Source organism: Leuciscus leuciscus, assembly GCF_965113295.1.
Source record: "Leuciscus leuciscus genome assembly, chromosome: 6".
In the NCBI taxonomy this organism is placed as follows: domain Eukaryota; kingdom Metazoa; phylum Chordata; class Actinopteri; order Cypriniformes; family Leuciscidae; genus Leuciscus; species Leuciscus leuciscus.
In genome coordinates, this window is record NC_138730.1 from 5,369,966 (window position 1) to 6,504,068 (window position 1,134,103).

Here is a 1,134,103-nt window from a genome sequence, read left to right on the forward strand (position 1 = left end):
ACAAAACGCCGCTTTTAACGCCGTCTTTGTCAGACAGAAGCGCCGCAAATAACGGCGCAATATGGATGGCCTGCGGCGTCAGAAACGGCGTTGTTGACTGGATAAAAAAAACGGCGATAATGACGGCGATTTCGCTTTGCAAACGCCGTACTTTTGCGGCGTCTTTTCGTCTTAAACGCCGTATACACCGGCGTTTTGAGAATGAAAGGCGTTTCGTTAGTGGCGAAATTTGACCCTTTTGGCGTTCCAAAGTATGTGTGTGTGCGTGTGTGTGTGTGTGTGTGTGTACTGTGCAGCACAAACACAGACGTGCACTAGCTCTTACAGTCAGTTAACTTATGTTGTACATGTTGGTAGAGTGTCTGATTGAGAATTTTCTTATGGTCTTGTAACGTAACTGAATATTTGGCTGAGATACATTTTGAGTTGCTGTGTGTAAAAATCTTTGCTGTGGTTTCAAGCAGGACATAGGCTATTTTTGGGTCAACATTTTTTTTTCATCTTGGAACACAATTCCTGTCCAGAAACCCTAACCCTACACATAACTTAAACTCAACATAAACTGTAAACTTGTCACTCAAATATGATTTGTTGATTGGAATGCAGGATTAATAAAGATGTTTATCCAGAAACATATTTGTTGAAATCACATTCACCTGTAAGGCAGTGTCATCTTATAAACTGCTTGACCCTGATATTCAAAGAAGAAAGAATACATTTTTCAATTTGTCTTACATTTTGACTTTTTTTTTTATAAATAACAATAGCCTATCAAGTTAATAAAATAGTTCATATTATAAAAACACTTGACATTTAATCGTATTAGATGGTTTCTTAATTGCACACATCTTCAATAAACGTTTGCAATTGGTTTGACAGGGGTTTTTATGCCTGTTTGTTCTGCATGTACACAGTTCTGTCCAGCAGGGGTCTCCAGGGTGTGGCGTTTCCAGCGCTTCCAATCAAAGCTTCTCCTCGAACGTCGCCAAGTAAATGTAGGATTCTTTCATTTGCCCGCTACTCCATCGCCTTAGTTTCAGCCAATCAGGTGTTCAACCCACACGCAACCTAATTAATATTCATAAGCCAATCCTTCAACAGAGTAGGCGGCGGTTTAATCAATCAATAAGACCAAAGCTCTGATGCCTAAACGTGTTTTGCGATTATTTTGAAGATATCATGTAATGCTTATAGTTTAATACGCTCTTGCCCAGGAAAGAGACTGAACGACGATGGAACAGGTAAAAACATTGTTTGGGGTAGATAACAAACGAAATAAAAACTCCAAACAGATAGATCCTATTTTGTCAAGTGGACAGATGGGTTTAAATGGGTCAAAAAGCACACTTAGTTTAATCACAAATACCTGTATTTTGTTTATATGGAGTTGATGTTTTATACTGAAATACTCTATTTCAATCAATCCCTTATGAAATTAAATGTGGGTTGAATTAGTAAAAGTGTAGTAATGGTTAAACTATGGTTAGAGTAGCGAAACCGTGACTAATTTGTGGTTACCATGGTTTAATTATACTAACCATGTTTTATTTATTTATTATTATTATTTGGAAAACCATGATTAGTTTTTGGTTTTATTTGTAGTAAAGCCATGATTAGTTTGTGGTTATCAAAGTTTAACTATACTAACCATGTTTTTTTTTTATTATTATTTGTATTAAAACCATGGTTAATTTGTGGTTACCATGGTTTAACTCCGTGTCCATGTTGTTTTGGTTTTATTTGTAGTAAAATCATGTTTAATGTGTGGTTTCTGTGGTTTAACTTTACTAACCATGGTTTTTTTATATTATTATTTGTAGTAAAATGATTAGCTCTGCACCCACTGCAGATCGGGCCCTCTCCCAGTTACAACTTGCTTTTAATACGCTTCAACAGAATCTTTATGATTTAAAACTTGTTTTAAACGCAGATAAAACTAAAGTCATGCTTTTTTCAAATTCAAAATCTAAGTCAAATCTCCCGTCAATCCTTACTTCCCAGGGTATGAAAATTGAATGTATTTCTAAGTATAGATATCTTGGTATTTTAATTGATGAATCTCTTTCTTTTAGCCTTCATATTCAGCAGCTAGCAAAAAGATTAAAACTTAAATTAGGATTTTACTTTAGAATCAAATCCTGCCTTTCGTTCAAATCTAGAAAGAGGCTGGTCGCTGCCACGTTTATGTCTGTACTTGACTATGGTGATGTTTTATATATGCATGCGTCATCTCAAAGTTTACATGCACTGGACACTGTATACCATGGATCTCTGAGGTTCATCACTGGTATGAAGGCCCTCACTCACCATTGTGAATTGTATGAACGTGTTGGATGGCCCTCTCTATCAACACGTAGACTTCAACACTGGCTTATCTTCATCTACAAGGCTATTTTAGGTCTCCTCCCACCCTACCTTCTGACCTATATCAGTATAAATAGTACCGGGTCCTATAATCTTCGTTCCCAGGATCTTTTCCTGCTATCTGTCCCAAAGGTCAGAACTGAGCTAGGAAAAAAGGCTTTTAAGTTTGCGGCTCCCTCTGCTTGGAACAATTTACAGAAATCCATGAAACTTACTGAGCTCGTCTCATTGGTCGCTTTTAAGAGTTTGTTGATTGACATGGAGGCAGCCACATCTGGCTGCAGATGTTTTACCTAGCGTGTTTTTAGGATTGTAGTTGACTTTGAAAGATTTGCTGTGTTAGTTGTTTTATGTTTTTTGTGTTTTTGTATATTTTGTATGTACTGTATGTGTGGTATAGTACTGCTGCCTGTCTTGGCCAGGACACTCTTGTAAAAGAGATTTTTAATCTCAATGAGTCTCTTCCTGGTTAAATAAAGGTTTAATAAAAAAATAATAATAAGTTTGTGGTTACTGTGGTTTAACTTTACTAACCATGTTTTTTGGGGGGGATTTATTTGGATTAAAACCATGGTTAATTTGTGGTTACCATGGTTTAACTCCATGTCCATGTTGTTTTTGTTTTATTTGTAGTAAAACGATGGTTAATTTTCATAAGGGATGTGTTTGCCTACTTAATTTACACCGTCTCTTGAAATGTTTTGATATGTGGGTGCTTAAATGTATACGTAGGCCTATGACAACTAACCGATTAAATCTGTTACCGTTTGCGTTTCATGTCGACTATAGGAAGCCTGCAGCAGTTTCAGATCCATAAGGGCCAAGTTTCAGCAAGAGCTCCAGGTGAGCAACAGACCTGTGCTTCCCGAGAAACCCAAACGCCTCCCAACAGCTGGCCTGGGCCGCTCTGGTCCGATAACCATGAGCTTGAGTTCAGCTGTGGAAACCAAGGCCCCTAGTCTACCCCGGAACATTTTCAGAGAAGACCTGAAAACATTCGCAGGAAGACGGCCTGTATCTTTCCCAAGCTTTCCCAACACACCATCTGAAGTCAGCAGCTCTGGTGAGGATGGGCACAACAGGCAGTCGCTCAAACTTCGGCATTTGCCCCTCGTGTTGCCGCCTTCAAACGAGCCAAAGCATGATTCTTCAGCTCCTTGTCCAAAGGGAATCGCATCACCTCTCAAATGCACCAGGAAGCAATTCCCTACACCTTTCAGCTTGGCCAAAGTTTCAGCGTGTGGCAAAGAAACTGGTAAAAATGGTCTTAAAAGTACTCTTAGTGTTGAGACCGGAGAGTCAAACCCGCGTGCGAGTCTCGAGCGTTCTGCTACTCCTTCCCCGAGCGAGTCCCTGACGGATTCGTCCTCTGGCACGGGGAGTGTTAGCCACTTCTTTGACCAGCGTGTGTTGAGCACGCTGGAGAAAGCCAAGAGGAAGCTCTCCCACAAGAGCCTGCTGGTGTGTGGCCGACCCAAGGGCTTCTACATCAGTAAACCCACAGAGAGTCCTCCATCTCCTGCTGATCGTCCAGTGACTTCATCTCCACTGAAGATCAGCCGAGCGCCACACAGTGAGTCGCAAAACTCTACTTTATTTTACATGGATGCATACAGTACCGGTCAAAACAATACTGTTTCCAAATGGCTTATGCTCATCAAGCCTATGTTTATTTGATCAAAAATATAGAAAAAAATGGTAATATTATTACAATTTAAAATAATGTTTTTTTATTTTAATATACAAAAGTCCCCTTGTGGTGAAAATCCAACTTTTAATGTTGTTTATATGTCTATGTGGTGTTTTTAATATTCTTTAAGACAAACCATGTGTAAGTTCATAAGTCGACAGCATTGCTGAGTATTTTCTCCTTAAAACTGCAGTGAACCAAAGACAGTCTCAAACACACGCTTTGAAATCGCTGGTGTTTCTGACGTCACAAACTACCTTGTAACCAATCAGATCAACGTGTGATCGTCAACCAGTGGATCTCTGAGCTGAGTGAGTGGAGGCGGGGCTCATTTGCATATTCATAGACCCACGTATACTAAATGAGGCAAGGGTGTCGAGTTACATTCAAGATATTTTAAGGCATGAAGACATTTTTTTTTTTTCAGGATAACAAGTTTAAATATGTAATTTTGGTGATCAAAGGTGAATTTTAAAGGATAAAATTAACTTTAAAATATAATTTATTCCTGTGATCAAAGCTGAATTTTCAGCATCATTACTCTTTCATTTTTTTCTTTCTTTTTTTTGAAAGACATTAATACTTTTATTCAGCAAGGATGTTAAATTGATAAAAAGTAAAGATTTATATTGTTAGAAAACATTTCTATTTTGAATAAATGCTGTTCTTTTTAACTTTTTATTCATCAATGAATCCTGAAAAAAGTATCACATTTATAAAAGAAATATTAAGCAGCACAACTGTTAGAATGATTTCTGAGGGATCATGTGACACTGACGACTGGAGTAATGATGTTGAAAATTCAGCTTTGATCAGAGGAATATATTATATTTAAAGTATATAAAATATATAAAACCATTATTTGTAATAATATTTCACAATATTACGTTTTTTTTTTTTTCTGTATTTTTGATCAAATAAATGATGAGCATAAGACACTCCTTTCAAAAGCAAGAATAATAGTAATGTTTCCAAACCTTTGACCTGTACTGTGTATGAATTCACCAGTTTCAGCTTGCATGATCAGGGGTCTCATTTATAAAGCGTGCGTACGCACAAAACGGGGCTGGAAACGTACGTACGCCAGTTCCCACGCAAAGGTGATCTATAAAAAACAAACTTGACGGGAGAATGTGCGCACCTTTAAGCAAACTTTGAGCCGTGCGTACGCACATTCTGGAGACAAAGGGAATTGGCGACACCGATGGTGAGCTGGAGTTGTGTCTTTTTGGTCACTTTTAGACAGAAAATCTAAAGAAAATTAAACATATACAGAAAGATAATACAAATATAATTTCACTCACCAAGCCTGTCACTTGAAGCAAATATCCATCCCTTCTTAAATGTCCGCATCAGCGAGTGCGTTGAGCCGTTTAGTGAAACTGACGCAAATAACAGTTTAAATAAATAAAATAATGATTTAAACTATGTTTTACTTCTGATATAAACATTTAGATTAAATATGCCATTCAAATTAATGGAGTTAAGCACTTAAACATGAAATCATTACTGAGAAGTTATTTTTATATTCAAATTCAGTCAATAGAAATATTTGTTGTGGATGCGGTGTTTTTGAACACTTTTCCTCTGGCATGCTGTGTTTTAATGTTTTAACCACAGAGATAATTGCTTATCATGATAATACCAGATTGTCTGAGAAAATAGTTTCGTGCAAATAATGCCCAAGGCCTGTCTGTTTCCATTAAAAATATAAATCAATTAAAAATACAATTCGGCAATTGGAAAAGATTGAGAAAAACTTTCTCTGAAATGTATTTTACACTATTTGATTTATGTATTCAAAAACAAGGCAAGGATAGGCTACTACTTGATTTTTATTAATGTAATGTGTCTTGTACCGTTAAACGTTATCACGTGGATGAATAATCATATGCAAATGATATGCAGATGAGGGTATGCATAGTAAAACTAGGCGTTGTAAGCTCCATATATGGTTATTTCGGGGAGGAGACGCATGTGCGCACAATCTTCCGCTGACTGGGATTTATAAAGTGAATTCTGCGCAGGTTCTGGCGTACGAACGGTTTTATAAATCTGAATTTTTTTTTGCGTACGCCATTTTTTGGCTTTCGGGCGCTCGTACACTTTTAGTAAGGTTCCTACGCACAGTTTTATAAATGAGACCCCAGAACTGTAGAGTTAGGACTACACTGGTGCTGTGGAGCCTGTCCTGTTAGTTCTTCAGTGCATCTGTGATTGTGAAATGCCTGTCCTGTGCCGTAGCCGCTGTAATGGAGCTCAGTTCAGTCCTGCAGACCGAAAGACTACGCAAACCTCTTCCTGATCCCGCGTCCCTCGGGCCGGCGCCCTTAAAGCCCCCGAGACCCCCACGTGTGGACCTCCACAGATATAGGACTGGACGTCACGGCAGAGACGCTGGTGAAACACCCACTGCTGGTTTGTAGAAGCTCATTCACACACCTCACTACTATTTGCTTTTTTGAGTTGATTCTTGTGCATATAGTAATTTACCTCAGTGCAACAATAAAATGGTTAAAGCGTAAGCTATGAGAAGTAAAATTAGGGAGTATTCATACATATTCATGAAGTGCTCTGGCTAAGAGGAATAGTTCTGATTAAAAATTAAAAATAAATATATACACACTACCAGTCATAAGTTTTAGATCGGTAAGATTTTTTATGTTTTTAAAAGAAGTATCTTCTACCCACCAAGGCTGCATTTATTTGATTAAAAATACAAACAAAAACAGTAATATTGTGAAATATTATTCCAATTTAAATCAGCTGTTTTCTATGTGAATATACAGTAAAGTGTAATTTATTCCTGTGATCAAAGCTGTATTTTCAGCATCATTACTCCAGTCTTCAGTGTCACACGATCCTTCAGAAATCATTCTAATATGATGATTTGAGGATCAAGAAACATTCATGATTATTATAAATGTTGAAAACAGTTTTTTACTTTTTTATTTCATGATGATATGATGAATAGAAAGCTTAAAAGAACAGCATTTATCTGAAATCTAAAGCTTTTGTAACATTAAACACCACCGTTCAAAAGTTTGGGGTCAGTAAGAATTTTAATTTTATTTTTGGGGGAAATCAATAAAATAAATCAATACTTTTATTCATCAAGGATGAGTTAAACTGATCAAAAGTTACAGTAAAGACATTTATAATGTTAGAAAATATTATATTTTAAATAAATGCTGTTCTTTTGAACTTTCTATTCATCAAAGAATTGAAAAAAATTGTACACAACTGTTTTCAACATTTATAATAATCATAAATGTTTCTTGATCCTCAAATCATCATATTAGAGTGATTTCTGAAGGATCATGTGACACTGAAGACTGGAGTAATGATGCTGAAAATTCATCTTTGATCAGAGGAATATATTATATTTAAAGTATATTAAAAATATAAAACCATTATTTGTAATAATATTTCACAATATTACGTTTTTTTTATATATATATATATATACTGTGATATATTATATATATATATATATATATATATATATATATATATATATATATCTATATACATATATATATATATATATCATCTAAAATATAATCTTAGTATATATATAAATATAAATGCCTATTTTATTGCTATTGAACTTTATTTGTACAGCTGAAGACGAGAAAATACTTGTCTTTATATTTAAAAGTTTATTTAAACAAATGAGAAATATACTTGGTTACACAATAATCAAAAACTTGTTAGCAAATTATCAAAAGGTTACAGATTATGATCCTTCAGATAATCCATACCCGGGGCAGTCCCAGAAAATGGATGTACAAAGAGTAACTAACTACTAAGCAGTTCAAGCAAGCAATCTGATAAAGATAACCTGCTCTCATCTTGAGCTTCTCAGGTTATGAAATAACAGCAGGCAAAAAGAAGGATCTGGAGAGAATTCACTCGCTTTAGAGACGAACATCAGAAAATAAACACACTTGAACATTCTTGTTCTGAGGTGTATATATACCCTAAACCACATACACATACACATACACATACACTGTTCATGTTTGAGGCCTCTTTGTGTTTTTCCAGAGGAATTGAGGAAAACACAGTCTTGTCTTTTATGCTTAGCTTACACCATGCCATCCTGCATAGTTGCAGAGAAGTCCTGATGTGTCACTCTTATCTTTTTATGGTGTTTCCTTCCATTGTGCTTCTTGTGTGTCTGTGTGTGCGCATGTCTGAGTGTATTTGGAGGTACATTTAACTCTTTATTAAAATATTCCACTACACCCCCTCTCGGACGTCTAAATACAGGATTTTCCATCAGCACTCTAGGCACAATTATGTCAAATTCATCAAGTTTAACATTATAAACACATACGGCAACCATGACCCAATCCAAGCAACATTCATAAAACCTGTCCTCAAGGAAGAACCCAATTTTGCAAGACGGAGAACTCGTTGTTGTCTTGTACCACATCCTGTTCACTGGCTGACAATGGAACAAGTCCCGCCTCCGCGGAGTCTGGTCCCACTGCACCAGATTCTGGTCATTCAGAGCCACCTCGGTCCCACTGGCCAAGTGCTCTAGGGTCAACACCCATGGCTCCCACTGGGCCGGTGAAGACCTCTCCAGACAAATCTGCAGGATCGATAACAACAACATTTGTCCATTCACTCCAGCTTGTCTAGTTCCTCCATCTATACGTGTGAATGTCGACACTACAAGTGGTCTTGGTCACAGTCTCTCTGTGGTCTATCAATAGTTCTGTTTCTTCTTGCAACTCAACTACTCACCACTTGTTTCATCAATTAACTGTAGTGCCTCACAGGTCATGTGATGACTGTTGCCTGGGCTGAGCCAACTGGCCCCGCCTTTACAATAGGTTATATTTTTAATTTCCGCCATAGAGTAGCCGTTCTTAATAATACATTCTGAGCAGAAGTGTTCATATGTATTAAGATCCCGTCCCCATGCCGTAATCATTAATGGATAACATTTATATTTAAAACATGATTTGCAGATTTTGTGAACTTCATTGTAATGAGGTGGTTTCCTTTTTTCTGGTACAACACAGAATCAACAGTGAAATAATTTTTTTTTTAAATTACAGAAAAACAAAAAATTCAATAATAGTAAAACTACAGATTACAAATGTTGGTAGAAAAGAAAATTGCTCTTTTTTTTTTTCAAAAAGTAAAATCAATAAAAAAGTAAAGTACAGTAAAATTTCAATCCACATTAACAGTTCTCAACCAATCACCATGAATTTGGAATGGTCGTTAATACCTATTAATGATTGTCTTATTAATAATTTTGGTTCTTGCAGGTACCTTGCAATCCCCGCCATTATCAAAATTACGAAATATAGCACAGCCAATCTGTTCACCATTGGTCTTAAGGCGATATTTCTCCTCCAGCTAATTACCGTCAAAAAGACGTAGGTAATTATTCCCAATCCAATTTCAAAATATCCCAGCCGAGTGAATTTGAAATAAGTAATTTTGACACATGTTACCCAGTTAAATGCTTCATAAGCAGGTTTGGGTTTATTTTTTAAGATTCCTAGAATTAATACATGCGGGTTGAGGCCCTTCGGCCAATAACCTTTTTGCACTGGATCTAAGACATCTTCGATAACCCATTTTATGTGTAATTACTTTATATGCTTCGCTCAGTGGAGCTGACCTCCCAGTTGGCTGACTGGGTTTTTTAATATCCAATCTTATTGGTTCGACCTTATCAAACTCTTTTGGGCTTATCCAATGATTCTGGACTACAGAAACATCCTTTTTTATCAAACAATTTCATTCATCTATCTTGGTTATTTAAAAAAAAGGGATGTTCCACAGTTTATACACATGTATGGTGGCCGATAAATTTGTTAGATCACTAATTTTATAGATTAAGCCTCGTAACTTTACATGTGCCTGGTTATGGCTTTTAAGTACAGTCCATCTTATCCTGGATTTATTCCCTTGCACAGTTGGACTGTATAATGACGGGCCGTACAGGGAACTCTTATTAAAAGTACCTGTGCAGTTCCAAAATTATTTATCTATATCTTTTATAAATCCTTTAAACATATCTCTAATCCTTTCTGGGCCGTATTTTGCTTTACTATTTAGAGATACAGTTTGGTTATAAAAATTTTTTTCTACGATTACTTCTTTAGACGAGCAGGAGGCTACTCCTTTCTCGTTGACATTACTACTAACAGTAAGGCCCAAGAATAATGCTAATATCCTGGCCACCCATACAGTCATACAAGCCAGCAGGACTTTTCCTTGGTTGCGTCGGTCCTGACGCCATCTCCTGTACTTCCTCCTTAGACGAGTTCCTGGTACACCCATGTTTCTGCAATCACAAGATAAGAGAGAGAACAGGTTGCATCCTATGCTTTCCCTAAACTTCTTTTCACACCATTTGGCCAGTTTTTCAGCTGAGCTTGGTTCAGGCTGCCGGAGAGTCGATGGCTTTAGCTTGACCCATGTAATCACTTGTGGTCGTTATCTGTGCCTGTACCTCCCACAGCTCACTGTTGCTTTCTGGCCCAAATTTGACTTTTACTCTACCTGTCCCTGCAAAAGTCTGTTGTGATCTTGCTCTGACAGTCAGTGATGTTTCTGTGACATAATGGCTATATTCTCTTGGCATAACAATAGGTATTCCTCCTGGAAATACATATTTATAATGATTTCTACCATTACTACTTCAATCACTGTTTTCTCACATTTTCTTTTTCCTAATTCTAGTTTTTTCATGTTTAAAAGAAAACCAGCGTCCGCCAGTCTTTTGATGGCTTCTGTTAAGATTTTCATGTGTTCATCCACGGTCTCAGTGCCTATCGGCACATCATCGGTGTACGCTGGGATTGGCAATCCTTCTAATATTATTGCCTGGAACACATTTGGGGAATTACTGTAATTAATCTGTTTGGAAACGTATCATTTTCCCTCAAATGTAAAAGCCGTACACGGTCTACTTTCCTTGGCTAAAGGTATGGACCAAAATCCGTTAGCCAAGTAAATTTTAGATAATATTTTACCTTCGTTTAATCCATTTGTAGCATCTTTTGCATTAATTAGGGATCTATTATCCGGTTCTGTTACTTTAGAGAATTGGAGAATTTGTTGGACAATTTTTCCCTATACTTATTACCCCTTTTGCGGGATAGTTCGCTTATAGTCTCTTTTATTTCTTTATGCAGTTTTATTTAATGGATATTGTCATTGTGGCGCTGGGATTCCTCCCAATTTATCTGATATTTTTCCACAATCATTTTTACTATTGGCCGAATTGTCTCTATATATTTTTCTAGTAATTTTCTTAACTCGTGTCTTTGACTACTCTATCTATCGGTTCTGCTTTTGTTTCGTTTATTAATGTGGGCTTGTTTCTGCTCTTTGGTCAGTTTTGCCCATTTTTCAGGTTCTATATATGTAGTTCCTCCTTCACCCTCATTTCTATAATTTGATTTATCTTTAGGTTTCTGATAGGCAGTTTTTTGTTTGACTCTATCCCACTCTACTGGTTTATCTTTGTTTTGGCCTGAGCTTTCTCTGGTCCTATTTATCATCACAGTTCTCCTGTCATATCGGGCTGCGAATATAGACATTTTGGACCAGTCAGTTTCTGCTCCCCAGCTGGCTATCTCATGACATCTAGGTATTTCTATGGCTAGCTTTTTTAGTTTGGCTAACATTTTTCCTGCTGTCCACCCTTGTCTGGCTTTCTCTGAAAGGTATAGCCAAAGGCCTGCTTTTTTTACAAATTCTATGTCTTTCCTGAACTCAGCTTCCTTATCTACACCTATCATCAGGGAGTGTGCATTAAGGGTTTTCAGGCTTATGGATAATCCTGTATGATGTGTTATCATGTGCTCTACCAGGACAGTTGAGGTACCTAGGGCTTTCCCCAGGTCAGCTACCATTTTTGCCTTAAGCATATTGTCATCTTTTGCCCTTGGGAATTTCATATTCTGCAGGAGCTGGATGGCAGTGAAACTGTCTCCTTCAGCCTCTCTAGCTGGATCTCGCCTAGGTTTAGAGACTATAACTTCTGCGTCAGATTCTGGTTGCGTCCTTCTCCTATTCTGCCTGGATACCGCAGCTAGCATGGACAAATCTATTTGTGGTTTAACTGACAAGGGCTTTTTAGGGCGCCTGCTCTCTTCCTCTGTATCAGAGTCTGAGCTTTTAGGTGAAGCAGCTTTCTGCGGTTTTCTTGAAACTTTACTCTTAGGGCGGGGAGCCTTGCTATGACTGGCCTCCCGTAGTTTCCACACTTCCGCCATCGTCGGTTCATATTTATCTCTTGTATTGTCATCTAATAAAATATAACACAGGGCGTTCTGCATACAATCTAGCTGTTCTGCTAACATGTAATATTTATCTTTTTTGCTGGTTCCCGGCATATCCAGGATCTCATCAGCAGTAAGTCCACAAGCGAGCTGCATTATTTTCTGCTCTGGTCCCTTTAGTGCTGCTACTTGTGAATCTAGCGGGTTAAACACATGACCAGGGTGGGTTAGAAATGTTCCACCTCCCAGGGTGTTATTTTCCCTTTTATGCGAGCTGCTTCGACGTTCATTGGACTGACTTCTGGATTTTTTATTATTAACCCAACTCCTGCGAGCTATTTCCTCATCTTCAGGATCCTCTGAACCTGAACTACGATTAGGCTCTGTATCTTCCTGCACTCTGGGTTTATTACGGTTCAACTTTCTCCCTGTTGAAGTTTGGTACGGTTTAAACCCTGTCTCTCTCATTTCCCATGATTCTCCCGCTCTAGTTAGGGGACTGAACCCAGCTATGAGATTTCTTTGTTTGGGAATAGCTACTCCATATCCCTCGCCAGGGTCGCCATAGTCTCGCCCGGTTGCTTCCCGATTAGTCTGATCTGATGGTGCGGGTGATCCAGCCGTGACGAGAGCGTCTGGGCATGGGATACCATTTCTAGTTACCACTATATTAGCTCCTCTAACTACCTTATCCCCTGATCTTTTTGCGGCAACTTCCTTGACCAGAGGTCCTAGTCCATCCGAGTTGGATGTATACATGGTACGATCAACGGTTAGGAATTCTCTCCCTTCTGCTGTCCCTGCTTCGTTTTGTAGCCTATTTAGTTGATCTTGTGGGAGTAGAGTGATATTAGTTATTTTATCCATGACTGTGCATCTGCTCCTGTGAGAATGCTTAAAATAGTCCATGCAATGGAGTCCTCTCTTTGCTTGAGGGTGTGTTTAGCTACTCTGGTCCTATATAACGCTGTCCTTGAGACTGTTTACCTCTGGAGTGCTTAACCATAAATCAACCCCTAGTTAGGTAGGCTTTTTGCTGTCAGGTCAGGTTTACTGTGACGGATTCACAATTAATACCGTTCCCAATTATCTTAAAACCATACTCAGTTTATCGAGAAAATCTCGCGGTAACTAAATAGCCTATCCTTTAGTCGTGTCCTCAAGAAGTTAGATGATCAGCCTATACAAGTTAATATTCTATTATATAAATAATAGATTGGTTTACCTGTATTATAAGTCTATGTTTTGTTTTACTTAAACCTTTTTTGGCTAGGCTATATGATCAAATCAGAATACATGGTAATAATTATTTTATCAAAAAGAATGCTCACCCCTCGTGCGTTTCCTCCGGGGAGGATTTCCTGATCCAGGCAGAAGAAAACTCCACTCAATAATCCATGGTCCAGTCAGATGATTATAGTAAAAGTTTTAACAAACTTTACTAAAATAATCAAATGAAAAGAATACTTGTTACAGATCATAAATGAGTACTAACTGACAGATGTAAAAATAGCTAAAGCTTGTGGGCTTCTTGGGTCTAGTAACAGCTGGCGTACTAGATTGTTGGTAGCACTTCCTTTGTTTGCCTCTTATATAGTCTTGAATTCGGCTGAATTCAGGTCATGCCTTTGAATTGTTTTCCTCTCAGCATATCTCTAAGCAGACTCTCTAACAGTCTTTGATACTAATCTTCCTCACAAGCTCAAGCATTTCTGCTCCTGACATCATCTCACAGAAAGTGGGTGATTGTTGCGCAGGAAATGTCATTCTGATATGGGCCTCTCGCTACATTACTACACTGGCTAGTTTGTTATACCAGTTAAATCTAAGGCATGTCCCTTAACACCATATACAACAATAACAATCACTGACTCAAAAGATCTTTCATGCTTACCCTCTGGTGAAAGCTTCCTCTCTCTAGAGATGAACATCAGAAAATGAACACACTTGAACATTCTTGTTCTGAGGTGTGTGTGTATATACCCTAAACCACATACACTGTTCCTGTTTGAGACCTCTGTGTGTTCTTCCAGAGGAACTGAGTAAAACAGTCTTGTGGCTTTTATGCTTCGCTTACACATGCCATCCTGCAGTTGCAGATAAGCCCTCTTGTGTCACTCTCATCTTTCTATGCTGTTTCCTTCCATTGTGCTTCTTGTGTCTGTGTGTGTGTGTGTGTGTGTGTGTGTGTGTATGTCTGAGTGTATTTGTATATACCTGCGTATGTCTAGGTATATGAGTGTAAAATATTCCACTACACTATATACAGTTGTGCTCAGTATTAATCATACCCCTGGTAAATATGATCAAAAATGGCTGTAAAAAATAAATCTGCATCGTTTATCCTTTTGATCTTTCATTCAAAAAAATTGGCAAAAGTATAACCTTTCATTGAAGTAAAAGAATTGAAAGTGGGGGGGAAATCACATTATGAAATAAATGTTTTTCTCCAAAACACGTTGGCCACAATTATTCATACCCCTAGAATTTTTTATGAATAAAATATCTCTGAAGTATATTCCCATTAATATTTACCTTTTTTAGCACACCAGGGGAACTAGGAACATGAAATTGTCCAGCTATGACTTCTTGTTTCACAGGAGTTTAAATATGAGGAAACACAAAGGCCAAATTCCCTGAATCATCCTTCACAATGAGTAAAACCACAGAATATAGTTCTGATGTGCAGCAAAAGATTGTTGAGCGTCACAAAATAGAAAGTGGCTGTAAGAAAAGAGCTAAAGAATTGAAAATCCATTAATCTAGTTATTTTCTTTAAATGTTAAAATTCATCTTTGATCACAGGAATAAATTAAATTTTAAATAGTCAAATAGAAAAGTTATTTAAATTAATGTAATTTCTCAATTTTACTGTTTTTACTGTATTTTTGATCAAATAAATGCAGGCTTGGTGAGCAGAAGAGACTTTCAAAAACAAAAAAAACCTTAACTGGTAACTTGCGTGTGTGTGTGTGTGTGTGTGTATATATAATATATATAAATATAAATATAAATAAAATGGTTTATTACCTACCTATAGGGGGTTTGTGCAAATATCAGTTTGTGCATTATTGTATCTTATGATGATGTATCTTTAGCTTGAAATGCAGCTCATCCATTCAGAATAATGTCGTTTCAGGAGCTGATTTCAGTCTTGTTCTCTGTTTTTCCAGAACCGGAGCCGGAGATTTCTGCCACCACTGATGCGTCACTTGAGGACACGAGTTTACCTCCTCCTGAATTCCCAGATTTCTACGTGTTTGCAGCAGAAGGTGATGCGATCGATCTGTCAGCCCTGGAGTTAGAGGCCACAGAGATCCCCGAATCCTTGCCTCCTCCGACAGAGGAACACACCGGCCCGGATACACAGGCTCTCCCGGTCACATGTTCTCCAGGGGATACTGGCCCACGGGACACGCCGTCAGGAGACGCTCTCGCTCAGTCCTCAGAGCAAGCCACAAGCGCAGGGATCTTGGCGACCTCTGACCTCAAAATGAACGGATCACACACTGAACACCAGCTTCCATCACAACCAGTGTAAACGTTTCATTTGTCTCATTATGTGGGATCTTCCTGAAATACGTGTTAACAATGTTAAATTGCATTCTTCCCTCACGGGTCAAAATGACCAGAAGCCTTAAAATTATACTTTTTTTTTTTTTTTTTTCAGAAAGCTTATTTTTATTTCATTTCTATATATTTTTTAATGCATTTTTTATTTTATTTACCTTTAAATTACTAGATTTGATCAATAAATAATAAATAGTGTATCAATTTCATGCATAACCCTTTTACTTCTTTTATTTTTTTTATTTTTTTATATTGCCGAACAGACGTCATCTCATCGATATGTTGTTCTTCTTTTCCCCTCAGTTTTCCTAAGGAAAGGCGTTTGCATGGGACATTTGACAATGTTTATGAGGATGTGGAGACTGTTCACAAATTTTCTTTTGCTCAGAACTCGTTGAAGAGTAAAGGAGCTCCTAAAAGTGAGTATTATGTTAGCATTACAGCTCTAGTCCATGAGTGGAGGATAATGACTGATGTGTTTTCTCCTTCAGATCCGTATGCTGATAATGGCCATGTGGTGAGGGATTCATTCTTATTATTGCCATTTATTAAAGAATTGTTAATTTATATGAAATATTATGTTTGATATATCATGATAGCATGTGTCTTTGCCAGCTTGAGCAATGCTAATAATGATGTGTATTATTTCTGTTGATCTCTTGATTTGTTTGACAGAAAGAAGAGATTTGGAAGAATATATGGCATGTCTCTCAGTGGTTTGTCAGCACTTTGTCACTCTGCTGCTGTCAGGAAACTGATGATAAATGTTGTTTTCAAATTCTGCACAGTTTAAGAAAAGAGCACACTGCAAAACATGCTTTTCTTACGTAGTATTTTTGTCTTGTTTCCAGTCCAAATATACCTAAAAATATACCAGTCCAAATTCACTACTCATCTAGTAAGTGCACCCCATCTATGTACTTTTACTAGATGAGTGAAATGCCATTAGACATTGTCTTGTTTTCTGGAGAAATAAATCAAAATTAAGTGAGAAAAAAAAAAGCAAAATGATCTGCAAATGGGGTCAGAAAAATAATCTTAATTCAAACAGAAACAAGATCATTTTTCTTACTTGTTTTAAGCAAAAACTCACTTGATTTTGATTTATTTCCCCAGGAAATAAGGTGTAATTACTTATGGCATTTTACTACTTTAGTAAATGCCTCTTGATTTAAGAATTTTAAATATTTGGACTGGAAATGAGACAAAAGCATTTTTTGCAGTGCAAACTTTTGTTTTTGTTGTATTTCCCCTCGCGATGTGAAGGTCTAACACAGCTGAAGATCACAATGGCCACAGTCATCACGAAAGGTATTATGATATGTGTTTTGTGACTGAACTCTGTGAAGGTACATGTACTCTACTGTAATCTGTGAAAACTAAATCTCATTACTATAATGTGGTATTTTGAAGAATTGGAGGTTTAAATTTGAGAACAATGCGTTGATGTAAATTATGAGAGAAAACGTTCTTAATGGGTTCAAGTCAAAACTAGTATTCATTTTCTCCGTTGAGAAATAGATTTTCACATTATAAACCTTTATACTCAGCCCTGCTGTGAGCTACGAGATGTTAATCGATGGTATTTGCTTCTGTTGAGGCTGTCAGCCCACATTATTTTTAAGATTTATTAACAGCAGAATTCCTGGTGAAAACTACATTACCCATGATGCTGTGCAGAAAACTACATTACCCATGATGCTGTGCAGAAAACTACACCAATCAGAGTCTCGAAACAAGCAAAACGCACAAAGATCTGGCCAGTCCCATGAAACATTTTGAGTCAGTCTCCCTATGCTATTAAGATATATGTATATACTATATGCGCATTTTGCAATAAACGTAAACTATATGGTGTGTGAATATTTCTTTCACAATATATGAAAGTAGTTTAATATTAGAAAGACAAAAAAAATGTCCAGGGAGTTCAATAAGAGTGTGTTTGAAGGTGCTCTTTGGGGTCGGGAATTCAAATAAATGTAGGAAAGAAATATTAAAGAATGCAAAGAATTCTGTAATTTCAAGACGCATAAGATGTACAACATAAAAGCATTCATTAATTGCAATACTACTTTTGTGGTATACAGGTTATCATGCAAATGTGGATGCTTTTATGTAGGCCGGACCGAGAGACGTCTCAAAGACAGAGTAGCGGAGCAGAAACATGCCATTAGAAGAGCTCATTTAGATTACCCTATGGCACAATAGTAATCCAGAAGGCCTAATAGTTGAGGGTTTAGAAACGATTAAAAAGAGTATTCGGGGTGGTGACCGATTAAAATTACTTTTACAGAGAGAAACATTTTATATATATATATACACTCACTACAGGCCAAAAATGTGGACATTACTATTTGTAATATTTTTGAAAGAAGTTTCTTCTGCTCATCAAGCCTGCATTTATTTGATCAAAAATACAGAAAAAAATGTAATATTGTGATATATTATTACAATTTAAAATAGGATTTTCAGCATCATTACTCCAGTCTTCAGTGTCACATGTGACATCCAGTCCATCACATGATCCTTTAGAAATCACTCTAATATTCTGATTTATTATGAGTGTTGGAAACAGTTCTGCTGCTTAATATTTTTTTCATAACCTGTGATACTTTTTTAGGATACTTAAAAAAAAAAAACTTTTGTTACAACAATATACACTACTGGTCAGTAATTTTTTCTTTCTTTTTTTTAAAATAAATCTCTTTTATACTTTTATTTAGCAAGGATGTGTTAAATTGATAAAAAGTGATAGTAGCCTAAAGATGATTTATATTATTAGAAAATATTTTTTTTATTTTGAATAAATGCAGTTTAAATGCAGCTTTTTAACCTTTTATTCATCAAATATATCAAGCAGCAGAACTGTTTCCAACACTCATAATAAATCAGAATATTAGAGTGATTTCTAAAGGATCATGTGATAGACTGGAGTAATGATCCTGAAAATTCAGCTTTGCATCACAGAAATAAATAAGTTAAAGTATAAAATTGAAAACCAATTATTTTAAATTGTAATAATATATCACAATATGAAAAAAAAATGTCTGTATTTTTGATCAAATAAATGCAGGCTTGATGAGCAGAAGAAATTTTTCAAAAACATTACAAATAGTAATATATATATATAGGCCTGTTATAGGACTGAATATATAGGACTGAAGTCCTTTTGTGTGATGTATGCTTTCTGTGTATAGCCTACTTTTGTCGTTCATCATAATTTTGTCTTTGGATTCAGTCTGCAATGTATCCACCTAGTGGACTTTCTCTGTATGTGCATGTATTATAGCACACATAAAAGAGGAAGTTGTTTGGTTGGAAAGCACACCCTGAAGAAGGCTGTTTGTGCCCCCCCCCCCCCCCCCCATGTCTTTTACATTTTCTACCAGGATATAGCCAGTTAAATAAAGGCTTTCTAAATAATTCTGAAGAAAGAGTGCCTTCGATCTTCTCTTTCCTACATGTAGTTTTATATTAATTTATTATTAATTCAGTTATGCTGTCTGCAATGCTTCATGGGATTGTAGTTCTTTCTCTCTAAAGCCATTAAGTTCACAGTCTTGCACCTTTTGTCTTTTTGTCCAATTTTCTAAAGTTTTTTTGCTTCAAATCAAAGTTTGTAATGTTGCGGTTCTCGAAGCTGGTTGGTTTGGTTCATGGCTTATAACGCTTTAGCGAAGACTTTTAAAAAAACCAGATGTGAGAAATAAATGGAGAAAATACTTCCATAACCAACGCGGCTAAAAAAGCGGGCGCTAATGCACACTATAGTCATGAAAATAGCTCTTCTGGACAGGTTATAGTACGGGTCACATGCCCTTTTGGCCCAGTCATGCTATTAGATCCATTGGTCTTGTGCATCAGATTTAGTTTTCTGTGACGCACTTTTCATTGTTTCAAATTCTGTTGATTTGTCACAAAGAGATTATCTAGAAGTTTTGCTGAATTTGCAAAAAACGACTTGTTACAGTCTTGAGAGTTTCAGTAAGAATGTGTTTAATATGTATACAGTCAGCAATGTTTGCCTTGTTTTCCATCATTTTCCAGCAAAAGTGTGTTTATGAATTGAAGTTATTGGAGTCCCAAAAAAAAAATCTTAATCTTAATAAATCAGGCTTTTGTGTTGAGGCCAAATATAGGACAAATATATCATTATTACTTTAAAATAACTGGATTAATTTCAATTATATTAAATATGATTATAATGTCATGTCTTTCTTATGATTTCTTATTATTGGGAGTTTTTTCACTTGGACACGAGATCTGGTGCCAATCTGATGATTTACCAACTGAGACTCTGAGCAAAGCTTGTTCCTCATAGAAACTAACCTGCTAAAATATGTGTGACTCTTCCAGAAAGAAGCAGCTGAGCCCTGAACACCAGGAGGATAAAGAGCTGAAGAAGAAAGAGAAGCAGCGTCTGGAGAAGGAGAAGAAAGAGCAGAAAGAGAAGGACAAGAAGAGAAACATGTTGCACAAGAAGTTTAAAGTGAATTCAGACGCATAAATTAAAGCCTCACTTAATGTAGTGCAGATATAGCTTCAAACAGACTGGTGTTCACTTTAAAGATGGATAGCACAAGCACACTTCTAGATGCCGTTTGCTCTGATCTTTAATGGTGACGTACATTAGTGAAACTCCTCCAGGCGTCCTGCAGGTCCTGATATATTTCCCATGTTTCCCTGTAGATCACCGGACTGGAAGAGCCCATGTATCGGGCCCGAGTGCTGGCGGCCAGCAAACTCCGCAAATACGACCTGACCGTCAAAAGTGGGGATCTCATCAGCATCATCCGAACGGTCAACTGCCCCAAGGGCAAATGGCTGGCCAGAGACGCCAACAACAAATGTGAGACGTTCCTACAAATCTTCTAGTCATGGCTTGTACTGTGGCAGAAACTGTGTGTATAATCTTTCCCCTCACCACTCCTTAAAGGGGTCCTATAATGCCCTTTTCACAACATGAAAAATAAGTCTGATGTCCCCAGAGTGTGTGTGAAGTTTTAGCTCAAAATACCCCACAGATGTTTTTTTTATAGCATGTTAAAGGTGCTCTAAGTGATGTCACGCGTTTTTTAGGCCAAAAATGTTTTTGTCACATACAGCAAACATCTCCTCCCCATCCACTAACTGCCTGTCCCCTGAACACACTGTAAAAACACGCGGTCTCTCTAGACACCACAGGCTCCACAAATGGCAAGAAAAACAAACTGGGCTCACCCGCACCAAGAAACATAATAAACAGAGTTCCAGCCAATCACAGACAAGAAGTATTGGAGGGTGGGGTTTGGGGGATTAGTGCACGTACACATGAAGGGGGTGTGTGGAGGAGAGAGAACAGAGAAGCATGAAGAGGGAAGTTTGAATTATGGCCAACACACGACCAAAGAGACGACGTTCTGATGAACAAATTGTACAGAAGAGGGACAAGTATAAGGGACAAGTATAAGGAACGCGCAAAGTCCCGAATTTACATCGGAAAAACCTTCGAAAGGTGGCGAGAACTCCGCCGGCAGAACGGCTTCCAATCCGACATTCAGTTGCTCTGTTTTTGCAGAACAGGTAAATCCATATTTCTTTCTAAACTGACGTTTATGTTCGCCAAACCAACACAAGGATGTAATTAGCTAGAACTATGCAGTCAGCGTTAACTTTGGTGAATACAACATGTATATTAGCGATCTCTATTGTAAATGGTCAAGCTAATTCACAGTAGGACGACAATTTGTGTGAACGATTGTTTTCACCCACTGTTTGTTATGAATTTGAATGTTCATTTATAGGCTATTGACAACTTTGACTAAATTTGTTTACGCTGCCGCCGTTGTTTATGCTCACTGGGAAACGCGAAGCTAACATTATCATGCTATTATTGCGTCCTTGTATGGGAGCTATAGTTATAACCTCAGGTGGCGAAACGATTTTAAAATAATGTTTCTCTTTTTCTGCATTCTGTTCTGCAATATATAAAAGCATTTATCTAACTTGGCGACATTACACATTAAATGAAGTATCAGTAAAACTTTGTTTGTTAATGACTACGTTGACTTTCCTTTATGCCGGAGGGGAGGAGGGAGGAGACGGGATGAGGAGGAGGGAGGGTCTAGCTAGCCTCCGTTTTGTTTGACAACAATTCGAACGTCAACAAGAAGTTACGACTCTCGACATCGCTTATAGCACCTTTAAAATTGTCATTTTTTTTAGGGTGAGCAAAAACGTGCCGTTTTTGTGTGTCCCTTTAAATGCAAATGAGCTGCTGCTCCCGGCACAGAAGGCGGAGCTTCAAGAGCTTGTGCGTGTGTGTGTTAGCAGCTACGATTACCTCACACAGACACACACTGAAAATTTCTAAAACTTTTAGCCTTTTATGTTTAAACCGGAGTCGGACAAAGATGGAGAGGCTCAAGGAGGACATTTCTGAACGGTAAGTTGCTGATGTGGAGTTAACCATCTTCTAGTCATTGATTAGCAGATTCTGTCATGATGATCTATAAATCGCGTTCCCGCGGTCGGGGATTATGTAAACAATAAGGTACTCGAGGCTAGTGCTGTATGATGAATAAGTCACGGCTGAAGGGTGTTGTTTGGCACGACTCGAAGCGAAGTCAGCCGTTACTTATTCACCATACAGCACTAGCTGTTAGTACCTTATTGCTTTTATAAAACGGTTACCACACATTACAAATATTAAAGCCGAAAAATATGTATTTTACAACTTTCATGAAGTAAAATCACTAAAAGCGTTCCTTCCACTGGAAAAAGTAGTCCCTAACGGTTGATGAGTTATGAGCCGTTTCGTACTTTTGAGAGCTGTAGCGCCCCCGTCAGGCCGACCGGGGCGGGCCTTGGTGACGCTGTAGGCGGTGTGAGTACTACCAGCCAAAAGTTTCAAGTCTCTACGACTTACGGTTTGGTCTGCCCGATCAGTTTTATGTCTGAATGTTGCATCATGGGAAAATTAACAATAACAATAGGTGTTCAGCACTGAAGTGCTTGAACCCCTAATACGAATGAAGGCTTTTTGCCAGTTATAGCGCCACCTATGGTCCGATCTCCATGAAACTCTGCATGCTTCCTCACCATGTTCTGACACATATGCTCATCAATTTGTGTGAAGTTCTGAGTTTTCCTTTGGGATTTATAGGCTTTTGAGTGTATTTTGCCACGCCCCCTTTTCTAAATGACCCTGTTACAGCCACCCAAATGCCAAGTTCAACTTTTTTTGATAATTATTGATCTAGAGAGGCCAGAGAATTGTCCTAGACTGGTTTGGTTCCGATCGGGCGAAAAACCAGGGACTAGTTCGCAAAAGTAGGTTTTGGACAAAATTCGACATAGCAGAAAATGTTCCCTGCCTAAATCAAAATCGGAGATAGCCATTTTGTCCGCCTTGAGCCAAGGATTCCAACGATATAAGACACTTGATCCTGGGACAAACGGTCTAAGAGTTATGAGCAATTTTTTACTTTTGGTTTCTGTAGCGCCACCTATGGGCCATTCGGGGTCATACTCTGATAGGTTGTCCCCAAATTGAGGCCTACCATCTGGGCAGGTTTCAAGTCTCTAGGCCTTACGGTTTGGCCTGCACGATGTGTTTTACAAATCCTTACAATTACAATAGGGTTTCAGCACTTCGTGCTTGAACTCCTAATAATAATAATACACTTTATTTATAATGTGCTTTTCTTATACCCAAAGCGCTAATGTCCTGATCTCACTTTTTCTACTACTTTTACTTGAATTTGGCAGACTATTTTATCCAAAGCCACTAACCATGCGCGTAATTTGCACGGGGGTTACGGGGGTCATGACCCCCTCAAAAACCAGATCCAGCTAATATAACCCCCCCCAAGATCATCACATCATTCAGATTAAAATAATAATATGAAATATTCCGAATGAATACTTTTATTCGTTTTCTTTATTAATTTCATTTGCCAGCAAGATAGTATCATATTTTAAATAATCTGTCATGTAAAGGCAACCGTTATTTAGATCGTAGTATCACTTTATGGTTCCCATGGTGACGCGTCATTCATTGCTTGTCATGACTGATTGTTACGTTCCACCCGTGTTTTGTGTTTTGTTTTCATTGATCTGTGCATGTTAGTGTACTTCACACGTGTTGGCTGTTGTGCTCATTATCTTTTCTCTGTCTCTAGCCACTCTCTCTGCTCGCAGGGTGCTGTGATTGGCCGAGTCGGACGTCAGTCATCATTAAGGCGGCGCTTGGGAGCCAATCGGAGGCCGTCCAGTTGGTTCAAAAGGATGGCGTGTTCATTCATGCTTTCTCTCTCGATCGCGAACTGAGCTCTTTGTAGCGGAATGAGTTTTCTTTAGTGGACTGAGCTCTCTGTAGCGGAATGAGTTTTCTTTAGTGGACTGAGCTGGATTGTAGCGGAATGAGTTTTCTATAGCGAACTGAGCTCTTTATAGCGCAATGAGTTTTCTGTAGTGAATCGAGTTTTTGTCCCTGCCCGCGAATTGAGTTGTGTGCTATGTGCTTTGTTTTTTTTGTGATGTGTTGTCTACCTTTTCGTTTGCTATGAGACCTTGGTTAACAGCTGATATAGCGGGAAGAGAACGCAGGTCAGTATATCGCGATATACACTGCACACGTAGCAGATGATTGTCTAGACACACTAGGTAAGAAGTGAGCGCCACTTAATGTATCTTTTGTTTTGCTAGATAGGTTAGTTAAAGTGCCGGATGCACTGAAGATTTCGGTTTATTTTCTACATTTTGCTTTGGTTAGATTAGGTCTAGATTAAGGATTGTTTTGTTATATTTTGTTCTTTTCTTTGGCGCCGCTTTTGTTCTTTTCCCGTTTATTGTTTGTTTGTTTATATTATCACATTGTACATAGTACACATTATTATTGTCATCCTACTGGATCTAGTGGCTTCGGCTTTTTGTGAATAAACGTCCAGTATTTTTCTCCTTCCAAGATTGTCTGTCATGTTCTTCCACCTCATTTCATATCCAGCAGTACGTTAATATGTAAATGTTACGGTACATTCCCTAGACTTTTAAAGTTCGTAACACTGATGATCTGCTTTTATTTCCTCTTTTATTAAAAATTTCACAAATTTGTTAGCTATAGCCGGAAATATATGATATTCCGATTGTCAAATATGTGCAAGTGGATGTGTTTTGTTGTTCAAACACCTTTACAATGATCGCGTTAGTTGAGCTGTAGGCTATGCAACGTAGCCTATTTTAGGTATCTTATTAAAATACCTAAAATACGTAACCTATACATTATTAGGAATTTACCACCTCCGGCTTTTTTGTTCTTTTTTCATGCAGTTTGTGAAGTGACAAAATGAATCAAAGAACTAGTCCACACTTGTATTTTCTCAGTTTCTGAATTTGATGTTATCAGAGGCTCAATGCAAACACTTTTTTTTTTATCTACTTGAGTCTTATTTCATGCAAACTGATAATATAATTGCACTTTCATTTTCTCTATTTGAAAGTTTTTAATGCTGTTATTTGATGTTAAGTTTTTAAAATGTGATATTAATAAAATACATTTTAACAGTTATTTTTTCATAAGATATTGAACACACAAAAAATCAATTAAGTGGAAGCTGCTTAATTTAACTACTGTGTCATTATGGCATAAATAGTCAAGTGAACAGCTGCATTTACGTTAAGTAGCCTAATACAGAAACGCAAATTAGCATGTTACCTTTTACACAAGAAAATTATTCAATAAATAAATAAATATGCCGCGAGTTTAACCCCCCCAATGGTAGACCCAAAGTTACGCCCTTGCCACTAACAGTGCATGCAAGTTATGTTTGAAACTGCACCAGTTATAAAACAGATAGTTACGGCCTTGATTATGATTGGCTGAGATGCATTTGAAGCTGCTGTAAAATACTCTAAACAAACACCTGTGAACTGACCACATTACATGCATGAAACCATTCAGCTAAACATTGCTGAAGAACTACATCACTTGGCAGAAAAGTGATTATTTGCTATCAATAAATGATTAGCTCTTCTAAAATCACTGTAAACCAGGGCTTCACCGGGGAATCTTGCTTTAACACTATGATTTTGTTCCACATATTTTTGCTTGGTCACGTCATGGACTATACATGAAACAAATGTTTCTAAGAGCATTTTATAAATCACAAATCATCCTAAAATCATACACATGTAAATGGGCACATCAATTCCACCTAAAAAAAACAGCCATAAGTATCAGGACCAGAGCTGAGAGTAATAGAGTAACTTCGTATTATGGTTGAGCATAACTTGGACCCTCACAGCTGATAAGGGCTGCACGATTCATTGAAATTAAACCGCAGAAGTACGATAACGCACATCCTCCCAGGAAACTCCTATGGGCATCAAACTATCTGTAGCTGAATAAACAGAAGATTGAAATGCTTTGATTGATTAAACATGACTAATAAACACACGACTGCCTTATTCTGTGCAAGAAGCCACATCATCTCACAGAAGTATTTGTTCAAACGCTCGAGTTTGGAGTAAAAGCATGTTATTAAATGTTATAGCATGTCATAAAATGCTTCTCATGTTTGGAAAGATGTTTGATGCGTGTTGCTTTTTCAAATGCACGTAATAAGCGACTCAAACTCATGCTTTCAGATGGAGCCGCGTTTACTACTGATCACTGAGCCGTACTTCACTGATAAGCTGCACATAAAACATTATCACAGCCTTTGCGATTTCATAATCACACTAAGCCAAATCGGTTTAAGTGTGATTTCATGTTAACTGCAGTTAATCATGCAGCCCTACAACAGCTTTATTGTAATTTGTTTTATTCACAGATGTTACATCGCCCTCTACTGCAGGATTCTCAACTTTCCACTTTCAGCAAGTCCACTTTTCTGTGGAGTTCAGATTAAACACACCTGAAAACTAATCAAACTCTTTAGAATTTGGCCTGGGACACAATAGAAGATTTTAAAATCTTAACCTATTTCAAAACGGTGTCTGAGACCACACATCTGACAATTGTAGTAACATTTCCACAGTGAGACGAGATCTCACGGAGAATCGCGAGAAAAGAAAGATCTGCGTCGTCAGCTGGTTCTCCTGGCGTGAGTTTTGTTATACAACGGAGAAAAAAAAGAAAGTGTGTGATCTTCTTTCTCAATACTCCACTTTCATGGCGTGTTTGTGGCTGCCAAGTTTTGGCTATAGAAGCACTCAATATCTGGTTGGTGAAGCTCGCTCGCTCTCATTGGCTATCAGCCAGATCAAGAGTCGGGTAATATCAAACATGTTAGATTTGGGATAGTACGGGCTCCGACACCACCGGGAGCAGTAAAATAATCATAATGACACCACACGATTGAGGATTTTTGGACAAAAAGTCATTTGCGACAAGCCTCGAATTGGTCAGATCGCGTAGAGGTGCAAATAGGACTCAAAATCTGGCTTCAAATCTTCAAGTGTGTGGCCAGCCTTACCAGAAAGTTGCAGTCAGGCGAGTTAGATCAAGATTGGAGTAAACCTCTGCAGTTGAGGTTTGACTATTGACTACTGTATGTCTCTCTTCTATTCGTTCTTTGTCTGACACAAAATGTCCATGGTTTGGGGCTTCCAGGAACAGGGTTCAGATCCACTGCTTTAGATGTTGGCTGCGTCTGAAAGCTTAGGCCACAGCCCTGCAGAGTTTAGCTCTAACCCCAGTTTAACACACCTGACCCAGCTCTTCAGGCTTATGTGAAAACTACAGGTGTGTGTGTGTGTGTGTGTGTGTGTGTGTGTTGGAGCAGGGTTGGAACTAAACTGTGGAGACGCCATTTTTCAGCTTTCAGACGCAGCCGTTATTTTTATTTCGAATAGAGTTTTGCCTCTTCTGACGCACTGCCAGTACTCAAACCACATACATTTGTAAAATAAGAGTGAAAATACCTTTTCTTTCAGTCTCCTCACAGGCACTACGTCTGTATCCACTTTTACATATACAACTGCACGCAGTCCTGGAGAGCATGGGGACGCCGTTATTCCTGCACGGGGCACAGCGACATGGGTTGAAGTTCTCCATATACTCTTCCCATGCCATCTTCAGGTGGGGCAACTTTGTGCGCAGCTGCTCGGCTGATGTGCTCAAGCGTACCAACTCGTATATTGGTGCAATCTATGACAGGACCACAATGACCAGACATAGAGAAGAAATAACTATAAATAGTAGCCTATATAACTTAAATTGAAGACTTCAAACATAGAGTTTTGACAGAGATCAAAATTTGGGTTGATAATCGTACATAATCAGTAACCCAATGCGTGACCGTAGTGATTAAAAACGCTTAATGCCTGCTACAGTCTGTGCGATTTCGGCAATCCTATCCACCTTATTTTGCAATGCGGAAGTAAATACGATGAAGTTTCGCTAGCCGGTAGGTAAGAAGCCATGTTATGGGAGCTCGCACAAAACACTGACCGCCTGACATCTTATGAGACATTTTCAATTATTTTGTGTTGTGACTCGGAGTAGACGGGTCTTCGGTGCGCGTCTCAGCAGCTCCTTTAACAAATGCCATCTCTGCATATGCTGTGAGTTTGGGTTGCTTATGACATTCATATGGGAACGCAATGTGCGCCATTTCACCAGATTTGTAACGTAAATTATCTATAAACCTACGCCAAAACAGGAGAATACATTAGTATGTTTCAAAATTAAAGTTTAAACCCTCATGAGTGTGTGTGTTTTGAGGTCCACGTTATTGTTCAAGAAATTACAGTGGCTGTTACATTTTTATCGTAAAGAAGTGGCCAAATATTAAAGGGTTGATCTTCCGTGGGTCTGCCAGTAACGAAGTGGAAAATTTTGACGGTTTTTCACAAATGTGTCGCTCAAATACACACAAGAGCAATACATAAACTATTGCTGCGTTTAGAACGTTAACAACATCATTTCACATACACCGTTTCACATGTACTGCATCGTGTCACACATTAAGCATGTGCGTGCAAAGAACTCAAAATGACGATTGAACATTTAATGCAACAGATACACTTTTAACTTTTTGACTAAAACATAAAAATAACAAGCAACTCGCAGTGCCACTGTGTTCACACATTACAATAATGCTTTTAACCAAAGCTGACGAGCTTCTTGCAGCGCAGATCATAGGGTGCCATAGGGATCATGGGGTTATGGTCAAAACAAATATCTTGCAGGTATTTTTTAGTCTTGAACTAGCTATTATGGCACACCCTAACTGCGCAAAGGACGCCAGTCTGTCTGTAGCATGCGCTAGTGGTGAACAAATAGAGCAAGATTAATCGCACTTTGGCAGTTGAAAATGAGATGAAAAAAGAGGAGGAAGCAAAAGAGGAGAATATGGACGTGGTCATGGCTAGGGAAAAGGGTCGACCTGGCATGACAATTCTGCAAATGGAGCTTGAGGGAAGTACGTTTAATTTTTAGCGGCATGACGTCTTAATCAATACCCCATTTCATCTATCTTTGGTTGCAAGACCTTGACAACGGCCATCTTTGAACCTCTCTCTCTGTATGACGGCCACCGTTTAGGAGCCACGACCATAGAAATCTCCACGATTGGTCATCTTTCATCTGGGACAGCCCAAAATCATACAATGTGTACCGGGCATTACATGGAGAGAGTAAAATCCTGTCAATTTGCTTTAATAATCAAATTTATTCCTGATATTTAGGCTCTCAGTCTGTGTGTTTCTTGGGCACTCAGTCTGATGGTTTGATTGGTTAGTGGTACTATTTTCACTGATAGAAGAAACATTTCTTAAATGTAAGTTATTCAATATTAATCTTTTATAAAGCAATTTTGTCTACCTGTATAAGCTGTTTAACTGTTAAGTTGCCATTGATTTCTACACTTATTCTCACTTAACTTTTGCCTATATATTTTTTTCTTTTTCTGTTTTTGTCTGTCAATATTTTTTTTTACCTTTTGATTATTGTTGTTGCCTGTGTTACTGTAGTCATTCTGTGAGTATTAAAGTGATTTTCATTTACAACCTATTTAGAGTTCGTTTTAGACATTTTAAAAAAACACTTGTACAAAAACAATTGTAAAAAAAAAAAAAAAAAAAAAATCACCATGTTGGGTCAAACATTTAACCCAGGGTCAAAACAACCAAGTGCTGGGTTTGTCCCTTTTCAACCTAGCGCTGGGTTGTCAAATGACCCAAATTGTGTTGTTTTTAACCCTGCATTTGTATGCCATCCTAATCAAATTTCCTAGAATCTGACGGAAAATTATTTACCTGAAGCATATATTTATAGCTCACTTGTCAAGTTACATTTACACTAAATTCTGCAGAAAAATTGACCTCAAGGGCCAAATTTGATGAAACTAAAGTCTAAAGACTAAACTAAACTCTTCTGTCATTTTTTACCGAAAAATTTGTACATTTCATTGGAAATGAATGGGAGACAAATTTCATCTAGTGGAAACTTTTGGTTCTGTGGCCAAACAAAATCTTCCTGAAAGCTCATTTTTTTATGGAATTAATTTTGTTCCAATAATAATGAACGTAACTTTTCAAGAAACTAATGAAAATATAAATTGAAACTGAATAAAATATCTTTGAAACTGAAAAAGAATAAATCGCAGGCAAATTTTTTGACTTCGTTTTTAATACACTGCATGTTTTGCTAACTATTTCTCATATTGCGTTCGCTGATCTGAACTTACAAATGCGCTTCCAGAGATTTCATTTACGCTTCTGAAGTTTTCGTTTACTGTTCTGACACATTTCTCTCGTGGGGGCGGGGCTAGTAGCAGTGTGTTCTCATTGGCTACTGAGGTTTTGATTGACAGCTTCTTCACCTGGAAGTGAAGACGTCAGTGCTGTGTTTATGTGTGGATGTGAGCGTCTGTAAGCGCAGCTTTCGATTTCATTTTAATGATATTAAGTTAGGTTTGTTTTTTAATTTTATCTGTATACCTGCTGCTACTACTTTGTCGACAGAAGCTTTTAGGAGCACAAGAGATCTATTCAGTCTATTCAGGTGTAATTGTACATTAAAGTACTGTATATAATACTTAAAATATTGTATAGTGTCCAATGTTTTCGGAGAATATTTGTTTATTCCTGATGATTCTTTTGCATGTTAGGCTCTGATTACGTTCAGCTGTTACAATTTAAAGAGAATACTAGCAAACGTGTGTGATATATTCAGCCGTCAAGAAAGTTTCACTTCAGGTAATGTTAATCAAGGTTGGCAGCCATGGCCATCACACTACTCATTGTTAGCATGATATACATTTACACCATCAAAATGAATTATCACTTAAATAAGAGGAATTTAAACAATATGAAAATTACAGTCTTGGCCTGCTGTCAGATACAGACCTCAAAGGGCATTTCATTACATATGTCACACTAAGAATGTTCTTGTTGCCATTTTTTTTTTAACTGATAATTGTATTTAGTTATTTCATTTAATTAATACTACCTTCTAAGATTTAAAATTGTAAATATATTTTAACAATCATCAACCATTTCAATTGTGACTTATACAACCAGTTATATTAATGTAATTGAAAATATGAATTAAATTAAATTTACATTCTTTATTGTCACTAAAGCATATACACAAGTATCGAAGTGAAGGTCTTGGATGCAATTATGTTGTGACAGGAAAGACCAGAATTCACAAAACATTAACTGCATAATATAGGCCTACATGTACAGTATTCTCATATACATTACTATACAAAATGAAAAATTACAAATACAGAATACATTTTAAAAATTCATATACATTTTAAATGTTGCAATGATTCTTTGAGCAGTTCCTGTTGCAGTTCAAGTAACAAAGCAGTGACTGGACACAAGCAGTACAAGGATAGTCCACCCAAAACATGAGGATTCTCTCATCATTTACTCCTTCATGCCATCCCAGATGTATATGACTTTCTTCTTCACATAAACATAGACAAAGATTTTTAAGGAAATAATCCATCTCTGTGAGTCCATATAATACAAGTGGTTTGTAACCCATGTACGCAAGACAGTTGGTCGGAAGTGATTTTTAATAGTTAAAACAGTTTACATTATTAGTATTTCTTTTATCTAGCCTATTGTTTGACTTCAGAAGGCATTGATTCATTCACTGAGGTCGCATGGATTACCGTCACGCTCACTGTGTGTGGTTTTTAAAGCGTCTTTAGGACTCGCAGAGATGGATTACTTTCCTTATAATCTTAATTCGTGTTTATCTGTAGAAAGAAAGTAAAATGCATCTGGGACAGCTTGAGGGTGAGTAAAATAAGTGAGAATTGTATTTTTGGGTGAACTATGCCCTTAACATTCATATGCTGTTGGTATGCTAATCCAAGATCAGCATAGACTAATAAGAATAAAGTGCAACCTCTTGTGAACTGTGTTTGTTTTAATCTAGAGGAAATTAAAATGTTTGCTAGTTTATATTAAAATAAAATAAATCAGGTGTCTGAAGATCAAGATCCCAGTCATTCAAAGGTGATGTGTCTGAACAAAGTAAGATTATTGTCTGATAGGGACATCTCTGGTACTATCACTCCATCCTCTGTGTCAGCATCAGAATTTTGTTTATGGAAAAGTTGCTCCACTCCTGGAAAATGAGAGAGGAAATGTATTATAATCTAACAATACAAACTACTTTGAACCCCCACATACAGTAACAAGTTGCAGATTTACAAAATTTTTTCCAAACAAATTATATAAATGTTTTAAGGGATTTTACAGTACTAGCTTAAATATTTACCTCGGGAGTCATGAAGCATGTATCATATGTAATACTGTTGTGTAACCAGTAGATGGCTGTATACCCCTATAAACATATATCCATGGCTGTGTATTCCCCAGTTGCTGGATGTTTTCAGTCATAATTACTTGCATGTATTAAGGTTTTAATTTGGACATATATTTATTATTAAAGACTATTAAAGATTAAACATTTTTCTCAGAAATGTTCATTTGAAGTGCAATTTTTGGCATTATTATTAGTCAAATATGGACACAGAAAAAGCATTTACTCATACTAGCTACATATAATAGCTTTATCTATCAGTCATCTTTATCACACAAAAGTAATCAGAATAAATAATTTCAAAATAATTAAATAATTTTCAAGATACTTCAAAATAATTGAGTGTTTATTATTATGAACAGAGACGTGGTCTGTGGTCAAGTCGTTTCTCTCCTCTTTCAAAAACTCTGCATCGCAAATTAATCAGCAATTGAGAAATTCAGGTTTAAATAGCTTTATTGGCATGGTAAAAAAAAGGCTTTACATTGCCAAAGTTGAATCAGGCAGTGATTGACAGCGCTCTGGTCCAATGGCATCATTGACTGATACAGTACTTTTTGTACTGTAGGCTACAGTACATATACTGTACAGTACTCTAGCACAATGTTGTTTGGGGTGGCTGGGGGGAAATATGATATAATCGAAGACTGTAACCGAATGTAGATAAACAAGTCATGTAATGATTGGGCTAAGTTAAATCAAGACAACACAGCTGTATAATGTTATGGGCTCTCACCTGAAAAAAGCCAGTACTGTATTATAAATAGTATTAGTAGGCTATAGTATTGATTAAAAATAAATAAATCTGACTTACCACGAGTAGGCTATCCAGTAACCTTATAGCGACGATGGCTATTGATAATGATATCATTCGTCTGTACTATTCCTTCTATAAGAAATCATCTCAACAATATAGTGTAGCAGCAAAAAAATACAGATATAAACTTAATATCATTAAAATGAAATAGAAAGCTGCGCTTACAGACGCTCACATCCACACATAAACACACCACTGACGTCTTCACTTCCAGGTGAAGAAGCTGTCAATCAAAAACTCAGTAGCCAATAAGAGCACACTGCTACTAGCCCCGCCCCCACGAGAGAAATGTGTCAGAACAGCAAACGAAAACTTCAGAAGCGTAAATGAAATCTCTGGAAGCGCATTTGTAAGTTCAGATCAGCGAACGAAATATGAGAAATAGTTAGCAAAACATGCAGTGTATTAAAAACGAAGTCAAAAAATTTGCCTGCGATTTATTCTTTTTCAGTTTCAAAGATATTTTATTCAGTTTCAATTTATATTTTCATTAGTTTCTTGAAAAGTTACGTTCATTATTATTGGATCAAAATTTATTCCATACGTTGCCGCCATGACGTGACGGCGCGGCCGCCATTATGGACTGAAAACTGAAGGAAAACGCCGAAAAATAATGGGAGTCAATGGCACTGAACTTAACATAACAAAAACTTAACATAACTTAATTTTTTCTGGCCGTCATATCTAAATATGAAAACAATTTAAAATACATTAATGAGGATGACCGACGTTAAATGACAGAAAATGTGTTGGTTATGCATGGCCTAATTACCCTTAGGAAAATAGTATTTTGGGACAAAATATTACTATAGAAGGACTATAAGACTACAATAGAAATACTATAGCGGCTCGTATTCCTATAAGATTACTATAATATTTTGTCCCAAAATACTATAAGATTCCTATAGTACTTTTTCGTAAGAGTATGTCCCCCACCGAATCGGCTTCATTAGCCTAACACTTACGGTTTGCAAAGATACAATTATAAAATTACTGCAAACCTTTAATCTATCAATATTTATGTTCTATTATGCATTTTCCTTGTTATATGAATAACAGAAATTCATGAAATAATATGCAGACACACAGTAATAAGATATTTATTCAAATGTTGATTTTGAAATTAGTGAACATCACCATATGATTTGGAAAAATAAATAAATAAATAAAATTATAAATGAACATTTCTAAGGACAGTTAATCTTTTACATAGAATATCACAAAAATATTAACAACTTGTTTTTTCAACATCTTCAGTGAAAGTGCACACAGTGAAAGTTTCAATGGCAAGAACAAAAACAATCTATGAATGTCCTATTACAGCTACAAAAAATATGTGCAATCTAGCAAGTGCACACATGAACTATAAACAGTACTAATGGAAGTGGTGCCAAGATCTCAGTAATTAATCAGACACCACCATCTATTGTGTGTGCATTTGTGTATGAGACGTTTTTTTGTATTTTTTTTCTTTTTGTGAGAGAAGAGACATTGATTTCGCCATTGACTGGCGCTTACGATTTCAGCAGCTTTCAGTCCATAATGGCGGACGCGCCTCCGCAGCGCCATCTACAGACTGTTACCCATAACACAACAGAGTTTCGCCTCTTGGGCTTCTATACTCTTTGGGGGGAGGCAGGGCATCCCTGTCGGATGCCTCTTTCCAGCTCAAATCTTGTGGATGTCCCATGTTTTAGTCTGATAGAGCTATTGCCTTTGCAGTACATTGTTCTAACAGCTTTACAAAAAAAAAAAAAAATAATCACCAAAACCAAATTTCTCAATAGTTTGAAATATAAAATTGTGCTCTACTGTGTCAAAGGCTTTATAGAAGTCCAAGAAAAAGATAAAACTATCATCAGGGCATAAAAATGAATAATCAATTATATCTAATACAAGCCGAATATTGTTTGAGGTCTTTTTCTCATGAAACCTGATTGGACTTCATCAATAATAGGGTCTAAAACATTTTCTAAACGTTTTGAAAAAAAATTGTAGTCAGTGTTCAGCAATGAAATAGGCCGCCAATTATCTATAAACAGTGGATCCTTTTTGGTTTTGGGGATTAATGTAATTAAGCCTTGGGTCATCGAAGGAGGTAGAGAACCTTTTCCAACACTTTCTAATATTACTTCAGTAGAAAGGGAGCTAAATCTTGTGTAAAAGCCTGATAAAACTCTGCAGAAAGGCCATCAACACCCGGAGATTTGTTCGTTTTACAATGTTCAATTGCAAATGTAATTTCCTGCAAGGTTATAGGGTCATCGCAGAGTTTCCTATCATAGATTGGAGTGACGATAAGAGAGTTCAAGAATGTAGTGGTTGATTGATGGCAATATTTGGACTTGTATAAATTTCTATAGAAGTCCGCACAGAAAACAGCTATGCTCTTCGAATCATCAGTTACAGTATCGTTAATATTGAGTTGCTGGATTAAATTAAATGTGGAGAGCGATGATCACCCAACTGTCATTTCGCGCACCACGTCATCACCAGTCGGAACATAGAGTCAGAACGGTCATAACTAAGTTACGATGGAGGAGTTTACGTATGTGTGTAAGTATTCATACATTTCGCCATTGTTATACAAATGACAGTATTTTTAACGGTTATTGTTGTGAATATTACATTTACTATTTTTGATGATTATAATTTACCTCAGTGAACAGTGGCGGATTTAGCAAATCGGGGGCCCAAGGCGAAGGTAGGTAGGCTATGGGCCCCTCCCCATCCAATCTTTAAAAGAGAACGAAAAAAATATGTACCGACTGAATGGTGGATAGGCAGGTAAAGCTAATCTACAGGGAAGTAAAGGTTAGAGAGGAGAAAAAAACGTCCCCTTTAACCCTGCATACACTTCTTTACTCCTAAACAGAAACATGTTACAATGTTTACATGGTACAATATCTGGTAAGCTATGTTTTTTTTTTGTTTTTTTTTTGCTTGACAAATTTCACCATTTCGATTCAATTCTTGTGATTTGATTCAATATTGACTCATTTGGAAAAATATTAGGTAACGTTTCACAAGATAGGCGTTACTTTTTCTCAAGAAAAAAAAAAGCCCTATCAGCTGGTATAATTTAAGATTAAAATAAGTAATATAGTACACATATTTAGCCAAATACTCTCTATAGCTCTTTTTTTTTCTAGCCAATTAAATGGCTTTCCTGAGGTAAATGTTATGTGACGATTGTTCTCCAGCTGTTTTACCTCTTTCCGCGGTTGAAAAACACTTATTGACGATATTATGAATGAGGAATATACATTTCGGTAAGTTATACTGTATCTTTCAACATTGTTAATTCGTGTTTATTTACTATTAGCTAGAGATGATCAGTTCACGTGCCGCTATAGGAATCTGTCACGTCACATTAAAACGGCAAAACGGTATTTATTGTTTGAATTTCGTAATAGAATTGACAGAATCTGAGAGCTGATATTTTTTTTAAATATCATGATTCATAAGTAAACTGCTCAGTTTTGTATGTCGATCTCCGTGTCCTCTTTGCTTCACGATTTTTCTGTGCGTTGGACTTTATTGTTCCTGATCTGTATCCCCAACAGTAGCCGTAAAAAAGTTTGTCATCTTTGGCAGCGTTCCCAAATACTTATCAGCGTCTTTTTTCTTTTATTTTAGCCGCTTGGGTAACTTCGAAACTTTACATTTTCGCGTTTAGACTCGTCTTGCTCTGTTTGTGTATTTCCCAGTCCTCCTGTTACTGCGTATTGTTTAACTTTCGCGCCGCGCACCTTTACAGACTTTTTGCTTTCCTCCCGCTTCCTCCTTTTTTCGGCACCGCTTGGGTAGCTAGCTTCGCTTCATTTTTACTCTGTCTACTACTCTACACCCTGTCTGTCACTCTGTACACTCTGTCTGTCAATCACTTATTTTTCTCCGTCAGTTTTTTGGCACAGCCTTGTCACTTTCGCAGATGCGCAGTAAGTGAGATAATGGAATAGTCCAATGTAGTGAGGTGGGGGGCCCCCTCCTGTCTGCGACACGACAATAATGATTTGATGCCATTTTTCGCAAACGGAGTTTTAGAAATATATAATAAAAAAAATAATAGAAAAAAATAATAATCAAGCATAAGTTAATAGGGCATTTTGGGGGCCCCTAGGTAACTCGGGGCCCAAGGCAATTGCCGACCTTTGCCTAATGGTAAAGTCCGCCCCTGTCAGTGAATGCAGCCAGCTAGTTTGTGAAGTAGGCCTAAAGTGATTTTATTTTAGGTAGTTGTAAAATAGTGCAATATAATTGTAAATATATAATATAATAATACAAATTCAAATATGAATGTAGTCCTATATTTATGTTATATCATAATCTGCGCGACCCCGTCGTTGACTTCATTTGATGACGTTTGCAGGGCGTTTCAAATGAGCGGTTATTGTCAGTGAAGTCCACTTCAACTGATATACCCAGAGTTGCGACAACGGAAGTTCTAAATTCTTAGTTGTCACGTGATTTCGCGTAGACCTCAGATAGTTCCAGGAAGTGCTTCGGAATCAACTAGCATGCTTTAAAACACAAGTTTATTTGATTCAGATAATATGATAATGTACAATCTTATTCTTTAAACGTCTTATCTTTTAAAACTGCATCACAAACGGTCTGTTCTACCGCGCTGCTGTTACTTCCGGGAACTATTGAAAGGCTCTACGAGCCGCCATTGCTGTAAAAAAAGCGTTCCATTGTAGTCAATGGAGTTGTCGCAACTCTCTCTCTATATGGCTCTGGATATACCGTGCTCAGGGAGTAGGGGAGCAGTGAACACTGCGTATGGACCCTGTCGAATGGAACGCACCATATGGTAACACCCATAGAACACCTGTTGACACCTAAACCTGTTGCTCACTGGATTTGATCTGATCTATGATCCAGAAAACATGTCTACAGATGTCAATATAGCACATTACCAAATCTAATAACACTCGCGGCCATTTATGTGTTTAATCCACAATCCATCGAGACCAGGAAGAGATTCTGAGAACGACGCGCGCGGACTGACAACAAGCGTTACTGAGTTTAAAATACTTATATATTCTCTTCTTAGAGACAAGACTGCAAGTAAGTTTTTTACACTCACCATTAAAGTCATTTGCAATTATTAGGAACTTCATATTGTATATAAAGCGTGATTTAAATGTGAAGTTACAGAAGGCTGTTCTTCTGCTACTCCGAACAGACGAAGAATCTGACAGAAATTACAATCTTTTGAAGTAAAAACACGAAAAGTTTTATTGAGAAAGAGTTATTGAAAACAAATATGTTTTTGAAAGTTTTCTTACATTTCCTCTTCAGTTTTAGGCTGTTGATTTTGTGATGTGAAATCGAAAGTATTTTTGAATCAGACATTTACAGTAGACAGAGATGAAGCCTAACGTCAATGAACAACAATCTGCGGTTATTAAACTGAATATTTCTGTTCATATAGCAATTATGATTAGTAGTTATACAGTACGTCTATTATAATTCTGGTTACTTTTACTTTTATCAGTTATTTTGGGATAATTTGAAAGTAATGAAATCAACCATCATTGTGAACTTGAAGTAGTGATTAAATGACAAACGATTCAACAATTAATAAAGATTGGGTAAATATGATTGTAAAATTATATTATACTGTAATAGAGAATATAACAAATTGGGTTCAGTTTTCCCAGCACAGTGTAAATTTCTGTTCTCCAATGAATTCATATTTAGAGTCAGTTAAACTCATTAAACAATCAGAAATGATTAAGACCATTCGGTTATTTTACATGGATATATATTTGTCTGTAACTCACTTTATTTTATACATTGTTTTTGCTGTTGCTGTTGTTGATGATAACTCAGCATTCTTCATTATTGTCTTAAATAAGATGTTCTTCATCTGTGTAAAATGGTGTCATTTCCAGGTGATGCTGAAGGATTGAGTGTTTTCAGAAAGCAGTGCTGATCAGTTTTCAGTGTCAGTTTAGCTGCAGTATGTCAGAGGAAAGAGGAAAGGACTCTCTCTCTCAGATGAGTCTCTCAGAGAAACACAGGTAAGACTGCGTCTGTTTTCATCAGTTTAAACTCCACTGGACTTTGTGTTTCCCTGTCAATAACAAAACTTTAAGCATTGTTTTATATTTGTAAATGCTTTGAACAACTTTTGAACTTCTTAAATTAACACTGACATTGTCTATAAAGCCCGGTTTGCTCTATAGAAAATATCACAGTTAATAATTTAATAACTTTCTAGACACTGAATTAATCCAAATAAATGACTTTGGTTTTTAGATCATAAAATGATTGATAGACATTAGAAAACAACTATACACTTAATTTAATTCAAGTATGCTAACAAAACTGTGTCGCACAGACATTTCTGCTCTTTTCTGTCAATAAACAAAAACTTGACATGTTCTCTTAAATTATAATTCTCAACATATATTAAAGAAATTGGTAAACTAATGTGAGCCAGTAAATAAAATGATTGTTAACTATAAAACTGTAAATTGTGTTTCTGTGGAGGATTAGATAAAGACACAGATGTGTTTCATACACATTTTATCCTCCTTTACTAAAGTGTTTTCTCTCTCTCTCTGTTCTTTGTGTCATCAGTGTAAGATCAGGTTCACATGTGTCCAGCTCTGTGTCTCTGAAGAGTGATCAGTCTAAAGGTGATCCACTAAACTTCAGTGAGAAAACACCATCATCTAATAAAAGGTATTTTGTGTTACTAATTTTTTGTCACACAGTGACTGTGTTTAAAAGTTGTATCAGTGAATATCAATCATGAAACATGTTTAGATTAAATATTTGTCAGAGTATTCACAGCTAATGCTTATTTCTCTTTCTGTAAAATATCAGTCAGTATTTTATTTTGCTAATTTGATTACAGGCTTCAATATGAGACATTAGACTCAGACGTTCAGACTCACAGGAACCACGAGAATTTCAAAGGCAATCTTCTTGGGATCTTCCAGGTAGGAAAACACATTTTTATAAATGTTTAATATTTCTAACAAACAAATATGTTATTGAACAAAAGATTGTAATTAAAAAGACAAATAAGTGATCAAGAAAAATGTAAAGACATTTTAGCTCAACATGGTTATTAGAATGTTAGTCTTTTAACTGGATTTTTAATGTACATGTATTATAATTACTGAATAAATAGTGTTGACCAAATGTAGACGTACAATTTGGCTTAAATTGTGTTATTCTGTCTTTTCTCTTACTTTTGTGTGTAGGATCTTGAGAGCAAAATAATCACATTTCTGAAGAATGAGCTGGAGAAGTTGAAGAAAATTTTACAAAAAGAGAACACACAACACTTTGTGAAGGACTTTAATGAGAACAGATCCAGTATCAAAGAATCAGCTCTTGATCTCACACTACATTACCTGAGAGAGATGAAGCAAGATGAAGCTGCTGATACTCTAGAAGGTAAGAGACTCATGATCATCTGTCAGATTGTCTCTTATAAATGTAGGAGAGAAAATGAAGACTAAAACTATCTATTTTCTGTTCCTGTGTTTAGATGAGCTGTTCTTCATTCATCAGCTGAAATGTGGCCTAAAGAAGAAGTATCAATGTGTGTTTGAAGGAATTGCGAAGCAAGGTGACTCCACACTTCTGAATAACATCTACACAGATCTCTATATCACTCAGGGTGGCAGTGAACAGGTCAATACTGAACATGAGGTGAGACAGATTGAAGTTGCTTCCAGGCGTCATGAAGCACAAGAGATACAGGTTGAATGCACACATTTGTTTGAAGCGCCTGAACAAGACGAGGAGATCCGAACTGTACTGACAAAAGGAGTCGCTGGCATCGGGAAATCAGTCTCTGTGCAAAAGTTGGTTCTGGACTGGGCTGAAGGAAAAGAAAATCAAGATATCAGCTTCATATTTCCTCTTCCATTCAGAGAGATGAACTTAAAGGAGAAAGAAAAACTAAGTTTGATGGACCTTATAACTCAATTTTTCCCAGAGACAAAAGGACTGAACCTTACAAGAAGGAATCAATTTAAAGTGCTGTTCATCCTTGATGGACTGGATGAATGTCGCCTTCCTCTGAAGTTTGATTGTAATGAGACGTGGCGTGATGTATCGTCACCAGCCTCTCTGGATGTTCTCCTAACGAACCTCATGAAGGGAAATCTGCTTCCTTCTGCTCTCATCTGGATCACCACCAGACCAGCAGCTGCCAGTAAGATTCCTCCTGACTGTATCGACCGGCTGACAGAGATACGAGGATTCAGTGACGCACAAAAGCAAGAGTACTTCAAAAAAAGATTCACCGATGAGAATCAGGCCCACACAATCATAGATCATGTTAAAAAATCAAAGAGTCTCTATATCATGTGCCACATCCCAGTCTTCTGCTGGATTTCAGCCACTGTTCTCCAGAACATTCTGGAGGAGAAAAGAAATAATGATGTGAAAAACACTCAGGCTGATGAGATCTCTAAAACACTGCAGGAATCAAACACTGAAGACACTCCCAAGACTCTGACACAAATGTACACACACTTTCTCCGCTTTCAGATCCAGCAGAGCCGCAGAAAGTATGATGGAGAATACACACCAGAGGTTTCCTGGGATAAAGACGCCATCCTTTCACTGGGGAAACTGGCATTTCATCAGCTGGACAGAAACAACCTGATCTTCTATGACACAGACCTGGAAGCCTGTGGTATTGACGTCTATAAGGCATCAGTGTACTCAGGCATGTGTACCCAGATCTTTAAGGAGGAAACAGGGATCGTTCTTGGTACCATGTACTGCTTTGTTCACTTGAGCATTCAAGAGTTTATTGCAGCCCTTTATGCACATCTGTTTCTAGACATCAACAAGACAAGTGTGTTTGATCATGAGTCTACAGAACAGGAAAACAACAATAAAACCATGATTGATTTTCTCAAGACTGCAGTGGACAAGGCGCTTGAGAGTGACAATGGACACCTGGACCTTTTCCTTCGCTTCCTCCTCGGTCTGTCACTCCAGTCCAATCGACGACTCTTACGAGGTCTGTTGACACAGCAAGACGACAATGACCAGAGCAACAAGGAAATAGTTCAGTACATCAAGCAGAAATTAGAAGATAATCTTCCTGCAGAGAGATCCATCAATCTGTTCTACTGTCTGAATGAACTGAACGACCAAACTCTGGTGAAAGAGATTCAGACCCACCTTAGCAAAGGAAGTCTCTCATCTGGTGACCTTTCACCTGCCCAGTGGTCTGCTTTAGCCTTTGTGTTGTTGACATCAGAGGAAGAGCTGGAGGAGTTTGAGCTTCAGAAATTCAAGAAATCAGACGAGTGTGTCATTAGATTATCGGCAGTCATCAAAACCTCCAGAAGAGCTCTGTAAGTCTTTTAATATATTTTTGTCATGTTTAGCTCTCATCTGAAAAATGCATTTATCTACATTACTCTATAGTGATTCCCCATCATAAACATGAACCTATACCTGTAAAGCCTGTCATATGAAATAGAGTGTGTGTGTGTGTGTGTGTGTGTGTGTGTGTGTGTGTGTGTGTGTGTGTGTGTGTGTGTGTGTGTGTGTGTGTCAGTGTGGAGACAGTTTATCAAACCTTAAGACAAAATATAAAATACCATGTAAAAATGTTTGCATGTTTGTTTTGTATCATATGACACACCAGACTTGTATGACTTATATAGAATTATATATATTAGCTTATACTCATACTAGAGGAAGAAAAAAATACATATTTTATTCATATACCCAAACTGAGGGGAAAGAATGTAATTTGGTACAGATGTTATTTATATTGGCAAAAAGTATGATGAAATTCTGAAAGGTTATAGTATAAAACATTGAGATTTTTATAAAACAGGCTAATTAAATAAAGTACATGTTACTACATCATTTATTAGATATTTTAAATGCTTATTTCTATGAGTAATTCTGTAGTTCAATGTAACAATAATGTAATGCAATATGTAGATCATGAGATTTACAAATAAACATTTATCAAAAGCCTGTTGTATCATATTTGATGTACACATTTTAAGATGGTTTTTCTACAATTTTTTTAAAAACATTTTATCGTTCAAAATCTCTTTTTTAAATATATATTTTTTTAAATATATTTTTCTAATTTAGTAATTAAGTAAAATAACTATAAATTTAATTTCAGCAATTGTTATGGATGCTTTTTTACTTTCTTTAAATTAATGATATATCACCCGTTGGCCACCCTGCTCTCTAAGATATCGGCATCAGCCATCGGTTGACCTTAATCTTGAAATATTAAAAACAAATAACATTTCTTAGGTTCTTAGTTTTAGGTAATCTTAGCTTTACTTAAATCATTAAACACATGTACATGGAATAGAGGCATTTTTAGAATTATAGTGAAAGGCCTTTAACTTGCCATAAAAGTGTGAACTGTCTCATATAATGGTGTCGGTGCAGTCAAGTCAATAATATTGTTGAATATTAAGTGTCCCCAACTAAGCAAGACAGAGGCAATGGTGGCAAGAACCTAAACTCCATCAGGTGACATAAATAGAGAAAAAATCCTATAGCTAGAAAAGCTTTACACAAATATTTTTTCAAACATGCTTAATTTTATCTAGGTTATTTGTCACTGAATAAAAAACACTAATGTACAGGAAATAGAAGTTTTTGAAGATGAATGTTAGTTTAACTCAGCCTCTTTGCTGTATATGCTGTTTATGTATTTAATATTTGTATTTAGAAAATGTATGTGTTCCATCTAATTCTGTGTTGTGATTTATTGTAGGTTAAATGATTGTAACTTAACAGACAAAAGCTGTTCAGCTCTGGCTGCAGTTCTTGGATCAGATACCAATCTGAAAGAGCTGAACATGAACAATAATAATCTGCAGGATTCAGGAGTGAAGCTGCTCTGCACTGGACTGAAGAATATAAACTGTAAATTGGAGATACTGAGGTAAGTTGAGCCACAGGAGTCACATGACTAGAGTGAGGTGCGATTGACTGACAGGACGATGCTGGAGGCAAAAGTGCAAGACAACTTTTGTGAAAAATTCAAAGATCTTTTATTTATTTTTAACAACGTGGGTATACCATATCAATCCTGTCATTGTGCAATTTTATTGGTGTTGTGTTTTTTCATCGAGTAATATTGAAGTGACATTAAACATTCATTTTGTTCAAAGAAAAGGAAAGATCTAACATTTAAATATCAGAATAAAAGCTACAGATCCTGAGGGTCATTGGCAAATATATTTTCTTGTAAAATAAGTGCTCCATCGGCTCTGGTTAATAAAGGCCGGAAGCTAGTTATTTTAGTTGATAAAGTTTTAAATAAGGATATTTTTCTTACACAAACGCATTGCTTTACTTCAGAAGGCCTTTATCAAAGGCCTGTGTGATATTACTGTGTGATATTAAATAAATTAAATATCACTGTGTGATATTTTCCCCCATCTAGCGTTGAAATTGTATATGACTACCCAGTGAATATTAGTTTCTGTTCCTTTCAATTCCGAGGGCGCTTTAACTCCTACGGTGGCCGTATTATTCCAAGATTAACCCTCTGAGGTCTGAGGGGTTTTTGGGGTCCTTGAGATGTTCTGACATGCCCTGACATTTGTGCTTTTTTCAGTTGCTTATAAACATATTAATGGCAAAGGTATAATTACACTCTATTTAGCACAAACAGGGCTACCATAATATGTGAGCAACATGCATGTACATGTTTGTATTTTTGAGAGAATAATGTATGCATGGTTATTGAAAAAACTAAAAACGAAAGTTTCTGAAATAAGGCCACAAAACACATACTAAATATGTGACAATTAGACTTTTGACTAATTGATGTTGTTGCCTAGAGTTTTTTCTTCAAAATGATGTGAAAATCATCCTGCCCTTATCATTCACATAACACAATACATTGATTTAAATCTTGTAAAACACTTTTTGTTTGTAAAGGCAATATGCGCAAGGGGCGTCAACCATTCAACAGCATCATGCATATGTAGTGGTTCACACCTGAGGAGACAATGGGGCCCGCATACTTAATGAGCCGTTCATTCAGGTGTGTCACCTATAGCCACAAGAAAGAATGCAAGAGAAATATATATATATATATATATATATATTCTACCAAATTGGTTCACAGTTGGAAGCATGTCAATTTTTTTATTTTTTTATTTTTTTCACAAATTTTGCTTGCAAATTGTATAATATCCAAGGAAAACATGTCTAGTAATTGTGCAGTTAATTCTCATACTGTATTTTCAGTTTTGGAATATGTATCCTCTCCCCAAATTTGTCAATAATAAAACACAATAAAAATTATTTAAAGAAAAGGCTTATATTTACCTTTTAAAACTTGTTTACATCTACCTTGTAAATATTTTTTTTTTATTAAAAAGGTTACAATTACAACAACAATTGAAGTGTAATCTTTCTTTGTAAAAACTAAAGTATACATTTTATCATACATATTTCAAAGTTAAGGATTCATTACTTCGAATATAGCCTACATTGACAAAACATACTATATTTAACATATTAGCAAAAATTGGCAAACAAAAGCTTATTTGAGGTGGCAGATATTTTACAGTAAAAATGTGTAATCTATCCAAAACTAATCAACGAAATGATGTCTTTCATTTGTCTGTAACATAGGTCTTTCGTTTTTATTATAAGGAATATAAATGTTAATTTGCAGTTTAATACGTTGCTTATACAAATACATTTTATTTCAACATATTTCAGTCGATTTTTACTCAGTATAGCAAAATAGTTTGCTAAAAGCAGATCATTCATTCACACACAGAAACGCAATTCAAATTTAAACTGTCTTTTTGCGAGTTGTGGTAAACAGCGCATCTTTGCCGTTCATTCATTCACACAGAAACGCGATTTACTTGAGAATGAAAAAAAACTTACTACAGTATTCCATTCGTTGCTCCTCGAAATACCAGCACTTCTGAGGTACGTTTTCCATTATTATTATTCCTCACAGCGCTGCGAGACAGTGTAGACAAGTAGGCCTACACTGATCTGAATAAACTTGATGTGTTTTCTCGAGCTGATATGTGGGCGTTCACAGTTTGTATGGGATCGTCTCAGTCATTTGCGTTTGAATAGCGTGCGCTCTCCGTGGGCGGGGCCGATTAAAACGTAATGAGATGAGATGAGCTCGACTGGAATCGCTCTCTTTTAATACAGATTTCACAAGATGAGAATATTTGTTTTTTATATAAATTACTTCATTTAAAAGAAGAGAATTCAAGCTTCATGCCTGTGTGTCTGTATGCCTGTTTGACTGAGTATTCGCTGAGTTATTGTTCATTTTCGGACGCGTTTCAGAATGGACTTCACTGGCAGAGAGAAGGCAGAACTCACTTCGTGTTTATTTTTCTTTATTTGGCAAAAAGCACAACACTTTGTTTTTATTGTGAGTATACACAAAAATAATACACATTTAACAGAATCGATTGATGTATGAAACTCCTATGGAAAATCAAAGTCAACAGAGTATTTATGAGTTTCTTTTACATTGATAAAAAAAAAGCGAGCTGGTATCGCCGGCGATACCGTAGACCTCAGGGGGTTAACATGGCTTCCGACTTCGTCCATGAGTGTTCCTTCAAGTGATGAGGTTAGAACTATTCATCACGTGATTGGTCTTGCCGATTTGCCTGTCGCGTTGACGTTTTAATTCTCTCTTTCGCTTCCTTGGCGACTCTGCTACATGTCCTCGAAAATAGGTATGATCCTCCATCTTCATAAATCTTTCAAATCTGCCGCCAGTCGCAAGTAATCTCCCCCTCGCATTCGTCACGGTGTCACTGAGTGTAAAACGCGAAATGCGAAGCTTGAATTTCCAGGTATGTCCCTCTTTGGCGAATGCATTTCCAAGATGGAGGCGCAACATGGCTGCCGCCATTCGAGCGACTCGCTCGTATGTATTATAAAAGGCAGAATTTACGCTTACGAGAATACTTTATTAGTTGGAGGAAGTAATTACAAATGAATGAGCACATATACTTTCGATAGAACAAAGTGTTTTTTTGCTGAGAATCAACTTAAAAAGTTACACAGTGTAGCTTTAACCCCCCAGAGCCTTGTGGAGCACTTTTATCATGGATGGATGTACTTTGTTGGAGTTATGTTGGTTTACTTTGGTTTAGTTATGTAATCATTACTTGCATACCTAGTGTTGAGTCAGAATTAAGATGATTCTGTTAGAGCTGGTAAATCTGCCACAGAATGGAGGGCGATATCTGGTAGAAATCACTTCTCTTAATGTTTTATGTGACTGGATTAATGTATTTTAGTGCTTTTGAGGGAGCTGTGTATCTTTGATTCTGCTTTCAGCTTTGCAGCTAGTCTCGACTAAACACTTCCTCTAGTTTATGAGTGTTTTACACCACTGTGAAGGTATTTTGGTCCATTTTTCCCACTCCTTACAAAGCTGCTTTAGCTCAGTGACATTTGTAGACTTTCCAGCATGAGCTGTGTTTCACGTACTTCCACAGCATTTCAATGGAGTTGAAGTCTGGACTTTAATTTGGCCATTCCCAAACTTTAATTTTCTAATTGTCCGACCATTTTCAGGTTACTTGTTGTGGATCATTCAGATCACAGACTTTCAGACCTGTACAGTTGTAAGACTGGATAAACTGGAAGAACTGGAAGAGAGGGCAACTCTCTGAGAAAACAAGGAAATTAACATTTGATCTTGCTATATTACCATCCCCATTCGAGACACGAATCACACTTCAGTTGATCACCTCCCAATTTACACATCATTCCCTCAACTTCTGTCCCCAGTAAGTCTGGGACGGTGATTAATGCAAATTCCCACTGTGAACTCATGTTTACATTTGAAAAGAGGTTTCTGCCTTGGTCTGAGTATTTAGGGAGATGCTGAAGAAGGCTTGTGGCGATTTGTAACTCAAATTAGCCCGTGATGCAGAGTGTATGCAGGCACTCCACATCATGTATTTTATAATGTCAGGTTCGCATCTTCTCTCTTTATTCCAGAGCATTTGATGTTTTGTATTTATTACCTTTGAACTGATTATGTAATTGGCATGATACATTTACCTGACATAATAAATTGTTACATTTGATTTTATTCCGACTGACTCTGAAATAGTTTTCCCAAGTAGATTAAACTGATTCGTATGTTACCGCAAGCTTTGCGTCAGATTAGTGACGACTAATATTTTGGCGCTAATTGAAGTGTACGTGTTTTGTAAAGACAAGAAGTGAATTTCCGTTTAGGGCAGCAAAAGTGCTGCTTGACCAACCACAATCTGGGTGTGTCTTACCCAGGGCTCCAGACTAACTTTTTTCACCTCCGTCCTGGAACCGTCCTGAAAAACTATTTGAACCGTCCTAAAGTGAATGTCAACCGTCCCAAAATAAACATGTTATTTCTGTACTTTGTTATTATCATCTATAGTTGTTAGTTCTTGTTAGTCACATAATAAAAACATCATTAAAATGTTTATGATATATATTATTATATTTATTTAGCTCCATTCAAAGTAGTTATCTGTAAACAGGTAAAAAACAGATTTAATAAAAAATAACGAGTTAAATGCTTTTTTTGTATTCATGCAGAACTAATTATTTATTTATTTTTTTTTTTACATATACGAAAATGAAGAGAAAAATACATACAGCTCAAAACGTTTTTGAGTTGGTTGGATTAAAAAATAACAAATAAATACTGGTGACAACATATCTTAAAAATATCATCATTCTTTATTCTTTCAAGCAGCAGACATATTTATTTGTATGAATTAAATATAATGAATCCTTATTAAAGCTATTAACGAGCAGTGAATGCTTTTCTCTTTTTCTTTTGTTGCTTGATCAATATTAAGGACACAGACCGCATTAGGTTTATTACCCACTGTCACTTTAAGACATCGGATCATGTCCAATGACGTGCGCTGATGCACATCCGATACACTCAAAACTGTTTAAGACATAACCAACATAGTTATAGTGAACTCTCCAAAACGAACATTTAGACATAATGTTGTGTGTATTTGTCCATTCAGACACGAAAGAGAGCTCAATTCAGTACTCGCGCGCTGTATAGGTATCTGTGCATGGCTGCACGCTTCGGGTCGGGTGTGTGCGCACAGAAAACCGTACCGAATAGAGCTCTTTTTTTGCGTCGTCACTCTTATTCAGATCTTCATGTCTGCTCTACTCATTCTCCAAGACGTTTACTTTTTTTTACGTTTTATGAGACATGCAGCGCATGTAAACCCGCTGGGTAGATCAGCACGTCACAGTACACATGTGCGCATCTACCACAAACGCAGGACATCAGTTCTGACTGGATCGCTTCCCAAATCGTCACTATCTAACATTTTTGTCTAGTTTTTATTCGTTGACGAAAATGTCAATAGATTTTCGTCATAGTTTTTGTCATTCAAAACTAGTTTTTATTTAGTTATCGTCTCGTTTTCGTCTGTGAAAATAAGCCATGTGATAGATGTACCGCGAAACAAGTCTCTGGGTGAGTAGCCGGCCAGTGATAGTAACTATAGTAACAGCATGAGAAGACACGCTCAGTTGTAGTCAGCGCTTGGTCGGTTAATTTTGGCATTTTCTAAGTAAGTTACCCTAATAGGCTAGTAATAAATGAACACACATACAAAAATGTCTTTCGTCCTGTAGGCGTCCTGGAGAATATTTCTGTTCGTCCTAAACACATTTTCTATCGTCCCCAGGACGATAGGACGCCGTTAGTCTCGAGCCCTGGTCTTACCTCTGTTTTAATTTAATGTTACTTTAGATAAGTGTACGTGGGAAACCTCGGCATGGCCAATGCAAAGCTATTATAAGACAAGTAAAGTTGGTTGACTTATATCTGTAGTAGTGGCCATACCTCTACTGAAGTAAACTTTACTTTAAATTCAAGTGTATGTAATTGTAGTACTCCTGTAAATAACAAGACAATGAAGAGAAGAACGCATTTGTGATGGCTTCTCGTCTCTGCATTTACTACGAATCAATAAAAGTATATGCATATTACAACTGTAAACATTTTGCATATTCAGGGTTTACAATTGCCAAAGTGACACCCTAATGGATAATTTTTATATATAAAACACTTTAACTAGCATTTACCCTTTATCTAAATAATAACATGAGAATGATGATGTAAAACACATTAAGAATCCACTCCCTATTCTCAGTTTAGAACACATACAAGTTCGTTGTCTGATGTATTACATTGAATGACAAGACATGTGAAATTCACTCAACTACATTCACTCAAATGTAACGCATTACACAGTTTACAGACATCACCGCCGCTTAACGACCACATATGTAAACTAGAAATAAATTATAACACTAAACAGTATTATCCCTTATAGATTCGAATAGTATTTATACTTTAACCAGTTATGTGGCGGACTTTTGCGCTAATCGCGGAGCACTTATGCTAACCATGTGCTCAACATGACAAACGTCTCGGGTTACGTATGTAACCCTTGTTCCCTGAGAAAGGGAACGAGACACTGCGTCGGTGACGACACTAGGGGAACGCCCTTCAGCGTAGCGCGTCTGAATTTATGAATGAAACCGAATCCAATCCTATTGGCGTTGCGTGATGACGTAGCGTGTGACGGCATAAGCGGATGTATACAAAAGCACGCCGGCACACAGAAATGTCAGCTTTTGCTATGAAGCAAGTGCTCCAGGCGGGGTGAGGTGTGGCGAACCGACGCAGTGTCTCGTTCCCTTTCTCAGGGAACAAGGGTTACATACGTAACCCGAGACGTTCCCTTTCGAGGGAACTCGAACTGCGTCGGTGACGACACTAGGGGAACGAGATACCCACTATACCACAACGAACCCCGCTCATCCTAGTGTGAAGCTGTCTTCAGGCACAACTTAGGACGAAAGCACTCGTGCACCGGGTGTAGAGGGAAGGTCCAGACTGTAAAACCTCATGAATGTGTGCGGAGTGGCCCAGCCAGCCGCCTCACATATGTCATGGATAGAAACCCCTGAAAGGAGGGCTCTAGAGGACGCCATGCCTCTGGTGGAGTGAGCTCTCACGGCCATAGGTGAAGGCAATTTGCGCACCTGATAGGCCAGGGAAATAGTCTGAACGATCCAGTTGCTGATGGTCTGTTTAGAGGCGGGGAAGCCCCTTCTTGGGCGACCCAAAACACACCAGCAACTGGTCTGACTTCCGCCATGAGGAGGACCTCTGAATATAACACTGCAGTGCTCTGACAGGGCAGAGCAGATGAAGTCTCTCCTCATCCGCCGTCACATGAGGTGGAGGATAAAATGCCTGCAGAACCATGGGCCGTGCCACATTAGATGGCACCTTGGGCAAATAGCCGGGCCTGGGATGTAAGATGGCCTTAATGTTGCCTGGAGCAAACTCCAAGCACCCATTGGAAATAGAGAGCGCCTGGAGATCTCCTACCCTCCTCAGAGAAGTAATGGCCAACAAAAAGACCACCTTAAACGAAAGGTTCTTGGCCTCAGCCGACTCCAGTGGTTCGAAGGGAGCCTCGGCCAGCCCTTCGAGAACCACTGCCAGGTCCCAAGAGGAAACTCTGGTGCGAGTCGCAGGTCTCATCCTCCAGGCTCCACGTAGGAAGCGTACGACCAGGTGATGCCTCCCCAGCGGGCCATCACTCAGAGGAGCGTGGAAAGCCGCAATGGCAGCCACATAAACCTTGAGTGTGGACGGGGTAAGCCTGTCAGAAAAGCGGTCTTGGAGAAACTCCAGTGCTGAAGCCACTGGGCAGTTAACTGGGTCCAAATCACGCTCTCTGCACCAAACGGAAAATATATTCCACTTAAGGCCGTATAACTTCCTCGTGGAGGGAGCTCTGGAAGTTAATATGGTTTCGACCACTCCAGCTGACAGGCCGGCTTCTAGGTACTGTGCCCCCTCAGGGGCCAGACCCACAGTTTCCACAGCTCGGGTCGAGGGTGGAGAACTGAGCCCTCCGCCTGGGACAGCAAGTCCCTCCTCAGAGGGATCTGCCATGGCGGGCCTGCCAGGTATGAAATGATGTCCGAGAACCATACTCGGGCCGGCCAAAACGGGGCTACTAAAAGTAGACTGACTCTGTCTCGACGGACCCTTTCCAGAACTGCTGGGAGCAGAGCTATTGGGGGAAAAGCATACAGACGTAGCCTCGGCCACGTCTGTACCATGGCATCCAACCCCAGCGGGGCTGGGTGCGTGAGGGAAAACCACAGTGGACAGTGGGACGTCTCTTGAGACGCGAACAGATCCACTTCCACTGGGCCGAATCTCACGCACATGGCCTCCACCACCTCTGGGTGGAGTCGCCACTCCCCGGGTCTCAGCCCCTGCCTCGGCAGTACGTCTGCTCCCTGATTCTGGTCCCCCGGGACATACATCGCCCTGAGAGACGATAGTCTCCGCTGGGACCACAGGAGGATCTGATGCGCCAGTCTGCACAGAGGGCGCGACCTCAGACCCCCCTGGCGGTTCAAATAAGACACCGACATGTTGTTGGTTCTTACAAGGACATGGCGACCATGGAGGTCTGGCAGGAAGCTCCTCAGAGCCCGGAACACTGCCAACATTTCTAGGCAATTTATGTGCCAAGAGGAATGATGGTCCTGCCAGAGGCCTCTCGTAAAACGGCCGTCCATGACCGCGCCCCAGCCCGTGAGGGAGGCGTCTGTCGAAATAGATACTCGGCGACATAACGCTGCCAAATTGGGACCCTGGGACATGAACCAAGGCTTCTTCCAAATTGACAGGGAACGAAGGCATCTGTGCGTAACCCTTATCAAGCGTAATGGGTTTCCCCTCGGGGAAAACCCCTTGGTTCTCAACCACCACTGTAAAGCTCTCATGTGTAGCAGGCCAGAAGGTATCACGCTGGACGCTGCTGCCATGAGACCCAACACTCTCTGAAAGTGTTTGACAGTGACGGCCTGGCCTAGCTTTAACCTGGACACTGTGGTCAGGATAGACTCGATCCGAGCAGGAGACAACTGAGCCCGCATCGTGACCGAGTCCCACACCACTCCCAGGAACGTGGTTCTCTGGGCTGGTGTCAACACGCTCTTCTTCATGTTGAGTCTTAACCCCAGGCTCTGGATGCGGGCTAGGACAACATCTCGATTCCGAATCGCCAGCTCTCGCGACTGGGCCAATATTAACCAGTCGTCGATGTAATTGAGCACCCTGATGCCCTCGAGCCTCAGGGGTGCTAGAGCTGCATCCATACACTTGGTAAATGTGCGAGGGGAGAGTGCTAGGCCGAACGGAAGAACCCGATATTGGAAAGCTTCGCCCCCGAAAGCAAACCTCAGGAACTTCCTGTGAGATGGAAGGATGGAGATGTAGAAGTAGGCGTCCTTTAGATCTATCGGGACAAACCAATCCTCGGATTGGATTTGACTCACGATGATGGGAATAGTGAGCATCATGAACCTGAACCTCCTCAGAGACCGATTCAAGTGCCTCAGGTCTAAAATTGGACGCAACCCTCCAACCTTCTTGGGAACTATGAAGTACCGGCTGTAGAACCCGGACTCCCTGACTGGTGGGGGAACATGCTCTATGACCCCTTTTTCCAGCAGCGAGTAAACTTCTTGTTCTAACACCAGACCCTGCTCTGGGTGCACGGTAGTCCAGACCACCCTTTTTCGTTGATACTTACCTTGGTGGGCGGACCCGGAACTACTGTCTGTACCCAACTTCTACAGTGCGCAGGACCCATGGAGAAATATTCGCGAGGCTTGCCATGCCTCTGCGAAATTTCCCAAGGGAACACCCTCAGGGCTGGTGTCCAGTGTTATGTGCGAGTCCTTGACGGCACCCTGAAGCGGAGGACCGTCAGGGAAAGACCGACAACGACTCACGGTGTGCGAACCCAAACGCTGTCTGACTGCAAGCCCTTGGGGCAGACAGGACAGCGTGTGCTCGCTGGAAGCTAGCGTGCCCCGAAGCGACAGAGACGGCAGGGATACTGACGCTAGCTTCCTGAGGGCCCAATGAGAGAGGGGACCTTGGTCGCTCTCTCTCGGGGGGGGCGGCCCTTTGAGGTCTCGTAAAAGCTAGGACCTCTTTCCCTTCGCCTTCCTAGACCGAAAGACGGTCCTCAGATCAGTTTTCTCGGGAGGCTGTGGGTGAGAGCGCCGCCTAGGGTCCCAAGCTTAGCTTTTGCTTTTTTTTTTTTTTTTTTTGAGGGGGACCTCTAGAAGCGACACTCTCCTTCAGATGGTATGCTGAATTAAAATATCTAACCAAGTTTTAAAGTCAGAATATTTTAATTATTTTAATTCCTCAGAATTAAATGCAGCCATAACCACTGGATAGTTCATATATTTATTTATTTATACGATCTCCTACCCGCTGCCTCGGCAACGCGAGATACGAGCAGTTACAAATTGGCTTTCATCCCTCGAGAAGAAAGTCAATATAGGCGCGAGGCTGAAACACCCGAAACGCACGACTGTGTGCGGCGAGTTATTTCACAATGAGCAGCCAGCACCCTCAGGAGCTGACTGCGAATGCCTCGCACCCACAGTATTATTTTCCAGATAGCGTATGTCCCTTTTATTGCAGACCCTTAACGCGCGCTGCCTCAACAAACGCGAGATTCGAGTCTTTCACAATATATTGGCTTTCATCTCTCGAGAAGAAAGTCAGCAGGCGCGGCTGAAACACCCGAAACGCACAGCGTGCGGCGAGATATTTCTCAATGAACACAGCCAGCACCCCTCAGGGACTGACTGCATGGCTCGCACCCACACAGAATTATTGCAAACTGCAAAGTACACTCGTAATCAACACGCAGCCTCAGCAAACGCGAGATCCGAGCTACTAGATTCTGTATTGCAATGCAAAGCTTAGATCTACGCGCCGCCTCGGCCAACGCGAGATCCCAGCCACAGAATCTGATTGCAGAGTAGACTTGTAATCTACGCGCAGCCTCAGCAAACGCGAGATCCGAGCCCCTAGATTCTATATTGTAATGCAGACTTAACAGGACATACAACACCAAACAGGACAGACTTGTTTCACACACACAGAGCGCTTGCTGAATAGCAAAAAGCTGACATTTCTGTGTGCCGGCGTGCTTTTGTATACATCCGCTTATGCCGTCACACGCTACGTCATCACGCAACGCCAATAGGATTGGATTCGGTTTCATTCATAAATTCAGACGCGCTACGCTGAAGGGCGTTCCCCTAGTGTCGTCACCGACGCAGTTCGAGTTCCCTCGAAAGGGAACTCATGACGCACTATTCATATAGCAAAACAACTGCGTTAACAATGGAGTCAGATATCAGTGATGCGCGGGTTGATCCGAAATGAGCGGGTGCCTGCGGTCACCCGCGGTTACCCGCGGTTACGAGTCATCCAAAAATATTTTTAATGATATTCGGGTCGCGGTCGGTCGGGTCGTTTGAAATAAAGATGCCAATTAAACCTTTGTAATTTATATAGTAGTATAGAGAGCATAAGCGGAGTGGAGCGGTGAGAATCTTCGCTCATCGCTCACGGAACTGTCCACCCCTCCGCTCCCCCGCTCAAAGCTACATCAGGCCGCTCCGCTCATTATCGCTCGATCAGCGCTCAACGCAGTTTGATCCGCGCTCCACTCAAATCGCCCCCCGCTCGCTCCAAAAAGGGGAAAAAAAATCTACATGTAGCCTATATCACTGTAGCTTAGACCACAGCCTTACCTCCTAAAGAACTAATGAGCAACAACAACATTTTTCAAATAGAAATGTTTTATTTCAAATGACAAATTAGGCCTATGCAAGAAGGAATATAGCCTACACAAAGTCCTGTAAAATTAAACGAATAAATGGGCCTAATAATATGAATAACAATTATATAAACAAAAATATAGCCTACATAAAAATTTAAAAAGTAAATTTACTATTAGGCCAGAATTTTGATAAGTTAACTTTTGTGCAACGCGCACGATTAAAATTTAAATGGGCTTATATCCATTGTACACACAAACTGCTGTAAAATAAAACGAATAAATGGGCCTAATAATATAAATAAAATTTATATAAACAAAAATATAAAATACATATACATAAACGTTTTAAAAGTAGGCCTAGGCTAAATTAACTATTAGGACAACATTCTTATAACTGAACTTGTGCGCAGCGCGCAGGATTAAAATTTAAATGGGCTTGTATCAATTGTTTGCATTTTACGCTGTATTTAATTTAGGCTACACTTTAAGTTACCGTATTCAATTTGCTAACCTTTTGCTTTCTTCCCAGCGTGTTCACATATCACACTGCATGTTTTCGAGAGATGTGTCTTTTTAGATTCCAAAATTAATCTTTAGGCCTACTGACTGAAACGATGTCGTTTTCTTCTACCACATAATAGTTAGTTCTCTTACGAGAGGTCTCTCGTACTGCGTAAGATATCTTACGCTAGGGGAAAATCCTTTTCCGCGAGATATTGAAGCCAAAAATTATCCTTAATTTTGTAATAATGCAAAACGCGTTGCAGCAGCAATGCAGACATAGGCGAGACAGCTCGCGCGCCTATTGGCTGCTCTGCGGCAACTGCAGCAGCCTATCGAGCGAGGCCTGGCGTGACGTCAGACCCAATCAGGGCACTTCGCGCCCGCTGCGTCACGTCCCGCCGAAATGGGCGTGGTCTAGGCCTATAAATATCGCTCGCAGGCAGCTATTATCTGATTTTTCATCCTTCAAGCGAAGCACACGCATCGCTGGAGCTGGATTAGAAGCCGCGCCGTCGAGAGAGAGCACCTTCAGCGGGACGAGTCACTGAAGTCGCTGGCCGCGCCGCCTTCCTGCCTTCCTGCTGCGCTTTCCGGCGCTTATATCCTTCTCTTTTATTTGCACTGTATTTCTGTGTGTGTGTGTCGCCGCCGCGACACACATTTCTAAAAGAGCTAGCGTCTTTTTAAAGATGCCTTCCTGCGGCTCGTGCAGAGCCACACTCAGCGACGGGGACCGCCACGTGATCTGCGTTTCCTGCCTGGGTGAGGAACATGCAGCTCTCGCGCTCGCTGACGGCGGATGCCCTCACTGCGAGCTGATGGCAATGGCGACTCTGAGGACTCGCCTAGCCGTCTTCACCGAGACTGCTCCCCCGCCCGCCGCGGCGTCGCGCCGTAAAAAGCGCCGTGCCCAGCGGGCCCCGGAACCCTCCCTCAGCCGCCAAAGCTCGCCGGTTCGCCCGCTTGCTTCCCCGGCTTCTTCTGTTTCGCTTCCTGACGGACAGCGGCCGCCGTCTGCCGCCGCTTCCGTTGATATCGCGGATGAGGAAGCCCTGCTGGGAGAGGATGATTCCTGCTCTATCCTGGCGTCAGGCAGTGAGGATTGGGCGGGCTCTGAGGACCCCGCACCCCCTGCCCGCACTTCGTCAGGCAAGAGAGCTTCCATTGAGACGGAACTCATGCGAGTACTCGCACAGGCCGCGGCGAGCCTCGGCCTCGAGTAGTCTTCGCCTGAGCAGCCCGCTCACAACCGGCTGGATGGAATTTTCCTGCCTGGGGAGCGCGCTTCGCCTGTGTCCAGACCGGCGCCTTTTCTTCCTGAGTTACACGAAGAAGTCGCCAAGTCCTGGAGCGCCCCCTATTCTGCTAGAGTGCGTCCTGCTGTTTCTTTGGCATTCTCCGCCGTTGACGATGCCAAGAACAAAGGATACCTCTCGCTGCCGCCGGTTGAAGAGGCGATAGCGGCCCACTTATGCCCGCCCTCCGCTGGACGGCGCGCTAAGCCGGCCCTACCCTCTAAAGCTTGCCGCACGACGTCGAGCTTGCTCCACCGCGCTTTCTCCGCCGCCGGGCAAGCTGCGTCAGCGTTGCACACCATGGCAACGCTCCAGATCTTCCAGGCCGATCTCCTCCGTAAGCTGGATGAGGAAGGACCTGACGCGATCTGCGTGCCGGACTTAAGGAGTGCCACGGACCTCGCTCTTCGTGCTACTAAGTCCGCAGCGCAAGCCATTGGACGGACTATGGCTTCTCTCACCGTGTCTGAGAGACATCTCTGGCTGACGCTCTCGGAAATGGCCGAGTCTGAACGCACCGCGTTCCTCGACGCCCCGCTTTCCGCCACAGGCCTCTTTGGATCCTCCGTCAAAGATTTCGCGGAGAGATTCGCAGAGGTACAGAAAGCGTCTCAGGCTATGAAGCACTTCCTCCCGAAGCGCTCCAGCTCTGCAGCAGGCCGTGCGAAACCGTCTGCTCAGAGCTCACAGCCACAGCCACCGTCCACTGCCTCCACTTCACAGCGCCGCCAGGCCAGAAGCGCGAGACCGCGCTCCCGCTCATCCGGTCGCCGCCCCGCAGGACGCGGCTCGCGACCTAGGATCACGGTGAAGCCCGAGGCCCCGAAGTCGTCCTAGCACAGCTAGGAAAACGACGGTGTTCCAGTCCCGCTGCGGCCGGACTCACACCAAAGCTATTCGCTCGTCCAGTTCCAGAAAATGTGACTGTTCCAGTGTTTTCTGCAGCCAACAAGTCGGTTCTGTCACCCGCTTGCCTGCACACAAATGCCGTTTTCACGGCTACCCAGATAAATCCCCAAAAGAGTGTATTTTCTGGTGTCCCGGCCACGGCCGATGGTGTTTCGTGTGTAGTAAGAATGCCCACTGCCCAGTGCCCATCCCTACACATAAGCACAGCCTGTCACACAGGGCTCGCGCACATAAAACCGACTCAGATCGGTTGCGCTTCAAACATGGTGAACGTGCCCACTACCCAGTGCCCACTAACACCACGTTATGCATGTCTCACGGTTTCTGTAAAAACGAAACCAACGTGCACTCGCTTCACGCAAGCGAACGATGCTTTCGGTGTGATAAATGTGCCCGCTGTCCCGCGCCCACATCCACACATAGACATGACAGTTCCCACGGGAACCGCCCAGCCCTCCCCCTCGCGGTTAACCACCGCAGAGGAGTCGAGCGCGGGCAATCTGCCCGCTGTCATCAGCGCGCCCCATGCCTCAAATGTCACGAGCGACACGCTTGTGTTACAGCACACCGAAGCTTCTCCATCGCTGAGCGAGCGGAGCGCGCTTCGTATTCGACCCCTAGCTATCCATGCAGACGCATGGGCAAAGCTACCCGGGGTTTCGAAGTGGGTGCTGAACATTATAGAAAGAGGCTATTCGCTGCAGTTTCGCCGACGCCCTCGCCGCTATGTGGCGCGCGTCGAGACCACGGTAAAAACAGAAGTAGCACATCTACTTCGAGCCGAAGTGACGAAACTATTGAGCAAAGGGGCCATAGAACCTCTCTCTCAAGATCAGAGCGAGGGAGGGCTATACAGCAGATACTTCCTGGTACCGAAAAAAGACGGGGGTCTCAGACCCATACTAGATCTAAGGCAACTGAACAAAGTGCTTGTGAAGCGACAGTTCAGGATGCTCACGACCAGGCAAATCCTTGTGCAGATTCGCCAAGGAGATTGGTTTGTGTCAATAGATCTGAAAGACGCGTATTTTCAAATACAGATAGCGTCACGTCACAGGCGATATTTGAGATTCGCCTTCGAGGGCCAGGCATATCAGTACACAGTCCTGCCGTTCGGTTTGTCCCTAGCACCCCGTACATTTACGAAGTGCATGGACGCGGCGCTCGCACCCCTCAGAATGAGAGGCATGCGAGTGCTGAACTATTTGGACGATTGGCTGATTCTAGCGCAATCTCGCGCAGTGCTCATAGAACACACGACCATTTTACTCGATCACCTCGAGGATTTGGGTCTGAGTGTCAATTGGGCGAAGAGCTCCCTGTCACCCAGTCAGAAAATATCTTTCCTGGGCACAGAACTGGACTCACTATCCATGATAGCGCGACTATCACAACAGCGCGCGGTAGACATTCGACGCACAGCGAACTCTTTTCGCTGCGGCGCGTCTGTCCCGCTCAAAAGATTTCAGAAGATGCTAGGTCTCATGGCCTCAGCATCGTCAGTGCTCCAGCTGGGTCTGCTCCGCATGCGCCCGCTGCAGTTTTGGCTGAAAGCGCGAGTCCCACGCGAAGCGTGGGCACCCGGTTTGCTTCGCCTCAGGGTCAATCAGAAATGCGTTACAGCTCTGAAACCCTGGAAAGCGAACGACTGGTACCAATCAGGTGTAAGCCTGGGGACTTCCTCGAGGGTGAAAGTGGTGTCCACGGACGCGTCCACCTCGGGATGGGGAGCGCTGCTCGAGGGCAGACCGTTCTTCGGCCAGTGGTCAGAACGGGAGAAGCTCCTGCACATAAACTGCCTCGAAATGCTGGCAGTAGACAACGCGCTGACGCGTTTTTGTCCCCAAATAAAAGGTCACCACGTCTTGGTCCGTTCGGACAACATGTCTGTGGTGTCCCACATAAATCGCCAGGGCGGCATCAGATCCGAGAAACTGTACAGGCTGGCAGAACGCCTCCTGGTATGGGCTCAGTGCAACCTGCGCTCGCTCAGAGCAGCGCACGTGCCAGGGATCATGAATATAGGACCAGACAGACTGTCCAGGAACAATGTTCCGGCAGGCGAATGGTCCCTACACCCACAGACAGTCCAACTGCTGTGGAAGAAATTCGGCAGAGCGGAAGTGGACCTGTTTGCGTCTCAAGAAAACGCTCACTGTCAAGAATTTTTCTCCAAGAGCAGGAGCGCGCTGGCCCATGTGTGGCCCCGCCGCCCGCTCTATGCTTTTCCCCCCGTCTCTCTCCTGCCTCAGGTGATAGAACGGATCAGGGAAGAAGGATGCTCAGTACTGCTGGTAGCACCGTTCTGGAAAAACCAACCTTGGTTCCCAGCCGTGATGCAGTTAGCAAGTACTGCCCCGTGGCCAGTACCAGTGAGGAGAGATCTCCTCTCACAGGCCCGCGGCTCGATCTGGCATCCTCACCCGGAGCTATGGTCCCTTCATGTCTGGGCCATCAACGGGTACATGTTGGACTCCCTAAAGGAGTATTAAACACGATCACGCAGGCTAGAGCTCCGTCTACAAGACGACTCTATTCTTCGAAATGGTCAGTGTTTTCGGGCTGGTGCACAGCCCGTGGTGTGTCACCCACAAACTGTGATGTGACGGAGGTGTTTTCCTTCCTACAAGAGCTGTTGGATGGGGGCAGGGCCCCCTCCACGCTCAAAGTTTATGTGGCGGCTATAGCAGCGTTCTCAGAAACAACGCTTGGTCAGTCAATAGGAAGGAACGATTTAGTCATCCGCTTCCTTAGAGGAGCTAAGAGACTGAATCCTCCCAGACCTCCCTCAGTCCCCGTATGGGACCTTTCTACGGTTCTGGAAGCCATGAAAGGTGCGCCATTTGAGCCTTTACAGTCAATCGATTTGAAACACCTGTCTTTCAAAACGGTGTTTTTGCTGGCTCTCGCTTCAGTGAAGCGCATAGGGGATCTGCACGCGCTCTCTGTGAGCGCGGCGTGCATGGAGTTTGGGCCCAATGACTCAAAAGTTATACTCAAACCTAAGCACGGTTATGTTCCAAAATCCCTCAACACACCGTTTAGGGCGCAGATTATCTCTCTGTCAGCCCTACCGGTCCCTGATGAGGAAAGAGACGCGAGCCTCCTTTGCCCAGTCAGGGCATTACGAGCTTATGTGTCTCGCTCGTCTGTTTTCAGACAGACGGAACAGCTCTTTGTTTCGTTTAGCGGACGTTCTAAGGGACTAGCCGCGTCGAAACAGAGCCTATCCAGATGGATAGTTGATGCTATAGCGCTGGCATACGCCTCCAAGGGCATGCAGTGCCCTTTGGGTGTCAGAGCGCATTCCACGAGAGGCATGGCCTCTTCGTGGGCCTGGTCAAGTGGGATTGCCTTGCAAGATATTTGTATGGCGGCAGGCTGGGCCTCCCCGTCTACATTTATAAGGTTTTATAACCTAGAGGTTCCCGCCCTGCAGGCCAGGCTGCTGTCGGTCTAAACTTCCAGTATTATCTGACCTGATGCGTTCAGCTCAGAATGCTGCGTTTGCTGAGCACAGCTCAATGTTCGACAGTTTAAAGCTGGGCAAACTGTAAGACCCACATTTTTTCCCATCAGTTCAGGCCGTACCCCGCCCTGTCTGTATGATGAAATTCGCGTCCCATCGACGCTACTTTATGTGGAAAAGTGAGGCTGCACCCCTCCTTCTTCCCGGACTCTCTGTGAGTTCACTGAGTGATTGTGCACTATATGTACCCCGGGCTTTCGCCCTTGGGTCTTTGGTGTCAGATCTCAGCATGCACGGCGTTTTACATTGGGTCCCCTAGCGTAAGATATCTTACGCAGTACGAGAGACCTCTCGTAAGAGAACGTACTCGGTTACTAACGTAACCTCGGTTCTCTCTAGAAGAGGGAACGAGTACTGCGTATCTTGCCGTGCATGCACACGCTCTGGTTGCTTCGATGATGAAAAACCAGATAATAGCTGCCTGCGAGCGATATTTATAGGCCTAGACCACGCCCATTTCGGCGGGACGTGACGCAGCGGGCGCGAAGTGCCCTGATTGGGTCTGACGTCACGCCAGGCCTCGCTCGATAGGCTGCTGCAGTTGCCGCAGAGCAGCCAATAGGCGCGCGAGCTGTCTCGCCTATGTCTGCATTGCTGCTGCAACGCGTTTTGCATTATTACAAAATTAAGGATAATTTTTGGCTTCAATATCTCGCGGAAAAGGATTTTCCCCTAGCGTAAGATATCTTACGCAGTACTCGTTCCCTCTTCTAGAGAGAACCGAGGTTACGTTAGTAACCGAGTACGTTTTACACCTGTATGACTTCTTATTTTCCTTTTTGAAGTAGCCTACTTTTTGAACTCCATTATTGAGCCGAGTTTTGACTGAAAATCAGTGTTGTTTTTGGCAGCCCTTTTAGTTTTAGTCTTAGTCTTAGTCTTTTGCACGAAAATGCTTTTTAGTTTTAGTCACATTTTAGTCACTTATAAACTTGATAGTTTTAGTCAAGTTTTAGTCGACGAAAACACAAAAGGTTTTAGTCAAGTTTTAGTCGACGAAAACGCAAAAAGGTTTTAGTCAAGTTTTAGTCAATTTTAGTAAAAAAAAAAAAAAAGTAGTCTTTAACAAATTAATTTAGGTTAAAAAGTATTGGAAATGGGCTTAGGTTTGACAGGTTGTAGCAAGTGTTGCAATTCATAAAACAACAGTTAACCTTAAAACCTTTGCATAATAAACTAGACTTTTTCATTGATGGAGATGCAGTGCTGCCAAGCTGTAGGCTACTTCATTGTCAGAAACCTTTTATCCCCATATTTCAAGTTATATTTTTTCCATGAATTGATGCTCTTCTAAAATTTCAGCACATTGGCTATTTTCACCAGTAATCACAGTAATAAAGGAATGGTTTACAGTTTAAACAGCAAAAAAACTTTGAGCTACTACATTACACACAGATAAAGTGGTAACAGTGGAATCACTGTTTTACTCAAAAAAAAAGCCAGGAATAAAAACATTCTTACTTTGGCAATTGTGGATTATATACTGTAATTAGTTAAATAATTATTTATGTTATAATCTAAGTTATATAATAATTATATATTACTTTGTACCAATTAGCCCACTAAACTAATGCTCGGACACACTCGGTCTCTCTCGCGCGCAGACACACTCGGTCTCTCTCGCGCACTTTCGGTCTCTCTCGCGCAGTTCGTTTCGCTTTTGTCCAGTCCGGCGCCTCATATCGAAGATGTGTGGCGAGTGACTAGCCGCAGCCGCAGGTGTGTTGTTGTTGTGTGGAATCTGATGCGCGGCATGGCGGCAGCCGGGTGGTGGGCGTACCCAAAACAAGGATAGGAAGCGGCAGCATTGCTGCTACTTTTTTTTTTTTAGCTCGAAACAGACAGATTTCACGCAAATTAGGCAGAAATGACATGCATTGTGAACGTCAGACTTATAATCATTTTCGTTCCGTCTCGTCTCGTCAACGAAAACTCGAAAACGTCTAGTCATGTTTTAGTCACCTTAGAGCCATTTTTAGCTAGTCATCGTTGCGTTATCGTCATAAAAAAAAGGTGCGTCAACGAAATCATTTCGTTATCGTCATCGTTGACGAAAACAACATTGCTGAAAATAGAATCCATCTTGCAGTCATCAACAGTAGACTGAGTCAGGCTTGACTGAGCATGCTTCAGAATCTTGGTGTGCGCGGAGCGAAATTGGAGCGGGAAATAGGGCGACGCTCCATCCTTTTAAAAATGCCGCTCTGCGTTCTGTCCAAGATCCGCCCGCTTGCTCCCGCTCCACTCCGCTCACATGCAATTTTCTATGAAATACATAGGCCTACACTTTATTGGCTGAATAACTGGCGCGAAGATGACGCACGAGCTCAGTCTGCAGGTAGAGATGGAGGCGGCAAGAGAAAAGGTGAAGACTGGGGAGTGGAAGCTCCGCAAATACACAAACAGAAAGAGCAAAGTTGCCGAAATAATGAAAGATAATGACCAAAGTGCTGGCTTTGTCATGTGTATTTCTTGCTATGCATTTACTAGCCTACTTTTAAAAAATGCGGGTCAGGAAGCGGGTCGGGTACAATATTTTCTTTCTTTTTTTTTGCGGTCCGAGTTGCGGGCGGGTTAGTTGAAAACGTCGGTCGGGTCCGGGTTGTTTATACATTGACCCGCGCATCACTGTCAGATATACAAAGGAGTCAGACATACAATGGAGTCAGATATACAATGGAGTCAGATATAAGATATAAAATGGAGTCAGATATAAGATATAAAATGGAGTCAGATATAAAATGGAGTCAGATAAAAGCTTAAATGGAATTAAATTACTTTGCCATGTGGAAAGACAGTAACACGCAGAGACCTTCACCCGTTCTGGCGGAAACCCCAATTTGGACCGATAAACGGGCTTACACAGTTTTAGATAGTGGTGCACGATATATCGGCCGATATGGTCATTTTTTTACACATCGGTATCGTTCCGATGTCAAAATAGGGCCGATGTGAACAGGCCGATAATCATTCCTGTGTATTTGACGTGTGAAGTTGAAGATGAAGTTGACGATGCTGACTCGCGATCTTCGCAGTAGTGAACGCGCCTGAGAGAAATGCACATTTCATACGGATGACATAAGCAGTGAACAGTCTGTTTTCTTTCGTTTTGAATTGTTCTGTTTAAAAGTACACATTTCAAGCTTTCTATATATGTCTCATGTCTGTGACGCAAGTAGGCTACCGTATACGCTGAGTTTCGGTTCATTTATGAGACAAGCTCCAGGTTCACGCGCCGGCGCCTCCGTGTCGTGATTCAATATTTTCTACTATATTTACTTCTTATTTATTAAATACAGGCAATTGGTTGATGAAACATTGATTAAAACTAGATGTACCGCATGGTGGTACAAAATATGACCGCCGCTCAGGCCTGCACTGGCTTTCCACAAAAATAAATGACGTGGAGCAATTTGGCTGTATTGCGTGTTTATATACCTAAAAAAAGTAGTAGTATGTGCATGTCTGTCTGTGTGTGTGTGTATGTGTTTGTTTGTGTCTGTGTGTGTGTGTGTCTGTGCGTGTATGTATGCGTGCGTACATGTGTGTGTGTGTGTGTCTGTGCATGTGGATTTGTATGTGTGCGTATGGGTGTGTGTGTGTGTGTGTCTGTGCGTGTATGTATGCGTGCGTATATGTGTGTGTGTGTCTGTGCATGTGGATTTGTATGTGTGCGTATGGGTGTGTGTCTGTGCGTGTGGATGTCAGTGTGTGTGCATGCTTGCGTTTGTTTGTATTCCTGCATGTGTGTGTGTGACAGTATCATCCTAAACCAGCAACCCTTCGCTCAACACCACCATCTACAGGCCGATGAGTGTACAGTCACTAAATGTGCACATAAATTAATTTATTTTATACCCCCCCCCCATGGATGTTTCGGTGTCCCTGGTATCGTTGACGAAAAATTCAGTAGATGACAAAAAAAAAAAAAAAACTTTGACAATCCCTATATGACCGCTTTCGCTAGCTACGCTAGCGGCGGTCATAATTAAGATACAATTAATACAAAACGAAATTAAATTTAAAGACAGGCTTTGTGCTTTCTGCTTGAGGTCTCTGTGAAAGTTTTAAAGCAGTCTTTTAGTGCCGCTTTCAGAGCGCTCACGTCCGTAACGGAGAACTGTCCCATCCGTAACATTGTTTTTTTTGTGTGAAATAAATTTCTAAATAAATGCGACTTATAGTCCAGTGCGACTTATATATGTTTTTTTCCTCTTCATGACGCTTTTTTTGACTGATCCGTTTTTTGACTCGTAGATATTCGAATATATTCGAATACATTGCTTGGTATTTGATACCCGTTCGAATTAGATTTTTTCTCAAAAGTTACAGCCCTAGTATCAGGCAGAATGTAGTTATATGGTCATAATAGGAATTGCAAAGAACAGCAGTCGTCTTGCTAAACAGTCCAGTTTGGCTCAATCCATATATTTGGCGACATAGTAGAAATTAAGCTAACATCCTTCGGGCTATGCACGTACACTTCCAGGCCGGGTCAGTAGCCTATATCGATCGGCTGCAGCTTGCTTTTACTCTAAAGTCTTGATGTATTGTCACCCTAGTAAAAAAAAACAGCCTATGTGGAGGTGGAAAAATATCTTCCTTGAGTGATAAGAAGAGTTTCGTTTCACCATTGAATGGATGAAAAGCACGCTAACAATTAAAGTATCCACTGTAGCTGCAGCCCAACTTTATTCTAGCCTACACGTAGCAAGTGTTCAGCGTGTTTTGACGTGAACCATGGACATAATTGAAAATTTATCGATGGGATTTTGTTGGGATTCACTTAATATATCAGAGATTGCTGAGGGGTGTTTATAAATATCTGGGAAATTTCTGGATGTTTCTTAATGTTTCTTAATGACAGAGGTTAGGTACAGAGCAGCCTACACAATCGTTGAACTAGGCTGGGGGCGTAAATTCAACAGCACAGTTTTTCAGCACTTGTCGATCTCACCATTTAACCCTATGAGCATGTTATACAAAACTCTCAGACATTGACATTGCCTATTCATTGCCTTTTCATCCTTATTCATAGTCTGAATTCAGGACACACTTGTATCCTTTATAAAAAATTATTTTTATATAAATATTTATTTTTTCTTCTGAAAATCTGATGACATATTTTGCACACAGGTAAAGGTGCCCAATATCAGTCATTTCTGAAAATAAATAACAAAAGTAAAAAAAAAAAAAGTGTTTTGGAAAATAGCTCTTTATTTGATTATCATAAAAATGTGTTTGAGATATCGACATCGGTAAATATCGGTATCGGCCATAACAGCAATATTAATATCGGTTATCGGTATCGGCCACAATTTTCACATCGGTGCATCACTAGTTTTAGATAATTGTAATTCTCGAAAGGGATGTTGATGTCTAACATATTAAAGATTTCTGTGCCTTTTGTTTGCCTCCATATTCAGTTGTCAGTTTTTGCAACTATCTTTCAATGCATTTGTATAAGGAACAAAATAAATTCAAGTTTAAGGATTTATATTTTTCGGGGTTTAACTGATTAATCAGATGAATGCTTTCATTCCTGTTCTAGACTCTCTAACTGCAGTGTGACAGAAGAAGGTTATAAAGCTCTGGCTTCAGCTCTGAGATCAAACCCTTCACACCTGATAGAGCTGGATCTCACAGGAAATGATCCTGGACAATCAGGAGTGAAGAAGCTCAATGATTTACTACAGGATCCAGACTGTCAACTGAAGACACTGAGGTGAGACGGGATCAAATAATTAACTAAATTAGTTATATGGAGGCTAAATATTCATAACTAATATATTATATTAGCTCTACAATTTGTTGCATCAAAATGATCAAGATCAGATCAGATGCTGCAGGTTCTGTCATGATGATGATAAACGTCAACACAGTTTAGTTGTGATACGAGCTAAAGGTCAAATAGACATTATGGGTCAGTATATGGGCTGCTATTCTGGAGTATACCTTGATAATTGAAATGCACAATTTTATTTTTGTGCACACTTCTCATCTAAATTCTAGATAACCTTTTAGTGAAATAGTTTTCTGAACACAATAGTTTTCCATCAAGCCCAGATTCACTGCATCTCTCTACAGCAGGTCTATTATGGGATCAAATTCCCGCCAAATATATAGCGGTCACGTATAAAAAAATAATAAGCGTGAATCAAAAAATTAAAAACACATGTAAAAATATATTGCACAAACTGAAAAAAAGAATGCAAAATGATCAGAATAGCAAACAACGTGGTCACGGATCAAAATATAATAAGCGTGAATCAAGAAATAACAAGCATGAATAAAAACTTTAAACACATTAAAAGTTATTTTGCAGAAAACTTAAACTTATGGTCATGCTTTCTTAAAAAGTATGTTTTCCATGGTTTTATTACTGTGTTCTTTGTGCTTTCTTGCATTTTCTGCTCATATTTTACTCTTTTGTACGCTTGTGCTGTTTTTCTCTTCGCTCTTCTTTCTATGTTCTGCGCTTGCTTTCCCAAATGTTGCAGTTCGAGTTTCATGTAAATTAGGGCGGGCTTAAGCGTCACCATTGGTCCACTAGTTCTAGATTGACAGCTACTCCTCTAGCCAATCAATCGAAGAGGGGAGTTGACGTCACACCAATGCGACTCGTGGCTACTGATGCTTATGTAGGAGTACAAGCTGTTTATGTTTGTACAATTTCTTCAATTCCATTATAATATACTAAAATGTTATTTTTCTAATACTTTTATATACTGTTCAATTTCTTATTTGTGCTTTGTTATGTGCATTTATTAAATGAATTATTTTCGCTTGGCATACCAGCGTGATTACGTCACCGCACACTTCAGTGTGTGGTGCGCGCCCGTGATGCACTTCATTCTGAGTAAATATAACAACAAAGAAGCACGTACTGCTGCGCTCTCTTTTATTTCATTTTTCTTTAATCCTTACTCTTTTTCAGGAGTGCTGCACTTACTTATACAGGGGAAGACGACAGTTCAATTTAACTTTACAAAGACTTTCAAGCAGTAAAGCTATCTGAACTCTGGACATAAATAATTAAATTCATCTTTTTTGAGATACATGAGAATGTTAATGTGCACACTGGTAATTGGTGTTAAACAATATTACTTGGCTCATGATGTCAATATGCTAAGGCTGCTGTAAGTAAAACATCCTGCAGTTATGAAACACTACAATTCGTTGCAAAAACTAAGTTAAAAACGGCCATTGTCTGAAGACTTTAGGACTTTGACCTGTCACCGCTACGCATTGCCTACCTTTTTTTTTATTAACCTCGCCAAATTTGACAAGATTATTGAAAATGATTGTGTTACAGAGAAGATATACAGAAACCAGTTGAATTTAATACAGTGATTTATTACAAACGTATTGTGTTTACTTGCATAGCTACATAATTGCATATTACTTTAGGATTAATGTTTTAAATATAGCTTAAAATTTGAATACAGCAACATCTCCATCAGCGATAGGTAACGTTGTTTCTAGAGTGCCGCTGTCCTGCAGAGTTTAGCGTCAACTCCGATTAAAAACCTCACCTGTCTTAAATATCCTAAAGACGATGATTAGCTGGTTCAGGTGTGTTTGATTAGGGTTGGAGGAGCTAAACTCTGCACCCAGGACCGACATTACCCATCCTTGTTATTGATTAACCCTCTGGAGTCTGAGCGTTTTTTTGGGCCCTGGGGGTGTTCTGACATGCTCTGACATTTGTGCTTTTTTCAGTTGCTTATAAACATATTAATGGCAAAGGTGTAAATTCACTCTATATAGCACAAACAGGACTACAATAATATGTGAGCCACATGTTTTCATTTTTGAGAGAATAATGTTTATGCGTGGTTATCGAAAAAAACTAAAAATTAAAGTTTTTGAAATAAGGCCACAAAACACATACTAAATATGTGGCAATAAGACTTTTGACTAATGGATGTCGTCGCCTATAGTTTTTTCTTCAAAATTATGTGAAAATAGTCTTGCTTTATCGTTCACATAAAACCATACATTGATTTAAATTGATGTAAAACAGGTTTTGCTTGGAAAGCCAATATGCGAGGGGGGCGTGAACGAGGAGTGGTTTACACCTTAGAATACAATGTCCCACCCACTCTGCATAATTAGCCATTCATTCAGGTGTGACACTGACTGAGCCACAATGCAAGGACAAAAGATATATTTAGAAGAAGACTTATATTGACCATTTAAGATTTTGCTTACATCTATCTTGTAAATATGTTTTGCTATTTTATTAAAACGGTTACAATTACAACAATAATTACAATTTCAACAATATTTCAAGTGTACTCTTTCTTTGTAAAAAAAATGATTATAGGCCTACATTTTATCTATTTATTCATTAGTTTGAATATAACCAACATTGGAACAGCTAACATCTTAGTTGATGACTTTATTTTTGACAAAAATAGTATTTTATATATAGAAATTGCTAAACAAAAGCTTATTTGATGTGGCAGTATATTCTACAGTAAAAACTGTAACCAAATCTAGTCAACAAAATGTTGTCTTTCATATTTCGTCTGACTGTAACGTTGTTTTCATGAAATATTAGGGCATATTGTTAATTTGCAGTTTAATACGTTGCTTATACAAATAGCCTACATTTTATTTCAACATTCAGTCGATGTTTACTTATCTCAGTATAGCAATGCAGTTTGCTAAAACATCAACATTCATTCACACACGCGATTTAAATTTAAACTGTCTTTGCCAGCTGTGGTAAACAGCGCGCATCTCTGCCGTTTATTCATTCATAAACAGAAATTCACGTGAGAAGGAAAAAACTTACTAGTATTCCTCAGCTCGCTCCTCGATATACCCGCACTTCTGAGGGACATTTTCCATTAGTATTATTCCTCACAGCGCTGCAAGACGGTGTAAACAATGATCTAAATAAACTTGTGTGTTTTCTCGAGCTGATGGGGGCGTTCACAGGATTGCCTCAGCCATTTGCGTTTGAATAGCGCGCGCTCTCCGTGGGCGGGGCCGATTATAACGTAATGAGATGAGATAAGCTCGACTAGAATCGCTCTCTTTTAATACAGATTTCACAAGATGAGAATATTTGTTTTTTATATAAATTACTTCATTTAAAAGAAGAGAATTCAAGCTTCATGCCTGTGTGTCTGTATGTCTGTTTGACTGAGTATTCGCTGAGTTATTGTTCATTTTCGGACGCGTTTCAGAATGGACTTCACTGGCAGAGAGAAGGCAGAACTCGCTTCGTGTTTATTTTTCTTTATTTGGCAAAAAGCACAACACTTTGTTTTTATTGTGAGTATACACAAAAATAATACACATTTAACAGAATCGATTGATGTATGAAACTCCTATGGAAAATCAAAGTCAACAGAGTATTTATGAGTTTCTTTTACACTAATAAAAAAAAAGCGAGCTGGTATCGCCGGCGATACCGTCGACCTCAGGGGGTTAAATATGAAAGTAAAACGGCCAGTAGGTGGTGGCAAGTTACTGGCTGCTCGGAGAAGATCGACGCTCGCGGTGCCAGGTCCAGTGCATTAGAGGTGAATGATGGATAATCAGACAGGCATAACTGTAACAGGTCATCGTTAGGATGACGAATTTAACGATACCATATTGCCAGGTATACGTATATACCGGCAACAGGTTGAGTTGCAGGCACACATGCAGTTTAAAGGTGTCCTGTCACGGAAATGTTTTTGCCAACTGAGTTGATGGTCATCTTCCCCTGTATAACAAGTAAGCATCAGTAGCCACGAGTCGCATTGGTGTGACGTCAACTCCCCTCTTCGATTGATTGGCTAGAGGAGTAGCTGTCAATCTAGAACTAGTGGACCAATGGTGACGCTTAAGCCCGCCCTAATTTACATGAAACTCGAACTGCAACATTTGGGAAAGCAAGCGCAGAACATAGAAAGAAGAGCGAAGAGAAAAACAGCACAAGCGTACAAAAGAGTAAAATATGAGCAGAAAATGCAAGAAAGCACAAAGAACACAGTAATAAAACCAAGGAAAAGTTCTCTGTTTCTAAGTTCTAAGTTTTCTGCAAAATAACTTTTAATGTGTTTAAAGTTTTTATTCATGCTTGTTATTTCTTGACTCACGCTTATTATATTTTGATCCGTGACCACGTTGTTTGCTATTCTGATCATTTTGCATTCTTTTTTTTCAGTTTGTGCAATATATTTTTACATGTGTTTTTAAATTTTTGATTCACGCTTATAATTTTTTTTATTCGTGACCGCTATATATTTGGCGGGAATTTGATCCCATAGTCTATGAGTCTCCAGATGTTCACAAACATGTAGTTTTACAAGCCAGTTTTCTCTGTGCTGACGTTTCTCACTTCTCCTGCTTAAAAGCCAGAAAGATCTTAATTTCACACTCTGTATTCACACTGAAAACCATGATCTAGTGAGCTTTTGCCCTTCTGCTCTGTGAGACGTTTCTGTTCTTATGAGTTTGCTTTAGGACTGAGTGTCGCTCTAGTTTCTTTTAAATGTATATTTATTTGTGTATTTAAATGTTCAAAGATTTTTTTTTTTATCGTATCAATCTTTTTTGTAATGCAACGGACATTTAGTTGAGAACTGAATTGACTCTTCTGCAGGTTTTTGAGTCCTGCTGCAGAGGAAGCCTGTCAGTATGTGAATAGAGTTGTGGGTAAAAACCCGTTACTCCAGAAAGAGCTGAATCTGAGTGAACATAAACTAGGACACACACGAGTGAATCAGATCGCTGCTCTACTGCAGGATAAACACTGTCAACTCAACACACTGACGTGAGTATTGCTCATTTATTTATAATATTACTTTACTTTTCAGGGCTCCAGACTAACTTTGTTTATTAGGAGCGCTGTTGCCCCTGACTTAACATTTTGGAGCGCAAGCAGAAAATGTAGGGGCACACCTTAAATCACCTTGCAATGCAATTATTCACATTTTCCCCCAAAATAAATGTATTACTGACAAATGCTTTGATAATAAATATACTTAATGTACAGAAATAACAATGTGCAGTTTTATTAAGTTCACAGGGCTCCAGACTAACATTTGAGGGCAGCAGCACTGCAGAAAGTTCTACAGAAAGTATTTGGTAGCACTGTGGGATGACAAAGCACTGAGCTTAATTTGAAGTGTATAGATAAAGTTAACTTTAATTATTATTATTCATAATGTCTTAATATTAATTCAAAAGCAAAATAAGTGACAAAATAGATATTAGGGAGTGAAAATAGCCAATAAGCGTCCTCTGCAGCTGTGTTTACAATGGTAATTTAATCTTTCTTTTTTTTTCTTTTTTTTCTTTTTTTTAAATAAGTGTGTTTTCCTACTTCTTGAAACTTTTAAATTTATAAATAGGTACAATCTTTAAAGGATGAACAAAAAATGTTTTGGTCAACACATTAAAAATAACATTTAAATATGATATTATAGTTTTGAAGTGCTGGAAAAAGATGTGTTGGCTACTGTTATAACCATAGTATATAGTTACAGTTAGTGTTACTACATTACATCCATGGTGAATGTTGCTGATCTGTGGACCTAAAGCCTTCTATAACTTGTTCACAAACTCAATGGATTTCTTCACTGGATCTCCACGATGTAACGGTGTTGCGTGATCGAGATCCGCCCGCGACTGGCGAGAGAAGCTCTGCGCTGTCTATTATTGGTTCGAACTATTAAACGGTCCGTGAAGCAGAAATGAGTAGCGCAGATTTTTTCCGCTTTCATTTTGATTTATTAACATGTCACGGCATACTCTATGCTTGAGGCTGAGATTGTGTCTAACAAGCGTATTGTTTTTAAACTGCGAAGTACCTGCACTGTTCTCAAACTTCGTGTCCCCTGCAGTTCTGGGGTAGCGACTGCAACATTCACAGTTCATGGAGTTCGTCTCCTTACAGTACCTCAACCAGCTGAATCCTCTCAGCCAGTCTTCCCGAAAATGGTGTGTTCGGGCCTTTATCACCTCACAAACCTCTGACTCTGAATCATCATAATCCGACTGTGTCTGTGACATTGATATTTGTCTCTGTTTCCTTCCCACAGACGTTTATGCGCGCTCAATTATCTCTAGGCTCCTCCCCCTCCACACATTAGCCAGTTACAAATTTACTGGTCGCACATGTGAGACTGGATGTAAAATTCAGTCGCAGACTCTCAAATTTTGGTGGCAGAATGCAGTCTGGAGCCCTGCTTTCAGTAGTAATGTTAGCTGATGATGATAATATTTCCTCACTTATTTGAGTCAGAGCAGTTTTTTCCTCAACAATTTAAAGTAATAAAATTAAACAGCAAATTAAAAACACACAATGATCTCTGTGAACCCATGAATCATGCAGATTTACTGAGATTTACCTGATCTCTGATCAGTTTTATACATTTGTAGACGTTTTCATTAGACATTAGTATAATTAAAAGGAATAATAGTAGTTTCTTATTGGCCTGTTTAGCTGAGCCATCCATAAAATAAACAAAACAAGCACTGAAAATGTATAAAAGAGCACATATTATACAGACACTTGATATTTAATCATATTAGATGATTAGTTAATTGCATTTAATACATTTTCCATTCAATAAAACATTTGTAATGGGTTTGTAGAAGGTGTTTTTATGCAGTTTTTGGCCTGAGTTTGTCGTTTCGAAACTACACGCTTAGACTAACGCTTCAAAACAGTGAATCATTTTGCGAAGAAATTGGTTTAATTGATTTGAATCTTTGAAAAGCTTTGTTTCTCCCATCACTACTGAACGCAAGTGCAGCTTTATTCAAATAAACGTGAACAAAACTAAAAAACAAAGACTTGAGTGAGAAACATGAAGGTCACCAACAGCAGTTACAGGGAACAAAGCCAGACAGAAGACAATGGTAACATGAAGGCAGGGCCGTACGCAGGGTTTTATAAAAACTGAGGTTCCACAATTGATGTTGCTAGGGGGGTTCGGGGGAAATCTTTGATTTTCCTGATCTACACATGTGCAATTTAAGGTGTTTGAAGGACAAAAAAAATTGGATATCAATAGCTTTAAAAGCATGTCAGTGGACAGTAGCATAAATTATTTGTCAAACAGAAAACAGGTTCTTAAACATGAGAATCAGGATAAATGTTGCAATGAATGATCCACACTACACAATTGAAATGCAGAAATTTGTGATTTGTGAAATGAGCATATGTATGAGCATCAAAGATCAGTTTCAGCAACTTGTTTCTTTCCTGAATTAATCAATGTGCTAATCAGTTCAATTACAGTTTTTCTCAATTGCTAAAACTTGCTAGCCTGGAAATCCAGACCTAAATCTAAAAGCTTAATGGTCTGGTGTCGATCAATGAAAATCGTCCAGCTCGAGGGGCGGCACCAAGCATGCATTTGAAAATCTCACTGCACGCAATTGGATAACACTACGACCAATCACAACAATAAACCCAATACGCTTAGCTACCAGCGGAGCTAACTGGTAGATTAGACTCTTCCGGTCGGCAAAACAGCAAAAACACCCTTCTTGCAAAGGAACGATTCGAGCGCCGTCTTCTGTTCCTCTTTTGGGAAAAAGCCAAGTCTAACTCGTTCATTGTAGCGGCCAAAGCCGTTTCAAACCACTGCTTTATCCATAGGCATCTTGCAATGTTTACTGATGACTTCGACGTCACAGCGCTGTCGTCTTCTGTTTAGCTCGCCTCTGGCCCGCCTATATCAGATAACCCGATGTGATTGGTGCAGCTCAGATCGAGGGGCATATTTAATGAGCTCCATTGCTCGACACCAGAGTAACTCGCTGAGCAAATTCAACTTGTGCTCTCACGAGAACTCTGGTTTACCAGGGTAAAAACTTGCTCCATTTTCTGAAAACATTAAACACAAAACCTCATCTTCAAGCACTATTTACAAAATCTCTGACTCCTTTTTTGGAAGTCCTTTAACTCCTTTAAAACAGTTTTACCTGTGTTCAAAATCAAACACTGCTCTCAAATCATAAACAAAGTGATAAAAATGATATACACTATCAAGCAGTCAGTAAACTATACACCAAACAATAGAAAACACATTGTTCAAAACATATAGTTCTCAGGGAGAAGTACATTTATAATCTCAAAACAAATTTCATATTTTTCCGTCATTGTCTTTTGATGAACGAAAACATGTTCTATCATAGTAGCTCAAAACTGATCAGAAATTACTACTCTGCAATTTTTTTTTTTTGTTCTTCCTCCTCCTTGTACCCTATTCTTACAGTACTGTACCCTGCATCTCACACACTCGTCCTTTGTCTCTGTGATACTGTGATTCTTGTTCTTTGTTGATATGAACCTGCAACCAGTCAACATCTACTGAGCAGTCAGTGCTGTTAACAAATGGAAAGCACAATGTTCAGGGCCATACAGTTTGTTCATTGTACAGTATACAGCCTATACACTGTACTACAGCATACAATACTAAAAGCAAAGGAGTAAACGTGATCAATGTGCTTCTTCTTGTCTTTGGGTATCATCTGAAACAGGTTAAATCAGTTTTGAGTGGTTGTGTTCAATCAATGACGTGTTCTCTATTTGTATTTGATTGTTGCCTCTTGTGTTCTCCAGTGTGGATGACGTGTGCATTACAGGGCAGGATGTGTTTTGAGAATGAGAATGTGTTTAGAGTTTTGCTGAAAAGTCTAAGTGAGATCTGCAAATTGTGTTTTACCATGTGAAATGGTTTAAGGTATTGACAACAGACTGCACAGTTAGCTCAATGAGTTCAGGCAACTGAGAACTTTGTTCAGCCAATGGGTTTTAGTGTTTTAGCAATTGAGAAAAACTGTAATGGTTCAATTGCTCACTCATAAACATTCTGGCTTAATGATGCAAGTTACACAAACACAGACAAGTGGAGTAATACAGTGAAAAGTCCCAGTGCTGATACTGGGGAAATATTCAAACACATTCGAGGTATACAAATATATATATATACAATAATACTATTATGGAAATATATTTAATAGGTGATTGTGCTGTTAAATTGAGCGTATAGTTTCTGCTGTAATAGCGAAGAACATATATCTGTGTTAAATATGAATCCATTGTAATAATGATAATCTCACCCTGGGCACAGTGTGCAATACCTGCTCTTCCTCTCTCATCTCCATCACATTCTCTCTTTCTTCTTCTCTCAGTCTCCTTATCTTCACCTGTATATCTTCCCTTCCCAAAGCTGAGCTTTGATTGATACAGTCTTCGCAAACTGATTATTTCTGTTGGTTGTTTTAAACTTCTATTGTAAAACAGCTGTTTAGGTGGTGCAGTACACATTGCATCGGCCGTGTTGCGTCATCTCCCGTCTTACCGAACATTTTGCCTGCAGTCCCCAAACAAACCACACGAGGGCACCACTACAACATGAAATTAACAACCGCTGCTGAATTCAGGAGGAATTCACAATAAAACGGAATAAAATACTAACTCTGTTACACATGCTCATTATAACTTTCATTAACTCTACAATAAGTAAATCCACTTCTCCAGCTAATTACTCCTCGACAGCGATGCCATAGAAATATACAGAGCGACCGCAAAAACAGAAGTTCAAAGACAATATTCTAAAGATGCTGCGCGCTTGTTTCTCTGGCGCATAAGGTCTAAACACGTCGAAAAATGACCAAGGTCTGGACCTCAGTGGTGTGTACGGCCCTGCATGAGGACTAAATATACACACAGACACTATTAAACACACAAGAAACACCTGAACACAATGAACCACATTTGTCCCAGTGAGCAAACCAAAGGTGACATTGACACGAAAGAAAGTGTCATGAAACCCTGTTTTAGCTGGTCGTTCACATCTCAGAGCTGGAAAAGTCTGAGGAAATGTGTGTGTAAAGCTGTGGAAAAGTGGGAGTGTAGAGGGCGGGAAAAGGGGAGACAACAACCAATAAAACACAGACCTGCGACACACTCATTATTCAGACACATGAATATTAAAATATGACTGCAGAGAAAAAAAAAAATGGATCTGAAGGCACCTTGATGCATGTTAAAAATATAACCCTATATAACACACTCACAAGAACGAGGGAGAATTGCTGAAGAATGTTTAAAAGATCTAATAATATTTTTATTACATTTATGAGCACTATAGTCTCTGAGTCTGAACAAACGACACGCGTCAGTTTAACACAGAAATAATAAAGACATAGTTACTTTTTTTTCCATTGTTCTTTTAATTGTCGTGTTCTGTGTATCAGCACACTTCCACCTCACATTCAGCCAATCACACGCTCCGAAAGCACACTTCTACCTCACATTCAGCCAATCACACGCTTCGAAAGCACACTTCCACCTCGCATTCAGCCAATCACACGCTTCGAAAGCACACTTCCACCTCGCATTCAGCCAATCACACGCTCCGAAAGCACACTTCTACCTCACATTCAGCCAATCACACGCTCCGAAAGCACACTTCTACCTCACATTCAGCCAATCACACGCTCCGAAAGCACACTTCTACCTCACATTCAGCCAATCACACGCTTCTACCTCAGATACCGTGACGTCGCTTCCACTTTACTTTTCAGCCCGGAAGAACCAAATTGCTCAGAAAAACACAAAAATGACAAAAATAGAGCGCTTTTATTATTTTCAGTGATGTGCAGCCTGTACATATCTGTTCACATCTCAAAAAATGTGTTTTGGGGGTTTCATGACTTGTTGCAATGTTGGTAGTATATTTAAATGAACAATGTGTAGTCTTTCTCTGTGTTCCCTGAACCTGGATATCCCTGTTTATTTGTCAGCAAAAGTCTGCTGGATGAAGCTAAACACGTTAGTTGATCATCATAAATCTGAGTAATTTTCTTTTCTCTTTCTTTCTTCAGTCTGAGTCTATGCAGTATTACAGAGAAACAGAGTCTCATCCTGACTTCAGCTCTGAAATCAAACCCGTCACACCTGAGAGAGCTGAACCTGAGCTGGAATAAACTAGGAGACTCTGGAGTGAAAAACCTCAGTGATCTACTGATGAACCCACAATTCAAGTTGGAGAAACTACAGTTAGTATCATTATACTGTACAGCAATTACAGTGTGACTGAAGTTTATTTATTTGAAGATGTTGTGGTTTCAATCTTTTTGGGAAATCACTTCTCAGAGATCTTTGATGCCAGAAATATTAGACTTTATTTCACAAACAAAGCCTGAACGCCTCCTGCAGAAAGGCGCTCCAGATCAGTGGCTTCTCACATATATTCCTACATCACTTCTAAAGATGGTAATGCATTCTATAGATATTTTGAGAAATATTTTGTACCATGTGACATTAAATATAATTCTCTGTTGCATCAACATTCTGGCCGTTCAGGCGTCCAAAGTCAAACTCAAAGACACACACACACACAGAAAGGAAATAATAGTGTACAAATATATAGCTAAATTACTTATTTTCTAAATAATAAAATCTTCTACATTGACAGCAGGGCTTATGTTTCATTGTTTATAGCAGTGCACTTTCTGGGTTTTCCCTATTGCTCACATTTTTATGTGTTTTTTATCTAGTTAGTAATTCACATACAAGAATCAAAATGCTTAAAATCACTTCAACAGTTTAAACTAAAACACTTTATGCTCAATATCTCACAGTGAGTCTGAGTTCACATTATATTTGTGTAAAATTGTTCACATTCATGATTTGTTTGTAAGATAATCTCTCTTCCTCTGTTTGTGTCTTTCTAGTCTATATCGCTGTGGCATTACAGATGTTTCTTCTTTAACTCAGTCTTTGACTAACTCAAAAGCACTGCAGTTTTTAAAAGAGCTTGATCTGAGACGCAATATGATAGGAGACTCACAGCAGCGGCTCAGAGACGTGATACGAGACTCAAACTGTGTCCTGAGGTGAGGAAACATCACTGAGATATTAAAGAGATCTTCATTTACCTCTGATATGTGAACAAACCTTTCAAACATTCGTTAAAGGAAATTATCATTAAGCTTTATTGCAACAAAGGGTTTGTGTGAGAACAAAATGTGAAGTTATTGAAATGTTTAACACAAAGGAGTAAAGAGAACAAAAGCTCACTGTCTCAGCTTTATACATCAACACCTGCTTTATTAACTGTGTCAGTAGAAGTGAATCATTTCAGTGTGAAAACAGACTTGGTCAGATTGTAGGAAAACGCTGCACTCCTGCTAAAATCAGTGCAGTTCCAACTTCAGCTCACAGCGTCCAGCTCACATGAGAAATGTCTCTGTCTCTAGTGTGTTTTTACTGTGACAAGCAACACGTCACACTACTTTACACTTACTTTACTCTCAGTGATTTACTAAGAGCCTACAAACATGTTTAAACTAGAGGACAAACGGCTTTAACTAAAGGTTTGTGTTTGAACTCAAAATAACATTTGTATTTGCTCCCTGTGGTTTATTCCATACGCCGTACACTCATTAGTTTCTCCTTTACAGAGACTCAATAGGAGTCGCACCGACACACACACACACACATATGAACATCATTCAGGTTTTACATCTATTATATTATAAAACACAAATATCTGTGCAAGATCATGTAAAGTCAGTAATTAATCTGATTACAGGAATTTATTTTTACTTAAAAAAAAACAGTAATTGAAATATAATAATTTTCTCTTCTGTTCCACTTTACAGAGATGAACTTCAATGTGTTATATCATAGTGAGAAATGATCATGAGAGGAGCAGAAACCATCAGGTGATCCACAGAAGAGTCTCACTACTGTCTATGAGGAGAAATAAATGTGTAAATGTGTTTCATACAGGTGGAAGAGACTCAGACTTCACAATTAAATAAAGCAGCGTGTGTGTTAGCATGCGTATTAGAAACATGTGATATTGAATGATTCATGTTGGTTTATTATTCAGCCAAATGATGGTTTAGTTGTAATTAAAGGTGGAACAGAGGAAGAAGCTCAGATGATGTCAGCAGAAATCTTCAGTATCAGGCCTGCAAATATAATACTGTTTGGATTGAACTCGTCCATAATTATTAAAATATTTCTAATCATGAACGTGATTGTCAAGTATAGCACATAAATGTTTCAAAAGATATAAAGTTAAACATTAAACTTTTAAACATTTACGTTATCGCTCTAACATTTTATACACAGAATATCTTTATTGTTATTGTTTTATTGTATATGAAGTTAGTTATGTGTGTGTGTGTTGCTGATGATCTACAGTATATTGTCTTTGTTCTGTGGATGAAGTCTCTTCTCCTCTACAGACGACTAAACATGTTTACCAGTTAACAGCATTTGTGTGTGTTTCACTCGCTCCTCAGATAGCAGACGGATGTGGGCCACTTCAGGCAATGATGCGGCACTGCAGGCCTTCTTATGGCCCGAATGACTAATCTGGGTGTAAACCAAATATGGCCCTCATATGTTAATAAGCAAATGTGGCCCAGTTATCTTAAAACATATCTGGGCCAGTTTTGGCAAAGATGAGGGACTATAATCACTGTGAATCTGAATGTGAACCTAAAGTGGCCCACACATGACACAGCAAATATGGCCCGATTACATTGCAAACTAATTTGGACAACATTTGGCAAATGAATGACACAGTCAGCACTGGCTAACCAGGGTGTGAGCCTTATGGCACAGTAAGCAACGTGTGTGTGTGTGTGTGTGTGTGTGTGTGTGTGTGTGTGTGTGTGTGTGTGTGTGTGTGTGTGTGTGTGTGTGTGTGTGTGTGTGTGTGTGTGTACTGTGCAGCACAAACACAGACGTGCACTAGCTCTTACAGTCAGTTAACTTATGTTGTACATGTTGGTAGAGTGTCTGATTGAGAATTTTTATGGTCTTGTAACGTAACTGAATATTTGGCTGAGATACATTTTGAGTTGCTGTGTGTAAAGATCTTTGCTGTGGTTTCAAGCAGGACATATTTTTGGGTCAACATTTTTTTTTCATCTTGGAACACAATTCCTGTCCAGAAACCCTAACCCTACACATAACTTAAACTCAACATAAACTGTAAACTTGTCACTCAAATATGATTTGTTGATTGGAATGCAGGATTAATAAAGATGTTTATCCAGAAACATATTGGTTGAAATCACATTCACCTGTAAGGCAGTGTCATCTTATAAACTGCTTGACCCTGATATTCAAAGAAGAAAGAATACATTTTTCAATTTGTCTTACATTTTGACATTTTTTTTTATAAATAACAATAGCCTATCAAGTTAATAAAATAGTTCATATTATAAAAACACTTGACATTTAATCGTATTAGATGGTTTCTTAATTGCACACATCTTCAATAAACGTTTGCAATTGGTTTGACAGGGGTTTTTATGCCTGTTTGTTCTGCATGTACACAGTTCTGTCCAGCAGGGGTCTCCAGGGTGTGGCGTTTCCAGCGCTTCCAATCAAAGCTTCTCCTCGAACGTCGCCAAGTAAATGTAGGATTCTTTAATTTGCCCGCTACTCCCTCGCCTTAGTTTCAGCCAATCAGGTGTTCAACCCACACGCAACCTAATTAATATTCATAAGCCAATCCTTCAACAGAGTAGGCGGCGGTTTAATCAATCAATAAGACCAAAGCTCTGATGCCTAAACGTGTTTTGCGATTATTTTGAAGATATCATGTAATGCTTATAGTTTAATACGCTCTTGCCCAAGAAGGAGACTGAACGACGATGGAACAGGTAAAAACATTGTTTGGGATAGATAACAAACAAAGTAAAAACGCCAAACAGATCCTATTTTGTCAAGTGGACAGATGGGTTTAAATGGGTCAAAAAGCACACTTAGTTTAATCACACATACCTGTATTTTGTTTGTATGGAGTTGATGTTTTATACTGAAATACTCTATTTCAATCAATCCCTTATGAAATTAAATGTGGGTTGAATTAGTAAAAGTGTAGTAATGGTTAAACTATGGTTAGAGTAGCAAAACCATGATTAATTTGTGGTTACCATGGTTTAATTATACTAACCATGTTTTATTATTATTTGTTGGAAAACCATGATTAGTTTGTGGTTTTATTTGTAGTAAAATCATGGTTAATGTGTGGTTACTGTGGTTTAACTTTACTAACCATGTTTTTTTTTATTATTATTTGTAGTAAAACCATGATTAGTTTGTGGTTACAAAGGTTTAACTGTACTAACTATGTTTTTATTTTATTTTATTTATTTAACTTGTAGTAAAACCATGATTAGTTTGTGGTTATCAAGGTTTAACTGTACTAACCATGTTTTTTGGGGGGGATTTATTTGTAGTAAAACCATTTGTGAATTTGTTGTTACCATGGTTTAACTCCATGTTGTTTTTGTTTTATTTGTAGTAAAGCCGTGGTTAATTTTCATAAGGGATGTGTTTGCCAACTTATTTTACACTGTCTCTTGAAATGTTTTGATATGTGGGTGATGTGATATGATTAAATCTGTTACCGTTTGCGTTTCATGTCGACTATAGGAAGCCTGCAGCAGTTTCAGATCCATAAGGGCCAAGTTTCAGCAAGAGCTCCAGGTGAGCAACAGACCTGTGCTTCCCGAGAAACCCAAACGCCTCCCAACAGCTGGCCTGGGCCGCTCTGGTCCGATAACCATGAGCTTGAGTTCAGCTGTGGAAACCAAGGCCCCTAGTCTACCCCGGAACATTTTCAGAGAAGACCTGAAAACATTCGCAGGAAGACGGCCTGTATCTTTCCCAAGCTTTCCCAACACACCATCTGAAGTCAGCAGCTCTGGTGAGGATGGGCACAACAGGCAGTCGCTCAAACTTCGGCATTTGCCCCTCGTGTTGCCGCCTTCAAACGAGCCAAAGCATGATTCTTCAGCTCCTTGTCCAAAGGGATTCGCATCACCTCTCAAATGCACCAGGAAGCAATTCCCTACACCTTTCAGCTTGGCCAAAGTTTCAGCGTGTGGCAAAGAAACTGGTAAAAATGGTCTTAAAAGTACTCTTAGTGTTGAGACCGGAGAGTCAAACCCGCGTGCGAGTCTCGAGCGTTCTGCTACTCCTTCCCCGAGCGAGTCCCTGACGGATTCGTCCTCTGGCACGGGGAGTGTTAGCCACTTCTTTGACCAGCGTGTGTTGAGCACGCTGGAGAAAGCCAAGAGGAAGCTCTCCCACAAGAGCCTGCTGGTGTGTGGCCGACCCAAGGGCTTCTACATCAGTAAACCCACAGAGAGTCCTCCATCTCCTGCTGATCGTCCAGTGACTTCATCTCCACTGAAGATCAGCCGAGCGCCACACAGTGAGTCGCAAAACTCTACTTTATTTTACATGGATGCATACGGTACCGGTCAAGACAATACTGTTTCCAAATGGCTTATGCTCATCAAGCCTGTGTTTATTTGATCAAAAATATAGAAAAAACTGTAATATTGTGAAATATTATTACAATTTAAAATAATGGTATTCTATTTTAATATACTATTTTAATATACAAAAGTCCCCTTGTGGTGAAAATCCAGCTTTTAATGTTGTTTATGTGTCTATGTGGTGTTTTTAATATGCTTTAAGACAAACCATGTGTAAATTCATAAGTCGACAGCATTTCTGAGTATTTTCTCCTTAAAACTGCAGTGAACCAAAGACAGTCTCAAACACACGCTTTGAAATCGCTGGTGTTTCTGACGTCACAAACTACCTTGTAACCAATCAGATCAACGTGTGATCGTCAACCAGTGGATCTCTGAGCTGAGTGAGTGAGCGGAGGCGGGGCTCATTTGCATATTCATAGAACCGCGTATACTAAATGAAGCAAGGGTGTCGAGTTACATTCAAGACATTTTAAAGGGATAGTTCACTTTGAAATAAATTTTTGGTATGTTTTAGCTTACCTCAAGGGCATCCAAGATGTAGGTGTCTTTTTTTCCGCAGTAGTTTCAATTTTGATATTTTTAGGTCAAACCGTTCTTGTCTGTCAGTCATATAATGCAGGTCTATGGTCACTGTCTCAAAGAGCATGCACAGAGTCCAAATTAAACAATTCCCCATCGTAAGTACACATTGATGGCCTAAGACACGAAACGAGCGGTTTGTGTGAGAAAACGAACAGTATTTATATCGTTTTTACCTCTTGAACACAGCCATGTCCAAGTGATCTGATCTGACGTGTACGCAGACTGGTGCATAGATATATACACTAGATGTCGCCTTGTCTACGGCAGTTCATTGGAACGAATGTCTTTTAAGGCGACATCTAGTGTGTATATCTATGCACCAGTCTGCGTACACGTCAGATCAGATCACTTGGACATGGCTGTGTATAAGAAAAAAAAAGACACCTACATCTTGGATGCCCTTGAGGTAAGCTAAAACATACCAAAAATTAATTTCAAAGTGAACTATCCCTTTAATGCATGAAGACATTTTTTTTCAAGATAACAAGTTTAAATATGTAATTCTGGTGATCAAAGGTGAGTATGGATAGGTGAGGGATAAAATTATTCACTGCAGGGGGACTTTAAAATATAATTTATTTCTGTGATCAAAGCTGAATTTTCAGCATCATTACTCTTTCATTTTGTTTATTTCTTTTTTTTGTGAAAGAAATGAATACTCAGCAAGGATGTTAAATTGATAAAAAGTAAAGATTTATACTTATAGTTAAGATTTATATTGTTAGAAAACATTTCTATTTTGAATAAATGCTGTTCTTTTTAAGTTTTTATTCATCAATGAATCCTGAAAAAAGTATCGCAGTTATAAATCAAATATTAAGCAGCACAACTGCTTCCAACATTGATAAAGCATCATATAATAATGATTTCTGAAGGATCATGTGACACTGAAGACTGGAGTAATGATGCTGAAAATTCAGCTTTGATCACAGGAATAAATTATATTTAAAGTATATTAAAATAGAAAACCATTATTTGAAATTGTAATATTTTTTTTTTCATCTATTTTTGATCAAATAAATGCAGGCTTGATGAGTATAAGACACTCCTTTCAAAAGCATGAATAATAGTAATGTTTCCAAACCTTTGACCTGTACCGAGTATGAATTCAACAGTTTCAGCTTGGATGATAAGAACTGTAGAGTTAGGACTACACTGGTGCTGTTGAGCCGGTCCTGTTAGTTCTTCAGTGCATCTGTGATTGTGAAATGCCTGTCCTGTGCCGTAGCCGCTGTAATGGAGCTCAGTTCAGTCCTGCAGACCGAAAGACTACACAAACCTCTTCCTGATCCCGTGTCCCTCGGGCCGGCGCCCTTAAAGCCCCCGAGACCCCCACGTGTGGACCTCCACAGATACAGGACTGGACGTCACGGCAGAGACGCTGGTGAAACACCCACTGCTGGTTTGTAGAAGCTCATTCACACACCTCACTACTATTTGCTTTTTTGAGTTGATTCTTGTGCATATAGTAATTTACCTCAGTGCAACAATAAAATGGTTAAAGCGTAAGCTATGAGAAGTAAAATAAGGGGGTATTCATTTAATAAAAAAAATGTAATAAAAAAAAAATATATATATTACACACACACACACACTCTACCGTCAAAAGTTTTAGATCGGTAAGATTTTTAATGTTTTTAAAATAAGTATCTTCTGCCCACCAAGACTGCATTTATTTGATTAAAAATACAAACAAAAACAGTAATATTGTGAAATATTATTACAATTTGAAACAGCTGTTTTCTATGTGAATATACAGTAAAGTGTAATTTATTTCTGTGATCAAAGCTGAATTTTCAGCATCATTACTCCAGTCTTCAGTGTCACATGATCCTTCAGAAATCACTCTAATATGATGATTTGAGGATCAAGAAACATTTCTCATTATTATCAATGTTGAAAACAGTTATTTACATTTTTTATTTCATGATGATATGATGAATAGAAAGATCAAAAGAACAGCATTTATCTGAAATAGAAAGCTTTTGTAACATTAAACACCACCGTTCAAAAGTTTGGGGTCAGTAAGAATTTTAATTTTATTTTGGGGGGAAATAAATAAAATAAATCAATAGTTTTATTCATCAAGGATGAGTTAAACTGATCAAAAGTTACAGTAAAGACATTTATAATGTTAGAACATATTCTAAATGCTGTTCTTTTGAACTTTCTATTCTTCAAATAATTTTGAAAAAAAATTGTACACAACGGTTTTCAACATTGATAATAATAATGAAAGTTTTTTGAGCATAAAATCGTCATATTAGAATGGTTTCTGAAGGATCATGTGACACTGAAGACTGGAGTAATGATCAGCTTTCATCTGAGGAATAAATTACATTTTAAAATGTATTAAAATAGAAAACTTAAATTGTCATAATATTTCACAATATTACTTTTTTTATCAAATAAATGCAGCCTTGGTGAGCAGAAGAGACTTCTTTTAAAAACATAAAATCTTACCGATCTAAAACTTTTGACCAGTAGTGTATGTATATATGTATATATTGTGGTGAGATCTGATATTTACCTCATTGCTTGATTAACCCCTATTTAGGTAGTCTTTTGCTGTCAGGTCAAGTTTACTACACTGGCTAGTTTATTATACCAGTTAAATCTAAGGTATGTCCCTTATCACCATATATAACAATCATTGACTCAAAAGATCTTTCATGCTTACCCTCTGGTGAAAGCTTCCTGGATCTCTTTTGTCCTGGTCAGATGAAATATACAAATGCCTATTTTATTGCTATTGAACTTTCTTTGTACAGCTGAAGTAAGACGAGAAAATGTTTGTCTTTATAAAATAAAAGTTTATTTAAACAAAAGAGAAATATACTTGGTTACACAATAATCAAAAACTTGTTAGCAAATTATCAAAAGGTTACAGATTATGATTCTTCAGCTAATCCATGCCCGGGGCAGTCCCGGAAAATGGATGTACAAAGAGTAACTAACTACTAAGCAGTTCAAGCAAGCAATCTGATAAAGATAACCTGTTCTCGTCTTGAGCTTCTCAGGTTATGAAATAACAGCAGGCAAAAAGAAGGATCTGGAGAGAATTCACTCGCTTTAGAGACGAACATCAGAAAATAAACACACTTGAACATTCTTGTTCTGAGGTGTGTGTATACCCTAAACCACATACACATACACATACACATACACATACACATACACATACACATACACATACACATACACTGTTCATGTTTGAGGCCTCTTTGTGTTTTTCCAGAGGAACTGAGGAGAAAACAGTCTTGTGACTTATGCTTAGCTGCAAGTCCTGATGTGTCACTCTTATCTTTTTATGGTGTTTCCTTCCATTGTGCTTCTTGTGTGTGTGTATTTGGAGGTACATTTAACTCTTTATGAAAATATTCCACTACACCCCCTCTCGGACGTCTAAATACACGATTTTCCGTCAGCACTCTAGGCACAATTACGTCAAATTCATCAAGTTTAACATTTATAAACGCTTACGGTAACCATAACCCAATCCAAGCAACATTCATAGAACCTGTACCTAGTTGGTGAGTCCTCCAGAAGAACCCAATTTTGCAAGCTCCATATTGGAACGACAGAAACTCATTGTTGTCTTGTACCACATCCTGTTCACTGGCTGCCAATGAAACAAGTCCCGCCTCCGCGGAGTCTGGTCCCACTGCACCAGATTCTGGTATTTCAGAGTCACCTCGGTCCCACTGGCCAAGTGCTCTAGGGTCAACACCCGTGGCTCCCACTGGGCCGGTGAAGACCTCTCCAGACAAATCTGCAGGATCGATAACAACAACATTTGTCCATTCACTCCAGCTTGTCTAGTTCCTCCATCTATACGTGTGAATGTCGACACTACAAGTGGTCTTGGTCACAGTCTCTCTGTGGTCTATCAATAGTTCTGTTTCTTCTTGCAACTCAACTACCCACCACTTGTTTTCATCAATTAACTGTAGTGCCTCACAGGTCATGTGATGACTGTTGCCTGGGCTGAGCCAACTGGCCCCGCCTTTACAATAGGTTATATTTTTAATTTCCGCCATAGAGTAGCCGTTCTTAATAATACATTCTGAGCAGAAGTGTTCATATGTATTAAGATCCCGTCCCCATGCCGTAATCATTAATGGATAACATTTATATTTAAAACATGATTTGCAGATTTTGTGAACTTCATTGTAATGAGGTGGTTTCCTTTTTTCTGGTACAACACAGAATCAACAGTGAAATAAAAAAATCACAGAAAATTCAATAATAGTAAAACTACAGATTAGAAATGTTGGTAGAAAAGAAAATTGCTTTTTTTTTTTTTTTTTAAGTAAAATCAGTAAAAAAGTAAAGTACAGTAAAATTTCAATCCACATTAACAGTTCTCAACCAATCACCATGAATTTGGAATGGTCGTTAATACCTATTAATAATTGTCTTATTAATAATTTTGGTTCTTGCAGGTACCTTGCAATCCCCGCCATTATCAAAATTACGAAATATAGCACAGCCAATCTGTTCACCATTGGTCTTAAGGCGATATTTCTCCTCCAGCTAATTACCGTCAAAAAGACGTAGGTAATTATTCCCAATCCAATTTCAAAATATCCCAGCCGAGTGAATTTGAAATAAGTAATTTTGACACATGTTACCCAGTTAAATGCTTCATAAGCAGGTTTGGGTTTATTTTTTAAGATTCCTAGAATTAATACATGCGGGTTGAGGCCCTTCGGCCAATAACCTTTTTGCACTGGATCTAAGACATCTTCGATGACCCATTTTATGTGTAATTACTTTATATGCTTCGCTCAGTGGAGCTGACCTCCCAGTTGGCTGACTGGGTTTTTTAATATCCAGTCTTATTGGTTCGACCTTATCAAACTCCTTTGGGCTTATCCAATGATTCTGGACTACAGAAACATCCTTTTTTTATCAAACAATTTCATTCATCTATCTTGGTTATTTTAAAAAAAGGGATGTTCCACAGTTTATACACATGTATGGTGGCCGATAAATTTGTTAGATCACTAATTTTATAGATTAAGCCTCGTAACTTTACATGTGCCTGGTTATGGCTTTTAAGTATAGTCCATCTTATCCTGGTTTTATTCCCTTGCACAGTTGGACTGTATAATAACGGGCCGTACAGGGAACTCTTATTAAAAGTACCTGTGCAGTTCCAAAATTATTTATCTATATCTTTTATAAATCCTTTAAACATATCTCTAATCCTTTCTGGGCCATATTTTGCTTTACTATTTAGAGATACAGTTTGGTTATAACATTTTTTTTTCTACGATTACTACTTTAGACGAGCAGGAGGCTACTCCTTTCTCGTTGACATTACTACTAACAGTAAGGCCCAAGAATAATGCTAATATGCTGGCCACCCATACAGTCATACAAGCCAGCAGGACTTTTCCTTGGTTGCATCGGTCCTGACGCCATCTCCTGTACTTCCTCCTTAGACGAGTTCCTGGTACACCCATGTGTCTGCAATCACAAGATAAGAGAGAGAACAGGTTGCATCCTGTGCTTTCCCTAAACTTCTTTTCACACCATTTGGCCAGTTTTTCAGCTGAGCTTGGTTCAGGCTGCCGGAGAGTCGATGGCTTTAGCTTGACCCATGTAATCACTTGTGGTCGTTATCTGTGCCTGTACCTCCCACAGCTCACTGTTGCTTTCTGGCCCAAATTTGACTTTTACTCTACCTGTCCCTGCAAAAGTCTGTTGTGATCTTGCTCTGACAGTCAGTGATGTTTCTGTGACATAATGGCTATATTCTCTTGGCATAACAATAGGTATTCCTCCTGGAAATACATATTTATAATGATTTCTACCATTACTACTTCAATCACTGTTTTCTCACATTTTCTTTTTCCTAATTCTAGTTTTTTCATGTTTAAAAGAAAACCAGCGTCCGCCAGTCTTTTGATGGCTTCTGTTAAGATTTTCATGTGTTCATCCACGGTCTCAGTGCCTATCGGCACATCATCGGTGTACGCTGTGATTGGCAATCCTTCTAATATTATTGCCTGGAACACATTTGGGGAATTACAGTAATTAATCTGTTTGGAAACGTATCGTTTTCCCTCAAATGTAAAAGCCGTACACGGTCTACTTTCCTTGGCTAAAGATATGGACCAAAATCCGTTAGCCAAGTAAATTTTAGATAATAATTTACCTTCGTTTAATCCATTTGTAGCATCTTTTGCATTAATTAGGGATCTATTATCCGGTTCTGTTACTTTAGAGAATTGGAGAATTTGTTGGACAATTTTTCCCTATACTTATTACCCCTTTTGCGGGATAGTTCGCTTATAGTCTCTTTTATTTCTTTATGCAGTTTTATTTAATGGATATTGTCATTGTGGCGCTGGGATTCCTCCCAATTTATCTGATATTTTTCCACAATCATTTTTACTATTGGCCGAATTGTCTCTATATTTTTCTAGTAATTTTCTTAACTCGTATCTTTGACTACTCTATCTATCGGTTCTGCTTTTGTTTCGTTTATTAATGTGGGCTTGTTTCTGCTCTTTGGTCAGTTTTGCCCATTTTTCAGGTTCTATATATGTAGTTCCTCTTTCACCCTCATTTCTATAATTTGATTTATCTTTAGGTTTCTGATAGGCAGTTTTTTGTTTGACTCTATCCCACTCCACTGGTTCATCTTTGTTTTGACCTGAGCTTTCTCTGGTCCTATTTATCATCACAGTTTCCCTGTCATATCGGACTGCGAATATAGACATTTTGGACCAGTCTGTTTCTGCTCCCCAGCTGGCTATCTCATGACATCTAGGTATTTCTATGGCTAGCTTTTTTAGTTTGGCTAACATTTTTCCTGCTGTCCACCCTTGTCTGGCTTTCCCTGAAAGGTATAGCCAAAGGCCTGCGGTTTGTACAAATTCTATGTCTTTCCTGAACTCAGTTTCCTTATCTACACCTATCATCAGGGAGTGTGCATTAAGGGTTTTCAGGCTTATGGATAATCCTGTATGATGTGTTATCATGTACTCTACCAGGACAGTTGAGGTACCTAGGGCTTTCCCCAGGTCAGCTACCATTTTTGCCTTAAGCATATTGTCATCTTTTGCCCTTGGGAATTTCATATTCTGCAGGAGCTGGATGGCAGTGAAACTGTCTCCTTCAGCCTCTCTAGCTGGATCTCGCCTAGGTTTAGAGACTATAACTTCTGCGTCAGATTCTGGTTGCGTCCTTCTCCTATTCTGCCTGGATACCGCAGCTAGCATGGACAAATCTATTTGTGGTTTAACTGACAAGGGCTTTTTAGGGCGCCTGCTCTCTTCCTCTGTATCAGAGTCTGAGCTTTTAGGTGAAGCAGCTTTCTGCGGTTTTCTTGAAACTTTACTCTTAGGGCGGGGAGCCTTGCTATGAGTGGCCTCCCGTAGTTTCCACACTTCCGCCATCGTCGGTTCATATTTATCTCTTGTATTGTCATCTGATAAAATATAACACAGGGCGTTCTGCATACAATCTAGCTGTTCTGCTAACATGTAATATTTATCTTTTTTGCTGGTTCCCGGCATATCCAGGATCTCATCAGCAGTAAGTCCACAAGCGAGCTGCATTATTTTCTGCTCTGGTCCCTTTAGTGCTGCTACTTGTGAATCTAGCGGGTTAAACACATGACCAGGATGGGTTAGAAATGTTATACCTCCCAGGGTGTTATTTTCCCTCTTATGCGAGCTGCTTCGACGTTCATTGGACTGACTTCTGGATTTTTTATTATTAACCCTACTCCTGCGAGCTATTTCCTCATCTTCAGGATCCTCTGAACCTGAACTACGATTAGGCTCTGTATCTTCCTGCACTCTGGGTTTATTACCGTTCAACTTTCTCCCTGTTGAAGTTTGGTACGGTTTAAACCCTGTCTCTCTCATTTCCCATGTTTCTCCCGCTCTAGTTAGCGGACTGAACCCAGCTATGAGATTTCTTTGTTTGGGAATAGCTACTCCATATCCCTCGCCAGGGTCGCCATAGTCTCGCCCGGTTGCTTCCCGATCAGTCTGATCTGATGGTGCGGGTGATCCAGCCGTGACGAGAGCGTCTGGGCATGGGATACCATTTCTAGTTACCACTATATTAGCTTCTCTAGCGAGTGGTACGGTGACATCAGTGTCACTGATTTCTACTGTAACCTTATCCCCTGATCTTTTTGCGACAACCTCCCTGACCAGACGTCTTAGTCCATCCGAGTTGGATGTATACATAGTACGATCAACGGTTAGGAAGGCTCTCCCTGCTTCGTTTTGTAGCCTATTTAGTTGATCTTGTGGGAGTAGAGTGATATTAGTTATTTTATCCATGACTGTGCGTCAGCTCCTGTGAGAATACTTAAAATAGTTGCTTGAGGGTTTGTTTAGGTAGTCTCTGGTCCTACAGCGCTGTCCTTGAGACTGTTTACCTCTGGAGTGCTTAACCATAAATCAACCCCTATTTAGGTAGTCTTTTGCTCTCAGGTCAGGTTTACTGTGATGGATTCACGATTAATACCGTTCCCAATTATCTTAAAACCATACTCAAAGTTTATCGAGATAATCTCGCGGTAACTAAAGAGCCTGATCCTTTAGTCGTGTCCTCAAGAAGTTAGATGATCAGTCTATACTAGTTTATACTCTATTATAAAATAATAGATTGATTACCTGTATTATAAGTCTATCTTTTGTGGTACTACTTAAACCTTTTTTGCACTATAACAACAACCTTGTTACATGCTGCCTCTTTGGCTAGGCTATATGATCAAATCAAAACACATGGTAATTATTATTTTAACAAAGTAATGCTCACCCCTCGTGCGTCTCTTCCAGGAAGGATTTCCTGATCCAGGCAGAAGAAAACTGTACTCAATGATCCAAGGTCCAGTCAGATGATTGTAGTAAATGTTTTAACAAACTGTATTAAAAAAATCAAATGAAAAGAATACTTGTTACAGATTATAAATGAGTACTAACTGACAGATTCTTGGGTCTAGTAACAGCTGGCGTACTAGATTGTTGGTAGCACTTCCTTTGTTTGCTGCTTATATAGTCTTGAGTTCGGCTGAATTCAGGTCCTGCCTTTGAATTGTTTTCCTCTCAGCATATCTCTAAGCAGACTCTCTAACAGTCTTTGATACTAATCTTCCTCACAAGCTCAAGCATTTCTGCTCCTGACATCATCTCACAGAAAGTGGGTGATTGTTGCGCAGGAAATGTCATTCTGATATGGGCCTCTCGCTACATTACTACACTGGCTAGTTTGTTATACCAGTTAAATCTAAGGCATGTCCCTTAACACCATATACAACCATAACAATCACTGACTCAAAAGATCTTTCATGCTTACCCTCTGGTGAAAGCTTCCTCTCTCTAGAGATGAACATCAGAAAATGAACACACTTGAGCATTCTTGTTCTGAGGTGTGTGTATACCCTAAACCACATACATTGTTCATTGTTCATGTTTGAGACCTCTTTGTGTTTTTCCAGAGCAACTGAGCTTGTCTTGTCAGAGCACAGTCTTGTGGCTTTTTATGCTTAGCTTACACCATGCCATCCTGCATATTTGCAGATAAGTCCTGTTGTGTCACTCTTATCTTTTTATGGTGTTTCCTTCCATTGTGCTTCTTGTGTGTCTGTGCACGAATGTCTGAGTGTATTTGTGTATACCTGCGTATGTCTAAGTATATGAGTGTAAAATATTCAAAATCTGACTAATTCCTCTTCATTATTTGTTTTAATTTATTTAAAGTTTATTTAACAGGGACCATACAAGCAAACATAGTTACAATACAAAGCCTGTAACTGATGCGCAGCATATAGAGTTTATAGCTAGTGCTAATTTTCAACTCCTGTCCCTGGTTGGGCATTTCTAAGAACATTATAAAACAGATGCATACATAAAAAAACAAGAAATAATACAAAACTATACATGTACTGTATGTATATATGTATGTATATATATAATATATATATATACATATACATATACATATACATATACATATACATATACATACATACATACACAATTATAACAACAATTAAAAATGTATACAGTTTTGGTTTGTCTTTAGCCACAGCTTAATCCTGAAAGTGAACTTTTTGAAGTCAGATATGGCCTTAATATCAGATGGTAATGCATTCCATAGCCTACAGCTCTTAACAGAAAAGGCAGTCTGTGCAAAGCTTGTCCTACAGTATGATATTGTACAGTTATGATTTGTACTACTTCTAGTAACTCTTTGGCTGTTCTGTATTTCAATAAATTTACGAAGAGGCTCAGGTGCTAAATTATTAATACACTTGAAGATTAATTTAAGGAAACATAAATTACTAAAGCTTTCAAAGCTTAATATTTTATATTTCTCCAGTATGTAACATTGATGATAGCGGATTGGCTTTTTATCCATAATTTTTATTGCTCGATTGTAAAGTGAACCAATGTGTTTTGTTGCAGATGGAGCTGCTTGCCCCCAAACTGTCATGCAGTATGAAATATGTAAAAACACCATAGATTAATTTAAAACAGTTAAGATTTCTTTGTATTGTTTTAGAGATTTTCTTGATATGTTTAGTAAAATTAAGTTGAGGATCTATAACCAATCCAAGGTATGTGAATTCTGTTACAGATTGAATTTTACACACACACACACACTCTCTCTCTCTCTCTCTCTCCTCTCTCCTCTCTCTCTCTCCTCTCTCTCTCTCTCTCTCTCTCTCTCTCTCTCTCTCTCTCTCTCTCTCTCTCTCTCTCTCTCTCTCTCTCTCTCTCTCTCTCTCTCTCTCTCTCTCTCTCTCTCTCTCTCTCTCTCGCACACACACAATCGCACACACACAATCGCACACACACAATCGCACACACACAATCGCACACACACAATCGCACACACACAATCGCACACACACAATCGCACACACACAATCGCACACACACAATCGCACACACACAATCACACACACACAATCACACACACACACACACACTGTATTCTATTCTATTTGTATTCTATTATAAAGATAATAGATTTCCCCTTCGTATTATAAGTCTTCCTTTTAAGGTACTCTTCAACCATGTTCGCTATACAACAATAACCCTGTCGTAAGCTCCCTCTTTGGCTAGGCTTTATTAATCAATCAAATCTCACAGTGATTTATATCAGAAGAATGCTCACCCTCTTGTCGTTTCCTCCGGTCAGGATCTTCCTGATCCAGATAGAAGAATGTGACACGTGCCCAAGAATCCAAGGTCCAGACAGATGATTATAATAAATGTTTAACAAATATTTATTAAAAGAATCAAATGAAAAGAATACTTGTTACAGATTACAAAATGAGTACTAACTAACAGAGATACTAGCTAGGCTTAAAGCTTCTTGCATCTGATGTATCAGACTGGAGATTGCAAGGAAGAGCCAAGAGTCCTGTCCAGGTCTCTTCTTTTATAGTCTGAATCCAGCCGTCTTCATCATAGTTACTGTAAGGCACATGACTGCTGTTTCAATATCACCAGTATGACTGCTATTTCTGTGCAAGCATGACTATGTCTAGCCAGCGGCTTGTTCTCCAGCAAGCAGCTGAAGATACAATAGTTCCTTTGTATTTGTGGACAATGACCCTTGTCACTGCTCTCTCATGTGGTTTGAGAGATGCAGAGATGGACAACAACCTCTTTATTCAGCAGAATATTTTTAGATGGTTATATTCTTTATTAACCAAGACAGTTTGTTGGCTGCATCTCTAGTGGCAGATTTCTTCTTGTGACCCTTTCTGCGTTGACGTCGAGTTGGAGGTGCAGATGAAGCGAAGGAAGTGCCACTCTCAGGTGGACCTCCCTCAACACCCCAAACAATTTGGAGATTATTGCATAATAAAATATATTAAAGTAAACAACCTTAAATCTTCTTAATTGCAATTAATCAGAATTTTTATTTATTAATCTAGTTTTTTTTTTTTATGTTAAAATTCAGCTTTGATCACAGGAATAAATTAAATGTTAAATAGTCAAATAGAAATGTTATTTAAATTGTAATGTAATTTCTCAATATTACTGTTTTTACTGTATTTTTGATCAAATAAATGCAGGCTTGGTGAGCAGAAGAGACATTTGTATGTGTGTATATATATAAAAAATATAAAATATCAGTTTGTGCATTATTGTATCTTATGATGTATCTTGAGCTTGAAATGCAGCTCATCCATTGAGAATAATGTCATTTCAGGAACTGATTTCTTGTTCTCTGTTTTTCCAGAACCGGAGCCGGAGATTTCTGCCACCACTGATGCGTCACTTGAGGACACGAGTTTACCTCCTCCCGAATTCCCAGATTTCGACGTGTTTGCAGCAGAAGGTGATGCGATCGATCTGTCAGCCCTGGAGTTAGAGGCCACAGAGATCCCCGAATCCTCGCCGCCTCCGCCAGAGGAACACACCGGCCCGGATACACCGGCTCTCCCGGTCACATGTTCTCCAGGGGATACTGGCCCTCAGGACACGCCGTCAGGAGACGCTCTCGCTCAGTCCTCAGAGCAAGCCACAAGCGCAGGGATCTTGGCGACCTCTGACCTCAGAATGAACGGATCACACACTGAACACCAGCTTCCATCACAACCAGTGTAAACGTTTCATTTCTCTCATTATGTGGGATCTTCCTGAAATATGAATTAAATGTTAAATTGCATTCTTCCCTCACGGGTCAAAATGACCCAAAGCCCTAAAAGTATATATATAATTTAAAGGTAAATAAAAAAAATATATAAAATGCATTAAACATATATTAAAAACGTATATAAAAAAGAAATAAAATGAGCTTTCTGGACCAAAAAAAAGACACGTATAGTGTCTTTATAGAAAGGTATAGCTTTCTGGACCAAAAAAATTGGTCCAGAAAGCTTTTTATTTCTTTTTTTATATACGTTTTTAATATATTTTTAATGCATTTTATTTATATATATATATATATATATATATATATATTTTTTTTTTTACCTTTAAATTACTAGATTTGATCAATAAATAATAAATAAATAGTAATTTTAGCACATTCCTCACATTCTTTCAACTTAAATTCAAAATGACTCACAATTTCATGCATAACCCTTTTACCTTTTTTTTTTTTAATAGCATTTTGAGGTTTTTCTATGTGTACTGAAGTATTCCTCACATTCATTTCATTCCTAAGGGGGTCAAGTTGACCCGTGAGGGAAGGATTTCTTACTTCTTGAAATGAACCACAGAACTCCTCAAATCCATAATTATTATTTTGTGTATTCGTGGTTCAAGTGTGACAAAAGTCCTGGGGGTCTTGGTCTCTGAACACTCAATACATTTTTTTTTTATAATAATAAAAGAAGAAATTCCGGGTCAAAATGGGAAGGATGAGAGTTGAGGTTTAAACTTGTATCTTTAATATTGCCGAACAGACTTCATCTCATCGATATGTTCTTCTTTTCCCCTCAGTTTTCCTAAGGAAAGGCGTTTGCATGGGACATTTGACAATGTTTATGAGGATGTGGAGACTGTTCACAAATTTTCTTTTGCTCAAAACTCGTTGAAGAGTAAAGGAGCTCCTAAAAGTGAGTATTATGTTAGCATTACAGCTCTAGTCCATGAGTGGAGGATAATGACTGATGTGTTTTCTCCTTCAGATCCGTATGCTGATAATGGCCATGTGGTGAGTGATTCATTCTTATTGCCATTTATTAAAGAATTGTTCATTTATATGAAATATTATGTTTGATATATCATGATAGCATGTGTCTTTGCCAGCTTGAGCAACGCTAATAATAATGTGTATTATTTCTGTTGATCTCTTGATTTGTTTGACAGAAAGAAGAGATTTGGAAGAATATATGGCATGTCTCTCAGTGGTTTGTCAGCACTTATTTCACTCTGATGTTGTCAGGAAACTGATAATAAAAGTTCTTTTAAAATTCTGCACAGTTTAAGAAAAGAGCACACTGCAAAAAATGCTTTTCTTACTTAGTATTTTTGTCTTGTTTCCAGTCCAAATATACCTAAAAATATACCAGTCCAAATGTACCACTCATCTAGTAAGTGCACCCCATCTATGTATATTTACCAGATGAGTGAAATGCCATAAGATATTTAGTCTTGTTTTCTGGAGAAATAAATCAAAATTAAGTGAGTTGTTGCTTAAAAAAAAAGCAAAATGATCTGCAAATGGGGTCAGAAAAAGAATCTTAATTCAAACAGAAACAAGATAATATTCCTTACTTGTTTTAAAAACTCACTTGATTTTGATTTATTTTCCCAGAAAATAAGGTATAATATCTTATGGTGTTTTACTACTTTAGTAAATGCCTCTTGATTTAAGATTTTTTATTTTTATATTTGGACTGGAAATGAGACAAAAGCATTTTTTGCAGTGCAAACGTTTGTTTTTGTTGTATTTCCCCTCGTGATGTGAAGGTCTAACACAGCTGAAGATCACAATGGCCACAGTCATCACGAAAGGTATTATGATATGTGTTTTGTGACTGAACTCTGTGAAGGTACATGTACTCTACTGTAATCTGTGAAAACTAAATCTCATTACTATAATGTGGGTAAAAAATGTCATTTAAAGAATCTAATGATAAACTCAAACACATCCCATGTCCACACCAGACTCTTTGAGGGAGGACAAGATTTTGAAGAATTGGAGGTTTAAATTTGAGAACAACGCGTTGATGTAAATTATGAGAGAAAAAGTGCTTAATGGGTTCAAGTAAAAACTAGTATTCATTTTCTCCGTAGAGAAATAGACTTTCACAGAAACCTTATAAACCTTTATACTCAGCCCTGCTGTGAGCTACGAGATGTTAATCAATGGTATTTGCTTCTGTTGAGGCCGTCAGCCCACATTATTTCAGCTTATTTTTAAGATTGATTAACAGCAGAATTCCTGTTGAAAACTACATTACCCATGATGCTGTGCAGAAAATTACACCAATCAGAGTCTCGAAACAAGCTAAACGCACCAAAAGATCTGGCCAATCCCATGAAGCATTTTGAGTCAGTCTCCCTATGCTATTAAGATATATGTATATACTATATGCGAATTTTGCAATAAACGTAAACTATATGGTGTGTGAATATTTCTTTCACAATATGTGAAAGTAATTTTATATTAATTTATTATTAATTCAGTTATGCTGTCTGCAATGCTTCATGGGATTGTAGTTCTTTCTCTCTAAAGCCATTAAGTTCACAGTCTTGTACCTTTTGTCTTTTTGTCCAATTTTCTAAAGTTTTTTTGCTTCAAATCAAAGTTTGTAATGTGATTCTCGAAGCTGGTTGGTTTGGTTCATGGCTTATAACGCTTTAGCGAAGACTTTTTTTAAAATCCCAATGGGAGAAATAAATGGAGAAAATACTTCCATAACTAATGCTGTTAAAAAAGCGGGCGCTAATGCACACTATAGTCATGAAAATAGCTCTTCTGGACAGGTTATAGTACGGGTCACATGCCCTTTTGGCCCAGTCATGCCATTAGATCCATTGGTCTGGTACATCAGATTTAGTTTTCTGTGACACTTTTCATTGTTTCAAATTCTGTTGATTTGTCACAAAGAGATTATCTAGAAGTTTTGCTGAATTTGCAAAAAACGACTTGTTACAGTCTTGAGAGTTTCAGTAAGAATGTGTTGATGTATACAGTCAGCAATGTTTTGCCTTGTTTTCCATCATTTTCCAGCAAAAGTGTGTTTATGAATTGAAGTTATTGGAGTACAAAAACAAAACAAAAAAACAATCTTACTCTAAATAAATCAGGCTTTTGTGTTGAGGCCAGTGAAAATATTGTCTGAGAAAGGAAAAAGATATAATTATTACTTTAAAATAACTGGATTAATTTCAATTAAATTAAATATGATTATAATTTTATGTCTGTCTTATGATTTCTTAATTTTGGGAGTTTTTTCACTTGGACATGAGATGTACGCTTATATACATAACTTGTAACACATGTAAATGTTTCATTGCTAAAAACACAGCCAATCTGGTTATTTACCAACTGAGACTCTGAGCAAAGCTTGTTCTTCATAGAAACTAACCTGCTAAAATATGTGACTCTTCCAGAAAGAAGCAGCTGAGCCCTGAACACCAGGAGGATAAAGAGCTGAAGAAGAAAGAGAAGCAGCGTCTGGAGAAGGAGAAGAAAGAGCAGAAAGAGAAGGACAAGAAGAGAAACATGTTGCACAAGAAGTTTAAAGTGAATTCAGACGCATAAATTAAAGCCACACTTAATGTAGTGCAGATATAGATTCAAACGGACTGGTGTTTGCTTTAAAGATGGATAGCACAAGCACACTTTTCTAGATGCCGTTTGCTTTGATCTTTAATGGTGACATACATTAGTGTAACTCCTCCAGGCGTCCTGCAGGTCCTGATATATTTCCCATGTTTCTCTATAGATCACCGGACTGGAAGAGCCCATGTATCGGGCCCGAGTGCTGGCGGCCAGCAAACTCCGCAAATACGACCTGCCCGTCAAAAGTGGGGATCTCATCAGCATCATCCGAACGGTCAACTGCCCCAAGGGCAAATGGCTGGCCAGAGACGCCAACAACAAATGTGAGACGTTCCTACAAATCTTCTAGTCATGGCTTATACTGTAGCAGAAACTGCATGTATATTCTTTTCCCTCACCACTCCTTAAAGGGGTCCTATAATGCCCTTTTCACAAGATGAAAAATAAGTCTGATGTCCCCAGTGTGTGTATGTGAAGTTTTAGCTCAAAATATCCCACAGATGTTTTTTTTTATAGCATGTTAAAATTGTCACTTTTTGAGGGTGAACAAAAACGTGCTGTTTGTGTGTCTGTCCCTTTAAATGCAAATGAGCTGTTGCTCCCGGCACAGAGGGCGGAGCTTCAAGAGCTCGTGCGTGTGTGTGTTAACAGCTTCGATTACCTCACACAGACACACACTGAAAATTTCAAAAACTTTTAGCCTTTTATGTTTAAACCGGAGTCGGACAAAGATGGAGAGGCTCAAGAAGGGCATTTCTGAATGGTTAGTTGCTGATGTGGAGTTAACCATCTTCTAGTCATTAATTAGCATATTCTGTCATGATAATCTATAAATCGCGTTCCCGCGGGCGGGGATTGTGTAAGCAATAAGGTACGAGAGGCTAGTGCTGTACGGATGAAGGGTGTTTGGCACGACGCGAAGCGAAGTCAGCCGTGACTTATTCACCATACAGCACTAGCCTCTCGTACCTTACTGCTTTTATAAAACGGTTACCACACAATACAAATATTAAAGCTATATGTAAATCTAGAAATATGTCAGAAAAATATGTATCTATGCAACTTTCATGAAGTAAAATTACTAAAAGTATTCCTTCCGCTGGAAAAAGTAGTCCCTGACCGTGAACAGCAACAGAAGTTAAATACATTATTTCGCCATTAGATGGAGACAAAGACTGTTTGAGTGAGTCTGGCAGTAGAGAGACTTTTACATTGAAAGGACTGGAACTTGTGAACACGGAAAAGGAAGACACAACTGACAAATGACTATACGTGTCATAGCACGTCAATACCCCTTAACTGTTAAAAGGACAAGATATCGCAGCGGACATTCAAACAGATTTTTTTATTATGAATATAGAACTGGGGCCGTATTCACAAAGCATTTTATCTTACCACTAGGAGTACTCCTAAATCGCACTAAAAGATTTTAGCTAGGAGTTTTCTCATAAAAGTTATTCACAACGCCTTTCAGACCTACTCTTAGTAAAGAAAAATGACAACGCCTAAACTAAGAGTGAGTCTTCGTTGCTATGGATGACGTCATTACTCATGCACGAGCTTGACTGAAGTGACCACCTTGATTGGCTGATGATTGTAACGCGGGAATGATTCCAAACACCTCCCCTACGATGATGAGTGACAGGTGACAGGTCTGAGAATGCGTGCGCTACACAAGTAGTGCGAAGGACGGAAGATGATGAATAACTGAATAAATAGCCTAAATGAATAAAGAGTAAGGCAAAACAAATAGCCTAGTAGCCTAATGAAACATATGGATTGATGCAATATCTTTGCAACATTATTGAATTAATCTGTCACTATATGCCTCTGCCTACGTTTGCAAAGAGAAGAACTTTTTAATTTGATTCACAATGAAACGTTACAATTAGTTTACATGCAATGAGTAGCCTAGTTTTGGTTGTTGTTGGTGGCGTTATTGCATCCCTAGTTATGCCTACAATGCAAAATTGTTCCCTCGCGATTGGAAGCTCCTGTAGCCGCCGCATACGCATTTCAAAACATCGCAACGTGAAATGCCACAAAAAGTGGTTTGTGAATAGGTCTTAGTGAGTTAGGAGTCCTCTCGACTTCTTTTAAGCTGTCCCAGGCTTAGGTGCTACTTTTAGGGCTAAAATGCTTCGTGAATTACTCTTAGTCAAAAAAATGAGGAGTCCTAAAGTTACGAGTGACACGCCCATTATTTTTAGGAGTTGCTCCTAAATTCGCCAGTTAGGAGCTACTTTTAGCCTTAAAATTCTTTGTGAATACGGCCCCTGAGCTGTAAATGCAGGTATACTCGCTCACTCGATCTCTCACAATACTCTGAACAATATCAATGAGAATGTTTAGGTTGCTAAGAGTGGTTGCTAGGGGTGTTGCGTAGTGATACATAGAACCGTTGGATGAAGTGGTTATAGTCGTGTTTTATCATAAATTAAGCTATACGCTGATTTCACGCAGCCGCCATTTTGAAATCGAAAGTGAGGCTCCGGTGGGAAGAACCCCGGAAGTAACGATAAACAACAATGCCTTGGATTACCAACCTGAAGCTGCTGCCGCGATTTACACTATTGGATGTTAATATCCAATATAGGATATATATATAGTTCATTCCTGCTTCTTTTTTTACATTCTGAATTATATATAAAAAAATATTTTATTTATAAATGAATTTCACTGTATATAGTCTAAAGTATGAAAGCAATGTATGTAAATTTTTAGAATTGACACAACATCATTAAACACAACAATACGCCATCGCATTCACGACTCTCCTGTGATTAAAGGCGACACTTCCGGTTTCCTTCCCACCGGAGCCTCGCTTTCGATTTCAAAATAACGGCTGCGTGAAATCAGCGTATTGACCAATCAGAATCAAGGATTGGAACTAACCGTTTTATAAGTAAATTCTAGGGTTAGTGATGTCACTAACCCGGGATAAAGCTCATGTAGTCCTTAAAGCGATTTCTGTAAAAGCAAATATCTCCCTTTGCTTTGAACTTTGAGCGTCGTAACTTTGCAGATGTTTATGCTCAAACAGCAACATTACACACTAACTAAAGTTAGAAAAGTGAAATCATAATCAACCGCCCCTTTAAGTTAAAATAAAGTTGACCACTTTTTGAAAGTCATCCCAATGTCCTAGAGCAGTGGTTCCCAACCTTTTTTTGTCTGAGACCCCCTTTTTCCCAATAAAATATTTTAGGGCCCCCCTTCACATTTAATGATATTATCGCTCTTGTAAGCTTGCAGCAAAGATGACAAAATATGTTGTTTTCAAACAAACGGTATGTTTACTATAACCAGATATGTTTATGCACAAATAATAGCCTATAATATTGAAAATACAATAACAAAAACATCAGTAGGCCCTTTGTAATTTAAAAACGTAGGCTTAGGAGTAGCCTATAAATTGGCCCTATTTGAAATGCAATAACAAAAATATTCATACTGGTGTGTAAGTAAAAAAAAAAAAAAAAAGAATATAGGCTACTACTAAATGACTGCTGTCTGGGGCCTCAATTCGGTTGTTAAGTCGTGACGTAACCACTCTCCGATAATACTCTTTCCGGGTCCAAAGTCCAGGTCCTCTCTACCTACCTACCTACCGCTTTCGCTAGTGTTTTGGTTATTATTGAGTGTTTTTACAATGCCGCAGTGCTGTGTCCCGTGTCCCGAGCTAACTCACTTCAACCTCGTAAATCTTCTTTTTCATTGATGCCTGGACTCTACCCTTAATTATGCCACCTGAGTGATGAGCTACACTAACCACTCTGGTGGTGTTAAAGGAATTTAAACCCTTTTTGACCGCCAAGGGTGCCTCACTAAGAAGGACGTGATCGTAAATAAATGTACAGGTTCCACCATTGTTATTTCTGGACGAGAGGAGCGCTTGAACCCGGAAAAGGCTAAACGTCACGCGTGACGTCAGACTTAACAATCGGATACTTGCATGTTATCTGTGAGGCTTTATCAATGTGAGGCTTTATTTTTGACGCTTTTGGTGCTATTGCGAGCGATAGTAAACTTGCGTTTATTAACAGACTAATGTGTCTTTCGGAAGAACATTGTAGCCAAAACTACTTCTCTCTGTGTACATCTATGACGAGTCACGCAGGTACTGTGCTACTCTGCAGCGGCAGCGATCCGAACCAGGGTAAAATAGTCCCAATGTAAACACTTATTATACGTGTACCATAGTGATTCAGGATAAGACAAAAACACGGATTGGAAATGGATTCATGATGAACTCGCTCATTATATAAATTTTGTAAATTTTTAACAGAAAAAAGTTAATGATTTTATTTAATGCTCATTGCTCAACTTTTCAAAATATGACGCGACCCCCCACAGAACTCGCTGAGGCCCCCTTGTGGGCCGCGACCCCCCTGTTGGGAACCAATGTCCTAGAGAATCTCTTGCAGGAGTTAATGTAAAACCACTGTAGTTCCTGAGACTGAAAGGAGACGGTCTCTCTTCTGTTGCTGTGTTCACAGACGGCTACATATCCGTGATGAATGTGGAGCTGAACATTAAGGAGATGCTGGAGCTGGGGAAGAAGGCATCGCAGGCCGCCGGACGAGGCCAGACCGATGGAGATAACCTCAGTGTCAGCAGCAGGTACAGAACTAATATGAAAAACATTCATATCCAGACAAACTCAATGACATCATGCATAGGAAATAAAGTTCACTAGCAAGTTAACCATGGATTGGCAGCTAGGGGTGTAACGATACATTGACATGGATCAAAAGACTAATGATACGATTTATTGATGCAACGCCTTTATTTCGACACTCAACATCTCTGGCTGTGCTTACACTGGCACAAAAAAAATCCTATTTTTTACTTGCATCTGACACGTGTGTTGCACACATGCAAACGCACAAATACACACAAGATCTGCTTTTTTCCACATGCGTTTTGAACCACTTCTAAATGTTTAAATGTGGTTTCCCACAAAGATCGTATCTTTGAAACAGACGTGCCTGTATGTCCTCATGCTAAAACTCACTTTTCTTTTTACTAAGGTGGAAACTTTATAGTAAAGAAATGTAACTTTATAGTTAAGAAGAACAGAAACATTGAGGAGCACAGAAATTGGTGTTCAACCCGTGAATGTTTAAAATAAAACTGCTTTGCTACTGAAAGCTTGATTATAGGCTATTTCTCAGCACTGAGGTGATAACCGCTGTGTTTGTAAATGAGCAGCTTCACTATTACACACAGCTGTAATTCACACTTGTTATCTCAGGCCTTGTCCACACTAATACGTTTTCCTTTGAAAACGCATCTTTTTCTCTTCATTTTGGCCTTCCGTCACACTGAGACCCCGTTTTTAGCAACGAAAACTAACCTTTTTGAAAACACTCTCCAAAGTGGATACATTTGAAAACGCAGTTCTCTTACGAGAGGTCTCTCGTACTGCGTAAGATATCTTACGCTAGGGGAAAATACTTTTTCCGCGAGATATTGAAGCCAAAAATTATCCTTAATTTTGTAATAATGCAAAACGCGTTGCAGCAGCAATGCAGACATAGGCGAGACAGCTCGCGCGCCTATTGGCTGCTCTGCGGCAACTGCAGCAGCCTATCGAGCGAGGCCTGGCGTGACGCCAGACCCAATCAGGGCACTTCGCGCCCGCTGCGTCACGTCCCGCCGAAATGGGCGTGGTCTAGGCCTATAAATACCGCTCGCAGGCAGCTATTATCTGATTTCTCATCCTTCAAGCGAAGCACACGCATCGCTGGAGCTGGAGAAGAAGCCGCGCCGTCTGAGAGAGAGCACCTTCAGCGGGACGAGTCACTGAAGTCGCTGGCCGCGCCGCCTTCCTGCCTTCCTGCTGCGCTTTCCGGCGCTCATATCCTTTCCATTACACTGTACTCTGTTTGTGTGTGTGTGTCGCCGCTGCGACACACATTCTAAAAGAGCTAGCGTCTTTTTCAAGATGCCTTCCTGCGGCTCGTGCAGAGCCACACTGAGCGACGGGGACCGCCACGTGGTTTGCGTTTCCTGCCTGGGTGAGGAACATGCAGTTCTCGCGCTCGCTGACGGCGGCTGCCCTCACTGCGAGCTGATGACTATGGCGACTCTGAGGACTCGCCTGGCCTTCTTCGCTGAGACTGCTCCCCCGCCCGCCGCGGTGTCGCGCCGTAAAAAGCGCCGTGCCCAGCGGGTCCCGGAACCTTCCCCCAGCCACCAAAGCTCGCCGGTTCGCCCGCTTGCTTCCCCGGCTTCGTCAGCCTCTCTTCCTGACGGACAGCGGCCGCCGTCTGCCGCCGCTTCCGTCGACATCGCTGATGAGGAAGCCCTGCTGGGAGAGGATGATTCCTGCTCTATCCTGGCGTCAGGCAGTGAGGATTGGGCGGGCTCTGAGGATCCCGCGCCCCCTGCCCGCACATCGTCAGGCAAGAGAGCGTCCATCGAGACGGAGCTCATGCGAGTACTCGCACAGGCCGCGGCGAGCCTCGGCCTCGAGTGGTCTTCGCCCGAGCAGCCCGCTCACAACCGGCTGGATGGATTTTTCCTGCCTGGGGAGCGCGCTTCGCCTGCGTCCAGACCAGCGCCCTTTCTTCCTGAGTTACACGAAGAAGTCGCTAAGTCCTGGAACGCCCCTATTCAGCTAGAGTGCGTCCTGCTGTCTCTTTGGCATTCTCCGCAGTTGACGATGCCAAGAACAAAGGATACCTTTCGCTGCCGCCGGTCGAAGAGGCGATAGCGGCCCACTTATGTCCGCCCTCCACTGGACGGCGCGCTAAGTGTGCCCTACCCTCTAAAGCTTGCCGCACGACGTCAAGCCTGCTCCGCCGCGCTTTCTCCGCCGCCGGGCAAGCTGCGTCAGCGCTGCACACCATGGCTACGCTTCAGATCTTCCAGGCCGATCTCCTCCGTAAGCTGGATGAGGAAGGACCTGACGCGATCTGCGTGCCGGACTTAAGTGCCACAGACCTCGCTCTCCGTGCTACTAAGTCTGCAGCGCAGGCCATTGGACGGAATATGGCCTCTCTCACTGTGACCGAGAGACATCTTTGGCTGACGCTCTCGGAAATGGCCGAGTCCGAGCGCACCGCGTTCCTCAACGCCCCGCTTTCCGCCACAGGCCTCTTTGGATCCTCCGTCAAGGATTTTGCGGAGAGATTCGCAGAGGTACAGAAAGCGTCACAGGCTATGAAGCACTTCCTCCCGAAGCGCTCCAGCTCTGCAGCAGGCCGTGCGAAACCGTCTGCTCAGAGCTCACAGCCACCGTCCACTGCCTCCACTTCGCAGCGCCGCCAGGCCCGAAGCGCGAGACCGCGCTCCCGCTCATCCGGTCGCCGCCCCGCCGTGCGTGGCCCGCGACCTAGGATTGCGGTGAAGCCCGAGGCCCCGAAGTCGTCCTAGCACGACTAGGAAAACGACGGTGTTCAAGTCCCGCTGCGGCCAGACTCACACCAAAGCTATTCGCTCGTCCAGTTCCAGCAAATGTGACTGTTCCAGTGTTTTCTGCAGCCAACAAGCCGGTTCTGTCACCCGCTTGCCTGCACACAAATGCCGTTTTCACGGCTACCCAGATAAATCCCCAAAAGAGTGTATTTTCTGGTGTCCCGGCCACGGCCGATGGTGTCTCATGTGTAGTAAGAATGCCCACTGCCCAGTGCCCATCTCTACACACAAGCAAAGCCTGTCACACAGGGCTCGCGCACATAAAACCGACTCAGATCGGTTGCGCTTCAAACATGGTGAATGTGCCCACTACCCAGTGCCCACTAACACCACGTTATGCATGTCTCACGGTTTCTGTAAAAACGAAACCAACGTGCACTCGCTTCACTCAAGCGAACGATGCTTTCGGTGTGATAAATGTGCCCGCTGTCCCGCGCCCACATCCACACATAGACATGACAGTTCCCACGGGAACCGCCCAGCCCTCCCCCTCGTGGTTGACCACCGCAGAGGAGTCGAGCGCGGGCAATCTGCCCGCTGTTATCAGCGCGCCCCATGCCTCAAATGTCACGAGCGCGACGCTTGTGTTGCAGCACGTCGAAGCTTCTCCATCGCTGAGCGAGCGGAGCGCGCTTCGTATTCAACCCCTAGCTATCCATGCAGACGCATGGGCAGAGCTGCCCGGGGTTTCGAAGTGGGTGCTGAACATTATAAAAAGAGGCTATTCGCTACAGTTTCGCCGACGCCCTCGCCGCTATGCGGCGCGCGTCGAGACCACGGTAAAAACAGAAGTAGCACATTTACTTCGAGCCGAAGTGGCGAAACTATTGAGCAAAGGGGCCATAGAGCCTCTCTCTCAAGTTCAGAGCGAAGGAGGGCTATACAGCAGATACTTCCTGGTACCGAAAAAAGACGGGGGTCTCAGACCCATACTAGATCTAAGGCAACTGAACAGAGTGCTTGTGAAGCGACAGTTCAGGATACTTGTGCAGATTCGCCAAGGAGATTGGTTTGTGTCAATAGATCTGAAAGACGTGTATTTTCAAATACAGATAGCGTCACGTCACAGGCGATATTTGAGATTCGCCTTCGAGGGCCAGGCATATCAGTACACCGTCCTGCCGTTCGGTTTATCCCTGGCACCCCGTACATTTACGAAGTGCATGGATGCGGCACTCACACCCCTCAGAATGAGAGGCATGCGAGTACTGAACTATTTGGACGATTGGCTGATTCTAGCGCAATCTCGCTCAGTGCTCATAGAACACACGACCGTTTTACTCGATCACCTCGAGAATTTGGGTCTCAGTGTCAATTGGGCGAAGAGCTCTCTGTCACCCAGTCAGAAGATATCTTTCCTGGGCACAGAATTGGACTCGCTGTCCATGATAGCGCGACTATCACCACAGCGCGCGGTAGACATTCAACGCACAGCGAACTCGTTCCGCTGCGGCGTGTCTGTCCCGCTCAAGAAATTTCAGAAGATGCTAGGTTTCATGGCCTCAGCATCATCAGTGCTCCAGCTGGGCCTGCTCCGCATGCGCCCGCTGCAGTTTTGGCTGAAAGCGCGAGTCCCACGCAGAGCGTGGGCATCCGGTTTGCTTCGCCTCAGGGTCAATCAGAAGTGCGTCACAGCTCTGAAACCTTGGAGAGCGAACGACTGGTACCAATCAGGTGTAAGCCTGGGGACTTCCTCGAGGGTGAAAGTGGTGTCCACGGACGCGTCCACCTCGGGATGGGGAGCGCTGCTCGAGGGCAGACCGTTCTTCGGCCGGAACGGGAGAAGCTCCTGCACATAAAACTGCCTCGAAATGCTGGCAGTAGACAACGCGCTGACGCGTTTTTGTCCCCAAATAAAAGGACGCCACGTCCTGGTCCGTTCGGACAACATGTCTGTGGTGTCCTACATAAATTGCCAGGGCGGCCTCAGGTCCAGGAACCTGTACAGGCTGGCAGAACGCCTCCTGGTATGGGCTCAGTGCAACCTGCGCTCGCTCAGAGCAGCGCACGTGCCAGGGCTCCTGAATATAGGACCAGACAGACTGTCCAGGAACAATGTTCCGGCAGGCGAATGGTCTCTACACCCACAGACAGTCCAACTGCTGTGGAAGAAATTCGGCAGAGCGGAAGTAGACCTGTTCGCGTCTCAAGAAAACGCTCACTGTCCGGAATTTTTCTCCAAGAGCAGGGACGCGCTGGACCATGTGTGGCCCCGCCGCCCGCTCTATGCTTTTCCCCCCGTCTCTCTCCTGCCTCAGGTGATAGAGCGGATCAGGGAAGAAGGATGCTCAATATTGCTGGTGGCACCGTTCTGGGAAAACCAACCTTGGTTCCCAGTCGTGATGCAGTTAGCAAGTACTGCCCCGTGGCCAGTACCAGTGAGGAGAGACCTCCTCTCACAGGCCCACGGCTCGATCTGACATCCTCACCCGGAATTATGGTCCCTTCATGTCTGGGCCATCAACGGGTACATGTTGGACTCCCTAAAGGAGTATTAAACACGATCACGCAGGCTAGAGCTCCGTCTACGAGACGGCTCTACTCCTCGAAATGGTCAGTGTTTTCGGGCTGGTGCACAGCCCGTGGTGTGTCACCCACAGACTGTGGTGTGACGGAGGTGCTTTCCTTCCTACAAGAGCTGTTGGATAAGGGCAGGGCCCCCTCCACGCTCAAAGTTTATGTGGCGGCTATAGCAGCGTTCTCAGGAACAACGCTTGGTCAGTCAATAGGAAGGAACGATTTAGTCATCCGCTTCCTTAGAGGGGCTAAGAGACTGAATCCTCCCAGACCTCCCTCAGTCCCCGTATGGGACCTTTCTACGGTTCTGGAAGCCATGAAAGGTGCACCATTTGAGCCTTTACAGTCAATTGATTTGAAACACCTGTCTTTCAAGACTGTGTTTCTGCTGGCTCTCGCTTCAGTGAAGCGCATAGGGGATCTACACGCGCTCTCTGTGAGCGCGGCGTGCATGGAGTTTGGGCCTAATGACTCAAAAGTTATACTCAAACCTAAGCACGGTTATGTTCCAAAATCCCTCAACACACCGTTTAGGGCGCAGGTTATCTCCCTGTCAGACGCGAGCCTCCTTTGCCCAGTCAGGGCATTACGAGCTTATGTGTCTCGCTCGTCTGTTTTCAGACAGACGGAGCAGCTCTTTGTTTCGTTTAGCGGACGTTCTAAGGGACTAGCCGCGTCGAAACAGAGCCTATCCAGATGGATAGTTGATGCTATAGCGCTGGCATACGCCTCCAAGGGCATGCAGTGCCCGTTGGGTGTCAGAGCGCACTCCACGAGAGGCATGGCCTCTTCATGGGCCTGGTCAAGTGGGATTGCCTTGCAAGATATTTGTATGGCGGCAGGCTGGGCCTCCCCGTCTACATTTATAAGGTTCTATAACCTAGAGGTTCCCGCCCTGCAGGCCAGGCTGCTGTCGGTCTAAGTTTACCAGTATTATCTGACCTGATGCTATCAGCTCAGAATGCTGCGTCTACTGAGCACAGCTCAATGTTCGACAGTGAAAAGTAGCAGCACGAGATGTGCCTGGGCAAACTGTGTAAGACCCACATTCCCCCATCAGTTCAGGCCGTACCCCGCCCTGTCTGTATGATGAAATTCGTGTCTAAGCGACGCTGCCATATGTGGAAGAGTGCGGCTTCGCCCCTCCCTCTTCCCGGACTCCCTGTGAGTTCCCTGAGTGATTGTGCACTATATGTACCCCGGGCTTTCGCCCTTGGGTCTTTGGTGTCAGATCTCAGCATGCACGGCGTTTTGCATTGGGTCCCCTAGCGTAAGATATCTTACGCAGTACGAGAGACCTCTCGTAAGAGAACGTACTCGGTTACTAACGTAACCTCGGTTCTCTCTAGAAGAGGGAACGAGTACTGCGTATCTTGCCGTGCATGCACACGCTCTGGTTGCTTCGATGATGAAAAACCAGATAATAGCTGCCTGCGAGTGGTATTTATAGGCCTAGACCACGCCCATTTCGGCGGGACGTGACGCAGCGGGCGCGAAGTGCCCTGATTGGGTCTGGCGTCACGCCAGGCCTCGCTCGATAGGCTGCTGCAGTTGCCGCAGAGCAGCCAATAGGCGCGTGAGCTGCCTCGCCTATGTCTGCATGCTGCCGCAACGTGTTTTGCATTATTACAAAATTAAGGATAATTTTTGGCTTCAATATCTCGCGGAAAAAGGATTTTCCCCTAGCGTAAGATATCTTACGCAGTACTCGTTCCCTCTTCTAGAGAGAACCGAGGTTACGTTAGTAACCGAGTACGTTTTCGTGTTGTAGTGTGGCGTTAGAAAACTGACTGACGCAAGTTTAGTCATGTGACGCATATTGAACCCACAGATATTCATGTTTATACTGGTATTGTGCCTGTTATGTGTTATTCACTTTCTCACAGTTGCTAAATATGTTCCTTCACACACTCTTCATATCACAGTCCTGCAAACATGATAGAAAATGTACTCACATTTGCTGTCCTGCGGTAAAACATGAGAGGATTTGTGTTTGACTAAACCTATAATGGTGAGTGAGAGCGACCTGGACGATCAGTGAATGCGGAGATATTTTGCTAAATAAAATGCCAGAAGAATTGCGTGTTAACTTGATTATGTCTGTTCTGTCTGTATCATCTCAGTGAGCTTTTATGAGGGTTTACGCATGCGCTGTAAGGAGAAGTTAGCGTTTCCCGACGTTTCAGTGTGGATGAGAAACTTTTGGAGAACGCTAGTGTGGATGAGAGAGCGTTTTGAAACAAACTCCTTTTTCAAATCTGTCCGGATTAATACAATCTTCTTTGCCAGAAATGAATGTAAACACAGATATTGGATGCCAGTCGTGTCTAAATTAAATGTAAACTGGCTCAAAGAAAAAATATCAGATGTGTGCGTTAAGACTTGCAGTGTAAACACAGCCTGTGTCGACCGCTCTGACACTTTCTCTTGTAAACTGTGCATCATAATGTAATCAAGAGCATATTTTTACTGCAGAAACGCAGTGTTGGAAATTTTAACCCAGTGTTTAACAGTGTTTAAAATTTTTATATTTGTTGTGAATGTCCCAATTACTGGTTTTGTAAAGTAGGTACATAATATTACTATATCAATCGATCTACCACTAAATCGGATCGTAACTCTATCGGTTTTAAGCTGTTGGCAAATATCGAACATCTGGATAAGAGAATCTATTTTGTATTGTATCGCGACAAAACGTTAGAGTTGCACCCCTGTTGGCAACCTTGTGTTGTAAAACTGTACTAATTTACACTTGAGGAATAGAAGAATTACTGCAAGATGAATATCCTGTGAAGCCATTTGATTTATTTCTGCTCTCTCTGGATGGATGTGTTTCAAACCCTTCTAGTTTCTGCTGTGTCATGTTAATCTCATTCACTAGTATACAAATCATAATCAAATGGTTTCATTATTTTATCAACATTGATTCATTTTCAAATAATTGTAGTAAATATCATATTTTATTGCAGCAATGGGTGTGCATGTATTAATTCCCATCGTTAAATTGTTTGATCACACACATCAGCCGTCGACCTGCTCTCTAAGATATGCACATCATACATATATAGGTTTTAATTCTTGGCTATTATGTATAATCATTATAGCGACTAAGAAAAGCCAACATTCAAAAGTAATTGTGTGTCCATAGATGTTGCGGTCTGAGCGTTCAGCTTCACGTTCATCACTGAACTGAAGGACTATTCTACATCTCATGATAGAAATGTAAAGCTCAGAGGTTAAAGATCCAGCACTGTCCTCTTCATCTGCTGTTCACTCACATCAGACACTGCACTGCATTAGTTTAAACACTATATCTACAGCATATCATAGTCAGACTATTAACCGCCACAGTGCCACGAGTGCGACTCATCTGAAACTGTTTGTTTTCAGGTCGTCTCATCAGAATCCTGTGTTTACCAGTAGCTGTAAGTTTTCTGCTTTTCTTGAATACTCACATGACACATTTCTGTGTGTGTTAGACCGTTTAGGCGCACAGCCTAAGGCTACTGTGCTTGTCAATGTTTTGCTCGGATTGCACAGAAAGCGTCCCGTCAGCAGCGGATTCACTTCTCTTCCGAAACAATGTTTTGAATTGATTGTAATCATAATTATTTTTTAAATTGAAATTAAGTTTATCTCCCTATAGTGAGAGCATGTCTGGCTTCAGTGCGTTTAACACCAGAGGCTGATGATGCGGTGAGATCCAGTTGCAGCGTCATCTTTAATAGGGAAAAGTGGTGACAGGAAGGCAAAAGCAAGGTTCAGAGGCAGAGATGAGCCTTGACTTTCTTGATAATACTATTAATTATTTGTCTGACGTCTCAGACAATCTCTAGTTTTCTCTCTTTTGTTCATGCTCTCAAACTGGTTGAACGAGTAAATAAGAATCAAAGCCTCCCACTGTACTTTAATCTATTTTAAATACTTTTAAAAAAGGTGCTAATAACATTGTCTGGGCCATTTTAGGATTTTCTGTGAAATTGCTATTTATTAGGGGCCAAGCACCAAAGATGCGGAGGCACCTATTGTTGTTTCTCCTTCTTCTCCTTCTCCTTCTCCTTCTCCTTCTCCTTCTCCTTCTCCTTCTCCTCCTTCTTCTCCTTCTCCTTCTCCTCCTTCTCCTTCTCCTTCTCCTTCTCCTTCTCCTTCTCCTCCTCCTCCTCCTCCTCCTCCTCCGCTCTGGTAGTCTATGGCAGCCTAAAGAACCGCTTGCGGGAAAGTTATGAAATTTGGGACACTGATAGAGGACAGTCCAAACTGTCACCATAGCAAATTTGGTGTCTTAAACCAATCCCTCTAGCGCCACCAACTGTCCAAAGTTGCACTCATGTTTATGGCAATAACTTTTGAACCACAAGGGTGAACCACAAAAATTATTTTGTCCTCTGATTCCTTGGATCAAGACGATTGGACTGCACGTCATTTTCCGTCATGGAAATTTTTCCGCCATTTTTAATTTTTCGAAAAACCTACTTTTTCGAACTCCCCCTAGGCCGTTGCTCTGATTTTCACGAAAATTGAACCAGATCATCTCCAGACCATGCTGACACAAAGTTATGGAATTCAAGTTGATTCGTCAAACCGTTTTCGATAAACCCACGAACAAATTTTACGTAGCGCTTGCGAAAACAGACATAAGGCTGTATCTCTGCAACACTTTATCATATTCAGACCAAACTTGGTACATATCATCACAAGCATGACCTGAGACTACATGCTGCGTTTCGGTGTAGTGCCACCTACTGGTCCGGAGATATGAAAAATGGCTATTTTTGCTTATAACTTCTGAACAGTTTGTCCAAAAATCATAAAATTGGTCTGGTTAGATTCAGGGCATTATGCTGAGTCGACTGATATCCAATTTTACCATTTCGGCCCTTTTGAATTTTGGGCAAAAATGCTGTATTTTAAGAACGCATGAACGGATTGTTACGAAACTTGGTATGGGTCATCAGCATGATGCCCTGAAGGAGCGTGCGAAGTTTCGAACTAGCGCCACCTAGTGGCCAAAAGCTACAACAAAATTTCCAAAAAGGCTGATAACTTTTAAATAAATCTGCCTATTGAAATGCCACTGGTCTTAATAGATTCCTTGGGTCACACCGAGAACATAGATACCAAGTTTACCTTATTTGGCTGAACTTCCTGTCCGCCATCTTGATTTTTATTCAAAACCTACTTTTTCGAACTCCTCCTAGACCGTTTGTCCAATTTTCACCAAAATCAAATCGTATCATCTCCAGACTGTGCCGACTAAAAGTTATGGATTTCGTGTCGATAGACGAAACCGTTTTCGTATAGGGAAGCAGCAAAGTTGAGGCATGATGCCAAAATGACTACTCAGGCTTTAGCTCTGCAATGCCTTGACAATGACACCAAACTTTGTGTCATTGTCACCTTACTCTGACCACATCACATCAGTTTTGTAACTGCGCCACCTATTGGTCAAAAGTGATAATCCATTAAATCATATTTTAAATGATTTATCAGTCATTTCACCTAAAATCCTCTTTAAATGTCTTTAATTGCTCATTGCTGCAGTTGGTCTGACACTTCTTGTCGTCTTAATCTGCTTGGCCCCGATAATTGCTGCTTGCAGCTATATTTTTTGATAGTTTTTGTTCAGTTGCACACAGAAGACATACATGTGTGGATACCAGTTTCTGGAAGAGATTGTGGATTATTTGAAAAAAGTGCAAGAGTGCCAATATTTTGGATGCATGTCAGTAAAAAGTAAAATGGTGTGTTTTTATTTTTCATGTGTTTTGACTTCCAGTCACTGATGACAGTGAAGAATGGATGTATGAAGATGACTCCATGTCTCTCTCTGCTGAAACTTCGTGAGCCTGAACTATGTTACATAAAATGGCCTCAGTTCACCTGAACTTTACACACATCTCTAGACTCCTCTTTCTCTCTGTCTTTTATTTCCAGGAGTCAGATTAAAGCGGTCTCTATGCCTGAGATCTGTAAGCATGCGTTTGTGTCTGTGTTGAGCTTTATGTACTGTAGTGCTTTGTTGTCGATTAATCCGTACGTTTCCTCTTCTCAGTCGACAGTACCTCTTCTGCTCATCAGACGTTCAGTGACTGGAGTATTGAAGACGTCCACACACAGTGAGCTCGACACTGCAGAGAAACACAGTATAATCATGTCCACATCATTGATTGAGGACAGTTTTGAAGAAATATCCAGTAGTAATTAAGACGGGACAGTCTGTACAGGCGCTGAAGTGTTCATGTAGAAAGGTCATACGTTAAACATGAAGCTCAAAAAGATGAAATGAAAAATGTATTCTCTCCCAAAGTTATGTTTTTATCGCTTAATTTAAGGTTTCACCTTATTTCGATGGTACCCTTTTTAACACTCCACTAACTATAAGTTACTACATGTCAACTAACTATGAGTACTAGTGGACTTGTTAGGTTTAGGTTCAGGTTAGTAGAATAAGTTGACTGACATTAACTAGTAGTTAACAGAATGTCTGAAGTGGACTATTGATATAAGGTGTTATTTTATTAATAGTTATACTATACATTATTTGCAATGACATGTATATTCCTTGCTAGTAATGATACTCATGCAGTCTCTATTCTGTGTTTGTTTGAGTCTGATATATTTTAAAGAAATGGAGACAGTCGCGCGTTTGTGTGTGTGTGTGTGTGTGTGTGTGTGTGTGTGTGTGTGTGTGTGTGTGTGTGTGTGTGTGTGTGTGTGTGTGTGTGTGTGTGTGTGTGTGTGTGTGTGTGTGTGTGTGTGTGTGTGTGTGTGTGTGTGTGTGTGTGTGTGTGTGTGTGTGTGTGTGTGTGTGTGTGTGTGTGTGTGTGTGTGTGTGTGTGTGTGTGTGTGTGTGTGTGTGTGTGTGTGTGTGCGCGTGTGCGTGTGTGTTAATGTCCCGTCTCTCTGTGTTCGTGACAGAGAGGCAGAAAACTTCCAGTTTGCAGACATTGATCTTCTCCCTCCTCCGGCACTGTACGCTGACTCTCTCTGAGCCTGTGGTGAGTTTTATTATATGATGTTTGTAAGATCAGTGGTATATTCTTCTCAGCCACTGAACCATCAAAGAAGTGAGTTTCGTATCTGTAACATGTTAGAAACGCACATCTTTGTTTTCCTTCCACAGCGATGTTGATTTCATACCTCGATCATAACCAAGGAAATCCACATTTCTTCGGGAGCTGGCGTTTGGAAAATGACCATCTAGCACTGGGCTTTAGTTTTACAGTTCGCCAGTCCTGTTTCTGAAGACTTGGTCATCTCAAAACTTTCTGTGGCGTTTAATGAAAGTGAACTTTTGAAGTTTGAAACGTTACATTGGCACTGAGCAACGAGGGGTCGATCGAGGACGAATGACACGATGGCAGTTTACGGGTTTTAATGAAATGAGGGTGTGGCACTTTGTCATGAACTATTGAATGAATTGCGAAAGTCATCCTTAAGGATTGAGAGTAACTTGTGCATGTTATCGATAAATACAACTTTACTTTGCTTTTGTGTTTGAGGATCTCATTGTGTGGGAACTTTGGAAGTTTCATCATTGGAAGTTGGTGGTTTGATTACATGTTTGTTTATTAAATGAAAACACAACTTGTTAATGTTGGCGTGAAATAAATGGATCTGTATTTAGCAGCAGTGATGCTGACTCTTTTTCTATTGCATGATAGCTGGAATGAATTATAAAGTGTGATCAGAGCCCGTAGACATTCTCTGGTGTGATATACTCTACTGTAATTACACTAAAATAATACTGTACAAAATGAGTCGGGGGTCTTTGTCATTTTCATTCAAATTAATTTGATGACTAAAAATGTGTACAATTCAGTAATGAAATTGTGGTTTAGTGTTTGATAGAAAATCTTGAGAAGATTTCCCTTATAAAACCAAGGTTTGGAACGACTTGTATAAGAAAATTATGAAACAATTTTAATTTTTGGCTGAACTATCCATTTAAAGTAAATTAGAAGTTAAAATATAATTGCCCATTGTATCATTTTTGTATTTGTAAAAATATCATATTATTCAATATATATTATATAATAATATATATTATTCAATATTCATATTCTCTCTTTTATTTATTTATTTCGCCGTTTTAAATACTCTCATTTGATGACTTTATTCATTTTAAGGGCGGCATAATTTTTAAACCTATATGCACCATAATAATAATGATGATGATAATTGTTGACACACTGGAACATGAAAAAATAAACAAACAAAACTAACCGAGAATCTTCCGGTTTTCTCTCCCCGCCACAGGAAGTTGGTCCGCACCGTATTACTTCCGGCCGAAACACGGAACAACAGTGTGAGTAAATGAATTACTGCAGCTGTAGATGAAACTCTACTGTAATGTGTGATATTTCAAGGCAAGGACACGATATAAAGGAGCGTTAATATTCTTTAGTTTATCTGAAAGCCATCACACATTTTGTGATTGTTCTGAAGGCTTTTAAATGTGTTTTCGCAGGGGATGAGCTAGTGTCTGCATTCACACAGCAGTTCAGCATTAACGCTGAAGAAATCACACTAATACTTCAGGTAATTAATCATAATTATGATAATTATAATCGCAATGATGTCTTTTCATTTCACTGCATTTGCTGTGTAACGTTATGGCTCCCGCTGGTGTTTTAGTTTCCTAGTCGACTCCCTTTCATTATTAGCTTTCATTCATTCTGACATCGTCATTTAATAGATTAATACGTTATAATAATAACTTAAATCAAAAACATTATTGTAAGCATTACACACACATTTGGACGTGTTCTAGTTCAGTTACAGAGCTGTAACTCCTGAGACTGAGAACATTTGACTCAAATCTGCAGAACACGATTATTATTATTAATCTGTGTTTTAGTTTAAAGCATTAGTTCTCTGTGTACAAACATTGGACTGCAGCGTTTTGAGTCAAATTGCTTGTTTTCCCAAGCAGTGGTTTTGTGTGTTGGTTTTAAACACGTAGAAATATAATGGTTTTAAACACCTTTATGAATTCTGTTCTTTAAACTAAATGTCCTCTGTCAACATATGTTCGCTATAAAACATTACCATGCGAAGATGTCTTTCATATTTCCTGGGCAATAGAGGGGAATAAACAGTTTCTGTTATAATAAGTGTTGAAGACTTCTAATGAAAGCTATTGTGTTTCTATATTCTTTAAGATGGAGATATTTGTTTCTCATTCATTAGGTGTCCATTGAAGCACAGCAGTAGATCATCATCATGGGCCTGTTGTCCGACCCGAACCGCAGAAAAGCCCTGACCAACCTCTTGACCCGCCTCAACACACCCATATGGTAGGTGTTTGCCAGCCAGACGAATGTAAAATATGGTATTATGAGTGTAAAAAGCTTGTTTCTGTGTAGTTTCACCTTTGAAATGACAGCATTCATTAACCTTGTTTTCAACCTGACTATGTCATCACTTCCTGTTCCACGTGTGGTTGTCTTCACTGTGTTATTCAGTATGGTGTGCTACCTGGCGGCCATAGTGTGGTTCATGGGCCTGGCGTTCGAGCCCTTCACGCTGCGCACGTACATGTCGGAGAACGCCATGGGGTCCACCATGGTGGAGGAGCGCTTCTCCGCTGGGGAACGAGCGCTGGCCACGGCCAAGGAGTTCGACGCTCACAAGAGAAAGGCAGGGTGAGTAGATCCTGGAAATCATCGCAGTGTCTGAGCAACACGAGTGCTTGCTGTATAATTATGCTTTTACGGATGTTTCCTTTCACGTAATGTGTAATAAAGCTGTTTGTGAATTTAAAAGGTTGCAAAGTTTCAGAGCTTAAAGTGCAGATAAATGAAGTTATTGGCTCCCAAAAGGAAGAAGCGATTCTGAGCGATTCCAGTCTCACGTCCTGCTTCAATCTACGTAGGTGTGTAGCTCATTTGCATAATGCCAGCCTGGGATCTTCATTGGCTGAACAGCGTCTCTTAGCTCCGCCCTCAAACACTGTAGTTTATCTGAGACTGGAAGAGTTTGGTTCGTGTTGTTCATGTGGAGAAGACGCTGTTTTCGGCTGCCAAAGCAAATCCACTTTGATGAGATTGATACGGTAACATCGAGTGCTGAGGAAGAGCTGGTGCTGAAATTCAGAAATGCAAAAGGGTATTTGGCTTCCGACATGAGCTTTGAGTCGTAGACCAATCACAACAGACTGGACCATCTGACCAATCAGAGCAGAGGAAGCTCTCTAAAGAAAGGGTTTAGAGAGACCGGATCCTTTATTGAATCGTTTCAGACACTGTGAGAAAAGAAGTGACGCTGCAATGGATATTATGAGAATATTAAATGTTTTTTTATTTTACATAACCTTGGATGCATGTAAACATATTGTCACTTTAAAGTCGTCATGAAACGAAAGTTGCGATAGTCTTTTCTCCCCTATTGTGACGTACTATAACCGAGTGAAACGCTTCTGGAACAAGAACAAATGTGGGCGGGGCTTGATTTTGTCTGTGGGGAATTGATTGGATGGTTGTGGTTTGCTATTGGTTGATCTCATGTGAGTGACAGGTTGCCCCGCCCACATCATCAGAGAAGAGAAGAGATGAGCTGTTATTCTGATTCAAGATTACCAGGAACATGAATATAAAACAATGATGTGCACATATGTGACCCTGGGCCACAACACCAGTCACGAGTCACAATACCCAAAGACACACTGTATGGGTCAAAATTATCGATTTTTCTTTTATGCCAAAAATCATTAGGATATTAAGAAAAGATCATGTTCCATGAAGATATTTTGTAAATTTCCTACCGTAAAGATATAACACATGTATGTGTGTGAGTGAATGCTGCACAATCGCCAACATTAATCAACAACTTTAAAGGAGATTTTCTCAATGTTTCAATTTTTTGCACCCTCAGATTCCAGATTTTCATAATAGTTGTATCTCGGCCAGATATTGTCCTATCCTAACAAAGAAAAGCTTATTTATTCAGCTTTCTGAATCTCAATTTCAAAAAACTGACCCATGTGACTGGTTTTGTGGTCCAGGGTCACATAAAGTATAAATGATTTAGAATAAATGCTGTAATATTGCATAAAAACAAACAAGAATTGAGCATTTTTGATGTCATGACTGTAGAGCAGATGTAGTGTGTGTAGTGAGTGAGGAGTACCTGGTGTGTGTGTGTGTGTGCAGTGGGATGCCGGTGGACTGGTTGGTGAAGACGATGCAGGCTCGAGGACTGGAAGTGTTCACCCAGAGCTTCTCCCGCAAGCTGCCGTTCCCCGATGAGAACAAAGAAAGATATGTGAGTCTATCACGTCTTTAACCTTATATAATGCAGATTACCTGTACTGACTGTAAGCTGGTCTTTATTTTAATGTGTCCCTGTTACAGTGTAATTATAGATTTTAGTACCGAGTAATAATAATGAACTACATGTACTTACTATAGGGTTAGGGTAGGATCAGGATTTGGTTGAGGGTTAGTTGCATGTAATTATGCCTGATTTATAGTTATTACTATAGTAAATACATGTAACGTGTGAAACAAGGACACATTAAAATAAAGTTTTACCAATAATTTTGTTACTATTGTTTTTTTTTTAATACATAGGCATTTAGCAAAAGGCGAGACTGGCATTGCTTTCATGTTTAGCGTCTCAGGAATGAAGTAAATCTGATTCAGTAATGAGGTATAATTGACTAAAAGCTGTTTTCCCGTGTGTTTTGTTCAGATGGTTCGAGGCACGAACGTGTACGGGATCTTGCGAGCTCCTCGAGCTCCTCGCACAGAGGCTCTCGTCATCAGCGCTCCCTGCAGTCCTGGACACAGCAACAACCAGGCGGTCGGCCTTCTGCTGGCTCTCGCACAGTATTTCAGGAGTAAGACACTGGTTATACTGGGACACAGGGCTGTGCATCTGCAGACCTGTTTACACTCGCTACTAAGATGTGTTTGGGTGGATCGGATCACAAGTAGACCAGGGAAACACATTCCCGTTTACACCTGGTGTTTTAATCCGTCTCTTGTCCACTTTCACCCACTTCTGTCCTGATTTCTTCGAGGGGAGGGTCTGTGGCCGGGGGAATGTAGTGTTTTTTTCAGATCTTTCAGTCTAATGGACGAAATAAGCTCACGCAATTTACATATGACCGTGACCGGAGACGACAGACGAACACACAGAGAGCTTCAGCTTTAGTCTCAAGACCAGCCGAACGCTGTGAGTGTGTGTTAGAGATCAGGAATGATGAGAGAACATTGTGTTTGGTACGTTTTTCATCTTCAAACCAAACTTGGGTCGGAAGTGGACAAGCTCAAAACATTTAAACCCCGTTTACACCTGTGTTTAGTGTCGTCCACTTGTGATCCGACCGACCGAATCGCATCTTAATACCAACTATACACAGGGCCTACAAATCCCAATACTGCTGGAAAAGTGGGCGGAGTCTGTATATGTATTTGGGCGCAACTGGAAGTGGGCGGGGCTTAAGATGAAATAATTAGTTTGAAAGTCTTTTATTGGGCGAGAAATTGCTTGAACTCTCTGGAGAATCTCATGAAATGTGCCAAGAATAAAATGACTGCAATGAGCCCTAAAATATCCACACTTCTGAGATGCATAAAAAAAGACAATGAAAAATGTGAATTAAAGCATTATGAGGTGTTTATCATATTTATTGCACCTCCTGGTGTTTGATTGGCACCAGTTTTTACATGAATCACTTCTTACACAGTATTTTGAAAATTGGGCATTTTGTTCAAGATATAATATAAAGGAATTAAGCTATTTCATAACTATTCATTATCCGGGAGAATTTAAAGTTTAATGTGTTTGTTAAATATGGTCTCCAAAAATCTCCCTGAACTAGTTGTACTAAAATAAATCAAGAATATGATAAAAAATGCTGGTTCCTTTTTATGTTTGTAGTTGTATTGTGCCACCCAGTGGCCAAGCCCCGCACAATAATGTGTTTCGTTTGCATTGATAAACCGAAAATTGTCAAAATATCAGCAATAATTACAGTTCAGCATGATTAATAATAGGATTAATAAGCTTTGATTGGGCAACCGTTCTAGGACTTTTTTTGCCTGTGTATGTATGTGTGTATATATATATATATAATATATATGGAGGGTTTTCCCTAGATGGTGGGGAATTCTGAGAGATAGATTTTGTTTGTTTTATAAGGTTATATATAAAGCATTTGAGTCTGTGCCTCTTGATAAGTTTGCTTTAGGTGTAACACCCGCTGTTAAAATCATAATGTTCTGCAATGATATTGATCTTCTTTTTTAAATAATTGACTGATCCACTTCTTCCCCAAAGACCAGGTTTACTGGGCCAAAGACATCATCTTCCTGGTGAACGAGCACGATCTGATCGGCATGCAGGCCTGGCTGGAAGGATACCACCACACTAACATTACAGGTGTGTACAGAGGTCTTCGTGTTGGATTCAGATCATGAAACATGACCTCATTTCTAGGGGTGTGATGAAACACTTATCTCACAAGAACGAGACGAGATTTTTGCTCAGAATTTTATTGAAATCCTCAGTGACAAAATTCATGACTGGAAAAAATTGTCTGCAGGTGCATTTTGAAACGTTTTAATCTTGTAATAAATGTCATTTCAGTTCTACTTTGAGTATGATTATGGCGATACTGCGAATCATCTTTTCACTCGATGAGAAATCTCGTCACATTTTAGTCTGGCGAGATCTCGTCACACTAACGCCTACTAACTTCACAACTGCAATCATTCTAGCTCTTATAAGCAGTGAATCGCCAGCCGTGTCTGTGGTCATTCCCCCGGCTCTCTCTCTCTCTGCTTCAGGGATGGAGTACTCGCCCCTGCAGGGCCGCGCGGGGTCCATTCAAGCCGCCCTCTCGCTGGAGCTCAGCAGTGATGTCATCACCAGCCTGGACCTGATCCTGGAGGGGCTCAACGGTCAGCTGCCCAACCTGGACCTGGCCAACCTCTTCTACGCCTTCTGCCAGAAGCTAGGAGTGCTCTGCACCATTCAGGGGAAGGTAGGACAAACTGGGGAAGTCCTAGTAAGATTAGAAATTAACCAGATTGGATTGTGTTGGTAATAGGCACTTACCTAACGCTAAGAGATGTTTTGTGCCTCTAACAAGTGCTGTCGATCTTCTCTTTGATCTGAATGGTGTGTGTGAAACTCTTGAGTTTTGCCACAGACTCGTCCCAGCGTCTAGAATGCAACTGAATGCTTTATCAAGCGTCTCCATACTTGGAAAAACTGGGGAAAACTAAATGATGAAATATTTACGTACATATTTACAGCGGCTCTATTCGCACGGGATTAGTTTTACCTGAGGTCATTTTTCCAAACCTTTTTACTGAAGGTAAAAACCATCATGTTGAACAGTGCGCATCTGAAGTGTCTCGGCTGAAGGAAATAATCCATTATTTATCTTTAATATATCAGCCAAATTGTCTCATCAGGCCGGTAATGATAACATTAAAGATGAACATATATCAGCCGATGCCGATATGGTGGCCGATATATCTTGAATCCCTAGTTATATTTGTGGTTAATGGTTAGCTAGCAATAGCACGCTTGTATATGCTAATGTAACTAGCAAAGAGACTATAGCCTCCCCCTCCATACGTAATTAAAGCTGCGACTGTTGAGTGCATGAAGTGTCTAATGTCCCACACTTAGTTTTTTCGGTTAAATAAGTGCATCATCCGGGTATTTAAAGTGCACTTTTTCTCTTTGGAATTTTCAGTGTGAACACATGCACTACTCGCACTATTTATACTACAAAATGGCGTAGAATAGTGCACAAGTATGTGATTTGGAACGCACATTATCACTATACACGCCTGAAACAGTTCAGGTTTTCATTGCCCATCCTTAACCCGACCACAGGCTCTACTCTTCAAAAATCACTCTGCCTATATTAATCTTGTGTAAAAACACACAAAATAACACATATTTCAACATTTATTCTCCTGGCAAATGTACGCAATCAATCCTCACACCTGAAGAATACGAGAATATCTGTTCTGATGTCTTGAAGTCTAGATTTTAGAGGCAGTTACACTCAAACCAACATTTATTCAGACACCTTCAACATTTCTCACATTATCACAGTTTATTCGCTATAGTTTAGAAAATCTCAACCAATTTCCAAGCAATGCTTAATTTTGATCAGTCTGTGTGTAAAAAGGTCGCATTAGCAATCAAAGAAAAAACACTTCAGCAAAACATGGTCAGGTCAAAGTGTCTGGATCATTGTTGGTCCCAAATTGTTATAAATGTTACTGGTAGTCACTGTATGAAGAATGTTTGGGTATAATATGTCACAGTTTACTTTATTTTGCTCTCCTCACTTACATAAATGAACTATAGTGTCCTGCACACACTAGTAAAACAATATCACAAATGATATCTGGTGTCTGAATGATTGTTGGTTCGACTGTATATGTGAACAGCTCAGAGTCATGTTGGCGATGTGTGGCAGCGTTTGCTTCAGGAGAAGTTTGGATCAGAAGCTCAATAGCCGCGTTTCCACTGTCGGGCCGGGCCGTGCTAGTGCGTGCCAGGGCCAGTCGCGTTTCCACTGTCACTTCCGGGGCTTGATCGGGGCTTACTCGGGGCCAACGGCCAGGATTTCTGGCCCGTCGAATACCTTGGGCCAGAGCGGGCCAGCTCGGGCTAGAGGAGTGGTTACGAACAGAGGCGGAGTTCACCTGAGTCGGGAGACGGCAGCGCCGGATGATTCTGTCAGCATTAAAGACTTTTAAAATAATTTAAGTCGCGTTCATGTTTGAATGCCTTGTGTTTGTGATGCAAAAGACTATGCGTGCTAACCATTACCATAGTAAACATAGTAAACGCTTGAAGATACGCATAGTAAAAAAACATGCGCTTGAAGAAATCAGACCAATCATAAAGGATAATTTATTTTATCTGTCAGTAGCCCACGTCTCGTCTCTTTATACCGGACTATCATAAAATAAAGCAACTTTTTTTTCGGGAGCTTCCTCTGTTTCTCTGACGGAAAATATCTGTATGGGAGTCGAGAGAGTGCTAAAGCTCCTCAGGTCGTATTTTTGGTGGCATATATTTGTAGAAATTATCATTCTTTCTAAATGTGATGTAAATATGTCCTGTAACTACCAGATAAACAGTAACAGACGCGACTGAAGAAGTAAGTGTGTCCTCTTTCTTTTGTGAAATAGACCTAACGTTAACGGTAATTTATTTCTGAGTGACTAATGTGCAATTTTGACATAAATTAATTCATTATGATCAATGTATCACTTTTTATTGTAAACCTGTGGTAAAACATCGATGCTTGGGTTTTAAATATTCAAGTAAACAACAAAAATGCCAGCAAACGGCCGCTTTTATCATGTTTGTTTTCAACGCTGTTTCCAGTGATTTCTGATTAGTTTTCTGATAAAACTTCCATTTGTTGGTGAATGGGTTAGTGTGACGTTGTTCCAGAGAGGCGTGTTACGGGCGTGTTTTAGTGGAGCTTCTGGCCCGACAGTGGAAACGCAGGCCTGGTGCTATTAGCCCGAGGCTATCAGCCCTGGCCCGGCCCTGGCCCGACAGTGGAAACGCGGCTAATGTTCACGACAGCGCGCCTCAACGACATGCTTTCAAACGAATGTATTGATTGATGTCAGTGTGAGACGCTCACTGTTCTCCAGAGTTGATGTAATCTGGCTAGCGAGACACTGCTTGCTGAACACGTCAGGATTGCTGATGCTTGTGTCTCCACAGCTCCAGAGGAACGACTGGGACACGGCGGAGGGTTACACCCATGCGGCTCAGACCATGATGCTGATGGTGTTGAAGCAGGCGTGTGGACGCTCGTGGGGCGATCACGGCCTCTTCCTGCGGTACCACATCGAAGCCGCCTCTATTCGGGGCATCAACAGTTTCAGACACTACAAGATGGACGCCACCACCATTGGCAGGTTGGGTTTGTTTTAGGGATGGCCATTTTTCTAAAATATTGTATTGTAAAATTCAGGCTCATAAAAATCAAATATTCGAATATTCATTTATTTAAATGACATTTATTGAGAAAGACGCTAATTTTTAATTTAAGGTTTTTGTCACCATTTCTGAACAAGCAATGTGTGTTAGGCAATATACACAACAAGCTTAACATATATCTTAAGGTTTTCTTTTAGTTGAAAACATTAAACAATATGTGTAGGCCTAAACAAAAATATATATAAATTACAAAAAAAAAGCACAAAGCAAACAGTAAAATTCGAATAGTATTTTAGGTAACACTTTATTTTACAGTGTCATTGTTACATATGTTACATGTAGTTACTATATTAATAACTATAAATTATGCATAATTACATGCAACTGACCCTCAACAAAATCCTGATCCTACCCTAACCCTATAGTAAGTACATGTAGTTACTTAATATTACTCAGTACTTAAATGTATAATTACACTGTAACAACGACACCTTAAAATAAAGTGTAACCGTATTTTATTTTTTTAATAATAATTATAGATCGAATATTCAAAAACTTTAATATTCCTGCACACCCCTAGTTTGTATTACACAAGAAATTCACTATTGATGTCAAAACCATTTTACTTTTAAGAGCCATGGCCCACGCTAAGCAGTCAAACTCTGTTTTATGGCAGTGGTTCTTACTTTAGGATCAGGGCTGAAGCCAGTATTGGGGTAATCAGATAAACTGACCATCCATCCTTATTTGTTGTTCTTCTCTTTCACCTCCTCAGATTGTTGGAGGGAATGGCCCGTAAACTGAACAATCTCCTGGAGCGTCTTCATCAGTCATATTTCTTTTACCTCTTGCCTTCTCTCTCTCGGTTTGTCTCCATTGGCTACTATATGCCGGCGTTTGGCCTCCTGGCAGTCATCTTGCTGCTTCGAGTATCCTTTTCAGTCTGTGCGATGCTTTTAATCGTCTGTAAGAACTGGGTCTAGTTATATATTAATGAATAACCAAAACACCAAACAGCCTTAAATCCCTTCGACAGCAGCAACTAAAGGTACGTTTACACAACATTACTGTATTCTGCTGCCAGGCCAGTAGATGGCGATGAAACACTATAGACTGAACACGTAATACGCATGAGCATGACGCCATCATCTTCAGAGTCACGTTTTTATTGTTTACACAGAGACCGTTTTCAAAAACTTGCACTTTTTTGTTTAAGATTTTTTTCTCAATAAAAAAAAGGGGGCAAAAATTCAGAATCGAACACTATTTTTCACCAGAATAGGATGATGTGTTTGTTGGAATCCTTAATTTCCCCTCAGGCGCTGGATCTCTGGGTTCATCTGGGAACGCCGGATCTGGCAGCGGTCGATGGAGTCAGTGAAGCAGAGCGAGTAAGTCTCCTGTTATTTTAAGGTACACAGAGTCATTTGTTTCCCACTTAGTTTTACACCTAAAGAAATTAAAATAATTTAAATGTTGATAATCTAAGCAAAGAAAGTAAAATTATATTTCAGGATGTCTGTTATCAAGTAAAATGACAAGTCAGGTCACCTTTATTTATATGGCACTTTATACACTACAGATGATTTCAAAGCAGCTTTACAGTGATAAAGAGGAAAATGATGATCAATGATGCAAACAGAGTTCAAATCTGCTGTAAAGCATCTCTAAAAGACAACAGTAGACGCTCATTATTCAGGGGAAATCAGTGTTGATTCAGTTTGGTTCAATAACTGTGTAAAGTTCATCTATTATCTATTATTCATCATCAATAACAAGAAATCTCAGGAAAAAACTTCTCAAAATCTTGATGAAATCTTGTTTAGCGTCTGCAATCTTTCATATTTGTAGACAAACTGTACAATATGTCTTCTTGTTGATCACTTGAGCACAGTGTGTTTCTTCTGTCTTCTGAGCTTGAGAATCACGCATTGCTGAAATGAGAATATTACAGGCTATACAGAATAAAAGCACAAAGCTGTATTATAATTGTAAATGCATCAGTCTTTAGAAGTATGACATGAGATGATGCAAAATTTCTAAAATGTTGCCATAACGTTTATGTAATAAAGCTTATAGTATTAATAACATGTAATGATGACAGTCTGAAAAAGATGGTTAGGATTGGAGTGTGTGTTGGTGACAGGGTTATTATCGTTCACTTAATTGATTAAAACATTGATAAAGATTAGTTCAAAAACTTTAAATGAAAATGTTAAATGTTGCCTTGGCAATAAACTGAGTTACTTAAGTTTAAGTTAAAGCACTAAAATTATCATATAGAAATAAATAAAGCTAAATAGCAATATTAAAAAAAAATACACTTAACGAAATCACTAAGAATGAAACTAAAATTACCATGAAAACTAAAGTGTAACAATAAAAAAATATTCAAAATCTTAATAGACTAAAATAACACTGGTTGTGAGGAGGTTGAAGTTGGGAGCAGTTGTGGACATTTTTTACAGTCAAGACTTTTTTACATTGAGGTCTCGCTCCATTTCCAGTTCCAGATGAATCCACTTCTGCCTCAGCCATTTGTTTTTCTCATTCTGCTTAACTACAATTGTTACATGCCGAGACAGCAATATAGTGTCGGCCCAGATCCGGCCCACATCTGGCACACGTGGATCCACACACACCGGATCTGGGCCGACACTATGTTGCTGTCTGAGTGTTGACTTTCACTTTGTTTCATTAAAGCTATGTTTAATGTATCAGATTGGTTGATTAGTTGCTCGTAGCGTAACGTTGGTTTCCTGTGTTTCTCTTCAGCCGTCGGGTCCGGGCGTGTTGTCAGTGTTGACCCCAGTGGTGATAAGTCACCTGACAGGTGTGGCGCTGTACCTGCTCCCTGTTCATCTGCAGGAGATCGCAGTCGAGCACTTCCCTGTGTCTGAAACTGAAGCTGTGGTGCTCACTGCTATTGCCATCTATACCGCAGGCCTAGCCCTGCCGCACAACACACAACGGTACACACACACTAACTCTTCTTAAAGCCCGAAGTGTACTTCACTGTCCGCGTGATGAAGTTTCGTCATCAGGAGGGTCCACGTGGATGGTACGCATACAGCAGTGCATGTGGAGGTGAATGTCGAGACGGAAGAGTCCACTAGGTGGCAGTTGTGATGTACCGAGTCAAAAGGAGTGCAGAAAGAGCTAAAGAGACAGAGTAGTCTCGCGTAGCCAGAGCTTCAGACTGACAGCAGGAGGGCTGGACTCTATCGCAGCTTTTCTTGGTCAAGGATCGCCCAAAGGCATTGACGTTTGACTGACATGCAACGCGATCAATCACAGTTCGTTTTGTTCCACGTCATGTTTAGGGACATGACAATATAATGTCGATGTCCCTACAATAACAGATCGGCGTGCATTTAATAAATTGTTCAATCAAGAAGGTTGTGCGAGTTTACTGCAATAATGGACCCGCGACCTTCATATACTTTTGAAAATCCAGCGTTTAGTTGACCCTGGTAAACGTTTAGTGTCACGGTTGTAAACACAACGGCTTTCTTCTTCCACGAGGGGTTTTGAGTCATGGCATTTGTTTCCAGGCGGACCGATAAAGAATGCGACACACACAAACTTCTCCCGGACATCCTGTAGAATTCAACCAATCAGATCGCAACTTCGAAAGTCCTGAAGTGTTTCCAGAAAAGAGTGCCGTATGCATCAGACGTTCAGCCAACGGTCCGTGGGAGTGACGTCTGAGGCTGAGACTATGTTTGTGATAGAAACTGTTTTGATGGCAAACTATTTTATACAAATTCCTCCAGATATAGTCCTAATTTTAAAGTTTTAGGGTGTGTTCACATTTGTAGTTCAGTTCGCTTGCTTCAAAAGTAGTCCTGGTCCGCTTAGCGTTCACATAGAGACGCGCGTCATAATCTGAAAACCACGCCAACCTTGGGGAAACAATCCAACCCTCTCCATTGACTTTGTATTGCTCCAGAAGCTGCCTCCTTATAACAAAAAACAAAACTGTGTCTAAAAGCTGCTGTGTGACGGGGTTACAGCAAACAAGCTAAAAAAAAAAAAACAGAACTACGTTTTTATAAGCTGTCGACCCAAAAAAACGCACGTTTAAGGACACAAAAGTGGATACAGTCAGAGCGTGTCATATTACTCTGAGAACTAACTTGCGCCCCCTGGAGGGGAACGTAATCGGTGACAGGATAGCTTAGCTTACAGAAATATAATACATAAAACTGACATTTGGATATTTGACTTACCAGTGACAAAATGTTTACTAGTGTAGTGTATTTTTAGTGCACACTGAGTGTCAGGATCCCACAATTAACCCATTCTTCCAGCTGATGCTTCACGTCTTATTGCCTGTATCCACTTTTGTGTCCTTAAAGGCTTGTTTTTACGGATCGGTATCTTATAAAAACTTAGTTGTGGGTTATTTTAGCTTGTTTGCTGTACACCTGTCATACAGCAGCTCTGTCTCTATACAAAACAACACAAAGCAGCAGATCATTCTTGTTCTAAACTTTGCATGCAATGGTGGATCCGCCACTTTTCTTCTTCTATCCTTGCGAGCGAATGTCCTGTAATGATGTGACTCAGTGCTGCCCTCTGGCGTCTGGTAGAGTACAGAAAACAAATATTACTGTGCATGTGTTGAACTCATCCATCCACGGTTGAGTTTACTTTGAAAGCTGAGCGTAATGTGGAAAATGAAGTATACCCGGGCCTTAATGCTATTTCCACTGTGTCAGATGTTTAATCACCAACACTGATCATGTGTTTTCTTGTGTCTGTGACAGGTTGTTGTCTGGAGAGGGAACAGAGCAGGGCTGGAAAGTGCTGAAACTGACGGCTTTGCTCTATCTAGCAGCGTTGTTGGGCTGCACAGCCCTCATTAACTTCTCTCTGGGCTTCATCCTGGCCATCACACTGGTGCCCATCACCGCCAGCATCACGCCACACATGCCCAAGTACAAAACAGTTTCAGCAAACACTCTTTTATATGCGTCAAGCATGCTCTAATGATAATCTGAGGCGGTTTAGGTGAAAATCTGACTAAATGTGTTGAAATGACAGTATAAGCAAAAACTGTCTCTGTGTAAACTACAAAAATGTGAATCTCTGAAGACGATGACATCATGCTCATGCGTATTACGTGTTCAGTCTATAGTGCTTCATCGCCATCTACTGGCCTGGCAGCAGAATACAGCGTTTTCAGCCGTTTTTTGATAATGTTGTCGTCTGTACGTGGAAAACTCAAAGGAAAAACTTCTCCGTTTTAAGCATATCGTTGTCGTGTAAACGTACCCCAAGATATAACCTAATTATATATCTCGATTCATACAGCTAGTGAGGTTTTCCTGTGTTCCTGGTCCTGTGTCTGTCCTCTAATGCTGTGTTTCCTGTGTGTGTCAGAGCTCTGAGTGCTCTGGTGATGGTGCTGCTCAGTCCTGCCTTCACCATCCTCTACTGCGTCTTCATCTACCAGGAGCTCATCGAGGCGCCCGTCAGCATCAACGAGGGCTGGATGCTGTTCCTCTCGGTCATCTCGCAGGGCATTCTGGATCACGCGCTCTACGGGTCGCTCGTGTACCCACTGTTAGCCCTGTTCGTTTACCCCTGCTGGCTGATGTTCTGGAACATCCTCTTCTGGAAGTAACCAGCTTCTGATGGAGCAGTTTTTCAGAACAGTCCCACTTTGTGCCAATCGTAAGGATTTGTTGTCCATCTGTGGGCATTGTCTGCTGTTATTGGTTGGCGGAAGGAAGATCTAGGCGGATGTCAGGCGCTGAGAAAGCACGAATAAAGAGCGTTTAATGGTGTGACTTCAACGGTAAGAGTTCTTTGGTCCAAGTATTGAGTGTGTTTGGGGGAAAGGGGTTTATTTATTGCCCAATGTTGTAAACTGATTCACAATATATGGCATGAAGACATAAGTAGGACAGAATGAATGAAGCAAATGCAGAAACATTCAAATCCATTAGGAAAGAAAGGCAATATTGTTACTAGTGGACATATTGGTTAATTTATCATCTCGGTAACACTTTATTTTACAGTGTCCTTGTTACATATGTTACATGTACTTACCGTAGTAATAACAGTAAATTATGCTTAATTACATGCAACTAACCCACAACTAAACCCTAATCCTACCCTAACCCTATAGTAAGTACATGTAGTTCATTATTATTACTCAGTACTAAAATATATAATTACACTGTAACAACGACACCTTATAATAAAGTGTAACACACTTTACAATAAGGTTCATAAGTTAACATTAGATAATGTATGAACTAACATGAACTAACCATGAGCAATACATTTTTACAGTATTTATTAATCTTTGTTAATGTTAGTTAATATAAATCCAGCTGTTCATTGTTTGTTCATGTTAGTTCACAGAGCATTCACTAATGTTAACAATATTTTAATAACGTATTAGTAAATGTTGAAATTAACTAAGATTAATAAATGCTGTTTAAGTGCAGTTCATTATTAGCTCATATTAACTAATGTAGTTAACTAATATTAACTAATGCACCTTATTGTAAAGTGTTACCATTATCTCATTATAGAAAAGGTTTTACATAGTTCTGAACTCATGAGTGCTGGAATATTTTTATCCATATGGTTTGATACTCAGAAAGTTTGCAACAGGATTGTAACCCCTCCCCTCTTCCCTCTTTAATGCATTACAGCGAGGTTATTTCATCTGTGCCAGGCAACACTGTCTTCATATGCTCCTATAAATTATGCACATGGCATGGATCTTTTTGATTATTAAAGTTGAATAAAATTACTTAAAACAAAATGTCAGAGTTACTGCATCTTAAGTATTTGTTCATTTCTATTTAAATCAAGTTCCCATGTCTCAAGTGGTAATATTAATAAAACAACCGTTTGAATTGAGAAATATCAGAAAGCATTCTGTGATTTCAATAGCTTTGTGAAGCAAAGGATGGATGGGAGATATTCTGAATTGATCGGTCCAGCCATCAATAATTGTTTTATTTTTAAAAAAGTGTTAGTAATTGTGTTACGAGGTGTAAGTTAAAAATATTAGCCCAAAGGGAAAATAATTATAATTACTGATGATCAATAAAACATTTGGATCCAGTAACTGATTTGGGGATTCTTCACAGAATTGGTCTACACTCGTCCAGCAAATGTTTAGATGGACCACAGACCGTAGACAGATATTACTCTCTTGGCCGTAAATAATATCATAATACCGATCCAAGACCTTTTTAAGAGCATGTAATAGTAATTAGCATGATTAATGACTGCAGTTTATGAGCATAAACTAACAACATCATTGTGTGTGATACAATTAAGACTTTATTCAAATCAATAGCCGAAATAAGTATAATAATCAGTTAACAAAACATATTGTAAACAAATGCAGAGATGCAAACACATGTATGATCGAAGCCCTCGCCCCGTGGCAAAATATCCAGAGACTTACTTGCTTGAGTTGCTTGAGTCTAGCATTATGCTGATTGGGTTCGACCAGGGAATGTTCTTTTTCTGTAAAAAGTCACACATCAACCTCTCCAAACTGGCTGAACTGACTTTTGCGACTTCAAGGGTGTTGAACCACAGCATCATTGAGCTCTTCGCTGAAGTAGCTGACGAGCATAGAAAGGACCTTCTCATTACTACTGGAGGTACTCTCATCCACATTCAGAGAGAAGGGGTATCCTCGTAAGTTGGAGAATGTTTTCTCTGCAAATGTATGGCCCATACCATCCACCATTTTGTAAGAAGCTGCAGTGCGGGACAGTTTTAATCTGGCTAAGGGCCTTGTCTGCAGCGAGACCCTGGCTTAACTCCACCAACACAGGTGCCATTGTCAGAGGTCGAGAGTGCTCAGCAATAACTGCCAGGACCATTGCCTAGTAAAGAGAAAAACTACGTAAATTACTCTTTTAGTGATTAATTGTAAACTAATTTTGTTCATCTCCATTTGCTTTGTCCTCATTATGTACTCATTTCCACAAAAAAGATTTGTTTAACTAGTCTTCAACACACACACACACACACACACACACCTCTCCATTAGCAATGCGATTACACATAGGCACTGGAAGCTTCACACTTCCGCTGATCTTTTCTGCTGCCGAGGCCTGGTTCTGAGTAGCTGGTGAAGGATCTTCCTTACGGAGGAGTTGTGCCACACTTTGAGTTGGTAAGATTGAGGTCACTCTGTTTGTGTGTATGGATGTCTGACAGTGTGCACACAGGGCATGCACCCCTCTGCTACTGTAGTTCATTTCCTTCATGCAGAGAGTGCATTTAGCACAACCCTTTTTTTCAATTTTCTTACAAAAGTCAGACAGTATGAATGTGTGTTTGACTGCATGGACTTTGATTGAAGTTTCAGCCAAGACCAATTCCAACTGCTTTTACAGCCTCTGTCCATCTATTGCACAAGAAGTGCCTCACTTTCCTCCAATACAGAGTTGAATATTTTAGCAAAACTGAATCATAACGGAGTGCAAATAGTTCATTCTGCCCCTTTCCACAATGTCTTGTTTATATGCTGCAATATTTCTCGCCCACTCTGGGGTTGCCATAAGATGTAGAAGGTTTATGGGTCCATCAGTGCCCTGCGCTACTTAAAAATCATCTTCAGCTGTCAATTTACATGATAAAAAAGGACCTCCTTAAAAATAGCAAAACCGGCTGCTGATCAGCTAAACCCACTCACCAGTTTCTTGCCTTTCATAGCTTAAGACACAGGTGTCAAACTCAGTTCTTGGAGGGCCACAGCCCTACAGAGTTTTGTTCCAACCCTGCTTCAACACACACACACACACCTGCAGTTTTCAAATAAGCCTGAAGGACTTGATTAGCTGATCAGGTGTGTTTAATTAGGGTTGAAGCTAAACTCTGCAGGGCTGTGGCCCTCCAAGAACTGAGTTTGACACCCCTGGCTTAAGATATGGTAATGTGGGATCGCGTTAACAAAACGTTACTATGAGAAAATCGAGGACACGGATATGGAGAAAAAAGTTATGAGAAGTAACGCTTGACGCAATGCTAGCTAACCAACAGCAAGCAAAGTCAAGGGCAATATTGCTAGACGTTAACCATAGTAAATCCATGGGCATGCACCATTTGAAAATAACGCAGTTTGTCACTCACTTTCGTTTACATGCTTCTCGGTGGCATCAGTGAAAAAGCCGGGACTATATTACCTACTGTACCTAATTGAAATAGGCCTAGTTGAAATGTTTAATAAATTACATGACTAGTAGATTATATGACATTATAAACCAAAAATATCCTCACCTCCAGTGATCTCACCAGTTGCCAGTAAGACGGGAAGGCGCGGCGCCGAACTCTGGTCTCATAATAATAATTGTATTATTATTAGACTTTTTAATTAAATTCAGTATTTTAATTAATCTGAATTTATAAAATACAAGCCAACAAACTTGTTCACTCAAGACATAACCGGCAAGACGGGCATTTTGGCATAATTATGTGTATTTGATTGTTCGATAACAAGGATTACACGCCACTTCTCTTTATTCCAGCTGCTCTCTTTCTGCTGGCTGTGTAAAGCTGTGGTGAGATGGAGACGGTTTCAGGTTATTTGGTAAAAACTGAGTTGTTTAAAGCTCATAGTAATTGATCTGATTTTGTGAAGCCTCCTGGTGTGAATGAACATCAATCTGACCAGAACAAACTCTTTGAAATGTGTATATGATACTGGATATCAAGGGTGAAACTGTTAATAATGTAGACAGACAGAAATGTCATTCAATGTCAGACTTGTGTGCGTGAACATTTTAATCAATTTGAAACTTGAAACAAATACAAACATGTATGAGTGCATGAGACAGATCTCTCTCTTTATTGACTTGTAAGAGCATCTCAAGAAAAGTGTCCAGTTTTAAAGCGACATGAAAGTATATCTTGCATTTGCATGAAAGAATAGAAGTGGAAAATAAACTAGATGTTCTAATGAAAAACAATGAATAACAAGTTAAAACATTAATATCAGATTAATGTCTCTTAAAAGTGTTATGGCATCTTCTTCAGCTCTCTGAACTATGAGAGCACAAGAACACATTGAATGTAAATGTTTTTACAAGATAGAAATGTTTGAAAGCCTGAGCCGCTTCTTCCCAGTGTGAATCTCATGTGAATCTTCAGCCTTCATTTACATGTGAAACGTTTTTTACACTGAGGGCAGGAGACAGATTTTTTAGCTTCTGTTTCTTCTTCCTTGTTCACGTCCATCCGGTCTAAAAGAAAAGATTAAATCATGTGAGATTTCAAATGAGAGACAAACGTGAAGTGAAAAGTGAAGCCCAAAGTCAAGATCACTGATGAGTTCAATCCGATTGTTAAGTCTGACGTCACGCGTGACGTTTTGGGTCCAAGAAATAACAACGGTGGAACCTGTAAAATTATTTACGATCACGTCCTTCTTAGTGAGGCACCCTTGGCGGTCAAAAAGGGTTTAAATTCCTTTAACACCAACAGAGTGGTTAGTGTAGCTCATCACTCAGGTGGCATAATTAAGGGTAGAGTCCAGGCATCAATGAAAAAGAAGATTTACGAGGTTGAAGTGAGTTAGCTCGGGACACGGGACACAGCACTGCGGCATTGTAAAAACACTCAATAATAACCAAAACACCAGCGAAAGCGGTAGGTAGGTAGAGAGGACCTGGACTTTGGACCCGGAAAGAGTATTGGTTACGTCACGACTTAACAACCGAATAGTCATTTTAATCCCATCAAATCTGGTCGAAAACTGCGGTTCACGATTATGATCTATTTTGATGTCCTGAAGATTATTTGTGTTATGAATCACTATTTCGGTCGTGAAACTCTAGATGGCGCAGGCTTGACATGTAATCTGTATGCAATCGCATTATTTCCTACACAGCACAAGCTGATTGGCTGCTGCTGCTTCTGCAGCCAATAACCTTACTTGCTCAATATTTAAATAGTTTGGTTAAAGGAACACTACTACTTGGGCGGAGTGATTTGCTAGCAGCAGCTGAGACCCCCCGTGGTGAGGAGCAGAGAGTTCGCTCAGAGTTGGAGTAAATCACTCCGCAGAAGTAGAGGCGCTTCGCCTTCTGAGAATATAGTTCCCAGTATGTATACGGTTAGAAGATGGCTGTGTCTCATGTGACCTTGTTATTTGTACACGCTGTGACTATACAAATCACAACATGTAAATAGGAAAATGTTGGCGTTATTTTGTCACTTATTGGGAGCAGTATGCTAGCTGGAGCCATTTACCTCCAGTCTTTGTGCTAAGCTAGGCTAGCGGTGGGTGTGTCAGAGAGTTACAGCACGCACGGAGATGAGAAAGGTATGTATGGACTTATCTAACTCTGGGGGATACGGTGAATAAGCTAAAGTTCCAAAAAGTTGGCGTGTTCCTTTAAACAAAATGGTTGAAATACACTCGCCCAGTGTGAGTTTCCACTATTTCTATTATTTAATAATAATAATAATAATAACTTTAATTTATATAGCGCCATTCACAGAACCCTAGGACGCTTAACAAACAACAAGAGAAGGTGGAGGGGGATAAGAGGAGAGGTGTGAAGCCAGGGGAGCTAAAGCCCATAGGCCTCAATGAAGAGTGTGTTTTAAGCTGGTTTTTAAAGGTTATTAGAGAGGAGGCAGAGCGGATGGCAAGAGGAAGCTTGTTCCAGAGAGACGGTGCACCAACACAGAAAGCTCTATCACCAAATGTCTGGAGCCTGGACTTAGGGACAGCGAGCAGATCCTTGTCAGAGGACCGCAGGGTCCGTGACTGAGTGTAGGGATGGTGTAGATCAGTAATGTACTGGGGTGCAAGTCCATGGAGAGATTTGCACGTCAGGAGGAGGATTTTATATTTGATCCGGGACTTAACTGGCAGCCAGTGAAGCTTCTTAAGGATGGGAGTAATGTGAAGTCCGAGTTTTGTATGGGTGAGCATCCTAGCCGCAGAGTTCTGTACATACTGGAGTCTGTCAGTAGCCTTACTGGGCAGACCGAACAGGATACCATTACAATAGTCAAGTCGGGAAGTGATGAAGGAGTGGATAAGGGTCTCAGCTACAGAGTTGGAGAGGCACTGTCGGAGTCTGGAGACGTTCTTAAAGGGGTGGTTCGGGATTTTTGACATCGGACCTCATTTTTAAGTCAGCCTGGTTGTTATTCATCAGTGGAGACATTTTTAAAAAAAAATTATCCAGTCCTTATATTTGGATACTTAGCCGATGCTAGGCTAGCGCGAGTCAATGGTATATGTTAGCCAGCCATTAAAAACCGTTTTACCCACTCCACAGTGCACCAAACGCAAATCAATTATAACACTAGACTATCGATGTATATGTCCGTTGAGAGAATAATGTTAGAAATCAAACTTACCTTTCATCTCAATGATCCCAAAGGAACTAGTTTCTCAGCAGCTGCGGAATTTTACTTTGCTCCGGTTAGTAATGCGGCAAAAAGTAAACACAGAACAGAAGCACACTGTAATCAGTGTACCAGCGGCAGGTAAATACACTTGCGTCATGTGTGTACCGGCTCACTCGGTTGCCTAGGTAATCAATATCACTCCGCTGCTGCTGTAGACAAGGCTTATGATTACAGGGAACAAATTATAACTAATGCAATGTGATGAAAGGTAAGTTTGATTTCTAACATTATTCTCTCAACGGACATATACATCGATAGTCTAATGTTATAATTGATTTGCGTTTGGTGCACTGTGGAGTGGGTAAAACGGTTTTTAATGGCTGGCTAACATATACCATTGACTCGCGCTAGCCTAGCATCGGCTAACTATCCAAATATAAGGACTGGATAATTTTTTTTTTTTTAAATGTCTCCACTGATGAATAACAACCAGGCTGACTTAAAAATGAGGTCCGATGTCAAAAATCCCGAACCACCCCTTTAAGATGGTAAAAGGCAGTTTTAGTAGTGTTTTTGATGTGTTGTTGGAAGGGGAAAGTGGAGTCCATGATGACGCCCAGGTTGCGTACTTGAGGAGATGCAGAGATTGAGCAGCCATCCACATCCAGTATGATGTCATCAACATTTTTAAGTGACAGCGGGGCAAACACCAAGAGTTGTGTTTTGTCTTTGTTGAGTTTGAGAAGGTTACTGTCCAGCCAATGCTTTATGTCCTTCAGGCAGTTGATAAGTGGCACTGGTGGAAAAGGAGTAGAAGGCTTAGTACTGATGTAGAGCTGGGTGTCATCAGCAAAGCAGTGGAAGTGTAATCCATGTTTCCGGATGATCATCCCAAGAGGTAGCATGAAAATGTTAAATGGTAGTGGGCCAAGCACCGATCCTTGTGGCACACTGTGTAAGACTGGCGCCAGTTCAGAGCAAATGCCCTTAAGGGTGGTGTATTGTTGCCTGTTGGTGAGATAGGATTTAAACCAGGAATACACAGTACCAGTGAGGCCAATGAGTTCAGAGAGACGAGTGAGAAGAATGGAATGGGAGACTGTATCGAAGGCTGCAGAGAGGTCAAGAAGAATTAAAATGCTGACATGGCCAGAGTCAGCTGCCATGAGAAAGTCATTTGTGATTTTGATGAGGGCAGTTTCTGTGCTATGATGTGTCCTAAAACCAGATTTAAAAGGCTCGTAGAGGTTGTGCTGTAGCATATGATGGTTGAGTTGGGAAGCCACAGCCCTTTCCAATAACTTGCATATGAAAGGTAGGTTGGAGATTGGGCGGTAGTGGTTTGGATCATCTTGGTTCAGGCCTAGTTTTTTAAGTGTAGGGATCACCGCAGCAGTTTTAAAGCTAGTGGGGACCACCCCAGAAGACAGCGAGGTGTTGATGATGTTGACCAGTGTGGGACCCAGAGTTGGAAGACATGCCTTAACCAAGGCAGTCGGCCTTGGATCCTGTTTGCTGGTCGTGGCCTTTGCTTTTGACACTAGCTCAAGAACTTGAGCTGTTTTGAGCGGGGAGAAAGAGGAGAGGCAGTCCTGCGGCGTGAAGACAGTTGAAGAGTTTGTGTCAAGCAGTGGTAGTGTAGTTGGGTGAGAGGAACTGGACAGCTGCAGTTGTTGGTGGATGGTTTCTACCTTTTTATGGAAGTAATCCAGGAATCTGGAGCATAGCCAGCAGCGTCAGATGGTTGAGGAGGGTCAGGTGGGCAGAGTAGGCGGTTGATAGTGGAAAAAAGCTGTTTAGGTTGATGTTGTTGGTTGCCAATGAGTGTAGAGTAATAGTTATTTTTCGCCTTGGACAGAGCATCTTTGTAGCTCTTAACATGGTTGTTGAAGGCTACCTGGTGGACAGTGAAGCCAGATTTTTTATAGTACCTCCCCAGCCTCCGACCTGTGGCCTTCATGAGGCGGAGTTCAGCAGTGAACCAGGGAGCAGGACAGGAGAAGGAGACAGATCGAGTGATGAGGGGGTCAACAGAGTCCAGACTACGTGACAGGGCCAGGTTGTAGTGATTAACCAAGTCATCAACTGTACAGTTTGGGGGATAGCTGATAAGATGGCCTGCAAGAGTGTATGATAATTTATGTATGCACACTTGTTTGATGTTTTGATATGCAATGATCCTTTTCACACACTTCCTGTGTGTGTGCACAGAAACAGAGAACATGACGGCAAGGTGATCAGAAATAGCAAGGCCAATAGTTTGTAGATGGGTTGGGGTTATACCCATGGAGCATACCAGGTCCAGTGTATGACCTTTAGCATGTGTAGGGTCGTTAACATCTTGTGTAAAATTAAAACAGTCCAGTAGTGACAAAAATTCTGCAGCGTAAACATTACCGGAATCAACATGGATGTTGAAGTCACCAAGTAAGATGGTAGCTGGAGAGGTGGGGCAGATTTACATTTACATTTATGCATTTGGCAGACGCTTTTATCCAAAGCGACTTACATTGCATTATCCTATACATTTATATATAGGCATGTGCAATCCCCTGGGATCGGAACCCACAACCTTGCGTTGTTAACGCAATGCTCTTACCACTAAGCTACAGGAAAGCAGATCAGAGCAAGGAGGTCAGAGAGCTCAGGCAGGAAACTAGCAGATGCCTTAGGCGGGCGATAGACGAGGACCACTTGTAGCTGCAGAGGCCCAGACAGAGCAAAGTGAATGCACTCTAATGAAGAGGCGTGTACTGGAAATTCTTTTATCTGGAAATCTGCATGATGTATGACAGCCCAGTAAGTTTCCTGTCAGTTATACTGTCATGTATGAGTGGCGCTTTATTATTTAGTGAGCGAGTGTTCAGCAGCATAAATGAGACAGACTTAAGGACAGATGTATTGGCATGAGGAATGAACATCAACAGCCCGTTCTAAAGGCCGTAGGTTAAATAAGTGTCTGCGCAGCTCGTTCTGATGACGTCGTCGCTGGGTAGTGATAGACCGAAAAACAGGAGTAGCCTGGTATGTCTCCATGTAAACAAACTTATGTCGGGCAGATTGAGATGGAGAGATTTAATCACCTCAAGGCTAACGTTACTCGGTATGCTGTGCGAGTTGAGATTCTTGAGTTCCAAAGCGCAGTACCTTAGGAAAGCCATGATGCCAGAGGAGACCGCTAGCTTGCCCAACACTAGCTAGCATTAGCTTACAAGCCGCGGACTATCCACCAGAGAATCACAGCCAAGCTTCAACAGAGAATACTGTGGAGGATCAAGCCGTTGTCAGAGGTAATTACAGCTGTTGGCAGTTTGGGAATCATCAGAAAGTGAAAAGTAGCCTGTCTACCACTCTGCAAGGTAGCGTAGCAGCTGGAAAAACCACTGGTTTAGCAGATCCTGTAGCATAACCAGAGCACACAGCGAAAAAGTTGCAGAGTGTGAAAAAGTTAATCCAACTAGTAGCGTAACATATAAACCAGCTTAGTGAAACAGCAGGAGTAGAATCGCAGAGTAGCTGGAGTTGTGCGTTTTTGTTTGTGAGCATGAGAAGCGGCGACAGACACGCCAGCGTCCTCTCACGTCAACACCAGAAGATTGTAGAATTGTGATTGTGAAAAGCTTTAGACTTTACATTTCACCTGCACTTTAGGCTTTTCCTGGGTCACATTTAGAATCAGAATCAGAATCAGAAAGAGCTTTATTGCCAAGTGTGCTTGCACCCACAAGGAATTTTTCTTGGTACTGAAGCTTCCAGTGCACATATACAAATACAAATACAACAAGAAACATAGTAATACAAATTCTAAGAATAAAATATATATAAAAAAAATAAAAATAGTATACAAGTAAAAAAGTAGGGTCACAGTTGGGTTTAGTCCGAATAAACATTTACAGATTATGAACATTTACAGTATTTTGAGTAGTATGAATAATATAAATATAAATATCACCTGAGTTAGAGAATATTACACTAGACAGTGGGAGTCTCGTGCATGTTACAGATTATGAACATATTTACAGTATTTTGAGTAGTATGAATAATATAAATATAAATATCACCTGAGTTAGAGAATATTGCACTAGACAGTGGGAGTATTGCACTTACAGGCATATGCCTTGGGGGGCATGTTAAGTGTTCAGAAGGGAAATGGCCTGTGGAAAGAAACTGTTCCTGTGCCTGGATGTTCTTGTGGCCAGTGATCTGTGTCGCCGTCCTGACGGTAACAGTTCAAACAGGGAGTGTTCCAGGGTGAGTGGAGTCTGTGATGATTTTACCTGCTCTCTTCCTCACTCTGGAAGAGTACAGGTCCTGGAGGGTTGGCAGGAGGGCACCAATAATCCTTTCTGCAGTCCGGACTGTCCGTTGTAGTCTCCTGATGTCCGATTTGGTAGCTGAACCAAACCAGACAGTGATGGAAGTGCTTAAAACAGACTCAGTGACGGCTGAGTAGAACTGGATCAGCAGCTCCTGTGGCAGATTGAACTTCTTCAGCTGGCGAAGGAAGTACAGTCTCTGCTGGGCCTTTTCCACAATGGAGTCAATGTGATTTGCCCACTTCAGGTCCTGAGAGATGGTAGAGCCCAGGAACCTGAATGACTCCACTGCTTCCACAGTGCTGTTCATGATGGTGAGAGGGGGAGTGCTGGGGATTTTCTCCTGAAGTCCACAATCATCTCCACTGTTTTGAGCGTGTTCAGCTCATTTACTTAGAATGTCAAAAACAATTAAGATCAATTTCAAAATTAATTAACTTAATGTGCTTTAATTAGATAATAAGAAAGTATAATATTGTTGCAAGAAAATCTCATCAATACATTATTATGAGATTTTCTGAACATTACGACATAACTCGTAATTATGAGAAAGTTTCCGCAAGGGTTTTCTCGAAGCTGGAAAAGGAAACTTGAGCTTCAAAAGAAGCAGGCCGAATTGAACATTCATATTTCACTTATACACAACGTGGTCACCAGATGGGAATCCACATTTGAAAGGATTTCCAGGTTCTTGGAGCAGCAGCAGGTCATCTGTGGGGTGCTAGCAGGAGACAGAAGCACCTGGGATCTTATGCCTAAAGAAAATGACATCACTGTCCTGGTTTCAGAAAGTAAGCAAGCTCCTTTATCCTCTCCACGATATCATAGATGTCCTGGCCTCAGAGAAACAAGTCAAACTCTCCTCCCTGAAGCCAGTCTTGGAGCACATTAACAATGAGATACTTCAAGATCAAGAGTAAGACTGCACTCTCACTAAACAAGTGTTGTTAATGCAGCTGAGATATGCAGAGGAAATGAAGAATGTTCTCAACACATCAAGTTTCTGATTCAGTTTGTTATCTGAGAATCTGGATGAAACCGTCAAGGCATGTAGTGATGAAGCAATGGCACTTGCATCACATCCAGACACAGAAGATCCTCCAGCAGCAACCGCACAGAGCACCTCCTCCACTGCCACCACCAGAAGAAAGAGAAGAGCACGTCTGGGTTGTTACAGGAAATCACCAATGCAAAGAAGAACAGGTCACTAGCTTTAGGACAAGCAATGCCATCAATCCAAGAAAAACTTGACTCAGGGATGAAACTGTACTTATCCCATCCTGCAATCAGTGCTGATGCTGACCCACTGGCTTGGTGAAAGCACAAGTGGAAGAAATGCCAATTCTTTCAAAAGTGGCCAAAAATACCTGGGCATCCCAGCAACAAGTGTGTCCTCTGAAAGGGTGTTCAGTGGCCATATTCAGTCTCCTCAGCGGTCAAGACTGAGCACTGAAGAATGTGTAAGAATTGATAAATTAGGAAATTCCAGACAGTCTGTTTTGGGGCTGACCAGACCCTGAGAGGACAAAAGGACCTCTCCGGAGATTAGCATTTGAACTGGCTCTCATGCACCATCGAGACAAAGTCTCACCCCCGAGTCATGTAATCTACATCGTTTTCCTTTTCCCCTCACCCCTCTCTCTTATGCTCAGATCATCACCTGAAATCACCCAAGAAAATGTATAGTTTAATGTGTATGATTATCACAGAGTATTTTCAAGTTTGGTATCATTTAAAATGTCACAGTGCGACTGGTACAGATATCTCATATCCAGACAGATAAAATAAAAGGTAGTAAGGTCTTTAAGAGTTTATGGATAACTGACTTACAAGGGAAGGTGATCTCTCAAGCAAATGGTCTCCCACCCCCATGAAGATGCGACCACTGCATGCAAATTTCTATTGTTTTGCTGTGGGTGTATTTGGAACACTTAGGTAAAAGGGTTGTAGATGTTGTATTCTAGGCCATGTGTCCTGTGTTAACTGAAGTGAACGCGTGTGTCTGTGCTGAATTTGATGGCTATAATGTGATTCACAATGAATTTGAAAATCAGAAACAGCGAACGCATCTAATTTAATCCTGAAACAAAAAACCTTTTCATATTTAAGGCTTCAGAGAACGAAATATTGTTATGTTTGAATGTATTCTGAATTACTCTGAGATTTGTTTTTTCCAAAATAGATTAACGGATTCGTATATTCCACAAGATTGCGTCAGAGATTAACGACGGTTAATAGCTGATATCAGGAAGTGTGCGGGCTGCTTGGATGAGAGGATGGGTTAGTCCGACTAGGATCAGCTTTACGCTGGTTGATTAACCTAGCTTGGACGCTTCCGATGACTTCTGTTCTAATTTAATAGTTTTGGAAAACGGTTGAATTGAGTTCCTGAAGGGCATCCAAGAGGGCTACTGAATATATCTTTGATTGTTGCGCGTTGGGATTACGGCAACGTCCTAGATATTTAGCCATTGCCTCAGCTTCTGATCTTCGGGACTGACCACTTGTGTCGTGCATCCTTAGGAGAAGGACTGCAAAGCGATATAGTTTCCTTATCTATAAACGGAAAATATAAAGTAAGAGTAAATAGAATAATCAAACGTTAAAATGACCATTTAAAAAGACTAAATGAGAAGAAAAGGTATTTGAAACCTAGAAAAGAAAAAAGAGAAACAGCGAATGTACATCTTATCAGTCCTGAGCCAAAAGCCTTTTCATATTCAAATGTATTGACATGAGAACAAGCAGAGATTTGACCATGCGTTAAGTTGTTCCGGAGACTCTTAAGAGACCGAAAACAATATAATTGACTTGTATTGTTAGAGAATATAATTATATTATAACTTGAATTATAATAAACATATTACACTCGCTGAGCAGGACAACAATTGGAGAAGTGTGACTTTCGTCATTAAAACTGAATTTCTAAAACAGAATTTCATTTGTGTGCTACCCAGTGCCAAAAGCGGAGGGGTAAGCCTTTAAATTGTGGCACAGGTAATAGCAAACCAAATTGTGCAACAACTAAAATGTTATCTAATCTGAGAAGTAAATTTACAAGGAGGGTGTAAAATGCTAAATAGCGGACAGAGGTACCACAGTTTTTTTGCAGGTCAAAAAATATCTGCACTAACTAAAATGTGTGAACGACACTAACAAATCTGGCTGTAATGAGAGAAAGCAATGAGCATTGCACTGATCATGCAGCGGCCTTCAGGTGTCACAACACACTGAAACAACAGCAACAATTCAGACTTGGTCAATGAAACTGGGTTTCATGTGACATCTGGAATTAAAAATTGCAACTGACATGATAATGGAACAAGTGAAAGAATTCCACACGTCTGAATTTAATGTTTGTGAAATATTGGAATTGTCTGTCTGTGGTTCGCTCTCCTCTGTTTTCTGTCTCAGGCTTACTTTGCAAATTCCTCAGAAGACGGGTGAAAGGAGGGGACAGGAGCCCACCTGGAGCAAATCCAGGACAGCGGAATTGTTAGAACATAACCTGAGACTCGGGAGATGGGTGAAAAGATATTACAAAAGGCCTTTCACACTTCACACTATCACATTACTGCATAAATATGGCCTCCCAGTTTAGAACTGGAACTAAATTTGCAACACAATTGTTATAGATTATATTCCACCCATCTCCGAGACATGAACACTGAACACACACCTCCCACACTACACATCATAAGAAGATAAAGATGACATAGAGTCCAAAAGTGTCACTTCACTAAAGATCTACTATCCATCTTCACACTAACGGATCCAGATAGCTTCACACACATAGGATGGTAAAACTGATCCCATGATGACAGTCTAAAAGAGACACACATGGCATGCGCTATTCACAACACACACTGCCAACTCATGGGAAACACTGAAATATACATATGAATGGCTACAGTCACAAGTCAATGATGCGAATTATAAAGCAGAGACAGACCTGCTATCAAATTTCAAAATGTTCAAATTTTCTGATTGTTGTTAGGGTGGTTGGAAGATCAGAGGGCCCCTGATTTGTCAACACACCACTAATAACAGAAACATCATAAAAAAAATAAAATAAAAGATAGATCTGAAGTGTGAGCGCTTCAATCAATTACAAAATTTACAATTCAACTCTGTCATCGACTGTGATTTAGCCAGATTAACACACACACACTCTCTCACAAACACACACACAAACACTCTCTGTCACAGACAAAGATAAACACACACACACACACACACACACACACACACACACACACACACACTCTCTCTCTCTCTCTCTCGCAGACAAAAACAACTCTGACATTCTAAAAGACACAAACACATAAAACCATTGATCCTACCATTTATTTGGTTTACACTGACCTCTTGCCCATTTTGATTTCTGCATTTTTCCTCTTTCCCATTTTTTTATTTTTATTTCTGAAACTTACTTTTATTTCTGCATTTTACTCTTTCCCATTTTGATTTTAATTTCTGAAACTTATTTTGATTTCTGCATTACCTTTGAGTAGTTCAGAAAAACATTTCTGAAACTCATTTTGATCCTAATTGTGATGGAATATTATTATTGCTGTTATTTATTTAGGTTACACCGACCTCTTGCTGCATTTCCTTTGAATAATTCAGACCAAGAATATTTAAATTCCACTACCATTTAACATCACAGTGGTAGTGAAGAATTGGATATTTAAAATGAGACCATTCTGCATGACCCTGAGAAACATTTGAGACCAGATGTACCATTCGCACTTGCTGACATGAACATGATATTTTATATTAGACATGACATGATTTTGTTTTGTTGCATTGTGTGTTCCCATGCATTTCCATATGACTTCAAGTTCATAAGTGCTCAATCGTGAAGTGGACATTTAAGATGCTTTTCAGGTGTCTCAAGCTTTTCACACAAAGCAGTGTGAACTAAGGAGAAGCCCTTCATCCACTGAGGTCTGCCCAGACAACCCCACCGCTGGAGGTGACAGGATCGGTCAAGAAGGGTCAGATCATCATCGTGGAGAAGGTGCCAGAGAAGCAGAAGTTTCTCCATGGAGGAGTGACACATCAACTGAACAAGTCACAAAGGTCCAGATTGACTCTATGAACTTTGCTCACGTCACAGGATTACAGGAAGAGAACCTGAATGCATTCATCCACCTGCTGGACTCAAGCAACATACACCTGGTGAGAACAGGTGTTCTGCAGGTGAACACCGCCCTCTGCAAGCTTCTACAGATGCTAACATTGAAAAGACAATTTTTGGGTGACATCTCAAGAATGACAACAGACGTTTATCAGTGACTCCATAGGAGCTCATTTGAATTTGACCCACGGAGTCAAGGAGGGAAAACTGTAAGAATTGATAAATTAGGAAATTCCAGACAGTCTGTTTTGGGGCTGACCAGACCCTGAGAGGACAAAAGGACCTCTCCGGAGATTAGCATTTGAACTGGCTCTCATGCACCATCGAGACAAAGTCTCACCCCCGAGTCATGTAATCTACATCGTTTTCCTTTTCCCCTCACCCCTCTCTCTTATGCTCAGATCATCACCTGAAATCACCCAAGAAAATGTATAGTTTAATGTGTATGATTATCACAGAGTATTTTCAAGTTTGGTATCATTTAAAATGTCACAGTGCGACTGGTACAGATATCTCATATCCAGACAGATAAAATAAAAGGTAGTAAGGTCTTTAAGAGTTTATGGATAACTGACTTACAAGGGAAGGTGATCTCTCAAGCAAATGGTCTCCCACCCCCATGAAGATGCGACCACTGCATGCAAATTTCTATTGTTACATGTTTCCAGGTAAAAGGTTTGTCTATTTAAGGAATTGCAGTAGGGAGATCGAGGCCTTTTCTGTACTTCAGATGGCCCGTGAGGCTGAGAGACCGAGATCTCTCAGCCTCATGTATTTCTTAATGTTGGGTTTGCATCTTTTCTTTATTCCGAAGAATTTGATGTTTTGTATCGATTATCTTTGAATTGATTATGAAATTGGCATGATACATTTACCTGACATAATAAATTGTTACGTGATTATTCTAACTGATTGTGACATTGTTCATTTAATGGTTAAAAGGAATAGTCAAACATTTGCTCACTTTTAGTGAGGCACAGATATTATTAAAACCTTTCATTTATGGAGTCAGATGAATTAACGAGTGAGTACATGATTAATGTATTGCAAATTTAACCAACCAATACTTTGCATGAGTGAGGACAGAACGCGTGATAACCTTCCCCGTGTATTGGCGAACCGGAGATTGGGCCAATATAGCGGGCCTTACAAATGTGAACATGCTCACATTTCTGCACTATAATGTGAACTGAAAAGACTGGAAATAAGTGTGCAATTTGTAAAAAGGCCCTGATAAAGGTGGGTCCTGCAGCCTTTGTCTCCTTGTTTTGTAACAAAAGGATATGCATATCTAGCTCGTGTTTAATTCCAGAGATGTGGACCTTGTTTCTTTTTATTTATTTTCACTGTACTGTATTATTTGTGTTTCAAAATGTAGCTATACTGTTTAAGCCAAAAACAGCTAGATATACAAACCTACGCAGATCATATACAGTAGGGAGAACAAGTATTTGATACACTGCCGATTTTGCAGGTTTTCCTACTTACAAAGCATGTAGAGGTCTGTAATTTTTATCATAGGTACACTTCAACTGTGAGTGACGGAATCTAAAACAAAAATCCAGAAAATTACATTGTATGATTTTTAAATTGCATGACATATTTGATTACCTACCAACCAGTAAGAATTCCGGCTCTCACAGACCTGTTACTTTTTCTTTAAGAAGCCCTCCTGTTCTCCACTCATTACCTGTATTAACTGCACCTGTTTGAACTCGTTACCTGTATAAAAGACACCTGTCCACACACTCAATCAAACAGACTCCAACCTCTCCACAATGGCCAAGACCAGAGAGCTGTGTAAGGACATCAGGGATAAAATTGTAGACCTGCACAAGGCTGGGATGGGCTACAGGACAATAGGCAAGCAGCTTGGTGAGAAGGCAACAACTGTTGGCGCAATTATTAGAAAATGGAAGAAGTTCAAGATGACGGTCAATCACCCTCGGTCTGGGGCTCCATGCAAGATCTCACCTCATGGGGCATCAATGATCATGAGGAAGGTGAGGAATCAGCCCAGAACTACACGGCAGGACCTGGTCAATGACCTGAAGAGAGCTGGGACCACAGTCTCAAAGAAAACCATTAGTAACACACTACGCCGTCATGGATTAAAATCCTGCAGCGCACGCAAGGCCCCCCTGCTCAAGCCAGCGCATGTCCAGGCCCGTCTGAAGTTTGCCAATGACCATCTGGATGATCCAGAGGAGGAATGGGAGAAGGTCATGTGGTCTGATGAGACAAAAATAGAGCTTTTTGGTCTAAACTCCACTCGCCGTGTTTGGAGGAAGAAGAAGGATGAGTACAACCCGAAGAACATCATCCCAACCATGAAGCATGGAGGTGGAAACATCATTCTTTGGGGATGCTTTTCTGCGAAGGGGACAGGACGACTGCACCGTATTGAGGGGAAGATGGATGGGGCCATGTATCGCGAGATCTTGGCCAACAGCCTCCTTCCCTCAGTAAGAGCATTGAAGATGGGTCTTGGCTGGGTCTTCCAGCATGACAATGACCCGAAACACACAGCCAGGGCAACTAAGGAGTGGCTCCGTAAGAAGCATCTCAAGGTCCTGAAGTGGCCTAGCCAGTCTCCAGACCTGAACTCAATAGAAAATCTTTGGAGGGAGCTGAAAATCTGTATTACCCAGCGACAGCGCCGAAACCTGAAGGATCTGGAGAAGGTCTGTATGGAGGAGTGGGCCAAAGTCCCTGCTACAGTGTGTGCACACCTGGTCAAGAACTACAGGAAATGTATGATCTCTGTAATTGCAAACAAAGGTTTCTGTACCAAATATTAAGTTCTGCTTTTCTGATGTATCAAATACTTACGTCATGCAACAAAATGCAAATGAATTACTTAAAAATCATACAATGTGATTTTCGGGATTTTTGTTTTAGATTCCGTCACTCACAGTTGAAGAGTACCTATGATACAAATTACAGACTTCTACATGCTTTGTAAGTGGGAAAACCTACAAAATCGGCAGTGTATCAAATACTTGTTCTCCCCACTGTATATTTTTACCATGTTTCTAACTCCAAAAGAACTGTAGAAAAAAATACACTTGGTCACAGTTATTTCTGTTTAAATAAGCAGCAATAACTGGTTACTGTGTTATTTCGGTTTCAAAGGGCAGCAATAAATAACACTGTATAATCTAAAGAGTGTTCATGTGATTTTATACATTAGTAGTGTTAATGAATGCTTAATAATCGTGAAACTGTGATTATTTCTCAGACTATTATTGTAAGAACAAAATCTATAATCGTTGCATAGATTCAGCACATAAAGATGAACTACTAACCGTGATCTCAGACTGCGGTGATGTGGTTTCTCCACCTCATGGATCTCCATGTGAAGCTTCAGGTGAGTTTTAAAAGAGAAACTCTTTCCACACTGATCACACGTGTGCAGCTTCTCTCTGCTGTGGATCCTCTCATGTGTTTTCAGATTTGTTGACTGATTGAATCTCTTGTTGCAGTGTGAACACTTGTAAGGTTTCTCTCCAGTGTGGATCCTCTCATGTGTTTTCAGATTGGCTGACACACTGAATCTCTCGTTGCAGTGTGAACACTTGTAAGGTTTCTCTCCGGTGTGGATCCTCTCATGTGTTTTCAGAGATGTTGACACACTGAATCTCTTGTTACAGTGTGAACACTTGAAAGGTTTTTCCCCAGTGTGGATCCTCTCATGTGTTTTCAGATTGGCTGACACACTGAATCTCTCGTTGCAGTGTGAACACTTGTAAGGTTTCTCTCCAGTGTGAATTCTCTGGTGCAGTTTTAATTGGTTTGCTGAAATAAAAGTCTTCTCACACTCGAAGCACAAATAAGCTCTTACACCAATATGAATTTTCTGGTGTGAATGTAAACTTTGCAGCAGTGAAAAACTCTTTCCACAAACAGAGCATGAATGTGGCTTTTCCTTCGTATGAACTTTCAGGTGTTTCTTCAGGTTTGATGCACAAGCAAATGGTCTGCCACACTGATCACATGTGAACGGCTTCTCTCCGGTATGAATTCTCATGTGAGTCTCAAGATGACTTTTGTTTAGAAATCTCTTTTCACACTGATCACACTTGAATGGCTTTTCTCCAGTGTGGATCATCATGTGTCTTTTAAGGGTAGTTGATTGTGTGAAACTCTTCCCACACATATCACATGTGGACAGCTCTTCTCCAGTGTGAACTCTTGTGTGAAGTTGAAGATAGCGTTTGCTTGAGAATCTCTTTTCACACTGAGTGCAGAGGAAAGATTTCTTGGCTCTATTCTTTAAAAATTTCTTTTTTTTAGTCTTTGAACGACTGAAAGGTTTTTCTCCATATTTTACATGACGTTCCTCCTCCACTTCACTCAGTTCTTCAATGTCCTCGTTCTTCTCCATTATGTCTGAAATCAAATAAAAATGAGAATTAATTTAAATTTCAGTACATCAAAATAATTCATAGGGGTGTGTGATGTATACCGTCTACACTAAAAGCCACAGCAGAACTGTTTTGCATCTCTGAGCAACACATCTGTGTTTCGTTACTGAATGAATCAGTCCAATTGAACGAATCGGTTGAATTAACGACTCAGTGATTCACTTGTTAACAGTGACTTGCCGCCAGAGGTCGAAAGTAACGAATTACATTTTGATTTCTCACAATATAAAGATGTGAACACATGAACATAACCAGAGCTGCTCTGAGAGAACACTTAAAGAGCATTTCATCATTTTATTTGAGAAACCATTGCCAAATACGCTCTGAAACTCAAAAGGTCTTCACTACAAGCCGTAAATATAAAAATTCGGTTTAACTAGAAGAAATTATGACAGAAATATATTACTATTGTACGCCTACAATAGAATATGCTTCTCATAATAATAATAATAATAATAATAATAATAATACACTTTATTTAAGGAATATTTTTTTGACCATGGTTTAATTTAGTAAATCTGTTTTGCAGCACAAAAAATAAAAGGTTTTATTAATCGTTCCAGGGACGAGAATCCATGATCCGCATTATTACACTGTTTATTAAGGCTACGCAATATATTTAAAACCATTTAAAATCATAGCATAATGCTATTGTGAAATCACAAAGGCTGTGATTCATTTAAATAAATATATGCACAGAGTTTTTTTTCCACAGAGAAGCACAACGCTTCAGTTTGCATGCGTGCAGATAGCTGATTCTGGACTCCTTACCATTCTCATTCTCCTCGACTTAAGTTCAGCTTTTGATACCATCTGTCACACCACCCTCCTCAACAGGTTATCTGCCATTGGTATCACTCACACTCCATTAGACTGGTTCACTTCCTATCTCTCTGGCCGTACTCAGTTCATTCAATTTAAATCTTTTAAATCCAGTCCCTTCAATGTTACTTCAGGTGTTCCCCAGGGCTCTGTCCTGGGGCCCTTGCTTTTTATCATTTACCTCCTTCCCCTGGGTAGTATTTTCCGTAAATTTAACATTCAATTCCACTGTTATGCTGATGACACCCAGCTCTACCTTTCGACCAAACCCTCATCCACTCTCCCACCCACCTCACTTACTGACTGCATCTCAGAAATAAAAATTTGGTTTACACAGAACTTCCTCAAATTAAATAGTAATAAAACTGAGGTTCTCCTCATTGGCACTAAATCTACTTTATCCAAAACCAACAGTCTTTCTCTCACTATTGATAGTTCCTCCGTTTCACCCTCCCCCCAGGTAAAGAGTCTGGGTGTCATCCTTGACAGCACATTATCTTTTCAATCTCACATCAATAACATTACCCGGTCTGCCTACTTCCATCTAAGAAACATTAATCGTCTCCGCCCCTCCCTTACCCCCCACACAGCCTCCATCCTTGCCCACAGTCTCGTCACTTCACGTCTAGACTACTGCAACTCTCTTCTTTTCGGTCTCCCTCACAAATCCCTTCACAAACTTCAACTGGTCCAGAATTCAGCTGCCCGCATAATAACACGAACACCATCCATTCACCACATCACCCCTGTTCTCCAACAGCTTCACTGGCTCCCGGTTCAGTTTCGTATCCATTTCAAAGTCCTTTTATTAACATTCAAAGCCATTCACAACCTGTCCCCCCCATATCTGTCCGATCTCCTCCAGGTTTCAACCACTTCCCGCTCACTCAGGTCATCCTCCTCCATACACCTCTCTGTCCCCCGTGCCCGTCTCACCACTATGGGGAGCAGAGCTTTTAGCCGATCTGCTCCCCGACTCTGGAACGCACTACCACCACAACTCAGAAACATTGATTCGTTCTCTCACTTTAAACTTCAACTTAAAACACATCCGTTTAAAACTGCTTATCATATCTAATGTACTGTAACATGCTCTGCCTCTTTTAATTGTTCTTAATATTGTTTTATTCTCTATTCTTCTGTTTTTCTTATTCTGCGCTGTTTTAAATGTATTATGTATTTTTGTACGGTGTCCTTGAGTGCCGAGAAAGGCGCCTTTAAATAAAATGTATTATTATTATTATTATTATTACGGGCCCTATTTTAACGATCTGAAACACAAGTATCAAGCGTGAAACGCAAGTAACTTTGTGGGCGTGTCTTGGGTGCTGTTGCCGTTATACTGGCGGGATAAATTACTCTTGCGCCCGACGCAAATCTAAAATGGGTTGGTCTGAAGTAGCTTCATTATTCATAGGTGTGGTTTGGGCGTAACGTGAAATAAACCAATCAGAGCGACATCTCACATTCCCTTTGAGAGCAGGCGCGCTGTACAGCTATTATAACGGCGGATTTGCCAGATGCAAGCCAGGAGCGGTTCACAGCCGAGGAGACCGACGTTCTCGTCAGGGCCGTAAAACACAGAGAAGTGACATTGTATGGGGATGGAGAAACCCACCCAAATTAGCTTCAGTTAAACAGGCGTATAAAAAATTTGGGTAAATGTGTAAGCTAGATTCATGCCTATTTTTTCACATCTTCATGAACACCACAGTGATTTCCCTCGTGTGTTAATATTTTTCCTTGTAATAATGTATGGTTTTCTAAAAATGAGAACTGCTGCGTCTGTGTAGATGAGATAAGCAAAGTGCATGCGCGTTGTGCACACGCTACATTGATTATGGCCAAGCATGCGCCCTTTAAAATAGCATATGAGTAACATGCGCAACACGCCACTGACTTTAGACTAGGTTTTTCCTGGTCAGTGGCGGAATTGTTTTCTAAACCTGCAAAATAGCACCAGGGAACGTTTGCGCCGGAACACGCTGACTTTGCGCTGACCCGCCCCCGGGAGCCAGGGATGGAAATTAGCACCCGCCACCAGCCAAATGCGGGTGATTTTGTGTAGTGGCGGGTAAATTCGCTTCACCTACCGGCCACCGTGGCGGGTAAATAAAAATATACTGTTTCACACAGACGGCGGACACTTTTAGAGGACATAAGTGTACGCTGAAATAAAGTCTTTCACCTCAGAAAAACGGAATTTCTTGTCCTGTCACGTCAGCCGTTATCCTGTTCTCATAGCGAACACTCTTCAAATGCACGCGCAAATGTGGCGGCGCGCGCTGTGTATCGCCTCACTGTATATAAAGTGCAAAATAAACTACGAGCATGCAACGCCGTTACGTTGTAAATTACACAAAATAAATGTAATGCAGGGATGATTTTCATACTATTCACCAGGAGCAGTTTCCATGGTTCATTAACAGTTATTGTTAATATTGTGTATTCACCATGGTAACTGTCGTTTCCATATTAACCCCAAAATGCCACTTTATTTTTCTTTGTGTTATTTTTTTATATTTTTAAATTACTCTAGTGGCTCATACCAACATTGTATTAACAAAAACTAGTTTGGAACTGCTATTTAATAGCTTTAGCATAGGCCTAATGTTTATTTATTAGTACTAGTCTTTACTAGTCATATTCTTTCAATTTATGTTAAGTAAAGGGGGACAGTACTTGTGTGTGTGGAAATAGCCGGTTTCAATAAAACTACTTGTGACGTCATATTTAGCTTTGACTTTGACTGAACATTTGCTCTCACTTTGCGGAAAAAATATCGGGATATATATCGTATATCGATATTCAGCCTAAATAATCGGGATATGACTTTTGGTCCATATCGCCCAGCCCTAGTTTCATTGTTGGGACTAAAAACCTAAAACTGGAAGCCATAAAAGACCACGAATCATTCAAATGCCACATCCAGGTAAAAAAGAGAAATATATATAAGAGAGAAAGAGAAAATGTCAGTATTTCATTGAGACTTGAGATTAAATAAACTGCTTAAGTATTGTAGATCTTGTAGTATTAATTTTCACATGCAGTTACACATTGTCGGTTAAAAACAAGAAAGTGGCTGGTAAAAACATTGAGTGGCTGGTAGATTTTGAAATCCACCAGCCACAGTGGCCGGTGGACAAAAAAGTTAATTTCCATCCCTGCCGGGAGCGCAAGTTAATTTCCTAACTTACCGACGTGTGTCTGTGGAGGGAAAAGTCCGCTGTGCGTGGGTGCAAAATTGTAATGATATATGCGTCGGTGTACAAAGTCAATTGCGCTGGGTGCAAGATAGGGCCCTACATGTTAAAATTACTTCAGCTCGTTCACAGCAAACGCTGCTCCACGCAAACCCAGTGTCTGTATGTGCTGTTTATTTAGGTTTCCAATAACGTGCGTTTGGGAACGCAAAAAGTCAGACGTGGTTTGTGTTTCATAGTTGCACTGTTATCATTTATGTGCGTGGAGCGCATCTCTGCATGCTTTGAGTTTGGGTTTCTTATAACGTTTTTCTGGGAACGCAGTATGCACAATTTCACAAGATTTGTAACGTAACTCATTTGTAAATCTACGCCAACACAGGAGAATACATAAATATGTTTGTAAATATGCAAATTGTTGTTCATCGCGATTTAAAAAAAGTTTTAACCCTCACACAAGATAAAGTTAATGTGTTCATTTAATTAAGTGTCCTACTTTCTAATTCAAAATTTTCTTTCAAATTTAATGTCATTTTTAATTATGTTATTCTGTTTTTTGTTTTTCTTGTTCACGTCCATCAGGCCTAAAGAAACATTAACCTTTTAAGCTTCATGAGGACGATGGCGCAGAGACTCGTGATAAACAGCCACATCATGTGACCTTCCAGCAAATCCTTGACATAAACAAAGCTTCCAGAGATCGCTGTAACATGCAGAGATGTTTTGGAGACAATAAAACACACAATTGCTACTATATATGATTTATCTGTGTTCATCAAGCCATGTCGGGTATTTTCATAATAATAGATTGTATTTCTAATGCAATGCTAATCGACATAGCCTTTATCATTGTGCAGAATACTATAAAAGAATAAATTTTCTGTCTGATTTTTTAAACCGAAGCTACATCAGATCATAAGGTTATTTAAAACACTTGACTTGCGTTATCAATAAGTTTGGAGAAAAAACATGGTTTTAATCTCATACATTTTTGTGTATTGATGGTGTGCTAAGCTAACATGTTAGCTAGCCCTAAGATGCACCTGCCACCTAGCTGAGCAATGTTATTTTAATCAATAATTTTGAATAGTAAAGCTCACTGAAATGTTTCTTTTTTCAAGAAGGGCATTTGATACAGTTTCAAAGAAGGTGAAGTGAGAAATTTGATAAAAAAAAAATTAGGGATTAAAACTGTGTGAATAGAAAGTCGTATATATTCAAGTCGTATATATATAAGACAAAAGAGTCATAATGACCAGGCCGGAGAGGTGTGAATGTGTGCAGGGAAGACTGAAACTGAATGGGGCCGTTTACACCACGAAACAATAGAGACACGGAATAGATGCTTAGAAATTGACAATAAACATAAGTTAGCATTTTATAGTCTTCTCAAAATAAACCACCCTGACATGGTCTTAAAAACATTTAATAAAATTCAGAGTTTTAAGCCCAAAGTATACTTCGGCCATCCGTGTGACGTAATTTTCGTCATCAGGAGGGTTCGCAGACTTCCGCACAAAGCCTAATTTTTTAGACAATGCAGACAGTGCACATACAATGGCGCATGTGCAAGAAAGACAGAAGAGTCACAAAAATTGTACTGCGCATGTGTCGAAATTCGGCCATATGCCCTCATCCGCAGTTGAGTTAACTTTGAAAGCTGTGTAGGCACGACTGCCCGCGAGACTCATCCGGATGTGGAAATTGAGGTATAGCTGAATATCAGATGATGTCACCAACGTCTCCTCACTGACGTCACTCGCTTCTAAAACTTGTCTGCTGCCATCTTGAGTACCTGATTCACGTCAGTCGCAAAGGAACTAGCTAGCTATGCCTTCAATATGTTGTGCGGTGGGGTTCAACAACAAAAAAGGAGACCCCAAAATATCCTTTTACAGGCTACCTCAGGACGAAAAAAGACGCCATCAAGAGCAGGGCTCCAGACTGCGACCAAATGGTCGCATTTTGCGACCAAAATTTGAGAGTGTGCGACTGAATTTTTCATCCAGTCGCACATGTGCGACCAGTAAATTTGTTTTGTTTTTACACGTTAAACGGAAGGGGCGCGTCAGTGAATCCGGAATGTGTGGCAGGCCAATGAGTGTGAGAAGAATTGGGAATGGCCACTGTAACTGGCTAATGTGTGGAGGGGGAGGGTCCTAGAGATAATCGAGCGCGCGTAAACGTCCGTGGGAAGGAGACGGAGACAAATATCAATGTCACAGACACAGCCGGATGATGATTCAGAATCAGAGGTTTGTGAGGTGATAAAGGCCCGAACCCACCATTTTCGGGAAGACTGGCTGCGAGAATTCAGCTGGTTGAGGTACTGTAAGGAGACGAACTTAATGAACTGCGAATGTTGCAGTCGCTACCCCAGAACTGCGGGGAAAATGAAGTTTGCAGACAGTGCAGGCACTTCGCAGTTTAAACACAATATGCTAGTTAGACACATTCTCAGCCTCAAGCATAGAGTATTCCGTAACATGTTAATAAATCAAAACAAAATGAAAGCGGAAAAAAACTGCGCTACTCATTTCTGCGTCACGGACCGTTTAATAGTTCGAACCAATAATAGACAGCGCAGAGCTTCTCTCGCCAGTCGCGGGCGGATCTCGATCACGCAACACCGTCACATCGTGGACATCCAGTGAAGAAATCCATTGAGTTCGCGACAGAATTAATAACATCGTTGCGAGATCCAGTGAGAAACATTCAGATTCAACGCAGAATTCTCTGTTATAAACCATATCAGATCAAACAGCGTTGACGTGGAAACCAGGAGAAACATGTGCCATGAACGAACAAGTTATAGAAGGCTTTAGGTCCACAGATCAGCAACATTCACCATGGATTTAATGTAGTAACACTAACTGTAACGGTATACTGTGGTTATAACAGTAGCCTACACATATCTTTTTCCAGCACTTCAAAACTATAATATCACATTTAAATGTTATTTTTAATGTGTTGACCAAAACATTTTTTGTTCAACCTTTAAAGATTGTCTCTATTTATAAAACTAAAAGTTTCAAGAAGTAGGAAAACTCACACTTATTTAAAAAAATAAATAAAATTAAATTACCATTGTAAACACAGCTGCTGAGGGCGCGTATTGGCTGTTTTCAATCCCTAATATCTATTTTGTCACTCATTTTGCTATTGAATTAATATTAAGACATTATGAATGATAATAGTTCAAGTTAATTTTATCTACACCTCAAATTAAGCTCAGTGCTTTGTCATCCCACAGTGCTACCAGATACTTTCTGTAGAACTTAGTGCCGCTGCCCTCAAATGTTAGTCTGGAGCCCTGTGAACTTAAAATAAAACTGCACATTGTAATTTCTGTACGTTAAGTCTATTTATTATCAAAGCATTTGTCAGTAATACAGTTATTTTTGGGGGAAATGTGAATAATTGCATTGCAAGGTGATTTAAGATGTGCCCCTAAATTTTCTGCTTGCGCTCCTAAAATTTTAAGTCAGGGGCTACAGCGCTCCTAATAAAAAAAGTTAGTCTGGAGCCCTGAAGAGGGCAGACTGGACACCAATATATATACTATTAATAAATGAGCAAAACTTGGCCACTAAATATTTAATATTTATTATTTTAATGATCACAATTAAAGTTTTAATTTTATTAAATTGAACAAGCGCAACATTCAGCATTCAATCAAATATTCTAAAAGACTTATTATTGATAATAATGTTATTTCAACATAATATCTATTTCGACATAATATGTGTGCGTGCAACAAGCAAGATGTGCATTTGTAAATCCGGTGACACATGCATTGATTTTTATTAATAAACTAGTGTTTTCTGACAGTGTCGGCTGCAAAGATGAAGTTGACGATCGCCATCTCCGTAGTGAACGCGCCTATAGAGAGAAATGCACATAATGGATTACATAATCAGAGAGTAGCCTATTTCTTTTCGTTTTGAATTACTTTCAATCCAGGTATTTGGTTGATGAAAAATTTATTAAAATTAAGATACAATTTATTCAAAACAAAATTCACTTTAAAGAAAGGTTTTCTACAAAACAAAACTTAATGAAGTGGTCAAAATCATGCCTGACCCACTCCATGTCTCTCGATATATTGTGCATCCTATCTTACTAGTGCTGTTCACTTTACATAATCAACATAGATGGAAAAAAATAACATAATATTTTACAGGAGGCCTACAGACTCTCTATTTGCTGCACATTCATTTAATTCTGAATTTTGCAATTTGCACACACAAGTTGAAAGGCATTTGTTCAAATCAAGTTCACGGATAATTGTGCGTGCATTTATTAATCATTATGATACTAAAATCATAACAAAGTAGGCTATGCTATGTACAAAAAAATCAGATGAGCCCAGAATATGAACGCAGCGTTTAATTACACATTAAGCATTTTCCTCCCATAGGAAACCATTATAAGAACGCTTAATGTGGCTTAATGCAGATTAGAATGTCCCCTTATTATGTCGAAATAACGAGATGTTATGTCGAAACAACATATATTATGTCGAAATAACGAGATATTATGTTGAAATAACGACTTAATATCTCGAAATAACAAGATAAGTTCTCTTACGAGAGGTCTCTCGTACTGCGTAAGTATCTTACGCTAGGGGAAAATCCCTTTTCCGCGAGATATTGAAGCCAAAAAAATTATCCTTAATTTTGTATTATTGTAAAACGCGTTGCGGCAGCATACAGACATAGGCAAGACGGCTCGTGTGCCTATTGCAGCGGGACGAGTCGTCACTGAAGTCGCTGGCCGCGCCGCCTTCAATCGCCTTCCTGCTGCGCTATCCGGCGCCTATATCCTTTACACTCTCTGTTTTGTGTGTGTTCGCCGCCGCGACACACACTGTCTAAAAGAGCTTGCGTCTTTTTAAAGATGCCTTCCTGCGGCTCGTGCAGAGCCACACTCAGCGACTGCCATCACTGCGAGCTACTGCCTATGGCGACTCTGAGGACTCGCCTGGCATATTTCACTGAGACTGCACCTCCACCCGCTGTAGTGCCGCTCCGTAAAAAGCGCTGTGCTCAGCGAGTCCCGGAACCTTCCCCCACCCGTCAAAGCTCGCCGGTTCGCCCGCCAGCTTCACCGGCTTCGTCATTGTCTCTTCCTGACGGACAGCGGCCGCCGTCTGCCGCCGCTTCCGTCGATGACACTGATGAGAAAGTCGCATTGGGGGAGGATGATTCCTGCTCTCTCCTGGCATCGGGCAGTGAGGATTGGGCGAGCTCTGTGGATCTCGCGCCCTCTGTCCGCGTATCGTCAGGCAAAAGAGCTAGCATCGAGTCAGAGCTGATGCGCATACTCGCACAGGCCGCGGCGAGCCTCGGCCTCGAGTGGTCTACGCCTGAACAGCCTGCTCACAACCGGCTGGATGGATATTTTCTTCCCGGGGAGCGCGCTTCGCCTGCGTCCAGACCAGCGCCCTTTCTTCCTGAGTTACACGAATAAGTTGCTAAGTCTTGGAACGCCCCCTTCTCAGCTAGAATGCGCTCTTCTGTTTCGCTAGCATTCTCCACTGTTGACGATGCTAAAAACAGAGGTTACCATTCGCTGCCGCCGGTCGAAGAAGAGATAGCAGCCCACCTTTGCCCGCCCTCTGCTGGACGGCGCGCTAAGCTGGCTCTACCTTCAAAAGCTTGCCGCATGACGTCAACCCTGCTCGGTCGCGCTTTCTCTGACGCTGGGCAGGCTGCGTCAGCGCTGCATACTATGGCCACACTGCAAATTTTCCAGGCCGATCTCCTCCGAAAGCTGGACGAGAATGGACCAGATGCAATTTGCGTGCCAGACTTGAGAAGTGCTACGGACCTCGCTCTCCGCGCTACTAAGTCTGCTGCACAGGCCATAGGACGGAGCATGGCCTCTCTCACTGTGACTGAGAGACACCTATGGCTAACGCTCTCTGAGATGTCTGAGTCTGAGCGCGCCGCGTTCCTCGACGCTCCGCTTTCTCCCGCTGGCCTCTTCGGAACTTCCGTCAAAGATTTCGCGGAAAGATTCGCCGAGGTACAGAAAGTGTCACAGGCTATGAAGCACTTCCTGCCGAAGCGCTCCAGTTCTGCAGCAGGCCGTACGAAACCGTCTGCTCAGAGCTCACAGCCTCAGCCTCCGCCCACCGCCGCCACTTCGCAGCGCCGACAGGCCCGAAGCGCGAGACCGCGCTCTCGCTCATCTGGCCGCCACCCCGCCCCGCGTGGGCCACGACCCAGGATTGCGGTAAAGCCCGAGGCCCCGAAGTCGTCCTAGCACGCCTAGGGAAACGACGGTGTCCAAGTCCCGCTGCGGCCGGACTTCCACCAAAACTCATCGCTCGTTCAGTTCCAAGAAATGTGACTGTTCCAGTGTATTTTGCAGTCAACAAGCCGGTTCCACTGCCCGCTTGCCTGCACACAAATGCCGTTTTTACGGCTACCCAGATAAATCCCATAAAGAGTGTATTTTCTGGTGTCCCGGCCACGGCAGATGGTGTTATGAGTGTGGACAAAATGCCCACTGCCCAGTGCCCATTCCTACACACAAGCACAGCCCGTCACACAGGGCTCGCGCACATAAAATCTACCTAGTTCGATTGCGCATTAAACGTAGCAGATGTGCCCACTGCCCACAATCACTACGTCCTGCATGTCTCAAGGTTTCTGTAAAAACGAAACCAACGTGCATTCGCTCTGCTCAGGCGGACAATGCTCTCGGTGTGATAAATGTGCCCGCTATCCCACGCCCACATCCACACACAGACATGACAAGTCCTACGGGACTCGCCCAGCCCTCCCCCTCTCGGTTAACCACCGCAGAGGAGCCAAGCGCGGGCAATCTGCCCGCTGTTATCAGCGCGCCCTCTGCCTCGAATGTCATAAGCGCGACGCTTGTGTTACTGCACACCGAAGCCCCTCTGTCGCTGAGCGACCAGAGCGCGCTTCGCATTCAACCCCTAGCCATTCATGCAGATGCATGGGCGAGGCTACCCGGGGTTTCGAAGTGGGTGCTAGACATTATAAAAAGAGGCTATTCGCTACAGTTTCGCCGGCGCCCTCGTTGCTATGCGACGCGCGTCGAGACCATGGTAAAAACAGAAGTAGCACACCTACTTCGAGCCGAAATTTCGAAACTATTGAGCAAAGGGGCCATAGAGCCGTTATCTCTAGCTCAGAGCGAAGGAGGGCTACACAGCAGATACTTCCTGGTACCGAAAAAAGACGGGAAATACTAGATCTAAGGCAACTGAACAGAGTGCTTGCAAAGCGACAGTTCAGAATGCTCACGACCAGAAAAATCCTCGCGCAGATTCGCCGAGGAGATTGGTTTGTGTCAATAGATCTGAAAGACGCGTATTTTCAAATACAGATAGCGTCACGTCACAGGCGATATTTGAGATTCGCCTTCGAGGGCCAGGCATATCAGTACACAGTCCTACCGTTCGGCTTGTCCCTAGCACCCCGTACATTTACGATGTGCATGGACGCAGCGCTCGCACCCCTCAGGCTACAGGGCATGCGAGTATTGAACTACTTGGACGATTGGCTGATTCTAGCTCAATCTCACTCGATGCTCATAGAGCACAGGACCATTTTACTCGATCACCTCGAGAATCTGGGTCTCAGAGTCAATTGGGCGAAGAGTTCTCTGTCCCCCAGACAGATTATATCTTTTCTGGGCACAGAACTGAACTCGCTGTCTATTCGGTTGTTAAGTCGTGACGTAACCACTCTCCGATAATACTCTTTCCGGGTCCAAAGTCCAGGTCCTCTCTACCTACCTACCGCTTTCGCTAGTGTTTTGGTTATTATTGAGTGTTTAAATGCCGCAGTGCTGTGTCCCGTGTCCCGAGCTAACTCACTTCAACCTCGTAAATCTTCTTTTTCATTGATGCCTGGACTCTACCCTTAATTATGCCACCTGAGTGATGAGCTACACTAACCACTCTGTTGGTGTTAAAGGAATTTAAACCCTTTTTGACCGCCAAGGGTGCCTCACTAAGAAGGACGTGATCGTAAATAAATGTACAGGTTCCACCGTTGTTATTTCTGGACGAGAGGAGCGCTTGGACCCAAAACGTCACGCGTGACGTCAGACTTAACAATCGGATGACAGCGCGACTGTCACCACAGCGCGTGCTAGACATTCAGCGCGCAGCGAGCTCTTTCCGCTGCGGCGCATCTGTCCCGCTCAAGAAATTTCAGAGGATGCTGGGTCTCATGGCTTCAGCATCATCAGTTCTCCAGCTGGGCTTGCTTCGCATGCGCCCGCTACAGTTCTGGCTGAAAGCGCGAGTGCCGCGCCGAGCGTGGGCTTCCGGTCTGCTTCGTCTCAAGGTCAATCAGAAATGCATCGCAGCTCTGAAACCTTGGAAAGCAAACGACTGGTACCGATCAGGTGTAAGCCTGGGGACTTCCTCAAGTGTGAAGGGGGTGGTAGTGGCGCAGTGGATAAGACACATGCCTTTGGTGTGAGAGACCCGGGTTCGAATCCACTGTGAGACACCAATGTGTCCCTGAGCAAGACACTTAACCCCTAGTTGCTCCAGAGGCGTGCGACCTCTGACATATATAGCAATTGTAAGTCGCTTTGTATAAAAGCGTCAGCTAAATGAATAAATGTAAATGTAAATGTCTACGGATGCATCCACCTCGGGATGGGGAGCACTGCTCGAGGGCAGACCGTTCTTCGGCCAATGGTCAAACGGGAGAAGCTTCTGCACATAAACTGCCTCGAAATGCTGGCAGTAGACAACGCGCTGACGCGTTTTTGTCCCCAAATAGGAGGACACCACGTCCTGGTCCGTTCGGACAACATGTCAGTGGTGTCCTACATAAATCGCCAGGGCGGCCTCAGGTCCCGAAACCTGCACAAGCTGACAGAACGCCTCCTGGTGTCGGCTCAGCGCAACCTGCTCTCGCTGAGAGCAGCGCATGTGCCAGGGCTCCTAAACGTAGGACCGGACAGACTGTCCAGGAACAATGTTCCGACAGGCGAGTGGTCTCTACACCCACAGACAGTCCAGCTGCTGTGGAAGAAATTCGGCAGAGCGGAAGTAGACCTGTTTGCGTCTCAAGAAAACGCTCACTGTCTGGAATTTTTCTCCAAGAGCAGGGATGCGCTGGCTCATGTATGGCCCCGCCGCCCGCTCTATGCCTTTCCTCCCATCTCTCTCCTGCCTCAGGTCATAGAGCGGATCAGGGAAGAAGGATGCTCAGTGCTACTTGTAGCGCCGTTATGGAAAAACCAACCCTGGTTCCCAGTTCTGATGCAGCTAGCGAGCACTGCCCCATGGCCACCTCTCTCAGGCCAAGGGCTCGATTTGGCATCCGCGCCCAGAGCTGTGATCCCTTCATGTTTGGGCCATCAACGGGTACCCGCTGACCTCCCAAGCGGAGTGTTAAACACGATCACGCAGGCCAGAGCTCCGTCTACGCGACGTCTCTATTCCTCGAAATGGTCAGTGTTCTCCAGCTGGTGCACAGCTCGTGACATGTCGCCCCCAGACTGTGGGGTGACGGAGGTTCTCTCCTTCCTACAAGAGCTGTTGGACAAGGGCAGGTCCCCTTCCATGCTCAAAGTTTATGTGGCGGCCATAGCAGTGTTCTCAAAAACAACGCTTGGTCAGTCAATAGGAAGGAACGATTTAGTCATCCGCTTCCTTAGAGGAGCTAAGAGACTGAATCCTCCCAGACCTCCCTCAGTCCCTGTATGGGACCTTTCTGTGGTACTAGAGGCCATGAAAGGTGACCCATTCGAGCCTTTACAGACGATTGATCTTAAACACCTGTCTTTCAAGACAGTGTTTCTTCTGGCTCTCGCTTCGGTGAAGCGCATAGGGGACTTACACGCGCTCTCAGTCAGCGCGACGTGCATGGAGTTTGGGCCTAATGACTCAAGAGTTATACTCAAACCTAAGCACGGTTATGTTCCAAAATCCCTCAACACACCGTTTAGGGCGCAGGTCATTTCCCTGTCAGCGCCGAGGAAGGAGACGCGAGCTTCCTTTGTCCAGTCAGGGCATTAAGAGCTTATGTGTCTCGCTCATCTGTCTTCAGACAGACGGAGCAGCTCTTCGTTTCGTTCAGCGGATGTTCCAAGGGACTAGCCGCGTCGAAACAGAGCCTATCCAGATGGATAGTTGACGGCATTGCGCTGGCGTACACTTCCAAGGGTATGCAGTGCCCGTTGGGTGTCAGAGCGCACTCCACGAGAAGCATGGCTTCGTCGTGGGCCTGGTCAAGTGGGATTGCCTTGCAAGATACATGTATGGCGGCAGGCTGGGCCTCCCCGTCTACATTTATAAGGTTTTATAACCTAGAGGTTCCCGCCTTACAGGCCAGGCTGTTGTCGGTCTAAATATACCAGTACTGTCTGTTCTGATGCTATCGGTTCAGAATACTGTGTCTGCTGAGCACTGCTCGATGAGCACTGCCCGCTAATCGACCGCAAAATGCTTATGGGCAAATAAATAAGACCCACAATTTCCCATCAGCTCAGGCCGTACTCCGCCCTGTCTGTATGATGTAATTTGCGGGACGTGACGCAGTGGGCGCGAAGCACCCTCATTGGGTCTGACGTCTCTAGGCCTCGCTCGATAGGCTGCTGCAGTTGCCGCAGAACAGCCAATAGGCACACGAGCCGTCTTGCCTATGTCTGTATGCTGCCGCAACGCATTTTACAATAATACAAAAATAAGGATAATTTTTTGGCTTCAATATCTCGCGGAAAAGGGATTTTCCCCTAGCATAAGATACTTACGCAGTACTCGTTCCCTCTTCTAGAGAGAACCGAGGTTACGTTAGTAACCGAGTACGTTTTCTTTTTTTTCTTCAAAATGTAGTTCAGGGCTTCCATAGAATACAGCCTGAATATCATTGCTTCCAGAAATTGTTTTTGGGGGTGCTATCGGGGTGCTTTGGTCTTTCTTGGGGGTGCTGAAGCACCTGCTAGCCCCTCCCTAGCGCCGCCCATGATATGGCCTTTAGACTTGAAATATAACATGGTCAGGAATGTGGCAGCTGCAGTGCAATTCTAGATTAAAACAATGGCAACTTCAATTTACTTTTCATAAAAAAAATAAAATAATAATAACATTACAACTATTTTATTCATTATGACAATACTTAATTCTGACTTTACAATAAACTGCCGTGCTTCTGCTTTCAAATGAGACCATTTATGCTTTTAGTGCAAAGGGTTCATGAACTGTATCTGCTTTAGTTTGGCTATGCCATTTCTTGGGATTTTTTCTAAAGCGGGGATGCTGGCTTACAGGTTAAGACGTGAGATTTAAAATGAGAGACAAATGTGAAATGAAAAAGTGAAGCTCAAACTTATGATCACTGATGAGTTCAATAGAAATTTTAATCCCATCAAATCTGGTCGACAACTGCTGTACACGATATGATCTATTTTAATGTAATGAAGAGGAAGATTTGTGTTATAAATCACTACTTTGGTCATGAAACTGTAGATGACGCAGGCTTGACACGTACATATAGTGTCAAACTATGTATCTTTATTACATGGCTTGGTTGAATTCTAATGTAGAATGTGGTCTGTTATTTCTTGATCAGATACTGCTAAGTATAACACACCGTTGCCATGAAAAAACAGAGCGTTGCTATGGACGCAGGATTCTAACCGTAGAGACGGAATGGACTATTTTCTTTAGCGGAAGCAATACAATCGTTTTTAAATCAATAAACTCCTTTTTAAATTAATATTTTGTGTCAAATTATTTATTTATTTGGTAGGTAGCCATGTAATAAGCGGGATAATGTAGAGCGAGGCGGTTGTTATAGCGAATACAACCCCTTCAGGCTGATTCAAGACCCCTCCGCTTCATCTGTCGAGGTTGTATTCACTATAACTGCCTCGCTCTACATTATCCCTTACATATTATTAATTCAGTGACAGTTCTCACTGTAAAACCTCGAAACAATCACACACACACAAAAACAAAAAACACAAAATCACTGAGGTCGAATGAATTCAACATATTTTCCTCACGTTCGCTGCTGCTAGCCTAGAAATCTAGACGCACCCTAGCGGCAGCTAAATTAATTTTGCTTCCAGGGTAGTCTAGCCCAAGAGGTTCTCGCTGCAGCCTGTAGCACGATGACGTAGCTGGATCAGATCCGACACTTACTTGACGCGCTTGCGCGGTGGTGTGTTTTGGTCTGTACAAATAAAAAATATTTTAAAAAACCTGAATTTAAGTTAAATATAAATGATCACTTGAGTGACAACTGCATGATCTGACTGCTGTGATCAGTTTGTATATTAAACTTAAATTCAGGTTTTTTTATTTTATTATTTTTTTTTTATGTACGGCATGATGTACGTACATAAAACTCCGTCGCTATAGAAACAAAGACGATAAAATACAATCATGCAATGAGCTTCTCTACTACTTATTGTAAAATGTATTTCTTTATATTTGCTATTAGTATTATCCATACTGCAAAATCCTTATGTTTTTATTCAACTATGTGGGCCTAATGAAAAATACAGGACATATCCCGTCCCTTATTGATTTGATACGGGACGCATCATCTTACTTGTAAATACGGGACGATTCCGTATTTTGAGGGATGGGTGGCAAGAGGAACCTTATGTACAGATCACTGTGGAAAAATTTGTATAGCCATTAAAGAAGGAACTCTTACCAGGCAAAATATCATTAAGCACTTTTTTTTTCTGACAAGATTTAGTTTCTTAATGTTGTTATTATTTTTGCATTTTCCCTTGAATGTGTACTGGTATTTTAACTTGTTTACAGACCGTATTGTATTGTAGGCCTACCACTAGGATTAAAATACAGAGACAATTACTTGACTCAACAGCAAATATGACCTGAATAAAATAAAATGGCTTTATTTTAAAATGTTCTGTATACACACATTAAATCCATCACATTTAGGTTTAAAATCATGTGAAATGTTGTAAAATTAAATATTTTGCATGTATGTAGAGAGAAACTAGGAAAGCATCACATTTATGTAAATAATTACTTATTCATCAATAATAACTTATTACTATTTATCAGTAGGCTACTACTACTACACAGGTTAGAACATCATCTCAATACAATATTGAGCACATGTCACTTAAGACCAGCACATGCGAATTATAACCCAAACACACCTCCATCCAGTACGTATTGGATCATCCAGCAACATCATCGTGCTATAGGCTGTCGGTACACAATCCGTTTCACGCATACACTACAACATAAGATGTTTTTGGGTCTTTCAAAAGGGGCCTAAAGACATCTTTTCAGCATAAATTAAATGGTTATTATGAGTTATGGTTTGTATATTATTGTATTTTCATTAGGCTATTAATTGCGAAACTTTGTATTGTTTTTATTTGTAAGCCACTTTGCACAAAAGCATCTCCTAACTCATATAAACCATAACATGCACAAAGTAAATAGAGGAAGGTCTCACCAAATTAGAATATTGTGGAAGTTTGTCAATTTCAATAATTCAAATGTAAAACGTGAAACTCATACACGATATAGATTCATTAGACACTATGCGAAATATTTATATTATGTGTGTTAATTTTGATTACTACGGCTTATATCTAAAGAAAAGCCAAAATTCAGTATCTCACAAAATTAGAATATCACATACAATGCAACCAATAAAAAACAAGAATTTTTTATACAGACATGTCGGTCTTCTGAAAAAGATGTTATCATTTGCGCATGTGCGTTTTCTACTGCGTCTACTACGCATGCGTGAAACGGATCGTGCAGGGTCTCAGTCTAGCAACTCTCAGTTGACTTTTTGAGCTGGAAAAACCAAACTCCGGTCAGGCCAATCACATCGTGTATAGAGTCGGTGGGCGGGCTTAACATAATGACGACAGAGTTGTGATGGTTCCGTGTGAATTCCCTGCTACTTGACATGGCCAAGATGGCACCATTCCAAGCAGACACGCTGCTCTCTTAATCCTCAGACATCATCGTGATTTACATGCAATAAGTGAGGAAAACTACTTTTCTCTTTTCATTTTGCTAATGACATATTAGGGATTAACATTAACTTGGTTTGAAAAGTCAGTCATATGGGCAAACGCAAAGCGAAACATCACTTTGAGACGAGCATGGAGAAAAATGGAAATATTGCTCCATCCCAACTCTTCGCTTCATCCGACGATGCATTGCTGACAGATTTATCCAATGTTTCTACTGAGTCTGTCGAATCAGAGAAATCCTTAGCAACTCCTCTACCTTGCACTCCAGCTAAAAGCCCAGCACCAAAAAAAGGAAAGATTACATCTCCTGACCAGTGTTGCCAGATGTACGATAATTATCGTATTTGTACGATAATTTTGACCTCTGTACGATCAATAATGGAAAAAATCCTATAATGTACGATAATTTCAGACCTGTGTGACACTTCAAATGATGGCCGTTGTAATCATAGGGTTTCTCATTGATCTAGCCAAGCGTGCCGCACAAGCCCTGAAAAGTGAAGCCAAAATGTTTCGATCGCCCCCCGGTGACTGGTCCTAGTATAGGTCATAAGCCCCGCCTCCCCGTGTTATTCAACGGGACGTGAGACCAACTAAACAATTAAATACACTTCAAATATCTTTTTTCCAAAGGTGGTTTCTTTCATTTGCTGTCGTTTTTATCACGCTGATGTAAGTTCAAGTGTCTGTTTCAAAAATAAGTTGGTTTTTAGTTAGTTACGTGATGCGGTGGTGTAACGTCATGATTGACAGCTGTGATTGACAGGTTCTCTGAGCGAAGTAGTCACTGAAGCACCAACGGACATTTTTTTCGGGATCTTCGGAGGACTGAGGAGATTGTATTTACTTTATTTTAACAAGTCTCTTGTCGTACTGCAATACATTTTTAAAAAAGTGTGCAGAATGTGCTCTCCCTGCGTGCATTCTGCGAGAGTGAGGGCGGAGCGTTGATTTCGAGGCTTTACTTCCTGCTCACTACTGCGCAGGTCTGGTCCCGAGATCGCTACTGCGCAGACTCAAGTTCCAAGTTTTTTTACAGTCTATGGATCTAGCTATGGATCTGATTCTGCTTTTTTTTTTGTCATGGAACAAACCATTCTGCAGGGGTCGCTATTTTCCTCAATAAGTTGAAAGGAGATATAGTGGAAAAAATTTATTCTGGTGAAGGGAGATGGATTATAATAATTTTAAATATTGACAATACGAAATGTATCATTTGCAATGTTTATGGTCATAACAACAACATCCTAAATGTATCTATGTTTAAGAAACTTAGTTTGATACTTACAAATCTAAAAAGTAAACACACAGATGCTTATTTATTGATAGGAGGAGACTTTAATGAAGCCCCCAACGACTCTGTGGATAGACTCCCCCCAAAGAACAGTACATCTAAGGTTTTTGAGTTGCTTTGTGATGATTTACAGGTCACTGGTGTTTGGCGCTTTTTACATCCTTATGATAAGGAATATACCTGGACAAATAATGCTCTTACTCGTAAATCACAAATTGATTTTTGGCTCCTATCTACTAATGCAGTTCAATTTGTTTTGGATACTTTGATTACTTATGCACCTTTATCAGATCACAAATTAATCTTAATTTCTTTAATTGGCAATACAAATAGTTGTAAAAGAATTCGTGCTTATTGGAAATTCAATAATAAGTTACTTTCAGATGCAAAATTTGTAGATTGTGTTAAAAAAAACTGCTTCTATTCTGGACGATGAATCTATGAATCATATCCAGAGATGGGAATTTTTTTAATTTAAAGTTAGACAGTTGGCATCGAGGTAAAGAACTTAAAAGGGTTAATTCCCAAAGATGTCAAGTTCTTCTTAATGAACTTGAAAAGTTATTATCTAAAGAAAATCTTAGCACAGAAGAGGAAATATCTGATTTGTGAAATGAAATAGATGATCTTTACCTTGATTTAGCCAAAGGTGTCTTTATAAGATCCAGGGCTAAATGGTTGGTAATGGGAGAGAAAAATATGAGCTGTTTCTTTTCTTTGGAAAAAAGAAATATAAAAAGAAACTCTGTAACGGCTTTAAAAATTGATGATAACATTAACAAAAACCCATCTGAAATAAATAATTATGTATATAATTTTTTTTAATAAATTATATAGTTCAAATTATAAATGTAAATGATGTGAATTCCTTTCTACAAAAAATCAAACATTACATTTCAGTAATTTCAAATGAGTTTAAAACGGTTTGTGAAAAGGACCTTACTTTAACCAAACTAACCAACGCAATGTAGTCTTATGAAGAAAGGTAAATCCCCGGGCTCAGACGGCCTAACTATTGAGTTTTATGCACACTTTTGGGAAACTATCAAGAGACCACTACTTAGAATGTACAACGATTGTATTATTAATGAAGAATTAAGTACTTCTATGAAACAAGGGCTCATCACCCTGATACCAAAACCAGGTAAAGATCTTCTCTCACTTGACAATTGGAGGCCAATCACATTACTAAATTTAGATTACAAAATCATATCATTCGATTTTGCCAAAAGACTAAAAACAGGTTTGTCTGAAATAATTAATGAAACACAAACAGGTTTTATGCCTAAACGACATATAAACTGTAATATCAGGCTAATCTTAGATCTCAATGATTATGCACATCATATTAATTCAGATGCAATCATATTGTTTCTAGACTTCTACAAAGCGTTCGACACCATTGAACACAAATTTCTATTTTTGACACTAGAGTTGTTTGGCTTTGGAGAGAATTTTATCAAATTTGTTAAATGATATATAAGGATATTAATAGCTTGGTTCTTTTACAATTTGATACCTCTACTAGATTTCCTATTAATAGAGGAGTGAGGCAAGGTTGTGGAATCTCTCCTTTTTTGTTTGTGTTAGTTGTGGAATTACTCTCTCTGAGTGTTCGCAATAATCCTGATATTAAAGGGGTGACCATTTTTGACCGTGAGATTAAAATTTCACAACTTGCGGATGATACAACCCTGTTTTTAGAGAATACAAATCAGGTTGATAAGGCTCTTGAAACAATTAATGCATTTTCAGAGGCTTCTGGTCTAAATTTAAATATTCCTAAATGCGAAATTCTTTGTTTATTTGACTCTCCTGAAACTTCTGTGAATAATATACCCATTAAAGAAAACGTGAAATATCTTGGTATTCATATCTCCAAGAAAATATCTCTTAGACAAGATATGAATTTTCTCCCTAAAATTAAAAAAGCTAAAATAATATTTAACAATTGGCTTCAAAGAGATTTATCTTTTCTTGGTAGAGTTCTTTTAATAAAAGCTGAAGGTCTAGCTCGCTTTATATATCCATCTTTAAACAGATACCTGTAAACAGATTAATAGTTTATTATTTACGTTTTTTTGGAAAAACAAACATCAGCATCTGAAGAAATGTTTTTATGTGGTAAAAAAAGCTGAGGGAGGTTTTAAAATGCTTGATTTTTTGGGATGTAAATAATACTTTCAAATTGAATTGGGTAAAGAGTTGTGTCAATTCTCCAGAGTCTATTTGGTATTTTATCCCACACAATATCTATAAAAAAGTGGGAGGGCTTAAGTTTTTGCTCACCTGTAATTTATCTCCTTCTAAGCTTCCTATAAAACTTTCTAAATTCCACAAACAGGCTCTTTTGGCATGGAAACTTTGCTTTGTCCACAATTTCTCCCCACATAAAGTAAAGCTATGGAACAATAAAACTATTCTTGCAAAGAACAGGTCGATTTTTCTTAAGAATTGGCATGAAAAGGGTATTGATTATCTTTGTGATTTGTTAGATCCACAAGGGAATGTTTATTCTTATTATGATTTCATGTCTAAATTTAATTTCCCTGTTATTCATAAGGAATTTCTTACAATGGTAAAAGCTATACCAAATTAACTTGTTCATCTAATGAAATGTCATTTATCATTTGAAGAGATTGTAAAGAGTGAACAGAAATTTCTGATTGAAGACGAGTATTTACGACCCAAAATTTAGCAATAAAATTACAAGAAATGTGTTTCAGTCAAGAAAACGAATTACCCCGAGGGGGGAATTTTTTGGGAATTCTTTGTTAGAAAATATTAATTGGAAGAAAGCATGGCTCTTACCTTACAAATTTTGTATCCCCAACAAGGTGGAAGAACTACACTTAAGAATTTTGCATAATATACTGTATATCCCACTAACGAAATCACATCTAAATTTGGTAATATTAATTTGAATTGTAATTTCTGTAAAAGCTGTACTGAGTCGATCATCTTTTCTTTAATTGCTCCCTTGTTAAAGAATGTTGGTTGGATTGTCAAAACTCCTTGTTTCAAAACTAAAATTAGATATTGATTTTGTATTGGGAGATGTAATTTGTTATTTTTCTCATTGTAATCATAGAATAGAATATATTGGAAACATATTTATTTTATTGGCTAAATATTTTATTCATAAATGCAAATTTGCTCAAAAAGTACCCAAATTAAATCATTTTCTTGGTGACTTCAACTACTTAATTAAGACACTGAAAAGAATTAACAACAAAAAAAGTGTCAAACTTTTGAAACTGTATGATATTTTGTTGAGGGAAATGTAATTTGATTTAATACCTCTTTTTTTTCTTTCTCCATTGTGTTAATACTTAAAATGTATTTACTGTCTTCCTCCTTTTTCCTTTTTTTGTCATCCACTGTCATTTCATTGTTGTAATTGTTAAATTTTTTCCTTATTTGTTATTTGATTGTTCATCAGCAAATAATAATAAAATAAAAAATAAAATAAAAATTCCCTGCTACTTGAAAACAAAGAGTGGCTGATGGCGAACAGCGGTCTTTCGAATCGTGACTCTGGAGGACTTGGAGTTCAGCTTTTCTTTGAGAAAAGAACAAAGAACGGCACTTAAGTCATTCTTAAAAAAAAGGAAGATGTGTTCGTAGTTTTGCGGCCAGATATGGCAAAAGTTGAATCTATCAACTAACGTTTAGCTCCGCTGGTGGGAAAACGCTCTGGTTGGTTGAAGCGCTGTCCTATTGCGTGCAGAGGGAATTTGAAAGACAACCGTTTATCCCGCCCCTCGGATTGAGTAGCGCTGTGCCCGATGAAAACAATACAGAAATGAGCCTGTCACTTAAACAACCTGTATTGTGTTTGATGGTTGTGTAAATATGAGACATACCGTGTCCGTGAACTGCTCGCCTCACCTCAGAAGACTTGAGAGAAGGAAAGGCGCGAAAGAGCGGTGACGTCATCGACAGCCAGCGCATGGGCGTGCGGGATGCGATATTTTTTTTCCCAGGATGGTAGGGGAAGACTCATGAATATTCATTAGGGAAGTCATCCCTGATTGGTCTGATGACCTACCCCCTAACCCCACCCCTAAACCTACCCGTCACTGGGGGTATTATGACCATAGACAGTATAAGAAATGGACAGAGTCATCTCATTGGAACTCAATTGAGGCAAGTGAAGCCCATTTTCAGCAATTTTTTAGGACTTCCGTTCCTGACGCGCAGACTCAAACTGAGCATGACGACGTAGATGTGACGTGAGCAACCCGTCTGTCTTCTAGTGGCTGTGGCATGAGAAATCTGAATCATTCCCTTCCGAATCTTGCAGAGACGGAGAGTGTGAGTAGGAGGTGTCCACGAGCTAGGAGCAGGAGAAACTTTTGCTAGGTATTCTGATGATTTATTTTGTCAATTTGCCTCCACGTCTCCCCGATTGCCCGCGAGCTTCTCCTCCCGTCAATACGGTAATCTCTCTACTGTGCGACAGAGAGTCGCGTGGTTATGACGCAATCGTTAGCCTACTTTTACAAAAACTGCTTCTACGGGGCCATAACATAAGCTACAAGGTAATGGAGCATTTTATACATTGTCGTGTTTCTTTAGAAATAAATAATGGACAAATGGAGTCTTCAAACGCCTCAGATGTAAAGTTATTCGCTGTCAAAGTGACGCCAAAATGAATGGGAGTCAATGGGATGCTAACAGCAGGTGAAGTTCTGCTACAAGATGGTGGCACGCGGCCGGCTTCAACTTCCGGTCGACTTCCTTCCCGCTTGATTATGACCTCTCTAACCCCGCCCCTAAACCTACCCGTCACTGGGGTTAAGACCAATCAGGGATGACTTCCCTAATGAATATTTATGAGTCTTCCCCTACCATCCTGGGAAAAAAAATATCGCCTGCCAGAGAAGTGGGAAACACAGGTGAGGTGAGGAAGCTCATTAAATAACTTCATCCATTTTCATATCCGGAGAAGATTTTCTTTTTCCTGTAAATACTAGTTAATGTTATCGCATTGGACTGAAACTTAGTGACTTTTTGTTCACAAAGGGTATAACTACTTCTCAAATATTTTTTGTCACCTTGTTACTACACTTGTGGTGTTCCCGGTCAAAAATGACTGGCCTACAAAAAATAGCTTATAAATCACTTGTTATGCTATATTATCACCCAATTTTGGATTCAATCTTTTTGTCAACTTGTTTTCTTTCAATTAGGACTGGTTTTATATCTCTATTTGCATCTGATTAATCGTAGGCCTAATTTATCTGAGATTAGGCATTTCAGGTCTGTCAATCTCAGAAAATTTGAGATGACCAATCAAATCAATATTTGACTTTGTGGCTGTGGCTTTATATACACAGAAGCTTCTGAGCGCGAATTTCAGCAGAGCGACTCGCTTGTTTACGGTCAAGTGCGAGATAAGATGTAAGTAGCTAAACTAAACATTTCATATTTGACAGCTTTTTTAGGTCATAAATGTGAAACGAATGACAAAAATAATAAGACAAACGAATATACTTTTGTCGAATTTCGCCATTTTGAACTGAAAATAGGCCTATGTAACGTGACTAATAATTAGTTTACTGTCATTGTGAGGGAACATTAACAGAGCATTAACAAAGCCGTTTTCATGTTAGGCACAAGATTAATATTGAATGTGTACATGTTGACAATTAATATACAATTTGTAGCCTTCAGTAAATTAAAAAAAGTTCAGCTTTAGAAAGACCTCTGCAAGAAGAGACAGGGCAAGATGAGGAGACTGAGAAAAAAGAAAGAGTGATGGATAAGAAGTGAGAGCAGGTGTTGACACATAATCTACTGCCCACTGACATGGTTTTAAAGCTATTTCTTATCCTTTTTTGGCCTTCAAACGTCTTGAAATGGACATTTCAGAGAAATAAAAAAATTGAACCCCCTAATAACCTTAAATGTAGGACCTCTTTGATTATAAAGCTCTGTATTAGGAATAAGATCAATAATGAATGTGTACATACTGTGAATGAATTTAATAAACTTAGTTAGGCTACCTAGCTTTCCTAGCAGCTTTCAGTAAATTAATGCGTCTGAGAAAATGATTCATAAATCAACCTATCAGTTGACCCTATGTTTACTTCACTGACAGACAAAAATGAGAAGCCTATATCAGTCAAAGCTCAGCTTTAGGGGGGCAAGAGAAAAACAAAGAGAATAGGAGTGTGATGCTGATGAGGAGAGAAAAATAGTCAGCTGCCCACTTACATGGTTTTAAAGCTATTGTTATCCAATTTTTTTGGCCTTCAAAACATCTTAAAATGCACATATGTAGATCAGAGAAATCAAACATTTTCGGGGGAGCCCTCGTACCCCCCTGACTAGCCTACCTCACATTCGGGACCTCTGTGATGATAAAACCCTACCATCTGCACGTTAATGACACTTAATAGTGAACATTAGACCCTAAACTAAAGTGTTACTTTTTTTTTCTTTTTTTTATCATACCCTCATTGGGGGCTGAGCCACAGACACGGACTGATTCATGTTCCACACTGATCACACACATTTCAGTTCAGTTAGAAGAACCAGATGCATATTTGTTGATATTTTGTGTTTTTAAAAAGTTTTTGATTCATTGTTTTGACTCCTAACTAATTTTCTACATTAAAATTTTTATTTTTATCTGGACTAGTAAAATTCATTTTGGGCTACCAAAATCTGAAGAGTGCGTGCCCGAAGGGCTACCAGCGATTTAGACATTTTGCGAGCCCTGGTGTGTAATACTCAAAATAGTTTGTGTGTTTTAAAGTGTGTGTGTGTGTGTGTTTGGGTAGCGTGTGTATGCATTTGGGTAGCGTGTGTATGCATGTATCGACACATGCACAGGTCCAAGGGCTCAATGTTTGCAAGCACATATGTGTATATGAACATAATGAACATGTACATATTGTAAGAAAAAATGAAGTGGACGTCGAAGATCTCAAAAATGAAGTTTATTACAGCATCGCAGTGGCAAAGTACACAAAGCACCTTGGATTCAGCGGAGTCATACAGAATGAATCTCATCCTCTCAGCTCAAACATTTATCCCCTATTTCGTTGTGTCTTCCCCCTCTACATGTAAATGAAGCTCTGTTTTTAAGTGTAATTTAAGAATAACAGATTTGTCTTCCCTCTCAACATGAGGCTGAAACTCTGTCTTAAATGTAAATTGAGGATCTTTCCTCTGGGCCCACATCTTTGATCTTCTGTTAAAACAGAACGGTCAAATGTTTAAGGTGACAAGCTATTTGAAGTCCCTGTAATCAAGATGGTTATTGGTTGCCCTCTGTGATACTATTTACATATTACTGAGATTGGATGTAATTGTCTCTATATGATAATTAAGCTCTTTTAAGTGAAGGAACATTTTAATATATATATATTGGAGTGGAAGTTGGGAACAGACCATAATTTCTTATAATATTTTACTTAATATTTCCAAAATTATTCATAAATGCCTACTCTCAGATAAATGAGGCCTACGATTAATCAGATGCAAATAGAAATATAAAACCAGTCCTAATTGAAAGAAAACAAGTTGACAAAAAGATTGAATCCAATATTGGGTGATAATATAGGCTAGCATAACAAGTGATTAATAAGCTATTTTTTGTAGGCCAGTCATTTTTGACCGGGAACACCACAAGTGTTATAGGGTTTTGAACACAACACAAATTAATAAGTAAACCTAAAAACATAAATTCTGTTAGCCTAATTAAGAAATAATTTTCTGTATTCTTTCTCTTTTCTGCATTTCACTTCTGCTGTCGCTTCTTTCCTTTTAATAAACCTGTCATTGTATAATAATATTGTTGGCTCTGTGACAAATGGTTTGTTGTGTTCCTAGATCCTTCCATGCTGATGTCCTGACTCCTGCACCGTAGCAGAGTTGAGCTGATCATCATCTCTGAGGCGCTATCAACCAGATGACTAGTGAGTAAAACCAAGCCAAAGACAAATTTCCACTTGTGGACAATAAAGGAACTAAACTAAAGCTTCAAACATACACTAATGTTGTTGGTAAAAAAATAAATAATAAAAATTGTAAGAAGTCTCTTATGCTCATCAAGACTGCATTTATTTAATTAAAAATACAGTAAAAAAAACAATAATATTGTGAAATAATTTTAAAACATTTAAATAACTGTTTTCTATGGAGAAGCATCACATTATCCTTCAGAAATCTTTATAATATGATGATTTGATTAAACATTTATGATTATTATCAGTGTTGAAATCAGTTGTGCTGCTTCATATTTTTCGTTTTCAGGATTATTTGATGAATATAAAGTAAAAAAAAGCATTTATTTGAAACAGAAATCTTTACTCTCTCTTCTGGTCAATTTAATACATCCTTGCTGAATAAAAATATGAATATCTTAAAAAAAAAAAAAAAATTCTATTGAACCCAAACTTTTGAATAGTAGTGTAAACTACCATTTATATATGTTGGGTCTATTTAACAATTAATCCTGGAGAGAGAGAAAAGAAAATAGATTAAACTGTTACACTGGTTTACACAGAAATATTAGTCAGCACAACTGTTTTCAACATTGATAATACTCAGAAATGTTTAGGATGTTTGCATTGTGAGAATGTATAATATTCAAATATAAAAATGCTGACTCGTTAGGTCATGTTTTCTCATTAAAATCAGACGATTTCCTGTTAATTCAATATAATGTAAGGGAATAACTCTAGAATAACCTTCCTGATAATGTTTGGGGCCCAGAAACATGATCTTAATTTAAATCTAGATTAAAGACACATCTCTGTAGCCAAGCATTCAATTTACACATCTCATAATCTTGCACTACAGTTATATGTGATGAAATAATAAAAAGTGCACATGATCTGATTGGCCCGGTTTCACACACAGGGCTTAGATAGGCCTATGTCACACTTCCTGCTTCCGGAACACGGAGTAGGGATTCAGAACTTCCGGTCAACAGTATTTCTCCATAAGGATTTAGATTATCAGCCATAATGTCTAAACCATCCGAGGTAGACTGACCACGAGCTATGAGGTTGTGAAACGAAGGTTTTTGCTCCTGTAGAAGCTATAAGTTCGTATAAAATCAACCTTGTTTTAAGAAAAACATGTTTTATCCGCGATCTTATGAAAAAAAACTACACTACCCACAATCCTAAGCGTAGCAGCAACGTCTGCTGATTGGTCCAACTCGCTGTTACCATAGAAACGTTTACCTTACTGGCGAACGGCCCGCCGCTGTTGTTGTAGTGTACCGGGTTGCTCTGCGTCAGGACGTAGACAGCCATTCCTCAGCTTTCACGCTTTTCCCACTTGAGAGTTTTCATTTACCATCCGAACCACATCGTCATATGTGACTTCAGGCAGGACTGCGGAGAGATTTGGTCCAGCGGTATCTATCGGACTCCGCCATTGTAAAAAGCTAACCGGAAGAGCCGTATCCCTACTAAAAGACGTACTTCCGGTCTTCAATTTTTTCGTGACATAGGCCTATTAAGCCAGGATTAGGCCTTAGTTAAATTATGATATTTAAGTAGCTTTTTAAAATGTACTTTAGAAAAAAAAGAAGGAAAAAAAAACATTACTGGTGTGCATCTTGAGACAAAACAATGGCACTGAAATATTTTAAGATATGTCAGTGCAAGTTGCTTCCAGTTAAGACAGTTCAAACATGCATTTGAGTCAGGGACTATCTTAAGCCTTTTCTGTGAAACCGGGGAAGGGAAGGGAAGGTTTGCAGGACAGTTTTGCTGACAAATAAACATGAATATCTCAGTACACGTAACTCAGAGAAAGAGTAAACATTGTTCTAACATATTACCAACATTGTAAGAATAGCGGGTTGAAAATCTGCAAACTTACCCTTTAAAAATGTTGAAGGAAAGCAATTAGGACTTCAAACTCATGACTTGTATTATCTTATGGACATTACGTTGTTGCCAGAAGATGCTCTCCAGTGAGTAGCAGTCACCTCTGGCTGATTGAAGGATATTTTGCGCTTGTATAACCTTGAACATGCATTTTTTTGTAAAGCTGCTATGAAATGATTTGTATTGTGAAAAGCACTATTTGGTTTTAATGTTATTTATTTTTTTAGACCATGGTTCAACTAGTAATAATTGCAGTAAAATTATGGTAATCATGACTATAACCATGTTTTTAAACCTTGGTTGTTGTGAAACCATGGTTCATTTTGTTAGCAACTATGGTTTTACTGCAAATGCTGTGGTAAAACCATGGTTAATTTTCATAAGGTTACAAATTATCCTATAATGTACTTGACTAATAGTCACATTGGATAAAAGAATCTGATAAATGTAATGCAAATGTATCCATTTCATCTGTTCACTGAAAATTAATTTAATAAAAATAAATGTGCAACTGCTATGGAGACTGGTGAACATTGCTTATTTTTGTATCCATTATAGTGAATTTTGGTTAGCATGAGTAAGTGATTATAAACCGTGGACCGACAGAAAACACACACTTGTCTGTTCATTCCTGTTTTTAGCATCTTTTTAAAAATTTTGAATGATTGCTACTAATTTTCTTAATAAAACCTCTTCAATTGTGTTTAAAATGTCACCGTATACTGAGATGTTTGTTATGAACATTCCACTTTATGAGCTCGTAATGTGAGGATTAAATTGTGAAGCAAAGATTAACAAATAATGAAATCTTTCATTCATGTTCATAATAATGACTTTAACACACTTCACTTTCACTCACAGCCGGGTTACAAGAGCAAAGTTATTGGGTTTGGAATTATTTTATTATGTACAGATATTGCCATAAAATAACTTCAGCAACTTAAAGGTTGATTAAAGATATTTGCTCAGTCAAGGATTATATGCCTGAAATCCACATGGAAAGCTCAAAAAGCAAACATAATATTTCATAATATTTCATCAGAACTAAAATTATTCCTGATGCAAGAATAAAAAAGAATAAGTTGTTGATAAAATAAGTTTAATCTATCACTTGAAGCAAATACAAACATTAAGTAAAAGTGAATGAGACGGATCTCTCTCTCTCGCTCTCTCTCTCTCTCTCTCTCTCTCTCTCTCTCTCTCTCTCTCTCTCATTCGTATATCTTGCATTTGCATGGAAGAATAGAAGTAGAAGATAAACTAGATGTTCCAATGAAAAACAACGAAGAACAAGTAAAAAATTACAGATTCAGATCAAATTAATATCAGATTCATTCTCTTAAAAGTGTTATGGCGTCTTCTTCAGTTCTCTGAACTATGAGAGCACAAGAACACATTGAAAAGAAATGTTTTTCCAGAGTGAAAGCCTGAGCCGCTTCTTCCCAGTGTGAATCTCATGTGAATCTTCAGCCTTGATTTACATGTGAAACGATTTTTACACTGAGGGCAGGAGACAGGTTTTTTGGCTTCTGTTTTTTCTTCCTTGTTCACGTCCATCCGGTCTAAAAGAGACATTAAATCATGTGAGATTTCAAATGAGAGACAAACGTGAAGTGAAAAGTGAAGCCCAAAGTCAAGATCTCTGATGAGTTCAATAGTCATTTTAATCCCATCAAATCTGGTCGACAACTGCGGTTCACGATTATGATCTATTTGAATGTCCTGAAGATGATTTGTATTATAAATCACTATTTCGGTCATGAAACTCTAGATGGCTTGACATGTAATCTGCAAGCAATCGCATAATTTCCTACACGGCACAAGCTGATTGGCTGCTGCTGCTTCTGCAGCCAATGACTTTGCTTGCTCAATAGCAATTCACAATAGAAATTCACAGAAGAAGAAAAGATTTGCTTTATTAGAGGGTGGATATTCAAGCCCAGTGTGAATGTTTCATAGGAATCCACTGTTTCTGTTCAAAATCTTAACGCACCAATCATTTGTTTCTCACCTGAGATTTAGGCTTTTGTTCTTCAGTATCATGATGTTTCATTCTGCAGGATCTGGATCTCTCATGTTCTCTCTTCCCTCTCCATCCAGATGCTTTCTGCTAGTTCTGTCAAAACACAAACAAGTTTTATTTCCAACAGACAAGATGCGAGAAATAATAAATATTTCAGATTCTGCATTAAAAATAATCAAATGTAAAAACTTTTAAAACTTTTAAAAGGGATTTAAAACTAGCGCAGCAACAACTAATTAATGATATTCATGAAAATAATCAACCAAACTGTTTACAGCAGTGAATACCACATAGCCTGTTTAAGAGTCTGGGTCTCATTCTCGATAGCACACTATACTTCAGAGCTCATGTTTATAATATTATTCATAGTCTACTGCATACTTTCACTTGTGTAACATTCATTGTATCCGTCCTTCCCTCACAATCGGCCTCATTTATCAAAATAACATAGAAACAACTGCAGAAATCACCTTATGATTGATCGAATGATCGTACGTTGATAAATGTGCTGGCTGAAAAGAATATCACACCCCTAAATACTGACGTTTAGAAGAGTTTACGCCTTGGAGAAACGTAACCCGGCCAAGAACAGTAAGTAATCTCGTGAAAGAGAAATTGATCTTACTCCAAAAACACCCGTTAACCTTATATTGCATACAATTACATTAATTTATATGTATATTAAACACTGGTAAATAAAACTAAACATTTACAAACATTATAAACAATAGCCTAGGCTAGTTTAGTTCCCCTCACTCCACAACAAATCCCACTTGTGGTATTTTTAATGTGTCACAGACACCCATCTATTCTAATTTAGTTTTCATTTGACATTCTAATCTTAACGGTTACTGATCGATTGAGCTTTGCTTGTCGATCAGTAAAATAATCTACATGAACAAAATGCCTTCATTATAATTCTCCAGCAGATTTACTATGCTGCACGCAAATTCACGATTACTCAAAAAACAGTCTAGGTTAACTATAGACCCCATAGTCCGGCTATGTGTAACCCACTTCTAGACAAAATAACCTTGAATTTGAGTTGAATTTGGTTACATGTCATTTTTGCAAAAATAACTTGCGAGATGTCTGATATTCCATTGTGTAAGTGAAGTCAACAGTGATTACAAGGTGTTTGGTTTCATTTCTTTAACATGTTCTATGCAAGGCTGGATTAGTATCTAGTCCCCTGGGCACTGAAGGGCACTGAAGCTCACGGGCCCCCCTCCCCTACCTGACAACCACACCCTCCAAAGGATAAAAATAATTTTGGTGGTGTTTTCGCGGAAATATTAGCCGAAAACCACCGGGCGCTTAAAATTGGCGGGCCGCCGGTGTCGTCACGATCTCAGAAGAAAATCGCTTGTTTCTCGGTGACGAATCAAATTCGGGTGAGGAGGTCCCACGGGGACCCTTGCTCGAACGCGAGAGTGGTGGGCCTCGGGGACGCCCCCTACCTGATCGCTGTTCGCTGGCGCTGGGACCCCCGACTTTGAACGGCTATAACTCGGGGACCCGGGCGAGTTGGACATCGTGGTTGGGCTCGTTCGAAAGGCCTCGTCCAGCACTATCGATTAGAGTTTGGGGAATATTGAGCGAGGGGTTCTCGAGATATACCTTTAAAAATATAAGGTATTTTCATTCACCTTTATATTTTTATATAAACATGCCTACCTGTTGAACCTCATCTGCAATTGTGCTCTTTAATTCATACAGGTTTGAAACAACTTGAGGGTGAGTAAATAATGACAGATTTTTCATTTTGAATTTGTAATTTGGCTGATGACATCCACAACTTTAAAGATTATGTCTTTTGAAAGGAAAATCACGAGAGCCTCTGCCCTTTGCCCCAGTGTCATGGTGTTTCTTGCTTTGTTTAATACAAGTGTTCAAGTGCCATTGAAGGCACATATCATACTTGCTCAAGAGTATAATCTTTATCTCCTCTGTCACTAAATCCAATGACTTTTGTAACATCTACTTTGCGCTCCATTACCTGGTGCTTATTCTTTACTTCTTCATAATGTAAAGACATTTGGTTGCCAGTCAATAGACTTTTCACATCTGCCTTTTTAGCCATTAAAAAGTAAGTATCTGCAGCATCTTTGTGGGCATTACTTTTCTCATTTCCTCAATCCTCTGATGAACATGTTTCCATGCATTCATACCTCCCTTTATGAAAGGACAACCATCAGCAACCGGTGCAAATGCAGAACACAAAAAACAGGACAGAAAATTAGTTTTTTCATTATATGTCAATCACTTGCAGTTGGTTCTATACGTTCTTTGATAAACTTTTGCTATGTGATGTTTCTGTGGCTGTTGAGGATGATAACTGAAAAACATGTTAAAGAAATAGTTCACTTAAAAATGAAAGTGAACTATTTGAAACGACATAACGACATTCTGACGTTGTGTGGATTAGAAATGCTAAAGATATCGGTAAAAGAAGCACTTAGAAGGTTGTGGTTTAAAAATAAACATTCTGATATAAACAGTCTGTCAGTTACACTGTTTACTTCTGAATATTATAGTTTGGTTCCAAAACGTGATAAATCCATTTTGATTAATTTGAGTAAAAATGTGTTTTCTTTACCAAGAAAGTGGCAAGATAAAAACCACTATTTTCTGTTTCAAACTTTCACATAGCATCTTTAGGTTATAATAACATAAATTCAAATCCAGATTTAGATTTTCAAAGATTTGTTATAAAAACGGATTATTTTTCCCCAAAAATGCAATAAATCATGACACTTTTTTTTTCAAAATGCAATTAATCCATTGAATAAATATAAAAGTTATTTTTTATCATATTGAAACTGTTGAAATCAGCCGTCGCCAAGAAATATCTCCTGAACTTTTTTGACGGCGATCAGCTCACAAAAACTGATTTTGCACGGGCACTTTGCACTGCTTCCTGAATCGAAGCGCTTATTCATTTGTGGATGTTAACTGAATCTGTAAGTCAGCTATGCTGTTTACTTCTGAATATTATATTTCATTCTGGTGCGCATAACGTTATCGCTACTGTGTAATAGTAGCCTATGCTATTCACCAACTAAACTAGTTTTTGCCAAATACATAACTGTAAATGTAGCTACTATAGTCACTGTACTTTAGGGACTGTTCGTTTTTTATTTAAGGGGCCACCGGAGGAGTTTTGAGATCTGTTGTCAAAAAAGACATGACCCTCCCTTCGCCAGCAATAAATTTTTCTATGACCCTTCAAAATGATTGTGAAAAAAGGCATGACCCTCCCCGATAATTTATTGATTAGCCTACTTCTGTACTGGTTTGCGCTTGGCAAAGATGTTCAGATAGCCATTGTTTTTTTTTTAAACCATAAACTCTTGCTTTCTCATCTTACTAGGGCTGTAACGATAGACCCAACCTGATTCGGTTCGTATCACGATTTTTTGATTTTAGATTTGAAAACAAATGTTTTCGGTGCTGATGCGGTGTGACTCGTTCAACTTGTGGGTGGCGCTGCCAACAAAGCATATAAAACCTGTCACAAAGAACCGGCAAAAGTAATGATTGGGATAACATGACACTATATATATATGTCAAATATAGCAAGGAGACATTTTAATTGTTTATTAATAAACAAGTGTTTTCTGTGTCGACTGCAAAGATGAAGTTGACGATGCGTCGCGATCTTCTCAGAACGCGCCAGAGAGAAATGCACATTTCATAAGCAGAAAGCAGTCTGTTTTCCTTCGTTTTGAATTGTTCTGTTTAAAAGTAGACATTTCAAGCTTTCTATATAGTTCTCAGGTCTGTGAGGCAAGTAGCATAGGCTACCCTACGCTGAGTTTCGGTTCATTTATGAGACAAGAGTCCAGTTCACTCGCCCGTGCCTCCGTGTCATGATTAGGCTATCTATTTTCTACTATATTTACTTCTTATTTATTAAATCCAGATGAAACATTGATTAAAATTAAGATACAATTAATATAAAAACGAAATTCACTTTAAAGAAAGGCTTTGTGCTTTCTGTTTGAGGTCTCTGTGAAATTTTTAAAGTCGCTTTCAGAGCAGTCATGTCCGTAATGGAGAACTGTCACGCCCGTAACATTGTTTTTGTTTTTTTGTTTTTACATAAATGCGAACACGAAAAATAAAATAAAAATAATATTTTATGTTCTGTGGAGGCCGATCATTATTCATCTGGTGGGTATATATCTTTTGGTTTGCACAGTGTAATTTATAGAATTACTAAAAAATATTTTGCCACCTAAAAGTTAAAGATTTTTTGTGTCACGTCACATGTGTATTTCCCTCATATTAAATATAAAATTTAATGTGTAGACTGATATTTTTCTAATGTCTTGATTCCTTTCAGACGTTTCAAAATATTGGTATTAAATGCATTTTCTGAGAATTTATATTTCAAGTTTTGACTGCAAATGTCATGTCCATAACACTGGAATCGCCCAATTTTAACGAATCTATCCTCAACTAGTTTTTGTGGTGTAGGTCTACGTATTTTATTATGTTAAATTAAATAATACTAATAGTAATTTAAAGATGTGGTAGCCCTACATCTTACACATCGTGGAAACAAAATAAATGGAAGCTAAAATATGGTAGTATCGTGCTATCAGCGCACATTCTATCAGCAGCAGTTCTGGCGCCTCAGTCCCAATACTGTAAAACTCGACGTACGTTCACATCACATGTTAATGCAGCGGTAGAGTTACACTCACAGGACACTGTGCACTTATTCGCAATCACAAAAGTTCATTATTTGCTCGTGCTTTGAAGCTTTGCCGGGTAAACATTTCTTTGGCATTTTGTTCTGACATGATGCACTTTTTCTAAGCGGGAACTGAAGTGTGCCGCACACGCACAGTCAAACAGCTCCAAACTGGATTTTTGTTGGGTCAGACCCATCTGATATCGAAGGGGGGCTGATAACGCAAGATCAACATGGAGCTAAATGGGAAAAAAAAAACAACCAAATAAGCCACTTTGAAATGTTGCTGTTTTCATGAATATAAAAGTTGGGTGACCCTCCCCCTAGACTAAAAAAAAGTTGGATGACCCTCCCCTCAACAAAGAATAAAAAGACATGACCCTCCCCTATTTTCCTCCGGTGGCCCCTTCCATAAATACCGAACGGTCCCTTAGTCGCCTAGGGAATCACACTGCTGTTCCGCAAGACCCGCTCAGTGGATATTGGATAACACTGGGAAAGCGTGCCCTAAACCCATTAAAGCGTGCCCTAACCCTTCCGCTGCGGAAGCCCCAGCCTGCCTGAGGAAGGCCTGGAATACACATATGTACTAGCCCAGTGGGATAGTGAAACATATGGCAGTCCCTGAGGTGGTCCCAATCCGAGGGAAGTGGGAGCGTACTCAACAGGGACGACAGAACGAGTCTGTCAAGGGGAAGACACGGCTGAACTGCACGTGAAAAAAAACACCCAGTCTACTAGCAACTCCTACTAGAGGTAGCAGACCTGGCGCCAGGCGGTCCGCCACGCCTGGCACCGGAGGGGTGATGGAGGAACTCACGAGGCTCACCGACATTGGGCGCCATACAGAGCAAAGGACGCACGTATCCGGCCGAGAGGCGGAGTGGCGTAGCAAGCCGACACAACCTATTCCCTCGCACCACTGGCCGTAGCGAGTACTCGGGAGGAAACAGGTTCCACACGTAGGCTATAGAATCTATCCATACCTGCAAACTTGTCGCTTTTCGGCGACAATCGCCGTTTTCTTGGTCAATTGGGTCATTTACGTGAATCGCGTCGAACCGGAGAGTTTTTTGAAGGGGGGGGGGTATTGTTTCTCACAGTAAACTGCCATGCAGGCTAGAATTGCGAAACATTATTGGATAATTCTTATAATTTACATTTCTCTGGGCCAATCGGAATCTTAGCACTTTTTCTCTTGGCCAATCGGAATCTTAGCACTTGCGTCATAATCTTGAAGCACACACACCATGACACACACACACAGCGTCAACAACAGCTGAGCTCGCCCTTTGCCTGGCTACCGTGCGAGTCTACTGGAAACTCACGCATGAATTTTCCTGCATTGAACTTGTTTTAGCGCCCGCCAAAGTGAATTTTTGTCCCGCCAAAGTCTTATTTGATCGGTGAGTAATGTAGATGAACGGCTGCGTTTGTGACAGACAGGGCGCATGTTTTAACTAAAAGAACGACCAGAGAGAGAGAGAGCCGGTCGCGTGCGCAGTGCTGTGTAAACGACTTCACCGTCTCCAAACTAGGCGCTGTGTTGCTCTCTCTCCCTCGCACATATTAATCAAAATAAATCGACACGGTGGTAAAAGGTCGGAAGACCAAAGTTTCGTGTGGAGCATTCGGAGATTTTTTCCCCCTGAATTATACTGCTGGGTGTGAATTGTGCTAAATAAGTTTCCTTATCTTCTCTGAAAAGCGTTCCGGACATTCAGCTGACATAAAACAACACTTTCATTAAACGAAATAAAACTATACAGTGATGAAATGTTTTCTATGTTGACAACTTGACACAAATCTTGGATGTCCATGTCCTAACTGCTGGGATAATCACACAACGCGCACGACACGTCCAATTCGCGAACTAATAATGACTCATTTGAACCGATTCATTTTAATGAATCGTTAAAACAACTGATCTTTCCAACAGTGAACTCAGGAGACGTCTGAATCGGTGTATAACTAATCAGTAACACTTTACAATTAAGGTTCTATTTATTACATACATTATATAAAAAGTACAGTTTACTAACTCAAGCTTAAACTTTAAAATAAATAAAACCACTTTTTTTTAAAAGCATTTAAAAAAAATTTCCACACAGTGCTATCAAGAATCTATAAGAGAATCGTTATAGAATTGGATCGATAATCAGAATCGTCAGTGGCATTATTATTGATAAAATCTTATCAAATCCCATCCCTATGTGAAGACAGTAAAATTATAATCAAACATTAAAGAACATATATGTTTTTTAATATATTTTTTTTAAGAGTAAAAAGATGCTAACATGAGGTCTTATAGTCAAGTCAAGTTTATTTGTATAGCGCTTTTCACAATACAGATTGCATCAAAGCAGCTTCACAGTATTAAATTAAAATAATACAACAAAGTTTGTTTCAAGAGGAATTTATTGATTGATAAAATTAAATTAAATATCCCCAAAATATCCCCAACTGAGCAAGCCAAAGGCAACAGTGGCAAGGAACCGAAAAACTCCATCAAGTGACCTAATGGTGTCCTAAAACTCCATCAGGTGACCTTGGGAGAACCCATGCTCAGTCGGGGGCCAGTTCTCCTCTGGCATTTATGAGCTAGAGGCCGGATTGCTAGAGGTCTTATTGTGTCACTGTCAGTCTTGTTACATCAGTGCAAAACTAGGGTATGCAGATTAATTATTATTATTATACATCATTCATCAGCATGCATTGATTAATCCCATGGCATGTATAAAAAAAAAAAAGTTAGTCTGCGTATATAGTGTATACCCCCCCCCCCCCCCCCCCGTCACCTTTTTTAGTCTGAGGAGTTTGCAGGTCTGCTAGCGAACGTGTTCGGTGTCGCCCAGCCCGCAGCTCTACAGATGTCTGTCAGCGAGGCACCTTGAGCCAAAGCCCAGGAAGCGGCAACACCTCTAGTAGAGTGAGCGCGCAACCTGGGAGGACAAGGCTCACCCAGAGACTCATACGCTTGGGTGATAGTATCCACTAACCAGTGGGCTAACCTCTGCTTGGAGACAGCCTTCCCCTTCTGCTGGCATCCGTAACAGACAAAGAGCTGATCTGAGGTCCTGAAGCTTTGCGTTCTGTCAATATAAACCTGCAGGGCGCGGACGGGACAGAGAAAAGCTAGGACTGGGTCTGCCTCCTCCTGGGGCAGCACTTGCAGGTTCACTACCTGATCCGCGAAGGGAGTGGTAGGAACCTTGGGCACATATCCGAGCCGGGGTCTCAATACAACGTGAGAGGGCTGCCGTGAGAGCTCGTCTGCCACACGGTTGAGCTCCCCTGGAACATGAATGGCACGAAGCGACCTCAGATGCTTCTGACTCCATAGGAGGAGGTGGGAGGCGAGTCGCGACATACGACGGGAGCGTAGACCACCTTGATGGTTGATGTACGCAACGGTTGCAGTGCTGTCCGTACGGACCAGTACGTGCTTGTGTCTGAGAAACCACTTGAGACGACACAAGGCTAGGCGTACTGCTTGCAACTCTAGGCAGTTGATGTGCCAATGCAGCTGGGACCCTGTCCACAGACCCGAGACTGCATGTCTTTTGTACGTGGCCCCCCACCCCATGGCAGAAGCATCTGTGAAAACCACAGCATGCCTGGAAACCTGGACTAAGGGCACTCCGGCCCGAAGAAACGCAGGATCCGACCATGAGGAGAAGGTTTGGCGACAGTTTGGGGTCACTTTGACCTGGAACGTGCCGCTTTGCCACGCCCACCTCGGGACCCGATCATGAAGCCAGCGCTGAAGCGGTCTCATATGTAACAAGCCGAGCGGTGTTACTGCGGCTGCGGCTGCCATATGCCCCAGGAGCCTCTGAAATTGTTTCAGTGGAACCGCTGTCCTGCCTCGAAAGGACCTGAGGCAGGTAAGCACTGACTGGACGCGTTCCTACATGAGGCGCGCAGTCCGGGCGACCGAGTCCAGTTCCATACCGAGATAAGAGATCCTCTGCATGGGGCAGAGTTTGCTCTTGTCCCAGTTGACCTGAAGCCCCAACCGGCTGAGGTGCCGAAGCACCATGTCCCTGTGATCGCACAACACATCTCGCGAGTGAGCTAGAATGAGCCAGTCGTCGAGATAGTTGAGGATGCGAAGGCCTTGTTCTCTCATGGGAACGATGGCCGAGAGGAAGAGGCATGCATGGCATGCAGGGCAGAAGCGGCATCTCCACACGCCATGTAGGCATCCCTGGTCAGACCAGAGGAAAACCTACAGGCGCGGGAGGGGAGTGAAGTGGCACCCCGCCAATTGGAAGCGGTCTTTGGACACAACTGCATCGCAACCGACCGCTCCACTGGGGGGATTCCCTCGTACCCGTGCGCCGCTCCGCCATCAAGGGTGGTGAGGAAGGAGGAGTGAGGTTGCCTACGCCTGGTCGCCAGCGGGGCCAGCCAAGACTTCCTCAGCTCCTCATGCACTTCAGGGAAGAATGGTACTGGAGCGGGACACGGGGCCAAAGCACGGCCCCCTCCGAGACACCAATCATCCAGCCACGAAGGTTCGGGACCCGGTGGAGGGTTTCACACAAGCCCGACATTCGCGGCTGCCCGTTCGAGCATAGCAGCCATTTCTGGGTCCGGCTCAGCCGCAGCCACCACACCCGAAGGGGGTAGACCCGCTGATTCATCACCAGAAGATGACCGCTCTTCCTCCGATGCCGCGATCGACATCTGGTCCTCAGGCGGCGCCCCGAAGGAGACAACCGGAACCGCATGAGACGGCCCCGGAAGCTCCGCCGGGACAGCCAATGGCAGCGAGCTACTAGAGGAGTGAGAAGCCCGTGAGGATCTTTCAGCAGACGGAACGTTCTTCACTGTAATCCTCATACGCTCACCAACAGGAATCACCGAAGTAGCCGTCTGCCGAACTGAACCGGCAGACGAACTAGATCGGGGATTCTCTGAAGGGACTCCCCCATGTCTCAGGGATCTCAGTCTTGAATGCAGCGTCGCGAGAGTCATGTTCCCGCAATGAGAACGCGACTCATCCACAAACGCTGCCTCAGCGTGTCTTAAGCCCAAACACGAGAGGCAGTGTTTATGGCCATCAGAAACGCACGGGTGACACGACATCCTGAAAAGGACGCGAACACCCGCAAGCTCTTTTAGAAAGGAGAAGAAGAAGAAGAAATGCTCTTCATGCCGAAGCGCCAAGGGACCACCGCGGCAGACACAACGGGGAAACTGCAAGCCTGTGTGCTCCACTCACCCGTTACCAGCTGTGAAAACGGCTCTTTTTTTTCTTTCTTTTTTTTTTAAAGATGAATCCGCTCACTCAGCCAGCAGTGGGGACGCGATGATCGCTCAGAGCGCCATCACACCAGCACCAGAGATTTCTCAGATATCTTCTTTCTCCTGAAGGCTCGAAAATAATTCTCAATACAATTTCTGTCAGGACCACTACCGTCAAATATGATTGACAATTAGCATACAATTTGGATTGGCGGTATGGTTCCGTTCTGGGCGAGAACTCCCTGCGCATCCATGCAGCCTAGCATGGATAAGAGCAGGGAGAGCAGCAATAACCCCCCTTGGGGTAAACAGAACAGAACCAACATGAATGTATTGCAGATATCATTAATTTATGATTTTAAAGTACGACATAATTCGAGAATTTATTCTGATTCGAAGGGAATCAGAATGCCAAATCCTGACTGACGAGAGGAGGAGCTGGGGATGGAGGAGGGTAATTAGCTCCTGAGAAACGCGATAGCTGCTGATAATACTGAAGGAGCTTATATATGTATACGGTGATAGGCGTCGTATTCCTATAGGTAGATGTGGATCAGCTGATAGTCAGCTGATGCGAGCTTGACTAACGTGACCTGCCAGAACTAACGCTACACTTGATCTTTGGCAGGAACAGTAACTCCTCTTTTCAGCAGAGACACTGGATGGCTCCGAAGCAAAACGCATTGCGCAATGTTTACTTGCGCCTTTTATACCCGCGCTGGTAGGCGGGCTGCAGAATGCAAATCTTGCATGCCAATGTTCATTGGCTTGTTTTTAATTCTCTCGAAGGCAATTGGCTCCCTAGCGTGATCCCAATTCGTCAGGAAACTCCCCCGACGACACGTTGGAGTTCCCAGGACGAAAGGGAACTGAAAAACATTTGTGTTGATGTGAAACTGTCCTGTCGTGGCTGTTAGGAAACCAACTTTGTTTGCTCAGCACATGAAGATGAACTACTAACCGTGATCTCAGACTGCGATGATGTGGTTTCTCCACATTTCGGTTTTCCGTGTAGTTTCAGGCGAGTTTTAATAGAGAAACTCTTTCCGCACTGATCACACGTGTGAAGCTTCTCTCTGCTGTGGATCCTCTTATGTTTTTTTCAGATTTGATGACTGACTGAATCTCTTGTTGCAGTGTGAACACTTGTAAGGTTTCTCTCCGGTGTGAATTCTCTGGTGCCGTTTTAAACAGCTTGCTGAAACAAAAGTCTTCTCACACTCAAAGCACAAATAATCTCTTACACCAGTATGAATTTTCTGGTGTGTATGTAAACTTTGCAGCAGTGAAAAACTCTTTCCACAAACAGAGCATGAATGTGGCTTTTCCTTCGTATGAACTAACAGGTGTATCTTTAGAGCTGATGACCCAGTAAATGTTTTGCCGCACTGATCACATGTTAACGGCTTCTCTCCGGTGTGGATCCTCATGTGAACATCAAGATGTTTTTTGTGTGAGAATCTCTTTTCACATTGTTTACACATGAACGGCTTCTCTCCGGTGTGCATTTTCATGTGACTCTCAAGGTGTGCTGATTGCGTGAAACTCTTCCCACATTTATTGCATACATACGGCTTCTCTCCAGTGTGGATCCTCATGTGCCCCCTAAGATGTGTTTTTTGTGTGAAACTCTTCCCGCATTGGTCACATGCGTACGGCTTCTCTCCAGTGTGAACTCTCATGTGATGCTCAAGACATTGTTTGTTTGAGAATCTCTTTTCACACTGATCACACTTGAACGGCTTCTCTCCGGTGTGGATTCTCATGTGAACCTGACGATTTTGTTTGTGTGTGAAACCCTGTCCACACTGATCACATGTGGACGGCTTTTCTCCGGTGTGAACTCTCATGTGACGCTCAAGTTTACTTTTTTTGGGGAATTGCTTGCCGCATTGATCACACTTCTCTCCAGTGTGGATTCTCATGTGAACCTGAAGATTTTTTTCATTTGGGAAACTGTTTCCACATTGATCACATGCATGCCGATTCTCTCCAGTGTGGATCTTCATGTGTTGATTAAGATTTCTTTTGTTTGTGAAACTCTCCCCGCATTGATCACATGCATGCCGATTCTCTCCAGTGTGGATCTTCATGTGTTGATTAAGATTTCTTTTGTTTGTGAAACTCTCCCCGCATTGATCACATGTGATCGGCTTCTCTCCAGTGTGACCTCTCATGTGACCTTAAGACATTGCTTGTTTAACCCTCTGAGGTCTGAGCTGTTTTCTGGGCCCTGGATGTGTTCTGACATGCTCTGACATTTGTGTTTTTTTCTGTTACTAGTGACATTTTCATGGCTAAAGTCTAATTACACTGTATTTAGCACAAACTCTGCTACAATAATATATCAGCAGCATGTATGTAAAAGTTTGTAGTTTTGAGATAATGACATTTATGCGTGGTTTGTGAAAATACAAAAAAAATTCTCACTGAAATAAGGCCATGAAACCCATACTGATTATTTCTTCACAAGACTTTTGAAAATTGTATGACGTAGCCTAGAATATTTGCTCCAAAACTATGTGAAAATCACCCTGACTGCTCATTCAGATAAGACAATATATTGATTTTAAATTTCTAAGACGTGTTTTGTGTGAAAAAGCCTTATGCGAAAAGGCGTGATCATCTCATGAATATATAAGCCTTCAACACCTGAGAAAGACAAAGACACTCCCCTAACTGCCCTATTAGGAGCGATCAGGCCCTGTCATTCAGAGCAACCTTGCACAAAGAATGAGGAGATTTAAAAAAGAATGGCTTTTAGATTGTTTGGATTTATTTACAACACAACACAATCCAAAAATACACAACAAATGACAAAAGAGCACATTGAAAACAATGATCCAAAGACAGAGACCTTTGTGCCATTCCTAAAAACATTGTACATACCTTTCATTTCCAAGGTGTTTGATTTTCACTTTACCATGTTCATATACAGAGACTCATGTAAATGTTGAAGTCAGCAGGACTCAGTTGCATCTGGTCCCTGAAAGAAAAAAAAAAAAAAAAAAACTGTGAACATACTGATATCAAGAGAAACAATAGGGCTGCACGATTTTGGGAATAGATTTTAGATTTTTCTGGTTAAAATTTCTTTTTAAAATTCACAGAATACACACACACACACGTTTCCAACAATATATAATGAACACCAGGTTTGTTGTGCCTTGTAGGCATAGGCTACGCAGTGCTGCATAAAATAATAATAACAATAAATTAAATCTTCCAAAAGATTTCAAGAACAACTACGCTAGAGAAAAATATATTGATTATCATTTGTTACTTCAAATGTTTCCATTCGTTATGATGATATGAAATGAGATAATAGTAAAAACATAAAGCTAATGTTTGGTGCATTTTTCCTTTCAAACGCAATCGCGCTCCAAAATATGATACATTAAAACCCACAGCGCACTCCAAAATATGATACATTCAAACACCATCGCGCTCCAAAATATTAAACATTATGGTTATACATATCTATGTTTGAGCAGATATCCACAAACAGTATTTAACAGTAAACACGGGTCTAAATAGTATAATATTCACCATATATCTAGCAACAGTTCAACTGCAATGTGAAGTTTATGCAACAATACCATAAACTAATAAGTAAGAATTTCTTACCTTACATCTTTCTTGTCTTCAAATCGCGTTCTTCTTCTTCTGATGTAAATCCAATGTAAGCTCAGACGTGTCTTCCAAACTCGACCAAAAGCAGAGACTTGTGAAGTTTTTTGGTGTTTTGTGTTTGAGGTAACGAGGGCGTTCGCGTCCCATGTGGAGATTTGCATGTGAATCTCTTTTGCGCGAGTGGGCGTGTCGAATTAAAAAGTAATTAGCAAGCGTTTGAGATACTGGACATCCTGTTGGTTTTATACAAATTACTTAAACAGAGAATATTTGTTTTCAGTTTGAATCCGATCATTTAAAAGTACACACTTAAATGTGTATAAAGGTATATGGCTCATAAATGTGTGAGAAGTAGTTGGACTCGCTGAGTTTTTTTTCAGTTTATAGATGTGCTCAAGAAAAAAAAGTTCACCGCGACGGAGAGGCAGAACGCACACCCTGTTTATTTTCTTTATTTTACAAAAGCACAATGTTTTGATTTGATTGTAAGTGGACACATGCAAAAGTAGAAATATCACAGATTATTTTTTTTATATTTCTTTTTTCTGTATAACCATAAATGACGGAGTAATTTAAGTTTATGTTGCTGCTATGTGAAAAAAATCCAGCAAAACGCGTCGGCGCGTTTCTCGACCTCAGAGGGTTAAGAATCTCCTTTCACACTGATCACACATGTACGGCTTCTCTCCAGAATGGATCCTTGTGTGAAGCTCAAGACGTGATTTTTCTCTGAAACTCTTCCAACATTGATCACATGTGAATGGTTTCTCTCCGGTGTGGATCATCATGTGACGTTTGAGGTGAGCTAATTGTGTGAAACTCTTCCCGCACTTATCACATGTGAACGGCTTCTCTCCAGTGTGAACTCTCTTGTGAACATCAAGACTATGTTTATGTGTGAAACTCTTCCCGCACTGATCACACGTGAACGGCTTCTCTCCAGTGTGGATCCTCATGTGTCCGTTAAGGCATGCTAATTGTGTGAAGCCCGTCCCGCACTGATCACATGTGAATGGTTTCTCTCCAGTGTGGATCCTCATGTAAACATCAAGACTATGTTTGTTTGTGAAACTCTTTCCACACTGAGTGCAGAGGAAAGATTTCTCTGCTCTGTTTTTATGTAAAATTGTCTTTTTCTTCTTTAAGCGACTGAACGTTTTTTCTCCAGGTTTGACATTCTGTTCCTCCTCCACTTCACTCAGTTCTTCACTCTCCTCGCTCTCTTCCATCAGGTCTGAAATGAAAGAAAAAGTCAGTAAATATTATAATTATAATTATTTTAAACATTATAGGCACAAATCCCATGTTTGTGTAGTGCGACCTACAAATTGATTTGATCAACAACACAATTATCTAGCATAAACTCAACATTAAAAAATAGACAATAGTGACATGATTTTGGCTCCAACTTTTAAAATGAAACCTATTCATTATTGAGGGACGGTCACACTAGACCTTCCATTGACTTCTATTCATACGTATGTGAATGTGGGACACGAGAAACACAAGATCAGTGTCTGAAGAAATCTGTTGACTAGATGCTGCATTAGTGGAGAATAGCAGTATGTTTGAACTTCTAACATTTTTGTGTAAACTCACAATAACAACAGAACCATGTGCTTTTGTAAAATAATGAAAGCAGTCAGATGCACTTTCTGTCATCTCGGTCTCGTGAATTGCAGCACATCACAAAAATGAACCGAAACTCAGCGTATAGGCTATACTTGCCTCGCAGACATGAGAAATACCAACACATTTATAATCATTACGTTTGTCAATGCGCTGCGGAAAACTTTATGTGTGCGCTTGATTGCTGATTAGGCTGTGTTATAGGCAATTAAAAGCTCATTATTATGATTTATAAAGCTTATTAATAATAATGTGCAATTATATGAATAATTGCTTAAATTAATAACCACTAGATGACCAGAAAAATCTTTAGTTGAGGACAGCCCTAGTAACAGCCCTACATGTCTTATTATGATCATTTAATTTATTGATCAAATGTAAGAATGATATGAATAATGATGCATATATTTAATAACATTAAAAAAATTGCATTTATAAAGGTAAATAATGCCCTGGGATAAACATCAAAAATATGCATAGTAACTTTTTTTAGTCAGACAAGTGAATAATCGAATTACTTGTCTGAAGGACAAGAACATGAGAAGGCTTAGTGTTGAGCCCTGACTATGAATAACTTGAGAAATACAACTTCATCAGTAACTATAAATTATTATAATTAATAAGTTATTCCTAAAAAAAAAACAAAAAAAAAAAAACAATGACGTATATAGAAAAAGGTCTAAAATTCTGGAAACGTTGCAAATTAGGAACCATATATTAAATATAAAATAAACCAGTTAAAAAAAATATTTAGTTTGACCCGATGTTGACAATCAATACGAAATTTTTTTATCTAAAAAAAAAGAAAAAAAAAAGAACATTTTGTAGCCATTTCATAGTTTAACTGTTTATCTAAATGTGATGAAGCGCTTGAAGCTTTATAGCATGAATATTTTTTAGCATCATAAATGAAAAGAAGAATAAACACCAACCTCTTTGTTCTTCAGTATCTTCAGTGTGTTTCATCCTGCAGGGTTCTGGATCACTCACGTTCTCTCTGTCCTCTTTAATAAACTCAGTCTGTGCAGATTTTAGCTCTTCCTGATGCTTTGATGCTCGTCTTCACTTGTAGCTGATGGGAAATTTCCAGCCTTTATTGGTGAACTGCTGTGGGAGGAGCTTCACTGACCATGTGACTGCTGTGGGAGGAGCTTCACTGATGATGTGCTTCCAGTGGGAGGAGCTGATCTGCCAAAATCAAACATATATCAGTTACTGAGTTTGTTTTTATACTAATTGTAACATCTAAGCATTTTTGTCTCTCTACTGCAAAGTAGATGCTAATTCACAAATTCAATGTATGTATTTGAAAACAGATTTTCAACATTTGTTGTTTATTAAGGGGGGATGTTTTTAGGGGAGGAAGACAAAAGTCTATTTCTATTTCAAGTGTGGTGACTGTTTAAGAATGTATGGGACAGATTTTGACTGATGACGCACTCTTTCCCCTCTTTCACACATTTGGTAGAAGACTCAGATATATTGCCTTTCTATTTGTTCTCTCTCTCTGAAATTGCAAGTTTACTCTACAGTGCCGTGAGAAGCAACGGGCGAATAATGCCACTTTCTCTAGTCAAGGCCAGTAGGCCTGGAAAGAGTCTAGATGTAGGGCTGCACAATATATCAAAATATCGCACATGTACATATCATGATATGCATATCGCAACGGCAATCTGAATTACTTTTTCTTGTTTACATTAAAGTTAAAATGACATTGTCACATTTGTGACATTACTTTTTATGTAATGCTAAAACACTTCTGTTCACTTCCAGAAGTTGTAGCGATGCTTTGTTTGCTCAGAAAGAATGTGAAATGTTATATAATTTTCTATTTTTAAACATTTGCAAATATTATTTAATTGTTTTGTATCGCATATTGAATATTACATTATTAACAAGAGCTCCTCTTTGTGGCTCTCTGAGATATGTTTCAGTTGTAAGAGAGACTACCCTGGAGACACATTTTATTTCATTTTTACCATTGATTGCCTGACTTTCATTCTATGGATGAATTTCCACCACACTAGAAATAATGGTCAGAAAAATAGTTGAAAGCATGAAGAGAAAATAAATGTAGACGTTTTATAAATGTGGCTTAACCGACTGTCTGCTAGTGGCCTCGCGTCACCAAGGTCAGATAAATCCCTTCACATAGAGTGTAACGCTGTCAGAATTTTAAGTCTGCCCAGGATAAATAGAAAAGACAGCGCAAACGGACGGTAGTTCCACGAGTCTTTATATAATTCCTCTCAGTTAAATGCACTCCTCTCATACATGTCATAGAGCGAATATTAACGGGGGAAAAACACTCTGAAAACACGCTACAAATAAGAGTAGAAAGTAAACACAGTAAATTAAAGGAGCAGTCTGTAGAGCGGTCATCTCTCTCCTCTCACGAGCAATACTCTTTTCTCACTGCGCACGCGCTCACTTGAACAGCACGCATACAATAACGTGTCATCTTAAAGGCATATACAACATTCATGTCATGAACACTATAACATTAGGTGGCCGTTACAAGAGCCTCTTTCACCTAGCTATCATCATATAGAGACTGTGTCTGTTCCCCGGATTTGGAAATCCAAAAAACGTTTAAACCCATCTAAGGTTAAAAATGTAATTGATGTTCAACAAATAAAAAACATCTATAATACAGATGAGCAAATGATAAAGCTTGGGTTGCTGAATATTTGATCCCTTACTCCAAAAGCACTCATTGTTAATAATATGATTTCAGACTATAATCTAGATGTGCTGTGTTTGACAGAAACCTGGCTAAAACCAGACAATTACATTACTTTAAATTAGTCCACCTCCACCCCGCAAGATTACTGTTATAAACATGAGCCTCTTCTGAAACGCAAAGGAGGAGGTGTTGCTGTAATTTATAGTAATATATTCAAAACCACTAAGAAATCAAGTTTTAAATATGAAGAGTTTGGTTCCAAAACGCGATAAACGCCATTTAAAAAAAAAAATGAGTTCCCGCAAAAATCAGTATTGTATTGAGAATGAGGACATGCTCATAGGTAACTTGCTGTCACGTGACGAATTGAGCCCGTCCACCATTTTCGGAGGATACGCTATCGGTTGCCAGGGGCAACAGTGCAAGAGCAATACAGAGACGGAGCAGGAAAGACGGCTCGAGGAATTATAATAGAAATTACGAGAAAATTAAGAAGAAATGGAGAAGAATGCGGCAAAAGAAAAGGGTCCTTACAGGGAGAAACTTACTACCAATGCCAAACAAAAATGATTTTTTTTTTTTTACTTGTAAAATATGAAAAAACTGTAACACATGGTTCCTACGGTTTCCACGACAATCGTGTGAGACACTGGAGCAGTTTTTTACACCACAGTGTTTTCCAGGCATTCTAAAATAGTGCGACAACCTCCTCTACTACCAATACAAACAATGAACGGTGCTGGCGGGTATCCTCCCAAAATGGCGGAAAGGGGAGGACGACGCGGTCTCTGAGGGCGGGGCGCTGTGTCGTGACGACATCTCCTCATTCTCAATAGGGTTGGTATTGAAAAGTCCATTTTAAATTTTACGTAAAATGCGATAACCGCCGTGTTATTCTCTCATGTTTTCTCCCTTTCTTTCCAAACCGCGACAAACGCCAGTCTCCTTTCTCTGCAGAATGCGATAAATCCGCTCAACCAATCACAGCGCACCATTCCACGCATTGTAAACAGTAACGGCGCTCTGATCTGAATACACCCGGCATCCTAGTTTTTCCTATCTACTTTGTACTTTTTGATCAACAATCAAACAAAAATGTGTATAATTTTGACGGCATTGATGAACCTGTGGTGGTTTCTGCGGTAGGGAAGAAACGTAAGCCATCAAAATCGAATCATTTACGTGAGGAGATTAAGAAGACGAGGCACGCGGGAGGAGGAAAAATGCCGGCTGTTGTTTGTTCTCACACGACAAGACAGCATCAAACTTCAGCCACGCTGACACGTTAACCCCTGGGGATCTTTTGAAAAACTTTCAATTGTTTTACTCAAAGTCAACGAAAACCGAGCAGGACCAAGCCATTTTACAGATGATCTCCGTCAAAAAAGTTCAGGAGGTATTTCCTAGCGATGATTGTATGTATTTTTAGTCCAGTGCCTGTAATAAGATATTGACCGAGTTCAAAGGCTGTCATATGTGGATCAACTTATTTTGTTGTGTATTTTCAACAGTTTCAATATGAAAAATAACTTTTATATTGATTCAATGGATTAATTGCATTTCGAAAAAAAAAATGTCATGAATTTATTGCATTTTGGGGGAAATTTATCAGTTTTTATAATAAATCTTTGAAATCAAAATATGGATTTGATTTTTGTTTTTGTTATTATAACCTAAAGATGCTATGTGAAAGTTCGAAACAGAAAATAGTGGTTTTCATCTTGCCACATTCTTGGTAAAGAAAACACATTTTTACTCAAATTAATCAAAATGGATTTATCGTGTTTTGGAACCAAACTCTTCATATAATTCTTTTGAAGTGTTGGTGCTTAATGTAAAAATATATAGTAGAAACGATAAATTACGTTTGAGATTTGTGCTGGCTACTGTATACAGGCCACCAGGGCACCATACAGACTTTATCAAAGAATTTGCGGACTTTCTATCAGAATTAATATTGACTGCAGATAAAGTACTAATTGTTGGTGATTTTAATATACACATCGATAATGAAAAAGATGCATTGGGTTTGGCATTTAAAGACATTGTAAACTCTATTGGAGTTAGACAACATGTGTCAGGACCTACTCATTGTCGTAATCACACTCTAGATCTAATATTATCACATAGAATAGATGTTGATGCCGTTGAAATTCTGCAGCAGAGCGATGACATCTCAGATCATTATCTAGTCTTGTGTAAATTACATTTAGCCAAGGCTGCAAAGCCGACTCCGTTTTATAAATATGTTAGACCTATCACTTCTGCCACTAAAGATTGCTTTATCAATAATCTTCCTAATCAGTTTCATCATCTCAGCATCCCGGATAGCTTAGAAGAACTTGATATTGCAAAAGAAACTTTTAACTCTCTCTTTTCCAGCACTTTAGACACAGTTGCTCCATTGCGCTTAAAGAAGATTAAAGAAAATAGTCCAACGCCGTGGTACAACGAGCACACTCAGCCCTTAAGAGAGCAGCCAGAAAAATGGAGCGCAACTGGAAGAAAACAAAACTAGAGGTATTTCGGATTTCATGGAGAGAGAGCATGATTGCATACAGAGAGGCTTTAAAAGCTGCTAGATCTGCTTATTTTTCAACCCTATTAGAAGAAAATAAACATAATCCTAGGTATTTATTTGAAACAGTGGCTAAACTAACGAAAAAGAAAGCTTCAAGCCCAGATGTTTCCAACCAACACAGCAGTAATGACTTTATGAACTTCTTCACTTATAAGATTGATAATATCAGGGACAAAATTATAACTATGCAACCGTCTACTACAGTATCGCATCAGGGAGTGCATTGAAGTCTCCCTGAGGAAATTTTTTATTCATTTATTGCTATAGGAGAGGAAGAATTTTGCAAACTCGTTAAATCATCTAAATCTACAGCATGTACTGTATGTTAGACCCTATACCGACTAAGCTACTGAAAGAGATGCTCCCAGAGGTCATAGATCCTCTTCTTAATATCATTAATTCGTCTTTGTCTCTAGGATACGTACCAAAAAACTGTAAGCTGGCTATGATTAAACCACTTGTTAAAAAAACGCAACTTGATCCTACAGAATTAGTCAATTACAGGCCGATCTCAAATCTACCTTTTCTGTCAAAGATATTAGAAAAAGCAGTATCCTCACAACTATGTTCCTTTTTAGAAAGAAATTATATCTGCAAGGATTTTCAGTCAGGATTTAGACCGTACCATAGTACAGAGACTGCTCTCATTAGAGTCACAAATGATTTGCTCTTATCATCCGATCGTGGTTGTATCTCGCTATTAGTGTTACTCGATCTTAGTGCTGCATTTGACACTATCGACCACAACATTCTTTTAAATAGACTCAAAAATTATGTTGGCATTAGTGGAATTGCACTAGCATGGTTTAAATCATACTTATCTGACCGTTATCAGTTTGTAGCAGTAAATGAAGAGATGTCTCATCGATCACAAGTTCAGTATGGCGTACCACAAGGCTCAGTACTAGGACCATTGCTGTTCACTCTGTACATGCTACCGTTAGGAGATATCATAAGGAAACATGGAATTAGCTTTCACTGTTATGCCGACGATACTCAGCTGTATATTTCTTCAAAACCTAACGAAACTTACCAATTCACAAAATTAACGGAATGCATAGCTGATATATATAAAAAAAATAAATTGGATGACTCATAATTTCCTACTACTAAATTCTGAAAAAAACAGAGATTCTAATTATTGGACAAAAAACTTCCTCACGTAATAACCCAGAATACTGTCTAACACTTGATGGCTGCTCTGTTAATTCGTGTTTGTAATGTTTTTCGTTTTGTTTGTTTCGGGTGTATACATATATATTCTGTGTGAATCGTAGTTCGATGTATTATTAGTTTTGCAGTTATTAAAACCATTATATTCTTGATTGCTTCTGTCTAAAATGCTCATCTTACAAAGTCAATGAGATGTGATCCTAGCTACAAGCTTTTATTATTTACTACGTTGAGTAGTTTAATTTTATAAACACAGGAAAATTAGTGTTTACGGCCAGAAAACAAATTTTCCTGAAATTATAAGAAGTGATAACTTTATTGAGAAGTTGATAGGTTAATCTTACGGCCGTTTGCGGGACAAACAACTGTTTGATAATTACATTAATTTCCATTAAAGATTATCTCATATAAATCGATCTGAAATAAGACTATTGATATATGAATGAGGAATTATAATTCGTTGTAATTGATTATTCATATATACGACCGATCTATTTTCAACTTCGATAATTTAATGTAACTGTAATATGCAATATATTTAACTTTATGAAAGATGTAATTCTTGTTTGTTTGTTTTTTTGTTGCTTTTTTTGTTGTTGTTTAGGACTTCCAGTAATTCAGTTAAATTTAGAGGCTGTCCCCTCTCCCTCTTCATCTCAGAGCCCTTTGGGAAGCACATGCAGTCCATCCTCACACTCCTCATGCACTGAAAGCTTTGCACCACATCTTGGCATGTTGATTTCAGAGTAAATTGGGAATGGATGCCTTCATTTCTTCAAAAATGTTTGGTAAATCAGGCAAGACCGCTCCCAGTAGACAGAAAAAACATAGTACAGGCAGTGGTAGATCAGATCTTAGAACAAGATCCTAATCCTAGTAGAGCAACATGCCACAGTATAGTTCGGGACATCATTAGAGAGTTTCCTAAATGTTTTGCAGGTATAGGCAAAGCAGGAGATATTATTGGAGATGGCTGCCAGTCCCTCCTTCAACAAATTAAAACAAGTTTGAGTACAAAAATAGAAATAACACTCTTGCACGACGATGGAGGGAGAGGAGGGCCTGCAATGGAGCAGGGACAATGGCAAGAGGCCCAGTGGATCAATATGGATGCGTGAGATGGGCTCCTATGGATCTACCCAGTGGAGAGACCGAGACTACATTGGGTGAGATGATAATGCGCCTGCACCGCATGTTTTCAGAGGATGGCTTTGATGGGGCAGAAAGAGCTGAGCCATTGATGGAAAAGACTTACATACTACAACGTCGGTACCTTAATCAGGTACCTGCACCAACCATTGACAAGGTTATAGAAGAATGGCCCTTTCTGTCTTCACGAAGATGCCTTTACTCACACTTTAAGCTGCTCACAGATGTCTCTATCATCAGCAAGCTAAGAGAGGCCATCCAGTTCTGCCAGGGACTCAGCCGTTATCTGGGGATCGCTGAAGTCCTGTCTAGTTATGACGTTGAAGTTTCAGACTAGGCCATGTGTGTTCTACAGCTCCTAAAGACATACTTTAAAGAACCACAAGACACCATCGTGATTGAAGCTGATGTAAGTTCTGTTTCGCAAACGCCTATTCAGTTATTGGCAAAACGTTTTCTTTTAATGTATATTCAGTAAAGTTCTTACTGAATATAAGGTATAAAGTCAAAGGCAGTGTACTTTGCACCCCGTTGCATCTATAAAAATGTTTTCTGTATAAACTTACTTTAAAGCCATCTGCCACAGCTGCCGACGTCCAAAGGATGACCAGATTGCCGAGCACACCTCGCTTGATTGTCCAAGGTAATGCCTAACGTAAGGCCCTATGAAATCAGCTTTATTTTTTCCCAAATTATTTTTTTCCGTTTTAGTTTTCATGGATTCCGTATTCATGGTTTAATTTTAATTTTAATCATCAAACAGCATGTATAATCAATTGCATTCATAAAGCAAACAATTTAACCAATCTTTTAAAATGTATTCAAATCGAAAAAAATTCATAGGGTCCCACTATCGTCATTCAGTATACTACTGGTCAAACCTACATGTGTCCAGTACCTTAATACAGAGGTCTTCAACCCTGCTCCTGGGGACCCACTGTCCTGCAAAGTTTATTTCCAACCTGCTTCAGCACAGTGGGTCCCCAGGAGCAGGGTTGAAGACCTCTGCATTATATTGTCTATGAATTATATTGGCAGTGGGTTAAGTCTTGTAAAAGGAATAGTTCACCAAAAAAATTTAATTTGCTAATAATTTACTCCTCCTCAGGTCATTCAATATTTCTGAGTTTCTTTCTTCATCAAAACAGAAATTTTATTTAAGGCCTCCACCTTTAACATTGAAAGAGATTGTAGTCCATTGGTTTTTGACTGTCCAAAATGCATAAAAATAATCCACATGACTCCAGTCGACAAATAAAAGTCTTCTGAACCCAAACCATTGATAATTTTATTTATATACTTTTAACTACAAATCTTCATTTTCGTTCAGCTGTGCAGTGCTTGTTCATGAGAGGGATTTGCACAACTTGCGTTGGCAAAGGTCACACGTGACATCATCATGTAGGTAAGGTCACAATTAAAAGAGGAGCGCTGTACAGAAGTTTAATGTTCTTTGCTCTAGATTTGTATTTGTATTATTATTGTTCAAAATTATACCTTCATGTGTTTATCCTGGATGACCATGTCTACGTGATGACGTCACGCGTGATATTTACCAAACTCTCCTTGTGCAATATGTTGTGGAATGCCTCTCATGAACAAGCACTGCACAGCTGGACGGCAGTGCAGATTTGCAGTTGATAAGAATTCAAGTATTGTTTTGTTTTTAAAAATGATCAATGGTTTCGGTTCAGAAGACTTCTTTGATGACTGGAGTCGTGTGGATGGATCTTTGATTGCCTGAGGGTAAGTAAATTATCAGCAAATATTTATTTTTAGGTGAACTATTCCTTTAAGGCCGGATTAAACACACACTCGATTGCTCCTGTCTGCCTCGCTGCCTGCTGTGAGTGTGTTTGCTTCGGTGCTGTAAGCTCCGTCTTAGCCTCGTATTTCCTTGTTTTGAACCATCATTTACTACAATTTCTAGTTGTTTATACTACTACTAAATACAGCTTACCCAACATCTCAGATTAACCTGACATCGCTAGCTTCCGTTACTACTAGCACAACACGATAGTAATTCGCTAGCCTGGTAACGCGCCACCCGTGCGCTCAGCTATTTTTATTTATTTATTTTCTCTCGCACGCTCGCGCCTTTGAGTTCATAAAAGCTCAGGTGAGTAAGAAACACTCAACAAACACGGTGAGTAATGTCTTGTCCTGTTATTATCATGCGTCGCGTCTGAATGCGTTGTTGTTTTTGGAGCTCTATCGATTTGATTTATAATTCTTGATTTTTCTCTTTAAACTCGCTTACAACGAACATTTTCTACTTTTCCTCACTGAGAAGCACTACTGCTCAAACCTCATAGTTACAACGCGGACTGTTGAGCAGACGCGTCTCAAGCCTATTAGTGATCCAACGCTGGATACTCTTAAAGGTTACGTCCGTGGATCACGGCTGAACGCGTCTTCTCCACACTCACTTACAAACAAACTTTTTTTTTTCGCCTATCATGCATCTACTCTACACCCCTACCACTAAAAAACCTAAAAAACCTCATAGTTACAACGTGGACTGTTGAGCAGACGTGTCTCAAGCCTATTAGTGATCCAACGCTGCATACTCTTAAAGGTTACGTCCGTGGATCACGGCTGAACACATCTTCTCCACACTCACTTACAAACAAACTTTTTTTTTTCGCCTATCGTGCATCTACTCTACACCCCTACCACTAAAAAAAATACAAATAAATAAAAACGGATTATATCCAAGACTTCAGTCATAAATTAGTATTAACCCTCTGGGGTCTGAGGGCTTTTTGGGGTCCTTGAGATGTTCTGACATGCCCTGACATTTGTGCTTTTTTCAGTTGCTTATAAACATATTAATGGCAAAGGTATAATTACACTCTATTTAGCACAAACAGGGCTACCATAATATGTGAGCAACATGCATGTACATGTTTGTATTTTTGAGAGAATTATGTTTATGCATGGTTATTGAAAAAACTAAAAACTAAAGTTTCTGAAATAAGGCCACAAAACACATACTAAATATGTGACAATAAGACTTTTGACTAATTGATGTCGTTGCCTAGAGTTTTTTCTTCAAAATGATGTGAAAATCATCCTGCCCTTATCATTCACATAACACAATACATTGATTTAAATCTTGTAAAACACTTTTTGTTTGTAAAGGCAACATGCGCAAGGGGCGTCAACCATTCAACAGCATCATGCATATGTTCAGTTCAGTTCAATTTTATTTATATAGCACATTAAAAACAACCATAATTGACCAAAGTGCTTCACAAAATCCAACAAAGAAACAAAAACAAATTATTATACAGACAATATCACACAAAGTAGGCCTACAAACAAAATAACCAACAGGTCAAGATATCAAAGCTCAACTAGAATTTAAAGCCAAAGCATAATAATGCGTCTTAAGCAAGGACTTGAATATTTCAATAGTCTGAGCTTTCCTTACATAAATTGGTAGACTATTCCAGATATGTAGTGGTTCACACCTGAGGAGACAATGGGGCCCGCATACTTAATGAGCCATTCATTCAGGTGTGTCACCTATAGCCACAAGAAAGAATGCAAGAGCAATATATATATATATATATATATATATATATATATATATATATATATATATTCTACCAAATTGGTTCACAGTTGGAAGCATGTCAATTTATTTTTTTTATTTTTTTTCACAAATTTTGCTTGCAAATTGTATAATATCCAAGGAAAACATGTCTAGTAATTGTGCAGTTAATTCTCATACTGTATTTTCAGTTTTGGAATATGTATCCTCTCCCCAAATTTGTCAATAATAAAACACAATAAAAATTATTTAAAGAAAAGGCTTATATTTACCTTTTAAAATTTGTTTACATCTACCTTGTAAATATATATATTTTTTATTAAAAAGGTTACAATTACAACAACAATTGAAGTGTAATCTTTCTTTGTAAAAACTAAAGTATACATTTTATCATACATATTTCAAAGTTAAGGATTCATTACTTCGAATATAGCCTACATTGACAAAACATACTATATTTAACATATTAGCAAAAATTGGCAAACAAAAGCTTATTTGAGGTGGCAGATATTTTACAGTAAAAATGTGTAATCTATCCAAAACTAATCAACGAAATGTTGTCTTTCATTTGTCTGTAACATAGGTCTTTCGTTTTTATTATAAGGAATATAAATGTTAATTTGCAGTTTAATACGTTCATTCACACACAGAAACGCAATTCAAATTTAAACCGTCTTTTTGCGAGTTGTGGTAAACAGCGCATCTCTTTTGTTCATTCATTCACACAGAAACGCGATTTACTTGAGAATGAAAAAAAACTTACTACAGTATTCCATCCGTTGCTCCTCGAAATACCAGCACTTCTGAGGTACGTTTTCCATTATTATTATTCCTCACAGCGCTGCGAGACAGTGTAGACAAGTACACTGATCATCTGAATAAACTTGATGTGTTTTCTCGAGCTGATATGGGGGCGTTCACAGTTTGTATGGGATCGTCTCAGTCATTTGCGTTTGAATAGCGCGCGCTCTCCGTGGGCGGGGCCGATTAAAACGTAATGAGCTGAGATGAGCTCGACTGGAATCGCTCTCTTTTAATACAGATTTCACAAGATGAGAATATTTGTTTTTTATATAAATTACTTCATTTAAAAGAAGAGAATTCAAGCTTCATGCCTGTGTGTCTGTATGCCTGTTTGACTGAGTATTCGCTGAGTTATTGTTCATTTTCGGACGCGTTTCAGAATGGACTTCACTGGCAGAGAGAAGGCAGAACTCGCTTCGTGTTTATTTTTCTTTATTTGGCAAAAAGCACAACACTTTGTTTTTATTGTGAGTATACACAAAAATAATACACATTTAACAGAATCGATTGATGTATGAAACTCCTATGGAAAATCAAAGTCAACAGAGTATTTATGAGTTTCTTTTACACTGATAAAAAAAAAGCGAGCTGGTATCGCCCGCGATACAGCCGACCTCAGGGGGTTAATATTGATAGCATCACTGGTAGCTTCGTTGCTAACTCACTGTCCATCTGTTAAAATGGCGAATATATCAGATGTAAGTAGTCTACCTTTTGGTGCAGGTGAGGACACATTTGAGCTGCACGCACTGCAGTCTGAGCTGGAAGCTGTTGAGAAACAGATCCACGACCTTTTATTGAGACAGGCCGAGCTGAGAGACCGGTGTTTAGCTCTTGAAACATCACGCGCCGATGCACACAAATCAGTGTTTAACGCTACTAACCCGCTGACTCCGACCGCGTCTACTGTTCTCACAAAACCGCTTCTCCCCTCTACACGAAACAGAACGCGATGCTGTGATCATCGGCGATTCCATCGTTCGGCACGTACACGCTACGTTAGGTAAAAGTAAGGTGCACAGTCACTGCTTTCCTGGTGCTCGTGTTTCTGAAATCGCTGCTCGCGTTCCCGATATCTTGAACGGTGACGAGCGCGTCGGAACTGTGGTCCTGCACGCGGGAGTGAACGACATCAGACTGCGCCAGACGGAGATTCTGAAGAAAGACTTCAGGAATCTAATCGATACGGTACGCAGCACATCGCCTGAAACAACGATCATTGTGTCAGGACCGCTTCCCACGTACCGACTAGGGCATGAAAAGTTCAGCAGATTATTTGCGCTAAATGAATGGTTAATGTCATGGTGCAATGAGCAGAAACTGCTCTTTGTAAATAATTGGAATCTGTTTTGGGAGCGTCCTAGGCTTTTCCGTGCTGATGGCTTACACCCAAGCAGATTCGGAGCGGATCTTCTGTCAGATGGCAAGATGGCGGCGCGCACGGTCGCTGCGGCTTCAGGCTCACCACCAAGGTGCTGTTTTTGTGTGTTTTTCTTTTTGTTCGTGGTCTATTTAACGGACTATTGTAGAGCTAAACTTCAGTACAGCCAACTGGAATTGTACAACATCGGATACAACTGCCAGATTCCCATAACTAATGACTACCAGAGATCCAACAATATCCCACCGGAGATAACAAGACCAGCGGATGCTCTATGGACTGTTGTCGGCTCTGTGAAGCGGCGCAGGTGGCGTAAAGAGCGCAAACAGAAGCGGGGGTGCCGGTCTGGCCAGCTAGCCAGGCTAAGGAGGCAGCCCTTTAAACCAGCGCTCCCCAGCATTTTTCTGACAAACGCCCGTTCGATCGTGAACAAAATCGACGAAGTGGAAGCACTACTCGTAGGAAATTAATTTGTCCGGGATTGTTGCATCATGGTAGTGACGGAGACGTGGCTCCGGGAGGACATCCCCGATGCTTCAGTGCAGTTAGCAAGCCGCACGATGCACCGTAGCGACAGAACAGCTTCAGCTGGGAAAAGCAAAGGAGGAGGTTTGTGCATTTACATTCATAACGACTGGTGCATGAACAGTAAAATTGTCACCACAGTCTGGTCCCCGGACATAGAGGCAATGTCCGTCATGTGCAGGCCATTTTACTTGCCCAGAGAACTGTCTGTAGTGCTAATAACTGCGGTTTACATACCCCCGGCTGCAAATGTTAGCTCAGCCCTTGCTTATTTACACAACTTAATCTCTGAACAGCAGCGTATATATCCAGAGGGAGTACACATTACTGCAGGGGATTTCAATAAAGCTTGTTTAAGGACTGTTGCCTAAATTTGTTCAACATGTCAAATGCCCTACTAGAGGTAACAACACCTTGGATCATGTTTATACAAATATCAAGCAAGCTTACAGATCCGTACCCCTCCCTCACTTGGGTATGTCAGACCACCTCTCCCTGCTCCTTATTCCGGCTTACATACCACTCAGGAGAAGAACAAAGCCCATCATCAGGACTATTAACACCTTGTCTGATGAAGCCCTGGCTCAGCTGCAGGATTGCTTCGCCCTCACAGAGTGGAGTGTTTTTGAGCATGAGGACCTACAGAGTCACACAGAGGCTGTACTGGGATACATCGCTCATTGCATGGACACCGTCACCATAGAAAAGCGTGTTGTGATTTACCCTAACCGCAAACCCTGGATGACGGGTAAGGTCCAGTCTCTGCTAAAAGCACGAAATTCTGCTTATAAATCTGGGGACCAGGCTATGTACAGCAGTGCAAGGGCAGACCTCAAGAGGGGCATCAGGGAGGCCAAACTGGACTATGCAAATAAGTTGTCTGACCACCTTTCAGACAACGACCCAAGGCAGGTATGGAAAGGTCTGAAATGCATTACAAATTATAAGGGCAACAGTATAAATACAGAATTAACTTTCTCATTAGCAGAAGAACTTAATCACTTCTTTGCTCGTTTTGAGAAAACCACAACCATCTCCACCACACATATATCCCTGACGACGCCACTTTTAGAGCCCGGCCCACATACACTCACTCTTCAGGCACAACAGGTTCGCGGTGTGTTCAGGGCAGTGAATCAGAGGAAAGCAGCAGGCCCTGATGGAATTCCTGGGAAGGTGCTCAAGGCCTGTGCTGACCAGCTGTCTACTGTGTTCACCAAATTATTTAACCTCTCCCTGTCTCAAGCCACCGTCCCACACTGCCTGAAATCAGCAATAATAGTCCCCATTCCCAAGTCCACCACCATCAGCAGTCTTAATGACTACAGACCGATTGCACTAACACCTGTGGTGGCAAAATGCTTCGAGAAGCTTGTTCTAAAACACATCAAGGACTGCCTCCCCCACAGCTTCGACCCCTACCAGTTTGCCTATAAGGCTAACAGGTCTACCGAGGATGCTATTTCCACTGCCCTCCACACTGCCTTACAACACCTGGAAAAACCTGGGACATCAGTAAGGATGCTTTTTATTGATTTTAGTTCGGCCTTTAATACCATTATACCGGACATCCTCGTAACCAAGCTGGCCGACTTGGACTTTTCCCCCACCTTGTGCACCTGGATCAAAGACTTCCTCACCAACCGTCCACAGTCTGTCAGGATTGGCAACAGGAGTTCATCCACCCTGACGCTCAGCACTGGCTCCCCACAGGGCTGTGTGCTGAGCCCCCTCCTGTATACCATTTACACCTCTGACTGCAATCCCAAGCATTCCTGCAACACCATAATAAAATTTGCTGATGACACCACTCTCGTAGGACTCATCACTGGAGATGATGACACGGCCTACAGAGACGAGGTCCAGCGACTGACAGCGTGGTGTGATAGGAATAACCTCACAATCAACACTAAAAAGACTAAGGAGATGGTCATGGACTTCCGCAGGAGCAAAGCTGACCCCCTCCCTCTCTGCATAAAAGGTGACAATGTGGAGAGGGTGTCATCTTTTAAGTTCCTCGGCACCCATATCTCCAGGGATCTGTCGTGGGCTGCCAATACGACTGCCCTAGTCAAAAAGGCCCAGCAGCGCCTCCATTTCTTAAAGGGTACTGAGATGGAACAGGCTGCAGACCAATCTGTTGGTCTCCTTCTATTGAGCCACAATTGAGAGTGTATTGGTGCATGCCATCCCTGTGTGGTACGCTGGCTGTTCATTGGATGATAGAAGGAGACTACAGAGGGTCACCAGAACCGCGGAGAGGGTGATTGGCTGTCTACTCCCGTCCCTGGACTCCATCGCCAGTTCCAGATGTCTCACCAAAGCCAGGTCGATCATAAAAGACCATCTTCACCCCGACCATCACCTGTTCACTATGTTGCCCTCAGGGAGGAGGTTCAGATCCCTCAAAAGCAAGACCAACAGGCTGAGAAATAGTTTCTTCCCCTGGGCAGTCAGAACTTTAAATGAAGCAGACCACTGACTGACTTTGCACTCTTACAGTCGTTCTGTTGTGTGTCTGCACGCGTGTGTCAATGTTTTTTTTTAACAATGATGCTGCTACTGTTGTCTATTTAATTTTCTTTTTATTTATTAATCTTTTTATATGTTTTTATCGTAGATGGTTATATTGCACCTGGGTGGCCCTGTTTGCAAATTTCGTTGGGCAGGAGACTGTCCAATGACAATAAAACTCTTGAATCTTGAATCTTGAGATAACATCTCCAAAATGTTAAATACCCTTTGACTAGTAACCAAAAGTCCAAATCATAGTCTCTGCTGCACCAATTCAACTGATATAAATACTAGTGTAGAACATTGCATAGAAACCGTGTCTATTCCTCGTTTAGTGAGATCAAATAATAAATCGAATGCAGGATCTAGGAAAAATCTAATTGTTATTAAAACAGAAAATGTTGCTATTAGTAAACAAAAACTATTTCTAAAGCTAGGTCTTCTAAACATTAGATCACTCACACCTAAGGCAGTTATTGTAAATGAAATAGTCACAGATAATAGCTTCGATGTACTTTGCCTTACTGAAACCTGGCTTAAACCAAATGATTATTTTGGTATTAATGAGTCTACTCCTCCTGGATACTGTTATAAGTATGAGCCCCGTCTGATTGGTCGTGGCGGAGGTGTTGCAACCATTTATAGAGATATTCTAAATGTTACTCAGAAAACGGGTTATAAGTTTATTTCATTTGAAGTACTTGTACTAAATGTTACGCTCTTAGATGTTAGAAAAACATCCCTATTATCTCTAGCCTTGGCTACCGTATATAGACCGCCAGGGCCTTACGCTGATTTCCTAAAAGAGTTTGCAGATTTTCTCTCAGACCTATTAGTCAATGTCGATAAAGCATTAATTGTTGGAGATTTTAACATACACGTAGATAATCCAAATGATGCGTTAGGAGCTGCGTTTACAGATTTATTAAATTCATTTGGGGTCAAGCAAAACGTCACCGGACCAACACATCGTCTTAATCATACACTTGATTTAATTATATCACATGGAACCGATCCAACCGATATAGATATCATTCCACAAAGTGATGAAGTCACTGATCACAACATGGTAACTTGCATATTACATACTGCTGTAATATGTCATGCGGCGTCGCGTTATCAACCAGGCAGAACAATCATCCCATCCACCATAGATAATTTCTCAAATTGCTTATCTAATCTGTCTCAGCTGCCGCCTGAACCCAAACAAACAGATGAACTAGAAAAACTAACTAGCACTATGAGCACCATTCTCTCTAGAACATTGGATGTGGTTGCACCTATTAAATTAAAAAAGGTCAGAGAGAAAAATAAAGCACCATGGTATAACAATACTACGCATGTTTTAAAGAGAGAAACCCGTATTTTAGAGCGTAAATGGAAACAAACTAATTTAGAGGTCTTTAGAATCGCGTGGAAAGACAGTATGTCACGTTATAAAAAGGCCCTAAAAGCGGCCAGGGCTGAGCACCTCCGCAAACTAATAGAAAACAACCAAAACAATCCAAGGTTTTTATTTAACACCGTGGCTAGACTAAAATAAACAGACGTCACCCGAACAAAATATCCCGTTACAGTTCAGTAGTAATGATTTCATGAACCTCTTCACTGAGAAAATAGAAAGCATCAGAACCGCAATTGTAAACGTTCAATCTTCAATCGCGCCTTATAATTCAGCTTCAATTATCACCCCGCAAGAGCAATTACAGTGCTTTACAACTATAGAACAAAAAGAGTTAAATAAACTTATCACTTCATCTAAAACAACAACATGTTTATTAGATCCTATACCAACTAAACTACTGAAAGAAGTGTTACCTGTAGTGGAAGAGCCTCTCCTCAATATTATTAACTCGTCTCAGGGCCGGAGTGGGACTCATTTTCAGCCCTGGAGTTTCATGCCTTAGACCGGCCCACTTTAGTTCCCGACTGACTATTAAATTAATGCAATTAAACCCTCAGTATAGGGCCCAATCTTTCAAGGGCTATCTGGCCCTTCCCCCTACCCCTACCCCTCCAACCAAAAGAGAATCGAGACAACCCTACCCCTTCACGGGAACGCGCAAAACGGAGGGGTCAAGGGCCAAGGGGTGAATTGGGATTGAGTACACACCGCGAAATTCGTCCCGATGTGTACGGGCCTTAAGTCTGCAATTGTGCACTGTTCTGTACAGCCTTGTAATTCATTGTATTTTTCAAAAATATTATTTTCTATTCCGAGCAATATCAGTAGGCTACACAGGGTTTTATAAATACAGAGGTCCCAAAAGTGATCTTGCTAGGGTGTCATTGGCAAAGAACATCTGTGTTAAATAGGAATCCATTGTAATAAAGTTATTCTCATTATGGGCACAGTCAGTATGCAATAGGCTATTGCTCTACCTGCTCTCCTCTCTCATCTCCATCTCCTTCTCTCGTTCTTCTTCTCTCAATCTCTTTATCTTTACCTGTAAATCTCCCCTTCCTGAAGCTGAGCTTAGATTGATACAGTCTTTGCAAAGTGATTATTTATGTTGGTCGTTTAAAATTTCTATCGTAAAACAGCTGTTTAGTTTAGCAACGTGCACCTTATCTCGTGAAGCGTCGCTTTGGGATTCGCGCGCGGCCGCTGCTCGCGCTTCTGTGAACATAAATCCCGCTTGCTTTGATCGGTCATATCAAACATTTTGCCATTTCTGACGAGCGCTGTTTGAGTGCTGAAGCAGCTCAGATGATGAGGTCGGTTATCGTCGCAATATGCGAATCATTGCAGCACCAAATTAGAGTTAATATTAGGCAATTATTTCACAATGTTCATTATAGGCTACACTCAGGAAAAATTACGGTACGGCCCTGACTCGTAGGCTATTTGGCCGCTTTTCTAGAGATGTTTTATTATTATGGCCTTTTCAGCGCCGCCTTTGTGCCTATAGGCTATTATTATCCATGTTTTGTATCTCTTATTTTTTGTTCGCACATCTCTAACAAAGTGACTTTATTTATTTTTTGTGGGGCTGCTATGACTGGAGCCTATAGGGAAAATATTCAACCCAGTGCCATGACAACACCGGCCCTCCTGGCCAATAAAACAGACCGGCCCACCGGGAATTCTCCCGGTGCTCCCGATTAGCCAATCCGGGCCTGACTCGTCTTTATCTTTAGGTCATGTTCCAAGAACATTTAAACTGGCAGTTATAAAACCACTCATTAAGAAACCACAATTAGATCATAATAATCTAGCAAATTATAGACCCATTTAAAATCTTCCATTTATGTCTAAAATATTAGAAAAAGTGGTGTCCGCTCAACTGGGCTCTTTCTTGCAACAAAATGATATCTATGAAAAGTTTCAGTCTGGATTCAGACCGCATCATAGCACTGAAACTGCGCTCGTTAAAATCACAAATGATTTACTTTTAGCTTCTGACCAAGGCTGTATCTCAATACTAGTTTTACTTGATCTTTGTGCTGCGTTCGATACTATAGATCATACATTACTCTTAGATCGACTACAAAATTATACTGGTGTTCAAGGACAAGCACTAAGCTGGTTCAAATCATACCTATCTGACCGCTACCATTTTGTCTATTTAAATGGAGAAAAATCGATCATAACTCCAGTAAACTATGGAGTGCCGCAGGGATCTGTGTTGGGCCCTCTGTTATTCTCAATATATATGATGCCACTTGGAAATATTATAAGGAAACATGGAATTAGTTTCCATTGTTATGCTGATGACACTCAAATATATATTTCATCACGGCCGGATGAAAACGCTAAATTTTCCAAATTGACAGAGTGTGTTAAAGATATAAAAGATTGGATGACGCGTACTTTTCTTTTATTAAATCCAGACAAGACAGAGGTAATACTTATCGGTTCAAAAAACCGCCCACAAAACCTTGCACAATACAACTTTAACATCATAGGATGTCCTGTTACTTTATCCTCTACAGTAAAAGACCTGGGTGTTATACTCGATTGCAACCTGCCCCTATAAAGTTCCGTATTAATTACAAGGTATTGCTACTGACTTATAAAGCCCTAAACGGCTTAGCTCCAGTCTATTTAACGGATCTTCTATCGCCCTATAATCCATCGCGCTCTTTAAGATCACTAAATTCAAGGCTTTTGGTCATACCTAGGATATCCAGAACCACCAAAGGAGGGAGAGCATTTTCACATTTGGCTCCAAAACTCTGGAATAGTCTTCCTGATACTGTTCGTTGCTCAGACTCGCTCTCCCAGTTTAAAACTAGATTAAAGTCGCATCTCTTCAGCCAGGCATTCATATAATCGTACAGTTCAAACTACAATCCGGCCTCTATCTCATAAATGCCAGAGGAGAACTGGCCCCCGACTGAGCCTGGGTTCTCCCAAGGTTTTTTTCTCCATTAGGTCACCTGATGGAGTTTTAGGACACCATTAGGTCACTTGATGGAGTTTTTCGGTTCCTTGCCACTGTTGCCTTTGGCTTGCTCAGTTGGGGATATTTTGGGGATATTTAATTTAATTTTATCAATCAATAAAATTCCTCTTGAAACAAACTTTGTTGTATTATTTTAATTTAATACTGTGAAGCTGCTTTGATACAATCTGTATTGTGAAAAGCGCTATACAAATAAACTTGACTTGACTTAACTTGACTTAAGTCGTTTTAACTAACATAACTTTATTTTTTATTTTTTATAACAATGCATGTTTGTACAACATTAAAACCAGGTGATATGATAAGCCTGCTGCATGGTTGCTGTCCATCGAAGGACAAGTTGGCATGGGGCCACACACAGACTTTATCACTGGTATTGCTTTGCTGTTTTCCAGTTACTACTGTTTGAATCTTCAATATCCAGAAGAGTCTGCATGCACTCTTGAATTTATTCAAAGGTATTTTATCTAATTTCAATGTTTCATGTGGGATTAAAGGGATGGTTCGGACTAAAATCAACCTAGGGTCCTTTGCACCTCGAGCCAAACACCCCCCCTTTCCATTAATTGTGGAAAGTATTGTTTAATCTTTTTTTATTTTTTATTAATTTTTTTACTACTTTTCTGTCATCATATTGCATTACTGTATTAAATTGTAAGTTTACAGTTAATTACTGACTACTAGTTGCATTACTTTTACAGCTGGAACACAATAAATTACTGTTCAAGTTCCAGCTGATAACTATATTTATACAGTTATGCACTGTGAAATGACAGTAATGATGTGATATCATCAACTGTGAAATCACTGTACACAACTGTCATTTTACTGTAATTTACATTACTGTGAAAGTAATGCAATTAGTAGCCAGTAATTTACTATAAAATCAAAGCAGAATCTTTTACAGTGCAGCCAGCCATTGAGTGAGGACAATCTACTAAGTATCTCATCACTCTTGCGAACAGGAAGGGGGCCAGAGCACATTACAGTGCCTGACATCGTACTTGCGAGTTCACACACCTCTTTAACATTAATTTTAGTGATCTCCGACTGGCGGAGTCGAAAATCATTAGTGCCGACGTGAATAATAATCTTAGAGAATTTACGATTAGCATTTGCCAGCACTTTTAAATTTGCTTTGATGTCAGGCGCTCTGGCTCTGGCTGTCGAGCGCCATCATAACTATGCCTAACATATGCCTATGGGCGGCAGTGAAGGGAGAAGGATAAAGCCATGCAAGCCAATCAGAACTGTAAACATAGGGCGCTCACATGACGTTAAAGGTGAACTAAGTAACTTATTTTACCTTAACTGAACAGCTTCGGAGTCATTGGAATGGTTATATTACTTATTTCAGGTTGAATGGTGGTCGTTTCGCACCCCCCTGGTGCCCGTGAGCGGAAAATAACCACTTGCAACTTTGAGCCGGCGGGCCGCCGGCCGCTGCGTCAGGAAGTCTCGCGTGATATCAGGTCTCGCGATGTAAACAATTGCTTTACGGCCAAAAGAAATCTGCTAAAATGCTGTCATTATTGCGCTCCCTCACGCTGTCCGAACCCGAATGAAGAAGACGTTTTAAAGAATGTCCCATCTGCTTTGATGTCGTTGATCTACTAGCCTCTGGTGTCTGAGAATCACCAACGAGTTTTTACAACAGTGTTGTCAAATATCTATTCCGAAGCTGTGGGGGGAGCTCTAGAGAGAAACCTGCGAGCAAAAAGCGAGAATACAGCGAAGAAATCCCGAAGCTACTGAGTGCTGCTTTAAGCATTTTCTGGCGCATGTGTGATGTTGAGTAAGTAAAATTTAGCAGTATAAACAACAAGGAATGATAGTAAATAATGATTCAAAACAGAAAGATATACGAAGCTTACAGACGCAAACCAACGCAACAGCAGTAGCAGGAGAAACCAAAATAGCAAACATAATAGCCAAACAAACAAAGGTGTTACATGTCTACTCAACATCCTGCCATTTCTAAGAAATGGTCCTTCTTTCTCTGGGTCAAGAGAATAAGACAATACAATGTTCTTATATTGTATAGATCTTCTTTCTGAATCAACACAACAGGAAAACAGCAGAGTGAGGTGTGAGTGATGTATAAAAAAACAGCCTAAACTAGGCGAGGTTGCCCTTCACTACAGAAAACGTCTCGGTTACTGATGTAACCCTCGTTCCCTGAAGGAGGGAACGGGAGACGTAACGTCGACGTGACAACGTAATTGGGATCACTTCAGAGAGCCCTATCAACTTCGAGTGTCTACAGAACGAGCCAATGAACGTTTTTTCGTGTGCGTGAATCGCGTCACGCTCCCCCGCCCCGCAGCGCGGGTATAAACAGGAAGCGGGCGCACGCACACATTGTTTTTCGCTGAGGAGCCGAGATTTGTGACGGCCATGCAGCGATGGTCAGCAACGGTGGCGACGGGACGTTACGTCTCCCGTTCCCTCCTTCAGGGAACGAGGGTTACATCAGTAACCGAGACGTTGCCTTTCAGTCGCTCACGTTCGACGTAACGTCGACGTGACGACGTAATTGGGATCCCATGGAAAACGCCACGGTTGCTGCCACATCCAGTGCCCTATGCATGACTCTCAGACCCCCACCTGCTGGGGCGGAAGACCTGCGTAGAGGGAGTTCAACTGCTGTTCCATTATACCCCACACAGTGAAACTCTTGGATAACACTGGGAAAGCGTACCTTTCCTGCGGAGCCACATCCTGCCCGAAGGGAGGTAACATGTGGAGAATACACATATGGACTGGCCGAAGGGGCAGTGCAACATATGGAATGTCACTGGGGTGGCTCCACCCGAAGGGGGAGACTACACCGACAGTGACGGCAGAGAGGGAAAGACACGGGCTCACAGCAGGGAGCTGGTCGTGGAAATACACATATGGGATCGCCGCAGGGATCATCACATATGGAACCCAGCCTAGCACAAGTTACACAAGCATACGAGCACTAGGCCTGGCGTCGGACGCTCCGCAACGTCCGACTGCCGAAGGGGTGCGGAGGAACTCACAGGGAACTCACGTATCCATTCCTAAGAAGGGAGTGGCGCAGCAAGCCGACACTAGGGCGGGAACTTCGGTGTTACCGGCTAGTTGAAGCGAGCACACAGGAAGAAACCGGCTCAACACGTAGGCTATAAAACCTAGCGAACGTGTTAGGTGTCGCCCAGCCCGCAGCTCTACAGATGTCTGTCAGCGAGGTGCCACGTGCCAGCGCCCAGGAAGAAGTGACACCCCTTGTGGAGTGGGCTTTCAACCCGGGCGAGCAGGGCACGCCTTGGGCTTCGTAAGCCAAGGCGATGGCATCCACTATCCAGTGGGCCATCCTCTGCTTGGAGACAGCCTTCCCCTTCTGCTGGCCTCCGTAACAGACGAAGAGCTGATCTGAGGTCCTGAGGCTTTGCGTTCTGTCCACGTACAGACGCAGAGCGCGAACGGGACAGAGAAAAGCCAGGGCTGGGTCTGCCTCCTCCGAAGGCAGCGCTTGCAGGTTCACTACCTGGTCCCGGAAGGGAGTGGTAGGAACCTTGGGCACGTATCCGGGCCGGGGTCTCAGGATGACGTGAGAGTTATCCGGGCCGAATTCTAGGCACGATTCGCCGACCGAAAATGCATGCAGGTCCCCTACCCTTTTGATAGAGGCCAATGCAACCAGGAGAACTGTCTTACAGGACAAGATTTTTAACTCAGCTGATTGCAAAGGCTCAAAGGGTGGTCTCTGAAGTGCCGAAGGGACCAGAGACAAATCCCAAGAGGGTATAGAGAGTGGGCGAGGAGGATTCAGTCTCCTCGCTCCCCTCAGGAACCTGACGATCAGGTCGTGCTTTCCCAAAGACTTACCATCAACAGCATCGTGATGTGCGACAATAGCGGCAACATACACTTTAAGGGTGGAGGGAGACAGCCTTCGCTCCAGCTCTTCTTGCAGGAAGGAAAGCATGGCTCTGATCGAGCAAGATCGGGGGTTCTCCTCGTGAGAGGAGCACCAGTCAATGAACAGGTTCCACTTCAACGCATAGAGGCGCCTCGTAGAGGGGGCTCTAGCGGAAGTGATGGTGTCAACTACCGCAGGGGGTAGGTCACCTAGAACCTCCGCGTCCCGTCCAGGGACCAGACATGGAGTTTCCAGAGGTCTGGACGCGGGTGCCATAGGGTGCCCCGTCTCTGAGAGAGTAGGTCCTCTCTCAGAGGGATGGGCCAGGGAGGGGCTGTCGCGAGGAGCACTAGTTCGAGGAGCACTAGTTCCGGGAACCAGGTCCGGTTGGGCCAATACGGCGTAACTAACAAGACCTGCTCCTCATCCTCCCTGACTTTGCACAAGGTCTGTGCAAGAAGGCTCACTGGGGGAAATGCATACTTGCGAAGGCCCCGGGGCCAGCTGTGTGCCAGAGCATCCATGCCGAGGGTCCCCTCGGTCAGGGAATAGAACAACTGGCAGTGAGACGTGTCCGGGGCGGCAAACAGATCTACCTGTGCGGTCCCGAAGCGCCTGAAAATCAGCTAGACCACCTGGGGATGGAGTCGCCATTCTCCCGGTAGCACCTGCTGCTGTGAGAGCTCGTCGGCTGCACAGTTGAGCAGGCCCGGAATGTAAACGGCACGAAGTGACCTCAGATGCTTTTGACTCCAGAGGAGGAGATGGCAGGCGAGTTGTGACATGCGGCGGGAGCGTAGACCACCTTGGTGGTTGATGTACGCAACGGTCGCCGTGCTGTCCTTACAGACCAATACGTGCTTGCCTAGTAGCAGCGTTTTGAAGCGGCTCAGTGCAAGACGTACTGCTAACAACTCGAGGCAGTTGATGTGCCAATGCAGTTGAGGCCCCGTCCACAGACCTGAAGCTGCATGCCCGTTGTACGTGGCCCCCCAGCCGGTGGCAGAGGCATCCGTGGAGACCACAGAGTTCCTGGACACTTGTTCCAGGGGAACACCTGCCCGCAGGAATGAAGGGTCACCTGCCCGCAGCTCACAAGCTGAGAGTTTGGTGACATTGCGGAGTCACTTGGACCCGGCACGAAGCGCTCTGTCATGCCCATCTCGGGACTCAATCGTGGAGCCAGTGTTGGAGCGGCCTCATATGAAGCAATCCGAGCGGCGTAACCGCGGCTGCAGATGCCATATGCCCCAGGAGCCTCTGAAAAAGTTTCAGTGGTGCCGCTGTTCTGCGTTTGAGCGTGCTCAAGCAGTTCAACACTGAATGGACACGGGCCTCGGTGAGGCGCGCTGTCATGTCGATCGAGTCCAACTCCATACCGAGAAAAGAGATCCTCTGCCCGGGGGTGAGTTTGCTCTTTTCCCAGTTGACCCGAAGCCCTAAGTGGCTGAGGTGACTGAGCACCACGTCCCTGTGTTCGCACAACTGCTCTCTCGACTGGGCCAGAATAAGCCAGTCGTCGAGGTAGTTGAGGATGCGAACACCACGCTCGCACATGGGAGCAATGGCCGCCTCCACGACTTTCGTGAAGACACGGGGCGACAGGGCCAGCCCGAAGGGTAAGACCTTGTACTGATATGCCCGCCCCTCGAACGCAAAGCGAAGAAACAGTCTGTGTCGAGGGAGAATCGAGACATGAAAGTACGCGTCCTTCAGGTCGATCGCTGCAAACCAATCTTGGGGACGGATGCATTTGAAAATGTGGGTCAGTGGCGGAACAAAAAGAAAAGGAAACAAAAGATTCTCCGCCCGGCCCTCCACCGGGGGAAGGAGTGGCGCTGTCACCATCTCCTGAAGAGCAACTTGATCCACCTCTGGGCCGCCCGTCTCAGGGTTGTTTGCACCGTCGCTTGCCTCCTGGTTTGGCAGCGGCCTGGACGGGCGGGGTCGGCTTCCTACGGCTTGCTCCACGCTGAGGCCTGGATGGTTGCTGCTGCTGGGGCTTAGCGGGAGCAGAGGACACCGCAGAAGGCCGACCTCGGCGACGAGTAGACGGAGGGTCTGCGGCCGGCGGATGGGTGGGAGCAGCAGCGGTCCGCCGGGGCAGGATGTGCCGGATGGCCTCCGTCTGCTTCTGTGCAGCCGAGAACTGCTGGGCAAAGCTCTCAACCGCGTCGCCGAACAACCCAACTTGGGAAAGAGGGGCATCCAGGAACCGATATTTATCGGTGTCCCTCATATCCGCCAGGTTGAACCAAAGGTGGCGCTCCTGGACCACCAAGGTGGACATCACCTGACCGACTGAACGTGCGGTTTCCACACGGTTGCCACTCGGTTGCCACACGGAGCTCACGGAGGAGCTCTGGGTCAGAACCACCCTCGTTGGACATGAGCGCCTGGGCCTGGTGGACCTGCAAGAGCGCCATGGCATGGAGGGCGGAAGCAGCCTGTCCACAGGCCTTGTAAGCCTTCGCCGTTAGACCGGACGAAAACTTACAGGACTTGGACGGGAGGCGTGGATTACCCCGCCAAGAGGAGGCGGATGCCGGACACAGTTGCATCGCGACTGCCCGCTCCACTGGGTGGATATCCACATACCCCTTAGCTGCCCCGCCGTTGAGTGTGGTGAGGGGAGAGGAGCCACTAGAACGGCTTCGGGCACTATACGGTGCCTTCCACGTCCTAGAAAGCTCCTCATGCACCTCCGGAAAGAAAGGTACCGGGGCGGTACCAATAATTACAAATATTATTTGTAAATGTTGGCGCTATATATAAATTAATTATACATTTTTTTATTAGTTTTAGAATTGACTGTAGCAGAATTAATAGTACATCCTTTATCTCCCTGGCCAAGAAAGAATAACCTTTTCCAACTAAGTAAATAAAGTACTAGCAGGGTAATAGCCAGGGTTGGGGAGTAACGGAATACATGTAACGGCGTTATGAAATCAGGATACAAAAATCCAGTAACTGTAATTCGTTACAGTTACGTCAAAAAACGTAGTAATCAGATTACAGTTACATTTTGAAAAAAGGGGGAATACTTTCAGGATTACAATGGTTTAATTTAAAACTTAATAAATCAGTATTTTGGCATAATAACACTATATTAAGCGCTGCTTGATTATACAGTAGTTCCTGGGTCTGTTGCCAGTAATGACTCACGTGTGCCACCCGCTGGTGCATGCGCAAATAACAGCTTTCTACAATCTCCTCAGACGCTGAATGAATCACTGCTGCCAGTAGAAACGTTGGCCGCGGGACAAAAACGCTTTCAATTCATGGAAATTCCGCTGACATTTTGTTTTCAAAGAAGAAAATGCAAACAACATGGTTGTACCAAAATGTCCTTTCTTAATCTCTTCTCACTTAACGGGATGTTTGCTGCCTAGGTAACGTAGGGGAACTCCCACTGCCAACGCCCCAAGTTTAGTCAGGCAAATTAAGAAAGATCACGGCTTTAGTCAACATGTAGGCCTATTTGAAAATAAACTAATATTTAGATTGTGTAGAAATTTAAAATGTTGTGTTTTTTTGTTTTTTCCTTGTACATGTTAGTTAAAAATAAAACAAAAATAATCTGTAATACCATACAGTAGCCACTAGATGTCTGTATAGCCCTTTACATAAATATTCAGGGCTGTGTGTTCCCAAGTTGTGGAAATGAGACATGATTGCTTAGTTTTAATAGGTTTTTAGCTACAACATAGTTACTTACAGCTATATGACATTTTCTTAAATAGTTTATATTTTGCAAATATTTTACACCAGACCAAATTCTTAATAAATAAAAGGTTTTCAAAAAATATATATTTCTTCTTGCTTGACTTTATTTATTTATGTGACCTTGAAGTAATCCGAAAGTAATCAGATTACATTACTCTCATATTGTGGTACTTGGATTACGTTACTGAATACTTTTTTCATGAAGTAATTTGTAACTGTAATGGAATACATTTTTAAAGTAACCCTCCCAAGCCTGGTAATAGCATGGGTATCGCTAGATCAAGATGTTTAAGTGACTGATCTTTTTGTAAGTGGCAAACACAGAGACAATAAAACGTGGATATAATGGTTTAATAAGCTGAGATAATGGGCTGAGACAATCACTTTCCTTTTGTTCTTTAAAAAAAAAAGTTTTTTTTTTTACTCTTGCCTTGACATCAGAGTCTCTTTCCCAAGTAGCTAATCTGTCCAAGTTGTTTTACAGGGTTCTATTGGACCATGTAAAGTCTAAGAAAAGCAATGCCTTTCTATGTTCTGACAAAAGACCATCAAACGATGTGCAAACTAGCGGACCATTATCATCTAGCACCTTCAGTGGAGTGTCAGCTATCCCACTGTATGCTGCAGCTGACTGATAAAATCTTTCAGTGTACTCACTGACAGTTTCATCCTTCTTCTGTACACAACTAGTGATCTTTTACCAGTCCACTTTTGGTACAACAGTGTTCTTTAACACTCCCAGAACTCCCCTCTCTCAATTCATCTTTTCTGGCATGTTGAAAATCCCAATTGTTTACAGCACTTTCAAAATCATTGAATTCTGACTCTGTTGAGTTCTGTGATATTAGCTGGGTGACTTCAGCTAGAGACATATCATAGAGCCGCATCTTTCTGGACAACTCTCTCCTAAACTCAGAAAAAAAGTATGCACTGATGGCAAACTCTCATAGCCTGGGAAAACCCAGACAACTTCCGGCAAATTTAGATTTGCTCTGCAAGTAGTCAGGCAAAGAGCTCAATCAAGCCCATTTCTAATCCGTCGAAATCGCGGCACCAATCAGAAACGTTGAGGCGGGCTTTACACGATGACAATCGCTCTGATTGGTTTTAGGTCTATCCAATTGCGCCCAGAGGCATTTGAGCGACGTCCATTAAGCGCACCAACGTTTAAATGCATTATTATATTCAAATTGCAAACACATGAGGACAGTCTCCATGAAAGACCCACTGACAGATGAACGTGCTACTACATTTCTCTCTGAAACGGTAGGAAATTAAATTAGATTTAATAGAGGATTTTAACTGTGACAAGATGATTGACAGGGCAGTTTACGTGACAGGATGCACGCGACATCCGTCCGATAAAGATGACGAAGTAGTATGTCCCAAAGCTTGCCTACTTTTTTGCTACACATTCAAAAGTAAATACCTTTTCTTCACAAAAAGAGTACATACTTTTATGGCGTAGTGTAACTTAGGCGAATTGGAACGCAGCATATGGCTTTACACGATGACGATCGCTCTGATTGGTTTTAGGTCTATCCAATTGCGCCCAGAGGCATTTGAGCGACGTCCATTGGGGACGCCCTTTGGAAATGAGTTATTAATGAAGCTTTGCCAGACCATAACTCAGTTACTACTGAGAATGGTCTGGTTTTAACCAGGCTAAAACTCTCAGCAAGTCTCTCTATGGCTTCAGGACCTAAAGTTGTTTTGACTGCTTGGAAGTATGGAGGTTGCAGATGGAACTGTATCAACCCCTTTTACCCCACTCTGAGCCTTTTGTCTTGCTCCACACACTTTAACTGCATTTACATCTTTATTCATTAATCCAGCATTGACATTGTCCTCTATTCTATAGAAAAACTGTAAGTCAGGATAAGTTTCATCTGATTGTTGGTCTTCTGAGTTACATTTGGTTGAGGCCTTGTTATGGCCCACCTTTTTCGTGAGACAGGACACTCGAGTGTGCAATTGTTTGTTCTGTATTTAACTTAGCAATACACCAAGCTTGTTCTTGTGCAATGGATAAGCTAAATTCTCTGTGGCAGCAGATAATGCCTTTTATGTTTTTCTTCCTGATACATGCACCCAACAACTTCTTGCAATCTTCAATAGACCATTCTTTTTCTGGGTGAATACCAATTTTTTTTGTCAAATCTAATCTGACTGGCTCAGTCACTATGGAGTCCGTGTGCTCTCCTAACAATGACTTGAACTCACTGTCTGTCCATAAAGGGGTAGCTAATAGATGATAAACCAATAACTTCTCTGACAAATGATAGCTAGTTATAAATACTCATCATAATGTATTCAACCATCCCTGGCAAGCAGAGGAGAACCAATTTGCTAACACACTTTTAACAGTTGTTAACCGTTCCTGATTAAACAGAGGATGAACCTTCGTCTCAAGTGAAGTAGAGGATAAACTACTGTTAACACATTGTAACTGTTGTTAAACTTCCCTGGTTGAACAGAGGATGATCTTCTCTGACTACACAGAAGAAAAATCACCTTCCCAGGTAAAGCAGAGGATAAATATTCCCTAACTTTACAGAGGCAGGGCTCTCAAGTCTCACGCATTGGGCGTGAGACACAACGCATTTCAACCCGTTCACACGCTCTTCACGGGCTCACTCGACACGGCATTGATGATGGCAAAAATGATTGATGGCTTTTTAATTAATGATGATTGATGGGTTTGACCTTTTGACCTTGCCCCTCCCCCCTGCCCTTGGGTTGACCTTGACCTGCCCTTGCCCTAACAGTGACCTTGTGTGTAATTGAATAATAGGATAATTTAATAATATGTAGCGAATCAGCTCAAATGAGGGGAATATATATTTAATAATTAATCTTACTGGTTATGATCAAAAAGGATATACATAGCCCATATATTTGTATCTCTATATATAGATATTAACCACAACAAATTATAATCAATCATGAATATACAGATAGGCTATAGATCAAATTCAGAATAACCTACAGAATTAATTTCACATCAAATAATCCGTTCGTCCACCGAACCGACCATACGATCTTCTTATCAACTCTCAAGAAAGGCTATTCTTCTGGTCATGAAGAATAACTTTCCTGTTCCATAATATTATTAACTTGTAAAGCTTGTAGTTTAAGATCACACATTTAAGAGGCTTTGTTCGGTGAGCAGCAGAGAGAGACAATCCAGCGTATAATGGGTTTTTAATAAATGAAACTTTAAAACATACAACTACATTTAACAAAGAATATATATATATATATATATATATAAACAGAAAAACGAAAGTAAAGAAAGAAAGAAAGAGCAGATCACAGAATGGCAAAATATCACAAACAGTTAACCTTTGAGAGCCAGCAAAGAATCAAATCACCTTAAAGACAACCTTAAACACATTTAAATCTCGATAGAAATAATACTTGGATCTTTGGTGCTGAGCAAGAATGTGTGTGTGTGAGTGTCCTTCCTCGGTGTGTCCGTTAGTTGGAAGCGTTCTTTCGGTTCTCCGGAGCGCGTGTCGTTTGCGGGAAGTTTAAACGGTTTACTTGTAAGCAGAGTTGCCAGAAATTCAGGCTAAGTCCATTTCACTCGTAGATAGAAATGAATGAGCCCGAGACTAAGACAAGGCAAGAAGCCGGAGATACAACTAATACAAAAAGCTAAGAAAACAAAAGTAAAACACAAAACAAACTCAGAGAGAGGACAAACTTAGAGAGAAGAGAACTTGAAGAGCGAAAAGATGAGCAACGTCATCGTCCTTTAAGGTAATCGTAGTCCACGCCTTTACTGGGTGAACCGACCAATAGAATTCAGAAACTTTGAGCGGGAGAGAGTTTCTTTGTCTCCTCTTGACAGCCTTTGCATGGTTTATGGAGGTGTTAGAATTCGTCATTTCTTACTCCTAAAGATGGTTAATTATTTTAGATTTAGATAAATAAAAATAAAACCCTCTTACATATTTAGAGAGTTGAAGAAGTAGCTCCTAACACATCAATGTCCATTTAACGTTTGAATGGGTTCACAAAAATGCAACGAGTTTAAAGTTGTAATACAAAAGATCCCAGAGTGTTTCTCTCTCACAGCACCGTCTGTCAGTCTCTGACTCAGAGGGGTGTATTCAGTGATCAGAATGAGACATTTTGAATGTTGTGTTAGTGTTAAATTTATTTCAAAGTATAATCGTAAAAAGTTTAAATGATATCTTTTAAAAATGAAGGATGTTTTAAATTAAATTAAATGAATGATTTAAAGTCTTAATAAAAACAAATATTCTACATCAATGGCCTGTAGAAAAACTTGACTTGAACTTAAAGTATATTTAAGTAAGTAAGATAAGTTATATATATATATATATATATATATATATATATATATATATATATATATATATATATATATATATATATATATATATGTTTTAAATTAAATTCAATGAATTATTAAAAGTCTTAATAAAAACAAATATTCTACATCGATGGTCTGTGGAAAAACTTGACTTGAACTTAAAGAATATTTTTTATTTATCAGGGGTATGTAAAATAATTAGAAATTTGAAGCGTCACAAGTCATCTCACACATGTGAAATGTTCAATAATTCCTTAAGTTGTATCTGTGAGAAAATTACCATATAGGCCTATCTTCAGAGAGAGAGAGAGAGAGAGAGAGAGAGAGAGAGAGCAATAATGAAAACATTTAGAAACTGTGAACCCTCAGGCCGTCCCCATTGATAGGTTGCTTATAAGGTCCTTCCGATCAGAGCAGCGTCTTCAGAGAAAGAAGTTCCTTGACAATCATTAATGCTAGCTTCAGGAGGGTGACAGACCAGATTAGCCTCTGTGCATCATGTCACAGCGTATGTAATGTTAGTCTGATAACGCCTTTCCAGAGCCAAAGTTTTGTTCGTACTAAATTTATTTCAAAGCATAATTGTAAAAGTTTAAAAATCTTTTAAAATGAAAGATTGTTTAAATTAAATCTTATTTATCTTTTAGAAGATTACTGTAATGATTTTGTTTAATGGTGACCTAAAGAATAATTGTTATTAAACAATGTCTGTTGAAAAACTTTAGATTGTTGAAAAACTGTACTTAGTCATCTTAAATCTCATTTATATGCAAAGATTCAATCAGCATTTTTTTGTCCATGCGGGGTTTCAATTTTAATGGTGGGGGCTTTCCATAGCCATAATGATTTTTGTACGGTAACTGCATATTCTATCCCGTACACCTAAACACGACATCACAGAAAAAGGCATTTTTACATTAAATTTTTTTTATTAAATAAATAAATCATTTAAAATAATTTCTAAGCTGTTTTGCGCGCGCACACACACACACACACACGGTACTAAAAATCTCTATTTTTAAATTAATTTATTATAAATAAAATATATAACCAATGAATAATAACAGATGTTACTAAAATGTATTTAAAAAATGTAAACATAGATTTAGCTAAATGAATATATAAATAAAAAGTATATATATATATATATATATATATATATATATATATATATATATATATATATATAAAATATAAAACACCTTACATTTTCAGAGCACTGAAGAAGTAGTTGTTAATGCAATGATAAAAAAACAATCCAAAAAGCAAATAGTTTAAGTTGTCGTAACCAAAACAATCCCAGACCCTCCCAGTGATAAACCACAGTCTGAAATGAAGCTTCAGACCCTCACAGAGACCAGAGGACTTACAGACCAGACGAGCCTCGGGGGATAGTGTCACAGTAAAGCTAGTCTGCGTTCCAGAGCATAGGCTACTACATCCAGAGTTTTATAATAAATTCATTTAAAACCATAACCTTAAAAGTTTAAATAAGATATTTTAAATTAAAAGACTGTTTAAATCAAATATTTAAAGTTTTATTAAAATCGTATCTTCTATTTATCTTCTTAGAAGACTTCTGTATGATATTACGGAAGCCCTGAAACGCAACGTAAAAAAATAAATAAAAATAATCCGTCAAAAAAAAAATTCTAGTATTTCGAGATTAAAGTCTAATCGTTTCGAGATTAAAGTCGAAACGTTTCGAGATTAAAGTCGAAACGTTTCGAGAATAAAGTCGAAACGTTTCGAGAATAAAGTCGAAACATTACCAGAATACAGTCTTCTGTTCTGTAGAAGTTGTGTGTGTGTGCATTCATAACGGCAATCGTCCACTGGTGCATACTGAATTTGTGTGTGTCACAAGCCTAATTTTGGACTGGAACGCAGCCCAGGAATATTCTGAGAACGACGCGCATGGACTGACAACAAGCGTTAGTGAGTTTAAAATACTTATAAATTCTCTTCTTAGTGGACAAGACTGCAAGTAAGTTTAATACATTCTCCATTAAAGTTATTTGTAATTATAAGGAACTTCATATTGTATATTAAGCGTGATTTAAATGTGAAGTTACAGAAGGCTGTTCTTCTGCTACTCCGAACAGACGAAGAATCTGCCAGAAATTACAATCTAGTTAAAACACAAAGTTTTACTGAGAAAGGGTTATTGAAAACAAATATGTTTTTGAAAGTTTTCTCCCATTTCCTCTTATGTTTTAGGCTGTTGACTTTGTGATGTGAAATCGAAAGTATTTTTGAAGCAGACATTTATAGTAGACAGAGATGAAGCCTAACGTCAATGAACAACAATCTGATATTATTAAACTGAATATTTCAGTTCATATAGCAATTATGATTAGTAGTTATACAGTAATTTTGGTTACTTTTACTAATCAGTTATTTTAGGATCATTTAATTTTGAAAGTAATGAAATCAACCACCATTGTGAACTTGAAGTAATGATTATATGACAAATGATTCAACAATTAATAAAGATTGGGTAAATATGATTGTAAAATGATATTATACTGTAATAGAGAATATAACAAATTGGGTTCAGTTTTCCCAGCACTGTAAATTTCTGTTCCCCAACGAATTCATATTTAGAGTCAGTTAAACTCATTAAACAATCAGAAATGATTAAGACCATTCGGTTATTTTACATGGCAATATATTTGTTTGTAACTCGCTTTATTTTATACATTGTTTTTGCTGTTGCTGTTGTTGATGATAACTCAGCATTCTTCATTATTGTCTTAAATAAGATGTTCTTCATCTGTGTAAAATGGTGTCATTTCCAGGTGATGCTGAAGGATTGAGTGTTTTCAGAAAGCAGTGCTGATCAGTTTTCAGTGTCAGTTTAGCTGCAGTATGTCAGAGGAAAGAGGAAAGGACTCTCTCTCTCAGATGAGTCTCTCAGAGAAACACAGGTAAGACTGCGTCTGTTTTCATCAGTTTAAACTCCACTGGACTTTGTGTTTTCCTGTCAATAACAAAACTTTAAGCATTGTTTTATATTTGCAAATGCTTTGAACAACTTCACTTTAGAACTTCTTAAATTAACACTGACATCGTCTATAAAGCCCTGTTTGCTCTATAGAAAATATCACAGTTAATAATTTGTTAATAACCTTCTAGACGCTGAATTAATCCAAATAAATGACTTTAGTTTTTAGATCATAAAATTATTGATAGACATTAGAAAACAACTATACACTTAATTTAATTAAGTATGCTAACAAAACTGTGTCACACAGACATTTCTGCTCTCTCTTCTGTCAATAAACATAAACTTGACATGTTTTCTTAAATTATGGTCAAGTATCTTTTAAATCCTCAACATATTTAATCTCACTCATGTATATTAAAGGAATTGTTAAACTAATGTGAGCCAGTAAAATAAAATGATCGTTAATAAAACTGTTGATTATGTGAGTGTGTGTATTTCTGTGGAGGATTAGATAAAGACACAGATGTGTTTCACACACAGTTTATCCTCCTTTACTAAAGTGTTTTCTCTCTCTCTCTGTTCTTTGTGTCATCAGTGTAAGATCAGGCTCACATGTGTCCAGCTCTGTGTCTCTGAAGAGTGATCAGTCTAAAGGTGATCCACCAAACTTCAGAGAGAAAACACCATCCTCTAATAAAAGGTGTTTTGTGTGTTTACATTATATTATAGGGTTGTATTATTTGTCCACAGTGGTGTATGTGATTGAACTTGACTGTGTAAGGGGATTTATGAAACTCATTCCAGTAACACAATTACACAGGCAGCCACAAGGAGGCATAAATTCACTATGGAAAATAGATCATGCAACTAAACATGTCCATCCATCCAACCATGGCCATAAATGAACAAACACTCCGCCATCCTCCATTTGATTACTATTTGCAACATTAAACCTTTTCAAATGAGACTAAAGTATCTCCTGTAGTAAAGTGTTTTCTCTCTGTTCTTTGTGTCATCAGTGTAAGATCAGGCTCACATGTGTCCAGCTCTGTGTCTCTGAAGAGTGATCGGTCTAAAGGTGATCCACCAAACTTCAGTGAGAAAACACCATCATCTAATAAAAGGTATTTTGTGTTACTTTTTTTTTTGTCACACGTTGACTGTGTTTAAAAGTTGTATCAGTGAATACCAATCATGAAACCTGTTTAGATCAAATATTTGTCAGAGTATTCACAGCTAATGATTATTTCTCTTTCTGTAAAATATCAGTTAGTATTTTATTTTACTAATTTGATTACAGGCTTCAGACTCACAGGAACCACGAGAATTTCAAAGACAATCTTCTAGGGATCTTCCAGGTAGGAGAACACATTTTTATAAATGTTTAATCTTTCTAACAAACAAATAATTATGTTATTGAACAAAGAAATTTTATAGAATTTTTCTTGAACACTTATTTTTCTTTTAAACACATTTTAGCACAACATGGTTAGCATGTTAGTCTTTTAACTGGATTTTTTTTATGTACATGTATTATAATCATTGAATAAATAGTGTTGACCAAATCTAGATGAACATTTTTTACCTGCAATTTAAATTGTTATTCTGTCTTTTCTCTTACTTTTGTTTGTAGGATCTTGAGAGCAAAATAATCATGTTTCTGAAGAATGAGCTGGAGAAGTTAAAGAAAATATTACAAAATGAGAATACACAACACTTTGTGAAGGACTTTAATGAGAACAGATCCAGTATCAAAGAATCAGCTCTTGATCTCACACTACATTACCTGAGAGAGATGAAGCAAGATGAAGCTGCTGATGCTCTAGAAGGTAAGAGACTCATGATCATCTGTCAGATTGTCTCTTATAAATGTAGGAGAGAAAATTAAGACTAAAACTATCTATTGTCTGTTCCTGTGTTTAGATGAGCTGTTCCTCATTCATCAGCTGAAATGTGGCCTAAAGAAGAAGTATCAATGTGTGTTTGAAGGAATTGCGAAGCAAGGTGACTCCACACTTCTGAATAACATCTACACAGATCTCTATATCACTCAGGGTGGCAGTGAACAGGTCAATACTGAACATGAGGTGAGACAGATTGAAGTTGCTTCCAGGTGTCATGAAGCACAAGAGATACAGGTTGAATGCACAAATTTGTTTGAAGCACCTGCACAAGACGAGGAGATCCGAACTGTACTGACAAAAGGAGTCGCTGGCATCGGGAAATCAGTCTCTGTGCAAAAGTTTGTTCTGGACTGGGCTGAAGGAAAAGAAAATCAAGATATCAGCTTCATATTTCCTCTTCCATTCAGAGAGATGAACTTAAAGGAGAAAGAAAAACTAAGTTTGATGGACCTTATAACTAAATTTTTCCCAGAGACAAAAGGACTGAACCTTACAAGAAGGAATCAATTCAAAGTGCTGTTCATCCTTGATGGACTGGACGAATGTCGCCTTCCTCTGAAGTTTGATTGTAATGAGATGTGGCGTGATGTATCGTCACCAGCCTCTCTGGATGTTCTCCTAACGAACCTCATGAAGGGAAATCTGCTTCCTTCTGCTCTCATCTGGATCACCACCAGACCAGCAGCTGCCAGTAAGATTCCTCCTGACTGTATCGACCGGCTGACAGAGATACGAGGATTCAGTGATGCACAAAAGCAAGAGTACTTCAAAAAAAGATTCACTGATGAGAATAAGGCCAACACAATCATAGATCATGTTAAACAATCAAAGAGTCTCTTTATCATGTGCCACATCCCAGTCTTCTGCTGGATTTCAGCCACTGTTCTCCAGAACATTCTGGAGGAGAAAATAAATAATGATGTGAAAAACACTCAGGCTGATGAGATCTCTAAAACACTGCAGAAATCAAACACTGAAGACACTCCCAAGACTTTGACACAAATGTACACACACTTTCTCCGCTTTCAGATCCAGCAGAGCCGCCGAAAGTATGATGGAGAATACACACCAGATGTTTCCTGGGATAAAGAGGCCATCCTTTCACTGGGGAAACTGGCATTTTATCAGCTGGAAAGAAACAACCTGATCTTCTATGACACAGACCTGGAAGCCTGTGGTATTGACGTCTATAAGGCATCAGTGTACTCAGGCATGTGTACCCAGATCTTTAAGGAGGAAACAGGGATTGTTCTTGGTACCATGTACTGCTTTGTTCACTTGAGCATTCAAGAGTTTATTGCAGCCCTTTATGCACATCTGTTTCTAGATATCAACAAGACAAGTGTGTTTGATCATGAGTCTACAGAACAGGAAAACAGGAATGAATCCATGATTGATTTTCTCAAGACTGCAGTGGACAAGGCGCTCGAGAGTGACAATGGACACCTGGACCTTTTCCTTCGCTTCCTCCTCGGTCTGTCACTCCAGTCCAATCGACGACTCTTACGAGGTCTGTTGACACAGCAAGACGGCAATGACCAGAGCAACAAGGAAATAGTTCAGTACATTAAGCAGAAATTAGAAGATAATCTTCCTGCAGAGAGATCCATCAATTTGTTCTACTGTCTGAATGAACTGAACGACCAAACTCTGGTGAAAGAGATTCAGACCCACCTTAGCAAAGGAAGTCTCTCATCTGGTGACCTTTCACCTGCCCAGTGGTCTGCTTTAGCCTTTGTGTTGTTGACATCAGAGGAAGAGCTGGAGGAGTTTGAGCTTCAGAAATTCAAGAAATCAGACGAGTGTCTCATTAGATTATCGGCAGTCATCAAAACCTCCAGAAGAGCGCTGTAAGTCTTTTAATATATTTAGTCATGTTTAGCTCTCATCTGAAAAATGTATTTATCTACATTACTCTATAGTGATTCCCCATCATAAACATGAACCTATATCTGTGAAGCCTGACATATGAAATTGTTTTTTTTTTTTTGTGTGTGTGTGTGTGTGTGTGTGTGTGTGTGGAGACAGTTTATCAAACCTTAAGACACAATATATAATATACCATGTAAAAATGTTTGCACGTTTGTTTTGTATCATATGATACACCAGACTTGTATGACTTATATAGAATTATATATATTAGCTTATACTCATACTTGAGGAAGAAAAAAAAAAGACATTTTATTCATATACCCAAACTGGGGGGAAATAATGTAATTTGGTACAGATGTTATTTATATTGCCAAAAAGTAAGATGAAATTCTGAAAGGTTATAGCATAAAACATTGAGATTTTTATAAAACAGGCTTCTTAAATAAAGTACATATATCAATATGTACCACATCAAATAAAGTACATATATATTACGACATTATAAATTAGTTGTCCCTCTGTTTCTCCCAGTAATTAGATATTTTAAATGCTTATTTCTATGAGTAATTCTGTAGTTTAATGTAATAATAATGTAATGCAATATGTAGATCGAGAGATTTACAAATAAACATTTATCAAAAGCCTGTTGTATTATATTTGGTGTACACATTTTAAGCTGTTTTTTTCAGCAAAAAAGTTAAATTTTTTTTATCGTTAAATCTCTTTTTTTCATGTATATTTTTTTTATATACTTTTTCTAATTTAGTAATTAAGTAAAATAACTATAGTTACAAATACATTCGAAAATGCTTCTCCCCTTCATTCACCTTAAGTGAATGTAGCCTTGGCCAGGAGGGGTTGATGTCATCAGGCGGTACCCATTGTTCATTGGGTGTTTCGACCCTTATCCGCAACACCCTCCCGATGGTGGGTCGGCAGTGGTGGCCAAGTCACTGCCCATCTTTCCCTCCTGGCTTCCAGCTCAACTCCTCCCTCTTGCTCCATAACCAGCAAGAGGCTCTTTCCGCTGCCTCCCCCATCCTGCGAGCTGCTGCCTTCCTCTCCTTCCCTGTTATTCCAATGGCTGTTAGCATTCTCCACACTGACTGAGCAGGGAATCCTCTACAGCCGACCTCGGCCGGGAACAGCCAAGCCTGCCATCCTTTCCCCCTGCAGTCGTGCAGCAGGTCTTGGTATTTGGCGCTCTTTCTTTCAAAGGCTTGTTTACACCCCTCTTCCCATGGGACTGTAAGTTCTATGAGGATGATCTTTTTTCCCTCTTCAGACCACAGTACCACATCCGGCCTCAGGGTTGTCTGGACAAACTGGGGGAATTGCAGCCTTCCTCTCAGGTCGACTTTCATTTCCCATGATTGGGCCTTTTGTAGCAGACTGGTTCTTGTTGTTGCTGTGGTTGGTGGCTTTTCCCCCTCCCTTACAAACTGGATTGAAGTTGTTTTCTGAAGAGGCTGGTGTTTCTTTTTCCTCTCCTGCTCTAAGGTGTTGGCGAGTGTCATGAGCACCCTATCGTGGCGCCACCTGTACCTTCCCTGGGTGAGTGCTTTTTTACACCCGGCCAGAATGTGTACCATGGTGCCCCTCTCCCCACAAAGCTTGCACAATGGGTCCTCTCTCATGCCCCACTTGTGCAAGTTTGTTGGGGTTGGGAGTGTGTCATACACTGACCTCAGCAGGAAGGAGATGCGGAACGGCTCCAGTCTCCATAGGTCCGCCCAGGTAATCTTCCTCTTGGGAAGATCCCATCTGGTCCAGGCCCCTTGAGAAGCTAGGTCCACTGCCCTTGTTCTTCGTCCTTCCTCTTCCAGGTTCCATACCTCCTCTTGAATCATGGCTCTTCTTTCACTGGTTCCTGCCTTCCTCCACTGTTGGAAATGTGAGGTTACAAGACCCTGTCTTCCTGAGCATGGTGCTCCAATGACATCACGTAGCTTCAGCATGCTCTCAGCTTGTGCAACAGACGAATCAGCTGCCCACTTGCGACCTGATCTTGTGATGACGCCTGCATGTCTGACTTGTTCATCCTGTGAGTCTCTATATGTCATTACGACTCTGCACTTTGCGACTTTGAATTCCTCAACTATGGATGACAGAGGAAGTTGGAGCTGCCCTAATCTTATGTAGAGGCCTACTGAAGTGAAGCTTGGAGGGATTCCCAACCACTTTCGGAGGTACTCTTTGATCTTCCTCTCCACTCCTTCAACGCATGTCATCGGGACCTCATACACAGTCAGCAACCACATGAGTCTTGGCAACAATCCGTGTTGATAGAGCCAAGCTTTAAACTTCCCAGGGAGCCCTGATTTTTCGATCCTCCTCAGCCATTCCTCCATCTGCTTTTCCGTACTGGCTATGTTATTCCTGTCAGTAAGTGAGTCATCAAACCACTTTCCGAGGCACTTGATTGGATTCTCCTCTATTGATGGAATCACTTCCCCTTGCACATGCATCTTGAACCTGTTGGTCAACTTCCCGTTCCTGATCACCAAACTCCTGGATTTCTTTGGCTTAAACTTCATTCTGGCCCACGTTGCCATGTGGCCCAGAACAGTTAGCACCCACCTCGCCTCCACATAGGTTGTGGTCGTCACGGTAAGGTCGTCCATGTAACCTCTTATTGGGGGTTGTCGGATGCCTGACTCCATTTTTGGACCCCGTGCTTCCTTCTCCGCAGCTGTTATTAGGAGGTTCATTCCCATGACGAAGAGGATAGGGGAGGTTGTACAGCCAGTTACGATACCCTTTTCCAGGCTTTGCCACTGAGTTGTAAAATTGGCCGCCTTGAATCGTAGCTGGATTCCACCAAAGTAGCTGGTGATCATTCTTTTGATGTGCTGCGGGATGTGATAGTGGTCTAATGCTGCATGGATGAGGGCGTGCGGGATTGATCCATAGGCATTGGCCAAATCCAACCAGACAACAGTCAGGTTGCCCTTGCTGGCTTTAGCCTCACGGATCATCTGGCTGAGAACTCCGGTGTGTTCCAGGCATCCAGAGAAGCCTGGAATTCCACCTTTCTGGATGGCAGTGTTGATGTATCCATTCTCTGTCATGTATGAGGTCATCCTCTTGGCCAGTACAGAAAAGAAGATCTTGCCTTCTACACTTAGCAGTGAGATTGTTCTGAATTGGTCAATGGTTGAGGAGTTCTCTTCCTTTGGCATGAAACAGCCCTCTGCCTTCTTCCAGCTTGATGGAATTGTACCTTTTCTCCAGATCCTCCGGAACAGCTTCCACAGCCTCCGGAGAAGCATTGGGCATTTCTTATATACCTTGTAGTGTATACAGCTTGGGCCGGGGGCAGACCCTGTTCTGGCCTTCTTCACCACCTCTTGGACTTCCCTCCAGGATGGTTCACTGATGTTGAGCTCTTTTTCCGGGGTCTTTATACTGCTGATGCTTGGGTTGGCGTCCAGGGCCTGGTTTCTGGAGGTGTCATTATGGGTCTCCCTTAAGAACGCCTCCACATCTCCTCTGGGGCTGGTCAGCCTTCCAGATTTTGCTTCACCCAACAGTGTTCTGGTGAATCGGAAGGGATCTTTGGTGAACTGGGATCTTTTGTTCTCCCTATCCTTCCTCTTCTTCCGAGTGCTTTCTGATTTTCGGAGTCTGCAGAGGCGCTCCCGGAGTTGACTCGTCAGGTCCTTGATGCCTTCCCTTTCATCAGCAAGGGCTCTTTTGAACTGCTTGGTGAGAGTCTTGATTTCTCCCCTTAGTCGATGAATTTCCCTCTCTCTTCTGTTTGGCTGATGTGCAGACTTGATGTTGATTTTCTTCTCCTGAATTCCAAAATGCTCCCTTGCCAGGTTATAGGTTATTGTTGTGAGAGTATTGACTTTCTGCTCAGCCGTCCCTGCTAGTGTGACTTCTAGCACTTTGTCGGATGGATGCTTTTTTACTATCTTTAAATGAATGATATATCACCCATTGGCCACCCTGCTCTCTAAGATATCGGCATCAGCCATCAGCCAGGTTGACCTTAATCTTGAAATATTAAAAACAAATCAAATTTCTTAGGTTCTTAGGTTTAAGTAATCTTAGCTTTACTTAAATCATTAAAGATTTTATGTCAAAAAGACATGTACATGTGAATGGGGGCATTTTTTTTTATTATAGTGAAAGGCCTTTAACTTGCCATCAAAGTGTGAACTGTCTCATATTATGGTGTCGGTGCAGTCAAGTCAATAATATTGTTGAATATTAAGTGTCCCGAACTAAGCAAGACAGAGGCAACAATGGCAAGAACCTAAACTCCATCAGGTCACATAAATAGAGAAAAAATCCTATAGCTATAAAGGCTTTACACAAATATTTTTTCAAACATGCTTCATTTTATCTAGGAAATTTGTCACTGAATAAAAAAAAAAACACTAATGTACAGTAAATAGTAGTTTTTGAAGATGAATGTTAGTTTATCTCAGCCTCTTTGCTGTATGTGCTGTTTATTTAAAAAATAAATGGAAAAAATATTTAATATTTGTATATAGAAAATGTATTGTATGTGTTTCATCTAATTCTGTGTTGTGACTTATTGTAGGTTAAATGATTGTAACTTAACAGACAAAAGCTGTTCAGCTCTGGCTGCAGTTCTTGGATCAGATACCAATCTGAAAGAGCTGAACATGAACAATAATAATCTGCAGGATTCAGGAGTAAAGCTGCTCTGCACTGGACTGACGAATACAAAGTGTAAATTGGAGATACTGAGGTAAGTTGAGCCACAGGAGTCACATGACTAGAGTGAGATGTTATGATTAACAGGACGATGCCGGAGGCAAAAGTGCAAGAGAACTTTTGTGAAAAATTCGAAGATCTTTTATTTATATTTATTTTTATATTTATATTTATATTTGTATTTATACATTTAGCTGACGCTTTTATCCAAAGCGACTTACAATTGCTATATATGTCAGAGGTCGCACGCCTCTGGAGCAACTAGGGGTTAACCCTCTGAGGTCTGAGGTGTTTTTGGGGCCCTGGAGGTGTTCTGACATGCTCTGACATTTGTTTTTTTTTCAGTTATTTATAAACATGTTAATGGCAAAAGTGTAAATTCACTCTATATAACCAGGGCTAGCATAATATCTGATCAACATGCTTGTAAATCTTTGTATTTTTAAGAGAATAATGTTTATGCGTGGTTATTTAAAAAAAAATTCAGCAACTTTCTTTTTTTAAGAACACAAAACACATTCTAAATATGTGCCCACAAGACTCTTGACTAATATATGTTGTCGTTTCTAGTTCTGGCTTCAAAATGATGTGAAATTCATCCTGCCTGATCGTTCTCTTAAAACAATACATTGATTTAAACATTGTAAAACAGTTTTTTTTTTGTCAGAAGAGGTTTATGCGTGGGAGGGGTAATCGCTCATCAATATTAATGAGATTCAGACCAGGGGTGTGACATAGACACTCCCCCAATGACTAATGGGCCATCAAGAGAGGCAGCCTGAACAAAGAGGAGATTCAAAGGTTTTGTTTTTCACTGTTTTATTGTAATTCCTCTATGAGGAGGAACTAAATGTTTTAAATTTGCAATGTTTTAAACTCAGCTGTGGTCCAGGTTCCCGTGCAGGCAGGAATCTCAGAGTCTGTGGAACCATATCAATGTCAGTCTCTGTTTTCCATGACAGAGTAGACTGCTTGTTGCTTGTCTGAATGTTTGTCTTGGCCCTCTTTGCAACAGGTGTCTGATGATCACCATCACCTTTATAGCTGTAAAACAAACAAACAACTGTGAGCATGTTTATTACACAAAATATAACAACTGCATTTCAATCATTATAAGTAACATTGGCCAGATGCAAAGCCATACAGACACATAATGTTTGTATGGACTATGTAAAACCAGAATATGTAAACAGAATTATACTAATATCTGAAAGAAAGGGAATAAGTGTACTTACTTTTCAGTTGTTCTCAAAACTGAACGACACCTGTCGCGTGCCCTCCCAGTGCGAGTTGCAGGTGAGGGTGAGAGTGATGCTACCACATTCCTATAAAAATAATAATATTAATATTAATAAAGGTTGAACAAAGTACTATGCCAGCACATGCATAACTGATGGACAGTCAGCATTTTGGTAAAACAACAAAAATAAGCTCTTTTATACTAACATTACTAATTGTAATATTGTGCATACATAACACCACAATTTTTGCAATTGTGTCTGGTAATTGTGTTTTGCAATTGTGTCTGGCAATCCACACAGGCACATGTACATTTGTAGCATTTCTAAGTATATAAACAAAATTGGTCTAACATCTGTAAATTTAGTGGGTAAATATGTACTTACTCCTTCTGATTTCTGTCTGTGTTGCTGCGTGCCCTCTTAGTGCGAGTTGCAGTGAGAGGTGAGAGTGAGCAACCTACATCATTCCTTTCAAAAAAAGTTGAAAACTATTATTATCATATAGAGTACTATTCCAGCACATGCACAACTGATGGGCATTAGCATGCTGATAAGATAGCACAAAGAAAAAATATGTAACATTATCAACCAACCTCCAAAAATAAATAAACTCATACAGGCTCATATTGTAATAAGTATATAAACAAAATTGCACAAACATTGGTAAATATGTACTTACTCTTTCTGACGTTCAACTGTGTTGCTGCGCGCCCTCCGAGTTGCAGATGAAGGAGATGCAGCATTCCTGTTTTAAAAAAAGTTGAAAACTATTATAACATAAATATTTCAAAGTATATTACCATTAGTCTATATGAATAACTGATGCAAATAATTGTAGACACGTGCTGTAGGCATATATTGTGTGTCAATAGGCCATTACGGAGATAGCACAACGCAAACATTAACACATTTGCAATTCATCAGCTGGGCATATTTACACATTTCAGCACATACACACATTTGCAATAGATATTTGCAAGCACTCTTCATTTAAATATAAATTACTCTGAATGGAAAGTATGGAAATGGTCCAACCAGTAAAATCTGTAGCCTACGTTTATTTAAAATAGCTTGTCAACTAATTTCCCTGTACTGTAGGCTAATTGGCCTACGTGTTGTAGCCTAGTCATTAAAATTAAATAAAACAATTTAGTTCATATTTAGGTTTAAATAAAATCTTTTTTTATTTTTTATTTCATTTATGTTGATTATATGAAAAGTGAAAAGCATGAGTCAGATCATGCGCAATCGCGAGACAAATGGAGTGGGCAGAGAAGATTTTGACCATTTCATTAAGTTTATTTTTTGTATAAAGCCTTTCTTTAAAGTGAATTTCGTTTTGTATTAATTGTATCTTCATTTTAATAGTTGTTTCATCAACCAAATGCCTGTATTTAAAACATAAGAATTAAAAATAGCAGGAACTGGAGGCCTCATAAATGAACCCAAACTCATAAGCTTTGCCTAAAATACCAGAGAAATATATAGAAAGCTCGAAATGTGTTATTTTAAACAAAACTATTAAAAACGAAAGAAAACAGACTGCATGAAGCCTCTCTCCTACTTTATAAAGCATAGCCTAGACAATTTAAATATAATTACTCTGAATGACAAGTATGGAAATGGTCCAACCAGTAAAATATGTAGCCTACGTTTATACAAAATAGCTTGTCAACTAATGCAAGTAAATTTAAAAAGACTTACTCATCCGAAATATCCACGGCTGGATCAAGTCGCTCTTCAAAAATACAAACGTTCATTGTCAGAGTCCTGTTCTTCTTCTGAGGAAAAAGTGAACTCTTCATTGCTATCCAGGACTAGCTGAAGGGCTGTGTGTCATCTTCCAACGGCGCAGGAAAGTGAGCGAATGAAGCTTGCTGGTTTTAAAGCATTTCAGGGGGCTTTTTACCTTATTTTGCATAGATCACCTCAGCACATTATCTTATGAATAGCGCGCTCTGCGAGTGGGTGTGAACTCATTTCAGGGGGCGTTTACCTTATTTTGCATAGATCACCTCAGCACATTATCTTATGAATAGCGCGCTCTGCGAGAGGGCGTGAACTCATTACAGATAATTAGATGAGACGGGAGAAACTGTACTTCTCTTTAGTTTCATACAGATTACATTGCAGGAGAATATTTGTTTTGAATGTGAACTGTTTTATTTTAAAGTAGAAATTTAAAGCTTTCTTTAGACGCATGTTTCATGGTTGTGTGATAAGTATTCGCTGAGTTTTCCAGACTTGTTTCAGAAAGATTTTTGCGGAGACAGAGCTAGTGAGCTGAAAGCGCACCCTGTTTATTTTATTTATTTAAAAATAAAAACAAGGTTTTGATGTTAATGTGAGTGTACACAAAAAAAGAAGACCCTCTATAGTTTATAATCATGTATTTATTTTATTTATATGACCATAAATGACGGATTTTTTTAAGTTTATGTTGCTGCTATGTGAAAAAAATCCAGCAAAACGCGTGGGCGCGTTTCTCGACCTCAGAGGGTTAAGTGTCTTGCTCAGGGACACATTGGTGTCTCACAGTGGATTCGAACCCGGGTCTCTCACACCAAAGGCATGTGTCTTATCCATTGCGCCCCCCATTTATTTATTTGTAACAACGTGGGTATACCATATCAATCCTGTCATTGTGCTATTTTATTGTTGTTGTGTTTTTTCATCGAGTAATATTGAAGTGACATTCAATATAGGGATGTTCCGATCCGATCACGTGATCGGAAATCGGGCCCGATCACGTGTTTTCAGACTCGATATATATGTGTATATATATTCTCATTATTTTTTAACACATCTATAGTTATGCGGTGCCACAGAGTTACGCCGGTTTCACACTGCATGCGAGCAGAGCGTAAGCAGCGCAGGAGCAGTGCATATGGTGAGCAGGAGCAGGACACGCGCGTTTTGCTTTCACACTGGCAGCGTTTGTCACGCGCGGCTGAACCGCGGCGTGTGTACAGACAGAGTAGGCTACTCTATAATGGTTAAGTTGGCATTGCTTTATTTCGTTTTCAAATACATTTAAGAGAACAGACTTGTCAAGAAGCTTATTTTATTAATAATTTAATTTATATAACTTTTGGTTCATCTTTGTTTTCATTGTTCTGGCAACAAGTTTGTTTTTGGACATTTGTTTTCTTTTTAAATTGCTGTTGGTCATTTGATTGACTGTTTAAAACACAATAGATATCATCAATGCACTTTTTGGATAAAACTTCGGTGTATTTTGGCCATGATCAATGCATTGTCACTTTAATTCAGCGTAAGCGGCGCAGCAAAAATAGACTCGGCGCCAAAACGATCGCGGCACTGCTGCTCTGCTCTGCGCTGCCGCGCCACCTCTGCGTGCGGTGTGAATGCTCTAATCTGTTAACATGGGCGGCGAAAAAAATATGCGCTACACGCTCTGCTAATGCGTCCAGTGTGAAACCGGCGTAAGAGTTAGGAGTGCAGTTCCCAAAAGAACATTACTGGCTTTGCAAACACTGTGGCACTTTTATATTTTATTTGTTTACATGCCTGCCGGGTATTTTAAGTTGAGGTGCTATTTGTTTATATATTAGACTTTTTTTTTATATTTACTGTTGCACTAAAGTCCAAAAGTGAAGAATTTATGTTATTTATTACTTGATTGTTCAAGCTACCTCACAGAAGTGCTCTGTTTGTTAAAAGAGTTGTTGAATGTTAAAATAAGGTGAATTAAATCAAAAATAAGGAACATCCTGGATCTCTTTATTCTTTTTTTTATGTATTATAGAAGTATCGGATCGGGACTCGGTATCGGTAGATACTCAAAATCAAATGACTCAGACTCGGACTCGAGGGCAAAAAAACCTGATCGGGACATCCCTAATTCAATACAGAAAAGGAAAGATCTAACATTAAATATCAGAATAAGAGCTACAGATCCTGAGGGTCATTGGCAAATATCTTTTCTTGTAAAATAAGTGCTCCACACGGCTCTGGGGGGTTAATAAAGGCCGGAAGCTAGTTATTTTAGTCAATAAAGTTTTAAATTAGGATATTTTTCTTAACCGAACGCATCGCTTTACTCCAGAAGGCCTTTATTAACCCCCCAGAGCCGTGTGGAGCACTTTTATCATGGATGGATGCACTTTGATGGACTTGAAAAATATACAGCCATTTACTGCCATTATAAAGCTTGGAAGAGCCAGGACATTTTTTTATATATATTATTCCGATTGTATGTATTCATCTGAAAGTAGGATGTCATATACACCTAGGATGACTTGAGGGTGAGTAAATCATGGGCTAATTTTCATTTTTGGGTGAACTATCCCTTTAACACCTGGTACTTCACTGTATTGCAAATAATTGCAAGGGATTATAATATTTAGTGGATAAAGTATTTTCTATATATGTATATATTCTACTTCTTATAAGTTAACACTTAAATTGTGCTGTTTTTGTTTATAATTTATACTTTAGTGATGTAATCATTACTTGTATACCTAGTGTTGAGTCAGAATTCAGAGCTGGTAAATCTGCCACAGAATGGAGGGCGATATCTGGTAGAAATCACTTCTCTTAATGTTTTATGTGACAGGATTAATGTATTTTAGAAACAAATAGAAGTTTCTCTGTTAAACTTGGTAATTTCTCTTCCTCGCCTGCTCAACTCTCCTGTGGAGTGCCGCAGGGGTCTATTCTCGCACCCATTCTTTTTTTCCTGTATTTACTTCCCCATGGCTCCATTTTCAGAAAGCATGGTGTATCATTTCACTGCTATGCAGATGATACACAAATTTATTTGCCTCTGAAACGCAACAAAGATAATGCTTTGAAATCTCTTTTTGCTTGCCTAGAAGAAGTAAAAATGTGGTTTTCTCAAAATTTCTTATTTCTGAATGAATCTAAAACCGAGGTTATAGTCTTTGGCCCCCATGACAACTTTAATAGCAGTAACATTGATCTGGATCACCTCTCTCCAACTTCATCTTGCATTAAAAACTTAGGTGTTTTCTGGGATCAGAACTTCAAATTTGAAAAACAAATAAATGCAGTGATTAGTTCTTGTTTTTTCCAGCTACGTCTTCTCTCTAAGATCAGATCCTCTCTTTCTGAGAAAACCTTAGAGATCGCTGTCCATGCACTCATTACATCGTGGTTGGATTATTGCAACTCCCTCTACTACGGCATACCCAAACACTCTATTGCTCGTCTCCAATTAGTACAGAATGCTGCTGCAAAGTTCCTCAAAAGAAAACGCAAATTTGATCATGTTTCACCTATTTTAAAATCGCTGCATTGGCTACCAGTGCATTTTAGAATTGATTTTAAAATTCTTCTCTTTGTTTTTAAATCCGTAAATAATCTGGCACCGAGCTATTTGTCCGAGCTTCTCTGTCCACATAATCCCACACGAAACCTGAGGTCTGGTGATCAGAAACTTTTGTCTCTCCCCAGATCACGATTAAAGAATAGAGGAGACAGAGCCTTTGCGATTGCTGGCCCTAGGCTGTGGAACAGCCTTCCGGTTTACATCAGAGCGGCTCAATCTCTAACTGTTTTTAAATCCTCTCTTAAAACCTACTTTTTTTCTTTAGCTTTTAATACATTGTGAGCTTTTGTCATGAATATGTGGTTATGTCCTTGTTTTGTATCTTGTGTATTGTTCAGCACTTTGGTCAGCCCTGTTTGCTGTTTTTAAATGTGCTATATAAATAAATACAAACTTGAAACTTGAAACTTTTGTGCTTTTGAGGGAGCTGTGTATCTTTGATTCTGCTTTCAGCTTTGCAGCTAGTCTCGACTAAACACTTCCTCTAGTTTATGAGTGTTTTACACTAGGGTTGGGCGATGTCCCCTAAATTGGCAGTTGACGATATTTACAGTAAAACATCGTGATGGACGATGATATCGTGGGGTGGGGTTAATTTATAATATTATTATTAAAAATATGCTTTTTTCCCAATAAAATTTCAACAGTAGTAATTATTAGGTCCATAGACAACTAAAAACAAACATATATTCAGCAAACAATAAATAAGTTGCAATATGGAATTAATTGTGCAGGGCTTTCACTGTGAGGTTGAGTTACCAACTGATGAGCATAAATCCTCTTCATGTGCGTGTGTGAGAGAGAGAGAATGCACACAGTACTTATATCTACTTTGTTTAAGGGAATACTGGACTTGGCAGTTTTATATATTTCTGTGTTTATTTGACCGTTTAGGCGCGCAACCGAAGACAAAGGCTATGCTTGTCCGTGTTGCGCTTGGAGCGCGCGCACAGCATCCTGTCAGTAGAATTCAGTTCTCTTTTGCGACTTATCGCGCTTTAAATATTTATTTTCAATATAAAGCACATCAGCTCTTTTCTTTCTCATTCATTCATGTTTTGTTATTAATACATTTAAACAGAATCGTCTACTGAAATCTGCGCGGATGATCAAAAATACGACACATTTATAGGACATATGGGATCTGCGGCAAAAGTAAAAGTACCAGCGCCCAGCGGGTGAAATGTTTCAAAATGTCTCTCTGCACAGCAAAGCCCCCGTTTCAATAAAATGATATATTAAAGTTTATATAGCCTACTTTTACATTTTCGCTGCTGTTCTAAAATGATTTTCGCCAGCTTGAATCCCAGTGCAGGAGCTGTAGGTTACCACAGAAACCTAAGCGGTTAGTTGATTGCTGTGGTGACTCGTGACACTCGCGAACAGCACTGAACACGCACTTTTGCCGGTACAACTTGAATATTATTATTATCATAAACTTTTAATTAACTTCGGTAGGCTGTAGGCTACAATAGGGAATTGTAATTGGCGGATTTTTCTGCAGAGAGCCGATCTCTGTTGATGTGTCTTAATTTTTTTATCGATCATTAGTTGGTAAAGGGTGAGAGTCCTTGCGAGCCACATGATTTTTGCCAAAGAGCCAGGTGTGGCTTGCGAGCCACTGGTTCCCAACCACTGGTGTACACGAATCAATAGATTAAATTACGTGACCATTTCACGAACTGCCGTGAGACTGTGCTGGTCTGACAGGGTGGGGAGCGTGGAATCACGATGTTGGCTCTCCATCGTGATGTCGGTCAGCCATCACGATGGACGATGGTATCGTCCATCGGCACAACCCTATTTTACACCACTGTGAAGGTATTTTGGTCCATTTGTCCCAGTCCTCCTTACAAAGCTGCTTTAGCTCAGTGACATTTGTAGACTTTCCAGCATGAGCTGTGTTTCACGTACTTCCACAGCATTTCAATGGAGTTGAAGTCTGGACTTTAATTAGGCCATTCCCAAACTTACGTTTTCTCATTTTCCGACCATTTTCAGGTTACTTGTTGTGGATCATTCAGATCACAGACTTTCAGACCAGTACAGTTGTAAGGCTGGATAAACTGGAAGAACTGGAAGAGAGGGCAACTCTCTGAGAAAACAAAGGAAATTAACATTTGAACTCTCTTGCTATACAGTATTACCATCCCCATTTGAGACACGATCACACTTCAGTTGATAACCTCCCAATTTACACATCATTCCCTCAACTTCTGTCCCCAGTAAGTCTGGGATGGTGATTAATGGAAATTCCCACTGTGAACTCATGTTTACATTTGAAAAGATGTTTCTGCCTTGGTCTGAGTATTTAGGGAGTTGCTGAAGAAGGCTTGTGGCAATTTGTAACTCAAATTAGCCTGTGATGCAGAGTGTATGCATGCACTCCACATCATGTATTTTATAATGTCAGGTTCGCATCTTCTCTCTTTATTCCAGAGCATTTGATGTTTTGTATTTATTACCTTTGAACTGATTATGTAATTGGCATGATACATTTACCTGACATAATAAATTGTTACATTTGATTTTATTCCGACTGACTCTGAAATTGTTTTCCCAAGTAGATTAAAGGTGAACTAAGTAACTTTTTTACCTTAACCGAACAGCTTCGGAGTCATTGGAATAGTTATATGACTTTTTTTCAGGTTGAATGGTGGTCGTCTCGCACCCCCAAGAGCCTGTGAGCCGAAAAACCACCCTTGCAACTTTGGGCTCAGCGTCAGGAAGTATCGCGTGATATCAGGTCTCGCGATGTAACGAAATGCTTTACGGCAAAAAAATCTGCTAAAATTCTGTCATTATTGCGCTCCCTCACGCTGTTCGAACCCGAATGAAGAAGACGTTTTAAAGAATGTCCCATCTGCTTTGATGTCGTTGATCTATAGCCTCTGGTATCTGAGAGTCGCCAACGAGTTTTTCGACAGTGTTGTCAAATATCTATTCCGAAGCTGTAGGGGGAGCTCTATAGAGAAACCTGCGAGCAAAAAGCGAGAATACAGCGAAGAAATTCCCGAAACGGCATAGCCCTGCTGTAAATGGATTTGTATGTTACCGCAAGTTTTGCGTTAGATTAGACGACTAATACTTTGGCGCTAATTCAAGTGTACATGTTTTGCAAAGACAAGCAGTGAATTTGCTTTTAGGGCAGGAAAAGTGCTGCTTGACCAACCTAAATCTGGGTGTGTTTTACCTCTGTTTTAATTTAATGTTACTTTAGATAAGTGTACGTGGGAAACCACGGCATGGCCAATCCAAAGCTATTATAAGACAAGTAAAGTTGGTTGACTTATATCTGTAGTAGTGGCCATACCTCTACTGAAGTAAACATTACTTTAATTTCAAGTGTATGCAATCAAGAGGGCTATACCAAAGTATCTTTGATTGTGTAAGCGTGAATGCGACCAATCTCAGGTATATAGCAATTACCTCTGTTTAGTGACTGAAGCTGGCGAGATTGTGATCATGAGACCCACGTTAAACAAGGCGTGAAGACCTCTGAGCGACATAGCTTCCTAATATGAACGGGTAAAATATAAGTAAAGAGTTAAATAGAACAATCAAATGTATTGGTAAACTATTATATAATTGACCAATAACCAATTGGCAATCTAATTTAAAATGGAGTCAGATATAAAATGGAGCCAGATAAAAGCTTAAATGGAATTAAATTACTTTGCCATGCGGAAAGACAGTAACACGCAGAGACCTTCACCCGTTCTGGTGGAAACCCCCATTTGGACCGATAAACGGGCTTACACAGTTTTAGATAATTGTAATCTCGAAAGTGATGTTGATGTCTAACATATTAACGATTTCTGTGCCTTTTGTTTGCCTCCATATTCAGTTGTCAGTTTTTGCAACTAACTTTCAATGCATTTGTACAAAGAACAAAATAAAATTCAAGTTTAAGGATTTATATTGTTCGGGGTTTAACTGATTAATCAGCTGAATGCTTTCATTCCTGTTCTAGACTCTCTTACTGCAGTGTGACAGAAGAAGGTTATAAAGCTCTGGCTTCAGCTCTGAGATCAAACCCTTCACACCTGATAGAGCTGGATCTCACAGGAAATGATCCTGGACAATCAGGAGTGAAGAAGCTCAATGATTTACTACAGGATCCAGACTGTCAACTGAAGACACTGAGGTGAGACGGGATCAAATAATTAACTAAATTAGTTATATGGAGGCTGAATATTCATAACTAATATATTATTTTAGCTATACAATTAGCTTGACAATTTGTTGCATCAAAATGATCAAGATCAGATCAGATGCTGCAGGTTCTGTCATGATGATGATAAACGTCAACACAGTTTAGTTGTGATACGAGCTAAAGGTCAAATAGACATTATGGGTCAGTATATGGGCTGATATTCTGGAGTATACCTTGATAATTGAAATGCACAATTTTATTTTTGTGCAAACTTCTCATCAAAATTCTAAATAACCTTTTAGTGAGATAGTTTTCTGAACACAATAGTATAACCTTCTTCTGTTATTCTTCTGTTATATTGTAGTGATGGCAAAAAAAACAAATGCACACACAATGTTACTGTACCCAGTCAATGATATAGAGGTGATCAATATAACAATGAAATGTAAGAATAAAACATCAACAGATAGTAACAAAATAGACATGATTTTGGTTAAGAAAATAATTAGAGAGATTGCAAAACCACTAACTCATATATTTAATTTATCATTTCAAACTGGCATAGTTCCAAATAAAATGAAGATAGCGAAAGTAATTCCCTTGTTTAAATCTGGAAGTAAACACCAGTACACCAATTATAGACCAGTTTCTTTATTATCACAATTTTCAAAAATTCTGGAAAAACTGTTTAATTTAAGATTAGAAAAATTCATTGACAAACATAAAATATTAAGTGAAAATCAATATGGATTTAGAAAAAATAGATCCACGGCAATGGCCTTACTGGATTCCATTGAAGAAGTCACAGATTCAGTAGAGCAAAAGAAAATAGCGGCAGGATTATTTATAGATCTTAAAAAAGCCTTTGATACTGTCGATCATTCAATTTTATTTTGGAAATTAGAGCACTATGGAATACGGGGGAAGGCACTGGAGTGGGTTGAGGACTACTTGAGAAATAGGAAACAGTATGTGCAACTGGATAAGTACTCTTCCTCTTATATGGACATAAACTGCGGGGTGCCTCAAGGGTCAGTGTTGGGGCCGAAATTATTTATTTTATATATTAATGATATATGTGATGTATCGACAGTGCTCAAACCGGTCCTTTTTGCTGACGATACTAGTTTATTTTTTTCTGGGGATAATATAGAAATGCTATTATCTATGATGAAACTTGAAATAAATAAATTAGTAACTTGGTTTAATGAAAATAAATTATCCTTGAACTTAAGTAAAACAAAATTAATGTTATTCGGGTGTCGTGGGGATAATGAACATATACAGCTAGAAGTCCAGGGGGTTGTCATTGAACGGGTGGGAGAGAACAAGTTTTTAGGGGTAATTATAGACGACAAACTTAACTGGAAGTCTCATATAAGATATGTACACTCTAAAGTATCAAGAAGTGTGGGTGTATTGAGCAAGGCAAAATATTTAGTAGATTATGATTCAATGAAAATTTTATATTTTGCGCTGGTCTTGCCATATTTAAGTTATTGCTCTGAGATATGGGGAAATAATTACAAAAGTTCAATTAATTCACTATTTTTATTACAAAAGAGGGCAATACGAATAATTCATAAAGTAGGGTATAGGGAGCACACAAACACACTTTTCTGTAGATCTAAAATAATGAAACATAAAGAGTTGATTGATTTTCAGACCGCACAAATATTATTTAAAGCGAAAAATAAATTACTTCCAAGAAACATTCAACAGCTGTTTAATATAAAAGAAGATGTGTACAGTTTAAGACAGAAACTTGAATTCAGACCTGCTTGTGCACGAACTAAACGGAAAAGTTACTGTGTCTCTGTATGTGGTGTAAAACTGTGGAACAGTCTACCGATGTTTATTAAGGAATCATCTCAATTGGTACAATTTAAAAAAAAATTTAAAGATTTTTTGTTCATGAGATATAATGTGGTTGAAGTGTTTATTTAATATTTATGTAATGTATACTTCATTTTATTTAATTTTGATCTAGGATAATTAATTTTTGATCTAGGATAGGCAAAAAACATAAGCCTTTGGCTTCAGCCTATGCCTTTTTGGTCACAAAATACATTGTGTAACTTGTGTTTTGTTTTTGTTTTTTCTTTATTTGTTGATATGACTTGTGGGTTTGTGACCAAATAAAATCATTCATTCATAGTTTTCCATCAAGCCCAGATTCACTGCATCTCTCTACAGCAGGTCTATGAGTCTCCAGATGTTCACAAACATGCAGTTTCACAAGCCAGTTTTCTCTGTGCTGACGTTTCTCACTTCTCCTGCTTAAAAGCCAGAAAGATCTTAATTTCACACTCTGTATTCATACTGAAAACCATGATCTAGTGAGCTTTTGCCCTTCTGCTCTGTGAGACGTTTCTGTTCTTATGAGTTTGCTTTAGGACTCAGTGTCGCTCTAGTTTCTTTTAAATGTATATTTATTTGTGTATTTAAATGTTCAAAGAAAAAAAAAACTAATGTATTGTATCAATCTTTTTTTGTAATGCAACAGACATTTATTTGAGAACTGAATTGACTCTTCTGCAGGTTTTTGAGTCCTCCTGCAGAGGAAGCCTGCCAGTATGTGAATAGAGTTGTGGGTAAAAACCTGTTTCTCCAGAAAGAGCTGAATCTGAGTAGACATGAACTAGGAGACACAGGAGTGAATCAGATCGCTACTCTACTGCAGGATAAACACTGTCAACTCAACACACTGATGTGAGTATTGCTCATTTATTTATAATATTACTTTACTTTTAGTTGTAATGTTAGTTGATGATAATATTTCCTCACTTGTTTGAGTCAGAGCAGTTTTTTCCTCAGTGTCACACAGAGCCACAACAATTTATAGTAATACAATTAAACAGTACATTAAAAACACACAATTAAAATGTGATATGAGGCTTTAAATATTTGGTTAAGACAGACATTGATCATGGGTCAATAATTATTTCAGTTACTATAGAGGCAGTCAAGGCAAGTTTATTTATATAGCACATTCATACACTATGGCAATTCAAAGTGTTTTACATAGAGAGGAATAAAAATGATCACAAAATAAAAGCAAGGACAATTCAAACAGTTATTCAAAAGCTTTACATAGAAAGGAATTATAATAATCACACTATAGCAATTCATAGAGCTTTGCATAGAAAATAGACAAATTTAAAAGCATTTATAAAATGAATTAAAAGAGATAAATGATAAAGTTATAAAATGAATTACAGTAAAATGAATTAAAATAGTAAATAAACTTCTTATCTGGCAAAACACCGGTGTATCTTATTTTGACTCTGATATTTCCCCATGACGGTCAGTATTCTTGACGGTCTATATTTTCATATACCGTGGATTATCTGAGTCCACCGGGGGTGCGTTTCCCGAACAACGACGTAACTCGCTGCTTAAAAGGATACTTCAGGATTTAGCATTAAGCTTTGTATTAGTAGAAAACCTGTAGTATTTTCGAATTACCATGCTTTCCACCCTCATATTCCCCTGAGATGAGAGATTTATGTATTTTTTGTCTGGAAAAAATCCTCCGATGACGCAAAAATCTACAGCCAGTAGTAGGGGCTGTCCCGCATGTTTTCAACCCGCCCATAGGGGGATCTCACTCACAGAATGTACACACAGTATCAGCCTCTTTCTTTGGAAGCTAAGCTAGCAGGCTCTTGTTCTGTGGAGAAAGCTGAGTAGTAGGGGTTACCATCCTCTTTTTCCCGGACATGTCCGGCCGTCGAGATCGTCCAAAATGTCCGGGATTCGGCTTTTGCTTTCTGCAGTCGCCATTCATTGTTTACATGCACACCTTTTGTTTCAATCTAACTGAATTCATTCCGATTGGTGAATCTGAATGTAGTGTTTACATGAACGCTAAACAAGTGATCGGTTGATGTGCGTTTTAACATTGCTAAGAAAATTCCCGCTCCTCCGTGAGAGATAGGAGACCGGCAGTAATCACACCACCGGCCTCGCGCCGTTCTCCCGTGGCCCTCAGCCTCGTCCTGCTCGCCACAGTAAACATGATGAATGGCAACTGTAGAACGCAAAAGCCGAATCCCGGACATTTTGGGCGATCTCAATATCCCGGGCAAACTCGTCACGGAGACTCACTAGTAGCCTAACCTTGTTGTTTTCAACTGCGCTCTCTAACCGGGAGGCGTGGCTTGGGAGTGGCCTCGTAGAGCAGCGAAGCAAGTGTATTCTGGGAGTTGTTGTCTTTCATCCACATAAGCCAAAAATAAATTTTCTGGCTTTTCTCAGTCTAGAAAGCTCCAAATTAAAAAATGTCTTCACATTTCTTCTAGATTAAATGACCTATTTTAAATACACATTCATCTTTCCAGAGGTGAAGTATCCTTTTAACTATCATAGTACGATGCATCGTTGATGAAATCAACTAGCGAGTCACGACTGTTTCCCGAAACCGTATTGTCGCAAATTGGGCGTTCAACCACGTTGGTTTATGACGTCACGCACGTGGTGGAGTAATAACTACTTTTAATGAATCTGTTTGAGATCGAATGAACGATAGATGTTTTGCTATAAATTACAGACATGACATCTGAGGACTATTTCTCATTTTTCTCAGTTATTTTGCTTTATTTCCAGATTCAATCATAGGCTCGTTCTTACACACTAGAGCTCGTTCACACATGCGCACTCTTCAAAAACGGTGCTTTAAATCTCTTGACAAACAGACACAGATTGCACTGAATGTCAGCTTGCTTATTTTGTTCAAGATAAGGATTTATTTATTTAAATCCACATGTCATGCAAACTAGAAACTCTTCTTCTAACCACAGCTCGAGAGCTGTCGTTCCAAACACACAACTCTGCGATGCTGTTTGGAATGTTCGTTAGAACGACTGTTTCGGGAAACACTGACTCGTTGAACTATGCTGATAACGACAGAACTTGCGAACATAGTTGGCTAACGATGCTTTTGGGAAACGCACCCCAGATTAGTAATCTGTACCAATCCAGACCAGTAATCTGTAGTCACCACAGTGTTCTCTTGATAATCCGTACCAGACCAATAATCTGTACTAGTCACCACAGTGTTCTCTTGATAATCTGTACCAGACCAGTAATCTGTACTAGTCACTAGTGTTATCACGATACCAAAATTATGACTTCGATACGATACCAGACCAAAATACCTCGATACTGATACTGAATCGATACCACGGCAAAAAAACTAAAACCGTAAAAGTAATTGAAAAATATGACAGAACTTACAAATGATTGTTTTATAAATTTATTTTAAAAAGCTAAAAACTCACATGACCAGCATGTTCCTGCCCTGCTTTATGACCATTCCCTACCCTTTATTAAAAAAATAATAATAATTACATGTCAGTGTGAACGTCCTTACCGAGATGTTTGCAACAATCACATTATTATCAATCATGCTAACATTTACAAACCTTTCATAACTCTGAACAGGTTGGGATGACCAAAATCTTATTTCATGAAACGACTGATTCTTAATAAAATATATTAAATGTATTCAGTCAAGCATTGGGTGACTGTCTATTTTCTTTTGTTGTTGGATTAACATTAATCACACAGAATATTACGCTGCCGGTCCGGCCCTTTAAGACCTGCACGTATCCAATACATTGGAACATATAAGATTTATTTTTACAAATGGTTTACGTTCACTAAAGACATACCCGCCTGTGTTTACGTGAATACTCGCCAGGACGTACATTTTTACATATCACTTTGACTATTCAAACCTAATAATCCGCGAAAGAGAACTGAAGTCGCGATCGCATGCTGTCTGAACGGCGTGTGCGCGCGCTTCAGGTCTGAGCCCGGCAGCTCGAGCACGTCCCGCGCTTTATTTTCTCATGCATGCAAGTTTCTTTGTCAAGTGCTGCGCGTATATATTTGACTGTTCTACTTCCGTTGTTTAGTGAATGTACACGTCCTGACTCCTGCTGTCACACAGCTACGCAAATTAAGAAATACTGCTCTTATTATTTCACTGTCACTCTTAAAGTACCGGTACTAATAAAAGTTAATATCGTATCGTTTTTAATAGCAGGGTATCGCGATACCTTTCTAGTACCGGTATATCGTGCAACACTACTAGTCACCACAGTGTTCTCTTGATAATCCGTACCAGACCAGTAATCTGTACTAGACACCACAGTGTTCCCTTGACCGTCATGAGTCAATCCCTCTCAAACACCATCACAATACTCTTCATAAAACACCGGTTATCAATCAGTGCCATTTGAGTTCAGTTTAGAATCAAAAGGAGAATGCAGAGAAAAAATAAGGGGTATTTATGGTATTTTTTACCATATACAATTGAAAACAATTAGCAGCTAGCTAACAACAACTTGCTTTTTTTTTTTCTGTTTTCACCTCACTCCAGTCTAAACTAAAAGATTGGTTTGGTAATTGTTCTATACACTGTCATAAATAACCTGAAAATACAGTAGTTTATTAAGGTTAAATCTTGCTAACCACTCTTACAAAAATAAAAATGGGGTAAGCACACTTACATTCTCATTTTAAGAGGTGCAAAATGTGGTTTGATTTGTGTACATTAGTTAATATATTAGGCTAACTAACATGAACCATGAGCAATACATTTGTTACTGTATTTATTAATCTTTGTTAATCTAAGTTGAACAAACAGTGAACAGCTGTATTTTTATTATGTTACTTCACACAGTGCATTAGGCGTACTAATGTTAACAAACACAACTTTTGATTTAAATAATGTAGGCTACTAGTAAATGGTGAAATTAACATGAATAAAGATTAATAAATGTTGTAGAAGTGCAGTTTATTAATAGTTAATGTTAACTGATCTAGTTAACTAGAGTTTAATAAATGGAACCATATTGTAAAGTGTTACCGATTTGTTATACACCGATTCAGTGTCGGACAGATCAGTTGTTTTAACCATTCATTAAAGTGAATCGGCTCAAAGGAGTAATTAGTCGCGAATCGGATGTATCATTAGCAGACTTGTACGCGTTGTGTGATTATCCCGGCAGTTAGGACATCGCACAAGATTTGTCAACACAGAAAACTTTTCATCATTGGATAGGTTTTGTTTTGTTTACTGAAAGTGTTTTTTATGTCAGCTGAATGGGCGGAACGCTTTTCAGAGAAGATACGGCAACGTAAAAACGTTGTTGTTGTTTTTTTAGCACAATTCACACCCAGCGGTAATTCGGGAAAAAAATATCCGAATGATCCACGTGAAACTTCGGTCTTCCGATCTTTTACCATCGTGTCAATTCTCAACTGATTTTGATTACTATGTGTGTAATGTATTTGAGTTGTTACAATACCTGAGGGCCACTAGAGGGCACCCCCGTGCTGTTGGTTGTTGTTGTTGCAGTGTGCCGAATAAACCAGTCGAAACAGTGCAGTCAGATCTCCGGTTTCCCTCGTGTGTATTCTGAAACACAAATAGAATAATATATGTTATTATAGCATTTTGATGCATACATAACATAAATTGGCGACGAGAATAAAGTTCCCACTGCAAATATCAAGTCATCGGGCGAGTAAAAAAAAAAAAAAAAGGATGGCTACTACGATCATCGGACAGATCGAGGCATACGACGAGGCAAGAGAACAATGGCCTACGTATGTTGAACGTTTTGAACACTTTGTGGAGGCAAATGACATTAGTGAAGAGAAAAGAGTGTCAGTTTTTCTCAGTGTATTGGGGGCATCGACTTATGGACTGTTGCGTAGTCTAATTGCACCAGTTAAGCCCGGGACGATGGAATATGAGGAGATTGTGAACACACTTCAAGCACATTTTACCCCCAGGCCCATTGTGATTGCAGAGAGGTTCAAATTTCACAAACGAAATCAAGCAGAAGGGGAAAGTGTCGCACAATATGTGGCGGTGTTAAAGAAACTGGCGGAGCACTGTGAGTTTGGCGACAATTTAAATGACGCACTGCGAGACCGATTCGTGTGTGGGCTGAGTAGCGAATCAGTTCAAAGGAAGCTATTAACTGAATCGGAGCTCACGTATAAAAAGGCTGTGGATATAGCGATGTCAATGGAGGCTGTATCTAGAGAATCACAGCACTTGAGCAACTCATTGAAGGTAAATGCCATGTCTCTGTCATCAGAATCGTCAAAGGAAAAATGTTATAGATGTGGAAAGCCTAACCATATCCAAAATGAGTGCTTTTACAAAGATCAAGTGTGTCACAAGTGTGGGAAGAAAGGCCACATTGCACAAATGTGTAAAGGTAATAAGACAGAGGAGAAAACATTTAAAACTACAGTAAAGGGAAAAAGTGCAAAATGGAAGGGACAGACAAAGAAAAGACCAATTCACAGAGTGGATGCTAATATGGAAAAGAGTGAGGAAGAGACAAATTCGGACACGGATACCGAACTGACTTTACACAAAGTAACAGCAACATCGCACAATTCTCCACAGGTGAACAAAATGAAAAGTGAAACTGAGTTAGTGTCATCTGTAATAAAAGTGCAACCAAAAATTGAAGGATTGCCAGTCGATATGGAAGTGGATACTGGAGCGGCGGTCTCTATTATCTCAAGTGAACTGTACAGAGATAAACTGAGTCATGTTCGATTACGCCAGACGAACGTTGTCCTCAAGACGTATACAGGCGAGGTCATCCCACCAGAAGGCGTCATCAAAGTGCGTGTCAAGCTAAACAGACAAAACATACGGTTACCTTTGTATGTTGTTGCAGGAAATGCAGCTCCTCTGTTGGGACGAGAATGGCTTCGCAGAATTCGTCTAGATTGGCGTGAGATAAGAACTGTAAGAGCAGTGCATCAAGTTAATGAAGGAACATTTGAAAGTCTTCTAAAAAGGTATGCCAAAGTATTCAAAGAAGATTTAGGGACATTCAATGAGTATACAGCGACCTTGAGTCTGAAACCAGGAACCCAACCAAGATTCTTCCAAGCTCCGGTGGTACCGTACGCCATCAGACCCAAGGTGGAAGAAGAAATTGATCGCTTACTGAAGGAAGGAATCATTTCACCTGTGCGATTCAGTGAATGGGCAACCCCGATCGTACCTGTAATAAAAAAAGGTGGCAATGTTAGGATTTGTGGTGATTTCAAGATAACCGTGAATCCAGCTCTGTGTGCAGAACATTATCCATTACCCCGGATTGAAGATCTGTTCGCTTCACTGGCTGGAGGACAAAGATTTAGCAAACTAGACCTTTCACATGCCTACCTACAGATTCCTGTGCATGAAGATTCACGTAAATATCTCACCATCACGACCCACAAGGGGATGTTTGTGTACAACAGATTACCCTTCGGTATCACTTCAGCTCCAACGATATTTCAACGAGTCATGGAACAAGTGCTACAAGGGCTACCGGGTGTACATTGTTTTTTGGATGATATCCTGATCACAGGAAAAGATAATGCTCATCACTTAGCTAACCTGGAAGCTGTGTTAAGTCGGTTGGAGAAATGCGGACTTCGTGTGAAAAGAGAGAAGAGTGAGTTTTTCAAAACTTCAGTGGAGTATTTGGGACACGTGATCGACGCATCAGGACTTCACAAGTCTCCAGACAAACTGCGCGCCATCGCCGAAGCACCAGCTCCTGTTAATGTTAACCAACTACGATATTTTTTGGGACTGGTTAATTATTATGCAAGATTTGTGCCAAATATGGCCACAGTTCTTCACCCCCTGAATGCAATGTTACACAAGGAAGTAAAATGGATGTGGTCGCCAGAGTGTGAGAAAGCGTTCCAAGATGCTAAAAATCAGCTGTTAACACCCAGTGTACTCACACATTATGATCCAAGACTCCCAGTTCGTTTCGTTCGTTCTCCACTCTAACCTCTTCTCTAGACATTATCTGCCCTCTCTCCTCCAGGCCAGCACGCGCTACTCCCTCTAACCCCTGGTTATCTGAGGTTCTTCGGGAACACCGGACCGAACTCAGGGCAGCGGAGAGGAAATGGCACAAATCAAAAGACGCATCTGACCTGAGTATGTATCAACCTCTCCTCTCTTCCTTTTCTGTTGATGTTCATGCTGCAAAATCTTCATACTTTCACAACAAGATCAACAGCTCCTCCAACACACGATTACTCTTCAAGACATTCAACTCTCTCCTCTGTCCACCTCCACCACCACCCGCCTCCTCCTTAATTGCTGACGATTTTGCGAACTTCTTCACCAACAAAACAACAGCTATCAGCAGTCAGTTCTCAGCTTCACACACACAGGAACCCAGACCGACCCCTTCCACAGCCAATATCCCTCTGTCCTCCTTTTCTTCGCTAACCGAGGAAGAAGTATCTACACTTCTCCTCTCCAGTCACCCTACCACCTGCCCTCTTGACCCCATCCCCTCACACCTTCTACAAGCCATCTCTCCCACACTTCTACCATCACTCACACACATCATCAACTCATCCCTCCATACTGGCACCTTCCCTACAGCATTTAAGCAGGCTCGGGTTACTCCACTGCTCAAAAAAACAACGCTAAACGCATAATTTGTAGAGAATTACAGACCTATCTCTCTCCTACCATTCATTGCGAAGACACTTGAAAGAGCTGTCTTCAACCAAGTAACATCCTTCTTGTCTCTAAACAACCAGCTGGATGTCAACCAATCTGGCTTCAAGAAAGGGCATTCAACTGAGCCTGCATTACTGTCAGTCACAGAAGCCCTACGGATCGCAAAAGCTGCTTCCAAATCTTCAGTCCTCATTCTCCTGGATCTGTCTGCTGCCTTCGACACTGTGAATCATCAGATCCTTCTGTCCACCCTCTCATCACTGGGCATCACAGGAACTTCACTCCACTGGTTTGAGTCCTATCTCACAGGTAGGTCCTTCAAGGTCGCATGGAGAGGTGAGGCATCCAGAGCACATCAGCTGACCACAGGTGTTCCCCAGGGTTCAGTTCTTGGTCCCCTCCTCTTCTCCATCTACACCACATCACTGGGACACATCATACAGACACACGGTTTGTCCTACCACTGCTATGCTGATGACACGCAGCTCTTCCTCTCATTTCAACCAGATGATCCCACAGTAGCTGCACGGGTCTCAAGCTGTCTGGCGGATATCTCCACATGGATGAAGGAACATCACCTGTAGCTCAACCTGGCAAAGACTGAGCTTCTCGTCCTCCCTGCCAATCCGTCTCTACAGCACGACTTCACCATCCAGCTAGAGTCATCATTAATCACCCCATCAAGATCGGTCAGAAATCTTGGAGTAACGTTTGATGACCAGCTGACCTTCACAGATCACATTTCAAAGACAGCTCGATCATGCAGGTTTGCACTGCACAACATCAGGAAGATCAGGCCTTTCCTAACTGAGCATGCAACACAACTTATCGTCCAGGCCCTGGTCATCTCTAGGCTGGACTACTGCAATGCTCTTCTGGCTGGACTTCCAGCATGTGCACCCAAACCCCTACAGATGATCCAGAATGCTGCAGCTCGTCTTGTCTTCAACGAGCCCAAGAGGGCCCACGTCACTCCTCTGTTCATCTCTCTGCACTGGCTACCTCTCGTTGCTCGCATCAAGGGCTATCACAGGCTCAGCTCCCTCCTACTTTCACTCACTCCTACGAGTCTACATCCCTACCAGACACCTACGATCGGTCAACGAGCGACGTCTCGTGGTTCCATCACAGAAAGCCACAAAATCACTTTCCAGAACATTCTCATTCACAGTTCCATGCTGGTGGAACGCTCTCCCCACCCTCATCCGGAATGCAGAATCCCTGACAACATTCAAAAGACAGCTGAAAACCAATCTCTTCCGTGAGCACTTAACCTCATAAAAAAAAAAATAAAAAAAAAAATAAAAAAAATAAACTTTCCCTTTGAAACATCACTTATCAGGCTTATGCTACTCTGAATAATACCTGAACTTCGTATTTTGAGCACTTCTTGCGTTGTTGTTGTTTTTGCCTCTTCATGATGACTCGCTTAATTTAGTCCTAATTTGTAAGTCGCTTTGGATAAAAGCGTCTGCTAAATGACTAAATGTAAATGTAAATGTAAATACCTGAGGGCCACTAGAGGGCACCCCCGTGCTGTTGGTTGTTGTTGTTGGTTGTTGTTGTTGCAGTGTGCCGAATAAACCAGTCGAAACAGTGCAGTCAGATCTCCGGTTTCCCTCGTGTGTATTCTGAAACACAAATAGAATAATATATGTTATTATTGCATATTGATGCATACATAACAATGTGCGAGGGAGCGAGAGAGAGCAAGACAGTTTGAAGACGGTGAGAGTGTGACCGGGTCTCTCTCTCTCTCTCTCTCTCTCTCTCTCTCTCTCTCTCTCTCTCTCTTTCTGCTTGTTCTTTCAGTAACATGCACCCTATCGTGTCATGTCCCCGTATACTATGTGTCATTTCACATCTATGTGTAAGCATTTAAAAATGAACCCCAATCATCTAAGGAAAGAAAAAGTAATAAGTCTTCTGCCAGTGCCCCGACTCGTTAATTACTTAACTCCTCAAGTTCCTGGCCAAAACAACAAAATAAAATAAAATAAAATTGATGTTAAAGGATCCTGTCCCTTGGGGTTGAAAATCAGTAAGTGGGTGTTCATTGTTTATGAGGTTGTATTTTTGTGTAAAATCTCCTATTTCACACCGAATGTCTCCTTCTTGGTTCTATCCATTTGGTTAGTAATAACCAATTTAACAGGTTTGGTACTTTTCTTCCTAGTGACACATATGATGAGATTTATTGCTAACAGAATCACCAAGACTACTACCATAGTCAAAACTATCCATTCTGACCATGACAGATTTCCTGGAATTTGCGTTAATTTCTAGGGGTGTAACGATACGCGTGCTCATATCGAACCGTTCGGTTCGGTTTTCGGTACGCATTACGTACCGAACGGTTCGTTGGACCATTTTTTCTGCCGACCGAAATTTCGTTATTTCAAATGAAGGCGCGTTGCGGGTGGCAAGCGCGCTCATAGAGGCTGGCGCAACCACAACATCAACTAGCAAATGCAATGTAAGGAACGAAACTGAGCTACTCTTATTGTGTTTGTGTGGACCGTTTATCAGTTTTGACCTGTGAAGCGGGACTCGCGAGGCCTATGCGCGAACCTGATCAAGCAACACCACACAGCGCTAAGAGATCCAGACCAGTAAAGAAAGCATTTGAATTTCAAATGCTTTTTGAAATCGCCACTGAAGTAATAACATCGTTGCGAGATCTAGTTATTTCTATGCACATTTCTCTGTTATTAACGGATCAAACAGCGCTGACGTGGAAACCAGGAAGAAACATCGTGCCGTGAATGAACTGGCCGGTGTCCACAGATCAGCAACATTCACAGTGGAATGGATTTGCTGTAGTAACACTAACTGCAAGGGATGGAAGTTTGTCAGGAATAGTGGGCTATAATGCTTTCAAGTAACATTACGTCTGTTTTATTTTGACATTATGAATACAATTGCTGCCCTCAAATGTTAATCTGAACTAAAATAAACCTTTGTTTATAACTAGCCTACTACTACAATATTACATTTCATTTTGTCCAAGGAGCTGTTTTGTTTTATATGCTCATAAGAAGAGTCAAGTATAGCTCCATTATTGCTCAGTAAAAAAGCAACAAATATAAATAAATACAAAAATCATACTTTATGATGTTAGTTTCATTAAATAAAATAATAATAATAAAAAAAAAAAATTCAAGAAAATTTCTCTGGCATTTATTTATTTTTGCTGTAGCCTATGGAAAACGTACCGAACCGAACCGTACCGAACCGTGACACAAGTGTATCGTATCGAACCGAACCGTGAATTTTGTGAACCGTTACACCCCTATTAATTTCCTCTCAGACATCAACTTAGCTATTCCATTTGCTACAATAACATGACCCCTTGCTTGAATTCCCTCCTCTTGAGCTGCCTTAACACTTCCTTTAACTCTCTTAACCATTTCAAAGAGTTCATAATTCCTCTCCTCTACCAAATCATTATTCCACCACTGTGGATCTAACTGCAACAATTGCACATGTGGAACATGAATTCCACCCAAATAAAGAGGATAGAGAATCTCAACGCAAAATGGATCAGGAGGAATTGGGCATAACTTCCCTCCGTATATCATATTTTCACTTATTCCATCATGTAATAAGCACCACTGTGCTTCTGACACATGCCATGCACCTGTGGCTTGATCTAAAGGAACTACTTCCCAAACTGCAGATCCATTAAGAGATAAACTGAACATTGTAGAGCATGAGCAAATTACCCACTCATGTTCCTCAACACAACAGTCTGTGGTAGAAATCATTGGTGTATCACCTTCAGCCCAATATCCATTCTTTCCTAATCTAATTACTGAATTTCCTTGTCTAACCCCCATTGATTGGAATCGTCTAACTGTCATAATATTACGCTTCCCATATTGAGGCCATACCATAAACAAAGGTAATGTTCCAGAACCTGACAACTAATTTTCATTAATGGCAATTTTAATTAATGGAACATGTTTAGCAGAAGTCAAATTAAGTTGATTACCGAAAACCACTAGCACAGATTCCGCTTTTCGCTCAGGAATTTGACCCATTCGAATAACTTGAATATCCTCTACCACAGTGGTTCTCAACTCCAGTCCTCGGGACCCGCTGCTCTGCACATTTTGTATGTCTCTCTTATCTGACACACTCAAATCAGTTCATGGAGTCTCTCCTGACGAGCTGATGATCTGGTTCAGGTGTGTTGAATAAGGGAGACATACAAAATGTGCAGGGCAGCGGGTCCCGAGGACTGGAGTTGAGAACCACTGCTCTACCATTTGATCCTTCAAATTTTGAGCCAGAAATAAACACGCTGCACGATGCGTCTCAAAATTAGATGACTTTGTTAATGCATCTGCCAATTCCTTCGCTGCGTTATTAAGATGCTGACCCACTGCTATAATATGTAGAGAACCTTGAAGAGCTTCAGTGAGTCCTTTCCCAGTCATTGTTCCCACCCACTGAGTATATTTGCTTAATTGATTCATTTGAGCAGTATTACTAATTGAGTTGAGAGAACCAAATACCCCCGCTATATCTCCCCATATACTTCGAGATTTACGATTTCGACTTCTCAGAGGATCTTTAGAGGTATAATATTCTTCCCTTGAGAGGCTTCATCATGGTTTTGCACACTGACTTGTTTGAATGATGGACCTTGTCCTTCTACTCCACCTCCTTTAGCCCAACAATCTTTTCTTAAGTGACCACGCTTTCCACAGTTGCTACAAATCTTCAACCACCTCTCTGTGTCTATGTTGTATTGAACTGTTGCCACTCCTCTTCGATTTGGCTTGTTTCCTTCTTCATTGTTTGATCTCGTAGCCATCTCTAAGCGGCCAGCCCATTGCATAATTTGGTCAAATGTCTCACCTGGTTTGACTCCAAGTGATAAGGCTTGTTGGTATTTTGTACTAAGTCCATCCACAAGTGCGTCAGTGAACTGTACATCATCTCTGTCCGGTTGTTTCTTAGCACAGAGAGCCCATCTCTCGTAAGCATTCCACTTACGCAGAGCATATTCATCTGGAGATTCATCATCCTTTTGCTTAATCAATGTCACTGATGTGAATGGAATTTTTCCACTTCCCAAGATTTCTTGGATTTCTCTTCGAAACACATCTAATGTTTGCCAAAGACCCAGGGATCGTCCTTGGTCATCAACCCACAAATGTATCCATTGGGCTGTTGTTATCGAAACTGGCAAGCGTTCCCATCTGTCTCTTGGGATTTTAGCTTTCACAATGGTGTGTATATCTTTTAATGTCATTTGATGTGCTTCAACCAGAGAGTCTAATTCTCTCCAAAACTCGGTGTTTGGATCTTGTCTCTTCAGAGGAGGCAAGGCTGTGAGAATAGCTTGACGTTCTCCTGGTGTGAATGGTCTCTCTTCTGTCATCATTTCAGATTGTAAGTCTTCCTTTTTAACAACAGGTGAAGAAAATTCAGGACCGATCTTGTCAACTGTGATCATGTCGTCATCTCTTGTCTCATCACCCCAGTCAGATCCATAATTACGAGCTGGTGTACATCGCAGCATGTCCCTGTTTGGCTGGGCTGATTTAGATCTTGTTATTATTGGAGCTGCTTGTGCAGATGCAATGCACATCTTGTCAACTGGACCTCCATTTGATCTCGAAGCTTGAGGCTGTGTCAGAGATTTAGATGAACTTGTATATTGTTCAGGCAAAGCTGGATAGATTGGTTTGTAAGGAGGAGGCGTTACTGTGGCTGCGGATTTCACTGGTGGTTGTGAATATTTCCTTTCAGCTTCAGTTATTATGTTCGTCCAATCTGGATCAAACGAATCATCATTGGTTATATTTTCTCCATCTGAACATTTAATAGACATGATTTTGTTCAACTTGTTAAATGCTTCAATTTGAGGCTTCATTGCTTCAGCAAGTGGAACTGGACCACCATTTAGATCGCAACAAATTCCACCTTGTTTCACAATCCAATGAGCTGCCAAAATTGGGAATGCTATTGATTTTATCTTGTCTTTTTGAGTCTCGAACCAGTGTAACTGTGCATCCATAGTTGCATTTATGTCCAGTCCTTTTTTCAAAAGCTTAGCTTGTTTCTTGCTCTTCCTTTCCAGGAACCAAGCAGATATTGTTCTGCTATTACAGCCACTTTCTGCCATTTTGCAAAGTTTTATCACTCTGTGCCGGTTCACTCAAACAGCAGGACTGTGTGTGTGTCTGTGAGTGTGAATGTGTTTCTCTCAGGGTGGGGCTATCACTCTGCTTCTCTCTCGCTCCCTCCCTGTATGTATGTATGTGTGTGTGCTTATGTGCATGTATGTGTGTGTATCAGAGGCTGCCCTTCTTCTCTTTCTCTCTCCCTCCCTCCTCCAAACTACAGTATATGTGTGTGTGAAGGGATGGAGCAAATTCTAAAGGGAGGGGCTGGCTCACTCTCTTTCCCTCTCTTTCACTTCACAGAACAAAAGAAAATTTTAGAGAAAAGTTAACTCCAATGTTTTTCAGTATTTTGTTTAGTTTCCAGTTAACTCGAAACAGTTTTTTTTCTTTTTTTAAATATTTGTGGATTTTCTCTCAGATTAATTTCTTTGTTTTCTTTTTCCTTTTTTTTCTTTAAGCTTACTCGGATCAGTATCCTCAAATATTTGAACAGCTTTACGGTCAAAGTCAAGATAACACGCGATCCTAACTAGTTTAACTCATATTACTCCAGCGTGTTACCGTGCTTTAGAGTTTTTTTTCTGCCATCGTTTTAAACAGACTCGCCACACTTAACCGCTCATGTCAATCGAGTTTTGCTTGTGTTTCACCTCCTCGCCTCCTTCTGAGTACGAATCTTCCGTGCTGGGTATACTTTAGGGATTACTCTGCTTTCGTTTTTACAGTCCCACCATATCCCCTAACACCAAACGGTGCCGAACCAAGCAAATATCTATAGTTTTACCGTCTTACAGCTAATTCTCCCAAATTTTTGACTAGATGGTATTTTTTCTAAAAAAGATCCATCTCAATCCCAGCATATCAAATAATTTAGAGGTTTACTTTTCAGAGAACTTAAGCCAAATTAAATTAAATTATTTTTTTATTTTTTATTATACTGTCTTATATTCATTGGCAAAACCACAGGTTCCTTAAACAACACAGTTCTTTTTAGCAGTTACAGTCATTGTCTCTAATCATCAGGCAGACTTAGAATATAAAGGAAAAAGTCTTACCTTAATGACTTAGACCAATGGCTGGATTATGCAATCCTGTTCTTCGTGACGCCAAATTGTTGATTTAAAAATCTTGCTTTCCCCTGTTGTTTGATTTCATGGAAACAGACACCAGTGATTTTTCCAAGAGATCCCTTATTTATTTAATTAATATAAGACATAGGAGGAAGAGACAATGGACCAAGCGAAGGTCTAATTCAGCTTCTCAGTCATCTTCTCTACATTTCCATCTCTTCCTGATTTTCGGACAAAAGGGCTTGGTTTTTATACCACTGACCAAGGAAAAAAAACTACATCACTATAGGAACACACACATTCAGCAGAAGAACATATGGTTTCCATTAACGTTGGAATGTATTCCCCTTATGCTATGCATATACATTTCAGTCCAGCAGCACACACTCTCAAGTCCAAAGTCTCCCAAAGTCTCTCCCACATATTCACAAAATACAATGAGTACAAATAATTATGAATGTCTATAAAGATTATAAAAGAGATACATAATACTACTGATTATGAATATTAATAAAAAAGTAATAATAATACTAAAAACAACATTAAATGATGAAATTTGAGTCTTCAGCGGCCGCCAAAAGTTTCAATACAGGAAAAACCCTGACCAAATAGGCCACGCTTCCAGGTATGATCTCGTTTTCATGGAGACAGACCATAGACTGTAAAAAAATATGGACGTAGTGTCCGTGACGTCACCCGTAGGTTTTTGAAGACCGTTTTTGAAGCCTAAAGTGGGCGTGGCCAACCGTCGCCATCTTGGCAGCGAGTCACTCCCGAATTTATTTATTTTTACAGTCAGACAATTAGCTGAGGTAACGTGACGGCTAACAAACAGCAGACAAACGGCTAATGATGATTAATGACCACTGCAGCGGGAATCCGCCTGTCACTCAAAAGTGGACACCCTTAATTATGCAGAACTTTAAGGCTTAATATAATGTAAACGGATGAGTTATAAAAAAATTCACCCCCCTCACAGTTGTCATGAAGGGAAAAATAAGCTATATCTGGTGGCTTTCGCACCAGATAGTCCTAGGAACTTAGTCCTAGGTTCTAGTAGTTCTAGGAACTAAATGTTCCCCTAGGAACGTTTTCTGGTTGCATTCGCACCGCCAGTAGGAACTCTGAAGTGACGTAAGCCGCGCTCGTTGTTTTGACTTTTATTTTGACACCCCGGCAGACCTTTATTTTGACAGCGCTGAGAACGGTAGAGCCAGATTACACAGCGCTCCCATTCTCTGTCTTCATTAGTTTACAATCTATTTACCAGTCCTGTCTAATACGTTATTAGATAGATCTGTTGTACATAGAAATTAGACAGCATGGTTGACGTGTGGTTGATGTCCTGTGTTGCTAGCTGAGCAGAAATACATAATCATGTTTGGCTTGGTCCCCTCAAAGCAGCGTCACCAACGTCACTGGTAGTTCCTATAGTGCTGGTTTAGACCCTACTCTGAAGAAAGAGCTCAGTTAGTTCCTCCAAAAGTAGTTCCTAGAACTAAAATCGTTCCCAGTTTCTGCGGTGCGAACAAGCTGTCATTTGGGTACTTTCGCCAATAGTTCTAGGAACTATGAAAAGGTTCCTCCGGTGCGAAAGCCCCTATAGACCAAAGCCACTTTTTGCACCAGGCTGTAAACGTGTTTTTTTCTGCTGTAAAGTTGGGTATTTTAACCCCCTGAGGTCTACGGTATCGCCGGCGATACCAGCTCGCTTTTTTTTTATCAATGTAAAAGAAACTCATAAATACTCTGTTGACTTTGATTTTCCATAGGAGTTTCATACATCAATCGATTCTGTTAAATGTGTATTATTTTTGTGTATACTCACAATAAAAACAAAGTGTTGTGCTTTTTGCCAAATAAAGAAAAATAAACACGAAGCGAGTTCTGCCTTCTCTCTGCCAGTGAAGTCCATTCTGAAACGCGTCCGAAAATGAACAATAACTGAGCGAATACTCAGTCAAACAGGCATACAGACACACAGGCATGAAGCTTGAATTCTCTTCTTTTAAATGAAGTAATTTATATAAAAAACAAATATTCTCATCTTGTGAAATCTGTATTAAAAGAGAGCGATTCCAGTCGAGCTCATCTCATCTCATTACGTTATAATCGGCCCCGCCCACGGAGAGCGCGCGCTATTCAAACGCAAATGACAGACGATCCCATACAAACTGTGAACGCCCACATATCAGCTCGAGAAAACACATCAAGTTTATTCAGATAAGTGTAGTTGTCTACACTGTCTCGCAGCGCTGTGAGGAATAATAATAATGGAAAACTTACCTCAGAAGTGCTGGTATTTCGAGGATGGAATAATGTAGTAAGTTTTTTTTTTCATTCTCAAGTAAATCGCGTTTCTGTGTGAATGAATGAACGGCAGAGATGCGCTGTTTACCACAACTCGCAAAAAGACGGTTTAAATTTGAATTGCGTTTCTGTGTGTGAATAAATGATCTGCTTTTAGCAAACTATTTTGCTATACTGAGTAAAATCGATTGAAATATGTTGAAATAAAATGTATTTGTATAAGCAACGTATTAAACTGCAAATTAACATTTATATTCCTTATAATAAAAACGAAAGACCTATGTTACAGACATATGAAAGACAACATTTCGTTGATTAGTTTTGGATAGATTACACATTTTTACTGTAAAATATCTGCCACCTCAAATAAGCTTTTGTTTGCCAATTTTTGCTAATATGTTAAATATAGTATGTTTTGTCAATGTAGGCTATATTCGAAGTTTGAAATATGTATGATAAAATGTATACTTTAGTTTTTACAAAGAAAGATTACACTTCAATTGTTGTTGTAATTGTAACCTTTTTAATAAAAAAAATATATTTACAAGGTAGATGTAAACAAATTTTAAAAGGTAAATATAAGCATTTTCTTTAAATAATTTTTATTGTGTTTTATTATTGACAAATTTGGGGAGAGGATACATATTCCAAAACTGAAAATACAGTATGAGAATTAACTGCACAATTAATAGACATGTTTTCCTTGGATATTATACAATTTGCAAGCAAAATTTGTAAAAAAAAAAAAAAAAAATTGACATGCTTCCAACTGTGAACCAATTTGGTAGAATATATATATATATATATATATATATATATATATATATATATATATATATATATATATACTGTATATATATTGCTCTTGCATTCTTTCTTGTGGCTATAGGTGACACACCTGAATGAATGGCTCATTAAGTATGCGGGCCCCATTGTCTCCTAAGGTGTGAACCACTACATATGCATGATGCTGTTGAATGGTTGACGCCCCTTGCGCATATTGCCTTTACAAACAAAAAGTGTTTTACAAGATTTAAATCAATGTATTGTGTTATGTGAATGATAAGGGTAGGATGATTTTCACCTCATTTTGAAGAAAAAACTCTAGGCAAAGACATAAATTAGTCAAAAGTCTTATTGACACGTATTTAGTATGTGTTTTGTGGCCTTATTTCAGAAACTTTAGTTTTTAGTTTTTTCAATAACCATGCATAAACATTATTCTCTCAAAAATACAAACATGTACATGCATGTTGCTCACATATTATGGTAGCCCTGTTTGTGCTAAATAGAGTGTAATTATACCTTTGCCATTAATATGTTTATAAGCAACTGAAAAAAGCACAAATGTCAGGGCATGTCAGAACATCTCAAGGACCCCAAAAACCCCTCAGACCTCAGAGGGTTAACATGGGGGAGATGCAGATTTGACTCACTTCTGCACGCAGCCTCAAGCGGCCAGTCGATGAATTGCCGTTTAATTCGCTTCCGTGTTGGTTTTTAGAGAGAGACAGGGATGTTGCCGCTTGAGACAGACGCACGCGGTGTGCACGGAGGGGAGGGGCTGTGCGTGTGTGTGTGTGAGAGAGAGAGAGAGAGAGACACGTGAGTGACAGAGAGACAGAGGGAGAGCAGGGAAAGGAAATGCAGCTGAATGAATACGCTGCATGTTTTAAATAGCGTACATTTTTTTTAAAAACACAATATGTGGCGGCCTGTGTTGATTCTGTGGCGCACCACTACAGATTAGTGTGGGAAACACTGGCTGTGATAAGCAATTTGGTTCTTTCTCATTATTTGGCTCAGTGGGAGCATGTACAGGTTGAACAGGAGTGGCGCAAGAATTGAGCTTTGAGGGACATGTCATGGATGTCCACTCAGACTAATGGTCTCCTATACTCACATAATAACTTCTCCCTTCTATGTATGACCTGAACCATTTAGGACTATCCCAGAAAGCCCCACCCAGTTTTCCAGCCTGTCAAGAAGTATGTTATGATCGACAGTGTCAAATCTGTGCTGTGATGCGGTCGGAAACCAGATTGAAAATTGCCATAGTATCCATTTGAGCTTAAGAATTTGTTCAGCTGATCGAACCGTAAGTTCTACCACTCGGCCAAGAATTTCGGCCAAGTCGTTTAAACGTGCCTGTTGCATATCTTTATTTTATATTTTTAATATAGTCTATTGAAGTAGCATTGATTAGCCTACTGTGGAACCCCAATATATATATATATATATATATATATATTTTTTTTTTTTTACAGAACTGCTTTTGAAATTATGATTGGAATTATTATACATATTATATATATGTAAAGTCATTCTGTTGTATAATATTTGTTCCTTAGTGTAAAATGGAAATGCATGGTAATTTTATTTTATAAATATAAGCAACAAACTATATGGTGTAACAGAGTTTTAGAACTAGACAAATCTCTCTGCATTAATAATAGGCTATAAAATGCATTAATAGGCTAATATAAAAATTACAGTAGTCCATGTTGGTTCGGGATTTAAAACCTGTGTCATCTAAATGATCGAAACGTAAGTTCTACCACTCGGCCATGAATTTACTCACTGAGAATTGCCCAAACGTTTGTTTCTGCAGTGTGTGTTCGCTCACACAAGCGAGAAGAGCTCTTCATTCGTCTCATTCCTCAATAGAATAGTAAAAATAATCAGCTTCATTGCACATCATTTATTTTTGTTGTTCTATGCTGTTTACCATAGTTGTAGTATTTCATCCTTCTGCAGTATTCTGCATTTTTTTCATCCAAAATGCGGCAATTGCTGCTGTTTTGCACAATATCCCTTTGCACCACCTGGCGGTCATTTCGCGAATGACTTTGAAATGCGACTGGTTTACAGCCGCCGCGGCGGCAGTAATAGGCATTCTGGTTGACTACCTACTGTCTTGTTGACTACCTTCTTGCCTTGTTTCTCTGGCGCATAAGGTCTATACACGTCGAAAAATGACCAAGGTCTGGACCTCAGTGGTGTGTACGGCCCTGCATGAGGGCTAAATATACACACAGACACTATTAAGCACACAAGAAACACCTGAACACAATAAACCACATTTGTCCCAGTGAGCAAACCAAAGGTGACATTGACACGACAGAACCTTAAAGTGTCATGAAACCCTGTTTTAGCTGGTCGTTCACATCTCAGAGCTGGAAAAGTCTGAGGAAATGTGTGTGTAAAGCTGTGGAAAAGTGGGAGTGTAGAGGGCGGGAAAAGGGGAGACAACAACCAATAAAACACAGACCCGCAACACACTCATTATACAGACACATGAATATTAAAATATGATTGCAGAGAAAAAAAAAATAGATTTTAAGGCACCTTGATGCATTTTAAAAATATAACCCTATATAACACACTCACAAGAACGAGGGAGAATTGCGGAAGAATGTTTAAAAGATCTAATAATAGTTTCATTACATTTATGAGCACTATAGTCTCTGAGTCTGAACAAACGACACGTGTCAGTTTAACACAGAAATAATAAAGACCTTTTGTCCATTGCTCTTTTAATTGTCGTCATCATTGTGTTCTGTGTATCAGAATAATCCATTGTATCATCGCATTCATGATCAGATGTGTGGCTTTATCAGTGTCTTTATTTGCACATATATTTAATTTGAAGAAGAGCTGTGCTGGTTCATGTTTAGAGCACTAAAGTATATGAAATATGTCCATAAAACCTTAAAAGCGCTTGCTCCGGTCCATATATGAACTATATGATCCGCGTTGCGAGCGTTGTTAAACTCATCTCGGCAGAAACTGCTCTCATGCTCCACATGTTGTTTGAATTCTCCGCTGTGATGCGATGATCTCACGCAGTGAATGGATTGAACGAGCTCTTTCTCATGAATAAATGCAGAGAGTCGCTCAGAACCAGCTGACGTACAGAATCATTCTCTCCAGCCCCGGCAGCCAATCACATGCTCTAAAAGCACGCTTCTACCTCACATTCAGCCAATCACACGCTCCGAAAGCACGCTTCTACCTCACGTTCAGCCAATCACACGCTCTGAAAGCACACTTCTACCTCACATTCAGCCAATCACACGATCCGAAAGCATGCTTCTACCTCACATTCAGCCAATCACACGATCCGAAAGCACGCTTCTACCTCACATTCAGCCAATCACACAATCCGAAAGCACCCTTCTACCTCACATTCAGCCAATCACACAATCCGAAACCCCCCTCTTCTACCTCACATTCAGCCAATCACACGCTCCAAAAGCATGCTTCCACCTCACATTCAGCCAATCACACGCTCTGAAAGCACGCTTCCACCTCACATTCAGCCAATCACACGCTCCGAAAGCACACTTCCACCTCACATTCAGCCAATCACACGCTCTGAAAGCACGCTTCTACCTCACATTCAGCCAATCACACGATCCGAAAGCACGCTTTTACCTCACATTCAGCCAATCACATGATCCGAAAGCACGCTTTTACCTCACATTCAGCCAATCACACGCTCTGAAAGCACGCTTCTACCTCACATACCGTGACGTCGCTTCCACTTTACTTTTCAGCCCGAAAGAACCAAATTGCTCAGAAAAACACAAAAATAACCAATATCCATTTATTGGTAATACTTATGAGTGTTTTTATTATTTTCAGTGATGTGCAGCCTGTACATATCTGTTCACATCTCAATTTTTTTTTATTTTAGGGGGTTTCATGACCCTTTAAAAATTATATGAAAGGAATGTGTAAACTAACATAAAAAGATCAAGACAACCTTTGTATTGTTACAATGTTGGTAGTATATTTAAATGAACAATGTGTAGTCTTTCTCTGTGTTACCTGAACTTGAATGTCCCTGTTTATTTGTCAGCAAAAGTCTGCTGGATGAAGCTAAACACATTAGTTGATCATCACAGATCTGATTCATTTTCTTTTCTCTTTCTGTCTTCAGTCTGTACAGATGCAGTATTACAGAGAAACAGAGTCTCATCCTGACTTCAGCTCTGAAATCAAACCCGTCACACCTGAGAGAGCTGAACCTGAGCGGAAACACAGGAATTAAGCATTTATGTGACGTACTGAAGAATTCACACTGTAAACTGGAGAGATTGAGGTCAGTCACATTCACATACAAGAATCAAAATGCTTAAAATCACTTCAACAGTTTAAACTAAAACACTTTATGCTCAATATCTGACAATGAGTCTAAATTCACATTGTATTTCTGCAAACATTTTCACCTTAGTATTTTGTGATCTGGTGAATTAAAGATGAAGACCTCTCTTCCTCTGTTTTATTTGCTGATGAAGATGATGTGACTTTACAGAATAAAGAGTTCCCTTTCAAGGGAACTCGCGTTGCGTCGAAATTGACGCTATGGGGAACGCTTTGCGTGATGACGTCTTGAAGCACATGTAAAATCAGTCCAATGGTGTGGCGGAACGTCAGAGGCGGGTGACGTCACGTACCAGGAAGCTATAAAAGCCAGCCCGAAACAGAAAACGAAAGCTTTCTGAGTCTTCAGTTGCGCTCTGTGTGAAATCTGTCCTTGTTATTTGGTGTTGTCTGTCTATATTGTATTATATACATATATTCAGAACTATGGCGAGTAAGCAGCAGCAGTTTAGAGTGTGTGTTCACCCCTGCCCGCGTTATTTAACGAGTGGGGACACTCACACTCTTTGTGTTGTCTGTTTGGGTGAAGAGCATGCCCAGTCAGCACTCGAGGGTGCTGGCTGTGAGCATTGCGATGCGCTTCCTATGCGTACGCTCAGATCCCGCCTGGCTTTATTTAACCAGGATCGTGTTCCCCAGGGCTCTGGTCCCGCCGCTGCTGAGGCACGGCGTCGATCACAGACCTGGGGTTCGCAAATGGATCTATCAGTGGATGTTGAGACGGGCTCTGCCTTATCTCAGCCTCTTTCTGATAGATCCAGTGCCTCTCATCAGGGTGTGGAAGCACGCGTTGCGGTTTCTTCCCCCCCGATGGAGGCACCAATACTGCAATTGTCCAGCTCTGAGGAGTTGGAAGTTGTTAGTATTGACGCTGAGTCTGAGGATTCGCCACCTCAGTCTCATGCGTTTGAGGAATTGCTTGATGTTGTTACAAGAGCTGTCGAGCGATTATCTGTTGAGTGGCCAGAAGATAGGCAGGGCGTTCGTTCGAAAAGCAAGCTCGACGAACGTTTCCTGCCATCTCGTGCACAGCCTCAGTGCAGAAGCCTTCCGTTTTTCCCCGATCTCCACACCGAGGTGTCGAGATCGTGGGGGAAACCAGTGTCATACAGAGTATATACTGCACAAACATCCCACTACTCTTCTATACACAATTATAAAGAGCATGGTTATGGGGAGATGCCGAAGGTGGAAGAGACGCTTGCGAGCTATCTCTCTCCAGCAACGGCATCTTCTCTGAAGGCTCCTGCATTACCATCCAAACCAGTAAAATTCACTTCTTCCCTGGTTCATAAAGCTTATGCCGCCGCCGGCCAAGCTGCAGCATGTTTGCACACTATGTCATTAATGCAAGCATACCAGGCAGAATTATTGGGTGATTGTGAGGAGGGCGGGGGTATTGGTCCCGATACTGTGTCCGAACTGCGTAGAGCCACAGATTTATCTCTCAGGGCCACCAAGGAGACGGCCAAATCCATCGGCCGCTCTATGGCAGCCCTGGTGGCCACTGAGAGACATCTGTGGCTCAATCTAAGTGATATAAAGGACAAAGAAAAACATGTTCTTTTGGATGCACCGGTTTCCACTGAAGGTTTATTTGGAGACGCAGTTAATAGTGCTGTAGCGAAGTCACAAGAAGCTTCAAAACAGGCAGCTGCACTTCAGAAACTTCTCCCCCGCCGTTCTTTCTATGAGGCTGCTGAGCGGGAGCAGCCTCACTCCTCTAAAAAGAGCGCTGAGCATCGTGCCACTCAGAAACAGAGCGTTTCCTCCCGTGCTCCCCCACAAAAATCTCGGGGACACGGAGGGCGCTATCAAACCCAGCAGTCTTCGAGGGGTAAAACGGATCTGCGGACCGTTATTACCGCCAAGAAGGCTGCTGGGAAAAAGTCCTGATGTCTGAGGGCTCAGGACAAATGAGGGTAGTCCCCCCCCCGAAGCAGAGCGGCCAACACCTCTTTTTACGGTGCCCGTCTCTCTTCGGTGCCCTCAGGGGACCGGTCTGCCAACCCTGCCGCCTCCGGTGTTTCAGGGCGCAGCGGTCTCCGGCGAGCACATATCTCAAGGACCACCCGGAAACGTAGTGGCCTCGGGATGCCCGCCCCCTCTGAGGAGGGTGTTAGAGCAGTCTGTTCAGTCGTTCCCTGCCGGTGCGCCGTTACAGGGCGACGAACCAACTACTCAACAGCAGGAGAAAAATACGGTGCCCGTCTCTCTTCGGTGCCCTCAGGGGACCGGTCTGCCAACCCTGCCGCCTCCGGTGTTTCAGGGCGCAGCGGTCTCCGGCGAGCACATATCTCAAGGACCACCCGGAAACGTAGTTGCCTCGGGATGCCCGCCTCCTCTGAGGAGGGTGTTAGAGCAGTCTGTTCAGTCGTTCCCTGCCGGTGCGCCGTTACAGGGCGACGAACCGACTACTCAACAGCAACACAATCCAGAAACCAGTCTCGAGAGGCTGGTACCTCTAGTAGAATCTTTGACAGCGTAGAAGCTACTGTCAAATGTTTCTCGTTTGGTCCTGCAGACCGTGGAAAAAGGGTATCAGATACAATTCTAGAAACGCCCACCTCGGTTTATGGGGGTCCTGCCCACAGTGGTGGGCCCCGAGCAGGTTCTGGTTATGGAACAGGAAGTAAACACTCTGTTAGAGAAAGGGGCCATAGAATATGTACCTCCCTCCAACAGGGAAATAGGGTTTTACAGCCGGTACTTCATAGTTCCAAAGATGGACGGGGGATTGCGTCCCATTTTGGATCTTCGAGTTCTGAATGAGTCAGTCATGCAGCTCAAGTTCAAAATGTTAACATTGAGACAATCGTGCCACAGATCAGGTCCGAGGACTGGTTTGTCACGATAGACCTCAAGGACGCATATTTCCATCCGTCCGTGTCATTGGAAGTTCCTGAGGTTTGCTTTCGGGGGCAAAGCATACCAATATTGAGTTCTTCCATTCGGCCTGGCTTTATCACCCCGCACTTTCACCAAATGCGTGGATGCAGCTCTGGCGCCTCTGGGCCTCCAGGGTATTCACATCACGAACTACATCGACGATTGGTTGATTTTAGCTCAGTCGCATCAGATGGCGGTTCAACATCGAGATGTTGTTCTCGCCCATATGAAAGAGTTGGGGTTACGGCTGAACGCCAAGAAGAGTGTGCTTTCTCCATTTTAGAGGACCACTATTTTAGGCGTGGTTTGGGATTCAGTGTCGATGCAGGCGCGCCTGTCACCGCCACGCATAGATTCCATCCTGGCAGCTGTGAAAAGTGTAAAGCTAGGCCAGCTACTCACTGTCAAACAGTTCCAGAGACTGTTGGGTCTCATGGCAGCAGCTTCCAACGTGTTACCTTTTGGACTGCTGCACATGAGGCCCCTGCAGTGGTGGCTCAGGACCAGGGGGTTTTCCCTGAGGGGCAACCCATTTCGCACAATCAAGGTCACGCAGCGATGCCTACGTGCCTTGGTTATGTGGAAGAAATCTTGGTTCCTGTCCCAGGGCCCAGTGCTGGGAGCTCCTTGTCGTCGCAAACTGCTAACGACGGATGCTTCCCTCACGGGTTGGGGAGCGATCCTAGAGGGTCGCTCATCTCAAGGTCTGTGGGAAGACCATCATCGTTCCTGGCTTATCCGTCGCCTCGAGATGTTAGCTGTCTTCCGGGCTCTGAGGAGCTTTATCACAGGTCTCAGGGGACACCATGTGTTAGTGCATACGGACAACACGTCGGTAGTCGCCTATATCAACCACCAAGGGGGTTTGCGCTCGCGCCCATTATCCAATCTGGCACGCCATATCCTCTTGTGGTCCCAGGGGAAGTTGCTGTCACTCAGAGCAGCCTACATCCCCGGGGTCCAGAATATAGGAGCAGACACTCTGTCGAGACAGGGGCCGAGGCCCGGGGAATGGAGCCTCCACCCCCGAGGTGGTGGAGCTGATATGGAGGGAGTTTGGCCAAGCATAAGTGGATCTGTTTGCGTCTCGAGAGACGTCTCACTGTCCACTTTGGTTCTCCCTCACGCATCCAGCTCCTCTGGGACTGGATGCTATGGTACAGACGTGGCCGAGGCTACGTCTGTACGCCTTTCCCCCAGTTGCTCTGCTCCCGGGAGTTCTGGAGAGAGTTCGCAGGGACCGGGTTTGCCTGCTTCTTATAGCCCCGCGCTGGCCGGGCAGAGTATGGTTTCCCGATCTTGTGTCCCTCCTCGACGGGCCTCCTCTGGAGCTACCCGTCAGGAGGGACCTTCTGTCCCAAGCAGGGGACTCGATTTTTCACCCCCGACCGGAACTGTGGAACCTGTGGGCTTGGCCTCTGAGGGGGCCCAGCTCATAGAGTCAGGTCTCTCAACTGAGGTTGTTGAGACCATTCTACAGTCCAGAGCTCCCTCCACGAGGAAACTTTATGCCCTGAACTGGAGAGTATTCACTTCTTTGTGTAGTGACCGCCGGTTGGATCCAGTCAACTGCCCAATTGGTACAGTTCTGGAGTTCCTGCAGGACCGGTTCACTGCAGGTCTGACCCCGTCCACTTTAAAGGTTTATGTGGTGGCCGTAGGTGCTTACCACAGTCCTTTGGGTGGAATGTCTGTGGGGAAAGACCCTTTGGTATCTCGTTTCCCTCGTGGCACTTGGAGGCCTTCTGTCCTCCTCCCTTTCGAAAAGCGGACCAGGAGGCGAATAATTTGCTTTGCCCTGTTCGGGCGTTAGACGCGTATGTCCACAGAGCTGCCCTGTGGCGTAAAAGTGATCAATTGTTTGTATGCTTTGGGTCCCCTAACAAGGGAGGTCCAGTGTCTAAGCAAAGGATGAGCAAGTGGGTGGTTGAGACTATCTCACTTGCTTATGAGGCGGCTGGGCAGCCTTCTCCTTGGGCTGTCCGGTCGCACTCTACTAGGAGTATGGCGGCCTCTAAGGCCCTTATATCAGGAGTATCTTTGCAGGACGTTTGTGATGCGGCAGGCTGGTCCTCACCGCACACCTTCGTCAGGTGCTACTCTTTAGACCTAGACTCTACTCCAGGGGCTCAGGTTTTGTCTTCCTAGTGCTGCTCACTTGATTTGAATTGAATGCCTTTATTGTCATTGTACTTTACAATACAACGAAATTAGGAGCGCTCTCCATTAGGTGTGTACAATAAATACAATAAATAATCCTTAACCCTCTGAGGTCTGAGGGGTTTTTGGGGTCCTTGAGATGTTCTGACATGCCCTGACATTTGTGCTTTTTTCAGTTGCTTATAAACATATTAATGGCAAAGGTATAATTACACTCTATTTAGCACAAACAGGGCTACCATAATATGTGAGCAACATGCATGTACATGTTTGTATTTTTGAGAGAATAATGTTTATGCATGGTTATTGAAAAAACAAAAAACTAAAGTTTCTGAAATAAGGCCACAAAACACATACTAAATACGTGTCAATAAGACTTTTGACTAATTGATGTCTTTGCCTACAGTTTTTTCTTCAAAATGATGTGAAAATCATCCTGCCCTTATCATTCACATAACACAATACATTGATTTAAATCTTGTAAAACACTTTTTGTTTGTAAAGGCAATATGCGCAAGGGGCGTCAACCATTCAACAGCATCATGCATATGTAGTGATTCACACCTCAGGAGACAATGGGGCCCGCATACTTAATGAGCCATTCATTCAGGTGTGTCACCTATAGCCACAAGAAAGAATGCAAGAGCAATATATATATATATATATATATGTATATATATATATATATATATATATATATATATATATATATTCTACCAAATTGGTTCACAGTTGGAAGCATGTCAATTTTTTTTTTTTTCACAAATTTTGCTTGCAAATTGTATAATATCCAAGGAAAACATGTCTATTAATTGTGCAGTTAATTCTCATACTGTATTTTCAGTTTTGGAATATGTATCCTCTCCCCAAATTTGTCAATAATAAAACACAATAAAAATTATTTAAAGAAAATGCTTATATTTACCTTTTAAAATTTGTTTACATCTACCTTGTAAATATATATATTTTTATTAAAAAGGTTACAATTACAACAACAATTGAAGTGTAATCTTTCTTTGTAAAAACTAAAGTATACATTTTATCATACATATTTCAAACTTCGAACATTGACAAAACATACTATATTTAACATATTAGCAAAAATTGGCAAACAAAAGCTTATTTGAGGTGGCAGATATTTTACAGTAAAAATGTGTAATCTATCCAAAACTAATCAACGAAATGTTGTCTTTCATATGTCTGTAACATAGGTCTTTCGTTTTTATTATAAGGAATATAAATGTTAATTTGCAGTTTAATACGTTGCTTATACAAATACATTTTATTTCAACATATTTCAATCGATTTTACTCAGTATAGCAAAATAGTTTGCTAAAAGCAGATCATTTATTCACACACAGAAACGCAATTCAAATTTAAACCGTCTTTTTGCGAGTTGTGGTAAACAGCGCATCTCTGCGTTTATTCATTCACACAGAAACGCGATTTACTTGAGAATGAAAAAAAAAACTTACTACATTATTCCATCCGTTGCTCCTCGAAATACCAGCACTTCTGAGGTAAGTTTTCCATTATTATTATTCCTCACAGCGCTGCGAGACAGTGTAGACGACTACACTTATCTGAATAAACTTGATGTGTTTTCTCGAGCTGATATGTGGGCGTTCACAGTTTGTATGGGATCGTCTCAGTCATTTGCGTTTGAATAGCGCGCGCTCTCCGTGGGCGTGGCCGATTATAACGTAATGAGATGAGATGAGCTCGACTGGAATCGCTCTCTTTTAATACAGATTTCACAAGATGAGGATATTTGTTTTTTATATAAATTACTTCATTTAAAAGACGAGAATTCAAGCTTCATGCCTGTGTCTTTGTATGCCTGTTTGACTGAGTATTCGCTCAGTTATTGTTCATTTTCGGACGCGTTTCAGAATGGACTTCACTGGCAGAGAGAAGGCAGAACTCGCTTCGTGTTTATTTTTCTTTATTTGGCAAAAAGCACAACACTTTGTTTTTATTGTGAGTATACACAAAAATAATACACATTTAACAGAATCGATTGATGTATGAAACTCCTATGGAAAATCAAAGTCAACAGAGTATTTATGAGTTTCTTTTACATTGATAAAAAAAAAGCGAGCTGGTATCGCCGGCGATACCGTAGACCTCAGGGGGTTAAATACATAAAAAAATTATAAATAAAACAGAATAAAAACAGAATAAAATAGAATTAATGCAGTAATCGCAGTGCAAAAAGTAACAGTGAGTGACTGGGGTTTTCTAACTACATTTGTTCATGGAAACTATTGCATTTAAAAAGAAGCTATTTTTAAATCTGGTGGTGCGGGATTGTATAGACCTATAACGCCTACCAGAAGGCAACAATTGAAACAGATGGTGGCCTGGATGAGTATTGTCCTTGATGATGTTCTTAGCTCTTGAGAGAGTACGACTGAGTGCAATGTCTGACAGAGAGGGGAGGGGGCAGCCAATGATTTTTTCTGCAGTCTTGATAATTCTTTGCAGGGCCTTTTTATCGGCAGCAGAACACGCAACAAACCACACAGAGATGCAATATGAAAGAATGCTCTCAATGGTGGATTTATAAAAGGACACCAGCAGCCTCAAATTCATGCTGTTTTTCTTGAGTATCCTCAGGAAATGGAGGCGCTGCTGTGCTTTTTTTTACAACTGTTGTAGTGTTGGTTGTCCATGAGAAACAATCTGTAATATGGATGCCCAGGAATTTAAATGAGTAAACTCTCTCCACGCACTCGCCATTTATGAAGAGGGGTTGATGGTATGTGTTACATTTCCTAAAGTCTATTATAAGTTCTTTTGTTTTTGCAATGTTTAGAATTAGGTTATTGGCAGAGCACCACTCAGACAAATTCTGTACTTCTTGTCTGTAGGCGGACTCATCCCCGCCCGTTATAAGTCCTACCACAGTAGTGTCGTCTGCAAACTTTATGATGGAATTGGTGGAACATGTTGGTAAACAATCAAAGGTGTACAATGAATAGAGGAGAGGGCTCAGCACACAGCCCTGAGGTGAGCCGGTGCTGAGTGTGATGGTGGAGGAGAGGTGGGGGCCAATTCTGACAGTCTGTGGGCGATTTGACAAAAAGTCCTTTATCCAGCTGCAGATAGGTGGGTGAAGGCCGAGAGTCAACAGTTTGTTTATCAGGATGTCGGGGATAATTGTATTAAAGGCGGAGCTATAATCCATGAAGAGCATCCTGACGTAGCTGTTTCTCTGTTCAAGGTGGCTCAGGGCAGTGTGGAGAGTAATGGATAAAGCATCATCTGTGGATCTATTAGGCTTGTATGCAAACTGATGGTTATCCAAGGGTTGAGGTAGACTATCTTGCACATGTTTGAGTACCAATCTCTCAAAGCACTTCATTATGAGAGGAGTGAGGGCCACGGGTCTGTAATCTGCAAGGCTGTTTGATGCTGATTTCTTGGGGATAGGGATAATAGTTGCTGATTTCAAAGAGGAGGGGACAATGGCCTGAGCGAGAGATAAATTGAAAATGGTGGTAAAAACAGCAGAGAGTTCATTACAACATGCTCTGAGTACCTTCCCAGGTACCCCATCAGGGCCAGCCGCCTTCCTGGGGTTCACTGCTTTAAGAACCTGTCTCACTTCGTGCTGTTGGACTGTGAGAACAGGCATGTCGGTGACCACAGATGGAGGTGAATTCAATGAGCTCTTGGTCTCAAAACGGGCATAGAAGTTGTTAAGTTCTTCTGCCAGGAGGGCGCCATTTGTTGTTTTTACTATTTTCTTTCTGCCCTGATAGTTAGTGAGATGTTGTAACCCCTGCCATACTCGTCTCGGGTCATTATCCGAGACATAATTCTCAATTTTCTCTTTGTAGGCCCGTTTAGCGCTCCTAATACCCCTCTTCAGATCAGTCCTAGCAGTGGAATATAGGGCTGTGTCCCCTAACCTGAAGGCCCAGTCACGTGCTTTGAGGAGTTTATATACTTCTGAAGTCATCCATGGCTTCTGATTAGAAAAAACCCTAATACGTTTATTTACAGTCACATTGTCAATGCAGGTTTTTATATAAAAAAGGACAGTTTCTGTGTACTCCTGAAGATCCCCTTGTTCAAAAAGGGACCATTCAGTGCTTGAGAAGCAGTCTTGGAGTTGTGACAGTGCCCCCTCTGGCCATGTTGTAATGGTTTTAATACATGGCTTTGTTGTCCTTCTAAGAGGGATGTAGGCAGGAAGGAGGAGCAGAGAGAGATGATCTGAGAGCCCCAGGTGAGGAAGGGACACTGCCCTGTAGGCATGCTTTAGGTTACAGTAGACATGGTCAAGAGTGTTATTTCCCCTGGTGGCGCAATTCACATATTGAGTGAATTTGGGGAGCACTGACTTTAAGCATGCCTGATTAAAATCACCCGCAATCACATGGACTCCGTCCGGGTAAGATTTCTGCAGATTACTAATGGTTTGGAAAAGATGAGCCAAAGACGAGCTAACATTTGCATCCGGTGGAATATAGACGGCTGTCACAGTTACTACAGTTAGCTCTCTCGGTAGGTAGAAGGGTCTGCATAACACTGACAGAGACTCCAGATCACGGGAACAATGACTGTCTATAACGCGACTCTGCTCGCACCAGTTATCATTCACATATACACACAGCCCCCCTCCTCTTTTCTTACCGGTGTCTCTGGATCTGTCCTGTCTGTGTAGCGTCCTGTCATTCAACTCGACAGCGGTATCGGGGATCAAAGAGGTAAGCCAAGTTTCGGTGATTATCATTGCGTTGCAGTTCCGTATTGAATTATTTGCAGCTAAAAGTAGCTCCAGATCGCCGATCTTATGGACAACAGATCTGGCATTTGAGAGGAAGAGGCTGGGGATCGATGGTCTGTGTGGGTCTTTCCGTAATCTGACACTGAGACCCGCTCTGCAACCCCGCTTCTGTTTTCTCTCACGCCGGCGTCTGCGTAGCTTTCCTGGGATAACAATCCACAGAGAGCCCGGCTCTCTGATGATGGAATCGGGTATGTTGTGAGCAGGGCCGTTTAAAGATATTTGGGGGCCCTAGGCAAAAGAGTGAAGTGAGGTCCCAAGTCCTCCCTCAGGGCATTTTTTAAAATTCAGATGGGATTTCTTGAATTCTGGTGCATTTTAAGAGTCAGGAATTACTCTCTAGTACCCTACACAAAGTGTTTAAGAAATTTAAGCAAAGCACCTAATAAAGCAACCAAAAAAAAAAAAAAAAAAAAAAAATGAATAGCCATACGTTTATTGTTATTCTCATAGCATATCATGAAAGTGAAGTGTGGAGGATTCGATATTTACTTTACAGGAAAAGAACTTCACTTCCCATAATGCCACAGACAGTAACGTCATACGCAAAACTACGTGTTGCGTCCTACAAAGTGTTGAGATGTGTTGATGGAGAAGAATAAAAGGACAAACGAGAAGGAAAAAGGGCATTTTTCTCCAGATGGAATAGAAACATCACCAACGGAAATTGATAGCCTGCGTACACCTAAAATGTAACCGGACTTGATGGATTATTTTGTTTGGACCTAACTGCATGGGATGGGAGTCATAGGACCAGCTCATTTTGTTTGGAATTGACAAAGTTTTTACCGGTGACCGCAACCGCGGGCAGACAGCCGTCAAGAGTAAGTTACAACACTTCTCTAGCTTTTGCCTTTATACATGGCAAAAAATCTCATGCGATCGTAATCTGGGCTCGTGCATCAAGAGGATTTGGCTCAAAGGAAGTTTTCGAACGCTGTAGCTACAACAGTGAAGGGGCGAGAAGTTGTCTAGTGTGTATTTTATGCTTAAATTCTGCAAACAGAACAAAGTTGTGTATGACTATTAGTTGAACTTTTTCACCCTCTAACAACGCTCACATACCGTTGTGTTTGGTCACTGATGTCAAGGTTTATGTTCGCAGAGATGTGAAAACACGTCAGACAGTTGTATTTGGAGATAATAATGGTTTACTTGCCGCTGTGTCTTTGGCGTTTTTCTTCTTTCTTTCTCTGTCTTTTGGAAAATCCTGAAGGGTATGAGCGCTTCATGATGACATTTTTTAATTTAAATGCCCGCGTAGCGCTGTTACTGACAGCTAGTGGGGGACCTGATGGGGGGTGCGCGACGGTGGATGTCACTTCAACATTACAGTGATTAGGGCACTCATAGTGTTTGTCGTTGCATAGGAGGAATCCCTCTAGTTTGGGGGGCCCCTCTCACGGAGCAGTACTGGAGAGTGATTGCGCTGTCTCACTGTGATGGTTTGTTTAGAGTGGTTGATACTGTTTGACGAGGGCAGATACACAACCTAAACGACCGTGCGGCCATCGGGGGCCCCCTTCAGCTGGGGGCCCTAGGCAGCTGCCTACCTTGCCTACCCCATTGCGACGGCTCTGGTTGTGAGTCCGATGGAAAGATGACATAATTGCCCTGCTATGGGCAACGCCAATGTTTATTAGGTCCTGACGACTGTAGGAGTTTGTTGACTGATACATATCTATCTGTAGCAGCGACCAAATAAACAAAATTGAACACCAACTTGGAGAGCAAAGAGCCGCTGCACTCACGCGCGCCGCCATCTTGAAACTCGCACAGGACAGGACATCACACAGGACAGACATTTGTAGCTATGGTGGCGTTGGTATAGACGTTCCCCATAGCGTCAATTTCGACGCAACGCGAGTTCCCTTGAAAGGGAACGCCTCGGTTACGACTGTAACCTCGGTTCCCTGAAGAGGGAACGAGCGTTGCGTCGCCTTGCCATATCTCCTTCATGCCTGTCAGCAAGACTTCAGACTCTACGAAGCTTTCGTTTTCTGTTTCGGGCTGGCTTTTATAGCTTCCTGGTACGTGACGTCACCCGCCTCTGACGTTCCGCCACACCATTGGACTGATTTTACATGTGCTTCAAGACGTCATCACGCAAAGCGTTCCCCATAGCGTCAATTTCGACGCAACGCTCGTTCCCTCTTCAGGGAACCGAGGTTACATTCGTAACCGAGGCGTTTTCTTTTCTTCTGTCTTATTTTCTTCTCTCTCTGCTAATGTAGTTTAAGTGACTGTGATATAACAGATGAAGATTGTTCTGATGTGACTTCAGCTCTGAAATCAAACCCGTCACACCTGAGAGAGCTGAAACTGAGCAGGAATAAACTAGGAGACTCTGGAGTGAAAAACCTCAGTGATCTACTGATGAACCCACAATTCAAGTTGGAGAAGCTACAGTTAGTATCATTATACTGTACAGCAATTACAGTGTGACTGAAGTTTATTTATTTGAAGATGTTATGGTTTCAATCTTTTTGGGAAATCACTTCTCAGAGATCATTGATGCCAGAAATATTAGACTTTATTTCACAAACAAAGCCGAACGCCTCCTGCAGAAAGGCGCTCCAGATCAGTGGCTTCTCACATATATTCCTACATCCTCTCCAAAAATGGTAATACATTCTATAGATATTTTGAGAAATATTTTGTACCATGTGACATTACTGAAATATAATTCTCTGTTGCATCAACATTCTGGCCGTTCAGGCGTCCAAAGTCAAACCCAAAGACACACACAGAAATGAAATAATAGTGTACACATATATAGCTAAATTACTTATTTTCTAAATAATAAAATCTTCTACATTCCCTCCTCTGGGGTTTACTTAAGCCCCACTTTCACATTCTTTTTCCAGAGTGTAGTTTCAAAATCCAGCCCCCTCAATTATGCTACCTAGTGACTAAATTAAGTCACTTATCCTCCTTTCGAGCATTTGAGCCAAACATCTCTCTCCATACATTTTTCTTTCTTTCAGTTGTTCTTTCTTTTTCTTTCAATGGAGAAAGTAAAAGACTTGAATCCTCCCTAATCAAAAATTCAACATTGTCATAAGTGTGTGGATAAAGTTGGTTCAGCATTGCCTGTTATTGTCACAGTTATGTAGAGAATGTCAAACATAAAAAACCCATTATACTATTAAAAGTTCTTCTTGCGGTGTAGAGATCCTCTTCGACCCAGACACTTTGCGCATCGTAGAGGGTCACCCTTGGCTAGCACATACACCCAGGGTCTGGCTCATCAATCATCTTCTTCGTCCTCATTTGAGCAGAGATGGGAAGTAACGGAGTACAAATACTTCGTTACTGTACTCAAGTAGATTTTTCAGATATTTTTTACTTAACTTTACTATTTATTTTTGTGCCGACTTTTTACTTTTACTCCTTACATTTTAACATGAATATCAGTACTTTCTACTCCTTACATTTTACAAAATTGGCTCGTTACTTTATTTTCAAATAATTTCAGTGGCATCGTTATTTTTCGTGTCATCAACCCTTCGCAGGGAGTTTGATTGACAGGTGATCGGACCAATCATAATCCGCCATTTTGTCCGACAAAGCAGTCAGGAGAGTTAATAGATTAAAGGGATAGTTCACTTTGAAATAAAATGTTGGTATGTTTTAGCTTACCTCAAGCGCATCCAAGATGTAGGTGTCTTTTTTTCCGCAGTAGTTTCAATTTTGATATTTTTAGGTCAAACCGTTCTTGTCTGTCAGTCATATAATGCAGGTCGATGGTCACCACCTCAAAGAGCATGCACAGAGTCCAAATTAAAACATTTCCCCATCGTCCAAATTAAACAATTCCCCATCGTAAGTACACATTGACACGAAACGAGCGGTTTGTGAGAAAACGAACAGTATTTATATCGTTTTTACCTCTTGTACACAGCCACGTCCAAGTGATCTGAGAGCGCGGGCGGGTATAGATATATACACTAGATGTCGCCTTGGCTACGGTTTCGTTCCAATGAACTGCAGTCGCCAAGGCGAATTCTATTGTATATATCTGAAGATTCTCAGGCTCGGCAGGACAGACGTGAAGATTCTCAGGCTCGGCAGGACTGACGTGGAGCGCAGGCTCGGCAGGACAGACGTGGAGCTCAGGCTCGGCAGTCCTGTGGAAGTGGAGCGCAGGCTCGGCAGGACTGACGTGGAGCGCAGGCTCGGCAGGACAGACGTGAAGATTCTCAGGCTCGGCAGGACAGACGTGAAGATTCTCAGGCTCGGTAGGACTGACGTGGAGCTCAGGCTCGGCAGGACAGACGTGAAGATTCTCAGGCTCGGCAGGACAGACGTGAAGTTTCTCAGGCTCGGTAGGACTGACGTGGAGCGCAGGCTCGGCAGGACAGACGTGAAGATTCTCAGGCTCGGCAGGACAGACGTGAAGTTTCTCAGGCTCGGCAGGACTGACGTGGAGCGCAGGCTCGGCAGGACAGACATGAAGATTCTCAGGCTCAGCAGGACAGACGTGAAGATTCTCGAATAAGTAAACAATTAGAAAAAATAACTCTAGAAAATTACTTTTTGCACTATCTTACATATTCATTATATGTACATTTCTTTTTCTGTATATCTAGATAAATCTAACTATCTGTAATTTCTTATCTCAATCATTTCAAAGCATTATAACTGAATTATTATTAAAACTTCCTTGTGTGCAATTTAAGTGTTTGTATACAATTAATTTTAATCTTCAATATTTCTGGAATGACTGCTGTCCCATTATCTGAACTTATTTCTGATATAATTTCAAATCTACGGAATACTTCACTGGTAGAAATTGAATTACTGCTCCTGCCCCTCCTCTGCTGATTTCATTGCCTTTACCCATCTATATCATGTTCACATAATCCATTACCAAGTGTTTTAACAGTCCTTATGGTACTGGTATGTAGCGGTATGTAGCCTATTTGTGTCGCTGTTCCTTTCCTGACTTCGTTTTTGGCACAAATTTCACATGTGGACAGACAAAAATTAGCAAATAAATCTTTTATTTAATTTTCCTTATTCTTAATTTTGCCTTTTAATTTAATTTCCTTTAATTAAATTTTCATTAGTCTTAATCCCTTATTCCCCCCTTGTGCAATGGTCAAAATCATGCGCCTCTGGATTAAGAATATTCAAAAGTATTATTGGTGCAACAATCTGTCTTTCATGTGAATGCCAAATATATTTACCATTTAGATTGGTACCATTTAGATTGTTCATAAAGGCCTGTTTGATATTGAATTCGAACAACTTCCAATTGAGGTTGTCGTTCTATTAGCACTACTTGATAAACATTTAATTAGTCAAAAGCATATTGATTCAAATCATAATCTTATGAATTAAAATTTAAATGAAATATTTGTTAATAGTCAGTGTTAAAGGTCCCCTATTATGCAAAATTCACTTTTGCATGCTGTTTGGACATAAATGTGTGTTGGCAGTGTGTGTACACAATAACCCACATAGCAAAATTGGTTTGGCCCAGTGATGGGCCACACAATCTACTTTCACTTGGCCCAAATACAGCAATGAATTACGGTACATGACTGGACCAGGTCTGGTTGCCAGAACTTGGGCCACATATGGCCCATGGCATAGCCATATCTCAGCCAAATTTATGACTATAGCTGGCCCTATTCTGGTCCTTTTTAGGACCAAACAATTGATTCTACATGTCAGCCTCAACTAAACCTTGATCTAGCCACTTTATACACACCCTTGGCCCAAATGAAAAATGCCAGAAAAAAAACAGTATTCTTAACAAATATTTATTTTTTCACATTTAAACGAAACAATTAGCAAAAAAAATGACATGAGGCATTGTGCACACTTCAACATCTGATTCAGTTCATGAACAAGAGGCATTGTGCACCAAGTCGCAAGTCGGTTAACCTGTTGTACTCTCCTGACGCTCTTTTCTCTTCATCCTTTCTCTTCTGCCACCATCCCCAGCCAGATATAGCCATCTCTTAATGGTGGAATCGATTTCCTTTTCTGTGGCCGCAGACGTCAGGTGGTTACACCTCACAGCCGCTGAAACATACATGGTCTGAAATTAGTTTCTGTATTAAAAAAATATGGCTATTGGATTTTAAAGGGATAGTTCACTTTAAAATGAAAATTCTGTCATCATATACTCACCCTCAAGTTGTTTCAACCCTGTATGCTGGCATTCTTCAAAATATCTTCCATTGTGTTCAGCAGAAGAAATAAATTCATACAGGGTTGAAATAACTTGAGGGTGACTGTATGATGACATAATTTTCATTTTAAAGTGAACTATCCCTTTAAAGGACAATTACATTAAAACTGAACACAGACATTATGCAACATCTACACAGAGACTGTAAATTGATGCAGATCAGTACTGAGTCTGGCACCATCCTCCTACCAGGTTCCAATACGACTCCAGGAGAAATCCAGTCTAAGCAGTTGCTTTTTACAGAGTCATGTGCAATTCAATAAGGACAGATATATGACTGCACTTTTCTTTTCTTTTTTTATCTCGGCCTTAGTGCAATGCTATGATTGGTTCAACACAATTTGCTCAGCAGAAAATAATAAGGACATTATGAATCATGTGAACCAGTCATATCATGTACGTCTACACTTTCAACTTAAACTGGTCTATGTATGTATAGATTACACCAGAATGTCCCGGGTTCGGTTTTAGTGGAATTGTCAGTTACACTATGTTTTGCGGTGTCCTTTTTACATAGTTGTAATTGTTATTTAAGAACAGAGTAAAATTATGCATCATGTACTTACTATAGTGTTAGTATTAAGGTTTGGTTTAAAGTTACTGCATGTAACTATTCATAATTCATTGTTATTATTACAGTAAGTACATGTACGGAACCAGTATTGACTGGCGACAGGGTTGCCTTGGCTTGATCTGCTTGATCTGCTTGATCTGGAGAGGACGCTGGTGCTGTCTGTTCGCCGCTTCTCCAGTCGCGCCAAAATAACGGCTAGTTTTTTAACTTTTAATCTTTTACTATCCTCGCCACCAACCGAACTGTGGACCTTACTGGAGAGCTATCAGGTAGCTTTCGAATCTAGCGGTCGCCTACCTGTTGCCGCTAGCAAAACACCTTCTCGGAGACTCCCTTGAATTGGTCATCGCTGCTCGTGCATCGCAGCAAGACTACTGCTACGCGGCTAAAAATAACCGTCTTCCACGCCGCCGGCACCTCCACTATGTTGAGTTACTCCGTCAACCAGCTGATGAATCTCAACAGTTTCCTCACTCCACCGTGCATTGCAGTGCTTAAACAACTAGGACTTCTCTGCCGTCCGCGCTATATCCATAGAAGTTCCCGCAGAAAGTTTGTCTGTTCACAGACAAGTCTTACCATCCCGGCTCTCTGGTCAGCAACGCGAAATGTCGCTCCACGCACACGTCATCAGAGTGCTGTCTCTTACCGGATAAGTAGTTTGGATGTCTCCATGGCAACACCTCTCTGTGAGCTGCATGGAAAACGTGGAGTGGACTCCAGTCTGCTACGGCCAGTGCAAAGATTTGTTGCATCATCAAGTAGCAAAATCGAACTCTTAAATGCACAATCTATTACAAACAAATCATGCCTCATTCATGACCATATCCTGGAAATATCTCTGGATTATATGTGCATTACAGAGACTTGGCACCAACCAAATACCTTTTCTTCTTTAAATGAGAGCTGTCCCCAAGGATATAGCTACCTCCAGAAAGCTCGCAGCACAGGGCGTGGTGGCGGCCTGTCAGTCATCCATCGCAGCGATCTGGAGCTATCTCTGCAACCATTACCTGAACTATCTTCATTTGAATGCCTTGCATTTAAATGTAAGTCCCCTTCCCCTGTGCTGTTCCTCCTCATCTACCGACCACCAAAACCAAACCCATCATTTATCACCGAGATGTCAAATCTCCTCACAACTTTCTGCACATCCTCAGCCGATGTTATAATTTTAGGTGATATGAACATCCATGTTGACACTCCCTCCTGCCGTTTTGCAGCTGAATTTCTTCAACTACTGGACTGTTTTAACTTAAAACAACTTGTTGGTGTCCCCACACACACCAGGGGGCATACCTTGGACCTGGTCATTACTAACTCTGCCCCTCTCACCAACCTGCAGGTGTATGACCTAGGTGTCTCCGATCACAAGGTCATTTCTATGGATTTGCCATCCCCATCCAGCCTCTCCAAGCCTAAGCGGAAAATTTGTTTCAGAAACCTAAAAAACATAAACCCAGAACTCTTGGCAGGAGACTTTCAGCATCTTTCGACACACTTTTCATCAGCCGACGAAGCAGTGGACTACTACAACAGCCATCTAAGCAGCCTCCTGGACCTCCACGCCCCTGTTAAAACAAGAACAGTCACCTTCACCCGCTCAGCACCCTGGTTCACAGATGGGCTTCGTAAGATGAAGGCAGCAGGGCGGGTCCTCGAGCGGCATTTCAGAGCCTCTGGCCTCACTGTCCACAAACAAATCTACCGGGAGCAACAACAAAAATATGCACAGTCCCTCAAAGAGGCAAGGTCACAGTTTTACTCCAATGCTATTAGAAACAGCCCAGGAAATTCCAAGCAGCTTTTTTCCACTATTAACCACCTTCTCAAACCACAATCTCCACCACTTACTGCCACTACAGAAGAGCAGTGCAATAAATTCATGGATTTTTTCACGTCAAAAATTGCACATATTCGCTCTGTCCTTTCTGGTCCTCCTACCCAAACTGTTCCCCCAACATATACCGTCCCCCAACCCCTAAACTGCTTTCCTGAGGTTTCATCAGAAGAGGTGCAGAACATCATCAGGAAGATGAAATCCTCCACCTGTCCCCTGGACCCTCTCCCAACCTCCCTGGTAAAAACTCATATCACTTTCCTAAGTCCCCATATCACTGCTGTTATAAATCATTCCCTCAAAACTGGTCACGTTCCCCCTGTCTTAAAAAATGCCATTATCACACCACTGCTCAAAAAACCCACTCTTGATCCGGAAGTCCTATCCAACTATAGGCCCATCTCCAATCTCCCCTTCATATCAAAAGTACTTGAGAAAGCAGTTGCCACCCACCTTCAGGACCACCTAAAACATAATAACCTCTTTGAAAAATTCCAGTCAGGTTTCCGCTCTGCCCACAGCACAGAGACTGCCCTCGTTAGAGTCACAAACGACCTCCTCATATCATCTGATGCTGGCTCTACCTCCCTCCTCATCCTCCTGGACCTTTCTGCTGCATTTGATACTGTCGACCATGGCATTCTTTTAAACCGGCTCCACCTCACTACTGGACTAAATGACACTCAGTTGGTTCAGATCATACCTCACAAACCAGACAGAATACATCTCCCTGGGCCACTCCAAATCAAATTCGCACACAGTTACTTGCGGTGTCCCCCAGGGGTCAGTCCTTGGCCCCATCCTCTTCATTCTTTACCTCACCTCCCTTGGCCAAATCATCAGCCGTCACAAAATCTCATTCCACTGCTATGCCGATGACATACAGCTCTATGTACATGCCACAGCTGAAACCACACCCTCACAGTCATCCCCATCAAAACTCAGCACCTGTCTGGAGGAGATAAAGGTATGGATGGAGCACAACTTCCTTCAACTCAATAGCTCTAAAACCGAAGCCATCCTGGTTGGCACTCCTCACCAGATCAAATCATCATCATTCATAACCAGCATCACATTTTCTGGCATCAACATTCCCCTCTCATCAACAGTCTCTAATCTTGGTGTAAAAATGGACTCCCAACTCACTTTTGAAGCTCATATAAATAACCTATGCAAGACCTCTTTCTACCACCTCCGTAACATCTCCAAACTCCACCCCATTCTCACCCTCTCAGATGCCGAAATGCTGGTTCATGCCTTTGTCTCCTCCAGACTGGACTACTGCAATGCACTTCTCATTGGGATTCCTAAAAAGAGTCTGCAGAGGCTTCAGTACATCCAAAACTCTGCAGCTAGGATCCTGATGAGAGTGCGGAAACATGAGCACATTACCCCCATTCTTCACTCACTCCACTGGCTTCCCATCTCCACCAGGATTGAGTACAAGGTTTCCCTCCTCACACATCAATGCATCTATGGACATGCCCCCCCTACCTCAAAGAACTTATCAACCCACAAAACACAACCCGTTCCCTCCGTTCCACTCACTCAAACCTCCTCCACATACCCAGAACCAGACTCAGGACAATGGGAGATAGGGCCTTTTGTACTGCTGCCCCACATCAGTGGAATGCCCTCCCTGACTCCTTGAGGGCACCTCAATCCACTGACTGTTTTAAAAAAGGCCTTAAGACATTTCTTTTTAACAAAGCTTTTGGTGTCACGTTTCTGTTCTGTCTGAGTGTTGGTGTTTCTGATCACATGTCTGTCTTTGTTCTGTTTTCCCGCCACTCCTTGGTTTCCACGGCAACTGTCATTTAGTTCATCTGTATCACCTGGTTTCTTGTTAGTCTTGTCAGCTGTGTCTTGTTTCCCTGATCTGTTCTCCCTTGTATTTAAACCCTGAGTTTTGCCTTGTTCAGTGTCAGTCAATGTTTAATGTTAGGTTTATCCTTGTTCTGAGCACACGCTCCCTTTTGTTTGTATTTGGTTATATTAAGAATAAAAACCTCGTAATTGATCTCCTTCGTGTTCATCTCCTACTTCATCCACCCTGAGCCCTAACAGATTGACTGACCAAAACAGAGAAGAAAGAGGATGGGGAGATTGATTGCGGGGTTCTTCTGCCCCAGAGCTCGTAAGCTGGTATCAAACAGTGCGGATCTGGCATTGAAGATGTTTGACCCAGCTTTCATGTCGGTCAGGAAAGCCTTCAAATATGCCAACCCAACACTTCACTCCAGTCCAGCCGAGTCTGCACTTCACGTCAGTCCAGCCGAGTCTGCACTTCACGCCAGTCCAGCCGAGCCCGCACTTCACGCCAGATCTGCCGAAGCTAAGGCAGTTCGCGGCATGCCCGCCGCGCCTGAGATTGACAGCGTCATGCCCGCAGAGCTTTTGTTCTCTTTGATCCCGCCGAGCTTGAAGCTCCCTTCGCCGCTGGTTCCGAGTCCAGTTCCGAGTCCAGCCGAGCCCGCACTTCACGTCAGATCTGCCGAAGCCAAGGCAGTTTGCGTCATGCCCGCCGAGCCTGAGACAGTAGTTGGCCCAGAGAGGCCAGATCCAGTTCCGAGTCCAGTTCCGAGTCCAGTTCCGAGTCCAGCCGAGCCCGCACTTCACGTCAGATCTGCCGAAGCCAAGGCAGTTCGCGTCATGCCCGCCGAGCCTGAGACAGTAGTTGGCCCAGAGAGGTCAGATCCAGTTCCGAGTCCAGCCGAGCCCGCACTTCACGCCAGATCTGCCGAAGACAAGGCAGTTCGCGTCATGCCCGCCGAGCCTGAGACAGTTGTTGGCCCAGAGAGGCCAGATCCAGTTCCGAGTCCTGTCCTGAGTCCTGTCCTGAGTCCAATTCCCAGTCTAGAAGAGCCAGAGCCAGTCTTCGAGCAAGAGCCAGAGCCTTCACCGCTGGTCCCGTCCAGCACAGAGCCTTCACCGCTGGTCCCGTCCAGCACAAAGCCCTCTTCACCGCTGGTTCCGTCCAGCATAGAGCCCTCAGTTAGGGCTACACTAACAATTATGGCCACAGCCATATGGTGTGTGTGGTCTGTGCACACATTTAAAGTTCACGTCACGTCTGCCGATCCAGAGACTGAGCTTCACGTCACGTCTGCCGATCCAGAGACTGAGCTTCACGTCACGTCTGCCGATCCAGAGACTGAGCTTCACGTCACGTCTGCCGATCCAGAGACTGAGCTTCACGTCACGTCTGCCGATCCAGAGACTGTGCTTCACGTCACGTCTGCCGATCCAGAGACTGAGCTTCACGTCACGTCTGCAGAGCCTGTTCACGTCACGTCTGCCGATCCAGAGACTGAGCTTCACGTCACGTCTGCCGATCCAGAGACTGAGCTTCACGTCACGTCTGCCGAGCCAGAGCCTGTTCACGTCACGCTGCCCAGCCCAGAGCCGCTTCCGCCCCCTGCCTCTTCAGGTCCAGTGTCGAGACCCGGGACTTTCCCCAAGTATTTTTTGGGGGGGGGCTACAGGCCTCCGTCCTGGTCACTTGAGGGGTCTTCTCCGCCATGGCCACCTGAAGGGTCTTCACCGCCGTGGCCACCCGAAGGGTCTTCTCCGCCATGGCCACCTGAAGGGTCTTCACCGCCGTGGCCACCCGAAGGGTCTTCTCCGCCATGGCCACCTGAAGGGTCTTCACCGCCGTGGCCACCTGAAGGGTCTTCTCCGCCATGGCCACCCGAAGGGTCCGCACGCCATGGCCACCCGAAGGGTCCGCACCACCATGGCCACCCGAAGGGTCCGCACCGCCATGGCCGCCCGAGGGGTCGTCTCCGCCATGGCCGCCCGAGGGGTCGTCTCCGTCATGGCCGCCCGAGGGGTCGTCTCCGCCATGGCCGCCCGAGGGGTCGTCTCCACCGTGGCCACACCCACAGCCTGCTCCGCCCTGGAGGCTTCCTGCCTTGTCTCCATTGCCTTGTCTTCCCCATCAGCCTCCAGGGCGCCCACCCTCCCACCCCTTTGGTGTTTCTACGGCGCGAGGACGCGCCTACTGGGAGGGGGGAGTTATGTCACGTTTCTGTTCTGTCTGAGTGTTGGTGTTTCTGATCACATGTCTGTCTTTGTTCTGTTTTCCCACCACTCCTTGGTTTCCACGGCAACTGTCATTTAGTTCATCTGTATCACCTGGTTTCTTGTTAGTCTTGTCAGCTGTGTCTTGTTTCCCTGATCTGTTCTCCCTTGTATTTAAACCCTGAGTTTTGCCTTGTTCAGTGTCAGTCAATGTTTAATGTTAGGTTTATCCTTGTTCTGAGCACACGCTCCCTTTTGTTTGTATTTGGTTAATATTAAGAATAAAAACCTCGTAATTGATCTCCTTCGTGTTCATCTCCTACTTCATCCACCCTGAGCCCTAACATTTGGTCCCCTTTAGATGTTTTTTTTTTAAAGAACTGCTTATCTTTTGTTTTTGTTTTTAACCTGTAGCACTTTGAGATCTCTGATGAAAAGTGCGTTATAAATAAAATGTATTATTATTATTATTATTATTATTATTTTATTATTATTATGTAACATGTAGCAAGGACACTGTAAAATAAAGAATAACAGAATTGTTTTTCTTCTCTCCCCCATCTACCTCCTCTACATATACCTTCTTCATGTCCCCTCCTCTCATCTTTTTCTTTCCTCATCCCCCAATTTCTCCACCCTCTCCTCTTCCTCTGCTTTTTTTCTCCCTCCCCCTTTCCATCCCTCACATTTCCATCATCTCGTTCTCCTCTGCTTTTTTCCTCTACTCCCCTTGTAACCTGAATTTAAATAAATTTTAATTATTCTTAAAACTTAAACCACTCTTATGGCATTAAGTAAAACTCACCAATCACAACATCCTGTAAACGCAAGCGCTGGAAACCAATTATTTTAGTATACATTCTCTTCACTGTATGTACATGTATAATAAAAAAAAATTACACAAACCTGTCTCTGTTTGTTAAATGTCAGTTTTAATTATCAATGTTTCATATTTTTTTAAATGAAAACAAAAAGAAGCAGGGTTGTGTTTTATATGACATGTTGTTATAAATATATGCAGTGAAGAGAATCAACTGGCTACGCCTTGCCTAAACCACATTTACGTGTCCATTAATATGTTTAAGATTTTTTTTAATTAAAAGAGGCAGAGTGGTGTTTTAGCCTATAACATATTTCGTTTTATTGTTGACGAAATAGTGTCGGCCCAGATCCGGCCCACATCTGGGCCGTGTGTACCAGATGTGGACCGACACTATGTTGCTGTCTGGGGAGGCAGAGTTGTATTTTACACCATATTCCGTTTTATTGTTGCAGAAAATATAGCCTACATATTAAAGATAACCGGAGTAGCCAGAGCGTGCTGAGTGACGCAATCAAGAACGCACTGTTCTATTTGCAGAATAACCGGACTTGTGTCCTCTCGTCCTCAGGAGTTCGTTCTTCTGAGTCGAACTTGGCAAGTCCGAACTACCAAGGACGCAAGTCCGAAGTTTGCGTACTTGGTATTGAGAAACGGCCGACGTTCTGACAATTACATTTTTAATAACAACCTTAACGGGCCTGGGGCCCGTTCTTCGTACGTCGCTAACTCAGTTAGCTGGATTTGATTGTTGACGATTTGGCATGATCTTGGATTGTTTGGTTCTTCGACGCTCATCCTGGACTTGCTGTCATAGCAACAGGTGCGCAAACTTGAACCTGCTCGTGAGCAGGCTTATTTCATGTAAACAGGATTAGACTGCGGCTTCATAAGCGGAGCTGATACGGGAAGTCCAGCACAGCGAGATTGTGCACTTTCTGAGATGTATATTTTTTCTCGTGACTCGTGAGATTGTCGTTTACATTATAGAATTGTTGGAAAAGCACATTTATTTTCGACTTGTCGGTGTCGGGCTTTAACTACAGCACAAACTGTTTGCATTGCCCTAAGATTATTTGCGAGTGGCTCTTTCCTTTACACTATTGGAGATGCGGAGAACTTGATGGAAAGTGCTGTCTGTCGTGTCATTCGGAGTTTACCTGGCGCTTTTAGGTTTAAAAAACAGTTTTAGGTTTTTTTGTGGCATTTCCAAGCCACTTAAGACCCAATGTTGTAAAGCAGTTTTTTTAAAGCAGTTTTTTTTTTTTTGGCTATCATAATTTTTTATGAAGATCATGCCATCATGACCATGCCGATTACAGTATATGTCACTCAGGCTTCACTAACGTGATTGGTACCATAGACTATAGGCTACCATAGACTGCCATCAAGGCCTCAATGAAGGGGATTATGTGAACAGAAAGGGGGTTCACAATGTAAATGTGCAGCCCAGTTACTATTGGGATTCTTAATATTCCAGATTAATAATATTATATCAAATTTAAAAAAGGCAGTTGACTAAAATCTTCCATATCACAAATGTGAAAGCAAAATGGCCAGGATCTGTGCATGACTTAAGAATTTTCAGAAATTCACATTTATGCACATTATTTGAAAGTGGTAAGGAAAGTTCCACAATTAAATATCAAGCTCACTGTATTACATACACTTATGCTGATCCTAACAGAACTGCATTTGTTCATAGGTGATTATGACATGTTCCTGCAGACAGGTGTTTTATGACCCCATTCCCTGACCCAAACCAGTTATGCAGCTCTAGCCAGGACAAGGGCACACAATGAAATGAACTTTGGCTAACTAAAGGGAAGATTTCAGTGTCTGATAAGTCTGAGGTTTGCACACCTGACAGGGCCTGGGACATTGTTACATGTGCCATATTACACAACACTTTTCATTAAATGTTTAATAAAAGACAAATATGCTTAGTTCCTTGAGTTTTATTTCAATTGTTCCTTGTAAAGAAAAGCCAGTGTTCAAATGCCTGCAACAAGAGATATTAGACATGTACTGCCCCCTTGTGGGAAGAGTTATTTGTGTTTTGAGTTTCTTGCGTTTTGTCCACGCAGAGCTTCCGTAGTTCAGTGATTCTCCGAACAGTCCCACAGCAAGTCGAACTCCAGAGTGTTAAAGTCTGTAATTATTATTTTTGGTCCCTAAAAAAGATCTGTCTGTAAGTATTTGTTTGATAGTGATCTTAGCTTCCTTTAGATACCAAATTTAGTTATTTTAGCATGTTTTCAATTCGTAATTTGTAAGGAAATATGTGGCGCTAGTATTGTTAGCTTCCCTATGGCATTTTCCATGTATATTGTCATTGTGCTAATCGCTCGCTAATGCAATCGTTTTTTGAGGGTTTTAGTTTATTCTAAGTTACTTATTTTATATTTGCATTGTATATTCACCCTATTGAGATTGTAATATGCATTATCTTTGTTTCTGTATGTTACAGTTTTACAGTCTTTCCAGTAAAACACACCAACAGAGCAAGATGCTTCCTGGTTCTTTATTGGAGATTGTTAGCTATCTGTAAAGCTAGTTCACAAACACACTAGTTAAGGCAGAATAGTAAAAAGACAGATGGAAGGTCAATCAAAAGTCGATACAGAAGACAACACTGCTGTCCCGGACCACCAAAGTACAGTCAGCAACGTTGGTGACCTGTGGGAAACGAGATCGAACTGTTCTAACCTCTCACGTGCCAGTCAGCGGTCACGGGCCAGTCAAAGGTCCAATGCAAGCGTTTTGGCAGCAAAAGCACGTGCTAAAGCAGCTGCCGCTCAAGCACAGGCATCATACGCTGAAAGAGAAGCAGAGGTGATAAAAGAACAAGCCCACATCGAAGCTGAAGCTACAAAAAAGAAAGCAGAGCTCAGCGCTGATCTCCTCAAACTGCGTCTACAGAGTGCAGCTGCAGCCGCCAACGCCGAAGCAGAGGTCCTGGAGGCAGCAGCCGAGGATGAAGGTGGAGATACCTGGTTTCCAAAAAACAGCGACAATGTCGCCCAGCCCATACCAGTTCCACCTGCGCCGGCTAGTACCTGCTGTGACTCCGCACAAGCTACCACACTAGTGCTTCCAGCAGCTCAGCGAGTAAAGTATAGGGGTGATTTTGTGCCAAATAAAGTCAAAGAGCACAGCATACAAAACAGTGAGATTAGTGAATATGGGTTTCAAGAGCTACCAGTGGAGCATTCCTCACAGTATGGCATCACCAGTGGAGCAGATCGTTCTTATGCCCAAAGCTCGTTCAAAAATGCCTTTTTCACATCTCACTCGCAGTATCCAACCCCAGTTACTACTGACCACAGATTTCAGCCACGCTCTAGCCATCAGTCTCCCCCTTTCCAGCCCAGGCTATCGTCTCCACGCCCTGCTGTCAGTGCAAAAGAGTCCAATTCCCCAGCTACATCGGACTTAGCCAAATATTTGGTTCGCAGAGAGTTGGTTAGCTCAGGGCTTCTGACGTTTGATGATAAGCCTGAAAATTACTGGGCTTGGAAGGCATCTTTTTTGAATGCTATAGAAGGACTCTATTTATCCCCAAGAGAGGAGTTGGATCTCCTCTGCAAGTGGTTAGGCCCCAAATCATCAGAGCAAGCAAACGATTAAGGGCTGTACACACCTATGATGCCACAGTTGGTGTCAAAATGGTGTGGCAAAGACTGGAGGACAGCTATGGGTCCCCTGAAGCGATAGAGAATGCTCTCCTGAAAAAGTTGGAAGATTTTCCCAAAATCGCAAACAGAGAAAACCACAAGTTGAGGGAGCTAGGTGATCTCATCTCAGAGCTTGATGCTGCCCGTGTAGATGGTCTCCTACCTGGCCTGAGTTACCTAGATACGTTCAGGGGCATCACTCCTATTGTTCAAAAACTCCCATTCCACCTCCAAGAGAAATGGATTACTTCAGCATCCTACTACAAAGAGCAACACCATGCTTCATACCCGCCATTCCCTGTTTTCGTGAAGTTTGTGTGCGACAAAGCTAAAACTCTCAATGACCCAAGTTTTGCCCCTTTGCTCTCTACTGGTTGCCCAAGTGTTTATAGGCCTGAAAGACTGAACAAGCCCAACTTCAAAACTGCAGTATCTGTTCGAAAAACTGAAATAACTGCTCCAAAAGGCTATCGTGACTCCTCTGACCAAAAGATGGTTGATCCAGATAAACTGTGCCCGCTCCACAACAAACCACACTCCCTCCGCAAGTGTCGTGGTTTCAGAGCAAAGACCTTGGATGAGAGAAAGGCCATTCTGAAGGAAAATAACATTTGTTACAAGTGCTGTTCCTCCGTCGACCACATGGCAAAAGACTGCAACACAAGTGTACATTGCAATGAGTGTAAAAGCGACCACCACACCACCGCGCTGCACCCTGGACCTGCACCCTGGAAAACGGAAGCTCCAGGCTCTGCAGCCCCAGACGGGCATGGCGGGGAGCAACGAGAAAGTTCTATCCAAGCCATTGTGTCCAAATGTACAGAGATCTGTGGCAAAGGTACCAGCTCACGCTCATGCTCCAAAATCTGTCTAGTAAACATTTATCCTGCTGGACACAAAGAAAAGGCAGTGAAAGCCTATGCTGTGTTAGACGAGCAAAGCAATAGATCTTTAGCAAAGACAGAATTCTTTGAGATCTTTAACGTTAACACAGGCACCAAAGTTTACACTTTGAAAACCTGCTCAGGTGTAAGTGAGACAAGGGCACGCCAAGCTGACGGCTTCATAGTAGAGTCTCTCGACGGCAACACTAGCGTCCGGCTTCCCACATTAATCGAGTGCAACATGCTCCCAGACGATCGATCTGAGATCCCAACACCGGAGGTCGCAATACACCACACTCACCTCAAGCATTTGGCAGCCAAGATTCCAGATTTGGACCCTAATGCTTCAATACTGGTCCTCCTCGGTCGGGACGTACCAAGAGTGCACAAGGTCAGAGAGCACTACAACGGCCCCCACGATGCTCCGTACGCCCAGCGCCTCGACCTTGGCTGGGTCATAATAGGTGAGGTCTGCCTTGGGGGTGCTCACGTGCCAAGCAAAATTAGTGTTTACCGCACAACAGTGTTGAACAACGGACGCACATCTCTTTTGGACTCTTGCCCCAACTCATTCCATGTCAAAGAAAAGGTCCTGAGCACTGTCTCCCCATTTAACTCTTTGAGCATGACCAGCTTGATTGACATAGATGAAAACGACTGTCTCACCAACAAATTGTTCATGAGAACGCCACATGATGACAAACCTGCCATGTCAGTGGATGATAAACTCTTCCTGGAGATCATGGATGAGCAAATGTTTATGGACGAGTCCAACAACTGGGTGGCGCCACTACCCTTCAAACCAAACAGGCACAGACTACCCAACAACCGAGGCCAAGCGGTCCAACGTCTCAATTCGCTGCGTCGCATGCTTGACAAAAAGCCCCACATGAAAGAACATTTCTTGAAATTCATGCAGAAAATGTTTGAGTCAGGACATGCAGAACCGGTCCCGCCACTCGACAAAGACCAAGAGTGTTGGTACCTACCGTTCTTTGGTGTCTACCATCCTCGCAAACCTAACCAGATACGTGTAGTGTTTGACTCTAGTGCCACTCACGAAGACACGTCTCTGAACAATGTTTTGTTGAGCGGCCCAGACATGAATAACACACTTATTGGGGTCCTCTTGCGTTTCCGCAAAGAACCTGTGGCAATCACTGCGGACATAGAGCAAATGTTCTATTGTTTTGTCATTCGTGAGGACCACCGCGACTTTGTGCGTTTCCTGTGGTACGAAGGTAACGATCCCACAAAGGTCATCAGAGAGTACAGGATGACTGTACACGTGTTTGGAAATAGCCCGTCTCCCGCCATAGCAATTTATGGCCTCCGGAGGGCGGCGCTGGCTACACAAGAGGAGTACAGTGACGAGGCCAAACAGTTTGTTCTTAAAAACTTTTACGTCGTCGACGACGGACTGGCTTCCTTTCCTTCAGACGCCAGCGCCATTCAAACTCTGAAAAGCACCAAAGAAATGCTTGCAGACTCTAACATTCGTTTGCACAAAATAGCCTCCAATAGCCCAGATGTAATGGAAGCGTTTCCATCTGAAGAACGTGCAAAGGAACTGAAAAACCTTGACCTTGGTGCAGAGCCCCTGCCCTTACAGAGAAGTTTAGGGCTGAACTGGGATTTGCAAAATGACTGTTTCACCTTCCTCGTGTCAAGAGAAGACAAGCCATTCACAAGAAGGGGCATTCTTTCTGCTGTTAACAGCTTGTATGATCCCCTTGGGTTTGCAGCCCCCATCATCATGCAAGGCAAGGCTCTCATCAGAGAATTGTGCTCAGAGAACTGTGAATGGGACACTCAAATCCCTAGACAGTATGTGAACACGTCACTGCAATCTACCTGTCAAAGAGAGCTGTGTGTCTTTGCAGACGCTTCTACATCAGCTATATCAGCTATCTTCGAGCCATAGACACCGAAGGTCACGTCCATGTAGGCTTCTGCATGGGCAAGTCCAAATTAGCTCCTAGACAAGTCCACACAGTACCTCGCTTGGAGCTATGCGCTTCAGTTCTGGCGGTAGAGCTGGCAGACATGCTACTAAATGAACTTGACATCGAAATTCACAAAGTGAAATACTACACTGACAGCCGAGTAGTCTTAGGCTACATCAACAACACCAGCCGAAGGTTCTATGTCTACGTAGCCAACCGTGTTGCTCGCATCAGAAAGTCATCTGAACCCAGTCAGTGGCACTTTGTGAACACGGAAAGCAATCCTGCCGATCATGGAACACGGCATGTGCCAGCTTCACTACTGAGTTCTACCAATTGGTTTACTGGTCCTGACTTCTTGAGGAAAAGTGATGGAGAGTGTCCTGTGCAACCAAACAGCTTTCAACTTGTTGAACCTGCCACAGACACTGAAGTCCGCCCACAAGTCTCAACATTTGCAACCACAACTGTGACAAAATCGCTCGGCTCACATAGGTTTGAGCGCTTCTCCAGTTGGAAACGTCTTACACAAGCTATCGCCAAACTCATTGAGAAGGTCAGATCTATCTCAAAAGCTCCTGAGTCAAATGAATCAAAGATGGACGCTCTAACACAAGCAAAGTTAGTTATTGTACGAACCGTTCAAGGAGAGACATTTGAAAAGGAAATTAAAACTTTGAACAAAGGAGAGGACATACTAAAACACAGTCCACTGAAGAATCTCAATGTGTTTTTGGACAAAGAAGGACTGGTGCGAGTAGGAGGACGTGTGACTTCTGCTGAAATAACTCAAGAACAAAGCCAGCCCATCGTTATTCCAAAGAAGCAGCACATTGCTGCTTTGCTGGTTCAGTTCTACCACGAACAGGTTGTGCACCAAGGTAGACACATTACAGAAGGAGCCATCAGGTCTGCTGGATTGTGGATCCTTGGAGGAAAAAGGTTGGTGACAAATCTTCTCAACAAATGCACAACCTGCCGCAGGTTAAGAGGAAATGTACAACAACAAAAGATGGCAGACATTCCAGCTGATCGTCTCATCCAAACTCCTCCTTTCACACATGTCGGGGTGGACGTGTTTGGACCATGGAACATCAGCATCCGCCGGACAAGAGGTGGAGTGTTAGAGAACAAACGCTGGGCAGTAATGTTTACCTGTTTAGTCACACGAGCAGTTCACATCGAGGTAGTTGAGTCCCTCTCCACTTCAAGTTTCATAAATGCTCTCAGAAGGTTCCTGGCCATAAGAGGCCCCACAAAGCTCTTTCGGTCAGATTGTGGAACGAACTTCGTTGGAGCGTGCAAAGAGCTTCAGATAAGTTCAGAAGATCCAGAGCTTCAATCCTACCTCAAAAATGAGGCATGCACTTGGAAGTTCAACCCACCTCACTCCTCTCATATGGGAGGGGTGTGGGAAAGAATGATCGGAGTGGCCCGACGTATTTTGGAGGCTATGCTGCTGAAAGTTCACTCTCCAAATTTGACTCATGAGGTACTTGTGACGCTCATGGCAGAGGTAACAGCCATAATGAATGGTCGTCCTTTAGTACCTGTGTCATCCGATCCTCAACAACCCGACTTGCTGACACCAAGTGCCCTTCTCACTCAGAAAATCTGTCCCGTCTCTGTTCCACCTGGAGACTTTGATCCTAAGGACTTGTACCGTAAGCAATGGAAACAGGTGCAAAGTCTTGCCAACTCATTCTGGAAACGATGGCGAGAAGAGTATCTTGCAACGCTTCAACCAAGAAGAAAATGGCAAGCAGATCAACCAAACTTAGCCATTGGTGACGTTGTTCTCCTAAAGGACACTCAGGTCAAAAGAAACGAATGGCCTACTGGACTTATTGTGGACACTTATCCTGGTCGAGATAAGAGAGTGCGTAAAGTAGATGTACGAATAATTAAAGAAGGTACTGCTAAGGTGTACACAAGACCTATTTCAGAAATTGTGTTATTAGTTAAAGGTTAATAGTGTTATAGCAGTATACCAGGCGGGGAGTGTACTGCCCCCTTGTGGGAAGAGTTATTTGTGTTTTGAGTTTCTTGCGTTTTGTCCACGCAGAGCTTCCGTAGTTCAGTGATTCTCCTAACAGTCCCACAGCAAGTCGAACTCCAGAGTGTTAAAGTCTGTAATTATTATTTTTGGTCCCTAAAAAAGATCTGTCTGTAAGTATTTGTTTGATAGTGATCTTAGCTTCCTTTAGATACCAAATTTAGTTATTTTAGCATGTTTTCAATTCGTAATTTGTAAGGAAATATGTGGCGCTAGTATTGTTAGCTTCCCTATGGCATTTTCCATGTATATTGTCATTGTGCTAATCGCTCGCTAATGCAATCGTTTTTTGAGGGTTTTAGTTTATTCTAAGTTACTTATTTTATATTTGCATTGTATATTCACCCTATTGAGATTGTAATATGCATTATCTTTGTTTCTGTATGTTACAGTTTTACAGTCTTTCCAGTAAAACACACCAACAGAGCAAGATGCTTCCTGGTTCTTTATTGGAGATTGTTAGCATGGCAAAATATTTTTACATTAACAAGTTGTAGCGTTTATACGCCCACGTATAAATCTAATTAATTATTATTCATAACGAATTATGATCAATAATTAATCATTTAATTATTTTCAGAATTTACTGTAGCAGAATCAATAGTATGATTAGTCTATCAGTTCATCCAATGAACAGAAAGCATAAACAGTTATTAACTCTAGGAGATATAATATCTTCCTGGCCAAGAAAGAAGAATTCCCCCCCCCCCCCTAACAGTAAATTAAGAACTAAATCCAGGGTAAGCATAGGTACTTAGATCGAAGTTCAAGACAATAAATCCGTAGCACCTGCTAGCAGATGGATGAAAGTCTTTGTCTGAAGCTGGTTTTGCCGTCGAATCGGGACCGAAACTTTGCCGCAAAACTTAAAGGTGCTCTAAGTGATGCGACGCGTTTTTTAGGCCCAAACATTTTTTGTCACATACAGCAAACATCTCCTCACTATCCGCTAGCTGCCTGTCCCCTGAACACACTGTAAAAAAACGCGGTCTCTCTAGACACCACAGGCTCCACAAACGGCAACAAAAACAAACTGGGCTCACCCGCACCACGAAACATAATAAACAGTGCTCCAGCCAATCACCGACAAGAAGTATTGGAGGGTGGGGTTTGGGGGGTTAGTGCGCGTACACATGAAGGGGGTGTGTGGAGGAGAGAGAAGCATGAAGAGGGAAGTTTGAATTATGGCCGACACACGACCAAAGAGACGACGTTTCGATGAACAAATTGCAAAGAAGAGGGACAAGGATAAGGAACGCGCGAAGTCCCGAATTTACATCGGAAAAACCTTCGAAAGGTGGCGAGAACTCCGCCGGCAGAAGGGCTTCCAATCCGACATAGTTGCTCTGTTTTTGCAGAACAGGTAAATCCATTTTTCTTTCTAAACTGACGTTCATGTTCGCCAAACCAACACAAGGATGTAATTAGCTAGATCTATGCAGTCAGCGTTAACTTTGGTGAATACAACATATATGTTTCAGCTAGCGATCAATCTCTATTGTAAATGATCAAGCAAATTCACAGTAGGGCCACAATTTGTGTGAATGACTGTTTTCACCCACGGTTTGTTATGAATTTGATTGTTCATTTATAGGCTATTGACAACTTTGACTAAATTTGTTTACGCTGCCGCCGTTGTTTATGCTCACTGGGAAATGCGAAGCTAACGTTATCTTGCTATTCTGTTGTCTTGCTAGCGACGTTATCTTGCTAGCGACGTCTCGTGGTTCCATCACAGAAAGCCACAAAATCACTTTCCAGAACATTCTCATTCACAGTTCCATGCTGGTGGAACGCTCTCCCCACCCTCATCCGGAATGCAGAATCCCTGACAACATTCAAAAAACAGCTGAAAACCCATCTCTTCCGTGAGCACTTAACCTTATAAAAAAAATAAATAAAAAAAAAACAATCCTTCCCCTTCCCTTTAAAACCTGACTTGTCGGGTTTATGCTACTCTGAATAATGCCTGAACTTTGTTTTTTTAACACTACTTGCGTTGTTTTTGCCTCTTCATGATGACTCGCTTAATTTTGTCCTAATCTGTAAGTCGCTTTGGATAAAAGCGTCTGCTAAATGACTAAATGTAAATGTAAAATGCTATTATTGCGTCCTAAAATGAAACATGATCATGTTAAGACTAAGAATATAATTTTAAGATTAAGCCATACACATTTTCAAAACTATAACAGATTAAAAACGAATTTACGCTTTTATATTATGTTTGTGTAACGTTATATAGGTAAGTGCAGAGTGAAGATTTTTCTCTATGGCTCTGGGTTAGTGTACAGAGTAGGCTAAGAGTAAGGGTAGCAAGTAACTTAAGCAATTAACTAACAAAACACTTGAAGACATATATTTTTTACTAAACAATGGCAGACAACAAAAATGAGTGCTTGTGTGAGTGTGTGTAAACAAGAAAAACAAAAACCAGGGGCAGGTGATCCATGAAACAGACAGGACTGGTGATGGCCATAACAATCCTAGAGGTCCAGCATTGTTCTCACAAGCCGCTTCACTCAAGACAACAAAACATAATTAAAAGTTAGTATCCCAAAAAAATTTATTAAATAAAAGTTGCTATAAAGGTGGTAGCGGTTCATTACCGAACTCTTACTGTCACAGCTGACGAACTCGCGCTAGCTAGCAGGCAGTGCTTAAAAATTGGTTGAAACAACCAACATAAAATATAAATAATTACGCTGTGAATGTACAAATGAAGACCAGTATAAGCATCGCAAAGGGCCTCTGATACATTATAGACAGTTGACAATTCAAAAGAGGTCGATATTTCAGCAACTTACCTATGGAACAACTCGACGCGCAGCAATGTAAGTGAATGGTGTCCAACACCCAAATGACAGTGTTTGGAACTAATCCGATCTTCAAATCCCGGAAGTAGGCGGTTAAAAGCGCCGCCATTTTTTACAACGGGGTCTATGGGAGTGTCGCAACTCTTTCTCTCTATGGCTCTGCATCCGTCTTTCTCCTTGCTGAGCGTTCAGAAAGTGGTCAACTTCAGGAGGGGAGCTGAAGGCCCCTCACCCACTCTCTCGATCGTCTCTCTGCATTTGTGTCTTTGCCCTTTCCCCTCTTGTTGCTTCCATTCGACACTGTCATTGAAGCCATCTGAAATTTGAAAACTCAGAGATCTTCATGAATCAAATTGAACTTTTATAAATACCTATTGTGCCTGAGCTATAGCTCTTTATCTGAATTCCACTTTTTAACCATCTTTTTCACTACTTCTTTTATATAAAAACTCTCACTGGTTGACCACAGCAGTTCCCCCATTCTTTTTTTAGAAAAGCAAGTTCTTCATTGCAGGAAAAAGCAAGCAATTTAACTTTGATTATCTGAGCATAATATAATAATAAAATCAGACTATTCCTCAACAAACATCAAGGAATTCCTCCTATTTATTTATTTTCTTAATTGAATCAACAATTCCCATTTACTAAAATTCTAAGATTCTAAGAAACCACAATTAGATCATAATAATCTAGCAAATTATAGACCCATTTCAAATCTTCCATTTATGTCTAAAATATTAGAAAAAGTGGTGTCCGCTCAACTGGGCTCTTTCTTGCAACAAAATGATATCTATGAAAAGTTTCAGTCTGGATTCAGACCGCATCATAGCACTGAAACTGCGCTCGTTAAAATCACAAATGATTTACTTTTAGCTTCTGACCAAGGCTGTATCTCAATACTAGTTTTACTTGATCTTAGTGCTGCGTTCGATACTATAGATCACACATTACTCTTAGATCGACTACAAAATTATACTGGTGTTCAAGGACAAGCACTAAGCTGGTTCAAATCATACCTATCTGACCGCTACCATTTTGTCTATTTAAATGGAGAAAAATCGATCATATCTCCAGTAAACTATGGAGTGCCGCAGGGATCTGTGTTAGGCCCTCTGTTATTTTCAATATATATGATGCCACTTGGAAATATTATAAGGAAACATGGAATTAGTTTCCATTGTTATGCTGATGACACTCAAATATATATTTCATCACGGCCGGATGAAAACGCTAAATTTTCCAAATTGACAGAGTGTGTTAAAGATATAAAAGATTGGATGACGCGTAATTTTCTTTTATTAAATCCAGACAAGACAGAGGTAATACTTATCGGTTCAAAAAAACGCCCACAAAACATCGCACAATACAACTTTAACATCATAGGATGTCCTGTTACTTTATCCTCTACAGTAAAAGACCCAGTGTTATACTCGATTGCAACCTGTCTTTTGAAAATCATATTTCATATGTTACAAAAACAGCCTTTTTCCACCTTAGAAACATTGCTAAGCTACGTAATATGCTATCAGTTTCTGATGCAGAAAAGTTAGTTCATGCATTCATGACCTCGAGACTGGATTACTGTAATGCTTTATTAGCTGGTTGTCCTGCATCCTCAATAAACAAGCTACAGTTAGTCCAAAATGCCACCGCTAGAGTTCTTACGAGATCAAGAAAATATGATCATATAACACCGATTTTATCATCACTGCATTGGTTACCTATAAAGCTCCGTATTAATTATACGATATAGCTCCAGTCTATTTAACGGATCTTCCATCACCCTATAATCCATCGTGCTCTTTAAGATCACTAAATTCAAGGCTTTTGGTCATACCTAGGATATCCAGAACCACCAAAGGAGGGAGAGCATTTTCACATTTGGCTCCAAAACTCTGGAATAGTCTTCCTGATACTGTTTGTTGCTCAGACTCGCTCTCCCAGTTTAAAACTAGATTAAAGTCGCATCTCTTCAACCAGGCATTCATATAATCCTACAGTTCAAACTACAATCCGGCCTCTAGCTCATAAATGCCAGAGGAGAACTGGCCCCCGACTGAGCCTGGGTTCTCCCAAGGTTTTTTTTCTCCATTAGGTCACCTGATGGAGTTTTAGGACACCATTAGGTCACTTGATGGAGTTTTTCAGTTCCTTGCCACTGTTGCCTTTGGCTTGCTCAGTTGGGGATATTTAATTTAATTTGATCAATCAATAAATTCCTCTTGAAACAAACTTTGTTGTATTATTTTAATTTAATACTGTGAAGCTGCTTTGATACAATCTGTATTGTGAAAAGCGCTATACAAATAAACTTGACTTGACTTGACTTGACTAAGATTCCTGTAATATATTTATGACTGTTGAAATTTGGTCACTCAATCTTGTTCACCTTCAGCACTGCACCAGTTATTTGTCTCTTAACACAAACTTATTTATCTGCAATGGAATACTTTTTTCCACTCTGTCTTCAGGGATAACGAGATACAAATTTTAGACGTCTTCAGATATACGATATAATATATTAAGCACGTACAATCTTATTTATGTTTATCTATTAATATATATTATTACATTTATTGATTAAATATATATTTATTATTTTAACTTATTTCATACTACAATAATCTACAAAGTTAATATCTTGAAACAATAGTTTTCCTTTACTATTTCCTTTACTTTTAATACACACCATTTATACATGTCCCTAAAGCTCATTCACACATTCTTTGTCCCTTTCAAGCAACCAGGGTCAGAGGTCACTATTTTTAACCACAGGCACAGTCAAGCAAGACACAGGATCCCACAGACACACACACTCTTCTTTTTACTCTACTCTCTGTCAGATCTGAATTATCACTTCTTCTCAATTTTTAGTTTATAAACAATACATTAAAAGATTCACTGATACACTTCCTCGACACAATGATTCTTTTAAAACCACAAGCTAAACTTATTCTGTGTGCATGCTATACTTATCCTTCAAGGCCCTCTTGATAAGTAAACACAGATCAATAACTGATATCCTTATCAGTACTCTTGTCATCCTTCAAGGCCCTCTTGATAAGTAAACACAGATCAATAACTGATATCCTTATCAGTAAGTACAAATCCTCTGTGTACATGCTTTTGCTTATCATCCATCAAGGCCCTCTTTATAAACAAACACAGATCCTTGTGTACGTACGACAAAACCCTTAGAGCCACTGAGGATTACATAAACACAGGAAAACACTACCGGGAGCTCCCCCACGCTATTACAAATTACTTGATATCGTCAAAGACAATGCATGCAATTATTTCTGGAATCAAAGACCCCTTTTCCTCAATTTTTTTAGTTCTTTAAATTTGGAGAAGCTTTTCTTACCACTTCCGGGCCACCGGTGACCAACACATACAAAAGCAAAAAATGCTCACCACAAAGTACAATGGCCACTGTCTGTGTCAGTCACCAGTGATGCCTTTCGTGGTTCCTTCAGCTCCTAAGCCAAACCCCACTTTAGGCGCCATTTGTTGTGGTTTCAATCTTTTTGGGAAATCACTTCTCAGAGATCTTTGATGCCAGAAATATTAGACTTTATTTCACAAACAAAGCCTGAACGCCTCCTGCAGAAAGGCGCTCCAGATCAGTGGCTATTCACATATATTCCTACATCCCTTCTAAAGATGGTAATGCATTCTATAGATATTTTGAGAAATATTTTGTACCATGTGACATTAAATATAATTCTCTGTTGCATCAACATTCTGGCCGTTCAGGCGTCCAAAGTCAAACTCAAAGACACACACACAGAAAGGAAATAATAGTGTACAAATATATAGCTAAATTACTTATTTTCTAAATAATAAAATCTTCTACATTGACAGCAGGGCTTATGTTTCATTGTTTATAGCAGTGCACTTTCTGGGTTTTCCCTATTGCTCACATTTTTATGTGTTTTTTATCTAGTTAGTAATTGTTTACTTTCCAGCATTTGATACAATGTACTGATTGTGTACATGCAGAAATCTGCCTTTTCAACAGAGAATAAAGAAGAGAGATGTCAAATAAATAGTTAAAATGAAAGAGAAGAAACAGTGTCTTCCAGCACACAGAACTAGTGTGACTGGGTTTTAAAACAGACTATTGGAAACTAAATGCTGCTGTAGTTCTTCAATAAGATGATCATCATAGATGTGAAATATTGTTATTTCTCTGTCTTCAGTCTGAGTGAATGCAGTATTACAGAGAAACAGAGTCTCATCCTGACTTCAGCTCTGAAATCAAACCCGTCACACCTGAGAGAGCTGAACCTGAGCGGGAATAAACTAGGAAACACAGGAGTGAAGCACTTATGTGCCGTACTGAAGGATTCACACTGTAAACTGGAGAGATTGAGGTCAGTCACATTCACATACAAAAATCAAAATGCTTAAAATCACTTCAACAGTTTCAACTAAAACACTTTATACTCAATATCTGACAGTGAGTCTGAGTTCACATTATATTTGTGTAAAATTGTTCACATTCATGATTTGTTTGTAAGATAATCTCTCTTCCTCTGTTTGTGTCTTTCAAGTCTATATCGCTGTGGCATTACAGATGTTTCTTCTCTAACTCAGTCTTTGACGAACTCAAAAGCACTGCAGTTTTTAAAAGAGCTTAATCTGAGACTCAATAAGATAGGAGACTCACTGCAGCGGCTCAGAGGCGTGATACGAGACTCAAACTGTGACCTGAGGTGAGGAAACATCACTGAGATATTAAAGAGATCTTCATTTACCTCTGATATGTGAACAAACCTTTCAAACATTCGTGAAAGGAAATTATCATTAAGCTTTATTGCAACAAAGGGTTTGTGTGAGAACAAAATGTGAAGTTATTGAAATGTTTAACACAGAGGAGAGAGAACAAAAGCTCAGTGTCACAGCTTTATACATCAACACCTGCTTTATTAACTGTGTCAGTAGAAGTGAATCATTTCAGTGTGAAAACAGACTTGGTCAGATTGTAGGAAAACGCTGCACTCCTGCTAAAATCAGTGCAGTTCCAGCTTCAGCTCACAGCGTCCAGCTCACATGAGAAATGTCTCTGTCTCTAGTGTGTTTTTACTGTGACAAGCAACACGTCACACTACTTTACACTTACTTTACTCTCAGTGATTTACTAAGAGCCTACAAACATGTTTAAACTAGAGGACAAACGGCTTTAATTAAAGGTTTGTGTTTGAACTCAAAATAACATTTGTATTTGCTCCCTGTGGTGTATTCCATACGCCGTACACTCATTAGTTTCTCCTTTACAGAGACTCAATAGGAGTCGCACCGACACACACACACAAACACAAACATATGAACATCATTCAGGTTTTAAATCTATTATATTATAAAACACAAATATCTATGCAAGATCATGTAAAGTCAGTAATTAATCTGATTACAGGAATTCAGTTTAACTTATTTTTACTAAAAAAAACTGTAATAAAAAAATAAAAAATTTGCACTTTGTTCCATTGTTTTCTCTTCTGTTCCACTTTACAGAGTAAATGAAGATCAGTTGCCAAACATCAGTGGATTGTTTACATCATGGTTCAAATCTGTGAAATGATCATGAGAGGAGCAGAAACCATCAGGTGATCCACAGAAGAGTCTCACTACTGTCTATGAGGAGAAATAAATGTGTAAATGTGTTTCATACAGGTGAAAGAGACTCAGACTTCACAATTAAATAAAGCAGCGTGTGTGTTAGCATGTGTATTAGAAACATGTGATATTGAATGATTCATGTTGGTTTATTATTCAGCCAAATGATGGTTTAGTTGTAATTAAAGGTGGAACAGAGGAAGAAGCTCAGATGAGTGTCAGCAGAAATCTTCAGTATCAGGCCTGCAAATATAATAATGTTTGGATTGAACTCATCCATAATTATTAAAATATTTCTAATCATGAACGTGATTGTCAAGTATCAATTGTCATGTTTCAAAAGATATAAAGTTTACATGTAACTTTTAAACATTTACATGATCTCTCTAACATTTTATACACAGAATATCTTTATTGTTTTATTGTATATGAAGTTAGTTATGTGTGTCTGTTGCTGATGATCTACAGTATATTGTCTTTGTTCTGTGGATGAAGTCTCTTCTCCTCTACAGAACGACTAAACATGTTTACAAGTTAACACTAGAAGTGCCAGAATTCCATAACTACTAGAACTGCCGCAAGCGGTCATTTTGACCGCTAGATTCCAAACTCTATATCTTTAATGATACATACCCAATTGAGAGATTAATGCATTTATTGTATTAGGATATATTTTAAAAACAAAACAACACCAAACTTTACATTTAAACAAGTTTAATTATACATTTATAAATAATATCTGTAGATGTCCTGAACAAAATAACGGAGTAGCCTATGTTTTCATGTTTCCACTGTTCGATCGCGCCCGCCGACACACACACACACACACCATATTACAGCATTGCAGTCTTGACATTGCAGCCTGTTCATTATAGCCATAATAAAATAGTCAACCTAACATATAAAAATTCCACTGCTCTGTTTATATAGTCAGTATAGCCTCGTACAATTCGTACCATTTTGCACGTGTGAAGAGGATGATTTTTTCCGTCGATATTGGAACGTGAGTGAAGTACAAAGCCTATAATAAAGTAGTTTAGTTTAACATCCAAATACATCGCAAATGTTGAAACATTTTGATTCTAATTAGAGAATTACGTGAGCCTAACGCCGCTTACTTTCACTTTCGCTTATAAAGTATTTCATTTTGGCTTGTTTATAGTTATTTTTTTCATTCTTGTATAATGTATAATTAAAACTGTTCTGAATATCATTACATTTAAATTATTTGTTGTTGAATATGTTTTGTGTATTTTTACCACATTTTATTGTTGTGTATATTGGTATAGCCTATAATAATACCGCGAAATTCAGTGCGGTCCATATGACCGTCTATGGTCGAAATAGGTAAATATGTTCATTTGTTTTTTTGCCTTATGTGCAATTTATATGAAAAACATTTTAAATGAAAATACAGACACTTTTAGGAAAAGTCAGGTACCGGCAGGATTTTATTTATTTTTTCAACAAAGTTATTGCAGATATAAAATTCAAAACGGTCAAAATGACCGCCATGGCACTTCTAGTGTTAACAGCATTTGTGTGTGTTTCACTCGCTCCTCAGATAGCAGACGGATGTGGGCCACTTCAGGCAATGATGCGGCACTGCAGGCCTTCTGTTATGTGGATACAGAGATGAACCCAAATGCAGACAGAATGCACTACACACATGGTTTATTGATGACAATAATGGGGAAAACAAAACCCACGAGGGGGCAAAACATGGACAAGACAAGGAATGACTACACTAGACTATGACTTGACATGACTAGACGAAAAACAAACAGCTAATTCACAATCAGAACTTTAAGACGATAATCTTGACAGAATCATAATATGTAATAATGAACTGGCACAGGACAGCAAACACAAGGGGATTAAATAGGGAGACTAATGATAACATAACAGGTGACACAGGTAAAGCAATAATGACAAAACGAGGATAACAAGGGGGGCGGGGTTAAGTAACGAGACAACACAAGCACATGGCCCAAACAAATGGCCATGTGCTTGTACACAAAACATGGGTCTGTCATGATCCTGCCTCAAGACTAGGGAAAATCAAGGACAAGGCAGAACCATGACAGAACCCCTCCCTTAAGGAGCGGCTTCCAGACGCTCCTCAAGGGAACATCAAACACGGGACATGACAGACTGTGACAGACCCAAACCAACAAAACATGACAAATAGTAGTAGTGGCAGACACGAAAACACGACAACAGGGTTGGGATGCAACAATAAAAATAACAAACACGGGACGGGGGGCGGAGGAACAGAAGAGTTCATGGGGGATAGTCCAGGGTGGATGGGTGGACTGGGGGTCTTGGTTCTTCGGGACGAGGGCTGAGGACGAGGAATCCAGGCAGACTTGGATGGGGACACATGAGGAAAAATCTTGGGGGAAACAGTCCAGGGTCTAGTGGAGACAGGGGTGACCGGGAAAACACACGGCGGCTTGACAGGGATGGAAACCGCAACAGGAACAGAAACAGGGGGTACAGCGGGTGACTGTTGAGTGGGAGAAGGTGCCGGGCTCGCAGAAACAGACCAGGAATCAACGCTCCCCGAAGTAGAATCGACGCTCCCCATCTCCGATTCTGTAGTGGCGTTGATAGTAGCTGTCACTGGAACAGAGCTCTCTGCAGCCGACTTGGGATCAGCGCTCTCTGCAGCCGGCTTGGGATCAGCGCTCTCTGCAGGTCTAGGCATGGGGTCTGGGGACAAGACAGGTCTGACAGGGACTTCTAGGATCTTGACAAGACGTGATAAATAATCTGACAGGGTTTTGGCAGCAATGAAGACAGGCATTTCCTGATGAGCTGAAACAGACTGTAACACTGCTTTAGCAGCAGAATCGGCCGCGGCTTTATCTTCAGCTCACGACGGCAAACTCAGGGATGGCTTTCTCTGACGCCAACTCGGGGACAGCACTCTCTGACGCCAACTCGGGGACAACACTCTCCAACGCAGACTGGGGAACTGCGCTCTCTGCAGCTGGTTCAGGAACAGCTTTTCCTGCAGCAGAGTCCGGAACAGCTCTTACAGCAGCAGGCTCAGGAACAGCGCTAACGGCAGCAGGCTCAGGGACGGCTCTCTCCAACGCAGACTGGGGAACTACGCTCTCTGCAGCGGGTTCAGGAACAGCTTTTCCTGCAGCAGAGTCCGGAACTGCGCTTACAGCAGCAGGCTCAGGAACAGCGCTCTCAGTTACAGCGGCGGGTTGGAGAGCCATCGCGGACTCAGGGGGAGACAGAGACGGAGGACAGAAAGCTCCCTTCTTCCTCCTCTTTCTCCTTGGCCACGGAGCAGAGGCCATAGCCGGACTTGTGACCGGTTGGGGAATCTCAGCAGGAACCGTTACTGGTAGTGGAAGAACAGTCTCAGGCAGGGTTGACTCCGTCGCTGAGGACTCCGAAGCAGACTCCCACGAGATCCGTCTCCCTCGTTTCCTGCAGAGACTTAAAGGTGTGGAAGACGCCTCGGGATTCGAGGAGGGATGAGCCTGGTCCCCCAGTGTAGCTACGGCTAAGACACGACCCTCTGAGATCACTGGCAGCTTGGACGGCGATGACGACATGGAAGTCTGCGGCTCCTTTTGACACAAACGATCCACCACTTCTCGGAAAGGACGGTGGACCAGTCTCTCCCGTTCAGCCAGAGGAGGAGGGGTATTGAGACCCGCGACGAAGTAACGGTTGACCAGGATCTCCGGCAAGAAAAATCTATTTCCTTCCACGACCTGGGCGTACTGTCTCAAGGTCGACTCACCCTGGGGAGGAAATGGAAGTCTTCCTCTCTTACTGTCGGCGATAGCCGACTGCCACCATAGTTCCTGGTCATCCGAATGTTGCTTGAAGGGTAAAGACATACTGTCTGCTGGGTTCTGTCTTGGCCAGTTCATTCTGTTATGTGGATACAGAGATGAACCCAAACGCAGACAGAATGCACTACACACATGGTTTATTGATGACAATAATGGGGAAAACAAAACCCACGAGGGGGCAAAACTTGGACAAGACAAGGAATGACTACACTAGACTATGACTTGACATGACTAGACGAAAAACAAACAGCTAATTCACAATCAGAACTTTCTTAAGACGATAATCTTGACAGGGTACTCACAGAGCTCAACAAGGTTTCACAATGAATCATAATATGTAATAATGAACTGGCACAGGACAGCAAACACAAGGGGATTAAATAGGGAGACTAATGATAACATAACAGGTGACACAGGTAAAGCAATAATGACAAAACGAGGATAACAAGGGGGGCGGGGTTAAGTAACGAGACAACACAAGCACATGGCCCAAACAAATGGCCATGTGCTTGTACACAAAACATGGGTCTGTCATGATCCTGCCTCAAGACTAGGGAAAATCAAGGACAAGAAGGCAGAACCATGACACCTTCTTATGGCCCGGACTAAATGTATGTGAGCCTGAAGTGGCCCACATGTAAAATGGCAAATATGGCCCAAATATTTTAAATCACATGTGGGCCTTTTTAGGCAAAGATGCGGCACTCATGGCAATGTGTAATCTGAATGTGAGCCTAAAGTGGCCCATATGATAAATAATGAATATGGCCCAAATATCACAAACCAAATGTGGGCCACCTATGGCAAAACTTTGGCACAATCGACAATGACTAATCTGGGTGTAAACCAAATGTGGCCCACATATGTTGCAGCAAATGTGGCCCAGTTATTTTCAAACATATCTGGGCCAGTTTTGGCAAAGATGAGGGACTATAATCACTGTGAATCTGAATGTGAACCTAAAGTGGCCCACACATGACATAGCAAATATGGCCCGATTACATTGCAAAATAATTTGTGTGTGTGTGTGTGTGTGTGTGTGTGTGTGTGTGTACTGTGCAGCACAAACACAGACGTGCACTAGCTCTTACAGTTAGTTAACTTATGTTGTACATGTTGGTAGAGTGTCTGATTGAGAAAAAAATGTTATGGTCTTGAAACATAACTGAATATTTGGCTGAGATACATTTTGAGTTGCTGTATGTAAAGATCTTTGCTGTGGTTTCAAGCAGGACATATTCTTGGGTCAACATTTTTTTTTTTTTTCATCTTGGAACACAATTCCTGTCCAGAAACCCTAACCCTACACATAACTTATCCTTAAAGAGGGAAATGACAGGGACATAACCAGCACCAAACCCTGGTTGTAAGCATAAACTTAACATAAAGTGTAAACTTGTCACTCAAATATGATTTGTTAATTGGAATGCAGAATTCACAAAGATGTTTATCCTGAAACATATTTGTTAATAATAATAATAATTCATTACATTTATATAGTGGTTTTCTCTACACTCAAAGTGCTTTTACATGGAAGGGGGGAATCTCCTCAACCAGGGACGGACTGGGGCTAAAAAACAGCCCTGGACTTTCTCCCAAATAGGCCCATCATCTGGCCATTCGCCTCTAGCCGTGTGCGACAGACACTAGCCAGGATGTCCTGATACTATGCCACAATACTGTAGCCTATCAGACAAGGTATTCACAGCAAGTAACATCTCAAAACCAATGATGATAATTGGCCCCAGCCTTCAAACAAAAACAAAAAATTTACAATGCCATAAAATACAAATAATGAAATGCCGCTGGCTACAGAAACCCCAAATTACACAAACTTGTAATTATAAAACATATAGTTACTATAAACCAGGCGTCTCCAACCTTTTTTTGTGTGCGAGGGCTACCTCAAGAGATAAAATAATCTAGAAGGGATTTTTGTTTGTTATACTCAAAAATATTTATTATACATATAATATGGTGGTGCTTTTTTACTTTTCACCATCATATGCGAAATAATAAAATATCTTGATATTCTGGTTCAGACTTACAAGCATTTAAAAAAAGATTCAACAATTCCTGAAAAATTATGAAAGTATTGATTTTTTTTTTATTAATTTTTTTTATAAACCTATTGTATGTGTTATCAAAAACAGTAGCCCAAACATTTAGTATAAATACACTCTTAAAACGGATGTGTTAAAAACAACACAACCTGTGTTATATCTTAACACACTACTGTGTCTATTTAAAGCCACAATATGTAACTTTTTTGCTTTAAAAATAGCAAAAATCACTATATCTATGTTATATATATATTTTTAGTTGTGTACTTACATTATCCCGACTGTTTCCAACAACTTTCAAACCAGGAGAAATTTGTAATTTAATTCGAGAAACGTCCCGTTTCTTTATTTCCATTTTGTCGCCGTCAATGGCGTCATATCCGCGTTGTCCCTGGTTTCCGCTCGTACTGCCATGGCAACCAGAGATATGAACCAGAGCCCTCTGATAGTAACCAAAGCGACTGACGGTAGTTTGCAATGTCTATTTGCACGCTGTTGTTGTTTCGTTCAAACATTATGGACCATGGCAAGCAGACTTTGGATAAAAAAGGAGAACTAAACTGAGAATCAATATCAGTGCGGTGTTTTCGAGATGCCTAGAGCTCCCATAGACAGTATATAAACGAGAGCTCCACGTCCGAGACTTCGACCGCTTCTACATGTACTTTATTAAACAGGTGAGCACATTTACATAAAACTAATCAATGTTATATTATAGCTCAACATGATGAAATGTTAGAATATGATCTGTATGTTATTCTAATGTTGATCTAGCTTACTGCTAGTCTCATACAGACAAACTAACACATACATTTCAACACATTCAAATGCAGTTTAGTGTGATAGTGTAATGTTAGACCAAGTGAAACAGTGCTGCGTTACCTCACAAGTTTAATTTGTCTAATAAACTGACCTGTGACTGTGAGTAGTAATTCTGCACTCGCGTGTAACGTTAGTTCAGTAGAATGAAATGTCCATATCGCGTCGCGTGTGGAGCTGATACCTGTCTCTTAGCAATCCCGAACTGCTTCATATCACAGTCATGATAAAAGCATCAATGTATTCAGTCATCCATAAACATTATTAGATCCATAGATTAGATCGGTCGGCTTGACGTTGACGACAAGATCCATAATTCTTAGCAAATGTTGCGTCATCAAACTATGCCTTTGTTATTTTATACGCCCGTGTTTGTTATAACAAACACGGTGAGTAATGTCTTGTCCTGTTATTATCATGCGTCGCGTCTGAATGCGTTGTTGTTTTTGGAGCTCTATCAATTTGATTTATAATTCTTGATTTTTCTCTCTGCCTCGCTGCCTGCTGTGAGTGTGTCTGCTTCGGTGCTGTAAGCTCCGTCTTAGCCTCGTATTTCCTTGTTTTGAACCATCATTTACTACAATTTCTAGTTGTTTATACTACTACTAAATACAGCTTACCCAACATCTCAGATTAACCTGACATCGCTAGCTTCCGTTACTACTAGCACAACACGCTAGTAATTCGCTAGCCTGTTAACGCACCACCCGTGCGCTCAGCTATTTTTATTTATTTATTTTCTCTCGCGCGCTCGCGCCTTTGAGTTCATAAAAGCTCAGGTGAGTAAGAATCACTCAACAAACACGGTGAGTAATGTCTTGTCCTGTTATTATCATGCGTCGCGTCTGAATGCGTTGTTGTTTTTGGAGCTCTATCGATTTGATTTATAATTCTTGATTTTTCTCTTTAAACTCACTTACAACGAACATTTTCTACTTTTCCTCACTGAGAAGCACTACTGCTCAAACCTCATAGTTACAATGCGGACTGTTGAGCAGACGCGTCTCAAGCCTATTAGTGATCCAACGCTGCATACTCTTAAAGGTTACGTCCGTGGATCACGGCTGAACGCGTCTTCTCTAGGGCTGTACTCAACCAAAGAAAATCTTGGTCGACTGAAGTCCTGAAATTTTCGACTAAAAATCGACTAAAATCGACTAAAAATGACGGTAGAAAAAAAAAAGTTAAATTAATTAGATGCGCACTGTGCGCAGTACTTGGTAGCCTTGTTGTCCGCCTAAATGAATTATAAATAAACATAAAAAACTAGTAGGCTATTTGCAGTATATTAAATCGTTTTTGACCTAATTATTTTGCACTGAAATGAGTCTGACACTCGAGTCTGTCGGCTCTGACAGCGTTGCATCACGTGCACCTGCGCAATATCATAGCTTATGATTTCCGAAAATAGTACTATGTTGTCAACTAGTGATATCATCACAAGAACTGTTGAGGAATATGCAACATAATTTAGACAATTATTTTTGTCATATGTTATAATAAGTTATAACTGTCAGACACTATAATTTCACCGTGCATGTCCTCGCACCGAGCGAGGCTGAACATGAGCTAAGCTTCGCAGCTGAGACACGAATAGACTATTAACTTAAAGCTTTTACTCTTAATAAACACAAAAGGCACGTCCACTTTAATAAAAAAAGAATATTTATTAAACAAACCAGATCAAGAGCAGAAACGAAATAAAGTGCATAACTGAAAAATAAAGCATCCTAGGCTCAAAACTAACACAACCAACAGCGCAATTGCGCATTAGGCTCCAAATAAAAAAAATAAAAAAGTCACTAAAACATTGAAATATGCAAATTCTGATATATAGCCTACTCAAAACAGACAGGGCAAGCTAACGCAGACAAGTGAGCTTACCAAGATGATATGTCATGTTTGTCGTCGAGCTGTGGAAAACTGTTGCTTGCAAACTTTGCATTCGACTTTTTTCCTGTTATCAATTTTAACAAAATGCTGCCACACTGTCGATTTCTTTGTTGTTGATATGTTAGAAGAGGACTGACTAAAACGCTCTCACAATTAAATAAATAATATTCAGCATCAAACCTTCTATAGTTATCGCTCTCTCTTGGGTTGGGCTAATCCAAAAAAGGTGAAAACAAGGGGGGTGTTCTGAAGACAGACTGTTACAGTGAAACAAGGGTACTCTGAAAACACCCCCATTAGCAGTTAGTGCTTTCCTCCTGATGAAATGAGCGCGCCTCGCGGCAAAACTGATGAAATAAACACGGCAAAACTGATGAAATGAACGCGGCAAAAAATCGACCAATCAGAATTTTGGTCGAACCAGAACGTATCGACCAATTAATCGACTAATCGACTGGGACAGTACAGCCCTAGTCTTCTCCACACTCACTTATAAACAAACATTTTTTTTTCGCCTATCGTGCGTCTACTCTACACCCCTACCACTAAAAAACCTAAAAAACCGCATAGTTACAACGCGGACTGTTGAGCAGACGCGTCTCAAGCCTATTAGTGATCCAACGCTGCATACTCTTAAAGGTTACGTCCGTGGATCACAGATTTGATTTTCACTTTACCATGTTCATGTACAGAGACTCATGTGAATGTTGAAGTCAGCAGGACTCAGTTGCATCTGGTCCCTAAAAAAAAAAAAAAAAAGAAAAAACTGTGAACATACTGATATCAAGAGAAACTATAGGGCTGCACGATTTTGGGAATAGATTTTAGATTTTTCTGGTTAAAATTTATTTTTAAAATTCACAGAATACACACACACACACACACACGTTTCCAACAATATATAATGAACACCAGGTTTATGTGCCTTGTAGGCATAGGCTACGCAGTGCTGCATAAAATAATAATAACAATAAATTAAATCTTCCAAAAGATTTCAAGAACAACTACGCTAGAGAAAAATATATTGATTATCATATGTTACTTCAAATGTTTCCATTCGTTATGATGATATGAAATGAGATAATAGTAAAAACATAAAGCCTAATGTTTGGTGCATTTTTCCTTCCAAACGCAATCGCGCTCCAAAATATGATACATTAAAACCCACAGCGCACTCCAAAATATGATACATTCAAACGCCATCGCGCTCCAAAATATTAAACATTATGGTTATACATATCTATGTTTGAGCAGATATCCACAAACAGTATTTAACAGTAAACACTGGTCTAAATAGTATAATATTCACCATATATCTAGCAACAGTTCAACTGCAATGTGAAGTTTATGCAACAATACCATAAACTAATAAGTAAGAATTTCTTACCTTACATCTTTCTTGTCTTCAAATCGCGTTCTTCTTCTTCTGAGTTAAATCCAATGTAAGCTCAGACGTGTCTTCCAAACTCGACGAAAAGCAGAGACTTGTGAAGTGTTTTGGTGTTTTGTGTTTGAGGTAACGAGGGCGTTCGCGTCCCATGTGGAGATTTGCATGTGAATCTCTTTTGCGCGAGTGGGCGTGTCGAATTAAAAAGTAATTAGCAAGCGTTTGAGATACTGGACATCCTGTTGGTTTTATACAAATTACTTAAACAGAGAATATTTGTTTTCAGTTTGAATCCGATCATTTAAAAGTACACACTTAAATGTGTATAAAGGTATATGGCTCATAAATGTGTGAGAAGTATTCGCTGAGTTATGTTTCAGTTTATAGACGTGCTCAAGAAAAAAAAGTTCACCGCGACGGAGAGGCAGAACGCACACCCTGTTTATTTTCTTTATTTTACAAAAGCACAATGTTTTGATTTGATTGTAAGTGGACACATACAAAAGTAGAAATATCACAGATTCTTTTATTATATTTCTTTTTTCTGTATAACCATAAATGACGGAGTAATTTAAGTTTATGTTGCTGCTATGTGAAAAAAATATTAAATTAATTTGGGGTCAAGCAAAACGTCACCGGACCAACACATCGTCTTAATCATACACTCGATTTAATTATATCACATGGAACCGATCCAACCGATATAGATATCATTCCACAAAGTGATGAGGTCACTGATCACTACATGGTAACTTGCATATTACGTACTGCTGTAATATGTCATGCGGCGTCGCGTTATCAACCAGGCAGAACAATCCTCCCATCCACCATAGATCATTTCTCAAATTGCTTATCTAATCTGTCTCAGCTGCTGCCTGAACCCAAACAAACAGGTGAACTAGAAGAACTAACTAGCACTATGAGCACCATTCTCTCTAGAACATTGGATGTGGTTGCACCTATTAAATTAAAAAAGGTCAGAGAGAAAAATAAAGCACCATGGTATAACAATACTACGCATGTTTTAAAGAGAGAAACCCGTATTTTAGAGCGTAAATGGAAACAAACTAATTTAGAGGTCTTTAGAATCGCGTGGAAAGACAGTATGTCACGTTATAAAAAGGCCCTAAAAGCGGCCAGGGCTGAGCACCTCCGCAAACTAATAGAACACAACCAAAACAATCCAAGGTTTTTATTAAACACCGTGGCTAGACTAACAAATAAACAGACGTCACCCGAACAAAATATCCCGTTCCAGTTGAGTAGTAATGATTTCATGAACTTCTTCACTGAGAAAATAGAAAGCATCAGAACCACAATTGTAAACGTTCAATCTTCAATCGCGCCTTATAATTCAGCTTCAATTATCACCCTGAAAGAACAATTACAGTGCTTTACAACTATAGAACAAAAAGAGTTAAATAAACTTATCACTTCATCTAAAACAACAACATGTTTATTAGATCCTATACCAACTAAACTACTGAAAGAAGTGTTACCTGTAGTGGAAGAGCCTCTCCTCAATATTATTAACTCGTCTTTATCTTTAGGTTATCTTATCATTTAAACTGGCAGTTATAAAACCTCTCATTAAGAAACCACAATTAGATCATAATAATCTAGCAAATTATAGACCCATTTCAAATCTTCCATTTATGTCTAAAATATTAGAAAAAGTGGTGTCCGCTCAACTGGGCTCTTTCTTGCAACAAAATGATATCTATGAAAAGTTTCAGTCTGGATTCAGACCGCATCATAGCACTGAAACTGCGCTCGTTAAAATCACAAATGATTTACTTTTAGCTTCTGACCAAGGCTGTATCTCAATACTAGTTTTACTTGATCTTAGTGCTGCGTTCGATACTATAGATCACACAATACTCTTAGATCGACTACAAAATTATACTGGTGTTCAAGGACAAGCACTAAGCTGGTTCAAATCATACCTACATGTATCTGACCGCTACCATTTTGTCTATTTAAATGGAGAAAAATCGATCATAACTCCAGTAAACTATGGAGTGCCGCAGGGATCTGTATTAGGCCCTCTGTTATTTTCAATATATATGATGCCACTTGGAAATATTATAAGGAAACATGGAATTAGTTTCCATTGTTATGCTGATGACACTCAAATATATATTTCATCACGGCCGGATGAAAACGCTAAATTTTCCAAATTGACAGAGTGTGTTAAAGATATAAAAGATTGGATGACGCGTAATTTTCTTTTATTAAATCCAGACAAGACAGAGGTAATACTTATCGGTTCAAAAAACCGCCCACAAAACCTCGCACAATACAACTTTACCATCATAGGATGTCCTGTTACTTTATCCTCTACAGTAAAAGACCTGGGTGTTATACTCGATTGCAACCTGTCTTTTGAAAATCATATTTCATATGTTACAAAAACAGCCTTTTTCCACCTTAGAAACATTGCTAAGCTACGTAATATGCTATCAGTTTCTGATGCAGAAAAGTTAGTTCATGCATTCATGACCTCGAGACTGGATTACTGTAATGCTTTATTAGCTGGTTGTCCTGCATCCTCAGTAAACAAGCTACAGTTAGTCCAAAATGCCGCCGCTAGAGTTCTTACGAGATCAAGAAAATATGATCATATAACACCGATTTTATCATCACTGCATTTATTACCTATAAAGTTCCGTATTAATTACAAGGTATTGCTACTGACTTATAAAGCCCTAAATGGCTTAGCTCCAGTCTATTTAACGGATCTTCTATCGCCCTGTAATCCATCGCGCTCTTTAAGATCACTAAATTCAAGGCTTTTGGTCATACCTAGGATATCCAGAACCACCAAAGGAGGGAGAGCATTTTCACATTTGGCTCCAAAACTCTGGAATAGTCTTCCTGATACTGTTCGTTGCTCAGACTCGCTCTCCCAGTTTAAAACTAGATTAAAGTCGCATCTCTTCAGCCAGGCATTCATATAATCCTACAGTTCAAACTACAATCCGGCCTCTAGCTCATAAATGCCAGAGGAGAACTGGCCCCCGACTGAGCCTGGGTTCTCCCAAGGTTTTTTTTTTTTCTCCATTAGGTGACCTGATGGAGTTTTAGGACACCATTAGGTCACTTGATGGAGTTTTTCGGTTCCTTGCCACTGTTGCCTTTGGCTTGCTCAGTTGGGGATATTTTGGGGATATTTAATTTAATTTTATCAATCAATAAATTCCTCCTGAAACAAACTTTGTTGTATTATTTTAATTTAATACTGTGAAGCTGCTTTGATACAATCTGTATTGTGAAAAGCGCTATACAAATAAACTTGACTTGACTTGACTTATTGTAAATAGGTTAGCGACCCCTAGTGGCGAAAAATTCCATACTGTACGTTTAAGGACAACACATTTTGTGTTACTTAACTCAACCAGTGTGTTATTGTTCTTAAAACAGGGAGTGTGTTGAAACCTTTTACACACTAATGTGTTATAGTTACACAACTTGTGTCAGATATGTGTCACATGTGACTGAAGTCGGTGTGTATTTGCCAGAGTTACTTCCTGTGTTTTTACAACTGAGTGTTTGGATGAAAACTGAAACGTATTGTTAACTTGTGTTTACGGAGTCCAGTGACGTTTAATAAAGAGTTTGTTTGAACATTTGGATGTTTTAGACATTATGACTCTACATAGACAAGCTCTTATTAAGAATTAACAGAGGTTTAGATGTTGATGTTTCATTGAATGTTTAATTTGAAGTCACCAGAATCGTGATTAATGGCTCCTTTATTTGAGCTCTTGACCCTTTTATTCTTCTTTTAGTGTTTCTCTGGCTGCTTTAACTGTATTTTAATAAAATACATTTGTTATGGCGAGAGATAATATGATCAGATGTTTCTTGATGATGTCATAATCAGCAAGTGCTGATCTGATCAAGTTTTTGAGTATGTGAATGGTGTGCATTTAATTTATTTATTTGCTATTAATTCTAACAATCTTGTGACACTATATCATGCTATCCATCATAATAAAAAAAAATTCTACACATTTTTTATCTGCAGCAGAAACTAGTCAAACACAGACATCACGTATCAGCGTATGAATCTCAACAATGGTGATAAACGAAAAGCTCCATGCCGCAATGCATGCTGGGAGTCATGGATGAGATTTGTACTATGGTGGCACCCAGCATGCATTGCGGCATGGAGCTTTTCGTTTATCACCATTGTTGAGATTCATTTACATTTACATTTAGTCATTTAGCAGACACTTTTATCCAAAGCGACTTACAAATTAGGACTAGTATAAGCGAGTCATCATAAAGAGGCAAAAAACAACAACAACACAAGAAGTGCTCAAAATACGAAGTTCAGGTATTATTCAGAGTAGCATAAGCCTGATAAGTGATGTTTCAAAGGGAAAAACATCGGGGGGTTTTTTTATTTAATTTTTTTATGAGGTTAAGTGCTCACGGAAGAGATGGGTTTTTAGCTGTTTTTTGAATGTTGTCAGGGATTCTGCATTCCGGATGAGGGTGGGGAGAGCGTTCCACCAGCATGGAACTGTGAATGAGAATGTTCTGGAAAGTGATTTTGTGGCTTTCTGCGATGGAACCACGAGAAGTCGCTCGTTGACCGATCGTAGGTGTCTGGTAGGGATGTAGACTCGTAGGAGTGAGTGAAAGTAGGAGGGAGCTGAGCCTGTGATGGATCTGTAAGCAAGCATCAATGCCTTGAACTTGATGTGAGCAGCGAGAGGTAGCCAGTGTAGAGAGATGAACAGAGGAGTGACGTGGGCCCTTTTGGGCTCGTTGAAGACAAGACGAGCTGCAGCATTTTGGATCATCTGTAGGGGTTTGATTGCACATGCTGGAAGTCCAGCCAGAAGGGCATTGCAGTAGTCAAGCCTAGAGATGACCAGGCCCTGGACGAGAAGTTGTGTTGCATGCTCAGTTAGGAAAGGCCGGATCTTCCTGATGTTGTGCAGTGCAAACCTGCAAGATCGAGCTGTATTTGAAATGTGGTCTGTGAAGGTCAGCTGGTCATCAAACGTTACTCCAAGATTTCTGACCGACCTTGATGGGGTGATTAATGATGATTCTAGCTGGATGGTGAAGTCGGATAGACGGAGAGACGGATTGGCAGGGAGGACGAGAAGCTCAGTCTTTGCCAGGTTGAGCTGCAGGTGATGTTCCTTCATCCATGTGGAGATGTCCGCCAGACAGCTTGAGACCCGTGCAGCTACTGTGGGATCATCTGGTTGAAATGAGAGGAAGAGCTGCGTGTCATCAGCATAGCAGTGGTAGGAAAAACCGTGTGCCTGTATGATGTGTCCCAGTGATGTGGTGTAGATGGAGAAGAGGAGGGGACCAAGAACTGAACCCTGGGGAACCCCTGTGGTCAGCTGATGTGCCCTGGATACCTCTCCTCTCCATGCGACCTTGAAGGACCTACCTGTGAGATAGGACTCAAACCAGTGGAGTGAAGTTCCTGTGATGCCCAGTGATGAGAGGGTGGACAGAAGGATCTGATGATTCACAGTGTCGAAGGCAGCAGACAGATCCAGGAGAATGAGGACTGAAGATTTGGAAGCAGCTTTTGCGATCCGTAGGGCTTCTGTGACTGACAGTAATGCAGTCTCAGTTGAATGCCCTTTCTTGAAGCCGGATTGGTTGACATCCAGCTGGTTGTTTTGAGACAAGAAGGATGTTACTTGGTTGAAAACAGCTCTTTCAAGTGTCTTCGCAATGAATGGTAGGAGCGAGATAGGTCTGTAATTCTCTACAAATGATGTGTTTAGTGTTGGTTTTTTGAGCAGTGTGGTAACCCGAGCCTGCTTGAATGTTGTAGGGAAAGTGCCAGTATGGAGGGAAGAGTTGATGATGTGTGTGAGTGATGGTAGATGGTAGATTCATGTGCTGATTCTTGATGTCTGCTTGATACCATAGTCTGTAAGATTTTGTACGAACTGTGTATTTAAAAATTAATTTGAAGCTAATTTGTAATATGCTAATCCTTTTAAAAATCATCTTTTATATATTACATTAATCTTTCAAATATTGAACTCTTGCTGGTCTTAACAATTGTACATGTCCATGATGATAATATTATCATCTGAGCATATTTTTCTCATGATTATTTCTGCTGTTTCAAATGTGTTAAAATAAATACATATTTACAGCAATCAGAGAAAATTAATGTTAAAGAGTCAAGGGTCAAGAGCCCAAATAAAGCTGACACTAATCACGATTCTGGTGACTTTAAATGAAACATTCAATGAATCGTCAACACCAAAACCTGTTAATTCTCAATAAGAGCTTCTGTAGAGTCTGACAGAAATAAAGTTAATCTGGTTATTAATAAAAAGTGAAAGCAGCATTTGAAAAAGACATTGAAAAAGAGGCATGATGTGATTGGCTGCCAAAAAACACCCGTTAATCTTTAAGTTTTCATGAATTAAGATTTAATTTATTTATTTGAATGTATTGTTTTATTTATTTTAGAGCATTTTATGGGATACAATATAAAATATACATATATTTTTTTTCATAAACACAAACTCTCCTCCACCCAGTGCTATTCTATCCAGAGTTACATTTTAACACACATTGTGTGTTAAAAATATACACAACATGTGTCAAAATACCATCAACACATGCTGTGTGTTGTTTTTTAACTCATCTCTTTTTAGAGTGTATAAATGCAAAAATAAATAAATAAACTGCCATAACTTCTAAACAAAAACATTACTGCATTACATTTAATACATTTATACATGACTATATTAATATAACAGCATTTTTAATATGATTATATCAGGCACAATTCTGCCAAAAAAGTTTGTTTTACTGCAGTTAATTCATAAGTTGTGCTGTGGAGTGAAATGTCTTCTGGTTTGTTCTTGGAACAATGTTTCGCCTGTTTTTTGCGTCAATATGTTGAGAATATTATATCAGCGCTGTTTCATCTGGCTTTTAACAAGCTTAAATCACACAGTCATCTGTGGGTTTATAATAGAGATAGAGAATTCTGCACTGAATTGAAATGCTTCTCAGTGGATCGCGCAGCTCTGTGTAATAATGTTCGCGTGATCGAGATCAGCCCGCACAGCTGCTCTGGCCGCCATCGCTGTTTTTTTAGGCCGAGCTAATAATGCTCCGCGCTGCTCAGATCAAACAAGTTTTATTCCGCTTTTTGAGCATTTGTCATTTGATGTTTCTCATACGCAACGCAAATGACAGCGTATAATCAAAGAGAGTTGGGTAATTTTGTAGAGGCAGAAGTGCAAATGTTTAGTTGCACCGGCACGAAAAAAGGTGGTCTGGAGCCCCGATTTACAGTGGATCACTATTAACAAGGTGGGGCTATTTATAGAATGTGTTTAGCGGGCAACTCACAGGCACCACGTTGGAGACCACTGCTATATACTATTGAAATATAATGTAAGCAAATTTAAAAGTGCAGTATAGGTAAGCCTTATAAAACTTTCTGTCAGTGGCTAGTAGGCCGACTCTTCTTCCTCAGTTTTTTTTTTTTTTTTTTACACGTAGCATATATAAGTGATCGTATTAGTGCCCCTGCTGTTGGCTGTTCATATTGCTTTATTACACTTTTTTTTTTTTTTTGTGACGACGGCCCGACTTTTCCAGAACGCACAGATTGCCAGTCCGTCCCTGCATAGATCAATAACACAGGATGCTCCTTTGTTTATTCAGGAACAAAAAGAGCTGTGTCCTCCGAATCAGACTCCAGTAATTTAATCAAATGACACCATTTGCTTGGTGTCACAGTCCAAGAAGAGAGGAGCATTTGTTTGTGAATTAGAATGCAGTAATGTAATCAAAATGGCCGGACTGACCATTTGGTTTGTGCTACAAATTTAAGAATTCGTTGCCCGATAAAATTGTGGTGTACTTGAATGAGCAAAAAGTTTTAACTCTTACGGAGGCCGCTGTGTGTGCTGACGAATTTGTATTAACGCACAAAAATGTATTCGTAGCACCTGCTCGTCGAGAAACATCAAATTTTGTAAATTCTGAGAGAACTTCAAAATCGTCTAAACTCTTGAAGCCATCAGTGCAACCTGATGATCGTGAGTGTTTTTATTGTCACAAAGCGGGTCATTTGATTGCTGTATGTCCTGTTTTGAAAAATAAAAATAGGACTAAACAGGCTAAAGGAGTTGGTTTTGTACGAACTATTACTAAACCGTCGAAGCCAGGAATTGATGCAATTTTTAAACCTTTTATTGGTCAGGGAATGATTTATTTAAGTGATCTGGAAAATGATCAAGTACCTGCTACTGTGATGTGTGACACTGGGACAGCGCAGTCTTTTATTTTGGAAAGCTCGTGCCGTTTTCAGAGAAAACGTATTGTGGTTCTGATGTGTTAGTGCAGGGAATTGCAATGCGAGTAGAAAAGATTCCCTTGCATAATATATATATCGATCTGAGTGGGTTACTGGTTTTGTAAAAGTGGCTGTTCGTGCTCGTTTACCTGTTAATGGCGTAATTCTGATAATTGGAAATGACTTGGCAGGTGGAAAAGTTTTCCCTCTCCCTGAAGTCATTCAGAATCCGCTAGATGAAACATCTGGTGTGTGTAAGCAAGCTGCAGTAGATTTGTCCGTGTTTCCTGCCTGTGTGATTACTCGAGCTCAATCACAAACATTTTCCACCGTAATTGATCTTTCTGACACTTTTCTTGTTGATGAAAACGTGACTGATTCTGGTACATTACTGTCTGAGATGTCCGCGTCTAAGCCGCTGTCCACTAGCAGTGGTGCTGAATTCGGTTCCGCTAATTTGTTACTTTCTGTAGATCGGAGGCTGTTGGTTGCAGAGCAAAAACAGGATCAGTCGCTCGAATTTTGCCGAGAGTCTGCTGTTATGCAAAAGAAATTGTGAATAAGTCAACTGGTTATTACTTCAAGGATGGGGTATTAATGCGGAAATGGACACCTTCAGTGTCGGATAATTCAGGTTGGGACATATTGTACCAGATAGTCGTTCCCAAATGTTATCGAGAACAGGTCTTAAGTGTGGCGCATGATAATGTGGGTGGCCATTTAGGTGTGGCTAAAACGCTTTATCGAGTTTTGCGTCATTTCTTTTAGCCTAGAATTAAGTCCGATGTTACAAAATATTGCAGATCATGTCATGCATGTCAAACAGTTGGGAAGCCTAACCAGGTTATCTCCCCAGCACCTCTAAAGCCGATTCCTGCTATCGGAGAACCATTTGAGCGTATAATATTAGATTGTGTCGGGCCTCTACCGAAAACAAAAGCAGGTCATACTTACTTGCTTACGCTCATGTGCACAGCAACTCGTTATCCTGAGGCGATACCACTTCGTTCTTTGAGAGCTAAAGCCATTGTGAAAGCTCGAACGGTGTTCTTTTCTACTTTTGGGCTTCCGAGAATTGTTCAGACGGACCAGGGAACCAATTTCATGTCCCGGTTGTTTAATCAGATTTTGTCTCAGTTGCATGTTAAACATATCGTTTCCAGTGCCTATCACCCTGAGTCTCAAGGAGCATTGGAACGATTCCACCAAACATTGAAAACCATGTTACGCACATATTGTGTTGATTCAGAAAAAGGAAGGATTACCACTGTTGTTTTCTGTACGTGAGACTGTACAGGAGTCTCTGGGGTTTAGTCCCGCAGAGTTAGTTTTTGGGCATACGGTGCGCGGTCCACTTAAGCTGCTCAAAGAAAACTGGTTGTCTGAAACAAAACCATCATGCAATCTTTTAGATTATGTTAGCTCGTTTCGAGAACGTCTGCATAAAGCTCGAGATCTGGCTCGGTCAGCTTTGTCAAATGCTCAAATAAAGATGAAGGTGTGTTTTGATAAAAAGGCAGTCCTCCGTTCCTACGTGAAGGGAGACAAAGTTCTTGTTTTGTTACCAATGCCTGGCTCTTCATTGCGAGCAAAGTTTTCTGGACCTTATGTTGTGGAGCGAAAGCTCAGTGATACTGACTATATTATCTGTACCCACGATCGACAGAGAAAAACCCGCATGTGCCACATTAACATGTTGAAGCGTTATGTTGTTCGAGATGAACAAATGGAGTTAAACAGCTCTACTGGAGTTCGCCCTGTCTACTAGTTCTGAAACCTGATGGTACTCATCGATTCTGTACGGATTACCGTAAGGTAAATGCGATCACAAAACCTGATTCATTTCCACTACCGTTAATGGAAGATTGTGTGGATCATGTGGGATCGGCTCAGTTTGTTACAAAAATCGACCTTTTAAAGGGGTATTGGCAAGTCCCCTTAACTGAACGTGCAGCCGAAATATCTGCTTTTGTTACTCCAGACAATTTCCTGAATTATACTGTGATGGCTTTCGGGCTTCGGAACGCGCCGGCGACTTTCCAGCGTTTAATGAACACCATCCTGGCTGACGTTAAGAACTGTAAAGCCTATTTGGATGACATTGTCGTGTATTCGTCTAGCTGGAAAGAACATATGGACACCCTCTTTGCTGTTTTCACACGCTTGCTTAATGCTTCTCTCACGTTGATGTAACGTAAATACATTTGACTCTGGGTCAATGCGAATTAGCTCAAGAATATAGGGAATTTTGGAAATATTACTAATCATAACTCATGGTCATAATTAATAAATTGCATATATATTTACTTTATTAATTTTCGAGATTACCTTGTTCTGTAACTGGTTTGGTCATCAGTCATTCGTCCAGCGAATAAATGTAAGATTATCACAGTTAAGAAGGGGTATCTCGTTTACAAACTCCAAGAAAGTTTCTTCTGGCCACGAACATAAAACTTTCTGAGTTTATGAATTAAAACTACTCAAGGTAGTCTATAATATCGAGCTTGTAGCTTAATTAGATCTTTTATTTCATTGACCTTATAAAGTGGGTTTCAAACACAGAGACAGTTAAAGTATACATGGATTTTAATAGATGTAAACTAGAGAGATTATATGAGCAACAAATATAAACGTACGTAAAAATGCAAACAGTAGAACAAACACACATTTAACCAAACACGAACATAAGGAATAACGTGAGAGAGAGAATAAAATGATCAGAATTAGAGAAAGATAGAATGACAGAAAAGGATGAGAGAGAGGATGAGAGAGAGAGAGAAGGAGGAGAGATGAGATCGGAAGTGAAAGCAAAAATCTGCGATCAGAGATCGCAGTAGGCTATGGCAAAAATCACAGACAGTAACCCTTGAGAGACAACCAAGAAATCACATTCAAAGTTCAATTCAATAATCGATACTTGCATATGGTTCTCTTTGTATGAGGAAGGAAGGCAGAGTCCTGCGTGTGTCTTTAAGAGCAGCGTGAGTCGCCTGAGGGGAGGCGTGCGCGTGCTGTGTCTTCCGGGCGAGCGCGAAGCTTAAAAGGCTCACTGAATGTAACGTTACCAGAAAATAAGATTCATCTCCCGGGAAGGGAGAGGCAAATATATATAACTTAGTTGCAAAGAACGGCAGCTTCTACATGACGCGAGGGTATGCGTCCCAGAGGAGAAGCCAAGGCAAGGCCTGGTCCAGCTGGTTCCGTTGGGAGGAGAAGCGCTGCGCGTGGAGAAGAAGAAGGTCAGAGCGAGAGCAAGAGAGAGAGAGCAAGGTGAGAGGGTCTCTTGCTTTTAGGACATCTGCTTACGCCCTCTCTTTGGGACAACAGCGAATCGGATCTTCTGATCTGAAGCGGGAAAGAAATTCTTTGTTTGTGAAGAAACGCCTACTTTGACTGTCATGTGAGAGATCGAAAATAACATTCATATTTAGGAATATGGTATTTCCTGGAATAAATGCATATTATTGTACTTTGCAGTCAAGATTCGACTCCGACATGTTTTTCCCATTACATTGACACCTCGAATGACGTTTTTGCATGAAAGAAGTACAGGGTTACATAATTTCCTCATAATCACTAGCATAGTGATTTTGATTAACATAATAACGTTGCATAGATACCTCAGACATTATCTGGCCAATTATACACACATAAAAATACATATCAAAAACATTGCTATTGGATCACATGTGTGGAAATGTCTGTTTCAAAGTCCACGAGTGTTTGTGTGTGGAGTGGAATGTCTTTGAGGCTGGTCACGTGATTCAAAGGCATGTGGTTTTTACAGAGAGGGGGGATTTTAAACAACAAGGTTTCCTTCTGTTTACGGCAATGTGTGACTTAATCTCTCTCTGGAGAGCCATAAAGTTGCAATATTGACAGTTCATGCAGACTTAGAGACGCCAGTGCAGGAGTGAAAAGACCCCTTGCCTGCTCAGACAATGAAGGATGTGTTGGCGAGATCAGGATTCACTAATTTGAAAAGCAGCTGACCGGATGTCATAGTCATTGTTGCTACATTGAATTTGGCTAAGTGTGAATTTGCCAAGGCAACTGTTCTGTATTTGGGTAAGCGGGTTGGACAAGGACAAGGACGTCCTGCAGTCCAGAAAGTGCAGGCAATTGTTGATTTTCCTGTGCCTCAAATCAAGCGTGATCTTCGCCGTTTTTTAGGAATGGCAGGTTATTATAGAGCATTTTGCCGAAATTTCTCTGATGTGGCCTTACCATTAACTAATCTACTCCGTGCCTCGCAAAAATTCTTGTGGTCTAATGAGTGTCAACATGCTTTTGAAGCTGTAAAGAGTCTGTTGTGTAGTGATCCAGTGTTATCTGTGCCAGATTATTCACGTTCTTTTAAACTTGATGTTGATGCTAGTGCTACCAGAGCCGGAGCAGTCCTCTTACAGGATGATATTCATGGAGTTGAGCATCCTGTAGCCTACTTCTCGAAAAAGTTTTTGCCATATCAGTTACACTATAGTACTACTGAAAAAGAAGCACTTGCTTTATTACTGGCGTTACAACATTTCGAAGTGTATGTGGGATCGAGTTCTATTCCCATGCTCGTCTTTACTGATCACAATCCACTTGTATTTTTGTCTCGAATGCGCAATGCAAATCAACGAATTATGCGCTGGTCTTTGATTATTCAAGATTTTAATCTTGAGATTCGTTATAAAAAGGGCAAGGACAATGTACTAGCAGATGCTTTCTCGTTCTTGAAAAAAAAATCCGTATTTTTTTATTTTTTTTTATGCGTGGGGGTGGGGGCTCGTCCGGGATAATCAGGGAATAAACAAAAAATACAAAGTAACTTCCCTAACTCCCTATAAATAAACAAATCACAAACAAAGTCTAAATAAATGGCAGGACACCCCTACGCTCCTAAAACAGAACCAAATTAAATCATCATAAACAAATGAACACAATAAACTGAAGGGGTTGGGATCTGCCGACTGGAGGAGGAATCCGGAGCTCTTCACGCCAACAAGCCAACGCCAGAATGAGCTCGCCATCTTCGGTAAGCGCCACCCTTTTAAAAGCGGCGAATCAGTTGATCCACCAATCAAACTCCACCGACGACAGCCAATCCCTGCACACATATACAAAACAACACCCACACAAAACAGATACCTAGGATCGTAACATTTGTCTTACATTTTGTCTAAATATTGACATTTATATGACATTTTTTATAAATAACAATAGCCTATCAGTATATTAATTGATAAATTAATTTATGAGTGAGTAAATGAATGACAAATCAGCAAAAACTGCTATGAGAACATTTTACTGTTATTTTAAAGGTGCCCTAGAATGGATTGTTTTATTATTTTATAATGTTTCCTGGGGTGCCCTTATAATGTTAGTATGTTTTTTAGATCTAAAGTTGTTATAATTTAGAAATAAAAGGCATATTTCCTAGCCTGATTTCATCCTCTGATTTGAACACTCTGTTTGAAGGGGCGTGTCTGCTGAGAGACTTCAGAGTAAACGCCCTCTGCTGTGATTGGCTGACATGCTTGCATTTGAAATATCTGGCATTACATGTAGAACTATCTGGAAAACTTTTACTATTACAGCTTTTATACGTTTTTACTATTACAGCTATCGAGATTAACGAATCGTGAGAAGTTTTTTAAGTATTTAGATCTATTCACATCACATAAAAGGTTGCAGTGATGAGCATTGAGCAGACATCGATCTAAAGTTGGTTTGACGTTTGACATTAGACAGATATTCATCCGCTAAAAACTTCAATAGATCCTGATTGGGTGAGTATAATGTATAAAATTTGGTTTACCTGCAAGGTATTAGGACGTATAACTGAACACAGATGACAGTTTATTTGTTTTTAATCCTGCTCAATGTTTTCAACACAGAAACGCTCCGGAAGTGACTCGCATGTGCTTAGGCCCGGTAGGGACCGTCTACGAAGTACGTGTATTTGGAAGCGGAGGAAACTGTCAATGGTTCCCCATCAAAAGATTTTTTTTTGTGAGAGCAACTTTGAAACGTACTAACACATAACGCTCACTGGCAGATTAAATAATAATGATACAATTATATTATTATTATTATTATTGTTATTACTACGATCTTATAATAACTATAGCCTAAATAAAATAATGAAACTAAAGCATTTGTATTTTGGCTTATTTTTTTATATATATTTTTTTATTATATTTATTGAAAAAAATTGCATTTATTGGCAATTTACTGAAATCGGTTCATCTGCTTATCAGTGTTGGCTGTTTATTGATATCAGTGCATCCCTAAAAATACAGTAATAAAAACTAAATCACAAGAGACACTACCTTTACAAAAATTATAAAATATATTCAGTCTCTTTAAGCAAATAAATCATCCTTATCTTGACATGTTTTCCAATCATGTTCATCTATCGGCCCATGCCTTTTCCATTTGTTCATGATTTACTGGACAAGGATTAAGCATAAGGATTTAAAAAAAAATCCTGAAATTATTTGATTAATTTTAATGTAGATAATATTGATGATGTAAAATAATAACTACATCAAATGTATAATGTTACCATATAAATTGTATTGTAAGCCTCTTATTCAAAGGGGAAAAAAAAACATTGTGATGGTGAATTAAAATAAGAAATATGATTGTAATGGTTTTCTTTTCTTTTATGCTTATTTTAATACTTGTTTTAGGCCCCCTGGTTGAGAACAACTGATCTAACACACTGCTTTCCATTTTCATTATTTTATTTTCCTTATGATTTATTTAACACATTTAATTATTAAATACTGCAGTCACCTCATAAAGCTGTTAAACCATTAAAGGTGATTTACTCAGTAAATACTCAGAATAAATAAAAAAGTAAACAAAACAAAGAAAGTAGATATTGATTATATCTTTTGAATACTATCATACCATGGTATTACTATAAATGCAATAATTAAAGTAAAAGTCCTGAATCCGAAGCATTTGCAATTTGGCTTATTCCAGGAACTTATTTTGTGTTACAAACCTCTGGCAAAAGACATGCCATTTTATGACAATTTACATGTATTAATCAATTTAAAAGTGTCTTACAAGGGTCTTATAACAATAAAAATGTTATGCTGGTTGTCACAGAGCTATACCAAAAGATTGTATTGAAATGTATAACAATGAATAAAAGCTTTTTTCACTTGTTTTACAGTAAATAAAGATGCTAATCTGAATAAAATTCACATGTTACAGGCTACTACATTACTTCATTGAAGCACAAGGATATGAAACCAAATACAATGTATACTAATATACAAATACACATAAGATGGTGGGGTGGGGGAGCGGGCAGTTAGGCATAAAACATTCTTACACTTACATGACATGTGAAGTATATAGTCAAGTCAAGTCAAGTCAAGTATATTTGTAAAGCGCTTTTCACGATACAGATTGTATCAAAGCAGCTTCACAGTATTAAATTAAAATAATACAACAAGGTTTGTTTCTAGTGGAATTTATTGATTGATCAATTTTAATTAAATATCCCCAGAATATCCCCAACTGAGCAAGCCAAAGGCATGTTTAAAGTTTATACATTAAATGCAAAATGCATTAAAGGTGCATTGCGCAAGTCTCTGAGTTTTTGCAGAACTATGCCCCCTCTGGCGACAAGCGAAACTGCAACCAGAGGTGTGCACGCTCATGGACCACACGCACACGCACGCTTGCAGGAGCATCAGCCGTGCAAATCTTTTGTTTACAGTCATAATGTCTTCAGAGGTAATAAAGTTATAAATCTGCAAGTCATTTTAAATATGTGAAAGGAAAGGCATTTGAGTAAATTACACACATATGTGTGAGGGGAAAACGGGGGTAGTAGAAAACTTCGGTTTTTGTTTCCATCTATCTCCATCTGTTTACTGTATCCACTTATGATTGTATTATTATGGAAACACATTCATGAACAATATAAGTTATTACTTTGTTGTTACTTTGTAAAAGCTCAAAATAATAATCATACCATACACAGTTGGTCAACAAAGTACACTCAAATGTCTCAAGGTAATATTCATAGATTATTACATCATTTGTTGTCATAGATTTGCCGTATCAGACATTAGAGACTGGGCTATATCTTACCGTTTTATCAAGAAAAAAGCCAACTGAGGATCCCGTTTGAGCCCTAGAGCAGACCAGAGATTCCAACGAACAGTATTTATATCGTTTTTACCTTTTGTACACAGCCACGTCCAAGTGATCTGAGGGCGCGGGCGCTTCCTAGTGTGTGCAGACCGGAGATCTCTCCATTTGTTGAAAGCCTTCCCGATGTTGACTCTCGTCTTATTCCGACGCCTGTGGCACTAGACAAAAGTTTTCTTTTCTTTGTCTTACGTGGAGTTTGCGTTGGGGTTTGGAATGAACTACAAGCCGGTCTCTTTGAATCCATCTTCTACTTTTGTCGAAAGTTGACTAAAGTTTTGTCGCTCGAGTTGTCTTCGCTGATATGGAGAATGGCGGCGAATACACAAACCTGCCAGACATTACCAGGTGAGCATGAACGCGCATGACGTCACGCCCAGTCTCAAATTCCGACCCGAATCCCTCTTATTTATTTTACTGTACAGGATTATAGAGACAATCGCAGTGATCAGAGAAGGGCTCATTCAGCCCATTAGGCAATTGTTTAAGCATGTATGGGTTAAAAAACGGGTATTTTTAAAGGGTAACTAAACCCCTGGTCAGAGCCTGACTCCACCCACTGGCAATATTTGAAAAATGCTAGAAAAGTGGGCAGAGCCCAGCGGAGATAGAGGGGATGAGCCGTGAGCGGGGGGGGCGTGCACCTGAGACCTGCTGTCAGACTCTCTAAAATGGAGAGTGACTCACAGGGTCGCAAGACGACGTAAAGTATATGCATCTGATGAGTTTTATCGAGTTGATGTCAATAGCGCGCGCTCTCTGTAGGCATATTAATATTTTGCCGCTATGTGAAAAAAAAAACAAGCAAAATGCGCCGACGCGTTTGTCGACCCCAGAGGATTAACTTTAGTCTAACCATAAATTGTGATTAAAATATATATATGATCACTCACATCAAGACGCCGCTGCGGTGGTGGAGTCCATGCAGGAGTTTGGCACTGCGTCGCTTTTCAGCGCGAGCTGTGTGGAGAAACCCATTTCCACATCTATTGCGTTGGAGAAGCAATCCTGCATAAAATGCAGGTTTCACACTCACGGTCTTCTAGGCCAAGTGCATGCAACCACTGTCAGCTAATTTCCAAGTCCAGCAACACTACACCTATGTACCCTCCTGCCCACTGTACTAAATACAGATAAATCTACACTAGCTCATACCAAGGGCGTGGTGAGCTCGTACCAAGGGCGTGGTGAGCTGGAACCTGCTTACGTCACCTGCCACCGCTTACGTCACTTGCCACCGCAAACATCCAATAGGAAAATTCAACTGCAGTAGCCACCGTTCAACCTGAAGAGGGCAGCACTCAGACGTTTTTACACCATATATTGTAAAATTAAAACACTTTATACCCAAATGTCAAAAAAGTTACTCGAATCAATGAACAGCACTAATAAAGCCCCATTCTTACTGATCATTAACTAAAAAAAGTTGGTTTAGGGTTTAGTTACCCTTTAACATGAAAAGTTGCGCAATGCACCTTTAAATCCTAATTGTACATCAATTCTTTTGTTAAAAACCATGGATGATGTTGGAAGGAAATGGCTGAGTAAATCCTGAAGACATTGTTACTGTTTTCTGTCACCCCATGTTGATATTTTGATATCTAAACACTTTAAGTGTTCAGAAAGGGCCACTATGCTCTTTGGCTTTCACAAAAACCCTTGGAGGTACTTTGACAACTAACTGGGTAATTACTTTCTACATAAATTTTACTGAGACAAGAGTTGAACACAAATTAGCATTTTTTCCCCAACAATATATGCCAATGGGAGACATTAAGGGCCCTTGGCAAAAATTACATCATGCCAGGTACATCAAGTGATGACTAGCATGGAAATACTTTGGAGTGTCATTCTTGCATTCAATAAAGACAACATTTAAACTTTTCATAGTATTACATCTTTGCTCCTCATACATTGGGTAAAGGCAGTGTGCCAGGTTTTTTTTTTTTTTTTTTTTAAAGACTGAAAGCAACACTTTACAGGAGTATGCAACTTACTGCTTTGCTTTGTTAAACAGCACCCATCTTGGTGATGCAATGTGGTGAGTGCTGCCAGAGGTACTCTAGATCTAAAAAAAAATCACCACAGCCAAACTAATAAAATGGAAACATACCAGAGGCCATTGAAATTTCCGAAACTGCAACAACAATGTGGAAGCTCACCATCCACTCCAGCTTTAGTGTCCACTTCAGTGGCAAGGCAGGGGGGAAATAACATATTTTTCTGTCCATAGCTCATTGATGTCATCATGGACACATACCAGTTTCCTGAAGAGCTAAGCCGGTTTTCTGAAGTCAGCACAAAAGGAAGATTTCAACATGGTACCACATCATGAATCAGTCTGTTTCTGTGTTACTGTCACAGTATGACAGTACTGTCATCACCCATGCCCCAACAAAAGTCATCATAAATCAAGCAAAGAAATGGGGGGAAAATGAAGAGGCAAAGACAAATAGATAATATTTTGATCCGCCTCATACCCACCTCATATACCACTGCGATTGCAGACACACCAGTGAACCTGTCAACAATTGGTCAATCTCAAAAGTGGATCTGAAACAAAAACAAACATTTCTGTACACAGCAGATCAGATATTACTTTATATAGGCTTATCATATGCTTTAAACTAATTGCTAAGTATTTTCAATCTGTCTAACAATAAATAGTATTTGCAGATCAAATACCATTAGTCCAAAAATGAATGTGAAGTGGTGGTTGTGCACCCAATTACACCCTCCATCACTCAGTTCACAGAGTTCAAAACTCTGCAACCTCAAGTGGCTCATGATATTCATAACCTATGCATTTGTCCATTTTAATTTCATGGGAATTTTAAAATATACCATAAAATGTGCGCATTTAAAAAGCTGGAAGTTATCTTTGTTTAATTTGCATGTTACACTTCTTATACCATTTGCTCTTTTGCTCAAGACACAAGAAAGTAATACTTATCTACTGAAGCGGTATTTCGCTGGTGTGATAATGGCTGGAGATCGAGGTGCAGTACGCAGACAGACTCTGCAAAAGGTGTCAATGTACTGTTATTCATTGAAAATATGGAAACATATTTTTAAATACTAAAGTGAAAATATCAAACCTTTATTTCAGGTGGACTTTGGAAACTACCATGCCATTACCAGTTTCCTAAGTGTAAATGGAAACCACTGGAAGTTTCTGGTGAAAGCTTTCAAAATAACAATAAGTCCTTCTTTAAGGATATCAAAGCTCAGCTGTAATTTAAAATGTTGAAAGTGAAAACACACATGTAAAGAAGATGTATACAATTAAAGTATAAGGTCACATTTCCAAAATCATAACTAGAAATTTGTTGTAATTCATGGGTCCAAATAAAATAAATATAAAATCTCATTAATTAAATATGTGTATGTAGGCTACAAATATTTATTTAGGGTGTATTTTCATCCACGTGGTAATTAAAGTGTGTGTTGAGAGAAATGTGTGTAGCCTGCAACCAATGGTTTTACAATCCTGGTGCTGGGGAACTCTGCTCTACACATTTTGAATGTCCTATAAGAGGAGGATATTTCTAGGGACAGCTTATCCTAAAAGCATCTCAGGACAGAACACACTGTAAAAAACACAACTTGAAAAAAGTTGAAATGACTGATTTTGTTGTGTTGGTTCACCAAAAATACACATTGTAAAAATCTCGTACAACAACAATTTTTTTTTTTTACTAATTTACAATGGTGACATGCTGCAATGCATGCTGGGAGCCCTGATTTTAATACTATGGTGGCTCCCAGCATGCATTGCGGCATGAAGCATGTCACCATTGTAAATTAGTAAAAACATTTTTTTTTATATATATGGTAAATGGTAAATGGACTGCATTTTATATAGCGCTTTCACAGACCTATGGCCACCAAAGCGCTTTACATATAGCCTCACATTCACCATGCAAGGCGCCACCCAGCTCGTCGGGAGCAGCTGGGGTTAGGTGTCTGGCTCATGGACACCTCGACACTTGGTCAGGTGGAACCGGGGATTGAACCACCAACCTTCCGGTTTGTAGACAACCTACATGAACCACTGAGCCACTGCCGCCCCTCTCAGACCTTAGTTTCAGTAGTCATGTCAAAGCAATAACTAAATCAGCATACTATCATCTAAAAAATATTGCAAGAATTAGATGCTTTGTTTCCAGACAAGACTTAGAGAAACTTGTGCATGCTTTCATCACCAGCAGGGTGGATTATTGTAATGGACTCCTCACTGGCCTTCCCAAAAAGACCATAAGACAGTTGCAGCTCATACAGAACGCTGCCGCCAGGATTCTGAGCAGAACCAGAAAATATGAACATATCACACCAGTCCTCAGGTCTTTACACTGGCTCCCAGTTAGATTTAGGATTGATTTCAAAGTATTATTACTGGTATATAAATCATTCAATGGCCTAGGACCTCAATACATTGCAGATATGCTCACTGAATATAAACCCAACAGATCACTCAGATCATTAGGATCATATCAGCTAGAAATACCAAGGGTTCACTCTAAGCATGGTGAGTCTGCTTTTAGCTATTATGCCAGCCGCAGCTGGAACCAGCTTCCAGAAGAGATCAGATGTGCTCCTACAGTGGTCACATTCAAATCCAGACTCAAAACACTTCTGTTAGCTATGCATTTACTGAATGAGCACTGTGCCGCTGTTCGTTCGTCCGACTGTACTGTACTGTATTTCATTTTATTTTTCTAAACTGTTTTAATTATTCTTATTTATTTTTATTATTTTTATTTCTTCTATGTAAAGCACTTTGAATTGCCATTGTGTATGAAATTTGCTATATAAATAAACTTGCCTTGCCTTGCCTTACAGGAGGACACAGAGGTGATGATGACTTGGAAACTGAACTTTGGAGAGTGTACTACAGCACTATTGATTCGGTGGTTGGGGAACTCGAGCGTAGATTCAGCGAGCGCAACTCACAACTGGCAAGTGCACTTGCAGCACTAAATCCAGAGGCCGATAACTTCCTTGATGTGAAAGCTGTGAAGCATATTCTCGACCTGTCACAATCGATTATGATTGACGCCGAGTTTGAAGTTGCTAAAGAATTTTTAATGTCACAAAAGCAAGCAATGCAGGGAGACTGGACCATACAGCACATCATCTCAACGTACCACAACCATCTGATTGCAATGCCCAGTGTGCTGACTGCTTTCAAACATGCGTTAACATTTGGCGCATCCACAGCAATGTGTGAGAATTCATTCTCCACTCTGAAAAATGTTTTTTCGGAACACAGACGCACAATGCTACACGAGAGAAAAGCCAGGTTGGTGCAGCTTGCATTTGAGAAAGACTTGACACGCAAATGCACAAGCGAATGGAAGGACACAGTACTTAGACGGTTCAGCAGCAACACTCGTCGTCTGCAACTTTTCTGAGAGTAAGTCGTTTGTTCATTTCACTTATTGAAGCCAGCCCTGGCTTTCATGATAAGGCCTACTAAGCAGGTGAATTGTTGATGAATGTTTGCTGGGTCTATCTGCATTTGTGTGTTATACCTAGCTGCCTGTAAGATACGCAAGTAGAGCGAGGCGGTTGTATTACATGGCTACCTAGAAAATAAATGAATAATTTGACACAAAATATTGATTTAAAAAGGAGTTTATTTATTTAAAAACTATTGTATTGCTTCCGCTAAAGAAAATAGACCGTTCTGTCTCTACGTTAGAATCCTGCGTCCATAGCAACGCTCTGTTTTTCATGGCAACGGTGTGTTATACTTGGCAGCGGCTGTTATCAAGAAATAACAGACCGCATTATACATTAGAATTAAACCAAGCCATGTAATAATTAATAATAATAATAATAATAAACGTGTTTAGTTTTATATAGGATTTCTGCTGTGTTGGACTATGATGTCGCCACTGCGTCAAAATATTTGTCAAACGTCAGTGCCCCCCCGCCGATGACCCAATGCCCCTCCAGTAGATCTGCCCTGGCGCCGACTCTGCTTCTGATGGTGATTTTCTTAGGGCTTGATAGTAGTAATTGCTCACACCATGTTTAATGCTTTTAGCAATTTTTTCCCTTCGGAAATATTTGGCCTGTCTGAATTTTTTGTCACTTTTTTTGTGTGTTATGTCTCCTTTACGGGCTACAAAGACAGTCATTTTCTTTTTTGATTTTGTTGGGGGTTTTTTTTATTGTAAAAGTAAAGACTGCTGCACAGCCTTTAAAGGTGCAGGTGGCACGTGCTCTAAAGAAAGGCAGGGATCGTTTCCGACTATTTTTGCATTTAACATGTTGGTACTTAAAGTACAGCACACAACAAGGACTGATCTTTGTGAATTCTTTGTACAGGACATCTGTCCATGGTCTCTGGAGTTGGTTTGAACCATGCAGTGGCTTTATTTTTTCCCACCCCTCCCATTTTATTTCAAAACTGAATTTTTTTGGGCCTGGTGTTGTGGCCCTCCACTCTTTGTTGTTTTTGTCATGTTCATTTTCATGTTCATGTTCCGGTTCCTGTTCCTGTTTTTCTTCCTCTTCATTTTCAGAATATGTGGACAATGAAACCAAGTCACTCTCCTTACTTTCTGTCTTCAAATCGTTTTCAGTACACTTTTGTTCTTCTAAAACAATGTGTTCTGTCTGGTCATTTTGTTGTTGTCCGGTCTCATCCTGGTGATGGAGTTCTTGTCCATCTAAACATTTTATTATATTATTATTATTATTAGTAGTAGTAGTAGTAGTAGTAGTAGTAGTATTTCAGTATAATTCTACCAATTGTAATGTTTTAAACCTACACTACCATTCAAAAGTTTGGGGTTAGTAAGAATTTTTTTTTTTTTTTTTACACAACTGTTTTCAACCTAGATATTAATAATAAATGTTTCTTGAGCTGTATATTAGAATGAGTTCCTGAAGGATCATGTGACACTGAAGACTGGAGTTATGATGCTCAAAATTCAGATTTGATCATTTAAATCAAATAAATGCAGCCTTAGTGAGCATAAGAGACTTAAGAGACAGGGAAAAAAATATGGAAGTCATTGGCTACCAACAACTGTGTGGTTACCAACATTCTTCAAAATATCTTCTTTTGTTTTCAACAAAAGAAATAAACTCATACAGGTTTGGAACAACTTAAGGTTGAGTAAATGATGACAGTCATTTTTAGCAGAACTAACCCTTTAACATTGGATAAATAAAGGGCATTTCTGAGTTGGTAAATTTATACAAGATGCGAGCAGTGATAGAGTGGATCTATGTTGGTCAATCCATCTGAAGTGCCCCAACTGGGGTCAGCCCTATGTTCCCACAGTCCTATGTTCTCTCATTTAACTATGTCCCCTATGAAGGATAGGTTTTAGTGCTTGTGCTGGTACAGGGATAGCGCAATTACATCCCAGACAAGTCTCCATCCTGTGAGGGGTAGGTTTAGGTATGTTAGGGTTAGGGCTGTGGGAACATAGACATGTTCAACAGGGATTTCTGCTTTTTTCGATTTAATTTGAACATCCATGTTGCAAAACTGGAAATGCAAAACCACCAGTTTATTTATATTTGGCTTGGTGTAACCACAGTGGCCATTTTTTGTGTCCTGATGCACAACAAATTTTAGTTACAAAGATATTTATGGAAACCACAGTATCTTACAAAAACAGATCTCTACAGCAGTGGCGTGCACAGACCTCCACTGGGACAGGGGTGAAATCGTGTTCCCCGTGGAGTGGGGGTGCTGGGATCGCCCAGTGGAAATTGCTGGAAGTTTACAGCAAATTGGTTCACCTGCAGTTGTTGCAGATAGCCAGCAGTCTCTGGACAATCAGTAGTTGTCCATTTTTTACCTTCTCCCTAGGTTTAAATCAAGTACGGCATTGTGACTGAAAGGGCACTTTTTACTATTAGTGATTAAAGGGGGGGATTACAGTTTCTGTCCTGAAATGGTCTGCTTGCACACTATATACTTTAGTATGCTTACTCATCGTGACGTAGAACGAACGTGACAGCGCAGCCAGAGAGCAGAGCAAAACAAAACTCTACGTTCGTTCTACGTCACGACGCTTCCTACGCTACGTCCTACGTCATACGCCAGCTTCCATCTCCATGAACGCGCACCAACCGCCACCGGAAGCCAGTTATTTTCGTTTATAAAGTTTTAAATATGTACATTTTTACGACAAAACCGCACGGATTACCCTCGGAAGGCCTTCGTTTATCCCCCTGGAGCCGGGTGGATTATTTTTGTGAAGGATGCATGCACATTCTTGGACTTGAAGCAGCTGGACCCCATTGCCTCACATTATAACCACTGAAAGATCTAAGACATTTTCTAAAATAACTGAAAATGTGTTCGTCTGAAAAAAGATTGACATATGCATCTCGAACGGCTTGAGGGTGAGTAAATCATGGCTTAAATATCATTTTTGGGCGAACTATCCCTTTAATGGAATCTCTATGTCGACTTCATCCTTTTTTAATCCCGTCTTTGCCAGTTTGTCCACTATCTCATTTCCCTCAACTCCAACATGAGCTGGTACCCATAAAAATGATATATTTTTGTCTAGTGGATTTATTCTGTACAAAATCTGTAATATATCGTATAAGATATCTTGTCTAGCATCTGACATTCCACTTTTTAAGCTGCACAAAGCTGAGAATGAATCAGAGCATATGACTGTATCCTTAATATTAGATTCTTCTACCCATATCATTGCTATGTATATTGCCAGAGCCGATCAGCCCAATACGCACACTACGCAAGTTGCGTAGGGCCCCGCAAATTACTCAAGGCCCCGCCTCCCCCTCGTGTCAAAGCGAGTCAATCAAAGTTTACAATATCGATGAGAAAATGAAGCGGAACTATCCTTCTGGTCATGAAAAGAGAGAGAGAAAAAACCACCATGAGAGTGAATTGCGGGAACAGCAATCAGGTAGACTTGTGTTCTCTTCTCTCCTCTCCAAGTTTAATGTCAGCAAAGAACAGTAAAGTTAAGTTGATGTGCATCTATCTCTAGTCTTTCTGGGCAGTGCATATTTTGGTCTTTCTGCGTCTTGCTTACACTTCCAGGGCTGTGTTCTGTGACTTTGTGCCTGACACAAAAAATAGTGCGAGTGAAACTTTTACGTTTGATAAACGACTAAGGGCAACGGTGTTTGTTTATAAACTGCAGCTCGGAAAAGATAACCGTGTCGCGTGTTAACATGCGTTCATATGCGCATGCACGAAATGAAACGCGCACTTTCCAGCAAAACATCTGTGGGGACCAGTAGGCTACAATATGGGCGTGATGGCACTCCTCATTATAGGCACACATACTTTTCAAACAAGACAAGGATTATCTAGACTCCAAGTCAGTTTAGTTACAACTCTGCAATAAAGCAAGATGGAAAGCAATATATTGACATTGACTATTGATTTATAGGCTATATTGCATTTAAAATGTTGATTGGCTGGACATACTGGTCAATATGGATGCACATCCCTCAGTAAATAATAACCATCAAGTATAAAGTATTGCTTTTATCATTTAAAACACAGTGACGTGCTATGACAAGCCATTTTAGCTTTTATTCATTCACAGGATGCATTTTTTATATCAATAATTACATTTAAAATGTGAATTATTGATATTAAGAATGTACTTTTTCTAGTAACAATGTCTATTTTTGATATCAGGAATTACATTTTCATTAGTACTAGTTACTGGGGTGTCAGGTGTGACTGTTGTGTGGCAATGGCAAATGTTTTACATGGGTCAGGTAGGAGGGCCCCTTTACAGAATTTCGCTTAGGGCCCCAGAGAGGTCAGGATCGGCTCTGTATATTGCCATGAGTTCTGTTGTAAATACTGATATATCATTAGACAGCCTTTTAACAGTACTTTGTTCAATATGAGGTATATATATTGCTGCTGCTGTATAACCAGATTGAGGATTTTTAGACCCATCAGTAAATATCTGAACACTATTGTTATAATTTTGATTCAAATAATTTACCACTGCTATATTCATAGATAAACACCTTTCCTTTTCATTCTTTATGATGTTTAATTGTAGATCCACTAAAGGCATTTTGTACATCCAAGGGGGTACACTTGGTGTAGTTACCGTATGATTCATGACTATATCATCTATTCCAATATCTTTGGCAACTTTATCAGCATTCCATCCAAAACTATTTAAGCTTGCATATTCATGCTCCCAACATTCTTTTACCACATCTTTTACTGGATGAGCATCTGCATGTCCCTTTACGGAGCACCAATACGCCATTTTCAGCTTAATTCTCCTAATTTCTAAAGGCATTTCTGCCATTTCAACCTGCAGAGCAGAGATTGGAGATGTTCTAAATGCCCCACATGCTATTCTCAGTGCCTGGGATTGTACTCCATTTACTTTCTTTAGTATGGAGGGTGCTGCTGAACTGTATACTATGCCACCATAATCAATAATTGGCCTTATCATTGCACAGTAGATTCTCTTTAAAGAATACCGAGTTGCCCCCCAATCTACTCCTGCAAGACACCTGAGAACATTTACTCCCTTTTTACATTTTTCAACCACTTTCTTGATGTGTGACGCAAAAGTAAGTCTAGAATCCATCCAGATCCCAAGGAACCTAATTTCTGAGACTTGTTCTAATACCTTATCATATAACTTAAGTTTAGTACTTGGTAATTTCTTTTTCTTAGAAAAACATATTACTTTTGTTTTTTCAACAGACATTCTAAAGCTCCAGTTATTAGCCCATTTTTCCACTTCTATGATGGCTTTCTGCATACAGCTTTCCACATATGTCACATTTCTACCCCGTTTCCACAAGGCACCGTCATCTGCATACAGGGATTTTCCAATACCTTGTCCAACTTTGGAAAAGATATCATTAATAATGATATTAAACAGTACTGGACTACACACACTTCCTTGTGGTGTACCATTATCAATTGTAAAAATCCTAGAGTAACTTGCCCCAACCCTAACTTGAATGGTCCTATTTAGCAGAAAATCCATTATCCAATTATACATTTTTCCTTTAATGCCCATCTTTTCTAATTTAACTAAAAGTCCCTCTCTCCAAAACATGTCGTAAGCCTTTTCAACATCAAAAAATACTCCAACTAATACTTCTTTATTTACCATTGCCTTTCTGATTTCAGATTCTAAACATATAACTGAATCCATAGTATTTCGTCCTTTTCTAAATCCGCTTTGATGTGGGCACAAAAGATTTTCCTTTTCTATAACATAATTTAATCTGCCTATTACCATTCTTTCCATTAATTTACACATATTTGATGTTAATGCAATCGGTCTATAGCTAGATGCTAACGAATGATTCTTCCCAGGTTTTGCAATTGGAATGATTACACCATGTTTCCATGAAGAGGGAAGTTTACCTATTTCCCATATCTTATTGAAAAGTATTAAGATAACATTCAGGGACACATCTGAAAGATGTTTTATCATTTCATAACATATATCATCCTTCCCTGGAGATGTATGCCTGACCCCTTGTAGTACCCGTTTCAACTCATAGATGGTAAACCCTTCATCCATTACATCACCCTCAAGCACTCTTTGAACCATTGTATTGGGATTTTCACTCATGATTTGCTCTCTATGCGTTCTCATATCATCTGATATGTTACTATCACTGTGAACCTTTACAAAAGCTTCTACTAATTCCTCTGCCTTTTCTTCATTAGATGTAATATATTTATCATCTTTGATTAACGTTGGGACACCTTTATACATTTGAATCCCTCCCATCTTTCTTATCATATTCCACATTTCACTTATATCTGTACTCTCACCTATTTCATCACAAAAAGTCCTCCAATAATTCCTTTTATTCACCCTTATTACTCTTCTTACATCTGCCTGGGCTCTCTTATATGCTATTAAGTCATCAAATAAATATGTTTTTTTCACTTTTCTTAACGCTTTGTTTCTCATTTTAATTACTTCACTACATTCGTCTGTCCACCAAGGTACTGCCTTTTTTACCCTGATACCTTTATTTTTTCCTATTACCTCATTAGCTGTATCACAAAGAATATTATTTATTTCCTTATTCAGTTCCTCTATGTCTCCTAAATTTACTTTCGTACCTGCCATTTTACTTTCACATATTTCTTTGAACTCTTCCCAATTTGCTTTTTTAAATCTCCACCTTTGAATGTTCTCTTCAAGACATTCCTCTACTTCCATCCCAATACTACATTTAATAGGATAATGGTCACTACCCATACTACTTTGCTCACATACTTCCCATTTACATTTTCTTGCTAATCCACTAGATACAATTGTTAGATCTAATACTGAATGCCTTCCTCTGACTACATCCATCCTTGTAACACTACCATCATTCAGACATACAAGATTATTTTCATCTAAGATTTCTTCCACCACATTCCCATTTGGATCATTATTTGTGCTTCCCCATAAGGTACTATGTGCATTAAAGTCACCACACCAAACTACCCTACAATTCCCATCACCTCCTACATCTTTGTACAACTCTTTATTTAGACTTTTACATGGATTATAGAAATTAATTATCCTAATATTTTGACTTTCAGCTTTCACTTCTATCACCACTGCCTCAAGTTCTTCAATAACATTTACCTCCCGAAAGGCCACATCTTGCTTTATAAAAGTTATCACACCTCCACCGGTTCCTTTATTTCTATCTTTACGCACAACAGAATATCCCTGAAGCACAAAACTCAAGTTAGGCTTTAACCATGTCTCCTGTACACATATTATATGAGGTTTTACATTAAAATCATCAACATGCTTTTTAAATTCCTGTCCATTAGATAAAAGACTTCTTGCATTCCACTGCAAGACAATCATTACCATTAAGCCCCTCCATGCTATGTCTGTGTGTTAGTAGCATGCACATTTAATTTATCATTTACCTGTTCTACCGTTACCCCATCAATACTTAGATACTTGTCTGCTGCTCTAATTATGATTTTAATTCTCTCAGTCCTACTTTCTGTCTGAGCCGAACAATTCACTACTTCAGCAATGAAAGTGAGAAAAGCCAGCCTGTCTTCAATTGACACACATTCCTTCTGCTTTCCCACTTTTGTATTCTCTTTCCTTATCTTTGGCAGAACTGCTATCTTTTCAACTGCTTTTTCTGTATCCTTAACTCGTTTAATAGCCTCTGCATATGTTATTCCTTCCACTACCTTGACACTCTGTACCATAGCAGCACTTTTCCTCACTTGACATCCTCCATATCCTGCACTGTGATCTCCCCCGCAATTACAGCACAAAGGTTTTACACCTTCTTCACATCCCCCATATTCATGTTCTCCCCCACATCTCGCACAACGTTGCTTACCTCGACACACCGCAGCCACATGCCCATACTTCTGGCACTTAAAACATCTCAACGGAGGAGGAATAAACGATCTTACCACATAACTCATTGCTCCAAGGAATACTCTACTTGGCATTTTCTCCTCATCAAAACGTAGCATTACCGAAAGGCTATCCAGTCTCTCTTTATTCCGAGTGTATTTCAACCTCCTCGCTTCTAAAACCGTTGCTCCTGAGATGTTTCTCTTTATTACATCCACTGAAATATCGGTGGGAATACCTGAGATTACTCCTCGTATCCATTTCTTTCCTTCCACGACACTGCATGTCACTTTTTGCCCAGCTAATGTTTTAATCCCCACAGCAGTCTTCTGTTGCTTACTATCTTTACAAAAAACAATCATTTTTCCATCTCGCAAAATTTTAGCACCTTCAATTATACCGATCGTTTCTTTCAGTGCCTTGGTAAGTTTCAATGGATTCAATTGATTCACTGCCTCAGAACTAAATTTCACCAATACCTTGTACTCCTCCTTACTTCTTCTGCTTTGACTATCTTCTCCCTCGCTTTCAGTACCTGACGTTTGGCTCCAATCTTTCTTCCTTTTCCTCTTTTCCACTGCAGTCCACTTACTATTTTTGTTTACTTTATTTCTCCCACCATCAATCTCTTCCTCCATGTCTAGATCACTTCCTGACACCCCACTTCCTTCCATCCTAGCTTCAGTCACAACCCAGTGAGGTGTACTGCTGCTTGTCTGTCCTCTGCAGGTCCTGTGTGCACACCTGTCTCCAGTTGGCAATCAATTACTGTGCACACCTGTTGGCAATCAGCAGGAGAGTGAGAGCTTGTAAAAAGGGAAGAGAACAGGCAGACTGATGTTGAGGCGTGTGGAGAGCAGACGTCTATACGGCTTACCAGAGCTGGGTGATACTGCAGTGGCGTTCGTGGAGTTCCTGCAGTATAGTGTGTATCAAGTCTGTCCCTTGTGCTGGGGGTTTACTCTCTCAGTGGAGAGAGGGTGGTAAATACTAATGTGTTTGTTTTCCTTTTGTAGTTGTAGTTGTTTTTGTTTTGTTTTGAGGTTGGCTTTGTTGTATCTGTTGTACCTTTTGGTTAATTAATGTTGTAAATAAACGCCATACTTACTGATCAATCGGTCTCCTTTGTTCCTTCAACCCGAAATGGTTTTATTATTGTCACTAACCTCCTCCTCCCCTGGACTTTCCACTGGAGGTTCGTAACAGGAACAATGTAATTCCATTTTGAGATTTTATATATATATATATATATATATATATATATATATATATATATATATATATATATATATATATATATACTGTTACTAAAAACAATATGCAGATATTCTTCTATTAACCAGTAACAACACACACCCTTTGAAGTTGAGATAGAACACTTTATTTATTATCAATGAACTTATGTCTTTCTTTGAATATCAATATCATACCTTGTGCTGTGATTCTGTGAATAAATACAACATCAAAATGTTCTTCTATTAACCAGTAACAACACACACCCTTTAAAGTTGAGATAGAAAACTGTCTGAATTTTAAATGAATTTATTATCAGGTTTGAATTGAATTCAATAGCATTTATCCTGGATTACAAATGAAAAAGTCGCCTGTGTGTAAATAATATTTTAGGTCCAAGCAACAAGTCACACCCTTTGAAGTTGAGAAAGAAAACTGTCTGAATTTTTAAAAGAATGATTTTAAAATTTGAATATCAAACTCGTCCAAACAACTGCAACATGTTCCTCTAGGGGGCAGTAATACCGCACACTCTTTAGGAGGCTTTGCGAGATTTTGTACCATTTTTGCTTTCAATTACACGTGTTGTGCTGTAGTTTTATGAATAACAAAAACACACATTTGTTCTTCTATAACCAGTAACAACACACACCCTTTGAAGTTGAGATAGAGAACTTTATTATCAATGAGCTTACGTCTTTCTTTAAATAGCAGTATAGCATACCCTGTGCTGGGATCCTGTGAATGTTCAAAATGTTCTTCTAGGAACCAGCAACATACACAATCTATGTTCAGAAAAACGTCTATATGTATTTTACACAAATTTATTTGCACATCTGAATTTTTGCATCACTTATGACAGCTAAACTAACTGAAAGCAGTTATGTAGTTATTTTAACAATATAACACACTGTTTGAATTGAATTTTGGGATTGAATATTAAGGTTTTTACTCAATTTTAAACTTATTTGTCTTAATAACATTAGGCTACTATTACAACACATTTTATTCTTCCCAATGTATAACATTACGGTGTCTTTACCAGGTGAGAGAGAGAGAGAGTGTGTGTGTGTGTGTGTGTGTGTGTGTGTGTGTGTGTGTGTGTGTGTGTGTGTGTGTGTGTGTGTGTGTGTGTGTGTGTGTGTGTGTGTTTTAGGCTTTGTGTGCACAGTTTAAACAATTTTTTTTTTAAGAGTAAAGCATATATGGATGAAACAATTGAGCGTTTTTCCTCTTCGTTTTGTACTTTTTAGACTGTCCCTATCTGCTGTTTTACATTACAAAATGTATAGGTTGTGATACAGTAAAGCCGATTAAAACACATAAACTACACTGCGTGTTCTTGTCTACGTTTTAAAACAGTTCGAACACAACCTGTTTTTCGTTCTTATGCCAAATCGTTATTGATGTATTGAAGTGTTTCGGAGCTGAATCTCTGACAAACGTCAAACGTCAAACCAACTTTAGATCGGTTGAGCAGCCTGTTGATCGCGTGAATGAAGATCTTAGGCTTGTTTGAGATGCGCCTTGCCTCGCCTGAAATGTAGGCGAGAGTAGGCGGCTGCAGTGAGAGGAGGAGTGAAAAAAGCGCAGGCAAGCCAGACAGATCTCTCTTCTCGCAGTGGATCTGACACCTGCGAGATCAAAGACGGATATCGCGGGATTCACCGGATTCACGCTCGTGCACAGTGTTGCTAATAAATTGGATGGAATTTAAGTTCTGTTGCTTTTATATGAAAATAAATATAATGAACAAGACACCCAAAGTAGCCTACTTATTTAATTTCATTCCAAATACATGTTTATCAGTCTTTTTTTCTTTCCCTTACAAAAATAACCTACAGGAATCCTGCAGGATTTTAATTTTTTCTGCAGGTATCCTGCAGGAATTATAAAATCCTGCAGGATTTTTCACTTGTACTGCACATCATTCCTGCAGGAATTATAAAATCCTGCAGGAATTACAAAGTCCTGCAGGATTTTTCACTTGTACTGCACAGCAGTCCTGCAGGAATTATAAAATCCTGCAGGAATTACAAAGTCCTGCAGGATTTTTCACTTGTACTGCACAGCAGTCCTGCAGGAATTATACAGTCCTACAAAATGTTTGCTTACAGGAGTTTTCCCTGTAAATGAAAAATAAATAAGTCAAAATATATATATAAAAAAAACCTACAGGTTTTGGATTCAGGATAGGCTATGTCTAGACTAGAGAATAAAACTCGATAGTTGCTGTAGTTTTATTCATACAATTTTTATTTAATTAGATTCAAGTACATTTCATGGAACTATTTTTGATATATTATGCTCTGGCTGCTGGCAGCAATGAGACAAAACAATGAGTTTTTAATAAAAAAAACTAAATAAAAAAATTAAGAGTAAGAATAAATAGGCAATTATAAAAAAAAATAAAAAAACGAAATCATTTAAAAATTATACATTTATGCAAACATCCACTACATGTCAACATTCAAGAGATATGAGTCTGTATACTGTACATTTTTACCTTTTATAACATGAAGATGCAGCTATTTTGTTTTTAATCCAACTCCCATCTATTTGGTTGGATGCAAAAAAAATTATTTGCAAGACCTGGTAGGTCCTTGAGGTAGACACAGGTTGAATGTATGTCTGTGCATTTGATAAGTTCAACTGAGTCAATCCCTCTTTCTTTTAAAATGCTTGTTGCTGTTATCCCTGATTCTCTGTCTTTGCTGATGTCATTACTTGTTGTTTTCATAACATCAATGAAGGCATGACCCTCTCCTTGCGCATTGCCTATGTCTATAAATGATCGTACTAATGCTATAGACCCATGTTTGGTTTGAACTGCATGGTTGATTCTTTTAGATAAAGATTTTGCTCCTTTTGAATGAATTCGCTTGCCATTAACCACAGCCCTAGAATAAAAACTGAAAGCTTTATTTGCACTAAAACCTGACTCTTGAAGGATATGAGACTCTCTTGGGGTTGGCTGTCGTACATGTGGGCATCCAAGAAACATCACGCTAGAACTACCAATACACTTTGTCACAATATTGGTGCCTCCCAAAATTTTTTCAACAAAGCTTTTGCTTTGCTGTGTTTGTTCATCATTGAATACAGCAGCAATGAGTCGTGGAACATGTTGGTAAAGGTTAAACATGTTAACAATTTGTTCTGCTACAGCTTGTGTGCCATGAAAGAGTTTCTGAAGGTGTCCATTCTGGGACTCATATAAGAATGCACTGTGACTCCATAAAGGACCCCAATTTTTCACAGATGCTGCTGCATGTACAAGTATGTGGACATTATAAGACACATGACACTTTCCATACTGAGACTCAAAACGGCCCACAAATGCTTTTAAAAGGCCATCAGCTTTGTCAATGTCGTGGGGGGAAATTGAATCTTGAAGGAGAATGTATGTAGCCTGTACTAGAAGTAGTAAATGGTCAAGATATTGTCTGGGTAAAATGCCGAACAAACAGGGAAGGCTGTAAAATAAGAGAAAGTGTCTGTATTCCGAAGCTTTCCAATATTTACGCAAAGAAATTGAACGGGGTGGTCTTGTTATACTTGTAGGTGGTTTAATGGCAAGTAACCTTTTTTCAATTTGCTCGATTTCTCTTCCAATGTACCAAGGCTCTGTATGGTATTTGGAGTCAAACCATAGGGTAGTCAGCTGGCGACAAACACCAAGTAATATGCCATGCATGTAATCATATGCAAATCCAGAAACCATATTAAAAAACATCAGCAGCATTAGAGGAGATGGACCTTTTACACCATTTATGCATGTTCCAGAATCAACAGCTTGCTGAGCATCTTTAGTGTGTTTTTTGTGCGATCTCAGCTCTGGCTCTGGTGACTGCAAAGGATACACCCTTGTAAACCCATTACCCTTTTCTACAACTTCACCCTTTTGATAACACCAGTTACAACCATGCTCTCCATTAAATTGCTTGACATTCTGTACTGCACAACGAGCCACTGAATCACAAATGCAAAGCAAACTGTATACATGGACTACTGATTTTTCACCTTTCCACTGACAAGGTAACCCTTGGTTTTCAAGACTTCGCAATTCATTAACAAATGATTGCAGAAACGAGTTCATTTCTGGCTTTTTTGGCCCAAACCACAAACCACCAAGAATGACATGCTTTGCCCTCAGATTAGGGGGGAGCTCGTTGATTGTGACTTGAAGAGGCCAGATATGAAAAGGAGAAGATTTGAAAATTGGAACACCATCAACATTCCAGGACACTGAAATATTCGCCAATTTTGGGTCATTTAGTGCATCAATCGATTTGTACATAGTGCCATCAAATATGTCTTCAACATTTTGTGAGTTGCGCTTTGTCCTTGACCATTTGTAATTCAAAGACTGACAAAAATCTGTATCTTGAAATTTACCTCTTAATTGATCTGAAATAGATAACTTGATAAAGACAGAGCCAGATTTGATTAGGTTTTCCATGTCCCCTGGGGTACCATTGCATGAAGCACAGTGGGTGGGGATTTCATTACCAAAGAAATATTGGCAGGATGGGCAAATATACTGGGCTTCAAAAGTGTCACAGTGAAAGGATTTCATGAACTTGTATAAGCTATCTGGAACACCATTGGTTGAATCAGGACAGTGGAGATTGATAAGATCTAACAAGTCACTCAAAGCCACTTTGGATGTTGTATGCCTGAGGCTGTAGGCAAGTATACACAGCAGAGATTCTTCATTAGTGATTTTGGCATTTCGATATATTTTTTCCTCGCTGGCACACTCCTCTCTTTCTTCTGTGCTTCCCTCACAAACTGCACTGTGGTTTCTGACAATCTAGAAAGTAAATATTGCACTAATTACAAGCTGACACATAAAGAAGTGTGTGCTTTAAAAAAATAACAATGAGGCTATAGACTAGATACATATTCTAAACTTTATTCTCACATGAGTCTGTGGAAAGTTCTCATCAGCTGTGCTAAAAACATCACCCTCGTCATCAGCAGAAAAGCCTTCCTGTTAGAAATTGTGCATTTATTGCACATTAAAACAAAATCCATATGAACACTGATATTTACAAATGTATGCAAAAAGCATTGGATTAAAAAAAATATCAGAAATTCATTCTCACATCAGCATCTGAAAAGTTTCCATCAGCATCGCTGACGACCTCATTCTCTTCATCAGTAGAAAAGTTTCCCTGTGAGACATGTACAGGTACTTGGACCACTAGTTTTATGCATGTACTTAAATTTTGTAAATGTTCTGGCTGATAAAGGATCAAAGAATTGCCAACCTTATGACAACAAGGAAGCACAATTCTAAAGAAGATTAACTTTGAAAAATAAAAAAAAATAAAAAAGCTTATTCTCACATGAGCATCAGGGCAGTTCTTGTCAGATTTGCTGATATTGTCACCACTGTCATCATTGGAATTGTTTTCCTATAAGTAGGAAATTATAAACATACAGGAGCATGTTAGACATGGTTTCTTGACTACAACAAATGGCCATGAATTTATCACTGAAAATGTTTTTTAGGCCAACATTAAAACCTGAATTACTTCAACTATATCGGGAATAAGCCATGTCTTGTATGATCTTCTCTTTTTTGCTCCTGAAGAAGAAAAAAGAGCAGATTTCTTGCTTATTTGATTAATGTAAGTCAATATGTAATTGTACAATAAGAAACAAATTGCCTAAAATACAGTTATTTGCATTCAGCAACCTATTATATTCTGTGTCCATCGCCTTTTAGTAGCTGCGGGAACAGGTGCCTCTTCATTTAAGTACACTTTATACTCCATATCCTTCAAAAAGAAACACGAAAGAGTTATTTCTTTGTAAATATAATAAAGAATATATTTTTTTGCATTAGGCTACCCGAATAGCTTAATCCAAATGAGAACATTTCCTAAAAATGCCTACAATAATGAATCTGGGTATTTGACAAAATTTACTTAGTTAATTGGAAGACATATTTTATTTTATAAGGCCATTTTTTTAAAGAAAAGAAAAGTTTGGTCGTAAAAGTCTTAGTGTTGTCTTTCACCCTGAAAAAGACGCTCGTGTAATTTACATAAACAACCGGTAATTAATCTTTTATTTTAAAAAGAAAAGTTTGGTCGTGAAAGACTCCGTGTTTTAATAAGAGATCTTTCACCCTGAAAAAGAAGCTCGTGTAATTTACATAAAGAACCGGTAAATTAATCTTTTCACTGAGGTGACGTGTTTCATTGACGCCCACTTGTTTCGCGTAGCCGATTCACGTGACACCATTGCAAGTCATTCATTACTGTCACTTTGTATCGTGAAGGTAAGTCCGCCTTTTTATTATATAATTATATCGTTATAATGCTTTAAACTACTGTTTTGTTATACATTTCTAAATTAATGTGTATTTGTAACACTAAAACATATGAAGATGTTTTTCTTTTCTTTCTTTTTTTTGCTGTCGATGATACATTATAGGCCAATGTATTATATTATAGCCTATAATTACCATATACCGCCTATATCAAAACTTTTTTTAATAAATGACTATAAAAAGTAAGCTTTATCTATTGCTAACAAAAACCATTACTTTTTTTTTGCTAATAATTGATATCATTGTACCTTTTTGTTACCTTAGATTAGAAATAAATTATCTGCACCGGACGAGACCGTGAGTCGCTGGCTGGTTGCGTTAAAGGTAACACTGTTGTCATGGATACAATCAGCTGAAGGCAACAGATAAATGTGAATGATGAGACTTTAGAGTTTTGTACACCTTTGGATTAATATATATATATATATATATATATATATATATAATTATTAGTATTATTATTATTAATGAATAAATGTATTCATGTTTGTTCAATTGTATGTATGTAAATATGTATGCATGTATTTATTTATTTATTTAGAAAATGAGCAAAACATGGGTTCTGGTGGAATGGAGGGAGGAGCCTCCCACCTATGATATTGTCCCTAAAAAGGACATACTAAAAAAAAAGTTTGAACCTGGAGATGTTGTGGATGTGGCTTATGAAGAGGAAAGTTCCCCAGCCACAGTTATAGATTTTGATGGTAAAAGTTCAGCAAACAAGACTTAATCATGATATAGAAGATATGTATTTCCTACTTTATTTTTGTCCCTTCAGAGAACAAAGATACCCTCAGGAGGAGGATGTTTAGGCTAGAGGGGAAAAGAAAAAATCAGCCATGTTTGCAAAATGATGCAAAAAGAGTAGCAAAGAAAAAAAAAACGTACACTCCAACTCAGTCCCCATCTCACTCCAAAACGTCCTCATCATCTGATCAAGAGCCTCCAGTCAAACATCAAGTAATACCTACATATTTTAAATGGCTACTCTTATTTTTCATTATGCTTATTTAAATCACAAATATTAATGACACCGAGATACTAATATTGTGTGTCCATCTTTAGGTCATCCACCGAAAGGACAGTATGTTAATGCAAGAGATTAACAGCATGGAGAGTCAAGCTGGAGAGCATTCAAGCCGAGAAACTCAACTTGAGAGAGAAATTCTTAAATTAAAAAAAGAAAATGAGAATCTAAGAGCACTTAATATAGCTCTGAAACAAGGTATTCTTTTTTCCTTCATGTATTTCTGTCTATCCATCTATATATTAATTTATCAGTCAGTGTGGTTGTCTGTTAGTAATCATTTATTTTGTATTTTTTAAGAAATTCTTCCAATGATCAAGTGCAGCATGAACCAGGACACTCGTGTTGCTCAACTACCACAAGTTGCTCAACAACCACAAGATTCAAGCCAGAAGAATCCCCCTGAAAAGGTGAATACAAATATATTAGTTTGTTTATATAGCCTATATTCACGTAAAGTGTTGTGCAGAAGTCGTAGAAGGCATGTTAACTTCATGTTTCATTTTACTTTTGTAACAAAATACACATTTGGTATGTGTGATGAGGTTCAGTTCAGAAATAATAAGGAAGGAAGAAGACAGGGGTCGGCTTGAGCGGGGACGCTCGCTTTATTCACGTTTCTCACAAACAAAACAAAAGGTGCGCACAAAGCTCGTTCACCGTGCATAAGCACAGCCACAAAACACAATAACTCAGAATATTCTCTCGATGACTCTCTCAGGTTCTCAGCAGCACACACGAGGTCCCAGCTCGTCTCTCGCTCTCTCACTCTCTCCCACTCCGGTTTATATCCGGTCTCTCCACGCCAATTACTGAAATCAGACACAGTTGTTCATCATCTGCACTTGATCTACTTGCGCTCCGCTCTGTTCCGTCCTCTCTCTCCCGCTACAGACTCCGCAAAACCACGCCCCCTGATCACCCCCTTGACTATAAAACAGCTGGCACACTAAACCAAAATATATCACTTTTTTGTTGAAGAATCTAACAAGCCTAACACTTTTGCACAGTATGTAGTCAAAGTTATATGCTTTTAGATATAGTTTCCCTAACTTTTTTTCTTGACAGAAACAGGGGCTAGGAATTAGTTCAGCTGTCCTGACAAGTTGTGGACGGGGGGGCACATCATGTTCTGCCATGGTGAAAGATCTGGCAGTGGCAGTGTTTGGGAGAGAGACACTTGCCACACATGGGCTGTCTGGAAGGGCTGGCAATGCTAACAAAGACGTTATGGCAAAGCCAGCTCTTGACCAGGACAAAGTTGTGCTGATCCTAGGTGAGACAAATGTCCTGCTTTTTTTCTTCACGCAAACATGATGTTGCAGTTATAGTGCAAAATTGTAATAATGTTATCACATATGATAAGTGGAATTGCATTTACAGACACAGTACAAAAAAAGTTCCCTGATGTTCCAAAAAAGTTCATCAGGGCAGCACTAAGAGAAAAGTTAAATGATGAGCACAAGTTACAAGTAAGGTAATAATTTGTCATACAACACACACACTCACACTCACACACTCTCTCTCTCTCTCTCTCTCTCTCTCTCTCTCTCTCTCTCTCTCTCTCTCTCTCTCTCTCACACACACACTTTTTTAAAAATTTCTCTTTTTTTCTTGTTTTTCAGGAAAACAGTGTAGAGGCTTCATTTAAAGGATCAGAGCAACATTTGGCTGTGAATTGGACTCAGCTTCGCTCTGCTCTTACAGTTTCAATTAATACAATAAATAATTTGTGAAAATACATTGTTTGTTGTGAAGTTATTCCCCCTGCATGAATCCTACAGAAGACATAAGAAGACCTGTATAATTGCATATCCACAACAGTCCTGCAGGAACTTTGAATATTATATTTTAACACCCTGCAGGGATGTAATTCCTTCATGTTTTCCTTCACAAAATTCCTGCATGTTTTCCTTCACAAAATTCCTGCAGGTATTCCTTCATAAAATTCCTGCAGGTATTCCTTCAGGAAAATGAGCTGAAAATCCTGTAGGAAATCCTGTAGGAAATCTGCATAATATTCCTGCAGGATTCCTGTAGGTTATTTTTGTAAGGGTTAATACAGACGTGTTTTTTTGTTTTTGTTTTTAATAAAAATTACATTGCATAAACCATAGTGATTGCACTGTTAGGTAGTTTGGGAATATTCACACATAACGTATACACATAAAACATGATATCAGATTTTAAAATCAAACATTTTAAAAAAGAACAATACATCACGGTTGTTTAAACCAATGAACATCAAGCTGTGTCGTCAGCAAGTCGTTTCCCATCATGCTTTTGATCAGCGCAGTCAGTGGAGAGCAACTGCGCTCGACTGCAGAATCCGACACGTGCGCCTTGCGCTCGCGAGAGATTTTTGACATACGTCAGCATGACATCAGAGCAAGGCGGACCGCACTCGGACACATTTCTAACCGGCATGCATCTCGCGCTGATCACCGGTGATCGATTCTGCGCAGATTTTGCTTATCTCAAACAAACCTATTATCACTGCAACGCAGTTTTCTGCGAGAAACGACGTGAAGTTGATCGTTTAGTCACTGGCTTGATTTACTGATGCATAAACAGTATTGAACGACTTTGAGAGAAAGATTATCTGTCTGAACTTGAACAATTACGCATCAGAAATTCACATTTAACCACTGGTTCTCCAGAGGCTCGGATGAAGGAACTAAAAAAATACTTTTGTGTTCATTTGTACATCCAAACACTGAGCAACTGCCATGCTTCGTTCGCTCGTTAGCAAGCCATGATGTCTCTCGAGGAAAAAACAATATCGCGCTGGATCTAGATAACACAGTGTAAATTATCGTTAATAAAATCACTACTTACCGCTTGTGGGAATATAACGTTAGTTGAAATTGCCCTCTTCGTCAGTATGAGACGTTGAGAGAAGCCTGGCTGCTTGATATTGTTCCAGGTTAGAAAAATAGTCCGTGGTGAAATGGGCAGAGCAAACTAACAACTTCGAATTAAACTGTAGCGGTATCCGATTATCTAGAGATAGATAGATTTTTTATTATTATTATTATTATTTTTTTTTTATTTTTTTTTAGAACATGTAAATAACATTACAGAAAAAAACAGGCATGGGTAACAAACTCCAAAGATGATTAAATAAAAAGAAAAATAATAAAATAAAATAAAAAGAGACATTCACAAGACGCCAAATAAAGATTCATAATATCTTACAATAGACTTAGCTTTTGAATTTTTTACAATTTTAAGAGACTTCATTAACAGAGTGAGTTCGTGTATACCTTGTATAAAGGAGGAGATTTTGACAATCTACATTTATGAATGAAAAATTTGCCATTCAGGATGATAAAATTTACTAAATTGTGAATATTTTTATCATCATTCTCAAAGTAGCAAATAATTTCTTTCACATTCAATGTTATCGTTAGATTAATTTTAACTGAAAAAGTAAAAAAAACAATCTTTACAAAATGACTTTACACTCTGGCAATCAACAAACAGATGATTTAAAGACTCCTCACAGTTGTTACAAAAGGAACATTCTTTCCCAATATCCATAAAATTAGAAAGCCACATATTAGTTGGATATATTTTGTGTAAGATCTTCAGGTGAATTTCTCTTACTTTGTTAGAAATACAAAATTTGTAAGGTATGGGAGCAGCCATGCTTTTCTCCAATTAACATCTCTTAAAATGGAATTCCAGTAAAATTTCCCTCTTGGAGTAACTCTCTTTTGTTCGTTAAATACTTGTCTTATATCTTTGTTAGTACATTTTTTTATCAAAAATATATTTACCATTTATAAGGAGATCGTAATCTTTATTTTCAACTTTATAATAAGTCAGGTGGCTGCACATTAAATTAATAAGCCCAGAGGGAATAGCTTTAATTACTACAGAAAATTCTTTACATTTTATAGGAAAATTTACAAAAAAGAATCATAAGAGTGAATTTTTAAAGATAAATCAAATAAATCACTTAAATACATTAACCCGTGATCCAACCATTTCTCAAAAAATTAAACTCTTGCCTTTAACTGTAATCAATTCGTTGTTCCATATTTTCATTCTGTGAGGAGAAAAATTATGCACAAAGCACAATTTCCAGGCCAAGAGTGCTTGCTCATGGAATTTAGACCGTTTTATAGGTAACTTAGATGGTACAAAATTGCAAGTTAAAAGAAATTTAACACCACCGACCCTCTTAAAAATATTATGTGGAATAAAAGACCAAATTGAATCAGTATCAATAACACACCTTTTGATCCAATTAATCTTAAAAGTATTGTAATCCAGCATTTCAAAACCTCCTTCAGATTTCTTTCCAACCAATAAAGTTTTTTTAAGATGGTGGTGCTTATTTTTCCAGCAAAAATCAACTAATAATCTATTCATTTCTTTACCAGTAGAATCTTGAACAAATAAAGACAGCCCAGGAAAAGTGAATCTGGATAAACCTTCTACTTTTGTTAATAAGATTCTGCCTAAAATAGATAAATCCCTTTTTAACCAATTGTCAAAAATCATTTTTGTTTTTTTAATCTTGTTATTAAAATTGAGATGCTGTCTAACTGTCAAATTTTTAGATATATAAATTCCTAAATATTTAACATATTCTTTCACTGGAATGTTAAACATTGAATGTTCAGAAGAATCATGCACTGGGAGAATTTCACACTTTGTAATATTTAACTGGAGACCCGAGGCATCAGAAAAAGTTTGAACTAATTCGATTGCATTCTTAATTTGAGTCTTATCTTTTAGAAATAAAGTTGTATCATCAGCCAATTGTGATATTTTTATTTCTCTATTAAATAATGTTATACCATGTAAATTTGGATTTTTTATTATACTAATCGCTAATAGTTCCACAACAATTAAAAACAAAAATGGAGAAATTGGGCAACCCTGCCTCACTCCTCTGTGGATGGAGAATCTTCTAGAAGTATTGTTCTGTAATATAACGGAACTATTAATGCCTTTGTAAAACATTTTAACAGTCTGAATGAATTTATTTCCAAAACCAAATGCATGTAAACTCTGTAATAAAAATTGGTGATCAATTGTGTCAAACGCCTTGTAAAAGTCAATGAATAAAATGAGTGCATCTGAATTAACAAATTGGTTATAATCTAATAGGTCCAATATAAGCCTAATATTTTAACTAATATGACGCTTTGCCATAAAACCATTTTGAGATTCTCCAATTATTTTATTTAAACCACTCTTTAATCTAGTAGCATAAACTAAGGCTAAAATTTTATAATCAATGTTTAATAATGTTATTGGTCTCCAGTTGTCAATGATCAAGGGGTCTTTGTCTGGTTTTGGAATTAAACTGATAATACCTTGTTTCATTGTTGTACTCATTTCTTTCTGTTCTAAACATTCTTTATACATGCTAAATAAAGGGTTTTCTATCAGATCCCAAAAGGCACAATAAAATTCAACAGTTAACCCGTCTGATCCAGGGGATTTTCCTTTCTTCATTGAAAAAAGAGCTTTAGAGATCTCAGCTTTGGAAATATCATCTTCACAATATTCACTATAATCATTAGAAACTGTTGGAACAAAATGTTTATCTGTTTGTATATAAGTGCTTATTTTTTCATTGTCAGAATGGGAAGTATAAAGTTTTTCATAAAAGGAATACACAAAAGATGCTATATCTGAAGGATTATTAGAGATTCTTTCATTTATAGTCAAAGATGAAATAGAGATTCTTGTATAATTTCTTTTTGCAAGAGAAAAGAAATAACTAGTATTTCTTTCCCCTTCCTCAAACCATTTGGCTCTTGATCTCACATAAGCACCTTTAGCTAATTCTATATATAGATGATCTATTTCTAAATTAAGAAGATATAATTTAGACTTGTCATCTTCGGATAGAGTATTTTGTTTAATTAAAGTATTAAGTTGCTCTGTTATCTCTGTAATCTTCCTAAGTTTATTTTTCTTTAATTCTTTACCTCTTCTCATAGCAATTACCCTGACTTTAAACTTAAATAACTCCCACTTTTGGACAAAATTTAAATTATTATTTTCAAAAATATTTGCTATCAATTAAACTTGTTCCACAAAACAATTGTCAGAAAGTAGACTGTTGTTAAATTTCCAGTATCCACGAATAATACTACTCTTACACCCATCAAAAAAGATTGATATCAATTTGTGATCTGATAGAGGGGCACATGTAATTTTTGTTTCTGAAACATAGTTGATTAAGTCATAAGAAATCAACCAGTAATCTATTCTTGATTTTAAAGAAAAAGTGCTAAGATAGATAGATTGCAGAACTTCCGATGATTCGGCTGCGCAGTTCCGCCTGGCATTGAACATACAAGGTGTGTTCGACATCGGCTGCGGCTGGATGTAACCGATCGGCGAGAGTAGCCGCGTGCAGGCGGGGAGGAGCTGCAAACGGAGACGTGAAGTCGGACACTTTCTGGTTCCCGTAGTGACAGCTCACGTGTTGTTTGCATACTTTACCACAGCTGCAGTGAAATAAATGCAATATTTGCCAAATAATACACAGATGTTTCAGAGACATTTTCATTCAATACTTTATGTACTGCTTCATACAGCGTCTGTTTGAACAAGAATAAAGTTCAACATTTAGCTACTATCAATGAAGTGGAGTCTACGTTTTTTAAGCAGTTTTAATTTGATAAACATGACACAATATAACATGACAACGACATAAAAAGAGTGTTCACTGTTATAATAAACTGATTTGAAAGCTTTAGAGGAACTAAAGGTGTTCGAATAAACACGAAACACACGTGATCGTTGTCATGCGGTGAATCCGGCCAATCGTGGAACAGCTGTGTCGTCATCAGCCCACGTGCAGCCCAGTGCAGCCGCTCTTGAGAAGCTGCGCTGGCTGAGTTCTCCGGCTACTCTCGATTTGCTCTCGCGGTACTTTGATGGCATACGTCACAGTCACGTGGCGTCGGCGCTGTATCAAGTCGGACAAAATTTCTAACCGGCATGCACTGCTTTAAGTCAGCCGCCGATCGGTCTGCGCAGAGCTGCATGAAGTCGAACAAGCCTACATACAGACGGTTGGTCTGGGAACGCCCCCGGGAACGCCCCGTCACGTGATGTGAATTTAGCCCGTGGGGGAAAACGTTGCCTTGGCGCTCATTGAAATACACGGGATAATCATGCCGAAGAGTTGCTGTGTCGTTTTCTGTACCGCCAATAAACAAACAAATTATGAATTGAAGTTCTACATTCTTCCTAATAAACACACAGAACTGGAAAGAAGGACAGGGACTTGTAATTTTTTAGATTACTGTGTGAGTAGATCCCTGTGTGATATAGTAGTGGGTGTTAAACTCGTATTAGGCAGTGGGCCAGATTTGTCTACATCCCTCACGAAAAAGAACTATAGTAATCCTATAAGATTTCTATAGTAGTGTATAATACTTCTGTGATGTTCTGTAATACCTCTATAGTACGTCTATAGTATGTCCCAAAATACTATAGTATTCCTATAAGATTACTGTAATATTTTGTCCCAAAATACTACAAGATTCCTATAGTTGTTTTTCATAAGGGATGTCTCATTCACATTAGGGTTATCAGCTGAAGGCTCGCTTGATAGGCCAATCGCGAACCTATGGAGTATTTTGAGGTCTACACTCAATACAGACTGCAGACTGTGAGTTAGGGGTAACTGTCAGCACAGTCCATCGGCAACTTCGTACTACTGATCACCGTTTTACAAAAGGATTAATAGTTTGGAGTGAAGCATACGTACAATTGGTAAGTGACAAGGTTTTATGGAGTTATAGTATGCAACATACGAAAAGTTGATTGAGTTATAGGCTAATGTTACCGCTACAGCTGCCGCGATGTCTTACCTGGAGATTCAGCCAGATAACAAAATATGTCTGGAAACGACACCTCCGGCCATTTGGTTGGGTCATTGGTTGGGACCCAGTTTTTAATTAAATAAGGGCAATCATAACCTATTGCAGTTAATTTTGCAATGTACCGTTGCCGGTCTGCAGGCGTCAATGACTCGCAATACTACATTTTTGTCATTCAAATACACACGATGTTCGCAGTGTTTTCCCCCACGCCGACTCCACCCTCGCCACGCCAGACCACGCCCCCAACTATGACTAGATGCCGACTGTATGTATGGGCTGGCATATGCAAATTTTTGGAGGCGTACATATTAATGATCCCGACTGTTGCGTCACAGTCGGTGTTATGTGGAGATTCGCCTGTTTTTCAGGGGTGTTTTTCAAAAACGAGATTTAAATAAGAAGGAGAAAACAATGCAGTTTGAGACTCACTGTATGTCATGTCCATGTACTGAACTCTTGTTATTTAACTATGCCAAGATAAATTCAATTTCACATTCTAGGGCACCTTTAAATCTCATTTACATGAAAAGATTCAATCAGCATTTTTTTGTCCATGCTGGGTTTCAATTTTTATGGTGGGGGCTTTCCATAGCCATAATGATTTTTTGTAACTGCATATTCTATCCCGTACACCTAAACATGACCATCACAGAAAAAGGCATTTTTACATTTTCAAAAATTAAATAAATAAATTAATAATTTAATATAATTTCTAAGCTGTTTTGCGCGCGCGCACACACACACACACACACACACACGGTTCTAAAAATTAACTAATCTCTATTTTAAAATTAATTTATTATAAATAAAATATATAACCAATGAATAATAACAGATGTTACTAAAATGTATTTAAAAAAATTAAACAGATAGATAGATTAGATTTAGCTAAATTAATTTATAAATAAAAAGTGTATATATATTTTTTTCTTGTATCTCCCGAACTATTCTTAATCAGTGTGGAAACACACAGGGTGAAACCCTTTACTGAGGATATACTATCGGTCATCTACTCAAAATATATGTAGAAGTTTAAAATGTTAGCATTTGTTGATGCGACAGGCTGTCTGTCTGTTGGCCGCATGAACAGACTTTGGGGAGAGCTGATGATACTATAGCAGGAAGCATGACCTCTGACCTCCTCGATTTTGGAGGCTTTTTTTGTTAAAGACCCTACAAGTTAGTCCATAAAGGTACGCTGTCTCCCATCTAGCGGTGAAATTCTATTTTGTATTTAAACGAATAGTGCTCTCTAGCGCCTCGCTTTTTCAAATGTGTGTTGCAACTACGGTAGCCGTTGTGTGCCAAGAAGCTATGCCAACATGTCTTCCAATAGCACATCATCGAGTTTAACTATACATGTTCTACTGTTATGCTGCCTATATAATGATTTACACAACCAAGCAATGAAAAAAAAAAAGCTTGTAATTTAGACCGTAACTTTGACTTACCTGTCGAGAAGAAAGCGGCAATGTCAGCATCCCTTTCAAAATCTTTCTCCTTCATGAACTCTTTCCACCTGGGAAAGGCTATCCCGATATTTACCCTCGTTTTGAATTCGCCGGTCACGTTTCCTTTTAAATAAAATTTTTGCTTTTTGGCTACGAGGATTCGTGAGCTTAGAATTATAAGGTTCTATCTCCACTTTTGGTCGAAATTGAGTTTTTGACATAATCTGATCCATTAGGTGTTTATTAATGCCTGTGTGGTGTTATTTTTGTAAAAAAAAAAAAAAATTAGTAGTTATTAATAATTAATCAAATAAAAAGGTTCTATCTCACAAAAACATAAACCGAGTTGGGATTATAAGGTTCTATCTCCAGTAGATTCAATATCCAATCAAAATCAAAAATCCAATCAAGCTGTGTGTTTGTATTATAAATATATAAATTGATTAAAATCAATGGTTATATACATTTATTCTTTGAAATGTGGGGTTTTATTTGTAAAAGTGGAGATAGAACCTTATAATTCCAAACAGAATCAGAGCTCTCAGAATTATAAGGTTCTATCTCCATTTGGGCCATCTTAAAAAATCCCATTTCCAAATGTGCCAGGATTTTGATATTCTATCCTCAAAGTACCTGTAGGGTGATGGTCTTGTTGAGCTATAATAGTAGATTATACTACATAACAGTTTTGCCAGCTGGGATGTAAAAACTTTGATGCTCAATATCTCAGAACTACCCTAAACGGAGATAGAACCTTATAATTCTAAGCTCACGGATTCCTTCTCCTGTGGCTCGGCATAACTATGATCCTGCATTATATTGTACCGTGCAGTGCAGCCTTTCAGATGTGCCGGGGGAGTGACAAGCGCCTCTCACTGATCTCTTTGTCCACTTCAGCTGGTTTCAGTCAGCCGGCTCTGAACGAACACGTGTTGATGAAACGTGTTGAGGTAGGCTAGTGCTTTTTGTCCCTCTCTGCTATTATAGTTTTTCAAGATGGCGGAACGACATGGAAGCCTCCATGGACTTACCCGTCCCATGTAAATAAAGATAATAAATGTTTCGCTTACAAGGATAAGTCAGATCATTGGCAGAGGTAATTTTACACCAATGACGACATATTTATGAATAAAGACAATGATTTTAGCTAATAAAATAAAAAAAAATAAAACATTTTTTTTTTTTTTTAAATACTGTACTTTTAATTTCAGATGTTTAAATTACAAAATACCATTTTTCAACCGAGTGAATCTACACATGAGAGGCCTTCAGAAGTCATAACTTCAGGGGTCAACAGCTTAGGTCAGTTGGTGAAAACACTACATGTGTAAGGTAGTTTTCCAGATTTCCCCCCCAAAATCAAATACTGTATTACACTTTTCAAAGGATAATCTAGCTTTAAAGTTAGAAATAAAAAGTTTTAAAACCAAATGTATCCTCATACCTGTTGTGTTCTGACACAAGGCCATTAACTGGTTCTTGTTGTATGCAAAACTTTGTGTTGGCTGATCCAGGCATAGCTTTACTGAAAGAAAATATTATGGAAGTCATTTTCAAACTGTAATTAAACTATATTTTATTTATTAATATTATGGCTTCATGTTGATTTAAAGTGTTTGTTTGTTTGTTTGTTTGTTTGTTTGTTTGTTTGTTATTAACTAATACCTTTTTTTTTTTTTTTTTTTTTACATCCAGAACAAAAACAAAGAGATGTATGAGCTAAGGATGTTCTCTGACCCCAAATAAACAGATAATGGAATCTTCACAATCTACAACAAACAGTTAGATATAACTATATATAGATAGTGTGATGGATTTTAATTAATCAACTTTAATTAGTCAACTAACATTTGTTTTTCTTGCAGGAACAAAATTCATATGCTTTTAAATGTTTCCAAACTCTTTGGGGAAAACTTGTGACTTTGAGTGTGTATGTGTGTGTGTATAAATAACAACTAGGGAAGTGAAACTAGACAGATGACTAGTTCTCAAACCTTTTAATAAGTAATCACAAAATCAGATTTTCCTTGTGCCAGTGACAGAGGAAAAAGGTTGGGGCTTTTGAACCAATTGAACCAATCATATTGAAGGTGACATGTTAGTCTTATTTTCTCGATTCTATAAAAACTGTTGTATCCGTGTTTTACGGTGGGATTCTCAATGGAATTTGTCTGAGATCCTCCGGCCTTCTTGGGAGAGATTCCCTGAGAACTGCTCGGGAAGATCTCCTGGCCATGATTAAAGCATTTAAAGGACATTTGCAGGTCTGTTTGTCGATTTATTCCTGTGCAGGAAGCTGGAAGGAAGCTATAGTTTAGGGAAGCAAGTTAGTTAGAAACTCGGCCAGTTGTCGACTGAGGACGCAAGAGCTAGAGTATAAAGGTACTGGATGTCGATTTGTAGACGCCCCAGATAAAGGTATTGGTGTCGATTTGGAGACGCCTCAGGTAATAAGATCAATTGGGTGTCGATTTGGAGATGCCCCAGATAGTTAGGTTTAGGGAAAAATCTACCACAATATATAATATAAACATAAGTTATCTTTATAAATCAATAATTTCAAACAAATCTATTTTTATTGGATTCCAGATAAACATAAAACAACAATGACACTCACATTTACACTCCAGTTCAAAACAAAACAGTAAACACAATGTTTAAGGTAGGGTTATGCAAGAAATCAGTTCCTAAAGAAACCACAAATCCAAACAATAATTGTTCAAATATATGACAACAAAAATATTCTATTCAAATGGGCTTCTTTGCAGTAGCTTGCTTGATGTAGTTTTCGTTGTTGCATTTTTTTTTTCTTATGATGTATCTCACATCTTGCATGGTGATGTCAGGGAACTTTGACAGATGAGTTAAAACACACACACACACACACACACACACACACACACACACACACACACACGCACGCACGCACGCACGCACGCACGCGCACACACACCAGTATCGGCAGTCTCACTGTATGAGGAGCTGCTCTTCAGAGTCACTTCACAAGCTTTTCCCCGTTTCATCTGAGGAAAACTACTGTCAAATACACACTGAAACTGACTGATTACATTTTAAAAGAAAGTTTGAATTGAATTCATTTCAAAAGACACCATATTTGATGATACATTTGTATTAAATCATAAAACATAGAATCCAGAAAAATATATTAAAAAAACACTTTAGGGAAAACTAAAACAAAGTTGGGTCCTAAATTAAAAGGTAGCGTACTCTGTGGAGTTTAATTGTGAAAAAACTAATTATGATGATATTTTTGGCCATATCGCCCAGCTCTATTTTTGAATCATGAATCATTTGTGTCCTAAAACAAAACAAAAGGATTGAATATATAATAAATACAATCCTCATGAAGTCAGTCATTTACAATATCCAGCATCTTAGATAATAGTCCAGAAACAGGGAATATAACAGATGCACTGTTGAAATGTCTATTTAAGAGGTTTTAAACAGGATTTAGAGATATATGTGGTATAATATCCCGCTCCAGTGCAGTAGGTGTCGGTGTGCAACTGTTCAGCTCCAAACCCTCCTGTAAAACACACGAAGAAGAGGAAAATGGAAGTAACAACACCTGTTGACACCTAAACCTGTCGCTCACTGATAACACTCGCGGCCATTTGAGGGTGCTTCTCAATATCCCTCCTCGTCTCCTCTCTCCTCCGTCCTCCATCCTATGACCCGGAAACCGATCGAGCACAGCCATCTTGAAGGACATCTCAATTCTCTAATTGCACCTCGAGGAGTGAGGAGGCTTCCTGAGGAGTCATGAGCGAGGATACACAGGTGTATCCTATGCGGAAGAGTTTTATCGACTAAACGTGACACACGTCTAAATTCTCCTCCCCCTTCACATCGGTCACAATCATTTTAATTTATACTTTACCTTTGCAGTTTATATAAACCACACATCTCACATATTTCAACAGGGTATCTTGCTTTATTATTATTTATTATGAATTTCTTAAATAAACAAACTTCAACAACATAAGGGCAGATCCTTTGAGCGCTGCTGATGAAGCGATGAAGTGACGCTCGAGTGATCAAGTATTCCAATGTATAAAAAAAAGTTACAAGGGATCATTAATATGTCCGCCTCCAAAAATTTGCATATGCCAGCCCATTCAATGCCAGGCGGAACTGCGCCCTCCCAGGATCTAACGTTACCTAGGCTACTTTCACTTTTAAAAATGCATCATAACCACGCACGCGATCTGCTTGCAGTCGTCGAGATGGATGCATGTGTGTGGGAGAAATTTGGAGTTATCTGAAGAAAATATTGTGAAAGGCTTATTTGCTGCATGCATTTTCGTGTTGGATAGCCGCAGATGTGGAACTTCATCGCAGAGGAAGCACGCAGATAACTGTGGTAACAAACCAAGCAGTTCTGTCGAACAGTATCTTTCAAATTTAACACTGTTAAGTATGTGTGGTGTGCAGGGCGTGTTTGAACCCAAAATCGTCAGATGTAGGCTAGACGAAATTGCGTGGCAGATAAAGTGTTGTAGCCGCGTCTGTTCGATTGGTAAAATGTGATAAGGCTACTCAGTTTTGTTAGCCTGACTTCGTCATACTCATATTCTAGGCAGAATGTGAGTCTGATACTGCTCCATAGAGCTTTGATTATGAGGCGTGTCTTAACCGAACCAGGAAAAAAACAACAACTCTGCACTCAATTGGATTGCACTACAACCAATCAGAGCAACGCAGTAAGTGACGTATGTTGAGCGACGCATAGTTGTCAACAGAGCTCAACTGCACACACGCAGGAAGAAGTAGTAAAGTAATGAGTAAAGTAATAATAAAGCACTCCATGAGTGCGACCAAAGGAGAAACCACAATGACCACAGGGTTTTCATTGCGTCCCATCTTCTTAGCGACCAATTCAATTTAAATTAAATTCAGTTTATTTGCCAGACTCATGTCCAAAAGCCACGCAAGACAGGACAGATAAAAACAAACAAAACAAACAAGCAAACAAACAATAAGACAAAGCAAATACAAGAATTAAAATACGTACAGACATTTCAGCCAATGCACTCTCAGTCTGGATGTGTACCTGGAGCAGCTCACTAAAGGATGACCATCGGAGTCAGCTGATAAATTAAACTTTTGCCGAATCCTGTAGGAAGGACGGCAAACACATATTTCCGATCGACAAATGCCTTGGTTGCGGTTCTCTGTTCGTCTTTTAAAATTAATGCGCTGTTGATTTCTTTTATAACAGACGCGATAGCAGAATCTAAACATCTCACTTCTCCTGCTGCAGTCGTCTTTGTTGAAAACCAATTCAACCCAAGCGCTCTTTGGTGACGTGGGTGATTACGTAACCGCAGATCATCTGTCCATCATCGATTAAAGCCCGCCCTGGCAATTTGATTGGCTCGGCCTTCTGGGAGCCGAGCATAATTACTCCTCAACGGATCGAGTCCAGACCGAACTTCCCGACCAAAAAATGTTGTGGGCGGGGTTTGGGCTGGCACCCAGGCTACAGTTTTGTGGTAATGTTAGCCATGTTCTTCATGTACCGGCCTTTTTACAGCTTCGGCTGAAGTTGTCCTTGTGTTAATTGTCGTGTAATAACTTCTGTATGACCTGGCAATAAACATTTTTGTAATTGTGTCTATAATGTGATTGGCTAAACTTATTTTATTTCGGGTGTGGGTCGGGTGTCGGTTCTATTTTAAGCGCGTCGGGTCGGATGCAGATTTTAATTAGTGCTGCTGTCGGAAAACGGGTCGGATGCGGTTTGAAGCACTGCGGGTACGGGCGGGTGCGGATTTACAAAATCGGACCCGTGCAGGACTCTGATGTACGGTTGAACGCCTAATCTCTCCATTGTCACGCTGGATCAGGGACCTTTTTGCTGTCATTCTGAGATACTGTAATGAGCCCGCAGTGAAACAGCCAATCAGAGCAGAACTCCTCATTACTATTCATGACCCTTCCAAATAAGGTAAAAACAGACCATTTCATTCTAGGGCCAATTTCTAGGGTTGAAAATGGACCTGTAAAACCATATCTGGGGTGCGTTCTCCGAAACTACCTTAACGCTACGTCGTTCTTAAGTTGTACCTTAAGAAGTACCTTATCGTTAATACGTGGTTTCCGAAACCTTCTTAGTTAAGTATACCTTCTGTAAGTCATACGTTCGTAAGGTTGGTCTGGAGCGCTCTTAGCTATACCTTATCGCTGCTGACGGTTCATACCGCTAGTGGCCACCGCTACGCAAAAAGCTTTTTTACATCGCAGTTTAATTACACATAGAAAATTTTATATGAACATTTAATATAAAATCTGATTTAGTATTAAAATTACATTTTTACTTTACTTAAAAAATTTACACATAAAATACTTATGTTGTTATAGCCTACACCCAGTGTATGGAAGTGTTTTCATTAATAAAGTTTCCATACACTAATGGTTGTTAGCTTTTTTTAATTAGGCTACTATCCTAAGGCACATCAGCTGGCGAACCATTTGACAGAAAAGGCTTAGGAGTCTATATAAAGAAAGATGAGTTTACACAAACTTTATAGCTATGGCAGCGAGACAGCGAGTACTTGTTTTAAATCAAAGACGGCGCCGTCCGCGGAGCCAGTTAGTGTATGTCAACTACATGGCTGGTGGATAATCAGCATACGTTGTGGAGAACATTAACACACTTATGGCCGTGAGGGTTTGGGATTGCACACTTGCTAAATTATAAACACATACTCATATTTATTTCTGCATGTACATATTTCAATGAGCCCCGATAAATGCAGTTTGTACTATTTCTAAAACGCTTCTTTATAAAGAACATTGTTTTCTCAATACTTTACCTATACCGCTGTGAAGGAAAGAGCGCACAATCGATCATCGAGGCATCGATATCAACCTATTCAGCGCCTCCACCATGGACAGCACCTGCTAAGGTCGAACTTAAGAAGGTTTACCTTAAGCAACATCCTAAGGTATAGTTCGGAGAACACACGTAGGAAAGGTATACCTGTAGTTAAGGTGTACCTTTTGAGTCTTCGTAGCGCGCTAAGAGACAACGTTATCGGAGAACGCACCCCAGGACATTTTAAATGCCCTTAAATAAGCCATACCCTCTATGTAGATATCAGAGACAAAATTAAAATATTATTTCAACACATTCTAGGGCACCTTTAAGTCGTTTTAACTAACATAACTTTATTTTAATTTTTTTTATAAAAATGCATGTTTGTACAACATTAAAATGCTTGACCATTAGTTCCTCTTGTTTTGTGAGTGCAGATCTTACAGGACCTACCTAATGTTTGGTACTTTTGTTTATTTCAGGTGATATGATTAAGCCTGCTGCATGGTTGCTGTCCATCGAAGGACAAGTTGTCATGGGGCCACACACAGACTTTATCACTGGTATTGCTTCACTGTTTTCCAGTTACTACTGTTTGAATCTTCAATATCCAGAAGAGTCTGCATGCACTCTTGAATTTATTCAAAGGTATTTTATCTCATTTAGATCAAGTATAATTGTTATTAAACAATGTCTGTTCAAAAACTTTAGGTTGTTGAAAAACTGTACTTAATCATCCTAAATCTCATTTATGAAAAGATTCAATCAGCATTTTTTTGTCCATGCGGGGTTTACATTTACAGCCATAATGATTTTTTGTAACTGCATATTCTATCCCGTACACCTAAACATGACCATCTTTTTTTTGTACATTTTCAAAAATTAAATAAATAAATAATTTAATATAATTTCTAAGCTGTTTTGTTACACACACACACACACACACACACACACACACACACACACGGTTCTAAAAAAATTAACTAACCTCTATTTTTAAATGAATTTATTATAAATAAAATGTATAACCAATGAATAATAACAGATGTTACAAAAATGTATTTAAAAAATGTAAACATAGATTTAGCTAAATGAATATGTGACACCGTCACATTAATTTAAGTGTTCCTTTGAAACAGTAACTCTTATGGTTGCTCAGAATGTATTACATTGGTTATATATAATGTTTATGTATGATGAATGATGGGGGATGTCTCTTTAACGCCCCGGCCGCCCTTAAAGGGATAGTTCACTTTGAAATAAATTTTTGGTATGTTTTAGCTTACCTCAAGGGCATCCAAGATGTAGGTGTCTTTTTTTCCGCAGTAGTTTAAATTTTGATATTTTTAGGTCAAACCGTTCTTGTCTGTCAGTCATATAATGCAGGTTGATGGTCACTGTCTCAAAGAGCATGCACAGAGTCCAAATTAAAACAATTCCCCATCGTCCAAATTAAACAATTCCCCATCGTAAGTACACATTGATGGCCTAAGACACGAAACGAGCGGTTTGTGTGAGAAAACGAACAGTATTTGTATTGTTTTTACCTCTTGTACACAGCCACGTCCAAGTGATCTGAGAGCGCGGGCGGGTATAGATATATACACTAGATGTCGCCTTGGCTACGGTTTCGTTCCAATGAACTGCCGTAGCCAAGGCGACTTCTATTGTATATATCTATACTATAGATATACTATATATCTATAGATATATACTATATATAGATATATAGTATATATCTATACTATATATCTATATCTATACTGCGTTGGCAGAGTGAAGCAGCGCTTCGGACTGCAAGAGAGGGGAGTAACAGGAAGTGGGCGTAACTTGAAGTGGGCGTAACTTGAAGTTGTCCAAATCACACAGAACCACACGATATGTCAAACTCAAAATGAGATGTTGTCGGCAAGATGCCAGCTCGTATAGAGACATTTAGTAATTTCATAAGTTTAACATTTAAACCACATTATTAGATTACCCTTTGACTTTATGAATACACATAAATGACAGCTTGGCAATATATTAAAGGTTTTTATTAAATATTATTTCAAAAAAAAAAATTCAGCACATGTAGTCAGAGGTACAGAAAAATAATAAGAATTCAGCAAATAAGGAAATTGTTTTATTTATTTTAATCATGTTTGTTAAAAGTATGTTGAATGATGTTAGTTCATTTGTGCAACCATGTATTTGCTATAATGATGAAAATATTTGAAAACCAGTTAAAATCAAGTAGCCTAATGATGCAATCCTTAAATGGATGTAAAATTATCATGTCACATGTGATATTTTATTTAATGTGACAGAAAAAAAACACAGTAACACCAGTGACACACAATGAATTACCAATGACATACATAAGACCAAAGATCATTATTCTTCAATAATAATAATAATAATAATATAATCATAATTTTTTTTTTATTTATATTTTTTTTTTAGCACAGTTCACACCCAGCGGTAATTCAGGGAAAAAAAATATCCGAATGCTCCACGTGAAACTTCGGTCTTCCGATCTTTTACCATCGTGTCAATTCTCAATTTATTTTGATTAATATGCGCGAGGGAGCGAGAGAGAACCGCAGCGTGTGTAGGCCTACAGACAGAGTACTCTATAATGGGTAAGTTGGCATTGCTTTATTTCGTTTTCAAATACATTTAGGAGAAAAGACTTGTCAAGAAGCTTATTTTATTAATAATTTCATTTATATAACGTTTGGTTCATCTTTGTTTTTATTGTTCGGGCAACAAGTTTGTTTTTGGACATTTATTTTCTTTTTAAATTGCTGTTGGTCATTTGATTGACTGTTTAAAACACAATAGATATCATCAATGCGCTTTTTGGGTAAAACTGCGTTGTATTTTGGCCAGTGGCGGCGCCAGGGGGGCGCTAGGTGGTGCTGTAGCTCCCCCTATAATAGCCATAGCACCTGCCCAGCACCCCCAAGAATTGTCTGTAATTTTTTTTAAAGGAGTCATGAACTGGATTGTTTTTTTATTTTATAATGTTGCCTGGGGTGCCCTTATAATATTAGTATGATTTTTACATCAAAAATTTTCATAATTTATAAATAAAAGCCATTTTTCCAAGCCTGATTTCAGCCTCAGATTTGAACGCTCTGTTTTAAGGGGCGTGTCTGCTGTGAGACCGCAGTGCAAACGCCCACTGCTGTGATTGGCTGACATGCTTGCATATGAAATAGCTAGTATTACATGAACTCTCTCGAAAACTTTTACTACGTTTTTACTATTACAGCTATCGAGATTAACAAATCGTGAAAAGTAGCGTTTAAAGCATTATATTTAAATCTATTCCATCACATGAAAGGTTGCAGCATGATGAGCACTGACTGAGCAGATGACAGACAGTCTGTTGATCGTGTGAATAAAGATCTTATCATTGCAACGCAATTTTTGTAAAATGTTTAGCACAGACACCTAAGCCAGTGGGAAGGGTTGTAGGAACCGCGTCATTAAAAATTTATTTAATCCACTCGTCCCTGATAGCTTGGTCCGTTCTTGGGAGAGAAAAAAACATTTCCATGTTGATTCTGGCAGTCAACAACAGAGCAACTCACGTGTGCACCACGTTTCTGCATCTTACACGGTCGAGTGCGTACTTCGAATCGGAATTCAGTAATGACGGCGCTCGACTGAATATAAGGGGGAGAGGGGCAGGGCGGGCTTCCTGCAGCATAGGTCTGCGGTGTCCATATATGGTATATCCTGCGCCGTCTTGACGTCAAGTCGGCGCAGAAATTAACATCACGTATTTGAGTGCGCGTGCACGTGGGCTGGTTGACGAACCCAGGGGTAAACAAACGCTTCACTTTTAAATATCGGCTTCCCGGCCAGTGTATAATCGTTAGGCAATCATAACATACATTTTTTCTCGTGGAAAAGTGAAAATTACAGGTCATGACTCCTTTAATATTTATATTTTAATGTCATGTTTGAATATTCTTTTTCATGTTGTTAAAAATAGGAATTAAATAATATTTTAAAAATCGCGAGCGGGCGCGGGCGCCGTGAGCGCTGAGCGAGCAGGAACCTACTGTCTATGGCAGGAACGAGTAACGTTAGTGAGTTGTCGTCGAAAAAGATGGATAGGCCTAAAGCAAAAAAGCTGTCGGGGACTAAAAATAGAAAAAGAAAGAGGGAAAATGAGATGGCATGTCAATTGATGTGACAGCAGCTAAATAAGTGGATGGTGAAAGACTGTAAAAAATATGGACAAAGCGTCTGTGACGTCACCCATAGACTTTCTGAAGAACGGTTTTGAGGCCGTTTATGGGGGGTATGGGCGGCGCCATATTTCAATACAAATGTTCAGAAAGGATAACTTACAGGTATGATGTGTTGTGTCAGATCATGGCCGAGACGTCAAATTTCAGGAATTCCACTCGGAATTCCACACGAGCCTATGCTCGTTGTCAGCTGTCAATCAAGCTGTTAATCGCGCCCTTATTTGTCATACATTTTATATCTAAATACGATCTAAACTAACGAGTTAGAAAAAAATTCACCCCCCTCACAGTTGTCAGGCACTCGGGACCTATCGAAAAATACAATAAAAGTCCATGGGACCAACCTGTAAAAACATGAATTTATGCTGTGAAAACGGACATTTTAACATGGGGGTGTATGGACATTTGCTCCCTTTTGGGACCTGCCCCTAGCGGATTTTCGATGTATTGCAGTTTTTCGCACTTCCGGGTAGGCTTCATTTTTCAGATTAGAATGTTGCCGCTTGGGTGAAAGGCAACAGGTAGGATTTTGTTTTGTGTGACGTCCAGGCATGTAGACTACTGGCCATCGGGACTACCGGGAGATTCCCGGTGGGCCGACGTGCTTTTTGGGCCGATACATCTCATACTTTTGTTTTGTTTTGTTTTTTTGTCTTAACGGCCCATAAACGACGCCGTACTTCGGCGGCCCATTCGTTTTGTTTTGTTTAATTGGCGGCGCATGGGTTAGTGCCGGTGTATTGAATTGGTCAAAGAAAAGTCAGCGTTAGTTTTTTTTTCTGACACCCCATGAAACACGTAGATCAGCAGCCCATTGGTTCTTTTCTTGATTGACACTGGGCTGGCCCAATCACATCATTAATGTGAAGTAGAAATACTCTTTCAAGTATAGAAATTAGTACAAAACTAATTATGAAAGTTTCCTTTATTTTTCAGTGCATTTGTTTTAAAATATATTACTATTACTATCATGGGATTAATATTATAACTATTATTATGTAGTAGTGTAATGTAGACTGACACTGTAACTAAAAGAGGTTTGAATTTTTCTTTGTTTCTTTGAGCTTTTAATTTTTAACTCTCAAAGTGCACCAGATTGATGATTGCCAAAATTGTTGCTGCATACCCCTCTGGCACTGGGTAGTTGCGTCCCTGTATATAGCCCTTGCGTTGAATACTTTTACATATATATATATATATACAGTATATATATGCTTATAGTCGTGGAAAGAGTATAGTTAATGTGGGCGTGTACGCATGTACAAGGGTACCAAGGGTGGTCCGATGCGAACTCCATAATGAAACGCCCCAAAATTCAAAGCACCTTCTCTTAAGTGTTGAGCATCCCCATAGCACCTACAACAGAAAATCTCTGGAGCCGCCACTGATTTTGGCCATGATCAATGCATTGTCACTTTAATTCAGTGTAAGCGGCGCAGCAAAAATAGTCTAGGCGATGTAACAACAATGGCATCTGCTTTTCGCATTAAGTGGATCATGTGATGTTAAAACACATCGTCTTTGTCCTTGCTGGTTAATAATTGCCCCACGAGGACCAATTTACCAGCGCCCATGTGACTGGTATCCCCCAACTTTACAGCCTCATGGCATTCCGCACACACACACAAACACCCTTTTGTGTATAACTGAGAATAAGAGAAATATCTGTTATTTTCCTTTATAATGTGTGTACCTTCCTATATGCACGTGTGATAGAGATTTGGTTTGCTAGAGTATAGTTTTGAATTCTAAATGTTCATTGAAGGGAATTCCTCAGTCGTGTCTTGTTGTAACCCTACCTCAGACCATAAAACTTTACGACCCAGGAAAGCAGGCATTCCAGCCTTACACACACACACACTCTGGACTTTGAAACAGATATTCCCCCACATAACAAGCCACTGAATGTTGATATGTATTCCTATGTTTCTCAAAGTGTCGTCACTTGCCATAACGGAAACACTGACAACTTTATTGTGTGTTTAATCAAACTTTATTTGTGTGTAATTATGCATATAAGTGTAACGTTATGTTTCCCCAATCTTTACCTGTCATAATTGATATCTCTGTAATCCTCTCCATCTCACGGAGACGAATCTTGACTGCAAAGTACAATAATATGCATTTGTTCCAGGAAATATCATATTTCTAAGTATGAATCCTTTCCCTCATAAGACATATGGTAAAAGGGGGGCGTGTTTTTCTTCACACAAAGAAGACTTCTTCCCGCTACAAATCAGAAGTTTTGATTCGCTCTGTCCCCAAAACAGGGCGTAAACAGATGTCTGTTAAAAGGCAGAAGCCCCCTCATCTCTCTCTCTTCCTCCGCTCTTATCGCTTCCAACTCAACTTCCTCTCTTCGGACCTTCTTCTCCCCGGCGCAGCGCTTCTCCAAGGAACATCTGAAGGAGGCCCTGGCCTTCTCCATCGAACGAACCCATGTTCGAGTCGTAACAGCCGGTCTTTGCAACTAAGATTTCCAGCCTCTCCCATCCCGGGAGACGAATCTGAACTTTTCCGGTAACGTTAAATTCAAGTGAGCCTTTACATCGTTTTTCGAAACGACCCAGAAGAAGAAGCTAGACGCAAACCAGCCGGACACGCGCACGCGCGTCCCCTTTTCAGCATCACACTGAAAGAGTACCACATCTCGCAAGTATATTGATTCCTATAAAAGCTGTTCCAGGTGTCTAGGTCTTAGGTCTGTGATTTAAGTTACCCTCTATCTTCCCTCTATATCTTTCTTTCTTTCATTCCATTTTCATTCTGATCACGCTATGTTTATGTTTTTGTTCGGTTAAATGTTTATTCGTTTGTTTGCATTTTTACGTACGTTTATGTTTGTAGTTTATATAATCTCTAGTGTGTGCCATTTTATTAATAAACCCATTTATACTTTTAACTGGCTCTGTGTTTGAAAACCCACTTTTTATAAAGTCAATGAAACAAAAGATCTATAAAGCTACAGGCTCTATATTATAAAACTACTTTGAGTAGTTTTAATTTATAAACCCAAAGAGGTTTTGTCTTCGTGGCCAGAAGATAAACTTTCTTGGAGTTTTGTAAACAGGAATACTTCTTCTTAACTGTAATGATCAGACAGTACAGAACGAGGCATTTCCTATAATTGATAAAGTAAATGCATATGCGATTTATGAATTATGACCATGAGTTATAAATATTCATATTCCTAAAATTCCCTATATTCTTGAGCTAATTCGCATTAACCCAGAGGCATTTACGTTACAGCGAGTACCATCTGTAGGGGGGCCCTAAGCAGCTGCTTAGTTCGCTTATAGGGAGAGTCGGTGTTGTACCGAATTTCGACTCCCTGCCAGAATCTGACTCCCTTCGCGTGCACGCGCATTACGTCACTTCACTAGACGTGGCGGTCTTTTTTTAATGTTCTTCGCCGGTAGTTTCCACACTTGTAATGTCAGGAACTCTTAAGTTATTATTTTATTTTTAAATTTTTTTTCTCTTTATTAATGGTTGTTTTGTAAAAACAAAAAAGTGTTCAAAAAGAAGACTCAAGAATGATGCAAATATGTAAAACCCTTGTCCCTTTTACGGATTAACAATAGGCTATCCATATGCATATGGCGACACAAAATCACTATCATTTTTAATCCAACCTTTTAAACAAGTCTTACTGTCACGGAGCAAACCCGTGATTATGAATGGACTGTATGTAGGTACACCATATCAAACACACAAACATGTGCGGCATTAACGCAGTCTAGTTACTGACACTGATATCCTGGGTATTCAGACTGCAGTGTTGTGAATGTGCAATGTTTGTGCAATACTTGAATGTATTGTGTATAATGTGTTTTAGATATTTGAGAGTACAACGTGTTTGGGTATCATTAGCCGCTAACATTGTTCATTCATCTTTATAGAGAACCACAACACAAATATGTTTGATTTGAAAACTTTATTAAAAATTGTGTAACACATTATTACATATCTAACTTACCTGCTTGGAAAACGCCTGTGACCAAACCTGTATTAGTTTAAAGGCAGAGTATTTAAACATGGTGGACATGCTGCCTGATTGGGAGAAACCATGTTGGGTAACTGGGGGGGGGGGGGGGGGGGAGTATTTCCAAATGTTCCTGTAAAGCAAGGTTTATTGTTAATTCATTGTTTTGCATCATAGTTGCATGTTTTTGTTACTGTGTAATATAATTATGGATGTTGTTTAATATGCATTAGATGGTTGAAAGTACATATGTTAGAAAGTAAACTTACCTGTAGAATGGTACATTCCCGGGTGTGGCCTAGACTATAAATGGCTGCCAGAAAGCATGGTGCAGGAAGGTCAGGTTGGTTGTGTGAAGTGGAAGCAAATCCATAGAACCTTGTTCCAGAAAGTTTATTAACCAAACGATACAACTGCTGTTGTGGCTACCTTCCCACAAAAACTTGTAAATATTTATGTTATTTTTTTATAATTTTTCTTTTTCTTTGTTTTTTTTTGTTTTGTCATTGGATTTGCACTGTCTGCACAATAAATTCACCTTAATTGGGATTTCCTGTCGCACTTGGTCTTATTATGCCTCTGATCGCAAGGGCGATCGCTAACACTTACAATGGGGAAAATGAACATTGGATGGACAAAAAAAGTGGAGTACAGAGCTATTTAAATTGATAACAGGTCATTCATGAGAGAAAAATGCATTCATGTAGCCTATCAAGATGGGCGAGTGACACACTGCCACATCAAAACGAAAAGGACAGCACTTGCTGGGGCCTTTATCCTAAAAGTAGGCCTAAGTATTAGGGAATTGGCCAAGAGTACTGATTAAAAGATTTTTACTTCACCATTAATGTGCTGACCACATTCACCACTCACTGATGGAAGTCAGTTACACAGTAAACACTATATGCACTTGTTAGATTTACATATGATTTACATATGATGTTTATTTCTATTAAGAACTAATGATCTATCATGATGAACTGCACATTGTTTCTCAATGCCAGTGTATCAGCTGTAATCTCAAGCTCGCATCAGCTGATCTCTTCAGGGATACGACACCTATCACAGAATCCATAAGGTCCTTCAGTATTATCAGAAGTTATTGCGTTTCTCAGGAGCTAATAACCCTCCTCCATCCCCAGCTCCTCCTCTTGTCCAGTCAGCGTTTGGTCAGACACATTTTTCAAATTATGTGTTCATAAATTGATTGAATTGGATGTGCAGGGAGTTCTAGCCCAGAACAGAACACACACACTCAGCCTGTACTTGCTTAGGAACACACACACACACACACACACACACACACACACACACACACACACACACACACACACACACACACACACACACACACACACACACACACACACACACACACACACACACACACACACACACACACACACACACACACACACACAGACAGAGACAGCCAGCATGTACTTGCTCAGGATCTGCTTTGTGTCTCTCACACTCTGGAGATATTCTTCCAATTCATAATTTTATTTCAGAGTTCTATAGAATTGTAATTTACTTTGTGTTTTAGTTTCCTGATCCCCATACATCATGATATGGTCCTGACAGGAAAAGAAAAAACAACACTTAACATTCAGGCTGATACAATATGACTCTGTCTTATTATATCTAATTTTAAATGATTATAAACAAAATTGTATAACATTATTCAACAATGTTACATAAAAAGGTTACATATATAAATTTTTTGCTGTGGCTGAATTGACCCAAAACAGAACAGAAATAAAGGCATAGTAAATCATTTGTGAGTAAATTATAATAGCACAGATTGAACACTCGAGTGACACCTAGAATTGGGACTGAATACACACTGCTGAAATCACACTCCCCAACATTACAGGCTTCCTGCTGAAGTTTCAAAAAAATAATAACATAGGCTAGTTAAAAGAACGAAAAGTACAAAATAAAGCAGGGCAAAACAACCATTAATAACGAGAACTAAAAAACACTTAATCCAGAGTTCCTGACAGGAATTACACGTGTGGAAATTACCGGTGAAGAACATTAAAAAAGACCACAACGGCTAGTGAAGTGACGTCATGCGCGTGCACGCGAAGGGGAGTCAGATTCTGGCAGGGAGTCGAAATTCGGCACAACACCTGTTCTGAGTGAACTACACAAAAATTCTCAGAATACATACTCAGAATTATAAACATAAGTTAGCATCTGCAGTCTCACATATGAGGACACTCCACATGATCTTCATCTCCAGAGCTGCTCTTCAGAGTCACTTCACGAGCTTTTCCCCGTTTCATCTGAGGAAAACTACTGTCTGAAAATATAACTACACTGAAAATACACACTGAAACTGACTGATTACATTTTAAAAGAAAGTTTGAATTGACTTAATTTCAAAAGACACCATATTTGATGATACATTTGTATTAAATCATAAAACATCGAATCCAGAAAAATATAATAAAAACACGCTTTAGGGAAAAATAAACAATGTTGGGCCCTAAATTAAAAGGTAGCGTACTCTGTGGAGTTTAATTGTGAACAAACAAATTATGATGATATTTTTGGCCATATCGCCCAGCTCTATTTGTGAATCATGAATCATTTGTGTCCTAATACAAAACAAAAGGATTGAATATATAATAAATGCAAACCTCAGGATGTCAGTCATTTACAATATCCAGCATCTTAGATAATAGTCCAGAAACAGGGAATATAACAGATGCACTGTTGAAATGTCTATTTAAGAGGTTTTAAACAGGATTTAGAGATATATGTGGTATAATATCCCGCTCCAGTGCAGTAGGTGTCGGTGTGCAACTGTTCAGCTCCAAACCCTCCTGTAAAACACACGAAGAAGAGGAAAACGAAAGTAACAACACCTGTTGACACCTAAACCTGTTGCTCACTGATAACACTCGCGGCCATTTATGTGTTTAATCCACAATCCATCGAGACCAGGAAGAGATTCTGAGAACGACGCGCGCGGACTGACAACAAGCGTTAGGCTACTGAGTTTAAAATACTTATATATTCTCTTCTTAGTGGACAAGACTGCAAGTAAGTTTAATACATTCTCCATTAAAGTTATTTGTAATTATTAGGAACTTCATATTGTATATTAAGCGTGATTTAAATGTGAAGTTACAGAAGGCTGTTCTTCTGCTACTCCGAACAGACGAAGAATCTGCCAGAAATTACAATCTTTTTAAGTTAAAACACAAACAGTTTTATTGAGAAAGGATTATTGAAAACAAATATGTTTTTGAAAGTTTTCTCGCCATTTTCTCTTCCGTTTTAGGCTGTTGATTTTGTGATGTGAAATCGAAAGTATTTTTGAAGCAGACATTTACAGTAGACAGAGATGAAGCCTAACGTCAATGAACAACAATCTGATATTATTAAACTGAATATTTCTGTTCATATAGCAATTATGATTAGTAGTTATACAGTATGTCTATAATTCTGGTTACTTTTACTTAATCAGTTGTTTTAGGATCATTTGAAAGTAATGAAATCAAACATCATTGTGAACTTGAAGTAATGATTAAATGACAAACAATTCAACAATTAATAAAGATTGGGTAAATATGATTGTAAAATGATATTATACTGTAATAGAGAATATAACAAATTGGGTTCAGTTATCCCAGCACTGTAAATTTCTGTTCTCCAATGAATTCATATTTAGAGTCAGTTAAACTCATTAAACAATCAGAAATGATTAAGACCATTCGGTTATTTTACATGGCAATATATTTGTTTGTAATTCGCTTTATTTTATACATTGTTTTTGCTGTTGCTGTTGTTGATGATAACTCAGCATTCTTCATTATTGTCTTAAATAAGATGTTCTTCATCTGTGTAAAATGGTGTCATTTCCAGGTGATGCTGAAGGATTGAGTGTTTTCAGAAAGCAGTGCTGATCAGTTTTCAGTGTCAGTTTAGCTGCAGTATGTCAGAGGAAAGAGGAAAGGACTCTCTCTCTCAGATGAGTCTCTCAGAGAAACACAGGTAAGACTGCGTCTGTTTTCATCAGTTTAAACTCCACTGGACTTTGTGTTTCCCTGTCAATAACAAAACTTTAAGCATTGTTTTATATTTGCAAATGATTTGCACAACTTTTGAACTTCTTAAATTAACACTGACATTGTCTATAAAGCCCTGTTTACTCTATAGAAAATATCACAGTTAATAATTTGTTAATAACCTTCTAGACGCTGAATTAATCCTAATACATGACTTTAGTTTTTAGATCATAAAATTATTGACAGACATTAGAAAACAACTATACACTTAATTTAATTCAAGTATGCTAACAAAACTGTCGCACAGACATTTCTGCTCTTTTCTGTCAATAAACAAAAACTTGACATGTTCTCTTAAATTATAATCCTCATCATATTTAATCTCACTCATGTATATTAAAGAAATTGTTAAACTAATGTGAGCCAGTAAAATAAAATGATTGTTAACTATAAAACTGTTGATTATGTGAGTGTGTGTATTTCTGTGGAGGATTAGATAAAGACACAGATGTGTTTCAGACACAGTTGATCCTCCTTTACTAAAGTGTTTTCTCTCTCTCTCTCTGTTCTTTGTGTCATCAGTGTAAGATCAGGCTCACATGTGTCCAGCTCTGTGTCTCTGAAGAGTGACTGGTCTAAAGGAAAACCACCAAACTTCAGAGAGAAAACACCATCATCTAATAAAAGGTATTTTGTGTGTTTACACTACATTATAGGGTTGTATTATTTGTCCATTTGTGGTGGTATTTGTGGTGTATGTGATTGAACTTGACTGTGTAAGGGGATTTATGAAACTCATTCCAGTAACACAATTACACAGGCAGCCACAAGGAGCAGTGTTGTAATGTAACGGAGTACAAATACTTCGTTACTGTACTTAAGTAGAAATTTCACGTATCTGTACTTTACTTCGCTATTTAAATTTATGTCAACTTTCACTTTTACTCCACTACATTTCCTAGATAAAATGTATACTTTTACTCCGATATATTTCCACTAAGCATCTTCGTTACTCGTTACTACAAAATAAAATCAGAAGAAATGTGTGCGACTGCAATAAGGGAGGTTTGGCGAATCACTGCTTCTAGATTGCATTACGCACGCTCCGCACGGCGCGCGCTCCAGTGTAATGCTTGTTTGTTGCCATGCCAAAGGAGGAGGAAGCACAACTGAAACCGCCATGGAAGCACGAGCACCGATATCTATGCGAGCGCACCTACCTTTTGATTTAATTCAACAGAGAACTCTCAAAGACATGTCCATAATACTGAAACACGCTTAACTGTTTTTGGTATATAGCATAACTGCCGGGCCGAATATTTCCTCAGGTAGGCTAATGTTAGACTGAGAAATATTTTTTGAGAACTGCTACGTTAATCAGTGGCAGGTTAGAAAGAAAGTGTTAAGGGCTATTCACGTCTTTAAAAGCATCATACGTTTTGTCAAACTTGAGATTTCCTTTTATGTTAATTAACTCAAAACTCAGTGGTTATAGGATAATGTTGGGCTAATGTTGCTGTGTGTGTGTGTGTGTGTGTGAGATGGTGACCTGGGGAGTAATCCCTACAAATGCTCATACCACATGACCAAAATATTCTCCCTACCATCAAGTCATTTTTTTTTTTTTTTTTTTTTGAAAGAAATATGTTATTATTTATTTTTCATTTTTATCTGAAGTTCATACAAAAGTGAAATTTCTGTTTCAGTTTTTTTTTCTTTGATGTCAGCTCTAAAAATATGCTGTTTGTTTTTTGAACTTAAGAGAACTGTGCCTGAAAAGTACTGGAAAAGACTGTGATTTTGATTTGATGAGTGAGATTAAGAAGATAATGGGAAGTTGGAACCCTGAATATGCTTTAAGAAAGCCACAATAAAGTTCACAAACCCAAAGTTCTAACCGCTTGCTTTAAAAAAAAAAACTTTTTACTTTTACTTCAATTACTTAAGTACATTAAATATCAGAAAATTACTTTTGATACTTAAGTACAGTATATATCAGATACTTTAAGACTTTTACTTAAGTAATATTCTAAAAGGTAACTTTCACTTCTACCAAAGTCTTTTTCTAGTATGATACTTGTACTTTTACTCAAGTATTGCTTTCTAGTACTTTATACAACACTGACAAGGAGGCATAAATTCACTATGTAAAATAGATCATGCAACACAGTTTCACACACAGTTGATCCTCTTTCACTTAAAGGATTAGTTCACCTCAAAATGAAAATTTCGTGATAATTTACTCACCCCAATGCCATCCAAGATGTCCATGTCTTTCTTTCTTCAGTGGAAAAGAAATTAAGTTTTTTTAGAAAAACATTTCAGGATTTTTCTACACACAGCGGAGTTCAATGGCAACCAAGATGTTGAAGACCAAATCAATGCCGTTTCAAAGGGCTCTGAAGTGCTTCAAAGGGCTCTGCACAATCCCAGTCGAGAATAAGGGTCTTATCTAGCAAAACGATCGGTCATTTTCTAAAAAAAAAAAAACACAATTGTTCGCCTTGTGCTGGTCTGCGACACGCCACGTATTACGTCATCACGTTGGAAAGGTCACGGAAAAAAAAAGAAGAAAATAATAATAATAAATTAAAACAAAGATGTCGTACGATTTTGAAGTTGGAAGACAAAATGAGATGGAATTTTTCACCCTTCCCTACTTTTTTTAACCGGAGTACACAGACTACACACATAACTTAGATAGATGACGTGACGCGTGACCTTTCCAACGTGATGACGTAATGCGTGGCGCGTCGCAGACCAGCACAAGACGAACAATTGTGGTTAAAAAGTATATACATTTTTATTTTTTTTAGAAAATGACAGATCGTTTTGCTAGATAAGATCCTTATTCCTCAGCTGGGATCGTGCAGAGCCCTTTGAAGCACTTCAGAGCCCTTTGAAACGGCATTGATTTGAACTTAAACATTCTGGTTGCCATTGAACTCCACTGTGTGTAGAAAAATCCTGAAATGTTTTCCTCAAAAAACTTAATTTCTTTTCCACTGAAGAAAGAAAGACATGGACATCTTGGATGGCAGTGGGGTGAGTAAATTATCAGGAAATTTTCATTTTGACGTGAACTAATCCTTTAAGTGTTTTCTCTCTCTCTCTGTTCTTTGTGTCATCAGTGTAAGATCAGGCTCACATGTGTCCAGCTCTGTGTCTCTGAAGAGTGATTGGTCTAAAGGAAAACCACCAAACTTCAGTGAGAAAACACCATCATCTAATAAAAGGTATTTTGTGTTACAAATTTTTTGTCACACGTTGACTATGTTTAAAAGTTGTATCAATGAATACCAATCATGAAACATGTTTAGATCAAATATTTTTCAGAGTATTCACAGCTAATGCTTATTTCTCTTTCTTTTAAATATCAGTTAGTATTTTATTTGACTAATTTGATTACAGGCTTCAATATGAGACATTAGACTCAGACGTTCAGACTCACAGGAACCACGAGAATTTCAAAGACAATCTTCTAGGGATCTTCCAGGTAGGAAAACACATTTTTATAAATGTTTAATATTTCTAACTAACAAATATGTTATTGAACAAAGACATTTTATTAATTTTTTCTTGATCACTTATTTTTCCTTTTAAACACATTTTAGCTCAACATGGTTAGCATGTTAGTCTTTTAACTGGATTTTTTTATGTACATGTATTATAATTATTGAATAAATAGTGTTGACCAAATGTAGATGTACAAGTTGGCTTAAATTGTGTTATTCTGTCTTTTCTCTTACTTTTGTTTGTAGGATCTTGAGAGCAAAATAATCACATTTCTGAAGAATGAGCTGGAGAAGTTAAAGAAAATATTACAAAAAGAGAACACACAACACTTTGTGAAGGACTTTAATGAGAACAGATCCAGTATCAAATCAGCAGCTCTTGATCTCACACTACATTACCTGAGAGAGATGAAGCAAGATGAAGCTGCTGATACTCTAGAAGGTAAGAGACTCATGATCATCTGTCAGATTGTCTCTTATAAATGTAGGAGAGAAAATGAAGACTAAAACTATCTATTGTCTGTTCCTGTGTTTAGATGAGCTGCTCTTCATTCATCAGCTGAAATGTGGCCTAAAGAAGAAGTATCAATGTGTGTTTGAAGGAATTGCGAAGCAAGGTGACTCCACACTTCTGAATAACACCTACACAGATCTCTATATCACTCAGGGTGGCAGTGAACAGGTCAATACTGAACATGAGGTGAGACAGATTGAAGTTGCTTCCAGGCGTCATGAAGCACAAGAGATACAGGTTGAATGCACACATTTGTTTGAAGCACCTGAACAAGACGAGGAGATCCGAACTGTACTGACAAAAGGAGTCGCTGGCATCGGGAAATCAGTCTCTGTGCAAAAGTTTGTTCTGGACTGGGCTGAAGGAAAAGAAAATCAAGATATCAGCTTCATATTTCCTCTTCCATTCAGAGAGATGAACTTAAAGGAGAAAGAAAAACTAAGTTTGATGGACCTTATGACTCAATTTTTCCCAGAGACAAAAGGACTGAACCTTACAAGAAGGAATCAATTTAAAGTGCTGTTCATCCTTGATGGACTGGACGAATGTCGCCTTCCTCTGAAGTTTGATTGTAATGAGACGTGGCGTGATGTGTCGTCACCAGCCTCTCTGGATGTTCTCCTAACGAACCTCATGAAGGGAAATCTGCTTCCTTCTGCTCTCATCTGGATCACCACCAGACCAGCAGCTGCCAGTAAGATTCCTCCTGACTGTATCGACCGGGTGACAGAGATACGAGGATTCAGTGACGCACAAAAGCAAGAGTACTTCAAAAAAAGATTCACCGATGAGAATCAGGCCAACACAATCCTAGATCATGTTAAAAAATCAAAGAGTCTCTATATCATGTGCCACATCCCAGTCTTCTGCTGGATTTCAGCCACTGTTCTCCAGAACATTCTGGAGGAGAAAAGAAATAATGATGTGAAAAACACTCAGGCTGATGAGATCTCTAAAACACTGCAGGAATCAAACACTGAAGACACTCCCAAGACTCTGACACAAATGTACACACACTTTCTCCGCTTTCAGATCCAGCAGAGCCGCAGAAAGTATGATGGAGAATACACACCAGAGGTTTCCTGGGATAAAGACGCCATCCTTTCACTGGGTAAACTGGCATTTCATCAGCTGGACAGAAACAACCTGATCTTCTATGACTCAGACCTGGAAGCCTGTGGTATTGACGTCTATAAGGCATCAGTGTACTCAGGCATGTGTACCCAGATCTTTAAGGAGGAAACAGGGATCGTTCTTGGTACCATGTACTGCTTTGTTCACTTGAGCATTCAAGAGTTTATTGCAGCCCTTTATGCACATCTGTTTCTAGACATCAACAAGACAAGTGTGTTTGATCGTGAGTCTACAGAACAGGTAAACAGCAATAAAACCATGATTGATTTACTCAAGACTGCAGTGGACAAGGCGCTCGAGAGTGACAATGGACACCTGGACCTTTTCCTTCGCTTCCTCCTCGGTCTGTCACTCCAGTCCAATCGACGACTCTTACGAGGTCTGTTGACACAGCAAGACGGCAATGACCAGAGCAACAAGGAAATAGTTCAGTACATCAAGCAGAAATTAGAAGATAATCTTCCTGCAGAGAGATCCATCAATCTGTTCTACTGTCTGAATGAACTGAACGACCAAACTCTGGTGAAAGAGATTCAGACCCACCTTAGCAAAGGAAGTCTCTCATCTGGTGACCTTTCACCTGCCCAGTGGTCTGCTTTAGCCTTTGTGTTGTTGACATCAGAGGAAGAGCTGGAGGAGTTTGAGCTTCAGAAATTCAAGAAATCAGACGAGTGTCTCATTAGATTATCGGCAGTCATCAAAACCTCCAGAAGAGCCCTGTAAGTCTTTTAATATATTTTTGTCATGTTTAGCTCTCATCTGAAATTACTCTATAGTGATTCCCCATCATAAACATGAACCTATACCTGTAAAGCCTGTCATATGAAATAGTTTGTGTGTGTGTGTGGAGACAGTTTATCAAACATTAAGACAAAAATTTTTGCACGTTTGTTTTGTATCATATGATACACCAGACTTGTATGACTTGTATAGAATTATATATATTAGCTTATACTCATACTTGAGGAAGAAAAAAATACATATTTTATTCATATACCCAAACTGAGGGGAAATAATGTAATTTGGTACAGATGTTATTTATATTGCCAAAAAGTATGATGAAATTCTGAAAGGTTATAGTATAAAACATTGAGATTTTTATAAAACAGGCTAAATAAATAAAGTACATATTACTACATCATTTATTAGATATTTTAAATGCTTATTTCTATGAGTAATTCTGTAGTTCAATGTAACAATAATGTAATGCAATATGTAGATCATGAGATTTACAAATAAACATTTATCAAAAGCCTGTTGTATCATATTTGATGTACACATTTTAAGATGGTTTTTCCAAAAAAAATGTAAAAAAATGTTATCGTTCAAAATCTCTTTTTTAAATATAATTTTTTTAAAATATATTTTTCTAATTAAGTAAAATAACTATAAATTTAATTTCAGCAATTGTTATGGATGCTTTTTTACTTTCTTTAAATTAATGATATATCACCCGTTGGCCACCCTGCTCTCCAAGATATCGGCATCAGCCATCGGTTGACCTTAATCTTGAAATATTAAAAACAAATAACATTTCTTAGGTTCTTAGTTGTAAGTGATCTTAGCTTTACTTAAATCATTAAAGATTTTATGTCAAATAGACATGTACATGTGAATAGAGGCATTTTTAGAATTATAGTGAAAGGCCTTTAACTTGCCATAAAAGTGTGAACTGTCTCATATAATGGTGTCGGTGCAGTCAAGTCAATATTATTGTTGAATATTAAGTGTCCCCAACTAAGCAAGACAGAGGCAACAGTGGCAAGAACCTAAACTCCATCAGGTCACATAAATAGAGAAAAAAATCCTATAGCTAGAAAAGCTTTACACAAATATTTTTTCAAACATGCTTAATTTTATCTAGGTTATTTGTCACTGAATAAAAAACACTAATGTACAGGAAATATAAGTTTTTGAAGATTTATTATACCTTTATTTCAGTGGTTCCCAACCTTTTATTGTCTGAGACCCCCTTTTTCCCAAGAAAAATATTTTAGGGCCCCCCCTTCACATTTAATGATATTATCGCTCTTGTAAGCTTGCAGCAAGGATGACAGAATAAGTTGTTTTCAAGCAAACTGTATGTTTACTATAACCAGATATGTTTATGCACAAATAATAGCCTATAATATTGAAAATACAATAGCAAAAACATCAGTAGGCCCTTTGTAATTTAAAAACGTAAGCCTAGGAGTAGCCTATAAATTGGCCCTATTTGAAATGCAATAACAAAAATATTCACAATATATATTGTGTAGAAAAAAAAAAAAGTATAGGCTATTACTAAATGACTGCTGTCTGGGACTTCAATACTTGCATGTTATTTGTGAGTCTTTATCAATGTGAGGCTTTATTTTTGACGCTTTTGGCGCTATAGCGAGCGAATATAAACTTGCGTTTATTAACAGAATAATGCGTCTTTCGGAAGAACATTGTAGCCGGAACTACTTCTCTCTGTGTACGTCTATGACAAGTCACGCAGGTACTGGGCTACTCCGCAGCGGCAGCGATCCGAACCAGTGTTAAATAGTCCCAATGTAAACACTTATTATAGGTGTACCATAGTGGTTCAGGATAAAACAAAAACACGGATTGGAAAATGGATTCATGATGAACTCGCTCATTATATAAGTTTTGTAAATTTTGAACAGAAAAAAAGTTAAGGACTTTTATTTAATGCTCATTGCTCAAAACTATTCAAAATACGACGCGACCCCCCACAGAGCTCGCTGAGGCCCCCTTGTGGGCCGCGACCCCCCTGTTGAGAACCGATGCTTTATTTAACCAGGAGGCAGAGTCCTGCACGGGCCGATTTTGTCAACCCGCACCCGCCCGTACCCGCAGTGCTTCAAACCGCATCCGACCCGTTATCCGTCAACAGCACTAATTAAAATCCGCACCCGACCCGACCCGCTTAAAATAGAACCGACACCCGACCCGCACCCGAAATAAAATCAGTTTAGCCAATCACATTATAGACACAATTACAAAAATGTTTATTGCCAGGTCATACAGAAGTACCCGCGGGTACCCGAACCCGTGCAGGACTCTACCAGGAGGTCCCATTGAGATTCAGAATCTCTTTTACAAGAGAGACCTGGCCAAGGTAGCAGCCAAATCACAACAAATGCATACATAACAAACACCAAATTACTTTTTCACAATAAAAGAAGTACAAAATGTTAAAAATAAAAATATAAAACATAATGAGACTCTTAAGAAAAACAAGAACATGTCTCCATCACAACACTCTTTACAGTAGTTTTAAATTCATTTATGGACATAAGGGTTTCTAACTTTAGCTCTTTTTGTAGATTATTCCACCCCCAAGGTGCTAAATAAGAAAAAGCAGTTTTTCCCAATTCGGTTTTTACTCGTGGCACATTAAAAAGCAACCACTTTGAGGAGCGTAGCTGATAGGTACCAGAGCAGACAGAGAGGAGGTTACAGAGGTACAGTGGAAATTTGCCAAGTATAGCTTTATAAATAAAGATATACCAGTGCTGTTGTCTACGAATTTTAAGTGATGTCCAACCAACTAAATCATAAAGAATGCAGTGATGGGTAAGGGACTTTGTATTTGTTATGAATCGTAGTGATGCATGGTAAACTGAATCAACATGACGCAGGATGGAAAATGCAGCATGCATGTACAATATATCTCCATAATCAATTACAGGCAGAAAAGTAGCTTCCACAAGTTTCTTCTTAGCACTAAAAGTAAAGCAAGATTTGTTTCTGTAATAGAAGCCGAGCTTGATTTTAAGTTTCTTAACTAAAGCAGTAATATGTTCATTGAAGGAAAGCTTATCATCTATCCATATCCCCAAGTACTTGTATGAAGACACTCTCTCAATTGATTTCCCATCTAATGACAAAAGGCCACAATTGTCAAGTAGCTGTGCTCGAGCTTTTGAGAAGACCATAAACTTTGTTTTCTGTGTATTTAAAACCAGTTTTAGACTCAATAATGTGTATTGCAATGTCTGAAATGCAGTCTGAAGTTCCTGCACTGCTACTGAAATGGTGGAAGCCTGGGTGTAAACCACTGTATCATCAGCGTATAAATGTAATTTGGCTTGAACATCTCTATCCAAATCATTTATAAAAATTGAAAACAGAATGGGTCCTAAGATTGATCCTTGAGGGACACCTTTAGTTATCTCAAGAAATGTTGATCTCAAGATGAATGTTAGTTTAACTCAGCCTCTTTGCTGTATATGCTGTTTATGTATTTCATATTTAAGTAAAAATGTATTTAATATTTGTATATAGAAAATGTATGTGTTCCATCTAATTCTGTGTTGTGATTTATTGTAGGTTAAATTATTGTAACTTAACAGACAAAAGCTGTTCAGCTCTGGCTGCAGTTCTTGGATCAGATACCAATCTGAAAGAGCTGAACATGAACAATAATAATCTGCAGGATTCAGGAGTGAAGCTGCTCTGCACTGGACTGAAGAATATAAACTGTAAATTGGAGATACTAAGGTAAGTTGAGCCACAGGAGTCACATGACTAGAGTGAGGTGCGATTGACTGACAGGACGATGCTGGAGGCAAAAGTGCAAGACAACTTTTGTGAAAAATTCAAAGATCTTTTATTTATTTGTAACAACGTGGGTATACCATATCAATCCTGTCATTGTGCAATTTTATTGGTGTTGTGTTTTTTCATCGAGTAATATTGAAGTGACATTAAGCATTCATTTTGTTCAAAGAAAAGGAAAGATCTAACATTTAAATATCAGAATAAGAGCTACAGATCCTGAGGGTCATTGGCAAATATATTTTCTTGTAAAATAAGTGCTCCATCGGCTCTGGTTAATAAAGGCCGGAAGCTAGTTATTTTAGTTGATAAAGTTTTAAATAAGGATATTTTTCTTACACGAACGCATTGCTTTACTTCAGAAGGCCTTTATTAAAGGCCTGTGTGATATTACTGTGTGATATTAAATAAATGAAATATCACTGTGTGATATTTTCCCCCATCTAGCGTTGAAATTGTATATGACTACCCAGTGAATATTAGTTTCTGTTCCTTTCAATTCCGAGGGCGCTTTAACTCCTAAGGTGGCCGTATTATTCCAAGATTAACATGGCTTCCAGTTCGACTTCGTCCATGAGTGTTCCTTCAAGTGATGAGGTTAGAACTATTCATCACGTGATTGGTCTTGCCGATTTGCCTGTCGCGTTGACGTTTTAATTCTCTCTTTCGCTTCCTTGGCGACTCTGCTACATGTCCTCGAAAATAGGTATGATCCTCCATCTTCATAAATCTTTCAAATCTGCCACCAGTCGCGAGTAATCTCCCCCTCGCATTCGTCACGGTGTCACTGAGTGTAAAACGCGAAATGCGAAGCTTGAATTTCCAGGTATGTCCCTCTTTGGCGAATGTATTTCCAAGATGGAGGCGCAACATGGCTGCCGCCATTCGAGCGACTCGCTCGTATGTATTATAAAAGGCAGAATTTACGCTTACGAGAATACTTTATTAGTTGGAGGAAGTAATTACACATGAATGAGCACATATACTTTTGATAGAACAAAGTGTTTTTTGCTGAGAATCAACTTAAAAAGTTACACAGTGTAGCTTTAACCCCCCAGAGCCTTGTGGAGCACTTTTATCATGGATGGATGTACTTTGTTGGACTTATATACAACCATTCACTGCCATTATAAAGCTTGGAAGAGCCAGGACATTGTTTTAATATAATTCCGATTGTTTTCGTCTGAAAGTAGAATGTCATATATACCTAGGATGACTTGAGGGTGAGTAAATCATAGGCTAATTTTCATTTTTGGGTGAACTATCCCTTTAACACCTGGTACTGCACTGTAATGCAAATAATTGCAAGGGATTATAATATTTAGTGGATAAAGTATGTATATTCTACTTCTTATAAGTTAACACTTAAATTGTGCTGTTTTTGTTTATAATTTATACTTTAGTTATGTAATCATTACTTGCATACCTAGTGTTGAGTCAGAATTAAGATGATTCTGTTAGAGCTGGTAAATCTGCCACAGAATGGAGGGCGATATCTGGTAGAAATCACTTCTCTTAATGTTTTATGTGACAGGATTAATGTATTTTAGTGCTTTTGAGGGAGCTGTGTTTCTTTGATTCTGCTTTCAGCTTTGCAGCTAGTCTCGACTAAACACTTCCTCTAGTTTATGAGTGTTTTACACCACTGTGAAGGTATTTTGGTCCATTTTTCCCACTCCTTACAAAGCTGCTTTAGCTCAGTGACATTTGTAGACTTTCCAGCATGAGCTGTGTTTCACGTACTTCCACAGCATTTCAATGGAGTTGAAGTCTGGACTTTAATTTGGCCATTCCCAAACTTAAATTTTCTAATTGTCCGACCATTTTCAGGTTACTTGTTGTGGATCATTCAGATCACAGACTTTCAGACCTGTACAGTTGTAAGACTGGATAAACTGGAAGAACTGGAAGAGAGGGCAACTCTCTGAGACAACAAGGAAATTAACATTTGATCTCTCTTGCTATATTACCATCCCCATTCGAGACACGAATCACACTTGAGTTGATCACCTCCCAATTTACACATCATTCCCTCAACTTCTGTCCCCAGTAAGTCTGGGACGGTGATTAATGCAAATTCCCACTGTGAACTCATGTTTACATTTGAAAAGAGGTTTCTGTCTTGGTCTGAGTATTTAGGGAGATGCTGAAGAAGGCTTGTGGCGATTTGTAACTCAAATAAGCCCGTGATGCAGAGTGTATGCAGGCACTCCACATCATGTATTTTATAATGTCAGGTTCGCATCTTCTCTCTTTATTCCAGAGCACTTGATGTCTTGTATTTATTACCTTTGAACTGATTATGTAATTGGCATGATACATTTACCTGACATAATAAATTGTTACATTTGATTTTATTCCGACTGACTCTGAAATAGTTTTCCCAAGTAGATTAAACTGATTCGTATGTTACTGCAAGCTTTGCGTTAGATTAGTGACGACTAATATTTTGGCGCTAATTCAAGTGTACGTGTTTTGCAAAGACAAGAAGTGAATTTCCATTTAGGGCAGCAAAAGTGCTGCTTGACCAACCTAAATCTGGGTGTGTCTTACCTCTGTTTTAATTTAATGTTACTTTAGATTAGTGTACGTGGGAAACCTCGGCATGGCCAATCCAAAGCTATTATAAGACAAGTAAAGTTGGTTGACTTATATCTGTAGTAGTGGCCATACCTCTACTGAAGTAAACTTTACTTTAAATTCAAGTGTATGCAATCACGGGGGCTATACCAAAGTATCTTTGATTGTGTAAGCATTAATGCGACCGAAGGGTTATATAGCAATTACCTCTGTTTAGTGATCGAAGCTGGTGAGATTGTGATCGTGAGACCCACGTTAACCCTCTGGGGTCTGAGGGTTTTTTGGGGTCCTTGAGATGTTCTGACATGCCCTGACATTTGTGTTTTTTTCAGTTGCTTATAAACATATTAATGGCAAAGGTATAATTACACTCTATTTAGCACAAACAGGGCTACCATAATATGTGAGTAACATGCATGTACATGTTTGTATTTTTGAGAGAATAATGTATGGTTATTGAAAAAACAAAAAACTAAAGTTTCTGAAATAAGGCCACAAAACACATACTAAATATGTGTCAATAAAACTTTTGACTAATGGATGTCGTTGCCTAGAGTTTTTTCTTCAAAATGATGTGAAAATCATCCTACCTAATCATTCACAAAACACAATACATTGATTTAAATCTTGTAAAACACTTTTTGTTTGTAAAGGTAATATGTGCAAGGGGCGTCACCGATTCAACACCATCATGCATATTTAGTGGTTCACACCTGAGGAGACAATGGGGCCCGCATACTTAATGAGCCATTCATTCAGGTGTGTCACCTATAGCCACAAGAAAGAATGCAAGAGCTATATATATATTTGGAAGCATGTCAATTTTTTTTTATTTGAATATTTTCACAAATTGTGCTTGCAAATTGTATAATATCCAAGGAAAACATGTCTAGTAATTGTGCAGTTAATTCTCATACTGTATTTTCAGTTTTGGAATATGTATCCTCTCCCCAAATTTGTCAATAATAAAACACAATAAAAATTATTTAAAGAAAAGGCTTATATTTACCTTTTAAAATTTGTTTACATCTACCTTGTAAATATATATATTTTTATTAAAAAGGTTACAATTACAACAACAATTGAAGTGTAATCTTTCTTTGTAAAAACTAAAGTATACATTTTATCATACATAGTTCAAAGTTAAGGATTCATTACTTCGAATATAGCCTACATTGACAAAACATACTATATTTAACATATTAGCAAAAATTGGCAAACAAAAGCTTATTTGAGGTGGCAGATATTTTACAGTAAAAATGTGTAATCTATCCAAAACTAATCAACGAAATGTTGTCTTTCATATGTCTGAAACATAGGTCTTTCGTTTTTATTTTTAGGAATATAAATGTTAATTTGCAGTTTAATACGTTGCTTATACAAATACATTTTATTTCAACATATTTCAGTCGATTTTTACTCAGTATAGCAAAATAGTTTGCTAAAAGCAGATCATTCATTCACACACAGAAACGCAATTCAAATTTAAACCGTCTTTTTGCGAGTTGTGGTAAATAGCGCATCTCTGCCGTTCATTCATTCACACAGAAACGCGATTTACTTGAGAATGAAAAAAAACGTACTACAGTATTCCATCCGTTGCTCCTCGAAATACCCGCACTTCTGAGGTACATTTTCCATTATTATTATTCCTCACAGCGCTGCGAGACAGTGTAAACAATGATCTGAATAAACTTGATGTGTTTTCTCGAGCTGATATGTGGGCGTTCACAGTTTGTATGGGATCGTCTCAGTCATTTGCGTTTGAATAGCGCGCGCTCTCCGTGGGCGGGGCAGATTAAAACGTAATGAGCTGAGATGAGAACGACTGACATCTCTCTCTCTTTTCATAAAGATTACATAAACAGAGAATCTTTTTTTTAAATAAAAATTACTATTCAAGCTTCATGCCTGTGTGTCTGTATGCCTGTTTGACTGAGTATTCGCTGAGTTATGGTTCATTTTCGGACGCGTTTCAGAATGGACTTCACTGACAGAGAGGAGGCAGAACTCGCATCATGTTTATTTTTCTTTATTTGGCGAAAAGCACAACACTTTGTTTTTATTGTGAGTATACACAAAAATAATACACATTTAACAGAATCGATTGATGTATGAAACTTGTTTGTAATATCAAAGTCAACAGAGCAAAATTAATCTCTTTTGAACTGATAAAAAAAAAAAGCGAGCTGGTATCGCCGGCGATACCGCCGACCCCAGGGGGTTAAACAAGGCGTTAGGACCTCTGAGCGACATAGCTTCCTAATATGAATGAGTAAAATATAACTAAAGAGTTAAATAGAACAATCAAATGTATTGCTAAACTATTATATAATGACCAATAACCAATTGGCAATCTAACTTAAATTCGAGGTCGTGATAAAATGGAGTCAGATATAAAATGGAATAAAATGGAGTCAGATAAAAGCTTAAATGGAATTAAATTACTTTGCCATGCGGAAAGACAGTAACACGCAGAGACCTTCACCCGTTCTGGCGGAAACCCCAATTTGGACCGATAAACGGACTTACACAGTTTTAGATAGTGGTGCACGATATATCGGCCGATATGGTCATTTTTTTACACATCGGTATCGTTCCGATGTCAAAATAGGGCCGATGTGAACAGGCCGATAATCATTCCTGTGTATTTGACGTGTGAAGTTGAAGATGAAGTTGACGATGCTGACTTGCGATCTTCGCAGTAGTGAACGCGCCTGAGAGAAATGCACATTTCATACGGATGACATAAGCAGTGAACAGTCTGTTTTCTTTCGTTTTGAATTGTTCTGTTGAAAAGTACACATTTCAAGCTTTCTATATACACTCACCTAAAGGATTATTAGGAACACCATACTAATACTGTGTTTGACCCCCTTTCGCCTTCAGAACTGCCTTAATTCTACGTGGCATTGATTCAACAAGGTGCTGAAAGCATTCTTTAGAAATGTTGGCCCATATTGATAGGATAGCATCTTGCAGTTGATGGAGATTTGTGGGATGCACATCCAGGGCACGAAGCTCCCGTTCCACCACATCCCAAAGAGGCTCTATTGGGTTGAGATCTGGTGACTGTGGGGGCCATTTTAGTACAGTGAACTCATTGTCATGTTCAAGAAACCAATTTGAAATGATTCGAGCTTTGTGACATGGTGCATTATCCTGCTGGAAGTAGCCATCAGAGGATGGGTACATGGTGGTCATAAAGGGATGGACATGGTCAGAAACAATGCTCAGGTAGGCCGTGGCATTTAAACGATGCCCAATTGGCACTAAGGGGCCTAAATTGTGCCAAGAAAACATCCCCCACACCATTACACCACCACCACCAGCCTGCACAGTGGTAACAAGGCATGATGGATCCATGTTCTCATTCTGTTTACGCCAAATTCTGACTCTACCATCTGAAAGTCTCAACAGAAATCGAGACTCATCAGTCCAGGCAACATTTTTCCAGTCTTCAACTGTCCAATTTTGGTGAGCTCATGCAAATTGTAGCCTCTTTTTCCTATTTGTAGTGGAGATGAGTGGTACCCGGTGGGGTCTTCTGCTGTTGTAGCCCATCCGCCTCAAGGTTGTGCGTGTTGTGGCTTCACAAATGCTTTGCTGCATACCTCGGTTGTAACGAGTGGTTATTTCAGTCAAAGTTGCTCTTCTATCAGCTTGAATCAGTCGGCCCATTCTCCTCTGACCTCTAGCATCAACAAGACATTTTCGCCCACAGGACTGCCGCATACTGGATGTTTTTCCCTTTTCACACCATTCTTTGTAAACCATAGAAATGGTTGTGCGTAAAAATCCCAGTAACTGAGCAGATTGTGAAATACTCAGACCGGCCCGTCTGGCACCAACAACCATGCCACGCTCAAAATTGCTTAAATCACCTTTCTTTCCCATTCTGACATTCAGTTTGGAGTTCAGGAGATTGTCTTGACCAGGACCACACCCCTAAATGCATTGAAGCAACTGCCATGTGATTGGTTGATTAGATAATTGCATTAATGAGAAATTGAACAGGTGTTCCTAATAATCCTTTAGGTGAGTGTATGTCTCATGTCTGTGAGGCAAGTAGGCTACCATATACGCTGAGTTTCGGTTCATTTATGAGACAAGCTCCAGGTTCACGCGCCGGCGCCTCCGTGTCGTGATTAAATATTTTCTACTATATTTACTTCTTATTTATTAAATCCAGGCAAATGGTTGATGAAACATTGATTAAAATTAATATACAATTAATACAAAACGAAATTAAATTTAAAGACAGGCTTTGTGCTTTCTGCTTGAGGTCTCTGTGAAAGTTTTAAAGCAGTCTTTTAGTGCCGCTTTCAGAGCGCTCACGTCCGTAACGGAGAACTGTCCCATCCGTAACATTGTTTTTTTTGTGTGAAATAAATTTCTAAATAAATGCGATTTATAGTCCAGTGCGACTTATATATGTTTTTTTCCTCTTCATGACGCATTTTTTTACTGATCGTTTTTTGACTCGTAGATATTCGAATACATTGCTTGATATTTGATACCCGTTCGAATTAGATTTTTCTCAAAAGTTACAGCCCTAGTATCAGGCAGAATGTAGTTATATGGTCGTAATAGGAATTGCAAAGAACAGCAGTCGTCTTGCCAAACCGTCCAGTTTGGCTCAATCCATATATTTGGCAACATAGTAGAAATTAAGCTAACATCCTTCAGGCTATGCACGTACACTTCCAGGCCGGGTCAGTAGCCTATATCGATCGGCTGCAGTTTGCTTTTACTCTAAAGTCTTGATGTATTGTCACCCTAGTAAAAAAACTGCCTATATGGAGGTGGAAAAATATCTTCCTTGAGTGATAAGAAGAGTTTCGTTTCACCATTGAATGGATGAAAAGCATGCTAAAATATCCACTGTAGCTGCAGCCCAACTTTATTCTAGCCTACACGTAGCACGTACACGTAGCAAGTGTTCAGCGTGTGTTGACGTGAACCATGGACATAATTGAAAGTTTATCGATGGGATTTTGTTGGGATTCACTTAATATATCAGAGATTGCTGAGGGGTGTTTATAAATATCTGGGAAATTTCTGGATGTTTCTTAATGTTTCTTAATGACAGAGGTTAGGTACAGAGCAGCCTACACAATCGTTGAACTAGGCTGGGGGCGTAAATTCAACAGCACAGTTTTTCAGCACTTGTCGATCTCACCATTTAACCCTATGAGCATGTTATACAAAACTCTCAGACATTGACATTGCCTATTCATTGCCTTTTCATCCTTATTCATAGTGTGAATTCAGGACACACTTGTATCCTTTATAAAAATAAATTTTTATATACATATTTATTTTTTCTTCTGAAAATCTGATGACATATTTTGCACACAGGTAAAGGTGCCCAATATCAGTCATTTCTGAAAATAAATTACAAAAGTAAAAAAAAAAAAGTGTTTTGGAAAATAGCTCTTTATTTGATTATCATAAAAATGTCTTTGAGATATCGACATCGGTAAATATCGGTATCGGTCATAACAGCAATATTAATATCGGTTATTGGTATCAGCCACAATTTTCACATCGGTGCATCACTAGTTTTAGATAATTGTAATTCTCGAAAGGGATGTTGATGTCTAACATATTAAAGATTTCTGTGCCTTTTGTTTGCCTCCATATTCAGTTGTCAGTTTTTGCAACTATCTTTCAATGCATTTGTATAAGGAACAAAATAAATTCAAGTTTAAGGATTTATATTTTTCGGGGTTTAACTGATTAATCAGATGAATGCTTTCATTCCTGTTCTAGACTCTCTAACTGCAGTGTGACAGAAGAAGGTTATAAAGCTCTGGCTTCAGCTCTGAGATCAAACCCTTCACACCTGATAGAGCTGGATCTCACAGGAAATGATCCTGGACAATCAGGAGTGAAGAAGCTCAATGATTTACTACAGGATCCAGACTGTCAACTGAAGACACTGAGGTGAGACGGGATCAAATAATTAACTAAATTAGTTTATAAAACTAATATATTATTTTAGCTCTACAATTTGTTGCATCAAAATGATCAAGATCAGATCAGATGCTGCAGGTTCTGTCATGATGATGATAACCGTCAACACAGTTTAGTTGTGATACGAGCTAAAGGTCAAATAGACATTATGGGTCAGTATATGGGCTGCTATTCTGGAGTATACCTTGATAATTGAAATGCACAATTTTATTTTTGTGCACACTTCTCAGCAAAATTCTAGATAACCTTTTAGTGAAATAGTTTTCTGAACACAATAGTTTTCCATCAAGCCCAGATTCACTGCATCTCTCTACAGCAGGTCTATCTAGTCATCTAGGTCATCTAGTCTCCAGATGTTCACAAACATGTAGTTTTACAAGCCAGTTTTCTCTGTGCTGACGTTTCTCACTTCTCCTGCTTAAAAGCCGGAAAGATCTTAATTTCACACTCTGTATTCATACTGAAAACCATGATCTAGTGAGCTTTTGCCCTTCTGCTCTGTGATACGTTTCTGTTCTTATGAGTTTGCTTTAGGACTGAGTGCCGCTCTAGTTTATTTTAAATTTATATTTATTTGTGTATTTAAATGTTCAAAGATTATTTTTTTTTATCGTATCAATCTTTTTTGTAATGCAACGGACATTTAGTTGAGAACTGACTTGACTCTTCTGCAGGTTTTTGAGTCCTCCTGCAGAGGAAGCCTGTCAGTATGTGAATAGAGTTGTGGGTAAAAACCCGTTTCTCCAGAAAGAGCTGAATCTGAGTGGACGTGAACTAGGAGACACACGAGTGAATCAGATCGCTGCTCTACTGCAGGATAAACACTGTCAACTCAACACACTGACGTGAGTATTGCTCATTTATTTTCAGGGCTCCAGACTAACTTTTTTTATTAGGAGCGCTGAAAATTTAGGGGCACACCTTGTAGCTCGGCCACATAAGGGATGAATGTTTATGTTGCTGTGTATTATTAAAATTAATATAATAAGACAGCTGCTATGTTATAAATATTCTACCTGTGTTGATTGCCCAGACATGTGGTTGAGTTCCCGATTTACTCACTCGAGAGTTCTGTCGCGCTCCAGGGAATCCCCGTGACGTCATTCGAATCAGCTGTATCACTTGACTTCCGTTTAAAGGAGCGGAAAAAACCCGGCGTACAGTAGCTACTTTTCAGTGCTCAGAGATTTGCGATCGATCGCTGGATTAACTCCTTTATCAAGCTGTTCAAGACTGTGACAAGAAATCATTGTGGAATTATCAGTACTCGTATTGGATTTTTTACCTTTGGAATATCATCACAGTACAGCGTTGCTTCACATCGAGCTCCCGGACTTAAAGGAATCAGCCGGTGAGGCCGATTCAAAACACACACACACACACACACACACACACACACACACACACACACTCACAGTACATTGTACGGGACTAATACGGACAATTTTTCCGATTATATTACAATTTGTTTCTTGTTTTTCTTTATATGAGATGTGTTATGTGTATATATATATTTCTTGGTACAGCTTGGTGTTTTTTTTTATTGTAAATACACTTTGGGTTTAAACCGAATTGATGTTCTCCAAGAGTTCTTTTTGATAAACATTCAAACCTAACTTTAAAGAAGGGTCAAGACCGTAAAGTTTTTTTGTGTATCATCACCTATAATCTAGGCTGAGCGTTACATATTGGTGGCCCGTACGGGGACCCTTTATTATTGTGTTTGTTTGTGGAGTTTCTCTTTTTTGTTTTCAATTTGCAATATGGATGTGAACAATTCTGATGCAGTTGCAGAAGTTGTTAATACTGCTGATGTTAATACTGACGACCCAGTTACATCTGGAAATGTACAAAATGATACTGAAGTGACAGATATGAATTTTACTGCAGGCCCATTTGTGACCAGGCGTAATCCTACTGCAGAAATAACTTCAATGATTAGCTCATTGTACATTTCTGATTCTGAACACTCCGATGATGATGATGATGATGATGAGAGTTGTCTGCAAAATGTTGAGATGGTACAATCATTACAATCAGAAATAACTCAATGTAAAGTGGATTTATTGGCCCTCAATAACAAAGTACATATTTTAGAACAAGATTTTAAACAGTCAATGGACAGTACATTAAATCGGGAAACAAGCTTCAGGCAAGCCGTAGATACTAGCTTGGCAGGGTTGGAGGATTATTTTGTAAAGGCGCTGGAAAAATTAGAAAGGGCCGTAACAGATTGTTTTCTTAGGAGAGATGCTAAATGGGAAAGTCAAATGAGAAAATTTAGGCTCACTAGTACTCCCACACTCTCCAGATTACGGGCATCCTCGCCTGATGCCTCCCTCTTTTCTTCTGTCCATTATCCACCGACCCTAGTTCCGATATCTAGAGAGAAAATTCCCACACATAAACCTCTCAACGATACTTATGACATTCAACATCCTAGGATTGCTCAAATCCCAAATGTGCTTACCTCCTCAGTAGTGGCTGGTTCATCCTCATTCTGTGGCCGACCTCCTGTCCGCATAGATTTTCCCTCTTTCGGCGACTCCTGTGAGACGGCGGAGGTCCTCAACTTCATCGAGCAATGTGAGAACTTCCTGGAGATCCGACCCCTTCCCAGTGCTGAACTCCTAGGAACCTTGAGCACAGTGCTGAAGGGACCCGCTCTGAGCTGGTGGAAGGCGGAAAAGGTCAAGGTATCGGACTGGAGATCCTTCAAAAAGGCATTCATGGCTGCTTTTCTTTCAGACGATTACCTCTCAGAAGTGGAGGAAAAGCTGAGGACAATGGTTCAGCAGCCAAGACAACGCCTGAGGGACTTCGCATATGACTACCGGGCCCTATGTCTGAAATGGAAACCAGCGATCTCTGAAGAGGAACTAGTAAATCGTATACTTAACAACATCAACCCCAGGGTTGCCGGGTGTATGAGGGGAACAGTCAACTCGGTTGAGCAGCTGGTGAAAGTTGGATCTATGGTGGAAAAGGACCACATGGGAGCCAAAGACTCCTGGCAAAAAGTCGGCACTCAGAGTAGCAAAGAAAAGACCAACAAGAAACCTGCTGAACGTACCTTCAACAAAAACCTAGCCGGAGTAACAATAGCACAACCCCATCCAGTGTCATCTCTCCTTGTGGTGCCTGTAAGGGTAAATGGCAAAGAAGTGAAGGCGGTATTAGACACAGGTAGCACTTACACTTTAATGCAAGAAAACCTGTGGAATCAGTTGAAAGGTGAGATTCCATCAGTCGTTACCTCCAGCCCACAGAGGTTCATTATGGCGGACGGAACGATTCACCAGTCCCGAGACCTGCAAAGGATTAGGTTTCAATGGCATGACCAAGAATGCAGTATGGATACTTATATCCTAAAAGACACTCACCTCGCCTTTCCTCTTATTGCTGGTCTGGATTTCCTGAGGGCTACGGGAGCGGTCCTGGAAGTGGGACTAAGCAGATATGGGGTAAGATCTGACAAAGGATATACCTATTACCCTTTCTTGCCATCGCAGATTCCAACAGGTCCAGCTACCCTGTCTAGTCAAGAGCTTTCTCATATGACTGCAAAGCTGAACTTATACTATGCCTTACCATCAAGTGGTAGACTTCCCGAACTCATGTCTGTTTCCCCAGAGGTCACTACGTGGGACTCTGACAATCAGGAGGAGTTATTGAAGTTGATCTCTGCTTGGCCACGTACCACCTCTAACATCCTGGGTAAGACGTCAATAGTACAGCACAAAATCACATTATCTGATGACATACCTCTCAAATCCCGGGCATACAGAGTTTCTCCTCTTAAGAAGCAGATCATTGAGGAGCAAGTGGATCAGATGCTGCGAGATAAAATCATTGAACCTTCCTTCTCGCCTTGGTCTTCACCTGTGGTCCTGGTCCCCAAACCTGATGGCTCATACAGGTTCTGTGTGGATTATAGGAAGCTTAACAGCAAGACCGTACCTGACGCTTACCCAATGCCGTTGATTCACGACATCCTTGAATCCCTGGAAGGAGCCTCCTGGTTTAGCTCCTTGGACCTGCAGTCTGGGTACTGGCAGGTGGAGATGGACGACCAGAGTAAGGAGAAAACTGCTTTTATCTCCACCAAGGGGTTATTTCAATTCAAGTCGATGCCGTATGGGCTCAGAAATGCCGCTGCTACCTTCCAGCGTTTGATGGAGAGAGTTCTGTCTGATTTGAGGGGGAAAATTTGTTTCGTTTATATTGACGACATCATCATCTATTCAAAATCAATAGAAGAACACATTCAACATTTCAACATGGTTCTCCATAGACTTACCCAAGCCAACCTGACGCTGAACATGAAGAAATGCCACTTCTTCAAGCGACAGCTTAAATTCCTCGGCCATATAGTCTCTGAGAGGGGAGTGGAGATTGACCGAGAGAAGACCAGAGCCGTTGCGGAGTTCCCCCCACCGCAAGATCTCAAAGCCTTGCAACGATTTCTTGGACTGGCAGGGTGGTATCATAAGTTTATTTCCCACTTCGCTGACATTGCAGCTCCATTGAACCACCTCAAAAAGAAAGGAGTTAAATGGGAGTGGACTCCAGAGTGTCAATCTAGTATGGATGCACTTAAACAAGCTTTACAAAACTCACCTGTGTTAATACAACCAGACATTAACCAAGACTTCCAGGTTCACACGGACGCAAGTGAGGTAGGATTGGGTGCCATCCTCACTCAACAATCAGAGGAGGGAGAAAAGGTGGTGGCTTATGCATCAAGGACCTTAACTGGAGCAGAGAAAAATTACAGCACTTCTGAAAAGGAATGTCTTGCAGTGGTTTGGGCTGTCGAAAAGTGGAGACATTACCTGGAGGGAAGACCCTTCAACGTCTTCACTGACCACGCAGCACTCGCATGGGCGTTCAACTGCCCTAAAACCTCCTCACGCCTAACCCGCTGGACACTCCGCCTGCAACAGTTCAACTTTCAGGTCCATCACCGGAAAGGTTGCCTCAACATGGGACCTGATGCGTTGTCCCGGGTCGAGGAGATACCTGCTGTAGATGCTGCCCCTTGCCTATCCATATCTTCACACCATGCATCAACATTACCTCACTCTCTGGAAGAAATTACTAAAGCTCAAAGTTTGGATAATACCATCACTCAACTGCAGTCTAGCATCAAACCTCGATCAGTAAAAGATCAACCCATCACCTTTGAAAACCTCCAAGGGGTGTGGTACCGCAAAGTCCCTATGAGAAATAAGGGAGAGAAGTATCAGTTGGTAGTACCACAATCGTTAACCACAATTATTAATCCACTTGGAGGCCATCTTGGACAGTTAAAAACTCTGCTGAAAATCCTAGACGTGGCATGGTGGCCGTCCATCAGGAAGGACGTGTGCCAATACATCAAAAGCTGTGAAATATGCCAGAAATATAAACCCAGCAATACCAAACCTTCTGGATTTATGCAGAGTACTCAGATCACAGAACCTGGACACATGTTAGGGGTGGACCTAATGGGACCATTCCCCAGCAGCAAAAAACAGAACACGTACCTCCTTGTCATTGTTGATTATTTCACTAAGTGGGTGGAAATGTTCCCGCTGAGAGACAGTAAGACCCAGAAAATTGTGAAAATCCTCCGGGAGGAGATATTTACACGGTGGGGAGTACCCAAATATCTGGTGTCCGATAGGGGTCCCCATTTCACCTCCAGCATTCTGGGCGATCTGTGTAAAACATGGGGTTGTGTTCAGAAACTCACAACAAGTTATCATCCACAGTCAAATCTAACTGAAAGAATCAACCGGACAATAAAGACTATGATTGCTGCCTATGTGGATCAACAACACCAGACCTGGGACCAGTGGATGCCAGAATTCCGCTATGCGATTAACACCGCACAGCAAGAAACCACTGGAAAGACACCTTCTGAACTCATGCTCGGTAGGCAAATTCTGGGACCATTGGAACGTCTAATCCACAGACCCCCTTCACCAGATCAAGCTGCTTATTCCCTGGTTGAAAGACAAAAAATCATGACGGATGAGGTGAAAAATAGGATGAGGATGTGCCAAGCCAAACAAGCCAGGTATTATAATTACCGTAGAAAAAATGCGCAGTTTCAAGTCGGTGACCTGGTGTGGATTAAAACGCATCCCCTCTCTAGTTCATCAAACAAGTTCTCTGCCAAGCTAGCGCCCAAGTGGGAGGGTCCAGCTGAAATAAAGAGTAAAACAGGGCCAATAAATTACACTGTGTGCTGGGGCAACCCACCTAGAACCGATATATTAAATGTGGTAAACCTGAAGCGCTATTATGGTCGCTGTCCTCCGATGCCGCTGGCTGGGGGGGGGGGGGGATTTATGTAGCGCGGCCACATAAGGGATGAATGTTTATGTTGCTGTGTATTATTAAAATTAATATAATAAGACAGCTGCTATGTTATAAATATTCTACCTGTGTTGATTGCCCAGACATGTGGTTGAGTTCCCGATTTACTCACTCGAGAGTTCTGTCGCGCTCCAGGGAATCCCCGTGACGTCATTCGAATCAGCTGTATCACTTGACTTCCGTTTAAAGGAGCGGAAAAAACCCGGCGTACAGTAGCTACTTTTCAGTGCTCAGAGATTTGCGATCGATCGCTGGATTAACTCCTTTATCAAGCTGTTCAAGACTGTGACAATAAATCATTGTGGAATTATCAGTACTCGTATTGGATTTTTTACCTTTGGAATATCATCACAGTACAGCGTTGCTTCACATCGAGCTCCCGGACTTAAAGGAATCAGCCGGTGAGGCCGATTCAAAACACACACACACACACACACACACACACACACTCACAGTACATTGTACGGGACTAATACGGACAATTTTTCCGATTATATTACAATTTGTTTCTTGTTTTTCTTTATATGAGATGTGTTATGTGTATATATATATTTCTTGGTACAGCTTGGTGTTTTTTTTTATTGTAAATACACTTTGGGTTTAAACCGAATTGATGTTCTCCAAGAGTTCTTTTTGATAAACATTCAAACCTAACTTTAAAGAAGGGTCAAGACCGTAAAGTTTTTTTGTGTATCATCACCTATAATCTAGGCTGAGCGTTACAACCTTAAATCACCTTGCAATGCAATTATTCACATTTCCCCCCAAAATAACTGTATTACTGACAAATGCTTTGATAATAAATATACTTAATGTACAGAAATAACAATGTGCAGTTTTATTAAGTTCACAGGGCTCCAGACTAACATTTGAGGGCAGCAGCACTGCAGAAAGTTCTACAGAAAGTATTTGGTAGTACTGTGGGATGACAAAGCACTGAGCTTAATTTGAAGTGTATAGATAAAGTTAACTTTAATTATTATTATTCATAATGTCTTAATATTAATTCAAAAGCAAAATAAGTGACAAAATAGATATTAGGGAGTGAAAATAGCCAATAAGCGTCCCCTGCAGCTGTGTTTACAATGGTAATTTAATCTTTTTTTTTTTCTTTTTTTCTTTTTTTTAAATAAGTGTGAGTCCTACTTCTTGAAACTTTTAGTTTTATAAATAGGTACAATCTTTAAAGGATGAACAAAAAATGTTTTGATCAACACATTAAAAATAACATTTAAATATGATATTATAGTTTTGTAGTGCTGGAAAAAGATGTGTTGGCTACTGTTATAACCATAGTATATAGTTCGTGTTGGGTGGGGTGGGGTTGAGCTTTGTGAGCTGGTGTGTGTGTGTGTTGTGTTTTGTTATGCTGTCTTTGATCGTGATATTTGCTCTGCTGTTTTGGTTCTTTTTTTGCTTTGAAATACTGGAGGACCCCCTTGAAAACGAGATGTTTCATCTCAAGGGGTTAATCCTCGCAATAAAGATATGATGATAAATATAGTTACAGTTAGTGTTACTACATTAAATCCATGGTGAATGTTGCTGATCTGTGGACCTAAAGCCTTCTATAACTTGTTCGTTCATGGCACGATGTTTCTCCTGGTTTCCACGTCAACGCTGTTTGATCTGATATGGTTTATAACAGAGAATTCTGTGTCGAATCTGAATGATTCTAACTGGATCTCGCAGCGATGTTATTAATTCTGTCGCAAACTCAATGGAATTCTTCACTGGATCTCCACGATGTAGTGTTGCGTGATCGAGATCCGCCCGCAACTGGCGAGAGAAGCTCTGCGCTGTCTATTATTGGTTCGAACTATTAAACGGTCCGTGAAGCAGAAATGAGTAGCGCATATTTTTTTCCGCTTTCATTTTGTTTTGATTTATTAACATGTCACGGCATACTCTATGCTTGAGGCTGAGATTGTGTCTAACTAGCGTATTGTGTTTAAACTGTGAAGTGCCTGCACTGTTCTCAAACTTCGTGTTCCCTGCAGTTCTGGGGTCGCGACTGCAATTTACTGGTCGCACATGTGAGACTGGATGTAAAATTCAGTCGCACACTCTCAAATTTTGGTCGCAGAATGCAGTCTGGAGCCCTGCTTTCAGTAGTAATGTTAGCTGATGATAATATTTCCTCACTTGTTTGAGTCAGAGCAGTTTTTTCCTCAGAGTCACACAGAGCCACAACAATTTAAAGTAATAAAATTAAACAGCAAATTAAAAACACACAATTAAAATGTGATATCAAGCTTTAAATATTTGGTTAAGACAGACAGTTGGATCATGGGTCAATAATTATTTCAGTTTCTGTAGAGGCAGAACAATGTTTTTTGTGACATCAGAATCAGAAATGTTCATAACTGCTTTCAATTCAATGTTTGTATTTCCCGAAATGTAAAATGTCTAATTTTGGTGCAGCATATACTGTAACTTGTAAAAATTGAACAAGTGCATTTTAAAAGTCTGTGATCAGTATCTGCATGTAATAAGATCCACTGAACACTAGTGATGGGCGCTTTCAAAACACTCTTCATGAAGCTACGAAACCTTTACGAATCTTTTGTTTTGAATCAGTGGTTTGGAGTGTGTATCAAACTATCAAAGTCACATGATTTCAGTAAACGAGGCTTAGTTACATCATAACTGTTTCGAAACGTTTGGAAATGTCAATGGTTCACCACTGGGGGGCGATGATCTCTGTGAACCCATGAATCATGCAGATTTACTGAGATTGAACAAGTGTCTGTGGGTTTAACCTGATCTATGATCAGTATTATACATTTGTAGACGTTTTCATTAGACATTAGTTTAATTAAATGGAATAATAGTAGTTAATAGTTTCTTATTGGCCTGTTTAGCTGAGCCATCCATAAAATAAACAAAACAAGCACTGAAAATTGATAAAAGAGCACATATTATACAGACACTTGATATTTATTCATATTAGATGATTAGTTAATTGCATTTGATAGATTTTACTTTCAGTAAAACATTTGTAATGGGTTTGTAGAAGGTGTTTATATACAGTTTTTGGCCAGCGTGTGTCGTTTCGAAACTACACGCTTAGACTAACGCTTCAAAACAGTGAATCATTTTGCGAAGAAATTGGTTTAATTGATTTGAAGCTTTGAAAAGCTTTGTTTCTCCCATCACTACTGAACGCAAGTGCAGCTTTATTCAAATAAACGTGAACAAAACTAAAAAAACAAAGACTTGAGTGAGAAACATGAAGGTTACCAACAGCAGTTACAGGGAACAAAGCCAGACAGAAGACAATGGTAACATGAAGGCAGGGCCGTACGCAGGGTTTTATAAAAACTGAGGTCCCACAATTGATGTTGCTAGGGGGGTTCGGGGGAAATCTTTGATTTTCCTGATCTACACATGTGCAATTTAAGGTGTTTGAAGGACAAAAAAAACTGGATATCAATAGCTTTAAAAGCATGTCAGTGGACAGTAGCATAAATTATTTGTCAAACAGAAAACAGATTCTTAAACATGAGAATCAGGTTAAATGTTCCAATGAATGATCCACACTACAGAATTGAAATGCAGACATTTATGATTTGTGAAATGAGCATATGTATGAGCATCAAAGATCAGTTTCAGCAACTTGTTTCTTTCCTGAATTAATCAATGTGCTAATCAGTTCAATTACAGTTTTTCTCAATTGCTAAAACTTGCTCCATTTTCTGAAAACATTAAACACAAAACCTCATCTTCATCACCTCATCTTCAAGCACTATTTACAGAACCTCTGACTCCTCTTGCAAAATGAAACTTTCGCCTCAAAACAGTTTGACCTGTTTTTAAAATCAAACACTGCTCTCAAATCATAAACAAAGTGATACAAATGATATACACTATCAAGCAGTCAGTAAACAATACACCAAAAAATAGAAAACACATTGTTCAAAACATATAGTTCTCAGGGAGAAGTAAATTTTTAATCTCAAAACAAATTTCATATTTTTCCGTCATTGTCTTTTGATGAACGAAAACATGTTCTATCATAGTAGCTCAAAACTGATCAGAAATTACTACTCTGCTTTACTCTTTGCAATTTTTTTTGTTCTTCCTCCTCCTTGTACCCCTATTCTTACAGTACTGTACCCTGCATCTCACAAACTTGTCCTTTGTCTCTGTGATACTGTGATTCTTGTTCTTTGTTGATATGAACCTGCAACCAGTCAAAATCTACTGAGCAGTCAGTGCTGTTAACAAATGGAAAGCACATTGTTCAGGGCCGTACAGTTTGTTCATTGTACAGTATACAGCCTATGCACTGTACTACAGCATACAATACTAAACGTGATCAGTGTGCTTCTTTTTGTCTTTGGGCATCATTTGAAACAGGTTAAATCAGTTTTGAGTGGTTGTGTTCAATCAATGACGTGTTCTCTATTTGTATTTGATTGTTGCCACTTGTGTTCTCCAGTGTGGATGACGTGTGCATTACAGTGCAGAATGTGTTTTGAGAATGAGAATGGGTTTAGAGTTTTGCTGAAAAGTCTAAGTGAGATTTGCAAATTGTGTTTTACCATGTGAAATGGTTTAAGGCACATGTGTCAAACTCAAGGCCCGCGGGCCTATTCCGGCCCGGCACATTATTTTATGTGGCCCGCGAGAGCATATGGGTGTCTTAAAATTTAGGCTGCCGAAAATTTTCGGATGAAAATAACATTTTCAGTTTTTGGCCGAAAGATACTATAAAGCCGCCGCGCCCCTCCATGTTCGGCGATGGTTTGACTCCGGCTCAGCGTGTTTTATGACTTTGCGTGCGAGTCCGCTTCCGAAGATGCATAACTTCGAAGCGCGTTCCGCTGTGTGTGCGCGCTGTGCTCTCCGCTCCGTGTTCACAGCGCGTTCTGCTCGATGTTCCGCAAGCAACCTCCGTGTGTTTGTGTTGCGAGCTCTGCTCACGCTCACCGGAAAGGCAAAGTCCGCAAAAAAAAAAAAACGTGCCGACATGAAATTTCCCTGGACTTGTTTCTTTTTGCAATAGCACTACTGTGCTGTAACATGGTGTGTATAGCCGTGCTGGGCAACACTGGTGAAATTACACGAATCACGATCCTCTCGTTCCCTGGTCCTCTCCCTGCTCTGCTCATGCTCTGATAAAAATAGCTTTGTAGGACTATACTTTATTTTGACAATTGGCCAAAAAAATAAATCTGTTAAATCTGATTCTGCTGCATAGAACTGATTGAAGAATAATATTTATATTTTATATTATTTTAATATAGGTACCAGTATTAGCCTTTTCACCATTTGTATCACTCCGCTTGTCTGTGTTTACGCCACTTGCATCATTAAGCCAGTAGGTGGCGACAAGTGACTGTCTTTATGAGTGAACAATTGAACTTTAAACTGATTAGTGCCAAAAACATTGATTAACTCAGGAAAGAAACAAGTTGCTGAAACCAATCTTTAATGCTAATATAAATTGCTCATTTGTCTCTGGATGCAAAAAGATTGCACTGGTTTTTGATTGAAATGTAACATCTATGCAAAATAATCCTTGAAAGATTTCTCATTTAAGGCCATTCCTGTTTGGAATATGTGATTGTGTATTGTCAACAATAAGCAGAAACATTCTGCATTTCCATTTTGTAGTGTGGATCATTCATTGCAACATTTATCCTCATTCTCATTTTTAAGAATCTGTTATCTTGACAAATAATTTATGCTACTGCCCACTGACATGCTTTTAAAGCTATTGTTATCCAAATTTTTTGGCCTTTTTAAACACCTTAAAATGCACATATGTAGGTCAGAGAAATCCAGATTTTATCGGGGGAGCATGTCCCCGAACCCCCCTAACTACCTCACATTTGAATACGCATGACTGTGTGGTAATGTGTGCTGGTGTGGCTACAGGCAAGGCTGAATTTTTTTGCCAGTTTGCCCCCTGCATATATACAATATACATTATTCTCTGTATCAAATCATTATTACCCAGCCCCTGATGTTTCGGGCTCATCCCCTGATGTTTTTAAAACCTAGAAACACCCCTGCAAATGCATATACAATATTTGTAACTTAAATAAGTAATAATCAAATAAAGAGACAATATATTAACATTTTAAAATTCTTACAGTTACAACCGGCCCTTTGAGGGCAGCCATAATGCTGAAGTGGCCCTCAGTGAAAATGAGTTTGACACCCCTGTATTGACAACACAACACTGTATTGACTGCACAGTTAGCTAAATGAGTTCAGGCAACTGACAACTTTGTTCAGCCAATGGGTTTTAGTGTTTTAGCAATTGAGAAAAACTGTAATGGTTAAATTGCTCACTCATAAAGACAGTCACGTGTCGCCCCCTTCTGGCTTAATGATGCAAGTTGCACAAACACAGACAAGTGGAGTAATACAGTGAAAAGTCCCAGTGCTGATACTGGTGAAATATTCAAACAAATTCGAGGTATACAAATATGTATTTATACAATAATACTATTATGGAAATATATTTAATAGGTGCTTGTGCTGTTAAATTGAGCTTATAGTTTCTGCTGTTATAGCAAAGAACATATATCTGTGTTAAATATGAATCCATTGTAATAATGATAATCTCACCCTGGGCACAGTGTGCAATACCTGCTCTTCCTCTCTCATCTCCATCACATTCTCTCTTTCTTCTTCTCTCAGTCTCCTTATCTTCACCTGTATATCTTCCCTTCCCAAAGCTGAGCTTTGATTGATACAGTCTTCGCAAACTGATTATTTCTGTTGGTTGGTTTAAACTTCTATCGTAAAACAGCTGTTTAGTTGGTGCATTACACATTGCAACGGCCGTGTTGCGTCATCTCCCGTCTTACCGAACATTTTGCCTGCAGTCCCCAAACAAACCACACGAGGGCACCACTACAACATGAAATTATCAACCGCTGCTGAATTCAGGAGGAATTCACAACAAAAACGGAATAAAATACTAACTCTGTTACACATGCTTCATGATAACTTTCATTAACTCTACAGTAAGTAAATCCACTTCTCCAGCTAATTACTCCTCGACAGCGATGCCATAGAAATAGAGCTACCGCAAAAACAGAAGTTCAAAGACAATATTCTAAAGATGCTGCGCGCTTGTTTCTCTGGCGCATAAGGTCTAAACACGTCGCAAAATGACCAAGGTCTGGACCTCAATGGTGTGTACGGCCCTGCATGAGGGCTAAATATACACACAGACACTATTAAACACACAAGAAACACCTGAACACAATGAACCACATTTGTCCCAGTGAGCAAACCAAAGGTGACATTGACACGAAAGAACCTGAAAGTGTCATGAAACCCTGTTTTAGCTGGTCGTTCACATCTCAGAGCTGGAAAAGTCTGAGGAAATGTGTGTGGAAAGCTGTGGAAAAGTGGGAGTGTAGAGGGCGGGAAAAGGGGAGACAACAACCAATAAAACACAGACCTGCAACACACTCATTATACAGACACATGAATATTAAAATATGACTGCAGAGGGGAAAAAATGGATCTGAAGGCACCTTGATGCATGTTAAAAATATAACCCTATATAACACACTCACAAGAACGAGGGAGAATTGCGGAAGAATGTTTAAAAGATCTAATAATATTTTCATTACATTTATGAGCACTATAGTCTCTGAGTCTGAACAAACGACACACGTCAGTTTAACACAGAAATAATAAAGACATAGTTACTTTTTTTGTCCATTGTTCTTTTAATTGTCGTGTTCTGTGTATCAGCACACCTCACATTCAGCCAATCACAAGCTCCGAAAGCACGCCTCCACCTCGCATTCAGCCAATCACACGCTCCGAAAGCACGCTTCTATCTCACATTCAGCCAATCACACGCTCCGAAAGCACACTTCTACCTCACATTCAGCCAATCACACGCTCCGAAAGCACACTTCCACCTCGCATTCAGCCAATCACACGCTCCGAAAGCATGCTTCCACCTCGCATTCAGCTAATCGCACGCTACGAAAGCACGCTTCTACCTCACATTCAGCCAATCACACGCTCCGAAAGCACGCTTCCACCTTGCATTCAGCCAATCACACGCTCCGAAAGCACACTTCTACCTCACATTCAGCCAATCACACGCTCCGAAAGCACGCTTCCACCTCGCATTCAGCCAATCACACGCTCCGAAAGCATGCTTCTACCTCACATTCAGCCAATCACACGCTCCGAAAGCACACTTCCACCTCGCATTCAGCCAATCACACGCTCCGAAAAGCACGCTTCTACCTCACATACCGTGACGTCGCTTCCACTTTACTTTCCAGCCCGGAAGAACCAAATTGGTCAGAAAAATACAACAATAACAACAGCTTTTATTATTTTCAATGATGTTCAGCCTGTACATATCTGTTCACATCTCAAAAAATGAGTTTTAGGGGGTTTCATGACCCTTAAAAAATTATATGAAATGAATGTGTAAACTAACATAAATAGATCAAGACAACCTTTGTATTGTTACAATGTTGGTAGTATATTTAAATGAACAATGTGTAGTCTTTCTCTGTGTTACCTGAACCTGGATATCCCTGTTTATTTGTCAGCAAAAGTCTGCTGGATCATCATAAATCTGATTCATTTTCTTTTCTCTTTCTGTCTTCAGTCTGAGTGGATGCAGTATTACAGAGAAACAGAGTCTCATCCTGACTTCAGCTCTGAAATCAAACCCGTCACACCTGAGAGAGCTGGACCTGAGCGTGAATAAACTAGGAGACTCTGGAGTGAAAAACCTCAGTGATCTACTGATGAACCCACAATTCAAGCTGGAGAAACTACAGTTAGTAACATTATACTGTACAGCAATTACAGTGTGACTGAAGTTTATTTATTTTAAATCTGATTCATTTTCTTTTCTCTCTCTGTCTTCAGTCTGAGTTATTGCAGTATTACAGAGAAACAGAGTCTCATCCTGACTTCAGCTCTGAAATCAAACCCGTCACACCTGAGAGAGCTGGACCTGAGCGGGAATGAACTAGGAAACACAGGAGTGAAGCACTTATGTGCCGTACTGAAGGATTCACACTGTAAACTGGAGAGATTGAGGTCAGTCACATTCACATACAAGAAACAAAATGCTTAAAATCACTTCAACAGTTTAAACTAAAACACTTTATACTCAATATCTCACAATGAGTCTGAGTTCACATTATATTTCTGCAAACATGTTCACCTTAGTATTTTGTGATCTGGTGAAAGAAAGATGAAGATCTCTCTTCCTCTGTTTTATTTCCTGATGTGATTTTACAGAATAAAGAGTTTTCTTTCCTTCTGTCTTATTTTCTGCTCTCTCTCTGCTAATGTAGTTTAAGGGACTGTGATATGACAGATGAAGGTTGTTCTGATGTGACTTCAGCTCTGAAATCAAACCCATCACACCTTAGAGAGCTGGACCTGAGCAGGAATAAACTAGGAGACTCTGGAGTGAAAAACCTCAGTGATCTACTGATGAACCCACAATTCAAGCTGGAGAAACTACAGTTAGTATCATTCCCATACACAAAATAAATATATTTGAAATATATTTTCAGAATATATTTTGAAATATATTTTTGGAATATATGCAAATATTCGAAATTGGCCCAATAAGTATATTTTAGTTAAATATATGTAAATATATTTTTTATTTTTTTGAAAATATATTTTAGTTAAATATGTATGTGTATATAATGTATATATTGTATATAAATGTACAAAAAAATTATATATTGTATATAAATGTACAATAAATGTATATATTGTATATGATATTATTATTTTAATTATTTTTACAGAATTGAATACAGTTATTTAATAGTGTGTGTATGCAGTGTTAGACACTGAGTTCTATCTAGTTTAAGTGCACTTCACTGTTGGAGTGTCACTGTTATACTTGCATCATAAATATTGTGCATATTTTCAATATTTAAATGACTTCAGGAAAGATGTCAATAAAACACAACAATAAATGTAATAATTGCACTTAGTGTTAGGTACGTGCCACCTAATATGGCCTAATAGTCCTAGGAAAGCAACTATCTGTCATTTTACATTGCAGTCATTTAAATGTAAGTACAGTATTTATTATAGCTGTGTGTCATAATACAGTAGTGAAATATGGTAGCCTACTGTTGTGTATAGGGGAAAAGGTAGAGGAATTACTATGATCAAAATACATTTTCGACCCTTCTTTAGCAAGCTAAACATTTTATGACCATATATTTTGTCATCTATTTTACATTACATGTTATAAATGTAAATATATTTCACACTTAACATCATATATTTTTGTTATATTTCAGAATATATTTCAAAATGATAAATATAAGTGAACAACAATGCAAATTAGGGTTGGGCGGTATTACGGTAATATCGGATACCGCGGGATCTTAAAATAGCACCGGTATCAGTTTCAATACCGTCATTACCGGCACTTATATAGCCTATAATATATATAATTTATTTATTGCCTAAAAAATGCTTATGTGTGGTTGCAGTTTGGCAATATTTCTGGTTCCAACCGAATGAGAAGGGAGAGGCGGTAAATACAAGAGATGTAAACACCTCTAACCTAATGTCGCATCTCCGAAACAACCGCCCACTCACTGCTGCCAGGATGCATTTTGTTCTCGAGTTCATTAAATAAGCACATTAAGTTTCGTATTTGTTAAAATATTATAATGTTATTTTTTCCATCTTTGTTGATTTATGAAAAGTGAACGGCACAAATAAGATGGGATGCATCGGGAGTCAGACGATTTGACCACTTCAATAAATTTCGTTTTGTAAAAGGCCTCTTTAAAACGAATTTCGTTCTGTATATATTGTTTCTTAATTTTAATACATTTTTCATCAACCAGTTGCCTGGATAATCATGACATGATGGGCATGCCGCGGTCACTTGCATTGAAATCTCATAAATTCACCGAAACTCAGTGTAGGCTATGCCTCACAGACATGACAAATATATATAAATAAAGCTTGAAATTTATTTAAACGAAACAATTAAAAACGAAAGAAATAGGCTACTCACTGATTAGGCTAAGTAATCCATGATGTGCATTTAGGCGCGTTCATACGGAAATGCGATCATCAATTTCATTAAACGAAACCATTCAAAACGAAAATAAATAGACTAGCCTACTCTCTGTAATCCATGATGTGCATTTCTCTCTATAGCGTTCACTACGGAGATGCCGATCGTCAATTTCTTTAAACGAAACAATTCAAAACGAAAAGAAAAAGGCCACTCTCTGATTGTGTAATGATGTGCATTTCTCTCTATATGCGCGTTCACTACAGAGATGGCGATCATCAACTTCCATCTTTGCAGAAAAGTTTTATTAATAAAAATCAATGGACACGTGTCACCGGATTACAAAGGCACTTCTTGCTTTTTGCACGCACACAGATATTATGTTGAATAATGGTGGGCTCGGGCTCATAATAACAGTTAATGCCGTCGGCTGGACTCAGACACAACGTGCACGGGTTGGGCTTGATTTTTTTTTTTTTTTTTTTGCCCGATCTGGCATTCAGTTTCTGAACGGTGTAGGCACAAGCCAACAGTTTGGTGACGCCGTCTGAGCCCATTATGTCATAATTTTTAATTAGTCACGGTAATACCGTATACCCCGGTAAAATAGGGAGGAGGTTTGACGGTATCAAAATTCGAATACCGCCCAAGCCTAATGCAAATATATTTCAATGTATTTGGAATATATGCCACATATATTTTTGACACTTTAAAATATATTTCAGTATTTTTTTCTTTCTGTATGGGTTATACTGTACAGCAATTACAGTGAGACTGAAGTTTGTTTATTTGAAGACAGCAGAGCTTATGTTTCATTGTTTATAGCAGTGCACTTTCTGGGTTTTCCCTGTTGCTCACATTTTTATGTGTTCAATGTTATGAGACGTTAAATAAATAGTTAAAAATGAAAGAGAAGAAACAGTGTCTTCCAGCACACAGAACTAGTATGACTGGGTTTCAGAACAGACTATTGGAAACTAAATGCTGCTGAAGCTCTTCAATAAGATGATCATCATAGATGTGAACTATTGTTATTTCTCTGTCTTCAGTCTGAGTGATTGCAGTATTACAGAGAAACAGAGTCTCATCCTGACTTCAGCTCTGAAATCAAACCCGTCACACCTGAGAGATCTGGACCTGAGCGGGAATAATCTAGGAAACACAGGAGTGAAGCACTTATGTGCCGTACTGATGGATTCACACTGTAAACTGGAGAGATTGAGGTCAGTCACATTCACATTCAAGAATCAAAATGCTTAAAATCACTTCAACAGTTTAAACTAAAATACTTTATACTCAATATCTCACAGTGAGTCTGAGTTCACATTATATTAGTGTAAAATTCTTCACATTCATGATTTGTTTGTAAGATAATCTCTCTTCCTCTGTTTGTGTCTTTCTAGACTAATTGGCTGTGGCATTACAGATGTTTCTTCTTTAACTCAGTCTTTGACTAACTCAAAAGCACTGCAGTTTTTAAAAGAGCTTAATCTGAGACTCAATAAGATAGGAGGCTCACAGCAGCGGCTCAGAGACGTGATACGAGACTCAAACTGTGTCCTGAGGTGAGGAAACATCACTGAGATATTAAAGAGATCTTCATTTACCTCTGATATGTGAACAAACCTTTCAAACATTCGTGAAAGGAAATTATCATTAAGCTTTATTGCAACAAAGGGTTTGTGTGAGAACAAAATGTGAAGTTATTGAAATGTTTCACACAAAGGAGGAAAGAGAACAAAAGCTCACTGTCACAGCTTTATACATCAACACCTGCTTTATTAACTGTGTCAGTAGAAGTGAATCATTTCAGTGTGAAAACAGACTTGGTCAGATTGTAGGAAAACGCTGCACTCCTGCTAAAATCAGTGCAGTTCCAGCTTCAGCTCACAGCGTCCAGCTCACATGAGAAATGTCTCTGTCTCTAGTGTGTTTTTACTGTGACAAGCAACACGTCACACTACTTTACACTTACTTTACTCTCAGTTATTTACTAAGAGCCTACAAACATGTTTAAACTAGAGGACAAACGGCTTTAACTAAAGGTTTGTGTTTGAACTCAAAATAACATTTGTATTTGCTCCCTGTGGTTTATTCCATACGCCGTACACTCATTAGTTTCTCCTTTACAGAGACTCAATAGGAGTCGCACCGACACACACACACAAACATATGAACATCATTCAGGTTTTACATCTATTATATTATAAAACACAAATATCTGTGCAAGATCATGTAAAGTCGGTAATTAATCTGATTACAGGAATTCAGTTTAACTTATTTTTACTAAAAAAAAACAGTAATTGAAATATAATAATTTGCACTTTGTTCCACTGAACACTGATTGTTTTCTCTTCTGTTCCACTTTACAGAGATGAAGATCGATCACCGTCAGTGGATTGTTTACATCATGGTTCAAATCTGTGAAATGATCATGAGAGGAGCAGAAACCATCAGGTGATCCACAGAAGAGTCTCACTACTGTCTATGAGGAGAAATAAATGTGTAAATGTGTTTCATACAGGTGGAAGAGACTCAGACTTCACAGTTAAATAAAGCAGCGTGTGTGTTAGCATGCGTATTAGAAACATGTGATATTGAATGATTCATGTTGGTTTATTATTCAGCCAAATGATGGTTTAGTTGTAATTAAAGGTGGAACAGAGGAAGAAGCTCAGATGAGTGTTAGCAGAAATCTTCAGTATCAGGCCTGCAAATATAATAATGTTTGGATTGAACTCATCCATAATTATTAAAATATTTCTAATCATGAACGTGATTGTCAAGTATAGCACATAAATGTTTCAAAAGATATAAAGTTTACATGTAACTTTTAAACATTTACATTATCTCTCTTACATTTTATACACAGAATATCTTTATTGTTATTGTTTTATTGTATATGAAGTTAGTTATGTGTGTGTGTGTCTGTTGCTGATGCACAGATCTACAGTATTTTGTCTTTGTTCTGTGGATGAAGTCTCTTCTCCTCTACAGAACGACTAAACATTTTTACCAGTTAACAGCATTTGTGTGTGTTTCACTCGCTCCTCAGATAGCAGACGGAGTGTGTACTGTGTGTGTGTGTGTGTGTGTGTGTGTGTACTTTGCAGCACAAACACAGACGTGCACTAGCTCTTACAGTCAGTTAACTTATGTTGTACATGTTGGTAGAGTGTCTGATTGAGAAAAAAATTGTATGGTCTTGAAACGTAACTGAATATTTGGCTGAGATACATTTTGAGTTGCTGTGTGTAAAGATCTTTGCTGTGGTTTCAAGCAGGACATATTCTTGGGTCAACATATATATATTTTTTCATCTTGGAACACAATTCCTGTCCAGAAACCCTAACCCTACACATAACTTATCCTTAAAGAGGGAAATGACAGGTAAATAACCAGCACCAAACCCTGTTTGTAAGCATAAACTTAACATAAAGTGTAAACTTGTCACTCAAATATGATTTGTTAATTGGAATGCAGAATTCACAAAGATGTTTATCCTGAAACATATTTGTTAATAATAATAATAATAATTCATTACATTTATATAGTGGTTTTCTCTACACTCAAAGTGCTTTTACATGGAAGGGGGGATCTCCTCAACCACCTCCAATGTGCAGCTCCACCTGGATGACGACGGCAGCCATATTGCTCCAGAACGCCCACCACACACACACCAGCTTAAGGCGGGCATACACTGTGCGATTTTCGTCCGATTTTGAGCCGAATTCTGACTCGTGCGACTCTTTTTCGGGTCGGGCCGATTTTCAGCTTTGTCGTGCGTCGTTTGTCGTGCAGTGTACACTTCCTGCTCAGCTCAGCTACCGTTCGGACGCTCTTGCTTACTGCTCCGCGCTTTGCTCTATCGCTTTTATATTTTATCTTCTATATTTTTATATTTTAGCTCCTTTTATCACCTAATTTTAACTTCAGCAAATCAGCACAGTGCTCAAACGACAAAGTTTGGATTACCACAAAAACCCGACCAGCTTACATTCCGGGGGAAGGAAAACACAACTGCCTACAAGGATAAGAGAGAAAATGCCTCTTCTGGAATCTACTTGCTGCACTAACTGCCACAGACTTTTACAAAGGATTGCAGTTCTTGAAACAAAGTTATTTACGGGACCACCAAACCAGACGGAACACACAACAGAGCTTCGTCATGGACACCCTCAGCATATAGCCGGTGAGTCCCATGAAACTAGTGCTCCTCGACAGGTAGAGAAACAAGCCGATCGACTTACAAATCGATGGCACAAACAGGGAGCGAGACCCAAAGGCACTCGAGACATCAGATTGTCACGAGCCCCACATATTGCCGCAGTAGCATCCTCTACCCCAGATACAGCTCTGACAAGGATTGCAAACACTGGTCTCCCACCAACACCTATACATCTTGAGAACAGATTTGAAGTACTAATGAATGTAAATGAGGAATCCCCAAACGTGATGAATGTGATCGAACACAGACTGTATCAGCCAGTAGCTAACACTGATGCTAACTGGCGCTCAAGGTCGAGCAGACAGCGGCACTCAGCTCAGAGCACAGCCGAGCCCAGGACTCTGATAGTGGGGGACTCCATAATCAGAAACATTAGCAGCAGGGATACAACTACATGATGCCTTCCACAAGCAACAACTTCTGATATAAACAGGGAACTTCAGAACATTCTGATGAAACATAAGACTGCAAATCGACTCATAATTCATGTGGGGAAGAATGATATTCATAAAGAGCAGTCAGAACTCCTTAAGAAGGATTTCAATGAACTTTTTGAAACACTTAAAAGACTGAAAGTTCAAACATTCATCAGTGGACCACTCCCAGCAAGAGGAACAAACAGGTTTTCTCGGCTGCTTGGGATTAATACATGGCTGCAAAAAACCTGCAATATAAAAGGAGTAAACTTCATTGACAACTTCAATCTTTTCTGGAGTCAGAGACAACTATTTCATCGGGATGGCCATCACCCAAACAAACTTGGTTCAAGAGTGTTAAAGGACAATATCGACTTCTCCCTAAATCATCCTTCTGCAGTGTGTGTCAATCTGAACGACACACACACACCTGGAAACAGTATGAATGAACACGGGACTTCACTTCAGCAGCAAAATGGACATGCGGTTGACATATCACACAAGGACAATGATAACACCACTGAGCCACAACAACCTCTGCTCACGGACACAATCTCAGCTGAGCCATGCCCACAGAGCTCACCACAGACAGACATATTAGAACTGCTCCAATATTCAGCACCCAAGGACGACTTCCTGGAAAACAGCCAGGGAAGCCAGGACAGCATATCCCAGCCTCCGATAACACCTGAGCAACAGCCCCTTTCACCAGATACTTTCTCACTCTCGCCAGCAACTCCACTTCTGTGCTTCTCACAGAAAATGGAAGAACTAGTGCATGCTGGAACCAGACTATCCCACTCTTTTGCTGCAAGCCCCCAGATACCAACCAAAAATCGTCAGGCACCTCAAACACCGAAGCCTGCGCGCCGAGCTCGCCCGCCCCCTCCTGTGAGAGCTCTTCGGCCTCTTCGGCCAAAACGCCAGGGCCCACACCCTCCTCCATCTGCTCGAGGTGAACCAAAAACAACTGATACCAGCTCTCAGTGATGTGTTTTGGGTTCCTACTATGATAACAGTAACTTTCTCAAATGTTTACAGAACAAGCGGGAACCCAGTGTGCCTGTATCTTTCTCTATTGCTGTTCTATTACAAGATAGAAAGTCTAAGGCCTTCAATAGCCGTATAGCAAACCCAACTAATCTGGTGCCTATTACATGTCAAACTAAGATTGCTGTGGGGACAAAAAGTAAGACTGTTAAGTTAGCACTTTTAAACATTCGCTCACTTAAAAATAAATCACTTCTAGTCAACGACTTAATAACCACAAACAACCTGGACTTTATGTTTCTAAATGAAACCTGGCTAGAAGACAGCTGCAGTGCAACAATCCTCAATGAAACAGCCCCTCCTAACTTTACTTTTATGAGTGTCTGCAGAGCTGTTAAGAGAGGTGGGGGTCTAGCTGCTCTTTTTAAAGATATCTATCAATGTAAGCAAATATCATTTGGGAATTACCCGTCTTTCGAATATCTGGGTACTGTGTTAAAAGGTGCTCCTCGCATTTTACTTATCATTATTTACAGGCCTCCAAAATATTCTTAAGGACTTTACAGAACTGTTATCAACAATTAACTCAGAGTTTGACTGTTTTGCCATTGCTGGAGATTTTAACATTCACATAGATAATGCAGAAAACAATATGGCAAAAGAAATCAAAACTGTTTTAAAAACTTTTGATCTGACTCAGCATGTACATGGACCCACACACAATCATGGACACACTCTAGATTTACTTATCAGTAAGGGTCTAAACATTTCATCGATTTTTATTAAGGATGTAGCACTGTCTGATCATTTCTGTATTTTCTTTGATATATTGATCTCTCCTGCCACTGAAGCTAGATCTGTGTCTGTCAAGAAGAGATGCTTAAATGAGAACACTAGTGTACTATTTATGAAGGCTATATCCTTAACACCAAGCATATCTGCTGACTCTGTTGATTTTCTCCTTGATTCTTTTAACTCAAAAGTTAAAAATATAATTGATGATATTGCTCCTGTTAAAGTCAGGAAGAAGAGTGGCAGACAAAAAGCACCTTGGAGAAACTCAACAGCAGTGCAAAATATGAAAAGACAATGCAGAAAAGCAGAGCGCATGTGGCGGAAGACAAAACTTGTAGTCCATTATAACATCTACAAAGACAGCCTGCATGCTTTCAATATGGAACTAGGCAAAGCTAGACAGACTTTCTTCTCAAATATTATAAACAGCAATTTAAACAACACACGCACTCTTTTTGCTACTGTAGAGAGACTGACAAACCCCCCAAGCCAGATTCCTAGTGAAATGCTCTCAAACAGCAAGTGCAGTGAGTTTGCGTCTTTCTTCTCTGAGAAAATCAATAATATCAGAAAGGTGATCAGCACATCCTTGAGTTGCACTGGGGTCAGACAGATCAGACCACCTGAGAAAGTAGTTACTATGTCTGACTTCAAAGAAATTGATGGCAAAATTTTGGAAGAAACCGTACAACACCTTAAAACATCAACATGCGCCCTTGACACACTTCCCACATCTTTTTTCAAAAGTGTGCTAAACAGTTTAGAAGCAGATCTTCTAGAAGTGGTAAATGCCTCACTTCTCTCTGGGAGTTTTCCAAACTCCCTGAAAACTGCAGTTGTCAAGCCCCTCCTGAAAAAGAGCAATCTGGATAAGACCATATTAAGCAACTATAGACCGATCTCAAATCTTCCTTTCATAGGCAAGCTCATTGAAAAAGTTATCTTCAATCAGCTGAACAAATTCTTAAGCTCGAATGGATACTTTGACAACTTTCAATCTGGTTTCCGACCGCACCACAGCACAGAGACAGCGCTCATAAAGATAATAAACGATATTCGCTTAAATACTGATTCAGGAAAATTATCAGTGCTGGTACTACTCAACCTCAGTGCTGCATTTGACACTGTCGATCATAACATACTTCTTGACAGGCTGGAAAACTGGGTGGGGCTTTCTGGGATAGTCCTAAAATGGTTCAGGTCATACTTAGATGGGAGAGGTTATTATGTGAGTATAGGAGACCATAAGTCTGAGTGGACATCCATGACATGCGGAGTCCCTCAAGGCTCAATTCTTGCGCCACTCCTGTTCAACCTGTATATGCTCCCAATGAGCCAAATAATGAGAAATAACCAAATTGCTTACCACAGCTATGCAGACGACACACAGCTGTACTTAGCCCTATCGCCTAACGATTACAGCCCCATTGACTCCCTGTGCCGATGCATTGACGAAGTCAACAGTTGGATGTGTCAAAACTTTCTTCAATTAAACAAAGACAAAACTGAAGTTATTGCGTTTGGAAACAAAGATGAAGTTCTCAAGGTGAACGCATACCTTCACTCTAGGGGTCAAACAACTAAACATCAAGTCAGGAATCTTGGTGTGACACTAGAGTCAGACCTTAGTTTCAGTAGTCATGTCAAAGCAATAACTAAATCAGCATACTATCATCTGAAAAATATTGCAAGAATTAGATGCTTTGTTTCCAGACAAGACTTAGAGAAACTTGTGCATGCTTTCATCACCAGCAGGGTGGATTATTGTAATGGACTCCTCACTGGCCTTCCCAAAAAGACCATAAGACAGTTGCAGCTCATACAGAACGCTGCCGCCAGGATTCTGAGCAGAACCAGAAAATATGAACATATCACACCAGTCCTCAGGTCTTTACACTGGCTCCCAGTTAGATTTAGGATTGATTTTAAAGTATTATTACTGGTATATAAATCATTCAATGGCCTAGGACCTCAATACATTGCAGATATGCTCACTGAATATAAACCCAACAGATCACTCAGATCATTAGGATCATATCAGCTAGAAATACCAAGGGTTCACTCTAAACATGGTGAGTCTGCTTTTAGCTATTATGCCAGCCGCAGCTGGAACCAGCTTCCAGAAGAGATCAGATGTGCTCCTACAGTGGTCACATTCAAATCCAGACTCAAAACACTTCTGTTTAGCTGTGCATTTACTGAATGAGCACTGTGCCGCTGTTCGTCCGACTGTTTGTACTGTACTGTATTTTACTCTATTTTTCTAAACTGTTTTAATTATTCTTATTTCTTTTAATTATTTTAATTTCTCCTATGTCAGCAGGGCATTTAGCCCGAAACTGTAAATGCCCACTCAGAAGGTGATAATGTGAAAGTGACGTGTATTAATGTGGGTTTGAAAGTAGAACAGTATTTAAATGACGATATTAAAGTTTTCGTCTGAGAAAGAATGTGAACGCAGTGCTAAAGTGCTAAAGAAAGTGAAAAGAACGTGTGAGTAAATGAGGGAGAAAAGAAAGTTAAAGGAAAGTTGATAGATGGAAGTCGTAAGAAGATTGAAGGTTAAAAGAAGGTTGAAAGATTTAAGTCTTAAGGGAATCCTTTGAAGGAAAGATCTATAATAATAATATTCTTTTTTTATTTTTTAAAAGTACTGTATTTTATTTTTCTAAACTGTTTTAATTATTCTTATTTCTTTTCATTATTTTAATTTCTTCTATGTAAAGCACTTTGAATTGCCATTGTGTATGAAATGTGCTATATAAATAAACTTGCCTTGCCTTGCCTTGCTGTCAGGACACAGGCCAGGAGACAGAGGTAAGTGAATCCAAACACAGCTTTATTTACAAATGACAAGAGTGCAAGGTGAGTATTCATTCAATTTAAGTGCAGATTCCGTGAAGATGAGTCGAAGTGGGGCAAAAAGCAGGTAAGCACTTTCACTTCAGATAAGTTGATGTCAAGTAATCACAGTTCAGTAATATTTGTCTCTTCTCTTTCAGATGCGATCGACAGCAAGCAAACTTGGATGAAACACTGGAAACTCAAAGGAACACAGGATCTCAGGCAGCATGGACTCAGACAGGATTTCTGAAGACAGCACAACAATGACATAAAGGTGAGTGTTTCAGGTAAGTATACATTACAGCTTGAAGTCTTGATGTATCAGCGGAAACGGAGACAACAGATTATGGTCTGTTCCTGTTGGAGGCTTGACAATGAACTGGGGCTATGGTGAGTGTTTTATAGTGTCTGATGACGAGGTTGCTGATGGTGAACAGGTGCATGTGATTAGTAATCTGGAGAGTGAATGCAGGTGTGCCAAAGAGGATTCTGGGTAATGTAGTGTAGATACAGACAGACGGTAGATGTGACATTACCCCCCCCCCCTCCCTGAAGGCGCGTCCTCGCGCCGTATAACATCCAAAGGGGTGGGAGGGTGGGCATCCTGGACTCCAGGACGGCCCAGGCGGAGCAGGCTGGTCAGGGGACCAGGGTGGAACAGGCTGTGGGCATGGCCAGGGCGGAACTGTCGGACCCTCGGGCGTCCAGGGCGGTGGTGACCCTTCGGGTGGCCATGGCGGTGAGGACCCTTCGGGCGGCCATGGCGGAGAGGACCCTTCGGGCGGCCATGGCGGAGAGGACCCTTCGGGCGGCCATGGCGGAGCTGTTTTTTCTGGTGGTACTGGGAACCTCGTCAGAGAGACCTCCGTGGTCCCCCTAGCAGGTATACTGCGCCCCCCCCAAATTTTAATGGGGAAATTGACAGGAAAGGGGGGGTCCGGCAACAAAGATGATCTTGGGCTGGGCTGGACCAGCGGTGAAGAGGGCTGTGAGCCAAGCGGGACCAGCGGTGAAGGAAACTCTGGACTGGACAGGACTGGCGCAGGATCAACGGGCTCTGGCGCTTGCTCGAAGACTGGCTCTGCCTTCTGCTCGAAGACCGGCTCTGGCTCTGGCTCTTGCTCGAAGACTGGCTCTGGCTCTTGCTCGAAGACTGGCTCCGGCTCTTGCTCGAAGACTGGCTCCGGCTCTGGCTCTTGCTCGAAGACTGGCTCTGGCTCTTGCTCGAAGACTGGCTCTGGCTCTTGCTCGAAGACTGGCTCTGGCTCTTGCTCGAAGACTGGCTCTGGCTCTGGCTCTTGCTCGAAGACTGGCTCTGGCTCGACAGGGTAGGAGACTTCTGGACTCGGAACTGGACTCGGATCATCTGGGCCGACAACTGGCTCTGGCTCTTGCTCGAAGACTGGCGCTGGCTCTTGCTCGGAGACTGGCTCTGGCTCTTGCTCGGAGACTGGCTCTGGCTCTGGCTTGACAGGGTAGGAGACTTCTGGACTCGGAGCTGGACTCGGAACTGGACTCGGAACTGGACTCGGATCATCTGGGCCGACAACTGGCTCGGGGAGCATGACGCTCTCAGTCTCTGGCTCGGCGGGCAAGGCGCTCTCAGTCGCAGGCTTGGCGGGCATGACGCTCTCAGTCGCAGGCTCGGCGGGCATGACGCTCTCAGTCGCAGGCTCGGCTGGACTGGCGTGAAGTGCAGGCTCGGCTGGACTGGCGTGAAGTGCGGGCTCGGCTGGACTGGCGTGAAGTGCGGGCTCGGCTGGACTGATGAGAGGAGGGAGATCAGAGAAGTCATCATCCCTGGAGATAAGTTTGATTGTGCAGATGACTAAATCTTCTTGATATTGATAGCTGATGCTTGTTTTGACAATATCTCTGGATAGGATACATGATATCGTCCATAGGCGCAACCCGGCACGAGGGTTTATCGCGCTGATTCGCGCATATTTCACACGTATAGTGAGCAGTCAAGTCGCAGCTCGACGTTCGGACCGTACAGTGTGAGCACATAAATCCTGAGCTTTGGCTTTACATCGCATGCGATCTACTCGTTCAGTGTGAGTAGGTTCCTTGCTGAAATCGCACAGACATCGCACAGTGTATGCCCGCCTTTACTGGTGGAGAGGAGACCGTGATGAAGCCAATGAGTATATATGGGGATGATTAGGAGGCCATGATGGATAGAGGCCACAGGGCAAATTTGGCCATGATGTCGGGGTTAAACCCCTACGCTTTCAAAAAGACATCCTGGGATTTTTTGTTACCACAGAGAGTTTAACATCTCATCCGAAGGACGGTGCTCTTTGACAGTATAGTGTCCCCGACACTACACTGGGGCATTAGGACCCACACAGACTACAGGGTGAGCGCCCCCTGCTGGCCTCACTAACACCTCTTCCAGCAGCAACCTGGTTTTCTTGGGCTACAGGGTGACATGGCTGCTGGCTAATCATTGTTGAAATCACATTCACCTGTAAGGCAGTGCCATCTTATAAACTGCTTGACTCTGATATAAAAAAATAAAAATAAAAATAAACTAATAAATATTTAATTTGTGTTACGTCCCGTATTAAAAGGACGGGTTTGGCAAGCGCTTTTGTTGATGGTAAAAAGGAAACCAGCCCCAGCCGACAGATCACCAACGACACAAAAGCGCTTGCCAAACCCGTCCTTATAATACGGGACGTAACAAATGGGGACTCGTCCTATCGTAACGAATTGGGACGCGTTATAGTATCAAGTTCGTCCAATGGTATGTATCTCTCTTTTTTTCTCCTCTTGCTGGTGCAGACGTTTTATTGGCAGGTTTTTTTTGAGAATCGGGGAAAGGGGTATAGAGAAATGGAATTTAGTATTGAGGCCTTTCGACAAAAGCCTTCGTGTGAAGGATTAGAATTGTGTCGTAAAGCGGATTTGTATTTGATTGTTGATTATTATGAAATTTCGGTAGTAAAATCAGCTCGTAAAAAAAAAAGTGCGGGACGTAATACAAGCTGCTTTGGTACAACAGGGTGTGTTAACACCAGTTCAAAATCCTGAAAGTGAGGGTGCGGAGATAGAGGAAAGCGCAAGTGATGAAGAAGAGGGTCCGAGCAGGCATCCAGTGCTTAGTTCACTTAGTGGGATAGGTACGGAAGATTTAAAACTTGCTATCCAATTGAAACAACTGGATTTGGAAATTAAACGTCAAGAACATACTACCCAACTTTTGCGCTTTAGACAGTGTGAATTAGAGACACAGGCTGGTCGACCGCTCTGTGATTCTAAACCAATACTACCTGCTGTTGTTCGAACTAGTCGTAGTTTACATCATGTTTCTGATTCATCGTTGCCTATCCCTTCTGCAACTTCTCCGGATTTTGATGTTAGTAGACAAATCAACCTCGTGCCACCGTTTCGGGAGGCCGAGGTTGATTCATATTTTGGTGCGTTTGAACCAACAACTAAGGATTACGTATACTACTTAAAAACACGCAGGAGTAAATATGCATAACAAAAACAAACAATACAAAATTGATGATCATACGAAATATGGGAGAGAGAGAGAGAGAGAGGGTAAAAGTGAAAGTGAAATCTTCTCAGGACAAAAACAGTTCAATCAGTTACTTCAAAAGACCCAAAGGCTTTAAGAAGTTCTAGACAACCTTAAAACAGCACTTTCTTCACGTGGTCAGGGATGAGAGTTTGAGGGTCTCTGTGTGTGTGTGTGTGTTTTTGGTGCACGGTCATCCGGAGTTCACGCTGCGGTGTGAACTCTTGTCCTCCCCCCCCAAGGGGGTCGTATACGTGCGTATGTGTGTGCGTATGTGTGTGCGTATCCTCTTGAATTGATGAAATTAACAGTGGGCACATCTGGAAAATGATCAAGTACCTGCTACTGTGATGCGTGACACTGGGACAGCGCAGTCTTTTATTTTGGAAAGCTCGTTGCCATTTTCAGAGAAAACGTATTGTGGTTCTGATGTGTTAGTGCAGGGAATTACAATGCGAGTAGAAAAGATTCCCTTGCATAATATATTTATTCGATCTGAGTGGGTTACTGGTTTTGTAAAAGTGGCTGTTCGTGCTCGGTTACCTGTTAATGGCGTAATTCTGATAATTGGAAATGACTTGGCAGGTGGAAAAGTTTTCCCTCTCCCTGAAGTCATTCAGAATCCGCTAGATGAAACATCTGGTGTGTGTAAGCAAGCTGCAGTAGATTTGTCCGTGTTTCCTGCCTGTGTGATTACTCGAGCTCAATCACAAACATTTCCCACCGTAATTGATCTTTCTGACACTTTTCTTGTTGATGAAAACGTGACTGATTCTGGGACATTACTGTCTGAGATGTCCGCGTCTAAGCCGCCGTCCACTAGCAGTGGTGCTGAATTCGGTTCCGCTAATTTGTTACTTTCTGTAGATCGGAGGCTGTTGGTTGCCGAGCAAAAACAAGATCAGTCGCTCGAATTTTGCAGAGAGTCTGCTGTAAATGCAAAAGAAATTGTGAATAAGTCAACTGGTTATTACTTCAAGGATGGGGTATTAATGCGGAAATGGACACCTTCAGTGTCGGATAATTCAGGTTGGGACATATTGTACCAGATAGTCGTTCCCAAATGTTATCGAGAACAGGTCTTAAGTGTGGCGCATGATAATGTAGCTGGCCATTTAGGTGTGGCTAAAACGCTTTATCGAGTTTTGCGTCATTTCTTTTAGCCTAGAATTAAGTCCGATGTTACAAAATATTGCAGATCATGTCATGCATGTCAAACAGTTGGGAAGCCTAACCAGGTTATCTCCCCAGCACCTCTAAAGCCGATTCCTGCTATCGGAGAACCATTTGAGCGTATAATATTAGATTGTGTCGGGCCTCTACCGAAAACAAAAGCAGGTCATACTTACTTGCTTACGCTCATGTGCACAGCAACTCGTTATCCTGAGGCGATACCACTTCGTTCTTTGAGAGCTAAAGCCATTGTGAAAGCTCTAACGGTGTTCTTTTCTACTTTTGGGCTTCCGAGAATTGTTCAGACGGACCAGGGAACCAATTTCATGTCCCGGTTGTTTAATCAGATTTTGTCTCAGTTCATGTTAAACATATCGTTTCCAGTGCCTATCACCCTGAGTCTCAAGGAGCATTGGAACGATTCCACCAATCATTGAAAACCATGTTACGCACATATTGTGTTGATTCAGAAAAAGGAAGGATTTTGGAAAAGGAGACTGTACAGGAGTCTCTGGGGTTTAGTCCCGCAGAGTTAGTTTTTGGGCATACGGTGCGCGGTCCACTTAACCCTCTGGGGTCTGGGCTGTTTTTGGGGCCCTTGAGATGTTCTGACATGCCCTGACATTTGTGCTTTTTTCAGTTGCATATAAACATATTAATGGCAAAGGTGTAAATTCACTCTATATAGCACAAACAGGGCTACCATATTATGTGAGCCACGTGTATGTACATGTTTTCATTTTTGAGAGAATAATGTTTATGCATGGTTATTGAAAAAACTAAAATTTCTGAAATAAGGCCACAAAACACATAGTAAATATGTGTCAATAAGACTTTTGACTAATGGATGTCCTCGCCTAGAGTTTTTTCTTCAAAATTATGTGAAAATAGTCTTGCTTTATCGTTCACATAAAACCATACATTGATTTAAATTGATGTAAAACAGGTTTTGCTTGGAAAGCCAATATGCGAGGGGGGCGTGAAGGAGGAGTGGTTTACACCTGAGAATACAATGTCCCACCCACTCTGCATAATGATGAGCCATTCACTCAGGTGTGAAACTGACTGAGCCACAATGCAAGGACAAAAGATATATTTAGAAGAAGACTTCTATTGACCATTTAAGATTTTGCTTACATCTATCTTGTAAATATGTTTTGCTATTTTATTAAAAAGGTTACAATTACAACAATAATTACAATTTCAACAATATTTCAAGTGTACTCTTTCTTTGTAAAAAAAATGATTATAGGCCTACATTTTATCTATGTATTCATTAGTTTGAATATAGTCAACATTGGAACAGCTAACATCTTAGTTGATGACTTTATTTTTGACAAAAATAGATATAGAAATTGCTAAACAAAAGCTTATTTGACGTGGCAGTATATTCTACAGTAAAAACTGTACCCAAATCTAGTCAACAAGATGTTGTCTTTCATATTTCGCCTGACTGTAACGTTGTTTTCATGAAATATTAGGGCATATTGTTAATTTGCAGTTTAATACGTTGCTTGAAATGAGAAGTGAGAAATGCACATTTATTAGGCTACATAGTTTTTTGTTTTGGATGGTTTTGTTTAGAACCAGCTTTCTGTAAATATATTTCACATTTTTTAGACATGTGAGGCGAGTAGGCTACGGTCTGGTTAATGATGATCTCCAGTTCAAGCACCTTATGTTGTGATTGCTAGCCTATATTTACTTTAAATCCAGGAAATTTGTTAATGAAAAAATTATTAAAATTAAGATACAATTGATACAAAACGAAATTCGTTTTAAAGAAAGGATTTGTAGTTTCTGTTTTGAGGTCTCTGTGAAAGTTTGAAAGTCTTTTAGTGCGCTTTCAGAGCGCTCGCGTCCATAATGGAGAACTGTCACGTAATATTGTTTTTTCCTCATAAATGCGAACACGAAAAATAAAAGACAAAAGACTTTTAAGTAAAACTTACTCCGAAATTGTGTCCTCTGCGGAATTCGCTCTTCAAAATGCTGCCGTTCGTAGTCTGAGTTACAATCTTCCTCTGAGGAAACAACCCGGTATCATGCATTCTTCCTCGCTGTCCAGAATCATCTGAAGGGCGTCTTTACTGGAGAAGCGTGCCATACTCAAAACGCGATGAACTATCAGTAAGTCTGATGAAGAAACTGTGTTTTTATGGCATTGATCGGGGGGCGTATGCGATGCATACTAGATCACCTAATCTATTTACCATTTGAATAGCGCCGGGGGCGGGGCGGCCTCAACTCATTATAGAGATAATGAGGCAGAAGGAAAAACGGTACCTCTCCTTGCTTTCAAACGGATTACATGAGTTGAAAACATTTGTTTTTTATATAAATTACTTCATTTAAAAGAAGAGATTTCAAGCTTCATAAAGACATATATCACGTGTCTGTGTGAGAAGTATTCGGTGAGTTACAGTTCATTTTCGGACGCGTTTCAGAATGGACTACACTGACAGAGAGAAGGCAGAACTCGCTTCGTGTTTATTTTTCTTTATTTGGCGAAAAGCTCAACACTTTGTTTTTATTATGAGTATACACAAAAATAATACACATTTAACAGAATCGATTGATGTACGAAACTCCTATGAAAAATCAAAGTCAACAGAGTATTTATGAGTTTCTTTTACACTGATAAAAAAAAAGCGAGCTGGTATCGCCGGCGATACCGTCGACCTCAGGGGGTTAAGCTGCTCAAAGAAAACTGGTTGTCTGAAACAAAACCATCATGCAATCTTTTAGATTATGTTAGCTCGTTTCGAGAACGTCTGCATAAAGCTCGAGATCTGGCTCGGTCAGCTTTGTCAAATGCTCAAATAAAGATGAAGGTGTGTTTTGATAAAAAGGCAGTCCTCCGTTCCTTCGTGAAGGGAGACAAAGTTCTTGTTTTGTTACCAATGCCTGGCTCTTCATTGCCAGCAAAGTTTTCTGGACCTTATGTTGTGGAGCGAAAGCTCAGTGATACTGACTATATTATCTCTACCCACGATCGACAGAGAAAAACCCGCGTGTGCCACATTAACATGTTGAAGCGTTATGTTGTTCGTGATGAACAAATGGAGTTAAACAGCTCTACTGTTCCAGTTGCTTCTCTTTCTGTGGTACCTTCCTGCGGGGATGAAGACGGGTTCAATTTACAGAGTATGCCAGTGTCTGATGTCAGATTGAATAATTATGAAACTTTGTCAGATCTTAATTCTCACTTCTGCGAATCAACGAGATGACATTGTGAGTTTGATTCAGTCTTTTTTAGGACTTTTTTCGGATGTGCCTACTCAGACAAATGTCATTCAGCATGATATTGATGTGGACGAACATCCACCCATTAAGCAACATGCGTATCGAGTCAATCCAGTGAAACGAAAAATCATTGAGTCTGAAGTGAAATATCTACTGGAAAATGATTTCGCTGTCCCGAGCCAAAGTGCTTGGAGTTCGCCCTGTCTACTAGTTCCGAAACCTGATGGTACTCATCGATTCTGTACGGATTACCGTAAGGTAAATGCGATCACAAAACCTGATTCATTTCCACTACCGTTAATGGAAGATTGTGTGGATCATGTGGGATCGGCTCAGTTTGTTACAAAGCTCTACCTTTTAAAGGGGTATTGGCAAGTCCCCTTAACTGAACGTGCAGCCGAAATATCTGCTTTTGTTACTCCAGACAATTTCCTGAATTATACTGTGATGGCTTTCGGGCTTCGGAACGCCCCGGCGACTTTCCAGCGTTTAATGAACACCATCCTGGCTGACGTTAAGAACTGTAAAGCCTATTTGGATGACATTGTCGTGTATTTGTCTAGCTGGAAAGAACATATGGACACCCTCTTTGCTGTTTTCACACGCTTGCTTAATGCTTCTCTCACGTTGAATTTGGCTAAGTGTGAATTTGCCAAGGCAACTGTTCTGTATTTGGGTAAGCGGGTTGGACAAGGACAAGTACGTCCTGCAGTCCAGAAAGTGCAGGCAATTGTTGATTTTCCTGTGCCTCAAATCAAGCGTGATCTTCGCCGTTTTTTAGGAATGGCAGGTTATTATAGAGCATTTTGCCGAAATTTCTCTGATGTGGCCTTACCATTAACTAATCTGCTCCGTGCCTCGCAAAAATTCTTGTGGTCTAATGAGTGTCAACATGCTTTTGAAGCTGTAAAGAGTCTGTTGTGTAGTGATCCAGTGTTATCTGTGCCAGATTATTCACGTTCTTTTAAACTTGATGTTGATGCTAGTGCTACCGGAGCCGGAGCAGTCCTCTTACAGGATGATATTCATGGAGTTGAGCATCCTGTAGCCTACTTCTCGAAAAAGTTTTTGCCATATCAGTTACACTATAGTACTACTGAAAAAGAAGCACTTGCTTTATTACTGGCGTTACAACATTTCGAAGTGTATGTGGGATCGAGTTCTATTCCCGTGCTCGTCTTTACTGATCACAATCCACTCGTATTTTTGTCTCGAATGCGCAATGCAAATCAACGAATTATGCGCTGGTCTTTGATTATTCAAGATTTTAATCTTGAGATTCGTTATAAAAAGGGCAAGGACAATGTACTAACAGATGCTTTATCTCGTTCTTTTAGTTTTGTTTAAAAATCCGTATGATTTTTTTATTTCTTTTTTTATGCGTGGGGGTGGGGGCTCGTCCGGGATAATCAGGGAATAAACAAAAAATACAAAGTAACTTCCCTAACTCCCTATAAATAAACAAATCACAAACAAAGTCTAAATAAATGGCAGGACACCCCTACGCTCCTAAAACAGAACCAAATTAAATCATCATAAACAAACGAACACAATAAACTGAAGGGATTGGGATCTGCCGACGGGAGGAGGAATCCGGAGCTCTTCACGTCAACAAGCCAACGCCAGAATGAGCTCGCCAAGGGCGTAGGTTTGGCCTCAGCTTTGGTGGGGACATCCCCCTCCCCCTCCCCCTCCCCCTCCCCCTCCCCCTGGAATGAGTTTTCTATATGTAATTAAATAATGAACAAATGAATAAAATACACACGTATCATAGTATGCATTCAACACAACAAATCCATTATTATTATCTATTATTATTATTATTATTATCCATGATTACAGTATTCCATTAATACTAAAATTGTATCTACTATTCTATATCAAATTCTATTGATATATTCTATTCTTAAATATTAAATTCTTAGGCTACACTCACTCACAAATGCATTAAGTTACATAAATAGAATGTAGAAACGAAAAATGTCTCAGATCCACTGTTTATGTTGACTGCAAGATTCTAAGTTAAGGTCAGCTAATTAACATTCAGTGACTTGCTAACGTAGCATTCTATCATGATAGCGTGACTTCTATGAGTCTATCAGTGCTGCACAGCCTAATCAATACTCTTAACCTTAGTTGAAAGATTGCTGCTGCTAGGTTTAACTGTAACAACATGGTAACACATACTATCACCAATCAATACTATTTTCCACAGTAGAATCTGCATTTGAAAGCCTGGTCAGTCACTACTACTGCTAGTTTATTTGTGTGGCTAGTTATTTTGCCTACTTACACTCTGCTTTATGAAAAAGCTTCGTATGTCCCCTTTCTTCTTCTTGGGTGGCATAGCTGATCTATCTACAAAGTACAAAAAGTGGCAAAAAACGGAATATTAAAATGTTTTACTCTGGCCTTTGTATGTGGCAGAGAGACAGCCCTGGTAACTTACCGTCGGCGTCGTCGACGCGCGCGCGCACACACACACACACACACACACACACACACACACACACACACCACCCGCTCGCTGCCAGTGCAAGCACAAAAGTAGTCCCGGCCCGCGCGTGTAGCCTGTCAGATACACCGCCGCCAATCAAATTACGGCGTTTCTTGTACTGTCGTTGTTTTGGCCGTTGGAATTGATCCAAATAGCAGCGCAAAGATCCAAATAGCAGTTCAAAGGAGCTTGCTAAATATTGGTGGGGACAAATTTGTCATTTCAAAATATTGATTGGGACTAGTACCTAGCGTCCCCCCCTAAACCTACGCCCATGGAGCTCGCCATCTTCGGTAAGCGCCGCCCTTTTAAAAGCGGCGAATCAGTAGATCCACCAATCAAACTCCACAGACGACAGCCAATCCCTGCACACATATACAAAACAACACCCACACAAAACAGATACCTAGGATCGTAACATTTGTCTTACATTTTGTCTAAATATTGACATTTATATGACATTTTTTATAAATAACAATAGCCTATCAGTATATTAATTGATCAATTAATTTATGAGTGAGTAAATGAATGACAAATCAGCAAAAACTGCTATGAGAACATTTTACTGTTATTTTAAAGGTGCCCTAGAATGGATTGTTTTATTATTTTATAATGTTTCCTGGGGTGCCCTTATAATGTTAGTATGTTTTTTAGATCTAAAGTTGTTATAATTTAGAAATAAAAGACATATTTCCTAGCCTGATTTCATCCTCTGATTTGAACACTCTGTTTGAAGGGGCGTGTCTGCTGAGAGACTTCAGAGTAAACGCCCTCTGCTGTGATTGGCTGACATGCTTGCATTTGAAATATCTGGCATTACATGTAGAACTATCTGGAAAACTTTTACTATTACAGCTTTTATACGTTTTTACTATTACAGCTATCGAGATTAACGAATCGTGAAAAGTTTTTTAAGTATTTAGATCTATTCCCATCACATAAAAGGTTGCAGTGATGAGCATTGAGCAGACATCGATCTAAAGTTGGTGTGACGTTTGACGTTTGACATTAGACAGATATTCATCCGCTAAAAACTTCAATAGATCCTGATTGGGTGAGTATAATGTATAAAATTTGGTTTACCTGCAAGGTATTAGGACGTAGAACTGAACACAGATGACAGTTTATTTGTTTTTAATCCTGCTCAATGTTTTCAACACAGAAACGCTCCGGAAGTGACTCGCATGTGCTTAGGCCCGGTAGGGACCGTCTACGAAGTACGTGTATTTGGAAGCGGAGGAAACTGTCAATGGTTCCCCATCAAAAGATTTTTTTTTGTGAGAGCAACTTTGAAACGTACTAACACATAACGCTCACTGGCAGATTAAATAATAATGATACAATTATATTATTATTATTATTATTATTATTATTGACTAGGCTATATGTTATTACTACGATCTTATAATAACTATAGCCTAAATAAAATAATGAAACTAAAGCATTTGTATTTTGCCTTATTTTAATTTTTTACAATTTTTTATATTTATTGAAAAAAATTGCATTTATTGGCAATTTCCTGAAATCGGTTCATCTGCTTATCAGTGTTGGCTGTTTATTGATATCAGTGCATCCCTAAAAATACAGTAATAAAAACTAAATCAAGAGAGACACTACCTTTACAAAAATTATAAAATATATTCAGTCTCTTTAAGCAAAAAAATCATCCTTATCTTGACATGTTTTCCAATCATGTTCATCTATCGGCCCATGCCTTTTCCATTTGTTCATGATTTACTGGACAACGATTAAGCATAAGGATTTAAAAAAAAAATCCTGAAATTATTTGAGTAATTTTAATGTAGATAATATAGATGATGTAAAATAATAACTACATCAAATGTATAATGTTACCATATAAATTGTATGGTAAGCCTCTTGTGGTAAGCCACAAAACATTGTGATGGTGAATTAAAATAAGAAATATCATGATTGTAATGGTTTTCTTTTATTTTATGCTTATTTTAATACTTGTTTTAGGCCCCCTGGTTGAGAACAACTGATCTAACACACTGCTTTCCATTTTCATTATTTTATTTTCCTTATGATTTATTTAAAACATTTAATTATTAAATACTGCAGTCACCTCATAAAGCTGTTAAACCATTAAAGGTGATTTACTCAGTAAATACTCAGAATAAATAAAAAAGTAAACAAAACAAAGAAAGTAGATATTGATTATATCTTTTGAATACTATCATACCATGGTATTACTATAAATGTAATAATTAAAGTAAAAGTCCTGAATCCGAAGCATTTGCAATTTGGCTTATTCCAGGAACTTATTTTGTGTTACAAACCTCCGGCAAAAGACATGCCATTTTATGACAATTTACCTGTATTAATCAATTTAAAAGTGTCTTACAAGGGTCTTATAACAATAACATTTTTATGCTGGTTGTCACAGAGCTATACCAAAAGATTGTATTGAAATGTATAACAATGAATAAAAGCTTTTTTCACTTGTTTTACAGTAAATAAAGATGCTAATCTGAATAAAGTTCACATGTTACAGGCTACTACATTACTTCATTGAAGCACAAGGATATGAAACCAAATACAATGTATACTAATATACAAATACACATAAGATGGTGGGGTGGGGGAGCGGGCAGTTAGGCATAAAACATTCTTACACTTACATGACATGTGAAGTATATAGTTTATACATTAAATGCAAAATGCATTAAATCCTAATTGTACATCAATTCTTCTGTTAAAAACCATGGATGATGTTGGAAGGAAATGGCTGAGTAAATCCTGAAGACGTTGTTACTGTTTTCTGTCACCCCATGTTGATATTTTGATATCTAAACACTTTAAGTGTTCAGAAAGGGCCACTATGCTCTTTGGGCTTTCACAAAAACCCTTGGAGGTGCTTTGACAACTAACTGGGTAATTACTTTCTACATACATTTTACTGAGACAAGAGTTGAACACAAATTAGCATTTTTTTCCCAACAATATATGCCAATGGGAAAAATTACATCATGCCAGGTACATCAAGTGATGACTAGCATGGAAATACTTTGGAGTGTCATTCTTGCATTCAATAAAGACAACATTTAAACTTTTCATAGTAAAAGTTTCTTTGCTCCTCATACATTGGGTGAAGGCAGTGTGCCAGTTTTTTTTTTTTTTTTTTAAAGACTGAAAGCAACACTTTACAGGAGTATGCAACTTACTGCTTTGCTTTGTTAAACAGCACCCATCTTGGTGATGCAATGTGGTGAGTGCTGCCAGAGGTACTCTAGATCTAAAAAAATCACCACAGCCAAACTAATAAAATGGAAACATACCAGAGGCCATTGAAATTTCCGAAACTGCAACAATGTGGAAGCTCACCATCCACTCCAGCTTTAGTGTCCACTTCAGTGGCAAGGCAGGGGGGAAATAACATATGTTTCTGTCCATAGCTCATTGATGTCATCATGGACACATACCAGTTTCTTGAAGAGCTAAGCCGGTTTTCTGAAGTCAGCACAAAAGGAAGATTTCAACATGGTACCACATCATGAATCAGTCTGTTTCTGTGTTACTGTGATCCATGCCCCAACAAAAGTCATCATAAATCAAGCAAAGAAATGGGGGGAAAATGAAGAGGCAAAGACAAATAGATAATATTTTGATCCGCCTCATACCCACCTCATATACCACTGCGATTGCAGACACACCAGTGAACCTGTCAACAATTGGTCAATCTCAAAAGTGGATCTGAAACAAAAACAAACATTTCTGTACACAGCAGATCAGATATTACTTTATATAGGCTAATCATATGCTTTAAACTAATTGCTAAGTATTTTCAATCTGTCTAACAATAAATAGTATTTGCAGATCAAATACCATTAGTCCAAAAATGAATGTGAAGTGGTGGTTGTGCAGTCAGCAGAAAAAAAACAAAAAAACAATTACACCCTCCATCACTCAGAGTTCAAAACTCTGCAACCTCAAGTGGCTCATGATATTCATAACCTATGAATTTGTCCATTTTAATTTCATGGGAATTTTAAAATATAGCATAAAATTTGTGCGCATTTAAAAAGCTGGAAGTTATCTTTGTTTAATTTGCATGTTACACTTCTTATACCATTTGCTCTTTTGCTCAAGACACAAGAAAGTAATATTTATCTACTGAAGCGGTATTTCGCTGGTGTGATAATGGCTGGAGATCAAGGTGCAGTACGCAGACAGACTCTGCAAAAGGTGTCAATGTACTGTTATTCATTGAAAATATGGAAACATATTTTTAAATACTAAAGTGAAAATATCAAACCTTTATTTCAGGTGGACTTTGGAAACTACCATGCCATTACCAGTTTCCTAAGTGTAAATGGAAACCACTGGAAGTTTCTGGTGAAAGCTTTCAAAATAACAATAAGTCCTTCTTTAAGAATATCAAAGCTCAGCTGTAATTTAAAATGTTCCAAAATCATAACCAGAAATTTGTTGTAATTCATGGGTCCAAATAAAATAAATATAAAATCTCATTAATTAAATATGTGTATGTAGGCTACAAATATTTATTTAGGGTGCATTTTCATCCACGTGGTAATTAAAGTGTGTGTTGAGAGAAATGTGTGTAGCCTGCAACCAATGGTTTTACAATCCTGGTGCTGGGGAACTCTGCTCTACACATTTTGAATGTCCTATAAGAGGAGGATATTTCTAGGGACAGCTTATCCTAAAAGCATCTCAGGACAGAACACACTGTAAAAAACACAACTTGAAAAAAGTTGAAATGACTGATTTTGTTGTGTTGGTTCACCAAAAATACACATTGTAAAAATCTCGTACAACAACAAAAATTTTTTTTTACTAATTTACAATGGTGACATGCTTCATGCCGCAATGCATGCTGGGAGCCCTGATTTTAATACTATGGTGGCTCCCAGCATGCATTGCGGCATGAAGCATGTCACCATTGTAAATTAGTAAAAAAAAAATGTTTTATATATATTAAAATTTAAATAGCAAAATTCAATATGCTGATTCTTGATGTCTCTGTGTGTGTCAAAGTAAAATTTTCCCTTATAAGGTATTTTAAAATCAGAATTCAGAATCTCTAATCTGCTGCAAGAAAGTTTTGCTGGTAAAATATTAATAAAAAAATATTCAATTTTGGTCAGAAATAAGATTAATGATTTAGTTTGCAGCGTTTATACGCCCACGTATAAATCTAATTAATTATTATTCATAACGAATTATGATCAATAATTAATAATTCAATTATTTTTAATTATCTTCAGAATTTACCGTAGCAGAATCAATAGTATGATCATTTTATCAGTTCATCCAATGAACAGAAAGCATAAACAAGTATTAACTCTAGGAAATATAATATCTTCCTGGCCAAGAAAGAATTAATCCCCAGCTAACAATAAATTAAGAAATAATCACGGGTAAAAGCATAGGTAACTTAGATCGAAGTTCAAGACAATAAAATGTATAAGCAGATTAACACAAGTAATCTCTTTGTTAAAATACGAACAATACTTTATTGATTATATACTAACACATAAAAACTAATATCTAACACAAACACACACACACATCCATACGAGTTGCAGAAGGAAAAAGAGTAAGGAAAGATTAAGTTTCAAGAGTGAGTTTAAGAGTGAGATGATGAAAACCCAAGTTTATGCACTTATAAGACATGACCTGCTGGAACGAACCATCAATAACCATCATTAATTTAACCCTTCTATCGTTTCTTAGACAGGTTATTAAATGTATATCAATACACCAGTTCAGCTCTTAGTCTGGAGATACTTGCTTGTCTTTGCATTTGGGGATTCCCTTTTGTTGCGTGAAAGGGGTTTTCCCGGTCCATTAGTTGGCTGGTGTCCTTGTGCCTGGGTCTGGGGCGGCCAGTCACGTGGTGTGCTGGCGGAATGAAAGTCTTTGTTTGAAGCTGGCTTTGCAGGAGAAACGTGGCTCGAAATCTTGCGCAAAACTTAACTTAGAACCGAGACTCACAACGGAAAATAAAGGAAGACAACAAAGAAAAGACAACTTAGACGAGAGTAGTAAGATGGCTTGAATAAAGCTGTTGAACCCGTTCTTCTGATCTTAATTTGGGTTCTTTGTCTCTGCGTTTACATGGTTACTCGTCTGATTGAGATCTTCATCCTTTTTCTGCCCATCTCTCTTGAGAGTGGTAGCAGAGCGTTTCTTGGGGGTGAACCCAGAGATAGAGAGCAGAGTGCAGAGAGCAGAGAGCAGAGAGAGCAGAGCTCTTCTCTATCAGAACATTTTGAACGAGCAGAGTTAGAGAGCCGAGAGAAAGAGAGCCGAGAGAGAGCTTTGTTTTCGGGTCTAAGATTTTAAACTCAAAGTTTGTCCCCCCTCCTGAAGAGAGCGGACCAATTAGACACTGGCTTTGTTTGCAAAGTCATAAATCATGTCTTCCCTGGGGGTTCTCTATTTAAAAACCAGATGCAACAGTTTAGGCATGATTTCTAATTATCAGAATATGAAACATTTTACACAAATTTAATTCCAGTCATCTTGCTAGTTGTGTTCGTAAGATAGCATTGATATGAAACAGTACACACTTTCATTCATACTTCTAATAGTTATAACACTTACATGAATTATATGGGATCAAAACATATTATCTTATTAAAATATGCATATAAGTGGTGGAAACCACACGTGATTAGGTAGTTGCATGATTGTTTGATACTGAGTCCATTGAAAATTGTTCTTGAATGATTTTATGTATAGTTATTGGTAAGAATCAGTTCTCTGGATTGACGAGAAAAAGAACTCTGTTTGTTCGTTCAGAGGTCTTAAGGGGGAAGGGGTCAGGAATGTTGTGGGGGAAAACAACATCTGCTGGTATCGATCCATCTTGCACACTATCGAAGTTGACCAGTTCTTCAGTTAACCAATAAAAGTCTTTGGTTACAGACTCTCTGGAGCCTGGGTGAGTTATGGCTCTGGGATGTGAGATTTGAATCTGGAATGTGAGGACACTTGTGTGATGCCTTGGTCTCTGTCTTTCTCTTAACCAATCAGTAATTTGGCAACAAAGCTAGCATTTGACCAGTTATGTGTTAGTGCTGGGGGCTCTTTTAAATAGCCCGACTGGTTGGCGCCTGGACCCCATGGCAAGATTGATGAGGATGGAGAAGTCCTGACCAAATCTTCCTCTTTGTTCGGCAGGAAGTGGAAAGTTTGAATTAATCTTCTGGAAGAAGATTAGTCTGCGTTTGGTTCATACCCATTGTCGCTACATATCCCCCCTTCGGTCAACGATGTGTAGAGTAGAAGACATCGGTGAACGCTGGAGAAATGGGTAGAGGAAGCAAACACACACAGCAAACAACAAGACAACACCTCCATGACTGGTCACTTTACTGGTGCAGGGCATTAGATTACCTAGGCATAAACAGGTTTACTCTCTCAATATAGTTAATCACGTTGAATAAAGTTTAGTTCAATTTTAGGACCGTTATCCTAATTTGTTTTGGGACGGTGATTAATCAATTTTGTGACTAAATTTGATTTGTTTGTTTTATTCCCTTCTAAATTGTTCTAGGTTTAGACCAATTTACCTTTCAATTTGTGATACGAATGATGCAGGGAGTTCTCTGGCCCACATTCGTTTTGAGGTGACTTACAAATATTAGGCGTGGTGTGTCAATCCTATTATTGTGACCTATGACCCTTATGGGGCGGACAGGCATTTACCTAATAAAAGAAGGAAAGGGAGGAAGGAAGAGGTAAAACAAAACAAAGCAGTTGAGTGTTCCTCCGGATATGACTTGTAACTACTGTTGCACAGCTAAGGTGTCAGGGATCATGATGTAATGAGAGGTGTTCTCAGGTGTACTTGTTGGATGGGTAGTTAGTTACCATGTTTCCTATGGTAAGTGTAGCTAAGTTGTTAAGCTAGTTTCTGAAGTTAGTTTCTACCTGTGGGGGAAAACATGTTTGTTGAATGTTTTGCACAGTAGAGGCGGTTAACTTCTGTATGTTAGTGAGTATGTTAGGGGTGTTGTGTAGAGCATGCATGTGTGTATGTATGTATGCATGTATGTATGGTCAGATCTGTTTCAGTCTGTTTCGCTCCCCCCTTTGCTTGATGGCTTAGCTTTGATGAGCTTGTTGCCTCTTTGCCTTGGAAAAGGGGTCTTCTGTGATCTGCTGGGGGTCAAACCAGTACGGCAGGAAGTTCTCTGTCAGACAGAGAGGAGGTAGTTTGGCATGGGTGTGTGCAGCTGTAGTGCGAAACTTGGTCTCCGTTGTTGCATTCCTCCGATGATGCCTTCTGGTTGTGACAGACTTTCTGACCTTCTGTGCTTACTGTTGTTGCTGTAGCACACATATGGTTCTTGAGTTTGGAGCTCGTTTGGAGGTTTCTTTATGAGTGATGGGTAGCCAGGATGGTGTTTCCTGGTACCTCTGGGTGTTTGTCAGTGGTTGACTGTGAGAGACCACTTTGTTCTGTGTTGTTGTAGAACGAGTGGTCGTCATCTTCCTTATGAAGGTGTATCAGATGAATCGGTGGTCTTTCGTTCCATCGCTAGTCATAGCAAATTTGACTCATCTTGTTGGTCATCCGTGTTCAGCCTGTTTTCTAGGAACACTTCCAGTCGCCTCATTAGTTGCTCCATGTCTTTTGAGGGTAAACTGTCTGGTTCTTGGGCATACTCAGTGCTGTGCTTAACTGAGTGGTGCCGAGGCGGGTTACTTGAGAAGCGTGGCTGGTTCCATGTCTTTTCCATGCGGTTGGTGTGGTATCTGTCATCAGCATGGGAGTCATGTTCTCTGTGCTTCTTACGAAGAACTGTGGTGTTGTCATGCCACTGGTTGTCTTCCAGTGCAAGGCTTGCGTCTTGGCTGAAGGAGTTTGAAACTGTGGATGTTTTCAAACCTTTCTTTGAGGACATCTTTTGTTTGATGTGGGCCTTGTGTGTCAGGTCACGTAGCTGTTGGATTGTCATTGTGTCTGGACAGGCCATGAAATTAAGATGACTCAATCCGGGGTGCAGGTTTCTCAGAAAGAGGGTTTTGAAGTTCACATCCTCTTCTTGTTCAGGTGAGTTATGTGCACCAAAGAAGGCTTGTCGAAAACGGTGGTAGTAGGCTTGAGGAGTCTCTTGTCGACCTTGTTTGGTTTCCAAGGCGATTAACACACCGTGTTCTGACTCTGGGCCTGTGAATTATTTTATCAGTGTTTCACATAGCAGCTGGTAGTTTGACTTGACATGAGCAGGTTGTCGGTCTAGGAAGCTTCGTACCTCTGAACTGGATGTCGATCTGAGGAGGTAAAACCTGTCTCTGTCAGTCACATGTGGTCTCACCTCTAGGTGGAAGTTGATATCTCGGATGTGGGCCTGGATGTCGGCGGCCTTCGTGGAGTTCGGGTTGAACTGAGTGATATTCTTAACCAGCTTGTTGAGATCTTTAAAGGTCATCCCCTGTGCAGCTCTGGAGTCTGCCTGGATGAGCTCTCTTTGTTTGTTGGCAGTGAACAGTTCTGTGGTGAAGGCTGGTGATGTTTTGGGTTGCGGCCATTCACCTGTTCTGTTGAATGGCAGTTCTTGGATGGAGGACTCTGTTCTGCTCAGCAGTGGTGATGCTGAGGGAGGTCTCTCCCTTCTTGGCTCTGGTTCCTGTTGGAAAATGTGCTGGAGTTCATTTCTGACCGCGTAGAGCTCGTCGTTGCCGTCATCTCGCTGTTGGGTCAGCTGGTCGATTTCAGCACTGCACCTTTCCAGGTGGTCTATCAGAGCAGTGATTTGAGAATTCTTATCTTTGATGTCAGCTTTGGCTTTCTCTAGCTGATGTTCAGCAGACTGGAGTTGGTTTACCAGGTGCTTCTGGACAGTCTTTAATTCTTGTTTGTCACGTTCAGTGACTGCAAGGGCTTCTTGGAGCTTGTCAACTTGTTTCTTTGTTTCTTGCTCCACTTCATCAGGCACTTGAGCTTTCGCTTTGAGCTGGTCTGTGCAGCGTTGAGTGTGCATCAGCTCTCTCAGGAACTCAGTGGTCTGACGCTTGAAGTCGTCCTGGACTTTCACTTCCAGCTTGTCTATGCGGCTCTGGGCACGTGTCAGCTCCTCCTGAAGGTGGGTGATGTGCTTGTCGCTTAGTGTCAGCTGGGCTGTGAAGGCATTGCTTAGGGAACAGATAATCTTGGTTAGTTCCACTTGGTTGTGGTTCTGATTCTGGCTTGAATCATGTGTCAGGAATCTTCTCAGCGTTATGATTATTATTAAAAATAATAACAGTTCAATTGTCTTTGGTGTGAGGCAGTCTGTTATGCCTCTGAGCCAGGCGTCCACGTCAGTGGGGTTCGTCGTCCACGGCATGTTGGCACGCTGGGGTGAAGAGACTGACACAGATCTGTGTGGGGTGTAAGCCTATGTGGTTGAACAGCTAAGTGTCGTTTCAGTGACTGTACAACAATAGTGAAGTGTTGTAATGTCTAAGTGTTGGTCTCAGTGTAGACAGGTAGGCTAGTGATGTGTAAACTTTGTCACTCAACTAAGTGAGGGAAAGAGAGAAAAAGGTTAAAACAAATCTCAATTGAAAGGATTTTTTTTTTCAATGGGAGAAATATTTTTTATAAATATTTTCTATCAGTGAAAAGCTGGTTTCAACTTGTGATGTGAGGACTATGTCACTCAACTGAGCAAGGGAAAAAGAGAGAGAGGTTAAAAACAATTTCAATAAAACAAGAAAGAAAATTCTTAAGTAGGAGAAATATTATTTTTCTCGTAAATGCTTCCTATCGGTGAGAATCTGTTTCCAGCAAGGTAAACAATATTATTGTTTATGTTTACAAGGAAAAATAATACAATAATAATGCTGATACCTCTTTTCTGAGTTTTGACAGGATTGACAACCTCAAATGGACTGCTTACAGCTGGGATGCTTTGAAGGCGACGGTTGCTCAACACTTGTCTCTGTTAATAGATCTCGGATAAGATGTCAAATTGTAAATTGCATTTACAGATGCAGGGAGAGTATGGAGAACAGAGAGGGTTTGATCAAAAATCAAATACCTAATGATTGTTTTCTTTGGAAAGATTATCTTTCTCTTTCTTTAGACTCGAGTGATGGTTCTTCCAGGTTTGTTCCCTACAAATGTGAAGAATGAGATGGGATAAAGCAGGACAGAACAGGAAAGATGTAAGAAGGAAAGGAGGGAAGGAGATTGGATCCACAAATGGCTCTGGAGCCTTTGTCGAACTACGAGTATAGAATTGATAGTTGCCAAATAACTAAACATTCAAAAATAAAACTTTGTAAGAGAGGGTTATCTCTGATTTATTTGAAACTTGTAGTGAGATACCAATGTCTCCTATTGAGGCTCAGGTGTGTCGCTCAACAGCAACAATAAGAGGTAAGTGAATAAATCAAATAGAATGGTTAAGTTTATAACCGTAACAAAAGAAAGGAGAAACGGAGGATACAACGCAAAAACAATAAATGAGCACGTATGAGTCTAACAATATTTGTAATAGGGAAATGTTGGTTGAATAAGTTTACTTAACTTTCAAAGTTTAAGACTTATTCACCTGAAGTGATTAAATCTAAAAGAGAAATTTAGAAATTATGAAAATGATGAAATTAGATTTATTAGAAATAAATCTAGAAATCATTAGAAATGACCTGTTTAGGAAAATAAAACTTCAATCTTAATTTAATATTTCCTTTTGTTAAATCAAATTAGAATTTGACAATTAATAATCATAAACCAGTATTTTCTTTTCAAGTAAAATGCAGGTAAATTAAATTAATAATTGTGAACCGAAATTTCCTTTTCACAGAAAATATGGGTAATTAAACTGAGACAGGTAAAATAAGAAAGAAGAAAAGACCAACAGGTGTAACAGTCAAGGTGTTTAAATGGTTAAATCACTTTAACGTTGTTCAAACAGACACTGTATTTAACCACTGATGTTAATGACAATGATAACCGTAAATAATGCTTAAGGCTTTGGCATATAAGTTAGGCCTCAATGTAAACAACTACCTAGCTTAGCTTTAGCTTAGCTTAACCACAAGGGTTTGTTTCAGTTTGTTTACACTGTTCATGGGAGGGGCAAAGCCCTTCTCTGCGAGGGGTCAGAGTTTTCCCGGAAGCGTTGGTTAAGACTTCCGTGTCACGATCGTAACTAGGGCGACCAAACAAACGCTAGTGGGCAAACATGTGAATTGCAACAGTTTGTAAACAGTTACATGAAATGTCGGCGCATTTCAAAAATACAAATAAAGGACAGACACCACTCGTAGCTGTTTTACGACGTGGGGGCTTCACTCGGTGGTTTAAGTGATTAACTTTAAAGGACAGCTTTGCGCTGTAATAGATGGAACAATAGCGATCTCGGCGGATCGTCTCTGTGCAATGTTATCTGAGCACACTAAAACAACAGGGTTTTTAACTGTTGGTTATGTTTCCGATGTCAAGCTTTACTTGAACACGCCTTTAAATTACTATTCAATTTAACTGTTACACGAGGACGCACAGTGTTACACGAGGATTCATTGAACAGACACAAACAGATAAATTTAAGCTTAACAGTTATAAGTAGTTGATACCCTGGACCACCTGTCAAAAAATGATTGATTGACAGGTGCCACGCCCCTTCCGGTGTCCCGCCCCTTCCGGTGACAGGTGTCCCGCCCCTTTTGACTTTTGATTGACAGCTAGTTTTGACTTTTGATTGACAGGTTGACAGTTAGTATGACTTTTGATCATGTTTTGACAGCTAGTTTTGACTTTTGATTGACAGTTTGACAGCTTTTGATCATGTTTTGACAGCTAGTTTTGACTTTTGATGTCTTTTGAAGTCTTTTGAAGGCTTTTGAAGCCTTTTGATATTGACAGAAAGTGTTATAACAATACGTGATGGTATCTGACAGCTAGTTTGATGCCTTTTGAACATGACAGTTAGTGTTTTTGAAGCCTTTTGATCGTTTGAAGACACTGTGATTAAATAATACGTCATGGCTATATGACAGCTAGTTTTAATTGTTTGAAGACACTGTTATATATCAGGACCCCTCCCTCCCTCCCTCCACCCCTCCCTCCACATTCCTGAACAGTGTATATAAATGGGGTCAGTGTGTTCTACAACCACCAGAAAGAGAAACATGAGTTACATGAGCATGGACGGTTTATCCTCCTCCCCTCAATCTCCAGAGGCGGGGCTGAGCAGCAGGATGATGGAAAGTCTGACTATGGCGCCGAGAAAACCTTTCGGTCACATCCGTTTGACAAATTTTCTCCATGAAATTTCGGAATGGACTAAAGGCGAATTTATGATGTGTATTAACCGTGTATTCGGGTACAAATTTCACAAACCAACTCGAGTTGTTACGCTCTACACCACTGACGGTGTGGGTGAGTTTCAGGCTGGGGAAGACGCGTGCGTGGTATTTCCTGAAAAAGACTGGTCTCTATTTTACAAATTTGTCTGGAGGGACCTGAACGACGGCGGCGAGGAGCCTTTGTACATCGCGGAGTGGGACGGGGCAACCCCGAATGTCCGGTACCGCGTGGTAGGTGACCATACTAAAAAGAAGCCGAATGATTCTGTTTACATATTCTGCTGTAAAGACAAGACAAAGCTCAACAACACACGGTTTGGGGCCGTCCTGCCTAACGAGCATCACGATCTGTATGAAATGCAATTTTTGTTCAAGTGGTGCGATCTGGATCTGCTGAATAGTGTTTTTTCAATCATCAACAAAATGTTCAAATGGTGCGACATGCATGACGAATACAACAAAATTAAAGTGCAGCTGTTCCACCCTGAGAGATGCGCGCGCAGCAGTACATACGCTCTGCCGTCCACGCCCATTCACTACAGCCATCATAAAGCTCGAAGGTCAGACCCTCCCAAACGTCGTTTATAAATCACAGCTGAAGTGCTACAACGCCTCCCGCCCCCCTTTTACTACAGCGACCATAAATTCCAGCGACCAGACCCTCCCAAGCAGCATTTATAAACCATGGCTGAAGACGGCGCTTCAGAACCCGCTCATGTGTGCAGCTGCGGGATCTCTTTCGGCGGCATTCTCGACGACAACGCTACCCTCCATACTCTGACTGACACCCACGGACCATCGGACCTCCACAAAGACTGGGCTCCGGCTAAAACTACCAAACGTCGCATAGACTTGGAATCGTGCTTTGAAAACGATTGGGCTCCGGGTAACATTATCAACCCTGAACCATCGGACCTCCAAAACGACTGGGCTCCGGCTAAAACTACCAAACGCAGCTTAGACTGGGATTTGGCGGTCGAGTGCGATTGCGGTTGCACTAAACCTTCACCTCCACCATCCAACAAAAAGCTTGGATCTCACAACCTGACTTACCTCATCAACCCTCGCAAAGACTTGGAATCGTCCGACGATGAATTCGACTGCGGTCCGGGTAACAATAACAAGCCCCAGAAAGACTGGGAATTGTTCATCCAATGCGATTGTCCCCACGGGACAGCCAAAAATGTCAGGCTCCATAACGATCGGGAATCGTACGACACACCTAAAATCGTCAGCACCGTGTCTCTTGCTAATCATGGCTTCGACGTCACAGACGGATGTTTCAGTGACGTTGGATTCAAAATCATAAAAGCGTCACCGTGACCGTGGTTTTGCTGCAACATCTCATCGCCGACAAGCTGAAGGACGACTGCGAGGGATGTGAGATTGATCATCCCAGCCAGCTGCAACATTCCTGCCTGTTTGACCCTCCCAACTACTACTTCGACACACACTTTGACGAACTTTCAGGCAAGCTGTTTAAACCCTCTTTTCATTCCATCATCGCTACTCTCCTAGAACGGTGCGGGTTAAAATCTCAACCCCACCGTATTCAAGGAACAGTCGGGACTATTCTGCACGAATTAAAAGACGAACCATTCATCGCCGCTAAGCTAGAAGAAATCAGGGTGAGACTTCTGGACAAGCCCTGCAAGGAAATCATCTGCGACGTCGTCGATCTCTGGCAAGGTCTTCCATTCGTGAATGGCGAGTGACCAAGCCACCTCCAACATGGGTGCAGCCTGTAGCCTAAAGTGTTGTATGGAATTCATGTTTAAAGATCATTACAGACACCAGATGACCGATCTGATGAGCAAGATTATCATGGACGCATCCCACCCCGATACTCCGTGTTATGACACTGTGCGTGAGGCAAATCTCAAGAAACATATGGTGCATATAAGAGGACTGGCTAATTCATGGGACGATTTGACGAACAAATGTGTTGACGGTAACGATCCACCCGGTGTAATGATAAAAGAGGTTCTAGATATGATGTGTGAATCACAATGCCCTCTTGGGATCACCGATGTGTTGTGTACTTGTACGTATGTGGCGTATGTGTGTACCGAGCTGGTAAAGAAATCAAAAGAATATGATGAGGATGATGAGGATGACGTTGTCAAAATTGTCGAAGTTATTCAAAACGTTGACAAAATTGTTGTAATGTATGTCGATTACATCCTAGATCGTAACATGATGGCCTGCCGCGACTTTCTTTTCTGGTTAGATTACCACTGACGTTATTATTACTATCCATTTTCTCTGTTTTACTTAGATTTTGTACTAACATCATTATATTCATTTTACATAGCCTAGATTTTGTACTAACATCATTATATTCAATTTACTTAGATTTTGTGTGTTGTATTAATACCATTATATTCAATTTACTTAGTATTTGATTTATTATATGCATGTTTACTATCCTCTATTATAACCATTTTTACTTAGTGTTTGAATTATTATATGCATGTTTACTATCTTCTATTATATCCATTTGACTTGTATTATATCCTGTAACGTTTTTTAATAAAAGATTGATTCAAACCACTTGTACGCGTCATTCTTTTGCAACGGTTGAAACGGCAGCATGTCGGAGCTCATGAAAAAGGCTTATTATACACCCTCCAACCCCGGCTCTTTAGGGGGTAAAAAACGATTAAAAGACGCCGTCTTAAAAGATACCGGGGTCCGTCTAAGCGATAAACAGGTTTCAGAATGGCTGGCTGGTGAGGACGCTTACACATTACACAAAACAGCGCCTATAAAATACAAACGAAATAGAGTGGTTGTGTACGGGGTCGATACGCAGTTCCAGGCCAATCTAGTCGACATGATTGCCTACGCCAAGGATAATGACGGCAATAAATATCTGCTGACGTGCATAGACGTATTTAGCAAGTACGCCTGGGCTCGCGTGTTGAAGAATAAGAGCGGCGCCGAGGTTACTAGAGCGTTCGAGTCTATACTCGAAGAGGGCCGTGTGCCGCAGAAATTGCAGACGGATCAGGGAAAGGAATTTTTTAACAAACAATTTCAAGATGTAATGAAAAAGCACGACATTAATCATTTCGCTACAGCTACCGATTTGAAAGCCAGCGTCGTGGAACGATTTAATAGAACGTTAAAAAGTCGTATGTGGAGATTTTTAACGGCTACAAATTTCCGACGATACATAGATGTTTTACAAGACATCATGCAGGGGTATAACACCAGTTATCACCGAAGTATCAGAATGAGACCTGTGGACATCAACAAAGTAAACGAGGGTCAAGTGTTTCAAAACTTGTACGGCGATATAAAGAAGACAGCGAGACCCCTATTTAAATTCAAAGTCGGCGACGTCGTCAGGATTTCAAAAGTGAGAGGCCCGTTCGCCAAAGGTTATGAGCAGAACTACACGGAAGAATTTTTCACCATATCCGCGTGTATTCCTCGTCAACCCCCAGTCTACAGACTCACAGATTTTGATGGTGATGTCATTCAGGGGGTTTTTTATGAAAAAGAGTTGCAAAAAATAATTGTGAGTAAAAACAAATCTTTTAAGGTGGAAAAGATTTTAGGTCAGAAAAAACAAGGGAAATCTACGCTTGTTTTAGTGAAATGGCTAGGGTGGCCTTCAAAATTTAATAGTTACATAGATAAAAAAACTCTGGTGGACTTACAATCTCCTTAAAACACGCCGTCGTTTAACGGGTGAGATCATACGAGCGAAGGACCGCCATGGACGATCACGGGTTCTACGTCACGTTGCCGTGCAATGCATCGAGGTAGGTTTATCCTGAAAATCGCATATCCAGCTATACAACCAGGTTAGCAAAAGCTATAAACTTGAAAGGACAATGGGAGGTGGGACTCGCCGAAATCGAATATCCTAGAAGTTGGTATAACTTTAAGGATGAAGACGGGTATTTCACCCTACATACGGCCCCCGAAGATGCGGAATCGTTTAAAAAAGACTTATCCGAGTTTTTTATATCGACGAAATTATACATAAGAGGTGGGTACTACGCAAACATTCGTGCGATCCTCCGCGCGATAAATCAACTTCTCGCACCCACGGCCGTATTGCATCATGAGGAATTAAAAAACAAAGTGTTTCTGGTCGCGAAACCCAACATTTCAGTCAGCTTCCAAGGCAGACTTGCCACTATTTTAGGAATGATACCGGATGATGCTCTCGGACGCTCGGCCTACCATGAAGGAGCTGATTTTACTACGAGCGTCATCACGTACGCACCTCATCAAGCCGATATCAACGCCGGGTTCTACACATTGTACGTTTACACAGACATTATCCAATATCAAGCGGTCGGCGATTCTTACGTCCCCCTTTTGAGATGCGTACATATATCGGGAAAAGGCAACGAGACGGTCATTGCTAGATACGGCACACCGCACTACGCATCGATCAGCAAGGATCACATCACCGACATCACCATAGAGTTGAAGGACGATCAAAACCACGAAGTACCATTTTTTTACGGGAAAGTCATCGTAAAACTACACTTTAAACCAAAAAATGGTTTATTATAAACCTGGAGAGACCGCGGACTATGTAAGCTACTACCAAAATCAGGCAGGCGGGGCTTTACCAGGCTATGCCGGGGGACGGGTTATGTATGGCGCGGGGTTAGGGGGTCTTTTCAGAGGTTTGTTCAGGATGGCCGTACCTCTGTTAAAAAGAGGATTTAGCATCGCGAAACCCCACCTAAAATCGGCCGCTAAAAATATAGTATCCGACGTCGTCTCAAACGTATTGACGCGTTCGCATAACGATAAAGCTCAAGACGGATCCGGTCTGATGGTCATGGCCTGTAAGAGAATGACTAAACCGCCGGGTGTGAGGAGGCGGGGTCAATGGGGAGCGAAGAAGAAGAAGAAAACAACGAGCGGATCAAACAAGCGCTCACTCGTACGTAGGAAGCGTAAGAAGTCTGTTAGTCGAAGCGCGTCAGTCAAGAGAATCGTAAAAACCATATTCTAACATGGCGTTACTGCATCGTATGTCGGGAGAATGCATCAAGTCCGAGTTGGACTTATTTACGGTCCCGCTGACACAGACCGTTATTGAGAAAAACGGCTATTTAGAAGTAGCCCCATTATCGGCCATATCGGACTCTGCGGACTATCTACGGGTGAAAATCACGCAGCCTGACGGAGACGAGATTGCGAACCCGGCAAAGGTGGGGCTGATAAATTACCCGGGGGCGACTATATTTTCACAAGTCGACGTGACCCTCGGCGACCGGCTGATATCGCAAAGTTCCGGGACTTATCCGTATCGCTGTATCGTTGAGAGTCTGATCAACTACGGTAAAGATACGCTGGAATCTATTTTCACCGCCGGACTGTTTCACAAAGACACAGCTGGTCACATGGATGTGCATGACCCCGCAGGCAATAACACAGGGTTGACCAAGAGAGCGGGTTACACCAGCCGAAGCAAGGAGGTGGAACTGCTCGCCCCCATACACAGCGATATATTCTTCCAGGAGAAATTGATGATTAATGGAGTTGACCTTAAGCTACGATTTATTAGAGCGAAAGATGAATTCTGTCTGATGAGGTCCGACGACGTGGCTTACAAATTAAATATACTGGCGGCTTCCCTATTTGTCAAGAAAGTTTCTGTATCACCGCCGGTGAGACTGGCTCACGCCCAGACGTTACTCTCGACAACGGCCAAGTACCCCGTCGATAGGGTCAGTCTAAAATCGTTCTCCATACCCGCCGGCTCTCGTGTTTCGAATCAAGAAAATCTGTTTTTAGGAACGCTGCCAAAGTCTATCGTTATCGGTATGGTCGACAACGATGCATTCACCGGCTCCTACACCAAAAACCCATTCGCGTTCAAACATTACAATCTGGAATTCCTAGCCGTCTACGTCGACGGCCAACAATACCCCGCCAAGCCTCTACAACCTAATTTCGAAGCCGGTTTGGCAGTACGCGAATATTATCAGTTGGCGATGACGACCGGGAGACACCTTAAAGATCAACCGCTCTGTATCGGCAGGAATGATTTCCTGAACGGATACACGCTTTACGCATTTAACCTCACGCCCGACGAAGACTGCGGTCAGCACATTTCCCTCATCAAGTCCGGGAATATCAGAGTCGAAGCTCGTTTCAGACAACCGTTGCCTAATACCATTAATTTAATCATTTACGCCGTATTCGACAGCATCATTGAAGTGTCTAACCGCCGACAGGTACTAATCGATTACTATTGAGAGATGAACACGCTACAACTGACCGCTATCTTGGATAAAATGGCATGCAGGACTCATTTTCTCGGCGTTCTACCGAGCGATCAACTACCCCAAAAACCGCTTAGGATCTTACCGTCGTTCTGCATCATTAATACCCACCCTGCTCGAATACCGGGTGAGCATTGGGTCGCCGTTTATTTAGCCCAAGAGGGGCCGGCTTGTTTTTTCGACAGCTTCGGCAATCCGCCCGACAGCCCACGCTTTCCGATCAGCATCAATAACTTTCTAGCCGCCAACGACGTCGACGTATTATATTCCGACAGACGCGTCCAGGATTATTCATCGGATACTTGTGGCCAGCACTGTGTGTTTTTTCTATATCATTTAGCCAGAGGTTACGACTATAACCATGTGATGAAACTATACACCGATGATTATATCAAAAATGATAAAATGGTGTCCCTCTTTGTGAAGAGATTAAGACCCTATGTTTGTAATGATAAAATGTTATCCTGCGTTCACTGTGTGCAGACATGTTTGACGTATAAATAAAAACTCTTAAAAACCATTATATTTCTTATCGTCTTTTATTTAATCATGAGATAAAATAGACATTAAAATTTCAACCATGCTCTTCGATCGATGACCGGTGATTTAAACACTGTGTCTTCGGACTCTGGAACCACGGGTCGTGAATATCTTCGTGCTTTTTTAGGAGGTCTAACACGGGGTGGGGAGGGGATGCCAGGTTTACTCTTTAGAGAGTTAATCGTGCGTCTGACCTGCTGATTCGGCACTGTAGAAAAAGGAATGTTTAATTCGGCAAAGGCGCGTAGAAACTCCGACCATCCTGGAGGTCTCCGGTCATCCCTAACCTTTTGCGGGGCCGTAACATTTTTTAACAAATCGAGCATGTGTGAACCTTGTATGGCTTTACCCCTGAACACAAACTCCCCCGATTCGTTCCACGCACTTATTCCTTTAGCTTTAGACATCTTGTCTAATATGTATCTGCTGTTTTTCACACTTTTCGAAGGTACATTCTTCAGAACTTCATCTACAATGTCCTCCCCCTCCGCTCTGCCGTCTTCGACGTTAGCAGCAGCCGGTGGTTCATCTTTATGACCGGGATCGGTATTGGGTAACGAAAGTGTTAAAACACTGCTCTCACGATCACCTTGTTTAACGATGGTCAAAAACCTGCTCAGGGTATTGGTGTAAAGTTTGACTTTTTCGTACGGGTTCAAATCAGTGCGTCGTAAAATATTTCTTATGGCATCATCCAAATCGTTCTCTACGGTCTGCTGAATGTTCTCACGAACATTTTCGCTCTTGATCTTATCCAGTTGATGGTGCGGGACTAAATACATCTTCTCGGCATACTCCATCCTATCGATTGGCTATCAAGCTCGAAAGAAAGGGTACGGCGACGCTTAGGAGCGGTAAAAGGAATCCGCCCTTCTGGTTGAAGACTCGTTTCTTGGCCGCTATGCCAATTTTTTTACTGGCTACAAATTTGATTTCGGCTTTTCTCTTTTTCAGTTTCCGGTACTGTTGTCGGTTGACCGGGATGGTACCGTAGAGGATGTTAAGTGCCACTTCACACAGCGCTAAAATGAATTCGTCGGACGCCGATTGTAAAATAAGACGTCGTTGTTTAGGAGTGGCTTTATGTAGCAGTTTTAACACCGGCAGATGTTTGCAAAGTCTGGCGGACATGGTGATGATTTATAGCGTTCTTCTTTTTTTCGGGATATAAACCACTTGACGGTCGGAAAGCAATCCTGTTCTGAGACGGTACTGCTCTGGAGTTTTTGCTTTATAGTCTATCATTAGGTAGCCGAAAGGTCGGTCGACCGCGTCGTGATAACACTCCATAAAGTATTTTGTGTTTCCCGGGTACATTTGACGTCCTAGCATCGCCACTTGATTGACGTCCCGAGGATTTTTAAACAGAATCATATAATTGGCGTTTAAGCTGATGGTTCGGCTGGACTTACCCTGTGCGAATAAATTTTGCACTATGTAAATAGCGCTGAGATTGCGGTGGTGGCAATATTGTGTAAAAACCCGTTGGAGTTCCAGGTTAGCACTAGCTTGTTCCATCAGGTCATCCACGATGAGAAGGTTAACCGTGGTGACAGGTAGTAAATCATCATCATTCAGACTCTGGGGTATTCCTTGCACAAATTTAATGTCGTACAATTGAAGTAAATCATCGTACAAAGTCTACCAACAATCATACAACCAAACAATGTTTTAAATTTTCTTGGAAATGATATTCAAACCTTTTTCCAACAAAAGTTTTACAAAATAAGACTTTCCAGAATTGGACGGTCCAGATACGACACAACTGAAAGGATGTTGAAGTCTGAAATCAAAATCGGAAACATCCTGAGACCCTCTGTGCATCATCTGATCAGTAGCCATAAGGAAGCGTCGTGAAATCTGGTAGAAGTCTACGTTTATTATAGACCACCTTAAACCTTTTAACGACTGATTTGTTGTGCAATGTGAGAGACTTCTTATCTCTGATAATGTTTTCGGTCTGAGCCAGGATGTATTTGGTTCTATCGTGCGACGTCACATAGCTGTCAACCAGACCAATCAGGGATTCGAGACAGATAGCTCGGGAATTTTTAGCATTGAGCGTTATACCCTTAGCTTTCATGCACACTTTACCTTGGGCCGTTTCAAAACCATACGATTTGGGTCCACTAGACGAAAATTGAGTTATATAATCATTATCGTCTAATTCGCTCGTCAGCTCCCCTAAATGATCACCCAGAGGCGGCTCCCAGTCGCCGTCCCTAGACACGAATACAACGCTGTCTGTGTCAGAGTATAGCAGTCGGTCGCCGAGTCTGTCCTTCAATTCGTACAATTCCAGTCGGGCGTGCGCGGTGGTAAAGGCCCCTATAAAAAGATTCACGTCGCGCGCCTTGCAAACATCCTCTTTGGGGGGTTTATGCTGGACGAGGGCTTGCCAAACGTGTCGGTATTGCCAAAAACGATTCTGGTGAATTCTTCGGGATCGTTCACCAGAGTCGTTTGAGGTAAGTTCTGTCTTAAAGAGAAGCGTCCCCACAAACTATTCAAAAGTAGTTTGTTGATTGCCCTCTGGGCGGCGTTGTACTTGATCTTTTCTGGGTCGAGTTGAATCCCCTCTTTTTCAAAATACTCACGAATGTAAGTCTCTTTCTCGGCGTCCGTGACGACATTTGACGGGTAGCCCGACGCTTGTTGTTTCAAACGCAAAAACGTTTTTACGTATTCGGCAAACAACGTGTCTGACCTCTGTGGAAAATGCCAACCCTCGTCTATCTTGGCCAGCACATAACCCTTCTCGACGGCTTTTAAAAGCTCGATACTGACCCAACACCCCGAGAGCGATCTTTCCTCGTCCGTGTGGGTACAGCTCGTGGTCTGGTTTTGGTCGTGAGCGCAGGTTCTACAAAGCGGAAACATGAGTTTTCCTTGGCACCTGTAAGGGAGAACCGGGTGCAGTAATTTGCGGGGAGGGTACACGGTCGCTTTGATCAAACCGTAATAGTTTTCAATTGGTTCAAAATCTTTGAAAATGATTTGGGGGTGTTCAATCGGGTAGCTTTTCCTAGCCTGGCAGAATGGATAGAGACTGGTAAAGTCCATATTCCTTATTTTCTCATCCCCGGTCACTTTGTGATAGAGTTTATAGGCATTTGTTCGCCCCCCGTACAGTGCGTCTCGTGGGTTTAATCTCTCTGGGGCGGAATAATCGGTCATAAATTCTATCACAGAGGGATCTGTCTTTTTCATGTCGTTCCATTCGCATTCCCAAAGGACTTCGATTTGCAAACCGTACGCGTTCCGCAGAATTTCAACCTTATCGTCAAATTGTCTCCTGAGAACCCCGTAGGGCACTCCGGACAAGGGGTGTGTCTGATGGGGTTCAAAGCGACAGCAGTGCCCGTGGAAGATGCACCCCGCGTATTCTAAGCCGTGCCTGACACCGTCCTGCTCGTAGTAGCCGTCTAAAAAGTACTTACCGATCGATACTTCGCCGTGGTTTACGGCGTGGTGAACGTCCACATTTCGAGTCTTTTTTACATACTCTAGCCATTCGATCGACCCACTTGAGTAGGACTTATTTTGGTGGACGTACGCTTTGTTATGCGTGAGGGCGAGCGTGTTTCTGGCGAGATAATGTGTTTTGAAGACCCCCATCGAGCAGCTGGCGAGCATCGTGAACCCAAAAGGGTCAAGTTCGGTGGATTGTATAAGTGCGTCGCGGTATTTCATGCAACCTTCACGCAATAAGACGACGTCGTTAACACCGTACGCGTACAGTTCTTTCTTGAAGTCAAACTCCTTACCCTGAACCGTGCGGTACCACGCATCAAACTTTTCTCTGTCTTTATCCGACATGTTATCGTAGCCGTAGAACTTTTTGTCAGGGTATGGTCCGACATAGCTCTCATTTTCCACCCTGTTGAAAAGATGGGGGAAGTAGCCTTTTTCAGTCGTCGTTAAGTCTAACGCCACGGGCATTTTGGCAAGAGCCATAGGAATGAAAGAGTAACTATCGATGTATCGTTGTGCAAACGAGTCGTCGTACATGAAAATTAATTTGCACCCTTGCATTATGACATCAATTGCAATCCCGGCTTTGCAAAAATACTCCAGAATTAGAAAGGCGTCCAATCTGGAGGCGTAATGCGCGATGAAGCAGTAGCCTTTATATCGGGGTTGTCTGAAGCGGTTGATTACCTTAGCGATGCAGTCGGTACCCTGGGCCGTAAATTTCTCCCCTTTGAATGTGATGGCGCAAACAAAATTAGCCGCGTGCCTACCATTCTCATAACGCGTTTCAAAATCGTAGAAGATGTATTTCTCACACGTTACCTTAGGCTCTAGGGGCTGTATGAAACATTGGTGCTCCCCCTCACCCGCTAGAATTTCGCGACAATGTACGCATCTGTCCGGGGCGCATTTGTGTTTGGTTTTCTTGGCGCCAGGTTTAGCGTTGTAACGTCTGTTACATAGTTTGCAGTATTTAATAATATCACAAGAGGGGTATTCCTGACCGGGAGGTGGGTTTTTTTAATGCATTTCGAAGCAATAACTCGATTTACAGAAACGCAAACAATCGGGGCAATGTATTGTTCTTTCAGGGAACCTGTAACAATCAGCGTCGAAACACACATTGCATGCATGCTTACATCGGTGGTCTCTGCGGTTGCTGTAGGTTTTATAACAAAATGGACAGACGTAATCCGAACCGATGAATGCCGTCAAATTCAGTATCATGTAGTAGTGATCATTGTGCAGATAAAGGAAAACCGTTTTTGGATGGGGTTCATCAGAATTTTTGTACGTTTCTAAGACCATGGCATTAGATCTGTGAAATACGACGATTTTAATGCCTAGTGCTCGTTCAAACGATGCTATGTCGCCAAGAGCGATTCGGTCTTGGATTGAGAAGCCGACGCTGTTTTGGATGGCGGCAGCCAGTTTTTCTAACTCGCTCTCAGGTAATTGCGGGTTAAGAAAACGAGCTAGACAGATGGAGAAACACAAATGATTTGAAATATTTGTGGGACAGAATAAACTCGTCTTTTTTCTTCTGATGACCTGATCAACAGCGATATCTATAAGTTTACGGCGGCCGCCGCCTTGTCTGTTCATGGCTAGGGAAGCATCAATTTCGAGAACATTGTCGGATAGTAACTGATTGTTGCTCTGTAAAACTTTTTCAAATTGGTCGAAAAGCGAATCCACGTCGTAATTATTACCGGGAGTTAAAACGGTGCTGACGGGTGTTTGTAGACTGGGAGCCGAGATGGTCATATTGATTACGGGAGCATGACCACCGATTTCTCTAGCGAAGGTTACACTCTCGCTCAGCATGTCGTGTAAGTAGGTGTGATAAGAGGCCAAATCTGTAGAGTTAATCTCTCTCAGATTCATAGTCCTTCGCAATGACACACTATTGAAACGAGGTCGTGGTAAAACATGATATCCGTTAACGTCCCCACCCTCGCGAAACAGCGTATCAATGTCTGTACGGCTTAATCGAGTCGGTGTAGTAGGGTCAACATTACCTGCTGTGGATGTGGATGGTTGTGAAGTATCATTAGCGGGAGGATGCTCTGTGTGGTCGCAGTCAGGATCAGCGGCAGGATGCTCAGGGGTTTGGTTGTTTAAATCGCCGCCGTATTGTACAACAGGATCGTTGTCTACGTTTAGCACATGATCGAACATATTCATATTTGGATTTACGGCTAATTCAAAAAGATCCAAATTAGCAGGGGGTTGTGAAGATTCTAGATTAAACAAATACTGTTCTAAAGAATCCGGAAACATTAAAAGCTCGTCCGGCAGCATACTTAGCATTTCAATCTCGTCCGGCGACAGCTCTGTGTCGTCTGCGCCAAAGCTTTTTGAATCATCCATTTTAGATTTCAGACCAAAACATGAAATATAAAAATCACAGGTTATATGTAAAACAGCATAGATGAAATATGTAAAAAGTATAAAAACAAATCAAAGCATACATGAAATATCAAATCAATATGAAAATCATAGAGTATAAAAAAATCAAAGCATACATGAAATATCAAAGCAATATGAAAACCATAGAGTATAAAAAAATCAAAGCATACATGGAATCATAGAGAATATGTAAAAAGTATAAAAATCACAGGGTATATGCGAAAATCAATACATGAAAATCATAGAGTATATGTAAAAAGTACAGATGAAATATTACAAAATCATAGAGTATACTAGATGATAGGTAAAGAAAAAACGGCTACAACCGTAAATTTACTCCGCTGTTCCATCTAGGATGACGAGTATGAGATGATGGATCAAAAGCACCAGCTCACGATGGTATTCGGTGTACATGCGACCGCTTCTATCAAAATCCTCACAGATGGCTGTCTGCATACTTTGGATACGTCTGAATATTTCATCGGACAGATTTTGAATAAAGCGATCCTGTGTGTCAAATCGGCTACGTGTCTCGAGGTGATAGGCCCGAAGCTCACTGCGCAATGCGTCTAATCTGCTACGCGTTTCGGTTTGTGTCTCACTGCGCAGCGCAATCAATTTGGTGATTATATCGTCTTGTACGTCACGTATATGGAAGTAGAATAATGTCAAATGTTTTTGAAATAAAAAGCCTGTTGAATTGCACTACTTGAAAAAAAATAGGCATTGCATTAACCATGCTTGCATTTTAATGCATTGTATTTTTAGGGCTTACATTTTTATGGGCTGAAATTCAACATGGTTGAATATTTAAGCTGTGAATATTTCAATAAAAAACATTTCAAACACCTTTTCATTATTAAAAATTCAATAATCCATATTCACCTTTCATATTTCACTTCCAAAATATTCAAACTGTTTAAAAATACAACCAATAATATTCAACAGGCAATTTTCGGTCCATTTTATTTCGCTTTGCAAATTCGCTTCCACAAATTCAGTGGTTCAAATTCGACAGTAAATTCAACATTGACGTCCAGGAACTGCAGGAAAAGTAGTAGATTGCCGAGCATACTCTCCATCTGCTGTTAGTCGACCTCACCATCAGATGGTGCAAAAGCGCGTGTTGTTGACGAAGACATTCATTCATAAAATGGAAATGATTATCTGTGTCAGTATATGCGGAAAAGATGATAAACACACAAAAGCTGTGTTTATGTTTCATTCAATAACTTCATTGTTACTTTCCCTGTGTAGCCTACATGTCATCAGCTTTCTCTACCATGAACAGGATTATAATCGGTTTCTCTCAATACCTCATACTCAACGATTCCCCTTCCGTTGGGACAAAACGCTTAACGTAGCTTAATGGACTAATACAGTGATATGAAAGACCACTCTTGCACCTTATTGGGGAAGTAGGCTGTAGGCTACTATATAGGCTACAGGCAAGAAGATGGACTCAGAATATGAACTTAACGCGCAAAGTTTCATGCTGAGCGTTTCGTGATATACTGGCATAAAATCAACACTTGATCAATTAATACTAACACTTTCTCTTCTCTTCTCTTCTCTTCTCTTCTCTTCTCTTCTCTTCTCTTCTCTTCTCTTCTCTCTCTATATACATAGTATGCCTACGTGTATTGCATTAGCTTAAACTGTCATAGCACTTGCATATTGTTGTCCTATTGTTAGTTTAACTGTAAATCGCTTTGGATAAAAGCTTCTGCTAAATGAAATGTAAAAATTGGCTTGACATTGGACATTCGCACATTTAGGGACCGTCTCTAAAGTTGCATACAACATTGGCATACACGTTTCTAACTTCAATAGCAAACTTAAATTTATTTGAATAAATATAAAAAATCCAAAGGGTGCGCATTATGCCTGACACTACATGAACACGTTACAGTTGGTTTTATGACTGTAAGTCGTTCTATTCAAATGCTATCAGAGTTAGAAACGTGTATACCAAAGTCGTATACACTTTAGAGACGGTCCCTTAATGTGCGAATGTCCAACATCAAGCCATCTTTATGCCAGTCTATCACTGGGAAACGCTCAGCATTAAGCTTTGCGCGTTATTCTGAGTCCATCTGCTTGCCTGCGAGTTTGGTCTTTTACATCACTGTAGTCCATTAAGCTACGTTAAGCGTTGTATATGTCCAGCAGGGGAATCCTGAAGTATTGAGGGAAACCCTACATGCAGCACATCGCCACAATATAAAGTTAAGGCAACTAAACAACCAAGAGAAATATATGTCAACCTCAAAAATGTAACATTGGATCTGTATATCCGCATCGGGGAATAACATTATAATCTCGTTCACGGTAGAGAAAGATGCATGTAGGCTACACAGGAAAAGTAACCGTGAAGACACTGAATTTAACATAAAACAGCCGTCATAATAATCACAAATACACTTACATTGCTGTAAATGAGTTTTATGAATGAATGACTTGTTCTAACTGTTGCTGGTCTTCAACACGCGCTTTTGCACCATCTGCTGGTGAGGTAGACTAACAGCAGATGGAGAGTATGCTCGGCAATCTACTGCTTTTCCTGCAGTTCCTGGACGTCAATGTTGAATTTACTGTCGAATTTGAACCACTGAATTTGTGGAAGCGAATTTGCAAAGCGAAATAAAATGGACCGAAAATTGCCTGTTGAATATTATTGGTTGTATTTTTAAACAGTTTGAATATTTTGGAAGTGAAATATGAAAGATGAATATGGATTATTGAATTTTTAATAATGAAAAGGTGTTTGAAATGTTTTTAATTGAAATATTCACAGCTTAAATATTCAACCATGTTGAATTTCAGCCCATAAAAATGTAAGCACTAAAAATACAATGCATTAAAATGCAAGCATGGTTAATGCAATGCCTATTTTTTTTCAAGTAGTGCAATTCAACAGGCTTTTTATTTCAAAAACATTTGACATTATTTTACTTCCATACACGTAGCTCAATGTATTTGTTGTTTATATCAACCTGTGCGTCACGAAACTCTTGGCCTAATGTCTCTATTGCATTAATGAGCCTACGGGTCAGAGGACTATCGTCGAGTGGTTCGTCAGTCGGGTGAGGCGCAGCTGGCACTTCTTCCGACGGCGAGTGAAAAGGATACGGTGATTGACCAGCGTTTGTGGTTGTCACCTCATTGTGCTCGCTTGTCCAAGAACTCTGTTCCCAAGCGATGCGTTGAGGCGTATTCCAGCTAGTTGCGGTGTCAGGGCTTCTACCGGACCAAGCTGTGTAGAAATATAACACAAAATCTTAATGGTATAGTTCAATTTGAGTTTAAATACAAATAATGTTGATAGTCTTACCATAAAGAAATAGGCTGTCAAGACTCGTCGCAGGACTGTTCGGTGGCGTCAAGCAGAGAGTTCTCCTGTCAGGACTAGTCTCAGGACTGATCGCCGGGGTAAAACGAGCTATTTTTCTTTCAGGACTGTCTGGTGGGGTAGAACGATCCGTTTTTCTAGTCTTCTTTCTCAAAGACTCTCCGCTTGGTCCGGGGGGATGGTCTATAGCTGCGTCGTTAGGAACTACTTGATCCTCAGCATGCGTCGGAGTGGGGTCAGGTACGGATTGGGACCTATCTGTTACAACGACGGTGAGGTCTTCATTCTCTTCTTGAGCGGTGTCAAGCGGGTAGCCGGGTTGAGTAATAAAATGAATGAAATCTGAAATAAATAAATAAATAAATTAGATTTCTCATAAACATTAAGAATAACATTACGTCGGCAATGGGTCTTGTTTTACCATCCGCTGCGCTGTCTGCATCAATCACCGGAGTAGCTGTTGCTGCGAATTAGAAAAAAGAGAGAGAGAGAGAGAGAGAGAGAGAGAGAGAGAGAGAGAGAGAGAGAGAGAGAGAGAGAGAGAATTAAAATACGTTCATTTTATTTATTTATAAAAAAAAAAATTAAAAAAATTATTTTTATTTATTATTTATAAAAGAATAGAAAAAGATCAGTCCTCACATGCATCCACAGCATTGCTTTCAGTATTTGCACCTGGGGGGAAAAAAGCCTGTTATGAATGGAAACAGTTGTGAGTCATTTTATATGCTTGACAGACAGGCAGATGCTGAAAAAAAAATAATAAAAAAAAATAATAATAAAAAAAAAAAAGTAAAAATAATAATTCAACATGTTATATCACTATAACAGACTGTTAAAGTGCACCGGGGGCTAGGGGGCACAATTTCACCATAACATGATGTAATTTTAACTCCGTGGCGCTAGGGGGCTCAATTTCACCATAACAGGATGTAGTTTTAACTCCGTGGCGCTAGGGGGCAGAATTTCACCATAACAGGATGTAGTTTTAACTCCGTGGCGCTAGGGGGCAGAATTTCACCATAACAGGATGTAGTTTTAACTCCGTGGCGCTAGGGGGCAGAATTTCACCATAACAGGATGTAGTTTTAACTCCGTGACAGCAGGTGGCGCCGGAGAGCTGATTAGTTCTTGTATCAAAAACATGCTTGGATGATGTGTTTAAGACAGCGGCTAAAACAAGCTTTTATGTTTTCAAATAATCTGCCAATATTTCAAAAACAAACCGATCTGCCTTGTGAAACAGATACACATCGAAACTAGTGTTTGATAGAGCATATCAAGCACATTTAAGAGCAGTTAGCAGCGTAGCATGAGCTGCCAGCTACAACCATGCATTCCTAACCGGGAGCGCTAACAGGAGCGCGGCACTGTCTTAGTAAAATAGACATGGATAACGCGATGGCAAAACATCGATTTAATGTAGGCAGAATTGATCAAATATACATAGTAAACAGAATTGTAGCATGGCTGCTAAGCAGCTATGCTTAGCAGCTAAGCAGTCACCGAACACTTCCTTGTCCGTCTTTTCATAATAAAAGCCGCGGGTGACGCAATGGTGAAAAAGTATCACAATATAATGTTTTCTGAAAAACATTTACATGCCAAACAAAATATACATGCCAAACAAAATATATAATTTTCTGAAAACATATACACTGCAAACAGAATTGATATTGGGAGGGCGTGGAAGATGGCGGAGAGAGCAGACGCTTTGTGAATAGCTCAGAGTAGCAAAGCCTTGAAAGTCAACAGAATGAACGTTTAATTCTACAAAACCCTGAAATATAAGATGTAACATTATAGAGAACTTATTTTAATAATTCAGAAACGTGTGAGTGACCCGGAGCACCTCCTGGAATACGATATTGCAAACCATAACATGGCTAGCACAAAAGCTAATGCTAAATTGAAGGCTCTCCAAGAACACGACTATGGCGGCCCGGAAAGAATGGAAACTAACACCAGAGGTACTAAAAACTCCTTAGCATCTCCTTCTAAACCACCAGCACCACAGAAAAAGTCAAAACCCGACGACGTTGTGACTGCTGGAGCCCATGCTGAGGACGCCTCTAACGCTGCGATCCTGGCTGCTATCGGTACTCTTCAAAACATGATGCAGGACTTCAAAGCGGAGCTAAAGCAGAACACGCTGACCATAGCCAACATCGCGAAAGCGGTAGAGTTTAACTCTTCCGAGATCAAAGTTTGTAAAGAACAGTGCCAAAAGCTGCACATCGAGGTGAAACAATTGAAAGAGGATAACACAGATCTGGGGAAAAGAGCTGCAGAAGTGGAGAAAAGAGCTGTAGAGTTGGAGCGTTATAAAAGAAGGTGGAACCTGCGGGTAAATGGTTTACAGGAGGGAAAAGACGAAAACACACGACAAATCGTCTCTGATATCATCGGAAAGATTGTGCCACACTGGAAGGAGAAGATGGATTTCATCCTGGATTCGGTGCACCGACTGGGGCCGAGTAACACCAACCGCCCTCGTCAGATCATCATGCAGTTCACAGGACGCCACTTCAGGGACGAACTTTGGCGGATCACCAAACTTCACCCCGTCTGCAAGGATCTCAACATCCGCTTCGCAGAAGACCTCACCAAGGAAGACAGAGAGGCACGGAGGGCTGTGTGGCCGAAAGTGGAACAAGCAAGGAAGGCAGGTCTAAAGACAGTGTTCCGGGGCCCTCATGCTTTCATTAATGGTCAACGAGTTTCACCATAGATAACACTATCCAGGGTTTTTGAATCCCGAGAACAAGTGAGTTTGAATGAAAACGTATATTCTCTGGGTTTTGCTACTATTATATATTTCTGATAGGAAACTTCTACTGCTGCTTTAAGTTCAGCAATCCGTTGGTGTTGATTGTTTATTAAATTTTTTTATTTTTTATTTTTTATTTATTTATTTATTTATGTATTATTTTGATATATCCGTTGTTGTTCCATGTTCAGTTTAAAGAGTAACATTTCTCTAATTTCTGTTAATGCAAGGGGTTTAAGAGACATGACAAAAAGGAAAAGTATTTTTTTATTTTGTAAAGGGAAGAAGTCAAATATAATTTTTTTGCAGGAAACCCATTCTAAGGTTGATGATGTTATATTTTGGTCTAAACAATGGGGAGAGGAAGTTTACTTTAGCCACGGCACTTCAAGATCAGCAGGTGTCGCCATCCTCCTAAATAACTTCAAAGGTCATATTGTGTCCCATATGGCAGATGAATTTGGTCACTGGCTGATTCTTATCATAAACATAGATGGTCTAAAATTCATCTTAGTCAACATTTATGGATATAATATTAGTAGAGAAAATCGAAACCTACTTGAACAAATTAGTTTACATTTAGACAACCTCAAATTAACACACTCAACTGATAACATCATCATTGGTGGCGACCTAAACCTAGTTCATGATGATTTTTTTGATAAATATCCTAGCAGATACTCTGCAAGTCATCCAAACACCATATTCACATGCTTTTGCGAAAAACAAAATTTGGTTGATACCTGGAGACACTTAAATCCAGAAATAACTAAATACTCCTGGTTTAGCTCAAGCCACAATTATAAATCCAGAATAGATCACTGGTTAATTGCAAATCATTTGCTAGTTTATAATATTAGCTCTGATATTTCTGCTGCACCTCTAACAGATCATAGTGTTATTCTACTACAGATCAAACCCAATGACAACAAGGTCCACTCACACACATATTGGAAGTTCAATTCCAGTCTGCTCAAAAATAATGACTACTGCCAAAAAATCAAATTATTAATTAAAAAATATGCCAATTCTGAGGAGCTATCAACTGCTACCAAAAAGTGGGAATTCCTAAAATATAAAATACGCCAATTCACCATCTCATTCAGCAAAACAATTAAAAAAGATTGTGAAAAACAAGAAGTAGACATTATTAATCAGTTAAATATGTACTGCAATAGATTAAATCCAACTGAAGATGATAGACAGATGATATTAAACCTCCAACCTAAACTAGACGAAATTTATAGTCGTAAGGCCCAAGGGGCCTTTATTAGATCCAGAGCTAAGTGGATAGAGGAGGGGGAAAGAAACTCAGCATATTTCTGTGGTCTTGAAAAAAGAAGACAGGAAAAAAATAGCATCAGATCCCTGATGATTGATAATAATGAAGTCACAGATGAAAAATTGATATCTTTAGAAATCTGGAAATTCTATAGCCAACTCTATAGCTCTAAATTTTCTAGTGTGGACTGTCAGAATTTTTTTCAGGATATAGCAAAACATATTCCAAAAATAGAGAATGGCCTCCAACAAACATGTGATAGTCAAATAACAATTACAGAACTTGATGCAGTAATTGGTCGTCTCTCTATTAACAAAGCCCCTGGATCCGACGGGCTTACAGGTGACTTTTACAGACATTTTTGGGTAGATTTAAAAGTTCTGCTGCTACAAGTCTTTACCGAAATATTTGAAACATGTGTGCTTCCACCAACAATGAGACATGGTGTTATCATCTCAATTCCAAAACCTGGGAAAGATCCCAGATTTATAGATAACAGAAGACCCATTACACTCAGAAATTCCGACTACAAACTCCTAACTTACATCTTTGCTTCTCGTCTTCAAACAGGGATTTCAGATCTTATTGCAGATACACAGTCAGGATTCTTAAAAGGAAGGTCGATTCATAACAACATAAGATTGGTAATGGACATCATTGAGTATAGAAGCCAAATAGAGGATGAGGGTTTCCTTCTTTTTCTAGACTTCTATAAAGCATTCGACTCCGTAGAGCATCCATTTATTCTTTCGGCGCTCGAACACTTTGGCTTTGGAATCAAATTTAGAGAGTGGGTTGGTGGATTATATCGAGATATCAGTAGCTGTGTCCTATTACCTAGTGGTACCACCCCAAGCTTCAAGATTAATGTGGGTATTCCTCAAGGTTGCCCCATCTCACCATACCTGTTCATTTTAGCCACAGAAATGCTAGCAATCTATATTAAAAACTGTAATGATATTAAAAAACTTAATGTACTCGGCACAGACATAATAATCAGCCAACTAGCGGATGACACAACAATATTCTTAAAAGATAGATACCAAATTTCAACAACTATTGCCAAAATTGAAAAATTCTCAAAAGCATCAGGTCTAACATTAAACTTAAAAAAGTGTGAATTGCTGGCTGTACACGACACTTCACTGAAAAACATCTGCAATATCCCTATTAAATCAGAAATCAAATACCTGGGGATTTACCTCTCCAAGGACCAAAAACAAAGCCAACTTCTGAATGTAGAAAATAAAATTAAAGAATGCAAATCAAGACTAAATATATGGCTACAGAGGGACCTATCAATACTAGGTCGAATTTACCTAACTAAGATGGAATGTTTATCAAGATGTACTTATCCAGCCTATTCCAATGCCATTCCAAACAAATTGATTAAATCTATCAACCAAATTAATCTAAACTTCATTTGGAGAAACAGACCACATTATTTGAAGAAAAGCGATATGGTTAAAGACACTAAGGAAGGAGGACTAAAAGTTATTGATTTTGACTGCCTTAATGGAACCTTAAAAATAAATTGGTTAAAATCTTGGATCAAACACAGCAACTCCTTTTGGTATTGTATTCCAATGACCTTATTCAAGAAAATTGGGGGATTAGAATTTCTTCTTAGAGCGGACTTTAGTGTTAACAAACTACCTATATCATTGTCAGAGTTTCACAAACAAATACTTTTGTATTGGAAAATGTTATACGTACATAACTTCTCACCCCACACATCTGTACTCTGGAACAACAGATATATTTTGCACCGCAACAGATCTCTGTTCTTTGAGGATTGGTATGGGAGAAATGTATGGTCTATGGCCGACTTAATGGATACCAACGGACATTTTTTAAATTATGAACAATTTTGCATCAAACATAATTTCAAACCCTTAAATTCAGACTTTACTAAATTACATAAAGCACTACCCAAAGGATTTGTCCTTCTAACAAGAAACATTTTGGCATATTACCCGATACAACCACAATTGGCCCCACTATCAATTCAAGGGATCTTTGTTTTGGATAAGCAATGCACCAATCACTTTATTAGAAATTGTTTTATTGATTTTCTTTATCCTAATATGCAAAATAAAAATAACATACTACAAAAATTTGATAAAGTGTCAATCATTAAACTAAGAACAGTGTATCTAACACTCCCTATACCTCCTAAAGTGAAAGAAACACATTTCAAAGTAATGAACAACATTTACCCCTCTAAAGAATTACTGAGACTTCGCTTTGGTATAGATGATAATACATGTACATTTTGTGAAATTGATGTCGAAACTACGAACCATGTGTTTTTCTCATGTAATGTGATACAGATATTTTGGTGTGATATACATAAATGGGTTAAGCAACAGATATCTTCATTCCCAACCTCTATCTCCTGTGATGACATAACATTTGGTTTGATATTACAAAGCAAGGGTGATGAGCTCTGTACTAATACAATTGTATGTCTAGCTAAATTCTTTATTCACAAATGTAGAATTGTAAAATCATCTCCCAAATTTGTTGTTTTTTTAAATGAATTTAAGCTGTATATGAAATCCTTAAAAACTCTGAAAAGTCCTAAAGCACAAAAAATATATGATACCCTAAAACACTTCCCAACTGAGGTTAATAGCTGAACAATGACTGAATTCTCCCCTTATATGTTTTTTTTTTTTTTTTTAATGTTTTTTTATTTTTTTTTTTATTTTTTTATTATTATTATTATTTTTTTTTTTTTAATGTCTCATCCTCATTCTTGTTACTAAGACTACATATATATTTACTGTTTGTATTGAGTGCTGCTCCCTCTGGCTATATTTTTGTTGTATCTTATTCTGAAGAAACTGATTTTATGCAGCCATGTTTGTTTGTAATTCTTGAAATTTTCAATAAAAAAAAAAAAAAAATAAAAAATAAAAAAACAGAATTGATATTGATCATAGAACAGTATGTTAAAAGCAGTGAAGCATGCTACGAAAAGCCAGCGATTTCAAAATAAAAGCCGCGGTTAGAATATGACTTTAGCTGCAATGAAAATGACTTGTGTCACAAATGATGTGTTAAATAAAACATCATTGCAGATAGAACAATCCTGACCAAACATTTATATTAAACTGTTCTATAATATATTCTAAAATAATAATGCATGAGTGTTTAAAATACATAGATTATGTTTTTAAATAAAACAGTGTTTAAAACACTATACCCAAGAATGAATGTTTAAAACAGTAATGCAGATTTTAGTTACAGCAGGTATACAAATAATTTGTGATATGATTTAAAACTGATATGGTTTAAAACAGCATAATAAATGTTGCAGATTTTTATACACCATACTTTATCATAAATGAATAAAGTAGATACAAAAATATCTGTATCAGCAGATCAAATTACCAATAACATGTTTAAAACACTAATGAATTATACTTGTGATATGGTTTAAAACAGCATAGCATAATAAATATTGTAGATTTTAAAATCATATTACTGTAGCATCATAGCATACAATATAGAGAAAAAAATACTCACCGTTTTGCATTTTTGATGAGATGAGCTGAGATGAGCAAAAGTGTGTCCAAACTTTGATGATTATGCCCAGAGGATGAATGCCAGCTGTATATATTGACCATGACAAGTATTGGAGAAAAACGCTATTGTGTGTCCAATAGATGGCGCCATTGCATTATGAATTTTGGTACCTTATCTGTGACTTCAGTGTCTTATCAAAGCCTCACGGCCTGTATTTCATGCTAGACTCCCTACGGATGAGATAACCGGTTCAATAGATTATAATTGGACAATAAATGATTAGCCAACACACTAGCCTTTGTTTTTGAGAGACATTATGGCCTTGTTTATTTTAACTAAACGTACAAATCTGTGTGACTCTCACACACACACACACACACACACACACACACACACACACACACGCGCGCTCCCCACACATACCCTTTGGTTGGTGCTTTGAGAGACTCAGATCTTAATAATCTTTTAAAGAACCAAATGGTTTTTCAACGTTTGTGTGAGATAAACTTCCACAGTTTTTCAACCTTAGTTAAATGATCATTAGAACAGTATGTTTTTTCAACTTTAGTTTAATTGACACGATCATTATTTTAAAGGATAGAATGTTTTTGTACGACATTGTTTAATCACTGTGTCTGAACAGCACGTTTCAGATGTCAGAGCTCAAAAGGGTGGCAGGGGGAATCCCGTGACACACACACACACACAGAGAGAGAGAGAGAGAGAGACACGCGCGCGCGGCCCACACAGACGGTGCTTTGAGAGACTTATTGCAATTTTTTATGACTCCATTTTATTTAAACTTTTTGAGTGAGATTTTAGTAAGATCTTTATAAACATTTCATTTATATTCTTTTAAAAGAACTGAATGGTTTTTCAACATTTGTGTGAGATAAACTTCCACCAGGGCCGGCTTTGCCGATAGGCGACACAGGCGGCCGCCTGGGGCGCCATCTGCTGGACGGGGCGCAAAATTGCAGAAAAAAAAAAAAGTTAATTTAATGTATGTATCGTATTATGAAAGCTGCGCACACGCTGTACACTTTTACTGTGCACTGTCCACACACTGCTTGTATTTGTCCATTTCTTTTACTAGATCCTAAAAACGACTGAGTCACTCTGACAGGTAGCTGTCAAACTCACGCGCGTTGCTCAGCAACCGGGAGTGGCGCGAAAACATCTGACAGCTGGTTTTAGCGCTTTAAATTAGGGGTGTGCGATATGACGATTTTTGATCGTGGACGATTAAAATGTCTCCACGATCTGCTTTTGAAGAAATATATAAAGTTATCTTTCGAGTCTTATTGTGCTTATACTGTTAAATACACACAAGGTTTACATAAAGTCGGTTATGTCTAAAGTGAAAGCAAACTTGAGAAAATTTAGAGAAAATCTGCTTGTCAAATGCGTGTATATTAGACGCGTCGCGCGCAGCTCTTAAAGAGACAGTAGCAATAGTAAACACGCTGCCGCTTGTCCTTAAAGGGATAGTTCACCCAAAAATAAAAATTATCTCCTCATTTACGCACTCTAATGTTGTTCCAAACCTGTTTTAATTTCCTTCTAATAGTTTCTAATATTTTTCTAATATTAATATTTTGAAGAATGTGGCTATCAAAACAGTATAGCTGGTCCCCATTGACTTCCATAGGAGAAAAATATACTATGGTAGTCACTGGGGTATATCAACTGTTTGGTTACCCACATTCTTCCAAATAACTTTTATTTTCAACAGAAGAAAGAAACTTATTCGAGTTTAAAACAACTTGAGAGAGTAAATTATGATAATTTGAATTTATGATAATTTGAATAAAACAACAAAATGCAAAGAGAAAATCACTCACTGCTCTTGACTGATAACTTTAATTGTAGCTTTAATAAGTTTCAATGTATAATTTATAGTGAAGTCTGTTTTGTTTTATTTTCATATTTGTTCATTTAATTACTTTCTTCAATGCTACTGTTAAATACACCTATGTAGCTGAAAACGTCTCGCCTTGGGCACCAAATAACCTAGAGCCGGCCCTGACTTCCACAGTTTTTTCTTATCAGTTTCACAGTACAGCCCGGATACGCTCAGGAATATGTAGGGAGGATCGTGTGTGTGATACCAACTTCAAAAACACACACTAGCTGTCATGTTCAAAAGGCTTCAATAGGCTTCAAACAATTAAAACTAGCTGTCATATAGCCATGACGTATTATTTAATCACAGTGTCTTCAAACGATCAAAAGGCTTCAAAAACACTAACTGTCATGTTCAAAAGGCATCAAACTAGCTGTCAGATACCATGACATATTGTTATAACACTTTCTGTCAATATCAAAAGGCTTCAAAAGCCTTCAAAACTAGCTGTCAAAACATGATCAAAAGCTGTCAATCAAAAGTCAAAACTAGCTGTCAATAACAACATGATCAAAAGTCATACTAACTGTCAACCTGTCAATCAAAAGTCAAAACTAGCTGTCAAAAGCCCTTTGATACTATGCCAAAAGGGGCGGGACACCTGTCACCGGAAGGGGCGGGACATGTCACCGGAAGGGGCGGGACACCTGAAGGGGCGGGACATGTCACCGGAAGGGGCGTGGCACCTGTCAATCAATCATTTTTGACAGGTGGTCCGTGGTATCAACTACTTATATGGAAGCACTTTCCTCAATTAGCCACATAAAAACATCTCACTCAAATGGAGAACAAATACTTCTCCAGTATATCCACAACAACAGTTGATAATGAAAGACTGCCACCCTTTATTCAAAAGGCCTTGAGATATGTTTGGTAACCTGAATGAATTTAAAATTAATTTGCTATATTTCAGATCAATATATTTGTTTCCTTAAAATTTAAATGAACTTTAACTTCTCATCTGAATTATAAATAATTTATTTCTGTATAAAATAATACTACCATTAAAAACATTTTATTTTATTTATCAATGTAGAATGTGTAACTTAAAAAAAAAAGATTAGTGCTCTGTTTTAGGACAAGAAATGAAAACCAATGCAATATGATGAATGTCCAAAAGAGGAGATAATTTTTGCTTTTTGATAATTTGATTTTAAAAAATGTACACAGTGTGTGTGTGATTTTGGTTGGGTGACAGTTGTAGGTTACAGTTTGACAAGAGTTTACAGTTTGACAAAAGCACAATGTTTTACACAAATGTAAGTAGGCTGAACACTTTGCAGTTTTAATGATGTCCTGTATGAACAAATTGACGTTGATGTTATAATGACGAATGATGTTTTTATGTTTCCACTGGTCGATCGCGCCCGTGCCTCTCTCTCTCTCTGACACACACATTCCAGCATTGCAATCTTTACATCGCAGCCTGTTCATTATGCTGCGTTCACAGCAAACGCGAATAGAGCGTCAAATTCGCGTCTATCGCGTCTAGTTCTACGCTTAAACATTTTGAATCCATTTGTAAGCGAGCGTTTGAAGCGAAATAGACGCGCGTTTAGGGACGGGGCGGAGTCAAGTGACTACACACGCGGTAATATGTTTTAAGGGGAAAGTACACACACAGTAGGCGGAAATATTAATAGGATTAAAAAACCGAAATAACCGACTTGGTAAAATTACGTCGGTTACAGGCTCTGAATTTCGGTTTCGATTACTTTTCGCTTAATCATCCAGCCCTAGTGACAAGATATCCATGTCTGTCTTTCCTCAGTGGAAAAGAAATTAAGTTTAAGGAAAACATTTCCATATTTTTAATGGCATATACTTTAATGGCAACCAAAGATCTCAATGTTCCAAGACGGTTCAAATGTCCGTCTCAATGCAGCTTCAGAGTCTCTACACAATCCCAGTCGAGAAATCAGGTTCTTATCTAGCAAAACCATCTGTCATTTTCTAAAATTATATATACACATTTATGTATTTTTTAAACAATTGTTTGTCTTGTGCTAGTCTGCTGGCATTACAGACATTTGAACCTTCTTTGAACATTGAGGATTGTTGGTTGCCATTAAAGTCCAATCTCTGTAGAAAAATACTGAAATGTTATTCCTCAAAACTAAATTTATTTTCCACTGAAAAAAGAAATAAAGGTTGGGGTAACAGATAAAGTGAATACTCACTGGAAATTTCCTTGCGCTGAAATCTGGCTGCACATTTCTCCAGGTCAGAGAAGGCTTCCACAAGACATTCAAAGTTTGACTTAGAGTCTGAAACACATGAGTCAGCCAGTAAGTACGGTCATGTTGCCTATACTAAATTAATAATGAAATACTGGAGTCATTACTACGCTTAATTAAGAGTGAGAAGAACCTACTCATCTTGAATGGACAAAAAAAGCTAATGTTTTAGTTTCATCTTTCCATAGAACGTTTGAAAAGTAACTGACACTACTGGACCTTCAAACGGGCAGCGGGACGACCAGACTCTGACCATAGAACGCTGCCCGTTTGAAGTTCCAGTAGTTTCAGTTACTTTTCAAACGTTCTATGGAAAGATGAAACTAAAACATTAGCTTTTTTTGTCCATTCAAGATGAGTAGGTTCTCACTCTTAATTAAGCGGCTTAAATAACTCTGACCAGCACTGTATATATTTAAAATAGATTATTCACAAGCAGTAAAAAACTACTTGTCTTGAATGGAGTGTGACTTTGTGCAGAGCAATGTTTTGTGCAGGGGGAAAAGTACTTACCAGGAGTGGACATTTCACTGCCAGGACGCTCCACTTGGCTAGACATGGCACAATCTTTATTAGATAAAACACATGAATAAGCCTGTGACTTATGTTGTACACAACACAATATTATGTTTAACAGGGTTCTTGCAGGTTTCAGCAAGTCAAATTTAAGACCCTTTTAAGACATTTTAAGACCATAAAGTTTGAAATTTAAGACCTACTTAAAAAGAAAAATTTCATTTTATTTCAATGAATTAAGTAATTGAAAAAACATTAATTTAATTTACAGATTAAAAAAAAAATCACATTAGTAACCTTCCACACCCAACAACGTGTGTCAGAATCAGAATCATATATATATATATATTTATAGAAAATTGTACTATGCATATTATACTGTAAAAAACACATAATTAGTTGATTTTAGTTGATCATAACTAGAGATGAAATGGCATGAACATTTCATTTCAATGATTATAGTGACAAAAATTACCACCAGCTGGTGGAAAACCAGCAAATAATAAATAAAATGAGCATCAATATGCACTTTTTGTTTACATAAACATTAAAATAATACCATTAAAAATGATAGCCAGATTTTAAAAGTGTCTTGCAACATGTTATATACTAACATGTACAAGTTCAAATAAAGTTTAGACAAAAAAGTTTTTTTATAAAAAGATAAACCTCACATATTTCAGACTTTAAATAATTTTTTATAAAAAGATAAATTACTGACATTTACAATGCACTTTAGCTAATCTTTTATTATTAATAGTAAAATTCGGTCGGATTTTCCCGTGGCGTCTATCGTTGCTATGCAACCAGGCACTGCGCTCTCCACAATGACAAAGAAGTTTTAGTGGCTAATGGATTTCCACCGGCGAGAAATGCTTGCTGTCGCTCTGCTTCAAGATTTATTTACGGAGAAGAGAAAAACACCCGTAGTGTTTGGGTGCACCCGCATCCTTCCAGTTGAGTGAGCTTTCAATGTTGTTACGGAAAGGGGCGAAGCTGATTGGTTGGTTCTTGTCACATGACCTGTGGTGCGTTTGCGGCATTCTGAAGAGTTGAGATTTTTTTTATCTCGCTGCGCCTGGAAAAAAACGAGTGCGTCGCTTCAATTATGAGCGCGAGCCTACATTTGAACGAACTTGAGCGCCGCAAAAGATGCGATATGTGAACGGCCTGTTGGCGAGACCTTTTTTAGACCTGACTAAATGAAATTTAAGACCACGGATGAAAATCTGGCCGTTTTTAAGACATTTTAAGGCCTTAAATTTAAAGTTCAGAATTTTAGACTTTTTAAGACCCCGCGGGAACCCTGTTTAAGTTGTCATCAGTACTCACCAGTATTGTGCAACATGCTGGTGTCCTCAATGGACTGCAGCTTCCTTTGTACATTATTGAAGGGAGTATATCTTGACGCTTATACAGAGGTAATGTAAAATAAAATATATAAAGTTAAAGAATAAAATTTTTAAACTGCAATTATAAATTAAGAGAAAACGATTACCCCTGATATTCTCATCCGAATCAATCCAATAATACTGCAAAATAAAAATAAAATCAATCATTTGTATAAAATTTCAGGCCCAATTTGTATCAACCGATTTTATATTTCAAATGTATAAAATATCTGAAAATGAGAATACCATTTCTAACAGAACAGCACACTTTTTTTTAGTGTGCTTCCTCGTAACGTTAAGTTAACGTTAGATCTAATCACCTCATCGTCCTTCTCCTCTGCCTGGTAACGTTGTTACGTTAGGTGTCACATTCACGATGCACATTTATAAATTAGACAATTCACCTTTAAACCCACCTTGCATCATCTGTGAACCCCGTAGCAAGCTTGTTAAATCTGCCATCGTAACATAAAGGGTAGAAAGCCGGCTAAAACATGACGGAGGAATAAACTCACGGAGCCATCGGGTTTCGTTTGACTGGCGTGCACACTCACAGGGGCATGCAGTCATTTATTAAATTGCAACACCTGAACAGCAGTAATGAATGAACCACACCCCTTAGACTCACACCCCCTTAGACAACAGTCATAATAAGAGCACATTCAAGGTCACCAATGTTCAACACCCCCACTTGCTCTTAGGCTGAATAACATACAGTTATCATGTACATTTACATCACACCAAAAATAAAACACACAAAACACACTATCAAGCATGGCTTTGGTTACAGGTTTGGTCAGAATATCTGCAACCATGGCTGCTGTAGGACAATATTCAATAGTTATCTTTCCATCTTCAAGTGCAGATCGAACAAAATTATACTTAATATCAACATGTTTACACCTTTGACGGCATATAGGGTTCTTGGACAAAGTAATTGCTCCTTGATTATCCTCATAAATTGTCACTGGTGTGTAAATACATTCATTGTCCATTTTGTTTAATAACTGGACAAGATAGGCTTTCCTGTGCAGTAGCTGCCAAAACCATATACTCAGCCTCACATGTGGAAAGAGCAACTGTGGATTGTTTCTTAGACCTCCAAGAAATAACAGGACCAGTGGCAGACAAACTAAAACAGTAACCAGTTGTACTTCTTCTATCATTTTGGTCTGCTGCCCAATCAGCATCACTAAATGCAAAGAGATTAAGATTTACATCATTTCTCCTATAACACAATTCCTTGTTCACAGTTCCCTTTAAATATCGCAATACATGCTTAGCAGCTACCCAGTGTTGGTTCTTTGGTTCAGAAAAGTGTTGTGACAGCTTACTGACAATGAAACCTAGATCTGGTCTAGTACAGGTCATTAGATAGATCAAGCTACCAACCACTTCTCGATACAGCTTTGGATCAACACATTCACCTTCATTATCAAATTGCATTTTGTTTTCGCATGGAGTTGACCTTGGTTTACAATTAATCATATCAAACCTCTCCAAAATCTTAATAATGAACCTTTTCTGGTTCATTTTTATTTCACCATCTCCTTGTGCAAAATCAATACCCAGAAAATGTGTAAGTTTACCAAGATCTTTCATTTTAAATCTTTCCCCCAACATTCTTTTCACATTTCTGAGTGTCTGACTATCGCTTGCTGCAATAAGAAGATCATCAACCCAGACTATAAGTATGATTTTCTCACCTCCAGTTTGTTTACTGTAAACACAATGGTCAGCAGGATTTTGGATAAAATCATTTTGAATCAGAAAATCATCTAGCATTTTATTCCAATTCCGCCCTGACTGTTTCAAACCATAAAGTGATTTGTTAAGTCTACAGACAAGCCTCTCACTTGTTTCTGACTTGACCTCAAATCCTTCTGGCTGTTCAATGTATAATTCAGTGTCAATAGGGGCATGCAAATATGCAGTCTTTACATCCATTTGATGCAGTTCTAAACCATATTGAACTGCAATTTGCATTAAGCTACGTATTGATGTCATGTCAGCAGTTGGAGAAAAAGTTTCCTTATAATCAATGCCTGCAACTTGACTATACCCTTTCGCCACATACCGAGCTTTGTATGTTGTTCCAACTGGGTTTTCCTTCACTGTGTAGACCCATCTGCCCCCCACTATATTTTTACCTTCAGGTAGTGTTGTAAGGGTAAACGTATCATTCTCCTTAAGAGAGTTCATCTCCTCCTGCATGGCCTTACTCCACAATTCTGACTCTGGTGAACTTATAGCCTCCTTTAGAGTGTGGGGTACATCACATGCAACTCTATAACAATAATCAATACTGGTTAGTGCATGGTCATCATCACATTTCATTCCACACTCATAATCCCTCAAATACTGTGGAGGCCTCTTCTCTCTCTGTGGATAACGCCTGCTCTCAACACTTTCACTTTCACCTGTGTTAGGGCTTGGGTCACACGTTTCAGATTCTATTATCTCAGGTTTTGGTAGGTGAGTTTCAGTGCTCTCCCTTCGTACATCATCTTCACACATTAACTGATCTGTCTGAGTGGGGCATTCTGTCCCACTCTTTGTGAGAAACTCCACCAACCTGCTTTTATTCACTTTTCCTGAGTCTGGATAGAAAACTAAATATGCAGGGCTATTCTTGTCATAACCAATGAAAATCCCTTTTTCACATCGAGAGTCTAACTTTTTCTTGTTTTGTTTGTATGCATAGCACTTTGACCCAAATATTTTCATTCTTGAAAGATCAGGCTTCTTTCCAGTCAGCATATAGTATGGGGTCTGTCCTACACGTCTGTTATAACATCTGTTGCGAATAACAGCTGCAGTCTGGATTGCATACGTCCATAACATTTTTGGTAAGCTACTCTCAATTAACATACACCGTGCCATGTCAAGCAAAGTTCTCCAGCTCCTCTCAGCTGTCCCATTCTGATGGGGTGAATAGGGAGCTGAGGTTTCGTGTCTAATTGCATTTCTACTGAGCAGGGACTGAAATTCCCTGGATGTAAACTCGGTGCCATTATCAGATCTCATACATTTAATTTTACCATAAGGTGAAACATCAGCAATGAACTTCTCTGTTCCTTTGACTGTATCACTCTTTGCTCTCAAAAAATATGTAAATATTGCACCTGAATAGTCATCAGTAAATGCCAAGATATATCTGAAACCATCTTTTGCTATCGGCTCCATAGGTCCAGCTAAGTCTGTGTGCACAAGTCCAAGGGGAACTTTTGCTTTTTCATCTGCCTCTCTGTTCCTACTCTGAACAAATTTACCCTGTGTGCACACTTCACATTTTAGATTAGACATTTCAGTTCTACCTTTGATTTTCATCCCCTTTGTAACATTTTCCAGCTTCAACACATCCTCATAATTACAGTGACCGAGAATTTCATGCCATGTGCGGATATCATAACATACATGACATTGATCAACATCATCTGTAACAGTGCTTAAATAGAACAGTCTATCATACACCTGGATGTCAAATGTTACACCGTTCTTATTAGGGGTGGGGGAAAAAATCGATTCTTCGATGCATCGCGATGCGGACGTGGACGATTCTGAATCGATTCACAAATGTCAAAAAATCGATTTTCTAAAAAAAAAATATATATTTTTTTTTTTCTAATAACGTAATATTGACGGAACGCAAAAGGCGGAACTATAAGCGGACGTGCAGTGCGCGGACAGTCTGTGGCGTGCACATAACAGAGACGCGCACATAACAGAGTCGCGCACATACATAACAGACTCATGATGGCTGAGCGCCAAATTCGAACGGCACCTTCTTCGTTAAAAGCTAACGCATGTAAAATTGGCAATTTCATTGTTACCTATTTAGTATTTTTGTATGAGAGCTGCTTTCTGTATTGTTTAGTTTTCACATCAGTACACTGTGTAAACCGATCTGTTATACGTACGTTATACTGCAATATGTGCAATTTCAGTCACAAAAAGTTACATTTTGACTGTGCTCTCTGCAGATGTTCATTCACTTTTTTTGTATAAGCTGTTTTTGATTGTAGTATACAGCAAACATTTCAAGTCATAACTCTTTATTATTTAGTTGTGTATAAGAGTGGCTTTGTATGTTACTAATTGAAGCTACAGTAAGTTGTTCAAAAATGTTCATTTTGTCTTCTTAATGATTAAATCGGACAATTTTCTTCTAGAAAGACAAGGTGTTCAGGTGGAGAAAAAAACTTTTTCTTTACCTTGACATGTTTCGACTGCAACCTGCAGTCTTCTTCCACCTGAACACCTTGTCTTTCTAGAAGAAAATTGTCCAATTTCTACAGTATGTTTGTTCTGATCTACTTCCTAAAGGAAATAAGCCTTTCATTTATTTGTTATTGTTTAGTTCAACTTGATGAGTCACAACACAATGTGATGTATTCATTTCTGTGTTCTACAGAACATAAGCTACATACAAATAATTCTGAAGTTATAACTACACGACACAGAAAGTGCTTTGAGTTGTTGTTACTCAATAAAAGAGTTAAGTAATTCAGCAGCTGACTTTTTTAATACTGCAATCACTTTGTAGTGTATTTTCGTTTACTGTTGTGAAATGGAAAATCAATAATCGCTAATCGAGAATCGTTAATAATCGAAAATCGACTGTAATCGTAATCGAATCGAATCGGGAAATCAGACAGATTAACCACCCCTAGCATTAATAAATGCATAAAATGTCCTTATTTCCTTATTCCTTCTTTTTCTTTTCAGTCACATATATCCTGATATATCGTTGATGAAATTTCTTCCAATATATTGAATATCGTAGATATCGCGAATCGTGATATTATCATATCGTGGACCACATATCGCCACAGAATTGAATCGTGAGGTACCTGTATCGTCCCACCCCTAGTTCTTATGAACAAGTCTGTTCTGACCTTCTTTGAAAATGACCGTCGCTCCCTGGGACGTCGCTGCCTTGACTGAGAAGATGTCCTGTGGAAAAGATGGGACGTACAGCGCCCCCATCAACATCGTTTCCACCACTCGACTTTTGTTGTCTCTCAGGCGAACTTTGGCCGTACCTTTCCTCAAGGCGATACCGCTGGTCTTCTCTCCATCAGCCAGCTCTAGGATGTGCTTGTGTGGCTCAAAACTTTTGTCAAAGTCTTTGAACTGTGTGATGTCCCGGATGATATGCGACGTGGCTCCTGTATCAACCATGAGGCCTTTTTCCTTCACTCCGCTGACCAGAACGGCATCCACTTGGCCCACCTTAAAAGCAAAGGTGTGGTCCTCCTCATCCACCACCCGCTTCACGTTGTCCCGCTTTCTCCGTCTGCAATTCACATCCTTGTGCGTGGAACTCTTGCAAAGATGACACCACTGTCGCTGTTCTCTATGCTCGCTCGTAGCAGAAGTACACTCCACAGCCTTATGTCCCTTCTGTCCACAGTTAAAACAGGTCAGTTTCATGTTCCACCCGTCTCTTGCTTTCACCTTCATCACGCTGTCATCCTCTGAGCAAGCAGCACTAAACTTTTCAGTGCTCTCATAGCTCCTCAGCTTTGTTTTAAACTCCGTGAAAGTTATCGTTTCATCACTTTGGGTTATGTGAATGGAAAATGGCTTAAAAGAGTCCGGTAGGCCTTTCAGAACCATTGCGATCAACAAGCCATCACTTAAAGTCTCTTTCGCATTTCTCAAAGCTGTAATAGCGGTCTCTGCGCGAATGACATAATCTGTGACGCTCTCATTCACAGCTTTCTGGAGAGACGTAAGCTCTGTGTATAAGTTGATCACTCGTGGTTTCCCTTTACCAGCATAATGGTCTCTCAGAATCTTCAGCGCCTTTCTTCCATCATCCGCTGCATCTCTCATCACAAGGGAAAGGCTTTTATCATCCAACAGCTGAATCAGTTCTGCATACGCGTCCTCATTTTTCTCTGCGTCTTCTTCTGCACCGTCATCATCAGATGGTTCGCTCAGTATGGTATTCTTCAAACTGAGCAGACGCAGGTGCGCCAGAAACTTAGTTTCCCACAGTTCATCATTTTTCTCATCCCCGTCAAAACATAAACGGTTCCACCGGCTTCCCAACTCCTTTCTGGGCCCATAACCTGTTAAAGCTGCCATCGTAACATAAAGGGTAGAAAGCCGGCTAAAACATGACGGAGGAATAAACTCACGGAGCCATCGGGTTTCGTTTGACTGGCGTGCACACTCACAGGGGCATGCAGTCATTTATTAAATTGCAACACCTGAACAGCAGTAATGAATGAACCACACCCCTTAGACTCACACCCCCTTAGACAACAGTCATAATAAGAGCACATTCAAGGTCACCAATGTTCAACAAAGCTGCTATATGGACAAGCTAACTTAGTTAGCAAAGAGCTAAGTTAGCCAGTCAGACTCAGAACTCTATGTCATGCTGCTATCGGTTTACGTGCAGTTTAGTATCCCAAATTGACATATTCTCTCGTGTACAGCTAAAATAACATGGAAACTGAACATGAACCATGAGCAGCAAGCTAACTTAAAAAAAAAAAAAAAAAAGCGCCAAAAGCTAACGAGAAGTTGTTTACACAGAGAGTGCGCGCGCGCGACCGGCTCTCTCTCTCTCTGGTCGTTCTTTTAGTTAAAACATGCGCCCTGTCACAAACGCAGCCGTTCATCTACATTACTCACCGATCAAATAAGACTTTGGCGGGACAAAAATTCACTTTGGCGGGCGCTAAAACAAGTTCAATGCAGGAAAATTCATGCGTGAGTTTCCATTAGACTCGCACGGTAGCCAGGCAAATGGCGAGCTCAGCTGTTGTTGACGCTGTGTGTGTCATGGTGTGTGTGCTTCAAGATTATGACGCAAGTGCTAAGATTCCGATTGGCCAAGAGAAAAAGTGCTAAGATTCCGATTGGCCCAGAGAAATGTAAATTGTAAGATTTATCCAATAATGTTTCGCAATTCTAGCCTGCATGGCAGTTTACTGTGAGAAACAATACAGAAAATACAGGAATATTTAATTGTTTGTGTTTTGTTAGCTTAAGTTTCAGTGTGGATTGTTTGTGTAACCTTTAGACATTAATGAAGATAATTTAATATTTTGTCTAAATCATGCAGAAAACCATCTATCTTTGGATAAAAGCGTCTGACAAATGGATAAATGTAAAATAATATATATTGCCACTGTACACTGTAAGTCCAGATGTTCCTTCATGAACAACAGCCTTTTAAAGTGGATTTTAATGTGGTTATTCAATTTGTCCCATTTTGTCTGTTTAATAATACTGCTATCACAAAAAGGGCAGTGAAAATTTCTGCAACATGTTGTGCATTGCTCCAAAAGTGGTAGCGCTATTCAAACTCCACTGGCTACCTGTCACATTCAGGATTGATTTTAAAATTTTACTATTTGTGTATAAAGCTCTTAACAAACCGGCCCCCCCCCCCAAATATCTGACCAATCTCCTCTGCCCGTACACTCCATCTCGTACTTTGAGATCCAGTGATCACTGTCTTCTTATCGTGCCCAGATACAGACATAAAAAACGAGGCGACTGCACTTTTGCGACTGCAGGCCCAAAACTTTGGAACAGTCTACCCCTCTATATCAGACTAGCTCCCTCAATTTCCATCTTCAAAACATCCTTGAAAACTTATTTATTTTCTCTTGCTTTTAATACCCCTTGACTATGATACAACTGGCTTTTTTTTTATATATATATATTTTTTTATTGTCCTGTTTCTGCCCTGCATTTTATCTTTATCTTTATCATTTTATCTATTGCCCTGTACAGCACTTTGGTCAGCCTTGGCTGTTTTTAATTGTGCGTTATAAATAAATATTGTATTGTATTGTATTTTTTTTTAGAATTAAGTTAATACCTTTTAGTCACCTGGGATAAAACTCCCCCTGCTACCCTCATTTGCATTTGTAAAGCTCACAGCAGTCTCATTTACATGTTAAAGCATTAGAGGGAGGGGGGTCACGGGGCAAGCAAGTCCCACGTCAATTTCCGACAGTTTGCAGTGTTGCCTGTAAATTGCCGTTTGCAGTCGTAAACCTGAACTTCCACGACAATCTACAGCGCCGGTAACTGTCGAAAATCCCACTTTTCATGCAGTGTATATTTGTATCTCTATATATAGATAATTAACCACAACAAATTATAATCAATCATGAATATACAGATAGGCTATAGATCAAATTCAGAATAACCTACAGAATTAATTTCACATCAAATAATCTGTTCGTCCACCGAACCGACCATACGATCTTCTTATCAACTCTCAAGAAAGGCTATTCTTCTGGTCATGAAGAATAACTTTCCTGTTCCATAAGATTATTAACTTGTAAAGCTTGTAGTTTAAGATCACACATTTAAGAGGCTTTGTTCGGTGAGCAGCAGAGAGAGACAATCCAGCGTATAATGGGTTTTTAATAAATGAAACAATAAAACATACAACTACATTTAACAAAGAATATATATATATAAACAGAATAACGAAAGTAAGTAAAGAAAGAAAGAGCAGATCACAGAATGGCAAAATATCACAAACAGTTAACCTTTGAGAGCCAGCAAAGAATCAAATCACCTTAAAGACAACCTTAAACGCATTTAAATCTCGATAGAAATAATACTTGCATGGATCTTTGGTGCTGAGCAAGAATGCGTGTGTGTGAGTGTCCTTCCTCGGTGTGTCCGTTAGTTGGAAGTGTTCTTTCGGTTCTCCGGAGCGCGTGTCGTTTGCGGGAAGTTCAAACAGTTTACTTGTAAGCAGAGTTGCCAGAAATTCAGGCTAAGTCCATTTCACTCGTAGATAGAAATGAATGAGCCCGAGACTAAGACAAGGCAAGAAGCCGGAGATTCAACTAATACAAAAAGCTAAGAAAACAAAAGTAAAACACAAAACAAACTCGGAGAGAGGACAAACTTAGAGAGAAGAGAACTTGAAGACTGAAAAGATGAGCAACGTCATCGTCCTTTAAGGTAATCGTAGTCCACGCCTTTACTGGGTGAACCGACCAATAGAATTCAGAAACTTTGAGCAGGAGAGAGTTTCTTTGTCTCCTCTTGACAGCCTTTGCATGGTTTATGGAGGTGTTATAATTCATCATTTCTTACTCCTAAAGATGGTTATTTTAGATTTAGATAAATAAAAATAAAACCCTCTTACATTTTTAGAGAGTTGAAGAAGTAGCTCCTAACACATCAATGTCCATTTAACGTTTGAATGGGTTCACAAAAATGCAATGAGTTTAAAGTGGTAATACAAAGATCCCAGAGTGTTTCTCTCTCACAGCACCGTCTGTCAGTCTCTGACTCAGAGGGGTGTATTCAGTGATCAGAATGAGACATTTTGAATGTTGTGTTAGTGTTAAATTTATTTCAAAGTATAATCGTAAAAAGTTTAAATGATATCTTTTAAAACTAAAGGATGTTTTAAATTAAATTAAATGAATGATTTAAAGTCTTAATAAAAACAAATATTCTACATCAATGGCCTGTAAAAAAAACTTGACTTGAACTTAAAGTATATTTAAGTAAGTAAGATAAGTAATATATATATATATATATATATATATATATATATATATATATATATATATATATATATATAAATGTTTTAAATTAAATTCAATGAATTATTAAAAGTCTTAATAAAAACAAATATTCTACATCGATGGTCTGTGGATTATCAGGGGTATGTAAAATAATTAGAAATTTGAAGCGTCACAAGTCATCTCACACATGTGAAATGTTCAATAATTCCTTAAGTTGTATCTGTGAGAAAATTACCATATAGGCCTATCTTCAGAGAGAGAGAGAGAGAGAGAGAGAGAGAGAGAGAGAGAGAGAGAGAGAGAGAGCAATAATGAAAACATTTAGAAACTGTGAACCCTCAGGCCGTCCCCATTGATAGGTTGCTTACAAGGTCCTTCCGATCAGCGCAGCGTCTTCAGAGAAAGAAGTTCCTTGACAATCATTAATGCTAGCTTCAGGAGGGTGACAGACCAGATTAGCCTCTGTGCATCATGTCACAGCGTATGTAATGTTAGTCTGATAACGGCTTTCCAGAGCCAAAGTTTTGTTCGTACTAAATTTATTTCAAAGCATAATTGTAAAAGTTTAAATATGATCTTTTAAAATGAAAGATTGTTTAAATTAAATCTTTAAAGTTTGAATACATACGCATCTTCTATTTATCTTTTAGAAGATTACTGTAATGATTTTGTTTAATGGTGACCTAAAGTATAATTGTTATTAAACAATGTCTGTTGAAAAACTTTAGATTGTTGAAAAACTGTACTTAGTCGTCTTAAATCTCATTTATATGCAAAGATTCAATCAGCATTTTTTTGTCCATGCGGGGTTTCAATTTTTATGGTGGGGGCTTTCCATAGCCATAATGATTTTTGTACGGTAACTGCATATTCTATCACGTACACCTAAACATGACATCACAGAAAAAGGCATTTAAAAAAATTAATTAAATAAATAAATCATTTAAAATAATTTCTAAGCTGTTTTGCGCGCGCGCGCGCGCGCACACACACACACACACGCACACACACACACACACACACACACGGTTCTAAAAATCTCTATTTTTAAATTGATTTATTATAAATAAAATATATAACCAATGAATAATAACAGATGTTACTAAAATGTATTTAAAAATGTAAACATAGATTTAGCTAAATGAATATATAAATAAAAAGTGTATATATATATATATATATATATATATATATATATATATATATATATATATATATATATATATTATAAAACACCTTACATTTTCAGAGCACTGAAGAAGTAGTTGTTAATGCAATGATAAGAAAAAAACTATCCAAAAAGCAAATAGTTTAAGTTGTCGTAACCAAAACAATCCCAGACCCTCCCAGTGATAAACCACAGTCTGAAATGAAGCTTCAGACCCTCACAGAGACCAGAGGACTTACAGACCAGACGAGCCTCGGGGGATAGTGTCACAGTAAAGCTAGTCTGCGTTCCAGAGCATACTACATCCAGAGTTTTATAATAAATTCATTTAAAACCATAACCTTAAAAATTTAAATTAGATATTTTAAAATTAAAAGACTGTTTAAAGGCACACTGTGGAGAAATTGTGTTTTTGTCAAACAGCGACCCCTAGAGTCGCTGTGGAATACTTGCACTGTCGTAAATACCCCTCCACCCCCCCAACCTCTACGTTAGACTTATTTATGTCTTGATATTTATGTGAGAGATTGAAAACTGTTCTCATGATAATTGCAAGAATCAACGTCAACAGCGTCGTCTGATATCCCTCAGGACTAACGTTACGTGATAAATACACCTCACAACACCTGAGTTCAGCTGGCAAACCAGTTCGTGAGGCAAGCTAGGCAATAAAACATAACGCAAAAAACACGTAAGAGAAACGAGTGTTTGTTAGCAAGTCTGTTAACAGCTCTGATAATCGAAAGCTAGCAAGACATTATGTGGAAGCATCGTAAAAAAATGACATACTACAAGCAAGCGCAACAACATACAACATAGAATGCAAACAAGTTTACAAATAAGAGATTTATTTACTGGCCACTTTATGCGTTTTCTCAGATCGGATTTCTGATTTATCAAAACGATTCCATTTACACCTGGTCACATAAATGTGTTTTTGCGAAACGGATTTAAATCCGATCTTCAATTCTCGCTATATGCAGATTTAATGGAGTGCACGTCACCGAAAGCAACAGATATCAGCTAAAATTTCAAAATCAAAGACAGCAATAAGAGAGAGCAGTAACAGCCCTGGTAAGATCATTTCGTTTCTTTACTTTTAATGATGATGTGTGATAAGCGTCTGCGACTTACTTTCACTTTGATTTGCGATAGTTTGCACGTTGTCTTGATGAATGGATGCTCAGCTGCGGTAATGCGTGTTCCAGTAGCGTCGTCATATCTGGCAATAACATATAGACTATAACACGCTCTCACACGTTTTTTTATTCATTTATTTTTAACGTTTTTGGGAGGAGTACAATTTACATATGTGGTTTCAACAACCAGATGCACACTTGTCCAGTTTCGTCTGGAATGCGGCACAGACCTCCTCCTGAAGTGGTTTGAGCGGTCGGATTCAAATCCGTCTTGAATGCGTTTCGGAGGACATTTACACCTGGTCTTTTCACGATCAGATAGCTATCCGATCTGAGAAAACGCATGAAGTGGCCAGGTGTAAACAGCCCCCATGACAAAAACATAAGCACGAAAGCCGAAAACAAACGCTGGTTGGCCTCTCACGTCCATAGACAGTATGCTCATGTCCAAATTTGAGGAAGTGGTGGGGGAAGTGACGTAAGCCGTAAAGCAGTCGAATTTTGTAGTTCTTTTTGTGCTAGGGTTACTACCCGAACCCCGAAGTTACGTAGTGCCAGTAAAAGCAATACAGACCCCGTCAGGCTATGGCAGACGTGTCATTCAACCTATTGTAAGTCGATGTACCATCACAAGAGTCTTGGAAATATATTATGAAGGTTGAAAAGCTACACAGTGTTCCTTTAAATCAAATATTTAAAGTTTTATTAAAATCGTATCTTCTATTTATCTTCTTAGAAGACTTCTGTATGATATTACGGAAGCCCTGAAACGCAACGTAAAAAAATAAATAAAAATAATCCGTAAAAAAAAATTCGAGATTAAAGTCTAATCGTTTCGAGATTAAAGTCGAAACGTTTCGAGATTAAAGTCGAAACGTTTCGAGAATAAAGTCGAAACATTACCAGAATACAGTCTTCTGTTCTGTAGAAGTTGTGTGTGTGTGTGTGTGTGTGTGTGCATTCATAACGGCAATCGTCCACTGGTGCATACTGAATTTGTGTGTGTCACAAGCCTAATTTTGGACTGGAACGCAGCCCAGGAATATTCTGAGAACGACGCGCGCGGACTGACAACAAGCGTTACTGAGTTTAAAATACTTATATATTCTCTTCTTAGTGGACAAGACTGCAAGTAAGTTTAATACATTCTCCATTAAAGTTATTTGTAATCATTAGGAACTTCATATTGTATATTAAGCGTGATTTAAATGTGAAGTTACAGAAGGCTGTTCTTCTGCTGCTCCGAACAGACGAAGAATCTGCCAGAAATTACAATCTTTTGAAGTAAAAACACAAACAGTTTTATTGAGAAAGGGTTATTGAAAACAAATATGTTTTTGAAAGTTTTCTCCCATTTCCTCTTATGTTTTAGGCTGTTGACTTTGTGATGTGAAATCGAAAGTATTTTTGAATCAGACATTTACAGTAGACAGAGATGAAGCCTAACGTCAATGAACAACAATCTGATATTATTAAACTGAATATTTCTGTTCATATAGCAATTATGATTAGTAGTTATACAGTATGTCTATAATTCTGGTTACTTTACGTAATCAGTTGTTTTAGGATCATTTGAAAGTAATGAAACAACCACCATTGTGAACTTGAAGTAATGATTAAATGACAAACGATTCAACAAGTAATAAAGATTGGGTAAATATGATTGTAAAATGATATTATACTGTAATAGAGAATATAACAAATTGGGTTCAGATTTTCCTAGCACTGTACATTTCTGTTCCCCAATGAATTCATATTTAGAGTCAGTTAAACTCATTAAACAATCAGAAATGATTAAGACCATTCGGTTATTTTACATGGCAATATATTTGTCTGTAACTCACTTTATTGTATACATTGTTTTTGCCGTTGCTGTTGTTGATGATAACTCAGCATTCTTCATTATTGTCTTAAATAAGATGTTCTTCATCTGTGTAAAATGGTGTCATTTCCAGGTGATGCTGAAGGATTGAGTGTTTTCAGAAAGCAGTGATGATCAGTTTTCCGTGTCAGTTTAGCTGCAGAATGTCAGAGGAAAGAGGAAAGGACTCTCTCTCTCAGATGAGTCTCTCAGAGAAACACAGGTAAGACTGCGTCTGTTTTCATCAGTTTAAACTCGACTGGACTTTGTGTTTCCCTGTCAATAACAAAACTTTAAGCATTGTTTTATATTTGCAAATGCTTTGAACAACTTTCGAACTTCTTAAATTAACACTGACATCTATAAAGCCCTGTTTGCTCTATAGAAAATATCACAGTTAATAATTTGTTAATAACCTTCTAGACACTGAATTAATCCAAATAAATGACTTTAGTTTTTAGATCATAAAATTATTGACAGACATTAGAAAACAACTATACACTTAATTTAATTCAAGTAGCCTATGCTAACAAAACTGTGTCGCACAGACATTTCTGCTCTTTTCTGTCAATAAACAAAAACTTGACATGTTTTCTTAAATTATGGTCAAGTATCTTTTAAATCTTCAACATATTTAATCTCACTCATGTATATTAAAGAAATTGTTAAACTAATGTGAGCCAGTAAATAAAATGATTGTTAACTATAAAACTGTTGATTATGTGAGTGTGTGTATTTCTGTGGAGGATTAGATAAAGACACAGATGTGTTTCACACACAGTTTATCCTCCTTTACTAAAGTGTTTTCTCTCTCTCTCTCTGTTCTTTGTGTCATCAGTGTAAGATCAGGCTCACATGTGTCCAGCTCTGTGTCTCTGAAGAGTGATCGGTCTAAAGGTGTAGATCCACCAAACTTCAGTGAGAAAACACCATCATCTAATAAAAGGTATTTTGTGTGTTTGCATTACATTATAGGGTTGTATTATTTGTCCACAGTGGTGTATGTGATTGAACTTGACTGTGTAAGGGGATTTATGAAACTCATTCCAGTAACACAATTACACAGGCCGCCACAAGGAGGCATAAATTCACTATGGAAAATAGATCATGCAACTAAACATGTCCATCCATCCAACCATGGTCATAAATGAACAAACACACAGCTATACTGCATTTGATCACTATTTGCAACATTAAACCTTTTCAAATGAGACTAAAGTATCTCCTGTATTAAAGTGTTTTCTCTCTGTTCTTTGTGTCATCAGTGTAAGATCAGGCTCACATGTGTCCAGCTCTGTGTCTCTGAAGAGTGATTGGTCTAAAGAGTTTCCACCAAACTTCAGTGAGAAAACACCATCATCTAATAAAAGGTATTTTGTGTTACTAATTTTTTGTCACACGTTGACTGTGTTTAAAAGTTGTATCATTGAATACCAATCATGAAACATGTTTAGATCAAATATTTGTCAGAGTATTTCTCTTTCTGTAAAATATCAGTCAGTATTTTATTTTACTAATTTGATTACAGGCTTCAATATGAGACATTAGACTCAGACGTTCAGACTCACAGGAACCACGAGAATTTCAAAGACAATCTTCTAGGGATCTTCCAGGTAGGAAAACACATTTTTATAAATGTTTAATATTTCTAACTAACAAATATGTTATTGAACAAAGAAATTTTATTCTTTTTTCTTGATCACTTATTTTTCCTTTTAAACACATTTTAGCACAACATGGTTATTAACATGTTAGTCTTTTAACTGGATTTTTTTATGGACATGTATTATAATTAGTGCTGTCAGTTAAACGCGGTATTAACGGCGTTAACGCAAACCCATTTTAACAGCGTTAATGTTTTTATCGCGAGATTAACGTTCTTTTTGGCCTAGCAAACTTTGTAGTTTTTTTCACATGCTGTTGCAACAACTAGTAACATTAGAAAAACTACAACACCACACCGGATCTAGCTAGACCGGAAACAAAACAGTAGTAGGCCAAAGAGTAGTAGGCTAAAGGGGGTCGCACACCGGACAAGAATATGTGCGATATGATGATTTTTGATCGTGGACGATTAAAATGTCTCCACGATCTGCTTTTGAAGAAATATCGTAGTATCGTGCATTCTATCAGTTGCTGTTCTGGCGCCTCTGGACCCAACATACTGAACAACGCAACGTGTATTCACATAAAATGTTAGCGCAGCGGAACGGGACACTGCAGTTCACAAAAGTTCATAATTTGCATGTGCTTTAATGCCTTGTCGGTTAAACATTTAATTTGCGTGCTGATGCGCTGTTCTAACGTGTGCGTTTCTCAGCGCGTACATGTGAAGCTCACATGCACTAAAAGCCCGTCTACCAGTGCCTGGATACTGGACTAAGTTATCTTTCGAGTCTTATTGTGCTAATACTGTCAAATACACACAAGGTTTACATAAACAAAGTCGGTTATGTCTAAACTGAAAGCAAACTTGAGAAAATTGAGAGAAAATCTGCTTGTCAAATGCGTGTATAATAGACGCGTCGCGCGGAGCTCTTAAAGAGACAGTAGTAATAGAAAACACGCTGCCGCTTGTCCTTAAAGGGATAGTTCACCCAAAAATAAAAATTATCTCATTATTTACGCACTCTAATGTTGTTCCAAACCTGTATTAATTTCCTTCTAATATTTTCTAATATTTTTCTAATATTAATATTTTGAAGAATGTGGCTATCCAAACAGTAGCTGGTCCCCATTGACTTCCTGTTACGAACTGCTCCGAGACACGAAGGTTGAGGATCCAAATGCAGCTTTATTAAGGGGTAATCCAAAGACGAAATCCAATAAACAGGCAAAGGGTCAAAACACAAGTAGACAGTACAAACAAACAAACAAACAAACAAACAAACAAACAAACAAACAAACAAACAAAACAGGCAGGGACCAGAGGCAAAAGAGTAATCCAGGGAACAGGGCAAGAAATCCAAATAAACCAAAAGACACGAAACCAGGGAAAACGCTCGGAATTGCAGTGTAACACTTAAACAAGACTTCGCGGTGAGTGAATGAATGAACATGGTATAAATAGACAGACTAACAGGATGAGACAGGTGAATGCAATCAGTGAATGAGGTACAGGTGAATGTGATCAGTGATGATGAGTCCGGGCAGTGAGTTATGGGAAATGAAGTTTGTGAGTGAAACATGATAGTCTGGTGTGGAGTGCCCTCTGGAGGCTTTCAAGGGCACTCCAGCTGGTTATCGTTACACTTCCACAGGAGAAACATATACTATGGAAGTCACTGTTTGGTTACCCACATTCTTCCAAATAACTTTTATTTTCAACAGAAGAAAGAAACTTATTCGAGTTTAAAACAACTTGATAGAGTAAATTATGACAATTTGAATTTTTAGGAGAACTATCCCTTTAATGTTAATAAAACAACAAAATGAAAAGAGAAAATCACTCACTGCTCTTGACTGATAACTTTAATAGTAGCTTTAATAAGTATCAATGTATAATTTATACAGTGAAGTCTATGTTTTGTTTTATTTTCATATTTGTTCATTTAATTACTTTCTTCAATGCTACTGTTAAATACACCTACTGTAGCTGAAAACATAAATCACTGTTTATTTAATTTGTATATTAAGTTGTGTATGTGTAATGTGTATCTTTGATCTTAATATTTAATAATGACAAATATTTTTATCTTCGCCCCTGTCTGCCATTCTTTTTTATTTTATATTTTGTTGCCTAAGGCTTTGTTTTTAAAATATGGACATTAGTTTGGCTGTAATGCTCAGTCACAAAATAGTAAAACCAACATAAAAAAAATCGTGATAAAATCGTGAATCGTGATTTTCCTGAAAAAAATCGTGATATGATATTTTTGCCATATCGCCCACCCCTAAGCGCAGCGTAGCTCTATCAGTGTACACACACCGGCGGCGCCATTTGGCATCTGTCTGCGGCGCCCAGCTACATGGTTTTATATTAAATTTACATTTATTTGTCTCAAATCGTCGTTAATGTATATACTGACTTCATCCTGTGCTGCAATATACATTTAGTTTTACATTCATTAACAGAATTCAGCTGCTTGAATGAAAACTGCTGATGTTATCGGATTTTCAGGAGATATCCCAGCTAACAATTTTACGTTCTGGGAACGTTCTGGGAACGTTAGTTTTTGGTTCCCGGAATGTTCCCAAGAACGTTCCCTATTGGTTAGCCAGGAAAGTTTTCTTTACGTTAATAGAACGTTCCCTATAGGTTAGGGGAACGTTCCTGGAACTGTCACATGCCTGTCCTGTCTTGTGCTGCACATGGGTGTTTTGTTGTTTTGGGCCATGTGCTCGTGTCTATTGTCTAGCCCCTCCCATCTTGTTATCTGATTATTGGTTAATTTGTCCCACCTGTCTGTCTCGTTACCCTCCTTTGTTTGTTCCCCTATTTAGCCTCCTTGTGTTTGTAGTCTTGTGCTGGTTCGTTGTCCGAGTTACCTGTCCTTGTTGCGTGTTCCTGGAGCTCTGTGTTTTTTGAGTTTGTTACCCTGTCTGCATGTCATCAATAAATTCCTCTGCATTTGAATCCTTGTCTCATATTCATCCGTTACGTGACAGAACGAACCAGCCAAATATGTGGATTCAGCGGAGTGAAATTTTTTCTGGTGAGGATAAGGGATCTTCAATTTCCTTGTTTGAATATTTCGCCAAATGTGCTCAAAGGACTATGGAGGAGGAGAGGACCATGGCAGATGAAGGTCAGCAGAAAGGCAAGCCTTCACCGCTGGTCCCGAAACCGAGGAGAGGAAGGAAGAACCCCTCCGTGACTGTTCCGGTGGTCCCAGTTCCGGTGATCCCGAGTCCGGTGGTTCCAGTTCCGGTGGTCCCAGTTCTAGTGGTCCCGAGTCTGGTGGTCCCAGTTCCAGTGGCCCCGAGTCCGGTGGTCCCAGTTCTGGTGGTCCCGAAACGGAGGAGGAGAAGGAAGACTTCCTCCATGCCAGTTCCGGTGGTCCCTGTTCCGGTGGTCCCTGTTCCGGTGGTCCCTGTTCCGGTGGTCCCAGTTCCGGTGATCCCAAGTCCGGTGATCCCAGTTCCAGTGGTCCCAGTCTCGGAGGTCCCTGTGCAGTCTGAGATAGACAGAGCAGCTGAGACTCTGTTGGATTACTTCGAAAAACTATACAAGATCCTAGAGTTTCCCAGAACTGTCCACGTCACATCTGCCCAGCCAGAGACTGTTCAGGTCACGTCTGCCCAGCCAGAGACTGTTCAGGTCACGTCTGCCCAGCCAGAGACTGTTCAGGTCACGTCTGCCCAGCCAGAGACTGTTCAGGTCACGTCTGCCCAGCCAGAGACTGTTCAGGTCACGTCTGCCCAGCCAGAGACTGTTCAGGTCACGTCTGCCCAGCCAGAGACTGTTCAGGTCACGTCTGCCCAGCCAGAGACTGTTCACGTCACGTCTGCCCAGCCAGAGACTGTTCACGTCACGTCTGCCCAGCCAGAGACTTCACGTCACGTCTGCCCAGCCAGAGACTGTTCACGTCACGTCTGCCCAGCCAGAGACTGTTCACGTCATGCCTGCTGAGCCTGTGTCTTCAGACAAGATGGCCGCCGCCGAGCCTGTTCACGTCACGCCTGCCGAGCCTGGGTCTTCGGACAAGATGGCCGCCGCCGAGAGTGTTCACGTCATGTTCGCTGAGCCTGTGTCCCCTGACAAGATGGCCGCAGTCGAGCCTGGGTCTGTTCCTGAGCCTGAGCCGGTGGTGTCTGTTCCTGGGCCGGTGGTATCTGTTCCTGAACCGGTGGTGTCTGTTCCTGAGCCTGAGGTGTCTGTTCCAGTGCCTGAGCCGGTGGTGCCAGTTCCTGAGCCCGAGCCGGTGGTGCCTGTTCCCGAGCCGGTGGTGCCTGTTCCCGAGCCGGTGGTGCCTGCTCCCGAGCCGGTGGTGCCTGCTCCCGAGCCGGTGGTGCCTGCTCCCGAGCCGGTGGTGCCTGCTCCCGAGCCGGTGGTGCCTGCTCCCGAGCCGGTGGTGCCTGCTCCCGAGCCGGTGGTGCCTGCTCCCGAGCCGGTGGTGCCTGCTCCCGAGCCGGTGGTGCCTGCTCCCGAGCCGGTGGTGCCTGCTCCTGAGCCGGTGGTGTCTGCTCCTGGCTGGGCAGACGTGACCTGACAAGATGGCCGCAGACTCAGGCACTGGAACTGGCACCACCGACTCAGGCACTGGAACTGGCACCACCGACTCAGGCACTGGAACTGGCACCACCGACACAGGCACTGGAACTGGAACTGGCACCAACGGCTCAGGAGCAGACACCACCGGCTCAGGAGCAGTCTTCATTTATATACAATATACATGAATGTGCCAATCTTCACTCCGCTCAAAACATTTAAACTCCCAAAACCATCTGCAAATTTAACAAGAAAATAAAAAGACAACGCGTTACATGTACACACAATCCCATGCCAAAATTCAAGCCCTGTAATGGCATTAAAATTAATCCGGAGCAAATGAAAAGAGTGAGGTGGGATTGTGTGTCACAAGCTGTAGGAGATATGAGAGCACGAGCACTGCTGGTATCGTGTATTTATTCAGATATTTCAGCATCAATGTGTATAGAAAAATGTATATATTTGAAAACACTACATTGCATTTATTTATATTGCACTATTTATTATTTCAGACTACAAATCAAAAAAGGAATGTTTTATATAGGGGTAAGGATATCCATTAAGCCTGTGTACCCTTTAAGCCCACTTTCGACTCTGAAGTCAAATAAAAAACAGAGAAAATAATATTCAAGTCTAGTGAACTCTGACCTGCGAATTCACTCTACATATAACGTATAAGTCTCACCTCCAATGAAGAATTTGAAAACCTGTAACTGCTGTGTTGTTTATGAGAGAGAAAGAGAAAAAAAGTTTGAAACTACTATCAATTTTTTTTTTTTTTTTTTTGTGACTTTACACCTACAAATTCCACCGTCACAGGTGCTCAGTTTTGCTATAATGATGCCCTCACAGAACATGGTAATAATCAGCCATCCATGCAAAAGCAAAGGTCGGTGTAGTTTACAGGAACATCTGTCCAGGCCAACATCTGATGCCTTGATGCCTTCCGCTGGGATCCCAGAAAACCTGAAAAAAAAAAATATATATATATTACAGTTCAAAATCTATCATACATACATCTCATCTGGTATCACAAATGATCATTCCAAGTTCACTTTAAGATATGCTCAATATTAGTGCTGCACAATATTGAAAAATTTAGAGTTTATTTAGAGATATCAGCCGTATGGTTTAGTGCATGCGCGGCTCCAGGTTTGTATCTCGTAAATTACCCCACTAATAATGCCCAGAATGGCACCAAACTTCTACAGTAGTACAAATAGGTTCTGTACTCATTAAACCAGGCATTGGAAAGTTTGTAAGTACATCAGGAGTTTATTTAAATAACATTTGCCTGATGGCGAATGCTACTGCTGACGCGAATGTTGATGTCACTTTATGAGTACAGAACCCATTTGTACTTCTGTACTACTCATTTTCCCCGACATAGAGCAGATCGGCACACAACAAAAACTGCTGTTCGGATGTTCCCTTTTCTGATATTTTAGCATTCGTGACATTTTAATTAAAACAGAAATAAGAATTTTAGTGTAATAAGCGAAAATTAACAGTAAACCGAGATCACCTACCGCTGCAGATGTGTACGGAAGTGAAAAGCAGAAATGCTTAGACCTCTTTCCGATTCGACCGCTGGGCGCTCCGCATAACCCCTATTGGGGGGATTTTGTAGAGGAGTGAACCTGCATAGAAAATTACAATAGATAACAAGCATAGATAAATACAATAGAAGAAAAATACAGTTGAAATAAGCAGTGCATTATGTTTTTCAGTTAAATCTGAAAACATCAGGTACAGAAATTGAATTATCAAAATGTAAAATAAGTCTTCACTGTAAAAATAAAATAACTATAAATTAATTAAATGTATCTTTGCTAAAGCTACAAGTCATTTTCTCTTTTGATGTTTGATCACCATTGGCGACACAAACAGCTGCGGGTACGTTAGGCTACTGTCCCTTTAAGACGAATGCGCAGACCTAATATAAATGACACGCATCTGTTTTCTTTCTGTTTAAAACACACAAGACTGTTTACGAGGAAACTCGCCAAGATGGGCATTTTGACAAGATGGGCTAAACTCACCTTCTTCATCTACTGACTATGGATGGCATCAAGGTCTTGTCCTGAAGAATCACAGGGCCAAACAATAGGGATTATATCTCATCTGGTAACAAGAGCAAAGCCATAACTTTAAGAACTCTAATGATATATTTACCCCCTGATATTGCATTGGGGATATCAATTCAAACATTTTTAAAGGCTAAGAGTATGAGCCACAGCTGCCCAAGATATCTGTGAAAAAGAACTGCCTAAAGTTGTCGACCCCCTGAACCACATTCAGCATTTAAAAGTACAAAGAATTTCAGTATTGATCAATAAAAAAAAACATACAAATACATAAATACCTTTGAGTTGGACAGTATGGTGTCAGTCTCATTGGCCAACATAATTCAAAACAGACCTAAAGAAATAAAATAAAATATACTAATGATCAGGATATCATGTTATCATAATAGTTAAATGAATTATTATTATAACTATGACCATTATAATATTGTATTAGTCGCCTATTATTTAGCTGATTATTTAGCCTACAGGCTTCTCAAGGACAATCTCACTGAAAAACCCTGGGGTTAATGATTTTAAAATGTGAGACTTATTTCAAAAGCATAAATCTTACAGACCTCAAACCTTTGAACAGTAGTGCACTGTATGTTTGAGGTGGTTTTGCTTACTAGTCATATGGTTCATAGCCAGAGCCGCCTTAACCTAATGTTAGGCCCCGGGGCTGAGAGGTTTTGTAGGCCCCCCATCCCCTCAATTTAAAGAGTCTCATTTAAAAAAAGTGTAATAGCCTATCTATAGGTAATCTACATCACAAAATGCATTAGTTTCTTTCGAGACCTACAACAGTGATTTTTTTAAATATTGTTTTTCATTTTAATATTGTTATTAACATATCACTGAGCACATAAACACAAGACACTTTATTTAACAACCACACACAGCAACTAAATTTCAACTTTATGCAAATGAGAAGCGATTTTCGCGAGCGACGACCAATAGGAAAGAAGCCTTTCAGTGGAGCTCAGCTCCCGTCACCGTCTCGAGTGAAATTGCATGTGAATCGGCAAGACCGAAGAGTTCAAGGGCGATTTCACTGTTTTATATGATTTGACTGTAACTAACCACAAACATGGATATAATAAAATGATGCATGGAAAAGAAACTGTCGACAGTCTCAGTGAGTTTAATTCATACATTTATAGTTCGAGTGTTGTAGTTTTATGATGCAAGTTTAGCACTGCTGCAGTTCATTTTACAGTGCATTATGTTGACTATTAGGGACAAGAAAATGTATTAGCCTATTTGTCAAATTCGGATGACGTTTTAGTAATTGATGACAGTATGAGTGAGTTTAATTTGTAGATTGATCGATCGTTAATCTAGTAAATGATTTAATCCCTGAACACTGCTGTGTGGTAGATATAAAAACACTCTCCCAACAGCATACTGTTTCTTTTGAGCCTAATTCCTAGTCAAATTAAAATGATATAGTTGTATAATATCACTTGTGGTGGTGTTTTGTATAGATGTGGCCAGACGAGCAGTCTCGCCTCATTCGCGCCGCGGGACCTCTAGACCCGCGTAAACGCGTCTTACAACACTGAAATCACTCGCGCCAGACGCTCTATTCGCGTTTGGTGTGAACGCACCTTAACAATAACATTAGAGCGACAGCACTACCAACACCCACAAGCGACTAGCGACATACAGCGACAAAATCTGACAAGTTAAAACAATATGACCTTTTCAGCTCATCATGAACCTGAACATGGGAGGCCCCTGAACTTGGGAGGCCCCTGGGCTTCAGCCCAGGTAAGCCCGTGCATTAAGGCGGCCTTGTTCATAGCCGTGGAGATTTTCTTGGACAGGGGGTGCAGCAGGCCATCACAGCATGATGATCTAGGAACATAACAAGCTATTTGTCACAGAGCCAACAATATTACATGGGATTGGTTTAATAAAAGGAACCAAGCTAGAACAGAGGTGAAATGCAGAAAAGATAAATATATAAAAATCTTAAGATAATATATTGTGAAATAAATGCATATGGAATTATTATCATGATTAAACAATAACTCACCCCTTGTTGTAGAGGATTTTTTTTTCTCTCTCGCTATTCTGAAATCACATTTTAGCAATATTGGTAAGTGACGTCACTGATTAAGTTAACAATACAGTGCATTCTTTTAGGTTAAATAAATTAGCTTACTTCCAATCACCCATTGACAAATTACCAGCAAAACTATAAAAAACTGTTATCTACACTAAATATGTGTTTAAAAACCCAAACTTTCATAAATAAGACCTTAACTTAACGTAACTTAGGCCTAACGTTCTCTTCTGAAACCGGTTAGCTTAGATGCTAACGGACTTTTTCAAAGACACAAAACCATTTCTTTAAAGTAAATATTCAACAGAAGCGTGTCAATTACACGTAAGAAATGTGTCAGGGACGTTTGTGTGTATTATTTGTGAGATTTTGTTGACTAAACTTACCTGAAAGCAGTGAAACCAACAGCGACAGACGGGAGTTTTGTTGTTTGTCAGTTGTTGATGACGTTTCTGGTTTCCATCTCTCGCGCAGCACACGTGCGCGCTCCAGTGTTTGATTACGCACATGCGCAATAAAACACTTCAAAGTCACGCAGCATTTAAATAAACATATAGAATTAAAATATATAACATAATTTAAAATATCATTAATAAAAAGTTATTGCGAATAGATCTGAACGTTGTTGGTTATCTTATAACCTTAGGGGACCGTACTGACGACGTTGTCAGTTGGTAATCTGCCTGTTAAGTGATATTAAAATAATAACCTGCAGAGAACGTTCCCAGAACGTTCTCTTTAGGTTATACAAATAAAACCTAAAAATAATTAACTAAAAAAGACTGTGCAAAAGTTATTGATTACTTAGGCATTATCTACTGCCTGATAATGGTCATGTAATTAAGCATTTGATAAATGGTGTTAAAGCACAAAACATTGCAAACCATTCAATTGGTTTAAGAAAAATAGAACCTAAAAATAACTTACAGGGAATGTTCTCTTTAGGTTATAAATTAAACCTAAAAATAACCTACAGGGAACGTTCCCTTAAAGTTATAAAACTTGGTTGGACGTCACCACGACAGACCGGTACATCGACCGCATTACTGCAGAAGCTGCACCGATACGTCTGTCAATCTCCCGTTCCATCCTTCCCTCACTCGCGAACAAGACCCCAAGATACTTAAACTCCTCCACTTGAGGCAGGAACTGAACCAACCTGAAGTGGGCAAACCACCCTTTTCCGACTGAGGACCATGGTCTCGGATTTGGAGGTTATAAAAAGTTATAAAAATAGAACTTAAAAATAACCTGCAGGGAACGTTCCCAGAACGTTCTCTTTAGGTTATAAAATTAAACCTAAAAAATAACCTACAGGGAACGTTCTGGGAACGTTCTCTTAAAGTTATGCAGATAGAACCTAAAAATAACCTACAGGGAACGTTTCCAGAACGTTCTCTTTAGGTTATAAAATTAAACCTAAAAATAACCTACAGGGAACGTTCTGGGAACGTTCCCTTAAAGTTATAAAAATAGATCCTAAAAATAACCTACAGGGAATGTTCCCAGAACGTTCTCTTTAGGTTATAAATTTAAACCTAAAAATAACCTACAGGGAACGTTCTGGGAACGTTCCCTTAATGTTATAAACATAGATCCTAAAAATAACCTACAGGGAACGTTCCCAGAACGTTCTTGTTTGGTTCCCAAAAAAATAACCAAATGGGAACCAAACGGGAACGTTAGGGGAACGTTCTGTGTTTGCTGGGATTCTCAGTTCATTCAGTTAACGGACGCTCTGAGGTAAAGTGTTCAGACTTAGCAACGATTGTATTTAATTGTACAGTACAATCATAACATAGTACAGACATTATCTTAATTCCATGATGTCCATAAACATAACAACATTGCTGGCCATAAACTGAGAAAGTGCGCGTCTGGTGTGCGATACCTCGAGTTGTCCTAGACGTGACGCGGCGCTTCTCGTCCGGTGTGCGACCCCCTTAACGCTACGTTTTGAGTGGATGGCGAGCGCGAGACGCCGAAATGGATGCCAATAAGATTCTGAATGGAAAGTTTACTTTTAAAAACTTGCCAAATGGTTCCATTGACAAGACCAAAGTGATCTGTGTGTTTTGTCGTTGTGAACTGAGCTATCATCACAGCACGTCCAGTCTGAAATACCACTTGACGCGAATGCGAATTCTCTGATGTGATTATTTGCTCCGAGTGAGAATGTTAGTGTGAAATTGAACACTACAGTATATGACAATGTTGTTTTCAATAAAAAAACATTTGCACAAAGCAAGCCGATCCACTTTTCCTTGTTGATAAGAGCATTAAAATGAGAAAAAAAGAATGTGACATTTAGAATAGATAAAAATGTGCGATTAATTGCGATTAACTGTGAGTTAAAGCTGCCGTCGGCAAATTTTTTTTTATCATATTCAGTGAAATTGACTCTATAATCCGACAGAACAACATAAATAAGATGGTTTTAGAAAAAAACCCGAGCTTCTAACTCCACCTGGAGCGTGTTATTTGTTTTGACTACCGATCTCACGCTCGAATCTTCGCAGAGGTGTTATGAAACGATGATCATGCCACTTTGGCTGTATGAGGGCGCTCAATGTCTGATTTCACATAGAACTACCAGTTTTCTGTCAATACATTAATATTCAGCCTATTATGATAATGCTGTATATAAAAATGTGCAAAGAAAGAAGCTTTAATATTTTTTTACGTGCATGAATAAATCAAAACACCCCGTGACAGATTTAAGTTTCACTTTCAATCCGTGACCGACAGAGGAGCGTCTTGGCGGCAAGGATTTAAATCTTTAACAATGTCTGGGATAAGAAAATCTAAAGTGTGGATGTACACCATCAGAAAGGATATTCTCCAAGGCTGGATTTAGCATCAGGAAAACCATGATCGCACTTCTGCCGGCCAACGTTAACAAGTTGGTTTTCCACGGGACATTCTAAAATGCTTAACGTGAAAAAAAAAACGGCTTTAGCTTTTAAAACGCTTAAAAGTCACTTTAACGTGGCTTAATGTACACAGTACACACTTTATTAAGAAACCATATGTGCAGATAAGCAAATTAACCTAGAATATGAACGCAATGCGTTCCTCCTATAGAAAAGTGTTTTCTTTACATAATTTGATATTTTAATTTAACTATTTTAGGAGATTAAGTCGTTAAATGTTTTTCACGTTAAGTGTTTTAGAATGTATTTTATCTGCGCGCACAATTTGAAAAGACTCCAACGGACACAGACAGAGTGAACGACTGGATTTGTTCTCTCGATCAGGTAGGGTACAAGTGGTTTCAAAACTTTTCAGCCAGTTCTAATTAGATTTTTGGATGCTGTGAACATTTTTAGCTAAAAAGACTGCCGCTCCAGTTTAGCATTTATTTTTTGTTTCTGCAGTTAAAAAGACAAAGTTTAAAATTCTGGCTACTATCGTTATTTTAATAATTTATTTATTTTAATTTTATTTATTGATCTGTCAGGGTTATCTAATCTAACTATTTGTGGCTTGTGTTTTGAATATATGTTCCCCTGCACTTTAGGCATTTTGCACACATTTGCTCCTCATTTTGTGACTTGATTCTGATTTATTTCATTTTGTATTTTTATTTATTAGAAAGGTATATTCTGTTCTAATTTAATTTTGTAAATAATTGTTTATTTTTTCGGTGCATCGATGTTGTGCTGTAGGCTGGCCTGCTCGCACAGGTAATTTAGTCGATTTAATTTGATTTGCATGTGAAATGTAAATCCTGTCTGCAGTGTTGCCTTTCTGGAGTTATTTATGTTATTTCTAAGTTTTATTGATCCAAAATGTTTTTATACATTTTCTTCTATATCTTTGTGTGATTTTCTGTACATCGCGGCTTTGAAATGTTAAAGCCCCGCCCCCATACACATGATTCGACTATTAGTCGACTATAGGCAAGACTTGACGAATCTGATTCGACTATGAAAATCCATAGTCGGGGACACCCCTAGAGTTAACTAAGACATTAATGCGATTAAATATTTTAATCGTTTGACAGCACTAATTACAATTATTGAATAAATAGTGTTGACCAAATGTAGATGTACAATTTGGCTTAAATTGTGTTATTCTGTCTTTTCTCTTACGTTTGTAGGATCTTGAGAGCAAAATAATCACATTTCTGAAGAATGAGCTGGAGAAGTTAAAGAAAATATTACAAAAAGAGAACACACAACACTTTGTGAAGGACTTTATTGAGAACAGATCCAGTATCAAATCAGCAGCTCTTGATCTCACACTACATTACCTGAGAGAGATGAAGCAAGATGAAGCTGCTGATGCTCTAGAAGGTAAGAGACTCATGATCATCTGTCAGATTGTCTCTTATAAATGTAGGAGAGACAATGAAGACTAAAACTATCTATTGTCTGTTCCTGTGTTTAGATGAGCTGCTCTTCATTCCTGAGCTGAAATGTGGCCTACAGAAGAAGTATAAATGTGTGTTTGAAGGAATTGCGAAGCAAGGTGACTCCACACTTCTGAATAACATCTACACAGATCTCTATATCACTCAGGGTGGCAGTGAACAGGTCAATACTGAACATGAGGTGAGACAGATTGAAGTTGCTTCCAGGCGTCATGAAGCACAAGAGATACAGGTTGAATGCACAAATTTGTTTGAAGCACCTGAACAAGACGAGGAGATCCGAACTGTACTGACAAAAGGAGTCGCTGGCATTGGGAAATCAGTCTCTGTGCAAAAGTTTGTTCTGGACTGGGCTGAAGGAAAAGAAAATCAAGATATCAGCTTCATATTTCCTCTTCCATTCAGAGAGATGAACTTAAAGGAGAAAGAAAAACTAAGTTTGATGGACCTTATGACTCAATTTTTCCCAGAGACAAAAGGACTGAACCTTACAAGAAGGAATCAATTTAAAGTGCTGTTCATCCTTGATGGACTGGACGAATGTCGCCTTCCTCTGAAGTTTGATTGTAATGAGACGTGGCGTGATGTATCGTCACCAGCCTCTCTGGATGTTCTCCTAACGAACCTCATGAAGGGAAATCTGCTTCCTTCTGCTCTCATCTGGATCACCACCAGACCAGCAGCTGCCAGTAAGATTCCTCCTGACTGTATCGACCGGCTGACAGAGATACGAGGATTCAGTGACGCACAAAAGCAAGAGTACTTCAAAAAAAGATTCACCGATGAGAATCAGGCCAACACAATCCTAGATCATGTTAAACAATCAAAGAGTCTCTATATCATGTGCCACATCCCAGTCTTCTGCTGGATTTCAGCCACTGTTCTCCAGAACATTCTGGAGGAGAAAAGAAATAATGATGTGAAAAACACTCAGGCTGATGAGATCTCTAAAACACTGCAGGAATCAAACACTGAAGACACTCCCAAGACTCTGACACAAATGTACACACACTTTCTCCGCTTTCAGATCCAGCAGAGCCGCCGAAAATATGATGGAGAATACACACCAGAGGTTTCCTGGGATAAAGACGCCATCCTTTCCCTGGGGAAACTGGCATTTCATCAGCTGGACAGAAACAACCTGATCTTCTATGACACAGACCTGGAAGCCTGTGGTATTGATGTCTATAAGGCATCAGTGTACTCAGGCATGTGTACCCAGATCTTTAAGGAGGAAACAGGGATCGTTCTTGGGACCATGTACTGCTTTGTTCACTTGAGCATTCAAGAGTTTATTGCAGCCCTTTATGCACATCTGTTTCTAGACATCAACAAGACAAGTGTGTTTGATCATGAGGCTACTGAACAGGTAAACAACAATAAAACCATGATTGATTTACTCAAGACTGCAGTGGACAAGGCGCTCGAGAGTGACAATGGACACCTGGACCTTTTCCTTCGCTTCCTCCTCGGTCTGTCACTCCAGTCCAATCGACGACTCTTACGAGGTCTGTTGACACAGCAAGACGACAATGACCAGAGCAACAAGGAAATAGTTCAGTACATCAAGCAGAAATTAGAAGATAATCTTCCTGCAGAGAGATCCATCAATCTGTTCTACTGTCTGAATGAACTGAACGACCAAACTCTGGTGAAAGAGATTCAGACCCACCTTAGCAAAGGAAGTCTCTCATCTGGTGACCTTTCACCTGCCCAGTGGTCTGCTTTAGCCTTTGTGTTGTTGACATCAGAGGAAGAGCTGGAGGAGTTTGAGCTTCAGAAATTCAAGAAATCAGACGAGTGTCTCATTAGATTATCGGCAGTCATCAAAACCTCCAGAAGAGCTCTGTAAGTCTTTTAATATATTTTTGTCATGTTTAGCTCTCATCTGAAAAATGCATTTATCTACATTACTCTATAGCAGGGGGCTCCAACCTTTTTTCATTTGAGAGCTACTTTTTAAAAATGAAAGTGGGCAAGAGCTACTCATGTAATACAATACTTAAATCTCTTAAATAATGTCTCTTAACTCTCATATTAACAACTATCCAAACTGTTTTAGACCTAAAATAGTTTTGTAGGCCTATATATGTCACCCTTAAATGTCAGAGAAAAGAACAGAATCAGAGATTTAAAAAAAAAATAGAAAATTGTACTTTGCATATTATACTGTAAAAACACATAACTATTGTTGATTTTATAGTGCATCACAACTAGAGATGAAATGGCATGAACATTTCATTTCATGATTATAGTGACCAAAATGATCAAGGTTATCACAGAATCCTGTTCAAAAAGTACTAATACTACACAATAAAATCAATTCACCAAGTTTTATGTCGAAAACCAGCAAATAACAAATAAACTTAGCATCAATATGCACTTTTTGTTTACATAAACATTAAAATAATAACATTAAAAATGATGGCCAGATTTTAAAGGAGTGTCTTGCAACGTTATCTACATACGTACAAGTTCAAATAAAGTTTTGACAAAAGTTTTTATAAAAAGATAAACCTCGCATATTTCAGCCTTTAAATCATTTTTATAAAAAGAATGAGTCAAAAAAGATGAATTACTGACATTTACAATACACATTAGCTTATCTTTTATTATTAATAGTAAAATTCGGTCCGATTTTCCCGTGGCGTCTGTGGTTGCTATGCAACCGTGCTCTGCGCTCTCCACAATGATAAAGAAGTTTTAATAGCTAATGGATTTTCAGCACCGATAAACGCTTGCTGTTGCTCTGCCACAAGATTTATTTAAGGAGAAGAAAAAAAACACCCGTAGTGTTTGGGTCTACCCCCATCCTTCATGTTGACTCGCTGCGCCTGGAAAAAAATGAGCGCGTCGCTTCAATTATTTGAAATGAACTTGAGCGCGCAAAAGACGCGATATGTGAACGGCCCTTGGCGAGCTACCTCCAATCAGGACACGAGCTACTGGTAGCTCGCGAGCGACGTGTTGGAGACCCCAGCTCTATAGTGATTCCCCATCATAAACATGAACCTATACCTGTAAAGCCTGTCATATGAAATAGCTATGTGTGTGTGTGTGTGTGGAGACAGTTTATCAAACCTTAAGACACAATATAAAATACCATGTAAAAATGTTTGCATGTTTATTTTGTATCATATGATACACCAGACTTGTATGACTTATATAGAATGATATATATTAGCTTATACTCATACTTGAGGAAGAAAAAAAGACATATTTTATTAATATACCCAAACTGAGGGGAAAGAATGTAATTTGGTACAGATGTTATTTATATTGCCAAAAAGTATGATGAAATTCTGAAAGGTTATAGTATAAAACATTGAGATTTTTATAAAACAGGCTAAATAAATAAAGTACATATTACTACATCATTTATTAGATATTTTAAATGCTTATTTCTATGAGTAATTCTGTAGTTCAGTGTAACAATAATGTAATGCAATATGTAGATCATGAGATTTACAAATAAACATTTATCAAAAGCCTGTTGTATCATATTTGATGTACACATTTTAAGATGGTTTTTCTAAAAAAAAATGTTAAAAAAATGTATCGTTCAAAATCTCTTTTTTAAATATAATTTTTTTTAATATATTTTTCTAATTTAGTAATTAAGTAAAATAACTATAAATTTAATTTCAGCAATTGTTATGGATACTTTTTTACTTTCTTTAAATGAATGATATATCACCCGTTGGCCACCCTGCTCTCCAAGATATCGGCATCAGCCATCGGTTGACCTTAATCTTGAAATATTAAAAACAAATAACATTTCTTAGGTTCTTAGTTGTAAGTAATCTTAGCTTTACTTAAATCATTAAAGATTTTATGTCAAATAGACATGTACATGTGAATAGAGGCATTTTTAGAATTATAGTGAAAGGCCTTTAACTTGCCATAAAAGTGTGAACTGTCTCATATAAAGGTGTCGGTGCAGTCAAGTCAATAATATTGTTGAATATTAAGTGTCCCCAACTAAGCAAGACAGAGGCAACATTGGCAAGAACCTAAACTCCATCAGGTCACATAAATAGAGAAAAAATCCTATAGCTAGAAAAGCTTTACACAAATATTTTTTCAAACATGCTTAATTTTATCTAGGTTATTTGTCACTGAATAAAAAACACTAATGTACAGGAAATAGAAGTTTTTGAAGATTTATTATACCTTTATTTAACCAGGAGGCAGAGTCCTGCACGGGTCCGATTTTGTCAACCCGCACCCGCCCGTACCCGCAGTGCTTCAAACCGCATCCGACCCGTTATCCGTCAACAGCACTAATTAAAATCCGCACCCGACCCGACCCGCTTAAAATAGAACCGACACCCGAAATAAAATCAGTTTAGCCAATCACATTATAGACACAATTACAAAAATGTTTATTGCCAGGTCATACAGAAGTACCCGCGGGTACCCGAACCCGTGCAGGACTCTACCAGGAGGTCCCATTGAGATTCAGAATCTCTTTTACAAGGGAGACCTGGCCAAGGTAGCAGCCAAATCACAACAAATGCATACATAACAAACACCAAATTACATTTTCACAATAAAAGAAGTACAAAATGTTAAAAATAAAAATATAAAACATAATGAGACTCTTAAGAAAAACAAGAACATGTCTCCATCACAACACTCTTTACAGTAGTTTTAAATTCATTTATGGACATAAGGGTTTCTAACTTTAGCTCTTTTTGTAGATTATTCCACCCCCAAGGTGCTAAATAAGAAAAAGCAGTTTTTCCCAATTCGGTTGTAACTCGTGGCACATTAAAAAGCAACCACTTTGAGGAGCGTAGCTGATAGGTACCAGAGCAGACAGAGAGGAGGTTACAGAGGTACAGTGGAAATTTGCCAAGTATAGCTTTATAAATAAAGATATACCAGTGCTGTTGTCTACAAATTTTAAGTGATGTCCAACCAACTAAATCATAAAGAATGCAGTGATGGGTAAGGGACTTTGTATTTGTTATGAATCGTAGTGATGCATGGTAAACTGAATCAACATGACGCAGGATGGAAAATGCAGCATGCATGTACAATATATCTCCATAATCAATTACAGGCAGAAAAGTAGCTTCCACAAGTTTCTTCTTAGCACTAAAAGTAAAGCAAGATTTGTTTCTGTAATAGAAGCCGAGCTTGATTTTAAGTTTCTTAACTAAAGCAGTAATATGTTCATTGAAGGAAAGCTTATCATCTATCCATATCCCCAAGTACTTGTATGAAGACACTCTCTCAATTGATTTCCCATCTAATGACAAAAGGCCACAATTGTCAAGTAGCTGTGCTCGAGCTTTTGGGAAGACCATAAACTTTGTTTTCTGTGTATTTAAAACCAGTTTTAGACTCAATAATGTGTATTGCAATGTCTGAAATGCAGTCTGAAGGTCCTGCACTGCTACTGAAATGGTGGAAGCCTGGGTGTAAACCACTGTATCATCAGCGTATAAATGTAATTTGGCTTGAACATCTCTATCCAAATCATTTATAAAAATTGAAAACAGAATGGGTCCTAAGATTGATCCTTGAGGGACACCTTTAGTTATCTCAAGAAATGTTGATCTCAAGATGAATGTTAGTTTAACTCAGCCTCTTTGCTGTATGCTGTTTATGTATTTTATATTTAAGTAAAAATTTATTTAATATTTGTATATAGAAAATGTATGTGTTCCATCTAATTCTGTGTTGTGATTTATTGTAGGTTAAATGATTGTAACTTAACAGACAAAAGCTGTTCAGCTCTGGCTGCAGTTCTTGGATCAGATACCAATCTGAAAGAGCTGAACATGAACAATAATAATCTGCAGGATTCAGGAGTGAAGCTGCTCTGCACTGGACTGAAGAATATAAACTGTAAATTGGAGATACTGAGGTAAGTTGAGCCACAGGAGTCACATGACTAGAGTGAGGTGCGATTGACTGACAGGACAATGCTGGAGGCAAAAGTGCAAGACAACTTTTGTGAAAAATTCAAAGATCTTTTATTTATTTGTAACAACGTGGGTATACCATATCAATCCTGTCATTGTGCAATTTTATTGGTGTTGTGTTTTTTCATCGAGTAATATTGAAGTGACATTAAGCATTAATTTTGTTGAAAGAAAAGGAAAGATCTAACATTTAAATATCAGAATAAGAGCTGAGGGTCATTGGCAAATATATTTTCTTGTAAAATAAGTGCTCCATCGGCTCTGGTTAATAAAGGCCGGAAGCTAGTTATTTTAGTTGATAAAGTTTTAAATAAGGATATTTTTCTTACACAAACGCATTGCTTTACTTCAGAAGGCCTTAATTAAAGGCCTGTGTGATATTAAATAAATTAAATATCACTGTGTGATATTTTCCCCCATCTAGCGTTGAAATTGTATATGACTACCCAGTGAATATTAGTTTCTGTTCCTTTCAATTCCGAGGGCGCTTTAACTCCTACGGTGGCTGTATTATTCCAAGATTAACATGGCTTCCAGTTCGACCTCGTCCATGAGTGTTCCTTCAAGTGATGAGGTTAGAACTATTCATCACGTGATTGGTCTTGCCGATTTGCCTGTCGCGTTGACGTTTTAATTCTCTCTTTCGCTTCCTTGGCGACTCTGCTACATGTCCTCGAAAATAGGTATGATCCTCCATCTTCATAAATCTTTCAAATCTGCCGCCAGTCGCAAGTAATCTCCCCCTCGCATTCGTCACGGTGTCACTGAGTGTAAAACGCGAAATGCGAAGCTTGAATTTCCAGGTATGTCCCTCTTTGGCGAATGTATTTCCAAGATGGAGGCGCAACATGGCTGCCGCCATTCGAGCGACTCGCTCGTATGTATTATAAAAGGCAGAATTTACGCTTACGAGAATACTTTATTAGTTGGAGGAAGTAATTACACATGAATGAGCACATATACTTTTGATAGAACAAAGTGTTTTTTGCTGAGAATCAGCTTAAAAAGTTACACAGTGTAGCTTTAACCCCCCAGAGCCTTGTGGAGCACTTTTATCATGGATGGATGTACTTTGTTGGACTTATATACAACCATTCACTGCCATTATAAAGCTTGGAAGAGCCAGGACATTTTTTTTTATATAATTCCGATTGTTTTCGTCTGAAAGTAGAATGTCATATATACCTAGGATGACTTGAGGGTGAGTAAATCATAGGCTAATTTTCATTTTTGGGTGAACTATCCCTTTAACACCTGGTACTGCACTGTAATGCAAATAATTGCAAGGGATTATAATATTTAGTGGATAATGTATATTCTACTTCTTATAAGTTAACACTTAAATTGTGCTGTTTTTGTTTATAATTTATACTTTAGTTATGTAATCATTACTTGCATACCTAGTGTTGAGTCAGAATTAAGATGATTCTGTTAGAGCTGGTAAATCTGCCACAGAATGGAGGGCGATATCTGGTAGAAATCACTTCTCTTAATGTTTTATGTGACAGGATTAATGTATTTTAGTGCTTTTGAGGGAGCTGTGTATCTTTGATTCTGCTTTCAGCTTTGCAGCTAGTCTCGACTAAACACTTCCTCTAGTTTATGAGTGTTTTACACCACTGTGAAGGTATTTTGGTCCATTTTTCCCACTCCTTACAAAGCTGCTTTAGCTCAGTGACATTTGTAGACTTTCCAGCATGAGCTGTGTTTCACGTACTTCCACAGCATTTCAATGGAGTTGAAGTCTGGACTTTAATTTGGCCATTCCCAAACTTTAATTTTCTAATTGTCCGACCATTTTCAGGTTACTTGTTGTGGATCATTCAGATCACAGACTTTCAGACCTGTACAGTTGTAAGACTGGATAAACTGGAAGAACTGGAAGAGAGGGCAACTCTGAGACAACAAGGAAATTAACATTTGATCTCTCTTGCTATATTACCATCCCCATTCGAGACACGAATCACACTTGAGTTGATCACCTCCCAATTTACACATCATTCCCTCAACTTCTGTCCCCAGTAAGTCTGGGACGGTGATTAATGCAAATTCCCACTGTGAACTCATGTTTACATTTGAAAAGAGGTTTCTGCCTTGGTCTGAGTATTTAGGGAGATGCTGAAGAAGGCTTGTGGCGATTTGTAACTCAAATAAGCCCGTGATGCAGAGTGTATGCAGGCACTCCACATCATGTATTTTATAATGTCAGGTTCGCATCTTCTCTCTTTATTCCAGAGCACTTGATGTCTTGTATTTATTACCTTTGAACTGATTATGTAATTGGCATGATACATTTACCTGACATAATAAATTGTTACATTTGATTTTATTCCGACTGACTCTGAAATAGTTTTCCCAAGTAGATTAAACTGATTTGTATGTTACTGCAAGCTTTGCGTCAGATTAGTGACGACTAATATTTTGGCGCTAATTCAAGTGTACGTGTTTTGTAAAGACAAGAAGTGAATTTCCGTTTAGGGCAGCAAAAGTGCTGCTTGACCAACCTAAATCTGGGTGTGTCTTACCTCTGTTTTAATTTAATGTTACTTTAGATAAGTGTACGTGGGAAACCTCGGCATGGCCAATCCAAAGCTATTATAAGACAAGTAAAGTTGGTTGACTTATATCTGTAGTAGTGGCCATACCTCTACTGAAGTAAACTTTACTTTAACCCTCTGGGGACCAAAAACGCGCCCACGCGTTTTGCTCGTTTTTTTTTTTAGCAATGAAAAATAAACACAAAATGCTCTGTTAATTTTGATCTTTCATTTTCGTGTAATACATCAATCGATCCTGTTCAGTTTCTATTTTTTTTCTGTATACTCACAATACAAATAAAGTGTTTTGCTTTTTGACAAATAAAGAAAAACTAACATGATGCTATTTCTGCCTTCTCTCTGTCAGTAAACTCCCATTTGAAACGCGTTCGAAAATTATCTATAACTCCGCGAAAATTCAGTCAAACAGGCAAACAGACCCACGGGCATAAAGCTTGAGATCGCAGCTTTTAAATGAAGTAATTTATATAAAAAACAAATATTATCAGCTTCTGTAATCTGTATAAAAAGAGAGCGACTCCAGTCGAGCTCATTAGGAGCCATTCAAAAGTAATTTGACCACGCCCCGGAGAGCGCGTGCTATTCAAACGCAAATTCTGAGAACCATTTCAGTCTGTGAAACGCCCCCACATCAGCTGTAAACAAAGAGGCATAATATAGCCTACCTTATGGAGAAAATTTTCCGTGCTGATATGAGGAGCAGATCCCGCTGAGGAGTGAGGTAGGCTAAGTTATCCTTTCTCAAGTGTTAATGTGGAATAACGTTATGGAATAACGTTGTAGGCTTATGTAAACAAAAAGATGAATCGCGTTTCTATAATATGAATCGCGTTTTCTGTGAGATGAATGAAGGGTACATATTTGTAAAGACTGTTTAGCCTAAATATGAATCGCGCGTCTGTGTGTGAAAGAATAAACTGCTTTTACAGTTACAGTTACTGCGTTACAGTCAGGCGAAGTATGAAAGACAACATTTTGTTGACTAGATTTGGGTACAGTTTTTACTGTAGAATATACTGTCACATCAAATAAGCTTTTCTGCTCATAAATATAAAATACTATTTTGTCAAAAATAAAGTCATAGACTAAGATGTTCCAATGTTGGCTATATTCAAACTAATGAATACATATGATAAAATGTAGGCCTATAATCATTTTTTTTTTTTTTTTACAAAGAAAGTACTTTTTTGCAGAAATATTGCTGAAATTGTAATTATTGTTGTAATTGTAACCTTTTTAATAAAATAGCAAAACATATTTACAAGATAGATGTAAGCAAAATCTTAAATGGTCAATATAAGTCTTCTTCAAAATATATATTTTGTCCTTGTATTGTGGCTCAGTCAGTGTCACACCTGAATGAATGGCTAATTATGCAGAGTCATTATGCAGAGTGGGTGGGACTAAGGTGTAAACTACTCCTCCCCCTCGCATATTGGCTTTCCAAGCAAAACCTGTTTTACACCATTTAAATCAATGTATTTTTTTTTGTGAACGATAAAGCAAGACTATTTTCACATAATTTTGAAGCTAGAACTGAAAGGGACAACATCCATTAGTCAAAAGTCTTGTGGGCACATATTTTGTATGAGTTTTGTGGTCTTATTTCAGCAACTTTCATTTTTATTTTTTTAAATAACCACGCATAAACATTATTCTCTTAAAAATACAAACATCTACATACATGTTGCTCGCATATTATGGTAGGCCTGTTTGTGCTATATAGAGTGAATTTACACCTTTGCCATTAACATGTTTATAAATAACTGAAAAAAGCACAAATGTCAGAGCATGTCAGAACATCTCAAGGGCCCCAAAAACAGCTTGGTCCCCAGAGGGTTAAATTCAAGTGTATGCAATCACGGGGGCTATACCAAAGTATCTTTGATTGTGTAAGCATTAATGCGACCGAAGGGTTATATAGCAATTACCTCTGTTTAGTGATCGAAGCTGGTGAGATTGTGATCGTGAGACCCACGTTAAACAAGGCGTTAGGACCTCTGAGCGACATAGCTTCCTAATATGAATGGGTAAAATATAACTAAAGAGTTAAATAGAAGAATCAAATGTATTGCTAAACTATTATATAATGACCAATAACCCAACATGACATCATGACTTTGCGTAAACATATCTATACGCATTTTGAGCTATCCGCGTGTATGTTCACGCCGAAACGAACCGTCATCTTCCGCGTGTATGTCTACGCCGTTAAATGTCCGAGCGAAACGGAGCAAAATGTACGTGAAATAATCATGTTGGTCCCCTTTGGAAAACGTGTAGATGTCACAGTTTAACAGCCTCAGACGTGAATCTTACACGTACCATTATCCCCGGACGTTTGCTAATCCTACCCCTAAATCTAATCATAACCATTTCTTAAAACTATAGGCTACAATTATAAAGAAAAACAACATACAGACAAGTATAATCACAATAATTTATTTAATGAGAAAATGTCAAAATCGGTACCAAAAGTTGTTCACGTGATGATGTGTCGCAGTCCTCTCTGGCAGTGGTTTTGTATGAGGTAACAGACAGAGCAGAATTTAAGTTATTAATTCAAATCCATGAAAACGTTAATCCGGTTCGCTCTGAGGGCTGCGCGGCAGTGCGCACATCATTTCAAATGTGAATGTGCATGACGCAATCTGTGACGAAGCAGGCGAGGCGAGAGCCAATGAGCGTTTGATATTACTGCCGTAACCATAGTAACCTGTCGCTTCTTGAGGGCGCAATTTTTGAATTTGAATTCATAACAAGCGCAGGGTTTGACGTTTACGGTCAAGATGACGATTACTGGATAAAGGGCTGAGTTTGGATCTTTTTCTTGCAAATAATATATGGATTCTGAAGGTTTGGATTACATCAAGCTAATAAAATTGGTGTATTTTGTGAATTGATGTTGTGTTGTAAGGTTAGTATATTATGGTTCTATAGGAACCATAAATAAATTATTGTGATTATACTCGTCTGTCTGTTGTTTTTCTTTATAATTGTTGCCTAGGTAGTTTTAAGAAATGGTTATGGTTAGGTTTAGGGGTAGGATTCGTGGCTCAAACTATCTTTTAATGCCATATTGTTCATAAAAATGCCATTTTCCTACATATCTGTCCATTACGTTTTATCATTTTAATATTGTCCATAAAATGGGTATGTTTAGGTGTGGGAGTAGAGTTAAGGGATCTTACATTTATAATCTATACAGTGGTATAGGAAATTGTACAGATATCTTCAAGATATGGCAAACGTGTATGGGCGTTAAACTGTGACATCTACACGTTTTCCAAAGGGGACCAACGTGATTATTTCACGTCTTCTCGTGATACCGGGGAATCGATATTTTTTTTCCTAGGATGGTAGGAGAAGATTAACCCCAGTGACGGGTAGGTTTAGGGACTTTTAGGGAGTTGGGGTAGGTCATATCTATATATACAGTAATGTAACGTTAAGTCAACGGCGTTGATAAACACGCTGAAAAGCGATTATGCGTGTTGATAGCACGCCAAAAATGGAAATCGAATTGGCGTGTCATACATACGCCATTTCATGAGATCAGTCTGAATAACCAATTGGCAATCTAACTTAAATTCGAGGTCGTGATAAAATGGAGTCAGATATAAAAATAAAATGGAGTCAGATAAAAGCTTAAATGGAATTAAATTACTTTGCCATGCGGAAAGACAGTAACACGCAGAGACCTTCACCCGTTCTGGCGGAAACCCCAATTTGGACCGATAAACGGACTTACACAGTTTTAGATAGTGGTGCACGATATATCGGCCGATATGGCCATTTTTTTACACATCGGTATCGTTCCGATGTCAAAATAGGGCCGATGTGAACAGGCCGATAATCATTCCTGTGTATTTGATGTGTGAAGATGAAGTTGACGATGCTGACTTGCGATCTTCGCAGTAGTAAATGCGCCTGAGAGAAATGCACATTTCATACGGATGACATAAGCAGTGAACAGTCTGTTTTCTTTCGTTTTGAATTGTTCTGTTGAAAAGTACACATTTCAAGCTTTCTATATACACTCACCTAAAGGATTATTAGGAACACCATACTAATACTGTGCTTGACCCCCTTTCGCCTTCAGAACTGCCTTAATTCTACGTGGCATTGATTCAACAAGGTGCTGAAAGCATTCTTTAGAAATGTTGGCCCATATTGATAGGATAGCATCTTGCAGTTGATGGAGATTTGTGGGATGCACATCCAGGGCACGAAGCTCCCGTTCCACCACATCCCAAAGAGGCTCTATTGGGTTGAGATCTGGTGACTGTGGGGGCCATTTTAGTACAGTGAACTCATTGTCATGTTCAAGAAACCAATTTGAAATGATTCGAGCTTTGTGACATGGTGCATTATCCTGCTGGAAGTAGCCATCAGAGGATGGGTACATGGTGGTCATAAAGGGATAGACATGGTCAGAAACAATGCTCAGGTAGGCCGTGTGTAACCCGTTACACGTGATAAATTTGTGTCAACTTTACTAACGGACCAGTGGGCTCAAAAGATTAGGTTCGTCCGGGGAGAGAGATGGTGCAACAGCAGTGAATACTCAAACAAAAGGATGAGGTAAGAACAAGTTTGAATTTACTGAATATGTTCTTTTCTTTTCTTTTACCTTGTTGTTAGATTGTAATGATTAATCAATTAGTTGAACATGGACCCATATAACCTCACACAGGCGTAAGGAAAACAATAGAAAATGAAACAAACAAAACAAAACAAAACAAAATCTCGTTCACTCTGAATGTAAATACTCAGAAAGTCCAAAAGTCTGATGTTTCTCAATGAACAGATCAGTTCGTAAACTCAGTCCAAAAGTTCGTGAGGCACTTAAATCAGTCGTCCTATTCTGCCCTGGATAGAACAGAATAAATTGATGTGTGATTCTAATCCTACCGTTCAAAGACGAGCAAGTTCAGTTTCGGCTTCGGTTTCTCTTTCAACAGGGTAATCAAAGGATTCGTTAAACGGGCGGCTCGCCAGTCCAACCCCACCGTTACGCACGCAGGAAGAGCTGAGACAATCCACAATTCAGGAATGATTCACACTTCGTCCGATTCACATGCAGAATGGATCACACTCATCAGCTGGACATCACAGCACTCACATGGAAACAAAAGCAGAAGAACAAAAAGCCTGGCCTTGAAGACACAAGGCCAAAAAAAAACCAATTAGCATTCGACACTATATACAAATCAATTCAGATTATACACAACTTCTCATAAAACACAGCAAATAATGTCCATTTATAGGACTCTGTACAATAAATTGTCTTTATGCAATAAATTGTCTGTGCAATAAATAAATTGTTTTGCATACTTGCTTGTAAGTATCTTATTTAACATACACATTGCATTTCATGGCATTAATTTCACATAAATGCCTAATTACATCTTTCATTTTACACTTAAGGCTGTATTCGCCATTAATACTGCACCAAATAAACAATAATTTGATGTAACACACTTAATGATCCTTAATGAACCTTATTGAACAATGCTGAAATTATTGAAACTATATTAACTCACCAAGGAACTCGTTTACATGTACATCGGAAGAACCAGGGAAGTTCCAGATGATACACGTTCTCAAAATGTCATTCTCGAGCATAAACTGCTTCTCTCTGAATCCTTAGTTAGAGATATATATACACACACGACACACACTATATTAGCTTTAAACTAGCGCTAATATTGCGTCATTGACATGCGGTCAACACATAACGTGAACAATCATATCACTTCAACTAATTTGAACTGCTAATTATTTCTACATCGTCATCATATAAATGATTTAGAGGCATTTAAACAACTCTTACATCAGTTCTCGACTCAAATCGGAGCTTCAAATCTCCCGGAGCAAAACAAGCATCTGCTCGCGTCAGAGGTTCACGAAGAAAAAGAAAGTTCCAGAATGTGCTGCTCTCTAAAAGTGCCGCGATAGCAGAATTTTCCATGACGTCATTCAAAATGCGATCTCATTGGAGGCTTATGTAAAGGGAGATAACGCTATTGGACATATTTATAACATTCAATATTTTATATTTCTCCATTTCTCCATTTCTATATATAATTAATTAATTTGTTTGCAGTCTTATATTTGATCTGAAAGCAGCTTTCATATTTTAACTCTGTTTTTTAATTTGAAGTGCATTTTGTCTCTGTCCACTGGTAACCTGGGTTACATGTGACATTTAAACAATGCCCAATTGGCACTAAGGGGCCTAAAGTGTGCCAAGAAAACATCCCCCACACCATTACACCACCACCACCAGCCTGCACAGTGGTAACAAGGCATGATGGATCCATGTTCTCATTCTGTTTACGCCAAATTCTGACTCTACCATCTGAAAGTCTCAACAGAAATCGAGACTCATCAGTCCAGGCAACATTTTTCCAGTCTTCAACTGTCCAATTGTGGTGAGCTCATGCAAATTGTAGCCTCTTTTTCCTATTTGTAGTGGAGATGAGTGGTACCCGGTGGGGTCTTCTGCTGTTGTAGCCCATCCGCCTCAAGGTTGTGCGTGTTGTGGCTTCACAAATGCTTTGCTGCATACCTCGGTTGTAACGAGTGGTTATTTCAGTCAAAGTTGCTCTTCTATCAGCTTGAATCAGTCGGCCCATTCTCCTCTGACCTCTAGCATCAACAAGGCATTTTCGCCCACAGGACTGCCGCATACTGGATGTTTTTCCCTTTTCACACCATTCTTTGTAAACCATAGAAATGGTTGTGCGTAAAAATCCCAGTAACTGAGCAGATTGTGAAATACTCAGACCGGCCCGTCTGGCACCAACAACCATGCCACGCTCAAAATTGCTTAAATCACCTTTCTTTCCCATTCTGACATTCAGTTTGGAGTTCAGGAGATTGTCTTGACCAGGACCACACCCCTAAATGCATTGAAGCAACTGCCATGTGATTGGTTGATTAGATAATTGCATTAATGAGAAATTGAACAGGTGTTCCTAATAATCATTTAGGTGAGTGTATGTCTCATGTCTGTGAGGCAAGTAGGCTACCATATACGCTGAGTTTCGGTTCATTTATGAGACAAGCTCCAGGTTCACGCGCCGGCGCATCCATGTCGTGATTAAATATTTTCTACTATATTTACTTCTTATTTATTAAATCCAGGCAATTGGTTGATGAAACATTGATTAAAATTAAGATACAATTAATACAAAACGAAATTAAATTTAAAGACAGGCTTTGTGCTTTCTGCTTGAGGTCTCTGTGAAAGTTTTAAAGCAGTCTTTTAGTGCCGCTTTCAGAGCGCTCACGTCCGTAACGGAGAACTGTCCCATCCGTAACATTGTTTTTTTTGTGTGAAATAAATTTCTAAATAAATTCGACTTATAGTCCAGTGCGACTTGTATATGTTTTTTTTTCCCTTCATGACGCATTTTTTGACTGATCGTTTTTTGACTCGTAGATATTCGAATACATTGCTTGATATTTGATACCCGTTCGAATTAGATTTTTCTCAAAAGTTACAGCCCTAGTATCAGGCAGAATGTAGTTATATGGTCGTATAGACATATTGCATTATATTGCAAAGAACAGCAGTCGTCTTGCCAAACCGTCCAGTTTGGCTCAATCCATATATTTGGCGACATAGTAGAAATTAAGCTAACATCCTTCGGGATATGCACGTACACTTCCAGGCCGGGTCAGTAGCCTATATCGATCGGCTGCAGTTTGCTTTTACTCTAAAGTCTTGATGTATTGTCACCCTAGTAAAAAAACAGCCTATGTGGAGGTGGAAAAATATCTTCCTTGAGTGATAAGAAGAGTTTCGTTTCACCATTGAATGGATGAAAAGCATGCTAACAATTAAAATATCCACTGTAGCTGCAGCCCAACTTTATTCTAGCCTACACGTAGCACGTACACGTAGCAAGTGTTCAGCGTGTGTTGACGTGAACCATGGACATAATTGAAAGTTTATCGATGGGATTTTGTTGGGATTCACTTAATATATCAGAGATTGCTGAGGGGTGTTTATAAATATCTGGGAAATTTCTGGATGTTTCTTAATGTTTCTTAATGACAGAGGTTAGGTACAGAGCAGCCTACACAATCGTTGAACTAGGCTGGGGGCGTAAATTCAACAGCACAGTTTTTCAGCACTTGTCGATCTCACCATTTAACCCTATGAGCATGTTATACAAAACTCTCAGACATTGACATTGCCTATTCATTGCCTTTTCATCCTTATTCATAGTGTGAATTCAGGACACACTTGTATCCTTTATAAAATTTTATTTTTATATACATATTTATTTTTTCTTCTGAAAATCTGATGACATATTTTGCACACAGGTAAAGGTGCCCAATATCAGTCATTTCTGAAAATAAATTACAAAAGTAAAACAAAAAAAAGTGTTTTGGAAAATAGCTCTTCATTTGATTATCATAAAAATGTGTTTGAGATATCGACATCGGTAAATATCGGTATCGGCCATAACAGCAATATTAATATCGGTTATTGGTATCAGCCACAATTTTCACATCGGTGCATCACTAGTTTTAGATAATTGTAATTCTCGAAAGGGATGTTGATGTCTAACATATTAAAGATTTCTGTGCCTTTTGTTTGCCTCCATATTCAGTTGTCAGTTTTTGCAACTATCTTTCAATGCATTTGTATAAGGAACAAAATAAATTCAAGTTTAAGGATTTATATTTTTCGGGGTTTAACTGATTAATCAGATGAATGCTTTCATTCCTGTTCTAGACTCTCTAACTGCATTGTGACAGAAGAAGGTTATAAAGCTCTGGCTTCAGCTCTGAGATCAAACCCTTCACACCTGATAGAGCTGGATCTCACAGGAAATGATCCTGGACAATCAGGAGTGAAGAAGCTCAATGATTTACTACAGGATCCAGACTGTCAACTGAAGACACTGAGGTGAGACGGGATCAAATAATTAACTAAATTAGTTATATGGAGGCTAAATATTCATAACTAATATATTATTTTAGCTCTACAATTTGTTGCATCAAAATGATCAAGATCAGATCAGATGCTGCAGGTTCTGTCATGATGGTGATAAACGTCAACACAGTTTAGTTGTGATACGAGCTAAAGGTCAAATAGACATTATGGTCAGTATATGGGCTGCTATTCTGGAGTATACCTTGATAATTGAAATGCACAATTTTATTTTTGTGCACACTTCTCAGCAAAATTCTAGATAACCTTTTAGTGAAATAGTTTTCTGAACACAGTAGTTTTCCATCAAGCCCAGATTCACTGCATCTCTCTACAGCAGGTCTATGAGTCTCCAGATGTTCACAAACATGCAGTTTCACAAGCCAGTTTTCTCTGTGCTGACGTTTCTCACTTCTCCTGCTTAAAAGCCAGAAAGATCTAAATTTCACACTCTGTATTCATACTGAAAACTATGATCTAGTGAGCTTTTGCCCTTCTGCTCTGTGAGACGTTTCTGTTCTTATGAGTTTGCTTTAGGACTGAGTGCTATTTATTTGTGTATTTAAATGTTCAAAGATTTTTTATTTTTTGATCGTATCAATCTTTTTTGTAATGCAACGGACATTTAGTTGAGAACTGAATTGACTCTTCTGCAGGTTTTTGAGTCCTGCTGCAGAGGAAGCCTGTCAGTATGTGAATAGAGTTGTGGGTAAAAACCCGTTTCTCCAGAAAGAGCTGGATCTGAGTGAACATGAACTAGGGGACACAGGAGTGAATCAGATCGCTACTCTACTGCAGGATAAACACTGTCAACTCAACACACTGACGTGAGTATTGCTCATTTATTTATAATATTACTTTACTTTTCAGGGCTCCAGACTAACTTTTTTTATTAGGAGCGCTGTTGCCCCTGACTTAACATTTTTGGAGCGCAAGCAGAAAATTTAGGGGCACATCTTAAATCACCTTGCAATGCAATTATTCACATTTTCCCCCAAAATAACTGTATTACTGACAAATGCTTTGATAATAAATATACTTAATGTACAGAAATAACAATGTGCAGTTTTATTAAGTTCACAGGGCTCCAGACTAACATTTGAGGGCAGCAGCACTGCAGAAAGTTCTACAGAAAGTATTTGGTAGCACTGTGGGATGACAAAGCACTGAGCTTAATTTGAAGTGTATAGATAAAGTCAACTTTAATTATTATTATTCATAATGTCTTAATATTAATTCAAAAGCAAAATAAGTGACAAAATAGATATTAGGGAGTGAAAATAGCCAATAAGCGTCCTCTGCAGCTGTGTTTACAATGGTAATTTAATCTTTTTTTTTTTCTTTTTTTCTTTTTTTTTAATAAGTGTGAGTCCTACTTCTTGAAACTTTTAATTTTATAAATAGGGACAATCTTTAAAGGATGAACAAAAAATGTTTTGGTCAACACATTAAAAATAACATTTAAAGGTGAACTAAGTAACTTTTTTCTACCTTAACTGAACAGCTTCGGAGTCATTGGAATGGTTATATTACTTATTTCGGGTTGAATGGTGGTCGTTTCGCACCCCCCTGGTGCCCGTGAGCGGAAAATACGCACTTGCAACTTTGAGCCGGCGGGCCGCCGGCCGCTGCGTCAGGAAGTCTCGCGTGATATCAGGTCTCGCGATGTAAACAATTGCTTTACGGCCAAAAGAAATCTGCTAAAATGCTGTCATTATTGCGCTCCCTCACGCTGTCCGAACCCGAATGAAGAAGACGTTTTAAAGAACGTCCCATCTGCTTTGATGTCGTTGATCTATAGCCTCTGGTGTCTGAGAATCAACAACGAGTTTTTACAACAGTGTTGTCAAATATCTATTCCGAAGCTGTGGGGGGAGCTCTAGAGAGAAACCTGCGAGCAAAAAGCGAGAATACAGCGAAGAAGTCCCGAAGCTACTGAGTGCTGCTTTAAATATGATATTATAGTTTTGTAGTGCTGGAAAAAGATGTGTTGGCTACTGTTATAACCATAGTATATAGTTACAGTTAGTGTTACTACATTAAATCCATGGTGAATGTTGCTGATCTGTGGACCTAAAGCCTTCTATAACTTGTTCATTCATGGCACGATGTTTCTCCTGGTTTCCACGTCAGCACTGTTTGATCTGATATGGTTTATAACAGAGAATTCTGTGTCGAATCTGAATGATTCTCACTGGATCTCGCAGCAATGTTATTAATTCTGTCACAAACTCAATGGAATTCTTCACTGGATCTCCACGATGTAGTGTTGCGTGATCGAGATCCGCCCGCGACTGGCGAGAGAAGCTCTGCGCTGTCTATTATTGGTCCGAACTATTAAACGGTCCGTGAAGCAGAAATGAGTAGCGCAAATTTTTTTCCGCTTTCATTTTGTTTTGATTTATTAACATGTCACGGCATACTCTATGCTTGAGGCTGAGATTGTGTCTAACTAGCGTATTGTGTTTAAACTGCGAAGTGCCTGCACGGTTCTCAAACTTCGTGTTCCCCGCAGTTCTGGGGTAGCGACGGCAATTTACTGGTCGCACATGTGAGACTGGATGTAAAATTCAGTCACACACTCTCAAATTTTGGTCGCAGAATGCAGTCTGGAGCCCTGCTTTCAGTAGTAATGTTAGCTGATGATAATATTTCCTCACTTGTGTGAGTCAGAGCAGTTTTTTCCTCAGCGTCACACAGAGCCACAACAATTTAAAGTAATAAAATTAAACAGCAAATTAAAAACACACAATTAAAATGTGATATCAAGCTTTAAATATTTGGTTAAGACAGACAGTTTGATCATGGGTCAATAATTATTTCAGTTTCTGTAGAGGCAGAACAATGTTTTTTGTGACATCAGAATCAGAAATGTTCGTAACTGCTTTCCAAAATGCCGCCGCTAGAGTTCTTACGAGATCAAGAAAATATGATCATATAACACCGATTTTATCATCACTGCATTGGTTACCTATAAAGTTCCGTATTAATTACAAGGTATTGCTACTGACTTATAAAGCCCTAAACGGCTTAGCTCCAGTCTATTTAACGGATCTTCTATCGCCCTATAATCCATCGCGCTCTTTAACCCTCTGAGGTCTGAGCTGTTTTCTGGGCCCTGGAGGTGTTCTGACATGCTCTGACATTTGTGTTTTTTTCTGTTACTAGTGACATTTTCATGGCTAAAGTCTAATTACACTGTATTCAGCACAAACTCTGCTACAATAATATATCAGCAGCATGTATGTAAAAGTTTGTAGTTTTGAGATAATGACATTTATGCGTGGTTTGTGAAAATACAAAAAAAAATTCTCACTGAAATAAGGCCATGAAACCCATACTGATTATTTCTTCACAAGACTTTTGAAAATTGTATGACATAGCCTAGAATATTTGCTCCAAAACTATGTGAAAATCACCCTGACTGCTCATTCAGATAAGACAATATATTGATTTAAAATTTCTAAGACGTGTTTTGTGTGACAAAGCCATATGCGAAGAGGCGTGATCATCTCATGAATATGTAAGGCTTTAACACCTGAGAAAGACAAAGACACTCCCCTAACTGCCCTATTAGGAGCGATCAGGCCCTGTCATTCAGAGCAACCTTGCACAAAGAATGAGGAGATTTAAAAAATAATGGCTTTTAGATTGTTTGGATTTATTTACAACACAACACAATCCAAAAATACAAATGACAAAAGAGCACATTGAAAACAATGATCCAAAGACAGAGACCTTTGTGCCATTCCTAAAAACATTGTACATACCTTTCATTTCCAAGGTGTTTGATTTTCACTTTACCATGTTCATGTACAGAGAGACTCATGTGAATGTTGAAGTCAGCAGGACTCAGTTGCATCTGGTCCCTGAAAGAAAAGAAAAAAAGAAAAAAACTGTGAACATACTGATATCAAGAGAACCTATAGGGCTGCACGATTTGGGGAAAAGATTTTAGATTTTTCTGGTTAAAATTTCTTTTTAAAATTCACAGAATACACACACACGTTTCCAACAATATATAATGAACACCAGGTTTGTTGTGCCTTGTAGGCATAGGCTACGCAGTGCTGCATAAAATAATAATAACAATAAATTAAATCTTCCAAAAGATTTCAAGAACAACTACGCTAGAGAAAAATATATTGATTATCATATGTTACTTCAAATGTTTCCATTCGTTATGATGATATGAAATGAGATAATAGTAAAAACATAAAGCCTAATGTTTGGTGCATTTTTCCTTTCAAACGCAATCGTGCTCCAAAATATGATACATTCAAACGCACAGCGCGCTCCAAAATATTAAACATTATGGTTATACATATCTATGTTTGAGCAGATATCCACAAACAGTATTTAACAGGAAACACGGGTCTAAATAGTATAATATTCACCATATATCTAGCAACAGTTCAACTGCAATGTGAAGTTTATGCAACAATACCATAAACTAATAAGTAAGAATTTCTTACCTTACATCTTTCTTGTCTTCAAATCGCGTTCTTCTTCTTCTGATGTAAATCCAATGTAAGCTCAGACGTGTCTTCCAAACTCGACGAAAAGCAGAGACTTGTGAAGTGTTTTGGTGTTTTGTGTTTGAGGTAACGAGGGCGTTCGTTTACCATGTGGAGATTTGCATGTGAATCTCTTTTGCGCGAGTGGGCGTGTCGAATTAAAAAGTAATTAGCAAGCGTTTGAGATACTGGACATCCTGTTGGTTTTATACAAATTACTTAAACAGAGAATATTTGTTTTCAGTTTGAATCCGATCATTTAAAAGTACACACTTAAATGTGTATAAAGGTATATGGCTCATAAATGTGTGAGAAGTATTCGCCGAGTTTTGTTTCAGTTTATAGAGGTGCTCAAGAAAAAAAAGTTCACCGCGACGGAGAGGCAGAACGCACACCCTGTTAATTTTCTTTATTTTACAAAAGCACAATGTTTTGATTTGATTGTAAGTGGACACATGTACAAAAGTAGAAATATCACAGATTATTTTTTTATATTTCTTTTTTCTGTATAACCATAAATGACGGAGTAATTTAAGTTTATGTTGCTGCTATGTGAAAAAAATCCATCAAAACGCGTCGGTGCGTTTCTCGACCTCAGAGGGTTAAGATCACTAAATTCAAGGCTTTTGGTCATACCTAGGATATCCAGAACCACCAAAGGAGGGAGAGCATTTTCACATTTGGCTCCAAAACTCTGGAATAGTCTTCCTGATACTGTTCGTTGCTCAGACTCGCTCTCCCAGTTTAAAACTAGATTAAAGTCGCATCTCTTCAGCCAGGCATTCATATAATCCTACAGTTCAAACTACAATCCGGCCTCTAGCTCATAAATGCCAGAGGAGAACTGGCCCCCGACTGAGCCTGGGTTCTCCCAAGGTTTTTTTTTCTCCATTAGGTCACCTGATGGAGTTTTAGGACACCATTAGGTCACTTGATGGAGTTTTTCGGTTCCTTGCCACTGTTGCCTTTGGCTTGCTCAGTTGGGGATATTTTGGGGATATTTAATTTTATTTTATCAATCAATAAATTCCTCTTGAAACAAACTTTGTTGTATTATTTTAATTTAATACTGTGAAGCTGCTTTGATACAATCTGTATTGTGAAAAGCGCTATACAAATAAACTTGACTTGACTTGACTTGACTTTCAATTCAATGTTTGTATTTCCCAAAATGTAAAATGTCTAATTTTGGTGCAGCATATACTGTAACTTGTAAAAATTTAACAAGTGCATTTTAAAAGTCTGTGATCAGTATCTGCCTGTAATAAGATCCACTGAACGCTAGTGATGGGCGCTTTCGAAACACACTTCATGAAGCTACGAAACCTTTACGAATCTTTTGTTTTGAATCAGTGGTTCGGAGTGTGTATCAAACTATCAAAGTCACATGATTTCAGTAAACGAGGCTTGGTTACATCATAACTGTTTCGAAACGTTTGGAAATGTCAATGGTTCACCACTGGGGGGCGATGATCTCTGTGAACTAGGGCTGAAACGATTCCTCGAGTTACTCGATTACAAAAATTCCTCGAGGCAAAAACTCTGCCTCGAAGCCTCGTTAAATTCCTATGACGCGCACTATACGCGCAGGGATCTGATTGTTTCATACGGACCGTTGTTCAATGTTCAGGAAGCACACCATAGCGCGTGATACATTTTGAATTTAGTTGGCGCGATGGTGGAGAGTAAAGATAAACGCAACTTTTAAATACATAATTACATTTTTAAAAACAAAATTATAGGCTTAAGTGCAGTGTCCGAAAGTTGGTCGTTTTGTCGCTATAGTTACACACACACACACACACACACACACACACACGGTGGCGGTACGCTCAAAGTCATCTGTCAGTTGTGCAGTTACCCAAAATCTCCTGAATGAAGTTAAAACCCATCATGTCACTGAAATGTGTTTTTTAAATCAAGTGATCAAAGTGCTCGTTGCCGCTGCGATCAGTGGTGCGGATACAGTGTTTTCTCGTGTGGCTCGCGCACACCCCGCTCTATCTTTCACTCGGACGCGCGCTTCAATCCGTTGCGGCTATGCTTAAACTTTTATGTAGCCACGCAACAATAATTTCAGCATGCATTCACTGTATACACCGGGACGTGATGGAGGAACAAATATTGTATTGCAGTCTTTGCGAGACCTTGTTTGTACGTCACGTCTGCCAAATAGTTACAGACAACAACAAAAAATGAAAATCCCCCCCAGCCTGCTTCTCCAAATCCACTCGCACTTTTGGGGAAGACATTATAATCGGCTACCAAAGTAATTGAGCATAGAACATTTTCAATTAACAAAAAATATAATACTACAAAACGTGCTAATATACTTAGCCTAAGTGAAAAACAAAATGCTGTTCTTTTTCTATTTAACAAAATGCATATTTGCAATAAAACATTCCCCTTTTCAAAGCTACACTATGTGTAGGTGTCTCCAATGCATGCAATTTGAAGTTAAATTGCAGTTAAATGCAATCCTTTTTTTAATGTTGTATTAAGAAGACAAATCTAAGGCCAAATGGCCTTTACTATTTAAGTTTGTATTCATACTTTTACATGTTATACACATGTAAATACAACATGTAACATCATGTAACATGTTTTACAGTAAGTTGACTTGTATTGACAACTTGACAACTGTATTGTTATATAATTGTTGGCACTGGCACTTATAAACACTAAATGGGTAAAAATTGCAATTAATAGGCTTAGTTTTGGAGCCAAATGTTTGGAGTTGGAATAAATACCTCTGTTTTTTTTTTTGAGAAATAAAAGCCAAATGCTTGATCATTTTACAGCCACATCATTTTCGTTATGCATTATTTGTTTTGGTTGTTTAAAAACACAAAACATTTTTTATCTGATTACTCGATTAATCGATCGATTAAGTGCTAGATTAATCGATTACAAAAAGAATCGATAGCTGCAGCCCTACTGTGAACCCATGAATCATGCAGATTTACTGAGATTGAACAAGTGTCTGTGGGTTTAACCTGATCTCTGATCAGTTTTATACATTTGTTGACGTTTTCATTAGACATTAGTATAATTAAAAGGAATAATAGTAGTTAATAGTTTCTTATTGGCCTGTTTAGCTGAGCCATCCATAAAATAAACAAAACATGCACTGAACATTTATAAAAGAGCACATATTATACAGACACTTGATATTTAATCATATTAGATGATTAGTTAATTGCATTTGATAGATTTTACTTTCAGTAAAACATTTGTAATGGGTTTGTAGAAGGTGTTTATATACAGTTTTTGGCCAGCGTGTGTCGTTTCGAAACTACACGCTTAGACTAACGCTTCAAAACAGTGAATCATTTTGCGAAGAAATTGGTTTAATTGATTTGAAGCTTTGAAAAGCTTTGTTTCTCCCATCACTACTGAACGCAAGTGCAGCTTTATTCAAATAAACGTGAACAAAACTAAAAAAACAAAGACTTGAGTGAGAAACATGAAGGTTACCAACAGCAGTTACAGGGAACAAAGCCAGACAGAAGACAATGGTAACATGAAGGCAGGGCCGTACGCAGGGTTTTATAAAAACTGAGGTCCCACAATTGATGTTGCTAGGGGGGTTCGGGGGAAATTTAGATTTTCCTGATCTACACATGTGCAATTTAAGGTGTTTGAAGGACAAAAAAAACTGGATATCAATAGCTTTAAAAGCATGTCAGTGGACAGTAGCATAAATTATTTGTCAAGCAGAAAACAGATTCTTAAACATGAGAATCAGGATAAATGTTGCAATGAATGATCCACACTACAGAATTGAAATGCAGACATTTGTGATTTGTGAAATGAGCATATGTATGAGCATCAAAGATCAGTTTCAGCAACTTGTTTCTTTCCTGAATTAATCAATGTGCTAATCAGTTCAATTACAGTTTTTCTCAATTGCTAAAACTTGCTCCATTTTCTGAAAACATTAAACACAAAACCTCATCTTCATCACCTCATCTTCAAGCACTATTTACAGAACCTCTGACTCCTCTTGCAAAAGGAAACTTTCGCCTCAAAACAGTTTTACCTGTTTTTAAAATCATAAACAAAGTGATAAAAATGATATACACTATCAAGCAGTCAGTAAACTATACACCAAACAATAGAAAACACATTGTTCAAAACATATAGTTCTCAGGGAGAAGTACATTTTTAATCTCAAAACAAATTTCATATTTTTCCGTCATTGTCTTTTGATGAACGAAAACATGTTCTATCATAGTAGCTCAAAACTGATCAGAAATTACTACTCTGCTTTGCTCTTTGCAATTTTTTTTTTGTTCTTCCTCTTCCTTGTACCCCTATTCTTACAGTACTGTACCCTGCATCTCACAAACTTGTCCTTTGTCTCTGTGATACTGTGATTCTTGTTCTTTGTTGATATGAACCTGCAACCAGTCAACATCTATTGAGCAGTCAGTGCTGTTAACAAATGGAAAGCACATTGTTCAGGGACATACAGTTTGTTCATTGTACAGTATACAGCCTACACTGCACTGTACTACAGCATACAATCAGGGTCCCCGCGGATCCTTAAAAAGTCTTAAAAGGTCTTAAATTAGATTTTTTTAATTTAAGGCCATAAAAAGTCTTAAAAATATATATATTTTTTTAAATGTCTTATTTTTACTTATGAAAGGTCTTAAATTTTAGATGACACTTTGACTTAGACTTATCTAAATGCTTTAGAAATTAAAACTATCTAATTAGCGTAGGCCTACGTATTATTTTTTTTATTCTATCTTTATGGATTTGCTTGTTCACGTGACAATTCGCGTCACTTACGGCAGTATATTAGCCTACATCTGTCTCCTGCACGCGAGAGGAGAGAAGAAAACCAGTAAATGTCAGTTCAGTGGTAAGTTCATTCTTTATGTGCTTAGGTGTGTGTGATATTGTCTATGAACTATGATGATATTGTAATCATTGTTTTAACTATGTACGAGGCACTGCGAGTGCGAGCTGACATCGCGTTTGTCTCTCATGCTTACTTTCACTGCGTGATCTGTCAGTGCAGTTATAGATGTCCCCAAATGAGTTTTTGTCTTATATTTATATCATATTATGTTGTCATATTAGAATATCACATGAGCAAGAGTGTCGTTTTCCTTTGCACAATTGCAAATGTGCTATTTATTTATACAACAGTTAAATTAACAATAAAGTTTACATTGTGAGTTACTTTTTGGACACAATATTGTCAATTTTCACTTTATATCGCCGACGAGAATTTCATAATGAAGCCGTGGTCCAACAGACAGCGATGATTTTTTGTTTCACTGAAATCCGCGCTTTGAACGAATCATTTTAACGATTCAATGAACAATCACTTGTTTTTCTGAATGAATCAGCCGTTTGAACAAATCGGTTGAATAAATGACTCCAACAACTCGCTTATTCTTGGCGCCACCTACTGGTGGTTTTAGTTTCATATTTAAAGTATCCTTTAATTAAAACGTTACAATTATAAATCATTTCATATTTAAATATTGAAAAGCTTTATTTATGCAATTGTAAATGAAGTGTAAATATAGTAGGCTAATGCCAGTTTTGATGCCGCTTCTGTGTCACCTCTGCACTGCAAGGATGGATTTTAATTTAATGATTTAATTTGACATTGATACTCTGTTATTCTAAGGTCTATACATGTCAAAAAATGACCAAGGTCTGGACCTCAGTGGTGTGTACGGCCCTGCATGAGGGCTAAATATACACACAGACACTATTAAGCACACAAGAAACTCCTGAACACAATGAACCACATTTGTCCCAGTGAGCAAACCAAAGGTGACATTGACACGAAAGAACCTTAAAGTGTCATGAAACCCTGTTTTAGCTGATCGTTCACATCTCAGAGCTGGAAAAGTCTGAGGAAATGTGCGTGTAAAGCTGTGGAAAAGTGGGAGTGTAGAGGGCGGGAAAAGGGGAGACAACAACCAATAAAACACAGACCTGCAACACTCTCATTATACAGACACATGAATATTAAAATATGACTGCAGAAAAAAAGAAAATAAATGGATCTGAAGGCACCTTGATGCATTATAAAAATATAACCCTATATAACACACTCACAAGAACGAGGGAGAATTGTGGAAGAATGTTTAAAAGATCTAATAATATTTTCATTACATTTATGAGCACTATAGTCTCTGAGTCTGAACAAACGACACGCGTCAGTTTAACACAGAAATAATAAAGACATAGTTGCTTTTTTTGTCCATTGTTCTTTTAATTGTCGTGTTCTGTGTATCAGCACACCTCACATTCAGCCAATCACACGCTCCGAAAGCACACTTCCACCTCACATTCAGCCAATCACACGCTCCGAAAGCACACTTCTACCTCACATTCAGCCAATCACACGCTCCGAAAGCACACTTCTACCTCACATTCAGCCAATCACACGCTCCGAAAGCACACTTCCACCTCACATTCAGCCAATCACACACTTCCACCTCAGATACCGTGACGTCGCTTCCACTTTACTTTTCAGCCCGGAAGAACCAAATTGCTCAGAAAAACACAAAAATAACAAAAATAGAGTGCTTTTATTATTTTCAGTGATGTGCAGCCTGTACATATCTGTTCACATCTCAAAAAATGTGTTTTGGGGGTTTCATGACCCTCTAAAAATGATGTGAAATGAATTTGTAAACTAACATACATAGACCAAGACAACCTTTGTATTGTTACAATGTTGGTAGTATATTTAAATGAACAATGTGTAGTCTTTCTCTGTGTTACCTGAACCTGGATATCCCTGTTTATTTGTCAGCAAAAGTCTGCTGGATGAAGCTAAACACGTTAGTTGATCATCATAAATCTGATTCATTTTCTTTTCTCTTTCTGTCTTCAGTCTGAGTGGATGCAGTATTACAGAGAAACAGAGTCTCATCCTGACTTCAGCTCTGAAATCAAACCCATCACACCTGAGAGAGCTGGACCTGAGTGGGAATAAACTAGGAGACTCTGGAGTGAAAAACCTCAGTGATCTACTGATGAACCCACAATCCAAGCTGGAGAAACTACGGTTAGTATCATTATACTGTACAGCAATTACAGTGTGACGGAAGTTTATTTATTTGAAGATGTTGTGGTTTCAATCTTTTTGGGAAATCACTTCTCAGAGATCTTTGATGCCAGAAATATTAGACTTTATTTCACAAACAAAGCCTGAACGCCTCCTGCAGAAAGGCGCTCCAGATCAGTGGCTTCTCACATATATTCCTACATCTCTTCTAAAGATGGTAATACATTCTATAGATATTTTGAGAAATATTTTGTACCATGTGACATTAAATATAATTCTCTGTTGCATCAACATTCTGGCCGTTCAGGCGTCCAAAGTCAAACTCAAAGACACACACACAGAAAGGAAATAATAGTGTACAAATATATAGCTAAATTACTTATTTTCTAAATAATAAAATCTTCTACATTGACAGCAGGGCTTATGTTTCATTGTTTATAGCAGTGCACTTTCTGGGTTTTCCCTATTGCTCACATTTTTATGTGTTTTTTATCTAGTTAGTAATTGTTTAATTTCCAGCATTTGATACAATGTACTGATTGTGTACATGCAGAAATCTGCCTTTTCAACAGAGAATAAAGAAGAGAGACGTCAAATAAATAATTAAAAATGAAAGAGAAGAAACAGTGTCTTCCAGCACACAGAACTAGTGTGACTGGGTTTCAGAACAGACTATTGGAAACTAAATGCTGCTGTAGCTCTTCAATAAGATGATCATCATAGATGTGAACTATTGTTATTTCTCTGTCTTCAGTCTGAGTGAATACAGTATTACAGAGAAACAGAAACTCTGCTTTGCAATTTTTTTTTTTGTTCTTCCTCCTTGTACCCCTATTTCTACAGTACTGTACCCTGTTTCTCACAAACTTGTCCTTTGTCTCTGTGATACTGTGATTCTTGTTCTTTGTTGATATGAACCTGCAACCATTCAAAATCTATTGAGCAGTCAGTGCTGTTAACAAATGGAAAGCACATTGTTCAGGGCCGTACAGTTTGTTCATTGTACAGTATACAGCCTATGCACTGTACTACAGTATACAATACTAAAAGGGGCATACAGCCAGGGCTTGACATTAACTTTTTTGCTCACTAGCCAATGTGGCTAGTGGTTTTCCAAAGTTACTAGCCACACAGCATTTTTACTAGCCACATTTTGTTGTTGTGAAATTACCTGATAAAAGTTGACTATGGCGTGCTAAAATTTACTTGAACTAGATTTACAACCCTTTTAAATGTAAAACCACTGTACACACCCAAATCAAGACTACATAAATATATAACAATACAGGTAATTATCATTAGCTCTGATAAGGTTGTGTGTAAAGCTCCTTTTTTTTATTTTTATAAAACCATGTATTATGTATTATATGTCGCCACATAGCTCCACCGGCATACGACGTAACTCCAGCAGGGCAGCTAGCTGTCTCTTCGTTTCTGTGTTGTCGGTCACTAGCGCGCAAGCGCAAGGCAACACTGTGTGCTTGTAATACTCAGTAGGGCTGTCAAAATTGCTCAAAAATGACGTTCAAATATTCACTCTAAAAAAACAACACATAAAACCCTGCGTCCCAATGTGCATACTATCCACCCTATCTGCCCTAAATAGTATTGACAATTACTAATGTCACACACTATTTAGGATGGATAGTATGCACATTGGGACGCAGGCATAGCCTATATTCGAGCTATTCGAACATCTGGTTGCGCATTTTGTCAATTACGCGCATTACGTCAATAACAGGACAAATTAATACAAAGAGACATAACTACTTGTATAGGTAGTTTATTTAAGTTTAAACATATTTGACAACGTATTACCTACACAAAAACAAGTAAATCAACTAATGGCCAAGATCGCAGACCTCACTCGCAGGCACTCTTTCTCTCTCTCGCCCTCACCGTCACGCTGCGTTCACACCAAACGCGAATAGAGCGTCTGGCGCGAGTGATTTCAATGTTAAGTCAATATAAAGACGCGTTTACGCGCATCTGGAGGTCTTGCGCGCGAATGAGGCGTCACGGTCTCTGCACATAATGTTGTTGTTTAATTATTTCTTTTCAGGGAAATGACTTCAGAGATTTTCGATACCAGAAATATTAGACTTTATTAACAAACAAAGCCGAGAGACCCTCCGCAGAAAGAGCCCCTGCAGAAAGATTGTCCAGCAAACGTATATACCTTCTCCTTCTCCCAAATATGGTAATACATTCTATAGGTATTTTGAGAAATAGTTTGTACCATGTGACATTACTGAAATAGAATTCTCTGCTGTAACCACACAGCTCTCAGGTTCCAAAGTCACCCAAAGACATACACAGACAGAAAGGAAATAATAGTGTACAAAAAACAGTTAAATTACTTATTTTCTAAATAATAAAATCTTCAACATTCCCTCCTCTGGGGCTTATTTAAGCCCCACATTCGCTATCCTTTTCCAGAGTGTAGTTTCAAAATCCAGTCCCCTCTGTTATACTACCTTAGTGACTAAATTAAGTCACTCATTCTTATTTTCAATGACTGAAATTATGCCACCACACTCCTGGAGGAGCAATCGAGCCAAACATCTTTCTCCATACATTTTTCTTTCTTTCAGTTGTTTTTTCTTTCAATGGAGAAAGTAAAAGACTCGAATCCTCCCTAATCAAACATCAAACATTGTTACAAGTGTGTTGATGAAATTGGTTTAGCATTGTCTTATTGTCACAGTTATGTATAATATGTCAAACATAAAAATCCCTTATACTATAAAGTTCTTCTTGCAATGTAGATATCCTCTTCGACCCAGACACATGATGGCTTATTCATTATCTTCTTCATTCTCAATAATATATGATTTAGTTGCCCTCTCCATTATCTTCTTAATATGGAAAGTACACAACAGAATAATAACCCCCTTTCAATATTACAACTCCAAAAAACATTCCTAATTCTTTAAATCAAGTTTTCCTTAACTTTTTGACTCAATCGTATTTGCTAATTTTTCTCCAAACATAAGTCATTCTACTTTTTTCATGTAATTGTTTTCATTATAATAAAGGCAAATCATTATAATAAATCTCTGCTGATTATAGTAGAATCATTGGTTTAGTTTGCTTTTTCATTTTGCATAATCCATATGAATTTTGATTTAAAATAGGGCTGGGGAAAAATTACTTCCTCTCATTTTTATTCGCTTCTTATTTTTATGAAGGAATATCAATTCTTAAATTTGAAGAATCAATCTTTTAGTCAGTCATTTTTAGTTGATTAAACAAACATAACATTGTAGTGCACCTTCTATCCATTCAATCGCAATATGCTTCGTTATAACGTTTTACATTTCAAATTCTGTCTACTTTATTACCAAATTTAAACAATAAATACCATTTTTAAAATGTTTAATCTCACGTGTTGCAACTTCTTCTCATTATAGCTCCTCAGTTCAAGCATACCTTTACTGAATACCTTTTCTTCCTTTCTACTAATTTCTAAATGAACTATCATGAATAAACTTAATTATGTCACATGTAATCACTCAAACTAAGAAAGCTTTAAGAGCAATGTTACATTTACTTCATAAAAGTCATTCAATAAACTCATTAGACAATTAGAAAAAATAACTCTCAAAAATAACTTTTTATACTATCTTACATATTCATTGTACGTACATTTATTTTTCTGTATACCTAATTTTAATCTTATTCATTTCAAACATAAAGCATTATAACTTAAAACTTCCTTTCTATAATTTAAGTTTCTGCACACAAATAATTTTAATCTTCAATTTCTCTGGAATGACTGCTGTCCCATTATCTAAACTTATTTCTGATAGAATTTAAAAATCTAAGGAATACTTCTCTGGGAATATTTAATGACTTCTCCTGACCCTCCTCTGCTGATTTCATTGCCTTTACCTTTCTCTATCTTGCTCATATAATCCATTAGGTGTTTATTAGTCCTTCTGGTACTGATATATGGCCTATTTGTGTCACTGTTCCTTTTTTACCTTTAATTTTGGCACAAATTTCACATGTGTACAGTCAGAAATTGCCAGAAATACCTTTTATTTAATTTTCCTTTAATTCTTAATTTAGCCTTTTAATTCTTTCCTTATTCTTAATCCCTCTTTACTCCCTCCTTGCGCACTTGGTGAAAACAATGCGCATCTGGATTGAGAATATTCAAAAGTATGTTTTTGTGCAATAACCTGTCATTCTTACCCTCCTCTGGTACCATATAAATTGTTCATAAGGCCTGTTTGTTATTGAATTCGAACAACTTACAACTGAGGTGGTCGTTCTATTAGCACCATTTAAAATACATTTAATTAGTCAATAGCATATTGAATCAAATCATAATCTTATAACTTAAATTGAAATCAAATGTTTGTTAATAGTCAGTGTTAATCTTTTCTTTAATTTTCAACTGTAGCCTTAAATTAATTACTTATACTCCTGTATTGACAAATTACATTGGAGTAGGCCCACCATTTATGATCTTTTTTTTTTTTTTAAATGTCATTTAGTTCTAGTTGTATTTTCCTTCATGACTTGTCTTAATTCTCACTTTGCTATGACAATTACTTGAATTAGTCGCTTATTCATTATTTTGTTTCTTTTTAAATCATTTATAATTTCTTTTCTACGTTGTTTTTGATATATTCTTTAATTCAATATTTTTCCTTCTGGTGGGGTTATTATTAAGTTGCTACTAGTATATTCAAAGGCTTTAACATTACCTTAAAATAAAGTTTGGTTGATGTTGACTTTGAACTTGTACTCATCTCTGTTGATTCTCCTTTCTTTGCACAACTTTTTGTGAGCTTTCCACATTCTGCAAATTTTCATTTAAAGTTCTTCTTGTCGTTTGTCTTCTTTTTGCATTCATGTTGATCATTCAGTTTCACCAGGGTGACTCTTTACGAGCCGTTGCAATGGGCTTTCCTTCGACGGCGAGGGAGGCTGTTACTAGCACGAGCCCTTGATCCCTCACTTCCTGTTGTGGGAGGTTACTGGAGTCGTTTGGTGTATTTTAAGTTGAGAGGCATGGACTCAAATGTCAGTTTGCTGATCAATGCTCTTCTGAGATGACAAAGCAGTCACTGGTTCTTTTTGTCTGAATCGTCCCAGAAACCTTCCTGGAATTGAACTGTTCTCATCTGTGAATGAAACCTTCATTATTTCTGTTAGTTCAGTTAGTGACAACAACATATTAAATCATCTGCTCATCTGCTCCATTGTCCTTCTTGCTGTCACCTGTAAAATGATCATGTGGGCTGAGTGGTGTTCTGTCCCCTTTTGGGGGTCTTAACCCCCATATTACTTTTTACAATTAGTAAATTCAGCTCAGTTATCTCATTGTTTTGAGTCCCACTGTTAGCACACTATTTATTAGGCATCTTAGACAACACTCAACCCACTTTACTAAAAGACAATATTTCATAATTTTGACAAAACGTAAGCTCCTTCATGATATGCTGAAAAGGAAATCAGATGTGTTATTCTCCATCATGATATTCTGAAAGGAAAGTCAGATATGTTAGGCGCTGCGCAAATGTGGTACTGTTTTTTCTTTCTTTTCTATTGCCACTACAGTTTCGACCAGGAAATTAACCAAATCCATCCATGGTCATTATTGGGCAGAATATGCCCTGTGGGCCCACATATCAAATTTAGATACAGCTGTAGGCAAAATAATGGATTTGCCTTGGTGTACACCATCTCTCACTCATTCATACTCAGTCACTCATTGGCCATCACATATTCTTCTTCCTCAGGTTGTGCTCTAAATGCGGATCTTGTAAATTTAGCTGTGGAATTCCAAAGGTCTGACGGACAACGTCACACACAGCTACGCAAACACTATTCAGAAGTGTCAGTGATCTGTTTAGTTTAACACCGTTGTTATAAACCCTTTTTTTTTTTTTTTTTTTCAAACTCTAATAGATTAAATATTTCAGAATAATAGGCCTTAGTATGGTGCAGTTGAGAGTAAGACAGCCAATTGTAATTTCTCAAATGCATTTTTTTTTCCCATTTGTTTGGTCTACTTTTTCATATTCTTTTTGTTTTTTGCTCATGAGCTGCTTTAAGAAGAAAATTGGAGATCTCTACCTAATCTTGGAAAATTGGAGATCTCTACCTAATCTTGGATCCATGGCCAACAACATTTCCATCTCATTATCCCAGTTTCGACATCATTTTTGATTTCATAATTTTTTGGACTTTTGGAGTTATTTTTCCTTTTCCAATCTATCTCTAGAAAATTATTAAAACAAGATGGAGTGACCAGTATCATGGTTTTGCAAACAAAAATAATAATCATTCTTTGACATTTTGTGTCTATCTTTTTCTTTGCCCTATAGAATAATTCTATCAGGCTTTTCAGCCTTATATGGTTCTTTAATAGCCCTCGCTATTTCAAATCCAGCCTCAATTTTAACTATTTGGTGAGTTGAGCACCCACTTCTCTGTATTTTCTTTTCTTATAGAGCTAGACTTGTACCTACTGAAAAATCAGAGAGGGTTAGTTTAGCAGAGAATATAAAGAATTGCTATGAGACCAGTGAATAATCAGAATGAATAATGTTAATATAATAATTAACCAAATTTGAAGCAGTCTCTAGAGTGTTCATAAGGTTTGTCACACCTGTGGTGTCCCGTAAGGGTCTGTTTTCTGTTTTTAGCTTGGCTGTCGCTCTGCATGTTTTGCCAGCCGTCACTCAAAGGCCATTGCAGAGTGGAGAATAGGCTCTGTTGTTTCTCTGCCTCTTCTTAGTTTGGGCTTTTTATCGATCCTGCCAGTTTTGCATCTCAGTATTTCTCTTTGTCCTCAGGAAAAGTCTCAAGTGAAAGTTTCACCTTTTCCAGTCTTTGCATTAATTCAGTCTTTCTGAGTCTTTTTGATTGGTCAACTTCAGGAGGGGAGCTGAGAACCCCTCACCCACTTCTCTTTTTCTCTCTGCATTTGCGTCTTTGCCCTTTGCCCTCTTGTTTCTTCCACTGGACACTGAAGCCATCTGCAATTTGAACACTCAGAGATCTGCATGAATCAAATTGAACTTTCACATATAAGCTATTAGTTCTTTATCACATTCCACTTTTTAACCTGCATCTTTTCACTATTTCTTTTTATATAAAAAATCTCACTGGTTGACCATAGCAGTTCCCCCATTCTATTAGTAAAGCAGTTCTTCATTGCAGGAAAAAAGCAATCTAGTTCTGTTTTTCTATATCAACAATAACTCTGATGATCTGAGAATAATACAATTGAATAATTTCCCCTATCATAAAATTAGACTTCAATCTTTCTTCTATATTTGCATGCAGTGTTCACAATAATCTAGTATGTTTCTCAACAAACATCAAGGAATTCCTCTTATTATTTACTCTCATCAACTTCTGAAGTATTCATGACTTTTGAAACTTGGTCACTCAATCTTGTTAACCTTCAGCACTGCACCAGTTATTTTTCTCTGAACACAAACTTATTAATCTGCAATGGAATACTTTTCCACTCTGTCTTCAGGGATAATGAGATACAAATTTTAGACGTCTTCAGATATAATATATAATATATTAAGCACGTGCAATCTTATTTATATTCATCTATTAATATATCATTACATTTATTGATTAAACATAAATCTTATTATGTTAACTTGTTTTATACAACAACATTCTATATAGTTAATATCTTGAAACAATTGTTTTCCCTTACTTTTCTTTTTTTTTTTTAATACACACCATTTCAGTCCCCTTCATTCACTGGTCATTCACACGTTCTCTGTCCCTTCAAGCAACCAGGGTCAGAGGTCACTTATTTTCAACCACAGGCACAGTCACACAGGATCCTACAGGCACACCAACATGATTTCACACACTCTTCTTTCTCTACTCTGTCAGATCTGAACAATACATTAAAATGTCTGCAGATCAACCATCTATATAAGCTAAACTACACCTGTATCAATCAATGCCCACTTACAGGTATACAACATCAATAACTGATATCCTTATATCAGTACGCTTGTCATCCATCAAGGCCCACTTGACAAGTATAAAACTGAACTTATTCCATAAACCTCTGTGATTCACTTCCTCAACACAACAGAGTGAAATAAGACCTAACTTCTTCTGTGTTCATGCTATTCTTGTATCCATCAAGGCCCACTTACAAGAACCCACAGTCCAATAATTGATATCCTTATCAATAAATTCAAACCCTCTGTGTGCATGCTTTTTGCTCATCATCCTTCAAGGCCCTCTTGATTGAACAAACACAGAACTTTACGTACGTACGTCAAAACTCTTAGCGCTAAATCAGCATCCCCAGTAGTTATAGAATCCACTCAGGATTAAACAAGTACTGGCAAACACTATCGGGAGCTCCCCCACGCTATTACCAACTACTTGACATTTACAAAGACAATGCATGCAATTATTTCTGATATCAAACATCTCTTTTTAAGTTCTTTAAATTTGGAGAAGCTTTTTCTTACCACATCCGGGCCACTGGTGACTAACACATACCTTATTCAAAAGCAAAACTGCTCACCTCAAAGTACAGCGGCCACTGTTGTCTGTGTAAGTCACCAGCGAGCCCTTCGTGGCTCCTTCAGCTCCTAAGCCATGTCCCATCTGGGTTGCCATTTGTTGTGGTTTAATTATTTCTTTTCAGGGAAATGACTTCAGAGATTTTCGATACCAGAAATATTAGACTTTATTAACAAACAAAGCCGAGAGACCCTCCGCAGAAAGAGCCCCTGCAGAAAGATTGTCCAGCAAACGTATATACCTTCGCCTTCTCCCAAATATGGTAATACATTCTATAGGTATTTTGAGAAATAGTTTGTACCATGTGACATTACTGAAATAGAATTCTCTGCTGTAACCACACAGCTCTCAGGTTCCAAAGTCACCCAAAGACATACACAGACAGAAAGGAAATAATAGTGTACAAAAAACAGTTAAATTACTTATTTTCTAAATAATAAAATCTTCAACAATAACGGTTTGAATGAACAACAACAATAAGCAAATGTTGAGTGCTGATCAAGAGTTTTGTGCAAGCAATTTAAGGTCGTGACTCTTATATAGCAGGCTTCATTCAGTGATTGAAACAAATATTATTAACATTAATTGAAGTTTTACAGTATATAGAACTGACATTGAACGCTCTGAGCGAGCTGTGCTGTGGTAAACATGGAACTTTTCCTTGACATGAAACGGTAAATAATCAAACCAGTGGAAGCCTGCAGTGCATGAAACTGCTGTATCTAACCTACCTTATTCATGCAATATCTATTCAGTCAGTACAGTAGCCTACACTTTAGTAATGTTTCTGTTTAACGTTAAATAAAATGACCTGTCCCTGACCCCTCAGGCAGCGCGCCCACTCACAAAGCAGACAGCCGCGCCTCTGCTACCGCGGGCGTTTTTCCACATTCGAATATTCATTTTCACCTTCGAAATTCTGTTTTTTAAATCTATTTGAATATATATTCGAATTTAGAATATTCGTTGACAGCCCTAATACTCATGGGAGTTGTAGTGTGTCACACTTAATTCAAATGCCTTTTGAAAAGACTACAATTATTCAACCCGCCAAAGTGGCTAGTTGGAGTGACTATTGGCGCTTTTCCACTGCATGGTACGGTACGGCTCGGTTCGGTACGGCTCACTTACGACGCATTTCCACTGCATGGTACGGTACGGTACGGCTCGCTTCGGCTCGCTTTAAATGGTACCACCTCTGTTGAGGTTCCAAGCGTACCGTACCGATACTAAAATGTGACGTGAAAACACTGCAGATCACTGATTGGTCAGACAGAATCATCACTACCAGCGTCATTGTATTTACAACACGAGACACTAAACCCGCTAGATTTAAATAGCCAGTAGACAACAGCCAACGCTGTAGCGCCTGTTTTAAAAGTATTTGCTTAAAAAAAAAGAGTATAAACTTAAAAAAAAAGAAATGGCTGAATCGTGGTCAGTGGACGAGGTGCAGACGTTCCTCTCGTTGGTTGCAGAGGAGCGGATGGGGAAACCCGGAATGAAAAATTCGCATTTAATATGATGATGTCATGGCAGTAGAGACGGCAACTATAACGATCAGTCCCACCCACTTTGAAGCGGTAACGTTACTAACTGCAGTGGAAAAGCAACCGAGCCAAAGCGAACCGAACCGTGGCGTACCGAGTCGAGTCGTACCACGCAGTGGAAAAGCGAAGCGAGCCGAACCGTTCCGCGCCGAGTCGAACCATACCGAGCCGAGCCGTACCATGCAGTGGAAAAGCGCCATTTGTTACCCGCCACGAGCAAAATCCACCCGCATTTGGCGGGTTGGCGGGTGTTAATGTCAAGCCCTGCATACAGCATACAAAAATCAAAGGAGTAAACGTGATCGATGTGCTTCTTTTTGTCTTTGGGCATCATTTGAAACAGGTTAAATCAATTTTGAGTGGTTGTGTTCAATCAATGACGTGTTCTCTATTTGTATTTGATTGTTGCCTCTTGTGTTTACCAGTGTGGATGACGTGTGCATTACAGTGCAGAATGTGTTTTGAGAATGAGAATGTGTTTAGAGTTTTGCTGAAAAGTCTAAGTGAGATCTGCAAATTGTGTTTTACCATGTGAAATGGTTTAAGGTATTGACAACAGACTGCACAGTTAGCTAAATGAGCTCAGGCAACTGAGAACTTTGTTCAGCCAATGGGTTTTAGTGTTTTAGCAATTGAGAAAAACTGTAATGGTTCAATTGCTCACTCATAAACATTCTGGCTTAATGATGCAAGTTGCACAAACACAGACAAGTGAAGTAATACAGTGAAAAGTCCCAGTGCTGATACTGGGGAAATATTCGAACACATTTGAGGTATACAAATATATATTATTATGGAAATGTATTTAAAGGTGCATTGCGCAAGTCTCTGAGTTTTTGCAGAACTATGCCCCCTCTGGCGGCAAGCGAAACTGCAACAACAAAAGTTTTCTTTTTTTTTTATCTTACGTGGAGTTTGCGTTGGTGTTTGAAATGAACTACAAGCTACTCTTAGAATCCATCTTCTACGGAGAATGGCGGCGAATACACAAACCTGCCAGACATAGCCAGGTGAGCGTGCCGTGAACGCGCATGACGTCACGCCCAGTCGCAAATTCCGACCCGAATCCCTCTTATTTATTTTACTGTACAGGATTATAGAGACAATCGCAGTGATCAGAGAAGGGCTCATTCAGCCCATCAGGCAATTGTTTAAGCATGTATGGGTTAGAAAACGGGTATTTTTAACATGAAAAGTTGCGCAATGCACCTTTAATAGGTGATTGTGCTGTTAAATTGAGCTTATAGTTTCCGCTGTAATAGCGTAGAACATATGTGGCGAGCACGACGAGGTCGAGGGCCGTGGGAGGACGGCGCGAGGCCGGTGGCGTGATTGATAATGAGCGACACGTGCGCGATGCACCGGTCTCGCATCTCTCACGGAGGAACGGAAGCATAAAGGAGGAGCGACGACAGTGAAGAGCGAGAGAGGAACAGGCCTGGGTTTTATTTGATGTTCTGTGTTCTGGCTTTTTCTTTCGTTTTGTATTTGTTTTATTTTTGTCATTAAAAGTCTTTAAATGTTCGCCGGTTCCCGCCTCCTTCTTCCCGTAACATCTGAACTTCGTTACAACATATATCTGTGTTAAATATGAATCCATTGTAATAATGTTAATCTCACCCTGGACACAGTGTGCAATACCTGCTCTTCCTCTCTCATCTCCATCACATTCTCTCTTTCTTCTTCTCTCAGTCTCCTTATCTTCACCTGTATATCTTCCCTTCCCAAAGCTGAGCTTTGATTGATACAGTCTTCGCAAACTGATTATTTCTGTTGGTTGTTTTAAACAGCCGGGTTGCGTCATCTCCCGTCTTACCGAACATTTTGCCTGCAGTCCCCAAACAAACCACACGAGGGCACCACTACAACATGAAATGATCAACTGCTGCTGAATTCAGGAGGAATTCACAATAAAAACGGAATAAAATACTAACTCTGTTACTCATGATAACTTTCATTAACTCTACAATAAGTAAATCCACTTCACCAGCTAATTACTCCTCGACAGCGATGCCATAGAAATATACAGAGCGACCGCAAAAACAGAAGTTCAAAGACAATATTCTAAAGATGCTGCGCGCTTGTTTCTCTGGCACATAAGGTCTATACATGTCAAAAAATGACCAAGGTCTGGACCTCAATGGTGTGTACGGCCCTGCATGAGGGCTAAATATACACACAGACACTATTAAGCACACAAGAAACACCTGAACATAATGAACCACATTTGTCCCAGTGAGCAAACCAAAGGTGACATTGACACGAAAGAACCTGAAAGTGTCATGAAACCCCGTTTTAGCTGGTCGTTCACATCTCAGAGCTGGAAAAGTCTGAGGAAATGTGTGTGTAAAGCTGTGGAAAAGTGGGAGTGTAAAGGGCGGAAAAGGGGGAGACAACAACTAATAAAACATAGACCTGCAACACACTCATTACAAAGCACACTTCCACCTCACATTCAGCCAATCACACGCTCCGAAAGCACACTTCCACCTCACATTCAGCCAATCACACGCTTCTACCTCTGATACCGTGATGTCGCTTCCACTTTACTTTTCAGCCCGGAAGAACCAAATTGCTCACAAAAATAACAAAAATAGAGTGCTTTTATTATTTTCAGTGATGTTCAGCCTGTACATATCTGTTCACATCTCAAAAAATTTGTTTTGGGGGTTTCATGACCCTCTAAAAATGATGTGAAATGAATGTGTAAACTAACATAAATAGACCAAGACAACCTTTGTATTGTTACAATGTTGGTAGTATATTTAAATGAACAATGTGTAGTCTTTCTCTGTGTTACCTGAACTTGAATGTCCCTGTTTATTTGTCAGCAAAAGTCTGCTGGATGAAGCTAAACACGTTAGTTGATCATCATAAATCTGAGTCATTTTCTTTTCTCTCTCTGTCTTCAGTCTGAATAGATGCAGTATTACAGAGAAACAGAGTCTCATCCTGACTTCAGCTCTGAAATCAAACCCATCACACCTGAGAGAGCTGAACCTGAGCGGGAATAAACTAGGAAACACAGGAGTGAAGCACTTATGTGACGTACTGAAGGATTCACACTGTAAACTGGAGAGATTGAGGTCAGTCACATTCACATACAAGAATCAAAATGCTTAAAATCACTTCAACAGTTTAAACTAAAACACTTTATACTCAATATCTCACAATGAGTCTGAGTTCACATTATATTTCTGCAAACATGTTCACCTTAGTATTTTGTGATCTGGTGAAATAAAGATGAAGATCTCTCTTCCTCTGTTTTATTTGCTGATGAAGATGATGTGACTTTACAGAATAAAGAGTTTTCTTTTCTTCTGTCTTCTTTTCTTCTCTCTCTCTGCTAATGTAGTTTAAGGGACTGTGATATGACAGATGAAGGTTGTTCTGATGTGACTTCAGCTCTGAAATCAAACCCGTCACACCTGAGAGAGCTGGACCTGAGCGGGAATAAACTAGGAGACTCTGGAGTGAAAAACCTCAGTGATCTACTGATGAACCCACAATTCAAGCTGGAGAAACTACAGTTAGTATCATTCCCATACACAAAAGAAATATATTTGAAATATATGTTTGGAATATATGCAAATATTCGAAATTGGCCCAATAAGTATATTTTAGTTAAATATATGTAAATGTATATATATATTTTTTAAATATATTTTAGTTAAATATGTATATGTGTATATATTGTATATAAATGTACAAAAAAATTATATATTGTATATAAATGTACAATAAATGTATATATTGTATATGAAATACTATTATTTTAATTATTTTTACAGAATTGAATACAGTTATTTAATAGTGTGTGTATGCAGTGTTAGACACTGAGTTCTATCTATTGTTTAAGTGCACTTCACTGTTGGAGTGTCACTGTTATGCATCATAAATATTGTGCATATTTTCAATATTTAAATGACTTCAGGAAAGATGTCAATAAAACACAACAATAAATCTAATAATTGCACTTAGTGTTAGGTACGTGCCACCTAATATGGCCTAATAGTCCTAGGAAAGCAACTATCTGTCATTTTACATTGCAGTCATTTAAATGTAAGTACAGTATTTATTATAGCTGTGTGTCATAATACAGTAGTGAAATATGGTAGCCTACTGTTGTGTATAGGGGAAAAGGTAGAGGAATTACTATGATCAAAATACATTTTCGACCCTTCTTTAGCAAGCTAAACATTTCATGACCATATATTTTGTCATCTATTTTACATGACATGTTATAAATGTAAATATATTTCACACTTAACATCATATATTTTTGTTATATTTCAGAATATATTTCAAAATGATAAATATAAGTGAAAAACAATGCAAATATATTTCAGTATTTTTTTTTTTTCTGTATGGGTTATACTGTACAGCAATTACAGTGTGACTGAAGTTTGTTTATTTGAAGACAGCAGGGCTTATGTTTCATTGTTTATAGCAGTGCACTTTCTGGGTTTTCCCTATTGCTCACATTTTTATGTGTTTTTATCTAGTTAGTAATTGTTTATTTTCCAGCATTTGATACAATGTACTGATTGTGTACATGCAGAAATCTGCCTTTTTAACAGAGAATAAAGAAGAGAGACGTCAAATAAATAGTTGAAAATGAAAGAGAAGAAACAGTGTCTTCCAGCACACAGAACTAGTGTGACTGGGTTTCAGAACAGACTATTGGAAACTAAATGCTGCTGTTGCTCTTCAATAAGATGATCATCATAGATGTGAAATATTGTTATTTCTCTGTCTTCAGTCTGTATGATTGCAGTATTACAGAGAAACAGAGTCTCATCCTGACTTCAGCTCTGAAATCAAACCCGTCACACCTGAGAGAGCTGAACCTGAGCGGGAATAAACTAGGAAACACAGGAGTGAAGCACTTATGTGCCGTACTGATGGATTCACACTGTAAACTGGAGAGATTGAGGTCAGTCACATTCACATACAAGAATCAAAATGCTTAAAATCACTTCAACAGTTTAAACTAAAACACTTTATACTCAATATCTCACAATGAGTCTGAGTTCACATTATATTTCTGCAAACATTTTCACCTTAGTATTTTGTGATCTGGTGAAATAAAGATGAAGATCTCTCTTCCTCTGTTTTATTTGCTGATGAAGATGTTGTGACTTTACAGAATAAAGAGTTTTCTTTTCTTCTGTCTTATTTTCTGCTCTCTCTCTGCTAATGTAGTTTAAGAGTCTGTGATATGACAGATGAAGGTTGTTCTGATGTGACTTCAGCTCTGAAATCAAACCCGTCACACCTGAGAGAGCTGGACCTGAGCGGGAATAAACTAGGAGACTCTGGAGTGAAAAACCTCAGTGATCTACTGATGAACCCACAATTCAAGCTGGAGAAACTAGAGTTAGTATCATTATACTGTACAGCAATTACAGTGTGACTGAAGTTTATTTATTTGAAGACAGCAGAGCTTATGTTTCATTGTTTATAGCAGTGCACTTTCTGGGTTTTCCCTATTGCTCACATTTTTATGTGTTCAATGTTATGAGACATTAAATAAATAGTTAAAAATGAAAGAGAAGAAACAGTGTCTTCCAGCACACAGAACTAGTGTGACTGGGTTTCAAAACAGACTATTGGAAACTAAATGCTGCTGTAGCTCTTCAATAAGATGATCATCATAGATGTGAACTATTGTTATTTCTCTGTCTTCAGTCTGAGTGTATGCAGTATTACAGAGAAACAGAGTCTCATCCTGACTTCAGCTCTGAAATCAAACCCGTCACACCTGAGAGAGCTGAACCTGAGCTGGAATAAACTAGGAAACACAGGAGTGAAGCACTTATGTGACGTACTGAAGGATTCACACTGTAAACTGGAGAGATTGAGGTCAGTCACATTCACAGACAAGAATCAAAATGCTTAAAATCACTTCAACAGTTTAAACAAAAACACTTTATGCTCAATTTCTCACAATGAGTCTGAGTTCACATTATATTTGTGTAAAATTCTTCACATTCATGATTTGTTTGTAAGATAATCTCTCTTCCTCTGTTTGTGTCTTTCTAGTCTAGTCTACTGTGGCATTACAGATGTTTCTTCTTTATCTCAGTCTTTGACTAACTCAAAAGCACTGCAGTTTTTAAAAGAGCTTGATCTGAGAGCCAATAAGATAGGAGACTCACAGCAGCGGCTCAGAGACGTGATACGAGACTCAAACTGTGTCCTGAGGTGAGGAAACATCACTGAGATATTAAAGAGATCTTCATTTACCTCTGATATGTGAACAAACCTTTCAAACATTTGTGAAAGAAAATTATCATTAAGCTTTATTGAAACAAAGAGTTTGTGTGAGAACAAAATGTGAAGTTATTGAAATGTTTAACACAAAGGAGGAAAGAGAACAAAAGCTCACTGTCACAGCTTTATACATCAACACCTGCTTTATTAACTGTGTCAGTAGAAGTGAATCATTTCAGTGTGAAAACAGACTTGGTCAGATTGTAGGAAAACGCTGCACTCCTGCTAAAATCAGTGCAGTTCCAGCTTCAGCTCACAGCGTCCAGCTCACATGAGAAATGTCTCTGTCTCTAGTGTGTTTTTACTGTGACAAGCAACACGTCACACTACTTTACACTTACTTTACTCTCAGTGATTTACTAAGAGCCTACAAACATGTTTAAACTAGAGGACAAACGGCTTTAACTAAAGGTTTGTGTTTGAACTCAAAATAACATTTGTATTTGCTCCCTGTGGTTTATTCCATACGCCGTACACTCATTAGTTTCTCCTTTACAGAGACTCAATAGGAGTCGCACCGACACACACACACACACACACATATGAACATGATTCAGGTTTTACATCTATTATATTATAAAACACAAATATCTGTGCAAGATCATGTAAAGACGGTAATTAATCTGATTACAGGAATTCAGTTTAACTTATTTTTACTAAAAAAAACAGTAATTGAAATATAATAATTTGCACTTTGTTCCACTGAACACTGATTGTTTTCTCTTCTGTTCCACTTTACAGTGTAGATGAAGATCAATTACCAAACGTCAGCGGTGGATTGTTTACATCATGGTTTAAATCTGTGAAATGAGAGGAGCAGAAACCATCAGGTGATCCACAGAAGAGTCTCACTACTGTCTATGAGGAGAAATAAATGTGTAAATGTGTTTCATACAGGTGGAAGAGACTCAGACTTCACAATTAAATAAAGCAGTGTGTGTGTTAGCATGCGTATTAGAAACATGTGATATTGAATGATTCATGTTGGTTTATTATTCAGCCAAATGATGGTTTAGTTGTAATTAAAGGTGGAACAGAGGAAGAAGCTCAGATGAGTGTCAGCAGAAATCTTCAGTATCAGGCCTGCAAATATAATAATGTTTGGATTGAACTCATCCATAATTATTAAAATATTTCTAATCATGAACGTGATTGTCAAGTATAGCACATAAATGTTTCAAAAGATTTAAAGTTTACATGTAACTTTTAAACATTTACATGATCTCTCTAACATTTTATACACAGAATATCTTTATTGTTATTGTTTTATTGTATATGAAGTTAGTTATGTGTGTGTGTGTGTGTGTGTGTGTGTGTGTGTGTGTGTGTGTGTGTGTGTGTGTGTGTGTGTGTGTGTGTGTGTGTGTGTGTGTGTGTGTGTGTGTGTGTACTCGTCTATCTATCTAACTGGGGACCTTGGTGTCGTTACACACTCACTAACAGGGGACCGTCGAGCCAAGTGGGGACATTTTTCAAGTCCCCTGTTGGTCATGCTTTAAAACATGTTAAAATCAGCCAAAACACGCTCTGGTTAATTTTGTACATTTTTGACCAAGTGGGGACTTACATGTGTGTGTGTGTTTAAGTCCATACTCAGCAGCGCTCCTGTAGGCTGGAGCAGGAACTGCAGTGGCCCATTAACACACGTCGTTCACACTTCTCTATTGTCTGAATGGCTGCTGTCCTTGAGAGGCTCTGAGACTGTAGAGCTGCTGTTTAACTGCTTCAGTAACACTTTATAATAACTGCACGCTATTAATCATTAGTTAAGCATTAGTAAAGAGTTAATTCATTTATAAAGCATTAATATACACTAATAAGCAGTATATAAATGCAGTTATAAATGCTTTATTCCTGTTTTAAAAGCATATCTATAATGTGTTTAATAATTGTATTTTCATACTTTATTAATGATCAATTTATCATTTCTAAATGAAGTATAGCATCATTTACAAAGCAGTTATTTAGGAGTTGTCAGTGGTTCATAAGATCCCTTAGAAAGTGTGAGTAAATGATTAAACTAATTCAATGTACATTCATACATCATACACTTATTATTCAGACATATAGTAATAGTTACTTAGTGTGTTAATAAATGCTTTATTAACATGTATTTCTACTGTAGTTCAGGTATAAAGCATTTAGTAGAGGTCAGTTCACAATTTTTTGTGAGCTCATCTAAAGTGAGGACTAGTTATGCTAGTTATGTAGGAGATTTAAAGGCTGTTAATATTTCTATGTTCTCTATCATTGTGTTGTGTTTGTTTCCTTTTTCTGTTTAGAAGATAACTGAGTCTTTAAATCTCCTTTATAAATGCTTTACTAGGCATAACTAGTCCTCACTTTTGCTCACAAAATAGTGAACTGACCACTACTAAATGCTTTATAACTCCCTGAATCTACTACATTTACTCACACTTTCTAAGTGATCTTATTAATCACTGACAACTCCTAAATAACTGCTTTGTAAATAATGCTATACTTCATTTAGAAATGATAAATTGATAATTAATAAAGTATGAAAATACAATTATTAAACACATTATAGATATCCTTATAAATCAATAATACAGCATTTAAAGCTGTATTTATAAACGGCTTATTAATGTCTGCTTTATGAATTATGATTTAACTGTTTACTAATGCTTAACTAATGATTAATTAAATGCAGTTATTATAAAGGGTTACCATATATATATTATATAATATTTTTCAGAATATAACTTCAAATATGCATTTTTTTTATAAAAAATTAAATAAAAAAAACATGCCAAGAGGGGATCTACAACTCAATGTTATAATTATAATGTAATTATTATTATATTATAAAGGTATTAATAATGCGACAGATAGTATTGGCTGCCTATTAATTAAAACATCATTTCTACAAAAAACAAAACAAAAAAAAAATCAATAGACATGTCCTTATTTTTCTGTTTCCTTTGTTTCTAGGATGTTGATGTACAGAGAAAGTCAGTGTTTGAAATATTGCTCAATTTAAATGCAACCAAACATATGTCGTTCGTTACCATCCAACAGTGGACCTTTCTTTAAGATCTAATTCAAAACTTTTGAGTTGACTTGCTGCATCTGGTCATTTTGAAGAAACAAAAATGAAATCATTTTTTTCATAATATAACTTTAAAAAAAATTAAAATTAAAAAAAATAAACATGCCAAGATTGAATCTCAACTCTGAACGATCTCTACCTATACAACAGTGGACTCACAATAGCCTGCAATGGAACTGTGTGTGTGTGTGTGTGTGTGAATAGTTAAGTATGTCTTTATTTTGTAACTATAAGTTATATATATATTTATATATAGGCCTTCATAGATACTTTCTATGCTTGGTTATGCAGTCCCTAACAATTTACTTGCCATTGTTATGTGCCATTGCACTCACACATACATGTCTATATTACTAACAGACCAATGTCGCTCTACACTGGCCAAGTGAGGACTCAATGAACGATGTCTATCTATACAAGAGAGGACTTGAACAGTGTGTGTGTGTGTGTGTGTGTGTGTGTGAACAGTGAAGTGAACTGGCAGTGAAGTCTGTCTTCATTATGTATATATAGTATATTATATATTATGCCTTTTATCAGTCATAATATTTGTTTATTTTATTTAACACTTATTTTCTCTCTTCATAGATACTTTCTATGTTTGGTTATGCAGTCCCTTTAGGGTTTATAGGATTAATCAAACAGAAATAGCTCTTTAAGGTAACGATTTCAGGTCACTATAGTGACCTATATTTAGTATAGCGTAAAGCATACTTTATACAGTGAATAATGATTTTATTCATCAAAATGAACTTCGCGTCCCCAGTTGGATGGTAAAGAACGATACGTGTTTGGCTGCTTTGTACATTTCTTGCCATCACAAACACACTGTAAAGATTTTGGAGGTCAATCTCAAAATGTTATGTCGAAAAACTAAAGTGCAATAAATAATACACGCTTTAGGGTCTGTTTACACGACATCATTTTCAACTGAAAACTGAAAACGTTTTGGCCGTTCATTTCAACGAAAATGCCATTTTGGGGGCCTGACAATGAAAGCTTTTGAAAACGAGTTTTTGTGAGCTCATCTAAAGTGAGGACTAGTTATGCCTTGTAAAGCTTTTATAAAGGAGATTTAAAGGCTGTTAATATTTCTATGTTCTCTATCGTGTTGTGTTTGTTTCCTTTTTCTGTTTAGAATATAAATGAGTCTTTAAATCTCCTTTATAAATTATTTACAAAGCATAACTAGTCCTCACTTTAGATGAGCTCGCAAAATAGTGAACTGAGCACTACTAAATGCTTTATAACTGCCTGAATCTACTACATTTACTCACACTTTCTAAGTGATCTTATTAATCACTGTAAACACCTAAATAACTGATTTGTAAATAATGCTATACTTCATTTAGAAATGATAAATTGATTTAATAAAGTATGAAAAAGCAATTATTAAACACATTATAGATATGCTTCTAACTCAATAATACAGCGTTTAAAGGTGTATTTATAAACTGCTTACTAATGTCTGCTTTATGAATTATGATTTATCTGTTTACCAATGCTTAACTAATGATTAATAGGATGCAGTTTTTATAAAGGGTTACCATATATATTATATTATATTTCTCAAAATATAACTTCAAATTTGCATTTTTTTTTATTAAAAAAAAAGCATGCCAAGAGGGGATCTGCAACTAAATGTTATAATTATAATGTAATTATTATTATATTAAGATATTAATAATGCGACTGATAGTATTGGCTGCCTATTAATTAAAACATAATTTCTACTCTTAAAAAAAATCAATAGACATGTCCTTATTTTTCTGTTTCCTTTGTTTCTAGGATGTTGATGTACAGAGAAAGTCAGTGTTTGAAATATTGCTCAATTTAAATGCAACCAAACATATGTCGTTCGTTACCATCCAACAGTGGACCTTTCTTTAAGATCTAATTCAAAACTTTTGAGTTGACTTGCTGCATCTGGTCATTTTGAAGAAACAAAAATTAAATCATTTTTTTCATAATATAACTTTAAAAAAATCAAAATAAAAAAAATTAAAAAAATTAAACATGCCAAGATTGAATCTCAACTCTGAATGATCTCTACCTATACAACAGTGGACTCACAATAGCCTGCAATGGAACTGTGTGTGTGTGTGTGTGTGTGAACAGTTAAGTATGTCTTTATTTTGTAACTATAAGTTATATATATTATATATAGGCCTTCATAGATACTTTCTATGCTTGGTTATGCAGTCCCTAACAATTTACTTGCCATTGTTATGTGCCATTGCACTCACACATACATGTCTATATTACTAACAGACCAATGTCGCTCTACACTGGCCAAGTGAGGACTCAATGAACGATGTCTATCTATACAAGAGAGGACTTGAACAGTGTGTGTGTGTGTGTGTGTGAACAATGAAGTGAACTGGCAGTGAAGTCTGTCTTCATTATGTATATATAGTATATTATATAGTATATTATATATTATGCCTTTTATCACTCGTTTTGAAAACGATGCCTTTACCATCTGCATGTAAACAACATAAACGTGAATTTGTGAAATTGTTACGTCATTCCAACCCGGTCACACTAAATGCGTCTCTATAGCACACATTGTGTTTATTGTGCAATTTATACGTGCATATGATAGGCATGGGTGGGTTTAGGGTAGGTGTAGTAGTGGTGTGTAATATGTAATATGTATTATATGTTTGGTTAGGATTAGTTTTGTAGGATGTGTGTGTATTACACTCAATAAAGTGCGTATTATATGCAAGTAAAAAAATATATTTTCGCGTAAAAATTGCACGATAAACACAATGCGTGCCATAGAGATGCATTTTCATGAGATCAGGCAGGTCATGCACAAGTATATAACATGGTCACATGCGTACTTATCATCACGTGTTCACATGTTCATGAGTATTTGAGTTTTTTTTTTTTTTGTTTTTTTTGACAAAGTAAGAAAGGTTTGGGGTGTGCTTTTAGATGGGCCTTTAAAATTTGACAAACAAATATCTTCAGTAACTGGATCTAGTTTCTATCAACTCCGTCTTTTGTCTAAAATTAAACACTTCCTAACTGACAAAACACTAGAGATGGCTGTTCATGCTTTTATTACTTCCCATTTAGACTACAGCAACTCATTGTATTGCGGTATTTCCAAGTCACAAATCGCTCGCCTTCAACTGGTCCAAAATGCTGCAGCAAGATTTATTCACAAAAGTAGTAAATATAATCACATGATGATGATGATACATTTTATTTATATTGCGCTTTTCTGCTTTACATATAGCCTCACATTCAAGCTGGGGGCAAGCTGGGGCCAGTTGTACTGTTAGAGGGGCCAGTTTAGACCTTATTGTTGTCATATCATTTTCTGCACTGCACTATAGGCATTAACAGGCAAAATACCATGATTACCAATCATTCAACAATGTATTTGCATTGCCATTATATTTTTTAAATTTGCATTACATATTCAGAATCAGTCACATTAACTGCATTCTACGATTTTTGTGTTTTTTTTGCAAAAAGATCAGCAAATTCATCTAGATTTAAGGCCTTTGCCCTCCTTGACTCAATACTTAGAACACCTAAATTGCTTAATCTGTCATCTGACATTGTGGACCTGAGATTGGTTTTCACCAGCTTTAGTGCATACAATATAATATACAATTAAATTATGCTTATTTTAAATGTATTGTGCAGGCTAGGTATAAAAAATATAGGAAAAACCATGATAATATGAAACGCTTCAAAACAGAGCGCACAAAGCGCGTATGCGCATCGCGGGTGCAGAATGATGTGCTCAAAGCAACATGGAGTCACAGTGTTCAGCGCTGCACAAGTGCGCATTTAAAAGTTCACGGCACAAAGCGAAGAAATTTCGAGCGCACAAATCCTAGTGTAGCCTATATCTGTCCAACAGTTTATTGATCATTTGTTTCTTCACATAGTGAAGTTTTAAATTCCAGTTATTGTGCGTTTGATGCCGATTCATAGTCCTTGTGGTGTGAACAGGCACACGGTAGCGAGTCGTTTTAAAACAGCAACAAACATAAAATACAAATACACAAAATAAAGTCATTTTATGCAAATCCACAGCCTTTTATCTACAGATCAAGCATTATAATGTGTATATATCATATTGGAGAGAGTTTTACCGTGCATATATATAACATAATATAAATTAACATTACAAAAGTTAATGATAGTACATTTCAAATACCTAAAAATTGACAATTAAGTGATTTTGTTCGAGTCAAAAATATTACTTAACATTAATGAACCAACGGTACACATTTTTTACTTTAGCAATCTTATGGGTTGTGGTCTCTCAGACATTGGCAGTAATAAAAATACAATAAAAACATAGTTTCCCTTTGGACTTAAATTACATATCTTTGTGGTATACGGTAGAAATATTGCACATTTCAGTCTAGCTTAGGTTTTTAAAATAAATAACACAGTCTTGGAAATAATATGTAAGCATGTGCAAATAAGCCTGTATAGTAAATCAAGTTCTGTTGGTCTTTGTGTTTAAGTGAGAAATTAATTCATTTAAATTGAAAGATCTCAATGTTTATAAGATCTTTCAATTATGTTTAACAGTTTTGAGCGTATAAAAGAGTGTATAAAAATGGGCTCTGAGTTTTGGCAGTGGTTGTGTCTAAGTGAAATATGTAGTTTGGAAGATGTAGTCACTGAATGCATTAATACAACATTGAATGACACAGACATTTGCAACACTTCTACAGTAATACCGTAGTAAAATATTTTCAGAATCTAAAAAATTAAATACTATCAAAACAATTAGATGTAGCTGAACACATACAGGTATTAATCTTTCAGTTTCATCACCATCTATAAAAAGGGGAAACTTGGGGGAAATGTGTACTGTACTGTAAACAATGACCATGTGACATAAAATGCTGTGAATTCTGAACAACAGAAAACAGCAGAAATATGTTAGAATTCTACCCGTTATTTGTGTGTTTTTTTATTTAACGTGTGTTTTTGGGGGGTAAAACCTTTTCTAGTGTTCTGGAAGAATGAGTTGATCTGAGAATGAAGTTTCAGTGCATTTTGAATGTGAAATGAACTGCTGTCAAGCTGTAAGTTGGTTTGGAGAAGATATCATGGTCTTTTAACCTGATATCATTTAAGACATCATTTAAGACTGTGGTATAAATGATTGAATGATTTAACCATAACTCATTACTATCCTTGATATTCTAAAATAGGTATTTTTCATGTGTATGTAGACTAGGGTGTGTGATATTGAGTTGTTGCACTTCCCCCCCACACGCAATTTACATATCAATGCAGGAAGGCCTTAAAGGCCAGTGTTTTTCTTAGGTGAGAAAACTGGCCAACAACCCCCAGAGTAGTGTTACCAATATCTGTGCAACTTCTCAAATACACTAGAATAAACTAGAGAAAACGCTGGGATTTACCCTGCCAAATTTATTTTGTAAAGTTTTCTTTTGTAAAAATGTATTTAAAAAATAAATAAAACAAGAATTACACTATCTACTGTTCACTGCAGTTAATGTTACATTATCCACGTTTACAATACTGTACAAAAATATGAAACTGAGATTAACACTTGTATAGGTGTTTAGTTAAATATATATTTTTTTGTTTTTGTTTTTTTTAGATTCAGAATTTAAATATTAGGTTTTGAACATCAGTTTTGATTAGAGAATGTAAACATCTGCAAATTGGCCTGTATAGAACATAAATGTCTGTTGGTGTTTGTGTTAAGTTAGAAATAATTTTTTTTTTTGCCAAAGCAATAATAAATGATCCACAGTTTGGCTCACATAAGCTCCGTTCACACAGAGATTCCGGAAAATACACCTTGCACAATTCTGAAATCAGTATTATATATTATAATATAATATTTAAATATAAAATCTTGTTTACTTGTTTAGCACTATGTTTACAATGAAACTAAATTAATGATTATTCCAAACACAAATAAAATGTAAGTTTCCCAATTCTAAAGTCACTTTTTCAAAACTCTCTTCACACAGTGATCACACCTTCCGTCTATGTGAGCTAAACTGTGGATCACTGCTTTGAAAGATGTCATTGAATGCATTTTGTTCCATTTACATTAATTATTCTTAAACACAAACACCAACAGAACTTTATGTTCTATACAGGCTAATTTGCACGTTTACATACTCTTTTTAAAACTGTTAATAATAATAGTACTGTTAAACTGTTAAAAATTAATTTCAGTAATATCACATTGAAATAGATATTCTGATTCTAAAATATAATAATATCAAAATAATTAGATGTAAGTGTTAGTCTTTCATTTTCATCACCATCTATACAAAAGGGGAAACTTAGGAATATTTTAGTACAGTAATGTTAAAAAGTTAGTTTGTTAGTATACTTTACTTTATTGTCCTTTTTCAGGAAATTTGTCTTGGACTCAAAGCTGCATTAGTACACAACATATACATACACACACAAACCAAAAAGAGTTTAAAACTACATATATGTATAACTACATCTTGCTATTTAACATATAGATACTCTAACGGTTCCTCTTACTCAGTGGGACTCTATACCGTCTCCATGATGGCAGAAGCTGATACATTGGAAATAAAACATGGCTTGAATCACTCACTATTGTCTGTGCATTTTTTTTTAAATCCACGATTCGTAAATTGATTGAAGTGATGAGTACTCTCTTACACCCATAACTTACATTGCAGTTTTCACAAGACATGCAAGCTGTGATTTTAATTGGACCGAAAGATTGCCATATGAAGTTTGCATCCTATAATTTAAAAGACTACCTAAAACGGCATAATGAAATAATTGCATAATTCTCTGATTTACACCGAACAGCCTAAGTCTTCTTAAAAAAATACAATCGTTGCCGGAATTTTGAACAAAGATAATCAATGTGGGCTTTCCAAGTAAATGAACGATCAATGACCACACCTAGATACTTATAGGTATCCACCTGCTCAATATTATCATAGATGATAACTGGGCTGTAATCAAAAAGGATTATGTAACATCAACTGCAGTGAATTATAAACAGTAGATAGTGTCATTCTTGTTTTATGAAAGCATTTTACAAAAGAAAACATTGTGTAATGCTCCTGTTGTTTGTGTTTTTTTGTTTTATGTGTGACAAAGTGTATCACTAAGTGTATGGGTGAAACCTTTTCTAATGTTCTGGAAGAATGAGTTGATCTGAGACATGAAGTTTCAGTGCATTTTGAATGTGAAATGAACTGCTGTCAAGCTGTAAGTTGGTTACTGGTTGTTGGCCAGTTTTCTCACCTAAGAAAAACACTGGCCTTTAAGGCCTTCCTGCATTGATATGTAAATTGCGTGTGGGGGGGAAGTGCAACAACTCAATATCACACACCCTAGTCTACATACACATGAAAAATACCTATTTTAGAATATCAAGGATAGTAATGAGTTATGGTTAAATCATTAAATCATTTATACCACAGTCTTAAATGATGTCTTAAATGATATCAGGTTAAAAGACCATGATATCTTCTCCAAACCAACTTACAGCTTGACAGCAGTTCATTTCACATTCAAAATGCACTGAAACTTCATTCTCAGATCAACTCATTCTTCCAGAACACTAGAAAAGGTTTTACCCCCCAAAAACACACGTTAAATAAAAAAACACACAAATAACGGGTAGAATTCTAACATATTTCTGCTGTTTTCTGTTGTTCAGAATTCACAGCATTTTATGTCACATGGTCATTGTTTACAGTACAGTACACATTTCCCCCAAGTTTCCCCTTTTTATAGATGGTGATGAAACTGAAAGATTAATACCTGTATGTGTTCAGCTACATCTAATTGTTTTGATAGTATTTAATTTTTTAGATTCTGAAAATATTTTACTACGGTATTACTGTAGAAGTGTTGCAAATGTCTGTGTCATTCAATGTTGTATTAATGCATTCAGTGACTACATCTTCCAAACTACATATTTCACTTAGACACAACCACTGCCAAAACTCAGAGCCCATTTTTATACACTCTTTTATACGCTCAAAACTGTTAAACATAATTGAAAGATCTTATAAACATTGAGATCTTTCAATTTAAATGAATTAATTTCTCACTTAAACACAAAGACCAACAGAACTTGATTTACTATACAGGCTTATTTGCACATGCTTACATATTATTTCCAAGACTGTGTTATTTATTTTAAAAACCTAAGCTAGACTGAAATGTGCAATATTTCTACCGTATACCACAAAGATATGTAATTTAAGTCCAAAGGGAAACTATGTTTTTATTGTATTTTTATTACTGCCAATGTCTGAGAGACCACAACCCATAAGATTGCTAAAGTAAAAAATGTGTACCGTTGGTTCATTAATGTTAAGTAATATTTTTGACTCGAACAAAATCACTTAATTGTCAATTTTTAGGTATTTGAAATGTACTATCATTAACTTTTGTAATGTTAATTTATATTATGTTATATATATGCACGGTAAAACTCTCTCCAATATGATATATACACATTATAATGCTTGATCTGTAGATAAAAGGCTGTGGATTTGCATAAAATGACTTTATTTTGTGTATTTGTATTTTATGTTTGTTGCTGTTTTAAAACGACTCGCTACCGTGTGCCTGTTCACACCACAAGGACTATGAATCGGCATCAAACGCACAATAACTGGAATTTAAAACTTCACTATGTGAAGAAACAAATGATCAATAAACTGTTGGACAGATATAGGCTACACTAGGATTTGTGCGCTCGAAATTTCTTCGCTTTGTGCCGTGAACTTTTAAATGCGCACTTGTGCAGCGCTGAACACTGTGACTCCATGTTGCTTTGAGCACATCATTCTGCACCCGCGATGCGCATACGCGCTTTGTGCGCTCTGTTTTGAAGCGTTTCATATTATCATGGTTTTTCCTATATTTTTTATACCTAGCCTGCACAATACATTTAAAATAAGCATAATTTAATTGTATATTATATTGTATGCACTAAAGCTGGTGAAAACCAATCTCAGGTCCACAATGTCAGATGACAGATTAAGCAATTTAGGTGTTCTAAGTATTGAGTCAAGGAGGGCAAAGGCCTTAAATCTAGATGAATTTGCTGATCTTTTTGCAAAAAAAACACAAAAATCGTAGAATGCAGTTAATGTGACTGATTCTGAATATGTAATGCAAATTTAAAAAATATAATGGCAATGCAAATACATTGTTGAATGATTGGTAATCATGGTATTTTGCCTGTTAATGCCTATAGTGCAGTGCAGAAAATGATATGACAACAATAAGGTCTAAACTGGCCCCTCTAACAGTACAACTGGCCCCAGCTTGCCCCCAGCTTGAATGTGAGGCTATATGTAAAGCAGAAAAGCGCAATATAAATAAAATGTATCATCATCATCATGTGATTATATTTACTACTTTTGTGAATAAATCTTGCTGCAGCATTTTGGACCAGTTGAAGGCGAGCGATTTGTGACTTGGAAATACCGCAATACAATGAGTTGCTGTAGTCTAAATGGGAAGTAATAAAAGCATGAACAGCCATCTCTAGTGTTTTGTCAGTTAGGAAGTGTTTAATTTTAGACAAAAGACGGAGTTGATAGAAACTAGATCCAGTTACTGAAGATATTTGTTTGTCAAATTTTAAAGGCCCATCTAAAAGCACACCCCAAACCTTTCTTACTTTGTCAAAAAAAAAAAAAAAAAAAAAAAAACTCAAATACTCATGAACATGTGAACACGTGATGATAAGTACGCATGTGACCATGTTATATGCTTGTGCATGACCTGCCTGATCTCATGAAAATGCATCTCTATGGCACGCATTGTGTTTATCGTGCAATTTTTACGCGAAAATATATTTTTTTACTTGCATATAATACGCACTTTATTGAGTGTAATACACACACATCCTACAAAACTAATCCTAACCAAACATATAATACATATTACATATTACACACCACTACTAAACCTACCCTAAACCCACCCATGCCTATCATATGCACGTATAAATTGCACAATAAACACAATGTGTGCTATAGAGACGCATTTAGTGTGACCGGGTTGGAATGACGTAACAATTTCACAAATTCACGTTTATGTTGTTTACATGCAGATGGTAAAGGCATCGTTTTCAAAACGAGTGATAAAAGGCATAATATATAATATACTATATAATATACTATATATACATAATGAAGACAGACTTCACTGCCAGTTCACTTCATTGTTCACACACACACACACACACACTGTTCAAGTCCTCTCTTGTATAGATAGACATCGTTCATTGAGTCCTCACTTGGCCAGTGTAGAGCGACATTGGTCTGTTAGTAATATAGACATGTATGTGTGAGTGCAATGGCACATAACAATGGCAAGTAAATTGTTAGGGACTGCATAACCAAGCATAGAAAGTATCTATGAAGGCCTATATATAATATATATAACTTATAGTTACAAAATAAAGACATACTTAACTGTTCACACACACACACACACACACACACAGTTCCATTGCAGGCTATTGTGAGTCCACTGTTGTATAGGTAGAGATCATTCAGAGTTGAGATTCAATCTTGGCATGTTTAATTTTTTTAATTTTTTTTATTTTGATTTTTTTAAAGTTATATTATGAAAAAAATGATTTAATTTTTGTTTCTTCAAAATGACCAGATGCAGCAAGTCAACTCAAAAGTTTTGAATTAGATCTTAAAGAAAGGTCCACTGTTGGATGGTAACGAACGACATATGTTTGGTTGCATTTAAATTGAGCAATATTTCAAACACTGACTTTCTCTGTACATCAACATCCTAGAAACAAAGGAAACAGAAAAATAAGGACATGTCTATTGATTTTTTTTAAGAGTAGAAATTATGTTTTAATTAATAGGCAGCCAATACTATCAGTCGCATTATTAATATCTTAATATAATAATAATTACATTATAATTATAACATTTAGTTGCAGATCCCCTCTTGGCATGCTTTTTTTTTAATAAAAAAAAATGCAAATTTGAAGTTATATTTTGAGAAATATAATATAATATATATGGTAACCCTTTATAAAAACTGCATCCTATTAATCATTAGTTAAGCATTGGTAAACAGATAAATCATAATTCATAAAGCAGACATTAGTAAGCAGTTTATAAATACACCTTTAAACGCTGTATTATTGAGTTAGAAGCATATCTATAATGTGTTTAATAATTGCTTTTTCATACTTTATTAAATCAATTTATCATTTCTAAATGAAGTATAGCATTATTTACAAATCAGTTATTTAGGTGTTTACAGTGATTAATAAGATCACTTAGAAAGTGTGAGTAAATGTAGTAGATTCAGGCAGTTATAAAGCATTTAGTAGTGCTCAGTTCACTATTTTGCGAGCTCATCTAAAGTGAGGACTAGTTATGCTTTGTAAATAATTTATAAAGGAGATTTAAAGACTCATTTATATTCTAAACAGAAAAAGGAAACAAACACAACACGATAGAGAACATAGAAATATTAACAGCCTTTAAATCTCCTTTATAAAAGCTTTACAAGGCATAACTAGTCCTCACTTTAGATGAGCTCACAAAAACTCGTTTTCAAAAGCTTTCATTGTCAGGCCCCCAAAATGGCATTTTCGTTGAAATGAACGGCCAAAACGTTTTCAGTTTTCAGTTGAAAATGATGTCGTGTAAACAGACCCTAAAGCGTGTATTATTTATTGCACTTTAGTTTTTCGACATAACATTTTGAGATTGACCTCCAAAATCTTTACAGTGTGTTTGTGATGGCAAGAAATGTACAAAGCAGCCAAACACGTATCGTTCTTTACCATCCAACTGGGGACGCGAAGTTCATTTTGATGAATAAAATCATTATTCACTGTATAAAGTATGCTTTACGCTATACTAAATATAGGTCACTATAGTGACCTGAAATCGTTACCTTAAAGAGCTATTTCTGTTTGATTAATCCTATAAACCCTAAAGGGACTGCATAACCAAACATAGAAAGTATCTATGAAGAGAGAAAATAAGTGTTAAATAAAATAAACAAATATTATGACTGATAAAAGGCATAATATATAATATACTATATATACATAATGAAGACAGACTTCACTGCCAGTTCACTTCACTGTTCACACACACACACACACACACACACACACTGTTCAAGTCCTCTCTTGTATAGATAGACATCGTTCATTGAGTCCTCACTTGGCCAGTGTAGAGTGACATTGGTCTGTTAGTAATATAGACATGTATGTGTGAGTGCAATGGCACATAACAATGGCAAGTAAATTGTTAGGGACTGCATAACCAAGCATAGAAAGTATCTATGAAGGCCTATATGTAAATATATATAACTTATAGTTACAAAATAAAGACATACTTAACTATTCACACACACACACACAGTTCCATTGCAGGCTATTGTGAGTCCACTGTTGTATAGGTAGAGATCGTTCAGTGTTGAGATTCAATCTTGGCATGTTTATTTTTTTATTTTATTTTTTATTTTTTATTTTTTTAAAGTTATATTATGAAAAAAATGATTTCATTTTTGTTTCTTCAAAATGACCAGACGCAGCAAGTCAACTCAAAAGTTTTGAATTAGATCTTAAAGAAAGGTCCACTGTTGGATGGTAACGAACGACATATGTTTGGTTGCATTTAAATTGAGCAATATTTCAAACACTGACTTTCTCTGTACATCAACATCCTAGAAACCAAGGAAACAGAAAAATAAGGACATGTCTATTGATTTTTTTTAAGAGTAGAAATTATGTTTTAATTAATAGGCCACAACAGAGAATGAATTTCTTAAAGCAATAACTTTGCTGTAATGTCCACAACATAAAGCTTCTGATGTTTTATAGTGCTTTCATTGAAAGTGTTATGATATTCTGTATTATTTGTTGGTATGGAACTGCTACTGAGGTACAGAAGAAATTATTAAGAAAAGTAGTAACAAGTAAATTGTTAGGGACTGCATAACCAAGCATAGAAAGTATCTATGAAGAGAGAGCGTTAAATAAGAAAAATAATATTATGAATGATAAGAGGATATTCTCGCCTCTGCTTTTGAACTGTTGCCGTCGGGCCGTCTGTATTTTTTACCCCGTTGTAGATTTAAATGGTCTTTCCTAAAACAAATCGTATTTAAATTTTTTTGATAACTGAGAGAGAGAGTTACATAATGAAGGCAGACTTCACTGCCAGTTCACTTCACTGTTCACACACACACACAGCTCCATTGTAGGCTATCAAGTCCCCACTAGTATAGATAGAGATCGTTCAGAGTTTCAGGTCCCCACTTGGCATGTTTTTTTTTAAATAAAAAAATGCATATTTGAAGTTATATTATGAAAAAAGAGCTTAAAAGAAAATTTTGTATGTCATTTTTGTTCCTTCAAAATGACCAGAAACACTAGTCCCCTCTTGGCCAGTGTAGAGCGATAGTCCCCTGTTAGTAATATAGACGTGTATGTGTGTGTGTGTGTGTGTGTGTGTGTTGCTGATGCACAGATCTACTGTATATTGTCTTTGTTCTGTGGATGAAGTCTCTTCTCCTCTACAGAACAACTAAACATGTTTACCAGTTAACAGCATTTGTGTGTGTTTCACTCGCTCCTCAGATAGCAGACGGATGTGGGCCACTTCAGGCAATGATGCGGCACTGCAGGCCTTCTTATGGGCCGGACTAAATGTCTGTGAGCCTGAAGTGGCCCACATGTAAAATGCCAAATATGGCCCAAATATTTGAAATCACATGTGGGCCTTTTTAGGCAAAGATGCGGCACTCATGGCAATGTGTAATCTGAATATGAGCCTAAAGTGGCCCATATGATAAATAATGAATATGGCCCAAATATCACAAACCAGATGTGGGCCACATATGTTACAGCAAATGTGGCCCAGTTATCTTAAAACATATCTAGGCCAGTTTTGGCAAAGATGAGGGACAGTAATCACTGTGAATCTGAATGTGAACCTAAAGTGGCCCACACATGACACAGCAAATATGGCCCGATTACATTGCAAAATAATTTGGACAACATTTGGCAAATGAATGACACAGTCAGCACTGGCTAACCAGGGTGTGAGCCTTATGGCACAGTAAGCAACGTGTGTGTGTGTGTGTGTGTGTGTGTGTGTGTGTGTGTGTGTGTGTGTGTGTGTGTGTGTGTGTGTACTGTGCAGCACAAACACAGATGTGCACTAGCTCTTACAGTCAGTTAACTTATGTTGTACATGTTGGTAGAGTGTCTGATTGAGAAAAAAATGTTATGGTCTTGGAACGTAACTGAATATTTGGCTGAGATACATTTTGAGTTGCTGTGTGTAAAAATCTTTGCTGTGGTTTCAAGCAGGACATATTCTTGGGTCAACTTTTTTTTTTTCATCTTGGAACACAATTCCTGTCCAGAAACCCGAACCCTACACATAACTTATCCTTAAAGAGGGAAATGACAGGTAAATAACCAGAACCAAACCCTGGTTGTAAGCATAAACTCAACATAAACTGTAAACTTGTCACTCAAATATGATTTGTTAATTGGAATGCAGGATTAACAAAGATGTTTATCCTGAAACATATTTGTTAATAATAATAATAATTCATTACATTTATATAGTGCTTTTCTCTAAACTCAAAGTGCTTTTACATGGAAGTGGGGAATCTCCTCAACCACCACCAATGTGCAGCTCCACCTGGATGATGCGACGGCAGCCATATTGCTCCAGAACGCCCACCACACACACACCAGCTTACTGGTGGAGAGGAGACAGTGATGAAGCCAATGAGTATATATGGGGATGATTAGGAGGCCATGATGGATAGAGGCCACTGGGCAAATTTGGCCATGATCTCGGGGTTACACCCCTACGCTTTCGAAAGACATCCTGGGATTTTTTGTTACCGCAGAGAGTCAGGACCTCAGTTTAACGTCTCATCCGAAGGACGGTGCTCTTTGACAGTATAGTGTCCCTGTCACTATACTCTGGGGCGTTAGGACCCACACAGACTACAGGGTGAGCGCCCCCTACTGGCCTCACTAACACTTCTCCAGCAGAAACCTGGTTTTCTTGGGCTACAGGGTGACATGGCTGCTGGCTAATCATTGTTGAAATCACATTCACCTGTAAGGCAGTGCCATCTTATAAACTGCTTAACTCTGATATAAAAAAAATATAAAACAAAATTCAAAACAAAACAAACGAATAAATATTTTATTTGTCTTACATTTTGTCTAAATATTGACATTTATATGACATTTATAAATAACAATAGCCTATCAGTATATTAATTGATAAATTAATTTATGAGTGAGTGAATGACAAATCAGCACAAACTGCTATGAGAACATTTTACTGTTATTTTAAAATGAACCTTTTTGAACCCTTTTTTATTATGCATCCATGACAAAAAAACAAACAAAAAAAAAACTGCAGTTTAACTTTTAGTTGGCTATACTACACTGTTATACTTAATATTAATATTAATATTAAAAACTTAATATTAAGTCTGCTAAATTGGAGCAACTCATTTTGTACTTTATGTACTTTAGTTATCCAGAAATTGTGCTGAGATCCAACTAAAGATATACTGAAGTATATTTGAACGTGATAAAATGGAGCTATTGCAAGTATACTTTAGGTACACTTTAAATATCTTGCATTTAAAGACTGATATTATATAGAGATCATACTATCCTTACTAATAGTGATATTAAAACACATTTTAGGCTTTGTGTGGATGAACAGCAAGAACACATTCAAAGTTGTCGTGTTAACAGCCCCTGAATTAATAACTTATGATTTTTACAATGGAAATGAATCAAAATCTTACTAAGCCAAACAAACTGTGTTGCATTGATTTCCTATTATCACTGTAAAGCTGCTTTGAAACAATCTGTTAATGAATGAAGGTGACTTGACTTAACTTAATATTAAGAAATGTGCATTGTGCAATAAAGAATATGTCAGTGAATATGTTAATGGGTTTGTACTATACTTAGTATGAAATAAGTATATTTTAAATACATTTTGGTATAGGTTTTTTTTAGGCAATGTAAAATACTGTAACTATAGCATTAGCAGCTGTTTCCCTTAGGTCGACAGACACAGATTTGAACAACCGGAAACCCCAGTTTATATCGTGGTTAAAAGTAGTTTTTTGTCCATAAATGATACTTTTTTGTATAGTTGCATCAGGTGGAGTTAAGCAAGCATGTAATAGTGCGAGGCATTCTAATGTCAGACTCCACCAGCCTCCTAAAATTCTGAATGTTTATTTCAAATTTTATTGTTAACTGGAGACAAAATAAAATGTTCTTAAAAGAAACAAACTCATGGGTTAAATTTAGCTGTAATGGTACAGCAATGTGACATTATACTGCACTGAGATGGCAGTATTTACTTAACTTTACTACTACTGTAACATATCCATCCATTCACTTTCACAGCACAGCACAAAAGTATCAAAGTTACACATTTAGTAGCTTATATAAATGAACATAATGGACAATAACAGACATTGTAAAATGGATTATGCCAAAATAGCAGCTCTGTGACAACATTCAGCAGGTAATGTCAAAATAATTGATTGTACAAGAAACTTGTTATTTATATTTGTATAATCCACTTTGTGTCTATGTGCTATACGTGTTATGAGACCTGTTTTGCCACAATATGGAAGTGAATGGACAGATACAAATATAATATTCTGAATTACCAACCCATGAAAGCACAAAGAAAAACTAATATGAATATTGACACCATTAGGACATATCATTCCTGGGCAATTCTAAAATTCAAGAATGCACCAAACTTGAACACATAGGCACGCACACAGGCAGATACTCTGTTATTTTTGGTTTGCAGCTCTGAAGGATGATGAAGTTATTAGCCATTTTGTGATTATTCAGGGTAAATGTTTCTAGAAAATATACACAAAAAAAAGGAAAGAAAATAAGCTGAACTGATACTCCTGATCACTCTGCTGCTGCTCACATTGTTAAATCTTTTGTCTCTCTCTCCCTGTAGGGAACTGAAGATATCCCATATGGAAAAGGTTTGCTAAAAACTCCTGTGATTCTTATATGTTCCAACAGAATATTGTAAGGGACATATAGGCTGCAAAAACCACATATATAAATTGCATAATATTAATGTATTTATAATCATATTATGTCATGTATGTCCTACATACAACTAAAGCCATTTAGATTTTCATGATGTAAAAACATAGGAAAATAATGCTAATTTAATATGAATGTCCAGCATGGACGTGTATAAAACACAGTGCAGTTTACCAATCAGTATAAGGCTGTACTTCACTCATGCTTGTTCTTATCTTGTCCTAAGTCGAGCCCTATGCCTGTAGTCAATCATGGTTACTGTATATACTGTATAATCAGCCTTCGATGAAACACAACATTTAATAAACTACACACACAAGCACACATTTTAATTACAAAATTATTTATTAGAGTGTATTCTACAATATACAGTTGCATATTTCACATATCACTAGTTTTCATTTTAAATCCTGCATCACCAGATTTCATTTTCATTTGTGACAATTTCTCTAAACTTTATCACACTACTATGGTATACAACAGTTCTATTCTTAACCTACGAACATAAAGCTTTCCTAAATGTCGAAGTGATTCTTATGCGTATCACTCTAAAAAATAATTCAGTGGCTTAGTAAATATCACAGTAATAATTAACTTTATTAACTTAATAAAATCTCTGAATATCATTTACTTGATAGTTTGAGTTGAACATACCGAAATAATTTACTAAAACCCCAACAATTAATTTTGTCTGAAATTTACAGTTGTATTTAAGTTTGAAGTTTTTCACTAAAATAATTTAGTATTTGACTAACCAATTATTTATTTAAAATACACTGAGTGTATATATTTGAAAAATATATTTGTGAAATTTCCATCACAATATTTGAGAATGGATAATTAAAATGATGTTTCAAGAACCACAAATATTACTTAAATAAAATCAATATTATTAATATTTAACAAGCATAAGAAATTGATTAAGTTTACTCAATTAAAACAATGCACCCCTCCCCCACCCTCTGTGACGACACTCAACGGTTGAGTGAGCGCGCGCTGTATGAACTCTCTCACTCTCTCCAGTCCAGCACAGTTCTCCGAGTCCTCTCCTCTTCTGCAGAATTGGTGCATTTCCTCTGTGAAATTCAGGTGTGTGTATGTTTTATTTTATCTGTATAATCATTAAGGTGCTTTAAATCATTTTATTTAATGCGAAAGAACATACAGAGACGCAATGTTACTCATCTTAAACGAGTTAAACGAGTGTCGACTCGCGCCTGCCTTTTCGCATGATTGTAACGCCTTGCATAAAAACACACGACTATATTCCTAAAGATAAAGAATATAACTAATTTGGATGATGAAATGTCCTCAGAACTGTGCACTGTGTGTTTATGGGCAGGTTATGGACTCAGTCGCGTCGCAGCATCTCTCGGCTGTGAGTGACGCAGGACGGCGGTGTAAAGTTAGAAGTTCACCCGCAGAGGCGAGTCCATCTCCGGCACGGGAACCAGCGCTGATCCGGTGGATACTGGATAACAGACCGGTTGATTACACTTGAATTACTTGAATGTTTAGGCCTAAATGTTTAATTTTTACTTCGAAAATGTTTCTTACATGAGTTTAAATGTAGGCAATATTGTATACGTGCTAAAAATAATATAAAATATGCTGTATTGCTGTAGGCTACTCATCGACAATAAAGGCCAATGTCATGTAGTTATACTGGTGGTTGTATGGAATATTTTTACAAAGGTTTAGAGGAAATAAAAAAGTTAATATTACTGGCATATAAACACAGTTAATATTACTCATAAATATTTGTTTTTAAATGTTTCTCCCCCCCAATTATTTCTACTCAATTTTATTTGTTAATGTACCAAATGCAGTTACTCAGATCTATTTAATTTGTTTTACTTACATTTACTCAGTTAATACAGTGTATGTAATTGATTTCACTGCTTAAAAATCTAATCAATATTCTAAGTGTAAAAATGTTTAACCAAAAAAATTGAGTAAATCATATTAAAATTTTTAGAGTGCATCACCACCAGAGTTCATGTCACTATACAAAAACATATTCCTGCCAATTTTCAACATTTTAATCACTGTTCTAGAAACATATTTGACTCAACTTTGTTCATTTGCACAATTAATGTAATACGCGGTCTTACAATGTCATTGCTTTATAACTGCTCTTTCAAATCCTGTAGGAAAATTCTTTCTTCTGCTGAACAGAAAGGAAAATATTTAGAAGAATATCAGTAACCAGACAGTTTCTGGTCTCATTGACTTCCATAGTAGGAAAAAATATATACTATGGAAGTCAATGAGACCAGAAACTGTCTGGTTACTGACATTATTCTAAATATCTTCCTTTCTGTTCAGCAGAAGAAAGAAATTCATACAGGATTGAAACAACATGAGGGTGAATATATGATGACAGAATTTTCATTTTAAAGTGGAGTATCCCTTTAAAAATTTGCCAACTGCATATAAGTGAATCAGATGTTGGTCATCAAAACATGAAATCTGTATGAAACACATAAACAAATGACACAAAATGTGCATAAATTCTATATGACTTTAATTTGACTAGCATATGATTCAATATAAGAACTTTAAATGATTTATATATGAATTTTATATGAGTTTTATATATTTCTACTAATACCATACACATTTGCATACTTTTGTCATGTAAAACTCATATAAGTCTTTTAACAGTATTCATATATAACGCAAAAATCCCCTACAAGTTTTATGTGTGCTATTTAGTATGAAATGGGCCATAATCGGTCTGATTTTGTATAGGACATGTATTGGCCTTATATGAAACACAGAAGGTAATTCTGGCCGATTTAAGTAAGGAAGATATATGGTTGCTGTATATGAACCATGCAGGTTTTTTTTCATATGGGATAGCAGTTACTGGTGACAGGCCCTTGTATCCGGTGCACCTCTTTCAAAAGGAGAAAGTGTATTAAAGGGATAGTTCGCCCAAAAATGATATTTAAGCCATGATTTACTCACCCTCAAGCCGTTCGAGATGCATATGTCAATCTTTTTTCAGACGAACACATTTTCAGTTATTTTAGAAAATGTCTTAGATCTTTCAGTGGTTATAATGTGAGGCAATGGGGTCCAGCTGCTTCAAGTCCGAGAATGTGCATGCATCCTTCACAAAAATAATCCACCCGGCTCCAGGGGGATAAACGAAGGCCTTCCGAGGGTAATCCGTGCGGTTTTGTCGTAAAAATGTACATATTTAAAACTTTATAAACGAAAATAACTGGCTTCCGGTGGCGGTTGGTGCGCGTTCATGGAGATGGATGCTGGCGTATGACGTAGGACGTAGCGTAGGAAGCGTCGTGACGTAGAACGAACGTAGAGTTTTGTTTTGCTCTGCTCTCTGGCTGCGCTGTCACGTTCGTTCTACGTCACGACGCTTCCTACGCTACGTCCTACGTCATACGCCATCATCCATCTCCATGAACGCGCACCAACCGCCACCGGAAGCCAGTTATTTTCGTTTATAAAGTTTTAAATATGTACATTTTTACGACAAAACCGCACGTATTACCCTCGGAAGGCCTTCGTTTATCCCCCTGGAGCCGGGTGGATTATTTTTGTGAAGGATGCATGCACATTCTCGGACTTGAAGCAGCTGGACCCCATTGCCTCACATTATAACCACTGAAAGATCTAAGACATTTTCTAAAATAACTGAAAATGTGTTCGTCTGAAAAAAGATTGACATATGCATCTCGAACGGCTTGAGGGTGAGTAAATCATGGCTTAAATATCATTTTTGGGCGAACTATCCCTTTAATGCTGATGTCCTGTTACGGCATCATTTAACAGGCAAAGCACTTACTCACTTACTGGAAATGTTTAATAATGTTTCCAGGTCTGATCCCATCTTCACATTACCTTTTCCACAAAGATTTTGAAAGTTCGTCCAAATTTGAAGTTCACTTTTTTTGTGAAAGTTGTTTAAAATACCTAGGCTTCAGAGCAGACTGTCCCTCTTGATGCCAATGCAAACCTTAAGAATGGATGCTATTTTCTTGTGTTGCAAGAAAGACAGAATAAATAAAAATCACTCCTCCAAAAACCCGGATGGGTGATTTCAAATCAAATGACTTTTATTGCCACATGTGTCATGATGATTGAAAGTGTTGAGGCGGCTCTAGACACTGCAGTGTACAATCAGACCTATACAAGCTCGGGATAAACCCAGACAACCCACATAAAGACGGTCTCAGTCAGAACGGCTCCATCCTGCTTCAATTCTCAGTGTTTTTGGCTAGCATCTACATAGTGTACATGTCTCCAACTATTAATGATAGACAATTACAGCAGAAATCAATTTACAGTCTCCATATCATTATGTTTACTGTAGAATGAATTATTGATTATTGTATCATCACATCAAACTGTAACTGTGCGTTAAGCTGCCGCTGAGAGGTTTTCTCGTTAAAAAGCAGTGATTGTCTATAATTAATGGTTATCATTATATTCCCACTGCCCCAAACACCATCATTAGAGACTCAGCCTTCCAAATTTCACCTAAAGACACACAACCACTATTATTTCTAATATGAGATCCAAACCAAAACATTTATTTTAGAATAAATAATTTCAGATTTCAAATCCAGATGATATCTACCATAAAAAGCTCCTTGTGGAAATGCTAAATAAATGACTAGTTGACTGAACATTAGTAAATAATCCTGCGATTGCTCTTCCCACAGACTGGTGTCCGAGTCTAAGCTGTGTTCCAGGTGATCGTGAAAGGCTTTTCAACGGTGTGAGATTGTGATGTTGCATCAAACTGCAACTCCTGAACCTGAGGGAGAGGAAGAGACAGAGTTTGTGATGCAGTTTTTCAGACTAAACGAAAGCTAAATTACACACTCATGGTCAGCAGTTACTTTACAAATCCTCTTTAAGGGAATGAAAATGTGCTGGAGATGAGCTCATCCTCATGCCATCAAAGATGTGGAGGGGTTTGTTTTTCCATGGGAACAGATTTGGAGGAATGTAGCTTTACATCACTTGCTCAGAAATGGATCCTGTGCAGTGAATGAGAGTCAGCTGATAAAACACATCACAATAATCCACACCACTCCAGTCCATCAATTAACCTCTTGTGAAGAGGAAAGATGAAACAAATTAATCATTAAGACGTTTTGAACTTCAAACCATGGAGTCCATAATCCATTATAACACTTCCTCCAGTGAAAAAGTCCATCACCTGTTGTCCTCTTACGTCAAAATCCACCAAGATATTTGTTTAGGACTGTAAATAGTACTGGGTTTGTGCATATTTGTCTCCTGATTCAGACTAGACGATTTTTTTATTGAAAGAAGTGTTATTATAGATTATGGACTCGTATGTTAGCCAGAAGCAACGGTTTAAAGTGAAAAAGTCTTAATGATGGATTTGTTTCTTACAAAAACACAGATTTTGACTTCACAGGACGCTATTTGCACTGTAAAAAAAGTTGCACTTTTACATGTTTAAGTACAATCAACAGCTATTTAAGTCATTTCAACTTAAATTACATTAAACAGACTTTTTACAAAAATTTGTTGAATCTGGTATAACTTACAAAAAAATTTGAAAATTGCTTATTTTGATGAGTAAAAATATATATGTTGTTATAACTTATTGGTCATATCATTTTTTTCCAGTGTGATGGACTGGAGTGGTGTGGATTATTGTGATGTGTTTTATCAGCTGACTCTCATTCACTGCACAGGATCCATTGGTGAGCAAGTGATGTAATGCTTCATTTCTCCAAATCAGTTCCCATGACGAAACAAACTCATGTACATCTCGGGTCACATATATTTTCAGCATATTTTCAGGGTGAATATATTTACAGCACATTTGCATTTTTGGGTAAACTATTCCTGTAAGAGCTTAAACTCATGTGTGATTGTAGGCCAGTTCCTTCAATGACCTCGTAATGGTGAAATGATGGAGAGAATTCAAAGGTTTTGGAGTGAATGTTTGGGAAACGCTGATCTGACATACGCTGCAAACAAACACATGGAGACAGACGGAGCCGCCTCACCTCTTTCACACTCATTATTCAGTCGGAAGATACTTAGAAAGATCAATGATTTGGTGTGGGCTGGAACATTAGTTATTCAGATTCACATGCGCACTTCCCCCATTTCCCCCCTTTTATTCTTCTCATGAATCGTATAAATCTCAGTCTTATTAATAGAAACGGAGCAGTCGATGCACACACAACTCTTTTAAAAGCCGTCCAGGAGAACGTAAACTCTTCTCTGTATTTCCTCCGGCCTGAAGATATGGAGGACGAGGAGAGACATGGACAAAATACCAGGAGGAATCAGGCTAATGCATCCACATTTTTAGCTTCACATTGTTCTTATTCTTTGTCAGTGATTCTTATTATTGTAATAAAAGGATTTCTCAGCATAAAGTAAAGGCAGCAAACACATACTTACATGATACATAAATAATTTTCAATTTAAAAACTATATTTATTAATAAAATGCTTAATTGTCATGAAAATAATAGCACATAAAACTATTCAAATGTAAATATTAAAATCTCTTTTAAAAATTGCAAATAATTTTAAGTAAAATATAATTTCGTATTTCTTTGAATTGATTTTGGGGTGAAATATGACCAGGATAAACAAATACTTCCATGACATATAAATAATTTTCAATTTAAATAAAATAATCATTTATAATTGCATTTATCATTGCTTAATTGTCATTAAAATAATATCTCTTAAAATATTAAACTCTCTTTTTAAAACATATTTTCATATTTGTATTGATTTTGGGGTGAAATATTATAAGGACAATTTCATATAGATTCACCCAATTATAAATGTATATTTCAATTAAATCAGTAACTTTATAATTTGGCAAATACATATATATATTTTAAATTCCATAAAAAAATATTACATTTATTAAATAACTATTAAATATAATTGTTATATTTAAATATATATATATTTATTTATTTTTTGTGTAAAAAAAAAAAAAATGTAATGACTAAAAAAATGACTAAATTAAACAGATTCCATTTTCCCTAACAAGAAGCCACTAAACTTTCACACATGGGCAGATAAGGGAATCACACAACTACAGCATATTATTAATAATAACAACCTGGCACCATTTTCCCATATAGCCCAGACATACAGCATCGGGAGTAATTGCTTCTTGGAATATTTACAAATCAAATCGTCAATTAAATCAAAATTACTTAACCAACCAATCAACCTAGACCTTTCCCCTCAAATCTCCGAGTTTATTAATATATCTTCCTCCAAAAAATTACTCTCCAAAATATACAAAATGATATCACAATCAGACAACGCATTAGCTCTACCAACCACCAAATGGGAATCAGACTTATCCATTACTCCCAATGCTGATTTTTGGACTCAAATTTGCAAAATTTGCATGGGGGAGGGGGAGGGGGAGGGAGGAAAGAAGGAAGAGGAAAAAAAAGAAAAAAAAGAAAGAGTTTACGTACTGCTTTGTTTCCCAACCTTTTTTTTTTTTTTTTCTCACACTATGCACTTCAAGGCTTATCATATAACTTCCACCTCCTCATATAATTATTAATGTTGTTATAGGGGAAGGGAAGGAAGGAAGAAGAGGGGAAGAAATAGAGAGAAAGGAAGGAGGGGAGGAAAGAAGAGGGAGAAAAAAAGAAAAAAAAAAAAAAGAAAAAAAAAGCTTCATTCAGAGGGTAAGGGTGACGTGGGCATGGCAACCTGGGCATTGCACTGGACTGATCCATGCTGAACGTCATACCTTTTTAATGCATCACAAAGCAACTGACACACACTATGCACTTCAAGGCGGATCATATAACTTCCACTTCCTCATATAATTATTAATGTTGTTATTTTATTATTATTATCAATATGAGTATATTATAATTATCACTATTTACCTCTTTCAGTCTTATTATTATTACTACTATTATTATTATTATTATAATTATTATTATAATATATATATATACTCCTTTTTTTTGCTCTTTCCTTTTCTTCTTCTTCTTCTTATTATTATTATTATTATTATTATTATTTGTCCTCTCCCTGATTTCCCAACCTCCCCTCACCTCTTCATTACTATCATTAATATCATTACTATCATTAATATTATTACTTATACTTTTGTTTTACATTACTTTACATTACTATTATTACTGTTTTGATTTGTCCATCTGTTATCTTATTATCATTACTATCAAGTATTTATACCATTGTCGTTATTCAAGTTGCTGATGTAGTAGTAGTAGCAGTTAATGTAGTAGTAGAGATTGTAGTAGTAGTTGTGGTTGTAGTTGTAGCAGTTAATGTAGTAGTAGAGATTGTAGTAGTAGTTGTGGTTGTAGTTGTAGCAGTTATTGTAGAAGTAGAGATTGTAGTAGTAGTTGTGGTTGTAGTTGTAGCAGTTATTGTAGAAGTAGAGATTGTAGTAGTAGTTGTGGTTGTAGTTGTAGCAGTTATTGTAGTAGTAGAGATTGTAGTAGTAGTTGTGGTTGTAGTTGTAGCAGTTATTGTAGTAGTAGAGATTGTAGTAGTAGTTGTGGTTGTAGTTGTAGCAGTTATTGTAGAAGTAGAGATTGTAGTAGTAGTAGTTGTGGTTGTAGTTGTAGCAGTTATTGTAGTAGTAGAGATTGTAGTAGTAGTTGTGGTTGTAGTTGTAGCAGTTATTGTAGTAGTAGAGATTGTAGTAGTAGTTGTGGTTGTAGTTGTAGCAGTTATTGTAGTAGTAGAGATTGTAGTAGTAGTTGTGGTTGTAGTTGTAGCAGTTATTGTAGAAGTAGAGATTGTAGTAGTAGTAGTTGTGGTTGTAGTTGTAGCAGTTATTGTAGAAGTAGAGATTGTAGTAGTAGTTGTGGTTGTAGTTGTAGCAGTTATTGTAGTAGTAGAGATTGTAGTAGTAGTTGTGGTTGTAGTTGTAGCAGTTATTGTAGTAGTAGAGATTGTAGTAGTAGTTGTGGTAGTAGTTGTGGTTGTAGTTGTAGCAGTTATTGTAGTAGTAGAGATTGTAGTAGTAGTTGTGGTTGTAGTTGTAGCAGTTATTGTAGAAGTAGAGATTGTAGTAGTAGTTGTGGTTGTAGTTGTAGCAGTTATTGTAGAAGTAGAGATTGTAGTAGTAGTTGTGGTTGTAGTTGTAGCAGTTATTGTAGTAGTAGAGATTGTAGTAGTAGTTGTGGTTGTAGTTGTAGCAGTTATTGTAGTAGTAGAGATTGTAGTAGTAGTTGTGGTTGTAGTTGTAGCAGTTATTGTAGAAGTAGAGATTGTAGTAGTAGTTGTGGTTGTAGTTGTAGCAGTTATTGTAGAAGTAGAGATTGTAGTAGTAGTTGTGGTTGTTGAAGTAGTAGTTGTAGACGTTAGAGTATTTTTAGTAGTCAATCCTTACCTCTGATTGATTTCTTTATATTTGTTTTATTTATATCTGTTATTTGTTTTCATATACTGACTTATACATGTTTATGTATGTATGTTTATTTGCATATATATATATATATCTTCCTTTTTTTTTTTTTTTCTTCTCCCTCTATCTCTTGTTCTTCAAAGTATGTACTGTGACACGTCCACCCAGTTACCTTTACATGCACACACGCACACACACAAACGCACGCATCTGTCAGTTCCTGACTGTATTGGTTTTGTTTTGCTTGTTTGTTTATTTGTTTTCCCTGTTTGTGATCCCAATTTATGTCAATCTTGCAAAAAAAAAAGAAAAAAAAGACTAAATTAAACAGATTCCATTTTCCCCCTGATAATTGTATGAGTGTTTCTGACAGTATCAAGCTATAGTATATGTTTGCATGAAGCGTCTGACCTCAGCGTTATATGTGAATGGCAGGTCGGCGTCAGGTTGTCCGCGTTTCACTTGGTCTAACATTACACTATCACACTAAACTGCATTTGAATGTGTTGAAATGTATGTGTTCAGGGGTTAAATTGGGATTTATTATGTGGGGGGGCTCTCCCTAGGGGGGTCCGGGGGTATGCTCGCTCCCCCCCCCCCCCACCCCCCAAAAAAAAAAAAAAAAAAAAAGTTTTGTGCAAAGAAATGGAGAAATTGAGTGTTACATGATATGTGAAAAACTGCAAGGTTAAGAGCATACTTTGCATTGTTGTAGTATTAACAGGTATTAGGACATTTAGCATTTACATTACTGTTAATCAGCAGTGGTGGAATGTAACAAAGTACAAATACTTTGTTACTTTACTTAAGTACATTTTTCACATATCTGTACTTTACATAAGTAAAATCAATAGTGCATAGGCTACTTTTGACTTTTACTTCGTTACATTTTGCAGCAATTATTATACTTTCTACTCCACTACATTTCTACAACGTTTCGTTACATTTTCTGGGCCGGGTTTCCCGATAACGATGTATCTTAGCTCTTAAGAGCGCTTTCTACGTGCAAGGTTACGAACGCTCGCAGCAATTCCACGAGCGTTTCCCAAAAGTGCACTTAACATGAATGCTCGAGAACGCGCTCTACGTGCTACTTAAGAGTCGCTGTCCATTCGCGAAGTGCTGAAATATAACCTTATATGGAATCGTATTCTGAACGTTTAACCTAATAATTGTAATCTGTTGTGGATTAGCAATCAAGACAAGTCTATATAAAGCACCTACAGGCGGAGGCACTGACAAAATGGCAAAAAAAAAAAAAAAAAAGAACAAGAAAAGATACCTTTCAAAAAGATTAAATGAATGTCCTTTTAGAGGAGATAGAGCGAAACAAAGATGTAATTTTTAACAGATTTAAATGATCTCTTTTATTTATTTTTTGTTCATTCATTTAATTTTGATTAAAATTATTAGATTAAATTATTTCTATTTTTTTGTTTTGTTTTCTGACCTTTTTAATTATTTAATTTATACATTAATTTAACCAACAACAAAAAAGAGTAATAAAGTGTACAATAAAGTACAATCAAAACCTTATATTATAATCACATTGCATTTGAATAAAGTTAAAGGTGTAATCTGCCGGTTGTCCTGCAGGTGTCCTCATAAATCTGTCCTCTTACGATGAACTTGGTGATGTACGATTACTCCAGAGCACTCGTAGATCTACGAAGATTTTCAAGTGCTACTTAAGCTACGATGCTTTTGGGAAACAGACCATAATATTAAGATCAGTAGTATGATCGTTTTTACGATCAACTTAGGCTTACGATGCTTTTGGGAAACGCAGCCCTGATCAGTTTTTCCCCTGCCAAAACAGGGATTGAAAAAAATCTCCTGTTATCGGTGCTGATGCGGTGGTGACGCGTTCATGTAAGGGTGGCGCTGCCAATAAGCGCCTAAAAGCTGTCACAAAGAACCGGCAAAAGTAATGATTATGAATATGTAAAATATAGCAAGGACATTTTAATTGTTTATTAATGAACAAGTGTTTTCTAAAAATTACACATGCAGCAGTCTGTTTACTTTTTGAATTGTTCTGTTTAAAAGAAGACATTTCAAGCTTTCTATATTTCTCAGGTCTGTGAGGAGTTTCGGTTCATTTATGAGACGCGCTCCAGTTCACGCGCCGGCGCCTTCATTAATTAATACAAAACGAAATTCATTTTAAAGAAAGGCTTTGTGCTTTCTATGGAAGCTTGTTTCCGCCACTGAATAATAAATAAATAATAATAATTGCGACTTTTTATCTCACAAATGCGAGTTTATATCTCGCAATTCTGACTTTATTTCTCAGAATTGCGAGATATAAAGTCAGAATTGCATGAAATAAAGTCGTAATTGCGTGTTATAAAGTCTTTATATCACGCAATTCTGACTTTATAACGCAATTCTGACATCTTTTCTCAGAATTGTGAGATATAAACTCACAATTGTGAGATATAAAGTCAAATTCTAAGGGGAAAAAAAGACGGACTTTTTTTTTTTTTTTACATCAGAATAGTTTATATCTCACAATTCTGACTTTATAACACGAAATTTCGACGAATATCATGCAATTCTTACTTTATATCTCCCAATTGCGACTTTATTACTCAGAATTGCGACTTTATTTCTCAGAATTGCGACTTTATTTCTCACAATTCTGACTTCATATCTCGCAATTGTGAGAAAAAAAGTCAAAATTGTGAGATAAAAAGTCGCAATTATTATTATTTATTTATTATTCAGTGGCGGAAACAAGCTTCCATAGCTTTCAGAGCGCTCACGTCCGTAACATTGTTTTTTCCTCATAAGTGCGAACATGAAAAATAAAATAAAATGAATATGTTATGTTCTGTGGAGAGTATCCGGTGGGTAGCCTAGTATTACTTTTGGTTTGCGCAGTGTAATTCACAGAATTACAAAAAAAATATTTTGCCACCTAAAAGTTAAAGATTTTTTGTGTCACGTCCACGGCATGTGTAGCCTATTTCCCTCATATTAAATATTAAACGCATGTGTAGACTGATATTTTTCTAATGTCTGGACTCCTTTATTAAGGGAGTATGTATATCTAAACAGTTTCAATATATTGGTATTAAATGCATTTTCTGAGAATTTATATTTCAAGTTTTTACTGCAAATGTCACGTCCATAACGCTGGAATTGACATCACTTGATTACACATTGTATTACCTTGTTATGATAGTGACCCATACAATGTGCCAAACATATTTTCCTTAGCTTGTCGTTCAAGGCCAGGGCACTTTTTGTACAACCAACGTTGTGCTGAACTTGACAAAATTTATCTCCAGCGGCGGCCAGCAGCTCGTGAGTTTTTATTTATTTATTTTTTAAGGCAGTTGAAGGTTCTGGAACTTTTGTGCGCTTCCACATCCCGCGCAACTACGGATCTCCCAGGAACAGTGCCGTCGCAGGTGGGGTGCGAGGCCCTGTGCGAACTTGAAATGCGAGGCCCTGCTCTTTGATGTGTATGCTCAATTGCGCATGAATAACAGACAGTCACACGGACGTAGCTGTTGTTCTAATTCTTTTGCACGCATAATCTTGCTGCAATACGTTTTTATCAAGTAGAAGCATAATCATGCACATAGTCTCAGCTATGACTTTTTGCTATTTATATCAGAGGGGGAAAAATCAACTGTGCAACCACGAGTGGTTTTACATCAAGTCAGCTCGAGAATTTTTCATCGAGAATCCGCCTGCTCCACCAACGTGTATCTTAATGGTCCCGTGGTAGAACTTTCGCCAAGTGTGTCAGAGGTTCTGGGTTCGGATCCGGTCTCGTATGGTTTTATTTTTCTCGTATAACGTTAGGTTTTTTTTCTTCTCATCAAAACCGATTATGTTAATCAGTGGTTGTATATCAAGCAGGGACACATTTGTGTGCATTATGTTAAGAGTATCCACAACGGATTGAAGCGCGCGTCCAAATGAAGACAGTGTGCAATTAAGCCACACGAGAAAACACAGAATCCGCGCAACTGATCGCAGCTGCAACGAGCACTTTGATCACTTGATTTAAAAAACACATTTCAGCGCTAGATCTTCTCTTATTTAAAAAAACGAACGAAATGAATGCTCTGCCAGTTAACTGGATATGTTTTATTTATTTGTAGAATTGTTACATTCGTGCCGCGAGATGTTTTAAAAAGTGGTGAAAAAAACAAAAACAAAAACAGCAGGATTGGAGGCCCCCTATTGGCGCGAGGCCCTGTGCGGTTGCACAGTTCGCACAGTCTATGCGACGGCTCTGCCCAGGAACATTCATTATATATTGCTGCGTACATTTATCCGTGTCGGAGTTTTGAGAAGTAGCCTAAGATGTGCATGGCATGCGCGAGCGGTGCGCGATCATGGTCGACTGACAACGAGATTAAGCAGCTGAACAAGAATACGGCCGTGTCCCGATTGTTCTCATCTCAGTTCCGCCGAGACAAAATAGACATGCCATTTAAAAAATCTTTCATTTATTGTCAGAAATATGTTTTCCAAAGCATCACTTTCATCAAATTTTATGTGACATAATTTCCATTAGGCAACTGACTGTAAACAGGCACATCAGGACACAAACGAGCAGGCTTAGGCTATGTGCCGGGGCTGAGCCCCGGAGAGCCCCGGCCCAATTTAACCACTGTATGTGTTAGTTTGTCTGTATGAGACTAGCAGTAAGCTAGATCAACATTAGAATAACATACAGATCATATTCTAACATTTCATCATGTTGAGCTATATAACATTGATTAGTTTTATGTAAATGTGCTCACCTGTTTAATAAAGTACATGTAGGAGCGGTCGAAGTCTCGGACGTGGAGCTCTAGGCATCTCGAAAACACCGCGCTGATATTGATTCTCGTTTTAACTTTCCTTTTTTATCCAAAGTCTGCTTGCCATGGTCCTGTTTGAACGAAACAACAACTGAAGCAAACAGACATTGCGAACTACCGTCAGTCGCTTTGGTTACTATCAGAGGGCTTTGGTTCATAGCTCTGGTTGCTATGGCAGTACGAGCGGAAACCAGGGACAGGACAGCGCGGATATGACGCCAGTGGTATAATATCCCGCTCCAGTGCAGTAGGTGTCGGTGTGCAATTGTTCAGCTGTTCCAAACCCTCCTGTAAAACACACGAAGAAGAGGAAAACGAAAGTAACATCCTTTGTTTGTTTGTTTGTTTGTTTGTTTGTTTGTTTGTTTGTTTTTTGTACAATTTTAACAAACAGAACAAGTCGATACATACAAGAAATATAAACAATCTTTCAAAACAAAAGTGTACAGTATACATTAAAAGAGGAAATGTGAAAGAAATTTAAATCTATTCAACAATAGTCTTAAAAAAGAAAAAGAGAGAAGAGAAGAAAAAAGAAAAAGAAGAGGGCACAAAAAAAGAAAAACATATTAAGGGAGAATATTAAACATGGCACAAATTCTGGATGTTTTCATTGCTTTCTTGTTAACAGAAGTTGAAATTGTATTTAAATACATCTTCAATTCTTCTTTGAAAAAGCTAATGGGGTTTACTTTTCATATATTTACATTTATGGATATGAAACTTTCCAATATATAAAAGAAGGTTTATACAAAAACTTGCATTAATTAGATTCTTGTCTTTGACATAAAACCCCAAAAGAATGTGTCTAAATGATAAAGAAAAGTTACAAAAAACCTTTTCAATCAGACAATCAGAGCATCAATATTATTCCAGAAAGACCGAGCAAAAGGACATTCCCAAAGTAACATCACATGTTGACACTCACTGACGCTCACTGATAACACTCACGGCCATTTATGAGTTTAATCCACAATCCATCGAGACCAGGAAGAGATTCTGAGAACGACGCGCGCGGACTGACAACAAGCGTTACTGAGTTTAAAATACTGATACATTCTCTTCTTAGTGGACAAGACTGCAAGTAAGTTTATTACATTCTACATTAAAGTCATTTGTAATTATTAGGAACTTCATATTGTATATTAAGCGTGATTTAAATGTGAAGTTACAGAAGGCTGTTCTTCTGCTACTCCGAACAGACGAAGAATCTGCCAGAAATTACAATCTTTTGAAGTTAAAACACAAACAGTTTTATTGATAAAGGGTTATTGAAAACAAATATGTTTCTGAAAGTTTTCTCCCATTTCCTCTTCCGTTTTAGGCTGTTGATTTTGTGATGTGAAATCGAAAGTATTTTGAAGCAGACATTTACAGTAGACAGAGATGAAGCCTAACGTCAATGAACAACAATCTGATATTATTAAACTGAATATTTCTGTTCATATAGCAATTATGATTAGTAGTTATACAGTATTTTTTTTTTTTTATAATTCTGGTTACTTTTACTTAATCAGTTGTTTTAGGATCATTTGAAAGTAATGAAATCAACCATCATTGTGAACTTGAAGTAATGATTAAATGACAAACGATTCAACAATTAATAAAGATTGGGTAAATATGATTGTAAAATGATATTATATACTGAAGCCAAAAAATTATCCTTAATTTTGAAATAATGTAAAACGCGTTGCGGCAGCATGCAGACATAGGCGAGACAGCTCGCGCGCCTATTGGCTGCCCTGCGGCAACTGCAGCAGCCTATCGATAAGGCCCTATCGTGACGTCATCACCAATGGGGGCGCTTCGCGCCCCATACGTCACGTCCCGCCGAAACGGGCGTGGCCTGGGGCTATAAATATAGCATCGAAAGGCTAGCTTACCGATTTTTCATCTCTTCAGCGGAGCTCACGCATCGCTGGATCCAGAGAGAAGAAGCCGCGCCGTGGAAACAGCATTTTCAGCGGGACGAGTTCGGTACCTGGAGTCGCTGGCCGCGCCGCCTTCAACCACCGTTCCTGCTACGCTATCCGGCGTTATATCCTTTTATTGCATTGTGTGTGTTCGCCGCCGCGACTCACACTCCTTCTCTAAAAGAGCAGAGCGTCTTTTTCAAGATGTCTCGTCCATCCTGTGGCTCGTGCCGAGCCCCACTCAGCGACGGGGACCGCCATGTCATCTGCGTTTCCTGCCTGGGTGAAGGACATGCGGCTCTAGCGCTCGCTGACGGCGGATGCCCTCACTGCGAGCTTATGCCTATGGCGACTCTGAGGACTCGCATGGCAACTTTCCACGAGCCTGCACCTCCCGCTTCGACGCCGCGCCGTAAAAAGCGCCGTGCTCAGCGGATCCCTGAGCCTCCCACCGAGAAAAGCTCGCCGGTGCGCCTGCCAGCTTCGCCGTCTGCTTCTCTCGAGTCTCTCACTCCCGGACAGTGGCCGCCGCTGGCCGCCGCTTCCGCCGGAGATGACAAGGAAGAAGCGGCAGTTTTCGAGGAGGACAACTGCTCTATCCTGGCTTCGGACAGCGAGGATTGGGCGAGCTCTGTGGACCTCGCCCCTTCTTCTGCCCGCGAGTCGTCAGGAAAACGGGCCAGCATTGAAGCTGAGCTGATGCGTCTGCTCACACAGGCCACAGAGAGCCTCGGCCTCGAGTGGTCCGCGCCCGCCGAGCCTACACGCAACCGTCTGGACGGCTGTTTTCTGCAAGGGGACCGCGTTTCCACGCCCTCAAGACCCGCCCCGTTTCTTCCTGAGCTTCATGAAGAACTGGCAAAGTCTTGGAGCGCCCCTTTTTCAGCCAGGCTGCGTTCCTCTGCTTCGGCGGCATTCTCCGTGGTGGACGGTGCCAAAGACAGAGGATACCTCGCTCTCCCTCTAGTGGAGGAGGCAGTAGCAGCCCATCTTTGCCCGCCCTCTGCTGGACGGCGGACTAAGACGGCGCTACCTTCAAAAGCCTGCCGCGCTACTTCTACCCTGCACAGTCGCGCTTACACCGCCGCTGGGCAGGCTGCATCAGCGCTACACACTATGGCCACTCTCCAGATCTTCCAAGCTAACCTTCTCCGAAAGCTGGACGAGGAAGGCACGGAAGCAGTCAACGTGGCGGATTTAAGGAGCGCTACGGACCTCGCTCTCCGCGCTACGAAATCCGCTGCACAGGCCATAGGGCGGAACATGGCCTCTCTCACCGTTGCTGAGAGACACCTCTGGCTGACGCTTTCAGAAATACCGGACTCGGAGCGCTCTGTGTTCCTCGACGCCCCCGTTTCTGCTACTGGCCTCTTTGGATCGTCCGTCAAAGATTTCGCGGACAGATTCGCTGAGGTACAAAAGACGTCGCAGGCCATGAAGCACTTTTTGCCAAAGCGCTCTAGCTCCGCATCAGGCCGCTCTAAACAGCCGTCTGCTCGCAGCTCGCAGCCGCCGCCCCCCGCCGCCGCTTCACAGCGTCGACAGGCCCGGGACCAGAGACCACGCTCTCGCTCTGCCGGCCGCCGCCCCCCACAGCGTGGGACTCGGCTGAAGATTGAGATGAAGCCCGAGGCCTCAAAGTCTTCCTAGCCAGCTTAGGAAAACGACGGTGTTCAAGCCCCGCTGCGGCCGGGTTTCCACCAAAACTTCCCGCTCGTCCAGTTCCATTACATGCGACTGTTCCAGTGTACTCTACAGTAAACAAGTCGGTTACATTACCCGCTTGCCTGTACACAAACGCCGTTTTCACGGCGACCCAGATAAATCCTGTAAAGAGCGTATTTTCTGGTATTCCGGCCACGGCCGACGGTGTTATGAGTGTAGTAAAAATGCCCACTGCCCAGTGCCCATTCCTACACACAGACACAGCCCGCCCCACAGGGCTCGCGCACATAAAATCGACTCATGTCGATTGCGCACAGAATGTAGTGAACGTGCCCACGTCCCAGTGCCCACAAACACTACACGCTGCATGTCTCTCGGTTTCTGTAAAAACGAAACCAACACACATACAACCGACTCAGGTCGATGGTGTTTTCAGTGCAAATGTGCCCGCTGTCCTGCGCCCACATTCACTCACAGACATGACGAATCCCTCGGTTTCCCCCACGCTCGCCGTCTCTCAGCTACCTGCCGTGAGAGAGCCGAGCGCGGGCGAACCGCCCGCTGTGATCAAAACACTCCCCGCCTCGAGCGCTGCAAATGCGGTGTCTATAATACAGCATACCGAAGCTCCCCGGTCGCCACTATGTCACGACCAGAGCTCCGATCTCATTCAACCCTTAGCTATGCATGCACATGCGTGGGCAAAGCTTCCCGGTGTATCAGAATGGGTGCTGAACATTATAGAAAGAGGCTATTCGCTACAGTTCGCTCGACGTCCCCGCCGTTGTGCGGTGCGAGTCGAAACCACGGTAGAAAAGGAAGTAGCAAGTGTACTTCGTACCGAAATTGCGAAACTGTTGAGCAAAGGGGCAATAGAGCCTTTATCTCAAGCTCAGAGCGAAGGGGGGCTATACAGCAGATATTTTCTGGTTCCGAAAAAAGACGGGGGTCTCAGACCCATTCTAGATCTAAGACAACTGAACGAAGCGCTTTCAAAACGCCGGTTCAGAATGCTCACAACCAAGAAAATCCTCGCGCAAATTCGCCACGGGGACTGGTTTGTGTCAATAGATCTGAAAGACGCGTATTTCCAAATACAAATAGCGTCACGTCACAGGCGATTTTTGAGATTCGCCTTCGAGGGCCAGGCTTATCAATACACAGTCCTACCATTTGGCCTGTCCCTAGCACCCCGTACATTCACGAAGTGCATGGACGCAGCCCTCGCTCCCCTGAAACTTCGGGGAATGCGAGTTTTGAACTACTTGGACGATTGGCTGGTTCTAGCTCAGTCACATACGGAGCTCATAGAACACAGAACCATTTTACTCGAACATCTCGAGAATCTGGGTCTCAAAGTCAACTGGGCGAAAAGTTCACTGTCTCCCAGTCAGAGAATATCTTTTCTGGGCACAGAACTGGACTCGCTGTCAATGACAGCTCAAATATCGCTACAGCGCAGATTGACTATTCAGCGCATGACAGAAACCTTCCGCCGCGGCACTATAGTCCCGCTAAAGAAGTTTCAAAGGATGCTCGGTCTCATGGCAGCAGCATCCACAGTTCTCCAGCTGGGTCTGCTTCGCATGCGCCCACTGCAGTTCTGGCTACAAGCGCGAGTACCGCGTCGAGCGTGGACTTCAGGTCTCTTTCGCCTCAAGGTCGATCAGAAATGCGTCTCAGCACTGATACCCTGGAGAGCGACCGACTGGTACCAGTCAGGTGTAAGCCTGGGGACTTCCTCGAGTGTGAAGGTGGTGTCCACGGACGCCTCCACCTCGGGATGGGGAGCACTGCTCGAGGGCAGACCGTTTTTCGGCCAGTGGTCAGAACGGGAAAAGCTTCTGCACATAAACTGCCTGGAAATGATGGCAGTCGACAACGCGCTGAGGCGCTTTCGTCCCCAAATAGCAGGACACCACGTCTTGGTCCGCTCGGACAACATGTCAGTGGTAGCCTACATAAATCGCCAGGGAGGCATCACATCCCGAAACCTGTACAGGTTAGCGAAACGCCTCCTGGTATGGGCTCAGCACAATTTGCGCTCGCTCAGAGCAGCGCATGTGCCTGGCCACCTGAATGTGGGACCAGACAGACTGTCCAGGAACAATGTTCCAGCAGGAGAATGGTCACTGCATCCGCAGACAGTCCAACTGCTGTGGCAGACATTCGGCAGAGCAAAGATAGACCTGTTTGCGTCTCAAGAAAACGCTCACTGCCCGGAATTTTTCTCAAAGAGCAGGGATGCGCTGGCCCACGTCTGGCCCCGCTGCCCGCTCTATGCTTTTCCCCCCATCACGCTCCTACCTCAGGTATTAGAGCGGATCAGGGAAAGCAGATGCTCAGTGTTACTGGTTGCTCCGTTCTGGAAGAACCAGGCTTGGTTCCCAGTTCTTATGCAGCTGACGAGCACTGCCCCATGGCCAATACCAGTGAGGAGGGACCTCCTCTCTCAAGCCAGGGGCTCGATCTGGCATCCTCGCCCGGAGCTTTGGTCCCTACATGCGTGGGCCATCAACGGGTACCCTCTGATATCCCAGAGGGAGTGTTAAACACGATCATGCAGGCTAGAGCTCCCTCTACGAGACGGCTCTATTCCTCAAAATGGTCAGTGTTCTCCAGCTGGTGCACAGCACGCGGCTTTTCACCCCTGGACTGTGGAGTGACGGAGGTTCTCTCCTTCCTACAAGAGCTACTGGATGAAGGCAGAGCCCCATCCACGCTCAAAGTCTATGTGGCGGCTATAGCAGCGTTTTCCAAACCAACGCTTGGTCAGTCACTAGGAAGGAACGATCTGGTCATTCGGTTCCTTAGAGGAGCTAAGAGGTTAAATCCTCCCAGACCTCCCTCAGTCCCCGTATGGGACCTTTCTACGGTCTTGGAGGCCATGAAGGGTGCCCCATTTGAGCCTATCCAGTCAGTAGATATCAAACACTTGTCTTTCAAAACGGTGTTTCTTCTGGCTCTCGCTTCAGTGAAGCGCATAGGGGACTTACAAGCGCTCTCAGTGAGCGCGACGTGTATGGAGTTTGGGCCAAATGACTCGAAAGTCATACTCAAACCAAGGCACGGGTACGTCCCTAAATCCCTCAACACACCGTTCAGGGCCCAGGTAATTTCCCTGTCTGCCCTGCCGGTCTCTAACGAGGAGAAGGACGCCAGCTTCCTTTGCCCAGTCAGGGCGCTAAGGGCTTATGTGTCCCGCACGTCTGTTTTCAGACAGACGGAGCAGCTCTTTGTTTCACTCTACGGACGTTCTAAGGGACTCGCCGTTTCGAAACAGAGTCTATCTAGATGGATAGTCGATGCTATAGCGCTGGCTTACACCTCTAAGGGCTTGCAGTGCCCATTAGGTGTCAGAGCGCACTCCACGAGAGGCGTGGCCTCGTCGTGGGCTTGGTCTAGTGGGATTGCCTTGCAAGATATCTGTATGGCGGCAGGCTGGGCCTCCCCGTCTACATTTATAAGGTTTTATAACCTAGAGGTTCCCGCTCTGCAAGCTAAGCTGCTTTCAGTCTAAAAATCGGTACTGTCTGCCCCGAGTACGTCCGGCCCAGAATACCGAAATAGCTCGAGCAACGCTCGTTTAGATCGCGCAGCTCTATGGGCAATGTGTAAGACCCACTATATTCATCAGTCCAGGCCGGGGTCGCCCTGACTGAATAAATACCATCACTATAACTGTTCTTATAGGATGCTGCATTACAGGAATGATGCTATTCTAGCCACTCTTCCTGGGCTCTCTGTGAGTCACTTATGATCATGTACTACATGAGCCCGGGCACCTGCCCTTGGGACTTTGGTGCTGGATCATAGCATGCACGGCGTTTTACACTGTTTCCCCTAGCGTAAGATTTACGCAGTACGAGAGTACCTCTCGTAAGAGAACGTACTCGGTTACTAACGTAACCTCGGTTCTCTCTAGAGAGGAAACGAGTACTGCGTATCTTGCCGTGCCTGCGCACGCTCCGGTTCGCTCCGGCGATGAAAAACCGGTAAGCTAGCCTTTCGATGCTATATTTATAGCCCCAGGCCACGCCCGTTTCGGCGGGACGTGACATATGGGGCGCGAAGCGCCCCCATTGGTGATGACGTCACGATAGGGCCTTATCGATAGGCTGCTGCAGTTGCCGCAGGGCAGCCAATAGGCGCGCGAGCTGTCTCGCCTATGTCTGCATGCTGCCGCAACGCGTTTTACATTATTTCAAAATTAAGGATAATTTTTTTGGCTTCAGTATCTCGCGGAAAAGAGATTTCCCCCTAGCGTAAGATTTACGCAGTACTCGTTTCCTCTCTAGAGAGAACCGAGGTTACGTTAGTAACCGAGTACGTTTTCCCAGCACAGTGTAAATTTCTATTTCCACATGAATTCATATTTAGAGTCAGTTAAACTCATTAAACAATCAGAAATGATTAAGAACATTCAGTTATTTTACATGGCAATATATTTGTTTGTAACTCACTTTATTTTATACATTGTTTTTGCTGTTGCTGATGATAACTCAGCATTCTTCATTATTGTCTTAAATAAGATGTTCTTCATCTGTGTAAAATGGTGTCATTTCCAGGTGATGCTGAAGGATTGAGTGTTTTCAGAAAGCAGTGCTGATCAGTTTTCAGTGTCAGTTTAGCTGCAGTATGTCAGAGGAAAGAGGAAAGGACTCTCTCTCTCAGATGAGTCTCTCAGAGAAACACAGGTAAGACTGCGTCTGTTTTCATCAGTTTAAACTCGACAGGACTTTGTGTTTCCCTGTCAATAACAAAACTTTAAGCATTGTTTTATATTTGCAAATGCTTTGCACAATTTTTGAACTTCTTAAATTAACACTGACATCTATAAAGCCCTGTTTGCTCTATAGAAAATATCACAGTTAATAATTTGTTAATAACCTTCTAGATGCTGAATTAATCCTAATAAATGACTTTAGTTTTTAGATCATAAAATTATTGATAGACATTAGAAAACAACTATACACTTAATTTAATTAAAGTTTGCTAACAAAACTGTGTCGCACAGACATTTCTGCTCTCTTTTCTGTCAATAAACAAAAACTTGACATGTTCTCTTAAAGTATAATCCTCATCATATTTAATCTCACTCATGTATATTAAAGAAATTGTTAAACTAATGTAATCCAGTAAAATAAAATGATTAGTTTTTAGATCATAAAATTATTGATAGACATTAGAAAACAACTATACATCTAATTTAATTCAAGTATGCTAACAAAACTGTGTCACACAGACATTTCTGCTCTTTTCTGTCAATAAACAAAAACTTGACACGTTCTCTTAAATTATGGTCAAGTATCTTTTAAATCTTCAACATATTTAATCTCACTCATGTATATTAAAGAAATTGTTAAACTAATGTGAGCCAGTAAATAAAATGATTGTTAACTATAAAACTGTTGATTATGTGAGTGTGTGTATTTCTGTGGAGGATTAGATAAAGACACGGATGTGTTTCACACACAGTTGATCCTCCTTTACTAAAGTGATTTCTCTCTCTCTCTCTCTGTTCTTTGTGTCATCAGTGCAAGATCAGGCTCACATGTGTCCAGCTCTGTGTCTCTGAAGAGTGACCAGTCTAAAGATGGAAGAGGACCAAACTTCAGAGAGAAAACACCATCATCTAATAAAAGGTATTTTGTTACAAATTTTTTGTCACACGTTGACTGTGTTTAAAAGTTGTATCAGTGAATACCAATCATGAAACATGTTTAGATCAAATATTTGTCAGAGTATTCACAGCTAATGCTTATTTCTCTTTCTGTAAAATATCAGTTAGTATTTTATTTTACTAATTTGATTACAGGCTTCAATATGAGACATTAGACTCAGACGTTCAGACTCACAGGAACCACGAGAATTTCAAAGACAATCTTCTAGGGATCTTCCAGGTAGGAAAACACATTTTTAGAAATGTTTAATATTTCTAACTAACAAATATGTTATTGAACAAAGAAATTTAATAATTTTTTCTTGATCACTTATTTCTCCTTTTAAACACATTTTAGCACAACATGGTTATTAGCATGTTAGTCTTTTAACTGGATTTTTTTATGGACATGTATTATAATTAGTGCTGTCAGTTAAACGCGGTATTAACGGCGTTAACGCAAACCCATTTTAACAGCGTTAATGTTTTTATCGCGAGATTAACGTTTTTTTTGGCCTAGCAAACTTTGTAGTTTTTTTCACATGCTGTTGCAACAACTAGTAACGTTAGAAAAACTACAACACCACACCGGATCTAGCTAGACCGGAAACAAAACAGTAGTAGGCCAAAGAGTAGTAGGCTAAAGGGGATCGCACACCGGACAAGAAGCGCAGCACAGCTAGGGGTGTGCGATATGACGATTTTTGATCATGGACGATTAAAATGTCTCCACGATCTGCTTTTGAAGAAATATCATAGTATCGTGCATTCTATCAGTTGCTGTTCTGGCGCCTCTGGACCCAACATACTGAACAACGCGACGTATATTCACATAAAATGTTAGCGCAGCGGAACGGGACACTGCAGTTCACAAAAGTTCACAATTTGCATGTGCTTTAATGCCTTGTCGGTTAAACATTTAATTTTAATTTTAATTAACGCTCAGTCACAAAATAGTAAAACCAACATAAAAAAGAATCGTGATAAAATCGTGAATCGTGATTTTCCTGAAAAAAATCGTGATATGATATTTTTGCCATATCGCCCACCCCTAAGCGCAGCGTAGCTCTATCAGTGTACACACACCGGCGGCGCCATTCGGCGTCTGTCTGCGGCGCCCAGCTACATAGTTTTATATTAAATTTACATTTATTTGTCTCAAATCGTCGTTAATGTATATACTGACTTCACCCTGTGCTGCAATATACATTTAGTTTTACATTCATTCACAGAATTCAGCTGCTTGAATGAAAACTGCTGATGTTATCGGATTTTCAGGAGATATTCTCAATTCATTCAGTTAACGGACGCTCTGAGGTAAAGTGTTCAGACTTAGCAACGATTGTATTTAATTGTACAGTACAATCATAACATAGTACAGACTTTATCTTAATTCCATGATGTCCATAAACATAACAATATTGCTGGCCATAAACTGAGAAAGTGCGCGTCCGGTGTGCGATACCTCGAGTTGTCCTAGACGTGACGCGGCGCTTCTCGTCTGGTGTGTGACCCCCTTAACGCTACGTTTTGAGTGGATGGCGAGCGCGAGACGCCGACATGGATGCCAATAAGATTCTGAATGGAAAGTTTACTTTTAAAAACTTGCCAAATGGTTCCATTGACAAGACCAAAGTGATCTGTGTGTTTTGTCGTTGTGAACTGAGCTATCATCACAGCACGTCCAGTCTGAAATACCACTTGACGCGAATGCGAATTCTCTGATGTGATTATTTGCTCCGAGTGAGAATGTTAGTGTGAAATTGAACACTACAGTATATGACAATGTTGTTTTCAATAAAAAAACATTTGCAAAAAGCAAGCCGATCCACTTTTCCATGTTGATAAGAGCATTAAAATGAGAAAAAAAGAATGTGACATTTAGAATAGATAAAAATGTGCGATTAATTGCGATTAACTGTGAGTTAACTAGGGGTGACCCCGAATAGTCAAAGATTCGATGCTTCGATTGGAGGAGCATGATTCGACTACCGATCTCATGGTCGAATCTTCGCAGAGGTGTTATGAAACGATGATCATGCCACTTTGGCTGTATGAGGGCGCTCAATGTCTGATACGTTAATATTCAGCCTATTATGATAATGCTGTATATAAAAATGTGCAAAGAAAGAAGCTTTAATATTTTTTAACGTGCGTGAATAAATCCAAACACCCCGTGACAGATTTAAGTTTCACTTTCAATCCGTGACCGACAGAGGAGCGTCTTGGCGGCAAGTATTTAAATCTTTAACAATGTCTGGGATAAGAAAATCTAAAGTGTGGATGTACACCATCAGAAAGGATATTCTCCAAGGCTGGATTTAGCATCAGGAAAACCATGATCGCACTTCTGCCGGCCAACGTTAACAAGTTGGTTTTCCACGGGACATTCTAAAATGCTTAACATGAAAATAAAACGGCTTTGGCTTTTAAAACGCTTAAAAGTCACTTTAACGCGGCTTAATGTATGTACACATGTACACACTTTATTAAGAAACCATATGTGCAGATAAGCAAATTAACCTAGAATATGAACGCAATGCGTTCCTCCTATAGAAAAGTGTTTTCTTTACATAATTTGATATTTTAATTGAACTATTTTAGGAGATTAAGTCGTTAAACGTTTTTCACGTTAAGTGTTTTAGAATGTATTTTATCCGCGCGCACAATTTGAAAAGACTCCAACGGACAGACAGAGTGAACGACTGGATTTGTTCTCTCGATCAGGTATCGGGTACAAGTGGTTTCAAAACTTTTCAGCCGGTTCTAATAGATTTTTGGATGCTGTGAACATTTTTAGCTAAAAAGACTGCCTCTCCAGTTTAGCATTTATTGTTGTTTCTGCAGTTAAAAAGACAAAGTTTAAAATTCTGGCTACTATCGTTATTTTAATAATTTCTTTATTTTAATTTTATTTATTGATCTGTCAGGGTTATCTAATCTAACTATTTGTGCCTTGTGTTTTGAATATATGTTCCTCTGCACTTTAGGCATTTTGCACACATTTGCTCCTCATTTTGTGACTTGATTCTGATTTATTTCGTTTTGTATTTTTATTTATTAGAAAGGTATATTCTGTTCTAATTTAATTTTGTAAATAATTGTTAATTTTTTCGGTGTTGTGCTGTACTTACTTAGAGCCGGCTCGCACAGGTAATTTAGCCGATTTAATTTGATTTGCATGTGAAATGTAAATCCTGTCTGCAGTGTTGCCTTTCTGGAGTTATTTATGTTATTTCTAAGTTTTATTGATCCAAAATGTTTTTATACATTTTCTTCTATATCTTTGTGTGATTTTCTGTACATCGCGGCTTTGAAATGTTAAAGCCCCGCCCCCATACACATGATTCGACTATTAGTCGACTATAGGCAAGACTTGATGAATCTGATTCGACTATGAAAATCCATAGTCGGGGACACCCCTAGAGTTAACTAAGACATTAATGCGATTAAATATTTTAATCGTTTGACAGCACTAATTACAATTATTGAATAAATAGTGTTGACCAAATGTAGATGTACAATTTGGCTTAAATTGTGTTATTCTGTCTTTTCTCTTACGTTTGTAGGATCTTGAGAGCAAAATAATCACATTTCTGAAGAATGAGCTGGAGAAGTTAAAGAAAATATTACAAAAAGAGAACACACAACACTTTGTGAAGGACTTTATTGAGAACAGATGCAGTATCAAATCAGCAGCTCTTGATCTCACACTACATTACCTGAGAGAGATGAAGCAAGATGAAGCTGCTGATGCTCTAGAAGGTAAGAGACTCATGATCATCTGTCTGATTGTCTCTTATAAATGTAGGAGAGACAATGAAGACTAAAACTATCTATTGTCTGTTCCTGTGTTTAGATGAGCTGTTCTTCATTCATCAGCTGAAATGTGGCCTAAAGAAGAAGTATCAATGTGTGTTTGAAGGAATTGCGAAGCAAGGTGACTCCACACTTCTGAATAACATCTACACAGATCTCTATATCACTCAGGGTGGCAGTGAACAGGTCAATACTGAACATGAGGTGAGACAGATTGAAGTTGCTTCCAGGTGTCATGAAGCACAAGAGATACAGGTTGAATGCACAAATTTGTTTGACGCACCTGAACAAGACAAGGAGATCCGAACTGTACTGACAAAAGGAGTCGCTGGCATCGGGAAATCAGTCTCTGTGCAAAAGTTTGTTCTGGACTGGGCTGAAGGAAAAGAAAATCAAGATATCAGCTTCATATTTCCTCTTCCATTCAGAGAGATGAACTTAAAGGAGAAAGAAAAACTAAGTTTGATGGACCTTATGACTCAATTTTTCCCAGAGACAAAAGGACTGAACCTTACAAGAAGGAATCAATTTAAAGTGCTGTTCATCCTTGATGGACTGGACGAATGTCGCATTCCTCTGAAGTTTGATTGTAATGAGACGTGGCGTGATGTATCGTCACCAGCCTCTCTGGATGTTCTCCTAACGAACCTCATGAAGGGAAATCTGCTTCCTTCTGCTCTCATCTGGATCACCACCAGACCAGCAGCTGCCAGTAAGATTCCTCCTGACTGTATCGACCGGCTGACAGAGATACGAGGATTCAGTGACGCACAAAAGCAAGAGTACTTCAAAAAAAGATTCACCGATGAGAATCAGGTCAACACAATCATAGATCATGTTAAAAAATCAAAGAGTCTCTATATCATGTGCCACATCCCAGTCTTCTGCTGGATTTCAGCCACTGTTCTCCAGAACATTCTGGAGGAGAAAAGAAATAATGATGTGAAAAACACTCAGGCTGATGAGATCTCTAAAACACTGCAGGAATCAAACACTGAAGACACTCCCAAGACTCTGACACAAATGTACACACACTTTCTCCGCTTTCAGATCCAGCAGAGCCGCAGAAAGTATGATGGAGAATACACACCAGATGTTTCCTGGGATAAAGACGCCATGCTTTCCCTGGGGAAACTGGCATTTCATCAGCTGGACAGAAACAACCTGATCTTCTATGACACAGACCTGGAAGCCTGTGGTATTGACATCTATAAGGCATCAGTGTACTCAGGCATGTGTACCCAGATCTTTAAGGAGGAAACAGGGATCGTTCTTGGTACCATGTACTGCTTTGTTCACTTGAGCATTCAAGAGTTTATTGCAGCCCTTTATGCACATCTGTTTCTAGACATCAACAAGACAAGTGTGTTTGATCGTGAGTCTACAGAACCGGAAAACAACAATAAATCCATGATTGATTTTCTCAAGACTGCAGTGGACAAGGCGCTCGAGAGTGACAATGGACACCTGGACCTTTTCCTTCGCTTCCTCCTCGGTCTGTCACTCCAGTCCAATCGACGACTCTTACGAGGTCTGTTGACACAGCAAGACGGCAATGACCAGAGCAACAAGGAAATAGTTCAGTACATCAAGCAGAAATTAGAAGATAATCTTCCTGCAGAGAGATCCATCAATCTGTTCTACTGTCTGAATGAACTGAACGACCAAACTCTGGTGAAAAAGATTCAGACCCACCTTAGCAAAGGAAGTCTCTCATCTGGTGACCTTTCACCTGCCCAGTGGTCTGCTTTAGCCTTTGTGTTGTTGACATCAGAGGAAGAGCTGGAGGAGTTTGAGCTTCAGAAATTCAAGAAATCAGACGAGTGTCTCATTAGATTATCGGCAGTCATCAAAACCTCCAGAAGAGCTCTGTAAGTCTTTTAATATATTTTTGTCATGTTTAGCTCTCATCTGAAAAATGCATTTATCTACATTACACTAAAGTGATTCCCCATCATAAACATGAACCTATACCTGTAAAGCCTGTCATATGAAATAGTGTGTGTGTGTGTGTGTGTGTGTGTGTGTGTGTGTGTGTGTGTGTGTGTGTGTGTGTGTGTGTGTGTGTGTGTGTGTGTGTGTGTGTGTGTGTGTGTGTGTGTGTGTGTGTCAGTGTGGAGACAGTTTATCAAACCTTAAGACAAAATATAAAATACCATGTAAAAATGTTTGCATGTTTGTTTTGTATCATATGATACACCAGACTTGTATGACTTATATAGAATTATATATATTAGCTTATACTCATACTTGAGGAAGAAAAAAATACATATTTTATTCATATACCCAAACTGAGGGGAAAGAATGTAATTTGGTACAGATGTTATTTATATTGCCAAAAAGTATGATGAAATTCTGAAAGGTTATAGTATAAAACATTGAGATTTTTATAAAACAGGCTAATTAAATAAAGTACATATTACTACATCATTTATTAGATATTTTAAATGCTTATTTCTATGAGTAATTCTGTAGTTTAATGTAACAATAATGTAATGCAATATGTAGATCATGAGATTTACAAATAAACATTTATCAAAAGCCTGTTGTATCATATTTGATGTACACATTTTAAGATGGGTTTTTCTACAATTTTTTTAAAAACATTTTATCGTTCAAAATCTCTTTTTTAAATATATATTTTTTTTAAATATATTTTTCTAATTTAGTAATTAAGTAAAATAACTATAAATTTAATTTCAGCAATTGTTATGGATGCTTTTTTACTTTCTTTAAATTAATGATATATCACCCGTTGGCCACCCTGCTCTCTAAGATATCGGCATCAGCCATCGGTTGACCTTAATCTTGAAATATTAAAAACAAATAACATTTCTTAGGTTCTTAGTTTTAGGTAATCTTAGCTTTACTTAAATCATTAAAGATTTTATGTCAAATAGACATGTACATGTGAATAGAGGCATTTTTAGAATTACAGTGAAAGGCCTTTAACTTGCCATAAAAGAGTGAACTGTCTCATATAATGGTGTCGGTGCAGTCAAGTCAATAATATTGTTGAATATTAAGTGTCCCCAACTAAGCAAGACAGAGGCAATGGTGGCAAGAATCTAAACTCCATCAGGTCACATAAATAGAGAAAAAATCCTATAGCTAGAAAAGCTTTACACAAATATTTTTTCAAACATGCTTAATTTTATCTAGGTTATTTGTCACTGAATAAAAAACACTAATGTACAGGAAATAGAAGTTTTTGAAGATGAATGTTAGTTTAACTCAGCCTCTTTGCTGTATGTGCTGTTTATGTATTTAATATTTAAGTAAACATTTATTTAATATTTGTATATAGAAAATGTATGTGTTCCATCTAATTCTGTGTTGTGATTTATTGTAGGTTAAATGATTGTAACTTAACAGACAAAAGCTGTTCAGCTCTGGCTGCAGTTCTTGGATCAGATACCAATCTGAAAGAGCTGAACATGAACAATAATAATCTGCAGGATTCAGGAGTGAAGCTGATTTGCACTGGACTGACGAATATAAACTGTAAATTGGAGATACTGAGGTAAGTTGAGCCACAGGAGTCACATGACTAGAGTGAGGTGCGATTGACTGACAGGACGATGCTGGAGGCAAAAGTGCAAGACAACTTTTGGAAAAAATTCAAAGATCTTTTATTTATTTGTAACAACGTGGGTATACCATATCAATCCTGTCATTGTGCAATTTTATTGGTGTTGTGTTTTTTCATCGAGTAATATTGAAGTGACATTAAGCATTAATTTTGTTCAAAGAAAAGGAAAGATCTAACATTTAAATATCAGAATAATAGCTACAGATCCTGAGGGTCATTGGCAAATATATAATTTCTTGTAAAATAAGTGCTCCATCGGCTCTGGTTAATAAAGGCCGGAAGCTAGTTATTTTAGTTGATAAAGTTTTAAATAAGGATATTTTTCTTACACGAACGCATTGCTTTACTTCAGAAGGCCTTTATTAAAGGCCTGTGTGATATTACTGTGTGATATTAAATAAATTAAATATCACTGTGTGATATTTTCCCCCATCTAGCGTTGAAATTGTATATGACTACCCAGTGAATATTAGTTTCTGTTCCTTTCAATTCCGAGGGCGCTTTAACTCCTACGGTGGCCGTATTATTCCAAGATTAACATGGCTTCCAGTTCGACTTCGTCCATGAGTGTTCCTTCAAGTGATGAGGTTAGAACTATTCATCACGTGATTGGTCTTGCCGATTTGCCTGTCGCGTTGACGTTTTAATTCTCTCTTTCGCTTCCTTGGCGACTCTGCTACATGTCCTCGAAAATAGGTATGATCCTCCATCTTCATAAATCTTTCAAATCTGCCGCCAGTCGTGAGTAATCTCCCTCTCGCATTCGTCACGGTGTCACTGAGTGTAAAACGTGAAATGCGAAGCTTGAATTTCCAGGTATGTCCCTCTTTGGCGAATGTATTTCCAAGATGGAGGCGCAACATGGCTGCCGCCATTCGAGCGACTCGCTCGTATCTATTATAAAAGGCAGAATTTACGCTTATGAGAATACTTTATTAGTTGGAGGAAGTAATTACACATGAATGAGCACATATACTTTTGATAGAACAAAGTGTTTTTTGCTGAGAATCAACTTAAAAAGTTACACAGTGTAGCTTTGACCCCACAGAGCCTTGTGGAGCACTTTTATCATGGATGGATGTACTTTGATGGACTTATATACAACCATTCACTGCCATTATAAAGCTTGGAAGAGCCAGGACATTTTTTTTATATAATTCCGATTGTTTTCGTCTGAAAGTAGGATGTCATATACACCTAGGATGACTTGAGGGTGAGTAAATCATAGGCTAATTTTCATTTTTGGGTGAACTATCTCTTTAACACCTGGTACTGCACTCCCACATGGAAAGAACCTATATAAACATATATGTTTTAATATATGTTTTGATATATGTTTTTAATATATGTGACATATATAAAATTGGCCGTTTTCCTATATTATATGTACATATATGCACATATATGCACCTACATGTTCACCTATATATGCTCACCTATATGTTCACATATATATGCACCTATATGTTCACATATATGCACCTATATGTTCACCTATATATGCACCTATATGTTTACCTACTATATATTAGTAAAATTATTAAAATCCATAGCTACTAGGCCTACACTGTAAAAAAAAAAAAATCCCGTATACAAACGGTAAATCTCTGGCAGCAAAGTTTCCAGACGGATTCCGTTAAATTACAGCAAATAACCATTTCACAAAATTACAGGCAAAAACAGTGAAAATACAGAATTGACTTTACAGTCAAAATTTATTAAATTACAGTACATTACTGTTGATAATGGCTTATTAAACCGTGGAAAAACGGATAAATTATGTCAAATTACATTTAAAAAAAAACATTTAACTTTCAAGTTAAACTGTAAATTTAGGGTTTTATAAAGTTATTTTATAATAATGCTGTCTATCTACAGTAATTATCTTTTAATATATAGTTTTTCCTGTGTATAATAACTATGAAGTTATGTATAAAAATGCATTAAATACATAAATTCAAATTCAAAGTTTGTATATTTACAGTTAAGGCATTTCCAATTTCACAACTTTGACCAATCTCTAATTAAGTACTTAATAATAGCAAATGTACAGTCAATTTCTGTTAAATTAATTAAACGTATAAGTACAAAATACCTGCACATTTACAGTATTACTCATTAAACAAACACTGAACATCAAGATATGTGAATGATAGGAAATACAATCTTAGTATATAATTTAGAACATGTAAAAATATCTACATTAAAAGGCAATTGCTGTATGCCTTTATACTCTAATATAACTTATTTTACACATTTACAATTACATTTTATCCAAAGTGACTTAAAAATTAAGAGAACAATAGAAGCAACAAGTGCAGTGACAAGTCCCAGTTAGTGTAGCACAGTATACAAGTTTATTTATTTATTATTAAAACAAAGATTTAGTATTATTGGGTCAAGTGTTTATGAAAAGATGGATCTTTAGCAGTTTCTTGAAAATGTGTTAAGTTGGGCAGGTCATCCCACCAGCAGGGAACAGTCCAGGTAAAGGTCAGTGAAAGTGGTTTTGTGTCTCTTTGGTATGATGGCACCACAAGGCGCCGTTCACTTGCAGAACACAAGCTTCTGGAGACACATAGATCTGAAGCAGTGAGTTTAGGTCTTGCTGCAGCATCTGGATCAGTTGCAGAGGTTTGACTGATGCTGGAAGAGCTGCCAGGAGAGCATTACAATAGTCCAGTCTGGATAGAACAAGAGCTTAGACAAGGAGTTGTGTGACTCCGACAGGAAGGGCCGGATCTTTCTGGTGTTGTATAAGGCAAATCAGCAGGATCGCATGGTTTGGCTGAAAGTGAAACCATAAGCAGTTTTGTCTTGGCAAGGTTGAATTGAAGGTGAAGGTCATTCATCCAGCAAGAATTTTCCATCAGGTAGGCTGAGATGCGAGCAGCAACCGTCAGATCCTCTGGCTGGAATGAAAGGTAGAGATATATGTCATTATAAGTGATAGGAAAACCCATGTTTCTAAATGACAGAGCCTAGTTACAATACAAAAAAATAATAATAATAGATGGGTGGAATCTAACACAATCGTGGTCTTACTGAAGCAAAACCAAACCTTGTGCAGCTCCAGTGGCCTCACAAGGATCAAATGAATATTCACATGGGAAAATATAGTATAAAACAAATGACATTTTCTGCCACTTTTAGTGCAATCATATGGAATCAGAAGACTCGGCCATTACAATATTTTAAATTACTTCTTCCCATACCTTGTTTGCCATGATCATTCTGCTTTCCACTTGACCTGAAATCACAAATATATATATATATATTTTTTTTTTTTACAACTCAGTATTACATTTGCATATGTCAGAATATGTTCCACTGGGACAATGCAAAACCTCAACTGACGTGTTGGCAAGCATGCAGCCAGAATATGGAATTTATCATGTGGTGTTCATATTCTAGCCTCATGTGTTTTCCTGTATCAACAACAAGTGGGTAGATGACAAATAAGGGTGAAACAGCATTTTTTAAAACAAAGTTCTAAATTGCTTAAGAATTGTATGAATTTGTAAAGTACAAATACTGTTGTTTTTGAAACTGTTAGAGGTTAGCAGATTTTTTTTTCTCATTATGTAATTTATTAAGCTTTTCTCACAGCTCCAGGCAAAATATGTCCTGCGGTGTGACATGACATTACTATAAAATTCAAATATTGAAATATTATTAATTTCAAATACAAATCAGGTATGTTTTATGTTTAACAAGTATTCTTAAAGAATGATCATTAAAATTCTGCATATTTTTTTTTTTCACAGCTGTTTTTCGATTATATTCTTTGCTTGTGCCATCTTTTACCACTCACTCCAGTGGAAATATTGTTTAAAATGAGAAAAAATATTTGAAAATGTTTATTATTTTTTTATATGGTTATATTATGCAATGTTTTCAAATGCATATAATTATTTAAGCTAGTTAACATAGTAAAAGTCGTTTAATTGTGTTTGAAGTGATGTCACACCACAGGACATCCCGTCACACCACAGGACAAAAATGAGACACTGCATGAACATTTATGGTGAAATTTATTGAATACTTTTGTAACAAACAAATTCATTTGCATCTCTATTTGAACATTAATGAAAATCCACCATATCAGTACAATCTTATTACTTAGTGTATGAATTTGAACTAAAAACATAGTGAACAAGACATACTGAATAATTAACATTTTGGAGGTGTCAGATCAGACCCAGTCATAAAGACCATTCATTTCTATTTTTAACTTAAAAGACTAAACAAATATCTTGTTTCTCAGGGGAAAGTCATTAAAGTCATGCTAAAATAATTAAAAGCATGTTAAAATCATCAATTCAGCTCTTTGAACAAAGATTCCAGTGAACAAGAGAAATCTGACTTCATCATTTCCCTGTACCTCCTTGTCCTTTCTTTACTCATGCCTAAAAACTGACAAATCACTTTAAAAACAATGATCAGTGACTGTTAACATACACAACAAACAAATGAAGACAGATATATATATTTATGCTTAATATATGTATAATATAGGTATATTATGTATAATGAAGACAGATATATATTTATGTTTAATATATGTATAATATAGGTATATTATATATAATATTTACAATATTTGTTTAATATATATATAGAGACAGAGATATATTTATATTTATGTTTAATATTGCAAACATAACAGACGAGAATCTAGCTAGACATCTGATTTAATTATGTCACACTACAGGACGGGCTGTCACACCACAGGACTTGTTCACTTTTGCAGCCATTTTGAGTAATTGCTATACAAGACTGACCTTGGGCATTACAGTAACTGAATAAGTTCATTGTTTTAAACCTGAATATGATTCTTTTTAAAAAATATTTTTATTTTTTCTCGAACTAGATCAGTCTAGATCAGTCACACCACAGGACTATCAAAAATGGACACGTTCATGGTCTGACAGAAATGATAAAATATATCAAATTAATAAGAGATTAACACTCACATTTTAACCTCCTTAGCACATCCAAACATCTGGGGGACTTCCTGGTAGGGGGCTTGACTAAAGGACCCCTATGGCTGTCCATGTAACTGCCAGTACAAAAATCTAATATCCTATGTCACACTGCAGGACAGCATTTGTGTTTCAAAACTAAATGTACTGTAAATATTATTTTAGTACTTTTTAGCATTTTGAAAACTTAAGTTAAGTAAGTAAATGCATACAAAAAAATGCCAAGGCATTTATTAGCTGCTCCAAGCATACCTGCTTTATTTTACTAATATTTACATTTGATGAGTCATCAATGTTACAGTCACACCGCAGGACATTTTGCTATTCACCTTGAAATATGAACAACACCAAATAAATTTTACGTCCCAAAATCATAATATTTAAATAAAATGATGTTCTATGCCCCACTGGCATGTGTCGTTTTAATTGAGAAATGCAGTTCAATAAACATTTAGACTTGATTACAGAAAAAACATGCGTCACGTCATCTGCCCAAGTACAGTATTTGCTGAATTCGTTTTCTTAACGGTCTTGATAACCACATTAACCCTTATGAAAATTAACTATGGTTTAACCAAAAAAAAAAAAAAACCTTGGTAACGTTAGGCCTATTTGTAGTATAACTGTGGCTATTAAAAATGGTAATAAAAATCCGCCAAAAACGTGGTTACTATTTTTTAAGAGAAGAGTTTTCAGCTTCCAGACAGTGTTTAAAAATGTCCCGCCATTTAAGAGATTGATTTACTGACAGATACTATCGCGTATTAACAAAGATTTTATACACAATTAAACGGACTTTATGTATAACAAGTCTACGAAAGCTTGTTTTAGGTATTTTTTGAGGTGTGGGTTCAACTGATCTTTCTTAAAACAGATGGAAAATGTAAAGATGCATGCTACATTTTCAGTGTTTTGCCTCCAGCTCATCATTTAAAATGCTAATGTTAGCTTGAAAACTGTAACGTAAACTTAACACAAATGTAATATAAAATATCGTTCACATGCAGACTCTTACCTCAGCCGGTGATCGGTTGGCATGATGTCCGCTGTGACGAACCAGGCTCACTGAAAAGGGTGCTATTTCCGAAGAATCCAAACTGACAACAGCTAGGGCTCCTGCTCACGGCTGCTCTCGACGAACACGATTGCTTTGAATTATGAGGTGTCATATTGAACCCCTGTTAATCTCACAATCCACTTCAGGAGAGTAGGCTGAATTCAAATCTCCCACTTGCACTTGATACAGATCCAAAGTCGACTGATCAGCTGACCGTTGTGGGCGGGACTAAACAGCGGAAACGTAATGGCGGCGAATTTGAATCTGCGTCATCGCGTGCGCGCGCGCGCACACACACACACACACACACACACACACACACAAAGCCCTGAATGTGCAGCAACGGAGATTTAGAAAAATATTAATAAAATATACATGAAATTATGGGAGAATAAGACAATGAAATAATGATCAAAATGAGCATCTATTTGCAAGACAAGATTAAAAGACTATAGCCTAAAAACAATTCAATACAGGTCTACTGTAGCCTATGTAGGGTAGGCTACTGTACAAATACTATTATTTAACCTTAAAAAAAACCTCACTTTAACCCCCACATGCTTAATAATCTGTAAGGACAACATATTGAATAGATGCAGATTTCTGCAGTTATACCTTCTTTTCTTTGTTTTCTAATTTCACAGAAAAAAATCTGTAAAATATTACTTTGTAAAAATACAGACAAGTTCCTTAAAAAACGTAAATTGATGTAAAACCAAAATACAAGCAATTACCTGTAAATTTAATAGTGGACCTTTAAATTACAGCAAATATCTGTAAAATAACAGGCATTCACTATAATGACAAAACGGTAAAATTCTGTTAAAAAAATACAGACCATTACCTGTAAAAGTACACTTTTTTTTACAGTGTAGGCAACATAAATAAAACCCCAAAATGTAGAAATTTACATTATTTATTTACTTAAGAACAATCAAATAGTACAAGAACAAAAATAAGACAAAAAACTGAACAGAATTTTAAAAAAAAAAAATATTTTTATCTTTTTGATCTCAGCTCCGTGAGCTTCGAATTGATAGATGTGCCTATCTGAGCTAGGCATCATGTATGACAGTTTCCAAAGTGAGATATGAGCTACAAAATGACCATCCTGCCATGAGCTATAGGAGACATATCTTGTATGTACATATAGGGCTTATATGTATATATAAAGAAGCAATACAGGAGACCTATATGGCCTGTATATGCACATATATGCACCTCAATTATGCCTATATGTGGCATATATACGCATATATGCAGCATATATATTATCATATATGTGCATATATGCTGTATATATGCAGCATATATGTGCATATAAACTGCATATAGGTTTCATATATGCGCATATATCCTCATATAGATTCTTTCCATGTGGGCTGTAATGCAAATAATTGCAAGGGATTATAATATTTAGTGGATAAAGTATTTTCTATATATGTATATTCTACTTCTTATAAGTTAACACTTAAATTGTGCTGTTTTTGTTTATAATTTATACTTTAGTTATGTAATCATTACTTGCATACCTAGTGTTGAGTCAGAATTAAGATGATTCTGTTAGATATGGTAAATCTGCCACAGAATGGAGGGCGATATCTGGTAGAAATCACTTCTCTTAATGTTTTATGTGACTGGATTAATGTATTTTAGTGCTTTTGAGGGAGCTGTGTATCTATGATTCTGCTTTCAGCTTTGCAGCTAGTCTCGACTAAACACTTCCTCTAGTTTATGAGTGTTTTACACCACTGTGAAGGTATTTTGGTCCATTTTCCCCACTCCTTACAAAGCTGCTTTAGCTCAGTGACATTTGTAGACTTTCCAGCATGAGCTGTGTTTCACGTACTTCCACAGCATTTCAATGGAGTTGAAGTCTGGACTTTAATTTGGCCATTCCCAAACTTAAATTTTCTAATTTTCCGACCATTTTCAGGTTACTTGTTGTGGATCATTCAGATCACAGACTTTCAGACCTGTACAGTTGTAAGACTGGATAAACTGGAAGAACTGGAAGAGAGGGCAACTCTCTGGGAAAACAAGGAAATTAACATTTGATCTCTCTTGCTATATTACCATCCCCATTCGAGACACGAATCACACTTCAGTTGATCACCTCCCAATTTACACATCATTCCCTCAACTTCTGTCCCCAGTAAGTCTGGGACGGTGATTAATGCAAATTCCCACTGTGAACTCATGTTTACATTTGAAAAGAGGTTTCTGCCTTGGTCTGAGTATTTAGGGAGATGCTGAAGAAGGCTTGTGGCGATTTGTAACTCAAATTAGCCCGTGATGCAGAGTGTATGCAGGCACTCCACATCATGTATTTTATAATGTCAGGTTCGCATCTTCTCTCTTTATTCCAGAGCATTTGATGTTTTGTATTTATTACCTTTGAACTGATTATGTAATTAGCATGATACATTTACCTGACATCATAAATTGTTACATTTGATTTTATTCCGACTGACTCTGAAATAGTTTTCCCAAGTAGATTAAACTGATTCGTATGTTACCGCAAGCTTTGCATCAGATTAGTGACGACTAATATTTTGGCGCTAATTGAAGTGTACATGTTTTGTAAAGACGAGAAGTGAATTTCCGTTTAGGGCAGCAAAAGTGCTGCTTGACCAACCACAATCTGGGTGTGTCTTACCTCTGTTTTAATTTAATGTTACTTTAGATAAGTGTACGTGGGAAACCTCGGCATGGCCAATCTAAAGCTATTATAAGACAAGTAAAGTTGGTTGACTTATATCTGTAGTAGTGGCCATACCTCTACTGAAGTAAACTTTACTTTAAATTCAAGTGTATGTAATTGTAGTACTCCTGTAAGTAACAAGACAATGAAGAGAAGAACGCATTTGTGATGGCTTCTCGTCTCTGCATTTACTACGAATCAATAAAAGTATATGCATATTACAACTGTAAACATTTTGCATATTCAGGGTTTACAATTGCCAAAGTGACACCCTAATGGATAATTTTTATATATAAAACACTTTAACTAGCATTTACCCTTTATCTAAATAATAACATGAGAATGATGATGTAAAACACATTAAGAATCCACTCCCTATTCTCAGTTTAGAACACATACAAGTCCGTTGTCTGATGTATTACATTGAATGACAAGACATGTGAAATTCACTCAACTACATTCACTCAAATGTAACGCATTACACAGTTTACAGACATCACCGCCGCTTAACAACCACATATGTAAACTAGAAATAATTTATAACACTAAACAGTCTTATCCCTTATAGATTCGAATAGTATTTATACTTTAACCAGTTATGTGGCGGACTTTTGCGCTAATCGCGGAGCACTTATGCTAACCATGTGCTCAACATGACAAACTCATGACGCACTATTCATATAGCAAAACAACTGCGTTAACAATGGAGTCAGATATACAATGGAGTCAGATATACAATGGAGTCAGATATACAATGGAGTCAGATATACAATGGAGTCAGATATAAGATATAAAATGGAGTCAGATAAAAGCTTAAATGGAATTAAATTACTTTGCCATGTGGAAAGACAGTAACACGCAGAGACCTTCACCCGTTCTGGCGGAAACCCCAATTTGGACCGATAAACGGGCTTACACAGTTTTAGATAGTGGTGCACGATATATCGGCCGATATGGTCATTTTTTTACACATCGGTATCGTTCCGATGTCAAAATAGGGCCGATGTGAACAGGCCGATAATCATTCCTGTGTATTTGACGTGTGAAGTTGAAGATGAAGTTGACGATGCTGACTCGCGATCTTCGCAGTAGTGAACGCGCCTGAGAGAAATGCACATTTCATACGGATGACATAAGCAGTGAACAGTCTGTTTTCTTTCGTTTTGAATTGTTCTGTTTGAAAGTACACATTTCAAGCTTTCTATATATGTCTCATGTCTGTGACGCAAGTAGGCTACCGTATACGCTGAGTTTCGGTTCATTTATGAGACAAGCTCCAGGTTCGAGCGCCGGCGCCTCCGTGTCGTGATTCAATATTTTCTACTATATTTACTTCTTATTTATTAAATACAGGCAATTGGTTGATGAAACATTGATTAAAACTAGATGTACCGCATGGCGGTACAAAATATGTCCGCCGCTCAGGCCTGCACTGGCTTTCCACAAAAATAAATGACGTGGAGCAATTTGGCTGTATTGCGTGTTTATGTATATACCTAAAAAAAGTAGTAGTATGTGCATGTCTGTCTGTGTGTGTGTGTGTGTATGTGTTTGTTTGTGTCTGTGCGTGTATGTATGCGTGCGTACATGTGTGTGCGCGTGTGTGTTTGTGTGTGTGTGTCTGTGCATGTGGATTTGTATGTGTGTGTATGGGTGTGTGTCTGTGCGTGTGGATGTCAGTGTGTGTGCATGCTTGCGTTTGTTTGTATTCCTGCATGTGTGTGTGTGACAGTATCATCCTAAACCAGCAACCCTTCACTCAACACCACCATCTACAGGCCGATGAGTGTACAGTCACTAAATGTGCACATAAATTAATTTATTTTATACCCCCCCCATGGATGAAATTCTACGAAACTTAGCATACCCCCAGAGGATGTCAAGTTAATCATACACATGAAATATGGTGCAGTTCTGAACATCTCAACTGAAGATAGGGGCGATTAAAGCAGAATAATATTGCATTTTCATTTTTTATGGGAGGGGCGCAAATCACAAATGAGTGATTATGGGCTAGGTTGATGTGGGCCCTTAAGACCAACATACCATAAAAATGTCTTCATCCTCGGTGCCACGGTTCAGGTAGTTATTTAGGATTTGGGGGGTTTGGGGGGGCCCAGCGCGGGGGGGGAGTGGCCCCCGGGGACCAAACGAAATTTTTCCGTAAAGTCTAGTGGGGCTACATGCCCACCAAATTTCATGTTCCCTGGTGTTTCGGTGTCCCTGGTATCGTTGACGAAAAATTCAGTAGATGACAAAAAAAAAAAAAAAAAAAACTTTGACAATCCCTATATGACCGCTTTCATAATTAAGCGGCGGTCATAATTAAGATACAATTAATACAAAACGAAATTCAATTTAAAGACAGGCTTTGTGCTTTCTGCTTGAGGTCTCTGTGAAAGTTTTAAAGCAGTCTTTTAGTGCCGCTTTCAGAGCGCTCACGTCCGTAACGGAGAACTGTCCCATCCGTAACATTGTTTTTTTTGTGTGAAATAATATAGTCCAGTGCGACTTATAAATGTTTTTTTCCTCTTCATGACGCTTTTTTTGACTGATCCGTTTTTTGACTCGTAGATATTCGAATATATTCGAATACATTGCTTGGTATTTGATACCCGTTCGAATTAGATTTTTTCTCAAAAGTTACAGCCCTAGTATCAGGCAGAATGTAGTTATATGGTCATAATAGGAATTGCAAAGAACAGCAGTCGTCTTGCCAAACAGTCCAGTTTGGCTCAATCCATATATTTGGCGACATAGTAGAAATTAAGCTAACATCCTTCGGGCTATGCACGTACACTTCCAGGCCGGGTCAGTAGCCTATATCGATCGGCTGCAGCTTGCTTTTACTCTAAAGTCTTGATGTATTGTCACCCTAGTAAAAAAAAAACAGCCTATGTGGAGGTGGAAAAATATCTTCCTTGAGTGATAAGAAGAGTTTTCTTTTCACCATTGAATGGATGAAAAGCATGCTAACAATTAAAGTATCCACTGTAGCTGCAGCCCAACTTTATTCTAGCCTACGTACACGTAGCAAGTGTTCAGCGTGTATTGACGTGAACCATGGACATAATTGAAAGTTTATCGATGGGATTTTGTTGGGATTCACTTAATATATCAGAGATTGCTGAGGGGTGTTTATAAATATCTGGGAAATTTCTGGATGTTTCTTAATGTTTCTTAATGACAGAGGTTAGGTACAGAGCAGCCTACACAATCGTTGAACTAGGCTGGGGGCGTAAATTCAACAGCACAGTTTTTCAGCACTTGTCGATCTCACCATTTAACCCTATGAGCATGTTATACAAAACTCTCAGACATTGACATTGCCTATTCATTGCCTTTTCATCCTTATTCATAGTGTGAATTCAGGACACACTTGTATCCTTTATAAAAAATTATTTTTATATAAATATTTATTTTTTCTTCTGAAAATCTGATGACATATTTTGCACACAGGTAAAGGTGCCCAATATCAGTCATTTCTGAAAATAAATAACAAAAGTAAAAAAAAAAAAAAAGTGTTTTGGAAAATAGCTCTTTATTTGATTATCATAAAAATGTGTTTGAGATATCGACATCGGTAAATATCGGTATCGGCCATAACAGCAATATTAATATCGGTTATCGGTATCGGCCACAATTTTCACATCGGTGCATCACTAGTTTTAGATAATTGTAATTCTCGAAAGGGATGTTGATGTCTAACATATTAAAGATTTCTGTGCCTTTTGTTTGCCTCCATATTCAGTTGTCAGTTTTTGCAACTATCTTTTAATGCATTTGTATAAGGAACAAAATAAATTCAAGTTTAAGGATTTATATTTTTCGAGGTTTAACTGATTAATCAGATGAATGCTTTCATTCCTGTTCTAGACTCTCTAACTGCAGTGTGACAGAAGAAGGTTATAAAGCTCTGGCTTCAGCTCTGAGATCAAACCCTTCACACCTGATAGAGCTGGATCTCACAGGAAATGATCCTGGACAATCAGGAGTGAAGAAGCTCAATGATTTACTACAGGATCCAGACTGTCAACTGAAGACACTGAGGTGAGACGGGATCAAATAATTAACTAAATTAGTTATATGGAGGCTAAATATTCATAACTAATATATTATATTAGCTCTACAATTTGTTGCATCAAAATGATCAAGATCAGATCAGATGCTGCAGGTTCTGTCATGATGATGAAAAACGTCAACACAGTTTAGTTGTGATACGAGCTAAAGGTCAAATAGACATTATGGGTCAGTATATGGGCTGCTATTCTGGAGTATACCTTGATAATTGAAATGCACAATTTTATTTTTGTGCACACTTCTCATCAAAATTCTAGATAACCTTTTAGTGAGAGAGTTTTCTGAACACAGTAGTTTTCCATCAAGCCCAGATTCACTGCATCTCTCTACAGCAGGTCTATGAGTCTCCTGATGTTCACAAACATGCAGTTTCACAAGCCAGTTTTCTCTGTGCTGACGTTTCTCACTTCTCCTGCTTAAAAGCCAGAAAGATCTTAATTTCACACTCTGTATTTATACTGAAAACCATGATCTAGTGAGCTTTTGCCCTTCTGCTCTGTGAGACGTTTCTGTTCTTATGAGTTTGCTTTAGGACTCAGTGTCGCTCTAGTTTCTTTTAAATGTATATTTATTTGTGTATTTAAATGTTCAAAGATTTTTTTTTTTAATCGTATCAATCATTTTTGTAATGCAACGGACATTTAGTTGAGAACTGAATTGACTCTTCTGCAGGTTTTTGAGTCCTGCTGCAGAGGAAGCCTGTCAGTATGTGAATAGAGTTGTGGGTAAAAACCTGTTACTCCAGAAAGAGCTGGATCTGAGTGGACATGAACTAGGAGACACACGAGTGAATCAGATCGCTGCTCTACTGCAGGATAAACACTGTCAACTCAACACACTGACGTGAGTATTGCTCATTTATTTATAATATTACTTTACTTTTCAGGGCTCCAGACTAACTTTTTTTATTAGGAGCGCTGTAGCCCCTGACTTAAAATGTTTGGAGCGCAAGCAGAAAATTTAGGGGCACACCTTAAATCACCTTGCAATGCAATTATTCACATTTTCCCCCAAAATAAATGTATTACTGACAAATGCTTTGATAATAAATATACTTAATGTACAGAAATAACAATGTGCAGTTTTATTAAGTTCACAGGGATCCAGACTAACATTTGAGGGAAGCAGCACTGCAGAAAGTTCTACAGAAAGTATTTGGTAGCACTGTGGGATGACAAAGCACTGAGCTTAATTTGAAGTGTATAGATAAAGTTAACTTTAATTATTATTATTCATAATGTCTTAATATTAATTCAAAAGCAAAATAAGTGACAAAATAGATATTAGGGAGTGAAAATAGCCAATAAGCGTCCTCTGCAGCTGTGTTTACAATGGTAATTTAATCTTTTTTTTTTCTTTTTTTTTAAAATAAGTGTGAGTCCTACTTCTTGAAACTTTTAGTTTTATAAATAGGGACAATCTTTAAAGGATGAACAAAAAATGTTTTGGTCAACACATTAAAAATAACATTTAAATATGATACTATAGTTTTGTAGTGCTGGAAAAAGATGTGTTGGCTACTGTTATAACCATAGTATATAGTTACAGTTAGTGTTACTACATTAAATCCATGGTGAATGTTGCTGATCTGTGGACCTAAAGCCTTCTATAACTTGTTCATTGATGGCACGATGTTTCTCCTGGTTTCCACGTCAACGCTGTTTGATCTGATATGGTTTATAACAGAGAATTCTGCGTTGAATCTGAATGATTCTCACTGGATCTCACAGCGATGTTATTAATTCTGTCGCAAACTCAATGGATTTCTTCACTGGATGTCCACGATGTAACGGTGTTGCGTGATCGAGATCCGCCCGCGACTGGCGAGAGAAGCTCTGCGCTGTCTATTATTGGTCCGAACTATTAAACGGTCCGTGAAGCAGAAATGAGTAGCGCAGATTTTTTCCGCTTTCATTTTGATTTATTAACATGTCACGGCATACTCTATGCTTGAGGCTGAGATTGTGTCTAACTAGCATATTGTGTTTAAACTGCGAAGTACCTGCACTGTTCTCAAACTTCGTGTTCCCCTGCAGTTCTGGGGTAGCGACTGCAACATTCACAGTTCATGGAGTTCGTCTCCTTACAGTACCTCAACCAGCTGAATCCTCTCAGCCAGTCTTCCCGAAAATGGTGTGTTCGGGCCTTTATCACCTCACAAACCTCTGACTCTGAATCATCATAATCCGACTGTGTCTGTGACATTGATATTTGTCTCTGTTTCCTTCCCACAGATGTTTATGCGCGCTCAATTATCTCTAGGCTCCTCCCCCTCCACACATTAGCCAGTTACAAATTTACTGGTCGCACATGTGAGACTGGATGTAAAATTCAGTCGCAGACTCTCAAATTTTGGTGGCAGAATGCAGTCTGGAGCCCTGCTTTCAGTAGTAATGTTAGCTGATGATGATATTATTTCCTCACTTATTTGAGTCAGAGCAGTTTTTTCCTCAACAATTTAAAGTAATAAAATTAAACAGCAAATTAAAAACACACAATGATCTCTGTGAACCCATGAATCATGTAGATTTACTGAGATTTACCTGATCTCTGATCAGTTTTATACATTTGTAGACGTTTTAATTAGACATTAGTATAATTAAAAGGAATAATAGTAGTTAATAGTTTCTTATTGGCCTGTTTAGCTGAGCCATCCATAAAATAAACAAAACAAGCACTGAAAATTGATAAAAGAGCACATATTATACAGACACTTGATATTTAATCATATTAGATGATTAGTTAATTGCATTAAATACATTTTCCATTCAATAAAACATTTGTAATGGGTTTATAGAAGGTGTTTTTATGCAGTTTTTGGCCTGAGTTTGTCGTTTCGAAACTACACGCTTAGACTAACGCTTCAAAACAGAGAATCATTTTGCGAAGAAATTGGTTTAATTGATTTGAAGCTTTGAAAAGCTTTGTTTCTCCCATCACTACTGAACGCAAGTGCAGCTTTATTCAAATAAACGTGAACAAAACTAAAAAAAACAAAGACTTGAGTGAGAAACATGAAGGTCACCAACAGCAGTTACAGGGAACAAAGCCAGACAGAAGACAATGGTAACATGAAGGCAGGGCCGTACGCAGGGTTTTATAAAAACTGAGGTCCCACAATTGATGTTGCTAGGGGGGTTCAGGGGAAATTTAGATTTTCCTGATCTACACATGTGCAATTTAAGGTGTTTGAGGGACAAAAAAACTGGATATCAATAGCTTTAAAAGCATGTCAGTGGACAGTAGCATAAATTATTTGTCAAACAGAAAACAGATTCTTAAACATGAGAATCAGGATAAATGTTGCAATGAATGATCCACACTACACAATGGAAATGCAGAAATTTGTGATTTGTGAAATGAGCATATGTATGAGCATCAAAGATCAGTTTCAGCAACTTGTTTCTTTCCTGAATTAATCAGTGTGCTAATCAGTTCAATTACAGTTTTTCTCAATTGCTAAAACTTGCTAGCCTGGAAATCCAGACCTAAATCTAAAAGCTTAATGGTCTGGTGTCGATCAATGAAAATCGTCCAGATCGAGGGGCGGTACCAAGCATGCATTTGAAAATCTCACTGCACGCAATTGGATAACACTACGACCAATCACAACAATAAACCCAATACGCTTAGCTACCAGCGGAGCTAACTGGTAGATTAGACTCTTCCGGTCGGCAAAACAGCAAAAACGCCCTTCTTGCAAAGGAACGATTCGAGCGGCGTCTTCTGTTCCTCTTTTGGGAAAAAGCCAAGTCTAACTCGTTCATTGTAGCGGCCAAAGCCGTTTCAAACCACTGCTATTTATCCATAGGCATCTTGCAATGTTTACTGATGACTTCGACGTCACAGTGCTGTCGTCTTCTGTTTAGCTCGCCTCTGGCCCGCCTATATCAGATAACCCGATGTGATTGGTGCAGCTCAGATAGAGGGGCATATTTAATGAGCTCCATTGCTCGACACCAGAGTAACTCGCTGAGCAAATTCAACTTGTGCTCTCGCGAGAACTCTGGTTTACCAGGGTAAAAACTTGCTCCATTTTCTGAAAACATGAAACACAAAACCTCATCTTCAAGCACTATTTACAAAATCTCTGACTCCTTTTTTGGAAGTCCTTTAACTCCTTTAAAACAGTTTTACCTGTGTTCAAAATCAAAACACTGCTCTCAAATCATAAACAAAGTGATAATGATATACACTATCAAGCAGTCAGTAAACTATACACCAAACAATAGAAAACACATTGTTCAAAACATATAGTTCTCAGGGAGAAGTACATTTATAATCTCAAAACAAATTTCATATTTTTCCGTCATTGTCTTTTGATGAACGAAAACATGTTCTATCATAGTAGCTCAAAACTGATCAGAAATTACTACTCTGCAATTTTTTTTTTCTTCCTCCTCCTTGTACCCTATTCTTACAGTACTGTACCCTGCATCTCACACACTCGTCCTTTGTCTCTGTGATACTGTGATTCTTGTTCTTTGTTGATATGAACCTGCAACCAGTCAAAATCTATTGAGCAGTCAGTGCTGTTAACAAATGGAAAGCACAATGTTCAGGGACATACAGTTTGTTCATTGTTCAGAGTAAACATGTGATGCAGTGTGCTTCTTCTTGTCTTTGGGCATCATCTGAAACAGGTTAAATCAGTTTTGAGTGGTTGTGTTCAATCAATGACGTGTTCTCTATTTGTATTTGATGTTGCCACTTGTGTTTACCAGTGTGGATGACATGTGAATTACAGTGCAGAATGTGTTATGAGAATGAGAATGTGTTTAGAGTTTTGCTGAAAAGTCTAAGTGAGATCTGCAAATTGTGTTTTATCATGTGAAATGGTTTAAGGTATTGACAACAGACTGCACAGTTAGCTAAATGAGCTCAGGCAACTGAGAACTTTGTTCAGCCAATGGGTTTTAGTGTTTTAGCAATTGAGAAAAACTGTAATGGTTCAATTGCTCACTCATAAAGACAGTCACGTGTCGCCCCCTTCTGGCTTAATGATGCAAGTTGCACAAACACAGACAAGTGGAGTAATACAGTGAAAAGTCCCAGTGCTGATACTGGGGAAATATTCAAACACATTCGAGGTATACAAATATATATTATTATGGAAATATATTTAATTGGTGCTTGTGCTGTTAAATTGAGCTTATAGTTTCCGCTGTAATAGCGAAGAACATATATCTGTGTTAAATATGAATCCATTGTAATAATGATAATCTCACCCTGGGCACAGTGTGCAATACCTGCTCTTCCTCTCTCATCTCCATCACATTCTCTCTTTCTTCTTCTCTCAGTCTCCTTATCTTCACCTGTATATCTTCCCTTCCCAAAGCTGAGCTTTGATTGATACAGTCTTCGCAAACTGATTATTTCTGTTGGTTGTTTTAAACTTCTATCGTAAAACAGCTGTTTAGTTGGTGCATTACACATTGCAACGGCCGTGTTGCGTCATCTCCCGTCTTACCGAACATTTTGCCTGCAGTCCCCAAACAAACCACACAAGGGCACCACTACAACATGAAATTAACAACCGCTGCTGAATTCAGGAGGAATTCACAATAAAAACGGAATAAAATACTAACTCTGTTACACATGCTCATGATAACTTTCATTAACTCTACAATAAGTAAATCCACTTCTCCAGCTAATTACTCCTCGACAGCGATGCCATAGAAATATACAGAGCGACCGCAACAGAAGTTCAAAGACAATATTCTAAAGATGCTGCGCGCTTGTTTCTCTGGCGCATAAGGTCTAAACACGTCGAAAAATGAGCAAGGTCTGGACCTCAATGGTGTGTACGGCCCTGCATGAGGGCTAAATATACACACAGACACTATTAAACACACAAGAAACTCCTGAACACAATGAACCACATTTGTCCCAGTGAGCAAACCAAAGGTGACATTGACACGGAAGAACCTTAAAGTGTCATGAAACCCTGTTTTAGCTGATCGTTCACATCTCAGAGCTGGAAATGTGTGTGTAAAGCTGTGGAAAAGTGGGAGTGTAGAGGGCGGGAAAAGGGGAGACAACAAGCAATAAAACACAGACCTGCGACACACTCATTATACAGACACATGAATATTAAAATATGACTGCAGAGGAAAAAAAAAATGAATCTGAAGGCACCTTGATGCATTATAAAAATATAACCCTATATAACACACTCACAAGAACGAGGGAGAATTGCTGAAGAATGTTTAAAAGATCTAATAATATTTTCATTACATTTATGAGCACTATAGTCTCTGAGTCTGAACAAACGACACGCGTCTGTTTAACACAGAAATAATAAAGACATAGTTACTTTTTTTGTCCATTGTTCTTTTAATTGTCGTGTTCTGTGTATCAGCACACCTCACATTCAGCCAATCACACGCTCCGAAAGCACACTTCCACCTCACATTCAGCCAATCACACGCTCCGAAAGCACACTTCTACCTCACATTCAGCCAATCACACGCTCCGAAAGCAAACTTCTACCTCACATTCAGCCAATCACACGCTCCGAAAGCACACTTCCACCTCACATTCAGCCAATCACACGCTCCGAAAGCACACTTCCACCTCACATTCAGCCAATCACACGCTTCTACCTCTGATACCGTGACGTCGCTTCCACTTTACTTTTCAGCCCGGAAGAACCAAATTGCTCAGAAAAACACAAAAATGACAAAAATAGAGTGCTTTTATTATTTTCAGTGATGTGCAGCCTGTACATATCTGTTCACATCTCAAATAATGTGTTTTGGGGGTTTCATGACTCTTAAAAGATTATATGAAATGAATGTGTAAACTAACATAAATAGATCAAGACAACCTTTGTATTGTTACAATATTGGTAGTATATTTAAATGAACAATGTGTAGTCTTTCTCTGTGTTACCTGAACCTGGATATCCCTGTTTATTTGTCAGCAAAAGTCTGCTGGATGAAGCTAAACACGTTAGTTGATCATCATAAATCTGAGTCATTTTCTTTTCTCTTTCTGTCTTCAGTCTGAGACTACCTCCACTCTTCAGTCTGAGTGATTGCCGTATTACAGAGAAACAGAGTCTCATCCTGACTTCAGCTCTGAAATCAAACCCATCACACCTGAGAGAGCTGGACCTGAGCTGGAATAAACTAGGAGACTCTGGAGTGAAAAACCTCAGTGATCTACTGATGAACCCACAATTCAAGCTGAGGAAACTACAGTTAGTATCATTATACTGTACAGCAATTACAGTGTGACTGAAGTTTATTTATGAAGTTTATAAATGTTGTGGTTTCAATCTTTTTGGGAAATCACTTCTCAGAGATCTTTGATGCCAGAAATATTAGACTTTATTTCACAAACAAAGCCTGAACGCCTCCTGCAGAAAGGCGCTCCAGATCAGTGGCTTCTCACATATATTCCTACATCCCTTCTAAAGATGGTTATACATTCTATAGATATTTTGAGAAATATTTTGTACCATGTGACATTAAATATAATTTTCTGTTGCATCAACATTCTGGCCGTTCAGGCGTCCAAAGTCAAACTCAAAGACACACACACAGAAAGGAAATAATAGTGTACACATAGCTAAATTACTTATTTTCTAAATAATAAAATCTTCTACATTGACAGCAGGGGTTATGATTCATTGTTTATAGCAGTGCACTTTCTGGGTTTTCCCTATTGCTCACATTTTTATGTGTTTTTTATCTAGTTAGTAATTCACATACAAGAATCAAAATGCTTAAAATCACTTCAACAGTTTAAACTAAAACACTTTATGCTCAATATCTGACAGTGAGTCTGAGTGCACATTATATTAGTGTAAAATTGTTCACATTCATGATTTGTTTGTAAGATAATCTCTCTTCCTCTGTTTGTGTCTTTCTAGTCTATATCGCTGTGGCATTACAGATGTTTCTTCTTTAACTCAGTCTTTGACTGACTCAAAAGCACTGCAGTTTTTAAAAGAGCTTGATCTGAGATACAATAATATAGGAGACTCAAAGCAGCGGCTCAGAGACGTGATACGAGACTCAAACTGTGTCCTGAGGTGAGGAAACATCACTGAGATATTAAAGAGATCTTCATTTACCTCTGATATGTGAACAAACCTTTCAAACATTTGTGAAAGGAAATTATCATTAAGCTTTATTGCAACAAAGGGTTTGTGTGAGAACAAAATGTGAAGTTATTGAAATGTTTAACACAAAGGAGGAAAGAGAAGAAAAGCTCACTGTCACAGCTTTATACATCAACACCTGCTTTATTAACTGTGTCAGTAGAAGTGAATCATTTCAGTGTGAAAACAGACTTGGTCAGATTGTAGGAAAACGCTGCACTCCTGCTAAAATCAGTGCAGTTCCAGCTTCAGCTCACAGCGTCCAGCTCACATGAGAAATGTCTCTGTCTCTAGTGTGTTTTTACTGTGACAAGCAACACGTCACACTACTTTACACTTACTTTACTCTCAGTGATTTACTAAGAGCCTACAAACATGTTTAAACTAGAGGACAAACGGCTTTAACTAAAGGTTTGTGTTTGAACTCAAAATAACATTTGTATTTGCTCCCTGTGGTTTATTCCATACGCCGTACACTCATTAGTTTCTCCTTTACAGAGACTCAATAGGAGTCGCACCGACACACACACACAAACATATGAACATCATTCAGGTTTTACATCTATTATATTATAAAACACAAATATCTATGCAAGATCATGTAAAGTCAGTAATTAATCTGATTACAGGAATTCAGTTTAACTTATTCTTACTAAAAAAAACAGTAACTGAAATATAATAATTTGCACTTTGTTCCACTGAACACTGATTGTTTTCTCTTCTGTTCCACTTTACAGAGATGAAGATCGATCACCAAACGTCAGCGGTGGATTGTTTACATCATGGTTTTAAATCTGTGAAATGATCCTGAGAGGAGCAGAAACCATCAGGTGATCCACAGAAGAGTCTCACTACTGTCTATGAGGAGAAATAAATGTGTAAATGTGTTTCATACAGGTGGAAGAGACTCAGACTTCACAATTAAAGGTAGGGTAGGTAATCCTGTTCAGAAACACTTTTTTTTATACTGGGTGAAATGTTCCTTCCATCCTGATAGTAGTCAATACATTATGTGTTTAGAAAAAGGAATGAAAAAAATCAGACCTCTGTAGCAGCTGCAGGACAGTAAAAACTCTGACCAATCACTGCCATTCGGTGCGAATGTAAAGAACCAATCAGATGCCTTCATGTCTCGTGCCCGCCCCGAGCCCCACTGCGCGCGCTGCCCTGCGTGCACTCATCACATGTCACCGTTCCCGGAAATATTCAGCTCAAAGCACCTGCATGCAGTCAGCGAAGGCAAACAAGGCAAAAACTACTTCCTCGGACCCTGCCCGCGCTCTTGAACGACCTCCTCTGCTTCGCCCTCAACCCCGGACCTGTCCTCGAGCCGACGATGCGGTACTTTTCTCCGGACTCGGAGTGTACGTTAGTCTTCATTAGAGTCAACAATGTTTTCATCATGGAAACTCTTACATGCAAAACACCGTATATGTTATGAATCTTACACGAAATTCATCTTCATCACAGTGTAACTGATGGTAATGGAAAAATGTGTATCATGTAATAGTTTATGATCATATCTCGATCATATCATGATTAATACCGTTCCAAATTATTTTACGTCCTACCTGGATATATAAATAATCCCGCGGTAACTAAAAGTGCCTATCCTTTAGTCATGCTATTTAAGAGTTAGGTGAACAGTCTCTACAAATTCGTATTTTATTACAAAGATAATAAGGATTATAGATATAATAAATTTACCCTTCGTAGTATAAATCTACCTTTTTAGGTACTCTTCAACCGTGTTCGCTCTACAACAATAACCCTGTTGTAAGCTGCCTCTTTGGCTAGGCTATCAATCAATCAAAAGCACACACTGATTATTCATATATCAGAAATAATGCTTACCCTCCTGTCGTGTCTCTCAGTTAGGATCTCCCTGATCCAGAGGAAAGAAGGAGGCAAGTACTCAAGAATCCAAGGTCCAGACAAGATGATTTAGAATAAATGTTTAACAATATTTATTAAAAGAATCAAAATTGAAAAGAACATTTGTTACAGATTATCATAGAGTACTGAACTAACAGAGAAATGCTAGCTAGGTTTAACAGCTTCTTGCTGTCCAGATTGCAGGGGTTCTGGATTGTAGATTGCAAGGAAGAGCAATTTGATTTCGTCCAGGTCTCTTCTTTTATAGTCCGAATTGAGAAATCTTCGTCATATTTACTATGAGACACATGACTGCATGGGCCCTGTGATGACTGTCCAGTCATCAGCTTGCTCTCCGAAGATACAACAGTTCCTTTGTATTGGTGGACAAAGACCCTTGTCACTGTTCCCTCATGTGACTTGAGAAAACCAGCTATGGACAAAAACTCTTTATTCAAAATCATATTTTTAGATGGTCATGCGTTTTAACAAACCAGCTAGTTCGCTGGGAATACCCTTGGTTATAGGCTTCTTATTGTGACCCTTCCTTCTCTGACGTCGAGTCTGAAGTGTAGGTGAAGTGAGTGAAATGTCACCTGCATATGGACTTTCCTCAAAATCCTCAACACCCCCTCTTGACATTGATTGAGCTTCTTTAATTCTTCTAAACTTGTTCAATCTAACTCTAGGTTTTCGTTTCGGCTTACTTACAAAATCTCTTACAGCAAATCTATCCAGTTTGCTTACAAAATCAGTACAATACACGCTAGGTGTAACTTGATCGAATTCGATCTCATACAGGCGATGACTAATTCCATCATTTTTACATATCATCACTTTTAATGAGTTGGCTTGATTCTGACTCATCCCTGCTTGAAGACACCAGGTTCTCAGACTCTGGATAACCGCCTGCCTTTGCTCTGTTTTGAGTGCTGGCTGCCACTGAAATTCGTGTTTGTTCCGCCAGACTTTCGGCAGTTTGTCCAGATTTAACTGGTTTACTGCGAAGATGAGTCCTCTTTCGGCCACGTCCAGGGTTAAAGGTGCCACCGCCCAGTTCCCAGGGGCCTTTGGTAAGAGAACTACCTGCTGAGACATACACACAGCTATATTTAAATTTTTGTCCAGCACTCTCGGGTTGGCTTGGGTTATCCAGAATCCAATGCCTGTAAATAATTCCTATTATTGTTTTCAAGCCTCCATTTTTCTTTTTCTTTTGGTATATCCTGGGTTCCAGGAGATACCCAGTAGCTGTATAACTGTTTCTAGAACCAGCCTGTATCGATAAAATTTCACCGATTTTACAGCACCTAAATTTCATTTCAATACACCATCTGAGGAAGCTCTTTGACACCCAAGGACCTCTAACATCCATTCTTCTTCCTCGTTGGGATATAGCCACTACCCCAATTTCATCCATTTTTACGTTTTGTATTGCAGTACAGTTTGAACATAGATCTTGCCATTGACCCATCAAAAAACATCTTATTCTTAAACCTCCTGGAAGCATTCCACATATATCACAGTTTCTTTTAACTTCAACTACATTTTTTCCACAATTTTCATTTGAGATGCCATCCAGGAATCTCTTCCTCTGCTGTCCAGGGGTTGTTGTATCCTTAATTACAAGTTACAAAAAGGGTTTGTCAGCTCAATATTGAGACAACATTCTTTACCAGCTTTTATCAGTTTTGTTACATAAAACCAATCATTACTAACTATCATTATTGCTATACCACACATTATATGATCATCATAGTAGCTTGCAATAACCATTATCATAAATGCAGTTGCAATTACAGTTATTTCATAAACAGTCCTTTTTGTACCTTCCATTTCTACTCTCCTGGTGGCAAGTATCATAAGATACATAACCATCAATAGTGTAGAAGAAAATGCTATATACTTTACAGATTGGAGCTCAAGATAATACTTCAGTAAATCACATGCAACAAGTATTATATTAAGTATTTCCAGTCCGATTAAGCTCCTAAGTCCAAAAATGGATTTTATCTTAGGGCCTTTCGCAACTTGTCCGAGTAATATACCTGCCAGATTTAGCCTCTTTTCCAAATTAAATGAGGCTATGTTACATATTGCAATAGGAATTTGCCATAATCCTTGTAACCCCATAAACATCAATATCCAGTAAAGGATCAAAATTACATTATAGATTATAATTTGAAATTTATTTACCGGCAAGTCAGAGCAAGTCGCATTGGAATTGTTTCCCCAATTTGGTCTGGTCATTGATTCCATGGTCAAATTTTTCAAAGAAAGCTCCTTAGTAGGTTCGATCAGTTCAGTCTGCTGAATTTCAGAAGAATGGAGTGATTTTTACGAGCCCTTAACTTTTTATGTTCTGTACGCTAGCCGCAGGCAGTTCTCCTTCACTCTCATTCTCTGACTCGGAGAAATCAGCTGACAGAGGAATCTTTCTGTACTTGGCTTTGTTAGCTAGCTGTTTTAGCTTCCTACAATGTATGCATATTTTCACTAATTTGATTAGGATACTTATCATTACAATGAATACTATCGTACCTCCCACACAGTACAGCACAGTTCTTATTATCTCCCATATGTCTGTCATTACACTCCATACATTTGTGGCCACTGCCTTAATTTTTCCTCCTATATCTTGAAATGCTGTTTTCGCTATTTTTCCGATCAACTTGATTAGGGTTACCTCTGAAGGGCTTCTGGTTTTTGACCAATAGTCTATCCTATGTATCCAATGCCCTCCAATACTCTCTCCCTCCAGGTAGCTGTCAACAGGGTGTAGTAAATCTTTCCATTCACTTATATAATTAATATAAGGTATAATAGCACATATTTTTCTGATTTGCACTTCTCCTGTCATTTGTTTTAGAATCAAGGGAGTGATTTTCAAGTTCTCTCCTACCCAGAGGGCGCCTTCCATGGCTTCAAAGTTGCATGACATGTGATTCCTATCAATGCCTCCCTTTGTCTTCCTAGCCCCATAAGACTGAAAGATGGGGGCACCAAAAGTTGCATGCTTCCAATTATTAAATAGGTCCCCAGTGCACAAATATTTTGTCTCTACCCTATCACTCCAAAATTCTATTTTCTTCGTATCCATTCTTTGACCTACCATCAATACTTCTGCTCCTAAATCAAATTCCTTAACACACTTCATGTTGTAAGCTAATCTTTTTCCTTTTGAAGATTTTACTATATTTATTTCTTGTCGTCTAGTACATGGCTCTCCATACCAGTCTGTGACATTCCATTTTTTGTTGAAATTTCCTTTAGTAGGTCTGATATATATTTTACTCCGAGTCCCCCATGAGTAACTATCCGGATCAGATACTTTTAAATAGTAACCACTTTCCCATTGACCAATCCTCTGGGATTTATAGGAGTTTACAATTTTGTGTGAACCTAGATACTTCATATGCACTGGCCAAATGAGATCAACTTCTTTTTTCCCAGTATGTTCATCCTTTATATCTTGATGTCTTCCGTGGTATCTTACGTAACCATTAGGTCTTTTAGTAATAGTATAGTGTTTTAAGGCTTCCCCTCCCTGCATCATGTATAGCAACAATGCACTCCTGTATTGTTGATCTATTACTTTCGTTGTCAGGTATTTTGCTATTCCTGATAATGTTATAAATTTTTCTGGAATCCCTGCATTCGAAAAATATTCTAGGGTGTATGGATGTCTATAATTGCCATTTGCTCTTTTCTTTCCCTCTAATGTGGCCTTCACGGTCCATGTAGTTCTATCTGTTTCACTACCTGTCCCTTCTGTGAAATTATAATTTTTCATTATCCATTTACGCCACATAGTAATAGTGTCTTTTTCATATTTTTCCATAAGGGTTTGATTCCAGGGAGCTTCAGCTTTTATGACACAATACCAAACTTTCTTCTCTGGGTTTAATTTACGAGCACACTGTTTTTTGTGATCAATAGTTGACCTGTCTTTGTTACTCGGCCAAACCATTTTCCCTAACCATGGACAACCTGGAACTTTATGGCACATAGGCGTAGCTCGAGGCTTATTGTAGCAGTTTATCCACTCTGTGGTTTTTGCGGGAATTATTGGTTTGGTTTCATGGATTGAATGAATTATAGTTTTATCTCCGAACTCACTCATACGAATCCAACGATCTATTGGTTTTGGCCCTGCGCGTTGCGCTGCAGGTGTTAGTGGACTTGACTTTGGTGACTCCGTTTCTTCGGTCTCCTCCATATCATCTGCCACTTCTAAGTCATCTACCACTTCTAAGTCATCCGCAACTTCTAATTTGCCTTGATTCACTTCGTCTAATATTTTTAATCTTTTTATATTTGCTTTTCCTGTCTCACAATTCCATTCTAAAGTGGAGATTGTTTTTCCATACGAATATGTCCACCATACTAGATCGAAGTTTATCACACTAATGTTTTTAGCTGCAGCTTCATCTATTTTCTGCCCTTTTAATAACACGTGTGTTTGATTCAGCACTTCAAGTTTATTCCATTTCATTACGGTTATCCCTCTCTCTGTTGTGGGGCCATACTCTGCTACTGATTTTAGAAAACTTCCTCCATTAGTACAATTCCAGTATTCTGGATCTATGTCTGCTATCCAGTTTCTCATTACTTTAGCATTATTTTCAGAATTGTATACTATTCCCGCTAAAGTCAGAGGTGAACCTTCAACCATTATTGTTTGATTATAGCAGTATAATTCAACTATCTTTTCCATTTTAGTACAAGGGTAGACAGTATAGATTTCTTCTGTTTCTTTTGTTCCGAATCCAGCCAATATGGATATAAGGAGAATGAAAGCCATACTTATTCCTGCCATGACTTCCTGAAATTTCTCAGCCTTTTCCTCATGGATCCTTCTGTATATGGTTTTCAGCCTCCGGCCTCTTCCCCCTCTAGCCATGTTGCTGTGGGTGAGAGAACAAAGAATTGCCTGTCTGACCCTAGAAGTGTTTTCTACGCAGCCAGTCTCTGAGTTTTTGTTTAATAGGTTTAACTTCAGTTATCCAATTAATATTAAAACCCTGTATGGCAAATCCAATGCCCATATAACTCCTGGTACAACAGAGATTCACCATCAGTCTTTTAATCATAGATGCATCATTTTCTCGATACTTAATTTTACAACAGGCTTGCCCAGTCATGATAATTTGACTTCTGGACATCCTAGTGATGTCAGTCTCTCTTACTCCCACTTCCCATGCTCTGGTTTCCCAGTTATGTTGTTCAATTAGGAAGTTCATATTTTTAATTTCCGTAATAATCAATTGTTCGGCTGAGCTGCGTTCATACTGTCCCTGTCTTTTTACAAAAATGGTTTGCTTTGGTTCATTTAGATTATGTGAGATAACTCTTTCCCACGCATCTAAACAAGTGATCTGTCCCAATATTTGGCCTAATACGGATCCAATCTCTAGAGGGTCGGTATAAGATGGATTACCAAGCCCTGACAATTCACAGTATCGATATAGCCATGCTTGTTCATCTTCTTCCATTAATTGTAGTGGATTGCTAACCCATGAGGTCATTATCTTACCCTGGGAAACACATCCCATAGCTAATTTCGATTTCCGGGTTAACCAGACTTCTTTTTTACTGACAGTCTGTAGCCATTTCCGTTCTTCTAGCTTTTCACATCTCTCGCATAGTTCTAGTTTAGAATCTCTAAACGTACACGAACATTTCGAGCCTTGTAAAATAAGTTTTTCTTCACATAAATTACAGGTTCGGCAGACACAAATGGTTTCTCCACGTTGTATCTTTTGAATGACCCATTTTTGTTTACCTAGTCTGCAGTTTCCGCACACTGAAATCTCGCCCAAGGCGCAGTGGCCGATTCTATTTTCCGGATTGTACCAGGAAAAAAGGTTTTGTTCTCCCATGCTAGGGAGTGTTCTTAAGCTCATTTTGGTTGGTCTAGACTCATTCGGACCTTCCCAAAGTAATTCTGCCACATCTGTTGCTTCACAAATACAACAGCTTGTGAATGGTATCAATCTACTAATAGTACCATCAGGGCAGTCTTCATGCCATTTTTTAACTCTTAGCAGTGCATATGCTTCATTTTGGCACCTGACCCATCCTGTTTTTGATTCAATAATGGACTCAAATACTACCTTTTTCATGATTATGCCTTAATTAAGTCCCTCAAAGACCAAATTCCGTTATTTTCTAATTGTACAGTAGTATTTGAAGTAACTCTCGCAACCGTATCCACGGTTCCAGTTTTCTGCCTAAATCTCTTACCTCTGATTTTATGCAGTATTATTACTTGGTCGCCTACCTTAAATGGATTGGCGCTAAATTTTTCCTGCTCAGGCTGATCTTCAATTTTGAGTTCACTCGGTTTGATTCTGTAATTTAGAAAATGTGTACATTGATTAATCAACGTATCCCATTCGCCCACCTTTTCGTTCTTGATGAAAAATTGTTTACATCTTTTAACAGCGTTTTCTGCAATTCCATTGCTTTCCGGCTGGTATTTCACACTTTTTATTAATTTGACTCCAATTGTATCACAATAGTCTTCAACTTCACGTCCTGTAAGGTTCGGTGCATTATCCCCTCTAATTCGTTTAGGTGGTCCTCGAAACCTTATCCATTCCTTAAGTGCTTCTACGACTACCGAGCCAGTAGCTTGTTTGCACGGATATATCTGTAGAAAATTAGAACAGTTATCCACTATTACTAAGAAGTAACAGTTCTTCATCTTCGTCTGGGGTCTGACCGGTCCACCCCAGTCCACTGACACCTCCTCATTCTCTTTATCTGTTTTTATTGATCCGTATTCATTAAACCTGCTGGTCATAACTTTTCTACATTCAGGACATTTTTTCCTGATTTTCAGGTAGGTTGTTTTTAGATTTTGTATGTTAAGCCCTGTGGCTTTACAATACTTCGCCATATAAGATAGGCTGGGATGCATTAAATCCATGTGCAGTTTTTCAACAATATTATTTTCACTTGTCTTAGTGATAGCTTTAATAATTTTTGTTGTTCGAACTGTCTTATGTCTAATATATTTGTCTACCTCCGCATTACCTTTTGCAGCTGATGTAGTTTGCACTGTGTGACTGCTTTGGTGTAACACCTGCGGTCTAACTTCCTCTAATAATATTGCTATTTCCTTCCATAAACTGTCCTGTTTTAATGGCTTTCCCTTAGCAGTGCAAAAGCCATTCAGTTTCCAAGTGGCAACATATTCTGTCAGTGCTTTGTAAACATAATGACTGTTCGAGACAATAACGGATTCCATTGTTTGTGTTGCCTTCATATGCCTTAGGGCTTCCACCACGGCTTGCACTTCAGCCAGTTGTGCTGAGTCTTCATTAGACAATTGCCCCTTTTGTTTGAATACTATTTTTCCTTTTTCCTTTCTAATGAAGCCCCACCAAACTTCCTCATTTTCTTTAGAGCCATCTGTAAAATAACAAATATTAGCCCCTTTAGGGATTTCTGTTATTTTGTCTTTCTTGTTAAGTTTACTTTGGCCAAAGATAATTTGAGTATCCTGCAACAATTTACTCCACTTTGCCCATGTAAATTGATGAATTTTAGGTGCCTCACTCACTAGGTTTTTAGATTCTCTCATCAGCTGAGTGATGCCTTCACCTTTTGATTCTACAATTATTTGTTGTTCAAGGGCTAGTGTTTTTATTGGTATCAAGCATTTAGCAATACTAGCTAAGATGTCAGCTGCTGATTTTGGTTCTTGTTTCAGCTGATTACCAGGTTTTGGGTATGACATGAACTGTATTGGATTTTTCCTATCTTTTTCATTGTACAATACCAGTTCTATTTCATCCGCAGTATTTTCAACACTTACAACCAATTTTTGATCTGGTTCTCGTCTCGCTATTTTACCTGAGGTCAATGCTAAATCAATTAATTGTAGCCTAATATCTTCCAATTCTTTGCTCCAATTAAATTCATTTCCTTTTGTGGCTCCATAAAGAGGTTTAGCTAGTTTAGCGTATCCTGGTATCAGATCCCTGATAAAATTCATGTGTCCCATGAAACTTTGTAAACTTTTTAGGCTTTTCGGGCTGTTTTGTCTCAAATCCTCCAATTTTTCTTTGGTAGTTTTTGAGAGTCCTCTATCCATCCCTGTCGTAGCAAAGCCTAAAAAATCCACTTCCTCTTTACCTATTTCGATCTTTTTGTAACTGGGCTTAAAACCTGCATTTATCAGTCTAGTTAACACTTCATCCAAGATTTTCAGGTGTTCACCTGGATCATCGTTTATAATTAAAAGGTCGTCAATATAAACTGTTACCGGCAAACCTGTCATTAGCGTGACGACAATAGACTGGAAGGCGTTAGCGGAATTTAAATATCCTTGCGGGAGCCTTGTGTAACAATAGGCTTTCGATCGGCAGGTAAACGCAGTTTTAGCCATACTATTTTCAGTTATTGGAACTGTCCAGAAACCGTTGGCTAGGTCAATTTTAGTCAAAATTCTACCCTTAGGTAAACCATTAGTTACATCTTTTGCATTAATTAAGTATCTCCTGTCTGGTTCAGATACTTTATTCAAAGATTTGAAATTATTAACGACGCGGTAAGAATTATCAGGTTTAAGTACGGCCTGAAGCGGTGAATTAGTGATTGGGTTTTCTATTTCTTTAATCACTCCTAATTTTTCTAATTCTTTAATAGTTTCTTCAATCTCAGGTAAAGCTTTTTTATTGATTGGGTATTGCCTTTGTGGTTTATGTACACCTCCCTTGATTTCATATTCATATTCTTTACCTAAAAGGCCTACATCATTCTTAAATCTAGCTGCACCACCTTTATGTTTTTCAAGAATTTCTCTCAATTTGTTTTTATCAAGCATGGTTTCTCGCACCATTCTGTCTATTTGCCCTTTGAGGTCGACCATTTTCATCCATCTGACCGTCAATTCTTTATAAATTTTACCTACAATTTTGGTTGCATCCTGTAATGTCATGAGATTCTCTGATTGATTAGGAATAATGGCTATGTCTTTCCACATATACCAGTCAGTATCAATTGGACCTTGAGCTTTATTAAAACTGTATACCCTCATCATGCCTTTTTGTTTAATGGCATCCTCAGGTAAGTCAGTAAGGCAGCTAATCTCGGCACCTGTATCCAGAATGAATGTCCTACCATTGTAATCTATATAAAAGAAACCTTCATGTTCTTTGATTAGATCAGATTGGATGGTCGCTTTTCCTTCAGGGATGTCCTATTTTTGTGCTTTTTCAAGCTTGTTGTTTCTCACATATTTAGGTTTAGACTGTCCAGTACTGTACGATTTTTCTACAGTCGCTTTTTGTTTGGCCCTCTGCTCTCTGATTTTGTTTTGTTGTTCTTGAGTCAACCTGTCCCATTCTTCTTTAGAGACATATGTAGAGCTGGTTTGCTTACTGGCATTTTTAATGAATGGCGGTCTTTGTTCCAAGTTAGGTTTTCTCTGCACTCCTCTGTTCTGAGATCTGCCTCTCCTTTGGAAGTCAGTAGGTCTGAATTGGTCCCTTTGTTCTCTGAAACTTTTGGACTGCACTACATATTTAGGCCCTTGCTGTGCATAATGGCCTTGGGCTTTGAGTCTCTCAGACCGTCTCAGACCTTGCTGTTTACTATCTCCTTGGTAATTAGAATCTTGATTACCTCTTTTCTCTGCCTCATGTTTGGACCTCCTGTCATACCTTACCGCAAAGGTTTGTAATTCTTCCCATTTAGTCTCATGTCCACAATATTTCAAGTGTTGAAGACCTGGAAGATCTTTTTCAAACTGCAGCAATTCTTCCACAGTTTGCGCTGGGTCTTTTCCATCATGGGCTCTATTTTTGCAGAATATTAAAAGTCCTGTGCTTTTTATTTCTCTCAGTCTTTTGTCATACGTTTCTTTTTTAGTTTCCCCTGAAATGTTTCTCTTATGTAAGGAAACATCATTAATTCTTATATTTATACTCAATAGCTGATTAATCATCAGCTCTATATCTTCATCATGAATATTTAGCCTCTTGCCTAGGTCCACTATCTTCTGGCAACTTCTCATGTTATCTTTCGGATCTAGTTTCATTCCATTGAACATTCCTATTTCTGTGGCTGTTATCGTATGTTTAGGTCTCGCCCTATTTCTCCTTTCATGCCCCTGGTCAGAGACTTCTTCCAAGCAAACAGACTCACTGGACACAGATTCGTCATAATAGTCACATTGTTCACTATAAGTCCCCCTCATCTGAGGGCTTCTTTCTTCCTGTTTAATTTTCATCACAGAGGAGGCTGCTATTTCGGCTAAGTCTATGCCTAGACCCCCTCTGGGCCTATACTTTTCTTTTTCTTCCTCATAGTAGAGGTTATCATCTCCTGTTATTTTATTTCTAGTTGAAATTTCAGGTAACGGTCTCCTATAATAAATAGGGTTTTTTGATTCATTTAAAACTTCTCTTCTGAGTTCAAATATATCACCCATTATAGGGTCCCTTCCACTTCTTCCTCTGTTCTCTGACAGGGTCAAGCGAAGTAATAAAGACAGAGCTTTTTGACAAGAGTCTTTTTGTTCTGCGATCATATCCTGCTTAGCTTTTATGCTTGTGTCAGGCATATCCAAAATCTCATCAGATGTTGGGCCTGTTGCAGCTAGGAAAATTCTCTGCATATATTCAGGCTCTTCTCTTTTGATTTTCTCTTTCAGATTATGCCCTGGTTTTGTTAGAGTTTTTCTTCCCGCTAGATCGATATGTTCCCGAGCATAACTACTACTTTTTCTCTCTCGAGACAATGGTCTAGAATTTTTGTGATTAACTCTATTTCTTTGCGGAATGGGTTCATCCCACTGATACACTACACTTCCTTCACCATCCCACTCAGTTTCTTCACCTTCGGTGGTTGTATCTTCACCTCTATTTTTAATGTGGACAGTTTTATTCATACTATTCAAAGTGTGAACTAATTCATTTGCCAGCGGTATGTATTGAAGGCCAGGACTAGGTTCCTGGAAGTCTAGCCTTTTTTGAGCGCTGGGACCAGGTTTTTCTACATCAGAAAAATAAATTTCTGTATCATGAGAATCCCTGCGCTTTCTCTGAGGCATCACAGTACCATCATACATTACTCTTGTCTTACCATAGTATACTTCTATACTAGGGTCTGTGGTTGGCTTATATGTTACTTCCAAACCAGGATCAAAATGAACTTTAATTTTGTCCCCTTTCATCCTAGTTCCATTAATTCTTTCTATTATAGCCCTCACATCTGCCGCTGAAGTGCAGATGAATTCCTGTCCATTATTTATCTCATAGTCTCCTATATACCATTCTTCATTTTTTTCTTTAGCAGTTTTTTGCTTTTGAAAATTATCACGTTTAGTTATAGTGATTTGGTATACGGATGCCTGCTGAGGAGCTGGACATACATTTAAATCATTTGGTAGTTGAGCCATTTGAGTCATTTGGGTCTTTTTAATTTGGAAATGCAGACTAGGAAAACTTTTTCTCTTTTTTAAGGAATTCTTTATCTATATTTTACAGATACTCACTGGTTCTGCCGCGCGGTTTCGCTTTTTTCTTTTTTAATAGGGCGTCCCCTATTTTATTTGCGAATTTTTTCTGGGTCACTCAAGTGATTGATTTAATATCTATTTTTGCTCCGGGTTATATTATATTAAAGACCGACGAGCCCCCATGTAATAGTTTATGATCATATCTCGATCATATCATGATTAATACCGTTCCAAATTATTTTACGTCCTACCTGGATATATAAATAATCCCGCGGTAACTAAAAGTGCCTATCCTTTAGTCATGCTATTTAAGAGTTAGGTGAACAGTCTCTACAAATTCGTATTTTATTACAAAGATAATAAGGATTATAGATATAATAAATTTACCCTTCGTAGTATAAATCTACCTTTTTAGGTACTCTTCAACCGTGTTCGCTCTACAACAATAACCCTGTTGTAAGCTGCCTCTTTGGCTAGGCTATCAATCAATCAAAAGCACACACTGATTATTCATATATCAGAAATAATGCTTACCCTCCTGTCGTGTCTCTCAGTTAGGATCTCCCTGATCCAGAGGAAAGAAGGAGGCAAGTACTCAAGAATCCAAGGTCCAGACAAGATGATTTAGAATAAATGTTTAACAATATTTATTAAAAGAATCAAAATTGAAAAGAACATTTGTTACAGATTATCATAGAGTACTGAACTAACAGAGAAATGCTAGCTAGGTTTAACAACTTCTTGCTGTCCAGATTGCAGGGGTTCTGGATTGTAGATTGCAAGGAAGAGCAATTTGATTTCGTCCAGGTCTCTTCTTTTATAGTCCGAATTGAGAAATCTTCGTCATATTTACTATGAGACACATGACTGCATGGGCCCTGTGATGACTGTCCAGTCATCAGCTTGCTCTCCGAAGATACAACAGTTCCTTTGTATTGGTGGACAAAGACCCTTGTCACTGTTCCCTCATGTGACTTGAGAAAACCAGCTATGGACAAAAACTCTTTATTCAAAATCATATTTTTAGATGGTCATGCGTTTTAACAAACCAGCTAGTTCGCTGGGAATACCCTTGGTTATAGGCTTCTTATTGTGACCCTTCCTTCTCTGACGTCGAGTCTGAAGTGTAGGTGAAGTGAGTGAAATGTCACCTGCATATGGACTTTCCTCAAAATCCTCAACAATCAATGCAACCTGTTTTTAGTTTTGCCTTATAAATATAGCTCGTTACCGAATGAAACTTTACCATTATCGATATGCTAGCTTGATAGTGAGTACTAAAAGAAATCTTATTTGTTTATATTCATAGTGATAAAGTTAGGTATTTTATTACATGTGATTCTGACATGATGTCACTGTATGTACTGCGCTCCTTCCTCTCCACTCGTCTCAGGTAATAAATGTGTCTTGTTCCAGCCTGAGCGTTTGGCGTCGCGCGTTCATGTGTTTTGGGGGCGTGGCTTTGGAAGGAGCTCAGAAGGGAGGGGGTGGAGTGAATGGAAATAATGAGCTGTGTTTATTGCAGATTAAAAGGTCTACAGTCACTCGATTTTTTAATTTTCTTTTTCAGAGTACTTACATTTTAATTATGTATAGGTATATAAAGACAGTTTAAACAAATTTGGAATGTTTTTTTTTTAGAAAAATGATTACCTACCCTACCTTTAAATAAAGCAGCGTGTGTGTTAGCATGCGTATTAGAAACATGTGATATTGAATGATTCATGTTGGTTTATTATTCAGCCAAATGATGGTTTAGTTGTAATTAAAGGTGGAACAGAGGAAGAAGCTCAGATGAGTGTCAGCAGAAATCTTCAGTATCAGGCCTGCAAATATAATAATGCTTGGATTGAACTCATCCATAATTATTAAAATATTTCTAATCATGAACGTGATTGTCAAGTATAGCACATAAATGTCTCAAAAGATATAAAGTTTACATGTAACTTTTAAACATTTACATGATCTCTCTAACATTTTATACACAGAATATATTTATTGTTATTGTTTTATTGTATATGAAGTTAGTTATGTGTGTGTGTGTGTGTGTGTTGCTGATGATCTACAGTATATTGTCTTTGTTCTGTGGATGAAGTCTCTTCTCCTCTACAGAACGACTAAACATGTTTACCAGTTAACAGCATTTGTGTGTGTTTCACTCGCTCCTCAGATAGCAGACGGATGTGGGCCACTTCAGGCAATGATGCGGCACTGCAGGCCTTCTTATGACCCGGACTAAATGTCTGTGAGCCTGAAGTGGCCCATATGTAAAATGCCAAATATGGCCCAAATATTTTAAATCACATGTGGGCCTTTTTAGGCAAAGATGTGGCACTCATGGCAATGTGTAATCTGAATGTGAGCCTAAAGTGGCCCTTATGATAAATAATGAATATGGTCCAAATATCACAAACCAAATGTGGGCCAGCTATGGCAAAACTGTGGCACAATCGACAATGACTAATCTGGGTGTGAACCAAATATGGCCCACATATGTTGCAGCAAATGTGGCCCAGTTATCTTAAAACATAACTGGGCCAGTTTTTTTTACTGTGCAGCACAAACACAGACGTGCACTAGCTCTTACAGTCAGTTAACTTGTACATGTTGGTAGAGTGTCTGTTTGAGTTTTTTTTTTTATGATAATTTTTTTATGGTCTTGGAACGTACCTGAATATTTGGCTGAGATACATTTTGAGTTGCTGTGTGTAAAAATCTTTGCTGTGGTTTCAAGCAGGACATATTCTTGGGTCAACTTTTTTGTTTTCATCTTGGAACACAATTCCTGTCCAGAAACCCGAACCCTACACATAACTTATCCTTAAAGAGGGAAATGACAGGTAAATAACCAGCACCAAACCCTGGTTGTAAGTGTGGCGATGCAGAGAGGCAAACAGTACTGAGGAGGTTATAGTCTAGGTGGAACCTGCCCCAAAAACACCGACTACGCCACCCTGGGAATTTCACCCAGAGAATGATTTTCTTTATTTCCTAATTGCAATACTATTGATTCACTTAAGGACACACAGGTAAGTAAACAATTCAGCCAGAGACGAAGTTCAATTTTTGAAAATGGGCAACAAATTTTATTCAATAGTTTAAAACACAATTCAAAACACATTCATACTTGCTGCTGAGGCTTACCGGTGGAGGAGAAAGGAGTCACAAAGGCACAAAGGAATCCCAAGAAAGGTCACCATGTGAACACACACAAACACAAAAACAACAGTGAACACAGCAAAGAAAACGGAGTAGACAACACAGCACGCAGGAAGGGGATACCACCACCCGGACACCAACACCACCACCTTCGGCTCTCAGCAACTGAAACGGACACAACACACACGATCAAAGGGGATTCACTCAACAGAAAGAAAAATCAATGTAATATTTAAATGAAGAAAACAAATTGAAATAATCTTAAACAAGGGAGACCGGTAGGGGCGCGTTATGGAGTAGACGTGCGAACCACGAGGTCCCAACATTTCGCTTAAAAATACTCACTAGCTTACTCAACTCGGTTTAGAGACAGTGTATCAGATGATTTAAGCAACAGAGAAACTACTTTTGTCCAAAATGCCTCCAAAAGGAACAGCAAAAACAGTTCAGACTACTATCCCGGAGTTGGAGGCTAACAGTCGCACAGCTGCTGCTAGCAAAGGTGCTATTGATGCTAGCACTTTACAAGCCTTCCGTGACATCGTAAAAGAAGTTATCAAAGAAGAGGCTGACAGTTTACGGGAAGAAATTAAGCGGTCTGTTGATCCCATAACTACAGTGCTTGATGAATGTAAGGTGAAGATACGCGAACACGAGGACGAACTCAACAACCAGGATGCCCGCTTATTGGAGATGGAGACTCGATATGCAGCGCTCAGCAGCAAGTACGATAAATTACAGGAAAAAGTGGATGATCTGGAGAACAGAGGGAGACGATGTAACCTTCGCTTACTGGGGATTCCGGAGGACCTGGAGCAGCGCAATCCGACCAGATTCATCGCTGGGTTGCTGCATGAGGTTCTGGGTGGTCCCAATGGTCTGGAGAAACCTCCAATCCTGGATAGAGCGCATCGAGCAGCGGGTAGACCCACAGAGGGTGGTCGACCGCGGCCGTTCATCATATGTGTCCACTACTACCATGAAAAGGAGCAAATACAACGCCTTGCCAGAGAGAAGGGTCGTTTGGAGTATCAGGGAAAGCAGATCTTCATCTTTCCGGACTATAGTGCTGATCTAAATAAACGCCGTGCAGCCTTCAACGAGGTGAAGAAGATGCTCCGGGAGAAAGGAGTGCGCTACAGGCTCTTTTACCCAGCCAAGCTTCAGGTGACCTTCAATGGAGTAACCAAGATGTTTGATTCTCCTACAGCTGCGAAAGACTTCTATTCCTCTAAGTTTGGGGACGATGAGTAACTGTGTTGCCAGATATACCGGCCTGTGAGTACACTTGGGAAAGGCATGCGAAAGGTTTGAGTTATGTTTATAAGGCGTTTGTTTATACTTTATATTTGGTCTTTGATAAGCCTCTTTTGTGATTACATATTCTTGTAATGTTCGTTTTACACTGTTAGGAAAAATCTAAACCATAGTAACATCATTTTTTTAAAAAAAAATTTTTATTTATTTATTTATTTATTTATTTATTTTTATTATTTTTTTTTTATTTATTTTTTTTTTATTATTTTTTTTTTTTTATCAAGGTTCTTATTATTAATGACTTAGCTACTTAAATTTGCTGAATTACTACTCACAAAATCAAACAAGATAGATATTGTTTGGTTTTATTTTGTTTTATTCAAAGAGTAGACGTTTGCTAACTATTATTTTTATTTTTTTTTTTTTTTTTTTTATTTTTATTTTTTTTTTTTTTTTTCATTTAGTTTATCATATAATTAGAACGAGTTGTGTAGGCTATTATTCTTATAGGTTTGGGACCTTCGTAAGGAGAATGGATCTCTTAGAGGAAGTAGAGATGCTTCAGGGATTTGGTGTTTGTCGTTTGGGGACAGCACTTTTGGGGAAGGGGGGTTATGTGTATGTTGCGTGTTGTTTTCTTTATGTCCTTGTTATTTTTCTTTTTTATGTACGATTTCAGATTGCAGTTGAGTGTTCTTTATATTTACTTAAACATTTTTTGTTTGTGGTATGTCATATTTTACTTCCAGTAGGTTTTGACGGTGACTCTCCCCTCCGATAATCTTTCTTCTTTAACTAAGAATGGCTCCCATGTCAATTTTATAAGCTGGAATGTGAGGGGGATGAATCACCCAATAAAATGTAATAAGGTACTCTCTCATCTTTCTAATCTTAAGGGAGATGTGGTGTTTATTCAAGAAACACATCTTAAGAATTCCGAACATCAAAGATTAAAAAGGAGTTGGGTTGGCCAAATGTTTCATTCTAGATTTAATGCTAAAGCTAGAGGAACAGCGATTCTTATCAATAAAAATACTCCCCTCATAGTTTCCGATACAATAGCTGATTCTAATGGTCGATACATAATCGTGATTGGCTCATTGTTCAATACCCCACTTATTTTGGCGAATATATATGCCCCAAACTGGGATGATTACATGTTTTTTACTAAGTTGTTAAACTCTTTGCCCCAGGTTGATAGTCACTTCCTGATTCTCGGCGGGGATATGAATACGGTTATGGACCCTGTGCTTGACCGCTCTTCGGCGAAGCATTTTTCAATTTCAAAATCTGCGCAAGCTTTACAGTCTTACTTACAGACGTATGGGCTTGTGGACGTTTGGCGACTTCTCAATCCCTTAGCTAAACAGTACTCCTTTTTTTCAACGGTACATCAAACATATTCACGTATAGATTATTTTTTTGTCGATAAAAAAATTCTCCATAAGGTTAAAACATGTAATTATAGCAGCATAGTTGTATCAGATCACAGTCCACTTATTTTAGAATTCAAGTTTCCGGAACAATCACATGCATATGTCTGGAGACTTAACCCTCTCTTATTGTCTGACGATTCATTTACAGATTACATCTCCAAACAAATTGAGCTATTCCTGGAAACAAATGTCACCTCAGATGTGACTTATAGTCTTATTTGGGAAAGCTTAAAAGCTTTCTTACGAGGTCATATAATATCATACTGCGCCAATGCTAAAAAGCAGAAACAGAAACGTTTAATTGAATTGACAGATCTAATAGCACAATTAGACAATCAGCACTCTTCAAACCCTTCTCCGGATTTGTATAAACAGCGGATGGTATTGCAAACTGAATTTAATATGATTTCGTCCCAACAGGCTGAGCAGATGATTTTCAAGTCAAGAAGGTTATGGTATGAGCATGGAGAAAGGGCATCAAAAATATTAGCACACCAATTACGGAAGTCAGAAGCCACCCAGTTCATATCTGAAATTAGAACCGAGAATGGCCAAATTACCACTAACCCTCAGAAAATAAATGAGAGTTTTCAATCTTTTTATTCTGGGCTCTATCAATCAGAATCCCTGCATTCACCCGAGTTGTTCGATAATTTTTTTGATGAATTGGTTGTCCCAACCTTAAATGTTACATTTAAAGAAAAGTTGGACGCATGCATCTCTGTTGAAGAAGTCAAAATGGCAATAAGTTCAATGCAGGGGGGGAAGTCACCGGGACCCGATGGCTTTCCGGTTGAATTCTTTAAAATTTTCAAAGATAGCCTTGCTCCTTTATTGCGCAACATGTTCATAGAATCTCTAAATGCAAAATCCCTGCCACCGACGTTACGACAGGCAACGGTGTCGCTGCTACTGAAGCCGAACAAAGATCCGTTAGAATGCTCCTCCTACCGCCCTATATCTTTGTTGAATGTGGACTTTAAAATATTGTCTAAAACTCTGGCTATTCGACTTGAGCAGCAATTACCTTCCTTAATAGCTCCGGATCAAACCGGCTTTATTAAAGGTAGGCTTGGATTGTTCAATTTGCGTCGTTTTTTCAACATACTGAACACACCGTCAGCATCAACTCCAGAAATTGCCTTATCACTTGATGCTGAGAAGGCGTTCGATAGAGTGGAGTGGGACTATTTGTTTTATACTCTTAATAAATTTGGTTTTGGACCTAAATTCATCTCCTGGATCCGCTTACTCTACTCTTCCCCATTGGCTCGTGTTAGGACAAACTCTTGTTATTCTCCCTATTTTCCACTTCACCGCGGAACTAGGCAGGGGTGTCCCTTATCCCCTCTTCTTTTCGCTTTGTCTATTGAGCCCCTAGCAATCAAGTTAAGAGCAGAAAACAGGATCCAAGGCATCCATAGAGCAGGCCAAGAACATAAACTCTCATTGTACGCGGATGACCTCCTGTTATATGTGTCGGATCCTCTTGGGTCTCTTCCTCATGCTTTCACTATCTTTAACAACTTTGGCAGTATATCAGGCTACAAGTTAAATATTCACAAAAGTGAGTTACTCAAAATTAACTCTAAGGCAAAAAACATTTTGTTTGACAATTTCCACTTTAAGGTTAAATCAGACTATATAACTTACCTGGGAGTCAATGTAACCCGCTCATATAAATTACTCTATGAAAAAAACTTTGTCCCACTTTCTGAAAGAACAAAATCTGATTTAGAGAGATGGAATAACTTGCCATTATCACTGATTGGCCGTGTCAATTCTGTAAAAATGAACATATTACCAAAGTATTTATATTTATTCCAGTGTATTCCACTCTATTTACCCAAAAAGTTTTTTGTTACTTTAGATAAACTTACTTTAAAATTTATTTGGAATGGTAAATCTGCACGCATACGCAAAGAGTTTATGCAAAGGCCTAGATCACTAGGTGGTCTGGCCTTACCAAGTTTTCAACTTTACTATTGGGCAGCTAATATACGTAACATGCTTTACTGGTTTAGTGATTCAAATTTCGAAACTCCCTCTTGGGTGCACATTGAAGCATCTAATTGTGGGAAAACATCTTTACCTGCTCTGCTGAGCTCAGCACTTCCCTTAGAATTGCATACATATAAACACAATCCTCTGCTTTATGACTCCCTTAGAATCTGGGTACAATATAGGAAGAAATTTGGTCTATTTGGAATATCAAGGAAAGCACCTCTGTGCTCAAATCACATGTTTCCACCCTCCTTGAATGATTCGGCTTTTGAGACTTGGAGCAGTAAAGGTTTACAGACTTTAAAAGACCTTTTTATAGATGGAATTTTTGCTTCATTCTCACAGTTGACTGACCAATTTAATATACCTGGTACTCACTTTTACCGTTATCTGCAGATACGCCATTTTATAGCTAGTAGATTCACAACCTTTCCTAACTTGCCAGAGATAACTCCTCTGGATAATATTCTTGATATAAATGCTCATAAGAAGGGAGTGATTAAAGAAATTTATTGTTTACTGTTAGAAATACACACCCCTTCTCTCTCCATTATTAAAGCTCACTGGGAAAAAGATTTGGCGATAAATTTATCAGATGATCTTTGGGACTCTATGCTGAAGAGGGTGCATTCATCCTCTATTTGCGCCAGACATGGACTCCTTCAATTTAAGGTCCTTCATCGTTTGCATATTTCTAAGGAGAAGTTGGCTAAGTTTTATCCAGATAGTGATCCAATGTGTAATCGCTGTAAAGCAGATATTGGTTCACTTTTACATACCTTCTGGACATGTCCTAATCTCAATAAATATTGGACATCTATATTCAACACTTTTTCTGAGGTGTATAGAGTTAATTTCACTCCCTCTGTTTTGACTGCACTTTTTGGGGTAGTACCCTCTAACATTTCTTTAACTAAACATTATTCAAACGCTATAGCTTTTGCCTCTTTGCTTGCGCGGCGTCTCATACTCTTAAGGTGGAAACAGGAACATCCCCCAACACATGACCAATGGATCGCTGACATTATGAGGTTTTTAAACATGGAAAAGATGAGATGTACTCTAACTGGTTCATTGTCTAAATTTAATAAAGCATGGCAGCCATTCTTAAAATATATGGAAACTTTCAAAATGTGCACTATACCATGTCATGAAAAATCAGCCACGTCTTAAATGTGATAGCTTAACTGCTGAAAATCTGATCCTATTTGTTAAACTCATTATTTTATTTTATTTATTATTATTCTATTTTTAGTTATTTATCTTTTGTTTTGTTTGTCTTTTGTTGGTTTTGTTTAATGGTATTTAAACTGCTTAATTGGCTAACCTTAAATGTCTAATTATGTTGTCTTCTATGTTGGGGTTTTTGTTGTTGTTGTTTAAAAAAAAGGCACAGCAGAGAGAAGTTTCATTGTGCTATGCTGTTGTAAGCTGTCAAAAATCATAAATAAAATGAAAAAAAAAAAAAAAAAAGAAATAATCTTAAACACAAAATAACCAAACTGCCCGAACCAGCAATGGTTCCAGAAGGCAGCTAGTACACTAAAAAAAAAAAAATCAATTCTAAGACACTTCAATAAACAAAGAAAAACAAAATAAACATGAATTAAAGTACAATGAAACCTTGGCCAAGGAAAACAAATTCAGTAATAAGACAGAATAAAATATAAACAAATGTATTAACTGGATTAGGTTATCTAACGAGATAAACTAAAATCACTGATAAAGAAACAACTAGAAATACAAATTAACTAAATTGAAAACAAAATAATAGAAAAGGAAATATAAACACAACCCAAATTATAACTGTAAAGAGCCAACCCCTTCAGCGGCATTCAAACAGTTAAAATACTGGCCCACGTTAAACTGGAGGCTCACACATTCGACCGTATGGCCGGGATTGCACAGTGGCCGTCAGACAGAACGGGCGGGCAGCGATCAAGTGGAGTTGGTAATGCAATGTTCAAAATCTGCGTTAGGCAGACAGCTATGCAGTGATCGAGTAACGTTAGGGTTGCTGGTACGTAATGTTCAAAACACACATGAGGAAACAGCTTGTCCAGGACGGGCAGGCAGCGCGATCGAGTGAAGTTGCTGATACACTGTTCAAAATGGACACGTTAGGCAAGCAACACTCAAGGACGGACGTGCAGCAATCAGATAACGTTAAAGGTTGATGGTACACTGTTCAAAATGCACATTAAACAAACAGCAATCCAAGCACTCTGCGGTCGACGTCAATCTCCAGTTGAACCAGCCCGGTTCCTGTTAGTTATTTAAAAAAAAATGAATTAACCCCAAATCAAACAGATAAATCCTACACCATGTATCCTACATACCGATCAAGCAGCGTTTTGTATCACCCAAGAGGAGGCAGCTCAAAGGGTACAAACAGTACAGGCAGCTTTCAGTAACATCCGCTTTTGAATGCGTTGAACGACGGAGTGAAGGACTGACCCGCCAACCGGAGATCTATGAGCGTTCAATGCATAGTAAACATGACGGCAGCAGATAACAATGGAATGAGTTCAGAGACAGCAGAGTCGCTACTTCACCTGTAGACGCGCAGCAGCAAAACACAGAGTGAGTGACCCGGAAGTATAACGCACTTCCGTCACCGCGAGCAAGAGGGCAGTCAGAAGAACTACTACCTGTATTTAGGGGGGGGGGGGGTCTATGGCACTGATTGGCCAAAAGAACGCAGAGTAGTTATGAGTTAACTCATACTGCTACATAAGCATAAACTTAATATAAACTGTAAACTTGTCACTCAAATATGATTTGTTAATTGGAATGCAGAATTAATAAAGATGTTTATCCTGAAACATATTTGTTTATAATAATTCATTACATTTATATAGAGCTTTTCTCTACACTCAAAGTGCTTTTACATGGAAGGGGGGAATCTCCTCAACCACCACCAATGTGCAGCTCCACCTGGATGATGCGACGGCAGCCATATTGCTCCAGAACGCCCACCACACACACACCAGCTTACTGGTGGAGAGGAGACAGTGATGAAGCCAATGAGTATATATGGGGATGATTAGGAGGCCATGATGGATAGAGGCCACTGGGCAAATTTGGCCATGATGTCGGGATTACACCCCTATGCTTTCGAAAGACATCCTGGGATTTTTAGTTACCACAGAGAGTCAGGACCTCGGTTTAACGTCTCATCCGAAGGACGGTGCTCTTTGACAGTATAGTGTCCCTGTCACTATACTCTGGGGCATTAGGACCCACACAGACCACAGGGTGAGCGCCCCCTATTGGCCTCACTAACACTTCTCCAGCAGCAACCTGGTTTTCTGTAAGGCAGTGTCATCTTATAAACTGCTTGACTCTGATATTAAAAAAATAAATAAATAAATTCAAAACAAAACAAACAAATAAATATTTAATTTTTCTTACATTTTGTCGAAATATTTATATTTATATGACATTTATAAATAACAATAGCCTATCAGTATATTAATTGATAAATTAATTTATGAATGAGTAAATGACAAATCAGCACAAACTGCTATGAGAAAATTTTACTGTTATTTTAAAATGAACCTTTTTGAACCCTTTTTTATTATTCATCCATGACAAAAAAAACAAACAAAAAAAAAACTGCAGTTTAACTTTTAGTTGGCTATACTACACTGTTATACTTAATATTAATATAAAAAATTGGAGCAACTCATTTTGTACTTTATGTACTTTAGTTATCCAGAAATTGTGCTGAGATCCAACTAAAGATATACTGAAGTATATTTGAACGTGATAAAATGGAGCTATTGCAAGTATACTTTAGGTACACTTTAAATATCTTGCATTTAAAGACTGATATTATATAGAGATCATACTATCCTTACTAATAGTGATATTAAAACACATTTTAGACTTTGTGTGGATGAACAGCAAGAACACATTCAAAGTTGTCGTGTTAACAGCCCCTGAATTAATAACTTATGATTTTTACAACGGAAATTAATCAAAATCTTACTAAGCCAAACAAACTGTGTTGCATTAATTTCCTATTATCACTGTTGTAAGGCCCGCTATATTGGTCCAATTGCCGGTTCGCCAATACACGGGGAAGGTTATCACGTGTTCTGTCCTCACTCATGCAAAGTATTGGTTGGTTAAATTTGTAATACATTGATCATATGTATTTACTCGTTACTTCATCTGACTCCATAAATGAAAGGTTTTTATAACATCTGTGCCTCACTAAAAGTGAGCGAATGTATGACTGTTCCTTTTAACCATTAAATGAACAATGTCAAAATCAGTTAGAATAATCGCATGTAACAATTTAATATTTCAGATATCAGAGATCAATTCCACAATCAATTAAAATATCTAGAACATGGTTATACATTGGTTACACCAAAGAATCTTACCCAGCTTGTACCTGAGATAGAGAGAGAGAAAGGGAAAGAAAGAGAGAGAGAGAGAGAGAGAGAGAGAGAGAGAGAGAGAGAGAGAGAGAGAGAGAGAGAGAGAGAGAGAGAGAGAGAGAGAGAAATCACCTATTCCATTCGTGTCCAGCAAAGAAGAGACCAGAGAGGGCCAGAACACCCTCCTTTATTCTCTCCTGACCAGGTGATATGGGGGATGGGGGAGACCACCCTCAGATGGCTTCTATCCTACAGAAGGGGGGTTGCCTTATCTCTAAACCAGTTTTCTCTAAACTTCTATAAACCTTATTTCCTTTTATTTTATCTATCTGGATATGAGATATCTGTACCACTCACTTTGAGACATTTCAAATGACACCAAAAGCATAACAGTCAATGATAAACATTCACATTAAACCATGTTCTTGTGTGAGTTCTTTGTTGTTTCTGAGAGGAAGTCAGGTGGTATGGGGGAGGTCAAATGTTAATTAGCCAGCCGGGCCCTTTTGTCCCATAAATCAGGCCTCAACCAGTATTTTCAGTCTTACACTGTGAAGCTGCTTTGAAACAATCTGTTAATGAATGAAGGTGACTTGACTTGACTTAATATTAAGTAATGTGCATTGTGCAATAAAGAATATGTCAGTGAATATGTCAATGGCTTTGTACTATACTTAGTATGAAATAAGTATATTTTACATTTTGGTATAGGTTTTTTTTAGGCAATGTAAAATACTGTAACTATAGCATTAGCAGCTGTTTCCCTTAGGTCGACAGACACAGATTTGAACAACCGGAAACCACAGTTTATATGAACTGCAAGTAGTTTTTTGTCCTTAAATGATACTTTTTTTTTATAGTTGCATCAGGTGGAGTTAAGCAAGCATGTAATAGTGCGAGGCATTCTAATGTCAGACTCCACCAGCCTCCTAAAATTCTGAATGTTTATTTCAAATTTTATTGTTAACTGGAGACAAAATAAAATGTTCTTAAAAGAAACAAACTCATGGGTTAAATTTAGCTGTAATGGTACAGCAATGTGACATTATACTGCACTGAGATGGCAGTAATTACTTTACTTTACTACTACTGTAACATATCCATCCATTCACTTTCACAGCACAGCACAAAAGTATCAAAGTTACACATTTAGTAGCTTATATAAATGAACATAATGGACAATAACAAACATTGTAAAATGGATTATGCCAAAATAGCAGCTCTGTGACAACATTCAGCAGGTAATGTCAAAATAATTGATTGTACAAGAAACTTGTTATTTATATTTGTATAATCCACTTTGTGTCTATGTGGTATACGTGTTATGAGACCTGTTTTGCCACAATATGGAAGTGAATGGACAGACACAAATATAGTATTCTGAATTACCAACCCATGAAAGCACAAAAAAAAAAAAAAAAAAAAAAAAAAAAACCCTAATACGAATATTGACATCATTAGGACATATCATTCCTGGGCAATTCTAAAATTCAAGAATGCACCAAACTTGAACACATAGGCACGCACACAGGCAGATACTCTGTTATTTTTGGTTTGCAGCTCTGAAGGATGTTGAAGTTATTAGCCATTTTGTGATTATCCAGGGTAAATGTTTCTATACAATATAAAATAAAATAAAATAAATAAAATAAGCTGAACTGATATTCCTGATCATTATGCTGCTGCTCACATTATTAAATCTTTTGTAGCCACTAAAGCCACTATTAATTTAATGGCACAAAGACACGCAGTCGTTCAAGCATTTCAGTTTGACCCAGAATCTGATCCAGATGGAGAAGTTGCAACTCAGTGGCTCCAGCAGGACGTTTCCGAATGGTTAGTTTAAAATATTATGTCTGGATACGGTACTTTATTCGGATGGTTTACAGTTATTATCATGTAGCTAACGCTAACCTACTGTTGCCTTTTCATGAGAGATCTGTAACGTCTGTAATTTAACTTATTACAATTACATCAAGCTCTGCGATCTTGAAATGCGGATATCTCGCGCGCCATATAACCAACAGGAAAACGGTTATCCAAATAACAAAGAAGTGTACAACACTCGCGTTACAGTGTGTGTATTCACACACATTCTTGATGCTGTCTACCTTTACATTAGCGCAAGTAACTGCATAGCTAATGTTACAGCCACATTCTACGTGTAACAAGCTAGGTAACAGTAAACAGTAAAGCAACACACTTATACTGTATATCATTAGTTGACTTAGCCTACTTGTCCGAGGTGTGTAGCTGAGCCAAAGAGAGTTGGTACTGATCCAGACTTTAGTTTCAGACGTTCAGCAAGCCCAGCTCTGTATTGACCCTTCGGTGTTCATTTGTACATCCAATTATTGAGCAATTATTATGCTTCGCTCGCTCAAAAGCCATGATATCTCTCGTGGACAAACTAAAATCACGCGCGTTCCTACTTCCTAGCTCATTTTCTCATGGGCGGAAAATATTCTCTGGGCGGGCAAAGCAGAGAAAGGGGAGGTAACATTTCTCCTTATAACGTCATAAGGAGGAGATTCAAGATCAGCCCGGTTGAGCTTCCATTTTCTCAAAGGCAGAGAAAGATAGCAAAATCTCGATTTACACCGATTAAAATTTCTAGAAACTTGGGAACCATATACAGGCTAGGGGAACTCATATTAATGTTAAAAAACCTCAGAAAGTGAACATTTCATGTCATGGGACCTTTAAAGGAAAAACTAGAACCTGTGGGGTTCTCTCTGACATACAGTCTGGTAAAGAGTATTAAATGTTATGTGACAGTGGAGTTCTTGGCTAATGTGGAATTGTGATGGCACACCAGTGTTTGCGTTTGGCCAATTCAGTGTCAGGTAATTGAACTTGAACCAGAAGTGAGAAAAAGTCACATTCTGATGTCAGAGTTGTGGTTGGGGCCAATTAAACGATCCATGTTAACATTACTAACACCATTTTTTAAAGAAGCCTTATTATTAGAGACTGAAGGTATTGACTGGCAAGACACACAGGGAAACTGGCATGTTTCTAAAGTGTTTGTGGTGGTTTGTAGCTCTGATTCGATGGCTCGTCCAACGCTTCATAACACAAAGCAATTTAATGGTTTTTATGGTTGTGACTTTTGTAATCATAAAGGTGGTAAATCATATCCATACGATCAACCTGAACCCTCACTTCGAAAGGAAAGAGATCATTTCAGTCATGCAATGTCAGCTTCAGATAATGAGCCAGTATTGGAATCAAAGGGCCATCTTCTTTAATGAAGTTTAGTAATTTCCAAATGATAAATGGTTTCATTCCTGAATATCAACACAATGTGTGCCTTGGAGACACTCGGCAACTGTCCACATTGTGGTTTGATACAGCAAACAGATGGAAGAGGTTGATATGCGACTTGTAAAAATAAAACCTCCTGTTGCGATAACTAGGACACCAAGGTCAGTGAATGAAAGGAAGTTCTGGAAAGCTTCAGAATGGCGAGCATTTCTCCTATTCTATGCTCTTCCTGTCACGACACACACACAGGGAATTAAAGATCCAAAAGCAGTTGATTTATTGGGGAATCCATACTCACAAACAGTCCATGCAGGGGTCAAAACCAGAGAAGCAATCCAAAAACAAGAACAATACCAGACAGGCAGGAAGGCAGTACTCAAAAGTGGTGTGATCTAAGACAAGGACTCCGTAACAAACACTAAACAGGCAGGGTATTTATACACAGGGAAATGACAATGATAATGGGAAACAGGCTGAGTGCAATGATCAGTGATAAGGGACAGCTGAGTGCAATGAAAAGACAAGGATCATGGGGAATGTAGTCCAAGAGTGTGCTGGACACCGTGAGGAAGGAGGACATCTAGTGGTGACCCAAAGAACATAAACCAGACACTGTGACATAACCCCCCCTCTACGGAGCGGCTACCAGACGCTCCAAGACATAACAAAAACCCAACAAAAGTCCAGGATGAAGGTGCAACGATGGAGGATCAGGGGGAGGGATGGGGGGCCAGGTCCATGGAGGGGAACAGGAGCTGACAGCTTAACCGGCGACCGGGGCGAAGCAGAGAGTCCATCGGGCGGCCAGGGCGGAGACTTTCCCTCGGGCGGCCAAGGCAGAGCAGACCACTCATCGGGCGGCCAGGGCGGAGCAGATAGTCCATCGAGCGGCCATGGCGGAGACCTCCCCTCAGGCGGCCAGGGCGGAGTAGACAGTCCATCAGGCGGCCAGGGAGGAGACGACCCCTCGGGCGGCCACGGCGGAGACGACCCCTCGGGCGGCCACGGCGGAGACGACCCCTCGGGCGGCCACGGCGGAGACGACCCCTCGGGCGGCCACGGCGGAGACGACCCCTCGGGCGGCCACGGCGGAGACGACCCCTCGGGCGGCCACGGCGGAGACGACTCCACCGGCTCAGGAACTGGAACAGACTCCACCGGCTCAGGAACTGGAACAGACTCCACCGGCTCAGGAACTGGAACAGACTCCACCGGCTCAGGAACTGGAACTGGAACAGACTCCACCGGCTCCGGCTCAGGAGCAGACGACACCGGCTCCGGCTCAGGAGCAGACGACACCGGCTCCGGCTCAGGAGCAGACGACACCGGCTCCGGCTCAGGAGCAGACGACACCGGCTCCGGCTCAGGAGCAGACGACACCGGCTCCGGCTCAGGAGCAGACGACACCGGCTCCGGCTCAGGAGCAGACGACACCGGCTCCGGCTCAGGAGCAGACGACACCGGCTCCGGCTCAGGAGCAGACGACACCGGCTCCGGCTCAGGAGCAGACGACACCGGCTCCGGCTCAGGAGCAGACGACACCGGCTCCGGCTCAGGAGCAGACGACACCGGCTCCGGCTCAGGAGCAGACGACACCGGCTCCGGCTCAGGAGCAGACGACACCGGCTCCGGCTCAGGAGCAGACGCAGGCTCAGGGACAGACACAGGCACAGACACCACCGACTCAAGTGTGTGCGTAGCCCACACACACCACATGGCTGTGGCCATAATGGCCAGTGTTGCGGTCACTGAGGGCTCAGGCTCAGGAACAGACACCACCGACTCAGGCACAGGCGCGACGGCGGCCATCTTGTCCGGGGACACAGGCTCTGCAGGCTGAGCAGACGTGACGTGAACAGTCTCTGGCTGGGCAGACGGGATGGATCGCTGGGTTGGCGCAGGCAGTGCGAGCAGCTCGGGCGGGGTCGGCAGAGCAAGACGCCTGGGCGGCGCGGGCAGAGCAAGACGCCTGGGCGGCGCGGGCAGAGCAAGAAGCCTGGGCGGTGCGGGCAGAGCAAGACGCCTGGGCGGTGCTTCAGGGACGGTAGTCACCTCCGGGATGGTCTCAGTGTTATGAGCCACCAAACTCTGGACCACCGGACTCGGGACCACCTGAACTGGGACCACTGGATTTGGGACCACCGGCACTGAGACCACCGGCACTGAGATCACCGGCACTGAGACCACCGGGATAGTCACGGAGGGAGTCTTCCTTCTCCTCCTCCGTTTCGGGACCACCGGACTCGGGACCACCGGACTCGGGACCACCGGACTCGGGACCACCGGACTCGGGACCACCGGACTCGGGACCACCGGAACTTGGACCACCGGAGGCAGGACTGGAGTATCCCACTGGCTCCGATGCTGAAGATAGCTGGTAAATCCCCAAAAATCCAGGATCTCCAGCCCCTTCATCTCCCACCCAGGCAATGGGTCATCCAAACAGACATTGAAGAATTCCTTCAATGCCGAGTCGTTGTACTCCAACCCTCTAGAGAGGGTCCAAAACCTTTGGGCCAGACATCCCACCGGCTGGCCCTGCTGGCGTAGGTCCATTAAGTTTTGGACCCGTCCCCTCCTCTCCTTCTCCGTCTTGGGGGGAAGGATACGAAACCCCATACTGCTGGATCTATGTTTGTGACGGAGTCCTTCTGTCACGACACACACACAGGGAATTAAAGATCCAAAAGCAGTTGATTTATTGGGGAATCCATACTCACAAACAGTCCATGCAGGGGTCAAAACCAGAGAAGCAATCCAAAAACAAGAACAATACCAGACAGGCAGGAAGGCAGTACTCAAAAGTGGTGTGATCTAAGACAAGGACTCCGTAACAAACACTAAACAGGCAGGGTATTTATACACAGGGAAATGACAATGATAATGGGAAACAGGCTGAGTGCAATGATCAGTGATAAGGGACAGCTGAGTGCAATGAAAAGACAAGGATCATGGGGAATGTAGTCCAAGAGTGTGCTGGACACCGTGAGGAAGGAGGACATCTAGTGGTGACCCAAAGAACATAAACCAGACACTGTGACACTTCCTGTATTGAAAGGCATACTCCCAGACAGATTTTGGAATCATTTGTTTCTATTGGTGTTTGGCATTTATACATTATTCCAGGATAAGATCAAGACTAGAAGCGTCTCGTTGTCAGAACTGGCTCTTAAAAAATTTGTCATTGAATTTCAAAGAATATATGGGAAAGACCACATGACTTTCAACATACACTTGCTCACACATGTCGCACAACGTGTGAAACAGTGGGGATCATTATGGGCTACGTCAGCCTTTCCATTTGAATCCAATATAGGCACTCTATTGAAGTATTGTAATGGAACACAGAATGTCTCTTCACAAATAGCTAGAAAATGTATGTTGTGAAGAGAATTGCCAGAAAAGGCCAAACATACGAGTGCAAAGGTCCAGTCATTTGTTAAAGAACTTTATTTTAATAAGCGAAGAACAGATAAATGTGAAAAATTAAATGATAGTGTCAAGGTTTATGGGCATCCCCATTTCAGGAAAACATCACAACTTCATATAGACTTGCGATTTTTAAGTTATGTGGAAATCTAAGTAACTGCTTCTGGTCTTACGGACGTTTCTTGGTTAATGGAGTTCTGTATCACACTCAAAAATATGACAGATTTAAGATATAACAGTGCTGTATACTTGAAAGATGAAACATTCTGTTTAATTTAGTCATTTTTAAACAAATGTGTGTTCATCAAAACCCTGCATATTGTGCATGTGCCAAATATTACAGTGCTTTAGTTGAGGTACTTGTTAAATCTAGCAGGCCTTTATGTAAAGATTCACAAATAAATGTACAGAGAACTTTTGTGCTTGAGGTTAGGAAGAATGGAACCATCAGTGCCATCTGGCCTGATATGATAAGAATGACATGTGTTTGACAATTTGTACACTGCCCCTTTGCCAAATCCATATGAAAGGGACTTAAAAAAGCAGTCATTAGTCATATTAACTACTCAAGAATATTGCCAATTATTTATGTTTCATAAATCAAAAAAGACTTGCTTCTTTTCCTATTTGGCTTGATGTTTTGTAATGAGATTTAAAATTGTATTTGCTTGTATAGCTTATTATAGAAGCCAGTATGAATCAATTATGTTACAATACTCTTACATCTTGGAAGAATTGCCAATAAAATCAGTAAAAATGTATCTGTTTCCGTGTGGGTTATTATCGCTGTGTACAAGATCAGGTTCAGTTCCTTGCCTATTTTATTTACTCTATAAGCTATTCCACCAGAAAGCTTGTTATTGTAAACTTGAACATTCGTTAATAAGACAGTGTAATATTATGTAAAAAAAAATATATATATATATATATTTTATTGAGCTACTCAATCAAGCCAAGAATACCTTGAATACTTAATTATACTTTTAAGTAGGCTATATCTTGATCAACAATAGGCCAAATATACTTACACTTTTCTGTCAGTATAAGTCAAATATACTTAAGTGCAATTTAAAGTAAATTTCTGAGAAGTACATAAAAAGAAGACTGAAAGTATACTTTCTTATTTTTAGTTTAAAAGAAGTATACTAATAGCACACTTGAATAAACTTCTTTTTCGTAAGGGTAGTATTAGTTCTGATTCAGAAGGAAAGAAAAGGAAAAAAAAAGGAAAGAAAAAGCTAAAAATATTCCAAAATATTATGGAATATTAATTTGCCATTTACCTCTTCCCTGGCATCTCTGAAACAGACAAAAAGACAGGATTAAGTGGAGCAGCCACCTATATGTGTTTCTTTAAGAAGGAGTGGTCAACCCGATGGCCATTCATCACAATGGGAACCACCAGCTCCTTCTACTGGTGCTCAGTCTGCAGACAAGAGAACTCCTGTGCCCATCAAGGCATGAGGGACGTAAGCAGACATGTGAAAGACAAGGGACATCGAGCCAAAGAACAGGCTCTAAAATCAGCCAGCAGTGTTGCACAGTTCTACACGCCAGCAACTTCTGATGGAGACATGAGTGTACAAGAGGCCAATGTACATAGCACAGGAAAACCAAAAGGCTTGTGGCAATGTTTGATGAATTGCAAATTGTTGGTTATATTACAATGAAAACATATCTAATGTTTTATGAATTATTTAATCAATTGTTTCTGTTGGTTGAAGGTTGCCGTTGCAATGGTGCACCACAATGTTGCTGATCATTTCAGCCTCTTGTTCATAAATGAAGCAGTGGCACCTCATTTCAAGAAGGAACTGGTGATGAAGAGGAGAGAGAATCCCTTCACACTTGTCACAGATGGCTCAAATGATACTGGTATGAGTTTACCAACTACCAGTAATTTGTATTTTTTTATCCATTTCTACGTGCACACTCATACAATTTTTGAACAGGTTTAGTTATGCACCTTATTGTTACAGGTCTAGAGAAGATGAATCCCCTCACAGTAAGAATATTTGACACCAACAAAGTTGTGCATAGATTCCTTGATATGTGCACCACCAGTGGGTGGAGCTGTGGAACAACATTCCTTGGAGAAATTATGTAGGTCTCTCTATTGACAATGCTACTGTAAATACAGGTGCCAAAAATTATATTGCAGCCAGAATGCTGAGGGAAAATGGCAGCATTTACATACGGATGCTCCTGTCATATTATCCACAACACTGCCAAACATGCAGGGCAGATGTTTTTGGAAGTAAGTTCAAACATGTACATTTTATATTACCAATCTGTTAAGCCCAATGCCAAGTAAAACAGTTTGCTGATAGTGTTGTAATAAATATTTGAATTCATGTATTGCAGATATCTGGATTTGATCCAGAGGATCTGACTGTGGATTTTGGGTATTGGTTTAAGGGAAGCACCAACCGTAAAGGTTACCTGGCAGGTTTGTGATTCAACCAGCTCTACTGTTATACAGCAAAATGCAGACATTTTTTTATTTGTTTGCTATTGATGTTATATATATATATATATATATATATATATATATATATATATATATATATATATATATATATATATATATATATATATATATATTTAGTTAATCTTCTATATATTTAGACGGCTGGTGGGTGCTTTTTTTTTCAAGCCCCTGACTGAAGTCTACCTCCTCTTCTTTCAAGCAACGCTGCCAATGTTCTCCACGCTGAACCTCCTCCTCCAGAGAGAAAGGTCTTCCATCTTCATGGAGAGGTAAAACGCAAGGTTTGGGCCATCCTGCTGATAAGGATGTCTGCTTATTTTTCATTGGCTGATATGTCCTTTTTCAAGTAATACATGGAAATCTTTTATGAACTACAAATTTGCAGATGACAAAGTTCATCATGAAACTGTGTGTGAGGTTCATGATGCCGTTAGCATTACAGGGCCGACAAGTCCATGACATCCTCTACAAGGACCCATTAAACCAACTGCCAGGTAAAACTTTCAAGTCTCACATAAAGAGATAAACCTGTATTCTCATTGACCTCAAATATACTTTTTGGGAAGATTGTTATTGGGCGAGTTGGGCGATATCTCTGATGTTATGAAAAAGGCATAAATGTGTGTAGGCATACAATGTATATGTAGTCTATGGTTAAAATAGCATGCTTACATAAAGGAATACCTTCAACCACTTGCACTTATTGTGCATATCTTGCTGAATCTATGTGCACTTACTGTCTAGTTTTGAGTTAAAGTGCTGATTGCCAAGTGAAATTCCTGTGTCTTCCTGATGCATTTGGCGAATAAAAAGTGATTTTGATTCTGAAATATTGTTTAAATTACCTGAACTTAATTTGCTTGATCTCTTTCTGTTCTCTGTCTGGTAAGAGAAAAAGTAAATGTTTGCTTCACCACCAGAGCTATCCTGAACAGACTCCTTGAGGCTGGAGACATCACACCTCAGGAGGTGCAGCTACTCCAGCAGACAGCACTGTTGTTTCTGGTCAGTGCTGTGGAGTCCGGAGTCAATAAACTCCCCCTGAAGGAGGCCCTTCTGAAGTATGCTAAATTCGTTGATGTGCAGCAGAGGACTGAGTGTGGGGTGGGAGATGCCCTATACTTCGTAGACAGGCAAGGGTTTCACATTTTCCAGGATTTCAACATATTGAATACTTTAAGTTTAATTTTGATCATGGTCACAATTACAAATCCTCAATCAGTTCTTTAAACATGGTGCTCTTTTTAGATTTCAGGAACTACTTCCTTTCCATGGGCCAGAGGAACAGGACAAGGTGAGTGAGGAGTTCCTGCAGTATTATTAGCTCTTGGATATCCCCATGCCCCAAGATCCCACCACCTTTAACCTTGAGGAGTTTTGGGGAAGTATGTCCTCAATCAAGAGCAAGGTAAGAAATATTTGGCACCACATGACATACACATAACTAATTGAAATCATAAAAGCAAAGCATTTGAGAAATAGAGGCTCTTGGTTCCTTTTTTCAAAGGTGACTGGTTTGAGCCAGTTTGGGAGGCTTTCTAAAATAGCTGCATTAGTCTTAGTGCTCCCTCATTCAAATGCAGACGCTGAGAGAGTTTTCTCCATGGTTGGACCAAACAAAACTAGGAACAGCTTGGCACTAGATGGAACTCTGTCATCCATCATGACAGTGACTGGCCTGGAACCACAGTGTTTCAATTGGGAGCCACCAACCCCTGTGCTGAAGGCCTCAAAACCTGCTACCAACACCTACAATAAACAACACTAACCATTATCTCTCACCAGAGATGGGGGACTCGAGTCACATGACTTGACTTGAGAAGGACTTGAGACTTGAGACTTGGACTTGAGACTTGAGACTTGCTTGACTAAATTAAGAAAATGACTCGACTTGACTTTGGCTTGAGATCCAATGACTCGAGACTTGACTTGACTTGAACTGTATGACTCGAGAATTACTTGATATACATAAAATGTTTATATAAATCATCGCAACATCAATTGATGAACAAAATGAAAGCAACGGAACCATTGACGCCAGTCATCAGATTCTGCGCAATTGCGTGACGCTGCACAAGCCCAGAAAAAACATACATCGCGATGAGCACGCTAAATACAAAAACATCTCCCAGCATCGTTTCTTTTTGGATATAAACACTAGAAATTGACCATATTCATACAAGAAGATTTGCTGTATACATAATAACAGGCAAGGGATATCGGACGACCATCACAACCTCGAACAGTCGAACTTCATTCACCACGTCTAAAAGTAAGCTATGGCTTGTTTAACCTGTTTGTTATAGTTAATTTGACTATCTTTAAATCTAGAGAGAATATTGGTCAAAACAGCATGCCTCTTTATACACAATTATGTTTTCAAATGTAGCTTAATGCTGTCAATATTCAAATGATAATTAATGATGGCATATGTTTTGTATAACATTTGCCACATTTCTTTCCAATCATGCTTTAAAGCCAAATATGTCATTCTTTCCAATGACAACATAGAAAACTGTTAATGTTTTGTCGTGTTTTATTTCTCTTAAAGCAGGGTTAGATGTTATCAGGGGGTTTGGGGCAAAATGCCAGCAGAATTAATATGCACCCAAAATTCAAAATGTGGTGGAAAAATTGCCCTAGTATGAGTTATTTTTATAATTGTAACATATGATATTGAAACATATTTCCAGAATTTTGGCGCGATTGCAAATGTGATAATGATTTTATAAAACAGTTCAGTAAACAAAGAGTGACATTTTAGACATAATATTCCGAATATTCTCTGTTTTTGCTCTATTTCTCCAATGGCAATAGTTCCAAACAAGCCACAGAAAGAGTTATGCGTATTTGTGATTCAGTGACCTATAGTTGCTTAGTTCCAGAACGAATCTGCCGTTTTGAACAAATCAGTTGAATGAATGCTTCTATGACTTGTACATTAAGACGTGATTTGGCGCCACCTATTGGCGGTTTTAACTTTATAATTAAAAATATATAACTTATATAAAGGGGATGCCAGTTTGAAGAATGCCATTTGGTGGCATAGGAACCATTATACTTGAATTGTGAATTGTTTAATACCTTTTAATGGTCTTCTGCATTGTTTGAGGCATATTTATTTTTTCATGCTTTAATGTTGGCCTAATTTCAGTTACATTTAGATTTTAGGCTATGAAGTTTGAAATGTAATGTATTTTTAATTTTTTTATTTTTTATTGTAGTAACCACTCAGCTGTATGTGAAAATGCATATTTAAAAAAAAAGGTGGAAATAAAACCATAGTCCACAACTTCTGTAGTTTTAACTTATTTTAATATATAAATTCAGTGAAATCATCAAATGCTTGTATGACTTGCCAGTGACTTGTGACCCAAGCTACGACTTGACTTGACTTGCTTGACATAAAGCAGTGACTTGACTTGCTTTTCACAAAATTGACTTGGACTTGCTTGAGACTTGAAGGTTAAGACTTGAGACTTGCTTGTGACTTGCACATGTGTGACTTGCTCCCACCTCTGTCTCTCTCACACTCACACACACTTATGGCGAGTGGATAATGCCTTTTCTAAGACTACCCTGAAGAAGGCGAAGGAGCAGTCTACCCTTCCGTCGCCGTCAGTCCGTGTCTATTTTTGAATGGGATTGATAGAGACGTCAGACGTCATGGCGGCGTCACGGTAGTAACGTATACCTTACGGCGAAGTGGCGACGGCGTACGTGAGAAATGTATAAAAAATCATAACGTCTGAACCAGGCACGTCGCCTAATAAGACGCCTGATACACACGTCGTCCCTCAGTACGTCGCCTAATAAGACGCCTGATACACACGTCGTCCCAATATTATAATGTTATTTTTCCCATGTTGATAACGAAAAGTGAATATAGCATGAGTATTGGATTTGCAATAGGCTATATCGGGAGACATGATTTTTGTTTTGTTTTGCAGGAAGCCTTTCTTTAAAGTGAATTTTGTTTAAATATATTTTAATTTTAAGCAATTTGTCATCAGCCAATTGCATGGATTTATTAAAAAAGAAGCGAATATTCCATAAACAGGCTCTAACTTGTTGGTCTTTCTACAGCAGTGTTTCAATAAATGGTCTATCTTTTCTAGACAGAAAAGTTACAAAGTAATAAAAAATCTTTTATGTGCAAAATCTATCCCTGCCTCCAGATACAAATGGTCCCCCTTGTATGAAAATATTAATTGGAGTAGAGCATGGAGTAACCCACATACATTTTTAATTACAAACAAAGTAAAATAAATATCATTTAAAATTCTTTACCATTATTACCCCTGTAACAAGATTATCTCTAAATTTATACCGTAGACGAAAAATGCAGCTTTTGCTTTATGAAAACGGAAACGTTAGACCATTTATTCTATAATTGCTCACATAGCTCTTCTCTGTGGAATGATATAGCCTACAATGTTTCATTAATGGACAACTTGGCTCAAACATAGCCATTTATCTAATTTTGATATCTTCTTTTACTTTTCTGACTCAAACTTCTCTGTACAATATATAGTCAACTTAATAATTTTGCTTGGAAAATTCTTTATTCATAAATCGAAGTTTATGAAAAACTACACTGTAAAAAAAAACTGTAGTTTTACGGAATTTTACTGTTGTTTTTTACAGATTTTTCATGTATTTTTTAAATATGGTAAAAACCCGTAAAATTACAGAAATAGACTGTAAATGTACATTTCATGTGTAAAATTACATGAAAAACATGTAAATGTGCATAACAAAAAAATACTGTAAATGTAAATGTATAAATACTTCACAAATATCTAAACATATATATATATATATATATATATATATATATATATATATATATATATATATATATATATATATATATATATTTATATTTTTATAATATTACATATTAATTAATAGATTAGCATTTATATACTTTTACCAGAATGAAAAGAGAAAAATAAACATGGTTTATGAAATTGGTCTGTTAATTAAGTAAAGTTTATTCACTTTTTTATATTTATTAGGTTATTTGATTAATAACGTGTATGTAAGTCATTGTGTAAAAGAGCCTGGTGAATCAGTTTTTGTACCGGTTCGTTTTAACGACCTTTCCAAAAGAATCAGTTCGAGGAAGGGAACCAGACTCATCACTTCTGCGACTGACCGCATTTTGTTCCGCTTGTCAAAGTAGTTCTGCTGCGTTCAGTGTTTTATTACGCATTTTGTCTCATAATAGCTTAATAAAATATCATATAATAATATTTTATTTCCTTAAGTATGCTGATATTTAAATGGCACCTATGAAGATTTTAAATATTCGAACTGAAAGAATTCCCGCCTTTGCGCAAGGATACAATCACTTCTAAGCAAGCACACAGTGGGACAGCTACGAGCGCGACACACAGGATTCACTCGACCTTGGACCGTCAGTCTTTGATGTGAAGCGAAAATAAGCAGGTAAAAATGCATGTTTTCTAATTTCATCATTAATATATGTGAGTTTTACATTTGGACATTATTTTTACCGTTTCGAATCGTCGTGTTGACTGTGTTTTTAATTTGGGCGCAGGCCGGTAATCTTGATAATGTTTAAAATGCAGGTCTCGGTTGATGGTAACGTTAGCTAAGTTACCGTGTTAATACGTTTTTTTTTTTTTCTTCTTCTTCTTTTTATTTAGCCAAGTCCTTCTTCATAGTTTTGTAATTTTTAGGTTTTCTGTTGCATTTTATTACCAACTAACGTTATTTTTCCACCTGAGGGAAAACGTCTCTGGTTACTCACGTAACCGTAGTTCCCTGAGAGGAGGGAACGAGACATTACGTATGGGGAAATCCATTTTCCTCGAATTATGAAGTCTGATTTGAATAACTCTTTTGCTTGCAAATAGCCAATGGCGACCCCCGCCCTCACCTGCAGGCTGACAACTCCCAATATAGGTGACGGCGGGCGCCAAAACCCTCAGAATCTTAGCTGAACGAGAGTAAGGAGACTGGAAGTTTTTTCACACGGCAGGTTACGTAATGTCTCGTTCCCTCCTCTCAGGGAACTACGGTTACATGAGTAACCAGAGACGTTCCCTTATCGAGTCGGTCTCTCGACATTACGTATGGGGAACAATAAAACCCCCGCCGTGTGGGAAAAAGCTCGGCCCAGCTCGCAACGAGCCCAAGTAGAGCACAAGCACTAATCCCTACCTCACAACAGCTCAGGTTCAGGCACCGGACCTACACTGTTAGACTTTTCAAGGGTTTTTTACAGTAACTTACTGGCAACACTGTTGCCAGTAAGTTACTGTAATTAAGAGTTACAGTACCAAACCGTATTTCAGTTTTGTGTAATACAGTGCATTACTGTAAAAACGAAGCTAATCAGTACAGTGCATTACTGTAAAAACTAAGCTAATCAGTACACTACTGTAATTATTTTTATTTGTACTAAATATAAATTAGATTTGATAATTTTGATATATGATTAATTTTATTTTTATCCTACATAAGTACTACTTTCATACAAACCAATTAGACAAAGTTATCACAAAATACCATTTTTTTATTTAAAACATTTCATATATATCACAAAATAAACATGCCAATGCTGGAAATGATGTGTGAAATTTTTACACATTAATGGGTAAGTTTAGAGACAACATTTTTTGTGTTAATTTTAACTCATTCATTGTGTTAATGATTTTAACAAAGTAAATATGTCAGAGAGGTTAGCACAAAGATGTGTAAACGTGTTAAATTAACACATTATGTGCTGTCCTTCACTGCAAACATTTTTGAAAACATACATAAAATCATAAACAAAACATTAGCATTTGACTAAATGAATGTAGAGTCATTGGTTGTTTAGCTTATACAAGTATTATAATGAAATATCAACCATTACATTCATAAAACTGCAGAATATAAATACATTAAGCATTCAAAAAGGAAATGTCCAAAACAGGACAAAACACAGTTCTTTTCACAATACAAGACACATAACCCCACCTTAAAAATAATTTCACTTATTTCCAAAAATGTGTTGGATTCATGTACACTGGTGGCCAAAAGAAGTATTTAAGTGGCGTAATGTTTTTGAAAGAAGTCACTTTGATGCTCAAGAAACATTTATTATTATTATCAATGTCTGACTGTCTACTCCATCTTTTCTACAGCATAGGAGTAAAAGTCATCATCAAAATAATCTTTAAAAAGCCAACACAATGTTTTTGTCCACCTTTGTGAATAAATGAACTTCTCCAAAGATTGGTTCCTGTTCAGAACTTGATTGACAACATCAGAGTGTTCCCTGGTCTGCATGCGTGCCCACAAACACAAATGTACTCAGTCCTTCAGAGGAGATCCCGGTTCCAAAACTATATGAGAGAGAGAGAGAGAGAGAGAGAGAGAGAGAGAGAGAGAGAGAGAGAGAGAGAGAGAGAGAGAGAGAGAGAGAGAGAGAGAAAGAGAGAGAATATTAGTGTCACATTATTTTTAACCTCCTTTTTTGTTAATTTTTATTATTATTTTCACAAAAACTTAATATATATTTGTAAACAGCTTTTGTCAATAAATAGCATACAAAAGAACTAAATTAAATTATGCCAGATTAAATTTTAATACTTACAAATCCTAAATTCTGTCCAAAAATGCTGAGATGCATAGAAAGAAGTTGAACGACTGAAATAGATGATTTTAGCCCATTTCAGCTTGTCTGCAGTGAAGGAGTACCTGTTTGAGACAAATACACAGTAAGACACATGCAAGAAATCACTGTGTGATGATCGTTCTCCTTCCTACAGTAGTTAACCCACCTGTGCGCTGATATTAGGACCTTCCTAGTCAGGTGGAACTGCAATGGTAGAGTCGCTGGCTAATAAAATATAAAAATAATGCAAAAATATAAACTTAAGTTGTTTAGAATGCTAGATTTGGTCTGAATGAATTAGTGAGAGTTTTACTGCAGTGCTTACCTGGATACATTTAATCTGGTGAGACTGAACAAAGACAATGGTCCATCTTCTGATTGGTTCATTTGCTGTGTAATAAAGTTAGACATAATGCAAAGGTCACTTATTTGATATAAAGTTAGCCAATTTTATAGAGATTTTATAAGATATTGTTAGCTACCTAGTCTGCACCAGTGGCTCAAAAGCAATTTTCACATAGTGTATGCTAATCATTTCAGCAAACTTATCTCAAAATATATCACAAATGGGCTGGCCTACCTCTGGAATCTTGCTAAGTCACTGGCGCGAATTGGCGCTTTGTTGCAGTTGCCTTTAAACACAAAAATGGAAGTAAATATTAAATTCCATAAAAATAAAAAAAACTATAATATGGTATAGTTTGCAAACTAATGCTAAAACTATAAAGGTTCTCATCAGTAGGCCAACATTAGGATATAAACAGAATTTCACATTAGTTTATTCACATTTATTGTTAATGTAAACGCGTTGCTCGTTGGCATATTTTAACTCGACAATTCAATAATCTAACAAAGTGTGTAAAATGAAACGTTAGCTCAGTTTACCATGGTAAAGTTCGTTACCGCCATGTTGACGACGAGTAACGTTAGGCTAACGTTAACGTTATTACATACGTTAAACTGGGCACAATCCTGTCAACATACACAGAAGGTTTTTTGTTTTTTTACCTTGCTTGCTGATCTCTCTCTCGGTGAAGTGAATTCCGTCTCTTCCCCGGGCCAGACACGAACGTCGCGATCCAACAAAAGACAGACCCCATTACCTACACTGGATGTCTGTCTGACACGACACGACAAATCCCAGACAGTGTAGTGATGCGCCGCGGCCGTTATATTTCAGACGTAGTCCGATACGAGTCCAAGCGCTCGCACTAGTTCTTACAAGGGATAAACAGGTTTGCATTTAAAGGTCCGCTCGCTTCAATGTGTCCAATATAGACAGCCTCTGGCTATTATAGCGTTGTAGACACGTGGTGTAAGGCAAAAATTAGGAAATAAAAAGCACGGTGGAATGGTGCCAGCCAGAGAGGCAGTTACGTCAAATACAGTAGTATACAGCAAATTTAAAAAATACAGTAAGTCTCTGTATGTGGTGTTAGACGTCACAGAAAATTCCCATGATGCAATTGGAATCACAGTTATTTACTGTAAAGAGAAATAGCAGTATAATACTGGGGGATTTAAAGTAAATAACTGTAGAAATTACAGAAAAGTCTAACAGTGTAGTTGAAACACCTATTGGCACAGAGCCAAGTCGGCGTCCGCACCAACGTAGCCCCGCTCACCTAGTTAAGCAACGCTGAACTGAAGTGAATGGGGGATTGCAGCAATGTGATTGGTGCTTAGGAATATACTGCCGGCTTATGAATGCGGGCATAATAAGGTGACACATAGATATAGTGAACATAATGCAGCTATTGCAATAACTCGCACTGCCTACACAACCTTGTCGAAACCATGGCTAGAGCGCGCGCCAGACGGGGCGTGTCTAGTCTAGTCCAATGACAGCTCAGCTCCCTCTCCCTGCACTGACAGTACATGTGGTGCGAAGGAAGGAATATCCAAGTTATAGAATCTTGCAAACGTGTTGCGAGAGGACCAGCCTGCAGCAAAACAAATGTCCTGAATTGACATGCCTTTCGCCCATGCCCACGATGACGCCAAACTCCTCGTGGAGTGGGCGTGCACCCTATAGGGCAAGCGACTCCCCGTGAAGCATAAGCCAGTCGCACAGCCTCCACTATCCAGTGTGATAGCCTCTGTTTCGACAGCGCGTCGCCTTTCTTGGCACCCGCGTAGCAGACGAAGAGCTGCTCTGAAGTTCGAAACTGACTAGTTCTGTTCACATAAGCACGCAGGGCACGCACGGGGCACAAAGCGCACTTCTGAGACACTGAATCACCGTCCTCATCGGGGCAAAATGCTTGAATTGTAACCACCTGCGCTCTGAACGGCGTTGAGAGCACATTAGGCGAATAGCCGCGCTTGGGTAAAAGTCTGACCATGCAATCGTCCGGTCCAAACTGCATACATGCGCTGTTTACTGACAGGGCATGCAAGTCCCCCACCCGTTTCCCGCAGGCTAACGCGAGCAGTAGCGCCGTCTTGAATGAGAGCACTTTAATGTCGCTAGACTCAGCTGGTTCAAAAGGTGGGTCGGACAGTGCACTAAGTACTAACGACAGGTCCCAGACCGGCATCTGACGAAGGCGGGGGGGATTAAGCCGCCTAGCTCCCCGGAGAAAACTCGTTATCAAAGGATGTTTCCCCACTGAATGGCCATCCAGCACATCACGAAAAACGGCAATAGCGGCCACGTAGACTTTCAGTGTAGATGGCGAGCTACCAACATCCAGACGTTCCTGTAGGAAGGTCAGAATAATGGAAATATCGCAATTCTTGGGGTCCTCCTTTTTGTCAACACACCAGTTAGCAAACACTTTCCACTTCAGAGCGTATAAGCGCCTCGTCGAAGGGGCTCTAGCCTGGGCTATTGTCTGCAGCACTCGCTGTGATACTCCGCGCTGACCTGCCACACATGCAGGTCCCATAGCTCCGGGTTGGGGTGCCATATGGTGCCCTTCGCCTGAGATAGGAGGTCTCTTCTCGGTGGTATCCGCCACGGGGGAAACCGCGACATGTTCACCAGCTCCGGGAACCACGGCTGGTTGGGCCATTTGGGCGCTACCAAAATCAACGCACATCTCTCCTCTCTGATCTTTTGCAGCACCAGCGGCATTAACTTGATCGGAGGAAAAGCATACTTCCGTCCCTTCGGCCAGCGGCTCGACAGAGCGTCTCCCTCCAGAGGGGCTGTTGTCAAAGCAAAGTACAGCGGGCAGTGAGCGTTCTCCTGCGATGCAAAGAGGTCGATCTCCGCTTTGCCAAACAGATTCCAGATCATGTTTATCGTCTGCGGGTGAAGCCTCCACTCCCCGTGCACGATGCCATCCCTGGACAGCATGTCCGCGCCGCAATTCAAACTGCCCGGCACGTGCACTGCTCGAATCGACAGGAGTACTCTGTCCGTCCATAATAGCAGCCGTCTCGCTAGACCCTGCAGGGATCGCGAACGCAAACCTCCCTGGCGATTGATGTACGCCACCTGTCCGTTCTGATGAGAACATGACGGTCTTTCACAAACGGGAGGAAACTCCGTAGCGCTAGATGGACCGCTTCCATCTCCAAGCAGTTTATATGCCAGCGCGTCTGGTCCCCTGTCCACGCACCGAATGCCGGTCTGCCATCGCAGAGGGCTCCCCAGCCTGACAGTGACGCATCCGTAGTGACCACTACGCGTCTGACCACTCTGCCCGAAGCAGCCCCCTGCTCGAACATGGTCGAATCGAACCAGGGCGCTAGAGTCTCCAGACATGAACGCGTTATAATAAGGCGTTCCGTTCCCGCTCTCCACGCCCGCGGCTGCACTCGGCTCTGTAACCAGTGTTGAAGCGGTCTCATGTGCAACAAGCCCAGTCTGCAGACGGAGGCTGCAGCTGCCATCAGGCCGAGTAGCCTCTGAAACGTTTTTAAGGGGATGGCTCTGCCTTGAGCGAATAGGGCTAATGTATTGTGAATCGACTGGATTCTCGGTTCTGACAGCTTCGCGATCATAGCGCGCGAGTCCAGCACCATACCGAGGAATGTGTAAGGCTGCTGCCAGTATGTCTGGTTGACCCCTCGATGGAACAAAAGGCCCCCCCTGGACATTAACACTTGAACTATCTCCTGCATATGCAACAGGGATTTTGAGGCGCTGCACACAGTGCAGTTCGCACTTCACACACACATCTCCCCTTCATCCCCCCTCCTCCTCACCTGAAATACACTGAAAACCTATGCAATGTAAAGTATGTACAAGAAGTATCTAGGCATGTTTGATATTATTTAAAGTGTCTCAGTGCGTCTGGTAAAATGGTCTCATTCTCCCAACCATAATGAAAAGCTAAAAGAAGTTATAAAGTATTAGAAAGTGATGTGCCCCTTAAAGGTGTTTTTCCCTCCCCCAGATCTTCCATTCAGACTGTACCTCCGTATGTAAAACAAGAACCTATTCAAATACAAATTCTGATCTCCCAGTGTGAATCCCTGAATAGGGAACCAAAATCTAATTATAATAACAGACCACCATTTGGTAAGAATATTGAATAATCTGGGTATATAAGGAAAAGGTGTAGAAAAGTTCGGGGAGTCTGTAGGTTGACTGCCCACACAACCGCATGTGTGTAATTTTCGTTGCCAGGTAATAATCCTTACAAATCCTTCGATTCCCGAATTGTTGTTATGTTATGATTAACTGATGTTTCTATTCTTGCGAATGGGATTTTGAATTATTGCTTCATTACCTGGTCAATAAATTGTAAACGTTTGATTTTATTCTGAACGACTCTGAGACTTGTTTTTCCCAAATAAGATTAACGGATTCGTGTATTGCCATAAGGCTGCGTCAGAGATTAGCGACGGCTAAAAACTCATATCAGGGAGTGTGCGGGCGACTTGGATGAGAGGATGTGTTTGTCCGACTAGGATCAGCACGACGCTGTTTGGTTAACCTAGCTTGGACGCTTCCGACGACTTCTGTTCTAATTTAATGTTACTTTAGGTAAATGTTCGGGCTTGGCTAATCCAAGGCTATTAAAGAGCCAAAACTTACTAAAGTAAAAACGATTGAATTAAGTTCCTGAAGGGCATCCGAGGGGGCTATTGAATATATCTTTGATTGATGCGCGGGTACGGCATAATCCTAGATATTTAGCCAACTGCCCCAGCTTCTGATCTTCGGGGCTGACCACTTGTGTTGGAGACCTTGGTAAGGATCTCGAAGCGATATAGTTTTCCTGATCTAAGCGGGTAAAGTATAAACAGAGTTTAAGAGAATAATCAAATATTCGTTTACATTTAATGATGCACAGATATCATTAAAACCTTTTCATTTATGGAGTCAGATGAAACGAGCTATTGTATGTGAGAAAATATATTGCATTTAATCTTGTTGTGTTGCGTAAAAGGAAAGACAGTAACACACAGTGAAACCTTCCCCGTTTCATTGGAGACCTTCTTTGGACCAATAGACGGGCTTACAAAGTGGTGACCTCGACGTGATCTCGCAACAGACGAGCAACGTCTTTCCAGCGCGACATTCAACTTGAACCTTGCCCGGAACATGAGGTTTGATCTCCTTTTCACCTATCTCCAGCTGCTGTGGTAAGTTGATCTTTTTGCCTTTTAGTGTTGAGGGGAAAACTGTTTTGCACATCACATATAGACACATTGTTAGTACGGGTACGGTATACCCTTTTTTAGACCGGAACCGAAAAATCCGGTGGGGAGAAGAATTAGACGGGAAACATGTCTTTTCAGGGAAAGCACAACAGCGTTGATGTGGAGATAATGGAGATTCTAGGCGTGCAGTTGAAAAAACTCCTTGTTCGGTTAAGCGACAAGGGATTACAATTAAGCTGGAGTAACAACGAAATATTATCCTGGTATTCTGCCGAGGGTGCGAAGCTAAAATCAAAATCAAAATACAAAAAGATTCCCGCTGCAATTGTTTATTTGCTTCGTCGTAACGACCTCGAGACAATAACAGAGAACGAACGAACAATAGCAAATATTAAAGAAATCGAAAGATCGCGTTCTGACGAACTGTACAAGTTAAGAACACAAGTCGAAGCGTTTGCGTACGAATAACAGGGGTGGGCTAGACAGCGTGAAGAAATGGCAACAAACATTGATCGAATTCAAACAAAACTTCAAATTGGCAGTAATTGCATATCTGCTCTCGAAGATTGCTGCGATAAATCAGGTTTCCCAGTAGCTGCGGTTAAACAAGCAGCACTGGAAGAAACCTTTGAGCTAAATGCTAACCATGATAGCGACGACGACGCGTTACTAACGTTACACAAGCCACAGAGAGAAACTCGTAACCGAGCTCTTGTGAGTCTGTGGCCTGAACAACCAAACTTGCGAAGCCCAGTTAAGACTCGAACAAAATCGATTGATTTGCCAAAAAAATCAGTTAGAGTCGCTGTGCTTAAAACCATGACAAACGCGGATGATGAAATCACAACGATCAGCCGGCCGTTAACATGCGAAGAATGTTCAAGACATAAACAAGTCGTAGGAATGCTGCCGCGAAAAGGGCCGTTTCAACCCTACTGGAAAGCATTGATGTTACAGGCCAGTGTGTACAAATTAGAAACTCGAGATGTGTGGCAAATCGCTCTACTTACTATACCTGATGAGATTAGATCGAAGCTTACCGCAAACATGAAATCTGGCGACATAATGAACCGAGTCGAAGATGAAACCAACGAAGCTATCTACGAGCGTCTAAAACAGGCATTATTAAACATTAGGGGTCCAACGCATATTGATTGGAGCAAAATCTTAGAAATAAAACAAACAGGTAACGAGTCATTTGAAACGTACGCTGAACGGTTATGGGTAACATACAGAGAACACTCAGGGCTAGAAGAGATAGACCGCAACCACGACGCATTACTACAAATTTTAAAGACCAATGCCGGCATTCCCATTCAGAAAGCTTTGGCAAATGGCGTCGACCCGGCCGAAAACACATTCCAAGCAATAGTAGACTGGGGTTCAAGAATAGAAAACAGATTTTACAAAACAAAACCCCGCAACATTGCGTCCGCGCAATGGTTGACCGAAGGGAACAGCCCAAACAAATTTAACCAAAGATCTCCAAGCTCCAAGCACCAAGTGCTATGCTACTATTGCAAAAATTATGGCCATGTAAAGAAAGATTGCCAAAAGAGAGAGCGAGATTTAGAAAAGCTAGACAATCATGGTAAAAAATCGCCATCTCGCGGAAACGATAACCTGTACAAGCAATTCACCAATTTCATTGCCGAGTATCAAAAACAACAAAGCCAAAATGGCGCGGCCCACAACGCGAGCGGAACGACTGAAAAATATCAACCCCAATAGGGATACGTGGCCTCCATCGCCATAGGGAGCATAATTAAGAGCGGAAACCGAATAAAAATAAGAGCTAATTTAGGAGGCCGGTTAGCGGACGTACTTATTGATTCTGGTGCATCTTGCTCCTGTACCGACATTCGATTTCCTTTAACTAACGAAACTATTCAGGTCAAAGGCATCGGCGACACGTTAATGATTGCAACAAAAACACAGCCAATTGAACTCGATTTAGGCGTAACTGTTTTGAAAGAACCTCTCTGGTATTTACCTAATAACAGTGAAGGGACTGTACTGGGAATGGACATGGACGAAAGTATGGCAGTGTAATTCACTGCTTTGAAAAGCAAATTGAGTTGAAAACAGACAAAACAGTAAAAAAATGCCTACCAAAAAACACAATGAGCATTATGTCCATATCCACACCAGATCCCGTTCATCAGATGTTGAACAAACATGATTACATTTGGGCTACACATGAGCATGACTGTGGCCACATTGACTTTGTTGTGTGCATTGAGGGGGAGCCCCCTCCCCCACAAAAACAATACCGCATCAAACCAGAGGCCGAGTCAGCTGTTCATGAAATTGTACAGCAACTTGAAATCAGAGGAATAGTCTGACGTTGTAGTTCGACCACAAACTCTCCGTTTTTACCAGTACCAAAATCGAATGGTAAATGGCGTCTTTGTATTGATTATCAGCGTCTCAACAAAGTTTTGCCCAAGGCTACACCTATAGTGGCAAATCCGTCGACGCTATTATCGCAGATTTCAACACAAGCGTCCTGGTTTACAGTGCTTGATGTAAAGAACGGTTTCTGGTCCATTCCAATAAAACGCGCTGAACAGTGGAAATTAGCCTTCACTGTGAATCAAATCCAGTACACTTGGGAGAGAATGCCACAAGGCCTCCATAACAGTCCTGCGATTTTTCACAGAGCATTAGAAGACACGCTTAATCCACTGACAGGGAACGGAAACGTGATCCATTATGTTGATGATATACTTATCGCGACCGAGGGATCATTTGATGATCATTTGCTGCTCGTTGACGAGGTACTGCTAACGCTCGGTAAAGCTGGCTTCAAATTAAACAAAGAAAAAGCTCAAATCGCACAAAACGAGGTCCAGTACCTGGGTTATACGATAACGCAAAGCCACCGAGCATTAACAGATGATAGGCGGAAATGCATTGCTGAACTTCCCCGACCGCACACGCTGAATGCGTTACAGAAAGTGCTGGGAACAGCAAATTACTTAAGAGATTTCATTCCAGACTTTGCGAACGTCGTAACGCCATTATATTCTCTCTTAAAAGGAAAATCAAAGCCCTCTGACGTCCTTGAATGGCTAGAGGAACACGAAAAAGCCTTTACGAGTCTAAAAGAAAGTTTGTGCTGTGCTCCCGCGCTCGGTCTGCCTAACCCTAAAAAAGCTTTCCACTTACAGGTGGACGCAAATGAAAACACTCTAAGTGGCGTTTTAGCTCAGGAACATGGGGGAAAATTGCGTCCGATCGCCTATTACAGCCGAAAAAAGTCCACGGTCGAACAGGGATTTGACCCATGCACTCAGCACGTGCTGGCGGTTCACTGGATGTTAACAGCAACTGAACCGATGGTAGGTTTTCAACCTATTGTTGCGCATACAGTGCACACACCAGTACAAATGCTGCTGCAGGGTCGAATAAAAGGCGTGTCGTCGCAAAGGTTAGCAAGATGGCTAGCAGACATTCAGGCACGCGACATCACGACAGTTAACGACCGAATATTACCTCATTTATTGGGAGATGTAGAGGGCCATCCACACACCTGCCAGCCTAAACAGGAAGTACAGAGCCCGGTTCATGACCAAGAACTTCCAAATCAGACACAGGTGTACATTGATGGTTCCAGATACTGGCATGATGGTAAATTCCACACAGGTTGTGTGGTGTGGGCTCCTCACTCTCCCAATACAGACACTAACCAATTGCTAATCAAACTATCCGAAAACACATCTGCGCAAGAAGCTGAACTTATTGCATTACTCGAGGCAATCAGATCACATCACGAGCCGCTGTGTGTATACACTGATAGCCGATACGCATTTGGTGCAGTCCATGATTTTATGGCACAGTGGCAGTTGAGAAAATTCCTCACATCTGCCGGAACGCCGATCAAACATTTTAACATCATAACTTCGATTTGGCAGGAGGTTAAAGCACGCGATTCCTCGCTCTCTGTTGTCAAAGTGCGCGCGCACATCAGCAAAAATCCAGATGAACATGAGAAAAACAACAATATTGTAGATCAATTAGCCAAATTAGCAGCACAAAAGGGAGATAAATGGCAGCCTGACAGACTGATTGTTTCTGCTGTGAGTGCGTTTCAGACTGTTCCTATTGACTTGAAACAGTACCAGCAAGAGCTGTGGAGTTCTGATGGAGAGCTGACACCGCACCTGCAGCAGGACCAACTAGTCAAGGTCACTGAAGGCATGATTTTGAGAGACGATAAATACGTCGTTCCAGAAGCCCTCCAGAAACCAGTGATAAAGTTGTACCATGATTATGCACATGTATCAGCTCCCAAAACACAACAGCTGATACAAAAGAACTTCTGGTGGCCACAAATGGCATCAGACATTCAAAGGTGGTGTGACACATGCATCGTATGTGCCACCATCAACCAAGGTAAGCCTGGCCGTACAAAGCTGTGTAGACCAGAGCCACCCAAAGGACCTTGGGAGTCACTCCAATTGGATTTTATAGGTCCACTACCCAGTGCCAAGGGTGGGTATCGTTATTGCCTTGTGATAATTGACAAATTTTCCAAATGGGTGGAAGCGATTCCCACTCGCAATAACAGTGCAAACACAGTGGCACGTGTGGTAGCGAACCAAATTCTCCCACTCTGGGGAGCACCAATCCAAATTGAATCCGATCAGGGCACACACTTCACAGGTCAGGTGATGAAACACATATGCCAGATGCTGAACATCAAACAAAGATTCCACGTTCCATACAGGCCGCAGAGCTTTGGTATGGTGGAACGCGTTAACAGAACCATAAAAGAAAGCATCTCGAAACAGGTTGCACAACACACAAACCAATGGATTGACGCTCTGCCCACAGTTCTAACAATACTGCGGGCAACTCCTTCGAAAGCCACAGGTATCAGTCCATTCGAACTCATGACTGGAAGAGTCATGAAGCTGCCCATCGACCCAGAAATTACCCCGGCAGACCTGGGGCCTCTCGTGATCGCAACTCAACAGTCTGTGTTGAAGCAATTACGAGAGAGGCTGGAAGTGCTACATGCACACGCTGCTCTGAAACAACAGCAATCAGACCTAACAAATGATGCACAATTCAACCCAAACTCTGAGGTAAAATTCTCAGAAGGAGACATGGTAATGATACGTGTTTTTGTGAAGCAAGGTGCATTCACACCCAGATGGCATGGCCCATATGAAATAAAAGCTGTATGCAACAGCTGTGTGGCCACAACCGTAAAAGGGAAACTGCGATGGTATCACATGTCTCAGTGCAAGTCATTTAAAGGTACACAGAATAAATGAATAACTGTCACTAACTTCTCTTCCTGCCTTCCAGGTCGACTGCAGCGATCCCATGGAGGCCGGATGAAAGGAAAGTGTCCGGGCCCACGTGCATCAGACTGGGCCAAAGGGTTTCACTCACACACAACCTGAAATGTGGGAGGTGGGTGTGGAAATACTCCAAGGGGCCGTCCACACCAAAAATCACAGTCGCACCCAAAGAGACAGCTACATGGCCTCCCGGTATAGTACCGGATCCAAATTGCACACCACAAATTTGCTGTAGTTCAGGTAGCACCCACCCACCTTCAGAAAACATTTCAGGATACACTCGAGCACCAAAATTCATGCACAACCTCACTGCCTGGTATCAACTTAAAATAGATTCAGGCGACACAATAGGCTACATGTACACTCTACACGAAAACAACAACAATGACATAGACCCAAAATTGTGCTATAATGTAAAAAATTTGGAACCTGCAACATATAGGTGCACACATACAGAAACACATAATGACACACACATGAGGTTCACTGAGTCAATGTACGATCTCACATCGTACACACCTAACGAGCAAAAGCCAAAAACTTTTGTGTGGACCAACAGAAAAGAAGGAACGTATTGTGTTGGAGAATGTTCACATAGCATAGACAATTTCACCAATCCACACAACTGTTCATGGACTGTCACGTATTGTTTTAATTTGACCACCTGCGGGTACACTAAACCAAAAATGTGTTCGCAATTGCACTCAATTCCTCCTGGCGGACTGATTAGAGGAAACATCAACAAAACTTTATTACATGATGTAAATTTGGTAATGACACGTAACTTACAACATTTCTAACATACTTTCTGCCTATACAAAACATTGTAATATTAATGATGAGTCATATGCATGGCTACAGTCACGAATCGATGATTTAATTTCTGATTACAAAGACAGACTTGCCGTCCAAATTCCACCTGCTCGCTCAAAGCGAGACCTGCTCAGCGGGATAGCCGGCTTGTTCGGATCAATCAATTCAGCAGCCAACACCTATAAAATAACCAAACAATCCCAATTCTCCACATGGTTGACAGATCAGATGGCCACTGGTTTTCAACACATCACCAATAGCAATGATAACATTATCAAAGCGGTTCGTTCCGAGGCGCAGGCGCTTCTAACGATTAGCCACACATTGTTCAATCAGACCCGTACCATCGAACGTGACTTAGCCTGCAGATCATATGCACAAGATTTGTTCACTGCAACAAGACAGGAAATTTTAGACCTTCGTCTTCAAAAAACCCCGAGACATGTTTTGAATTATTTAATTGAGGTTTTAGATTTGCATAGATGGTTCTCTTCAGAAAAAATGAAAAATGTCAAGTATTCGGAACTGTTATCCACAATTATGATGTATACTGGAAACGAATGTATTGGTTGCATTGGATTTTTTGCCACTTTTCCCTTAATCCACCCAGATCAAGTTTATCCAAATTCCACTACTATTCGCTCTATTGGTGTAGTAGTTAAAGATCAGGTAATTAAATGGGATCACCTCACTGGGTATATGACTTTGAAGGGTACTGAGACCTTATTTACCAGCCGCACTTGTTGTCATGAAACTCACAATTATGTTGTCTGTACATGTGACACATTGCAGCCTTTCTCTTCCAATGACAGCAAACTCATAAATGTTGAATCGTTGCATGGCCATTCGAATGCTGCTCAGGTGTCTCATTCACAGTGGTGCGTCATCAGTGAGATGAATTCGTTCACATATGGAGGGCTGACCTGCCCCGCTAATCACTCCTTTTGCCTGGAAGTGACAGAGGACTTTTCTATGGGCCAGATCGACATCCTCGGAAGGATGCCAATGGACGCCGAGGTCTCCCCATGGTGGGACGACACCTTTTATGAACACGGAACACAAGCTTTGGTCGACACGATGGAGCTGGTACAGAACGTCATTCTCCAAACAGAGTACCACCTCTCTCAAGCGCAAGTGGAGACAAACTTGGCGCGAAAGACTGCACAGATCCTGTCTAGCTCATCTACCCGATCAGCACAGACTGCATACACCTGGTGGGACTGGGTACTTCGAGGCTGTGCGGTTGGAAGCGCACTCATCTTCTCCTTCACACTCTTCCAATGTTGCTACTTCCGACACCTTATCAGATCGGTGAAAGCATCCACCAACACTATCTTGACTCTCAGCCCCTTAAAGCTGCCCACCTTACAACGACTGAAATGACACCGCAGGAAACCCTGTGAGTGGCCCACGGTGCCAAACGGGGGAGCTGTAAGGCTGCTGCCAGTATGTCTGGTTGACCCCTCGATGGAACAAAAGGCCCCCCCTGGACATTAACACTTGAACTATCTCCTGCATATGCAACAGGGATTTTGAGGCGCTGCACACAGTGCAGTTCGCACTTCACACACACATCTCCCCTTCATCCCCCCTCCTCCTCACCTGAAATACACTGAAAACCTATGCAATGTAAAGTATGTACAAGAAGTATCTAGGCATGTTTGATATTATTTAAAGTGTCTCAGTGCGTCTGGTAAAATGGTCTCATTCTCCCAACCATAATGAAAAGCTAAAAGAAGTTATAAAGTATTAGAAAGTGATGTGCCCCTTAAAGGTGTTTTTCCCTCCCCCAGATCTTCCATTCAGACTGTACCTCCGTATGTAAAACAAGAACCTATTCAAATACAAATTCTGATCTCCCAGTGTGAATCCCTGAATAGGGAACCAAAATCTAATTATAATAACAGACCACCATTTGGTAAGAATATTGAATAATCTGGGTATATAAGGAAAAGGTGTAGAAAAGTTCGGGGAGTCTGTAGGTTGACTGCCCACACAACCGCATGTGTGTAATTTTCGTTGCCAGGTAATAATCCTTACAAATCCTTCGATTCCCGAATTGTTGTTATGTTATGATTAACTGATGTTTCTATTCTTGCGAATGGGATTTTGAATTATTGCTTCATTACCTGGTCAATAAATTGTAAACGTTTGATTTTATTCTGAACGACTCTGAGACTTGTTTTTCCCAAATAAGATTAACGGATTCGTGTATTGCCATAAGGCTGCGTCAGAGATTAGCGACGGCTAAAAACTCATATCAGGGAGTGTGCGGGCGACTTGGATGAGAGGATGTGTTTGTCCGACTAGGATCAGCACGACGCTGTTTGGTTAACCTAGCTTGGACGCTTCCGACGACTTCTGTTCTAATTTAATGTTACTTTAGGTAAATGTTCGGGCTTGGCTAATCCAAGGCTATTAAAGAGCCAAAACTTACTAAAGTAAAAACGATTGAATTAAGTTCCTGAAGGGCATCCGAGGGGGCTATTGAATATATCTTTGATTGATGCGCGGGTACGGCATAATCCTAGATATTTAGCCAACTGCCCCAGCTTCTGATCTTCGGGGCTGACCACTTGTGTTGGAGACCTTGGTAAGGATCTCGAAGCGATATAGTTTTCCTGATCTAAGCGGGTAAAGTATAAACAGAGTTTAAGAGAATAATCAAATATTCGTTTACATTTAATGATGCACAGATATCATTAAAACCTTTTCATTTATGGAGTCAGATGAAACGAGCTATTGTATGTGAGAAAATATATTGCATTTAATCTTGTTGTGTTGCGTAAAAGGAAAGACAGTAACACGCAGTGAAACCTTCCCCGTTTCATTGGAGACCTTCTTTGGACCAATAGACGGGCTTACAAATGTGATAGACTGGCACGGTTGAAGCGCGCTCTTCTGCATGTTCACAGACAGTCCCAAACCTGTCAGGTGGGTGAGGAGTCTGCGTTTGTGTTCCTCGAGAACACACTCCGACCGCGCGATGACTAACCAGTCGTCGAGATAGTTCAGAATGCGCATTCCACTGAGCTTCAGGGGAGCAAGCACTGTATTCATGCACATTGTAAATACACGGGGGGCCAGAGCCAGCCCGAACGGCAATACTTTGAACTAGTATGCCACACCTTCGAATGCAAAACGGAGGAAGCGCCTGTGATGCGGGGCTATCTGAATGTGGAAGTATGCATCCTTCAGATCCACTGCAATGAAGTAATCGTCGGGCTGAATGTGCGCGAGGATCTGCTTCACAGTTATCATTTTGAACGCGCGTTTCGCGAGCGCTTTGTTCAATAATCTCAGATCTAAGATGGGGCGCATGCCTCCGTCCTTCTTCGGTACTAGAAAATAACGGCTGTAGAAACCGGAATTTCTCCGCTCTTCGGGTACTATCTCTACTGCTTGTTTGGCCAGGAGAGAGGAGATTTCTGCCCGAAGTAGCGGGGCGCTCTGTTCTGACACCTCTGTCATAATCACACCGCCGAAGCGGGGTGGTCTGCGAGCGAATTGAAGTGTATAGCCGCGTTTTATTGTGTTTAACACCCAATATGATGCCGTCGGGAGCGTCGACCACGCGCTCAGGTGGCTCGATAAGGGGGGCTTTAACGCATGCTGCGGCGGGGGCTGAGCGCCAGCCACCGGGGAAGCATTGACCGCTACATGAATGACAGGTGACTCGTCCGCGGCTTTTCGCACGGGGACATAAATAGCCACCTCCTCGGGTTTCCCCGAGCTTCCGCTCTGCGAAACGTCCCCCGGGGGAGAGGTTTCGCTTATGACGCGGGTAATAGTGTAGGGAGGAAGAAAGCTCTTTTGCTGAGACATGTAATGCACTTTGTTTATTGAAACAGAACACAGCGGTTTCAACATCAACACATTCACGTCGAACTCTGGGCGGGAACACGCCCTCTTCGCAGCAGGTCCGACGAACACGTCCCGCGCTCTCTTCCCCCCGATACGCACATCAGGAACGCTGTTCTTTCTTGCCCGCCGGGCGCCCTTGGCTGCTAGAGGCCGGCTTCGCACCAAAGCGGGGCTTCCTGAATCTCGGCAGGAGATGAGGCATCATCTTAGATTGCTTGACGGTCTCGGCGTACTTGTCAGACAGCGACTCCACCGCAACAACGAAAAGACCCGTAGGGCTCACCGGCGCGTCCAGGAACTGCCTCTTATCAGCATCGCGCATCCCTGACAGCGTCAGCCACAGATGGCGATGCAGGGCCACAAGACTGCCCATATTGCGGCCGATTCCCTGGGCGACCTTCTTAGACGCCGCCAGAGCGAGATCCGCCGCCGTGCGCAGTTTTCTGAGCAACTCCGGGTCCGGGTTTCCCTCATCCAGGGACCCTAGGAGTCGTGTTTGGAAAACCTGCAGGATTGCCATCGTGTGGAGGGCAGATGCTGCATGTCCAGCTGAAGTGTATGCTTTCTCGGCGATGTGGGCAGTAGCTCGACATGGCCTAAAAGGCAGTTGGGCGGTCTTCCAGCCGGGAGAAGACGCCAGATGGGCCGCGATGGCATCCTCGACGGGAGGCAATCGCGTGTATCCCATTTTCTCCACTCCTTCTACTGTCGTAAGCAGCTGGGTACCTTGTGCATGGGCTCGGGCTGAGTAAGGGGAGCGCCATGACCTGGTGAGCTCCTTGTGGACCTCCGAGAAAAAGGGCGCGGGTCTCCTCGGGGCTTCAGCCTGACGGCCCGCGCCGAGGAAGGAACCGTCCATCCATCTCTTAGACGGCAGCTCCTTGGGAGCTGTCCACTCCAGCTCCATATCCGCCACAGCCTCCGTGAGAATGGCCATAAGCTCCGCATCTAAAGAGGCGGGGGCGCCTTCAGACGGGGACTCGGACCACGCTCCCGGGTCGGAGGCACTGGTAGACATGGCGTCGTCACTGTCGTATCCAAACGAGACCATTTCCCGCGCTTCTTTAGGAGGGCGGTAACTGGCCTCAGTGTAAGTTAAGGGCTCTGCCACGTGAGGATGGCGTGGGTGTTGGGCCGACGTCAGCGCCTCGACAGAGTCCATAGATGGAGTTCTCTGCTATCTCCCGGTCCGCGGCTCGATGGCGGCAGACTGGGGAGAGGCAGGAGATACAAGGCCGTCGTTACGTGTAACGGCCAGCCTTGCACGAAGGATCTTGATGGGAAGCTCCTCACAGGCACGACATCCCGATCCTCCGAATGCCGCCTCCGCGTGGGCCCGACCCAGGCATTGCACGCACTGCTCGTGCGCGTCTGGGAATTCGATGGGTCCACCACACATGCGGCAAAGAGACATAATGAAATAATCCACCGGAACGCGAGAGGGGAAAAACTCCTTACTATATTCCGCTCTAATGCGTACATCAACGGTACACCAGACTCGAGTGAAGAAAAAAGATTCTGAGGGTTTTGGCGCCCGCCGTCACCTATATTGGGAGTTGTCAGCCAATCAGGTGAGGGCGGGGGTCGCCATTGGCTATTTGCAAGCAAAAGAGTTATTCAAATCAGACTTCATAATTCGAGGAAAATGGATTTCCCCATACGTAATGTCGAGAGACCGACTCGATAAGGGAACTTATTTGGCAAACATCCATTGATGAATAACGTTAGCGCTGTTTTTTCGACGATATAACGTCGCCTATATATATTCCACTTGCCCAGTAATATGTAATTAAGTTATATATACGTTAAGTCGTAACGTTAGGTGTCGTCTTTAAGCTAAAAATTGCCGTTTTCCGAGGCGAGGTTTGAAACGTTCATCATTAACGTTACGTCACGCTTTAATTCTGTCTATGGGGTTTTCAAGTAACGTTAACGTTATTTAACCAATATAAAAGTATTAAAAAGAGCTTGTGACTAAACCGCTTGACTCCGTTGGACCTGTCAGTCAAACCTCTTAACTCCAACCCGCCTCATGAAAGAGGAGTGATGGATGGGCCATGAACGATTCGTTCAAATTCAACGAATCTTTCATATGACTCTGGAACAACCATAGACAGTATATAAGGGGACACCGCGCTGTCACGTGACGAACGAACGACTCGAGACGTGAACTAATCAATTCTGTGTCTGTCTGGTCCTACTACAGACTACATAGGTCCGTTTATGAGTAACGTTAGTAGGCCTGTCACTGAATGAACGAACGACTTAGATCAGGAGGTGAGGTAAACCAACAGACTGCATAGCCTGGAGACCCAGATAAGCAATGAATTAAATGTTTCAGTTTCTAATAATTTGGCCTTGCAATTGTTTTCTTTTTCAAAGTAATCAACATTTGATGTGTTTGAGGAATTTGGCAATGTAACATTTTAATTATATTCGGCTGAAATTAACGAAATGACTTGAAAAAAAGATGTGTTTATTTTGATGAACGAGATTCAAAGATCTGAGTCTGTAAAATTATCCAAACTTTCAATTACTAGCATAAAATTTACATTCCATTACATTCCTCAATTGATGGAGGTCTATGGTCTAACATTTTCGCATATACAATATACTTGTGTTTCATGCCAACTTTAATCACCACTCAAAATTAAAACGCTGTCGTCACTGAAGCACATACTGAAACAGGAGCACATCAACTGATAGGGATTCACTGGTTACACGGATAGTATTCAGTACTTTAGATACAATACATTTATCAATATATTTCTTTGAACTTTTTTAGATTTCTTAACATGTCCCATACACTTACATGCTTGTTTTTGTTTCTCCCTGCAGATAAGTTGCGTGAGCTGCTACCATCAAGATCAGGGAAAAAAGGTGATCATTGTACCATGTAAAGATGTCTGCAAGGGTTGTGTCCTACTTCAAGTGTAGTGACAAGACAGCAAAGATGGAGAGCATCTTCAGAGAAATGTCACAAGAATGTGGATGATGTCAACATTGCTGGGTTTCTTCAGCTAGTTCTCAAGTACTTCAGCGAGAGAGAGGACCAGATGTTCTATAAAGTGGATCAGACAACCCTGCCCTCTGAAGTGGACTGTGCTGAACTTCCAAGGACACCCTGCATAATTGTGTGTGGTATGTTTGAATATTTTTTAAGTAAAACTATATTTAATAATTACTGGAATTTATGTTCTTTGGGCTCAGTTTGTCACAGTGCTATAGATCCCTTATTTTTTCTTATGCATATGTTACAACAGGAAGTTCTCCTTTGAATGCAGAGTATTTTTTGTTATCTGTGGACCAAGTCCTAGTTAACAGCCACATCACCATCTTCAGTGATGCTGTCAGGTTGATGTTCGCCTCATACTACTGCTTGAACATGTCATACCCAGCAGACCAAGGAGCAACCCTGGAGTTCTTGCAGAGGTAAAATAGCAGCAATGCCAGTCAACAACCTATCACTCACACACATCCTCACATACACTCTGTCATTCACATCCTCACACTCTCTCATCACCCACATCCTCACATACACTCACACACAAATCCTCACTCTCTCACCCACATCCTCTCATACACTCACTCTCTCACACTCACACACACACATCCTCACATACACTCACACACAAATCCTCACTCTCTCAGCCACATCCTCTCATACACTCACTCACACACATCCTAACATACACTCACCCACATCCTCACATCCTCTCATACACTCACTCTCTCACACTCACACACAAATCCTCACTCTCTCACCCACATCCTCTCATACACTCACTCACTCACTCACTCACTCACTCACACACACACATCCTCACATACACTCACACACAAATCCTCACTCTCTCACCCACATCCTCTCATACACTCACTCTCTCACACTCACTCACACACATCCTCACATACACTCACACACAAATCCTCACTCTCTCACCCACATCCTCTCATACACTCACTCACACACATCCTAACATACACCCTCTCACCCACATCCTCACACTCTCTCACACACATCCTCACACTCGCTCACACACTCACACACACATCCTCACTCTCTCACGCATCCTCACATACACACACATCCTCACATACGCTCACACACACATCCTCACTCTCTCACACGCATCCTCACATACACACACATCCTCACATACGCTCACTTTCACACATCCTCACATACGCTCACTTTCACACATCCTCACATACACTCACTCTCTCACTCACACACCCTCACATACACTCTCACACACATCCTCACACTCACTCACACATCCTCACATACGCTCTCACGCGCATCCTCACATACACTCACTCACAAACTCACTCACTCTCACACATGCTCTCACACACCCTCATGCTCTCAACATACACATACACTAACAACAAACAGTCTTTCTCAAACACAACACCCTCTCACATGCACATCTTTGTTGCCATAGTCCACTACAAGCATCCCCTGTGCAAATTCCCACTATTCTGCTATTTTTATTGCTAATATATTATACAGTCCATGAGTTTTTTCCTTTTTTTTTCCCGACAGATGCCTTTTCAAGATTAACCCAGAGAAGGGGTCGAAAGTAGAAAAGAGCGCAAGAAAGCAACTGGCAGTCAGTCCAAAGGTGCTTTCACTGATTAATACAATTTCTGACTATGAATGGATGTAAAAAAATTGGAAGAGTGACAAATCTCAGTGTTTAATCATTTGTTAGTTTTTTTCTAATCTATCTGTTTACAAATTTTTATATTAGTGTATAGTTATGAACTAGAATGAGATATACTAATTGTTATATTGTGGTATATTGTTAAATTAAACATTAAAAAGCTCAAAATACAAAAAATGTAATGTAAAACAACTGGCAGTCAGGCCAAGGGTGCTTTAACTGATTACAAAATTTCTGACTGAATGGATGTAAAAAATTTGGAAGAGTGACAAATCTGAGTGTTTAATCTTTTTTTTTTTTTTTTTATCTATCGGTTTACAAATTTGTATATTAGTGTATCAGAATCAGAATCAGAATCAGAAAGAGCTTTATTGCCAAGTATGCTTGCGCATACGAGGAATTTGTCTTGGTGACAGTAGCTTCCAGTACACATACAATACAAAGTGACAAGACAAGTGACAAGTAACAGGTATAAATAAAAAATAGAAAAAATAAAATAAAAAGATTATAAATATATATAAAGTTATAAGGTGCTATAATGAAATGTCTGAGGGAAGTATTGCACATGTTTGTTCCACAGTAGGGGAACATTTAAGTGTTCATGAGGTAGATGGCCTGGGGAAAGAAACTTTTCCTGTGTCTGGTTGTTTTTGTGCTCGGTGCTCTGTAGCGTCGACCAGACGGTAACAGTTCAAACAGAAAGTGTGCTGGGTGTGACGGGTCCAGAGTGATTTTGCGAGCCCTTTTACTCACTCTGGATGAGTGCAGTACTTTGAGTGTGGGAAGGGTAGTGCCAGTGATTCGCTCAGCAGTCCGAACTATCCGCTGTAGTCTACGGAGGTCGGTTTTGGTAGCAGAGCCGAACCAGACGGTGATGGAAGTGCAGAGGATGGACTGGATGACAGCTGAGTAGAACTGTACGAGCAGCTCCTGTGGCAGGTTGAATTTCCTCAGCTGACGCAGGAAGTACAGTCTCTGTTGGGCTTTCTTCACAATAGAGTCTATGTGAGTGTCCCACTTCAGATCCTGAGAGATGGTGGTGCCCAGGAACCTGAATGACTCTACTGCAGTCACAGTGCTGTCCATGATGGTGAGTGAAGGGAGTGCAGGGGGGTTTCTCCTGAAGTCCACGATCATCTCCACTGTTTTGAGCGTGTTCAGCTCCAGGTTGTTATAACTGCACCAAAGAGCCAGCTGCTCCACCTCCTGTCTGTACGCAGACTCGTCACCGTTCCGGATGAGTCCGATAACAGTAGTGTCGTCTGCAAACTTCAGGAGCTTGACAGAGGTGTCTTTAGAGGTGCAGTCATTTGTGTACAGGGAGAAGAGCAGTGGTGAGAGAACACATCCCTGTGGAGCACCGGTGCTGATGGTGCGCCTGTCGGACGTGATTTTGCCCATTCTGACTAGCTGTTGTCTGTCTGTCAGAAAGCTGGTGATCCATTGACAGATGGAGCTAGGGACAGAGAGCTGGGTCAGTTTGGTCTGGAGCAGTGATGGGACGATGGTGTTGAAGGCAGAACTAAAGTCCACGAACAGAATCCTTGCATAGGTCCCTGGTTTGTCCAGATGTTGTAGGGTGTAATGCAGTCCTATATTGACCACATCATCCACAGACCGGTTTGCTCTGTAGGCAAACTGCAGGGGGTCCAGCAAGGGTCCAGTGATGTCCTTCAGATATGCTAACACCAGTCTTTCGAATGACTTCATGGCCACAGATGTTAAGGCAACAGGTCTGTAGTCATTGAGTCCTGTGATCTTTGGTTTCTTCGGGATTGGGATGATGGTGGAGCGTTTAAAGCAGAAAGGGACTTTGCACTGCTCCAGTGATCTGTTGAAGATTAGTGAGAAGATAGAGGCCAGCTGGTCAGCGCAGGTTTTCAGACAGGCTGGTGAAACACCGTCTGGGCCTGGTGCTTTCCTTCTCTTCTGTTTCCTGAAGATCTGACGCACATTATCCTCACTGATCTGAAGTGCAGGGGGGGAGGGGAGGGGGATGGCTGGAGGTGTTGATGGCTGTGTAGAGAGATGGTCAGGGCGGGTATGGGGTGTCTGATCGGGGGTCTCAAATCTACAGTAAAAGACATTCAGCTCGTTCGCAAGATGCTTGTTGCTGTCGATGCTGGGGGATGGTGTCTTGTAGTTGGTAATGTCTTTCAGGCCTTTCCACACTGATGCAGGGTCGTTGGAGGAAAACTGGTTTTCCAGCTTTTTGGCATAGCTCTTCTTAGCCACTTCAATCTCCTTTGTCAATGTGTTCCTGGCCTGATTATACAAGATCCTATCCCCACTCCTGTAGGCATCTTCTTTGACCTGACGAAGCTGTCTGAGTTTTGGTGTGAACCATGGTTTATCATTGTTGAATGATAAGTAAGTCCTGGTAGGGATGCATAAATCCTCACAGAAACTGATGTATGATGTTACAGTCTCTGTGAGCTCGTCCAGATCGCTGGCAGCAGCTTCAAAAACACTCCAGTCAGTGCATTCAAAACAGGCTTGTAAGACCTGCTCTGTGTCGTTGGTCCATCTCTTTACAGTCCTTATTACTGGCTTAGCAGTTTTAAGTTTTTGCCTGTAAGTTGGTAGAAGATGAACCAGGCAGTGATCGGAAAGTCCTAGAGCTGCTCTGGCGACGGAGCGATATGCATCCTTTGTTGTGGTGTAGCAATGGTCCAAAATATTATTGTCTCTGGTGGGGCATGTAATGTGCTGTTTGAATTTAGGCAGTTCACGTGTGAGTTTTGCCTGATTAAAGTCTCCGAGAATGATAAGAACAGAGTCCGGGTGTTGTTGTTCTGTTTCTGTGATCAGATCAGCCAGCTGTTGCAGCGCCGTACTCACGTGTGCTTGCGGTGGAATGTAAACACTGATGAGAACGAGCGAGGAAAACTCCCGCGGCGAGTAGAACGGCTTACAGTTAATGAAAAGCACTTCCACATCAGGACAGCACATCTTCCTTAACACAGTTACATCAGTACACCACCTTCTGTTGATGTAAAAGCATGTCCCACCACCGCGCGTTTTCCCCGTTGACTCCATATCGCGATCCGCTCTGAACAGCTGAAAGTCCGGTAGATGTAACGCGCTGTCCGGAATGGCTTCGTTCAGCCAGGTTTCCGTGAAACACAGAGCAGCAGAGTTGGTAAAGTCCTTGTTTTTGCGTGAGAGCAGAAGTAGTTCGTCCATTTTGTTAGGGAGAGAGCGGACATTCGCCAGATGGATGCTAGGCAGCGCCGTTCTGAATCCGCGCTGCCTGAGCTTAACGAGTGTGCCGGCTCGCTTCCCACGCCTGCGCGTCTTATACTGTTTCCACAGTGCAGCGGCGCAACCGACGACAATGTTCCGCAAAACGCCAGAAGAATCAAAAACTGGTTGGTGATCAGTTGGTGTGCACTGCCGAATGTTCAGCAGTTCGTCCCTGGTATAACTGATAGCGAATGACAAACATAAAACAGGACAAACTAACAAAAACAGTGTAACAACTGGAGAGCTCAACACCGAGGCAGCCATCCGCGGCGCCATCTTGGTTATCTTATGAACTTATGATCTTATGAACGCGTATAGTTATGAACTAGAATGAGTTTTGTTATATTGTGGTGTATTGTTAAATTAAACATTAAAAAGCTCAAAATACAAAAAATGTTATGAAAAATGACAGCCAAAAACTGTATTTTGAATAAAGAAAAATTACTGTAAATTTACGTGTGGGGTATTTTCTGTCATTTTACGTTTCTTTTCCGGCACCCCAGCTGCCGGAATATTACCGTTTTTTTACGGGGATTTAAATAAAGGAAAATTACTGTAATTTTACGTGTTGGTTATTTTCTGTAATTTTACAGTTTTTTTCTGGCACCCCAGCTGCCGGAATATTAAAGTTTTTTTACGGGTGTTATGAGGTGGCAGGATGAACCCAATCGCAGACAGTTTGCAGGACACACAAGGTTTATTTTATACAAATAACAGGGAAAACAAAGCCCACGAGGGGGCAAAACAAGACAAGACAGGACTACGAGTGACTAAACTAGACTATGACTCTGACAATTAACTAGACTATAAACAAACAGCAAATACAAGATCAGAACTTCGCTAGACAGGAATACTCACAAAGAGATCACACAATGTACAACAATGAACCGACACAAGACAGCAGACATGAGGGGATTAAATAGGGAACAAATAACGAGGGCAACAGGTGATAATGGGGAAACAATAATGACTAAACAAGGATAACAAGGAGGGCGGGGCTAGATGACGAGACAACACAAACACATGGCCTAACAAAAGGCCATGTGTGTGCACATAAAACATGGGTCTGTCATGATCCTGCCTCAAGAATTAAACAATATCAAGGACTAGATGGCAGGATCATGACAGAACCCCTCCCTTAAGGAGCGGCTTCCAGACGCTCCCCAAGGGAACATCAAACACGGGACATGACAGACTGTGACATAGACACAAACCAACAAAACATGACAAATAACAATAATGGCAGACAAGAATAAACTATAACAGGGTTGGGATGACAAATAAGAAACAGTAAACAAGAAAGGGGAGGCGAAGGCAAAACAAAGTTCTTAGGGGGAAGTCCAGGATGGATGGGTGGAACAGAGGTCTTAGGATGACTGGATGAGGGTTTAGGGCGAAGAATCCGGGGAGACTTGGACGGGGACACTATAGGAACAGTCTTGGGGGAAACAGTCCGGGGTGACGTGGTGACAGGGGTGACCGGGGAAACGCACAGGGGTACAGAGGGTGAAGAAACAGGAAACCAGACCGGGGGAACAGCAGGGGACACAACAGGACACATGACTGGGGGTGTTGCAGGTGGCTGAGGAGCGGAGAGAGGAATGGAGCTCGCAGAATTAGACTCGGATCCCACGCTCCACATCTCCGCATCGGGAATGGAGCTCTTTGTAGCTAGCTGGGGTACGGCGCTTTCTACAGCTGACTTGGGATCTGCGTTCTCTGCAACTGACTTGGGATCAGGGCTCTCTGCAGCTGGCCTGGGATCAGCGCTCTCTGCAGCAGGCCTGGGATCAGCGCTCTCTGCAGCAGGCCTGGGATCAGCGCTCTCTGCAGCAGCCCTGGGATCAGCGCTCTCTGCAGCTGGCCTGGGGACAGGGTCTGGGGACAAGACAGGACTGACAGGGACTTCTAGAATCTTGACAAGACGGGATAAGTACTCTGACAAGGTTCTTGCAGCAATGATGACTGGCATCTCCTGGTGAGCTGATACGGACTCTATCACAGCCTTAGCAGCAGAATCGGCCGCTGCTTTCTCTTCAGCACTCACGACAGCGGGCTCTGGAACAGCGCTTGCAGTAGCGGGCTCTGGAACAGCGCTGCAGTAGCGGGCTCTGGAACAGCGCTTGCAGTAGCGGGCTCTGGAACAGCGCTTGCAGTAGCGGGCTCTGGAACAGCGCTTGCAGTAGCGGGCTCTGGAACAGCGCCTGCAGTAGCGGGCTCTGGAACAGCGCCTGCAGTAGCGGGCTCTGGAACAGCGCCTGAGACAGCGCTTGCAGTAGCGGGCTCTGGGACAGCGCCTGGGACAGTGCTTGCAGTAGCGGGCTCTAGACCAGGCAAGGACAACGGTTGGGAGGTTCCTCTCCTCCTCTTCTTCCTTCTAGGCCGTGGTACCGAGGCTGTAGCTGGACTGGTGACTCTATGGAGTTCCACGGGAATTGGAACAGGCGCTGGGAAGACAGTCCCGGGAGGTGTAGACTCCGTCGACGAGGCCTCTGATGCGGACTCCCAGGACAGCCGTCTTCCCCGCTTGCCGCGAAGAGTAGCCACTTCGGGAGTAGTGGAGAAAACAGTCTGGTCCCCCAACGTAGCCACGGCAAGAACACGACCCTCCGGGATCACGGGCAGCATGCCAGGTGGAGATGGGCTAGTGGCACTGGGCGGGTCTCTCCGTGACAGATGGGCCACCATCTCCTGGAAAGGACGACAGACCAGCCTCTCCCGTTTAGCCAGAGGGGGGATATCATTAAGGCCCGCAATGAGGTAGCGATTAAGGAGGCTCTCAGGTAAAAAACACCTCCTCTCCTCCACAACCCAAGCATACTCATTTAGAGATCGTTCTTCCTGGGGAGGAATTGGCAGTTTTCCCATCTTGGAGTCGGAGATGGCCTTGAGCCACCAATCCTCCAGAGGGTCCGCTGGAGACTGAAGGGACGAGGACAAACTGTCTGCTGGGTTCAGTTTTGGTCGGTTCATTCTGTTATGAGGTGGCAGGATGAACCCAATCGCAGACAGTTTGCAGGACACACAAGGTTTATTTTATACAAATAACAGGGAAAACAAAGCCCACGAGGGGGCAAAACAAGACAAGACAGGACTACGAGTGACTAAACTAGACTATGACTCTGACAATTAACTAGACTATAAACAAACAGCAAATACAAGATCAGAACTTCGCTAGACAGGAATACTCACAAAGAGATCACACAATGTACAACAATGAACCGACACAAGACAGCAGACATGAGGGGATTAAATAGGGAACAAATAACGAGGGCAACAGGTGATAATGGGGAAACAATAATGACTAAACAAGGATAACAAGGAGGGCGGGGCTAGATGACGAGACAACACAAACACATGGCCTAACAAAAGGCCATGTGTGTGCACATAAAACATGGGTCTGTCATGATCCTGCCTCAAGAATTAAACAATATCAAGGACTAGATGGCAGGATCATGACAACGGGGATTTTTTTTACAGTGTACGGTGACGCATTGCTGCCACATAGGCTACATATTATTTTTTCCACTCAATTATGTCGAGATCTTTTGTCGTTTTAACGACATCTTTTTCTCGTAATAACAAGATCTTATGTCATTAAAACGTCATATTTTCTTGGACTTATAAGGACATGTGTAGTCATGTACAAAATATGTCTTTATCCACATAAAATTGATAGTCAATCATGTCTTTATCATACGTTCAAAAAGCTGAAGAAATAGCAGCCCCCAACGGACATTCATGTTAAAAGATCACATTCTGTACACACCTTATTAATAGCAGATGAGCCCAGAATACGAACATTGGCTAAGCGTTTTCCTCCCATAGAAAACCATTATTATAAAGAAAAAGCTTAATGTCGCTTAATAGGCTACTTCAGTGATAAAGATCAAATGCTGTACACACCTTATTAATAAACCATAGGCCTACTATCCTACAGAAAAGCAGATGAGCCCAGAATATGAACGCAATGCATTTAATTATACGTTAAGCGTTTTCCGATAGAAACCCTTTATTATAAAGAAAATAAAGGTGGCTCTTAACGTGTCTTTCTATGGGAGGATGGCATTGCGGTGCACAGCAAATCCTTTAAATGGTATTCAATGCAAAACAAAAATGAAAAATAAGGTAGCCAATAAAATAAACAAATTATTGTGGCATTAATTAGCCCACAAACAATATTTATTTTAAAGACTAAACGAATTTGTTTAAAGAAAAACACCATTGTTGGGCGTTTATCTGTATAGGCTAAGTGTTTCAGCCGCCCTTTTCAAACTGGCGCAATAAAATGCAACAGAATTTGATTTGTTAAACATGAAGAGGACTTATCAGTCTGGCATGGCCATTCGCTCTAACGTTAACCTAGATAAATGTTCGCTATTATGAAGCGAATATCCAAGTGTTTGTGCGGAGTGTGGAGCGCGCACTGCATGACACACATGGACGCGCCGGTGCCATCACTCGCATTTTCCTATCAACAGTGGAAACAACTTAAAATACTCCATCATTTCTGGTCATACAGAAAAGAATAATACATCAGTCACAACTACTTTTATTTGTGTAAACTCTCAACAACAAGAAAACGTTGTGCTTTTGTAAAATAAAAGAAAACGGACAGGGCGCGCTTTCATGATCTCTGTCAATTGGAGCGCGTCTCAAAAATGAACCGAAAAACAGTGTATAGACAAGCCTCACAGACATGAGAAATATAACTATCTATATAAAGTTTATAAATAAAAAAATGTCCACCAACGAAAAAAAATCCAATCGAAAGCAAATACGGTATACCATCTGATTATGTGAACCTGTCCGTATGAAAGGCGCATCTAGGCTTCATTACAGCGGAGATGTATGGAGATATGTTTGCAGGCAGCCTACACTGATTTAGAAAAGACTAGTTCATTAATAAACAATTAAAATGCTTCATTATTTTTTTCAGACACATTTATTATATCATTAGCCTACTTTTGCCGGTGCTTTGCGGCAAGTTTTATGCATGCGCTTGAGCGCGGAATAAAGGCTATAGCCATAAATAGGCCTACACCCAGGGTTGAATTTAAACGTGCGATTAGTCCTAATTGCTTAAATAAATGACTACTAGTCTAGAAAAAACCTTTAGTCTATGGCAACTATAGCCTACATTTAATATTTGACATCATTTAATTAGTAATTAGTATCCAGCTCTTTACATTAAATTAGTTGAGTTAGCATAATTAGTTAATGAACAAATAAAATAATAAAATAAAGTTTAAATTAAGATACTACCGGTAACCATATATATATAACATTGCTTATTCCACCACACAAAGGATTGTTTATAAGGTGACAATCCGTTATACATGTGAAGATTGTATATGGCTGTATCTTGAAGATTTTTGTATTGTATTGTATCTTCTGTTATAAAGATGAAGATTGACATTTCGTTAATTAAACAAAATAACACAATGTTGTAAAAAATAAACAACTTAGGCTCTGTTCTGTTAGATGTGTTTTGACTACTTTTTGTTTATTTATATTTCTAGGTAATGAAGATATAGCCTATTAACAAAAATAAATCTTAGGATATAATATACAGTATTATATAAAAAAACCTTATAGGCCTATAGGCCTATGCGCCGGTTATATATATAAAATATATTTTAAAAAAGGGCCTCATTGATTCATTTTGCCTGATTGGGGGCTGCTACTATTGCTTAAGCTTTTTGAACGTAGGCTATGTGTGATAAAGGCGCGATAGGCTGTCAATTTTATGTGGATAAAGGCATGTTTTGTACATGACTACACATGTCCTTATAAAGGCAAAAAAAAAAAAAAAAAAAATTATCGTCAGCCCTCTGTTGGCATTTGTACATAATATACATATGTTCATTGTTTATATATTTCTTCATGTATTTTATTAGTGTTGTTAAATAAAATAAAATAATGAATTACTTTTAATAGCCTACTTTATTTGAACCAATTATATTGCCTCGTTTGTACTATGTATTTAAGTCATACTAAAGGCTATTGTTCACTTCAGATCTATCTTTATGACTAAAAATAAAATAGTCGACACTGACAGCCTTTTGAACATTTGAACATGAACCTACATTGTTTTGCATTTTGTGACTAAAATACTATTTCCCTGTCTTATATTTTTTCATTGTTGATTTATTGAAAATAATATTAAAATACTTTCTTGTCACCTTCTCCTGTAAACAATATCGTGAATAGTTTCATATTGTGTATTCGCCCATTATGGTCAACTGTGTAAATTAAAATTATTACCACCTTCAAAAGTAAAAACTCAGAATGACACAATTACAATTACAATTAATGAATTTATCTGTTCAACTTTAAAGTTGTTGTTAATAATTGTGCAAAAAGTTGTGATTTTGATGGTGTATAATTTGCATAGTCCTCATATCCAGTAGAAAGTGAGTGAATTATATATTTTTTTTAAAATACTGTTCATAAACCATTCAGAGATGACATTAATGACATACACAACTTTGTATACAATACAAAATTTGTATCAATGATATTTTCAATGTCATCAGAATACAAGAAAAGAATGATTGATTAGAAAGATAACAAAGGAAAGATAAGAAAAGCTAGGGGGGGGGAAATAGATATTATTTTATTGTGATGCGACGTCACAGGTTGGTGTCACGCGTCTGTGGTGCGGCGTGCTGTGGTGCGACGTTGGAGTCACGCGTCTGTGGTGCGGCGTACCCCTTCTGTCACGTAAAAGTACACGACTGTCGACTTCGGTAAGTTATCCGTGGCACTATCCACTCGTCATACACACTCACACACACACCCACACACCCACACACACACACACACACACACACACACACACACACACACACACACACCCACCTGAGGGTTGTTCCATAAAAGACGCTTAGAAAAGCGGGGATTAAACTCCAAAACCGGACTTGAATGAGCCTAACAAATAAGTTGGGGCTAAAGTGGTTCCATAAAAGGTAATTGAAGTTCACGCAATCTCACTAATAGAGCATCACAGTCCCGCCCACAGCCGGTGCCGGAAGTAAAAATTCAATACAATTTCTCCATTGACAGTTGGGATATAAGCCATAAAAACGTAACCATACATGGTAGACTTAAAACCAGCTACGGCTGTACTAAGCGATTGTATATGCTCATATAACCGCCAAAAGTTCATGGGGCACTAACCTTGTTTTGGGATAAATGCCTTTTATTCGCGATGTCTTGTAGAAGTACTTCATTACCCACAATCCTAAACAATCCCACAATCCCACAGTGATGCATCTGATTGGTGGAGCTCGTGTAACTGTCTGGTTAAACCCCGCGAAAGTCCGTGAAGACTGAAGATCATTTAAAAAAAAAAAAACCTGTGTTGTGTTTTTTGCACGGTTGATTTATCAGTGCAATCATGATCTCCTTGGCTGCCATGATGGCTTTTTTCAAGGAGGAAAACAAAAGTGTTAAAAGGGGTGAAAACCACTTTAAATCGGGTCATGTAGTTGAGTGTAGCGTGTCCGAGGGTCAGCTTGTGGGTTTTGTAAGGGCCAGCATGAGGGACAAGACCTACAAAGTTGTGGTGAGTTTTGCAGGGAGATGGCAGGGAGATGGTAACGTTAGTTAGCATTATCGTTCACTTTAGCTAGGCTACTGTAGCCTCCATATGGTATGAGTCATATCAAGCATTTTATGATGCCACTGTCAAAACAATATTTAGCTTAGGCATACCTCTTCATGCATTTACTGAACATTTGTGTAATAATTCATGGCAAGTTAATAAACTGAATATGATGCACTTTCTGGTTTGCTGATCATCACTTTTTAATTTTCACTTGTTGTTATTAAGAAAATACATTAAATGTTATTAAAATTAAGGATGAACTATAACTTCATGAATAAAATGAGCATGGACCACAAGTGGGAAATTGTTGTTGAGGCATTTGTCCGTGGGCCGCTGAAACTGATGAGCAGAACGCTGCGGACCGCCAAAACTATTAAACCTCGCAGGCTGTTGGTCTAAGAGCGTGACCCGGCTACCAGCAGTTTCATAAACACATCCACACACAACACAACATGCTAGACATTACAAATAATTGTAAAGTAGGCTAGAATGCATGCTACATGTTTTGGAACCTTTGACCATTTATGGGTGCGAGTAATAAAAAAGTTATCAAAAATAAAGACGAAAAACCGCACTCTCAAGGTATAATTTCATTTATTGTTACCATGTCCAAACAGACGCGTTTCGGGCTAAGCCATCATCAGTGTGTAGCAGAGTGTCCCTGTATCATAAAGGGCTTTGAAATAAACACACAAACTACACACTGAACACACGCTAAACCATCTCATTAAAATAATTGTAATTTTCTTTCTTTCTTTTTTTTATTTAGTTTGAAGTTTATTTTGGATGAATTTTACTAATTGTCTTTGTCAGGATAAAACCCATTACTCTCATTGTCAGTTAAGGTCGAGTGCTTGTTTTTAGATTGGCAGTGGTACTGATGGCTACAGCAGATGGCATGAAATTATACATTATACAATCATCTGACATTCACCAACTAACACAAACAGAAATATCTCTACACCTTTCAGCTGTGACAATATTCTAACATGAGATTAAATCAATGAATAAATAAACAAATGAATAACAATGTAAAGTGTGTTGCATCATTTCAATTTATTTGGAACCATCACATTGATGCATTAAACATATAAATTAAGTTTATATCAAAGTTCAAATTTGAACACAAATTTGTTAAATAAATAGGTGGTTAAATGGTTAATTTATAAGCTTCTCTTCAGGTTTCCACTGGTGACTCGGCCGATGTCACCTCTACCTCTTGTGAATGTCCCCGTGGAGAATATAAATGCAGTCACGCTGCTGCTCTGATGATCTGGGCTGTGCATAACCTGAGCTCCACGGACGTGGAGTGCAGGTGGAAAAAGCCTCGTGGTCCATCAGACAGAGTCAAGGCAGTGGAGGAACTTTTCCCTGGATGTAGCTACAAGCCACTGACTCGTTCAGTGACCCCGGATGACCGTAAGTGGTTGCTGGATCAATTCCAGGGTCGCTTCACGGGGGTCTCCTGGCTGCTCACTCCTGAGCCAGAAACTCAACAGGGATCTCTTCTTCATCTCTGCAGTCACAGCATTGTAACTGCCAACAAACACCTGGGCAGTGATGCTGTTCTTGCTGCCTTAAGGCTGTCCTTGGACCAGATAATGGCCATCCAGACAGCAACAGTGGGCCAACAGGATAACCACCTCTGGCATGCCCTGCGGAAAGGTCGCCTAACAGCCAGCAACTTTGGAAGCGTGCTGTCCGCAAAACGTGCCACCCCTTCCCTCATCAACAGGCTCTGTGGGAACCAGGACCTTTCTGGAGTTTTGGCTGTGCAGTGGGGCATAGTCAATGAAAAAGAGGGTATTGCTGCGTTCGAGGAGGGCACCGGCCTGAAAGTCAGAGGGTCTGGTTTATGGTTGGCTGACTCTGGGATCCTTGGTGCCACCCCTGATGGTCTCGTTGGAGAGACGGGCATTATTGAGGTGAAGTGTCCATACAGATGGAGGGACAGTACCTTTGAGGAAGCAGTGAAAGAAAACAGCTTTTACCTTCACCAGGAAGGTGGCACTTACCACCTGAAAAGGGACCACAGCTACTGGCACCAAGTGCAGGGGCAGCTGCACATTACAGGGAAGACCACATGCCACTTCATCATTTGGACACCTAAGCAGTGCATGATATTGCCAATCTCCCGCGATGACTCCTGGCTGCCTAACTTGGGGATTTTGGAGGCGTTTTACAGAGCTCATATGCTCCCACATATTGAGCAGAACTTGTAAATTGTAAATAGTGTATATAATGTAATAGTTCTTACAATCAGTTCCTCTTTGTTCATCCTTGAGGATTTCTTCACAGTTCTGTTCAAACATTTTTGGGTGGCAAAGGATCAGCGTTCTCGTCGCGCCTCCTGTCAGTACCTGGTTACAGGGAAGCCAATGATCCAGAACATAAGAAATAAAAACAACTAGCCTCTCAGAGTGCAACCCAAAGTCACATACATATAGATAGTCCATTCCTCCGTGTGTGTACGATTCGATTCGATTACGATTCACAGGGTAACGATTATCGATTATTAACGATTTTTTTTTTACTTACTTGGTACTTTTAAGGCAAAGTATTTATGATGACCCATAACGAACTTACTTCCAATCTTCCTATATTAATTTTATTAATAAAACAAATGGAAGTGATTTGGCAAGTCAACTATAAGGTTACATTTGCCAGCATTTGTCCCAACACTGCAAAGAACCAACAGGAAAATAAATGTGTGCCTGTACTAGCAGTGTACTTGTAGTAAATTAATACAAACTTCAGCATATTCGGAATCTCTAGCATTTAATAATAGACTTCTAACCAACATCCTCTTGTTATTTCCAATGAGCAATATAATCCTTCAGACAAAAAACATTTTGCTGTAGCAAAATCACAAACCGTTTTCATTCAAAAATATTGAATTATGTACCAGCAGCTCTCATATAATGCTTGTGGACTTATTGCATGTGGCTTGTGCATATTCTGAATAGCCTAATTAGTAACATACAAAGCCGCTCTTATACACAACTAAATAATAAAGAGTTATGACTTGAAATGTTTGCTGTATACCACAATCAAAAACAGCTTATACAAAAAAAGTGAATGAACATCTGCAGAGAGCACAGTCAAAATGTAGCTTTTTGTGACTGGCATTGCAGTATAACAGATCGGTTTACAGCATACTGATGTGAAAACTAAACCATACAGAAGGCAGCTCTCATACAAAAAATACTAAATAGGTAACAATGAAATTGACAATTTTCAGTATGTTAGCTTTTAACAAAGAGGGTGCCGTTCGCCATCATGCGTCTGTTACTGTTATGTTTGCGACCCCGTTATGTGCACGCCACAGCGTCCATTCCTCTGTGTGTGTGTGTGTGTGAGAGTCGCTGCTCCCCAGCGTCCATTCCTCTGTGTGTGTGTGTGTGTGTGTGAGAGTCGCTGCTCCCCAGCGTCCATTCCTCTGTGTGTGTGTGAGAGTCGCTGCTCCCCAGCGTCCATTCCTCTGTGTGTGTGAGAGTCGCTGCTCCCCAGCGTCCATTCCTCTGTGTGTGTGAGAGTCGCTGCTCCCCAGCGTCCATTCCTCTGTGTGTGTGAGAGAGTCGCTGCTCCCCAGCGTCCATTCCTCTGTGTGTGTGTGAGAGTCGCTGCTCCCCAGCGTCCATTCCTCTGTGTGTGTGTGAGAGTCGCTGCTCCCCAGCGTCCATTCCTCTGTGTGTGTGAGAGAGTCGCTGCTCCCCAGCGTCCATTCCTCTGTGTGTGTGTGAGAGTCGCTGCTCCCCAGCGTCCATTCCTCTGTGTGTGTGAGAGAGTCGCTGCTCCCCAGCGTCCATTCCTCTGTGTGTGTGTGAGAGTCGCTGCTCCCCAGCGTCCATTCCTCTGTGTGTGTGTGAGAGTCGCTGCTCCCCAGCGTCCATTCCTCTGTGTGTGTGAGAGAGTCGCTGCTCCCCAGCGTCCATTCCTCTGTGTGTGTGTGTGTGTGTGAGAGAGTCGCTGCTCCCCAGCGTCCATTCCTCCGTGTGTGTGTGTGTGTGTGTGTGTAAAAAGTCACTCATCCAAATTCACTGCAACTTCCTTTATCAGGGGATTTTGGAGATTCACCAAAGCAAAGCAGAGCTGAACCACCACGTCAGCATGGCTACGTAAGGAGTGAGGAATAAAGTGCAGGATTTTATATTCTTTCAAACGAGCATTTGCCCTCTCGACATGAATTCTTGTCCGTGCTGCTCCCCAGCGTCCATTCCTCTGTGTGTGTGTGTGTGTGTGTGTGAGAGTCGCTGCTCCCCAGCGTCCATTCCTCTGTGTGTGTGAGAGAGTCGCTGCTCCCCAGCGTCCATTCCTCTGTGTGTGTGAGAGAGTCGCTGCTCCCCAGCGTCCATTCCTCTGTGTGTGTGAGAGAGTCGCTGCTCCCCAGCGTCCATTCCTCTGTGTGTGTGAGAGTCGCTGCTCCCCAGCGTCCATTCCTCTGTGTGTGTGAGAGAGTCGCTGCTCCCCAGCGTCCATTCCTCTGTGTGTGTGTGAGAGTCGCTGCTCCCCAGCGTCCATTCCTCTGTGTGTGAGAGAGTCGCTGCTCCCCAGCGTCCATTCCTCTGTGTGTGTGAGAGAGTCGCTGCTCCCCAGCGTCCATTCCTCTGTGTGTGAGGGAGTCGCTGCTCCCCAGCGTCCATTCCTCTGTGTGTGTGTGAGAGTCGCTGCTCCCCAGCGTCCATTCCTCTGTGTGTGTGTGAGAGTCGCTGCTCCCCAGCGTCCATTCCTCTGTGTGTGTGAGAGAGTCGCTGCTCCCCAGCGTCCATTCCTCTGTGTGTGTGTGAGAGTCGCTGCTCCCCAGCGTCCATTCCTCTGTGTGTGTGAGAGAGTCGCTGCTCCCCAGCGTCCATTCCTCTGTGTGTGTGAGAGAGTCGCTGCTCCCCAGCGTCCATTCCTCTGTGTGTGTGTGAGAGTCGCTGCTCCCCAGCGTCCATTCCTCTGTGTGTGTGAGAGAGTCGCTGCTCCCCAGCGTCCATTCCTCTGTGTGTGTGTGTGTGTGTGAGAGAGTCGCTGCTCCCCAGCGTCCATTCCTCCGTGTGTGTGTGTGTGTGTAAAAAGTCACTCATCCAAATTCACTGCAACTTCCTTTATCAGGGGATTTTGGAGATTCACCAAAGCACAGCAGAGCTGAACCACCACGTCAGCATGGCTACGTAAGGAGTGAGGAATAAAGTGCAGGATTTTATATTCTTTCAAACGAGCATTTGCCCTCTCGACATGAATTCTTGTCCGTGCAATGTCTTTTGTGAGTTTCACTTCACTCTTGGTTAACTTGCCATGGTGCAAGAATGGTGGAATGTTCAAGCTGACTCCTTCTGGCAAAAGATCTCGAATCAGAAAGCCTTTGTCAGCAAGGACGACATCACCCGACTTGAAGACATCAAGGATGCCACTCTTAGCCACAATGGCCTTGTCAGAGACTGACCCAGGATACAATCTGCTGCAATATGTAATAACAGCGTTTGGTGCCACACCTAGCAGGATCTTGAATGAATGCATGCCTCTGTATGACGAGTAGGTGTGTTTTTGAAGGTCCATTGAGGCTGGAGTAGCAATTTCAACATCAGTGCAGTCTATCACCATCCTGCAGTTACGGAACATCTGGAAAGACAATGGTAGGCTTGACTGGTTTTTCTCCCGACTTGGCACAGCAGCCATGATGTCTTTGAACCAAAGTTCATGTAGAACATAGATAAAAGTCAGTACTACATTAGCCACGCAGGATGAGCCACATTGAAAAAGCTGACCAAGATGCAGGTTAGTGTAATTATGACGAAGCTTCATCAGAGTCATCAGGATCTGGTCATCAATTGACAGACATTCTACCTTCCACCCAGCATAGTACACGATAGACTCCTTGAATCGCAACACATAGCCAACAAAGATGTTAAAAATGGTTCTGTCGGGGAAGCCAGTTTCCATCCGTAGGACCTTTTCATCAAGGAATGATGCAGAGTACCTGGAACATTGATGCACATGTTGAATGGGACTGGACGTCATGGGCAGGCTCTCCTGTGTGGGCTGACTCGTGCTGGGCTCCAGGGGCTGACTCGTGCTTGGCTGACTCGTGCTGGGCTCCAGGGGCTGACTCGTGCTGGGCTCCAGGGGCTGACTCGTGCTGGGCTCCAGGGGCTGACTCGTGCTGGGCTCCAGGGGCTGACTCGTGCTGGGCTCCAGGGGCTGACTCGTGCTTGGCTGACTCGTGCTGGGCTCCAGGGGCTGACTCGTGCTTGGCTGACTCGTGCTGGGCTCCAGGGGCTGACTTGTGCTTGGCTGACTCGTGCTGGGCTCCAGGGGCTGACTCGGGCTGTCCTCGACAGGTTCATTGTGACTACGCCCTAGGAACCATGTTGGACCCCTTTCAAGTCCATCTTTAAAATGGCAGCTGCACACTCTGGAGTAGGGACTGGGTGCCCTGTCTGCACGCCTGATTGAACAAAAAACAATTGTTATTCATACTCATGGTTGACTTACATGCATTAAGGCATAATCAAATACATTAAAGCCTAAGCTGCATTAATGCATAAACACAGTTATGCATTAAAGCATAAGCAAATACATGTATGCATTGAAGCATAAACAAATACAGTTATGCATTAATGCCTAAACAAGTACATGTATCCATTAATGCATAAACCAATACAGTTATTCATTAAAGCCTGAGCAAGTACAGTTATGCGATTATTATTGAATTATTAAATATCAAAGCTAAGTAGAAGCTTAAGAAGCAGAAAGTCAGAAGCCAGACACATCGCTAGCTGCATGGTCTATCCAGCCATTCCCATTAATACCTGAACAAAAACATTTTGACACAAATGCATTTAACAAATGTTTTAATGCACTACTGTCATTAATGTGCATTAATGGATTTAAATGTACACCTCGTCGATGTCCTTTATACCGTAACACGAACACATAAGATAGGTAATGTGTATACCATAAATACGTTACTATTAACACACAACACCCTGATTGCATTCTTATATTCATTTGAAAAAATTAAAAATAAAATAACGTACTTACTTGATATATCTTATCCACCGATTCCTCACGGCATCACTCTTGGGGAATCGATGGAAACGACATGTGTTGACCACTGAGCGGTGATTGCAGTCAGGTACAAAGCACTGCACCATGTTGCTAACGTTATCGTTAACCGCTTTTCACACACGCACACAATATAAAATACACGATAAAATACACAATGATAAATATAAAATTCAATACACAATACCTATAAAAACACTATTATTTACACGATTACTACTGAAAGAACTGCTATAAACTGCTATAAACTGCACAAGAAAAAGTTCGCGTTGCTGTCGTCAGATTTGAAAGTCGCTCTAAAGGCTTTCGCGGTTGTGTCGACTTCAGTGAGGCGCGGTGGTTTATGGGATGAGTAGTTCCTTCGCTCGGAAATGAAAATATGTACACAGTCTTGTACCTTTGACTTTTTGGGGATTTTCTCGTAGTTTTTTCACTCGAAATAATATGTTGTATGCCTATGAGTTCAGCCGTAGCTGGTTATCCTCAGACATGCTCTAAAACTCTTTAGATACGGATTTTCAAAAACGTCAATGGAAGAAATGAATGGGAAATTTACTTCCGGCACCTAAGCGCTCTCGGGCGATGGGCGGGACTGTGATGCTCTATTTGATCCAGGTTTATCTAGTCTAGATAATTGCGTGTGCACGCGTTTCTGAAGCAGCCCTAGAGGTCGATCGTGGATCAAATCGAACCACCATCAAACAGCGTATATTTGTGCTGTTTTATGCGTTTGTGACATGTTTTTTTCCCCTCAGTGCAAAACTTACATTTTACAGTTATATTCTCCATCTGTAAAAGTCGAGCAAAAATGTAAACATTTTACTGCTAATCTTCATATTGAACGAGCGCTGCTGCGCGCATGCGCGCCAAATAGGAGCACAATAATTCTGACTAAAATATACATTTTGCTTGGCAAATTAATATGCGATATTTTATAACACCAGAAATATCTTCTAATTATAATAATTTATCTTTAGGATGTTGGATAAGTTGCAGTGAACTTCTAGCTCATTACACTCATATATTTTATACTTCTAATAAAAAAAAACATTTGAACAGAAGTAGCCTAATTCAGGGAAGATTTTTTTTTTAAAGAAACTAAATATATAAAGATACAAAATATAGTTTTGGGTATAGGACCTATGCTACTTAATAAAGATGACATATAGGCCTACTTATTTAGAATGCTGAGAATTACAGCTTTTAATGCAATAATTTTTTGGAGAAAGCAAGAATCCCCCGTTTTAAATGAGTGGTTAGATTTAGTTTCTAAAGTACATTATGGAGAGGATAACATGAAATTAAGAGCAAATGTATACATTTTGAAAAGATATGTGCAACTCTAAAATCAAAGAATATTCCATAAAATAAAGGAACATATATTAGCCTACATTTACTACATTTTTATATAACCCTCCCTTTTATTTCTAGTTATTTGTTATTTTATTTATTGACTTATTTAATATTGAATATTTTATATTTAAATAATATTACTTGAATAACTATTAGGAATTATGTGTCATTATAAGAGTTTGATATAAATATGTGAATGTTAAATTTTATTAATATTTATTTATTGTCTTTTGTCTTTTTCCCCTTAAATCATATGTAAAAGTGTCTATGTACTTTTTGGTTATTGTTCTAATTATGTGTTTTTTAGGCTATGTGTTGGTGGGTATCATCACAAAAGAAAAAAAGTAGAAGGAAAAATAAGGAATATTTATTGGGGGGAAATATGATGTCTTTAAAGGAACTGTCAATTTGTATAATTGTGTTAAATGTGTTTGAATTGAAAGACATAATAAAGTACATTTTATATATATATATATATATATATATATATATATATATATATATATATATATATATATATGTTATATATATATATATATATATATATATATATATATATATGTGTGTGTATATATATATATATATATATATATATATGTGTGTGTATATATATATATATATATATGCTAAAATATTTGTTAGTTGGACATTAGATGTGCCTTATTTAGAATTTTAAACCTACAAGTGTATTTTTATGATAGCAATAACTGTAAAGGGACTATTGTAATGGTGTAAATCAAATGTAGGTTAATATACTGTCAATTACTAAGCTCAGATTCATCTTACCAGTTAAAATTTATACTGTGCTTTTGTAATTATTTATTTTTAAATTGTGATTTTAACTTCTGCTTTAAAAAGCTTTTTTTTTTAGATTGTGTTCTAATGTTCTTCTAATAATCATAAACATGTACTACAGCTGCCAAACAAAACCAGAGAGAAATGTATTCATAAATCTTTAAAACAATCTAATTAAATCTTGGGCACAAAACATTCAGCCAAAAGAAAACCTGTAGTATATATATTGTTTCTATCTATCTATCTATCTATCTATCTATCTATCTATCTATCTATCTATCTATCTATCTATCTATAGTCTAATTTATCATTGTAGCCTTATTTAAGTTGATTTTCTGTATACTGTGTATTTATTTTTGGACTGATAGTGGTTAGTAAAGTCCAATAATGGTATGAGAGAGTGTCAGTGGTAATATCATTGTGTTCTTGTCGGTCAGTGTTAGAGGATCTGTGTAACAGCTGAGGCTTAGCCTGACAGTTAGCCTGCCCTGGACCAGGCTAGTTTCCCAGCATAAGTTGCCAGGGTAACTGAGTTTGAACTATTTTAAGTTTGCTTTATGAAACAGAATCCACCAACAATAAGTCTGACTAACCAAAATAAGCCTGGCTTGTATTCTAATCTTGTTTTATGGAACAGCCCTCTGCACTAAGAAATGCTGAATTAAATTAATATTTGTTTTATTTGTACAAATTTATGTGTCATTTTTCAGATTAGACCCCCGTCCCCACCCAAACCCCCGTCGCCGCCAAAATCTCACTCTGAACTCAGTTCAAAACTTGAGAGCCCTGCAGAGGATAAACCTTCTCTAGCAACATAGAGGATAACTATTCCGTTAAACAACCTTCCCTGATTAGACAGTGGATAAACCAACTTCCCTGGCAAAGCAGAGGCTAAACTACTGTTAACACACTGTAGCTGTTGTTAACCTTCCTTGGTTGAACAGAGGATGAATCTTCTCTGACTACACAAAGGATAAACCAGCTTCCCTGTTCATCATTCTCTCATCAATTAATTTAAAAATGTTATGTTTTTCTGTATCATACAAACATTTCAAGTTCAGTTTAATACTGTAGTAATTTCAGAAACAATAATAAAATATCATTCTTGTGTTTTTGTTGATGTAAGTTGTTACTTTAGAATCAGGCTTGGTATTTGTTGTTAGAAAGAGACACCAATGTACAGTGTGAAGACAAGTATCAAACACATCCCACAAATAGATTAATGATGTCATTCAGAAATCAGGATCATAAACAAATGCTGAGCTATTCACAAAATGTAAACGATAGTTTAATAGCATGATAGCTTGATATAATTTTAATAAAACATTAAGACAGAATACATAAAAATCACTTTCCAAAAACCCGGATGGGTGATTTCAAATCAAATGACTTTTATTGCCACGTGTGCCGTGATGATTGAAAGTGTTGAGGCGGCTCTAGACACTGCAGTGTACAATCAGACCTATACAAGCTCGGGATAAACCCAGAAAACCCACTGTAATGGGAATTTTTGATTTTCTCTTATACACAGGGTTAATTCTTAGGTGTGCTGCTGTGTCCTGCTGATTCTACAATATAATGATTGATGTGAACTGCTGTGGGACGAGTAGAGAGGGGGAGACATGGTTTTGGAAGGGACCCTTGACCCCTTAGGTCAGAGGGGATCCAATTTGGGACTAGGAGAGCTAAACCTAAAGCTCAGCCCTAAATGAGAGCATTGAGCTAGGTTATTATCCATTTATGGGTGAAGAGACCTTGAGAGAATAACAGTATAAGTAGAGTGATCTACCCCTCCCTCCTTGTCGCACTTGCTTCACAGACTGTACTGACTACCTCTGTGGGGCAATTGGGCCTCTTGCAAGATAATAAATTACTTTTTAATGATCATTTGATTTCAGACTGTCTTTTATGCAGAGATGATTGTTTAATGAAAAATTGCCACAACAATTTTGGTGTCAGAAGTGGGATGAGTTTTCCTTGAGGGCTTTCCGGGTCTGATGAGCGGACGGTGGAGGGAAAACGCCCTGAAAGCAACAGGCTTCAGTCTCACCTCGAAAGATATTGAGAGAAGGAGAACCAGCGGCTTCAGGCCCGGGAGGACTTCCAGATGGAACTCAAAAAAGAACCCGAGTGGCGACAGAAAAATCTCTGGTAAGAGACAGTAAATTCATTTACTTTTGGGGATTTGAAAAGAATTTTTGTTTTTAAGAATTTATTTTGAAAAGAATTTTGAAAAGAAAATGTTATGAGTGAACCATAATGGCTGTATTTGAAAACTGAAACTAAAGCTGTGGTACGAGGAAAAGAAAAGGCTTTTAAGTAGGGGACGGAAATTGAGACCACGAAAGGTCAAGATATTGTCCAGACCGAAGCCGAGTACTCGTTATTAGGAAATTAATTCAAGGAGCTGAAATAATTGATCAATGGAAGGAAGTTTTTAAGAAGGGCAGGAAATAAAGACCTCACAGGTCAAGACTTTTCCAGGCCGAAACTGGGCCATCCAGAGAAAGATATTGAGAGTAAGCGGAAATTAATTTCAACCCTTCTGACTTTGGGTGAAAAGTCGGTTAAAGCGCGCTGAAAATTGAAAAGCCTCAGGCCGTAGTGAAAGAGAGAAAACAGCCATTATGGGAGCATCTAACAGTAAATATTGCACACCAGTATACTGTGCAATAAAGAAACAACATGGGAAAAAGGGCATAAAAGACATAGGGAAGTTGATAAAGTATCATGATTTTCTGAAAGAAGGAACACTGAGTACCACAAGTTTAAAGGTGGTAAAAGAGTCAATTGAAGGACACGGTGACAAACCACAGGGTTGTTGCGCGTGTGCCAGACATGTGTGTAAGAATTGTAAGCAAACAGTCGTGTACTGGTTAGATGAGGCAGAGCGAAAAGAAGGGAAAAGGATGCAGAAGGAACTAGCATGTAGGGAAAGATGAGAAGAAATATAGTCAAATGTATGTTATGAAAATAAAATTTCTGATAGAATTTATGGAACTATTTATGAACGCCTGTTAAGTCAAATTAAGTGACATAAAGATGAGGAGTGAACAAAAGTTTTATTAAGCAGAATGGGGAACAATTATATTTTAGTGGTAAAATAATGATGTCTAGAGAATTTTCATAACAAGAGTTGAAGGAGCAAGCAGCTATAATGGCTGTCTGTGCGATTTAGGAATTGAGATATGAGTAATAATATTTTTGTGAAACAGCAGAGATAAGTGGCACTGAGAAAATAATGATGTTTTTAAGAGTCCTGAAACAAACAGTGAGACAGGAGAGAGCAAACGCTGTAAGCAGCTGTGCTCTGAAGCTTTGACTTCAAAGAAATGTGAAGTTAAAAAAGAAAATGTTTAGTGAAAACCCCTTAGAATATGTTGAATGATTTTCTGTGCAGTTTATGAAAATTAATGTGCTGCCAATGATAATGATGAAGATTATGATTTGGCTATTGTGATTGAATCCGCCACTGGTGGACTGTAAAAGAATACAGAGAACTGCTTATCAGTGGCTCTGTTTACATTCCTGATCGGGACACACTGCTTCAAGGGTGTGCAGTAATTTGGAGCCGTTTGAAAGCTCAATGATCAAACTATAGGCAAAGAGAGTGTTTTAATTGTGGTCAGCAGGGCCATTTAGCCTGTAATTGTAAATGGACACTCAGAAGAGAACTTGACAACTAAAATTGAGATGAAATGTGATCAAATAAGTAAAAGCAGTATTACTGGATTAACAGTTGCTAAATGTAAAATGTAGAAAGGCATCTGATTAAACAAACAGTTTGTTAGTGTTTTGAACGTGGAGGAATAGTGTTGACCATGAAAGAACTAAGAGCTGATGTTTTGCTTTCAAAAGATAAGCTTGTGATTGGCTGAAACAGTTTGCTTATCGGAATCTGGTGTGTGCTGTGGCTGAGACGTCCAGTGCGACAGAGACACGATCTGAGAGGAAATTTGTAATGTCTAAATTCCCTGATGTGGGCAAAAGACAAATATAAAAATTATGTTTATTTGAAAACGCATGTAATTTCTGGCAAAGATGCCTTACGCTGGGCTAGAGTTAAAAGATGGTAGATAAAGTTTGATTTTAGAAGTTTATGAGAATGCAGTGTACCAGTCCTGAAGTCCTGAAGTCCTCAGAGTCTCTCTCATTCAAAGTCAGCTAAAGGCTGTTATCTGAGCCTGTGTAAAGCACAGTGTTTCAGTTGAAAAATCATAGACATGGAGATGTTAAAAGAAATAATGTTACAGGATTTTATATTTAGAGGGCATATGTTTTAAAAGTAAAACTGAATGACTTTAAAGAAGTTTTTAGAAATAATAATGACCTTAAACGATAGAAGGGACGTTTTTGACTAGTTTAATTCAGGACCAGTAACTTCTTTGTCTGATATTAGCCTCCACCATGATACAGGGCCGATGGCTCCGGCTACAGATGTAACAGTAGACTGAATAGACGGATGTGATTAAAATTCACTGAGATTTTGCTGATTCGGACAGATTTAACAGATTTTTGTGATTAAATACTGTTGTTATTAACCTGTGTTAACACTATTAGGCAGTCCAGAGTGCTCTGGTGACTCTTGAATGTGCCTTTCCTAAGCTCCAGAAAACAACTGAGTCTGTTGGGGAAAACTGATTTTGTGATGGGAAAGAGCGGTAACCAAGTGTGTACGAAGTGCTTACCCCAAAGACGGGTAAGATCTTTTGGCCAAAGGTCAACCTAAGACAGGGGAAGTCACGCCACAAACACTGGGCATCTCCATAATGGGGGGGTGTTTTTATGTGAGAAAGGTATTAGAGTTGAGCAGGTGACTGTGAGTGGCCAGCAGCATCAGCAGATCACTGAGAGGACGGATGGGCTGTGAGGAGTTACGGCACGCCTGACCCAGAAAATGTGAGTTCCTCTATATACCACTCACCAGAAAAAAATGCATTTATTGTATGGCTTGTTTTTCATTATGACAAGTGTCTGCAACTATGCCAGGGGACAACACCCTGATGAAGATTATAGATAAAAAGCTGATGGGAATGGGCTTTCAAGAGCCAGCTGAGACCATGAGGTGATTGTCATTATTTGTTGTGGAGACAGTAACAAAACTTAATTTATATAAGGAACATGATGTTGGTTGCCTTATGGGCAAGGGAAAATATTATAGAAGTTGATATTGAAATAATATGTCAATAAGATAGTTTTAACTCCTGAAGGTCGTTAGACATGGTGGTGGCTAAAGATGAAGACAGCTTTTGTGGATTCAAGAAAAGTCTGGATAAAGGTTAATGGTCAAAGGTTATTGTAATGAATTTATTATTATGTTTTGTCTAAATTACAGTCTTAGGAGGCTGTTGAAAAGATTATTTGTTTATAGTGAGAGAGACTGCTGAGTGGAGGAAGGGTACTCTGTCTGTCTTTCTGTTATCGGCCTGATAAAGCAAGCTGAAGCAAAATAATGATAATGAACAAAAACAACCCAGCTGACTTTTCTAAGAGAAAATGAATAATGAACAAACGTGCTTTGAAACTGGTTAAGAGACCATGTAAAATTAGATCAAAGCTACAGGAAAATGAGAAGTTTAAAATCTTATTTAAAATTTAAATATGTTTAGAGTAAACACCAAAAGATATGAATATGAGAATATGAGCGGTTCATAGTCAGGTATGCGTGTGTTTGTTTGGCGGTGACAGCATTGTATGTTTTATGAGTGTTAATTCATGTTTGGTATGTGTTTGTTTAGGGGAGCTATTCCGTCTGAATAGTGTGTATATTGTGTCATTAACATCTGGAATGAGTTTTATCATTACAGATGGGTTAAGGCAAATGACAAATTTTAAAGAAGCCAAAAATCTGATGAAAAGACAATACAGAACACGGGGCAATCTTTAAGGTGATTAGTCATCAAGCTCTGTCTGGCAGTAATTATTTTTGACATTTATGGTGTTGATTCGAATTACTTTCTGGATCAGTTTAAGTATTTATGTAAATCTGAATTGTGAAGTTGCAGATTGTCATCCATTATGAGTTGAGAAAATGGTACAGATTTGATGGCCACAACAAAAGTGATACATTGGCGAAGGCAATATAAACTTATCCAGAGAGCCCTTCACATTTATGAATATTGTGAACTGAACAAAGAAGGAGAATGTTGTTTGACTGATACTGACCAAGTCTGTACACCACGACCTGACCTGATAGAAACAATTGATGACTTTGACATTGGAAAATGTTTGTTGATGACTGACTTAAGAGACCAAACAACAGGCCTGAAAGGCAGGATATGCGGTGAAACTGAGGGCCGCTGTCCTTCAGATACTTCCATAAGAAGATGAGATTGTGGCTTGGAGTGAAGAATGTAATGTTTTGTTTCAGAGGCAGAGAAAGATGTCTGGGGGAAAAAACCCTGCAAGAAGTCATTCTTCTCCCTAACAAAAGTGTTGTATGTGTGTGCTAATAACAGGGACTGTTTCAACAAGGACCCTGAGAAGGCCGCGGCAGCACTGCAGACAAAAGAAACTACGTACTTTACTATCTGACAGTAACCTCGACATTTGTTTTTCTTTACAGAGCATGCAGACTTTTGATACAGGGCAGAATGTCAGGATGGATTGTGTCGAACAGAACTGATTCTGTTCCAAATGTAGAAATATTGTTTTGTTGACATGAGCAAAATGGGTTGAGTGTTTTCTTAGGTTTGTCAGTGCTATTCAGTGAGCAAAATTATCGGGTGACAATATGTTTCAGGCGGTTGATTCAACAGGTCACACCAAAAGGGACGACCGGCTAGACAAGCGGTCAATAACAAAATAGCTAGGGTCTGCATTCACAGGTGACAGCAGGCAGGAAATGGTTCATTCCAGTGGAGGTGCGGTCGGGATCTGAGGGAAAATCTTATAATGATCAGAAAGTGGTTGGAGAGGGTGACACCTGAGTCCACGCCTCTCACCTTAGACTACACCAACCAACCTCAGCAACCCCACGCGCCGACGCGGAGGGCAGTGAGGGATCAAGGGCGTGCTAGTAACGTGCCTCCCTTGCCAGCGAGGGAAAGCCCATTGCAACGACACGCAAAGTGTCATATTGGTGAAGACGGAATGTCCATGGGGCGAACGAGATGATCAACACACCTGGAGGAGGATGTGGACCAACTAATGGTTTAAGTTTAGCAGAATAATTTGTTTTGTGACGATTTTGATGATTTTATTTGATTAAATCAAACTAGGGCTTAGTATTGATATGGATCTAATGATTTGATTGGTGCAAATGTTTTCAGGGAAAGTAAAAAATCTATTCAATAATGACTCTTATGGTTAGATTTTATTAAATAGGGTATTAAATAGAGCTTACTAAGTAAAACCATTGCCCGATTGAATTAAAAGTTAACAAAAAATGGTTAGGAAATATGTGGATGGGCGTGGATTAATGGAAAAGGCTGAATGTATAGGAGTTATGATTGTATGTGTTATTCTGATAATTTTGTTATTCATGAGGGGATACGTCTGTTCAATTGGCGAAAATGACAGCCTATCCCAAGGATGAACAAAATTAGGCAGACGGTGGAAGTAGCGGAAGCTACAGTAATGTGGTAAATTGGGGGGTGTTTTTCAATTTCTTATTTTCTTACTTTCTAAATTCTTTCTTTCTAAGGACGATGATAATGTGTAAAGAGGGTTAAAAACAGCAGCCATCCGTGTCACGAGGTGGCGTACAAGGACAGAGTTTGAAATGAGGGATTTTTATTTTACTTTTATCTTTTCCTAATGATGTTTTTCATTCTAAATATAATCTATACTATTTCTTGTTTATATTGAGGTGACTGAGGGTCCGACCTTGTGTTGGGGGTGCGATAACAGTGCTTATCCACCTAGCCCGGCTTTATATAAACCTTTACTTGCTTGCTATAAAATTAAGGGCCTATCCTTACAAAACAGCCTAAGCTTATTTCATTTTAATCTTTTTCTGTTCCTGCAAGTTTAAGAAGAGTGATCAGAGTTGTAGTATTAGTATGGTGTGTTCTGATTGATCAGTTATCAATGAATGATAAAAAGGGAGGACTGTAATGGGAATTTTTGATTTTCTCTTATACACAGGGTTAATTCTTAGGTGTGCTGCTGTGTCCTGCTGATTCTACAATATAATGATTGATGTGAACTGCTGTGGGACGAGTAGAGAGGGGGAGACATGGTTTTGGAAGGGACCCTTGACCCCTAAGGTCAGAGGGGATCCAATTTGGGACTAGGAGAGCTAAACCTAAAGCTCAGCCCTAAATGAGAGCATTGAGCTAGGTTCTTATCCATTTATGGGTGAAGAGACCTTGAGAGAATAACAGTATAAGTAGAGTGATCTACCCCTCCCTCCTTGTCGCACTTGTTTCACAGACTGTACTGTCTACCTCTGTGGGGCAATTGGGCCTCTTGCAAGATAATAAATTACTTTTTAATGATCATTTGATTTCAGACTGTCTTTTATGCAGAGATGATTGTTTAATTAAAAATTGCCACAACACCCCCATAACAGGCGAAAAGTCGCTCTGACTTACGCCACTGGCTAGTGCGATGGACGTAGGCCTGAAGAGCACGGACTGGACACAGTCTATGAGATCTCTCCTGTTCCGGCGTCGTGAACGGCGGAGAGCAGAAGGCCTCAAGCGTGACAGGATGTACAGTCGAAAAAGGCACCTTAGGCAGGTAATCAGGATGAGGATGCAAAATCACTTTCACCATTCCTGGGGCAAAGTCTAAGCAGGGTGGCGAAATCGACAGAGCCTGCATATCCCCAATTCTTTCAAAGAAGTTATTGCCATAAGAAAAACCATCTTAGAGTCAGAAGTTTGTCAGACGCTGATTCTAGAGGTTCAAAAGGAGTCTCAACCAGACCCTCTAGGACTAAAGCTATGTCCCATGATAGGATCTTGGCACCCCGTCAACCAAGGCATGGCAAGCCAAAAGAGCGGCCACATAAACCTTGAGAGTGGCGGGGCATGTGCCAGATGATAATGTTTCCTGCAGGAATTCCAGAACTGAAGCAATCTGGCAGTTGACCGGATCTGCATTATTTATGACACACCACCTTTCAAAGACACTCCATTTGTTGACATAACTCTTTCTAGTGGAGGAAGCACTAGCACTGAGAATGGTCTCAACAACAACAGGCGGAAAGCCCAGTGCCCCTCAGTTGGTACCCATCAGGGGCCAAACATGAAGATTCCAGAGGTTGGGCCTGGGATGGAATATCGTGCGCTCCGTCTGAGACAGAAGCTCCCTCCTCTCCGGAATCGTCCGAGGCGAGCCGTTGAGGAGAGATATTATCTCGGAGAACCAAACTCTGGCTAGAACTCCTGGGAGCAGAGAAACTGGAGGAAAACGCATACATGCACATCCTAGGCCATGTGTGCGCCATCGCATCCAGACCCAGGGGCTGGGTGATTCAGAGATAAGTAGAGGGAACATTGCGCTTTCTGATAAGAGGCGAAGAGGTCCACCTCCGCTTCGTATCCAAATCTGTTTGACTACTTCTGGGTGGAGTTTCCATTCCCCTCTCAGTAGTTTCTGTCTGGACAGTAAATCCGCTCCCATATTCAGGTGCCCTGAGATGTACACTGCCCTGAGTGACAGGAACTTTTCCTGGGCCCAGAGAAAGATGTGCCCCGCTATTCTGTTCAGATTGCGTGAGCACAAACCTCCCTGGTGATTATGTGAGAGACTGCCGCTGTGCCGCACTAGGACATGACAGTTTCTCAACTGAGGGAGGGAGTATTTCAGGGCCAGAAATACAGTCAATCAGCTTGAAGCAGTTGATGCCTCTCATTCCCCTTGAGCTGGACGACCACTTAAGACCGCTCCCCAGCCCATCAGGGAGGCGTCTGCCGTTAGCATTCTGCGACAGCAAGACGCACCTAAAGTGGGACCCAAAGCAAGGAACCGGGGTCTGAACCACATAGAAAGGGAACGAAGCCGCAGTGCGTAACCCTTACCATAAACATGGATTTTAGAAAGTTCACGAAGCATTCAGCGTGTGACTCACCATAAACATGGATTTTAGAAAGGACACAAAGCACTCTGCGAATGTTCTTGCCTTTATTTGCCCTTGGGGATTGTAGTTGAAATCCCCCGTTTTGAGCCACAACTGACATGGTCTCATGCGCAAAAGGCCCAGAGGAATCATTGTGGACGCAGCTGCCATGAGACCTATGTAATGTCCTGACCTAGCTAGATGTTGCTTAGTGTGTTAAAATTGGTCCTGACACGAGCAGGAGACAATTATGCCCGATGGTGACAGAGTCCCATTTAACCCCAAACATGTTACCCTCAGGGTGGGAGAGAGTACGCCCTTGGCGTTGACCTCAGCCCCCTAGAGATAATATGGCTAGGTCGAATGGAAGGACCCAATATTGGTAAGCTTTGCCCCCAAAAGCAAACTTGGGAACCTCCTGTGTTGTGGCAATATTCTATATGAAAATATACGTCCTTCAGATCGATCATGACAAATCAAACGTGATGTTGAATTTACGACACGATTGTCTTTACAGTTAACATCTTGAACTTGAGTGCTTTAACTGTACAGTTTAAGCCTCGAAGCCTCGAAGATTGGACGCAACCCCCCATCCTTCTTGGGGACCAGGAAGTATCTGCTGTAATAGCCTGACTCTCTCTCTGGAAGAGGAACATGTTCTATGGCCTCTTTGCTCAGCAGAGATTGTAGCTCTTGTGACAGTACATGCGCCAGTTCCGGTCTCACGGAAGTGAATACCACGCCGTTGAAACGCGGAGGACGATTAATAAATTGGATTCTATCCTATTTGTACTGTACTTAATACCCAAGCAGAAAAACCTGGCAGAAGTTTCCACGCTGCCAGACTCTCTGAGAGTGGTATCAACTTAACACTTCTTTTTGAGGGGATGTTAGATGTTCCGTGTCCTGGATGACAGCAGAAAAGCAACAGAACATCTAACATTTAGCTGGAAACCGCTGCTCCCCAAATCACCAGAGGTGGCGAGGAAATACAGTGGTTTCGTGAGGGTGTCAGGTAGGAGCTGTTTGATTTACATGTCTCGTCCCGTAGGGGCACACCCCCACAGACCTGGGACAAAACAACCCTCAGGATTTAGTCTTAGGTCTATTATGCAGCTGCTGAGTGCAACGAGCAGGTCCCCAGTTTTTCTTGAGGGAGAGCGCAACTCGTTACACTCTGCTTTTGAACCCTCCTAAAATGACGATGAGCAAAAAGAAGAGAAGAAAATGTCTCTTCAGACTGGCCCATCATCGTATAACCACAGACACCTGCACCCATGATAGTCTTAATACGTCAAGGGCACAAAGATGCACGAAGAATAAGGTTTTCCCATGAACGAGTTAACGTCATGGAGATCCTCAAGGAGGGCAGTCTAGCTGTAATCCGACCATCACACAAGTCACCACCTCGAGAACCTCTCAAACGTTTTATCATAACGAGAGATATGTTCGGAGGCAGCTTTAATTCCTCAGAATTAAATGTGGCTGAAGAACAGCCAGACAATATTATATATAATACATACATATATACATATAATATTTTATATAATAGCCTATAATTATATATATATATATATATATATATATATATATATATATATATATATAAATAAATAAATAATTATAGGCTATTATATAAAATATTATATATATATATAAATATCAGTTCCTCAGCACATCCCAATCAGAAAAGCAAACACGGTCTGGATGATATGCTGTGTTTAAATCTTTCATAAGATCAACCTGGTACAACGCAGTACCAGCCTGACCGCTGAAAATGCATCTGATAATGTGATCCCAGGGGAGAAATAGCCCGCGAGCGTCTCTCCAAACTGAGGCAATATCATATAATCGCGTGCCCTCGCACCCGCGATAGTATAACGGCTCGATGTCGAGGACACAAGACATAAATATTTACAATCTTTATTTATTTATTGATTTATTTATATATATCGCCACGAGCGATCTCCTTTTATCATCACGGGAGAAACGCTCGGAGGCGACAAACCCACGAGATTCAATCTCCTCTGCCCGAGCCGAAGAAGCGCCGAGGCACGCTTCGGTAGTCAGGCAAAAGGACATCGCGATCTGGAGAGAGAGCGAGCGATAGGGACTCTCTGAGAAGTCTCTCGCTTCTCAGCCAGATCGCACGCGAGCCCCACAATCATTATGGGCGCTACCCCTTTGAAATAAGCAAAGCGAACGCGAAGCACTTTAACTGTGAACATTCCACTGTGCTCGCAATCACCATGCTCAAATGCAAGAGCAGCATGTTCTTTCCCAAACAAACAAAGCAGTAAGTGTGTGTATCCAATTCTGACATGGGACGGGAGCATGGAGGAACACAACACTTATTGTTTTGTTGGCTCATTTCTCCTCTTTTTTTACTTTTTAAACTCTTTGATGTACGAGAGCGAAAAAGGCTTGAGAAATGAGAAATTTTCTGCACACTGCCTGAATAAACTAACTCCTATAAGATCTGTAGCAGATAAAAGGTAGAGAGAGAGAGTTTTGACGTTCACACATGCACAGTAATGGTCTGAAGACAAAAGACCTAAGTAACGATGCACCTGTGGCTCATCTACTTATAGCCTCGTGCAGTGCCATAGAGAGAGAGAGTTGCGACACTCCCATAGACCTCCGTTGTAAATAATGGCGGCGCTTTTAACCGCCTACTTCCGGGATATGAAGATCGGAATAGTTCCAAACACTGTCATGTGGGCGTTGGACACCATTCACTTACATTGCTGCGCGTCGAGTTGTTCCAGAGTTAAGTTGCCGAAATATCGACCTCTTTTGAATTGTCAACTGTCTATATTGTATCAGAGGCCCTTTGCGATGCTTATACTGGTCTTCATTTGTACATGCACAGCGTAATTATTTATATTTTATGTTGGTTGTTTCAACCAATTTTCAAGCACTGCCTGCTAGCTAACGTTAGTTAGCTAGCGCGACTTCGTCAGCTAAGAGTTCGGTAATGAATCGCTACCACCTTTATAGCAACTTTTATTTAATTAAATTTTTTGGGATATACTAACTTTTCATTATGTTATTATTGTCTTGAGTGAAGCGGCTTGTGAGAACAATGCTGGACCTTTAGGATTGTTATGGCCATCACCAGTCCTGTCTGTTTCATGGATCACCTGCCCCTGGTTTTTGTTTTTCTTGTTCACACACACAAGCACACATTTTTGTTGTCTGTCATTGTTTAATAAAAAATATTTTATTTGAAAACCTTCATTTGTATCAGCCATGCTTAAATTCGTTTTTAATCTGTTATAGTTTTGATAATGTGTATGGCCTTAATCTTAAAATAATATTCTTAGTCTTAACATGATCATGTTTCACGTTGTGGTCCTGGGGGTGGCCACTTTCATCAGAAGAAGTGAGCTAGCTTCTAAGCGAATTCTGAACGGACCGCCACGGCAGACCTCTTGCGTGATCATGAAGGTAGGCTAATGGCTGAATCAAAATTTATAAGCAAAATCACGGGAATCAATAGCCTAATACAGCCCAGTTGTGCTAAAATAAATATCATGAGACGTCCATCATCAGATGAATGATATGGAAAAGTTAAGTTAGAGCCGCTAAAGCCAGTGCTACTACCCATGCGAACATGAACACTAAGCTTTTCCCTCCAAAAATATAGCCTAAAACTTATCTCCAAATGCAAAACTGACATTAACAAAATGCAATAATGCAATAACAGCTGAAAAAGTACTTGGGTGTGTGTTTTATTTTATTTTTACCGTTCAATAATGCAATCGCTGCTGTCTGTCCCATAGAAGAACATGACAGCCAGCGTACGTTTTGGAACTATTGGGGCTTACATGAACCACGTGACAGCCATAGCGGCGACATCAAAGAGTGTCGCAACTCTCTCTCTCTATGGCTCTGGCCTCGTGTCGCGGGGGCGCGCCGATGACGTCACCGACCGAGGCTATATTACCTCCGGGTCAATTTCATTGACGTGTTATACACAATATTCACAGCTGGTCACGATAAAATATGTTCCCAATGCGCTGAGCAGCGCAGCATCGATTGTAGCTTTCGAAAGGGAATTAATTGTTGGAGTTTTAGTCAATGATTCCGGTATGTTCAATTCAAACTATCAAGTAAATGATATTCAGAGATTTTATTAAGTTAATAAAGTTAATTATTACTGTGATATTTACTAAGCCACTGAATTATTTTTTAGAGTGATAAGCATAAGAATCACTTCGACATTTAGGAAAGCTTTATGTTCGTAGGTTAAGAATAGAACTGTTGTATACCATAGTAGTGTGATAAAGTTTAGAGAAATTGTCACAAATGAAAATTAAATCTGGTGATGCAGGATTTAAAATGAAAACTAGTGATATGTGAAATATGCAACTGTATATTGTAGAATACACTCTAATAAATATTTTTGTAATTAAAATGTGTGCTTGTGTGTGTAGTTTAAATGTTGTGTTTCATCTAAGGCTGATTATACTGTATAACCATGATTGACTACAGGCATAGGGCTCGACTTAGGACAAGATAAGAACAAGCATGAGTGAAGTAGCCTACAGCCTTATACTGACTGGTAAACTGCACTGTGTTTTATACACGTCCATGCTGGACATTCATATTAAATTAGCATTATTTTCCTATGTTTTTACATCATGAAAATCTTTATGGCTTTAGTTGTAGGACATATATGACATAATATGATTAAAAATACATTAATATTATGCAATTTATATGTGGTTTTGCAGCATATATGTCCCTTACAATATTCTGTTGGAACATATAAGAATCACAGGTGTTTTTAGCAAACCTTTTCCATATGGGTACATTAAGCACCAACACTTCATAAGAATTATATTTGAAACTAGACTTCTTAGTGATTCTTAAAATATTACTATAAATTACAGCGACACCTCACCCTTTGCCTTTCAGACGAGGTTCATGTTTATAACAGTAATCTTGCGGGGTGGTCTCATTTAAAGGAATGTAATTGTTTGGTTTTAGCCAGGTTTAGCCAGGTTTCTCTCAAACACAACACATCTAGATTATAGTCTGTAATCATATCTTTAACAGTAAGTGCTATTGAAGTAAGGCATCTAATATTCAGCAACCCAAGCTTTATCATTTGTATTATATTTGTTTTTTATTTGTTGAACATCAATTAAATTTTTACCCTTAGATGGGTTTGGAAGTTTTTTGTATATCCTAATTCGTGGAACAGACACAGTCTCTATATGATGATATCTAGGTGAAAGAGGCTCTATGTGATAGGATTTATCTGACCTCAGTGACGTGAGACATATAGCAGATGGTCGGTTTAGCCAGTCTGTCTGCTTCCTGACCTGAGCCCCAGATTGTCATGTTTGAGCTCTAAGACTATGTGCCATATTACTAGAGAGAAGAGCAGCACCATCCCAGGAGGGATGAATACCATCTCTTTTCAACAGGTCAGGTCTGCCCCAAAAACTTTTCCAATTGTCTATGAATTCAATATTATTTTGCGGACATCACTTAGACACACTGTAAAATATTTCCAGACTTTCATAATATTTAACTGTGTTTTTTTTACAGTAAAATAGTGTTTTTATTGTTTTACTGTAATATCACAGTAATGTGGATTCGCTCACCGACTATTAACTATCTGCTGTGATATGACAGCAAATTACTGTAAAAATACCTATTCAGCTGAGAACGAAGGCGCCATCTTCAGGTTACTGGCTACTTTACATGTAAGTGCTCTGTCTTAAAAAAAAAATTAAAAAAATTCTTCCAACGAATATTAATGTAATCGTTTAACCTATTTGAAAATATTTTATAACGTTCCAACAGCAAAAAGTCCGTACTTTAAGTCTGATATATGCTCTCTTTGATCCAGCTCTCTCACAACAGCAAGAGCCTGACAACACAACGCAGGAATGTATTCTTGACACTGACGATGCTATCTGATGGTATAAAGCAGCCTTTCTCAAAGTGGGTGCCCCCAAAAAATTACGTAGGCTAAAAAAAAAAAAAAAAAATCGGACATTTCATATATAAATATATTTGAATTTACATAAATACATTCTTCTTCTTTTTAAACATATGAACGGATTAATAAAATTGTAAATTCATTTTAGATAAATATATATATAAAATTAACCATAAAAATCCATCTCACATCAGTAACTGTCATGACGTCCCCACCGGGGTCGCGTGACTGTGCAGTTGGCTACATAATTTAACCGCGAAAATACATTTGATTTCACAAAGAGCAAGAAACAAGCAACAGCATCATGGATCGTTTTTTAAAAAGAAAAGCCCCACAAGAACCGGACAGTTTTTACAGTGAAATGGAGCCTCAGCCTACTACTTCCTCCACCAAAGGTAGACAAGGCTAAAAAGAGAACATACAATGACAATTACCTAAAATGTGGCTTCATCAGTACTGGGGATGCAACATCCCTTTGTGTCTAATATGTGGGATGAAACTGTCAAACCAAAGGATGGTTCCGAGCAAACTTAAAAGACACCTGACCACCAATCATCCATCACTTGCTGACAAGGATCCTGAATATTTTGTTAGAATGAAAAGTCAACAAAGCCGTCAAGAACAAATGATGATTAAATCCGCTAAAGTCTGGGAGAAGGCACTGGAAGCTAGCTACCTTGTAGCTGAAATAGTAGCTAAAACAAAGACGCCTCACACTATTGCAGAAACTGTAATTATGCCAGCATGTACAGCAATAGTGAACAAAATGCTAGGGCCTCAAGCTGCAAAAGAAATTTCAAAGGTCCCGCTGTCGGATTGTACAATAGGGAGGCTTTACAACTTGATGAGTCAACGGACGTGAGTGGGCACGCTCAGCTCTTGGCAAATGTTCGGTTTGTGGATGGGGACCGTATTAGAGAGAATTTTTTATTTTGCAAACCGCTGCCAAACAAAACAACAGGAGAAGAAATTTATCGTGTGACAACTGAGTATCTTGAAAAGGGAGGATTGGGTTGGAAGAACTGTATTAGTATCTGTACTGATGGTGCAGCTGCAATGACGGGCTGTGCCAAAGGTTTCATTAGCAGGGCCAAACAGCAAAACCCTGACATCCGAACAACCCACTGCTTCCTTCACAGAGAGGCACTTGCTGCAAAGACGCTCCCAAAAGAACTTTCGGACGTGCTTGACAGAGCAGTGGACATTGTTAATTTCATAGAGGCGCGCCCGTTAAAGAGCCGTCTGTTTTCGATTCTGTGCGAGGAAATGGGGGCAGAGCATCAGAGCTTGTTGCTACACACGGCAGTCCGCTGGCTGTCACGGGGGAAGGTTTTGGGCCGATTGTGCGAGTTAAGAGAAGAACTCAGAGTCTTCTTGACAGAAGAAAAATCTGCATATGCAGAGCTGCTCGCAGATGAGCAATGGTGCCTAAAACTCGCGTATTTGGCTGACATCTTTAAGCACCTCAATGAGCTGAACATTAAAATGCAAGGCAAAGAAGAAAACCTCCTCTCCTCGTCTGACAAACTGCGTGGCTTCAGATCTAAGCTCACACTCTGTCGTTCCTTTGTGGGACAGGGCAGGCTGGATATGTTTCCCCTGTGCAATGTGCATGTAAACAGCAGTACACTTTCTGATCTCATAACCCAGCATCTGAAATCTGTCGATGAGCGATTTAATCATTATTTTCCATCAGAGTCTTATGCACAGTTTGACTGGGTCCGTGATCCTTGGAGTTCAAGCGCTCTGGAGAGCGCAAAGGACTGGCCACTGCCAACACAGGAGCAACTGATGGAGATCAGGGAAGACCGCACATTGAAAATGAGATTTGGTGACATGGAATTGGACAGGTTTTGGATTTCAGTGAAAAAAGAGTATCCAGTGGCTTCAAGTAGCGCTGTTGCTATTTTGCTACCCTTCTCCACAACTTATATGTGCGAACTGAGCTTTTCAAGCCTGACGTACATCAAGAACAAGTACAGGGAGCGACTGAGGACTGTGGACCAGGAGCTCCGTGTCTGCCTCTCATCCATCCCTGCCAGGATAGGGCGGCTGTGTGCGTCGCACCAGGCTTACGTCTCTCATTGATTGTGGTCACCCCCACCCCCGACTTGTGTGAGCGCGTATGCGCGCTGCATGTGCGCATGTAGATCTTTATCCCTCTCTCGTTGCGGATTATTGTTTGTGTGTGTGGGTGTATGTGTATGTGGGTGTGTGTGCATGCGCATATGGCACGGATGAAAACAAGCACTATATGGAAAAACATTCCTGCTTATCTCTGGTGCATTTTTTAACATTCATCTTTTTCTTATCGTATTGTATCTGATTTTATTTATTTTTGTCATGTCTGCCCCTTTTTATTTTATTTTAACTGCATCCTGCACTTCATTTTAGTTCTCCTGGTCTGGATTTGTTGTTGGGTTCTTGTATTGGGCGGTCCACCTCTTACGGTTTTATGGCATTTGTGTCTCTGATTAATTATTTTGTGAATTACTTTGCAAACCTGTGTTTTTAAAGGTGCTATAAAGTTGCTATAAAGTTGTTATTATTATTATTATTATTGTTATTGTTATTTACAGTTCGTATTATGCTCTGTTCATTACTGTCCTGTCTTAATAAACTGCACATTTGCATTTACATTTGGGTTATGCAGTGTTTTTAAATAATACTTGAGATTTTATGCACTTTTGCAAGGTGCCCTGACTGAAAAAAGTTTGAGAGAGGCTGGTATAAAGGTAAGTTACGAGGTAAATAAAAAGTGCCTATAGTTAAAACAAAAATGGCTTTCTAAGCAGTTATTTATGCGGTGTTAGAGAGCTGGCTAGCTAGCAAGTTAGCGTTTCATAGTGGTGGTTAATTCCGTTGTACTTTTATTATTTGCGTTTTAAGAATGTGTTTATTCTCCCCGTCGATCTTCGTATAGCTAGGATATCTGGAAAAACTCAAGTGTCATCATCAATTTTGAATAATTCCTGTGAACTTCAATTCAAAGACGACACACGTGCCACGAAAATATATTTCTGAGAGATTATTTACGATTGACTGTAACTTTACTTCAGTTTTAATATGTGTAGGTAAAATTGGCTATTGTCCTGTCTTTGTAATTTTGTTATTTTCTTTTTAAAAATCCGTACTCGGCCCCCTCCTCTGCATCATCTACATCTTCCCCCTTGGTCAGATACTCCACCACTTCTACCTGGACTTCCACTGTTATGCCGATGACACCCAGATCTACCTCAGCACTAAATCCCCCCACAATCCTCCCCTTCCCCCACATCAACACCTGTCTGTCAGTTATTAAAACCTGGATGCAACACAACTTCCTTAAACTCAACAGCGATAAAACAGAATCCCTCCTCATAGGCTCCAAATCTACACTCAGCAAAATCAATAACCCCACTCTCATCATCGACGGCACCATTGTCTTCCCATCTCCCCAGGCCCGCAACCTTGGCGTGATTTTTGATTCCACCCTCTCCCTTGAGCCCCATATCCATCATGTCATTAAAACCTCCTTCTTTCATCTCCGCAACATCGCCAAAATCAGACCCTCTCTCACACCCCCCGCTACTAAAAGAATCATTCACGCCTTCATCTCCTCCCGACTGGACTACTGCAACTCACTACTGCTTGGCATCAGCTCTACCTACATCAAACGACTCCAACTGGTCCAGAATGCAGTTTTCAGCTGATGAATGAATGGAACATTGTTTCGCGCATCCCATCCAATAAATTGCAATAATCTTTGTGCTTTGTTATTATTGATATGAAACAAAGTCTCAGATTTCAAATTTCTTACGAAATTCAAAAACATAATTACCGTGTTGGCGGTAATTTGGGATCCCATTGCATAGATTTTTTTTGTGGAAAACTTCAGTCATGCAGATTATTTCTGCCGATATTGTGAGATCAATAAAACCACATTTGTGAACGAGCCAAACCTGTGTGGTACTGCAAGAACTGTGCAGTCATATAAAAGCCATGTCCAAGATTTAGACTCTGCTGTTGTTGGCTCTGTATTTGGTATAAAGGGGGACTCTCCTTTAAACAAGCTTGCACATTTCCATGTTTGTCAGCCTGGGCTCCCACCATGTCTAGGGCACAATCTATTTGAGGGTGTTGTTTCTTATGACCTTGCTTTGTTTGTTGGTCATTTAGTTGAGGAGAAGCATTTTACATACTTGCAATTGAATCGATGCAAAAATCAGTTCAAAATCCAAAGGAAATGATGCAAATGACAAACCAGGCGAACTCTCCCCCAGAAGTGAGCGGTTAAGTGGACATGCTGTTCAGAATTGGTGTTTTCTCAGGATACTACATCTCTTGATTGGTGACAGGATTAAAGATCCATGTAGAAATGAGGTATGGCTACTGATATTGCAACTGAGAGAGATAGTGGAGCTTGTCTGTGCACCAGCTGTAACAACAGGGCAGGTTGCATCTCAAAGTTTTAATCAGAGAATACATTTGCACCAGGCAAAAGCTCTTCCCTGATAATCCCTTACGACCTAAGCATCATTACATGTGTCATTACCCTGACCTTATACACCACTTTGGTCCACTAATTCGCTGGGATTCGAAAGCAAGCACAGCTATTTTAAGAAGTGTGCCAGAAAACTGCACAATTTTAAAAATCTTTGCAAAACTCTTGCAGAGAGACACCAACTTCTGCAAGCTTATCTAGGTGCAGGCAGCATGTTCCCTCTAGTTCTATATTGATGATTACAGTGACAGGATTAGAGAGACACTGGCCAGTCACGATTTTGATTCACAGTCTACAGTGGCATGTAATGAAATCACAGTGAAAGGCACATGTAGAGAAAGGGGATGTTTGTTTTGCTTGAAAAGCATGATGATGAACTTTATGCTGGAAGGATTATTCTAGTGGTTGTCGTACATGAGTCTGTGTACTTTGTTACAGAGAAACATACCTTTGCTAATTTGTGAGACATTGGTGTCTATTGTGAATTAGGAGTAGCTCAAGATGATTAGCTTTGTGCTAACCAAGAACATTTGCTTGACTACTATCCTCTTCCAACTTATGAGGTGTTTGACTTACAACTAATTGCTCTTCATCATGCTTTTCCAGAGGTTTATTGAGCAATGTGTTACAGATTAATTTGAACTAAAAAGAAAATTGAACCTTTTCTCTTTCAGAAAATGAATCAAGGCATTAAGGATTTGGTGATCTCAATTTTACCAAGCCTCTCAGATGAAGCACTGGCACATCTGTTGGAAGTTCTGGAGGAGCTGGGAGTCGAAAACAAGGAAGACAATACAGTGCAGAAAATTGTTGGCTGCTTATAAAAATGAAGGTAAATCTTCACGGCATGGTGCTATGGACACGATCACAATTGACAAGCAGACAAGATTGAGGGTTTTTAAAAACGTAGTTAAATGATTACTTCAGAATTTAATCTATGACGAAACCTTATGAAAGATGTAATTCTTGTTGTTTTTTTTTTGCTTTTTTGTTGTTGTTTAGGACTTCCAGTAATTCAGTTAAATTTAGAGGCTGTCCCCTCTCCCTTTTCATCTCAGAGCCCTTTGGGAAGCACATGCAGTCCATCCTCACACTCCTCATGCACTGAAAGCTTTGCACTACATCTTGGAAGGCCATGGCATGTTGATTTCAGAGTAAATTGGGAACGGATGCCTTCATTTCTTCAAAAATGTTTGGTAAATCAGGCAAGACCGCTCCCAGCAGACAGAAAAAACATAGTACAGGCAGTGGTAGATCAGATCTTAGAACAAGATCCTAATCCTAGTAGAGCAACATGCCACAGTATAGTTCGGGACATCATTAGAGAGTTTCCTAAATGTTTTGCAGATATAGGCAAAGCAGGAGATATTATTAGAGATGGCTGCCAGTCCCTCCTTCAACAAATTAAAACAAGGGTTGAGTACAAAAATAGAAATAACACTCTTGCACGAGCACCAATATGGATTTAAGAACAACTGCTCTACATCCTTAGCTGTGATGGAGCTTGTTGAACATGTTGCAGCTGCAGTTGACCAAAAACTCAATACAGTCGGTGTGTTTATTGATTTGTGTAAAGCATTTGACACTATTGACCATGCTTTATTGTTGGAAAAATGTGAACAATATGGTTTGCGAGGGGTCACACATCAGTGGTTAAAGAGTTATTTAAGTAATAGATTTCAGTATGTACAAATTAATAATACACAGTCTGATTTAGAAACAGTAACATGCGGCCTTCCTCAAGGTTCAGTTTTGGGACCAAAATTATTAATTATTTATTTAAATGACATCTTTACAGTATCTACAATGTTGAAATTTATAATGTTCGCTGATGACACAAATATTATTTGCTCTGGAAAAAATATGGATGAATTATTGCAACTGGTTGAAAAAGAATTAATTGTGTTAAAGAAGTGGTCTGACTATAATAAGTTATCTTTAAATGAAAATAAAAATAAATTTATGATATTTTCTGGTAATAGGACTCATAGCAATGCTAAGTTACACTTAAATGGAGTTGAAATTGAAAGAGTCTATGAAACAAAATTTTTAGGTGTGATCTTAGATAATAAACTTAGTTGGAAACCACATATTGAATACATTAGAAGTAAGGTAGCAAAATCAGTAGGAATATTGCATAAAACAAAAGATCTAATAAATAAAATAGGTTTGAGTATTATATATTCCTCCTTAGTAATGCCTTATTTGTCATATTGTTCAGAAATATGGGGAAATGCAAATAAAACTGTTATGGAGTCCAGTCTCCCTGTTTCCCCATCCCTCAGTCACGAGCGCCCTCTCCCGAGTTCTAGCGCAGTGCATACTTCCCCATTAGTATGCATCATTTGTGCAGTTATTGCCTTCACCTGTTCTGCATCAGTGCTCATTGGCTCAGCCTTTATATGCCTTGTTCATGGAGTGTTCCTTGCGAAGTATTGCCTCTAATCGTGTGCATGTCCGAGCAGTTTGAGTACCTTGTCTTCCTGTGTTACTGACCCTCGCTAATATCTCCTTTATCTGATTGTCTGCAGCCTGCCTCTCGACCCAGTGCCTGATCCTGACCTCGGTTCTCAGCCGCCTGCCTTGACCTCTTGCCTGTCCCTGGATTCTGTTTGCTTGCCGCCTGCCCTTGACTTCCAGCCTGTTCTCACTTTCCTCTCGGCGTGTCCCACTCAAGAATTCCTAGAGTTTCTCTTTACCTGCCCTTGTAAAATAAAGTTGTTGCATATGGATCTGCCTACTGACTCGTCAAAAAAACAAATATAGCTGTATTAAGTAAGTTACAAAAAAGAGCTATTAGAATTATTAATAAAGTAGGATATTGCGAACCAACTAACAAACTATTTATTCAAAGTAATACTTTAAAATTTACAGATATTGTATATATAAAAATATTGGAAATAATGTATAGAGCACTTAATAAAAGTCTTCCATCTGGTATTCAGAAATTATTTAAGTTAAGAGAGGGTAGATATAACTTAAGAGGTCTGTTCATGTTTGAATGTGGAAAAGAAAGAATTAATGTAAAATCTAGATGTGTATCAGTTATGGGTGTGAAATTATGGAATGCACTAAAAGATGATTTGAAATTATGTACTTCTCTGTTTAGCTTTAAAAAAAATTAAAAAAGAAAATTGTTAATGATTATTCAGTTAGTATGTAAATGTTAATATTATGTAAAAAAAAATGTATGTGCAGTATTGTATAATTATGTATATTGTTTTTTTTTTTATAATTTATAATGCTGATTCTTCAGGTATGTGGTTAAATAGGGTAGGCAAATATAAGCCTTGGCTTCAGCCTAATCCTTTTTTTGTTTTTTTGTTATTTCATTGTTAAATTTACCAGAAAAATAAAAATAAAATAAAAAATCAAATCAATCAATCTATCATCAGCAAGCTAAGAGAGGCCATCCACAGCAAAGGCAGCACAATTGTTAAGTTCTGCCAGGGACTCAGCCGTTATCCGGGGATCGCTGAAGTGCTGGCTAGTTATGACGTTGAAGTTTCAGACAAGGCCATGAGTGTTCTACAGCTCCTAAGGACATACTTTAAAGAACCACAAGACGCCATCGTGCTTGAAGCTGATGTAAGTTCTGTTTCGCAAACACCTATTCAGTTATTGGCAAAAACTTTTCTTTTAATGTATATTCAGTAAAGTTCTTACTGATTATATGGTATAAAGTCAAAGGCAGTGTACTTTGCACCCCGTTGCATCTATAAAAAAGTTTTCTGTATAAACTTACTTTAAAGCCATCTGCCACAGCTGCCGACGTCCAAAGGATGACCAGATTGCCGAGCACAATTTAACCAATCTTTTAAAATGTAATCAAATAGGAAAAAAAAATCATAGGGTCCTACTATCATCATTCAGTATACTACTGGTCAAACCTACATGTGTCCAGTACCTTAATACAGAGGTCTTCAACCCTGCTCCTGGGGACCCACTGTCCTGCAAAGTTTATTTCCAACCTGCTTGCACAGTGGGTCCCCAGGAGCAGGGTTGAAGACCTCTATATTACTGTATATTGTCTATGGATTATATTGGCAGTGAGTTAAGTCTTGTAAAAGGAATAGTTCACCTAGGGCTGGGCGATAAAACGATAACGATAATTATCGTTATCGTATATAGCGTATATAGTATATAGCGATATACATTTTCTCGATAAAACGATATCAAGAGTTCGTTATGTTCGTTAATGTTTATGCTCCAAAAGCATTAAAGGACTGATGGAATATAATTACAGTAGGCCTATTTAATAATGTATTTAGGCTACTGTTTTTCATACAAATACAATAGAAACCATAAAGTTACATTTTGCCATGATAGTGAGGTGCTATAGGCTATGCCTGGTTTCATCTGTGGTTATCATGATCTAAATGCATGATACTGGATGACCAATGGTTAAGTTTAATAAAACTCAAAACAGTCAGAATATTACATTTTACCAAATAAAAATTAGCACATGCAGAAACTAAGAAATGAATTGTCCAATAAAGATATTTATTTTATCTTTTATGGTGGTCTTTTTTAATGTTCTTCGCCGGTAGTTTCCACACTTGTAATGTCAGGAACTCTTAAGTATTTTTTTTTTTTCATTTTTTTTTTTTTCTCTTTATTAATGGTTGTTTTGTAAAAACAAAAAAGTGACAAAAAAGTGTTCAAAAAGAAGACTCAAGAATGATGCAAATATGTAAAACCCTTGTCCCTTTTACGGATTAACAATAGGCTATCCATATGCATATGGCGACACAAAATCACTATCATTTTTAATCCAACCTTTTAAACAAGTCTTACAATGGGGAAAATGAACATTGGATGGACAAAAAAAGTGGAGTACAGAGCTATTTAAATTGATAACAGGTCATTCATGAGAGAAAAATGCATTCATGTAGCCTATCAAGATGGGCGAGTGACACACTGCCACATCAAAACGAAAAGGACAGCACTTGCTGGGGCCTTTATCCTAAAAGTAGGCCTAAGTATTAGGGAATTGGCCAAGAGTACTGATTAAAAGATTTTTACTTCACCATTAATGTGCTGACCACATTCACCACTCACTGATGGAAGTCAGTTACACAGTAAACAGTAAACACTATATGCACTTGTTAGATTTACATATGACATATGATTTACATATGATGTTTATTTCTATTAAGAACTAATGATCTATCATGAACTGCACATTGTTTCTCAATGCCAGTGTATCAGCTGTAACCTCAAGCTCGCATCAGCTGATCTCTTCAGGGATACGACACCTATCACAGAATCCATAAGGTCCTTCAGAAGTTATTGCGTTTCTCAGGAGCTAATAACCCTCCTCCATCCCCAGCTCCTCCTCTTGTCCAGTCAGCGTTTGGTTTCTGATTCCCATTTGAATCAGACACATTTTTCAAATGATGTGTTCATAAATTGATTGAATTGGATGTGCAGGGAGTTCTAGCCCAGAACAGAACACACACACTACAATTTACTAGAATTTACTACAATTTCTAGTTGTTTATACTACTACTAAATACGGCTTGCCCAACATCGCTGGCTTCCGTTGCTACTAGCACAACACGGTAGTAATTCGCTAGCCTGCTAACGCGCCACCCGTGCGCTCAGCTATTTTTATTTATTTATTTGTCTCTCGCGCGCTCGCGCCTTTGAGTTCATAAAAGCTCAGGTGAGTAAGAATCACTCAACAAACACGGTGAGTAATGTCTTGTCCTGTTATTATCATGCGTCGCGTCTGAATGCGTTGTTGTTTTTGGAGCTCTATCGATTTGATTTATAATTCTTGATTTTTCTCGCTGCCTGCTGTGAGTGTGTTTGCTTCGGAGCTGTAAGCTCCGTCTTAGCCTCGTATTTCCTTGTTTTGAACCATCATTTACTACAATTTCTAGTTGTTTATATTACTACTAAATACAGCTTACCCAACCCTGACGCATAACACGCTAGTAATTCGCTAGCCTGTTAACGCGCCACCCTTGCGCTCAGCTATTTTTATTTATTTATTTTCTCTCGCGCCTTTGAGTTCATAAAAGCTCAGGTGAATAAGAAACACTCAACAAACACGGTGAATAATGTCTTGTCCTGTCATTATCATGCGTTGCGTCTGAATGCGTTGTTGTTTTTGGAGCTCTATCGATTTGATTTATAATTCTTGATTTTTCTCTTTAAACCCGCTTACAACGAACATTTTCTACTCTTCCTCACTGAGAAGCACTACTGCTCAAACCTCATTGTTACAACGCGGACTGTTGAGCAGACGCGTCTCAAGCCTATTAGTGATCCAACGCTGCATACTCTTAAAGGTTACGTCCGTGGATCACGGCTGAACGAGTCTTCTCCACACTCACTTATAAACAAACACTTTTTTTTCGCCTATCGTGCGTCTACTCTACACCCCTACCACTAAAAAACCTCATAGTTACAACGCGGACTGTTGAGCAGACGCGTCTCAAGCCTATTAGTGATCCAACGCTGCATACTCTTAAAGGTTACGTCCGTGGATCACGGCTGAACGCGTCTTCTCCACACTCATTTACAAACAAACTTATAATATAAATTAGTATTAATATTGATAGCATCACTGGTAGCTTCGTTGCTAACTCACTGTCCATCTGTTAAAATGGCGAATATATCAGATGTAAGTAGTCTACCGCTTGGTGCAGGTGAGGACACATTTGAGCTTCACGCACTGCAGTCTGAGCTGGAAGCTGTTGAGAAACAGATCCACAACCTTTTATTGAGACAGGCCGAGCTGAGAGACCGGTGTTTGGCTCTTGAAACATCACGCGCCGACGCACACAAATCAGTGTTTAACGTTACTAACCCGCTGACTCCGACCGCGTCTACTCCGTGCGTTCCTCAGCATCGGTCGCAATCAGCCATGGTCTCGTTCACTCCGGCTCCAACACGCCACCACGAAGCCTGGGTGGTTCCGCAGCGGAAGACGCGAGTCAGGTTTAGACCAAGACTTTCTCCGACCCTCCCGGTTTTCGAGTTATCGACACAAAACCGCTTCTCCCCTCTACGCGAAACAGAACGCGATGCTGTGATCATCGGCGATTCCATCGTTCGGCACGTACACGCTACGTTAGGTACAAGTAAGGTGCAAAGTCACTGCTTCCCTGGTGCTCGTGTTTCTGAAATCGCTGCTCGCGTTCCCGAGATCCTGAACGGTGACGAGCGCGTCGGAACTGTGGTCCTGCACGCGGGAGTGAACGACATCAGGCTGCGCCAGACGGAGATTCTGAAGAAAGACTTCAGGAATCTAATCGATACGGTACGCAGCACATCGCCTGAAACAACGATCATTGTGTCAGGACCGCTTCCCACGTACCGACTAGGGCATGAAAAATTCAGCAGATTATTTGCGCTAAATGAATGGTTAATGTCATGGTGCAATGAGCAGAAACTGCTCTTTGTAAATAATTGGAATCTGTTTTGGGAGCGTCCTAGGCTTTTCCGTGCTGATGGCTTACACCCAAGCAGATTCGGAGCGGATCTTCTGTCAGATAACATCTCCAAAATGTTAAATACCCTTTGACTAGTAACCAAAAGTCCAAATCATAGTCTCTGCTGCACCAATTCAACTGATATAAATACTAGTGTAGAACATTGCATAGAAACCGTGTCTATTCCTCGTTTAGTGAGATCAAATAATAAATCTAATGCAGGATCTAGGAAAAATCTAATTGTTATTAAAACAGAAAATGTTGCTATTAGTAAACAAAAACTATTTCTAAAGCTAGGTCTTCTAAACATTAGATCACTCACACCTAAGGCAGTTATTGTAAATGAAATAGTCACAGATAATAGCTTCGATGTACTTTGCCTTACTGAAACCTGGCTTAAACCAAATGATTATTTCGGTATTAATGAGTCTACTCCTCCTGGATACTGTTATAAGCATGAGCCCCGTCTGATTGGCCGTGGCGGAGGTGTTGCAACCATTTATAAAGATATTCTAAATGTTACTCAGAAAACGGGTTATAAGTTTATTTCATTTGAAGTACTTGTACTAAATGTTACGCTCTTAGATGTTAGAAAAACATCCCTATTATCCCTAGCCTTGGCTACCGTATATAGACCGCCAGGGCCTTACGCTGATTTCCTAAAAGAGTTTGCAGATTTTCTCTCAGACCTATTAGTCAATGTCGATAAAGCATTAATTGTTGGAGATTTTAACATACACGTAGATAATCCAAATGATGCGTTAGGAGCTGCGTTTACAGATTTATTAAATTCATTTGGGGTCAAGCAAAACGTCACCGGACCAACTCATCGTCTTAATCATACACTCGATTTAATTATATCACACGGAACCGATCCAACCGATATAGATATCATTCCACAAAGTGATGAAGTCACTGATCACTACATGGTAACTTGCATATTACGTACTGCTGTAATATGTCATGCGGCGTCGCGTTATCAACCAGGCAGAACAATCCTCCCATCCACCATAGATAATTTCTCAAATTGCTTATCTAATCTGTCTCAGCTGCTGCCTGAACCCAAACAAACAGATGAACTAGAAGAACTAACTAGCACTATGAGCACCATTCTCTCTAGAACATTGGATGTGGTTGCACCTATTAAATTAAAAAAGGTCAGAGAGAAAAATAAAGCACCATGGTATAACAATACTACGCATGTTTTAAAGAGAGAAACCCGTATTTTAGAGCGTAAATGGAAACAAACTAATTTAGAGGTCTTTAGAATCGCGTGGAAAGACAGTATGTCACGTTATAAAAAGGCCCTAAAAGCTGCCAGGGCTGAGCACCTCCGCAAACTAATAGAAAACAACCAAAACAATCCAAGGTTTCTATTTAACACCGTGGCTAGACTAACAAATAAACAGACGTCACCCGAACAAAATATCCCGTTACAGTTCAGTAGTAATGATTTCATGAACTACTTCACTGAGAAAATAGAAAGCATCAGAACCACAATTATAAACGTTCAATCTTCAATCGCGCCTTACAATTCAGCTTCAATTATCACCCCGAAAGAACAATTACAGTGCTTTACAACTATAGAACAAAAAGAGTTAAATAAACTTATCACTTCATCTAAAACAACAACATGTTTATTAGATCCTATACCAACTAAACTACTGAAAGAAGTGTTATCTGTAGTGGAAGAGCCTCTCCTCAATATTATTAACTCGTCTTTATCTTTAGGTCATGTTCCAAGAACATTTAAACTGGCAGTTATAAAACCTCTCATTAAGAAACCACAATTAGATCATAATAATCTAGCAAATTATAGACCCATTTCAAATCTTCCATTTATGTCTAAAATATTAGAAAAAGTGGTGTCCGCTCAACTGGGCTCTTTCTTGCAACAAAATGATATCTATGAAAAGTTTCAGTCTGGATTCAGACCGCATCATAGCACTGAAACTGCGCTCGTTAAAATCACAAATGATTTACTTTTAGCTTCTGACCAAGGCTGTATCTCAATACTAGTTTTACTTGATCTTAGTGCTGCGTTCGATACTATAGATCACACAATACTCTTAGATCGACTACAAAATTATACTGGTGTTCAAGGACAAGCACTAAGCTGGTTCAAATCATACCTATCTGACCGCTACCATTTTGTCTATTTAAATGGAGAAAAATCGATCATAACTCCAGTAAACTATGGAGTGCCGCAGGGATCTGTATTAGGCCCCCTGTTATTTTCAATATATATGATGCCACTTGGAAATATTATAAGGAAACATGGAATTAGTTTCCATTGTTATGCTGATGACACTCAAATATATATTTCATCACGGCCGGATGAAAACGCTACATTTTCCAAATTGACAGAGTGTGTTAAAGATATAAAAGATTGGATGACGCGTAATTTTCTTTTATTAAATCCAGACAAGACAGAGGTAATACTTATCGGTTCAAAAAACCGCCCACAAAACCTCGCACAATACAACTTTAACATCATAGGATGTCCTGTTACTTTATCCTCTACAGTAAAAGACCTGGGTGTTATACTCGATTGCAACCTGTCTTTTGAAAATCATATTTCTTATGTTACAAAAACAGCCTTTTTCCACCTTAGAAACATTGCTAAGCTACGTAATATGCTATCAGTTTCTGATGCAGAAAAGTTAGTTCATGCATTCATGACCTCGAGACTGGATTACTGTAATGCTTTATTAGCTGGTTGTCCTGCATCCTCAATAAACAAGCTACAGTTAGTCCAAAATGCCGCCGCTAGAGTTCTTACGAGATCAAGAAAATATGATCATATAACACCGATTTTATCATCACTGCATTGGTTACCTATAAAGTTCCGTATTAATTACAAGGTATTGCTACTGACTTATAAAGCCCTAAACGGCTTAGCTCCAGTCTATTTAACGGATCTTCTATCGCCCTATAATCCATCGCGCTCTTTGAGATCACTAAATTCAAGGCTTTTGGTCATACCTAGGATATCCAGAACCACCAAAGGAGGGAGAGCATTTTCACATTTGGCTCCAAAACTCTGGAATAGTCTTCCTGATACTGTTCGTTGCTCAGACTCGCTCTCCCAGTTTAAAACTAGATTAAAGTCGCATCTCTTCAGCCAGGCATTCATATAATCCTACAGTTCAAACTACAATCCGGCCTCTATCCAATGCCAGAGGAGAACTGGCCCCCGACTGAGCCTGGGTTCTCCCAAGGTTTTTTTTTTCTCCATTAAGGCACCTGATGGAGTTTTAGGACACCATTAGGTCACTTGATGGAGTTTTTCGGTTCCTTGCCACTGTTGCCTTTGGCTTGCTCAGTTGGGGATATTTTGGGGATATTTAATTTAATTTTATCAATCAATAAATTCCTCTTGAAACAAACTTTGTTGTATTATTTTAATTTAATACTGTGAAGCTGCTTTGATGCAATCTGTATTGTGAAAAGCGCTATACAAATAAACTTGACTTGACTTGACTTGACACTCAGCCTGTACTTGCTCAGGATCAGTCACTCACACACACACACACACACACACATACACACACACACACACACACACACACACACACACACACACACACACACACACACACACACACACACACACACACACACACACACACACACACAGCCTGTACTTGCTCAGGATCACTCACTCACTCACTCACTCACACACACACACACACACACACACACACACACACACACACACACACACACACACACACACACACAGCATGTACTTGCTCAGGATCTGCTTTGTGTCTCTCACACTCTGGAGATATTCTTCCAATTCATAATTTGATTTCAGAGTTCTATAGAATTGTAATTTACTTTGTGTTTTAGTTTCCTGATCCCCATACATCATGATATGGTCCTGACAGGAAAAGAAAAAACAACACTTAACATTCAGGCTGATACAATATGACTCTGTCTTATTATATCTAATTTTAAATGATTATTAACAAAATTGTATAACATTATTCAACAATGTTACATAAAAAGGTTACATATATAATTTTTTTTTTGTGGAATTTATGCAGAATATTATTGCTTTTATTGTTTTATTTCTCTAAACTCTTTTTGCTGTGGCTGAATTGACCCAAAACAGAACAGAAATAAAGGCATAGTAAATCATTTGTGAGTAAATTATAATAGCACAGATTGAACACTCGAGTGACACCTAGAATTGGGACTGAATACACACTGCTGAAATCACACTCCCCAACATTACAGGCTTCCTGCTGAAGTTTCAAAATAATAATAACATAGGCTAGTTAAAAGAACGAAAAGTACAAAATAAAGCAGGGCAAAACAACCATTAATAACGAGAACTAAAAAACACTTAATCCAGAGTTCCTGACAGGAATAACACGTGTGGAAATTACCGGTGAAGAACATTAAAAAAGACCACCACGGCTAGTGAAGTGACGTCATGCGCGTGCACGCGAAGGGGAGTCAGATTCTGGCAGGTGCTGCGTTCCAGTCCACTTTTAGACATGCACTTGCGAACTTCCCTAAGCACTTCCCCTCGGGGGAATCCCTGCCGCCATTTTGAAGTGCGTTCCACTTCGTGAAGTGGACGAGGGAAGTTTAGATGGACAGACCCTCGTTCCCTCGATTTTATTTTTTACAGTCTATGATTTTGACCGAGGGAGCGAGTCTACTTCATATGTACACTTCAGGCACCTATATGTCCCACAATGCAGTACGATTGTGACGTCACCACATATCTCGTTTTATCACCACCACAACAGACAACTCTATGATATATTATATATATTTTTATTTATTTATTTAAAACAACCCAAACACACATATAAACATCTGGATGCTGCATTAAACAAATTCTTAAAGGAAAAATGTTTTATATAATAAATCAACTCCACAGCTGATTCCAAGGCCCTGTCCCAAATGGCACACTCCGGACTTGTGGACTTCCTCAGAGTCCACACTTTGGTGACGTCATGTAGTGCAGACCTATAGGGCCCTTGGCGCGAGTCCACGAGGGCGCATTGAGAGGTATTTTTGGGACAGACTCGCTCGGCATGCCGGAAATAACGGTCTGGTTGTTGTTGGACAGGAGAAATCACATTTTTGCGCTCGGACGTCTTATCTGCATGTCCACTACACAGCCTAATTTTACAGTTCTATATTTTGATATTGTGCATATCACCTGGGCATTAGACAATAGATAAATCATGCTTATTTAAATGATGTATACAGTTGTACATAATAATACATAATGTTCCATTTGAACTAAGATTACAATTTTAAAACATAATTTAAACATATTTTTTTCAATTCACAGGTTTCAATATTCATACTATGTTTACATATGAGTCAGTAAAGCCCTGCCATTCGGTTCTATTTATTTAATGAATCATAATGCGATCGTATTATTAAACACGCTATTATTATGTTTGAGACATCAACCACTGGTCGATGACCATAATGTTTGTATAAACTGTAGGTAACAACTGGTAAAATGTACATTTAGGTCATAAAAACAGTAATATTTTCTTCTCAGCCATGTCAACAATTATCCGTGAGTGAAATCTCATCCCATCTGTTGTCTGATTGGCCTTTCGCAAGGATTCCTGGGTAGTTAAAGTGCGTGGAGCCTGCATCTATGCGGGCTTCGTGGAAGACCGCTTCAAGGGTACAAAGGGGGCGCTGCTGAGCACACTTCAGAGCGGTAAAATGCTGAATGGAACGGTCTACGGACTCGTAGACTCAGCGAGCACGCGCAATTCAAGTCCACGAGACCGAAAGTCCGCATGAAGTGCGCCATTTGGGACAGGGCCCAAGTGATCAAGGGTAAGCCCTAAGGGACGTTCCAATTCAGCCCATTGCAGTTTCCGCCAGTAGTGGGCACTCGCAATGACGTACATCCGAGTGAACGAGACGGAGGGAAGTTAGCAAGTGAAGGGCATGACAACTTTGGACTGGAACGCAGCCAGGGAGTCGAAATTCGGCACAACACCTGTTCTGAGTGAACTACACAAAAGTTCTCAGAATACATACTCAGAATTATAAACATATAGCATCTGCAGTCTCACATATGAGGACACTCCACATGATCTTCATCTCCAGAGCTGCTCTTCTTTGGAAGCTTATGGGTAGCAATATTCAATTTGAAATGTAATATGCAAAATCACAATGCAATATGTAAAATGGCAATGCATTTCTGTATTTAAATTTAAATGTTCCCATCATTTGTGCAACATTTGGTGCAAAATGAAAATGAAAATTCAATTATGTAATTTACATTTGCCATTTCATACACTAGTTTTAATATGTACATTGAATACTAATTGTAACGCTTTATAAGTTGCAAAATTAAAATTAAAATGTATTACAGAAATGATTAGATATGTTTAACACATTCAAGCAAAAAATGTAGCAAAATTGTAGTGTAATTTTTCTTAATTGCATTTACACTCACAGTTACGACACTTGCGATTGCATTTCCATTAAGTGTCCCGCAATGTGCAATTTGAAAATGCATTCTGAGCCGATCACGTGCCCGCCCCGCCCTGTCAATCACTGCGTGAAGGCGTGGCTCGGCAACAGGTAAACACGCCGCTATGGTGCGTATTTAGAGGTGTTGAAAGGAAACACGGCGGCGGCAGAGCTGTTACGAGCGTTACATTCACTAGCAGATGAAGTGAAGCGTGGACAGAGACATGGTAGTGTTTCCGAAGATTATTACGCGCCTGCAGGTGATAGAACCAGTACGATGTTGGACCGTCTGGGTCTGGGAGAATGTTCTGCCTTATCAAGCGTCATCGACACCCATGTAAACATTGCTGCGCTGCTGTTGTCTGATGCTGGACTGTGTTGATGGTTTCGTTTTGTATAAAATATTGTCTGATACATGCTTATCTTTATTCTTATTAGCCTACTACTGTAATACCATATAATGTTGGAGGTCATATAGTTTTTCCTTACAAATGAATAGGCTTAGGCCTACTACTCTGTGATCACATAATATGACAAAGCTCCGTTGGTATTTGGTATTAATAGCTACCGAAAAATGTGACTGCTCTTTATTTATTTATTTATTTATTTATTTATTACTGACTGTAATGTTCAATAAAGTGACGAATGTGATGTGTGACTGACCATCTCTCTTTATTCAGCTGTATAATCATAAAATATGAGGCAGACGTGCGAGTCCCTTTCCATTTTATATTGATTAGGTATTAATACATATGTGCATGGTCACAGAATCTGACGGGTCAAATTCATCGACCTAGCCTTTTTTTGGGTGAATGTGGAGCAGGTCGAGGGATGGTGACGTCATCGTCTATAATTCAGTGTAATAAACATAATATTTTAAACAAGGAGGCAGCACACGAAACTTTAACCGGCACAAACAAGCGAGACCACTCTATTTGTGAATCATGAATCATTTGTGTCCTAATACAAAACAAAAGGATTGAATGTATAATAAATACAAACCTCAGGATGTCAGTCATTTACAATATCCAGCATCTTAGATAATAGTCCAGAAACAGGGAATATAACAGATGCACTGTTGAAATGTCTATTTAACAGGTTTTAAACAGGATTTAGAGATATATGTGGTATAATATCCCGCTCCAGTGCAGTAGGTGTCGGTGTGCAACTGTTCAGCTCCAAACCCTCCTGTAAAACACACGAAGAAGAGGAAAATGGACTGACAACAAGCGCAAGTGAGTTTGATAAATTCTCTTCTTAGTGGACAAGACTGCAAGTAAGTTTAATACATTCTCCATTAAAGTTATTTGTAACTATTAGGAACTTCATATTGTATATTAAGCGTGATTCAAATGTGAAGTTACAGAAGGCTGTTCTTCTGCTACTCCGAACAGACGAAGAATCTGCCAGAAATTACATAATCAGAAATTACATAATCTGCCAGAAATTACAATCTTTTGAAGTTAAAACACAAAAAGTTTTATTGATAAAGGGTTATTGAAAACAAATATGTTTTTTGAAAGTTTTCTTACATTTTCTCTTCAGTTTTAGGCTGTTGTTTTTGTGATGTGAAATCGAAAGTATTTTTGAAGCAGACATTTAGACAGAGATGAAGCCTAACGTCAATGAACAACAATCTGATATTATTAAACTGAATATTTCTGACTGTTCATATAGCAATTATGATTAGTAGTTATACAGTATGTCTATAATTCTGGTTACTTTTACTTAATCAGTTGTTTTAGGATCATTTGAAGGTAATGAAATCAACCACCATTGTGAACTTGAAGTAATGATTAAATGACAAACGATTCAACAATTAATAAAGATTGGGTAAATATGATTGTAAAATGATATTATACTGTAATAGAGAATATAACAAATTGGGTTCAGTTTTCCCAGCACAGTGTAAATTTCTGTTCTCCAATGAATTCATATTTAGAGTCAGTTAAACTCATTAAACAATCAGAAATGATTAAGACCATTCGGTTATTTTACATGGCAATATATTTGTTTGTAACTCACTTTATTTTATACATTGTTTTTGCTGTTGCTGTTGTTGATGATAACTCAGCATTCTTCATTATTGTCTTGAATAAGATGTTCTTCATCTGTGTAAAATGGTGTCATTTCCAGGTGATGCTGAAGGATTGAGTGTTTTCAGAAAGCAGTGCTGATCAGTTTTCAGTGTCAGTTTAGCTGCAGTATGTCAGAGGAAAGAGGAAAGGACTCTCTCTCTCAGATGAGTCTCTCAGAGAAACACAGGTAAGACTGCGTCTGTTTTCATCAGTTTAAACTCCACTGGACTTTGTGTTTCCCTGTCAATAACAAAACTTTAAGCATTGTTTTATATTTGTAAATGCTTTGCACAACTTTCAAACTTCTTAAATTAACACTGACATTGTCTATAAAGCCCTGTTTGCTCTATAGAAAATATCACAGTTAATAATTTGTTAATAACCTTCTAGAGGCTGAATTAATCCAAATAAATGACTTTAGTTTTTAGATCATAAAATTATTGACAGACATTAGAAAACAACTATACACTTAATTTAATTCAAGTTTGCTAACAAAACTGTGTCGCACAGACATTTCTGCTCTTTTCTGTCAATAAACAAAAACTTGACATGTTCTCTTAAATTATGGTCAAGTATCTTTTAAATCCTCAACATATTTAATCTCACTCATGTATATTAAATAAATTGTTAAACTAATGTGAGCCAGTAAATAAAATGATTGTTAACTATAAAACTGTTGATTATGTGAGTGTGTATTTCTGTGGAGGATTAGATAAAGACACAGATGTGTTTCACACACAGTTGATCCTCCTTTACTAAAGTGTTTTCTCTCTCTCTCTGTTCTTTGTGTCATCAGTGTAAGATCAGGCTCACATGTGTCCAGCTCTGTGTCTCTGAAGAGTGATCGGTCTAAAGATTATCCACCAAACTTCAGTGAGAAAACACCATCATCTAATAAAAGGTATTTTGTGTGTTTTCATTACATTATAGGGTTGTATTATTTGTCCACAGTGGTGTATGTGATTGAACTTGACTGTGTAAGGGGATTTATGAAACTCATTCCAGTAACACAATTACACAGGCAGCCACAAGGAGGCATAAATTCACTATGGAAAATAGATAATGCAACTAAACATGTCCATCCATCCAACCATGGTCATAAATGAACAAACACACAGCTATACTGCATTTGATTACTATTTGCAACATTAAACCTTAAAGTGTTTTCTCTGTTCTTTGTGTCATCAGTGTAAGATCAGGCTCACATGTGTCCAGCTCTGTGTCTCTGAAGAGTGATCGGTCTAAAGGTTGTCCACCAGACTTCAGTGAGAAAACACCATCATCTAATAAAAGGTATTTTGTTACAAATTTTTTGTCACACAGTGACTGTGTTTAAAAGTTGTATCAGTGAATACCAATCATGAAACATGTTTAGATCAAATATTTGTCAGAGTATTCACAGCTAATGCTTATTTCTCTTTCTGTAAAATATCAGTTAGTATTTTATTTTACTAATTTGATTACAGGCTTCAATATGAGACATTAGACTCAGACGTTCAGACTCACAGGAACCACGAGAATTTCAAAGACAATCTTCTAGGGATCTTCCAGGTAGGAAAACACATTTTTATAAATGTTTAATATTTCTAACTAACAAATATGTTATTGAACAAAGAAATTTAATAATTTTTTCTTGATCACTTATTTCTCCTTTTAAACACATTTTAGCACAACATGGTTATTAGCATGTTAGTCTTTTAACTGGATTTTTTTATGGACATGTATTATAATTAGTGCTGTCAGTTAAACGCGGTATTAACGGCGTTAACGCAAACCCATTTTAACAGCGTTAATGTTTTTATCGCGAGATTAACGTTCTTTTTGGCCTAGCAAACTTTGTAGTTTTTTTCACATGCTGTTGCAACAACTAGTAACATTAGAAAAACTACAACACCACACCGGATCTAGCTAGACCGGAAACAAAACAGTAGTAGGCCAAAGAGTAGTAGGCTAAAGGGGATCGCACACCGGACAAGAAGCGCAGCACAGCTAGGGGTGTGCGATATGACGATTTTTGATCGTGGACGATTAAAATGTCTCCACGATCTGCTTTTGAAGAAATATCATAGTATCGTGCATTCTATCAGTTGCTGTTCTGGCGCCTCTGGACCCAACATACTGAACAACGCGACGTATATTCACATAAAATGTTAGCGCAGCGGAACGGGACACTGCAGTTCACAAAAGTTCATAATTTGCATGTGCTTTAATGCCTTGTCGGTTAAACATTTAATTTGCGTGCTGATGCGCTGTTCTTACGTGTGCGTTTCTCAGCGCGTACATGTGAAGCTCACATGCACTAAAAGCCTGTCTACCAGCGCCTGGATACTGGACTAAGTTATCTTTCGAGTCTTATTGTGCTTATACTGTCAAATACACACAAGGTTTACATAAACAAAGTCGGTTATGTCTAAAGTGAAAGCAAACTTGAGAAAATTTAGAGAAAATTTGCTTGTCAAATGCGTGTATATTAGACGCGTCGCGCGCAGCTCTTAAAGAGACAGTAGCAATAGTAAACACGCTGCCGCTTGTCCTTAAAGGGATAGTTCACCCAAAAATGAAAATTATCTCATTATTTACGCACTCTAATGTTGTTCCAAACCTGTATTAATTTCCTTCTAATATTTTTCTAATATGAATATTTTGAAGAATGTGGCTATCCAAACAGTAGCTGGTCCCCATTGACTTCCACAGGAGAAAAATATACTATGGAAGTCACTGTTTGGTTACCCACATTCTTCCAAATAACTTTTATTTTCAACAGAAGAAAGAAACTTATTCGAGTTTAAAACAACTTGAGAGAGTAAATTATGACAATTTGAATTTTTAGGAGAACTATCCCTTTAATGTTAATAAAACAACAAAATGAAAAGAGAAATTCACTCACTGCTCTTGACTGATAACTTTAATAGTAGCTTTAATAAGTATCAATGTATAATTTATACAGTGAAGTCTATGTTTTGTTTTATTTTCATATTTGTTCATTTAATTACTCTCTTCAATGCTACTGTTAAATACACCTACTGTAGCTGAAAACATAAATCACTGTTTATTTCATTTGTATATTAAGTTGTGTATGTGTAATGTGTATCTTTGATCTTAATATTTAATAATGAGAAATATTTTTATCTTCGCCCCTGTCTGCCATTCTTTTTTATTTTATATTTTGTTGCCTAAGGCTTTGTTTTTAAAATATGGACATTAGTTTGGCTGTAATGCTCAGTCACAAAATAGTAAAACCAACATAAAAAAGAATCGTGATAAAATCGTGAATCGTGATTTTCCTGAAAAAAATCGTGATATGATATTTTTGCCATATCGCCCACCCCTAAGCACAGCGTAGCTCTATCAGTGTACACACACCGGTGGCGCCATTCGGCGTCTGTCCGCGGCGCCCAGCTACATAGTTTTATATTAAATTTACATTTATTTGTCTCAAATCGTCGTTAATGTATATACTGACTTCACCCTGTGCTCCAATATACATTTAGTTTTACATTCATTCACAGAAATCAGCTGCGTGGATGAAAACTGCTGATGTTATCGGATTTTCAGGAGATATTCTCAATTCATTCAGTTAACGGATGCTCTGAGGTAAAGTGTTCAGACTTAGCAACGATTGTATTTAATTGTACAGTACAATCATAACATAGTACAGACTTTATCTTAATTCCATGATGTCCATAAACATAACAATATTGCTGGCCATAAACTGAGAAAGTGCACGTCCGGTGTGCGATACCTCGAGTTGTCCTAGACGTGACGCGGCGCTTCTCGTCCGGTGTGCGACCCCCTTAACGCTACGTTTTGAGTGGATGGCGAGCGCGAGACGCCGACATGGATGCCAATGTAAGACTGAAAATACTGGTTGAGGCCTGATTTATGGGACAAAAGGGCCCTGCTGGCTGATTAACATTTGACCTCCCCCAATACAGCCTTTCTTCCTCTCAGAAACTAAGAACCCACACAAGAGCATGGTTTAATGCGAATGTTTATCATTGACTGTTATGCTTTTGGTGTCATTTGAAATGTCTCAAAGTGAGTGGTACAGATATCTCATATCCAGATAGATAAAATAAAAGGAAATAAGGTTTATAGAAGTTCATAGGAAACTGGTTTAGAGATAATGCCAGATAAGGCAACCCCCCTTCTGTGGGATAGAAGCCATTTGAGGGTGGTCTCACCCCATCCCCCTTCTCACCTGGTCAGAGGATAAAGGAAGGTGTTCTGGCTCTCTCGGTCTCTTCTTCTTGGCTGGACGTGGAATTGGATAGGTGGTCTCTCTCTCTCTCTCTCTCTCTCTCTCTCTCTCTTTCCCTTTCTCTCTCTCTATCTCAGGTACAAGCTGGGTAAGATTCTTTGGTGTAACCAATGTATAACCATGTTCTAGATATTTTAATTGATTGTGGAATTGATCTCTGATATCTGAAATATTAAATTGCTACAATGTGATTATTCCAACTGGGTTTGACATTGTTTATTTAATGGTTAAAAGGAATAGTCAAACATTCGCTCACTTTTAGTGAGGCACAGATATTATTAAAACCTTTCATTTATGGAGTCAGATGAATTAACGAGTGAGTACATGATTAATGTATTGCAAATTTAACCAACAAATACTTTGCATGAGTGAGGACAGAACACGTGACAACCTTCCCCGTGTATTGGCGAACCGGCAGATTGGGCCAATATAGCGGGCCCTACAAAATGGTGACCTCGGACGTGATCTCAAAACAGATCAAAACAGTTTCACGAGAAATGTCCTTTTCAGCAAGTATTTGGGATTTTAAAATCAACAAGAGGTTTGAACATCTTCTCTTTCTTCCGCCGCGATGGTAAGTAAACTTTTTCTGCCCTTTATAGAAGTGTTGAAGAAATGTTTGCATTGTTTAGCCTACGGGTCGGAATTAAAGCCCTTTGTTTAGAACGTGATGCGGTAGCTAGATGAAGAATGAAAACCCTTGTGCATTAGATTTTAAAGATCTCCTTGTTTTGCCTAAGCAACAAGAAACGAAACCTAAAGTATAGCATCTTCCAAATAATGAATAATCGATGAAGAGCTAAAAAAGTAAAGCCTAAAAGTTTTAAAATCAGGCGCATGTTTTCCGGCCATTGTTGAAACCAGCAACACTCGAAGAGAATGAGCAAACTAACAGAAAACAGAGAAAGAAAAATCTAAGTTTGTAAAAGATCGGAAAACACGTGATTTTATAAATAAAAAGGCAGATCGATGCATTGTTTATGAAAAGAAAATTTGGAGAAAACAGGATGATATGATTTACAAGCTAAAACTCAAATATCAAGGCTAATGCTAAAGGCTAAAGCCATGCTGCGTCCAAACGCTTAAACCATGTTTTGTCTCACTGGCTGACTGGTAGGCCCAAAAGCCACATTGAAAACATTAATATCCTATACTAAACCTAAACTTATCTTGACAAACTCTATATTCCATTAAAATCTTAAACTTTGACACAGATGGAATTAAATTAAGTAATTCAATTTAATTTGGCTTATTTAAGTTCCTCTGAGAAGTAAACCCCTAAAGTATTTGATATGCTGGGATGGAGATAGATCTTTTTTAGAAAGAAGATTATCTAGTCAAAAATCTGGTAAAATTAACTGTAAGCTCATTATTGTGAAAGCATGTGTACTGATCATGTCCTGTTTACATTATGGGCCGAAAAGGTTCAGCCTACACTGTACAAACTCAGTAGAAAAGGTCTTAACATGGATGCTATTGACAATGAAATTTTCACTTGGTGGAAAACAGTGGGTAGTAAACAGAAGAAATCAAAACATGGTGAAATAATTGAGGCTTTAAACTTCATAAGTTATAAACGGCTAAATGAGTTAACAAAATTTCTATCTTCGCTTATGGATGCTAAATGTGAAGAAGTGCATTCTAAAAATGCAGAGGCACAAAAGTCTGAGGAAAAGATTCAAGATCTTCAAACACAGCTAGATAAATTACTAGCTGAGCTGTTAGCCCTGACTAAAAAGTGTAAAAATCATAAAGACACCATTGCAGATCTTAAGGCTAAGCTAAATGCTAAAAGCAAGTCTCCCAACAAGCTTAACAGTGATTGGGCTAAAAATGTACACTTCTTAGATGAGGCAGCCTGCTCTAATAATCTTGTATCTTTACAGACAGATGAAGCATGTGATAAAGTTATGAAAAGAGTGCCTGTTTCTACCCTTAAGGTGATACGGCACCCAAACGGCACAGAGTCAATCATTCGGCGTCCTTTAACAGTAACTGAATGTAGCTTGTTTAAAGCAGAGATCGGACCATTCCCTTTGAAAGGGCCATTCGAACCATGGTGGAGACACATTGTTAGTCTAAAACATGCATTTCAGCTCGAACCAAAAAATATTTGGCAAATTGTTATCAGCTCAATTCCAGATGTTCTGAACTATAAGATACCACAGGTTTTGATGACAGGCACCATTGTGCAGTCAATGCATCAAAATGAGCCTGAGAGCGAAATCTTGAATAGACTAAAACAATGCCTTCGCGAGCTGCGTGGTTGTAGTCCTGTTGGATGGGAATTGATTTTCAATCGGAAACAGAGTACTGAAGAATCGTTTGAGACATATGCAGAAAATATGTTTGAACTTTTTGAGGAGTATTCTGGAATTGAGGGTGTTAACCACAACAATGTAATTGTCCTTGAATTCCTGCTTACAAATGCAGGGCCGCGTGTACAGCAATCACTCATGTGTGGTGCTTCTCCAGCACAAAACACATTCGAAGGTATTGTTAGTTGGGCAACAAGAATTGAGTCACGAAAACAAATGCATGGTGAGGTAGCTGTGTTAGAATGTCATGAAGATCCTCCATCTGCAGGAGAATTCAGAAAGCCACACTGTGGCAAACTGAACAGATTCTGTAATTCCTGTCACAAAACAGGCCATACAGAGGAAAAGTGTTGGTCACTGGGCAGAGGCAGACCTCCACCCTATTTCATAAAACGCAGACAATCACAATCTAATGACAAAAACCAGCACTCTGCAAGTAACCAAAGCTCAAATGCATCTAAAACTCTTACTGACCTAACAACTTTGGACGCTCAAGGCCTTCAGCTATTAGCGTCATTTGCTAGTCGGGTAGCAGCCCAATAGCAAATAGCTTAAATGTTTAACATCTAAATTCATTGAACCTGTCTGCATTTTCAAATTTGAAATTGTGCTTAACGCATCGTGCCCTACACATCGTGCACATAGAACACAATTTGGTTGTTTGTGCTACAACATGCACATAGGCTAATTTAAAGTTTATTCTTTAAACACAGGATTACTTTACTGTAAGTGTAGTTGAAACACTTAGGCAAAGGTGATATAGATGTATTCTATTGTTTTGCTGTGGGTGTATTTGGAACACTTAGGTAAAAGGTTGTAGATGTTGTATTCTAGGCCATGTGTCCTGTGTAAACTGAAGTAAACGCGTGTGTCTGTGCTGAATTTGATGGCTATAATGTGATTCACAATGAATTTGAAAATCAGAAACAGCGAACACATCTCATATTTAAGGCTTCAGAGAACTAAATATTTTTATGTTTGAATGTATTCTGAATTACTCTGAGATTTGTTTTTTCCAAAATAGATTAACGGATTCGTATGTTTCCACAAGATTGTGTCAGAGATTGGCGACGGAACGGCTAATAGCTGATATCAGGAAGTGTGCGGGCGACTTGGATGAGAGGATGGGTTAGTCCGACTAGGATCAGCTTTACGCTGGTTGATTAACCTTGCTTGGACGCTTCCGATGACTTCTGTTCTAATTTAATAGTTTTGGAAAACGGTTGAATTAAGTTCCTGAAGGGCATCCAAGGGGGCTATTGTATATATCTTTGGTTGTTGCGCGTGTACGGCAAAATCCCTAGATATTTAGCCAACTGCCTCAGCTTCTGATCTTCGGGGCTGACCACTTGTGTCGTGCATCCTTGGGAAGGACTGCAAAGCGATATAGTTTTCCTTATTTATAAATGGAAAAATATAAAGTAAGAGTAAATAGAAGAATCAAACGTTATAATGGCCATTTAAAAAGACTAAATGAGAAGAAAAGGTACTTGAAACCTAGCAAAGGGAAAAAGAAAAACAGCGAATGTACATCTTATCAGCCCTGAGCCAAAAGGCCTTTTAATATTCAAATGTATTGACATGAGAACCAGTAGAGATTTGACCATGCGTTAAGTTGTTCCAGAGACTCTTCAGAGACCGAAAACAATATAATTTGACTTGTATTGTTAGAGAATATAATTATATTATAACTTGAATTATAATAAACATTATATTACACTCGCCGAGCAGGACAATAATTGGAGAACTGTGACTTTCGTCATTAAAATTGAATTTCTGAAACAGAATTTCATTTGTGTGCTACCCAGTGCCAAAAAGGGGCGGAGTATGCCTTTATTTTTCACCGTTAGAAAACACGGCTAGGAGTGTGGCACAGGTAATAGCACGCTAAATAATCCCTGACTGGGGTGCACCAACTGAATTGAATCTGATAAGATAAGTAAATTTACGAGGAGGGTGTGAAATGCTAAACAGCAGACAGAAGTACCACAGTTTTTTGCAGGTCAAAAAATATCTGCACAAATTAAAATGTGTGAATGCATTGCACATGCAGCAGACTGAAGGCTGAACTGAAAAAGCAGCTTCAGGTGTCACAACACACTGAGACAACAGCAACAATTCAGACGTGGTCAATGAAACTCGGTTTCATGTGACATCTGGAATTAAAATTGCTAACAAGTAAAAGAATTCTACTCGTCTGAATTTAATGCTTTTGAAATATTGGAATTATCTGTGGTTCGCTCTCCTCTGTTTTCTGTCTCAGGCTTAGGCTACTTCTGCAAAATGGTGGAGCCCACCTGGAGCAAATCCAGGACAGCGGAATTGTTCGAACATAACCTGAGACTCGGGAGATGGGTGAAAAGACATTATAAAAGGCCTTTTCACACGTCACACTATCACATTACTGCATAAATATGGCCTCCCAGTTTAGAACTGGATCGAAATTTGCAACACAATTGTTATCGATTAGATTCCACCCATCTCCTAGACATGAACACTGAACACACCCCTCCATCACTATACCCTCACAGCATCATCACCTGGGGTAGATGGTCTATCCAGGCTGAACACTGCACATCAGACGAAGATGTGTCATCTTCACACTAACAGATCCAGATAGCTTCACACACACAGGGTGGAGCTGATCTCATGATCATGGTCTAACAGAGACACAGAGAATAGCATACGCTATTCACAACAAACTGCTAACTAATGTAACACACATGAACAACTGAATGGCTACAGTCACAAATCAAGACAAATTCTAAGGCAGACCTGCCATTCAATTTCAAACTCTATGATTGTTGGTGGGAGTTGGAAGATCAGAGGGCCCCTGATTTCTCAACTTACCACTAATAACAGAAACATAATTAAAAATGGATAAATCTGAAGTGAGACCAATTCAATCAAGTACAAAAATTTACAATTCAACTCTGTCATCGACTGTGACTTAGCCAGATCAATACACACACTCTCAAACACACTCTCTCACAGACACACACACACACCAACACACACACACACACACACACACACACACACACACACACACACACACACACACACACACACACACACACACACACACACACACACACACACACACACACACACACACACACTCACAGACAAAAACACACTGACATTCTAAAAAATTCTCACACAAACACACAAAACCATTGATTGGTTTACACCGACCTCTTGCTGCATTTCTGAAACCTATTTTGATTTCTGCATTTTTTCCTTTGAGTAATTCAGAAAAACATTTCTGAAACTTATTTTGATTTTAATTTCTGAAACTTATTTTGATTTCCTTTGAGTAATTCAGAAAAACATTTCTGAAACTTATCTGCATATTTGTATATTGTCCATTTTACTTGCAACAATGTATTTGGACATCAATTCAATTGAATCTCTATGTTTGGTTACACCAAAATAGCACTGGTTGTTTTGTTAGAATGCCATTTATTTAAATGTTTCTAGAAACAGGGTAAGAGCTTGTAAGATCTTCCTTTGTCCTTCCTTGACCCTCTATAGGAGTACTATTGACGTGGTAATTAAAAATCAGGTAATTAATGAGACCAAACGTACCACTCACAATTGCTGACATGAACATGGTATTTTACATTGAACATGACATGATTTTTCCTTATTGCATTATGCGTTCCTATGCATTTCCTTACGACTGTAAGTTCATATGTGCTCAATCGTGAAGCGGACATTGAAGATGCTTTTCAGGTGTCGCACACAAAGCCGTGTGGACCAAAGGAGAACCCCTTCATCCACTGAGGTCTGCCCAGACCACCGTACCGCTGGAGGTGACAGGGTTGGTTTAGAAGGGTCAGATCATCATCGTGGAGAAGGTGCCAGGGAAGCGGAAGTTTCTCCATGAAGGAATGACACGTCAACTGAACAAGTCACAAAAGGTCCAGATTGACTCTATGAACTTTACTCACGTCACAGGATTACAGGAAGAGAACCTGAATGCATTCGTCCACCTGCTGGACTCAAGCTATACACCTGGTGAGAACAGGTGTTCTGCAGGTGAACACCGCCCACTGAGCTTCTACAGATGCCAACATTGCAAAGACAACTTTTGTGCTACATCTTCAAGGATTATAACAAACGTCTTACTGTGACCCCGTAAGTGTTCATCGGAATGTGACCCACGGGATCAAGGAGGGAAACTGTAAGACTGAAAATACTGGTTGAGGCCTGATTTATGGGACAAAAGGGCCCTGCTGGCTGATTAACATTTGACCTCCCCCAATACAGCCTTTCTTCCTCTCAGAAACTAAGAACCCACACAAGAGCATGGTTTAATGCGAATGTTTATCATTGACTGTTATGCTTTTGGTGTCATTTGAAATGTCTCAAAGTGAGTGGTACAGATATCTCATATCCAGATAGATAAAATAAAAGGAAATAAGGTTTATAGAAGTTCATAGGAAACTGGTTTAGAGATAATGCCAGATAAGGCAACCCCCCTTCTGTGGGATAGAAGCCATTTGAGGGTGGTCTCACCCCATCCCCCTTCTCACCTGGTCAGAGGATAAAGGAAGGTGTTCTGGCTCTCTCGGTCTCTTCTTCTTGGCTGGACGTGGAATTGGATAGGTGGTCTCTCTCTCTCTCTCTCTCTCTCTCTCTCTCTTTCCCTTTCTCTCTCTCTATCTCAGGTACAAGCTGGGTAAGATTCTTTGGTGTAACCAATGTATAACCATGTTCTAGATATTTTAATTGATTGTGGAATTGATCTCGGATATCTGAAATATTAAATTGCTACAATGTGATTATTCCAACTGGGTTTGACATTGTTTATTTAATGGTTAAAAGGAATAGTCAAACATTCGCTCACTTTTAGTGAGGCACAGATATTATTAAAACCTTTCATTTATGGAGTCAGATGAATTAACGAGTGAGTACATGATTAATGTATTGCAAATTTAACCAACAAATACTTTGCATGAGTGAGGACAGAACACGTGACAACCTTCCCCGTGTATTGGCGAACCGGCAGATTGGGCCAATATAGCGGGCCCTACACCAATAAGATTCTGAATGTAAAGTTTACTTTTAAAAACTTGCCAAATGGTTCCATTGACAAGACCAAAGTGATCTGTGTGTTTTGTCGTTGTGAACTGAGCTATCATCACAGCACGTCCAGTCTGAAATACCACTTGACACGAATGCGAATTCTCTGATGTGATTATTTGCTCCGAGTGAGAATGTTAGTGTGAAATTGAACACTACAGTATATGACAATGTTGTTTTCAATAAAAAAACATTTGCAAAAAGCAAGCCGATCCACTTTTCCATGTTGATAAGAGCATTCAAATGAGAAAAAAAGAATGTGACATTTAGAATAGATAAAAATGTGCGATTAATTGCGATTAACTGTGAGTTAACTAGGGGTGACCCTGAATAGTCGAAGATTCGATGCTTCTATTGGAGGAGCATGATTCGACTACCGATCTCACGGTCGAATCTTCGCTGAGGTGTTATGAAACGATGATCATGCCACTTTGGCTATATGAGGGCGCTCAATGTCTGATTTCACATAGAACTACCGGTTTTCTGTCAATACGTTAATATTCAGCCTATTATGATAATGCTGTATATAAAAATGTGCAAAGAAAGAAGCTTTAATATTTTTTAACGTGCGTGAATAAATCCAAACACCCCGTGACAGATTTAAGTTTCACTTTCAATCCGTGACCGACAGAGGAGCGTCTTGGCGGCAAGGATTTAAATCTTTAACAATGTCTGGGATAAGAAAATCTAAAGTGTGGATGTACACCATCAGAAAGGATATTCTCCAAGGCTGGATTTAGCATCAGGAAAACCATGATCGCACTTCTGCCGGCCAACGTTAACATGTTGGTTTTCCACGGGACATTCTAAAATGCTTAACATGAAAAAAAAACGGCTTTGGCTTTTAAAACGCTTAAAAGTCACTTTAACGTGGCTTAATGTATGTACACATGTACACAGTACACACTTTATTAAGAAACCATATGTGCAGATAAGCAAATTAACCTAGAATATGAACGCAATGCGTTCCTCCTATAGAAAAGTGTTTTCTTTACATAATTTGATATTTTAATTTAACTATTTTAGGAGATTAAGTCGTTAAACGTTTTTCACGTTAAGTGTTTTAGAATGTATTTTATCCGCGCGCACAATTTGAAAAGACTCCAACGGACAGACAGAGTGAACGACTGGATTTGTTCTCTCGATCAGGTACAAGTGATTTCAAAACTTTTCAGCCGGTTCTAATTTGATTTGTGGATGCTGTGAACATTTTTAGCTAAAAAGACTGCCACTCCAGTTTAGCATTTATTGTTGTTTCTGCAGTTAAAAAGACAAAGTTTAAAATTCTGGCTACTATCGTTATTTTAATAATTTCTTTATTTTAATTTTATTTATTGATCTGTCAGGGTTATCTAATCTAACTATTTGTGGCTTGTGTTTTGAATATATGTTCCCCTGCACTTTAGGCATTTTGCACACATTTGCTCCTCATTTTGTGACTTGATTCTGATTTATTTCGTTTTGTATTTTTATTTATTAGAAAGGTATATTCTGTTCTAATTTAATTTTGTAAATAATTGTTAATTTTTTCGGTGTTGTGCTGTACTTAGAGCCGGCTCGCACAGGTAATTTAGCCGATTTAATTTGATTTGCATGTGAAATGTAAATCCTGTCTGCAGTGTGGCCTTTCTGGAGTTATTTATGTTATTTCTAAGTTTTATTGATCCGAAATGTTTTTATACATTTTCTTCTATATCTTTGTGTGATTTTCTGTACATCGCGGCTTTGAAATGTTAAAGCCCCGCCCCCATACACATGATTCGACTATTAGTCGACTATAGGCAAGACTTGATGAATCTGATTCGACTATGAAAATCCATAGTCGGGGACACCCCTAGAGTTAACTAAGACATTAATGCGATTAAATATTTTAATCGTTTGACAGCACTAATTACAATTATTGAATAAATAGTGTTGACCAAATGTAGACGTACAATTTGGCTTAAATTGTGTTATTCTGTCTTTTCTCTTACGTTTGTAGGATCTTGAGAGCAAAATAATCACATTTCTGAAGAATGAGCTGGAGAAGTTAAAGAAAATATTACAAAAAGAGAACACACAACACTTTGTGAAGGACTTTAATGAGAACAGATCCAGTATCAAATCAGCAGCTCTTGATCTCACACTACATTACCTGAGAGAGATGAAGCAAGATGAAGCTGCTGATACTCTAGAAGGTAAGAGACTCATGATCATCTGTCTGATTGTCTCTTATAAATGTAGGAGAGAAAATGAAGACTAAAACTATCTATTGTATGTTCCTGTGTTTAGATGAGCTGTTCCTCATTCCTCAGCTGAAATGTGGCCTAAAGAAGAAGTATCAATGTGTGTTTGAAGGAATTGCGAAGCAAGGTGACTCCACACTTCTGAATAACATCTACACAGATCTCTATATCACTCAGGGCGGCAGTGAACAGGTCAATACTGAACATGAGGTGAGACAGATTGAAGTTGCTTCCAGGCGTCATGAAGCACAAGAGATACAGGTTGAATGCACACATTTGTTTGAAGCGCCTGAACAAGACGAGGAGATCCGAACTGTACTGACAAAAGGAGTCGCTGGCATCGGGAAATCAGTCTCTGTGCAAAAGTTTGTTCTGGACTGGGCTGAAGGAAAAGAAAATCAAGATATCAGCTTCATATTTCCTCTTCCATTCAGAGAGATGAACTTAAAGGAGAAAGAAAAACTAAGTTTGATGGACCTTATGACTCAATTTTTCCCAGAGACAAAAGGACTGAACCTTACAAGAAGGAATCAATTTAAAGTGCTGTTCATCCTTGATGGACTGGACGAATGTCGCCTTCCTCTGAAGTTTGATTGTAATGAGACGTGGCGTGATGTATCGTCACCAGCCTCTCTGGATGTTCTCCTAACGAACCTCATGAAGGGAAATCTGCTTCCTTCTGCTCTCATCTGGATCACCACCAGACCAGCAGCTGCCAGTAAGATTCCTCCTGACTGTATCGACCGGCTGACAGAGATACGAGGATTCAGTGACGCACAAAAGCAAGAGTACTTCAAAAAAAGATTCACCGATGAGAATCAGGCCAACACAATCATAGATCATGTTAAAAAATCAAAGAGTCTCTTTATCATGTGCCACATCCCAGTCTTCTGCTGGATTTCAGCCACTGTTCTCCAGAACATTCTGGAGGAGAAAAGAAATAATGATGTGAAAAACACTCAGGCTGATGAGATCTCTAAAACACTACAGGAATCAAACACTGAAGACACTCCCAAGACTCTGACACAAATGTACACACACTTTCTCCGCTTTCAGATCCAGCAGAGCCGCAGAAAGTATGATGGAGAATACACACCAGATGTTTCCTGGGATAAAGACGCCATGCTTTCCCTGGGGAAACTGGCATTTCATCAGCTGGACAGAAACAACCTGATCTTCTATGACACAGACCTGGAAGCCTGTGGTATTGACGTCTATAAGGCATCAGTGTACTCAGGCATGTGTACCCAGATCTTTAAGGAGGAAACAGGGATCGTTCTTGGTACCATGTACTGCTTTGTTCACTTGAGCATTCAAGAGTTTATTGCAGCCCTTTATGCACATCTGTTTCTAGACATCAACAAGACAAGTGTGTTTGAGCACGAGTCTACAGAACCGGAAAACAACAATAAATCCATGATTGATTTTCTCAAGACTGCAGTGGACAAGGCGCTCGAGAGTGACAATGGACACCTGGACCTTTTCCTTCGCTTCCTCCTCGGTCTGTCACTCCAGTCCAATCGACGACTCTTACGAGGTCTGTTGACACAGCAAGACGGCAATGACCAGAGCAACAAGGAAATAGTTCAGTACATCAAGCAGAAATTAGAAGATAATCTTCCTGCAGAGAGATCCATCAATCTGTTCTACTGTCTGAATGAACTGAACGACCAAACTCTGGTGAAAGAGATTCAGACCCACCTTAGCAAAGGAAGTCTCTCATCTGGTGACCTTTCACCTGCCCAGTGGTCTGCTTTAGCCTTTGTGTTGTTGACATCAGAGGAAGAGCTGGAGGAGTTTGAGCTTCAGAAATTCAAGAAATCAGACGAGTGTCTCATTAGATTATTGGCAGTCATCAAAACCTCCAGAAGAGCCCTGTAAGTCTTTTAATATATTTTTGTCATGTTTAGCTCTCATCTGAAAAATGCATTTATCTACATTACTCTATAGTGATTCCCCATCATAAACATGAACCTATACCTGTAAAGCCTGTCATATGAAATAGTGTGTGTGTGTGTGTGTGTGTGTGTGTGTGTGTGTGTGTGTGTGTGTGTGTGTGTGTGTGTGTGTGTGTGTGTGTGTGTTAGTGTTGTCACGATACCAAAATTATTGTTTCGATACCGATACCAAGTCAAGTATTGCGATTTCGATACTTTTTCGATACTTTTCCTGAAAAGGGAGAAACACTCTCAAATATCATTGCTGTGCTTTATTTTAAAACCGGGACAACATTCTAATCATATAACACACTAATAAATGAACATATGAACAGCAGATATATTAAACATTTGAACAAAATATGAAATATAAAATATAAATTAGAGCAATGACATTCAAGGTAATTTTTTTTTAAATTTAGCAGCATTATCTCATTTATTGAGATAAACAATGTTTAATATTGGTAACATATGATAAGCCTCATTGGTGATATATTTGACATGTGGGGAGAGAGTTGTGGAAGGCCTATACTTCATGTTAAACATAAATATATAGCAGCAAAGACAGCGTCGGCAGTGTTGACGGCAAAATAGGCTACAGAATAATTCGTTCTGTATTGAGAGGTACAATATTTGAAAATCGATAATATTTTTATTAATTACATTTATTGTATTTATGTCAAAACTTTCAAACATCAAAATGTCATTTATTAATATGTATTCGTGTCAAAATGACATAGAAACATCTTTTCCTATTCTATTTTGCCTGGAAACGCTTTGAAGACTAAAAATTTACTGTTTAATGTTATGTATTTGTATTATTTTCCTTTATTCATTTTCATAATAATTTCATAATGTATTTTGTCAAGCCAGAGTTATGTGTCTGTGTTGAGTGCATGAGGAGACTATAGATAGCATGGAACCATGTGAAGATCATGTCACATGAGACAGGTGGATGAGCTATATTTTGTAGAGGGTGTGTACAATGTAACATGTTTCAACTGATGCAGATGTAAGCAACAAAGATATGTTCTTAATATGGAAGTGAATTGTGCCATATGTTCTATGACATATACGTTCCATTTTTAAGCTCAAGCTACAGAGTTTGTTACCATAAAAGGAAGCCTCTTAGTGATGTATATAAGCTCAATCTTACTGTACACATCAGAGAAACTAAGAGATGTGAGGGAAGAGAAATACGAGAACGCATAGACCTGGCATGAATGTAACATCTTCTGAAAGATTCTCTCCTGACATATAAGAATAAAAATTCTTCTTGGCAAGATAACTGGTGTCCGGCCCTGTGAATCTAATAATAAGGGGAAAGACTAAATTTAAATCTACAATTGGCGTCACGAACAGGATTGATGTCTTCAGGCCTTTGTTTGATCATTCCAGGTAAGACCTTATTTTATTCTAAATAATTCTGAGTCTGCCTGATGATTAAACATAGACTGAAACTACTTAAAAGAACTGTGCTATTTAAATGACCAGTTGTGTTGCCAATGAATATATGTCAGCCATAATAATAAAAGGGAAAAATGGAATTCAATTAAGTAATTCAGTTTAATTTGGAATTTTTAAGTTCCTCTGAAAAGTAAACCTCTAAAGTATTTGATATGCTGGGATAGAGATAGATCTTTTTTAGAAAGAAGACTATCTAGTCAAAAATTGGGGAAATTAGCTGTAAGACGATTAAAGCTAGGAAATTTGAGGATACTTGATTAATAGGAGCAGTTAGATGTAGGGAGTTTCCAAAGAAAGGAGTAAAAATAGTCTCTAAAGACATTAACGCTGGAATTAATACAAGTATGAAAAGGCAGCAAGACTTGATTGACAGGAGTGATTAATTGTGACGAGCGCCATAGAAAAGGTTAAAATAAGCTCTAAGGACATTAACACTGGAGTCAAATTATGAATGTGCCGATGTAACTAGATAAGATCGCTGGCATTTCTGATTTTGACCGTAAAGCTATTCAAATATTTGAGGATACTATTCTGAGCAAGCTTAAAGGGAAAAGAAAGAGAAAAACGTATCTGAGTCAAAAGAAAAAAATAAAAATAAAAAAATAAAAAAATAAAGGAAAAAGATCAATGAAAATATAAGGGTTAATATTGTTCATCGAGTGAAAAGGGAGAGTGAAGCAGCCCTTCCTTTGGAATCTATACCCTCCTTTAGACACACACACACACACACACACAGAGAGATATAAATAGAAAGCCTGTTGCTTCTCTAGAATACACGAAGGTAATTGTATAGCAAAATATTATCTTCTGGGTATTTGAAGAGAAAAATAGAAACAAGCAAAGCTTTTTAACAGATTTCTGGTGTTAATGTTTGAAAGTTGATCATTGTTCAACATTACAAAATTTAAGTGTTGTCTGAAGAAGAACAAGAGATAAACAACATCATAAGATTGAAGTTAAGGAATTACTTTGAGGAAAGATCTATGATAATAGTTTTATAGTTTATTGACAAGTACAAGCTGATGAAAATTATAGATAATGACTCCATAAGAATGTGAGTTGGAAAATATATAAGGAAAAATTACAAATATAAACAAATATGTTTATTTGGAATACATATTATTTGTGACTAAGTCAGAGTAAAAAGTGAGTAGAATGAAATTATAAAAGTATTGTAAATGCAGAATTACTCTGAGGCAGTCTTGACATTCTCTCAGAGTTGTTCTCTTATTCAAAGTCATTTAGATTTTGTTATTTGAGCCTGTGTCATAAGTAACAAGATACCTAGAATGAGCACAGCGTCTCAGTTGGAAATTATAGACAGAGATTTTTAATAAATAATAATATATGCATTTGGGAGTTAAATGTTTTAATGATATTCTACCTTAAATGATAGAAGTGACTATTTTTATTCCATGACCAGTAACTTCTTTGTCTCATCTTTGTCTTCACCATGTACAGGACTGATGGTTCCAGTTATTGATTGGTTCCGGTTATTGATGTAACATAACATTACACTGAATTAACGGTTGTAATAACTAAATTCACTGAGTATAAACTCAGCATTGCTATGTTGATGTTTGAAGATGTCTAATGGATTCTAGTGATTAAATACTATCATTAATTTGTCTCCATGTTTGCACTATTAGGCATTCCAAATGGCTCTGATGGCTCTTGAATGCACTTTCCTGAGCTTTGGAAAATACCTGTTAAAAATGTCCTAATGGGAAGGAGCGGTTACCAGTGTAAATGGGGTGATTTCTCAAAGACGGGTAAGATCCTCTTTTGGCCAACAGAGGACAACCTAAGGCAGGGGGGTCACCACCACTGGGCACCTACTCTGAAGGGAGGTGTTAGATGTGAGATGGGTATGGTTGAGCAGATGTTTGTTAGGCCAACAGCATCACTGAGGGTTACAGCAGTCTGTCCTCCAGAAAAGTGAGCTCTCCAATGCCTGATCACCAGAGACCGCATTCCTTGAATGGTTTGTATTTCATTGTGACAAGTGTCATAACTTGATATATCTATGCCAGGGGACAACACCCTGAGGAAAGGAAATTATATATACGAAAGAGCTGATGGGAAGAGTTTTCAAAGAACTAGCTGAGACCATGAGGGTAATTGTCATTAATGATGTGGAGAGTAAAACAAAGATTGTCAATTTATTTTTAAATATGGTGTTAGTTGCCTTATAAAAATTGTCTAAAAGTTTTAGATCTTGAATATGTGATGGCTGTATGATGTTGAATTAATTTCTATCATAGTTTTCACATTTCAGATCATTAGACATGGCATTGGACAATTACAAGACATGGTGGTGTTTAAAGATGAAGACTTTGTTTTGCTAATTCAAAAGAAGTCTGGGAAACAGGGAATAAATTAATTAATTTATAAAGCTAAAGATTAAGTAAACTAAAGATAACTTTAGAAATGCTCCTTTGATGACAAATGGATATAACTGAGAATAGGACATAAGGAGTGAAATAAGAGATTTTATACATTACTTACAAAACACAACTCCACAAACAATGAACACTCGTTTACTGATTTTCAACCCCAAGGGATAGGATCTTTTTAATATCAACGTTTGTTTTGGTTTGTTGTTTTGGCCGGGAACTTGAGGAGTTAAGTACTTAACGAGTCAAGGCACCGGCAGAAGAATTATTAGGTTTTTTCCTTTTCTTAGATGATTGGGGTTCATTTTAAATGCTTACACATAGACGTTAAAATACACATATGCGGGAACATAACATGGTGGGGTTATTTGTTTGTTTTGTGTTTTCCTTTTTTTTGTTTTCCTTATGTTTCTATTGTATCTTTATTGTATTTTTATTTTGTTTTGTTATCATGTCTTTCTTTGGTCTACTTTTCCTTTTCTCACTATTGCTTCATTAGATGGCCACTGGTGGAGTGACGTGTGGAACTTACTGTCGTAGTTCCAGTGGAGGGACTGAAGACTAAAAATTTACTGTTTAATGTTATGTATTTGTATTATTTTCCTTTATTCATTTTCATAATAATTTCATAATGTATTTTGTCAAGCCAGAGTTATGTGTCTGTGTTGAGTGCATGAGGAGACTATAGATAGCATGGAACCATGTGAAGATCATGTCACATGAGACAGGTGGATGAGCTATATTTTGTAGAGGGTGTGTACAATGTAACATGTTTCAACTGATGCAGATGTAAGCAACAAAGATATGTTCTTAATATGGAAGTGAATTGTGCCATATGTTCTATGACATATACGTTCCATTTTTAAGCTCAAGCTACAGAGTTTGTTACCATAAAAGGAAGCCTCTTAGTGATGTATATAAGCTCAATCTTACTGTACACATCAGAGAAACTAAGAGATGTGAGGGAAGAGAAATACGAGAACGCATAGACCTGGCATGAATGTAACATCTTCTGAAAGATTCTCTCCTGACATATAAGAATAAAAATTCTTCTTGGCAAGATAACTGGTGTCCGGCCCTGTGAATCTAATAATAAGGGGAAAGACTAAATTTAAATCTACAGCTTCCAACACGCTTGCGTGTCGCGTGAAAAATAGGCGTCGGTTCTATTTCTAGCATGCACGCGTTTTCCGCGCGTCTCGAGCTGCGCCCAGACGCGTGTCACGCAGGCAGTTAACATGGGAGCCGAAATAAAAACGGACACGACACGCAGCCAGTGTGTCGCCGGCCTTACAAATCTGGAACACGGTCATTCTTAGAAGTATCGATACTAATAAATTAAGGAATCGTGACGTTTTTAATTTCCGATTTACTTTTGAAATATCGGTGCACAGTGCAACAGAGCAAGGTAGGCAACGTACTTCCATATGTCACTCCTCGCGTCATCTTTTTCTACGAGTCGTGGACCACTTGTGCTTGCACATGCAGCCATCTCGCTGTAGTGTTTTGTCACATGACACTGACAGCGGCAGGTTCTTTGCTGCGTGCATCAGGAAAACTTTTTTTTTAAGTATCGATACTGAAAAATTTAGGTATCGTGACGTTTTTAATTTCCGAGTATCGCGATACTTTTGAAGTATCGGTACACCGTGCAACACTAGTGTGTGTGTGTGTGTGTGTGTGTGTGTGTGTGTGTCAGTGTGGAGACAGTTTATCAAACCTTAAGACAAAATATAAAATACCATGTAAAAATGTGTGCATGTTTGTTTTGTATCATATGATACACCAGACTTGTATGACTTATATAGAATTATATATATTAGCTTATACTCATACTTGAGGAAGAAAAAAATACATATTTTATTCATATACCCAAACTGAGGGGAAAGAATGTAATTTGGTACAGATGTTATTTATATTGCCAAAAAGTATGATGAAATTCTGAAAGGTTATAGTATAAAACATTGAGATTTTTATAAAACAGGCTAATTAAATAAAGTACATATTACTACATCATTTATTAGATATTTTAAATGCTTATTTCTATGAGTAATTCTGTAGTTTAATGTAACAATAATGAAATGCAATATGTAGATCATGAGATTTACAAATAAACATTTATCAAAAGCCTGTTGTATCATATTTGATGTACACATTTTAAGATGGGTTTTTCTACAATTTTTTTAAAAACGTTTTATCGTTCAAAATCTCTTTTTTAAATATATATATTTTTTAAATATATTTTTCTAATTTAGTAATTAAGTAAAATAACTATAAATTTAATTTCAGCAATTGTTATGGATGCTTTTTTACTTTCTTTAAATTAATGATATATCACTCGTTGGCCACCCTGCTCTCTAAGATATCGGCATCAGCCATCGGTTGACCTTAATCTTGAAATATTAAAAACAAATAACATTTCTTAGGTTCTTAGTTGTAAGTAATCTTAGCTTTACTTAAATCATTAAAGATGTTATGTCAAAAACACCTGTACATGTGAATAGAGGCATTTTTAGAATTACAGTGAAAGGCCTTTAACTTGCCATAAAAGTGTGAACTGTCTCATATAATGGTGTCGGTGCAGTCAAGTCAATAATATTGTTGAATATTAAGTGTCCCCAATTAAGCAAGACAGAGGCAATGGTGGCAAGAATCTAAACTCCATCAGGTGACATAAATAGAGAAAAAATCCTATAGCTAGAAAAGCTTTACACAAATATTTTTTCAAACATGCTTAATTTTATCTAGGTTATTTGTCACTGAATAAAAAAACACTAATGTACAGGAAATAGAAGTTTTTGAAGATGAATGTTAGTTTAACTCAGCCTCTTTGCTGTATGTGCTGTTTATGTATTTAATATTTAAGTAAACATTTATTTAATATTTGTATATAGAAAATGTATGTGTTCCATCTAATTCTGTGTTGTGATTTATTGTAGGTTAAATGATTGTAACTTAACAGACAAAAGCTGTTCAGCTCTGGCTGCAGTTCTTGGATCAGATACCAATCTGAAAGAGCTGAACATGAACAATAATAATCTGCAGGATTCAGGAGTGAAGCTGCTCTGCACTGGACTGAAGAATATAAACTGTAAATTGGAGATACTGAGGTAAGTTGAGCCACAGGAGTCACATGACTAGAGTGAGGTGCGATTGACTGACAGGACGATGCTGGCGGCAAAAGTGCAAGACAACTTTTGGAAAAAATTCAAAGATCTTTTATTTATTTGTAACAACGTGGGTATACCATATCAATCCTGTCATTGTGCAATTTTATTGGTGTTGTGTTTTTTCATCGAGTAATATTGAAGTGACATTAAGCATTCATTTTGTTCAAAGAAAAGGAAAGATCTAACATTTAAATATCAGAATAAGAGCTACAGATCCTGAGGGTCATTGGCAAATATATTTTCTTGTAAAATAAGTGCTCCATCGGCTCTGGTTAATAAAGGCCGGAAGCTAGTTATTTTAGTTGATAAAGTTTTAAATAAGGATATTTTTCTTACACGAACGCATTGCTTTACTTCAGAAGGCCTTTATTAAAGGCCTGTGTGATATTACTGTGTGATATTAAATAAATTAAATATCACTGTGTGATATTTTCCCCCATCTAGCGTTGAAATTGTATATGACTACCCAGTGAATATTAGTTTCTGTTCCTTTCAATTCCGAGGGCGCTTTAACTCCTACGGTGGCCGTATTATTCCAAGATTAACATGGCTTCCAGTTCGACTTCGTCCATGAGTGTTCCTTCAAGTGATGAGGTTAGAACTATTCATCACGTGATTGGTCTTGCCGATTTGCCTGTCGCGTTGACGTTTTAATTCTCTCTTTCGCTTCCTTGGCGACTCTGCTACATGTCCTCGAAAATAGGTATGATCCTCCATCTTCATAAATCTTTCAAATCTGCCGCCAGTCGTGAGTAATCTCCCCCTCGCATTCGTCACGGTGTCACTGAGTGTAAAACGTGAAATGCGAAGCTTGAATTTCCAGGTATGTCCCTCTTTGGCGAATGTATTTCCAAGATGGAGGCGCAACATGGCTGCCGCCATTCGAGCGACTCGCTCGTATGTATTATAAAAGGCAGAATTTACGCTTATGAGAATACTTTATTAGTTGGAGGAAGTAATTACACATGAATGAGCACATATACTTTTGATAGAACAAAGTGTTTTTTGCTGAGAATCAACTTAAAAAGTTACACAGTGTAGCTTTGACCCCACAGAGCCTTGTGGAGCACTTTTATCATGGATGGATGTACTTTGATGGACTTATATACAACCATTCACTGCCATTATAAAGCTTGGAAGAGCCAGGACATTTTTTTATATAATTCCGATTGTTTTCGTCTGAAAGTAGGATGTCATATACACCTAGGATGACTTGAGGGTGAGTAAATCATAGGCTAATTTTAATTTTTGGGTGAACTATCTCTTTAACACCTGGTACTGCACTGTAATGCAAATAATTGCAAGGGATTATAATATTTAGTGGATAAAGTATTTTCTATATATGTATATTCTACTTCTTATAAGTTAACACTTAAATTGTGCTGTTTTTGTTTATAATTTATACTTTAGTGATGTAATCATTACTTGCATACCTAGTGTTGAGTCAGAATTAAGATGATTCTGTTAGAGCTGGTAAATCTGCCACAGAATGGAGGGCGATATCTGGTAGAAATCACTTCTCTTAATGTTTTATGTGACTGGATTAATGTATTTTAGTGCTTTTGAGGGAGCTGTGTATCTATGATTCTGCTTTCAGCTTTGCAGCTAGTCTCGACTAAACACTTCCTCTAGTTTATGAGTGTTTTACACCACTGTGAAGGTATTTTGGTCCATTTTACCCACTCCTTACAAAGCTGCTTTAGCTCAGTGACATTTGTAGACTTTCCAGCATGAGCTGTGTTTCACGTACTTCCACAGCATTTCAATGGAGTTGAAGTCTGGACTTTAATTTGGCCATTCCCAAACTTAAATTTTCAAATTTTCCGACCATTTTCAGGTTACTTGTTGTGGATCATTCAGATCACAGACTTTCAGACCTGTACAGTTGTAAGACTGGATAAACTGGAAGAACTGGAAGAGAGGGCAACTCTCTGAGAAAACAAGGAAATTAACATTTGATCTTGCTATATTACCATCCCCATTCGAGACACGAATCACACTTCAGTTGATCACCTCCCAATTTACACATCATTCCCTCAACTTCTGTCCCCAGTAAGTCTGGGACGGTGATTAATGCAAATTCCCACTGTGAACTCATGTTTACATTTGAAAAGAGGTTTCTGCCTTGGTCTGAGTATTTAGGGAGATGCTGAAGAAGGCTTGTGGCGATTTGTAACTCAAATTAGCCCGTGATGCAGAGTGTATGCAGGCACTCCACATCATGTATTTTATAATGTCAGGTTCGCATCTTCTCTCTTTATTCCAGAGCATTTGATGTTTTGTATTTATTACCTTTGAACTGATTATGTAATTAGCATGATACATTTTCCTGACATCATAAATTGTTACATTTGATTTTATTCCGACTGACTCTGAAATAGTTTTCCCAAGTAGATTAAACTGATTCGTATGTTACCGCAAGCTTTGCATCAGATTAGTGACGACTAATATTTTGGCGCTAATTGAAGTGTACATGTTTTGTAAAGACAAGAAGTGAATTTCCGTTTAGGGCAGCAAAAGTGCTGCTTGACCAACCACAATCTGGGTGTGTCTTACCTCTGTTTTAATTTAATGTTACTTTAGATAAGTGTACGTGGGAAACCTCGGCATGGCCAATCCAAAGCTATTATAAGACAAGTAAAGTTGGTTGACTTATATCTGTAGTAGTGGCCATACCTCTACTGAAGTAAACTTTACTTTAAATTCAAGTGTATGTAATTGTAGTACTCCTGTAAGTAACAAGACAATGAAGAGAAGAACGCATTTGTGATGGCTTCTCGTCTCTGCATTTACTACGAATCAATAAAAGTATATGCATATTACAACTGTAAACATTTTGCATATTCAGGGTTTACAATTGCCAAAGTGACACCCTAATGGATCATTTTTATATATAAAACACTTTAACTAGCATTTACCCTTTATCTAAATAATAACATGAGAATGATGATGTAAAACACATTAAGAATCCACTCCCTATTCTCAGTTTAGAACACATACAAGTCCGTTGTCTGATGTATTACATTGAATGACAAGACATGTGAAATTCACTCAACTACATTCACTCAAATGTAACGCATTACACAGTTTACAGACATCACCGCCGCTTAACAACCACATATGTAAACTAGAAATAATTTATAACACTAAACAGTATTATCCCTTATAGATTCGAATAGTATTTATACTTTAACCAGTTATGTGGCGGACTTTTGCGCTAATCGCGGAGCACTTATGCTAACCATGTGCTCAACATGACAAACTCATGACGCACTATTCATATAGCAAAACAACTGCGTTAACAATGGAGTCAGATATACAATGGAGTCAGATATACAATGGAGTCAGATATACAATGGAGTCAGATATACAATGGAGTCAGATATAAGATATAAAATGGAGTCAGATAAAAGCTTAAATGGAATTAAATTACTTTGCCATGTGGAAAGACAGTAACACGCAGAGACCTTCACCCGTTCTGGCGGAAACCCCAATTTGGACCGATAAACGGGCTTACACAGTTTTAGATAGTGGTGCACGATATATCGGCCGATATGGTCATTTTTTTACACATCGGTATCGTTCCGATGTCAAAATAGGGCCGATGTGAACAGGCCGATAATCATTCCTGTGTATTTGACGTGTGAAGTTGAAGATGAAGTTGACGATGCTGACTCGTGATCTTCGCAGTAGTGAACGCGCCTGAGAGAAATGCACATTTCATACGGATGACATAAGCAGTGAACAGTCTGTTTTCTTTCGTTTTGAATTGTTCTGTTTAAAAGTACACATTTCAAGCTTTCTATATATGTCTCATGTCTGTGACGCAAGTAGGCTACCGTATACGCTGAGTTTCGGTTCATTTATGAGACAAGCTCCAGGTTCGAGCGCCGGCGCCTCCGTGTCGTGATTCAATATTTTCTACTATATTTACTTCTTATTTATTAAATACAGGCAATTGGTTGATGAAACATTGATTAAAACTAGATGTACCGCATGGCGGTACAAAATATGTCCGCCGCTCAGGCCTGCACTGGCTTTCCACAAAAATAAATGACGTGGAGCAATTTGGCTGTATTGCGTGTTTATGTATATACCTAAAAAAAGTAGTAGTATGTGCATGTCTGTCTGTGTGTGTGTGTCTGTGTTTGTTTGTGTCTGTGCGTGTATGTATGCGTGCGTACATGTGTGTGCGCGTGTGTGTTTGTGTGTGTGTGTCTGTGCATGTGGATTTGTATGTGTGTGTATGGGTGTGTGTCTGTGCGTGTGGATGTCAGTGTGTGTGCATGCTTGCGTTTGTTTGTATTCCTGCATGTGTGTGTGTGACAGTATCATCCTAAACCAGCAACCCTTCGCTCAACACCACCATCTACAGGCCGATGAGTGTACAGTCACTAAATGTGCACATAAATTAATTTATTTTATACCCCCCCCATGGATGAAATTCTACGAAACTTAGCATACCCCCAGAGGATGTCAAGTTAATCATACACATGAAATATGGTGCAGTTCTGAACATCTCAACTGAAGATAAGGGCGATTAAAGCAGAATAATATTGCATTTTCATTTTTTATGGGAGGGGCGCAAATCACAAATGAGTGATTATGGGCTAGGTTGATGTGGGCCCTTAAGACCAACATACCATAAAAATTTCTTCATCCTCTGTGCCACGGTTCAGGTAGTTATTTAGGAAAAACTGCATTTTTGGGGTTTTGGGGGGCCCAGCGCGGGGGGGGAGTGGCCCCCGGGGACCAAACGAAATTTTTCCGTAAAGTCTAGTGGGGCTACATGCCCACCAAATTTCATGTTCCCCGGTGTTTCGGTGTCCCTGGTATCGTTGACGAAAAATTCAGTAGATGAAAAAAAAAAAAAAAAAAAAAAAACTTTGACAATCCCTATATGACCGCTTTCGCTAGCTACGCTAGCGGCGGTCATAATTAAGATACAATCAATACAAAACGAAATTAAATTTAAAGACAGGCTTTGTGCTTTCTGCTTGAGGTCTCTGTGAAAGTTTTAAAGCAGTCTTTTAGTGCCGCTTTCAGAGCGCTCACGTCCGTAACGGAGAACTGTCCCATCCGTAACATTGGTTTTTTTGTGTGAAATAAATTTCTAAATAAATGCGACTTATAGTCCAGTGCGACTTATAAATGTTTTTTTCCTCTTCATGACGCTTTTTTTGACTGATCCGTTTTTTGACTCGTAGATATTTGAATATATTCGAATACATTGCTTGGTATTTGATACCCGTTCGAATTAGATTTTTTCTCAAAAGTTACAGCCCTAGTATCAGGCAGAATGTAGTTATATGGTCATAATAGGAATTGCAAAGAACAGCAGTCGTCTTGCCAAACAGTCCAGTTTGGCTCAATCCATATATTTGGCGACATAGTAGAAATTAAGCTAACATCCTTCGGGCTATGCACGTACACTTCCAGGCCGGGTCAGTAGCCTATATCGATCGGCTGCAGCTTGCTTTTACTCTAAAGTCTTGATGTATTGTCACCCTAGTAAAAAAAAACAGCCTATGTGGAGGTGGAAAAATATCTTCCTTGAGTGATAAGAAGAGTTTTCTTTTCACCATTGAATGGATGAAAAGCATGCTAACAATTAAAATATCCACTGTAGCTGCAGCCCAACTTTATTCTAGCCTACACGTAGCACGTACACGTAGCAAGTGTTCAGCGTGTGTTGACGTGAACCATGGACATAATTGAAAGTTTATCGATGGGATTTTGTTGAGATTCACGTAGTATATCAGAGATTGCTGAGGGGTGTTTATAAATATCTGGGAAATTTCTGGATGTTTCTTAATGTTTCTTAATGACAGAGGTTAGGTACAGAGCAGCCTACACAATCGTTGAACTAGGCTGGGGGCGTAAATTCAACAGCACAGTTTTTCAGCACTTGTCGATCTCACCATTTAACCCTATGAGCATGTTATACAAAACTCTCAGACATTGACATTGCCTATTCATTGCCTTTTCATCCTTATTCATAGTGTGAATTCAGGACACACTTGTATCCTTTATAAAAAATTATTTTTATATAAATATTTATTTTTTCTTCTGAAAATCTGATGACATATTTTGCACACAGGTAAAGGTGCCCAATATCAGTCATTTCTGAAAATAAATAACAAAAGTAAAAAAAAAAAAAGTGTTTTGGAAAATAGCTCTTTATTTGATTATCATAAAAATGTGTTTGAGATATCGACATCGGTAAATATCGGTATCGGCCATAACAGCAATATTAATATCGGTTATCGGTATCGGCCACAATTTTCACATCGGTGCATCACTAGTTTTAGATAATTGTAATTCTCGAAAGGGATGTTGATGTCTAACATATTAAAGATTTCTGTGCCTTTTGTTTGCCTCCATATTCAGTTGTCAGTTTTTGCAACTATCTTTCAATGCATTTGTATAAGGAACAAAATAAATTCAAGTTTAAGGATTTATATTTTTCGAGGTTTAACTGATTAATCAGATGAATGCTTTCATTCATGTTCTAGACTCTCTAACTGCAGTGTGACAGAAGAAGGTTATAAAGCTCTGGCTTCAGCTCTGAGATCAAACCCTTCACACCTGATAGAGCTGGATCTCACAGGAAATGATCCTGGACAATCAGGAGTGAAGAAGCTGAATGATTTACTACAGGATCCAGACGGTCAACTGAAGACACTGAGGTGAGACGGGATCAAATAATTAACTAAATTAGTTATATGGAGGCTAAATATTCATAACTAATATATTATATTAGCTCTACAATTTGTAGCATTAAAATGATCAAGATCAGATCAGATGCTGCAGGTTCTGTCATGATGATGATAAACGTCAACACAGTTTAGTTGTGATACGAGCTAAAGGTCAAATAGACATTATGGGTCAGTATATGGGCTGCTATTCTGGAGTATACCTTGATAATTGAAATGCACAATTTTATTTTTGTGCACACTTCTCATCAAAATTCTAGATAACCTTTTAGTGAAATAGTTTTCTGAACACAATAGTTTTCCATCAAGCCCAGATTCACTGCATCTCTCTACAGCAGGTCTATGAGTCTCCAGATGTTCACAAACATGCAGTTTCACAAGCCAGTTTTCTCTGTGCTGACGTTTCTCACTTCTCCTGCTTAAAAGCCAGAAAGATCTTAATTTCACACTCTGTATTTATACTGAAAACCATGATCTAGTGAGCTTTTGCCCTTCTGCTCTGTGAGACGTTTCTGCTCTTATGAGTTTGCTTTAGGACTCAGTGTCGCTCTAGTTTCTTTTAAATGTATATTTATTTGTGTATTTAAATGTTCAAAGATTTTTTTTTTTAATCGTATCAATCTTTTTTGTAATGCAACAGACATTTAGTTGAGAACTGAATTGACTCTTCTGCAGGTTTTTGAGTCCTGCTGCAGAGGAAGCCTGTCAGTATGTGAATAGAGTTGTGGGTAAAAACCCGTTTCTCCAGAGAGAGCTGGATCTGAGTGGACATGAACTAGGAGACACAGGAGTGAATCAGATCGCTGCTCTACTGCAGGATAAACACTGTCAACTCAACACACTGACGTGAGTATTGCTCATTTATTTATAATATTACTTTACTTTTCAGGGCTCCAGACTAACTTTTTTTATTAGGAGCGCTGTAGCCCCTGACTTAAAATGTTTGGAGCGCAAGCAGAAAATTTAGGGGCACACCTTAAATCACCTTGCAATGCAATTATTCTCATTTCCCCCCAAAATAACTGTATTACTGACAAATGCTTTGATAATAAATATACTTAATGTACAGAAATAACAATGTGCAGTTTTATTAAGTTCACAGGGCTCCAGACTAACATTTGAGGGCAGCAGCACTGCAGAAAGTTCTACAGAAAGTATTTGGTAGCACTGTGGGATGACAAAGCACTGAGCTTAATTTGAAGTGTATAGATAAAGTTAACTTTAATTATTATTATTCATAATGTCTTAATATTAATTCAAAAGCAAAATAAGTGACAAAATAGATATTAGGGAGTGAAAATAGCCAATAAGCGTCCTCTGCAGCTGTGTTTACAATGGTAATTTAATCTTTTTTTTTTCTTTTTTTTTTAAATAAGTGTGAGTCCTACTTCTTGAAACTTTTAGTTTTATAAATAGGGACAATCTTTAAAGGATGAACAAAAAATTTTTTGGTCAACACATTAAAAATAACATTTAAATATGATATTATAGTTTTGTAGTGCTGGAAAAAGATGTGTTGGCTACTGTTATAACCATAGTATATAGTTACAGTTAGTGTTGCTACATTAAATCCATGGTGAATGTTGCTGATCTGTGGACCTAAAGCCTTCTATAACTTGTTCATTGATGGCACGATGTTTCTCCTGGTTTCCACGTCAACGCTGTTTGATCTGATATGGTTTATAACAGAGAATTCTGTGTCGAATCTGAATGATTCTCACTGGATCTCGCAGCGATGTTATTAATTCTGTCGCAAACTCAATGGATTTCTTCACTGGATGTCCACGATGTAACGGTGTTGCGTGATCGAGATCCGCCCGCGACTGGCGAGAGAAGTTCTGCGCTGTCTATTATTGGTTCGAACTATTAAACGGTCCGTGAAGCAGAAATGAGTAGCGCAGATTTTTTCCGCTTTCATTTTGATTTATTAACATGTCACGGCATACTCTATGCTTGAGGCTGAGATTGTGTCTAACTAGCGTATTGTGTTTAAACTGCGAAGTGCCTGCACTGTTCTCAAACTTCGTGTTCCCCTGCAGTTCTGGGGTAGCGACTGCAACATTCACAGTTCATGGAGTTCGTCTCCTTACAGTACCTCAACCAGCTGAATCCTCTCAGCCAGTCTTCCCGAAAATGGTGTGTTCGGGCCTTTATCACCTCACAAACCTCTGACTCTGAATCATCATAATCCGACTGTGTCTGTGACATTGATATTTGTCTCCGTTTCCTTCCCACAGACGTTTATGCGCGCTCAATTATCTCTAGGCTCCTCCCCCTCCACACATTAGCCAGTTACAAATTTACTGGTCGCACATGTGAGACTGGATGTAAAATTCAGTCGCAGACTCTCAAATTTTGGTGGCAGAATGCAGTCTGGAGCCCTGCTTTCAGTAGTAATGTTAGCTGATGATGATATTTCCTCACTTATTTGAGTCAGAGCAGTTTTTTCCTCAACAATTTAAAGTAATAAAATTAAACAGCAAATTAAAAACACACAATGATCTCTGTGAACCCATGAATCATGCAGATTTACTGAGATTTACCTGATCTCTGATCAGTTTTATACATTTGTAGACGTTTTCATTAGACATTAGTATAATTAAAAGGAATAATAGTAGTTTCTTATTGGCCTGTTTAGCTGAGCCATCCATAAAATAAACAAAACAAGCACTGAAAATTGATAAAAGAGCACATATTATACAGACACTTGATATTTAATCATATTAGATGATTAGTTAATTGCATTTAATACATTTTCCATTCAATAAAACATTTGTAATGGGTTTGTAGAAGGTGTTTTTATGCAGTTTTTGGTCAGCGTGTGTCGTTTCGAAACTACACGCTTAGACTAACGCTTCAAAACAGTGAATCATTTTGCGAAGAAATTGGTTTAATTGATTTGAAGCTTTGAAAAGCTTTGTTTCTCCCATCACTACTGAACGCAAGTGCAGCTTTATTCAAATAAACGTGAACAAAACTAAAAAAACAAAGACTTGAGTGAGAAACATGAAGGTCACCAACAGCAGTTACAGGGAACAAAGCCAGACAGAAGACAATGGTAACATGAAGGCAGGGCCGTACGCAGGGTTTTATAAAAACTGAGGTCCCACAATTGATGTTGCTAGGGGGGTTCGGGGGAAATTTAGATTTTCCTGATCTACACATGTGCAATTTAAGGTGTTTGAGGGACAAAAAAACTGGATATCAATAGCTTTAAAAGCATGTCAGTGGACAGTAGCATAAATTATTTGTCAAACAGAAAACAGATTCTTAAACATGAGAATCAGGATAAATGTTGCAATGAATGATCCACACTACACAATGGAAATGCAGAAATTTGTGATTTGTGAAATGAGCATATGTATGAGCATCAAAGATCAGTTTCAGCAACTTGTTTCTTTCCTGAATTAATCAGTGTGCTAATCAGTTCAATTACAGTTTTTCTCAATTGCTAAAACTTGCTAGCCTGGAAATCCAGACCTAAATCTAAAAGCTTAATGGTCTGGTGTCGATCAATGAAAATCGTCCAGCTCGAGGGGCGGTACCAAGCATGCATTTGAAAATCTCACAGCACGCAATTGGATAACACTACGACCAATCACAACAATAAACCCAATACGCTTAGCTACCAGCGGAGCTAACTGGTAGATTAGACTCTTCCGGTCGGCAAAACAGCAAAAACACCCTTCTTGCAAAGGAACGATTCGAGCGGCGTCTTCTGTTCCTCTTTTGGGAAAAAGCCAAGTCTAACTCGTTCATTGTAGCGGCCAAAGCCGTTTCAAACCACTGCTTTATCCATAGGCATCTTGCAATGTTTACTGATGACTTCGACGTCACAGCGCTGTCGTCTTCTGTTTAGCTCGCCTCTGGCCCGCCTATATCAGATAACCCGATGTGATTGGTGCAGCTCAGATCGAGGGGCATATTTAATGAGCTCCATTGCTCGACACCAGAGTAACTCGCTGAGCAAATTCAACTTGTGCTCTCGCGAGAACTCTGGTTTACCAGGGTAAAAACTTGCTCCATTTTCTGAAAACATTAAACACAAAACCTCATCTTCAAGCACTATTTACAAAATCTCTGACTCCTTTTTTGGAAGTCCTTTAACTCCTTTAAAACAGTTTTACCTGTGTTCAAAATCAAACACTGCTCTCAAATCATAAACAAAGTGATAATGATATACACTATCAAGCAGTCAGTAAACTATACACCAAACAATAGAAAACACATTGTTCAAAACATATAGTTCTCAGGGAGAAGTACATTTATAATCTCAAAACAAATTTCATATTTTTCCGTCATTGTCTTTTGATGAACGAAAACATGTTCTATCATAGTAGCTCAAAACTGATCAGAAATTACTACTCTGCAATTTATTTTTTTGTTCTTCCTCCTCCTTGTACCCTATTCTTACAGTACTGTACCCTGCATCTCACACACTCGTCCTTTGTCTCTGTGATACTGTGATTCTTGTTCTTTGTTGATATGAACCTGCAACCAGTCAACATCTATTGAGCAGTCAGTGCTGTTAACAAATGGAAAGCACAATGTTCAGGGACATACAGTTTGTTCATTGTTCAGAGTAAACATGTGATCAATGTGCTTCTTCTTGTCTTTGGGCATCATCTGAAACAGGTTAAATCAGTTTTGAGTGGTTGTGTTCAATCAATGACGTGTTCTCTATTTGTATTTGATTGTTGCCTCTTGTGTTTACCAGTGTGGATGACGTGTGCATTACAGTGCAGAATGTGTTATGAGAATGAGAATGTGTTTAGAGTTTTGCTGAAAAGTCTAAGTGAGATCTGCAAATTGTGTTTTATCATGTGAAATGGTTTAAGGTATTGACAACAGACTGCACAGTTAGCTAAATGAGTTCAGGCAACTGAGAACTTTGTTCAGCCAATGGGTTTTAGTGTTTTAGCAATTGAGAAAAACTGTAATGGTTCAATTGCTCACTCATAAAGACAGTCACGTGTCGCCCCCTTCTGGCTTAATGATGCAAGTTGCACAAACACAGACAAGTGGAGTAATACAGTGAACAGTCCCAGTGCTGATACTGGGGAAATATTCAAACACATTTGAGGTATACAAATATATATTATTATGGAAATATATTTAATTGGTGCTTGTGCTGTTAAATTGAGCTCATAGTTTCTGCTGTAATAGTGAAGAACATATATCTGTGTTAAATATGAATCCATTGTAATAATGATAATCTCACCCTGGGCACAGTGTGCAATACCTGCTCTTCCTCTCTCATCTCCATCACATTCTCTCTTTCTTCTTCTCTCAGTCTCCTCATCTTCACCTGTATATCTTCCCTTCCCAAAGCTGAGCTTAGATTGATACAGTCTTCGCAAACTGATTATTTCTGTGGGTTGTTTTAAACTTCTATCGTAAAACAGCTGTTTAGTTGGTGCATTACACATTGCATCGGCCGTGTTGCGTCATCTCCCGTCTTACCGAACATTTTGCCTGCAGTCCCCAAACAAACCACACGAGGGCACCACTACAACATGAAATTAACAACCGCTGCTGAATTCAGGAGGAATTCACAATAAAAACGGAATAAAATACTAACTCTGTTACACATGCTCATGATAACTTTCATTAACTCTACAGTAAGTAAATCCACTTCTCCAGCTAATTACTCCTCGACAGCGATGCCATAGAAATATACAGAGCGACCGCAAAAACAGAAGTTCAAAGACAATATTCTAAAGATGCTGCGCGCTTGTTTCTCTGGCGCATAAGGTCTAAACACGTCGAAAAATGACCAAGGTCTGGACCTCAATGGTGTGTACGGCCCTGCATGAGGGCTAAATATACACACAGACACTATTAAACACACAAGAAACACCTGAACACAATGAACCACATTTGTCCCAGTGAGCAAACCAAAGGTGACATTGACACGGAAGAAAGTGTCATGAAACCCTGTTTTAGCTGATCGTTCACATCTCAGAGCTGGAAAAGTCTGAGGAAATGTGTGTGTAAAGCTGTGGAAAAGTGGGAGTGTAAAGGGCGGGAAAAGGGGAGACAACAAGCAATAAAACACAGACCTGCAACACACTCATTATACAGACACATGAATATTAAAATATGACTGCAGAGGAAAAAAAAAAATGAATCTGAAGGCACCTTGATGCATTATAAAAATATAACCCTATATAACACACTCACAAGAACGAGGGAGAATTGCTGAAGAATGTTTAAAAGATCTAATAATATTTTCATTACATTTATGAGCACTATAGTCTCTGAGTCTGAACAAACGACACGCGTCAGTTTAACACAGAAATAATAAAGACATAGTTACTTTTTTTGTCCATTGTTCTTTTAATTGTCGTGTTCTGTGTATCAGCACACTTCCACCTCGCATTCAGCCAATCACACGCTCCGAAAGCACACTTTCACCTCACATTCAGCCAATCACACGCTCCGAAAGCACACTTTCACCTCGCATTCAGCCAATCACACGCTCCGAAAGCACACTTCCACCTCGCATTCAGCCAATCACACGCTCCGAAAGCACACTTCCACCTCACATTCAGCCAATCACACGCTCCGAAAGCACACTTCTACCTCACATTCAGCCAATCACACGCTCCGAAAGCACACTTCCACCTCACATTCAGCCAATCACACGCTCCGAAAGCACACTTCTACCTCACATTCAGCCAATCACACGCTCCGAAAGCACACTTCCACCTCACATTCAGCCAATCACACGCTCCGAAAGCACACTTTCACCTCGCATTCAGCCAATCACACGCTCCGAAAGCACACTTCCACCTCGCATTCAGCCAATCACACGCTCCGAAAGCACACTTCCACCTCACATTCAGCCAATCACACGCTCCGAAAGCACACTTCTACCTCACATTCAGCCAATCACACGCTCCGAAAGCACACTTCTACCTCACATTCAGCCAATCACACGCTCCGAAAGCACACTTCCACCTCACATTCAGCCAATCACACGCTCCGAAAGCACACTTCTACCTCACATTCAGCCAATCACACGCTCCGAAAGCACACTTCTACCTCACATTCAGCCAATCACACGCTCCGAAAGCACACTTCCACCTCACATTCAGCCAATCACACGCTCCGAAAGCACACTTCTACCTCACATTCAGCCAATCACACGCTCCGAAAGCACACTTCTACCTCACATTCAGCCAATCACACGCTCCGAAAGCACACTTCTACCTCACATTCAGCCAATCACACGCTCCGAAAGCACACTTCTACCTCACATTCAGCCAATCACACGCTCCGAAAGCACACTTCCACCTCACATTCAGCCAATCACACGCTCCGAAAGCACACTTCCACCTCACATTCAGCCAATCACACGCTTCTACCTCTGATACCGTGACGTCGCTTCCACTTTACTTTTCAGCCCGGAAGAACCAAATTGCTCAGAAAAACACAAAAATGACAAAAATAGAGTGCTTTTATTATTTTCAGTGATGTGCAGCCTGTACATATCTGTTCACATCTCACTGTGCTTCTTCTTGTCTTTGGGCATCATCTGAAACAGGTTAAATCAGTTTTGAGTGGTTGTGTTCAATCAATGACGTGTTCTCTATTTGTATTTGATTGTTGCCTCTTGTGTTTACCAGTGTGGATGACGTGTGCATTACAGTGCAGAATGTGTTATGAGAATGAGAATGGGTTTAGAGTTTTGCTGAAAAGTCTAAGTGAGATCTGCAAATTGTGTTTTATCATGTGAAATGGTTTAAGGTATTGACAACAGACTGCACAGTTAGCTAAATGAGTTCAGGCAACTGAGAACTTTGTTCAGCCAATGGGTTTTAGTGTTTTAGCAATTGAGAAAAACTGTAATGGTTCAATTGCTCACTCATAAAGACAGTCACGTGTCGCCCCCTTCTGGCTTAATGATGCAAGTTGCACAAACACAGACAAGTGGAGTAATACAGTGAACAGTCCCAGTGCTGATACTGGGGAAATATTCAAACACATTTGAGGTATACAAATATATATTATTATGGAAATATATTTAATTGGTGCTTGTGCTGTTAAATTGAGCTCATAGTTTCTGCTGTAATAGTGAAGAACATATATCTGTGTTAAATATGAATCCATTGTAATAATGATAATCTCACCCTGGGCACAGTGTGCAATACCTGCTCTTCCTCTCTCATCTCCATCACATTCTCTCTTTCTTCTTCTCTCAGTCTCCTTATCTTCACCTGTATATCTTCCCTTCCCAAAGCTGAGCTTTGATTGATACAGTCTTCGCAAACTGATTATTTCTGTGGGTTGTTTTAAACTTCTATCGTAAAACAGCTGTTTAGTTGGTGCATTACACATTGCATCGGCCGTGTTGCGTCATCTCCCGTCTTACCGAACATTTTGCCTGCAGTCCCCAAACAAACCACACGAGGGCACCACTACAACATGAAATTAACAACCGCTGCTGAATTCAGGAGGAATTCACAATAAAAACGGAATAAAATACTAACTCTGTTACACATGCTCATGATAACTTTCATTAACTCTACAATAAGTAAATCCACTTCACCAGCTAATTACTCCTCGACAGCGATGCCATAGAAATATACAGAGCGACCGCAAAATCAGAAGTTCAAAGACAATATTCTAAAGATGCTGCGCGCTTGTTTCTCTGGCGCATAAGGTCTAAACACGTCGAAAAATGACCAAGGTCTGGACCTCAATGGTGTGTACGGCCCTGCATGAGGGCTAAATATACACACAGACACTATTAAACACACAAGAAACTCCTGAACACAATGAACCACATTTGTCCCAGTGAGCAAACCAAAGGTGACATTGACACGAAAGAAAGTGTCATGAAACCCTGTTTTAGCTGATCGTTCACATCTCAGAGCTGGAAATGTGTGTGTAAAGCTGTGGAAAAGTGGGAGTGTAGAGGGCGGGAAAAGGGGAGACAACAAGCAATAAAACACAGACCTGCAACACACTCATTATACAGACACATGAATATTAAAATATGACTGCAGAGGAAAAAAAAAAATAGATCTGAAGGCACCTTGATGCATTATAAAAATATAACCCTATATAACACACTCACAAGAACGAGGGAGAATTGCGGAAGAATGTTTAAAAGATCTAATAATATTTTCATTACATTTATGAGCACTATAGTCTCTGAGTCTGAACAAACGACACGCGTCAGTTTAACACAGAAATAATAAAGACATAGTTGCTTTTTTTGTCCATTGTTCTTTTAATTGTCGTGTTCTGTGAATCAGCACACTTCCACCTCGCATTCAGCCAATCACACGCTCCGAAAGCACACTTCCACCTCACATTCAGCCAATCACACGCTCCGAAAGCACACTTCTACCTCACATTCAGCCAATCACACGCTCCGAAAGCACGCTTCCACCTCACATTCAGCCAATCACACGCTCCGAAAGCACGCTTCCACCTCACATTCAGCCAATCACACGCTCCGAAAGCACACTTCTACCTCACATTCAGCCAATCACACGCTCCGAAAGCACGCTTCCACCTCACATTCAGCCAATCACACGCTCCGAAAGCACACTTCTACCTCGCATTCAGCCAATCACACGCTCCGAAAGCACACTTCCACCTCACATTCAGCCAATCACACGCTCCGAAAGCACACTTCCACCTCACATTCAGCCAATCACACGCTCCGAAAGCACACTTCTACCTCGCATTCAGCCAATCACACGCTCCGAAAGCACACTTCCACCTCACATTCAGCCAATCACACGCTCCGAAAGCACACTTCCACCTCACATTCAGCCAATCACACGCTCCGAAAGCACACTTCTACCTCACATTCAGCCAATCACACGCTCCGAAAGCACGCTTCCACCTCACATTCAGCCAATCACACGCTCCGAAAGCACACTTCTACCTCGCATTCAGCCAATCACACGCTCCGAAAGCACACTTCCACCTCACATTCAGCCAATCACACGCTCCGAAAGCACACTTCCACCTCACATTCAGCCAATCACACGCTCCGAAAGCACACTTCTACCTCGCATTCAGCCAATCACACGCTCCGAAAGCACACTTCCACCTCACATTCAGCCAATCACACGCTTCTACCTCTGATACCGTGACGTCGCTTCCACTTTACTTTTCAGCCCGGAAGAACCAAATTGCTCAGAAAAACACAAAAATGACAAAAATAGAGTGCTTTTATTATTTTCAGTGATGTGCAGCCTGTACATATCTGTTCACATCTCAAATAATGTGTTTTGGGGGTTTCATGACTCTTAAAAGATTATATGAAATTAATGTGTAAACTAACATAAATAGATCAAGACAATCTTTGTATTGTTACAATGTTGGTAGTATATTTAAATGAACAATGTGTAGTCTTTCTCTGTGTTACCTGAACCTGGATATCCCTGTTTATTTGTCAGCAAAAGTCTGCTGGATGAAGCTAAACACGTTAGTTGATCATCATAAATCTCAGTCATTTTCTTTTCTCTTTCTGTCTTCAGTCTGAGACTACCTCCACTCTTCAGTCTGAGTGATTGCCGTATTACAGAGAAACAGAGTCTCATCCTGACTTCAGCTCTGAAATCAAACCCATCACACCTGAGAGAGCTGGACCTGAGCTGGAATAAACTAGGAGACTCTGGAGTGAAAAACCTCAGTGATCTACTGATGAACCCACAATTCAAGCTGGAGAAACTACGGTTAGTATCATTATACTGTACAGCAATTACAGTGTGACTGAAGTTTATTTATGAAGTTTATAAATGTTGTGGTTTCAATCTTTTTGGGAAATCACTTCTCAGAGATCTTTGATGCCAGAAATATTAGACTTTATTTCACAAACAAAGCCTGAACGCCTCCTGCAGAAAGGCGCTCCAGATCAGTGGCTTCTCACATATATTCCTACATCTCTTCTAAAGATGGTAATACATTCTATAGATATTTTGAGAAATATTTTGTACCATGTGACATTAAATATAATTCTCTGTTGCATCAACATTCTGGCCGTTCAGGCGTCCAAAGTCAAACTCAAAGACACACACACAGAAAGGAAATAATAGTGTACACATAGCTAAATTACTTATTTTCTAAATAATAAAATCTTCTACATTGACAGCAGGGGTTATGATTCATTGTTTATAGCAGTGCACTTTCTGGGTTTTCCCTATTGCTCACATTTTTATGTGTTTTTTATCTAGTTAGTAATTCACATACAAGAATCAAAATGCTTAAAATCACTTCAACAGTTTCAACTAAAACACTTTATACTCAATATCTCACAGTGAGTCTGAGTTCACATTATATTTGTGTAAAATTGTTCACATTTATGATTTGTTTGTAAGATAATCTCTCTTCCTCTGTTTGTGTCTTTCTAGTCTATATCGCTGTGGCATTACAGATGTTTCTTCTTTATCTCAGTCTTTGACTGACTCAAAAGCACTGCAGTTTTTAAAAGAGCTTGATCTGAGACTCAATAATATAGGAGACTCACAGCAGCGGCTCAGAGACGTGATACGAGACTCAAACTGTGTCCTGAGGTGAGGAAACATCACTGAGATATTAAAGAGATCTTCATTTACCTCTGATATGTGAACAAACCTTTCAAACATTCGTTAAAGGAAATTATCATTAAGCTTTATTGCAACAAAGGGTTTGTGTGAGAACAAAATGTGAAGTTATTGAAATGTTTAACACAAAGGAGGAGAGAGAACAAAAGCTCACTGTCACAGCTTTATACATGGTCCGTGTACTTTTTGGTCATTTCATTTCCTGTTTGGAATGGAATAATGAGAAATGAAAACCAGCTCGTTTATTCGTTTTTTAGTTAAGTTTAAAAAACGAAAAATTAGATTTTGGCTCGATTTTTCATTTTTCGTTTGTAGTTTAAAAATCGGATTATGGGTTCGATATTTCATTTGCACACGTGGGCGGCGCTGAAACGCCCCTTTCATCTGATTGGCCAAAACGCTCCGCCTTCAGTAAGCTACGAGCTTTTCTTTCTGTCAGGCAGAGAGTCAGTACGAGTGCGGCACTGACAAATGCACTTTAATAAAATAATGTCTGAAATCACCACTCACTGTTAACTACGCACAATATTTGAAGCAGAAATATGTTGCTGGTTCACGTTCGTGCTGCTGCGACTTGCAAGCGACCCCAATAATGTGAGCCAAAGTAGGCTATATGACAGATTATTTTAGCATCATGTATTTCCCATTGATAAATACAGTGCAAATAGTTCCGTCTCTTTGAATAAAAGGGAAGTGGAAATAAAAATCAATAATAGGGTGAACGGTACAATGATAATATGTCTGTAACATTTAGGCTAGCACTCTTGTCTTTTATTTACTATGAGGAGTGGATAGTGCCACGGATAACTTACCGAAGTCGACAGTCGTGTACTTTTACGTGACAGAAGGGGTACGCCGCACCACAGACGCGTGACACCAACGCGTGACTCCAACGTCGCACCACAGCACGCCGCACCACAGACGCGTGACACCAACGTGTGACTCCAACGTCGCATCACAATAAAATAATATCTATTTTTCCCCCTAGCTTTTCTTATCTTTCCTTTGTTATCTTTCTAATCAATCATTCTTTTCTTGTATTCTGATGACATTGAAAATATCACTGATACAAATTTTGTATTGTATACAAAGTTGTGTATGTCATTAATGTCATCTCTGAATGGTTTACAAACAGTATTTAAAAAAAAAAAATAATTCACTCACTTTCTACTGGATATGAGGACTATGCAAATTATACACCATCAAAGTCACAACTTTTTGCACAATTATTAACAACAACTTTAAAGTTGAACAGATAAATTCATTAATTGTAATCTATAAACATAATATTCTGGAATGTGTCATTCTGAGTTTTTACTTTTGAAGGTGGTAATAATTTTAATTTACACAGTTGACCATAATGGGCGAATACACAATATGAAACTATTCACGATATTGTTTACAGGAGAAGGTGACAAGAAAGTATTTTAATAGCCTATTATTTTCAAGAAATCAACAATGAAAAAATATAAGACAGGGAAATAGTCTTTTAGTCACAAAATGCAAAACAATGTAGGTTCATGTTCAAATGTTCAAAACTAGGGCTGTCAGTGTCGACTATTTTATTTATATATTTTTTGGTCATAAAGATAGATCTGAAGTGAACAATAGCCTTTATGACTTAAATACATATTACAAATGAGGCAATATAATTGGTTCAAATAAAGTAGGGTATTAAAAGTAATTAATTATTTTATTTTATTTAACAACACTATTAAAATACATGAAGAAATATATAAACAATGAACGTATATTATGTACAAATGCCAACAGAGGGCGCAAGAGGGCTGACGATAATTGTTACACTTTACATCAAGAGCAGTACTACGGTGACGCATAGCTGCTGCCACATACATATTATTTTTTCCCCTCAATTATGTTGTAATAACGAGATCTTGTGTCGTTTTCACGTCATCTTTTGTCGTAATAACGTGATCTTATGTCGTTAAAACGACATATTTTTCTCGTAATAACGAGATGTCGTTAAAAACGACATCTTTTTTTTGCCTTTATAAGGACATGTGTAGTCATGTACAAAATATGCCTTTATCCACATAAAATTGACAGCCTATAGCGCCTTTATCACACTTCTACGTTCAAAAAGCTTAAGCAAATAGTAACAGCCCCCAATCAGGCAAAATTAATCAATGAGGCCCTTTTTTAAAATATATTTTATATAGGCCTATAAGTTTTTTTTTATATATTATATATTATATATAGCCTAAGATTTATTTTTGTTAATAGGCTATATCTTCATTACCTAGAGATATAATTAAACAAAAAGTAGTCAAAACACATCTAACAGAACGTAGCCTAAGTTGTTTATTTTTTACAACATTATGTTCTTATTTTGTTTAATTAACGAAATGTCAATCTTCATCTTTATAACAGAAGATACAATACAAAAATCTTCAAGATACAGCCATATACAATCTTCACATGTATAACGGATTATCACCTTATAAACAGTCCTTTGTGTGGTGGAATAATCAATGCTATATAGAAATATATGGTTACCGGTAGTATAATTTAAACTTTATTTTATTATTTTATTTGTTCATTAACTAATTATGCTAACTCAACTAATTTAATGTAAAGAGCTGGATACTAATTACTAATTAAATAATGTCAAATATTAAATGTAGGCTATTGATTAGAGTTGCCATAGACTGAAGGATTTTTCTAAACTAGTAGTAATTTATTTAAGCAATTAGGACTAATCTCACGTTTAAATTCAATCCTGGGTGTATGGCTATTCCGCGCTCAAGCGCATAAAACTTGCCGCAAAGCACCGGCAAAAGTAGGCTAATGATATAATAAATGTGTCTGAAAAAAATAATGAAGCATTTTAATTGTTTATTAATGAACTAGTCTTTTCTAAATCAGTGTAGGCTGCCTGCAAACATATCTACATCCCGCTGTAATTTAGCCTCTAGAGATGCGCCTTTCATACGGACAGGATCACATAATCAGCATACCGTAGGCTATTTGCTTTCGATTGGATTTTTTTTCGTTGGTGGATAACATTTTTTTTTTTTTTTATAAACTTTATATAGATAGTTATATTTCTCATGTCTGTGAGGCTTGTCTATACACTGTTTTTCGGTTCATTTTTGAGACGCGCTCGAAGAGATCATGAAAGCGCGCCCTGTTCGTTTTATTTTATTTTACAAAAGCACAACGTTTTCTTGTTGTTGAGAGTTTACACAAATAAAAGTAGTTGCGACTGATGTATTATTCTTTTCTGTATGACCAGAAATGATGGAGTATTTAAGTTGTTTCCACTGTTGATAGGAAAATGCGAGTGATGGCACCGGCGCATCCATGTCATGTAGTGCGCGCTCCACACTCCGCGCTCCACACTCCGCACAAACACGATATGCGCTTAATAATAGCGAACATTTATCTAGGTTACCGTTAGAGCGAGCGGCCATGCCAGACTGATAAGTCTTCTTCATGTTTAACAAATCAAATTCTGTTTTATTTTATTGCGCCAGTTTGAAAAGGATCGACGACTGAAACACTTAGCAGCCTATACAGATAAACGCCCAACGCTGGTGTTTTTCTTTAAACAAATTCGTTTAGTCTTTAAAATAAATATTGTTTGTGGGCTAATTAATGCCACAATAATTTGTTTATTTTATTGGCTACTTTTATTTTTCATTTTTGTTTTGCATTGAATACCATTTAAAGGATTTGCTGTGCACCGCAATGCCATCCTCCCATAGAAAGACACGTTAAGAGCCACCTTTATTTTCTTTATAATAAGGGTTTCTATCGGAAAACGCTTAACGCATAATTAAATGCATTGCGTTCATATTCTGGGCTCATCTGCTTTTCTGTAGGATAGTATGGTTTATTAATAAGGTGTGTAGGCTATAGCATTTGATCTTTATCACTGAAGTAGCCTATTAAGCCACATTAAGCTTTTTCTTTATTATAAGGGTTTTCTATGGGAGGAAAATGCTTAGCCTAATATGCAATTAAACACAATGTTCGTATTCTGGGCTCATCTGCTATTAATAAGGTGTGTACAGAATTTGATCATTTAACATGAATGTCCGTTGGGGGCTGTTATTTCTTCAGCTTTTTGAACGTATGATAAAGACATGATTGGCTATCAATTTTATGTGGATAAAGGCATATTTTGTAGCCTACATGACTACACACTTGAGTGGAAAAAATTATATGTATGTGGTGGCAGCAATGCGTCACCGTAGTTTTTCATAAACTTCGATTTATGAATAAAGAATTTTCCAAGCAAAATTATTAAGTTGACTATATATTGTACAGAGAAATTTGAGTCAGAAAATTAAAAGAAGATATCAAAATTAGATAAATGTAGGCTATGTTTGAGCCATGTTGTCCATTAATGAAACATTGGCTATATCATTCCACAGAGAAGAGCTATGTGAGCAATTATAGAATGGTCTAACGTTTCCGTTTCCATAAAGCAAAAGCTGCATTTTTCGTCTACGGTATACATTTTTAGATAATCTTGTTACAGGGGTAATAATGGTAAATCATTTTAAATGATATTTCTTTTACTTTGTTTGTAATTAAAAATGTATGTGGGTTACTCCATGCTCTACTCCAATTAATATTTTCATACAAGGGGGACCATTTGTATCTGGAGGCAGGGATAGATTTTGCAAATAAAATATTTTTTTATTACTTTGTTGTTAACTTTTCTGTCTAGAAAAGATAGACCATTTATTTAAAAACACTGCTGTAGAAAGACCAACAAGTTAGAGCCTGTTTATGGAATATTCGCTTCTTTTTTGATGACAAATTTAAAATTAAGATAGGCTTTAATATTAAACAAAAATTCACTTTAAAGAAAAGCTTCCTACAAAACAAAACAAAAATCATGTCTCCCGATAGGCTATAGCCTATTGCAAATCCAATCTTACTCATGCTATTCACTTTTCGTTATCAACATGGGAAAAATAACATTATATTGGGACGACGTGTGTATCAGGCGTCTTATTAGGCGACGTGCCTGGTTCAGACGTTATGATTTTTTATACATTTCTCACGTACGCCGTCGCCACGTCGCCGTAAGGTATACGTTACTACTGTGACGCCGCCGTGACGTCGCCGCCGGTCTGTCGTCTGACGTCTCTATCAATCCCATTCAAAAATAGACACGGACTGACGGCGACGGAAGGGTAGACTGCTCCTTCGCCTTCTTCAGGGTAGACTTAGAAAAGGCATGATCTACCCGCCATAATTTACATCAAAAGGCAGACAGGCGTGTTACACGTGTGACACATGTATGCAGCATGCTATAAATAATTTTGAAAATTTAATAGAAATAAAGTTTATATTTATGAATATAAACATGTGTAGCCTACTCAGTTCACATGAAAAGAAAGACAGAAAAGAGAGTAGCTAGAATCACTGAACGTACATTAATACTGACAAAATTACCAGGTTTGGGATTAATTAAAATCATGTAAATTGAAGAGCATGGCATAGCTTTAAAATGTTATTAGTTTTATTATAAAACTAATACAATTTTATTACATACTGAATTGGTCGATGTTTCTCTGAGTTTTCTTTATTATGTTGGCTTAAGAAAGCCAGCATATTTGAACATTATTATTATTATTATTATTATTATTATTAGTATGAGAAATTGACTCCGCCTAGAACTTTAATGCTTCACCAATCTCAGCTCAGACCTTCAGACTGGTCTGACTCGCTTATATCTTTTCTAACTGGTCAGACTTTACTTTCCCAAAAAATCCATTGACTTTATCTGAGCAATGAAGGCCGTACTACTTAATGCTGTCCACTAGAGGGGGCGACAGGATAATAAGTCTTTTCTACTCTCTTTCCCTGTTTGCATCAGTTTAAATGACAATTTATTTCATTCATAAATAGGCCATATCCACTCTCTAGTTTATTTTAAGATACTGTTATTCACACTGGTTTTTGCATTTAATGTTTGTCCATCTGGAACTTTTATTTGTCATGAGCTCTATATTTTAAGATGTAGCCAAAAAATATTATTCAACAACACAAACTGTTTTTACTCGGCAAATATGTTTTCCTTTCAAGTATAGGCTATAGCCTACAAGTTATCCTGCTTTTTGCCATGGCTTTGCAAAACAAACAATATTTTGTCCACACAAGATGTTTAAAAACCCTGCATTTTTGTGAAGACGAGCGCATAAAGGCACATCTATCTATCTGTCTCTCTGTCTGTCTGTCTGTCTGTCTGACTGAGCTTCCTTTGAGAAAAATAGCAGACCCCCTTTTTTAAACTTATTTAAAACGGTGGTCTGCTATATTTCACAAAGGAAGCCCATTTGTGCGGTCGTTGGCGTTATACGAGAAGGTCGACATTCTGAATATGAGCCTACTGTAAAATTAGATGTCTTAAAAATGCGGATTGATCATTGCAGAGTTATTCCAGACGCCTCCCGGTGCTATTCGCATTGGAATTGTGTAATCACAGATTATGAACAGATGTTTTACACAACAAGGATATATTCCCATTGGGTTGTTGGGTTTTCAACTTTAGACATAATTTTTTAACTTTTATAGCTACTGTACAAACTGTGTTAAACTTAGCTAATGTAACAGTTATGGGTAGGTCATCTACGCACGTTACGGACATATCATGGTACAGTTCAGCCTATTATTGATTTTTATTTCCACTTCCCTTTTATCCAAAGAGATATTTTAACTATTTGCACTGTATTTATCAATGGGAAATACATCATGCTAAAATAATCTGTCATTTACTGTGGCTCACATTAATGGAGTCACACTTGCAAGTCGCAGCAGCACGAATTACGTGACCAGCAACATAGTCTGCTTCAAATATTGTGTGTAGTTAACAGTGAGTGGTGGTTTCAGACATTATTTTACAGAAAGAAAAGCTCGTAGCTTACTGAAGGCGGAGCGTTTTGATATAGTATGACCAATCAGATGAAAGGGGCGTTTCAGCGCCGCCCACGTGTGCAAATGAAATATTGAACCCATAAACCGATTTGTAAACCACAAACGAAAAATGAAAAATCGAGCCAAAATCTCATTTTTCGTTTTTTAAACTAAACTAAAAAACGAATAAACGAGCTGGTTTTCATTTCTCGTTATTCCATTCCAAACAGGAAATGAAATGACCAAAAAGTACACGGACCATACATCAACACCTGCTTTATTAACTGTGTCAGTAGAAGTGAATCATTTCAGTGTGAAAACAGACTTGGTCAGATTGTAGGAAAACGCTGCACTCCTGCTAAAATCAGTGCAGTTCCAGCTTCAGCTCACAGCGTCCAGCTCACATGAGAAATGTCTCTGTCTCTAGTGTGTTTTTACTGTGACAAGCAACACGTCACACTACTTTACACTTACTTTACTCTCAGTGATTTACTAAGAGCCTACAAACATGTTTAAACTAGAGGACAAACGGCTTTAACTAAAGGTTTGTGTTTGAACTCAAAATAACATTTGTATTTGCTCCCTGTGGTTTATTCCATACGCCGTACACTCATTAGTTTCTCCTTTACAGAGACTCAATAGGAGTCGCACCGACACACACACAAACATATGAGCATGATTCAGGTTTTACATCTATTATATTATAAAACACAAATATCTATATCAAGATCATGTAAAGTCAGTAATTAATCTGATTACAGGAACTCAGTTTAACTTAAAAAAAAAACAGTAATTGAAATATAATAATTTTCACTTTGTTCCACTGAACACTGATTGTTTTCTCTTCTGTTCCACTTTACAGTTTAGATGAAGATCGATGCGTTATATCATAGTGTGAAATGATCATGAGAGGAGCAGAAACCATCAGGTGATCCACAGAAGAGTCTCACTACTGTCTATGAGGAGAAATAAATGTGTAAATGTGTTTCATACAGGAGGAAGAGACTCAGACTTCACAATTAAATAAAGCAGTGTGTGTGTTAGCATGTGTATTAGAAACATGTGATATTGAATGATTCATGTTGGTTTATTATTCAGCCAAATGATGGTTTAGTTGTAATTAAAGGTGGAACAGAGGAAGAAGCTCAGATGAGTGTCAGCAGAAATCTTCAGTATCAGGCCTGCAAATATAATAATGTTTGGATTGAACTCATCCATAATTATTAAATATTTCTAATCATGAACGTGATTGTCAAGTATAGCACATAAATGTTTCAAAAGATATAAAGTTTACATGTAACTTTTAAACATTTACATTATCTCTCTTACATTTTATACACATAATATCTTTATTGTTATTGTTTTATTGTATATGAAGTTAGTTATGTGTGTGTGTGTTGCTGATGCACAGATCTACTGTATATTGTCTTTGTTCTGTGGATGAAGTCTCTTCTCCTCTACAGAACGACTAAACATGTTTACCAGTTAACAGCATTTGTGTGTGTTTCACTCGCTCCTCAGATAGCAGACGGATGTGGGCCACTTCAGGCAATGATGCGGCACTGCAGGCCTTCTTATGGCCCGGACTAAATGTGTGTGAGCCTGAAGTGGCCCACATGTAAAATGGCAAATATGGCCCAAATATTTTAAATCACATGTGGGCCTTTTTAGGCAAAGATGCGGCACTCATGGCAATGTGTAATCTGAATGTGAGCCTAAAGTGGCCCATATGATAAATAATGAATATGGCCCAAATATCACAAACCAGATGTGGGCCACCTATGGCAAAACTGTGGCACAATCGACAATGACTAATCTGGGTGTAAACCAAATATGGCCCACATATGTTGCAGCAAATGTGGCGGCCCAGTTATCTTAAAACATATCTGGGCCAGTTTTGGCAAAGATGAGGGACAGTAATCACTGTGAATCTGAATGTGAACCTAAAGTGGCCCACACATGACATAGCAAATATGGCCCGATTACATTGCAAAATATTTTGGACAACATTTGGCAAATGAATGACACAGTCAGCACTGGCCAGGGTGTAAACCTTATGACACAGTAAGCTGTGTGTGTGTGTGTGTGTGTGTGTGTGTGTGTGTGTGTGTGTACTGTGCAGCACAAACACAGATGTGCACTAGCTCTTACAGTCAGTTAACTTATGTTGTACATGTTGGTAGAGTGTCTGATTGAGAAAAAAAATGTTATGGTCTTGTAACGTAACTGAATATTTGGCTGAGATACATTTTGAGTTGCTGTGTGTAAAAATCTTTGCTGTGGTTTCAAGCAGGACATATTCTTGGGTCAACTTTTTTTTTTCATCTTGGAACACAATTCCTGTCCAGAAACCCTAACCCTACACATAACTTATCCTTAAAGAGGGAAATGACAGGTACATAACCAGAACCAAACCCTGGTTGTAAGCATAAACTCAACATAAACTGTAAACTTGTCACTCAAATATGATTTGTTAATTGGAATGCAGAATTAACAAAGATGTTTATCCTGAAACATATTTGTTAATAATAATAATAATTCATTGCATTTATATAGTGCTTTTCTCTACACTCAAAGTGCTTTTACATGGAAGTGGGGAATCTCCTCAACCACCACCAATGTGCAGCTCCACCTGGATGATGCGACGGCAGCCATATTGCTCCAGAACGCCCACCACACACACACCAGCTTACTGGTGGAGAGGAGACCGTGATGAAGCCAATGAGTATATGGGGATGATTAGGAGGCCATGATGGATAGAGGCCACTGGGCAAATTTGGCCATGATGTCGGGGTTACACCCCTATGTTTTCAAAAAGACATCCTGGGATTTTTAGTTACCACAGAGAGTCAGGACCTCGGTTTAACGTCTCATCCGAAGGACGGTGCTCTTTGACAGTATAGTGTCCCCGACACTACACTGGGGTGTTAGGACCCACACAGACTACAGGGTGAGCGCCCCCTGCTGGCCTCACTAACACCTCTCCAGCAGAAACCTGGTTTTCTTGGGCTACAGGGTGACATGGCTGCTGGCTAATCATTGTTGAAATCACATTCACCTGTAAGGCAGTGCCATCTTATAAACTGCTTGACTCTGATATAAATAAAATAAAATAAAAACAAACTAGTAAATATTTAATTTGTCTTACATTTTGTCTAAATGTATATATATGAATGTATAAATATTTATATGACATTTTTTATAAATAACAATAGCCAATCAGTATATTAATTGATAAATTAATTTATGAGTGAGTAAATGAATGACAAATCAGCAAAAACTGCTATGAGAACATTTTACACATAACCTTTTTCAACCCTTTTTTATTATTCATCCAGGACATTTTTTTTTTTATGTTTTGCTCACATCAGGTGCACAGTGGTTAAAGACTCCACTGCAGCACACACTACACTACACACTACACTACACTACACACTAGTGTAGTGAACCAATCATAGCTAATCTCTCATGCGCATGCGTCGCGTCTGAACGCGTTGTTGTTTTTGGAGCTCTATCGATTTGATTTATAATTCTTGATTTTTCTCTTTAAACTCACTTACAACGAACATTTTCTACTTTTCCTCACTGAGAAGCACTACTGCTCAAACCTCATAGTTACAACGCAGACTGTTGAGCAGACGCGTCTCAAGCCTTTAGTGATCCAACTCCGGATACTCTTATAGGTTACTCCAGTGGATCACGGCTGAACGCGTCTTCTCCACACTCACTTACAAACAAAAATTTTTTCGCCTATCGTGCGTCTACTCTACACCCTTACCACTAAAAATACGGATTATATCCAAGACTTCAGTCATAAATTAGTATTAATATTGATAGCATCACTGGTAGCTTCGTTGCTAACTCACTGTCCATCTGTTAAAATGGCGAATATATCAGATGTAAGAAGTCTACCTTTTGGTGCAGGTGAGGACACATTTGAGCTGCACGCACTGCAGTCTGAGCTGGAAGCTGTTGAGAAACAGATCCACGACCTTTTATTGAGACAGGCCGAGCTGAGAGACTGGTGTTTGGCTCTTGAAACATCACGCGCCGATGCACACAAATCAGTGTTTAACGTTACTAACCCGCTGACTCCGACCGCGTCTACTCCGTGCGTTCCTCAGCATCAGTCGCAATCAGCCATGGTCTCGTTCACTCCGGCTCCAACACGCCACCACGAAGCCTGGGTGGTTCCGCAGCGGAAGACGCGAGTCAGGTTTAGACCAAGACTCTCTCCGACCCTCCCGGTTTTCGAGTTATCCACACAAAACCGCTTCTCCCCTCTTCGCGAAACAGAACGCGATGCTGTGATCATCGGCGATTCCATCGTTCGGCACATACACGCTACGTTAGGTAAAAGTAAGGTGCACAGTCACTGCTTTCCTGGTGCTCGTGTTTCTGAAATCGCTGCTCGCGTTCCCGAGATCCTGAACGGTGACGAGCGCGTCGGAACTGTGGTCCTGCACGCGGGAGTGAACGACATCAGGCTGCGCCAGACGGAGGTTCTGAAGAAAGACTTCAGGAATCTATTCGATACGGTACGCAGCACATCGCCTGAAACAACGATCATTGTGTCAGGACCGCTTCCCACGTACCGACTAGGGCATGAAAAGTTCAGCAGATTATTTGCGCTAAATGAATGGTTAATGTCATGGTGCAATGAGCAGAAACTGCTCTTTGTAAATAATTGGAATCTGTTTTGGGAGCGTCCTAGGCTTTTCCGTGCTGATGGCTTACACCCAAGCAGATTCGGAGCGGATCTTCTGTCAGATAACATCTCCAAAATGTTAAATACCCTTTGACTAGTAACCAAAAGTCCAAATCATAGTCTCTGCTGCACCAATTTAACTGATATAAATACTAGTGTAGAACATTGCATAGAAACCGTGTCTATTCCTCGTTTAGTGAGATCAAATAATAAATCTACTGCAGGATCTAGGAAAAATCTAATTGTTATTAAAACAGAAAATGTTGCTATTAGTAAACAAAAACAATTTCTAAAGCTAGGTCTTCTAAACATTAGATCACTCACACCTAAGGCAGTTATTGTAAATGAAATAGTCACAGATAATAGCTTCGATGTACTTTGCCTTACTGAAACCTGGCTTAAACCAAATGATTATTTCGGTCTAAATGAGTCTACTCCATCTGGATACTGTTATAAGCATGAGCCCCGTCTGATTGGCCGTGGCGGCGGTGTTGCAACAATCTATAGAGATATTCTCAATGTTACTCAGAAAACGGGTTATACGTTTATTTCATTTGAAGTACTTGTACTAAATGTTACGCTCTTAGATGTTAGAAAAACATCCCTATTATCTCTAGCCTTGGCTACCGTATATAGACCGCCAGGGCCTTACGCTGATTTCCTAAAAGAGTTTGCAGATTTTCTCTCAGACCTATTAGTCAATGTCGATAAAGCATTAATTGTTGGAGATTTTAACATACATATAATCCAAATGATGCGTTAGGGGCTGCGTTTACAGATTTATTAAATTAATTTGGGGTCAAGCAAAACGTCACCGGACCAACTCATCGTCTTAATCATACACTCTATTTAATTATATCACATGGAACCGATCCAACCGATATAGATATCATTCCACAAAGTGATGAAGTCACTGATCACTACATGGTAACTTGCATATTACGTACTGCTGTAATATGTCATGCAGCGTCGCGTTATCAACCAGGCAGAACAATCCTCCCATCCACCATAGATAATTTCTCAAATTGCTTATCTAATCTGTCTCAGCTGCCGCCTGAACCCAAACAAACAGATGAACTAGAAGAACTAACTAGCACTATGAGCACCATTCTCTCTAGAACATTGGATGTGGTTGCACCTATTAAATTAAAAAAGGTCAGAGAGAAAATTAAAGCACCATGGTACAACAATACTACGCATGTTTTAAAGAGAGAAACCCGTATTTTAGAGCGTAAATGGAAACAAACTAATTTAGAGGTCTTTAGAATCGCGTGGAAAGACAGTATGTCACGTTATAAAAAGGCCCTAAAAGCAGCCAGGGCTGAGCACCTCCGCAAACTAATAGAAAACAACCAAAACAATCCAAGGTTTTTATTTAACACCGTGGCAAGACTAACAAATAAACAGACGTCACCCGAACAAAATATCCCGAGAAAATAGAAAGCATCAGAACCACAATTGTAGACGTTCAATCTTCAATTGCGCCTTATAATTCAGCTTCAATTATCACCCCGCAAGAACAATTACAGTGCTTTACAACTATAGAACAAAAAGAGTTAAATAAACATCACTTCATCTAAAACAACAACATGTTTATTAGATCCTATACCAACTAAACTACTGAAAGAAGTGTTACCTGTAGTGGAAGAGCCTCTCCTCAATATTATTAACTCGTCTTTATCTTTAGGTCATGTTCCAAGAACATTTAAACTGGCAGTTATAAAACCTCTCATTAAGAAACCACAATTAGATCATAATAACCTAGCAAATTATAGACCCATTTCAAATCTTCCATTTATGTCTAAAATATTAGAAAAAGTGGTGTCCGCTCAACTGGGCTCTTTCTTGCAACAAAATTATATCTGAAAAGTTTCAGTCTGGATTCAGACCGCATCATAGCACTGAAACTGCGCTCGTTAAAATCACAAATGATTTACTTTTAGTTTCTGACCAAGGCTGTATCTCAATACTAGTTTTACTTGATCTTAGTGCTGCGTTCGATACTATAGATCACACAATACTCTTAGATCGACTACAAAATTATACTGGTGTTCAAGGACAAGCATTAAGCTGGTTCAAATCATACCTATCTGACCGCTACCATTTTGTCTATTTAAATGGAGAAAAATCGATCATAACTCCAGTAAACTATGGAGTGCCGCAGGGATCTGTGTTAGGCCCTCTGTTATTCTCAATATGTATGATGCCACTTGGAAATATTATAAGGAAACATGGAATTAGTTTCCATTGTTATGCTGATGACACTCAAATATATATTTCATCACGGCCGGATGAAAACGCTAAATTTTCCAAATTGACAGAGTGTGTTAAAGATATAAAAGATTGGATGACGCGTAATTTTCTTTTATTAAATCCAGACAAGACAGAGGTAATACTTATCGGTTCAAAAAACCGCCCACAAAACCTCGCACAATACAACTTTAACATCATAGGATGTCCTGTTACTTTATCCTCTACAGTAAAAGACCTGGGTGTTATACTCGATTGCAACCTGTCTTTTGAAAATCATATTTCATATGTTACAAAAACAGCCTTTTTCCACCTTAGAAACATTGCTAAGCTACGTAATATGCTATCAGTTTCTGATGCAGAAAAGTTAGTTCATGCATTCATGACCTCGAGACTAGATTACTGTAATGCTTTATTAGCTGGTTGTCCTGCATCCTCAATAAACAAGCTACAGTTAGTCCAAAATGCCGCCGCTAGAGTTCTTACGAGATCAAGAAAATATGATCATATAACACCGATTTTATCATCACTGCATTGGTTACCTATAAAGTTCCGTATTAAAGGTAGGGTAGGTAATCCTGTTCAGAAACACTTTTTTTTATACTGGGTGAAATGGTCCTTCCATCCTGATAGTAGTCAATACATTATGTGTTTAGAAAAAGGAATGAAAAAAATCTGACCTCTGTAGCAGCTGCAGGACAGTAAAAACTCTGACCAATCACTGCCATTCGGTGCGAATGTAAAGAACCAATCAGATGCCTTCATGTCTCGTGCCCGCCCCGAGCCCCACTGCGCGCGCTGCCCGGCGTGCACTCATCACATGTCACCGTTCCCGGAAATATTCAGCTCAAAGCACCTGCATATGCAGTCAGCGAAGGCAAACAAGGCAAAAACTACTTCCTCGGACCCTGCCCGCGCTCTTGAACGACCTCCTCTGCTTCGCCCTCAACCCCGGACCTGTCCTCGAACCGACGATGCGGTACTTGTCTCCGGACTCGGAGTGTACGTTAGTCTTCATTAGAGTCAACAATGTTTTCATCATGGAAACTCTTACATGCAAAACACCGTATATGTTATGAATCTTACACGAAATTCATCTTCATCACAGTGTAACTGATGGTAATGGAAAAATGTGTATCAATGCAACCTGTTTTTAGTTTTGCCTTATAAATATAGCTCGTTACCGAATGAAACTTTACCATTATCGATATGCTAGCTTGATAGTGAGTACTAAAAGAAATCTTATTTGTTTATATTCATAGTGATAAAGTTAGGTATTTTATTACATGTGATTCTGACATGATGTCACTGTATGTACTGCGCTCCTTCCTCTCCACTCGTCTCAGGTAATAAATGCGTCTTTTTCCAGCCTGAGCGTTTGGCGTCGCGCGTTCATGTGTTTTGGGGGCGTGGCTTTGGAAGGAGCTCAGAAGGGAGGGGGTGGAGTGAATGGAAATAATGAGCTGTGTTTATTGCAGATTAAAAGGTCTACAGTCACTCGATTTTTATATTTTCTTTTTCAGAGTACTTACATTTTAATTATGTATTGGTATATAAAGACAGTTTAAACAAATTTGGAATGTTTTTTTTTTAGAAAAATGATTACCTACCTTACCTTTAATTACAAGGTATTGCTACTGACTTATAAAGCTAAACGGCTTAGCTCCAGTCTATTTAACGGATCTTCTATCGCCCTATAATCCATCGCGCTCTTTAAGATCACTAAATTCAAGGCTTTTGGTCATACCTAGGATATCCAGAACCACCAAAGGAGGGAGAGCATTTTCACATTTGGCTCCAAAACTCTGGAATAGTCTTCCTGATACTGTTCGTTACTCAGACTCGCTCTCCCAGTTTAAAACTAGATTAAAGTCGCATCTCTTCAGCCAGGCATTCATATAATATTTTGAATCTTACAGTTCAAACTACAATCCGGTCTCTAGCTCATAAATGCCAGAGGAGAACTGGCCCCCGACTGAGCCTGGGTTCTCCCAAGGTTTTTTTTTCTCCATTAGGTCACCTGATGGAGTTTTAGGACACCATTAGGTCACTTGATGGAGTTTTTCGGTTCCTTGCCACTGTTGCCTTTGGCTTGCTCAGTTGGGGATATTTTGGGGATATTTAAAGCCACACTAAGTAGAAATTGTGTTTTTGTCAAACAGCGACCCCTAGAGTCGCTGTGGAATACTTGCACTGTCGTAAATATATTATATTATAACGTTTTTACATGATTGCAGCTAAATCACAAGTAAATAGTCTATAGTCTAGGCCTACTGTATAATTTCATTTGTGTTGTTTTTATTGGAATGTAAACATTACAAAATGCCAGATAACATGAATTAAGTTAAATGTACGTCGCATTATTTCATAACATTGGCTGTTATGATGTCATTGGACATGATTATTGCAATTTATCATAATAGTTTGCAAATTGTGCTTGTTTACACTATTTACAACCTCTACGTTAGGCTTATTTATGATAATTATGTGAGATATTGAAAGCTGTTCTCATGATAATCGCAGGAATCAACGTCAACAGCGTCGTCTGATATCCCTCAGGACTACGTGATAAATACACCTCACAACACCTGAGTTCAGCTGGCAAACTAATTCGTGAGGCATAGCTATCTGATTTATCAAAACGATTCCATTTACACCTGGTCACATAAATGTATTTTTGCGAAACGGATTTAAATTCGATCTTCAATTCTCGCGCTATATGCAGATTTAATGGAGTGCACGTCACCGAAAGCAACAGATATGAGCTGCATTTTATAGATCATCAGCTAAAATTTCAAAATCAAAGACCGCAATAAGAGAGAGCAGTAACAGCCCTGGTAAGATCACTTCGTTTCTTTACTTTTAATGATGAAGATTGTGTGTTAAGCGTCTGCGACTTACTTTCACTTTGATTTGCGATAGTTTGCACGTTGGCTTGATGCAGTTGCTCATCTGCGGTGATGCGTGTTCCAGCGCGTCATCATATCTGTATATAACATATAGCCTGTACAACGCTCTCACACGTTTAAATTTTTTTTTTTTTTTTCGCATTTTTGGGAGGAGTACAATTTACATATGTGGTTTCAACAACCATATGCATTTACACTTGTCCAGTTTCGCCTGGAATGCGTCTCAGATCTCCTCCTGAAGTGGTTTGAGGGATCGGATTCAAATCCGTCTCAAATGCGTTTCGGAGGGCATTTAACCTGGATTTTTCGAAAATGCATGAAGTGGCCAGGTGTAAACAACCCCCATGACAGAAACATACGCACGAAAGCCGAAAACAAACGCTGGTTGGCCTCTGTCACATGCCTGTCCTGTCTTGTGCTGCACATGGGTGTTTTGTTGTTTTGGGCCATGTGCTCCTGTCTATTGTCTAGCCCCTCCCATCTTGTTATCTGATTATTGGTTTATTTGTCCCACCTGTCTGTCTCGTTACCCTCCTTGTTTGTTCCCCTATTTAGCCTCCCTGTGTTTGTAGTCCTGTGCTGGTTCGTTTGTCTGAGTTTCTTGTTCCTGGAGTCTCTGTGTTTTGAGTTTTTGTACCTTGTCTGTATGTTACTAATAAATTTCCTCTGCATCTGTATCCTCGTCTTACGTTAACTGTTCCGTGACAGAACGAACCAGCCAAAATGTGGATACAGCGGAGTGAGATTTTTCCTCAAGGAGAGGAGAAAGGATCCTCTATTTCTTTGCTGGAGTATTTCGCCAGGTGCGCTCAAAGGACTATGGAGGAGGAGAGGACCACGGCAGACGGCAGTCAGCGGAAAGGAAAGCCTTCACCGCTGGTCCCGAAACGGAGGAGAGGGAAGAACCCCTCCGTGACTGTTCCGGTGGTCCCGAGTCCGGTGGTCCCAGTTCCGGTGGTCCCGAGTCCGGTGGTCCCGAGTCCGGTGGTTCCAGTGCCGGTGATCCCAGTTCCGGTGGACCCAGTTCCGGTGGTCCCAGTTCCGGTGGTTCCGAAACGGAGGAGGAGAAGGAAGAACCCCTCCGTGGCTATTCCGGTGGACCCAGTTCCGGTGGACCCAGTTCCGGTGGACCCTGGTACCTTGCCCTGCCTGTCTCGCCCGAGCTGCTCGCTCTGCCAGCCCCGCCCAAGCTGCTCGCCCTACCGGCCACGCCCAAGCTGCTCGCCCTACCGCCCCCGTCCAAGCTGCTCGCCCTGCCGGCGCCACCCCAGCGACCCGTCACGTCTGCCGATCCAGAGACTGTTCACGTCACGTCTGCCGATCCAGAGACTGTTCACGTCACGTCTGCCGATCCAGAGACTGTTCACGTCACGTCTGCCGATCCAGAGACTGTTCACGTCACGTCTGCCGATCCAGAGAGTGTTCACGACTGTTCACGTCACGTCTGCCGAGCCTGTGTCTTCGGACAGGATGGCCGCCGCCGAGCCTGTGTCTTCGGACAAGATGGCCGCCGCCGAGCCAGATCCAGTGTCTGCGGACAAGATGGCCACCGCCGAGCCAGATCCAGTGTCTGCGGACAGGATGGTTGCCGCCGAGCCTGTTCACGTCACGCCTGCCGAGCCTGTGTCTACGGACAAGATGGCCGCCGCCGAGCCTGTGTCTTCGGACAAGATGGCCGCCACTGAGCCGTTGGTGCCAGTTCCAGTGCCTGAGCCGGTGGTGTCTGTTCCAGTTCCTGAGCCGGTGGTGTCTGTTCCAGTTCCTGAGCCGGTGGTGTCTGTTCCAGTTCCTGAGCCGGTGGTGTCTGTTCCTGAGCCTGAGCCGGTGGTGTCTGTTCCTGAGCCTGAGCCGGTGGTGTCTGTTCCAGTTCCTGAGCCGGTGGTGTCTGTTCCAGCGCCGTGGCCGCCCGAGGGGTCGTCTCCGCCGTGGCCGCCCGAGGAACAGTCTCCGCCCTGGCCGCCCGAGGGAAAGTCTCCGCCCTGGCCGCCAGATGGACTGACATTTCCGCCCTGGCCTCCCGAACTGTCCATTTCCCCAGCCCCACCTTGGTCTGTCCCTCCCGTCCCGCCCTGGTCTGTCCCTCCCGTCCCGCCCTGGTCTGTCCCTCCCGTCCCGCCCTGGTCTGTCCCTCCCGTCCCGCCCTGGTCTGTCCCTCCCGTCCCGCCCCGCCCTGGTCTGTCCCTCCCGTCCCGCCCCGCCCTGGTCTGTCCCTCCCGTCCCGCCCCGCCCTGGTCTGTCCCTCCCGTCCCGCCCCGCCCTGGTCTGTCCCTCCCGTCCCGCCCCGCCCTGGTCTGTCCCTCCCGTCCCGCCCCGCCCTGGTCTGTCCCTCCCGTCCCGCCCCGCCCTGGTCTGTCCCTCCCGTCCCGCCCTGGTCTGTCCCTCCCGTCCCGCCCTGGTCTGTCCCTCCCGTCCCGCCCTGGTCTGTCCCTCCCCCCCTGGTCTGTCCCTCCCGTCCCGCCCTGGTCTGTCCCTCCCGTCCCGCCCTGGTCTGTCCCTCCCGTCCCGCCCTGGTCTGTCCCTCCCGTCCCGCCCTGGTCTGTCCCTCCCGTCCCGCCCTGGTCTGTCCCTCCCAACCCCGAAGTTACATAGTGCCAGTAAAAGCGATACAGACCCTGTCAGGCTATGGCAGACGTGTCATTCAACCTATTGTAAGTCGATGTACCATCACAAGGATCTTGGAAATATATTATGAAGGTTGAAAAGTTACATAGTGTTGCTTTAATTTAATTTTATCAATCAATAAATTCCACTTGAAACAAACCTTGTTGTATTATTTTAATTTAATACTGTGAAGCTGCTATGATACAATCTGTATTGTGAAAAGCGCTATACAAATATACTTGACTTGACTTGACTTGACACTACACTACACATTACACTACACTACACATTACACTACACTACACATTACACTACACACTACACTACACACTACTACACACTACTACACACTACACTACACTACACTACACACTGCACACTACACTACACTCTACTACACACTACACACTACACTACACACTACACTACACACTACACTACACTACACTACACTACACTACACTACACTACACAACACACTACACACTACAGAAGACAGCTGTCTATACCCTCACCAGTCAGCACTTACACTGCAGCACACACTACACTACACTACTCACTACACTACACACTACACTACACTACACTACACACTACAGAAGACAGCTGTCTATACCCTCACCAGTCAGCACTTACACTGCAGTACACACTACACACTACACTACACTACACACTACAGAAGACAGCTGTCTATACCCTCACCAGTCAGCACTTACACTGCAGTGCACACTACACACTACACTACACACTACAGAAGACAGCTGTCTATACCCTCACCAGTCAGCACTTACACTGCAGTACACACTACACAACACTACACTACACACTACACTACACTACACTACACTACACTACACTCTACACTACACTACACTACACTACACTACACTACAGAAGACAGCTGTCTATACCCTCACCAGTCAGCACTTACACTGCAGCACACACTACACACTACACTACACACTACAGAAGACAGCTGTCTATACCCTCACCAGTCAGCACTTACACTGCAGCACACACTACACTACACTACACTACTCACTACACTACACACTACACTACACTACACACTACAGAAGACAGCTGTCTATACCCTCACCAGTCAGCACTTACACTGCAGTACACACTACACAACACACTACACACTACAGAAGACAGCTGTCTATACCCTCACCAGTCAGCACTTACACTGCAGCACACACTACACTACACTACACTACTCACTACACTACACACTACACTACACTACACTACACACTACAGAAGACAGCTGTCTATACCCTCACCAGTCAGCACTTACACTGCAGTACACACTACACACTACACTACACTACACACCAGAGGTGGGACAAAGTCATTGTTATGCAAGTCACAAGTAAGTCTCAAGTCTTTGCCCTCGAGTCCCGAGTCAAGTCGAGTCAAAGATGAGGCAAGTCCCGAGTCGAGTCAAAAGTCAAAGCCAACAAGTCTCAAGTCGAGTCCAAAGTCCTACCATTTTAGTTTCGAGTCATTTCAAGTCCTCTTACCACAGAAATAAAATTTATACAAATCATGTACGTCTGTAAGATTTGTATTTATTTAAACCTCTTTTTATACAATGACATTAATCAAATACAGTAAAAAACAGAAAATTTAATTTTCACAAAAAATGCTTGTATTTCAACAGCATATTGCACTAGAACAATGCACAGCATGCAGCTTCAGTCCTGTATTGTATTAACCTCATATTGCAAAACAGTTTAACTTTCGAATTAGACATGGGTCGTTTTAGCCTAAACCTTTTTAAACATGTCATTGTCATCAATAAAATCCTCACTCCTCAAAATTATCACTTCTGAAAAACTGGACCAACCTGATAATATAATTGGAATGCGTGTTGCAGTGTGTATGCGGTGCAAGACCAGCACGCGCAATAGTGCTTTCACATATGCTGCGTTTGCAGTGCGTGATCCGCGGCTGTACCACAAATACATACTCACTATTATATTTCAAATCCAGAAGTTATTAGCATCTTTTATTAAAAAAAAAAAAATTTGTCAGCATTGCGATTCTCTTTGTACACACGTAGACACTCTTTAATAGACGTATTCACGTTTAAATACAATTTAAACAACGTATTATTTAATGCATTACTCTTATATAATTATATATTAAGTTGCTCAAGCAAGTGGTAAAATATTTAACCATGTACTTATATTAAAATCGCATAGCCTACATTTTAAATTAAAACTTAAAATTGACAAAAACAGCTGACTCATACTCTTTCTTTTGCATAATTTAAATCTTTATACAATAAATCTCGCATGTCACAAAGAACTTGTTTTTCCACCTCCACGAATGAGACGAGTGTTATGTTGCCTTGTTGAAATATGTATTTTCCCTTGATTTAGGCTACCCCGGTCTTAACGTCTCAGCATTGCGATTCTCTTTGTACACATATACACTCTTTAATAGACGTATGCACGTTTAAACACAATTTAAACAACGTATAGGCCTATTATTCAATGCATTACTTCTACTTATAAAGCAAGTGGTCAAATATTTAACCATGTAGGCTACTTGTATAAAAAAACAGCCGACTCTCATGTCTTTTATTTTATATTTAAATTAATACAATAAATCTCGCATGTCACAATAAGGAACATGTTTTTCCACCTCCACGAATGAGACGAGTGTCGTTCATTATGTCGCTTGTTGAGGTAAATTGTAGTTTTCCTTGCTTTACCCTGGTCTTAAAGTGAAAATAGTATTTAATTAAATACATTTGTGGTGAGATTACTACATTTTATTTAATTAATCGCGTTTATGGTGAAATTACTCAATTTTTCATTTTGACCACGAAACATGCGCTGTCACTTTAATTCAGCGCGTGCAGCACATGTGCAGCACAGCAGAAATAGACTCGGTGCGGAAACGATCGCGGCACTGCTGTATACGCACCGCACCTGGAACGGATCGACGGACTGCAACCGCGTGCAGTGTGAAAGCTCTAACCTGTTAACATGGGTACGGAAAAAAATACGCACCGCTGGCGCATACGCACTGCAAACGGAGTTTGTGTGAAACGGGCATTAGATGCTGTCGAATCAAAACAACGTGGGACTACAGTGATTGGATGTCGTGCAGGCAGCGCGCGCGCTCGCTGCATGCATACAGCTTTTTTTCACAGATGCAGATAAACTGAGAGCGGCGCGGCTGTGTGGACATTTTTTTCCCCAGTTTTCATGGGAAGTAGCAAGTCTTCTCGAGTCAAAAGGCGCAAGTCCAAGTGAAGTCACGAGTCATTGATGTTAAAGTCCAAGTCGAGTTGCAAGTCTTTGTACATTATGAAGTCATCAAATTCATGACTCGAGTCTGACTCGAGTCCAAGTCACATGACTCGAGTCCACACCTCTGCTACACACTACAGAAGACAGCTGTCTATACCCTCACCAGTCAGCACTTACACTGCAGTACACACTACACTACACTACACTACACTACACTACACTACACACTACACTACACTACACTACACTACACTACACTCTACACTACACTACAGAAGACAGCTGTCTATACCCTCACCAGTCAGCACTTACACTGCAGTACACACTACACACTACACTACACTACACACTACAGAAGACAGCTGTCTATACCCTCACCAGTCAGCACTTACACTGCAGTGCACACTACACACTACACTACACTACACTACACACTACAGAAGACAGCTGTCTATGCCCTCACCAGTCAGCACTTACACTGCAGTACACACTACACTACACTACACACTACACTACACTACATACTACACTACACACTACAGAAGACAGCTGTCTATACCCTCACCAGTCAGCACTTACACTGCAGCACACACTACACTACACACTACACTACACTACACACTACAGAAGACAGCTGTCTATACCCTCACCAGTCAGCACTTACACTGCAGCACACACTACACACTACAGAAGACAGCTGTCTATACCCTCACCAGTCAGCACTTACACTGCAGCACACACTACACTACACTACACTACACTACACACTACACTACACACTACAGAAGACAGCTGTCTATACCCTCACCAGTCAGCACTTACACTGCAGTGCACACTACACACTACACTACACACTACACTACACTACACACTACACTACACACTACAGAAGACAGCTGTCTATACCCTCACCAGTCAGCACTTACACTGCAGTGCACACTACACTACACACTACACTACACTACACTACACTACACACTACACTACACACTACACACTACAGAAGACAGCTGTCTATACCCTCACCAGTCAGCACTTACACTGCAGTGCACACTACACTACACACTACACTACACTACACTACACACTACACTACACTACACACTACACTACACTACAGTGTTCAACACCTGTTATAACGCATGAATAAATCATTTACACACACTACAGAAGACAGCTGTCTATACCCTCACCAGTCAGCACTTACACTGCAGCACACACTACACACTACACTACACTACACTACACACTACAGAAGACAGCTGTCTATACCCTCACCAGTCAGCACTTACACTGCAGCACACACTACACTACACTACACTACACAACACACTACACTACACACTACAGAAGACAGCTGTCTATACCCTCACCAGTCAGCACTTACACTGCAGCACACACTACACTACACACTACAGAAGACAGCTGTCTATACCCTCACCAGTCAGCACTTACACTGCAGCACACACTACACTACACTACACTACACTACACACTACACTACACTACACACTACAGAAGACAGCTGTCTATACCCTCACCAGTCAGCACTTACACTGCAGCACACACTACACTACACACCACACTACACTACACACTACAGAAGACAGCTGTCTATACCCTCACCAGTCAGCACTTACACTGCAGTGCACACTACACACTACACTACACTACACACTACAGAAGACAGCTGTCTATACCCTCACCAGTCAGCACTTACACTGCAGTGTACACTACACTACACACTACACTAAACTACACTACACTACACACTACAGAAGACAGCTGTCTATACCCTCACCAGTCAGCACTTACACTGCAGCACACACTACACTACACACTACACTACACTACACTACACTACACACTACAGAAGACAGCTGTCTATACCCTCACCAGTCAGCACTTACACTGCAGCACACACTACACTACACACTACAGAAGACAGCTGTCTATACCCTCACCAGTCAGCACTTACACTGCAGCACACACTACACTACACTACACTACACACTACACTACACTACACACTACAGAAGACAGCTGTCTATACCCTCACCAGTCAGCACTTACACTGCAGTGCACACTACACTACACACTACACACTACACTACACTACACTACACTACACTACACTACACTGCACACTACACTACACTACACACTACACTACACTACACTACTCAACACATGTTATAACACATGAATAAATCATTTACAACACGTTTTGCGTCCCCTAATCTAAAGTGTAAACTATTCATCACTTGTAAATGTGTTACACATCATTCTTAGATAAGATTCGTTGATCTTATGCCTTATTGATTCTTGAAGTGGTATCCTATGAATATAGTATAAGACATTTACAAGTGATGAATAGTTTACACTTTAGATTAGGGGATGCAGAAAGTGTTGTAAATGATTTATTCATGCGTTTACACATCGTGTTGAACACTGTTACAAATGATCTGTACGTGTATTCAAGGCATTTACAACACTTTCTGCACCCTCTAATTGCTACAAACATACATACAAAAAAAAAAACATTATTAAACATTTATGAAACGCATATTCATGTTTTGTAAATGATTAGTTAATCATTAACTAATCAATTGTAAATGACTTACAACTGAATATACAAAACATACATACAATAATGAACATAACACTTATTAATCATTTATGAACGCATAGTCATGTTTCGTAAATAATTAGTTAATAATTTACTAATCACTTGTAAATGAATTACAACTGAATATACAAAACATACATAAAATGTTAGTATATCACTTGCTAATCATTTATGAATGTTTCATAAATGATTAGTTCATCATTAATTAACCACTTATAAATGACTTACAACTGAACATGTAAAGGAACCAATTAGATAAAAGAAATGCCTTTGAACCCTACTGAAAAATAAATGCTCCAAAATGTATTTGAAACACATTTCTTTTATGCTTAGTATACTACAAATACATTTACATATTTATGTACAGTACTTAATATAAATACCCTGCAGTTTAACTTTTAGTTGGCTATACTACTACACTGTTATACTTAATATTAATATTGAAGACTTAATATTAAGTCTGCTAAATTGGAACAACTAATTTTGTACTTTATGTACTTTAGTTATCCAGAAATTGTGCTGAGATCCAACTAAAGATATACTGAAGTATATTTGAACGTGATAAAATGGAGCTATTGCAAGTATACTTTAGGTACACTTTAAATATCTTGCATTTAAAGACTGATATTATATAGAGATCATACTATCCTTACTAATAGTGATATTAAAACACATTTTAGGCTTTGTGTGCATGAACAGCAAGAACACATTCAAAGTTGTCGTGTTAACAGCCCCTGAATTAATAACTTATGATTTTTACAACGGAAATGAATAAAAAACGTACTTAAGCTTACTAAGCCAAACAAACTGTGTTGCATTCATTTCCTATTATCACTGTAAAGCTGCTTTGAATGAATGAAGTTGACTTGACTTGACTTAATATTAAGAAATGTGCATTGTGCAATAAAGAAGTACTCCAAATAAAGTTTAAATAGAATATTTCTATTTATAAGTCTCAAGCGATATGTCAGTGAATATGTTATGGATTTGTACTTAGTATGAAATAAGTATATTTTAAATATGCATATCCATTATACTGCACTGAGATGGCAGTAATTACTTTACTTTATTACTACTGTAACATATCCATCCATTCACTTTCACAGCACAGCACAAAAGTCTCAAAGTTATACATTTAGTAGCTTATATAAATGAACATAATGGACAATAATAGACATTGTAAAATGGATTATGCCAAACATTCAGCTCTGACAACATTCAGCAGGTAATGTCAAAATAATTGATTGTACAAGAAAGGGAACTTGTTATTTATATTTGTATAATCCACTTTGTGTCTATGTGCTATACGTGTTATGAGACCTGCTTTGCCACAATATGGAAGTGAATCATGGACAGATACAAATATAATATTCTGAATTACCAACCCATGAAAGCACAAAGAAAAACTAAAAGCAGTGATTGTCTATAATTAATGGTTATCATTATATTCCCACTGCCCCAAACGCCTTCATTAGAGATTCAATCTTCCAAATTTCACCTAAAGACACACAACCACTATTATTTCTAATATGAGATCCAAACCAAAACATTTATTTTAGAATAAATAATTTCAGATTTCAAATCCAGATGATATCTACCATAAAAAGCTCCTTGTGGAAATGCTAAATAAATGACTAGTTGACTGAACGTTAGTAAATAATCCTGCGATTGCTCTTCCCACAGACTGGTGTCCGAGTCTAAGCTGTGTTCCAGGTGATCGTGAAAGGCTTTTCAACGGTGTGAGATTGTGATGTTGCATCAAACTGCAACTCCTGAACCTGAGGGAGAGGAAGAGACAGAGTTTGTGATGCAGTTTTTCAGACTAAACGAAAGCTAAACTACACACTCATGGTCAGCAGTTACTTTACAAATCCTCTTTAAGGGAATGAAAATGTGCTGGAGATGAGCTCATCCTCATGCCATCAAAGATGTGGAGGGGTTTGTTTTTCCATGGGAACAGATTTGGAGGAATGTAGCTTTACATCACTTGCTCAGAAATGGATCCTGTGCAGTGAATGAGAGTCAGCTGATAAAACACATCACAATAATCCACACCACTCCAGTCCATCAATTAACCTCTTGTGAAGAGAAAAGATGAAACAAATTAATCATTAAGACGTTTTGAACTTCAAACCATGGAGTCCATAATCCATTATAACGCTTCCTCCAGTGGAAAAGTCCATCTCCTATTGTCCTCTTACATCACAATCCACCAAGATATTTGTTTAGGACTGTAAATAGTACTTGATTTGTGCATATTTGTCTCCTGATTCAGACTAGACGATTTTTTCATTGGAAGAAGTGTTATTATGGATTATGGACTCGTATGTTAGCCAGAAGCAACGGTTTAAAGTGAAAAAGTCTTAATGATGGATTTGTTTCTTACAAAAACACAGATTTTGACTTCACAGGACGCTATTTGCACTGTAAAAAAAGTTGCACTTTTACATTTTTAAGTACAATCAACAGCTATTTAAGTCATTTCAACTTAAATTACATTAAACAGACAAAAAAAAAAGAGTTGAATCTGGTATAAATTACAAAAAAAAGTTGAAAACTGCTTGTTTTGATGAGTAAAAATATATGTTGTTATAACTCATTTTTTTCCAGTGTGATGGACTGGAGTGGTGTGGATTATTGTGATGTGTTTTATCAGCTGACTCTCATTCACTGCACAGGATCCATTGGTGAGCAAGTGATGTAATGCTTCATTTCTCCAAATCAGTTCCCATGACGAAACAAACTCATGTACATCTCGGGTCACATATATTTTCAGCACATTTTCAGGGTGAATATATTTACAGCACATTTGCATTTTTGGGTAAACTATTCCTGTAAGAGCTTAAACTCATGTGTGATTGTAGGCCAGTTCCTTCAATGACCTCATAATGGTGAAATGATGGAGAGAAATCAAAGGTTTTGGAGTGAATGTTTGGGAAACGCTGATCTGACATACGCTGCAAACAAACACATGGAGACAGACGGAGCCGCCTCACCTCTTTCACACTCATTATTCAGTCGGAAAATACTTAGAAAGATCAATGATTTGGTGTGGGCTGGAACATTAGTTATTCAGATTCACATGTGCACTTCCACCATTTCCCCCCTTTTATTCTTCTCATGAATCGTATAAATCTCAGTCTTATTAATAGAAACGGAGCGGTCGATGCACACACAACTCTTTTAAAAGCAGTCCAGGAGAACGTAAACTCTTCTCTGTATTTCCTCCGGCCTGAAGATATGGAGGACGAGGAGAGACATGGACAAAATACCAGGAGGAATCGGGCTAATGCATCCACATCTTTAGCTTCACATTGTTCTTATTCTTTGTCAGTGATTCTTATTACTGTAATAAAAAAAATCTCAGCATAAAGTAAAGGCAGCAAACACATTCTTACATGATGCATAAATTATTTTCAATTTAAAAACTATATTTATTAATAAAATGCTTAATTGTCATGAAAATAATAGCGCATAAAACTATTCAAATGTAAATATTAAAATCTCTTTTAAAAATTGCAAATAATTTTAAGTAAAATATAATTTTGTATTTCTTTGAATGGATTTTGGGGTGAAATATGACCAGGATAAACAAATACTTCCATGACATATAAATAATTTTCAATTTAAATAAAATAATCATTTATAATTGCATTTATCAGTGCTTAATTGTCATTAAAATAATATCTCTTAAAATATTAAACTCTCTTTTTAAAACATATTTTCATATTTGTATTGATTTTGGGGTGAAATATTATAAGGACAATTTCATAAGATTCACCCAATTATACAGTAAATGTATATTTCAATTAAATCAGTAACTTTATAATTTGGCAAATACATATATATATTTTAAATTCCATAAACAAATATTACATTTATTAAATAACTATTAAATATAATTGTTATATTTATATATATATATATATATATATATATATATATATATATATATATATATTTTTTTTTTTTTTTTTAATGACTAAATTAAATAGATTCCGTTTTCCCCCAGTGTTTCTGACAGTATCTAGCTGTAGTATATGTTTGCATGAAGCGTCTGACCTCAGCGTTATATGTGAATGGCAGGTCGGCGTCAGGCTGTCCAGTCACGCTCAGTGTAACACGAGCTGTTACACACATATAAACACACAGCTGTTACACACATATAAACACACAGCTGTTACACACACATAAACACACAGCTGTTACACACATATAAACACACAGCTGTTACACACATATAAACACACAGCTGTTACACACATATAAACACACAGCTGTTACACACACATAAACACACAGCTGTTACACACATATAAACACACAGCTGTTACACACATATAAACACACAGATGTTACACACATATAAACACACAGATGTTACACACATATAAACACACAGATGTTACACACATATAAACACACAGATGTTACACACATATCAACACAGCTGTTACACACATATAAACACACAGCTGTTACACACATATAAACACACAGATGTTACACACATATCAACACAGCTGTTACACACATATAAACACACAGATGTTACACACACATAAACACACAGCTGTTACACACATATAAACACACAGCTGTTACACACATCAACACACAGCTGTTACACATATACACACACAGATGTTACACACACATAAACACACAGCTGTTACACACACATATAAACACACAGCTGTTACACACACATAAACACAGCTGTTACACATATACACACACAGATGTTACACACACATAAACACACAGCTGTTACACACACATAAACACACAGCTGTTACACACATATAAACACACAGCTGTTACACACATATAAACACACAGATGTTACACACATATAAACACACAGATGTTACACACATATAAACACACAGATGTTACACACATATAAACACACAGATGTTACACACATATCAACACAGCTGTTACACACATATAAACACACAGCTGTTACACACATATAAACACACAGATGTTACACACATATCAACACAGCTGTTACACACATATAAACACACAGATGTTACACACACATAAACACACAGCTGTTACACACATATAAACACACAGCTGTTACACACATATCAACACACAGCTGTTACACATATACAGACACAGATGTTACACACACATAAACACACAGCTGTTACACATATACAGACACAGATGTTACACACACATAAACACACAGCTGTTACACACATATAAACACACAGCTGTTACACACACATAAACACACAGCTGTTACACACATATAAACACACAGATGTTACACACATATAAACACACAGATGTTACACACATATCAACACAGCTGTTACACACATATAAACACACAGCTGTTACACACATATAAACACACAGATGTTACACACATATCAACACAGCTGTTACACACATATAAACACACAGATGTTACACACACATAAACACACAGCTGTTACACACATATAAACACACAGCTGTTACACACATATCAACACACAGCTGTTACACATATACAGACACAGATGTTACACACACATAAACACACAGCTGTTACACATATACACACACAGATGTTACACACACATAAACACACAGCTGTTACACACATATAAACACACAGCTGTTACACACACATAAACACACAGCTGTTACACACATATAAACACACAGCTGTTACACACACATATAAAATAAATCTATAAATAGATCATATTTATAATATATATAATATAATATATCTATAATATTTTTCTAATAAATAGATCCAAATAAATCTGAAAGAACTGCACACACAGCTTTCTTCAAAACATACAAACGTACCGAAGACGCAGTGAAAGTCGTCAAGAGGAAACGCTTGTTCTGAACAGTATCTGTAAAGAGAGAGAAAAAGAAGAAAAGATTAAGAGAAGAAACAAGAAAGGACAATTTAAAAAACCCTGTGGTAAAATTACTCTGATTTTAGAATGATCTACATTAAAATAATACTAATATAAAGACACATAGTCAGAACAGAGTTTTATTGTTTGTAATGCTGATGAGATTAAATTGTTACCAATAATAGCATTTACTAAGAGGAAACAGTAATAAATCCAGCACAGACTAATCAAAAATACAAAAATATGATTATTGTAAACTAATACATTTAGTCATTTGCATCACATAACCAGCTCCATATATGTGGCTTTTCTGATGTCAAAACCATTAAGTTCCTCACGATTCTCATCTCTACACACACACACACACACACACACATATAACTTACCAATTCCCTCTCCGTCATCCCAGAATAAGGATCCATGTGCTGAACCTCCATCATCAAGAGCAACAAGAAGACCCAGAGGATTCAGACGACTACAAGAAGAAAACATAAAACAAAACAGTGAACATTAAATTAGTGTTGTGACATCATAGAATAAACATATTAACATCTACATATTAAAGTGCCCTTATTATGATATTTTAAAGGTTCCTGATGTTGTTTTGGAGTCTCCTACAGCAGGTTCACATGCATCCAAGGTCAAAAAACACTTTAATTTTCTCATAATATCCACTGCAGCATCAGCTATTTAATACAGTGTTTGAGGGCGGGGCAAAGCAGACGCTGTTCAGCCAATGAAGACCATAGGCTGGCATTATGCAAATTAGTTACAAACCTACGTAGATTCAGCAGGAAGTGAGATTACTGATGATTAGTTTCAGTTCAGAATCGCTTCTTTCTTTTGAGAGACAAAATGTATCTGCACTTTGATCTCTGAAACTTTACAGCGATTTTACATTCACAAACAGCTTTATTACACACTACATGAAAGGTCATTTCTGATAAAGCATAATAGGGGCACTTTAATATTTCTTCAGTGATCAGAAACATGGTCATCTTGATAAACAACAATGTGAACACACACACAGAGAGTGGAATATGGACATGCATTCTTTTTTTTTTTACTGTTTTTGGAGCAAGAAACCTTTCGAAAGTGAAAAGAAACACCACTCTAGAGAAATGTCAGAAGTCTTAATAAAGATGGCGGTTAGCTTGTTGACCTGTAGTGTGTGTTGTTCTCTGCTTTCTGCCAGGGCAGGACGTGTCCTCCTCTCACATGCAGGTTCATTTTCCATAATGGTGCATCCATATCCACAAACTGTCCTCGCACTCCAACAGCTTCACCCTGGTGGATACATCACATACAAGAGACAAGAGAACCCAATATACAGAAAGTATCGCAGGCTGAATGAGTTTGGAAGCCAGCTGCATTATAACTGCTTCTTTAGTTGACATGATGCTAAAATCTTGCAGATGAAATGCTTACCGTGTGGTAATCGTACCAGCGGGCGTTTGGCACGTAGCCCCTGACCACAGTTACACCCTTCACAAAACAAAGTCAATGAGAAATTCATTATTATTATTATTTAAAATGAACTTAAACATGACTACTGGCTTGCAGCGTGAACATAGTGGAGTTGTGTGTGTGAACATAGTGGAGTTGTGTGTGTGTGAACATAGTGGAGTTGTGTGTGTGTGAACATTGTGGAGTTGTGTGTGTGTGTGTGTGTGAACATAGTGGACTTGTGTTTGTGTGTGTGAACAAAGTGGAGTTGTGTGTGTGAACATAGTGGAGTTGTGTGTGTGTGAACATAGTGGAGTTGTGTGTGTGTGAACATTGTGGAGTTGTGTGTGTGTGTGTGTGAACATAGTGGACTTGTGTTTGTGTGTGTGAACAAAGTGGAGTTGTGTGTGTGAACATAGTGGAGTTGTGTGTGTGTGAACATAGTGGAGTTGTGTTTGTGTGTGTGAACAAAGTGGAGTTGTGTGTGTGAACATAGTGGAGTTGTGTGTGTGAACATAGTGGAGTTGTGTGTGTGAACATAGTGGAGTTGTGTGTGTGAACATAGTGGAGTTGTGTTTGTGTGTGTGAACATAGTGGAGTTGTGTGTGTGTGTGTGTGTGTGAACATAGTGGAGGAGTTGTGTGTGTGTTTGTGTGTGTTCAGTACCGGGTCCAGAGCAGGTGTGATCAGAAGAGCGGGACCCCAGAGGAACTGTCTGTCGATCTTCCATGTGTTTTCATCTGTGACAAACCTGCAACACAGAACATGATCTCTCAACACTGGACATGATGCAGATCATGAGAGAAAAGAGACAGGTTTAGAGAATGTTAGACAGAGAGTTTGGCACAAGTTTTGCTTAGTCATTCCCATGATGCTTTGGTATGATTGGTATGGTGTGATTGAAACGAGAGGATGGACTGGAAATAGTTTCAGAAAGAAATGATGGTGTGATGAAGATATATTTGGAGGGAAAGAGAGGAGCACAAGAAGAACGAAGGTCTTAGAGGGACAGTGGAAGTTCTGTCATCATTTCCTCTCATGTACTTCTTCTGTATGGAAGAAGAGAACTGTAACATGAGTGTTCTGCTGAACATCTGGCTCATGGTTTTGGGTGATTTTCATGTGTGTGTGTGTGTGAACTCCTGAGAAACACTCACTCGTGCAGCAGGGGTCTGACCACAGTGTTTCCGTGAGCGTGAGCTTCGTACATCAGTGTGTACAGATACGGCAGGAGGGTGTAGCGAATATTCAGCACATCACGAGACACAGCAGCAAACTCCTCTCCCCAGGCCACGGGGTCCTGCCTCTGTCAGAGATCACATCATCATCATCATCCAGCTCTTCTGAAGAACACACGCACAGATTCTAATGCGAGCTTCATCAGCACAGCGATGAAGGATCTGAAAAGGATGCTCTTCATCATTTCTGAATGAAAAATGTTACATTTGAATTTTTTTTTTTCTTCATCGGAATGGTACGAAACTTGGTAAAGGTTTTGCCACTTGCTGTGTGAACACACACAAAAAAATCATGGGTATGATTCGAACAGGTTAAATGGTCCTGAAAGAAATAGTCACACTTGTGCTCCTCGCGGTCAAAAATGAGCATGTTGGAATTGAATGGGAGACGAATTTCATCTAGTGGAAACTTTTGGTACTGCAGCCAAAAAAAATCTTACTGAAAGCTCATTTTTTTGAGATATCAGGCTAAAATTTAACACAACTTGTTTAGATTTATGGCTTTGATTTTCTCCCAGTTTTTGAGTAAAACATTACTCAACATATTTCATATAAAAATTGAAAATAGTATTTTTGCACATTTCTCACAACAATAAAAGTAAAATTATGTAACTTTTTTGAAGTTCACATTTCAAAACTTTTTTCACTTTCAAACTTAAGTCTGTGCTCTAAAGCATTCAAGATTTACCACAGTTTAAATTGGAAATGTAATTTTCAGGTCTATGCTCAAAAAGTGAATAAATGGATTATAAATTCAGCGTAAATATAATTTAGTACCTTAAAAGCCCCTAAAAATACAAAATATTAAATCAAAAACATTATCAAACTAAAATATAGTACATTAATTTCATTGAAATAAAAAAATACATTTGGTCGTTTTTGCCCGACACGCGAAGAGCACCAGAGGGTCAAATACCACTAGGCTTAGAATAAGATAATTAGGGATGTCCAGATCCGATCACGTGATCGGAAATCGGGCCCGATCACGTGGTTTCAGACTCGATCGGAATCGGACGTTACCTCCCGATCAGGACTCGGATATATATGTATATATATTCTCATTATTTTTTAACACATCTATAGTTATGCGGTGGCACAGAGTTAGACCCTTTTGACTCCACACAGAAACAGCGATGCGTGCGGCATGACATCACTTTGTTGCAAAGACGTATGATGTGTAAAACCAAGTGAAAAACAAGTGAAAGCGCGGCCGCACCGCTGTCTCCTTCTTTCCACAAGCGCTTGCTCTCTGTGGCGTCTGTCGTTGCCAGAGCCGCCTTAACCTAATGTTAGGCCCCGGGGCTGAGAGGTTTTGTAGGCCCCCCATCCCCTCAATTTAAAGAGTCTCATTTAAAAAAAGTGTAATAGCCTATCTAGGTAATCTACATGATCACAAAATGCATTAGTTTCTTTCGAGAACTACAACAGTGATTTTTTTTTTAATATTGTTTTTAATTTTAATATTGTTATTAATTTTAATATTGTTATTAACATATCACTGAGCACATAAACACAAGACACTTTATTTAACAACCACACACAGAAACTAATTTTCAACTTTATACAAATGAGAAGCGATTTTCGCGAGCGACAACCAATAGGAAAGAAGCCTTTCAGTGGAGCTCAGCTCCCGTCACCATCTCGAGTGCAGTGCAGGCAAGACAGAAGAGTTCAAGGGCGATTTCACCGTTTTATATGATTTGACTGTAACCAACCACAAACATGGATATAATAAAATAATGCATGGAAAAGAAACTGTCGACAGTCTCAGTGAGTTTAATTCATACATTTATAGGTCGAGTGTTTTAGTTTTATGATGCAAGTTTAGCACTGCTGCAGTTCATTTTACAGTGCATTATGTTGACTATTAGGGACAAGAAAATGTATTAGCCTATTTGTCAAATTCGGATGACGTTTTAGTAATTTATGACAGTATGAGTGAGTTTAATTTGTAGATCGTTAATCTAGTCAATTATTTAATCCCTGAACACTGCTGTGTGGTAATATAAAAACACTCTCCCAACAGCATACTGTTTCTTTTGAGCCTAATTCCTAGTCAAATTAAAATGATATAGTTGTATAATATCACTTGTGGTGGTGTTTTGTATAGATGTGGCCAGACGAGCAGTCTCGCCTCATTCGCGCCGCGGGACCTCTAGACGCGCGTAAACGCGTCTTTACAACACTGAAATCACTCGCGCCAGACGCGCTATTCGCGTTTGGTGTGAACGCACCATAATAATAACATTAGAGCGACAGCACTACCAACGCCCACAAGCGACTAGCGACATACAGCGACAAAATCTGACAAGTTAAAACAATATGACCTTTTCAGCTCATCATGAACCTGAACATGGGAGGCCCCTGAATTTGGGAGGCCCCTGGGCTTCAGCCCAGGTAAGCCCGTGCATTAATGCGGCCTTGGTCGTTGCTATGCAACCATGAACTGCGCTCTCCATGATGACAAGGAAGTATCAGCAAAAGATTAATAGCCCTTTCATTAGCTTTACTACTAGATATATTTATGGAGATGAAAAATAATAAGGCGCCCTATGATCAGCTGTTCGGCCGAGCATTCAATGTTGTTACGCTGTAAGCTGATCAGTTGGTTCGTTGCTGCCGCGCTCTATCACTCGCACACCATAAAGAGCAACATGTTTTTTAATGTTTCAGTTTCTTGATTAAAATGACATCATTTGGAAGCGGATAATTTCTTCACAAACAGCTCATTTTGACTCAAAATGATAGAATGCTGCACCTACACTCGATAGTGTGAATAAGATCAGCGCAACGCAGACTGCATTGATAGCGTGAAACGTGATCTGTCTACAGCCAGGGCTCAGCGGAAGACAGAGAAAGCCGGTCCAGCGCTGATTGAGGATTTAAATTCGAATTAAATTCGAAAATAAAAGACAGTTTGACATATTTTTTCTCGCATCTGTGAAATTATTCTTTTTTTTAAACATTTGCTCTGAGATGAAGCAAAAATATTTGTGCGGGAATTTCTCACACTATAAAAGCTAACCGTGCAGGAATGGTTTAAATTATGCGCAATCCCCGCATTCACGCACCGAAAATTCAAGCCCTGCAAAGGTGAAGAATTTATGTTATTTATTACATAAATGATTGTTCAAGCTACCTCGCAGAAGTGCTCTGTTTGTAAGAGTTGTTGAATGTTAAAATAAGGTGAATTAAATCAAAAATAAGGAACATCCTGGATCTGGTTTTTTCGCTCTTCTTTCTTCTTTTTTTATGTATTATAGAAGTATCGGATCGGGACTCTGTATTGGTAGATACTCAAAATCAAATGACTTGGACTCGGACTCGAGGGCAAAAAAACCTGATCGGGACATCCCTAAAGATAATCATAAGTTTTTGGTCCAGAAATCCTCAATCTGTCCATTAACGTGTGTGTGTGTGTGTGTGTGTGTGTGTGTGTGTGTGTGTGTGTGTGTTCTTACTGGCATGTTAATGGTGTTGTGGTTTCTGGAGAACGGGTAGAAAGCTCCGAGCTGCATCCAGCGCAGGCACATCTCATATTCGGCAGGGTTAAAGAAGCCACAGATATCAGCGCCGGTCTGGAACGAGAGAGTGATAGAGAGAAACACAAATATAGATCTCTGTATAAAAAAAACGGGGCCACAAGAGCATTCATATATAAAAAGCATAACATATATAAAATAGAGTCAGTGTAATGGCTGCTTGCTAGTGGAACTAAAAAATGTATTTGATAGGAAATAAAGCACAAATGACAAATCAACAGGACGAGAGAGGCACTTACGTAAGAGATGCCAAATATGCTGAACTCCATCATGCCTGAAAGACAGAAAGAGAGAGAGAGTTTGGTTTCCATGTATACAGATATTCAGTTTATACACTGAACTGTACAGTAAATAGCAATAAGCATCATCATCACACCTATGATGGACTTCAGAAGCTGGTCCCAGCTGGAGTAGTTGTCTCCCAGCCAATGTCCTGCCCAGCGACCACTAGACGGGTATGTTGAACGGGTAATAACCACACCTCTCGTTCCAGTGGTACTACGCAAAGCACTGTGAAATACACATAAACACACACAGCAATCAAAACACATTCCAGAACAACAGAGAAATAACTATAGTAGTGAATATGGAGGAACAGAAAACTCACTCATAAGTGGGTTTGGTGTGAGACCAGCCGTACAAGTTGTGGACATCATAATGCTTGACGCGTGTGCCATCAGCGAGGATCTGCTCGCTGTTCATGCACATAGTCTTATGGTTCAGACCTCTATGCATGGACTCCAGTGCTGGGAAAAGATCAAACACATACATAGGGCAGTAAATGTTAGGGCTGCCCCCTTAATACTCGACTAAATGTTAGTCGAAGAGAAGAGGCTTAGTCGACCAAAACTTTATTCATTGGTTAGCTGTAACTTTACATGGTCGCTCGCTCTAACATTAACCTAGATAAATGAGTGCTATTATTAGACAGATATCCAAGTGTTTGTGTGGAGTGTGGAAGTTGAAGTTTAGTGTGTTTACTGCATCACATGGAGACGCCAGCGCAATCATTTGCATTTTCTTTCTTGTAAAAGCGGAAACAACGTAAAATACTCGTCATTTTTGGCCATACAGATAAGAGTAATACATCATTGGAAATTGAGTCTAAAGGGTCTACTTTTATTTGTGCAAACTCACAATATCAATAAAACGTTGTGCTTCTGTAAAATAAAGAAAACAAACAGGATGCGCTTTCTGCCGTCTCCGGGAACTTCTTTTTGGAGCATGTGACAAAAATTAACCGAAACTCAGTATACTCGCCTCACAGACATGAGAGATATATCTATAGAAAGATTGACATGTCTACTTTTAACAAATACTCTCTGATTATGTAATCCATATGAAAGGTGCATTTCTCTCTATAGGCGCGTCCACTTCATCTTTGCAGCCGACACTGACTCAGAAAACACTAGTTTATTAATAAACAATTAAAATGTCATTAGTGTCATAGTCATTATTTTTGCCAGTGCTTTGCGTAAAGCTTTATGCGTGTGCTTGAGCATGGAAAAGGCTATATATTAAAGGCTCATTAGGAATAAGTTCCCTCTCCCAGTAATTAAATTAATATAAACATGCAATCTTTAGTCAGGGGCTAGTATTTGTTGACTATCGTGTTGTAAAATCTCTGGAGCCACGTATACATGCCAGGATGCGCTCATATGAACTTACGGGGCATGTATGGAGGATTTTCCAAAGTTTGATTCCCTAGACACTTCTCTCCGACGGTGCCATGCACGAAACTGGCCGGCTCATTCATGTCCTTCAGAAAGCAAAACACAGTGACAGTGTTATCATACAATGAAGCCAAAAGGACAAAAAAAGAGTGATGATATGCAAATGAGCATATAAATTGGGCATGGCTATGCTAAACCTTCACTTGTTCCTGGAGAGCTCACCATGACTTGTCAAGTATGATGTATTCCTGAATCAACATCCTTGCTGGGATTTTAACAACATTCTTATGACTCTGTTGTTTTCCTGGATTTTAGAGGTATTTAATTGTTACAAATGTGTTGTTTTAAGAACCAAAAATAGCGTTTAATGGCACAAATGAACATATCGTACAATTTTTATTCACGAAATTGCTTTACTTTTCATTCCAACATGAAAAATGACAAAAACAAACCACTCACGATCCAAAGTCCGTCAAACTTCACAACGTTGTTGTAAAAGTCTTTAATCTGCTCTCCCCACCACTCTACTGTACTGTTCTTGAAGAAATCAGGGAACGCCACAAAAGATCTAAAAAGCTAAAAGTTTAAATGAAAGAAACATTAGGTTGGACTAGCTTTAAACATTACTACATGCTGATTGGATGTTTGCTAATTTGTTAAAATAGTAATGTGCTGATTGACTTGCTATGTGTTCTGATTGGCTAAGTTTGAGTTTGTTTACTATAGCATAGTACTAGTATGTGCTCATTAGCTGACGGTGTGTCTTCTACAAGCCAATTGCTTGATAGTATCTATGATGTCACACTCATCTCACTTGACTGTATTAGCAATTACAGTATAGCCCAGTGTATGGATGATTTCAGAATGAACAAACTTGAATATGGAGGAACAAGAGAAAAGATGTCCTGTTCTCTGATTAAAGAGAGATAGAAAGAGAAAGAAAAAGAAAGTTATATATATATATATATATATATATATATATATATATATAGAGAGAGAGAGAGAGAGAGAGAGAGAGAGAGAGAGAGAGAGAGAGAGAGAGAGAGAGAGAGAGAGAGAGAGAGAGAGAGAAGATAATGAAACTGAGAGGCAGATACCTTTACTTGAGAATCCCAGTCCAAAGAATTGTCTACAGTAACATTGGGATAATCAGGCCACACCTATGACAGTCAGAAACAAAAGCTAAAATCAGTGGTTCTGGATCATTCCTGCTTTCAGTGCATACTGTATATGTCTGAAAACATCAGATGAACAGGTCATCTAATCAAAAAATCTCTTCAACTAATGTGGCGTTGTAGATTAAGTTTCCCACTTTAACTCGGAACTCTGAATTTTTCCACCACCATTTGAAAATAATCAACAGAATCCTCTTAATTCATCACTAATTTGTAGATCACATCAAATTAAACTTTTTTACTGAAGTATGGCTTGATTAATTTGACTTCCAGTGGTTATTCCCAAGCAAGAGTTTGGGAAAATTCCAGTTTAGGACTTGTGGAATGCACCAAAGTTTTAAAAGCTACAGAGTTCAAGGTACCGGAGAACATGAAGAACTCCAAACTTATATACAAAAGATATACTGTCAACAAAACTATGAGGTATTGACTCAAAATACATCAATATACTCTTCCTCCTTGCTTTTGTCATACCTTTCACCACACAATGTCATTGCTGAGCTCAGGAGGCCATTTGATGAAAACGTCTTTTTCAATCCCGGTATCAAATGCAGGATAGGAGCCTTTAGTCTCATTGGCCGCTATAGCCGGGTCCTGAAGCACACAAACAAATAAAGCATGTAGTTTTGCAACAGAAAACATCAGTCTATATTTATAAGCGCTGTTCTCATTAAACCATATCCAGTTACACTTTATTTCGATAGTCCACTTTAGACATTCTACTAACTATATGTAACTTTTCAACTACGTCAGCTACCTCTCATTAGAGTATTAGTAGGCTGTAGTAGACTGTACAGGTTATGGTTAGGTGTTAGGGTTCGGGTTAGGAGAATAAGTTGACTTGTAGCTGCCAAGTTACTTATAGTCAGTAGAATATCTGTTGGGGGACCAACAAAATAAAGAGTTAGCAGATATTAAGCAAACAGTCTACTAATCCTCTAATGAGAGTTAGTTGACATGTAGTTGCCAAGTTACTTATAGTCAGTAGAATATCTGTTGGGGGACCAACAAAATAAAGAGTTAGCAGATGTTAAGCAGACAGTCTACTTATCCTCTAATGAGAGTTAGTTGACATGTAGTTGCAAAGTTACTTATAGTTAGTAGAATGTCTAAAGTGGACTATCGAAATAAAGTGTTACCCAACATCCTTTAACAATTTATGGAAACAAGTTTTTTTGCCGGTAATTGAGAAATCTTAGTACCAAAATGAAGATGAAACGCATCCCCTCAGCCCTCATGCGGTCCACCAGAGCAGGCAGTCCCTTGAAATTCACTTTGTCCAGCGTAAAATCCATCTGCCTCTCCATGTAGTCAATGTCTGCATATTGAACATCCTTTAAGGGATCAAAGGTCAAATATTATGATCATTAAAGTTAAATGTGAAGTTCTAAGATGATTGAGTAATTTAGAGCATACTTAGCTATGCTTTGGTTGGAAACATTTAATTCTGCAAATGCGGGCAGAATGATGGTTGGATGTTGTAAGTGGTTGCTATGCGGTTGCTAGGTGGTTAATTACTGGCCCAAGTCAAAAGTCTATGGAATATTTTCACAATTTGATGGCCTGCCTGTCAAAAATCAAGTCATAACATTTGAGGTATCATTCATTATCAGTAGCAGGTCGTGACATGTCGATGTTTAGTACTTAATAGTAATTTACTATTAGTTAGTACTTTAGTACTTTGTTCAAATCATCAGCTCAAAGTATGGACAATTCTAAATACTACTTTAATGGCATTTTATGAAAAGATAAACTTAATGATTCAGTGACTCACTCCTTGTTTAAATGCGGCCACATAACGTTGTGTTATCATCACTGAAGTTGCACATCACTGCAGAATAACTGGTTGAGGTATTTACAGCGAGAAATGCAATATTCCTGAAGTTCTAATGCAAGTTCTGAAGATCGGTGAGAGTTACAACACTGTGTTTATTGTTGCGTTCACACGGAGAATGAAAGACACACACTAAAAGATAAGATCGCTTACATAAGGAATTTTAGCAGCTTTCATGTCATTGTAAAGATCTGCGATTTCCGCATCGTTGGCGTAGCCATAGCGACAAAGCTGGAATCCAAGCGACCAATAGGCTGGAAGAACCGGGCGGCCGATCATCTGTCAAACAAAACGCACAAACCGAGAGAAAAATATTTTACATTTTATGCAAATACATTTCATAAAACAAATATTCAAGTGGCTTAAGATAATCTAATGGTGCCTTCTGTCTGTTACAAGCAAGCTTCCTTTAGATAAATATTAATGTATTTAATTTATGCATGTGAGTTTTCCAATGTTATTTTGTATGTTGCTTAGATTGAGTTCACTGTGGGAAATGAGAGAGACTCCAGCTGCTAAACCTTATCAATCCAGGAATAAAACACACACACACACACACACACACACACACACACACACACACACACACACACACACACACACACCTCAGTGTACTGCTGAACCACAGCTTCTGGAGTGGGTCCCATCACCATGTAGAAGTCCAAGATTCCTCCGATGGTGCGGTAGGTCAGAGCCGGAGTCGGCAGGAAGGTCACATCTAAGAGCAAAACAAGCAAAAAAAGAGAAAAGGATGACATCATCCCTGACTCAATGTGTCGCCTCAGCTCACAGAGAGAGAATAAGCGTGTGTGTATTACAGTCTTTGCGTCTCTCAACAGTGTTTGGCAGCAGTGTCTCTACTAATAGTAAAAATGATAGATTTTTTATTAACTAAATTGAATAATACATTTATTTTCTAACTTCTAATTTGTGGTGAAATAATAGGCTTTAAAGGGATAGTTCACTTTGAAATACATTTTTGGTATGTTTTAGCTTACCTCAAGGGCATCCAAGATGTAGGTGTCTTTTTTTCCACAGTAGTTTCAATTTTGATATTTTTAGGTCAAACCGTTCTTGTCTGTCAGTCATATAATGCAGGTCTATGGTCACTGTCTCAAAGAGCATGCACAGAGTCCAAATTAAAACAATTCCCCATCGTCCAAATTAAACAATTCCCCATCGTAAGTACACATTGATGGCCTAAGACACGAAACGAGCGGTTTGTGTGAGAAAACGAACAGTATTTATATCGTTTTTACCTCTTGAACACAGCCATGTCCAAGTGATCTGAGAGCGCGGGCGGGTATAGATATATACACTAGATGTCGTTGGCTAAGGTAGATAGCCTAAAAATATCAAAATTGAAACTACTGCGGAAAAAAAGACACCTACATCTTGGATGCCCTTGAGGTAAGCTAAAACATACCAAAATTTAATTTCAAAGTGAACTATCCCTTTAATTTATTATTTTGAAAGTGTCTTCATTGCTTTTGTCCACGAACAAGCTGCCAACTAGACCCGTTTAAACCATCTCAGGCTGGTTTTAGATGTATTTAGGTTGGTCTTAGAGCACTGAGCACAGGTTGTGTCCGGTGGGTCCGTGAGACACATGTTTAGTGTGTGGTTGTACTCACCCATGGCATTGCTGTTGAGCAGGAGGACGCCGTGAGCGTTTCGTGATTTCTCCAGACCCATGTAGAAGGGATGGACTCCATAACTGTTCAGTTTGAACTACAGACGGGGAGAAAGAGATCAGAGTCTGAGTTTGTGATGTGATTTCAGTTGTCCTCAGTGTTAAACAGACAATTAAGTGTTAATGTCATTATATCTCTCTCTCTTATTTCATGTATCTCCTTTTGCTTCTCTTTCTCTGGCCATTGTGTCATGAAGTGAGTCAGAGAAGGTTGTCAGTGTGTCCAGTATAGACAACTGACCGCCAATAACAGGACGGTTAGCTGGGTAAAGAAAGTCTGTCATCATTTACTCACCCTTATGTTGAATAAAATAAATTATTTATTTCTAAAGCTACTTTTGTAAAGTCTATTTGATGCTTTTCTCATTTAACACAATAATGACTTTAAATGATCTTTTGGTCGTGTAATTAATTAGATGATCAAACTGAATCGCTTGACAACACTAATATATATATTATCAAAGGAATAAATGACATTTTAGCTGAATTAGGCCGGCTGTAACGTGATGTGTTTAAAGTGCAGATGACATTATATAACGCTGGTAAAACATCAGCACTGGTTCGGACACTCACCCCTGGAGGCTGGTCTTTGGCAAACAGGCCGTATGTGTGAAAGTTGAGGTCATGTTTGTAGGTGGGATGCTCTGTTTCACCAAAACCATAGACATAGTTTGAGGGGAGGCGTGTGGAGATCTGAAGGAGCTGATCGGAGAATGTGAACCCTGGCACGGCAGAGTCCCATCTAGAGGAAAAGAGATTTAACAACACATTGAGAACACTGAAAAATAAGTTCCTTTTATTAAGAAGGCAAACTGTGCTTTTATAGTCCTAGAAGTGCACCATCAGCACTGCTATTCAGAGCTGGAATCATGTGCTCCTCCAAAACACTGCCTCTTTCTTGCTTTCTCCAGTTCATTTGTAGTTGCAATACCTTTGGGAACTTTGACATGCTAATCTCCTTTAGTTTTAAATAGAATATAGCTAATTATTTTATATGCATGCATTTTAATTAATAAATAAAATATATATTTATTTAGTGAATTTTATTTAATATAATAATATATATAAATATATATAAATATGTAAAATATTTAAGGTAAATATGTAAACAACATTTATTGTAACTCAAACATTATCAAATTCCATTGATAAAAAGTTTACCTTGAATGCAATGCGTGTGCCAAATGCATGGATATAAATGCCATATGTATAAATATAAATGTATTTTATAAGGTTAACCTCCAGGTGACAGCAGATATTCATATAAAGTAATTGAGTAATTGAGGTGTATAACATTTACATTTATGCATTTGGCAGACGCTTTTATCCAAAGCGACTCACATTGCATTTCAAGGCACACATTTACATTGTTATCAGTTCTTTTATTACTCACATAACTTCTTCAGAGCCCTTTCTGATGACTTGGATGCCGAATGGCTTGTGCTGGATCTGAACCCTGTACAGTCTGTTGTTTTCCTCTGTCTCTGGTGTGGCGGGAAGCTCGAGGGGAACGGGGACCTCGTAACGGGCATTGGCTGGGTCAAAGATCTAGATTAATGGGATCAATATCAGTCGTAGTCTTCATCTCTTATTTATTTTCTTAATTCCTAATTCTTAAAAAAGCTCAACAATAGAGCATGGCGCTAGTAACACAGAGGGAACGCTTTAACAAAGTATACCTTAAATGCAATGTAAGTCGCTTTGGATAAAAGTGTCTGCCAAATGCATGAATGTAAATGTATTTTATACTGTGATTATAAATAGTGACCTCAGAGAATAGTGACAGCAGATACAAATATACACTTTCCCTAATAAAATGTTTGTGTTAATAATAAATAAAAAATTCCAATTTAAAATGTATAAATGGACCTGCCAAATTTTCACAATGAAAACTCCCACATTATTGCCAAAGGAAGTAATTTCTCCGAACCTCTAAAAGCGTCTGCACAATGCATGAATGTAAATAGTATATGTAGTCATTAGGGGCTTTCGCACCGGAGGAACCGTTTCATAGTTCCTAGAACTATTGGCGGAAGTTCCCAGATTTTGGCGTGTTCGCACCGCAGGAACTGGGAACGATTTTAGTTCTAAGAACTTCTTTTGGAGGAACTAATGTAGCTCCTACTTCAGAGTCGGTCTAAACTAGCACTATAGGAACTACACTGTTAGACTTTTCAAGGGTTTTTTACAGTAACTTACTGGCAACACTGTTGCCAGTAAGTTACTGTAATTAAGAGTTACAGTACCAAACCGCATTTCAGTTTTACAGTACATGGTACTGTAATTGTGTAATACAGTGCATTGCTGTAAAAACGAAGCTAATCAGTACACTACTGTAATTATTTTTATTTGTACTAAATAAAAATTAGATTTCATAATTTTGATTATGATTAATTTTATTTGTATCCTAGATAAGTACTACTGACATACAAACCAATTAGACAAAGTTATCACAAAATACATTTTTTTTATTTAAAACATTTCATATATATCACAAAATAAACATGCCAATGCTGGAAATGATGTGTGAAATTTTTACACATTAATGGGTGAGTTCAGGGACAACGTTTTTTGTTAATTTTAACTCCCAAGTAAATATTTAAATATTTTAAATATAAATTATCGCCAAAATATTTAACCAAGTAAATATGTCAGAGAGGTTAGCACAAAGACGTGAACGTGTTAAATTAACACATTATGTGCTGTCCTTCACTGCACACATTTTTTAAAACATACATAAAACCATAAACAAAACATTAGCATTTGACTAAATGAATGTAAAGTCATTGGTTGTTTAGTTTATACAAGTATTATAATGAAATATCAACCATTACGTTCATAAAACTTCAGAATATAAATACATTTTTAAGCAGTCAAAAAGGAAATGTCCATCACAGGACAAAACACAGTTCTTTTCACAATACATGACACATAACCCCACCTTCAAAATAATTTCACTTAATTACAAAAATTTGTTGGATTCATGTACACTGGTGGCCAAAAGAAGTATTTAAGTGTCTTAATGTTTTTGAAAGGAGTCTCTGATGCTCAAGAAACATTTGTTATTATTATCAATGTCTGACTGTCTACTCCTCCATCTTTTCTACAACATAAGAGTAAAAGTCATCATCAAAATAATCTTTAAAAAGCCAACACAATGTTTTTGTCCACCTTTGCGAATAAATGAACTTCTCCAAAGATTGGTTCCTGGTCAGAACTTGATTGACAACATCAGAATGTTCCCTGGTCTGCATGCGTGTCCACAAACACTATGTACTCAGTCCTTCAGAGGAGATCCCGGTTCCAGCACTATATGAGAGAGAGAGAGAGAGAGAGAGAGAGAGAGAGAGAGAGAGAGAGAGAGAGAGAGAGAGAGAGAGAGAGAGAGAGAGAGAGAGAGAGAATATTAGTGTCACATTATTTTTAACCTCCTTTTTTGTTAACTTTTATTATTATTTTCACAAAAACTTAAGAATATATATATTTGTAAACAGCTTTTGTCAATAAATAGCATACAAAAGAACTAAATTAAATTATGCCAGATAAAATTTTAATACTTACAAATCCTAAATTATGTCCAAAAATGCTGAGATCCATAGAAAGAAAGACTGAAATCGATGATTTTAGCCCATTTCAGCTTGTCTGCAGTGAAGGAGTTCCTGTTTGAGACAAATACACAGTAAGAAACATGCAAAAAATCACTGTGTGATGATTGTTCTCCTTCCTACAGTAGTTAACCCACCTGTGCGCTGATATTAGGACCTTCCTGGTCAGGAGGGACTGCAATGGTAGAGTCTTCTGCCTAATAAAATATCAAAATAATGCAAAAATATAAACTTAAGTTGTTAAGAATGCTAGATTTGGTATGAATGAATTAGTGAGAGTTTTACTGCAGTGCTTACCTGGATACATTAATCTGGTGAGACTGAACAAAGACAATGGTCCATCTTCTGATTGGTTCATTTGCTGTGTAATAAATATAAAGTTAGACATGATGCAAAGGTCACTTATTTGATATAAAGTTAGCCAATTTTATAGAGATTTTATAAGATATTGTAAGCTACCTAGTCTGCACCAGTGGCTCCAAAGCAATTTTCACATATTGCTAATCATTTCAGCAAACTTATCTCAAAATCACAAATGGCTTACCTCTGGAATCTTGCTAGAAGTCACTGGCGCGAATTGGCGCTTTGTTGCAGTTGCCTTTAAACACATATAAAAATGGAAGTAAATATGAAATTACATAAAAAAAAACTATAATATGTTATAGTTTGCAAACTAATGCTAAAACTATAAAAGGTTCTCATCAGTAGGCCAACATTATCTACAACCAAAACAGAATTTCACATTAGTTAATTCACATTTATTGTTAATGTAAACGCGTTGCTCGTTGGCATATTTTAACTCGACAATTCAATAATCTAACAAAGTGTGTAAAATGAAACGTTAGCTCAGTTTACCGTGGTAAAGTTCGTTACCGCCATGTTGACGACGTTAGGCTAACGTTATAATATAGGTTAAACTGGGCACAATCCTGTCAACACACACAGAATGTTTTTTGTTTTTTACCTTGGTTGCTGATCTCTCTCTCGGTGAAGTGAATTCCGTCTCTTCCCCAGGCCAGACACGAACGGCGCGATCCAACAAAAGACAGACCCCACTGATATTACACTGGATGCTCTGGCGCGACACGAGTCACGACAAATCCCAGACAGTGTAGTGATGCGCCGCGGCCGTTATATTCCTGACGTACGGTACTCCGAGTCCAAGCGCTCGCGCTATTTCTGACAAGGGACAAACAGGTTTGCATTTTGTATTAAAGGTCCGGTCGCTTCAATGTGTCCAATATAGACAGCCTCTGGGTATTATAGCGTTGTAGACACCCGGTGTAAGGCATAAATTAGGAAATAAAAAGCACGATGGAATGGTGCCAGCCAGAGACGCCGTTACGTCAAATACAGTAGTATACAGCAAATTTAAAAAATACAGTAAGTCTCTGTATGTGGTGTTAGACGTCACAGAAAATTCCCATGATGCAATGGGAATCACAGTTATTTACTGTAAAGAGAAATAGCAGTATAATACTGGGGGATTTAAAGTAAATAACTGTAGAAATTACAGAAAAGTCTAACAGTGTATCCGTGACGTTAGTGTTCGCTGATTGGCCGAACGCACGTGAAACAAGCACCCGCCGTTTTTTTAAAAGCAGTGTAAACACACAGATTATAGCCTATATATTTACTCCAGAAACTAACTCTACGAACATGGAAAACAGTGATAGTTGGGCCTCTTAACCTTTCCCTGAGGAGAAAATCCAACGCAACTTTGAGGGGACCAAGACAAACATGATTATGTATTGTTACGACCCTATGGTTTGTATTTTGCTGCCTCTCTGTTGTTTTGTCAGTCTCTCAGTGTGTCTGTCTAGGAACGTCACCTGATGGATTCCTGCAGGATGATTGGATCATCATCTGATTGGTTCCTGCACGATGATTGCTGCTCGATCCTGATTGGTGCAGCGCGTTTTAAAAAGACACGTCATCACTTCCTCGGAAGGAAGGAGTGGGTTTTGTGTTTGAGCAGAGAGTTTGTTATCTGAGCGTTAAGAGTGTTATCTGAGTATTATCTGAGTATTATCTGAGTGTTAAGAGTATTATCTGAGTATTATCTGAGTGTTAAGAGTGTTATCTGAGTAGTATCTGAGTGTTAAGAGTTTTGAGACTGTGAGTACCGTTTGTTTGTTTGTTTGTTTGTTTGATTTGAAAGCTGTTTGTACCTAAAAATCTCATTGGCCCAGTTGGCACATTTGACCCTTTGCCTGTTTACTGACACTGATTTGGACTGCCCTTTTCAGTTTGTTTGCCTGGTTGTACATATTGTAAATACTGATTTATTTTTGGGAAAGTAGGGAGTTTGACGCCATTCTTTTCTTTATTGTAAACTGTTTAATCTCTGTTTTTGGTTAGGGAGATAGGTTTACTGATTGTATTTTCATTTTCTTTTCTTTTGGGTTAAGGTTTAGGAAAGAGGTTTAAATTTAAGGTTGTTTTGTTTGTTATTTTGGCTTTGTCAGCTCCTGAATCATATGTCCCAAATTAAGAAAATAAATAACTTTTGTTCTAATTCCTCGCACATCGTTGACTCTTTCATGTTGCCCCTTTTTCCCTAGACGGGGTGTAACATGAAATTGGGGGCTCGTCCCTTGGCTGGATATGTTATATTAGCCGAATTTGTTTTGCTAGTGTTTGCCTGGGGATTTTCTTTTTGTGTGGGAGGAAATATAGAGATTGGCATGGCATCAAAATTTGAACTTGATAATTTCACGCTCGCTCCTACAGAGGAGAAATTTGAAAAATGTCGTAAGGATGATTTGTTGTTGATCGCGGATTTTTTTGATATAGTAGTACCGCGAAATGCGCTTAAGAGAGAGATTAAGGACGTACTGCACATGGAGCTTGTAAAACAAAAGATCTTGCCTGGTGTTGAAAGTGAGGTTACGGGTGTTGCATCTCCAGCACTGTCTGAGGATTTGGATACTGTCGAGACGGAGTTCAAATTTGACGATAAGGCTCGCATGGATCCCATTAGCAGCTAATCCTCCTGCACCGAAGGATCGATTGTTGGCAGTCCGGTTGAAAGAACTGGAAGTGGAATTATGCCGACAGCAATATCAAAGTCAGTTGTTACATGTCCGAGCTGTTGAGCTCGAGACAAAACGAGACATCCGGCTGAAAGAGCTGGAGCTTGAACTAAAGTTCGAGCAGGCTCGGCATCCACCTGAGTTTCGGGGAAATACTCCTGTGCAGAGTCCAGCAGGCACCTCCTCTCCTCTCCCTACAGCGTCACATGCGTCGCCGGTAAGTCCTGAATTCGATGTTAGTAGGCAAATTTCGCTAGTTCCTATATTTAGAGAAAGTGAAGTTGATACATATTTCACTGTTTTTGAGCGCATCGCAGCCACATTAAAGTGGCCTAGAAATATCTGGCCTTTATTGTTACAATGCAAACTTGTTGGTAAGGCGCAAGAAGTATGTTCCGCATTGACCCTTGAGCAAAGTTTAGACTATGGTGTGGTTAAATCGGCCGTGTTAAGAGCGTATGAATTAGTTCCGGAGGCTTATCGACAGAAGTTTAGAAAACATGTGAAAACCCCCAGTCAAACATTTGTTGAATTTGCACGTGAGAAAACCACACTTTTTGAAAAATGGTGTACTGCCTGTAAAGTTACAACTTTTGAGCAATTGAAAGAGCTAATTTTAATGGAAGAATTCAAAAACTGCATTTCGGAAAAGATTGTAGTTTATTTGAATGAACAGAAAGTTTTGTCACTGTCAGAGGCGGCTGTTTTTGCTGATGAGTTTGTGCTCACGCACAAAGTTTATTTCCCCCCCCCACGTTCTTCACATTACCCAACTGTAGATCGCCGTCACAATTCTAAAATTGCAGTGACTGCTCAAAGCGATCAGACTTCTGATTCTTCAATGATGTTGCGGGAATGTTTTTATTGTCATGAGAAGGGTCATTTGATTGCTGCTTGTCCTGTCCTACAGCGGAAAAATCAGAGAAAAAGCGTAGCTTTTGTGCGTACTCACTCTTCTGATTCTCTGCTATCTATTGATCCCACGTTTGAACCTTTTGTATGTGAAGGAACAGTGTCATTTTCTGAATTGGACTCAGAACCCAAACCAGTACGTATTTTGCGAGATACGGGTGCTGCACAGTCATTTATCCTGGCAAATGTGCTCCCGTTTTCTTCACAGTCTAGCTGTAATTCAGATGTTTTAGTTCAGGGAATTGAACTTGGTGTGGTTAGAGTTCCCTTGCATTCTGTGTATTTAAATTCTGACATTGTGACTGGTTTAGTAAAAGTGGCCGTACGTACTCAGTTACCACTGAAAGGAATCTCTCTTATTCTTGGGAATGATTTAGCCGGAAGTAAAGTTTCTTGCCTCCCCGAGGTTACTGATGTACCTTGTGCATCAGAAGACGATGTGTTGGCTCAGGAATTTCCTAGTGTATTCCACTCCTGTGTTGTGACTCGAGCACAAGCTCGCAAGTTTGAAAATGAAATTGATCTCTCTAACTCGTTTATGAGTTCAGATTTCCCAGGTGTTGAGGATTCAACTGTAGATGTTTGTTCAGAGAATTTGAGCTTTGGACCTAGATTTGACTTTCCTTTTGACAGAAAACAGTTAGTAGAGGCACAAAAAGCTGATGATACTTTGACTTCACTTATTTCTGCTGTGATTGATAAATCCAAACTACAAGATCACGCTGTTGCTTATTTTTTAGATGACGGTGTGCTCATGCGTAAATGGAGACCTGAGATCTTGAAGCATGACAGGAGTGCTGTTTTTCAGGTAGTCCTTCCAAAGTCTTACAGAGACTATGTGCTAAGTGTGGCTCATGATCATGAACTTTCTGGTCATCTAGGTATTAAGAAAACATACACTAATCTTCTGAAAAAAATTTTCTGGCCCGGAATGAAGTCTACTGTGTCCCAGTATTGTCGTTCTTGCCATGATTGTCAAGTTGCTGGAAAACCGAATCAGGTTATTTCACCAGCCCCCTTAAAGCCTATTCCAGTGATGAATGAACCGTTTGAGAAGCTTGTGATTGATTGTGTCGGTCCTTTACCAAGGACTAAATCTGGTCACTCGTACTTATTAACTTTGATGTTCTCTGCTACTAGGTTCCCAGAAGCCATTCCACTGCGTTCATTGAAGGCCCCTACAATTGTAAAAGCAATTGTAAAATTCTGTGCAACATTTGGTCTACCCAAGTTTATTCAGTCTGATCAAGGATCTAATTTCATGTCTAGAGTATTCCGTAAGGTAATGAAAGAGCTGAACATTCAACATTGCGTATCCAGTGCCTATCATCCCCAGTCTCAAGGCGTGCTTGAAAGATTTCATCAGACTCTTAAGACCATGATTAGAACTTACTGTCTCCAGCATAAGAAAGAGTGGGACGAGGAGGTTCCTCTTCTGTTGTTTGCTGTTCGCAATACGGTACAAGAATCACTTGGATTTAGTCCAGCCGAGTTGGTTTTTGGACATTGTCTGCGCGGACCATTAAAGGTGTTACAAGAACAGTTACTCTCTGAAAATCAGTCGGTTACCCCTTCTAAAAATGTGCTAGATCATGTGAGTTCATTTCGTGAACGTTTACATTCAGTGTGGCAACTAGCACAGCAGTCACTAGCAACCTCTCAGTCCCGTATGAAGGGCAGATATGACAGAAAGTCAGTTCAACGCTCATTCAAGGTTGGTGATCAAGTTCTTGTATTGCTGCCTTTGCCTGGCTCAGCTCTACAAGCAAAGTTTGCGGGGCCGTATGTGATTGAGGAAAAGTTAAGTAATACTGACTATGTAGTACGAACTCCCGAAAGAAAGCGAAAGACTCGCATATGCCACATAAACATGCTTAAACTGTATGTCTCCCGACCTAACTCTAAAGATTCTGCCGACTCTTCATTGTCTACCCCTGCTGTTGTTACTTCTGTGGATGTGGTTCCTTCTGAATATTCTCCTTCTATGGATGATCTTCACTTAGGAAGTGCTTGCCTTTCTGGTGCTCGTTTGCAGAATTCGGAATCTCTTGTAAGTCTCAGTTCTAAACTTTCACATCTATCCAGATCTTCCCAAAGTGAACTGATACAGTTAATTGATAGATACTCTACACTTTTCTCAGATGTACCTACTATGACTAATGTGTTGAAACATGACATTGACGTTGGTGATCATCGTCCTGTTAAGCAGAACGCTTATCGTGTTAATCCTGTAAAGCGTGAGGTAATGAAACAAGAAACCCAGTATCTTATTGAAAATGGTCTGGCTGCGCCAAGCTCTAGTCCATGGTGTTCCCCATGTTTGTTAGTTCCAAAACCTGATGGGACATCACGTTTTTGCACTGATTACCGGAAAATTAATCAGTTAACGAAGTCAGATTCTTACCCTCTTCCCAGAATGGAGGATTGTATTGATCGCATTGGACCCGCTAAGTTTGTAACTAAGTTAGACTTGCTTAAAGGGTATTGGCAGGTCCCGCTTACCGAGCGTGCTTCTGAGATCTCAGCCTTTGCCACCCCAGACGCCTTTCTGCAATATAACGTTTTAGCTTTCGGCCTCAAAAATGCTCCAGCTACCTTCCAACGTTTAATGCATAAAGTTTTAGCCAATGTGAACAATTGTGAAGCTTACCTCGATGATATAGTGTGTTACTCTGATACATGGAGTAGTCATTTACAAACCCTAGAAGAAGTGTTCTTAAGGTTGCAAGCTGCTAATCTTACACTTAATTTGGCAAAATGTGAATTCTGTCATGCCACTGTCACATACTTGGGTAAAAAGGTTGGTCATGGTTCCGTCCGCCCGTTAGAAGCTAAAGTTCAGTCCATTGTTGAGTTTCCTGTGCCCAAATCTAAGAGAGAACTCAGACGGTTCCTTGGAATGGCTGGCTACTACAGAAATTTCTGTAAAAACTTTTCTGACGTTGTAAAACCTCTCACAGACAACCTTCGTAAAGCTGTGTCTTTTAACTGGAATTCTAAATGTGAACTTGCCTTTGAGTCTTTGAAAAATTTGTTGTGCAATGCTCCTGTTTTGGCTGCCCCAGACTTCTCTAGACCTTTTAAACTTGAAGTAGATGCTAGTGGCACGGGTGCCGGTGCTGTCCTACTGCAGGAAGATGACAAAAAAATTGACCATCCGATATGTTTCTATTCAAAGAAATTTAATCGCCATCAACTCAATTACAGTACCATAGAAAAAGAAGCATTAGCTCTTTTGTTAGCTCTACAGCATTTTGAAGTTTATGTTGGTTCCAGTTCGCAACCCGTTGATGTGTTCACGGATCATAATCCACTAGTCTTTTTGCAGCGTATGTGTAACAAAAACCAGAGACTTATGCGTTGGGCACTCATTTGTCAGGGTTTTAATTTGCACATTAGGTACAAGAAAGGTGTTGACAATGTTATTGCAGACTCTTTGTCCAGATGTCATTTGTAAACTGGTAACCATGTTTACTCATATGTGTGGGGGTGTTACGACCCTATGGTTTGTATTTTGCTGCCTCTCTGTTGTTTTGTCAGTCTCTCAGTGTGTCTGTCTAGGAACGTCACCTGATGGATTCCTGCAGGATGATTGGATCATCATCTGATTGGTTCCTGCACGATGATTGCTGCTCGATCCTGATTGGTGCAGCGCGTTTTAAAAAGACACGTCATCACTTCCTCGGAAGGAAGGAGTGGGTTTTGTGTTTGAGCAGAGAGTTTGTTATCTGAGCGTTAAGAGTGTTATCTGAGTAGTATCTGAGTGTTAAGAGTTTTGAGACTGTGAGTACCGTTTGTTTGTTTGTTTGTTTGATTTGAAAGCTGTTTGTACCTAAAAATCTCATTGGCCCAGTTGGCACATTTGACCCTTTGCCTGTTTACTGACACTGATTTGGACTGCCCTTTTCAGTTTGTTTGCCTGGTTGTACATATTGTAAATACTGATTTATTTTTGGGAAAGTAGGGAGTTTGACGCCATTCTTTTCTTTATTGTAAACTGTTTAATCTCTGTTTTTGGTTAGGGAGATAGGTTTACTGATTGTATTTTCATTTTCTTTTCTTTTGGGTTAAGGTTTAGGAAAGAGGTTTAAATTTAAGGTTGTTTTGTTTGTTATTTTGGCTTTGTCAGCTCCTGAATCATATGTCCCAAATTAAGAAAATAAATAACTTTTGTTCTAATTCCTCGCACATCGTTGACTCTTTCATGTTGCCCCTTTTTCCCTAGACGGGGTGTAACATGAAATTTCCTTCACATACAAAATGAGTCAGCTAGTGACACTGGACATCAACCACACAGCTTTTTTTCACTTTGATTAGATATGTTCTCCAAATGTCAAATTTGTTAATACATTTCGGAGAATTCTGTAAAGCCCATTGAAGGGCGGCTATTTTCAGATGGCTTTTTGATGAGAAAACCTTGGCGTTTAATGGAAGTATTAGATTGAAGTTTCTGTCAATTTATATGCCTGTTGCTTTATAAAGCAACTAATGAACACTGAGAATGTGAGCGCTGTGCGCTTACGCGTTCTCAGCGCTGTCAAAATAAAGGTCCGCCACGCATTCAAAATAAAAGTCACAACAACAAGCGCGGCTTACGTCACTTCAGAGTTCCTACTGGCGGTGCGAATGTAACCAGGAAAATGTTCCTGAGGAAATCATTAGTTCTCGTGGAATCACTCTGGTGGCTATCTCCTTGAACCAAGTTCCTGGAACTAACGGGTGCGAAAGCCCCTATTGTCTTGGTCTTAATCCTAAATTTTGAAAAGCATACCTTCCAGCGTAGGCTTTTTCCACTTAGGTATGTGATTTCCACACGGAGCTTGCTGACGTCTCGAGATTGAGAACGCTGACATGGGAAATCGGTATTGCGCTCTATATCTACAATGATGCCGCTTGCTTTTTCAACCATGTTGCTGGTGACGTAGCCGTGGGTCTCGGCGTAATAACACCAGGGCTCCTTGGGAATATCTGAAGGCTATGAAAGGCAATGTGTTGAATCACGTTATAACACTTCAGATCAAAAAGCGTCTTTGAAAACAATGATATTGATTATTTTCTCTCTCAGACCTTCCAGATGCAGCCGCGGGCTTCACATCTGTCCTGATCTCCACCTGCTTCAGGGTGACAGTCGAAGTGCCTAGAGTTTGGGTATTTGGCCTCCCAGTTGACTGTGTAGTTCTTCCCCAGTTCCAGCTCCAGATTTCTCAGATACATCACCTAGCAGACACAAACACCCAATGTTATACAGTATATCACACAAAAGACAGCAGGTGTATTCATGTCAGAATCTTATCCTCTAAAGTATGTAAATAACAAAAATGACAAATAATGTTGAGTTTCACACAGTCTTTTTGCGTTAGTTGGTGGACGTGCCATAAATTACAGCAGCTGACATTAATGTGTCATGCATAGATTAAGACCGAAGTCTGTGCGACCTTGTGTTGTCATTCCAAGACCTCTGGGAGAAAGCAATACCCTTCATCCTAGCCTAACATGTGTGTGCTTTTGAAAGCCCTGGTCGATGAGCATCTCTCTTGGAATGAAAGGGCCTCTCCTGGTACCCGAGGGAATCCTGCTCAGTATTAAACACAAGTCAGGCTCCATTTTGTAATTACGTTACGTCGACTGTGATTTTTTTTCACTTTGATTAGATATGTTCTCCAAATGTCAAATTAGCTAATACATTTCGGAGAATTCTGTAAAGCCCATTGAAGGGTGGCTATTTTCAGATGGCTTTTTGTTGAGAAAACCTTGGCATTTAAAGGAAGTATTAGATTGAAGTTTCTGTCAATTTATATGCCTGTTGCTTTTGACTTAGACTAGAGAACTTTGATGAGTCCAAAGCAAACATGCTATGATTCGTACAGTATCTGCTCATTCTGTTATTCTAGCTACATTTTATATCATGCATTAATATTTGAAGAGGCAATCACATCCTCCAAAGTGATCTAAATAAAAATGGACCCTATTTACTTTATATTCCTGGTCTCAATGTGGTCTCACCCATTTCTGTAGGGTGTTCAATATCTTATTTCAATCAAAACCAGTAAAACTGGTCACAAACACAGTTTCATATTGACTTTGGTGGTGAATAGAAAACTCTTTTATATTAAAACTATGATTACCTTCTTGGTGGAATCGTAGTTAACCTGGGACTCTGACAGAGAGTTTGTAGTGATGCCGTCCGACACGAGCACAGAGGCGGGAGCCGCGCTCACTCCCATCACTGTGATGTTCTCAAACTTCAAGCTGTTTGGATCCGTGTAGCCATTGTGAGCAACATGCATTGTCAAGACATCCTGATCCAGCAGAAAAATATCAGATATCACTACAGATTTTAGTAATAGATGCCATTTAAAATTAAAATTAAAATTAAAAAAATATATATATACAGTACAGGCCAAAAGTTTGGACACATTACTATTTTTAATGTTTTTGAAAGAAGTTTCTTCTGCTCATCAAGCCTGCATTTATTTGATCAAAAATACAGAAAAAAAATGTAATATTGTGATATATTATTACAATTTAAAATAATTGGTTTTCAATTTATTATACTTTAAATTATCATTTATTTCTGTGATGCAAAGCTGTATTTTCAGGATCATTACTCCAGTCTATCACATGATCCTTTAGAAATCATTCTAATATGATGATTCATTATCAAAGTTGGAAACAGTTCTGCTGCTTAATATTTTTTCATAACCTGTGATACTTTTTTAGGATACTTTGATGAATAAAAAAAAAAAAGAAAAAAAAAAAAGAAGAAAATGTTTTAAAAATAGAAATCCTTTGTAACAACAATATACACTACTGGTCAGTCATTTGGGGTCAGTAATTTTTTTCTTTCTTTTTTTAAAAATAAATCAATACTTTTATTCAGCAAGGATGTGTTAAATTGATAAAAAGTGATAGTAAAGAAGATTTATATTATTAGAAAATATTTTTTTATTTTGAATAAATGCAGTTCTTCTTAACCTTTTATTCATCAAATATATTAGGCAGCAGAACTGTGTCCAACACTCATAATAAATCATCATATTAGAATGATTTCTAAAGGATCATGACGTGTGATAGACTAGATGTCACATGTGACACTGAAGACTGGAGTAATGATCCTGAAAATTCAGCTTTGCATCACAGAAATAAATGATAATTTAAAGTATAATAAATTGAAAACCAATTATTTTAAATTGTAATAATATATCACAATATTAAAAAAAAAAATCTGTATTTTTGATCAAATAAATGAAGGCTTGAGCAGAAGAAACTTCTTTCAAAAACGTGAAAAATAGTAATGTGTCCAAACTTTTGGCCTGTACTGTATTTAAACATTGCTTTTTGGACATACAATGTAATTCCACCTAAAAACAAACATTAGGGACATTAGGATGACATACATTAACCACGGAAAACTGGTAACGAATGTAGGAGCCGGATGAAACAGTATCTAAGAAAAAAAGAGAAAGAAGTTATGAGAGACAAATCAACTTTATCACTAATAATAACTAAATGTTAACTAATGGAACCTTATTGTAAAATGTTACATTTGGTTCCACTTTACATTAGGTGACTTTAACTACTATGTACTAACATTTAAATCAATAATTTGATACAATGCACTTATTGTGTACATACATGTTTTTGCAATGTACTTATATTTAAAAAAAAAAGACCTGCATGTAATTACAGCTGTTATTGTCATTCTTGTTATTGAGCCATGTGTAAGGTCGACTTTTGTTTCAGACAGTGAACTGGACAACTTTTAATCAATAGCAAGTCCTTCAAAAATACCTCGAGAGTCTCCGTCATCCCAAAACAGCTCGCCTGACGCAGCCTTGTTGTCATCGAGTGCGACGATCAGTCCCATGGGATGAAGGCGGCTGAGGGAACAAACAACTTTTACCAGAAACTCAAGAGCAGACAGAAAATGGATCCTTTGAATTAGATGGGATTCTTGTTTGTGAATAACGTCACAGACACCGCAGCAAAGCCGGGTGGATTTTAAATATATGTATTTGTGATGCATTTGTGTATCAGCCCTGTTTTTAATGCTAGTGCAGCCCAAAAGATACTTTGAGAGATACGGTACATTTCCATTTCTACGGCTGAAGGTGTAATATATTCAGAGGGAAATAAATGCACTACAAAATAAATAGCTATTGAACACAGAGAAATTCAAAGTATTTTCCTAATGTTAAATAGAAACTCAGGCCTCATGCAGATGAACAGGAATGAGATGAATGAAAACACAGAGGAACAATAAACAAAAGATAAACGTTCCAAAATACAAAAATACACAAAAATCTAAATATTTGGACGTTCTCAGTCTCATATTAAACTCACTTTGCAATATTAACCATGTTATAGTAATGCTGTGAATCATGTTACAACTGCTCTGAATTCATTCAAATACTATAGTAGTTCAAAGAAGACTATAATACATAAAAATCTCCAAAAAATTGCAGACACGTTTTGAAATGGGCCTTAGATGTGTTTAGTGGAGGGGGCTGAAAGACTCCCTGAGAGTGGATTGACTGTATTTTCACGGATAGAGTTTAGTGACAGAGCTTTAATATGAGCTGGTGATGTGTATTTCTAGGGGAAATCTACAGGTATGTTTTTTGTCTTTCCCATCATTACCTGTATGTAGTGGTGACGTCTGGTCTTTGTGTAGGAAGAATGGCTCCGCCTCTCAGATGTAAACCAAGTTTATCAGCGGGCAGGTTCAAGGAAACTTTTGCTTTGCGATCTGTAATTCTTATCTCCTATAAAACAATCCCAAAAATTGCATTGTCAATATATATATTTATATATATAAGTTTGTGGTGTGAGAGGATGGTCTTACCTTCTCGAAGTCATACCAGATGGCATCTGGGATATAGGCCTCCACAGTTTCAAAACCCTTAAACAAACAAACAAACAAACAAACAAACAAACAAACAAACAAACAGGAAATCAGCTAAACATAATGACAAACATTATTTTGATGATTTAATAAGTATTGTTCATTAAACTACTGGTCAGACCATCACATTTTTCAGAGAGATATGGTCCTCCTGTCATGACTTTTCAAGAGTCAGAAAAAGAGAACATGAGGGAGATATTGGAGAGTAAGAAGCTGACAGAAAAAGAAGCAGCAAATGAACAAAAAGAAAATATGAGAGAACACTTCAGATGGTGGCACTCAAATAATGTGATATAATTCATATCAAGCTGACAGCAGTCTGAGCTGATGAGCTGTGTGTGTGTGTGTGTGTGTGTGTGTGTGTGTGTGTGTGTGTGTGTGTGTGTGTGTGTGTGTGTGTGTGTGTGTGTGTGTGTGTGTGTGTGTGTGTGTGTGTGTGTGTGTGTGTGTGTGTGTGTGTGTGTGTGTGTGTGTGTGTGTGTGTGTGTGTGTGCGTGCGTGTGTGCGTGCGTGCGTGCGTGTGTTCACTCACAGGATCCAGCACAGGTGTGATGAGGAGATGTGCTCCCCACATGAACTGTTTGTGCACTGCCCAGGTTTCACTGTCGGAATAAAACCTGCAGAGCGGGAAACAATTCTTATCAAGCAGATACTGACGTTTCAGGGTGATGATATTTATATATACATATATACACTGCGCACTATAAAAAAAAAAAGGATTATTAAACTATACAAACCGTGATACATTTTTAAGGATTCTTTGATGAATATAAAGTAAAAAAAAATATAGGATGTATTACAGTAACTTTTGTTACTGAGTAAATGTCTTTACTGATCAATTTTGATCAATTTAATGCATCTTTTCAGATTTTTTTTTTTTTAAATGTCTTCCCTTAACTTCGAACGGTATTGTATTTACTTAGAAGAAATAAGTTTTGAATTTAATTCGAGTAATTATTTTAAGTTCTAAACACATCTTATTATATGAGAGATCTCATATAGAAATACATGAAGTTCATAAACACAGAAGCAACACAGGAACTGTCCCACTGCTGTTTGCACATGCTTACGAACTCACTCATGCATCATGGGCCGCACGACAGTCTCTCCGCTGACGTGGGCCTTGTAGAACAGCGTGTAGAGGTACGGCAGGAGGCTGTAGCGGATCTCCAGGTAATGTCTGGAGCTGTTCACCAGGAGAGAGTCAGTGCCGTATGATGCAGGGTCCTGGTCCTGATAGAAAGAGCAAAGAGAGAAATGGACACGTGGATCCTGATAATACATTCATCACTGCTTCTCTCACGCCAATCTCACAATAATGATTAGGGAAATAATTGCATTTAAAGAGAGAGGACGAGTTTGTAATTCAGTGCGCTGCCGTCGGGCCAGAAACACGTCGCAGAGATGTTTAAACCCTCATCCTTCCCTCGGGTCAGGTTTCACCCAAAACTCTTCTTTTTTTTTTAAGATAAAAAAATGTAGAGTTCATCAGAGGGGTCCAAGACCCTAGGACTTTTGTCGCACTTGAACCACGAATACACACAACATTTTTTTTATGGATTTGAGGAATTTTGTGGTTGAAATTTAAAAAAAGTAAATCCTTCCCTCGCAGGTCAATTTGACCCCCATAGGAATGAATGGAATGCGAGGAATGCTTCAGTACACATAGAAAAAAATAAACAATTCTAAAAGTTTACCAAAAAATTATTGTATAATGTCTACATGTGTATCTGAATGCATACTGAAGAGAAACTGACTTTAGGACCCAGAGGAACAGCTCATTTGCTCCATATAGATCTAGTCATCTAGTGGCAAGAGTCATGAAATATCATGTTATATTATTTATTTTTCCACAAGAGGTCCGAATTAAAAGGGTTATGCATGAAATTGTGAGTTATTTATAATTTAAGTTGAAAGAATGTGAGGAATCTGCTTAAATTACTATTTATTTATTATGTATTAATCAAATCTAGTAATTTAAAGGTAAATAAAAAATTACCAAAAATATTTGCATTAAAATATAGAAAAAATATGATCAAAATGAAATAAAATAAGCTTTCTGGACCAAAACATTTTTTAAGTATAATTTTAGTGCTTCAGGTCATTTTGACCCGCGAGGGGAAGATGTATTACAAAGTGCAAGACACTTCAAGAGAGAATGTTTATGGGTGTTTAAAGAGCAGCACATACTTTGAAACCTTTTGCATTGTGGTTACGGCTGAAGGGGTAAAATGCGCCGACTTGCATCCAACGTCTGCAAAGCTCCTCCGACGAGTTGAGGAAGAACCCACAGATGTCTGCACCGACCTGCAGAATAACATCATCAGATTCAGTTTAGACTCTCCAGAGGAGGGAAAAATCACTCGATATTCAACCTGAACACTGAGTGCAAATGCATTCCCACTCAATTTCTAATTGCACTTCATGGAAACTCAATCAGTTGTGTTATGAAGAAAGACTGGTGTCTACCATCAATTACCCATGTTGGAAAAGACATTTGGGGTCAAACCACTTACGTAAGGGATTCCAAAGAGGTTAAACTCCAGCATGCCGGGTATCGCCCACTTAATGTCATTCCAGGTGGCGGCGTTGTCACCCAACCAGTGCCCAGCGTACTTGCCCACCCCAGGGAAGGAGGAGCGGGTGAAAACCATTGAACGGTTCGTCCCAAACACTGCTCTCGATGCCCTGGAAGCAGAAACACAACATTAGATGCAGGGCCGGTCCTAGACTTCTGGGGGCAAAACTTTGTAAGACTGCCGATGTGCGTTCATAAAAACCCCAAAGTGAACCCCAACCCCTTAATCTGTTCTTTCAGAGCAATTTCACTGTCAACAAAATATACAATAAAAAAATATTAAAAATTACAAACGAAAGGACAAATGCAATAGAAAAAAAAGATGCAAATGAAATAAACAATTTAGCCTATTACTAATAATAGAATACTATACAGAAATTGAATAAAGCAATCAATTGTAAAAAATAAAACACTGCATAATTTTCACTGAATTAATTAAATATAGGCCTACTTTGATTCTTATTAAAGTTACTAAAGTTATTCAGTGAAGAGAAGTGAATGATTCTCTCATTTTCTTTTGTTGTTTGATTGACATTAATGACAAAGAGAGCAGGTTTATTAGGCTGCTGTCACTTTAAGACCAAATGCACAGATCTAATACACTGACAAGCATTCCTTTCCCAACTGTTTATGTTCACTTAAAGGTGCAGTATGTGAGATTGAAATGGGTACTGCAGTCCAAATGTAAAATATTGGGAGAGTTGTTTCCCGCACCTCCTGCTCCTCAGACTCGACGCTCACACGGGTTGCCAGATTGAGACACGCAACAGGAACGAGCGCAATTACACACTGTAAATTGATGAGTTCATTTATTGATTTATGATGAGTTAATATCTCCCATTTGTAGAGATTTTTAGACAAATGGCGAGGCTTTTTAGGTCGGGTAGAATCCGCGATCTCTGACCCATTTCGTTTGCTGGTTTCCATGGCTGCAATACGCTGTGTTTTCCACCAACTGGCGACCTGTGGTGGTGAAAGACTATTGGATAAACTGGCAGTGAGCGAGATCACACAGACCAAAACAAAAAAAGACAGTCCGACACGGAAGGCACATTTCAAAGTCGAATAACTGGCTGTAGAAGTGTTTTTCAGAGAAACGAGAATGTGAACTCAGCATGTTTCCTAAATATCTGCAAACATATTATGGTATTTTTATACTTTAGTACAGTAAAAAACTTACACACAGCACCTTTAAGACATAACTAACTGCGTTTAAGTGAAACTTGCCAAGACAGACATTGGGACCCTATGCAACTTGTGTACTTTGTGTATAGGGAGGACCGGCACTCACTAGAGGTATAGGGGCGCTGGCACCACATCAAGGAGCGTATTGGAAAGACACAACCACCAGTTTATTTCCAACTTAAAAATCAGGTGCTTGCAAAATTAAGTAAAATTAGTTTATCCAGATTCAACATTGTGCAACAGAGAAATAAAAAAAAACTGAATATACTATGTAGACATACACTAAGACTAACAACATTAACCTCCCCTCCTACAACCACCCATTTATGAAATGATTCATAAACATAATTCCGAACTCATCATGGTTATGATGTCACAACCATGAGCACATTAATATATGACTATATCCACTAGTAAATACAACATTGTTGTGATGTTAATCCGTATTAATCATTATGACAAGACTAGAACGCAGCATCAGTCAGTCATAACAGAGATTATTTGCACAGAGAGTGTGGAAAAGCCAACACTTACTTCTCAGTGGCCAGGACCATAGAGTAGCCATAGAGACTGTGGACATCATAGTGGTTCCCCCAGTTGTGTTTAGCATCCATACATAAGGTCTTACTGAACATCAGGTTATCAAGAATACCTTTAGAGTCGAATGGAAATCAAGAGGACAGATGTTTACAGAGAGTGAGGAGATGCTGATGTGAAATCTTGCTGTAGATCCATTTCAGACTCACGTGGGGTGAATGGAGGATAGTTGAGCTTGTTATCAGCGCAGCCTTTGATGCTTCCCTTCACGAAACTGGCCACCTCATTCATGTCCTGAGAAAAAAACAGCAGTTAGTTCAGCGCTCCCTAATTCAGCAGCTAAATGTCTCAAAATTAAAGCAAACACTAGTTTTAAGAGGCAAACAATGTTCATGTCGTGAAGTTATCTTTGAAAATCAAAAATGGAGATGAAAAATTGTAGCTGCTCTAAACATTCTTTGATTACCTTGACAATCATTTTTAAGTTCAGAAGACTATGTTACTCCGATGAACAAAAAGTATTTAAGTTGACTGTAATTGGAGCGAATAAATTGATTTAACTTAAAACGTTTAGTGTGATAGGTTGTCTTATTTTTTTAAAGACAGCTCAACTTCTCTTTTTTACAGTGTAGGGAGGCTTTACAGTCAACATGAAATGGCATTCGTAACCATTTTACTTTCATTTCTGAATCAGAATATTGATTAATTTCTGAACTAGATTTTATCAATCGGGAATTGATTGGATGGTGTAAAATACATTTCTTCAAGACAGTCACCATTCGCTTCTTGATTGCAATATTTGAAACATGCATTTTCTGTAAAGCTGCTGTGAAATATGTACTGCGAAAGCGCTATACAAATTAATGTGAATTTACTTGAACAGGAGTTTGATGAATTACTACTGTAAGTAGGGTCAATTATGATATTATGTTGAGCTTTAAAGCTTTTGTGGTTTATATTGTACTCTAGATGAGATGTTTATTGAGCTTTGCTGTGTTTGATTAATTATCATGATTAATACATATTGATGCAGTGACTTATAAATGACCTTTCAACCAGGTCGTAAAATGATCAGGTTCAATATCTGGTGACGGATAAGGATCTCTGCCGGTTACTTACAATCCAGAGAGCGTCGTGCTTGACTTCTTTGTGGAAGCGCAAAATTTCATCAACCCACCAATCAATGCAAGACTGGTTAGTGTAGTCAGGAAACACGGTTTCCCCTGGCCAGACCTGTGACATGAGAGAGAGAGGAGGAGAATGGGCTGAATTCTTATTCTCATTCGAATGAATGAATGAGCCATGATTCGCTCGCTAGCATTACAATAGGTCACAGATGACACCTAGCACTGCAAAAACAGCTGGTCTAAATGTTTTTTTGTTGTTGTTGTAATTTTTAAGTCATTGGCATTTCCATTCCCTCTTGTGTCCTTTCCCCCCTCTTCTCACATGGCTCTGAGCTGCAGGAAGGTGTGACATTAAACTCTAATGCAAAATCAATGCAAACACTGACCTAAAATAAAACCATAAAAAAGCAAATCTGCATCTGCCACATATTATATGTTTGCCAAGTGATATGTGTCTTATAGTTTGCATATGGTAAATTGAATGGCAACTCCAGATGTCCAATATAATTGTATCCCAAAATAGAATTGGACAATTAATAATGTTTAATGGGTAAAAATGTGGATGGGAATTGTAAGAGATATGATGATTATGGCTCTGATTTTATTTTAATTTAATGATTCCACTCTTTCAGTTATTTTAAAAGGCACCAATCCTCCAAGAGAGAGAGAGAGAGAGAGAGAGAGAGAGAGAGAGAGAGAGAGAGAGAGAGAGAGAGAGAGAGAGAGAGAGAGAATAAAAAGAAGACTCTTCTCCTCAACAAGGGTGCATTTATTTGGTCAAAAATATTGTAAAAACAGTAATATTGTGAAATATTACTACAATTTACCGTTTTCAATTTTAATACATTTTAAAATGAGATGTACATGCTCTTTTTTGACCAATTCACCAAAAATAAGTTTGTTCATTTGTTCCTACAGTAGATCAGACCCTGTTCACACTGTGTATTTCAACCAGCGAGGACACTGCAATACAATGATACTGTATGTTATCTGTCCACATCAGTGTAAAAATGCAGATGTCCAACAACAATTACTAAAACCAAACATCATGGAAATCATTCAAGTTCAGATATTTTGATAAAGAAAAACCAGTTCTCAGTCCCAAACCCTACTAACGATTACCCAATCAGGAGTATGTTTGGAGGATCGTACCTCTCCCAGTAGAGGTGTTTCCCCGTCCGCTTCAGTGACCCAAGCTTTAGCCACATGACCCCTGTCAAGAGCTTCATAAGGTCCGTTTATCCTCCGACTGGTGGACACGGCAGGATCCTACCAAGAAGAAAATGTTCTGAGGTTTTCAACTGGACAAAATCAAATTCAGCAAGGGGTTGAAATGTATGACTCTAAACTACAGTCCAAAACCCAGAACTAATGTGCCAACCTATAAAACTCTGCAGCTCAGCATAAATGAAACCACAATATCAATGGCTCACCAATATGATGATGTATTTCTGCCCTTTATCATGCATGTAGTCAGCAAACTGAGGCAGCTCTGCAAATTTCACTGTATCATAGGTGAAGACCTTATTGTCCTCCATGTAGTCAATATCAGTATACTGGACGTCCTGGAACACAAAATAATGATGTGAGTCTCTGTAAAATCTACATCAAATCAGTTTCCCTCTCTCACTGAATATCCTCTTTCACTTCAACGTATAATTAAGGAAGTTACATAAAGGTTCTTTATTGGCTTCAATGGTTCTGTGAAGAATCCATGGAATCTTTCCATCTCACATACGGTTCTTTATAGTGGAAAAGGTTCTTTAGATTAAAATGTTCTTTACATTAAGACATTAATGGTTCTATTCACTGAAAGGTTCTCTGGGGAACCAGAAATGGTTCTTTTATGGCATAACTGTGAAAACACGCTTTTGGAAGCTTTATTCTTAGGTTGTTAATGTTCATTTCTGTCTTCTTTCTTTCTTTCTTGTATTTATATAGCACAATTCATTGCAACTGCAGTTGCACCAATGTGCTTTCCAGAGATAATAAAATATAAATAAATACATAGACAACACAAAAACAACATAAAACAACAACAGAGAATTTAGACTCAACGCCCAGAGGAATTAAAAGCTTGAGTTAATAGATGAGTTTTTAACAATGATTTAAAACTCGAAATAGTCTGAGCCAATCTGATGTGAACAGGTTACAAATTCCAAAGTTTCGGGGCAGCGATCGAGAAGGCGCGGTCACCCCTAAGTTTTAATCTAGATCTTGGAATCATTAAAAGAGACTGATCGGAAGACCGCAGGGATCTATTTGATGTATAACGTTTCACTAAGGAATCAAGATCATGCACTATAACACTGAAGGCTAATGCCTCTTTTGCAAGCTAACATTGTAGATTCACTGCTGTCTGTTTTGATTGTTCTGGAAGGCTTGACTTCCATCAGCCATCAGCAGATGCCAGTCATTTTCTAATGCTAATCAGGTGGAGATGCACCATCCTGACATGCTAATGCCTTTTTTGTTTCGAACTACATTAAACACTGAGCTTCAGTGCATCTTTCGGCAGTTAGAGTCCCACCATAAGGTGCCAAACGCTTCTAAATACATGTACAGTATATGTGCAGTTATTATTCATGAATCTGTCAGCTATATTCCGTGCTCTCGACTGTGGCTTTGAAGGACTGGGTTGGAATTAAATTTTGCAGAAGAAAGTGAGGAGCCTCCTTCTGTTCCTGGCCCTTACATACGGAAGGCCGGCCTGTCGATTTCTCTCCACGACTCTCTTGACCTCGTCCAGGCTGCCGTAGTCCCAGCGAGAGAGCTGGAAGCCCAGAGACCAGTACGGAGGGATGAAAGGCCTGCCGATCAGCTGCAGAGACATAATGCAATGTTAAAGACGCTGAACATCAAAGGACTTCCTCAGGCTCATCTGGAAGCTTCATCTGGGCCTATAGGAGTTCACTTCAACTCCCGTCACGAGGTAATGTCAGTTAGCTTTGATGAAATTTTGGTAAGAAGTTCATGGCGAGATCAGGATCAGGGTTTATTTTGCAATAATGACCGTCTGACTGCTTATTACTGCTATTTGCTAAGAAAAAAAAAAAAACATAAATGGACCAGTGTTATTTTAGTATCATTGATATATTATTTTAGTTTTTATTAATATTTTGAATTCCGTTTTCATTTTAATTTTAGTTAAAGTTTTAGTAATTTTCTTGCATGTGTTTGTCATTTTTAGTAGGTTTGTTTAATGTCTACATAGTTCTTATAAATATTTATTTCAATTTTAGTTTTGGTAATTTTAATACTAGAAAGAAAAAGAGAAATTATGTCTTAACTATAGCTGAAATAATTTTATATTTTTTAATGGTTTTAGCTTTAAGTTTGAGTTAATGAAAATAACCCTGAAATGGTCATGAAATATTGATGTGATTTTATTTTTTTTATAAGAAATACAAATATTTTGACCAGGACAATAGTCACTTATAGTTGTGTAATAAATTATACTATTTTATATGATTTTAATTCATAATAGTTGTAACTTGTAATTGATAATATTTGTAAATAATAACAACATTTAGTGGTTATTTCACTAAAACTTTTGAACAGATAATAAACATATAATAAATGTTTTTAATTTATAATATAATTTTTTTTTTTTTTTTTTTTTTTGTGTACAAAAATACTATGAATACTATGACTGACCAATAAGAATCAAGTATTTTTGTACAATAAATTATAGTATTTTGTTAAAAATATTTGTTTAAAATATGAGCTTTTTACTTTTAATCCGATTGGAAAGCGGAGAAATTACGTGTACTGTCCACCATGCTGTGTGTCTAACACGAAAAAACAATTCCAAGTATTTACAATGCCACCCAAAAGAGTCACTAGTGTTTCTATTTCCGCTCACCTGTGTGAACTCGTCCACCACTGCCTCTGGTGTGTCTCCAAGCAAGATGTAGAAGTCCAAAACCCCTCCAATAGTCCGGTAGGTCACGGCTGGAGCCGGCTGGATAGTCACCTCTGCACACAGACAACAGACAGACATAAACTGCTCTCATTTACTAATCTTTAACAAAAGCAGCCATTCCAAACACACAAACACCTCACAACGCACTAGGCCTATACATGCTGTGCACAGACATCACAAACCATGTTATTAAAGATTATGAATTTAGTCCACGGCAAAGCTCATGTTTTTGACCGGCAATAAAAAAAATTAAAAATACACAATAAAACTACTCAAGAGAGGGTCTGTTTACCCATAGCATTGCTGTTCATGAGAAAAACACCAAAGGATTGGCCACTGGCGTCTTCCAGACATGTGAAATAGGGGTAGTGGCCGTACAGGTTGTCTGGGCCCTGGGGTAGGAAAATACATCAAGGTTTGTAATGGCAGATTTAAACATTTTAATTAGTTAATTAGACAGTTTGGGATATTTATGTGTCATGATCTTGAAACACAAATTGCAGGATAATCCTACACAATGCACTGTAAAAAGTGTTTTGTTAGGTAACCTGAAAATGTTCTTCATGTGAAATTCTTTAATTAATTGGTTCATTCACATCAACATTTAGTTAATATGATTAAATCAACCAGATTGCATTTGGTTACATCATAAAAGAGTCAGATTAATTAGAATTAAAAGAAAAGTTCCATTCTGTCATCATTTACTAATTTAATTTATTTTCTGGAAAACAATATATATATACACACACATACAAAACAGATAACAAAAGAGAATGAGAAATGGGGCTGTTGAGCTCTAAAGCGACAAGAAAGTCACTATAAAAGTATTATAAAAGCTGTACATTTGAATCATGCACTATATTTTAAGTCTTTTAAAGTTGTTATTCACTGAAAACCTTGAAATCCACCCTAGATCTCTTCGGAAAAGTAGTGCTAAGTAGTGAGTTGTTCTAAACGATTCATTCATGAATCAGACTGATCCAGTTCTTGAGTTCTGATCACTGACTCAATGATCCGGTTTACTTAAATTTTTTGTCAAATGACTTCGAAAGATTTTGAATACGGTGAATGAGTTGTGAACTGCTTTTGTGTCCTTTTTGAAGCTTGACATCCTCAGTCCCTCAGAGTGGCCAGGATATTCTTCAAAAACGCATCTAAAACTGTATATTTCACTGAGACATTTCCCAAAGTCATACTGGTTTGGAATAGTGAAAATGTTTGTGCAAATGGTCTAAATGCTATGACTCACGCCATTGGGAAAAGCAGCTCTTGCGAAGATAGGCCAGGTCCTCCAGTTGGTGTCATGGCGGAAGGTCTGATGGACGTGCTCTCCAAGTCCATAGATGTTGTGAGATGGGAGTTTAGCCGAGAGCTGAAGATACTGATCAGCAAAAACCAGCGGCCCAATGGTTGTGTCAAACCTGACCGAGCAAGAGAGGAAGAGGTGTTGTAGAGAGGACGTTTACTCACAGAAACCTGTCATGTCATGAAACCTGCCAAGAACATTTTTATTTAATACTGTTATGTTTGACATTTAAAAGAGTTTACATGCTAAATAAGTTACATTAGCATGTGCTATGCTAGCCGTTGATGTTAACTGAAATAGATCAGATTAATTGATTCCAGGACCAACTTCAGTTTTTATTTTATTTTATTTTTTATAATCAACTGTTTATGCTTCAAATTATTAAGTTCCTCTAACTCAATCTAGTTTGTTGGTTGAACATAATTTCATTAGCAAACTGTTGCATAAACTTCCAATAAGCAGCGGCCCACTGCTTTCTTTAATATCTCTTTAAAAAGCCACCGAAATGAATATGCATTGTTTATGTGACAGATGCAACATGCATGAAGCAGGGCTGATAGTCACTGTGACTTAAAAATGATCAAATTAGATTTGAACACTAGGAATCATAACTTACTTTTTACCTGCCTGTCATTTTTCAGCAGTGCACAAAAACACACATGACGGCAGACAATGGCAAAAGGAAACAAAGCCGTTTCCATCAATATCGTGTAGACAGCGAGATGAAGACTGACTGCTTTAGAGAAAGCCTGTTTGCATTATTTCAGGCTGGATTCCCTCATTCTATTCATACCTCTAATTTCTGTATTTTTGGTGCTGTGATTGTCCCTCGTTTAGTCAAAGAAACACTCTAAAATGATTCTGTGCTGCAATGCACTAAACTCCCAAAGAGCCAACACACCATATTGCCAAAAGTTTTGGGACGTCTGCCTTTACATGGACATTAACTTTAATGATCTCCCATTCCTTATCCGTGGGGTTTAATATGGAGTTGGCCCACCCTGTGCAGCTATAACAGCTTCAACTCTTCTGGGAAGGCTTTCCACACGGTTTAGGAGTGCGTTTATGGGAATTTCTGACCATTCTTCTAGAAGCGCATTTGTGAGGTCAGGCACTGATGTTGGACGAGAAGGCCTGGCTCCCAGTCTCCGCTCTAATTCATCCCAAAGCTGTTCTATCGGGCTGAAGTCAGGACTCTGTGCAGGCCAGTCAAGTTCCTCCAGACCAAACTCGCTGTTCTTGAGCTAATCTGAAGGCCACACGAGGTTTGGAGGTCTGTAGCTATTGACTCTGCAGAAAGTTGGTGATTTCTGCACACTTTGAGCCTCAGCATGCGCTGACCCCGCTCTGTGATTTTACGTGACCTACCATTTTGCTGCTGTTGTTCCCAATTGCTTCCACTTTGTTATAACTAACGGTTGACCGTGGAATTTTTATTAGTGAGGAAATTTCACGAATGGGCTTATTGCACAGGTGGCAACCTATCTTGGTACCACACTTGAATTCACTGAGCTCCTGAGAGCGACCCATCCTTTCACATATGTTTGTAGAAGCGTCTGCATGCCTAGGTGCTTGATTTTATACAACTGTGGCCATGGAAGTGATTGGAACACCTGAATTCAATGATTTGGAGGGGTGTCCCAATACTTTTGGAAATATAGTGTATGATCTGTGTGTGCAAATGAAGAGCTTCCCACTCACAGGAGTTTTTCAGGAGATGTTCTCCAAACTTTCAGTCCAAAGGGCTTCTGGATCAGCTCCAGTCTATATTTTAGGGGTCCGGTGGGAGGGATGGAAGGTGCTTGCACATGCTCATGAGGAACCTCAAACCTGGCTTGCTTTGTATCAGTGATCTGACAAAGAGAACATTGCACGCCATTATAGACGTCTTTACATTGACACGATGCCTCTCCTATCTGCGTCAGTTTTCAAACAGACCTTAAATCGAAGACGGTTTTCTGTCTGCATTTCAGCGTAGAAGGTCAACTCTTTAATATCAGCTCCAAATAGAGATGGAGCATCCATTCTTGTCAGCTTGGCCTCAATATCTACAGCAAAACAAACATTTTCCATGAGGTCTTGGCGAATTGTTTGCTCTACTTGTTACATGGTCGAATACAAACTTTTCAAAGCACAATGGAAAGTAGATTATTTGCACAACATCTGGGTTGAGGCTGAACTCACGTGTGCTGTCAGGCATGCTTTCGCTGAACACGCTGTAGCCATGGTGTTTGGAAAAGAAGCACCAGGGAACGTTAGCCTCACTCACGGGGCTCCAACAGCAAGCTCTTTCCAAACACTTTTGCTGTAAGGACGCACAGTAAGATTTAGCAAAGCATGCTGGGGGTTTGTGTGGAATGTAGGCCATATCCACTGCAGTTTACCTGGGAAGCGTTGGGATCTGGGAAACAGTCCACTCTCTCGCCATGTGGAATGTTGGGACATTCTGGAACAATGTCTCCATCTGAACCTGGATCTGAAGTTGGGGACAAAGGGAAAAATTATAGATATAATTTAAAAGATAAAAAGAGAGAGAGAATCATTTATGGAAGTTTCTTTGCTAAAAACAAATAAAATGCACTTGTGATCACACAGTAATTAAATCATTTACATTTACATTTATGTATTTGGCAGACACTTTTATCCAAAGCGACTCACATTGAATTTCAAGGTACACATTTACATTCTTGTGTACCTTGTATTACATACAAATTATATATTAATACTACATGTTGCATGGCAAATGTAAAAATCCAATATCTGATTTATTTAAACTTTAATGTCTTTAATCACATTCCTGAACTTAATCTTACCACCTTCCTTAAACCCTTAACTGTTGTACAGTTTCTAGAAATCAAACACTGGCTTACTGCCATACAACATCAGTGGCACTGATCCTCAACAAACTCCGATCTTCAACCAGATGGAACTGGATAAATATTCTGAATGTTCCAATCCAATCTGACTTCTGACCTGTAATGCTGGCTGAATCATAATCATACACTGTTCATTCGTTGGTCAGAGGAGAACTGAGCGACTGACCCTGGATTCTCCCAAGGTTTTTTTTCTCCATTCTGTCACTGATGGAGTTTTGGTTCCTTACCACTGTTGCCTTTGGCTTTTGGCTTGCTTAGTTGAGGACACTTAATATTCAACAATATTATTGATCTGACAGCATTGACACCATTATATGAGAACTGAACTGAGCTGGACGATGACATCACGGTTTTCTCCAGAGCTTCTATATATATAAATTAACTAAATTAATAACTTTTTTTACAACAAAAATGAACCATCACTGAACAAAGATTGTTCTGCTGTACAGCAGATCTAGAAGAAAACAGCATCATAGTCCAGCTTAAGTTCAGTGATGGTTCATTTTCGTTGTAAAATTTGTATTCATTTAGTTCATTTATATATTGCCGCTCTAAGCAGTTGGTTAATGTAAGTGTAACCGGGTTGAAGTTATATCTTTATTTTTACGGTTGAAATGTCACCAAATCCTGATGAACATTGTTTTCTATATGTTTAAGATTTGTTTTATTGCCAATATTTATGCCTGAATGTTGTATTCAGACCGTGGTGTTAATACCTGTACTGTCACTTTAAGAGGTCGCTGGCCTTGTGTCGTCATTTATGCGCTTCTTTCAGTCTGCGCTAGGCCAGCTGAGAGAAGGTAATGTATTATTTTGCACGTCAGTTTTAAACACTCATTTCGGTTTTTGGACGATGCAAACCTTGTTTTATTCATATATAAATGTTAGTTTTGAGGTTGTGAACATGCAGGTAATGTGTCAGTCGAATATAAACCTTGTAAACAGACTTTTTGCAAGCTTTAAAGTAAAGTTAGACATGTTTCCACGTGCTAGTCTACAGGGCTATCTATATGTTTATCTGCTAACAGGAGCTTGAGATCTGTGTGCTGTGTGGAGGAGACTGCATGTAACAGAGCCTATATTTTTGTTGATTTGTACAGGTATGTGTATAATGTTCATTATTATTCATCTGGCATATTTACATTGGCTGTATTAAAAATGTAAAAGAAATTCATGTCAATTACATTGAGCATTTTATAATTTAATTCATTTTCACATTTTTGCTGATAATACTAAAGATGAACGAAAGTCGTCTGTTTTATCAGTCGTGTATGTATGTGCAGTCTGCGCTAGGCCAGGTGAGAGAAGGAGCTTGAGATCTGTGTGCTGTGTGGAGGAGACTGCATGTAACAGAGCCTTGTGTATATTTTTGTTGATTTGTACAGACAAATCCATCGTTCTGCATTCATTAAAAGAGCAACCAGCAGTTGGTCGTGGTCCGGGTCCTTTCTTCACCCATTACAACAAGAACACAACGCAGAGCATACAAGGGTTAATGGACGTGCATCCAATATAACATCAAACTGTTAAAGACAAAGCGCGCCCGTTACATAAGTCACACGGTTGTTTCTCTTTGTTTGCTGTGTGCCAGTCTCGTGTAGAACTTCATGAGTTAAGCGTCTTTCTGGACCATATACAGAATCCAGACATGATCCCCATGATCAGGGTCATTAGCTATTTGATCATGAACACTTTGAAGTCCAGGTTCATCTGCGGGTTGTATGCGGTACACGGCACCATGTTCCTTGTCTGTTCCCACTGATTCCGAAAGACCTGTTCGTAGAAGTAATAACACGTAATCACGATAGTGGCTGGAATCGTGTAGAGGACACTGATCACCATCAGCTTCTCCAGCTTCTCCGTCTTGGTGTCGTCGTGCTTCATGATGATCCTGATGTGGAACAGAAACACGAAGCCCACCAGGAGGAAAGAGGTGCCAATGAACAGCGGCGCCAGGATGAACGAGCGCTTCCACGCTGCTGAATCCCCACGAAGCAAACGCCATTGAGAACATCTCCATCCACTTGATCCACCGCCAGGATGCTGATGGTCTTGATGGCTGCCACTTCCCACACTGCGAGATGGAAATATTGCAAATTTGCGTCAATGGCCTCGTGACCCCATTTCATCCCGGCCGCGACGAACCAAGTGAGGATGACCCACCAGATAGAGCTGGACATGCTGAAGAACTACAACATCATGAACAGGATGGTGCAACCTTCCTTTTTTCTGCCTTGAACCACTGTCCTGAACTCATTATCGAACTGCTCATTGCAAACCACTTTGTCTTCCAGCAGGAATCCAGCGATGTAAGCGATGGACACCATCGTTCAACACCCTGACAGGAATATAATGGGTCTTTCCGGGTAACTTAAACACTTCATGTCATCTAAATAAGTCAGGACGGTGAATAAAGTGGACGCGCAGCACAAAACAGACCAAATCCTGATCCAAATGCGCAAATGTCCAAATGTATCCAAATGTCCTCGCTGAAGTACATCGTCCCGTGGAGTTTTTTGGATTCGCACGGCGCGCCACAGTTCTCCTTGCCCAGAAAGCGGTAGTTGAGGTACGGTGGTATCGGGTTGACGGGCGCGCTCATCTCAGGCGTGCTCTAGATGAAATTGGTTGTGTATGTCTTCTATGGAACAGACTGTATGTCTATCACACACATTGTTGTTTTCCTTTGCATCAAATAAATATGACTTATTTTGTGCATAATGATATCAATAACTTATTATTATAGGCTATATATAGTCATATTGGACAGCTTTGCATAAATCTCTATGCTCTAGTATCAGCATCCAATGTTCATACAAACACTTTTTTAATAGAATAAAATGAACAATAGCTACACTACTACTACTACTGCTAATAATAATATTAATATACTACAGATTAACAGGCATATTTGTTCATGTATTTTATTGTCAAAAATAATAATATAAATAAATGTAAAACAAACACTTATTTAATAGAATAAAATGAACAATAGCTACACTACTACTACTACTACTGCTAATAATAATATTAATATACTACAGATTAACAGGCATATTTGTTCATGTATTTTATTGTCAAAAATAATAATATAAATAAATGTAAAATAACTAAAAAACTTTAGCTGATATAATGATATAATTGTTGTTTTATTGTTATATTGTAATTTTGTATGATCATCTTAATACTTAGACAAATGCAGGTTTAGTTTAGTGCATGCACATAGTGTATTAGATCATTCCATTCCTGGCTTCTGATTAGTCATTACAGTGTCCCAGGTGTGCTACAATTCATGTTAAAATAACAGTTATGATGAGAAAAGTGGAATAATGGTCTTACCTGAAGCAGTCAAAGCTATGAGAAGACAGAGAGACAGGTAGACAGTCCAGACTGCCATTGTTTCTCAAAGAATACTGGAACTCTGTATTGAATTTAAAACAGAATTATACATAAATTATTACAAAGTTTACATGGTTCAATTATGTATTTTTGTGTCACGAACCAGTTCAGTATGTCAATGTCAATGTCTGGACAATGCGTTGTGGGGCCCTGGTTTATCATTTTATATATTGGAGGGGAGTTCGTTTATCAGTACCAGCCAGCACCTGCTCATGTTCTCACTTCCTGTACAAACAATGTTTTTGTATAGTTTGTACCCACTCTTTCTGTTATAATACTTGTACCATTGTTACGATGTGGATTAATGCTGTTTTATGTGTGTTCTTGGTATGTATACTGAATAGATTAATAGATATTATTCATCTATTTGGTAGTGTAATTTTGTAATTGCATCAGTACATGTTTTATGTGCATGGTTTATACATTTCTCACACCCTTCATAAGATGCTCTTTGGATCAACTCAAATCATGCTGGAGAACATGCTCATCAGGTTTTACACAAACTTGTGGACTTCATGCACTTTGAGTGTTGCTGTCATTGGAAGAAAAGTGAGAAAACGCATATGGATTCTGAGATTCATGTTAATTTTTAAATTGGTATTATGTGGATAACAATTTCCAATGAAAATGTTGTTAATTTTAATGCTGAAACTTTGTACTTTCTGTGACACTATGAAACTTTTGTTTAAGCATTTTCACAAATGTGATAGCATTGTGTAAACAGCATGTGAGAAAGAGAACATGAGCAGTTGCTGGAATCAAAATTACCTTGAATATGTCAGAGTCAGCTTGAATGAATGGAGGATTGTTGCTGTCATCAGCAAATATGCATACTAAAATCTTGCAGTAAAAAAAACAAAAAACGTTAACGCTTTAGATTACAGTCCGGAAAGTATTGGCATTTAAGTGTTAAAGTATTAACATTTAAAAAGCCTATACAGTATGTATTGGTATACCATTATTTCAAAAAGGTACCTTAATTGCTCCCAAATGTAAGATTGTTGTATCATAGTATAATATGTATCTCTTAGTTCTATAATACTTGAGTATAAATAATGTTTAATTCTCCTGGTTGTTACCACTTTATTCTCCAAACTATTAGATATTGTTCCCTTATACTTACATGTAAGTACTTTATTGGTACACTATAATTAAAGGAAGTTACACTTTAAAATCACTTTAATTACGCAGTACTTTCCAGGCTGTAATCTAAAGCGTTACCAAAAAACCTGCCAAATTCTGACAGTAACATACCATTTAGAAAACAATCCATTCTGGGTAATATTCGCAGTTTTTGAGAAAATAGCCTGCAGGAATATAACGTGAATTAAATCGACACTTAAGAGACTGTCCCAAATCAAACCATATAGCCTTATTCACTATTCCCTACATTAGTATACTAACATAGTCCACTTGACAGTGAATGAAAAGAAGAGTAAATTCAGACACTGATGAACACCTGCTGTTAACAAGCAGAATAACTGAAAGACATCCCAATTCAGGGGCTGCATCTTTCGAAGGCCGTTTGCGCCACAGCGGCGCAATAAAGGCTGTTCTAATCAAAAACTCCTTCGAATGTGGACTACAAATGCGTCCTTCATTCCTCAGACTGCAAAGAATAGAACGAGTAGATCCTTCGCAGCCTAGCCTGTCCCAAGATTCATTGCGTCGGTGACAACAGGATTCTTTTTTTTTAAGACAATTCCAATCTCGAGAAAGTTCTCTTTCTGGAGGGAATTTACACAAAAAAAGGGGGAAAGACCAATTTGTTTGATATAGAGATATTTATTCATTGGAACAGCTGTGATATTTTGACAGAAAAGTCATGTTCATTTATTAATTATTTATTTATTTTCAACGCCACTGTTGCTGGCCCTTCCAGCGCCCTGCATAAGCCTCCTAATCCGCTATTGGATAACACTGGGAAAGCGTTCCCTTTCTAGTGGAAAAGGAACGCTGCGGAAGCCACATCCTGCACGTTGGGAGGAAGTTACACATATCATGTGGAAGTTACACATATGGACTGGCACTTCATACGAGTGTTATGCCTGGCATCATACGCTCTGCCACGTCTGACTGCCGAGGGTGATGGAGGAACTCAACAGGGTTCGCTGCTCCACTGGAGCAAATAAGCGCACATATCCGGTCCATAGGAGTGGAATGGCGCAGCAAGCTGACATTGAGCGGGTTCCCTGCGCTACTATTCACTTGAGGCATACATATATCTGCCAGCGAGGTGCCATGTGCCAACGCCCAGAAGGAAGCAACACTTTTAGAAGGGTGAGCTCTCAACCCGAGCAGGCAAGGCACGCCTTGGGTTTGATACGCCAGGGTAATAGCATCCACTATCCAGTGAACTAACCTCTACTTATAGACAGCCTTTCCCTTCTGCTGGCCTCCACAACAGACGAAGAGTTGGTTGCATTTGGTCCACATGCAGGCGCAAAGCGTGGATGGGACAGAGCAAAGCTAGAGCTGGGTCTGCCTTCTCCGGTGGTAGCGCTTGCAGGTTCACCACCTGGACCCTGAAGGGAGTGGTGGGAACCTTGCGCACATATCCATGCCAGAGTTTTAGGATAATATGTGAGTTGGCTGGCCCGAATTCCAGGCACGATTTTTCGACCGAAAATGCTTCTAGTTCCCCTACCCTCTTGATGGAAGCCAATGCAACCAAGGGAACTGTCTTCACAGACTGGATTTTTAACCAAACTGACTGCAGAGGTTCAAAGCGGGATCTCTGCAATGCCGTAAGCACTATAGACAAGTCTCAAGAGGGTATAGAGTGAGGGTGAAGAGGATTTAACCTTCTAGCACCCCTCAGGAACCTGATGATCAGGTCGTGCTGTCCTATAGACTCCCCTTTCACTGCATCGTGATGTGCAGCAATAGGGGCAACATACACTTTCAGGGTGGAGGAGACAGCCTTCGTTCCAAACCGTGCTGCAGGAAGGAAAGCACAGTCCTGATTGGGCATCTTCGGGGGTCTTCCCGGTGGGAAGAGCACCACTCAACGAACAAGTTCCACTTCAACGCATAGAGGCGCCTCGTAGAGGGGGCTCTACTGAAGTGATGGTGTCTACCACCACTTGGGGTAGACCACGAAAGTCCTCCGCATCCCCTCCTAGAGACCAGACGTGGAGTTTCCAGAGGTCTAGACGCGGGTGCCATAGGGTGCTCCGTCTCTGAGAAAGCAGGTCCTTCCTCAGAGGAACACACCAGGGAGGGGCTGTCGTGAGGAACATGATTTCTGGGAACGAGGTCCGGTTGGGCCAAAAGGGCGCAACTAGCAAGACCTGCTTCTCGTCCTCCCAAACCTTGAATAGTGTCTGTGCAAATTGGCTTACTGGGGGAAACACATTTTTGCGTAGGCCCCGTGGCCAACTGTGTGCCAGCACATCTGTGCAAAGGGGGCCCCTCGGTTAGGGAGTAAAACAACTAGCAATGTGACGTGTCCGGAGAGGCAAACAGGTTTACCAGTGCAATTAAATTGAATAGAAAATCAGACTGTCACTCACTGGTTCTTTAAGGACTTTTGACAAACTGTGGCACCCCTTTTTAGATTATTTGCTGGCTAACTCTCAAGACACTTGAGCTGAGCACCTGCCCACCTGCCAAGCCTGGAATTGGGCTACTTTTACACTGTTGCTGTGGGTTGGAGTTGTCTTTATTTTAGTGTTTACTTTCCGCAGCCTTCGAAGGATTCAGCCTCCAAATTGGGATGCAGCTTGTGTCTTACTGACGCGATCTGAAACTTTGTTAAAAAAAAAAACGTTGATCCACGCTTAATGCAATGCAAAAAATGCACAACATCGTGTTATCCTCAGAGGTGTCTCTATCATTTTGTTGCTTTAGTAAGAGCATCTGCATAAAAACCAACTACATGATCGAATCGGTGGGCGGGGCTAAAGAGGTAATGATGTAAAAGTGGGTTTTGATCTTCTGCAGATATGACGTCATACTGAGACTAAATCAGAAACGAGTTGTTTTGGGAAGCTTGGTTTCGTTTTTTGGACTAGCAAGGAAGTTCTGAGTTTCATCTTCTGGTTCCATGAAAAAAATAAAAAATAATTTGCTATACAATATTTCATTAATTCTCTCAATGTTTTCCCAATATTAAGAAACTAAAAAGGACATTCTTTCCTTCAGTTCCTTTGCAATCTAGAGATGTTTTTATTTGTAATAAAACCTGTCTGTAAAACCCATGTGATCACATTTAAATTAATATTCTACTTGAGCTCTAAACGGCACATTAACACTAACATTACCTGTTCATATTGTTTTAAAATGACGTATTACCTGGAGTCTCTGTGTGTCCGTGGTATGTTTAGAGATGAAATCTTCTAGTAAAGTCTTCAACTGAAGACTGAAGCTCAGCAGATTTCTGTAGAGATATTTACTCTCAGGAAAAACTGCCCTCTGCCCTCATGGACCCAGACTCTTCATATTTGGCTAAGACTTTTTGTGCTATACACTTTTTGTTTATTACATATTGCATACAAACATTGATCGTGTGAAATAATGGCAATAATGGCCATTGGTAAAATAAATAAAAAATTACAAAAAAATTACCTTTAACTGCAGTTAAACTACACAAATAAATGTGTAATAGATGATACAAAAAGGGTTTTCTCCAAAATATGTGTGCTAAAATGATTGGTTAGTTGGGTCTTGAGATCAGAAAGTCTCCAAAACTATGATCAGACCTCACCTATATAACCACAATGTGTTTGGTAAGGTTGCAATAAAAAGCCTTTGGTGACATCAAACAGCAAACTCATGTTTGTCAGGCATTACTGGAGCTTTCAGTAGTACTGGGTTTGATGGTCAGATGAGACTAAAATTAAGTTTTGCGGGAAAAAATCTGGGTGAAACCGTAAAAGCTCCCTTCATTTCTTATGTGGACATTCCCACATATGGTGAATTTGCAGAAACTCCTCTTTGACAGTTTGTTTTGCTGTTAATATTTAGCTAATTTTCTGCTTGTTCTTTGAGACAGATAACAAGTTCAATAACATTTTTGCAGAGCAGTGGCGATGCATAGATATCTTAAGGGGACAGTTGCCAAATCAAGAGAAAGGGCACAGGATCACTGATGTATATATTATGGGACATGAATGTGAATTGCATGACTAAAAATGAAATGATATTATTATTATCCAATGCACAGTAAATAATTCTTAGTAAGGCAAAAGCACAGAAAAAAAAAAAAAGAGTTTACAATTAATACATTTTTTTATTCAATTTAATAGAAAAATGAGCAGGCCCGACAGGCATTGGTAAAAAAAAAACTGAAAAACATTTTGCTGAGGGTCTAAAATTACTTCTCAGTCAAGGAACAGGTTTGATCATCATCTATCCTGACAAAACTACTACATTTTCATTATATTATTACTGTGATTTCAGAGCGAAAGCCTGAGCCGCTTCTTCCCAGTGTGAATCTCATGTGAATTTTGGCTTCTGTTTTTCCTTCCTTGTTCACGTCCATCAGGTCTAAGAGAAACATGAAATAATGTGAGATTTCAAATGGGAGACAAACGTGAAGTGAAAAGTGAAGTTTAAAGTCAAGATCACTGATAGATTAACAGTGGTTTTAATCCCATCAAATCTGGTCGACAACTGCGGTTCACGATTATGATCTATTTTAAATGTCATGAAGATGATTTGTGTTATAAATCAGTAGTTTGGTCATGAAACTCTAGATGGCGCAGGCTTGACATGTAATCTGTAAGCAATTGCATCGTTTCCTACACGGCACAAGCTGATTGGCGTCTAAGCTATGCAAAAATGTGAGAATTTCTTGACAGATGGTCCTTTCAAACCAAACGTCAATATGTGTTGGATTGAAGTTAAAGCTAATTCATGCCTGTACAATAGAGGGCGCCACATGCACTTGAAAGAAATAAAATGTTGAAAAGTTCAAAGTAAAAATAATACACTTGGGTTATGAGCTTTAGTCTGTCATTTTTTATTCTAGACCTGAAACAATGTAAATCTAACGAGCATCAGCATTTTATTCAGCATGATGAATGAATGAGGACTCAAGAATAAACACCAACCTCTTTGTTCTTCAGTATCATGATGTTTCATTTGGCAGGTTCTGCATCACTGGCGTTATCTCTGTCCTCTCCATCCAGATGCTTTCTGGTAGTTCTGCCAAAAACACAAAAAAGTTTTATTTCTAACAGATAAATAATCAATATTTCAGATTTCAGTTTAACACAGTTTGTCCTGTTTGCCTGTGTTGTTTACTCTGGCTTGAGATGTTTTTCCCATTGGACAACAAAAAGCGCTAAGCACTCGCTGCAGTTGAGCGTCTGGTGTTTATGACAAGCAATATGTAGTGTAGTGTAGTGAGTAGAAATTGTTTCTGAATGGAAGTTTTCTATTTTGTGTTCATGTATTACATTACAATGTCTGTTGATTCGTGTTTTCTCAGGTTACTGATGCACTTACACCGTTTTATGCCTAATTTTCCTTGCATGCACATTAAGGAAATTATATTTTATTTAACAACAATTGTTTCAAAAGTTAATGCACTTTAAAAAGTGAATTCCATTTCAATTACAGATCCGATGCCTGATTTGGTTTATATTTGCTTATTGCGCTCGCTTGCGCCCTTTTCCTGTAACATTAAGTATTGCCTTTAGAATTAGAATATAATTAGAATTTTGCCGATATTTAAGAAAAAAAGTCGAATTGAGCTTTTCAGCCGTTTTGTCAGCCCTAGTACTTTTATGAAAACAGAAACTGTAACTAATGTGACAGATTGTTTTTTACAGAGGTGTTCTAATTTTTTCATTGCACTGGGGAAAAGGCTGACCAAAGTTATGTGCTTTTGGTCACATGTCCAGAGCCACTGCTCTTACATAAAACTACCACTTGGTGGCTCACTAACAGACTGTGTTACTGACAGCGAATAAAGTCCAAAGTATACTTCCGTTTAAAAAAAAAAAAATGTATGCGTACGCTAGCTTTAGTACAGTCGAAGCCTTTCCAACATCAGGAAGGATCTGAAAGCATTCCTGATGTAGCAGTTTATTTTTAGTGATTTGTTTTATTGTTTATATCTGTTTATTATTATTATTATGTGAAATTATTATTTAATTATTATGTGCATTTACATATTTGTATTTTATTTCTATTTTGTTTGAGTATTTTCCATGTTTCGAGTTTTAGTGACATCACATAGGGGTGGGGGAGAGGAAGGGAAAACGTTGTGTTTAACAAACAAAATAACTTTTTGAAAATAAAGATGCTGTTTGCACCAAAGCAAATACAAAAATATGAACTGCTGTTTGAAAACACAGTTTGATGATTTATCTACACCCTAAGAAGTGGGAGTCAAAACACACAACAGACCAAATCATATGTGAAAATCATATTTATGTTGGTTGAACACAGGTTTATAGATACCAATCAACCAACAAATGGCACGACACAATCCGTCAGCACATGGAACAAGATTTAGTGGCATATGAAACAATCTGTCGGCACATGGCACAAGTTTTAGTGGCACATGAAACAATCTGGCGGCACATGGCACAAGTTTTAGTGGCACATGAAACAATCTGGCGGCACATGGAACAAGATTTAGTGGCACATGAACCAATCCATCGGCAAGTGGAACATGGCACAAGTTTTAGTGGCACATGAAACAATCTGGCGGCACATGGCACAAGTTTTAGTGGTACATGAACCAATCTGTCGGCAAGTGGCACATGGCACAAGTTTTAGTGGCACATGAAACAATCTGGCGGCACATGGCACAAGATTTAGTGGCACATGAACCAATCCGTCGGCAAGTGGCACATGGCACAAGTTTTAGTGGCACATGAAACAATCTGGCGGCACATGGCACAAGATTTAGTGGCACATGAAACAATCTGGCGGCACACACATGGCACAAGATTTAGTGGCACATGAATCAATCCGTCGGCACATGGCACAAGATTTAGTGGCACATGAACCAATCCGTCGGCAAGTGGCACATGGCACAAGTTTTAGTGGCACGACGCAATTCGTCGGCACATGGCACAAGATTTAGTGGCACATGGCACAAGTTTTAGTGGCACATGGCACAAGTTTTAGTGGCACATGAAACAATCTGTCGGCACATGGCAATATTGATTAGAGATGAAATATTTCATTATCTCACTTGTTATTAACGCAAATCTTCCGGAAGAAAAGTTAACTGCATAACCACAGACAAACGCAACAAACATGATAAAGGCTTTTGAAGAGTTCTCAGAAGTGTGGCTTGGGTGCTTTGGCCATAATTTGAACCTGGCCATCTCAAAGGCTTTGAAATTACAGAGAGTTGAAACAGCAGTCAAGGCCTGCCGTCATCTGGTCCAGGGCTTCTCACGGAGCTGGAAGAGAGGGCGAGAACTGAGGAAAAAACAAGCTGCCCTCAACATGCCACAGAAGGCTCTGATTCATGATGTGGTGACTCGATGGGTATCTACTAGTGGTCGACCGATATATTGCAACATGATTCTTCAAGTAGAGGGTCCCACAACCCGAGGAATCCAAACACTGAGGCAGACAATGGTGCAGAGCTTGGAAAGAAGGTTTTCCAAAATAGAAGACAACAAATGTTTGGTGTTGGCAACACTGCTGGATCCTCTGTATAAAGGCCATATGTTTACAGCTGCAGACACACTGGATAAAGCCAAAAAGTGGATAGTGGAGGAACATGCTACTGCCTCAGCACAACCAGAAGTCACTGCCACACACGAAGAAGGCCAAGGACCAGTCCTCCTAAACAATCAAGGAGAGAGGCACAGGAACCCACTGGTATTGTTGATCAAATTTATGCCAACATCCTTGGAGCTCAAACACCTCTGGAAATGAGAATGAACATCACAGAGGAACTGAATCTTTACCTTAGAGAGCCACTTATTGACCGAAAGAAGGGTCAATCACTGGAATGGTGGAAACGGAATGAGTCACGACTGAGCCTCCTTCCACCATTGGCAAGGAAATATCTCTGTCCTCCGCCCTCAACTGTTCCAAGTGAGAGAGTATTTAGTGAGGTTGGGGAAATTTATGAGAAGAAGAGGAACAGGCTCACTGGAGAAAATGCAGAGAAACTTTGTTTCCTGAATTACAACTTGCCACTGTTAAACTGGAATTACTGACTAATGGGACTGGTGGTAATGCTGTGAGCACTTTAGTCTTTAAAAAGCACTTTAACAAGAAACATTTTCTTAGTTCAGTGTGTGTAAACCAAATAAATGCACTTTGTAAAAAACACAAGGCTGCTTTCAATTGCACTAAAACTTTATTTATTGAAGCGTTATAGTACCACATTGCATTTGTTCGCATTTTGTTTGTTTAAGTTTTTCACCATTTCATTTTTGTAAATATTTAAGCAGACAAGAAGCTGCACTAAAACTTTATTTATTGAAGTGTTACCTTACCTTTTTGTTTACATTTTAATTTCTTAGTAAATATTTATTGCAAAAAGAATATTGCATAAATATTATGTACAATAAATGTTAATTTAGTTTCACCAATATTCTTTATGTCTCTCATTTACTGTATTCACATGTATTGTATCGACCTCATATCGGCCAATCGGCCAGATTGCTTTCTCAACATCGGCATCGGCCATTAAAAATCCCATATCGGTCGACCACTAGTACCTACACACAAGATGGTTGAGCGTTTCCTTAGTCAACAGCAACCAGTCTGTGCAACACTGGCTGGAGAAAGAGGAGCATGGCATCTAATGCCCAAGGACACCGAAATAACTTATGGAGCAACTGTGCCTGCTCCTCGAACCTCTGAGCAAGTTAACAGATGCACTTGCCTCAGAAACACGAGTTACACTGTCAGCATTCAAGCCTGTCCTGGACCACATGAATTCTGATGTTCTGGTTGAAAAGGACACAGATACATCCCTGACTAAGGAGATGAAAAAGTTAAAGAGAGAAGACCTCAAAAATAGATACTCAGAGAAGGCAAAGAGAGTCATGAACATGGCTTGTTTCATTGACCCCCGCTTCAAAAGGAGCTCTTTAGATGAGTCTGAGGCTTCAAAAATTGAAACTGACTGTGTCCAGGAAGCTGTGAAGCTGGCTGAACAAGTCAGGGATGAACACACAAAGCACCTCCACCAGCAGCAGCACCTCCACCAGCAGCATCAGAGGGGAAAGGTCTAGCCGGGTTGCTGAGAAAGATAACTTCAACAGCAAGGCAGCAAAGAGGTGAAGAGGGTCAGATTCCAACCACTCCAGAAGACAGTGTGAAAGGAGAAATCAAAGCCCTACCTGTCTCTGCCCCCAATTCTAGCAGAAGAGGATCCACTGGTGTGGTGGAGGGGCCATGCATCAGAGCTGCCTCACCTTGCCAGGGTTGCCAGGAAGCTTCTGTGCATCCCAGCAACCAGCGTGCCATCAGAGAGAGTGTTCAGTGCCAGCGGGCATATTTTCTCTCCTCAAAGAGCATTACTTAAACCAGACAAAGTAAATATGCTGACATTTTTGCATTTCAATCTCAAGTGAACAAAGATGCATATATAAGATACAGGATGTTAGGTCAGCTGCACTTTTTTCTTTAGAAGAAGAGAACGGACATACAATCAATCATTGCTGTTCATTTTATTTGTTTACATATGGTTGTATTGTTATTACATGCACATTGCTTTACTTGTGTTATTTGTATGTGTGCATTTGATGTTCTTATTTAAGGTACTGTTCATTAAAACCTGCACTTATACCTCTAACTCTCAGGGCTCCATGTTAATGTTCATTTAATTTTTATGCTTAAAGTGCATCCGTTGGCACATGGCACAAGTTTTAGTGGCACATGAATCAATCTGTCAGCACATGGCACAAGTTTTAGTGGCACATGACGCTATCACTAGGAGTGCAACGGTTCACATTGCTCACCGTTCGGTTTGTATCATGGTTTTAGGTTCACGGTTTCGGTACGGTAAATTATGTGCTATGTACTGGGGAAAAAAAGACTACCGTCAAATAAAAAAAGGGAAAAAATAATAATAATCTAACTACAAGCAATAGCACAAACACAATAGAGCAAAGATACTTTAAATTAAAGATTAATCCTTATTAGTTACAAAAGCTATTCAATCAAGAGCAGTGAGTGATTTCCTTGTCTTTTGTTGTTTTATTAATATTAAAAACAGACAGCAGGAATATTAGGCTGCTGTCCCTTTAAGGCATAGGCTAATACACGGATCCAGTACACTGATACTGATACACATGCATTGTCTTTCTCAACGGTTTACGTTCACTTAAGACACAACAGACTGTGTTTGCTAGAATACTTGCCAAGACGGGCATGTTGACATAATTTGTGTGTGAATTTGTCTGTTCAAGCGCAAGACCTGAAAGAAAACTCAATATTTGCGCGCTGTCTGAGATGGGGCTTTCCGTGTGCGTGCTCCAGATGAGTGCACACACAAAATCTTCTCACAACGCATGCAAGTTATCTTTCGGCTTAAATGAGTTTAGTTTACACACAGATAGTAACGTGCTGTTCTGGTCTTACCTGCGCTCACACGCTATCAACACCTGAGGGATGACGGCTTAAATGACTGATTGCATTAGAGTGTGCAGCACTCCTATTGAACAAAGTTTACAAAGAATGAACGGTTTATTCAAGTTTTTGATCATCGCTGTTGTAACGTATTGGAAAGCCAGAATGCGTAACCATCAACAGAAAGATACATTATCCGAACTCTGTCTGTTTTACGTGTAATTTTCAACAAACCATAATAAAGATGCGTCGTCAGAATGGGGGTCGATCCGTGGGTGGATTTTTTACAGAGAACCATTGCAACCCTACCACACACAAGCTATAGGTGGATAAGAGAGAGAGATAGAGCCAATTTAATGGACAGGGATTATCAGGAGACTCATATTATTATTATTGATAAGCACTAATGGAGAGAATTTGGCAGGGACACCGGGGTTACACTCCTACTCTTTACTAGAATTGCCATGAGACTTTTAATAACAACAGAGAGTCAGGACCTTGCTTTAAGTATGGGGACACAACAAGCTGACGTCAAAGAAATAGCGGAATTGAAAGCTAACTGTGTTGTCGCCTCTCATGGCCAACATGTTGGCCAAAAAACACACGCTTAAACACACCAAAAGGACTACAGCCGGCTGTCAACTTGCAGGTGCGTTCATGTAAGGAAGTAGCTCTCTATATTAGCTGGTGTCAATTTTCGTCAATCAAAACATGAAACCAAAACTAGGACTGCAGATACACAAACTGTAAATTTAGCAGCATTTGCTTACCATATTAATCATGCCGATCACTTTCTTCATTCCACTCATATTATTATTATGAAACTATTTGAGTAATAGAATACTCAGGTAAGATGATGTAAAATTATAACAGCCTTCTATCTGTACCGTTTTGACTTCTTTACTCGCTGTTTTGCTATTATGGACTCATTCACTTAATTGAACAGCCAATCGGAGCTCTCTCTCACTGACAGGCCAGCGTTAATTATACATGCCGAATCAGGGCTAAACGTCTCATCTGAAGGACAGTGCTTGTTTCAGTATAATGTCTCGGTCAATATACTGAGCCGTTGGGACCCGAAAAGACCACAGGGTGAGTAGCGCCCCCTGCTGGCCTCACTAAAACCTCTTCCAGCAGCAGCCCAGTTTTAACAGGAGTCTCCCATCCAGGTACTGACCAGACTCAACACTGCTTAGCTTCAGTGGGCGACCAGTCTTGGGCTACAGGCTGATTTGTCTGTGCATAACTTACACATAAGAGAATTTGTTTGCTCAGCACATAAAGATGAACTACTAACCGTGATCTCAGACTGCGGTGATGTGTTTTCTCATCCTCATGGATCTTCATGTGAAGCTTCAGGCGAGTTTTAATAGTGAAACTCTTTCCGCACTGATCATACGTGTGCAGCTTCTCTCTGCTGTGGATCCTCTCATGTGTTTTCAGATTTGCTGACTGACTGAATCTCTTGTCGCAGTGTGAACACTTGTAAGGTTTCTCTCCGGTGTGAATTCTCTGGTGCTGTTTTAAATGGTTTGCTGAAATAAAAGTCTTCTCACACTCAAAGCACATGTACTCTCTCACACCAGAGTGTATTTTCTCATGTATTTGTAAAGTTTGCCGCAGTGAAAAACTCTTTGCACAAACAGAACATGTATGCGGCTTCTCCCTCGTATGAACTACCAGGTGTGCCTTCAGGACTGATGCCCTAATAAATTTTTTGCCGCATTGCTCACATGTGAACGGCTTCTCTCCGGTGTGGATTCTCATGTGTAGCTTAAGATTTTCTTTGTGTAGGAAACTCTTTTCACACTGATCACATGTGAACGACTTCTCTCCTGTGTGGATCATCATGTGACTCTTAAGGTTTGCTGGTCGGATGAAACTCTTCCCACACTGATCGCATACATGCGGCTTCTCTCCAGTGTGAACTCTCATGTGAACCTCTCGACTATGTTTGCGTCTGAAACTCTCTCCGCATTGATCACAAGTGAACGGCTTCTCACCCCTGTGGATCATCATGTGTTCTTTAAGGACCCTTGATCGGGTGAAACTCTTACCACATTGATCACACTTAAATGGCTTCTCTCTCGTATGAACTTTCATGTGAGAATCAAGACTTTGTTTGTATGTAAAATAGTTTCCACATTGTTCACATACATACGGCTTCACTCCAGTGTGGATCCTCATGTGCCCCGTAAGACCTGATTGTTGTGTGAAACTCTTCCCACATTGATCACATGTGTACGGCTTCTCTCCTGTATGAATTCTCATGTGAACATGAAGATACTGTTTGTGTGAGAATCTTTTTTCACACTGATCACACATGAATGGCTTCTCTCTGGTATGAACTCTTGCGTGAATTTCAAGACCTTGTTTTTTTGAGAATCTCTTCCCGCACTGATCACATGAGAACGGCTTCTCTCCTGTGTGGATCCTCATGTGAATATTTAGTTGACGTTTCCTTGAGAAACTCTTCCCACACTGATCGCAAGTGAACGGCTTCTCACCCCTGTGGATCATCATGTGTTCTTTAAGGCTTCTTAATCGAGTGAAACGCTTCACACATTGATCACACTTAAAAGGCTTCTCTCCAGTATGAACTTTCATGTGAGAATCAAGACTTTGTTTCTGTGTGAAATAGTTTCCACATTGTTCGCATACATACGGCTTCACTCCAGTGTGGATCCTCATGTGCTTCGTAAGACCTGGTTTTTGTGCGAAACTCTTCCCACATTGATCACATGTGTACGGCTTCACTCCAGTATGAATTCTCATGTGAGCATGAAGATGTTGGATGCTAGAGAATCTCTTTTCACACTGATCACACATGAACGGCTTCTCTCCTGTATGAACTCTTATGTGAATTTCAAGACCTCCTTTGTATGAGAATCTCTTCCCGCACTGATCACATGAGAACGGCTTCTCTCCTGTGTGGATCCTCATGTGAAGCTTTAGTCTATGGTTCCTTGAGAAACTAATCCCACACTGATCACAAGTAAACGGCTTCTCTCCTCTGTGGATCCTCATGTGAATCTCTAGACTATATTTCCTTGAAAAACTCTTCCCACACTGAGTGCAGGTGAAAGATTTCTTGCCGCTCGTTTTCTTTAAAAATTTATTTTTAGTCTTTGATCGACTCAACTGTTTTTCTCCAGGTTTGACATGATGTCCCTCCTCGACTTCACTCTCCTCGTTCTCTTCCATCAGGTCTGAAATGAAAGAGAAAATTTCCTTTTCAGTACATCAAAACAATTCAAAAAGAGGATCATGAAGTAAAAGGACATAAAAGTGAGCCCTGATGTAACAAAGTAGACAACTGCTATAAAATGTTATGATCAGGGGCGTTTCCTCTGAGGAGGCAAGGAAGACAGTGTCTCCTCAAAAAAACTAGATGAGAAAATAATAGATATTACAAAAAATAAAAACACAAATATAAAAAAAATGTGACATTAAAAAGTGTACAATTCACTTGTTTTTAAAAAGTCCAACAGTGACACCAGCAGGTGAAGTTACAGCAGGACTAAAACAGAACAAAAACAGTCAATATTGCATCTAAAATATAAGTAACTTGTAATGTAAGTATGACTTAATTTCAACTTTATTGAACAGCTGTATGGAATCAATGTCTAGTTGATCCATGTTGGTCTAGTTGATAATGTTCAATCATGCTAGTAATTATTTTATTTTTTTATTGATGTTCTAAATCAGGCTACTTGTCCGGCCGGGCAAATACATTTCTCGATTACTTGTCCCTTCAAAAAAATCCACAAAAAATGTAATAATTATTACTCCTCTCTATAGAAATTTGACTATCAATATTTCTCCAAACCTGGACGTAATGTCCAAACCTTAAAATAATGTTTAGTTTGATGTGAACAATTAAACATGAACCTCCCTCAAACCTCCCTTTACAGATCATTTGTTGAAAACAAACAAACAAGAAATTTTTGTACCATTTGATAGTTTAACTAGCCTATTTAACTAAATGTGATGAAGTGTTTGAAGCTGTATAACAAATGTTCTTCAGCATCATGATTGAATGAAGAATAAACACCAACCTCTTTGTTCTTCAGTATCTTCAGTGTGTTTCATTCTGCAGGGTTCTGGATCACTCATGTTCTTTAATAAACTCAGTCTTTGAAGATTTCAGCTTTTCCTGATGTTTTGATGCTCGTCTTCACTTGTAGGCTGATGGCAATATTCCAGGAAATATTGGTGAATTGCTGTGGGAGAAGCTTCATTAATGATGTGATTGCCATGATTAATGATGTTAACGATTAATGATATACAGTCAGATATCAAGAAATATAGAATTGAATAAAAGTAATGTAATATCAATTCTTACAAATATAAATAATGGTAAGAAAAACAGTTGAAAGCTTAAACAGAAATAAATGTAGGGTACATATTTGTAAACAGATTCCATTAGTCTGTTGACACCAATGAAATGAGCTTTAAGTGTCAATTTACAGGAGAACTTAAGACATCAGCATATTAAATTAGGTGAAAACAGGAAGTATTGATGTGAAATAAAGGGCTTTATCAGCAGATCTGTTAATATTGATGAGCCTCAGACTATCAACACTCATTCAACAAGCCATTCAGGATCATCAGCAGATCATCTCACTTTATTATACTTTATGATAATATATAATATATTACGTTATACTACATTATAGTATAATATTAACCCTAACCAGATTATTTAAGTAAGGATATGTTAAAAGTCTATAAAATTACTCTACCGAAAGACCATACTGTTATTTCTCACAATATCACACGTGTAAAACATCACTAACACAAAAACCAACACTAATGACTCTCAATGTCGTCAATCACTACAGTTACAGTTTTGTACAGAAACTAACAAGGATCATAAAACCTTTAAAAAAATAAAGAGCAACACAAACAATAATGTTTACCGCCTCAAACTGTATTCATAATTATATATATTATCATTTTTGTATAGATTTAAAATGTCTCCCCCGAAGGACTTCCGGTTTCAACATGAGCGGGTAGCACGCGTTCTACGTCAGCTCCGCAATAAATCCAAATAGTATTACATTCAGAACATCTTTTAATAATCTTTATTGTTAGGGAAGGAACAGAGTTTTGATTATAATTGATTTTTTTTGTATTGTTGATCTGGGATGTTCGTAGTTAAACATGCCAGCCAAACCTCGTAAAGTACCGGATCAGGCCGTGTCCGGCTCGGACTCTGATATAGAAGATGCATCGGCGGAAAGTACTCAGGACGCGGGTAATGCAGAGATTCTTAGTGCAATCTCTTCTCTACGCTGTGAAATACGCTCAATCAAATCGGATATCGGGGAGATAATAGACTTCAAGATTGAACAACTTGCTGTCTCTATACGAGGAGAGATAACGGCATTCCAGCATGAGGCCAGCTCTGCGATTTCGGCCGTTAAAATCACGGTGGATGAGCATGCTTTGAAAATTGCAAGCTTGGAAACTAACGCTTCGGATACAGTAACAAAGCTTGAACAAGAAGTGGGACATTCTGCACGGACCTTGAAGGACGTAGTAGGAGACAGAACATTCGCATATTACACATCAAGGAAGGGGCCGAGTCCAGAATGAAACCAGGGACTTTACCGCGCAACTTCTGATGGAGGCTTTATTGCTAGATAATCTACCACTTGTTGATCGTGCTCATCGTGCTTTGCTAAATCGGCCCGGGGAGGATAAACCACCCGCGGGCTTTCGTTCTTCGGCTACACTTCACTCACGAAATGGAAGAAATTTAGCAGAAGGCGGCCAAGATGCAGCAAGTCACTTTCAAGGGGCAAAGGATCAACATCAACGCCATGCGCTTTACAAACGAGCAAGGGAACTGCTGAGAGACAAACCTGGTGTCAAGTACGGTCTACAATACCCAGCAAAACTAAGGATCTCATTTCAACGGCAAGGAACATTATTTCACGGATCCAGACAGGCCGTCAAGTTCGCAGAAAACTGCTTTGGGTCCGGGTGATTGTTTTAAAGATGTCATGCATCTGAGATAAGTGCCAACAATACACTCTCTGAGTGTAATTATTTTGTTATGATAAGTGTAAAATGTTCATAACCACGACCCGTTATATCTGTTCTGAGGTGTTTTCTAGAATTAATTTATCACTCATCGCTGTTCTGATACTAATTTGTTCATTTTCAATTTACCTTGTCTCGCGCCGCTGGTTCTAACTGTCGGTCAGATGACGGGGTTGTTATTTAAGCTGGTGGGTGGGCGGGGTGGAGACCTGTTTAAGATTGTACTTCAAAGTGTTAAAATGTGTGGTGATAACGAAATATTAGGTACCTAATGATGCAGAGTAATGCTGTAACATCAGGTAACAAACAAGGGCTTGTTTTTGCTTCGTGGAATGTGAAAGGTCTAAATCACCCTGTGAAAAGAAGTAAGGTACTATCACACTTGAAATCACTCTCTGCGGATGTAATATTTTAGCAGGAAACGCACTTAAAACCGGATTCCAAGGATAAGTTGAAATGCAAGTGGATAGGAAATGTATATCAGTCCAATTTCTCTGTTAAAGCCCGTGGGGTTGCTATTCTAATACGAAAAGGTGTGCCATTTAAACTTGAAACACTAAAAACAGATAAAGAGGGTCGGTATATTATCTTGTCTGTTGAGATACATTCCTTTCCTATTACTTTAGTGAATGTCTACGCCCCAAATTATGACGACCCAGATTTTTTCAAGAAAGTGTTGGCTCTTATCCCAAATATGTGTCAAACTGATCTCATCATAGGGGGGACTTTAACTGTGTCCTAGATGTGTACCTGGACAGATCATCATCTAAAAGAGCCCCTCACTCTAATTCAAGGAACTTTTTAAATGCATTTATTAATAACTCTAACTTAGTGGATATATGGAAACTTTTTCACCCCATCGAGAGAGATTATACCTTTCACTCACAAGTTCATAATGTACACAAGCATTTATTATTTTCTGGTGGAAAACAAATTCATTTCTTATGTCTTAAATAATAAGATCCATGATATACTAATTTCAGATCATGCTCCAGTCACATTTGAACTTCTTCTTAATAATCTAACACCTTCACCTCCTGTGTGGAGAATGGATCCTCGACTTGTCGATGATCCTAAATTTTACGATTTCATGCTTACACAATTGGAAATATTTTTTGAGAAAAATGACACCCCCCGAAGTTTCACCAGGATTACTTTGGGAAACACTGAAAGCCTTTTTAAGAGGATGTGTTATCTCGGGTCCAGAAATAAACTGCATAAAGCAAAACTTTTAGAGTTAGGAAAACAAATTCACCAATTAGAATAAGGAAAATGCACAAAGTCCCTCATTAAAAACTTACAATAAAATTCTACAGTTAAGATATGAGTACAATAAAATTGTTTCAGATAAATTAAGTAAATCATTCCTCTTCATTAAACAGAAATATTTTGAATTCGGGGAAAAGCCACATAAATTGCTTGCGAGGCAGTTACGTAAATTAGAAAGTGACAAGACAATTCATAAGATCAAGACAAAGCATGGAGCACAATGTATTTCATCCAAGGATATAAACAACTGCTTTCAGGAATTCTATTCAACTTTATATTCCTCAGACCCTTGTACTGACTTAGAAGCTATGGATAAGTTTCTAAATAAATGTAACCTTCCCTCTCTTACTCAGGATGAGCGTGATTCCCTTAATAAGGATATATAATATATATTTAGGAGAGTTAAAAGGCACAATAAACTCCTTAAAGGATAACCGCGTATAAAATTCCGCTCGATATTTGAGTCTGAAGCGCAGTAATATCAGCGAGCAATGAGTCCTCCAACAGAAATCAATGGGATTTTACAAAATGCCAAATAAAACACGACAGAAACTGTATTTCGCTACGCTACTTGTTTTGGAACATCAACGGACACCACTAACCACTGATTGAGTTGCACAGTTTTGAAAACGAATGTTAAGGGTTGTTTTAAGGACATGTTCGTGCATGCCCGTAGCCAGTCACTCTGAAGCGGTCAAAGGCAGGGGCGTAGCTACGTGGTGGCCAGGGGGGGCCACGGCCACCATTGGTCAAGGCTCGGCCCCCCTGCCGGCCCCCCCAACCTCACGGCCCCACCCCCAGTCTGAGGAGGGGAAAAATACATTTAATTTAAAAAAAAACTCCTGAACAGAAACGGTCTAAAGGAAGCTGAAATGTATGCATTATTATTTTTGTATCAAGTCATTTGTCACATGTTGGGTCACGCCCCCATCAACAGTGCAAGACATTACGTGCCTGCATTCTGACAGCGCTTAATGGAGACTAGCAGCTAGACTAGCACTGGATGTCACTGTAACTAACACGTGAGTAAGTTGGTGATACTTGAAAGCATAATTAAAATGATAAGATCATATAGTTATCTTCTCACTCAGTTTAATGTGTAAGAATGTGTCGACATAGAGGAAGGGTGGCAGAGTGAGTTGAGTTGGGCTGCTGCGTGCTGCTGTTATTTTTGAAAACTTGTATGATTATCTAGCGCTAGCTCGCTAGCTAGCTTAACTCAATTCCAATGTGTCACTTAGGGCCGTTACATAGTCAACGCGAGCGACGCGCTCCCTTTCATAGTCAAAACAGTAGACGCAAGCGTCACGGGTGATGCGTGAAATGATATACACCGCTCACGCAACAGGGGGTAGTAGAGTAGAGTCACAGTAGAGTCATAGCACTGAACGCCCGTCTATTTCGCTTCAAAAGCTCGCTTTCGCTTTGGTTTGGACGCGCGAATGGATTCAAAATGTTCAAGCGTCGAACTAGACGCGAATTTGACGCTCTATTCGCGTTTGGTGTAAACGCAGCATAATACCAGGCTGCGATGTCAAGATTGCAATGCTGGAATGTGTGTGTCAGAGAGAGAGAGAGGCGCGGGCGCGATCGAACAGTGCAAACAAAACAAAAAACATACTCCGTCATTTTGTTCATAGAGGATATCGTTAAACTTATATTTATGTAAAACACAACATTGTGATTTTGTCAAACTGTAACCTACAACTGTCACCCAACCAAAATCACACACACACACTGACACACGTTGTAGAGGAGCTGTATACATATAAGCTCGCATAATTTTTCCTCTTCGCCCGCCATTGTATTCAAACCTTCTTCTGTAAACATAATATACTTGAATTAATGTACAATACTTGCAATGTCGCCCCCACCGACAACGCATAATAATAAATTGAATATTGCACTTAAAATGCTATGGTTTACCTAAATAAATTATCGCCTAAAATGACAAATTATATTGTGTCTTTCTGTCATTTGCACTAAAAACATCCCCGTCTCATGTTAAGGTCCCTAACCCCTCACATAATCATGACACATCGCACTCGCACATTATCTAAGCACCCATCCCAATAACATGGATTATCAATAAGACATTATTAGTGTCCATCAGGAAGTTAAATCCATTGTTTATGGCCTGACGAGCCGCGGGAAAACCGCTACTCTGAGTGACGCGGTGCGTGAGTTTTAAAATAGTAGTTTTTGACCATCAAGTGCCACCCCAAATAAAAGACTGGCCCAAGCTGGCCCCCCCAGAAATAATGTCCTGGCTACGCCCCTGGTCAAAGGCGATTCTAAACGAGTCAATAAGTCGAGACAGGACCCATCGTCAAAATGTATGTGTCCACCACTCTAGTTCATCCAAAACAAACTAGAAAATAGACTCAAAGTGCTAAATTCCAGAATTATCCTTTAAAGAATGGTAAAACTCCAGGCCCAGATGGCTTGCCCTCTGAATTATATTAAAAAAATGTAGTGATTCCCTCTCCCCTACCTGCTCAGAACATTTGAGGAGGCATCAGTGAATTGACTGCCACAGAGATTCAATGAAGCAATCATAACTGTTATTCCCAAAAAAGGTAAAAAAACAGAGGAGGTCGAAGGATACAGACCGATTTCTCTTCTTAATGTCGATCAGAAGATACTGTCAAAAACACTCGCAAATAGACTTGGTAGATTAATTAGTGGTCTAATTCATCCCGATCAGAACGGATTTATTCCAGGCAGAAATGTCTCACAAAATAATAGGCGTCTTTTCAATATAATGCGCCACTCCAAAGCTATTCAAGACAATCTGGTAATAATCTCTCTCGATGCTGAAAAAGCCTTTGACCGAGTGGAATGGCACTATCTTTTCGCAGTGTTAAGAAAATTTGAAATGGGTGATACATTTATAGACTGGATTAAGATTTTGTATGAAAGTCCTACAGCACAGGTATTAACCAATAATACTTTGTCTGGTCCCTTTAATCTTCATAGAGGGGTCCCCTTTCTCCTCTCTTATTTGCGTTGACCGTGGAGCCTCTTGCTCAATCCATTCGTTCTGACCCTTCTATTCATGGCTTTAACACCTTAAATGCAGCCAATAAAATATCTTTATATGCAGATGATATCCTGCTATATATTTCCAAACCCCATTTGAGTCTGCCGGTTATTCTGGACACTATAAATGTTTTCGGGATTTTTTCGGGCTTTAAAGTTAATTTAAATAAAAGTGAGCTTATGCCTATTGGACTAAAAGATTTGTCTGCGATACAATCTTCTCCATTTAAAGTTTCAATGGAAAGATTGACTTATCTTGGAATTGTTGTTACGATTAAATATTGTTCACTTTTAAAGGCCAACTTTACCCCTTTAATTTCTAAATTGCAAGCGAATATTCAATTTTGGAGAGCACTTCCGATTTTTCTGTACGGCAGAATAAACGCAATTAAAATGATATTTTTACCACAGATATTATATATTTTCCAGAATGTTCCAATCTTTCTACCTAAATCCTTCTTTAAGCAGTTGGATTCGATTATTCTTCCTTTTTTGTGGGGATAAAATAAAAAATAAAAAAAAATAATAAAAAAATCAGAGTTAAGGCGGCACATCTCTGTAAACCTAAACAAGAGGGAGGTCTGGCACTCCCAGACGTTCGTCTTTATTACTGGGCTTCTCACATCAGACAAATTTCAATGTGGTTGGATGATAATAGTGTTCGTCCAGATTGGCTCCAAATAATTTATGATCAGTGTTATCCCTACAATCCGGGAGCGGTGATTCTCTCTCCTGTAACTCTGAATCATTCTCTCTTTAAAGCAACACTATGTAACTTTTCAACCTTCATAATATATTTCCAAGATCCTTGTGATGGTACATCGACTTACAATAGGTTGAATGGCACGTCTGCCATAGCCTGACAGGGTCTGTATCGCTTTTACTGGCACTATGTAACTTCGGGGTTCGGGTAGTAACCAGAGCACAAAAAGAACTACAAAATTCGACTGCTTTACGGCATACGTCACTTCCCCCACCACTTCGTCAAATTTGGATGTGAGAGGCCAACCAGCGTTTGTTTTCGGCTTTCGTGCGTATGTTTTTGTCATGGGGGTTGTTTACACCTGGCCACTTCATGCATTTTCTCAGATCGGATAGCTATCCGATCGTGAAAAGTCCAGGTTTAAATGCCCTCCGAAACGCATTTGAGACGGATTTGAATCCGATCCCTCAAACCACTTCAGGAGGAGATCTGAGACGCATTCCAGACGAAACTGGACAAGTGTAAATGCATATGGTTTTTGAAACCACATATGTAAATTGTACTCCTCCCAAAAACGAAAAAACCCCCCCCAAAAAAAAAAAAACGTGTGAGAGCGTTGTATAGGCTATATGTTATATCCAGATATGACGACGCGCTGGAACACGCATCACCGCAGATGAGCAACTGCATCAAGCCAACGTGCAAACTATCGCAAATCAAAGTGAAAGTAAGTCGCAGACGCTTAACACACAATCTTCATCATTAAAAGTAAAGAAACGAAATGATCTTACCAGGGCTGTTACTGCTCTCTCTTATTGCGGTCTTTGATTTTGAAATTTTAGCTGATGATCTATAAAATGCAGCTCATATCTGTTGCTTTCGGTGACGTGAACTCCATTAAATCTGCATATAGCGCGAGAATTGAAGATCGAATTTAAATCCGTTTCGCAAAAATACATTTATGTGACCAGGTGTAAATGGAATCGTTTTGATAAATCAGATAGCTATGCCTCACGAATTAGTTTGCCAGCTGAACTCAGGTGTTGTGAGGTGTATTTATCACGTAGTCCTGAGGGATATCAGACGACGCTGTTGACGTTGATTCCTGCGATTATCATGAGAACAGCTTTCAATATCTCACATAATTATCATAAATAAGCCTAACGTAGAGGTTGTAAATAGTGTAAACGAGCACAATTTGCAAACTATTATGATAAATTGCAATAATCATGTCTAATGACATCATAACGGCCAATGTTATGAAATAATGCAACGTACATTTAACTTAATTGATGTTATCTGGCATTTTGTAATGTTTACATTCCAATAAAAACAACACAAATTAAATTATACAGTAGGCCTAGACTATAGACTATTTACTTGTGATTTAGCTGCAATCATGTAAAAACGTTATAATATAATATATTTACGACAGTGCAAGTATTCCACAGCGACTCTAGGGGTCGCTGTTTGACAAAAACAGATAAAAGAACATTTCAAGATAAAGTCCCTTTCATTTCTAACTCCTATTACTAAGAATCCATCATTTACGTCATCAAGATTTGATGGGACGCAATGGGAAGAACTGGGTATACGTACTATAGGAGGTCTTTTCTTTGATGGGGTTCTAGCATCATTTAGTCAACTGCAACAGACTTAGGGCGCTTTCACACTAGCACTTTTGGTGCGCACTAATGTGTCTTCGGCGGACAGCCCGCTGTCTTTGAAACGTTTTCAGAATTTTTGCGGCAGACAGACGCAAGTGTGTTTCTGTATGTCTATATTGAAAACAAAACCAAAGGATTAAAAAAAAGAAGAACAAATGTCAACCGAGCAAGTCTATCCATTTGGGCGCCTTTTCATTCGCGGTTACCAAGCAACACCATTACGCCAGCTGCAGCTTGATGACGCAAGCGTACCGCGGTTCGGATAGAAATAATATAATGTGAACACAGTCCATCGGGGGCAGGGGGAGGGGGGAGCAATCAAACTCGGGTTTGGAACAGGCAATCGAACCAAGTGTGAAAGTGCTATGAAACTTCCACAGTGTAGCATATATGGGCTATGAATCATTCGTTCGTTTGTTCTGAATGAACAATTTCGGACTCTCTGTGTTTTCTAAGCACATTTATTCTGAAACCCAAAGCCTTTTTCTACACTCTGAACTGAGATATGTAAATCAAGACTCTCGACAATCTAAATTAACATCATGGCTCCGACATGGCTGGGTTTAGAATGTTTTCGGACACTTTATGGCACCTGGGAGTAGACCAGATGGCCCGAGAGACAATCATATACTTCTTCCTGAAGCTTTGTAAAGCTTCAGAAGAATTCCAAACCCCCCTTTCTCTCTCTGCACCAAAGAGACCCAGGTGGCCAGGAGATCTCCACACACACACACGTACATACACACACACACACACACACATCCTTTGTGTTTAACTTAATATCCTTTTAATGTATGTAACTCAGACTTGTATCTGAACTTCCTGTATGTATGTGTGATTAATGTTGTTTTGATCATATAGTTATGATCTTCGAGTGTTTGGCTCTGAAATGTATTTTTGAAGAATGTTCTCCCAGTAGAATCGCATCCCGTAACCCGATCTCATTGGCAGGTCATAAAATTTGACCACCAAGCTCATCCAGCCCTATGCAAAGGAGACCACGGGGGCGCAACATTCCAACGCACACACATTCCAAAACACACATTACACACACAGACACCATCCATGGAACTTTTCAGAGAAAAGTACCGCTAAATATTTTAAATATATTCCTTTTGGTGCTTAGATGTCTTCACATGTCACAATTGAAGTATCTACAATTTTATTATGTGTTAATCAAATGTAAAATGACTATAATCGGGTTTTTGAGTGTAATTGTGTATCCTTAAATGTTTTATCTGTCATCCTTGGTATCTGGTTAACCGTCGTGTTTTGACTGAAACACTCACACATGCGAGATTACAGTAAAATGTAATCTTCTGTGTGTACAATCTTTCTGGGTAGAACTGACGAAAATTCATACCATCATAAACCATGCAGATTAGTTGTCCTGACAAGACAAAGAAAAGATCTTCCCGTTCGAAATGCTCTAAGATGATTCGTCCTCCACGAAAAGGAGGCATACACGGGACACTGTTAAAAGTCCGAACCTTCAGTTTACAAACTCTCTCAACTCTCGCTCTCTTCTCCCTCCTTCGGAAACTCTGGAAACCCAAGTCCGGACCGGCTGCGGCCTGCTTCTCTTCTCTTTTATTTCTTTGTATGTTTTTCTATAGTCTAGTTTCGTTTTCCTATTCGCCTCTGTTCATTCACGAGCTGAATGAATTTAGCCTGAATCATTCTCGGTAACGTACGCTCAAGTGAACCTTCAAATCTTCCCGCTACACAACTCCGGAAGAAGACCAGGACACGCATCTCCGCTCTAAAAGGAACACACACATATTCCTTTTTCTCAGCTCCACAAAAGAGTGCATCAAACTGCAAGTATATAATCTGACATATTTTAAAGCTGAATCGATGGTGTCTCTCAAGAGGGTTCTTTGTTTGTAATAAGTTGCCAGGCTCTTCTTCAATTCTCTGACTCTCTCACTTTACTTTCTCTCTCTCTCTCTCTCACTTTATTTTCTCTCTTTCATTTCATTCACTCTGATCACGTTATTTTCTTAGGTTCTTGTTTGTTTAAATGTTTGTTTGTTTTATTGTTTGTATTTTTACGGACGTTTGTAGCTCATGTAATCTCTAGTCTTGACATTTATTAAAACTTATTCATACTTTGACTGTCTCTGTATTTGAAAATCCATCTTTATAAAGTCAATGAAAATGCCAAAAGATCTAATTAAGCTACACGCTCAATATTATAGACTACTTTGAGTAGTTTTAATTCATAAACCCAGAAAGTTTTATGTTCACGGCCAGAAGATACATTTTCTTGGACTTTGTAAACGGGATACCTCTTCTTGACTGTGATAATCTTACATTTATTCGCTGGACGAATGGCTGATGACTAGACCAGTTACAGAACAAGGTAATCTCGATAATTGATAAAGTAAATGTATATGCGATTTATGAATTATGACCATGAGTTATGATTATTAATAATTCCAAATTCCCTATATCCTTGAGCTAATTCGTATTGACCCAGAGTCGTATATACAGTTTACATTACAACAGAGTCATTTTTTTATTTTTTATTTTATTTCTGCAGATTAGGAATTATATACGTGCTCATACACCTTCATTGGACACTACATCACCCTCAATTATTGATAAATGTCTTGATCAGTGTAAAGGAAGTAAAAAGGCATTATCAATTATATAGAACTTGCTACAATCCTTTAATTCTCCCTATACAAAATTTCTTAAGGAGGACTGGGAGAAAGACCTAGGAGTGGACATTTCTGAGGAAACTTGGCTGAAGAGTTTAAAAGATATTCATGAACATTCTATCAGTTCTAGACACTGCCTTATTCAGTTTAAGGTCATTCACAGACTGCATTATTCATAAAAGAAACTGCATCGAATTTTTCAAAGTGTTTCGCTTCTTTGTGACAAATGTAGTTCACTAGATGCTGATTTGTCCCATAGTTTTGTTTTTTGCTCCAAGATTCAGAGTTATTGGAATAGAATTTTTGATGTGCTTTCAGAAATTAAGGTGCAAATGCAGCCAGACCCGGCACTCATCATTCTGGGACTTTCTGAACATATGCATCCATTGTCAGGAACACAGCACTAATTGCTTGCATCTAGTTTAATTACAGCCAAGAAGTTACTCCTGTTGTTCTGGAAGAAAAAATAGGTTCCTACTGTCAAGTTATGGCTTGGAGAGATATCTTCTACTTTACATTTGGAACAAATCAGACACTGTTTGAAGGGAAAACTTGAGCAGTTTGACAAAATCTGGCACCCTTTTAGCTGTTATCTAGATCAGTGGCACCCCAACACGGCACATTTTCTTTGTCTCCCTAATCAAACACACCTGATTCAACTCATCAGCTCATTAACCCATGTGATAATGAGCTGATGAGTTGAATTGGGTGTGTTTGATTAGGGAGACAAAGAAAACGTGCAGTGTTGGGGGTCCTTCAGGACAGGTTTGGGAACCACTGATCTAGATGGAAACCATGTGGATTAATGCATCTTTTTGATTATGTAATGTTTTAACATTCCTTCATCATACCTTTTCAAGTCAATGTAAATAGGTCGGGTATGGGATTGTTTGTTATATTCTTTTTATTTTTTTATTTTTTTTTATGAATTATTATTATTATGATTTTTTTTTTTATTATTATTATTATTATTATTATTATTTATTATTGGTAAAGAGACATCTGTAAGATTGTAAAACAATTTTTTTAAATTGTCTTCCAATAAAACTTACTTGACAAAAAAATAAAAAATCTCCCCCTCACAGATCTCAAACTTTGATTTTTGACTTGACATTCAGTTTTTCTCACTATAAGACATCGAAAAGAACACACAAAATCACTGAGGTCTGAATGAACTATATTTTCCTCACTGCTGCTGCACTAAATGTTTATTTCAGTAGGAAGACGCCAGAAAGACGCACAAGTAGCGCTGTGCCCGATGAAAACAATAACGAAATGAGCCTGTCTTAAACAAACTGTATAAAGTGTAGGCTACCGTGAAGTGCTCGACTCACCTCAGAAGACTCGACTGGAGGCTGGCTCCTAGTCCTAACGTTACTTCTTGTTCTGATTAGGAACTTAGTAATTACTTGCAAAGTAAAGTTAGGATTCTTGTTAACTTTGAAGAAATTGATGTTATGTTAAGATGTTTTTCATTTGAGGGTGATAAAAATCTTTTGTTTATATTTGATTTAATTGTTATAATTTCCCGTTACTATATTCATAAGGTCAAATGGAATGGAAAGATACCAAATTTTGAACATTTTAAAATTGATTTTAAGATATATTTAGAAACTATATCCAAAAGTAAAAACCTGAAAGCTATGAAAACTACACAGCTGTTTGACAAGTACAAGCTTTTTTTGTAAAAAGCCTTTCTATTTTTTTTTTTTTTTTTTTTTTTTTTTTTTTTATTCTCTACCCCTGACATGTATGGACATGTATGGTTATGTGTACTCTTGTATGTAATATGTTTTGTTATTATTGTATTTCAATAAAAAAAAAAAAAAATTTTAATGGCGGTTGGCAAACAACTTTTTAATGTGAATTACCGCCACCTTCTGAAATGGAGTGTGGATCAAAATAGCCTACTTTACTCACTAGGCCTACTAATTAAATAAATACATAAATATCTAATACAATTATTAATATTTATACATTATCATTCACAACATTATTAATACAATATTACTAACAATTAAACTCATATCCTTCTAATGAGCCCAGTTTTTTTCCAAAAAACTGAATTGCTCTATACCCAACATGCCCTTAATTCAATTGTAATATTTCCTTCATTTCATTTCAAATCAAATTTTTTCTTTACTTAGCCTTTACTTTACCAGAATCATCCTTTCCTGCTTATACCTACGACAATTAATAATTACATATTCTACTGTTTCATTACTATTACACTGCTCACACAACCCAGTTTCATGTTTCCCTGTTATTTTAAGTGTACTATTTAATCCAGTAAAAAAAAGAAGAAAAAAAGAAAAGCAAAACGGACTTCATGGTAGGAGATGGACTAAAAATAAACTCCCAAAACGTATTAAAACGTATACTGGAAGATGAATTCTTCAAACAGTGGTAGAAGAGGATGTGGTGCTGGTCCTTCAAGAGTCACTCTCAATCTGTCTGTCTATAAAGCCTATAAAAAAACAGTCCATGTATTTTACTACACTTCAGCTTATGATTCTTATTAAGAGGGGGTTCATTCTTTACCTAACCCAAGTCTCTGAGATCCTGACACCTTGCTCTTCTGAAGACTCCAGGTAGGTTGCAGTTCTGGAAAATGGTGGCGCTGGAGACTAAAGGGTTCCTGATGGTTTCACACTTAATTCTTCACCTTAATTCTTCATTCTTTTGAAAGTTAACCTTTGTCTTTTCTTCTCCATCTGTTTCACTGTCCAATGGTCATGCCTTAACTGCAATCTCTAGTATTGCATTAGTATTGCATCCTTCTCATGGGCATTTAATAATTTTTTACTTTTCAGTCTGAGTTAAATCTCTTTTTTTGGCTTATTTTATCTGTAAAAGAAAACATGCCTAATAATTCTGCACACCTGAAAAGGTGTTTTTCATTTCCAGCCTTCATGAACAATTATATATCACTTATAAATGATTAAATATAAAATTAATTGTAGTTATTACGATTAATGTGGTTTGGAATTGGTAAAATGTGCCTGAAAAATATGATCAGAAAGTCAACGTGCCTAATAATTCTGCACGCACTGTAGACAGGCTGTCACTCAGTCCAGTTACATTGTTACGCCACTAGGTGGCGGGAAGGGAGGGACAGTCTTTGAGTGAAACTGTTCATTCAACGGAAATGTAAAAAAATGCAGATTCAGTCAAAGATAGAAGTAATGAAACAAGTTGTTCATTATTTTAATATTTAATTTGAACTTTTAGCTCCGCTTTACAAGGCTCAGCTGAGCAGCAATGCGGTGCATGCACAGCAAATTTGAAAGTGTTAAATTAACACTCACAGGGAGAAAATGAACACTTTTTCAGGGTTTGTATAGGTCCACACTAAATAGACTTAAACTAACACTTTAAATAGTGTTACTTTTTTTACACGTGCTTAGTGTAAAAACAACACTGTAAGTGTTCACAGTTAACACCATTAGTTTTGAAACTACACTAGGTGTGTCAATATCTTAACACAAGATATTTATTTCTGCACTAATATAGTGTTCATACAAACCCTGATTAGGGTAATTAAGTGTAGGTATTTGACTAAAAATACATGTGTGCATTCAGTTAAATAAGTCAAGTTCAAGTTCAAGTTCGTTTTATTTGTATAGCACATATACAACAGCCAATAGGCTGACCAAAGTGCTTTACAGATGATACCACATACACAGAATACCAGACCAAGCTAAATTTAATATAACCCAATTTAAAAAACAAATTAAAATAAAATAATCACAGTAGTCAATATCACAATAGTCAATACACTAAGGAAAACAAATACGTTTTTAGCAGGGACTTAAAAACAGACAGTGAAGGGGCCATTCTGATCTCTAGAGGCAGGGCATTCCAAAGTCGGGGCCCTGCCACTGCAAATGCGCATTCGCCTCTACGCTTAAGCCTAACGTGAGGGACTACCAACAAAGCCTGGTCAAGGGATCGTAGGCTTCTGGACGGAGTGTAGAGATGAAGAAGTTCAGAGAGGTAGACAGGGGCTAGGTTGTGCAGGGATTTGAATACAAAGAGTAAAATTTTAAAGTCTATTCTCTGACAAACCTGCAGCCAGCGTAAGGATTTAAGAACCGGGGTGATGTGTTCATGTTTACGACACTTTAAAAGAAGTCTGGCCACAGCATTCTGAACGAACTGAAGACGTGCAATTTGACCCTTAGATATTCCGCAGTATAAAGAGTTGCAATAATCTAGACGAGATGTACTGTAACAAAAGCGTGAACAGCCATTTCTAGAGTTTTTGGAGTGAGAAAATGTTTAATTTTAGACAGTAAGCGAAGCTGATAGAAACTGGATCCGATAACAGAGGAGATGTGTTTGTCAAATTTTAAATGCTGGTCAACAAGAACTCCTAGGTTCCGAACCTTTGAGGATCTAAAAACTGATAAGACTTTCTAACTCAGGGCTTATACACTGAGAGTTCTCATTTGGACCGAAAACAATTACCTCGGTCTTGTCTTCATTTAGGAAGAGGAAATTTTGGGCAAGCCATAATTTAACCTCCTCTAGACATTGCAGAAGAGAAGTAATCGCAGTGGGATTGTTTCTTCTGATGGGTAAATAGATCTGCGTATCATCTGCGTAGAAATGAAAAGACACGCCATGTTTACGCAAGATAGAGCCCAGAGGAAGCATGTAAAGAGAAAATAAAGAGGGAGCTAAAATAGAGCCTTGTGGAAGGCCACAGGTCAAAGGTGCAGGGGAAGAGGTAAAATTACCCAGCTTCACTAAAAACTTTCTGTCAGACAGGTATGACTGAAACCATTTCAGGACATTAGCTTTTAGACCTACCCAAGACTCCAGTCTAGATAATAGAGAGGAGTGGTCTACGGTATCAAAAGCGGCAGACAGATCTAAAAGAATAAGAACCACAGAGTCTCCGGAATCAGTGGAGAGGTAAATATCATTTAACACTCTCAACAGGGCGGACTCAGTGCTGTGAGCAGACTTAAAACCCGATTGAAAAACCTCATAAATACAGTTACTTCACAGAAAACATTGAAGTTGATTCAACACGATTTTCTCTAAAGCTTTTGAAATGAAAGGTAAGACAGAAATTGGCCGAAAATTTTTTAGGACAGAGGAATCCAGTGAAGGCTTCTTGAGCAGAGGAGTGACCGTAGCCACTTTAAGACTGGCAGGAACAGAGCCGGTTTGAAGACACTTATTGATAAAAGACACCAAACCTGGCCCAATCGAATTGATAATTAATTTTAAAAATCGCGGGTGAATAATATCGGTAGAACAGAATGAAGGTTTAAGCTTGCCAATCACCTCCTTCAATTCCTGAAGATTGATAGGTACAAAAGCATCGAAAACGGCAGAGGCAGATGACATGATTGGAGAGACAGTTAAAGTTAAAGTGGGGTAGACGCTAAGTCTTAAGTTAGTAATTTTGTCACTGAAATATCTCAAGAAGCTTTCACAGAGAGCAACAGAGGCATCAGGCAAAGAGTTAACAGAAGGATTTGTCACAGATTGAATAATAGAAAACAAAACCTTAGGTTTAGAGTGATTCATTTCAATTAAATTGGAAAAATATACAGCTTTCGCAGACTTCGCTGCAGTCTGGTAGGATGTCAGAGAATCTCTGAACATTAGAAGAGAGATATGCAGCCTGTCCTTTTTCCATTTTCGTTCTGCCTTTCTACAATATTGTCTTAGGAGACGGGTGTCAGAATTTAACCACGGTTCAGATTTTGGTTTGTGCTTGTGAGGCTTAAAGGGAGCAGTTGCATTTGCTACCTTCAGCCAGGCAGAATTCATTAGGCTAAGATGCTGATCAGCATCCAAGTCAGATAATGATTGATCTAAGAGCAGCTGTGAACAACATTCAGCAAAGCACAAGTTGAAATTTGTGCTGAACTGAGGAGAGTAGAACCGAGACAGAGTTACAGGTGTAGTAGAAAAATGAGAGAGATCTGGAAGAGTCAGAGAAAAAAGTATGGGCTTATGGTCCGAGATCATAAAGTCTGAGAGCACAATATCAGTCACATCAAGCCCATATGACAGTACAAGATCCAACGTATGGCCCTGGATGTGAGTAGAGTCACTGATCCACTGAGATAAATTAAAAGCGTCAATGAGATTAAGAAAGTCATGTGATAGGGGGTTTGACGGACAGCAAACATGGATATTAAAATTGCCTACCAATAGAAAGCGATCGTAATTAGTGGCAATATTGCCGACCAATTCAGTGAAATGCTGTATAAAGTCCTTAGAAGAGTGTGGAGGACGGTAGATCACCCCTAAACATACAGGACCATTCCAGTCTAACTGAAGAAACTGAGCTTCAAAACTGGAAAAGGCCGTTACAGGGACCAATCGACAGCGTGCAGAGAGAGAGTTCTTTAAAACTGTTACTATCCCGCCACCGCGTCCCTTCAGACGAGGAGAGTTAAAAAATGTACAGTCAGATGGGATCAAATCAGCAAAAGGAGTTAGATCACCAACCTTTATCCAGGATTCCGTAATGAACATAAAATCCATGTTGTGAGATGAGAAAAAGTCGTTTAATAAAAAGGTCTTATTCACCAAGGAGCGAGCATTTAATAATGCCATCTTCGGTGGAAAAATAATAACAGGAGATGATGTCGCGCGTTTCAGTACGCGCAGATTTCCGTGAGTTACTCCCCGTCTTCGAGAGCCGAGGCCGATTCGGTGGAGACCAGCACGAGACACAGGACTCAGGTGTAGGGGGAGAACAGGACGAAGCCACCGGTAGATCAAGTCCAGTGGGCGCCAGATAGCAGAGCCGCCGGATTCGTAGGTAGGATCCAGGAGAGAGCCAGCCCGCAGACGAGCTTTCAGCTTCACGAGATATCCTCCACGGTTGCCACGTTTCCTCCTACGCTTTCTTCGCGGGATGTTGAGGGGCCACCGGCAGATACAATCTGGGATGACCGTTTGGAAAGACTCATTCGTATTGTCACAGGAGCAGTCCACATCCAAAGTATAAGAGTTTATGAGTGTGTCCGCAACAGAGTCGCGGATGTCCAAGAGTGCTCGGCGGTCGTAGATTAAAAGCGAGCAGCAGTTTAGAGTCAGAGCAAACAACCAGACAAACAAATAGGAGGGCAGTAGACGGCATGCCAAATGCACAGGCGCCATCTTGAACCTGGGTAGTCAACACACTGTATCAGTTTGAAATTTTATTTTTCAACAACACAGATGTAACAATTACACCAACACAAAAGGTACAATATATTCACCATCATCTGACCCATATAAACACTGCAGATCAAAAGGCCTGTAGAACTTCAAGCTGTTGGCTTTTACATGTTCACTCAACTCACAGTATCTCTGTACTTTAAATCCATGATGATGTTCGGAAAAATGTTCTGTGAAAAGTTTGTCGACAATAAAGTACACAGTGCTGTCAATGAAAAGTATTTTCCGAATCTGACTGAAAACAGGAATTTCATCCTCAATTTCATTGCATACAACGAGGTCTTGTCTATATTCTGTCCCATCTATTTTGACCTAGTTCATGGAATCCATGCTTGTCTGTATGGGATTCTGTAGCATTGCAGCCAACTTTTCACCATTGTCAACATCATTCCAACAAAATGTTTTCATTGGTCCACACTCAACTTGACTCAATGGTGTCGTTTCCCAAAGATAGCCTATTGACATCTAATGACTTTTTGCCAGAGATTTGGTGATGTTTTTGAAATTCTTCAGTGTATTCTTAAAAACTTTATGCTTAGCCTCGAACCTCATGCTCCACATGTGCACTAACGGTCCAATTTTGCGAATACAGGCTGGATAATGCACCATAAAATGTTTTTTGGGCAGCAAGTTTTTACATTTTATTTTAAACTTTATTTTAAAAGTTATTTTAAACTTTAAATAAGTCATGGTGCTCAACTGTTAAATACTTCAGGAGGACAGTCATGCCTGTTTCCAGTCATGACAGTAATGCCGAGCAAATGCCAATTTTTATCACCTAAGGGTACAATATGCCTGTTTCCAGTCATGCCTGTTTCCAGTCATGACAGTCATGCCGAGCAAATGCCAATTTTTATCACCTAAGGGTACAATATGCCTGTTTCCAGTCATGCCTGTTTCCAGTCATGACAGTCATGCCGAGCAAATGCCAATTTTTATCACCTACTTTAACGAATACCGTTAAAGTACCGGATCGATAAGGAGTAGGCCTCTTGGTAAGAGTAGTAATACCGAATGATACCCCTATTGGCAGCAACAAATTAAAAGTTATGGCCAATTTAACTGTGATTAAATTCAGTATATATACGTCTGCCATATTTTGCCACCCCTCAAAAATTCCTGCCCCCCTCTCGCCACCCCATAAATATGTTTCTAGATCCGCCCCTGCATATATCTGCCATCTCTCTAAGGGAAAAGGTAACATTCTCAATGAGAGCAACTTGGGGATCACTTTCTCCAACAAACAAAGAACCTGGCTGATTATTATAAACATTTTGAGATGACAGTTCACCAGATGACAAATCAAAAGCTGGACAGCCATCAACAGCATGAACTCTGTTCAAATGCTTTCGAAACCCAGAATATGAGCAAAACTGCCGACTACAGCCACTCTGTGCACACAACAACTTAAACTTTAAAGAAGGATAGAAACTGTGTGTGACTCATAAATGAGCTATCAAAGAGTGGCTGTTTGCATGCAAGCTTCTGCAGAGGAAACACTTTAATATTTAAACTAATTTAAAAGCTTTGCACGCAGTTTCCTTACTCTGGGAGACTCACTTAATAGACCAACATCTATGTTGTAAACTGTGGTCTGCAGGAAGGTAAAGAAGTTGACCAGGGCTTCCTCGTAGGACAAGTTGAAGACATAATGAACTTTGAAAAGTTAATCAAAGGCACTTAAGGAGCTGGTTCCAGAGCAAGGGATAAGGTGCTTGTCCACAACTACGTAAAAGTGGTCGATCTTGCCCTTGATCCTTCCTGATCCCAGTAGAAATGGCTTGTGGCCCTCCCTCCCACTGAGATGGCCTTCAATACTGGTGCAGGACTGAAAAGAAAAGAATTAAACAAACAGGAAAAAAACTAATTACAATGTGAAATGATAAATGTATTAAACCTAGTACTGGTAACTTGCTCACATTCAAATGAACAAAAAAAATTGAATTAAAATCAATAATAAAAAAAAACACCTATATGACAAACCTTGACCCAATATGTGCCTGACAAAACCAGTTGGTATCATGCTTTGTGTATTACAGTGAAAGGATAACCATGAAAGGATAACCATTAAAAGAATACCCCCACAAACAAAAAAATAAATATTTGCTGATACACCCTCAGCCAAACCAAGCTATGTGACTGACTTAAGAACAAAGAGATGTACATGGAAGTCCTAGAACAAAGAGTTGTACATGCAAATCCGAAAGCTGTAGGTCGAAAGAAAGCAAGTGAATGCACGCAATCGGTTAGAGATTATAAAAGGTACATAGACAGTCATTATGCCAGCGATTTTCAATCCCGGTCCTGTGGACCAATGGCTCTGCACATGTTGTATGTCTCCCTTATTCAACAAACCTGTTTCATACCTTCACCTCATTAAGTAAGAGCTCCATGAACTAAACTAAAGGGTTAGTTCACCCAAAAATTAAAATTCTGTCATTTACACACACACACACACTCAGGTTGTTCCAAGCCTGTTTACATTTCTTTGTACTGCTGAACACAAAGAAAGATATTTTGAAGTCTGTAAACAGGCCGCTTTGGGCAGCCATTGACTTTGTAGAAAAAAAGAAAGAAGTCAATGGCGGCCCGTTTACAAACTTTCTTCAAAATATCTTCCTTTGTGTTCAGCAGTACAAAGACATGTAAACAGGCTTGGAACAACCAGAGGGTGAAATCAGGTCAGAGAGACTAAATGTGCAGAGGGTTCAGTCCCAAGGACCATGAATGAAAACCACTGCATTTTAGGGTTTATAACCCAAATCTTAATTTAAATGTTCACAATGACTTTGCAACAGTATTGTGAGTTTTACCTTATGGAAATGCAGCCTCTGTTGGACTGATCTTAGTCTTCTTCCTCCCTGGAGGAGGAGGCAGGAGATGCAACAGCAGCAGGACAGATGACATGTCACTGTCCCCATCTGAATGAGATGATGTTTGGTGGGCGATTTAGGATAAAACAAAAACAAAGATTTAGTGCTCACAATAACAAGAAACCAGAGCAAATATGAAATTATGACATCCTCACAAATCATGCCAACCATTTTCAGATCCTTGTCCACCTTCTGCATTGAGAAGACACCGAATTTCTGCTGTTGAAGTAAGAGACTTGGCTTCGTTGATGATCTTTTGCTTGAATGCCGTCTCCCACCTCTTAAGAAACTTGTTGGATGTTTAATCAGCAAAGTCCTGCTTATCTAATGACAAAGCATATTACAAGATTTCTAAGAGGTTACTTGAGACTTTTTCATCCTTTACCACCAAAATGGATAGTGTGCGCATGTTGTTTTGATAGACTACGAAGAAATCATGAATGTGTATTTACTTGAATTCTTTCTAAATCTATCACTATGTCTGAAAGGCATATACGAGCAAGAGTGATAAATCTATGAACGAATGAGTCAAAGTAGCTATTATGTTAAAAAGTAACAAATAAATAAAAAGCAGGCATATCTATAACACATTTAAAACAATCTTTGAAATGTAGAATAAACGTTTTATTTAAAAATCCTCTTACATCCAAATATCTTGGGAAGACATCAAGGACGTCAGCTGATCTTTCAGGATTATGTACCAGTTCTTGTCTATGCTTAAAAGCTTCCTTCATCTTCTGCATAACTTCAGCTTCATCAGCTGTGTGGACAAGGAAAGAAATTGCCTCTCTGCATGCATCTCCTTCAAGTTGTTGCACATCATCTATCCTCCTTCGTCGACTTGGTCATCCAGTTTCAGTCATCTCTAAGCAAACACGTTTTGGGTTCTTCCTCGACAAAGTTTTTAGGCGCCAGGAGATGAACCCTGTTCGCTTTTCCGGATTGTAGAAATGCTCCTGTCAAAAAGACAAGAGAACACTTTTTGTAAAATCTGAACAGTCTTTATGTTATAGATAATAATAGAAACTGCTATTACATGCCACAAAAAAGGAGCATATAACTTCATGTCAAACTAGACTATGTTTCAAGTACATCCATACAAAAGATTCTAACATAGCCCTTTGTTGAAAACGGGTGGGGATCCTCTTGCAATGTAAAAAAATATATGGTTAATGGTAAACTTAACCTTGTTTTCTACATCAATTGACAGCTGTGTGTATTTCTTGCATCTGTGCATTGAAGTTTTAGTTGTCTGGTATTCTTCAAGCACTTCCTCACCACCAGATTTTTTTATTTTTTTTCAGTGCATCTTGGACAATCTGATTAAACATGACCACAATACAGGTAAACACATGAAGACTAATAAAATGGTGAAAGATAATTATTATAGGGACAAGTTAACCATAAGGAAAAACATGCATACATACCCGTTTTGCCTTTTCAGCGTCTATGTTAAAACTGTTACTGACCTTTGCTGTTTGATTTTGCACTGCTCTCTCTGTCTCTTCATTGTCAGTTGAAGAGAGTGAAAGAGTATCAGTGCATGTGCTGGGGGTTGAGGATCTTGTGGGTGAAAACTCTTGACAGAGAAAAGCAAAACATTTTAATGTTTTCTCTAAAGGCATTGAATCAAACAGGGCTTTTTCGAAATGTTCTTTACTTCTGAAGCAAGACTTTTCAATCACAAATCAAATTAAAGGGTTAGTTTAGCAAAAATTAAAATTATGTCATTAATTACTCACCCTCATTACTTCCAAACCCATAAGACCTCCGTTCATCTTCGGAAAGACAGATTAAGATATTTTTGATGAAATCAGAGCTTTCTGAACCATCCATAGGCAGCAACATCATTGCAACTTTCAAGGCCCAGTGCTGTGCTGCCCTTTACTACGTGGATAGCGTTGTAGAATGACATGGAAGAGAAGAGATTGTTGAATAAAGTCAATATTTTTGTTTTGTTTCTGCCCACTGAAAGTATTCTCGTCGCTTCATAACATTAAAGTTGAACCACTGGAGTCATATGGACTATTTTAACGATGTATTTACTACCTTTCTACCTACTACCTATTGTCTTTGCATTTAAACATTGCACATTTTAAACAGGACACGCATTAACTGAATAAATGTTAGCCAATACAAACATATTTATAGAAAACAGTTGACAATGTATAGACAGGAGTCCAATAATAGCATAACGAATCACTTATTCTAAAAATAATATAAAGTAACGTTATAAGTTCCGAATCCGACATATAATAAGGGCTGTGTTAACAGTAAACGTCCGTCATTTAACGAATTTTAAAAGCAGGGATGGATAATACAAAATGCTTTTTGACAGAAAAAAACAAAACAAGCAAGAACAAAATAAAAATTTAGCCCGTCAATTTTAATTTTACAATGATCTTCTCTCTCTGTGTGCGCGCGCGCGTCCGTGTTTGTGAGAGAGCTCGCGCAGCACTGATGCAACGGTACTTTTTAATCCATAAGTAACTAACGCGCTAGTTTTCATACAAAATAAATATGTAACATAATTAGGTAGGCTACTTTAGATATAATTAACACAATAACGTAACACATACGTTTCTCAACACTGAGAATAAATGAATAAATAAACGCCTGTTTCTCCAGACTCGCGCTTATTAGTAGGCTAATCCACAAATCACAGCACTTTCATAATCACTAAGCCTGATGGCGATTTCAAGATTTATAGTTCAGCATTACTTGAGCATTTTATTATTTGCATGACTGAATGATGTCTTCCTCTTTTCTGAGTGACCATGAATAACTTAACGGAGTATTTTAAGATAATCCATGCGATCTGTGTGATCATCGAATCCATAAGATTAAGTTAACTCAACAATCAACTTTACACATCGACCCCAGGCCGTTTACCTTCAGGAGTCAGAAGTACCGTACTGTACTGTCCTCGCTCATGACATCAGTCTGACGGCGGCCGCGGGAGTGGAAGGGGGATCGAGCGGGAATCTTTATTGGTGTCGATTTTCAGTCTCTTTTTAATGATAGGCCTACGCATCTGTCAATCATTCCCGCTTGCTATTTGGGGAATGAACCCAGCGCTATGATTGGTCGAACTTTTCTTCTTTTGCTGTAGCTTGATTTGAGGACAGCGCGTGCACAGAGGCGTCACCAGGTTTTTTGCGTAGTTTAGAGTGACAAATCGTATCAGCGTACTTTGAAGTCAAAATGCGTATCCGCTACGCAAAATGCGTACAGGTTGGCAGGTCTGCGGGGAGAACAAGTATTTGATTCAGTGCCGATTTTGCAGGTTTTCCCACTTACAAAACATGTAGAAGTCTGTAATTTTTATCATAGGTACTCTTCAACTGTGAGTGACGGAATCTAAAAAAAAAATCCAGAAAATCACATTGTATGATTTTTAAGTAATTAATTTGCATTTTATTGCATTACACAAGTATTTGATACATCAGAAAAGCAGAACTTAATATTTGGTACAGAAACCTTTGTTTGCAATTACAGAGATCATACGTTTCCTGTAGTTCTTGACCAGGTTTGCACACACTGCAGCAGGGATTTTGGCCCACTCCTCCATACAGACCTTCTCCAGATCCTTCAGGTTTCGGGGCTGTCGCTGGGCAATACAGACTTTAAGCTCCCTCCAAAGATTTTCTATTGAGTTCAGGTCTGGAGACTGGCTAGGCCACTCCTTAATTGCCCTGGCTGTGTGTTTCGGGTCGTTGTCATGCTGGAAGACCCAGCCACGACCCATCTTCAATGCTCTTACTAAGGGAAGGAGGATGTTGGCCAAGATCTCGCGATACATGGCCCCATCCATCCTCCCCTCAATACAGTGCAGTCGTCCTGTCCCCTTTGCAGAAAAGCATCCCCAAAGAATGATGTGTCCACGTCCATGCTTCACGGTTGGGATGGTGTTCTTGGGGTTGTACTCATCCTTCCTCTTCCTCCAAACATGGCGAGTGGAGTTTAGACCAAAAAGCTCTATTTTTGTCTCATCAGACCACATGACCTTCTCCCATTCCTCCTTTGGATCATCCAGATGGTCATTGGCAAACTTTAGACGGGCCTGGACATGCGCTGGCTTGAGCAGGGGGACCTTGCGTGCGCTGCAGGATTTTAATCCATGACGGCGTAGTATGTTACTAATGGTTTTCTTTGAGACTGTGGTCCCAGCTCTCTTCAGGTCATTGACCAGGTCATTGACCAGGTCCTGCCGTGTAGTTCTGGGCTGATCCCTCACCCTCCTCATGATCATTGATGCCCCACGAGGTGAGATCTTGCATGGTGCCCCAGACCGAGGGAGATTGACCGTCATTTTGAACGTCTTCCATTTTCTAATAATTGCGCCAACAGTTGTTGCCTTCTCACCAAGCTGCTTGCCTATTGTCCTGTAGCCCATCCCAGCCTTGTGCAGGTCTACAATTTTTAACCCTGATGTCCTTACACAGCTCTCTGGTCTTGGCCATTGTGGAGAGGTTGGAGTCTGTTTGATTGAGTGTGTGGACAGGTGTCTTTTATATAGGTAACGAGTTCAAACAGGTGCAGTTAATACAGGTAATGAGTGGAGAACAGGAGGGCTTCTTAAAGAAAAACTAACAGGTCTGTGAGAGCCGGAATTCTTACTGGTTGGTAGGTGATCAAATACTTATGTCATGCAATAAAATGCTAATTAATTATTTAAAAATCATACAATGTGATTTTCTGGATTTTTGAAAGTGTACCTATGATAAAAATTAGACTTCTACATGCTTTGTCAGTAGGAAAACCTGCAAAATCGGCAGTGTATCAAATACTTGTTCTCCCCACTGTATCTAGTTGCAGTTGACACTGTTAACCACTAGATCCTTTTGTCCACCTTTTCATTACTGGATCTCAAAAACTCCAGTTCCCTGTTTTAGATATTTACCCAAACAAATCTGTGACAATATTCAATAAACTGCTAAAAACTCATAAGTGAGCACTTAATTGTATCCTGCTAATGTTGTAGCCTGGACTATTTTAGACAATGTTTGCATTATTAGCACTTCTTATGTTATTGCCGGCTCATGATGAATCCCTTGTTGTATTAGCGTCTGCTAAAGGTAAATATGTTTCTGACCCAAATGCATTTTGTCCCCAGGATAATTACACTGGAGTCCTTGAAAGTATGTCTCAAGTGTTATTATAGACACCCTCAGACAAACCAGCAGAAAAGTTTTCTTCCGGACATCTTACAGTTAGGCATAAATGTGGACTGCCTTCGATCAATTCATGGAAGATGTCCTTTTCCACATTGGTGTCGGTGTCAAAGACTTGAAGAGCTGCAGTTCTTGCTAACCCAAATTTGCTCTTAACTGAAAAGTAATTTTAACAATAGCATGAAAAAAATATGAATAAATTTTCATTAGTTTAAATTATAGAAGACATACTTCTACGGCATTTGTTAATGTTAATCTCAACATTTTCTAATACATTATAAAAATCTAAAGTTGTATCTGTTAACATGAATGCACTATGAACTATAATGAACAAACAAACAGATCTACTTTTATTAACTAATACTAAAGTTAGTTCATGTTAGTTAACACATTAATGTTAACAAATGAGACCTTATTGTAAAGTGTTAACATACACAAGCCCTGTTGACTTGAGTGGGATTATACCTCAAGCATATTACTATATGACTTAAGTACATTTCTAAGAAGTAGCACAAGCTTCTTAACTTACCTTCATTGAGAAAATCTTGAGACGTATAATCGCTGAGCAATTTCACAAATTTCTTTACACCTTGATACTGAACTTTAACCAGCATGATGAAAGCTGTTGGTCAAGAAAAATGCAGATTATGACGTTGTTAATATTAAATAAGTTCCAGCGAGCTGCTATTGTAAGAAGCTCCATTTGTCACCCCACAAATGTTACATTAAAGTGAAATTGCAGCAAATTAATTTCTACTATCATATCTACTATCATGTAATTGTATACGATTGCATCTACTATCATATCTACTATCATGTAATTGTATACGATTGCAGATGAAGCGTGCACGTCAAACACGTGTCTCATATGATGAGCAAACATTAGTTCAGTCATACGCTGGCAGAAAGTTCAGCAAAACGCTTCTTGCTTGATTATCTGACAATTTATATCCGCTGCCTTTTACCTTGTAGACAAGATTAATCGCTATATACTTGACCATCCAAAGCTGCACGTTCAAGGTCCACATAAAAACCTTTATAATAAAAATAAAATAAATAAAGATTTGCGCGTTACTGCTGCTCACTTAAACAGTCAGAGATTATTTGTGGAACAATGCACAGTTATACTAAAATATTGGAGATAAAAATGCATTACAATGCCTTAATTTGTAGGGGTGTGCAAAAAAAATCGATTCACATTTGAATCGCGATTCAAGCTTTGCCGATTCAAAATCGATTAATAGAATTCCAAAAATCGATTCATATTTGTATTTTTTTTGTAATGCCGTGTTACTATTGTCCTGAAATGAGTTTAGCTCAGCATTCCCATAGATGGCGCTGCGTCGAATTCACACTGACGCCTGCACACTCTTGTCATAACCAAAAGAAGAATTGCAGCAAAAGTAAGTCGGCGCAAACAATGGCAAACCTCAGAAAGAGTTATTCAACCTGCTCCATCCTCACTGAAGGTGATAGTTTGGGCACATTTCGGCTTTTATAACCTCGAGGGAAAGACGGAACTTGATAGAACTCATGCTATATGCAGGCTTTACAAAGCAAAAGTTAAGTATTTTGGAAACACCACAAACGTGAGAAATCACATGGTACGCAATCACCCAGAGATTAACATTAAAGACGTGGACGAACAACAACCTAAAGTAACTAATTTGCCCGTCAACCAACGCACTCTCTTTCAATGCTCTAAACTCCCACCGAACTCTGAACGGGCAAAGAAAATAACGCAATCCATAGCCTATTGCATTGCAAAAGACTTGCTCCCCTACAGCATGGTAGACAATGATGGCTTTCGATATATGATGCACATAATTGAGCCTAGGTATACTATACCACCCCTTTTTACCGAAAAAACGATACCTCAACTATATCAAGAGACAAAGGAACAGGTCACGGGCGGCTTGCAGAAAGCAAAACGAGTTGCATTAACCTGCGATGCCTGGACATCAAGAGCAGTTCAATCTTATGTCACCTTTACACCGCTCACTTTATCACCGATTGTTGGCAACTTGAGACTCGTGTTTTGCAAACTCATGCAATGAATGAGAGCCACACAGGAGCACATATGAATGAGATGTTTCAGACTGTTGCTCAGGAATGGCATCTCACAACCTCTGACCTAGTAATCGTCACAGATAACGCTGCCAACATGCTAGCTGCTACGCAGATGGGCAACTTCGAGCATGTTAAGTGTTTCGCACACACCATTAACCTCGCCGCTCAGAGAGCTTTGAAACTGCCGACTGTGTCACGTTTGCTGGGGAGGATTAGGAGAATCACCGGATTTTTTTCACCGCAGCACCAGCGCAAGTCATATCCTTGAGCAGAAACAGAAGCTTCTCGAACTGCCACCTCACAAGTTAAAGACGGACGCGGCTACTAGATGGAATAGTGCCTTCGATATGATTGAAAGATTCCTCGAGCAACAACCAGCCATTTGCGCTGTGCTTCTCTCTCCCGAGGTGAGAAAAAGTGGAACAGATATCTGTACCCTGAGCGAAGCGGATGTCACCAATGCCGAAGAAATCACTGTGACCCTGAAACCAATAAAGGATGAAACCAACATCATGTGTGAGGATAGCACACCGACTTTGTCCGTGATTGCTCCATTGCATGCACAGTTACTCCACGACACAGAAACAGGCTTCAGCGGTGAAACTCAAATGGTCCGAGAAATCAAGCAGGCCATTCACGAAGATCTGTCGAAGAGATACTCGACTGTGGCTGATAAAAATATGCTCTACACAGATTCAATTTTGGACCCAAGATTTAAAGCCCTTCCATTTCTCTCCCAAGATGAGCAGCATGACGTACAATCCAAAGTGATAGCTGAAGCTGCAGCACTTGAGGTAGGCTAACTATTTCTATCTTTAACAATAAAACATGTAAAACAATGTTGTAAAACTGTATTATATCACAATAATGTGTTTCACATAATTAGCTTATAATACAGATTTTATTAGCACAACCATACACATTGTGTGTGTGCTTGCGTGCGTGTGTGTGTGTGTGTGTGTGTGTGATGAATGTTACTTGTGGAGAGATGCACCAATATGTGACCCTGGACCATAAAACCAGTCTTATGGGTAAATTTTTTTAAACTTGAGATTTATACATCAGCTGAACTCAAACTATTTGAAAATCTGGAATCTGAGGGTGCAAAAAAAATCTAAATATTAAGAAAATTGCCTTTAAAGTTTTCCATTTTTGTTGGCAATTGTGCTGCATTCACTCGCAAAAAATTTTTTTGGGTATATTTAAGGTAGGAAATTTACAAAATATCTTCATGGATCATTATCTTTACTTAATATCCAAATTATTTTTGGCATAAAAGAAAAATCGATAATTTTGACCCATACAATGTTTTGTTTAGCCTAGAAATCTACAAGTTCAAACAGAAACAAATGTTTTCTTCAAGCATGAAAAAGAGATTAACTACACAGAACAGCCTAAGATTATGGTCATGTTCTTTTTCAAGAATATAAGCATGTCGACGATTTCTGGCAGCAGTTGAGACCTTTGGGCAGGGCTGCACCATATGAGGAAAAGCTGCGATGTGCGATAACATTGTTTAATATTGCGATGTCGATATGACTTGTGATATGTGAATGTTAGCTATACTGTTCCCATGTCTTAGTGCTTTAATAGGTTCTTTGCGTGATAGGTCAAATGTTTATTACCTGCCTGGTTCAGATTACACTATTTTAGCACGATTTTGGCACGATCCGTTTCGTGGAGATTCGGACAACGGGCGTCGGGACGCAAGATTCAATCGTTTCATTTCGTATAGTGTGTCATAGTGGGCGATAACCTACGCGTCTGCGATGCTTCAGGACATCACGACAGAAAGACTAGCATGTTTAATTTTAACGGTCCTCCACGACGGGTTGAGTGCGAGCGAGAGTGAATGTGCGCGCGAGTGAGCGTGTGTGTGTGTGCGCAAGTGAGTGAGCGAGGGACAGTGAGTGTGTGTGTGTGCGCGGAGTGTGTGTGTGATTGGCCCGGCACACAAATGATTTAAAAGTGGCAGGGGCATCTTCAATACTAATTTCACCCTCACGCTCCATCACTGACATCACAACAACTCACGAGACAAAGTTTCACCTCGACGAGAAATCTCGTCGCGTTTTAATCTCGCGAGATCTCGTAACACGAGATCTCGTCACACCCCTAGGCGCTATCTTTATAAATAAACCACAGATATGAGCTTTAAACAACTACATTGTCGACTGAAAAACTCTTAAAACTACATTTCGTGACACAATAACAGCAGTATTTTTAAATTTCGTGGCCTTTCTCCTCTGAAAATAAAAATGGTAAATTAAATAGTGACTAGTACGTACCCGAAACGAGTACTTGTCATAAAAGTCGGTTTTAAGAAAATCTAGATGAATGTTTATATTTCAGGAAATTTACTTTATAATATAAAATATAATGTAAGCTAAAACAATAATATAAATCATGTCAACTCATGTTTCAACTTTCACAGCTAAGCGACATCGTTACTAATTATATCATGACTAAATACAACCATAAACAAATGTTCAGTCTTGCTTGTGAAAGGTAATTCCCCGAGACCTGTTGTCAATTGTGTGGTGATTTTTACAGCCCCAAGCAGCACATGAAGCAGGCAATTTTCTCTTTTCCCGTTATGAGAGGTATGGGAAAGTTGCCCTCCGCAATATGGCGGCGCCGTTGCCGTACGACCCAGCGGCCAATAGGGCGTCTATGTATTTATTATGTCTATGATTGACACTGGTGATGAGTTGAGTTGATCCAATTTCCGGTTCCTGCACATCATTTCCTTTTTGATTAATGGCGGACGAACACGAGGAGAGGAGTGTTCAAACAGGTATAATATTTTTTTAACCACTTAATTTTTTTTTTTAAGCAATTTTCATGGTTAGTTTAAAATTTTTACCATTCAGAATAACATTTGTACATTTCTCAACATTGCCTGAGTGCTAACATTATTTCCTTTCAGATAACACGACAGACCACCGATAGGATCTCGAGGCCGTTTTGCTAACGTAAGTTCGCTGGCAAATTGAAGTAAGAGTTGCAATTTAAATAACGTAGCATCCACATTCCGCTTCTTGGGGCTCACGTTATTTGTGCTGCCAAATTAATAGGGGTGCACGATTCAGAAAATGTCACGATTCGATTCGATATCGATTTTTAGGCTCAAGATTCGATTCAAAATCGATTTTCGATTCAAAAACGATTCTCGATTCAAAAAAATTATTATTCACAGTATGTAAATGTAGTTTACTTTTTCCTATGTGATTGATTGTAGTAGACATACAATTTTAAAGAAAAGAAACACAACAAATTAAATGTAGTTTGATATTACTTTATGTCTTCATGCAAAAATAAAAACTTTTGCAACTAAAAAGTGCAAAGTGCCAAGCTTTGGCCAGCTTTCAAATACATTTCAAGTTTAATTTAGCTTTAAAGTGCTGTAGGCTACCAGGTTAACTGTTGAACTCGACTGGGCACATTGAACTTCATAAAACTACTGTAGGTCCTTTCTTTTTAGAACTCTGGCAATACAGTCCATTCAACAGAACTTTTTTGATGTATCAGAATCACATAATGGATCAACATTTAGGTGTATGTGTGTGTGTAACCAGTTCATAGTCCACCACTTGCTGGAATGTGTAAATTCTTTTGCAGAAACAGAAGCTGGTCTACGTGTTCTGGAGTGAGCATGCTCCGCTGTGCAGTTACTATGTCTCCGGCAGTTGAGAACACTCTCTCTGACACAATGCTAGTACCAGGGATGCATAAATAGCGCTTAGCTAACTTAGCCAGGAGGGGAAAGACAGTCTCATGTCTCCTCCACCAGATGAGGGGGTCTTCTGAGAGTGATAATGGGGAGGTTGTTTCCAGATACTTTTTCATCTCCTCCTCAGCTCTGGTGTTGGAGGATTTAGGGACCACCCCTGCATCACTGAATGTCTTGCCTAACAGGCTCTCCAGTGAAGTACATCTTCTTTTGGGTCCAGGAGGGCCTTCATCATTTAGCCCTTCATCTGGGCCACTGGGCACCTCAGCATAATCCTTAGGCCCCACCTCTTGCTGCAGTGAAAGATCATAAAAGAAATCACAATCAACAAATAAGCCTCATTTTTAAATTCCAAGTTCAGTTTTAATAGTATCCCTTGTATATAATAACAAGGTCCCACTACAAGACAAAATGGAATACATCTGAAATATGTGACCCTGGACAACAAAACAAGTCACAAGTCACACGGGTATTTTTGTGGCAATAGCCAACAAAACATAGCCTGGCAAGCCAGACCTACATCAAGATGTTAGGTCTGGAAACTCACCATAGACACGGCTCAATCCGAGGGGCGGGATAAACAGCTGTCTTTCAAATTCCCTCTGCACGCAATAGGACAGCGCTTCAACCAACCAGAGCGTTTTCCCAACAGCGGAGCTAACGTTAGTTGATAGATTCAACTTTTGCCATATCTGGCCGGCAAACCGACGAACACATCTTCCTTTTTTTAAGAATGACTTAAGTGCCGTTCTTTGCTCTTTTCTCAAAGAAAAACTTAACTCCAAGTCCTCCAGAGTCGCGGACAAAGCCGATTCGAAAGACTGTTCTCCAGCTGCCGTCATTCTTTGTTTTCAAGTCGCAGCCAGGTAACCGTCGCAACTCTGTCGTCATATGTTAAGCCCGCCCCGCCTACTCTATAAGCGACGTGATTGGCCTGACCCAATTTAGGTTTTTGCAGCTCGAAAGTCTATGGAGAGTTGCTAGACTACCCTTGCTGCAAAATACATTTTGCTGCCGCTAGGGTGCGTCTAGTTCTCTTACGAGAGGTCTCTCGTACTGCGTAAGATATCTTACGCTAGGGGAAAATCCTTTTCCGCGAGATATTGAAGCCAAAAATTATCCTTAATTTTGTAATAATGCAAAACGCGTTGCAGCAGCAATGCAGACATAGGCGAGACAGCTCGCGCGCCTATTGGCTGCTCTGCGGCAACTGCAGCAGCCTATCGAGCGAGGCCTGGCGTGACGTCAGACCCAATCAGGGCACTTCGCGCCCGCTGCGTCACGTCCCGCCGAAATGGGCGTGGTCTAGGCCTATAAATATCGCTCGCAGGCAGCTATTATCTGATTTTTCATCCTTCAAGCGAAGCACACGCATCGCTGGAGCTGGATTAGAAGCCGCGCCGTCGAGAGAGAGCACCTTCAGCGGGACGAGTCACTGAAGTCGCTGGCCGCGCCGCCTTCCTGCCTTCCTGCTGCGCTTTCCGGCGCTTATATCCTTCTCTTTTATTACACTGTATTTCTGTGTGTGTGTGTCGCCCCTGCTGGGAGAGGATGATTCCTGCTCTATCCTGGCGTCAGGCAGTGAGGATTGGGCGGGCTCTGAGGACCCCGCACCCCCTGCCCGCACGTCGTCAGGCAAGAGAGCTTCCATTGAGACGGAACTCATGCGAGTACTCGCACAGGCCGCGGCGAGCCTCGGCCTTGAGTGGTCTTCGCCTGAGCAGCCCGCTCACAACCGGCTGGATGGATTCTTCCTGCCTGGGGAGCGCGCTTCGCCTGCGTCCAGACCGGCGCCTTTTCTTCCTGAGTTACACAAAGAAGTTGCCAAGTCCTATTCTGCTAGAGTGCGTCCTGCTGTTTCTTTGGCATTCTCCGCCGTTGACGATGCCAAGAACAAAGGATACCTCTCGCTGCCGCCGGTTGAAGAGGCGATAGCGGCCCACTTATGCCCGCCCTCCGCTGGACGGCGCGCTAAGCCGGCCCTGCCCTCTAAAGCTTGCCGCACGACGTCAAGCCTGCTCCGCCGCGCTTTCTCCGCCGCCGGGCAAGCTGCGTCAGCGTTGCACACCATGGCAACACTCCAGATCTTCCAGGCCGATCTCCTCCGTAAGCTGGATGAGGAAGGACCTGACGCGATCTGCGTGCCGGACTTAAGGAGTGCCACGGACCTCGCTCTTCGTGCTACTAAGTCCGCAGCACAAGCCATTGGACGGACTATGGCTTCTCTCTCGGAAATGGCCGAGTCTGAACGCACCGCGTTCCTCGACGCCCCGCTTTCCGCCACAGGCCTCTTTGGATCCTCCGTCAAGGACTTCGCGGAGAGATTCGCAGAGGTACAGAAAGCGTCTCAGGCTATGAAGCACTTCCTCCCGAAGCGCTCTAGCTCTGCAGCAGGCCGTGCGAAACCGTCTGCTCAGAGCTCACAGCCACAGCCACCGTCCACTGCCTCCACTTCACAGCGCCGCCAGGCCAGAAGCGCGAGACCGCGCTCCCGCTCATCCGGTCGCCGCCCCGCAGGACGTGGCTCGCGACCTAGGATCACGGTGAAGCCCGAGGCCCCGAAGTCGTCCTAGCACAGCTAGGAAAACGACGGTGTTCCAGTCCCGCTGCGGCCGGACTCACACCAAAGCTATTCGCTCGTCCAGTTCCAGAAAATGTGACTGTTCCAGTGTTTTCTGCAGCCAACAAGTCGATTCTGTCACCCGCTTGCCTGCACACAAATGCCGTTTTCACGGCTACCCAGATAAATCCCCAAAAGAGTGTATTTTCTGGTGTCCCGGCCACGGCCGATGGTGTTTTATGTGTAGTAAGAATGCCCACTGCCCAGTGCCCATCCCTACACACAAGCACAGCCTGTCACACAGGGCTCGCGCACATAAAACCGACTCAGATCGGTTGCGCTTCAAACATGGTGAACGTGCCCACTACCCAGTGCCCACTGACACCACGTTATGCATGTCTCACGGTTTCTGTAAAAACGAAACCAACGTGCACTCGCTTCACGCAAGCGAACGATGCTTTCGGTGTGATAAATGTGCCCGCTGTCCCGCTCCCACATCCACACATAGACATGACAGTTCCCACGAGAACCGCCCAGCCCTCCCCCTCGCGGTTAACCGTGATGTAACGTCACGAGCGCCACGCTTGTGTTACAGCACACCGAAGTTTCTCCATCGCTGAGCGAGTGGAGCGCGCTTCGTATTCAACCCCTAGCTATCCATGCAGACGCATGGGCAAAGCTACCCGGGGTTTCGAAGTGGGTGCTGAACATTATAGAAAGAGGCTATTCGCTGCAGTTTCGCCGACGCCCTCGCCGCTATGTGGCGCGCGTCGAGACCACGGTAAAAACAGAAGTAGCACATCTACTTCGAGCCGAAGTGACGAAACTATTGAGCAAAGGGGCCATAGAGCCTCTTTCTCAAGATCAGAGCGAAGGAGGGCTATACAGCAGATACTTCCTGGTACCGAAAAAAGACGGGGGTCTCAGACCCATACTAGATCTAAGGCAACTGAACAAAGTGCTTGTGAAGCGACAGTTCAGGATGCTCACGACCAGGCAAATCCTTGTGCAGATTCGCCAAGGAGATTGGTTTGTGTCAATAGATCTGAAAGACGCGTATTTTCAAATACAGATAGCGTCACGTCACAGGCGATATTTGAGATTCGCCTTCGAGGGCCAGGCATATCAGTACACAGTCCTGCCGTTCGGTTTGTCCCTAGCACCCCGTACATTTACGAAGTGCATGGATGCGGCGCTCGCACCCCTCAGAATGAGAGGCATGCGAGTGCTGAACTATTTGGACGATTGGCTGATTCTAGCGCAATCTCGCGCAGTGCTCATAGAACACACGACCATTTTACTCGATCACCTCGAGGATTTGGGTCTGAGTGTCAACTGGGCGAAGAGCTCCCTGTCACCCAGTCAGAAAATATCTTTCCTGGGCACAGAACTGGACTCACTATCCATGATAGCGCGACTATCACAACAGCGCGCGGTAGACATTCGACGCACAGCGAACTCTTTTCGCTGCGGCGCGTCTGTCCCGCTCAAGAGATTTCAGAAGATGCTAGGTCTCATGGCCTCAGCATCGTCAGTGCTCCAGCTGGGTCTGCTCCGCATGCGCCCGCTGCAGTTTTGGCTGAAAGCGCGAGTCCCACGCGAAGCGTGGGCACCCGGTTTGCTTCGCCTCAGGGTCAATCAGAAATGCGTTACAGCTCTGAAACCCTGGAAAGCGAACGACTGGTACCAATCAGGTGTAAGCCTGGGGACTTCCTCGAGGGTGAAAGTGGTGTCCACGGACGCGTCCACCTCGGGATGGGGAGCGCTGCTCGAGGGCAGACCGTTCTTCGGCCAGTGGTCAGAACGGGAGAAGCTCCTGCACATAAACTGCCTCGAAATGCTGGCAGTAGACAACGCGCTGACGCGTTTTTGTCCCCAAATAAAAGGTCACCACGTCTTGGTCCGTTCGGACAACATGTCTGTGGTGTCCTACATAAATCGCCAGGGCGGCATCAGATCCGAGAAACTGTACAGGCTGGCAGTACGCCTCCTGGTATGGGCTCAGTGCAACCTGCGCTCGCTCAGAGCAGCGCACGTGCCAGGGATCTTGAATATAGGACCGGACAGAATGTCCAGGAACAATGTTTCCGGCAGGCGAGTGGTCTCTACACCCACAGACAGTCCATCTGCTGTGGAAGAAATTCGGCAGAGCGGAAGTGGACCTGTTTGCGTCTCAAGAAAACGCTCACTGTCAAGAATTTTTCTCCAAGAGCAGGAGCGCGCTGGCCCATGTGTGGCCCCGCCGCCCGCTCTATGCTTTTCCCCCCGTCTCTCTCCTGCCTCAGGTGATAGAACGGATCAGGGAAGAAGGATGCTCAGTACTGCTGGTAGCACCGTTCTGGAAAAACCAACCTTGGTTCCCAGCCGTGATGCAGTTAGCAAGTACTGCCCCGTGGCCAGTACCAATGAGGAGAGATCTCCTCTCACAGGCCCGCGGCTCGATCTGGCATCCTCACCCGGAACTATGGTCCCTTCATGTCTGGGCCATCAACGGGTACATGTTGGACTCCCTAAAGGAGTATTAAACACGATCACGCAGGCTAGAGCTCCGTCTACAAGACGACTCTATTCTTCGAAATGGTCGGTGTTTTCGGGCTGGTGCACAGCCCGTGGTGTGTCACCCACAAACTGTGGTGTGACGGAGGTGCTTTCCTTCCTACAAGAGCTGTTAGATGGGGGCAGGGCCCCCTCCACGCTCAAAGTTTATGTGGCGGCTATAGCAGCGTTCTCAGAAACAACGCTTGGTCAGTCAATAGGAAGGAACGATTTAGTCATCCGCTTCCTTAGAGGGGCTAAAAGACTGAATCCTCCCAGACCTCCCTCAGTCCCCGTATGGGACCTTTCTACGGTTCTAGAAGCCATGAAAGGTGCGCCATTTGAGCCTTTACAGTCAATCGATTTGAAACACCTGTCTTTCAAGACGGTGTTTTTGCTGGCTCTCGCTTCAGTGAAGCGCATAGGGGATCTGCACGCGCTCTCTGTGAGCGCGGCGTGCATGGAGTTTGGGCCCAATGACTCAAAAGTTATACTCAAACCTAAGCACGGTTATGTTCCAAAATCCCTCAACACACCGTTTAGGGCGCAGGTTATCTCCCTGTCAGCCCTACCGGTCCCTGATGAGGAAAGAGACGCGAGCCTCCTTTGCCCAGTCAGGGCATTACGAGCTAATGTGTCTCGCTCGTCTGTTTTCAGACAGACGGAGCAGCTTTTTGTTTCGTTTAGCGGACGTTCTAAGGGACTAGCTGTGGTGTGACGGAGGTGCTTTCCTTCCTACAAGAGCTGTTAGATGGGGGCAGGGCCCCCTCCACGCTCAAAGTTTATGTGGCGGCTATAGCAGCGTTCTCAGAAACAACGCTTGGTCAGTCAATAGGAAGGAACGATTTAGTCATCCGCTTCCTTAGAGGGGCTAAAAGACTGAATCCTCCCAGACCTCCCTCAGTCCCCGTATGGGACCTTTCTACGGTTCTAGAAGCCATGAAAGGTGCGCCATTTGAGCCTTTACAGTCAATCGATTTGAAACACCTGTCTTTCAAGACGGTGTTTTTGCTGGCTCTCGCTTCAGTGAAGCGCATAGGGGATCTGCACGCGCTCTCTGTGAGCGCGGCGTGCATGGAGTTTGGGCCCAATGACTCAAAAGTTATACTCAAACCTAAGCACGGTTATGTTCCAAAATCCCTCAACACACCGTTTAGGGCGCAGGTTATCTCCCTGTCAGCCCTACCGGTCCCTGATGAGGAAAGAGACGCGAGCCTCCTTTGCCCAGTCAGGGCATTACGAGCTTATGTGTCTCGCTCGTCTGTTTTCAGACAGACGGAGCAGCTTTTTGTTTCGTTTAGCGGACGTTCTAAGGGACTAGCCGCGTCGAAACAGAGCCTATCCAGATGGATAGTTGATGCTATAGCGCTGGCATACGCCTCCAAGGGCTTGCAGTGCCCATTAGGTGTCAGAGCGCACTCCACGAGAGGCATGGCCTCTTCGTGGGCCTGGTCAAGTGGGATTGCCTTGCAAGATATTTGTATGGCGGCAGGCTGGGCCTCCCCGTCTACATTTATAAGGTTTTATAACCTAGAGGTTCCCGCCCTGCAGGCCAGGCTGCTGTCGGTCTAAATTACCAGTATTATCTGACCTGATGCGATCAGCTCAGAATGCTGCGTCTACTGAGCACAGCTCAATGTTCGACAGTATAAAGCTGGGCAAACTGTGTAAGACCCACTTTTTCCCCATCAGTTCAGGCCGTACCCCGCCCTGTCTGTATGACGAAATTCGCGTCCCATCGACGCTACTATATGTGGAAAAGTGAGGCTTCACCCCTCCCTCTTCCCGGACTCCCTGTGAGTTCCCTGAGTGATTGTGCACTATATGTACCCCGGGCTTTCGCCCTTGGGTCTTTGGTGTCAGATCTCAGCATGCACGGCGTTTTACATTGGGTCCCCTAGCGTAAGATATCTTACGCAGTACGAGAGACCTCTCGTAAGAGAACGTACTCGGTTACTAACGTAACCTCGGTTCTCTCTAGAAGAGGGAACGAGTACTGCGTATCTTGCCGTGCATGCACACGCTCTGGTTGCTTCGATGATGAAAAACCAGATAATAGCTGCCTGCGAGCGATATTTATAGGCCTAGACCACGCCCATTTCGGCGGGACGTGACGCAGCGGGCGCGAAGTGCCCTGATTGGGTCTGACGTCACGCCAGGCCTCGCTCGATAGGCTGCTGCAGTTGCCGCAGAGCAGCCAATAGGCGCGCGAGCTGTCTCGCCTATGTCTGCATTGCTGCTGCAACGCGTTTTGCATTATTACAAAATTAAGGATAATTTTTGGCTTCAATATCTCGCGGAAAAGGATTTTCCCCTAGCGTAAGATATCTTACGCAGTACTCGTTCCCTCTTCTAGAGAGAACCGAGGTTACGTTAGTAACCGAGTACGTTTTGAGAGAGCAGTACTTTGATTATGGATACACACTTACTGTTTGCATTTAAAGTGTTATTTCAGTTATTTATATTTATTTTATTTATACTGTTTTATTTTTTTTATGTTCGATTTGTGGAAAGGAGTTAGATTTCTAATGTGAAATCGTACAGGGGAGAAGCCAGACGGTAGAGTTTATAGCAAAACATTTTGCAGTGTTTGCATGTCCTTTACTGCATAGAATTAATTAAAATAGAAGTAAAATAACATTCATTACAAGTTGATTTCAAAATGCACCTAAATTGTTTTGCATTTTGTGATTTTCAGTTGAATAAAAGACTATTTTCCATTCATATATTTCATCATTGAGGATTTCTTAAAAATTGTGTAAAAATCTCGTCTTGTCTCGTTCTCGTGAACCCAATCTCGTGTCTCGTCTCGTCTCGTGGAGTAAGCATTTCGTCACACCCCTAATAGCGCCTATTTAAAAATTGTGAGATCCAGGTGATCACCGGGTGCTCAGCGCTCATGTACCCCGCCTGGAACAGCCTATCCTCGGCTAGTGCTTCTGACGTTTGCCGCTGGCTCTGATGTCTCTAGTCTAGTGGTTGAACATGAGATATAATTCGTCTTGTGTATATCTTTGATCTCATTAATCTATAATTATGACCGCCGCTAGCAGCGGTCATATAGGGATTGTCAAAGTTTTTTTTTTTTTTTTTTTTTTTTCACCTTACTGAATTTTTCGTCAACGATACCAGGGACACCGAAGCACCGGGGAACATGAAATTTGGTGGGCATGTAGCCCCACTAGACTTCTAAGGAAAAATTTCGTTTGGTCCCCGGGGGCCACTCCCCCCCCGTGCTGGGCCCCCCCAAACCCAAAAAAATGCAGTTTTTCCTAAATAACTACCTGAACCGTGGCACCGAGGATGAAGAAATTTTTATGGTATGTTGGTCTACTAGACTTTTACGGAAAAATTTCGTTTGGTCCCCGGGGGCCACTTCCCCCCCCGCGCTGGGGCCCCCTTAAATTTTTCGTCAACGATACCAGGGACACCGAAACACCGGGGAACATGAAATTTGGTGGGCATGTAGCCCCACTAGACTTCTAAGGAAAAATTTCGTTTGGTCCCCGGGGGCCACTCCCCCCCCGCGCTGGGCCCCCCCAAACCCCAAAAAATGCAGTTTTTCCTAAATAACTACCTGAACCGTGGCACCGAGGATGAAGAAATTTTTGTGGTATGTTGGTCTACTAGACTTTTACGGAAAAATTTCATTTGGTCCCCGGGGGCCACTTCCCCCCCTCCCGCGCTGGGGCCCCCGTAAATTTTTCGTCAACCATACCAGGGACACCGAAACACCGGGGAACATGAAATTTGGTGGGCATGTAGCCCCACCAGACTTCTAAGGAAAAATTTCATTTGGTCCCCGGGGGCCACTCCCCCCCCGCGCTGGGCCCCCCCAAACCCAAAAAAATGCCGTTTTTCCTAAATAACTACCTGAACCGTGGCACCGAGGATGAAGAAATTTTTATGGTATGTTGGTCTACTAGACTTTTACGGAAAAATTTCGTTTGGTCCCCCGGGGCCACTTCCCCCCCCGCGCTGGGGCCCCCGTAAATTTTTCGTCAACGATACCAGGGACACCGAAGCACCGGGGAACATGAAATTTGGTGGGCATGTAGCCCCACTAGACTTCTACGGAAAAATTTCGTTTGGTCCCCGGGGGCCACTCCCCCCCCGCGCTGGGCCCCCCCAAACCCCCAAAAATGCAGTTTTTCCTAAATAACTACCTGAACCGTGGCACCGAGGATGAAGACATTTTTATGGTATGTTGGTCTACTTGACTTTTACGGAAAAATTTCGTTTGGTCCCCGGAGGCCACTTCCCCCCCCGCGCTGGGGCCCCCGTAAATTTTTCGTCAACGATACCAGGGACACCGAAACACTGGGGAACATGAAATTTGGTGGGCATGTAGCCCCACTAGACTTCTACGGAAAAATTTCGTTTGGTCCCCGGGGGCCACTCCCCCCCCCGCGCTGGGCCCCCCTTAACCCCAAAAAATTCAGTTTTTCCTAAATAACTACCTGAACCGTGGCACCGAGGATGAAGACATTTTTATGGTATGTTCGTCTACTAGACTTTTACGGAAAAATTTCGTTTGGTCCCCGGGGGCCACTCCCCCCCCCCCCGCGCTGGGGCCCCCGTAAATTTTTCGTCAACGATACCAGGGACACCGAAGCACCGGGGAACATGAAATTTGGTGGGCATGTAGCCCCACTAGACTTCTACGGAAAAATTTCGTTTGGTCCCCGGGGGCCACTCCCCCCCCCGCGCTGGGCCCCCCCAAAACCAAAAAAATGCAGTTTTTCCTAAATAACTACCTGAACCGTGGCACCGAGGATGAAGAAATTTTTATGGTATGTTGGTCTACTAGACTTTTACGGAAAAATTTCGTTTGGTCCCCGGGGGCCACTTCCCCCCCCCGCGCTGGGGCCCCTGTAAATTTTTCGTCAACGATACCAGGGACACCGAAGCACCGGGGAACATGAAATTTGGTGGGCATGTAGCCCCACTACACTTCTACGGAAAAATTTCGTTTGGTCCCCGGGGGCCACTCCCCCCCCCCCCCCCCCCGCGCTGGGCCCCCCCATACCCCAAAAAATGCAGTTTTTCCTAAATAACTACCTGAACCGTGGCACCGAGGATGAAGAAATTTTTATGGTATGTTGCTCTTAAGGGCCCACATCAACCTAGCCCATAATCACTCATTTGTGATTTGCGCCCCTCCCATAAAAAATGAAAATGCAATATTATTCTGCTTTAATCGCCCCTATCTTCAGTGGAGATGTTCAGAACTGCACCATATTTCATGTGTATGATTAACTTGACAACCTCTGGGGGTATCCTCTGCTAAGTTTTGTAGAATTTCATCCATGGGGGGGTATAAAATAAATTCATTTATGTGCACATTTAGTGACTGTACACTCATCGGCCTGTAGATGGTGCTGTTGAGCGAAGGGTTGCTGGTTTAGGATGATACTGTCACACACACACATGCAGGAATACAAACAAACGCAAGCATGCACACACACTGACATCCACACGCACAGACACACACCCATACACACACATACAAATCCACATGCACAGACACACACACACAAACACACACGCGCACACATGTACGCACACATACATACACGCACAGACACACACACACACACACAGACACACACATACACAAACACACACACATACACACACACACACACACACACACACACACACACACACACACACACACACACACACACAGACAGACAGACATGCACATACTATTACTTTTTTTAGGTATATACATAAACACGCAATACAGCCAAATTACTCCACGTCATTTATTTTTGTGGAAAGCCAGTGCAGGCCTGAGCGGCGGTCATATTTTGTACCGCGATGCGGTACATCTAGTTTGTTTCCTGGCAAATCGTTTTGGCTGATGGCAAAGTGAAGTTTCATAACTTTATATATTTAGGCTATTTAACTTTAACATTGTAGCCTGCTGTATGTTTGACTGAATGTTTGACTGAATCATTTGCTTTATTTCTTATTGTATAGCTTCTTATACCTTTTAGGCTACTTATACTGTTATAATGGCTATATTATTGATCAATAAAACTGAAATTTAACAAAAAGACAGGGTTGTGTCATTTTATTTTATATATACATTCTCTTCACTGTATGTAGGCCTACATAAAATAAAATGACACAACCCTGTCTTTTTGTTAAATTTCAGTTTTATTGATCAATATTATAATGTTTCATATATTTTTCATATTGTCTGTATTATTCTGCAATTGATATTACATTGTATTTGCTGTTCTTATTATTATTATTATTGCTGTTATTATATTATACCACTTGTGATTATCAATCTATTATAGTTATGCTGTTATTTATACATGTCATCATTATTATTGTACTATTCATAGTCACTATTTAACTTATTTTTATTGATATTTCATAATCTATTGTTATTATTATAGTATTATACATAAACTATACGCTATTATCAATATATTATTATTATATTATTGTACTTATGATATTTTATAATTAAACTATTCATTACTATTTAATTTGCTGTATACTGTTTGTTTATTTTATTGAATGAACGATTTACTATTACTTCTCACGTTATCTTATCTTATATTTACTATTTGCATTGCACTGTAGTTGTACCATATCAAATGTATTACCATAAATCATATAATAAAAGATACATCAGTTATCTTTGTTATTGCTTAAATCGGGTCAATGACACAAAATGCTCTTTCCACAATAAGAAAACTATTTCATTTAATGTGAAATTTTTATTTTATCTCAGTATGGGGGTGTTCACAATTCTTATCCAAGAATAAAAAGCCAAATATATGACAAGCCTGAGCTTTGACAATTCCTTATTAAAAAAATATTTTATAAGTCTAACTATCGAGATTTTAAATAACTAGAGATGGAACTTTTTGTACACCACATACAAACAACTGAAATCGGTTGATAAATGTATTTTTTTTGTTGTTTTTATCCAGAAAAACCGCAGCTCACCCGTCCTCTTGCATTTGATTACAGCACAGTCTTGCCCTCAGCAAAATGGCTGACGCATTGATGTATCGCAGCAATGTTCCAAAGCGGCCAATAGGGCGTCTATGTATTTATTATGTCTATGAGTGTCAATTATGTCAACTCGCTGTAGTCGAGTTGGTACTGGTACTGGTAACTTGCTCACATTCAAATTAACAAAAAAATATAATTAAAATCAATTTAAAAAAAAAACCACCTATATGACACACTACCCAACATGTGCCTGACAAAATCTGCTGGTATCATGCTTTGTGTATTACAGTGAAAGGATAACCATTAAAGGAATCCCCCCCACCCCACCCCACCCCAACACAACACAACACAATCAAGTTGTTCCAAACCTGTATACATTTCTTTGTACTGCTGAACACAAAGAAAGATATTTTGAAGTCTGTAAACAGGCCGCTTTGGGCAGCCATTGACTTTGTAGAAAAAATAAAATAATAATAATACTATGAGAGTCAATGGCGGCCCGTTTACAAACTTTCTTCAAAATATCTTCCTTTGTGTTCAGCAATACAAAGAAATGTAAACAGGTTTGGAACAACCTAAGGGTGAAATCAGGTCAGAGAGACAAAATGTGCAAAGGGTTCAGTCCAAAGGACCATGAATGAAAACCACTGCATTTTAGGGTTTATAAACCAAATCTTAATTTAAATGTTCACAATGACTTCGTAACAGTAGGTGTTTCAGCACCCCCAAGAAAGACCAAAGCAGCCCGATAGCACCCCCAAAAATAATTTCTGGAAGCAATTATATTCAGGCTGTATTCTATGGAAGCCCTGAACCGCATGGTGAGGAAAAAAAAAAGAAGAAAACTTATCTTGTTATTTCAAGATGTTAAGTTGTTATATCAACATAATATCTCCTTATTTCGACATAAGTCATTTTTTTCAACATAAGTCGTTATTTCGACATAATAAGTCGTTATATCGACATAATATCTCGTTATTTCTACATAATAAGGGGATATTCTAATCTGCATTTAGCCACATTAAGCGTTCTTCTAATGGTTTTCTATGGGAGGAAAATGTTTAACGTGTAATTAAACGTTGAGTTCATATTCTGGGCTCATCTGATTTTTTGTACATAGTATAGCCTACTTTATTATGATTTTAGCATCATAATGATTATTAAATGCACGCACAATTATCCGTGAACTTGATAACATTTATGTTGCAGATATGTTTTACAATGCGCAGCAATGTGCAGCAATTTGTACAAATAGAGAGTCTGTAGGCCTACTATACGTGTTGTGGCCATTAAATAAGCACATTTAGTTTCATATTTGATAAAATATTATAATGTTTTTTTTTTATCTATGTTGATTATGGAAAGTGAATAGCATGAGTAAGATAGGATGCGCAATATATCGAGAGACATGGAGTGGGTCAGACATGATTTTGACCACTTCATTAAGTTTTGTTTTGTAGAAAGCCTTTCTTTAAAGTGAATTTCGTTTTGTATAGATTTTATCTTTTTAGTAATAAATGTAAGTAAATATATATATAAAAAACGTTTTAATACAGTTTTTTTTTATTCGCTTTGGTACTATTTTCACAAGTTTTTCACAAGTTTTCAAAACTCTTAGTGCTAATATCACAACAGATCATCAAAAGTGCACTTTTTTCAAACATTTCATTATGTTTTTAATTGTGTAAGTACAATACACAAAATCACAAAGTATCCTTTTCACAACACAAAATAAGTGTTTCATCTGCATAAATGTTTCATTCACAGTCACTGCCTTTCATAAAGCTCTTACTATCAAACTTTTGATTTGCATCTCTTGTTGTTCAGTTTACTACATTTGTCTATGATTTATCATTTGGTACACCTATAGATTTCTATAGATATATACAGTTTCTATAGAACTTGTTTTTAATTTCCGATATGGATAACCAAATGTAATGAATTTATTTTTACGTAAGTGATTTATAGATAATAACCACCATGATGTTCAAAGTGTGTGCACACGCATGTGTGTGTGTGTGTGTGTGTGTGTGTGTGTGTGTGTGTGTGTGTGTGTGTGTGAGAGAGAGAGATACAGAGAAATTTGTGAAAATACTGTAAAGTAGAATAGAGTATAAGGGAGAGGAAACAGTCAATGACTGTATAACATCAGATTGATCAGAGATGCATCAGTAGAAGGGAGACAGATGGCATCAAATACAGCATTTTACATTACAGTATGTCATGTGATACTGTAAACATGGTAGAGACATGGTAGTTACATTACTGTAACTCAGCCTTCATCTGTAAAGGTCCACTACAGTATATTCAGTCAAATAGTCAAAATAATTTACTGAATTCAATGCCTGCAATCTCTGTTCTAGCACAGAACCTCATGGCTGTGCTTCATCACACCTTTTGATAACACACTGGATAGATACTATTACAGAAATTATGGATTCAATTACATAAGTTAGGTTATGCACGTTTTTTTTTCCTAATGTGGCATAGCCTGTATTACTGTAATTAATTCAGCAACAACTTTTGATTTGAAACATGTATCTTGCATTGTTTGCTGTTGAATGAACTGTTGAAATTACTAAATTGAAAGAAGATCATACTGTTGTGTTTCTGTGATTAAACCAAATGTTCTCATTACATATTACAATAATCTTGTGTTTGAAACATTATGATTATGTGGTTGATTATGTGGACTGAAAAGTGTATAACTGTAATGAAAGCATGAGATCAGGTTTTGAAAGAATGACTAGCTGTGTTACAAGTGGGATCAGTTTGGATTTTTGTACTAAGAGTTTTGAAAATGTAAACCTTACTTTTAATTATTATCGTTTGTTGGCAAACTTTAAGTTGGCTTGAAAAAACCTAGTTTGAAGGCAATATGTTTCGATAGATAGATAGATAGATAGATAGATAGATAGATAGATAGATAGATAGACAGACAGACAGATAGATAGATAGAAAGATAGTTAGAAAGAAAGAAAGAAAGAAAGAAAGAAAGAAGGAAAGAAAGAAAAACTAGGTAGAAAGAAAGAAAGAAATTAGTTAGAAAGAAAGAAAAAAAGAAAGAATGAAAGAGATTAGTAAGAAAGAAAGAAAGAAAGAAAGAAAAAGAAAGATTAGTTAGAAAGAATGAAAGAAAGATTAGTTAGAAAGAAAGAAAGAAAGAAAGAAAGATAGAAAAAAGAAAGAAAGATTAGTAAGAAAGAAAGAAAGAAAAAAGAAAGATTAGGTAGTTGTAGAATACATCTGCGATGCAACCATACACCCATTTCTAATGGATGAAGCCTTGGCCTGGGAGAGAGGTCATCAGGTGGTCCCCAACCTTCACTGGGTGTTTCGACCCTTAACCACAACACCCTCCAGTTGGCGGGTCAGCCGTGACTGGCCAGGTCACTGCCCCTCTCCTCCAGGCTTCCAGCTTGTGCCCTCTCTCTTGTGCCAGAGCCAAATGGAGGCTCTCTCTGACACTTCTCCCAGCCTACGAATGGCTGCTTTCCTCAAGTGGCCTCTCAATCCAACCTTTGTCAATAGATTCCACACAGATTAAGCTGGGAATCCTCGACATCCGACTTCCACCGTCATCAGCCATGTTCTCCACCCCTTGTCCCGGCAGTCTTGGACGAGTTGCTGGTATTTGGATTTTTTCCTCTCTGCAGCTTCCTCACAGCCCTCCTCCCACGGCACCGTCAACTCCACAAGAATGATCTTCTTTCCCTCTGGAGACCAAATGATAATGTCGGGCCTTAGAGTTGTGGACTCCACTTCCGCCTCGGGGAAGTGGAGTTTCCTCCCTAGATCAACCTCCATTTCCCATCCCTGGGCTGACTGCAGGAGATTCTGCCTGGTTTGGCTGTGGACGACAGGTCTTTGGTCCTCTTTCACAAAGGCGATGGTGCTCAGCATTGGTCTTACTTTGGCTGGTTATTTCTTCCTCCTTTCTTGCTCCAGAATGTCTGCGAGCACTGCCAACACCTTGTCATGGCGCCACCTGTATCTTCCCTGTGTCAATGCAATCTTACACCCTGACAGAATGTACTCCATTGTTCCTTTCCCACCGCACAACCTGCACAGTGAGTCCTCCCTCATCCCCCACCTGTGCAAATTGACTGGGGTTGGTAAGGTGTCATACACTGCTCGGAGTAGAAAGGATATACAGGAGGGCTCCAGCCGCCACAGTTCACTCCATGTGATCGTTCTCTTGGGGAGGTTCCACCTCGTCCAGGCACCTTGGGTTGCGAGCCCGATGGATTTTGCTCTTCTCCCTTCTTCCTCAAGATTTCGGACTTCATCCTGGATCATGGTTCTCTTCTCCCCAAGGGTGGACTTTGTCTACTGCTGGAAATGTGCTGTTCCTAGACCCCGTCTTCCAGTGCAAGGGTTTCCGATGATATCTTTGGTTATGAGAGAACATTCTGCCTGGTTAATTGCCGTGCTGGCGGCCAACTTACGGCCAGATCTTGTTCTGTCTCCTGCTTCCCTGGTGAGTTGGTCTTGAGAGTCCCTATATTTCAGGGACAGTGTGCATTTGGTGACTTTAAACTCCTCCTCCACTGAAGACAGGGGAAGCTGGAGCTGGCCCGACCTTATGTAGAGACCCAAGGATGTAAAGCTCGGGGGTATTCCCAACCATCTTCTAAGGTGCCTGTTGAACTTCCTCTCCATTTCTTCAACAGTTGATAGAAGCACCTCATATACCGTGAGAAGCCACATGAGTCTTGGGAGCAGGCCATGTTGGTAGATCCAGCACTTGTATTTCCCAGGCAGACAAGACTTATCAATCTTTTTCAGACATTCAACTTGTTTTCCGTAGAAAGAAAGAAAGAAAAAAGAAAGATAAGGTAGAAAGAAAGATTAGTTCGAAAGAAAGATTAGTTAGAAAGAAAGAAAGAAAGAAAGAAAGAAAGAAAGAAAGAAAGAAAAAAGAAAGATTAGGTAGAAAGAAAGAATGAAAGAAAGATTAGTTAGAAAGAAAGAAAGAAAGAAAGAAAGAAAGAAAGAAAGATAGAACAAAGAAAGAAAGATTTGTTAGAAAGAAAGAAAGAAAGAATAGTTAGAAAGAAAGAAAGAAAAAGAAAGATCAATTAGAAAGAAAGAATGAAAGAAAGATTAGTTAGAAAGAAAGAAAAAGAAAGACTTGTCAATCTTTTTCAGACATTCTTCAACTTGTTTTCCGTAGAAAGAAAGAAAGAAAAAAGAAAGATAAGGTAGAAAGAAAGATTAGTTAGAAAGAAAGATAGAAAGAAAAAAGAAAGATTAGGTAGAAAGAAAGAATGAAAGAAAGATTAGTTAGAAAGAAAGAAAGAAAGATAGATAGAAAAAAGAAAGAAAGATTAGTAAGAAAGAAAGAAAAAGAAAGATTAGGTAGAAAAAAGAAAGAAAAAAGATTAGGTAGAAAAAAGAAAGAAAAAGAAAGATAAGGTAGAAAGAAAGATTAGTTAGAAAGAAAGAAAGAATAGTTAGAAAGAAAGATTAGTTAGTTAGAAAGAAAGAAACGTTAGAAAGAAAGAAAGAAAGAAAGAGAGAGAGAGAGAGAGATAGGTTAGAAAGAAAGAAAGAAAGAAAGAAAGGTTAGAAAGAAAGAAAGAAAAAAGAAAGAAAGATTAGGTAGAAAGAAAGATTAGTTAGAAAGAAAGATTAGTTAGAAAGAAAGAAAGAAAGAAAGAAAGAAAAAAGAAAGATTAGGTAGAAAGAAAGAATGAGAGAAAGATTAGTTAGAAAGAAAGAAAGAAAGATAGAAAAAAGAACGAAAGATTAGTAAGAAAAAGAAAAAGAAAGATTAGGTAGAAAAAAAGAAAGAAAAAAGAAATAAGGTAGAAAGAAAGAATGAAAGAAAGATTAATTAGAAAGAAAGATAGAAAAAAGATAGAAAGATTAGTAAGAAAGAAAGAAAAAGAAAGATTAGGTAGAAAAAAAGAAAGAAAAAAGAAATAAGGTAGAAAGAAAGATTTGTTAGAAAGAAAGAAAGATTAGTAAGAAGGAAAGAAAGAAAAAAGATTAGGTAGAAAAAAGAAAGATAAGGTAGAAAGAAAGATAAGGTAGAAAGAAAGATTAGTTAGAAAGAAAGAAAGAAAGAAAGAAAGAAAGAAAGAAAGAAAGAAAGAAAGAAAGAAAGAATAGTTAGAAAGAAAGATTAGTTAGTTAGAAAGAAAGAAAAGTTAGAAAGAAAGAAAAAAAGAAAGAGAGATAGGTTAGAAAGAAAGAAAGAAAGAAAGAAAGAAAGAAAGAAAGAATGGTTAGAAAGAAATGAAAGAAAAAAGAAAGAAAGATTAGTTAGTTAGAAAGAAAGAAAAGTTAGGAAGAAAGAAAGAAAGAAAGAAAGAGAGATAGGTTAGAAAGAAAGAACAGAGTGAGAAAGAAAGAAAGAAAGAAAGAAAGAAAGAAAGAAAGAAAGAAAGGTTAGAAAGAAAGAAAAAAGAAAGAGATTAGGTAGAAAGAAAGAAAGAATAGTTAGAAAGAAAGAAAGAAAGAAAGAAAGAAAGAAAGAAAGAAAATGTAACAATATTAGCTCAAATGGGAAATATTAATAATAATTCATAATTACCAATTATGATTAACTAATAATATTTGGGTCAATTAATTAGATTAATTTTGAGGTAAGCTAAATTAAGATTACAATCAATTAATCAGTGTCAAACAAACTCTTTGATTATTCATTTATTCTAAGAAAAGTATATCTTTCATGGTCACTGAAAAATAATTATTTCTTAACATGTACAGCACTTATAGCATGTAACAAGATCAAGATCGTAAAAGGGACTTTGTATGCAAGCAGAGACACTTAGAAACCAAATCCATATTGTGCACAAGTTTTATTAACTAACTCACAAACATAACTAACACTAAACAAACATACATACATTCATACATACATACATACATACATGCATAGGTAAAGGGGTGAGTGATGTGGAATCGGAAGCAGGAAATAAAACTATGGAAAAGATCTATTTAACATTGAAAAGAACCATAAGCTTATCATTTTCAGAGCACCTCATTAAATTGATATTTGCATGGTCAATTCTTGAAGTGGTTGAAGATTGGGTTCGTTGATGGGTCCGTGAGTGTCAAACGTCACTGTATAAGTTGCAATCGTTTCTTCTCCGCTGGATGGAGAAGATATGCTGGACTTTCGTGGTTAGTTCGACACTGTTCTCATGGCTGAAGTGCAGATTGTGGCCTGCCAGCCCTGGGCTGGAGAGGACACGCAAAGCAAATGGTGGGAGTGGTGATGGACTTCTTCTGCATTGAATGAAGATGTTGAACTCCTGAGGTTGCCCTTGATGCTGTTGTGGTGGAGAGAGAGTCCTCTCTCTCCGGATGAGCACATGGCTGTTGTGAGTCGAGGCCTGCTGCAGGGCCCTGGGCCCCAGTGGGTAAGATAGTAAGAAAGAAAGAAAAGTTAGAAAGAAAGAAAGAAAGAAAGAAAGAAAGAAAGAAAGAAAGAAAGATTAGTTAGAAAGAAAGAAAGAAAGAAAGAAAGAAAGAAAGAAAGAAAGAAAGAAAGAAAGATTAGTTAGAAAGAAAGAAAAGTTAGAAAGAAAGAAAGAAAGATAGGTTAGAAAGAAAGAAAGAAAGATAGTTAGAAAGAAAGAAACAAAGAAAGATAGTTAGAAAGAAAGAAAGATAGGTTAGAAAGAAAGAAAGAAAGAAAGAAAGAAAGAAAGAAAGAAAGAAAGAGAAAGAAAGATTAGTAGAAAGAAAGAAAGAAAGAATAGTTAGAAAGAAAGAAAGAAAGAAAGATTAGTTAGAAAGAAAGAAAAGTTAGAAAGAAAGAAAGAAAGATAGGTTAGAAAGAAAGAAAGATAGGTTAGAAAGAACGAAAGAAAGAAAGAAAGATAGTTAGAAAGAAAAAAGAAAGATTAGTTAGAAAGAAAGAGTTAGAAAGAAAAAGAAAGATTAGTAGAAAGAAAGATAGTTAGAAAGAAAGAGAAAGAAAGATTAGTTAGAAAGAAAGAATGAAAGAAAGATTAGTTAGAAAGAAAGAAAGATAGAAAAAAGAAAGATAGTAAGGCAGCGCAGAATGGTCTTTCTTTCTTTCGAATGGTAAAACACCAAAAGATGCTTTCCAACAGGTGTTTTACCATTTGTTGTAAAACTGTGGACCTATTTTTCCAAACGCCTCACACCCGTACATTCTTCCGTTGAGAGCTTGAATAATAGACACTAGGGCTGCTCGATTATGGAAAAAATCATAATCACGATTATTTTGGTCAATATTGAAATCACGATTATGTAACACGATTATTTCACATGACTGGGAACGTGTTGCATTTATTAAAAAGACACGGTAACACTTTACAATAATGTTAATTAGTTAACATTAGTTAATGTATTAACTAACATGAACTAACAATGAGAAAAACATTTGTTACAGTATTTATTCATCTTTTTTAATGCTAGTTAATAAAAATACAGCTGTTCATTGTTTGTTCATGTTAGTTTACAGTGCATTAACTAATGTTAACTAATACAACCTTTCATTTTAATAACGTATTAGTAAATGGTGAAATTAATATTTGACACAATTGACACATTCACGCGTGATTTGACACATTCACGCGTTATTGACTTAATTGGCCGAACGAAACAGCATCTGTAAGAATTGTAAGAATTGATAGATATAAATAGAAGAGCTTCAGATCACTTCATTAGGACAAGCGGGCAGCATAGAGGCACGCAGCTCGCAAGTGGTTTTCTCTAGAATACACTGTTCTCCCGTTATTGCAGCGTTGTATTTTAGTCCAGGTAAGGCCATCTTCGATTCTCTTTTTATTTTTCTCATTTTAACTTAACATAATTCTGTATTTCAGTTAGACGCATTGGCACTTTAGAGAAATAGCCGCGAGTGAAACAAATTTAAATTTTTATAGCAATCTAATTTGCACGTAACTTAAGCCCTTGCTCCTAAGCACTTTCGATTTGACACATTCACGCGTTATTGACTTAATTGGCCGAACGAAACAGCATCTGTAAGAATTGTAAGAATTGATAGATATAAATAGAAGAGCTTCAGATCACTTCATTAGGACAAGCGGGCAGCATACTAGAGGCACGCAGCTCGCAAGTGGTTTTCTCTAGAATACACTGTTCTCCCGTTATTGCAGCGTTGTATTTTAGTCCAGGTAAGGCCATCTTCGATTCTCTTTTTATTTTTCTCATTTTAACTTAACATAATTCTGTATTTCAGTTAGACGCATTGGCACTTTAGAGAAATAGCCGCGAGTGAAACAAATTTAAATTTTTATAGCAATCTAATTTGCACGTAACTTAAGCCCTTGCTCCTAAGCACTTTCGATTTGACACATTCACGCGTTATTGACTTGATTGGCCGAACGAAACAGCATCTGTAAGAATTGTAAGAATTGATAGATATAAATAGAAGAGCTTCAGATCACTTCATTAGGACAAGCGGGCAGCATACTAGAGGCACGCAGCTCGCAAGTGGTTTTCTCTAGAATACACTGTTCTCCCGTTATTGCAGCGTTGTATTTTAGTCCAGGTAAGGCCATCTTCGATTCTCTTTTTATTTTTCTCATTTTAACTTAACATAATTCTGTATTTCAGTTAGACGCATTGGCACTTTAGAGAAATAGCCGCGAGTGAAACAAATTTAAATTTTTATAGCAATCTAATTTGCACGTAACTTAAGCCCTTGCTCCTAAGCACTTTCGATTTGACACATTCACGCGTTATTGACTTAATTGGCCGAACGAAACAGCTGTACTCACTCAAGCGGTGAGAGCATTATCTGTATATCTGTGTAATTTGCACGCTGTCGCGGAAGCGTCAGCGGAAGCGTTCAGCCTCCTCGTGTGAAGACCGACTCGGGTAAAGACCAGCGACTCTACCTGCGCGACTCCACCGAGCAAGGACACCAGAAAGGCACTTGCGTATCTCCTCTTCCCCTTTTTCTTCCCTCTACTTATCTTATTGTTCACCTTCATCAACATGTGCTTTCAATACATTCCTGTTATCTCTCGGCAACGTCCTTTCATTCGTCCAGAAGACTCAGCAACCCCTGCTGCTCTCTCTAGCAATTTTTCCTTCTCCCACTCCCCTCGCCAGTCTGGGAGAGGTGGGGGTACAGGGCTTCTCGTTTCTAACAATTGCAAATACTCCGCGCTCTCTTCTCTATGCAACAACAACTCATTTGAATATCATGCTATTACACTTACAACTCCCATTAAGATCCATTTTGTAGTCATTTATCGCCCCCCAGGTCAGCTGGGTAACTTTGTAGATGAGCTGGATGTGCTGCTGTCCACTTTCCCTGAGGACGGCACCCCACTTCTAGTCTTCGGTGACTTCAACATTCATCTCGAAAAGCCACATGCAACAGACTTCACCTCTCTCCTAGCCTCTTTCGATCTCAAACGACTCATCACCGCAGGTACTCACAAATCAGGCAACCAACTGGACCTGGTTTACACACGCAGCTGCACCACAGACAACATCTTGGTGAGACCTCTCCACGTTTCAGATCATTTCCTCATTACTTTCAGTCTACAACTCTCTACCCCTGCACCACCACCCCCACCACCAGTCATTTTCAGACGAAACCTGCGCTCACTTTCCCCCTCCCATCTTTCCTCTGCCGTGTCATCCTCTCTTCCCCCACCCTCACAATTCTCATCTCTGGATGTGAATACCGCAACGGACACCTTATGCTCCACTCTAATCTCTTCTCTAGACATTATCTGCCCTCTCTCCTCCAGGCCAGCACGCGCTACTCCCTCTAACCCCTGGTTATCTGAGGTTCTTCGGGAACACCGGACCGAACTCAGGGCAGCGGAGAGGAAATGGCACAAATCAAAAGACGCATCTGACCTGAGTATGTATCAATCTCTCCTCTCTTCCTTTTCTGTTGATGTTCATGCTGCAAAATCTTCATACTTCCACAACAAGATCAACAGCTCCTCCAACACACGATTACTCTTCAAGACATTCAACTCTCTCCTCTGTCCACCTCCACCACCACCCGCCTCCTCCTTAACTGCTGACGATTTTGCGAACTTCTTCACCACCAAAACAACAGCTATCAGCAGTCAGTTCTCAGCTCCACACACACAGGAACCCAGACCGACCCCTTCCATAGCCAATATCCCTCTGTCCTCCTTTTCTTCACTAACCGAGGAAGAAGTATCTACACTTCTCCTCTCCAGTCACCCTACCACCTGCCCTCTTGACCCCATCCCCTCACACCTTCTACAAGCCATCTCTCCCACACTTCTACCATCACTCACACACATCATCAACTCATCCCTCCATACTGGCACCTTCCCTACAGCATTCAAGCAGGCTCGGGTTACTCCACTGCTCAAAAAACCAACGCTAAACACATCATTTGTAGAGAATTACAGACCTATCTCTCTCCTACCACTCATTGCGAAGACACTTGAAAGAGCTGTCTTCAACCAACTAACATCCTTCTTGTCTCTAAACAACCAGCTGGATGTCAACCAATCTGGCTTCAAGAAAGGGCATTCAACTGAGACTGCATTACTGTCAGTCACAGAAGCCCTACGGATCGCAAAAGCTGCTTCCAAATCTTCAGTCCTCATTCTCCTGGATCTGTCTGCTGCCTTCGACACTGTGAATCATCAGATCCTTCTGTCCACCCTCTCATCACTGGGCATCACAGGAACTTCACTCCACTGGTTTGAGTCCTATCTCACAGGTAGGTCCTTCAAGGTCGCATGGAGAGGTGAGGTATCCAGAGCACATCAGCTGACCACAGGTGTTCCCCAGGGTTCAGTTCTTGGTCCCCTCCTCTTCTCCATCTACACCACATCACTGGGACACATCATACAGGCACACGGTTTTTCCTACCACTGCTATGCTGATGACACGCAGCTCTTCCTCTCATTTCAACCAGATGATCCCACAGTAGCTGCACGGGTCTCAAGCTGTCTGGCGGACATCTCCACATGGATGAAGGAACATCACCTGCAGCTCAACCTGGCAAAGACTGAGCTTCTCGTCCTCCCTGCCAATCCGTCTCTACAGCACGACTTCACCATCCAGCTAGAGTCATCATTAATCACCCCATCAAGATCGGTCAGAAATCTTGGAGTAACGTTTGATGACCAGCTGACCTTCACTGATCACATTTCAAAGACAGCTCGATCATGCAGGTTTGCACTGCACAACATCAGGAAGATCAGGCCTTTCCTAACTGAGCATGCAACGCAACTTATCGTCCAGGCCCTGGTCATCTCTAGGCTCGACTACTGCAATGCTCTTCTGGCTGGACTTCCAGCATGTGCGACCAAACCCCTACAGATGATCCAGAATGCTGCAGCTCGTCTTGTCTTCAACGAGCCCAAGAGGGCCCACGTCACTCCTCTGTTCACCTCTCTGCACTGGCTACCTCTCGCTGCTCGCATCAAGTTCAAGGCACTGACGCTTGCTTACAGATCCATCACAGGCTCAGCTCCCTCCTACTTTCACTCACTCCTACGAGTCTACATCCCTACCAGACACCTACGATCGGTCAACGAGCGACGTCTCGTGGTTCCATCACAGAAAGCCACAAAATCACTTTCCAGAACATTCTCATTCACAGTTCCATGCTGGTGGAACGCTCTCCCCACCCTCATCCGGAATGCAGAATCCCTGACAACATTCAAAAGACAGCTGAAAACCCATCTCTTCCGTGAGCACTTAACCTTATAAAAAATTAAAAAAATAAATAAAAATTTTGAGCACTTCTTGCGTTGTTGTTGTTTTTGCCTCTTTATGATGACTCGCTGAATTTTTGTCCTAATTTGTAAGTCGCTTTGGATAAAGGCGTCTGCTAAATGACTAAATGTAAATGTAAATGTAAATGTAATATTAACTAAGATGCTGTAGAATTATTGTTCATTATTAGTTAATCTTAACAAAGGTAAGTTAGTTATAATGCTAATTAATGAACCTTATTGTAAAGTGTCACCAAACACACCTTTCAACAATTCTTAAAAAATCGAAATTTGAACATTGATTGTACTTTTTGAACTATTAAAATAAATAATGTAACAGATAATAGGCTCCTTCAATGAGTATTTTAATAATTCCCGCAGATCTAGCACTTATAATGCGGGAAATTCCCCCACAAACATTGATTCACTTTAGCATGTAGATTGTATGAGTATCTTAAATGAATCCACAAAGATTATAAAATCAAATCAATAATTTAAAAACTTTCTCCAAGACGCAATTGTGTTCAGCGCGTGAGTGTTCAGCGGTGCTGTCTCTCTCTCTCTCTCTCTCTCTCTCTCTCTCTCTCTCTCTCTCTCTCTCTCTCTCTCTCTCTCTCTCTCTCTCTCTCTCTCTCTCTCTCTCTCTGTCTCTCAAAATGCGCTGGACAAGGCAAGCGTCGAAACTACACTCTCGCGTTTATGAGTCGGGACATGATGGAATTGTCACTTGTACAATCGGGCCAGCATTGCATCGTAACTAAAGTTTATCATTTTCACTTCTTTTTAAGTCTTATCAGTTTAAACATTCAAGCTGAGAGAGTTTACGGCATAGGGAAGGCCGGATGTGCGCGTGTCATTCAGAACACAAGACAAAATAAGAGCGTTCTTTCAAAACAGAAAATGGCAAAATAATCGTTTTTACTCGATTATACTATTTTGGTGATTGTTGGGAGCAAAAATCGAAATTGAAATCGAAATTCAATTAATTGCACAGCCCTAATAGACACTCCAGCCCGGCGGCGGAGTAATACCGTACCTCACAGCACATCCAATACAAGTCAATGGAGTTGGAAAAAAACTACGATAAAACCTGTTGGAAGCATCTTTTGCAGCGATTTTTGTGTGAGCATATCAGTGAACACCCCTGACCACTCGGTGAGTTTCACGTCTTTGTAAACGAAAGTTGAATGCGTTTTAGGAAGGATTGTTCCAGTGCACCTATGCAACCATTGTGGGGGTGGGGGGGGAAAGCGAAAGAAACCTAAAATTCTCGGGACAGCAGCATGTGTCCAAATTTTAATCTTAACCGTTCTATTTCATCAGAAACGATCTGTAAACAGGGCTTTAAGTGTAAAATACCGAACTTGTCCTTTAAAGTGCATTTGTCAGTGACTCATACTGACTCTTATTCTGCCTGACAGAAAGAAAAGCTCGTACTGAAGGCAGAGCAGTTTGACCAATCAGATGAAAGGGGCGTTTCAGCGCTGCCCACGTGTGCAAATGATATATCGAACCCATAAACCGATTTGTAAACCACAAACGAAAAATTAAAAAATCGAGCCAAAATCTAATTTTTCGTTTTTTAAACTAAACTAAAAAATGAATATACGAGCTGGTTTTCATTTCTCTTTTATTCCATTACAAACAGTAAATGAAATGATCAAAAACTACACGGACCGCATGGAATTATTTTGACATTTGAATCCTCTTTAAAAATTAAATAAATAAACTGCATGAAACACAGCAGGGATTTTTATTTTATTTTTGTTCCGAAAAAAATAAGGCAATAAGGCTTTAAAACAACATCAAGGTGAGTAAATAATTACTGAAATTGCATTTTTGTTTGAACTGTCCCAAAGACAATGACAGAAAAATAGTGAAGGGGTAAATAAACTTTAAACAGATAAAATACATCGTGGTTGCTAAGCGACATAGGCCAATGCAGCTTTTAAACCAACTGAATCTTAAGGGGATTTTTATTCATTCATATAGCTACATTTTACCAGGTTATTTCCAAACATGTGATTCTTTTCTTTAAATATATTTTTTAGGTTTTTAAATTGGTTGGTGCTGTTGGTTAATGTAACTGCAATTTTGTCTTGTTTTTATATGTCATTTTTGACTTACTTGAAATTCTATTGTCACGTAATAGTAGCCTATTGTCAGAAATATAACGTTATTTGAAATTGCCTTACCTTAAAGGTTGTATCAGCGATTTCAGGCCCAAAAAAGGCCCAAACATAAATGATCACATTCATCTAATCTTTCCTAACGATCTGCTAGCTGCCCGCCCCATAAGCAGGCAGTCAAAAAAACGCGTCTCTGTAGGCAGCCTAGGCTCTGAGATGTGCACACAAAAACAATTGGTTTCACCAACCACTCAAAACCAAAAAAAATAGTGTTCCAACCAATCACCGACAGGGGGTGGGTGTTGTGAGGTTTTGCACTCATGCACGGTCACGGTGACGGCTGCACGCGAAGTCGGAGCTGAAGAAGCAGCCGGCGTCTATCAACGAACAAGAGAAATTGAACATGGCTGAGTCAATCCCCAAGAGGAGGAGGAGGATTAGGGCGAGGGAATACCATCGGGTTTATTCCAAGACACGTATAGTTATCGGGAAGGCTTTTGAAAGGTGGAGAGAACTTAAAGAACTGACATTTTTTAAATCAGACGCAGAGGTTGCACTGTTTCTTCTGGACGGGTGAGTAGCTGCTAGTGCTGACTTGTTTGGATGTGAACTGTGTGTGAAAGCGAAGCTCGACTAAACTTGGGTAGCTCTAGCTAACGTAGGCGACATTATGCACAAAACGGGAGGGAGGGGCGAGCTAACTTGGCTTGTTTGGGATCTCGCTTCAAACACAAACAGAAGTGACGTCACCCACAATCGCTGAAAAATGATTTACTTTTAGCTTCTGACCAAGGCTGTATCTCAATACTAGTTTTACTTGATCTTAGTGCTGCGTTCGATACTATAGATCATACATTACTCTTAGATCGACTACAAAATTATACTGGTGTTCAAGGACAAGCACTAAGCTGGTTCAAATCATACCTATCTGACCGCTACCATTTTGTCTATTTAAATGGAGAAAAATCGATCATAACTCCAGTAAACTATGGAGTGCCGCAGGGATCTGTATTAGGCCCTCTGTTATTTTCAATATATATGATGCCACTTGGAAATATTATAAGAAAACATGGAATTAGTTTCCATTGTTATGCTGATGACACTCAAATATATATTTCATCACGGCCGGATGAAAACGCTAAATTTTAAAGATATAAAAGATTGGATGACGCATAATTTTCTTTTATTAAATCCAGACAAGACAGAGGTAATACTTATCGGTTCAAAAAACCGCCCACAAAACCTCGCACAATACAACTTTAACATCATAGGATGTCCTGTTACTTTATCCTCTACAGTAAAAGACCTGGGTGTTATACTCGATTGCAACCTGTCTTTTAAAAATCATATTTCATATGTTACAACGACAGCCTTTTTCCACCTTAGAAACATTGCTAAGCTACGTAATATGCTATCAGTTTCTGATGCAGAAAAGTTAGTTCATGCATTCATGACCTCGAGACTGGATTACTGTAATGCTTTATTAGCTGGTTGTCCTGCATCCTCAATAAACAAGCTACAGTTAGTCCAAAATGCCGCCGCTAGAGTTCTTACGAGATCAAGAAAATATGATCATATAACACCGATTTTATCATCACTGCATTGGTTACCTATAAAGTTCCGTATTAATTACAAGGTATTGCTACTGACTTATAAAGCCCTAAACGGCTTAGCTCCAGTCTATTTAACAGATCTTCTATCGCCCTATAATCCATCGCGCTCTTTAAGATCACTAAATTCAAGGCTTTTGGTCATACCTAGGATATCCAGAACCACCAAAGGAGGGAGAGCATTTTCACATTTGGCTCCAAAACTCTGGAATAGTCTTCCTAATACTGTTCGTTGCTCAGACTCGCTCTCCCAGTTTAAAACTAGATTAAAGTCGCATCTCTTCAGCCAGGCATTCATATAATCCTACAGTTCAAACTACAATCCGGCCTCTAGCTCATAAATGCCAGAGGAGAACTGGCCCCCGACTGAGCCTGGGTTCTCCCAAGGTTTTTTTTCTCCATTAGGTCACCTGATGGAGTTTTATGACACCATTAGGTCACTTGATGGAGTTTTTCGGTTCCTTGCCACTGTTGCCTTTGGCTTGCTCAGTTGGGGATATTTTGGGGATATTTTGGGGATATTTAATTAAATTTTATCAATCAATAAATTCCTCTTGAAACAAACTTTGTTGTATTATTTTAATTTAATACTGTGAAGCTGCTTTGATGCAATCTGTATTGTGAAAAGCGCTATACAAATAAACTTGACTTGACTTGACTTGATACAACCTTTAACTTTTAGTGAATTGTCGCCACTGAGGGACGGTCCATCATTTTGTTTCTCCCAAATGAAGCCAATTGAAAAACATTGGATGATGTGAATTATTCCGGCCCACCCACACTTTTAGAGGCCCACCCATCATCTACCTTCTGCCTCCGCCACATAGCCTACTTGTTCCTGGTAATATTCAGCAAAACAGCTCCTTTGGTCGTGTTATGTAACTATATCATACTCATACGTTATACATAAATAAAAAACCTCAGTATGTTTCTTCTGTGATATTATTGTGTGCTGTTGCGCTACGATTTCTCCACTAAAGAAAGTCTCTCTCTCTCACTAAAGAGACATGCAGCGCGAGCCTCAACTGACAACGCGACCTTGTTAAAAGAAATACACTATCCATTATCAATCGCTCTTTACACTGAATGTAGAAAATAAAATCAGAATCATTCTTGCTGGTTACGATGCTTCCCGAGTTACTTGTAAGCTTAAAGAAGTCTGAGGGTGAGAGGTTGATATTGATATAATAAAATAATCTGATAAAACGCTAAACAAAAGTTAAATAAAAAGGTTGCCTTTCATACTTTAAAAAATTATAATTTTGGATTATTTATAGTTAATTAAAAGTTTTATTAAAGTTTTATTAAAGGAGATTTTCAAAGAATCATTTTGACACAATGGCGTCCCCCTCCCGTCCGGCGTCCCTATGCACTGCATACCCTGTTTTTGCGCCTCTTCATCTATTTTCAGGTGTGCCACTGTGGGTGGCACCGGCACACCCTGCCACACCTGTGGCTACGCCTATGCCCAACCTGCTTAAATTTCAAATTCCCTTTTCTAAGTAACTGTTATAGTTCCTTGGGGACGTCACAACGAGTCCTAAACCCACCCATAGGCGTAATTTGCGGTTGGGATGGGTGGAACATGTCCCCACCGCTTTTTGCTAAAGTCGATATTGTCCCCACCACTTTTGAAACATCTCGCGGCACGAATGAACCAATACAAATAAAACATCTCCAGTTAACTAGCAGAGCATTCATTTCGTTCGTTTAATAAATAAGAGGCAATCTAGCGCTGAAATGTGTTGTTTTTTAAATCAAGTGATCAAAGTGCTCGTTGCCGCTGCGATCAGTGGCGTGGATACTGTGTTTGTTTGTGGCTCGCGCACAGTCTTCACTCGGACGTGCGCTTCAATCCGTTGTGGAGACTCTCTATTCGTTCCCGTGAAATTACAAAAATAAATGCACACAAACTGTGATGTAGAGCCAGAGACGTTCGGATCCATTTGCAGTATATTTATTAAGAATGGTCAAACAGGCAGTGGTCAGAGTACAGCGTAGACAATGTCGCAGGAAATCCAAGAACATAAACAATACCAGGCAGATGTCGAGGCAGGCAGCAATATCCAGAATCATAAACGGTAACAGGCAAAAGGTCAGGGCAGGCAGCAGACGAAGAAACAGGAGTCGATAAACAGTCACAGGTCAATACACGGAGAATCAAAAACAAAGAGTAAATGCTTGGTAATGTTAGCCGGGGCAGAACAAGACTTCGCAGTGTGTGAGAGTCAGAAGGCAGTTTATATGGAGAGGAGAATTGGGAACACCTGTGCGGGTGATTAGACCTAGGTACGGGGCTTATGGGAAATGAAGTTCAATACTCCGGTGAAGGTGTTCTTTGATGAGTGGAGAGAGCCACAGAGGTGCGATCTATGACAGAGCCCCCCTCCTGCGAGCGGCTCCTGAAGCGAGGGCCAGTGCGACGCCGAGGTCTTCCACGGGGTCTGGGGGCAGGTCTCGTAGGGTGGTTTTGATGAAATTCGGTGGTAAGTGCGGGATCCAGTATGTCCTGTGATCTCACCCAGGATCTTTCCTCTGGACCATACCCCTCCCAGTCGATCAGGTACTGTAACTCCCTGCCTCGGCGTCTGGAATCGAGAATCTCCTTTACTCGGTAAGCCTCCTCGCCCTCGACGATGATTGGAGGGGAGCTCTCCTCCGCAGCCTCATCCTGGTCCCTCTCTCCACTCGGAACACCGGCAGGTTTGAGCAATGAAACATGAAAAGTGGGAGATATGCGATAAGTGGAAGGTAATGCTAGACGGTATGACACTGGTGTTATTTGTCTAAGAATCTTAAATGGACCCACGTACCTAGGACTTAGTTTCTTGCTGGGAAGTCGAAGACGGAGGTCCCTGGATGACAGCCACACCCACTGTCCCGGAACGAATTCAGGTCCCCTTCTCCGGTGACGATCAGCCTGTTCTCTGACTCTGCGAACCGCTCGTTGAAGGTGTACGTGAGCATTACTCCAGGTTTCTTCACTTTTCTGAAGCCAAGCATCAACGGCTGGGAGATCGGTGGGTTCCCCGGACCAGGGAAACAGAGGAGGTTGATACCCTAGCACACATTGGAAGGGAGTGAGGCCAGTAGATGGTTTGCGCAAAGAATTCTGGGCGTACTCGGCCCACATGAGGAAACGGCTCCAATCCTGCTGGTTCTGATGACAGTAGGTACGTAGAAAGCGTGTAAGTTCCTGATTTAACCTCTCTACTTGACCGTTGGACTGTGGATGATAGCCAGATGTCAAACTGACGTTAATGTTAAGTTGACCACATAATGCCTGCCATACACGAGAGGTGAATTGAGGACCCCGATCTGAGACTATATCCTCAGGTAATCCGTACAGTCTGAAGACTTGTTGCACCAAAGCCTCTGCTGTTTGTAAAGCTGTGGGTAGTTTGGTCAAGGGAATGAATCTGCAAGCCTTCGAGAACCGATCAACCACGGTCAGAATGGTTGTGTAGTTCTGGGAGGGAGGTAGATCGGTTACAAAGTCAATAGCAATGTGAGACCATGGACGTTGTGGTACAGGTAGTGGCTGAAGTAATCCGGCCGGTCTCTGATGGGATGATTTGACAATGTTGCATGGTGCACTGATGCACGAAGGTGATCACATCGGCTTGAAGCGTCGGCCACCAGAAACGATTCATTATCAAATGAGTAGTGGCTGTGATCCCGGGATGTCCAGCACTGGGAGTATTATGAACCCATTGTAACACACGTGTGCGGAGACAGGTAGGCACGTAGGTACGATCTGGAGGGCATTCAGGCGGTGATTGTTCCTCACTTTGTGCTGAAGAAATCTCGGTCATTATGTCCCACTGGACCGGGGCGAGAATCAGTGTTGCAGGAAGTATGGGATCAGATGTAGGAGGACTAGAGGAGCTATCAAACTGACGAGACAGCGCATCGGCCTTGCCGTTCTTAGAGCCTGGGCGATAAGTTACCTTGAAATTGAATCTGGTGAAGAAGAGGGACCACCTTGCCTGTCTGGGGTTCAGTCTTTTGGCAGCCTTAATGTACTCTAAATTACGGTGATCAGTTAGTATAGTAAAGGGCAGATGAGCTCCCTCCAACCAATGCCGCCATTCCTCGAATGCTGTCTTCATCGCCAAGAGTTCCCTGTCACCCACATCGTAGTTTCGTTCTGCTGGGGTGAGTTTGCGGGAATAGTAGGCACAGGGGAATAATTTCGCTGGACTACCATGCCGTTGTGACAGTATAGCCCCGACTCCTGTATTGGAAGCATCCACTTCCACAATAAACTCCCGCTCGGGATCTGGATGGTGTAAAATGGGAGCTGTAGTGAACTTTTCTTTGAGTTGTTGAAATGCTGCAACACTCTCGGATGACCACTTTAACCGATGTCCTCCGCCCTGAAGTAGAGAGGTGAGGGGTGCTGCCGTGATGCTGAAGTTTCTAATGAATCGACGATAGAAGTTGGCGAAGCCCAGGAAACGTTGTAATTCCTTCACATTGGTGGGCTGAGGCCAATTTACAACTGCTCGTACCTTGTCGTTATCCATGGTCACCCCCTCTGCACTGATAATGTAACCCAGGAAGGTGACTTGCGTTTGATGAAACTCACATTTCTGTAGTTTGGCGTACAGTTGGTTCTCAATGAGACGTTGAAGAACTGCTCTTACATCTTTCACGTGATCTTCAAAAGTTTCTGAATAGATAAGGATATCATCAATGTAGACAATGACGTTCTGATTGAGCATGTCTCGGAAGACCTCGTTGACAAAGGACTGGAATACAGAAGGACTGTTGGCGAGCCCGAACGGCATTACGTGATATTCATAGTGCCCTGTAGTGGTTGAGAAAGCTGTTTTCCACTCGTCTCCCTCTCTGATCCGAATGAGATTGTAGGCGTTTCGCAAATCCAACTTTGTGAAGTACCTCGCGGTACGGAGCTGTTCGAGGGCTGCTGGAACTAAAGGCAGTGGATAGCGAAACTTAACCGTGATCTCGTTGAGGCTGCGGTAATCGATACAAGGACGCAGCCCTCCATCCTTTTTCTTCACGAAGAAGAATCCAGCTGAAGCGGGGGAAGTGGATGGCTTTATGAATCCCCTAGAAAGCTGTTCCTCTATGTAAGTTCTCATGGCTTCGGATTCAGGCTGTGAGAGAGGAAAAATTCTTCCCCGTGTGGGCATGGCTCCTGGGATGAGATCAATAGCACAGTCACCGGATCGATGAGGAGGAAGTTGATTGGCCCGGTTCTCACTGAATGCTAGAGAGAGATCGTGATATTGAACAGGAATTTTCTGAAGATCGGGATTCTCAGAGTGGGTGGTGATGGGAGAGATCTTGGTGAGAGAGTGCAGACATTCTTCTTGACAAGCTTTGGACCATTGGGTTATCTGTTTCTCGGTCCATGAAATCGTGGGATTGTGCTTCTCCAGCCAGGGTAAACCGAGAATGATGGGATGTCGTGGGGATTCAATGGTGAACAGTTGAATGAGTTCAGAATGAAGAGTGCTTGTACATAAGGTGATTTCTTGAGAGATGTAGTGGATCTTGCCGGTACCCAAAGGGCGTCCATCTAACGCTGCCACTGCCACCCGGGATTTACATGGAAGAAGAGAAAGGTGATGAGTTTTAGCGAAGGTCAGATCAATGAAATTTCCAGCAGCTCCAGAGTCTATTAAAGCGGTGGTATTAACTATTTCATTGCCAAAACGCAGAGTGACCGCTAGTTCAAAGGATTTAGAAGAGCAGAGATGGGAACTCACCGCAGCAGAATCTCGGGAGATTGGTCGATTAGGACAGGTCGCCCTCATGTGGCCGGATTGTCCACAGTACAAGCATAGACGATTGCGCAATCTTCTCTCTCTCTCCTCTGGCGTTAGGCGAGTGTAGCCGACCCGCATGGGTTCAGATTCTTGGTTGGTGGATGGATCTTCAGTAATTCGGTGCATTTGGGGCACTCGCCGAGCTCGCATCAGATTGTCAAGACGAATGGCCAGATCCATGAGCTGATTGAGTGATTTCCCTTCATCCCGACATGCCAGTTCCCCCTGCAGATTAGTATTGAGACCTTTGCGATAAAGTAACTTCAGTGGATCATCTTTCCAACCAGTTTGTGCTGCTAGAGTGCGGAAAGAGAGGGTGTAATCTGCGGCCGACGATCCGCCCTGACGTAGAGACAGTAGTAGTTCGCCCGGATCTTTTCCACCGGCCGGATGTTCGAACACCTCTCTAAACTGCTTAAGGAAACTGTCATACGAAGGAAAGGATAGTTGACCACCCTGCCATAGCGCCGTCGCCCACTCCAGAGCCCTTCCGGTCAGCAGTGAGCAGATGAATGAAACTCGGCTGTCGTCAGTCTGATAAAACTGTGGTTGCTGATTGATAAATAATGAGCATTGCAACAGAAATCCTTTACACTGTGCAGAGGAACCATCATATTTATCAGGGAGGGACAGACGAGGATTACTGGATGGGGTACTCACAGTCTGGGTTGGCTGAACCGGAGCGACCGCTGCAGGAGCTGATGCGGCGGCTTGTGTGGTGAGTGCTTGCATGGATTTTACAAGCTCCTCTGTAAGCGCGGTCAACTTGACGAGTTGTTGCTGGTGGGCAGCCAGCACAGATGCTTGAGATGTTACTTCAGTGGTCAAACGATACATAGCTGCTGGATCCTGTGTAGGCGAAGTCTTCTGTGATGTAGAGCCAGAGACGTTCGGATCCATTTGCAGTATATTTATTAAGAATGGAAATCCAAGAACATAAACAATACCAGGTAGATGTCGAGGCAGGCAGCAATATCCAGAATCATAAACAGTAACAGGCAAAAGGTCAGGGCAGGCAGCAGACGAAGAAACAGGAGTCGATAAACAGTCACAGGTCAATACACGGAGAATCAAAAACAAAGAGTAAATGCTTGGTAATGTTAGCCGGGGCAGAACAAGACTTCACAGTGTGTGAGAGTCAGAAGGCAGTTTATATGGAGAGGAGAATTGGGAACACCTGTGCGGGTGATTAGACCTAGGTACGGGGCTTATGGGAAATGAAGTTCAATACTCCGGTGAAGGTGTTCTTTGATGAGTGGAGAGAGCCACAGAGGTGCGATCTATGACACAAACGTGTCCCTGCCTGATATACAACCACTGATAAACATAATCGGTTTTGATGAGAAAATAAAAACCTACACGAGTGTGGATTATAACCCAGAACCTCTGACACGCTTGGCAAAAGTTCTACCCCTGGACCTTTTAAATGCATGCTTAAAGTAGTCAGATCTATGGATTTATTCACGTGAAAATTTTCATCACTAACAACATATATTAGACCTCATTAAACGACAAATTAAACCAAATGTACTATTTAAATAGATTGTTGGACATCGTAATCGTAATGTTATTGTACATACATCTGATTTGTGATTTAGATCTTTTTTTATTAAACATTTTTATTTATTTACATTAGTTGTAAATTTCAAAACTTGACCTGCGCAAAAGAGAAAAAATAAATAAATGCGTCTATGTCCCCAGCACATTTCAAACCAAAACTGACGCCCATGAACCCACCCCTTTCTGAACAGACATAAAAGAAACTGAAGCATTCTTTCTGTATAGTCACTCAGTTCCTGACACAGGATGAATCTGCAGGTCTCCGTCGTTCTTCTTTTCATTTCTCTCACTGGAGGTACAGAAAACAGCAAGTATTGAAATGCATTATTTGCTTATCATACTGTAGAGCGCTAACTCAATGTCTCTCTCTGTCTGTAAGGTTATTCTCTCAAGTGTTACTCCTGCACATCTGCTTTGATGGATTCCTGTGAAGCAAAAGAGGAGATATGTGCAGATGGAGTTTCTAAATGTTCAACCACAAGGGTGGAACAATCCATCGGCAAGTCCAGTATAATGTGGAAATCTGCTGTATAAGTGATACCGCTGGAGAGAAAGCATACTTGTTAACTGCTAATCTTGGAATTGTTTTATTATTTTATTATATGGACATTTATGTCTTTTTTTTACAGGTTTCACTAAGGTGTCCGTCACAACTAAAGGGTGCGCAGCTGTATGTGAACCAGGGACTGCAACGCTACCAACTGGAGGGACAGCGACTATGAGCTGCTGTGACACTGATCTTTGCAATGCAGCAGGTATTGGCCTTTGTTTGATCATGCGCTAGCAGTTTGATTTCATCCACAGTAACTTAAAATCAGGAAATTATACGAACAATAATTCAATATGAACAAGTGATTGTTAATAAGCAGCACAATATCAAAAGTAGTCAAAAATAGTGTAAAGTTATAGCAGCATTAAAAGGAGAAGCTTAATAATTAGTCTAGTACTTTCTAGTTCTAGTACTTTGGTCTAGTAGTTTTATTGTTTTTAAAAAACTGTGAGAAATTGATCAACAATGAAAATGCAGTTTTCATAACTATTATTATCAATATTATTGTAAGTATTAGTAGTGGAGTGTTAATAATACTAATTTCCTTCCTGTCTTGATTAGATGGAGTGTATAAGGGAAGCTTCCTCTTGCTCGTGTCTCCTCTGCTCTTCTACTTCCTGTTTCAGTGAGTCCAGCTGAACTTCAGATTCTACAGCAAAGACCATCAAACAAACTCAATATGATACACAATCTGAATAAAGCTTGTTTGTTGCTCTGCTGTTATTAGGTTTAAGGAACTGAAAATATGTACTTTTTTAACATAAAAAAATTACTGCATTAAAACTACCACATTAATTTTATTTGCATAAAGGAAAAGGTATTATAGAATGTAATAAAGAATTGGAGAAAACCTTTGCCGTTTTAAAAAGTGTGAGGAACGTCTGTAATAAAATATTTACTCATGTGTAGTAAACATCTATCTCAGTAAGTGACCGGAAAATTGTTTAACTTTTGGTTCATTTAGTAAGTGTCACGGATGGTAGTATATAAGTAGAACATGAAGACAAATACTGCAAGCCCTGTGTTAGACATGTTGCTACCGCGATTTACAAGCTTAGATGTGGGCAAAAGAAGGATCTCGAAACACATGAGCTGAAAGGGAACAGCAACTGGATAGAGGTCTGAATCAAATTTGTTGAAGGTAAGGTTTAGGATAACATTACATTAGCCAAACAAGCTAGCCAGCTCTGCCTTGCTGACTGAAATACATCTGTTTATCCAATTTAATTTTTGTAAACACCCATAAGACATTTTATGTGAGCATGCCATGCACTTCATATGTGTGTATATATGTATATATATATTAAACACAGTTCCAATGCAGCAATTTACATACAATTTTGATAAGACATCAAATTTTAAAATAGAGGTCCTTTGTCAGAGCACAAACAGGCCACATGTAGATGAGTGAACCACAGGGTGAAAGGGACAAGACAGTCAAAAACGTAGTGTTCTCTTACGAGAGGTACTCTCGTACTGCGTAATATCTTACGCTAGGGGAAATCTCTTTTCCGCGAGATACTGAAGCCAAAAAATTATCCTTAATTTTGAAATAATGTAAAACGCGTTGCGGCAGCATGCAGACATAGGCGAGACAGCTCGCGCGCCTATTGGCTGCCCTGCGGCAACTGCAGCAGCCTATCGATAAGGCCCTATCGTGACGTCATCACCAATGGGGGCGCTTCGCGCCCCATACGTCACGTCCCGCCGAAACGGGCGTGGCCTGGGGCTATAAATATAGCTTCGAAAGGCTAGCTTACCGATTTTTCATCTCTTCAGCGGAGCTCACGCATCGCTGGATCCAGAGAGAAGAAGCCGCGCCGTGGAAACAGCATTTCAGCGGGACGAGTTCGGTACCTGGAGTCGCTGGCCGCGCCGCCTTCAACCACCGTTCCTGCTACGCTATCCGGCGTTATATCCTTTTATTGCATTGTGTGTGTTCGCCGCCGCGACTCACACTCCTTTTCTAAAAGAGCAGAGCGTCTTTTTCAAGATGTCTCGTCCATCCTGTGGCTCGTGCCGAGCCCCACTCAGCGACGGGGACCGCCATGTCATCTGCGTTTCCTGCCTGGGTGAAGGACATGCGGCTCTAGCGCTCGCTGACGGCGGATGCCCTCACTGCGAGCTTATGCCTATGGCGACTCTGAGGACTCGCATGGCAACTTTCCACGAGCCTGCACCTCCCGCTTCGACGCCGCGCCGTAAAAAGCGCCGTGCTCAGCGGATCCCTGAGCCTCCCACCGAGAAAAGCTCGCCGGTGCGCCTGCCAGCTTCGCCGTCTGCTTCTCTCGAGTCTCTCACTCCCGGACAGTGGCCGCCGCTGGCCGCCGCTTCCGCCGGAGATGACAAGGAAGAAGCGGCAGTTTTCGAGGAGGACAACTGCTCTATCCTGGCTTCGGACAGCGAGGATTGGGCGAGCTCTGTGGACCTCGCCCCTTCTTCTGCCCGCGAGTCGTCAGGAAAACGGGCCAGCATTGAAGCTGAACTGATGCGTCTGCTCACACAGGCCACAGAGAGCCTCGGCCTCGAGTGGTCCGCGCCTGCCGAGCCTACACGCAACCGTCTGGACGGCTGTTTTCTGCAAGGGGACCGCGTTTCCACGCCCTCAAGACCCGCCCCGTTTCTTCCTGAGCTTCATGAAGAACTGGCAAAGTCTTGGAGCGCCCCCTTTTCAGCCAGGCTACGTTCCTCTGCTTCGGCGGCATTCTCCGTGGTGGACGGTGCCAAAGACAGAGGATACCTCGCTCTCCCTCTAGTGGAGGAGGCAGTAGCAGCCCATCTTTGCCCGCCCTCTGCTGGACGGCGGACTAAGACGGCGCTACCTTCAAAAGCCTGCCGCGCTACTTCCACCCTGCACAGTCGCGCTTACACCGCCGCTGGGCAGGCTGCATCAGCGCTACACACTATGGCCACTCTCCAGATCTTCCAAGCTAACCTTCTCCGAAAGCTGGACGAGGAAGGCACGGAAGCAGTCAACGTGGCGGATTTAAGGAGCGCTACGGACCTCGCTCTCCGCGCTACGAAATCCGCTGCACAGGCCATAGGGCGGAACATGGCCTCTCTCACCGTTGCTGAGAGACACCTCTGACTGACGCTTTCAGAAATGCCGGACTCGGAGCGCTCTGTGTTCCTCGACGCCCCCGTTTCTGCTACTGGCCTCTTTGGATCGTCCGTCAAAGATTTCGCGGACAGATTCGCTGAGGTACAAAAGACGTCGCAGGCCATGAAGCACTTTTTGCCAAAGCGCTCTAGCTCCGCATCAGGCCGCTCTAAACAGCCGTCTGCTCGCAGCTCGCAGCCACCGCCCCCCGCCGCCGCTTCACAGCGTCGACAGGCCCGGGACCAGAGACCACGCTCTCGCTCTGCCGGCCGCCGCCCCCCACAGCGTGGGACTCGGCCGAAGGTTGAGATGAAGCCCGAGGCCTCAAAGTCTTCCTAGCCAGCTTAGGAAAACGACGGTGTTCAAGCCCCGCTGCGGCCGGGTTTCCACCAAAACTTCCCGCTCGTCCAGTTACATTACATGCGACTGTTCCAGTGTACTCTGCAGTAAACAAGTCGGTTGCATTACCCGCTTGCCTGTACACAAACGCCGTTTTCACGGCGACCCAGATAAATCCTGTAAAGAGCGTATTTTCTGGTATTCCGGCCACGGCCGACGGTGTTATGAGTGTAGTAAAAATGCCCACTGCCCAGTGCCCATTCCTACACACAGACACAGCCCGCCCCACAGGGATCGCGCACATAAAATCGACTCATGTCGATTGCGCACAGAATGTAGTGAACGTGCCCACGTCCCAGTGCCCACAAACACTACACGCTGCATGTCTCTCGGTTTCTGTAAAAACGAAACCAACACACATACAACCGACTCAGGTCGATGGTGTTTTCAGTGCAAATGTGCCCGCTGTCCTGCGCCCACATTCACTCACAGACATGACGAATCCCTCGGTTTCCCCCACGCTCGCCGTCTCTCAGCTACCTGCCGTGAGAGAGCCGAGCGCGGGCGAACCGCCCGCTGTGATCAAAACACTCCCCGCCTCGAGCGCTGCAAATGCGGTGTCTATAATACAGCATACCGAAGCTCCCCGGTCGCCACTATGTCACGACCAGAGCTCCGATCTCATTCAACCCTTAGCTATGCACGCACATGCGTGGGCAAAGCTTCCCGGTGTATCAGAATGGGTGCTGAACATTATAAAAAGAGGCTATTCGCTACAGTTCGCTCGACGTCCCCGCCGTTGTGCGGTGCGAGTCGAAACCACGGTAGAAAAGGAAGTAGCAAGTGTACTTCGTACCGAAATTGCGAAACTGTTGAGCAAAGGGGCAATAGAGCCTTTATCTCAAGCTCAGAGCGAAGGGGGGCTATACAGCAGATATTTTCTGGTTCCGAAAAAAGACGGGGGTCTCAGACCCATTCTAGATCTAAGACAACTGAACGTAGCGCTTTCAAAATGCCGGTTCAGAATGCTCACAACCAAGAAAATCCTCGCGCATGTTCGCCACGGGGACTGGTTTGTGTCAATAGATCTGAAAGACGCGTATTTCCAAATACAAATAGCGTCACGTCACAGGCGATTTTTGAGATTCGCCTTCGAGGGCCAGGCTTATCAATACACAGTCCTACCGTTTGGCCTGTCCCTAGCACCCCGTACATTCACGAAGTGCATGGACGCAGCCCTCGCTCCCCTGAAACTTCGGGGAATGCGAGTTTTGAACTACTTGGACGATTGGCTGGTTCTAGCTCAGTCACATACGGAGCTCATAGAACACAGAACCATTTTACTCGAACATCTCGAGAATCTGGGTCTCAAAGTCAACTGGGCGAAAAGTTCACTGTCTCCCAGTCAGAGAATATCTTTTCTGGGCACAGAACTGGACTCGCTGTCAATGACAGCTCAAATATCGCTACAGCGCAGATTTACTATTCAGCGCATGACAGAAACCTTCCGCCGCAGCACTATAGTCCCGCTAAAGAAGTTTCAAAGGATGCTCGGTCTCATGGCAGCAGCATCCACAGTTCTCCAGCTGGGTCTGCTTCGCATGCGCCCACTGCAGTTCTGGCTACAAGCGCGAGTACCGCGTCGAGCATGGACTTCAGGTCTCTTTCGTCTCAAGGTCGATCAGGAATGCGTCTCAGCACTGATACCCTGGAGAGCGACCGACTGGTACCAGTCAGGTGTAAGCCTGGGGACTTCCTCGAGTGTGAAGGTGGTGTCCACGGACGCCTCCACCTCGGGATGGGGAGCACTGCTCGAGGGCAGACCGTTTTTCGGCCAGTGGTCAGAACGGGAAAAGCTTCTGCACATAAACTGCCTGGAAATGATGGCAGTCGACAACGCGCTGAGGCGCTTTCGTCCCCAAATAGCAGGACACCACGTCTTGGTCCGCTCGGACAACATGTCAGTGGTAGCCTACATAAATCGCCAGGGAGGCATCACATCCCGAAACCTATACAGGTTAGCGAAACGCCTCCTGGTATGGGCTCAGCACAATTTGCGCTCGCTCAGAGCAGCGCATGTGCCTGGCCACCTGAACAGTGTTGCCAACTATTTTCAAAGGAAAGTAGCTAACGCCTCCCCTAAAAGTCGCTAAATGTCGCTAGATGACGTCATACGTCAATTAGCATATTCATGACATCATCGCGGCGTACTTGCGTTCTGCCTGCCTAATGTTTTTTCTCGTTAAAATCATGCTCACATACTGTATTTTAGTATAATATAATATAATATAGCCGAATGTCCAATAAAGCTGAACATTCTCATTTACTATATTTTTTTGTCAGACAATAGAACGAGTAGCTATTGAATGACTATTTTTTATATGTGTAAAATTATCTGAATTGAGAGAGTTCGGGAACTGGGTGAACTGTGATAGTGAGTATTACAAGTGATAAGCATAAGTAATCAAATAAAATGGTCAAACTAAATTCTTTAAATATAAAACAAAAGATAAGTGATAAGTCCGTGGAAACAACACTGCTCATTCACGTCTGTGCCGTGCTGCTGCTCCTCTCTCAGCCATTCACTGAACAGGGTAGACGCAGAGAGAGGTGTGTGACGGCAAGGAGAACGCAAACCTCGCGCTCGCAGGGCTGTGCTGGCAACATTTGGAGGTTACTGAGGTTTGTCCAAAAAGTAGCTAGATTTGTCGCTAGTCGCTTTTTTGAAAAAATGTCGCTAAAGGGGTCTGAAAAGTCGCTAAAAATAGCGACAAAGGCGCTAAGTTGGCAACACTGCACCTGAATGTGGGACCAGACAGACTGTCCAGGAACAATGTTCCAGCAGGAGAATGGTCACTGCATCCGCAGACAGTCCAACTGCTGTGGCAGACATTCGGCAGAGCAAAGATAGACCTGTTTGCGTCTCAAGAAAACGCTCACTGCCCGGAATTTTTCTCAAAGAGCAGGGATGCGCTGGCCCACGTCTGGCCCCGCTGCCCGCTCTATGCCTTTCCCCCCATCACGCTCCTACCTCAGGTATTAGAGCGGATCAGGGAAAGCAGATGCTCAGTGTTACTGGTTGCTCCGTTCTGGAAGAACCAGGCTTGGTTCCCAGTTCTTATGCAGCTGACGAGCACTGCCCCATGGCCAATACCAGTGAGGAGGGACCTCCTCTCTCAAGCCAGGGGCTCGATCTGGCATCCTCGCCCGGAGCTTTGGTCCCTACATGCGTGGGCCATCAACGGGTACCCTCTGATATCCCAGAGGGAGTGTTAAACACGATCATGCAGGCTAGAGCTCCCTCTACGAGACGGCTCTATTCCTCAAAATGGTCAGTGTTCTCCAGCTGGTGCACAGCACGCGGCTTTTCACCCCTGGACTGTGGAGTGACGGAGGTTCTCTCCTTCCTACAAGAGCTACTGGATGAAGGCAGAGCCCCATCCACGCTCAAAGTCTATGTGGCGGCTATAGCAGCGTTTTCCAAACCAACGCTTGGTCAGTCACTAGGAAGGAACGATCTGGTCATTCGGTTCCTTAGAGGAGCTAAGAGGTTAAATCCTCCCAGACCTCCCTCAGTCCCCATATGGGACCTTTCTACGGTCTTGGAGGCCATGAAGGGTGCCCCATTTGAGCCTATCCAGTCAGTAGATATCAAACACTTGTCTTTCAAAACGGTGTTTCTTCTGGCTCTCGCTTCAGTGAAGCGCATAGGGGACTTACAAGCGCTCTCAGTGAGCGCGACGTGTATGGAGTTTGGGCCAAATGACTCGAAAGTCATACTCAAACCAAGGCACGGGTACGTCCCTAAATCCCTCAATACACCGTTCAGGGCCCAGGTAATTTCCCTGTCTGCCCTGCCGGTCTCTAACGAGGAGAAGGACGCCAGCTTCCTTTGCCCAGTCAGGGCGCTAAGGGCTTATGTGTCCCGCACGTCTGTTTTCAGACAGACGGAGCAGCTCTTTGTTTCACTCTACGGACGTTCTAAGGGACTCGCCGTTTCGAAACAGAGCCTATCCAGATGGATAGTCGATGCTATAGCGCTGGCTTACACCTCTAAGGGCTTGCAGTGCCCATTAGGTGTCAGAGCGCACTCCACGAGAGGCGTGGCCTCGTCGTGGGCTTGGTCTAGTGGGATTGCCTTGCAAGATATCTGTATGGCGGCAGGCTGGGCCTCCCCGTCTACATTTATAAGGTTTTATAACCTAGAGGTTCCCGCTCTGCAAGCTAAGCTGCTTTCAGTCTAAAAATCGGTACTGTCTGCCCCGAGTACGTCCGGCCCAGAATACCGAAATAGCGCGAGCAACGCTCGTTTAGATCGCGCAGCTCTATGGGCAATGTGTAAGACCCACTATATTCATCAGTCCAGGCCGGGGTCGCCCTGACTGAGAAAATACCATCACTATAACTGTTCTTATAGGATGCTGCATTACAGGAATGATGCTATTCTAGCCACTCTTCCTGGGCTCTCTGTGAGTCACTTATGATCATGTACTACATGAGCCCGGGCACCTGCCCTTGGGACTTTGGTGCTGGATCATAGCATGCACGGCGTTTTACACTGTTTCCCCTAGCGTAAGATATTACGCAGTACGAGAGTACCTCTCGTAAGAGAACGTACTCGGTTACTAACGTAACCTCGGTTCTCTCTAGAGAGGAAACGAGTACTGCGTATCTTGCCGTGCCTGCGCACGCTCCGGTTCGCTCCGGCGATGAAAAACCGGTAAGTTAGCCTTTCGAAGCTATATTTATAGCCCCAGGCCACGCCCGTTTCGGCGGGACGTGACGTATGGGGCGCGAAGCGCCCCCATTGGTGATGACGTCACGATAGGGCCTTATCGATAGGCTGCTGCAGTTGCCGCAGGGCAGCCAATAGGCGCGCGAGCTGTCTCGCCTATGTCTGCATGCTGCCGCAACGCGTTTTACATTATTTCAAAATTAAGGATAATTTTTTGGCTTCAGTATCTCGCGGAAAAGAGATTTCCCCTAGCGTAAGATATTACGCAGTACTCGTTTCCTCTCTAGAGAGAACCGAGGTTACGTTAGTAACCGAGTACGTTTCTGCAACTAAGGGCACTTTTGACTATCCCAATTTTAAAAAGATCAACCTCTATGAATTTCAATTTTAACCATCACAGTCTGTAATACATATAAAGATTTACACAAAATAGAATGTAGTCGTTAAGATTTTAATCTGGAACATGTTTATTTTTTATGTTTTTCGGGTCATCTTCTTAAAAAGTGTCCTTACCGCAATGTTACAATAACGTTCATTTTATAAATTTTTCTTTAGTAATTTCTATATATTTTTTTACATATTTAAATAGCTTTTTCAAATTTGATGCAGTTTTGTAAATACTGATATAAAAAAATTATATACAAAATAGGGAATTTCATGTTTTTTTCTATGCCATGTAAAAAATGTACAGTAACCTTAGATGTCAATTGTTTCCATACACACAAAAGATAACATAATTAACTTTTTATGACAGATGTTGCAATTTCAATGTGTTAATCATCTCAACTTAAGTGTAAAAATATTTTTTTTGCAAATCAAAATGTGAAAAAAAATGAAAATAGAGCAGTGCTGCGGTAATGACATCTTGAGTCGGTAAGGACAAAATTTAATTTTTAATGTAAAAAATGGCATGTTTATATATATATACTAATAAATATACAAATATATACTTCAGTACTAATAATATACTGAATATTTGTCATTTAATATACAGTACACCTTGAATTTGTCTCTACCGCAACACAAGGTCTTTACCACAACACCTAAATTTGCTGCGGTAAAGACATGTTGCGGAAATTACATTTTTGCTAATATTTTAGCTAATTGGCAGCTATCAAGGCCTACCACATTAGTTTTGAATCTTAACATCTTAATATACATGAATTCAACAGTAAAATACATTTATTTTTAAAATGTAGTTATAAATACACAATTATTAAGCTGAATGGTAAGGATGCACAATAAATACTAGAGCAGAAAAGATTATGTTTACCTTATTTTTTTGTTATCTTGTGAGTGAGGTAGTGTGGTGGTCCAGTCTGTCAGCAATGTGCTCAAGTGATAGTTTCTGTTTCCATAGAAACTAGACTTGTTTGTGTTCAATAAAATTTCATAATAAAAGCTTTTTTTCATTGTTGCGGTAAGGACTCAAAAGTGTGGGACAGGCACATTTAGTTAAAAAAAAATCATAAAAATGATCAGTAAATAATACAAAGAATTTTAAGATTCTGTAAATGAATCTGTATATTAAACAATTCCATTTGAAATAATGTCATATTGTAAAAGAATGAGCTAATTTGAAGTATCTCAACATTGAAACCACGGGTGTGGGACATGAGCAAAAATGGTGTTTGGACCTATAAATGCTTCATAATTTTACATTAAATCATATTATTTATTCATAATTATTTATGTCAAGGTGTGTATTGACACTACGTTTATATTTATGAAACATCAAATGACAAATTTTAACATAAATCTAAAATTTCACTCCTGGGACTTAAAAGTGCCCGTAGTTGCAGAAACATGTTGTCGCTCTCAACATGTATCTTCAAGAGGGCAGAGCTTGTCTGTGTGATTTCATCTAATCATGGTCATGCAGAGCCACAAAACCACAGGTTTTAAGACATAAGATAACAGAACATTTAAATGAAGAGCTGCACGATTCTGGAATTGAGAATCACAACTTTTTTATTTAAAATAGAAATCCTGATTCTGAATAGACAACTAAACAAAATAACATGTTCATTTACTAGAGGTTTTAACAATGAATAGCTGCAGTCTATTAAAATATGAATTCGATTTTATTTATTTTTTTATCAGTTTGAATTAATGATTCATTAGTGTTTATATCCAAAGTTTTATCCCTGAAATTCTGTGATCATTTGAATTATTGTAAGACAGAAATAATGATACTGTGTGTTTGAAAAGACTGTTTGTAAAGCTGTTTATAGCATGTGTTTATAACTATACATGATAATTCTCAGCTCTTAGATTTGAATGTTTGCAACCACAGATTTGAATGTTCACTGTGATTGGGGGTTAGGGTTAGTCAAAAGGTTTACAATTGTTCTCAACCTGGGGTACGCAAAGTGATGGAGGGGGTACATGAACAAAATACTGAAATGTACTGTTAATTTAATTATATCGCACACTAAAGGGGTCATGAACGGAGAAATCTAAATTCCCTTGAACTTTTGACATTTAAAAGGTCGTTGTACTATAAAAACATCCTGTAAGTTTCAGAATCAAAACTTTCTTGTTAGTCTAAAAACAGCTTATATTGAAGACAATCTGCCAAAACGACAGGTCGTGGAATGTGCCACTTTATTACGTACTAGTGTAGCTAAACACAGATCAATGCTTGCTTCTACATCACTGCCTGTTTAGCCTCGCCCACCGATTCGTGAAAACCATGCAGTTGGTAACAGAGAGATGCTGACGCTGGGTTACTAAAGCTAGCAAGAGATAAAGATGGCATCAGGGACAGCAAGATGCCAGCAGTGAGCATTTACACAGAAGCCTCACAGCAGCCAATCACAGCAGTGGATGTTTACACTGAAGCCTCACAGCAGCCAATCACAGCAGTGGGCGTTTACACTGAAGTCTCACAGCAGTCAATCACAGCAATGGGCGTTTAAACTGAAGCCTCACAGCAGCCAATCACAGCAGTGGATGTTTACACTGAAGCCTCACAGCAGCCAATCACAGCAGTAGGCGTTTACACTGAAGGCTCACAGCAGCCAATCACAGCAGTGAGCGTTTACACTGTAGCCTCACAGCAGCCAATCACAGCAGTGGGAGTTTACACTGAAGTCTCACAGCAGCCAATCACAGCAGTCACGCCTCTTCAAACAGACCATTTTATTTCTAGATCATGAAAATTTTTTATGTAAAAATCATACTAACATTATAAGTGCAACCCATGTAAAATTATAAAACAGTAAAACAATACAGTCCAGGACCCCTTTACATAACATTCAACTAAACATGTGTTTCTTAGGTACATGCCCCCCCTAGTGTAAAAAATAAAATAAAAAAAATGGTTGTGCCATAATAGGTCAAATGATCCATGACATCCAATAAAATTACCCCTTATTTAGCAGTCAAAAAATGCATCCACTCAAGTGTCATGTGTAAGTGCACATCTTCCAGGTCCCTCTGACAGCGCTTCAGTAGTGAGGGGGAGTGCACCACATGCTACGGTTGACACCGATACTGACAAAGAAAGATCTGAATGATCTGAACTTACAAATGCGCTTCCAGAGATTTCATTTACGCTTCTGAAGTTTTCGTTTACGCTGCCAGAGTTTTCGTTTGCTGTTCTGACACATTTCTCTCGTGGGGGCGGGGCTAGTAGCAGTGTTTTCTTATTGGCTACTGAGGTTTTTATTGACAGCTTCTTCACCTGGAAGTGAAGACGTCAGTGCTTTGTTTATGTGTGGATTTGAGCGTCTGTAAGCGCAGCTTTCTATTTCATTTTAATGATATTAAGTTAGGTTTGTTTTTTAATTTTATCTGTATTTACCTGCTGCTACTACTTTGTCGACAGAAGCTTTTAGGAGCACAAGAGATCTATTCAGTCTATTCAGGTGTAATATTACATTAAAGTACTGTATATAATACTTAAAATATTGTATAGTGTCCAATGTTTTCGGAGAATATTTGTTAATTCCTGATGATTCTTTTGCATGTTAGGCTCTGATTACGTTCAGCTGTTACAATTTAAAGAGAATACTAGCAAACGTGTGTGATACATTCAGCCGTCAAGAAAGTTTCACTTCAGGTAATGTTAATCAAGGTTGGCAACCATGGCCATCACACTACTCATTGTTAGCATGATATACATTTACACCATCAAAATTAATTATCACTTAAATAAGAGGAATTTAAACAATATGAAAATTACAGTCTTGGCCTGCTGTCAGATACAGACCTCAAAGGGCATTTCATTACATATGTCACACAAAGAATGTTCTTGTTGCCATTTTTTTTAACTGATAATTGTATTTAGTTATTTCATTTAATTAATACTACCTTCTAAGATTTAAAATTGTAAATATATTTTAACAATCATCAACCATTTCAATTGTGACTTATACAACCAGTTATATTAATGTAATTGAAAATATGAATTAAATTAAATTTACATTCTTTATTGTCACTAAAACATATACACAAGTATCGAAGTGAAGGTCTTGGATGCAATTATGTTGTGACAGGAAAGACCAGAATTCACAAAACATTAACTGCATAATATAGGCCTACATGTACAGTATTCTCATATACATTACTATACAAAATGAAAAATTACAAATACAGAATACATTCTAAAAATTCATATACATTTTAAATGTTGCAATGATTCTTTGAGCAGTTCCTGTTGCAGTTCAAGTAACAAAGCAGTGACTGGATACAAGCAGTACAAGGATAGTCCACCCAAAAAATTTGAATTCTCTCATCATTTACTCCTTCATGCCATCCCAGATGTATATGACTTTCTTCTTCACATAAACATAGACAAAGATTTTTAAGGAAATAATCCATCTCTGTGAGTCCATAATACAAGTGGTTTGTAACCCATGTACGCAAGACAGTTGGTCGGAAGTGATTTTTAATAGTTAAAACAGTTTACATTATTAGTATTTCTTTTATCTAGCCTATTGTTTGACTTCAGAAGGCATTGATTCATTCACTGAGGTCGCATGGATTACCGTCACGCTCCCTGTGTGTGGTTTTTAAAGCGTCTTTAGGACTCGCAGAGATGGATTACTTTCTTTATAATCTTAATTCGTGTTTATCTGTAGAAAGAAAGTAAAATGCATCTGGGACAGCATGAGGGTGAGTAAAATAAGTGAGAATTGTATTTTTGGGTGAACTATGCCCTTAACATTCATATGCTGTTGGTATGCTAATCCAAGATCAGCATAGACTAATAAGAATAAAGTGCAAGGTGTCTGAAGATCAAGATCCCAGTCATTCAAAGGTGATGTGTCTGAACAAAGTAAGATTATTGTCTGATAGGGACATCTCTGGTACTATCACTCCATCCTCTGTGTCAGCATCAGAATTTTGTTTATGGAAAAGTTGCTCCACTCCTGGAAAATGAGAGAGGAAATGAATTATAATCTAACAATACAAACTACTTTGAACCCCCACATACAGTAACAAGTTGCAGATTTACAATATTTTTTCCAAACAAATTATATAAATGTTTTAAGGGATTTTACAGTACTAGCTTAAATATTTACCTCGGGAGTCATGAAGCATTTATCATATGTAATACTGTTGTGTAACCAGTAGATGGCTGTATACCCCTATAAACATATATCCATGGCTGTGTATTCCCCAGTTGCTGGATGTTTTCAGTCATAATTACTTGCATGTATTAAGGTTTTAATTTGGACATATATTTATTATTAAAGACTATTAAAGATTAAACATTTTTCTCAGAAATGTTCATTTGAAGTGCAATTTTTGGCATTATTATTAGTCAAATATGGACACAGAAAAAGCATTTACTCATACTAGCTACATATAATAGCTTTATCTATCAGTCATCTTTATCACACAAAAGTAATTAAATAATTTTCAAGATACTTCAAAATAATTGAGTGTTTATTATTATGAACAGAGACGTGGTCTGTGGTCAAGTCGTTTCTCTCCTCTTTCAAAAACTCTGCATCGCAAATTAATCAGCAATTGAGAAATTCAGGTTTAAATAGCTTTATTGGCATGGTAAAAAAAAGGCTTTACATTGCCAAAGTTGAATCAGGCAGTGATTGACAGCGCTCTGGTCCAATGGCATCATTGACTGATACAGTACTTTTTGTACTGTAGGCTACAGTACATATACTGTACAGTACTCTAGCACAATGTTGTTTGGGGTGGCTGGGGGGAAATATGATATAATCGAAGACTGTAACCGAATGTAGATAAACAAGTCATGTAATGATTGGGCTAAGTTAAATCAAGACAACACAGCTGTATAATGTTATGGGCTCTCACCTGAAAAAAGCCAGTACTGTATTATAAATAGTATTAGTAGGCTATAGTATTGATTAAAAATAAATAAATCCGACTTACCACGAGTAGGCTATCCAGTAACCTTATAGCGACGATGGCTAATGATAATGATATCATTCGTCTGTACTATTCCTTCTATAAGAAATCATCTCAACAATATAGTGTAGCAGCAAAAAAATACAGATATAAACTTAATATCATTAAAATGAAATAGAAAGCTGCGCTTACAGACGCTCACATCCACACATAAACACAGCACTGACGTCTTCACTTCCAGGTGAAGAAGCTGTCAATCAAAAACTCAGTAGCCAATAAGAGCACACTGCTACTAGCCCCACCCCCACGAGAGAAATGTGTCAGAACAGCAAACGAAAACTCTGGGAGCGTAAACGAAAACTTCAGGGCCGTCATTTATCAATGGTGCGTAGAAAAGGTTCTATATTTTGTCCAACGAATGAAATTTAGAATGTGCCTAAGTACAAGAAAATCCGCATTTATCAAACGTGCGCACGCAGTTACGCACATGAGTAAGCAATCATTGTTGATAAATACCACATGTGCGTAAGTACCATGCTCATTCACATTCATGGTCATTAGCATTCGGAAACGCCTCCAATTAACCATATATGGTGACAACACTTCCCTTTAAAAATTACGTGATTGTGTTCTTTCCTCACTGCAATAATGGCAAAGAGAGCAAAGAAGAGGAACTTCACAAACACAGAATTAGAGATACTTGTAAATGAAGTTGAATCCAACCAACAGATATTGTTTAGTTCATTCACTGCAGGAGGAATTACAAATAAAAGAAAAAATGCTGCATGGGAGAATGTCACCAATGCAGTTAATTCCGTTGGGTGGGTCTGAGGAGAGAACTGTCCCAGAAATTAAAAAAAAAATGGTTTGATATTAAAGTATTGGCTAAAAAACGTGTCACAGTACACAGACGAGAAATGTCCGCAACTGGAGGAGGACAGACAACAACGGAACTTTCCCCATTGGACAACCGCATAGCCTGCATCATCGGAGACACGGCTCTGTCCGGGATTACTAAGGACGGTGACACTGATGCTCTTGCGACAGAACAAACCGGGCCATCTAACACCCAAAGTGAAGGTAAAATAAACCAACTGGAATAGGATATTGTGTTTGCATGCATTTTATTTCAATTTGTAAACTTTTAATGAAATCATTCATAGGATAAACTCAATTAAATTAATGTGAACATGTGTTTCCTTAATAGCGACACCCGTTGTGCCTGAGGAGCTTGAGGAGCCGGGCCCATCCATTGCCCCTTCCATGCGCCGTGCGCCAGGAGTGCTGAGTGAGGCGGTGCTACAAAATCAAGAGGAAACAACAAAATCCATTAATGACCTAAAGGATCAACTGAGCAACATAACGAATGTATTGATTCAAATCAACGAGTCTCTGAAACAGATTGCCTCTTGCGCAAATACAATTGCTAATAAACCATAAACCGCTGACTAATGTGATTTCAGTTATTTGTTTCCACGAAGCTGCAAAACACAAAATGAAATCGCTGTAATGTTTCTGCACTCGACCAATGGCCAGACTTACCTAAAATGTCTGTATGATCCTCTGTCTTGTCTGAATGCCAGCGGCATTAGGAGGTGGCAGGGGCACTGCATCGGGCATAGGGCCGTCTGGTCTTGGGGGTTCCTGCAGAGGGATGCCCTGTCTGATGGCCAAGTTGTGTAGCACACTGCAAGCCATGATGATTTTGCATGCTTTTTCTGGCTGATACTGCAGTGTCCCTCCCGTGCTTGACAGACACAGCCATCGTCCTTTCAGCAGGCCTATTGCGCGCTCAACTGTGCTCCTTGAGCGCGCATGGGCACGGTTGTACGCCTGTTCCTGCTCGGTCCTCGGGTTGGTTAGGGGGGTCATTAGCCATGGCTTCAGCGGGTAACCTTGATCACCTAATGATGAAATAGTTTTAAGTAATTGTACATAGCCCTACAATAGCATTTTAAACATGTTGTAGCCTTAAATTCACCAATGAGCCAGCCATCCTCAACAGCGCCTTCTTGGCCCATACAATTATGTTTGGGAATCTAGCAATGGCATGAAAGTCCCGTTTTATTGCGGCTTGTTGAGGATTTCGATAAGGGAACTGGATGTAGGTTGGGGCCAAGGAAATAATTGCATCCAACACTGCCGGCATGATCCTACTCACTGATGGCTGGGATATACCACATTTGTCTCCAACCTCACGCTGAAATGTGCCAGTAGCTAAAAATCCAAGGGTGGACAGGAGTTGGATGTGCACGGGAATGGCTTTCGTGCGATTTGTTTCTCTCTCCAACACTGGTCCTAAATCACGACACAAATAGTAAATTTTTGGGAAAGCGGTACCTACTTAGAAGCCACTCTGTGCTCTCGCCAAGCAGATCAGCGCAATCTTGGAAAACGCGCTCTCTGCCAATAACGCAAGATAAGCCATTGCACTGAGACAAATATATTTCACATCTGTCTTTTATAGGGTTTGACACCAATTAAGCATCGTGTTTAAAACTAGACAAATTATAAATTGAGTGTTTTAAAGGAAACACAGGACATATGTGGATTGCTTAATGCTTACTGTGACACTCTTAAATGCTTTTTATGTGTAGTGTCGCTATTCTACCACTAGATTGTCTGCGTAAGCATGCTCAGAGGTGTGCTTATATTTACACACATTTCTACGTATAAGTACAACTTGGTGAATCCCACACTTTGCGTGAAATTGTTCTTACGCACTCACTACGCACAAATCTGTCCGTACGCACCATTGATAAATGAGGGCCCAGAAGCGTAAATGAAATCTCTGGAAGCGCATTTGTAAGTTCAGATCAGCGAACGAAATATGAGAAATAGTTAGCAAAACATGCAGTGTATTAAAAACGAAGTCAAAAAATTTGACTGCGATTTATTCTTTTTCATTTTCAAAGATATTTTATTCAGTTTCAATTTATATTTTCATTAGTTTCTTGAAAAGTTACGTTCATTATTATTGGATCAAAATTAATTCCATACGTAATAACCCAGAATACTGTCTAACACTTGATGGCTGCTCTGTTAAGTCTTCGTCGTCGGTTAGGAACCTGGGTGTGCTCTTTGATACCAATCTTTCATTTGAAAGTCACATGTCTAGTATCTGTAAAACTGCATTTTTCCATCTTAAACATATATCTAAATTACGCAATATGCTCTCATTGACAAATGCGGAACAATTAGTTCATGCGTTCATGACCTCAAGGCTAGATTATTGTAATGCTCTACTGGGTGGTTGCCCTGCACGCTTAACGAACAAACTACAGCTGGTCCAAAACGCAGCAGCTCGAGTTCTTACCAGAACCAGAAAGTATGACCATATTAGCCCAGCTCTGTCAACACTGCATTGGCTCCCTATTAAACATTGTATACATTTTAAAATATTGCTGATTACTTACAAAGCACTAAATGGTTTAGCTCCCCAGTACTTGAGCGAGCTCTTAACACATTATAGTCCTTCACGTCTATTGAAGGACTATAAAATTACGGCCAGTTGATAATACATAGAATATAAAAATCGACTGCTGGCGGTAGATCCTTTTCCTATTTAGCACCAAAACTTTGGAACAGTCTTCCTACCATTGTCCGGGAAGCAGACACACTCTGTCAGTTCAAAGCTAGATTAAAGACACATCTCTTTGACCTAGCATTCACATAATACATTATAGACTTTTATAATTCGATGTTAGGCTGCATAGATTAAGTCAGCCGGAACTGGGAACACCTTCCATAAATCCTGATGTACTCGTTACATCATAAGAAGAATGGCATCTACGCTAATTTTAGTGTCTTTGTTTATCCCGAGGTTTTTTCCGCAGCCTGCCGGATCCAGGCCGTATCCAGATCTGACGAAGCACCTTCGCCTGGACCCGATGACAACGCAGTGCTGAAGTGCCATCTAGTCTCTCCCTATGGAGGATCCCTTTACCACTCTACAGATAAAGCATTGTCGGGATAATTTCGGTTTCGCGTATCTCCCCCGAAGTGATAAAATTCTGTAAAAAATGTAAGGCCAGACAAGTAGTTTGTTAAGGCTTGGTTTGCAGGGAATTACAAACCTGCGAAAATATATTCAAATGCGCATAACTATAGAATTAATTCTTGATGCGCACGTGAGCGCCATCAGCGTTTCTTACAGGTTCGCGTTTAAAGTCTGTGTAGAGAACGGTGTCGTCAGAGTGGTCTCTAATTTAACAACTAATGATCGTTGTGACGGAAGTGAATCAATCAAAACTAACTTTAGCTGGAAAATATCTTTATTCAAGAACCGCTATAAAGCCAAAACAATCTCTGTTACCTTAAATTATCCGTTTATCACTGTAAAGCCGCTTTGAAACAATCTACATTGTTAAAAGCGCTATATAAATGAAGATGATGAGAAGGAAATCGAGTCAGCCGACCTGCTATATGTAACAGATTCTGAACGAACTTGTCTTTGAGATTAACGTTTTCTAACACATTTTTAGTCAATAAAATGTTAACACAATAGTACATATTTGACCATACATTTTTTTACATTATGGGGAAGCCGAGCTTCCCTTGTAGTCTTAAAGAAATCCCCACTGCTGAAGAGGTGGTCTCGGTCCGGTTCCAAACGAACTCTGGTATGGTTAATTTGAGGTGTGAACATGACCCGACCCAATTGCAGAAAGCACTGTGCCTTTTTTGACTGGGCCAGATTTTTACTTTGTAATTTAGGGTGATGAATGCCTATACATTAGGGGTGCAACGGATCGCAGATGATCCATGATCCGTACAGACCAGCTGCCCCACGGTTTGCGCACGCAGAGAGAGAGAGAGAGAGAGAGAGAGAGAGAGAGAGAGAGAGAGAGAGAGAGAGAGAGAGAGAGAGAGAGAGAGAGAGAGAGAGAGAGAGAATTTGAAAACACCTTCACATTAAAAAACTTACATAAAGTGGGTAAAATGAAGATTGTCATCTACAACAGAGCACAATACCCCTTCATAACACCAAACATCCTCAAACATTGCAACACATGAAGTAGCTTTATAAAAACTAAAATCAATCAACATTCTTGACTTTACCATGGCACCAAACATGGACACAAGATTAAATTCCTGATTTTGTTAAATTTTATCTTTCCTACTCATGTATATTACCATTTTACTTTTGCCCAAAACAAAATTTAACAGCTGACACTCTCTCTGTCGCCTCCTTGTATGTTTAACACCAAAAATAAAAGTTTGCATTGAAAATTCTTCATCAAAGGACTTAGACTTAAACCTTTATTTGAGTTTTTACAAAATTTGTTTATGACACTCCATAAAAACAAAGTCTCCCTTTGTGAGCAAAAGGGGCATTCATGGCTTACATCAGGATTCAACACAGATATAAAGGCATTTACAACAATAATGCTAGGTAAGGTGTTGGGGTACGCTGGCGCGTTTTGGCTGCTGCTCCTTTCACTGTTTCTTTGATTTATGCTGATGCGGGGTTTTCAACCTGCTGTTTTTAGTTTCCTCACTTTTTTCAATGTCACAGGATTATTGCTTTTATCTGCCTGTGCTCTCTGGAGGACTCTGGAGCCTAACCGGAGGAGTTGTGGCCCTGTGGCCTTACTTTGAACATTCGCTGCTTTGGGACTGTTTCGGTCCTGGACTCACGAAGCACGGCTTTAAGGTACACCACACACCAGTTGCTGAACTTAAAACACAACTACCATTTACAAAAAGATGCTCATGAACTCTGTCGTAACGCTGGCCTGCTGAGACAGGTACATACATCTGAGTTTTGGACACAGTGATGGCGTTTCTTCCAACATCTGCGTGCCTATGAGTCAGCAACAGGCTAAAAGAGCGTCTCATACTGGTGCAGTCTTGAGTAATTTTTCTTTGCTTGTTCGATCGGAGTTGCCTTCTGCAGTGTGCCAGAGCCCCGTAAATGTTGCGTTGTTCAATGCACACTCAGTAAACAATAAAGCCCTGCTTTTATCGGATATCATCGCAGAGCGAAAACTGGACTTAACAATGGCATAAACAAAACGACGGTCTCCTCTTCAACTAAATCACTCCTGAGGGGTATGGACTGTTTGATCTCCCGCAACTTACTGGTCGAGGTGGGGGAATTATTGTGGTTCATAATCTGCAAGTTAACATCAGCGCTGTGTGTGTACCACAGTTCTCATCATTTGAATACCTTGTTTTGAATATTTCTGCTCCAAAGGCAATTACCATCGCTACTATCTATCGACCACCAAAGGCAAATTAAGCTTTTATGTCTGAGTTTGCTGACTTAAAGCTAGACAGTCATCTCACAGTAAACTAGATGTACCGCATGGCGGTACAAAATATGACCGCCGCTCAGGCCTGCACTGGCTTTCCACAAAAATAAATGACGTGGAGCAATTTGGCTGTATTGCGTGTTTATGTATATACCTAAAAAAAGTAGTAGTATGTGCATGTCTGTCTGTGTGTGTGTGTGTGTGTATGTGTGTGTGTTTGTGTATGTGTGTGTCTGTGTGTGTGTGTGTGTCTGTGCGTGTATGTATGCGTGCGTACATGTGTGTGCGCGTGTGTGTTTGTGTGTGTGTCTGTGCATGTGGATTTGTATGTGTGTGTATGGGTGTGTGTCTGTGCGTGTGGATGTCAGTGTGTGTGCATGCTTGCGTTTGTTTGTATTCCTGCATGTGTGTGTGTGACAGTATCATCCTAAACCAGCAACCCTTCGCTCAACACCACCATCTACAGGCCGATGAGTGTACAGTCACTAAATGTGCACATAAATGAATTTATTTTATACCCCCCCATGGATGAAATTCTACGAAACTTAGCATACCCCCAGAGGATGTCAAGTTAATCATACACATGAAATATGGTGCAGTTCTGAACATCTCAACTGAAGATAGGGCGATTAAAGCAGAATAATATTGCATTTTCATTTTTTATGGGAGGGGCGCAAATCACAAATGAGTGATTATGGGCTAGGTTGATGTGGGCCCTTAAGACCAACATACCATAAAAATTTCTTCATCCTCGGTGCCACGGTTCAGGTAGTTATTTAGGAAAAACTGCATTTTTTGGGTTTGGGGGGGCCCAGCGCGGGGGGGGAGTGGCCCCCGGGGACCAAACGAAATTTTTCCGTAAAAGTCTAGTGGGGCTACATGCCCACCAAATTTCATGTTCCCCGGTGTTTCGGTGTCCCTGGTATCGTTGACGAAAAATTCAGTAGATGACGAAAAAAAAAAAAAAAAAAAACTTTGACAATCCCTATATTACCGCTTTCGCTTGCGGCGGTCATAATAATCTTTTTGAGCCCTTTCAGTCTTGTTTTAGAAAATTTCATAGTACTGAGACAGCCTTGGTCAAGGTCACCAATGATCTGTTAATAGCCTCAGATTCTGGTTCTCTTTTCTTATCCTTCTTGATCTTAGTGCCACTTTTGATACTGTCAATCACAATCTTTTACTCAACCGTCTGGAAACTGTCTTTAGTGTTTCTGAGACTGTTTTAACCTGGTTTAGATCTTACCTCTCTGAGGTAACTGAGGTCAACAGTTTTTCAGTATGAGTGGTTTCAGGACTGAGATCGGCTCTGTCTGTATGGGTGTTCCTCAAGGTTAAATTTTAGGCCCCTTCCTTTTTAGCATTTACATATTTCCACTCGGATTGCTTCTAAGATCACTTGGGCTTAATTATCACTTTTATGCAGATGACACTCAGATTTATTTTCACTCTAAGCCTGGTCAAAATTTTGATGTTCCTTTTTTAACATATTGTATTTCTGAGATAAAAACATGGATGTCCCAATTTTTTTGTGTCTTAATAGTGATAAGACTGAGGTCTTGCTCATTGGAACCTACTGGAAGAATTGGGTAATTAATAACCATAAAGATGGTGTTTAGAAACATAAAATTGTCACGAGCATGTGTCCATGTGTATTGTTTAACATCATGATTAAAATTTCTCCATGCATCCCAAAGCTCATTCACTTCTATCATTTGAATCAGTTTGTGGCTCTACATGATTCCTATCTATGTTTCTTTCAACACAATTAAAATCTCCTCCCACAACCAAAAATTCCTCATTATCACACTTTTCTATCACTGTATTCAATTTATCTAGAAACAACATTCTTTCTGTCTGTTAGGTTGGTGCATTCCGTTACGAAAAAGAAGTTTATTCAAGTGTGCTATTAGAATACTTCTTTTAAACTAAAAATAAGAAAGTATACTTTCAGTCTATTTTTTATGTACTTCTCAGAAATATACTTCAAATTCCACTTAAGTATACTTAACTTATAAGTCTAAGTATATTTGGCCTATACTTGTTAATCGAGATATACTTAAAAGTATGATTAAGTATTCTAAGTATTCTTGGCTTGTACTTGTGTTTACTATTTTGATCGAGTAGCTTATTAAATACTTCTTTTTTTTTTTTAAAACATAATATTACCCACTGTCTTATAAACTAACATGTTCAAGTTTATATAGTAACAAGCTTTCTGGTGGAATAGCTTATGGAGATAAATAAAATAAGCATGGAACTGAACCTGATCTTGTACACAGCGATAATAATTCCCTTACGAAAAAGAAGTTTATTCAAGTGTTCTATTAGTATACTTCTTTTCAACTAAAAAGAAGAAAGCATACTTTCAGTCTACATTTTATATACTTCTCAAAAATATACTTTATGTACTTCTCAGAAATATATTGAATTACACTTAAGTGTACTTGACTTATACTGAGAGAAAAGTCCAAGTATATTTGGCCTATACTTGTACTCAATCTTTTGATCGAAATATACTTAAAAGTATAATTAACTAGTCAAAGTAAACTTGGCTTGTAGTTGTGTTAACGCTTTTGATCGAGTAGCCTATTAAATATACTTTTTTTAACATATTTTTTCATATACAGTCTTATGAAACTTACATTGTTTGAAAATATTGATTAAAATATTGATATAAAACAGATGTTTCTAATTCTGCGTATCTGAATTTTTGGGTAGGCTAGTCCTCTGGTAGTGCACATAGGAATTTACTTTAATTCTACTTTACTCTTTTTTCTCTTTTCTTTACTCATTGACTGAATTTTCCAGCTATCCATGTTTTTACTGTTATACGGTAGGGGGCGCTATGACACATCTTCTAGTACAGAATCTCCGGATCAAAACACAGGAGAAGAAGAAGCTGAAACAAGTGTTAGAAGATTGCTCACTCAAATGTAAAATAACATGACCATCAAACATTAAACAGCTTGCAAATCAAAACTGCTAAAATGAAATGAAGCGTAGGCCTAACCCATGAAGAGAAAACGACTGTGAAGCTTTGGGAGTGTTGGACTCGATCTACTCCATCTGTGTTTTGATCATTGTTCTGAATCTGATCAAGGCGTAGTCTTTGACAAAAAAAATATTTTCTCATCTTTTTTGTTTAAAATGTTGCCTTTCTTTATGAAACTTACTGACATTCAAGTGTTCATAAAAAAGGATGCATGAAGCTAATAAAATGTTTTTTTTAAATTAAAGTACAGTTAAAGGTATTTAATATTTCAAATCCATGGCGGGCACAAAAAGACCACACACTCACCACACCACTCCCTCCGCTCAACAAACCCTCGCACATGCAGAGGCAGAGAGAGAGAGAGAGAGAGAGAGAGAGAGAGAGAGAGAGAGAGAGAGAGAGAGAGAGAGAGAGAGAGAGAGAGAGAGAGAGAGAGAGAGAGAGAGAGAGAGAGAGAGAGACCTCTTCAGTCAACAGGGGGTCTTGGCGGCGGCAGACCAGCTCGGGAAGGAGGTAGTCCATGAAGAACACTTCAACCTTTGAAAGGGTTTCTTCAAGGAAGTGGCCATCTCTCCATATCCGGCGGCTGATGCTATTGTTCTTTGTCCACAACATGAAATCACACATATTCAATTGGCAAACATACATTTGCAGTTTAACCTGTGAGTAGTATGAGTGGTTATGGCGCAGCTCATAATTCATCTAGGCAGAAGGTAGCATCAGTTTCAGACCCCTGTAGTCCCTCTCTGTATTTGTATGGACATTCGATCTCTAGTAAATCTGTTCCACAGCAGTCATAGGAGAATACCCCATCTGGAGAAGCAGCCAGATATGGCTTGTCTGCTTTTACTGTTAGCCCCACTGCTTTTAGGTTGAAATTTGTATGTGTCTTCCTCAGTTCTGTTTCGTAACACTGACGTGCAGTATCTTCCATTTGCCTGCCCCACATGACAGCTGGTACAGTGAGCTCTTTGACGATATACTGCATTACATGTTTGACCAGACCGCTTACATCTAACAACCCTGTTAAAAGTACTTCCAGTTATACGTCCTACTCTGTGTATGTTCCATGTTGTGCACTTTGCCTGATCTTTAGTCACATCCTGTAGATGTTGCAGTTTAGTAATTGTGCATCTTCCTCTCATTTTGTCAAAGCTAACTTCACACTTAACTTTTAGGTCAGCTGGTGACAGGTCCCTTGCAGATGGATCATACATACTGTAGCTGTCCGAGGTTCAGGGAGTTCATATTCAGTTTCTGAGGCTGTATCTGTGTCAGAGTCCATGATGTCCGTGTTGATGGCTGTAAACAAAGCAGCATCTGGGCATATTGTTTTCAGAGCCTGAAGATCATCGGATGCTGTGTGTTGGAAAAGATTTGTATATTTTCAATAGAAAGGCAGTATATTTAATACAACTTTTTCAATGAACTTTTTACTACAGTTTGTATGTTTTTTTTTTTTATTATGAAAATGCAACACCATATCATTGTATTTATAATTTATTTACATGCAGGCCTATCTGTTGTGTTTTATCTGCTCATTTAAATTATACATGTTGCAAGTAATTCCAAATCTAGGCAAATGGAAGAGTGGGACAGAAGGAGGAAGTTGTATGTTATATTCTTTCTATTGTCATAACCCGGCTCGGAGTTTATGACAAAGAAGTAAAACGGAAACACTTAATAAAATGATAACCAATTTATTTACCAAACAGAACCAAAACTAAACACAAAATGCCGGCAATAACAAAACACAAAGGAGAAGACACGCCGGGGAGAGAACCACTCTCTCTCTCCCGGGAAGGCAGGAAGTAGGAAGCTTTTAACAGGACGTTAAACTCCAAACACAGGTGTCCTCCATCCACCCTCAGGATCGCAGCCCCGCCCTACTGAAACAAAGAATAACAAAGACAGGTATGCAGGCCGTCTTTGTCCCAGCCCCTACCTGGCTCGCATCCACATACAATTTAAATGATCTATCCAAACACGGCGCCACTAACACCGGAGCGGTACATAGAAGTGTTTTGACATGCTGGAAGGCACTTTGACAAACAGGAGACCAAAATTTTTTTGACTTTATCCCTCAACAAATCAGTGAGAGGTGCCACAACACTAGAAAAGTTTCTACAGAATGCTCTATAATAACCTACCAGGCCTAAAAACGCATCAACTCTTTTTTAGTTGTTGGAACTGGAAACGGTTCCACCGCCTGAATTTTTGCATTCACCGGACGCACCTGACCCTGCCCAACTACTCGGCCAAGATAGGTCACGGTTGCCCTCGCAAACTCACACTTTGCGAGGTTGACCGTGAGCTTTGCCTCCGCCAAACGAGTAAACAATTCCTGCAAACGTTCTAAGTCAAGTCAAGTCAAGTTTATTTGTATAGCGCTTTTCACAATACAGATTGTATCAAAGCAGCTTCACAGTATTAAATTTAAATAATACAACAAAGTTTGTTTCAAGAGGAATTTATTGATTGATAAAATTAAATTAAATATCCCCAAAATATCCCCAACTGAGCAAGCCAAAGGCAACAGTGGCAAGGAACCGAAAAACTCCATCTAGTGACCTAATGGTGTCCTATTATATGAATGCCTGGCTGAAGAGATGCGACTTTAATCCAGTTTTAAACTGGGAGAGCGAGTCTGAGCAACGAACAGTATCAGGAAGACTATTCCAGAGTTTTGGAGCCAAATGTGAAAAAGCTCTCCCTCCTTTGGTGGTTCTGAATATCCTAGGTATGACCAAAAGCCTTGAATTTAGTGATCTTAAAGAGCGCGATGGATTATAGGGCGATAGAAGATCCGTTAAATAGACTGGAGCTAAGCCGTTTAGGGCTTTATAAGTCAGTAGCAATACCTTGTAATTAATACGGAACTTTATAGGTAACCAATGCAGTGATGATAAAATCGGTGTTATATGATCATATTTTCTTGATCTCGTAAGAACTCTAGCGGCGGCATTTTGGACTAACTGTAGCTTGTTTATTGAGGATGCAGGACAACCAGCTAATAAGGCATTACAGTAATCCAGTCTCGAGGTCATGAATGCATGAACTAACTTTTCTGCATCAGAAACTGATAGCATATTACGTAGCTTAGCAATGTTTCTAAGGTGGAAAAAGGCTGTTTTTGTAACATATGAAATATGATTTTCAAAAGACAGGTTGCAATCGAGTATAACACCCAGGTCTTTTACTGTAGCGGATAAAGTAACAGGACATCCTATGATGTTAAAGTTGTATTGTGCGAGGTTTTGTGGGCGGTTTTTTGAACCGATAAGTATTACCTCTGTCTTGTCTGGATTTAATAAAAGAAAATTACGCGTCATCCAATCTTTTATATCTTTAACACACTCTGTCAATTTGGAAAATTTAGCGTTTTCATCCGGCCTTGATGAAATATATATTTGAGTGTCATCAGCATAACAATGGAAACTAATTCCATGTTTCCTTATAATATTTCCAAGTGGCATCATATATATTGAAAATAACAGAGGGCCTAACACAGATCCCTGCGGCACTCCATAGTTTACTGTAGTTATGATCGATTTTTCTCCATTTAAATAGACAAAATGGTAGCGGTCAGATAGGTATGATTTGAACCAGCTTAGTGCTTGTCCTTGAACACCAGTATAATTTTGTAGTCGATCTAAGAGTATTGTGTGATCTATAGTATCGAACGCAGCACTAAGATCAAGTAAAACTAATATTGAGATACAGCCTTGGTCAGAAGCTAAAAGTAAATCATTTGTGATTTTAACGAGCGCAGTTTCAGTGCTATGATGCGGTCTGAATCCAGACTGAAACTTTTCATAGATATCATTTTGTTGCAAGAAAGAGCCCAGTTGAGCGGACACCACTTTTTCTAATATTTTAGACATAAATGGAAGATTTGAAATGGGTCTATAATTTGCTAGATTATAATGATCTAATTGCGGTTTCTTAATGAGAGGTTTTATAACTGCCAGTTTAAATGTTCTTGGAACATGACCTAGAGATAAAGACGAGTTAATAATATTGAGGAGAGGCTCTTCCACTACAGGTAACACTTCTTTCAGTAGTTTAGTTGGTATAGGATCTAATAAACATGTTGTTGTTTTAGATGAAGTGATAAGTTTATTTAACTCTTTTTGTTCTATAGTTGTAAAGCACTGTAATTGTTCTTGCGGGGTGATAATTGAAGCTGAATTATAAGGCGCGATTGAAGATTGAACGTTTACAATTGTGGTTCTGATGCTTTCTATTTTCTCAGTGAAGAAGTTCATGAAATCATTACTACTGAACTGTAACGGGATATTTTGTTCGGGTGACGTCTGTTTATTTGTTAGTTTAGCCACGGTGTTAAATAAAAACCTTGGATTATTTTGGTTGTTTTCTATTAGTTTGCGGAGGTGCTCAGCCCTGGCCGCTTTTAGGGCCTTTTTATAACGTGACATACTGTCTTTCCACGCGATTCTAAAGACCTCTAAATTAGTGTGTTTCCATTTACGCTCTAAAATACGGGTTTCTCTCTTTAAAACATGCGTAGTATTGATATACCATGGTGCTTTATTTTTCTCTCTGACCTTTTTTAATTTAATAGGTGCAACCACATCCAATGTTCTAGAGAGAATGGTGCTCATAGTGCTAGTTAGTTCTTCTAGTTCATCTGTTTGTTTGGGTTCAGGCAGCAGCTGAGACAAATTAGATAAGCAATTTGAGAAATTATCTATGGTGGATGGAAGGATTGTTCTGCCTGGTCGATAACGCGGCGCTGCATGACATATTACAGCAGTACGTAATATGCAAGTTACCATGTAGTGATCAGTGACTTCATCACTTTGTGGAATGATATCTATATCGGTTGGATCGGTTCCATGTGATAAAATTAAATCGAGTGTATGATTAAGACGATGTGTTGGTCCGATGACGTTTTGCTTGACCCCAAATGAATTTAATAAATCTGTAAACGCAGCTCCTAACGCATCATTTGGATTATCTACGTGTATGTTAAAATCTCCAACAATTAATGCTTTATCGACATTGACTAATAGGTCTGAGAGAAAATCTGCAAACTCTTTTAGGAAATCAGCGCAAGGCCCTGGCGGTCTATATACGGTAGCCAAGGCTAGAGATAATAGTGATGTTTTTCTAACATCTAAGAGCGTAACATTTAGTACAAGTACTTCAAATGAAATAAACTTATAACCCGTTTTCTGAGTAACATTTAGAATATCTCTATAAATGGTTGCAACACCTCCGCCACGACCAATCAGACGGGGCTCATGCTTATAACAGTATCCCGGAGGAGTAGACTCATTAATACCGAAATAATCATTTGGTTTAAGCCAGGTTTCAGTAAGGCAAAGTACATCGAAGCTATTATCTGTGACTATTTCATTTACAATAACTGCCTTAGGTGTGAGTGATCTAATGTTTAGAAGACCTAGCTTTAGAAATAGTTTTTGTTTACTAATAGCAACATTTTCTGTTTTAATAACAATTAGATTTTTCCTAGATCCTGCATTAGATTTATTATTTGATCTCACTAAACGAGGAATAGACACGGTTTCTATGCAATGTTCTACACTAGTATTTATATCAGTTGAATTGGTGCAGCAGAGACTATGATTTGGACTTTTGGTTACTAGTCAAAGGGTATTTAACATTTTGGAGATGTTATCTGACAGAAGAGCCGCTCCGAATCTGCTTGGGTGTAAGCCATCAGCACGGAAAAGCCTAGGACGCTCCCAAAACAGATTCCAATTATTTATAAAGAGCAGTTTCTGCTCATTGCACCATGACATTAACCATTCATTTAGCGCAAATAATCTGCTGAACTTTTCATGCCCTAGTCGGTACGTGGGAAGCGGCCCTGACACAATGATCGTTGTTTCAGGCGATGTGCTGCGTACCGTATCGAATAGATTCCTGAAGTCTTTCTTCAGAATCTCCGTCTGGCGCAGCCTGATGTCGTTCACTCCCGCGTGCAGGACCACAGTTCCGACGCGCTCGTCACCGTTCAGGATCTCGGGAACGTGAGCAGCGATTTCAGAAACACGAGCACCAGGAAAGCAGTGACTTTGCACCTTACTTTTACCTAACGTAGCGTGTACGTGCCGAACGATGGAATCGCCGATGATCACAGCATCGTGTTCTGTTTCGCGTAGAGGGGAGAAGCGGTTTTGTGTGGATAACTCGAAAACCGGGAGGGTCGGAGAAAGTCTTGGTCTAAACCTGACTCGCGTCTTCCGCTGCGGAACCACCCAGGCTTCGTGGTGGCGTGTTGGAGCCGGAGTGAACGAGACCATGGCTGATTGCGACCGATGCTGAGGAACGCACGGAGTAGACGCGGTCGGAGTCAGCGGGTTAGTAACGTTAAACACTGATTTGTGTGCATCGGCACGTGATGTTTCAAGAGCCAAACACCGGTCTCTCAGCTCGGCCTGTCTCAATAAAAGGTTGTGGATCTGTTTCTCAACAGCTTCCAGCTCAGACTGCAGTGCGTGCAACTCAAATGTGTCCTCACCTGCACCAAACGGTAGACTACTTACATCTGATATATTCGCCATTTTAACAGATGGACAGTGAGTTAGCAACGAAGCTACCAGTGATGCTATCAATATTAATACTAATTTATATTATAAGTTTGTTTGTTTGTAAGTGAGTGTGGAGAAGACGCGTTCAGCCGTGATCAGGGGCGTCGGACTGGGGGGATAAAGGGTACCGAGTTCCCAGGGCCCGAGGCAGGGGGGGGCCCTTAGAAGTCAGTTTTCTATACATGCACTAACATTTGTATAGCATTTATGTACAAATAAAAAAGTTCCTGTGCAAAACTAAACTTGTAGTTAGGCACTGGTTTGGTATAAAAAAGTCATTTTCATGCTGTGCAGGGCCACCACCCCTCTCGAATGAATGTAAATGGTACGACTCGCAGGTCAGGTGCTTCTGCTACGGACCCGCGGTGAATCAGTTGATGAGAGACAGGAGGAGCTGGAGTGAGCTGTGATAGGAACTAGGAAGACAGGGGAAGAGTCATGTTTTTCCTTAAGAAAGGAAAATAAGGGGCTCAAAAACGAAAAGAAAAGAAGATTAAAGAGAGAAAAGGCAAATGAGGGCAAGCAGTTGCTCACTCAGTTTTTTTTAAAAGAAAGGTGAGCTCCAAATGCATTTTTTCACGTCAGTTTGGGTGACAAAGTCATCTGAGGCCATTCCATAGCTTAATGTGAGGGACAGATGTCGTATTACATCATTAAAGTTTACGGAAACTCGTTTTCCCTCCTCTGCGGCTGTCAATCTCCATTCAGTAACAGCTAACTAACGTTATTCAAACAGCGCGCGCGCGCCTCTGTCGGTTACAGCAGGATGCACGGTAAAACTCTCTCCAATATGATATATTAACATTATAATGCTTGATCTGTAGAGAAAAGGCTGTGGATTTGCATAAAATGACTTTATTTTGTTGGAGTTTGTTGCTGTTTTTAAACGACTCGCTACCGTGTGCCTGTTAGATCACAAACAGCACAAAGACTATGAATCGGCATCAAACGCACAATAACTGGAATTTAAAACTGAAGAAACAAATGATCAATAAACTGTTGGACGGATAAACACTAGGATTTGTGTGCTCGACATGTCTTCGCTTTGTGCCGTGAACTTTTAAATGCACACTTGCTGTGACTCCATGTCGCTTTGAGCACATCATTCTGCACCCGCGATGCGCATACGCGCTCTGTTTTGAAGCGTTTCATATTATCATGGTTTTGCGCACTGAAAGATTATTAAAAGCCTATATTTTTTTATACCTAGCCTGCTCAATGCATTTAAAATAAGCATAATTTAATTGTGTATTATTTCTGTGTAGTGTAGCGTAGGCTATATAAATACACTTCTAAATTCTTGACATTAATATATAAATATAAAATTGAGAAATTTATGATTGCCTAATTGAATTTTATACTAATAGTACTAATAGCAATTTGTTTTTATTAACGTGTAGATTTGATAAAATTACTGTGCAGATTTTTTCAAGAATTACTTTTTGCTGCTGATTTATAGGCCTACACTCAATAAGTTTAATAAAAATACATAATAATACATTTATGTAATATTTAAAGGTGTTAACCGTAATCTTACACTGCAAAAATCAGATGTTTACATGAAAACACTGTATATTTCCCTCCGTTGTCAAAATCTAACACCCGCAAAAACACAGATCGTTAGCGCCTATTTTACCGCATTGCTATGCAAATTAGCTCGCGCACGCTCTTACATTAAGTACAGAATTGTTCTCAGTTTAATGCACATCTTAATGATTGAAAATGACTAATTTTAAAAACGTAATTCAAAGACTGAATGTCTAGTTTGGCGGTTAGTGTACCCTGTGATTCTATAGTCTGCATTTATTTTAAACAGAAAAATAATCATCAATTAACTTGTACTTTTGACAATAAAACAAAAATATATTAATCAGAGTGTGGCTTATTTTGTTTACATTTTAAGTGTTTTTATGATAAAAATGCAATACCCCACCCATTGGTATCACTATGGTATTTGGTACGGGGGCCCAGCAAGATGGTTTGTACCCAGGGCCCAAAATTTGGTGCTACGCCCCTGGCCGTGATCCACGGACGTAACCTTTAAGAGTATGCAGCGTTGGATCACTAATAGGCTTGAGACGCGTCTGCTCAACAGTCCGCGTTGTAACTATGAGGGTTTTTTTTTTTAGGTTTTTTTTAGTGGTAGGGGTGTAGAGTAGACGCACGATAGGCAAAAAAAAAAAAAAAAAAATGTTTGTTTATAAATGAGTGTGGAGAAGACGCGTTCAGCCGTGATCCACGGACGTAACCTTTAAGAGTATGCAGCGTTGGATCACTAATAGGCTTGAGACGCGTCTGCTCAACAGTCCGCGTTGTAACTATGAGGTTTGAGCAGTAGTGCTTCTCAGTGAGGAAAAGTAGAAAATCTTCAATGTAAGCGAGTTTAAAGAGAAAAATCAAGAATTATAAATCAATTCGATAGAGCTCCAAAAACAACAACGCATTCAGACGCGACGCATGATAATAACAGGACAAGACATTACTCACCGTGTTTGTTGAGTGATTCTTACTCACCTGAGCTTTTATGAACTCAAAGGCGCGAGAGAAAATAAATAAATAAAATAGCTGAGCGCACGGGTGGCGCTAACAGGCTAGCGAATTACCAGCGTGTTGTGTTAGTAGTAACGGAAGCCAGCGATGTTGGGTAAGCTGTATTTAGTAGTAATATAAACAACTAGAAATTGTAGTAAATGATGGTTCAAAACAAGGAAATACGAGGCTAATACGAGGCTAATACGAGGCTAACACTAAGTGACTATCCCAAGTGTTTGAATAAATCACTACATCATCAAGATATACAGCGCAACCCTGCATGTCACCTACAACGTGATTCATGAGACGCTGAAAGGTCGCAGGTGAATTCCGAAGCCCAAATAGCATTACCTTATACGAATATAAACCCTTTGGAGTAATAAACGCAGCAATCTCACAAGCACGTCTAGACAAGGGCACCTGCCAATAGCCTTTAAGGAGGATAACTTACTGACAAACTTCGCAGCCCCCACCTGATCGATGCAGTCATCCATTCTCGGCAGGGGAAACGAATCTGGCTTTGTAACAGAATTAACTCTACGACAATCAGTGCAAAAACGCATGGTACCATCCGACTTAGGAACAAGTATACAGGGAGAAGCCCAGCTAGAAAAACTAGGTTCAGCAATGTTATTTTCCAAAATATCTTTTTCCTGGTCCTCCATTTGCTTTTGTTTGTCCGTATTTACCCGGTAGAATCTCTGCTTTATTGGTTTCCCATCGACCACCTCAATGTCATGTTCTATCAGATGAGTGCACGTAGGCGAATCAGAAAATAAACAAGAAAACCGATGAATTAATTCTGTCAACTGCTCCGCACGTGCCACCGGCAAATGAGCAAACAGTTTTTCCAATTCAGCCAAAGTCTGCGAGTTATTAAAACCACCTATAGACATTTCTTCTACCTCATCCAATGTTTTTTCAATGTCTCTATCGTCAGTTTTAACTGAACCTGCAGAGACCGCGACACATGCCGCATGAGCTTGAACTACTGAAGGAGGATCACTACACGCAGAAGGCTGAAGAACACCGGTAAAATAAGGTTTTAGTAAATTCACATGACAAAGCTGTGTACTTTTCCTACGTTCAGGAGTTGCAATAATGTAATTTTGCTCTGACACCTTCTTTACAACCGTATAGGGGCCTGCAAACTTTGCCTGAAACGGAGAACTAATTACGGGAAACAGAGCCAACACCTGGTCCCCTTGGCTAAACGTGTGTAAGCATGCCTATCATACCACCAGTGGCGGTTCAAGGATTTTTCTGTAACAGGGGCCATTAAGGGGCCGCATGTCACATTCAGGGGCCAAATACAGGGTACATTCAAGCACACAAAATAATTTATTCAGTACAGTGCAAATACATTTCGGCAGTCATTCCTTTTTCAAACGCTCTAATAAAAAATTATGAGCCAGTAAAGTTCTTAATGATTTTTTTCATTTATTTATACTGGGCATAAAGGACACAATGCACTTCTTTCTGAATTCCACCTTTTAAGTTTCATAATCATGTCGTCGCTTATAAACAGTAAATTATTGTTAATTGTTTGGGGGTGGAATTGCATCTGTGATCGTTGTGAAGAATTCTCCGGTTGCTCTTCTCGTCGACGATTGATGGGTGGGAATCTCTAGTCTAGGTACCTCACGATTCGATTACGATTCAGAGGGTAACGATTATCGATTATTAACGATTTTTTTTTTTGTTTTTTGTTTTTTTACTACTTTTAAAGCAAAGTATTTATGATGACCCATAATGAACTTACTTCCAATACTTCCTATATTAATTTTATTAATAAAACAAATGGAAGTGATTTGGCAAGTCAACTGTAAGGTTACATTTGCCAGCATTTGTCCCAACATTGCAAAGAACCAACAGGAAAATAAATGTGTGCCTGTACTAGCAGCATACTTGCAGTAAATTAATACAAACTTCAGCATATTCTGAATCTCTAGCATTTAATAATAGACTTCTTCTAACCAACATCCTCTTGTTATTTCCAATGAGCAATATAATCCTTCGGACAAAAAAAACAAACATTTTGCTGTAGCAAATTCACAAACAGTTTTCATTCAAAAATATAGAATGATGTACCAGCAGCTCTCATACAAACATAATGCTTGTGGACTTAGCATATTCTGAATAATTAGTAACATACAAAGCCGCTCTTATTCACAACTAAATAATAAAGAGTTATGACTTGAAATGTTTGCTGTAGCCTATACCACAATCAAAAACAGCTTATACAAAAAAGTGAATGAACATCTGCAGAGAGCACAGTCAAAATGTAACTCTTTGTGACTGGCATTGCACATATTGCAGGGCAATATAACGTACGTATAACAGATCCGTTTACAGCATATTGATGTGAAAACTAAACAATACAGAAAGCAGCTCTCATACAAAAAATACTAAATAAGTAACAATGAAATTGCCAATTTTCCATACGTTAGCTTTTAACGAAGAGGGTGCCGTTCGAATTTGGCGCTCAGCCATAATGCGTCTCTGTTATGTATGTGCGCGACTCTGTTATGTGCGCGACTCTGTTACGTGCACGCCACAGACTGTCCGCGCACTGCACGTCCGCTTTAGAGTTCCGCCTTTTGCGTTCCGTCAATATTACGTTATTAGGAAAAAATATATATATATTTTTTAGAAAATCGATTTTTGACATTTGTGAATCGATTCAGAATCGCCCACGTCCGCATCGCGATGCATCTAAGAATCGATTTTTTCCCCGCCTCTAGAACCGCCCCTGCATACCACGATTTCATTTTCTCCTGAGATGACGCCAAATTTGTTTTCGCTAACATCCCAGCTGTATAAAGGCGATGTCGAAACCCATTAACAAAATCTATCAGGTTTACAGGAGGTTCAACATCCTTCCAACCATCTGCCAATGCTCCTAACGGACCCCGCACTTTATGCGCAAACACCAGCTCATTCGGAGAAAACCCCAAGCTCTCTTGTGTAACTTCTCTAGCTGAAAGCATTAACCAGGAAAGACCTTCCTCCCAGTCCCCACCTAGTTCAGTGCAATACGCTCGTAACAGGGATTTTAACGTTTGATGGAAACGTTCTAATGCTCCCTGACTCTGAGCATGATATGCCGAGGCTTGGACGTGACGGATACGAAGTTGTCTTAAAACTTGACCGAACATATGAGAGGAGAAGTTAGATCCTTGATCTGATTGAACTACCCTTGGAATGCCAAAAATCGACATAAACTGAGAAAGTGCACGAACCACAGACCTAGTAGTTATCGTGCGTAAGGGATATGCCGCAGGATAATGGGTGCGCTGACACATCACTGTTGGTAAATAATTTGCCCCCAATTTCGATCTAGGCAAAGGACCTACACAGTCAATTATAAGATGTTCAAACGGCTGGCCCACCGCAGGAATAGGAAATAGCGGAGCAGGTTTTAAATTTTGATTCGGTTTATCTGTAAGCTGACATGTATGACAAGTATTAATATGAGCGGCAACATCTTTTTTTACACGAGGCCAAAAAAAAAGCCACAACACTCTGTCATATGTTTTATTAACGCCTGCATGCCCAGACTCATTATGTGCCACTTTCAGAACCACCTCACGTCTCCATCCAGCTCTTGACCTACCCAGCGTTTTTCCTCCACCGTCCCCAACGATGGGATATCGGACCAAACCCGATCACCTGCTAATTTGTTACCAAGAATAACAGTAACTCCTTCAATTGGCAACGCCGGACGCACAGCCAGTGCGGCCTCACCCTGAAATAGATCACATTCAAGCATCACTTTATGCAATGGCACATGCAAAACATTTAACCCCATTCCCCGAACTGGCACTAAACTACCCAATTCGGACTCCCGAGAAAAGGGCAGTACTTCGGCCAGAATAAAGGAGTCAAATGCTCCCGTGTCTCTCAGAATTTTTACAGGCATTTTTACCGCACTGCCTACCAAAGACACAAACCCTGTTCTAACGAAAGGATGGTATGAATTCAGTACTGCAGAACACAAGGTTTTACTTTGTCCAGAAGTATTCTCATCAAGTGAACTTGCGTCAGATGAACGCACAGGCGCCGCTAAACCCGTACCTTTAGCTGAAGCACCTGAAAAAAATGTAGGCTTAGATTTAAGCACATAACAGTCCGCTTTCCAATGACCCCGTTTATGACAATATTGACAAAATTTATCTGAGTCACACAAACTATTATTTCTATTTTCTGACTGGAATCCTCTACTCTGGCGCAAACCAACATCATCAGGCACATTAACATTTGGCACACTGTAACTTGGCTGGTACTCGTACTGATCAAAAGTGCGTTTGTGCATTAACACATAATCGTCTGCAAGCATTGCCGCCTTGGTTGCAGTCTGTGCTTTTTGTTCACTAACATAGACTGCAACACGACTAGGAACCGAATTTTTTAATTGTTCCAAAATAATTAAGTTGCACAACCCCTCAAAATCACTGACTTCGGCAGCAGAACACAAACGGGAAAAATGCATTTGTAAATCACGAGCAAACTCCAGATAACTCTGTTTTTCACTTTTCTTCCAAGTTCTAAATTGTTGCCTGTAAAATTCTGGAACACGTGCATAAGCTTTTAACACTGCTGCCTTTACTTCTACATAATCCTGACTATCTTCCACAGTTAAAGACGAATACGCCTCTTGTGCTTTACCTGTCAATACAGTCTGAAGCATTAATGCTCTGGCCGCATCCGGCCATTTACACGCATCGGCAATTCATTCAAAAAGTACAAAAAAAGAATCTGGATCTCTTTCGCAAAATTTCGGTACAAGCCGCAAATTTCCTACGACATCAAAACCAGAAATACCCCTACTTGAGAAAGAAGTTGACTGCGCATACGAATCTGTACCGGCTGCAGCACCTTCCTTGTTCGTTTCTAGTCTAAATTCCAGCTCGAGCTTAGCCTGCATTGTTTCCTGTTGCATTTTCTCCACTGCCAAATCCCTATCTATTTCGACCTTTACTTTGAACCTTTCGTGCTCAATTTGCATGCTAAGTAACTCTCTCTGCTGTTCAAATGTTAAATTTGAAGTCGACATAGAACGCAAAGGTAACGAGAAAGACCCTTTTCTATTAACCTACTTCTTACAATCGCTTTCTGCCGCTCTTTAAGCATATTATTACTGATATCAATATCATAATGTTCAGCAATTTTAAGCAGTTGCTCTTTTGTGCAGAGATCTAATACTTCTTCCGACGGAGATGCTAAAAATTCCTCTACAGCCGACATTTTAACCGCGTGCGTGAAACCTATGCAGACTTATGGCAATCAAATTACTACAAACATACTAATAACAAAAAAGGTGCGCCCCTCTAACTACCTCAACCCCTAGTCTTCATGCGGCTACTTATAGTGGTTCCATTATGCACCAAACCCGATGGCAAGGAAAAGCAACCAGAAACTGGCGACTCTCCTAAATCCACGGAGTGCCCCCGAGACAACTGCTCTGTCCACTTTCACCGCAACACTACACCACCCCACCAGACGAAACCCAAAAGGGTAACGCCACTAAACCTACCAGAGACGCACCCCTTTGATAACAAATAATTACAATTTAAAATAACCTACTTACCTAAACTTCCCGCACACCGGTCAAAATCAAAGTTCTCCTCCACCAACCCGGCTCGGAGTTTATGACAAAGAAGTAAAACGGAAACACGTAATAAAAAGATAACTAATTTATTTACCAAACAGAACCAAAACTAAACACAAAATCATACCTGCAAACTTGTCGCTTTTCGGCGACAATCGCCGTTTTCTTGGTCAATTGGGTCATTTACGTGAATCGCGTAGAACCGGAGAGGTTTTTTTTGGGGGGGGGGGGGGGGGGGGTTGTATTGTTTTTCACAGTAAACTGCCATGCAGGCTAGAATTGCGAAACATTATTGGATAATTATTATAATTTACATTTCTCTGGGCCAATCGGAATCTTAGCACTTTTTCTCTTGGCCAATCGGAATCTTAGCACTTGCGTCATAATCTTGAAGCACACACACCATGACACACACAGCGTCAACAACAGCTGAGCTCGCCATTTGCCTGGCTACCGTGCGAGTCTAATGGAAACTCACGCATGAATTTTCCGGAATTTTCCTGCATTGAACTTGTTTTAGCGCCCGCCAAAGTAAATTTTTGTCCCGCCAAAGTCTTATTTGATCGGTGAGTAATGTAGATGAACGGCTGCGTTTGTGACAGGGCGCATGTTTTAACTAAAAGAACGACCAGAGAGAGAGAGAGCCGGTCGCGCGCGCGCACTCTCTGTGTAAACGACTTCACCGTCTCCAAACTAGGCGCTGTGTTGCTCTCTCTCCCTCGCACATATTAATCAAAATAAATCGACACGGTGGTAAAAGGTCGGAAGACCAAAGTTTCGTGTGGAGCATTCGGAGATTTTTTTTCCCTGAATTATACTGCTGGGTGTGAATTGTGCTAAATAAGTTTCCTTATCTTTTTGAAAAGCGTTCCGGACATTCAGCTGACATAAAACAACACTTTAATTAAACGAAATAAAAGTAAAACTATACAGTGATGAAATGTTTTCTATGTTGACAACTTGACACAAATCTTGGATGTCCATGTCCTAACTGCTGGGATAATCACACAAAGCGCACGACACGTCCAATTCGCGAACTAATAATGACTCCTTTGAACCGATTCATTTTAATGAATCGTTAAAACAACTGATCTTTCCAACAGTGAACTCAGGAGACGTCTGAATCGGTGTATAACTAATCAGTAACACTTTACAATAAGGTTCTATTTATTACATACATTATATAAAAAGTACAGTTTGCTAACTCAAGCTTAAACTTTAAAATAATTAAAACCACTTTTTTTAAAAGCATTTTAAACATTTTTCCACACAGCTATCAAGAATCGATAAGAGAATCGTTAAAGAATTGGATCGATAATCAGAATCGTCAGTGGCATTATTATTGATAAAATCTTATCAAATCCCATCCCTATGTGAAGACAGTAAAATTATAATCAAACATTAAAGAACATACATGTTTTTTAATATTTTTTTTTTTTAAGAGTAAAAAGATGCTAACATGAGGTCTTATTGTGTCACTGTCAGTCTTGTTACATCAGTGCAAAACTAGGGTATGCAGATTAATTATTATTATTATACATCATTCATCAGCATGCATTGATTAATCCCATGGCATGTATAAAAAAAAAAGTTAGACTGCACACATAGCACGTAGTTGTATGCATCAAGGGATTTGTACGCTCTAATCCTTTCTCTAGTATACACACTTGGTGTCTGAATTAGATAGTTGTATCAGGCCATTCAATTGCTGGCCATTTCTTGTCATCCACATCAGATCATCATGTATGGCGTAGGGATCTGGCAAGATCTCACCATTGCTGAGAGTACGTTTTTTAATATAATCGGCATGGTCGGAGGTACTAAGGCTTCCCACATAATCCATGGTCAAATCTTTGATTTACAGTACAGTATTTTGTGTATGTATGCAGTCATGAAATGTGGCAGGTCGTAAAGTAACGTAAACAAGCGTAACGTAACTTATATAAAAGCAAATTTGGGCTGTCCAGTAGATGCTGCACTGCTAACATTGGCTATTACATTACTAGCCTAACATGATAATTCATAGATATAGCACAGTAACACTGCAAAATTAAAGACAAACAGATCCAATTAAAATCACGTTTTATTGAGTCAGCAGTTATATACAAACAATACAAACAATAAGGAAAGCTTCAATACTTAAAGGAACACTCCACCGTTTTTTTAAATAGGGCTTATTCACTTTCTTTCCTACATTTAGATAGGTGGGCAAATGCATTTTTGTCTCAGTGCATGCATTGTTTTAGTTTGACAGGGTCGGCGCTAGTTTAGCTTAGCACAATGAATGGAATCCTTTGTTGCCAGCTAGCATGTCCTAAGGCAAGGCAAGGCAAGGCAAGTTTATTTATATAGCACATTTCATACACAATGGCAATTCAAAGTGCTTTACATAGAAGAAATTAAAATAATGAAAAGAAATAAGAATAATTAAAACAGTTTAGAAAAATAAAATAAAATACAGTACTTTTAAAAAATAAAAAATAATATTTATTATAGATCTTTCTTTCAAAGGATTCCCTTAAGACTTAAATCTTTCAACCTTCTTTTAACCTTCAATCTTCTTACGACTTCCATCTATCAACTTTCCTTTAACTTTCTTTTCTCCCTCATTTACTCACACGTTCTTTTCACTTTCTTTAGCACTTTAGCACTGCGTTCACATTCTTTCTCAGACGAAAACTTTAATATCGTCATTTAAATACTGTTCTACTTTCAAACCCACATTAATCACTTTCACATTATCACCTTCTGAGTGGGCATTTACAGTTTCGGGCTAAATGCCCTGCTGACATAGGAGAAATTAAAATAATTAAAAGAAATAAGAATAATTAAAACAGTTTAGAAAAATAGAGTAAAATACAGTACAGTACAAACAGTCGGACGAACAGCGGCACAGTGCTCATTCAGTAAATGCATAGCTAAACAGAAGTGTTTTGAGTCTGGATTTGAATGTGACTACTGTAGGAGCACATCTGATCTCTTCTGGAAGCTGGTTCCAGCTGCGGCTGGCATAGTAGCTAAAAGCAGACTCGCCATGTTTAGAGTGAACCCTTGGTATTTCTAGCTGATATGATCCTAATGATCTGAGTGATCTGTTGGGTTTATATTCAGTGAGCATATCTGCAATGTATTGAGGTCCTAGGCCATTGAATGATTTATATACCAGTAATAATACTTTAAAATCAATCCTAAATCTAACTGGGAGCCAGTGTAAAGACCTGAGGACTGGTGTGATATGTTCATATTTTCTGGTTCTGCTCAGAATCCTGGCGGCAGCGTTCTGTATGAGCTGCAACTGTCTTATGGTCTTTTTGGGAAGGCCAGTGAGAGTAAAAGTGATATAAAACTTTTTAAAACCCCACCTAATTACTTCTTGTGGCCTGCGTATTCACAACAAGTACAAATAGTGATGCAGATTAACACTAGGCGATTTCCTAGGCAGATATTGACTTATATATTAAGGACTATATTAGGGGGAAGCACAGGCGAAGCACTGCTACTTGGGCGTGATATCTCTGTGCTTCCTGTGCTCTGTGCTTCCCCCTAATATAGTCCCAAGTCAATATCTGCATAGGAAATCGTCTAGTGTTAATCTGCATCGCTATTTGTACTTGTTGTGAACATGCAGGCCACACGAAGTAATTATGTGGTTTTTAAATTTTTTTTATATCACTTTTACTCAGGACATGCTAGCTGGCAACAAAGGATTCCATTCATTATGCTAAGCTAAGCTAGCGCCGACCCTGTCAAACTAAAACAATGCATGCACTGAGACAAAAATGCATTTGCCCACCTATCTAAATGTAGGAAAGAAGGTGAATAAGCCCTATTTAAAAAAACGGTGGAGTGTTCCTTTAAGGTTGTTGCAGTCACGGACCAGCTCACCAATCTGGCTTTCTGCCTCTGGTGTGCGCACGCACCCTGTAATGTTTGTAAACAGGAAACCCGTGTATATTGAGGAAACATGCTAAGTTCACATACTCTTTTTTCTGAAAAACACTTCTACAGCCAGTTATTTTACATTGAAATGTGTGTTTCCAGGCTGGAATGTTTGTTTTTGTTTTGGTCTGTGATAGTGCACGTTTCCAATTTGCCAATTTTCATTGTCCATTGCACCGTTCCTGTTGCGTGTGCTCAAACTGAGGAGAAGGGGGCGGGAGAAACGATGAGCTCGGATATTTTAAATTTGATCTGCAGTACCTATTTTCACCACTAGTTGTCATTCTTACAGACAGCACCTTTAAAGTAACAGCACACACCTGATATTCCTACTGTTGTCTGTGACGTTAACGTTAAATAAAACAACAAAATACAGCTTTAACAAAGATTAAACTACATTTAATTTCAACAGTGAACAAATAGTGTTATTTTACATCTAGGCTTAATTATTCATTTCTGTACCTGAATACTACTGTTAGACTTTGTAACTTTGTTATTTAGTATTCATCTCTGCTTGTAAATTGTGTATTTGTTTTTATTTATTACTGACTGTTCACTTGTTTTTAATAATGTTTGAACTTCATCAGTTAAGAGCATGCTCTCTCCCCCCGCAACCGTCTTGCAACACATCTTCGTCTTCGCAAAATCTTAATTACAACATTGTATAGATTACATTGTATAATATGATGCTCATACATTTACTATATTGCATTATAGCAGATATCACCAAATCAGTAAAAGAACAAAAAATACACTACGAAAGATCTCCATGATTAGCCTGTTTTTGCACTTTCTGCTTTTTCCTGTTTGAGAATTTCTGTCTAATAAATAGATGACCTTAGCGCACGTGTGGATTTGTTTACAAATTTTGGTTTACTTTTTTTTTAAAAGGGCAGTGTGAAAGCGAACCACGCCAAATAAAAAAAAATCAATATTGTATTTGGTCCGGACCAAAGCAAGTGAACTAGCGGACTTTCCTGGTGTTTATACCCCTAGTCACTATGCAGGAACTACTAGTGATCTGGACCATTATTTTAAAGTTAAAAACATATTTTTCACTTTAAAATAATGGTCCAGATCACTTGTAGTTCTTTAAGATTGTCTTTTTTTACTCAGAACATGGTCATAAAATGCATCACTGTTGTAGGATGGTCGTAATCAGGCGTCAAGAGGTTGATGTTATGGCACATTCAAAACAAGAGTCAGTCTTAAAGATGATGGGACTTTTATTTTCCCAATTAAGGCCAGTTAAGGCCAAAGGCAGGGCAAAATCCATTTCTAAGACCGAACAAGTGACTAACTTTTCCACAAAAAAACACAAAAAAAAAAACATGAGAGTCAAAAAAAAAAAAAGGAAGAATATAAGCAACTTTCAAAATTATAATGTTCAAAATTGTCTTCTTCTTCTTCTTCTTGTAACTGGCAGCTCACTCCTTAGGAGAATTACTGCCACCTACTGTATAGCCTACAAGGGTTTTCCTTTTATTTTATATACTTTCCTTCCCTCTTCTTTCCTTTTATTTGTGGATGTAATGTCTAACCCACCTTCTGCTGGCGCTGCATGTTCAGCTCCTCCAGCTTCTGCCCTGGGCTCCTCAACTCCCTCCTGAACCTTCTTCTTCTTCTTCTTTTTCTTTCTGTTTCATGGCCGTTCACTCCTTAGGAGTATTACTGCCACCTACTGTATACCTTGCGCACATGAGTAATGGATCTGAGTTGCAAAAAAAACACTTTAACATCCCAGAGGATCAGAGCCCAAGCTTCAGCTGACGCTGCGTGTTCAGCTCCTCCAGCTTCCACACTGAGCTCCTCAACCTCAAGTGCTGCGTTCCAGTCCAAAATGGTCATGCCCTTCACTCGCTAACTTCCCTCCGTCTCGTTCACTCGGATGTACGTCATTGCTTACGTTGCACGAGTGCCCACTACTGGCGGAAGCTGCAATGGGCTGAATTGGAACGTCCTAAGCCCTTGATCACTTGGAATCAGCTGTGGAGTTTATTTATTTATTTTAATTTTTTTTTCTTTAAGAATTTGTTTAATGCAGCATCCAAATGTATATAGGTGTGTTTGGGTTGTTTTAAATTTAAAAATATATAATTAATATATCATAGAGTTGTTTGTTGTGGTGGTGATTAGACGAGATATGTGGTGACGTCACAATCGTACTGCATTGTGGGACATATAGGTGCCTGAAGTGTACATATGAAGTAGACTCGCTCCCTCGGTCAAAATCGAGGGAACGAGGGTCTGTCCATATAAACTTCCCTCATCCACTATATGAAGTGGAACGCACTTCAAAATGGCGGCAGGGATTCTCCCGAGGGGAAGTGCTTAGGGAAGTTCACAAGTGCGTGTCTAAAAGTGGACTGGAACGCAGCCCAGGATGATCAGAGCTACTTGCTGCTCCTCCTCCTCAGGCTCTAGATCCGGTGATCTAGTCCTGTAAGCTCTAAAAATGTTATCACGTCCTTAAACCTCTGTCTATCACTCAAACCCTTTCCCAATAGGTCCATTATACTCACTGGCCTGTTCTTTATATTACTAAAAAGGCCGCTACGCTGTTCTTCATATTTACAACACGTAGCCCTCAAACTGTATTCACTTTATAGCCCTTAATTCTGTAATTGTGGACAAATGTGGGCACAGAGGACTCAGATGTGACCCTATTTTTTATATATTATAAATGTTATATCACTGTCTTCGATAAAATTTTGTCTATCCATTTATGGTGTGTTTTTTTTATTTTGGGGGTATTTTTGAATTTATTTACTTCAAAAAGTACCATATTTTCTATGTAAATTATGCTTATTTTTTTGAGTGTGAGTTTTTGGCATGATGAGAATGTTGTACAGGATCAGCCCTTCATTTGTGTGTATGTTAGATATGCATTGTATTGGATCTATTGATTTATTTTTACAAAAAAACAAGAAGAATGCTCTAAATTACAGTTTTTGCTCTAAATTACATTACTTTCACTTTCACCTTCACTGTCACTTTCACTTTCACTTTTTCCCATTCATTTCTATGGGTGCCCATTTTTGACCCAAATACAAGATTAAGGATTTTTTTTTTTTCACCCACTTAACATTGTAGAATTGAGTCAAAAAAAATTGTGTGTGTTCAGGAGGCAAACTTAGGAAAAGTGGCCAAGTCTTGTACCGCTCGGATCAAGGGAAGTATTTTTTAAAAATAAATCAACATTATTTTGCCCACATTTGTCCAGAATACGGTTTTAGGGTTAAAAAACACATGTTCTACTGTTTCAACAACACCACATTCATCACACATACCGTTTCAATGCTTTCCCATTAATGCCAGTGTTGAGTTTAACCCTGTATGACCCATCCTTAGTCTAGAAATCATTACTTTTTCCTTTCTATGTCTTCCATAGCACGATTATTTTTTCCCTACTGACTTTACAATACTATAATACCACCTACCTGTACTGCTACTTTCCCATCTTTGTTGCCATATTCTTATTATTTCTCTATTAATTATTGATCTAACTTAATTTCTTCCTAAAGGTATCTTAATATCTATCAAGTCTTTCCTTAACGCTTCTTTTGCTAATTTATCCGCAAGTTCGTTTCCTACTATCCCAATATGTGCCGGCACCCAACAAAAGTATACAATTATACCCTCTATGTTCAGCCTATATAATAATGTATACATTTCTACTAGCAGGTCTTCTATGGAATAAAATCACTTTCAAAAATAATCGTACGTAATTCAAAAATCTTTTTTAGAGTACAACTCTAAAATGTACGACTGTGACAGTTTACAGACACAGCGCTTGTTTTCACAACAGCTCTGTTACACACACGACATGAGAATTACGACCACGAAGTGCGACTGTCAAAAATACGTCATCAAGGTCACAGGCATTACTATCCAAGGGAAGATGAATCGATTCAACGAAGTGCGCATGCGCCCCACCAACGTTTTAAACCACTGGCGCCGAAATGGCGGATCAGCAGCCAAGCGCTCACTCCTCGTCTCAGGTAAGTTAATTTTTTTAAACAATTTTATCTGACATGTTTAAGCAGGGGTCATCAAACTTGTTCCTGGAGGTCGTGAGGTCGGAGCTAAACTCTGCAAGACACCGGCCCTCCAGGACCGAACTTGACGACCCCTGTGTGTTTAAGGGTTAGTTATCACTAATAACAGAGAGGAGCAATATTACAGAGATAGTATAGTAGGTAAGATAAGCTCTCAGAGTACATGTAACGTTAGGTGCTTAAAGAAGTTGTTTAGGAGGTCTTCACTGCAGCCTGTAGCGCGATGAGATAGGGCTACATAAAAGAATGAGCAATTTTCAGTGTTGACTTCCTAACAGCCGTGTTACATGCACTGTAATACACAGGTCCTGTAATATAAGTGTTCACTGTTTAAGTATTGAAGTCATATTTCATTTATCACTAATAAAAGATATAATTTTGTCTAAGTAATATTAATGTCAGAGTAATTTGACTTACAGGGACCGCTGATGACGCACCTCATAGAACGCCTCAGGTCACGAATAAGTGCAGTTTTAGATGGTCATCAGCTGGACTTGGACTATTTTCAGTATGTTATCAATCAAGAAGTGTTTATTTTGTCATCAGCCTCTACTATCTTTGATGTGCCAAAATGATATTTTGGAGACCCTCATGGATTTACAACAAAAAATTCATGCAGCTCTTTCCCAAGAGGTGGCCCCAGTTCTTACGAGGGAATGTGGTGGTGGACGAGGTCGACCTAAGTTTATTGTTTCTGAGGAAATGCTGTCCCGTCTCATAGAGATGTCTATACCAGTTTCTTGTATTGCGAACATTTTAGGAGTAAGCCAGTCAACAATCTTCTGCCGAATGCGTGACTTGGGTTTTTCTGTAAAAACTACGTATAGCACCATATCTGACAATGAATTGGATAATGCCATTTTGGCCATCAAAAGAAGACTACCAAATGCTGGATTATAGGATGATAAAAGGCTGCCTGCAAGCAGACGGACATAGAGTGCAATGGAACCGCATAAAATAATCCATGCACAGAGTGGATGCCCCTGGAATTTTGGAAAGGATGACACAGCTGGGGTGTATTGTCAGGAGGTCATATTTTGTTCAAAGTCCACTGTCCTTAGTCCATATTGACACGAATCACAAGCTCATAAGGTATGGTCTTATATTTTACCTACAAAAGTGTAATGTTATGCAATATTACGTTTAACATGGTTTTACTTTGAAGGTACAACATCATCATATTTGGTGGGATAGATGGGTTCTCACGAAAGGTAAACAGATTCATTTCCAACCCAGTGGAATCTATCTATCAATCAATAATATTACTTATCTATCTATAATCTGACTATCTATCTGTGTTTGGATGTATTGAATGATTTAATGTATTACATTTATTCTTTTTTGTTATAGATCATGTACCTGGAACCAGCAACAAACAACCGTTCAAGCACTGCCTTATCATTCTTTGCAAAGTCTGTGCAAAAACATGGCTAGCCTTCAAGGTAGGAGAAAATTGTTTTTCTGCTCCTCACTTCCTTGCGTTTAGTTAAACCCTCATCCGTCCCTCAGGTCATTTTGACCCAAAACTGATTTTCCAAAAAATTATAAAAATCGTGTGTTGATCGTACCGGTCCAAGATTTCTTTACTTTTGTCATACTTGCACCAGGAATACACACACACACACAAAACTGAGTGGATTTGAGGAGTTTAAATGGGTGCAATAAAAAAAGTAACAAAAGGGTCCCTCGTGGGTCATTTTGACCCACATAGGAATGAATGGAATTAACGAGAAAACTACTTTTTTTTTTTACTTTTTAAATTTTTTTTTATATATATACAAAATCTGAGACAATAAAGATTTATACCCAAAATAAGGGCTGAGACTACAGAATATCCCCAATGCAGAAAACACACACACGCACGCACGCACACACACACACACACACACACACACACACACACACACACACACACACTCCAATAGAACATATTATAATGTTTCATGTTTCTGCTGGGATATGACTGTCATTTTTCCTTAATTTTTTTTTTTTTTTACTTAACAGTTACATTTGAGAGACTGAGTTTATATCATAGTTATATATATTTTTTATATATTTATATTTATGAAATTGTATGAATGTACACACATGTTTAGGTTCTAATTCAGCTAGATTTTTATTTTATTTTTTTTACAAAATACAGATTTTTTTAATGTAAAAAATATTTTTCTTAAAAAAAACATCCAGAATAAAAGGTAAATATAATAAAAATCACCCAAAAATAATAGAAAAACCTACATAAATATTTAGAAATAAATTATAAAAATGGAATCTAAGATTTCTGGCCCTCGGGTCATTTTGACCCAGGAAGGACACTTCTGTTATAGGTTCGGGAGGGACGGATAAGTAAACATGTTTATTTGTATTTTCTTAACATTATGAAAATTGTGTTTTCAGAGCTTATGAAATATAAACAAAAGATCAGTATAATTTTTTTTTTTTAAACACGCCTCTTTCCAAGTGTCAATAGAAGTTGAATTATCTTCTTGTGGGGAGTATGGGGACTTCTCCATCGACTGGAAATAAAACAGAAACTCATCAACCTTGTTTTTAGAGCTCACTGATGACTACAATAAACACCTTAGACTTACATCATCACTTGAGATACACAGATCCACATGTTCCATCTTACAGTGTTTTATGTGTACTGGAAGGCACTGAAGGGGAACCATTTTGCTGCAGAGTGTACACTGGGCTTTGGGCGTTTTTTCAAATTCCCTTGCATCAGGTGGTAATGGAGTTGTCAATTTGCTCTTGCAGAGGAACTACATACATTGTGCTCTTTCCATTGCTGCTCACGGTTTTTAATTGCTGTCCATTATACCCATCGGGGTCAGGAGGGATGACAGTCAATTTCCGTTGACCACCTCCACCTATGATTCAAAGTATTTAACAGAATATAGAAATAGACAATACACCAAAAATATTTAACAGATAAAATCCATCTGATATCTATAAACGCGTATGATTTCAATTCACATAAGTTTTAAGAGGTTATGAAAAAAAATTCAAAACGATCCTACATACCTGAGCACTTGTGCAGCAACCATCCTCCGCAGATTTTTGCCAGTTTTGGATATGCATTAACAAGCACCTCTGATAGCTTAATTATCAAAGGCAGAGTAAAACAGAGTAAGGAAATTCACCCAACACAAAAAACAAGAAAAATTACATTATTGATCTTACCTCTGAATGAGTCATGTTTTCGGTTATAGTTAATGATCGTCTCCCAAGTCCTGCAAGTGTAAGTTGTAATTCTGTCTCTCCTTTGGGCGTTTTCAAATATTGTTGGTCAAGGAGAAAAAAAAACATCAAAAAGCTTTTCTGTTGCCGTTTATATGGTCCGAAACGTTTTTTACCCCTTACTTCCTTTCTGAAGAATCCAGGAAATGACCTAAATTTTTTTTATTTTGAGCCAGTTCAGAACATTGAGAACACTCACATGCACACTAATATATGTGATGTAATGTTAATGTGTGATGAAACTTATATTCAGTATGTAATAAAAAAAGATATACTGTACAAACTGTATATTCCACCAGTACAGACATACACAGTTTATTAAAGGACAAGTTCTGTATTTTACACTTAAAGCCCTGTTTTCAGATCGGGTGGCTACCACAGAAACCGAAAATTCTCGGTCCAGCAGCATTTGTCCAAATTTCAATCTTAACCATTGTATTTCATCAGAAACCGAACTTGTCTTTTAAAACCACCGTTACATTGAATCTCACACCTAGCCATTTCCTGCTGAACTGACTGCCCATTTGACTTGGACCTTCTTTCTTCTGCTGACTGTACACTGATATTGGACTGGTTCCCCACTTTCGGATGTCCAACACTTAAGGTGTTGGTCAACATCGACACAGATTCTGGGCTGTATGCAAGATGTCACCTAATGGAACCTGATGAACAATGAAATATGACTTCAATACTTAAACAGTGAACACTTATATTACAGGACCTGTGTATTACAGTGCATGTAACACGGCTGTTAGGAAGTCAACACTTAAAATTGCTCATTCTTTTATGTAGCCCTATCTCATCGCGCTACAGGCTGCAGTGAAGACCTCCTAAACAACTGTCTTCTTTAACCCTCTGGGGTCTGAGGTGTTTTTGGGGCCCTTGAGATGTTCTGACATGCCCTGACATTTGTGCTTTTTTCAGTTGCATATAAACATATTAAAGGTAGGGTAGGTAATCATTTTTCTAAAAAAAAAACATTCCAAATTTGTTTAAACTGTCTTTATATACCAATACATAATTAAAATGTAAGTACTCTGAAAAAGAAAATATAAAAATCGAGTGACTGTAGACCTTTTAATCTGCAATAAACACAGCTCATTATTTCCATTCACTCCACCCCCTCCCTTCTGAGCTCCTTCCAAAGCCACGCCCCCAAAACACATGAACGCGCGACGAACAAGCTGGAACAAGACGCATTTATTACCTGAGACGAGTGGAGAGGAAGGAGCGCAGTACATACAGTGACATCATGTCAGAATCACATGTAATAAAATACCTAACTTTATCACTATGAATATAAACAAATAAGATTTCTTTTAGTACTCACTATCAAGCTAGCATATCGATAATGGTAAAGTTTCATTCGGTAACGAGCTATATTTATAAGGCAAAACTAAAAACAGGTTGCATTGATACACGTTTTTCCATTACCACCAGTTACACTGTGATGAAGATGAATTTCGTGTAAGATTCATAACATATACGGTGTTTTGCATGTAAGAGTTTCCATGATGAAAACATTGTTGACTCTAATGAAGAAGACTAACGTACACTCCGAGTCCGGAGACAAGTACCGCATCGTCGGTTCGAGGACAGGTCCGGGGTTGAGGGCGAAGCAGAGGAGGTCGTTCAAGAGCGCGGGCAGGGTCCGAGGAAGTAGTTTTTGCCTTGTTTGCCTTCGCTGACTGCATATGCAGGTGCTTTGAGCTGAATATTTCCGGGAACGGTGACATGTGATGAGTGCACGCAGGGCAGCGCGCGCAGTGGGGCTCGGGCACGAGACATGAAGGCATCTGATTGGTTCTTTACATTCGCACCGAATGGCAGTGATTGGTCAGAGTTTTTACTGTCCTGCAGCTGCTACAGAGGTCTGATTTTTTTCATTCCTTTTTCTAAACACATAATGTATTGACTACTATCAGGATGGAAGGACCATTTCACCCAGTATAAAAAAAAGTGTTTCTGAACAGGATTACCTACCCTACCTTTAATGGCAAAGGTGTAAATTCACTCTATATAGCACAAACAGGGCTACCATAATATGTGAGCCACGTGTATGTACATGTTTTCATTTTTGAGAGAATAATGTTTATGCATGGTTTTTGAAAAAACTAAAAACTAAAATTTCTGAAATAAGGCCACAAAACACATAGTAAATATGTGTCAATAAGACTTTTGACTAATGGATGTCCTCGCCTAGAGTTTTTTCTTCAAAATTATGTGAAAATAGTCTTGCTTTATCGTTCACATAAAACCATACATTGATTTAAATTGATGTAAAACAGGTTTTGCTTGGAAAGCCAATATGCGAGGGGGGGGGCGTGAACGAGGAGTGGTTTACACCTTAGAATACAATGTCCCACCCACTCTGCATAATGATGAGCCATTCACTCAGGTGTGACACAGTGACTGAGCCACAATGCAAGGACAAAAGATATATTTAGAAGAAGACTTATATTGACCATTTAAGATTTTGCTTACATCTATCTTGTAAATATGTTTTGCTATTTTATTAAAAAGGTTACAATTACAACAATAATTACAATTTCAACAATATTTCAAGTGTACTCTTTCTTTGTAAAAAAAAAAAAGATTATAGGCCAGGAATAGTTACAATCTTCCTCTGAGGAAACAACCCGGTATCATGCATTCTTCCTCGCTGTCCAGAATCATCTGAAGGGCGTCTTTACTGGAGAAGCGTGCCATACTCAAAACGCTATGAACTATCAGTAAGTCTGATGAAGAAACTGTGTTTTTATGGTATTGATCGGGGGGCGTATGCGATGCATACTAGATCACCTAAACTATTTACCATTTGAATAGCGCCGGGGGCGGGGCGGCCTCAACTCATTATAGAGATAATGAGGCAGAAGGAAAAACGGTACCTCTCCTTGCTTTCAAACGGATTACAGGAGTTGAAAACATTTGTTTTTTATATAAATTACTTCATTTAAAAGAAGAGATTTCAAGCTTCATAAGTGAGAAGTATTCGGTGAGTTACAGTTCATTTTCGGACGCGTTTCAGAATGGACTTCACTGGCAGAGAGAAGGCAGAACTCGCTTCGTGTTTATTTTTCTTTATTTGGCGAAAAGCTCAACACTTTGTTTTTATTATGAGTATACACAAAAATAATACACATTTAACAGAATCGATTGATGTACGAAACTCCTATGAAAAATCAAAGTCAACAGAGTATTTATGAGTTTCTTTTACACTGATAAAAAAAAAGCGAGCTGGTATCGCCGGCGATACCGTCGACCTCAGGGGGTTAAGCACCTAACGTTACATGTACTCTGAGAGCTTATCTTACCTACTATACTATCTCTGTAATATTGCTCCTCTCTGTTATTAGTGATAACTAACCCTTAAACACACAGGGGTCGTCAAGTTCGGTCCTGGAGGGCCGGTGTCTTGCAGAGTTTAGCTCCGACCTCACGACCTCCAGGAACAAGTTTGATGACCCCTGCTTAAACATGTCAGATTAAAAAAATAAATAAAAGTAACTTACCTGAGACGAGGAGTGAGCGCTTGGCTGCTGATCCGCCATTTCGGCGCCAGTGGTTTAAAACGTTGGTGGGGCGCATGCGCACTTCGTTGAATCGATTCATCTTCCCTCGGATAGTAATGCCTGTGACCTTGATGACGTATTTTTGACAGTCGTTTCGCACACCGCACTTCGTGGTCGTAATTCTCATGTCGTGTGTGTAACAGAGCTGTTGTGAAAACAAGCGCTGTGTCTGTAAACTGTCACAGTCGTACATTTTAGAGTTGTACTCTAAAAAACACACAAAATCGCGTATCTGTAAACTGTCGTGGCCGTAGATTTTGGAATCCAACTCTGACAAAAAACATAATTACATAAAATAGTTTTAAATTACGCACGAGTATATTAAAATTACACACAAATGTTTTGAATTACGTACAATTATTTTTTAAAGTGATTTTATTCCATAGTCTTCTCTGTCACTTTTTGTTGACAATATACTTTAAAGTGCTGATGCAGAATCTGAGCAAATTACAGTCGACATCCTATTTGGCTTAGTCTGCTCTAACCACTGCAATCCTACTATTATAGCAGTTAGTTCTGTTGAATATACAGACATTTTGTCACTCAACCTTAAACTTATTTTCGTCTCAAATTTTGGAATATATACTCCTACTCCCACTTTTTGTTCGACTGGGTCTTTAGATCCCAGAGATCTGTATACAAGAATAAAAAAATTCTCTCATAAAATAATTGATTTCATAACTATTAGTATATCTTTCTTCTGCTTTCTCCCGATCCTCCAGCAGTCTCATTTCAACATTAGGTTCAGGAATATTACACACCGATACCCCTTTTAACGGCATATTGTGACAAATAACTACATTTTCCAGACCACATTCCTTAACCCATTGTTTATACTTCCACCCAAAACTATTCCCATTATTCTTTTTATATTCCCAACAGTCATTTAAAATTGCTTGTGTGTGATGACTCTTATTACAACCCTGCAAATTAACCCAGTACGTCATTGTAAGCTTTTCCCTTCTTAAATCTAGTGGCATCTCCCCCATCTCCCCATTTCAGCCCTAATGTCTTCTAGAAGGGTTGATCTTATTGCTCCACAGCAGATTCTAAGTGCCCTAGCCTGTACGTTGTCCAACTTCTTTAGCTCTGATTTTGCTGCGGCACCATACACTGCACACCCATAATCTAAACTTGACCGTATTAAGGCTTGATATACATGTAATAGTGCGCTTTTCCTTGCTCCCCACTCATATTTGGCTACTGAAGTCATGCAGTTTATTACTCCTTTGCACTTATTCTCAATTTTCTTAATATGTCTATTCCATGTTAATTTTCCATCAAATATTAACCCAAGGTATTTAAATTCTGTCACTCTTTCTAATAATTGACCATATAATTTCAAAGTTATTTGTTCCATTTTCCTTTTCTTTGTAAAAACCATATATTGGGTCTTTAATACTGAAAACTTCAGTCCCCATTCCACTGACCACCTTTCAACTTTGTTTATTGATTCTTGTATTCCTTTGACAGCATTCCCTAAGTTCCTCCCTCTTTTCCACACTGCACCATCATCTGCATATAGTGCCTTCCCCATACTTGGTTTAACTCTTTCAAAAATATCATTAATCATTATATTAAATACAACTGGACTGATTACACTTCCTTGTGGAGTCCCATTCAGAATATCATGCAGTGTTGACATTTCTTCCCCTATTCTAACCTGAAATGTACGCTTAAACAAGAAATCCAATATCCAGTTGTACATTCTCCCAGCTACTCCGATTTTATCTAGCTTAATTAATAGTCCCTCCCTCCATAAAGTGTAATATGCCTTTTCAATATCAAAGAAAACAGCAACAAGAGATTCTTTCATTGTTAAAGCTTTTTAAACCTCATTTTCAAATAATAGCAACGCATCCATTGTAGATCTTTTCCTCCTAAACCCACTTTGAGCTGATGATAAAATCTCATTTTTCTCCAAAAAATAATTTAATCTTCTTACTATAATTTTTTCCATCACCTTACATAATGTAGATGTAAGAGCAATTGGCCTATAGCTACTTGATTTTGTTGCATCTTTACCTGGTTTTGCTACTGGTATCACTATTGCATTTTTCCACTCTTTGGGTAAGGTGCCTTCATTCCATATCTGGTTATATACATCCAGTATTACTTTAATGGCTACGTCCGGTACGTTCTATTAACATACTATACCTGATCCTGTCTCTTCCTGGTGTTGTATCCTTTGAATTGCTAATAGCAGTTTTTAGCTCAAAGAGATTAAAATCATCATCCATGTTACTATCAACTTCTTGTTTTTTCATACAAACATTCTCATACATTATATTTAACTCGTGTCTTCTTTTTAAAAACTTATCACTCAAGTTTTCAATACTATGGACTTTAGCAAATGTTTTGGCCAATATTTCTATCTTTTCTTTATCTGTTCTGGTCACCTTTCCATCTTCCTCAATTACAGGAACTTGTTTATGAGTATTAATACCATTAATTTTCCTTATCATTCTCCATACCACATGCATTCCAGTCTCTCTCCCAACTGTGTTACAGAACTCCTGCCATGCTTTTCTCTTTGCACTTTTAATTACCCTTCTTGCAGCTGCCCTTTTTTTCTGATAATCTATTACTGTATCTTGAGTTATTAACCTTTTTAAAACCCGGAATGCCTTATTCCTTTCTTTAATTGCCATTGTGCATTCTTCAGACCACCATGGAACATTTTTCTTTCTTTTTCCATTGCCTCGTATTAATGGTGTAGATAGGTTCGCTGCTAAAATGATTTCACTTACTACTTTTTTTAACCTTAAACTTTTAAGTTTTCTCAACTTTTTTTTTTTTACAGTGTACTTACACATTCTACATTATTACTTGTATTTATTCTCTTATACACTATACCTTATTTAATAAATGTTGCACACCCTCCCCCTCTTCCAGTTACTCTGTCTTTCCTCTCTACTACATATCCATTGATCTTAAAGTCCAAAGAATTATTTAACCATATCTCTTGAATGCACATGATGTCTGGTGCCTTTTCCATTTCTGAGATATGCTTTTTAAATTCTTGACCATTTGCTATTAAACTCCTAGCATTCCAATGTAGTAGTAGTAAAGACATCTTACAGCTAAGGATTATTACTCTGAGTCATATCCATGGCAGTAGTTCCTTCCTCCGCTTTCAAAATCCCATGCACCTCCTCTGCTGAAACTCCTGTTAACTTGAGAAATTTATTAGCACATCCTACGATAATCCTTAATTTGTCCGATTTCTTTTCCACTTGTGAGGTACCATTCACCATCGCACAAATGAATGCCACAAAGTCAATTTTGTTTACTGTGATATGCAGATCTGGCTCATTCCTCTCATGATTTACTTCACTCTGAGAATAGGAATCCATCCTATTTCCTCGCACATTATTTACCTTTGTCTTTTATCTTACGCATAGCTTCTGCATGTTAAATTTTTTATTTTTTGTGCATTGCGGGCTTCTTGATGTACAGGACATCCTGCGTATGCTGCGCTATGTCCACCGCCACAGTTACAGCATTTAATCACTACGCCCTCCTCACACTTGCCATATTCATACCCACTTTACACACCGCATTCTCCCTTTACAAATATTTGCAGTATGTCCCATCCGTTGGCACTTGAAGCATCTCAAAGGTGGAGGTATGAACTCTCGCACCAAGGAGCTAACAAATCCTAGCTTCACTCTTGTGGGCAAATTACTCCCTTCAAACTGAATCATCACGCTCATACTCTCACATCTTTTGTTGTCTTTCCACATCTGCAGTCTTCTAGTAGAGACAACTGTGCCTCCACTTAGATTTCCTTTAATATCATCCACACTTACATTAAGAGGTACTCCTGAGATAACCCCTCTAATTCCATTACCTATTTCTGTGCATGATATCTTTCCTCCTGCCAGCGCTTTCATTTTCTGAATTTTTAGTTTTTGCTTTTCATCCTTACATTTAATCATTATTCTTCAATTGTTTAGACAAGCTACAGCTTTCACTACTCCTATCTCTTTCTCAATTGCTTTCGATAATTTAACAGGATGAGTTTGTTCTGACTGCTTAGCAAAAGTAATTAGGACCTTGATTTCTCTTGCGTCCTCTTTATCAGCGTCACTTCTCGTTTGTTTTACTTTATTAATTGTTCGTTCACAATCAGATCCATCACCCATGCTGCTCTTTTTCTTCCTTTTATTGTATCTTACTTCCTCATAATCCATTTCTTGATCATTGTCGTCATCCGATGTTTCTCCCCACGCTTTCCTCCCCTCCGCCGCCATTTTCCTCCTCGATCCAATCGCCTGCTGCCCTAACGTTACTTCTTCTTCTTCTTCTGATTTGTAATGGCGGTTGGCAAACAACTTTTTAATGTGCATTACCGCCACCTTCTGAAATGGAGTGTGGATCAAAATAGCCAACTTTACTCACTACTAATTAAATAAATACATATCTAATAAAATTATTAATATTTATACATTATCATTCACAACATTATTAATACAATTTTACTAACAATTAATATCCTTCTAATGAGCCCAGTTTTTTTCCAAAAAACTAAATATTGCTCTATACCCAACATGCCCTGAATTCAATTGTAATATTTCTTTCATTTCAAATCAAATGTTTTCTTTACTTAGCCTATCTTTCATAATCATCCTTTCCTGCTTATACCTACGACAATTAATAATTACATGTTCTAATGTTTCACTACTATTACACTGCTCACACAACCCAGTTTCATGTTTCCCTATTATTTTAAGTGTACTATTTAATCCAGTGTGCCCAAATCTCATTCTCGAAATAATGTCCTCTTCCTTTTTATTTCTATTATTTTCTCTCATTCCTCCTACCTTCTTCTGGATACTATAGAACATTCTAGCTTTTGTTTCCATATTCCACTCCTCCTGCCACTTCTTTTTCATTTCTGTTTTGATTATGCTTTTAACTTCCACCTTTCTATAATTTACTGCCATATCTACCTCTGTTTTTTTTTGTTGCAATTTTTGCATATTTATCTGCTAATTCATTTCCGACTACTCCTGTATGGGCTGGAATCCAGATAAATTTCACTATTACTCCTACTTTATTGATCCTGTAAACAATTTGAGCTATTTCCAACATAATGTCCTGTCTTGCTTCTGACTGCATGTTTTTGAAACTGGTTCGTGCACTACTAGAATCTGACCCTATTAACACTTTGTTTGGCTTACTTTTTTCTACCCACTCAGGGCTAAAAGAATGGCCAACATTTCTCCTGTAAACACTGACAATGTATCATTAACTCTTTTATTTAACATATTTATTTCTGGTATAATGAACGCAGCTCCTCCTCTATTATCATCTGTTTTTGATGCATCAGTATCTTAATAAACAAAACAAGAAGAAGAAGAAGAAGAAGTAACGTTAGGAGGAAAATTATTCTGTGTTTTTTGGCGGTTGGCAACCCAGCTTGAGGTGCATTTCTGCCACCTACTGGGATGGAGTGTGAATCCTCGATGAACGAAAGGAATAATTAAATAAGAAAAAAAATATAGACTAATCCTTCTAATCAAATCTATATCTCTAAAATATTTCAGAAGACTTTCATACACCCTTAACTGTTTCTGTGCATTCTGAAATAGGCCTATATTCTAAACTAGTGGTTCTCAACGGGGGCGTTCAGAGAACAACGGGGGGGCGTTGGAAGCAAGATTTTTTAAAGGGGCCATTCAGGTGTTAATGGGGGGCGTTCACGAGTTTAAATATATAACTAAAATTTTTGTTCATTTACTTTGATTAATTTTAAACATTTAGTCATTTATTTGTAATAAACACTTTAAGTGGGCTATTTAAAAAGTGTTAGGACTATGTATATGTTAAATTATGTTGTAAAACATATGCGCAGAGTGTGATGTCATATTGTGTGTGCACTATGGTGCGCGTGAAAGAAAACGTCAGCAGCGCTCAAAAAAACATTCGTCCTCAGCCGCTCTACTCCTGACCGCAAGTCCACCGTCAGTGTTGTAGGTAGGCACTAGGCAGGTTTTCTGTGTTCATTTCTATTGCATTACGATTGAAAGCAGTATCAATAATGACAAAAATATCATGTGCAGTCAAGTTCGGGTGTGTGTATATGCTGTTTAAATGAGTGTTCTCACCGATACGCTTGTTGTGATTCGCAGAGTTTTGAAGAGTTGTATTTTGACGACTTGATATTATTTCTTATTCAAAAGTTGGAAAGTTGTCAAGCCATTAAAAAGTATTGACTTAGAAACACTTATATTTTTTCAAATATTTTCAATAAATCATGTTCCCATTCACTCCGGCGACGAATTTTAAAATTAAACTAAATTATATTTATAAGATAAAACTTTTACATTTTTAGGCATTAACTAATTCCAATTCCTAATCCCAAAATGTTTTCTTTGTTCAACAAGTAATTTACTGGTCAGGCATTATTGTTCACTCGCAAGACAGTATAGGCCTAAGGAGAAAATTACAATTGGATGGATCAAACCAAATTAATTGTAATTGTATTAATTATACCATTGATGAAAACAAGCTGATTCCAAGGTATTTTAGGCCTACAATTCTAACATGATTTTTAATGAAAAATCATGATTGTATTTATTTATTTTTCAAAAGTAAGGTTAATGTAAGCAGCTTCTTGCAATACTCTCCTAAATGCGTAATAAAACCTAAGTGCAAACATTACCGCTTTAATGACCCTCCTTTATTTTTCAGTGCATTTGTTTTACAATATATGGCTATTACTGTCATGGGATTAATATTCTAACTATTATTATGTAGTAGTTTAATGTATACAGACACAACTAAAAGAGGTTTGAATTTTTCTTTAATTTGCACACTGAATATGGATTGGAGCTTTTAATTTTTAACTTGCATGCCCCGGAATCCCCTAGAAGGCCTGAGGTCCACCACAGATTTACCAAAATTGGGGGGTTTTGGATAGGGGGATATTGGATAGGGGGCGCTGGCCCAAAAAACCACTGCTCTAGGACGATGACACAATCTGAGTGCAGATATGCTCAGATCGAAAAAGAATGGCCGTTTCTCAATATGCGTTCTTGTCTGTACTTGTGTTCTTGTGGACTTGTGAAACGTCATCAGTCGCTGCCCAAGTACTGTTCCAATTCAAAGTTCACATCTAGCCAAGTCCAGTTCAAATCCCCGGATGTGTTCTTGATCCGCCCCTTTTACCGAGGATGCATCGAGAGGTGACTTGTGCAGACTTGAGACAGCCAGGTATCCCAGAATGCATCTCACACCAACCAGCAAGCGTCAATAGCAGAGGAGAAACCCCGCGTAATTTAAAAATACTGCTGTTATTGTGTCACGAAATGTAGTTTTAAGAGTTTTTCAGGCGAGAATGTAGTTGTTTAAAGCTCAAATCTTTGGTTTATTTATAAAGATAGCGCCTATTTAAAAATTTTATCTAACGTTTTCGGAGTTGTGAGATCCAGGCAATCGGACGCTCGGCGCTCATGTACCCCGCGGAGAACAGCCTTACCTCGGCTAGTGCTGCTGACATTTGCCGCTGGCTCGGATGTCTGTAGTCTAGTGCAGGGGTTCCCAAACTTTTCCATGACAAGGCCCCCCAAATACTACTAGGTTCTGGCCAAGGCCCCCCTTTTGCAGGATGTGTTATTGAACCCATCGACAATACTGCGGCAAATGTAGAAATAAATAAATAAAACATCTAGGTGAACATCAGGTTATGTGATGGTGTTTGATACCAGCCAATCAGAAAGATTATAGAGAAGAACCGATTACAATTTTCAAGACCGATTCCGATTTTTCATTGAGTTTGACCTGCAGATACAGATTTTAGCCGATTCTGATTTCATTTTTTCTAACCACTTTACAGCACACACAAATATTTATTTTCTATAAATATATTTTTTATAAAACACCACTTTTACCCAAACTGATTAGTAAAAACAAGTTTAAATGGGTACATTTTCTATAAATATTTTTGAGTCTTCATTTTCTTTTCTGACATAGCCTACTCCAGTTCTTGTTAAAACACACTATAGCCTACATGCAAATTTTGTGCATTTTTGGTACTTTTTGTGTGAAATCATATTTATTTTGTCCATCAAAAGTGTGCTTTCGCTTTAATTGAGCGTGAGCAGCTCAGCAAAAATAGACGGCGCCGAAACCCTCACGGCACGCGACGCTCCTGCTTGACGCTCACGCGCTGCTCCTGCTCGCGGTGTGAACGCACTCAATGAACATGCACGGCGGAAAAAAATTACCGCTGCTCACGCGCCGCTCGCGGCCTGAAACGGCCGTAATTCACAAGGTTTCCTACATGTGCGTTCTGTGCACGTGTGATGCTGATGTTACGCGATGTTAATCATGCGGCGCCCAAGTGCATTTGAATCGGCATATGTCAGACTGAAAATCGCCCGAAAATCGGCAAATTCTGGTCACCAGCCGATCAATCAGTTCATCTCTAAAAGATTAGCATTAAAAGTATAATGTTCAGATAGGCTATGCAACAAATTATTATGTTATTTCATAACAATACTCATATTAACACTTTTTTTTTTTTTACGTTTTTTAACTTTTTTTTTCCGCTTTTTTTTTCAACTTGCTGCGGCCCCCCTGGCGCCCCCTGGCGGCCCCCAGTTTGAAAACCCCTGGTCTAGTGGTTTAACATGAGATATAAATCGTCTTGTGTATATCTAACGGGCTATTTATTTATTTTATTTGTCTCATTAATCTATAATTTGTTCCCTGACAAAACGTTTTGGCTGAGGGCAAAGTGAAGTTTCATAGCTTTATATATTTAGTCTATTTAACTTTAACGTTGTAGCCCAGAGAGCTGACTTATGTTTGACTGAATCGTTTGCTTTATTATTGAATAGCTTCTTATACATTTTAGGCTACTTATACTTTTATAATGGCTATTATTGATCATTAAAACTGACATTTAACAAAAAAGGTTATGCCATTTTATTTTATATATTTAAAACATATCAAATATTTTATTATACATGTTGCCTACATTCTCTTCACTGTATGTACATATATAATACAATAAAATGACACAACCCTGTACAAAAAGAGTCAGGGTTGTGTTATATATTTCGTATATGCAGTGAAGATAATCAATTGCGTTGCCTGAACCACATTTGTGTGGCAATTAATAAGATTTAAGATTTTTTTAAATGAAAATGAAAAGAGGCAGAGTGGTGGTTTATAACATATTTAGTTTTATTGTAGCCTAAATATACATAAAGAGATAGCCGGAGTAGCCAGAGCGAGCTTGAGTGACGTTCTCAAGTACGCCGCTGTTCCATTTGCAGAATTATCGGACTTGCGTCCTCCCGTCCTCGGGAGTTCGTTCGAACGACACTTCCCTGCTGGATTGACACAAAACGAGACTTGATGAACAGTGCAGCAATAAGGCAGAAACAGAAGGCTCTTCAAAAGAGACAAAAAACAAGCTATAACAAACAAACTAAAATGCTGTAAGTGTTATCAAAAATGACATTGTGAGAGTGGAAGATGCCAACTGCTGGGACAAGAAAGCTGTTGTTTTGGAAGAAGTGAATCCAAGATCAAATGTTGTCAGAACAGAGAATGGGCAAGTGCTTAGGAGAAATCACAGAAGTCTTCTTAAGACGCAAGACACTGGCTGACATTAAAGGAGAAGTAGTTCTGGTCTCACCTGAAGATGTAACACCACCATGCAGGCAGTCTTCTTCATCTTCTTCCATTCCCCTGGACAATGATCATTCTGCAGAAACAAATGACTCTCCTATAGTAAGAAGATCATCACGCATTATAAAGACACCTGATCGACTTAATTTGTAAATCATTCTGCCCAGTTACATTTGAAATGTGCTAAACAAATGTGTTTTGAAATTTGTCTAGTGTCAAATGGATAATTGTGTTATATTATTTCCATTGTTTTTTGCATTTCAGTTTAAATATTTTCTTCCTAAAGGAAAAGGGATGTGGTGATTAGGTGTGTTTCTTATGATTGTCCTCTAGATGGCAGTAGTACCAAACATACAGTTAGCAGATACCCAAGGAGTGTAAAGCAGGCACAAGGAAGTGACAGAAAGAGCTAAGCTTGTGTTGAAGTTGAGTGCTCTAAGAATAAAGAGGCTACAATGCCAGTTTAAACATTAATTTGTTCAGAGTGTTTAATCAATGAACACTACATATTCCATTAGTTATTATTACACTGGACATGGAATCTTTTCCCAAATCTTCATTCACGTCTCTCACCCATTTTCGCAGTGGACTATAAACGTGTCTTCCTTTGGTTCGCTTTTAAGTTGGCCTATTATATTTGCATTCTTTACTGTGGTTAAGTAGAAAAACGCTGTAGGAAAGATAGCCTACCTTTATATATATATTTGCTTGTTGTACTGTAACTCTTCAAAATTAATTTGCAAAATTAATCAGTTTTTTCAACACTGAATCTAATACCACCCATATTTAAATATTCAAAATGTGTTTTGGTCAATCTCAGGCAACTTTGTTTAATTTTTTACAAGGTTTCTAAGCAGAAGATGGACGCATGTTTTCTCAGTCCTGTTACCGAAACTCTTGTGCCATTTAAAAAGCATGTTAAAAAACAGGTCAATTAATTATTTTGTTTTCCCCACAAGAAAGTGTTTATTTGAAAGAAATTGTTCAAAATTGTTCTAAAAAGCAATTTTTTCATGTTAAAGGTACAATATGCAAGAATTTTTTTGCCGCTAGAGGGCGCTACATTCCAAACAACAACAACGGCGTAGCTTGATGACGATGTGAAGGAGCGTGGAATGATGGGAACTGTCGTTTTAAACTCCACCGTGGATGTAAATCAGTCAGACGGGAATCGAAAAATCATGTTCATGGATGAGGCTAAGTTCTATTTTTATAAATGTTGCGTTTAATGACATGCTTTTTGTGGCGAGGGGGGCGTGGTTCAGCGCGGTCTGTAACGGGAGAGAGAAGAGACGAGCAAGTAGATCAAGTGCAAAGTATTATTGGCGTGGAGAGCTTATAAGCCGCGCTGGAACGAGAGAGAGACTGGAGAGAAAATTGGACGCAGAGAAAGAGAACCGGTGGATCCGAGCTCTCATTTTTGAACTGTTTTGTGCCGTCGCGGTTGCCACGGTGAATGCGCGTTGTGCGCGGCTTTTGTTTGTTTTGCTTTATTTTAATAAAGTAGCCTACGAGTCCCAGTCACGCGCCGACCCCTGTCTTCTTCCTTCCTGACTCTTAAACCTCATCACACTTTTATTTCATTAAAATGAATTAACCGCAAGAAAAGTAAGGTTTAATACTAAATTGGTTATCATAGATGTTACTGTATTTGTTGAATTCGTTGTTGTGATAACGCTGCGCAGTTTTACGTGTTCTAAACAATTGTTGTAAAAGTACATTCGAACATGCCCACATCATTTGCCAAAATACTGATTCATCTTTATGTATAACACATGCTATGTTTATTTACATGGCCATAAACACCAGACGTGATAAACAATGTCAATAAACTAAACACAAATCTAAAGCAATAATACTTTCCTTACATAAACATAACTATTACCGAATGCTACATTTGGAAAATATAAAATTAAGCATGCTTTGTCGACAGAACCAGCTGCAATCGGTAAAGAATAATTGTGTACCATAACGACTGCAAGAAACAAGCTAAAGTTTGTTGCTTGATAGACGCTACAACTACAACTTTCGCATTTGTCCAGGACTCCACGCAGTACGAGCGGAAACCGAGGGTAACGCGGATATGACGCAATTGACTGGCGACTCCCAGCTCCCCCCTGCTCTAACGCCCCGTTTCCTTGGTTAAAATCGCAATTTTCTCACGATTTAAAAATAGTTGGAAACATTTGGGATATTGTAAGTAATCAACTTAACAAAATATATAACACTGGCCTTGAGATTTTGGGATATTTTAATGCAAAATTCTTACATATTGTACCTTTAAAGAAGACCGAAGCCTCTTTTTTATAATTTAATTTATTAAACAATTCTATAAATGATGGACCAAACAAAACTGATAAAACAGTGGTTTAACTTTATTTTTTTAGAAAAAAAAAATAGTAGCAGGAATGAACACTTGGTAACAGGATTGAACTATTTCATAACAGGAATGAGGAAGAGGAAACAGGAATGAGTGTCTATATGTGTGTGCATGTGTGTGTATGAGAGAGAGTGTACATGACTGTGTGTGCATAAGATTTCTGTGTTGAAGTGATGTACTATGTGCTAGTAGTACTTCACAGCGAAGGAGGTGGAAAGAGAAAGAAAGAGAGAGAGAGAAGAAGAGAGGGAGGGAGAAAAAAAGGTTGCGGGTGTGAAAAGAGAGGGTGGCAGGTGTGTTTCGCTGGGTGGGTGTTTCTGGCACTTGCATAGTATGGGTTTTCTCGTTCTTCTAAAAAATATAAGACAGACAAAGACAAAACGTTTAAGTCACTTCGTGGTGAACTGGCTTCCTGGAAGTATGGTGTTCACATTGTAAAACTAATGCCAATATCTACAATATTGCAACATTAAAACTCATAATTCAGGTGAATAGTATTATATCAACAAAACAGAGGACTCTACTCACTCCTGTTACTTAACTCACTCCTGTTATTTTTCATATAAGTAACAGGACTGAAAGTAACAGGATTGAGTTTTTAATCAAAACGTTATCAAATACATGGCATATGGCCACATAGCATACATGCTAATAGCATGAGGACACTGAGCAAATTCTAGTGACTTATCAAAAGTTAATATTTTTAAAATAAACAAATAAACTCTAAGAAATAATTGAGGTTACAGGACAGTATGTTGAGATCGACCTTCAACGCAATTGATTATGCAACTTCCTATTGAAAATGTGTCTTGTGGAATATTCCAAGTTTTTCAGAGGGGGGAGGGGGGGGTGTATTTTAGACACGACTAAAATGTGTATTTTATCTAAAATACCTTGATGGACCTTGATGGAGTTATGGATGATGAGCATAGCTGAATGGTGAAGTTGTGATGAAGTGTTGGGTTGGCCGGGACCATAACATAAGTAGCTCTGTATTCGCAAGGTTTAGTTGAAGGTGGTGGTCCCTCATCCAGCCAGAAATGTCTGTCAGGCAGGCTGAGATGCGAGCAGCTATCGTCGGATCGTCAGGCTGGAATGAGAGGTAGAGTTGTGTGTCATCAGCATAGCAGTGATAGGATAAGCCATGTTTCTGAATCACAGATCCTAGTGATGTCATGTAGATGGAGAAGAGAAGTGGTCCAAGCACTGAGCCCTGAGGCACTCCAGTAGCTAGATGTTGGGCCTTAGACACCTCACCCCTCCGTGGCACCCTGAAGGACCTACCTGAGAGGTAAGACTTGAACTACTGGAGTGCGATTCCTGAGATGCCCTTCATCTTTAGGATTGACAGGAGGATCTGGTGGTTAACTGTGTAAAAGACAGCAGACAGATCCAGCAGGATGAGAAATGAGGATTTGGAAGCTGCTCTTGCCAGTCTCAGAGCTTAAATTACTGAGAGCAGGGCAGTCTCAGTTGAGTGTCCGCTTTTGAAAGTAAACTGTTAGTTTAAATGCTTCTATTGTTCTCATTTGTAAGTCGCTTTGGATAAAAGCGTCTGCTAAATGAATAAATGTAAATGTAAATATGTATCAAACTGATGCTGGTTAAGCTCCATCCACACACAATAGAATAAACATCCATTAAGCCACTACATTAACACCTCTTATAATTGGAGTGGGGGAACACATTTCGACAGTTGTATTGTTTGCCGTCGGATTCTGTTCTCTCCATGTTTCTTACCAGAGATGGGGGACTCGACTCGAGTCACATGACTTTCGCAAATTTAAGGACTTGAGACTTGCTTGACTAAATTAAGAAAATGACTCGACTTGACTTTGACTTCAGATCCAATGACTCGAGACTTGACTTGACTTGAACTGTATGACTCGAGAATGACTTGATATACATTTTTATATAAATCATCGCAACATCAATTGATGAACAAAATGAAAGCAACGGAACCATTGACGCCAGTCATCAGATTCTGCCCGATTGCGTGACGCTGCACAAGCCCAGAAAAAACATACATTGCGGTGAGCGCGCTAAATATAAAAACATCTCCCAGCATCGTTTCTTTTTGGATATTAACATGTACACTTTCGTTCAAATCGTTCAAAACTGTACACTTTTATTCATATTAGGCTAACGACAAAAGTTTGTCGGTTGTCTGTCTCTGGGAACTGCGCGTCACAAAAATGAACTGTGAAGCACTGTGGTTCAAGATTTATAAAAAATAAATAAAAATAAAACTTTATTAACAAATCGCATGTACCCTGGTTGTACGTATCCAAAGATTCCTGTGGAATTTAATATTGAGTTGAACATTTTGTTCATGACAATAAATGAACATGCGTTTGAAGATTGTATTTAGTTTTGCTTGGAAAAAGCTGGCCCAAACCAAAGTAGTGTTTTAACTCTTCAATTATTAAAATAATGAAATATTTAGTTAATAAACTTTAATGACAGAAATATCACTACATGTAGCCTAAATTATTTAATTCCTTCATTATCAACACTTTAATAGCCTAATGCTAATGTCTAGAGTAGCGATTTAAGTGTGAATTGCGACTTCTCTTTGTTTAAAGTCAGTCTCAAACTCAGATAGCCTGTGGGGGGTGTGGGGGGTTTGGGGGGTTCAGTGGCTTTATCGTGGGGGTGCAGGAGTGTTAATTGCCCCTCTTTCATATGGAGAGTGTCGGATAGCCAGCCTGATGATACAGAACAGGCAAAGGCAAAATTCCTTTCAGGATAAATCTCTCGATGTGTCCAAATGTAGGCCCTATAGCCTATTGTAGTTTTATTATTTAAAGGTTTTTCACAACATTTCAAACCACAACTCAGTGCTTGAAATACCCCTACCAGAAGGCAAGAAAAGCTAGCCTCCCAACCCGGGGTCCATCTGCCTAAAATAAACAAAAAAAAAAGATTAATGAATACACTGAACGAATGATACTAGATACAAATAATAGCAAATTCTGATTGGTTGGTGATGCAAAACCCTCACCACAAAGGGAGCACTGACTTGTAGACAAAACAAAATAACAAATCACAGAGCAACAAGGTTGCAACTTAATAAATTACAAAATAATTAACATCAAACTAAAACAAAAACAAAGTAAAGAAATACAAATTAGCACACATGCAGCCAATAGTAATATGACTGAAGAGCGAGCCCACATACACAACTTTTGGCACATGCAGCGGTGAACGGATCGAATGGTTGTAGCGTGGAAAACATACAAAACACAATGAAACAGCAGCAAAACAGGCAGGAGAAAAACATTAACAATACAACCACATGTACTGATATCCACGTCTCTTTGCCCTCCATGGTAACGAACTTGTGTGCCCTATTTTCCATCGGGTAGTTATTTCCCCTTTCTCTGAAAAGGAGTGGCGTAGTCAGCTTGTCATATTAAATTACCACTATACGATCTGGTATTTGTCAACCGTTTACCCCCACCACCACGCTACACACTGATGAATGCAACTTGAGTGAGTGAAGTACTTGCCAAATACTATCTTGAAAAGCTGTTTCATGACCCTTGGAAACCCCTGATGTCAACAGGGCCGCTATGTACAATAACAAACCATTTAGTATAACAATTAAAAGCAGCCGTTAAATTTTGTCTCTCACCTTTGTTTCTGAGTATGTCCCTACAAACAAGATTGTAAGGCGACAGCTCTCTGATGTGAACTTTGGCCTTTGATGGCCGGGGCTCAGACAAAGCTTTTGTAATTACTGATCTTTTGTAATTACCGATCCAGTTCTGAAAAAGAAAAACACAAAGTAACGAAAGAGTATTACATCAATTAAATGGAGTGTTAACAAAACACTTCATTTATACAAGCAGTGCAGCAGAATGATGTATTTATTTGACATGTTGTTTGTTAGTGTGGCACTAAAGTAAACCTTACTTCTATGACACTGGTGTCCAAACCAGTAGCCGATGCAGCTCTTGGTATTAATTCTGAACCAACTCGTGTCATTCCATCCTTAAAAAAGGATTTCAGGGTTTCCTTTTGATTCTCAATAATGGGAGTTCTCTCTTGTTGAATAACAACAAAGAAAGAAAAAGCTAGTCAGTAATAAATCAGTAATAAAAAAAAGACAGTGTTGCCGATCATACCATCGTTCTCTAAATTTCCTCATTAGTTTCAGATGTAAAAACATGCTTATTTGCAACGTTAATGCTCACATAAAGCATGTAACGTAATGATAGGCTAATAACGTAATAGCCTATAACATTTACAAACACAATTGCAATACGGTTATCTCATGTCAACACTCATGTCACGCAACATTAAAACACATTTTATGTATTGGTTTCCCTTATTGACCAATTAATTACAGTTTAAATACTTGGTTTTATCATTTAAATTGTCTTACCTGAAAATGTCAAGCGAGAAATATCACAATACATGTCAATGTTGCTTTGAACTATTTTCATTTTGTACAGTTTTAATTGTTTAATTTTGCTGCAATTTCTTTGGCAATACAAATTTAAAATGTCGCAAAAATAAGATTCTCTATTTATTATTTTGCATCGCAAAGGGAATAAACTCTAAACTCGATACAACCCTGTTTTAAGTAAATAAACTGTCCTGACACTTTATTTAAACCTTGAAATGTGCGATGGGGTTTCAAACTTTTCGTGTTCTTTTACATTTTCATTGTTTTTTTTATATACTTAAAGCAATTCTATTTAGTAGTCTTTTTCGGATTTGTTCAATGTATGGATCTATTTTGAAAATTTTCTTTCGTTGCTATGGCCGGATATCACTGTCAGTCTGTCATGTATTTGTCTCTTGTTTTGTGTGCAAACACATGGCCGGTTGTTTTGACTATGTGTTTGCATTGTCTTGTGTTTTGCCTCATTTCCATGTTGTTAATGTTGTATTAGTGTCACCTGTGATTGTGATCATGTGTCCTTACCACGTCCCTTGTTTCCTCGTTAGTATTGATGTTCATCAGTGTCACCTGTACCTTTGTAATTATGTGTTCTATGTAAGCTCCCGGTGGTTGTTCCTCAGTGCTGGTTCGTCTGGTTAACATTCGGTTCTGTGAGTATTGTGGTCTGTCTGTGAATGTTCCAGTTCCGTTTTATTGTCAAGTCTAGTTATTGTTTGTTTGCCCCATCGTGGGTCTTTGTTTTCCGGTTGTAAATAAACCGTGTTTTGTGAAAGTTACTGTCTGCGCTTGGGTTCTATTTAGTGTAACGTGACACAGTCATCTCAATTTCGTGAATAATTCACTTAAATTTGTACTGTAATTTCAGTATTGTGATTATGAATTCGTTTCACTACAATGTAGTGGTGGGCAGATCGAGGCTTCGTGAAGCTATGAAACAGTTGAACCAAATGGTCCATATTGTTTCGAGGCTTCGAAACAATCCGACACCCGTCTCAACGGTGACACCAAGTGGTCACTTGCAGGTCTTGACGAGCCATTAAATTTTTTTTTTTTTTTTATTATTGTATTTTTCTAATATGTGAAGCTTGTAACCTGTTGGCTCCTCACTGTGCATAATATTATTTTGGTCCTGCAAAATTAATATTAATAAAAGAAATCAAGCCACAATGTCTCACTTTTTTAGAGATTTTTATTAAAAAATATTAATTTCTCTGCTGTGGAAGGACTTAGCCTACTTCTTTTTTTTACAGATAATTTCTCCAGCCTTTGAAAAAATCCTCTCACAAGGGACACTTGTTGCTGGCATGCAAAGATATTTTTTAGCTAAATGAGGAAAGATTACTGCTCTCTCTTTCCAGTAAGTTAGTGGATCATGAGTTCTGGGCAAATACGCAAATTTCAAATTCTCCTCAAATGGCGCATCATGGATGATGTATTGTTGCAGTAGGCTAGCTGCCGATCACAATACACACATCTCACTTTATTTGGGGTTTCTAAACGGAAATGCTCCCACATCACAGATGTACAGCATCTCTTCTGGGGAGCCTCCATTTTATCTATCCAAATCTATTTATCTATCTATCTATATGAATCTATCTATGTATCTAGATATATCTATAATCTATCTATGTATCTAGATATATATCTATAATCTATGTATTTAGATATTATCTATGTATCTATATATGTATCTATCTATATGTATCTATCTCTTTCCCCAGGCCATCTACCTCATGAACACTTAAATGTTCCCCTACTGTGGAACAAACATGTGCAATACTTCCCTCAGACATTTCATTATAGCACCTTATAACTTTATATATATTTATAATTTATAATCTTTTATTTTTATTTTATTTTTATTTTTTCTATTTTTTTATTTTATTTATACCTATGTTACTTGTCACTTGTCTTGTCACTTTATATTGTATGTGTACTGGAAGCTACTGTCACCAAGACAAATTCCTCGTATGCGCAAGCATACTTGGCAATAAAGCTCTTTCTGATTCTGATTCTGATTCTGATTCTGATAATCTATGTATTTATATATAATCTATCTATATATGTATCTATCTATTAATCTAGCTGTCTATATATATTTATATCTATGTATCTATTAATGTGTCACTATATGTATACTCTGTACTGTCTCTAGCCTATCAGTCAATGTGTTGTGTACATTTAAATGTAAGCCTAAATAGCCTATAACTAATCAAATCGCACTATGTCACTATAGCACCAAAAATCCGCTATCTCAAAATCAAACTCCTCTCACAAAAACCCACAAGGTCAATATGCGTTTATTTCACTTTTATACAGATGTGCGATTGTGTGGTCTGTTCCCACCCGTGTCAATCAAACGCTGATTCGGCGGACCACACCTGATGAAACACTTAGTGAAACACTTCGAGGCTTCGTTTGGTCATAGTCACGTGACATGGGTGTTTTGAATCACGCTTCGGATCAGTGTTTCGAAACATCTGCGCTTCGGGATCTCGCAAAGCTTCGGAACGACTGTTTCGCGTCAGCCATCCCTACTACAATGTTTCACTTGAATTGATCAGCTACCAGCTCTCAATCGCTCTCAATGAGCCGCAGCACTTTTCAAAGTCTGTGATTGTAGCGCCTCTTAGCGGTAAAAGGCAGCAAATACACACCCGCAATTTTACCGCCGGTTGAGTACCAACTGTATATATATATATATATATATATATATATTGCGTTTCGCTAAGTAACCAGATGGGTTCTTTCTTCTTCTGAGACTTTATTTAAGAGCTGCTGGTTTACTGTTATGGCCGTAACCCACGCCGTACATGGAAATATGTACGCTGGAAGGAAGAAATATAGCTTGCTGCTCTTGCTCTTGAACTCACTCAGAACTCACACTTCTAGCTCTCAGCTCTCTCTAGCCCCCTGACCCCACTAAAACCCCACCCCTGAAAGTGAACAAGGGACTAACAGTCAGAACCATTTCTTATTAAATTGTAACAAATTTAAATTCTGCTGTAAACCAGTTCTAACAAAGCAATTATTCAGCTCAAGTCAGTATTGATTCAGTTTATTTCCGTAGTTGTGTAAAATTCATCTGCTGTGCATACATACTGTATAGTGTATTTGTGCACACACATGTACGTGGGACAAACTCCTGTACACTCCACTGCACACTGAACAAGCAAAAGACACAAGATACTAGTGTTTTACATTTTTCACATCCTTGTGTAGCTTGGTGTGTATGTGGCTAATCATTTGATGTTTTTGATGATTTTTGGAAGAGTTCAAATAGTTTTGAATTAAGTGTTTGCTTTTGCAAGAGATGTCTGATGTTTTGCATGTTGTGTGTGTGTGTGTTTTGTGGTTTTGTGTGTAGAGTTTCAAGAAATGGAGCCATAGTTTCAGAAATTGTATGTAAGCAATTTGAAAAGAACTGTAATATTAAGCCTATATGTTTAATATTACTACTAGTAAGTGTTAAAAGGTGGACCAGTGAAGATAAATACTCTCACTGAAGTCTGTTTGGTGTAAAACCCAGAAGAAAAAAAGGCTGGACTTTATTCCAGGCCACTTTGGAAAAAAGTGGACCACTAAAGAGAAGTACCCACACTGAATTCTGTTTGGCATAAACCCAAAAGAAAAAAATGCTGGACTTTATCCAGGCCACTTTGGTTAAAGTGGACCAGGGAAGAGAAATACTCTCACTGAAGTCTCGGTTTGACATAAAAGTCAAAAGAGAAAATATTTTAAGGCTGGACTTTATCCAAGCCACTTTGGAAAAAAGTGGACCAGTTAAGAGAAGTACTCACACTGAAGTCTGTTTGGCATTTTTTTAAGGCCACTTTGGTTAAAGTGAAGGCCCTGTCCCAAATGACATACTTCATATGCACTTTCGGTATTGTGGACTTACAATGGCTGCCGGATGTGTGCGTGTCCGTTAAGTCCGTGAGACAGTAGGGTGTCCCATTTGTCATTTCAGGTCTCAGAAGTGTGCTCGCGAGCGCTCCCTATGCGGTCGATTTGCGCCCTCGATGCGCAATTTTGCCGAGCCCGCACTGATGCAAGCTCACGAAAGTGCAGACTCAGAGGAAGATCGCGAGTGCTTAGGGTGCCATTTGGGACACGGCCAAGAGGAATCATAGCCACGCGACTCTCAATATAACAAAGAACTACAGAGTGTGACAACAATATTAACAGATCTGTAATTGTTTTATCTGTTGATTGTCATTTGATTTGTGAATGAATTGCTGGAGTGAGGCAATGGGGTCAGATTTTGAGACCACTCCCTAGTGAAAGACCAGTGGATTTTATGTATAGAAACAGTAAAGGTTTCTGACAAAAACCTTTTGTGTCCAATCTTGCTGGTTTGTCCGACTCGATGTCACAGATAGATGATTACCCACAAGATGGGGCGTTTAGAGGTCGTTTACAGGTGGAACCTTAGTGTGGCATGATGTGGGTGAAAAGATGTAACCTAATGGACCTAGGACAGTTAAAAATGGCAGATTTGCAAAGTACATGTACAGGGATTTAACCCCCTGGGGTCGACAATCACGCCGGCACGATAGGCTCGCTTTTTTTCTTATCAGTGCAAAAGAGACTCAAAATACTCTGTTGACTTTGATCTTACAAACAAGTTTCATACATCATTCGATCCTGTTAAGTGTTTATTATTTTTGTGTATACTCACAATAAAAACAAAGTGTTGTGCTTTTTGCCAAATAAAGAAAAATAAACATGATGCGAGTTCTGCCTTCTCTCTGTCAGTGAAGTCAATTCTGAAACGCGTCCGAAAATGAACTATAACTCAGCGAATACTCAGTCAAACAGGCATACAGACACACAGGCATGAAGCTTGAATTCTCTTCTTTTAAATGAAGTAATTTATATAAAAAACAAATATTCTCAGTTTATGTAATATGTATGAAAAGAGAGAGATGTCAGTCGTTCTCATCTCAGCTCATTATGTTTTAATGTGACCCCGCCCACGGAGAGCGCGCGCTATTCAAACGCAAATGATCTGAGGCAATCCATGCAAACCTGTGAACGCCCACAATCAGCTGGATAACACACACCGTGAGTTCACTTTCAGACTCGTGTACTTTACGACGCTTTGAGGAATAATACTATCTTAATAATAATCCTGGAAAATTTACCTCAGAAGTGCTGGAAGTTTCATTTCGAGGAGCAACGTATCCAGCTGAAAATAGGTCAGTTCTATATTTGCTTTGTTCTAATCGCAAGTGTCTGTACACGCAAAAAGACTGTTTAAATATGAATCGCGTTTCAGTGTATGAATGAATGAACAGCTTTCACCAAACTCTACTGCTATACTGAGATGAGTAAAAATCAACTACAAAAATCGGATAGATTATAAAGTTTTTACTGTAAAATACTGCCACATCAAATAAGCTTATAATGTTGCCAATTTCTGCTCATATGTTTTTATATATATATAAATATACTGTATATGTTTTGTCAAAAATAAAGTCATCAACTAAGATGTTATTATAGTGTTTGTTCCAATGTAGGCTATATTCAAACTAATGAATCCTTAACTTTGAAATAAATATGATCAAATGTATACTTTAGTTTTTACAAAGAAAGATTACACTGGAAATATTGTTAAAATTTGAATTGTTGTTGTAATTGTATAACCTTTTTAATAAAATAGCAGAAATATATATATACAATGATAGATGTAAACAAAATCTTAAAAGGTCAATATAAGCCTTCTCTTTAAATTATTTTTATTGTGTTTTATTACTGACACATTTGGGTAGAGAATATATTCCAAAACTTTCTGAAAATACAGTATGAGAACAATTAACTGCACAATTTCTAGAAATGTTTACCTTGGATATTATACAATTTGCCAGCACAATTTGTGAAAAAAAACAGCAACTGTGTTTCCAACTGTGAACCAATTATATATATCACTCACCTAAAGGATTATTAGGAACACCTGTTCAATTTCTCATTAATGCAATTATCTAATCAACCAATCACATGGCAGTTGCTTCAATGCATTTAGGGGTGTGGTCCTGGTCAAGACAATCTCCTGAACTCCAAACTGAATGTCAGAATGGGAAAGAAAGGTGATTTAAGCAATTTTGAGCGTGGCATGGTTGTTGGTGCCAGACGGGCCGGTCTGAGTATTTCACAATCTGCTCAGGTACTGGGATTTTCACCCACAACCATTTCTAGGGTTTACAAAGAATGGTGTGAAAAGGGAAAAACATCCAGTATGCGGCAGTCCTGTGGGCGAAAATGCCTTGTTGATGCTAGAGGTCAGAGGAGAATGGGCTGACTGATTCAAGCTGATAGAAGAGCAACTTTGACTGAAATAACCATTCGTTACAACCGAGGTATGCAGCAAAGCATTTGTGAAGCCACAACACGCACAACCTTGAGGCGGATGGGCTACAACCAGAGGCGGACAGAGTACACAGCTTAATTACTTGAGTAAAAGTACAGATACCCCTTGCTAAATTTTACTCAAGTACAAGTAAAAGTACTACAGTCAGATGTCTACTTAAGTAAAAGTACTAAAGTACTTGTTTTTAAAAGTACTTGAGTATCAAGAGTACAAGAGTACATTTTCTAAATATTGCATTACTACTGCCACAGTGCTTACATACATTGGTAAACACAGCAAACACTTGAAGCGAAAACTATCATTAACTTGTTCAGAAAATTGAAATAGTCTGGCGAGGTGGGGCACAGGTTGGCACATTTCTGGGATGTGATTTTTTTCCCCCAGGATGGTAGGGGAAGACTCATGAATATTCATTAGGGAAGTCATCCCTGATTGGTCTGATGACCTAACCCCACCCCTAAACCTACCCGTCACTGGGGGTCTTATGACCTCCCTAACCCCACCCCTAAACCTACCCGTCACTGGGGGTCTTATGACCTCCATAACCCCGGCCCTAAACCTACCCGTCACTGGGGGTCTTATGACCTCCATAACCCCGCCCCTAAACCTACCCGTCACTGGGGTTAAGACCAATCAGGGATGACTTCCCTAATGAATATTCATCAGTCTTCCCCTACCATCTTGAAGAAAAAAAAATATCGCTCCCGGGATGGACCTGCTGCGTCTTCATCCATTGTTTCGTCCATGCTTTCGTCTCTTATCTAAATCTGACCATGGAGTTGACTTTGGCGGAAAGCTGAAGGTGATTGCTGATAGGCTGTCCCAATCAGTGGCGCCTCGCGCCTGCACAATCCAATCACATTTGAGAGGGAAACAACAAATTGAGGGTTTCCGAGATGTTTCTTTTTTCCTTTTTTTTTAGAAGTAACGGGTACTCACAGTTATGGATAGAAATGTAGTGGAGTAAAGAGTACAATATTTGCCTTTCAAATGTACTTGAGTAAAGTCATGAGTACTCCCCAAAAATTATACTCGAGTAAAGTACAGATCCCTCAAAATTGTACTTAAGTACTGTACTCAAGTAAATGTACTCCGTTACTGTCCGGCTCTGGCTACAACAGCAGAAGACCCCACCGGGTACCACTCATCTCCACTACAAATAGGAAAAAGAGGCTACAATTTGCACGAGCTCACCAAAATTGGACAGTTGAAGACTGGAAAAATGTTGCCTGGTCTGATGAGTCTCGATTTCTGTTGAGACATTCAGATGGTAGAGTCAGAATTTGGCGTAAACAGAATGAGAACATGGATCCATCATGCCTTGTTACCACTGTGCAGGCTGGTGGTGGTGGTGTAATGGTGTGGGGGATGTTTTCTTGGCACACTTTAGGCCCCTTAGTGCCAATTGGGCATCGTTTAAATGCCACGGCCTACCTGAGCATTGTTTCTGACCATGTCCATCCCTTTATGACCACCATGTACCCATCCTCTGATGGCTACTTCCAGCAGGATAATGCACCATGTCACAAAGCTCGAATCATTTCAAATTGGTTTCTTGAACATGACAATGAGTTCACTGTACTAAAATGGCCCCCACAGTCACCAGATCTCAACCCAATAGAGCATCTTTGGGATGTGGTGGAACGGGAGCTTCGGCCCTGGATGTGCATCCCACAAATCTCCATCAACTGCAAGATTCTATCCTATCAATATGGGCCAACATTTATAAAGAATGCTTTCAGCACCTTGTTGAATCAATGCCACGTAGAATTAAGGCAGTTCTGAAGGTGAAAGGGGGTCAAACACAGTATTAGTATAGTGTTCCTAATAATCTTTTAGGTGAGTGTATATATATATTTATTTTGTCCTTGCATTCTTTATTGTGGCTCAGTCACACACCTGAATGAAAGGCTCATTATGTATGCAGCCCCATTGTGCGGGGGTATTGTCTCCTCAGGTGTGAACCACTCAATATTCATGATGGTGTTGGATCGTTGACGCCCCTGCGCATATTGCCTTTCCAAACAAAAAGTGTCTTACAAAATTTAAATCAATGTATTGTTTTATGTGAATGATTAGGCAGGATGATTTTCACATCATTTTGAAGAAAAAACTCTAGGTGACAAAATGCATTATTCAGAAGTCTTGTGGACACATATTTAGTATGTGTTTTGTGGCCTTATTTCAGAAACTTTCATTTTTAGTTTTTTCAATAACCATGCATTAACATTATTCTCTCAAAAATACAATACATGTTGCTCATATATTATGGTAGCCCTGTTTGTGCTAAATAGAGTGTAATAACACCTTTGCTATTAATATGTTTATAAGCAACTGAAAAAAGCACAAATGTCAGGGCATGTCAAAACATCTGAAGGACCCCAAAAACACCTAAGACCCCAGAGGGTTAAAAGAGGTGTTAGAGGTGTTAAAAACACATACTCGATATGCTCAGCTTTCAGGACCAGACTATTGGGCGATTCTGCTCAGGGTTATAGAGCAGTGGTTCCCAACCTTTTTTTGTCTGAGACCCCCTTTTTCCCAAGAAAATATTTGAGGGCTCCCCTTCACATTTAATGATATTTTCGCTTTTGTAAGCTTGCAGCAAGGATGACAAAATATGTTGTTTTCAAACAAACGGTATGTTTACTATAAACATATGTTTATGCACAAATAATAGCCTATAATATTGAAAATACAATAACAAAAACATTAGTAGGCCCTTTGTAATTTAAAAATGTAAGCCTAGGAGTAGCCTATAAATTTGCCCTATTTTAAATGCAATAACAAAAATATCAATGTTCACACTTGTGTGTAGGTAAAAAAAGAATGAATATAGGCTATTACTAAATTACTTCTGTCTGGGGCCTCAATACTTGCATGTTATTTGTGAGGCTTTATCAATGTGAGGCTTTATTTTTGAGGCTTTTGGCGCTATAGCGAGCGATAACAAACTTGAGTTTATTAACAGAATAATGCGTCTTTCGGAAGAACATTGTAGCCGGAACTACTTCTCTCTCTGTGTGCGTCTATGACGAGTCACGCAGGTACTGGGCTACTCCGCAGCGGCAGGGATCCGAACCAGGGTAAAATAGTCCCAATGTAATCACTTATTATAGGTGTACCATAGTGATTCAGGATAAGACAAAAACACGGTTTGGAAAATGGATTCATGATGAACTCGCTCATTATATAAATTTTGAACAGAAAAAAAGTTAAGGACTTTTATTTAATGCAAATTGCTCAAAACTTTTCAAAATATGACGCGACCCGCCGACCCCCCACAGAGCTCGCTGAGGCCCACTTGTGGGCCGCGACCCCCCTGTTGGGAACCGATGTTCTAGAGGACGTTACAGAGGGACAACCCTTTTTCATAAATTCACAATTATTCCTGACACACCGTTGAGTTTGTTATGTGGAGATATTATACACAAACTGGGAATGGAAATTACGTTTGATGAGAATACAGTCTGTCAGTCATTTATGTCAAGCCTGCAGCTCTCTGTTGAACCATTGCCAAATGTATGTGATGCTGTTGAATTGCAGCTGCAACAGGAAACAGACACCACAGATGCGCAACCACAGAAGTGCTTTGCTCTAAATTTAAAGATGACATAGGCTTTGTGAATATTGAACCATACAGAGCCAAGCTAAAAAACTCCTGTGTAGGTCAAACAGTACCCATTGTCACTTGAAAAAGAAAAGGGTATCCAGACACTGTTGGACAATTTTGTAGTAGTGCCAAAACTCTCACCCTATAACACACCAATTAATCAGTGGACGGAATAAACCATGCAGCACTTTAACCCTCTGGGGCAGGGGTCACCAAACTTTTTTCTCTGGGGGCCACATTATCGTTCCTGACTGTGATGGGGGGCCGGGGCCGGGTCAGCTATATAACTTTGGTCTGGGTCTGTATGACCCAGACCAAAATGACCACCAGAAGGCCTCATTGTGTAGTAGAGATTACTAGCCTGGCACAGCCATCCCCACTACTATATCAACACTTGATTCCTGGCACATATTTGTTTATCTTTACTAGTGGTTTGCAAAAGTTGTAATCGAGTCTTCACACTTTGTTTTAATTAAAGTTATTCTTCACAAATAATCGTTGGTCCACTGTTCTTTGAAAACTCTGCACTCTCTTTTAGGGGTGGAACGGTACACAGAAGTCACGGTTCGGTTCATACCTCGGTTCAGACATCACGGTTCGGTACGAGTTTGGTACAATGGAGGGAAAAGCAAAACAAAAATGCAGAAGGCTTATGCATGTCTCAGGCTGGACCACCAAAAGAAAAAAAAAAATCTTTAGTCTTGTATTTTTTTTAAATAAGTTTTATTAATAAAGTACAGGCATAGAACCAGTTTATTTCAATTTATAAAAATACCTTGATATGTTTGGTAATTGTACCTGAATGAATTGAAAATTAATCTACTACATTTCAGATTAATATATTTGTTTTCCTTAAAAAATGAATTAACAGTAACTTAAACACTTTGCAGTTTGAATGATGTCCTGCATAAACTAAATGACGGAGTATGTTTTTGTTTCCATTGTTCGATCGCGCCCGCGCCTCACACACTCACTCACTCACTCACACACTCACTCACACACACGCACACGCACACACACACACACACACGCACGCACACACACACGCACGCACACAAATATAAGTAAACACTTTACGACTTTTCGATCGCGCCCACAAGTCTCTCTCAACATATTCCAGCATAGCAATCTTTACACACACGCACACGCACACGCACACACACACACACGCACGCACACAACTATAAGTAAACACTTTACGACTTTTCGATCGCGCCCACAAGTCTCTCTCAACATATTCCAGCATAGCAATCTTTACATCGCAGCCTGCTTCAGAGCTAAGGCGGAGCTATAGATTAGGTGTCCCTAAAGAATCCGCGTATCTAACAGTAGTTCCGCATTACATTAATTAAATTGCACGCGAGTTTTATTTATTTTTATACCGTGTATTCTCTGTGTAAATGTATGCACCAAACCGTGACGCCCGTACCATGACGACTTTTGGGGATTGTCTCATAGGGCCGGTTCAAGTAGTGGGGGGCAGAGGGGCTGGGGGGCCAGTCAAAGGGGGGTGGCGGGCCTGAGTCGGCCCGCGTGCCTTAGTTTGGTGACCCATGCTCTGGGGTCTGAGGTGTTTTTGGGGTCCTTGAGATGTTCTGACATGCCCTGATATTTGTGCTTTTTTCAGTTGCTTATAAACATATTAATGGCAAAGGTATAATCAGTGCCGCTGCTAGCCATTTTGGTGCCCTAAGCATAATTCCTTTATGATGCCCCCCACCCCGACCCCGAGGGAAAAAAAACGTTTGTTTTTGCCAGTTTAACTTTTTATTACCAAACATATAACTCAATACCAATAATAACACAATAGCAGCACCACAGTATACAACTTAAGAACACTAAAAAGAGAAAGTAAAATCTTCACAGCTTTGCTGACTTTGTAAACATACACTACACAACACACACACATTTGAAAGTGCAAACTTTTCTTCAGTAAACAGAATAGCAAAATAAAAAAATTCTCAAAATACCAGACATGTTTTTTCCCAAATTCAATGTCACTTTGAATAAATTACATTTATTAGACAAAATATTCAAACAAAGAATCTTATACCGGAAAAAATATATAAACATTTAAAACAGAAAGCATGGCAGCCAAGGAGTTCTCCCCTTTTATTCCTTATTTATCAACTATTTGATAAATCTAATATAATATAATATAAAAGCATAATAGAATGAGGTGCAATAATGCACACAATTCAACAGTAATGTTTGCTTCATATCATTCATAATGACATTTTATATTTTTTATATATATATTTAACAGGAATTGTTAGCCTACCATGTGCACTGCACTGACTGCTAACGTTAACTGTTACTGAGAAAGTATTAACCACCGTCACGTCAAAATAAACCATAAACTACTGCTCAATATCTAAAGAAAGAAAGTAACAGCTAGCGCTGGCATCAGTTATTTGTAAAATAGGTAATGTTTAACAGTAAAATCTCAATTTAGCTTGCACCGAAGTTATAAGTTATAACATAGTTTGCTAACATTAACGTCAGCAAGTTCGAGGCGTGTTACGATTAGCAGCAGCACATGCAGCACATTTCCCGAATTTAAGAATGATTAAACATGGACTTACCTGCAAGTGATGCACGGGCATCATCTCGCAGTTTCTTTTTCTTTCTTTTCTCAGATCCTGACTCCTGCTGTCTTTTCGGGGCCATTTCCAAAAAAGTTGCCTACTGTCTGTCAAACTTCGTCAGGCGCCCGCGCGAACGCGTCCTTCGCATTCGCAAAGGCGCCCTAACGAACAACCGGCATGGACCATCAAACGGGGGGCGGGGGGCGGTACTTTCTAGACTAGAGCAATTAAATTATCTTGTTCCCCCTTTTTTGTTACATATACATGGCTAAAATGTGCCTAATAATATTTCTATAGGCCAATGAAATAATATCAGATTTATAATTATTTTTTTCATTAGGCTATTTTTGGTGCCCCCTCAGCACTTGGTGCCCTACGCACAGCGCGTGTTGCGCGTGGTGGGAGTGGTGGCGCTGGGTATAATTACACTATTTAGCACAAACAGGGCTACCATAATATGTGAGCAACATGCATGTACTTGTTTGTATTTTTGAGAGAATAATGTTTATGCATGGTTATTGAAAAAACTAAAAACTAAAGTTTCTGAAATAAGGCCACAAAACACATACTAAATATGTGACAATAAGACTTTTGACTAATGGATGTCATTGCCTAGAGTTTTTTCTTCAAAATGATGTGAAAATCATCCTACCTAATCATTTACATAACACAATACATTGATTTAAATCTTGTAAAACACTTTTTGTTTGTAAAGGCAATATGCGCAAGGGTTGCGCAACGATTCAACAGCATCATGCATATGTAGTGATTCACACCTGAGGAGACAATGGGGCCCGCATACTTAATGAGCCATTCATTCAGGTGTGTCACCTATAGCTACAAGAAAGAATGCAAGAGCAATAAATAAATATAAATAAATATATATATAAATATATATATAAATATATATATATATATATAAATATATATAAAAAAATATATAAATATATATGTCACGATCACACACACGGAAAGGTAAGATCCAAAAGCAGTGTTTTATTATAAGGGTATAAGGGTATATTATATAAGGGTAATCCGTACTCACAACCAGTCCAGGCAGAGGGCAATAATCCAAAAGGCAATCCAAAAACAAAAGATGAACACAAGAAACAGGCTTGAACTAACAACGGAAGTGTGGGGACAATATACAAGGACTCCGTAACAAACACTGAAAGAGACAGGGTATATATATACACAAGTGCTAACAAGGTGACGAGAAACAGCTGTAAGGCAATGAACAATCAGTGACAGACAGGATCATGGGAATTGTAGTGAGAATGCATAGACACCGTGAAAACTGAGGACCTCTAGTGTTTAACCCAGGGAACCACCAGACACTGTGACATAACCCCCCCTCTACGGAGCGGCTACCAGACGCTCCACGACAAAAAACAAAACTCGACAAAAGTCCAGGAGGGAGGTGGAACTGTGGGGGATTAGGGGGAGGGACGGAGGGCCAGGACCATGGGAGGGAATGGACACAGGGGATGACAGTTCATCGGGCGGCCTGGGCGGAGACGACCCTTCCAGGCGACCAGGGCGGAACAGATAGTCCATTGGGCGGTCTGGGTGGAAACGACCCTTCAGGTGGCCAGGGTGGAGCAGGTAGTCCATCGGGCGGCCAGGGCGGAGACTTCCACTCGAGCGACCACGGCGAAGACAACCCATCAGGCGGCCACGGCGAAGACTCTCTCTCAGGCGGCCAGGGCGGAGACGACCCCTCGGGTGGCCAGGGCGGAGACTCTCCCTCAGGCGGCCAGGGCGAAGACGACCCATCGGGCGGCCACGGCGGAGACGACCCATCGGGCGGCCAGGGCGGAGACGACCCCTCGGGCGGCCACGGCGGAGACGACCCATCGGGCGGCCACGGCCCATCGGGTGGCCAGGGCACAGGAACAGACACCGGCTCAGGGACAGGAACCACCGGCTCAGGAACAGACACCGGCTCAGGAACAGGAACAGACACCGGTTCAGGAACAGGAACAGACACCACTGGATCAGGTTCAGGAACAGACACCACCGGCTCAGGCTCAGGAACAGACACCACCGGCTCAGGCTCAGGAACAGGCTCGACGGCGGCCATCTTGTCAGGGGAAACAGGCTCGGCAGGCATGACGTGAACAGGCTCGGCGGCGGCCATCTTGTCCGAAGACACAGGCTCGGCAGGCGTGACGTGAACAGGCTCGGCGGCGGCCATCTTGCCCGAAGACACAGGCTCGGCAGGCGTGACGTGAACAGGCTCGGCGGTGGCCATCTTGTCCGAAGACCCAGGCTCGGCAGGCGTGACGTGAACAGGCTCGGCGGCGGCCATCTTGTCCGAAGACCCAGGCTCGGCAGACGTGACGTGAACAATCTCTGTGGCAGCCATCTTGTCTGAAGACACAGGCTCGGCAGACGTGACCAGGCTCTGGCTGGGCGGAACTCAAGTGCTTCCTCCAAGCGTGCAGGACCGCCAATGCGTAAAACCCAAAGACAGCTCTCCTGGCCGTGGCAGGACTGATGGTGGGCTGCTCCAGGACGACAGTGGGCTGCTCGGGCACTGCCTCCGGGATGACAGCGGACTGCTCTGGCACGGCCTCCGGGATGACATGCTTCCTCCATGCATGCAGAACTGCCAATGCGTGGAACAGGAAGACAGCTCTCTTGGTCGTGGCAGGACTGATGGTGGGCTGCTCCAGGACGACCTCCGGGACGACAGCGGGCTGCTCGGGCACTGCCTCCGGGACGACAGCGGGCTGCTCGGTCACTGCCTCCGGGACAACAGCGTGCTGCACGGGCACGACCTCTGGGATGACAGCGTGCTGCACGGGGACGGCCTCTGGGATGATAGCGGGCTGCACAGGCACGACCTCTGGGGTGAGATCAGTCTCCGGACTGGCAGACTTGTGTCTCCTACCCCCCATCTACGACGGCGAGACGGTGGCTCCGACCCGTCCCACACCAGCCCAGAGTCGAAGGGGGGCCATGGTGGAGAGTGGTGTTGGATTCCCTCTCGACCAACCACTCCTCTGCGACCTCCCCGGGTCCCACGAAAAATGACCAGACGGGTTCCCTCAAAACGCTCTCTCCTCTCCCGCTCGGTGGCTGGGGCAGAGAAGTTGGCGAACATACCGCTGGATCTTTGTGTGTGATGGAGTCCTTCTGTCACGATCACACACACGGAAAGGTAAGATCCAAAAGCAGTGTTTTATTAAAGGATAATCCGTACTCACAACCAGTCCAGGCAGAGGTCAATAATCCAAAAGGCAATCCAAAAACATAAAAGATAAACACGAGAAACAGGCTTGAACTAACAACGGAAGTGTGGGGACAATATTCAAGGACTCCGTGACAAACACTGAAACAGACAGGGTATATATATATACACAAGTGCTAACAAGGTGACGAGAAACAGCTGTAAGGCAATGAACAATCAGTGACAGACAGGATCATGGGAATTGTAGTGAGAATGCATAGACACCGTGAAAACTGAGGACCTCTAGTGTTTAACCCAGGGAACCACCAGACACTGTGACAATATATAAATAAATATATATATATAAAATATATATATATATATATATATATATATATATATATATATATATAAAAATAAATATATATATATATAAATATAAATATATATATATATAAATATATATATATATATATATATATATATATATATAAATATATATATATATATATATAAATATAAATAAATATAAATATATATATATATATATATATATATATATATATAAATAAATATATATATATATATAAATACATATATATAAATATATAAAATATATATATATATATATATATATATATATAAATATATATAAATATATATATATAAATATATATATATATATATATATATATATATATATATATATATATTAGTGGTGGGCCGTTATCGGCGTTAACGTGCTGCGTTAACGCGAGACTCTTATCGGGTGATAAAAAAAATATCGCCGTTAATCTATTCTCCAAGTTGGGTTGGGAGATGATGCAATCTACCCGCGGCCGCAAGGTACACCCGGCTGCAACGCATCATATTCGTCGTCATCTTAAGTAAACACGGCTGAAAGTGAAAGCTGGTGAAAAAGATCGGTGCAACATCCATTATTTGGACTTGGTTCGTATTTAAGCCGTCCGACGAGCAGCAGCAAACTATATAGACAGAGTGTGTGGTGTAACAGTTCGGTAATTTAACACACGACTAATCCGTTCTACCACCTCAAATTCAAAACGAAACTATCACTGAATACCAGCGCGCGCGTATTATTCCCAATATAGTGGTGTAGCACATAATCTTTTTTAAGAATTTTTTAAGACCCGATTTTAAGAATCGTTGTTGTGTTTCTTTTTAACTGAAAAGACATCAGTTAGACAATATTCTAATTTTAAATTTGGGGTTTCATAAGCTCCAAGCCATAATAAACATTAGACCTACTTAAGTCTCTGCAGCTAGTGTACTTACATTTTATTTATCTGCAAAATTATGTTGTATACTTACAGTTTTGCACAATATATGTTCTCAAAACTACATACACCCTTTAAAAAAAAAAAAAAACATTTAGCAGTTGTTTAGCAGGGTCTGTGTAACCTGTTCTGAAATGGTTTTATTATAATATATATCGTTATCGCAAGAGGCTGCAATGTATATCACAATATAGATTTTAGGCCATATCGCCCATCCCTAATTGATAGCCTATAGTAGTTGATAATAACATAGGCCTACCTAATGTTGCCTACGGACGGTAACAGTACAGTAGTAACCTTTTATGGCTCGTTTCCACTGAGCAGTACAGTACGGTACGGTACAGTACGGTACGGTTCGGGTCTGTTAACCATGATCTGGCTAGCGTTTCCACTGCCAACAGTACCCTTACTTGATAGGCGTGGTGTTTCGATCGACGTCATTTTCGCGCGAAGAAGAACATAGTAAACTACAATGGATGACATATACAGCAGATCTTGTTCTTGCTCCTCGACATGTTTGTCACAAGAAGACAAGCGCCGACATTAGGCTTTTCTCAATATTAAGTACGCAAAGTTTGTACTTGCCATGTGCGACTCCTACATGCAAATGGAACAGCGCGTTCTTAAAAGCGTCACTCAGCTCGCGATCTGCTACTCCGGTTATCTCTGTTACTCTGTAATATGTACATTTTAAGCAACAATAAAACGAAATATGTTATAAAACACTACTCTGCCTCTTTTCGTTTTCATTTAAATAAATTAAACATTATAGGGACACAAATGTGGTTCATGCGCAACGCATATTGATTATTCACTGCACGTTATACGTTATTCTATTTATAACAAAACTAAATTTAAAACACAACCCTAACGTTACCTCTTTTCGTTTAAATAATAAAAAAAATTACACATATTACAGGCAATATATGCATTTGTACAAATGTTGCAATAAACATCAGTGATAATCTTGTAATAAGAAAATGACAAGAAACCATATTTCTTTTTGTAAAATTTCAGTTTTATCAATAATAGCCAATATAAAAGTTTAAGTAAAAGGTACAAGAAGCTATACAATAAGAAATAAAGCAAATATAAAAATGCTGCGCTCTAGTCTAACATTACAACAGTAAAGTTAAATACAAATAGCCTATAATATGAAACTAAACTTAGCCCTCAGCCAAAACGATTGACAGGAAACGAATTATATATTCACGAGACCAAAGATCGCCCGTTAGGTCTGCACAAGACGAAGTATATCTCATGTTTAACCACTACCGTCGGAGTCATCGGCGAACGTCAGAAGAACTAACTTACGCAAATAAAAGGGTACCGACCCGTACCGTACCGTACCGTACCGCTCGGTGGAAACGCGCCATTACAGTCTATGAGTAGAACAGCTTTCTCAAGCAGTTTGTGATGCATTTTGGAAACAGGAGATGAGCCCCTGGTCTAACGCGCCACCTGGCTTGAGAAACCCGTTCTCAAAGACTTACTTTTATAGTCATTATTTGGGTAGCACACATATTCTGAATGCCTTCGGCAGAATTCAAATGAGCCATTTTAATCTAGATTAATCTAGATTAATTTCAAAATTAATCTAGATTAATCTAGATTAAAACAATTAATCTATGCCCACCTCTAATATATATATATATACATATATATATATATATATATATATATATATAAATAAATATATATATAAATAAATATATATATATATATATATATATATATATATATATATATATTCTACCAAATTGGTTCACAGTTGGAAGCATGTCAATTATTAATTTTTTTCAATTTGTGCTTGCAAATTGTATAATATCCAGGAAAACATGTCTAGTAATTGTGCAGTTAATTCTCATACTGTATTTTCAGTTTTGGAATATGTATCCTCTCCCCAAATTTGTCAATAATAAAACACAATAAAAATTATTTAAAGAAAAGGCTTATATTTACCTTTTAAAATTTGTTTACATCTACCTTGTAAATATATATTTTTTTTATTAAAAAGGTTACAATTACAACAACAATTGAAGTGTAATCTTTCTTTGTAAAAACTAAAGTACACATTTTATCATACATATTTCAAAGTTAAGAATTCATTACTTCGAATATAGCCTACATTGACAAAACATACTATATTTAACATATTAGCAAAAATTGGCAAACAAAAGCTTATTTGATGTGGCAGATATTTTACAGTAAAAATGTGTAATCTATCCAAAACTAGTCAACGAAATGTTGTCTTTCATTTGTCTGTAACATAGGTCTTTCGTTTTTATTATAAGGAATATAAATGTTAATTTGCAGTTTAATACGTTGCTTATACAAATACATTTTATTTCAACATATTTCAGTCGATTTTTACTCACGATTTTTACTTTTTACTTGCGTGGATTGCCTCAGTAATTTGCGTTTGAATAGCGCGCGCTCTCCGTGGGCGGGGCAGATTAAAAAGTAATGAGCTGAGATGAGAACGACTGACATCTCGCTCTTTTCTTACAGATTACATGAACTGAGAATATTTGTTTTTTATATAAATTACTTCATTTAAAAGAAGAGAATTCAAGCTTCATGCCTGTGTGTCTGTATGTCTGTTTGACTGAGTATTCGCTGAGCTACAGTTCATTTTCGGACGCGTTTCAGAATGGACTTCACTGACAGAGAGAAGGCAGAACTCGCTGTGTTTATTTTTCTTTATTTGGCAAAAAGCAAAACACTTTGTTTTTATTGTGAGTATACACAAAAATAATACACATTTAACAGAATCAATTGATGTATGAAACATGTTTGTAATATCAAAGTCAACAGAGCAAAATTAATGTCTTTTGAACTGATAAAAAAAAAAAGCGAGCTGGTATCGCCGGCGATTCCGCCCGACCCCAGGGGGTTAAGGCTATAAAGAAAGCTGCGATGTTGCATAACCTGCAGACACAATACATGACTGCACAACACTGCTCAGGGTATGAAGCAACTTTATGTGCGACGGCTAACTTGACAATAAAACCGAAGTCAGTAGCGAACCAATATCCCACTCAGTGTTAATAGCAGACCTTATTGAAGCGGTACAACGGTCGGCCATAGTGGCCATAGTGAAAGTCAAAGGTCACATGACTGGGGATGATGAAACAGCTATGGGAAATAGGCAACTCCCGCACTTCTATTTCCTGAGGCCCAATTCCAACATTGGCAAATTGACTTCACACATATGCCTACAGTAGGAAATTGTAAATATATGTTAACGATTGTTGACAGATTCCCAAAGGTGCCAGAAATCTTCCTTACAAAAGGGTGAACGCACGTACAGTAGTTAAGATACTAACAAAAGAAATCATTCCCCGATATGAGATACCCAAGGTGATTGAGAGAGATAACGGAACTCCATTTGCTTCAAAAGTGACGAAGCTCTTCGCTAAAACATTAGCTGTTGATATTCGGCAGTCATCGAACTAATTAATCGAACGCTAAAAGATAAACTGACCAAGGCTTCATTGGACATGGAAAAGTAATGGGTACATTTACTACTAGCCAAATTGGCAGAACTAAGAATGACCCCATGTGCCACAACCAAACTTTGATCATATATATATATATATATATATATATACATATACATATATATATATATATATATATACACACACAAACAATTTGTATATATAAATTACATATACAACCCTCAACATCCGCTCAACTGCACCCATCTCACATCTAACGCCTCCCTTCAGGGTAGGTGCCCAGTGGCGGTGAACCCCTGCCTTAGGTTGTCCTCCGCTTGGCCAAAAGAGGATCTTACCCGTCTTTGAGAAATCACCTCATGCTCACTGGTAACCGCTCTTTTCCCTTACAAAATTTAGGTTTAGACAGGTATTTTCTGGAGCTCAGGAAAATGCATTCAAGAGCCATTAGAGCCATTTGGAATGCCTAATAGTGTAAACATGGAGACAAATTAATGACAGCAGTATTTAATCACTAAAATACATTAGACATCTTCAAAGCAGCAACATAGCAAGGCTGAGTTTATACTCAGTAAATGTAGTTCTACCAGAAAGACTCGGGAGATAAAATGATATAACGAGTACATTTATTAATAGCTCAGCAAGCATAGTCTTTGGCGTAGGCCCCGTCCTTAGCAAGCAATGCGAGGGTAACGGAATCTGCAAATCCCGCCTGAAGATGAAGGCAGGGGCGCAGCCGACCCCCAAAGATAGGTGGAGGAATACCTCCACCGGGACGGAGGAATACCTCCGCCGGGACGGAGCCCACCCCCAAAGATAGGTGGAGGAATACCTCCGCTGGGACGGAGCCCACCCCCGAAGACTGTAAGTAAGAGTACCCACCAGTCGTGGATCCTGCAGTTCCTGGAATGAGAAAGAAAAGTTAAGAATAACGTGAAAAAGCATTTTTTTTTTTGTATATATTAAAAAATGAACTGCATAAAGACAAGGTCACGATAGACCATACGTGAAAGCCATAATATTGCTTGATTATGATGACCACTAAGACAAGGCCTCAATGGACCATAATACCAAATTTGCTGTGCATAGACATGATGTGATAGACAACGTAAAGACAAGGTCCAAAGACCACACATAATAGCTATAAAGCACGAGGTCGTGATGACCACATAGAGACAAAGCAGCGATGGACCACTTGACCCTGATAGGCTGTACATAAAAGCCATTGAGGCGCCAGGTCGTGATAGACCACATAAACAAGGTCAAGCTTGACCAAAAGGCCACGATGGACCGCACATAAACACAAGGTCATGCTTGACCACAAGGCCACGATGGACCGCACATAAACACAAGGTCATGCTTGACCACAAGGCCACGATGGACCGCACATAAACACAAGGTCATGCTTGACCACAAGGCCACGATGGACCGCACATAAATACAAGGTCATGCTTGACCACAAGGCCGGCTCGACCACACATAACAAGGCCGCGATGGACCAACATACCTCAATGGGCATATGCAGACAAGCCATGCAGGCTACACGGCCATGATAGACCACATATAGCTGGCCATGATGGCCATTAGACACAAAAGACCACAAACGAGACAGGCCACGATAGACCGGACGGCCATTGGACCACATAAAACCAAGGCCTCGATGAGCCACGAGGCCATAATAGCCACATATAGGACAAGGCCACGGTAGGCCACACGGCCATGGGAGACCACATAGACGAGACCGCTTAGGAGCCACAACGGCCGCTAATGCCACACAGAGACAAGCCTATAAGACAAGGCAACTAAGCCACACAAAACCAAGGCCTTGATGGACCACGGACCCCGATGGGCCACACACAGGACAAGGCCACGATAGGCCACACGGCCATGATAGACCACACAAAACGAAGGCCGCGATGGACCACAGACCACGAATGGCCACACATAAGACAAGGCCGCAATAAGCCACAAAGCCACTAAAGGCCACACATAAACAGGCTAAACATAGACACAGCCATAAAGCCACATGAAACCACAACCTCTAGAGGTCACTAGACCTCGATGGGCCTTGCAGGACAAGGCCACGATAGGCCACACGGCCATGGGAGACCACAGAGACGAGACCGCTTAGGAGCCACAACGGCCGCTAATGCCACACAAAAGACAAGTTTCACAAGACAAGGCCGCTAGGCCACACAAAACCAAGGCCACGATGGACCACAAGACCACGATGGGCCATAAGGACAAGGCCACGATAGGCTACATGGCCAAAATCGACCACACAGAACACGGCTATGATAGCCACTCAGGACATGTCCACAAACGGCCACAAGGCCGTGATGGACCACACATAGACGAGAGACAAGACCAGACAGGCCACATGAAACGAGGCTGCAATAGCCACATGGAGACAGACCACATTATCTGCTTATCGGGTGATGCAAGCTAGAGTTCCAGCACAGATTAATTGAAACATGACACCACCACCAGTGTTTGCATGAGGATTTACCTGAATCGTTACTGAAGAGCTTGCTGAGCTTCCAGAATGATTTTAGAATCATTTCTTAAATAAGACTTGAATGCAGAGGAAAACCATCTGCCCAGCATCTTGATAGCTGAAGTAGAAATGCCGCATTTGGCTGCTGTAGTGGCTGCCCCGATCCTGCAGGAATGACCGGTATGCTGAAAGGGAGACAGCTGTAGCTTTTGAGGACAGAAACTAGATGAGTCCTGAACCAGACTTTAGAGAGAGATGCTTCGTTAGGTAGGAAAATAGAGGGAGTGATCCAGTGTTGTTTTTGGCAGCCCTTTTAGTTTTAGTCTTAGTCTTTTGGACGAAAATGCTTTTTAGTTTTAGTCACATTTTAGTCACTTATAAACTTGATAGTTTTAGTCAAGTTTTAGTCGACGAAAACACAAAAAGGTTTTAGTCAAGTTTTATTCGACGAAAACGCAAAAAGGTTTTAGGCAAGTTTTTAGGCAATTTTAGTAAAAAAAATAAAATAAATAGTCTTTAACAAATTAATTTAGGTTAAAAAGTATTGGAAATGGGCTTAGGTTTGACAGGTTGTAGCAAGTGTTGCAATTCGAGTGTTGTAACTCAATTCAATTTGAGCTACTACAACATTACACACAGATAAAGTGGTAGCCTAACAGTGGAATCACTGTTTTACTCCAAAAAAGCCAGGAATAAAAACATTCTTACTTTGGCAATTGTGGCTTTATTATATAATTAGTTAAATAATCATTTATGTTATAATTTATGTAATAATCTAAGTTATATAATAATTATATATTACTTTGTACCAATTAGCCTACTAAACTAATGCTCGGACACACTCGGTCTCTCTCGTACGCAGACACACTCGGTCTCTCTCGTGCGCAGACACACTCGGTCTCTCTCGCGCGCAGACACACTCGGTCTCTCTCGCGCGCAGACACACTCGGTCTCTCTCGCGCGCAGACACACTCGGTCTCGATCGCGCGCAGACACACTCGGTCTCTCTCGCGCGCAGACACACTCGGTCTCTCTCGCGCAGTTCGTTTAGCTTTTGTCCAGTCCGGCGCCTCATTTTGAAGATGTGTGGCGAGTGACTAACCGCAGCCGCAGGTGTGTTGTTGTTGTGTGGAATCTGGTGCGCGGCATGGCGGCAGCCGGGTGGTGGGCGTACCCAAAACAAGGATAGGAAGCGGCAGCATTGCTGATACTTTTTTAGGTCAAAACAGACAGATTTCACGCAAAATAGGCAGAAATGACATGCATTGTGAACGTCAGACTTATAATCATTTTCGTTCCGTCTCGTCTCGTCAACGAAAACTCTAAAACGTCTCGTCATGTTTTAGTCACCTTAGAGCCATTTTTAGCTAGTCATCGTCGCGTTATCGTCATAAAAAAAAGGTGCGTCAACGAAATCATTTCGTTATCGTCATCGTTGACGAAAACAACATTGGAGTGATCTGAGAATCTAGGGAGGATTTTAGGAATTTACTCATAGATCGAAGGGACAAAATTTATTGCTAATTTTAGAATTTGTTAATGTGATACCAGAACTTTAATCATTTGGAGTGCTTAAGAAAGAGTAAAGAAATTAAGTGAGAACGTAAATCAGAAAAAAGAAAGACCATGGCAAGATCGGAGTGTTTAGATCTGAAGTAAATTTCCCTGGGTGCATGAGCCATGAATGCTGTTAAAACATGGCTACAATCGAATATGAAAATAGAAAGAGAAGACCATTTCGAATGGAAGGTAATTAAAAGGGGGGTTAAATGGATTCCACTTTCTGTAATGTTGCTGTTAAAGCATTTCAACAATTGCAAAGTTACAATGCACAAAGTCGAGCATGGAGGACTTAATTTAAAGAGATTGCTTTGTAAGGACTACAGCAACGCTGAGAGGGACTGAGCGGCATTCCTTCCGGATAAGTGGCATTGCAAACCCTAAAGTTACATGAATCCAGCTCCCAGATATGATTTATAGCCTATCGAGACAGGATGAGATAGTGAATGACTAGAAGATTACTACGCATAAGCTACATAATTCATCGACTAACCATCCGGAAATGGTGTCTACATGTTGACGCTTCTGAGTCTCTCCATCTCTGAGTAGGTTTGAACGAAGCTAAAAGTTTTGAAAATGTCTGTGAGTAATCGGAGCTGCAAAACGAGCTGTTGAAACTCCACCCCCTGTGCCAGGGAGCAGCAGCCTGACTGCATCCAAAGGGACAGACAAAAACAATGCACTTTACTCACACTCAAATGACAATTCCAGCATAATAGAAGAAAATATCTTTGGAGCATTCCAAGTCAAACCCCTCACACACACCCTGGGGACACTGGAGACCCACCAGACATTGATTTCGTAATTGTAGACTTGGAAGGAACAACCGGCCGTGATGAGGATGGGAAATAAAGGAATCTGAAAAGAAAACCGAAACATTATAAACAAATACTGCAGAAATAAAAGCTTTTAAGATGTAGGGAGCCACGCCTCCAGTGATATATGGACTAGCTGGATTGAGCAGAGCGACTAATTTACATGATCACTGTTAGAGGAGACGGGGTGATGGACAAGGGTTGCTGAAGGGCAGAGCCACCTGAAGACTAGTGTGTAGCTATAGCATTGCAGTGGTCAGGAATGTGCTCAAGCAACCTTAATCATGAAATTGGAGACTACTGATTGCCAGATAAACATCTCAGGAATAGCATGTTCGTCTAATGAGAAGATCTGCCTTGATGCAACCGATCTTTGTTAGCACATACAACGTAATTTTTGCCACCACTTCGGACCCACAAGGATGTTAGCAGCCACTATAGGATAATTTCTGTAAAGCGTGAATGAACTAAGCCTGAGCAGGCTCAATAATTATTCTTATTATTCTTATTATTTATTTATTTATTTATTTATTTATTTTTATTTATTTAATAACCACTAAATCTTAATCTTATTAATCCTATTACAATATTTACCTGAAGTAAGGTGACGGCATACCGATAAGATACAACCTCAATCACACTTGATATTCTGTTGTTGACTTTTGAGCGCAGAATCTATTTCTCAGCTGTGCAGTGTACACCTGACATTACTCTCGAGTTGCCTTTGTACGAGTGAAGTTTTATTCACGACCGAGAGATCGCTGGCCATGGCAACCAAGTGAGTCCCTTGAATAGAAAAATCTCTGAACATTTAAATCATACAGAGGAGTAAATATAATGTCACTCGAGTCTTCTTGACTAAGATTCCTGGTGATTGGTTGAATGATATAATTTAAACATAACTATTAGGTCTACTGTGTTAATCACATTGGCAAAGTCCGTGACCTTTGACCTGAGCATCCTAGTCTGCCTTCTTTGTACATTTAATATCAAATACCTATTACGTAAATATTTCTATGACACATATTGGTGGATTAACGTAGTCGCCGATAACAGTTGTGTTACAGCGATTGTACAATATTTCTGTTACTGAAGAACTTAAATGCAAGTATTAAAAAATCTTGATATGAAGAAATATATATCAGCACTGTAAATGTATAATTTATTTCCTTTGTATTATATACTCCTGCAACATAGGCCTACCCATATAAGCCCAACATCCTTCATAACCATGACTACTAATGCATAACGTCCAATGACAACTTGCTTCCTTTAGGTTCAGCTTCTTCTTTATGATATAGTCATATATTTCCATGAATCATTTTCAAATGTATTTAAAAATAAAAGTAAAAAATAAGTTATAATTTAACAGCATTAATTGCTGTTGCTTTATGTTTGAAAACGAGCTGAGATATACATAAAAATATATGTATATATATTCCCCCTATTCGGTTGTTAAGTCGTGACGTAACCACTCTCCGATAATACTTTTTCCGGGTCCAAAGTCCAGGTCCTCTCTACCGCTTTCGCTAGTGTTTTGGTTATTATTGAGTGTTTTTACAATGCCGCAGTGCTGTGTCCCGTGTCCCGAGCTAACTCACTTCAACCTTGTAAATCTTCTTTTTCATTGATGCCTGGACTCTACCCTTAATTATGCCACCTGAGTGATGAGCTACACTAACCACTCTGTTGGTGTTAAAGGAATTTAAACCCTTTTTGACCGCCAATGGTGCCTCACTAAGAAGGACGTGATCGTAAATAAATGTACAGGTTCCACCATTGTTATTTCTGGACGAGAGGAGCACTTGGACCCGGAAAAGGCTAAACGTCACGCGTGACGTCAGACTTAACAATCGGATTGATTGGTTTAAGTCTGCAATCATCCAGGTATAAGTCGAGATCTTCCCGGCGGTCGGGAAGTGGTTGACAAAAACATCTCCAGTCCATAAATGCCGAAGCAATACCGAATTCAGAAAAGGCGTAAAACAAGTTGGATAGGTAGGCTATGCTACTGCTCCTTTAAGACGGAGTGCACTCTCACGATGGTGAGTGAGCGGGTGAGGAGCGCGAGCTGCAAGCATAATTATGCATATAAATCCGATTAATATCTTAGTTGCTCTAAAGCTTGTTTTAAATGTTATTCAGCAACCCAGTTGTTAGTATTTTGCAACTGCCCATGAGTGCGTGGGATCAACGATGCTGAAAATAGATTACCATTGAGCTGTGGGATATCAGTTACGCAAGTCTTTGCATACACTTGCTACAACCAGCGAGCTATCCGCAGGGACGGACTGGGGCTAAAAAACAGCCCTGGACTTTCTCCCAAATAGGCCCATCATCCGGCCATTCGCCTCTAGCCGTGTGCGACAGACACTAGCCAGGATGTCCTGATACTATATGCCACAATACTGTAGCCTATCAGACAAGGTATTCACAGCAAGTAACATCTCAAAACAAATGATGATAATTGGGGTTGTGTTTATTAATGAAGCCTCAGCCTTCAAATAAAAACAAAAAATCTACAATGCCATAAAATACAAATAATGAAATGTCACTGTACTAATTTGTTCCTTTTAGGTACTAATTTGTCCTTTTTAGGTATTAATATGTACCATTAAGGTACCAATATGGTACAAAAATGTACCTTTTAAAAAGGTACAGCCCCAGTGACAGCTTTCGTACCTTTTTTTCTGAGAGTGTATACAGTAACCCCAAATTACACAAACTTGTAATTATAAAACATATAGTTACTATATACCAGAGTCCAACCTTTTTGTGTGCGAGGGCTACCTCAAGGGATAAAATAATCTAGAAGAATTTTTTTTTGTTATACTCCAATATTTATTATACATAACATGGTGAAGCTTTTTTACTTTTCACCATCATATGGGAAATAATAAAATATCTTGATATTCTGGTTCAGACTTACAAGCGTTTAAAAAAAAAAACAATTCCTGAAAAATTATGAAAATATGTATTGATTTTTTGTTGTTGATTTTCTATAAACCTATTGTATGTGTTATCAAAAACAGTAGCCCAAACATTTAGTATAAATATAAATATATATATTTTTTTTTAATTTAAAAAAACTGCCATAACTTCTAAACAAAACATTACTGCATTAGGCTATGCTACATTTAATACATGACTATATTAACATAACAGCATTTTTAATATGAATACAGGCACATTTCTGCCAAAAAAGTTTGTTTTACTAAGTGAATTCATAAGTTTTGGTGTGAAATGTCTTCTAACTGGTTTGTTCTCGGGACAATGTTTCGCCTGTTTGTTTTTTTGTTACTATGTTGAGAATATCAGCGCTGTTTCATCTGGCTTTTTACAAGCTTAAATCACATAGTCATTTGTGGGTTTATAATAGAGATAGAGAATTCTGCGCTGAATTGAAATGCTTCTCAGTGGATCGCACAGCTCTGTGTAATAGCCTAATGTTCATGTGATCGAGATCAGCCCGCACAGCTGCTTTGGCCGCGATCGCTGTTTTTTGGGCCGAGCTGATAATGCTCTGCGCTACTCAGATCAAACAAGTTTTGTTCCGCTTTTTGAGCGTTTGCCATTTGATGTTTCTCATACGCAACGCAAATGACAGCGTATAATCAAAGAGAGTTGGGTAATTTTGTAGAGGCAAAAGTTCAAATTGAAACGTTTAGTTGAAAAGGTCGCAAAATTATACAATTTATTCGAAGTCTGGAACCCCGACGGCAAGTTGGGGCTATTTATAGAATGTGTTTAGCGGGCAACTCACAGGCACCACGTTGGAGACCACTGCTATTCAAATATAATGTAAGCAAATTTAAAAGTGCAGCCTTATAAAACTAACTTTCTGTCAGTGGCTAGTAGGCCGACTCTTCTTCCTCAGTTGTTGTTTTTTACACATAGCATATAAGTGATCGTATTAGTGCCCCTGCTGTTGGCTGTTGATATTGCTTTATTATGCTGCGTTCACACCGGACGCGAATAGCGCGTCAAATTCGCGTCTACCGCGTCTAGTTTGACGCTTGACCACTTTGTGTTAATTCGCGTGTCCCACGCGCGTAAAAACAAAAGTTTGAAGCGAAATTTACGCGCGTCAGAGGTGAAAGTTTTGGCGGCCATCTTTTTTAGATGTTTATCGAGCATTAGCATTAGCATTAATCGAGAGAGTCACCGCTCGTATATGCTCTGGAGAGCAGAAACAGCTGCGTAGGGGACATCGTCGCTGTACTCGGGTCCACCAGACTCTCCGGAGGGTTTCAGGAGTTTCACAATTTGGTCCAGGACCTAGGTTTGGTGGACCTAACGGTGAGGACGCTGACGAGGACAGCGTAGGCCGTATAAGGCCTCGGCCTCGAGTGGTCGCTGCCTGGCGAGCCCGCGCTGTACAGCCCGGCGCGAGGTTCACCCTCGCCCGCACCCACCTAATCTGTCATTTATTTTTGTTTTGATAATAAATGGAGCCAGCCTCCAAAAGTGAAACCTGTCCTGTGATTTTTGTTTTTATACACTAAATTGTGTTTGTTGTCTTTACATTAGAATAATAATGTTTCATATAATCTAGAATTGATATGGAATAAATAGCATTCAATACAAAATGAGTATCTCTCATATATTGAAATCGAGTTTTTATGTGAAAGATTTGCTTTGTTGTGCATTTTAGTCATATTACAAAATAATTTATTGAGGCCAAACATAAAATAACATTATAAACTGTCACTTCACCACGTGACAGCAGCAAGCAGACTCCTGATTGGTTAACGCGGCGCGAATTGACGCAGAAGTTCAGATTTTTCAACTCGGGCGGCAGACGCGAATTCGCATCAAACCCGTGAATGCACAAATAGCACTAATAAAATCATTCGCGCGTAACGCGCTTAACGCGCCAGACGCTCAATTCGCGCTATTCGCGCGAACTTGACGCGCGAATGAGGCGTATTCGCGTCTACCGCGCCGCGTTCTACGCCTCATTCGCGCCGCAGGAATTTTTTACGCGCGTAACGCGTCTTTGCATTGACTTAACATTGAAATCACTCGCGCCTGACGCGCTATTCGCGTCCGGTGTGAACGCACCATTAGACTTTTTTTTTGTGCCGACGGCCCTCGGTTGGACGGCCGTTCTGGACTTTTCCAGAACGCACAGATTGTCAGTCCGTCCCTGGCTATCCAGCCCTAGTAAGTAGTGTAGTGTAGTAAGTAGATTTTTTTATTTTTTTTAATTTTTTTTTATGAAAACTACCACGTCACCAGTCGCCATTTAAACTTGACCGCTGATGAAGGGAACAGTAGAGTAGCAAGTTATATACTTACCTGAATGAAGTTTAATCATAGTAAATAATGGGGACATGTAAACAGTGGCCGCTGAAGCTCAATGTAAAACTTTGAAAGTGGAACTTGAACTTGAAAAAACCCTGTGTGGAAATCGTCTCTCATGGGATTTCAAGCTGCCACGCGCTTGTTTCCTACACAAGTGTGTCGCACTCGCGCACCGCGAAAGTTGCTGAGATCTAATCAACGATATGACTTGTGTTGTTATGCTGCGTTCACACCGGACGCGAATAGCGCGTCAATTTCGCGTCTACCGCGTCTAGTTTGACGCTTGACCACATGTGTACATTCGCGTGTCAAGAGCGAGATTGACGCGCGTAAAAACAAAAGTTTGAAGCGAAATTTATGCGCGTCAGAGGCGAAAGTTTCGAAACCCGTTGGCGGCCATCTTTTTTTGATGTTTATCGAGCATTAGCATTAATCGAGAGAGTCACTGCTCGTATATGCTCTGGAGAGCAGAAACAGCTGCGTAGGGGACATCGTCGCTGTACTCGGGTCCACCAGACTCTCCGGAGGGTTTCAGGAGTTTCACAATTTGGTCCAGGACCTAGGTTTGGTGGACCTAACGGTGAGGACGCTGACGAGGACAGCGTAGGCCGTAAGGCCTCGGCCTTGAGTGGTCGCTGCCTGACGAGCCCGCGCTGTACAGCCCGGCGCGAGGTTCACCCTCGCCCGCACCCACCTAATCTGTCATTTATTTTTGTTTTGATAATAAATGGAGCCAGCCTCCAAAAGTGAAACCTGTCCTGTGATTTTTTTTTTTGTTTGTATACACTAAATTGTATTTGTTGTCTTCACATTAGATTAATAATGTTTCATATAGATATGGAATAAATAGCATTCAATACAAAATGAGTATCTCTCATATATTGAAATCGAGTTTTTATGTGAAAGATTTGCTTTGTTGTGCATTTTAGTCATATTACGAAATAATTTATTGAGGCCAAACATAAAATAACATTATAAACTGTCACTTCACCACGTGACAGCAGCAAGCAGGCTCCTGATTGGTTAACGCGGCGCGAATTGACGCAGAAGTTCAGATTTTTCAACTCGGGCGGCAGACGCGAATTCGCGTCAAACACGAGAATGCACAAAAAGCACTACATAAAACATTCGCGCGTGACGCGCTTAATGCGCCAGACGCTCAATTCGCGCCATTCGCTCAATTCGCGCCATTCGCGCGAACTTGACGCGCGAATGAGGCGTATTCGCGTCTACCGCGCCGCGCTCTACGCCTCATTCGCGCCGCAGGAATTTTTTACGCGCGTAACGCGTCTTTGCATTGACTTAACATTGAAATCACTCGCGCCTGACGCGCAATTCGCGTCCGGTGTGAACGCACCATTATGTTGCGTTCACACCGGACGCGAATAGCACGTCAAATTCGCGCCTGCCGCGTCTAGTTTGACGCTTGACCACTTTGTGTTAATTCGCGTGTCAAGAGCGAAATTGACGCGCGTAAAAACAAAAGTTTGAAGCAAAATTTACGCGCGTCAGAGGCGAAAGTTTCGAAACCCGTTGGCGGCCATCTTTTTTAGATGTTTATCGAGCATTAGCATTAGCATTAATCGATAGAGTCACCGCTCGTATATGCTCTGGAGAGCAGAAACAGCTGCGTAGGGGACATCGTCGCTGTACTCGGGTCCACCAGACCCTCCGGATGGTTTCAGGAGTTTCACAATTTGCTCCAGGAGCTAGGTTTGATGGACCCGGTGAGGACGCTGACGAGGAGAGCGTAGGCCGTATAAGGCCTCGGCCTCGAGTGGTCTATGCCTGTCGAGCCCGCGCTCTACAGCCCGGCGCGAGGTTCACCCTCGCCCCCACCCACCTAAACATTTATTTTAGTTTTGATAATAAATGGAGCCAGCCTCCAAAAGTGAAACCTGTCCTGTGATTTTTTTAACAAAGTTTTTATACACTAAATTGTGTTTGTTGTCTTTACATTAGAATAATAATGTTTCATATAATCTAGAATAGATATGGAATAAATAGCATTCAAAACAAAATGAGTATCTCTCATATATTGAAATCGAGTTTTTATGTGAAAGATTTGCTTTGCACACCAAGCATTCTAGTCATATTACAAAATAATTTATTGAGGCCAAACATAAAATAACATTATAAACTGTCACTTCACCACGTGACAGCAGCAAGCAGGCTCCTGATTGGTTAACGCGGCGCGAATTGACGCAGAAGTTCAGATTTTTCAACTCGGGCGGCAGACGCGAATTCGCGTCAAACACGAGAATGCACAAATAGCACTACATAAAACATTCGCGCGTAACGCGCTTAACGCTCCAGACGCTCAATTCGCGCCATTCACGCGAACTTGACGCGCGAATGAGGCGTATTCGCGTCTACCGCGCCGCGCTCTACGCCTCATTCGCGCCGCAGGAATTTTTTACGCGCGTAACGCGTCTTTGCATTGACTTAACATTGAAATCACTCGCGCCTGACGCGCTATTCGCGTCCGGTGTGAACGCACCATTAGGGTTGGAATCAAAAACGCTAGAGAGCGAACTCCGGTGTCGGTTTCTGCGAACCGAATGGGGAGTATGGCAAGCCGTTTTAACATTTAATCATTTAAACCGACTAGTCTCTATTTTCATGCTACTAGTACTTATTTTTTAGATACTAGTATATATTCCATTAAGTACTAGTACTTATTCATTAGCTACTAGTGTTTATTCTTAAGGTACTTGTGCCTATTCTTTAGATACTAGTGCTTATTCTTTAGGTACTAGTACTTATTCAATAGATACTAGTACTTATTCATTAGATACTAGTACTTATTCATTAGATACTAGTACCTATTAAATAGATACTAGTACTTATTCATTAGATACTAGTACTTATTCATTAGATACTAGTTCTTATTTATTAGATACTAGTACTTATTCATTAGTTGCTAGTACTTATTATTAGATACTAGTACTTATTCATTAGATACTAGTACCTATTAAATAGATACTAGTACTTATTCATTAGATACTAGTACTTATTCCAATAGTGACTAGTAACTATTCTTTTGTTACTAGTAACAAATAATTTTTTTTGCCATTGACTTCTATGGGGATCTGTCATTCAGATATCAACTATTCAGTTCTGACTAGTATGTATTCCAATTGTGACTAGTACATATATATTAGATACTAGTAGTTATTTATTAGGTACTAGTACTTATTTTTTAGATACTAGTAACTATTACTAGATACTAGTATGTATTCAATAAACACTAGTACTAAGTCATTAGATACTAGTACCTATTAAATAGATACTAGTACCTATTAAATAGATACTAGTACTTATTCATTAGATACTAGTACTTATTCAAAAGATACTAGTACTTATTCATTAGATACTAGTACTTATTCATTAGATACTAGTACCTATTAATTAGATACTAGTACTTATAAATTAGCTACTAGAACTTATTCAATAGATACTAGTACCTATTTATTAGATACTAGTATTTATTCAGAATGTTACTAGTAAGATTTTTTATTTTACTAGTCACAACTGCTTTTTTACTCGTCTTATGTTATGACTAGTCAGAACGGCCACTGGATAGTTCAATTAAAAATCTTACTAGTAAAATAAAAAATCTTACTAGTAACATTTGGAATAAATACTAGTATCTAATAAATAGTTACTAGTATCTATTGAATAAGTACTAGTAGCTAATTTATAAGTACTAGTATCTAATTAATAGGTACTAGTATCTAATGAATAAGTACTAGTATCTAATGAATAAGTACTAGTATCTATTGAATAAGTACTAGTATCTATTTAATAGGTACTAGTATCTAATGATTTAGTACTAGTATTTATTGAATACATACTAGTATCTAGTAATAGGTACTAGTATCTAAAAAATAAGTACTAGTACCTAATAAATAACTACTAGTATCTAATATATATGTACTAGTCACAATTGGAATACATACTAGTCAGAACTGAATAGTTGATATCTGAATGACAGATCCCCATAGAAGTCAATGGCAAAAATTTTTATTTGTTACTAGTAACAAAATAATAGTTACTAGTCACTGTTGGAATAAGTACTAGTATCTAATGAATAAGTACTAGTATCTATTTAATAGGTACTAGTATCTAATGAATAAGTACTAGTATCTAATGAATAAGTACTAGTATCTAATGAATAAGTACTAGTATCTATTTAATAGGTACTAGTATCTAATGAATAAGTACTAGTATCTAATGAATAAGTACTAGTATCTATTGAATAAGTACTAGTACCTAAAGAATAAGCACTAGTATGTAAAGAATAGGCACTAGTACCTAAAGAATAAACACTAGTAGCTAATGAATAAGTACTAGTACTTAACGGAATAGATACTAGTATCTAAAAAATAAGTACTAGTAGCATGAAAATAGAGACTAGTCGGTTTAAATGATTAAATGTTAAAACGGCTTGCCATATGGGGAGCGTAATTGGCGCCGTCAGTATCTGCGAACTCAGACGGATGTAAGTACCATTCTTTTATACTGAGAGTGTTAACACATGATTGGTTAGAAGTGAGTTAATTCATGACGCGCTGATTGAGTCTTCCTGGCAGAACTTAACGCTAAGCTTACATTTATTACAAGCGTCCATTCAGTATAATGTTCTGCTACATCAATAATCGGAGCCATCAGCCCTGTACATGCTGGAGACAAAGATGAGACAAAATAGTTAATGGTCATGGGATAAAGCAATCAAAATGGTCACTTCTGTCGTTTAAGGTATATTATTTCTTGAAACATTTAACTACCTATTGCTTTGTAACATTTCTTCTAACATCTCTGTGTCTATAATTTCCAACTGAAACATTGTGCTTTACTACAAATAGCTTGTTCTCACATGACAATGGCTCAAATAGCAGCATCTAACTGACTTTGAATGAGAGAAAAACTATAAGAGAAAGTCCAGATTGCCTCAGCCTGGTAACTCTGTATTTTCATAACCTTTATCATTTCATTCTACTCAATACTCAAGATTCTGACTTAGCCAGAAATGACGTGCAAAAAATTTGCCACATTTGGTTCATTTGCATCAGTGGAAACAATGCTTTCCTTATAAAGAAAAGCCAACTGTTGATGTACACATCATCATTAGAAAACCTTTGCATCAGTGAACATATTTTGCATTGCATTAATACTTTTATGCAAAATATAGCTCATCCCATATCTCTACTCAGCACGCATGTACAACACACTCTGACTTCACAAAATACATTATACAAATTATTATGAAAATTAAAAAAGAAAAATAATACTAAAAATAACATTACACAATAAAATGTTAGTCTTCAGTCCCTCCACTGGAATTACGGCAGTCAGTTCCACACCGTCACTCCACCAGTGGCCACCTAATAAAGCGATAGTGAGGAAAAGAAAAAGCAGACCAAAGAAAAAAACATACGATAGACAACAAAATAAAGAGACAATGGAAACATAAGGAAAACAGAAAAGGAAAAACACAAAGGAAAACAAAATAAACAAAATACCAATGCCATGTTTAATGATCTGCAGAAATAAACTCTGGTAGAGACATATTAATTCAGTATCACACAGCCATCACAGATTCAAGTATTCACAGTAATGCTGAATTTGAAATAGGGTTGGGCGATGTCCCCTGAAATTGCCAGTTGACGATGTTTACAGTAAAATATCGCAATGGACGATGATATCGTCGAGGGGGTGGGGGGTTTATTTATAATATTCATATTAAAGATGTGGTTTTTTTCAATAAAATTTCAACAGTAGGAAGTATTAGGTCGGTCCACAGACAACTAAAAACAAACAAATATTAAGCAAACAATAAATAAGTTGCAATATGGAATTAATTGTGCAGGGTTTTAATTGTACAGCTTTCACTGTGAGGTTGAGTTACCAACTAATGAGCATAAATCCTCTTCGTGTGTGTGTGTGTGAGAGAGAGAGAGAGAGAGAGAGAGAGAGAGAGAGAGAGAGAGAGAGAGAGAGAGAGAATGCACACAGTACTTGCATCTACTGTTTTTACGGGAATAAAATTGTTTTTGTGTAATTGTCGACATTAGCTGCGCTCAGTCCATGCTGAGAGACTTAATTTGTAGTTAAGTTAGCGCGTGTACTGTTCAGTTCTGTCGGTTTGCGATATGTTCGAACACTGGATAATTAACAAATTACCAAGTAAACTAATGTAGCAGACGGTTGTGTGGTAGCATTTTGTGTGGTTGAGTTGCATTCATTTAGTAAAACACGGAATTGAAGTGTTATAATGATTGTTGAAGTGTTGTTCAATGAAGTGTTATAATGATTAATGCACTTTGCCTGCTGACTCGTGTGATAGCTATTCGGTTGTTAAGTCGTGACGTAACCACTCTCCGATAATACTCTTTCCGGGTCCAAAGTCCAGGTCCTCTCTACCTACCTACCGCTTTCGCTAGTGTTTTGGTTATTATTGAGTGTTTTTACAATGCCGCAGTGCTGTGTCCCGTGTCCCGAGCTAACTCACTTCAACCTCGTAAATCTTCTTTTTCATTGATGCCTGGACTCTACCCTTAATTATGCCACCTGAGTGATGAGCTACACTAACCACTCTGTTGGTGTTAAAGGAATTTAAACCCTTTTTGACCGCCAAAGGTGCCTCACTAAGAAGGACGTGATCGTAAATAAATTTACAGGTTCCACCATTGTTATTTCTGGACGAGAGGAGCGCTTGGACCCGGAAAAGGATAAACGTCACGCGTGACGTCAGACTTAACAATCGGATACTCTGCGCAGGAACGCTGCTATGCATGATGGGAAATGTAGTTTCTGCTGTGTTCTGACGCAGCTGTGTAAGACTGTATAGGAGATTATATGATAGTGTATTCTTATTTACAGCAGAAATAGATCTAGTTATTTTATTGTAACTACTTCATGTTTGTTTATTTTGCATTATATATTCAATGGATATTTGTAACACTGGTTTATTTCTTATTTCAGGTTTATGACCTGTGGTCAGTTGTATAAATAAAACAAAAATACAAGAAATGACAAACACGAGTTGTGCCATTTGTGCTGCCTGTTACTAGCCCATTCGGATGGCTGAAAATGTAAAAGATCCGAACAGCTACTATGCTTGTCCGTGTTGCGCTCGGAGCGCGCGCACAGCATCCTGTCGGTAGAATTCAGTTCTCTTTCGTGACTTATCGCGCTTTTAATATTTCATTCCAATATAAAGCACATCCTGCTCTTTTCTTTCTCATTCATTCATGTTTTTTTATTAATAACTTTAAACAGAATCGTCAACTGAAATCTGCGCGAATTATCAAAAATACGACACATTTATAGGACATAAAGGGTCTCTGCGGCAAAAGTGAAAGTACCAGCGGGTGAAATGTTTCGAAATGTCTCTTTGCACAGCAAAGCACCCATTTCAATAAAAGGATATATTAAAGTTTATATAGCCTACTTTTACATTTTGCTACTGTACTAAAATGGTTTTCGCCATTACCTTAAACAAGCTGCAGCTGCTTGACTCCCAGTGCAGGAGCTGTAGGTTACCAGAAACGTAAGTGGTTAGTTGATTGCTGTGGTGACTTGTGACACTCGCGAACAGCACTGAACACTCACTTTTGCCGGTACAACTTGAATATTATTATTATCATAAACTTTTCATTACTTTGGTAGGCTGTACAACAAGGGAATTGTAATTGGCTGCTTTTTCTGCAGAGAGCCGATCTCTGTTGATGTGTCTTAATTTTATTATCGATCGTTTGTTGGAAAAGGGTGAGAGACCTTGCGAGCCACATGATTTTTGCCAATAAGCCAGGTGTGGCTCCCGAGCCATAGGTTCCCAACCACTGGTGTACACGAATCAATAGATTAAATTACATGACCATTTCACGAACTGCCGTGAGACTGGGTTGGTCTGACAGGGTGGGGAGCGTGGCATCACGATGGTGGCTCTCCATTGTGATGTCAGTCGGCACAACCCTAATTTGAAACTTCTATACAATTTTGTCCATGAGGCAACCAACATCATGTTTCTAAAATAAATTAATAAGCTTTATTATGGTCTCCACATAATTAATGACAATCACCCTCATAGTCTCAGCTAGTTCTAAAACTCTTTCCCATCAGCTCTCTTTTAAATAATCTCCTTTCCTCAGGGTGTTGTTCCTTGGCATAGTTGCATCAAATTATGAACACTTGTCACAATGAAAAACAAGCCATCCAAGGAATGCAGTTTCTGGTGATCAGGCATGGAGAGCTCACATTTTTGGGGCAGACTGCTGTAACCCTCAATGATGCTGTTGGCCTAACAAACATCCGCTCAACTGCACCCGTCTCACATCTAACGCCTCCCATCAGGAGATGCCCAATGGCGGTGACCCCCTGCCTTAGGTTGTCCTCCGCTTGGCCAAAAGAGGATCTTATCCGTCTTGAAGAAATCATCTCATGCTCACTGGTAACTGCTCTTTTCCCTTACAAAATTTTAGACAGGTATTTTCTGGAGCTCAGGGAAGTGCATTCAAGAGCCATTAGAGCCATTTGGAATGCCTAATAGTGTAAACATGGAGACAAATTAATGACAGCAGTATTTAATCTCTAAAATCCATTAGACATCTTCAAAGCAGCAACATAGCAATGCTGAGTTTATACTCAATGAATTTAGTTATTACAAGCGTCCATTCAGTATAATGTTCTGCTACATCAATAATCGGAGCCATCAGCCCTGTACATGCTGGAGACAAAGATGAGACAAAAAACGTTAATGGTCATGGGATAAAGCAATCAAAATGGTCACTTCTGTCATTTAAGGTATATTATTTCTTGAAATATTTAACTACCTATTGCTCTGTATCATTCCTTCTAACATCTCTGTGTCTATAATTTCCTACTGAGAAACTGTGCTTTGCTATAAATAGCTTCTTCTCATGACACTGGCTCAAATAGCACCATCTAACTGACTTTGAATGAGAGAAAAACTCGAAGAGAAAGTCCAGAATGCCTCAGACTGGTAACTCTGTATTTTCATAACTTTTATCATTTCATTCTACTAAATTTTTTTTACTCTGGCTTAGCCAGAAATGACGTGCGAAAAATTTGGCACATTTGCATCAGTGGAAACACTGCTTTCCTTATAAAGAAAAGCCAACTGTTGATGTACACATCATCATTAGAAAACCTTTGCATCGGGGAACATATTTTGCATTGCATTAATACATCTATGCAAAATATAGCTCATCCCATATCTCTACTCAGCACACATGTACAACACAACAAAATGATTATTTAAATTAAAAAAGAAAAATAATACTACAAATAACATTACACAATAAAATTGTAGTCTTCAGTCCCCATCACTCCACCAGTGGCCACCTAATAAAGCGATAGTGAGGAAAAGAAAAAGCAGACCAAAGAAAAAAACATACAATAGAGAACAAAATAAACAAAATAAACAAAATAAAGAGACGGTTGGGTGGGCTGGGGGGTTTATTTATAATATTAATATTAAAGATGTGCTTTTTTTCAATAAAATTTCAACAGTAGGAATTATTAGGTCCACAGACAACTAAAAACAAACAAATATTCAGCAAACAATAAATAAGTTGCAATATGGAATTAATTGTGCAGGGCTTTCACTGTGAGGTTGAGTTACCAACTAATGAGCATAAATCCTCTTCGTGTGCGTGTGAGAGAGAGAGAGAGAGAGAGAGAGAGAGAGAGAGAGAGAGAGAGAGAGAGAGAGAGCAAGAGAGAGAGAGAGAGAGAGAGACGTTTAAAATTCTTTACTCAATCAAAAATTACATTACACACTCAACATTAATACAATAAATGTTCAAAAGTATTCACCAAACAAAAGATAAAGAGTTTTCTTCACAAAACACAAACAAAACGCTATTTACACACCATTTGTTCATAAATTCACCCATATTTCCGGTAGTTTTAAAAAATATATATTCTGCCCTTATTCTTGATTCAACAAGTGCTGTAAACAGAGTTAAAACTTTAACAATTCTTCCTTCCAGAGCAAGTCTGCAAGTCTTCCACATAGCTAATTTTGCTTGCCCAAGTATAAAATTAGCAACAGTACAGCGATCCTTGTTCACTTTAGAATACCTACAGCCATAAATAAAAAGTACTTTGTTAAACTCAAAACCCAGCCCATCAATAATTCTTTCCAGCAATGCCAAAAGTGGCACTAATCTTGGACATTCAATAAAAACATGAAAAACCGTTTCATGACTATTACAGGCATGACACAAGGGCAGAACATTCAAGTTGAGCTTGGACACAAAAGCATTAGTGGCTATCACACAATGTAATATTCTCCATTGCAAATCACCTGAACGTTTTGGAAGAGGTATCCAGAAATATCGTCTGCAACTGTGAGTTTTTCTCTCCATTTTGTATCAATTCTGTCATGAAGATCCTTAAAATACGCAGTTTTTACACAGGCCTGATACATGTCTTTTTTCCCCACAGAATGGAAAAGTAGCCCTTTTAATCTCTCAAAATTTAGCAGCTTTCCAACCTGCCTGGTTTCAGGACAAACTCCAGGGCACACACCTAAATCAGGAAAATCAAGATGTGTAGGCCCACCCTCTAGAGAAAGCTCTACAAACTGCAAAAGAGGAAACGGAAGAGCAGCTTTCAACCCTGAAATCATCCGCTCTACCACCCTCACAGACCTCAAATCCACCTGACTGGCAATATCTTCTGCTGATCTCCACTCTTTTGAGTCTACATTAATCAAGTGCCCCACTTTAGTAAAGCCTTTCTTCATGCATAACTTAACTATACTATTAGACACGCAAACATTTCCTAAAAAAGGATTAAAAAACAGTGGTTCATTCAAGCCATAATGATCATTTTCAGACCTATACAACCTAAACACTTCCCAAGATTTCAAAACCGATGCATAAAAATTAGCACCAAATGTGACATTTTCAATAAACGGTGACATCAAAAACAGTTGCTTATCAAGATCACTACTACAAAGGGATCTTAGTAAAGTTAGTCCAAAAGACACCCAAGGGATAAAATCTCTAGAAAAAAGCAGCCTTTGGGCAGATTTTAGTCTCATGGCTCTGATTTTAGCTGATAGTTCAATCAGTCCTTGACCTCCTTCATTTACTGGCAAATATAGGATTCCTGAAGGAAGCCAGTGGAAACCATCCCAAAAAAACCCCACAAAGTCTTTCTGTAGTTTTTGTAATAGTTCCTTCGGGGGGTCGATAACAGTCAAGCGATGCCACAGCATAGATGCTGCTAGATTATTAATAACAAGAACCCTTCCTCTGTATGACAATTGAGGAAGAATCCATCTCCATTTCTGTAAACGACCAGCCACCTTTTCATAAACGCCTTCCCAGTTTTTCTGCATGAATTGCTCTGTTCCAAGAAAGACCCCCAGCACTTTAAACCCCTCTGAACTCCAGGGGCAGCGCTGAGGAAGTTTAGGAACAGACCTACCTTCTTCCTCCCATTGGCCTAATAACAACGATGCACTTTTTTCCCAGTTGACTCGAGCTGAGGAGGCTTTTTGATACATGTCAAGAGCCACTTCCAGCTCACGCACATCTTCATTGGATCTTGTTATGACAGTGACATCGTCAGCATAAGCACTGAGTTTAACGGTTACCATCTCTGATGTAGAAACGCCCGCCGTTGAAACTCCACAAAGTTGACGCCTCAGAACAGTTAGCAACGGTTCAATGGCTATGGCATATAAAATACCTGACATACTGCATCCCTGCCTTATGCCTCTGCCAACTGAAAAAGGTCTTGTAAGTGAACCACTTATCTTTAAGAAACTATAAATATCAGTATACAATAATTTAACATAAGAACTAAAAACAGAACCAAAACCGAAAGCTTCAAAACATTTAAAAAGAAACTCATGATCCACACGATCAAAAGCTTTCTCCTGATCTAAAGATAAAAACCCCACATTAACATTATTGTCTCTGGCGAATGAGATCAAATCACGAAGCAGAAACAAATTATCAAATATTGTGCGTTTTGGAATACAAAATGACTGATCTGGGTGAATTATTGTCGATATATGGAGTTTTAATCTATTAGTTAATGCTTTTGACAGAATCTTATAATCCACTCCAAGCAGAGACACTGGTCGCCAGTTTCTTATATCCGCAAGATCACCCTTCTTGGGTAACAAAGTGATCAGTGCTCTTCGTAAACTCAACGGTAAGGTACCGAGTGGTTTCAAAGCACTCTAAGAAAACTGAGAACAAGTCTTCTCCAATCACTGACCAAAACTGTTTATAAAATTCTGCCGTTAAGCCATCCAATCCCGGAGCTTTTCCAGCAGACATGTCTGTAATAGCAGCAGTCAATTCACTTAAGTGCAAAGTCTGATCAAGCTTGGCCTTATCACTCTCCATCAGATGAGGTAAATCCTGGAGAAGTGTTTCTGTTATTTCTCCATCACATGGCTCTGCTTTGTAAAGGTTTTCATAAAAAAGCAGTGCTTGAGCAATTATTTCATGTTCATCAGTTGTTTCACCTCCTTCAGGAAGTTTCAGACAACTTAAAGTTTTTTTATCAACAACTTTCTTCTCCAAACTGAAAAAAAAAGATGTTGGGGCATCCATGCAATTAAAGGATGTAAACCTTGCCCGAACCAGAGTCTCTTTTGCTTTCTCTTCCAGGAGATTGTGGAGAAGAATTTTCCTAGTTTCCAACACTTCAACAGTACTTCCATCATATTGTTCAATGTTCAACTGCAAAATGTCCTGTTCAAGTTTTCTCATTTCGCTTCCAAGAGTATTCTTGTTATATGCAGTATACTTCTGGCAAAACATCTTAACTTGAACTTTACTAATATCCCACCACTGACTTAGGGATTTATACTGAGACTTACTCTCTCTCCACATCTCCCAGAAAAGTGTAAAAGAGTGCACAAAGTGGTGATCCTGCAAAAGCTTATTGCTAAAGCGCCAGTAAGGACATTTAAATGTGCTCTGTGCAGAAGTGATATTGACAGACACATAATGATGGTCTGAGAAAGGAGTAGGAATAATAGAACTATCAAGAAACTTTTCACAAAAACTTCTTTGAACATAAATTCTGTCAAGTCTTGCTGCAGAAACCCTATTTGAATTTACTTTTGTCCACGTATATTGTTTTACATCAGGAAAAGCTTCTCTCCAAACATCCACAAGATCATGATAAATTATCAATTTTCTAAAAACTTCTGCTGAAGGCCTATGAGGTTCTTCATGATTTCTGTCCACTGTGTGATCTAAAGTGCAGTTAAAATCTCCAGCCACAACAATAATTCTCCCCTGTGGGACACTGCTTAATGCTGTATGAAGTTTCCCAAAGAAAAGTATACGTTCAGTCCCAATATTGGGGGCATATACATTGAAAAGTGAAAAATCGAGCCCATGTAACGCAACATCTACTCTCTGCATTCTGCCTGGTAGAACATCAAAAACGCTCAGATTTTGTTCCTTAAACTCAGCTCCAAGAAGAATAGCCACTCCTGCACTGTTACTTGAACCATGACTCAAAACAACCTGTCCATTCCATCCACTCTGCCACTGGATTTGATTATTAACATCCGTGTGAGTTTCTTGTAGAAAAACAACACTACTCTTTTTCATAAAAATACACTCAAAAAGACTAGTCCTTTTCAAAGCCTCACGACACCCATTTATATTTAATGTGCTAAATTTCAAAGGTGCCATGAAAAAGAGTAAAAGATAACCACACAATAAAAAAAACTCCACAAGGGTTATTTGACAACCAAAACATACTCATTTTTTACTCTGCAATTTCAAAGAACTTCTAACGTTGCTAAGAAGTTTCTTGAGACGGTACCGCTTTGGTTTATCAAGCTCATCAAAAGAAGCCTTCTTCATAGCCATGGCGCCGGACAATAAAAACAATTTTACATCAGGGAAATATGAATCAATTCTCGGTTTACGTAGTCCTTTTGTAGTATCTAAAAAGTGATTAATCTGCTGAAGTGAATAAAGTTTCATCTTACCTCCAGAGATGAACTCCGAATCCTCCCCGTAATTACTCATTAAATCCGTATCATCATGCTCATTTTCAGAGTCATCCATTAAATCCAACGAGGCTTGAGATGAAAAGTCATCTTTACCCTGTTTAAACAATTCCTCAGTAGTAGTATCACTATCCATTTTATCAGGCTGCGCCTGTCCTCCATCGCAAAACAAATCAGTTTTGGGCATGGGCTGCAAACCCACCTGTCCCGAGCTCGTCTCCGGCTGCGTTTCGGCGGGAGCATGACTCGGGCCGGCTTCCTCTTCAACAGCCTCCGCCAGGCCGTCTCCAGAGGCCTCCAGCACCCCAGTCCCCTCGGGCAGAACACCGGGCGTAGAGATCGCTCCGTCCCGCTGCGGTTCTGACGCCACAGCGGTCGCAGCATCATCCGCGCCGGCCGCCCTCTCACTGTTCTCCGCACCGACAGCCGGTACCAGAGCCGGAGCTGGTTTATCTCGCCTCGGGCAAGTTTGTCTAACATGTCCAAACTCACCGCACACAAAGCACTTCATTGACTCTGAACTTATAAATACAGTGTAATCCTTTCCCTCAATACTCAACTTCGCTGACAGATTTAATGGATCACTCTGAGAATTCAGAATCATTAAAGCCTGACGCCGAAACGACATTACATGTCTAATCTCCGGACTTTTACATCCAAGAGGAATCGTTTTAATTGGACTTACTATTTTTCCATACCTCTGGAGTATTTGCTCTAGTTGTTCATTTTTTACAAACGGCGGTATGTTTGATAAAATGACTTTCTTGGCTGGGCTTGACAAAGGCAAAACAGGCACAAAGATGTCTTTGATTATTAACCCTGTTTCAATTAATTCGTTCACCATGCGGCTTTCACTGAGAAAAAACACAATTGCCTTGTTCATACGGGAGGCAGATTTGATATTTGCGCCACCGATCGCCGCACTCACAGCTATCAGACAATCCTCCACTGACACCGCGGCCTCAGGCATACACTTACAACCATGTTTGATGGTTAACTGTGAGAGGTCCGCCATCTCTGACCCCAAAATCCTCCCTCTCTGACCGAAGTCAGGGGGAAAAAACAAACAAACCAAAAAAACTAACCTAAACCTAATAACTATAAATAAGTGAAAAAATAAATAAATAAAGAAATCTCACTCAACCAAGGAGACACTTTCACTCCCAACAAACGGCTCCTTCCACACTCACTCCGCACATGTGCACAGAGAGAGAGAGAGAGAGAGGGAGAGGGAGGGAGAGAGAGAGAGAGAGAGAGAGAGAGAGAGAGAGAGAGAGAGAGAGAGAGAGAGAGAGAGAGAGAGAGAGAGAGAGAGAGAGAGAGAGAGAGAGAGAGAATGCACACAGTACTTGCGGGAATACTTGACTTGGCATTTTTATATACCGTAAAACTTCAAATAATAGCCCGGGCTTCTATTTACCCAAATCGCCGAACTGCACCGGCTTGTATTTGAGACAGGCGTCTATAAGAGACAGGCCTTTAATTTAGTGTTGAGATATTCAAGCAGGACAGTAGGAGGTTAACACATTATATTATGTTTTATTTATAAGTAATTCGAATGTGTGTAACAAATAATTTAATGTAAGAAATGTCTTTGGCTATTAGCAGCATAAAAAAAAAACATAAAAAACGAAACGATGTGACAGCAATGGGCAGAACACAAGTTACCACTAAAATCCATCGAGCATATGAACTTGTTGCCGAAACACATCAACAAGAAAGAATGAAGGCTACCCTGTAAAACAACTGCAATCATGTGATAGAAAATTACTCTATTCATCACTATCATCATCCCCGCGATCCTCAATTACAAGTTCATTGGCGAATTCCTCCTCCACGTCGCTCTCCTCCACTTCTCCCTCTCCGGCCTCCGCTAACTCTGCCTGCCTTGCTTGCACTAACAGCTCCCGCCCAGATGCGCACGGCTCTCCCTCTTTGAAACAATGGATAAGGTGATCCTCGCTGAAGCTAGTCAGGCCACATACCTAAGGATAACATCCCGAAGTTAATGAAATATATTATCTCCTCTTTCTCCCTCACACACATACACACACTATAGTGATGAGTCGTTCATGAACGGTTGCGTCTGTCACGTGAAATCTAATCAAAACATAGAACAGACGATCTGACTGGTTTTAGAATATCATGTATAACCCGATACTAAAAAACAGACCAGGCCTCTATTTGAGACCGGCCTTTATTTACCCAAACCTGTCGTCACACCAGGCGTTTAAAAGAGACAGGCGTCTATTTGGGACTCGGCTATTATTTGAAGTTTTACGGTATTTCTGTGTTTATTTGGCCGTTTAGGCGCGCACCCGAAGACAAAGGCTACTATGCTTGTCCGTGGTGCGCTCGAAGCGCGCGCACAGCATCCTGTCAGTAGAATTCAGTTCTCTTTCGTGACTTATCGCGCTTTTAATATTTAATTTCAATAAAGCACATCCTGCTCTTTTCTTTCTCATTCATTCATGTTTTGTTATTAATAACTTTAAACAGAATCGTCAACTGAAATCTGCGCAAATTATCAAACATACGACACATTTATAGGACATAAAGGGTCTCTGCGGCAAAAGTGAAAGTACCAGCGGGTGAAATGTTTCGAAATGTCTCAAAATGAAGCACCCATTTCAATAAAAGGATATATTAAAGTTTATATAGCCTACTTTTACATTTTGCTGCTGTACTAAAATGGTTTTCGCCATTACCTTAAAGGAGACATATCATGCTTTTAAATTGTTCCTTTTTACATATAAATCATACATTTGTAGTCTATATAAAGTGGAACTGCAATGCTTGGGTCTGAATTCCTCATTTTTATAGCTCCACAGGGCCCTTTTCTACCCCTTTTCTGATGTGCGTCTGAGAGCAACTCGTTTTGGTGCGGTCTCTTTAAATGCAATTGAGACACTTCATACCCCGCCCCCTCTCCAGGTTGTAGCGGTGACACTCGGTTCAACTCCACCCCGTTCGGCCATTTTTGTAGTTTGATAGCAGAGATACGATTATCTAGCGGCACAGAAACGTTTTATTCACACGTTATTAACAAAATGTCAACAACGGAAGACTTGTCCATCCAGCCTTACATGTTCGAGCCAGAGTCGGAGCCGGAGCGGGATGAAAATGAAGACGACAAACCTGCAGAACAACGTCTTCATATGGATGTATGTATCGCAATGGTGTGTTACTGTATTTACACATGAAACTTTGGTCTTCCGACCTTTTACCACCGTGTCGATTTATTTTGATTAATATGTGCGAGGGAGAGAGAGCAAGACAGCGTCTAGTTTGGAGACGGTGAAGTCTTGTTTACACTTTCGCCTGGCTCCGAAGAGAGAGCGACCGGGTCTCTCTCTCTGCTCGTTCTTTCAGTTAAACATGCGCCCTGTCACAAGCGTGGCAGTTCATCTACATTAGACGGTGTAATGAAGCGTGTGGGTTACTAGGGGTGTGCATTGGCACTGCCCTCACAATTCGATTCGATTACGATTCACCAGGTAACGATTCGATACAATTCGATTCTACGATGCATTGCGATGCATCAAAATTCTACTGCACACAACAAGGCAAATTTTTCATCAGTCATGAGGCAATACAAGCAGTTAGATATTGAACAACAGATTTTATTGGCTGCTATGTGTGTATTATCACTCTCCTGTATCTTTGACATAAATGTCATTAAATAAAATAAAATTGAATGGTACAGGGTATTGGATATGGCATTTTCAAACCTGAAAAAGAAAACATAAATGAGAAACTTTGAATGAGAAATGTTTCTCTTCTCTCTGCTTGAGAACCATTTGAAATTAAATTTCAACTTTATTGTCCAACTCGAGGCCAGAAAATCTACAGTGTAGGGGTGTAACGGTTCACAAAATTCACGGTTCGGTTCAATACGATACACTTGTGTCACGATTCGGTCCGTTTTCGATACAGCAAAAAGAAAGAAATGCCAGAGAAATTTCCTTGATTTAAAAAAATATATATTTTATTTATTAAAACTAACATCATAAAGTATGATATTTTTTACTTTGAGCAATGATGGAGCTATAATTGACTCTTCTTAGGAGCATATCAAACAAAACAGCTCCTTGGAAAAAATTAAATGTAATATTTTGTGCTTATAAACAAATGTTTATTTTAGTACTGATTAACATTTGAGGGCAGCAATGCTATTCATAATGTCGAAATAAATCCTACATAACGTTACTTGAAAGCATTATAGTCTACTATTCCTGCCAAACTTCCAAAGTTGCAGTTAGTGTTAGGCTACTACAGTAAATCCATGGTGAATATTGCAGATCTGTGGACACTGGATAGATCGTTCATTCATCATGTCACAATGTTTCTTCCTGGTTTCCACGTCAGCGCTGTTTGATCCGTTAATAACGGTGAAATGTGAATGTTTCTCACTAGATCTTGCAGCGATATTATTACTTTAGAGGCGAATTCAAATGCTTTCTTCACTGGATCTCTTAGCGCTGTGTAGTATTAGATCGGCTCGCGCTGCTTTGGTCCAAACTGATAAACAGTCCGTCACGAGTAGCTCAGTTTCGTTCCGCTTACATTGCGTTTGCCATTTGATGTTGTGGTCGCGCCAGCGTCTACATTATGAGCGCGCTCGCGACGCGCTTACATTTTAAATAACCGTTCGGTTTGAAAATGCGTGCCTTGTACCGAACGGTTTAATACGAATACGCGTACCGTTACACCCCTAAAACAGTGACATAATCGATTATGGCACTTTGCCGCATCGATGCTGAATCGTGCATGCCCCGCATTGCGATGCATCGCAGAATCGATTATTGTTGACACCCCTATGGGTTATTACATCCAACAACCGAACATTTTAACTTACCCTCTCGTAACTTCTGCATCCTTTAGCTTGGACTACAAAATTTCAGCGAGAAATAAAAATGGCGGATTGCTGGAAGTGTTGGGCCGGAAGTCAATGTCCTTATTTGGCAGTTCCGCTGCAAATAATGTGACGTAATAGTTCAAAAAACGTCATAGAGAACAGAAAAATCGGAACAGGTTGAAAAATATGACCAAAACAGAATATAAAGATATCAACGAAGCACCTGAAGAGAATTATTTCAACTTTTCTGTACTTCTAAACACTCCAAATATACAACAAAATGCATTTAAGGGCTAAAAAAGTGGATTTAGCATGATATGTCCCCTTTAAACAAGCTGCAGCTGCTTGACTCCCAGTGCAGGAGCTGTAGGTTACCAGAAACGTAAGTGGTTAGTTGATTGCTGTGGTGACTTGTGACACTCGCGAACAGCACTGAACACTCACTTTTGCCGGTACAACTTGAATATTATTATTATCATAAACTTTTCATTACTTTGGTAGGCTGTACAACAAGGAAAATTTTAATTGGCTGCTTTTTCTGCAGAGAGCCGATCTCTGTTGATGTGTCTTAATTGTTTTATCGATCGTTTGTTGGTAAAGGGTGAGAGACCTTGCGAGCCACATGATTTTTGCCAAAAAGCCAGGTGTGGCTCCCGAGCCATAGGTTCCCAACCACTGGTGTACACGAATCAATAGATTAAATTACATGACCATTTCACGAACTGCCGTGAGACTGGGTTGGTCTGAAAGGGTGGGGAGCGTGGCATCACGATGGTGCATTCAAAAGCCATTAGAGCCAATTTGTAGCCATTTGTAAACATGGAGACAAATTAATGACAGCAGTATTTAATCACTAAAATACATTAGACATCTTCAAAGCAGCAACATAGCAATGCTGAGTTTATACTCAGTGAATTTAGTTATTACAAGCGTCCATTCAGTATAATGTTCTGCTACATCAATAATCGGAGCCATCAGCCCTGTACATGCTGGAGACAAAGATGAGACAAAATAGTTAATGGTCATGGGATAAAGCAATCAAAATGGTCACTTCTGTCATTTAAAATATATTATTTCTTGAAACATTTAACTACCTATTGCTCTGTATCATTTCTTCTAACATCTCTGTGTCTATAATTTTCTACTGAGACCCTGTGCTTTACTATAAATAGCTTGTTCTCATGCCAATTACTCAAATAGCAGCATCTAACTGACTTTGAATGAGAGAAAAACTCGAAGAGAAAGTCCAGAATGTCTCAGACTGATAACTCTGTATTTTCATAACTTTTATCATATCATTCTACTACATTTTTTGACTAATAATTAATTAAATAATGTATATAGCCTAAATAAAATATATAAATAATATTTGCTTGAAATGGAAAATGGAAAAGGTAAAATTAGCCCAGTCTTCAGTCAGAGTGAGCAGAATTTGGGTTATATTGTGCAAACCCAACCCTTCGTAATTATCGGAATGCTTCTGGAGAAGTATTGGGAGGGAGACAAAGCGCTTTTCAACAGAAATTCATTCTGCTTGTTTTCACAAATGAGCTCCAACCTCACTAGCGTAGCCAGAAAATAGTCTCTGGCTGTGCATAAGAAAAACTGTATCACTAACTTTACAGAATAGACTGGGCTGATGTGTAAATCTATAATCAGGCTCGCCGCATAACCATAATACTAAATAAAATATAACTCAAAGCTCGACATCAAGCTCTTTCATGTGCTTGTCCTTCAAACAAGTAAATCGGTCAGTCACTTGTCCAAGTAAAAAAATAGCTTGTCCAGAATTTTTTTAGTTTTTTTTTTTTTTTTTTTGTAAATATAATTTGTTCTGAAGCAATATTCTCATCGGTGTTCAGTCAGCTTTGACCTATTTAAATCTGCATATTTATGATATTTTAAGCTTTATAAATGGCATTTTTCCCAAATCTTTTTAAATATATGCTTCATCTTTCATTTAAAATTCTTAAATTTGATCAATAAATTAAATTAGAATAGAAACTATATGTCTGTTACCAATCAAACTCACTAAAAAAATTACAACTGCATTAAATAATGTTATGAGATTGTTTTAAATATTTTGGGAATATACAAATATAAAATATTGGAAAGAATGTAGATGTGAAGAATGTGAGATGCATTGTGGTTCTGCTGTGATCTTTGTTTGGAACTATTTTTGCTGGTCAAATAGAACAAAAACAGTCAATATTGTGTCTAAAATGTAAGTGACTTATTAATATTAATTAGTATTAAGACCCTATACTTACAAAAGTGGAAGCAAGTTTGATGGAGAACTAGCTCCTGCAGGGGCGGAGGAGATTACACTGCTGCGGCAGTGGATCAAACTTGCTTTTGGCTTGCTTTCCAACTATCTGATGGCAAAAGGATGGATAATTGAGTACTTGTGGGAACGGAAGAGGAAACACTGCTGCGGGAAACGGAGCTCCTGCGGGAGTGGAGGAGATGACCAAACTTGCTTTTCAATTTGCTTTTAAATATCCAAACCATTTTGTACATAGATCTGAGCTCCTGCAGGAGCGGAGTAGATGACTGCTGCGGCAGTGGACAAGTTTGGACGCAGTAACGGAGCTCCTGTGGGAGCGGAGTAGATGATACTGCTGCGGCAGTGGACAAGTTTGGACAGAGAAACAGAGCACCTGTGTGAGCGGAGTAGATGACACTGCTGCGGCAGTGGAACAAGTTTGGACAGAGTGACGGAACTCCTGCGGGAGTGGAGTAGATTAGCTATAGTAGGAGGACTTGGTTTTGACTTGCTTTTAACTGACAGGAGAGCCAGTTGGGTGGAGAATGGGCTCCTGTTGGAGGAAGAGGTGATGCTGATGTGGTGTTGGAAATAACTTGCTTTCAAACTGTGATCCGAAAGGTGAGTGGGACGGAGATCTGAGCTCTGGCTGGAACAGAAATAGCACTGCTGTGGCAGAAAAGCAAAGTAGTATGGGGAACGTGGCTCCTGCAGGAGTGGTGGCCTGTAGGGTTGGGTGTATGAGGAGTTGGCAAAAAGAATTTAGCTGATGAGGGTGCGTTGGACTTCTTTGATATGGAAGTTGAGCGGATGTAACTCTTGAAGGCTTCCGATGACCAGTGGCCAAGTGATTGGATCTGCTGAATACAGAGGCCTTTTTGAGCAGCTGTGGTTGCTGTGCATATGCGAAATGAATGGCTGGAAAAGTGTTCTGCTGGGATGCATGAATGGAGCAAAACGGATTTAAGGTGTTTTTGGAACCAGAAACGTGTGACGGGGTGGTTGGAGTCTTCTGCGAGAAGTGGGTCGGAAGGGGATTTAGTCTGAATTTCTGAAAAGCAAGTAGGCTGAGAGAGTTTGGTATGGTTGGATTGGTGATGAGAATTTGAAAATGTATATGAAATGGCCTTTCCTGGTTTGATTTGTCTTACTTTGCTTTATGAAGTAGGAGATGGTTTTGTTGTCTAACACTGATAGATCTGTGATTGTGGGGTGGACTTTTGGGTTAAAACTGGAAGTGATGGTGAGTTCTGAACATCTGAGAAAACCGAAAAAAGCCAATATGAACATTGCGTCCAGTGTGCGGGCAGTGTTAGCCAGAGTGGTAGCCTCTGCGGAGGGTGGAGATGCATTTAGTGAGTATGTCTAATGTTATTGGTTGTCTGGCATCTGGGCAGGTGGGTTGTTTTTTTTTGGATGCCTTTGATGAGCATTGATGTCTGAGAATTTGCTATATCTGTGGAAGGTGAACCAAAAATGAGTTTGTGAAAGAATTGGATTCCCCTTAGATAACCCTTGATTGAGCAGGCTTTTAGGTTCTTGATGCTGTTGAGATAGGATATGAATGAAGTGATGGTGAGCAGAGAAAAATTGGGAAAAGGCAGGTTGTATGTGAAGTGAAAAGACTTAAAACACTTCCCTGCGGTTAAGTAGGATTGGAGGGTGCTGGGTGAAATGGCTTGAAGAATGGAATTAAGAGAGGCATCGAGAAGTGGTTTAAATGGGTGGTTTATGGGAATATCAGCTCTGAATAGTGAGGTACTGGGGTTGGGAATGGGTCCGCAACTGGTGCCAGCAGCCTGAATTTCTGGAAAGCAAAACGAGAGAGAGAGAGAGTCAGCTATTTGATTTTTGGACCCAGGAACATGTTTTGCAGTTAAGATGAACTGATCGCAGGCTGCGATCCAAATGAGGCGTCTTAGGAGAGGCATTAGTGCGGGGGAATTTGAGCGGCCTTTGTTGATGCAATGCACGGTTGCTTCATTGTCGCAGTGCACTATGATGCTGTTAGTTGACCATTCTTTACCCCACAGAAAAGCTGCTACCACTAAAGGATACCACTCGAACAGCACTGAGGATGTTAGTGACTGCGGTGAGTCTAACAGTTGGGCGGGCCATGTAGACGCGAACCAACAGCTTTGGTAGAATCCCCCGAAACCGATGGAGGGAGCTGCATCGATGAACAGTTGGATATCCACGGGGAGAGAAATCAGATTATTATAGAAAAAAGACAGGCCGTTCCATTGTTTAAGGAAGGTTAGACAGAAACTGAGCTCATGCGAGAGCCGATGGTCACATCACTGCTGCGAGAGAGAACAGTGGAGAGTGAGTGGAGTGGAGAACATTAGCTAGAGAAACTGAGCTCCTGCAGGAGTGTGAGGGGACATCACCGCTGCGGCAGTGAAGGCAAGGTTAGCCAGAGAAACTGGACTCCTGTGGGAGCAGAATGGACTGCTGTGACAGTGAAGAAGGTTAACCAGAGGAACGCCAGAGACGGAGCTCCTGTGGGAACGGAGGAGATGACACTGCTGTGACAGTGTGAGAAGCAAGTGGGATCCTGCGGGAATGGTGGGGAAGGTTGATATGGTGAGCTTAGAGGGCAGCATTGCAGGATTATGCACATCTGAAGTGGTCGAGCAAAGATAGCAGTTTCCGTTTAGGACAGTTTAAAATGTCTGGGAAGGTGGGTGAGACCAGAAATATCCTTTGATTTCTCCTTGTGCAGTGCGGCCTGGAAATTAACTGTATCCAAGTTAATGCTCAGAATTCAATGGATGTGGCTAGACCCATGGTTTATCCTGGGTGATTGAAATCCAAAGCTCACCGGAAACCGCGCGGGGCTGAGAGATCAATTGCTAAATTATTTTTATTTTATTTATGTTGAATGAATACATGAGAAGCCTTAACGGTTTATTACCTGCGTATATTCACCTCTGACGCATCAATTTGATCCTGCAGTCGTTGTTTGATGTTGGATGATCATCAAACAGCAAAGTACAATCCAATTGTGTTTGAAAATCACTAAAGACTACTAAACTTTGCTGTTGAAACACACTGCTTGTATTCATTTTTTATTACAAATTTTCTCTTCATTTGTATGGGTCACATTTCCTGCCGATTTTGTTCGTTCTGAATCAGATTTTTAACCAATGGTGAAGCTGTGGTTTTAAATTACTTTAAAAATAAAAATACATCTGTACTATAACTTTTATAACGATTTTTGTAGATAAATTGCAAGACAGCGTTAACGATAGGTTCTTAATGGTTCTGTGTGAGACTGTGCGTGCAATCTGCACGTAATGTGTGAGCTACTGTTAGTACGTGTGAGTTTAAGCCACAAGGAAGCAGTGCGTTAATGACGGCAAATAATTTGAACAGAAACCATTTAAAACGTGTATTCCCCCGATAAAAATGAATATCCAGATGGCATAACTGTACTTGTGACTCAATGACTGAAGCGATGCGAAATTTAACCAGGGACAGTAAATGAGAAGGTTTTGAGCTGAGCACTCACAGAGTCGAGCCAGTGGGGGTTGAGAGTGTGAGCTGGCCGGTCGGGACTGAATCTGCGGCGCGGCTTACTGAGGACCTGCTGCGGCCTGGTCCTGGAGGAAGGCCCGTTCCTTCGTGTGAAGAGGGCGGCATTGCCCGAGACGCGAGCGTGGTGCTTGGTGGGCCTTATTGTCCATTTCTCTATTGCAGGAATTATTGAATGGTCCGGTTTAGAGAAATGCGCGGAAGGAGATCCGCCCGTGTGCGTATGTTTCGCCCGTGGTGGTGAGAACCTGTTTGTTTGGCCTAACGCCCACGAGATAACACCAGAGGATTGCGGCAAAGATTCCTGAAGAACGAAAGATTCTTCAACGGACGGGAGAGCTCGTTTCGTGAAATGTTAGGAAGGTAGGGTGGGGCCAAATGCTGAAAAACTGTCAAGGAATGTTAGGTGAGTTGACAGAGTAAATATATATATATATATGCTTTTTCTCATGCTGATAGGGTAGACATAGTAATTGTTTGATGACAAGTTGATTGGATTGATTTTTTGAACGTGCTCCTCCCGAACTTTGTTTATAAAACATCATATAGTGCTTTTTACAATACAGATTGTATAAAAGCAGCTTCACAGTGATAACATGAAAATAATACAACAAAGTTTGTTTCTAGAAGAAAATTGCATCATCGTCCACCTTAAGTAAGGCAGATCAATAATATTATTGAATATTAAATGTCCCCAACAAAGCAAGCCAAAAGCCAAGGCAACAGTGGCAAGGAACCAAAATTCCATCAGGTGACAGAATGGAGAAAAAAAATCTTTGGCCAAAAAGCAAACAGTGTATGATGATGATCCAGGCAGCATTACAGGTCAGAAGTCAGATTGGATCAAAACATTCTGAATATTTATCCAGTTCCATCTGGATGGAAGTCGGAGTCATCATGCCGTTATGGAGACGAGTTTGTTGAGGATCAGTACCGATGGCTGTCGTGTCGATTAGGCCTTCACAGGGCTGAGGAGGCTGGCACTTCAGGGATGCGTCATGGATGGGTCCAGGTGCAGGTCCACCATTTGATCTGGATACGGCCCGGATCCGACTGACTTCAGTAAACCTCGGAATAAACAGAAAGACTAACATTAGCGTAGATTTCATTCTTCTTATGGTGTAATGAGTACATCAGGTGTCATAGGAAGCGTCACCGGTTCCAGCTGACCTAATCTTTGCAGCCTAATAATCATATAACTGATTTGAAGAATAGAAATGTATAATGTTCTATATGAATGCCAGGTAAAAGAGACGCATTTTTAGTCTAGATTTAAATTGACAGAGTGTGTCTGCTTCCCGGACAATGTTAGGAAGAGACTGTTCCAAAGTATATAGGAGAAGGATCTACCACCTGTACTTGATTTTGATATTCTAGGTATTATCAACTGGCCAGATCGCAATAGATGTGAAGGACTATAATGCGTTAAGAGCTCGCTCAAGTACTGGGGAGCTAAACCATTTAGTGCTTTGTAAGTAGTCAGCAATATTTTAAAATGTATACGATGTTTTATAGGGAGCCAATGCAGTGTTGACAGAACAGGGCTAATATGGTCATACTTCCTTGTTCTGGAAAGAACTCAAGCTGCTGCGTTTTGGACCAGATGTAATTTGTTTATTAAGTGTGCAGGGCAACCACCCAGTAGAGCATTACAATAATCTAGCCTTGAAGTCTAGAACGCATGAACTAATTGTTCCGCATTTGTCAATGAGAGCATATGTCGTAATTTAGATATATTTTTAAGATGGAAGAATGCAGTTTTACAGATGCTAGAAACGTGGCTTTCAAATGAAAGATTGGTATCAAAGAGCACACCCAGGCTCCTAACCGACGACGAAGACTTCACAGACCAGCCATCAATTGTTAGACAGTATTCTGGGTTAATACGTACAGAGGTTTTTTGCCCAATAATTAGAATCTCTGTTTTTTTCAGAATTAAGTTGTAGGAAATTACTAGTCATAAAATTTTTTATATCAGCTATGCATTCCGTTAATTTTGTGAATTGGTAAGTTTCGTCAGGGTGTGAAGAAATATAGAGCTGAGTATCATCAGCATAACAGTGAAAACTAATGCCATGCTTCCTAATGATATCTGCCAAGGGTAGCATGTACAAAGTGAACAGCAACAGTCCTAGTACTGAGCCTTGTGGTACACCATACTGAACTTCATTTACTGCGACAAACTGATAACGGTCAGATAAGTATGATTTAAAACATGGTAAAACAATTCCACTAAATGCCAACACAATTTTCGAGTCTATTTAAAAGAATGTTGTGGTCAGGGTATCAAATGCAGCACTAAGATCCAGTAACACTAATAGAGAGATACAACCATGATCGGATGATATGAGCAAATCATTCGTAACTTAACACTTTTGTCCTTTAAAAAAGAATTACCGGATAAATTGGATTATGACAAAATTATCAACATCTTTAATTCTAAACCCAGGTGACTCCGACTTGTTTAAAAAAGACATCCGCCATGCAAAGTAAGATTGGTAGATGTTTAGTCTGGCCTGCCAATACATGATTATGCAATATTAGCATTTCAAATTTGTTAGCATTTCTCTCTTCTCTGCTTTGTTTTTGTTTGCATTTTTGCACTTTTCCGGCTGCTCACAGCTGATCGCACTCCATCTGTTTTAAGATTTCACTCTTTTTGTCTGAGTTCTCTATTTATTTGCTCTCTTTGCTTTGGCTTCAGGTTGTGGATAACGGTTTTTCCCTTGCATGCATTGCTGACTGCTCTTTGGCTCTGACTCTCGCCCCTAACCTTGGTCCCGAACTGTCCCCTTGTTTCACTGTCTACCTGTCCGGTTACTGATCTCCCACCTGTTTGACCTTGCTCTCTGCATTTGCCCGCGGACTGCTTTCTGTTATTGATCCCTGCCTGGTTAACGGATACCCCTTTAGCCTCAGCCCTGTTGGTGGCTCGGGACTCGGCTGCCCGACTGTTTAAAAGTTGATTTTCAATAAATGCATTGTTGATTTTGAATTCTTCACTTCTGGGTCCCCTCTGTTGCAGAACCTGGCAGTGCTTGTAAGCCACCTTGCCATTCCCAAGTGCTGAAAAAAAAATTATAAATAAAATGCATCAAGATATAAATTATTAAATTAGTTGTAAATTAAATACAATACAAATACAAAAATAAAATAATAATATATTGACTTGGGTATATAGGCCTATTATTTGCCTCTAACGTTCACGCAAAAACTGTCATTCTGACTGTCTGACGACCTGAGCACAACAGAGATGGGCCATTTTACAAAATTGGTTCAAAGTCAGAGTTGGAAACGTCTTGAAAAAAATGTCACAAATTTTGTATGTATGCAAAATGTGTAATATCCAAGGTACACATTTCTAGTAATTGTGCAGTTAATTATCATATTGTATTTTCAGAAAGTTTGGGAATATTTTTGTAAAAATATTTTCTTTGTTATTTTTAGAAAAAGTTTTCACAGGTAAATCAATAACAATTAAAATGTAACAATATTTCATGTGTAGCCTAATTTATAAGATTTGTTGTATTTTGAATCCAATCTTTCTTTGTAAAAGGCATTAAGTTAATCATATGGATTTCAAAGTTAAGGATTCATTAGTTTGAATATACATTGAACCAAACACTATAATAACATCTTAGTTGATAATTCAATATACTTTATTTTGGACAAAACATCCATGTTTCGGTCGTGACTGCATAGATATCATATAAAGGCTAGATGTCTCGTGCACGCTGCTGGCCAATGGAGGTCGAAGTCCGCACACGGCGGCCATCTTACCACAGGGTGCTCGCTCACTCATAACATGGTGCATGTACTTTTAAATAACCATAACTTGCTAAATTTTCTACCGATTTTCAAACGGTTTGGTTTGTTATAAACGATAGAGATGTAGTTATTACACTGCATACATATGAATAATTATAACATACATGTTCAAGCATTTGGAATTATAGCCACGTTAATAACGTTTGTAAGAAACCAAACCGTTTGTAAATCCGTCAAGATTTCAGTGAGATAAGAGGATTTGTGTGCCTGCTGATCACTCATCTTACTTCACAGCTTCCCTGTGGTAAGATGGCCGCCGGTGATGCCGGAAGTGACTCCGCCTTAAGACATCTAGCATTTATATGATATCTATGCTTGACTGCACATTTTCGGTAGTGACAGCAATGTTTTGGTAGCGACCACATCACATTACGGAATTTTAACTTGCATACTAAAACACTACTAAAACATACTAAAATACTAATGATTTGCATAACTGTAGGCCTACTAATATTTTGTTTATTTCCCCCAAATTAATGATTATGTGTTCCCTTTTGTCACTACCAAAACATTGATGACTTGTTTCGGTTATGACTGTTTCGGTAGTGACAATTTTAGATTTTAGCCTAACTTTTAGCCTAACTCAAAGATGCTAATTTTTTTGCCTTTACTAGTTAGAAATAGAAGGATCTTTGTAAACATCTAAAATTTGAATACTTAAATTCTTTTTAAACGTGTTTTTTGTTTGTGGGACAGCAGTTTGCACCAATTCTGTAGAATGGCCCAGATAAATGCACATACCCTTCTGAGGTTTATACTGTAGCCTTGTGTAATTAAAATGTATAAAAGCTGAAAAAGCTGGAAAAAACAAAAACAAAAAAAAAAACAGGCTAACTTTTCCTGGGCGCACCGGTGCGAACTGCTGCGCACACTGCTGCGTGTGTATTTAATTAGCAACGGCGAGGCCAAGATTTTCACTTTCACTGACAAATGCACTTTAATAAAATAATGTCTGAAACCACCACTCACTGTTAACTACGCACAATATTTGAAGCAGAAATATGTTGCTGATCACGTATTTCGTGCTGCTGCGACTTGCGACCATAAAAGTGGTAACAGAGCAGGGGCCTGTACCATGATGGCAGATGAACAAAGTGACTTGTTTTGTCAGACATGTCACTTCTCTCATCTCCTCGCATCTGATTGGTCCAATTTCAGTTTGCGATCTCTAATTTAGAACATAACCTGCCCCGGAGCAGGTATGGCAATGAACGCAGCTAGCCAAGCCACTTTCATGGTACAGGATTGGTGCAAACTGAAACTTACCTGGTTAGCCAGCTAAACCGGCTTCATGGTACAGGGCCCTGATTCAACTCTTAAAATGACTGGTAATTTGCTAAGACCTGATCGCAATGTTGGGGGCCTTCAAGGAAAATGGTAAGGCAACACTAAAACGTGAATGACCATATTTTATGTCTGATACAATATTTAAAAAAAGAAACACTAAAAACTACATTTTTGTCAATGTCAAATGTAATATAACTATTCGTTTTGAGATCTGCTAAAGAAAAAAAAGGGTTTGAAAGCGATCTTTGCAATAATCTATGCTTATTTAATTATAGTTCTTGTTTTCAAAAGTAAATAAAAAAAGAAAACAGGCTGCACAAATATTTAATGAACTAAAAAAGACTTTGCCAATCAATGAGCGCCCTCTACTGCCTGATAATGGTCATGGAATTAAGCATTTGATAAATGCTGTTAAAGCACAAAACATTTGCAACCTTTCAATTGGTTTAAGTAAAATAGAACCTAAAAATAACTTACATGGAACGTTCACAGAATGTTCTCTTTAGGTCATAAATTAAACCTAAAAATAACTTATAGGGAACATTCCCAGAACGTTCTCCTTAGGTTATAAATTAGACATAAAAATAACCTACAGGGAACATTCCCAGAAAAATAACCTACAGGGAACGTTCCGGGAACATTCCCTTTAGGTTATTAAAATATAACCTAAAAATAACCTATAGGGAACATTCCCAGAACATTCTCCTTAGGTTATAAAATTAAACCTAAAAATAACCTACAGGGAACGTTCCTAGAACGTTCTTGTTTGGTTCCCAAAAAAATAACCAAATGGGAACCATACGGGAACGTTAGGGGAACGTTCTGTGTTTGCTGGGCTACCGCGACTATTTTTGGCCAGGGACACGACGTTGCCGTCGGACCAATGTTTGCTGGGTATAGTTCCTTGGGGACGTCACAACGAGTAGTCTAGAATAGTCAGACCTATAGATTTATTCACGTGAAAATTCTCACCACTAACAACATATATTAGACCTCATTAAACGACAAATTAAACCAAATGTACTATTTAAATCGATTGCCAGACATCGTAATCGTAATGTTATTGTACATACATCTGATTTATGGTTTAGCATTGTGTTATAGCAACGCTTATTTATTAAACATTTTTATTTATTTACATTAGAAAGCTACAGGACATCGTCTTTCAAAACATGACCTGCGCAAAAAAAAAAAAGAAAAAAAAAAAAAAAGAAGGCGTCACTTCTGAAAATGCACTTTGGAATGCGTCTCTGTCCCCAGCACATTTCAAACCAAGCTGACGCCCATGAACCCACCCCTTTCTGAACAGACATAAAAGAAACTGAAGCATTCTTTCTGTATAGTCACTCAGTTCCTGACACAGGATGAATCTGCAGGTCTCCGTCGTTCTTCTTTTCATTTCTCTCACTGGAGGTACAGAAAACAGCAAGTATTGAAATGTATTATTTGCTTATCATACTGTAGAGCACTAACTCAAAGTCTCTCTCTGTCTGTAAGGTTATTCTCTCAAGTGTTACTCCTGCATACCTGATTCGACGGGTTCCTGTGCAGCAAAAGAGGAGACATGTGCAGCTGGAGTTTGTTATACGATCGGTAAGTCCAGTGTAATGTGAAAATCTGCTGTATAAGTGATAGGCCTACCGCTGGAGAAAAAGTATACTTTTTAACTGCTAATCTTGGAATTGTTTTTATTATCTAATTATATGGACATTTATGTATTTTTGACAGGTTCCTCCATCACAGTTAAAGGGTGCACACCTCTATGTGTACCAGCGACTATGAGCTGCTGTGACACTGATCTTTGCAATGCTGCAGGTATTGGCCTTTGTTTGATCATGCGCTAGTAGTTTGATTTCATCCACAGGAAATTATACAAACAATAATTCAATATAATGGGCATCGGATTTTTTTATTTTTTTATTTTTTTTACTGGAGTAGATTAGGGATGTTCCCGAAGCCAAATACCTTATCTAAAATCTCTATGCAATAATGAGTGAAGTGAATGAACTTTAAACGCGCAAATCCGTCTGCGCATCTCTCAGAAATCAGAGCTTGACAAGAGTAATATCAACTCAAATAGGCTACTACATCATATACATGTTCTACGATATGATATCGTATATTGTTGTATGTATATTTAAATGATTTAAGCCTTGTACAAAATGATACTCGAATGAATGGAATAAGCACAGCACGATCACAAATCAAACAGCGCGTTTTTGCCGTCTCTGCGCGTCTCCGTCTCTCAGCGACCAAAGCTCTAGCCTATCAACTAACATTCATATACATTAATTACTACTTGATATGTCTATTTAAATGTTTTAAACTTCGTATGATGTGATAAGCTACATGATAGATTTCTTTATCTCACTCTCTCTTGAAGCTGATCCTGTCCCTGTGCGTATTTGGCGCTGGAACTGTGAGGTTTTTCCCCACTGCATCTTTGCTGGCTGCGCGTCGTCTCATTTTATTACTACTGTGTGGTTATAAAGTATATTACCATGGCATCGAACACACCTCGGCCAATAATAATCAAGAACTAGGAGTGTCCGCTTTTATAAACATGTGTTTTGACACTTTTGTCTGGATACAGCATGAGAAAAAATTTAGCATCATCCCGGCAAACACATTTGCGTTGTGGCAACGTCTGTGGCACGTTGCATTTCTGCTATGGCAACGTCGCTGTCTACGTGCTCGCAACATTGTAACAACGTAGAATTGTAAGACGCGCCAGGGCTGGAGCAACGTTGTTGCGCGACATTCAGCAAATAAGAGATGACGTTCTGGCCATATATATATATACATTTAGTCATTTAGCAGACGCCTTTATCCAAAGCGACTTACAAATTAGGACAAAAATTATATATAGATAGATATCCCCCATTTAGCATGTTTTGTGGTTAATTTTTAATTAGCCATATGTTAAAAAATTATATACTTTTTAAATATTGTTTATCCCTATTATGGGCCTTACAGTAAATTCATTATAATCAACACCTGCAAGTGTACACTTTGAAGAGGAAAAATGACATGGGTTACCTAATTAAACTTTATTAAAACTGCATATGGTAATCAAATTGCACTTCCAAAATTCATACATTTGTGAGGAAACAAAACAGAGAGTGGATTAACGCATAAAGATATTAAATATTTGTCATACCTGACCAGAAGTTCTGTAGCTTATTTCAGCAAGACAATGCCAAGATTCATTACATGTTACAACAGTGTGGCTTCATAGTAAAAGAGTTCAGGTACTAGACCGGCCTGCCTGCAGTCAGACCGGTCTCCTATTGAAAATGTGTGCTGCATTATGAAGCAAAAAATGAGACCACAGATTGTTGAGTACTTAATGTAATTTATCAATAAGAAAGAAAATTTAACTTCAACAAGTAGTGTCAGTTCCAAAACACTTACTGAGTGTTGTTAGAAGAAAAGGTGATGTATACACAGAACGTATTATAAAAATTATTTAAATAAAAAAATAAAAAAATAAAGTTTATCACTTTGAACATTGAAAAAATATAAATAAAAACTCCACTGCGGGACTAATAAAGAATTAGACCCACCTGAGCTAGATATTAAAGACTAGAAAGACAGTTCACTCCTATTACTTATGTATGGGAGAAGGGTTAGGCTGTCCCGCCTTCCAAGTAAAATATCCGATCGCTGATTGGTAAAGTAATTGCGTCACTGCATCGATCTGTTAGAAGCTCCGTTTCCCATAGGAACTCATACTAAATGTAGTAGAAGCTTGTTAATTTGTCTAGTACTTTCAGAGTTTTTATTGTTTAAAAAAAATAATTTGAGAAATTGATCAACAATGAACATGCAGTTTTCATAACAATTTTTATCAATATTATTGTAAGTATTAGTAGTGGAGTGTTAATAATACTGATTTCCTTCCTGTCTTGACTAGATGGAGTGTATAAGGGAAGCTTCCTCTTGCTCATGTCTCCTCTGCTCTTCTACTTCCTGTTTCAGTGAGTCCAGCTGAACTTCAGATTCTACAGCAAAGACCATCAAACAAACTCAATATGATACACAATCTGAATAAAGCTTGTTTGCTGCTCTGCTGTTATTAGGTTTAAGGAACTGAAAATATGTACTTTTTTAACATTAAAAAATTACTGCATTAAAACTATCACTTGACTTTTATTTGCATAAAAGAAAAGGTATTATAGAATGTAATAAAGAATTGAAGAAAAAAATAATTGAAGTTTTAAAAAGTGTGAGGAACGTCTGTAATAAAATATTTACTTGTGTATTAAACATCTATCTCAGTGAGTGACCGGAAAATTGTTTAACTTTTGGTTCATTTAGTAAGTGTCACGGATGGTAGTATATAAGTAGAGCATGAAGACAAAGGGCCCTATTTTAACGATCTGAAACGCAAGTGTCAAAGCGCAAAGCGCAAGTAACTTTGTGGGCGGGTCTCGGCGCTGTTGCTATTATACCGGCGGGATAAATGCCTCTTGCGCCAGGCGCAAATCTAAAATGGGTTGGTCTGAAGTAGCTTCATTATTCATAGGTGTGGTTTGGGCGTAACGTGAAATAAACCAATCAGAGCGTCATCTCACATTCCCTTTAAGAGCAGAGGCGCTTTTTCCATAGCGGATTGCTATTGTAACGGCGGATTTGCCAGGCGCGCGCCAGCAGCGGTTCACAGCCAAGGAGAGCAACGCTCTCGTCACGGCCGTAAAAGAGAGAAGTTACATGAAAATGGAGAAATGTGTAAGCTAGATGTATGCTTTTATAATAAATTGTTTATCTATCTATCTATCTATCTATCTATCTATCTATCTATCTATCTATCTATCTATCTATCTATCTATCTATCTATCTATCTATCTATCTATCGTAATAATGTATGATTTGCAAAAATGAAAACTGCTGCTTCTGTGTAGATGAGAGAATCAAAGTGTGCGTTGTGCACACGCTACATTGATTATGGCCAAGCATGCGCCCTTAAAATAGCCTATGAATAACATGCGCAACGCGCCACTGACTTTAAACTATTTTTTCCTGGTTAGTGGCGCAATTGTTTTCTAAACCTGCAAAATAGCAAGAAGGAACGTTTGCGCCGGAACACGCCTCCTCTTTGCGCTGAACCGCCTCCGCGAGCGCAAGTGTATTTCTTAGTTAACCGACGTGCGTCTGTGGAGGGAAAAGTCCGCTTTGCGCGGGTGCAAAATAGGAATGATACATGCGTTGGTGTACAAAGTCACTTGCGCTGGGTGCAAGATAGGGCCCAAAGACTGCAAGAACACAAGCCCTGTGTTAGACATGTTAGACCAACAGGTCTAACACAGGGCTTGTGTTCTTGCAGTCTTTGTCTTCATGCTCTACTTATATACTACCATATATATATTAAACACAGTTCCAATGCAGCAATTTACATACAATTTTGATTGATGAGTGAACCACAGGGTGAAAGGGACAAGACAGTCAAAAACGTAGCAATCGTTGTTGTGTCTGATGGCGCTCTCCACATGTATCTTCAAGAGGGCAGAGCTTGTCTGTGTGATTTCATCTAATCATGGTCATGCAGAGCCACAAAACCACAGGTTTTAAGACATAAGATAACAGAACATTTAAATGAAGAGCTGCACGATTCTGGAATTGAGTTCTGGAACTTTTTTATTTAAAATAGAAATCCTGATTCTGAATAGACAACTAAACAAAATAACATGTTCATTTACTAGAGGTTTTAACAATGAATAGCTGTAGTCTATTAAAATATGAATTAGATTTTTTTTTTTTTATCAGTTTGAATTAATTATTCATTAGTGTTTATATCCAAAGTTTTATTCCTGAAATTCTGTGATCATCTGAATTATTGTAAGACAGAAATAATGATACTGTGTGTTTGAAAAGACAATTGCTCTCTCTGCGTTAGATTTGAATGTTCGCTGTGATTGGGTGTCAGGGTTAGTCAAAAGGTTTACAGTGGTTCTCAACCTGGGGTACGCAAAGTGATGGAGGGGGAACATGAACAAAATACTGAAATGTACTGTTAATTTAATTATATCGCACACTAAAGGGGTCATGAACTGAGAAACCTAAATTCCCTTGAACTTTTGACATTTAAAAGGTCATTGTACTATAAAAACATCCTGTAAGTTTCAGAATCAAAACTTTCTCGTTAGTCTAAAAACAGCTTATATTGAAGACAATCTGCCAAAACGACAGGTCGTGGAATGTGCCACTTTATTACGTACCAGTGTAGCTAAACACAGATCAACGCCTGCTTCTACATCACTGCCTCACCCACCGATTCGTGAAAACCATGCAGTTGGTAACAGAGACGCTGATGCTGGGTTACTGAAGCTAGCAGGAGATAAAGATGGCAAATAACACAGTGATGGGCGTTTACCAGAGGTGGGAGTAAGTCACACATGTGCAAGTCACAAGCAAGTCTCAAGTCTTAACCTTCGAGTCTCAAGCAAGTCCAAGTAAATTTTTTATAAAAGCAAGTCAAGTCAAGTCAAGTCACTGCTTTATGTCAAGTCAAGTCAAGTCGTAGCTTGGGTCACAAGTCACTGGCAAGTCATACAAACGTTTGATGATTTCACAGAATTTATATATTAAAATAAGTTAAAACTACAGAAGTTGTGGACTATGGTTTTATTTGCAACATTTTTTTTTGTTTTTTAAATATGCATTTCCACAACCAGCTGAGTGGTTACTACAATGAAAATCTAAAAAATAAAAAATAAATAAAATTTCAAACTACATAGCCTAAAATGTAACTGAAATTAGGCCAACATTAAAGCATGAAAAAATAAATATGCCTCAAACATTGCAGAAGACCATTAAAAGGTATTAAACAATTCACAATTCAAGTATAATGGTTCCTATGCCACCAAATGGCATTCTTCAAACTGGCATCCCCTTTATATAAGTTATATATTTTTAATTATAAAGTTAACCCTCTACTGCACGGTGTTGCCATATGGCAACATACCCTTTCTTTGGACATTTCTTGAAATTTGAAAATAAATATGAGCTCTGATTGGTCTTAAATTCATGGTAGAACCTGGTGGTAAAAAATGATATGATTTGATGACATCACATGACACTACACACCCTTGCACTGTCATTCTTTTCACACACTTTTGATGACTCCAGTAGCTGAAGAAGTGCTTGTGAATATGTGAAGATTTTCCTCATTTTTTCATATTTTTTCAGAATTTAAAAATTACATCAAGCATCTGGGATAAGTTCTAATCTTTTTTCAATCATTGTCACATTGTTTTGATACTACTATTACCTTTTTATTCAATAAAATAGGTATGTTGCCATATGGCAACATTGTGCGGTAATGGAACAATATTTTGCCCATGCTAATGCAGAGTAGCTTTGTATGAATGACAATGTATGGATGCACTGATATAGTTGGATGGTTGTATTCTACTCATATATTTATATATATTTGTATATATTTATAAAGTAAAGTAAAAGTAAAGTAAAATATATATATATATATATATATATATATATATATATATATATATATATATATATATACGCTTATTTTGTTTAGAAAATGAAGCCGCCAGTGTTCTATGGCAAGGCTGAGAGGAGGGCTGAAATGTACAGGGTACAAGTGGTTATACCATCTCATGAAAGTGAGGATGAGCTAGGGATCAGTGACGAGGAGAATGAAAGGCAGGCAGAATTAGGCCTAGTAGACTCAGAGGATGAAGAGACAGGTATCTATTCCGGTATGTTCAACATTCAGGTTACATGTCGTCCTTTGCACAGTGTTGTTGATGTTGGGAAAGGTGTAAAGTAGATCAAGAATTTGAGGTTTTTGTCATTCCAAAATCTGTATGGTGAACAAAAAATAACCACATACACAAGTCGCTGTGCAGTCCCCATGCACATGTGCACGCACGCACGCACACACACACACACACACACGCAAAGGCATAAACACATGCATGTTCTATCATCTATGAATTTCATGTCTTTTGGGAGAAAACACATCAGGCTGTTCCATTGTCGCACAATGTTGCCATATGGCAACGCACCCAAAAGTACCCCCCGAAAAATATAAAAATATAAAAAAAATATAAATATGTTCATTTGAGTCTATTTTATATATAAAAAAACACTGTAACATTTTTTTCCATGATTGCATAATAATGCGTGCAGTACAGGGTTAAAACCGCCAATAGGTGGCGCCAAATCACCGTCTTAATGTACGAGTCATAGAAGCATTCATTCAACTGATTTGTTCAAAACGGCAGATTCGTTCTGGAACTAAGGAACTATAGGTCACTGAATCACAAATACGCATAACTCTTTCTGTGGCTTGTTTGGAACTATTGTCATTGGAGAAATAGAGCAAAAACAGAGAAGATTCGGAATATTATGTCTAAAATGTCACATCACAATATTCACTTTTTGTTTACTGAACTGTTTTATAAAATCATTATCACATTTGCAATCGCGCTAATATTCTGGAAATATTTTTTAATATCATATGTTATAATTATGAAAATAACTCATACTAGGGCAAAGTTTTCCACCACATTTAGAATTTTGGGTGCATATTAATTCTGCTGGCATTTTTTGCCCCCAACCCCCTGATAACATCTTTCCCTGCTTTAAGAGAAACATAAACGACAAAACATGCAAATCTTCTTGTATGAATATGGTCAATTTCTAGTGTTTATATCCAAAAAGAAACGATGCTGGGAGATGTTTTGTATTTAGCGTGCTCACCGCGATGTATGTTTTTTCTGGGCTTGTGCAGCGTCACGCAATCGCGCAGAATCTGATGACTGGCGTCAATGGTTCCGTTGCTTTCATTTTGTTAATCAATTGATGTTGCGATAATTTATATGAAAATGTATATCAAGTCATTCTCGAGTCATACAGTTCAAGTCAAGTCAAGTCTCGAGTCATTGGATCTGAAGTCAATGTCAAGTCGAGTAATTTTCTTAATTTAGTCAAGCAAGTCTCAAGTCCTTAAATTTGCGACTCGAGTCTGACTCGAGTCAAGTCATGTGACTCGAGGCCCCCATCTCTGGCGTTTACACTGAAGTCTCACAGCGGCCAATCACAGCAGTGGGCGTTTAATTCAATTCAATTCAATTCAATTCAATTCAATTCAATTCAAATTTATTTGTATAGCGCTTTTCACAATACATATTGTCTCAAAGCAGCTTTACAGAAAGTGCATTTAAAAAAAAAAATGTACATAGAAAAATACAGTTAGTTAATCATGCATTAATTTAGGGCATAACATATCGCCGGTGTCGAGTCGTCTCCTCACGGGCGTGGAGTCGTCACCTCACGGGCTTCGAGTCGTCTCTGCATGGGTGTTGGGGCATCTGAAGTTTCCATTAGAGGCTGGATACAAACTGGAGCTGACGTACTCTATTTACCTCGGGACTAGCGTCCCGAGATAACAACAGAAAAGCAGATGGGAAATAATTAGCGTAGCTGCTGTTCCTAATATTAATGCATTCAATCTGATTCAACTGTAGTATAAAAGGTAAGTATTATGTGAATGCTTGGCTAAAGAGATGCGTCTTTAATCTAGTTTTAAACTGGGACAGCGAATCTGAGCCTCGAACAATATCCGGAAGGCAATTCCAGAGTTTAGGAGCTAAATGTGAAAATGCCCTCCCTCCTTTAGTGGTCTTAGATATCCTAGGAATGACCAGAAGCCTCGAATTTAGTGATCTTAAAGAGCGCGATGGATTGTAGGGCGATAGAAGTTCCGTTAAATACCCAGGAGCTAAACCATTTAGGGCTTTATAGGTCATTAGTAATACTTTGTAATTGATACGGAACTTAATAGGTAACCAGTGTAGAGATGATAGAATTGGTGTTATATGATCATATTTTCTTGACCTAGTAAGAACTCTAGCAGCTGCATTTTGGACTAACTGTAGCTTGTTTATTGAGGATGCAGGACAACCAGCTAATAAAGCATTACAGTAATCCAGTCTCGAGGTCATGAATGCATGAACTAACTTTTCAGCATCAGAGACAGATAGCATATTACGTAGCTTAGTAATGTTTCTAAGGTGGAAAAAGGCTGTTCTTGTAACATATGAAATATGATTTTCGAAAGACAAGTTGCGATCTAGTATAACCCCCAGGTCTTTTACTGTAGTGGATAAAGTAACAGGACATCCTTCTAAATTGAAGGTGCATTGTAAGAGGTTTTGTGGGCAGTTTTTTGGACCCATAAGTAATACCTCCGTTTTATTTGAGTTTAATAGCAGAAAATTACACGTCATCCAGTATTTTATATCTTTAACACACTCTGTCAATTTAGATAATTTATTGTTTTCATCCGGTCGTGATGAAATATATAATTGAGTGTCATCAGCATAACAGTGGAAATTAATTCCATGTTTTCTTATAATATTACCAAGCGGCAGCATGTATATTGAGAATAGCAGAGGGCCTAACACAGATCCCTGCGGCACTCCATAGTTTACTGACGTTATCTTCGATTTTTCCCCATTTAAACAGACAAAATGGTAGCGGTCTGATAAGTACGATCTAAACCAGCTTAATGCCTGTCCATGAACACCAGTGTAGTTTTGTAGTCGATCTAAGAGTATTTTGTGATCTATAGTGTCGAACGCAGCACTAAGATCAAGTAAAACTAGTATTGAGATACAGCCTTGATCAGAAGCTAAAAGTAAATCATTTGTAATTTTAACGAGCGCAGTTTCAGTGCTATGATGCGGTCTGAATCCTGACTGAAATTTTTCATAGATATCATTTTCTTGCAAGAAAGAGCCCAGTTGAGCGGACACCACTTTTTCTAATATTTTAGACATAAATGGAAGATTTGAAATGGGTCTATAATTTGCTAGATTATTATGATCTAATTGTGGTTTCTTAATGAGAGGTTTTATAACTGCCAGTTTAAATGTTCTTGGAACATGACCTAAAGATAAAGACGAGTTAATAATATTGAGAAGAGGCTCTTCCACTACAGATAACACTTCTTTCAGTAGTTTAGTGGGTATTGGGTCTAATAAACATGTTGTTGTTTTAGATGCAATGATAAGTTTATTTAGCTCTTCCTGTCCTATAGTTGTAAAGCACTGTAATTGTTCTTGAGGGGCGATAATTGAGGCTGAATCATAAGACACCATTAAAGATTGTACATTTACAATTGTGTTTCTGATGCTTTCTATTTTCTCAGTGAAGAAGTTCATGAAATCATTACTACTGAACTGTAACGGTATATTTTGTTCGGGTGACGTCTGTTTATTTGTTAGTTTAGCCACGGTGTTAAATAAAAACCTTGGATTATTTTGGTTGTTTTCTATTAGTTTGCGGAGGTGCTCAGCCCTGGCCGCTTTTAGGGCCTTTTTATAACGTGACATACTGTCTTTCCACGCGATTCTAAAGACCTCTAAATTAGTTTGTTTCCATTTATGCTCTAAATTACGAGTTTCTCTCTTGATAACATGCGTAGCACTGTTATACCATGGCGCTTTAGTTTTCTCTCTAACCTTTTTTAATCTAATTGGTGCAATGATGTCTAATGTACTAGAGAAAATGGTGCTCATAGTGCTAGTCATTTCCTCTAGTTCATCCGTTTGTTTGGGTTCACTGAGCAGCTGAGATAGATCAGGTAAGCTATTTGAGAATCTATCTATGGTGGTTGGAAGGATTGTTCTGCCTGGTCGATAACGTGGCGCAACATGACAAATTTCAGCAGTACGTAATATGCAAGTTACCATGTAGTGATCAGTGACTTCATCACTTTGTGGAATGATATCTATATCGGTTGGATCGGTTCCATGTGATATAATTAAATCGAGTGTATGATTAAGACGATGTGTTGGTCCGGTGACGTTTTGCTTGACCCCAAATGAATTTAATAAATCTGTAAACGCAGCCCCTAACGCATCATTTGGATTTTCTACGTGTATGTTAAAATCTCCAACAATTAATGCTTTATCGACATTGACTAATAGGTCTGATAGAAAATCTGCAAACTCTTTTAGGAAATCAGCGTAAGGCCCAGGCGGTCTATATACGGTAGCCAAGGCTAGAGATAATAGGGATTTATTTCTTACATCTAAGAGTGTAACATTTAGTACAAGTACTTCAAACGAATTAAACCTGTGAGCTGTTTTTTGAGTAACATTAAGAATGTCTTTATAAATGGTTGCAACACCGCCACCACGACCAATCAGACGGGGCTCATGTTTATAACAGTATCCAGGAGGAGTAGACTCATTAATACCGAAATAATCATTTGGTTTAAGCCAGGTTTCAGTAAGGCAAAGTACATCGAAACTATTATCTGTGACCATTTCATTTACAATAACTGCCTTAGGTGTGAGCGATCTAATGTTTAGAAGACCCAGGTTTATAAATTGTTTTTGTTCACTAATATTGAGATTTTCTGGTTTAATTACAATTAGATTTTTCCTAGATCCTACAGTAGATTTAATGTTTGACCTCACTAAACGAGGAATAGACACAGTTTCAATATAATGTTCTACATTGGTACTTATATCAATTAAGTTTGGACAGCAAAGAGTGTGATTTGGACTTTGACTTACTAGTCATATGGTTTACACTAAAGTCTCACAGCAGCCAATCACAGCAGTGGGCGTTTACACTGAAGGCTCACAGCAGCCAATCACAGCAGTGGGCGTTTACACTTAAGTCTCACAGCCCCCTTTTCCACCAACAAGAACCGGGTGCTGGTTCAGAGCTAGAGCTATTGCCAGTTCAGAGTTGGTTCGACTGACGAACCGGTTTGCGTTTCCACCGGCCAGAGAGCCACAACAGAGCTATATCTTACGTCACTGCATACGTATCATGTTGCCCAGCAACGCTAGTGCGGCAGCGCCAAACACAAACACACCAGACTTGTTCGAGATGCATCTGCTTCTCGCAGAACGATCAGCACATGAAATCAAAGCACTGCGAAAGCGATCAAAAAGCACAAGGAGTCGTATGATCTCCAAACACTCCCGCAGCTCTGAAGGGTCCACGCTGCTCCGATGCATCTCGAACAAGGCATCAACAATAATAGACGTTGCGTTACTATGGATACTCATGGGTTTGCGAAAATAAATCGGCATCCAAACACGGCGAATCCAACGCGTTCGTGCAGCTCGCCGTAACTTACATAGACGGATATTATAATCGAGCTGCTATTAGCTCGACTAGCTGCTATTTAAAAATGGCGGTCACAAGTTTCTCTTCAGTCTTGTTGGCCACGGTAACGGCCCTGCCCCCAGCCTCTGACGCAAGTGGTTCTTTCTTGGCTCCGTTCTAGACCCTGCAATGATTTGGTGCTACTTAAGAACCAGTTTTACTGGTTCGGAGCTGGTGCTTTGGCGGTGGAAAAACAAAGAACCGATTTGAAACTGGGCTCTGGCTCTGAACCAGCACCAGCTCTGCCTTGGTGGAAAAGGGGTAACAGTAGCCAATCACAGCATTAGGCGTTTACACTGAAGCCTCACAGCAGCCAATCACAGCAGTGGGTGTTTACACTGAAGTCTCAAAGCAGCCAATCACAGCAGTGGGCGTTTAAACTGAAGTCTCACAGCAGCCAATCACAGCAGTGGGCGTTTACACTGAAGTCTCACAGCAGCCAATCACAGCAGTCACGCCTCTTCAAACAGAGCGTTCAAATCAGGGGACTTAAATCATGGCAGGAAAAATCAGTTTTATTTCTAGATCATGACAATTTTTTTTTATATATATATATTTTATTGGAAGCCAGCATTCACAAGCATCAATACAGTACTTAATTATGCTACAGCTGTTTTCCAGCCTTTTTCTTTTTAAGTGGTACATTAGAACAGAGAACCAAAAAAAAAAAATAAAATAAAATAAAAAAAGAGAACATCTCCCAAGAACAGAAAAAAAAAAAAAAAAAAAAACATGGATAAATAATATGAATAATAATAATAAATAAATAAATAAACTAAGAAAAATCAATTAAAAAATTATTAGTTAGGTGAAGATAAATCAGTAAATAAATAAAAAAAGACAAATAAAAAAAAATCCAAAAGGAAGGCATAAGAGAAAAAAAATACTAATAACAATAAAAAAGTTACTTAAATAAAGGATGCCCAGCATGCTCACTAAAGACTTGATAAGATAAACAAATTGGATGCATCCCATTGATTCAGTAGGAGTCCAGAGAGGTGAGGGTGTTTACATATGTTATGAGAGGTTGCCATCTTTTATAAAAATTGGTTGCTGAACCCCTGAGGGAATATTGAATTTTTTCCAAAGACAGGAAAGACATTAACCAAGAAGTAGTGGGAGGAGCGTTTGGGCTTTTCCAATGTAATAGAATACGTCTACGGGCTATGAGAGAGGCAAAAGCCACAACATCAGAGTTTTTCTTAGTGAGACTAGTTGAGGTACGAGGAACCCCAAAGATGGATATCAGTGGACAAGGCTCTAACCTGATATTGAGGGAATTATTTAATGATTTAAAAAAACATGACCAGAAATTGACTAATTTGGGGCAAGAAAAAAACATATGAACATGGTCTGCTGGAGATGAACCACATCTGTCACAGGTATCATTTGTGCCTGGAAATAGCCTACTAAGTCTGTTTTTGGTGAAGTGAATTTTGTGGAAAACCTTAAATTGGATCAAACTAAGACAAGCACAGGAAGATGTAGAATTGACCCTGATCATTGCCTCTCTCCACCACTCATCAGTCAAATCAAAGCCAAGCTCCCTTTCCCAACTATCCCTGAGCTTCACAAGGGAGGACATATTCGAAGATGCTATGAGGTCAAGGAATACTGAGATCTTACTACGAGCCAATGGAAGGGAGAGTACCTCAGTGATAAGAGATTCCGCTGGAGAGTGAGGGAAAGGAGTAAAGTGTGTACGAGCATAATTCCGCACTTGAAAGTATCGAAACATATGAGACTGGGGTAAATTAAATTTAGTACGGAGGTCGTTGAATGAGGCAAAAAGGCCGTCTGAATATAAATCTGAAAAACGAACCAGACCCCTCTCTCTCCACAAAGTAAAAGCTGCATCTACGTTGGAGGGGGGAAATAAATGATTATTGCAAATAGGGCTTAAAGAGACGGGTGATGAAAGTTTAAAGTGTTGCCTGAATTGTTTCCAAATTTTCAAGGAGGAAAGTACAATTGGGTTTTTAATACAACTAGGATAACGGGAAGCTAGAGGGGCGCAAAGCAGAGCTGCCAAAGATGAGGGATGACAAGAGACATCTTCCATTACACACCAGTCTAAATTGGGAGAATTACACCAAGCATGGATTTTTTGAAGATTGGCGGCCCAGTAGTAAAATAAAAAGTTAGGCAGTGCAAGGCCCCCGTATGATTTGCTTCTTTGGAGTGTTGTTCGACGCGCTCTTGGGTTCTAACCAGCCCAAATAAATTTTGAGATCATTTTGTCTAACATTTGTATAAATGATTTAGATAAAAAAATTGGAAGACACTGGAAAAGAAATAAAAATCTGGGAAGAATATTCATTTTAATAGAATTGATTCTGCCCACCAAAGAGAGAGGGAGAGAGTCCCAGCGTGCCAAATCCGACCTAATTTCAGTAACCAGCTTTGTAAAATTATTTGTATATAGTGAGGAGAGGGAGTGAGAAATATTAATACCTAAATAGCGAAAGCAGTTATAAGCTAATCGAAATGGTAACGTATCTGACGAGATCTGTTTGGCTGCAGTATTTACCGGAAAACATTCGCTTTTACTGATGTTTACTTTATAACCTGAGAATAATCCAAAAGTTGTCAAGATTTGCAGAATATTATCTACAGAGCTAACTGGGTCCGTAACATATAGCAACAGGTCATCAGCATAAAGAGACACTCGATGTTCCAGTCCAGCTCTAACAATACCAGTGAAACATGCAGAAGATTTAAGAACAATGGAAAGGGGCTCTAATGCTATGGCAAAGAGCAGGGGGGACATTGGGCAACCTTGGCCGGTCCCTCTCGATAGAGGGAAATATTCAGACTTTTGAAAGTTAGTTGTCACACAAGCCGAAGGGGCACAATATAAAAGTTGTATCCAAGAAATAAATTTGGACCCAAAGCCGAATTTCCCCAAAACAAAAAACAAGTAATCCCATTCGACCCGGTCGAAGGCTTTCTCCGCATCTAGAGATATAATCATTTCAGCATCTTGGGATGTGTTAGGAGATAGCACAATATTTAAAAGTCTTCTAATATTAGACGATAGTTGACGACCTCTAACAAACCCTGTTTGATCTAAAGAAATTATATCTGGTAAACAAGGGTCCAAGCGGCATGCTAGTACTTCGGCTAAAAGTTTTACATCTGAATTTAATAAACTTATCGGCCTCCAGTTGCTACAATCATTCAAGTTCTTGTCTTTTTTTAGGAATGAGCGTTATTAGAGCCTGATTTAAGGTTGGAGGCAGAGAGCCCCGCTTCAGTGAATCATTAAACATGTCTAATAATAAAGGAGCAAGTTGGTGGGAGAACTTTTTATAAAAGTCAACCGGAAATCCATCCGGCCCTGGAGCTTTGTTATTTTGCATTAATTTAAGACAAGAAATTAATTCTTCCAGATTTATGGGCGTTTCCAACTCCTCTTTAATATGAGGATCTATGGTAGGTATATCGATGTTATCCAGAAATGTATCCATTGTAGTCCTATTTGCAGGGGGTTCAGATTGATACAGGTTAGAATAATAGGAAGCGAAGGTGGAGTTTATCTCAGCTGGGTTGGTAGTTAGGGAATGAGAAGAGTCATATATTTGTGTTATGAAATTTGAGGCTGACTGATGTTTAAGTTGGAGGGCAAGGAGACGGCTGGCTTTATCACCATATTCATAGTATGTCCCTTTGGTCCGTCTTAAAAGGTACTCTGCTTTATTTGTAGAGAGAAGGTCATAGTCAGATTGTAATTTGATCCTTTTAGCATACAATTCTGGGTTGGGAGAGCTTGAATATTCTCTATCTACGTTGAGAATTGCATCAATAAGCTCTTGCTGCTTTTGTTTATTTTTCCTAGCCAGATGTGTGCTATATGAAATAATATCTCCCCTAATAACTGCTTTCAGTGTTTCCCATAACAAAGAGGGCGATGTGGACTCAGTCTTATTACTGTCAAGGAAGACACCAATTTTCTTTGAAATATAATTACTTAACTCATCTTTTGCTAGTAACCCTGTGTTAAATTTCCATTGTTTTGTGGTGACAGGTAAGAGCGCTAAATCTAATATATGGGGAGCGTGATCATAAACAGCGATAGCAGAATATTCAGCGGATTTCACAGCAGGTAAAAGAGCCCTGTCTATAAAAAAGTAGTCAATGCGGGAATAAGATTGGTGTACTTTGGAGAAATAAGAAAATTCTTTTAGAAATGGATGGCGCAGGCGCCAAGCATCTATGCAGCCCAATTGACTCATAATGGATGATAATGTCTTTGACATGGCAGAGGGTATAAGTACTTTCGGGTGAGATCGGTCAAGTTTGGGGTCTATTACTAGGTTCAGGTCCCCCCCTAGAATTAGACGATGAGTATTCAAGTTGGGAATCTTTGAGAAAAGGGAAGTCATAAAATTGGGGTTGTCCCAATTAGGGGCATAAACATTAACCAATACAACTGAAGTTTGATATAATGTGCCACTTACTATAACATAACGCCCATGGGGATCAGATATGATCTGATCAGGCAAGAATTGGGTACGTTTGTTAATGAGAATGGCAGCGCCCCTGGATTTGCTATTGAAAGCTGAATGGAATATTTGCCCAACCCACGGTTTGCGCATTCTGAAGTGATCATTTATACATAAATGAGTCTCCTGAAGGAAAGCGATGTCAGTCTTAAGACTTCTGAGATGTGAAAACACTCTGGATCGCTTTATCGGGCCCCAAAGTCCGCGAACATTCCAACTCACAAACCGAATACTAGACCCACTCAGTCCTCTCTGAGAGATATTTAGGTTAACCATTAGGAAATAAATGAACATCCTGGTCAAGAACACAATGAGCAATATAGTAGCATCCAGTCGAAATTAACTTTGAGAAAGAAACACAAAAAACCTTCCAGTAGATAAAGAAAAAAAACACATTCCTCCAAAAACACAATGGCCATTGTTTAGACCATAAACCATCCAACAAGTTACTTCCTAAGCTCGTCATAACAGAACAAGACGACCTGCAGGACTGGAATACACACAACCGGTTTACCATGCAGTAGGTTCTGCCTCCTGATGAACCAGAATATACGCCATAAAAATAAAAAATAAAAATAAATTAAATAAAAAATAAATTTAAAAAACCCTTGTAAACAGTTATTTATGAAAACAATCTGGAGTGACACTGGACCAGTATTTGTACCAAGCTAAAAAAAAAAATAATGTGTGTTTCTTAAATGTGTGTTTCTTAGAAAAGATATTTTATATATAGACAAAACAAAAAAGCCATACGTGAAGTAGTGCAAACAAATAGCAGCTGGCTGCTAAGATACTTCAGCACTGTCCACATTTAACTGGAGATGAGATGGAGTGATATGTGGTACTGTTCATAGTCTGTGGTCCATTTCAACAGTGCCGTCGCTCTTACCACGAAAGAGTCCAGCAACAGAATAGAGAAAATTACATTTAAAATGATGGTCCCCCACGAAAAAAAGAAAAAAAAAGAAAAAAAAGTAAGTTCACCTATGTCGGTGCTCGTTCCACTTGCTCCCTCACTCATGAGTCGCATGTTCCTCGTAAAACAACTCCGCCTGCTCTGGGGAGTCAAAGGTGTGGGTCACCGTATCCCTTTCTTAAAAAGCAAGGATTTCACATGGTTGAAAGCAGCTCGCCTCTTCGCCACTGCAGCGCTGAAGTCCTCGTAAAACTTGATGTTATGGCCCCGATACGTCATGTTGCGGTGTTTTTTTGCCCATAATAAGACTCTCTCTTTGTCGATGTAGCGGTGAAAGCGCACTATCACAGGGCGGGATCCTTGACGAGGTTTGGGTCCGAGACTGCGATGGGCACGGTCTAGTTCAGGTGTAGAATTCGATAGAGCCTCTGCAGCCACTTCCTTGAATAAATCTGTCATGAATTGTCTTGGGTTATTACCTTCAACGTCTTCAGGAAGCCCAATCACCCTTAAATTCTGTCGCTTTGATCGAGACACCAAGTCCTCCACGGTAGCCTGGAGAGCTCCGTGCTCTTCCGTCAACGAGGTTAATTTGGAGCGTAGTTCCACTACGTCTTGCTCCAGGCTGGTGATGTTATCCGAGTGGGTCGAGAGAGTTGTTTCCATCTCCGAAATTGTAGAAGTATGTTTAGCCACGGTAGCGGCGATAGACTCAAGAGCCGAATTAATCGGGGCGAGGGCCGCGGTCATAGAGGCGGTGAGCTCCGCGGTGGTGCTTTTCCTAGATTTTTCCAGTTCAATGATGAGGGTTTCCAAAGTGAGAGGGGAAGGCCCCGACGCCATGTTGCTAGCTTCCCGACCAGAGAAGGGGAGAGTTTGTTGTTGTGCCTGACTTTTCCGAGTTTGTTTGCTCATTCTTGCGCTGGTTCAGCGCGACGTTAATTAAAACAAGTAGTTACATCGAAAATATACTTGAAATAAAGACGTAATTAACACAATTTCCCGAAATTATACGGAGGTATGCTCCCACGCGTCTGTCCTCTACATCTCCAAACCGGAAGTCTCCATCATGACAATTTTTAATGTAAAAATCATACTAACATTATGGGCCCTATTTTAACGATCTGAAACGCAAGTATCAAGCGCGAAACGCAAGTAACTCTGTGGGCGGGTCTTGGGTGCTGTTGCTATTATACCGGCGGGATAAATGACTCTTGCGCCCAACGCAAATCTAAAATGGGTTGGTCTGAAGTAGCTTCATTATTCATAGGTGTGGTTTGGGCGTAACGTGAAATAAACCAATCAGAGCGTCATCTCACATTCCCTTTAAGAGCGGACATGCTTTTTCCATGGCGGATTGCTATTGTAACGGCGGATTTGCCAGGCGCGCGCCAGGAGTGGTTCACAGCCGAGGAGACCGATGTTCTCGTCAGGGCCGTAAAACACAGAGAAGTGACATTGGGGATGGAGAAACCCACCCAAATTAACTTCGGTTAAACAGGCATATGATAATTTGGGTAAATGTGTACGCTAGATGTATGCTTTTATAATAAATAAATTGTCTGTCTAATCTATCTATCTACCTATCTATCTATCTATCTATCTATCTATCTATCTATCTATCTATCTATCTATCTATCTATCTAGCCTATCTATTGTAATAATGTATGATTTGCAAAAATGAAAACGGCTGCTTCTGTGTAGATGAGAGAATCAAAGTGTATGCGCGTTGTGCACACGCTACATTGATTATGGCCAAGCATGCGCCCTTAAAATAGCATATGAATAACATGCGCAACGCATAGTGGCGGAATTGTTTTCTAAACCTGCAAAATACGTTTGCGCCGGAACACGCCTCCTCTTTGCGCTGAACCGCCCCAGGGAGAGCAAATGCATTTGCTAGTTTACCGACGTGCATCTGTGGAGGGAAAAGTCCGCTGTGCGCGGGTGCAAAATAGGAATGATACATGCGTCGGTGTACAAAGTCAATTGTGCTGGGTGCAAGATAGGGCCCTATAAGTGCAACCCAAGTAACATTATAAAACAGTAAAACAATGCAGTTCAGGACCCTTTAAATAACATTCAACTAAGCATGTGTTTCTCATAGGTAAAATGTATAAGCGCATGCCCCCTCTAATGTACAAACAAAAGAATGGTTGTGCCATAATAGGTCAAATGATCCATGACATCCAATCAAATTACCCCTTATTTAGCAGTCAAAAAATGCATCCACTCAAGTGTCATGCGTAAGTGTACGAGGTGTACGATATATATAAATATATAATATATAATTAGTTGCCCCCTCATTTTAAGATGGTATCCCCCAAAAATAAAATTCTGGCTACGCCCCTGGTTTAAAGGTGTAAGACTTGAGAAATTAGAAAATGCCGGACAGTCTGGTTAAGGAGCGACCAGACCCTGAGAAGACAGGATCTTGCTGGAAATTACCATTTGAACTCACCATTTGAGACAAAAGTCTCACTCCAAGTCATCCTAATCTAAATTTTTTCATTCCCTCATCCCTCACTCATCTCTCTCATACTCAAATCACCTGAATTCACCCAAGAAAATATATGGTTTAATGTGAATGATTATCATCGAGTATTATACATATTTAGTATCATTTGAAATGTCTCAGGGTGACTGGTACAAATGTCTAATTTCCAAAAAAGTTTTAAAAAAAGTAATAAGGTTTTTAGGAGTTTAGAGATAGCTGACATACAAAGGAAGGTGATCTCCTGGCAAATGGTCTCATACCCCCAAAAGGTGTAACCTCTGAATGCAAATTTCCATTGTTAGCAGATGTTTCCATGTGAAAGAGGTTCTGTCTATATAATGGAATGCAACGAGAAGATCGGGGCCTTTTTGTAAGTTGGCCCATGATGCTAAGAGTGACTCTTACTTAAAAGCATCATGTATCTTAATGTTGGGTCGGGGCCTTTCTGTATTTCAGATTAGCCCGTGAGGGTGAGAGTAAGACTCTCAGCTTCATGTATAATGTTGGGTTCGCATCTCTTCTCTTTATTCCAGAGCATTTGATGTTTTGTATCGATTATCTTTGAATTGATTATGAAATTGTCATGATACATTTACCTGACATAATAAATTGTTACATTTGATTATTCTAACTGACTTTGACATTATTTTCATTAAGAGTTAAGAAGAATAGTCAAACATTCGCTCACATTTAATGATGCACAGATATCATTAAAACCTTTTCATTTATGGAGTCAGATGAAATAACGAGAAAATACATTTTTCGAATGTATTGCATTTAATAAAAAAATACTTTGCCTCGAGAAAAGGACAGTAACACGTAAAGACCTTCCGCGCTGGTCGGATGCCGGCTTTGAGCCGATCGAGCGCGAACCTTACAAGTGATGACCTCGGCGACGTGATCTCGCAACACAGGCGAGCAACGTCCTTTCCAGCAAAGTATTTGGATTTTAAAAGTGTTGAGAAGCGTTAAGACAAAATCAGCCATTGTTGTATTGGCTTTGTTGAAACAAACTAGTAACACGTGATGAGAATGAGCAAACAACAGAAAGAAAATTCTAAGTTTGTAAACGATCGGAAAACATGTAATTGGATAAACAAAAAGACAAGTCGATGCATTTGTTTATGAAAAGCAAAGTTGAGAAAAACAGGATGATATGATGCGCAGGTTAAAAATTAGATCTCAAGGCTAAGCTAAATGCTATGTCCATGTGTCTCCCAAAACGCTTAACAGTGATGGGACTAAAAAGCATGTTTGCAATGATTCTGTTTGGATTTTCAAATTTGTAGTTGTGCTTAACACATTATGCTCATAGAACACACTTTATAGTTGTTTGTGCTACTACAATGTCCTAGTTAAGTTTATTCTTTAAAACACATGATTGCTTTACTGTAAGTGTTGTCTCCTTGGTGGAAAACTCTGCTATTTTTGATATAGCTGCAGTAAAACCATAACAGGAGCGCAGGATTGCCATGTGGCTACAATGTGATTTACAAGACATTTGAAATCTAAAAAGAGAAACAGCGAACGTGCATCTCATCAATCCTGAAACAAAAACCTTTTCATATTCAACGTTCCAGAGAACGCAGTAACTCTGAACTTTGAACAAAAATGATAAATTGTTACGTTTGAATTCATTCTGAATTACTCAGCAATTATTTTTCCCAAGAAGAAACGGATTCGTATGTTACCGCAATTTTTGTGCCAGATTAGTGATGACTAATATTCGACACGGATTCAGGTGTACTTGGTTTGCAAAGACGGGTTAATCAGTGGCGGTTCTAGACCATTTCAACTGGGGGGGGCCAAGCTGGGGACAGTTGTACTGTTAGAGGGGCCAGTTTAGACCTTATTGTTATCATATCATTTTCTGCACTGCACTATAGGCATTAACAGGCAAAATACCATGTTAACAATCATTCAACAGTGTATTTGCATTTCCATTATATTTTTTTAGATTTGCATTACATATTCAGAATCAGTCACATTAACTGTATTCTACAATTTTTGTGTTTTTTTGCAAAAAAGATCAGCAAATTCATCTAGATTTAAGGCCTTTGCCCTCCTTGACTCAATACTTAGAATAACACCTAAATTGCTTAATCTGTCATCTGACATTGTGGACCTGAGATAGGTTTTCACCAGCTTTAGTGCATACAGTATAATATACAATTAAATTATGCTTATTTTAAATGTATTGTGCAGGCTAGGTATAAAAAATATAGGAAAAACCATGATAATATGAAACGCTTCAAAACAGAGCGCACAAAGCGCGTATGCGCATCGCGGGTGCAGAATGATGTGCTCAAAGCAACATGGAGTCACAGTGTTCAGCGCTGCACAAGTGCGCATTTAAAAGTTCACGGAACAAAGCGAAGAAATGTCGCGCGCACAAATCCTAGTGTAGCCTATATCTGTCCAACAGTTTATTGATCATTTGTTTCTTCACATAGTGAAGTTTAAAATTCCAGTTATTGTGCGTTTGATGCCGATTCATAGTCCTTGTGGTGTGAACAGGCACACGGTAGCGAGTCGTTTTAAAACAGCAACAAACATAAAATACAAAGACACAAAATAAAGTCATTTTATGCAAATCCACAGCCTTTTATCTACAGATCAAGCATTATAATGTGAATATATCATATTGGAGAGAGTTTTACCGTGCATCCTGCTGTAACCGGACGAGGCGCGCACGCTGTTTGAATACTGAATGGAGAATGATTGACAGATGAGGGAAAACGAGTTTCCATAAACTTTGATTTAATGATGTAAATAGACTTCTGTCCCTCACATTAAGCTATGGAATGGCTTCAGATGACTTTGTGAAATTATAATCAGACCCTCTCAGACCCAAGTCACCCAAACTGACGTGAAAAAGAGGCGCAGAAAAGCGCGCTGTTTGCATCCCTGTTTAAGTAAAAATACTCAGCACCATAAATGTGTTGATCATAATTTGATCCTTTTTCAAACTGCCACAAACTAACAAATGGCCAGGTTAAGATTAGTTGATCTAACGTTACACTTCTGTAAATCATTTAATACAAATACAACATATTAACAACTTTACTCACCTCTATCCTTCTTTGCTTTAACTATAATATTCGCGCAAAACGTCCACCAACTTCTGAATAGAAAAAAAACCTGCAGATCCGATTTAAGCAGTCCCTCTAGGGTTACATTTGTGTTCCGTGTTGCCACTGTCTAATAACGGATCATGTGAAAAACAACGATAGCAAAAAACTGTTTTGTAAAAATTATTTCACACTCCACATTTAGGGGGGCCACAAGGGGGTCCAAGCTTGTTGTCACAGGGGCACCGGCCCCCCCTGGCCCCCCTCTAGAACCGCCACTGGGGTTAATTTCCGTTTAGAAGAGCAAAATGCTGCTTGACCAACCTAAATTTGGGTACGTCTGTTTTACCTGTTTTAATTTAGCGTTACTTCAGATTAGTGTACGTGGGACTGACACCACGGGCTTGGCCAATTCAAAGCCATTATAAGCAGTGCTTTAAGTGGCCCAAAAGAAGTGCCGGTACTCTATTATTATTTTTAATTTTTTTTGCTGACTCCCCTCCTCCCCAGGGGTAACAACAACTATATTGAAGGAGTTTTATACAGCAGTCAACAGACGACCTTATAAAAATAATAAATCCTTTTATTAGTTTGTGGATTTGCTTGAGCTAGAAAGAGCTACTGAACATATATAAAATGTGCAAAAGGGTTTTGAAAAAAATACCCTTAGAAAGAGCTACTGTAGAAAGAGCTACTGAACATAAAATGTGCAAAAGGGTATTGAAATTTTTAACAAAATGTACATAAAATAAATTATAAAACATAATAACATAATAACCATAGAAGAGTAGAACATAAACATGGGTCTTGAAGATGGTTCATTTCTTTACCCTTGAAAAATATACAAAAGCAGATTCACCAAAATACACAGCCTACACCAAATGAAAAATGAGAAATACTGTACAAATCATTTTCTTTTACTACTCAGACTCAGAAGCCAGGAGAGCATATTAAGTGTTCATTGTATTTGTATTTTAACCGAGCAGCTATGGTTGCGCGTTTCACACACCCTCTCCGAACCACGTTGAGTTGTTGACACTGACAGCGGCAAAAGCGACTCATTCGCTTTTCACTTGTAAAACTCAAGGGTGTATGGGTAATAGTCTCTGCTCTCGGTGGGACGAAATAGGAAGCGTGCATTGTGAAGGGCGCTCTGAAAAGCGTCAGCCAAAGGATTAAAACAGGTGTGCAAATTAGCGTACCGGTACGCTAAAAGCACGTTCTGGGCGCACGGAGAGGTGGCGGTACGCTCAAGAGCTATATTTGGAAGTGGCGGTACTGAGTACCGGCGCGTACCGGCCCACTTAAAGCACTGATTATAAGAGAAGTAAAGTTGGTCGACGAACGTCTTTAATGGTGCCCAAAACCTCTACTGAGGTAAAACGGTTAAATTAAAGAGCACCTATTATGGCATTTAAAATGTTCCTAATATTGTTTTAGAAGTCCCCAACAACAGTTTTGCATGCATGCAATGACAAAAAACACTTTAGTTTTCTTATAATATGCATTTATTTTTACCTGTTTTGACCGCGATCCTCAATGATTCGTTTAGTGAATCACTTTTCAAAACCCCGCCTTTACGTGACGCTAATCTGCGGTGATTGGTCCAATGACCCAGTCAAATGTTAGCAGTGTTTACAGAGATGGCACTTGTATTGTTTAACACGGAGAACAATGATGCTTTTATCAATTAAATTGTGTTATAATAATGATTATAGTGCACTGCTTTGTAGTTTGTAGTAAAAAAAAAAAAAAATAAGATAAGGAATTTAATGTTATGTTAGCGAACATAGCCCAGAGTTCATATTGTAAAAGCACAATCAGTCTTTGTTTGCATTAGCCCGATGCATAAACATAACGTTTTTACAACAAAAAAAATAAAATAAAATAAAATAAATGCAGAACTACGAGGTATTACTCTATTCTTTAAGACAACTCCGAAAACAACGACAAACACTTCACATATCTCAATACAATTGTCATTGAAGACCTAGAAGCTAAACGGTGCTTACACAACAAACAAAATAATTATTAAGCATGCTACATAAAACATAAAAGCAAAAATTATTAATAACACTTACAGGTTGTGATACGGAGGAGGAAGCTGATGCAAATACACTTGGAACTGAACCTTCCTTCAATATCAGCCGGCTCGCGAATCCAAGTTTGATTGCATTTAAGTTGGTAAAGCAATCATCTTCAAAATGGCGCGAACAAAGCACAAGGCTCGGACTATACTTCTGTGGTATAGTTGTATATCTGAATTGTAGCCACTTAGTCTTCAAATGCTCCTCGGGCAGATTAAAAAAGTTTGTTTTTGAGTCGCACTTCAGAACCATAGACAGTATATAAACTGGACACAGCGACACCATTGGATTCAACGGAAAAAATTGAAGTCAATTAGAACAACTAACTTCCTGATGGTCGAGCGTACTGCGCAGACTCAAACTGAGCTTGACAACGTAGATGTGATGTGAGTAACCTGTCTGTCTTCTAGTAGCTGTGCCGAGAGAAATCTGAATCATTCCCTTCCGAAACTTGCAGAGGCGGAGAGCGTGAGTAGGAGGTGTCCATGAGCTAGGAGCAGGAGTAACTTTTGCTAAGTATTCTGATTAATTACTTTGTCATTTTGCCTCCACGTCCCCCCGATTGCGCGCGAGCTTCTCCTCCTGTCCATACGGTAATCTCTCTACTGTGTGACAGAGAGTTGCGTGGTTATGACGCAATCGTTAGCCTATTTATACAAAAACTGCTTCTACGGGGCCATAACGTAAGATACAAGGTAATGGAGCCTTTTATACATTTTCGTGTTTCTTTAGAAATAAATAATGGACAAATGGAGTCTTTAAATGCCTTAGATGTAACGTTATTCGCTGTCAAAGTGACGCCAAAATGAATGGGAGTCAATGGGATGCTAACAGCAGGTGATGGTCCGCTAGCCAATGGCGGCGCCCGGGGAAACTTCAAAATAATATAAAACCCTGCCCCCCTGTTCAGAACACAGCGTCTCGTCGCCATGATGTTTTCACTGGCGTCTTGGAGCGCAGTAAGTGGGCGTATCGTATTCAAATAACTTGACAAGTTGACGTCATCTAGTCAGAGAAAAAGCTTCGGTCTTCTAACGATTCATAAAAATGACTCAGAGTCGACTCTTACTTTTGTAAGACAATAACTTTATATACGGTGCACTTTCGTATTTAAAACTTTGCAGGATGTTTTTGCTCACTTAGATCTATGTTACACACTACATGAAAGGTAAATTTCAAAATTCCATGATAGGTGCTCTTTAAATTCAGGTAGATGCAATTCCATGGGGGCTATACCAAAGCATCTTTGATTGTGTATGTGTGAATACGGCAAGTCTCAGGTATGTAGCCAATTACCTCTGTTTAGTGACCGAAACTGGCGGATTGTGATCGTGAGACCAATGTTAAACAGAAAACGTGAGGACCTAAATGAAACAAAAAGGCATTTAAAATCAAACAAAGAAAAAAGAGAAAGAGCGAATGTGCATCTCATCAGCCCTGAACCAAAAACCTTTTCATATTCAAATGTATTGACATGAGAATGAGCAGAGATCTGACCATGCGTTTAGCATTTGCTGGCGGTTCATTGAGTGTTAACAACAACAGAGTCCCTCATTGGCTTTCAGCCTGACCTGTGTTGTACATACAATGCACTGGCCAGTACAGCTGTGACTACAGGGCCAAATCTAAAAAGAAATCGTCTTTTGAAAAACAAACACTTTGACAAATAAGTTGTTCCAGAGACTCTTAAGACCAGAAACACCCAGAAATAAGGGGTGCTTTTATTTTTTGCCTTTAAAAAACATGGCTAGGAGTGCTTAGAAGTGTGGTGGCCCAGGTAATAGCAAACCAAATCATCTTTGACTGGGGTGCACCAACTAAAATTTGATCTGATCAGAGAAGTACATTTACAAGGAGGGTGTGAAATGATAAACATCAGACAGAAGTACCACATCGTTTTGCAGATCACAAGAGATCTGCACTAACTAAATGTGTGAACCACACCATAAAACAGCAAATGCTAAGCAGGCAACCCACAGATCTGGCTGTAATGAGAGCAACTTGAAGTAAAGCCATGAGCATTGACCCATTGGAACTCATGACACTAAGAGTGATAAAAACTCAGATTAACGCCCGTTTCACACATACTCCGTTTGCAGTGCGCATGCGGTGCGTATTTTTTCCGCACCCATGTTAATAGGTTAGAGCTTTCACACTGCGCGCGGCTGCAGTCCGTTGATACGTTATAGAGTTGCGGTGCGTATACAGCAGTGCAGCGATCGTGTCCGCACCGAGTCTATTTCTGCTGTTCTGCAAACGCTGAATTAAAGTGACAGCGCATGGTTTGTGGTCAAAATGAACACAGATTGACTTGAAAATGTAGTAATTTCACCATAAATGCGTTTAATTAAATAAAATGTAGTAATCTCACCATAAATGTATTTAATTAAATACTACTTTTGTTCACAGTCATCTTTTTACCTTAAGACCTGGGTAAAGCAAGGAAAACAATTTACCTCAACAAGGCGACATAATGAACAACACTCATCTGATTCGTGGAAGTGGAAAAACAAGTTCTTTGTGACATGCAAGATTTATTGTATTAAAATTTAAATGAAAAAGAAAATGCATGAGAGTCGGCTGTTTTTGTCCATTTTAAGTTTTAATTTAAAATGTTTGCGATTTTAATATAAGTAGTCTACATGGTTAAATATTTGACCACTTGCTTGAGCAACTTAATATATAAATCTATATAGAAGTAGCACTGAATAATATGTTGTTTAAATTGTGTTTAAACGTCTATTAAAGAGTGTATACAAAGATAATCGCAATGCTGACAAGTTTTTTTTTAAATAAAAGTTGCTTAAACTTCTGGATTTGAAATATAAATATTGAGTATGTTTTTGTGGTACAGCTGCGGATCAGTTACGCACTGCAAACGCATCATATGTGAAAGCACTATAGCGCGTGCTGCTCCTGCACCGCATACGCACTGCATCACGCGCCGCATACGCACTACACACAGAGTATGTGTGAAACGGGCATAATCCAGAAAAATTTCCCAGCAGAACTGGGGTCTCTAATGCTCATATGACATAGCAGGCTGTGAAGGCTTAACTGCAAGAGCAGCTTTAGGTGTCACACACTGCACTGAAACAACAGCAATAATTCAGACTTGGTCAATGAAACTCGGTTTCATGTGACAACTGGAATTAAAATTGCAAAGGACATGATAATGGAGCAAGTAAAATAATTCCACACGTCTGAATTTGAAGTTGTTGAAAATATCACACACCTCCATCACTACACCCTCACAGCATCATCACCTGGAATAGATCAAGTCTATCCAGGCTGAACACTATACATCATAAGAAGATAAAGATGGCATACAGTCCAAAAGTGTCACTTCACTAAAGATCTATTGTCCATCTTCACACTAACAGATCCAGATAGCTTCACACACATAGGATGGTAAAGCCGGTCCCATGATCACAGTCTAACAGAGACACACATAGCATACGCTATTCACAACACACTGCCCAACTCATGGGAAAACAAGTCAAGTCAAGTCAAGTTTATTTGTATAGCGCTTTTCACAATACAGATTGTATCAAAGCAGCTTCACAGTATTAAATTAAAATAATACAACAAAGTTTGTTTCAAGAGGAATTTATTGATTGATCAAATTAAATTAAATATCCCCAAAATATCCCCAACTGAGCAAGCCAAAGGCAACAGTGGCAAGGAACCGAAAAACTCCATCAAGTGACCTAATGGTGTCCTAAAACTCCATCAGGTGACCTAATGGTGTCCTAAAACTCCATCAGGTGACCTAATGGAGAAAAAAAAACCTTGGGAGAACCCAGGCTCAGTCGGGGGCCAGTTCTCCTCTGGCATTTATGAGCTAGAGGCCGGATTGTAGTTTGAACTGTAGGATTATATGAATGCCTGGCTGAAGAGATGCGACTTTAATCTAGTTTTAAACTGGGAGAGCGAGTCTGAGCAACGAACAGTATCAGGAAGACTATTCCAGAGTTTTGGAGCCAAATGTGAAAATGCTCTCCCTCCTTTGGTGGTTCTGGATATCCTAGGTATGACCAAAAGCCTTGAATTTAGTGATCTTAAAGAGCGTGATGGATTATAGGGCGATAGAAGATCCGTTAAATAGACTGGAGCTAAGCCGTTTAGGGCTTTATTAGTCAGTAGCAATACCTTGTAATTAATACAGAGCTTTAAAGGTAACCAATGCAGTGATGATAAAATCGGTGTTATATGATCATATTTTCTTGATCTCGTAAGAACTCTAGCGGCGGCATTTTGGACTAACTGTAGCTTGTTTATTGAGGATGCAGGACAACCAGCTAATAAAGCATTACAGTAATCCAGTCTCGAGGTCATGAATGCATGAACTAACTTTTCTGCATCAGAAACTGATAGCATATTATGTAGCTTAGCAATGTTTCTAAGGTGGAAAAAGGCTGTTTTTGTAACATATGAAATATGATTTTCAAAAGACAGGTTGCAATCGAGTATAACACCCAGGTCTTTTACTGTAGAGGATAAAGTAACAGGACATCCTATGATGTTAAAGTTGTATTGTGCGAGGTTTTGTGGGCGGTTTTTTGAACCGATAAGTATTAACTCTGTCTTGTCTGGATTTAATAAAAGAAAATTACGCGTCATCCAATCTTTTGTATCTTTAACACACTCTGTCAATTTGGAAAATTTAGCGTTTTCATCCGGCCGTGATGAAATATATATTTGAGTGTCATCAGCATAACAATGGAAACTAATTCCATGTTTCCTTATAATATTTCCAAGTGGCATCATATATATTGAGAATAACAGAGGGCCTAACACAGATCCCAGCGGCACTCCATAGTTTACTGGAGTTATGATCGATTTTTCTCCATTTAATAGACAAAATGGTAGCGGTCTGATAGGTATGATTTGAACCAGCTTAATGCTTGTCCTTGAACACCAGTATAATTTTGTAGTCGATCTAAGAGTAATGTGTGATCTATAGTATCGAACGCAGCACTAAGATCAAGTAAAACTAGTATTGAGATACAGCCTTGGTCAGAAGCTAAAAGTAAATCATTTGTGATTTTAACGAGCGCAGTTTCAGTGCTATGATGCGGTCTGAATCCAGACTGAAACTTTTCATAGATATCGTTTTGTAGCAAGAAAGAGCCCAGTTGAGCGGACACCACTTTTTCTAATATTTTAGACATAAATGGAAGATTTGAAATAGGTCTATAATTTGCTAGATTATTATGATCTAATTGTGGTTTCTTAATGAGAGGTTTTATAACTGCCAGTTTAAATGTTCTTGGAACATGACCTAAAGATAAAGACGAGTTAATAATATTGAGGAGAGGCTCTTCCACTACAGGTAACACTTCTTTCAGTAGTTTAGTTGGTATAGGATCTAATAAACATGTTGTTGTTTTAGATGAAGTGATACGTTTATTTAACTCTTTTTGTTCTATAGTTGTAAAGCACTGTAATTGTTCTTGCGGGGTGATAATTGAAGCTGAATTATAAGGCGCAATTGAAGATTGAACATTTACAATTGTGGTTCTGATGCTTTCTATTTTCTCAGTGAAGAAGTTCATGAAATCATTACTACTGAACTGTAACGGGATATTTTGTTCGGGTGACGTCTGTTTATTTGTTAGTCTAGCCACGGTGTTAAATAAAAACCTTGGATTGTTTTGGTTGTTTTCTATTAGTTTGCGGAGGTGCTCAGCCCTGGCCGCTTTTATGGCCTTTTTATAACGTGAAAAACAAAACACTGTAATATACATATGAATGGCTACAGTCACAAATCAAAGATGCAAATTATAAAGCAGAGACAGACCTGCTATTACATTTCAAAATGTTCAAACTTTCTGATTGTTATTAGAGTGGTTGGAAAATCAGATGGCCCCTGATTTCTCAACATGATGTTTTATTAACAAGGTTCGGGAGGAACACGTTCTAATGATCAAGCAATCAAGTCATTCTAACCAGCTGTCATCAATCAGTAATCAACAGGTCCACTCAATCAGCATGAGTTAAACCTATAAATATACGCAGTCGACTCACCCATATTCCTCGACAGTTTTCAGCATCCCTCCACCACCCCATCTCCTCACACTTGCATGGTTATCTTCCTAACCAGAGACGGGGGGAGTACTCTGGGTTCGGGCCCAATTTCCGAGCTCGGAGCCCTCCCCCCGGACAGCACGCCAAATACGCATAACCATTTACTCTAGAAATTAGAAAGATACAGAGAAATTTGCCATTTGTGAAAATACTGTAAATCAGAATAGAGTATAAGGGAGAGGAAACAGTCAATGACTGTAAAACATCAGATTGATCAGAGATGCATCAGTAGAAGGGAGACAGACGGCATCAAATACAGCATTTTACATTACAGTATGTATGCCATGTGATACTGTAAACATGGTAGAGACATGGTTGTTACATTACTGTAACTCAACCTTCATCTGTAAAGGTCCACTACAGTATCTTCAGTCAAATAGTCAAAATCATTTACTGAATTCATTGCCAGCAAATTCTGTTCTTGCACAGAACCTCATGGCTGTGCTTCATCACACCTTTTGATAAGACACTAGATAGATACTATTACAAACATTATGGATTCAATTACATAAGTTAGGTTATGCACGTGTATTTTCTAATGTGGCAAAGCCTGTATTACTGTAATTAATTCAGCAACAACTTTTGATTTGAAACATGTATCTTGCATTGTTTGCTGTTGAATGAACTGATTGTTAAAAGTACTAAACTGAAAGAAGATCATGTTCTCATTACATATTACAATAATCTTGTGTTTGAAACAATGATTATGTGGACTGAAAAGTGTATAACTGTAATGAAAGCATGAGATCAGGTTTTGAAAGAATGACTAGCTGTGTTACAAGTGTGATCAGTGTGGATTTTTGTACTAAGAGTTTTGAAAATGTACGCCTTACTTGTGAAAATAGTACAAAAGCGAATAAAAAAAACGTACTCGGTTACTTACGTAACCTCGGTTCTCTCTAGAGAGGGAACGAGTACTGCGTAATATCTTACGCTATGGGGAAATCTCTTTTCCGCGAGATATTGAAGCCAAAAATTATCCTTAATTTTGGAATAATGTAAAACGCGTTGCGACAGCATGCAGACATAGGCAAAACTGCTTGCGCGCCTTTTGGCTGCTCTGCGGCAACTGCAGCAGCCTATCGGAAGGCCCCATCGTGACGTCAGCTCCAATGAGGGCGCTTTGCGCCCACTGCGTCACGTCCCGCTGACACGGGCGTGGCCTTGGGCTATAAATATAGCTCGAGAGGCTGGTATAGCTGGTTTTCATCGCCGGAGCGAACCAGAGCGTGTAGCAGGCACGGCAAGATGCGCAGTACTCATTCCCTCTCTAGAGAGAACCGAGGTTACGTTAGTAACCGAGTACGTTCTCTTACGAGAGGTTCTCTCGTACTGCGTAATATCTTACGTTATGGGGAACACAGTGTAGAACGCCGTGCGTGCTGAGATCCAGTACCAAAGTCCCAAGGGCAGGTGCCCGGGGCCCATATAGCACATGATAATAATGGGACTCACAGAGAGTCCAGGAAGAGGGGCTAGAACAGCATCATTCCTATAATATATAGCATCCTATAAGGAGCAATTATATAGATAGTGTTTCACACACAGCCAGGGCGAAAACTCGGCCTAGTCTGGTGAATATTATGGGTCTTACACACTGCCCATAGAGCTGCATGATTGATCAGCGAGCGTTGCTCAAGCAGTTTCAGTATTCTGGGCCGAAAACATCGGGGCAGACAATACCGATTTATCAGACCGAAAGCAGCTTAGCCTGTAAAGCGGGAACCTCCAGGTTATAAAAACTTATAAATGTAGACGGGGAGGCCCAGCCTGCCGCCATACAGATATCTTGTAAGGCAATCCCACTAGACCAAGCCCACGATGAGGCCATGCCTCTTGTGGAGTGCGCTCTGACACCTAACGGGCACTGCAAGCCCTTAGAGGCGTAAGCCAGCGCTATAGCATCGACTATCCATCTGGATAGGCTCTGTTTCGAAACGGCTAGTCCCTTAGAACGTCCGTAGAACGAGACAAAGAGCTGATCTGTCTGTCTGAAGACAGATGAGCGAGACACATAAGCCCTTAATGCCCTGACCGGGCAAAGGAAGCTGGCGTCCTTCTCCTCGTTAGAGACCGGCAGGGCTGACAGGGAAATCACCTGAGACCTGAACGGTGTGTTGAGGGATTTAGGAACGTACCCGTGCCTCGGTTTGAGTATGACTTTAGAGTCATTTGGCCCAAACTCCATACATGTTGCGCTCACTGAGAGCGCTTGCAAGTCCCCAGTACGCTTCACTGAAGCGAGAGCCAGAAGAAACACTGTCTTGAAAGACAAGTGTTTGATATCCGCTGATTGGATTGGCTCGAATGGGGCACCTTTCATGGCCTCCAAGACCATGGAAAGGTCCCATATGGGAACTGAGGGAGGTCTGGGAGGATTTAGCCTCTTAGCTCCTCTAAGGAAGCGAATGACCAGATCATTCCTTCCAAGTGACTGGCCAAGCGCTGGTTCAGTAAACGCTGCTATAGCCGCCACGTAAACTTTGAGCGTGGATGGGGTCCTGCCCTTATCCAGTAGCTCTTGTAGGAAGGAAAGAACCTCCGTCACCCCACAATCTGGGGGTGATATGCCACGGGCTGTGCACCAGCCAGAGAACACAGACCATTTTGAGGAATAGAGCCGTCTCGTAGAGGGGGCTCTAGCCTGCGTGATTGAGTTTAGCACTCCCTTCGGGAGGCTAGCGGGTACCCATTGATGGCCCACACATGTAGGGACCAAAGCTCCGGGTAAGGATGCCAGATCGAGCCACTGGCTTGAGAGAGGAGGTCCCTCCTCACCGGTATCGGCCATGGGGCAGTGCTTGTCAGCTGCATCAGAACTGGGAACCAGGCCTGGTTCTTCCAGAACGGAGATACTAGTAGCACTGAGCATCCGTTTTCCCTGATCCGCTCTAATACCTGAGGTAGGAGCGCGACGGGGGGAAAAGCATAGAGTGGGCAGCGGTGCCAGACGTGGGCCAGCGCGTCCATGAGCATACTGCATACTGCTTCCTGCTCAGCTACTGTTCGGACACTCTTGCTTACTGCTCCGCGCTTTGCTCTATCGCTTTGATATTTTATCTTCTATACTTTTATAATTTTAGCTCCTTTTATCACCTAATTTTAACTTCAGCAAATCAGCACAGTGCTCAAACGACAAAGTTTGGATTACTACAAAAACGCAGAATTCTTCTACCCGACCAGCTTACATTCCGGGGAAAGGGAAACACAACTGCCTACAAGGATAAGAGAGAAAATGCCTCTTCTGGAATCTACTTGCTGCACTAACTGCCACAGACTTTTACAAAGGATTTGAGTTCTTGAAACAAAGTTATTTACGGGACCACCAAACCAGACGGAACACACAACAGAGCTTCGTCATGGACGCCCTCAGCATATAGCCGGTGAGTCCCATGAAACTAGTGCTCCTCGACAGGTAGAGAAACAAGCCGATCGACTTACAAATCGATGGCACAAACAGGGAGCGAGACCCAAAGGCACTCGAGACATCAGATTGTCACGAGCCTCACATATTACCGCAGTAGCATCCTCTACCCCAGATACAGCTCTGACAAAGATTGCAAACACTGGTCTCCTAGCAACACCTATACATCTTGAGAACAGATTTGAAGTACTAATGAATGTAAATGAGGAACCCCCAAACGTGATGAATGTGATCGAACACAGACTGTATCACCCAGTAGCTAACACTGATGCTAACTGGCGCTCAAGGTCGAGCAGACAGCGGCACTCAGCTCAGAGCGCAGCCGAGCCCAGGACTCTGATAGTGGGGGACTCTATAATCAGAAACATTAGCAGCAGGGATACAACTACATGCTGCCTTCCACAAGCAACAACTTCTGATATAAACAGGGAACTTCAGAACATTCTAATGAAACATAAGACTGCAAATCGACTCATCATTCATGTGGGGAAGAATGACATTCATAAAGAGCAGTCAGAACTCCTTAAGAAGGATTTCAATGAACTTTTTGAAACACTTAAAAAACTGAAAGTTCAGACATTCATCAGTGGACCACTCCCAGCAAGAGGGACAAACAGGTTTTCACGGTTGCTTGGGATTAATACATGGCTGCAAAAAACCTGCAATATAAAAGGAGTAAACTTCATTGACAACTTCAATCTCTTCTGGAGTCAGAGACAACTATTTCATCGGGATGGCCATCACCCAAACAAACTTGGTTCAAGAGTGTTAAAGGACAATATCTACTTCTCCCTCAATCATCCTTCTGCAGTGTGTGCCAATCCACTCAATCAGAACGGCACACACACACCTGGACACAGTATGAATGACCACAGGACTTCACTTCAGAATGGACATGATGTTGACATATCACACAAGGACAATGATAACACCACTGAGCCACAACAACCTCTACTCACGGACACCATCTCAGCTGAGCCCTGCCCACAGAGCTCATCACAGACAGACACATCAGAACTGCTCCAAGATTCAGCACCCAAGGACGACTTCCTGGAAAACAGCCAGGGAAGCCAGGACAGCATATCACAGCCTCCTATAACACCAGAGCAACAGCTCCTTTCACCAGACACTTTTTCCCTCTCGCCAGCAACTCCACTTCTGTGCTTCTCACAGAAAATGGAAGAACTGGTGCATGCTGGAACCAGACTATCACACTCTTTTGCTGCAAGCCCCCAGATATCAACCAAAAAACGTCGGGCACCGCTACCACCAAAGCCTGCAGGCCCAGCTCACCCTCCCCCTGCCTCTGTGAGAGCTCTTCGGCCTCTGCCACAACGCCAGGGCCCACACCCTCCTCCATCTGCTCGAGGTGAACCAAAAACAACTGATACCAGCTCTCAGTGATGTGTGTCGGGTCCCCGCTTTGATAACAGTAACTTTCTCAAATGTTTACAGAACAAGCGGGAACCCAGTGTGCCTGTATCTTTCTCTATTGCTGTTCTATTACAAGATAGAAAGTCCAAGGCCTTCAATAGCCGTACAGCAAACTCAACTAATCTGGTGCCTATTGCACGTCTAATTAAGATTGGTGTAGGGAAAAAAAGTAAGACTGTTAAGTTAGCAATTTTAAACATCCGCTCACTTAAAAATAAATCACTTCTAGTCAATGACTTTATAACCACAAACAACCTGGATTGTATGCTTCTAAATGAAACCTGGCTAGAAGACAGCTGCAGTGCAACAATCCTAAATGAAACATCCCCTCCTAACTTTACTTTTATGAGTGTCTGCAGAGCTGTGAAGAGAGGTGGGGTTCTAGCTGCTCTTTTTAAAGATATCTATCAATGTAAGCAAATATCATTTGGGAACTACACGTCTTTCGAATATCTGGGTATTGTATTAAAAGGTGCTCCACGCATTTTACTCATCATTATTTACAGGCCTACAAAATACTCTCCAGCCTTTGCTGAGGAATTTACAGAACTGTTATCAACAATTACCTCAGAGCTTGACTGTTTTGCCATTGCTGGAGATTTTAACATTCACATAGATAATGCAGAAAACAATATGGCAAAAGAAATCAAAACTGTTTTAAAAACTTTTGATCTGACTCAGCATGTACATGGACCCACACACAATCATGGACACACTCTAGATTTACTTATCAGTAAGGGTCTAAACATTTCATCGATTGTTATTAAGGATGTAGCACTGTCTGATCATTTCTGTATTTTCTTTGATATATTGATCTCTCCTGCCACTGAAGCTAGATCTGTGTCTGTCAAGAAGAGATGCTTAAATGAGAACACTAGTGTACTATTTATGAAGGCTATATCCTTAACACCAAGCATATCTGCTGACTCTGTTGATTTTCTCCTTGATTCTTTTAACTCAAAAGTTAAAAGTGCAATTGATGATATTGCTCCTGTGAAAGTCAGGAAGAAGAGTGGCAGACAAAAAGCACCTTGGAGAAACTCAACAGCAGTGCAAAATATGAAAAGACAATGCAGAAAAGCAGAGCGCATGTGGCGGAAGACAAAGCTTGTAGTCAAGTCAAGTCAAGTTTATTTGTATAGCGCTTTTCACAATACAGATTGTATCAAAGCAGCTTCACAGTATTAAATTTAAATAATACAACAAAGTTTATTTCAAGAGGAATTTATTGATTGATAAAATTAAATTAAATATCCCCAAAATATCCCCAACTGAGCAAGCCAAAGGCAACAGTGGCAAGGAACCGAAAAACTCCATCAAGTGACCTAATGGTGTCCTAAAACTCCATCAGGTGACCTAATGGAGAAAAAAAAAGAACCTTGGGAGAACCCAGGCTCAGTCGGGGGCCAGTTCTCCTCTGGCATTTATGAGCTAGAGGCCGGATTGTAGTTTGAACTGTGGGATTATATGAATGCCTGGCTGAAGAGATGCGACTTTAATCTAGTTTTAAACTGGGAGAGCGAGTCTGAGCAACGAACAGTATCAGGAATACTATTCCAGAGTTTTGGAGCCAAATGTGAAAATGCTCTCCCTCCTTTGGTGGTTCTGAATATCCTAGGTATGACCAAAAGCCTTGAATTTAGTGATCTTAAAGAGCGCGATGGATTATAGGGCGATAGAAGATCCGTTAAATAGACTGGAGCTGAGCCGTTTAGGGCTTTATAAGTCAGTAGCAATACCTTGTAATTGATACGGAACTTTATAGGTAACCAATGCAGTGATGATAAAATCGGTGTTATATGATCATATTTTCTTGATCTCGTAAGAACTCTAGCGGCGGCATTTTGGACTAACTGTAGCTTGTTTATTGAGGATGCAGGACAACCAGCTAATAAGGCATTACAGTAATCCAGTCTCGAGGTCATGAATGCATGAACTAACTTTTCTGCATCAGAAACTGATAGCATATTACGTAGCTTAGCAATGTTTCTAAGGTGGAAAAAGGCTGTTTTTGTAACATATGAAATATGATTTTCAAAAGACAGGTTGCAATCGAGTATAACACCCAGGTCTTTTACTGTAGCGGATAAAGTAACAGGACATCCTATGATGTTAAAGTTGTATTGTGCGAGGTTTTGTGGGCGGTTTTTTGAACCGATAAGTATTACCTCTGTCTTGTCTGGATTTAATAAAAGAAAATTACGCGTCATCCAATCTTTTATATCTTTAACACACTCTGTCAATTTGGAAAATTTAGCGTTTTCATCCGGCCTTGATGAAATATATATTTGAGTGTCATCAGCATAACAATGGAAACTAATTCCATGTTTCCTTATAATATTTCCAAGTGGCATCATATATATTGAAAATAACAGAGGGCCTAACACAGATCCCTGCGGCACTCCATAGTTTACTGGAGTTATGATCGATTTTTCTCCATTTAAATAGACAAAATGGTAGCGGTCAGATAGGTATGATTTGAA

The 1,134,103-nt window shown here is 39.6% G+C and overlaps 14 protein-coding genes, 22 long non-coding RNA genes and 1 pseudogene across 47 annotated transcripts; 16 read left to right on the top strand and 21 right to left on the bottom strand.

The window, feature by feature from the left end:
* Positions 1-213: 213 nt before the first annotated feature.
* LOC309501939 (uncharacterized protein) lies at positions 214-109,935 on the top strand. Its single transcript, XM_082174232.1, has 12 exons — positions 214-995; positions 3,154-3,937; positions 6,299-6,472; positions 15,492-15,855; positions 16,192-16,307; positions 16,380-16,405; positions 16,564-16,604; positions 17,155-17,199; positions 20,245-20,377; positions 20,578-20,737; positions 24,051-24,926; positions 109,477-109,935. The coding sequence occupies exons 1-11, from the start codon at positions 888-890 to the stop codon at positions 24,077-24,079; spliced, it is 1,980 nt and encodes a 659-aa protein (XP_082030358.1). The 5' UTR covers positions 214-887; the 3' UTR covers positions 24,080-24,926; positions 109,477-109,935.
* Positions 9,194-14,494, bottom strand: LOC309502040. The gene is made up of 2 exons (XR_014207079.1): positions 14,213-14,494; positions 9,194-13,759 (listed from the first exon to the last, which is right to left on the bottom strand). It is a non-coding gene; the product is annotated as an uncharacterized lncRNA (long non-coding RNA).
* Positions 31,428-35,231, bottom strand: LOC309502063. Its single transcript, XR_014207114.1, has 2 exons — positions 33,477-35,231; positions 31,428-32,464 (listed from the first exon to the last, which is right to left on the bottom strand). It is a non-coding gene; the product is annotated as an uncharacterized lncRNA (long non-coding RNA).
* LOC309501922 (NACHT, LRR and PYD domains-containing protein 3-like) lies at positions 38,925-83,978 on the top strand. Of its 4 annotated transcripts, none has more exons than XM_082174209.1 (12): positions 38,925-39,511; positions 40,074-40,178; positions 40,354-40,438; positions 40,706-40,901; positions 40,996-42,826; positions 44,230-44,400; positions 67,983-68,156; positions 73,038-73,208; positions 79,283-79,456; positions 80,135-80,296; positions 81,065-81,127; positions 83,865-83,978. In XM_082174209.1, the coding sequence occupies exons 1-11, from the start codon at positions 39,453-39,455 to the stop codon at positions 81,090-81,092; spliced, it is 3,156 nt and encodes a 1,051-aa protein (XP_082030335.1). In that variant the 5' UTR covers positions 38,925-39,452; the 3' UTR covers positions 81,093-81,127; positions 83,865-83,978. The 4 variants fall into 4 exon arrangements, with proteins under 4 accessions (XP_082030335.1, XP_082030336.1, XP_082030334.1 ...); XM_082174210.1 differs by lacking the exon at positions 83,865-83,978 and adding an exon at positions 82,763-82,777; XM_082174208.1 differs by lacking the exon at positions 83,865-83,978 and adding an exon at positions 81,716-82,551.
* LOC309502041 lies at positions 88,093-97,076 on the bottom strand. Of its 3 annotated transcripts, none has more exons than XR_014207080.1 (2): positions 96,458-97,076; positions 88,093-94,198 (listed from the first exon to the last, which is right to left on the bottom strand). It is a non-coding gene; the product is annotated as an uncharacterized lncRNA (long non-coding RNA). The 3 variants fall into 3 exon arrangements; XR_014207081.1 differs by lacking the exon at positions 96,458-97,076 and adding an exon at positions 94,631-95,201; XR_014207082.1 differs by lacking the exon at positions 96,458-97,076 and adding an exon at positions 94,293-94,622.
* An 8,666-nt stretch (positions 109,936-118,601) lies between the features above and the next one.
* Positions 118,602-135,209, top strand: gpaa1 (glycosylphosphatidylinositol anchor attachment 1). Of its 2 annotated transcripts, none has more exons than XM_082174238.1 (15): positions 118,602-118,866; positions 119,738-119,847; positions 119,949-120,019; positions 120,671-120,777; positions 120,946-121,125; positions 122,632-122,743; positions 123,173-123,320; positions 124,766-124,867; positions 125,275-125,471; positions 128,204-128,400; positions 129,198-129,351; positions 129,742-129,813; positions 131,198-131,394; positions 133,195-133,365; positions 133,811-135,209. In XM_082174238.1, exons 4-15 carry the CDS (start codon positions 120,704-120,706, stop codon positions 134,052-134,054), a joined length of 1,848 nt encoding a protein of 615 aa, XP_082030364.1. In that variant the 5' UTR covers positions 118,602-118,866; positions 119,738-119,847; positions 119,949-120,019; positions 120,671-120,703; the 3' UTR covers positions 134,055-135,209. The 2 variants fall into 2 exon arrangements, with proteins under 2 accessions (XP_082030364.1, XP_082030365.1); XM_082174239.1 differs by having other exon boundaries at positions 119,738-119,786.
* Positions 135,210-210,709: 75,500 nt separating this feature from the next.
* Positions 210,710-411,001, bottom strand: LOC309502064. Its single transcript, XR_014207115.1, has 3 exons — positions 410,854-411,001; positions 330,551-330,692; positions 210,710-211,183 (listed from the first exon to the last, which is right to left on the bottom strand). It is a non-coding gene; the product is annotated as an uncharacterized lncRNA (long non-coding RNA).
* On the top strand, positions 226,010-226,966 carry LOC309500340. The gene is made up of 3 exons (XR_014206554.1): positions 226,010-226,110; positions 226,248-226,539; positions 226,835-226,966. It is a non-coding gene; the product is annotated as an uncharacterized lncRNA (long non-coding RNA).
* On the top strand, positions 235,696-811,091 carry LOC309501908 (uncharacterized protein). Its single transcript, XM_082174164.1, has 29 exons — positions 235,696-235,801; positions 236,616-236,744; positions 237,360-237,464; positions 237,784-237,888; positions 238,065-238,122; positions 238,398-238,593; positions 238,688-240,518; positions 245,096-245,266; positions 255,761-255,934; positions 258,485-258,655; positions 416,375-416,548; positions 417,253-417,423; positions 431,556-431,729; positions 431,822-431,995; positions 432,256-432,429; positions 542,269-542,442; positions 543,123-543,293; positions 553,858-554,031; positions 567,029-567,202; positions 567,472-567,645; positions 568,879-569,052; positions 569,322-569,495; positions 634,101-634,274; positions 634,977-635,147; positions 790,938-791,111; positions 791,814-791,984; positions 801,644-801,841; positions 802,517-802,678; positions 810,465-811,091. Exons 2-29 carry the CDS (start codon positions 236,686-236,688, stop codon positions 810,493-810,495), a joined length of 6,033 nt encoding a protein of 2,010 aa, XP_082030290.1. The 5' UTR covers positions 235,696-235,801; positions 236,616-236,685; the 3' UTR covers positions 810,496-811,091.
* On the bottom strand, positions 240,526-244,523 carry LOC309500480 (uncharacterized protein; the record flags this gene model as incomplete). The annotated part of the gene is made up of 3 exons (XM_082172092.1): positions 240,526-240,977; positions 241,011-244,356; positions 244,483-244,523. The coding sequence occupies 2 exons, from the start codon at positions 244,521-244,523 to the stop codon at positions 241,491-241,493; spliced, it is 2,907 nt and encodes a 968-aa protein (XP_082028218.1). The 3' UTR covers positions 240,526-240,977; positions 241,011-241,490.
* LOC309502022 (uncharacterized protein) lies at positions 246,035-248,758 on the bottom strand. Its single transcript, XM_082174346.1, has 5 exons — positions 248,178-248,758; positions 247,153-247,218; positions 246,858-246,941; positions 246,468-246,557; positions 246,035-246,276 (listed from the first exon to the last, which is right to left on the bottom strand). The coding sequence occupies exons 1-5, from the start codon at positions 248,276-248,278 to the stop codon at positions 246,066-246,068; spliced, it is 552 nt and encodes a 183-aa protein (XP_082030472.1). The 5' UTR covers positions 248,279-248,758; the 3' UTR covers positions 246,035-246,065.
* On the top strand, positions 310,956-313,482 carry LOC309501942 (uncharacterized protein). Its single transcript, XM_082174235.1, has 2 exons — positions 310,956-313,142; positions 313,422-313,482. Exon 1 carries the CDS (start codon positions 310,984-310,986, stop codon positions 312,943-312,945), a length of 1,962 nt encoding a protein of 653 aa, XP_082030361.1. The 5' UTR covers positions 310,956-310,983; the 3' UTR covers positions 312,946-313,142; positions 313,422-313,482.
* Positions 322,876-326,747, bottom strand: LOC309502071. The gene is made up of 2 exons (XR_014207122.1): positions 325,875-326,747; positions 322,876-323,074 (listed from the first exon to the last, which is right to left on the bottom strand). It is a non-coding gene; the product is annotated as an uncharacterized lncRNA (long non-coding RNA).
* On the bottom strand, positions 367,270-368,113 carry LOC309502056. The gene is made up of 3 exons (XR_014207107.1): positions 368,065-368,113; positions 367,876-367,944; positions 367,270-367,701 (listed from the first exon to the last, which is right to left on the bottom strand). It is a non-coding gene; the product is annotated as an uncharacterized lncRNA (long non-coding RNA).
* Positions 368,824-370,072, top strand: LOC309502059. The gene is made up of 4 exons (XR_014207110.1): positions 368,824-369,191; positions 369,409-369,571; positions 369,646-369,827; positions 369,933-370,072. It is a non-coding gene; the product is annotated as an uncharacterized lncRNA (long non-coding RNA).
* Positions 370,107-371,953, top strand: LOC309502028 (BEN domain-containing protein 6-like). Its single transcript, XM_082174352.1, has 4 exons — positions 370,107-370,304; positions 370,963-371,170; positions 371,278-371,371; positions 371,520-371,953. The coding sequence occupies exons 1-4, from the start codon at positions 370,206-370,208 to the stop codon at positions 371,530-371,532; spliced, it is 414 nt and encodes a 137-aa protein (XP_082030478.1). The 5' UTR covers positions 370,107-370,205; the 3' UTR covers positions 371,533-371,953.
* Positions 371,951-376,936, bottom strand: LOC309502101. The gene is made up of 2 exons (XR_014207155.1): positions 376,217-376,936; positions 371,951-372,381 (listed from the first exon to the last, which is right to left on the bottom strand). It is a non-coding gene; the product is annotated as an uncharacterized lncRNA (long non-coding RNA).
* LOC309502086 lies at positions 456,787-457,847 on the bottom strand. Its single transcript, XR_014207138.1, has 3 exons — positions 457,331-457,847; positions 457,031-457,156; positions 456,787-456,941 (listed from the first exon to the last, which is right to left on the bottom strand). It is a non-coding gene; the product is annotated as an uncharacterized lncRNA (long non-coding RNA).
* Positions 475,323-481,320, bottom strand: LOC309501954 (uncharacterized protein). The gene is made up of 2 exons (XM_082174252.1): positions 481,296-481,320; positions 475,323-481,256 (listed from the first exon to the last, which is right to left on the bottom strand). The coding sequence occupies exon 2, from the start codon at positions 477,817-477,819 to the stop codon at positions 476,125-476,127; it is 1,695 nt and encodes a 564-aa protein (XP_082030378.1). The 5' UTR covers positions 477,820-481,256; positions 481,296-481,320; the 3' UTR covers positions 475,323-476,124.
* LOC309502043 lies at positions 516,675-519,223 on the bottom strand. Its single transcript, XR_014207086.1, has 5 exons — positions 519,203-519,223; positions 518,873-518,928; positions 518,550-518,631; positions 518,037-518,147; positions 516,675-517,473 (listed from the first exon to the last, which is right to left on the bottom strand). It is a non-coding gene; the product is annotated as an uncharacterized lncRNA (long non-coding RNA).
* On the top strand, positions 588,665-592,255 carry LOC309502102. Its single transcript, XR_014207156.1, has 2 exons — positions 588,665-591,685; positions 591,939-592,255. It is a non-coding gene; the product is annotated as an uncharacterized lncRNA (long non-coding RNA).
* Positions 594,667-600,451, bottom strand: LOC309502085. Its single transcript, XR_014207137.1, has 2 exons — positions 600,410-600,451; positions 594,667-595,388 (listed from the first exon to the last, which is right to left on the bottom strand). It is a non-coding gene; the product is annotated as an uncharacterized lncRNA (long non-coding RNA).
* On the bottom strand, positions 624,015-627,648 carry LOC309502087. The gene is made up of 3 exons (XR_014207139.1): positions 627,479-627,648; positions 624,694-624,728; positions 624,015-624,390 (listed from the first exon to the last, which is right to left on the bottom strand). It is a non-coding gene; the product is annotated as an uncharacterized lncRNA (long non-coding RNA).
* LOC309502075 lies at positions 657,429-666,236 on the bottom strand. Its single transcript, XR_014207126.1, has 4 exons — positions 666,174-666,236; positions 665,958-666,090; positions 658,254-659,086; positions 657,429-658,190 (listed from the first exon to the last, which is right to left on the bottom strand). It is a non-coding gene; the product is annotated as an uncharacterized lncRNA (long non-coding RNA).
* LOC309502055 lies at positions 682,080-706,276 on the top strand. Of its 2 annotated transcripts, XR_014207105.1 has the most exons (4): positions 682,080-682,650; positions 703,222-703,524; positions 703,647-703,815; positions 704,933-706,276. It is a non-coding gene; the product is annotated as an uncharacterized lncRNA (long non-coding RNA). The 2 variants fall into 2 exon arrangements; XR_014207106.1 differs by lacking the exon at positions 682,080-682,650 and having other exon boundaries at positions 701,581-703,524.
* Positions 696,490-699,207, top strand: LOC309502002 (uncharacterized protein; the record flags this gene model as incomplete). The annotated part of the gene is made up of 1 exon (XM_082174321.1): positions 696,490-699,207. A coding segment is annotated over one exon (1,413 nt), but the record flags the coding sequence as incomplete, so codon positions are not given.
* LOC309501963 (uncharacterized protein) lies at positions 720,814-723,562 on the bottom strand. Its single transcript, XM_082174263.1, has 2 exons — positions 722,938-723,562; positions 720,814-722,341 (listed from the first exon to the last, which is right to left on the bottom strand). The coding sequence occupies exons 1-2, from the start codon at positions 723,048-723,050 to the stop codon at positions 720,973-720,975; spliced, it is 1,482 nt and encodes a 493-aa protein (XP_082030389.1). The 5' UTR covers positions 723,051-723,562; the 3' UTR covers positions 720,814-720,972.
* Positions 761,235-777,333, top strand: LOC309501933 (protein NLRC3-like; the record flags this gene model as incomplete). The annotated part of the gene is made up of 6 exons (XM_082174226.1): positions 761,235-761,744; positions 762,354-762,458; positions 762,746-762,850; positions 763,024-763,108; positions 775,209-775,404; positions 775,499-777,333. The coding sequence occupies exons 1-6, from the start codon at positions 761,686-761,688 to the stop codon at positions 777,331-777,333; spliced, it is 2,385 nt and encodes a 794-aa protein (XP_082030352.1). The 5' UTR covers positions 761,235-761,685.
* Positions 763,124-771,233, top strand: LOC309502076. Its single transcript, XR_014207127.1, has 2 exons — positions 763,124-766,392; positions 770,406-771,233. It is a non-coding gene; the product is annotated as an uncharacterized lncRNA (long non-coding RNA).
* Positions 811,092-833,291: 22,200 nt separating the features above from the next.
* LOC309500520 (sucrase-isomaltase, intestinal-like) lies at positions 833,292-879,967 on the bottom strand (the record flags this gene model as incomplete). The annotated part of the gene is given in 48 exon segments (XM_082172129.1): positions 833,292-833,300; positions 833,795-833,844; positions 834,237-834,325; positions 835,013-835,137; positions 835,279-835,335; positions 835,963-836,047; positions 836,454-836,602; positions 839,996-840,112; positions 840,316-840,350; positions 840,453-840,586; positions 840,684-840,822; positions 841,745-841,835; positions 842,209-842,325; positions 842,847-842,909; positions 843,399-843,401; positions 843,405-843,518; positions 844,127-844,258; positions 844,912-845,037; positions 845,364-845,476; positions 846,393-846,489; positions 847,025-847,193; positions 847,845-847,999; positions 858,775-858,978; positions 859,071-859,220; positions 860,129-860,302; positions 861,401-861,450; positions 861,795-861,883; positions 862,644-862,768; positions 862,849-862,905; positions 863,441-863,525; positions 863,987-864,141; positions 865,099-865,215; positions 865,425-865,596; positions 867,206-867,323; positions 867,418-867,502; positions 868,328-868,441; positions 869,488-869,604; positions 869,769-869,900; positions 871,031-871,156; positions 872,201-872,313; positions 872,553-872,652; positions 873,510-873,681; positions 875,268-875,419; positions 875,505-875,614; positions 875,751-875,871; positions 875,951-876,042; positions 879,782-879,863; positions 879,945-879,967. Coding segments are annotated over 47 exon segments (5,157 nt in total). The 5' UTR covers positions 879,840-879,863; positions 879,945-879,967.
* Positions 850,367-851,349, bottom strand: LOC309502097. The gene is made up of 3 exons (XR_014207151.1): positions 850,912-851,349; positions 850,601-850,654; positions 850,367-850,417 (listed from the first exon to the last, which is right to left on the bottom strand). It is a non-coding gene; the product is annotated as an uncharacterized lncRNA (long non-coding RNA).
* Positions 877,998-879,044, bottom strand: LOC309500481 (frizzled-1-like; annotated as a pseudogene). The gene has a single exon. The product of its transcript is annotated as a frizzled-1-like (transcript).
* Positions 879,968-885,233: 5,266 nt separating the features above from the next.
* Positions 885,234-908,136, bottom strand: LOC309502118 (uncharacterized protein). Its single transcript, XM_082174369.1, has 5 exons — positions 908,079-908,136; positions 895,405-895,569; positions 892,644-894,555; positions 885,898-885,991; positions 885,234-885,331 (listed from the first exon to the last, which is right to left on the bottom strand). Exons 2-4 carry the CDS (start codon positions 895,460-895,462, stop codon positions 885,925-885,927), a joined length of 2,037 nt encoding a protein of 678 aa, XP_082030495.1. The 5' UTR covers positions 895,463-895,569; positions 908,079-908,136; the 3' UTR covers positions 885,234-885,331; positions 885,898-885,924.
* A 90,573-nt stretch (positions 908,137-998,709) lies between these two features.
* Positions 998,710-999,027, top strand: LOC309502165. Its single transcript, XR_014207175.1, has 2 exons — positions 998,710-998,779; positions 998,923-999,027. It is a non-coding gene; the product is annotated as an uncharacterized lncRNA (long non-coding RNA).
* An 11,484-nt stretch (positions 999,028-1,010,511) lies between these two features.
* LOC309501266 lies at positions 1,010,512-1,012,129 on the top strand. 2 transcript variants are annotated; one of them, XR_014206832.1, is made up of 3 exons: positions 1,010,512-1,010,629; positions 1,011,106-1,011,897; positions 1,012,037-1,012,129. It is a non-coding gene; the product is annotated as an uncharacterized lncRNA (long non-coding RNA). The 2 variants fall into 2 exon arrangements; XR_014206833.1 differs by lacking the exon at positions 1,010,512-1,010,629 and having other exon boundaries at positions 1,010,773-1,011,778; positions 1,011,852-1,011,897.
* Positions 1,012,130-1,013,078: 949 nt separating this feature from the next.
* On the bottom strand, positions 1,013,079-1,018,398 carry LOC309502052. 3 transcript variants are annotated; one of them, XR_014207098.1, is made up of 4 exons: positions 1,017,210-1,018,398; positions 1,014,423-1,014,784; positions 1,013,278-1,014,080; positions 1,013,079-1,013,202 (listed from the first exon to the last, which is right to left on the bottom strand). It is a non-coding gene; the product is annotated as an uncharacterized lncRNA (long non-coding RNA). The 3 variants fall into 3 exon arrangements; XR_014207099.1 differs by having other exon boundaries at positions 1,013,102-1,013,559; positions 1,013,714-1,014,080; XR_014207100.1 differs by having other exon boundaries at positions 1,013,102-1,014,080.
* A 77,342-nt stretch (positions 1,018,399-1,095,740) lies between these two features.
* Positions 1,095,741-1,098,576, top strand: LOC309502036. Its single transcript, XR_014207070.1, has 4 exons — positions 1,095,741-1,095,848; positions 1,095,933-1,096,028; positions 1,096,164-1,096,250; positions 1,098,352-1,098,576. It is a non-coding gene; the product is annotated as an uncharacterized lncRNA (long non-coding RNA).
* The last annotated feature ends 35,527 nt before the right edge of the window (positions 1,098,577-1,134,103 follow it).

Coding starts and splice junctions, on each gene's coding strand:
- LOC309501939 (XM_082174232.1), top strand. CDS start 888: ATGCCTGTTTGTTCTGCATGTACACAGTTCTGTCCAGCAGGGGTCTCC. Junction 16,308..16,379: donor GAGTAAAGGAGCTCCTAAAA/GTGAGTATTATG, acceptor TTTCTCCTTCAG/ATCCGTATGCTGATAATGGC. Junction 20,378..20,577: donor TGTTGCACAAGAAGTTTAAA/GTGAATTCAGAC, acceptor GTTTCCCTGTAG/ATCACCGGACTGGAAGAGCC.
- LOC309501922 (XM_082174209.1), top strand. CDS start 39,453: ATGTCAGAGGAAAGAGGAAAGGACTCTCTCTCTCAGATGAGTCTCTCA. Junction 40,179..40,353: donor ACACCATCATCTAATAAAAG/GTATTTTGTGTT, acceptor ATTTGATTACAG/GCTTCAATATGAGACATTAG. Junction 40,902..40,995: donor AGCTGCTGATACTCTAGAAG/GTAAGAGACTCA, acceptor TCCTGTGTTTAG/ATGAGCTGTTCTTCATTCAT.
- gpaa1 (XM_082174238.1), top strand. CDS start 120,704: ATGGGCCTGTTGTCCGACCCGAACCGCAGAAAAGCCCTGACCAACCTC. Junction 125,472..128,203: donor TCTGCACCATTCAGGGGAAG/GTAGGACAAACT, acceptor GTGTCTCCACAG/CTCCAGAGGAACGACTGGGA. Junction 129,352..129,741: donor CAGTCATCTTGCTGCTTCGA/GTATCCTTTTCA, acceptor ATTTCCCCTCAG/GCGCTGGATCTCTGGGTTCA.
- LOC309501908 (XM_082174164.1), top strand. CDS start 236,686: ATGTCAGAGGAAAGAGGAAAGGACTCTCTCTCTCAGATGAGTCTCTCA. Junction 791,112..791,813: donor GGTCAACTGAAGACACTGAG/GTGAGACGGGAT, acceptor ACTCTTCTGCAG/GTTTTTGAGTCCTGCTGCAG. Junction 791,985..801,643: donor TGTCAACTCAACACACTGAC/GTGAGTATTGCT, acceptor TTCTGTCTTCAG/TCTGAGACTACCTCCACTCT.
- LOC309502022 (XM_082174346.1), bottom strand. CDS start 248,278: ATGAAGAGTTCACTTTTTCCTCAGAAGAAGAACAGGACTCTGACAATG. Junction 246,558..246,857: donor ACAGACAGAAATCAGAAGGA/GTAAGTACATAT, acceptor TTATTTTTATAG/GAATGTGGTAGCATCACTCT. Junction 246,277..246,467: donor GTTTTGAGAACAACTGAAAA/GTAAGTACACTT, acceptor TTTGTTTTACAG/CTATAAAGGTGATGGTGATC.
- LOC309501942 (XM_082174235.1), top strand. CDS start 310,984: ATGGGCAAGTCCAAATTAGCTCCTAGACAAGTCCACACAGTACCTCGC.
- LOC309502028 (XM_082174352.1), top strand. CDS start 370,206: ATGATCAAGTGCAGCATGAACCAGGACACTCGTGTTGCTCAACTACCA. Junction 370,305..370,962: donor AGAAGAATCCCCCTGAAAAG/GTGAATACAAAT, acceptor TTTTCTTGACAG/AAACAGGGGCTAGGAATTAG. Junction 371,171..371,277: donor CAAAGTTGTGCTGATCCTAG/GTGAGACAAATG, acceptor TTGCATTTACAG/ACACAGTACAAAAAAAGTTC.
- LOC309501954 (XM_082174252.1), bottom strand. CDS start 477,819: ATGCAAGGGTGCAAATTAATTTTCATGTACGACGACTCGTTTGCACAA.
- LOC309501963 (XM_082174263.1), bottom strand. CDS start 723,050: ATGGTGCAGTGCTTTGTACCTGACTGCAATCACCGCTCAGTGGTCAAC. Junction 722,342..722,937: donor CGGTGGATAAGATATATCAA/GTAAGTACGTTA, acceptor TTGTTCAATCAG/GCGTGCAGACAGGGCACCCA.
- LOC309502118 (XM_082174369.1), bottom strand. CDS start 895,462: ATGAGTGATCCAGAACCCTGCAGAATGAAACACACTGAAGATACTGAA. Junction 894,556..895,404: donor AGATACTGAAGAACAAAGAG/GTTGGTGTTTAT, acceptor CTTTCATTTCAG/ACCTGATGGAAGAGAACGAG. Junction 885,992..892,643: donor CACCGCAGTCTGAGATCACG/GTTAGTAGTTCA, acceptor TGTTTTTGGCAG/AACTACCAGAAAGCATCTGG.